This window comes from Panulirus ornatus, chromosome 1 (genome assembly GCF_036320965.1).
Source record: "Panulirus ornatus isolate Po-2019 chromosome 1, ASM3632096v1, whole genome shotgun sequence".
NCBI lineage: Eukaryota > Metazoa > Arthropoda > Malacostraca > Decapoda > Palinuridae > Panulirus > Panulirus ornatus.
In genome coordinates, this window is record NC_092224.1 from 15,176,849 (window position 1) to 16,029,348 (window position 852,500).

Below are 852,500 nucleotides of genomic sequence, written 5' to 3' on the forward strand. Positions count from 1 at the left end.
GAGGCGTGATCACGGTATAGTGTGTTCGTGTCCATTCCCCGTGTAATACCCGGGTATTACTCACAATACAACTTTCACTGCCTCCTGCACATTCCGCTGGTGAACTGCTCAGCTTAATTTACCCTCAAGGAACTGTGGAAGGAAGGAGAGAAGACTTTGAACAGAGAGAGTGAGGAAAGATGTTGATGTCGAGGAGGAGGTGGAGAAAGACGAGAAGCGAGGAAGTGACTGAGCACAACTCTGGCTTTCCGGTGGCACACGGAAGCATCGGGATGCTTTCTGCATTCCTGGCGCGCACAGTGGTGGGGTTCTGAACCACGTGTGGTAACTGTTCTGATCTTGATATTCTTCTTGACCTAAGTTACACGAGGTTGAGGAGCGTCCGGTGAGAGCGCGGGTAGCGCACAGTGACCAACATGAACAAAACTCGTCGCTCGTGAGGGACTGTAGTTGTGGGGAGTACTTGACGGTCCTCCTGGTGGGTGGGTAGGGAAGGTGGGTGCTGAAGACACCTCCTGCAGATACGTCAGGTGTTGGGGAGGGCGGACGCCCAGACCTGCCCAAAACGTTCCGCCGTTAACGATCGTTATCCTGCTGTAATGAACAAGAAAAATATTCAGTAGCAAAGAAACTACACGAGGAGCTTATGATCGTGTACAGTATAAACTTACTGAGCGCCAGAGCGTAACCCTTGGGTCAGGTTTAAGGTTACACTGTCATACCTAAGGGCAATATAGTCTTGCTCAAAGAGCTACTTTGGACACACACACACACACACACACACACACACACACACACGGGTAAAGTTTATTGCTCTTACCGCAGGAGGGAGCGAGCAAGTACCGCCTCATGAGCACCACGGTCAAGCTAGCGAGACGAGCACCCTTCAGACGGTTCCTCGACCTGGAGTGCTTTTTAAACTTGATGCTTTAGAAAAAGAATGTGGCATCCTCGAGAGGGAATGTAGAAGCCTGTATCCAGAAGGTGTATGACAGAAAATTTAATACCAAAGTAAGAAATTGCAGTTCAGTCCTACATGATCATATTTAATAGAAAAAGACCACAAGATAATTATTGAAATGATTGCGGAAGGCAGAAAGAAAAGATGACAGTTGAAAGAAGTTACTGAGATGCAGATAAAACGTAATTTGATAAAGATAATGACTCGGCGTGTGAAGGTCTACGACCAAGAGGTTTCGGTGGCTACCTGACCCAACGCTGGAGACTTGGGGTATGCGGAGATCGCTGTGATAAGACGAGCCCAGCTGCTCACTCCAGCCATCTCGAAACTCCACCGCTTGATACTGAGCCTTCATCCTGACGTGTGGCAGGCAGCCCCGCACGTGAGCGGGAACGATGAAGAACTTAACCAGTGGTAATTGGTGGTTATTTCTTAAGTTCATTACGAGAGTTTGACCTAAGGTGTTTTCCAGATGGCTTGAGGGAGGGTCTCTGGTGGCTGATTGGCCTAGGGGCTTGTCGACTACCGGATGGGGTCATTAAAGTCGTCAGGTTGCAAGTGATTAGCACCACATGAGTCAACCTGAACACGTGCATCTTCCTCACGTATACGAGGTGACTCACATGAATCTCCCTCGGATGTTGAAGGTGATTCACATGAATCTCTCAGGTGTACAGTGTGATTCTATTAATCTCCCTCGGGTGTTTAAAGTGACTCGCATGAATCTCCTTCAGGTGTATATAGTGATTCACATGGACCTCCCTCCGGTGTTCACGGTGATTCAGATGAATCTGTCTCATGTGTTCAAGGTGATTCACATGAGTCTGTCAGGTGTAGAAGGTGATTCACATAACCTCCCTCAGGTGTTTAAAGTGATTCCCTGGCCTCGTGCAGAATCAGTCTTGGCCCCGGTCCTTCCAGCCTCCTACCTTGGGTCTGGAATGTGGGATAGTAAAACGGCTGCACTGTTTGTGTGTGTGTGTGTGTGTGTGTGTGTGTGTGTGTGTGATATTTCCATATTTGTATGATATCTGAGCACTTAATGTTTACTGGCAGATGTATAATGATTACAGCTTCATGGTGTTTGTGTAGCTGCATGGTGTTCGTCCAGCTGTATGGTGTTCGTCCAGCTGCATGGTGGTTGTGTATGTGTGTGGTGGTGTGGATGATGCAAGCTGATGTGTCTGTGTGGTTTGCCATGTACATCCTGCCGATTAACGGCACATACGTCTTATTCAGGGAAGTCTATAGGTGCCAGATTATATAGCTGTTATTGGTAACTATTTTGTGGTGCATACAGGAGGTAAGGGTGCGGTGAAATGTTGTCGGTGCTGAGCAAACCCAAGAATCATCGAACAGCTTTCCACTCCAGCGCGAGATCCGAGAATCATAGGGGAGCTCTTCCGTCCAGCGCGAGACCCGAGAATCGTCGAGACGCCCTTCAGTAAAGCGCGAGGACTCTTTCATTGAACCCATGGACAAATGCCGTGCGAAAGCACCATCACCTCGTGTAATAATCACAGGTGACTCTAATGTATCCGCTGAAGAAGTGACGTAATTTTTTGACAAATATCTGTTCTCTGGATGGACGGTGGCCCTAATGTGGGAGAATACCAGCGTGATTCCACCCCTGTGAATGGTGGGAGATCCTGGTAATTCAGTGGGACGTGGGTGACTGTCTTATTTTGCATGCCTGAGGACCGTCCCGTGTGGTCTCAAGAATTCCTGTGGCATAAATTCGGTCCGACGCGGCCGTCGTGTTGGAATGACTCTTCTCACACTGTTTTTGTTTCAAGTCTCACTGAAGCACCGACACTGCCCGTAGGCCAGAGTGAAGGGATCTCTCTCGTAACGGAGGATAGGTCAAAGGTGACGGAAATGAAGGCTTTCTAGTGAGACATGATGAACATGAACCACTTGAACGAAACCCTGTGTCGATACCGTAGAATACAAGCTTATCACTGAACCGCTTCAGCAAACCTCTCCACCAAACCATTTCAGTGAACCACCGTTTGACAAAGCACAGTAGCAAACCGTCTCGGCAAACCTCTCCACCAAACCACTTCAGGGAACCACCGTTTAACAAACTAATGTAGCAAACAGCTTCAGCAAACAACTTCGCCGAGACACTTGAGTGAACAGTATCGGTGGATCACCCCAGGCAGCGGGCTCTGACCTCCTCCGGCAGAGCGACACGGTCTGGCACCGACGTAGCTCTTGCCGTCTGACTGGGACTCTAACGATGATGATAAAAGAACTGTTCCCTTGTCCGTGATAGCCCATGGTTCTTGGAGTCCGTGGGAACCCAGATGTCGCCTACCTTCGCCGCAGGCTCTAGACCCCTGAGTTGCATGTGAAGAGGGTGTACTGAAATGGTTTAGACATTTGGAGACGAAGTGAGGAGAAATTGACAAATAGGATTCGTATATACGTCAGAAGTGGAGGGGACAAGAAGGATGAGACCGAATTGTTAAGTACCTTCATTCTCCCTTTACTTAACAATTTAGTAACTTCCATCAGTTTCACTGTTGAAGTTGGAAATAATGGAATGTTACCATTTTTAGATTGCATGATCCACAGGGATGGAAGCATATTCAAGTTTAGCATATACAGAAAACCTACCAATGTTTCTTCATATATCCATTATTACTCTGCTCAACATGACAAAGTTCAATTGATATTATTCCTGTCTATTTTCCGTAGGGCAGTACGCATATGCAGTCCAGAAAATTTATTTATGATGAGTTTGAGAAGAATTGTTCTGTTGAATCCATGTTAAAGTATCCTAGATCTTTCAGTGATAAATCCCTTAAGTTTGGAAAGAAATCATTTTATAGAGTTAAACTCAAACCTCCCGTTGATATTTTACGTGATTTTACATTACTTCCAATGTAAATGTAGCCTTCAGCAAAACTCCTTTACTACGAGAAATATCATTGAATCTTCTCTTATTAAATAGCAAAGAATTGTAACATTAATATTAGTGAAGGTCGATACAAATTGGATAGCTTTATTGTAGACAAAATTTGTAAACAGTTCCCTTTCCTGTCCACATAGAGATTTTATGACACGCATGTTGCCAGACTCGAACACCCCAATCCGGACACTACCACCCGGTGGCGCTTGTTTACCAATGGCGTCCTAGCTACGTTTCTTCCTTTTATATCAGTTGACTCTTCTTTATCTCATTCTTGTATCTCCCCAGATGATGTGTTCATTACACGAATGTGCACTTGGAACCTTATCGTGCTTCGCGTGCGCTAAATCACATGCACATACGTAAACACATATACACATGCACATATTCATACTTGCTTGCCTTCATCCATTCCACTAGGGATGGAAGAGAAAGAATACTTTCCAAGTTTTCCTTGCGTGTCAGAAAAAGCGACTAAGGCCGTGAGTGGGGTAGGGTGGGGGCTGGAAACCTTCCCTTCTAAACGTATAACAGAAGAAAGAGTCGAGCAGGAAGTGCTCATCATCCTGCAAGGCTCAGGCTAGGGTGTCTGAATGTGTGTGGATGTAACCAAGGAGAAGAAGGTTGTGTTAGGTAACATGTTTGAGGAAAGGAACCTGGATGTTCTGGCTCTCGGTGAAACAAAGATCAAGGGTAAAGGGGAAGAATGGTTTCGAAACGTTTAAGGCGTAAATCCTGGGTTTAAGTGAGGGCTAGAGCTAAGGAAGGAATAGCACTCATACTGAAGCAGGAGCTGTGGAAATGTGTGAAAGAGTGTGAGGAAGTGAGCCCAAGATGGATGTGGATAAAAGTGAAAGTGGATTATGAGGGATAGGCGATTCTTAGTGTTTATGAACTTGGCCGCGAGAAGACAGATGAAGAAAGACAGGTGTTTTAAGAGCTGCTGAGTGGTGTCTGATCAGTTTTGATGCGAGAGAGTGGATTAAAGTTAATGATGGCTGATTTAAATGCGACAGCGGGTAATGTGGCATGGGGCGTTCAGTAAGGTGAATAGAAATGATGAACAGCTTGTGGATATATTTGCTGGACTGGTGAATGGGAATAGCGGGTAAAAAGAGGGATATACATAAGTAAACATGGAGTAAAAAAATTATTGCTGGGCATTATTGTATTACGTTCTTATCGACGGACGTGTAAAAAGAGACTTTTGGATATGAATGTGATGAGAGGGGTAGCTGGTGGGGTGTCTGATCATTACCTGATGGAGGCGAGGGTGAAGATTTGTAGAGGCATTCGGAAAAGAGGAAATGAGCTAAGTTAGAAAAGGGTGGTGAACGTAACTGAACTTGGAAAAGAGGCTTGTGTGAAGACATACCAGGAGAGATTTAGTTTTGAATGTCCAAAGGTGAGAGTTGATGAAGCGAGGGGGAGTGTTGAGGAATGGAAGGTATTTAGGGAAGCAGTGCTGACATGTGCAAGAGCAATGTGTTGCAAGCCCCATAGGTGGGAGTTTGGCATATGAGAAAGGTAGTAAGTGGTTGGATGATAAAGTTGAATTGCTAATGAAGAAAAAAAAAAAAGTATACGTTTGGACGTTACTTTCATGGAAGGATTGCGAATGATTGGGAGATGTACAAGGGAAAGCGGTAGGAGGTCAAGAGGAATGTGGAGGGGCTGAATAGAGAGCAAATGAGAGTTGGAATGAGCGATTATTAGCAAACTTCAGGGAGTATAAGAAAATATATTAGAAGGAGGTTAACAGTGTGATAGAAACAAGAGAATAAATGGAAATATCGATGGAGGAGGATGCAAGATGTGCATGGGATAGAATGAATCAGGGCTTTGTGGAATACAGAGGGCGACATGCTGTGATGGGCTGAACCAGGGCATATGAAGTGGCCAGGGGAAACTATGGAAAGATCTGTGGGGCCTGGAGGTGCATAGGGAGCTGTAGTTTCGATGCATTACACATGACAGCTAGAAAATAGATGGGAGCGAATGAAGCCATTTCTTCATCTGTCTCTGGAGCTACCTCGCTAACCCTGGAAGCAGCTTACAGATATGGGGAAAAAAAAGAAAGAAAACGAAATATATATATATATATATATATATATATATATATATATATATATATATATATATATATATATATATATATATACACACACACACAAAGGTATAGATTTCTTTTTGTATGTATGCATGCATGTGTGTGTGTGTGTGTGTGTGTGTGTGTGTGTGTGTACCAGGGAAGTTAGGAGGTGGAGATGGAGGAGAAACCATCCCCTCCCCCCTGCTGGTCACTGTCTGTACCAGGTTTCACTGGCATATATACTGGTGCCCCTTTCCCCCCCCCCCCCCCCCACACACACACACACACACACACTCTGCCCTCCCCCAACACACCTACGCATCTCTTCCCTGCCTCTCTTTTTTTCTCTATCTTTCTTTTCTCCTCTCTTCTCTTTTCTTGTCTTTTCGTACTTCACTCTTCTCTGTCTCGTCTTCCTTCTCCCTCCCTTCTCTCTCTTTCTCTCTGTCACAGATTTAGTGACTGACGGCAGAAGTCCATTGAGATTATGTATGAACACTTTCACGACAGAGTTTTGTCGATTGGTGGAAGCGATGGTGAGGTGCCGTAGGGCCACGAGAGAGAGAGAGAGAGAGAGAGAGAGAGAGAGAGAGAGAGAGAGAGAGAGAGAGAGAGAGAGAGAGAGAGGAGGAGGTAACGACATAGAAAAACGATGGATGAAGAGAAGAGGTTGGAAAACGAGTGAAAAAAGTACGTTAAGTAAGGCAAGGATGGAGGAACAGGAAGACGAAGATTACGAACGATCACAAAGAATTAACTGAAGCGCATGGAAGAGAAAGAAACAAATGAAGAGAAAGTAATGGAATGGCTTGCGAAGGAATCCAGAAGAATATGAATTCCTTATGGAACAGAAACAGATTGAGATTGGACCATTCTGAAGAACGCGAAGAGTATGGAAAAAGAGACAAAGAAAACGCGGAGGAGATTAAGAGATCAGTAACAGGTCTGTGGTTACCACAAGAGGCAGATATAGTGTCGAAGATGAGTCGGATAATCTAGGAAGAGGATGTCATCACAGGGTCTGATGTGGCTTTGAATGATGTAACGATAGCGATAGATAGAGTAAGAGAAACCTCAGCACCAGATGCAGTGTTAGCGATCATCCTCATCAGGACGGAAGAGCCGGCCGGGGAGGCATAACTCGGGAATCTCCAGATGGCGCAGATATATGGCGGGGTTTTCGCGAAATGGCGTGTCTGCCGCCAGGCTCCTGCTCTCCCGTAGAAACTGTATTGGCCTGCGTGGTTGACTTCGCAGTTGATAAACGTTTGAGAGACTGTTCGAGAAACATTGTGAGGACGATGAGAATAGCGGCATTAACGGAGGCCAAGATGTGTACGGATCTTGGTCACATTGTCGTTACTTCGTTATTGACACGTACGGTATACGAAACGCTACGGCAGGGAGAGAAAATGGACACTTGCTTTTCTCCACCAGGCTAAGGCGTTTGACGGGGTAAACCGCGGGATTCTGTTATGTGAAACGCATACGACCGGTCGTAAAATGTTAAGAGAGAGTGATCAAACGCGTTTCTTATATACAAGATATTCATAGTTGTATAAGACAGGAAACTACGAAAGACGAGGAAGGTGTTTAATTGTTAGGGATTTTGAAGGAAGCGTGTAAGGCCACTGTAACTAATGATGATACTTACATGTGGCATAAAGAGAGATAGATAGATAAATAGATAGATAGATAGATAGATAGAGATAGATAGATAGATAGATAGATGGAGAGAGAGAGAGAGAGAGAGAGAGAGAGAGAGAGAGAGAGAGAGAGAGAGAGAGAGGTAACTATGCTGCAGACGGTACTGCCAGAAGGAAAATGAGGAAGTGTAAAGCAAACATGAGACCACATGGGCCAGGGAGAACATGATGGAACTCGGTAACGTTCGAACAGTTATGGACACAGTCTGACATCCAGTAGTTACTACATACCACAGTGTTGGTCACCACAGAATGATCTGGGTGGTGGTAGAACGTGAGTGAGAGAGAGAGAGAGAGAGAGAGAGAGAGAGAGAGAGAGAGAGAGAGAGAGAGAGAGAGAGAGAGAGAGAGAGAGAGAGGTCCAACGTGGCGTATCGGTTAGCGTTCCTGGCCGTGGCGCAATCACGGTCCGAAAGGGTCGAGCTTCTAAGTTCGAATCTCGGTTTTGGCAGTTGGGCCACGGTCAATCCAGCTGTTCATCCACTCTTAGGGGCTGGACGATAAAGTGGGTACCTGGGTCAGGCTAGGATATATATATATATATATATATATATATATATATATATATATATATATATATATATATATATATATATATATATATGGGCGATCATAGCCTAACGGTAGACTACCGCCTGCCATACAGGGGTCCCGGGGTCGAACCTGCCTGTTGGAGGTTTGTATGATTATATATACATATATATATATATATATATATATATATATATATATATATATATATATATATATATGTATATATATATATATATATATATATATATATATATATATATATATATATATATATATATATATAAAGTGCTAATGAGACAGCCTTGATTAGGGCGTCAGTTTCTCGTGCCACTTGAGGTCACATAAAGAAATGTCTAGTGTGTCTAAAGAAAGCTCACCATTGTTCTGTTGTATACAAACTAAGATTATTGAACTGGAAATTTTTTCAGGAAACCTTATCAAGCAAAGTCGAGAAGTTAACACGAGAGGTTGACACGAGAGGTTGACACGAGAGGTCAACACGAGAGGTTAGAATTTTAGAAAGATCCAACCCAGAGAGAGAATAGAAAGATATATTCTGTGCCTGAGAGCAAATTGAAGGAATGACTAAAACGTGTAAACCACGAACGTGACAGCATCGAAGGAGCAATGTAAATACGTGTGCAAGAATCTTTTAGAATATGAGAGAGAGAGAGAGAGAGAGAGAGAGAGAGAGAGAGAGAGAGAGAGAGAGAGAGAGAGAGAGAGTTTCTTTGATGCTATAACCATTGTCGGTCATTCGAACCAGTTGTTGCCTGCGCTTCTTGATGTTCTTCTGTTGTTGGTCGCCATGTCTTGTACTGACCAACGTCGTATCTGGACTTCCTGAGGTCCCTTCCTGTTGTACTTACCATATCTTGAGAAACGAACACACACACACACACACACACACACACTGCAGAGTCAGCTGCTGAGCTGTACTGGTGGTGGTAGCGGGGCCTGGGGAGTGGAGCGCCTCTATCCACAAAAGGTAAATATTCCCTCAGCTGCCGGAGCAGCAGCAGCCATGTGTAGGTTGGTATGTCCAACGGTGGCTCTACCCCCCCCCCCCCACTCCCCCACCTCTCTCCCTTCCTCATCCTCTTTCTCCCACACATCCCCCATTCCCTCCTCCTCCCCACGCCCCCTCACCTCCTGGGGTCTCTAGATATCGCCAGTGAGTCTGCAGATTCCCTCCTCCGCGTCCTGAATTTGGAGCCCGATTCAGCTCTCCCGTCTACTGTCATCTGTTCGTCAGCTGTTCTTTGTAAACAAGCCGAGGGGGTCGTGTGACCCCTGGCCGTACCTACGCCATCTGTTGGTGGCTGAGGGAACTCCTATTGCCCGGGGCGCGTCATCCGCCGGGGAGCCAAATTCTTCATCCATCTTGATTGTATTGAGTAGATGGCGCGCGAAATTAAAGGAACCAGTTTTTATCCTGTAGACGTTTGATTGATGCGCATTCTGGCAAGATGAGCTTGTAGCTGTTGCAGATCATTACGTACCTCAGTGGATACATAGCGAAGACGAACAGTTGTACGTGCGGGGGAGGTGTACAGCGGTGGTGTTCACTGTGGCCAACGCTGAATATAACATAAGCCTTTTGTATGAGGTGGAGGTGTGGTGGAAGGTGTGGTGGTGTCAGAGGTCTACCCTGTGTTTACGCTGATCCTGGGGTTGTGGCAGGGGTTGGTTAGAAACCATTACGTACCGTGAGGAGGGGCTGCTATGGCTGGGCAGGTCATGAGATGGCAGGAACAGTGTTGCTTGGCCAAGTCTTACGGAGGATGTTTGCTCTTGGTGTACGCACGTCTTACTGACATAGGCTGGGCTCGGCTTCGGACGAGTCATAGGGTGTGAACACCCCAGGGAGGCAGGGAGAGAGTGGGTGGCATAAACGGTGAGGTCTTCTTATGGCATGTTTACTATAGACTAAAGAGAGGGTTTGTAGTGGGAGTAGAGGTGTGTGTGTGTGTGTGTGTGTGTGTGTGTGTGTGTGTGTGTGTCCTCCACTAGACATGCGTACAGTGGGGGGAGCGTGGGAACCTACCTCTTTAGACCGGCTAAAGAACACCTCAGGGAGGAATGGGACAGAGGAGGAAGGTGCGTGTAGCGTGACGCGTCACACACTGTGGGTGTTCGAGAGGTAGTGGGAAGGAGGCACCTGCTAGGGCACTCTCTTGGGGCACCTCCTGGGGTGACCTTCTTTTGGCATGTGCTGGGGCAGCCTTCGTAGGGCACCTGATGATGCTGTCCTTCATGTGGCACCACCTCCCACCTCACCCGTGGCACAGGCCCGCCCCATTTATTCATCTATCATCCACATGTGACTGACCCACAGCTCCACCGATTAGTAACTGGCAGACGGCTCGTGTTGCACAGCATATGATGTCTTGTGTGTCGGCAGTCCACCTTCCTGTGAAGACTCGCTTCATCTTTAACTGTCGCGCTTTGTTTTTTTACCGCCGTAAGCTGGCCTTCAGCTCTCATGCTGCCTCTGTACATACATGGCCATCCAAGACACGAATAACATCCCACTGTATCTGTCTGTCCAGCAGGCAGCAAGCGAGTCATTCAACTCTCCAGCCACACACACATCACCCATCCAGCCACCACCTACAGACCGGTGAGACACACCACTGTTTGACCTGTTGAGCACGACGGTACGATCCTTGAGCACGGTGGTACGATCACTGAGCACGATGGTATGTTCCTTGAGGATAACGGTGATCCTTGAGCACGATGGTACGATGGGTGAGCACGAAGGTACGTTCTTTGAGCATAACGGAACGATTCTTGAGCACGGTGGTAGGTACGATTCTTGAAGATGACGTTACGATCCATGGACACGATGATACGATCATTAAGCACGTTGGTACGGTCCTTGAGCACGATGGTACGGTCCTTGTGGACAATGACACGGTCCTTGAGCACGTTAGTACGGTCCTTTGCACAATGGTACGGTCCCTGAGCACGATGGAGCGATCTTTGGGCACGATGGTACGGTCCTTGAGCACAAGAGTACGGTCCTTAAGCACAGTGATGCGGTCCTTGAGCACGATGGAACAGTCCTTGAGCACGATGGTACGATCGTTGAGCCCGACGGTACGGTCGGGCATGGTGGCTTGACCTGAAAAGGCGGGGTCATGATACTCAGGGGTTCATGGGTCGTCTACCCATACGGGCCTCTGTGGTATCTTTCCTTGGGTCATGTAATGGGTTGGGTGTTACCTGTGTACCAGTGAGGGGCGACGTGTCTCCCGTAGTTCAAGTGGGAGGGGTCGTCCCCTGCGGCCACAGGATGAGGTTGTCACTCTGTGATCTACATCATGTCAGGAATGCGGACGATGGCGTATCACCACTGGAACTGGCCCAAGGGGAACCATGACTCTCCTCCTGGAATTAGATTTTCTGGTTTGTCCAGGCGAGGACCCCGACCTCTTTTCCCCCCTGGCTTGGTAGTGGTGGGGCAGGTGGTGGTGGTGGTGGGGCAGGTGGTAGTTGTGGTGGGGCAGAATGGTGGTTGTGGGAGGGCAAGTAGCCATGTTGGGGGGAGGGAGGGAGTGGTGGTGTTGGGGTGGCCAGGTAATGATGGTGGTAGGACAGGTGTTCATGTTAGGGCGGGGTGGGGAAGAGCAAATGGTGGTTGTGGTAGTGGTGGGGTAAGTGGTGGTGGTAATGGTAGGATGGTGGTGGTGGTGGTGGTAGTGGTGAAAGTCCAGTAGTAGGGCGGGCAGCGTATGGTGCTGTATCATGCCAGGCCCCGCGGACGTCAGTCCTCTGGCCGCTCACCACCGCCGCAACCCTGCTATGGAGAGGGCACGAGGCGAGGCAGGCAGCCTCTCACCCGGCCGGCGCGCTGGGCCACACCCTCCTTCCTCCCTCCCTGCCAGGGAAACGCTCCGCCCATATTTTTGGAAAGCGATCGTGTTATTGTGATCGGCAGGAGCTCTGAAGTATTCTTGGTTGAAGAGAGAGTTTAGTCGAGCGTTGCAAAAGATGGGAAATTGAGGAATATATATATTTTTTCCGTATAGAAGAATAGTTGTTACATCCCAAATATTGAAATACGTAAAAAAATTACATTGAAAGTAAAGTACCACATTAGCGAAATTCCCCAACTAGGAAATGATCATTTTTCACATGCAGTAGATTACAGTAGGTGGGTTAAGGGAAGTACTGGGGTAGATTAAGGCAAGTACCGTGGGTAGGTTAAGGCAAGTACCGTGGGTGAGTTAATGCAAGTACCGTGGGTGAGCTAAGGCAAGTACCGTGGGTGGGCTACGGCCAGTACCGTGGGTGAGCTAAGGCAAGTACCGTGGGTAGGTTAAGGCAAATACCGTGGATGGGCTAAGGCCAGTACCGTGGGTGAGCTAAGGCAAGTACCGTGGGTGGGCTAAGGCCAGTACCGTGGGTGGGGTAAGGCAAGTACCGTGGGTGGGCTGAGGCCAGTACCGTGGGTGGGTTAAGGCAAGTACCGTGGGGTGAGTTAAGGCCAGTACCGTGGATGAGTTAAGGCAAGTACCGTGGGGTGAGTTAAGGCCAGTACCGTGGATGAGTTAAGGCAAGTACCGTGGGGTGAGTTAAGGCCAGTACCGTGGATGAGTTAAGGCAAGTACCGTGGGGTGAGTTAAGGCCAGTACCGTGGCTCCCCGGGTACTTCATGATCACCAACTTGCTGGGCTGACCGGGCCTGGGGAGGTGGAGGGGAGGGAGGAAGCCTCTGGCCTCACCAGTTGTTCTGGGAAGTGTTGTGCCAGTAGGTTGGACGGGGTCTGGCTGGCAGGCAGGTGGGGGAAGGCTCTGCTCATAGCTGCTCCTATGCTCAGGGTGAGGGTAGTCCTGTAGTAGGATGGGAGAGGGTAATACTCTACTCCTGATGTTCTACAGCCAGTAACTAGTCTTTGTAGCAAACTACAGCTACATGAAGTACATAGAAGGGACATAGAGAACCCAATGGTATATGACGAAGTTATCTGATGGAGGACAGGTTTTAGCCTCCCTGTAATTAAAGAGTCGTGATTACTGGCAGGTGAGTGGTGGATGGGAGAAGGTAATGCTGTACAGGATGTACGCGCTACAGTAGATAACTCACTCGTAGCAGAATACGTGGTGGTGGTGAAGACTGGAATTATATAAGTAACCAAGCAGGTGGTGCGTACAAACGAAGAGCTCTGGTTAGCAGGTAGATAGGTAGGTAGGTAGGTAGATATGAAGGGTAGTTGTGCAAGTAGGAAGGTAGATAGGTTGGTGGAAAATCAGGTAGGTAAGCTGGTAGGGAAGCAGGTAGGAAGGTAGGTAGGTAGATAGGAAGGTAGGTAGGCAAGTAGGATATCAGGTAGGAATGTATGTAGGCAGGCAGGATCAGGTGGGAAGACAGGTAGGTGGTAGACAGGATGGCACAATCTTCCCGCTCAACTGTAGAACATTATGCCGAAAGTATTTCACCTCAGGAGCCAGGAAACTTCACTCCTGCCATGGAAATGAATGAATTATTGACATATTTAGGGACTGGTAGTCGTATGTCTGGCAACTTCTTCGCCATGTCTACAGAAGATGGACAGACGGACGGACAGACAGGGGCGCCTTTTTATGTAATAGATAAATTTCCCTTATTTATTTATTTTTTTGGTCATTACGTTAACCTACTCTTGACTCAAACTAGTTCCGTTAGTCTGCTCCCGTGTTTTCTGACATATTTATCTTGAGTCGTATACCCAGGCTGCTGCTGTGACATTTAGTAGAGCGGTTCCTCCCAGTTTCACAAACCTGCTCCGTATCATCCTCATCGAACCTGGTACTAAAAAGTTGTAATCAAGTCTTCCCTTAAGCTTTTGTCGTCTGTAGGTAACTCAGTCAAGGACTTTCATTTCCTTGTAGCCCAGATCCCACAGTCCCGGTACAAGTTGTGTCTCCCTCAGTTTGGATGCAGCCCTTACCAGGGGCAAGGGTGGCGCCCCTGGAGAGGGAGGTATCACTCATAACCTTTTCAGACTTCTAAGAGGTTGTAATTGTTAGACTAAGGGGAGGCTATAGGTACTATTGGTGTTTGGCCTATCTGGAGATGGTCATCATGTGAATTATAAAGATTGTAGCCAGAGATTTGGACACAAGCTAAAACTGTGTCTTAGATTGTAGAACATAGAGCCTTTTAGGGATAGGTCTAAACAAACCTTGCAAGAAATGTCACAACACGATACCTGAAATTCTGCGATCGTATCCACTTTTTGCATCCAGTCGGTAAACTTACAGTATGAATGACCGTTTCCTAATGTATGAACCAATATTGTAACAATTTATGTAATGATTCTCTACCCACTGGGGTCTGACAAAGACCCTTTGTGTCCTCTGTCATCCTTTTGCGCATCCGCTCACAGGATGAGTATGGGCGGTACAATAGAATAGCCGCTGATAACGTCACAAATCACATCTGTGTGCAGTCATGTATGTGGGGAAACCAGACTGGTGGTGATGCATAGTCCAACGTGGGTCTGTTATATGTGCTGGGTATTTGTGTTCTTGTTGACCATGCACCTAGAGGCGACTTGACGTTGGCTGTAATATATTTGCCTGCCTCACAATCCAGTATGATACTCTGGCATTTTTTGTACCCCTTAGTCCTTATTACCCACTCGAGGATTCCTCTAGTTTGTTTCATGCTGGGTGGTGGCCTTAATCTAGTTTGGATTCATTGTTCCCATTCCTATCGCCGTAACATTTATTTAGGTTGAATTTTAGTTCAGCACCAGACCAGCTTGGCCGGGTCATCTTTATGGGCTATCGCCATCTCAGAAACCCTTTACTTCCAAGTGTTGCATCTTCTTTACACATACAGGTATGATTCAACTCGCCTCGCTCTAACGATCATTTATATAGATTTGGAATAACAGTGATCCCAGTACTGAGCCCTGTGACACATCGCTGGTATAAGTGGTCCCAGAACCGAGTCCAGTGACATATTAGTAACAGTGGTCCCAGGACCGAGCCCTGAGACATCACTAGTTAATTTTTCCCAGCGGGAAGAGGCGCATATGACGAGTCGCGTCGTGTCCTCTGTTTCATGCCGTGGAAGAGGCTGTTCTTTTACGTGTGTTGCATTTTCCCCCATGGTCCTCTTTGAAGAACAGTGTACCTTTAGGCAGTCTATTAACGCAGTTTGCCCTGCATGATCCCTTTCTTTTTAGTTCAGTGTTTCCGGCTATAGTATTGACCTATGATTCAAGGCGGGATGGGTGGCAATAAGAGAAGGTGGCTGACGCAGAGGGTGGAGTAGTGGTCATATAAAGTGAAGTGGGTGCTAGTGCGGGTGGGATGGCTGGCAGTAGTAGGGCGGTGCCCCAGTAGCACGTAATTACCCTAGCCCACTTGTCACCACCACCACCACCGCTTCATCTCAGTTTGGCGTTAACCGCGCAGTTCCTGCTGTTCCACCGGTGACGGTACTGCTGTACTGATGCTGCAGAGTGCGTACAACGAGCGGGAGCGGGGGACACAGCTTTGTTAGGTCGCTTTTCGTGTTCACTCTCGTTTTGAATGGATGGCTTAGCGGTACTTATTCTGACAGCGTCCATGCAAGTAGGACCCTGGAGGCTCGCACACCACTCCTCGAGGCTCAGACAGAAGAGAGTATCTGCCCGGGGGTCAGGTCTGACCAAAGACTGATCGTCTCGTGATCCCGAGGTGGTTGGGAGGAGCCATCTGACGGAGGGAGTGCCATGCCTCTTCATTCTTCCATACCTTCGACTCGCTAACCTTGGCACTACCCATACCACACCCTGACCTCTCCCACCTCCTCCCTTGAGGATGAGACTCTTGCTTCCCTACCCGGCTTCTCCTTCAAAGGCCGGGTCCCAGCCTTATACAGACTGCCTCCTGCAGTCACCTCACGCCGCCTTCCACTGCAATCTCCAATTTCATAAGAGCGTAGCTTTGCATGAGGGCGCAGACTTTCCCTCGTTTTACTCCTGTCCCCATCTCTCCCTGTGTGTGTGTGTGTGTGTGTGTGTGTGTGTGTGTGTGTGTGTGTGTGTGTGTGTAATTATCTCGTGTGTACAGCATGGATGGAGATTTCGTGTCTCTTAAACTTTCCCCGTCACACAGCTTTTTAAACTTCTGTACACTGTTAAAACTCACAGTTTCATTCCTTTAACTCTCTCCATTCATCCAAGTACTCTACTATAAAAGTAAGTCTTAACATCGTTTCTCAAAAGTTTCATGCTTAGTTTCTTCTTATGATCTTTGGTTACTTTATTTTTCCTTTTTAGAAGCACTGTGCACCTTCCACAAAGTGTGTGTGTGTGTGTGTGTGTGTGTGTGTGTGTGTGTGTGTGTGTGTGTAGAGGTTGGCCAGGTACTGTAGGGCACAAAGACAGATTCTGGAGGACCACTGTACGGACCGACGAGGTGGTTGACGGCAGGGTCACGTCTTCACATGGGAAGGAAACCTCAAAAATAAAAGCAAGAAAGAAGCGAACAACTGACTGAGGTAGAGGAGAAGACGAGGTCAAGTGAAGAATGGTGATCAAGATCTCGAGAATATACGGGCCAGGTGGAGGGGAACATAGTCAACCATTCTCAAGGATCAGATAACACTGACTCGTGTCATCATGAAAGACTAGTGGAGTCATGGAACTGTGCATCTGAGTATGTTGATAGATAACTTGTGTTGTTTGAGTAACCTTCATGGGTCTATCATCCCACAGCTTTGCTGGTGAGTAATCATGGATTTTGATCCGGGAAGGACTTCTTTGGTTTCTAAGGTATGATGTGAATGGCAGGGGTAGTGAGTGAGTGGTGAGGCGTGCAAGGGTCGGCCTACCGGAGTGGGAACGACATGGTCGTATTTTTCAGTCGTCCTGGGGTCGTCTGGAAGTGGAAACCCTCTTCAAGCGAACTGGAAAAATTGTTCGTGGAGAATAAGATGGCTGCTTGTGGTGGTGATGTCTTATGTGGAATGTGGCAACTAGAGTGTGAGGGAAGGAGCTGGGTGCAGGGGTGTGGAGAGCCGAGCCAACCTCCAGGCTTAATCATGGGTGTTAATTTTTTTTTGTGTTACGTTGGCTGGCTGGAGCTGGTGTCACTTGGGTGTTATTGACCCGGGCTGAGTCACCCTCACCCCGACCCCCCACCTGGCCCACACTCACACTCCCCCCTCCACACACACACCACACCACACCACACCACACCACACGGGCCTCCGTGGTGTAGTGGTTGGCTTTATTGCTCGTGAGTCAAGATAGGCCAGCTCGGGGTCTGACCCGCATATATTCGATTCCTGGGCGTGGCGGTCGGCCCTCTCCCAACACAGGTGTTCATCTTCCCCTCGGGGCAGTCGAGAAGTGAGTACTCGGCAAAGGTTGGTGTGTGTGTGTGTGTGTGTGTATGTGTGTGTGTGTGTGTGTGTGTGTGTGTGTGTGTGTGTGTGTGTGTGTGTGTGTGTGTACGCAGGAGTAAATACATGGTTCATATACACAAGGGTAAGAGACGGGCAGCACGGAGTGTATAACTCTCCCCGTAACACACAAAAAGTAATCACTGGGAAATCCACGGAGGCGTTCACCGTACAGACACAGCCACACACTGATGCCGCTGCAGCTGCGCCCTGCCCCTCCTGCTGGGGCTTGTGATGCTGCAAATGCTTTTCGCTGTTCTGATGCCCTAGACACTGGTGCCCTCTCCCCTGTGTCATACCTTCTTATGCCACTCGAGTGTATCTTATCAGATTGCGATAGATACACTGTACTCTGCCATATTCCTGTGTATCTCGTTATGTTGGCGTAGAGCAGTGGTGTGTTGCACTGTGGCCGGCAGGGCTGTGTCCACCGTACCCAGACGCTGACGTAACGCGCGCCGCCTCCCGCCCACTTCCGACACCAGCAACCTTCGACAAGTACGTCCGACCCCCACCAACCAGAAAGTCCAGTTCTCGTTATCCGGGTTCGTTAAACGCATACATTCCTCGTTGGTTTTGGCCAGGTCTTCGTGTACCTCCCGTTGGTCGTGGCCAGGTCTCGTGTACCTCCCGTTGGTCGTGGCCAGGTCTCGTGTACCTCCCGTTGGTCGTGGCCAGGTCTCGTGTACCTCCCATTGTTGGCCTGCCAACACTGGCTGGCCCACCGCATCCTGGGCAGCTGTGTACCTAACACTAGGTATTGCCCTTTTGAGTGATTTTCCCCGTGTTGAGGATGATCTTCCTCATGTTGGAGGATGATCTTCCCCGTGTTGAGGGTGATCTTCCTCGTGTTGGAGGATGATCTTCCCGCGGTGGAGGATGATCTTCCTCGTGTTGGAGGATGATCTTCCTTGTGTTGGAGGATGATCTTCCCGTGTTGGAGGATGATCTTCCTCGCGTTAGAGGATGATCTTCCCGTGTTGGAGGATGATCTTCCTCATGTTGGAGGATGATCTTCCCCGTGTTGAGGGTGATCTTCCTCATGTTGGAGGATGATCTTCCCCGTGTTGAGGGTGATCTTCCTCGTGTTGGAGGATGATCTTCCTCGCGTTAGAGGATGATCTTCCCGTGTTGGAGGATGATCTTCCTCATGTTGGAGGATGATCTTCCCCGTGTTGAGGGTGATCTTCCTCGTGTTGGAGGATGATCTTCCCGCGTTGGAGGATGATCTTCCTCGTGTTGGAGGATGATCTTCCTTGTGTTGGAGGATGATCTTCCCGTGTTGGAGGATGATCTTCCTCGCGTTAGAGGATGATCTTCCCGTGTTGGAGGATGATCTTCCCCGTGTTGGAGGGTGCTCTTCCTCGTGTTGGAGGGTGATCTTCCTCGTGTTGGAGGATGATCTTCCCGTGTTGGAGGATGATCTTCCCCGTGTTGGAGGGTGCTCTTCCTCGTGTTGGAGGATGATCTTCCTCGTGTTGGAGGATGATCTTCCCCGTGTTGGAGGGTGCTCTTCCCCGTGTTGGAGGGTGCTCTTCCTCGTGTTGGAGGATGATCTTCCTCGTGTTGGAGGATGATCTTCCTCGTGTTGGAGGATGATCTTCCTCATGTTGAGCATGATCTTCCTCGTGTTGGAGGATGATCTTCCTCATGTTGAGCATGATCTTCCTCGTGTTGGAGGATGATCTTCCTCATGTTGAGCATGATCTTCCTCGTGTTGGAGGATGATCTTCCTCGTGTTGGAGGATGATCTTCCTCATGTTGGAGGATGATCTTCCTCATGTTGGAGGATGATCTTCCTCATGTTGGAGGGTGATCTTCCTCATGTTGAGCATGATCTTCCTCATGTTGGAGGGTGCTCTTCCTCGTGTTGGAGGATGATCTTCCTCGTGTTGGAGGGTGATCTTCCTCATGTTGAGCATGATCTTCCTCGTGTTGGAGGGTGATCTTCCTCGTGTTGGAGGATGACCTTCCTCGTGTTCGAGGGTGATCTTCCTCATGTTGAGGATGATCTTCCTCGTGTTGGAGGATGATCTTCCTCGTGTTGGAGGATGATCTTCCTCGTGTACATATTGATACTTGCTGACTTCATCCATTTCCGTCGCCACCCCGCCACACACGAAATAGCATCCCCCCGCCATCCTTTCAGCGAGGCAGCACCATGAACAGACAAAAAAGACCACATTCGTTCACACTCATTCTCTAGCTGTCATTTATAATGCACCAAAACCACAGCTTCTTTTCACATACAAGCCCCACAAAACTTTCCATGGTTTACCCCAGACGCTTCACATGCCCTGGTTCAATCCATCGACAGCACGTCGATCCCGGTATACCACATCGTTCCAATTCACTCTATTCCTTGCACGCCTTTCACCCTCCTGTATGTTTAGGCCCCGATCGCTCAAAATCTTTTTCACTTCTACCTCCAATTTGGTCGCCCGCTTCTTTTTCCCTCCACCTCTTTCACATATATATCCTCTTTGTCAATGTTTCTTCACTCATTCTCTCCAAGTGTCCAAACTATATCAACGCACCCTCTTCTGCTCTATCAACCACACTCTTTTTATTACCACACATCTCTCTTACCCTTACATTACTTCCTTGATCAAACTACCTCACACCACATATTGTTTTCAAACATTTCATTTCCAAGACATCCACCCTCCTCCGCACAACCCTATCAAAAGTCCATGCCTCGCAACCCTACAGCATTAATGGAACCACTAATCCTTCAAACTTACCCATTTTTGCTCTCCGAGATAACGTTCTCGCCTTGCACACATTCTACAACGCTCCCAGAACCTTCGCTCCTTACCCCACCCTGTGACTCACTTCCTCTTCCATGGGTCCATCGGCTGCTAAGTCCACTCCAAGATATCTAAAATACTTCACTTCCTCCATATTTTGTCCATTCAAACTTACCTCCCAATTAACTTGTCTCAACCGCACTTAACCTAATAACCTTGCTCTTATTCACATTTACTCACAGCTTTCTTCTTCCATACACTTTATCAAACTCAATCACCAACTTCTGCAGGTTCTCAATCGAATCAGCCACCAGCGCTGTATCATCAGCGAACAACAACTGACTCACTTCCCAAGCCCTCTCATATATATATACATACATACATATATATATATATATATATATATATATATATATATATATATATATATATTTTTTTTTTTTTTTTTTTGTCGCTGTCTCCCTCGTTTGCGAGGTAGCGCAAGGAAACAGACGAAAGAAATGGCCCAACCCACCCCCATACACATGTATATACATACGTCCACACACGCAAAATATACATACCTACACAGCTTTCCGTGGTTTACCCCAGACGCTTCACATGCCCCGAATCAATCCACTGACAGCACGTCAACCCCGGTATACCACATCGCTCCAATTCACTCTATTCCTTGCCCTCCTTTCACCCTCCTGCATGTTCAGGCCCCGATCACACAAAATCTTTTTCACTCCATCTTTCCACCTCCAATTTGGTCTCCCTCTTCTCCTCGTTCCCTCCACCTCCGACACATATATCCTCTTGGTCAATCTTTCTTCACTCATTCTCTCCATGTGCCCAAACCATTTCAAAACACCCTCTTCTGCTCTCTCAACCACGCTCTTCTCATTTCCACACATCTCTCTCACCCTTACGTTACTTACTCGATCAAACCACCTCACACCACACATTGTCCTCAAACATCTCATTTCCAGCACATCCATCCTCCTGCGCACAACTCCATCCATAGCCCACGCCTCGCAACCATACAACATTGTTGGAACCACCATTCCTTCAAACATACCCATTTTTGCTTTCCGAGATAATGTTCTCGACTTCCACACATTCTTCAAGGCTCCCAGAATTTTCGCCACCTCCCCCACCCTATGATCCACCTCCGCTTCCATGGTTCCATCGGCTGCCAGATCCACTCCCAGGTATCTAAAACACTTCACTTCCTCCAGTTTTTCTCCATTCAAACTCACCTCCCAATTGACCTGACCCTCAACCCTACTGTACCTAATAACCTTGCTCTTATTCACATTTACTCTTAACTTTCTTCTTTCACACACTTTACCAAACTCAGTCACCAGCTTCTGCAGTTTCTCACATGAATCAGCCACCAGCGCTGTATCATCAGCGAACAACAACTGACTCACTTCCCAAGCTCTCTCATCCCCAACAGACTTCATACTTGCCCCTCTTTCCAAAACTCTTGCATTCACCTCCCTAACAACCCCAGGGACAGGGGAGAAAGAATACTTCCCACGTATTCCCTGCGTGTCGTAGAAGGCGTCTAAAAGGGGAGGGAGCGGGGGGCTGGAAATCCTCCCCTCCTGTTCTTAATTTTCCAAAAGAAGGAGCAGAAAAGGGGGCCAAGTAAGATATTCCCTCTAAGGCTCAGTCCTCTGTTGTTAACGCTACCTCGCTAACGCAGGAAATGGCGAATATGTATGAAAGAAAGAATAATTTATATATATATATATATATATATATATATATATATATATATATATATATATATATATATTCCCTGGGGATAGGGGAGAAAGAATACTTCCCACGTATTCCCTGCGTATCGTAGAAGGCGACTAAAAGGGAAGGGAGCGGGGGGCTGGAAATCCTCCCCTCTCTTTTTTTTTTTTTTTTTTTTTTTTTTTTCCAAAGGAAGGAACAGAGAAGGGGGCTGGATGAGGATGTTTCCTCAGAGGCCCAGTCCTCTGTTCTTAACGCTACCTCGCTGACGCGGGAAATGGCGAATAGTATGAAAGAATATATATATATATATATATATATATATATATATATATATATATATATATATATATATATATATATATATATATACATATATATATATATATATATATATATATATATATATATATATATATATATATATATATATATAGCGTTAATGAGATGGCCTCGATTAGGGCATTCAGTTGCCCATGCCGTCTCAGCTAACATAGAGAGATATATTGCCTTGTGTTGTGTCACTGGGGTTGAGGAAACCACCTGGACAAAAACCTGTTCAGTGCACCACTGTGAAGACGATGCCTTGAAAATGTCATTCACGGCACTGAGGGTGACTCTGCTGCAGCTGCTCCCGTCTGACCGGTCGCCCGCTGCCTGCCTGCTGGAATCGTGCTTGATCTTGACCCATTATGGAACTCGTTGGTGGTCGCCCGATGATGTCAACTGTGCGCAGTAATCCTTGACAGCGAAGATATCTGATTTTTACAATCTTTATACACAACACCGAGGTGTTTCCACGGCTAGTTTATACCAGTGGGAGGTGGAATTAACGCTCTTTAATTCATTTAATCTCGCCTTGATGTATGAGATAAGACGCTAGTGTTTTCCTCAAGAACCTGGGAACAATGTCAGGGACAGCGAGTGTGAGGGAAAAGGTGTGGCGGAAGCCGCGCCAGGGAAGAGGTGTGGCGGAGGCCGCGTCAGGCGGCCGGTAGCTTTTTAAAAGGTGTTTGCTGACAAGTTTGGGCTTGAGGACGGCAGTACGACCTCTCACCACCATAAAAAGGGTCAGCTGATAGGCTGGGCCATCATACCCAGGGGTCGTTCTCATGTGGTGAAGGGTCGTAGGCTGGGCCATCATATCCAGGGGTCGTTCTCAAGTGGTTAAGGGTCGTACCGTCGTACTCATATGGTTAAGGGTCGTACCGTCGTTCTCAAGAGGTTAAGAGACTTGGAAAGGTTGGACACAGAGGTGAGGACTTTAGTAATACCTGTATGGCAGTTCCTTTGTCGTTGGGGCATCTCGATTGGGCCAGTTATTATCCTGAGTCGTCAGTTTTTATTTCCTTATTCCATCCTTGGAAGTTGGGGATGGAGGGTCGTGATCCATATGGGAAAAGGTGTCCATTTTACGTGCGTGGAGGACAGCAGTGCTGGCTGACACCACACTGAAAAGCATGAGGGCTACGGCTCTCCATGTCTTGTACCCTAGTGGCACAGCTGCTGCTGATGTGATCATGTTCTGACTGTCCTGAGGGGTAGCAGACCTACCATCACACCCTGGCTGACGTAATGGGTACCAGCCTTACCCTACCATCCTGGCTGACGTGAGGGGTAGCAAACCTACCATCACACCCTGGCTGACGTGAGGGGTAGCAGCCCTGCTGTACCACACAGGCTGCCGTGAGGGGTAGCATCCCTGCTGTACCACACAGGCTGACGTGAGGGGTAGCATCCCTGTTGTACCACACAGGCTGACGTTAAGGGTAGCATCCCTGCTGTACCACACAGGCTGACGTGAGGGGTAGCAAACCTACCATCACACCCTGGCTGACGTGAGGGGTAGCAGCCCTGCTGTACCACACAGGCTGCCGTGAGGGGTAGCATCCCTGCTGTACCACACAGGCTGACGTTAAGGGTAGCATCCCTGCTGTACCACACAGGCTGACGTTAGGGGTAGCAGCCCTGTTGTACCACACAGGCTGACGTTAGGGGTAGCAGCCCTGTTGTACCACACAGGCTGACGTGAGGGGTTGCATCCCTGCTGTACCACACAGGCTGACGTGAGGGGTAGCAGCCCTGCTGTACCACACAGGCTGACGTGAGGGGTAGCAGCCCTGTTGTACCACACAGGCTGACGTGAGGGGTAGCATCCCTGCTGTACCACACAGGCTGCCGTGAGGGGTAGCAGCCCTGTTGTACCACACAGGCTGACGTGAGGGGTAGCAGCCTTGCTGTACCACACAGGCTGACGTGAGGGGTAGCAGCCCTGCTGTACCACACAGGCTGACGTGAGGGGTAGTTGGCCCTACAGCGATATCCTTGGCTTCAGTGTAACGACGTCCACACATACATCTCCATATATCCTCCCTGAGGGTAGTGGAGAGAGAATATTGCTCACGTCCCTCTCGTGTGTCCTAGTGGCGGCAAAGTTGGCCAGGAGCGGAAGGCTGGAAAATCTTTCCTACTGTATTACCACTTTCTGAAATTAAGAACATGAGGAGGAGCCAAATGAGGGTTTATCCCCTATTGGTCAGTCGTCTGCTATTGACATCAGCTCGCTAAGGAGGGAGGAAAGAAATCAAGAGAATGAAATATATGCTTCATGCATATATATATATATATATATATATATATATATATATATATATATATATATATATATATATATATATATATATATATATTCCTATGAGTCCACGGGGAAAATGAAACACGAAAAGTTCCCAAGTGCACTTTCGTGTAATAATCACTTCATCAGGGGAGAGACAAGAGAGAAATATAAGTCAGTTGATATACATCGAAGAGACAAGGCTAGGACGCCATTTGGTAAACGTGTGATTGTTCGATCCTGGCTGATGGAGCTTTGTATGTTCTATGAAGGTGCGCGTTCATATACACTTTATTCGTATTCATATAACTCCGCGTTGTACAGTCAGGTTCGGTAAAACGCTTTCAGCTGGCTATGTGTTCTGTTCGGAAACAACCGATAGACCCCGTTGCTCACCATAGTGAGACGAAGGGTATTCGAGTACTTAGTATTTCGAATAGTTGTTTCCTATTATACAGTCCCTTAGCCTAGCGGTTAGCATGCCTGCCTCTTGCACAAGGGGTCCCAGGTTCGATCCTGGCTGATGGAGCTTTGTATGTAATATATATATATATATATATATATATATATATATATATATATATATATATATATTTGTGTACGAGAGGTACGTGTGGAGATGTGTTACATGGCGTGTGAGTGGAGTGCAGGGCTCCATTGTATTGACTCACTGGACTGTGGACTCCCAGTCGTTGAACCCTGACCTGCAGTCCGTAAACCCTGCCTGATGCTGATACCGGTGACCACTTTTTCCGTTATGGCCTACGACCTAGTGTCTTGTTATCATTATTAGAATAATTAGTAGTAGTAAGTAGTAGTGTTGGCAATAAAGTAGTAGTAGTAATAGTAGTAGTAGTAGTAGTAAGTAGTAATAGAAGTAGTAGCAGTGGTGGTGGTAGTAGACGTAGTATTAGTAGTAGTAGTAGTAGTAATAATAGTAGCAGTAGTAGTAGTAGTAATAGTAGTAGTAATTTTGTAGGAAATATCACCTTTCATGTAATATGAACAAGGACCAATCTTCGTGTCTTGTATTTGTTTTGACCAAGAAACTCCTCTCAGGGAGGTGAACCCTCTTCAGCACGACCACACGACTCCTGACCACGACACAACGACCCTTGAGCACGACAGTACGGCCCTTGGGTATGATGGCCTGGCCTTGGACCTAAACGTTAAGGCTCCGATGAAAGGCTATCGTACATAATACCCCAGGGTTGTAATGTAGTGTTCATAAGGGTAAGACTGGTACACAGTCCTTGTCATCGGGACCGATTTCTTGAGCGTGTGACTTGACTGACAACCAAATCTGTTCTCTCTCTCTCTCTCTCTCTCTCTCTCTCTCTCTCTCTCTCTCTCTCTCTCTCTCCCTTCCGCGCCCTGGATTACCGACAGTTACGGATCCTCGTGGGGTAGCAGTGGGCTCCCCCCCCCCCATCCTTCACCAGGAAGTGTTAGCGTGTGATGATGGACACGTGCAAGTGTGTGTGTGTGTGTGTGTGTGTGTGTGTGTGTGTGTGTAGACAGTTTGGCACAGAGGTTTCCACTCTTATCATTTTAGTCTGGACGATCGAACGGCTAATCGCACTGCACATTCAGTGTGCATTAGTGAGACTGAATCATTATCAGTTCAAAGAGCAGAATAAAGTCTCGTCAAGGACCGTCTAGTTTAACACGAGTCTTCCCTTTCTCTTTTACTGAGTGGAGCTCATCCTTGGAGCTATAGTTGCTGAGGTATATACATTCATTCATACTTGATTGCCGTTTCCCGCGTTTGCGAGGCAGCACCAAGCGGCCGCATTCGCTCACATCCATCCTCTAGCTGTCATGCGCAATGCACCGAAACCACAGACCCCTGTCCACAACAAGCAGAGCTTTACATGGTTTCCTCTGGACGCTTCACTTGCCCCGGTTCAGTCCATTGAGAGCACGTTGACCCCTGTAAGTCCACGCTGTTCCAATTTACTCATTCCCGTGCACGCCTTTTACCCTCCTGCATGATTAGGCCTCGACGACTCAGAATCTTTTTCACTCAATCCCTCGATGTCCAATTTGGTCTCCCCCTTCTCCTTGTCCCTTCCTCTTCAGACACATAAATCCTTTTTGTCAACCTCTGTTCATTCATTCCCTTCATACATCCGAACCATTTCAGGACACTCACTTCATCTCTCTCAGCCGCACTTTTTATGTTGCCACACATCTCTCTTATCCTTTCATTACTTTTTCGATCAAACATTTCATTCCCAACACATCCACCTTCCTCTGCATTTCCTCTTCTAGTATATGCCTTGCACCCATACAACGTTCCTGGAACTACTGTTCCTTCATACAAGCCCATTTTCGCCGTCCCAGATAACGACCTCTCATTTCAAATGTTCACAGAATTTCGCCTCTTCACCCACCATATGACTTACTTCCACTATTATGGTTTTATTTGCTGCCATGTCCACACCCAGGTATCTAAAACACTTCATTTCCTTCATATTTTCTCAATTCATACTCACACTTTAATTAGCTGTTCCTGCTAAACCTAATAGCATTGCTTTTACTCATGTTGACCCTCAACTTCTTCCTTTCACATACTTCCAGACTCCGTCACCAACTTCTGCAGTTCCACACTTGAATCAGCCACAAGTGCTGTATCATCGGCATACAACAACTGACTCACTTCCCAGGCCCTCTCATCCCCAACAGACGGCATACTCGCCCCTCTCTCTCCAAGACTTGCATTTACCTCCCTCACCACCCCATCCATAAGCAAATTAAACAACCATGATGACATCTCACACCCCTGCCGCAGACCTACTTTCACATGGAACCATTCACTCTACTCTCTTCCTACTCGTACACATGCCTTACACCCTTGATAAAAAAACTTTTCACTGCTTTTAGTAGCTTTCCTCCCACACCATATCTTTTTAAGTCCTTCCACAAGGCATGTGTAGCAACCCTACCATATGCTTCTCCGGATCCATAAATGCCACATACAAATCTTTCCGATTCTTTAAGTATTTATCGTACATATTTTTTTTTTAACCAAACACCTGATCCACACATCCTGTACCACTTCCGAAATCACATTGTTCCTCCTCACTTTGATGCTCTGCACATGCCTTCACCCTATCATCCACTTCTCAACCATACGACTTACCCGGTGCACTCAACAAACTTATACATCTGTAATTTATGCGCTCGCCCTTGTTGCCCTTGCCTTCATACAGTGGCATTTTATATATATATATATATATATATATATATATATATATATATATATATATATATATATATATATATATATTAGATGGATTCAGCCAACTTTAACACCCTTCCCATCCCGCACAATACTGAAAACAGTAGACATCAATAAAGCATTTGATACTGTCCCCCGACCATCCATCACCCTCCGCAACAGTAGTAAAAACTGGTAGGCCAATTTAGACAACCGGCGGCCAAGCCATAATCACTCACAATGGCTTCTCCTCTAACATACTTAAACTCTACAATGGAGTTCCCCAAGGAGCAGTTCTTTCTCCCGACCCTCTTTAATCTCTTCTTACACGACCCTATATTACATCTGGCAAAACCACAACAATAAAGTCCGGAAGTGTGCAGACGACCATACAATTACATCGGAACACCGTGACACCGCAGGAGCAGCAACGAACGTGCAGCATTGCGTTACACAGTTGGAACAACAGATCACCTAGCACAGAAAGTCGACGTATCCACGGAAGGCCTCAGCCACTCAACCCCAGACAGACTGAATTCAGCGCACGACATCCAGTCACCTTGAATGGACAGTCCCTCCCACTGAACAAAACACCAACCATTCCAGGCATCACACCCGACACACGCATGACATTCAATCCCCCACACCTGTATATCATCAACACAAAAGCAACACACACAAGTGAATGCCCTCAGATCACTAACTGGCGCGAGATTTCGACAAGAATAAGAATCCTTTAACATCCTCTACGAACAGTTCCTCCGCTCCCATATAAACTGAAGACTCGCATGCCTGGTCTTCCATCCATTTAAGAGACAAAAACTACAGATCACACAAAATACTGCACTTGGAACATACACTGGCCGCCAAATAGCCACAATCGCCGTACAATTTTTATTCTTGTGTTGCCCTTTCTCTTAACCTTGTAAATGTACCATGTCTTTGCATACATACACACCCCAGTCTGAGCCAGGTGTGTGTGTGTGTGTGTGTGTGTGTGTGTGTGTGTGTAATTACCATTTGTGATAACTCTTTGTGTGTTAGTGGGAAAATTTTTTACACATGATGCCGCATCTCTTCAACTTGTGTAAGTATGATGGACACACACACACACACACACACACACACACACACACACACACACACTCACACACACACACACAGCCTAAACGCCTAAACCAGGTACCCATTTATCGACCAGCCACGGAGGGGGAAGATAAACACCTGTGTGCGTGTGCGTGTGTGTGTGTGTGTGTGTGACCTCAACACTCGGCTGACTGCTCCCGAAATTGGATGTTGGTAATGATGGTCGATGGGCTTGTTAGATAGCAAGTATCACAGGTGTAGAAATAACCGTAATGACATTCATCATTCACTGATGATGATACTCTGTGCCTCCCACATCTGACTCAACCACTGGCACGGACCACTGACAAAAATATGGATATGTCTCCTCGTTAGAAACTTGTAGTAACTAAACCTTTTCACAGACACAGTTTACACAAAGTTAGTGACATCGCTGCTTTCACAGGGTCTGAGCACGGTGGGTCCCTGCTCCAACCTCCGTAAGGGGGCATTATGGGGCCCTGTGTAATTACGTATATGTAATAACTTTATTTTTCGCAGTACGGGTGAAACTGTTGCTACCCTCGTGGGGCCCCACCTCATGAACTTTCTCTACGAATCATATGACTTTTGAATTATCTGATGCTCTCTCTCTCTCTCTCTCTCTCTCTCTCTCTCTCTCTCTCTCTCTCTCTCTCTCTCTCTCTCTCTCTCTCTCTCTCTCTCTCTCTCTCTCTCTCTCTCTGCGCCGTAAGAGCGGCTAACATATTGTTGCACTGCTACCCCGTGCTGAGGGTGGCGGTTCGCTAGAGGATGCAGAGGGCATTCACGGTGCAGGTACTGGGCCTCGGTGACTGACGGTCGCTAGCAGTAACAGTGTGAGGAAAAAACGAAAGTGTTAAGAGGGATTAGATCCATCCGTTTACCTGTGAAATGTTTACAGATAGTAAACAATGCCTGGATTATGCATTATGAATGAACTGTTGACAATATGCCAGATTATGATTGTGTTCAAGTATCCGAGCCAGAACATTGTAATGGATGGCGTGTTTACGTATCTTGTGGTGTTGGGTAAGAGTCATCATTGGACTCGCTGACGTCATAACGGTCAAGTATGTAAGGTTATTGGAACAGCTTTGTTGACATAGTTTCCAATTGGTCTGTTCAGTACCAACAGGAGGGGCAAACTCCCATGAATATCTACAGCTCAGCCTGAGTCTGGTAACTGCAACATCAAGGTCTCTGCTGATCCTGTTGGTGTAATCATATATATATATATATATATATATATATATATATATATATAGGAGGGTGAAAGGAGGGCAAGGAATAGAGTGAATTGGAGCGATGTGGTATACCGGGGTTGACGTGCTGTCAGTGGATTGAATCAAGGCATGTGAAGCGTCTGGGGTAAACCATGGAAAGCTGTGTAGCTATGTATATTTGCGTGTGTGGACGTATGTATATACATGTGTATGGGGGGGGGGGGGTTGGGCCATTTCTTTCGTCTGTTTCCTTGCGCTACCTCGCAAACGCGGGAGACAGCGACAAAGTATAATAAAGAAATATAATAAATAATATATATATATATATATATATATATATATATATATATATATATATATATATATATATATATATATATATATATATGCTTGTTGTTGTATGATATTATGGTGGAATATGGATCTGTTTGTAATGATTTCTCTTCGTCAGTGTAAAAGATTTTGTTCATGTTCTCTCTGAATGATGGTTTTATGGTTTTTGCTCGTTCGTCATCCTTATAATGAATTCTGAGTCTAATACGTGAAGGAATCCAGAGAAGCTGGATCCTGGTTATACCTTTGTCACACTTGAACACAAGCACTTAGTGAGGAAAGAGAATCGCTCACAGTTCGATTACCCCTGGATGATGAACCAGTTTAAGTAAGGCTGTAAGTATGGCAGATACTTCACTATGACGTGGATGCCCAGTTGTCGTCTTTACGTTCCTATTTTATGTAGAAGCCAGACATGTCGCACATGTTACGACAGCTTCAGTATACGAGCGGCACTTATTGCTCTGTGTAGGGCCACCATCTTTATACATACTTTTTACCGTCCGCTCAGGTTGTGATCTGAGGAAGGACTGTAGGAGAAAGGTGGTGACGCTGATATCGTCTGAGTTGATTTCCCATGAGGGAGGACAGTGCGAGTGTTGTCTCGCATTATTAAGGCTCGTGAGTGCCATACACTCTGAGGTCAGTAGCTGTTGTACTGACCCTTCTGAATTGATGTCTCCCACCTAAGATGAAGATCTGGAAGACTTCTTGACTTGGATTACAATGTGATTACCATAGCGTCTTGTTCCCGGTGAGAAGGTTCATTTCAGGTATTCTATCTCTGGCACAAGGTAGACCGAGCTCTTTCCTCAAGCCTAATTAGAATCTTTGCTGCTTTAGAACAGCCAAGAATGGTACTAACAGCCTTAATCTTAAATATTCTCAAGTCATCCAAGCAGGAGTAATCATAGAACGTATGTAAGCGATGCACATCATTTTAACTGTTCTGATATTTGCCCCATGTTGTAGAGTTGGGCCAACTACAGCTCTTATGTAGTACACGCCAAGCCTTTCCCTACATTGCTGGTTAGTTCTAGTTACAACAGATCCAAATGTTGATACTTATGATTCAGGATACCAGTACTGTTACATGATCAGTGTGGGACCCATTATACAACGGAATCTTTCTGATAACATCCCCTCTTGAAGTGGAAAGTCTATGGAAGTTTTTGTTTTGTCAGCAGAGATGACAAGTCCTAACGGTGCACAGGTATTTTGTACATGGTTGAGGATAGTGAGTATGTAAGAGATGTATTCGTGATATCATCAACATAACGAAGTATATGGTGTTCGATGTTCATGAGCGTGGACTGGAGAAGGGCGTTAATTAAGTTCAAACTCTTTGATTTCACTTCTGTGTCCCTGAAACAGAATGGATGACTTTCCGTTGGACAGGTAGCTAGAGATCCAGCCTAGACACAAACTCGAGAGGATTACATGTCGATTGGCAATGTCAAAAGCAGCTTTAAGATCAAGATAGGTGGTTTAAATGTACTTTGAAGAGTTAAAAAAATGGTAATGCAGTAATGTACACAGTTTGTGCATGTAACCATATAGACTGGGTGACATACCCTCTGGGTCTCGGTATAAGACGACTGAAGGCCATCTTTTCAGAGTTGATACAGTAAACAGATCGTCAGAGAGACGAGTCTAAAGGCATCAGGTTGGTTGGGTTTGGGTATTGGAATGATGCGGCTATTCATCCAGGAGGCAGGTAGACCCCCTGCCACATAGCTCATGTTATACGGTGCGAGAAGGATTACGTTTACGTTGTGTAGGAGCTGTGTTGAGATTTTGTAGGTGATACTTTCCTTTCCTAAGCACGTCCTCGCCTTGGTTCCTTCCTCTCTTAGGACGTAGCTTTAAGCCTTTACTTAGTGCTAGGTCGAGTTGATTCCCCAATCATCATGCCCTCTGCTCATCATGAAGTAGGTTAGTCTATCTCTCTGTTCATGTTTTGAGAGTTAACAGTAGCCTTCATCTGAGACGATACATTTGCAAAACTAGACGTGGCTGCCCAGGTGTTAAGTAGGTCGTTGGCTCTTTGTATTGTGTTTGGTTGAGAGACTTGACTGGTTTTTCCTACCCTTGAGTTTGTTAATGTTCTTTCCACGCTCCACTGCCGTGAGTATGCGTTGTAAGCTCACTAGCAAGTCTCTCCCGGGGAGATTGCTAACTTAGCATGAAGTCAACTCAACCGGAAACGAAGTTAACTCTACCAAAATGAAGCTGATTAGATATACGACGAAGATAAGCCTAAAAGTAAGCTAGCTATAGCCTGAAACGAAATTAACTTGGCAAGAAAAAGCTAAAACAGCGTAAAACGAAGTGCTAAGCCTGAAACGAAGCTAAGCTTAATACTAAGCTAACTGAATCCGAAATTCAAGTTATCACGGCCTAGAATATAAAGACACGTCAGCACGGAATGATAATCATTTCGAATCTTAAAGCCTTTAAGTGTATTAATCAATTAGAAATATCAAGGTACAGTAATGTCACGTGAAGTAAGGTTCATCACTTTTTTTCCTCGACTTTACAGCCGGATGAGTGTGAACAGAAGAACTGTGCCACTGGTCAGGAACAATGGTAATTGTTCCAATTTAAAGTAGGTAACATGGTAAGTCCTGCCTGGTGGATGTAATGCCTGCATCCGAGACTGCACGGCTGGGTAATCCATGGTTGAGATGGTTGCGTCTTAGACTGGAGGGCTGCGTGGGTCAGCCAGTGATGTGACTAGGCTTCACCAGTTACCTGCATTATCACCGCCATACACGCTGTCATCACGCAGTATTGTCATCATGTTCACCACAACCATTAGTCATCACCACTGCCATTTACCATCATCGTCGTCATCATCAATGCCACCGTAGGCAAAATGATTGAATACATTTTCTCCTCATATACGTGTACTGATGTACTGGAGCGAGGCTGGAGTCGTGTGCTGGACGGCTCTGGAAACTCCCCACCGTCCCCCTGATCCAGGCGCGCCAGCGACACCTTTGGTGTGTGACCTCACCACAGGAAAACGGAAAAGATAAATTAGCAGTTTCTCTTTCGAGTCGAGAGCAACGATAATGATCTTAACGATCATTAATTTTAGTTTCGTGGTCAACGGACCATAGGGTGTCCGGTGGCAGGTGGGGCCTTGCACGGGTCAGGGAAGGTTCGAGTCATGTAGCCGGTGTCGACGAAGGAGCTGAGCTGGTTCGTTTACCGATGACGAACTGGAGGTCTCGACTTGGAATGGCAGGTTCGGGTACTTCAAGTGACGATTGGAAACCGTAAGCCGAGAGGATAAAGGGCTGAAGGCTAGAACAGAGGGGGTAGGTCGGGACTGACACCTCATATGCCTTATGAAGACCGAGCTTCACATGTAGAGTGACGATGGGATGTCTATATACGAGTACAACGCTGAAATTTAAAGGACGATTTTCGCCTTTGAACCAACCATGGATTCGCGTCCTCTGTAACGCGATGCAACCAGCAAAGGATTCTGTGTATTGCATCGCTTGCATTATGTCCTATTATCGTGCAGCTTTGGTAGTATGGCATTGTCTTACCCTCAGCACCCGGCCTCTATAGCTGCCCAACCTGTAGTTTTCTGCGGGCGTTGGCTTTGTGACGCGGAACTCTGTATTGGACCATATTGTTGACGCTGGAAATCGATCACGTCTCAGGTACACTGTGACGCCCGAGATGGCACCGAGCTGAGAGATGTTCATTATGTATTTGACGTATGTTGCAGTTCCTCTTGTGCACTTGTCCTTTTACCTACGTTTCCCTCACTCCTTCTTATGCGTAAAGCTCAAGCATTCCGGGACATGGGATAATTTTCCTCAACACCTCCTTTAAGTAAAATTGTCCGCCCTCTTTCCCATACGTAAAACTTAAGTGCCTCTTGCTTGATTAAAGCTGTGCACATCAGTCTTATGTATACGACTCGGTATCATTATAACATTTAGATTTCATATTTCAAAAGAGCATGCCCAAAAGACAAGGACCCCAGCCACAATAGGGTGAGCTTCCTGCATTACATAGCCACCAGTAACAACTGGCTTTGCAGGTATTTGTAGGCAGCTCATGATCAGGGAATAATATAAAAGAATACTGCGATGCCTTACGAAAGGTACTGGTTGACATACCCATGAAAATAGCTATGAGGGTTAACAACAGATCTAGAATATAGAAAGAAAATAATGCGAAAGGAAATGCTGAAATGATATGCTTAAATGAAAGACCAGAATTAAAAGGATCCATAAAAAAATCCGAAAGAGAAATATTCACCAAAGCCAATATCAGAGGTTCCTTGTTCATACCACTTCCCTGGCGAGAATGTTGATGATAGTCAACTCGAGGTTGCCATCCGGGCTTTCTGCCATCCGAGCATTGTGAGTCTCTCCACAGTTTAGACACCTGGAGGGGGATGCCTTCCCCTTGAAGTCTTCTGTTTGCATAAAGCCAATTCATGGCGTCCACTGCAGAAACCACACCTCTCGTTAGAGTCACACTGCCAGCTTATGTGGACCCAACTTTAAAGATTCCCACAGACAGCGTCTTGATGAAGCATTCCTCTTTACAGGGGAGAGAGCCAGGAATATATAGCCTCTTTAACTTTCCCTCCCAGAGAACGATGATACACGAACTGCTGATTATGATCTCATTCTCAACGTAGCAGGAATGGTCAGTATAGGCGGGCGCCAGCACTGGACTGGTGGGCGGAGCTTTGTCGAATGCGAGCAGGCAGGCGAGAGGAGCTGACCTGTTAGGGAGTGCTGCGCCTCAGCGATCAGGGGATTGATCCAGCATTGCATGTAGCCCCATGGGAGACGCTTCCGTCATATTGTGAAGACAACTGTGGAAACGTTGAGCGTAAAATCCTGTATAGCACCACGGATCCCATCGCTACCTCCCTCCCTACCTACCTACCTGTCTCTCGGAAAGAACATAAACAACTCTTCTTCATTCCTTGATTAAAAATGCCTTGTCCTGAATTAGTTATAATGGCCGATAATATGGAAAGTTTACGTTCACTGCTCTCGTCCACATCACATCCACAAGTAATTCGAATTTGACAAGCTCTCCTATGTGTAGGTGTCCTACCTTGGCGACCATTGATGCCGGGTTGGGGTCCTTCGTGCCCGCAATAATTGTCCTCCCAGCAAACACCTGGGTTGAAGCTCTGGATTCTTTTGTTTCTCAGAGAGCTTGGTAATCCAAGCATCTTCCCTCGCTGCATTTCTTTAAGGAGCTGTAGCCTCTGTTTCCCTCTCTTCATCTCCCGTGACATATGTAGCTTCTGTCCGGTTGCTGACTCTTCCAGTTCATCATCACCGTCGTCCATCTCAAGAACAGACCGTCTTCTTCAGAAAGGAGGGGACACGGAATGGCAGCCGGAGGCGTGTGTGTGTGTGTGTGTGTGTGTGTGTGTGTGTGTGTGTGTGTGTGCGTGGGAATTCCCAGTCACAACACACTGTGCAACAATGCAGCTTCTATAACAGCCTAGTACGGTAACACACAAATCTTTGGCAATTCATGATATACGTAGCAGCGTTATAACGTCACCTGCTGCCTGAGCACTGGAGAACATCGTACTGAAAGACAAGAGGCCGGGGCGGGAGGAGGTGGTTGCTGACACCTTCCCTGTGAGAAGTTTCCGCATCCCCTCCCTTGCGTATTATGATCTTCGTCTTACGTAAATCAGTTCACGGACTCCCATACCCATCTGTGACGTCACCTGCCCCTCCTCCTGCACCAACTTTTCGTATTCACACCTGACTTGTGAGAGGAAGATTGTTGACTTCCATGTTCACAAATACGTCTGTATTGGCTGTTTCAGTGGTCAATACAGATACGTCTGCATTAGCTGTTTCAGTGGTCAATACAGATACGTCTGCATTAGCTGTTTCAGTGGTCAATACATAAACGTCTGCATTGGCTGTTTCAGTGGTCAGTACAGATACGTCTGTATTGGCTGTTTCAGTGGTCAATACAGATACGTCTGTATTGGCTGTTTCAGTGGTCAATACAGATACGTCTGTATTGGCTGTTTCAGTGGTCAATACAGATACGTCTGCATTAGCTGTTTCAGTGGTCAATACATAAACGTCTGCATTGGCTGTTTCAGTGGTCAATACAGATACGTCTGTATTGGCTGTTTCAGTGGTCAATACAGATACGTCTGTATTGGCTGTTTCAGTGGTCAATACAGATACGTCTGTATTGGCTGTTTCAGTGGTCAATACATAAACGTCTGCATTGGCTGTTTCAGTGGTCAATACAGATACGTCTGTATTGGCTGTTTCAGTGGTCAATACAGATACGTCTGTATTGGCTGTTTCAGTGGTCAATACATAAACGTCTGTATTGGCTGTTTCAGTGGTCAAAACAGATACGTCTGTATTGGCTGTTTCAGTGGTCAATACAGATACGTCTGTATTGGCTGTTTCAGTGGTCAATACATAAACGTCTGTATTGGCTGTTTCAGTGGTCAATACAGATACGTCTGTATTGGCTGTTTCAGTGGTCAATACAGATACGTCTGTATTGGCTGTTTCAGTGGTCAATACGTAAACGTCTGTATTGGCTGTTTCAGTGGTCAATACAGATACGTGTGTATTGGCTGTTTCAGTGGTCAATACAGATACGTCTGTATTGGCTGTTTCAGTGGTCAATACATAAACGTCTGTATTGGCTGTTTCAGTGGTCAATACAGATACGTGTGTATTGGCTGTTTCAGTGGTCAATACAGATACGTCTGTATTGGCTGTTTCAGTGGTCAATACAGATACGCCTGTATTGGTTGTTTCAGTGGTCGGCCGTGACCAGTGGAACTGCTGGGAATGTTCCCATAGGTGTGTGTCGTATTGTCCAGCAACAACCTAGTTCTTTTTAAAAACACTGATGTTCACTACTGTCTCAAGTGTTCACTAGAGTGTCTGTGGCAAGTTACTCTCGTGTATGTATTGTGTATCACATGATTCCAATCTGACGTCAAAGAACACATGACAGAGAACCACATCCGAATCTTTTAAATCTTAACGAAGGCAATAGACATATATATATATATATATATATATATATATATATATATATATATATATATATATATATATATATGTAGACTTCTGTGTTGATATAATACTGACCACTATGTCAAGTCCTGATGATGATGATTCCCGAAGACACCACACCATCACTCACCATCCTGAGTTCCTCGTAGGCATGATTTTGTGTGCTACTCTTCTCTCTTCTTTATTTGCATCACCCCCGAGAGAAGTGTGGTATCTCTCAGTGGTCAGCGATGGTCTACTCTCCTCTCCAGTGGTATTTGTAGATTCTGCCTTATTTTTCTGCTGCTCCGTTCTTAGTGGATTTAACCCTTGCATCTGTTTGGTGGTGTTGCACCTCTTCTGCTTCGATCGTAAGTGATCTCACTTCTTCAGTGTCGATCATGGTGAATTTTACTCGACATGACTTGATAACACTGGGTTGCAGCCGTGTTCCCGTGACTTGATAACACTGGGTTGCAGCCGTGTTCACGTGGCTTGATAACACTGGGTTGCAGCCGTGTTCCCGTGACTTGATAACACTGGGTTGCAGCCGTGTTCACGTGACTTGATAACACTGGGTTGCAGCCGTGTTCACGTGGCTTGATAACACTGGGTTGCAGCCGTGTTCCCGTGGCTTGATAACACTGGGTTGCAGCCGTGTTCACGTGACTTGATAACACTGGGTTGCAGCCGTGTTCACGTGGCTTGATAACACTGGGTTGCAGCCGTGTTCACGTGGCTTGATAACACTGGGTTGCAGCCGTGTTCACGTGACTTGATAACACTGGGTTGCAGCCGTGTTCACGTGACTTGATAACACTGGGTTGCAGCCGTGTTCACGTGACTTGATAACACTGGGTTGCAGCCGTGTTCACGTGGCTTTCGGAAGCTTTCGCTCCTTGTTCTTCAGTTGACCGAATTGTGCTTTCTTCGACTGTACTGAGTTTTACTTCTTTCCCTTTGGTTTTACCGTGCTGTGGCTCCTTCCCTTTGGTTTTGCCATATTGTTCCTCCTTTAATTTGGTTTACCGTGTTGTGGCTCCTTCCCTTTGGTTTTGCTGTTTTGTGGCCCCTTTCCTTTGGTTTAACTGTGTTGTAGCAACTTTTCTTTGATTTTACCGTGCTTTGGGAATTTCTCCATTGCTTTTACCGTGTTATGGTTCTTTCCGTTGAGTTTTACCGTGTAGCGGCTCCTTTCCTTTGATTTTACCATGTTGTGGCTCATTCTTTTTTATTTTGCCGTGTTGCGACTCCTTTCTTATGATTTCACTGTGTTACGGCTCCTTTTCTTTTATTTTATTGTCTTGTGGTTCCTTTCATATGATTTCACCTTGTTGTCTCTCTTTTCCTTTGAATTCATCGTATTGTGGCTCCTTTCCTTTGATTTCACCTTGTTGTGACTCCATCCCTTTGATTTCATCGTATTGTGGCTCCTTTCCTTTAATTTCACCTTGTTGTGGCTCCTTTGATTTCACCTTGTTGTGGCTCTTTTCCTTTGATTTCACCGTGTTGTGGCTCCTTTCCTTTGATTTCACCGCGTTGTGGCTCCTTTCCTTTGATTTCATCGTGTTGTGGCTCCTTTCCTTTGATTTCATCGTGTTGTGGCTCCTTTCCTTTGATTTCATCGTGTTGTGGCTCCTTTCCTTTGATTTCATCGTGTTGTGGCTCCTTTCCTTTGATTTCACCGCGTTGTGGCTCCTTTCCTTTGATTTCACCGCGTTATGGTTCCTTTCCTTTGATTTCACCCTGTTGTGGCTCCTTTCCTTCGGTTTCACCCTGTTGTGGTTCCTTCCCTTTGATTTCAACGTGTTGTTGCTCCTATCCTTTGATTTCACCGCGTTGTAGCTCCTTTCCTTTGATTTCACCTCGTTGTTGCTCATTTCCTTTGATTTCACACTGTTGTGGCTCCTTCCCTTTTATTTTACCGTGTTTTCGTTCTTTTCCTTTGATTTCACAGAGATGTAGCTCCTTCCTTTGATTTTATCGTGTTCTGGTGCTTTTCCTTTGAACTAACTTGGGTTTGGCTCTTGACAGTGTAATTTGCACGGTTCTGGCTCTTTTCTCTTTGATGATTACTGTAGCATTTGGGCTCCTTTCTCTTCACTTTTAACCTCTAGGTTTGGATTCCATACCCTTCGGTTTTCATAGGGTCTTGATCTCTTCCCATTGACTTCATCTAGATCAACCGACCTGTGTCTGTGGATAGATGTATTCCGTGGTGGTGTTGGCAGAGAAAGTGAGAGCTCTCCACAGTGAAAGTTTTGTAATTGAGGCATGGGTATTACGGCGCCAGAGCTGTGGAATGATAATGGAGTGAGTTGATGATGGTGGTGGTGGCGTAAGTGCGAGTCCAGTGAACTTTGTGTGGTAGAGCGGTACCGTCGTCAGAGTAAAGCAGCGTGGTTGGTGGCGCAGGACGCGTGAGGTCGCCCGGGCCCGTAATACAGAGGTCGCCCGGTCTGTCATACAAAGGTCGCCCGGTCTGTCATACAAAGGTCGCCTGGGCTGTCATACAGAAGAGGTTACCCGGTCTGTAATACAGAGGTCGCCCGGTCTGTCATACAAAGGTCGCCTGCTCTGTCATACAAAGGTCGCCCGGGCCGTAATACAGAGGTCGCTCGGTCTGTAATACAGATGCCGCCCGGTCTGTCATACAAAGGTCGCCCGGTCTGTCATACAAAGGTCGCCCGGTCTGTCATACAAAGGTCGCCTGGTCTGTCATACAGAAGAGGTCGCCCGGGCCATAAATACAGAGGCCTGGATGGTTACCCATTAACGTGGATGGTTGCGCAATAAGGTCCGATGGTAGCTCGTCATGGGAGGGGAGCGTTATGTCACCTTACGGCGCTGAATTAGTTGCCTTTCCCGTGGAAATCGTGCTGTGCGAGAGCTGGACCTGCCATCGCTCTTACACAAGGTCTTCCTCTGGTTCCTCACCTGTTTTTCACCCCGACCCATTTGTAGATTATGTCTTTTCGACGGGAAAATGGATGCGTCATTATGACTACGGTTTTATGATGATTGTCTAATTGCGTACGTGACCGTCCTTGAGCCGGGGAGATTCGCATGGGAGGAGAGGCAGTGTTTTGGGGTGGAAACAGAAGGCAAGGCAGGCCTTCTTCCCTGGGTCGGTCAGCCGAGCGCAGAGAGGCGTCTGGTAATTGTCCATACTGGTGATGGTGTTTGTATATGTACAGGTAGACTTGCTGAGTTAAATCACTGGATCTTGTTTGCTTGAGCGAAAGAACACTGTAAAAGATTATGTAATGTGCTGGTGTATGTAAGTTTACCGTAAGATTTTGTTGCTGTTGTGTGTAATATTGTTAGTTGTGTAAACACTTGGAGAGGCAAATTTATATAATGGCGGGAATATACTCCGTGATGATTGGATGGACCTAAAAACTTGTCTTTTGTGTGGCATCACCGGATTGAAATCCAGTCGGTATTTCATCATGTTGACCTCCACAACCCCGCGATTAACGCTGGCGGACGTTTAAAGTAGGCGTGCGTTGTTGCTGTGATGATCAGAAGTTGACTAACAACCTCACCATCTCCTGTGAGGCAAGAACTGCGACTGTGTATATTGAGCGAACCAGAATAGTGGGATTCATTAAATGGCCGCTCGTTAGGAGTAGGCGGTACCTTCAGAGTGTTGTGTTGTTTACCAAGCCAGAGATATTATTGAACTCATGTCTTTTGTCTATGTAAATCCGTCGCTGTTTAACCCAGCAAGACCCTCATCTCTGGAATGAAGGTGAGGTAGTCGAGTGGTGCGCTACAGGCATGTCTGCTGCCTTCCGGTGGCAGGAGTGAGAGACCCTCCTAATCATCTTACCTCAGTGATAGGTATTGTCTGAAGCATTACTGTACCCGCTCCAGGTTGACCAGCCTCGTCTGAGTTCCATTCTCTCATGCCGTCTCCTTTTGTGAGCCTGGAACAATGGATGTCTTGACGGGGTCGGGTGAGGAGACGAAGTCGGTAAGTTACCCCTTGTGAGTGAAGCAAGACCTGATGGTGGAGACGTGGGATCTACACAGTGAATCTACGGATCCCGTGATGCTTCGGCCTGATAATAGTGAGGTTAATGTGCGCCGTGAGCAGTGACATCCTGGTGTTGTAACGTAAGAGTGTTGGCTGTCCATCCTGGGCTGTTGTGGTGCCGCGAACACTGGGCATCAGTTCATGCAAAGTTCGCTACCTTCTCTCCTCTGATTGGTTACTGGTTGTCGGCTCTTCGACCAATGAAATTACGGTAGATTCGCCCTCCCACTCTCTTACTCGCAAGTGATTTTAAGTGTTACGAAGTTGTTGAATTCTGGTACGTCCATTTCTGACTGAGAACTGTAAAACCCGGGGAGTATCGACACCTGTGGTACATATACATCAAACGTTTTCGAACTGATGACCTGAATCTGTTCTGTGTCATGCGTGTTTTTCCCAGTGTGTGTGTGTGTGTGTGTGTGTTGGGTAAACTTTCCACCCCAGACGCTAATACTGCTGTTGTTTCCTTGTAAACTTAATTGGGTAATGGCTCAAACACTCCCCGGTAATGACCTTAGACTGCAGGAACCGCCTGTTAAGGCATATCTGGTCCATTATCAGTATGATGTACCTGGCCAGCGCGGGCGGGAGCGCCGTTCATCATCAGAGTAACGCAAGGCGAGCACGGAAGTAAAAGGAGCCACATCGGATGTTATTACCGCTGCTGAGGGAGGTGTTTGTGGCGCGGGTGTACTCTGCTCCCTCCCCTGAACCAATCAGGCGGTCGATCCCCCTCAAGCCTAGGACAAATATTTGAACGCACTCGATGTGGCCGTCCCTGATAAGAGGGAGATTAGCAGCAGCAGCAGCAGCAGGACCAGTCATGGAAGGGGACATGTATATATTGCCCAACACCTTCCGCGGCGCCGGTACCTGCCTGGATTTAAAGCCCCCAATAGGGGATGTTGCTGGTCCTCCACCATGCTGATGCGCGACGCCACCACCACCACCAGGGGTGGAGATACAGGGACTTCCCACCAGTAACGGTAGAGAGAGAGAGAGAGAGAAGAGAGAGAGAGAGAGAGAGAGAGAGAGAGAGAGAGAGAGAGAGAGAGAGAGAGAGGCCACGCCCGTTGTGGGGAGGAGGGGAGATGAAAGCTGTCCAGCACCGCTGGTGAAGAGAGGCCACAACAGACCGGGGTGGGAGGGGCAGTCAGGACCCATGTGTCAACAGGTGAGTCAACAGAAACGCTGGGGATGGGGGCGGGAGGCGCCAGTAATGAGCCAAGATAAGGCTGGAGGTCACCTGCTGTACACACACACACCCACACACACACCCACACGCACACCCACACACACACCCACACACACACCCACACACACACCCACACACACACCCACACACACACCCACACACACACCCACACACACACCCACACACACACCCACACACACACCCACACACACACCCACACACACACCCACACACACACCCACACACACACCCACACACACACCCACACACACACCCACACACACACCCACACACACACCCACACACACACCCACACACACACCCACACACACACCCACACACACACCCACACACACACCCACACACACACCCACACACACACCCACACACACACCCACACACACACCCACACACACACCCACACACACACCCACACACACACCCACACACACACCCACACACACACCCACACACACACCCACACACACACCCACACACACACCCACACACACACCCACACACACACCCACACACACACCCACACACACACCCACACACACACCCACACACACACCCACACACACACCCACACACACACCCACACACACACCCACACACACACCCACACACACACCCACACACACACCCACACACACACCCACACACACACCCACACACACACCCACACACACACCCACACACACACCCACACACACACCCACACACACACCCACACACACACCCACACACACACCCACACACACACCCACACACACACCCACACACACACCCACACACACACCCACACACACACCCACACACACACCCACACACACACCCACACACACACCCACACACACACCCACACACACACCCACACACACACCCACACACACACCCACACACACACCCACACACACACCCACACACACACCCACACACACACCCACACACACACCCACACACACACCCACACACACACCCACACACACACCCACACACACACCCACACACACACCCACACACACACCCACACACACACCCACACACACACCCACACACACACCCACACACACACCCACACACACACCCACACACACACCCACACACACACCCACACACACACCCACACACACACCCACACACACACCCACACACACACCCACACACACACCCACACACACACCCACACACACACCCACACACACACCCACACACACACCCACACACACACCCACACACACACCCACACACACACCCACACACACACCCACACACACACCCACACACACACCCACACACACACCCACACACACACCCACACACACACCCACACACACACCCACACACACACCCACACACACACCCACACACACACCCACACACACACCCACACACACACCCACACACACACCCACACACACACCCACACACACACCCACACACACACCCACACACACACCCACACACACACCCACACACACACCCACACACACACCCACACACACACCCACACACACACCCACACACACACCCACACACACACCCACACACACACCCACACACACACCCACACACACACCCACACACACACCCACACACACACCCACACACACACCCACACACACACCCACACACACACCCACACACACACCCACACACACACCCACACACACACCCACACACACACCCACACACACACCCACACACACACCCACACACACACCCACACACACACCCACACACACACCCACACACACACCCACACACACACCCACACACACACCCACACACACACCCACACACACACCCACACACACACCCACACACACACCCACACACACACCCACACACACACCCACACACACACCCACACACACACCCACACACACACCCACACACACACCCACACACACACCCACACACACACCCACACACACACCCACACACACACCCACACACACACCCACACACACACCCACACACACACCCACACACACACCCACACACACACCCACACACACACCCACACACACACCCACACACACACCCACACACACACCCACACACACACCCACACACACACCCACACACACACCCACACACACACCCACACACACACCCACACACACACCCACACACACACCCACACACACACCCACACACACACCCACACACACACCCACACACACACCCACACACACACCCACACACACACCCACACACACACCCACACACACACCCACACACACACCCACACACACACCCACACACACACCCACACACACACCCACACACACACCCACACACACACCCACACACACACCCACACACACACCCACACACACACCCACACACACACCCACACACACACCCACACGCACACACACCCGGCCCCAGCACCCCTCACTGAGCACGTCCACCACCTCCCAAAGCATCCCCTCCTGTCCTCCTCCAAGCACTTCCCTTGCCATTTTAGGTCCGTTAAGGTCCCAGGACGTCAGGGTCATCACCCCATTTAGTTATTATGGACAGAATTAACTTCGATTTTTTTCTTTGAATTCGTTCTAGTGTTTCTTCGAGTTGCGTGAAGTTTAGTGACTTGAAGTGTGCCGCATATTCGCAAGTTTGGTGACTCAAAGTGAGGTGAGCAGCGTATTCTAAGAATGCTTTGACTAGTGCGTTGTAAACAGTATGTACTGTGTTGTCTCTCGTATTACAGAATATATTTCTAGTTATGGAAACTCGTATTCTGTTTGCTTTATTATATGCACCCAAGCATTGCTTTGCATACTATAAGGCTTGTTGATTTTCACTCCAAGGATATTTTTATCTACTAAATACCATAAAAATCCTGTTCTTTCTTCTGTATGTAAACGCGCCGAGGAAGTAGCCGGACGCATTATAGACACTGCTGGCTGCTGGGGAGATAGATTTTCGGAAGAATTCGTTGAGGATGAGCGGTAAGCTTGTTCCGGCACGAGGAGGGGAAAAGAGGCGGAGGAGTTCTACCACTAAGCAATGCCATTCTGCCGTTCTCCACTCTCCGTTGGATGAAGCAAGCAAGGACCTGGAGGCCAAGAATATACTAGTACTCCTTATTACGGCAGACTAAACATCTTGCGTTCATGTTAGATATTTTTATCCCTAAAACACATTCCTTCTCATTGGTCTACACGAAAGTCGATTTGACATGTACCTACATCACTGCATCAGTTTTGAATTCCTTACTTTGGACTTCTTTTTTATATTCTGATTTCATGCCGTCGGCGGATATTGGAATTTCACAAGCGGTGGCCTAGAACTGAACCACGTTTGTCACGCTCAGCCAGTCGGATGCATCTCGGTTTAGTACCGCTCGTTTACTTTCTGTAAACCAGACCTGGATCCAGGCACTTACTCGATTCCCAGTGACGTGTGATTTGATTGTACTTGTCGGTATTTTGTGGAGCATTTTTTCCCAAAGCTTTATATATATATATATATATATATATATATATATATATATATATATATATATATATATATATATATATATATATATATGAGAGAGAGAGAGAGAGAGAGAGAGAGAGAGAGAGAGAGAGAGAGAGAGAGAGAGCAGTTTCCCAGGTAAGCAAGGTAGTGCCAGGAAGAGACGAAGAGATGACCTCATTCGCCCAAATCCAGTCTGTAGCTATCATGTGTAATGCACCGAAACCACAGCTCCCATCCACATCCAGGCTTCACAGACCTTTCCGTGATTTTTCCCCGGCCGCTTCTCATGCATTGGCTCAGTCCATTAGCAGCACGTCATTCCATGTATACCACATTCATCCAGTTCACTATGTACCATGCACGCCTTCCACTCTCCTGCATGTTCAGACCTATCCACTCTTGACACATACATCCCCTTTGTCAATCTCTCCTCATTTATTCCCTCCTTCTCGCTCATTCTCTCTTTACGTCCAGATCATTTCAGTAGATCCTTCTCAGCTCTTTCAAACACACTCTTCTTATTGCCACACTTCTCTCTTCCTATTACCGCATTTCTCTCTTATCCTAGCATTTTTTACACGATCAGTCTTCCTCATACCAAATATTGTCCCCATACATTTCATTACCAACACATTCACCCTCCTTGCCTACATTCTCACGTAGAGCTCATGCTTCGCTTCCATATAGCTACGCCAGGACTACTATACCGTCAAACATGCCCATCTTTCCTGTTCCAGTAAGTGACCTCTCTTTCTACACATTCCTTAATACTCCCAGGACCTTCGCTCCCTCAACCCGCCCAGTGAGTCACTGCAGCTCCCATGGTTCCATCGTTGCCATATCCATTCCCAGGTATCTAAAACACTCCACTTCCTGCAAGTTCTCTTCATCATACTCACACTCCAAATAACCTATCTTCGTAGCTAAAACTACTAGCCTTGCTTTTATTCACTTTCATTCTCAACGTTCTCCTTTCACTCGTTATCCCAAACTCAGACACCAGCTTCTGCAGTTTCTCACTCGAATGTGCCACTAATGCTGTGTCATCAGCAAACAAGACTCACCTCCCAGGGCCCTTTTTACCCCGACAGACTGCATACCTACCCCTCTATCCAAGACTTTTGTATTTATCTCACTCGCCAACCTATCCATTACTTATTGAACAGCCATGGTGACGTCAGGCACCCCAGCCCTAGTCCTACCTTTAACTGCAACCACATACCCTCCTCTGTACCTTCTTGCACACACGTCTTACTTTCTTGATTGAAATTCCTTATTGATTGTAATAGCTTTCCACCCACCTTCCCCAAAGCATCTTTATCAACTGTATTATAAGCCCCCTCGAGATCCATTCAAGCTACATACGAATCCTTTTATTTCTGTAAGTGTTTTTCACACACATTCCTCAAAACAAACACCTGATCCACACATCCTCAACTACTTGTGAAACCACATTGTTCCTCTCCAGTCTGATGCTCCGTGTATGCCACTATCCCCTCAGTCACCGCTCTCCTAAACACTCACCAGGTACACTCAACAAACATATATTCCTGTAATTCGAACATTCGTCTTTATCACCTTTCCTTTATACAATGGTGCTGCACAGACATTTCGCCAGTCCTCAGGTATCTCACCATGATCCATACATTCACAGAAAATCCTAATAATTTAAACAGCAACTCAGTCACCCCCTTTCATAAGAAATTCAACTGCAGCACAATCCATTCAGCCGTCTTGCCACATGTCATCTTACGAAAGGCCTTCATCTCCTCTTTTCTTTTCACGAAGCCCTTTTCTATGACTCACTTCGCATTCCTTCCCGACCCCCACATCCTACACCTGCCACCATATCATCATACACATTCAACAGTCTTTCAGAGTAGCGCATTCACTTCTCTACACTTCATCTCTGCCTGCTACCACTTCTCCATTTACTATATATACTCGTGTGTGTAGTATATATGTATATATATATATATATATATATATATATATATATATATATATATATATATATATATATATATTACTGCACTGTTTACTGAGTTTCCTGAGGTACTAAAGTTCGGCACGGTCTTCGATCTTTTTCGATCCCGTATTAAGGGCCTGTAGTCCGATATGCATGACGTGGGGGACTGTATGTGTGTATGGTAGTGTGTGTATCGGTGGAGAAAACAGAAAACGGAGTACCCGGTACAAGTCACATGAGACAGTGTAAGCAGAAGTATCCACACTGCTTCCCATTCGTGTGGAGTCAGCGGTGACGTTGGTGGCGGGAGTCGACGTCCTGTGTCCCGGACCTTTGTACGTGCAACCACACCAGTCCCCGACCCCACCCCACACACACACCACCACCACCTTTACCCCTGGTACAGGACATCCGCTAACCCCCGCCCACCCACGCCTACACCCTTCCCCTCACACACACACACACACACACACACACACACACACACACACACACACACACACACACACAGCATTGTGGTGGATGGCACCACTTCCGGAGCTACACTGGTGTGGTTGGGGGGGCGGGTCGTGTGTAACAAACAATGTGTTATTGAGGTAACAGCATCACGCTGGTACTGCTGATGACAGTCATTACTGTGTGAACCAGCTGGCCTCCCTCCCACTCCCTCTGCCGACAGTCATCAAGAACACCATGGTCGCCTCAGACCTGTGTGTGTGTGTGTGTGTGTGTAAGGAGATGAAGGTGTATACTGGTGGCGTCCAGTGTTTCTGTTCCACCAAGTTTGACAATATTCAGTCACTTCGTGTGCCTCCTCTTCAGTCAACCGCTTCTTGTTCACTGCTGTCTTTTTCATGAATTCTTTTGATTTAGACTTTCAGCTTCTCTTTTGTGACCTTCACTTGAACGATTCCTCCCACCGTAAAGCATTACTCAATATCCCCATCATCGAACCCACTACGGGAAATGTGTGAGATATGATCATGGCGCACCTCCGTCAGCGGGCTGCCTCCTCCTGCTGGTGTCCTCTCAGTGTGACCCAGATCCCACGGTACATGTGCTGCCTCTGTGGCCGCCCGCGCTGGAACTGGCTGGCTGCACTGTCTGTCTCCTGGAGCTGGGAGACCAGACTGGTGATATAACTTGACTCACACACGTTGCTCCTGCATAGCTTCAGGTAGAATATTTTTATCTTCGTCTTTCAAGCTAGTTTGGAGGTTGGCCAGTTTACTACGGTTTGTCTCCCTCACAAACCTCCTAAACGTGGCATTCCAGCAGCCAGATGGGGATCATGTTCACCCTTAGGTACCTCTCACATGTGGAGTCCTTACGGCTTGCCTTCAGCGAAGTCTGGTTTGATGTGTCAGTTCTTAGCGTTACCACAGTCGCTTTGTTTTGGTTAGGTGTCAGCCGTGTGGTTGACCACTGCTGGAACCGAAGAGGTAGAAGTGTGGGGTTGGGGTCCAGCCAGGGACGTGGTCATATGGGGGTTAGGGTCCACTTGAGGACGTGGTCGTGTTGGGTTGGGGTCCAGCCAAGGAGGTGGAAATGTGGGGTTGGGGTCCACCTGAGGACGTGGTCGTATGGGGTTGGGGTCCACCTGAGGAATTGGTCGTGTGGGGTTAGGGTCCACCTGAGGACGTGGTCGTATGGGGTTAGGGTCCACCTGAGGAATTGGTCGTGTGGTGTTGGGGTCCACCTGGGGACGTGGTCGTGTGGGGTTGCCCATATACCTCGTGTGCCTGGGTACACCTAGGCCCACTCCGTCCTTGTATGACACGCCTGACGGGAGTCCCAGTTAGGCTTGAGGCTGGCGTTCTACCCAGCTGGTGGTGGTGGTGGCTGCTGCACCTGGAGTTGACGACACGTCATGATCATCATGTGGAGGAGCATCATCCAGCACACACCTACTGGAAGGTAGACTGGACGCTTACCCAGATGTGCATGGCCTCCACCGTGACTCTAGTTCTCGTGTGGTCATCTGGGTGCAGATGTGGCGCTACCTGCCATGAATTGTAACATCTTATGTAATATCAACCTACTGGGAGTCTGACTAAAACCTCTTTGTGACCCCTGTCATCCTCATGCGCTACCGCTCACAGGGTGAGCATGGGGCGGCACAGTAAACTTGGCGGGGTTACCGACACGAATCAAATGAATATCGGCGCTGAGGCCCCCTTTGGCAAGCTGTCTTGTTTCTTCCTTTGTGCGATACTCGAAGTTCGTTCACTGTTGCCATGTCACATTTTCTTCTACTTTACACTCGAAACTCTTCCATTTCATCATAAAGTGAGCCGCACTTACAAATAATTCTCACTTATGCCTTAAATGTTGCATCACTCGCAAATATATCTGGTGGGATTTTAAGATCCAGAAGTCTGTTCACTTAATTCTGAACAGACGTCGTCCCAGTACTGAACCTTGTGAGGTCATATTTTTCACTCCCTCCCGTATAAAATACGCTTTTCATGTGTGATTATTATTTTCACACACACACACACACACACACACACACACACACACACACACACACACACAGGAAGTAGTCACAGGTGCGGATGGTTAGAGCGACAGATGTGGTCAGCGGTGTTAGGCCTGTGGCTCGGGTCAGCAGAACTGATTACCTTAGTAGCCACCACTGCTGATGTGGACTTCAGAGGAGGTGGCAACTGATCTTCATACTACATGTATTGCCCATTATAATACAATACTAAATATATATATATATATATATATATATATATATATATATATATATATATATATATATATATATATATATATATATATATATATTCATTTATTTGTTTGTTATACGTAGTCGCTGTTTCCCGCGTTAGCGAGGTAGCGCAAGGAAACAGACGAAAGAATGGCCCAACCTACCCACATACACATGTATGTACATGAGCGCCCACACACGCACAAATACATACCTATAAATTTCAACGTATACATACATATACACAGACATATACATATATACACATGCACATATTCATACTTGGTACCTTCATCCATTCTCGTCACCACCCCGCCACACATGAAATAGCACCCCCCCCCCCCCCCCGCGCGAGGTAGCACTCGGAAAAGACAACAAAGGTCACATTCGTTCACACTTAAGTCTCTAGCTGTCATGTGTAATACACAAAACCACAGCTCCCTTTCCAAATTCAGGCCCCGCAAAACTTTCCATTGACATATATATATATATATATATATATATATATATATATAACTTCACGACTTTACTCACTAGCCCTGCGTTGTGTGTCGTTGTTTTCCCTTCCCTCTTCTATAGGTATTACTTATTTTCCGCTTCTGAGTGCTGGCTGCTTATGTTCCCCCCATCCCCTCATCAGCTAGGCTATGTAATACTGGCAAGCTACTCCGTCATTTATTATACAGAGTGGCCATTGGCAACTCAAACATGATCCGCTTTGGCATTTTTCTTTCCTACACCCTTTTTCGAAAGTAGTTTTTTTTTCCCATTTCCTGCGATATTTTTGTCATTATTAATGTGTACACACAGCCTGCGATAGCCTTGCTTTCATCATTTCTACAGAGAAAACCAAGGTGTTCAGTAAGTGAATTAGTAGTGGTAATTGTGGACCATCTAAACTGAAAAATGATGAAAAACCCTTTGACTGTGTCTCCTCCTTTAATTACCTTCGTATCTCAGTCCCATGTACTGCAGCTGGTGTGCAAAAACTAAGTCGAGTTAACCCAAAACCTCCCCTTGATACTAAGAATCTTTTACTTTTCCATTTAGTGATGATTTTATCTAAGTTCTCAACGTATTTAGAGCTTCTGATCTGAATGTAGCTTTCAGCAATACCAATACTATTAAGAATTTCTTAACAAAAAAACTCGCCAGCCAAGTCTGCGGTTGTGTTGACTGAATACCCTGTAAAAGTTGTAATATGTTTTATATTAGACAGACTGGTAAGGGTCCTCTTTGTTAAATTTAAGCAGCAAAATTACTGTATAAGAACTGGACAAGATTTAAATGCCCTGTTTACTCATGTTAGAAATGATGACCATTGTATCGACTGGAATAGTGTTATTTCAGTTATAACCTGTAATTCTTTGAACAAGAGACTTATTATTGAATCTTCTTTTATTAGCTACGCCAAGATATGTAAATTGAATATCAGTAAAGGTCTGTATAAACTGGATAACTTTGTCGTAGGCAAAATTTGTAAGCCGTTTCTGTCTTGGCACATAATAAAATTTTATGACAGGTATGATGCCAGACCCGAACACCACAAACCACAAACACTTGTGTACCAACAGCGTCGTAATTCCGCCTTTCTCATATATACATTGACTATTCCGAGTCTTTTATCTCATTTTTGTATCTCCCCGGGCGAGGTGATTACATGAAAGTGCTCTTGGAGCTTATCGTGCTCCATTTTTCCTCGTGGTTATCAGCATATGTATATATATATATATATATATATATATATATATATATATATATATATATATATATATATTGTCCGGAAAAAAAATCGTCCGCCTTCCCATACATTTTCAAAGATGACGTCACATTTACATCTTCGTACTTTGTCATCTCACCTCTGGTCTTGATTACCATCTACGGACGTCTGAGCATGGCACTGGCAAGGTAGCAGAATATTCCAGTTAGAACCATTGGATCTTGATCTCCTGAATGAGGCGAGGCATTGTTGAGGTTTTGTTAGCAGCCGCCTGATCGCGTGTTGTGAGCGCCCGGTGCGCCTAGAAATCTCACGTGTACCCACATTTCCTTGCTTCCAGGCGAGAATTCGAGCTTTCTTCTCTTTAGAAAAGTATAAGTCAACCATCTTGAAAAATCATGGTGCCCAGAAGGGAAATTCCCTGAATGAAGTGGCAACCATGAAGAGTAAAGGAAGAACATCCTTCCCTTAAGATAGCCTGAGGCTGACCGAGGCCGGTTTGTGGTGCTCATGCTGTTAGAAACACTTGTCTCGGTGACCAAATATTTGATGATTTCACCGTGAGAGCCTCACATGCTTGAAAAATACAGGGAACTATGTTTTTTTTTTTCCAAAAGAAGGAACAGAGAAGGGGGCCAGGTGAGGATATTCCCTCAAAGGCCCAGTCCTCTGTTCTTAACGCTACCTCGCTATCGCGGGAAATGGGGAATAGTATAAAAGAAGAAAATATATATATATATATATATATATATATATATATATATATATATATATATAGCATACATATTCGTCATTTCCAGCGTTAGCGAGGTAGCGTTAAGAACAGAGGACTGAGCCTTAGAGGGAATATCCTCATTTGGCGCCTTTCATGGGGTTCCTGGAGTTTGGACATGTATTTTATATTCTCTAGAGATCTCCATTGTTATTCTACGAACTTATATATCATAAGTGATTTCATCTGGTCAGTGGACGACGTCTTGGAAATCCTCTGATATAGGTTAGCACACCTGCCAGTGGAACGGTTGGTGGTTACGTCAACTGTGGGAAAGTGCGGTGAATGTCACTTGAGGCAAAAGTACTACTCTCATACAAGGAACGGTCATCAGGGAAAGTAAATATGTAAATTTATATGTGTGTGTTTAGATATTTATACGTCTGTGTGTGTGTGTGTGTGTGTGTGTGTGTGTGTGTGTGTGTGTATGTGTGTGTGTGTGTTACATGGAAGTGAGAGGGAAACTGTTACAGCGTCTTATCAGTGAAGAGTGAGGGAGTATGGCAAAGGACGAGTGTGGCGACATGACAGAGAGTGTATGCACAACACGTCACCAATGGTGAGAGAGTGAGGCTGTGTTTTACCCACGGCAGGGAGAGAGTCTTGTGTCAGATCGTCGTTATGGAGAAATTGAATTACGTCTTCACCTGGTTGCTTGCCTGCTTGCTTACATCAGTCGTGGGGAAATGCTGCAGCCTCTCTCCCATGTGGAAGATGGATGAGTGTCTTTCTACCGGAAACTCACGGTTATGTGGATCTGCTGGCGCAAGTGGCCCCTCCTGCTGGCCTAGACTCGGGGTAAACGAGGCTCACATCAATCTGGTTCCACGGTAATATTATACTGTGTGATTACCTACGGGTAGAGCTAAGGTGGAGAGAGGAGGTCTACACTCGTGGGTTCCCCTGCAGTTGGACTGTCCTAACTTACGGTGAGGTTTTGCCATTAGGCAAGGCTAGTGTGTTAAACTCAGTGCAGGAGAATTTTAGAGCTTCCTTACGAATAGAGTCGTGTTATATATTGTCCAGTGATACACAGAGAGCTTGTGTGTGGACTGAATGGCAGCGACCCACGAGTACTTAAGACAGAAGGATAAAACAACAGCCCGAACCAGGAAGGGGAACTTGACAGCCACTTTCTTACTGACTCTGTGCCACTAACCTAGGCAGAAGGACCACCCTGTTCATTGGCTGCCTCTCACCCACTACCTGTGTTATTCTCCGTCGTGTACTGTGTGGGGAGGGAGCTCCACTCTCATGGGGGCCCCCCATCTCTTGAACATTCCCGCGACCATAAATCCTTTTTGAATTTTTATAAGCTCTGCACGTTATTGATATCAATTTTCATTTTATTCCATTCATCCACCACTCTTATTATGTGACATTACTTCTCTACATCTCCTCTTACAAGTTCCTTACTTAATTTCATGTTATGTTCTTAGGTTGTTCAATTCTTGCATCTTTCGTGGAACTGTTGGCTCTTACCAGACGGGTTAAAAGCAAAGGTTGTAATCACCTCACCCTTTCCTCTTCTCTCCTCCAAGAAAGACATATTTAAAGCCTCTAACTTTCCTTGTAATTCACCTCTTTTAATTCTGTTAGCTACCATCATATCCCCACCCCATGGATGCTTTCAATAAGTTCTTTGTGCTTCAAGTATAGTGTATATGTACCACGTCTTTATATATATATATATATATATATATATATATATATATATATATATATATATATATATATATATATATATATATATATATCCCCCAATCTAAGCCAGGTACCCATTTACCGACCGACCAGTCCCGAGGGGAGGATAAACAAGTGCTTGGGGCGCACGCAAGCCTACTGCCGCACCCAGGATTCGGACCCATGCGGGTCCTACCCCGGGCGTACCCGTGCAGACTGATCATTGTGTGTGTGTGCGTGTGTGTGTGTGTGTGTGTGTGTGTTGATTCCTTAGTTATGGATGTTATCTTTCCTCGACCTGTTATTAGCTGTAATCTCTCGAGTGTTTGTAACCATCTCAGACTGTGTTTGTGTTGACGTTGGTCCCTGCGATCTAGTTTGAAATTCCCCGGTCTGATCTTCGGCCATGGACTTAACTGGGAATCCGTGTTCTAGTTTAGGCTGTGGGAGTCATCACTCTGGCCCTGGGAGTTGGTCACACGCGGCATGAGCAGACACCAGACTCCCCGTGCAAACTGAACTCTGTAAGTTAACTCGAGGCTCCAGGAACTGAATGTGTACCTCGACTAAACTATCGACTCCTCAAGGTTCTTAGTTTCTGTGATTTAATTCAGGCTCTGTGAAGTAGATGTCAGACACTGAATTCTAGGAATGATAACCCCGGGCTGTGGTCTCTTAGGTGTGATGGCTGTGTCTAGGAGTGTGGAGGACCAGGGCTGTGGGAAGGGAAAGAGAGGTAATTATGGGTCGAGCAGCCATACTGACCCAGGTGCACGGGGTTGGGCTACTGGTGACGACTGAAGGTGGTATTAGGGAACCATTGGTGGTGGTAGTGTTGCCTCACGTGACGCACTAGACCCCTAGCTCCCTCCCTGTCGCCTTGATCCAGAGATCCTTCCCCAGTGGTGATCATTCTCAATAACATGCCTTGGCAGTGGCACGCCAGGGGTTAAAGCGACCTCCACACTCAAACAACTGGTCTCATATGACAAGAGGCCTGTGTCAGGCTTGTGCCTGATGTACGAGTTTTTTCCTTCACTCTACATACACAAACCTGAACCCTTCCTCCTCATATATATATATATATATATATATATATATATATATATATATATATATATATATATATATATATATATATATATATATATATTCACCTTTTTTACCTGTTAACCGTTGCCCACATTAGCGAGGTTTAGCCAGGAACTAACGGGGAAATGGCTTCATTCGCTGACATCCACCGTCATCCGTGACACACCGACACCAGAGCCCCCTATTCATAACAAGGCCCTACTGTCCCTTGTAAGCCTCACCCACCTGCATTGTCAGACCCCCAGTCACTCGTAACGTTATCCACTCCAACTCCACCTCCTCTTTCTTGTCAACTTGTCTTTGTTCCCTCCACTTCCGACGTGTTTACCATCTTTGTCATCCTTTCCTCATTCATTTTCTCCGTATGTCCAGACTATATCAGATCTGTCATATACTCCATAGCGACATCACACCTCTCTCACCCTTTATTTTTTCCATTCGATCAAGCCTCCTCATAACACAACTTGTCCTCGTAATTTCATGTTCATCTCATCACGATTATCAGTTCTTTCTTCATCCAGAGGCCTTGGCTCACATCCGTACAACACCGTTGTAATGACTCGACATCAAACATTATTACCTATGCCTTCGCTGATACACTCCTCAATACACCCCGCTCAGAAGCTCTGTGCATTGCCACCATCCGCTTAACCATCACCCTTCCTCACAGTTACCAGGCACACTCAACACACTTATTCCTCTTTGATTTGAACGTCTCCCATGCCTTCATACAGTGACACAATACAAAAGAATTCCGCCAGACCTTGTGTGCCCCATTATGATCGTGAAAATCGTAACTAATCAACAACACAGCAACCTGGCTGCTTGGATGTAGGGAGTCGAAGTGACAGCAGACAGCGCCTATCACCTTCCCTTCTGTAGCCCAAGTTGCTGTCTTTCTTTTCTGCCCCATGTTCACTTGGCTGCAGCATCTCAATCCACAAACACAAACTTTCATTCCATCTCTCACAAAACAACTGACAACACGTAGTTCACACAATTCTAAATCTTGAATTACACACACACACACACACACACACACACACACACACACACACACACACACACACACACACACACAAACACAGACACACACACAGACACACACACGCCCGCGCGCTAGACCTAGTGTTTTCACGTGCGTCCCACACCTCATGGCGGTGGGGGTAACGTGGACTTTAGTCTTACGCGTCTCTGTGTGGCTGAGACAGCCAGGCGCCCTGCTCAGGGTTCGAATCCCTCTGTTGATATATATATATATATATATATATATATATATATATATATATATATATATATATATATATATATATGAGTTGGTCTTGATTAAAGCATTCAGTTTCCAGTGTCATCACAGCAAACAGATGTATATGTATACTTTTCTTCCCCTCTGCTGAAGACCCGCTCCTTCCTCAGTAATGCTATACCGCCCACCCTACCTCCCTGTAATTTGACTCCCCCCAACATTGATTCCCCCCGACGCTTTTGATGCAAGTCCACCACCTGGTTTCATGCCATTCGTTTAAAAGAACAAGTTCTGCCTCTGAATCAGCCGGCCTACCTCTCCCATTTGATGGGAAGACACTCTCCTGCCTTTCCATGTGGCATAATTCGTCCATAGTTCCTCCAACCATTTTCCCAACCATCACGTTTCCTCAGCTTTTGATATCGTTCGATTGATACTCTATCTCTCTCTTGAGGTTAACTCCTGTCCTCACCGGCAGTAGACAGTCTTGGGCAGACGTGTTGTCTGTTGACGCTACCCAGCAGGAGCAGTGTTGATGAGCCATGTGAACGCTGGCTGGCCTGGTCGGTCCCTCCCTAGGTGCTGCAGGCGAGGCTTTCACGTCACTCTCAGACGTTTCAACCATTTTTTTTCGGTATATATATATATATATATATATATATATATATATATATATATATATATATATATATATATATATAATATATCCCTCATGAGAGATAGGGCCCGGAACAGATAAGGATAAGAGAGCCTCATTTGGCTCTTTCCTCCGTACTTTCTTTGGGAAGGCAATACAGGAGGGGAAGGTTTCCAGCCCTCCCCGCTCCCTTCATTCATACTCGCCTTCTACGATTCACCCTTTTAAGGCTCCTGCACCACTCGGGAATCCGGCCATGTCTGCCGATCGGACCATAGCTCATAATGTGTAGTGTTGTGTGTTCGTCTGTGTGCAGATAGTGCAGGGCAAATAGAGTAATCATTTCTTGATGTCTTGTTTATGGTAGTTGCACTGTGGGCATGAAAGGTCATGGAATAAGTTGAAATGGTGTTTGTAGTGACGGGTGGTGGGTGATGCGAGGCGCGCTGACGGGAGAGTGTGACTCGTGCTTGTCTGGGGAGTGTGGTTTCTGATGGGTGTACGTCTGGTGGGCGGGAAATTGAGACTGAGTTGGGAGGTCGGTTGTTTAGTACTTGTAGGGTTAGACCGGTATTTCTGTCTTCAGTCAGTTGCCCATGATAAAACTGCCTTGAAAAAGACACCGAACACTTGCTATTCAACTGTCCTACACTCTCTGCACATAGACGCACACACAACATCACAACGCTTTATGACCTGAGGTACCCAACCGGTGGAAGTGGCCAGCTTCCTGGGTGCTGCAGGAGCTTCATAAAGATAGAAAGGACTCCTGGTGCAATAACGTCAGGTATTTAGAAAAAAAAAATCATGCAGCAGTGCATTTAAGATTATGGTGTCTTTTGATCTTGTTTCATGTTTTACCATACTCAGTTTGTGTAAGGTTAACTAGGTATGTCTTGCATATATATATATATATATATATATATATATATATATATATATATATATATATATATATATATATATATATATATATATATATATATAGTTAGATAGATAGATAGATAGATGTAGATTTGTTTGTCATTGTTCGTCCTGTTCTTAACATCTATTTATTTCTTTTCCAGACTGGCCACGACTGTGCCATCTTCTTAAGGTAAGAGGAGCAAGAATCACCCGTGATGGGAGATGCATTAGCTTATTACACTGAGAATCAGAGTTGCCGGGTGAAAATCACTGGAAATGATAATCATTCGTAACTGGAAATCTGTTGGAATCATTGGCGGGGTCATGAAAATAATTCTTAGTGAGAATTTTCTGTAATAGAAGTAGGAATCGCTCGTATTGAAGTAGGAATTGCTTGTTACTCAGTGAGAACCATGTGTAGTGTACTGTAGATCAGTCATTCGTAATGTCGTTAGAATCATTCGTAATCTTGTTTGATTTCATATTACGATGAGAATCTTTCGTCCTGCAGTGAGAATCATTATTAGTGTCGTGAGGATCATGGGTAATGGAGTGTGAATCATTGTTTATATAGGAAGAATCATTCGTGAGGCCGTGAGAATCATTCTTCATGTATTGAGGTTCACCCGTTGTGTAGTGAGAATCATTCTTCATGTATTGAGGTTAACACGTGGTGTAGTGAGAATCATTCTTCATGTATTGAGGTTCACTCGTCGTGTAGTGAGAATCATTCTTCATGTATTGAGGTTCACCCGTTGTGTAGTGAGAATCATTCTTCATGTATTGAGGTTAACACGTGGTGTAGTGAGAATCATTCTTCATGTATTGAGGTTCACCCGTTGTGTAGTGAGAATCATTCTTCATGTATTGAGGTTAACACGTGGTGTAGTGAGAATCATTCTTCATGTATTGAGGTTCACCCGTTGTGTAGTGAGAATCATTCTTCATGTATTGAGGTTAACACGTGGTGTAGTGAGAATCATTCTTCATGTATTGAGGCTCACTCGTCGTGTAGTGAGAATCATTCTTAATATTAGAATCAGTTTTACTGGAGGAAGGATCATGCGTGATGAAATTAGAATCGCTGGTAATGTTATAAGAAATAAGTGCTGTTATATTGTGAATTAGAGTCGCTGGTAATGTTATAAGAAATAAGTGCTGTTATGTTGTGAATTTTTTTTTCGTAATGATGATAATTAATCGTGTTCAGTATACAGAGCATCACTGGTAATGGAATGAGAATCTGTCGTCATAGAATGAGAATCGTGAACAAAGAATGGCCATTATATGACGAGGATGTGTGGTATAATAAAGTCAATATAGATTGTAATGTTGATCAGTTTGTAGGTAACAAGACTACATCTGTATCTCGTAAGGTCTTCGGATACTGTGAGAAGTCGGACAAGACAAAGTAAGTCTTGCAATCGTGAGAATCAGTCTTGATGTCGTGAGAATCAGTAGAGTCAGCCTGGGAATCATAAGAATCCTTCGTACCTACAAGCATTGTGATCAGGATCATCTGGGTTGAAACGACGAAGCTGTGTGAGCTTAAGATGATGCATGACACCAGCTGAGGCTTCGACCACCATCATATCATGCAAGAAGATCCCCCTAATATATGGCTTCACACACTGGATCGACAGGATCAGTAGACGACTCAGGCTAGGCTACAGATACTCATGGGAGTTCGTCCCTCCTGTTGATAATCAGAAGAAGAGGTTCACGTTTGTCATCAGCGTCACTACCACACCCTGCAGCATTATGGACTTGACTGTTGGAAAATTGTCGACTCCTTCAATATTTATAAGAGTATTTCATCCCTAACAATATTTTTGCCCCAGATACTTGAGATGTATCCCAACTTTGACTACAGTTCACTCATCATGTCACTCGTTCTGTGGTTCCATCATCGTGTCCCAGTTCCTGGGTCTTTGGTTCACTCGGCATTCTTTTTGCACCGTCGCCCAGGAGTAGACAGTAAACTCGCGGGTCTTGGCGTCAGTGTCTTTGGCGCAAGACACCGTCGTGGGAACAGGACTTGAACGCTGTGGTAGCCGGTGGCAAAGGTCATACGTCTTTATAGCTGCCTCTCCAACCCTCTCCTCTCCCTTCAAGTAATACGTCAGATTTGAAGGAAGATAAAAGCTTCCATTATCTCTGACGTATTACGGTAAGGTTTCTAACTTAATTTCCCGACAAGAGTTTGTAGTCAGTGTTCAGCTCACTGGTGGCGCTTACATTACAAAGCTTATTGATGAAATTTTTGGCACTGGTCTTCAGGCGTTCCCTGCTACTTACGCCAAAGATTATCTTTTTGTTCAGATTAGACTGAATGTTTTCATCCCCTCCCTCACTGAGTTGTTGAGGGCCGCCGAGAATGAAGATTACCGCGTGGGAGAGGATCATATTGATGCCCACCTGGACACAGACACACTCGCCAGACTTGCCTCAGGTCTCAGGGGATTTGATACTTGATATTTACGTTGATTTATCGTCCACGATTTAGCTGTCATACCTCTCACAGTTTGGGTGATTTAGAGGCTCAGGTGATTTAACTTTCCAGTTCAGGTGATTTAACATTCACAGTTGTGTCATTTAAGATCGGGAAGTTATGTGACTTTGCATGACTGATATAGGTGGTTCATCATGCACCAGTCATGTGAGATAGCCTTAACATGGCACCCGTCCAGGGCACAGGTACGCTCACCTCTGACCCAGGAGCCTTAGCATCCCTAAGGGCCATGTACCGTCAGACAGGTCCTCAGAGGTGCTCCTCTTCCTCACACCTGTCAGTCTCACCCTCTTCTCTCATCCGCTTCATTTTGCTCTCCTACGCCTGTAGTATCTCTCTCTCTCTCTCTCTCTCTCTCTCTCTCTCTCTCTCTCTCTCTCTCTCTCTCTCTCTCTCTCTCTCTCTCTCTCTCTATGACATTTTCCTCATAGGTACTCATAGGGAGGTAGATAGGTAGGATCTCTCTCGATCCTCTTACACTCAAGTCATCTCTCGGTTATCTTCTCTGTCCACTTTGTTCTTTTCCTCTGCATTCTATGTCTTTTGAGGGCATCTTTTCCCCAGGTTCCCCCACATCACCTGATCCTTTCCTTCTGTTCCGCATTCTTTTGTTAAACTTTGATTTCCCATTTTCATTCACCATGCCTTTAAACCTCACCCCTTCCATGTCATTTGCCTCTCCTCTCCTTGACCTGCCAGCGTGCCTGGCCCGCCCTACTTCACGGGCAGAGTGAGGTGGTAAGTAGACCAGGTGTGTGTGTGTGTGTGTGTGTGTGTGTCTGTGTGTGTGTGTGTGTGTGGGTGTGGTGGCCTGCGGGGTCTCGCTCCTCTGCCTCCCGCCCTTCGCCGCCTCCTCGCAGCTGCCCATGTCACGAAGACGTTGCTGTCGAAAGCCTGGGCAACAGCGTCTCGGCCTGGGTTACGCCGCTGGTGGTATAATGGCAGCGGCGCTTGTAGCGGGAGGAAGTAGAGCAACAGCAGGAGGAGGAGGAACAGTAGTGGTATACCTCAGCAACAGTAGCAGCAGTAACAGGAAAAGTAGTGGTATACCTCAGCAACAGTAGTAGCTGCAACAGGATCAGTAGTGGTATAACTCAGCAACAGTAGCAGCCGCAACAAGAACAGTAGCGGTATACCTCAGCAACAGCAACAGTGTCGGCAGTGTACTTCAGCCTCGCCTGCAAGATCGAAGGTCAGCAACGCCAAGAAGAAAACCGGAACAGCATGTCCTGCTCCAGCAGCAATGGGATGCCACAGCTACAGCGTTGGTGCCAGTCGACAGCAGTAACAGCATTATACTTCAGCTGCAACAGCGGTAGACAGCAGCACCTTACAGCAGCATCAACAACAAGAGCAGCTGCATTTTTAGAACGAGAGCAGCAATGAACAGCTGAAGGAGATGGACGGAAAACGCGAGATTTTTTCCTTTCAATTACTGTGTACTAATTTCCATTTTCTAATTCCGCATATATTTTGAGCGATCGGGGCCTGAACATAAAGGAGGGTGAAAGGCGTGCAAGGAATGGAGTGAATTGGAACTACATGGTGTACCGGGGTCGACGTGCTGTCAAGGATTGAACTAGGGCATATAAAGCGTCTGGGGTAAACCATAAAAAGTTTCGTGGGGCCTGGATGTGGAAAGGGAGCTGTGGTTTCGTTGCATTCGCGCGCACGGGGGTAGGGGGGTGCTGTGGCGGGGGTGGCGACGAGAAAGGATGAAGGTAGCAAGTATGAATATGTACATGTGTATATATGTATATGTCTGTGTATGTATATGTATGTATACGTTGAAATGTATAGGTATGTATATGTGCGTGTGTGGGTGGGTTGGGCCATTCTTTCGTCTGTTTCCTTGCGCTACCTTATTAACGCGGGAGGCAGCGACTAAGTATGATGAAATAGAATAATATATATATATATATATATATATATATATATATATATATATATATATATATATATATATATATATATATATATATGAGGGCTGGCCTCTCCGACGTCTGTAATACATGATACGTGACGCGTGTGTTACGGGGTACAACCATCATGAGTACTTGAGTACGCTATGACGCAGGGAAGGAGGGAGGGGGGGGGGGGAGAAACATGCGACTGACGTCGACGGTTAATGAAATGAACCTGAGGGTAGACTACTGTCGACAGAGGACGTAGCTAGTAACCCCTCGAGTACGACTATACATATGGGTTGGTTGGCCTGATCTTTGACCTGACCCCAAAGGGTTAAGTCGAAGACCAGGCCGTCATGCTCAGGGGGCTGGAGCCTGAGAGTGAGTGAACAGTATGGGCGCCTGTGGCTGTGGGCGTGGTGGTGACAGTTGTCAGTCTCGCAAAGCCTGGGGTGGGAGGCTGATGTGTGTAGGGAGACTTTGGCCTCCCTGAAGGAAAAGGACAATAAGGAGGCAGATTTGAAGTAGGGCTGACGAAGGCGGGTTGGAGAGAGGGAGGCTTGGTTTGAAGGCGAGGTGAAGAAAAGGTGGCATTACCAAGGGAAGGGAGATAAGGGGAGGTATGATTAGAGGATGGGTGGGGATGGAGAGGCATTATCGAAGGAGGGGTAGAGAGGGGGAGGTGGTATTACGGAGTGGCAGGAAAGGAGAGGAATGGTTGGAGGAGAGAGAAAGGAGGAAATGTCTTCTGGACTGTAAGAGGAGCAGGAACAGGAGTGCTGTCATAACGACCCAGAAGTATCGTCAGGTTGTGTGAGACGCCGATAATGATAGGTTACCCCAGGGCAGGAGCGCCCAAAGCCCTCCTGCTGGTGCTGACCGCGTCCGGCTTCACACCTGGTGATAGGGGCCCATGCCGAGCCGGTTGGCCTCCACCGCCCTCCTGCTGGTGCTGGCCGAGTCCGGCTCCCCACCTGGTGGTAGGGACCCGTGCCGAGCCGGGCGCCCGGGGGCTTGGCTACGGCTCTAGGTCACATACCAGTGGCTTGTGGGTTAGCATGGATAGCAACGTATCACGTGCCCCCGTCCTACCTGCCGTGTCACTTAAACATACCAAACCATAGCCAAGGAAGTGTAATTGATTGATAATTACATAAATTGATTAATTGATTGACGAGTGGGTAATGAAAGATATAGCAAAAACATCGCCAAGGAGGAGGTTAGTAGAATTGAGGCCCCCAGTATGACGTGGGTTCGACTATCCATATTTTTTCCACACTCCCGCAACAGAGTAACTTTAGATATGTCTGTTGTTGTTACCATAGCTGGAGTAGGGAATCGAACCGTTTATCCGAAACTGAGGAAGCGACGGGCGGCTTCCACACCCACTGCTTCCTTGGAGGGTTTTGCAACAACGGGAAGGGATGTTACGTGATAGAATTTAGATTATATTAGGAGGTTAAATGTAGGTTATACTGGGTTACCTTATCAGCGTATATCAGATAATATGAAGTTAGATAGTTTATTAAATTTCATTTTGTGGGGAGTTAGGCGAGGTGGAAGGATATAGAAATAAGGTTCTGATATTGTGACGCAAACCCGTCTTCCTCCACAACACTCTATACATATCACCCACCAGACCCCCTGTCATGGCGCGCCGGCGTGACTCTCCTTGGTTCACTGGAGGGCCTGTCAGACAACACCTGAACCTTGTCCTTGTCCTTAGCGACACCTTGGCTGGGTAGGTGCAACAGGCTAGGCTGTTGGCGGCTCTCTGTCGTAAGTTATGCAAGCACGTAGAACGTATTTTGGATTAATGGACTCTTGTCTATTTCTTTAAGGAAATTGAAGCTTCCCAGATAATATTGTTTTATTTCAGAAATGTAATCTATTTCGAGTGGGATTTTTATGGTCAAATGATCGTTGAAATGTACCCACGTTGTGGTTTGTCGATTGAGGACCAATGGATATGATGGATGAGCGATGTTTGACCTGACCCTGAAGGCTTCAGGTCTTCATAACTCAAGGGCCGCACCGCTGTGCTTCATGGTAGTATCTTGGTGCTCCAGCCGCAGCCGGCACGCCAGGCCTCACACCACAACACCCACACAACTCCCGCTAAAATACTGGGTCAGAGGCGAGCCGCGCTCCTCCTCCTACTGCTAGCAGAGCTTTCTAGACACCTCGCTTTCCCGTCTGCCACGTCATGAGCGGAAATACTGGACACGGCGTGGGTGCTGAGGGTCGTCGCCATCTTCAAGACACTCAAACGACTCTAGCTAGAATCACTTACACACGAACTATGTACTGTGTGTATGTGTGTGTAGTGTGTGTGTGTGTGTGTGTTCCCGCGGGGCCCCGGTGACCCACAACCCCTACTGCGTGTTGCCAACTACCACTTTTTACTCATTTATTTTTACTAAATATTCGCTTCGACTTGGAGAAAGCTTGGCGTTAGAAATTTGTACCCTGTGCAAGCCTCTGAGTGTCGTGTCAATAGAAAACTGTTGTGGTAGTGAAGGGAAGAGCGACAGTATGAGGCACAGATGATGATAATAATAATATAAACAGCACGGCGGCCTGACTTGTGCCGCGCCGACTTGCTGGGATGGCAACAGCTTGCGGTATGCGATTTTCAAACAAACCCGCTATTTTCTCAAAACAGAACCAAGAAAAAAGTATTCTTAGAGTAGAATTAAAGAAGCAGAAATGTGATCGATATACTACTTAAGTAGAATTTAGATGTGTTAACGAGAATAGTTTACTCAAAAGGATTGGCTCCCGCATTCCATCCAGGTGGCGAGGAGTCGTATGCTCGCGCCGGCCATGTCAACAACAGTGGCGTCGCGCTTGGGTTGGAACGGTCGACCACATGCAGCCATAGATACCGTTTCTCAGACGTGGGTTATGAGTCTCTCACATCTATATATCGTGATAGAATATATCCATATTTAGATTTAGGAGATTGGTTCCGTACATCTGCTGATGGATAAGTATTCCTTTTTTAACGATGCTCAGCATTTTTTGCACAGCATCCCAGCATTGACACCTTCAAGCAGTTTTCTTGCAGCATTTGTGAGATCTGCTGCACATAACCCTCTGTTAACAATATCTCGAAGAACATGGTCTCAAAGAAGCGCTGCTCCCTTGGAGCATCCGATACATGAATAATTTTTAAGGGCCTGCCACCCCACGTAGTGTATACGGGACTTCACGTCATCACCCCTGCGTCTTTCCACCTGTTTTTCGACATATTCCTGTGAGCTCTACCGCTCCAGAACTGCACAAGATAGAAACTTCATGCTGACTCTTCATAAGGTGATGCACCTATTAGATTTCGAGGTAAGCAGTTATTTTTTCATGTTAGCTAAGACGGCACGGGCAATTGAAGACGTAATCAAGGCCATCTTGTTAACATATTGCTACAAACAAGATTCAATCCCATGTGTTCGACCCAGGACGACCCATGAATGCGTCACGGTAGGAACTAGTTGCGATTTGTTTCTCAATAAGAAATGATTTAATTCTGCAAGTGGCATAACTCAGGAGGATTGAAGGACAGGAAGTTCACATTTATGTGTGTATGATGAACTTTTTTTTCTTTACTGTATATTTAACTGATGACGGGACATTGCGCATTTATCTCGTTTTCTAAGACGTAGAGTGTTGAATCCACTGTTTGTGCCGCTTTCTGGGTGCATTTGGTCCCCCTTGAGCACCACTTGTTGACGCCATATGACCCAGTGAGTACTGACTGTTTCTTGTGGCAGTTGACCTTTATTTGAGCAGTTTCCTGGATGATATCAGGTGGTCACCTTATTTCTAGATAGTACTAGACCAGTTTCGCGACACCATTAGACTCTTTTGCCGTCCTCACGCTAGAATTTGACTCGTTTGAATGTCTACTTTTATCGTATAATAACTCTTTAAGACCAGTGTTTTAGAAGGAATCCTGGTGTTACCCAGGATCACTTACTTTCCAGAGTCTCATGCAGCGTAAGGCTGCGCTACTATCAGTTGCAGGGATGTGTGAACTCGGTGAAGTGTCTCTCCAGAAAGTCATAAAACACCTGCACCACCAGACACCAGTGTTCTCGTTGTTGCTCTCTGGTTGCCACGTACTGTTAACTCCTCTCTGCCCGCCGTCGTCTCCCCCCTCCCCCACACCCTTCCTCTGACGTCACTAGCCACGAACGTGGAAGAAAATTCCAGGTCGGGTTTGTAATTATGCAAAACAAGTGCACGTCTGGTGGAGTGGTAAAGTGGGTAGGACAGCATGTGCTTACAGTGCTTGTTTCTCCGTTCAAGCTGCAGCACTGGGAGGTGGTGTTGCTGCTGCTGCTGCGGGTGTGTCAGGGGAGAGGGATGGTCGCTGTAGGGATAGCAGCTGCACCAACAGATTATACAGGTGTCTCCCAGGCGGCGACAGGTGTCTGTCTGTCAGGTTGCGACTTGTTTCTCTCCCAGGCAGTGGCATATGTCTTCCTTTGTTAAGACAGGTGTGTTTAGGCGGCGACCGGTGCCTCTCCTAGACTTTGACAGATGTGTCTCATAGGTGTCTCTCCTAGGCTGTGACAGATGTATCTCCCTGGTGTCTCTCCTAGACTGACAGGTGTGTCCTAGGTCGCGACAGGTGTGTCTCCCAGGCAGTGACAGGAGTCTGTCTCAGACTGCGACAGATAATCATCTGTATTCTGGAGGTCGACGGACGTGACAAGCGACTGAATCACAGGTGCGTCCTGGTTGATCACAGGTGGAGCCCGGCTGTCCCCAGGTGATCACAGGCTGATCACAGGTGGAGCCCTGACTGTCCCCAGGTATCATATTGACCACAGGTGGAGCCCGGCTGTCCCCAGATGATGACACAGGTGAAGCCCTGGTGAAAGTGCGGCACAACTCCCTTCTTCCCAAAGAGTAGTGACGGCGGAAGAACTCACTCCTTAGTAATGCCACATCCGACTCCACCACCACACACCCGGCCACCACTGCCCACCTCCCACCTCCTCACACCCCCGCCACTGCTGCCGACCTCCCACCTCCACACACCCCGCCACCACTGCCGACGGACCTCCCACCTCCACACACCCCTGCCACTACTGCCGACCTCCCACCTCCACACACCCCTGCCACTGCTGCCGACCTCCCACCTCCACACTCCCCGCCACTACTGCCATCCGACCTCCCCGCCATTACTGCTAACCGACCTCCCGATAGAAAGTGTACGCCCGAGACGCTTGAGGAAGGGATAGGCCAGGGTGAGGGAGGTGAGGAAGGAGACTGGTGAAGGATGAGGAATATTGAGGGTGGAGGACACAGTGTATGGGTCACACATCATATCAGGGGACACCACACCCTCCTTCCGTGGTCTGGCACCTGTCTAAGGTGGCCATGTCTGGGGAGGGTTCATGTGGCAGGGGTGGAGTGCACTGATCACGTCACACATATCCTGAGCTGCTCTGAACATCCTTACCCCCCCTCCCTCCCTCCGCACACACACACACACACACACACACACACACACACACACACACACACACTGACAAAAATTGATCTCGGGCGACGTGTATGAGAATTCGATTATATTAAGGCTGTTTTATTCTCTGTAAACCATCCAGCTGCAGTAAAGCAGCGGAGAATAACCTGGCTATCACCTGCGCCTCACCATCTAAAACATATATTTATGACTAAGGCAACACCCAAGATTTTTGCATATGGTAAACGATACAAACGTTATTGAATATATTTATTTTTTATTGTTATATTTACCTCGGGAAAAAATTTATGAAAGAGTCCTTTTCTAAAGGATCCTGCAGCCCAAGGTTACACTATCTCCAGTAGCAGGGAAATGGAAACTCTTTGAGACTGTACTTCCAGTGATACAGTCTCGCTAAAAGTAACTTTTGACTCGCGGTTTGAGTGACTAACTAATGTAATGGTAAAAGAGAGGTGTGGTAATATCACGAGTGTGGTTGAGAGAGCGGAGGAGAGTGTGCTGAAATGGTTTAGACGTGTAGAGAGAATGAGTAAGGAGAGGTTGACAAAGTAGATGTATGTGTTAGAGGTGGAGGGAACAAGGAGAACGAATAGAAGGATGGAGTGAAGAAATGAGTATTCGGGATCAGAACATGCAGGAGAGTGACAGGCATGGACATGATAGAGTGAATTGGACCGATGTGATATGCAGGGGTCGACGTGCTGTCAATGGGCTGAACCAGAGCATGTGAAACATCTGAGGTAAACCATGGAAAGGTGTGTGTGGCCATGTTGTGGATAGGGAGCTGTGGTTTCGGTGCATTGCACATGACAGCTAGAAAAAGGTGAATCCGGCCTTTGTTTATCTGTTCCTGGCAGTACCTTGCTAACGCGGGAAACTCTGATTATATATATATATATAATGGTGACTGAGTTTGGTAAAGTGTGTGAAAGAAGAAAGTTAAGAGTAAATGTGAATAAGAGCAAGGTTATTAGGTACAGTAGGGTTGAGGGTCAAGTCAATTGGGAGGTAAGTTTGAATGGAGAAAAACTGGAGGAAGTAAAGTGTTTTAGATATCTGGGAGTGGATCTGGCAGCGGATGGAACCATGGAAGCGGAAGTAGATCATAGGGTGGGGGAGGGGGCGAAAATCCTGGGAGCCTTGAAGAATGTGTGGAAGTCGAGAACATTATCTCGGAAAGCAAAAATGGGTATGTTTGAAGGAATAGTGGTTCCAACAATGTTGTATGGTTGCGAGGCGTGGGCTATGGATAGAGTTATGCGCAGGAGGGTGGATGTGCTGGAAATGAGATGTTTGAGGACAATGTGTGGTGTGAGGTGGTTTGATCGAGTAAGTAACGTAAGGGTAAGAGAGATATGTGGAAATAAAAAGAGCGTGGTTGAGAGAGCAGGAGAGGGTGTTTTGAAATGGTTTGGGCACATGGAGAGAATGAGTGAGGAAAGATTGACCAAGAGGATATATGTGTCGGAGGTGGAGGGAACGAGGAGAAGTGGGAGACCAGATTGGAGGTGGAAAGATGGAGTGAAAAAGATTTTGTGTGATCTGGGCCTGAACATGCAGGAGGGTGAAAGGAGGGCAAGGAATAGAGTGAATTGGATCGATGTGGTATACCGAGGTTGACGTGCTGTCAGTGGATTGAATCAGGGCATGTGAAGCGTCTGGGGTAAACCATGGAAAGCTGTGTAGGTATGTATATTTGCGTGTGTGGACGTGTATGTATATACATGTGTATGGGGATGGGTTGGGCCATTTCTTTCGTGTGTTTCCTTGCGCTACCTCGCAAACGCGGGCGACAGCAACAAAGAAAAAAAAAAAAAAATGTATATATATATATATATATATATATATATATATATATATATATATATATATATATATATATTGGAAAGGATCACAATTTTGCGCATGATCATGATATTCCTATGAGTCCACTGGGAAAATGAAACACAAAACAATGTTTTGGAGAATCACATGTTTACCAAATGGCGTCCTAGCTTCGTCTCTTCGATGTATATCAACTGACTTTTATTTCTCTCTTGTGTCTCCCCTGATGATGTGATTATTACACGAAAGTGCACTTGGGAACTTATCGTGTTTCATTTTCCCCGTGGACTCATAGGAATATATATATATATATATATATATATATATATATATATATATATATATATATATATATATATATATATATATATATATATATATATATATAATGATGATAGCACTTCGACCAGGGCGGTAGAGAGGGGCAGGTGCCGCCCACACTCGTCACTCCCCAACAGACTCCTGCCAACCTGTCTGGCCCCACCCCTTCACCCGACCACCTCCCACCTTCCTCGCCTCCGTCTTGGCGTCTTGGCTGGGGAGCTGTCCATGGGCATCCAGCTGAGTATTTACCCTTACCCTGAGGTCCCTTGGTTCTTTGTGCGATCTCTTGGACGTCCCCTTACTTCCGCAGGATCAAGGACTCGTGTTGTCCGGTCCTCCCCTCCGCCAGACGGCCTCCTGCTCCTCCCCGCACTGCTTGCTAGGAATTTTGCCGGAAGGTTCCTTGAGAAAGTCGTGGAGGTGGTTGTGAGGCCTCGCACGCCCGCCGCCCTACGTCTCAACAGCTTTCTGCCGGGCCAGCCGACCGACGTGGGTAGGTTGATCCCTCATTCTGGCCTCTTGCACCGGGCACCACTGCTCTCTCTCTCTCTCTCTCTCTCTCTCTCTCTCTCTCTCTCTCTCTCTCTCTCTCTCTCTCTCTCTCTCTCCATCTATCTATCTATCTATCTATCTATCTATCTATCTATCTGTCTATCTCGCTCTCTCAGCAGCGGTGGTGGTACATGGTGGCACAACTAACAGAAGACCCGCTGGTCTGTGACGGAGTCATTCACAGGAGGAGAGTAATTGTTATCCTACGTAGACATCCATGTGGACGGAGATAGGATGGTAATACAGGACGCGAGGAGGTGGCCCTCGCTCATCTACCTCCCCCTCTCGTCCACCCATCCTGTGAGCCGCAGTTCACCAGCTTAGAAAGAAACTGAAATTGAAAATAATTTGTTGAAAACCTCAAAATTACGTGTAAGAGAAACTAGTAATGACATCATTATTAGAAAGAGCCACTGGGCCATTGCTGTCAGCGTGGCACTTTCTAACAATTACGTCATCAGTGGTTTCTCTCCTACGTCATTCCGAGTTTGACAGAAGAGTATTTCTAATTTCTGTTGACCGTTTTGAAGAGGAAGATCACGGCTTGTGGGCGGGGTGCGTACCACGGCTGGGGAAGGGGAAGTTTCTGGATGTGGTTCCATCCTCCCTCCTCACGGTTCCTTCACACACACACACACACACACACACACACACACACACACAGCCACAACTTCCCTCCCAGCTCCACTTCCTTCCTGTACCTATCGAGCCCTCCTCTGGCAGCAGATCAGTTCAAGACGCCACCGCTCTCGTGATAACCCCAACTCATGATACACCAGACCAACGTATGAGGAGGAAAATGTTATTTGTAGGGTTCTAGAGCAGCGTTGCTTTTGACACAAATCAACATTTATGGACCACCAGCTACAGGTAACGGGGAGAATATTGTCAACAGAACCAAACCTAATGCGATGATTAGAGTGACATTTTTTTCATAGGTTCAGTATGGTCCGGAGAGAGAGATATACAGTGCGTACCTGAAGACACGGAAATGGACAGTATTCATGAGACCACAGAGTTAAGTGATTGTGTTGTCGTGTTGCCAGTGATGGTGTAGCCTTTCACCAGATCCTGAAGTACCCGAGGGTCGTACCGTCCAGTGTGACTTGGTGTCCCCAAGGGTCGTAAAGTCGTGCTCTGACAGGTGACCAGAAGTGAGTCAGTGTTCCACCATTGTGTGACATCTTCCGTACTTTTGAGTCTCAATGCTGTCCTCAGTATGTGTTGGTTGACATCATCATGTGGTCTGTCCTCAGTATGTGGTGGTTGACATCATCATGTGGTCTGTCCGCAGTATGTGGTTGTCGACATTGTCATGTGGTCTGTCCACAGTATGTGGTGGTTGACATCATCATGTGGTCTGTCCGCAGTATGTGGTTGTCGACATTGTCATGTGGTCTGTCCACAGTATGTGTTGGTTGACATCATCATGTGGTCTGTCCACATTATGTGGTGGTAGACATCATCATCATGTGGTCTGTTCACAGTATGTGGTGGTAGACATCATCATATGGTCTGTCCACAGTATGTGGTGGTAGACATCATCATGTGGTAGTCCTACGTAGTAAGGTCTGGAAAATTTCCTCACAAGAAATTTCTAAACCTTACGATGATGTTGCTATTTAGGTTAGAGTGGGAGAAAGTCTGGTGGATGCTGCCTGGCCACACGTCTGGCCCGCCCGCTGCCTGGCCACACGTCTGGCCCGCCCGCTGCCTGGCCACACGTCTGGCCCGCCCGCTGCCTGGCCACACGTCTGGCCCGCCCGCTGCCTGGCCACACGTCTGGCCCACCGGCTTACTGGCCTCGTGTCTGGCCCGCCCGCTGCCTGGCCACACGTCTGGCCCGCCCGCTGCCTGGCCACACGTTTGGCCCGCCCGCTGCCTGGCCACACGTCTGGCCCACCGGCTGCCTGGCCACACGTCTGGCCCGCCCGCTGACTGGCTCAGTACGGCCCGGCCACGTGATTGGCTTAATACAGTCTGGTCAGCACCCTCACTGGATCATCATTACCTTACCATACGTTGTGGCCCGTCCTGTGATAGGCTTAATGCAGCCTGGCCACATGTCTGACCCACCCACTGATTGGCCCAGTACAACCTAGGCCACCTCCTGCCTGGTTCAGTACAGCCTGGCCACACATCTGGCCTACCCAATGACCAGGTCATCACAGGTATAACTGAGAGCAGCAGGAGCGCGTGGGGGAAGGGCGTGGCTGCCGAGCCGACGCGACGTACAACTCCTGTAGGTGTGGAGGTCCCACTGAGACCTGGCGAAGGTGGACGTCGGGGATAAGGCACCACAGCTAGGAAGATGAAGACGTCAGTAGTCACGTCGAGTTATCTGCTGAGGGAGATGCCAAAGGGCGGTTTGAGTCTAGGCTCACATCGCCATGCCTTCAGGTACCGGAGGGGTACACTTGTTGTCTAGTGGTTAGTCGACTGCCTTGCTGCTTTCCTGTGGTGATACCCGGATGCTTTAAGAGGCGTTGAGGTCAGGTCCCTGAGGAGTAGCTATTCCCAAGGAGGATTAGAGACGTCGCAGCCGAATGTCGCAAACTTCTGACCTCCGTACTGGTGGACTTTAGGTTATGTCCATAAGAGAAGCGCTTCTTACTACGGCTACTCTTGACCTGCTACCGTCGAACATCGAGTGTGGGTGTAAGGGATTAATTTGCAGGTGCAGATTTGTAGGATGAGCCACCAAACACATTTTACCTCGGATTATTAGGTCATGTGAGGTCACAGGTTGTCCCCTGCCGCCCAGTCAAGCCTACGTCATTAGGGTGACACTTGTGGGGCGACAGTGGGGGCGCAACAACTCATTGTTTACTCTTGTCTTCCGTCTATCCACCCTTCGTTATGTCTCATTGTTGACTTTTGTCTCCCTTCTATACATCCTTCTCCATGTCTCATTGTTTACTCGTCTTCCGTCTATCCACCCTTAGTTATGTCTCTTTGTTGACTCTTGTCTTCTGGCTACCCATCCTTCTCCCTGTTTCAGTATCTCCCGAGGTTCCTTGTGTTTCTCCGTTATTTTCTTCACTGTATCCTTTTATTCATTCCTATTACGTCATTTGTGACTATCTTGGTGGATTTGCATACTCCAGTTGTTACAGACACACTGTCCGTCTACTGGAGGGTATGTTAGCTTGTCCCAACCCATGGCTCGGGACACTGTGGACTTATTAACCTTCAGGAACACAATGGTGTTATCTTTGGCCACGACGTCGTGATCCTCGGGTACGACGGTATGACCCTTGGGTAAGGACAAAGGCCATACCATCACATCGATGGGTTGCACCGTCGTACCCAAGGGTTGCACTGTCGTGTCTAAGGGTCGTACCGTCTTGCTCAGGGGTCGTGCCGCCGTGCTGAAAGAGGTACCCTCTGCCACTGTAGTTTAGTACCCACTGACTGGAGGGCAGAGTGAACATCATGGAAGCCGGTGTTGCGCGATCTGGTGTGGCCTGAGACTCGTATGGCATGAGACTCTTTGTGGCCTGAGATTCTGTGGCTTAAGACTCTTGTGGCCCAAGATCGTATGGCCTGAGACTTGTGCAGCCTGAGACTTGTATGTAAGGTCTGTACTGGTGTTTGTATCGTGTACGTTCGTTCAGTAAATATGCCAATATGAAGACCTTTAGTTGAAGGTCTGTTGGATGACTTTGCCGCCCCAGTTGACCACCTGCTTGATTGATTATATTGTTCTCTGTCACTTCTTGCTCTGTGTAAAGGCCAGTCTGACTGTTATGTTCTTAATGAGTTGTCTTGGCGGAGTGAATGCAGTTGGAGCAGTATGTAGATGTCATATACTTGCCCTGAAGATTACCCGCCCCCTTCAAGCAACTTTTTCCTCACGTGACGTCACCAGGGAAGACAAGCACTTCCCGTCCACGTTTCCCGTTCGTCCTGTTTCCCGGCTGTTGTCGTCCTAGCTTCCCGTCCCTCAACACACCTCTCTCGTACCAGGAGGATGGACCTTCAAAGCTGACCTTGTCTCGTGTCCAGGACTTTCCTCTTGCCCATGCGTTACCACCCTATCCTGCCTCCTCCCCACTCGTCCCCTCCCCAGTGCCTCATGCAAGCTCTCCTGTTCCTCCATATCCACAATCCGGCGGGCACTCACCTACCCGCCTCACCCACTACTCCGTCCTGCCCAGCCCAGCCCTCCCTCCCTGCCTGAAGTTCAGTGCCCTGCCACTATACCATTGCCTTTCCCTCCCCACTCTCCTCTCTTCTCCCATCCCTCCCCCACACCCTCCTGTGACCACAGTGCTCTTGCTAGTGTGCAGTATGACCCTTTCGTGCTGCCTTGTGCCACAACCCCAGCTCCTATCCTCCCCTGCAGATAGCACAGTCATTCCTCTCCCACGTTCTTTTATCGCCTCTTGCTCACCACACTACTCTAACACTGCCCCCCGCCCATCCACCTTGCCTCCTACTGACCCTTGTCCAGCGCCCCCACACCCCAGGAAGAACCCCCTTCCCCTGGAGACCTCTCCACACACTGGTCGGTGACTGGTGTAGTTTCCCCCGCGCCTGGGGTTGTGTCGTAGACCGTCTAGCCTCCTGCTGCCGCTCGTCTGGCGTCGTAACCCGAGTTTGCTTCTTCGATGTCTTCATCATGGAGCTCAACCAGCGGATCTTTCTCTTCTACCCACAGAACATCCAACCTGCTCCTCTTCCCGAGAGGCCTTCCTCCCTCCTTCAGGAGTTGTCTTCCTCCTCCTGGAGTTCCTGCTGCTCCTGAGAAGTTCCGTCCGTCCTAGTGTCGCGCATCCTGCTTCCTCCTGCTGCTCGTCCCGTACACCTGCTCCCGCTATCAGCAACGGCATGATGTCGGCCTGTCACGTATGGTTGTAATCATCCCTATGTAGCAGTAACTGAGGAGGAACCTGCGCCGCCATTATTACCATTATTAAGCCGGAGATCTGGAGGAAATTAATCTAATAACACAGGTCTCGTGGCGGCTGGCGGGGTCGCTCCTCGTGGAGATGGTGTGTATCGCGAGGCGCGTCGTCAGCGGCTCCACGAGATAAAACGGTGACAGGGGGTGTAATTAAGCGATGACATGGGGTGTAATTAAACTGTGACAGAAGGTGTAATTAAACTCCATATCTGATGGTAAGGGAAGGTCGAGTGAGCAATTACTACGTTGTTTTCATATACACACTCCCACGTGTGTGTGTGTGTGTCTACATCTGTAATCGCTTGTTCTCAATTACCTATCTGTACTGTATAGATAGGAGCGTTGCAACCTTGGGGCCCCATCTCTCGAACATTCTCTGTTATCATACAACGTCTTAATTCTATGTATGTTGTCTGCATTAACTCTTCCCTCAGTCATTTGTGTATGTGTGTGTGTGTGTGTGTGTGTGTGTGTGTGTGTGTGTGTGTGTGTGTGTGTGTGTGTGTGTGTGCGCGCGCGCGCAAGATGAGAGCATGGGCAAGTAAATGCCCTAATCAAGGCCATCCCATTACCCATTAACTCTCTCTCTCTCTCTCTCTCTCTCTCTCTCTCTCTCTCTCTCTCTCTCTCTCTCTCTCTCTCTCTCTCTCTCTGTGTGTGTGTGTGTGTGTGTGTGTGTGTGTGTGTTTCCCTCGTTAGCGAGATACTCCAGAACAGACGAAATAGATGCATCCAATCTCTAACTGTCGTATGTAATGCACACATATTGTACCGAAACCACAGCCCCACTATCCACAACCAGGCCCCATAGACGTTTGCATGTTTTTTTCCCGGGCCGTTTCACATGCCCTGGTTCAGTCTGTTGACAGCACGTTGCCCCCTATATATCACATTCTTCCAGCTCAGTCTGTCTCGTGCACGCCTTTCACCCTCTTGCATGTTCAGTCCCCAATCACTCAAAATCTTTTCCATTCCAACCTTCCATCTCCAATTTGATATTCCCCTTTTTTCCTTGTACCCTCCTCTTCTGACACACATCCTTTTTGTTAACCTTTCCATGAGGTCATCTGGAATCATATTCAGGTTGGAGTCAGTACCTTCTAGCAAGTCATTTACATAGATCAAGAGAATAATGGTCCCAGAATAAAACCCTTTGGCACTCCGCTGGTCATTTCGACCCATTTGGAGAAGGCTTCTCAGACATAAGCCCTTTGTTCCCTTCCAGTGAGATGATCTTTCCATTGCAGGAGTATCTCTCTCCCTCACCTCCTTCCTTCTCGTGGTGATCCAGATTCTTAGTGAACCTTCCATACGAGACAGTTTCAGTTGCTTTCTGGCCGTCCAAATGCAAACAACCTTCCCTTTTGCCTAAGCATGAGCTTCCTCTCGCGTAGAAATCGAGATGGTGTGTCACACTTGCCCTTCTGTCCCTAAAACCGTGCTGTTTCTCATTTAGGTAATATATCCCTTGAAAAATGTCATCCATTTGTTTTTTTCATTTTCTCGTCCAGAACCTTACAGACCACAGTCGTCAGTAAAAACCTGTATGTAGTCCAGTGCCTCCTCCCGGTCTCCTTACTTATAGATAGGTACGAAGTTCGCCCTCCTTCAGTCCCGAAGCGCTTTGCCTCTCCAGCGTCATCTTGAACGGTATTACAAGAGGTATGTCACATGAATCTGCACACATCTTCAGCACACATGATGAGATTGTCTCAGGACAATGAGCCTTTTGGTATTCTGTCAATGTCTTTTCTAGATATCTTAGGTATCAAAGTGGGGAGGAAGAATGTGGTTTCAGGAGTGGTAGAGAATGTGTGGATCAGGTCTTTGCGTTGAAGAATGTGTGTGAAAAATATTAGAGGAACAGGATTTAGTATGTGATATTTATGGAACTCGAGAAAACATATGACTGTGTTGATAGAGAAGCTTTGTTGAAGGTCTTTCGAATATATGGTGTGAGAGGAGAGCTATCAGAAGCGGAGGAGTTTTTATCAAGAAAGTAAGGCGTGTGTACGTGTAAGTAGAGGGCAGGGTGAGTGGCTTCAGGTGAAGGTGGGTCTCCGGCGGGGGTGTGTGATGTCGCCATGGCTGTTTATTTTGTACATGCATGGCTTGGTGAGAGAGATGAATACAAGGGTATTGGAGCAAGGCTATAGGGGATGAGAGGACTTGGGAAGTGAGTAACTTTTTTGCTGATGACACGGCAGTGATGGTAGATTCGGAGGAGGGTATTGTGGTCCCAGCAATGATGTACGGATGCGTGGCAAAGCGTATAGGTGGGGATGTGTGGAGGAGGTTGTGTTGGAAAAGAGATGTACGAGAACAATACGTGGTAGGAGGAGGATGGATCAGATAAGTAATAAGAGAATGAGAGAGAAGTGTGGTAATGGGAAGACTGTGGTTGAGAGAACTGAAGAGGGTGTATTGAAATGGATTAGACCTATAGAGAGAATGAGTGAGGAGAGGTTGATAAAGAGGATATATGTCACAAATGGAGAAAAGAAGGAGATGAATGGATGTGCGCATGAGATTTTGAGTAGTCTCACAAGAGCTGGAACCGAGGAATAAAAGATGGTTTTTCCATTCTATTTCTGAGGACACGTTCTCCAGAACAGAGCAACGTCGCTGTCCACGGCTACGTTCCTTACCTCCTGGGGACTTGCCGGCCCCCACCTGATCCATGAGGGAGGGAGGGAGGGAGGGTCATCTCGGCGGTCATCCTGCCCATAGACAAGGATGTTTTACATTACGTTACGTTTAGCATTACAAAGTATCGTGAACAACTTCTCTTTCACTCTTTTAAGTTAGCCAGGACTTCAGTGATTGTCAGCTTCTCCTCCCTAACCCAGGTTGCTATCATTTCTTTTAATGCCTCACATACAGATCAGGTAGGTGGCATTCAGTCCTCAAACGCACATGCTATGCTTCTGACACATAACACGGCGACTCTTATTCTGGACTGTGAATTTGCCTGCGATGAGCACTACGCGCTGACCCTACCTAGTGGGAAAGTCTCGTTTTAGGTACTCATAGACTGGTGTGTAATCTGCTGCACTTCTCCTCCTTCCTTTTACCCACTTTTTCTTTCCACACTAAACTGAAGGATTCTGTGACTCCTGCCGAAAGACACATGCTGTTTTTGTTTCTCTCTCTGAAGGTGTGAGGTAGGTGGTTGCCTTTACATAAGGCAGGGATAGAGCCGGGCAGTCGTAAGGCAGAGTGTGGTGTACGAGACGTGAACCAGGTGCCACATACAGTCATCAGAGGCATGTTGCATTCTTTGTGTTGGTGCCTCCCTCAGGTGTCCTCCAGACCCTCGCTGATATCGCCGGGGAATCTGCCACTCGTGTGGCTGTCGACACACGGCCATTCTTGTCGAGAGAGAGAGAGAGAGAGAGAGAGAGAGAGAGAGAGAGAGAGAGAGAGAGAGAGAGAGAGAGAGAGAGAGAGAGAGAGTTTTAAATTTCTGATGATTTGTTTTTAGTCTCTTCCTTCTCATGCAATGCCGTGCATGATGGCTGGTGCGGCAAGGGTCAGGACGGAAGATGCCGCCTGGCTGACCGGGTCGTTGGCACTCTCCAACTTTCTCTGGGGTCGGGCCAGTCGCGCCACTCTAGTGAAACTCATTCATTGCTGACCTGAATGTTTGGCCGCGCGAGGTGCTGGGTTGGTCTGGGTGGGGGAGGGGTTTTAGTTACCGGGGAGGTTGGTGGGGGAGTCCTGGGGTGATGGATGGTCATGGGGTGGAGGAAGAAATACGTCATACTCATAGAAAATATAATAGAATCTTTGGATATATATTCGATGGTACTGATTGACTGATTGGTAACTGATAGACTGATTGGTAAAGACGTATTGATTAGGAAATGCAGTAACTCTATTCTTGTGGACGGCTTGTGAGTAGGAGTACTTCTGTGGCTGGATGGGAGGTGGCTCCTCTTCAGGTGAAGATCCCCGGGGTGGGGACGGGGTTATTTCAAGGGGATTGGGTAGAACAAAGAGGGTTGGAATCAGAATGAGAGGCAAATGTAAGAGAAAGGCTCTCAGAGATGGTATGGTTGAGGGGGTGAGTTGTAACAGCGTGTGATCCCCAGTTTACATGAGAAATTAATTCTCTGTTACCACGACAGACTTGGAAGACTTGATGGAAATAAAATCAAAAGATGCTCCAAACACTGTAATGAGAAAATGGTGGAAATAGTCGACAGCCGAAACTATTTGACTTCCTGCCAACGAATATGGAATCATAATGGACCACACTGGAGGCACACAAGAATGTACTAAAAAGGTATCAACAGGTGCATCTGATCAGCCAAGTTAGGCTATAAGGTTTACGAAGGCTCGCGGTCTGTAGCCTCAAATAGCCTGACTGATTATAGGAGCAACAGTGTAACCTGGTCCTAGACCGAGCTGTGGGGGTAGAGACGAGTCTTGAAAATCAACTTAAGATATGGCAAGGGGATGGTTTGGAAGGAAGGAGGCTTGTTTCATGGTGCTAGAAAATGAGGGTGATGCAAAAGAGGGTCTGTAGTGGTTTTGATGAAGGGTCTTTGGACGGAGAGGAAGATACCTGAAAGAAAGAAGCAGACGGCTGGAGGAAGAGTTTTGGAAGAAATGAAAGAAAGTTGATAGAAGGAAAGAAATGATAGAGGAAAAAGCTTAGAATGAGGTGGCAGACGGCTTGGAGGAGAAGAGGCAAAAATGCAGGAAGGAGATGGAAGACGGGTAGGAGGAGAGGCCTGGATGGAGGAGGAGCCGGCTGGGAAAGGAGAAAAGACCTGGAAACAGGTGGGAGACGGTATGGGAAAAGAGGAAAAGGCCTTGAAGGACACGTAGGAGGGCCGGAAGAAGAGAGAGAGACCTTGAAGAAGGTTGGAGATAGCTGGAAGAAAGCGGGAGACGGCTGTGTGAAGATGGGAGGCGGACGGAAGAAGTAGAGGTCTGGAATGAGGTAAAGAATGGCTGGGAGATGAAGCACTGGTCTGGAGGGAGGTGGAGAACGGCTGGGAGATGAAGCAGTGGTCTGGAAGGAGGTGGAGAACGGCTGGGAGATGAAGCAGTGGTCTGGAAGGAGGTGGAGAACGGCTGGGAGATGAAGCAGTGGTCTGGAAGGAGGTGGAGAACGGCTGGGAGATGAAGCAGTGGTCTGGAAGGAGGTGGAGAACGGCTGGGAGATGAAGCAGTGGTCTGGAAGGAGGTGGAGAACGGCTGGGAGATGAAGCAGTGGTCTGGAAGGAGGTGGAGAACGGCTGGGAGATGAAGCAGTGGTCTGGAAGGAGGTGGAGAACGGCTGGGAGATGAAGCAGTGGTCTGGAAGGAGGTGGAGAACGGCTGGGAGATGAAGCAGTGGTCTGGAAGGAGGTGGAGAACGGCTGGGAGATGAAGCAGTGGTCTGGAAGGAGGTGGAGAACGGCTGGGAGATGAAGCAGTGGTCTGGAAGGAGGTGGAGAACGGCTGGGAGATGAAGCAGTGGTCTGGAAGGAGGTGGAGAACGGCTGGGAGATGAAGCAGTGGTCTGGAAGGAGGTGGAGAACGGCTGGGAGATGAAGCAGTGGTCTGGAAGGAGGTGGAGAACGGCTGGGAGATGAAGCAGTGGTCTGGAAGGAGGTGGAGAACGGCTGGGAGATGAAGCAGTGGTCTGGAAGGAGGTGGAGAACGGCTGGGAGATGAAGCAGTGGTCTGGAAGGAGGTGGAGAACGGCTGGGAGATGAAGCAGTGGTCTGGAAGGAGGTGGAGAACGGCTGGGAGATGAAGCAGTGGTCTGGAAGGAGGTGGAGAACGGCTGGGAGATGAAGCAGTGGTCTGGAAGGAGGTGGAGAACGGCTGGGAGATGAAGCAGTGGTCTGGAAGGAGGTGGAGAACGGCTGGGAGATGAAGCAGTGGTCTGGAAGGAGGTGGAGAACGGCTGGGAGATGAAGCAGTGGTCTGGAAGGAGGTGGAGAACGGCTGGGAGATGAAGCAGTGGTCTGGAAGGAGGTGGAGAACGGCTGGGAGATGAAGCAGTGGTCTGGAAGGAGGTGGAGAACGGCTGGGAGATGAAGCAGTGGTCTGGAAGGAGGTGGAGAACGGCTGGGAGATGAAGCAGTGGTCTGGAAGGAGGTGGAGAACGGCTGGGAGATGAAGCAGTGGTCTGGAAGGAGGTGGAGAACGGCTGGGAGATGAAGCAGTGGTCTGGAAGGAGGTGGAGAACGGCTGGGAGATGAAGCAGTGGTCTGGAAGGAGGTGGAGAACGGCTGGGAGATGAAGCAGTGGTCTGGAAGGAGGTGGAGAACGGCTGGGAGATGAAGCAGTGGTCTGGAAGGAGGTGGAGAACGGCTGGGAGATGAAGCAGTGGTCTGGAAGGAGGTGGAGAACGGCTGGGAGATGAAGCAGTGGTCTGGAAGGAGGTGGAGAACGGCTGGGAGATGAAGCAGTGGTCTGGAAGGAGGTGGAGAACGGCTGGGAGATGAAGCAGTGGTCTGGAAGGAGGTGGAGAACGGCTGGGAGATGAAGCAGTGGTCTGGAAGGAGGTGGAGAACGGCTGGGAGATGAAGCAGTGGTCTGGAAGGAGGTGGAGAACGGCTGGGAGATGAAGCAGTGGTCTGGAAGGAGGTGGAGAACGGCTGGGAGATGAAGCAGTGGTCTGGAAGGAGGTGGAGAACGGCTGGGAGATGAAGCAGTGGTCTGGAAGGAGGTGGAGAACGGCTGGGAGATGAAGCAGTGGTCTGGAAGGAGGTGGAGAACGGCTGGGAGATGAAGCAGTGGTCTGGAAGGAGGTGGAGAACGGCTGGGAGATGAAGCAGTGGTCTGGAAGGAGGTGGAGAACGGCTGGGAGATGAAGCAGTGGTCTGGAAGGAGGTGGAGAACGGCTGGGAGATGAAGCAGTGGTCTGGAAGGAGGTGGAGAACGGCTGGGAGATGAAGCAGTGGTCTGGAAGGAGGTGGAGAACGGCTGGGAGATGAAGCAGTGGTCTGGAAGGAGGTGGAGAACGGCTGGGAGATGAAGCAGTGGTCTGGAAGGAGGTGGAGAACGGCTGGGAGATGAAGCAGTGGTCTGGAAGGAGGTGGAGAACGGCTGGGAGATGAAGCAGTGGTCTGGAAGGAGGTGGAGAACGGCTGGGAGATGAAGCAGTGGTCTGGAAGGAGGTGGAGAACGGCTGGGAGATGAAGCAGTGGTCTGGAAGGAGGTGGAGAACGGCTGGGAGATGAAGCAGTGGTCTGGAAGGAGGTGGAGAACGGCTGGGAGATGAAGCAGTGGTCTGGAAGGAGGTGGAGAACGGCTGGGAGATGAAGCAGTGGTCTGGAAGGAGGTGGAGAACGGCTGGGAGATGAAGCAGTGGTCTGGAAGGAGGTGGAGAACGGCTGGGAGATGAAGCAGTGGTCTGGAAGGAGGTGGAGAACGGCTGGGAGATGAAGCAGTGGTCTGGAAGGAGGTGGAGAACGGCTGGGAGATGAAGCAGTGGTCTGGAAGGAGGTGGAGAACGGCTGGGAGATGAAGCAGTGGTCTGGAAGGAGGTGGAGAACGGCTGGGAGATGAAGCAGTGGTCTGGAAGGAGGTGGAGAACGGCTGGGAGATGAAGCAGTGGTCTGGAAGGAGGTGGAGAACGGCTGGGAGATGAAGCAGTGGTCTGGAAGGAGGTGGAGAACGGCTGGGAGATGAAGCAGTGGTCTGGAAGGAGGTGGAGAACGGCTGGGAGATGAAGCAGTGGTCTGGAAGGAGGTGGAGAACGGCTGGGAGATGAAGCAGTGGTCTGGAAGGAGGTGGAGAACGGCTGGGAGATGAAGCAGTGGTCTGGAAGGAGGTGGAGAACGGCTGGGAGATGAAGCAGTGGTCTGGAAGGAGGTGGAGAACGGCTGGGAGATGAAGCAGTGGTCTGGAAGGAGGTGGAGAACGGCTGGGAGATGAAGCAGTGGTCTGGAAGGAGGTGGAGAACGGCTGGGAGATGAAGCAGTGGTCTGGAAGGAGGTGGAGAACGGCTGGGAGATGAAGCAGTGGTCTGGAAGGAGGTGGAGAACGGCTGGGAGATGAAGCAGTGGTCTGGAAGGAGGTGGAGAACGGCTGGGAGATGAAGCAGTGGTCTGGAAGGAGGTGGAGAACGGCTGGGAGATGAAGCAGTGGTCTGGAAGGAGGTGGAGAACGGCTGGGAGATGAAGCAGTGGTCTGGAAGGAGGTGGAGAACGGCTGGGAGATGAAGCAGTGGTCTGGAAGGAGGTGGAGAACGGCTGGGAGATGAAGCAGTGGTCTGGAAGGAGGTGGAGAACGGCTGGGAGATGAAGCAGTGGTCTGGAAGGAGGTGGAGAACGGCTGGGAGATGAAGCAGTGGTCTGGAAGGAGGTGGAGAACGGCTGGGAGATGAAGCAGTGGTCTGGAAGGAGGTGGAGAACGGCTGGGAGATGAAGCAGTGGTCTGGAAGGAGGTGGAGAACGGCTGGGAGATGAAGCAGTGGTCTGGAAGGAGGTGGAGAACGGCTGGGAGATGAAGCAGTGGTCTGGAAGGAGGTGGAGAACGGCTGGGAGATGAAGCAGTGGTCTGGAAGGAGGTGGAGAACGGCTGGGAGATGAAGCAGTGGTCTGGAAGGAGGTGGAGAACGGCTGGGAGATGAAGCAGTGGTCTGGAAGGAGGTGGAGAACGGCTGGGAGATGAAGCAGTGGTCTGGAAGGAGGTGGAGAACGGCTGGGAGATGAAGCAGTGGTCTGGAAGGAGGTGGAGAACGGCTGGGAGATGAAGCAGTGGTCTGGAAGGAGGTGGAGAACGGCTGGGAGATGAAGCAGTGGTCTGGAAGGAGGTGGAGAACGGCTGGGAGATGAAGCAGTGGTCTGGAAGGAGGTGGAGAACGGCTGGGAGATGAAGCAGTGGTCTGGAAGGAGGTGGAGAACGGCTGGGAGATGAAGCAGTGGTCTGGAAGGAGGTGGAGAACGGCTGGGAGATGAAGCAGTGGTCTGGAAGGAGGTGGAGAACGGCTGGGAGATGAAGCAGTGGTCTGGAAGGAGGTGGAGAACGGCTGGGAGATGAAGCAGTGGTCTGGAAGGAGGTGGAGAACGGCTGGGAGATGAAGCAGTGGTCTGGAAGGTTCCTCCTGCACATTATTTCTTACTGGATGGTATTCATATTGATGTCACTTTTCGCTGAGACTTTACATTTACTCGAGATGAATTTCATAAACAATGTAGCAAACCAAGTTTGAAGTCTGTCTGGGTTTTCTTGCAGGTTGACACAGTCCCTCCCGCTTTTCGCCTCCTTCATGACTTTGGCATCATTCACAAGTATATCTGGGTAGGATTCCAATCCTTTTGATGAGTCGTTTACACAAATCAAGAAGAGCAGTGGTCCTAGTGTAGAACCTTTGCAGTACGAGCCTGACGACGTCAACCTATTTCGAGAAGGCATCCTTGGCATGGCATGCGTCCTCAGTTCCCTTCCACTAAGATAACTCTCCATCGAAGGAGTCTCCCTCATATTCCTGCTTGAAGATCCAGCATCTTTACCATCCTCCTATGTCGTAGAATGTCAAATGCTTTCCGGCATTCCCAACATTTTTGTTGCTGAAAACAGAGCTCACTCTCTCGTAGAAATCCAGCAGGTTCGTTATACATGACCTCCTTCCCCCTGAAACAGTGTTGTCTCTCGCTTGAGGTAGATATTTCTTTGTATGGAGTTGTCCGTTTACTCTCTGATTTGGTCAGGTACGCAATTTGCCTTCGAAAGGTCAACAAAGTCAAGGCCACACGATCCATATCAACAAGGGAGCCACACACTCTCTGATCATCCTTCCAGCAGCTTGATTCTACTCTGCTCGGAGTCATAGATAAGCTACCTGACTTATCTTCTGCAATACCTGACAGACAGAAATTGTCAGGGGAAACTGATCCGTAATCCAGCGCCTCCTCCCTCTCTTCTTTCTTTTAGATGGGAATGACTTTTGCCGTCTTATTTTCCCGTGACACTTTACCTTCGTCCAATGGCATGTTGAACAGCAGCATCTCAAGAGGTCCATCAAGTGTATCTGCGGACATCTTCAGCACGAAAGGAGAAACTTTATTTGGACCATGAGTTTCATATGGGTCAAGATCCTTAAGTATTCTGTGTATGGCTTTCTTAGAAATTTCATTACTTTCCAAAACCTCTTCCACTTTCCATCTCACTGGCGATAGGGTTGATATGTATGCAGTTACCTATACGTAGTGTACGGGAAGGGAATTTTACTCTCGTGTGGCTCCATCTTTTGAACATTCTCAGTCATACTCTTCTTAGATATCTGCGTGCTCTCTGCATTAACCATATCGTCAGTCATTCTATTCCATTCTTTCACTGTTCGTATACTGTAAAAGTACTTCTTAAATTTTTTTTCACACGTGTCTTGGTTGATGTCATGTTCTGTCCTCTGGTTGCTCGATCCCTTTATGTCCCAAAGAACTGTTCGCCATCTGCGTCATCGATCTTTTAGGAAATTCCAAGATTGTGATCGTGTCACCCCTCACTCTTCTCTCCTCCATGTTGGGTAAATCTCAAGTCTAGCTTTTCCTTTTAACTCAGCTCTTCCCTAAGTGCGATGACCAAACTTATTGAAGCTGTTCTACATTTGGCCTCACGTAGGATGTTAACAGATTAATGAATATTTTCTTATCTCTGAACTTGAATGAGATTCTGATATTTACCAGCAGACAGTTGGTCTCCTTATCTGATCTCCTGAGGTAGAGCTCTAGCGACACAGTAGGGACAGGTAGATTCCTTCAGACTGTTTCCCGCCAGATGATAGCCATGTTGAGGTCTTCTTCCGCTGTGGCTTCCTCATTCCTATACACATACCTGGGTTGATCTTTGTCACCCGTGTGTCCTCCACGCTTTCACCTCTCACGTGACCTTTGCATCATCTGCAACGACGCTGAGGCAGGAGTCTGGGCCTTTTGGCAAGTCATAAACACATGTCAAGAAGAGTGATGGTTCCAGAGCGGAGCCCTGTGGCACTCCGCTGGTCACCTCGACTCATTTTGAGAAGGCTCCTGTGACATTCGTCCTTTGGTCCGTTCCAGTTAGTTGATCTCTTCATCGAAGGCGTTTATAAACCTCTTATTCCAGGCTGGTGATCCAGCTTCTTTTGCCACCCATGCAGGATAGTGTCAAATCCTTTCTGGCGTTCCATATACAGGCAATCTTCCCAGCCTTCCGTTTTCTCTCACTCGCTCGTAGATATCGAACACTTTAGTTACACCTGACCTCCTCTTCCTTAAACCGTGATGACTCGCTTGGGTAATTTCTCCTCTGTAGAAAGTCACCTTCATGTTAGCAACAAGATACCTGGAATTCTATGGCTGTATCCACTTTAATTCCATTCTTTATGAAAGACTGTATTCGTATGTACTGTATGAAAGACTGTGATCCTATGTATTGGACTAACATTTAACCAAATTATGTAATGAGTATCTGGCCATTTGGGTCTGACTAAGACCCTTTGTGACCTCTGTAATCCTTTTGCTCTACCGCTCGCAGGATGAGCAATGGGGTGGCACAATAAACTGGCAGCTGATGACGACACAAATCATATCAAATGTAGAAAGTCATCCATTCAGAGAACCTCACAGACCACACTCGACAGTGAGACTGCTCTGTGGTCTGCAGGTCGACGCCTCTTCCCGTTCTCCTTTCTGTTATGTAGGTATGACGTTTGCCTTCTTCCCACTTCTTTAGAACCCTGTGTCCCTCCATCGACATCATGAACAGTGTTTCAGGAGGTGTGTCAACTGTACGTGCCCACATCTTCAGCACATAAGCCTTGTATGGGTCAAGACCTTTTGGCATTTTGTTCATGTCTCTTCTGGATATCTTAATGTTTCGAAAACTTCCTCCCTATCTCATTTCACTGGTGTTTGGGGAGGCTATAGTGCCTTCCACTGTGAAAACACTTTTGAGCTTGTTATTCAATTCCTCACGTATCCTTACATCATCCTCTACAGTTCTTTCCTGTGAATCCTTAAACCTGGTTGACTGTTCTTTAAGTAGCAATTTATGCGTGATTAGTACGTTGGAAAAGTCTTGGTATTTCTCCTGTGTTGGCCACAATGTTCTTTTCAAAGTGTCTGTGTTGTTCTTGTCGTATCCTGCAGTTCTTGCTCCATGCTCTCTGATGCCTAACGCATCCTGGATGGCCCCAGTGTCGTCTGTATCTTCACCAATGTTTGTCTCGACGCTCCTTTGTAGTTACCTATGTCTGCTGTACGGGGATGGGCGCCGTGTGTGTGTGTGTGTGTGTGTGTGTGTGTGTGTGTGTGTGAGAGAGAGAGTAGTTAGAGGCTGGGTGGTGGTGGTGGTAGAGCCGAAAGGGATTTCAACGCGACCATATAGAGGTATCCAGAGCCCAGGCCTCTGCTTACATTAATGTTATACATGAGACGTGGCAGGGGTGGGCCTGCCCGCAGTATAGAACATATAGTTTAAGAATGACTTCAGATATCCGACTTTTGCCTCGTAAGGCTTATTTCTGACCGACGGGATGAACTTTGATGCTCTTCTCTGAATTCATTCTAGTTTTTCTTCGTCCTTGACCAAGGTAGGAGGCGACCAGAAATGAACAGTATAGTGATTATTTGTATGTTCCAAAGTTAATGTTTCTCGTCAGGGAATCTAATTATGTCGTATGTAGTTAGGACGGGCGGTCATGACGGTGAAGGTAGGGGGCGGGGGGGGAGGAGGTAAGGGGGTGAGGGGTCATTATGGTGGGGGAGGGCTTAAGAGGGTCATGAGTGGGTGGGGAGGAAGTCGTGACCGTGGGGGCACGGGACGGGTTCTTTACGTCAGGGGTCGGGGGCTGGGCTGATTCTCATGACGACATGGTGATGGGAAGGAGGGAGGTTGAGGGGAGGTGTACTCATGGCGGTAGGAGGCAGTGAGGGTGTACCGGGCCGGCTGTCCTTGTGGGCGTCTGGCCGGGGATGGATGTATGAGCGGCCCGGGTGGCCACCAGCTCTTGCCTTGGTAATGACCTTACCCAGGCCGCCCACTTTCTACTGCTGGGGGAGGCAGGCAGGCGGCGGTGCTGTGGAGAGCGGGTGGTGGTGCTGGTGGAGAGCGGCTAGTTGGGGGGACAGTAGGCAGGGATGGTGGTGGTGATGGTATGTGTGTGTGTGTGTGTGTGTGTGTGTGTGTGTGTGTGTGTGTGGTGGGGTGGAGACTGGTGGTTGTCATGATGACTCCAGTTGGTATTATACAAATATTACGGTGGGTAGTACAGCCGGTGTTGCCATATCATTGCCTCACCTGCTGACACGCCCACACTCTCCTCATCCTCCTGACCCTCTTACACACGACGGCACCACCGCACCAGACCCCTGCGGCACGACCCTAGGGAAATCCCGCCGTGCACGTGGGTCGTACCACACATGGGTCGTACAGTCGTGCTCAGGATGGACCTTGTCCCCACCTGCGTTGATGAAAGATCCCGGAAGATATATATACTTAACGTACCTAGAGTGGGAAGAACAGAAAGTTCGAATATAAAGTTTTATTTGTTCTTCGAAAATGTTTATATTGATATTTGATTATATAAAGACTTAGATTAATGTGTATTGGATTAATGTGTATTTGAGTTAGGAAGAATGTTCTCGCTCCCCGGGATGGCGGGCCGGTCTATAGGGAAAAGTTCATTAAAACTTCTCCTTTGAAGGTTTTCTTAATAGGTACGGTGGTGTGTGTGTGTGTGTGTGTGTGTGTGTGTGTGTGTGTGTGTGTGTGTGTGTGTGTGTTTGTGTGTGTGCTCTCCAAAGACCTGCCGCCCCAGCAGGTATAACACGCGCCAGGCACCGCTGTCAAGTTCCGGCTCTCTTGCCCAGCTGCCTTACCCAGCAACAACACACACACACACACACACACACACACACACACATGCACGCGCGTTCGAGCCACTTACGGTGGGGTGAAGGACCATGTTGGCAGGTGTGTGGTCCGGTGGGGTGGATGCCGTCTGACCTCGCTGCCTCCCCTCACCCCAACGAACCCTGCCCTCCACACTTCCCCACCACACTCCCCAACCTAACCACACCTCCCCACCACACCCCACCACACCCCACCACACCCCACCACACTCCTCCACCACCTCTTGTTTTCCCCTCACAATAAAGTGGGTGAGGTGAGTGTGGTGAGGTTCGCGAGATGGCCAGTTGTTGCTGGGGTCAGCGGTGGCTCAGAGTGCGAGAGACGGCCACTGGTGACGTGGAGGGCGTAACACATTGTTCCGTGTGTCAGCCGTGAGGTCGTTGCTTAAGATCAATATCCAGATCCGGTGCCTTTTTCTTTCCACAGGCCAGTCAGAATACAACAAGACATTCACTTTTTCCTGTGTAATTAAGTTGAACCCGTCTGTTATAACCAGCCACTCGGAACAGAATGCGTCATCGTTGGACGAGTTTCGAACCGTGATGTGAATTAAGAAGGTATTGAGGTGTTTGTTTAGATTAAACAAAAATGGTGAATGTAAACCACTGCTCTGGAACTCGACCAGTAACGGCGTCCACTCCTCCTGATTCCAGCGATCCTGGTCACTTCTAGTGGGTCGCTTCGAGATCTGAATACGAAGTTTTAAATGTAGTTGAGTCCGTGTGATGGAGGACTCGGCCTCCTTGATATCTGATAAGGTTTACAAAGTGACTGGTCAAAACGACATGTTCAACATATGGAGGGAAATGTACCGTATAACTCCTAGAGATTTAAAGTTCAAAGCTTGATTGGTAATAATGTTTTAGATCTGCCACTTGGGAAGACTGTGGCTCAGTAATTGTTTCAGAGGTGAAGAGAATAAGAACGTTATAGTTCAGAAGACGAAGTTTGGGAACACTTGAGGTCGAGGTCTAGAATGTAGATAAAGAAAGGTAAAGATACGTAAATTTTATATTTAAGGTTCGACATGGAAACTGTGGAAATGAAAATGCACTGATTATTAGTTTTCAGAATATGATGACCTCAGAGTATGACACCTCAGAATATGACACCTCAGAGTATGACATCTCAGAGTATGACATTTCAGAGTATGACATCTCAGAGTAAGACACCTCAAAGTATGACACCTCGAGTATGACACCTCAGAGTATGACATCGCAGAGTATGACATCTCAGACCATGACGCCTCAGAGTAGAACAACTCAGAACATGACACGTCAGAGTGTGGCTAAGAATACGATTGTACAGGAAGGCTGAACATACCAGAAGGTCTTAAGTCGTGTTGCTGAAAGGACGAGGTTCCACAATGAGATTCGGTGGACGTGCTACCAGTCCAAAATATGAAAACTGAAAATAACGAAGAGATTCAGATCGTCTTTAACAGGTCCAGGTATGAAGAGGCGAACATGAAAATGAAGATACTGATCTCTGAATAAAGTTCCAGATCTGGATAATTTAGTATTAGAAAAGTTCCAGATTAAAATTCTGTGCCTTTTTTTATAATAATTTTTTTTTCATGAATTTCTCCTGAAATATGATACTGCCTGGAAGTGGCTGGCAAAACCACTTGGAAAACGGGTTAGCTCTTGAGCCATGGACGGTGGAGTGAGCTGAGCAGGTCAGCGTGTGGAGAGGAACACTGTCTTCCCTTGTGGCCACGCCTACACCCAAGTCTCAGATGTGAGGTTGTGGCTTCGCTGTGCTCAGGACGGCAAGTTCTCTGGTCAGCTGAAAACATGCCGGGCAAGTGGTCCTTGTACGAGAATGGAAAAGGCACTAGACATAGTGACATTCCTGGACGAATACCGTCTCTCTCTCTCTCTCTCTCTCTCTCTCTCTCTCTCTCTCTCTCTCTCTCTCTCTCTCTCTCTCTCTCTCTCTCTTAATTGTTGTATGTTTCATTGACCTTTGGTTAAGCCTCCCGGAAGTACAGCAAAACCAGTAATTGAGACGAGACGATTATGTTTGTGTAGGTGTACCGGACCAAGGTATACCTGCATGTCAGAGTTCACAGCCAGTGGCGGTTGGGGCCAGGTTGTGTACAGTCAGTGGCTCGAAATCCTCAACAGCGTGAGCTGGACCACCGGACCACTGTGGTCATTACGCTTGTGAATCAAGCAGTAAGCGTCATTTTTTTTTTTTTTTTCGCCTGGAGTAACTGTCTTCAGCTCATCATGGTGTATTATATATTAGAAAACGGCGTGTGGATAGAGATTATATCTCCTAAGAAAAATGGACAAGAGGTGTTATTTCAAGTGGTGTTTACTACCCCTCGAAAGAAAATGGGAATGTTATAACGTCGAGGCGAGAGCTGAGGACGACGGGAGATTTCGGAAACCCAGCTCTGCTACCATGAGTCAGTGACAGTTCTGTACACACCTGGTCATTCTGGGGAATAGTAATGTGTCAGGGGTTGCCCTACACACACGCACACACACCTGGTAATATTTGCGTCGAAGGTTTGACCGGATACACCTGTGTCAACGCCCGGCTCTCACGGTGAAGGGGTAACCAACACACACCTGGCAATATTTCGTATGGCTCGAATTTTCTTTCTTTTTTTTTTTCTCATTCTGGAACATGGTGTTTGTTCGAAATGCGTGTGTCTGGTCAGCCTCCGTCAGACTGTGGTACTGTGGGAACACAACCCCCCTACCCCTCCACCCCCCCCTCCATCTGTCTCTCTCTACCACCGCTGCCACCAACACTGCCATGGTGACTGTCCCTGCCACCGGTCCTAACACCACTATCACCATCATCACCATCACTATACCAGTCATCACTATATCTGCCAGGATCATCCATATCTCTGTCATCACTATATCTGCCAGGATCATCCATATCTCTGTCATCACTATATCTGCCAGGATCATCCATATCTCTGTCATCACTATATCTGCCAGGATCATCACTATCTCTGTCATCACTATATCTGCCAGGATCATCCATATCTCTGTCATCACTATATCTGCCAGGATCATCACTATCTCTGTCATCACTATATCTGCCAGGATCATCACTATCTCTGTCATCACTATATCTGCCAGGATCATCCATATCTCTGTCATCACTATATCTGCCAGGATCATCCATATCTCTGTCATCACTATATCTGCCAGGATCATCCATATCTCTGTCATCACTATATCTGCCAGGATCATCCATATCTCTGTCATCACTATATCTGCCAGGATCATCCATATCTCTGTCATCACTATATCTGCCAGGATCATCCATATCTCTGTCATCACTATATCTGCCAGGATCATCCATATCTCTGTCATCACTATATCTGTCAGGATCATCCATATCTCTGTCATCACTATATCTGCCAGGATCATCCATATCTCTGTCATCACTATATCTGCCAGGATCATCCATATCTCTGTCATCACTATATCTGCCAGGATCATCCATATCTCTGTCATCACTATATCTGCCAGGATCATCACTATCTCTGTCATCACTATATCTGCCAGGATCATCACTATCTCTGTCATCACTATATCTGCCAGGATCATCCATATCTCTGTCATCACTATATCTGCCAGGATCATCCATATCTCTGTCATCACTATATCTGCCAGGATCATCCATATCTCTGTCATCACTATATCTGCCAGGATCATCCATATCTCTGTCATCACTATATCTGCCAGGATAATCACTATCTCTGTCATCACTATATCTGCCAGGATCATCACTATCTCTGTCATCACTATATCTGCCAGGATCATCAATATCTCTGTCATCACTACTACCCTGGCCATCACCACCTCTTCACCTCTCTCTCTCTCTCTCTCTCTCTCTCTCTCTCTCTCTCTCTCTCTCTCTCTCTCTCTCTCTCTCTCTCTCTCCGTTATTCACATCTATTAGATATCTATATATGGACGTTATGGAAAGTAGCCACCATGCTCCTACCTACACGATTATCATTTTATATTCTTACTCTGCATTCCATGACAGTTGGCCGCTCCACTCACCTCCACCCCACGAGGAAAGCCCGATTCATGGCCACATATGACAGTCATTATGTTCTGAATGAAGTGCATGGCACTGTATATCTCCCGCCTGTTTGACCCCAGCCTTGACGAACACAAAAAAGGAAAGAAAAACCTTGATTTCTCCAATGCATGGCTTGTGTGTGGACCTGGGGCGCCTGTGTGTGTGTGTGTGTGTGTGTGTGTGTGTGTGTGTGTGTGTTTGTGTGGATTTCCAACCCCCCCGGCTCCCACCCAATTTTAGTGGCCTTCAGCGACACGCAGGGAATACGTGGGAAGTATTCTTTCACCCCTATCCATAGTGATATATATATATATTATATATATATATATATATATATATATATGATAAATTCAGAGATATTTACCTGGAAGCTGTGTGAGGTGGTTTGATCGAACAACTGGTGAGGGTGTGTGAAATAGCTGTGGGATGAGGTGGTTTGACTGCGACGGACATGATGGAAACCTATGCCGAGTCGACCCAAAGTTGTGTGACGCCTGACATGCGGTAAGAACGGTGAGGTCTCAGGGGAACGCTAATGACAGCCAGAAGGTCCTGTAAAATGAGAAAGGACATGTATATATTTTTAACAAGGTTAGAGGGGGGCATACATTGAGTGCAAAACTTATTTCATTCAAAAACATAATATAACATAAACATATTACAAACCCACAGCACCCAATCATCAACAACCTATGATCATAGCTGGCTATGTACTACGCCGCCCAGGCATTGGATCCTATCATCGACACAGCTGACCTGAAGACGGGAACCAGCTAAAGAGGTCCTTAAAAAGACGTAGAGTCATCTGGATCCATCTTGAACCAAATTACCAAGAGTGTCCTCCCATCCAGAACCCCACCCTCACCACACCACACCGCACTCAACACCCAGATGGCACATCACTACCTGCTCACACTACGCCTCCCGTCACGGTCCTCCTTCACACACGCCACGCGCCACGCGAAGATGCAAAGTGCACTAGAGTCCGACCTCTTGCACGAATACAGAGCCTCATCAGTGACCTTCACCCTCCGCCAAGGACGTCATAACAGTCCAGTTTGTGCAAACTATGCTGAACAGTCCAGTCTTCCTGGTACGGCTCATGTGGCCACAGTCAACCTCTGGATCAGCTGTCAGTCTAATGATTTATATAAACAGCTGAATTTGCCATACTATCAAAACATCTCTGTATATGTGCTCACTGTCCTCTTATGTTACCTCACCCAATGTTACCATGGGCCAAATCGGATATTCCCCTTTTACATGACTCCCATGCTTCTGAGCTATAAGCTGCTTGCTATTGATATTAGTTCACCAGTAACCATCATGACCTCCCTGCTCTGTAATACCTCGACTGTGTATTTTTCGCCGAACAGCTGCCGGATTCCAATGAACCGTTATTAACTTATTATTGTTAACTTGTTATATATATATATATATATATATATATATATATATATATATATATATATATATATATATATTATGTTCCTATAAGTCCACGGGGAAAATGAAACACATTTTCCCCATGGACTCATAGAAATATCTTGATCACGCGCAAAATTGTGTGTGTGTGTGTGTGTGTGCGTGTGTGTGTGTATGTGACATGGCACGGGCTAATACATCCCCAAGTCATGGCCGTTTCGTATGAAAGTTAAGAGTTGTGAGGAAAAAGACAGCACGAGGAATTAATGCGACCTCCTGAAGTGTTTTGAGACCCGACGCTTACAGGTGCAAAGGTGAGGGGAATCGGGAGAGACAAAAGGCGGAAGGAAACCTCACAGCCTTGCTGCACGAGGAGAGGAAGTGTTTAATGGTTGATTCTCGTATGGCTAGTCTCCTCCACACACAAGCTATGGGAAGCGGGGGCCAGACGCGTGCCGCGTGTCCAGGTCATAGGGTCTAGGGGCACGTGTAAACGGCTCATGAGAGCAGTGGCCGAAATAGAACCTATGGAACAGAGGACGTGGAAGCAGGATTACGGCAGATGGAAGAGGATGATGGTCCGAGATAGGTGATAACGGGAGAGTTGATGGGACGGAAGGCTTTTGATTCCACTCTGGGTGGGAGGTGGAAGAAGAGCCACATGTGCAACCGCCACTCCACTACTGAGAAGGAGGAAAATTCCGTAGGTATGGAATATTTGCACATAATAGCTGTGGCACTTGTGCAACATCCTCAGCTTTTACTCGGCGGGTTATGCAATGTTCAGTTTGCGAGGTTTTTAAGAATACTTGTTGAATCTGGTCATGCCCGTCGTGTTTATGTTGTTGCAGGATTCAGTCGTGTTGTCTTGAATTTAGATTTAAGAAAACGATTGAGGTGAAGTCGTAGTAGTTAGAAATCGCCTTTTAGTGCTGTTGAATTTGAACCGGCAGCTGCCTCTTCTTTCCTCGATGTTGCAGTTCTCGTCATTAAGAAAAGAAATATATATTCAGTACGAAAAGAACGAGTATCAGAGTAAAGGAGAGAGAGAGAGAGAGAGAGAGAGAGAGAGAGAGAGAGAGAGAGAGAGAGAGAGAGAGAGACGAAGTGTGTATCGTGAAATCATGAGCCGAAGAGTGTATAGGGGTTGAAGGCTTGAAGAAAGATCATTTGTTTAGAACAAAAGATGGGCGGCAGGACAGAACCCTGAGGGACGCCGCTGTTGGTAGGGTTGAGAGGGAGACATCGCTCCATTATCGACTAATATAATGGAACGACTGGAAATAAAACTGCCCTAAAGAAGTGAGGAAAGCAGATAAGCCAGCGGAAGAAAGTTCTGTCAGCAAAACCTTATATTGCAGTGTCAGATACTAAAGGAAGTCGTCTGTCACAATTAAAGATTCATCAGAATCATTATCGAGGTAGGTCACATGAGAGAGAGAGGATCACCATTTGGCCTTACGATGCGAGAGCCGTATTGGTGACCAGAACGAAGGCAATGGAATTCTAAGTATTTAGGAAAGTGTGGGTTTAGGAGAGTCGGGAAGACTTTGGAGACTGTGGAAGTGAGAGTACTGGGGAGATGGTTAGGGCTACAAGGCACGCTTCCAGGAGGGAAGGGCAAGTTTGGGTTCGTAAGACAAACGAACTGGGCGGACGAGACTAGGATCTACTTCGGAGACACACACGCCTTTATGAGGAGGAGGTATGTTGCCTGGTCTATGTGCCTCGTCCATCTGCAGCTGAGAGAGAACTCGGAAGAGCATCTGCGAGGAAATTCTAGGTACGGTAGGTGGAGAGGGAGGAGTCGAAGTGGAATCATTCGAAGTCGAGTAAGAGAAAGACAAAAATGCCGAAAAAAATCGTTTTTTATCAGATGGAGGATTAGCTGTAGATTGATCTGGTTAGAAAAGGGGGAAGAAAGGCTGAATTACAAAAATTGTTGTAGGTGCTTTTATTAAAGACCAGATGGATTTATAAGCAGAGGAGCAAATCAAATATCACACTTCTTTTTCGTGAGGACGTGCTTGAAACAACAAATAACATCTTACCAATGATGCTCAGGAGAAGTGAAAGCGAAATGAAATTCAGAGGGAGAGAGTTTAATGTGGTTGAAAGTGGGAGTGAGATGGTGGAAGGTTGATTAATCCACGACACCTTCCAGGCCTGATATGCTCAGTATCTGACGTGACTAGCATCAGAGCAAGAGTGATGAAGCCACGATTTAGAGATAAAGTTCTTATAGAAAAAAAGTGATAGAAAGACTCTATCCCAACTATGATAACAAATGCCATACGTTCAGCACATCTGGAGGCATCGCGGCCGGCAAACTAGTACTGATACCACGAAAGTTAGGATGAAAGCTGCGCAAGAAAGACAATTGACGGCTCCCAGAGTGGCACAGTTCGCGCTCTGAAGAGGGTAGTCGATGTGTCGTTGCGGAAATGATAGAACTCAGGTTGTGATGAGAGAAACCTATAAGTACGGTAACACAAACTGTATATCTATTGTGAAAGGGCCATGGAAAAAGTTAAGTGCGTTAAAGGTGTTTGTCGTGGCGATCTCGCATGATTGGTGGCTGATTAGTTCTTCCAGAACTACAAAAGAAAGGGCGGAAGACGTTGACTCCACGGGGATCGTCCCTGATAGAACCAGGCCAGTCTTCGTGGTGTACATAAGGACCTGCCTTGCGTAGAGGACGTCAAGGCATGGATGTGGAGAGAGCAGTGCGTGATGGCAGGAAGTTAGAGAGTTCATGGTTGGAAGATCTGCAAAATATAAGAGGAAAGTTTAGGATGATAAAGAGATAATAAGCCAAATTTTGGAAGACTCGAGATCCGTGAGGCGAGTAATAAGAGTTTTTTGTGCTACAGGAAACATACAAAAGTATGCTAATATATGCTAATGCAGGTCCATCATTAAGTCATCACCATTAGAGGCAGAAGGTAACGAATAGATGTGAATGTATGAAAGGAATTTGATCTTAACCTTTGCTGGATACCCGCGGGTGAGAGGTGGACGCTGAGGCTGGTCCAGTGGAAAGTCAGGCGCCATACCGGATATCCACTCTGGTGGACGCTCATTGGCTGCCTATCCGCACAAGCCCCGCACTGATTGTCTGCTTATCCGCACAAGGCCCTCACTAATTGCCTCCCTATTTGCATAAGCCCCGCACTGATTGTCTGCCTATCCGCACAAGCCCCGCACTGATTGCCTCCCCATCCGAACAAGCGCTGATCATACGAACCCCACACCGTCTGGCTGCATATCTGCACAAACCCCACACTGATCGGCTGCATATCTGCACAAGCACCGCTCTGACTGGCTACTATTATCATTTCAGAAATATTCTGCCCAAGTGTACCATGAGATGACACATGACCTCATTGTTACTAAGTACCTACCCATCTGGGGCAGTGATCAGCCAGGTGACCACCATCTGGGAGAGTGATCAGCCAGGTGACCACCATCTGGGAGAGTGATCAGCCAGGTGACCACCATCTGGGACAGTGATCAGCCAGGTGACCACCATCTGGGACAGTGATCAGCCAGGTGGTCTTCACCCTCAGTCAGTGGAATGAGACACTATACAGTTTCGGGTTTAATGTCTTAGTGCTCCTGTCCCAGATGGAGGTGACTATTGCTCCTGTACCGGACAGAGGGGACTACTGCTCCTGTCCCCCGGAGAGGACTAACGCCTTTTTGGTCCTGGCCTGACAAGCTAGGGTGAGGGGAGGAGCACCTTGTTGTTGTGTTGGAACTTGTTAGGTTAATAGAATTTTTTTTTCTCTGGATGTCAGAACAGGTATGTGGCGTCGTAACAAAGGGACAAGCTGAGTCCTTATTGGCGCTTGCTGTTTAGTACCAAATTGGTCGTTCTTGTTCCATGTACAGTTGTTTAGTTCTCAGGGGGCAAACTAGACGCCTGTAAGGGGTTGTTAGTGTGTAAGGGAGAACTGGCTAGTCCTTGTGGGGTTCGTGTGGTGTGTAGGGGAGGAATTGTTATTTCCCAGTGGGTCTGGCCAGTACCTGGGGAGGGATGTGGTATTTTTTTAAGATGCGGGAGTAGCGGCGTCACCCACTGCTGGGGTAGGAGGAAGGCCTTTCCCTGCTTATATCCTTAATGTAGATATATGTATTGTTTTATACATGTCCTTATATCTTCTGAACATTCTTCCTAACATTACCCTCTATTTACCCATCTACTGGGATACTTTTTCTTATCACAGTCTCCTTTACTCCCTCCCTCCTTCCCTTCCTTCCTCTCCTCTCCTCTCCTCTCCTTTCCAGTCCTCCTCCTTAACAATAATAACAACCAGGTCATGACTTCGTCTAACGACGATTTTTTTGTTCCCCTTCACAGGTGAGTCTGTGGTCCGCGACGACCACACGTGAGGCTGTGGTCCGAGACGACCACACGTGAGGTTGTGGCCCGTGACCGCCACATCTTGGGATGTGGCTCGTGACGACCACACCTGAGTTTGTGGTCCGTGAGGGCCTGACCTGCCATCCATGGTTCCCGGCTGTGGTTAGGTCCCTGGGCGGCGAGGTGAGTCTCGCCTTGTGGGGAGCAGGTGGTCCCTCCGCCTCTCCCCAGCACAAACGGGTCGTCCGCCTAATGCTACCATGGTTGACATTCCCTCCATGACGGTGCAGTAGCCGTCAGGACGACCCGGCCGACGTCTGCTGTGGCTGCTGACCAGAGCATGAGTGGCGGATTTGGTGGATGATCTGGCGTCATGTAGTGGTCCAGTGTAGACCTCAGTCAAACAGTTGACCAGTTAAGAAAGTGACCATGGTCACCGTACCACTATGGTTTTTCATATATATATATATATATATATATATATATATATATATATATATATATATATATATATATATATATATATATACTTTTCAGTGCCGTACATATTTGTTTACTCTGTGTCATCAGTCAACCAGATTCTTCTTCCCCCTCTTCATGTCGTCATGTAAACACTACAGCTGGGGAGATGAGGACTTCCCCCTCTACCCTCCCCAGAAATCCTCCCCCGTTTACTGTGGTTAATGAGGGCCTTCACCCTCCCCCTTCACACCTGTCCTGCCTTCCTGTAGGTGGTGAGGACTTTCACCCTCCCCTGCCACTCCTGCCCTGCCATCCTGCAGGTGCTGAGGACCTTCACCTGCCGGGCCACACCACCTACCAGGCCACACCACCTGCCTGGCCACACCACCTGCCTGGCCACACCACCTACCAGGCCACACCACTTGCCGGGCCACACTAGTATCATGAACAAAGGTTTTTGTTTTGTCTTTACATGTTATACCTGCGGAATGTCGGTCATCTCTTGTGTCTGATTTATGTAATACAGTGAAGTGTGAGGCAGGTGTGAGGAAATTTAAGGGTGAGGCAGGTGTGAGGAAAGTGAAGTGTGAGGCAGGTGTGAGGATAGTGAAGTGTGAGGCAGGTGTGAGGATAGTGAAGTGTGAGGCAGGTGTGAGGAAAGTAAAGTGTGAGGCAGGTGTGAGGAAAGTAAAGTGTGAGGCAGGTGTGAGGAAATAATGTCACTGTTATGGCGTGGTGTACTGTTTGTGTATCCCGAGGAGAGTGATAAACTTGTGTTGTCCCGTGTCTCAACCTTGTGTATATGTACCATGTATTTACTCTTACACACACACACACACACACACACACCGGCTGACCTAAGCCAGGTGTGTGTGTGTGTGTGTGTGTGTGTGTGTGTGTGTTTGTGTGAAATAAACAAAAATAGCTCTTAACTGTATATTTATATTCAGCATACCGTATAATTTGTGCCTGTCTGACGCACGGCACGGGCGTACGCTTAATTTCCCTCACCTGTTGGTAGCCAGTCAATCCCTCAACATGTGTGTGTCACAGTAGACGCGTCGAGCCAGTAACACAGCTCCTGCATGTGACCCATGGCGGGATGTGACACATGTGACCCATGCCGGCATGTGACACGTGTGACCCATGGCGGCATCATAACCCCACAGGTCCATGTCATGGCGTCATGTTCCTGGGACCCGACTTGCCTCACTCTCTCTCTCTCGGGGTAACTCGATCACGCTCACAACACAAGTGTGTGTGTGTGCACTGGTCTCCACGATGGGCCTCACCCGTGCTGGAGTGGGTTCATGCTTCCATGTGGCTGATTGACGCGCAGGTGGCTAATGGCTGGGGTGGTGGAAGGGTGCCTGGCGATCACGAGGTTTATGATGTGTTGTTAAGTCTGATGGCCTTATGGCTTTTTAGGGGAGCTACTGACTGAGGATGGTCATAGGCTTCTTAAGGGGGAGGTGAGGACAGCATGAGCCGCAGTAACAGTGGTAAGCAACAGTAACAGTAACATCAGTGCTGCCATGACCAGCCACAGTAACAGCAGCAGCAGCAGCAGTGGAAGCCATCACCCAACAGCTGGACAGCTGCGACAGCTGGAGGAAGCGTCGCGGGAGTAAGTAGTCACACACACACTTCCGTGTGGTTGTGGTGGTGGCGAGCGACGACGACCCTGGGGTGAGTGACGACCCTATGGGTGAGGTACGACCCCCACGACGTCCACCGGGGAGATAGGGATGAAAACCTCTCCCAGTGGACAACACTTTCCGATGGTAACCTTGACAGTACCACCCTGGGTGTGGTAGCCACCGTAGACGACTCTTAATGGGCAGGTGAGGGTGATGTAGGTGGTAGTGGTTCTCCAGGGGGTGTAGGTGGTGTTAATGGTTCTCTTGGTTATGTGTGGTAGAGGTGCTGGTGATGTAGATGGTAGTGGCGATGGTGTTCAGTGGGTGTAGGTGGTGATGAAGGTGGTGGGCGTGGTGTTGGTGGTGTAAGTGGTCGCACGTGGTCGGCGTGCATGTGTCAGTGGCTGTAGGCGTTTGGGGATGAAAGTCAGTACATGGAGGTAGGTAAATGGGCTTAATAGGCGTTGACAGTAGGTTTTGACAGTGGGTGTGGTCGGTGGGTGTAGGTGGAGGACGAGAGAGCTACCTCCTGGCTGCACCTGGTGGGTGTCCAGGCCAGCACCTCTCTCCACCAGAGCCTGGCTTCTCCACCTTACCCGGGAGGGGACGACCCAGCGTAGCCTGGCCACGTCTCACACATCACCCTTAGCTCCCCAGCCGGTCATCTACTGGACGTCTGGTTCACATACCCATCACGACCAGAACCATTTATCACATCAACTCGTCCCTCTGGCGTTACCGGACTCTGCCTGCATGCGGTTTCTTCGCAAGAGGGCTGATGAATGAGGAGAATTTTGTCTCACGAAAGGGAGTTGATATCCATTGGTTCTGCCAGTGAGTATTCTAAAAAAAACATTCAGAGAGAACACGAAGAAAATGGTTATGACGTCAAACGATATGAAGTTAACAGAAACTGATCCATCTACCTTCCTGATATCACGCTAGAAGAACTGTATATATATATATATATATATATATATATATATATATATATATATATATATATATATATATATATATATAATGCGGGAAATGGCGAATAGTATGAAAAAAAAAAAAAAAATATATATATTTTTTTTTTCTTTTTTTTTTTACTATTCGCCATTTCCCGCATTGGCGAGGTAGCGTTAAGAACAGAGTACTGGGCCTTTGAGGGAATATCCTCACCTGGCCCTCTTCTCTGTTCCTTCTTCTGGAAAATTAAAAAAAATGAGAGGGGAGGATTTCCAGCCCCCCGCTCCCTTCCCTTTTAGTCGCCTTCTACGACACGCAGGGAATACGTGGGAAGTATTCTTTCTCCCCTATCTCCAGGGATAATATATATATATATATATATATATATATATATATATATATATATATATATATATATATATATATATATACTACTCCGTGATATTCACTTTTTCCGCTAAGAATAATCGCACTTCAACAGCTCTCGTATTTTAATCGAAACTTTACAGAATGCCTCACGTTTCACGGAAAAAAATCCACCCCCTCAGGTGTATACATTTCACAATGTTTTAACACTCAGAATCAACGCACAGTACGTCACACGTCCGAGTCTGAGCGAAAACAAAAATATATATGACAGAATTGTTAAAGGGTAAGGGAAAGGGGGCAGAAGGAGGTCAGAAAACTGCAGTTCACTTTCTTATGCTCATCTGTCCTGATGGTTTATTCATAATGATTTACTTGATGATGAGAAGAGCTTTCCATTTACCTGGGGATAGGTTAACGTTATCTATATTACCAATTAGGCCAGTTGTCTGTATAAGTAATTAGGAAAGATTCAGGGACATAACGAGCAGCGTGATCCGACGAGCGGTACAATGTGACTGGGTTGTTAAGGTCGTCAGGAATATTTAGCAATAGCATTACTGTGGTCACCTCTGTCTGCCCACTGCCTGTGCTAATAACATCTTGCAGAGTCTGTTTATCTTATCTGGTCCATGTGAAGCACCATAAACGCTTCCAGTTTTCTCATAATTTGGCCTATTTCTTATTCAGGTCTTACTGATAGTGGTGTTATATTAGAAGGCAACATTAAAAACGATGTTTTTTCGGTAATTGTCCTGTGTTAGCTAGATTAGCTGATTAGGGAGACTTTGATCATTTGGATCTATCTAACTTCTTATTGTTCTTTCTAGACGTATTTTGTACAAATGCTTGGTGGCGCCGTGGGCGGGGATGACTTCAAGGACGTGTGTGTGTGTGTGTGTGTGTGTGTGTATGGGTTAGGTGGCGGGGTCTTGTGGCGAGGCTGTAACCATCGTGGCCGATGGCCGGGTTAGCGGAACGTGTTGACGTCGGGGAGAGGGAGGAGGGATCATGTGATGGTCAAGGAGGGTGGACTGTACACAGTGTTTGGGGGAGGAGGGGTTGGGAGCCGCCAGGACCTGAGGAGATAGGGGGGAGTGCTGCAGCCTACGGAGGAGGGAGGGAAGGTGGGGGGTTGGTTTTGGGTGGAGTCGTGATCGGGGGAGGAGGGTTGTGGTGGGGTTCCTGCACTTCAGGAAGTTCAGAACAGACAGGGTCATTCTCACTCCGGACGATCTGCGCTGTCGATGATCACAGCCGCTAATTCATGCATACCTCCACCCTCCAGCCTTGAGCATTGGCTGCTGTAGAGGGAGGAAGATTGGCTCCTCTTTGTGTGTGTGGAGGTCAGGAAGACCAGAGGCCACTGAGGCTAGAGGCCAGGCAGGGTGGAGGCCGGAGAGTGCCGCTGGGTGGGGAGAATTGTTTTCGTTCCCCCGCGCTACGTGGGAGCAGCCGTGCATGGTGGTTAGTAGCGTCTGCTGTGCCTGAGGCAGCGCGAGGCCGGGGTGTGTACAGCACCTCTCATGACCGTCACAAAGATCCGACTGACCAACATTTTGCCGTGCAGAAGGTACTGAGGTGGGGAGGGCTTGATGTACAGGCCGCTGAATGTACGCTACTCAGGTGAGAGGATCGTGTGTGTGTGTGTGTGTGTGTGTGTGTGTTTGTGTGTGTGAGAGAGAGAGAGAGAGAGAGAGAGAGAGAGAGAGAGAGAGAGAGAGAGAGAGAGAGAGAGAGTGTGTATGTTTGTGTGTCAGGGGTAACGCTGGAAACCAGCACACCTCAGGAAGATACTATTGCTTTTAGATGTCAAGGTTTATCCTCACTCTCAGAACCCGCTAATCACGACGGCACGACCCGTGGGTATGACGATATAGGCCTTAAAGGGTCAGGTCCAAAGTCGTGCCATCATACCGAGGTCGTACAGTCGTGGTGAAGACTGGCGTCGTTCTGATCAAAGGGTTAATCAGATATCTGGGTCCGCCGGACCTTCTAGTGTCTACACGTAAATAATCGGGAGAGTTGGCCTTTACGCCTTGTGACGCAGATGATGGAGGCTCTCTCCTCGGAGCGTCCATGTCATCCTTCACGTCCCAAGGCAGGGTTTCCATCAGTGTCTGCGCGGTAGCACATGTGGGGATGGGACGCCATTGCCAAATCCGCCCAGCTTGTGGCCTGAGAGCGTGGACGGCGTTACGTATGGTGCCTCCAGGAGGGGACTGGTCGAACGACCATATCATATATGGTTCCCAGGGTAGCCGGTCTGGGGCTGACATGGCTATATATTTACGGGAAGTTGATTCCCACCCTTCCTGTTAGTGCCGGTCACGAGAACCTGATGCCAGCGCGTCCATATCATCTTCCACGTCCCACACAGACTTGCACTCTTGATGATACGCCGTGGGGGCGGGGTGGCTCCCCAGGGCGTCGACGTCCTCCTCCAGTGAGCACATCCCTGGAGACTGCCTTTAGGAAACCTGTGTGTCAGCTTTCCTCACGCGTGCATTTCGCAGTTTGCTTCCCATCCTCTGTGGCCTTCCTTCTGCTGGTGCTGCCTCAGGTCTTCCTGTTGTTGTCCAGTTGATCTCAGCGGTGTCGCCACCTGCAGAGCCGTGCGTTACCGTCCCACTGGCCTACCTCGTCGCTCGTGGCTGGTGCGGTAAACCTCGTGTGGACGATCCTGCCATCCTCAGGGTCCTACACTACTTATCATGATCCGCCCTTGCCTTCCTTGACACTGTTCTTGCTCTCCCTCACAACATTCTTGTCTTCCCTCACACAGTCCTTATCCTCTCCTTCACAACCTTCACAGCACTCTCATCTTCCTTCACAACAGTATCATCCTTCATAACATCATCCTTCACAAAATTCTTATCTTCCTTCACATTATTTTTACCTTCTCTCACAACATTCTTATCTTACCTCACAACATTCCTATCTTCCTTCACAACATTCTTATCTTCCTTCACAACATTCCTATCTTCCCTCACAACATTCTTATCTTCCTTCACAACATTCCTATCTTCATTCACAACATTCCTATCTTCCCTCACAACATTCCTATCTTCCTTCACAACATTCCTATCTTCCTTCACAACATTCCTATCTTCCTTCACAACATTCCTATCTTCATTCACAACATTCCTATCTTCCCTCACAACATTCCTATCTTCATTCACAACATTCCTATCTTCCCTCACAACATTCTTATCTTCCTTCACAACATTCATATCTTCATTCACAACATTCCTATCTTCCTTCACAACATTCCTATCTTCATTCACAACATTCCTATCTTCCCTCACAACATTTATCTTCCTTCACAACATTCCTTATCTTCATTCACAACATTCCTATCTTCCCTCACAACATTCTATCTTCCTTCACAACATTCTATCTTCCATTCACAACATTCCTATCTTCCTTCACAACATTCCTATCTTCTTCACAACATTCCTATCTTCCCTCACAACATTCCTATCTTCCTTCACAACATTTCTATCTTCCTTCACAACATTTCTATCTTCCTCACAACATTCCTATCTTCCATTCACAACATTCTATCTTCCTCACAACATTCCTATCTTCCTCACAACATTCTTATCTTCCTTCACAACATTCCTATCTTCCCTCACAACATTCCTATTCTTCCTTCACAACATTTCCTATCTTCCTTCACAACATTCCTATCTTCCTTCACAACATTCTATCTTCCTTCACAACATTCCTATCTTCATTCACAACATTCCTATCTTCCCTCACAACATTCCTATCTTCCTTCACAACATTCCTATCTTCCTTCACAACATTCCTATCTTCCTTCACAACATTCCTATCTTCATTCACAACATTCCTATCTTCCCTCACAACATTCCTATCTTCCTTCACAACATTCCTATCTTCCTTCACAACATTCCTATCTTCCCTCACAACATTCCTATCTTCCTTCACAACATTCTTATCCTCCTTCACAACATTCCTATCTTCCCTCACAACATTCTTATGTTCCTTCACAACATTCTTATGTTCCTTCACAACATTCCTATCTTCCCTCACAACATTCCTATCTTCCCTCACAACATTCCTATCTTCCCTCACAACATTCTTATCTTCCTTCACAACATTCCTATCTTCATTCACAACATTCCTATCTTCCCTCACAACATTCCTATCTTCCTTCACAACATTCTTATCCTTCTTCACAACATTCCTATCTTCCCTCACAACATTCTTATCTTCCTTCACAACATTCTTATCTTCCTTCACAACATTCCTGTCTTCATTCACAACATTCCTATCTTCCCTCACAACATTCTTATCTTCCTTCACAACATTCCTATCTTCCTTCACAACATTCCTATCTTCATTCACAACATTCCTATCTTCCCTCACAACATTCTTATCTTCCTTCACAACATTCCTATCTTCATTCACAACATTCCTATCTTCCCTCACAACATTCCTATCTTCCTTCACAACATTCTTATCCTTCTTCACAACATTCCTATCTTCCCTCACAACATTCTTATGTTCCTTCACAACATTCTTATCTTCATTCACAACATTCCTATCTTCCCTCACAACATTCCTATCTTCACAACATTCTTATCTTCCTTCACAACATTCCTATCTTCATTCACAACATTCCTATCTTCCCTCACAACATTCTCATGTTCCTTCACAACATTCTTATCTTCCTTCACAACATTCCTATCTTCATTCACAACATTCCTATCTTCCCTCACAACATTCCCATCTTCACAACATTCTTATCTTCCTTCACAACATTCCTATCTTCATTCACAACATTCCTATCTTCCCTCACAACATTCTTATCTTCCTTCACAACATTCCTATCTTCCTTCACAACATTCCTATCTTCATTCACAACATTCCTATCTTCCCTCACAACATTCTTATCTTCCTTCACAACATTCCTATCTTCATTCACAACATTCTTATCTTCCCTCACAACATTCTTATGTTCCTTCACAACATTCTTATCTTCCTTCACAACATTCCTGTCTTCATTCACAACATTCCTATCTTCACAACATTCTTATCTTCCCTCACAACATTCCTATCTTCCTTCACAACATTCCTATCTTCCTTCACAACATTCCTATCTTCCTTCACAACATTCCTATCTTCCTTCACAACATTCCTATCTTCCTTCACAACATTCCTATCTTCATTCACAACATTCCTATCTTCCCTCACAACATTCCTATCTTCACAACATTCTTATCTTCCTTCACAACATTCCTGTCTTCATTCACAACATTCCTATCTTCACAACATTCTTATCTTCCCTCACAACATTCCTATCTTCCTTCACAACATTCCTATCTTCCTTCACAACATTCCTATCTTCCTTCACAACATTCTTATCTTCCTTCACAACATTCCTATCTTCCTTCACAACATTCCTATCTTCCTTCACAACATTCCTATCTTCATTCACAACATTCCTATCTTCCCTCACAACATTCTTATCTTCCTTCACAACATTCTTATCTTCCTTCACAACATTCCTGTCTTCATTCACAACATTCCTATCTTCACAACATTCTTATCTTCCTTCACAACATTCCTGTCTTCATTCACAACATTCCTATCTTCACAACATTCTTATCTTCCTTCACAACATTCCTATCTTCATTCACAACATTCCTATCTTCCCTCACAACATTCTTATCTTCCTTCACAACATTCCTATCTTCCTTCACAACATTCCTATCTTCATTCACAACATTCCTATCTTCCCTCACAACATTCCTATCTTCCTTCACAACATTCTTATGTTCCTTCACAACATTCCTATCTTCATTCACAACATTCCTATCTTCCTTCACAACATTCTTATCTTCCCTCACAACATTCTTATCTTCCTTCACAACATTCTTATCTTCCTTCACAACATTCTTATCTTCCTTCACAACATTCCTATCTTCATTCACAACATTCCTATCTTCCCTCACAACATTCTTATCTTCCTTCACAACATTCCTATCTTCCTTCACAACATTCCTATCTTCCCTCACAACATTCTTATGTTCCTTCACAACATTCTTATGTTCCCTCACAACATTCCTATCGTCCCTCACAACATTTCTATCTTCCTTCACAACATTTCTTCCTTCCTTCACAACATTCTTATCTTCCTTCACAACATTCTTATCTTCCTTCACAACATTCCTATCTTCCCTCACAACATTCCTATCGTCCCTCACAACATTCTTATGTTCCTTCACAACATTCTTATGTTCCTTCACAACATTCCTATCTTCCCTCACAACATTCTTATGTTCCTTCACAACATTCTTATCTTCCTTCACAACATTCCTATCTTCCCTCACAACATTCCTATCTTCACAACATTCCTATCTTCACAACATTTCTATCTTCCTTCACAACGTCCGTCTTGTTCTGAACATTCTCCAGTGTGTGCTGTGGTTGAGGCAGGTCAGTGTGGGTGGGGGCGGGCATGGTGGCCGAGGCTGCTTGGTGTACATATGCGGGGACTCGGAGTCACCTCCACCAGCCACGGACGTCACCTCCACCAGCCACGGACATCACCTCCACCATTCACGGACGTCACCTCCACCAGCCACGGACGTCTAATTCCACCAGTCACGGACATCACCTCCACCAGCCACGGACGTCTAATTCCACCAGTCACGGACATCACCTCCACCAGCCACAGACGTCACCTCCACCAGCCACGGACGTCTAACTCCACCAGCCACGGACGTCACCTCCACCAGCCACGGACATCACCTCCACCATTCACGGACGTCACCTCCACCAGCCACGGACGTCTAATTCCACCAGTCACGGACATCACCTCCACCAGCCACGGACGTCTAATTCCACCAGTCACGGACATCACCTCCACCAGCCACGGACGTCACCTCCACCAGCCACGGACGTCAACTCCACCAGCCACGGACGTCACCTCCACCAGCCACGGACATCACCTCCACCATTCACGGACGTCACCTCCACCAGCCACGGACGTCACCTCCACCAGCCACGGACGTCTAATTCCACCAGTCACGGACATCACCTCCACCAGCCACAGACGTCACCTCCACCAGCCACGGACGTCTAACTCCACCAGCCACGGACGTCACCTCCACCAGCCACGGACGTCACCTCCACCAGCCACGGACGTCTAACTCCACCAACCACGGACGTCACCTCCACCAGTCACGGACGTCTAACTCCACCAGCCACGGACGTTACCTCCAGCAGCTACTGACGTCACCTCCACCAGCCACGGACGTCTAACTCCACCAGCCACGGACGTCACCTCCATCCACGGACGTCAAGCTCCACCGGCCACGGACGTGAGCTAAACCCACTCAGAATTGATGAGAGTATTATCTCGCGGCCACAACAGCCGACGGAGAAGTCGAATGACTTCAAACTCTCTCTCTCTCTCTCTCTCTCTCTCTCTCTCTCTCAAAGATTTCGCCGGCCACATATAAATCACACGTCGAGCGAGAGAGAGAGAGAGAGAGAGAGAGAGAGAGAGAGAGAGAGAGAGAGAGAGAGAGAGAGGAGAACAACACACCCTGGCCCCTCTCTCTCCTCACAACGCTTGGCACTCGTCACTGACCCAGAGGTAAACAAGGCCCAGTGCGTCTGACCAGACTATCATGGGCGTCAGCCACCCACAAGCTTCTCCTCCCCGGACATGAGAAGAGAAAATGAGATACAGCGGAAGATGGCGTCAACGAAATATATAACCCAGAACTTCCAGTACGATAAGATGAACTGGAAAGCAATAATTGAAACAATATAACTTCCACTTGAATGTTGATTTTAAGGGGAAATGATGTAAACACGAACTCAACTGATTTTTATGGAATGCTAAAAGAATGAGCCAAAGATTCTAGGCCAAGTGAGAGGAATTTTTAAGGAAGGAAAAAGATATTAAGAGACGGGGAAACATGGATGACAAGAAGAAGAGAAAACAAAGACTTGTAGTTGTCAAACAGAGGAAAGAGAAGCAAGATATAAGTTCAAATAAGCTGAGAGAGAATTAATGAAGGAAGAAGAGAGCAATGAGGATGTGAGGAGCAATAACCACAGCGTGGAAAGAAATTCAAGAAGAGATTAGATTATTTAGAGTCTGAGAAGATTATGAAATCAATCCCAGAATTGATTTGATTTAGTGTTTACACGAAATGTGGACATTTACGATGCGATGTTTGATCTGTTGAACAAGATCATTATCAAAAGATGTCGATATAACAGGAAACGTGATCATGACAAGAGATGAACACCGGGAAAACCTCAGCGCCGGAACCACAATGAATCCCACTCACGTTTCTCCAAAAGACGAAGTGGACGATAGGAAGTCGGGGTGGTGGTGCTGTGAGACTGCCTGGATGACGAGGGTATGGCGGAAGACTATGAGACGGTATACAGAGGACCCGCACGTGTAGACGGTATACAGAGGACCCGCACGTGTAGACAGTATACAGAGGACCCGCACGTGTAGACGGTATACAGAGGACCCGCACGTGTAGACGGTATACAGAGGACCCGCACGTGTAGACGGTATACAGAGGACCCGCACGTGTGGACAGTATACAGAGGACGCCGCACTTGTAGACAGTATACAGAGGACCCGCACGTGTAGACAGCATACAGAGGACCCGCACGTGTAGACTGTATACAGAGGACCCGCACGTGTAGACGGTATACAGAGGACCCACACGTGTAGACGGTATACAGAGGACCCGCACGTGTAGACGTTATACAGAGGACCCGCACGTGTAGACGGTATACAGAGGACCCGCACGTGTGGACAGTATACAGAGGACCCGCACGTGTAGACGGTATACAGAGGACGCCGCACTTGTAGACAGTATACAGAGGACCCGCACGTGTAGACAGCATACAGAGGACCCGCACGTGTAGACGGTATACAGAGGACCCGCACGTGTAGACGGTATACAGAGGACCCGCACGTGTAGACGGTATACAGAGGACCCACATGTGTAGACAGTATACCAAACAGTATAAACGTGTAAGTTTTATAACATAAGTATCTGAAAAAGTGATTAAAAAGCATACATTGAGATACTAGAAAGAGCTATGTTGATGGAGACCAACATGGATTTGTACCAGGAAAAAGTACGCGAGTACAGCTGTTGGTACATTACAGGAGCATGTGTGTTACAGTAATGATAGAAAGTGGATAGTCTCCCTTGACGTTACAAAAACATTTCTGTTAAACTGCAGAAGTCTGTCTTCTCGGTGAGGTAAAACAGAAGATAAGTGGTAAACTGAGAAGAAAATTCATATCTGTATCAAATGAAAGTATGTAGAAGGAGTGGGATTTTCTGTGGTCAGTAACTCAGGGACCAGTAGCAGCCGCTGTAGTGATGATAGTAACCCCTGACGTAGACAAGGAGGTGTAGCATAGCACGATGCTCGGCTGATGATGCTGTAGTCAGGAGAGTGGTAAGAACAACGACACAGACCAATGCAAGAAGACGCATAGGATATATAGACGGGCGGAGGGGAAGTTTATATGAGTCAGCCGGGAAGAGTTCGAGCAAGAAGCGAAGCCGTGAGAGGAGACGGCCAGCACAGCGGGTACAATACAGTAAGGAATGACAGGAGTGACCACGAGCAGCGTCACACGAGCAGCAGGTGTATGTGTGCTAGGGGCCAGTATGACACTGGCCAGTGGACTCTTGGGCTTGACAGACTGCGTATACTATCACCTGAATCAGAGAGCCCATCCCTCCGGTACACCTAGAAGACATCCTCTCGCCTCACCCCGTCCGTCTGTGAGCCATGGCATCCGGCAGGCAAACCCCCTCCCCAAGCCTCCCCACCACCTCCCCAACCCTTAGCACCATAACCTGACACTCCCTAGTTCTTTAGAACGCAATGAATATATTCTTAAACCTTGTAGATGTTTTTTCTCAACACTGAACTCTCCTGTTATGCACTTTGAACACGTACTTTAACCCTTTCAACAAGGTCTTCAACCCTTTACTCGCTGTCTCTCATCCTTTAATAGCTCTCTCTATCCCTTTGATAACTCTCTATCCCTTTAAATATTGTCTTCCATCCTTTGATATCCAACTCCAACCTTTTAATCTCCGTCTTTTTTGCCTTTTAATCTTCGTCTTCGGTCCTTTAAACCCCATCTTCAACCACTTAATCCATCGTCAACCCTATGAGCTTCATCATCATCCCTTCCTACACTGTCTTCAGCCTTCCCCACCATCCTCACAGTCCTTTCGGCATCATCAACAACCCTTTACAGACAGCCTTGGGGTTCAACTTGTCAGCACGCGGGCCTTGCGCCACAGCTGGTCACAGACTTGTCAGCACACAGGCCTTGCGCCACAGCTGGTCACAGTTTTGTCAGCGTGCGGGCCTTGCGCTACAGCTGGTCACAGACTTGTCAGCACACAGGCCTTGCGCCACAGGTGGTCACAGACTCGTCAGCACACAGGCCTTGCTCCACAGCTGGTCACAGACTTGTCAGCACACGGGCCTTGCGCCACAGCCAGTCACAGTGCCTGGAGGAAGTCGAGGAAATCTTTTATTTCCATAGCTCGAGAAGAATGACGCGGCTTGCGTTTGTTCTCCGTCAGTTTTGTAGAGTCAGGTCATGAGTGGGAACCTGTCGTCACGCACTCACACATGACGCACTCTCGTCGGAGAGTTCGTCAGGTTTGTGGTATTTCATTGCTGCTTATTTTACTCCAATCGTTCGCTGTTTTGATTCTGTAAAAAAAAAAAAAAAAAAACTTCTTTACGACCTATTTACTTCGTTTCTTGCAAAGCTTTACGTTTCACCCTCATGTTACTGCGTCTTTGCGTCTGTTGACATCGTAAAGCTGATTAGAAACTTAAAAAAGGATGCGATTAAGCCACTCTTGACTCTTCTCTCTTCCGTGGTTGGCAGATTTCTGATAAACCAACTTACCTTTCTTCATTCAGGTACCATCTTTGTTGTCCTTCTCTGGACCTTCTCTCTAAGTTCATTGTCCATTTTTCTTTTTTTTTTTCTTTTTGGCGCTGTGACCAAACATGAAAAGCACGTTCTAAGTGTGATTTAGTGTCTGGTGTGAAAGATTTGACTATATCTTCCTCCTCGTATTCCCATGCTGTTCTTACATCTATCAGCAGCAATGTGTCTTCTTAACAATTCTCCTGAGGTGAAGCTTTAGCCACGGTCGCCCTCCCACACAGAGATTCCTGTAATTTATATCTTGCTTCATGATATTCGTATCGAACCCATCCCAAACAATGTCCCGTCCCTATTTTTCTTCGTGTGTTCTGCTTAAATTTCATCAATCTTGTATCAAAACAGCTTTGGAGTTTGTCCAGGTCCTCATGTAAGTCGGTGAATCCTCAATCATTCGTGCTTCTCTGATGACATTGGCATCATCAGCAAACACGTTCAGGTCCATTTGGCAGTTCGTTAACACACGTCACGAAGAGCAGTGGTTCCAGGACCGAGCCCTGGGGCACAACAGAGGTGACTCCTAACCCATATAGAGAAAACTCGTAAGACATGTGCCCTTGCTTCCTCCCACTACAATAACATTTCTCGCCATTGACAAGGTTTCCCCCTTATTCCTGCCTGATGATGCAGCGTCATGACTAGCCTCCTGTGTGATACAGAGCCAGAAGCCTTCCTGGCTATCCTGGAGGACACAGTCACAACCTCAGCTCACGCTGCTGTAGAAGACTGATTTGCTACGCACGATCTCTTTCCCCTCAATCCTTGGTGACTTTCAGTGAGGGAGTTTCCCTTCTGCTGGCATGCATTCATCTACTTTCTGATCGTCTTTTTCAGTGTTGTACAGAACGCACTTGTCAGAGAGACGGGTGTGTGGCGTAGCGCAATTATCTTATCCTTTTTTTATTTTTTTTAAGACAAACACCACATATGGCGTCCTCCCCTCCCTCGGCGCGACACTTTCATAGTGGACAGAATTTCGTGCGGCCAGCTCGTGTACACTCACACACCTTGAGCACACATGGAGTGATTTCATCAGGAACGTAAACATTATGTGAGTCAAGGCCTTTGATTGTCTGGCTATGCCTTCTCCAGCAGTTCCAATGCTTTCCAGGACCTCTTTCCCAGCCCATCTCGCCGGTGTCGGGGCTGAGGTGTCTTGTGCTGTGAGAAAATTTTTAAATTCAACATTCAACTCCTCTCGTGTCATTTTCTTGGTCCTCACCTGTTCGTCCCTCACAATCTCTTAGCGTGATTAGCTGCTCTTCAACCAGCAGTTCACTCCCGATGACTTTATAGAAAAGTTGTGGACAAGCTCCTGCCTTGATTACGATACATTCTTTTCAAAGTTCGTCAGTTCCTCCTCCTCCTCCTCCTCTATCATGTAGTACTCGGTTCTTGCTCTCTTCTGCTTCACAGATGCAGGTTGGTTGTTGAGCCGCCTGTATACACTCCTCCTCACGTCCATGAGCTCTTTCGCTTTTTTGACGTGTCTGGATGAAGCGTATATATCTCTCAGTCGATGTTCCTTCCCCGTCTGCAGCCTGTGTGGTTCCTGTGGCCTGAGTCATTCTCTGTGGACTGCAGGGGAGCCTTCCATAACAATGACTTATTCTTCTGATATGGAACACCATTTCTCAATGTATGTTCTGGTGGGAACCTTACAATTGTGTGTCGTTACCAGGATTATCTGTCACGTTTGAGTCTGGTTTCCTCTGGTCCACTGCTTATGCAATTTTCCACTGTATAATCAGACTCAAGCAGTGCACTTTTTTTTTTCCACTGAGTTTATGATATTCCATATTTTCAGTTTTCATATTAGTGTGTTTAAAGCCAAGTCTCCGTTGACCCAATTGTACTCAGGTTCATATTCGCGCACACTGTATAAACTTTATCCTCATGAGAATAAAAACTTTCCCGGCACGTTCCTTTGTAAATGAAGTTTCCCATTGTGAGACCCTCTATAATCTCTGAGGAGGGTGTGTGTGTGTGTGTGTGTGTGTGTGTGTGTGTGTGTGTGTGTGTGTGTGTGTGTGCGCGTGTGTTTGTGTGTGTATGTGTGTGTGTGTGTGTATGTGTGTGTGTGTGTGTGTGTGTGTGTGTATGTGTGTGTGTGTGTGTGTGTGTATGTGTGTGTGTGTGTGTGTGTGTGTGTGTGTGTGTGTGTGTGTGTGTGTGTGTGTGTGTGTGTGATTACTGTTTGTGTGTTACGGGGAGATAGTTTTACACTCGTGTTGCCCAGAAAAGGTGGCCAAGTGAGGACATTCCCTCTAAGGCTCGGTCCCTGTTCTGAACGCTACCTCGCTAACTCGGGAAATGGCGAATATATGTAACCGCGAGAAAAGTGAAACACAATAAGTTCTCAAGTGCACTTTCGTGTAATGATTACATTGTCAGGGGAGATACAAGAATGAGATAGAAGACGTAGAACAGTCAGTTGATATACAAGGAAGAGACGTAGCCAAGACGCCATTGGTAAACTCTGTGCTTATACACACACACACACACACACACACACACCCTAGCTTATGCCAGGTACCCATTAGTCGACCAGTCGCGAGGGAAGGATGATCACCTGGGTTGGATCTGCGCCGACTGCCACGACCAGGATTCGAACCCCGTGTGGGCCCGACCCCCAGTTGGGCTCGTGCTGACTCATGGTCATTAACGCTCACTAGTAGACCACAGAGGTCCGTGTGTGTGTGTGTGTGTGTGTGCTACTTCCGTCCTGAAGGAGGTTGCGAGACCAGAATGAATCAGAAATTCCTCAGTGGGAAGTGGAGGAGCTAGAGGAAGAGAAGGGAGGGGTGGGGATGAGGGCGAATGGGACGGAACGCGAGGGAGGGGTGTTAATAGCAGGGTGTGGGGGTACAACCTTGCTCCCCTCCCTCGACGTTGGTAACGGTGTAGATAAATGACAGTGGTGTGTGTGTGTGTGTGTGTGTGTGTGTGTGTGTGTGTGTGTGTGTGTAGCGGTCTGTGGACCACAGTCACCTGGGGGCCGGGCAGTCGTGCTGGCCTCGGGTTCCTCCTCCCGGCCTGGCCGTCTCCAGCACAGCCGGGGGTCGTTCCCTTCGGCTTGGTCCTTTCTCGATACGACCCGCCCACAGCAGGGGGAGGTACATGACTGGGGAGGAAGCATCAGGCGTTTGACCTGGGAGCAGCAGCCGCAACCATGACAAGACACACCTCAGGATGAAGACCTCAACACAAACCTGAAATTCACATGGTTCCCCGGCGGCATCACAACCCTGAGACAGCCACCAGTCATCCATATCACTAGCCACGGAGCCGACCTGACCCTGGCTTACCTACAGCCTTACGAAGCCAACACAAGGAACTGCTGTTCCCCTGCCTTGCCTACATCCTGATTGGACCAACCCAAGGAACTTGCACACTAGGATGAGAAGGACTGATACACACCATTGCTGGAATGGTATCATGACCCATTCTGATATGAATATTGAGAGTAGTATGTATGACAACAGTTGGAAGAAGTGATCATGTAATGCTCAAATTTGACTGTGTGGCAAACGGGGATGTTGAAGGAGCAGAGGTGAGACAAGATCTAAAGAAGAGAAACATATGATCGTGGAAATTGTACAAACCTCACCAGTGTTATGGTAACATAGTTAAGGAGAGGGAGTTCAGTAGCCAGGAGCCAGGGCTTTGTGAATTTTACGACGAAGGCGTAGTAACATGGGTGACCTTAGACACACAGGGAATGGTAAGGAAGAGGGAGTAATGGTTAGATTATAGATTTCAAAATGCAAAGGAGCTTCGAGATGTTCTGGTGAAGATATAGACGGCACTCCAGTCAGCCAGCATTTGCGAGCTATAAGAGAGGAAGGAACGAGGATCCCAGGAGAATGGAGGAGGAACAAAGAAACTTCGTAAAGAATATCATGGACAAGGCAGGAGAAAATTCGGAACTTTTCCCTAAGTTCACCAGGAGTCGGTTGTCTGTCGAAGAGCAGCTAGTCAGGGTGAGGGACTTAGAGGAAAGAGTTTTTGAGGGTGATGTGAGGACATGTGAGGAACTGAATAACAAGCTCAAAAGTATCTTCACAGTGGAAGGCACTATATCGCCAATATCAGTGAGGTGGAATAGGCAGGAGGTTTTGGAAAACATTAACAGGAGACTAAAAGATCTTAACCTATACAAGGCTCATGATCCTGACGAAATTTCACCACATGTGCTGAGGATGTGTGCTGATATGCTGGATGGAAGGCTTGCAGTGCTGTTCAAGATGTCGCTGGATGGAGGCAGGGTAACAAGGGAATGGAAAAATGGGACCGGAAAGAGGTACTGAATTACTGACCTGTCTCACTGACAGTTGTGCTCTATGCGGTTCTAGAAAAGATGATTAGAAAGCAGATAGATGACTTTCTACAAAGGAGAAATTACCTACATAAGGGAGAGAGAGAGGACGGTTTTAGGGAAAGGAGGTCGTGTGTTACAAACATCATAATTAAGTTTCTACAAGAAAATGAAGTCTGGAGGGATTGTTTTTATATGGACTGCCAGTTAGAATGTAACGCTGCATCTCAGGCGAGGCTGATTAAGAAGATTAGATCACCATATAGGAATACGGGGGAACTCCTTCAATGGGTAGAAGATATGTCTCACTGGAAGGTAATAAAGGATGCATGTCATAGGAGCCTTCTCCACATGGGTCAAAGAGACGGGCGGAGTGCCACAGGGTTCTGTTCTGGGACCGTTAGTCTTCTTGATGTATTTCAATAACTTGCCTGAAGGTATGAACTCCTAGCTGAATGTGTTTACAGTTCATGCAAAGATCATAAGGGGAGTGAAAAGCCAGGAGGATTGCATCTGCTTACAAGGGGACCTAAGCAGACCACAAAGTTGATCTGATATATGACTAATGAAATCTCACCTGAGCAAATGTGAGTTAGTGAGGTTGGGACTTTGTGAAAGAAGGCCTCATATGGTTATCATGTAGCAGAAAATAAGCTTCAGGATTCTGTGTGCCTGAGGGACTTGGTATTCGACATCGTCCCTAACCTGTCGCCATAGTCACTTGTTATGGAGAACGTTAAGGAGACAAACTATCTGCTGACGAGTACTTGAACAAGTTTCAAGGACATTGATAAGGAAATATTTAGCAAGTTGTTCATACCCTTTATAAGGTCAGATCTAGAATATGCTTCTCAGTTTTGGTCACCGCACCAGAAGAAGCCCAAAGAGCTAATAGAGAAGGTCCGGAAGAGGGCAACAAAGATGTTACCAGACTTAAGAGAGCCGAGTTACTGGGAGAAGCTTTAGATTTGCCCACCTTGGCAGAAAGGAGTGAGGGGTGACCTGATCACAACCTTTAAGTTTTTAAGGATGGTCGAAGACGTGGACAGTGAACACTTGTTCGAAAGATTTAAAGCTAGAGCCACCAGAGGACATAACATGAAATTAAGCCAGAAACACGTTAAGAAAGATGTGAGGAAGTATTTCCTTTGTTATACTAGTGGTGGATGAATGAAACATTAAATAAAGACGTGGATGATGTAGACAACAGACATAGATTTAGAGAAGTTGTATGATAGTCGAGAATGTTCGAGAGATGGAAACCTGCGAGTACGACCCCCCCCCCCCCTGTATGATACAAATAGACAGTCACAGATATGTGAACACACACACACACACACACACACACACACACACACACACACACACACACGCGTGCACACACACACACACACACACACACACACACACACACACACCCACACCCACACACACACGCGTGCACACACACACACACACACACACACACACACACACACACACACACACACCCACACCCACACACACACGCGTGCACACACACACACACACACACACACACACACACACACACACACACACACACACACACACACACACACACGCGTGCACACACACACACACACACACACACACACACACACACACACACACACACACACCCACACACACACACACACACACACACACACACACACACACACACACCTGCACATGGTTCCCAGGCCCACTTAGAACACCAGCGACGGATACAAGATTTATCACACAGCTGCGTCCTTCACTCCCTCTGGCAGGACGCTGGGGGTCGAGGAGGGTCAGGGGAGAGGGGAAGAACCTTCAGCCGGTAAAAATGTTCCTTGTACCTCTTCCCCAGAGAGTGTTCCTTGTACCTCTTCCCCAGAGAGTGTTCCTTGTACCTCTTCCCCAGAGAGTGTTCCTTGTACCTCTTCCCCAGAGAGTGTTCCTTGTACCTCTTCCCAGAGTGTTCCTTGTACCTCTTCCTCAGAGAGTGTTCCTTGTACCCCTTCCCCAGAGTGTTCCTTGTACCCCTTCCCCAGAGTGTTCCTTGTACCCCTTCCCCAGAGTGTTCCTTGTACTCTTTCCCTAGAGTGTTCCTTGTACCCCTTCCCCAGAGTGTTCCTTGTACCCCTTCCCCAGAGTGTTCCTTGTACCCCTTCCCCAGGGTGTTCCTTGTACCCCTTCCCCAGAGTGTTCCTTGTACCCCTTCCCCAGAGTGTTCCTTGTACCCCTTCCCCAGAGTGTTCCTTGTACTCTTTCCCTAGAGTGTTCCTTGTACCCCTTCCCCAGAGTGTTCCTTGTACCCCTTCCCCAGAGTGTTCCTTGTACCCCTTCCCCAGAGTGTTCCTTGTACCCCTCCCCCAGAGTGTTCCTTATACCCCTTCCCCAGAGAGTGTTCCTTGTACTCTTTCCCTAGAGTGTTCCTTGTACCCCTTCCCCAGAGTGTTCCTTGTACCCATTCCCCAGAGTGTTCCTTGTACCCCTTCCCCGAAGTTTTCCTTCTACCCCTTCCCCAGAGAGTGTCCCAGTGTTCCTTGTACCCCTTCCCCGGAGTGTTTCCTAGAGCCAACATGTTTTCTCACGCTGGTCTAAGTATTATGTTGGTAAGATGATGTGTGCATGATGGTTGCTGTGGTGGAAACATCTGTTGAACTAGTGATGATGAGCCATGTTCGACCAGTGTTGCCAAGAGGACCAGGATCACTACTGCTGTACTGTTGAAGGTTCCCTGCAGCTGCCTGGCACGGGGTCTTCTGCCAACATGGTCTGCCCTACCTGGCACGGGGTCTTCTGCCAGCATGGTCTGCCCTACCTAGCACGGAGTTTACTGCCAGCATGGTCTGCTGTGCCTGCGTAAACCCCGTGTCATTAGTTGTTAACTAGAATGAATTGATATAGCGTTTTAACTTACCAGAATAAATCACGCAGCGTTTCCATAACATATAGGGAGATAAACTGTAAGAAACCGTGCCTTTAACACACACACACACACACACACACACACACACACACACACACACACTCACACACACACACATATATATATATATATATATATATATATATATATATATATATATATATATATATATATATATATATATAAAACCTCTCCTCTTCTTCCACTAAAAGGTCTTTCGAGTCTTTAGCTGAGGGCATCGTTAACAACTCTGTCGCTATACCTTTCCCTCACTTCTCCGTTCTGACGGTACTATATCTGTTTCTCCCGTAGACAAAGCAACTCTCTTTGGTTCCCGTTTCTCCTCTAACTCCACCTTGGATGACTCTAACATTCCTTCAACCCCTGATGCTCCTCTGACTAATCATATACCTCTTCCCGTAATCTCATTTCTGACTGTCCGAAAAGCGCTCCTTTCTCTGGACAAGCGAGGCGTATGGAACTGAGTGTGCCTCTGAGCTTGCGCCTGTGCTTGCTCGTCTTCTCTGTTTGTGTTTAAAAACCAGATCTTTTCCGTCTTTTTTGAAGCAAGCGTTGATACATCCCATCCCTAAGAAGGGTGACCGTTCTGACCCCTCTAACTATCGTCCTATTGCCCTGATGTCTAATATTTCCAAAGCTTTTGAATTAGCCCTCAGCTCCCATATTCTCAAACATCTTGAATTTCATAGTCTTCCCTGATCACCAGTATGGCTTCCGTACTGATGATATCCTTTCCTATCTTACAAATGTCTGGTCATCACCCTTATAAGATACTCGGGAAGCTGCTACGTCACATGACTATTGTGTGGCCCTGGGAAATTCAAGGGTGGGCCGTTTTGATAACTGTTTCTTTCTGTACACTTCGAAGCTTTGGAACTCAGAACCCTCTCATGTCTTTCTTAATAGCTACGACCTGAGACGCTTTAAAAGACAGGATTTTGTACTTCCTCCAAAATTCAGAAATAGTTTGCCTTGTCTCTGCTTTTTTCCCTGTCATTAGCCTCTATATTTCAACTAAAGTCCGGCCTTGATGTTAACTTTCGTCGATGACTGGAGCCTCGAACATTGTGTGTATATAAATATATATATATATATATATATATATATATATATATATATATATATATATATATATATATATATTATATATATATTCCTATGAGTCCACGGGGACTCATAGGAATATCTTGATCACGCGCAAAATTGTGATCCTTTCCAATATATATATATATATATATATATATATATATATATATATATATATATATATATATAGATAGATAGATAGATAGATATATATGTAAGCCTTGGAACATTACACTTGTCGGTCGAGCGTCAGAACTATAATTATTGGTCACAGTGGGACTCGTGATGCGGTCAGTCAACATCCACTATGGGTGATGTTTTCAAGTGTTTACATCAGTTTAAAACCTGCTGACGTCACAGTGGTCTCGCGCCGGTGCAGAGTGAGACACGAACCACAGACGCTGCCTCCGTCATCTGAGGTGACTTGTCTGCTTGACCTTCAGAGCAAGACGGTGCGACCCTTGGCTACGATGACCTGGCCTTTGACCCTTACCCTGGAAGGTTAGGTTACAAGTCACGTCATCATGATGAAGGGTCGTGCTGGGGCACCCGTACTGTCATGATCAAGGGTCGTACTGCCGTCCTGCTCAAAGTGGTTAACAGGATTTTGCAGTTGCGAGTCCAGAGTGTTGGGCTGGGCGAAGACCTTGGGTGTCGAAGTCTGCCAAAAACCCCGAGACGAGTCTCTGGAGGTCCTGCCCCAACAACACACCTGGAGGCCCTGCCCCAACAACACACCTGGAGGCCCTGCCCCAACAACACACCTGGAGGTCCTGCCCCAACAACACACCTGGAGGCCCTGCCCCAACAACACACTGGGAGGCCCTGCCCCAACAACACACCTGGAGGCCCTGCCCCAACAAACACACCTGGAGGTCCTGCCCCAACAACACACTTGGAGGCCCTGCCCCAACAACACACCTTGAGGTCCTGCCCCAACAAACACACCTGGAGGTCCTGCCCCAACAACACACTAGGAGGCCCTACCCCAACAACACACCTGGAGGTCCTGCCCCAACAACACACCTGGAGGCCCTGCCCCAACAAACACACCTGGAGGTCCTGCCCCAACAACACACTTGGAGGCCCTGCCCCAACAACACACCTGGAGGCCCTGCCCCAACAACACACTTGGAGGCCCTGCCCCAACAACACACCTGGAGGCCCTGCCCCAACAAACACACCTGGAGGTCCTGCCCCAACAACACACTTGGAGGCCCTGCCCCAACAATACACCTGGAGGTCCTGCCCCAACAAACACACCTGGAGGTCCTGCCCCAATAACACACTTGGAGGCCCTGCCCCAACAACACACCTGGAGGCCCTGCCCCAACAACACACCTGGAGGCCCTGCCCCAACAACACACCTGGAGGTCCTGCCCCAACAACATACCTGGAGGCCCTGCCCCAACAACACACTTGGAGGCCCTGCCCCAACAACACACCTGGAGGCCCTGCCCCAACAACACACCTGGAGGTCCAGCCCCAACAACACACCTGGAGGTATTGATTTAACAGTTTTTATTTAGTTTTTTCTTTCGCTGTCAAGCTGATCCTATGTAAACGTGAGACGTGGCGTTGCCATTTTCTTGGACGGCGAAGGAGGGAGGAGTATGTCGAGGACGAGTTGTGTTGTAGAAGAAAAAGAAGAAGAGGAGGAGGAAGAAGAAGTAGGAGGAGTAGAGCGAGGGAGAGATTTACCAGTAACGTGTGGTGGGTCAGGGGGTGTGATGGTGTGATCTTTAAGACTGGAGCCACAGTGGAACGTGATGGCTGGTCCGGTGGTGCTCGGCCCCACCAAGGCCCCATCAACATTTCTTTTTGGAAACTGAAAATATAAATAAGTGGTAGACTGTCATAATGACTTGTTCGTGTTGCTAAACGTCGACTTTCTAGATACACAAGTGTGTATGACCTTGTGATCTATGTTTTGTAGAATATATGTCGTGTGCTGCTGTGAACAGCCGGAGAGTATATATATATATATATATATATATATATATATATATATATATATATATATATATATACATATATATATATATATATATATATATATATATATATATATATATATATATATATATATATATATCCATTTGCTTTTCTAAAAGGGGAGGGAGCGGGTGGCTGGAAATCCTCCCCTTTCTTGTTTTTTTTTAATTTTCCAAAAGAAGGAACAGAGGGAGCCAGGTGAGGATATTCCTAAAAAGGCCCAGTCCTCTGTTCTTAACGCTACCTCGCTAACGCGGGAAATGGCGAATAGTTTAAAAGAAAAAAGAAAGAAATATATATATATATATATATATATATATATATATATATATATATATATATATATTTTTTTTTTTTTTTTTTTTTTTCTTTCTTTTCATACTATTTGCCATTTCCCGCGTTAGCGAGGTAGCGTTAAGAACAGAGAACTGGGCCTTAGAGGCAATATCCTCACCTGACCCCCTTCTCTGCTCCTTCTTCTGGAAAATTAAAAAAACAAGAAAGGGGAGGATTTCCAGCCACCCGCTCCCTCCCCTTTTAGTCGCCTTCTACGACACGCAGGGAATACGTGGGAAGTATTCTTTCTCCCCTATCCCCAGGGATATATATATATATATATATATATATATATATATATATATATATATATATATATATATATATATATATACAAACGCCCACACACACACACACACACACACACACACACACACACACACACACATATATATATATATATATATATATATATATATATATATATATATATATATATATATATATATATATTTATATATATATATATATATATATATGTGTGTGTGTGTGTGTATGTGTGTGTGTTACTGGACTTCACCTGCTCGAGGTTACATCGCGAGTGAAAAGTCCCCTTTGGCGGGGCTGTATCATTAGGACTACAGTCTCATCAAAGAACGTTCACTTCAGAGGAGTCTTCACTTCTTTGCTACTGGAAGTAGCGCAGACTTGAGCTTCAGGAGCCTTTAGAAACGTCCTGGGTAACACCAGGACTCTCTCATAGAAATTGGTGCATGGGTTATTATAAACATAAAAAGAGAATATAACAAAGCTGCTGCAAACCACACAAGAGAGTGCACTCAGAGCAATCACTGGCTGCCTAGCAACGACACTCACTCATCACCTTCACAATGAAAGAAATATCTTGCCAGTACAGTCCCACCTTAACTTGCTTGGCACTTTGAACCCATCCACCCAAGCCGCTCCATGACTAACTACCAACCTCTGAAGTCGAAATAAAAAGCTTACACCTACCTCATGCTATGGTAACTTATACTTACTGATAACACTCCTCCTCCCCCAACAAATATCACAATGACAAAATACATACACACTGAAATCACCCAACACACATTAAACAGCTGACATTCCAACTCAGTTTTGAACTCCATTCCACCAGACATATACACCTATCAAAAACCACACTCCCCAGACAAACACGAGTCACACTCCCGTGTCTCCGCTCTGAACATCACGCACCACTACAACAATACAAACACCGTTTCAACACATTCCACGACCCTTCAAGCCCACGATGCAGCAACCATTACGAAAATATCGAACGCCTACCCCTCAGCTGCCATTCACTCCCTGCACATAAACGCGCGAGCGCGCGCGCACACACACACACACACACACACACACTATATATATATATATATATATATATATATATATATATATGCTTGTGGCATGAGAAGAGTGGGAGGTGGGCTGTTTAGAAAGGGTAGTGAGTGGTGGGATGAAGAAGTAAGAGTATTAGTGAAAGAGAAGAGGGAGGCATTTGGACGATTTTTGCAGGGAAAAAATGCAATTGAGTGGGAGAAGTATAAAAGAAAGAGACAAGAGGTCAAGAGAAAGGTGCAAGAGGTGAAAAAAAGGGCAAATGAGAGTTGGGGTGAGAGACTATCAGTAAATTTTAGGGAGAATAAAAAGATGTTCTGGAAGGAGGTAAATAGGGTGCGTAAGACAAGGGAGCAAATGGGAACTTCAGTGAAGGGCGTAAATGGGGAGGTGATAACAAGTAGTGGTGATGTGAGAAGGAGATGGAATGAGTATTTTGAAGGTTTGTTGAATGTGTCTGATGACAGAGTGGCAGATATAGGGTGTTTTGGTCGAGGTGGTGTGCAAAGTGAGAGGGTTAGGGAAAATGATTTGGTAAACAGAGAAGAGGTAGTAAAAGCTTTGCGGAAGATGAAAGCCGGCAAGGCAGCAGGTTTGGATGGTATTGCAGTGGAATTTATAAAAAAAAGGGGGTGACTGTATTGTTGACTGGTTGGTAAGGTTATTTAATGTATGTATGACTCATGGTGAGGTGCCTGAGGATTGGCGGAATGCGTGCATAGTGCCATTGTACAAAGGCAAAGGGGATAAGAGTGAGTGCTCAAATTACAGAGGTATAAGTTTGTTGAGTATTCCTGGTAAATTATATGGGAGGGTATTGATTGAGAGGGTGAAGGCATGTACAGAGCATCAGATTGGGGAAGAGCAGTGTGGTTTCAGAAGTGGTAGAGGATGTGTGGATCAGGTGTTTGCTTTGAAGAATGTATGTGAGAAATACTTAGAAAAGCAAATGGATTTGTATGTAGCATTTATGGATCTAGAGAAGGCATATGATAGAGTTGATAGAGATGCTCTGTGGAAGGTATTAAGAATATATGGTGTGGGAGGCAAGTTGTTAGAAGCAGTGAAAAGTTTTTATCGAGGATGTAAGGCATGTGTACGTGTAGGAAGAGAGGAAAGTGATTGGTTCTCAGTGAATGTAGGTTTGCGGCAGGGGTGTGTGATGTCTCCATGGTTGTTTAATTTGTTTATGGATGGGGTTGTTAGGGAGGTAAATGCAAGAGTCTTGGAAAGAGGGGCAAGTATGAACTGTCTACTGTCTACGCATTGCCTACGTGTCGTCGAAGGCAATTAAATTAAGAGGGGCGGGAGCGGGTGCCTGGAAATCATCCCTTACTATATTACTTTTCAAAAGAAGGAACAGAACAAGGAATTTTCCGTTGAAGGCTCAGTCGTCTGTTCTTGACGCTACCTCATTCACGCGGGAAATGGTAAGCATGTACAAAAGATTATTTATATATGCAGAGAGAGAGAGAGAGAGAGAGAGAGAGAGAGAGAGAGAGAGAGAGACTGACTTGTGCTTTGGTCCGTTGATCCTTCAGTCCGGTGTTGGCATCAGCTGGTAACCCAGTGCGTTATGTTATATTCCCTGATTTGCTACTGTTAAGAAGTTCAGGTGTGAGTAAGGTGTGTGTGTGTGTGTGTGTGTGTGTGTGTGTGTGTGTGTGTGTGTGTGTATTTACCTAATTTTACAACACGAGGAGAGAGCTGCACATGTGTGGGGCCCCGCCCATCAGGTAGCCTGTCAAACTTTTGTAGACTTTCAGCATTCACCTGCTCCTCCCGGCTCATTCCGACCATCCCCCGCCCTCACACTACACCAGTACTTCTTGACATCATTTCTAACCATTTGCTCGGCCAGCATCTTGTCATGGTTTGTGGTTATTGTGGTACTGTATCTCTTGATTTAGAAGCTTGAGGGCTGTTACCAGGTCGGCCTCTCGCTCTTTCCCTTCGCACGTGATGGACAGCGTTGCAGTCCGCAACCTTCCTTCGTAGTTCGGTCATCTTAAATCAGGCACCATACTGGTTGCTTACCGTTCGACCTTCTCCCTCAGATTTTTGTGCTTCTTTTGTTGCGATGGCCACACTTGTAAGGAATGATGTATGTTTGTTTGTGTATTTATGTTTGGCAGTGTTAATGCGTGCGTACGTGTTGTTTGTGTGTGTCCGCTTATATGTGCATGTGTTTGTATAATTGTTCATATGTCTGTACGTTTATGTGTGCGTATGATTTTGTCTTTGTGCTTATACGTTTGTGTGTATGTTCGTGTTGGGGCAGGTTGCCTGCACGTGTTTACTTGCACGTGTATGGCTTTGTGTGTATGTGTTGGAGCGCGTGCTCGCACACCGCTCCGAGACAAGGCTGAGCCCAGAGTGCAACCGTGGATGCTGGGGAAGGATTTAGAACTGTTCCTCCCGACTGTTTCTCTCCTCGGGTTCTTGACCCACGGTCACATCACCCGTGAAGACCACTCGATGGTCTGTTTTATTGTGAGGTGAAAGACGGTGTTGGATGAGGCGCAGCCGAGCAGGTAAATGCGGACAGAGAACAGGTGCCCAGGAGGGTCATGGAAGGTGTCACTCAAGCATTATATCAGTCACATGTCGGAGTTCAGAGGCAGGCGTGGCTCCTCCCTCTCCAACTCGCATCCTTGAGTACTACGATACGACTCATGAGCAAGACGATACGACCCTGGGGTCTGATGGCGTGATACCTGACCTCATCATTGAGGGTCATGGCAGAGGTCGCGCCCTCATTACGCAAGGGTCGCATCGCCGTGCACAAGGATCGTACCGACTTGCTCAAGGAATTACCGAGAATTGCCCGAGAGTAAGTTGTACTTCGTGGAGCGACGGTAAACCAGTCTGGTGCCGCAGCCCAAAGCAATTGTTTGAAAGTAGCCTCGTGTGGTAACCACATTCCAGCCCACGTCACACGGGAAACACGTAATCCTCGGGACCGACCGTATAACTCTCTTCGTGGAAGTACGAAATCGTGGACATAACTCCTGAATGAGGAAATAGAGTGTGATTGGTAAGTGAATCAGAGGAACCCTCTGGTGATGAGGGTGTCGACACCGCGCCGCCCCGGCACGTTACCCAAGCACCGTCAGGCGGTGGAACGTCGCGCGGTGTGAGGCGACTGTGACGGACCGCCCGCGAAAGCCGGCCGTCACAGGCGTCAGTGGCGAGCGAAGTGTTGAGGATGGGGTCAGGCGGGACGGGAACCAGGTCAGTGTGGAACTCTCGTCCTGCGGCAGCTTCAGGAGTTTCCCAACCCGGCAGCGCAGCGTGGGTCTCAAGCTATGCCGGGAGATATTTAGGATCTCTCTCTCTCTCTCTCTCTCTCTCTCTCTCTCTCTCTCTCTCTCTCTCTCTCTCTCTCTCTCTCTCTCTCTCTCTCTCTCTCTCTCTCTCTCTCACCCACAATCTCTTGACCATCACGTTACCATTCTTGGGAATGTTGACCTGACTGTTTCAAGTTGACCCATAAGGACATAGGCTACATAGGCCGGCCGCTAGTGCTGGCTCCTGACCTTAGGTTTCCCACCCTATAAGGGCCAGGCCGTCAAACCCAAGGATCCTACCGTCGTCCTCAAGAAGGGTAGACTGTACTGCCTTGCTCAGACGGGGTAACGAGAGGGGGTAAATGATACAAGAGTTGGTATTTAGAGGCGAGTTCGGTTCACATGATCAAGTGTCTTCGTGGTAAGGTTGATTGTAAGAACAGGTGAGGTCAGAGCTACCGCTCCGCCAGCTGGGGCTGGCTGGGTCCAGATTACCTCGAATCCCGACATCTTGTGACCATTACGAGCGGAGGACGTGTGAGGTAAGCGGGCTCGAGCGGCCGTCTGGCGTAGTCTTGAGGCCTGGGTGTGACGGCCCCGGGGCAAGTGCTCCCCCAGGTTGCCTCATGACACGGCTAGGGCCTCCCTCCCACGCGGTGACGGCCCCTCCCACGTCTCTCCACATTCCATAATTATATGAATAGGATGGTTAGAGGAGAGGAAAAGAAGTGCCCCACCTCCCACTCTCACTCTCAGGGGAGTTTCCCTCTCACATCACCTCCAGTTCACTCCCCAGGTGACGTTCCCTGTCACCATCCTCCATAGTGCCCCTCTCTCTCCCTCCCCAACCCTCATGGAAAGTCCCCTTACCCTCTTCCTACCCCAACCTCTCCCACCGAGGGAAGGGAGAGTCCCACCTCACCTTCCTTCCTAGTGCCACCCCTCCCCCCCCACCTGGGGACGTCCTCCACGCCTTCCCTCACCCAACCCCCATGGGACGACCCCCCCCTCACCAACTCTCCTCCCTCCCCCACCTCTCGGGGATGTTTCACTTGCCTCCCTCCCTATCCCAGCTCAGGGATGTTCCCTTCATCTCCTTCCCTACTGTCTCCCCCCCCCCCCCTTCCCCATGGGGTAAGCCCTCCCCTTGTGCCGGTCACAGGCGGGGCAGGAAGTGAACATGTGAAGGGGAATGGTCATTTGTGTTTATGTACAGGAAACAGCTGGGCACATGGTCTCTCTCGGTACATTGACGACAGCTGGCCACGTGGTCTCTCGGTACACGACCGACAGCTGGCCACTTGGTCTCTCTCGGTACATTGACGACATCTGGCCTCGTGGTGTCTCGGTACACGGACGACAGCTGGCCTCGTGGTCTCTCTCGGTACATTGACAACAGCTGGCCTCGTGGTCTCTCGGAACGCGGACGACAGGTGGCCACTTGGTCTCTCTTGGTACAGGAGGACAACTGGCCACGTGGTCTCTCTCGGTACAAGGACAGCTGGCCACGTGGTCTCGGTACAAGGAGGACAGCTGGCCACGTGGTCTCGGTACAAGGAGGACAGCTGGCCACGTGGTCTCTCTCGGTACACGGAGGACAGCTGGCGGAGTGTACCTGCCCCACACGATACCCAGAGACCAGTTGCAGACGTAAACTCGTGTACACTTCCATTATGATGTACCGTATGTGGGGACTGGGCCGGTGATGTACAGTATGTGGGGACTGGCCGGGTGATGTACAGTATGTGGGGACTGGCCGGGTGATGTGCAGTATGTGGGGACTGGCCGGGTGATGTACAGTATGTGGGGACTGGCCGGGTGATGTACAGTATGTGGGGACTGGCCGGGTGATGTACAGTATGTGGGGACTGGCCGGGTGATGTACAGTATGTGGGGACTGGCCCGGTGATGTACAGTATGTGGGGACTGGCCGGATGATGTACAGTATGTGGGGACTGGCCGGGTGATGCACAGTATGTGGATGGGACTGTCCCGGTGATGTACAGTATGTGGGGACTGTCCCGGTGATGTACAGTATGTGGGGACTGGCCTGGTGATGTACAGTATGTGGATGGGACTGGCCGGGTGATGTACAGTATGTGGGGACTGTCCCGGTGATGTACAGTATGTGGGGACTGGCCTGGTGATGTACAGTATGTGGATGGGACTGGCCGGGTGATGTACAGTATGTGGGGACTGTCCCGGTGATGTACAGTATGTGGGGACTGGCCCGGTGATGTACAGTATGTGGGGACTGGCCGGATGATGTACAGTATGTGGGGACTGGCCGGGTGATGCACAGTATGTGGATGGGACTGTCCCGGTGATGTACAGTATGTGGGGACTGTCCCGGTGATGTACAGTATGTGGGGACTGGCCTGGTGATGTACAGTATGTGGATGGGACTGGCCGGGTGATGTACAGTATGTGGGGACTGGCCCGGTGATGTACAGTATGTGGGGACTGGCCGGATGATGTACAATATGTGGGGACTGGCCGGGTGATGTACAGTATGTGGGGACTGGCCGGGTGATGTACAGTATGTGGATGGGACTGGCCGGGTGATGTACAGTATGTGGATGGGACTGGCCGGGTGATGTACAGTATGTGGGGACTGGCCCGGTGATGTACAGTATGTGGGGACTGGCCGGGTGATGTACAGTATGTGGGGACTGGCCCGGTGATGTACAGTATGTTGGGACTGTCCCGGTGATGTACAGTATGTGGGGACTGTCCCGGTGATGTACAGTATGTGGGGACTGGCCGGGTGATGTACAGTATGTGGATGGGACTGTCCCGGTAATGTACAGTATGTGGGGACTGGCCCGGTGATGTACAGTATGTGGGGACTGGCCGGATGATGTACAGTATGTGGGGACTGGCCCGGTGATGTACAGTATGTGGATGGGACTGTCCCGGTGATGTACAGTATGTGGGGACTGGCCGGGTGATGTACAGTATGTGGATGGGACTGGCCGGGTGATGTACAGTATGTGGATGGGACTGTCCCGGTGATGTACAGTATGTGGATGGGACTGGCCGGGTGATGTACAGTATGTGGGGACTGGCCGGATGATGTACAGTATGTGGGGACTGGCACGGTGATGTACAGTATGTGGATGGGACTGGCCCGGTGATAAGATGAGGGTTGCAGGAGGTGGGTGTGCCGGGTAGGGGTGAGGGCGGGGGAGTGCTGCATGACCCCACGTCCCGGGACAACACCAGCAACGGACTCGCGGTTACAGATCTGCCCTGAAGGTGTAGTAGCGACACGCGCGAACCTCCTCCTCCTCCCCACCATGACGTGTTACGAGACCAGATGTTTTTATGAGTTTAAAGTTCGTGTTGAGGGTGGACGCTGCTGCTGGTGACAGGTATATTATCTAGCCTGGGTAAGGCGCGGAAACCGTCCTCAGACGGAGTACGGCGCCCGGCTCCTCCTACCTCCCTCACCCTCCACTGTCACCCATCGTCTCTCTCGCCTCTGTAATCCTTTTGCGCTACCGCTCACACGATGGACGTGGGCGTGCACAATAAACGTTTGTGTGTGTGTGTGTGGGTTGGTGTGTGGGCGGGTGTCTGGGTGGGTGTGTGGGTAGGTGGGTGCGTACATACATAAATAGGAGTGAAGACATGGTATACATACACAAGGTTAAGAAGACGGGGCAACTTGAATGTAAAACTCTCTCCATGTAAACCACACATAGTGATCACACACACACACCTGGGTACCTGGCGTTGGCTGGGGTGTGGTTACGTGTGTATGCATACATACATATGATTATCACACACACACACACACACACACACACACACACACACACACACATACACACACACACAAGTATCTGTTCTGGGAACCATTAATTTTCTCAATCTATGCAGACGACTTGCCTCCAGTATAGACTTCTACCTGAGTATGTTTACATATTATACAAAGGTGGTGATGGATGTGAACAGTAAGCAGGATTGCATGTACTTAAAAAGAGGACCTAGACAGCCCTCTTAGTTGGTTCTGACCCATGGTTTATGAAATTCCACGTGAGGAAACGTAAGGTAATGAGGATGGGAGAAAGTGAAAGAAGACATTCATTATGCTTATCATCTGACAGGAGATAAGCTTGAGGATTCTGTGTGTGAGGGAGAAAGAAGGACTTGCGAGTCGACATCATCCCTAACCAGTCACCAGAGTCCCACATTGGGAGAACGGGGAGGGAGACCAGCTGTCTGCTGGCTAATATTAAGATAGCTCTTAAGGGAATATTCAGCAAGCTGCTCATATCCAACATAAGGCCAAAACTAGAATATGATTCTAAAGTTTGGTCAAAAATGTTTAAAGAAGCACAAAGGACTAATAGAGAAGGTTCTGAGGAGAGCAACAAAGACTATATCGAGATTAGGAGCTAAGTTAAATTTTCCCAGCTTGGATGAGAAGAAAGTGAAGGGTGACTTGATCATATCCTGTAAATTTTTGAAGTAGATCAATGATGTGGACAGTGAACAGTTTTTCGAGACTTTCAGGGATAGAGCAACCGTAGGACATAACAGGAAATAAAACAAGAAAATTTTTACAAGAAATGCCGAGTACTTTTATAGTACAATCGTGGTGGACGAATGGAGTAGACTGACTGAACAGGACATGGTTGAAGCAGACACCATACTTGACTTTAAGTTGTATGCGAGAGAATGTTCAAGAAATGTGTAACCTCCCCTCCCCCGTATAGTACAGACAGGGAATAATAGATAGGTAATTATATATATATATATATATATATATATATATATATATATATATATATATATATATACGCACGCACACAAACAGACATACATACATACACAAAAAAACTCACCGTAACACGCAAATTGTAATCTCTCTCTCTCTCTCTCTCTCTCTCTCTCTCTCTCTCTCTCTCTCTCTCTCTCTCTCTCTCTCTCTCTGCGGTGAACGCGACGCCCCTCGTTCTTCCTCAGCCAAACGTTCTTGTCCTGGGTGCTGACGGGTGGGTCGGGAGGCGGGCAGGTCTGCGGGTGTGGAGGTCGTCCTCCCACCATCACCAGGTGATCACCAGCCTGGCCTCTGAGGCTTGATGCTCATTCTGAATTCCGTAGCCAGGAGGGCGGTGCTTGTGTTGCTGGCCTCCATGTTGGGATGGTGAGTATACCGGTGGTGTGGTGAGTGTACCTGGCGAGTGTACCGGTGCTGTGGTGAGTGTACTGATGGTGTGGTGAGTGTACATGGCGAGTGCACTGGTGGTGTGGTGAGTGTGCATGGCGAGTGCACTGGTGCTGTGGTGAGTGTACCTGGTGAGTGTACCGGTGGTGTGGTGAGTGTACCTGGTGATGTACCGGTGGTGTGGTGAGTGTACCTGGCGAGTGTACCGGTTGTGTGGTGAGTGTACCTGGCGAGTGTACCGGTGGTGTGGTGAGTGTACCTGGCGAGTGTACCGGTGGTGTGGTGAGTGCACCAGGCAAGCGCACCGGTGGTGTGGTGGGTGTACCGGTTTGTAAGGCCCGGTTCTGGTCCCGGCCAGGGTCCAGGTGAGGCCGGGAGCGGGTGGGCGGGCGGTTCATGATGTGTCCTTGTCCAGGTTGCATAGTTTGGCCGGCCGGCCTCCCGGCTGGGGTGCGTCTTCATTCCTGCAAGAGCTGACTTGCCCCGTCTTGACCCCTGCAAGAACTGACCATCAGGCCTTCACCCCTGCAGGAGCTACCTGTCTCACCTTCACCCCTGCAGGAGCTACCTGTCTCACCTTCACCCCAGCAGGAGATAACCGTCTCACCTTCCTTCCTGCAGGAGATAACCGTCTCACCTTCCTCCCTGCAGGAGATAACCGTCTCACCTTCTCCCCAGCAGGAGATAACCGTCTCACCTTCTCCCCAGCAGGAGATAACTGTCTCACCTTCTCCCCAGCAGGAGATAACCGTCTCACCTTCTCCCCAGCAAGAGATAACCGTCTCACCTTTCATCTCACCCTCCCTTATACAAGAGCTAACCATACCACTCCTCACACACACACACACACACACACACACACACACACACACACACACAGCCTGACAGCTGGTATATGTAGTCAGTCTCGTGAGAGTGAAAGGCTTGAGTTTACTGAAGGTGGATGTAAGTGTTCCTGGGAAATGTGTATGTAAGCGAGAGGCACTGACTCGCACCTGTCGTGTGTGTGTGTGTGTGTGTGTGTGTGTCTGTGTGTCTGTGTGTGTGTGTGTGACTGCCTGTTTATTATTACTCATCTGTACAGTACGTTGGAGTTAGTCCTACACGCGTGGGGGGCCCCCACCTCTTGAACATTCTTTACTGTCACTCATCCTTTTGAATTCATGAATGTCGTCTGCACTTACCATGTCTTCGTTGTATATGATGTATTCGTTGATCATTCGTATGATATGAAATTATTTATTCAAAGTTTCCTAAAGTTTCTTAGTCTCATGTCCTCTGGTTGTCCTCTCCCTCTACGTCTTTCGACCAACTGTTCACTCTCTTGTGTCATCGAACTCGTCTCAAAGCTTGAAAGTTATGTTCAGGTCACTCCTCACTCTTCTCTTTTCCTCGGTGAGCAAAATCAAGGCCTTTTTAGCTTTTCCCAGTAGCTCATCTCTCTTAGTTTTGGTGTGTGTATATATATATATATATATATATATATATATATATATATATATATATATATATATATATATATATATATATATATATTACGCATGTAAATCGGTTGAAACAACTTTATCGTTGCGCGCCCAAAAAATCGAACCCGGATCACCGGGACCTGTATGTGGACAGTATACCACTGAACGAACTCTCTTAAGCTGCTACACTACAGTTCCAGGGCCCGCTCCCCACACCTGTGCACCAGCAGGGTGAGACAGGCCGCCCACACTCTAGTCCCGAGGACGGTGCAGATGATTCACACAGGCCGTCAGTAGTTGTAAGGTTCACGGTAGTGTAGCAGCTTCGGACAGACGGGTTCTATCTCATCGGCAGCCCAGTGGTAGATGCTCTCCGCTTGCCGTTTTCGGTGGCCGGGATTCGATTCTCGTACGCGCTTTGGTAAAATCGTTTATAGTTAATGATAGATAGACAGATAGATAGATAGATAGATATGTAGTAACATAAGTAGTGTTAGTAGTATGCAGCCCAATGACTCGTGTGGAGCGAGAAGGTCCTCGGGCGGATTGTACATCTTTTTATCCACGGACAATGATGTAGCCTCGCCGAAGGCGACATCTCGCTCGCGGTGTAACCCTCTGCATGCGGAGTCCGATGACTCTCTCTCTCTCTCTCTCTCTCTCTCTCTCTCTCTCTCTCTCTCTCTCTCTCTCTCTCTCTCTCTCTCTCTCTGCCGTGTATAATGTACTGGTGCCAGAAGCCACATTCCACAGCCAAGCCCCCACAGACTCCTCCATGATTTCCCCTGACTGCTTCATTTTATCTCCAGGGCGCCTCCCACCCTCCTAGATATTGTCATGATGCCTCAAAGCTTCCTTCGTTCCGTCCACTGACCTCCTTCACGATCTTCCCCCTCCCCGTGCATCCTCCTCCTCCGACAGGCAGGTCCCCTTTGAACTTCTTCCCTCGTTTCCCCCATGTTCAGGTCATTACAACACCTCGCCCGCATACTTGTGATTCCCACACGATCAGTCTCCCTCACACCACATATTGTCCTCAAGTGTTTCATTTCCATCACATCCACCCTCTTCCTTCGATTTGCATTCATGGCCCAAAACTTGTATCCATCCCACCCCGTCGGCACTACTGTACCCTCAAACACACCCATTTCTGTCCTAAGAGACACTGATACTGATCTCTTCTCCCACACAGACTCCAGTGCACCCATGATCTAAGCCTCCTCTTCCTTTTGTTTTACTTTAGCCCCACTTCCGCGTCCACTTCCAGGTATCTTAAGCACTCCACCTCCTCCAGGTTCATCCCGTTCAAACTTACACTCAAACCGACGTGTATTGCCCCCATGCTACACCTTGTTAACTTACTCTTATTCATATTACTTCTCAACTTCTCCCTTTCATGCCCTCTCCCAAACTCACCCTCCAGCTTCAGGAGTTTCTCTCAGGAGGCTGCCACTTAAACCTTGTCATCTGCAAACAGCAGCTGACTCATCTCCCAGGCTTCATCAACCCCCGCCATACTGTAAGGCCGCCCCTCGCTCCAAGACCCTCGCATTTACCTCCCTCAGGTGTGTGGCAGCACACAACCTTACAATAGACCAACCTTCACCTGGAACCATTCACCCTTCTCCCTTTACTCACACACACGCCCTGCTGTCCCGGTAAAAGCTTCTCACCGCATTTAATAACTCGGATCTTAGTAACCCCCCCCCCCCCCCCAAGGTCTCTCTGTCAACCCTCTGTTACGCTTTCTCCAGGTCCATAAATACCACACACATTTCTCTCTCTTTCTCTTTGTAATTCTTTCAGAGATTCCTCAAAGCAAACACCTGGTCCATACATCCTCTACTGTTGCTGAGGCAATCATATTTTCTTTGCTTGCAATCACTCTTTCAGTCCCACTTTCCCAAACTCCTCGCCGGTCATAATGAACACATTTATGCCTCAGTAATTCGAAGATTCACATTTATCTTCCTTACCATTTTATATATAAGGCCACTTTATGTGTGTTCTGCCAGTCCATAGATACTTCATCTTGGGCCATACATGCGTTGACAAGGTGAACCCACCGATAAAAAGACTGTCATCCCCTTTTCGAGAAACTTACATAATCCCATCCAGTCATGCCGTTCTGTCGCACTTCATCTTCCGCAAGGCTTTCAGTACCTCATATCTTTGCACCAGAGTCTACGCCATGACTCACTCCGCTTATCACCTCGTCCCAGAGACGCACCACCTCTACCACCCTCTCATCTAACAGTCCTTCAAATTACTCACTCTGTTTCTTTTCTTTTTTTTTTTTCGCTGTGTGTTACCGGACGCACCTTGCATGTGGTTACACCACGAATGAGAAGTCAGCTTCAGCGAGGCTGTATCGTCTCTTTACATTATGTGCTCAACATACACACATAGAGCGTTTCATTTATATACCGATATGCATATCCATATGCAAGCCTACCTCTTCCCATTCTCGAGAAATTATTAATCATTCGTACACAGGCAAGTGGACCACATAGCAGTCAGTGTAACACAGCATTGCTGGTGTATGGTGACGGGCTTCGGTAACCGAGCCAGTTTTGTTTGAAAGCGTGACTGACGGAGGTGAAAACCATTTGTTTAGCTGCGCGTGAACACTTCGTTACGTTACTTTGCTTTGTTGCGATATAGAATGATATTGCCAGATGTTAGGATGGAACGTGGACCTTAGCAGGATTACGGGGAAAGTAGTAAACAGGTAACTAGTAGGATGGTGATAGGGAAAAATGAACTAGTAGTTAGTTGTCCAGGTTACGTTACCATGGGTAGACACATGGCCGGTTGGTCGCCTGTGTTGTCCAGGTTACGTCACCATGGACAGACACATGGCCGGTTGGTCGACTGTGTTGTCCAGGTTACGTCACCATGGACAGACACATGGCTGGTTGGTCGAGTGTGGCACTGAATCGTATCTGTAACCAATGTGTGGGTTTTGTGCCACACGACTGGAACACAGGATGACTTCATCAGATGCTGTCGGCTCTGAGTTTGTGGTCGAACCATTTGAGCACGAAGACACGATCCTTGAACACGGTGTGACGACCCTCGGGTGTGTCGGGCAGTCCTCTGGTGTGATGGCACGGCCTGTGGTGTGGTGGCACTGCCTTTGGTGTGGTAGTATCCAAGGGCCTTACCGCCGCGCTTGAGGCTCCTCCTGTCGTACTTCAAGGTTTAAGAGGCGGAAGAAATATGAGGCTTTTTTGACTGAGGTTTTGAAGCTGTCGTTTGATCTGTATCGATTTCTTTTGTCTGTGTATCTCTATGTTTCATATCTGATCATCCATATGTTTCATTGTCTGCTTATCCATATGTTTCATTGTCTGCTCAGCCATATGTTTCCTTTTCCTGCTCAGCCGTATGTTTCACTTGTCTGCTCAGCCATATGTTTCCCTTATCTGCTCAGCCATATGTTTCCCTTATCTGCTCAGCCATATGTTTCACTGTCAGCTCATCCAGAAATTTCATTTGTTTGCTCATTCATATGTTTTATTGTTTCTCTGATCGTCTGAATCAGTTTGGATTAGTTGCGTATGTGTTCATTGCAGTGCTTGCCTCCCCCTGTGCTTGCCTCTCCCTGTGCTTGCCTCCCCCTGTGCCTGACTCTCCCTGTGCTTGCCTCCCCCTGTGCCTGACTCTCCCTGTGCTTGCCTCCCCCTGTGCTTGCCTCTCCCTGTGCTTGCCTCCCCCCGTGCTTGCCTCCCCCCGTGCTTGCCTCCCCTGTGCCTGCCTCTCCCTGTGCTTGCCTCCCCCTGTGCTTGCCTCACCCTGTGCTTGCCTCCCCCCGTGCTTGCCTCCCCCCGTGCTTGCCTCCCCTGTGCCTGCCTCTCCCTGTGCTTGCCTCCCCCTGTGCTGGCCTCACCCTGTGCTTGCCTCCCCCTGTGCTTGCCTCTCCCTCTGCTTGCCTCCCCCTGTGCTTGCCTCTCAGTGTGTGTTTTTACATTAGAGGCAGCAGGTGTGGAGTCAGGCGGCCGCGTGTGTCATGTGACAGTTATTATCTGTCATGACAGAGCTAAGGTTCGCTTGGCCTTGTGGCAGCCCGACGGGGGCCAGCGTTTAAAGCGTCAGTCAGGTGGTGAGGCATGTTTTCACCTACTCTCCCCGCGCTCACTCCCAGCTCTCCCAGCGCTCACTTACAGCTCTCCCAGCGCTCACTCCCAGCTCTCCCACCGCTCACTCCCAGCTCCCCCAGCGCTCACTCCCAGCTCTTACCTACAGAGCTGGGGTTTGTGAGTCATCCATGATGTGTTCACTCAAGGACTGTGATAGTTAGGAGGTGGGTAGTGCTCCTCTGTCGGAAATGAGAGTGTGTGGTCGCGTGTACAAGTGTATAAACGTACACATTCCAGCGAAATTAGACACACACACACACACCCACACACACACACACACACACACACACACACACACACACACACACACACACACACACAGGCAGAAACATATGCATAAGCTATCTCACTTTCTTACCTCACATACATAAGCTATCTCACTTTCTTACCTCACATACATAAGCTATCTCACTTTCTTACCTCACATACATAAGCTATCTCACTTTCTTACCTCACATACATAAGCTATCTCACTTTCTTACCTCACATACATAAGCTATCTCACTTTCTTACCTCACATACATAATCTCACTTTCTGAGGCTTTCAGTCATGAGGTTCCCAGTGTAGGTTATCATCACCCCACTCCCTTACCTCCTCCTCCTCCTCCTCCTCCGACCTGCCCTGATACACGAGCCTTAAGGAGTTCCCTGCGGTAGTTCATGCCACCAGTGGCAGGGCCCGGCCGGCAAGCCGTGCTCAGTGGTATTATATAGTCTGGTCGTAAGGTTCACCATAAGAGGATGTGGCTCGTACTATAAGAGGATGTGGCTCATACTGTAAGAGGATGTGGCTCGTACCGTAAGAGGATGTGGCTAGTACTGTGAGATGTGGCTCGTATCGTAAGAGGATGTGGCTCGTACCGTAAGAGGATGTGGCTCGTACCGTAAGAGGATGTAGTTCGTACCGTAAGAGGATGTGGCTCGTACCATAATAGGATGTGGCTTATACCATAAGAGGATGTGGCTCGTACCGTAAGAGGATGTGGTTCTTACCATAAGAGGATGTGGCTCATACCATAAGAGGATGTGGCTCGTACCGTAAGAGGATGTGGCTCTTACCGTAAGAGAATGAGGCTCGTACCATAAGAGGATGTGGCTCGTACCGTAAGAGGATGTGGCTCGTACCGTAAGAAGATGTGGCTCGTACCATAAGAGGATGTGGCTCGTACCATAAGAGGATGTGGTTCGTACCGTAAGAGGATGTGGCTCGTACCGTAAGTGGATGTGGCTCGTACCGTAAGAGGATGAGGCTCGTACCATGAGGGGATGTGGCTCGTACCATAAGGGGATGTGGCTCGAACCGTAAGAGGATGTGACTAATACCGTAAGAGGATGTGGCTCGTACCATAAGAGGATGTGGCTCGTACCTTAAGAGGATGTGGCTCGTGCCGTAAGTGGATGTGGCTTATATCATATGAGGATGTGGCTCGTGTGGATTATTTGGTCTCCACATGGGCAAAGTCACCCCTCTTCCCCCTCATCCCCTTCCCTTGCACCATCACTGCGTTTACGGTGCTCAAAATTCCTTCCTGGTATTGTGATACTCTACCTGCTGAGGGAGTGGATAGGGCTGACTGTGAGGAAGGCAGAGCGGGTGGGGAGGGCAGAGTGAGTGGGTAGGGGTTATATATATATATATATATATATATATATATATATATATATATATATATATATATATATATATATATATATATATTTCTTTCTTTCTTTCATACTATTCGCCATTTCCCGCGATAGCGAGGTAGCGTTAAGAACAGAGGACTGGGCCTTTGAGGGAATATCCTCACCTGGCCCCCTTCTCTATTCCTTCTTTTGGAAAATTAGAAAAAAAAAAAAGAGAGGGGAGGATTTCTAGCCCCCCGCTCCCTTCTCTTTTAGTCGCCTTCTACGACACGCAGGGAATACGTGGGAAGTATTCTTTTTCCCCTATCCCGAGGGATATATATATATATATATATATATATATATATATATATATATATATATATATATATATATATATATGGCTTCACCACAACAACACTGAAACTCTACAGTGGAGTTCCCAAGGAGCAGTTCTTTCTTCACCTCTCTCCAGTCTCTTCTTACACGACCTCACATTACGTCAAGCAAACCGCAACATGAAGGTCCTTCCATATGCAGACGAACACACACAGTCCCATAACAACACCACGACACCACTGTGTCAACAACAAACGTGCAACAATACATGCATGTGGAACAGTGATTCACCCAGAACAGAATGTCTGCATCTTTCATTCCCAGACAGACACGGATCCACTTCACACCCTCCAGTCACCTTGAAAGGACAGTCTCTCTCGCTGAGCAAAACATCGACCTTTCTAAGCGTCACGTACGACACACACACGACATTCACTTCCCACACCAATAACATCAACACAAAGCCACACACAAACTAAATGCCCTCAGAACAGTAACTGACACCATATTTGGCCAAGAAAAAGAATTGATGAACATGCATTTTACGCGTCACCTGCTTGGTCATTCGTCCTCTCAAAAGCTGCAAATCACACAACATAGTGCACCCACAACAATCACTGGCTGCCTGGCAACCACAAACACTCAACACCTTCACAGTGAAACAAAGATCCTCCCAGTACAGTCAGTCCCACCTCAACATGCTCGGCTCTTAATTCTGTTCAACAGCGCTAACCCCTCCCACCCAAACCACTCCGTAAATAACCACTAACCATTTCCCACAACTACCACCAACCTCAGCTTATATACCACTGACGCAACACATACATACCGAAATAACCCGACAAGCTTTAAACATCCGACATCCCATTCCAGTCTTAAACTCCAGCCCGCCAGACATATACACCCATCAGAAACTACACTCATTAGACAAACACGAGTCACACTCTCCCGTCCACGCTCCGGACATCGCCCATCACGACGACACTACCAACGTTGCATCATATCCCAAGACACTTCATGCCGTACAGAAGACCCCGAGCACTTACTACTCATTGGCCATGCACTCTGTGTCTAGACACACAAACAACATCACAACACTTTATGACCAATGTTCCAGACCGGTGGACGTGGCTAACTTCCCGACTGCTGCAGGAGCCTCTAAATGATGGAAGAGACTCCTGGGGGCTGGAGATTGAAAGAGTGTTCTTGCTTATTTACGAGTGCTTACGGCGAGATTTGCTAAAAGGTGGGGTTAACGCGTAGCGGTCACCGCGGTAGAATTAGTTACGAGGAACGAATCATGTGAGTAACGTGTTGTCAAGTTGTATGTGTGAGATGGAGTGACTGTATGTTTCTTGAATGAAAGCCTGCAACACCACGGCTAGATGAAGCGGAAGGACGAAACGGCAACCTGGGCAAAAGAGGTTAAACTTGACAGCCACTGAAGCGCTGGCTTACGGCACAGCCGTCACTAATCCTCCCTATACCCAGGCGGTTAATTCCTCCCTAGTGGGTGACGACGAGCTACCAAGCTCAACACACACACACACACACACATAGAGAGAGAGAGAGAGAGAGAGAGAGAGAGAGAGAGAGAGAGAGAGAGAGAGAGAGAGAGAGAGAGAGAGGTGCCTCCTCCTTTCCGTGGCGATGGCTCTCGTCTTGAGAAATCACTCGACCTTGTTGACGATGGTGTGTGGCAGTGTGGTGTATCTATATAGATCTCGCCAGGGTGTGTGGTCAGACCCGTGGGAAGTGTTGACAAACTGTGGGAGCAGCGATCCACTGCTGCTCGTCCACATTTGCAGTGTAGTGTAGTGGGTGCATGACGGGAGGCTGGGAATGTGAAGGGGATAGTACACGGGGCAGATGGTGGTCATAAGGATAGGAGGGGACAGTGGTGGTGATCTACATCCACTTGCAGTTGGTGGTAGAGAGAAGCCGTCAAGGGGGTCACTATCGTCCTGACTTAAGATTAAGAAAGCGATGCCCAGGAATAGGTTACATCCTCGTTGTCAGGATCGATGATCTTACTTTACGTCTCATCAGAGCTGAACGACTAGGCTAATCGTAATATCATATCCATACATGCACCAAACGACTGTCTTCCCCCTTTTTTTTTAATCGCTCTCATCATTGTCCCTCCCATTTTCATTGTAAGTCCTTAATACAGGCATAGAAAACTTCAACAGGGTTGTGGACTAACTTAGTTCTTGGTATCCTGGGGTGCGAAGAATCGTAGGGGTCTCGCCTGTCTCTTGTGCCAACGAGAAGGAGGGATCATGCAGTTGCATTACCAGCACGTCACATGACCCTTGCCTCTTTAGTAGACCTGACTTTCTTTTTGTTCCAGTCATTTCACCAACATCTGCGGCCTTTCTACTTCCTTTCGTCTTTCCACCTGAACCCTCGCCCACGATGCCGTTCCACAGGAGAACTCTGTGCTCATTTCAACACCATCATTCCTGTTGCGCCCTTCGTGACCCTGTTGCGCCATTCGTGGCCCTTTTGCGCTCTTCGTGGCCCTGTTGCGCCCTTCGTGGCCCGGTTGCGTCCTTCGTGGCCCTGTTGCGCCATTCGTGGCCCTTTTGCGCCCTTCGTGGCCCTGTTGCGCCATTCGTGGCCCTGTTGCGCCCTTCGTGGCCCTGTTGCGCCCCTCGCGGACCTTGAATCTGTGAGGTTTGACGTCGCTTGGCTTAATGTTTTGTCTCGCAACGGGCAGTAATTTCCTTTGTTGCACCTACATGCTCTGCTGACACTACACATGTTATAACATTCTCAGATTATCCGAATTCCTGCCTCGGGGCCGTGACGTCCTCTCTTCCCTCATGTTATTGTTAGTTGCTGATGTACCTTTGTGTCCTCCAACCGATGCGTATCAGGATGGGGACTTATATGCTGTTTTTGTACATGTCGAAAGGATGATTAACGTAGCTTCATTTGACAAAGTGTAGGTGATCTGGTGTCCCAGACTAAACGATTGATTTATGCAAGTGTCCCCGGCGACTTTATTGCACCGTCCACGCTCATCCTGTGAGCGGTAGCGCAAAAGGATTACAGGGGGTCACAAAGGGTCTTGGCCAGACCACCGTGGTTTGATATTACGTAAGATGTTACAATTCTTATTTCATTACATACATTACATAGTTTCATATGGTAAGTTTTACCGACTAGATGCAAAAAGTGGATACAGACTTAAAATGTCAGGTATCTTGTTATTAACTAATAAGGTGTTGCGACATTTCTTGCAGGGTTTGTTTAGATCTGTGTACACCACTTGACCTAAAAGCTGCATTTGACATTGCCAGTCGGCAAGTTATCTTATATGAGTTGGCAAAAATGGATATAGGTGGCCAACTCCTGAACTGGATACACGGCCATCTCTCTCATAGAAAGTCAGCTGTGTTGTTTCAAGGTTACAAAAGAGAAGTTAAAGACATGCTACTTGGCACACTTCAAGATGGACCATCAAAGATGACAACAGGTGGAAAGCCGATTGACTGTATGTCTCTCCTCTGAATTTCTCGTCGTCTCAGTCCCATGTGCTGCAGATAGTGTGCAAAAACTAAATCAACAATGTATAGATAGACTCGGAGCTCTTAGAGCAGACTAAATGAATGATAGTTCTTCCCGCACTTCCTCCTCCATCCACATCACCCCACCTCCCCCCAAAAAAAGGAAAGTTGAAGTCGCAGGTTATGGCAGGCAGTGGAGAGCCCTTGTGTCACTCGAGGTAGTAGACAACCTTTGCGTCACTCGAGAGTGATCTGTTATCTTTGCCTGACCAAAGGGCCGCCCCTCTGTATCCTCGGCGTGACGGTTGGGCCGCCGCTAGTGGTCATCCTGGTGCGGCAGGCGGCAGCATAATGAGTAGCAGCGGCACGCGACTGCCTGGAAGGTGACTCTACGGTCGGGCGACCCACCTGCCCTCAGACACACGCCACAGGACGACCTCCTCCGCATCAGGATGCTGCCTCATCACGTGTTCCTAGAGAGGGATCGGATTTTAAGACTATGGCTAGTACTCCTCAGAAGGGCTTTCCTCAGCACTTCTACTTCAGACGGAGATTCAAGAGGAGGCTGACCGCAGCTGTTCTTCAAGATGTTTTCCTCAGCAGGTCTTCAGGAGGAGGTTGGGTGCAGCAAACCCTCCTTTGAAGGGGCCCTATATCCTCGTGAGGGTACTTGTTGCAGGTCTTCACCATCAGCTCTACAGTGGTCATCCTCGGAAGGATACTCGCTGTCAGGTGCCTTCGTCAGTAGATGGCTCTTCTCAGCAAGGCTTATCCTTGAGAGGTTTTTTGTTGCAGGTCGTCATCAGCAGAAGGTTCTCAGCAGGTCATCCTCTGGAGGGTTTCTGTTGCCGGGCTTCAACAGCAGAAAGATTTTCTCGGTTAGTCATCCTCGAGAGATGTGAGGGTTCTTTGTCAGTAAATTGCTCTTCTCGGTAGGTCGTCCTCGGTTGGATACTGGCTGATAGAGGTTTTCGTCAGTAGATTGCTATACTCAACAGGTCTTCCTCGAGAGGATGCCTCCCGAACTTGTATTCCGCTGTAGGAAGCTAGCTTCAGCGTTCTTCAAGGGAATACTTTCTGAAGCAGATCACGACCAAGATTTCTTGTGAAAGATGTCCACAACTGATGTATCCCTGGCAGGTGTGTGGTGTGCGTCAGCCTGTCGTGGATGGACCAGTGAAACCAAGAGTAACCTAGAGTGCCTATCTTATTGAAACCATTTTCCTGAGAAACCACGAATCTGGCCCCAAGTTCGTGAGGTAAGATTACAGGTTCATGGCGTCTCGCGACGGCGAAGTTGGTGACGATGGTTGGTAGGGATGAGGGGCGGAGGACTGTGTGTGTCAGTCGGTGGAGGTCACATCATGGCCAGGGGAGGTCCCGGCCGGCCAGCCAGAGGAGGGAGGGAGGGAGGGAGCTGCTGCTGCCGCTGTACCCTCCCTCCTCACCGCCCGTGGTCAGTCGAGACGTGAGGGTTGCGCCAGCAGGTCACCCGCTCCTCCGCTCCGTCGTTGTGCTCTGCTCTGCCTCCGGTGCGCGGGCTGTGTACTGTGCTATTTCGTGGTGTCATTGCGGGGTTGTATGCTTTTCTGTGACGCCAGTGTAGGAGCTGTGTGCAGTGCTGTGGCGTTGACTTAGAGCATGAGTGCTGCCATGTGTTGTTTTGAGTGATGAGTTGAGGTGCTGTGTACCATGATGAGTGGAACGGTCCGAATTGGCGTCTGTTCTTTGCTTTGATAAAGACGAGTGCTGTTATTCTGTGTTATCACGTGCCAGCTGTGGTGTGTTGTAGGGAGGGTGTAACTGTGATGTGTGGTAGGGTTCCTCGTGGTGTGCTGTGTGATGGAATGAGAGAATGGTACGTGGGGCGCCACCTCAGGACTCGTGTCTCATTGTGGGGAATAAATGTCACGTTGAAACTTCATAGTTCCAGTGTTGACGGACCGTGAAATACACGAGAGACTGTCGTGCGAAACTCCGGCCGGACAGTGTGTTCGTCGCAGTTGACGATGAACAAACCTAACCTTAGAAGAAGAATGTTCTCAAACTAACCTGTGGGTCCCACCTTCCAGGCTGTGGCCGGCGGCTGAAAGGGAACCCTCGTTTCTCGTTCAGATCATGAATGCGGGAAAAATGGCTGCCTTTCATTTTCTGTATCAGTGAGAGTGACAGCGGGTCACTGCTGTTTATAACCGGATCATCGTATTAGGACTGAGTGACACATCCAGTGTGTGGGGGGGGAAAGAAATTTCAAACCCAACCCTCGTTCTGGACGTGAAGGATCATGGGTCTGGATTTTCCATTGATGGATTGTGCTTATCATACGGTATAAGAGTGGTCACTGTGTGCTGTAGTGGGAGCCGTAGCGACTGGCTGCTGCTGGTGGTGCTGTCAGAACAGTGCTGAGGAGGACATCACCGACCCCAAACCTGTCCACGCCAGCAGTATAGTAACTCTTGTGGTAAGTACCCGCGGACTGTGCTCCGTCCTGGACCTTTTGTGCACTCTTGTGTCCTCTCGAGCGCCGCCGCCCACAGGATGGGCAGGAGTGCATGATAGATTAGTCTTGCGACAGACATCAATATCATTCAGTCATTATTGTTACTTTTATACTGTTATTAATATCGTCTGTACTGTTACCTTGTTCTTCGGAGTTTCAATAGGAATTACCCAAGACTAACACACTAAGTCCCCTCAAAGTTTGTGATAGTTAGAGAGATCAAGAACATTGAGACTCGTATGGGAACTGTAGAAAAGCAAATAGGTGACCTAGACATAAATGACTGTCATATTATACGTGACGTTGGAGAAGCAGACAACTCTCAGTCATGGACTTGTGTTTATCAAGCCTGTTCTGAAAGGCAATAACACGGGTTCCTGATGTTAACAATCCTTTCGAAGAAAAAGTGCCTGACCTTATTAGAAGTATACCGCTTCCCTTCGATCACAAAGTGTAAACTAAGACAAAACTTACCTTAAGTAGCTGTTTAGATCGATATTTTCATAGCCTTTGATAACTTTGAATACCAGCAGCACACCAGTAGAGGACACCATGGGAATACACTTGTTCGTCTTTCCTTGTGAGTAATACTGTGACCTTCATCACAAGATGATCAAGTCTTGGAACCATTCCATCAGGAACTACTTACATCAGCTTCAGGGAGAAGGAAAACAATGTAACCCGAGGACGAATTCCGTAAAGTGTATCTGTGGTGATGATAAATCGAACGAGTTGCTTTTCACATGTTATCATCAACTGGGGAAAAAGAAGAAGATATGTATGAGAAATCTCTGAGGATTTGGTATATACGTACGTATGTCTTGGTTATCTGATATACTAGTGAAGATCCACTTTCTGATAGACAACTTCTTTATACGTTGAAGGCTCCAATCACAGACAAAGGGTACATTAAGGCCGGACCTTAACTGAAATACAAATAAGTTAATGAAAGGGGAAAAGAGGAGGCAAGGGAAAGTAATTACGAATTTTGGAGGAAGTGTAAAACCTGCCTTTTAAAATGTGGCAGGTCATAGTTATTGGGAAAGACATAAGAGGGTAGAGAGTTCCAAAGTCTCGAAGTGTAGGGAAAGAAGCAGCTATCAAAACGGCCCATCTTTGGGTTGCCAACGGCCACATGGTAATCATGTGACACAGCAGCTTGCCGAGTATTGCGTGGTCTAGCTAGTGGTGGGGGCACACAAGCAGCCAACTCTCGGGAGCAAAAGACTAAACCAGTACCTATAGAAGAGGGAAAGTGAACCAACATTGCGGCGTGGGGCAAGCGGCCGATACTCTTAATGTTGTCATGGTATAACGTCATCGTCCTTGTTCGTGGCCATAGCTTGATGCAGCAGGTTGGGATCATCATTTGTCCCCCGGGCATCTGTCACGTCTGGTCTTACTTACCAGCAACCTCTGGTGTGTAGGAATGAGGTACTAGGAGCTGTGAGGAGTGAGGTACTAGATGCTCACTCTGCCTCCAGTGTGACATAGAGCACTCCCTCCAAACACTCTGGAAAAACACCTTGAGATGTGTATTCTAAGCTTAACTTTGACAATAAACGTGGATGGGCTTGCTAAATTAGCAGCCCACGAGAGTAACCGGCCCAGACCAGGTACAGCCCCCTGACACTGACACTGTTATCCAGAGGACCTGACCATGCCAGTGACGTGCTCCCGACCCTTATTAAAGATCGCCACAACTCGACCTTCCCGCTCCAGAGTCTCTTGTGTCCTGGAAACCCCGACAAAAGACAGACGCATCCGGTCCCTCTGTTGGTACAGCTCTGTACTCGAATTACCGAACGCTGATTTGTGTCGTTACGAGTCGACTTGTGTCGTAATAGTTCGACTTGTGTCGCTACAAGTCGACCTGTATTGCGCTTACCAAGCATCGACGACACAGCTTGTAGTTGTAAGTCGAGTTGTGATTAACAATGTTTTGCATCGCCTTACTTTTGTTAGTTTGTTTGTGTTGATCTTGTTGACTAACTTTTGATAAGGATTCGACATGTATCATAACGTGCTATGTGATTCATGTTGTGTTAGCTTACCTGTAATATAATTTGTGTGAGCTCGTTCGTGATTATAATATAACTAGTGTTAACTTGCTTGTGATTATAATATAACTTGTGTGTTAGCTTGCCTGTAAGGCTTGTACTTCTTGTTTGAATCATATAAACTTTCCTTTGCTTATAGCTTGACGAGTTAGCTTGCCTGGAGTCATAGTTTGACTTGTGTTAGCTTACCTGTAACTATGATACGGCTTGTGGTTGATGATCTGTTCTTATGTCCAGACATGTTATTGTCTTGCTTGTAAAAATTCGACTTGTATTGTCTTGTTATGATACGCCAGCTTGTACGATTGTTTTCGTGAACTGTAGGTAGACTTGTATCACCTGTAGATAAACCTGTATTACCTGTCGGTAAACGTGTCACCAGTGGTCGATTTGTGTGTGTGTGTGTGTGTGTGTGTGTGTGTGTGTGTGTGTGTTTGTGTGTGTGTGTGTGTGTGTGTGATGGGGTGGAAGGACGGGTTGTACTGGACAAGGTCGTGTATCAGTGATAATACGGTGGGGGGACAGCCTTGCAATACCGGAAATGCAGTAGATTTGATACATCGCGAGTGCAGTAGACCCCACCCCCTTGTGTCGTAAATCATTGGGAGGTTGTTATTCCACCCCCTGGTCCACTCCCTGGTCCACCCTCTTGTCCACCCCCTGGTTCACTACCTAGTCCACTCTTTGGTCCACCCACTGGTCCACCCTCTGGTTCACTCACTGGTCCACCCTCTGGTCCACCAACTGGTCCACTCACTGGTCCACCCAATAGTCCACCCACTGGTCCACTTCCTAGTCCACTCACTGGTCCACCCCTGGTCCATCCACTAGTCCACCCACTGGTCCTCCCTCTAGTCCACCCGCTGGCCCACCCACTGTTCCACTCACTGGTTCACCTTCTGGGGAGGTTGACTACGATACTTGCCCCAAGACTACGATGGCTTCCTCCTGAAGTGCGATAATTGTTCTTTTAGTACAGTTACCCTCTAAGAACTGAGGCTGTGGTGCGACAGCTCTACCACTGATATAGTTACCCCCTGAGTACTGTGGCTGCAGTGTGACAGCTCTACCACTGATATAGTTACCCCCTGAGTACTGTGGCTGCAGTGTGACAGCTCTACCACTGATATAGTTACCCCCTGAGTACTGTGGCTGCAGTGTAACAGCTCTGCCACTGATATAGTTACGAATAAATATTTCTGCACATATTTATTTCTTAAGTACGATGACTTGGCCTTAGATAAATGAGACATTTAGATACAAAGTCCACCCCTTAGTTACTTAATTACTATAACGATACCTATTTGAATGCGATCACTTTCCATTTGTCTCCGGTTTCTTAGTAATATTATAGCTTGATCCCATTAACTCAAGTGCATCCCCTGTAGGTAAGTTAACATTGCCCCCTGCTGAGATAAGGTAGACCATTCACATGTTATCACGTGAAATAGAAGGTTCCCCGTCATCCACGGGATATGTAACCGTTACCCTGGTGACACTGTATGATATCTGCACTGTTTACACAACCAGTACATACGAATAGTTATGTTACCCTATAACATAATGACTACGTTAGTATACCACACACACACGCCATTTGGTAAACATGTTTACCAAATGGCGTCCTAGCTTCGTCTCTTCGATGTATATCAACAGACTTATATTTCTCTCTTGTGTCTCCCTTGATGATGTGATTATTACACGAAAGTGCACTTGGGAACTTACCGTGTTTCATTTTACCCCGTGGACTCATAGGAATATCTTGATCACGCGCCAATTTGTGATCCTTTCCAATATATATATATATATATATATATATATATATATATATATATATATATATATATATATATATATATATATATATATATGGTGGTAAGGAAAGTGGAAAGTCAGAACGAAGCGAAAGTTCTTTAATCTCTCACGTTTCATCCAGAGAGAGTGAAGGCCTCTGGTCGAGAGAGATTTACGAAGAGAGTGAAGTACCGTGTTACTTAGGTAGCGTCAGGAACACACGAAGGAAGGCCACGTCCGCTCACATCCATTCTCTAGCTGTCATGTGTAATGCACCGAAACCAGAGCTCCCTGTCCACAACCTTTCCATGGTTTCCCCCGGTTGCTTGACATTATATATATATATATATATATATATATATATATATATATATATATATATATATATATATATATATATATTCATTATACTTTGTCGCTTTCTCTCGCGTTAGCGAGGTAGCGCAAGAAAACAGACGAAAGAATGGCCCAACCTACCCATGTACACATGTATATACATATATGCCCACACATGCACATATGCATAAATATATATATTTCAACGTGCAGCACTTGGTGGAGGAGCCACTGCTGGAGTCCTGACCTCAAAGACTCCTCTCACTGATGCCTCAGTAAACACCCAGCCCGTCCTCAGTGCTGCTGGATCATCAGCCTCCGCCCTAACGTGTCTGGAAGGGCGTGGCGTGAAGACAACCTGCCCCTAATGAAGAGATAATTATTTGCCAAAAGTAATTAGCCATTAGCAGTGCTGGGGAGTGAATGAGGATGAGGTTGGCGTGATGTTCGGGTGACCTGCCGGCGGTGTAGTGTGGAGACCAAGGTCATGCCTGGAGACCGGCGGGTGTTTGGGGAGCCAACACGCCAGTCTCAGGACGGCAGAAGACACGCCTCGCCTCACGGGCTCTGCTCTGATCGCTGGTCGTGATGTGTTTTTACGTAGGACGGCTGACACCAGGGGCTTGCTTGCTCAGCACACGATTCTGTTGCGACCATCGCCAGTGCTTGCTGGTCCACGACCCAGGTTGCTGAGGCTATCACCACCCTTGACCTCTCTCACTTGATCACTGTACCTGCTGCTGCTGCTGCTACTTGATCACTGTTGCTGCTGCTACTACTTTATCACTGTTGCTGCTGCTGCTGCTGCTTGATCACTGTTGCTGCTGCTGCTACTTGATCACTGTACCTGCTGCTGCTACTTGATCACTGTACCTGCTGCTGCTACTTGATCACTGCTGCTGCTGCTGCTACTTGATCACTGCTGCTGCTGCTGCTACTTGATCACTGCTGCTGCTGCTGCCACTTGATCACTGCTGCTGCTGCTGCTACTTGATCACTGCTGCTGCTGCTGCCACTTGATCACTGCTGCTGCTGCTGCTACTTGATCACTGCTGCTGCTGCTTTCAGGTCGCACCGATCAGTGCTGGTGGCTGTTACTGCTGACTATGATGGTTATAGTGTTGGTCAAGTGGATGTTGCTGTCACTGTCATCCTGGTGACAAGTGACCCAGTCACTGTGGCTCACGGATCTGTCACTGTCATCCTCTTTTTTTTTTTCTTTTGTCCGTTGTCCTTTTATCTATTTGTCTTCACAAAGGCGTCAGTCGACCTAAGCTCAGATCGACTGGGTCATGTGTCGCAGTCACGTACATATGTCTGTATACACTGCGTACTTTCATAACGGCCGTGCTAGCGTCGCTTGTAGATGCAGTTACGTTCCTACGTTCCCTGCGGCGGCGTCTTCTTACGTTCTCACACCTCCCTACCAGATCCATCATTGTGGTGTGGATCACTCTTACTTTCATGTTGACACGCTTAGGCAACTCGTGCAGCCCGACCTGTGTACTGAGTACACGCTCTGCCACAGAGCTTTGTGTACACAGCCAGGGCCGTGTACACTCGTGAGGTCTGGGGCACCTACATCACCACCCACCACCACCACCACCAGAGACCATATTGGAGGTCTGTGTGACCTGTTTGGTGCAGCTTGTCTGTTGGTCTGATGTCTGTGTGACCCGTTTGCTGCAGCTGGTCTGTTGGTCTGTGTAACCCGTTTGCTGCAGCTGGTCTGTTGGTCTGTGTGACTCGTCTGGTGCAGCTGCTCTGTTGGTCTGATGTCTGTGTGACCCGTTTGCTGCAGCTGGTCTGTTGGTCTGTGTGACTCGTCTGGTGTAGCTGGTCTGTTGGTCTGTGTGACCCGTCTGGTGCACTTGGTCCGCTGGCCTGTGTGACCCTTCTGGTGGAGGTGGTCTATTGGTCTATGTGACCTGTCACATGAGAGGCGGAACACAACCTCAGCAGCGTGACTGTAACCCACAACACGGGCAGGAAGCGCCCCTGCTCGCCTAGTCCGCTGGTGACGTCAGCCGTGTTGTCATCCGGGACCTAAACCTCATGGGAGGTGGAGGAGGAGCCCCCCCTCCCCCACCTCCGGCTGATGGATGGGTGTCATTGTCGTTTACGTAACGACACTTGGCCTGTCACCCACCATCCGGGACGAGGACGACGAACGGTGGGTCCTGGAGCGGGAGCACGCCAGTAGGGTTAGCGTGCGTCCTCCCCTCACACTGACGAACGAGGAATAAGAATGATGACGGGGATAGTAATGATAATGATAATTATAATGATAATTATCGTAGAAATAGTAGTAGGAGTAGTAATAGTATATTAGTGATGATTATCATCTTAATGGATGATGCTAATGATACTACTCATGGTGATGATAGTAATGATATCATCATTCATAATGGTAGGAAGAATGATAATTATGATAATTATGAATTACTAGTGTGGTAAATTAGATGATGCCACAGACAGGAAATTATACACTGTAACGATAGTGGGCGCATTTAACCAGCCTGACGATCTGATTAGGAAGACTTGATGTTCACAATGGCTGTTCAGACAGACTTTAACAACCCCAGCAAGAAAACGCACAACACCTTTTTTTTTGTTGATGGCAAGATGCCTGAAATTCCAGGATCGTATCCACTTTTTTTGTATCTCGTCGGTAAAATTATTATATGAGAGACAACTTGCCGGCGTAATGAACTAATTTTTGTACCAGTTTATGTAATGAGTAGTTGTCCCATAGTGTCTGACGATTACGTGTTGTGACCTCTGTAATCCCTTTGCGCTACCGCCCACAGGTTAAGTATGGGCGGCACAATTAGATAGGCTCTGATAGCGGGAGAAATGTATTGTAACGGGCAGTAAAGAGCTCGGGTGGGCTCGATGCGGCTGTGCTGCCGAAACTGCAACTCGGGGTCGAGGGATCTCTGGTGGCGAGAGCTGACGGTGCCGGAAGTGGTGCAGCTGCTTCTCTCTCTCTCTCTCTCTCTCTCTCTCTCTCTCTCTCTCTCTCTCTCTCTCTCTCTCCCCCCGCACTCTGGTGAGTCTCAGGTGGTGGCCGGAGAGAGAGAGAGAGAGAGAGAGAGAGAGAGAGAGAGAGAGAGAGAGAGAGAGAGAGAGAGACTGGTGGACCGGTGTGCTTAGCGCCTTTTCGTTATGTGATGAACGAGGGATCCATGATGATCTTGCGTTGTGCACCTGTTCTAGTAGCGACTCTTGTGTGGTAGTGAGGAAGCAAGACCAGACGGGGGAGGCAAAAGTGAGTTTGGAAAGTATGAAAATCGTGTAGATGTTCTTCACTTCAAGTGTGGTGTATTTCCAACATGCGCATGAACACAACCTTTCGCGCGCGCGCGCGCGCACACACACACACACACACACACACACACACACACACACACACACACACCACACACACACCAGCAGTGGCCGGGAGTGGCTGTGAATAACAAGATAGATCACCCCACCACCAGTACAGTCTCCGTCCATGGGTCCTCTCTGGTGGGTGGGGCGTCGTGCTGCACTCCTCCTGTACACCACGGGTCGTCAGCTGAACACACACATCATCACGACTGTCGCTCCCGTGTAGTGGAAGACCCGTCGTGTCGTCGGACATGGCAGTCATTATCTCCAGTTGGCACGTACTGTCATAGAGGCTCCCACCCACTGCGGGTGTGGCAGTGATGCCTGGCGCATGGTCTGCCTCACGCCGTTGACAGGTCGTCGCTGGCGAAGGTTGGGCTATGTCCCCCAACTCTCTCTCTCTCTCTCTCTCTCTCTCTCTCTCTCTCTCTCTCTCTCTCTCTCTCTCTCTCTCTCTCTCTCTCTCACACACACACACACACACACACACACACACACACACACACACACACACACACACACACACACACAGGCGGTTCGGGTACGGTGAGGGGTCAGAGATAAACTCCTTTCGGTTATTTCTTCGTTGTTGAGGTTGTGAGGACAGATGAAAGAGGAGCAGGCGACCAGCGCCACAGTGAACACCACCCATGCCGCCATACCGTCACCGCCACGACCCACAGCTGCCGATAACCAACAACATTCATCACCATCATCACCCCTCACCACACCACCGCCATCACCATTACTGTCACAACCGCTCATCACCACGGCTACCGCTTGGTCAGCACGGGTGGGGTGTGCGGCGGGCTGGTGAGGGTGACGTAGGTAGGTCCTGCAGTACAGCACTACCACCTGTAACTAGCTGGAGGCTGCGCCGTAATGACTTACTTTGATGTCTCCCCCACACCGCCGCCTCCCCTGCCCCTCACACGCGTGGTAACTAACTGACACTAGTCAGGGTGTGAGGGTGAGCGTGAGGCCGGGTCTTGTCCACTCATTACAACAGTGGCTTACTGGACTCTCTTCCCTCTCCACCTCATCCCCCATACCCCACCTCCCTTTAGCATGATGGACGATGATGTCACTCCCTCCCTCACCTTCCCTCATCCATCCACCGTTCCCAACGTGATGGACGATGGTGTAACTCCCTCCCACACCTTCCTTCACCTCTCCAGTGTTCCTTAACATGATGGACGAAAGTGTACCTCCTTCCCTCACCTCCCGTCGTCCTTCTACTGTCTCCTTCTCCCCATCATCCCTCCTATTGTCCTCTTCTCGTCACAGCCTGTGGGGCTATTGCCAGACCCGTTAGTGCATGCTGACGTTGGAACACCCATCGCACCGCAGATTGGCTTTGGAACTTGCGCCGCACCGCAGGCTGTCTTTGAGACACCTGCTGTGCCGCAGGCTGACTATGGAACACCCGTGGTACCGCAGGCTGATTTGAGACCACGGGCCGTTACCACATCAACCCTTCATCTCCCGCCGGACGACACCTTCAACACTCGGAGGACCCTCCTGCTACTGCTACTGACGAGGCGTCATCTTCCCTGTGTAGACACTGTGCTTAGGGAAGCATAGCAGTCTTTCATTTTTAGTTTGAGCGTTTAGGGTGAGCAGTACCTTCATGAGAGAGAGAGAAGAGAGAGAGAGAGAGAGAGAGAGAGAGAGAGAGAGAGAGAGAGAGAGAGAGAGAGAGATCCGGTCACGTCGACATGTGTGGGGAAAGGTAAAGTACATGTTAGACGTGAGCACGGAGACTGCCGCTTCTTCCGTGATCGGCGAGCGATTTTACATTGTAGCCCAAGGCGAGGCTGACAGGCACGAGGCTGTAAGGTACCTCCGGTGTTCTTACCACAAGTCTGTAAGGCTGGGCACTGAGGTGTTAGTCCTTCATCCTGCCACTTCATCCTGCCACTTCACCATGATCGTTTTACATGTACACGTAGTCATATTCGTCATTACATACGATTCAGATCCCGTCATTTTATGGGTTTCTAAATTAGTCCTTGAATGGTCCTGGCTGGCCTAGCCTCCAGCGATGGGTGGCTCCTTTCACAGTCGTCAGGACCTGAATTCACAAGGTGGGGCATCAACGTCATTCACAACTTGAAGGCCTGGCCGGCCATCATGAGCTGATCTCCCCGCGTGTCCTTGCTGGAGTACGGCCGGAGAATAAACGACACACACAGTACAAGCAGTAGAGGCGGGAATGCCCTCCAGTAGCACTGGTCTTTCGGGCGTTTTGTGTGAAATTGATATTACTGTTGGTTATGGTGGTAAAGATCATGGAGACGCCGTGCCAAGCTTACCACATCCATTTTAATCATTAGATAGTTACGCAAGATATGGTGAAAACATTCCTCACTGGTCGTTGAGGAAATTGTTATAGATGGACCTACGAGCGGTTCGACACTACCCTGTCTAGGTTTTGGGCGTGAGGAGTTAGAGAAGCTGCATTGATAGTAGCGCCAGTCGAAGTGGAAGAGCCACAACGAAGGCGGTTGTAGCTATAACACTCCGGAGCAGCGGTGCCTTCAGCAGCAGGGGGGCCAACCCATGAGAACATGAGCGGTCTCCCTCCACTCCCAGCCTTCACCTGAGGACTCTCCTCCATACCGATGAGGCCTTGGACGTGTGACGACTTCGATAACTTGCTCCGATGAACGGGGTGTGACGGCCTCCCGCGACTACGTAACAGCCATCACCCCACCCACCACCACTACCAGACTTATCGTCACCAAACGTCACCACGACCAAACTTGCCGTGACGACCACGTACAGCCACCACCATCACCACCAGGTAACCATCGCCTCATGTGAGTGTCGCAATCTTAGGGTCCACATCGTGGCTAGCGACTCTTGCGTCCAAAGAATATAAATCTCTAGCCTCCCGTTAGTGGCCTGGTTGGCTGCAGGTACTGGGCGCATGTGGTATGAGTCACAGCACCTGCCACAACAGCAGCAGTTGCAGCAGGTAGCAAATGGCCTGAGAAGCACACGTACCAGGAACAATAGCATGATTGACCAGCCCCCTGTGGGGTAACGGTATCGAGAGAAAGACGCAGCACCATCAGCTCCTGACACAGTAACATAAACACCACTAGTCAGAGGAAACACCGCCAGCAGAAATTATAAAAGCAGGACCTTCAGGACAACATCACAGCCAACAACAGCTGGAGCCGCTGCATGCGTACCATCTTCACCAGGGGACAGGAACGAATAAAAAAAAAGGCATCAACAGAGACAGAGGCAGGATAAGCAACGTAAGAGGAAGAACAGTACAGGCAGGTGGGAAAAGCTGCAGCAGAGACAGCAGGAGGCTGTACAGCAGGATGACCAGCCTGGCTCTGTGACCTTATCAAGGGTGTTGTATATTCCGGGGTGTGTTCCACACCCCCTGGCCGGCAGGACGCGTCATGCACCTTCTCAGAACTGATGCCCTGACATGACCGCTCGCCCACACACGCCTCTGTTTTTCCCGCATCACTGTAAACAATTTTCTTCCACTCTTTTTTGTTTTCCTTTTTCATGCGATGTGTCGTAATTCTGTTTAAGGTATGTCGAGGAAGCAGGAGGAGGATGAGGGTGGAAGGGGCTCGCCCGAGCCATCATGGCTGGAGGAGTGAAGACGACCACCAGGTGGTTTAAACAGAGACTGAACCATAATACTCTTTCTGGTGTGTGTGTGTGTGTGGTTAAGCTGTGGGTGTTCCAAGTCTGGAGTTTAATCCTGTGGTCTCCAGGTTATGACGGAGTGTGGTCTGTGAGGCGAGATGGCGGTGGGTGGTGGTTGTGGTTCATAGTGGATAAGTCTGTTGTGACTCCCAACGACGATGATAACCAGGTACTGCAGACAGGGCTGTGCTGCTGGGCCCAGACACCCCCCAGCAGTAATGCTGTGCTGGTCCTACCCTGATGGGTCGCTTACCAATAATCCTGGCCGGTAGCCAAGTTTTTGGTGCTTCGTGGAGTCACCATCTCAAGAAATCTGGTGACGTGCGCTTCCAGTGAGTCAAATCTGTGTCGCAAGCATCTGTTTACAATGATAATCGTTTCGTAAGAGCATGCTTACCTCGCGGCGCTCATTTGTTTAAGGCCTGGCGGGGCAATTCCTTTCAGCAGGTTTCGAAAGGAACGTGATTTTCGGGAGTTTAAACTTGATCACTCCACCGTGTGGCCAGGCGCTGCCGACAGATGATTTTTTGTTTTTTTTTACCTCGCCTGGGTGAGGGTATGTGGGTATCACGATGTCTGTGCATGCGTATTTTCGTCCGCATTTCTCTGCTGACTGCCTGTCGTGCAGGTCTAATATTTTCCATGCGTGTCCCTCAACTTTAGTCAAATTGACTTTGATTATATGATGTATAGATTTTTTTTTTTTGTTTTGTTCCTAAAAGAACTTATCTCACTGTCTTCTTGGAATTCTTGTTTTTTTTTCTTTTCTCTTTCACGTCTGTGTAACTGGCTGTTGTAGGCGTCTGCTGTGTTGTAGCCGTGGGTGATGCTCAGGGAAGGAGGAGTTCGTGCGTCCCTCCCGGGCCTTGAAGTTTCCCATGACTTGCCCTTCTCAATCACCCTAGATGACTTGTCACACTTGGTGATATTTTTTTTTTTCTTCTTTACTTTCGTTCTATTCAGCCGTGTCTGGAACTTGAGTGTGCGATCGTCTGTTTGGTGAGGTCGGGCTGGACTACCTAGCGCTAGCGAGATCAGTTCATCGCTATTCAGCTGAGATCCAGAGATGGAGCGGGAACGTCACGACAACACGCCCACACGTCCGGCCGTCTCCGAACACGTCCTAAGGTCCCGGACGTTGAATCTCGACCACCAGTGTTGGGAAAGTTTGTTGGACGTGGTGGGGTTGTGTGTTTCGTCTGTCTTCAGCCCGTGTTTGATGACACAGCCGGAGTGCGTGTGTCCCTACCTGCATGAGTGCGTGTGTCCCTACCTGCATGAGTGCGTGTGTCCATACCTGCATGAGTGCGTGTGTCCCTACCTGCATTCGGTTCGGGCCACAGTGACTTCGGCTGAACTGTGATCAGACTCACTGAAGACGATGATTGATATTATACTTTGCCGTGACTTTTCAAGACTTGAAGCCCCAAGTTAACTCCTCATCCATATACATTCAACTTCTCCGCCCCAAATTGGGCAAGATTTTGATTTAGATGCGAATTTTCAGTTTGCCGATTTTCAGCCTACGTACGTAACCATCAGCAGTTGTGGTCGTATGTTTATTTACATTTTGTTGGGTTTCGACGAGAGAGAGAGAGAGAGAGAGAGAGAGAGAGAGAGAGAGAGAGAGAGAGAGAGAGAGAGAGAGATCTGGTGTTTGGTAGTATGGCATGGGCTACGTGGAGGGTCACCCGTCTCGCTCTAGGAGACAGAACAATGTTCCACCCTCCAACGATTCTCCTTTGGAATCGCGTTGTGATACTGATTGTGTGTATGGGCGGATATGAATGAACACTGACCCTTCAATATCCATCCTCTCTCTCTCTCTCTCTCTCTCTCTCTCTCTCTCTCTCTCTCTCTCTCTCTCTCTCTCTCTCTCTCTCTCAGCTAATGTACATGATTCAGCTCTTGCATCCCAGGAGTTCTTCGTAACTAATACCCGTGCTGGAGAACATCTGAGCACTTGTGGCCATAACATGGTCAGGCTCCCTTAAAACCAGTGTTACGACCCTAACTTTAAAATGGTGGATTTAATGGTTTGGGCGACGCATGGAAGGGTCTCACCCTTGTTGGCTGATGCCCAGAGGAATTGTGGGCCAGCTTTAAGCGCCTGTATATGCACCAAGAAGACGCATTTGATCCCATGCACGACAGAAGGAATAAAACCAACAACAGGCCTGAATGGTATTCCTCAGATATCGCAAGAGCTGTACGGCGCAGAAGTAAACTCTACAGGCTTATGACATCAAACAGTGACCCTAGTGTTGTAAGGCAATGAAACACTGTTAGGAGAAACGTGAAAAGACCTATCAAACAAGCCGAGAAAAGGGATGAGGTGAGGAAAGCAAGAGATAGTAATAGAGATAATGAATGAATATATGAAAAAAGTTTTATAGATATCTCAGAAATAAGAAACACATAAGGAATGGGATAGGACCCTTGGTAAACGAAGATGGGGAACCCATTGTGAATGATATAAGAATAGTGATTGTATGTGTGTGTGTGTGTGTGTGTGTGTGTGTGTGTGTGTGTGTGTGTGTGTGTGTGTGTTTCCACAGATTTAAGATAGTTATAATAGCACACACACGATGCCAGAATTTACCGTCACATTTAGAGAAGTAATAACACAGATAGTTTAGCTAAAGACTAATAAAAGTCCAGCTCATGATCGTTTCTATGGACGAGTAATTAAAGCCGTCAAACACGAAATTGTCAAACATGTAACCTGCAATTTCTATAAGTCTCTCCAGGATGGACTAGTGCCGCAGGACTGGAGACTGGCAGACGTCACTCTTATATATAATAAGGGAAGCCCTGGAATGCATGGCAGTTAACGTCCTATTAGCTTCACATCAACTACATGTAAACTTCTACGGTCAGTTATTAGAGATAAAATCGTAGCCTGCCTGGAACAACACAGCCTGATCAGTAATAAACTACATGGTTTTAGAAGGCACAGATCATGTCTTACAAACCCCTTGATTTTTTTTTTTTATAGATTATTCAATACCCTTGATAAGACAAGTCCAGTAGATATTATATTTCTGAACTTCCCAAAAGCATTCGACAAAGTCCACCACATTAGGTTGGTGCATAAAGTCCGGGCCTTGGGGATTACCGGTTGCACTAGGAACTGGAAAGAAGCCTGGTGACATGATAGGAGGCAGAGAGTCGTAATGCATGTGGAATCATCTCCGTGGTCACCCGTCACAAGTGGGGTCCACCAGGGATCATTTATATTAACGATATTGATGTAAAGCTTCATAACTTGGTGTTCGAATTTGCTTATGACACAAAGATCGACAATGCCATATTAACTGATAAAGATGGTCTTAGATTATAAGAGAATCTAGATGATATTGCTGAATGGTCTAGAAAATAGCTAATGCCATTTAACATCAATAGATATCAGCTGTTACAAGTAGGAAACGTGAATATGAAATTCTACTATGAACTGATGGGCCACAAGATAAAGGACACCCCATGTATGGGGGATCTAGGGGTCAGTCTACAACATCAAAATCTTCCAGTGTTGTGATGAAGCTGCTGAGAGAGCAAGTAGTGTGTTAGGATTTATTAACATAAACTTTTCATGCAGAAGCAAAGGATGTGATATTACCATTATACTTAAGCCTTGTTTGACCCCCAACTGGATAGTACAGTACTGTCATTCTCCGGTACTGGGCAATTCATTTAATCCGTCATCGTAACGTTGTGGTATATTGTGCTACCTTCTCAACCACTGATCTCTCCCTGGCCCTGTTGCGATAACATGCCCAGACTGATTAACCCGTGTCGCCTGCTTTAAGAGAGCAAGAAAGAATTACTGCATCTTGCTTCAGTATCAGGAATAATGTAAACATGGTAACTCGAGATGCTGGAGCTCAAGATTATCCTTACTAATGCCTTTATAACACGAAGTGGAGGGATGCATGTCGTGGGTGACGCGGTGCATGACATATTCATGTTCATTCTAAGAAAAAGTGAAGGGATGCATGTCGTGGGTGATGGGATGCACGACAGGTTCATGTTCATTCTACCTTGTGACTTCACTATGTCCGGCGTGTTGCCGGGGGGAGTGGAAGATTGGTGAGAGAGCCTTTACCTTGCTAGTCTTTACTTCCTCTGCATATTAGGGGATTGAATTTTTTTTTCTCTAAGTAGTGTTAAGGCCACACCACCTCTCTTGGACCTTGGGTATGTGTGGTCTGTGTATCTGTGTAACTCCCCCCCCTCTTTCTGTCTGTCTCCCCGACCTGGACCGTCCTGGTGTGAGCCTGGCAGATGGACGAGGGAAATCATCTTGGACGCCAGACGGGCATCAAGGACAGTCTGACCCCTTAGAGGTTACTCCGAGGTCATGCCGTGACCACCCATCAGACCGGAGAGAGAGAAGAGAGAGAGAGAGAGAGAGAGAGAGAGAGAGAGAGAGAGAGAGAGAGAGAGAGAGAGAGAGAGAGAGATGGGGGAGGAGCACACAGTACCTGTAAATCATTCTTTGAGCGTTATAAGCTGTGATCCTGGAGCTCAGCGCTACGGTTTGAGCTGGACGATGTGAGCAGAGACGGAAGGACCCTTGGATAGCTGCTGACCTGTCCAGATTTAAGGCCAGACCATCGTGCTCACGGACCGTATCCTACCGTCGAGCACGATGGATCTGTCGTATCAACATGCTCGACAGGATAAGAAGACAACCTCTCATCTGATGTTTTATTGATATGAAAAGTGCTTCTAGTCAGCCATGTTGGATCCGCCAGCAGACCAGTAGACAAAGTGACTGAGCCTATGACTTGTTTATACGTCTCAGTTTGAACGCGATCACTCCGTACGTGTCTGGGATATGGCTGCCAACACCCTGACCGGCACAAGCCATACGACCAAGCATCCCTCAGACAGCCATATTGAATCTGCCTGTGGCGGTGAGCAGGCGAGATCAGGCTTGCTAAAACGGCGAGTAGGATGCCCGCGACGCGACGTGGAAGGGTGGGTCTTGGGGAGTCCAGGAAATATCAGCAATGGAGGAATTCTAGGATGAGCACACGGGAGGGAGGAAGAGGCTGCACCAGGAGGAAGGTAGGCAAGACCTGACACTGACTCGCATCAAGAAGTTGTGAGTGGATCAGTCGGATTAGTGAGGGGGTAGAAGGTGAAGGATGAGGTAGGATAAACCGTAAGGTAAGGAAAGGAGTAATCTAGTGTTAAGAGAGTCAGGAAGAGAGAAGGGGAAAACGGAAAGAGAGGAAGAGGAAATGGTGAGTGGTAGGACTGGGTGAGGAGGAGAGGTGTTCATGCTGTAGGGATGACCTTGACTGTCTCCTCCACCCCCCAACCTTACCCCGCCCCCCCCAGACACCGTCTGGATCCTGCAGGGCATCAACGTTATCAGCGGCCGCCTCCACCCTGGCCTTATACTGCCTGCCTCATGACCAGCCTCTCTCTCTACCCATCCCTTCCTGCCCTCTCCTCCACCACTGAATTCTCCCTGCCCTCACTAGCCCCCCCCCCCCCCTCACTCCCCTCTCCACCACTGACCACTCCCTGCCCTCACCAGCCCTCCCTCACTGCCCTCTCCACCACTGACCACTCCTGTTTTGATTTGTGCCGGTTTCCTCTGCCCTCCCCAACACCCACCACTCCCTGTTCTCTCCCACTAGTGACCACTCACGACGCTTCCCTCCAGTACTCTCTACCACTCACCTACTGCGACAGTGTTCCACCTTCCCATCACATCATCACTGCTGTGCTCCACTTGCACCCCTGCACTGCACCACCACCACAGTAGAACTCCTCCCCCGCCTCAGGTCTTCCCTCCAGCACTGGCCCAGGCCTCTCGCGTGTGCCCACCTCCGGCACAGAGGGTCTCCAGGCAGCATGACACACATACACAAACATGTCACCTGAGGCAGAACCTGACAATCAGTAGTTCCTCCTGAAGGTTGCCAGCAGAGTTGCTTCACTTCTGGAAGTGGGTCGTCCTCTCCGTGGCAGCAGGAGCCCTTGAGCACGACGGCACGACCCTTCATTATGAAGACTTTGCCACTGAAGACTTTGCCACTGACCTGACCCGTCAGTGACCTGGTCGTCATATCCTAGGGTCGTCTTGTTGTATTTAAGGGTTTAGCTGGAAAATGACGTCCTTCAAGAGCAGCAGGGATAGGAGTGAGCGATCCAGCCTCACCCTCCAGGTGTGGACGTGGGTTTCACTTCATGACGTCCAACTTCCTGACCATAGAATCTTGACATATATATCACACACACACACACACACACACACACACACACACACACACACACACACACAAAGGCCCAGCTTTACATTACGAAATCATATCAGTCATCTGTGTGTGTGCTTGTGTGGGTGTGTGTGCTTTGTGTCACGCATGTTTTCTCTCCCAGACCTTCGAGGATGACTTCACTGCGTGGTGTCAAACCAACTTACTGGTGAAGGCTGCCTCAGTGATGGCTGCCACTGTTGAAGTCTGCCTCTGGTGGTGGCTGCCACGAGTGAAGGAAGCCTCTGGTGGTGGTTGCCACTGGTGAAGGCTGCCTCTGGTGGTGGCTGCCACTGGTGAAGGCTGCCTCTAGTGGTGGCTGCCACCGTTGAAGGCTGCCTTTAGTGGTGGCTGTCACTAGTGAAGGCTGCCTCTAGTGGTGGCTACCTGCCACTGGTGAGGACCACTGGAACACGTCTTTACCACCTCGCTTTTAGACGTTCCTACCGAGATTGGCTTACATTGCGTCCAAAGGTGTTGACCTGAACGCTGCACCAGACAGAATTTTCACATTTTTAAGGTAAATACGATTATGAGAACAGTTGGCTGAATCAGTTGTAGCCAAAGGCTGAAATGTGGATAGAAAATACGTGCAACTCAAACACTGGTGATGTAAAAGAGAATGGGGTGGTAAACAGTGTTTACATATACGAAGATGAGTTGAGGCTGTTCTTGTAGTGGTCCGTAGGAGCTTTGATGGGCTCGATGTGGCTGAGCTACATCTCGAGGACTAGGGACTGCAGGTGGCAGGAGATGACGGTGGTGAGACCAGCGTAGTAGCTTGCTCTCGAGCTGTTGGGTACGGTGAAGGTAATGGCTGAAGAGAGTTGCGAGGGTGAGAATGTCGAGCGCCTCTTGACATGTTGTAAGAGGGACCTTTCTTAGTGCCCCCTCTTGTATCTTGTAAGATACATAGAGCAGTAAGTGTTTACTTATGAATGACTCGTGTTAAACATCTAAAGTAAATAAACGTCTTTGCTGTCCTAATTTCGCTCTACCTGACAAGTGGAGTGTGGGCTTTGGTAGTTTTTAGAGCTCCTTAAACATTGGTGTAACACATGGTTTGATGGAAGCCTCATTGACCCATTGAATACGTCGTCTGTTCCATGGGATACAGGGTAAATTCCCCAGAGTCAGGTACCCATTTACCGACAATTCCCGGGGGGATGATAGACACCTGATACAATCTAAGCTTCGCCAAAATACTTCAGCAGTTTTTCTTTACATTTGATACAAAGAAAAGCGAAAGTATAAGGTTTTAATTAATCACCAGTACAAATTCAAATTGATTCGTATCTGAGGAAAGTTAATTTTATAAAGAAAATGTGTGCACGCTCTTGAGAGCCGTGCAAAGCAAGCTTGGAGGGCAGCCTTGATATGAATCCTGACCCGGACGTTGTTTATCCGCTGTGATGAGTCCTAATCCCGGCTTGTATCCTAATTTTCACCTGTCGTGAGTGTCAAACGTCGCTAGTCAAGGCCGTCGTTAAGTAGGGGTTTCACGGTGTATTGTATGGACGGAATGTTTCAAAAGTCATTCAGTTGACGGCTTGTAGGTGTAGTTACAAATTGTGGTACGAGTTATATAGTTGCAGCCTCAGCTGATTGTCTGGGATTTACGTAAGCGACGGTAAGAGTTTTACCATATTATGACAGCAATATTTCCCCTGTTATTACGGTAATAGACGTTATGTTGTGTATGAAGATGGACGTGTTGACTGGCTGTGTCTTACTGACTACCTTATTGTGTGTTAGCTCCTCCTCCTGGCATGAGGGGAGGCTCCCAAAAGGTGATCATCAGCGGACGCATAAGGAGCACAGGTTGGCGGGTGGCCAGCTCTCCCAGCAGGACTGTGTTTGGTGAGATGGTGGTGGTGGGAGCTGGTGGGGGTAGGTGCTGGTAGTGCTTAGTGGGGTGCTGGTGGTAGGTGTATTTTGTGTGGTGTTGGTCGATGCTCTTGTTGTTGTAGTTGTGGGATCTGGTGATGTTTGGTAGTGGTGGCTACTGATGATGGCGGAGTAACGCACGTCGTCGGGGAAACGGCTAACATGTGTAAGTGTTTTAGACATGACCTGCGGGCCAAGGCTGGTACTGGTAGCGGAGCAATGGTAGAGTCGGGACGAAGATGGTGTGAACCTTAGACGAGGTAGGGCGTCCGTATGTGAGGTGGGACGTCTCTGTGTGAGGTGGAACGTCCCTGTGTGAGGCGGTACGTCTCTGTGTGAGGTGGGGGCGTCCTAGCATGATGAGGGACGTCTCTGAATGAGGTGAGTCGTCCTATGAGGTGGGACGTCCTTGTGTGAAGTGGGGCGTTCTTGTGTGACGTCCCGATGTGAGGTGGGATGTCCCGACATGAGGTGGAGCGTCCCTGTTTGCCACACCTGAGTAGCAAAGGACCCCCAAACCCACCCTCCGTATCTCGCCACTGATCAACAACGTCGGGTTTTCGTGTCGTGTCTGTCCACGGTTCTTCCTCTTGTCAGAAGCAAAATGTTTAACCACCTGTTGCTCGTCACGAATGTTTTTTTATAGTAGCTGAGACTGCACGGGCACGTGTATGCCCCGGCCATGGCCACCTAGGATTTGTCATGCACGATTACCCCAGCCTAAGCCTGGTAATCATTTATCAACTGTGCCCTCTGGGAAGATGAATCGCTGGTTTGACCATGAACCTACTTTCCTACACACGACCGACTGACCGATACAGGATTTGAACCCTGGATGGAATTACTCGTGAGAAACATTTAACCATCATTTCCTTTATGCTGTTGTTGCACTTAGAAGCAAGAGATCTGCTCGACATTTGCTATACCTTCCTGTATGGTGTTGCAGCCATCACAGTGAGAGGTTCCCCTCATCGCCCTTCGTTGTCGCAAGAAGGTTGCACATAATGATGTTACCATACTTCCCTCAGCTTCTCAGGACGGTGTACGTACGCAGTGTGGACGCGTAGTTACGCCAGAGGTGGAGAAAAATGAAGAACCATTTCCCATGTTGCTCTTCCTTGATGCGTTTCCTTGGCACTTCCACCAATCATGGCCGAGATGCTTAGTCAGCCCCGCCCCCACGTGGTTCTGTGCACCAGTCACCAGCCCTCTCATGATTATACAACGGCTGGGCCTTGAACGGAAATTCTCGGGAGACACGTGTAGGCTCCCACGCACTACCATGATAATGTAAAGCTTGTGATTTTGCTGCGCAGATCCAAGTTGTGGTGGAGGAAGTGACGGGGTGGCCACTAAATGTTGCACTGTATGTTAACCTTTTGTGAACGACAGATATACAGAGCACGAAGGGTTATGTTCAAAGGCACTCCATCGCACAGTCATACGGTCGTGCCCCAGGGGCTGAGTTTTCAGCAGATGTTCACAAACCAGTTTCGAGGACACCACGTCAGAAAGTGACTGTACCCTGGATTGTAAGATACAGGAATCGTGTAGTCAGCTGTAACCTCTGGATGTTGTGGGTAATACTCTACAGTGGTGAATAACCTATGACCTTCATGCACAGTGGGGTGCTGGGAGGGGGGAGGCATATCCTCCCACTTTCCTTGCTCCAGGGGGAATTTTTTTCTGTGTTCGTGGTCAGGAGGGGAAAGGGACGGGGTCGGCCAGGGGTCATGTAAACTCGTGCCAATCTGCTGGTACTGCTGGGTTGTCGCTCACACTAATGCTGAGTGACTGGCATGATGGTATACCCTCACTCACACTGCTGTTGGGGTCCTAATGTCGTCTTCATACTGACTAGGGCTAGATTTGTACCCCCCTACACCCGCTGATTGGGGATTACACACACACACACACACACACACACACACACACACACACACACACACACACACACACACACACACATACAGGGCCTCCGTAGTGTCATGGTTAACTTATTGACCATCAGCCAGCAACAGGCCCATGGGGTCGGACCCGCTTGGGTTCGAATTCTCGGCGTGGCAGTCGACCCACTCTCAACCCAGGCGTTCATCATACCCTCGGTGTTGGTCGATATATGGTCCATGGCTTTGGCTGGTGTGTGTGTGGGCGCGCGCGCGCATACATACAAGGCGTTAAAGACATGGCACTTATGTACAAGGTTGAGAGACGAGGCAACACGAGTGTAATTCTTCCTCCCCGTAAGACACAGACAGTGATCAGTGTGTGGGAGTGTGGTACTCCGCCACACACACACACACACACACACACACACACACACACACACACACACACACACACACACACTGATAACGAGTTTCTGGGATCCTTCCAGACGAGCTCACTTGGGTGGTGATTCTCCTTCACACGGACCTCGTCCCCTGTCGTGTTGGCTCTCCCCTCACCAAGCCACGATGGTGTATCAGCCCCAGTCTAAACAGTTATTGTAGTTGTGATTTATCGCGTTTTGCCTTTTAGGAGCCTCACTGCTATGTTGTGCATGTGAGAATATGGTCATGGTTATAACATGTCCTTTTAACACGGGACTCACGATTGTGAGGCATGGCTGCCCCTCATGAAGTGTCCTCTAATATTTGTTTCATTCTTCCAGATGTTGTGAGGTCGCAGTATGCCAGCAGACATGCACAGCGGCGGCGGCTCGATGGGGCTGGAGGGGTCCCTGGCCTCCCACGCGTCCTATGGCTCCTCGGCGGCCTCCAGCCTAGGGGCAGGACGGGTGAAGGTGGTGAGGCTCGTCAGGAGGAACGGGGAGTCGTACGGCTTCAGCCTCCGCGGGGGGCGGGAGCACGGCACCGGCTTCTTCATCTCCCACGTCGAGCCCGGCTCGGAGGCCTTCCTGCAGGGACTCAGGGTGAGTAGTACCTGCTGTCCTTCTGCTGCAGGAGCTGAGGCTTCGCCCTCACCACTTCAGCTGGTCACTGCCTAGCCTGACCACCAGCATCTCACACTAGTTTTTTTGTGGTCGTCCGTGTTGTCATGATCATACCTTATCACCCTGAGTCACCCTTGTTGTTATCATCATAACCTTATCACCCAGAGTCACCATTTTTGTTATCATACCTTATCACCCTAAACCATACTTATCATCATACCAATTTCACCCAGAGTCATCCATGTTGCATTCATCATGCCTTATTGTTCTGAGTCATCCATGTTACCATCATCATCATATATCACCCTGAATCATCCTTATTGCCATCACCCTATTTTATCACCCTGAATCATCCTTGTGAGCATCATACCTAATCATTTGCCATCGTCATACCTTTTCACCCTGAGTGATCAATGTTGCCATTGTCATACATGATCACCCTGAGTGATCAATGTTGCCATCGTCATACATGATCACCCTGAGTGATCAATGTTGCCATCGTCATACATGATCACCCTGAGTGATCAATGTTGCCATCGTCATACATGATCACCCTGAGTGATCAATGTTGCCATCGTCATACATGATCACCCTGAGTGATCAATGTTGCCATCGTCATACATGGTCACCCTGAGTGATCAATGTTGCCATCGTCATACATTATCACCCTGAGTGATCAATGTTGCCATCGTCATACATGATCACCCTGAGTGATCAATGTTGCCATCGTCATACATGATCACCCTGAGTGATCAATGTTGCCATCGTCATACATGATCACCCTAAGTGATCAATGTTGCCATCGTCATACATTATCACCCTGAGTGATCAATGTTGCCATCGTCATACATGATCACCCTGAGTGATCAATGTTGCCATCGTCATACATGATCACCCTGAGTGATCAATGTTGCCATCGTCATACATGGTCACCCTGAGTGATCAATGTTGCCATCGTCATACATGATCACCCTGAGTGATCAATGTTGCCATCGTCATACATGATCACCCTGAGTGATCAATGTTGCCATCGTCATACATGATCACCCTGAGTGATCAATGTTGCCATCGTCATACCTTTTCAACCTGAGTGATCAATGTTGCCATCGTCATACATGATCACCCTGAGTGATCAATGTTGCCATCGTCATACATGATCACCCTGAGTGATCAATGTTGCCATCGTCATACATGATCACCCTGAGTGATCAATGTTGCCATCGTCATACCTTTTCAACCTGAGTGATCAATGTTGCCATCGTCATACATGATCACCCTGAGTGATCAATGTTGCCATCGTCATACATGATCACCCTGAGTGATCAATGTTGCCATCGTCATACATGATCACCCTGAGTAATCAATGTTGCCATCGTCATACATTATCACCCTGAGTGATCAATGTTGCCATCGTCATACCTTTTCAACCTGAGTGATCAATGTTGCCATCGTCATACATGATCACCCTGAGTGATCAATGTTGCCATCGTCATACATGATCACCCTGAGTGATCAATGTTGCAATCGTCATACATTATCACCCTGAGTGATCAATGTTGCCATCGTCATACATGATCACCCTGAGTGATCAATGTTGCCATCGTCATACATGGTCACCCTGAGTGATCAATGTTGCCATCGTCATACATTATCACCCTGAGTCGTACTTTTTTATCTATGTCTGTATTGTCACTTCGTTTTCTTTATCCTTTATTCACATTTTCTGAGAGACGAAGAGAAGACCGTGTGGGGTCCCTGATCTTGATTGCTTATGGTGTCCAGGTGTGTGGTGGTGTGAGCCCCTCCTCCTGCCTGCCTGCATGGTAGGGGTCACACATCTCCTGCACGTCACACTTGTCAGGGATGAACACACACTTTACACTTGAACTTCCTGAACACGGTAGTACGACCTCCGAGCACGACTCGGCGACCTATGGGTATGATGGCCCGGTTATCGCACCCATGGGTCGTACCGTCGTACTCAAGGGTCGTCCTACAGTGCTCAGGGCATTAGCATACACACACACACACACACACACACACACACACACACACACACACACACACATTGTTATTATTATTATTGTTATTGTTATTATTATTATTATTTATTATTATTATTATTATTATCATTATTATTATTATTATTGTTATTATTATTATTATTATTATTATTATACTTGATCGCCGTTTCCCGCGTTAGCGAAACATAATGCCCTCCAATAGCAAGGATTCGAACTAGGACTTTTTTTGTCACTGAAAATCGACTTGACTCTTTTTTTTCCCCCAAGACTGTGTGATTGTCTCAGACGATTGAGCAGCTGACGTCATGTGTTGGTTCTTTAACCAGCTATTGTTCTCAAGTGTCCCAGCGTATGCCTGTGTTCTACTATTTCAATACTAACAAATAAGCAATATAGGCCTTTATCTGAACCAATTAGGTCAAAGGTCAGGTCGTCAGTAAGGCACCCTAGCTTGTTTCTCCTGGTGTTAACTGACGCATCAAGATACGTCCAGGTCTGGAACAGCGTGAGGGGAGAGGCCTGGATGTTGATTGGTCAGTTTCGTCAGCTGTGTAGCGGCCCAGAATGATGTGATGAATATATGATGAGGTGGTGGGAAAAGATAACGCCGGGAGTGCGCCAAGGGAGTGTGTTACGGGTAGACAAGATTGTTTTAGGGGAGTGTAAGGGCGGGGACGGTGTTACGGGGAGGCTATAGTGTCGCTGGGGTGAAGGGGAGTGGAGGGTGTTGCTTTGAGAAGGTTGGGTGTATCTGGGGTGAGGGGAGGGGAGGGTGTTAGGTAGAGCAGTGTAGGGAAGGGCTTGGCGTAGAGGAGGAAGAATGTCTGGGACGTGATATGCCAGGGGCTGAGCCGAGGCAAGGCCGGGGTGACCTCCGGCGGGAGTCGGAATGGCGTGGGTGCCTGGCGCGAGGGGCCGGGTCCGCGTATATGGCAGCGTGTGGGCCGCGCCCCGCCACACCTGCTGCCTAGAATGCCCCACGTGCTGGCCTGGTGTTTCCCGGCCAGCGCATGTTGTGTACTCGCTCATGCACAGGTGTACGCTTCTATGTGCCGGATGTTTGCACATTCATAGGTCTCTACGTTTGGTTATTATCGTTAGGGTTGCGTGAGGCATTGTAGTCACTCTTTCGGAGCTCTAGTAAATGGGAGTAACTATTTTCGTTATGACTGTTGTTGTAGAGGTGTGAGGTAAGTCAGACAGTCTTGCGCTGGCGTATGAAGTACCGTGCACCGCTGGTAGTACGCCCCAGGGACCTGCTGCCCTTCCTAGCGCTACCCAGGTGATGTAAGGGTGTTCATATCCAGGTTTCGTCTCGCTTACTCGTCATATTCGAATCGAGCTAATCCGTAAGTGGTGCAAGGTTTCAACGGAAAGAATAAGAATGGTTGTCGAAACAGGAAACGTAAGTGTTTGCAGTCCTGACTCACTTAGGGTCTCTGCCGCCTGGTAGGTTTATCGTACCTGCTGTGCCATGGCAGCTGGTCCTGCTGTGTCATGATGCCTGTCGTCTGTGCGAGGGTTCGACAACAGAAGTTATCTACTCCACCACGACCGGTCCGGCAGGTGGCGCAGGGGAATTTGTTTCACGTCTCTGAAAGTTACCGGAACCTGTCGAGGGTTGTTTTGACCTTACGACCTGGAGTGGAGGCTGACACTGGCCGCCTTCCCACGAATGACAACGTGTTATCCCCAACATCCCCACCACCACTCATGAGTGAGCTGACGGAAAATCGGATTGTTGAAGAGTTAGACAAGTGGTCGCTGGAGATAGTTACCTTGTTGTAGTAGTCGGGGGTCCAAATTGTCGCTGGAGATGGTTACCTTGTAGTAGTGGCCGGGGCCTCTCACCCCCGCAGCCCTGGCTGGGCCCCAGGCTGCCATGGTGGGTCGCTGGTGTTCTTGAATTGTGGTTAGCGGGCGTGACCTGAGAGGCGCCCTCACTGGGGCCTTCTCACCCGCCACCCTTCAAGTTCTCGAGGCAACACGTGTGTCTTGCAAGGTTGAGGCTGTCTGTGGTACTTCTTAATGCCAGTGTCCTCATGTTCAGCACCACCGCCTTCCAGTGCCCTACTAAAAACTTCGTTTTTATGTAAATGTTATTTCATTATCTACGCTTTTTTCTTCATTATGTGATTACAAGAGAGGATATAACAGTGAGAGTGGTCGGCCAGCCGTCATTCTCCACATTCCCCTCTCTTTGCATCATACACACATGGCAAAAGAGACGGAAGATTTGCCCTCGATAGCCATAAGTTTCAAGAAACATTGGAAGATGGACCGTTCAGGTAATACATAATGGAGAGAGTCACTGTAGGGAAGAAGAACATAGTGGTGTTGATGATTTATAATCCTTGAAAGAATTACAGCGATCTAGAATGATGTAGATAGACATTGATAACAAAGGAATGATGAGGATGACACATGAAGTAGTGAAACACTCACCTCTCAGAGATGATGGGAGATTTCACTTATAAAAAGATAGACTAGAGAATGTATGATTGTAGTGTGTCCAAGAGATGTGGGGGCCCTCACGATCGTAAAACTCCCTCCCCGTACAGTACTAATATTTACACACACACACACACACACACACACACACACACAAACCTGATAAACAACAAACAGGACCTCCTCATCCTGCAGGCTTATTTTCAAAACTTTGTAGAGTCTACAGTTTCTCCTTCCTGGCCTAGTATGTACAAATAAGGTGGGTGGGAGGGGGAGTGGAGTGTGAAAGTGACCTTGAATGATAAATCTTTTGGATACAAAACTGTTTGTGCAAATTTTAAGTGATTTGACAACAGTTATCTGGTGTGAAAGGTCTTGGGTTTCAGAGCGAATGCTCAGAGGTGTTGCCAGTTTTAGTAATCCTATAATTTGAATTATTGTTCGTTTAAAGGACATCCAGGGAATAAGAAGAGTTAGTGGCTGGCGTGGGGAGAATGAGTAAGTGTATCAAAGAAATGATATAAAGAAGTGTATCTGGAATTGAAGTAAAGAAAAGTATCTGGAATTGATTTAAAGATAGTAAAGTATCTATGACCAAGAGGTATTATTACCAGCTGTTTCGATTTAATATCTTCTCAGGTTAAACGCTGTATTGTTGTTATTCTGAGTCACTAGGGGAACAAATTAAGATATATAACATTACCTGAAATAAGGAAATAGCCATCCTTAAGAGAAGGCAAGGAAAGTAGTCCAGACGACCAGACCAGGAGTGCTGCCAGGGTAAGCCTTATATAAACACACAACGCGCCAGTTTGGCTAAAGTTTTCAATTTGATTCGAATCAGAAATCGATTCACAAGACTATGACACGATCGTTGATAGGAAAATTAAGGAACAGATGATGAATTTCAAGAAAAAAAAATTTGGAGACGCTATTTGATATCATATTAAAAAAAGAATGAGAACTTAACACATTTAGATGGGGAGTCGAATGCAAAATCATAAAAGGTGTCATTGAGATACGAAAGGAACTTATGGATTGGAGTCATACAGTTACATAAATACACAGACCACACAGACCCAGGCTCCAAGCGAGATGGTCTGGCCTATAATGCTATAGTGGATGAGTATGAACATAGATCCAGGTTAGTAGAGGGGAATGGATAGGTATGTAGTCAAAGGATGGAAGGAGGATTCATTATGGGTCGTTTATAGAGGTTGTGGAGGCTGTTCAACTAGAGCAGCCAGGGGAAGTGATTATGACACACACACACACACACACACACACACACACACACACACACACACACACACACGAACGACTGGAAATAGTGGTGGAGCTGGAGCAGTTTCGAGGGCTGGTCGACAGTCTCAGAGCTCGGAGACTGATGTAGTGGGTCAGACAACCCCGTACAAACTTTTGCACGGAAAAATTAAGTAAATCGCTGCAGAAAAAAATAAATTGCATCGTTAGAGATGGAGCAATTAAGGAAGTTTTACAGCCTGGTTGATGAAAGGTTTAGAGAAGTGGCTAGCTATACAGGACCACAGCTGATTAGGTAAAGTGGAGATTTTACAGAAAGTCAGAAACGCGGAGGTTGGCAGCTGAACTCTGAAGGACGTAGCTGAGTGGTGGATGGCAACATGATCACAAAGACTTCTAAAGCTCGAGGATGCTATACAGACACCACTGGTTATTTTTTGGCTCGGTAGATCATGGCCCAGACAAAGATGAAAGGAGAAAGAAAGAAAAAGAAAGAATGCCTATCAAACGATTACTGAGGGATGTGATAAAAGACAGAAGTGGTGGCTCAATTCAGGACATAAGGGAATGGCTAGTTATGGTTAGGTTTTGTATGGAGTCGTCTAGCTAGGAGGTACGAAGGTCAACTGAGCAACTGAAGAACAAGGTGGGATTCAGTGGGGTATTCATCAGGCGCGATGAACCCAAGGGAGATCGAGTTATACATTCGTGGAGACAGACCGTTACTGACGGTCATGCTCGGGTCCATCTAGGGTCGGGCCCGCGTGGGTTCGAAACCTGGGCGCGGCAATGGACTTACACCGAACCCAGGTGTTTATTCTCCTCTCGAGGTTGGTCGATAAATGTGTACCTGGCTTAGGCTGGGGTGGGTGTGTGTGTGTGTGTGTGTGTGTGTGTGTGTGTGTGTACGTACAGACGGAAGAGTAAAGTTGTGATTCATCTTTACAAGGTTAAGAAACGAGGCAACACGAGGTTGAAAAACTGTACACGTTACACAGAAATAGTGATCACACACACACACACACACACACACACACACACACACACACACACACACACCAGCGTAAGCCAGGAACTCTGAAGGGGAGGATGACAAGCTAAGATTGTCTGTGGGCCGACTGTCCCGTGAACGAATCATGGTCAGAAATGCTAACCACTACACCGCAGAAACTTGTGTATGCGTGTGTGTCGGGGAGGGGGGGGGGGCGGGGTGAATAGGGGTAGTTGGCTTGTGGTGGAGAGGTCGGCCGCCATGATCAACGGATCATGGGTGATTGACGCCCTGGTGACGGAGGCTGACGTGTAACAAGGGAGGGTTGTGGCGTTGGCTAGAGAGAGAGAGAGAGAGAGAATGTGGGTGGGTCGGCCCGTGATTGCAGCGGGGGCTTTGTGCTGCAGGGATGAGGTGTGTGTGGGAGGGAGACGGGGTAGTGTTATGGGGTGGAGGTGAGGAGGGGGTTGGTGATACGGTCGGGGGGTAAAATATATATATGGAGGTCAGACCGTTGTCTGAGTTGGCAACATTTTCGCTCTGTTGTCACAGACTTCGACACAGACTGAACCAACTTCTTTATTTCTCCGTCATGTTTGATTTTAGGGGAAGTAAAAGAAGTGGTGTTTTACTAATTATGGGCGTTACTTTGACTTACCCCGCCAGAGTAACAAAGTGTTACTGTGGCTGTGGTCCAGGCGTGTGGCGTTACCGTTAGGCATAACCGCCAGATTCACTGGTTGTTGTCACAGTTCTTTGTCACAGGTCTTGTTGCCGCTCCTCCACCAGTGTGTTTGCGTTACAGGGATGCTGTGTGGTTTTGAATCTTTGTAATGTTAGTGTCTGTGTGTACAAATATGTGTGGACGTACATATGTCTGTTTCCACATGATGGTATTTTACCAGTTGTTTTCCCACCTGAATTTGTTTTTCCACGGTGGACAAACCATTATTGCACGTTTCTGAGCGCCAGCCTAGCTCTAACATATATTTGTATTTTTTTTTTTTTACATACGTCAGTGTTGCTCCAAGGATATATTTGCATTTACTTACATATGCATATATATTTTGCCTGTGTGTGTGTGTGTGTGTGTGTGTGTGTGTGTGTGTGTGTGTGTGTGGCAAGCAGCCGGGCACAGGGGGAGAGGTGGAGTGCCTAAGTGGTGTCCCGCCTCCCACCCGTTGCCTTCCATCACCCAGCCTCTTGAACTTCTCAGTGTTCTCTCTCAGCCCTCATCGTGGCCTCACGCAAGCCTCTCTACCGTGGGAGGAGGGCCTTCCTGCCTGCATCCCCTCCGACCTCCTCAGCCTTCCTTCACTGTTCTCCAGTTGACTGTACATAAGTAATTGAAGAAATCTTGCAGATCGACAGTGTCAAACCGATCTACGGCCCCGGATGTTGCAGTAATGGCCGCCCCTTACTGCTATCTCCCCACTTGGGTAAGTGTAGGGCTGCTCTCCTTACCCTGCAGCTTCCCCACCTCCTCCACCTCCACCCGGTACTTGAGACACAATTCCTGCCGTCCGCTGTCGCACCTCGGGTAGCACACCTGCAGGAGTTCCTTCCTAAAATGGATGATGACACTGGTGCCGACTTCCCTCACTTGTGCTGAAGTTCACCGGCCGTACATCTGATTGTGACTGAATCCCTTGAAAGTCCTTGGAATTGAAGCAAATTATTGTTGAAGGAGGATGAGAGTCAAGTGGTGCCACAGTGGCGAGGAAGTCCAGTGGTCGCACAACAGTGTCAGCAACGAGTAATGTTGTCACCCGTTGACCTAAGCAAGAGGCAGTACGGTAGTGTGGCTGTACTCTCTCTCTCTCTCTCTCTCTCTCTCTCTCTCTCTCTATATATATATATATATATATATATATATATATATATATATATATATATATATATATATATAGTACACAGTGGCCCCTGGATGAACTAGGATCACTCACGTAGTTAAGATATGCCACGGTCGACGTCCGCGGTACTGCTGTAGCTGGTCCAAGCTTGGTGACGAGGGCAGCGACTGGACTCCCATCAAACGTTAAGGATCCTTTCCCTCCCCTGAAAATGACGACGAGCCACAGGGTAAGGCAGACCCTTAGGACACGAGCCACTGGGTAAGGCAGACCCTTAGGACACGGAGCCACTGGGTAGGACAGGTCCATAGTACACGATCAATATAAGTCAAACAAGTAAGCAGAAAGAGGAGTAAGAGGTTTACAATACACGTGGCAGGGGCGTCCGTATTCCTCACATGGTGTTACGTGGAGGAAGGAGGGCGGGAGGAGGGGGTGTTCACACCTGCGGAAGCTGAAACATTTAAGCATCGTTTAGACACACTCAGGAGCCATGTCTTGCAATCTAGCGTCCCTGATCACATCAACAAACAAAAGTCTGCGAGAATATTGCGATGACAACCGTTATGATACCTCCATCCTGCCTGGAATAGTCAACCTCTGCAATTGTCTTCCATCGTCCTGTAACCTCCCAACCTTATATGAATCAGGTCCACATATACCAGAGCAACTCACGTAGATATCTGTATTATTTCCCGTATATCCTTTTTTTTTTCTCCTTGGGAGGCGGCTATGCCTGAGGCATATTGTTGCCCATGTCATGTCGGTATAAGGAAAAAATATATATATACTTTGTGGTTGGGCAAGACGAGGAAGGATATGGCGTAGCATTGCTGCCATATCCTCTGACGAAGATCCCATCATTTCGCTGGACAGTGTCGTGGGTCTATAATGGGTCGGTAATCGTGATGATGGTGTCAGACTTTGTATGGTAACAAGACAGTGTTATGATGGTATTGATTTTCCCGCCCGAAGACTTTAATTTTCCTTTCTATAAACGCTCGTGTGTGTGTGTGTGTGTGTGTGTGTGTGTGTGTGTGTGTGTGTGTGTGTGTGGCTCCATCTCTTGACCTTTTTCTAGTACAACACAACTTTTTTTTTCAACATGACTGTGTATTATCAAGACTCACAATGTCATCCACAAGTTGATTCCATTCATCCACCACTGTCATACCATGAGGTTGCCTCTTACCACCACTCACAACAACAATGTTCATGCTTAATTTCATGTTCTGACCTCAGGTGCCTCCGTGTTCACCATTATCTCTCAGAACTTTTCTCTTTCGACATCCCAGACTGGCTGAGAAAGTTGACGGTTGTGATCAGGTCTTGCCTCACTCTTCTCTCTTCCATAGTGGGCAACCCTTTTTTGATAGTTCACCTTTTTTTTTTTTTAAGCGCAACGACCAAACTTGAGAAGCTTATTCTACTTCTGTCCTGATGTGGAATGTGAATCGTTTGCCGAATATTTCCTCTTTGCTCCTGAATGCGATTCTGATATTCGCCTGTATAGACAGTTCCTCTCCTTTACACTTTCCCCAGGGAGGGACTTTCGCGACAGAGTAGGTGGTACAAAGCCATTTCCTAAGTCCTTCTCACACACAGATTCCTGCGGATTAATTCCTGCATGATGATATTTCTACTTGAGGATTGCTTTCACTGTCACCCATCCTCATTCCTCTCCACTTCCTCGGCCGACTTTCAGCAGCCAGGTATCAAATCAACTTTGGAGGCTGTGAGGTCCCGTAGAAAGTTGATGCAATCATCACCGCTCATGACCTTGGCATCATCTGCAAACATATTCAAGTGCGAGTCCAGTCGTTCTGGTAACTCATTCCCCAGTTTATGTTCGTATAGAGAGTCTTTAACTGTCCAGTTTCCATGATTGTATCACCTCCCTGAGTCAGGTTTCTTCCCTGATCATTGTGTATCCTCATATCATACTGTCAGACTGAAGCAGTACATGGTCAGTTTATTATTCATTTTCTAACTGATTTATCATGTTTGTTTATATCTCTGTGTGTGTGTGTGTGTGTGTGTGTGTGTATGTGTGTGTGTGTGTGTGTGTGTGTGTGTGTCCTTGCAACAGACCATCACACTCTGTATATATGGGGAGTTGCGATGATTTAGTCAACGCGGAATTTGTGTGTATTGCCAGTAGCCCCAAGAGGTCCTTGTGGCTTAAGAGCGTTCTTGTGACCTTACGAAGTTCTCCCTCGTGCTTTTGCGAAGTCCTTCCATCGTCCGAGAAGGTACTTGTGGCTTGACGAGGTACTTCTCATATGAGTAGGTCCTTGTGGTAAGAGGTGCTTGTGGTCGGAGGAGACCCGCGTGGTTTGAGAAGGTCCTTCCTGCTTCAGGAGGTCCTTGTAGCATGAAAAGGTCTTTGCTGCGTGACAAATTCTCGTTGCTTGACTTCCTGCTGCTTGAGAAGGTCCTTCTGGTATGGCTTGTTACTTCTGGAGAAGGTCAATGTGGCATGAAGAATTCCTACTACTTGAGAGGGTGCTTGTGGCATGAAGTGATCGTCTGAGAGTGAGGAGGTCCTTGTGGTGTGACAAGACCCTTGTGGCCCAAGCAGTTTCTTATTGCTTGAGGAGGTCCTTCATGGCTTCCAGAATGCCATCGGTTTATAGAGGTTGTCGTGGCCTGAAAAAAGGTTCCTGCGACATGGGGAGGCCATAGTTGGCTAGAGAGATCCTAGTCTCCTGTGGCTTGAAGATACACTGTTGGCTTGAGAAGAACTCCTAATATTGAGAAGAATCCTGGCTGATTTCGAGTCAAGGAGGTCAGATGGCGAGGATGCCTTACCACGGCGGGTAGTGTAGTTTGGTCCAGCTGGTCCGGAGCACACCAGCAGCCGACGGTCGTGAGCCATAAGTCTTCCTTGAGTAGGAGGACTTGGGTCTGCCTTGCTCCGATGCGCCGTGTTCACACAAGCTCTACTGATCCCCGTGTTCCGGAACACCAGCTCTGTAGCAAGTTGATGTATTGTTGTAGATGGAGGAAGTGATGTAAAACATGTGATTCTTACAATATTCTTCTGTTTCTCTCTTTGTTAATGAATTTGATAGGTACGTCAGCTGTCTCATGAATGCAATACAGATCATATCGTAAATGCAATATGTCTAAAGTTGGGATTGATTATATATGTCTCTAGACACAGCTGCATCTATCAACGAAGTTGATTTTCATGCATTGCGTTTGTAAAAAGAGAAAAAGTCATGATAATCGTCTGTGGTAACGGCCAGGTTGATTCATGATGGGTTGGGGTATTATTTTCTGGAGGATTACATCACAGTCTGTTTTGTCTGTGATTTTATATACAAGAGGGATGACATTTGAACCACCTCCGTGAGCAGCTGAGATAAACTTGATGGAGGAGTTGGAGGAAGGAAAGTCCAGCAGCTGTTCTTGAAGAGTAAATGTAGAAGGTCCGTGTGTGACTCTTCCTCCGTCACATGTCCCTCTCTTCCTCTGTGACGCTCCCATGACCGTGTAACTTACGTCACAAGTATCGCGATGGTGTTATGAAACGTGGCGAGACGCTCCACGCACCTATGTCCCATCCACGCTTCGGTCTGTCGCCCAACCACACACCCAGAGACGCTCCTCACCGCCCATATCTAGCGCAGCTTCGAGGTGAGGCAGGCGTGGACATGAGAGGTGGACAGGGGACAGACTTAAGCCTCGTGATGGGGCTGGACGGGGCGGCCTTTGACTTCAACACCTGTCCTGTTCGGGCTGTTGTCTCTGTACCATCACCCAGACCTGGACGCCAGTAGGTCCTGCCGTTCTGCTTGGTCGTGAGGATTGTACCGTAGACTCTCTCTCTCTCTCTCTCTCTCTCTCTCTCTCTCTCTCTCTCTCTCTCTCTATATATATATATATATATATATATATATATATATATATATATATATATATATATATATATATATATATATCCCTAAAGTTGCAAGGTGTTGTGGGCCATGAGTGTGTATTTGTGCTGAGAGATGGGGAGGTGAATCACCACTGTGTCGGTACTTTCAGCTGTGGGAGGAGGAGGAGGAGGTAGTTTAGGGGTAAGGACTGAGGTGTGCAAGGTGCCTCTCCCCTGTGAAGCAGGCGAGTCGGCACCTGCTTGGGTCTCCCATCCGTGAACCCTCTCCCGCCAACAGGACAGTACGACCCCTAGCTCACCCGTTCCTTAATCCCGTCCCGCCAACAGGGTAGTACGACCCCTGGACACGATGACCTGGTCATCTGCTTACTCCTCAGGCGTGCTCGAGGGTCGTTCCGTCGTGTTGTAAAGTCGTGCTCAAAGGTCGTGCAGCCGTGATCAAGGGTCGTGCCGTCGTGCTGAAGGGAGTAAGGGAAAAAGTTTGTGTTGCAGAGGTGTGGGAGCGGCGGTTCTGTCGCACATCTGGACCCGGCTGACGCAGTGGGGAACACCAGCGTGCAGGCACACTAAGGAATGCCCTCTCATACCACTCATAGAGCCTACCTCACTCTCCATAGAGCCTGCCTCACCCCTCACAGAGCCTGCTTCACCCCTCACAGAGCCTGCCCCACCCTTCACAAAGCCTGCTCCACCCCTCGCAGGGCCTGCCCCACCCCTCACAGAGCCTGCCCTACCCCTCACAGAGCCTGCCTCACCCCTCACAGAGCCTGCCCCACCCCTCACAGAGCCTGTCTCACCCCTCACAGAGCCTGTCTCACCCCTCACAGAGCCTGTCTCACCCCTCACAGAGCCTACCTCACTCCTCACAGAGCCTGCCTCACCCCTCACAGAGCCTGCCCCACCCCTCACAGAGCCTGCCTCACCCCTCACAGAGCCTGTCTCACCCCTCACAGAGCCTGTCTCACCCCTCACAGAGCCTACCTCACCCCTCACAGAGCCTGTCTCACCCCTCACAGAGCCTGCCCCACCCCTCACAGAGCCTGCCTCACCCCTCACAGAGCCTGCCTCACCCCTCACAGAGCCTGCCCCACCCCTCACAGAGCCTGTCTCACCCCTCACAGAGCCTGCCCCACCCCTCACAGAGCCTGCCCTACCCCTCACAGAGCCTGCCTCACCCCTCACAGAGCCTGTCTCACCCCTCACAGAGCCTGTCCCACTCCTCACAGAGCCTGTCTCACCCCTCACAGAGCCTGCCTCACCGCTTTTTGTCGACTTGCACTCATTTGTTCTCGGGTCATCATGCCTCACGTCGTCTCTCACAATCGTCCACATCAGCGGTTTATAATCACTTCCCTTCATTATTTTACTCTTCTTCAAACCAGTTTTTGTCTTGCTCGTTCCTCGCCACTTGTTGTCTTGAACATTCGTATCTCATCATCGGTTCACTTATTATCAAAGTTCTCTCTTCTCCTTCAATGATTTTCACTTATTTTTTTTTTTCACTTCCAAAGTCCCGCTCTGTGTTGTCCAGTTCATCCCTCTTCACCCATTGTTTTCTCTCATTTCTTTCACCTTTATGGTCTTAAATATTTTTTCACCCAAGTCCTTCAGAATTGATTTACCTTTATCTTCCTGGTCCCCTATCATTGTGCCTTCCAGTCTCTCTCTCTCTCTCTCTCTCTCTCTCTCTCTCTCTCTCTCTCTCTCTCTCTCTCTCTCTCTCTCTCTCTCTCTCTCTCTCTCTCTCTCTTCCATGCTTCCTATCTTTCCATGGGTCACTTTTCTTCAATTTGTCTTCCTCCTTTGTCCCTTCTCATTTTTTCCCTGTTTCTCTTTACTCCTCCATTTCCACTTCGCTTTATTCATACAGATTTTCGTGTTATGACTGATCACGTCGGTTACATAGCGTTGTGCACCGCTGACTGATGTTCCCATCATTATTGTTTAAAGTGATTTCGTAATGTGCCTTAGAACGACATGTAGCCCTGTTTTGGTCACGGTTGCTCTGCATAGTACATCTCTGTACCAAGTGCCAGACTCCGCTGAAGAATCTATATCAGGCGCCAGACACCGCTGAAGAATCTATATCAGGCGCCAGACACTGCTGAAGAATCTATATCAGATGTCAGAAGGTACTGAAGAATCATTATCAGAAAGTGGTCAATAGTTGTAAGACAGGACATCACACTCTGTCCCAGAAGTTCTCTTATCTCCGAGGTAATGCAAGGGTTATGTTTACCAGTCATTTCCCAGATCATGTATTGTGAGCTTCATTGAGTTACCTTCACTAACCCACCACCACATACTCGGCGCCAGGCCTGACCCTTTGAGGTCTGACATTGGAAAATAACTGTAGAGGAATGTAGTGCTTTCTTTCTAAGGTTGGCATAAATGCCATACATTGAAGTTCAGTTGGAGAGAGGTATCTTTTAAGTATAGGCCCTGATGTGCCACTGTGGCTACACCCTAACTGTAGGAGGAGGTGATCTTGCGATAGATAACGTTTCTAAAGTAGTTTCGTTTTTTTGTGGATCTGTGTTGCGACTTTTTTCTGGATCTGTGGTGCGACATTCCATTTGTACCGGGGGTCGATCTGGAAGGCTGGCTCACTGTTAGGGAGAACTAGAGAAGCCGCCAGCCACCGCTCTGGTAGCGCCCAGGCAGGTTGTAGCCCCTGGAATTTGGCAGATTGAAACTCAGATTTTTGTTTAGAATTACATTTCAAAGTTACATGGAGAGAAAAGCGGGAACATTCTGGCTACAGAGCAAGACAGATATCCAGTCAGGCAGAACCGATGAAAGACACGACGCATCGCTGGGCTTGTGGTCAGCTACCAGCCACTTCCAGACTGAGATATATTTCCAGAGGCACATCGTCTCACCAGTATCATTAGCACACCCAAAATGTTCTGTGCACACCAGCAGGTCTCACATACCAGACTGTCAGGTGACTGACTGTGGTGGGCCGGGCAAGGGCGTGACTAAGACCCCACCCATCAGCCTAACACACACAAGTCAACTGAAAATGTTTTTTGCAATCCTCTGAGCTGCAGTATGTCGTCAACACTAGACATAATGTTTAACCTGAGTGATGATACACTGTTCTCCATCGTGCCTCAGACAACAAACATGGCTCTTTTTTTTATATTGTTTTTAAAAGAAGTTGCCTGAATGAAGTATCACTGTGGTGGTTTGGATATATGAATGTCAGCATTCAAGTATTAACATGACGGGGGTCCACCTACATTCGGTACTCTCGTGGATCAGTTACTCCACTCTGTACTTTTTCAAAAGAAATTATTATTCACATGAGTACAGTCGTAACCACCTCACTGCTGTGAATGTTTTACAGGTACATCAGCCATCAGGTGTGAGTGAAATACTGATATTCAGCAACGCTGTTGTTATTGAGATGAGATGTGATAAAGCGGCAGGAGTGAAGGGTATATCGCTTGATAAAGCGGCAGGAGTAAAGGTTATATCGCTTGATAAAGCGGCAGGAGTGAAGGGTATATCGCTTGATAAAGCGGCAGGAGTAAAGGGTATATCGCTTGATAAAGCGGCAGGAGTAAAGGGTATATCGCTTGATAAAGCGGCAGGAGTAAAGGGTATATCGCTTGATAAAGCGGCAGGAGTGAAGAGTATATCGCTTGATAAAGCGGCAGGAGTGAAGGGTATATCGCTTGATAAAGCGGCAGGAGTGAAGGGTATATCGCTTGATAAAGCGGCAGGAGTGAAGGGTATACCACTTGAATTTCTTAAGGAAGCGGATGACAGCCTTGTTGATTGGGTAGTCAGGATTGTGAGTACAGGTACAGCCGTAGGAATGGTGCGCGAGGACAGGAGGATTGTGTGTATAGTGCCATTGTAAAAAAAAAAAAAAAGGCAGGGGGGACGAAACTGAATGCTCGAGAATGTTCAGAATATCTGGTCAGTTGTATGGGGGATTGATGATAGTGACACGCTTAGAGCATCAGATATGGAAGGTGTTTTGTGGTTTTTGGAGTGGTAGGGGATGTGTGGATCAGGTGTTTGCTCAAAAAACTTCTGTGTGAAATGTACTTAGAGAAGGATTTCCATATGCCTTATATAGGTCGGGAAAAAGAGTGTAATAGGATTGATAGAGACGCCTTGTAGAAAGCACTGTAGATAAAGGGCGTGGGAGGAAAGTTACTGGAAGCAGTGAAAAGATTTTAGCAAGATAATAAGGTGTGTGGAAGAAGAAAGTTAAGAGTAAATGTCAATAAGAGCAAGGTTATTAGGTACAGTAGGGTTGAGGGTCAAGTCAATTGGGAGGTGAGTTTGAATGGTGAGAGGCTGGAGGAAGTGAAGTGTTTTAGATATCTGGGAGTGGATCTGTCAGCGGATGGAACCATGGAAGCGGAAGTGGATCATAGGGTGGGGGAGGGGGCGAAAATTTTGGGAGCCTTGAAAAATGTGTGGAAGTCGAGAACATTATCCCGGAAAGCAAAAATGGGTATGTTTGAAGGAATAGTAGTTCCAACAATGTTGTATGGTTGCGAGGCGTGGGCTATGGATAGAGTTGTGCGCAGGAGGATGGATGTGCTGGAAATGAGATGTTTGAGGACAATGTGTGGTGTGAGGTGGTTTGATCGAGTAAGTAACGTAAGGGTAAGAGAGATGTGTGGAAATAAAAAGAGCGTGGTTGAGAGAGCAGAAGAGGGTGTTTTGAAATGGTTTGGGCACATGGAGAGAATGAGTGAGGAAAGATTGACCAAGAGGATATATGTGTCGGAGGTGGAGGGAACGAGGAGAAGAGGGAGACCAAATTGGAGGTGGAAAGATGGAGTGAAAAGGATTTTGTGTGATCGGGGCCTGAACATGCAGGAGGGTGAAAGGAGGGCAAGGAATAGAGTGAATTGGAGCGATGTGGTATACAGGGGTTGACGTGCTGTCAGTGGATTGAATCAAGGCATGTGAAGCGTCTGGGGTAAACCATGGAAGGCTGTGTAGGTATGTATATTTGCGTGTGTGGACGTGTGTATGTACATGTGTATGGGGGGGGTTGGGCCATTTCTTTCGTCTGTTTCCTTGCGCTACCTCGCAAACGCGGGAGACAGCGACAAAGTATAAAAAAAAAAAAAAAAAAAAAAAAAAAATAAGGTGTGTGTGCGAATAGAAAGGGAGGTCAAGGTGGGCATACATCAAAGGTGTATGATGTCACCATGGCTGTTTAATCTATCTGTGGATGGGATGGTGAGGTAGGTTAATGCGACGGTTTGGGAGAGATGGATAGTTCCGCATTATTATGGGGGGGGGGGGGAGGTGTTTGTGTGTCAGTTGCTGTTTGCAGATGACATGGTTGTGGTGGCAAATTCGAGTGAAAAACTGCAGAAGTTAGTGAAGTGCAAAATATCACAAGATGGTTGGTGTCCTGGAAATGAAATGGTTGAGGGCAATATGTGGGATGAGGAGGATTGATTGTGGAAGGAGTCATGGTATATGAGAGGTGTATAGTAGCAAGGCTAATATGGTTGAGGGAGTTGAAGAGTTTGTGCTGAACAGAGTGGACAGATGAAAAAAGACTGACCAAGAGGCCATGTATGTCAGAAGTGGAGGAAGCAAGGGAGGGGTGGGGGGGAGACCTAGAAGATGATGGATCGAAAGATGCTTTCACTTATTACAGCCTGAACATGCAGGAGGGTGAGAGGCGTGCATGGGATAGAACGAATTGGAGCAATGGCAAGTAAAATGCTTAGAGGAAACCACAGTAGGTCTATGGTGCTTGGCTGTGGATAGGGGGGTCTGGTTTCGGTGCATTATACATGATAGTTAGGGTATGGGTGTGAGCAACTGTTGCCATTCGTCGTCTGTATCTGACGCTATGCGGGTAACAGCAAATTAGTATGGAAAGGAGATACGGGTCCGAGGGCCTGTGTATAAGGACCGCGCCTGGTCATCAGGAAGGGCGTGTCTGACTGTGCCTCTCTGATGATGTACGAGACTCGTAAACATACAGTGCACAGTAATGATATGGTTTGTCTCACCGTCCAGTCAGTGTGTGTCCTTAGAGATATCCTGTTTTGTTTGATCTCTAGAAAGGCATGTCTTAGACTCGCTTTTTTATCGAAAAAAAAAAATGTTTTAAGACTCGATTGTTCTTTAAGGTTAGAAAATACGACAGAAGTGCTTGTTCGGTAGATGATTTTCATAACCCCGTGGGTACAACGCGACGACCCCAGGAGAAAGACGGTGTGGCCTTTCACTAGACCCACAGGGGGTCAGGTCAAAGGCCAAACCATCTTACCCAAGGGCCGTGTCGTCGTGTTCAAGGAGTCTTATGGTAGTGTTCAGTGGGTTGACTGTAGCCTATGCTGGTTCCACCTCTCGGTTATAAATTGGTATTCAGTGGCTGCGTTAAGTTGCTCTTCTCCTCCTCCTCCTCCTCCTCCTCCTCCTCCTCCTCCTCCTCTTTATGGCTGCCTGACTCTCCGCCTTGCCGCAACGGCTTTATTTGGCCAGCTCTGCCGTGGTTCCCTCGCCGTTATATACACCGGGGAAACACGAGTGTAAATAAGCACGTAACTGTACCGAACACAAGGAGACGTGACCAATAAGCTATGGAAAATGCATTAGGGAAAAAAATCGTGGATTTGTATTCAGAGTAAATATGAGAGAATGGCAAGAATCACGGGATTTAGTCCCTGCAATTGCCGAATCACATGAAGTTGATTCACCTTTCGATATTTCTTCTTTCGTACAATTTTGATTTTTTTCCATGTTTGAATTCACGCTTTTTTTTTTTTTTTTTTCAAGTGCCTTGGAAAAAAGATCATATTCGTGACTGAAAATCTTAATTCCTTGAACATGACAGTATGACACTCGGGTATGAGTATCTTGGCCAATACATCATCCCGCACCATCGCACGCTCGAGGATCGACCATACCGTCCTCCTCGACGAGTTAACACTTGCTCCGAGCAGCAGCTATGGCTCTGTTGGATGGTCGGCTGCCCTAAGCAGCAGCTTGCGGCTCTGTTCGACGGTCGGCTGCCCTGAGCAGCAGCTGTGGTTTCTGCTGAATGGTCGGTTACCACAATCAAGCTGGCGTAGCAATGTTTACATCCGTTTACACTCCGTCTTGCACCAGCAGCCGCGCCCTGGACGCCGCGTCAACAACCATTCTCTCATCGTATCCACACCGTTGTAGGGGGATCGTGACTATAGCACACACACACACACACACACACACACACACACACACTGGGATACGTCAACATCATTTCCACGGGCGTAGCCGTATCTCGCCATCGCCCATATATCTTGCCACATAGTTTTCACCCAAGTGGTCGGTGGGGTCCTTCGTTCGTGGGGTCGGGCGTCCTTCAGCGCAAATGACTTTGGTTGTGATTCGTCAGTATCTCCCCTCATCATCGGCAGTGGAAGGACAGACCCCCACCACCCAACACCGATCATTATCAGGAAAGTAGCGGCCACAGCTGGTCATTACCTCTAGATTACGTGGAAGTCATCCACGACCGGCCCACCGCTCGCTGACGCCACCATCAGTAGGAGCCACCGTGACCACAGGATGGCCCTCACAGTTCCTCCTCCGCCCAGCATTTATCTCACACCTGTAGGGTTGTACTCACGAGATGTGAAGTGATGCTGTAGAGTGAATGTTTGCATTGGTTTGTTCCTTTGTGGCTGGTGAAGACAAAGAAGCCATAACCCCTTGAGCACAAAATTACCATACTTGGGCACATAGGAAAGACAGATAACGAAGCATGAGCTCTATATGAGGATGTGCGGGGGAGGGTGGATGTGCGGGAAATTATCGAGCAAGTCATAAAAGAGTAAGAGAGAGGTGTGGCAATCAGAAGAGCACGGCTCGGGGAGATGAAGAGAGTGTGCTGAAATGATTTGGACGTTGAGAGAGAATGTGTTAGAGGCTGGAGACGAAGATATATATGTCAGAAGTAAAGGGGTCAAGGATAAAGGGGAATCCAAATCGAAGGTGGAAGGTTGGAATGAAAAAGGTTATAAGTGATCGGGGCCTGAACATGCAGGAGGGTGAAAGGCGTGCACGGGATAAAGTGAATTGGTGAGATGTTGGTATACAGGGGACGATGTGCTATCAATAGAACCCAGGAATATGAAACAGCCCGGGGGAAACCACGGAAAGGTCTGTGGGGCGTGGTTGTGTATAAGAGGCTGTATTTTCGGTACACTACACTTAACAGTTAGAAAATGGAATGTGAGCGAATGTAGCAATTTTTCCGCCTGTTACTGGCGCTACCTCGCTTACGCGGGAAACGGCGAACAAGTATGAAAAAAAAATCAAATGAGACTGAGTCTTGTTCCGAAAATTGATCAAGAAAGAGGTTGGGTTTATTCTACAGGGACTTTTTTTTTTTTTTTCCAAAACGTACGTGTAGACTCGCTAAGGAGCCAACCAAAACTCGCAGCTCCCACTTATTCAGGTGTTGTCCATCTCCCGTAGACACATCAGACTGTGTGTAGAAATGCTGCCACAAATCAAAGATATCAACTCCCTCCGGATGATGATACATTTGTTAAACACGATGACAACAAAATATTATAGCTCTGATATGCAGTAAAATTGGTTTTCCAAGTTGCAAAACGGTTTTATACCATAGGTATACAGAATCCAAGAATGACATCCTTTTTTCCTTATGACTTACTGTTTTCAAAGAAATACATATCCTCTATTTTGTACAGGTGGAGTACAACTGTTGACAGTCATGTAAAGCAGACAAGGTCCAGATCTTTTCATTTTCTTCCCTTTAATTCAAACAGATCAGCTCGTTTCCTGCACATTCAGTGTATCTGAAGGAGACTTACGAGAACCTACATGCTCTTTTAGAAATGGTTGGATACAGTAGACATCAATGTACTGTGTGTGGTCAGCAATCTGGGGTACAGGAAAATGCTATGATTTTTTATATGAGTGGCACAGCAGAACAAGCAATCAACACTGGGAAAAGAAGGAATGGCTGCTTAGAAACATATTCTCCAGGGTCAAAGAACATCAGTCACGAAAAGCTGATTAGTTCAGGAAAGTTTTGTTACCACCATTCCAGATAAAGGTAGGGTTGATGAAGCAGTTTGTCAAAGCACTAGATTAACCAAGAAACTGCTGCAGATACGTTTACAGTAAATTTCCAAAGTTTGCTCACGAAGAAATAAGATAAGGCGTCTTTGTTGGGCCGCAGATGCAAAATTTGACACAGGATGAGCAGGTTGAAGGAAGTACGAACACAGCAGAGAAAGAAACCTGGAATGCGTTCAAGAGTTTAATTCAAAACGTTCCGGGTAATCACACAGATCCCAGCTACAAGGACATGGGCCAGAATCTGAAAAACTTGCCCGCAACATGAGTGAAAATTCACTTCCTTCTCTCGCACTTGAAGTATTTTCCTGAACACCCGAGCATTGTGAGCGTGGAACGCGGGGGAAGGTGCCACCAAGACATCACACCTGTGGCAAAAAAGGTACTAAGGAAGGTGGAATGTTAGCATGATGGCTGACTACTGCTCGCCCTTGGCACGATGGAGCTCAGGAGAAGTGCGGGACACTAGGCTGGTGAGAACACGACGATTTCCTCCATATGATCAGTGAGGAGTGAACATACATCACTCCAGTTATGGACCTCTGGTGTACTGGTTACCGTTCCTGACCGTGACGCATTCACAGAGCCGAGCGCATCGGTTCGAATCTTAGTTGCTGTAGTCGGTTCACACTCAACCCAGCTGTTCATCCATCCTTAGGGGCTGGATGATAAACTGGGTACATCGCTAGCTATTATATATATATATATATATATATATATATATATATATATATATATATATATATATATATATATATATATATATATATATATCCTTACTGAAATAGTCTTGATTAGGGCCTCAGTTTTTCGTGCTATCTCGTATTACATAAAAAAAATTTCAAAGAAATTTCTTATGATTTGCAACGTCTGTTTCAAAAGAAAAGTTGAATGTGGCGAGAAGATAACAATAACATAATACTGTGTTCCCAGAAACTTCGTTGTTTAATACATACTATGCACACACCTAGTTTAATGTTTGTAAGAAAACCTGACGTAATACTTAAGGAAATAATTATATGTTTTAAATCAGCCCAGCCACAGTGTATAAGAACACGTAATAGAGAGTGAACACCTCGACATTTGTTTCAAAATACATACCAGCGTAATGATCACAGTAAGATTCAATGGTTTGTATTTGTACATTAAAATGGAGTTAGGAGATTTGAACATTATATAAAAAGTAATCCAGTATCTTGCGCCAGCCGTACAGAGGCAGGTTGGTTTTTAAAAGACTTCAGCATCACCACCTGTGTCCATTACTTCAGGACGGCCGAGTGGATCACGGCTGTGTTATTAGTAGTCCGAGCGCAGTAGGGGAGCGCAGGACACATGGATGTGGAAACAGGTAGAACTGATGCGCCCTGCGAGGCGGCGATGGAGGAACGATCCAGTCGCCGTGTGGGTAGCCACGCCCCGCAGTATGCAGATACCACCATGCTAGGTAACAGGGCTATACAGCAGTGGGCCAGGGGGCAGGGAGGTGACCTTGGGCAGGAGGAGCAGCTGTGGTGGTGTTAGGGTGTGGATGGTGCAGCGCCTTCCCCTCCTCCCAACACGCCAAAAGAGAACTCCGGGTCCGCTGCCCACGTCAGGAGCTCCTGATGGGGGGGACAGTATCGTATATGCAGTTGGAGTATAGCAGAGTGACCGAGAGAAATGGTCAGCTGATGGTTATGCAGCGGGTTGCAAATGGTCTTATGACAAACCTCGTTAGAATAACAAACACGACGCTCTCATGCCCTGGATGCCAGTGGTGTCCAAGTGGAACACAAGATGTGGATTGTCTCGTTGTGTTGTGCACGGTACCTGTGTCGTCTGATGCACACATTGGACAGGCATTATCAGCTGTTTTTTTATTTTGTTTTATGCCTATTAGCACGACGGAACGACTCATGAGCACGACGGTACGACTCATGAGCACGACGGTACGACTCATGAATATACCGATACGACTATTAAGTGTATCTACCTGGGCCGTCTTAACTATGGGTCGTATGGTCGTGATCAAGCATCTCATATCGTCATATCCAAGGGTCGTACCATCGCACTCAACGGGTTAACCCCATGAGTACGACAACTTATCCTCTTGAATACGCGCGAAGACTTGACCCCTAAACTAGTCATAGTCATCGTACTCAAGCATTATCTGTGCGCTCATCAAGGTGTTATGTCGTCATAGTCAAGGGTTTGAATCGTCGTGTTCAAGGGGTTAACATCTTCCACACCGTGTACATATCACGTCACGGGTCATGACCTCCCGCCAGGGGTGAGGATGTGTGGGCCGGGATTACCGCACTGTCAGCGTTGTCAGGATTCGCCACGACATGAGACACCAGACGGGTTAGCCAGTCATTTGTAATATCTTTTTCAATTCAGTCTTTGTGTCTTTCTTCGTACATGTTTGCTGTTTCCCGCGTTAGCGAGGTCGTGCCGGGAACAGACGAAAAAATGGCCTCATTCGCTCGCATTTACTCTCCATGTAACATGTAGTATTGCACCGAAACCAGAGCCCACTATCCCCAACCAGGCCTCACAGAGCTTTCCCTGAATATCCCTGACCGCTTCATACGCCTTGGTTCAGACCATTGACAGCACGTCGTCCTCTGTAAACCACAGCGCTCCAGTTCTTTCTATCCCTTGCACGCCTTGCACCCTCCTGCATGCTCAAGCCCGAGCACTCAAAATCTTAATAGCTCCATCCTTCCATCTTCAATTTGGTCTCCCTGTTCCCCTTGTTCCCTCCACTTCTGACGCATATACCATCCCTGACAACATCTCGTCACTCATTCTCTCCATATGTCCAAACCATTTCAGCACCCTTCTTCTGCTCTCAACCACACTCTTCCTGTTACCACACCTCTCTCTTACGTGACCATTACTTTCTTGATCAACCTTCCCCACACCACATATTCTCCTCGAGCATTTTATTTCCAACACATTCCCCCTCTTCCGTACATTCTCATGGATAGCCTACGCCTCGCATCTATGCAAATCGTCGTGGGTGCTATACTTTCAAGAGTACCCATTTTCGTCCTCCCTCCAAATAGTGACCTCTCTTTCCACACATTCCTCATTGCTCACAGAACCTTCGCTCCCCCCGCCTACCCCATGACTCACCTCCGTTTCTATGGTTCTTCCATTCGTTGCCATGTCCACGCCCAGGTATCTAAAACATCCCACTTCATTCATCTCCACTCAAACTCACACCTCAGCTTACCTCTCTCTTCACGCCAGCACCTCACCTCAAAACCCTATCACTTACCTCCCTCACCACCCCATCCACAAATATATTTAACAGCCATGGTGACATCACTCACCCTTACCGCAGACCAACCTTCACCTGTTTCTTATACTGTTATTCTAAAATATCAAGTCTTTAGATATTTGGTTTTAACATAGTTTTAAAACAGGGTCATACAGTGGTAACACCTGAGTAAGAGAGAATGGGAATGTTATATATACGAGGGTGGAGGTTTATATACGAGGATGGAGGTTGATGTATGAGGGTAGAGGTTGATGTACTAGGGTGGAGGTTGATATACGAAGGAAGAGGTTGATATATAGTCCAGTAATTGTTGGTGATGTTCACCCGGGCGTCAGTGTCAACATGTGGCGTGTATAATGACAGCAAGACAGTGTTGGTATTACTACAGTAAAGTCATCTTTTCTCTTGACTATCTCCATGGCAGTTGTTCCCACGATTGTGGCTTGACTGTGTGACTGGAAGGTTTTCCAGTGCACGGACCTTCCTAGGGGGGTTCAGTAACATTATGGTGCCTTCTGGGAGACCTGACTTCTTTACTTCTGCTGACTGCTGGGAGACCTGAGCTGGACCATAGGAAGATGACCCGAGCAATGATAGCTACTCTGGCTAATTAAAGTCGTGGTTACAATGATCTTTGTGTTCAGTGACAAAGACTGACCTGTGGGTGACCGTGTCCTCCAACACGTAGGGTATGGGTGACCTTTGACCCTGACTTGAAGTATCGAGGTAAGGTCAAACGCCATGCTATCGTACCGTCGTGTCCACGGCGTCTTTATCATCGTGTTCAAGAGAGTCGGTGAACGTCATGCCTCAGGAATCACCAGCTGGGAGGTGAACGCGAGTCAAAGAAGGTGGCTCAGGTGACGGTAATGGTGGTCGTGTGGTGGTGTGTCATATTACATAACACCAGCAGCAGCTGCTGTTGCTGCTGCTGCTTTTCTCATGGTTATGGACAAAGTAATAGCTGTCTGTGGTCCACGTTGCCTTCCTCACCGTAGGAGGGGTGCTTCTCTGGGCCGTCAAGTGGTGCCTCACCCGGGTGACAGGTGAGGCGCTGGTAGGGAGAAAGGAAGTCTACAGGATCCACGTATTTCCAGGTGAAAGTGATGTGAGGGGTATGTTAGTACGACGGTACGATCCTTGAGGACGACGGTACGATCCTTGAGTACGACGATACGGTGCTTGAGTACGACGTTGCGATCTTGGAAGACGACTGTACGATCGTTAAAGACGACGGTACGATCCTTAAGCACAAAGTTACGTCCCCTGGATGCGATGGCTTGGCCCTTGGCTTGAACCGTATGGTTCTGCTGAAAGGTCAAGCCATCATTGCGTCGTGCTCAAGGGTCGATGCGTCGTGCTTAGCGGTCGTACCGTCGTGGTCACTGGGGTAATATCTTGTGAGGAGCGAGTGTTCAAGTCAGCCTCAAAGTATTACTTGTAGCCAGCCACCAGACTGTCAGTGTGAGGATAGTACTACAAACCTGCATGACGCAGCCCCAGATGTTGATGTGGCCCTACCACCTCCCCAGTGGCTCTTACCTTGGAACCTGAGAGGTTGGTGTGGCCACACCACCTCTCCAGTGGCCCTTACTACGGAACCTGAGAGGTTGGTGTGGCCACACCACCTCTCCAATAGTCCTTACCACGGAACCTGAGAGGTTGGTGTGGCCACACCACCTCTCCAGTGGCCCTTACTACGGAACCTGAGAGGTTGGTGTGGCCACACCACCTCTCCAGTAGTCCTTACCACGGAACCTGAGAGGTTGGTGTGGCCACACCACCTCTCCAGTGGCCCTTACTACGGAACCTGAGAGGTTGGTGTGGCCACACCACCTCTCCAGTGGCCCTTACTACGGAACCTGAGAGGTTGGTGTGGCCACACCACCTCTCCAGTGGCCCTTACCACGGAACCTGAGAGGTTGGTTCCCCCCCCCCCCCCCCCCCCCCCCAGTGGCCCTTACCAGCCCGTCTCTCTCCTGGGGTGAGAGACGCAACTCATTTTCAAGTAGGTTGACACAGACTTGCGTCACTCGGTCCCGCTGAGGGATGAATGCCATTCTTTGACGGCCCTCACTGACGGTATGGACCTGCGGTGCATGTGGTCAGCTGGGAGGTCGGCCTTGTGAGCGTGGTACTTCCAGACGCCTTTAATCTTTACGTCACCACGTCAGTGCGACCCTTAAGTACGAAGGTACGATCATTGAGCCCAACGGCACGACCCTTAAGCACGACGGTGCAGTCTTTGGGTATGAAGGCCTGCCCTTTAAACTGACCCATAATGGGCAGGTCATAGTCTCAGGGAAACCATAGTCGAATAGACTTTTGCCCCGCATCTCCATGACGCCATCGCCAGAATGGCCGAAATTAAGGTGATTTCGGAAGACGATGACGTTTTGCCCGTAAGATATTCACTTTTGCCGAGTTTGGTTACGCTTGTGTATTGGGGAATCTATCGGAGTTGGTTACGGTTGTGTATTGGGGAAACTATCAGAGGTGACGCAAGTTCACTAAGACTTATATTGATGATAACGCAAGACGGAAGCGTCTCGCTTCATCACGGGTGAACGTCATGTCTTGGTGAACATTTGAGGATTGGGTGATGACTTTCAGTAGTTGTGGAGGTGTATAACGGATGATAAGACTGTTTGATATCGAGATTTACTTCAAAATAATAGGTTTGAGTTGACTGATTGAGTTTGTCAGAATACTCTATACATTTTAAATTCGAGGATTCCACATAAAGTATGAATTCATACTTATTTCCAGTGTTGCGGTTTGTTAAAAGTATTACTTTAGTAACGATATTGACTGTTGCTTAGAATATTAGAGCAGTATGAGTGAGATAATGATTATTAAAGTATGATGGTCGGGGGAGTTACCGCTGCCTGTGGACGTTGGTTAGTTATATCTGTAGGCCTATCGACAGCTGGAGTCATTAAGGCCCACATCGTCATCTATCAAACGATTAATCTTGAACACCTTCAAGTGTTCATGATATTTTTAAGACTATACACACTCCCACTATAAATCGGCCTCTGACGAGATACAATACACTACTAGTACCAATAATGAAATACCATTTTCTCTAAACGCATTTGTTTAAGGCGCGTCTGTGTAAAGAAAATGATATTTTAGGACGAACTACTGTAGAACTGACTCGGGTAATAACTAACGTTGGAGGGTGGTTGTGGGCCAAGTATTTGTTGGAATACTCGAATGTCAATTGTATTTTTGGGAATTACGTGGCATTCTTTTCAATCACGGACACTTCGCCGTTATATATATATTTTCACTTAACGAAGTAAGAACGGAATAATTTCTACACCGACTTCTCAACCGTTGGAAAATTCTGTGGTTTGGGAAATGTTCAGTTCTTGTAATAGTATTTGTGTTAATGTCGGTAACTATCGTTTTAGCCCCACATAATGAGAACATTGGAGGGCAGGGCAGGGGAAGCGAGAGAAAACGCAGAATGAAACCGAACAAATGACACGTAAAAGTCTCCCAAAATGTCAAAATATTTTATATAATTCTACATTCATGATGCGTCACAATACTACATACATCACACAGTGCTTTATACATAACGCGGTACTACATACATTACAGTGTAGTATTGTGTAATGATTACACAATACTACATGCATCACAGACGGCGAAGATTTTTTTTTATTTATTCATTTATTTTTTTTTGCAGCATAGAACATTACTGTATATTATGATATAACGACACATCTATCGTAAATTACACCATATTTTCCTGGTGAGGACTAGAATTAAGGAAAAAATCTCTCGGTTGTGATATTATGCGGTTGTGTGGGTATAGAAAAAAATTTAAGTAAAGGTTAACATTGATCAGATTTAGGGGAACCTAACCTATCCTTAGGTAGGTGATGCATTTGCTTTGGTCTTATGAATACGAAAAAAAAAAAAGAAAGAAATGCAGCGAATGCTGGCCCGGGAGCTTCTTATTTTCTTTTCTTTTTTTCTCTTTAACAGAGTTATGTTAGGCCACAACCCTTCGTATAACCCTAACTACTTCCCAAGTTAACTTGTTAAGGAAAATGGTACGATCCTTGATCACGACGGTACGACCCCTGGATATAATGATCTATCGGCTTTTGACCAGCGTCAAGTGGAAGGCCAGGCCATCAGAAGCATGTGTAGTAACAAGGTACTCGAGGATCATACTATTGTGCTCACTTTTGTACCGTTGTGCTCGAAGATCGTACCGTTGTGCTCGAAGATCGTACCGTTGTGCACGAAGATCGTACCGTTGTGCTTAAGGATCGTACCATTAAGCTCAGGGATCGCACCATTAAGCTCAAGGATCGCACCGTTGAGCTGGAGGAGTTAACGTAGATAACGTTTCTTTAGATTCGTTTCACTACGGTCATTTTGTGCTCCAGAATGATAATAACATGACCAGATGGTACAGCTGGAGAACTGAATTTCGGATACGGTCTTTTGAAAAGAAGAGTAGTTTGGTAGTTTAAGTGATGTATTATTCGTATTTTACCGTTATCTTACGCTTTAGCGCATTAACTTGTCAATAATGTTCTTGCTTTTGTCAGGCTTTAGCGAAAAGATGAGAGATGATTTGGTTTATGACTAGTATATTGCAGCTGCTGTAGCTTGTCTCGCTTTTCGTACAAGTATATATAATGGCGGCGCCAGAATTCTTGACCTTTACCTGTAATGTCGACGGTGAAAGTATCCGAGAATTACACAGGAAAACCTCAGATATGTCGCCCTCTTTATTATTTTTTTTTTTCCCTATCTTGGTAGAGTATGTTCATTGTTTATATGAGAGATTCATTGTACGGATGACGGGGGCTTGGCTGTTTAATGATGATAGATTCAGAAGAGCTGATGTTAAGCATTGTTCTTTTTTTTTTTAGTGAGAATACTGATGTATAGTGTATTTCTCAAGTTGTATGATGTATGATTTGAGTGACCAAAGAATGTCTACGAGTGGACCATTCGGTCAGGGCTATAACGTCTTACGTAAAAACGAAAATGTGTTGTTCAGTATATAAATAGCGTGCGAGGCTATGCTAGGCTCCAGGGGCCGCTCGGAATCATTAACATTTTTCCAAGCGCACAGAGCCATCTCTAGTGGCAAGGACTCGGCGGCTATCGTTGGCTTTTAAAAATGCGATTACGTTTTAGTTCATATCTTCCCGCCATATATATATATATCCCTGGGGATAGGGGAGAAAGAATACTTCCCACGTATTCCCGGTGTGTCGTAGAAGGCGACTAAAAGGGAAGGTAGCGGGGGGCTGGAAATCCTCCCCTCTCGTTTTTTTTTTTTTTTTTAATTTTCCAAAAGAGGGAACAGAGAAGGGGGCCAAGTGAGGATATTCCTTCAAAGGCCCAGTCCTCTGTTCTTAACGCTACCTCGCTATCGCGGGAAATGGCGAATAGTATGAAAAAAAAAAAAAAAAAAAAATATATATATATATATATATATATATATATATATATATATATATATATATATATATATATATATATTTTAAGTTCATCCTCCTACCACCAGACACCATCATTTCAATGGTCGTGAATGGTAGAGTAGTGATTGTTGAATATCAATGCGAATCTCTGCTTTAGTATTTTTTCTTTTTGTTTTTCCTGCACAATCATTGAACTCGGGAAAACGAATACTTTAAAACATTTTCTTTATCAATCGTCTTTGGAAGGAAAGATCACTGATGATATTACATCTCCGAACAATGATTTTTTTTAGGATATTACGTCTCCTAACTGATTTTTTTACGATCTTCGTAAAACCTGGGGTACGAATACTGTACAGTAATGTGACATTAAAGCGGTGAAGGCGAGGCTGAAGATTTGTGGAAGTTTTGGGAGAGGAGGAAATGATATGGGTAAAAACGGGGTGGAGGAAGTAAATGACGTTTGGAAAGAGGCTTGTGGGAAGAAATACGAAAAGAGAGAGTGTAAAATAGTAAAAGGAAGAGTAAACAAATCTAGGATAGTGGATGAGGAATGGTAAGTGGTTAAGGAAGCATTGCTGGTATGTACGAGATAAGTGGATGACATACGGAAGTTGGGCAGATGAGAATGGGTAGCGAGTGGTGTATGGGCGTTACCTGATGGGAAGGAGTGGGAATGATTAGAAGATATTCAAGAAAAAGCGGCAGGAGGTCGAGAGGAAGTGCAGGGGATGAAAAATAGAGCAAATGAGAGTTGAGATGGGCGAGTATCAGTAAATTTCAGAGAGAATAAAACGTTTTGGAAGGAGGCTAATAGCGTGAGGAAAACAAAAGAATACATGGGAACATCGATGAAGGGGGCAAAGGGGGAAGTAGTAAAATGCAGTGATGAGGCGAAGAGGAGGTTGGCAGTTGTAGGACCTCTGGGTTGGAGAGTAAGTCATATCAAGTAGTTTGGTGAAAAGAAAAGAGGTTGTAAAAGCCATATGTAAGATGAAACGAGGCAGGGCGGCTGGAGTGGTTGGTAGAGGAGGATGAGTGGAGGAGGATGAGTGGTTCTGGGTGAAGATGGGTCTTCGGCAGGGATGTGTGATGCCACTATAGCTGTTTAAAACGTTTATAGATGGGGTGATGAAGGAACTAAATGCAAGGGCCTTGTATAAATGAATAGATGTGCATCTGTTGGGGTTGGGGATCCCTAGGAGGTGAGTCAGTTGCTGTTTGCCGAAGACGCGGCAGATTCGAGTGAGAAACTACAAAAGCTGGCGTATGGGTTTGGGAGAGTGTGTGAAGGATGAGAGTTGAGAGTAAATGGGCCTCCGTGGTCTACGGTTAGCATTTCCTGACCTTGACGTATTCACTTGCCGCCCAAGGTCGAGCGCATAGATCCGAATCCTGGTTGCGGCACTCGGTCACAGTCAACCCAGCCATTCATTCACCTATAGGGGTTGAGAGGGCCTAGATTAGGGCCTCATCTGCCCATGCCGTCTTAGCTAATATAAGAAAAAACGTGAATACGCACTAGTTTACTAGGTAGAACAGTGTCAAGAGACCAGGTTAGTTGGGATGTGAGTTCGAGTGGAGACAAGCTAGAGGAAGAGAAGTATTTAAGATACCTTGTGATGGTTAGGGCGAAGAATAGAACCATAGAAGCGGAGGTGAGTCGAGGGTTGTTACTCGACGAAGTATGTGGGAGTATTGAGGAATATGTGGAGAGAGAGAGAGAGAGAGAGAGAGAGAGAGAGAGAGAGAGAGAGAGAGAGAGAGTGGGTGTTGCATGAAATGTTCGGGGACAGTGTGTGGCGTGAGGAAGGTTGACCGAGTAAGTAGTGAGGTAATAAGAGCAACATGATTAAGAGAGTTTAAGACAATGTCCTAAGATGCTTTGGAAATATGGGAAGAAAGAGGATACATATCATGTGTCAGAGGTGAAGGGGACAAAGAACAGGGGCGGACCGAATCGATGATAGATGGAGCGAAAATTATTTTGAGTGTTCAGGGCATGAATATGCAGGAGGGTGAAAGGCGTGCATGGGACAGAATAAAATGAAACGCTTTGGTATACAGGTGGCAACGTGCGGTCATTGTATTGAACCAGGGTATATGAAGCGGCCGGGGGAAACCATGGAAAGGTGCATTACACATGACAGCTAGAGAGTGGATGTGAGCGAATAAGTCCTATTTCTTTGTCCGTTCTTGGCGTTACCTAAGTCACGAGGGGAAACGGCGATCAAGGGTGGTTAACAACTGGGACCCTTTTACCACCTTTGCATTACCTCAATCGTCTTAAGAATCTGTCGCGAGGTAACGCTGAGTGAGCTTAATCAAACGTTGCTCTTAAGCATCAAACTTGTGTAAAATGCATGAGTGGCTGCTGTATTGGAAGTTTTGAAAGTCTGACGTGTGTCCACTGACACATTCCTGGCCCCCCGGTATTTCCTGAGGATGTGAAGAACATATGTGGGAGGTATAGTCTAGAAATACCAAGAGTAACGTATGAAATCCTAGAAAACCGAGCAGTGATAGAGGAGATACATGTAAGGATCGGCCGGGTTCACCCTAACATGTACACCAAAGTCGTAAGGCAGAATCATTTACTGTGTGGAATTTTTTTGATATAGAGCTTGGGACTAAGGGGGTGATGGAATTCAAGAACAAGGCATGGGGATGAATGAGGCAGTTGGTGAAAGAGTTTACGAAAATTAATCATCCAGAGGGATAGACAGAAGGGTCGAGTTAAAGGTGCAATATTGTGACCTGACGTCACTGTGTCGCCGGGAGTGTGACGGTAGAACCTCTGGGTATGATGACCTTGTCTTTGACCCGACATGTGAGGGTCAGATGAAATCCGTGCTCAGGGATAGCACAGGGATAGCACCTCCGTGCTCGAGGGGTCAAGACTGGAAGTGAAAATCACTCGAGATTAACTTAGTCGGGAGCCGTAGCTTCCTTCAGCACCCCCCCCCCCCCCACACACACACACACACACACAGCAGGAGGACCTACTAGTAAAGCTTTCCCCGCCACTACCTCTGCTGGGGTAGTGCCCACGCTTGGCTGACCAGCCAGGTCACGGAAAGTTAGGACCTGTCCACCAGTACTTCCTCTCACCTCGCAGTCTGGTAATGCTGAGGTGAACAGAATTTGTAGGTACATGGAGTCCAGGCTTAGGCGCCAGACTGTAAGAAGAAGATAATTGAATGTGAAGAGTACAGGGCATAGCAAGATAACTACAACCCAGTTCTGGCCGACGGTGAAAGGAGAGAGAGGCGACAGTTGAAGACAGAAGGAAAGAACACGGAGAGCAATTATCCGACGGGAGAATGTGCTAAATAGTTTTGTAAACGTAGGTGTGAGACAGTTCTATGTGCATGTGCTTAAGAAGAGACAGTGAAGCGCGTCTCAGTGTTAGAACTAGACATACTGAAGTTTAGAACCGTCAAAAGAAATGCAAGAGGAATCTTAGGTGGGAATAGTTTATATTGAAGTCAAGATGCAGCACGTAAGAATATTAATCTGATTAAGAATAAATGATTCTAGATTCTCATCAGAACTTACAGAGATCATGATCATGAGTTGTAGTGGCAGTTCTGACCCTGATTAGGTGCGGTAGGCGAATATCGAGTGTGTGAGGGAGGGTTTGGCGCGTCGTGAAGTGGGCTGGCTCTGGTCTCCATCCTTCAAGCACAGCAGGATGACACACCAGGCCAGGCTGGCCGCCCTTTCCACTACAGTACCCAGGACACTGCTGAATATGACTGCTGTACATACTGTACACCTTAACCTCGAGCTGGACGACACCACCCTTCAGCACGCCAGTACGACCCTTAAGCACGACGGTACGACCCTAAGACACAGTGGCCAGGCCATTAATAGCCAAGGGTCGTACGGTCGTGATCGAGACGTTAACATCACAAAAAAAAGGATGCTCCTGAGGGTAAAGATAAAATGAAAAAAGACTTGGAAGTTACATGAAGGTGGGAGTGTGGAATGCATATAATGGGAAGGTTTGGTCATGACGTGGCGCCGAAGGTCGAACCATGAACCAGCCTCATGCTGATGGAGACCTCCCACGGCCGTCTCGCGCCCAACCCTCTTTGTGTTTACTTAGCCACATCTCCGTCACAGGTAACTAAGCACCGTCTTCTTTAAGAAGCCAAGGTCATTCCTTCATGATGAAGTGGTTGTCGTCTCGGAGAGAGTATACAGACGTTGTTGATAATGGTGGCGTGCGTGCATTTCGCCCCAAGCTGCTCAGAGGATAGACAACAACTTGGCGTCGAACTTTACTCCTTATTTGTAGACCAGCCAGTTACTCAAGAACTTTTGCTTTTTGGTCAGTTGTCAGACTCTCTGACGAAGTCAGGGACGCTTTACCCATCTGCAGTTTCGAAAACACTTAACCAACATTTGTGCTTCAAAACTGACAAGGTTGTATCCTGAGGAACCACTTTAATTTCTGTTTGTCTCAGCGTCAACGACCGACGGGTGAGGGAGAAGCTGAATTTCCTGTTTTTAACGCGGATGCCCGTGTCATTTTATTATCACTGGTCAGTGATTATGGCCCTTTAATGCATAAACCCATAAGAATAGTAAGATTAATTTTTTTTTTTTTGTTAGATGACACTACACGAGCAACAGAGGCGTAGATCAAGATCATCCCATTAACACACACACACACACACACACACACACACACGCGCGCGCGCGCGCGCGGGAAATGGCGAATAATATGAAAGAAATATACATATATATATATATATATATATATATATATATATATATATTTTATCCCTGGGGATAGGGGAGAAAGAATACTTCCCACGTATTCCCTGCGTGTCGTAGAAGGCGACTAAAGGGGAGGGGGCTGGAAATCCTCCCCTCTCGTTTTTTACTTTTCCAAAAGAAGGAACAGAGAAGGGGGCGAAGTGAGAATATTTCCTCAAAGGCTCACTCCTCTGTTCTTAGCGCTACCTCGCTAACGCGGGAAATGGTGAATGGTATATATATATATAAATATATATATATATATATATATATATATATATATATATATATATATATATATATATAAGTAAAGTGTTTTAGATATCTGGGAGTGGATCTGGCAGCGGATGGAACCATGGAAGCGGAAGTGGATCATAGGGTGGGGGGAGGGGGCGAAAATCCTGGGAGCCTTGAAGAATGTGTGGAAGTCGAGAACATTATCTCGGAAAGCAAAAATGGGTATGTTTGAAGGAATAGTGGTTCCAACAATGTTGTATGGTTGCGAGACGTGGGCTATGATAGAGTTGTGCGCAGGAGGATGGATGTGCTGGAAATGAGATGTTTGAGGACAATATGTGGTGTGAGGTGGTTTGATCGAGTAAGTAACGTAAGGGTAAGAGAGATGTGTGGAAATAAAAAGAGCGTGGTTGAGAGAGCAGAAGAGGGTGTTTTGAAATGGTTCGGGCACATGGAGAGGATGAGTGAGGAAAGATTGACCAAGAGAATATATGTGTCGGAGGTGGAGGGAACGAGGAGAAGAGGGAGACCAAATTGGAGGTGGAAAGATGGAGTGAAAAAGATTTTGTGTGATCGGGGCCTGAACATGCAGGAGGGTGAAAGGAGGGCAAGGAATAGAGTGAATTGGAGCGATGTGGTATACCGGGGTTGACGTGCTGTCAGTGGATTGAATCAAGGCATGTGAAGCGTCTGGGGTAAACCATGGAAAGCTGTGTAGGTATGTATATTTGCGTGTGTGGACGTATGTATATACATGTGTATGGGGGTGGGTTGGGCCATTTCTTTCGTCTGTTTCCTTGCGCTTCCTCGCAAACGCGGGAGACAGCGACAAAGCAAAAAAAAAAAAAAAAAAATATATATATATATATATATATATATATATATATATATATATATATATATATATATATATATATATATATATGAGAGTAAGTGAGCTTGAGAAGGAGACCTGTGTGAGGAAGTACCAGGAGAGACTGAGTACAGAATAGAAAAAGGTGAGAACAATGGAAGTAAGGGGAGTGGGGGAGGAATGGAATGTATTTAGGGAATCGGTGATGGATTGCGCAAAAGATGCTTGTGGCATGAGAAGAGTGGGAGGTGGGTTGATTAGAAAGGGTAGTGAGTGGTGGGATGAAGAAGTAAGAGTATTAGTGAAAGAGAAGAGAGAGGCATTTGGACGATTTTTGCAGGGGAAAAATGCAATTGAGTGGGAGATGTATAAAAGAAAGAGACAGGAGGTCAAGAGAAAGGTGCAAGAGGTGAAAAAAAAAGGGCAAATGAGAGTTGGGGTGAGAGAGTATCATTAAATTTTAGGGAGAATAAAAAGATGTTCTGGAAGGAGGTAAATAAAGTGCGTAAGACAAGGGAGCAAATGGGAACTGCGGTGAAGGGCGCAAGTGGGGAGGTGATAACAAGTAGTGGTGATGTGAGAAGGAGATGGAGTGAGTATTTTGAAGGTTTGTTGAATGTGTTTGATGATAGAGTGGCAGATATAGGGTGTTTTGGTCGAGGTGGTGTGCAAAGTGAGAGGGTTAGGGAAAATGATTTGGTAAACAGAGAAGAGGTAGTGAAAGCTTTGCGGAAGATGAAAGCCGGCAAGGCAGCAGGTTTGGATGGTATTGCAGTGGAATTTATTAAAAAAGGGGGTGACTGTATTGTTGACTGGTTGGTAAGGTTATTTAATGTATGTATGACTCATGGTGAGGTGCCTGAGGATTGGCGGAATGCGTGCATAGTGCCATTGTACAAAGGCAAAGGGGATAAGATTGAGTGCTCAAATTACAGAGGTATAAGTTTGTTGAGTATTCCTGGTAAATTATATGGTAGGGTATTGATTGAGAGGGTGAAGGCATGTACAGAGCATCAGATTGGGGAAGAGCAGTGTGGTTTCAGAAGTGGTAGAGGATGTGTGGATCAGGTGTTTGCTTTGAAGAATGTATGTGAGAAATACTTAGAAAAGCAAATGGATTTGTATGTAGCATTTATGGATCTGGAGAAGGCATATGATAGAGTTGATAGAGATGCTCTGTGGAAGGTATTAAGAATATATGGTGTGGGAGGAAAGTTGTTAGAAGCAGTGAAAAGTTTTTATCGAGGATGTAAGGCATGTGTACGTGTAGGAAGAGAGGAAAGTGATTGGTTCTCAGTGAATGTAGGTTTGCGGCAGGGGTGTGTGATGTCTCCATGGTTGTTTAATTTGTTTATGGATGGGGTTGTTAGGGAGGTAAATGCAAGAGTTTTGGAAAGAGGGGCAAGTATGAAGTCTGTTGGGGATGAGAGAGCTTGGGAAGTGAGTCAGTTGTTGTTCGCTGATGATACAGCGCTGGTGGCTGATTCATGTGAGAAACTGCAGAAGCTGGTGACTGAGTTTGGAAAAGTGTGTGGAAGAAGAAAGTTAAGAGTAAATGTGAATAAGAGTAAGGTTATTAGGTACAGTAGGGTTGAGGGTCAAGTCAATTGGGAGGTGAGTTTGAATGGAGAAAAACTGGAGGAAGTGAAGTGTTTTAGATATCTGGGAGTGGATCTGGCAGCGGATGGAACCATGGAAGCGGAAGTGGATCATAGGGTGGGGGAGGGGGCGAAAATCCTGGGGGCCTTGAAGAATGTGTGGAAGTCGAGAACATTATCTCGGAAAGCAAAAATGGGTATGTTTGAAGGAATAGTGGTTCCAACAATGTTGTATGGTTGCGAGGCGTGGGCTATGGATAGAGTTGTGCGCAGGAGGATGGATGTGCTGGAAATGAGATGTTTGAGGACAATGTGTGGTGTGAGGTGGTTTGATCGAGTGAGTAACGTAAGGGTAAGAGAGATGTGTGGAAATAAAAAGAGCGTGGTTGAGAGAGCAGAAGAGGGTGTTTTGAAGTGGTTTGGGCACATGGAGAGGATGAGTGAGGAAAGATTGACCAAGAGGATATATGTGTCGGAGGTGGAGGGAACAAGGAGAAGAGGGAGACCAAATTGGAGGTGGAAAGATGGAGTGAAAAAGATTTTGTGTAATCGGGGCCTGAACATGCAGGAGGGTGAAAGGAGGGCAAGGAATAGAGTGAATTGGAGCGATGTGGTATACCGGGGTTGACGTGCTGTCAGTGGATTGAAGCAGGGCATGTGAAGCGTTTGGGGTAAACCATGGAAAGCTGTGTAGGTATGTATATTTGCGTGTGTGGACGTATGTATATACATGTGTATGGGGGGGGGGGTTGGGCCATTTCTTTCGTCTGTTTCCTTGCGCTACCTCGCAAACGCGGGAGACAGCGACAAAGTATAATAAAAAAAAATAAAATAATAATAATATATATATATATATATATATATATATATATATATATATATATATATATATATATATATATATATATATATATACCCTAGCCTGAGGTAGGTAGCAGGCAGGCTATATGATATAAATTTCATTACTGGTGAGTAGATATCTTTATCAAATATCATATTTGTCAAATCCCTTATCGTTGATTATATCAGCGTAAGCTGTCACACTGATATCTGTCGCGTAAAATCTATTAGATCTGGTAAACACTTATGAGGACCACAAATAAGATGGAGATATCCACCTGGGTAAAATCCCCGGATCCCAGGTCTCTGGGAGGCCCGGGAGAGAAGACACAAAGCATAAAGATCTTGACCAAATTGAACACAACAGAAAATGGAAGCCAAATGGGCCTCCAGCCTTTTTTGCTGTGAAGTTCTTATCCCAGCTCTTCCCCAAGACCCTCGTCGGCGATCGGCGGCCCAAAAATCAGATATAGACGGGTTTTTCTGCCGAGTAGGAAAGTCAAAGTGTACGTCTTCCTTGAAACTTGAAGTTGCTCGTCAGGATATATAGAATCCGGATATTACTTCAAGAAAAATACATTCGACTCCACTACCCTCTACCCGCTGACACCGGGAGGTCCAAGTCCGTTTTGCATTGGGAAGATACTAAGAAATTCTAAGTCCATGGAATTTAGCATGGCAATTGGCAATGTGGCAGTTAACGGGCTCATCTACTTGTGTCGCGGGTCGCTTGGGCATTACCATCAGTCACTGTGTCCTTTGCATTGTTTGAAGTTTTTGACTATTTATAGTCATGGCTCCAAGACAGAATCATGGGTGCGTGTTTGTTGCTGCATATTCATGCATGAGTGTGCCTTTACGTGTCTACGAGAGGTTTACGTCACACTGTAAGTTCTGTACCTGAAACTTTACACATCACTCGAAAAACTGGGTACGTTATATGTCAAATTTTTCGCATACTGTACCTAGAACTGTGTGATAATTACTCTCAGTATAATGATTTTTTTTTATTATTACATTAAATGTAATTGATTAATGAGTTTTTGGTTTAACTCACATTCGAGTGTACGAAGTTTGAACATAAAAGTGTAGAAGGAAAGAAACAAAGATAGTAGGAAATTCTGAGTTGATAGTATTAGATGATTACTCATTTGAAAATGATATATATATATATATATATATATATATATATATATATATATATATATATATATATATATATATATATATACTAACTGAAGTTACCTTGATAAATTATAAATATATATGTTGTGTAAGGAAATTGTAAGTAAATTTCCAACCTATATAAAAGTAAAAAGAAAAAAACAAATTACTCCCACAACGTTAATGTTTGTTACAGAAATAGTGAACCATAAACAAACGACTGTTTTATACAGTTACAGAGTCTGCTGTTTTTCTCGTTGTCATTTTTAGCCATTGTTCCCCTATGAGATAACGTTTCACACTTTGCCCTCGGTACCAAACGTGAAATAATGCAAATATGTCGAAGATGCACTTCCCTAGTGTGTCTTGGTCCATCTGGGTTGCTAGAGAGACAGGCTCTTTAGGCCCATCAGATGCTGAATTCATTATGAATAAGGCTCTCTAATTTCACGGTCGTTTAAGCTTAAAACCTGTCTCTCTGCAGTTCAACATAATTTTCAGATTATTATAGTGGTAAAACTTATTCTACCAGATTTCAGGAACCTCCCTTGAGTGCCTTTTCTTGGTGGAAGGTCTCTAGCCTAATGTAAATAGTGGTAAGCCCATACTGTAGAATGGTCTGTGACATTTAAGCCACAGTCAGTCAGAGGAAAATGTGTACACTGCGTATAAAAGTGTAGTTACACCTGGATAAACATTACACCACTCCAGTATATTTGAACACACTAATGGTCAAGAGGTAACACTTTCACTGGTGTGCCACAGTACGAAACAAGCATCGTCGTCTTTCATGGTGTTTCCCGTCACCCGACCATTGTCCATCACGCTTCATCGACTCTTGTCTGTTCATTTGTGAGAGGTGTTACGTGCCTGGCTTTTGACTAAAACCCTAAAGAACAGATTAAAAAAAAAGAAAAAGAATGTAAGGCACTAGCATGAATTATAAGATTTGCAAATAAGCCTGCGAATAAGCGCCAACAGTATTGGTAACGATAATGAAAAAAAAAATGCATTAGATGTATTACCTATGGTGATATTTGTGAAACTATAAACAAGAAATATATGATGGAACATAAAGCTGTATTTATCTTTCGTGCATGTGAGGTTAGCTCAGGACCTGTATGTTGCTTAGTCGAGCAGATGATAGTGAAGGTAACAACTGCTGGCGTGTAATCAGGATTTGGTCAAAGGAGGAAGGGGCGAATTATGAACTCGCTAAGACAATGATGGATATCTCAAAACGTAAATGTAATGTTGAAACACCTGGTGTCTTGCAGAACTTCATGAGTTCTGAATTTTTTGGATGGTAAATTCCGTTACTTATATAAGGCGAATTCTCTTGAATGCAGCTGTTTATTTGAGACCGACGACCATTTTTTAATGAGAATATGTATATGATATTTGATAACATAGTACAGATTATAGCAATAATAGAGGAAGGTTTGGTTTTTCAAGTATTATTTGGTTTTTCAGTATTATTTATCGGGTATAGAAATTTTCAGTATAAACTGACGTCATTTATCTGGGAAGGTGCTGCCAATGACAAGGTTGTTCCATTAACCAGGGAAATAAGTAAATATACATAGATAAACATTTATTTTTTCCCTCCGAGGTATGGAAAGGGTTAGAATGATTTTGAAAACGTTTATCATTATTATTAGTTATGTTTATTATTTGCTGTACAATTCAAGTGGAGGGGTGTGGGGCGATCGACCCCGTCTTCCAACATCGCCCCCCAACCCTCCACCCACCCACCTTGGATACGCCCCTGGGCACTAGGTATGATTCATGGAACAAAAAGCAATATTTATCCTTTGTGCGTGTGAGTTTAGCCTATGACCTGTAGATAGCATAGCTGAGTGTGCTTATGAGATTGTTTCGGGACTGGTGGGAAGCCTTGTTAAGTTATTTCAGGAATGGTGGGAATGCTAGTTGTGTGCGAGTTTATTCCAGGACTGGCAAGTATATAGCTTAGTCGAGTGTGCGTGTGAGATAAACCCAGGACCGGCAGGTAGTCTAGAACAGTGAGCATGTAGTTACCCAGGACAGGCACGTATGTACCTGAATCAGTTGTGCATGTGAGGTTAGCTCAGGACTGTCAGTTATCCCTTGAGAATGCGCATGTGAGGTTACCCAAGAACCGGCAGGTAGCCTAGGAGAGAGAGAGAGAGAGAGAGAGAGAGAGAGAGAGAGAGAGAGAGAGAGAGAGAGAGAGAGAGAGAATGTGTGTGTGTGTGTGTGTGTGTGTGTGTGTGTGTGTGTGTGTGTGTGTGAGGTTAACCCAGGACCGGTAGGAGCCTAGCCGAGTCCCCGTCAGAGGCCATCCACACCACGAACTTGGCGTGGGGGTCAGGCTGGGGGAGTTGAAATTCCAGTAAAGTTACCGTAATGTGAGGTCAGTGTCAAGACCAGTCCTTGGGGTGGTTGAACTGCTTTCCTGTACTTAGTTTTCGTAAGACCTGTAAACTGAAATAGATTTCCTGGCGTTCTCTCATAGACTGTTAGCTGCACTGGACACATCACGTTAGGGTCAGCCTATCAAGCGTTAATGTCACTGTATCAGACGTTAGGGTAGGGACATCACGCGTTAGGGTCAGCACATCAAGCATTATGATATGAACATCAAGCGTTGGGGTCAGCACTGTAAAGCGCTATAGTGGGGACATCAAGCATTAGGGTCAACACATCACGCATAAGAGTGAAGACATCAAGCGTTAGGGTCAACGTATCAGGCACTAGGGTGAGGACATCAAGCGTTAAGGTCAGGCACTAGGTTGAGGACATCAAGCGTTAAGGTCAGCACATCAGGCACTAGGGTGAGGACATCAAACGTTAAGGTCAACACATCAGGCACTAGGGTGAGGACATCAAGCGTTAAGGTCAGCACATCAGGCACAAGGGTGAGGACATCAAGCGTTAAGGTCAGCACATCAGGCACTAGGGTGAGGACATCAAGCGTTAAGGTCAGCACATCAGGCACTAGGGTGAGGACATCAAGCATTAAGGTCAACACATCAGGCACTAGGATGAGGACATCAAGCGTTAAGGTCAGCACATCAGGCACTAGGGTGAGGACATCAAACGTTAAGGTCAACACATCAGGCACTAGGGTGAGGACATCAAACGTTAAGGTCAGCACATCAGGCACTAGGGTGAGGACATCAAACGTTAAGGTCAACACATCAGGCACTAGGGTGAGGACATCAAGCGTTAAGGTCAGCACATCAGGCACTAGGGTGAGGACATCAAGCGTTAAGGTCAGCACATCAGGCACTAGGGTGAGGACATCAAGCGTTAAGGTCAACACATCAGGCACTAGGGTGAGGACATCAAGCGGTAAGGTCAGTAATCAGGCACTAGGGTGAGGACATCAAGCGTTAAGGTCAGCACATCAGGCACTTGGGTGAGGACATCAAGCGTTAAGGTCAACACATCAGGTATTAGAGACCACGACAAAAATTTCCACTTGAATCTATTTTGGACACGACAGTACGGTACTACCACTGAGTACAGCGGTACGTCTGTTGACCCCAGAGATATTGCGATTGAATACAACGGTACGACCGTTGACCTGACCCTTAATGAAGAAGTCAGAGGCCAGGCCATCACACCTAAAGGTTCTACTTCTTGAACATGAAATTGACATCAGTGACCTTGTGCCACTGGAGTTTTGAACGCCATGGCAGTATTTTGCAACATGATATCAGAAGGATGTGTAAGTCGAGTTTACAAAATAAAAGACTTCACATAATCGTACCTATTAAAGTTTTCAGGGTGGGGGTGGGATATGTTCTCGTGCTGACTCTTACTTAGCTTGGCAACACAGTAAGTTATAGAAGAAAAAAGTGTTCACTACTTCAAGACCAGGATGTTATACAAGACAGGACTTGGTAAAACTATAACAAATTTGTGAAAATTATGTAATTGTTTAGTGTTAGGTTGGTGGAGGGGCGATACCACTCGATGCTGAATAGGTATTTTGCAGTCTAGCACCATCAGATGTCTTGTGAGGGACGCAAACAAACTATATCAATAGATGCCACATAGACAGCGTAGCATAATGGAGACTGAAAACGGAGACTTTGTTTTTCTATGGTTACGTCCACAAAGAACTCCGGGGCAGCCCAGAACATGATATGATTGGTTCTTATAGAGAAGACGTACACTCGTAGAGGATGTGACGTCCACTTAGAAAATCTAGTGTTTCAGGGCAAGAGAAAATGATTTCTTGTGTATCAAGCAACATAGGTTCGTCAGCATCCAAAGCAAGCAACTACAGTTACAGTGATTTAATACCTGTCATGACAAGGTTGGTATTAACTTTGGATTATCCAAACAGCATTTACGTCTGGGAAAAACGTTCAGCGATTGGCTTCATGAAGCCGATGATAATGTGTCCATGTTCCGGAGCCACCGTGCAGGTGTCGCCATTCACGCATCCCTCACACCCGAGGTAACACAACTCCAAACGTTTAGAATATCAAAACGATGGAGGTAAAACTACGACAGAAAATGTACAAACATATTCTCTGCGTTGTTCTACTAGATAACGACACGACTGCGCTTGTATGTGGCGTTAGAAGTGGACTCACACAGCAGGTCTAGAGAAACTGAAATTCTTGTCAGGTGTGGAGCTGTTCAGTAAGAGGTCAGAGTAGAGGATGAAGGGAATGAATGAGCGAATGAGATACGCATGATTTTGTGGACTGTCTTAAAAATGGTGGTACACGCAGCGGACTAGGCCTTTCTATGAGACACAAGTAGGAAAAGTACAAATTACATTATGTTACATGATGCAAGTATAGGAATTACACCAAGCCAGTTGAAGGAGAACCGGTTGATGATGACTGATGGTACAGCCAGTTTTTCCTTTGAAATATATAAGGTTTTGTTTTGATTAATATGAAACCAATCAGTTCGGTAACAACCAACGTCTAGCCACATTTCTACCCCCTCGTCCTCCCGTTGTGTTGACTGACCATATTGTATTGAACCATTTCTTGCATATGGATTTTCCTGAGCACATGTCTTTTAACGCCTTGAGCAGAACGGTACACGTTTAGCTGTGATGGACGGGCCTTTGCCATGACAGTTAGGGTTTTCCCGTCATGCTCCAGAGGTTAACGACTTTACGGTGAAATAGCGCAATTACCTTTTTCCATGGCGTGACTCGCAACCTTCCTGGAAATTTGTTTCGATCATCATTTAGAAAGAATATGTGAGGATGAGATAGGACTGGTATATATATATATATATATATATATATATATATATATATATATATATATATATATATATATATATATATTATTTTTATTATTTTGCTTTGTCGCTGTCTCCCGCGCCTGCAAGGTAGCGCAAGGAAACAGACGAAAGAAATGGCCCAACCCACCCCCACACACATGCACACACACACACGTCCACACACGCAAACATACACACCCACACATCCCAACGTACACACATATATACACACACAGACACACACATATACACACATGCTCACAATTCACACTGTCTGCCCGTACTCACCCCCATCGCCACCCCGCCACACACGGAATAACATCCCCCTCCCCCCTCATGTGCGCGAGGCAGCGCCAGGAAAAGACAACAAAGGCCCTATATATATATATATATATATATATATATATATATATATATATATATATATATATATATATATATATGTTTGGAAGTCGAGGAACATTATCTCGGAAAGCAAAAATGGGTATGTTTGAAGGAATAGTGGTTCCAACAATGTTGTATGGTTGCGAGGCGTTGGCTATGGATAGAGTTGTGCGCAGGAGGGTGGATGTGCTGGAAATGAGATGTTTGAGGACAATATGTGGTGTGAGGTGGTTTGATCGAGTAAGTAATGTAAGGGTGAGAGAGATGTGTGGAAATAAAAAGAGTGTGGTTGAGAGAGCAGAAGAGGGTGTTTTGAAATGGTTTGGTCACATGGAGAGAATGAGTGGGGAAAGATTGACCAAGAGGATGTATGTGTCAGAGGTGGAGGGAACGAGGAGGAGTGGGAGACCAAATTGGAGGTGGAAAGATGGAGTGAAAAAGATTTTGAGTGATCGGGGCCTGAACATGCAGGAGGGTGAAAGGCGTGCAAGGAATAGAGTGAATTGGAACGATGTGGTATACCGGGGTGGACGTGCTGTCAATGGATTGAACCAGGGCATGTGAAGCGTCTAGGGTAAACCATGCAAAGTGTGTGGGGCCTGGATGTGGAAAGGGAGCTGTGGTTTCGGTGCATTATTACATGACAGCTAGAGACTGAGTGTGAACGAATGGGGCCTTTGGTGTTTTTCCTAACCGCTACCTCGCACACATGAGGGGGGAGGGGGTTGTTATTCCATGTGTGGCGAGGTGGCGATGGGAACAAATAAAGGCAGACAGTATGAATTATGTACATGTGTATATATGTATATGTCTGTGTGTGTAATATATATGTGTACATTGAGATGTATAGGTTTGTATATTGTGCGTGTGTGGACATGTATGTATATACATGTGTATGTGGGCGGGTTGGGCCATTCTTTCGTCTGTTTCCTTGCGCTACCTCGCTAACGCGGGAGACAGCGATAAAGCAAAAAAAATAAAATATATATATATATTCAAACTGGGGATAGGGGAGAAAGAATACTTCCCACGTGTTCCCTGCGTGTCGTAGAAGGCGACTAAAAGGGGAGGGAGCGGGTGGCTGGAAATCCTCCCCTCTCGTTTTTTTCAATTTTCCAAATGAAGGAACAGAGAAGGGGGCCAGGTGAGGATGTTCCCTCAAAGGCCCATTCCTCTGTTCTTAACGCTACCTCGCTGACGTGGGAAATGGCGAATAGTACGAAAGAAAAAAGATATATTCAAACTATTCGCCATTTCCCGCATCGGCAAGGTAGCGTTAAGAACAGAGGACTAGGCCTCTGAGGGAACATCCTCACCTGGCCCCCTTCTCTGTTCCTTCTTTTGGAAAATAGAAAAAAAAAAAAAAAACAAGAGGGGAGGATTTCCAGCCCCCCGCTCCCTCCCCTTTTAGTCGCCTTCTACGACACGCAGGGAATACGTGGGAAGTATTCTTTCTCCCCTATCCCCAGGGATATATATATATATATATATATATATATATATATATATATATATATATATATATATATATATATATATATATATATATTATCTACGTTGAATTTAGATATGTCGTTACCCATGGCTGCTCTTTTCCAGCCAGAAAAGGTTAGTTTGTGTCAGTGTTGTTGATGAGTCGCGGCAGCGGACAAGATCAAGAGACATATTTCTTCTTCCAGTTTCGTATCCTATTCTCAGAGAAAAAATCTAGAAAAGGCCTCTTTTCGCAGCAGTAACTGTTGCAGTAAACATTTTCGAAAAATATGTGACCTGAGTCGTGTTTGAGGAGGATGTTGCTTCTCTGTCAGAAAATTCATGATCAGGATAATGACCAGCTGTAGATGTAATGAAAAAGAAAATATTGACCAATATAGATTGTTTACCTTCACTCATGGCATAGTTTCGATGTAGACCGCATCTTACTCCTCAGTTGCTGAGATGTGGGACACTGGCTCATGATCTTCCTAGCAGAGTAGATTATCAGAAGTTTATTAGGCCTGCCAATAAGGGCTGTCCTCGGACGTGCCCCTCACTGGCCGAGCGTGATAAGTCTTGCGACACCCAGGCACCACATTACTTGACTCGTATCACACGATAAGCCATAGTTGACTGACGTTAAAAGCTGCTGCTCCTCTTGTTAAAAGCATTTATATAGCAAGGCTTCTAGTCAGTCGTGGAGAATTTACTTTGGAAAAATAACAGATTTTTCATTTGCCTGGGCCAACAGACTGTGGTATATAAATCGTAACAACATTGATCGTAAAGTACGGAAAGCAGTTAAATTATATTGTGGTAAGTCTATCAACAGGTAGGGAACTCTCGGCCTTGATAGGCAGGATATAAAGACTGAATATACATTAAGAAGTAGTCTGACTACATCATGGTACAAAGGATGCAAGATTACAGTTGATAGTCTGGCAGCGGTACCTTATCGACTAGGCTCAGGATCCTGTACTTTTTTCACTTTTAAGAAAAACCATGAGTAAATACTTTACCGTACTGATGAGAATAATTAAGATTTACTGGTTTCAGATACGATTATTAAGTATTTTATTGTAATTTGATTATTCAGAACGGGTCGTGTTGCTATTGACCAGTTTTGGTCGTGTTGCCACCTTCCATATTGACCTTGTGCGCTTGTTGCAAGAGTTGCCAGTGGGGGGTTACTCAGCGTTCAGCCCTCCACCAGACACTTCCCCAATGGAAAGTTACCCTGTGGTTAGCCCTCAACCAGACACTCCCGCTTGGCAGTTACCCAGTGGTCAGCCCTCCACATTGCAGAATGTTTATTCATTGTCGTTCATGTTGTGATGTTATTATAATAACATGTTTCGTTCTGAGATCGTGCGTTATTATAATAACATGATTCGTTCTGAGATCGTGCACATGGACGTAGATGTATTTTACAGTATACATTTGTATTTAAAGCTGTATGCTGCTGGGTTTGTAGTGTATGGTGGCACATCTCTGTGTAACTATCAAAGAAGCACAATGACCGCCAACATGGCAAATAATGCTTCGCGCCATACAACAAAGGGTACTGACGCTGTTCAGTGCTCTGGTTAGACGTCACTCACAGTACGCTGTACAGTTTTGGCCAACAAAGATGATAAAGAATAATAAGAAACGAGCGGAGGAACCGAAATAAGCCTCATGAGGAAATGCTCAGGACTAAAGACTAATTACTCTTCTAATAAAGCCCAGACTCCGAGATAACCTGATATAAGTGTTCAGAATACTAGATAATTTCGATAGCTTATCATACGAATATATTTTCACTCTAGACGGAGACTCGTCGACCAGGAATAATGGTATGAAGATGAAAGCAAGGAAATGCAATAACAATTTGGGCAGAATGTTTTTCACATAGAGCGGTGGAACATTAGAATGAAACGTGCCTCCCAAAGTATTGAATACAAAGACTGTAAATAACTTTAAATCGAGGCTAGACAAATACTTCGCCCTGACATCTCGTATCAGTTAGGGAACTATATTCCCGTCAATCTTTTTTATTTCATTAGAATCCAACTGCAGAGCAGATATCATCAAACTGTTAAGGAAACTTTTCCAGTCCACTTTTTCCTAGAAAATATGAATGGCAGTATCTTACGCCTTGTGCTGCATGGTATAGTTTCTTATTTTTTATCTGGGGGAAGTTGAGCCAGACGAAGAGATGAGTTGGGTAGTGCATTCTGATTTGCTATCGTGTTTCTACCACATATAGATTTTTCTTTCCTTTACAAATACAGGTCTCCTGTTATCTGTCCTTCCCATGTGTCATCATCATCATCATCATTACTACACAGTTTATACAGGATGTCTGTGTAACATCATTAAGTGCTACAGGTGTCGTGTGTTTTGTGTTGCAGGCTGGGGACCAGGTGCTGCGGGTGAACAACGTTGGCGTGGAGCAGCTCCTGCACCGGGAGGTCACCGCCATGGTCCAGAGCAAGACCTCAGTCCTCCTCAAGCTCAAGAGTGCCGGCATCATACCCCTTAAGGAGTGAGTATTACCCCCGTCACCCCCTTGCTTTACCCCCATACCACCTATTGTGGTTCGACCTTACTTTAGCCCATCCTTACTGTTGTGGTGATACCTTACCTTACCCCCTTCCTACTGTTGTGGTGGTACCTTACCTTACCGTACCCCCCTCCCTACTGTTGTGGTGGTACCTTATCTTACCCCCTCCCTACTGTTGTGGTGATACCTTATCTTACCCCTTCTTACTGTTGTTGTGATACCTTATCTTACCCCCTTCCTACTGTTGTTGTGATATCTTATCTTACCCCTTCTTACTGTTGTTGTGATACCTTATCTTACCTCTTCCTACTGTTGTGGTGAAACCTTATCTTACCCCCTCCCTAGTGTTGTGATAATACCTTATCTTACCCCCTTCCAACTGTTGTGTAGGTACCTTATCTTACCCCCTCCCTATTTTTGTGGTGGTACCTTACCTTAACCCCTTCTTTCTTTTGTGGGGGTACCTTACCTTCATCCCTTCCTACTGTTGTGGTGGTACCTTACCTTACCACTCCATTACGTTCTGGTGGTACCTCCCTTACCTTAACCCCTCCTTACTTTTGTGGTGGTACCTTACCTTAACCCCTTCTTACTGTTGTGGTGGTATCTTACCTTAACCCTTATTTACTGCTGTGGTGGAACCTTACCTTACCCCTTCCCTACTGTATTGGTGGTACCTTACCCCGTTCCTGCAGTTGACTTGACTGTGGTACCGTATCTTACCCCTATTGTATTAATGATACTCCTATTGTTGTGGTGGTACCTTACCCCTGTTGTGGTCCCACGTTACCATACCTAAATTTTGTGGTGTTGCCTCACGGTGATATGCATCCCTCATGTTGTGGTAGCTCGGTAGGGAGGTTATAGTGATGGGAGCTCAGTAGCATCAGTAGTAGTAGTAGTAGTGGTGGTACTTAGTTGATATTATTGCCGTAGTATAGTGGTGCTTATAGTAGTAGTAGTCATGGTAGTGTAACAGCAATAGTAGTAGTGGTGGTAGTAGTAGTAATAGTCGTGGTAGTATAACAGTAGTAGTGGTAGTAGTAGTATAGCAGCATCAATAGTGTTAGTTGTAGTAGTAGTAGTAGTAGTAGTGGTAGTAGTAGTAGTAGTAGTAGTAGTAATAGTAGTAGTAGTAGTAGTCGTGTTATATCAGGGGCACCAGTACGGTGCACCTGCTGCCCCCCATTTCTTTTTGTTTTTTCTTACGTTGAGATTTTCTGGTTGAGCAAGTGGCAGTGATAGATAGTGTCAGATAACGGCTGGTTTTCGTCTGGCTAGGTGATACATCAGGAAGATAAGGCTAGGGTGTTGCCTCACGCTAGCGGCAGACGTCTGTGGTGGGGCTGGACGCCGATTGGCAACTCGTCTATGCATTCCTAGAATACCTTCAGATGTGCTCATCTTGCAGGGTGTACGTCTCTTGCAAGATGTATGTCTATTGTAAGGTGCACTACTCTAGTAGGATGTACGTCTCGCTTCAAAAGCCTCTGTACATTCGTACTGGGGAAGATGGAACATGATTACGTGTAATGCCTCTGAAACTGTATCTTCCCTTTTCTGTATCTCCTTACGACCTTCCCATCTCATCAACTGGCACTGTAAATCCAGCACTCAGTACACTACACATGCACCGTATCACCGTAACTTCTAATAGCTATTGCAAACCCGACATTATACAAATAGCCAGGTCTCCCTTGAAGACTCGGGGATTCGTGTCCAGGTGGCGAAAATTCCTTTCATCTGAACATTGGCTCCAATTTCTGCAAAGGACTGGTCGGCCCTGGTGTGCAGTACTGCTCTTAAATCTGCGGAGATCCAAGTTCCGCAGATTTACCTGATAAAACGCGGTCCGACTTGTCTCTTCTCATCTGCGTGGAAAAAAAAAAAAAAAGATGGGGGAGGTCAGAATACAAGCGCCCTTTCTGGGCTAATGATAAGCGAATCTTGAACAACAAACACATCAGGTCTGACCTCAAAACATGACCTACTTGTCTGACATTGTACGTACTATTTATTCTCTTTCCCTTTTCTACAAGTATTTGGTCTCTGCTGCCGTAAGGTAACAGCACTTTGTACACCGCCGTCATTAGCTAACCACCTAACATACTTCTTGGCAAGCCACTCCGTCTCGTGATTACTGTTGGATCGTTGGCAATTTAAGGGGTGGGATGTTGCCTGGACTTTTATCCCCTACACCGTTAACCTTTGGAACTCAGTATAACTTCTCACGTCGACCCCACCACCCAACACTTGACTCTTTAAAAAAGGAACGTTTTTAGCTACCTCTAAAATTTCAGTCATCTTTCCTCTGCTCTTATCACTTTTTTTATCTTTTTATCTTTTGACATTTTAAAGCCTGGTCCAGAGTAGGACTTTTTTTTAAGCGGAGCCAACGTTATTTAGAAAAAAAAATCTCGATCTGTGTTTACATTTGCATCACAAGTGTTTTGTGGTAGCACAACGGTATGATAGCCTGGTGTTTGACCGAACCCTTCAAGATATTCACCCCCCAACAAGAGTTCCCAGTATGGTTCACCGCAGCAGTTCATTTCAGCCATCATCATTACCCATTCGATTCTTCAACCGTTTATGCTCCTATCAATCGAGCTTTATCATTCTGCATCATCCCCGCCACTCACCACTTGGTTATCACTCTCCAACCACTTGAACTTGACACACATACAACAAACACGCAAGCAAACACCTGTGGTCACCTGTGCTTTATGTCCCCGAGATCTTTTTTTCGTCAGCCCTGACGACATATTTCCTATTGCTTTTCTCCAGGTGTCGTCTTGAGAGCCATGTCTCTAGTTCTGACCTACGAGAAACTTAAGTGTCAATGTGTCTGTACAATCCACGAGCACGACTAACGGTCGGACCGTCATACTTTATAACAATACATCTTTTTTTGTACATAATAATTGGATATTTCTTTGACTGCAGGCATCGTGGCGATCCTCTCACTTGGCTGGTCGTGGACGATGACGAGGAGCTGTCAGATCAGGGCACAGACTCCTCGCTGCCCTCGTGTTCAGCACACGAGAGTGAGCTCGACTCCTTCCACCAACCACATCCCGCGGCGTCGCCCCCAGCGGCGGGAAATGAACACGCGCGGGTCTACCTCTCCTGTACGGGGAAGGTTGGTCTGGGCTGCAGGTGAGGGAGATTTCTATTTTACAGATAACTATAGTCGTCATTTCTTATCCATTCGCCATAGTAAATTCAAAAAGAGATAAGAAAGGCGTATAACCTAGCAAATGGATCATATACGTACGTGTCACAACACAATAAGCTATCCATGGTCGTAAACACACACTGGAGCAGCTTGTAGGAGGGAGGCAGTATACCATAACGCGCTACACTGCTAGAGCAAACCATAGATATGACCAGTGTCGCTGGGTTTCCTTCTTTATAACCTTAGAGTATTGACGAATTTAAGGTCTCATCAGTTCCAGAGCCAATGATAATGATGATAAACGATAATGATAATTATACTTGTAATAACAGAGACTTACAAAACGCATTAAGCATGCTCTTAGTATGTCCAAGATTGTACAAGGAAATGTAAAACGCGCTGAGTCTAAGGATTGGCAAAATACCTGTTAAGTGCTATGGTGTAAAGGCAAGAGGAACAAGTCAGTGTTCAGTTTACAGAGGTTTAAGTTTGTGGAGTGAGCCTGGTAAATTGTATGAATTGAGAATGGTGATTGCGAGGATGATGACATGCACAGAGCTTCAAATTGGAGAAGAACAAAGCCGGTTTCAGAAGCGATAGAGGATGTGTCAGTTCAGAGTGTGCTTTGAAGAACGTGGTTAAGAAATATATAGAATAACAAATATTTGTAGAAAAACATAAATATTTGTAAGTGGATTTACGTATCTGGAGAAAGCTTATGACAGGGTTGGTAAAAATTCTCTGTGGAAGGTGTTACGAATGTATGATGTGGAAGAAAAACTGCTGGAATTAAGAGTTTTTATCCAGAGTAAGCTGTGTGTGCGAGTAGGAAGAGAGAAGTGTGAGCCGTTCAAAGTAAAGGAGGTTCTGGAGCAGGGGTGTGTGATATCACTTTGGCTGTATGATTTGTTCATGGATGGGATGGTGAGGTTAGTGATGCAAGGGTATTGGAGTGTAGCAGGTCAGCAGTCTGTCGGTGGTTGGGTGGATGGGAGGCTTGGAGGTGAGTTATATAGTTGTTTACTGGGACACGTTGCTGGTAGCAGATTCAAGTAAGAAACTGGGTTCCAAGTTTGGGGGTGTGAGAAAATAGAAAGTTGAGAGTAAATGTGAAGAAAAGCAAGGCTGTTTGGTTCAGCAGTGCAGAGACAGTATAGTTGGGGTGTGAGTTTAACTGGAGAAAACCTGGAGGGGGTGGATTTGTTGGAAATGAGATGTTTGATGACAATATGTGATGTGAGGTGGTTTGATCGAGTAAGTAATGAGAGGGTAAGAGAGATGTGTGGTAATAAAAAGTATGGTTGAAAGAGCAGAAGAGGGTGTATTGAAATGGTTTGGTCACATGGAGAGAATGAGTGAGGAAAGATTGACAAAGAGGATATATGTGTCGGAGGTGGAGGGAAGAAGAAGTGGGAGACCAAACTTGAGGTGGAAGGATGGAGTGAAAATGATTTTGAGCGATCGGGGCCTGAACATAGAGGAGGGTGAAATGCGTGCAAGGAATTGAGTGAATTGGAACGATGTGGTATACCGGGGTCGACGTGCTGTCAGTGGATTGAACCAGGGCATAATGAAGCGTCTGGGGTAAACCATGGAAAGTGTGTGGGGCCTGGATGTGGAAAGGGAGCTGTGGTTTCGGTGCATTATTACATGACAGCTAGAGACTGAGTGTGAACGAATGGGGCCTTTGGTGTCTTTCCTAGCGCTACCTTGCACACATGAGGGGGGAGGGGGTTGTTATTCCATGTGTGGCGAGGTGGCGATGGCAACAAATAAAGGCAGACAGTATGAATTGTGTACATGTGTACATATATGTATATGTCTGAGTTTGTATATATATGTGTACATTGAGATGTATAGGTATGTATATTTGCGTGTGTGGACGTGTATGTATATACATGTGTATGTGGGCGGATTGGGCCATTCTTTCGTCTGTTTCCTTGCGCTACCTCGCTAACGCGGGAGACAGCGACAAAGCAAAAAGCAAAATAAATAAATAAATAAATAAATATATATATATATATATATATATATATATATATATATATATATATATATATATATATATGTGTGTGTGTGTGTGTGTGTGTGTGTGTGTGTGTGTGTGTGTGTGTGTGAGAAACTGCAGAAGCTGGTGACTGAGTTTGGTGAAGTGTGTGAAAGAAGAAAGTTAAGAGTGGGTGTGAATAAGAGCAGGGTTATTAGGTACAGTAGGGTTGAGGGTCAAGTCAATTGGGAGGTAAGTTTGAATGGAGAAAAACTGGAGGAAGTAAAGTGTTTTAGATATCTGGGAGTGGATCTGGCAGCGGATGGAACCATGGAAGCGGAAGTGGATCATAGGGTGGGGGAGGGGGCGAAAATCCTGGGAGCCTTGAAGAATGTGTGGAAGTCGAGAACATTATCTCGGAAAGCAAAAATGGGTATGTTTGAAGGAATAGTGGTTCCAACAATGTTGTATGGTTGCGAGGCGTGGGCTATGGATAGAGTTGTGCGCAGGAGGGTGGATGTGCTTGAAATGAGATGTTTGAGGACAATGTGTGTGTGAGGTGGTTTGATCGAGTAAGTAACGTAAGGGTAAGAGAGATGTGTGGAAATAAAAAGAGCGTGGTTGAGAGAGCAGAAGAGGGTGTTTTGAAATGGTTTGGGCACATGGAGAGAATGAGTGAGGAAAGATTGACCAAGAGTATATATGTGTCGGAGGTGGAGGGAACGAGAAGTGGGAGACCAAATTGGAGGTGGAAAGATGGAGTGAAAAAGATTTTGTGTGATCGGGGCCTGAACATGCAGGAGGGTGAAAGGAGGGCAAGGAATAGAGTGAATTGGATCGATGTGTTATACCGGGGTTGACGTGCTGTCAGTGGATTGAATCAGGGCATGTGAAGCGTCTGGGGTAAACCATGGAAAGCTGTGTAGGTATGTATATTTGCGTGTGTGGACGTGTATGTATATACATGTTTATGGGGGTGGGTTGGGCCATTTCTTTCGTCTGTTTCCTTGCGCTACCTCGCAAACGCGGGAGACAGCGACAAAGAAAAAAAAAAAAAAATATATATATATATATATATATATATATATATATATATATATGTGTGTGTGTGTGTGTGTGTGTGTGTGTGTGTGTGTGTGGATGAGAATATTTATCATATGTCTGTCGAGCTAACCTTACCATGTGCTCACTTACATGGCTTAATATTGTAAGTGGTTTTGTTATACCAGGAAGTACAACTAGGCATATGTTATACCCGGAGTTAACCCCGTGAACATGATACAGCTTTTGAGTCATAACCCCGTAATCATGGTGATACAACCTTTGAGTCATAACCCCGTAAACATGGTGATGCAACCTTTGAGTCTTTGTGAATCCTTAGTCTCTAGGGTCGAATGAATGGCCTGGCCAACATACGTTACTCACGAGTTGTTTCATTGAGTTCATGGGCTGGTTCAACATGCTCAGGGCGTTAACTTTGTGGACTCTACCGGGAGTGAGGGAGGGTCTTCCCTGGTATGGTTTAAGTATTCCGGGGGTTCAGAACATAAACTGATTGTGTTATTGTGCGGCAGCATCTGCAAGGGTCCGCCAGAGAAGCCCGGGATCTTTGTGCAGAGTGTTCGGCCCGGAGGTGTTGCTAGGAACGCTGGCCTCCGGCCGGGTGACCTGATACTCGCCTGCAACGACATTAGCTTCGCACACCTTGAGTTTGCCGAGGTAGGTAATCTTCTTGTAGGTCTTAAAAAGGAAAGTACTTTACTAACCTAACTGTTGTGACCCCATTACCGGTAACTTTGATGCTGGCATCACACTGTTGCTAACCGTTATTTTAACTCCATTACTGTTAACGTAGCTGCTATAACCTTATTACTGCTAACCTACCTGTCACAATCCCATTACTAACCTAGATGTCAAGACCCTTATTGCTGCTAAGTTAGATGTCATAACCCCATTGCTGCTAACCTAGCAGTTTTAACTACCGCAAATCTAGTTTCTATATCCACTGTTGCTAGTCCATTTGTCGTAACCCCATTAGTTAATGTTGTCAAAAATATGTTATTGCTAACCTTGTAGTTTCAACTCGTTACTTCAGATCTAGCTATCGTAACCTCATTAGTTAACATAGCTCTTGTAACGCAATTACTGCTAATTTAACTCGTAATTCCATTATTGCTGAGTTAGTTGTTCGTAAGTTTTTAGTTACTTTGTTAGTCAAATACCACAACTGCCCTTTGCTTTCACAAACTCCACTCATGCTAACTTAACTGTCATAACCCATTACTTCTAACTTAGTTACCGTACCCTATTACTGCTAGCTTAGCAGTCATAACCCCTCTTCTGCTAACTTAGCTGTAGTACACCATTACTGCTAACCTAGCAGTCTTGACCACACTTGTTTACCTAGCTGTCAAACCACACTCCCGCTAATCTAAACTCTACCCCTGTTAATTCAATTATTGCTATACTGCTGCTAGTCCATCAGTCTCAGCCCTCTCGTTTCTAAACCTAGTTGTGTCAGCGTTCACATAACGAACACAACTGTCACAGCCTACCGTCTAGTATGGTTACAACCTCAAAATTACCAACCTAGTAATGTGGGTGCCGCATATTACGGTAGTCAAGAGTCATCATTACTAATGATTACGGCATAGTGCATGGCAGTCACAATCGTAACTACTAATTATGAGAACAGCATAGTTCGTGGCAGTCACAACCTCATACAGCCACATCGTCATGGCAAGCAACCTTGTTGTCATAACTCCACAACAGCTACCATAGGAGTTACAGTTCTTTACTCCAGCCTCGCCATGACAGTTTCACAAGTAATATCTTGGTGGTGACAGCTCCAAGCTAAAATCACAACCCCATAACAACTAAAGCAGTGGTATGGTTAGGGCCCTTTGAGTGTAGTGATGGTTGCCACACTATGTGACTTAACTCTCTTGACACCTTTTCCCTTTGGGTTCCACCAGGCGGTCTACGTGCTCAAGTCTTCACCCCGCCTGGCTGTTGATGTGCTTCGCGGAGCTGGCCTCGACCTGGTGGCCGGGGAGTCCTCAGGCTACAACTCTTCAGCGTCGTCGGTGGCAGGAGACCAGACGCCCCCGTCTTCCTCATCCGACCCCAGGGACTCGGACTACAGCGTCACCAGCAGGTTCGGTGCTGTTCGTTAGCATTAGCTCACTAGCCCAATGATCAGCGAGTCTTACGTTTGATTATTTGATTTTGCACGATTAGATCTAAATTTTGGGAAAACCTTAATCAGTAGTAGATGGCACCTACTGCTGCTGCTGCTATTTTGTATAAGTAGGAGTGAGTAACAAGTAGCCCCTCCTCCCGATGATCCATACTGCACCAAGTATTCATTTTCTTAATAACTTGAAAAAAAAACGTGGACATTGGCAAGTCTTAAACATATCCAGGTTTTGGAGATTGTGGCATTATGAATGTCTGTGTTTGGGAGGGTAGAAATGTATAATCATAAGGGAGATTATTGAATTTCCTTTCAGCCAGTTTTCTGAGAGAATTTTAACCATATACTAATCTAGTATATGGTTAAACGTTGTTAAACATTGTATGTGAAAGCCTTCCTTTTTGGGAGGGATAGTGGCAGCAGTGTGGAATTTGATACATACCTCCTCAGCCACAGAGTGCTGTCTTTTTTCTCCACGATTCATTCACTTGTGGGTTGCTGGCATTCATTCCCAACCCAACACCCTTTTTTTTTCTCGTACACAGCACTTAACACACAACTCACACATATGTTTGCTTTTTCTTTCTTTTTCGTCATACTTGATCGTAGCTTCCCACGTTAGTGAGGTAGCTCCAGGAACTGATGAAGAATGGCCGCATCCATTCACATCCATCATCTATCTGTCGTGAGTAATGCACCGGAATCACAGCTCCGTATCCACAACGGGACCCCACACACCTTTCCAGGGTTCACATGCCCTGGTTTAGTCCATTGACTGCATGTCAACTCCTGTATACTACATCGTTCCAATTCTCTTTACCTTGTGCATGCCTTTAATCCACATGTAGTTCAGGCCCAGATCGCTTAAAATCATTTTCAGCCCATCCTTCTATCTCCAGTTATGTCTCCCCAATATCCTTGTTCCTTCCACATCTGATACATTTATCCGCTGTCACCCTTTCTTCACTCGTTCTCTCAATTTGTCCAAAGCATTTCAACACACCCTCTTCAGATCTCTCAACTACATTCCTTTTATTACCACACCTCTCTTACCCTTACATTACTTGCTTGATCAAACCACCTCAACCCCATATTGTCCTCTGACATTTCATTTCCAACACATTAACCTTTCTCCACACAGTCATATTTATAACCCATGCTTCACATTGATATACTATACCTTCAAACATCGCATTCAAACACCCTCCCCCCCGACAACGATTTCTCCAGACATTCTTCAGTGCCTCCAGAACCGTCACCCCCTTCACTCAGCTTATGACTCGCTTTCACTTCTGTGGTTCCATTTGATGTCATGTCCACTAGGTTATCTGAGACACTTAACTTCTTCCCACTTTTTTTCCATTCAAATACATCATAACTAACATGTCTGTCAGCTCTGCTAAACTAGATATCCTTACTTTCATTCACATTTACTCTCAATAGAAGTAAATGTAATTTTTTTTCCAACTTTTCAAGTTCAATCCCCATAATAACAGAAACATGTTAGGCATAACCAATCCTTCACTCTGTTTTGGAAACCCTCATAACCAGCAATACAAAGTCTTCCCAAAATCAAGGAGTGTTGTTTAGGTGCTGTAATTATTTTTCATGTGAATAGCTATTTCATAAAGACAGGGGTTATATTCTGCCAAGTATGGAATATTGCTCACACTTCTTTGGTGCTTCATCCTCCACTCCCTGTAAACTAGAGAAATGAAAAGCCTTCCACCTCATTAATTATCCTGGCATTACCTCTCCTCAACCTTCCCTCTCTTCAGGCTGCAGTGTTACTGCTTTCTCTCTATTCTATATCCTTGTTTGCTATTGTTCTTGTAAGTTGTCTGCATGTGACATGCACTTAATGCCACTTTCCACAGTTTCTGCGTGAAGTCCAGCCACTCATGGAGTGGCTGTTTTGTTACCTAATTCTTCCATTAAGCAACTCAGATGTGAAATTCTCTTCCTTCCTTCATCTTTCCCTCTTCATATGACATTTCTTCTTTTAAGAGTTAGGTCTACAAACACCTGCAGAACCCTGATGAATGTCTACTTTTTTCCTTTTACTTTTTTATATCACCTGAGGCAGCTTTGATTGGGACATTTTGCCTGTTCCATATCGGTCACTATTGAAAAAAAAACAAGCTTTGGGAAAAGTATTGTCAGACCAGTAATTGTAACATCTCATAAAAAATCTGTTTTTCTGGTTTATGGTTTTTGCTGTTTCTTCTTCCTATCAGTTAAGGTTTTGTGCCATTGCTTCATTTTGGGACCAATTGACTTGAAACTTGGTAGGCATATTCGTTGGCTCAGTATATTCATATCCCTTATTCGATTTACTCAACTATAGCTTTAAGGATCATATGGTGTCTAAAGTTAAACAGCCCAAAAACATATTTGGAGCTGCTCCTCCTTAGGATCTTGATCAATGAAGATGAAACATTGCATTGATACATTTCCACAATTCCTATTCATTGTACAGGATAGATTTGTAATTTGAGCTATTTGTACTATTCTGGGGGCCAAATGTCAGTGAAAAGACTTTTTTCATTGATTGGCCATATTTCAGCCAGTGCTCTTGAAATCTGGCACAAAGATTTCTCACCTCACACCTCACATAAAAGCAATGACATATTTGTGAACCAGTTTTAGCTTTCAGTGGTTGAAGGTTATGAAATTTTTTAAATTTTGCCACAGCCTTTGTATTCTAGCCATTGTTCATGAGACTTATTCAGTAACTGCTGCAATCTGTAACTAATCTTGATGGCCCTTACCATGAAAATGTTAAGGTATATATGAAATGAACATGCAGAATGGAAAAAGGTGAGAGCAAAGGACGTAAGAGGAGTGGGGGAGGAATGGGATGTATTTAGGGAAACAGTGATGGCTTGTGCAAAAGATGCTTGTAGCATGAGAAGCGTAGGAGGTGGGCAGATTAGAAAGGGCAGTGAGTGGTGGGATGAAGAAGTAAGATTATTAGTGAAAGGGAAGAGAGAGGCATTTGGATGAGTTTAGCAGGGAAATACTGCAAATGACTGGGAGATGTATAAAAGAAAGAGGCTGGGTATTGCAAGAGGTGAAAAAGGGCAAATGAGAGTTGGGGTTAGAGAGTATCATTAAATTTTAGGGAGAATAAGAAGATGTTTTGGAAGTGCGTAAGACAAGAGAACAAATGGGAACATCGGTAAGGGGGCTAATGGAAAGGTGATAACAAGTAGTGGTGATGTGAGAAGGAGATGAGTGAGTATTTTGAAGGTTTGTTGAATGTGTTAGATGATAGAGTGGCAGATATAGGGTGTTTTGGTCGAGGTGGTATATGAAGTGGGAGGGTTAGGGGGAATGATTTGGTAAACAGAGAAGAGGTAATAAAATCTTTTCATAAGATGAAACCTGGCAAGGCAGTGGGTTTGGATGGTATTGCGGTAGAATTTATTAAAAAAGGGGGTGACTGTTGCTGACGGGCTGGTAAGGATATTTAATGTATGTATGACTCATGGTGAGGTGCCTGAGGATTGGCAGAATGCATGCATAGTGCCATTGTACAAAGGCAAAGGGGTTAAAGGTGAGTGTTCAAATTACAGAGGTATAGGTTTGTTGAGTATTCCTGGTAAATTATATGGGAGGGTATTGATTGAGAGAGTGAAGGCATGTACAGAGCATCAGATTGGGGAAGAGCAATGTGTTTTCAGAAGTGGTAGAGGATGTGTGGATCAGGTGTTTGCTTTGAAGAATGTATGTGAGAAATACTTTGAAAAGCAAATGGATTTGTATGTAGCATTTATGGATCTGAAGAAGGCATATGATAGAGTTGATAGAGATGCTCTGTAGAAGGTATTAAGAATATATGGTGTGGGAGGCAAGTTGTTAAAAGCAGTGAAAAGTTTTTATCGAGGATGTTAGGCATGTGTACGAGTAGGAAGAGAGGAAAGTGACTGGTTCTCAGTGAATCTCGGTTTGCGGCAGGGGTACGTGATGTCTCTATAGTTGTTTAATTTGCTTATGGATGGGGCTGTTAGGGAGGTGAATGCAAGAGTTTTGGAGACAAGGGCAAGTATGCAGTCTGTTGTGGATGAGAGAGCTTGGGAAGTGAGTCAGTTCTTGTTCAGTGATGATACAGCGCAGGTGGCTGATTCGGGTGAGAAACTGCAGAAGCTGGTGACTGAGTTTGGAAAAGTGTGTGAAAGAAGAAAGCTGAGAGTAAATGTGAATAAGAGCAAGGTTATTAGGTACAGTAGGGTTGAGGGGCAAGTCAATTTGGAGGTAAGTTTGAATGGAGAAAAACTGGAGGAAGTGAAGTGTTTTAGATATCTGGGAGTGGATTTGGCAGCGGATGGAACCATGGAAGCGGAAGTGAGCCACAGGGTGGGGGAGGGGGCGAAAGTTCTGGGAGTGTTGAAAAATGTGTGGAAGTTGTGAACATTATCTCGGAAAGCATAAATGTTTGAAGGAATAGTGGTTCCAACAATGTTATATGGTTGCGAGGCATGGGCTGTAGATAGAGTTGTGCAGAGCAGGATGGATGTGTTGGAAATGTTTGAGGACATTATGTGGTGTGTGGTGGTTTGATCGAGTAAGTAATGAAAGGGTAAGAGAAATGTGTGGTAATAAAAAGAGTGTGGTTGAGAGAGCAGAAGAGGGTGTTTTGAAATGGTTTGGTTACATGGAGAGAATGAGTGAGGAAAGATTGACAAAGAGGATATATGTGTTAGAGGTGGAGGGAACGAGGAGAAGTGGGAGACCAAATTGGAGGTGGAAAGATGGAGTGAAAAAGATTTTGAGCGATTGGGGCCTGAACATGCAGGAGGGTGAAAGGCGTGCAAGGAATAGAGTGAATTGGAACGATGTGATATACTGGGGTCAACGTGCTGTCAGTGGATTGAACCAGGGCTTGTGAAGCGTCTGGGGTAAACCATGGAAAGTTGTGTGGGGCCTGGATGTGGAAAGGGAGCTGTGGTTTCGGTGTATTATACATAACAGCTAGAGACTGAGTGTGAACGAATGTGGCCTTTGTTGTCTTTTCCTAGCACTACCTCACATGCATGCGGGGGTAGGGGGTAGTCATTTCATGTGTAGCGGGGTGGCGATGGGAATGAATAAAGGCAGCAAGTATGAATCATGTACATGTGCATATATGTATATGTCTGTGTATGTATATATATGTATACGTTGAAACGTATAGGTATGTATATGTGCGTGTGTGGACGTGTATGTATATACATGTGTATGTGGGTGGGTTGGGTCATTCTTTCTTCTGTTTTCTTGCGCTACCTCACTAACGCAGGAGACAGCGACAAAGTATAATAAATAGATATAAATATATGAACATAGACATACTGCATTCACTTGGAAATATTTGCCATTTAGTTACCTAGTGATTTCACTTTCTCATTCTTTCTTGACCAAGATTTTTCACATTTTCACATACTCCATTTTTAGTCTCATCATGTTAACTTCTTGAGATTGAGGGTAAAGTTGTTGGCCATGACAGTGGGATCCTTGAGCACAATGATATAACTTAAGGGTATAATGACATGACATTTGTCCTGGCCTTTAAGGATCTGGTTAAAAGTCATGCCATCATATCCAATGGTTGTACCATCAAGTGCCAGGGGTTAACAGACTGCTCTTTGTAATAGATGTTCATACTAACCATGATGTGGTCCCCAGCAGACTGAGCGCTGTGAGCCGACACTTGACCCTGGATCGGACCCGTGGGTGGCGTGAGATTGAATCGGAATGGGCGGAAGCTGAGGCTGAAGAAAAGCGGAGACAGCTTTTGACTTCCCAGAAGACACTCAGGACTCGGGCACAGGTACACGATCCACCTTTCCATTCTTTTCCTTAGTGCTCTTATATCATTTTATAATAAAGTCTTTAGCAGGTTTAGTGTGTGAACTATTAATCCTCACAATGCCTTTCTACTCCAGGACAGTTCTGAGGGTAGGATGTCAATATGACAGTGGCCCATGCTGGGCAGAAACCTGGTAACTTTAACAACAATAAGTCTTACAAGTCATGATTGACACAATCAGATATACACACATCTACAAACTCATTACTTTATTTGGACACAGTGATGCTTACACATACAGTAATCCATAAGTGCACAGTGGTTTGAACACCATGAATCATAATTTGGTTATTTATACATCCTCAAGGGCCCCTTTATTAGGCTCATGCAACTTTGATGCAATGCTCCAACTAAGAGCACGGAAATTATGAAAATTTTTGGAGTGATTTTACCCCTTTCCGTCCATTGACAATAATACAGCCTCACTGAAGATGATTTGTCACACACAGTACCCACATCCATGTGAAGTCCAGTATTACCCTCATCCCACTCTAACCAAAACTATACTTTGACTTCACAGAACATATCTTGAATGGCCTCAACTGACCACAGCCTCTCTCCTGCAAAGCACTTTTTTACCCATCAGTAAAAAATTTGCCACTACCCCTAACACTTCCCAGCTCAAAAGATAATTGACACCACTCTCCATACCAGTTACAAAAGGTGGTTAGCCAGTTTCATAACTGGCTGCCATGGCAGATTTACTCACAATGGCTTCATCTATAAACACTTAAACTCGAGGAGCAATTCTTTCTCCAACTGTCTTCAGTCTCCTCCTATATAACCTCCCATTACCTCAAGTAAACAGCAACCTGAAGGTCCTTTCATATGTAGGCAGCATCATAGTCAAATCATAGCACCTTGACACTGCAAGGGCAACAACAAACATGCATCACCACATTACACAACTAGAACAGTATCTCACTCGGAGCAGAATGTTCCACAGAAGTTTTCGGCCATTCTGTTAACCCAAGACTGACATGAATCTAACTCACACCTTTCGTGAATGGACATTCACTCACCCTGAACAGAATGCCAACCATTCTGGGCTTCTCATATACACTTGACATTCACTCCCCAAACCAAAAACAACATAGCAATGCACAAAATGATTGCCCTCAGAACACTAATTGCCAAAAGATTTAGATAAGAAAAAGAATCATTTAGCATCCTCTATAAACAAATCATCCACTTCACCCTGAACTGCATTCAAATGTGTTTGGTCCTCTGATGTTTCAAAAGCAAATATAACAAAGTTGCAAACCACACAAAATAGAGCACTCAGAACAATTGCTGGCTGCCTAACAACCACAAACATTCAACAGGTACACAATGAAACAAAAATACTCACAGTATAATCCTACCTCAACATGCTCATCACTCATTTCTGTGTGCAACAACATTAGACCCCCACCCACTCAAACTACTCCATAACTCTGTCCACAGATCCTCCCACTCCAGCAAGCATAACACTGACAAAATATACACAAAATGACCCGAGAGGCCTGAAAAAGCCACCTGCTTAATTCAGTCTTAGATACCACCAGACAGAAAATAAACCTGTCCGAAACCACACTCCCCAGACAAACATGAGTCACACTTTCTCAGTTACGATCTGGACATCACCCATCCCTACATTACTGCAAAAACCAATTCAGTATGCTCCATTCAAGAAATGTCATGATCATAATGCAACTACCACTGTGTGACACCAAACACTTGCAGCTCAATTGCTCCACACTTTCTCCACATAGGTAAATAAGCAGTATCATAACCTTATAGAGATGTCTAAAAGCAAAGGAGCTTCAAGATGTACATTCTAGCCAGCCAGAATTTGCAAGGTATAGGAAAGCAGGAATGAGTATGCCAGGAGAAACAAAGGAACTGTAGAGAAGATTGGAGAAATGCAAATCTTTTTGTAAACTTAACTAGGATTCATTTGTCAGTTGAAAAGCAGCTAATCAAGGTTAGGGATTCAGAGGGAAGAATTTTTGAGGATGGTGTAAGAAAATGAATAACAAGTGCTGTAATACCTATTTTATTGTATTTAGCACCATAGCAGCATATTTTTTTCATTTTTTACCTGGATGTTTTATGAGCATTTTTCTGCAATGTTTACCTCTTTTGTTCTCAGGTATTTGATTTAATACAGAAATAAAGCCAAAAGAAGGACTTGATTTTGAATTTTTGTAAGTGATTGCACTTGCAAATTATGGCTTCTTGTAACAAGAGATCCATATGCAAGTGTCTTGTTGTTGAAAAACTAGGCAAAATTTCTGGAAATTAGTTGATAACTAAGCTTGATGTCTTTAAAAACTTGCTTTTTTCAAAGAGGATGACAAATTCAATAAAAGATTGTGCTGAAGAGTTGACAAAAGTGCTAACTGTCCTTTGGATTAACTAATCGATACCACTTCTTTCCAAATAGCAAATTAAGGCTTTTATTGTAAGCCAGCATGAAGGACAGAGAAATGTGATGTTTTAAAGGTGGGAACAGGATCGTATGACACCAAAATTGACTCTAATGAACAAAAGCTGGAAACTTTGAGTGACATCAGCACTTGTAAGTGTTAATCTGGGGCATTTGTAAGTGTGATGTGGCATTAAAGTCCAAAATGTTTAAAAGCCCTTCTAAAAGATCAAAGAACAACCGGAAAGATGTACATTGGAAAAGTTAACAAGGAAGTGAACAAGAAAATGATTGTCAGTGAAGAAAGAAAGCAAAAAAGATATGAGTTTTACAAAAAGAAAAAGTGAGAAAGCAGCAGAGAAGAATCTTAAGCAAACAGAAGAGAATCCAGCATTACATTTCAATGTATACCTACAGATACATACACAGACATACACATATATACATATATACACTGTTAGAAGCAGTGAAAAGTTTTTATCGAGGATGTAAGGCATGTGTACGTGTAGGAAGACAGGAAAGTGATTGGTTCTCAGTGAATGTAGGTTTGCGGCAGGGGTGTGTGATGTCTCCATGGTTGTTTAATTTGTTTATGGATGGGGTTGTTAGGGAGGTAAATGCAAGAGTCCTGGAAAGAGGGGCAAGTATGAAGTCTGTTGGGGATGAGAGAGCTTGGGAAGTGAGTCAGTTGTTGTTCGCTGATGATACAGCGCTGGTGGCTGATTCATGTGAGAAACTGCAGAAGCTGGTGACTGAGTTTGGTAAAGTGTGTGGAAGAAGGAAGTTAAGAGTAAATGTGAATAAGAGCAAGGTTATTAGGTACAGTAGGGTTGAGGGTCAAGTCAATTGGGAGGTGAGTTTGAATGGAGAAAAACTGGAGGAAGTGAAGTGTTTTAGATATCTGGGAGTGGATCTGTCAGCGGATGAAACCATGGAAGCGGAAGTGGATCATAGGGTGGGGGAGGGGGCGAAAATTTTGGGAGCCTTGAAAAATGTGTGGAAGTCGAGAACATTATCTCGGAAAGCAAAAATGGGTATGTTTGAAGGAATAGTGGTTCCAACAATGTTGTATGGTTGCGAGGCGTGGGCTATGGATAGAGTTGTGCGCAGGAGGATGGACGTGCTGGAAATGAGATGTTTGAGGAAAATGTGTGGTGTGAGGTGGTTTGATCGAGTAAGTAACGTAAGGGTAAGAGAGATGTGTGGAAATAAAAAGAGCATGGTTGAGAGAGCAGAAGAGGGTGTTTTGAAATGGTTTGGGCACATGGAGAGAATGAGTGAGGAAAGATTGACCAAGAGGATATATGTGTCGGAGGTGGATGGAACGAGGAGAAGAGGGAGACCAAATTGGAGGTGGAAAGATGGAGTGAAAAAGATTTTGTGTAATCGGGGCCTGAACATGCAGGAGGGTGAAAGGAGGGCAAGGAATAGAGTGAATTGGAGCGATGTGGTATACAGGGGTTGACGTGCTGTCAGTGGATTGAATCGAGGCATGTGAAGCGTCTGGGGTAAACCATGGAAAGCTGTGTAGGTATGTATATTTGCGTGTGTGGACGTGTGTATGTACATGTGTATGGGGGGGGGTTGGGCCATTTCTTTCGTCTGTGTCCTTGCGCTACCTCGCAAACGCGGGAGACAGCGACAAAGTATAAAAAAAAAAAAAAAAAACATATACATGCTGCCTTCATCCATACCCGCTGCCATCCCACCACACATGAAATGGCACCCCTTCCCCCGCGTGCGCGCAAGGTAGCGCTAGGAAAAGACAATAAAGGCCACATGTTCACACTCAGTCTCTAGCTGTCTTATGTAAGGCACAGAAAGCACAGCTCCCTTTCCACATCCAGGCCCCAGAAAACTTTTCATGTTTTACCGAGACGCTTCACATGCCCTGGTTCAATCCATTGGCAGCGCGTTGACCCCAGTATACCACATCGTTCCAATTCGCTCTATTCCTTGCACGCCTTTCACCCTCCTGTATGTTCATGCCCTGATCGCTCAAAATCTTTTTCACTCCATCCTTCCACCTTCAATTTGGTCTCCCATTTCTCCTCGTTCCCTCCACCTCTGACATATATATATATCCTCTTTGTCAATCTTTCCTCACTCATTCTCTCCATGTGACCAAACCACACTTTTTATTACCACACAGCTCTCTTACCCTTTCATTACTTACTCGATCAAACCATCTCACACCACATATTGTCCTCAAACATCTCATTTCCAACACATCCACCCTCCTTTGCACCACCCTATCTATAGCCCATGCCTCACAACCATATAACATTGTTGGAAACACTATTCCTTCAAACATACTCGTTTTTTCTCTCCACACATTCTTCAACACTCCCAGAACCTTCCCACCCCCCTCCCCCACCCTGTGACTCATTTCTGTTTCCATGGTTCCATCCGCTGCTAAGTCCACTCCCAGATATCTAAAACACTTCACTTCCTCCAATTTTCTTTGTTCATACTTACCTCCCAATCAACTTGTCTGTCAACCCTACTGAACCTAATAACCTTGCTCTTATTCACGTTTGCTTTCAACTTTCTTTTTTCTCACACTTTACCAAACTCAGTCACCAACTTCTGCGTTTTCTCACCTGAATCAGTGACCAGTGCCGTATCATCAGTGAACTACAGATTCATGTTGTATGAGAAGTGGGATTGGGGGGCTCCAAACCCCCCAACCCCACCCACCTTCTTGTATAAGGATAGAACTGAAGAAAGAACTTCAGAGAGAATGTGGAAATGTTTTGGAAGATAAATTTTGTGAGGAGAACACGAAAACAAGTGAGAGGAGTAGATGGGGAACTGATAACAAGTAAAGAATAGGTAAAGAGAGATTGAGTATGCATTTTCAGTGATCTTTGAATTTTGCTAAATGAAAGGATGGGGATGTTGTGTGTTTGGGACAAAGTAGCATGCGGAGTGAGAGCCTGGCAGTTGGTGTGGTGAAAAGTGTAAGATAAAGTTGGCAAAGCAGTATGAGTGAATGTGATTGCTGTTGTGCTACTCAAACAAGGATTTAATTGTGTTGTTGATTGATTAGTCATGCTGTTCAGTGTTTGTATGGCCCAAGGTTGAATGGAGCACAAAAGTTAATCTCAAAATAAAATACATAGGTTTAAATCAGTTGAGTATGAGGGGTGTCTTGTACCTGATAAGTTGGAGAGTGGTAATTTAGAGTGGTAGCTTTCATAGAACATCTAATCCAGGAGGAGTACTGTGGCTTTAGGTGAGGTAGAGGATGTATGTACCATGTGTTTACTTTGAGGAATTTGTTTGAGAAATTCTTAGAAGAAGGGATTTTTTTATGTGGCTTTTTTCTGCAAGAGTTAGAGCAATGGACTGGTCTGTGGTATGCCCAGTTGCTATTTGCAGATGTCTTGTCTCTGTAAGCAGACTCCAGAGAGGAACTCCATAAGCTTGTCACAGAATTTTGGGAGAGTGTGAGAAAAGACTAAATGTGAACAAATGTAAGCCAATAAGCTGCAGAAGGGGGTGAGACAGTATAGTTTGAATGTAAATTTGAATGGGGAATACTTGGAGGAAGTAGATTACTTTTGGTACATGGGAGTGAATGTGTTAGTGGATAGAACCATGATAGCTGAAATGAATCACAGAGTGTGGAAGAGAGCTTAGATCTTAGGTGCAATAAGGAGTGTGTGGAAGGAGAGATAATTTTCTATCGGGACAAAGATGGCAAAGGTGTGATAAGTGCAGCCTGATTGATAAAGCTGTAAAGCTGATCAGGATGTACAGAAATGGTTTGGACGTATGTAGAGGATGAGTGCTAAAAGTCCAAGTAAAAGGATCTACAATACAGAATATGAGAGAAGAAATGGGAAGGAGAGATCAAAAAGGAGATGAAAGGATGAAGAGGATTAAGTGAAGGAGGCTTTGGGGTACTAAGGCCTTAATATTTAGGAGGATGAACTACATTCATAGGATATGATTAATTTGATCTTTGTGGTATACAGGGTTAACTTACAGTCATTGGACTGAAACAGAGTGTAAAGATGCAAGCACAATAAACCATATATCTAAATCTATGGGGCACAACTGTGGATGGTAGACTCAAGTTTTAGTATATCATACATGACAGCTAGGGAGTGGTTGTATGCAAATGATGCTATTGCTCCTTTGTTCCTGATGCTGTCTCACTAAGATGGGAGGTGCAGATAGGTAAAGGAAAATCAAAAGTCTTTACTTTTTTATTCATTTATTGAGAATGTATTATCTATTTCTTTAATGTTATTTTCAGTTTTAATGCTTAAACTAATGTTTTGACTAACTCCATCTTTCAGCGTGATGCCAGCCACAGGCTCTGTTCTGTTGGTAGTCGGTCCCTCAGCAATCTGAGTGCTGCCCTCAGAGAAGAAGATGATGAACAGCGTACAGCTTTCCGGGATGCTGGGCCTGCTCATACCCACTATGTGACCCCCACCCATGCCCTTTTAACACCTACCCATGCTCACTACAAACCCACACTCAGAAGCACCAGGTCTACCAATGATGTCACAGAGGACACAAATCATAAAATTGCCTTGATGACTTCAGCAGACCCCCATGTCAACAACATTGTGGTGACTGGTGGCCCTAAGGATGAGAGGGATGCTTTGTTTCGTTTGGACCAATTGTCAAGCCCTTCTGCCAGCAGGGTAAGTACATTTGCGTAAACTGTAAAAGAGCAGGGAAGCTAGAATGAACATATAGAGCTTTTCAGAAGAGTGGTTGTGCATAGATATTATAAATGCTGCATAAAGAATATGTTTATATACTCCTCAGGTATTGAAGCATCCCAATTTAGTCAGATACAGTGATGGATAGGTGAATGGAATTATCATGATTATCATTATTATTATAATTTTTTTGGATATTTGCTATTTCCCGTGTGTGCAATTTAATGTCCACAGTAGATAAATGAACCTTAAAAGAAAATATTTTTTTTTCATATAAAAGGCTCCAGTCATGGACAAAAGTCCACATCAAGGCCAAGGCTTAAAGATAAGAGAGAATTATGAAACAGAAAAAGAAAAGACAAGGGAAAATATTTATAGATTTTAGAAGTGAAAAATCTGTCTTTTGAAATATGCCAGGTCTTAGTTATTGGTAAAGACATAAGAATGTAGAGAATCACAAAGCTTCAACCTGTAAGGAAAGAAGCAGTTGTCAAAACGGGCCACCCTTGAGTTGCTGATGGCCACACAGTAATCATGTGGTGCAGCAGCTTGCCAAGTATTGCATGGTCTAGCTATTTGTGTGGGCACACAAGCAGCCAGCTCTTTAGAGCAAAAATCGAAGCAATACCTTTAGAAGAGGGAAAGTGAACCAACATTGTGGCGTATGGCAAGAGGGTCAGGTTTGGAATTTTGCCTGGGACACTTTATAAATTGGATCGCTTTTGACTCTGTCAAGTAAAGATGCAGAGCAAGAACCGCCATAGATTTAAGGGCAGTACTCCATGCAAGGATGAATCAGTCCTTTGTATAAGCACAGCAACTGTTCAGAAGAAAAGAAGTTTTGACATCTAAACAGGACTCTAAGTTTCTTAGTGGCAGACTTAGCTATTCCTGTAATGTGGGGATTCCAAAAAAGAGTGGATGTTACAGTAATACCAAGTATGTTCATTGAGTTAAGAGGTGGAATTACAGAACCATATAAAGAGAGACAAGAATTTTGAGGAGTTTTCGATTGAGAGATGGGGAGAAACTGGGTCTTGGAGGCAGTAAACTTAAAAAGATTTTGTCCACTCCCCTGATATATCCTGTCCATGTCTGAGTTCATTGAGGAAGCTGTATCAAGATAAGATGCAAATTGAGTAAGAGAAGCGGGAGCAGAATTGAAGGATGTGGATGAATGCATTGTGGAGTCATCAGTGTATGAGTACATTGGATTATTTGTGGAGGAGAGGATATAGTTGAAAAAAAGGAGAAAAAGTGTATGGGACAGGACAGAACTTTGGCTCCTTCCTCTATCCCTTGTTTTGGAAAGTGATATAGGAGAAAAGGATTTCCAGCTCTACATTCCTGCCCCTGTTAGTCACCTTATTATTATTATTATTATTATTATTATCATTATTATTTGGGAGCAGATGGAACCATGGAAGCGGAAGTGAATCATAGGGTGGGGGAGGGGGCGAAAGTTCTGGGAGCGTTGAAGAAATATGTGGAAGTCGAGAACATTATCTCGGAAAGCAAAAATGGGTATGTTTGAAGGAATAGTGGTTCTAATAATGTTATATGGCTGCGAGGCATGGGCTATAGATAGAGTTGTGTGGAGGAGGGTGGATGTGCTGGAAATGAGATGTCTCGAGGACAGTATGTGGTGTGAGGTGGATTGATCAAGTAAGTAATAGTAGGGTAAGAGAGATGTGTGGTAATAAAAAGAGTGTGGTTGAGAGAGCAGAAGAGGGTGTATTGAAATGGTTTGGTCACATGAACAGAATGAGTGGGGAAAGATTGACCAAGAGGATATATGTATCAGAGGTGGAGGGAACAAGGAGAAGTGGGAGACCAAATTGGAGATGGAAAGATGGAGTGAAAAAGATTTAGAGTGATCGGGGCCTGAACATGCAGTAGGGTGAAAGGCGTGCAAGGAATAGAGTGAATTGGAACGATGTGGTATGCTGGGGCTGACGTGCTGTCAATAGATTGAACCAGGGCATGTGAAGTATCTGGGGTAAACCATGGAAAGTTCTGTGGGGCCTGGATGTGGAAAGGGAGGTGTGGTTTCAGTGCATTAGTACATGACAGCTAGAGTCTGAGTGTGAACGAAAGTGGCCTTTTTTGTCTTTTCCTAGCACTACCTCACGCACATGAAGGGGGAGGGGGTTGTTATTTCATGTGTGACGGGGTGGCGATGGGAATGAATAAAGGCAGACAGTATGAATTATGTACATGTGTATATATGTATATGTCTGTGTGTGTATATATATGTATACGTTGAGATGTATAGGTATGTATATTTGCGTGTGTGGACGTGTATGTATATACATGTGTATGTGGGTGGGTCGGGCCATTCTTTCGTCTGTTTTCTTGCGCTACCTCGCTAACGCAGGAGACAGCGACAAAGCAAAATATATAGAATATAGATAAATAAATATTATCTTTATTATTATTATAATTATTATTATCATTTTTATTATTTTGGAAAGAGGGGGCAAGTATGAAGTCTGTTGTGGATGAGAGAGCTTGGGAAGTGAGTCAGTTGTTGTTCGCTGATGATACAGCGCTGGTGGCTGATTCAAGTGAGAAACTGCAGAAGCTGGTGACTGAGTTTGGTAAAGTGTGTGAAAGAAGAAAGTTAAGAGTAAATGTGAATAAGAGCAAGGTTATTAGGTACAGTAGGGTTGAGGGTCAAGTCAATTGGGTGGTAAGTTTGAATGGAGAAAAACTGGAGGAAGTAAAGTGTTTTAGATATCTGGGAGTGGATCTGGCAGTGGATGGAACCATGGAAGTGGAAGTGAATCATAGGGTGGGGAAGGGGGCGAAAATCCTGGGAGCATTGAAGAATGTGTGGAAGTCGAGAACATTATCTCGGAAAGCAAAAATGGGTATGTTTGAAGGAATAGTGGTTCCAACAATGTTGTATGGTTGCGAGGTGTGAGCTATGGATAGAGTTGTGCGCAGGAGGGTGGATGTGCTTGAAATGAGATGTTTGAGGACAATGTGTGGTGTGAGGTGGTTTGATCGAGTAAGTAATGTAAGGGTAAGAGAGATGTGTGGAAATAAAAAGAGCGTGGTTGAGAGAGCAGAAGAGGGTGTTTTGAAATGGTTTGGGCTCATGGAGAGAATGAGTGAGGAAAGATTGACCAAGAGGATATATGTGTCGGAGGTGGAGGGAACGAGGAGAAGTGGGAGACCAAATTGGAGGTGGAAAGATGGAGTGAAAAAGATTTTGAGTGATCGGGGCCTGAACATGCAAGAGGGTGAAAGGCCGGCAAGGAATAGAGTGAATTGGATCAATGTGGTATACCGGGGTTGACGTGCTGTCAGTGGATTGAATCAGGGCATGTGAAGCGTCTGGAGTAAACCATGGAAAGTTCTGTGGGGCCTGGATGTGGAAAGGGAGCTGTGGTTCGGGCATTACTGCATGACAGCTGGAGACTGAGTGTGAACAAATGGGGCTTTTGTTATCTTTTCCTAGCGCTACCTCGCACACATGAGGGGGGAGGGGGATGGTATTCCATGTGTGGCGAGGTGGCGATGGGAATGAATAAAGGCAGACTGTGAATTGTGTGCATGGATATATATGTATGTGTCTGTGTGTGTATATATATGTGTACATTGAGGTGTATAGGTATGTATATTTGCGTGTTTGGACGTGAGTGTATATACATGTGTATAGGGGTGGGTTGGGCCATTTCTTTCTTCTGTTTCCTTGTGCTACCTCGCAAATGCGGGAGACAACGACAGAGCAAAAAAAGAAAAAAAAATTATTATTATTATTATTCATTGATTATACTTTGTTGCTGTCTCCCGCATTAGCGAGGTACCACAAGGAAACAGACGAAAGAATGGCCCAATCCACCCACATACACATGCATATACATAAACGCCCACACATGCACATATACATACCTATACATTTCAGTGTATACATACATGTACATACACAGACGTATACATATATATCTTTTTTTTTCTTTTAAACTATTCGCCATTTCCCGCGTTAGCGAGGTAGCGTTAAGAACAGAGGACTGGGCCTTTTTTGGAATATCCTCTCCTGGCCCCCTCTGTTCCTTCTTTTGGAAAATTAAAAAAAAAAAACGAGAGGGGAGGATTTCCAGCCCCCTGCTCCCTCCCCTTTTAGTCGCCTTCTACGACACGCAGGGAATACGTGGGAAGTATTCTTAATCCCCTATCCCCAGGGATAATACATATATATACATATACATATTTATACTTGCTGCCTTCATCCTTTCCCCTCACCACCCATGAAACAGCACCCCTCTCCCCCACACGCACATGAGGTAGCTTGAGGAGAAGACAACAAAGGCGACATTCGTTCAGACTCTCTCTAGCTGTCATGTGTAATGCACCGAACCCACAGCTCCCTTTCCACATCCAGACCCCCACAAAACTTTCCATGGTTTACCTCAGATGCTTCACATGCCCTGGTTCAATCCATTGACAGCACGTCGACCCCAGTATACCACATCATTCCAATTCACTCTATTCCTTAACCGCCTTTTGCCCTCCTGCATGTTCAGGCCCCGATCACTCAAAATTTTTTTCACTCCATCTTTCCACCTTGGTCTCCGGAGACCACTTCTCCTCGTTCCCTCCACTTCTGACACATATATCCTCTTGGTCAATCTTTCCTCACTCATTCTCTCCATGTGACCAAACCATTTCAAAACACCCTCTTCTGCTCTCTCAACCACACTTTTTTTATTACCACACATCTCTCTTACCTCTTCATTACCTACTCGAACAAACCACCTCACGCCACACATTGTCCTCAAACATCTCATTTCCAGCACACCCACCCTCCTCCGCACAACTCTATCTATAGGCCATGCCTCGCAACCATATAACATTGTTGGAACCACTATTCCTTCAACATACCCATTTTTGCTTTCCAAGATAACTTTCTCGACTTCCACACATTTTTCAATGCCCTCAGAACTTTCGCCCCCTCCCCCACCCTATGATTCACTTTCGCTTCCATGGTTCCATCCGCTGCCAAATCCACTCCCAGATATCTAAAACACTTCACTTCCTCCAGTTTTTCTCCATTCAAACTTACCTCCCAGTTGACTTGTCCCTCGACCCTACTGTACCTAATAACCTTGCTCTTATTCACATTTACTCTTAAATTTCTTCTTTCACACACTTTACCAAAGTCAGTCACCAGCTCCTGCAGTTTCTCACCCGAATCAGCCACCAGCACTGTATCATCAGCAAACAACAACTGACTCACTTCCCAAGCTCTCTCATCCCCAACAGACTGCATGCTTGCCCCTCTCTCCAAAACTCTTGCATTTACCTCCCTGACAACCCCATCCATAAACAAATTAAACAACCATGGACACATCACGCACCCCTGCCACAAACCAACATTCACTAAGAACCAATCACTTTCCTCTCTTCCTACACGTACACATGCCTTACATTCTCGATAAAGACTTTTCACTGCTTCCAGCAACTTACTTCCCACACCATATATTTTTAATACCTTCCACAGAGCATCTCTATCAACTCTATCATATGCCTTCTCCAGACCCATAAATGTTACATACAAATCCAATTGCTTTTCTGAGTATTTCTCACATACATTTTTCATATTAGTATCATATTATCATATTAGTAGTTGTATATTAGTAGCTGTGAAAGAGAAGAGAGAGAGGCATTTGGATGATTTTTGTGGGGAAAAAATGCAGTTAAGTGGGAGATGTATAAAAGAAAGAGGCAGGAGGTCAAGAGAAAGGTGCAAGAGGTGAAAAAGAGGGCAAATGAGAGTTGGGGTGAGAGAGTATCATTAAATTTTAGGGAGAATAAAAAGATGATCTGGAAGGAGGTAAATAAAGTGCGTAAGACAAGGGAGCAAATGGGAACTTCAGTGAAGGGCGCTAATGGGAAGGTGATAACAAGTAGTGGTGATGTGAGAAGGAGATGGAGTGAGTATTTTGAAGGTTTGTTGAATGTGTTTGATGATAGAGTGGCAGATATAGGGTGTTTTGGTCGAGGTGGTGTGCAAAGTGAGAGGGTTAGGGAAAATGATTTGGTAAACAGAGAAGAGGTAGTAAAAGCTTTGCGGAAGATGAAAGCCGGCAAGGCAGCAGGTTTGGATGGTATTGCAGTGGAATTTATTAAAAAAGGGGGTGACTGTATTGTTGACTGGTTGGTAAGGTTATTTAATGTATGTATGACTCATGGTGAGGTGCCTGAGGATTGGCGGAATGCTTGCATAGTGCCATTGTACAAAGGCAAAGGGGATAAGAGTGAGTGCTCAAATTACAGAGGTATAAGTTTGTTGAGTATTCCTGGTAAATTATATGGGAGGGTATTGATTGAGAGGGTGAAGGCATGTACAGAGCATCAGATTGGGGAAGAGCAGTGTGGTTTCAGAAGTGGTAGAGGAAGTGTGGATCAGGTGTTTGCTTTGAAGAATGTATGTGAGAAATACTTAGAAAAGCAAATGGATTTGTATGTAGCATTTATGGATCTGGAGAAGGCATATGATAGAGTTGATAGAGATGCTCTGTGGAAGGTATTAAGAATATATGGTGTGGATGGCAAGTTGTTAGAAGAAGTGAAAAGTTTTTATCAAGGATGTAAGGCATGTGTACGTGTAGGAAGACAGGAAAGTGATTGGTTCTCAGTGAATGTAGGTTTGTGGCAGGGGTGTGTGATGTCTCCATGGTTGTTTAATTTGTTTATGGATGGGGTTGTTAGGTAGGTGAATGCAAGAGTTTTGGAAAGAGGGGCAAGAATGAAGTCTGTTGTGAATGAGAGAGCTTAGGAAGTGAGTCAGTTGTTGTTCGCTGATGATACAGCGCTGGTGGCTGATTCATGTGAGAAACTGCAGAAGCTGGTGACTGAGTTTGGTAAAGTGTGTGAAAGAAGAAAGTTAAGAGTAAATGTGAATAAGAGCAAGGTTATTAGGTACAGTAGGGTTGAGGGTCAAGTCAATTGGGAGGTAAGTTTGAATGGAGAAAAACTGGAGGAAGTAAAGTGTTTTAGATATCTGGGAGTGGATCTGGCAGCGGATGGAACCATGGAAGCGGAAGTGAATCATAGGGTGGGGGAGGGGGCGAAAATCCTGGGAGCCTTGAAGAATGTGTGGAAGTCGAGAACATTATCTCGGAAAGCAAAAATGGGTATGTTTGAAGGAATAGTGGTTCCAACAATGCTGTATGGTTGCGAGGCGTGGGCTATGGATAGAGTTGTGCACAGGAGGGTGGATGTGCTTGAAATGAGATGTTTGAGGACAATGTGTGGTGTGAGGTGGTTTGATCGAGTAAGTAATGTAAGGGTAAGAGAGATGTGTGGAAATAAAAAGAGCGTGGTTGAGAGAGCAGAAGAGGGTGTTTTGAAATGGTTTGGGCACATGGAGAGAATGAGTGAGGAAAGATTGACCAAAAGGATATATGTGTTAGAGGTGGAGGGAACGAGGAGAAGTGGGAGACCAAATTGGAGGTGGAAAGATGGAGTGAAAAAGATTTTGAGTGATCGGGGCCTGAACATGCAAGAGGGTGAAAGGCGGGCAAGGAATAGAGTGAATTGGATCGATGTGGTATACCGGGGTTGACGTGCTGTCAGTGGATTGAATCAGGCATGTGAAGCGTCTGGGGTAAACCATGGAAAGCCGTGTGGGGCCTGGATGTGGAAGGGGAGCTGTGGTTTCGGGCATTATTGCATGACAGCTGGAGATTGAGTGTGAACGAATAAGGCCTTTGTTGTCTTTTCCTAGCTTTACCCCGCACACATGAGGGGGGAGGGGAATGAATAAAGGCAGACAGTGTGAATTGTGTGCATGGGTATATATGTATGTGTCTGTGTGTGTATATATGTGTACATTGAGATGTATAGGTATGTATATTTGCGTGTGTGGACGTGTGTGTATATACATGTGTATGGGTGTGTGTTGGGCCATTTCTTTCGTCTGTTTCCTTGCGCTACCTCGCAAACGCGGGAGACAGTGACAAAGCAAAATAGATATAAATAGATAAATATTATTATTATTATTATTATTATTATTATTATTATTATTATTATTATTATCTTTATTATTATTATTATTATTATTATTATTATTATTATTATTATTATTATTATTATTAGCTTCTTATCTCCTTTAGATGGATATTTACATGAACGGACATCTCCTGTAGATGTAAATTTACATGTTGTTTCAAGTTTCTATTTCAAGACCTTCTACCAGGGTTGCTGTGGTGGCAGTACCCAATAATTTCATCCCACCGTCATTCTTTTTCCAGCCATTCCAATGACAACACATTATCTTGAGTTTTTTCTAAAGGATATTGAGCAAATTTTAACTATATTTAAACGACCATTCAGAAAGTTATCCTGAATTGCTCGTTCATGATTTGTCTTCAGATCGTGTGGAGAGTGATTTTACGGACACTCACTCTTCCAGCACTAAACGCTTTATGCACTAACCTCCCAGGCCACCTCATCCCCTGTGGACGGCATACTCACCCATTTCTCCAAGACCCTTGCATTTGCCTCCCTTTCCATGCTATCCATAAGCAAATTAAATGGACATAGTGACATCACACATCCCTGTTGCAGACCAGCCTTCACTCTCTTCTCTCCCTACTTCTAGCAGCTTTTCTCCCATGTCATATATTTGTATGACCTTCCGCAGTGTATCCCTATCAACCCTATCTTATGCTTTCTCGAAATCAATAAATGCCACATACAAATCTTTCTATTTCTCTAAGTATTTCTCACACACATTTTTTAATGCAAACATCTCCACACATCTTGCTTTATTCCTGAAACCACAATGATCCTCCTCAGTCTGATGCTGAGGACATTCCTTCACCCTCTCAATCACTATTCTTCCTTACAACACTAACCTCTATCCCCCTTTCCTTCATACATTGGCACTATACATGCATTCCACCATTCTTCTGGCAGCTTACCAAGATCCATACTTACATACATATGAAAATCCTAACTACCCAGTCAACAATACAGCCACCCTCTTTCTTAAGAAATTCATCTGCAAAACCATCCACATTAGTTGCCTTGCATCATTTCATGGTACACAATTCTTTCCCCACCTCTTCTTCCTTCATGAAACTTCTTTCCATGACTCTGTCACTTCTCATACCTTCCTGAACTAAACACCCTACATCTGCCACCCTTTTAACACACACATTCAACATTCCTTTGGAGTACTCAATCTGTCTCCTCCTCACCTCATCAGTACCTGTTACCACTTCCCCATTTGCCCCTTCACCAATGTTCCCATTTGTATTCATGTTTTTTCACACTACCAACGTTTTGCCAAAAATCTTATTCTCTCTGAAATTTACCAATACTTGCTCATCCCAGTCTCATTCGCCCTCTTTTCAACCCATGCATCTTCCTCTTGACCTTCTGCCACTATATCTCGTACATCTCCCAATGATTTGCACTTCTTCCCTGTGAGTACTGCCCATATATCTTTCTTTTCTCTTGCAATAGCAATTATACTTCATCATCACACCGCGCACTACCCTTTCTCACCTGCCCATTTCCCACCTTCTGCATGCCACACATTTCTCTCTCACATGCCAGCACTGCTTCCCTAAATACCTCCCATTCCTCACTTATTCCTCTTGCTTTGTTTACTCACACCTTTGCCATTATGCACCCAATGTTTCATGGTATTTCATAACACAAATCCCTTTTCTAAGCTCACTTACGTTCAACAGTCTTTTCTCACTCATATTGTTTCTTCTTTTCTAAAAACCTCTACAAATCTTTACCCTCACTTCCTCCAGGTAATGATCAAACATTCCATCAGCTGTTCCTCATAACACATTCATATCCAAGAGTTTCTCTTTTGCATGCCTATCAATTATTGTGTGATTTAGTAATACCTGGTGACCCGCTTCCCCTCTTACATATGTGTACTTATGCATGTCCCTATTCTTTAGCTAGGTATTCCAATCACTAGCCCTTTTTCCAGTATGCAACCAAACAAACTATTTGCCATTTCCATTCACCTTACTTAATACCTCATACCCCCAGTATATCCTCAGCTGTCACTTTACTCATCCTTGCACTCACATTGCTCATGACTAATACCTTGTCTTTTACATCAAATCTGCTGACACACACTATCATCTCCCCTCCAAAAAGAATATTTCCTTTCATGATCTTTCTTCTTGTGGGCAGGTGCATACACACTAATCCATCTCTTATAATGAACTTTCACCCACATTAGTCTGGAGCCCACTTACGTATGCCTTTTTAAACGTTCCCATAACTCCTGCTTCATCATTATTGTCACCCCATCCTTAACTTTATTCCAAAGACATTCCCAAACTTTTCTTCCCCTTGACCCATGAGTTTTTTTTCACTCAGAACCAGAATATCCAGGTTCCTATCCTTAGTTGTGCCACTACCTGTTACTCCTTTCTTCTCTTCTTAGCTACATTCAGACACCCATGCCTAAGCATTCAAAGAGGATGAGCATTCCTTACTTGGCACCTTCTTCTGCTCCATCTTCTAAAATTTGAGGTATTATTATTATAATTATTTTATTTTATATTATTTTATTATACTTTGTCGCTGTCTCCCGCGTTTGCGAGGTAGCGCAAGGAAACAGACGAAAGAAATGGCCCAACCCCCCCCCATACACATGTATATACATACGTCCACACACGCAAATATGCATACCTACACAGCTTTCCATGGTTTACCCCAGACGCTTCACATGCCTTGATTCAATCCACTGACAGCACGTCAACCCCGGTATACCACTCCGCTCCAATTCACTCTATTCCTTGCCCTCCTTTCACCCTCCTGCATGTTCAGGCCCTGATCACACAAAATCTTTTTCACTCCATCTTTCCACCTCCAATTTGGTCTGCCTCTTCTCCTCGTTCCCTCCACCTCCGACACATATATCCTCTTGGTCAATCTTTCCTCACTCATTCTCTACATGTGCCCAAACCACTTCAAAACACCCTCTTCTGCTCTCTCAACCACGCTCTTTTTATTTCCACACATCTCTCTTACCCTTACGTTACTCACTCGATCAAACCACCTCACACCACACATTGTCCTCAAACATCTCATTTCCAGCACATCCATCCTCCTGCGCACAACTCTATCCATAGCCCACACCTCGCAACCATACAACATTGTTGGAACCACTATTCCTTCAAACATACCCATTTTTGCTTTCCGAGATAATGTTCTCGACTTCCACACATTCTTCAAGGCCCCCAGAATTTTCGCCCCCTCCCCCACCCTATGATCCACTTCCACTTCCATGGTTCCATCCGCTGCCAGATCCACTCCCAGATATCTAAAACACTTCACTTCCTCCAGTTTTTCTCCATTCAAACTCACCTCCCAATTGACTTGACCCTCAACCCTACTGTACCTAATAACCTTGCTCTTATTCACATTTACTCTTAACTTTCTTCTTTCACACACTTTACCAAACTCAGTCACCAGCTTCTGCAGTTTCTCACATGAATCAGCCACCAGCGCTGTATCATCAGCGAACAACAACTGACTCACTTCCCAAGCTCTCTCATCCCCAACAGACTTCATACTTGCCTCTCTTTCCAAAACTCTTGCATTCACCTCCCTTACAACCCCATCCATAAACAAATTAAACAACCATGGAGACATCACACATTATTATTGTTATTATTATTATTATTATTATTATTATTATTATTATTATTATTATTATTATTTCACAACCCCAGGACAACTTTTATGGGTTTCATGCATCTTTGAGACTGCAATTTGTGCAGGCAATTGTTTTGTAGAAACATGTATGTAACAATTCAGACATGAAAAAGGCAGTTGTAATGTTGATGTCAGTATTCGCTTATATGTCCCTTACCCTCAGAATAAATGCATTAAAGTGTATGGAAATTCAACATACCATGTTTCATTACAGGCTGTTGCCATTGATTGATGAAAATAAGCAAATATCAACATGGCAGATCTAATATTGGCATTACAACCAGTAAGAAAATGTATCACAGTTACAAAATTATACCTTAAGAATTGTCATACAAACACAGAAAGAATATTGGAATTTAAAGGAATAGTAAATCACCTCATTGAGAAGGCTTTGAGCAGATTGAAGCCAGTTCCCATCAATTTGATGAGAGTAAGAGATTAGTGATTTAGATGGCTGAGATGGGCAAACATAACCGAGTGTTGTCATAGATACAGCTTTAGCAGGTGATTACAGTTTTCTTGTTTGCATTAGGCATGTCTGTGACATTCTTTGTTGTTTATTTGCTTATCTCTTCAATATCAGCTTCATGGCTTCAGAAGATTTATCGGAGAACTGCTTGATTACAGGAAAAGTGAGGGATTTGCTCAAAAATGATGGCATTATGAAGAGGTGATGAGGATGGATCACCTTACTGTCATATGTGAAGCAAACATGGAGCGATTCAAATGGATATTTATAACTGTTAAAGTAGTTATTGATAAAGTTAGAATTGCTGTGGATGTGTAGAAATAATGGATTTGAAGCTGATTACCAAAAAATGTGTAGTTATGAGATGAAAGTATAGGTAGAGGAAGACTAAGATGAAAGGACTGAATAAGAGATAGGTACGTCACTTTGCTGATATACTGTATGCACTAAATGGTTTGCTAGTTTTTGCACAAAACCAATTTGTTTGTAGTAGGTAATGGCAGACTGAAAAGTTTTGAAGTGGTGAAGTAAATCAGATTCAAAGTTTTTTGGCTCCTAGCACTGTAGTCATAAAACAAAAAAGAACTCATGGAAAAGTTTCAAACATTTATTCAACAGATACATAAACTGTAACTAAGAGTAAGAAGGATATACATAACAAGCAGCTGATTTGTATTAAAAGTTAGGTAGAAGGAACATCATGTGTGGTCATTATCAGCTGAGATACCATGCTTCAGGCACTTATCATTTTCCAAGAGTTTTTTTTTTATTGCTGAAGTGTAGTTAAGAACAGTAAATGATTATTGGAAGAACAGGATTTTCAGACATTTATGTGGACTTAGTAGCTATCATAGCAACAGATCTGTCTGTCGTGATTTGTTATGTACATACATGATTAGTAATGAATATTACTGTATTGACATGACACTATATTAGTCATGTACAATGAATACTTTACTCATACGAAATAACAAATGGAAACACTTTAAACATTTATTCAACAGATACATAAAGCAGTAACTAAAAGTGAGAAGGATATACATAACAAGCAGCTGATTTGTATTATAAGGTAGTAACTAGAAACATAATGCGTGGTCATTATCAGCTTATATACCATACTTCTGGCACATATCATTTTCTAAAAGTTTTCTTTTTATTGCTGAGGTTTAGTTAAGAACAGTGAATAATTATTAGAAGAACAGGATTTTCAGACATTTACTTGAACTAAATAGCTATCAGTAGCTACAGATATGTCTGTCTTGTTTTGTTATCTACATATGTAATTGGTAGGGAATATCACTGTATTAACATGATACTATATTAGACGTCCACACTAAGTAGTGGGACATCACAGGTGACTGTGCAGTCATCATCAGACAGTGGAGATTCACCCTCCATAGGTAAGGCTACATCTTCAGAATTGAAAGAATCAGTAGTGGAACAGCAGCTGCAGCAGCTGCGAGAAGAGCAACGTCGCTTGCAAGAGGAGGCCAACAGACTGGCCCAGGAACGACAGAAATTTGAGGTGAGTTAGAAAATTACAGAAAAATAAGATATGAAATACGTATTCAAAACTACCATGTAATCTTGTCTTACATATTGGAAAGTGAATGTTTCCTTATAGTTTAATTTCATCCTTTATTGATACTGCATATTGTATTTGCCTTCAGACAAAATTTTATGGACTGGCTGATTCATTATCAGGCATTTTGATTGATAAAACATTCTGATACAGGGTAGACCTAATTTCTGTGACTACAGCCTTCTTGAACATATTTGTATATAGTAAGTGCACAAAGTTTGCAGGTTCAGTAGAATTTAGCAGTTTTTAGCACAATTTTTCCCCTAGGATTATCTTTATCTCATACTCATTCTTTTGTATCATTATAGCAGATATGAAGGTTATATCATTTGTTGAAGATTGTTTGGTAACATTAGAAATATTTGATGAATATGAGGTAATGATAACATTTTAGTTGCACTTCACAGTTGTAGTGCTGCAACTTTTGGGTTCCACCGTATATGGAAACTGTGATTAAGTGTATGAGTGTGAATACTGTTAGATTATCATTTGTGTTTTACAGGGTGAGAGTTTTACCTGTGTGTATATGTGTGTGTGAGTGTGTGCCTATGCGTGTGTTTGATAATTTGTTATTACCTATTTGTACAGTATGGGAAAAGAATTCTGTGCTAATAGTGCTTCATTCTTAAAGCACCTTTAAATTTCTACATGATTCTTTTAACATTTCAGCACTCAGTATTTATTCTCTCTTCACTTGTTCCATTCATTCACCACTCTGTTCACATAGAATTTCATAACATCTCTCTTTGTTTATTTCTTACTAAGTTTTTTGGTGTGTCTTATAGATGTTACACTTACTTTTACAATAAAAAGCTCAGTATCATTCTATCAAATCAGTGTTGAATCATGAAAGTTGTGATTAAGTTTCCTTTTCATGCTCAGTTCAGTGGCTCCTCTCCTATCCTTGAACATTTCTACTTTATTCAGTTACATTTCTTATTACACTTTACCTTCTCTAATAATTTTATATATTTAGAATGGAGTGCCCAGCTGGTGATGTGTACTCAAATTTAGTTGTAATATATGCTATGAATGTAATACTGAACATCTTGCTCACATACTTGAAGACTTTTAATGTACTCAGACTGACGTTTTAACCATATTGAAAAATTTTCAATTGTTGTGTTCTGGTAATAAGTTGGGTACTAAGTCAACCCCTAAGTCATTTTCACATGCACTCATGTAATTGCAAGATGATAGTCATAGAGGAACCTCCTTTTACCATGCCTCATCATCATTTCTTGGCATTTTTCTGTAGTTCCTATAAGCCCCAGATGCTCTTATCAAGGGCAAGAATATTGGGGGGAAGTGGGGGATTAGGGGGATGATATACCCCAATATCAAAAATAGGACTTTCATTGGGGAATTGTTTTTGAGTTGAATATGCTGTTGGGCAGCTTGTACAAGAATAGGCTGTTTTCTGGGTATTGAATTTTAATCATTGTCAATAATGTCTGACAAAGTGATACCTCTATAATTGTCAGGCAATAATGACAATGCCCTATCTGTTGGGCATTGGTACTTCATTCCCCCTGAAAGAGTCAAGTTTCATCCTTGCCTCTGATGACTTTATCATTATCTGTAAACACATATAGTTATCAAGCTGATATATACAGTCCTTACATTTATGAAGGGCATAAAGATGGTTTTCAATTAATATATCCTTATCAAGACATTGATGCATTATGTTTGAAATGAATATAAAGAAACTTTAAAATCAACAATAAGGGTTAGTTTTCTATGGTATATTTCATGTAAGATTTTTTAACCCTTAAGATAATTGTCAGTTAAAATGCAAATGCTCTGTGCTAATGGTTCCCACACTTATTTGAATTCCCAGCTTATTTTTAATTCCACCTCATATTCATACAGTATGCCATTAGCATTCTCCCACTTGAGCTGAAATAATTATCACATGACTCAGTCACCCATCTAAATCATGATAAAAGGTTTTTTTTTTTTTTATACCTCGTCGCTGTCTCCCGCGGTTGCGAGGTAGCGCAAGGAAACAGACGAAAGAAATGGCCCAACCCCCCCCATACACATGTACATACACACGTCCACACACGCAAATATACATACCTACACAGCTTTCCATGGTTTACCCCGGACGCTTCACATGCCTTGATTCAATCCACCGACAGCACGTCAACCCCTGTATACCACATCGCTCCAATTCACTCTATTCCTTGCCCTCCTTTCACCCTCCTGCATGTTCAGGCCCCGATCACACAAAATCCTTTTCACTCCATCTTTCCACCTCCAATTTGGTCTCCCTCTTCTCCTCGTTCCCTCCACCTCCGACACATATATCCTCTTGGTCAATCTTTCCTCACTCATTCTCTCCATGTGCCCAAACCATTTCAAAACACCCTCTTCTGCTCTCTCAACCACGCTCTTTTTATTTCCACACATCTCTCTTACCCTTACGTTACTTACTCGATCAAACCACCTCACACCACACATTGTCCTCAAACATCTCATTTCCAGCACATCCATCCTCCTGCGCACAACTCTATCCATAGCCCACGCCTCGCAACCATACAACATTGTTGGAACCACTATTCCTTCAAACATACCCATTTTTGCTTTCCGAGATAATGTTCTCGACTTCCACACATTTTTCAAGGCTCCCAAAATTTTCGCCCCCTCCCCCACCCTATGATCCACTTCCGCTTCCATGGTTCCATCCGCTGACAGATCCACTCCCAGATATCTAAAACACTTCACTTCCTCCAGTTTTTCTCCATTCAAACTCACCTCCCAATTGACTTGACCCTCAACCCTACTGTACCTAATAACCTTGCTCTTATTCACATTTACTCTTAACTTTCTTCTTCCACACACTTTACCAAACTCCGTCACCAGCTTCTGCAGTTTCTCACATGAATCCGCCACCAGCGCTGTATCATCAGCGAACAACAACTGACTCACTTCCCAAGCTCTCTCATCCCCAACAGACTTCATACTTGCCCCTCTTTCCAAGACTCTTGCATTTACCTCCCTAACAACCCCATCCATAAACAAATTAAACAACCATGGAGACATCACACACCCCTGCCGCAAACCTACATTCACTGAGAACCAATCACTTTCCTCTCTTCCTACACGTACACATGCCTTACATCCTCGATAAGAACTTTTCACTGCTTCTAACAACTTGCCTCCCACACCATATATTCTTAATACCTTCCACAGAGCATCTCTATCAACTCTATCATATGCCTTCTCCAGATCCATAAATGCTACATACAAATCCATTTGCTTTTCTAAGTATTTCTCACATACATTCTTCAAAGCAAACACCTGATCCACACATCCTCTACCACTTCTGAAACCACACTGCTCTTCCCCAATCTGATGCTCTGTACATGCCTTCACCCTCTCAATCAACACCCTCCCATATAATTTACCAGGAATACTCAACAAACTTATACCTCTGTAATTTGAGCACTCACTCTTATCCCCTTTGCCTTTGTACAATGGCACTATGCACGCATTCCGCCAATCCTCAGGCACCTCACCATGAGTCATACATACATTAAATAACCTTACCAACCAGTCAACAATACAGTCACCCCCTTTTTTAATAAATTCCACTGCAATACCATCCAAACCTGCTGCCTTGCCGGCTTTCATCTTCCGCAAAGCTTTTACTACCTCTTCTCTGTTTACCAAATCATTTTCCCTAACCCTCTCACTTTGCACACCACCTCGACCCAAACACCCTATATCTGCCACTCTGTCATCAGACACATTTAACAAATATTGAATGATAAAAGGTATATACTGTATTACACAAAAATTAACTGAGGAAATGAAGCTTGTGTAGCAGCTTCACCAGAGACTTAAGGGAAATTAAAAGAAAGAAATATATGATGTTTAAACAATGTTGCATCCTGAGGTAATGATATTGAAATAAACAAAAAACAATTATGGAATATTTTTAAGATAAGATTATTCTTTGACCAACCAGTTCAAAAGGTGTCTGAAAATTAAATGCTTGTAGAATAGAAATAAGCAAAGTAGCAGACAACAGTGTAAAAAGGAATTTTTGGTTGAAACTAAAATTGAGTGAAAAAGAAAGCAGATGGAAAGAGCTTCCGGAAAGTGAGCTTGTAAGTGGTAGTAATATGATTATTGATGCATTGATAAATTTTAGTAAAGTTAGAGAAGTAACAAAACTGATAAGATGTTGTGAATATGGAAGCAAATTGAAATTTGAAGGAATGATAAGCAAAATACTAATTCACAAATTCCCAAGAAAATGGTATGGCTCCAAAAGGCAGTTAGGCATATAAATCAGAAAATATATAATCCTGCAAAAATATCAAAAAACAAAGAGAGACTTTATGCATTACTTACACAGCAAAGTGAACAATGTCTTCCTTGCATATGTAGGAAATATTGAATATAGTATGAAGTACACAGGGAAATAGAGCCAGAAACAGGGACTATAGATAGTGAAATAGGAATATGGCTGTCAAACTGAGGAAATATATGACACGGACAGTGGATATCTGTGGCACTGTAATTCATGCATACAAAAAGTAAAGATGTGCATATAAATATTTTTTTTTTTTTTTTTTATACTTTGTCGCTGTCTCCCGCGTTTGCGAGGTAGCGCAAGGAAACAGACGAAAGAAATGGCCCAACCCTCCCCATACACATGTATATACACACGTCCACACACGCAAATATACATACCTACACAGCTTTCCATGGTTTACCCCGGACGCTTCACATGCCTTGATTCAATCCACTGACAGCACGTCAACCCCTGTATACCACATCGCTCCAATTCACTCTATTCCTTGCCCTCCTTTCACCCTCCTGCATGTTCAGGCCCCGATCACACAAAATCCTTTTCACTCCATCTTTCCACCTCCAATTTGGTCTCCCTCTTCTCCTCGTTCCCTCCACCTCCGACACATATATCCTCTTGGTCAATCTTTCCTCACTCATTCTCTCCATGTGCCCAAACCATTTCAAAACACCCTCTTCTGCTCTCTCAACCACGCTCTTTTTATTTCCGCACATCTCTCTTACCCTTACGTTACTTACTCGATCAAACCACCTCACACCACACATTGTCCTCAAACATCTCATTTCCAGCACATCCATCCATCTGCACACAACTCTATCCATAGCCCACGCCTCGCAACCATACAACATTGTTGGAACTACTATTCCTTCAAACATACCCATTTTTGCTTTCCGGGATAATGTTCTCGACTTCCACACATTTTTCAAGGCTCCCAAAATTTTCGCCCCCTCCCCCACCCTATGATCCACTTCCGCTTCCATGGTTCCATCCGCTGACAGATCCACTCCCAGATATCTAAAACACTTCACTTCCTCCAGTTTTTCTCCATTCAAACTCACCTCCCAATTGACTTGACCCTCAACCCTACTGTACCTAATAACCTTGCTCTTATTCACATTTACTCTTAACTTTCTTCTTCACACACTTTACCAAACTCAGTCACCAGCTTCTGCAGTTTCTCACATGAATCCGCCACCAGCGCTGTATCATCAGCGAACAACAACTGACTCACTTCCCAAGCTCTCTCATCCCCAACAGACTTCATACTTGCCCCTCTTTCCAAGACTCTTGCATTTACCTCCCTAACAACCCCATCCATAAACAAATTAAACAACCATGGAGACATCACACACCCCTGCCGCAAACCTACATTCACTGAGAACCAATCACTTTCCTCTCTTCCTACACGTACACATGCCTTACATCCTCGATAAAAACTTTTCACTGCTTCTAACAACTTGCCTCCCACACCATATATTCTTAATACCTTCCACAGAGCATCTCTATCAACTCTATCATATGCCTTCTCCAGATCCATAAATGCTACATACAAATCCATTTGCTTTTCTAAGTATTTCTCACATACATTCTTCAAAGCAAACACCTGATCCACACATCCTCTACCACTTCTGAAACCACACTGCTCTTCCCCAATCTGATGCTCTGTACATGCCTTCACCCTCTCAATCAATACCCTCCCATATAATTTACCAGGAATACTCAACAAACTTATACCTCTGTAATTTGAGCACTCACTCTTATCCCCTTTGCCTTTGTACAATGGCACTATGCACGCATTCCGCCAATCCTCAGGCACCTCACCATGAGTCATACATACATTAAATAACCTTACCAACCAGTCAACAATACAGTCACCCCCTTTTTTAATAAATTCCACTGCAATACCATCCAAACCTGCTGCCTTGCCGGCTTTCATCTTCCGCAAAGCTTTTACTACCTCTTCTCTGTTTACCAAATCATTTTCCCTAACCCTCTCACTTTGCACACCACCTCGACCCAAACACCCTATATCTGCCACTCTGTCATCAGACACATTCAACAAACCTTCAAAATACTCATTCCATCTCCTTCTCACATCACCACTACTTGTTATCACCTCCCCATTTACGCCCTTCACTGAAGTTCCCATTTGCTCCCTTGTCTTACGCACCCTATTTACCTCCTTCCAGAACATCTTTTTATTCTCCCTAAAATTTACTGATAGTCTCTCACCCCAACTCTCATTTGCCCTTTTTTTCACCTCTTGCACCTCTCTCTTGACCTCCTGTCTCTTTCTTTTATACTTTTCCCACTCAATTGCATTTTTTCCCTGCAAAAATCGTCCAAATGCCTCTCTCTTCTCTTTCACTAATACTCTTACTTCTTCATCCCACCACTCACTACCCTTTCTAAACAGCCCACCTCCCACTCTTCTCATGCCACAAGCATCTTTTGCGCAATCCATCACTGATTCCCTAAATACATCCCATTCCTCCCCCACTCCCCTTACTTCCATTGTTCTCACCTTTTTCCATTCTGTACTCAGTCTCTCCTGGTACTTCTTCACACAGGTCTCCTTCCCAAGCTCACTTACTCTCACCACCTTCACCCCAACATTCACTCTTCTTTTCTGAAAACCCATACTAATCTTCACCTTAGCCTCCACAAGATAATGATCAGACATCCCTCCAGTTGCACCTCTCAGCACATTGACATCCAAAAGTCTCTCTTTCGCACGCCTGTCAATTAACACGTAATCCAATAACGCTCTCTGGCCATCTCTCCTACTTACATAAGTATACTTATGTATATCTCGCTTTTTAAACCAGGTATTCCCAATCATCAGTCCTTTTTCAGCACATAAATCTACAAGCTCTTCACCATTTCCATTTACAACACTGAACACCCCATGCATACCAATTATTCCCTCAACTGCCACATTACTCACCTTTGCATTCAAATCACCCATCACTATAACCCGGTCTCGTGCATCAAAACCGCTAACACACTCATTTAGCTGCTCCCAAAACACTAGCCTCTCATGATCTTTCTTCTCATGCCCAGGTGCATATGCACCAATAATCACCCACCTCTCTCCATCAACTTTCAATTTTACCCATATTAATCGAGAATTTACTTTCTTACATTCTATCACATACTCCCACAACTCCTGTTTCAGGAGTATTGCTACTCCTTCCCTTGCTCTTGTCCTCTCACTAACCCCTGACTTCATATATATATATATTATTATATACCATGGGGGATATAAAATATATATATATATATATATTATTATATACCATGGAAAGCTGTGTAGGTATGTATATTTGCGTGTGTGGACGTATGTATATACATGTGTATGGGGGTGAGTTGGGCCATTTCTTTCGTCTGTTTCCTTGCGCTACCTCGCAAACGCGGGAGACAGCGACAAAGTATAAAAAAAAAAAAAAAAATATATATTATTATATTTATTTTATTTTGCTCTGTTGCTGTCTCCCGCGTTAGCGAGGTAGCGCAAGGAAACAGACGAAAGAATGGCCCAACCCACCCACATACACTTGTATATACATACATGTCCACACACGCAAATATATATACCTATACATCTCAACGTATACATATATATACACACACAGACATATACATATATACACATGTACATAATTCATACTGTTTGCCTTTATTCATTCCCATCGTCACCCTACCACACGTGAATTAACAACCCCCTCCCCCCTCATGTGCGCGAGGTAGGGCTAGGAAAAGACAGCAAATGCCACTTTCGTTCACACTCAGTCTCTAGCTGTCATGTAATGATGCACCGAAACCACACCTCCCTTTCCACATCCAGGCCCCACAGAACTTTCCATGGTTTACCCCAGATGCTTCCCATGCCCTGGTTCAATCTATTGACAGCACGTCGACCCCTGGTATACCACATCGTTTCAATTCACTCAATTTCTTGCACGCCTTTCACCCTCCTGCATGTTCAGGCCACGATCACTCAGAATCTTTTTCACTCCATCTTTCCACCTCCAATTTGGTCTCCCACTTCTCCTTGTTCCCTCCACCTCTGACACATATATCCTCTTGGTCAATCTTTCCTCACTCATTCTCTATATGTGACCAAACCATTTCAAAACACCCTCTTCTGCTCTCTCAACCACACTCTTTTTATTACCACACATCTCTCTTACCCTATTATTACTTACTCAATCAAACCACCTCACACCACATATTGTCCTCAAACATCTCATTTCCAGCACATCCACCCTCCTCCGCACACCCCTATATCCATAGCCCATGCCTCGCAACTATACAACACTGTTGGAACCACTGTTCCTTCAAACATACCCATTTTTGCTTTCCGAGGTAATGTTCTCGACTTCCATACATTCTTCAATGCTCCCAGAACTTTCGCCCCCTCCCCCACCGTATGATTCACTTCTGCTTCCATGGTTCCATCCACTGCCAAATCCACTCCTAGATATCTAAAACACTTCACTTCCTCCAGTTTTTCTCCATTCAAACTTACCTCCCAATTGACTTGTCCCTCAACCCTACTGTACCTAATAACCTTGCTCTTATTCACATTTACTTTCAGCTTTCTTCTTTCACACACTTTACCAAACTCAGTCACAAGCTTCTGCAGTCCCTCACACGAATCAGCCACCAGCGCTGTATCATCAGCGAACAACAACTGACTCACTTCCCAAGCTCTCTCATCCACAACAGACTGCATACTTGCCCCTCTTTCCAAAACTCTTGCATTCACCTCCCTAACAACCCCATCCATAAACAAATTAAACAACCATGGAGACATCACACACCCCTGCCGCAAACCTACATTCACTGAGAACCAATCACTTTCTTCCTACTGTCTGCCTTTATTCATTCCCATCGTTACCCCGCCACACATGAATTAACAACCCCCTCCCCCCTCATGTGCGCGAGGTAGCGCTAGGAAAAGCAGGTGACTGTGATGTTGACCGGTTGGTAAGGATATATAATGTATGTATGACTCATGATGAGGTACCTAAGGAGTGGCGGAATGCATGCATAGTGTCACTGTCCAAAGGCAAAGTGGATAAAGAAAGGTCAATGTACAAAGGCAAAGTGGATAAAGAGGTATAAGTTTGTTGAGTATTCCTGGTAAATTATATGGGAGGGTATTGATTGAGAAGGTGAAAGCATGTACAGAGCATTAGATTGGGAAAGAGCTGTGTGGTTTCAGAAGTGGTAGAGGATGTGTGATCAGGTGTTTGCATTGAAGAATATATGTGAGAAATACTTAGAAAAGCAAATGGATTTGTATGTAGCATTTATTGATCTGGAGAAAGCATATGATAGAGTTGATAGAGATGCTCTATTGAAGGTATTAAGAATATATGGTGTGGGAGGCAACTTGTTAAAAGCCGTGAAAATTTTTTTCGAGGATATAAGGAATGTTTACGAATAGGAAGAGAGGAAAGTGACTGGTTCTCGGTGAATATCGGTTTGCGGCAGGGGTTGTGATGTCTCCATGGTTGTTTAATTTGTTTATGGATGGGGTTGTTAGGGAGGTGAATGCCAGAGTTTTGGAAAGAGGGGCAAGTATGCAGTTTGCTGTGGATGAGAGAGCTTGGGAAGTGAATCATTTGTTTTTTGCTGATGATACAGCGCTGTTGGCTGATTCGGGTGAGAAACTGTAGAAGCTGGTGACTGAGTTTGGTAAAGTGTGTGAAAGAAGAAAGCTCAGAGTAAATGTGAATAAGAGCAATGTAGGGTTAAGGGACAAGTCAGTTTGGAGGTAAGTTTGAATGGAGAAAAACTGGAGGAAGTGAAGTTTTTTTTAGATATCTGGGAGTGGATTTGGCAGTGGATGGAACCATGGAAGCAGAAGTGAGTCATAGACTGGGGGAGGGGGCCAAAGTTCTGGGAGCTTTGAAAAATGTGTGGAAAGTGAGAACATTATCTCGAAAAGAAAAAATGGGTATGTTTGAAGGAATAGTGGTACCAACAATGTTATATGGTTGCGAGGATGGTGGATGTGCTGGAAATGAGAGGTTTGAGGACAATATGTGGTATGAGGTGGTTTGATTGAGTAAGTAATGAAAGGGCAAGAGAGATGTGTGGTGATGAATAGAGTGTGGTTGAGAGAACAGAAGAGGGTGTTTTGAAATGGTTTGGTCACATGGAGAGAATGAGTGAGGAAAGATTGACAAACAGGATATATGTGTCAGAGATGGAGGGAACAAGAAGTGGAAGAGGAGGTGGAAAGATGGAGTGAAAAAGATTTTGTGCGATCAGGGCCTGAACATGCATGAGGTTGAAAGGCGTGCAAGGTATACTGAGGCCGACGTGCTGTCAATGGATTAAACCAAGGCATGTGAAGCGTCTGGTGTAAACCATGGAAAGTTCTGTGGGGCCTGGATGTGGAAAGGGAGCTGTGGTTTAGGGCATTATTGCATGACAGCTAGAGACTGAGTGTGAACGAATGGGGCCTTTGTTGTCTTTTCCTAGCGCTACCTCGCACACATGAGGGGGAAGAGGATGTTATTCCATGTGTGGCGAGGTGGCAATGGGAATGAATAAAGGCAGACAGTGTGAATTGTGTGCATGTGTATATATGTATATGTCTGTGTGTGTATATATATGTGTACATTGAGATGTATGGGTATGTATATTTGCGTGTGGGGACGTGTATGTATATACATGTGTAAGTGGGTGGGTTGGGCCATTTCTTTCGTCTATTTCCTTGCGCTACCTTGCAAATGCGGGAGACAGCGACAAAGCAAAATATGTATAATAATAATAATAATAATATATATATATATATATATATATATATATATATATATATATATATTTTTCTTTCATACTATTCGCCATTTCCCGCATTAGCGAGGTAGCGTTAAGAACAGAGGACTGGGCCTTTGAGGGAATATCCTCACATGGCCCCCTTCTCTGTTCCTTCTTTTGGAAAATTTAAAAAAAAAATGAGAGGGGAGGATTTCCAGCCCCCCCGCTCCCTTCCCTTTTAGTCGCCTTCTACAACACGCAGGGAATACGTGGGAAGTATTCTTTCTCCCCTATCCCCAGGGATGATATATATATATATATATATATATATATATATATATATATATATATATATATTATATTATTAAGAGTAAATGTGAATATGAGCAAGGTTATTAGGTACAGTAGGGTTGAGGGTCAAGTCAATTGGGAGGTGAGTTTGAATGGAGAAAAACTGGAGGAAGTGAAGTGTTTTAGATATCTAATCTGGGAGTGGATCTGGCAGCGGATGGAACCATGGAAGCGGAAGTGGATCATAGGGTGGGGGAGGAGGGAAAATTCTGGGAGCCTTGAAGAATGTGTGGAAGTCGAGAACATTATCTCAGAAAGCAAAAATGGGTATGTTTGAAGGAATAGTGGCTCCAACAATGTTGTATGGTTGCGAGGCGTGGACTATGGATAGAGTTGTGCGCAGGAGGATGGATGTGCTGGAAATGAGATGTTTGAGGACAATGTGTGGTGTGAGGTGGTTTGATCGAGTAAGTAACGTAAGGGTAAGAGAGATGTGTGGAAATAAAAAGAGCGTGGTTGAGAGAGCAGAAGAGGGTGTTTTGAAATGGTTTGGTCACATGGAGAGAATGAGTGAGGAAAGATTGACCAAGAGTATATATGTGTCGGAGGTGGAGGGAACGAGGAGAAGAGGGAGACCAAATTGGAGGTGGAAAGATGGAGTGAAAAAGATTTTGTGTGATCGGGGCCTGAACATGCAGGAGGGTGAAAGGAGGGCAAGGAATAGAGTGAATTGGAGCGATGTGGTATACCGGGGTTGACGTGCTGTCAGTGGATTGAATCAAGGCATGTGAAGCGTCTGGGGTAAACCATGGAAAGCTGTGTAGGTATGTATATTTGCGTGTGTGTGGACGTATGTATATACATGTGTATGGGGTGGGTTGGGCCATTTCTTTCGTCTGTTTCCTTGCGCTACCTCGCAAACGCGGGAGACAGCTGGTGACTGAGTTTGGTAAAGTGTGTGAAAAAAGAAAGTTAAGAGTAAATGTGAATAAGAGCAAGGTTATTAGGTACAGTAGAGTTGAGGGTCTAGTCAATTGGGAGGTAAGTTGAATGGAGCAAAACTGGAGGAAGTAAAGTGTTTTAGATATCTGGGAGTGGATCTGGCAGCGGATGGAACCATGGAAGCGGAAGTGGATCATAGGGTGGGGGAGGGGGCGAAAATCCTGGGAGCCTCGAAGAATGTGTGGAAGTCGAGAACATTATCTCGGAAAGCAAAAATGGGTATGTTTGAAGGAATAGTGGTTCCAACAATGTTGTATGGTTGCGAGGCGTGGGCTATGGATAGAGTTGTGCGCAGGAGGATGGATGTGCTGGAAATGAGATGTTTGAGGACAATGTGTGGTGTGAGGTGGTTTGATCGAGTAAGTAACGTAAGGGTAAGAGAGATGTGTGGAAATAAAAAGAGCTTGGTTGAGAGAGCAGAAGAGGGTGTTTTGAAATGGTTTGGGCACATGGAGAGAATGAGTGAGGAAAGATTGACCAAGAGGATATATGTGTCGGAGGTGGAAGGAACGAGGAGAAGTGGGAGACCAAATTGGAGGTGGAAAGATGGAGTGAAAAAGATTTTGTGTGGTCGGGGCCTGAACATGCAGGAGGGTGAAAGGAGGGCAAGGAATAGAGTGAATTGGATCGATGTGGTATACTGGGGTTGACGTGCTATCAGTGGATTGAATCAGGGGCATGTGAAGCGTCTGGGGTAAACCATGGAAGGCTGTGTGGGTATGTATATTTGCGTATGTGGACGTATGTATATACATGTGTATGGGGGTGGGTTGGGCCATTTCTTTCGTCTGTTTCCTTGCGCTACCTCGCAAATGCGGGAAACAGCGACAAAGCAAAAAAAAAAATATATATATATATATATATCTTTTCTTCTTTCATACTATTCGCCATCTCCCGCATTAGCGAGGTAGCGTTAAGAACAGAGAACTGGGCCTTTGAGTGAATATCCTCACCTGGCTTCCTTCTCTGTTCCTTCTTTTGGAAAATTAAAAAAAATAGAGGGGAGGATTTCCAGCCCCCCGCTCCCATATATATATATATATATATATATATATATATATATGTATATAATCCCTGGGGATAGGGGAGAAAGAATACTTCCCACGTATTCCCTGAGTGTCGTAGAAGGCGACTAAAAGGGAAGGGAGCAGGGGGCTGGAAATCCTCCCCTCTCGTTTTTTTTTTTTTTTTTTCAAAAAGAAGGATCATAGAATGGGGCCATGTGAGGATATTCCCTCAAAGGCCCAGTCCTCTGTTCTTAACGCTGCCTCGCTAATGCGGGAAATGGTGAATAGTATGAAAAAAAAAAAAAAAATATATATATATATATATATATATATATATATATATATATATATATATATATATATATATATATATATATATATCCCTGGGGATAGGGGAGAAAGAATACTTCCCACGTATTCCCTGCGTGTCGTAGAAGGCGACTAAAAGGGGAGGGAGCGGGGGGCTGGAAATCCTCCCCTCTCAATTTTTTTTTAATTTTCCAAAAGAAGGAACAGAGAAGGGGGCCAGGTGAGGATATTCCCTCAGTGGCCCAGTTCTCTGTTCTTAACGCTACCTCGCTAACGCGGGAAATGGCGAATAGTTTGAAAAAAAAAAAAAAAAAAATATATATATATATATATATATATATATATATATATATATATATATATTTTGCTTTGTCGCTGTCTCCCGCTTTTGCGAGGTAGCGCAAGGAAACAGACGAAAGAAATGGCCCAACCCACCCCCATACACATGTATATACATACGTCCACACACGCAAATATACATACCTACACAGCTTTCCATGGTTTACCCCAGACGCTTCAAATGCCCTGATTCAATCCATTGACAGCACGTCAACCCCGGTATACCACATCGATCCAATTCACTCTATTCCTTGCCCTCCTTTCACCCTCCTGCATGTTCAGGCCCCGATCACACAAAATCTTTTTCACTCCATCTTTCCACCTCCAATTTGGTCTCCCACTTCTCCTCGTTCCCTCCACCTCCGACACATATATCCTCTTGGTCAATCTTTCCTCACTCATTCTCTCTATATGCCCAAACCATTTCAAAACACACTCTTCTGCTCTCTCAACCACGCTCTTTTTATTTCCACACATCTCTCTTACCCTTACGTTACTTACTCGATCAAACCACCTCACACCACACATTGTCCTCAAACATCTCATTTCCAGCACACCCATCCTCCTGCGCACAACTCTATCCATAGCCCACGCCTCGCAACCATACAACATTGTTGGAACCACTATTCCTTCAAACATACCCATTTTTGCTTTCCGAGATAATGTTCTCGACTTCCACACATTCTTCAAGGCTCCCAGGATTTTCGCCCCCTCCCCCACCCTATGATCCACTTCCGCTTCCATGGTTCCATCCGCTGCCAGATCCACTCCCAGATATCTAAAACACTTCACTTCCTCCAGTTTTTCTCCATTCAAACTTACCTCCCAATTGACTTGACCCTCAACCCTACTGTACCTAATAACCTTGCTTTTATTCACATTTACTCTTAACTTTCTTCTTTCACACACTTTACCAAACTCAGTCACCAGCTTCTGCAGTTTCTCACATGAATCAGCCACCAGCGCTGTATCATCAGCGAACAACAACTGACTCACTTCCCAAGCTCTCTCATCCCCAACAGACTTCATACTTGCCCCTCTTTCCAAAACTATTGCATTCACCTCCCTAACAACCCCATCCATAAACAAATTAAACAACCATGGAGACATTACACACCCCTGCCGCAAACCTACATTCACTGAGAACCAATCACTATATATAAACACCTATATATGTATATACACTTTACCAAACTCCGTCACCAGCTTCTGCAGTTTCTCACATGAATCCGCCACCAGCGCTGTATCATCAGCGAACAACAACTGACTCACTTCCCAAGCTCTCTCATCCCCAACAGACCTCATACTTGCCCCTCTTTCCAAGACTCTTGCATTTACCTCCCTAACAACCCCATCCATAAACAAATTAAACAACCATGGAGACATCACACACCCCTGCCGCAAACCTACATTCACTGAGAACCAATCACTTTCCTCTCTTCCTGCACGTACACATGCCTTACATCCTCGATAAAAACTTTTCACTGCTTCTAACAACTTTCCTCCCACACCATATATTCTTAATACCTTCCACAGAGCATCTCTATCAATCCTATCATATGCCTTCTCCAGATCCATAAATGCTACATACAAATCCATTTGCTTTTCTAAGTATTTCTCACATACATTCTTCAAAGCAAACACCTGATCCACACATCCTCTCCCACTTCTGAAACCACACTGCTCTTCCCCAATCTGATGCTCTGTACATGCCTTCACCCTCTCAATCAATACCCTCCCATATAATTTACCAGGAATACTCAACAAACTTATACCTCTGTAATTTGAGCACTCACTCTTATCCCCTTTGCCTTTGTACAATGGCACTATGCACGCATTCCGCCAATCCTCAGGCACCTCACCATGAGTCATGTGTGGAAGAAGAAAGTTAAGAGTAAATGTGAATAAGAGCAAGGTTATTAGGTACAGTAGGGTTGAGGGTCAAGTCAATTGGGAGGTGAGTTTGAATGGAGAGAAACTGGAGGAAGTGAAGTGTTTTAGATATCTGGGAGTGGATCTGTCAGCGGATGGAACCATGGGAGCGGAAGTGGATCATAGGGTGGGGGAGGGGGCGAAAATTTTGGGAGCCTTGAAGAATGTGTGGAAGTCGAGAACATTATCCTGGAAAGCAAAAATGGGTATGTTTGAAGGAATAGTAGTTCCAACAATGTTGTATGGTTGCGAGGCGTGGGCTATGGATAGAGTTGTGCGCAGGAGGATGGATGTGCTGGAAATGAGATGTTTGAGGACAATGTGTGGTGTGAGGTGGTTTGATCGAGTAAGTAACGTAAGGGTAAGAGAGATGTGTGGAAATAAAAAGAGCGTGGTTGAGAGAGCAGAAGAGGGTGTTTTGAAATGGTTTGGGCACATGGAGAGAATGAGTGAGGAAAGATTGACCAAGAGGATATATGTGTCGGAGGTGGAGGGAACGAGGAGAAGAGGGAGACCAAATTGGAGGTGGAGAGATGGAGTGAAAAGGATTTTGTGTGATCGGGGCCTGAACATGCAGGAGGGTGAAAGGAGGGCAAGGAATAGAGTGAATTGGAGCGATGTGGTATACAGGGGTTGACGTGCTGTCAGTGGATTGAATCAAGGCATGTGAAGCGTCCGGGGTAAACCATGGAAAGCTGTGTAGGTATGTATATTTGCGTGTGTGGACGTGTGTATGTACATGTGTATGGGGAGGGTTGGGCCATTTCTTTCGTCTGTTTCCTTGCGCTACCTCGCAGACGCGGGAGACAGCGACAAAGTATAAAAAAAAAAAAAAAAATATGTATATACACATACATATAAATATCAACATATGCACATATACATACACAGACACAGACATATACTTGTACACATTGATTCATGCTTTCCCTCATCCATTCCTGGCACCACCAGCAACAGAAACAGCCCTGCCACCCTCTGCATCAATGAGGTAACACCAGGAATATATATACATATTTTTTTTTTCATATATATATTCACCATTTCCCGCATTAGCTTGGTAGCGCTAAGAACAGAGGAGTGAGCCTTAGAGGGTATATCCTCACTTGGCCCACCTCTCCGTTTCTTCTTTTGGAAAATTGTAAATGGGAGGGGAGGATTTCCAGCCCCCCCCCCCCCCCCCCCCCACTCCCTCCCCTTTTAGTCACCTGCAACATACATATATATATATATATATATATATATATATATATATATATATATATATATATATATCACTATTCTTGCATTTCAGGTTTGAGAATAATGAAAAAATGAATTATACCTGCAGTAAACATGATTTTGCACATTTCACTATTTTCTTTTATAGATAGTTATTTCTTATTTAAAATTATTTTGATTCTATAATTTATGATTACAAACTTGTATGCAGACTTTTTGTAAGAGAAATTAGGTTACATTATCTTTCTATATGCTATATTCATAGTTAGAGAGCTCTGATTGTTGTAATTACAGTATGTTTTCTAAAATTTATGATTTGAGCTTATCTTCCTTGAAAAGTACATGATAAAATGTTTGATAAATATGTGAATAATGATGAACTATTTCCTTCTCTTTCCTTAAAAAGCAGCTTAGGATGTGTGGATGTCTAGAGCACTAACATCTTGCATAATACTGATTTTGTTTAATCCCATGGAATGAATTGAAGCTCAGTGGTTTACCTGGTAGTTATATCACAGAAATAGTTTTAGAATCGGTCATCCACTGAGAACCAGAAAACACATTACACATCAGATAAGATGTGATAAGATATGGTCGCATGACACCACAACTAGTTTCAAAACTGGTCAGCTCCCAGTAGGGTGCTACAAATCAGACCACATATGTATCCTGGATCTTATTTCTTTTGAGTGTTATTCTGAAAGCCACACACATATATATATATGTATATACATATATATATCTACGAGCCTAGATCTTTGGAAGTTTTATCACGTTGTGTACACATAGTTGCAAGCCAAGCAATAGACAGTGATAGTGAATAATGTTAATGAATCTTTTGTTCTTCACCAAAGAATATTGCTTTGTACAAACATGCTACTGAAATTCTTTTTCCACCACCAAAATTCCTTTGTAGTGGGTAATATACATACTTTCTCCTATAGATGACTGTGATTTGCAGAAATGAATGCTTGAGATTGTGAAGGTATGCTTATATGTGGAACCCTTGAAAAAAGTTGCTCTTATTTGTTGCTGTCTGCACCCTACTCACTTTAGTCCATTTGACCCTCCACCACCCCCCACCCCTACCAGGAGGAGAAGCGTCGTGGACTTGAGAGAACCCAGAGCGCCCCACTGGCCCCCCTGGTGATCACCTGTTCTGGGCAGTCTTTGTCCCCTCACCTTCAGCCGCCTCCCAGCCCTACCTCATCTATTTCTAGTGGTCGACACACGACCCGAGTTCTCATCAAGTCCCCACCACCACCACCACCACCTCGTAAAAATACCACCACCTTGTCTTCCCATAGCAACTTCCAGCCCCATCTGATATCCCCTCCAGCATCCCCAGCACACAGCAGCAGCAGCAGTAGTGGTGTAGGATCATCTTGTGGATCTGGTGTTCCACCACGTCGCTGCAAGAGTATTGGGTCATTGTCAGCCAGCAGTGGTGAAAGTACGGTGTGGGAAGACTCACCTCTTGCAAACCGTGTGCTACCAGTCAATACCCATCCTACATTTCGATCCACTATGCCTCCTCCCACTCCCCCAAAACCACCTGCACCTCCTGGCACACACTCAAGTAGCACCAGTGTCCCCCAAAATTTAGGGGGTGCCCCTCCTCCACCTCCACCGCCACCTCCACAGCCTACCTCCTCTTCTTCCCAGTCTAGCTTAGCTGCTGCCATTAACAAAGAACTGGAGCGTCGCTCAACACAGGTGAGTTACTATGACCTTCAGGTTCCACAACCAAGAGCAGTTTAGGACACCATGCTCAAAGATCCCTTTTCTTTTATCATTACTGGTTTATAGTTTAGGTAAACGTATAGGGCCAGTTTTGTTGCTTTGTTGCATACATTGCATGTAAATACTTGTAATAAAAACGTAACACTATATCCTATATCTTTATGCGTATCGTACATAGTATATGTGTATATATATATGGTGTGGGAGGTAAGTTGCTTGAAGCAGTGAAAAGTTTTTATTGAGGATGCAAGGCATGTGTACGAGTAGGAAGAGAGGAAAGTGATTGGTTCCCAGTGAATGTCGGTTTGCGGCAGGGGTCGTGATGTCTCCATGGTTGTTTAATTTGTTTATGGATGGGGTTGTTAGGGAGGTGAATGGAAGAGTTTTGGAGAGAGGGACAGGTATGGAGTCTGTTGTGGATGAGAGGGCTTGGGAAGTGAGTCAGTTGTTGTTCGCTGATGATACAGTGCTGGTGGCTGATTTGGGTGAGAAACTGCAGAAGCTGGTGACTGAGTTTGGTAAAGTGTGTGAAAGGAGAAAGCTGAGAGTAAATGCGAATAAGAGCAAGGTTATCAGGTACAGTAGGGTTGAGGGACAAATCAGTTGGGAGGTAAGCTTGAATGGAGAAAAACTGGAGGAAGTGAAGTGTTTTAGATATCTGGGAGTGGATTTGGCAGCGGATGGAACCATGGAAGCAGAAGTGAAGTAACAGGGTGGGGGAGGGGGTGAAGGTTGTGGGAGCGTTGAAGAATGTGTGGAAGGCAAGAACGTTATCGTGGAGAGCAAAAATGGGTATGTTTGAAGGAATAGTGGTTCCAACAATGTTATATGGTTGTGAGGCATGGGCTATAGATAGGGTTGTTCAGAGGAGGGTCGATGTGTTGGAAATGAGATGTTTGAGGACAATATGTGGTGTGAGGTGGTTTGATCGATTAAGTAATGAAAGGGTATGAGAGATGTGTGGTAATAAAAAGAGTGTGGTTGAGAGAGCAGAAGAGGGTTTATTGAAATGGTTTGGTCACATGGAGAGAATGAGTGAGGAAAGATTGACCAAGAGGATATATGTGTCGGAGGTGGAGGGAACGAGTAGAAGTGGGAGACCAAATTGGAGGTGGAAGGATAGAGTGAAAAAGATTTTGAGTGATCGGAGCCAAAACATGCAGGAGGGTGAAAGGCGTGCAAGGAATAGAGTGATTTGGAACGATGTGGTATACGGGGGTTGTCGTGCTGTCAATGGATTGAACCAGGGCATGTGAAGCGTCTTGGGTAAACCATGGAAAGTTCTGTGGGTCTTGGATGTGGAAAGGGAGCTGTGGTTTCTGTACATTACACATGACAGTGAGAGGCTGAGTGTGAACGAATGTGGCCTTTTTTGTCTTTCCTAGCACACAGGGGAAGGGGGGTGCCATTTCATGTGTAGCAGGATGGCCACAGGAATGGATGAAGGCAGCATGTATGAATATGTACATTTGTAAATATGTATATGTCTGTGTAAGTATATGTCTGTATACATTGAAATGTGTGTGTGTGTGGGCATTTATGTATATACATGTGTATGTGGGTGGTTTGGGCCATTCTTTCATGTTTCCTTGTGCTACCTCTCTAATGCGGGAGACAGCGACAAAGTATAATAAAGAATTATATATTTTTTATAATTACACCAGGACACTTTCTGAGAATGATTCCTTGTGTTACCTAGGACCTCTTTCTAAAGAGTCCTTCAGCCAAAGGCTGTGCTACTTAAACAGTAGCAGGGAAAATGTACACTCCTGTAAAGTAAATTCTTTGATGATACAGTACTCAAAGGGATACAGCCTCACCAAAGTGACTTGTTACTCATAGTGCAACATCATGCAGGCAAGAGTCTAATTGCAACTCTGTAGTATATATATTTTTTCATTATACGTATTCACCATATCCTTCATCTGGGAACAGCATCACTACCCCCTGCTGCAACGAGGTAGCACCAGGAAAAAAAGACAAAAAAGGCCACATTCATTCACACTCAGTCTCTAGCTGTCATGTATATATATATATATATATTTTGTTTTTATTTTATTTTGCTTTGTCGCTGTCTCCCGCGTTAGCGAGGTAGCGCAAGGAAACAGACGAAAGAATGGCCCAACCCGCCCACATACACATGTATATACATACATGTCCACACACGCACAATATACATACCTATACATCTCAATGTATACATATATATACACACAGACATATGCATATATACACATGTACATAATTCATACTGTCTGCCTTTATTTGTTCCCATCGCCACCTCGCCACACATGGAATAACAACCCCCTCCCCCCTCATGTGTGCGAGGTAGCGCTAGGAAAAACACCAAAGGCCCCATTCGTTCACACTCAGTCTCTAGCTGTCATGTAATAATGCACCGAAACCACAGCTCCCTTTCCACATCCAGGCCCCACACGCTTTGCATGGTTTACCCCAGACGCTTCACATGCCCTGGTTCAATCCATTCACGTCGACCCCGGTATACCACATCGTTCCAATTCACTCTATTCCTTGCACGCCTTTCACCCTCCTGCATGTTCAGGCCCCGATCACTCAAAATCTTTTTCACTCCATCCTTCCACCTCCAATTTGGTCTCCCACTTCTCGTTCCCTCCACCTCTGACACATATATCCTCTTGGTCAATCTTTCCCCACTCATTCTCTCCATGTGACCAAACCATTTCAAAACACCCTCTTCTGCTCTCTCAACCACACTCTTTTTATTTCCACACATCTCTCTCACCCATACATTACTTACTCGATCAAACCACCTCACACCACATAGTGTCCTCAAACATCTCATTTGCAGCACATCCACCCTCCTGCGCACAACTCTATCCATAACCCACGCCTCACAACCATACAACATTGTTGGAACCACTATTCCTTCAAACGTACCCATTTTTGCTTTCCGAGATAATGTTCTCGACTTCCAAACATTCTTCAAGGCTCCCAGAATTTTCGCCCCCACCCCCATCCTATGATTCACTTCCGCTTCCATGGTTCCAACCGCTGCCAGATCCACTCCCAGATATCTAAAACACTTCACTTCCTCCAGCTTTTCTCCATTCAAACTTATCTCCCAATTGACTTGACCCTCAACCCTACTGTACCTAATAACCTTGCTCTTATTCACATTTCCTCATAACTTTCTTCTTTCACACACTTTACCAAACTCAGTCACCAGCTTCTGCAGTTTCTTACATGAATCAGCCACCAGCGCTGTATCATCAGCGAACAACAACTGACTCACTTCCCAAGCTCTCTCATCCACAACAGACTGCATACTTGCCCCTCTTTCCAAAACTCTTGCATTCACCTCCCTAACAACCCCATCCATAAACAAATTAAACAACCATGGAGACATTGCACACCCCTGCCGCAAACCTACATTCACTGAGAACCAATCACTTTCCTCTCTTCCTACACATACACATGCCTTACATCCTTGATAAAAAGTTTTCACTGCTTCTAACAACTTGCCTCCCACATCATATATTCTTAATACCTTCCGCAGAGCATCTCTGTCAACTCTATCATTTATTAAAAAAGGGGGTGACTGTATTGTTGACTGGTTGGTAAGGTTATTTAACTTATGTATGATTCATGGTGAGGTGCCTGAGGATTGGCGGAATGCTTGCATAGTGCCATTGTACAAAGGCAAAGGGGATAAGAGTGAGTGCTCAAATTACAGAGGTATAAGTTTGTTGAGTATTCCTGGTAAATTATATGGGAGGGTATTGATTGAGAGGGTGAAGGCATGTACAGAGCATCAGATTGGGGAAGAGCAGTGTGGTTTCAGAAATGGTAGAGGATGCGTGGATCAGGTGTTTGCTTTGAAGAATGTATGCGAGAAATACTTAGAAAAACAAATGGATTTGTATGTAGCATTTATGGATCTGAAGAAGGCATATGATAGAGTTGATAGAGATATATATATATTTTTTTTTTTTTGCTTTGTCGCTGTCTCCCACGTTTGCGAGGTAGCGCAAGGAAACAGACGAAAGAAATGGCCCAACCCACTCCCATACACATGTATATACATACGTCCACATACGCAAATATACATACCTACACAGCTTTCCATGGTTTACCCCAGATGCTTCACATGCCCTGATTCAATCCACTGACAGCATGTCAACCCCAGTATACCACATCGATCCAATTCACTCTATTCCTTGCCCTCCTTTCACCCTCCTGCATGTTCAGGCCCCGATCACACAAAATCTTTTTCACTCCATCTTTCCACCTCCAATTTGGTCTCCCACTTCTCCTCGTTCCCTCCACCTCCGACACATATATCCTCTTGGTCAATCTTTCCTCACTCATTCTCTCCATGTGCCCAAACCATTTCAAAACGCCCTCTTCTGCTCTCTCAACCACGCTCTTTTTATTTCCACACATCTCTCTTACCCTTACGTTACTTACTCGATCAAACCACCTCACACCACACACTGTCCTCAAACATCTCATTTCCAGCACATCCATCCTTCTGCGCACAACTCTATCCATAGCCCATGCCTCGCAACCATACAACATTGTTGGAACCACTATTCCTTCAAACATACCCATTTTTGCTTTCCGAGATAATGTTCTTGACTTCCACACATTCATCAAGGCTCCCAGAATTTTCGCCCCCTTCCCCACCCTATGATCCACTTCCGCTTCCATGGTTCCATCCGCTGCCAGATCCACTCCCAGATATCTAAAACACTTTACTTCCTACAGTTTTGCTCCATTCAAACTTACCTCCCAATTGACTTGACCCTCAACCCTACTGTACCTAATAACCTTGCTCTTATTCACATTTACTCTTAACTTTCTTCTTTCACACACTTTACCAAACTCAGTCACCAGTTTCTGCAGTTTCTCACATGAATCAACCACCAGCGCTGTATCATCAGCGAACAACAACTGACTCACTTCCCAAGCTCTCTCATCCCAAACAGACTTCATACTTGCCCCTCTTTCCAAAACTCTTGCATTTACCTCCCTAACAACCCCATCCATAAACAAATTAAACAACCATGGAGACATCACACCCCCCTGCCGCAAACCTACATTCACTGAGAACCAATCACTTTCCTCTCTTCCTACACGTACACATGCCGTACATCCTCGATAAAAACTTTTCACTGCTTCTAACAACTTTCCTCCCACACCATATATTCTTAATACCTTCCACAGAGCATCTCTATCAACTCTATCATATGCCTTCTCCAGATCCATAAATGCTACATACAAATCCATTTGCTTTTCTAAGTATTTCTCACATACATTCTTCAAAGCAAACACCTGATCCACACATCCTCTACCACTTCTGAAACCACACTGCTCTTCCCCAATCTGATGCTCTGTACATGCCTTCACCCTCTCAATCAATACCCTCCCATATAATTTACCAGGAATACTCAACAAACTTATACCTCTGTAATTTGAGCACTCACTCTTATCCCCTTTGCCTTTGTACAATGGCACTATGCACGCATTCCGCCAATCCTCAGGCACCACACCATGAGTCATACATACATTAAATAACCTTACCAACCAGTCAACAATACAGTCACCCCCTTTTTTAATAAATTCCACTGCAATACCATCCAAACCTGCTGCCTTGCCGGCTTTCATCTTCCGCAAAGCTTTCACTACCTCTTCTCTGTTTACCAAATCATTTTCCCTAACCCTCTCACTTTGCACACGACCTCGACCAAAACACCCTATATCTGCCACTCTATCATCACACACATTCAACAAACCTTCAAAATACTCACTCCATCTCCTTCTCACATCACCACTACTTGTTATCACCTCCCCATTTGCGCCTTCACTGAAGTTCCCATTTGCTCCCATGTCTTACGCACTTTATTTACTTCCTTCCAGAACATCTTTTTATTCTCCATAAAATTTAATGATACTCTCTCACCCCAACTCTCATTTGCCCTTTTTTTCACCTCTTGCACCTTTCTCTTGACCTCCTGTCTCTTTCTTTTATACATCTCCCACTCAATTGCATTTTTTCCCTGCAAAAATCGTCCAAATGCCTCTCTCTTCTCTTTCACTAATACTCTTACTTCTTCATCCCACCACTCACTACCCTTTCTAATCAACCCACCTCCCACTCTTCTCATGCCACAAGCATCTTTTGCGCAATCCATCACTGATTCCCTAAATACATCCCATTCCTCCCCCACTCCCCTTACTTCCATTGTTCTCACCTTTTTCCATTCTGTACTCAGTCTCTCCTGGTACTTCCTCACACAGGTCTCCTTCTCAAGCTCACTTACTCTCACCACCCTCTTCACCCCAACATTCACTCTTCTTTTCTGAAAACCCATACAAATCTTCACCTTAGCCTCCACAAGATAATGATCAGACATCCCTCCAGTTGCACCTCTCAGCACATTAACATCCAAAAGTCTCTCTTTCGCACGCCTGTCAATTAACACGTAATCCAATAACGCTCTCTGGCCATCTCTCCTACTTACATAAGTATACTTATGTATATCTCGCTTTTTAAACCAGGTATTCCCAATCATCAGTCCTTTTTCAGCACATAAATCTACAAGCTCTTCACCATTTCCATTTACAACACTGAACACCCCATGTATACCAATTATTCCCTCAACTGCCACATTACTCACCTTTGCATTCAAATCACCCATCACTATAACCTGGTCTCGTGCATCAAAACCACTAACACACTCATTCAGCTGCTCCCAAAACACTTGCCTCTCTTGATCTTTCTTCTCATGCCCAGGTGCATATGCACTAATAATCACCCACCTCTCTCCATCAACTTTCAGTTTTACCCATATTAATCGAGAATTTACTTTCTTACACTCTATCACATACTCCCACAACTCCTGTTTCAGGAGTATTGCTACTCCTTCCCTTGCTCTTGTCCTCTCACTAACCCCTGACTTTACTCCCCAGACATTCCCAAACCACTCTTCCCCTTTACCCTTGAGCTTCGTTTCACTCAGAGCCAAAACATCCAGGTTCCTTTCCTCAAACATACTACCTATCTCTCCTTTTTTCACATCTTGGTTACATCCACACACATTTAGGCACCCCACTCTGAGCCTTCGAAGAGGATGAGCACTCCCCGCGTGACTCCTTCTTCTGTTTCCCATTTTAGAAAGTTAAATACAAGGAGGGGGGGATTTCTGGCCCCCCGCTCCCGTCCCCTCTAGTCGCTTTCTACAACACGCGAGGAATACGTGGGAAGTATTCTTTCACCCCTATCCCCAGGGATAATATACACATATATATATACATATACACATACACACACATACACATACATACGCACATATACACACACACACACATACATATATATACATATATATATATATATATATATATATATATATATATATATATATATATATATATATATATATATATATATATATTTTTTTTTATTTTTTTTTTGCTGTCTCCCGCGTTTACGAGGTAGCGCAAGGAAACAGACGAAAGAAATGGCCCAACCCACCCCCATACACATGTATATACATACGTCCACACACGCAAATATACATACCTACACAGCTTTCCATGGCTTACCCCAGACGCTTCACATGCCTTGATTCAATCCACTGACAGCACGTCAACCCCGGTATACCACATCGCTCCAATTCACTCTATTCCTTGCCCTCCTTTCACCCTCCTGCATGTTCAGGCCCCGATCACACAAAATCTTTTTCACTCCATCTTTCCACCTCCAATTTGGTCTCCCTCTTCTCCTTGTTCCCTCCACCTCCGACACATATATCCTCTTGGTCAATCTTTCCTCACTCATTCTCTCCATGTGCCCAAACCACTTGAAAACACCCTCTTCTGCTCTCTCAACCACGCTCTTTTTATTTCCACACATCTCTCTTACCCTTACGTTACTCACTCGATCAAACCACCTCACACCACACATTGTCCTCAAACATCTCATTTCCAGCACATCCATCCTCCTGCGCACAACTCTATCCATAGCCCACGCCTCGCAACCATACAACATTGTTGGAACCACTATTCCTTCAAACATACCCATTTTTGCTTTCCGAGATAATGTTCTCGACTTCCACACATTCTTCAAGGCCCCCAGAATTTTCGCCCCCTCCCCCACCCTATGATCCACTTCCGCTTCCATGGTTCCATCCGCTGCCAGATCCACTCCCAGATATCTAAAACACTTCACTTCCTCCAGTTTTTCTCCATTCAAACTCACCTCCCAATTGACTTGACCCTCAACCCTACTGTACCTAATAACCTTGCTCCTATCACACTTACTCTTAACTCTCTTCTTCCACACACTTTACCAAACTCAGTCACCAGCTTCTGCAGTTTCTCACATGAATCAGCCACCAGCGCTGTATCATCAGCGAACAACAACTGACTCACTTCCCAAGCTCTCTCATCCCCAACAGGCTTCATACTTGCCCCTCTTTCCAAAACTCTTGCATTTACCTCCCTAACAACCCCATCCATAAACAAATTAAACAACCATGGAGACATCACACCCCCCTGCCGCAAACCTACATTCACTGAGAACCAATCACTTTCCTCTCTTCCTACACGTACACATGCCGTACATCCTCGATAAAAACTTTTCACTGCTTCTAACAACTTTCCTCCCACACCATATATTCTTAATACCTTCCACAGAGCATCTCTATCAACTCTATCATATGCCTTCTCCAGATCCATAAATGCTACATACAAATCCATTTGCTTTTCTAAGTATTTCTCACATACATTCTTCAAAGCAAACACCTGATCCACACATCCTCTACCACTTCTGAAACCACACTGCTCTTCCCCAATCTGATGCTCTGTACATGCCTTCACCCTCTCAATCAATACCCTCCCATATAATTTACCAGGAATACTCAACAAACTTATACCTCTGTAATTTGAGCACTCACTCTTATCCCCTTTGCCTTTGTACAATGGCACTATGCACGCATTCCGCCAATCCTCAGGCACCACACCATGAGTCATACATACATTAAATAACCTTACCAACCAGTCAACAATACAGTCACCCCCTTTTTTAATAAATTCCACTGCAATACCATCCAAACCTGCTGCCTTGCCGGCTTTCATCTTCCGCAAAGCTTTCACTACCTCTTCTCTGTTTACCAAATCATTTTCCCTAACCCTCTCACTTTGCACACGACCTTGACCAAAACACCCTATATCTGCCACTCTATCATCACACACATTCAACAAACCTTCAAAATACTCACTCCATCTCCTTCTCACATCACCACTACTTGTTATCACCTCCCCATTTGCGCCTTCACTGAAGTTCCCATTTGCTCCCATGTCTTACGCACTTTATTTACTTCCTTCCTGAACATCTTTTTATTCTCCATAAAATTTAATGATACTCTCTCACCCCAACTCTCATTTGCCCTTTTTTTCACCTCTTGCACCTTTCTCTTGACCTCCTGTCTCTTTCTTTTATACATCTCCCACTCAATTGCATTTTTTCCCTGCAAAAATCGTCCAAATGCCTCTCTCTTCTCTTTCACTAATACTCTTACTTCTTCATCCCACCACTCACTACCCTTTCTAATCAACCCACCTCCCACTCTTCTCATGCCACAAGCATCTTTTGCGCAATCCATCACTGATTCCCTAAATACATCCCATTCCTCCCCCACTCCCCTTACTTCCATTGTTCTCACCTTTTTCCATTCTGTACTCAGTCTCTCCTGGTACTTCCTCACACAGGTCTCCTTCTCAAGCTCACTTACTCTCACCACCCTCTTCACCCCAACATTCACTCTTCTTTTCTGAAAACCCATACAAATCTTCACCTTAGCCTCCACAAGATAATGATCAGACATCCCTCCAGTTGCACCTCTCAGCACATTAACATCCAAAAGTCTCTCTTTCGCACGCCTGTCAATTAACACGTAATCCAATAACGCTCTCTGGCCATCTCTCCTACTTACATAAGTATACTTATGTATATCTCGCTTTTTAAACCAGGTATTCCCAATCATCAGTCCTTTTTCAGCACATAAATCTACAAGCTCTTCACCATTTCCATTTACAACACTGAACACCCCATGTATACCAATTATTCCCTCAACTGCCACATTACTCACCTTTGCATTCAAATCACCCATCACTATAACCTGGTCTCGTGCATCAAAACCACTAACACACTCATTCAGCTGCTCCCAAAACACTTGCCTCTCTTGATCTTTCTTCTCATGCCCAGGTGCATATGCACTAATAATCACCCACCTCTCTCCATCAACTTTCAGTTTTACCCATATTAATCGAGAATTTACTTTCTTACACTCTATCACATACTCCCACAACTCCTGTTTCAGGAGTATTGCTACTCCTTCCCTTGCTCTTGTCCTCTCACTAACCCCTGACTTTACTCCCCAGACATTCCCAAACCACTCTTCCCCTTTACCCTTGAGCTTCGTTTCACTCAGAGCCAAAACATCCAGGTTCCTTTCCTCAAACATACTACCTATCTCTCCTTTTTTCACATCTTGGTTACATCCACACACATTTAGGCACCCCACTCTGAGCCTTCGAAGAGGATGAGCACTCCCCGCGTGACTCCTTCTTCTGTTTCCCATTTTAGAAAGTTAAATACAAGGAGGGGGGGATTTCTGGCCCCCCGCTCCCGTCCCCTCTAGTCGCTTTCTACAACACGCGAGGAATACGTGGGAAGTATTCTTTCACCCCTATCCCCAGGGATAATATGCATATATATATATACATATACACATACACACACATACACATACATACGCACATATACACACACACACACATACATATATATACATATATATATCATAGGGTGGGGGAGGGGGCGAAAATTTTGGGAGCCTTGAAAAATGTGTGGAAGTCGAGAACATTATCTCGGAAAGCAAAAATGGGTATGTTTGAAGGAATAGTGGTTCCAACAATGTTGTATGGTTGCGAGGCGTGGGCTATGGATAGAGTTGTGCGCAGGAGGATGGATGTGCTGGAAATGAGATGTTTGAGGACAATGTGTGGTGTGAGGTGGTTTGATCGAGTAAGTAACGTAAGGGTAAGAGAGATGTGTGGAAATAAAAAGAGCGTGGTTGAGAGAGCAGAAGAGGGTGTTTTGAAATGGTTTGGGCACATGGAGAGAATGAGTGAGGAAAGATTGACCAAGAGGATATATGTGTCGGAGGTGGAGGGAACGAGGAGAAGAGGGAGACCAAATTGGAGGTGGAAAGATGGAGTGAAAAAGATTTTGTGTGATCGGGGCCTGAACATGCAGGAGGGTGAAAGGATGGCAAGGAATAGAGTGAATTGGAGCGATGTGGTATACAGGGTTTGACGTGCTGTCAGTGGATTGAATCAAGGCATGTGAAGCGTCTGGGGTAAACCATGGAAAGCTGTGTAGGTATTTTTGCTTTCCGAGATAATGTTCTCGACTTCCACACATTCTTCAAGGCTCCCAGGATTTTCGCCCCCTCCCCATCCTATGATTCACTTCCGCTTCCATGGTTCCATCCGCTGCCAGATCCACTCCCAGATATCTGAAACACTTTACTTCCTCCAGTTTTTCTCCATTCAAACTTACCTCCCAATTGACTTGACCCTCAACCCTACTGTACCTAATAACCTTGCTCTTATTCACATTTACTCTTAACTTTCTTCTTTCACACACTTTACCAAACTCAGTCACCAGCTTCTGCAGTTTCTCACACACACACACACACATATATATATATATATATATATATATATATATATATATATATATATAATAAATATTTTTTTTTTTTTTTTTGCTGTCTCCCGCGTTTGCGAGGTAGCGCAAGGAAACAGACGAAAGAAATGGCCCAACCCACCCCTATACACATGTATATACATACATGTCCACACACGCAAATATACATACCTACACAGCTTTCCATGGTTTACCCCAGACGCTTCACATGCCCTGATTCAATCCACTGACAGCACGTCAACCCCGGTATACCACATCGATCCAATATATATTTTTCTTTCTTTCTTTCATACTATTTGCCATTTCCCGCGATAGCGAGGTAGCGTTAAGAACAGAGGACTGGGTCTTTGAGGGAATATCCTCACCTGGCCCTCTCTATATATGAGTGAGGTAGCGCAAGGAAACAGACGAAAGAATGGCCCAACCCACCCACGTACACATGTATATACATACATGTTCACACATGCACATATACATACCCATACATCTCAGTGTATACATATATATACACACACAGACATATACATATATACACATGTACATAATTCATACCGTCTGCCTTTATTCATTCCCATCGCCACCCTGCCACACATGAAATAACAACCCCCTCCCCCCGCATGTGCACGAGGTAGTGCTAGGAAAAGACAACAAAGACCACATTCATTCACACTCAGTCTCTAGCTGTCATGTATAATGCACCAAAACCACAGCTCCCTTTCCACATCCAGCCCCACAGAACTTTCCATGGTTTACCCCAGACGCTTCACATGCCCTGGTTCAATCCATTGACAGCACGTCCACCCCGGTATACCACATCGTTCCAATTCACTCAATTCCTTGCACACCTTTCACCCCCCCTGCATGTTCAGGCCCCGATCACCCAAAATCTTTTTCACTCCATCTTTCCTCCTCCAATTTGGTCTCCCACTTCACCTCGATCACTTCACCTCTGACACATATATCCTCTTGGTCAATCTTTCCTCACTCATTCTCTCCATGTGACCAAACCATTTCAAAACACCCTCTTCTGCTCTCTCAACCACACTCTTTTTATTACCACATATCTCTCTTACCCTATTATTACTTACTCGATCAAACCACCTCACACCGCATATTGTCCTCAAACATCTCATTTCCAACACATCCACCCTCGTCCGCACAACTCTGTCTATAGCCCACGCCTCGCAACCATATAACATTGTTGGAACCACTATTCCTTCAAACATACCTATTTTTGCTTTCCAAGATAATGTTCTCGATTTCCACACATTTTTCAACACTCCCAGAACTTTTGCCCCCTCCCCCACCCTATGATTCACTTCCACTTCCATGATTCCATCCGCTACCAAATCCACTTCCAAATATCTGTAAGACTTCACTTCCTCCAGTTTCTCTCCTTTCAAACTTACCTCCCAATTGACTTGTTCCTCGACCCTACTGTACCTGATAACCTTGCTCTTATTCACATTTACTCTCAGCTTTCTTCTTTCACACACTTTACCAAACTCAGTCACCAGCTTCTGCAGTCCCTCACACGAATCAGCCACTAGCGCTGTATCATCAGCGAACAACAACTGACTCACTTCCCAAGCTCTCTCATCCACAACAGACTGCATACTTGCCCCTCTCTCTAAAACTCTTGCATTCATCTTCCTAACAACCCCATCCATAAACAAATTAAACAACCATGGAGACATCACACACCCCTGCCGCAAACCAACATTCACTGTGAACCAGTCACTTTCCTCTCTTCCTACACATACACATGCCTTACATCCTCGATAAAAACTTTTCACTGCTTCTAACAACTTGCCTCCCACACCATATACTCTTAATACCTTCCACAGAGCATCTCTATCAACTCTATCATATGCTTTCTCCAGATCCATAAATGCTACATACGAATCCATTTGCTTTTCTAAGTATTTCTCACATACATTCTTCAAAGCAAGCACGTGATCCACACATCCTCTACCACTTCTGAAACCTCACTGCTCTTCCCCAATCTGATGCTCTGCACATGCCTTCACCCTCTTAATCAATACCCTCCCATATAATTTCCCAGGAATACTCAACAAACTTATACCTCTGTAATTTGAGCACCCACTTTTATCCCCTTTGTCTTTGTACAATGGCACTATGCAAGCATGCCTCCAATCCTCAGGCACCTCACCGTGAGTCATACATGCATTAAATAACCTCACCAACCAGTCAAATACAATCACCCCCTTTTTTAATAAATTTCACTGCAATATCATCCAAACCTGCTGCCTCCCGCTTGCCGGCTTTCATCTTCCACAAAGCTTTTACTCCCTCTTCTTTCTTTACCAAATCATTTTCCCTAACCCTCTTACTTTGCATACCACCTCGACCAAAACACCCTTCAAAATACTCACTCCATCTCCTTCTCACATCACCACTACTTATTATCACCTCCCCATTAGCCCCCTTCAGTGAAGTTCCCATTTCTTCCCTTGTCTTACACACTTTATTTACCTCCTTCTAAAACATCTTTTTATTCTCCCTAAAATTTATTGATACTCTCTCACCCCAACTCTCATTTGCCCTCTTTTTCACCTCTTGCACCTTTCTCTTGACCTCCTGCCTCTTTCTTTTATACATTTCCCAGTCATTTGCATTATTTCCCTGCAAAAGATGTCCTAATGCCTCTCTTTTCTCTTTCACTAATAATCTTACTTCTTCATCCCACAACTCACTACCCTTTCTAATCTGCCCACCTCCCACGCTTCTCATGCCACAAGCATCCCTTGCGCAAGCCATCACTGCTTCCCTAAATACATCCCATTCCTCCCCCACTCCCTTTACGTCCTTTGTTCTCACCTTTTTCCATTCTGTACTCATTCTCTCCTGGTACTTCCTATCACAAGTCTCCTTCCCAAGCTCACTTACTCTCACCTCTCTCATCACCCCAACATTCTCTTCTTTTCTGAAAACCTCTACAAATCTTCACCTTCACCTCCACAAGATAATGATCAGGCATTCCTCCAGTTGCACCTCTCAGCATATCAACATCCAAAAGTCTCTTTCGCGCACCTGTCAATTAACATATAATCCAATAACACTCTCAGGCCATCTCTCCTACTTACATACGTATACTTATGTATATCTCTCTTTTTAAACCAGGTATTCCCAATCACCAGTCCTGTTTCAGCACATAAATCTACAAGCTCTTCACCATTTCCATTTACAACACTGAACACCCCATGTACACCAATTATTCCCTCAACTGCCACATTACTCACCTTTACATTGAAATCACCCATCATTATATCCCGGTCTCGTTCATCAAAACTACTAACACACTCACTCAGCTGCTCCCAAAACTCTTGCCTCCCATGATCTTTCTTCTCATGCCCAGGTGCATATGCACCAATAATCACCCATCTCTCTCCATCCACTTTCAGTTTTATCCATATCAATCTAGTGTTTACTTTCTTACACTCTATCACATACTCCCACCACTCCTGGTTCAGGAGTAGTGCTACTCCTTCCCTTGCTCTTGTCCTCTCACTAACCCCTGACTTTACTCCCAAGACATTCCCAAACCACTCTTCCCCTTTACCCTTGAGCTTCGTTTCACTCAAAGGCAAAACATCCAGGTTCCTTTCCCCATACATACTACCTATCTCTCCTTTCTTCTCATCTTGGTTACATCCACACACATTTAGACACCCCAATCTGAGCCTTCGAGGAGGATGAACACTCTCCGCATGACTCCTTCTGTTTCCCCTTTTAGAAGGTTAAAATACAAGGAGGGGAGGGTTTCCAGCCCCCTGCTCCCGTCCCCTTTAGTCACCTTCTACGACACGTGAGGAATGCGTGGGAAACAGACAAAAGAATGGCCCAACCCACCCACACACACACACACACAGACACCTGAGGTAGCGCTAGGAAAAGATAAAAATGTCCACATTCAATCACTCTCAGTCTCTAGCTGTCATGTTTAATACACCAAAACCACAGCTCCCTCTCCACATCCAGGCCCTACAAAACTTTCCATGGTTTACCCCAGACGCCTCCCATGCCTTAGTTCAATCCGTTGACAGCATGTCAACCCCAGTATACCACATCATTCTAATTCACTGTATTCCTTGCATGCCTTTCACCCTCCTGTATGTTAAGGCGGAAGATGAAAGCCTTCAAGGCAGCGGGTTTGGAGGGTATTGCAGTGGAATTTGTTGAAAAAGGGGGTGACTGTGTTGTTGACTGGTTGGTAAGGATATTTAATGTATGTATGACTCTTGGTGAAGTGCCTGAAGATTGGGAGAATGCATGCATAGTGCCATTGTACAAAGGCAAAGGGGATTAAGGTGAGTGCTCAAATTACAGAGGTATAAGTTTGTTGAGTATTCCTGGGAAATTATATGGGAGGGTATTGATTGAGAGGGTGAAGGCATGTGCAGAGCATCAGATTGGGGAAGAGCTGTGTGGTTTCAGAAGTGGTAGAGGATGTGTGGATCAAGTGTTTGCTTTGAGGAATGTATGTGAGAAATACTTAGAAAAGCAAATGGATTTGTATGTAGCATTTATGGATCTGGAGAAGGCATATGATAAGAGTTGATAGAGATGCTCTATGGAAGGTATTAAGAATATATGGTGTGGGAGGCAAGTAGTTAGAAGCAGTGAAAAGTTTTTATCGAGGATGTAAGGCATGTGTACAAGTAGGAAGAAAGGAAAGTGATTGGTTCTCAATGAATGTCAGTTTGTTGCAGGGGTGCGTGATGTCTCCATGGTTGTTTAATTTGTTTATGGATGGGGTTGTCAGGGAGGTAAATGCAAGAGTTTTGGAAAGAGGGGCAAGTATGCAATCTGTTGTGGATGAGAGGGCTTGGAAAGTGAGTCAGTTGTTGTTTGCTGATGATACAGCGCTGGTGGCTGATTTGTGTGAGAAACTGCCGAAGCTGATGACTGAGTTTGATAAAGTGTGTGAAAGAAGAAAGCTGAGAGTAAATATGAATAAGAGCAAGGTTATTAGGTACAGTAGGGTTGAGAGACAAGTCAATTGGGAGGTAAGTTTGAATGGAGAAAAACTGGAGGAAGTGAAGTGTTTTAGATTTCTGAGAGTGGATTTGGCAGCGGATGGAACAATGGAAGCGGAAGTGAGTCACAGGGTGGGGGAGGGGGCAAAAGTTCTGGGAGTATCGAGAAATGCATGGAAGGCGAGAACATTATCTCGGAAAGCAAAAATGGGTATGTTTGAAGGAATAGTGGTTCCAACAATGTTATATGGTTGCGAGGCATGGGCTATAGATAGAGTTGTGCAGAGGAGGGTGGATGTGCTGGAAATGAGATGTTTGAGGACAATGTGTGGTGTGAGGTGGTTTGATCGAGTAAGTAATGAAAGGGTAAGAGAGATGTGTGGTAATAAAAAGAGTGTGGTTGAGAGAGCTGAAGAGGATGTGCTGAAAAAGGACTGATGATTGGGAATACCTGGTTTAAAAAGCGAGATATACATAAGTATACTTATGTAAGTAGGAGAGATGGCCAGAGAGCGTTATTGGATTACGTGTTAATTGACAGGCGTGCGAAAGAGAGACTTTTGGATGTTAATGTGCTGAGAGGTGCAACTGGAGGGATGTCTGATCATTATCTTGTGGAGGCTAAGGTGAAGATTTGTATGGGTTTTCAGAAAAGAAGAGTGAATGTTGGGGTGAAGAGGGTGGTGAGAGTAAGTGAGCTTGAGAAGGAGACCTGTGTGAGGAAGATTATTATTATTATTATTATTATTATTATTATTATTATTATTATTATACTTAATTGCTGTTTCCTGCATCAGCAAGGTAGTGCTAGGAAACAGACGAAGACTGGCCCATCCAATCATGCTCAAGTACATATACATAAACACCCATATATGTACATATACATACATATACATAACATATACATATATATATGCATATACATACACTTTTGTGTGATCGGGGCCTGAACATGCAGGAGGGTGAAAGGAGGGCAAAGAATAGAGTGAATTGGAGCGATGTGGTATACCGGGGTTGACGTGCTGTCAGTGGATTGAATCAAGGCATGTGTATGGGGGTGGGTTGGGCCATTTCTTTCGTCTGTTTCCTTGCGCTACCTCGCAAACGCGGGAGACAGCGACAAAGCAAAAAAAAAAAAAAAAAAAATACACTTACACAGACATACACATATATACACATGTACATATTCATACTTGCCTTCATCCATTCCTGGTGCTACCCTGCCCCACAGGAAGCGGCATGGTTACCTCCCACTTCAGCGAGGTACCACCAGGAAAAACAGACAAAAAAGATCACATTCGTTCACACTCAGTCTCTAGCTGTCATGTGTAATGCACTGACACCACAGCTCCCTATCCACATCTAGGCCCTACAGACTTATCCATGGTTTACCCCAGATGTTTCACATGCCCTGGTTCAGTCCATTGACAGCATGTCAACCCTGGTGTACACATCCACTGTGGTACACACATCCACCCTCCTCCGTACAACCCTATCTATAGCCCATGCCTTGCAACCATATAACATTGTTGGAACTAATATTCCTTCAAACATACCCATTTTTGCTCTGAGATAATGCTCTCTCCTTCCACTCATTCTTCATTGCTCCCAGAACCTTCACCCCCTCCCCCACCCTTAACAGGCCATTGGCAGAGGACAAGTCTAGCGGAGTGTTTGTAGAAGCTCCTATCTAATGACTACTTCAATCTAATGCTCATACCTACAGCTCCTACCTATTTTATCTACCTAATAATCCAGCTTAAATGTTCCTTCCTACTACTAGAGTATCTATAACAGGAAAATGAAAATAATTTCCTTAACCTCTCCCATATCTGTGACTCTACAAATGATTAAAGTCATCCCCTTTGTTAGCTTCATGGGCAGTGTAGAGATGATGCTATTTCATTACTCAAATGCACTTTTAGCTTCTAAAATGTAAACACTTTTTAAGGCCTCAGATTATTTGATCTATGAGAATGCTCGAGTTTCATTGAACTTTCCCCACAGTCCTTGTATTACTGTTGCAGGAAACACAACTTGGATTAACTGGTGATGACAAATCAAAAGCACAAATGATTGAAGAAAAACTTGATGCTTTCAAGAAAAACAAGCAAAAGACAGGCCCACCTGATCCTAAACGTGCTCAACATGACAAGGTAAGATGGAGAAGGTTATTTCATGATAAGATTGGGCTGTCATTTGATAAGATGAGTAGAATTCAGTTTATCAGAAAGCATCTCTCAAATGGGTCATCTCTTATTCATATGTAAGTAGTTACATTACAGTGTCCATAAAAAGCCCCTCCCACATGGATTTTTGTAGATGATACATGCTTAAGGTTTATTGCGAGAACAAGCATATGATGCTCCTAGGGTGAAATCATCAAGCATCTGGTTGCTGAGACAAGTGTTTCTAATAGTCTTAGCACCAGCAACCCTCCTCAGTGTGCCTTGGGCTATCTTGAAGGATTTTGTTTTCTATGCTGCCACTTCTGGGCCCAGTATTTCTTCAACTTATGCATTAAGATGGTTAACTCTTACCTTCATAAAGAGAAGAAAGCCCGAATGTCACACTTAGGTTGTGAGCCATCTTTTGAAAATGTATGAGGAAGTGGACGAGGTTTTTTGCAGACACTGTATGATGAACTGATAGAAAATCATCTGTTACAGTATGATATAGAGAAATGTCATTTAGGAAAGAAGATGGCTTATCATCTGGTGAAGTGAATCTTTTTGCAGTGTACTGAAGAAAATGAGTTATTGATGATATCTGTCTGGTGGAGTAATTTCATGATGTCCTATATGGGAAATTGGGCATCTTAGTGAACTTTATGGGACATAAATTATTGTGTGGTGAATACTTTAAAGAAGATTGACCATTTAACATATTGTGGAAGGATGTTGAGACATCTTGATTCATTATGTGTGAGTCGGTATAGATGGAGAATCATTTAAAGTTCACAATTAGGAAAATAGTGTCATTTTGCACATTAGTATTAGGAAGATTGAGTCTCCAAACAGTAAAGTGTATAAAGAGGATAAGCCATAAAGTGCATGGGATGTGGGTCATCTCATGACACAGTATGAGGAATGTGCCATTTTGGGGAGCATGTGAGGAACTTGGGTTATTCCTGTTGGTGTAAGAGAATTATTTCATGCAGTGAGGGAGGTTGGTCACCTCATTACACATTGTAGTAATGGACCTCATTTCATGAAGTGATAATCATGAATTAAGAGCAGGATTGACACTGAGAGATATGGATCAGTTCATGGCAGTGTTCAGGGGTAGTGGATTGTCTCTCAACAAACTGTAAAAGAGGTAGATAAACTTGTGGGGGTTTGTAAAGATGATAGGCAAACTCACAACACAGTTTGACTATGGAAGGTTACCTTATGGCACTGTCCTAGGGTGATTAGTCACTTCTCCAGGTAATGTGGGAGAGGAGGTTTGTTTAATGGCACAGTGCATTGGTGGATTATATCAGGACACAGCAAGGGTGATGGTTAAATTCGTGGTGAAGTGAAAGAATCATTTCATGCTGAAGTATGAAAGATTTGAGTCATCATGTGGGACAGTTTGATGATGGAGGGTTATCTCATAGCATTGTGTTGGAGAGAGGTTACCTCAAGGTGTACTGTGAGGGAGATGGATTCAAGTTGTGAACGTGGGAAAGGTAGGTGTGCCATATCATGATATGTTGTGAGAGAAGTGGATCTTTCACTGTAGTGTGAAAGAGATAGGTCAGCTTATAGCACCAAGGGAAGGAAATAAGTTAGTTTGTGGTACAGCTTAACAGAGGTAGAAGGTAGACTTGTCAGGATATGGTACACTAGGAGGGAAGTGGTTCTCACAGTGGAGTTTAAGAGAGTTGAGTCATCTTATAACACGAAGTAAAGGAGGGAGGTTATCTTTCGTTAGACAGGTTATATCATAGCTTTGTGAAAGAACTAGTTCATTATAAGGCACCGTATGTGGAAAACAGTATATAGCACAGTGTTTAGTAGGTATATCATTCATGGGAGATTGAGGAAGGTGGATGATCATGTGCTGCAGTCTTAAAAAGATGGGACATCTCAAGGTACAGTTAGAGGGATATGGGATATTCCATGGAAAGTCTGAGAGAGGAGAATTATATTAAGGTGTAGTGTACAGGAAGTGAGTTATATATTAGTTTGCAGTGGAAGGGAAGTGGGTCATCTTATGCAGTTTAAAGAATGGTGATATTATCAGCATAAGGAAGATTGGTCACTGTATAGATTTTTGTAAAGGAGGGAGGTTGGCCCATAGGACAGTGCTAGGGAGCATCTTTATCTTAAAGTCCACTGTTTGGCATGTGGATTATCTTGTGGTGCAGTATAGGAGAGTTAGGTAATTTTACAGTTCAAAGTAAGGGATGTTGTTCATCCTTTTTGCACAGTCCGAACATGGTGGGCTTTCTTATGGTGATGTGGAGCATGCAAGTCATCCTATAGCATAGTGTGTGAGTGGCTCCTCTCATAGTGTTGTATAAAGGTAATTCTTTTTAAAGTTCATACAGTGAGATAAAGGAGTTGAGTCATCTCATGGTACAATATGAAGAAGACGGTTATTTCATAGTGCAGTGCACAGATGGTTCATCCTTTGATGTGTGGGAAAGTACCTCATGGCACTCTGTGGTTATTAGGATACCTTATGACCTTGAAGTAGGTAGTTTATATCATGGTGATGTGAACCATAAAATGGGTAGGTCACCCTTTGATAGTATGAGGATAGTGAATCATTTCAGGATGTAATGTACAAGAGATGGGTCATCCCAACACAGTGAGAGGACAGAACATCATCATCTCATAGCACGTTGAGAGGATAGTCAGTCATCTTACAGTGGTTGTAGGAAAGTCTTATGATGCAGTATGAAGGGGATGGATTATCATATTGTGCATTTTGAAACAAGTCGCCTATTCAGGGTACACCATGAAGAAATCGGATCACCTTAGCACAGCACTGAAGCATAGTGTAGGTCATATGATATAGTGTGAGAGACATCAGACATCATTTTACAGTCCCTGTGAAAAAACCTTGTTTGCTTCCCTAAATGTTTCCAAAGGCAATGTCACACTTACATGATATTACTGTATCATCACTCCTTTGGCCTTGATTACCATTTACAGACATCTGGGCATTGAATGGGCAAGGTCCCTGAAGTATTCTAGGTCCATGTTTATGTTCCATTGAGTCTTGATCTCTTTAATGAGTCAAGGTACTGATGAGGTGTTGCAGGAAGCATCTGCCTGTTGGTGCATTCTGAGTGCCCATTGCTCCTAGAAACCTCACATTCACCCACATTTATTGCTTCAAGACTAGAATTCAGGCTTTCTTCTCCTTAGAAAGGTAAGAGCCAATCACCTTAAAGTACAGGTGGAAGAAATACAGCACCCAAAAGGGAAGTTCCTAAAATGAAGTGGCAGCCTGAAGGAATAAGAAAAAGCATCAATCCTTCAAGATAGCATAAGGCATACTGAGGCAGGTTGATGGTGCTCACTGTGAGAAACGCTAATCTAAGTGACCAGATGTACGATGATTTCACGTGAGTGTCATATGCTTGTACCTAAAATAAACCTTAGCCATGCATCCCCTTTGAAAATACATATGGGCAGACAAGGTTTTTTGCAAACAGTGTATTATGTAAAATGTGGGCCATATTATGGCACAGTTTAGCAAGGTAGATCATATCATGGCAAGATGTAAAGGCTTTAGGTAGGGAAGTAGGTGGCTTTCTGCTCTGCAGATTACTTCCCACGTATTCCCTGCGTGTCATAGAAGGTGACTAAAAGGGGAGGGAGCGGGGGGCTGGAAATCCTCCCCTCTCATTTTTTTTTTTTTTTTTTTTTCCCAAAAGGAGGAACAGAGAAGGGGACCAGGTGAGGATATTCCCTCAAGGGCCCAGTCCTCTGTTCTTAACGCTACCTCACTAACGCGGGAAATGGCGAATAGTTTGAAAGAAAGTAGAATCAAAACATATACATTATGTGAAAAGTGAGTCATCTCATGGCTAAATGTAAGAGATCAGCCATTTCATGACAGTTTTAGAGAAGTTAGGAGTCTTCCAACAGTTCGAGGGTGGTGGGGATATTATAAGTCAGTATGAAGGAGTTGGCTTGTGATACATTGTGAGGATGATCAGTTTTCCCATAGTTTGGTTTGAAGAAGGTATGAGACATCTGGGTGAATCATGGTGCAGTATGAAAATGGTAGGTCATCTCACTTCCGCTGTTAGGCTGGATAGTCATCTTATTGTATAATGTGACAAGTGGGTTATTTTATGATACAGTGTGAGTTTATGGATCACCTAATGAAGTGTAAGGTAAGTTAGCCATTTTATGGCACAAGATAAAGGAGTTAGGTCCTTCTTTGGCATACTGCAGGTGGAGATGGTTCATTTTATGGCATTATATGTGATACATATATATATCAGTGGACTGAACCAGGGCATGTGAAGCATCTAGGGTAAAACATGGAAAGTTTTCTGGGGCCTGGATGTGGAAAGGGAGCTGTGGTTTCACTTCATTATGCATGACAGCTAGAGACTGAGTGTGAATGAATGTGGCCTTTGTTGTCTTTTCCTAGCCCTACCTCACGGGGGGGTGGAGGGAATGCTATTTCATGTGTGGCGGGGTGGTGACTGGAATGGATGAAGGCAGCAAGTATGAATATGTACATGTTTATATATGTATATGTCTGTGTACATATATGTATGTATACACTGAAATGTATAGGTATGTATATGTGCATGTGGAGGCGTTTATGTATATGCATGAGTATGTGGGTGGGTTGGGCCATTCTTTTGTCTGTTTCCTTGCGCTGCATCGATAACACAGTAGGGTTGAGGGACAAGTCAATTGGGAGGTACGTTTGAGTGGAAGTGAAGTGTTTTAGATATCTGGGAGTGGATTTGGCAGCGGATGGAACCATGAAAGCGGAAGTGAGTCATAGGGTGGGAGAGGGGGCGAAAGTTCTCGGAGCGTTGAAAAATGTGTGGAATGCTAGAATGTTATCTTGGAAAGCAAAAATAGGTATGTTTGAAGGAATAGTGGTTCCAACAATGTTTTTTTGGTTGCGAAGCATGGGCTATAGATAGAGTTGTGCGGAGGAGGATGGATGTGCTGGAAATAAGATGTTTGAGGACAATATGTAGTGTGAGGTGGTTTGATCTAGTAAGTAATGAAAGGGTAAGAGAGATGTGTGGTAATAAAAAGAGTGGGGTTGAGAGAGCAGAAAAGAGTGTTTTGAAATGGTTTGGTCACATGGAGAGAATGAGTGAGGAAAGATTGACAAAGAGGATATATGTGTCAGAGGTGGAGGGAACGAGGAGAAGTGGGAGACCAAATTGGAGATGGAAAGATGGTGTGAAAAAGATTTTGAGTGATCGGGGCAATTCCCAAGCTCTCTCATCCATAACAGACTGCATACTTGCCCCTCTCTCCAAAACTCTTGCATTCACCTCCCTAACAACCCCATCCATAAACAAATTAAACAACCATGGAGACATCACACACCCCTGCCACAAACCGACATTCAATGAGAACCAATCACTTTCCTCTCTTCTTACTCATACACATGCCTTACATCCTTGATAGAAACTTTTCACTGCTTCTAACAACTAGGCTCCCATACCATATATTCTTAATACCTTCTACAGAGCATCTCTATAAAATCTACCATATGCCTTCTCCAGATCTCAGGCATCTCACCATGAGTCATACATACATTAAATAACCTTACCAACCAGTCAACAACACAGTCACCCCCTTTTTTGATAAATTACACTGCAATACCATCCAAACCCGCTGCCTTGCCAGCTTTCATCTTCTGCAAAGCATTTATTACCTCCTCTCAGTTTACCAAATCATTCTCCCCAACCCTCTCACTTTGCACACCACCTTGACCAAAACACCCTATATCTGCCAATCTATCATCAAACACATTCGACAAACCTTCATAATACTCACTCCATCTTCTCACATCACCACTACTTGTTATCACCTCCCCATTAGCCCCCTTCACTGAAGTTCACATTTGTTCCCTTGTCTTATGCACTTTATTTACCTCCTTCCAAAACATCAATTTATTCTCCCTAAAATTTAATGATACTCTCTCACCCCAACTCTCAATTGCCCTCTTTTTTACCTCTTGCACCTTTCTCTTGACCTCCTGCCTCTTTCTTTTATACATCTCCCAGTCATTTGCATTATTTCCCTGCAAAAATCGTCCAAATGCCTCTCTCTTTTCTTTCTCTAATAATCTTACTTCTTCATCCCACCACTTACTACCCTTTCTAATCTCTCCGCCTCCCACGCTTCTCATGCCACAAGCATCTTTTGCACAAGCCATCACTGCTTCCCTAAATACATCCCATTCCTCCCCCACTCCCCTTACGTCCTTTGTTCTCACCTTTTTCCATTCTGTACTCAGTCTTTCCTGGTACTTTTTCACACAAGTCTCCTTCTCAAGCTCACGTACTCTCACCACTCTCTTCACCCCAACCTTCTCTCCTCTTTTCTGAAAACCTCTACAAATCTTCACCTTCGCCTCATCAAGATAATGATCAGACATCCCTCTAGTTGCACCTCTCAGCACATTAACATCCAAAAGTCTCTCTTTCGTGCGCCTATCAATTTACACATAAAACAATAACACTCTCTGGTCATCTCTCCTACTTACATACGTATACTTATGTATATCTCTCTTTTTAAACCATATTCCCAATCACCAGTCCTTTTTCAGCACATAAATCTACAAGCTCTTCACCATTTCCATTTACAACACTGAACACCCCATGTACACCAATTATTCCCTCAACTGCCACATAACTCACCTTTTCATTGAAATCACCCCGTCACTATAACCCAGTTTCGTGCATCAAAGCTTCTAACACACTCACTCAGCTGCTCCCAAAACACTTGCCTCTCATGACCTTTCTTCTCATGCCCAGGTGCATATGCACCGATAATCACCCATCTCTCTTTCTTACACTCTATCACATACTCCCACCACTCCTGTTTCAGGAGTAGTGCAACTCCTTCCCTTGCTCTTGTCCTCTCACTAACCCCTGACTTTACTCTCAAGACATTCCCAAACCACTCTTCCCCTTTACCCTTGAGCTTCGTTTCACTCAGAGCCAAAACATCCAGGTTCCTTTCCTCAAACATACTACCTTTCTCTCCTTTCTTCTGATATTGGTTACATCCACACACATTTAGACACCCCAATCTGAGCCTTCGAGGAGGATGAGCACTCCCCACGTGACTCCTGTTTCCCCTTTTAGAAAGTTAAAATACAAGGAGTGGAGGGTTTGCAGCTCCCCGCTTCCATCCCCTTTAGTCTCCTTTTACGACACGTGAGGAATGCGTGAGAAGTATTCTTTCTCCCCTATCCCCGAGGGATAATATATAGGGAAGTTTGAATGGAGAAAAACTGGAGGAAGTGAAGTGTTTTAGATATCTGGGAGTGGATTTGGCAGCAGATGGAACCATGGAAGCGGAAGTGGATCATAGGGTGCGGGAAGGGGCGAAAATTCTCGGAGCATTGAAGAATGTGTGGAAGTCGAGAACATTATCTCGGAAAGCAAAAATGGGTATGTTTGAAGGAATACTGGTTCCAACAATGTTGTATGGTTGCGAGGCGTGGGCTATGGATAGAGTTGTGCGCAGGAGAGTGGATGTGCTGGAAATGAGATGTTTGAGGACAATATGTGGTGTGAGGTTGTTTGATCGAGTAAGTAATAATAGGGTAAGAGAGATGTGTGGTAACAAAAAGAGTGTGGTTGAGAGAACAGAAGAGGGTGTTTTGAAATGGTTTGGTCACATGGAGAGAATGAGTGAGGAAAGATTGATCAAGAGAATATATGTGTCAGAGGTGGAGGGAACGAGGAGAATTGGGTGACCAAATTGGAGATGGAAAGATGGAATGAAAAAGATTTTGAGTGACTGGGGCCTGAACATGCAGGAGGGTGAAAGGCATGCAAGGAATAGAGTGAATTGGAACGATGTGGTATACCGGGGTGGACGTGCTGTCAATGGATTGAACCAGGGCATGTGAAGCGTCTAGGGTAAAGCATGGAAAGTTCTGTGGGGTCTGGATGTGGAAAGGGAGCTATGGTTTTGGTGCATTATTACATGACAGCTAGAGACTGAGTGTGAACGAATATGGCCTTTGTTGTCTTTCCTAGTGCTACCTCGCACACATGAGGGTGGAGGGGGTTGTTATGCCATGTGTAGCGAGGTGGCGATGGGAATGAATAAACGCAGACAGTATGAATTATGTACATGTGTATATATGTATATGTCTGTGTGTGTATATATATGTATACATTGAGATGTATAGGTATGTATATTTGCGTGTGTGGACGTGTATGTATATACATGTGTAAGTGGGTGGGTTAGGAAATTCTTTCGTCTGTTTCCTTGCGCTACCTCGCTAACGTGGGAGACAGAGACAAAGCACAATAAATACGATAAATGTGCCCAAACCACTTCAAAATACCCTCTTCTGCTCTCTCAACCACGCTCTTTTTATTTCCACACATCTCTCTTACCCTTACGTTACTCACTCGATCAAACCACCTCACACCACACATTGTCCTCAAACATCTCATTTCCAGCACATCCATCCTCCTGCGCACAACTCTATCCATAGCCCACGCCTCGCAATATATATATATATATATATATTTTTTTTTTTTTTTTGCTTTGTCGCTGTCTCCCGCGTTTGCGAGGTAGTGCAAGGAAACAGACGAAAGAAATGACCCAACCCACCCCCATACACATGTATATACATACGTCCACACATGCAAATATACATACCTACACAGGTTTCCATGGTTTACCCCAGACGCTTCACATGCCCTGATTCAATCCACTGACAGCACGTCAACCCCGGTATACCACATCGATCCAATTCACTCTATTCCTTGCCCTCCTTTCACCCTCCTGCATGTTCAGGCCCCAATCACACAAAATCTTTATCACTCCATCCTTCCACCTCCAATTTGGTCTCCCACTTCTCGTTCCCTCAACCTCCGACACATATATCCTCTTGGTCAATCTTTCCTCACTCATTCTCTCCATGTGCCCAAACCATTTCAAAACACCCTCTTCTGCTCTCTCAACCATGCTCTTTTTATTTCCATACATCTCTCTTACCCTTACGTTACTTACTCGATCAAACCACCTCACACCACACATTGTCCTCAAACATCTCATTTCCAGCACATCCATCCTCCTGCGCACAACTCTATCCATAGCCCACGCCTCGCAACCATACAACATTGTTGGAACCACTATTCCTTCAGACATACCCATTTTTGCTTTCCGAGATAATGTTCTTGACTTCCACACATTCTTCAAGGCTCCCAGAATTTTCGCCCCCTCCCCCACCCTATGATCCACTTCCGCTTCCATGGTTCCATCCGCTGCCAGATCCACTCCCAGATATCTAAAACACTTTACTTCCTCCAGTTTTTCTCCATTCAAACTTACCTCCCAATTGACTTGACCCTCAACCCTACTGTACCTAATAACCTTGCTCTTATTCACATTTACTCTTAACTTTCTTCTTTCACACACTTTACCAAACTCAGTCACCAGCTTCTGCAGTTTCTCATATGAATCAGCCACCAGCGCTGTATCATCAGCGAACAACAACTGACTCACTTCCCAAGCTCTCTCATCGCCAACAGACTTCATACTTGCCCCTCTTTCCAAAACTCTTGCATTCACCTCCCTAACAACCCCATCCATAAACAAATTAAACAGCCATGGAGACATCACACAACCCTTCCGCAAACCTACATTCACTGAGAACCAATCACTTATATATATATATATATATATATATATATATATATGTATATATTTTTTATTATACTTTGTCGCTGTCTCCCGCGTTTGCGAGGTAGCGCAAGGAAACAGACGAAAGAAATGGCCCAACCCCCCCCCATACACATGTATATACATACGTTCACACACGCAAATATATATACCTACACAGCTTTCCATGGTTTACCCCAGACGCTTCACATGCCTTGATTCAATCCACTGACAGCACGTCAACCCCGGTATACCACATCGCTCCAATTCACTCTATTCCTTGCCCTCCTTTCACCCTCCTGCATGTTCAGGCCCTGATCACACAAAATCTTTTTCACTCCATCTTTCCACCTCCAATTTGGTCTCCCTCTTCTCCTCGTTCCCTCCACCTCCGACACATATATCCTCTTGGTCAATCTTTCCTCACTCATTCTCTCCATGTGCCCAAACCACTTCAAAACACCCTCTTCTGCTCTCTCAACCACGCTCTTTTTATTTCCACACATCTCTCTTACCCTTACGTTACTCACTCGATCAAACCACCTCACACCACACATTGTCCTCAAACATCTCATTTCCAGCACATCCATCCTCCTGCGCACAACTCTATCCATAGCCCACGCCTTGCAACCATACAACATTGTTGGAACCACTATTCCTTCAAACATACCCATTAAAAAAGGGGGTGACTGTATTATTGACTGGTTGGTAAGGTTATTTAATGTATGTATGACTCATGGTGAGGTGCCTGAGGATTGGCGGAATGCGTGCATAGTGCCATTGTACAAAGGCAAAGGGGATAAGAGTGAGTGCTCAAATTACAGAGGTATAAGTTTATTGAGTATTCCTGGTAAATTATATGGGAGGGTATTGATTGAGAGGGTGAAGGCATGTACAGAGCATCAGATTGGGGAAGAGCAGTGTGGTTTCAGAAGTGGTAGAGGATGTGTGGATCAGGTGTTTGCTTTGAAGAATGTATGTGAGAAATACTTAGAAAAGCAAATGGATTTGTATGTAGCATTTATGGATCTGGAGAAGGCATATGATAGAGTTGATAGAGATGCTCTGTGGAAGGTATTAAGAATATATGGTGTGGGAGGCAAGTTGTTAGAAGCAGTGAAAAGTTTTTATCGAGGATGTAAGGCATGTGTACGTGTAGGAAGAGAGGAAAGTGATTGGTTCTCAGTGAATGTAGGTTTGCGGCAGGGGTGTGTGATGTCTCCATGGTTGTTTAATTTGTTTATGGATGGGGTTGTTAGGGAGGTAAATGCAAGAGTTTTGGAAAGAGGGGCAAGTATGAAGTCTGTTGGGGATGAGAGAGCTTGGGAAGTGAGTCAGTTGTTGTTCGCTGATGATACAGCGCTGGTGGCTGATTCATGTGAGAAACTGCAGAAGCTGGTGACTGAGTTTGGTAAAGTGTGTGGAAGAAGAAAGTTAAGAGTAAATGTGAATAAGAGCAAGGTTATTAGGTACAATAGGGTTGAGGGTCAAGTCAATTGGGAGGTGAGTTTGAATGGAGAAAAACTGGAGGAAGTGAAGTGTTTTAGATATCTGGGAGTGGATCTGTCAGCGGATGGAACCATGGAAGCGGAAGTGGATCATAGGGTGGGGGAGGGGGCGAAAATTCTGGGGGCCTTGAAGAATTTGTGGAAGTCGAGAACATTATCTCGGAAGGAATATATATATATATATATATATATATATATATATATATATATATATATATATATATATATATATATATATATTTTTTTTTTCGCTGTCTCCCGCGTTTGCGAGGTAGCGCAAGGAAACAGACGAAAGAAATGGCCCAACCCACCCCCATACACATGCCTTGATTCAACCCACTGACAGCACGTCAACCCCGGTATACCACATCGCTCCAATTCACTCTATTCTTTGCCCTCCTTTCACCCTCCTGCATGTTCAGGCCCCGATATATATATATATATATATATATATTCTTTCTTCTTTTCTTTCGTACTATTCGCCATTTCCCGCAATAGCGAGGTAGCGTTAAGAACAGAGGACTGGGCCTTTGAGAGAATATCCTCACCTGGCCCCCTTCTCTGTTCCTTCTTTTGGAAAATTGAAAAAAACGAGAGGGGAGGATTTCCAGCAACCCGCTCCCTCCCCTTTTAGTCGCCTTCTACGACACGCAGGGAATACGTGGGAAGCATTCTTTCTCCCCTAACCCCAGGGATAATATATATATATATATATATATATATATATAGTGATGGGTGATTTGAATGCAAAGGTGAGTAATGTGGCAGTTGAGGGAATAATTGGTATACATGGGGTGTTCAGTGTTGTAAATGGAAATGGTGAAGAGCTTGTAGATTTATGTGCTGAAAAAGGACTGATGATTGGGAATACCTGGTTTAAAAAGCGAGATATACATAAGTATACTTATGTAAGTAGGAGAGATGGCCAGAGAGCGTTATTGGATTACGTTCTAATTGACAGGCGCGCGAAAGAGAGACTTTTGGATGTTAATGTGCTGAGAGGTGCAACTGGAGGGATGTCTGATCATTATCTTGTGGAGGCTAAGGTGAAGATTTGTATGGGTTTTCAGAAAAGAAGAGTGAATGTTGGGGTGAAGAGGGTGGTGAGAGTAAGTGAGCTTGGGAAGGAGACTTGTGTGAGGAAGTACCAGGAGAGACTGAGTACAGAATGGAAAAAGGTGAGAACAATGGAAGTAAGGGGAGTGGGGGAGGAATGGGATGTATTTAGGGAATCAGTGATGGATTGCGCAAAAGATGCTTGTGGCATGAGAAGAGTGGGAGGTGGGTTGATTAGAAAGGGTAGTGAGTGGTGGGATGAAGAAGTAAGAGTATTAGTGAAAGAGAAGAGAGAGGCATTTGGACGATTTTTGCAGGGAAAAAATGCAATTGAGTGGGAGATGTATAAAAGAAAGAGACAGGAGGTCAAGATAAAGGTGCAAGAGGTGAAAAAAAGGGCAAATGAGAGTTGGGGTGAGAGAGTATCATTAAATTTTAGGGAGAATAAAATGATGTTCTGGAAGGAGGTAAATAAAGTGCGTAAGACAAGGGAGCAAATGGGAACTTCAGTGAAGGGCGCAAATGGGGAGGTGATAACAAGTAGTGGTGATGTTAGAAGGAGATGGAGTGAGTATTTTGAAGGTTTATTGAATGTGTTTGATGATAGAGTAGCAGATATGGGGTGTTTTGGTCGAGGTGGTGTGCAAAGTGAGATGGTTAGGGAAAATGATTTGGCAAATAGAGAAGAGGTAGTAAAAGCTTTGCGGGAGATGAAAGCCGGCAAGGCAGCAGGTTTGGATGGTATTGCAGTGGAATTTATTAAAAAAAGGGGGTGACTGTATTGTTGACCGGTTGGTAAGGTTATTTAATGTATGTATGACTCATGGTGAGGTGCCTGAGGATTGGTGGAATGTGTGCATAGTGCCATTGTACAAAGGCAAAGGGGATAAGAGTGAGTGCTCAAATTACAGAGGTATAAGTTTGTTGAGTATTCCTGGTAAATTATATTGGAGGATATTGATTGAGAGGGTGAAGGCATGTACAGAGCATCAGATTGGGGAAGAGCAGTGTGGTTTCAGAAGTGGTAGAGGATGTGTGGATCAGGTGTTTGCTTTGAAGAATGTATGTGAGAAATACTTAGAAAAGCAAATGGATTTGTATGTAACATTTATGGATCTGGAGAAGGCATATGATAGAGTTGATAGAGATGCTCTGTGGAAGGTATTAAGAATATATGGTGTGGGAGGCAAGTTGTTAGAAGCAGTGAAAAGTTTTTATCGAGGATGTAAGGCATGTGTACGTGTAGGAAGAGAGGAAAGTGATTGGTTCTCAGTGAATGTAGGTTTGCGGCAGGGGTGTGTGATGTCTCCATGGTTGTTTAATTTGTTTATGGATGGGGTTGTTAGGGAGGTGAATGCAAGAGTTTTGGAAAGAGGGGCAAGTATGAAGTCTGTTGGGGATGAGAGAGCTTGGGAAGTGAGTCAGTTGTTGTTCGCTGATGATACAGCGCCGGTGGCTGATTCATGTGAGAAACTGCAGAAGCTGGTGACTGAGTTTGGTAAAGTGTGTGAAAGAAGAAAGTTAAGAGTAAATGTGAATAAGAGCAAGGTTATTAGGTACAGCAGGGTTGAGGGTCAAGTCAATTGGGAGGTGAGTTTGAATGGAGAAAAACTGGAGGAAGTGAAGTGTTTTAGATATCTGGGAGTGGATCTGGCAGCAGATGGAACCATGGAAGCGGAAGTGGATCATAGGGTGGGGGAGGGGGCGAAAATTCTGGGAGCCTTGAAGAATGTGTGGAAGTCGAGAACATTATCTCGGAAAGCAAAAATGGGTATATTTGAAGGAATAGTGTTTCCAACAATGTTGTATGGTTGCGAGGCGTGGGCTATGTATAGAGTTGTGCGCAGGAGGATGGATGTGCTGGAAATGAGATGTTTGAGGACAATGTGTGGTGTGAGGTGGTTTGATCGAGTAAGTAACATAAGGGTAAGAGAGATGTGTGGAAATAAAAAGAGCGTTGTTGAGAGAGCAGAAGAGGGTGTTTTGAAATGGTTCGGGCACATGGAGAGAATGAATGAGGAAAGATTGACCAAGAGAATATACGTGTCGGAGGTGGAGGGAACGAGGAGAAGAGGGAGACCAAATTGGAGGTGGAAAGATGGAATGAAAAAGATTTTGTGTGATCGGGGCCTGAACATGCAGGAGGGTGAAAGGAGGGCAAGGAATAGAGTGAATTGGAGTGATGTGGTATACCGGGGTTGACGTGCTGTCAGTGGATTGAATCAAGGCATGTGAAGCGTCTGGGGTAAACCATGGAAAGCTGTGTAGGTATGTATATTTGCGTGTGTGAACTTATGTATATACATGTGTATGGGGGTGGGTTGGGCCATTTCTTTCGTCTGTTTCCTTGCGATACCTCGCAAACGTGGGAGACAGCGACAAAGCAAAGAAAAATATATATATATATATATATATATATATATATATATATATATATATATATATATATATATATATATATTTATATATTATTTTTTTATTTTTTATTTTTTTTTATTAGAAAAAAAATATATATATATATATATATATATATATATATATATATATATTATTTTTTTTATTTTTTTTTTTGCTTTGTCGCTGTCTCCCGCGTTTGCGAGGTAGCGCAAGGAAACAGATGAAAGAAATGGCCCAACCCACCCCCATACACATGTATATATATACGTCCACACAAGCAAATATACATACCTACACAGCTTTCCATGGTTTACCCAAAACGCTTCACATGCTCTGATTCAATCCACTGACAGCACGTCAACCCCGGTATACCACATCGATCCAATTCACTCTATTCCTTGCCCTCCTTTCACCCTCCTGCATGTTCAGGCCCCAATCACACAAAATCTTTTTCACTCCATCTTTCCACCTCCAATTTGGTCTCCCGCTTCTCGTTCCCTCCACCTCCGACACATATATCCTCTTGGTCAATCTTTCCTCACTCATTCTCTCCATGTGCCCAAACCATTTCAAAACACCCTCTTCTGCTCCCTCAACCACGCTCTTTTTATTTCCACACATCTCTCTTACCCTTACGTTACTTACTCGATCAAACCACCTCACACCACACATTGTCCTCAAACATCTCAGTTCCAGCACATCCATCCTCCTGCGCAGAACTCTATCCATAGCCCACGCCTCGCAACCATACAACATTGTTGGAACCACTATTCCTTCAAACATACCCATTTTTGCTTTCCGAGATAATGTTCTCGACTTCCACACATTCTTCAAGGCTCCCAGGATTTTCGCCCCCTCCCCCACCCTATGATCCACTTCCGCTTCCATGGTTCCATCCGCTGCCAGATCCACTCCCAGATATCTAAAACACTTTACTTCCTCCAGTTTTTCTCCATTCAAACTTACCTCAAAATTGACTTGACCCTCAACCCTACTGTACCTAATTACCTTGTTCTTATTCACATTTACTCTTAACTTTCTTCTTTCACACACTTTACCAAACTCAGTCACCAGCTTCTTCAGTTTCTCACATGAATCAGCCACCGGCGCTGTATCATCAGCGAACAACAACTGACTCACTTGCCAAGCTCTCTCATCCCCAACAGACTTCATACTTGCCCCTCTTTCCAAAACTCTTGCATTCACCTCCCTAACAACCCCATCCATAAACAAATTAAACAACCATGGAGACATCACACACCCCTGCCGCAAACCTACATTCACTGAGAACCAATCACTTTCCTCTCTTCCTACACGTACACATGCCTTACATCCTTGATAAAAACTTTTCACTGCTTCTAACAACTTGCCTCCCACACCATATATTCTTAATACCTTCCACAGAGCATCTCTATCAACTCTATCATATGCCTTCTTCAGATCCATAAATGCTACATACAAATGCATTTGCTTTTCTAAGTATTTCTCACATACTTTCTTCAAAGCAAACACCTGATCCACACATCCTCTACCACTTCTGAAACCACACTGCTCTTCCCCAATCTGATGCTCTGTACATGCCTTCACCCTCTCAATCAATACCCTCCCATATAATTTACCAGGAATACTCAACAAACTTATACCTCTGTAATTTGAGCACTCACTCTTATCCCCTTTGCCTTTGTACAATGGCACTATGCACGCATTCCACCAATTATCAGGCACCTCACCATGAGTCATACATACATTAAATAACCTTACCAACCAGTCAACAATACAGTCACCCCCTTTTTTAATAAATTCCACTGCAATACCATCCAAACCTGCTGCCTTGCCGGCTTTCATCTTCCGCAAAGCTTTTACTACCTCTTCTCTGTTTGCCAAATCATTTTTCCTAACCCTCTCACTTTGCACACCACCTCGACCAAGACACCCTATATCTGCCACTCTATCATCAAACACATTCAACAAACCTTCAAAATACTCACTCCATCTCCTTCTCACATCCCTACTACTTGTTATCACCTCCCCATTTGCGCCCTTCACTGAAGTTCCCATTTGCTCCCTTGTCTTACGCACTTTATTTACCTCCTTCCAGAACATCTTTTTATTCTCCATAAAATTTAATGATACTCTCTCACCCCAACTCTCATTTGCCCTCTTTTTCACCTCTTGCACCTTTCTCTTGACCTCCTGTCTCTTTCTTTTATACATCTCCCACTCAATTGCATTGTTTCCTGCAAAAATAATCCAAATGCCTCTCTCTTCTCTTTCACTAATAATCTTACTTCTTCATTCCACCACACACTACCCTTTCTAATCAGACCACCTCCCACTCTTCTCATGCCACAAGCATCTTTTGCACAATCCATCACTGATTTCCTAAATACATCCCATTCCTCCCCCACTCCCCTTACTTCCATTGTTCTCACCTTTTTCCATTCTGTACTCAGTCTCTCCTGGTACTTCCTCACACAAGTCTCCTTTCCAAGCTCACTTACTCTAACCACCCTCTTCACCCCAACATTCACTCTTTTTTTCTGAAAACCCATACAAATCTTCACCTTAGCCTCCACAAGATAATGATCAGACATCCATCTAGTTGCACCTCTCAGCACCTTTCTTTTATACGTCTCCCACTCAATTGCATTTTTTCCCTGCAAAAATCGTCCAAATGCCTCTCTCTTCTCTTTCACTACTACTCTTACTTCTTCATCCCACCACTCACTACCCTTTCTAATCAACCCACCTCCCACTCTTCTCGTGCCACAAGCATCTTTTGCGCAATCCATCACTGATTCCTTAAATACATCCCATTCCTCCCCCACTCCCCTTACTTCCATTGTTCTTACCTTTTTCCATTCTGTACTCAGTCTCTCCTGGTACTTCCTCACACAAGTCTCCTTCCCAAGCTCACTTACTCTCACCACCCTCTTCACCACAACATTCACTCTTCTTTTCTGAAAACCCATACAAATCTTCACCTTTGCCTCCACAAGATAATGATCAGACATCCCTCCAGTTGCACCTCTCAGCACATTAACATCCAAAAGTCTCTCTTTCGCGCGCCTGTCAATTAACACGTAATCCAATAACGCTCTCTGGCCATCTCTCCTACTTACATAAGTATACTTATGTATATCTCGCTTTTTAAACCAGGTATTCCCAATCATCAGTCCTTTTTCAGCACATAAATCTACAAGCTCTTCACCATTTCCATTTACAACACTGAACACCCCATGTATACCAATTATTCCCTCAACTGCCACATTACTCACCTTTGCATTCAAATCACCCAACACTATAACCCGGTCTCGTGGATCAAAACCACTAACACACTCATTCAGCTGCTCCCAAAACACTTGCTTCTCATGATCTTTCTTCTCATGCCCAGGTGCATATGCACCAATAATCGCCCATCTCTCTCCATCAACTTTCAGTTTTACCCATATTAATCGAGAATTTACTTTCTTACATTCTATCACATACTTCCACAACTCCTGTTTCAGGAGTACTGCTACTCCTTCCCTTGCTCTTGTCCTCTCACTAACCCCTGACTTTACTCCCAAGACATTCCCAAACCACTCTTCCCCTTTACCCTTGAGCTTCGGTTTTTTTCTTTTTTTTTTTTTCCTTTTTTGTCGCATATATATATATATATATATATATATATATATATATATATATATATATATATATATATATATATATACAGCCCGTCGGTTGGCCGCCGTTGGAGGATGTCACGGTAAGGGAAGGGAGCGGGAGGCTGGAAATCCTCCCCTCTCATTTTTTTTTGATTTTCCAAAAGAAGGAACAGAGAAGGGACCACGTGAGGATGTTCTCTCAGGGGCCCAGTCCTCTGTTCTTGGCGCTACCTCGCTAATGCGGGAAATGGCGAATAGTATAAAAGAAAAGAAAAAGATATATATATATATATATATATATAAATATATATATATATATATATATATATATATATATATATATATATATATATATATATATATTTTTATTATACTTTGTCGCTGTCTCCCGCGTTTGTGAGGTAGCGCAAGGAAACAGACGAAAGAAATGGCCCAACCCCCCCCCATACACATGTATATACATACGTCCACACACGCAAATATACATACCTACACAGCTTTCCATGGTTTACCCCAGACGCTTCACATGCCTTGATTCAATCCACTGACAGCACGTCAACCCCGGTATACCACATCGCTCCAATTCACTCTATTCCTTGCCCTCCTTTCACCCTCCTGCATGTTCAGGCCCCGATCACACAAAATCTTTTTCACTCCATCTTTCCACCTCCAATTTGGTCTCCCTCTTCTCCTCGTTCCCTCCACCACCGACACATATATCCTCTTGGTCAATGTTTCCTCACTCATTCTCTCCATGTGCCCAAACCATTTCAAAACACCCTTTTCTGCTCTCTCAACCACGTGCTTTTTATTTCCACACATCTCTCTTACCCTTACGTTACTCACTCGATCAAACCACCTCACACCACACATTGTCCTCAAACATCTCATTTCCAGCACATCCATCCTCCTGCGCACAACTCTATCCGTAGCCCACGCCTCGCAACCATACAACATTGTTGGAACCACTATTCCTTCAAACATACCCATTTTTGCTTTCCGAGATAATGTTCTCGACTTCCACACATTCTTCAAGGCTCCCAGAATTTTCGCCCCCTCCCCCACCCTATGATCCACTTCCGCTTCCATGGTTCCATCCGCTGCCAGATCCACTCCCAGATATCTAAAACACTTCACTTCCTCCAGTTTTTCTCCATTCAAACTCACCTCGCAATTGACTTGACCCTCAACCCTACTGTACCTAATAACCTTGCTCTTATTCACATTTACTCTTAACTTTCTTCTTTCACACACTTTACCAAACTCAGTCACCAGCTTCTGCAGTTTCTCACATGAATCAGCCACCAGCGCTGTATCATCAGCGAACAACAACTGACTCACTTCCCAAGCTCTCTCATCCCCAACAGACTTCATACTTGCCCCTCTTTCCAAAAGTCTTGCATTCACCTCCCTAACAACCCCATCCATAAGCAAATTAAACAACCATGGAGACATCACACACCCCTGCCGCAAACCTACATTCACTGAGAACCAATCACTTTCCTCTCTTCCTACACGTACACATGCCTTACATCCTCAATAAAAACTTTTCACTGCTTCTAACAACTTGCCTCCCACACCATATATTCTTAATACCTTCCACAGAGCATCCCTATCAACTCTATCATATTCCTTCTCCAGATCCATAAATGCTACATACAAATGCATTTGCTTTTCTAAGTATTTCTCACATACATTCTTCAAAGCAAACACCTGATCCACACATCCTCTACCACTTCTGAAACCACACTGCTCTTCCCCAATCTGATGCTCTGTACATGCCTTCACCCTCTCAGTCAATACCCTCCCATATAATTTACCAGGAATACTCAACAAACTTATACTTCTGTAATTTGAGCACTCACTCTTATCCCCTTTGCCTTTGTACAATGGCACTATGCACGCATTCCGCCAATCCTCAGGCACCTCACCATGAGTCATACATGCATTAAATAACCTTACCAACCAGTCAACAATACAGTCACCTCCTTTTTTAATAAATTCCACTGCAATACCATCCAAACCTGCTGCCTTGCCGGCTTTCATCTTCCGCAAAGCTTTTACTACCTCTTCTCTGTTTACCAAATCATTTTCCCTAGCCCTCTCACTTTGCACACCACCTCGACCAAAACACCCTATATTTGCCACTCTATCATCAAACACATTCAACAAACCTTCAAAATACTCACTCCATCTCCTTCTCACATCACCACTACTTGTTATCACCTCCCCATTTGCGCCCTTCACTGAAGTTCCCATTTGCTCCCTTGTCTTACGCACTTTATTTACCTCCTTCCAGAACATCTTTTTATTCTCCTAAAATTTAATGATACTCTCTCACCCCAACTCTCATTTGCCCTTTTTTTCACCTCTTGCACCTTTCTCTTGACCTCCTGTCTCTTTCTTTTATACATCTCCCACTCAATTGCATTTTTCCCTGCAAAAATCGTCCAAATGCCTCTCTCTTCTCTTTCACTAATACTCTTACTTCTTCATCCCACCACTCACTACCCTTTCTAATCAACCCACCTGAGCATGAGAAGAAAGATCATGAGAGGGAAGTGTTTTGGGAGCAGCTGAATGAGTGTGTTAGTGGTTTTGATGCACGAGACCAGGTTATAGTGATGGGTGATTTGAATGCAAGGTGAGTAATGTGGCAGTTGAGGGAATAATTGGTATACATGGGGTGTTCAGTGTTGTAAATGGAAATGGTGAAGAGCTTGTAGATTTATGTGCTGAAAAAGGACTGGTGATTGGGAATACCTGGTTTAAAAAGTGAGATGTACATAAGTATACTTATGTAAGTAGGAGAGATGGCCAGAGAGCGTTATTGGATTACGTGTTAATTGACAGGCGTGCGAAAGAGAGACTTTAGGGTGTTAATGTGCTGAGAAGTGCAACTGGAGGGATGTCTGATCATTATCTTGTGGAGGCAATGGTGAAGATTTGTAGGGGTTTTCAGAAAAGAAGAGAGAATATTGGGGTGAAGAGGGTGGTGAGAGTTAGTGAGCTTGGGAAGGAGACTTGTGTGAGGAAGTACCAGGAGAGACTGAGTTCACAATGGAAAAAGGTGAGAACAAAGGAGGTAAAGGGAGTGGGGGAGGAATGGGATGTATTTAGGGAATCAGTGATGGATTGCGCAAAAGATGCTTGTGGCATGAGAAACGTGTGAGGTGGGTTGATTAGAAAGGGTAGTGAGTGGTGGGATGAAGAAGTAAGATTATTAGTGAAAGAGAAGAGAGAGGCATTTGGATAATTTTTGCAGGGAAAAAATGCAAATGAGTGGGAGATGTATGAAAGAAGAGGCAGGAGGTCAAGAGAAAGGTGCAAGAGGTGAAAAAGAGGACAAATGAGAGTTGGGGTGAGAGAGTATCATTAAATTTTAGGGAGAATAAAAAGATATTTTGGAAGGAGGTAAATAAAGTGTGTAAGACAAGGGAGCAAATGGGAACTTCAGTGAAGGGGGCTAATGGGGAGGTGATAACAAGTAGTGGTGATGTGAGAAGGAGATGGAGTGAGTATTTTGAAGGTTTGTTGAATGTGTTTGATGATAGAGTGGCAGATGTAGGGTGTTTTGGTCGAGGTGGTGTGCAAAGTGAGAGGGTTAGGGAAAATGATTTGGTAAACAGAGAAGAGGTAGTAAAAGCTTTGCAGAAGATGAAAGCCGGCAAGGCAGCAGGTTTGGATGGTATTGCAGTGGAATTTATTAAAAAAGGGGGTGACTGTATTGTTTACTGGTTGGTAAGGTTATTTAATGTACGTATGACTCATGGTGAGGTGCCTGAGGATTGGTGGAATGCTTGCATAGTGCCATTGTACAAAGGCAAAGGGGATAAGAGTGAGTGCTCAAATTACAGAGATATAAGTTTGTTGAGTATTCCTGGTAAATTATATGGGAGGGTATTGATTGAGAGGGTGAAGGCATGTACAGAGCATCAGATTGGGGAAGAGCAGTGTGGTTTTAGAAGTGGTAGAGGATGTGTGGATCAGGTGTCTGCTTTGAAGAATGTATGTGAGAAATACTTAGAAAAGCAAATGGATTTGTATGTAGCATTTATGGATCTGGAGAAGGCATATGATAGAGTTGATAGAGATGCTCTGTGGAAGGTATTAAGAATAAATAGTGTGGGAGGCAAGTTGTTAGAAGCAGTGAAAAGTAAGGCATGTGTACTTGTAGGAAGAGAGGAAAGTGATTGGCTCTCAGTGAATGTAAGTTTGTGGCAGGGGTGTGTGATGTCTCCATGGTTGTTTAATTTGTTTATGGATGGGGTTGTTAGGGAGGTGAATGCAAGAGTTTTGGAAAGAGGGGCAAGTATGCAGTCTGTTGGGGATGAGAGAGCTTGGGAAGTGAGTCAGTTGTTGTTCGCTGATGATACAGCGCTGGTGGCTGATTCATGTGAGAAACTGCAGAAGCTGGTGACTGAGTTTAGTAAAGTGTGTGAATGAAGAAAGTTAAGAGTAAATGTGAATAAGAGCAAGGTTATTAGGTACAGTAGGGTTGAGGGTCAAGTCAGTTGGGAGGTAAGTTTGAATGAAGAAAAACTGGAGGAAGTAAAGTGTTTTAGATATCTGGGAGTGGATCTGGCAGCAGATGGAACCATGGAAGCGGAAGTGAATCATAGGGTGGGGGAGGGGGCGAAAATCCTGGGAGTCTTGAAGAATGTGTGGAAGTCGAGAACATCATCTCGGAAAGCAAAAATGGGTATGTTTGAAGGAATAGTGGTTCCAACAATGTTGTATGGTTGTGAGGCGTGGGCTGTGGATAGAGTTGTGTGCAGGAGGGTGGATGTGCTGGAAATGAGATGTTTGAGGACAATATGTGTTGTGAGGTGGTTTGATCGAGTAAGTAATGTAAGGGTAAGAGAGATGTGTGGAAATAAAAAGAGTATGGTTGAGAGAGCAGAAGAGGGTGTTTTGAAATGGTTTGGTCACATGTAGAGAATGAGTAAGGAAAGATTGACCAAGAGGATATATGTGTCAGAGGTGGAGGGAACGAGGAGAAGTGGGAGACCAAATTGGAGATGGAAAGATGCAGTGAAAAAGATTTTGAGTGACTGGGGCCTGAACATGCAGGAGGGTGAAAGGCGGGCAAGGAATAGAGTGAATTGGAACGATGTGGTATACCGGGGTGGACGTGCTGTCAATGGATTGAACCAGGGCATGTGAAGCGTCTGGGGTAAACCATGGAAAGTTCTGTGGGGCCTGGATGTGGAAAGGGAGCTATGGTTTCGGTGCATTATTACATGACAGCTAGAGACCGAGTGTGAACGAATAGGGCCTTTGGTGTCTTTTCCTTGCGCTACCTCGCACACATGAGGGGGGAGGGGGTTGTTATTCCATGTGTGGCGAGGTGGCAATGGGAATAAATAAAGGCAGACAGTAAGAATTATGTACATGTGTATATATGTATATGTCTGTGTGTGTATATATATGTGTACATTGAGATGCGTAGGTATGTATATTTGTGTGTGTGGACGTGTATGTATATACATGTGTATGTGGGTGGGTTGGGCCATTTCTTTCATCTGTTTCCTTGTGCTACCTCGCTAACGCGGGAGACAGCGACAAAGCAAAAAAATGATATATATATGTATATATATATATATATATATTATCATTCATTATACTTTGTTGCTGTCTCCTGCATTAGCAAGGTAGCGCAAGGAAACAGACGAAAGAATGGCCCAACCCACCCACAAACACATGTACATACATACTCGCCCACACACACACATATACATACCTATACAGTTCAATGTATACATACATATACATACACAGACATATACATATATACATATGTACATATTCATACATGCTGCCTTCATCCATTCTCGCAGTCACCCCGCCACACATGAAATGACACCCTCCTCCCCCCCAGCGAGCGCGCGAGGTAGCACTAGGAAAAGACAACAAAGGCCACATTCGTTCACACTTAGTCTGTTGCTGTTATGTATACTGCACCTAAACCACAGCTCCCTTTCCACATCCAGGCCCCACAAAACTTTCCATGGTTTACCCCAGACGCTTCACATGCCCTGGTTCAATCCACTGATAGCACGTCAACTTCCAGTCTCATGTCTATATCATTCCTGATGTTGAAGAATGATGCGATAGTTCTAAGTCTCTCAAAGCAGGAAACGCTGGTTAACCAATGTTGGCATGTTACCGCAGCCTGGCCAGGGAGAGATCAGTGGTTGGGTAGGTAACAACACATGCCACTACGTTATGATGGCATTAAATAAACCATTCACTACCGCAGAGAGTCAGGTGATGATCAAGCCTGATCTTGAGGACATGAAGAGTGTTGCTCTGATAAACATGTACTGGAAGCTAATTCCACGGCATCAGTAATGTCGTAGGTAAAGAAATATACCGTACAGTCCAGGTTAACCCGGTGACCCCCCCCCCTTCCAAGTCTTAGTCCATTTCCACTCGTTGGCAGTGCTGGCGCTACTGTAAAGAAACGTTCAATATTGATGTTGTTGAATCCTTTTAAGTACTTCATAACATTGTACCAATTTGCCCTGGAGACTCCTCTTGGTAAGTTTGATTCTCACAATCTGTCCTCAATATGGTATGTTACGCAAGGAAAGACTCAACCTAACTGCTCTTCGCTGCCCTGCTTCCAATTTAAGAATGTTCTTGCTCTAGTAGTGGGGGGGGGGGGGACATGCATGCATATGCAAGATGGGATCTGCAGGGAAAAAAGTTCCTGTTAAAATTATATCCTAACATCCAAGCACCTACGAGCAGGTGTTGCCATGAGAGGTAGCGCAAGGAAACAGACAAAAGAATGGCCCAACCCACCCACATACACATGTATATACATATGTACACGTCCACACAGGCACATATACATACCTATACATCTCAACTTATACATATGTATACACACATAGACATATACATATATACACATGTACATGATTCATACTGTCTGCCTTTATTTATTCCCATCGCCACCCCGCCACACATGAAATAACAACCCCCTCCCCCCGTATGTGTGCGAGGTAGCGCTAGGAAAAGACACAAAGGCCACATTCATTCACACTTAGTCTCTAGCTGTCATGTAATAATGCGCTGAAACCACAGCTACCTTTCCACATCCAGGCCCCACAGAACTTTCTATGGTTTACCCCAGACGCTTCGCATGCGGTGGTTCAATCCATTGACAGCACGTCAACCCCGGTATACCACAATGTTTCAATTCACTCTATTCCTTGCACGCCTTTCACCCTCCTGCATGTTCAGGCCCCAGTCACTCAAAATCTTTTTCATTCCATCTTTCCATCTCCGATTTGGTCTCCCACTTCTCCTCGTTCCCTCCACCTCTGACACATATATCCTCTTTGTCAATCTTTCCTCACTCATTCTCTCCATGCGACCAAACCATTTCAAAGCACCCTCTTCTGCTTTCTCAACCACACTCTTTTTATTACCACACATCTCTCTTACCTTATTATTACTTACTTGATCAAACCATCTCACACCACATATTGTCCTCAAACATCTCATTTCCAGCACATCCACCCTCCTCTGCACAACTCTATCTATAGCCCACGCCTCGCAACCTTATAACATTGTTGGAACCACTATTCCTTCAAACATACCCATTTTTGCTTCCCGAGATAATGCTCTTGACTTCCACACATTCTTCAATGCTCCCAGAACTTTCGCCCCCTCCCCCACCCGATGATTCACTTCTGCTTCCATGGTTCCATCCGCTGCGAAATCCACTCCCAGATATCTAAAACACTTCACTTCTTCAAGTTTTTCTCCACTGAAACTTACCTCCCAATTAACTTGTCCCTCAACCCTACTGTACCTAATAACCTTGCTCTTATTCACATTTACTCTCAGCTTTCTTCTTTCACACACTTTACCAAACTCAGTCACCAGCTTCTGCAGTTTACCTATTGATACTTGTAGTGGCATTCCACATATTGTTTTCCGACATTATAGCTTAAAGTATTCCATAAAGTAAACAGTATACATGGAGATATTAAGGAAACCTATACAAGATATGTGCCCTGTGTTGTGAAATGACTGAAGCTGTGTTACTCTTACAAGATATTAGATATTGATGATGAAAACCATTAGTAATCATATCTCTGTATAAGTGAGAAATGGATAGTGTGAATGAAGAGTCCTCTGTTGACACAATGCTAGGTAGTTACTTACCTCTTGGCCCTGTAAATGGGATGATGCAGTTGGAAGGTGGTGATACGTACCATGATAACTATTATGATTATTTTTTACCTGAATAAGACAAAATGGTAATGAATGTTCTTGGACTTTATTATATATTATGTGTTGCTTTTATGTAGGCATGTGTGAATCATCTCATGGATTAGAAACGGTTGCAGTTTGTATCGAGGTTACTGTGACTATTTATCTTATCTTTGTCAAAAGAAAAATCATGTATCTAGACGAAGTACAGTCTTTGATATAATATCCTTAGTTTGAGATCAGTGATATATTACATAATCATAGCTTTCATCTTTTTTATTTTCTATTAAAGTAGCAAATGTTTCCCATCTCAGATTTTTTCAGAATTTTAGATTTACAGTAGAAAATTTTATTTTTTTTGCAGTTAATGGAAGAATTCAAGCTTGCACACAAGAAAATGTTCCTTGCAAAAGACAGTGCGAGTGAAGATCCTAAAGAAAAAAATGAGACTAAGATACAGAATCACCCTAAACTCACAAGACTGCCTCCCTCTCAAGTAGAATTTAACTCCAAAATTATAAGCAACAGCAGCATTAGACAGAACCTTGATTCAGTCTCCAATAAAACTAAGGCTATATCCTCCAACTTGAGCAGTGGTCTAACCTCATCACCCAGCAACGACATCAAATCAAGAATTACCATAATAGAGGCAAGCAGAAGCAACAGTTGTAACAACAATCAAAAACTCAACATCATATCTTCTAGTAACAAAAATATTTGTTCATTACCATTACCAGTAGAGAGACATGTACCCATGCCTACTCTGTATCCCCCTCCACCTCCACCCCCACCACCTCCACCTCCACCCCCGCCTCCACCACCTCTCATAGGTTCTGTCTCACAAAAAATCCACACTTCATCCAACACATCACTACTTAGTCACAGCAAAACTGTATATATACCACATACTTTCGTTGGATCCTCTTTAAGCCCTGTCCACAATCTTTCTCGGCCACAGTCTGTGGCCAATACCAATTCCTGCCCTCTCAGCACTGTCTCTAGGTCCCATTCATCAGCATCAGGAGCCCTGCCCCTCCTGCCCCCCATGCCCAGGATGTTCACCTTGCTTCCTCCTGCTGTGAGTTATGATTTGTTTTTTATATTAAGAGTAAAAGAAGTTTATGAATATCATACTTTTCATGTACTGAACTTCTTAAGTGATATTTGATTTGAGTTTCAGATGTAATTTTTTCATTTATATACCTATTACAGTAATTCTAAGCAACTGTTTTCTATGTTTGCATATTTCTTTAATGCTGTAAAAGATGTTTTATGTACAAACATTATTTACAAGAGCATGACTGCCAATTTCTACACCAAGGATACTCTAAACTGATGGTCCTCTAAAGTAGAGACCTCCAGCCACAATGTGTGGACTTAGATGTCATTATCAATGAATCCTTGTCATTTCAGTTAACTTTATTATCTTTTACAGTCAGCTGTGATTCACTGATTTACTTATTTCTTTTTTATATACTGTTCTCTTCCTTGTCAGGGATAGCCTTGTGAGCATTAAGTATGAGTATCCAGTACTCACATAACAAGATTAGATGAGCCCATCTGGTTTTCTCAAAGAGCTGTGCCCTCCTTGTATTTAAGGAGAAGCATGTTTGCTGTGAATGCCTCACTAGTCCACAGCCTTATGATCGTATTCTGTCATTCTTAGTAACGGAAGTTATACATGCATTCACTAAGTGTTTTTCTTTGTTTTGTGACAACATATGGATTCCTTGAATCTGCATCCACTTTTCACCTTGCTGTGCTTTTATGATTATTATTAGTATTATTATTTTGCTTTTTCGCTGTCTCCCGCGTTAGCGAGGTAGCACAAGGAAACAGACAAAAGAATGGCCCAACCCACCCACTTACACATGTATATACATACACATCCACACACGCATATATACATACCTATACATCTCAATGTATACATATATATACACACACAGACATATACATATATACACATGTACATAATTCATACTGTCTGCCTTTATTCATTCCAATCGCCACCTCGCCACACATGGAATAACAACCCCCTTCCCCCTCATGTGTGCGAGGTAGCGCTAGGAAAAGTTAAGGCCCCATTCGTTCACACTCAGTCTCTAGCTGTCATGTAATAATGCACCGAAACCATAGCTCCCTTTCCACATCCAGGCCCCACAGAACTTCCCATGATTTACCCCAGATGCTTCACATGCCCTGGTTCAATCCATTGACAGCACGTTGACCCCGGTGTACCACATCGTTCCAATTCACTCTATTCCTTGCATGCCCTTCACCCTCCTGCATGTTCAGGGCCCGATCACTCAAAATCTTTTTCTTTCCATCTTTCCACCTCCAATTTGGTCTCCTACTTCTCCTTGTTCCCTCCACCTCTGACACATATATCCTCTTGGTCAATCTTTCCTTACTCATTCTCTCCATGTGACCAAACCATTTCAAAACACCCTCTTCTACTCTCTCAACCACACTCTTTTTATTACCACACATCTCTCTTACCCTATTATTACTTACTCGATCAAACCACCTCACACCACATATTGTCCTCAGACATCTCATTTCCAGCACGTCCACCCTCCTCCACACAACTCTATCCATAGCCCATGCCTCGCAACCATACAACATTGTTGGAACCACTTTTCCTTCAAACATACCCATTTTTGCTTTCCAAGATAATGTTCTCGACTTCCAAACATTCTTCAAGGCCCCCAGAATTTTCGCCCTCTCCCCCACCCTATGATTCACTTCTGCTTCCATGGTTCCATCTGCTGCCAAATCCACTCCCAGATATCTAAAACACCTCACTTCCTCCAGTTTTTCTCCATTCAAACTTACCTCCCAATTGACTTGACCCTCAACCCTACTGTACCTAATAACCTTGATCTTATTCACATTTACTCTCAACTTTCTTCTTTCACACACTTTACCAAACTCAATCACCAGCTTCTGCAGTTTCTCACATGAATCAGCCACCAGCGCTGTATCATCAGTGAACAACAACTGACTCACTTCCCAAGCTCTCTCATCCACAACAGAGTGCATACTTGCCCCTCTTTCCAAAACTCTTGCATTCACCTCCCTAACAACCCCATCCATAAACAAATTATACAACCATGGTGACATCACACACCCCGTGCCGCAAACCTACATTGACTGAGAACCACTCACTTTCCTCTCTTCCTACGCGTACACATGCCTTACATCCTCGATAAAAACTTTTCACTGCTTCTAACAACTTGCCTCCCATACCATATATTCTTAATACCTTCCGCAGAGCGCCTCTATCAACTCTATCATATGCCTTCTCCAGATCCATAAATGCTACATACAAATCCATTTGCTTTTCTAAGTATTTCTCACATACATTCTTCAAAGCAAACAACTGATCCACACATCCTCTACCACTTCTGAAACCACACTGCTCTTCCCTAATCTGATGCTCTGTACATGCCTTCACCCTGTCAATCAGTACCCTCCCATATAATTTCCCAGGAATACTCAACAAACTTATACCTCACCATGAATCATACATACAATGAATAACCTTACCAACCAGTCAACAAAACAATCACCCCCTTTTTTAATAAATTCCACTGCAATTCCATCCAAACCCGCTGCCTTGCCAGCTTTCATCTTCCGTAAAGCTTTTACTACCTCTTCTCTGTTTACCAAATCATTTTCCCTAACCCTTTCACTTTGCACACCACCTCGACCAAAACACCCTTTATCTGCCACTCTATCATCAAACACATTCAACAAACCTTCAAAATACTCACTCCATCTCCTCACATCACCACTACTTGTTATCACCTCCCAATTAGCCCCCTTCACTGAAGTTCCCATTTGTTCCCTTGTCTTATGCACTTAATTTACCTCCTTCCAAAACATCAATTTATTCTCCCTAAGATTTAATGATACTCTCTCACTTCAACTCTCATTTGCCCTCTTTTTCACCTCTTGCACCTTTCTCTTGACCTCCTGCCTCTTTCTTTTATACATCCCACTCATTTGCATTATTTCCCTGCAAAAATCGTCCAAATGCCTCTCTCTTCTCTTTCACTAATAATCTTACTTCTTCATCTCACTGCTCACTACCCTTTCTAATCTGCCCACCTCCCACACTTCTCATGCCACAAGCATCCCTTGCGCAAGCCATCACTGTTTCCCTAAATGCATCCCATTCCTCCCCCACTCTCCTTACTTCCTTTGTTCTCACCTTTTTCCATTCTGTATTCAGTTTCTCCTGGTACTTCCTCACACAAGTCTCCTTCCCAAGCTCACTTACTCTCACCACTCTCTTCACCCCAACATTCTCTCTTCTTTTCTGAAAACCTTTACAAATCTTCACCTTCGCCTCCACAAGATAATGATCAGACATCCCTCCAGTTGCACCTCTCAGCACATTAACATCCAAAAGTCTCTCTTCCGCACGCCTATCAATTAACACGTAATCCAATAATGCTCTCTGGCCATCTCTCCTACTTACATACATATACTTATGTATATCTCTCTTTTTAAACCAGGAATTCCCAATCACCAGTCCTTTTTGAGCACATAAATCTACAAGCTCTTCACCATTTCCATTTACAACACTGAACACCCCATGCATACCAATTATTCCCTCAACTGCCACATTACTCACCTTTGCATTCAAATCACCAATCACTATAACCTGGTCTCGTTCATCAAAACTGCAAACACACTCATTCAGCTGCTCCCAAAACACTTGCTTCTCATGATCTTTCTTCTCATGCCCAGGTGCATATGCACCAATAATCACCCATCTCTCTCCATTAACTTTCAGTTTTACCCATATCAATCTAAAGTTTACTTTCTTACACTCTGTCACATACTCCCACCACTCCTGGTTCAGGAGTAGTGCTACTCCTTCCCTTGCTCTTGCCCTCTCACTAACCCCTGACTTTACTCCCAAGACATTCCCAAACACTCTTCCCCTTTACCCTTGAGCTTCGTTTCACTCAGAGGCAAAACATCCAGGTTCCTTTCCTCAAACATACTACCTATCTCTCCTTTCTTCTCATCTTGGTTACATCCGCACACATTTAGACACCCCAATCTGAGCCTTCGAGGAGGATGAGCACTCCCCGCATGACTTCTTCTGTTTCCCCTTTTAGAAAGTTAAAATACAAGGAGGGGAGGGTTTCTAGTCCCCCACTCCCATCCCCTTTAGTCGCCTTCTACGACACGTGAGGAATGTGTGGGAAGTATTCTTTCTCCCCTATATTATTTTAGCAGTGATTTAATTATAAAAGTAAATATGTAAGTAAATAGTTACTGCGAGGCTCATACACCACCAGATACAAGTATGGCTTTTGTTTTGATGTTCTTTAATGTTCTTTCCTTTCATTTTCATTTTTATAATTGTTTTGTGGCACTTTTGCTGTGGTTTGAGTATACGTTTATTTACTCTAAGGCATTTACACCAACAGCAATAAATTCAGCTTTTTATTTGATGTTCATATGTTTTCTCCCAGTGATTATGTATTTGCATATGAAATTCTTTTTCTTGGATTCTAGTTTTAGCAAGGATGAGTAATAGACTCCAGCAGAGCTATGAAATTTATGCTAGGTTAGCATTTGTTTTATGGCCATGAAGATGATAGTGGTAGTCCTATTCCCTCCTGGAGCTCCCTCAAGGGGCTGGCCATGGCAATAGAATGTAAATAGCTAGTGAACACCAGTTCCGCTTCTTAGCCATAAGTGCCTCACCCTTTAGAGGCCACTAGCAGAGGGCAACTCTAGTGATGTGTTTGCAGAGGTTCCTATCCAATGTTCCCACTGACTATATCTACCCAATGCTCCAGCTCATTAGTGTTACCTACTACTACCTAATGTTTCTATTAATGCTCATGGCTAAATGTTCCTGCATACCACTTCTATCTATTGCTCATACCGTTTTGCCAAAGGCAGGGCTAGTGCATAGTGTTCACTGCAGGAAAATCTAGTTACAAAGAATGAGTTTAGTGTTGTCAAGTGTTATGTATGGCAAGGGAGATCGTGTGTTTGTGGACAGAATGCTAGTAGTCCACATATGGGTGGGGTAGAAAAAAAAGACAGCTACTTGGGTCAGAGGAATGCAACTTGACAACCACCAAAGTGTTGGCTTACTACATAACCATCACTTGCCCTCCTGGTACCCAGGCAGGTAGTAATGGTAATATACCATCCTGGTTGTTGGCTGCCTACCAACCTTTTGAAATTCATGCATACTCATGAGTCTTATGAATTGTTTTATAATTTTATTCCCATTGTCTAACATACTTTTTTAGGGTTTACCTTGAGAATGTCCTTTCTTGCCAAAATTCATGTCTCACCCTCCTTTACTCCTTAAGACTGACTCACTCCTATATGAGGTTAATGGGATTTTAACTGAGATCTGGTCCTCACCTGACCAGTTTTATGTGCGGAGATGAAGACACTGCTCTCTTCCCTAGAATTAGGCTTTGATATGATATTTCTAGGTTCTTTTTTTTTTTATTTTCTTGGTTATTTTTTCTTAACCTTCCTTAAAATCTCATGCTTTGTTGGTTTTCAGTGTTAAGACCATATTAGTATCATCATAGATTATGTGTAATTACATGGGTAATTACATGGGGGATGCTGACTACACCAGGGAGGACCTGCATCTTTGGCATGGAGTCTATGACCCTTACTTTAAATCTGAGCAAGATCACAAGCCATTACATGGTTAGGCTTCAATGATCAGATCTTTAACAAAAACAATGCCAGAATTTTCAGTATATCTGACTTAGAGTTTATTCCCTAGTTAAGCAAGTAAACAGTGTTTGACAAGCTCACTAACAGGTCAACAGGTAGAAGACCAAATGAATGAATGGATCACAGCTTAATGAATGAACTAGAGTTCAGAGGATCTAATACTCACTCCCCCATTCAGAGAAAAAGGGTATAAAAGACAGTGAGTGATGGAGCCCACAACCTTACACTTGCATTATCCTGCAACCTTCCACTAGTTTAGGGATTAATTGAACCACATTTCCCATTTAATTCTCAATCGAAAAACGTAGTTACCAGGTAGAGGTCTCATGAAGATGATGATTCTTCTTGAAGTCCTCAAAGTTGAGTCTAAACCATGTTCATACCCCACACCTCAGAATTTGCATTGAGATTTTGAGTTTCACCACTTCTCCTCTGATGTTTTTTGCCATCAAAAACTGAAATTGCTAATTTGGTCTTCTTTTGCATCATGAAATACCCATATAGTTTCTGCATGTAGCATTAAGATTTCTTGAAAATATGATTAAATTAACATCATGCCATTAATGAGAAAGTTGTAGAAAATGTGAATAGAAAAGGAAAGTTTCTGTAAATGTATCTTTATTTCTCTATGGCTGAAAAGGAAGAGGAAAATATAATGAAATGTTGTAATTTAAATGAGCAGGTTCTCTTGGTTATGAAAGTAGAGACAAGTTTTTCAAATGGCCTACAAAGACAGTCGAATCCAAGAAACCATGAACTTGTTGATAATTTCTTATTCATAAGGAGGAACTTAACCCCTTTACTGTGAAATTCTTAAGAAATTACCCTCACCCAGTGCACACACAAAGAAAGAAAAAAAAATTTCCACAGAGAATATGCCTGTATCACATATTATTGAGAAAATGCTCAGAAGGGCAGCTTATTTTCCTTTGTTTTGGTGTGGGAGATTGTTTAGTGGATGGGGAAGGCATGGGTTGGTGGCTTGAACATTCCTTGTCTATCTATGATAATCTTGTCTTTTCAGTGTGATTTCATTCTACATGCTCTTTTGATTTTGTCCAAGCATATTACACTATACTTACATGTCAGTTACATAGGTTTTTCATACTCGTTCACCATTTTTTCATTCATTCACATTCATTTTCTAGCTGTTACTTGTTGTGGACTGTTACCACAGCCCCCTGCCCACAACCAGGCCCCACAGAAACTTTTCGTGGTATCCCCTGGTTGCTTCATATGCTCTGGTTTAGTCCACTGACAGCTTGTCATTCCCTGTATACCACATCACTCCAATTCACTCTATCTTGTGCTCCCCTTTCACCCTCCTGCACGTTCAGGTCCCAAGTATCTAAAATCTTTTTCATTTCATCCTTCCATCTCCAATGGTGTCTTCCCCTTCTCATTCCTTTTACTTATTACATGTATCACTCATTCTCTGCATATGTCCAAACCAATTTAGCACACCCTACTCAGCTCTGTCTGCCATACTCTTCTTATAACCACACTTCTATCTTATCCTGTTATTCCTTACTCAGTCATCCCTCCTCACAGCACATATTTTTCTCAAACATTTAATTTCCAACACATCTACCCTCCTCCATACATTATCATCTATAGCCCATGCCTTGCATTCGAACAACATCGATGGGACTACTATGCCTTCAAATATACATATTTATATACAAGGACCTCAGGAATACTGTAACAAATATGCCAAAACCTAGTTTTGAGATGATTGCATGTACACTTTCCAGTTGTTGTAACTCCATAACCATCCATGCAATTTTAATGAACCAGGTCTCAAAAAATGCAGATTTTCTTTTGGTATATGTCCATAATGCAAACTGAAAAATATGCATTACACCAGTTTTTCTGTGGGGGCATTATACTCCACACCTCACAACTTGTAATATAGGAACATTTAGGATCAGAATAAGTGCAGAAATGGAGAGTATAACAGTCAGTAGCCCAGAACTATAATAATGCATATGTTGATGATGCTGGTGGGATGAGAGGGGTGTAGTAATAGTTCAGCAAGTCATTGTCAGAGTCCACCTCCTTGACAACTGCTGTTATGTCATCTTGCCCCAGAAGGATGACCTTGAAGTACTATCAGTATATTGCTGGACAACACTGCTCTATTTCCTTTGTGCAGAAATCTTCTCCAGTGCTAATATGATGGGCTTGTCATACTTGACAAGGAGGGGTTACTGTTGACAGGTTGAAGGTGGTGACATCTTAGTTGCATGATCATCCTTTCTGCTGTTTCACTTGGCTTAGGGAAGGTAACTCATAATGCCAACATCAAAAAAAATGGTCCCTTGTTAACTTCACAGTAGGGGCATGTCGTCCTGGAGTTCTGGATGTGGCTGGTGTACAGATCGTTAGTATAGACTTCCTGCAGATGGTATTTTTCAATGTGACAAAAGTTTCAGTCACAGGGGAGGTATGAGGGGCCTGGCATCATAAATGTACAGTTGCTGTTGATGAAGCACATGGCATGGATGTACCTAAGGAGGGTGAAGACCAAGTTTAGGTTCATATCCTGACTCACACTGTAGTTACTAAAGCTTGTCCACCTCTTAGGGCACCTTTACTCCAGTGTTGTTGACAATCCAGTGTCGTTGACAAGAAAGTTGGCTATCTTGTTGGGTCTCCTTTTGGCTATTGTCTCACCCCACAGATACATCAAGGCCCTCTGTCTTGCTGTTGTGGCAGCCCAAGTTGTGGCACCACAACTTCCTGTTTTAGTCCAGACACCAGAAAAGATCTTTTGGGAGTGAGCATTGCTTGCAGCAGGTCAATGGCAATGGCAGCTAGGGATTCATTGCCATTGCCCTTATTCTCCCTGATTGTTGACTTTACCACCTGGTATCGGTCTCATGCAGTGCTTTTGCCATCTTTAGTTGGCTGATATGTGTCCTGTCCTTCTCAGGATCCAGTGAGTATATTTTATACTTAGTCTTGACACAAAAGTTATGCATGCCAGCCACTAGTGGTGAAAATCTAAGGTTAATTAAATTCACTACTAAATACCTCACGATAGTAATTACTGGAAACTGGCTTGTAATCACTGTTATTATTCCTGATCTAATCACAATACAAAACATGAGGAACATTAAAGTTGAAGCTAGTCGCTACTTATTTTCTAATGGGACTTTTTGCCCAAGTATAGTGACTTGACACAGCTGAAATACTTTTAACATGCTCAACCAGACCCCACAGACCTTTCTGTGGTTTCCTCCAGTTGCTTCATGTTTTCAGTCCATTGACATCACATCAATCCTTGTATACCACATCACTCCAGATCTCCTACCTCATGCATACTTTTCACCCTTCTGCATGTTCAGTCCCCAAGCACTCAAAACCTTAATCACTCCAACTTTCTATCTCCAATTAAGTCTCTCTCTATTCCTTGTCCTCTCCATTTTTGACCCATATGACATATTTGTCAACTTCTCCCCACTCATCCTCTCCATATTTCCAAACCGTTTCAGCTTTTACTCTTCAGCTATGTCAACCATACTCTTATTTTGCCACACCTCTGTCTTATCCAATCATTTCTTATTCAGTCTACACTCCTCAAACCACATACTGTCCTTAGACATTTTATTTCCAACACATTCACCTTCTTCCCTACATACTTATGTATAGCCCATGCCTCACATCATACAACACCATCGGGACTACTATACCTTCAGACATAACATTTTCATCATCCCACATAGTGATGTCCCTTTCTACACAGTGCTCAGTGCTCCAGAGTTCTTCACCCCCTCGTGCACCCTTTAACTCCTCAGCTTTCTTAGTTTCCCTTACAGCCTTGTTTACTCCCAGGTATCTAAAACATTTCCCTTCCTGTACATTTTTCCATTCAAACACACATTGACTAACCTGTCTCTTTGCACATTTACTTTCAACTTTCTCCTTTTACATGCTTTCCCAAACTCAAAAATCAGTTTCTGCTGTTTTTACTTGAAATTGCCACCAGCACCTTTTCATCAGCAAGCAATAATGGACTCCCAGGCACCTCCACCACTAACAGACTGCATACCTGCTCCTTTCTCCAAGACCTTGTACTTACCTCCCTCACCACACCATCCATAAACAGGTTAAACAGCCCTACCACTGACTCTGCTTCACTAGGAACCACTTATGCTCCTCTTAACCTCTTAACTAATCTCGAAATAAGCACCTCACTGCTTCTAATAGTTTTCTTGCATACCACTTATTTGTAATACCTTCCACAAAGCATCTCTATCGACCCTATCATATGTGTTCCCCAGATCCATAGATGGAACACACAAATCCTTCTGTTTCTTTACTTATTTCTCACACATTTTTCAAAGTAAACACCTGATCCACATATCCTCTACCACTCTTGGAGCCACATTGTTCCTCGTTCCTCTCCAGTCAGTTACTCAATGCATGATATTCCTTTTCAATCTCTACTCTTCCATACAACTTAACCGGTACACTCAACAAACTTGTACCTCACTATTGTAGACACTCATCTTTGCTCCTCTTGCTTTTATGCAGTGGCACTATACATTCATTCTTCCAATCCTAAGGTATCTCTTCATGATCCATACATACACTGAAAATCCTAACTAACCACTCAACAACACAGTCATTCTCTTTCTTGGGAAATTTAATGATGGTACCATCAACTCCAGCCGCCTTTTCACATTTCATGTTACACAAGGATTTCACCATCTCTTTTCAGCAAATTTCTTGTTATGAATCGCTCATTTCACGTACCTCCCCAACCTAAACACCTTACATCTGCCACTCTGTTATCAAACACATTCAACAACCCTTAGAATTACCCAATCCATCTGCTTTTTATCTCATTTCTGCTTTTTACCTCTCACCCATTAGTCTCCTTTACTGATATTCCCATTTGATCTCACTTTTTTTTCACATTATTAACCCCTTTCTCAAACATTTTCTTACTCTTAGGTTTGCTGATATTTATCCACCTCATCTCTCATTTGCCCCCTCCCCCCCCTTTTTTTGGTCCTTGGAACTTCCTCTTGACCTCCTACTGCTTTCTTTAGTGCATCCCCCAATTATTCACACTCCTTCCCAATAAGTAATGTCTATACACCTCTCTTTTCTCTTTCATTAACAACTTCACTTTGCCTACCTTATGCATGCCACTTACTTCTCTTGCACATGCCATTATTGCTTCCCAAAATACCACCTATTTATCACTCCCCTTGTTTTGTGCACTCTCACCTTTTGCCATTCTACTCTCAGTTTCTCTTGGTATGTCTTCACACAAGCCTCTTTTTCAAGATCACTCACTTTCACCACCATCCTCTCGTCCATATTTCCTCTTTTCTGAAAACCTCCAAAAATCTTTACCTTTGCCTCGACCAGGTAATAACCACATCCCACCAGATGTCCCTCTCAACATATTCATGTCCAAGAGCCTCTCTTTTGCTTACCTATTAGTTTATAAGTTACCCAGTAATGCCCACATATCGTTCCTACTCCATGTTTGCTTATGTGTGTCTCTTTTTAAACCAGGCATTTTCCAATCACCTGCACTTTTCAGCACAGAAATACAGAAATACTCAAGCTGTTCATCATTTCCATTCACAACACTGAATATCTCATTCCCCTGAGTTATTCCATCAACTGCCACATTACCCACTTTTTCCTTCAAGTCACCCACTGCTATTACCTGATTTCTTGCATCAAAACTGCTGATTCTTACACTCAGCTGCTTCCACAACATTCACCTCTCTTAATCATTTTTACCCACATCAATCTGGAACTCATTTCATACATTCACGGATTCATATTCATGAGCTTTGTTTTACTCAAAGCTAGAACATCCAGATTCCTTTCCTCAAAAACACTGCTTATCTCTAATTTCCTCTCATTTTTATTACATCCAAACACATTTAGACCCACCAGCCTGAGCCTTCAAGGAAGATGAACTCTCCTTGGTTAACTCCTTCAGCTTCACCTTTTAGAAATTGATATCTAGAAGGGAAATGTTTCCAGCCCCCTGCTCCTACTCTCTTAGTCCCCTTCTATGACATACAGGGAATACATTGAAAATACTAATTCTTCCCTATCCCAAGGTTAAAGGGAAGGAATTAGCATATTTTCATTGATTTTCTCATTTACGAGTAAATTGAACAATACATTAAACCCATGATTAAAGGACTGATAGGAGGAAGGGGTGTCCATTAATGCCGAAAGTCTGTTGGATTGAATGTAACTTATTTCTGTGCCACATTTAAGTTCACATACTTTCTTTAATTCTTCTTTAGTATGATAGTTGGGTGGCAGGCACCCAGCAGTGTGGAAATTCTTGCCAGACAATTGGAGGCAGGAGTCAGACTGAGACAGAGGTGATGCCACCCCTCTTCTGTGAGTAGAGTCGGAACCTATGAGGGAAAATCCCAAGTTATCGCATGGCTGCTCACCTTCTTCAGTAGATGGATACACCCAAGGAAATTGCCTCAGGTGGGGAAACCTATCCAGGCAAGGGGGGAGATGGAAGCTTTATGCAAAAAATGGGGAAATCTTGGCCCGCATCTCCTGAGGCCACTTTCCCCAGTCCAGTGGATGTGCCAAAACAGCAGTAAAGGCAGCCAAATGGATGTTAAGGGACAGCACAGGTGTTGGAGGTAGCCTTCACAACAGCAAAGTGACTCAAGCTATGCTTCAGTATCTCAGCACCACCCAAAAAGAGGGGGGATAAGTCACCCGCACAGCTGTCAGCAGGAAGACAGTTGCGAGATGGTGTCCTTGCACCCAGGCAACATTATCCAATAAACCAGCTGTGGAAAACTGCTCTCTGAAACAGGGAGCAGGCCATAGCAGAGTGCCATGCTTATGTGCAGGGCAATCTGGCAGGTGACACCACAACACTGTCCCAGCTGTCCGTGGGCGTCCCTCTCTGTGTGCAGGACATCGCTTCAAAGGTGTGGGACAGGTCAGGCATGGTTGTGAAGGTGAAGCTGCATAGACAATAATCAGTAGAGTGGCCACCTGTCTTTGTGAAACCAATGTTACCGATGCCCCTGGGATTTGCTGATCCCCACAATGTCCATGGTCACTGGGAGTACCCACCAGCAGTGGCTTCATCCCAGTTGTGGCAACACCCAGCCTCAGTTGGTGGCACCCTCACCATGTGAGACACCGCCCCACACACTTGCAAGATTATGTTTGTTCTACTTGCATGTAAAGGAAGTGCATTGTTCCTGAGGAGTGATTTGTGTGTATATTTGCCTTATACCTTGTTGAATTTTGATTTCATTCTCTTTTTTTTTGTTATTATTTTTATTTATTTTATTTTCCTTTGTTGCTGTCTCCTGCATTAGCAAGGTAGCGCAAGGAAACAGACGAAAGAATGGCCCAACCCACCCACATCCACATGTATATACATACGTGTCCACACACGCACATGTACATACCTATACATCTTAATGTGTACATATATATACACACACAGATATATACATATATACACACATACATAATTCATACTGTCTGCCCTTATTCATTCCAATCGCCACCCCGCCTCGCATGAAATAACAACCCCCTCCCCCCTCATGTGCACGAGGTATCGCTAGGAAAAGACGACAAAGGCCACATTTGATCACACTCAGTCTCTAGCTGTCATGTAATAATGCACCGAAACCACAGCTCCCTTTCCACATCCAGGCCCACACAACTTTCCATGGTTTACCCCAAACGCTTCACATGCCCTGGTTCAATCCATTGACAGCACGTCCACCCCGGTATACCACATCATTCCAATTCACTCTATTCCTTGCACGCCTTTCACCCTCCTGCATGTTCAGGTCCCGATCACTCAAAATCTTTTTCACTCCATCTTTCCACCTCCAATTTAGTCTCCCACTTCTCCTCGTTCCCTCCACCTCTGACACATATATCCTCTTTGTCAATCTTTCCTCACTCATTCTCTTCATGTGACCAAACCATTTCAAAACACCCTCTTCTGCTCTCTCAACCACACTCTTTTTATTACCACAAATCTCTCTAACCCTATTATCACTTACTCGATCAAATCACCTCACACTACATATTGTCCTCAAACATCTCACTTCCAGCACATCCACCATCCTCCACACAACTCTATCCATAGCCCATGCCTCGCAACTATATAACATTGTTGGAATCACTATTCCTTCAAACATACCCATTTTTGCTTTCCGAGATAATTTTCACGACTTCCACACATTCTTCAAAGCTCCAAGAACTTTCACCCCCCTCCCCCACCCTATGATTCACTTTCACTTCCATGGTTCCATCCGCTGCCAAATCCACTCCCAGATATCTAAAACACTTTACTTCCTCCAGTTTTTCTCCATTCAAACTTACCTCCCAGTTCACTTGTCTCTCAACCCTACTGTACCTAATAACCTTGCTCTTATTCACATTTACTCTCAGCTTTCTTCTTTCACACACTTTACCAAACTCAGTCACCAGCTTCTGCAGTTTCTCACATGAATCAGCCACCAGCGCTGTTCCATCAGCAAACAACAACTGACTCACTTCCCATGCAACAGACTGCATACTTACCCCTCTTTGCAAAACTCTTGCATTCACCTCCCTAACAACCCCATCCATAAACAAATTAAACAGCCATGGAGACATCACACACCCCTGCCTCAAAGAAACATTCACTGAGAACCAATCACTTTCCTCTCTTCCTACACGTACATGTGCCTTACATCCTCGATAAAAACTTTTCACTGTTTCTAACAACTTGCCTGCCACACCATATATTCTTGATACCTTCCACAGAGCATCTCTATCAACTCTATCATATGCCTTCTCTAGATCCATAAATGCTACATACAAATCCATTTGCTTTTCTAAGTACTTCTCACATACATTCTTCAAAGCAAACACCTGATCCATACATCCTCTACCACTTCTGAAACCACACTTCTCTTCCCCAATCTGATGCTCTCTGTGCATGCCTTCACCCTCTCAATCAGTACCCTCCCATATAATTTCCCAGGAATACTCAACAAACTTATACCTCTGTAATTTGAGCACTCACTTTTATCCCCTTTGCCTTTGTACAATGGCACTATGCAAGCATTCCGCCAATCCTCAGGCACCTTACCATGAGACATACATTAAATAACCTTACCAACCAGTCAACAATACAATAATTCCACTGCAATACCATCCAAACCTGCTGCCTTGCCGGCTTTCATCTTCCGCAAAGCTTTTACTACCTCTTCTCTGTTTACCAAATCATTTTCCCTAACCCTCTCACTTTGCACACCACCTCAACCAAAACACCCTATATCTGCCAATCTATCATCAAACACATTCAACAAACCTTCAAAATACTCACTCCATCTCTTTCTCACATCACCACTACTTGTTATCACCTCCTCATTAGCCCCCTTCACTGAAGTTCCCATTTGTTCCCTTCTCTTACGCACTTTATTTACCTCCTTCCAAAACATCTTTTTATTCCCCCTAAAATTTAATGATACTCTCTCACCCCAACTCTCATTTGCCCTCTTTTTTACCTCTTGCACCTTTCTCTTGACCTCCTGCCTCTTTCTTTCATACATCTCCCAGTCATTTGCAGTATTTCCTTGCAAAAATCATCCAAATGCCTCTCTCTTCTCTTTCACTAATAATCTTACTTCTTCATCCCACCACTCACTACCCTTTCTAATCAACCCATCTCCCACACTTCTCATGCCACAAGCATCTTTTACGCAAGCCATCACTGCTTCCCTAAATACATCCCGTTCCTCTCCCACTCCCCTTATGTCCTTTGTTCTCACCTTTTTCCATTTTGTACTGTCTCTCCTGGTATTTCCTCACACAAGTCTCCTTCCCAAGCTCACTTACTCTCACCACTCTCTTCACTCCAACATTCTCTCTTCTTTTCTGAAAACCTCTACAAATCTTCACTTTCACCTCCACAAGATAATGATCAGACACCCCTCCAGTTGCACCTCTCAGCATATCAACATCCAACAATCTCTCTTTGGCACACCTATCATTTAACACGTAATCCAATAACACTCTCTGGCCATCTCTCCTACTTACATACGTATACTTATGTATATCTCTCTTTTTAAGCCAGGTATTCCCAATCACCAGTCCTTTTTCAGCACATAAATCTACAAGCTCTTCACCATTTCCATTTACAACACTGAACACCCCATGTACACCAATTATTCCCTCAACTGCCACATTACTCACCTTTGCATTCAAATCACCCATCACTATAACCCAGTCTCGTGCATCAAAACTACTAACACGCTCAGTCAGCTGCTCCCAAAACACTTGCCTCTCATGATCTTTCTTCTCATGCCCAGGTGCATATGCACCAATAATCACCCATCTCTCTCCATCCACTTTCAGTTTTACCCATATCAATCTAGAGTTAATTTCTTACACTCTATCATACTCCCACCACTCCTGTTTCAGGAGTAGTGCTACTCCTTCCCTTACTCTTGTCCTCTCACTAACCCCTGACTTTACTCCCAAGACATTCCCAAACCACTCTTCCCCTTTACCCTTTAGCTTCGTTTCACCCAGAGGCAAAACATCCAGGTTCCTTTCCTCAAACATACTACCTATCTCTCCTTTTTTCTCATCTTGGTTACATCCACACACATTCAGACACCCCAATCTGAGCCTTCAAGGAGGATGAGCACTCCCCGCATGACTCCTTCTTCTGTTTCCCCTTTTAGAAAGTTAAAATACAAGGAGGAGAGGGTTTCCAGCCCCCTGCTCCCATCCCGTTTAGTCACCTTCTACGATACGTGAGGAATGCGTAGGAAGTATTCTTTCTTTCTTTCATGCTTATAGTTTTGTTTTTGTTGTAATAAGATTATCACATTTAGTTAACAAAATCCCGTGAGAGGTGTAGGGTTTAGTGTGTAGTATGATGGTTAGGCAGTTGGAGGCAGGAATCAAACTGAGATAGAGGTAATGACAACCCTCTCCTTTGAAAGGATACTTCTTTATGATAAAGTGAGGATGGCCCACTTGTTATCATTGCACCTCTTACAATCACTTGATGCCACTTTGAATTGTAAGGATTGCAGAATTATTTGATGAGTAAAGTCACAATTATGAAATAACTGAAACACGATTCAACCTGACCACACAATAGATTTAGGCAGACTGAGGCCAAAACAAAGCAAGTCTTCACCATGCTACCAAAAACAAGTATGATCCGAAACGCACATGGTGTGACATTTGAGGTTTTTTCATTTTCTAAGTTATCATTTATTAATGTGCTGTATCATTATTTTAACATTAAATCTGAAATCTGTCATATCATGGCCATTAAATCAAGGGTTTATTGTATAAGATTTTTCCCTTTTAACAATAGCAATATAATAATTAAACTATAGGATATAGATAAGCAACACATTAATGGCATCAGTAGACAACACTTTGCATGATTCATTGTGATATTTATTTATTTATTATACTTTGTCGCTGTCTCCCGCGTTAGCGAGATAGCGCAAGGAAACAGACGGAAATATGGCTCAACCCACCCACATACACATTTATATACATACAAGTCCACACACAGCACATATATATACCTATACATCTCAACATATACATATGTATACACACACAGACATATACATATATACACATGTACATAATTCATACTGTCTTCCCTTATTCATTCCTGTCGCCACCCCACCACGCATGAAATGACAACCCCCTCCCCCCACATGTGCGTGAGGTAGCGCTAGGAAAAGACAACAAAGGCCACATTCGGTCACACACAGTCATGTATAATGCACTGAAACCACAGCTCCCTTTCCACATCCAGACCCCACAAAACTTTCCATGGTTTACCCCAGATGCTTCACATGCCCTGGTTCAACCCATTGACATCACGTCAACCCAAGTATACCACATTGTTCCAATTCACTCTATTCCTTGCATGCCTTTCACCCTCCTGCATGTTCAGACCCCGATCACTCAAAATCTTTTTCACTTCATCTTTCCACCTCCAATTTGGTCTCCCACCTCTCCTCGTTCAATCCACCCCTGACACATATATCCTCTTGGTCAAGCTTTCCTCACTCATTCTCTCCATGTGACCAAACCATTTCAAAACACCCTCCTCTGCTCTCTCAACCACACTCTTTTTATTTCCACACATCTCTCTTACCCTTTCATTACTTACTCGATCAAACCACCTCACACCACATATTGTCCTCAAACATCTCATTTCCAGCACATCCAAGTCCTCCACACAACTCTGTCTACAGCCCACACCTCGCAACCATATAACATTGTTGGAACCACTATTCCTTCAAACATACCCATTTTTGCTTTCCAAGATAACTCTCTCAACTTCCACACATTCTTCAAGGCTCCCAGAACTTGCGCCCCCTCCCCCACCCTATGATTCACTTACACTTCAATAGTTCCATTCACTGCCAAATCCACTCCCAAATATTTAAAACACTTCACTTCCTCCAGTTTTTCTCCATTCAAACTTACCTCCCTGTTGACTTGTCCCTCAACCCTACTGTACCTAATAACCTTGCTCTTATTCACATTTACTCTCAGCTTTCTTCTTTCACACACTTTACCAAACTCCGTCACCAGCTTCTGCAGTTTCTCACCCGAATCAGCCACCAGCGCTGTATCATCAGCAGACAACTGACTTGCTTCCCAAGCTCTCTCATCCACAGCAGACTGCATACTTGCCCCTCTCTCCAAAACTCGCATTCACCTCCCTAACAACCCCATCCATAAACAAGTTAAACAACCATGGAGACATCACGCACCCCTGCCGCAAACCAACATTCACTGAGAACCAATCACTTTCCTGTCTTCCTACACATACACATGCCTACGTGAAAAAAAATTTCTACTGCATATTAGCATCTCAATCTTGTCCATATTTCATTTATTACTTGCTTGTCTTTAGTACTGTAATAAGCTTTTGCTCATTATTATCACTTTCAGACAAGCATAAAACAAATTTGTACTTCTTTTGAAAAGTGTAATGCCATGTTGTTTATCAAATTTCATAATTTTAGTCTTGTGAGTAAGTAATGTGGCAGTTGAGGATAAAATTGGTGTACATGGGGTATTCAGTGTTGCGAATGGAAATGGTGAAGAGCTTGTGGATTTGTGTGCTGAAAAAAGACTGGTTGCTAGGAATACTTGGTTTAAAAAGAGAGATATACACAAGAATATTTATGTGAGTAGGAGAGATGGTCAAAGGGCATTATTAGATTATGTGTTGATTGAGAGACTTCTAGATGTTAATGTGCTGAGAGGGGCAGCTGGAGGGATGTCTGATCACTATCTTGTGGAGGCAAAGGTGAAAATTTGTAGAGGTTTTCAAATAAAAGAGAGAATGTTGGGGAGAAGAGAGTGGTGAGAGTAAGTGAGCTCGGAAAGGAGAAAGTACCAAGGGAGATTGAGTGAAGAATGGCAAAAGGTGAGAGCAAATGATGTGAAGGGAGTGGGTAATGAATGGGATGTATTTAGGGAAGCAGTGATGGCCTGTGCAAGAGATGCAATGTGGCATGAGAAAGGTGGGAGGTGGGTAGATTAGAAAGAGTAGTGAGTGGTGGGGTGAAGAAGTAAAGTTGTTGGTGAAAGAGAAGAGAGAGGCCTTTGGACAATACTTGCAAGGAAGGAGTGCAGATGACTGGTAGATGTATAAGAGAAAGCGGAACGAGGTTGAAAGGAAGGTGCAAGAGTTGAAAAAGGGGGCAAATGAGAGTTTGGGTGAGAGAGTATCATTACACTTTAGGGAGAATAAAAAATGTTTTGGAAGGAGGTAATTAATGTGCTAAGACAAGAGAATGGGAACATTGGTGAAAGGGTCAAGTGGGGAAGTGATAACAGGTAGTGATGAAGTGAGTAGGAGATGAAATGAGCATTTTGAAGGTTTATGAATGTGTTTGATGAGAGTGGCAGATGTAGGGTGCTTTGGTTAGGGTGGTGTGCGAAGTGAGAGAGTCTGGGAGAGTGGTTTGGTGAAGAGAGAAGAGATGATGAAAGTCTTGTGAAGGATGAAATGTGGCAAGGTGGCAGGTTTGTATGGTATTCCAGTTAAATTCATTTTGAAAGGGGGTGACTGTGGTGTTTATTGGTTGGTAAGATGCAGGGTGCTTTGGTCAGCATGGTGTGCGAAGTGAGAGAGTCAGGGAGAGTGGTTTGGTGAAGAGAGAAGAGGTGGTGAAAGCCTTGTGAAGGATGAAATCTGGCAAGGCAGCAGGTTTGGATGGTATTTCAGTTAGATTTGTTAAGAAAGGGGGTGACTGTGTTGTTGATTGGTTGGTAAGGATATTCAATGTACGTATGTATGGATCATAGTAAAGTGCCTGATTGGCAGAATGCATGTATAGTGCCATTGCACAAAGTCAAAGGGGATAAAGGTGAGTGTTCAAACTATGGAGGCATAATTTTGTTGAGTATTCCTGGAAAATTGTATGGAATGGTATTGATTGAGAGGATGAAGGCATGTACAGATCATCAGATTGTGGAACACCAGTGTGCTTTCAGAAGTGGTAGATGATGTGTGGGTCATATGTTTGCTTTGAAGAATGTTTGTGAGAAATACTTAGAGAAACACATGGATTTGTATGTGGCATTTATGGATCTGGAAAAGGCATATGACAGAGTGGATAGAGATGCTTTGTGGAAGGTCTTAAGAGTTCACAGTGTGAGAGGTAAGCTGCTAGAAGCAGCGAGAACTTTTTATCAAGGAAGCAAGGCGTGTGCACAAGTAGGAAGAGAGGAGAGTGATTGGTTCCCAGTGAAATTTAGTCTGCAGCAGGGGTGTTTGATGTCCTCATGGTTGTTTGATTTGTTTATGGATGGGATGGTTAGGGAGGTAAATGTATGAGTTTTGGAGAGAGGGGCAAGTATGCAGTCTGTTAGGGATGAGGGAGCATGGCAAGTGAGTCAGTTGTTTGGCATTGATACAGCAGTGGTAGCTGTTTCTAGTGTGAAACTGCAGAACTTGGTGACTGAGTTTGGAAAAGTATGTGAAAGGAGAAAGTTGAGAATAAATGTGAATAAGAGTAAGATTATTAGGTTCAGCAGAGTTGAGGGACAAGTTAATTGTGATGTGAGTTTGACTGGAGAAAAACTGGAGGAAGTGAAGTGCTTTAGATGTCTTGGAGTGGACTTAGCAGTGAATGGAACCATGGAAGTGGAAATGAGTCATAGGGTGGGGGAGGGGGCAAAGGTTCTTGGAGTGATGAAGAATGTGTGGAAAGAGAGAATGTTATCTCGGAGAGTGAAAATTGGTATGTTTGAGGGAATAGTAGTTCCAACAATATTATATGGTTGCAAGGCATGGGCTATAGACAGTGTTGTGTGGAGGGGGGTGGATGTGTTGGAAATGAAACGTTTAAGGACAGTATCTGGTGTGTGGTGGTTTGATCAAGTAAGCAATGAAAGGGTAAGAGAGATGCATGGAAATAAAAAGAGTGTGATTGAGGGAGCAGAAGGTGTGTTGAAATGGTTTAGAAATATGGAGAGAATGAACAAGGAAAGGTTGACAAAGAGGATATATGTGTCAGAGATAGAGAGAACAAGAAGTGGGAGACCAAATTGGAGGTGGAAGGATGGAGTGAATAAGGTTTTGAGTGATCAGGGCCTGAACATGCCAGAGGGTGAGATGGGTGCAAGAAGAGAATTAATTGGAATGATGTGGTATACTGAGGTCAATGTGCTGTCAGTGAACTGAACCAGATCATGTGAAATGTGTGGGGTGAACCATGGAAAGGTCTGTGGAGCCTGGATGTGGATGGCGAGTTGTCATTTCAGTGCATTACATATGGCAGCTAGAGACTGAATGTGAACGAATTTGGCCTTTTTTGTCTGTTTTCCTGGTGCTACCTTGCTGATGCGGGGGGTGGCAATGTTGTTTCCTGTGGGGTGAGATGGCGCCAGGAATAGATGAAGACATGCATGGGTATAGATGTATATGGCATTGTATAATATGTATATGTGTATATGTTGATATGAGTGGATGGGTCTGTTTCCTGGTACTGCCTCACTAACACGGGAAACGGCAACCAAGTATGATAATAAAAAATGGTAATAAGTAAAAACTAGAAATTTATTCTAATATTTCAAGCAATACTGATGTAGTAATCAAACAATATGAGTAATTAAACTTTGTAAATAAGCACATTATGTTAAAGGCATAGATAAAGTATGCCTCCCATGATTCACTAATACACACAGACAAATATATTTCTGACATTTGTAAGTGTGTACATGTTTTATTTATTTCTCCTTTATACTTACTTACTGGTTTAACAACCTTTCATTGAATTCTTTATGACTTTTAGGCAAGTGTAAAGTAAATGTCAACATTTATTGATATGTAAGTGTATCATTGTTCATCAGATTTTGAAAATGGATCATGATTTGCAAATTATTAAGGGTGTGAAAATGTTGGTCACAAAAAGTTTATTGTGAACCATCAAAACTACAAATAGTGAACATGTGAATAGCAAAAGGTACCTTTACTTTCATTTACTGTGCTCACAGGATGAATTTCATCAGAGAAATTAGATTTTGAAGAATGAAATGTATTTTCTCTCTGCAAGTGGGGAGCCTTAAAATGAATCTTCAGGTTTACACCCAGCTGACTTGCCCTTGTTCTTTCTTGTTTACTTTTCCTTCCTTTTTTTCATGGATAGGAGTTCAGAATTGCACTTTCCAGTGTTCAGAGTACCCAGGGACCCTTATTATGAAAATGAGACATATGCAGTTGGAGATGCTCACTGTACAATGACTCATCACAAATCTAAAGAAGGGCTGAAAGCCTTTAGTGTGTGGGGGCAATGAGGCATTTTTACCCCTAGTAAGGAAGTCAGGACCTTCATTTATTATGCTCACAGGTCTATCCCATACAGAAAATGTTTTTCATTCTTCATAACTCCGTTATGTATGAGTGAAAAAGAATTTCCCCAGAATTTTGATTTTAAGTACTTAAAACTGAAGCCACTGCTTCATCATAGGATTCTGACTAAAATTATATGGAAAGCATTTCATGGTAATGTTTAGATATAGTTGTTAGAAAGATCTAATACTAATGAATTCATCTCTAAAATCTTATGCATGTTCATTTGTGTCAAAAAGATCATCAAGTAATTAAGCTGTGTTTTGTAGCAGAGGAATGAGCAGTCAGGAGGCAACAACACCTCAAGTTCATCATCATCATCATCATCTGCACCTACAAAATCTCCAGTACGTCCCACTGTAGGAAAAGTGACAGTGATCGAGGAATTTAACCATGGAGAGAAGACATCACCTTCATTACGGTCATCTAATGCATATGTTGAACCAATGCGAACAACATCAGGGAAGCCTCTTGTTTCTATTAGTGCATACCCATCACCAAACCACAGACCAACACCTGTGAAAATGGACTTCCTTCCCACAAGTAGTAATAATAATGAAATGAATGGAAATAATGTAGTTGATGGTTCATCAAGGGCATGCCTACAAAAAGAACTTGTATCAACTCTATCCCGCTCAAATTTGCGTCAACGTTATGTACCTCAGCAGCTTCCTCCAGACCCTCCATCAGCTTCATCTAGTAGCAGCTCTCTCAGTTCCTCAAATGCTGAATTGTCTTCTAATGCCATCAAGCCAGCCACATTCAACACTACAACAGTTCAAAACAATGCGACCAGTCCTAAAGCATCATTATCCACCAAGTACCGTGGTATAGGTCAGGAAGCTCCTGTCACTATTATTATGAAAGGTAAGTAGTAAGTAATGAGTTGAGAAGGGTAAATGGGTCTTTGTGTAAAGTCAGTCATTAATGTCTCTAAAAAGATATACAGTATTGTCCTAGTTGATGAATTGCTGAGAAAATTTATCTGATCATGTCTTTGTGATTAAGTACTTAGCTCTGCTTTTTTTAATTCTATATATTTTCATAGTGCTAATGATATTTAGACTTTGTAAGGTCAATCTATTCTGCATTATTAGCATTCTACAATAATGGGTTTTAGTAAGGATTAGTAAAATTAATTAGAGATTAATATAATTTCTTTCCCCAAACATGGGAGAAATTTTTCTTCTTGTTGAGAAAGCCTGTCTAGAATACATAATACAACATTGCTCTCTCTAGTCTGCCACTTCTCCATCGAACTTTACTATACCCCATGTTCAAAGCAGGATGGCAGAAGCAGAATCTTATTTTGTCATTTTGGTTAATTACCATCTCCACCCTTTCATTTCTATAAAACCAACACTTACACTTGACACTTGCACAGAAAAATATTTCAAACTCATCTGGCTGTCATGTAAGTGATGTAATCAATGCTTCATTTTAATGATGGATGATAACATGCAAAGAGATCAAGGGTTTCCATCACCAGGTAATACACAAGGAGTAACAAAAGTAGGAAAATTGATTGCTGTAAGAAATGGTTGGCAATTTCAGATTATTAGATGGGGTATATTTCCTGCCTGGTAGGCTCCTCTATTTCAAATTTTGATTTCTTTTCAAAATATTTTACTGTATTAACTCACTTTACACTTTGAGATAACATTTTTTAAATATTTAGGGTAGTTTTCAGTAAATATTACTTATGAATTTCATGGGTATATAGAAATACAGAAAAATGAGAAAAAATAAGTTGCATAACTTAAAAAAGGAAATTGTTGCTGCTCATATAAGGAAACTGATAAGAAGAATGGATTACTTCATAGAAATCTCTTTTATGCAAGAACTAATGAGACCCCTCCCATGCACCTGGCACCTCCTCCTCTAGTCATCTTGACAATGTTTGATTTTGATGACTGTATCATGGCCACTTTCAAGATGGCATTCACTTTAAATTCCTGTCACAGAGGGCTTCAGCATAGTTTTGACATGATGTTCATCATTGAGAAGATATTTTCATACATGTTTACAAAAAAGATAACAATATCAGTGTAAAGGATTCTGTTGATATAATGTTTCTCCCAAGTGATAGTAAATTTCATAAATTTCAAGTGCAGAAAACAAATGCTTTTGCATAATGTGATGCTAAAGATCAGGAGATTCTATTTGTAGTTCCTGATGTTGCTCTAACAGTGGTACAGGGAAAAGAGTACCGTAAAGTCAGAACTCTGCTTCATAGATCTCGAAGTTGGAAGGTCTGTCCTGGAATTCATGCTTAAGATGAGCATCTTTTACCAGAGACTTTTACAAATTCTAGTCACTTTCCATTCCAGTGGTGATGAGAAGTGACCTCAAGTTGGGGGAATATACTGCATTGCAGTGAGACAGCTATTTCTTGCAAAAAGACAGCTTCCTTCGAAAAGCCCATAAAGTGTCATAGAATGTGGTCATGACTTGGTTTTTATTTTGCATACACATGTTCAGAGGATTTAGGTGCCCCAATGTGAATGTCAAAAAAGCAAGGATCTGCAATCCCTTCATTTTGCAATTAAGGGAGAGCTTGTCTTCCTCATTCAGAAATATTTGTTTCACATTGCAACTCAGATGATTAATTCAAGACAATCCCTTGGCATAGCAAGCATACATAAGCTTGACATTGTATAGTAATCCACTTAAATGGTACTATTCCTTATGAATTAACTGAACTGCCAGTGGTTGAGAACTCAGGCTTGGATGAAAATCACCACTTCTACCACAACATGCATCACATGGTCCATATCCTGAGTTTTGTTAAATAGAGCTTCTTGATACTAAATGTAATTAAGAACATTAAACTCAAACTCAAATACTGAATCTGTACTCTGCACTTAATTCTTGATTTTTACAGCTAATCCTGATTATCTTCTCACCATCAAACAGGCTCTATTTGCTTGACAATTATCACCCTTTGCCACTCAACACCTGATTTTTCAAAAGCAGCAGTCACACCGTTAAAAGTGCTCTCCCCTTTAGTTGTGCCTTGCAAAGATATTGGTACCAAGAATTTAGTTGTGCCTTGCAAAGATACTTGTTCCATGAATTCCTTTGTCACATTTATAGCTGCATTGATGCTATAAAAAAAATAATGTCAGACATTCAATGTCATTTTTACCAGTTTCTATCAGAAAAGCAGCAGCTTTATCTTGTTCTGGAGCTAACATTGCAGATTGTCAGGCAAGTCATTTTGCCAAAAGGCAGGGATAGCACATGGTGCTTACCTCAGGAAAATGTAGAAAGGAGAATGAGTTATGTGAGTTAAGTGTTGTCAAATATTATGTATGACAAAACGAGATTGTATCTTTGTGGACAGAATGCCAGTAGTCTACATATGGGTGAAGCTGAAAGAATAGACAAGTATCTGGGTAAGAGGAGTGCAACTTGACAACCAGTAAAGTGGTGGCTTACTACACAGCCATTGCTAACCCTCCCAATACTCAGGTGGCTAGTACTGGTAATATACCTCCTTGGTCATTGGCTGCCTACCAACTAGTACCTGCTCAGTTCCTCTCATCAAAATTGGTGACTCACTCCCCCAGCTCCTTTCAGAACATTTATGTTTCTGTCTCACTCCTCTTGCTACCAGGTGCATGAGCACTGTCAGTCACCCATCTCATGCAATCCACTTTCATTTTCACCTACATTGGTCTCAAGCTCACTTCTTTACACTTTCATACAATCCCACAACTTCTTTAGCAATAATGATGATAGGAATAATTGTAGTAATAGAAATGATTATTTATTGATGATATGGAGATTGTGGCAGATTGGAGTAAGAAAGTGCAGAAGCTGATGTGTGAATTTGGGTGAGTATGTGAAAGGAGGAAGTTGAAAACAAATTTGAATAGAAGCAAGGTTATTAGGTTTAGCACTGAAAAGCAAGGGGATATTTGGAGTGTATGTTTGAATAGAGAGAACATGGAGTAAGTGGAGTGTATCCAATACCTGGGAGTGGACATGGCAGTGAATGGAATCATGGGAATTGAAGTAAACATTAGGATGGGTGAAGGGGCAAAAGTGTTGGGTGCATTGAGGAATGTGTGTAGAAAGAGAAGTCACTGTCTTTAAGGCCTAAGAAGGGTTTTGATGGTGTATTTGTTCCATCAGTGCTATAAGGACAAAAACATAGAAAATAGGGTGAATGAGTTGGAAATGAAATGTTTGAGGACAGTTTGTGATGTAAAGGAGGTAGATTGAACAAGAAATGATGGGTAAGAGAAAGGCACAATATTATGAGATATATGTGTCAGAGCTGAAAAAGGTGTGCTGAAATGGTTTGGACATATGGTGAAGTTGAATAAAGAAAGGATGAGTAAAGGGGTATACGTCAGAAGTGAAGGATACAAGGAAAAGAGGGAAACTAAGAAGGAGGAGGAAGTGTAAGATGCTTTGAAGGCTCAGGGCCTGAACATGCAGGAGGGTGGGAGGCATGCTAGGGTTACAGCAAATTAGAACAGTGATTTACAACAGAGGACATGCTGTCAGTGGGTAGAACCAGGGTCTATAATGCGATTAGGGGAAGTAACAGAAGAAATTATGGGGCCTGGATATGGACAGGGGGCTTTGGATTTTGTGCATTATACTGACAGCTAGAGGATGGATGTGAGTGAATGAGTCAATTTCTTTGTCTTTCCCTAGTGTTGCTTGACTTTCATCGGAACTTGTGAACATATATAAAAAAATGATAGTGGCTGATTCGAGTGAGAAACTGCAGAGGTTGGTGACTGAGTTTGGAAAAGTGTGTGAAAGGAGAATGTTGAGAGTACATGTGAATAAGAGCAAGATTATTAAGTTCAGTAAGGTTGAGGGACAAGTAGATTGGGATGTAAGTTTGAATGGACAAAAATTGGAGGAAGTGAAATGTTTTAGGTATCTGGGAGTGGACTTAGCAACGAATGGAACCATGGAAGTGGAAGTAAGTCACAGGGTGGGGGAGGGGGCGAAGATTCTGGGAGCGATGGAGACTGTGTGGAGGGAGAGAACGTTATCTCAGAGAGCAAAAATGGGTATGTTTGAAGGAATAGTAGTTCCAACAGTGTTATATGGTTGAGAGGCATGGGCTATAGATAGGGTTGTGCGGACGAGGGTGGATGTGTTGGAAATGAAATGTATGAGGACAATGTGAGGTGGTTTGATCGAGTAAGTAATGAAAGGGTAAAAGAGATGTGTGGAAATAAAAAGAGTGTAGTTGAGAGAGCAGAAGAGGGTGTGCTGAAATGGTTAGGGCATTTGGAGAGAATGAGTGAGGAAATATTGACAAAGAGGATATATGTGTCAGAGGTGAAGGAAACAAGAAGTGGGAGACCAAATTGGTGGTGGAAGGATGGAGTGAAAAAGATTTTGAGCGATCGGGGCCTGAACATACAGGAGGATGAGAGGCATGCAAGGAACAGAGTGAATTGGAACAGTGTGTTATACCAGGGTTGATGTGCTGTCAGTGGACTGAACTAGGGCATATGACACATCTAGGGTAAACCATGGAAAGGTCTGTGGGGCCTGGATGTGGATAGGGATCTGTGGTTTCAGTGCATCACACATGACAGCTAGAGACTGAGTGTGAACAAATGTGGCTTTTTTTGTCCATTTTCCTGGCACTGCCTCGCTGAAGGAGGGGGTAATGATGCAGTTTCCTATGGGATGGGGTAGCACCAGGAATGGATGAAGGCAAGCAAGTATGTATATGTGAATGTGTACATATTTATATTTCTGTGTATGTATATGTATATATGGTGATATGTATATGTATGTATATGTGCGTGTATAGGCATTTATGTATATGTATATGTGTATTTGAGTGGATGGGCCATTCTTCGTCTGTTTCCTGGCACTCCCTCGCTGACGCAGGAAGCTGCAATGATAATAATAATAATAATATTGATAATGATAATAATAATAATATTAATGATATTGATAATGATAATATTTTGATTATGATAATATATATATCCCTGAGGTTAGGGAAAAAGAACTCTACCTCCATATTTCGTATGTGTCATAGGAGGTGACTAAGGGGCAGGATTAGAGAGCTGGAACTCTACCTGAACACCCTTCTTGTATTTCAGTTTTTCTAAAAGATGGAACAGAAGATGGAGCCAAGAGAGGAATGCTGCTCCTGTTCGAAGGTTCAGACTGGGATGTCTAAATGTGTGTGGTTGTAATTAAGATGAGAAGAAAGGAGAGTTAGGTAGTATGTTTGTGAAAGAAACTTAGATGTTGTATCTCTGAGTGAAATAAAGGTCATTTGTGAAGGGGAAATATGGTTTGGAAATGTTGTAGGAGTAAGGTTAGGGGTTGGTGAGCGGGCAAGAGACAAGGAAGGAGGAGTTGTGGAAATGTATGAAAGAATTTAAGGAAGTGAGACCTAGACTGATGTGGGTGAAAATTAAATTGGACTGTGAGAGATGGGTGATTATTAGTGCTTATGCACCAGGCCATGAGAAGAAAGACTGAGAATCAAGTGTTTTGGGAGTAGTTGCATCAGTGTGTCAACAGTTTGGTGCAAGAGCCTGGGTATTGGTATTAAGTAATTTAAATGCAAAGTTGAATAATGTGGCAGTTAAGGGTATTATTTAAGGGGGATGAGGTACTCAGTAAAGTGAATGGAAATTGTAAACAGCTTGTGAAGTTGTGTGCTGAAAAAGGGCTGATGATTGGGAATACTTAGTTTAAAAAAGGGGCATACACAAGTATACATATGTGTGTAGGAAAGATGCATTATTGGATTACATGCATTATTGGATTACATATAAATTGATAGGTGTGCAAAAGAGAGACTTTTGGATGGGAATGTGCTGAGAGGGGCAAATGATAGGATGTCTGGTCATTTCCTTGTGGAGGTGAGGGTAAGTTTTGTAAAGGTTTGCAGAAAAGAGAAGACATTATGGATTTGAAGAGAATGGTGAGAGTAAATGAACTTGGAAAAGAGACTTGTGCAAAGAAATATCAGGAGAGATAGAATGCAGAATGACAAAAGATGAGAGTAAACAAAGTTAGGGGAGTGGGTGAGGAATGGGAGGTATCTAGGAATGCAGTATTAGTACGTGCAAGAGATATGTATGACTTGCATAAGTTAGCAGGTGAGCAGCTTAGAAAAGTTATTGAGTAGTGGGATGATGAAAGAGAAAAGAGAAGCATTTACAAAGGTGGTGCTCACAGGGAAGGAATGCAAAGATTAGGGGTAGTATAACAGGAAGTGGCAGAAGGTCAAAAGGAAAGTGCTGTAGTTGAAAATGAGGGCAAATAAGAGTTGGAGTGAATATCAGTAAATTTTGCGGAGAATAAGATATTTTTGAAGGAAGTTAATAGTGTACGAAAAACAAGAGAACAAATATGAACATTAGTGAAGGGGGAAAATTGATAAGTGGTAACAGGCAGTAATGAAGTAAGGAGGGGGATGGAGTATGTATTGTGAGGGACTGTTGATGATGTAGCAGATGTAGGATGTTTGGGTCAGGTTGGTATGCAGAATGAGTCATGGAGAGTGGTTTGGTGAAGAGAGAAGAGGTGGTGAAAGCCTTACATAAGATGAAATGTAGCAAGGTGGCTGGAGTGGATGGTACTGCAGTTGAATTTCTTAAGAAGGGGGTGACTGTGTTGTTGATTGATTAGTTAGGATTTTCAGATGTATGTATGGATCATGGTCAGGTGCCGAGGGTTGCCAGAAAGCATGTCTGTATGGTGCCACTGTATAAAGGTAAAGGGGATAAAGATGGGTGGTTAAATTACAGAGGTATGACTGTGTTGAGTGTACCTGGGAGAGTGGTGATTGAGAGCGTGAAGGCATGTGCAGAGCATCAGACTGGGAGGAACAGTATGGTATCAGCAAGTGAGAAAGGATGTGTGGATTAGGCATTTATTGATCTGATGAAAGCATATGATAAGTTTTAAGAATATTTAGTGTGTGAGGAAAGCTGCTTACAGCAGTGAGAAGTTTTATCAAGGATGTAAGGTTTTTGTACAAGTAGCAAGAGTGGAGAATGAATAATTTTAAGTGAGGGTTGGTCTGTGGCAAGGGTGTGTGATGTCACCATGACTGTTTGATTAGTTTATGGTTGGGATAGTGAGAGAGGTAGATGCAAGAGTCTCTGAGAGAGAGGCGAGTATGCAGTTTGTAGGGGTTGAGGGGACCTGATAAGTGAGTCAGTTGTTGTTTGCTGATGATACAGCACTTATGGTAGATTTGAGTGAGAAATTGCAGTCAGTGACTGAGCTTGAGTTTGGAAGAGTATGTGAAAAGAGGAAGTTGAGAGTAAATGTGAATAAAAGCAAGGTTATTAGGTTTAGCAAGGTAGAGGGATGAATTAGTTGGGGTTTGAGTTTGAATGGAAAAAATTAGAGGTATTGAAATGTTCTAGATAGCTGGGAGTGGATATACAGATGTTCCCAACTTACGACCAGTGCGCCTTAGGACCATCTGCACATACAACCAGAAAAAAATTATAAGTGAAAAAATATACTTAAATATAGAAATTATTCTTGGTCTTACATCCATCAGTGTTAACAGTTGTGTGCATAAGATAGTGTATGTCAGACGTTCCCCGCATTGTGTACATCACAGCATCTCTCTCAGTTCTCGCTCTCAGTTACCATTCAGTAAGCGCACTTTATTCAAGTGAATCTAACGAATTTTTGTGCTGGACCAAATGATTTTTGTATTAAACCCCAAAGATGACAAGTAAGAGGGAAAACCCAACACATGTTGATAGATCTGGCAAGAAGCCAAGGACGATGCTTGACTTGGAATTGAAAATGAAGGTAATCACCCATTATGAAGGAGGAAAAAAGTTAATGTGATTGCACATGATCTACAGTTGTCCCATTTGAGAGTCTTCACAATTTTGAAGGACAAAGAAAAATACATGAAGCAGTTAAAGGTTAGGCAAGTATGAAGTCTATAGTTATAACAAAGCAACAACAAGGTCCCATCCACAAAATGGATAGGCTGTTGATGCTGTGGCTGGAAGATCAGATTCAAAAATGTATACCACTAAGCTTACCAACAATTCAGGCGAAGGCTAGAAATCTTTTTGAGACTTTGAAGGAGCAAGTGGGAGAGGATTACATCAAGAACTTCACAGCAAGTCATGGTTGGTTCAATAGATTTAAAAGAAGATATTTCTTACACAACGTTTGAGTCACAGGTGAAGCAGCAGGTGCTGAGGAGGGAGCTACCAAAAAGTTCATTGAAAGTTTGGATGAATCAATCTGTGAACTAAAGAATCTTAAAAGGTAAGAAGAAACTACAAAATGATATGTTAAAGCTGGGTAATGAAAAACAAGATAATCATGGCAGAAATTGAGTAGGACAAAAGAATGCTGTACAGGTATATGAATTCTGCATGCCATGCTGACACGTATCCAGCTTATGTCCATTTCGAGATATGACCGGTCGGTCAGAATGGAACTTAGATGTATGTCGGGGAGCATCTGTAGTGGCAAATTGAATCAAGAAACCAGAATGTTGGATGAGGGTTTAAAGGTTCTGGGAGCATTAAGGAATCTGGGGAAAGAGGGGTCATGTTCTGGGATGGCAAAAATGGGTATTTGTGAAGGTATGGTAGTATCTACAGTGTTGTTTGGATGTGAGGCTTGGGCTGTAGATGAGGGTGTGCATAGGAGAATGAAGGTGCTGGAAATGAAATGTTTAAGAACATTGTGGTTTAAGATGGTTTGATCACATTGTTAGTGAAAGGGGAAGAGAGAGGTGTCATGATAAGAAGAGTGCAGTTGAGACAATCACCTGAGACAATCACCCAATAAATATGAACCAAATAATCACACAGTCTTATAAAAGAGTGATTATTAATTATATATATGCAGGCTTTGATATCCCCCAAAGTATATTGCAATCCCAGATTCAAATCTAGCTTGAGCAATAGTCCTTTTACTGAGGTTTTCAATCAAATCTATTCCTTTCACAAAACTATAGTTTAGAGAATATTGCTAGTCCAAAATTCTTTTTGTTTTAAAGCTGAAATCTGATATAGTGAAACACTTCTGTACTTTAAATAACCAAGGAAATATAGTGCTTACTCAAGCCGATAGATGTCCAGTTATTATTATTTTTTTTTTTTTTTTTTTTTTTTTTTTTTTTTTCCCAAAAGAAGGAACAGAGAAGAGGGCCAGGTGAGGATATTCCCTCAAAGACCCAGTCCTCTGTTCTTAACGCTACCTCGCTATCGCGGGAAATGGCAAATAGTATGAAAGAAAGAAGAAAGTAAAAGAATGACATACATTGTGTATTTGCACAACTTGATATCGCCCAACATATATTTCAATCCAAGATTTGAGTTCAGCATGAAAAATAGTCCTTGTATTGAAGTTTCAAAAGCAAATATACTACCCTCACAAAGATACCTAAAATTGCAGGTAATAGTTCAGAGAATTTTTCAGCCCAAGAAAGGGCAAATGAGAGTTGGGGTGAGAGAGTATCATTAAATTTTAGGGAGAATAAAAAGATGTTCTGGAAGGAGGTAAATAAAGTGCGTAAGACAAGGGAGCAGATGGGAACTTCAGTGAAGGGCGCAAATGGGGAGGTGATAACAAGTAGTGGTGATGTGAGAAGGAGATGGAGTGAGTATTTTGAAGGTTTGTTGAATGTGTTTGATGATAGAGTGGCAGATATAAGGTGTTTTGGTCGAGGTGGTGTGCAAAGTGAGAGGGTTAGGGAAAATGATTTGCTAAACAGAGAAGAGGTAGTAAAAGCTTTGCGGAAGATGAAAGCCGGCAAGGCAGCAGGTTTGGATGGTATTGCAGTGGAATTTATTAAAAAAGGGGGTGACTGTATTGTTGACTGGTTGGTAAGGTTATTTAATGTATGTATGACTCATGGTGAGGTGCCGGAGGATTGGCGGAATGCGTGCATAGTGCCATTGTACAAAGGCAAAGGGGATAAGAGTGAGTGCTCAAATTACAGAGGTATAAGTTTGTTGAGTATTCCTGGTAAATTATATGGGAGGATATTGATTGAGAAGGTGAAGGCATGTACAGAGCATCAGATTGGGGAAGAGCAGTGTGGTTTCAGAAGTGGTAGAGGATGTGTGGATCAGGTGTTTGCTTTGAAGAATGTATGTGAGAAATACTTAGAAAAGCAAATGGATTTGTATGTAGCATTTATGGATCTGGAGAAGGCATATGATAGAGTTGATAGAGATGCTCTGTGGAAGGTATTAAGAATATATGGTGTGGGAGGCAAGTTGTTAGAAGCAGTGAAAAGTTTTTATCGAGGATGTAAGGCATGTGTACGTGTAGGAAGAGAGGAAAGTGATTGGTTCTCAGTGAATGTAGGTTTGTGGCAGGGGTGTGTGATGTCTCCATGGTTGTTTAATTTGTTTATGGATGGGGTTGTTAGGGAGGTGAATGCAAGAGTTTTGGAAAGAGGGGCAAGTATGAAGTCTGTTGGGGATGAGAGAGCTTGGGAAGTGAGTCAGTTGTTGTTCGCTGATGATACAGCGCTGGTGGCTGATTCATGTGAGAAACTGCAGAAGCTGGTGACTGAGTTTGGTAAAGTGTGTGAAAGAAGAAAGTTAAGAGTAAATGTGAATAAGAGCAAGGTTATTAGGTACAGTAGGGTTGAGGGTCAAGTCAATTGGGAGGTGAGTTTGAATGGAGAAAAACTGGAGGAAGTGAAGTGTTTTAGATATCTAGGAGTGGATCTGGCAGCGGATGGAACCATGGAAGCGGAAGTGGATCATAGGGTGGGGGAGGGGGCGAAAATTCTGGGAGCCTTGAAGAATGTGTGGAAGTCGAGAACATTATCTCGGAAAGCAAAAATGGGTATGTTTGAAGGAATAGTGGTTCCAACAATGTTGTATGGTTGCGAGGCGTGGGCTATGGATAGAGTTGTGCGCAGGAGGATGGATGTGCTGGAAATGAGATGTTTGAGGACAACGTGTGGTGTGAGGTGGTTTGATTGAGTAAGTAACGTAAGGGTAAGAGAGATGTGTGGAAATAAAAAGAGCGTGGTTGAGAGAGCAGAAGAGGGTGTTTTGAAATGGTTCGGGCACATGGAGAGAATGAGTGAGGAAAGATTGACCAAGAGAATATATGTGTCGGAGGTGGAGGGAACGAGGAGAAGAGGGAGACCAAATTGGCGGTGGAAAGATGGAGTGAAAAAGATTTTGTGTGATCGGGGCCTGAGCATGCAGGAGGGTGAAAGGAGGGCAAGGAATAGAGTGAATTGGAGCGATGTGGTATACCGGGGTTGACGTGCTGTCAGTGGATTGAATCAAGGCATGTGAAGCGTCTGGGGTAAACCATGGAAAGCTGTGTAGGTATGTATATTTGCGTGTGTGGACGCATGTATATACATGTGTATGGGGGTGGGTTGGGCCATTTCTTTCGTCTGTTTCCTTGCGCTAAGTCGCAAACGCGGGAGACCGATAAAGCAAAAAAAAAAAGAACCTTTTTGCTTTAGAATTGAAATATGACATAGTGAAATGCTTCTGTACTTGAAATAATCATGGAAAATATCTCACAATGCTTTTTCAAGTTAATATATACCCTGGAAATAAGGGAGAAAGAATACTTCCCACGCATTCCTCACGTGTCATAGAAGGCAACTAAAGGGGACGGGAGCGGGGGGCCAGAATCCCTCCCCTCCTTGTATTTTAACTTTCTAAAAGGGGAAACAGAAGGAGTCACGCGGGGAGTGCTCATCTTCCTCGAAGGCTCAGATTGGGGAGTCTAAATGTGTGTGGATGTAACCAAGATGAGAAAAAAGGAGAGATAGCTAGTATGTTTGAGGAAAGGAACCTGGATGTTTTGGCTCTGAGTGAAACGAAGCTCAAGGGTAAAGGGGAGGAGTAAAGGTTTGGGAATGTCTTGGGAGTAAAGTCAGGGATTAGTGAAAGGACAAGAGCAAGGAGTTGTGGGAGTATGTGATAGAATGTAAGAAAGTAAATTCTAGATTGATATGGGTAAAACTGAAAGTTGATAGAGAGAGATGGGTGATTATTGGTGCATATGCCCCTGGGCATGAGAAGAAAGATCATGAGAGGCAGGTGTTTTGGGAGCAGCTGAATGAGTGTGTTAGTGGTTTTGATGCACAAGACCGGGTTATAGAGATGGGTGATTTGAATGTAAAGTTGAGTAATGTGGGAGTTGAGGGAATAATTGGTGTACATGGGGTGTTCAGTGTTGTAAATGGAAATGGTGAAGAGCTTGTAGATTTATGTGCTGAAAAAGGACTGGTGATTGAGCATACCTGGTTTAAAAAGCGAGATATACATAAGTATACGTATGTAAGTAGGAGAGATGGCCAGAGATCATTATTGGATTACGTGTTAATTGATAGGCGCGTGAAAGAGAGACTTTTGGATGTTAATGTGATGAGAGGTGCAACTGGAGGGATGTCTGATCATTATCTTGTTGAGGCAAAGGTGAAGATTTGTAGGGGTTTTCAGAAAAGAAGAGAGAATATTGGGGTGAAGAGGGTGGTGAGAGTTAGTGAGCTTGGGAAGGAGACTTGTGTGAGGAAGTACCAGGAGAGACTGAGTTCAGAATGGAAAAAGGTGAGAACAAAGGAGGTAAGGGGAATGGGGGAGGAATGGGATGTATTTAGGGAAGCAGTGATGGCTTGCGCAAAAGATGCTTGTGGCATGAGAAGCGTGGGAGGTGGGTTGATTAGAAAGGGTAGTGAGTGGTGGGATGAAGAAGTAAGATTATTAGTGAAAGAGAAGAGAGAGGCATTTGGATAATTTTTGCAGGGAAAAAATGCAAATGACTGGGAGATGTATAAAAGAAAGAGGCAGGAGGTCAAGAGAAAGGTGCAAGAGGTGAAAAAGAAGGCAAATGAGAGTTGTGGGGAGAGAGTATCATTAAATTTTAGGGAGAATAAAAAGATGTTTTGGAAGGAGGTAAATAAAGTGCGTAAGACGAGGGAGCAAATGGGAACTTCGGTGAAGGGGGCTAATGGGGAGGTGATAACAAGTAGTGGTGATGTGAGAAGGAGATGGAGTGAGTATTTTGAAGGTTTGTTGAATGTGTTTGATGATAGAGTGGCAGATATAGGGAGTGTTGGTCGAGGTGGTGTGCAAAGTGAGAGGGTTAGGGAAAATGATTTGGTAAACAGAGAAGAGGTAGTAAAAGCTTTGCGGAAGATGAAAGCCGCCAAGGCAGCAGGTTTGGATGGTGTTGCAGTGGAATTTATTGAAAAAGGGGGTGACTGTATTGTTGACTGGTTGGTAAGGTTATTTAATGTATTTATGATTCATGGTGAGGTGCCGGAGGATTGGCGGAATGCTTGCATAGTGCCATTGTACAAAGGCAAAGAGGATAAGAGTGAGTGCTCAAATTACAGAGGTATAAGTTTGTTGAGTATACCTGGTAAATTATATGGGAGGGTATTGATTGAGAGGGTGAAGGCATGTACAGAGCATCAGATTGGGGAAGAGCAGTGTGGTTTCAGAAGTGGTAGAGGATGTGTGGATCAGGTGTTTGCTTTGAAGAATGTATGTGAGAAATACTTAGAAAAGCAAATGGATTTGTATGTAGCATTTATGGATCTGGAGAAGGCATATGATAGAGTTGATAGAGATGCTCTGTGGAAGGTATTAAGAATATATGGTGTGGGAGGCAAGTTGTTAGAAGCTGTGAAAAGTTTTTATCGAGGATGTAAGGCACATGTATGTGTAGGAAGAGAGGAAAGTGATTGGTTCTCAGTGAATGTAGGTTTGCGGCAGGGGTGTGTGATGTCTCCATGGTTGTTTAATTTGTTTATGGATGGGGTTGTTAGGGAGGTGAATGCAAGAGTTTTGGAAAGAGGGGCAAGTATGCAGTCTGTCGTGGATGAGAGAGCTTGGGAAGTGAGTCAGTTGTTGTTCGCTGATGATACAGCGCTGGTGGCTGATTCATGTGAGAAACTGCAGAAGCTGGTGACTGAGTTTGGTAAAGTGTGTGAAAGAAGAGAGTTAAGAGTAAATGTGAATAAGAGCAGGGTTATTAGGTACAGTAGGGTTGAGGGTCAAGTCAATTGGGAGGTAAGTTTGAATGGAGTAAAACTGGAGGAAGTGAAGTGTTTTAGATATCTGGGAGTGGATCTGGCAGCGGATGGAACCATGGAAGTGGAAGTGAATCATAGGGTGGGGGAGGGGGCGAAAATTCTGGGAGCCTTGAAGAATGTGTGGAAGTCGAGAACATTATCTCGGAAAGCAAAAATGGGAATGTATGAAGGAATAGTGGTTCCAACAATGTTGTATGGTTGCGAGGCATGGGCTATGGATAGAGTTGTGCGTAGGAGGGTGGATGTGCTGGAAATGAGATGTTTGAGGACAATATGTGGTGTGAGGTGGTTTGATCGAGTAAGTAATGTAAGGGTAAGAGTGATGTGTGGAAATAAAAAGAGTGTGGTTGAGAGAGCAGAAGAGGGTGTTTTGAAATGGTTTGGTCACATGGAGAGAATGAGTGAGGAACGATTGACAAAGAGGATATATGTGTCAGAGGTGGAGGGAACGAGGAGAAGTAGGAGACCAAATCGGAGGTGGAAAGATGGAGTGAAAAAAATTTTGAGTGATCGGGGCCTGAACATGCAGAAGGGTGAAAGGCGGGCAAGGAACAGAGTGAATTGGAACGATGTGGTATACCGGGGTTGACGTGCTGTCAATGGATTGGACCAGGGCATGTGAAGCGTCTGGGGTAAACCATGGAAAGTTCTGTGGGGCCTGGATGTGGAAAGGGAGCTGTGGTTTCGGTGCATTGTTACATGACAGCTAGAGACCGAGTGTGAACGAATGGGGCCTTTTTTGTCTTTTCCTAGCGCTACCTCGCACACATGAGGGGGTGAGGGGTTTGTTATTCCATGTGTGGTGGGGTGGCAATGGGAATAAATAAAGGCAGACAGTGTGAATTATGTACATGTGTATATATGTATATGTCTGTGTGTGTATATATATGTGTACATTGAGATGTATAGGTATGTATATTTGCGTGTGTGGACGTGTATGTATATACATGTGTATGTGGGTTGGTTGGGCCATTCTTTCATCTGTTTCCTTGCGCTACTTCACTAACGCGGGAGACAGCGACAAAGCAAAATAAATATAGATAAATAAATAAATATATTAGATACAAACCAAATAATCATAGAATCTTGTAAAAGAGTAGCAGTTAATTGCTCATTTACAGGACTTGATATTTCCCAACATGTATTTCAACTCCAGATTCGAGTTCATCTTGTCCACATACTGATGTTCTCAAACAAATGTATTATCCTTACAAAAATACCATAATAGTTTAGGGAATTTGTTAGCCCAAATTTCTTTTTATTTTAAAACTGAAATATGACATAAAAGGCTTCTATACTTGAGAGAATCAAGGAAAATATCTCATAATGCATCTTTAAATATGAACTGAATAATCACAGAATCTTCTAAAAGAGTAACAGTTAATTACTTCTTTACAGGTCTTAATGTCCCCTAACATGTATTTCAACTCCCAGATTAGAATTCAGCAGAAGAAATAGTCCCTGTATTGAGCTTTCAAATAAATTCATCACCTTCACAAAAATACCAAAAATTGAGGGAATTTTTGGCCCAAAACCTTTTGTTGTAAATTTGAAATAATACATGATATAATGCTTCTTGAAGTAATCACCAAAAATGTCTCGCTTTGCTTCTGCAAGCCAATAGATACCCACTAAATATGCACAGTATAATTACAGAATCTTCTAAAAGAGTAACCATTAATTACCTATTTACAGGATTTAGTGTCCCCAATATATATATCATCCCGAGATTTGAATCCACCGCGATAGTCCGTGTACTGAGGTTTTCATGCAAATCTGTTATCATCACAAAAATACCAAAATCATTTTAGCCCAAAAACCTTTTAGTTTTAAAATTGAATTATGACAGTGAAAAGCCTCAGTACTTGAAATGATTGAGGAAGATATCTCGTGATGCTTTGTCAGGCTGAGAGACGATCTGAATAATCAGGATCTTCTAAAAGAGTAACAGTTGATTATGTATTTACAGGTATTAATGTCCCAACTTATATATCAACTTCAGTTTTGAATTCATCATGAAAATTTGTCCTTATGCTGAGATTTTCAAGTGCCTCTGTACTTAATGCTTTTCTAAGCCATTAATTACTCAATAATTATGATCGAAATAATCTCAGAATATTGTAAAGGAGTAACTATTAAATACTTACTGACAGGACTTGATGTCCCCCAGCTTATATTTCAACCCTAGATTAGAATTCAACATGGAAGATCGTCCTTGTACTTAGGTTTTCAAACAAATCTATTACCCTCAAAAAATACCAACAATTGCAGAAAATTTTATAGCCACAAAGCTTTTTTGTATTAAAACTGAAGTAATGATGAAATGCTTTTATACATGAAATAATCTGGAAAACATCTCATCTTGCTTCCCCAGGTCAAAAGATTTTTTTTTTTTTTTTTTTTTTTTTTATACTTTGTCGCTGTCTCCCGCATTTGCGAGGTAGCGCAAGGAAACAGACGAAAGAAATGGCCCAACCCCCCCCATACACATGTACATACACACGTCCACACACGGAAATATACATACCTACACAGCTTTCCATGGTTTACCCCGGACGCTTCACATGCCTTGATTCAATCCACTGACAGCACGTCAACCCCTGTATACCACATCGCTCCAATTCACTCTATTCCTTGCCCTCCTTTCACCCTCCTGCATGTTCAGGCCCCGATCACACAAAATCCTTTTCACTCCATCTTTCCACCTCCAATTTGGTCTCCCTCTTCTCCTCGTTCCCTCCACCTCCGACACATATATCCTCTTGGTCAATCTTTCCTCACTCATTCTCTCCATGTGCCCAAACCATTTCAAAACACCCTCTTCTGCTCTCTCAACCACGCTCTTTTTATTTCCACACATCTCTCTTACCCTTATGTTACTTACTCGATCAAACCACCTCACACCACACATTGTCCTCAAACATCTCATTTCCAGCACATCCATCCTCCTGCGCACAACTCTATCCATAGCCCACGCCTCGCAACCATACAACATTGTTGGAACTACTATTCCTTCAAACATACCCATTTTTGCTTTCCGGGATAATGTTCTCGACTTCCACACATTTTTCAAGGCTCCCAAAATTTTCGCCCCCTCCCCCACCCTATGATCCACTTCCGCTTCCATGGTTCCATCCGCTGACAGATCCACTCCCAGATATCTAAAACACTTCACTTCCTCCAGTTTTTCACCATTCAAACTCACCTCCCAATTGACTTGACCCTCAACCCTACTGTACCTAATAACCTTGCTCTTATTCACATTTACTCTTAACTTTCTTCTTCCACACACTTTACCAAACTCCGTCACCAGCTTCTGCAGTTTCTCACATGATTCCGCCACCAGCGCTGTATCATCAGTGAACAACAACTGACTCACTTCCCAAGCTCTCTCATCCCCAACAGACTTCATACTTGCCCCTCTTTCCAAGACTCTTGCATTTACCTCCCTAACAACCCCATCCATAAACAAATTAAACAACCATGGAGACATCACACACCCCTGCCGCAAACCTACATTCACTGAGAACCAATCACTTTCCTCTCTTCCTACACGTACACATGCCTTACATCCTCGATAAAAACTTTTCACTGCTTGTAACAACTTGCCTCCCACACCATATATTCTTAATACCTTCCACAGAGCATCTCTATCAACTCTATCATATGCCTTCTCCAGATCCATAAATGCTACATACAAATCCATTTGCTTTTCTAAGTATTTCTCACATACATTCTTCAAAGCAAACACCTGATCCACACATCCTCTACCACTTCTGAAACCACACTGCTCTTCCCCAATCTGATGCTCTGTACATGCCTTCACCCTCTCAATCAATACCCTCCCATATAATTTACCAGGAATACTCAACCAACTTATACCTCTGTAATTTGAGCACTCACTCTTATCCCCTTTGCCTTTGTACAATGGCACTATGCACGCATTCCGCCAATCCTCAGGCACCTCACCATGAGTCATACATACATTAAATAACCTTACCAACCAGTCAACAATACAGTCACCCCCTTTTTTAATAAATTCCACTGATATATACCATCCAAACCTGCTGCCTTGCCGGCTTTCATCTTCCGCAAAGCTTTTACTACCTCTTCTCTGTTTACCAAATCATTTTCCCTAACCCTCTCACTTTGCACACCACCTCGACCCAAACACCCTATATCTGCCACTCTGTCATCAGACACATTCAACAAACCTTCAAAATACTCATTCCATCTCCTTCTCACATCACCACTACTTGTTATCACCTCCCCATTTACGCCCTTCACTGAAGTTCCCATTTGCTCCCTTGTCTTACGCACCCTATTTACCTCCTTCCAGAACATCATAAAAAGATGTCAAAAGATACCCACTAGATATGAACTGAATAATTGCAGAATCTTTTAAAAGAGAAACAATTAATTATTTGTTTACTAGCTTTCATGTCTCCCAACGTATATTTCATCCCAGATTCGAATTCAGCATGCAAAATATACCCTTAACTGAGGTTTCAACCAAATCTATTACCCTCATAAAAATTCTAACAGTTTTTATCCTTGAAACCTTTTTGTTTTAGAATTGAATTGTGACGTAATGAAACTCTTGTATACTTGAACTGATCAAGGAAAATATTTCGTTTTGCATCCCCAAGCCTGTAGATACCCAGTAAATATGAAGCGAATAATCACTGAATCTCCTAAAAGATTTTTTTCTTTATTATACTTAATTGCTGTTTCCAGCATCAGCAAGGTAGCGTCAAGAAGCAGACAAAGAATGGCCCATCCACTCATATACACATATATATACATAAATGCCCATACATGCACATATACATACATGTACATATCAACATATACATACATATACATACACACAAACACAGGCATCTACATATATACACATGTACATATTCATACTTGCTTGCCTTCACCCATTTCTGTTGCTTCCCCGCCCCAAAGGAAACAACAGCCACCCCCAGCTTCAGCGAGCTAGCACCAGGAAAACAGACAAAAAAGGCCACATTCGTTCACACTCAGTCTCTAGCTATCATGTGTGTGACCATTAACTGCTTATTTATCTCTGTTGCTGTAATCTAACTTCCCCTTAAGTATATATGCTGTGTCACATAAGATTTTTTTCTTATTCTTATTTCTTTATATGTGCAAGTGGAACAAGTCATTTTTTGAATGTTGGTTCTTCATTTTGTTGATGAGTAGAGGTGATTAGCATCTGAAATATTGTGGGATAATTCTGCTTACACCATCCTGCTTTGGTAATAGGTCAAAATTTACATGATATAGACACAACAAAACTTATTGTCCTGTCTGTTTATGTTTTCCATTAAAAATCCTATTACATTTGTTGTTACTTTTGTTTTTCAGTCCATATGCCTTATATACACCTCTTCATGATAATTAACATGGCAGATTATGATGTTACCTTAGTTTTGGCAGAAGTAACTCCAAGCATTCTTGCATTCTCACCATGAAATCAAGCAGTGCAACTCAAACAGAACTGAAATTAAAGATGGTATTGTTATCTTCAACTGTGCCTTCAAAACATTATGGTGAAAGCTTTTTTAATATTTCCCTGTTTTTGTCTCAAAGGGGACATTATTTTCATTCTGAAAGTTTGATATAATTCAAAATCTGCCATGGTTAGGTATCTATGATAAATACAGTACACAACTTTGGTGTAAACTGGAGCACCATACATAGACCTGACCCGACTAATGGCTCCCCTTAAGGTGATTGCGGCAAGGAGAACGAGGCTCCTGAGTCCCCTCCTACTGGCATCCTGAAGCCCTCAGGCCCAGCTTCCTCCATCAGGCCCCTGCAGAAGTCCATATCCTTTGGTGATGTGTGAGTGCTCACCTAGTTGAGGGAGTGGAGGAACCTTTGCTGCTATCCCTTTATGAGATGATAATTTCTTGATTTAGACTTCCTTACACTTAACTGGGAAAGGGCTTTCTAACATACATATTAACCACACTTACTGTTATATGGAAATGTTTAAAGAACAGCTAATGCAATACTTTATTGAATTACAAGATCACATGATAATGTCTAATATTGTCTTTTAGTTATACAGATGAAATACACAACCACCAAAATTTAACCTGTTTCACTTAGGTTAAGTTGATATTGCATTAGCTTCGACAGATAAAGTAAGGAGAATTTTTGCATTTCATAGTGTCTGTACAGCTTATGCATGCAAGCATAGAAATGCATTCAAAATTGAGATATGACTTCATGGGAAGCTTTGAGCAAGTATTCAGCTTTAAAGTAAAATTTATAAAGAATTCAGTAATGCCTCAAGATTTCAAATAAATTGCCATTACTACAAAGTACAGTTTACCTGATAAGTTTGCTCTTACTTCATAGTATTTAGAGAAATAACTATTTGGAACAACAGAATTTTGAGGTGTACGTTATCTTAACTTCCTGCCCTAGAATCCCTTTATAGGGCTCCTGCTGTGCAAAGTAAGCCAGTGATCTCACCTGGGTGGGACCACAAGTTGTGTGATATGATTTGTATTTCTTTGTGGAGTGAATGCAAGACATTTGAGGAGAGTGTTGATTGTCTTCAGTAAGGAAATAGCATCTTGGACATGATGGGTCTTGTTACATGTTTAGTCAGTTCTTATGATGCTGAAGGGAATGTAACTCTAATATGCCTAGGGAGTAGTGTTGCAGATGGGTGCATTTTTGGTAGAGTTGAGTTTAAGACTGGGTTAGAGAGTGCTTATTCATTGCTAGTTGAGTCATTATAACTTTCTTTGTTGTTTATTATGTTAACAACTTAGTGCCAAGAACAGACAAAGAAGTGTTTGGTCAGTGATGTGTATATTGGTGGTTGGTGTTGTAAATCAAGGTTGCTGAAGTAGGAAGTATGGATAAGCATTTATTTTCTGTTTGGGTGGATGGTTGGATATGAAGTTGTTTGGTTGAGATTTTACTGGAAGTATTTTTGATTTGTGCAAGTGTTTAATGTTTGTGGTTGTTAGACAGCCAATGATTGTTTGTAGTGCTCTGTCTTGTGTGATTTGCATGTTTATTGTATTTTCTTCTGAAAGGATGAATGACCAGGCGAATGAGGCATATTTTAAGTAGATGAACTATATATAGAGGATACTAAAGGAATCTTTAACTTCTCTTAAACTGGTGTCAGTAAGTGTTCTGAGGGCATTTAGTTTGTTAATGGCTTTTGTGTTGATGTCTGCGGGAAGTGAATGTCATTAAGTTTCAAATGGGTTACCAAGTATGTTTGGAGTTTTCTTGAGTGGGAGCAGTTGATCATTCAGGGTTATTTCATATTTGTCAGTGGTTAAGAGGGTGATGGTAGATTTCTATGGAGATACAGACTTTATTCCAGTAATTTGGTGTTCTGACTACATGATGCAGTGCTGCATTATTGTTGTTTTCTGAGTAATAACAAGGTGCTGGGATGTAGTTGTGAGGTCATATGCATATGAGAGGACTTTTATTCTTTGGTTTGTAGTAGGTGGTGTAAAGTCATATAGAAAGACACTGAATAAGCTTGGAGAAATGACTGCTCAGGACCCCTGTCTTGGAGGAGTTATCATGTTATAACTCCAGGACCCCTTATTCAGGGGTTCTTTTAACTTGAAGGCTGTGCTCCAATCAGTTGTGGGGAAAGGATGTACTCATTGGAGAAAGACGTTCATCGACAAGATTGTACTCTGATGTTACAACCTCACCACCAAATATAATTTATGTTAGTGGTGTAATCACTCGCAGGTGGGGTCTTAATGCTGCATCCTCTTAATGAGGAAGAACAGAAAGAGTTCCATAAGCAACAACCTCCAGCCTACATTCAAGAAGAAAAGACTGGGATGTTGCAGACTGGAACCATGCCCTTCACAAACTTTACTACAGTTAAATGGTGTTAAAGCCTTCAATTGAGGAACAAATGGGTGTGTAATAGTGGATGGAGAGCTGAGGGAAAGTTTTGGAATTCATATAGGTGTGAGGCAGGGCTGTGTGATGTCTCCACGTTTTAATGTATATATGGATGGAGTGATAAGGGAGATGAAAGCAAAACTAGGGAAAAGGGATGCAGAGATGGAGTTTGGCAGAGAGTATGGTGGCTAGTGATGAGCCTGACTGCTGATGATACAGTGTTTGTGGAGAGTGAAGAGGAGTTGCAGATGGTTGTAAGTGTGTTTTATTATGTGTGTAAGCTGAGAAGATTGAAGGTAAATGCAAGAGAAGTAAAGTAATGGTGTTTGAAAGGAAATGGAGTGAAAGTATAGATTTTTTAAAACCATATAGAATGAAAGAAGAAAGTGTACTAAATTGTGTTGTTGATATGGGGGGAAAAAGACTGGAAGAAGTGAGGGAATTTAAGTATCTGGGAGCTGTCTTAGGTAAGTGTGGTAATATGGAAGGAGAGATAAGGGAGAGAACAGTACAAGGTAGAAGAGTCATTGGGTCCCTTAATAGAATAATGAAGGGTAAAGGTGTAAGTATGGAAGTGAATAGAGGGTTAAGTGACAGCATAGTCCTCCCAACCCTAACCTATGCAGCCAAAACATGAATGTTGATTGAAGCATGGAGATCAAGAATCCAGGCTATGGAAATGAGCTATTTAGAATAGCCTGTGGTGTGACCAGAGGGATTGAAGAAAGAAATGAAAGGGTGTATGAGAGATGTGTTATGGAAGGGAATGCAAAGGGAGTGAATTGTGGAGTGAAATTTGATACTTTGAGGTGGTTTGGGCATGTGGAAAGAGTGCAAGACTGAGATTTTACAAGGAGGGTGTATGATAGTACAATTAAAGGGGTTTGTGTGAGAGGAAGACCACCTGTGACATGGGCAAATAGGGTAGAGGAATAGTGGAGGGAGAGAAACAGAGGAAGAATGCATGGATGGTGTATGCAAGGGAGCCATGTAAGGACAGGGATAAGTGGAGACTCTTTTGCTGTGGCTACCCCTTGATGGGAATTCCCGGAGGGAACAGGCATCAGAGATATAGAGAGATAGATAGAATGTATTATGGGCTAAAAGAATTTGCCATCCATTATCTATTTTGTAGTCAAGCAGCAATGGGTGTATGACAACTCCACTCCCTGTAGTACTGATTGCACAGGTGCACAACTTGCTTGTTACCCACCATATTAACACCACTGAAGCTACTCTGACCCAGATCAGATGAACTTCCTTGAGAACTATACAATCATTCAAAATTACTTTAACCCACAAATCTTTTCTTCATCCAACTTCTTTTGCCTGTCTTTATTTTATAGCCTTTTCAATTACTTTTCTGTTGTGGACTTGTTTGAAACTATAACATTACTAATCATTTGTTAATGTTTATATCTTTCAGTATGCTGTTATATATTGGATGAATTCTTAAATGAAAACAAAGTCTTATGAGAACAATTTATATATTGATTAGGGTTGTCAGTATCAACTGATGTTGGTAAAAGAGTAAGTTAAGACAGTTTTAATTAGTTATCATTGAGAAAATGAAGTGGAGATTAAATCAAGTTGAAAACACTCATAGTAAGCACTTGCAGAAACTTGTTTTGAGCCCTTAAAAAAAAGGGAGATGTATTCCCTGGGTCCCCCACCAGAAAGCTGAATTGCCTTGCAGATACTTGGATCTAATCTTTTCTATTCCTAACTTACCTTGACTGATGATAACTTCTTGTTCCTGAAGATGGGGCCACACCAAAAACAAACATTGTTTGTTACATGTGCTGATGACTGTGATCATTGGTTTTGAGTCGCATCCACACCAGGGGAAAGTGTTAGGAACATTCTTGTAAACATTCTGGACAAAAGCTACCAACAGTTTATGCAACAGTGCTGAATACAAACATATAACTGTCGGAAACATTGTTTTCAACAGCTTGGACCAAACTGGTAACCTTTGTGGTGTGGCATTTAGGGTTGCTATCCATGGTGCTTTCACAGGCTCTTTGAGTTGAGTTCATAGGTTCATATCCTGAATGCAGCAGTCAACCAGGCTTTTTACCCGTGCGTAGGGGTTGATCAATGAAATAGGTACCTGGCATAGGCAGGAAAGCAGCAGTCAAGTATGATAAAAACAGACAAAGAAAAAAACATCCACTCATATACACAAATATATACATATACATACATATACACAGACATATATACACATGTACATATTCATACTTGTTTGTCTTCATCCATTCCCGATGCCACCGTGCCCCACAGGAAACGGCATCACAACCTCCTGCGTCAGCGAGGAAGCACCAGAAAACAGACAAAAAAGGCCACATTCGTTCATACTCAGTCTCTAGCTGTCGTGTGTAATGCACCAAAACCACAGCTCCCCATCCGCATCCAGACTCCACTGGTTAACCCCAGATGTTTCACATGCCTTAGTTCAATTCAATGACAGCATGTTGACCCCGGTATACCACATCAGTCCAGTTCACTCTGTTCCTTGCACACCTCTCACCCTTCTGCATGTTCAGGCTCTGATCACTCAACATCTTTTTCACTCCATCCTTCCATCTCCATTTTGGTGTCATGCTCTCTCCTTGTTCCCTCCACCTGACATATATATCCTCTTTGTCAACTTTTCCTCACTCATTCTCTCTGTATGTCCAGACCATTTCAACACACCCTCTTCTACTCTCTCAGCCACATTTTTTTTTTATTACTACATATCTCTCGTACCCTTTCATTACTTACTTGATCAAACCACCTCACACCACATGTCCTCAAACATTTAATTTCTGACACATCCACCCTCCTCCGTACAACTCTATCTATACCCATGCCTCGCAGCTGTATAATATCATAGGAATTACTATTCCTTCAAACATACCCATTTTTCCTCTCTGAGATAATGTTCTCTCTTTCCGCACATTCTTCATCGCTTCCAGAGCCTTTGCCCTTCCTCCACCCCTATGACAAACTTCCACTTCCATGATTCCATTCACTGCTGTGTTCACTCCCAGATATGTAAAACACTCCATCTCCTCCTCGTTTCATCACTACCTATTAACACTTTTTCCCTTGCTCCCTTCACCGATGTTCCCATTTGTTCTTTTGTCTTATGCACATTATTTACCTCCTTCCATGACATCTTTTTATCCTCCCTAAAGTGTAATGATACTTTTTTCAACCCTTGTACCTTCCTCTTAACCTCCTGCTGCTTTCTCTTATACATCTCCCAGTCATTTGCACTCTTTTCTTGCAAGTATCATCCAAACGCCTCTCTTTTCTCTTTTGCTAACAACTTTACTTCTTCATCCCACTTCTCACAACCCTTTCTAATCTGCCCACCTCCCACCTTTCTCATGCCATAGGCAGCTGCTTCCCTAAATTCATCCCATTCCTTACCCACTCCCCTCATGTCACTTGCTCTCACCTCTAGCCAATCTTCACTCAATCTCTCCAGGTATTTCCTCATACAAGTCTCCTTTCCATGCTCACTTACTTTCACCACTATCTTCTCCCTGACATTCTCTGTTTTTTTTGAAGACTTCAAAACTTCACCCTTGCCTCCACAATATAGTGATCAGACATCCCCAGCTGCCCCTTTCAGCTCATTAGCAACCAAAAGTCTCTCTTTTACATGCCTATCAATCAACATGTAATCTAATAATTCCCTTTAACCATCTCTCCTATTGACATATGACTTTTTTATTTTCATACATATTCACTATTTCCCACATAAGCGAGGTAGCATTAAGAACAGAGTATTTAGCCTAAGGGGGAAAATCCTCACTTGGCCCCCTTCTCTGTTCCTCCTTTTGGAAAAGTAAAACTGGAGGGAAGGATTTCCAGCCCCCCACTCCCTCCCCTTTCAGTCGCCTTTTACGACACGCAGGGGTATGCATATGTATATGCAGGGAATACCTCCCTGCATATACATATGCAGGGAGGTATGCTTTCTCCCCTATCCTCAGGGATATATGTATATATATATATATATATTTTATTTTTTATTTATTATACTTTGCTGCTGTCTCCTGCATTAGTGAGGTAGTGCGAGGAAACAGGCAAGAGAATGGCCCAACCCACCCACATACACGTATATACATAAACGCCCACACATGCACATATACATATCTATACATTTCCATGTATACATACGTATACATACACAGACATATACATATATACACACGTACATATTCATACATGCTGCCTTCATCCATTCCTGCCGCCAACCCACCACACATGAAAATGGCACCCCCTCACCCAGTGTGCATGCAAGGTAGCGCTAGGAAAAGACAACAGAGGCTCTCTCTCTCTCTCTCTCTCTCTCTCTCTCTCTCTCTCTCTCTCTCTCTCTCTCTCTCTCTCTCTCTCTCTCTCTCTCTCTCTCTCATACTCTGTCGCTGTCTCCCACGTTAGCAAGGTAGCACAAGGAAACAGACAAAAAAATGGCCCAACCCACCCACATACATATGTATATACATAAACGCCCAAACACACACACATATAAATACCTATACATTTCAACGTATACATACACAGACATATACATATATACACATGTACATTATTGTACTTCCTGCCTTCATCCATTTCTGTCGCCATCCTGCCACACACACACATATAAATACCTATACATTTCAACGTATACATACACAGACATATACATATATACACATGTACATTATTGTACTTCCTGCCTTCATCCATTTCTGTCGCCATCCTGCCACACATGAAATGCCCCCCCCCCCCCCCCCACATGCAAGGTAGCACTACAAAAAAGACAACAAAGGCCACATTCGTTCACACTCCCTTTCCACATCCAGGCCCCTCTAAACTTTCCATGGTTTATCCCAGATGCTTCACATGCCCTGGTTCAATCCATTGACATCATGTCAACCCCAGTATACTACATCGTTCCAGTTCACTCTATTCCTTGCACGCCTTTCACCCTCCTGTATGTTCAGGCCCCGATTGTGCGTGTCGTATGTGATGCTCAGAAGAATTGATGGTTTATTCAGTGGGAGTGATTGTCCTTACAGTGTTATTGAAGGGCATAGGCTAGATTTATACATATTTGGAATTAGAAGAGTGAAGATTTTTTGGAAGTGCAGCAGACATTCAGCTCTGGTTGAGCTTTGTCCCAGTTGTGTAATGTAGTGCTGCATGTATGCTGTTGTTACTGTTTTGTCAGGGTATTATGAGATTGTGAGGTTGTCTGCTTTTGAGAGGATCTTCATGTTGTGGTTTGCTGGAGGTAATGAAATATCATGTAGGAGATTGAGAATGGTTGGAGAAAGAACTGCTCCTTGGGGAACTCAATTGCAGAGCATAATTGTCTTAGAAATGAAGCCAATGTGTAACTGGCTGGCTCTGAAGATGGCCAACTCCTTTTTGTCATTGTTATTGCAAGTCAAGTATCTTTTGTGAGAGGATATGTCAGGGACAAGTGTTGCATGAGATCTGTGTGTAATATGGTGGATGATTATATGGGTCTGAAGCCATGTTGTGCACTTAAGAGTGGGAAATGAGAAATATATATATATATATATATATATATATATATATATATATATATATATATATATATATATATATATATATATATATATATATATAAGAATTCCAGTTTGAATTGTATTGCAGTAGAATTTATTAAGAAAGGGGGTGACTGTGTTGTTGATTGGTTGGTAAGGATATTCAGTGTATTTATGCATCATGGTGAAGTGCCTGAGGATTGGTGGGATGCATGCATAGTGCCATTGTACAAAGGCAAAGGGGATAAAAGTAAGTGTGCAAACTACAGAGGCATATGTTTGTTGACTATCCCTGGGATATTATATGGGAGGGAATTGATTGAGAGGATGAAGGCATGTACAGAAAATCAGACTGGGAAAGAGCAATGTGGTTTTAGAAGTGGTAGAAGATGTGTGGATCAGGTGTTTGCTTTTGAAGAATGTGTGTAAGAAATACTTAGGAAAACAGATGGATTTGTATGTAGCATTTATGGATCTGGAGAAGGCATATGATAGGGTTTATAGAGTTGCTTTGTGGAATGTCTTACGAGTACATGGAGTCAGAGGTAAGTTGCTAGAAGCAGTGAAATGTTTTTACCAAGGATGTAATGCTTGTGCACGAGTAGGAAGAGAGGAGAGTGATTGGTTCCAAGTGAATGTCCGTCTGCGGCAGGGGTGCGTGATGTCCCCATGGTTGTTTAGTTTGTATATGGATGGGATGGTTAGGGAGGTAAATGCAAGAGTTTTTGAGAGGGGCATGTATGCAGTCTGTTGGAGATGAGAGGCCCTGGGAAGTGAATCAGTTGTTGTTCACCAATGATTCAGCTCTAGTGGCTGGTTCGAGTGAGAAACTGTAGAAGTTGGTGATTGAGTTTGGAAAAGTGGGTGAGAGGAGAAAGTTGAGAGTAAATGTGAATAAGAGCAAGGTTATTAGGTTCAGTACGGTTGAGGGACACGTAAATTAGGATGTACATTTGAATGGAGAAAAATTGGAGGAAGTGAAGTGTTTTAGATATCTTGGAGGGGTCTTTGCAGTGAATGGAACCATGGAAGTGAGTCACAGGGTGGGAGAGGGAGCGAAGGTTGTGGGAGCAATGAAGAATGTGTGGAAGGAGAGAGCATTATCCCAGAGAGTAAAAATGGGTATGTTTGAAGGAATAGTAGTTCCAACAATACTACATGGTTGCAAGGCATGGGCTATATATAGGGTTGTCTGGAGGAAGGATCAAGCAAGTAATAAAAGGGTAAGAGAGATGAATGGAAATAAAAAGAATGTGGTTGAGAGAGCAGAGGGTATGTTGAAATGGTTTGGACTTCTGGAGAGAATGAGTGGGGAAAGATTGACAAAGAAGATATATGTGTCAGAGGTGGGGGGAACAAGGAGAAGCAGGAGACCAAATTGGAGGTGGAAGGATTGGGTGAAAAAAATTTTGAGTGATTGGTGCCTGAAATGCAGGAGGGTGAGAGGCATGCAAGGAATAGAGTGAATTGGAACAATGTGGTACACCACTTACAACGTGCTGTCAGTGGACTAAACCAAGGCATGTGAAGCATCTGGGGTAAACCACGGGAAGGTCTGCGCGGCATGGATGTGGATAGGGAGCTGTGGTTTCGGTGCATTACACATGACAGCTAGAGACTGAGTGTGAATGAATGTGGCCTTTTTTGTCTGTTTTCCTGGCACTGCCTTGCTGAAGCAGGTGGTAGTGATGCTGTTTCCTGTGGAGTGGGGTAGTGCTGGAAATGGATGAAGACAAGCAAGGATGAATATGTACATGTGTATATATGTATATGTCCGTATATGTGTACGTATATGTATGTATGTTGATATGTAAATGTTAATGTATGGAAACAGACGAAAGAAATGGCCCAACCCACCCCCATACACATGTATATACATACACGTCCACACACGCAAATATACATACCCATACATCTCAACGTACACATATATGTACACACACAGACATATACATATATACACATGCATACAATTCACACTGTCTGCCTTTATTCATTCCCATCGGCACCTTGCCACACATGGAATAACATCCCCCTCCCCCTTCGTGTGTGAGGTAGCGCTAGGAAAAGACAACAAAGGCCCCACGCAAGGAAACAGACGAAAGAAATGGCCCAACCCACCCCCATACACATGTATATACATACACGTCCACACACGCAAATATACATACCCATACATCTCAATGTACACATATACATACACACACAGACATATACATATATACACATGCACACAATTCACACTGTCTGCCTTTATTCATTCCCATCGCCACCTCGCCACACATGGAATAACATCCCCTTCCCCCCTCATGTGTGCGAGGTAGCGCTAGGAAAAGACAACAAAGGCCCCACCCGTTCACACTCAGTCTCCAGCTGTCATGCAATAATGCCCCAAACCACAGCTCCCCCTCCACATCCAGGCCCCACACAACTTTCCATGGTTTACCCCAGACGCTTCACATGCCCTGATTCAATCCATTGACAGCACATCGACCCCGGTATACCACATCGATCCAATTCACTCTAGTCCTTGCACGCCTTTCACCCTCCTGCATGTTCAGGCCCCGATCACTCAAAATCTTTTTCACTCCATCTTTCCACCTCCAATTTGGTCTCCCACTTCTCCTCATTCCCTCCACCTTCGACACATATATTCTCTTGGTCAATCTTTCCTCACTCATTCTCTCCATGTGCCCAAACCATTTCAAAACACCCTCTTCTGCTTTCTCAGCCATGCTCTTCTTATTTCCACATATCTCTCTTACCCTTACATTACTTACTCGACCCAACCACCTCACACCACATATTGTCCTCACACTGTCTGCCTTTATTCATTCCCATCGCCACCTCGCCAAACATGGAATAACATCCCCCTCCCCCCTCATGTGTGCGAGGTAGCGCTAGGAAAAGACAACAAAGGCCACACCCGTTCACACTCAGTCTCCAGCTGTCATGCAATAATGCCCCAAACCACAGCTCCCCCTCCACATCCAGGCCCCACACAACTTTCCATGGTTTACCCCAGATGCTTCACATGCCCTGATTCAATCCATTGACAGCACATCGATCCAATTCACTCTAGTCCTTGCACGCCTTTCACCCTCCTGCATGTATATGTCTGTGTCCAAATATATATATATTTGGACGATTTTTGCAGGGAAAAAATGCAATTGAGTGGGAGATGTATAAAAGAAAGAGGCAGGAGGACAAGAGAAAGGTGCAAAAGGTGAAAAAGAGGGCAAATGAGATTGGGGTGAGAGAGTATCATTAAATTTTAGTGAGAATAAAAAGATGTTTTGGAAGGAGGTAAATAAAGTGCGTAAGACAAGGGAGCAAATGGGAACTTCAGTGAAGGGGGCTAATGGGGAGGTGATAACAAGTAGTGGTGATGTGAGGAGATGGAGTGAGTATTTTGAAGGCTTGTTGAATGTGTTTGATGATAGAGTGGCAGATATAGGGTGTTTTGGTCGAGGTGGTGTGCAAAGTGAGAGGGTTAGGGAAAATGATTTGGTAAACAGAGAAGAGGTAGTAAAAGCTTTGCGGAAGATGAAAGCCGGCAAGGCAGCAGGTTTGGATGGTATTGCAGTGGAATTTATTAAAAAAGGGGGTGACTGTATTGTTGACTGGTTGGTAAGGTTATTTGATGTATGCATGATTCATTGTGAGGTGCCTGAGAATTGTTGGAATGCTTGCATAGTGCTATTGTACAAAGGCAAAGGGGATAAGAGTGAGTGCTCAAATTACAGAGGTATAAGTTTGTTGAGTATTCCTGGGAAATTATATGGGAGAGTATTGATTGAGAGGATGAAGGCATGTACAGAGCATCAGATTGGGGAAGAGCAGTGTGGTTTCAGAAGTGGTAGAGGATGAGTGGATCAGGTGTTTGCTTTGAAGACTGTATGTGAGAAATACTTAGAAAAGCAAATGGATTTGAATGTAGCATTTATGGCTCTGGAGAAGGCATACGATAGAGTTTATAGAGATGCTCTGTGGAAGGTATTAAGAATATATGGTGTGGGAGGCAAGTTGTTAGAACCAGTAAAAAGTTTTTATCGAAGATGTAAGGCATGTGTACGTGTAGGAAGGGAGGAAAGTGATTGGTTCTCAATGAATGTAGGTTTGCAGCAGGGGTGTGTGATGTCTCCATGGTTGTTTAATTTGTTTATGGATGGGGTTGTTAGGGAAGTAAATGCAAGAGTTTTGGAAAGAGGAGCAAGTATGCAGTCTGTTGTGGATGAGTGAGCTTGGGAAGTGATTCAGTTGTTGTTCGCTGATGATACAGCGCTGGTGGCTGATTCATGTGAGAAACTGGAGAAGCTGGTGACTGAGTTTGGTAAAGGGTGTAAAAGAAGAAAGTTAAGAGTAAATGCAAATAAGAGCAAGGTTATTAGGTACAGTAGGGTTGAGGGTTAAGTCAGTTGGGAGGTAAGTTTGAATGGAGAAAAACTGCAGGAAGTAAAGTGTTTTAGATATCTGGGAGTGGGTCTGGCAGCGGATGGAACCATGGAAGCGGAAGTGAATCATAGGGTGGGGAGGGGGCGAAAATCCTGGGAGCATTGAAGAATGTGTGGAAGTCAAGAACATTATCTCGGAAAGCAAAAATGGGTATGTTTGAAGGAATAGTGGTTCCAACAATGTTGTATGGTTGCGAGGCGTGGGCTATGGATAGAGTTGTGCGCAGGAGGGTGGATGTGCTGGAAATGAGATGTTTGAGGACAGTGTGTGGTGTGAGGTGGTTTGATCGAGTAAGTAACGTAAGGGTAAGAGAGATGTGTGGAAATAAAAAGAGCGTGGTTGAGAGAGCAGAAGAGGGTGTTTTGAAATGGTTTGGGCACATGGAGAGAATGAGTAAGGAAAGATTGCCCAAGAGGATATATGTGTCGGAGGTGGAGGGAACGAGGAGAAGTGGGAGACCTAATTGGAGGTGGAAAGATGGAGTGAAAAAGATTTTGAGTGATCGGGGCCTGAACATGCAGGAGGGTGAAAGGCGGGCAAGGAATAGAGTGAATTGGATCGATGTGGTATACAGGGGTTGACGTGCTGTCAGTGGATTGAATCAGGGCATGTGAAGCGTCTGGGGTAAACCATGGAAAGTTGTGTGGGGCCTGGATGTGGAAAGGAAGCTGTGGTTTTGGGCATTATTGCATGACAGCTGGAGACTGAGTGTAAACGAATGGGGCCTTTGTTATCTTTTCTTAGCGCTACCTCGCACACATGAGGGGGGAGGGGGATGGTATTTCATGTGTGGCGAGGTGACGATGGGAATGAATAAGGGCAGGCAGTGTGAATTGTGTGCATGGGTATATATGTATGTATCTGTGTGTGTATATATATGTGTACATTGAGATGTATACCACATCGATCCAATTCACTCTATTCCTTGCCCTCCTTTCACCCTCCTGCATGTTCAGGCCCCGATCACACAAAATCTTTTTCACTCCATCTTTCCACCTCCAATTTGGTCTCCCACTTCTCCTCGTTCCCTCCACCTCCGACACATATATCCCCTTGGTCAATCTTTCCTCACTCATTCTCTCCATGTGCCCAAACCATTTCAAAACACCCTCTTCTGCTCTCTCAACCACACTCTTTTTATTTCCACACATCTCTCTTACCCTTACGTTACTTACTCGATCAAACCACCTCACACCACACATTGTCCTCAAACATCTCATTTCTAGCACATCCATCCTCCTGCGCACAACTCTATCCATAGCCCACACCTCGCAACCATACAACATTGTTGGAACCACTATTCCTTCAAACATACCCATTTTTGCTTTCCGAGATAATGTTCTCGACTTCCACACATTCTTCAAGGCTCCCAGGATTTTCGCCCCCTCCCCCACCCTATGATCCACTTCCGCTTCCATGGTTCCATCCGCTGCCAGATCAACTCCCAGCTATCTAAAACACTTTACTTCCTCCAGTTTTTCTCCATTCAAACTTACCTCCCAATTGACTTGACCCTCAACCCTACTGTACCTAATAACCTTGCTCTTATTCACATTTACTCTTAACTTTCTTCTTTCACACACTTTACCAAACTCAGTCACCAGCTTCTCCAGTTTCTCACATGAATCAGCCACCAGCGCTGTGTCATCAGCGAACAACAACTGACTCACTTCCCAAGCTCTCTCATCCCCAACAGACTTCATACTTGCCCCTCTTTCCAAAACTCTTGCATTTACCTCCCTAACAACCCCATCCATAAACAAATTAAACAACCATGGAGACATCACACACCCCTGCCGCAAACCTACATTCACTGAGAACCAATCACTTTCCTCTCTTCCTACACGTACACATGCCATACATCCTCGATAAAAACTTTTCACTGCTTCTAACAACTTGCCTCCCACACCATATATTCTTAATACCTTCCACAGAGCATCTCTATCAACTCTATCATATGCCTTCTCCAGATCCATAAATGCTACATACAAATCCATTTGCTTTTCTAAGTATTTCTCACATACATTCTTCAAAGCAAACACCTGATCCACACATCCTCTACCACTTCTGAAACCACACTGCTCTTCCCCAATCAGATGCTCTGTACATGCCTTCCCCCTCTCAATCAATACCCTCCCATATAATTTCCCAGGAATACTCAACAAACTTATACCTCTGTAATTTGAGCACTCACTCTTATCCCCTTTGCCTTTGTACAATGGCACTATGCACGCATTCTGCCAATCCTCAGGCACCTCACCACAAGTCATACATACATTAAATAACCTTACCAACCAGTCAATAATATAGTCACCCCCTTTTTTAATAAATTCCACTGCAATACCATCCAAACCTGCTGCCTTGCCAGCTTTCATCTTCCACAAAGCTTTTACTACCTCTTCTCTGTTTACCAAATCATTTTCCCTAACCCTCTCACTTTGCACACCACCTCGACCAAGACACCCTATATCTGCCACTCTGTCATCAAACACATTCAACAAACCTTCAAAATACTCACTCCATCTCCTTCTCACATCCCCACTAATTGGTATCACCTCCCCATTTGCGCCCTTCACTGAAGTTCCCATTTGCTCCCTTGTCTTATGCACTTTATTTACCTCCTTCCAGAACATCTTTTTATTCTCCCTAAAATTTAATGATACTCTCTCACCCCAACTCTCATTTGCCCTCTTTTTCACCTCTTGCACCTTTCTCTTGACCTCCTGTCTTTCTTTTATACATCTCTCAGGAAATATACCCAGGAAATGCATCTCATGCTTGTAAGACAGACTGAAGAGTAGTGAAAATGTATTTTCAGGAATTGTAAAACAAGAACCTTGTACTTTTTTTGATAAGTACAAAATGTGATAATAAAGTGTTTTATGTACAGTTTGGAGGTGTAGTTGGCTCTTTAATTGAAGGTTTGTTTAACATTGAGAAGGTAATGTCTCTCACAGTGGTCCAGATTTTTGAGATACATACAATTTAGAAAAAAGTCATTGAAATATGTAAATATGTATCTTTCACCTTAGCCAAACATGTAACTGTTATTGAGATAGCTATCTTTAGCGATTATCTCTCCTTAGGGCAGGATGGTCTGATTTTATTTTCATATTTACAGAACAACAGTAGGTGAAGATGATCCTCGGACGTAGTAGTAGTAGAGAAGTTTCCACACCTATCCCTCTCCCCAGGCTGGATTGTGGTTTGAATCCTATGCTGATGCCATACAAAAATTTTCTCTCTTGTGTAACAAGTATTTCACCAGAAGTATTCAGAAAAGAATGTTTTATTCTATGTGTGTATCTGTAAACCTGTAAGCTCTTTGAATTCTGGTCAGTTTTGTATTGTGAAATATTCATTGTAAATACTCTAGTGTGTGCAAGTATCTTGCACAAATGTACCAAAACTTTTTTTATCAGTTATTTATCACTGAATTCATTATTCATCTGAATTTATTCTTAGATTAAGTTTGAGTATATTATCCATTCAGGTAACTTTTTCTCAAAAGTTTAGTAAATATTTTGTATGTACACTTCCTCATCCTATCTAATGATCATGTATATACATTCATATTTTGTGGTTTGGATTGTAAGTATAGCATGGTTTAATGTACATATTACTGTTGTCATACATCAGTATTTGTTACTGAGTATTTAAAGTGTTCACAAATGTACACTATAAATATTAGAACCAGTACACTTTATGTACACACACACTAACACTTCAAATTCAGCTAATAAAAAATTATTAATACACATTAATTTTGTTTCAACTTGAGGATATTTCTCCTATTATAAAAATTTCTTAGTTGTATGGTAGCTCAGTATATGAGGAAAACAATGAATTGAGGAGTGAAACTTATGAAGTGAAGAATGAAAATTTCCTGTAACCATGAAGCTTCCTATAGGATGAACAATATACAGTCCCTGCAATACTTCCCACACAATATAAGACATTCCCTCACAATCTGTATATGGCAATCCAACAGTTGTACTTGACGCATTGTGATAAATAAGCATGCTATTTTTTTGAACTGATAAGAAAAAGCTGTCACCTCCCATTCAAAAGGTATCCCATAAATGGTTAAAATCTTAAAATGTTTGGGATATAGCTCAAAGTACTCCAGGGATGGTATGTGAGAAATGGAAAATTTCAGTTGTTATGCAAACAAAACTCTTAACATGAGGGTAGATCAAACTAAAACTACAAGCTTCTGGTTGATTAAGAAAGTGGACCTAGAACAATCATAACTATGCATCCATGATTGTACTTCAAGATCCAAAACATTCACTTGCACTTAATTCTCTACTTGCATGTTTCAGAAAAAGTCTTTCATATGCTGCAGACATGAATTTTTCACTAGTTTGTATAAAATATTCTTATTATTCTCACAACAAACTCAAACTGTCTTAAGCAAATTCATTACATGGCAGGTCCGTGAATGAATTGCTTTATGACAAATGTCATACTGACAGGTTAATTAAATTTTTAAAGGAAATTAATTTTTATCATAAATTAATTATCCCTGGGGATAGGGGAGAAAGAATACTTCCCACGTATTCCCTGCGTGTCATAGAAGGCGACTAAAAGGGAAGGGAGCGGGGGGGCTGGAAATCCTCCCCTCTTTTTTTTTTTTTTTTTTTTTTAATTTTCCAAAAGAAGGAACAGAGAAGGGGGCCAGGGGAGGATATTCCCTCAAAGGTACAGTCCTATGTTCTTGATGCTACCTCGCTAATGCGGGAAATGGTGAATAGTATGAAAAAAAAAAATTAATTTATATATCATACATGTAAGTATGTATATGTATGTATGTATATGTATGTGTGTATATGTATATATTTATATTTTTTATTTGTTTATGGATGGGGTTGTTAGGGAGGTGAGTGCAAGAGTTTTGGAAAGAGGGTCAAGTATGCAGTCTGTTGGGGATGAGAGAGCTTGGGAAGTGAGTCAGTTGTTCTTCGCTGATGATACAGTGCTGGTGGATGATTCATGTGAGAAACTACAGAAGCTGGTGACTGAGTTTGGTAAAGTGTGTTAAAGAAGAAAGTTAAGAGTAAATGTGAATAAGAGCAAGGTTATTAGGTACAGTAGGGTTGAGGGTCAAGTCAATTGGGAGGTAAGTTTGAATGGAGAAAAACTGGAGGAAGTAAAGTGTTTTAGATATCTGGGAGTGGATCTGGAAGTGGATGGAAGTGAATCACAGGGTGGGGAGGGGGCGAAAATCCTGGGAGCCTTGAAGAATGTGTGGAAGTCGAGAACATTATCTCGGAAAGCAAAAGTGGCTATGTTTGAAGGAATAGTGGTTCCAACAATGTTGTATGGTTGCGAGGCGTGGGCTATGGATAGAGTTGTGCGCAGGAGGGTGGATGTGCAGGAAATGAGATGTTTGAGGACAATATGTGGTGTGAGGTGGTTTGATCGAGTAAGTAATGTAAGGGTAAGAGAGATGTGTGGAAATAAGAAGAGCGTGGTTGAGAGAGCAGAAGAGGGTGGTTTGAAATGGTTTGGGCACATGGAGAGAATGAGTGAGGAAACATTGACCAAGAGGATATATGTGTTGGAGGTGGCAGAAACGAGGAGAAGTGGAAGACCAAATTGTAGGTGGAAAGATGGAGTGAAAAAGATTTTGAGTGATCGGGGCCTGAACATGCAGGAGGGTGAAAGGCGGGCAAGGAATAGAGTGAATTGGATCGATGTGGTATACCAGGTTGACGTGCTGTCAATGGATTGAATCAGGGCATGTGAAGCATCTGGGGTAAGCCATGGAAAGTTGTGTGGGGCCTGGATGTGGAAAGGGAGCTGTGGTTTCGGGCATTATTGCATGACAGCTAGAGACTGAGTGTAAACGAATGGGGCCTTTGTTGTCTTTTCCTAACGCTACCTCGCACACATGAGGGGAGAGGGGGATGTTATTCCATGTATGGTGAGGTGGCGATAGGAATGAATAAAGGCAGACAGTGTGAATTGTGTGCATGTGTATATATGTATATGTCTGTGTGTGTATATATATGTGTACATTGAGATACATGGGTATGTATATTTGCGTGTGTGGACGTGTATGTATATACATGTGTATGGGGGTGGGTTGGGCCATTCTTCCGTCTGTTTCCTTGCGCTACCTCGCTAATGAGGGAGACAGCAACAAAGCAAAATAAATTAATAAATATAAATTTTTTGTACTTTTTTAACTTTCTAAAATGGGAAACAGAAGGAGTCACGCGGGGAGTGCTCATCCTCCTTGAAGGCTCAGATTGGGGTGCCTAAATGTGTGTGGATGTAACCAAGATGTGAAAAAAGGAGAGATAGGTAGTATGTTTGAGGAAAGGAACCTGGATGTTTTGGCTCTGAGTGAAACGAAGCTCAAGGGTACAGGGGAAGAGTGGTTTGGGAAGGTCTTGGGAGTAAAGTCAGGGGTTAGTGAGAAGACAAGAGCAAGGGAAGGAGTAGCAATACTCCTGAAACAGGAGTTGTGGGAGTATGTGATAGAATGTAAGAAAGTAAATTCTCGATTAATATGGGTAAAACTGAAAGTTGATGGAGAGAGATGGGTGATTATTGGTGCATATGCACCTGGGCATGAGAAGAAAGATCATGAGAGGCAAGTGTTTTGGGAGCAGCTGAATGAGTGTGTTAGTGGTTTTGATGCATGAGACCGGGTTATAGTGATGGGTGATTTGAATGCAAAGGTGAGTAATGTGGCAGTTGAGGGAATAATTGGTACACATGGGGTGTTCAGTGTTGTAAATGGAAATGGTGAAGAGCTTGTAGATTTATGTGCTGAAAAAGGACTGATGATTGGGAATACCTGGTTTAAAAAGCGAGATATACATAAGTATACTTATGTAAGTAGGAGAGGTGGCCAGAGAGCGTTATTGGATTACGTGTTAATTGACAGGCGCGCGAAAGAGAGACTTTTGGATGTTAATGTGCTGAGAGGTGCAACTGGAGGGATGTCTGATCATTATCTTGTGGAGGCTAAGGTGAAGATTTGTATGGGTTTTCAGAAAAGAAGAGTGAATGTTGGGGTGAAGAGGGTGGTGAGAGTAAGTGAGCTTGGGAAGGAGACTTGTGTGAGGAAGTACCAGGAGAGACTGAGTACAGAATGGAAAAAGGTGAGAACAATGGAAGTAAGGGGAGTGGGGGAGGAATGGGATGTATTTAGGGAATCAGTGATGGATTGCGCAAAAGATGCTTGTGGCATGAGAAGAGTGGGAGATGGGTTGATTAGAAAGGGTAGTGAGCGGTGGGATGAAGAAGTAAGAGTATTAGTGAAAGAGAAGAGAGAGGCATTTGGACGATTTTTGCAGGGAAAAAATGCAATTGAGTGGGAGATGTATAAAAGAAAGAGACAGGAGGTCAAGAGAAAGGTGCAAGAGGTGAAAAAAAGGGCAAATGAGAGTTGGGGTGAGAGAGTATCATTAAATTTTAGGGAGAATAAAAAGATGTTCTGGAAGGAGGTAAATAAAGTGTGTAAGACAAGGGAGCAAATGGGAACTTCAGTGAAGGGCGCAAATGGGGAGGTGATAACAAGTAGTGGTGATGTGAGAAGGAGATGGAGTGAGTATTTTGAAGGTTTGTTGAATGTGTTTGATGATAGAGTGGCAGATACAGGGTGTTTTGGTCGAGGTGGTGTGCAAAGTGAGAGGGTTAGGGAAAATGATTTGGTAAACAGAGAAGAGGTAGTAAAAGCTTTGCGGAAGATGAAAGCCGGCAAGGTAGCAGGTTTGGATGGTAGTATGACTCATGGTGAGGTGCCTGAGGATTGGCGGAATGCGTGCATAGTGCTATTGTACAAAGGCAAAGGGGATAAGAGTGAGTGCTCAAATTACAGAGGTATAAGTTTGTTGAGTATTCCTGGTAAATTATATGGGAGGGTATTGATTGAGAGGGTGAAGGCATGTACAGAGCATCAGATTGGGGAAGAGCAGTGTGGTTTCAGAAGTGGTAGAGGATGTGTGGATCAGGTGTTTGCTTTGAAGAATGTATGTGAGAAATACTTAGAAAAGCAAATGGATTTGTATGTAGCATTTATGGATCTGGAGAAGGCATATGATAGAGTTGATAGAGATGCTCTGTGGAAGGTATTAAGAATATATGGTGTGGGAGGCATGTTGTTAGAAGCAGTGAAAAGTTTTTATCGAGGATGTAAGGCATGTGCACGTGTAGGAAGAGAGGAAAGTGATTGGTTCTCAGTGAATGTAGGTTTGCGGCAGGGGTGTGTGATGTCTCCATGGTTGTTTAATTTGTTTATGGATGGGGTTGTTAGGGAGGTAAATGCAAGAGTTTTGGAAAGAGGGGCAAGTATGAAGTCTGTTGGGGATGAGAGAGCTTGGGAAGTGAATCAGTTGTTGTTCGCTGATGATACAGCGCTGGTGGCTGATTCATGTGAGAAACTGCAGAAGCTGGTGACTGAGTTTGGTAAAGTGTGTGAAAGAAGAAAGTTAAGAGTAAATGTGAATAAGAGCAAGGTTATTAGGTACAGTAGGGTTCAGGGTCAAGTCAATTGGGAGGTGAGTTTGAATGGAGAAAAACTGGAGGAAGTAAAGTGTTTTAGATATCTGGGAGTGGATCTGGCAGCGGATGGAACCATGGAAGCGGAAGTGGATCATAGGATGGAGGAGGGGGCGAAAATTCTGGGAGCCTTGAAGAATGTGTGGAAGTCGAGAACATTATCTCAGAAAGCAATAATGGGTATGTTTGAAGGAATAGTGGTTCCAACAATGTTGTATGGTTGCGAGGCGTGGGCTATGGATAGAGTGGTGTGCAGGAGGATGGATGTGCTGGAAATGAGATGTTTGAGGACAATGTGTGGTGTGAGGTGGTTTGATCGAGTAAGTAACGTAAGGGTAAGAGAGATGTGTGGAAATAAAAAGAGCGTGGTTGAGAGAGCAGAAGAGGGTGTTTTGAAATGGTTTGGGCACATGGAGAGAATGAGTGAGGAAAGATTGCCCAAGAGGATATATGTGTCGGAGGTGGAGGGAACGAGGAGAAGTGGGAGACCTAATTGGAGGTGGAAAGATGGAGTGAAAAAGATTTTGTGTGATCGGGGCCTGAACATGCAGGAGGGTGAAAGGAGGGCAAGGAATAGAGTGAATTGGAGTGATGTGGTATACCGGGGTTGACGTGCTGTCAGTGGATTGAATCAAGGCATGTGAAGCGTCTGGGGTAAACCATGGAAAGCTGTGTAGGTATGTATATTTGCGTGTGTGGACGTATGTATATACATGTGTATGGGGGTGGGTTGGGCCATTTCTTTTCGTCTGTTTCCTTGCGCTACCTCGCAGACGCGGGAGACAGCGACAAAGCAAAAAAAAAAAAAAAAAAAAAAATTTTATTTATTTATTTTGCTTTGTTGCTGTCTCCCACGTTAGTGAGGTAGCGCATGGAAACAGACAAAAGAATGGCCCAGCCCACCCACATACACATGTATATACATACACGTCCACACACGCAAATATACACACCTATACATCTCAATGTACACATATAAATACACACACAGACATATACATATATACACATGTACATAATTCATACTGTCTGCCTTTATTCATTCCCATCGCCACCCCGCCACACATGGAATAACAACCCCCTCCCCCCTCATGTGTGTGAGGTAGCGCTAGGAAAAGACAACAAAGGCCCCATTCGTTCACACTCAGTCTTTAGCTGTCATGTAATAATGCACCGAAACCACAGCTCCCTTTCCACATCCAGGCTCCACACAACTTTCCATGGTTTACCCCAGACGCTTCACATGCCCCGGTTCAATCCATTGACAGCACGTCAACCCCGGTATACCACATCATTCCAATTCACTCTATTCCTTGCACGCCTTTCACCCTCCTGCATGTTCAGGCCCCGATCACTCAAAATCTTTTTCACTCCATCTTTCCACCTCCAATTTGGTCTCCCACTTCTCCTCGTTCCCTCCACCTCTGACACATATATCCTCTTGGTCAATCTTTCCTCACTCATTCTCTCCATGTGACCAAACCATTTCAAAACACCCTCTTCTGCTCTCTCAACCACACTTTTTATTTCCACACATCTCTCTTACCCTTACATTACTTACTCGATCAAACCACCTCATACCACATATTGTCCTCAAACATCTCATTTCCAGCACATCCACCCTCCTGCGCACAACTCTATCCACAGGCCAAGCCTCGCAACCATACAACATTGTTGGAACCACTATTCCTTTAAACATACCTATTTTTGCTTTCTAAGGTAATGTTCTTGACTTCCAAACATTCTTCAAGGCTCCCAGAATTTTCGCCCCCTACCCCACCCTATGATTCACTTCCTCTTCCATGGTTCTATCTGCTGTCAGATCCACTCTCAGATATCTAAAACACTTTACTTCCTCCAGTTTTTCTCCATTCAAACTTACCTCCCAATTGACTTGACCCTCAACCCTACTGTACCTAATAACCTTGCTCTTATTCACATTTACTCTTAACTTTCTTCTTTCACACACTTTACCAAACTCAATCACCAGCTTCTGCAGTTTCTCACATGAATCAGCCACCAGCGCTGTATCATCAGCGAACAACAACTGACTCACTTCCCAAGCTCTCTCATCCACAACAGACTGCATACTTGCCCCTCTTTCCGAAACTCTTGCATTCACTTCCCTAACAACCCCATCCATAAACAAATTAAACAATCATGGAGACATCACACACCCCTGCCGCAAACCTACATGCACTGAGAACCAATCACTTTCTTCTCTTCCTACACATACACATGCCTTACATCCTCCCTATATATTTATATATGTATATTTTAATTTTTTCTTTTATTGAAATGAATCTCTTAAATAGAATCTTTTTAATCTGTATTAAGAGCACTGAATCACCTTAGAAGCTCCAGTGCTTGGCTTATAAGTTTAAATTCTGTAATCCAACCAAACTGTCTTAAGCATTCAGTTTCTATGTAATTTTTTCTGTTCCATTCCTCCTTTTATCTGTCGAGTAAGAATCTTTTCGAAATTAATATCAATAATTCAAGAGGATATATCACCATATTGTATATCCCATCTGGACTAATATAACTTAAATGGAACACCAGCTATTAGTGCACCCGTAATGCATCTCAGTTGATGTACACTTGCATTCATTATTCCTGAACATGTATGAAGATATCCAGATGCTGCAATGTATTTCTTTACTACAGCAGTAAAATTTGGTATGAAGGATGGTTTGGTAATGTGACTGTTTTTAACTTTCAAAAATGGGAAACAGAAGGAGTCACGCGGGGAGTGCTCATCCTCCTTGAAGGCTCAGATTGGGGTGCCTAAATGTGTGTGGATGTAACCAAGATGTGAAAAAAGGAGAGATAGGTAGTATGTTTGAGGAAAGGAACCTGGATGTTTTGGCTCTGAGTGAAACGAAGCTCAAGGGTACAGGGAAGAGTGGTTTGGGAAGGTCTTGGGAGTAAAGTCAGGGGTTAGTGAGAAGACAAGAGCAAGGGAAGGAGTAGCAATACTCCTGAAACAGGAGTTGTGGGAGTATGTGATAGAATGTAAGAAAGTAAATTCTCGATTAATATGGGTAAAACTGAAAGTTGATGGAGAGAGATGGGTGATTATTGGTGCATATGCACCTGGGCATGAGAAGAAAGATCATGAGAGGCAAGTGTTTTGGGAGCAGCTGAATGAGTGTGTTAGTGGTTTTGATGCATGAGACCGGGTTATAGTGATGGGTGATTTGAATGCAAAGGTGAGTAATGTGGCAGTTGAGGGAATAATTGGTACACATGGGGTGTTCAGTGTTGTAAATGGAAATGGTGAAGAGCTTGTAGATTTATGTGCTGAAAAAGGACTGATGATTGGGAATACCTGGTTTAAAAAGCGAGATATACATAAGTATACTTATGTAAGTAGGAGAGGTGGCCAGAGAGCGTTATTGGATTACGTGTTAATTGACAGGCGCGCGAAAGAGAGACTTTTGGATGTTAATGTGCTGAGAGGTGCAACTGGAGGGATGTCTGATCATTATCTTGTGGAGGCTAAGGTGAAGATTTGTATGGGTTTTCAGAAAAGAAGAGTGAATGTTGGGGTGAAGAGGGTGGTGAGAGTAAGTGAGCTTGGGAAGGAGACTTGTGTGAGGAAGTACCAGGAGAGACTGAGTACAGAATGGAAAAAGGTGAGAACAATGGAAGTAAGGGGAGTGGGGGAGGAATGGGATGTATTTAGGGAATCAGTGATGGATTGCGCAAAAGATGCTTGTGGCATGAGAAGAGTGGGAGATGGGTTGATTAGAAAGGGTAGTGAGTGGTGGGATGAAGAAGTAAGAGTATTAGTGAAAGAGAAGAGAGAGGCATTTGGACGATTTTTGCAGGGAAAAAATGCAATTGAGTGGGAGATGTATAAAAGAAAGAGACAGGAGGTCAAGAGAAAGGTGCAAGAGGTGAAAAAAAGGGCAAATGAGAGTTGGGGTGAGAGAGTATCATTAAATTTTAGGGAGAATAAAAAGATGTTCTGGAAGGAGGTAAATAAAGTGTGTAAGACAAGGGAGCAAATGGGAACTTCAGTGAAGGGCGCAAATGGGGAGGTGATAACAAGTAGTGGTGATGTGAGAAGGAGATGGAGTGAGTATTTTGAAGGTTTGTTGAATGTGTTTGATGACAGAGTGGCAGATATAGGGTGTTTTGGTCGAGGTGGTGTGCAAAGTGAGAGGGTTAGGGAAAATGATTTGGTAAACAGAGAAGAGGTAGTAAAAGCTTTGCGGAAGATGAAAGCCGGCAAGGTAGCAGGTTTGGATGGTAGTATGACTCATGGTGAGGTGCCTGAGGATTGGCGGAATGCGTGCATAGTGCTATTGTACAAAGGCAAAGGGGATAAGAGTGAGTGCTCAAATTACAGAGGTATAAGTTTGTTGAGTATTCCTGGTAAATTATATGGGAGGGTATTGATTGAGAGGGTGAAGGCATGTACAGAGCATCAGATTGGGGAAGAGCAGTGTGGTTTCAGAAGTGGTAGAGGATGTGTGGATCAGGTGTTTGCTTTGAAGAATGTATGTGAGAAATACTTAGAAAAGCAAATGGATTTGTATGTAGCATTTATGGATCTGGAGAAGGCATATGATAGAGTTGATAGAGATGCTCTGTGGAAGGTATTAAGAATATATGGTGTGGGAGGCATGTTGTTAGAAGCAGTGAAAAGTTTTTATCGAGGATGTAAGGCATGTGCACGTGTAGGAAGAGAGGAAAGTGATTGGTTCTCAGTGAATGTAGGTTTGCGGCAGGGGTGTGTGATGTCTCCATGGTTGTTTAATTTGTTTATGGATGGGGTTGTTAGGGAGGTAAATGCAAGAGTTTTGGAAAGAGGGGCAAGTATGAAGTCTGTTGGGGATGAGAGAGCTTGGGAAGTGAATCAGTTGTTGTTCGCTGATGATACAGCGCTGGTGGCTGATTCATGTGAGAAACTGCAGAAGCTGGTGACTGAGTTTGGTAAAGTGTGTGAAAGAAGAAAGTTAAGAGTAAATGTGAATAAGAGCAAGGTTATTAGGTACAGTAGGGTTCAGGGTCAAGTCAATTGGGAGGTGAGTTTGAATGGAGAAAAACTGGAGGAAGTAAAGTGTTTTAGATATCTGGGAGTGGATCTGGCAGCGGATGGAACCATGGAAGCGGAAGTGGATCATAGGATGGAGGAGGGGGCGAAAATTCTGGGAGCCTTGAAGAATGTGTGGAAGTCGAGAACATTATCTCAGAAAGCAATAATGGGTATGTTTGAAGGAATAGTGGTTCCAACAATGTTGTATGGTTGCGAGGCGTGGGCTATGGATAGAGTGGTGTGCAGGAGGATGGATGTGCTGGAAATGAGATGTTTGAGGACAATGTGTGGTGTGAGGTGGTTTGATCGAGTAAGTAACGTAAGGGTAAGAGAGATGTGTGGAAATAAAAAGAGCGTGGTTGAGAGAGCAGAAGAGGGTGTTTTGAAATGGTTTGGGCACATGGAGAGAATGAGTGAGGAAAGATTGCCCAAGAGGATATATGTGTCGGAGGTGGAGGGAACGAGGAGAAGTGGGAGACCTAATTGGAGGTGGAAAGATGGAGTGAAAAAGATTTTGTGTGATCGGGGCCTGAACATGCAGGAGGGTGAAAGGAGGGCAAGGAATAGAGTGAATTGGAGCGATGTGGTATACCGGGGTTGACGTGCTGTCAGTGGATTGAATCAAGGCATGTGAAGCGTCTGGGGTAAACCATGGAAAGCTGTGTAGGTATGTATATTTGCATGTGTGGACGTATGTATATACATGTGTATGGGGGTGGGTTGGGCCATTTCTTTTGTCTGTTTCCTTGCGCTACCTCGCAGACGCGGGAGACAGCGACAAAGCAAAAAAAAAAAAAAAAAATTTTTTATTTATTTATTTTGCTTTGTTGCTGTCTCCCACGTTAGTGAGGTAGCGCATGGAAACAGACAAAAGAATGGCCCAGCCCACCCACATACACATGTATATACATACACGTCCACACACGCAAATATACACACCTATACATCTCAATGTACACATATAAATACACACACAGACATATACATATATACACATGTACATAATTCATACTGTCTGCCTTTATTCATTCCCATCGCCACCCCGCCACACATGGAATAACAACCCCCTCCCCCCTCATGTGTGTGAGGTAGCGCTAGGAAAAGACAACAAAGGCCCCATTCGTTCACACTCAGTCTCTAGCTGTCATGTAATAATGCACCGAAACCAAAGCTCCCTTTCCACATCCAGGCTCCACACAACTTTCCATGGTTTACCCCAGACGCTTCACATGCCCCGGTTCAATCCATTGACAGCACGTCAACCCCGGTATACCACATCATTCCAATTCACTCTATTCCTTGCACGCCTTTCACCCTCCTGCATGTTCAGGCCCCGATCACTCAAAATCTTTTTCACTCCATCTTTCCACCTCCAATTTGGTCTCCCACTTCTCCTCGTTCCCTCCACCTCTGACACATATATCCTCTTGGTCAATCTTTCCTCACTCATTCTCTCCATGTGACCAAACCATTTCAAAACACCCTCTTCTGCTCTCTCAACCACACTTTTTATTTCCACACATCTCTCTTACCCTTACATTACTTACTCGATCAAACCACCTCATACCACATATTGTCCTCAAACATCTCATTTCCAGCACATCCACCCTCCTGCGCACAACTCTATCCACAGGCCAAGCCACGAAACCATACAACATTGTTGGAACCACTATTCCTTTAAACATACCTATTTTTGCTTTCTAAGGTAATGTTCTTGACTTCCAAACATTCTTCAAGGCTCCCAGAATTTTCGCCCCCTACCCCACCCTATGATTCACTTCCTCTTCCATGGTTCTATCTGCTGTCAGATCCACTCTCAGATATCTAAAACACTTTACTTCCTCCAGTTTTTCTCCATTCAAACTTACCTCCCAGTTGACTTGACCCTCAACCCTACTGTACCTAATAACCTTGCTCTTATTCACATTTACTCTTAACTTTCTTCTTTCACACACTTTACCAAACTCAATCACCAGCTTCTGCAGTTTCTCACATGAATCAGCCACCAGCGCTGTATCATCAGCGAACAACAACTGACTCACTTCCCAAGCTCTCTCATCCACAACAGACTGCATACTTGCCCCTCTTTCCGAAACTCTTGCATTCACTTCCCTAACAACCCCATCCATAAACAAATTAAACAATCATGGAGACATCACACACCCCTGCCGCAAACCTACATTCACTGAGAACCAATCACTTTCTTCTCTTCCTACACATACACATGCCTTACATCCTCCCTATATATTTATATATGTATATTTTAATTTTTTCTTTTATTGAAATGAATTTCTTAAATAGAATCTTTTTAATCTGTATTAAGAGCACTGAATCACCTTAGAAGCTCCAGTGCTTGGCTTATAAGTTTAAATTCTGTAATCCAGCCAAACTGTCTTAAGCATTCAGTTTCTATGTAATTTTTTCTGTTCCATTCCTCCTTTTATCTGTCCGAGTAAGAATCTTTTCGAAATTAATATCAATAATTCAAAGAGGATATATCACCCATATTGTATATCCCATCTGGACTAATATAACTTAAATGGAACACCAGCTATTAGTGCACCTGTAATGCATCTCAGTTGATGTACACTTGCATTCATTATTCCCTGAACATGTATGAAGATATCCAGATGCTGCAATGTATTTCTTTACTACAGCAGTAAAATTTTGGTATGAAGGATGGTTTGGTAATGTGACTGTATACTGAAAAATTCAACGTCTTCATTAAATGCATTTAGTTACAAAAGAAGACATAATGTGTACACAAGAAATTGTCATCCCAAGTACTCCTGCTAAAAAGCAGCATAGGGGCTTTATAGCACCTATGGTAAGATTTTGAAGAAAAAAAGTGAGAAAATATAATGAAAGATTCCAACTATTTTGGTGAATTTTTCAAGTGTTCCAGATTTAAAGAAAATATCAAAGTAGATATTTTTTGTGCCATGTAAGTATTTGGGGTGAGAAAATTGTATTCCATAAAATTGAGTAAATTAATGTGTGAATTACCTTAATATTCATATGTTAATTACTTGACTAATTAGTAAGTTTATGACAGATTCTCATTCAGCATGTTTGATAGCACCTATGGTGAAATTTTAAACAAAATCCAAAGTTTCAAAAAAATCATGAAAAATTCCAGGTATTTTGGTCAAATTTTGTTGGCTGGTACAATTTGCAAGTTCTTCAGGTTTTAATAAGAATCCCAATATACATGTTATCCCTTATGCTGAATAAGGATTTCAAGTGAAAAAAAATGAATCCTGGGCATGTTATTTACATGGGTTAGTTATTGTGATATTCATTTGTAAATTACTTCCCTAATTAGCCAAGATATAAGTTTCCCACGCATTCCTCACGTGTTGTAGAAGGTGACTAAAGGGGACGGGAGCAGGGGGCCAGAAACCCTCCCCTCCTTGTATTTTAACTTTCTAAATGGGGAAACAGAAGAAGCAGTCATGCGGAGAGTGCTCATCCTCCTCGAAGGCTCAGATTGGGGTGTCTAAATGTGTGTGGATGTAACCAAGATGAGAAAAAAGGAGAGATAGGTAGTATGTTCGAGGAAAGGAACCTGGATGTTTTGGCTCTGAGTGAAACGAAGCTCAAGGGTAAAGGGGAAGAGTGGTTTGGGAATGTCGTGGGAGTAAAGTCAGGGGTTAGTGAGAGGACAAGAGCAAGGGAAGGAGTAGCGATACTCCTGAAACAGAAGTGGTGGGAGTATGTGATAGAGTGTAAGAAAGTAAACTCTAGATTGATATGGGTAAAACTGAAAGTGGATGGAGAGAGATGGGTGATTATTGGTGCATATGCACCTGGGCATGAGAAGAAAGATCATGAGAGGCAAGTGTTTTGGGAGCAGCTGAGTGAGTGTGTTAGTAGCTTTGATGCACGAGACCAGGATACAGTGATGGGTGATTTGAATGCAAAGGTGAGTAATGTGGCAGTTGAGGGAATAATTAGTGTACATGGGATGTTCAGAGTTGTAAATGGAAATGGTGAAGAGCTTGTAGATTATGTGCTGAAAAAGGACTGGTGATTGGGAATACCTGGTTTAAAAAGAGAGATATAAATAAGTATACATATGTAAGTAGGAGAGATGGCCAGAGAGCATTATTGGATTATGTGTTAATTGATAGGCGTGCGAAAGAGAGACTTTTGGATGTTAATGTGCTGAGAGGTGCAACTGGAGGGATGTCTAATCATTATCTTGTGGAGGCGAAGGTGAAGATTTGTAGAAGTTTCCAGAAAAGAAGAGAGAATGTTGGGGTGGTGAGAGTAAGTGAGCTTGGGAAGGAGACTTGTTTGAGGAAGTATCAGAAGAGACTGAGTACAGAATGGAAAAAGGTAAGAACAAAGGACGTAAGGGGAGTGGGGGAGGAATGAGATGTATTTAGGGAAGCAGTGATGGCTTGTGCAAAAGATGCTTGTGGCATGAGAAGTGTCGGAGGTGGGCAGATTAGAAAGGGTAGTGAGTGGTGGGATGAAGAAGTAAGATTATTAGTGAAAGAGAAGAGAGAGGCATTTGGACGATTTTTGCCGGGAAATAATGCAAATGAGTGGGAGATGTATAAAAGAAAGAGGCAGAAGGTCAAGAGAAAGGTGCAAGAGGCAAAAAAGAGGGCAAACAAGACTTGGGGTGAGAGAGTATCATTAAATTTTAGGGAGAATAAAAAGATGTTTTGGAAGGAGGTAAATAAAGTGCATAAGACAAGGGAACAAGTGAAGGGGGCTAATGGGAAGGTGATAACAAGTAGTGGTGATGTGAGAAGGAGATTGAGTGGCAAATATGGGATGCTTTGGTCGAGGTGGTGTGCAAAGTGAGAGGGTTAGGGAGAATGATTTGGTAAACAGAGAAGAGGTAGTAAAAGCTTTGCGGAAGATGAAGCCGGCAAGGCAGCGGGTTTGGATAGTATTGCAGTGGAATATATTAAGAAAGGAGGTGACTGTATTCTTGGCTTGTTGGTGAGGTTATTTATGTATGTATGACTCATGGTGAGGTGGCTGAGGATTGGCGAAATGCTTGCATAGTGCCATTGTACAAAGGCAAAGGGGATAAGAGTGAGTGCTCGAATTACAGAGGTATAAGTTTGTTGAGTATTCCTGGGAAATTATATGGGAGGGTATTGATTGAGAGGGTGAAGGCATGTACAGAGCATCAGATTGGGGAAGAGCAGTGTGGTTTTAGAAGTGGTAGAGGATGTGTGGATCAGGTGTTTGCTTTGAAGAAAGTATGTGAGAAATACTTAGAAAAGCAAATGCATTTGTATGTAGCATTTATGGATCTGGAGAAGGCATATGATAGAGTTGATAGAGATGCTCTGTGGAAGGTATTAAGAATATATGGTGTGGGAGGCAAGTTGTTAGAAGCAGTGAAAAGTTTTTATCAAGGATGTAAGGCATGTATACGAGTAGGAAGAGAGGAAAGTGATTGGTTCTCAGTGAATGTTGGTTTGCGGCAGGGGTGCGTGATGTCTCCATGGTTGTTTAATTTGTTTATGGATGGGGTTGTTAGGGAGGTGAATGCAAGAGTTTTGGAAAGAAAGGCAAGAATGCAGTCTGTTGTGGATGAGAGGGCTTGGGAAGTGAGTCAGTTGTTGTTCGCTGATGATACAGTGCTGGTGGCTGATTCGTGTGACAAACTGCAGAAGCTGGTGACTGACTTTGATAGTGTGTGAAAGAAGCTGAGAGTAAATGTGAATAAGAGCAAGGTTATTAGGTACAGTAGTGTTGAGGGACAAGTCAATTGGGAGGTAAGTTTGAATGGAGAAAAACTGGAGGAAGTGAAGTGATTTAGATATTTGGGAGTGGATTTGGCAGCGGATGGAACCATGGAAGCGGAAGTGACTCATACGGTGGGGGAGGGAGCGAAAGTTCTGGGAGCGTTGAAAAATGTATGGAAGTCGAGAACATATCTCGGAAAGCAAAAATGGGTATGTTTGAAGGAATAGTGCTTCCAACAATGTTATATGGATGCAAGGCGTGGGCTATAGATAGAGTTATGCAGAGGAGGGTGGATGTGCTGGAAATGAGATGTTTGAGGACAATATGTGGTGTGAGGTGGTTTGATCGAATAAGTAATGAAAGGGTAAGAGAGGTGTGTGGTAATAAAAAGAGTGTGGTTGAGAGAGCAGAAGAGGGTGTTTTGAAATGGTTTGGTCACATGGAGAGAACGAGTGAGGAAATGTTCTGTCTTGAAAGCAAGAAGTTGTGTATGTGAGTGAGATTTCAAGACAGACTGGCAAGGTTCAACTTAATGGAATTACTTCTGCACATATAACCTGACACACAAAGCCTTATTTTAAATGATAATTGTTGGATTTTTTCTTTTTTGAGCAAAGATTGTAGTTGTAACATCAATTGTACATTTCAGTTAACGCTTTGCCATAATGCCAAAAGTAGACAGAAGCTTCCAGTTCTGGACCTTGAATGGTTTTTGTCTAAATAATAGTTTGATTTTTTGACAAAAAAGATTGGAGAAAACTTACATATAACTGACCTTTATCATACACGAGAAACCATTGTCTCTTCTAAGAAAATGTAAATCACTGACTATGATTATGTCCTGTAGCCATTCCTCTGTAAAACAATATCATTAATGTCAGATGTTTCAAAGAAGATTAATGCAAAATTCTTTAGTATGCAGTCAACTGAAAAATTGATCCAATGACCAAATCAGTCCCTCTTTACTGGGTTTTGTTAAAATGAAAACATCCCTGTCAGTCTCAAAAGAGGGTCTCCAAATAACATCCAATAATCGTAATTTCCTGAGCTTCTCCAAAGCTGCTCCATAAGTACAGTAAAGTTGCTTGTAAGTGACTGCTATTAAAGAAGCAAGGAAAACATTGTAGAACTGACAGTAAAAGTATAGGTCTGTTAAAGGCCATAAGCTGTCTAAACAGTATCCATGTCATCTCATATTGACTCAAAAATGATTCCTTACTGTAATACTCTGACAAGTGGTAACCAAATTTTCATGATAAAGATTTCTTAGGAAATCCATATGTGAGATATCCAAGATTGCTGTGAATGACTGATACATACTATCCCCTAAACTACTTGGGATAACTTTGGAGAGGAATGTCACGATGGATTCTTGCATATTTGGAGTAACTGTAGAAACCATTAGAGAACTATCAACACCATTAGTCTCTAATAGTGTTTAGTTTGTTCCAAAGTACAACAGAAAGAGATAGGAGAAAGATGTAGGAAAAGATAGATATTTACCAATTCCAGTCATAACATGAGTGCACCCACCACACTAGAAATTGGATCTGGGTGGGGGCATAAGACGCACAAATTGCCTTGTCGTTACTATTTATGTGTTATGGGTTTACTTTTACACTTGGGTTGCCCTGCCTCTTGACCTTGTAGATTTTTTTTTTTTTTTTTTTTTTTATACTTTGTCGCTGTCTCCCGCGTTTGCGAGGTAGCGTAGATATACCACATTTTAACATTATTCACACACACACACACACACACACACACACACACACACAGAGGCTAAAGATGAAAGAAAAAAAACGCTGGAGATGAAAACACCAGAGAACAAATAATTAGGAATATCATGGGAACTTGTGAAGGAGAAAGATCAGAAAATAATACTACTGAGTGAAAATTTCGGGATACATGTAGGTGTGAGGCAGGGCTGTGTTATGCTTTTTAATGCATATTTGGATGGAGTGATAAGAGAGACAAAAGCAAAACTAGGGAAAAGGAGTGCAGGGGTGGAGTGTGGCGATGAGATATGGTGGCTAGTGGCAAGCCTGTTTGTAGACGATACTGTATTGTTTATGTAGAGTGAGGAGGAGCTGCAGAAGGTTGTAAGTGTCTTATATGATGTGTGTAAGCAGAGGAGATTGAAAGTAAATGCAAATAAAGGTAAAGTAATGGTGTTTGAAAGGAAATGGAGTGAAAGTATGAATTTTGTAAAACCAAGTAGAGTGAAAGAAGAAAGTGTCCTAAATTGTGCTGTGGATATGGGGGAAAAAATTGGAAGAAGTGAGGAAATTTAAGTGTCTGGGAGATGTCTTTGGTAAGTGTGGTGATATGGTAGAAAAGTAAGGGAAAGAGCAGTACAGGGTAGGAGAGTCACTGGGTCCCTTAATAGAATAATGAGGGGTAGAGGTGTAAGTATGGAAGTGAAGAGAGGATTAAGGGATAGCATGTTCCTTCCGACCCTGACCCATGCGGCCAACACATGGACTTGGAATGAGGCACAGAATCTAGGCTGCGAATAATGAGCTATTTGAGATCATGTAATGGTCCTAGATGAAATGAAGAAAGATATGAAAGGGTGTATGAGAGATGTGGTATGGCAAAGAATCCTAAAGGAATTAATTGTGGAGTAGTAGAAAGGGTGAAACATGATACTTTTGAGGTGGTTTGGGCATGTAGAAGGAATGCAAGACTGGGAGTTTACAAGGAGAATGATAGTAGTACAATTAGAGGGGTTGGTGTGAATGGAAGACCACCTGTGACATGGGTAAATAGGGTGGAGAAATTCTGGAGGGAGAGAAAGAGGGAGAAAGCATGGAATTGTGTATGTGAGGGAGGCATGTAAGGACAGGGATAAGTGTAAACATTTTTGCCATGGCCACCCCTTGATAGGAGTTCCTGGAGGGAACGGGCATCAGAGATATAGATAGATAGAAAGAACCAGAGTTAAGAAAACAAAGGAAACATTTCAAGGATCATGGAGGGAGTCATGAGACTAGAGAGAAACAGAAAAATAGTCCACTGGAGAAGGTTCAGGAAATACAAAATCACAGGAAATTATTTGAAGCTATAGAAAAAAAATAAAGTGGTGTATGAATTCTGGATGTACTAAAGGTTGTGCAGAGGAAAGAACTGAAACACATACAAAATCTGTTGAAAATATTGGTCAAGTATTACAGAAGAATTAATGGGAGCCTTTCAGATACAGGAAAGAACAAAAGCACATATTGAATCTATTGAAATATTAAAATCCGTTCAGGTATAGAAAAGGACTAACGCACACACACACACACACAGACTCATGAAAGTAAAGGGCAGAGAAGACTAGAAGAGGAAACTTAGAGGCAGATCAACAGAGCATCAATAGTTTGGGAGGGGAAGAGAGACTTGGGGTGGTATAGAGGTACACAGGAAATTGAGTGAAATGGTTGAAAAATAATATGCACCGTTTGAGATGAAGCAATGCAGGAAGTACATAGGCTGGTTGATGGAAGTTTTAGAAAATTATAGAAAGTACAGGAACAGTGCTTGCTTGCCAAGAGAGATTTAGAGAAAGTTAAACACAGAGGTTGACACTAGACCATGGAGGAATCAAGCTGAAAAGTGGGTGGCACCAAAATTACAAAGTTTAGTAAAGAAGGAGGTTGATACAAGTAAATAACATCATTTTTGGCTTAGAGGATTGTACACCAGATGAAGAAGAAAGAAAAAAAGGAAGTGCACATAAAAGATTTCCAGAGGCTGTAGGATTGCCAGAAGCAATTTTCATGACAAAGGAAAGGAAAAGAATGGGAGATTGTAAACATGATTTAAAGTGATGACAGAATTTAGTAGTACATTGATCAAGTTCGACAAATCTGAAAAAATATGAGAAAAGCAGAGTACAGTCAGAAGACAAAACTGGGGATACCACACATGGGAAGACAATGGAAGAGCCCTGCTAGAACTACAAAGAGGACAGATGTGTTAGGAAATGGTATGTGTGACTGAGAGCAATGTCTTCAAATGTTGATGGATTATTTAAGGGACAGTGCACATGATATTGCTTGAGTTATGGAAACTAGCTCTCCTTAGAGATAAGCTCTCACCTGTTCTGCCCAGAGGGGTACAGGTTGTACCCCTTTAATCCGGCAACCTTGGAACCTGGACATTGCTTGACCACAGAAAATGCTGGAAAACAGAAATTAACCCTCAAAGTAATTCACAATTGTCAATCTGATCTCATAGTACTCACACAAAGTCTCTATAAAAGTTCATTTATCTAATTTTTTCAGTAACTCCACCTTTTTGAGCATAGATATCGATTTATGCTTATGCCTCTTAACACCAGCACCATCTGCACCTCTCAGTCTCTTGGATGACAATCTGAAAGGTTAAAATACATCTGAATATAAGAAATTAACAGAACTATTAATTACCTTTGCTGCAGTGTAAATAGATTTTGGTGTCTTAGTGCTGCTAATGGTGGCACCCTGGTGGCAGATCCACAAGCTAATAACTAATGGTGGCAGATCCACAAGCTAATAACTAATGGTGGCAGATTCAAAACGCACTGGACCATGGAAGCTGTCGAACCAAAGACTGCCGGATTAGAGGGGTACAACCTGTATATGATAGCAAGAAAGGAAGAGAATTAGCCATTTTAAAAAATGAGCATGCAGTTTCAAGGAATAGTGGAAGGTGGCCCACTCAGACAATACATAATGGGAATAGTGACTATAGGGAAGAAGAGCATAGTGTTATTATTATATAATCCCAAAAGAATTTCAATGAACTGAAACACATATACGACAATAACAATGAGGGAAGCAACAGGATGGTACATGAAACAGTGAAACACTCACTTTTTGGAAAATGGTTGTGATAATGGGAATTCCAATTATAGACAGAGTGGGGTGTATGGATTCTCATGGGGTTATGGAAACAAGATTTTAGAGTATATATAGGAAAATTTCCTATACCAACATCTCATGGAGCAAACTAGGAAGAGAGGGACACTCATATTTGTGGATATTAAAAACTATATGTGACACACCATTCTGAAAGAGTGACCAGACAAGACATAAAGAGGAGATATAATCCTAGAAATTACACAAACATCAATGATTTCCATGGTAACATAGATTGGGAAATGGAATTCAGAAGCCAGGAACCAGGGCTTTGTATTGAGAGGTTCTGTGAAATTTAGAGTGAAGGAGTAGGGGTTTGGGTACCTTGTGCCTGTAACACATATGGAACAATAAAAAGATGAAGAAATGGTTATATAAAAGATGTCATGAAGGCAAGGAGCTCTGAGATGTGCAGTGGAAGAGATGGAGAAGGCACTCTAGCCAGCCAGCATTTCCAAGGTTTAAGAGAGCACAGAATGAGTACAGCAGGATGATGTAAGAATATGTGAGAAACTGAATGATAAGTACAAAACCCAACACCAGTGAGATGGAATGGGCTTATTTTTTGGAAACTGTAGAGATTTCTGGAAAAGATGTAAACACAATATTAAAAGGACCTGCCCTATACAAGGCTTATGCTCTGATAAAATTTCATTGTATGTGCAAAAGATAGGGCAATGTCTACTCCCAAATATTTATCACACAAAATCCTACAGCTTATTTCCAGAACATAAATAGTGAAATTGTCACCGTACACAAGGACATCGAGCTAAAGTTTAATCCCTTCACTTTCAGTGCCATGGAACTTGAAACAATCAATCATGTCATTTTTCTGAAACTACCGTTATGCCAGACATATCTCATCCATAAGCGAATGCTAGAATTTCTGTAAATAAAAACAAAGCATTCAGGTCTTATTTGAAATAGTAATTGTTGGACTTTTTTTTGTGGAGACTGTAAAAGTATTTTTTCCTTTTAAATACCAGGTCTCATGCTCCATATTCAAAGGTAAGAATTTTGCAGTCAGTTCAGGGAATTAAGGTCAGCCATCTAGAAATTTACTATATGATGTATCACTTGAGAAAGTAATCTTCAAATGAAGCTTTCTTTTTTAGATGTCTTTTACATCCATCAGAGTTCTAAGATTTTTGAAAGTAATGTATGACTTTTCCAAAGAAAAATTCACCTAGATGCAAACTCTAATCACAAATATATATGGCCATGGGAAGGCTGAGCCTTGTAAAGACCTTGAGAAGAGTCTTAAAGGTCATCATTGTCATTAAAAGACAAGTGCTTTGGAGTAATTTCTACTTAGTGCTGATAATTTCAAGTATTCTAAGTTACATAAATCCTCCTTCATCTACAGATATGTAAATCCTCTTCCCTCATCTAATAGTTACATAATTCATTCTCCCTCATCTATTCTTGTGGTAAAACTATAGGACGGCAGGTGATTATTTGGTTCAAAAAGACAGTTCTAAGCTTGTGAAAGGAAAGATTGTGAGTGAAAACCATCACTTGCCTTAATTTATGACCCAACCCACCATTTCCCCATAAGATTGGATTTCTTTTCAATGAGCATGGAGATAATGTCTCACAGCTGAATGACAGAACTAATGAGACAATATCGTAAGCAGGAAGGTATGGGTAACAACTTATCCAGTGATTGTTGCACTGATTTTGAATAGAAATGTTCATGCAACTCTTTAGGACATTTTTGTGTGAGTGTGTGCATTTAATATGATTGTAGCAATATATGGGTTCATTCACTTCCCAAGCACCCCCCTCACCCCATACAAACTGCATATCACCCATCTTTCCAAGACCATTGCATTTAATTCCCTCACCACACTATCCATAATCAAATGAAATGGCCATAGTGATGTCATACATCCTTGCAGCAGACCCACCTTCACCTGGAACCATTCACTCTCCTCTCTTTCTATTTACACACATACCTTACACTCTTGATAATATTTGCTTCAAGTAGTTTTCTTTCCACACCTGGTATAAGAACTTTCACAAGATATCTCTGTCAACTCTGTTATTTGCTTTCCAGATCCATAAAATGCTACATACATATCCTGTATTTTTCACACATTCTTCAGAGCAAACAACTGACCCACATATCCTTTACCACTCCTGAAACTATATTGTTCCTCTCAATCACCACTATCCCATACATTTTACCAGGTACACTCAACAGACTTATACCTCTGTAAACTGAACACCAAGCTTTGTACCCCTTGCCCTTATACAGTGGCACTATACATGTATTCCAATAATCCTCAGGCACCTCAACACAATCCGTACATACATTGAAAATCCTAACTAATCAACAGCACATTCACCACCTTTCTTAGGAAATTCAGCTGCAATACCATCAACAAGGTTTTCACCACCTCTTCCCTCATCACCAAATCACCTTCTGTAATTTTCACTTCGCATACCTCCCAACCCTAACACCCTAAATGCTCCTACCTGTCATCAAACACATTTAACAGCTCCTCAAAATACTCCCTCAATCTCCTACTCACCTCATCACACGTTACCCCTTCCCCATTTGCACCCTTCACCAATGTTCCCATTTGTTCTCTTGATTTTCTCATACTAGTAACCTTCCAAAACCTCATACTGTCCCTGAAGTTTACTAATACATGCTCACCTCAACTCTCATTTGCCCTCTTTCTCAACTCTTTTGACTTTCTCTTGCATATTTTCCAATCATTTGCAATCCTTTGTAAGTACTCCCCATATTCCAATCTTTTTTCTCTCACTATGAACTTTACTTCACCATCCAACAGCTCTTTACCCTTTCTCACCTGCCGTCTCCCATCTTTGGCATGCCCCCTACTTCTCTTGCACGTGTAAGCACTTCTTCCCTAAATACCTCTCAATTCTTTTCCATCCCCTAGCATTGTTTACTCTCACCTTTTGCCATTGTACACTTAAACTACTCTGGTATTTCTTCACACAAGTCTGTTTAACAAGCTCTTTATTTTCACCACCCTGTTCTCAACCATGTCATTTCCTCTTTTGTGAAAACCTCAACAAATCTTCACCCTTACTAACAACAGGTAATGATCAGGCATCCCACAAGCTGCCCCTCCCAGCACATTTACGCAGGAATTCTTTTGTTCGCGTATCAGTTTGTATGGAATCCAAGAATGCCCACATACCATCTTTCCTACTTTCATAGTTGTCAGTTAGTAATTTACTGACAAAAAGTACAAGCTTTAATACATAGATTTCATAGTAAAAACTATAGACTTTCTTTCCTCATTAAATAATGAATACATTAAAAAGAAGAAGGCTAACAATCATTTCCATACCCAGCGAGTCTTTCCATATGCAAGACCTTATAAACATATTTACACAACACATCACAGTGAGCCTCCTCACTTAACAAATTGTCCATTGATGAAAAATTCAATTATGCAAAATTTCTCAGACAATCATTAGATATGGGGCACTCCAACAGAATGTGAGTCTCATCCTGAACTTTAATCACAGACACAAAGTCTTAACTCCACTGGTGTTCAGCTCCATCTATCAGTTTCTATTTTCAGATTATAAGACATCAAAAGCAATCTCGTAAATGCTATACGGGCATGGTCTGGTGTATAATCATAATCTTTACTATAGTAAACATTATGTACTGAGAGTTTGGAGTTTAGTACTGACCTGTGTATAACATATTTTAGTGGCTGAAGAATGCTTTTTTTTATTTTTATTTATTTTATTTTATTATACTTTGTCGCTGTCTCCCGCGTTTGCGAGGTAGCGCAAGGAAACAGACGAAAGAAATGGCCCAACCCCCCCCATACACATGTATATACATACGTCCACACACGCAAATATACATACCTACACAGCTTTCCATGGTTTACCCCAGACGCTTCACATGCCTTGATTCAATCCACTGACAGCACGTCAACCCCGGTATACCACATCGCTCCAATTCACTCTATTCCTTGCCCTCCTTTCACCCTCCTGCATGTTCAGGCCCCGATCACACAAAATCTTTTTCACTCCATCTTTCCACCTCCTTTTTTTATTGAGTTCTTAATTAATTCTTGAGGGTCAGTAGCAATATTAAAATCCATTACCTTATGAATAAATTTATATCCTTACTTGTTATGCCTTCTACACAGGGTGTTTATTTATTTATTTATTTATTTATTTTGCTTTGTCGCTGTCTCCCGCGTTAGCGAGGTAGCGCAAGGAAACAGACGAAAGAATGGCCCAACCCGCCCACATACATACACATGTATATACATACATGTCCACACATGCAAATATACATACCTATACATCTCAATGTACACATATATATACACACACGGACATATATACACATGTACATAATTCATACTGTCTGCCTTTATTTGTTCCCATCGCCACCCCGCCACACATGGAATAACATCCCCCTCCCCCGTCATGTGTGCGAGGTAGCGCTAGGAAGACACCAAAGGCCCCATTCGTTCACACTCAGTCTCTAGCTGTCATGTAATAATGCACCAAAACCACAGCTCCCTTTCCACATCCAGGCCCCACACACGTTCCATGGTTTACCCCAGACGCTTCACATGCCCTGGTTCAATCCATTGACAGCACGTCGACCCCGGTATACCACATCGTTCCAATTCACTCTATTCCTTGCACGCCTTTCACCCTCCTGCATGTTAAGGCCCCGATCACTCAAAATCTTTTTCACTCCATCTTTCCACCTCCAATTTGGTCTCCCACTTCTCCTCGTTCCCTCCACCTCTGACACATATATCCTCTTGGTCAATCTTTCCCTACTCATTCTCTCCATGTGACCAAACCATTTCAAAACACCCTCTTCTGCTCTCTAAACCACACTCTTTTTATTTCCACACATCTCTCTCACCCTTACATCCACACATCTCTCTCACCCTTACATTATTTACTCGATCAAACCACCTCACACCACATATTGTCCTCAAACATTTCATTTCCAGCACATCCATCCTCCTGCGCACAACTCTATCCATAGCCCATGCCTCGCAACTATACAACATTGTTGGAACCACTATTCCTTCAAACATACCCATTTTTGCTTTCCGAGATAATGTTCTCGACTTCCAAACATTCTTCAAGGCTCCCAGAATTTTCACTCCCTCCCCCACCCTATGATTCACTTCCGCTTCCATGGTTCCATCCGCTGCCAGATCCACTCCCAGATATCTAAAACACTTTACCTCCTCCAGCCTTTCTCCATTCAAACTTACCTCCCAGTTGACTTGACCCTCAACCCTACTGTACCTAATAACCTTGCTCTTATTCACATTTACTCTTAACTTTCTTCTTTCACACACTTTACCAAACTCAGTCACCAGCTTCTGCACTTTCTTACATGAATCAGCCACCAGCGCTGTATCATCAGCGAACAATAACTGACTCACTTCCCAAGCTCTCTCATCCACAACAGACTGCATACTTGCCCCTCTTTCCAAAACTCTTGCATTCACCTCCCTAACAGCCCCATCCATAAACAAATTAAACAACCATGGAGACATCACACACCCCTGCCGCAAACCTACATTCACTGAGAACCAATCACTTTCCTCTCTTCCTACACGTACACATGACTTACATCCTCCATAAAAACTTTTCACTGCTTCTAACAACTTGCCTCCCACACCATATATTCTTAAAACCTTCCACAGAGCATCTCTATCAACTCTATCATATGCCTTCTCCAGATCCATAAATGCTACATACAAATCCATTTGTTTTTCTAAGTATTTCTCACATACATTCTTCAAAGCAAACACCTGATCCACACATCCTCTACCACTTCTGAAACCACACTGCTCTTCCCCAATCTGATGCTCTGTACACGCCTTCACCCTCTCAATCAATACCCTTCCATATAATTTACCAAGAATACTCAACAGACTTATACCTCTGTAATTTGAGCACTCACTCTTATCCCCTTTGCCTTTGTACAATGGCACTATGCAAGCATTCCGCCAATCCTCAGGCACCTCACCATGAATCATACATACATAAAATAACCTTACCAACCAGTCAACAATACAGTCACCCCTTTTTTTTTTTTTATCAAAAAACACAGGTTGTATACATAAATAAATGGTTCTTCCATATCGTATGACCATAACTTTTCTTCTAAGAATAAGGTTCTCTTTTTAAACATAAGGAATTGAACTGGTGGTATTCCAGACTCAATCAAACATAAATTAGTACAAGTGCTTTTCCTTACCCCTAGAAGGCATTTTACTTATTGGTTATAATGACTACTTACTTGCTAAGGATTCAAGGTAAACCAGGTCTCACACTATACAACAATGATAACAGTGCAGCATTAAACACTTTTAGTTTGTACACAAATGGCATGTCATTATTCACAGAACAAAAAATGGCAAATTTATTCACGAAGGCTGACATTTCCACATCATTTGCCTTCACACCATCCCCTGACTTGACCCTCAGGATATTCCCAAAACATTCTTCTCTTTTACCTTTGAGCTTTGTTTCACTCAGAGCCAGAGCATCTAAGATCCTTTCCTAATCTCTCCTTACTTCTCATCTTAGTTACATCCACATACATTCAAACACTGCAGCCTAAGCCTTCAAGGAGGATGAGCACTCCTTGCTTGGTCCTTTTATTCCAATCCAACTTTTAGAAATTGAAATAGTTTTTTTTTCTTTTTTGTCTGGCACCCTCCCACACACACACACACACACACACACCCACCAACCCATCCACCCATCCCTTTTAGTCACCTCTTTTGACACACAAAGAACTTGGACGTAAGGTAAAAGGGAGCTGCAGTAGCAAAACAAGTATATATGAGATAGCTGAGAAGGGCATGCTAAAATAGTTTGGACATATGTATAGGAAGAGGAAAGGATGACTAACATGTATATCACTAGTATGTATATCACAGATAAAGAGAGCTGGGTAAAACCAAGGAGGAAGTTGGAAGAATGGAGAGAAAGATGCTGGTGTACACTGAAGGTGATGACTTAGAGAGGGCATTTGAAGTGGTTGGGAAAACCACCGAAAGATATGTGGATCTTGATTGTGGATACAAGGCCCTAGTTTTGGTGGATTATATATGACAACCAGAGAGTAGATTTGAGTGAATGAGGCCATTTCTTTGTCTATTCCTAACTATAACTCCTTGACACAGGCAGCAGGTTTGGATGGTATTGCAGTGGAATTTATTAAAAAAGGGGGTGACTGTATTGTTGACTGGTTGGTAAGGTTATTTAATGTATGTATGACTCATGGTGAGGTGCCTGAGGATTGGCGGAATGCGTGCATAGTGCCATTGTACAAAGGCAAAGGGGATAAGAGTGAGTGCTCAAATTACAGAGGTATAAGTTTGTTGAGTATTCCTGGTAAATTATATGGGAGGGTATTGATTGAGAGGGTGAAGGCATGTACAGAGCATCAGATTGGGGAAGAGCAGTGTGGTTTCAGAAGTGGTAGAGGATGTGTAGATCAGGTGTTTGCTTTGAAGAATGTATGTGAGAAATACTTAGAAAAGCAAATGGATTTGTATGTAGCATTTATGGATCTGGAGAAGGCATATGATAGAGTTGATAGAGATGCTCTGTGGAAGGTATTAAGAATATATGGTGTGGGAGGAAAGTTGTTAGAAGCAGTGAAAAGTTTTTATCGAGGATGTAAGGCATGTGTACATGTAGGAAGAGAGGAAAGTGATTGGTTCTCAGTGAATGTAGGTTTGCGGCAGGGGTGTGTGATGTCTCCATGGTTGTTTAATTTGTTTATGGATGGGGTTGTTAGGGAGGTAAATGCAAGAGTTTTGGAAAGAGGGGCAAGTATGAAGTCTGTTGGGGATGAGAGAGCTTGGGAAGTGGGTCAGTTGTTGTTCGCTGATGATACAGCGCTGGTGGCTGATTCATGTGAGAAACTGCAGAAGCTGGTGACTGAGTTTGGTAGTGTGTGGAAGAAGAAAGTTGAGAGTGGGTGTGAATAAGAGCAAGGTTATTAGGTACAGTAGGGTTGAGGGTCAAGTCAATTGGGAGGTGAGTTTGAATGGAGAAAAACTGGAGGAAGTGAAGTGTTTTAGATGTCTGGGAGTGGATCTGGCAGCGGATGGAACCATGGAAGCGGAAGTGGATCATAGGGTGGGGGAGGGGGCGAAAATTTCTGGGGGCCTTGAAGAATGTGTGGAAGTCGAGAACATTATCTCGGAAAGCAAAAATGGGTATGTTTGAAGGAATAGTGGTTCCAACAATGTTGTATGGTTGCGAGGCGTGGGCTATGGATAGAGTTGTGCGCAGGAGGATGGATGTGCTGGAAATGAGATGTTTGAGGACAATGTGTGGTGTGAGGTGGTTTGATCGAGTGAGTAACGTAAGGGTAAGAGAGATGTGTGGAAATAAAAAGAGCGTGGTTGAGAGAGCAGAAGAGGGTGTTTTGAAGTGGTTTGGGCACATGGAGAGAATGAGTGAGGAAAGATTGACCAAGAGGATATATGTGTCGGAGGTGGAGGGAACGAGGAGAAGAGGGAGACCAAATTGGAGGTGGAAAGATGGAGTGAAAAAGATTTTGTGTGATCGGGGCCTGAACATGCAGGAGGGTGAAAGGAGGGTAAGGAATAGAGTGAATTGGAGCGATGTGGTATACCGGGGTTGACGTGCTGTCAGTGGATTGAATCAAGGCATGTGAAGCGTCTGGGGTAAACCATGGAAAGCTGTGGAGGTATGTATATTTGCGTGTGTGGACGTATGTATATACATGTGTATGGGGGGGGGGCCATTTCTTTCGTCTGTTTCCTTGCGCTACCTCGCAAACGCGGGAGACAGCGACAAAGTATAATAAATAAAATAAATAAATATATATTTTTTTTTTTTCATATATATATATATATATATGAAAGCCGGCAAGGCAGCAGGTTTGGATGGTATTGCAGTGGAATTTATCAAAAAAGGGGGTGACTGTATTGTTGACTGGTTGGTAAGGTTATTTAATGTATGTATGACTCATGGTGAGGTGCCTGAGGATTGGCGGAATGCGTGCATAGTGCCATTGTACAAAGGCAAAGGGGATAAGAGTGAGTGCTCAAATTACAGAGGTATAAGTCTGTTGAGTATTCCTGGTAAATTATATGGGAGGGTATTGATTGAGAGGGTGAAGGCATGTACAGAGCATCAGATTGGGGAAGAGCAGTGTGGTTTCAGAAGTGGTAGAGGATGTGTGGATCAGGTGTTTGCTTTGAAGAATGTATGTGAGAAATACTTAGAAAAGCGAATGGATTTGTATGTAGCATTTATGGATCTGGAGAAGGCATATGATAGAGTTGATAGAGATGCTCTGTGGAAGGTATTAAGAATATATGGTGTGGGAGGAAAGTTGTTGGAAGCAGTGAAAAGTGTTTATCGAGGATGTAAGGCATGTGTACGTGTAGGAAGAGAGGAAAGTGATTGGTTCTCAGTGAATGTAGGTTTGCGGCAGGGGTGTGTGATGTCTCCATGGTTGTTTAATTTGTTTATGGATGGGGTTGTTAGGGAGGTAAATGCAAGAGTTTTGGAAAGAGGGGCAAGTATGAAGTCTGTTGGGGATGAGAGAGCTTGGGAAGTGAGTCAGTTGTTGTTCGCTGATGATACAGCGCTGGTGGCTGATTCATGTGAGAAACTGCAGAAGCTGGTGACTGAGTTTGGTAAAGTGTGTGGAAGAAGAAAGTTAAGAGTAAATGTGAATAAGAGCAAGGTTATTAGGTACAGTAGGGTTGAGGGTCAAGTCAATTGGGAGGTGAGTTTGAATGGAGAAAAACTGGAGGAAGTGAAGTGTTTTAGATATCTGGGAGTGGATCTGGCAGCGGATGGAACCATGGAAGCGGAAGTGGATCATAGGGTGGGGGAGGGGGCGAAAATTCTGGGGGCCTTGAAGAATGTGTGGAAGTCGAGAACATTATCTCGGAAAGCAAAAATGGGTATGTTTGAAGGAATAGTGGTTCCAACAATGTTGTATGGTTGCGAGGCGTGGACTATGGATAGAGTTGTGCGCAGGAGGATGGATGTGCTGGAAATGAGATGTTTGAGGACAATGTGGTGTGAGGTGGTTTGATCGAGTAGGTAACGTAAGGGTAAGAGAGATGTGTGGAAATAAAAAGAGCGTGGTTGAGAGAGCAGAAGAGGGTGTTTTGAATTGGTTTGGTCACATGGAGAGAATGAGTGAGGAAAGATTGACCAAGAGGATATATGTGTCGGAGGTGGAGGGAACGAGGAGAAGAGGGAGACCAAATTGGAGGTGGAAAGATGGAGTGAAAAAGATTTTGTGTGATCGGGGCCTGAACATGCAGGAGGGTGAAAGGAGGGCAAAGAATAGAGTGAATTGGAGCGATGTGGTATACCAGGGTTGACGTGCTCTCAGTGGATTGAATCAAGGCATGTGTATGGGGGTGGGTTGGGCCATTTCTTTCGTCTGTTTCCTTGCGCTACCTCACAAACGCGGGAGACAGCGACAAAGCAAAAAAAAAAAAAAAAAAAAAAAAATATATATATATATATATATATATATATATACATTATATATGTATATATATATAATATATATATATATATATATATATATATATATATATATATATATATATATATATATATATATATATATATATATATATTGGGGAAGAGCAGTGTGGTTTCAGAAGTGGTAGAGGATGTGTGGATCAGGTGTTTGCTTTGAAGAATGTATGTGAGAAATACTTAGAAAAGCAAATGGATTTGTATGTAGCATTTATGGATCTGGAGAAGGCATATGATAGAGTTGATAGAGATGCTCTGTGGAAGGTATTAAGAATATATGGTGTGGGAGGCAAGTTGTTAGAAGCAGTGAAAAGTTTTTATCGAGGATGTAAGGCATGTGTACGTGTAGGAAGAGAGGAAAGTGATTCGTTCTCAGTGAATGTAGGTTTGCGGCAGGGGTGTGTGATGTCTCCATGGTTGTTTAATTTGTTTATGGATGGGGTTGTTAGGGAGGTGAATGCAAGAGTCTTGGAAAGAGGGGCAAGTATGAAGTCTGTTGGGGATGAGAGAGCTTGGGAAGTGAGTCAGTTGTTGTTCACTGATGATACAGCGCTGGTGGCTGATTCATGTGAGAAACTGCAGAAGCTGCTGACTGAGTTTGGTAAAGTGTGTGAAGAAGAAAGTTAAGAGTAAATGTGAATAAGAGCAAGGTTATTAGGTACAGTAGGGTTGAGGGTCAAGTCAATTGGGAGGTGAGTTTGAATGGAGAAAAACTGGAGAAAGTGAAAGTGTTTTAGATATCTGGGAGTGGATCTGTCAGCGGATGGAACCATGGAAGCGGAAGTGGATCATAGGGTGGGGGAGGGGGCGAAAATTCTGGGAGCCTTGAAAAATGTGTGGAAGTCGAGAACATTATCTCGGAAAGCAAAAATGGGTATGTTTGAAGGAATAGTGGTTCCAACAATGTTGTATGGTTGCGAGGCGTGGGCTATGGATAGAGTTGTGCGCAGGAGGATGGATGTGCTGGAAATGAGATGTTTGAGGACAATGTGTGGTGTGAGGTGGTTTGATCGAGTAAGTAACGTAAGGGTAAGAGAGATGTGTGGAAATAAAAAGAGCGTGGTTGAGAGAGCAGAAGAGGGTGTTTTGAAATGGTTTGGGCACATGGAGAGAATGAGTGAGGAAAGATTGACCAAGAGGATATATGTGTCGGAGGTGGAGGGAACGAGGAGAAGAGGGAGACCAAATTGGAGGTGGAAAGATGGAGTGAAAAGGATTTTGTGTGATCGGGGCCTGAACATGCAGGAGGGTGAAAGGAGGGCAAGGAATAGAGTGAATTGGATCGATGTGGTATACCGGGGTTGACGTGCTGTCAGTGGATTGAATCAGGGCATGTGAAGTGTCTGGGGTAAACCATGGAAAGCTGTGTAGGTATGTATATTTGCGTGTGTGGACGTATGTATATACATGTTTATGGGGGTGGGTTGGGCCATTTCTTTCGTCTGTTTCCTTGCACTACCTCGCAAACACGGGAGACAGCGACAAAGGAAAAAAAAAAAAAAAATATATATATATATATATATATATATATATATATATATATATATATATATATATATATATATATATATATATATCCCTGGGGATAGGGGATTAAGAATACTTCCCACGTATTCCCTGCGTGTCGTAGAAGGCGACTAAAAGGGGAGGGAGTGGGGGGCTGGAATTCCTCCCCTCTCGTTTTTTTTAATTTTCCAAAAGAAGGAACAGAGTGGGGCCAGGTGAGGATATTCCAAAAAAGGCCCAGTCCTCTGTTCTTAACGCTACCTTGCTAACGCGGGAAATGGCGAATAGTTTAAAAGAAAGAAAAAGATATATATATATATATATATATATATATATATATATATATATATATATATATATATATATATATATATATATATGTAATGAGGGCCTATTTGCAATCCAAGCACTTGCAGATGTATATATATATATATATATATATATATATATATATATATATATATATATATATATATATATATATATATATATAATGCAATGAGGGCCTACTTGCAATCCAAGCACTTGCAGATGTATCTTAAGCTTCTGGCTACACAACATAATCCCTAACATCTGGAGCATTGCCTACATAATACCAATACCCCCCAAACCACTGACTCCACCCTCTTTCTACTGCCCTATATTTCTTATATCCTCAGTATCCAAACTGTGTGTGAAACCCAAATGCTCTACCAACACTTCAAGCTCTGAGTTCACATACAACACATCCACATTCCTCCTCCACTGTACTAGTGGCTATAGACATCTGCAAACCATTTGATAGTCCCCTGATACATCCTCACACAAGAAATATGGGACACCACCCTCTCCAACAATAACAAAAAGTGGTTGGCCAGCTGCCATGCCAGTTACAAGGACGTTACTAAAGCACTGTGAAACTCTGCAGCAGAATAATCCCGAGAAGCAGTTCTTTCCTCAACTCTCTTCAATCTCCTACACAACCTCGCATTACCTGAGGCAAACCTCAACTTGGAGGTCTTTTCATATCCAGATCTGACAATCATCACAACCTGACATCACAGTAGCAACATCAGATATGCAGCTCTACATTTACACAATTGGAACAATGGCTCATCAAGAACAAAATATCTGCCTTCATGGAAGTCTTCAGTCACTATATTAACAAATCCAGCTCACACCCTCCAGTCTCCCTGAATGGACAGTCTCTCACTGAGCAAAATGCCAACCATTCTAGGTATCATATATGACATTCATTCCCCACCCCAAAATCATCATCCAAAGTAAATGCCTAAAGAATGCTAATACATTATATTTGGACAAAAAAAAAAAAAAAAATGCAGTATCCTATACAAACTGGTCATCTGCTCCACTTTAGACTGTGCCTCACCTACCTGGTGGTATTTCACCCTCTCAAAAACTAATGCACCTTCGAAACCACACAGCATGCAGAACAATCGCTAGCTGCCTAGCAACCAGAAGCACTCAACACTCAGAATGACACGAAAAGATCCTAATACAGTCCCTCCTCAACATGCTCAGCACTAAGTTCTATGCAACAGCACTAGACCCCTTCCTTAAATAGAAATAAATGCTTACTCCTGTCTCACTCTTCAGTAGCCTCTACTCACAGGTCCCCCAGCTCCCAACAAATATAACACTACAACATTTTTTCATATTTGATCATTTCATGTGTTAGCAAGGCAGTGCTAGGAACAGATGAAGAAAGGCCGCTTCTGCTCATGTCCATCATCTGTCACGTGAAATACTAGCACATGGGGTAGGGGGAGAAAGAACTCTACTTCTGTATTTACTGTGTGTAGTAGAAGGCAAGTAAAGTGGGTGGGAGCATGCAGGAGGGCTTGGAGTTTGCATGGGATAGAGCATACTGGAGCAATGTAGTGTCACTGGACTTAACCAAGCCATGTACAGCACTTAGGGAAACCACTGAAAGGTCTGTCAGGCTTGCCTTCTGCCCTAATAAGGTAACATCAGGAACAAATGAATAATGACTTCTTTTATTAATATCATCTACAGTTAAATCCCATAGCACTCCATAGTATATCTAACCACTTTACATGCCCCGTTCCAACCCCTATATAAGCCAAGTCAATCCAATGCATGCATCTTGCCCTCTTGAATGATCAGACTAAGATACCCCAAAGTCTCTGTCACACTATCTTTCCCTCCCTTAGGGTGGTCTAGTACTTCCCTTTGCTCCCTCAACTTCTTATAGATCCTCTCACCTTTTCTTTGCTCACTCTTCTTGAAATATCAGACCATGGACTACCACACATTTCCCTGCCAGTCATTCATTACACATCCCACATGATACCACAAATCATCCTCATCTTATTTCCACCTCATGCAACTGCTTCCTTTGTTTTGCATGTAAGCCAAAGATTTGTCCCTACAACACTGTGAGCACTACTATAACTTCACAAATAGTGATCTTTTTTTTAACAGATACTAACTTCTCCTTCAACATGCTTCATAATACATCCCTTCCACTAATATCTCATTTCACTACACACAGTTCCCTCCACTGTCACATCCCTTCTTAGGAACCTTAAAAAAAAGTCTAGGTCCTCCCCATCCAAGTTTGCATACAAATGAATCTGTCTCATACCATGTGTCTGCTGCACCTTTTCTATTTCTATTCACATTCTCCAAACCGAAAGTAGCTTCTCCAGGTTTGTTGTACATTATGCTCAGGGTATGGGAGGTGAATCATTTGCTGTTTGCAAGTGATATGGCTCTGTTGACAAACTCCAGAGACCCCCTCCCTCTCAAACAACTTCATAACCACCTACCAACCCCCAATTACAAATAAATAGCTTACCTATGCTTTGCTTTTCAGCAGCCTATACTTTATGGACCAACCCCCCTGCCAATAAACATGGCAGAGATAAAATCACTTCACTCTTTAAAGATTCATCAAGCACTAAAATAACCACCATCCCAACACAGACATACGGCTATCAAAAATTTCATTCCCATGCATTTGTTAGTTGTTTTATGCCTGTTTTGGGCATCAACCATCTCTTCAACATTACAAACACCAACTGAATATATTACAAGACCTTTGATATAAAAAAACACCTTCCATAGTGAAGATGTCAAACTTTATCCTTAGTCGCCTTGCATTCACCCAAGTAAGACACATTATTACACTGCTTAACCTGTGGTCCTACCCAGTGAATGTTACTGGCTTCTTGATTCCCTGTAGGAGCCCAATGGAAGAGGATCCTGGGCAGGATGGAGAAAAAGAGGCTTTGGATAATGGGCCTGAACACTCAGGAGGGTGATGTGTGCATGGAGTAGAATGAGTCTGATCGTTGTGTTATGTAGGGGGTTATGTACTGTTAATGAGCTAGACCTAGACACATAAAACAGTCAGGCTAAATCATGGAACAGTCTATAGGACTTGACTATGAATGCTGAGTTCAGGTTTAGGTGCACCATATGTGACAGCTAGAAAGTGGATTCTTCGTCTGTTTCTGAAGCAATTGTGTGTAAAGAGAGAGAGAGAGAGAGAGAGAGAGAGAGAGAGAGAGAGAGAGAGAGAGAGAGAGGGGGGGGGAGAGAGAGAGAGAGAGAGAGAGAGAAATATGACAACTCTGCTTTATTGTAAAAATGCCATAAGTGAAAAGTTACCATTGCAAAATATATCAGGAGTACAATCTTATCAAAGAACTTTTCTCTAAAGGAGCTAAAGGAGTCCATCATCCCTTTATTTAGAGGAGGTTCTGTGAGCGATGAATGTGTGTGGAAGGAGAGAACATTATCTTAGGGGGCAAAAATGGGTATGTTTGAAGGAATGGTAGTTACAACAATATTATATGGTTATGAGGCATGGGCTATAGATAGGGTTGTATGGAGGAGGGTGGATATGTTGGAAATGAAATGTTTGAGGACGATATGTGGTGTGAGTTGGTTTGATAGAGTAAGTAATGAAAGGGTAAGAGATGAGTGATAATAAAAAGAATGTAGTTGAGAGTAGAAGAGGGTGTGTTGAAATTGTTTGGATATATGAAGAGAATGAGTGAGGAAAGGTTGACAAAGAGGATATGTGTCAGTGATGGAGGGAACAAGAAGGAGACCAAATTGGTAGTGGAAGGATTGGGTGAAAAAGATTTTGAGCAATCAGGGCCTGAACATACAGGAGGGCGAGAGGCATGCAAGGAATAGAGTGAATTGGATCGATGTGGTATACTGGGGTCGATGTGCTGTCAATGGATTGAGGCAACGCTTGTGAAACATCTAGGGTAAACAAACCATAGAAAGGTCTGGGGGCGTGGATGTGGATAGAGAGCTGTGGTTTTGGTGCATTGCACATGATAGCTAGAGACAGTGTGAACAAATGTGGCCCTTTCTGTTTGTTTTTCTGGTGCCACCTTTCTGAAGCAGGAAGTAGAGATGCTATTTCCTGTGGGGTGGAGTGGTACTGGGAATGGATTGAAGGCAAGCAAGTATGAATATGAGTGTGTGTCTATATGTATATATCTGTGTATGCATATGTGTATACATCTGTATTTGTGTATATGTTGATATGTATGTATATGGGCATTTATGTATATATATGTGTACGAGTGGATGGATTGCTCTTCATCTGTTTCCTGGCACTACCTCGCTGCCTTCTCCAGATCCATAAATGCTACATACAAATCCATTTGCTTTTCTAAGTATTTCTCACATACATTATTCAAAGCAAACACCTGATCCACACATCCTCTACCACTTCTCAAACCACACTGCTCTTCCCCAATCTGATGCTCTGTACATGCCTTCACCCTCTCAATCAATACCCTCCCATATAATTTCCTAGGAATATTCAACGAACTTATACATCGGTAATCTGAGCACTCACTTTTATCCCCTTTGCCTTTGTACAATGGCACTATGCAAGCATTCTGCCAATCCTCAGGCACCTCACTATGAGTCAAACATACATTAAATAACCTTACCAACCAGTCAACAATACAGTTACTCCCTTTTTTTAATAAATTCCACTGCAATACCATCCAAACCTGCTGCCTTGGTTTGGTGGCTTTCATCTTCCGCAAAGCTTTTACTACCTCTTCTCTGTTTACCAAATCATTCTCCCTAACCCTTTCACTTTGCACACCACCTCAACCAAAACACCCTATATCTGCCACTCTATTATCAAACACATTCAACAAACCTTCAGAATACTCATTCCATCTCCTTCTCACATCACCACTACTTATCACCTCATCATTTGCCCCCTTCACTGATGTTCCCATTTGTTCCCTTGTCTTACGCACTTTATTTACCACCTTCCACAACATCTTTTTATCCTCCCCAAAATTTAATGATACTCTCTCACCCCAACTCTCATTTGCCCGCTTTTTCACCTCTTGCACCTTACTCTTGACCTCCTGCCTCTTTCTTTTATACATCTCTGTCATTTGCATTATTTCCCTGCAAAAATCATCCAAATGCCTCTCTCTTCTCTTTCACTGATAATCTTGCTTCATCCCACCACTCACTACCCTTGCTAATCTGCCTACTTCCCTCGCTTCTCATGCCACAAGCATCTTTTGCACAAGCCATCACTGCTTCCCTAAAACATCCCATTCCTCCCCCACTCCCGTTATGTCATTTGTTTTCATCTTTTTCCATTCTGTATTCAGTCTCTCCTTTTACTTCCTCACACGTCTGCTTCCCAAGCTCACTTACTCTCACAACTTTCTTCACCCCAACATTCTTTCTTCTTTTCAGAAAACCTCTACAAATCTTCACCTTCGCCTCCACAAGATAATGATCAGACATCCCTCCATTTGCACCTCTCAGCACATTAATGTGATTATTGGTGCACATGTACCTGGGCATGAGAAGAAAGATCATGAGAGGCAAGTGTTTTGGGAGAAGCTGAGTGAGTGTGTTAGTAGTTTTGATACACGAGACTGGGTTATAGTGATAGGGGATTTGAATGCAAAGGTGAGTAATGTGGCAGTTGAGGGAAAAATTGGTGTACATGGGGTGTTCAGTGTTATAAATGGAAATGGGGAAGAGCGTGTAGATTTATGTGCTGAAAAAGGACTGGTGATTGGGAATACCTGATTTAAAAAGAGATATATACATAAGTATATATATGTAAGTAGAAGAGATGACCAGAGAGCGTTATTGGATTATGTGTTAATTGATAGACGCGTGAGAGACTTTTGGATTTTAATGTGCTGAGAGGTGCAACTAGAGGAATGTCTGACCATTATCTTGTGGAGGCAGTGAAGATTTGTAGAGGTTTTCAGAAAAGAAGAGAGAATGTTGGGGTGAAAAGAGTGGTGAAAGTAAGTGAGCTTGGGAAGGAGACTTGTGTGAGGAAGTACCAGGAGAGACTAAGTACAGAATGGAAAAAGGTTGAGAACAAAGGACGTAAGGGGGTGGGGGTTGGAATGGGATGTATTTAGGGAAGCAGTGATGGCTTGCGCAAAAGATGCTTGTGGCATGAGAAGCATGGGAGGTGGGCAGATTAGAAAGGGTAGAGTGGTGGGATGAAGTAAGATTATCAGTGAAAGAGAAGAGGGAGGCATTTGGACGATTTTTGCAGGGAAATAATGCAAATGACTGGGAGACGTATAAAAGAAAGAGGCAGAGGGTCAAGAGAAAAGTGCAAGAGGTGAAAAAGAGGGCAAATGAGAATTGGGGTGAGAGAGTATCATTAAATTTTAGGGAGAATAAAAAGATGTTTTGGAAGGAGGTAAATAAAGTGCGTAAGACACAGGAACAAATGGGAACATCAGTGAAGGGGGCAAATGGAGAGGTGATAAAAAGTAGTGGTGATGTGAAAAGGAGATGCAGTGAGTATTTTGAAGGTTTGTTGAATGTGTTTGATGATAGAGTGGTAGATATAGGGTGTTTTGGTCGAGGTGGTGTGCAAAGTGAGAGGGTTAGGGAGAATGATTTGGTAAACAGAGAGGAGTTAGTAAAAGCTTGGTGGAAGATGAAAGCTGGCAAGGTTTGGATGGTATTGCAGTGGAATTTATTAAAAAAGGGGGTGACTGTATTGTTGACTGATTGGTAAGGTTATTTAATGTATGTATGACTCATGGTGAGGTTCCTGAGGATTGGCAGAATGCTTGCATAGTGCCACTGTACAAAGACAAAGGGGATAAAAGTGAGTGCTCAAATTACAGAGACAGAGGTATAAGTTTGTTGAGTATTCCTGGGAAATTATATGGGAGGGTATTGATTGAGAGGGTGAAGGCATGTACAGAGCATCAGATTGGGGAAGAGCAGTGTGGTTTCCAAAGTGGTTGAGGATGTGTGGATCAGGTGTTTGTTTTGAAGAATGTATATGAGAAATACTTAGAAAAGCAAATGGATTTGTATGTAGCATTTATGGATCTGGAGAAGGCATATGATAAGAGTTGATAGAGATGCTCTGTGGAAGGTATTAAGAATATATGGTGTGGGGGAAGGTTGTTAGAAGCAGTGAAAAGTTTTTATTGAGGATGTAAGGCATGTGTACGTGTAGGAAGAGAGGAAAGTGATTGGTTCTCAGTGAATGTTGGTTTGCGGCAGGGGTGTGTGATTTCTCCATGGTTGTTTAATTTGTTTATGGATGGGGTTGTTAGGGAAGTGAATGCAAGAGTTTTGGAAAGAGGGGGCAAGTATGCAGTCTGTTGTGGATGAGAGAGCTTGGAAAGTGAGTCAGTTGTTGTTTGCTGATGATTCAGCGCTGGTGGCTGATTCGTGTGAGAAACTGCAGAAGCTGGTGACTGAGAATGGTAAAGTGTGTGAAAGAAGATAGCTGAGAGTAAATGTGAATAAGAGCAAGGTTATTAAGTACAGTAGGGTTGAGGGTCAAGTCAATTGGGAGGTAAGTTTGAATGGAGAAAAACTGGAGGAAGTGAAGTGTTTTAGATATCTGGGAGTGGATTTGGCAGTGTATGGAACCACGGAAGCGGAAGTGAATCATAGGGTAGGGGAGGGGGTGAAAGTTCTGTGAGCGTTGAAGAATGTGCGGAAGTCAAGAACATTATCTCGGTAAGCAAAAATGGGTATGTTTGAAGGAATAGTGGTTCCAACAATGCTATATGGTTGTGAGGCATGGGCTATAGACAGAGTTGTGCGGAGGAGGGTGGATGTGCTGGAAATGAGATGTTTGAGGACAATATGTGGTGTGAGGTGGTTTGATCGAGTAAGTAATAATAGGGTAAGAGAGATGTGTAGTAATAAAAAGTGTGGTTGAGAGAGCAGAGGAGGGTGTTTTAAAATGGTTTGGTCACATGGAGAGAATGAGTGAGGAAAGATTGACCAAGAGGATATGTGTGTCAGAGGTGGAGGGAACAAGGAGAAGTGGGAGACCAAATTGGAGGTGGAAAGATAATGAAAAAGATTTTGAGTGATCGGGGCCTAAACATGCAGGAGGGTGAAAGGTGTGCAAGGAATACAGTGCACTGGAACGATGTGGTATACCGGGGTCGACGTGCTGTCAATGGATTGAACCAGGGCGTGTGAAGTGTCTGGGGTAAACCATGGAAAGTTCTGTGGGGCCTGGATGTGGAAAGGGAGCTGTGGTTTCAGTGCATTATACATGACAGCTAGAGACTGAATGTGGCCTTTGTTGTCTTTTCCTAGTGCTACTTGCACACATGCGGGGGAAGGGGGTTGTTATTTCATGTGTGGTGGGGTGGCAATGGTAATGAATAAAGGCAGACAGTATGAATTATGTACATGTGTATACATGTATATGTCTGTGTGCGTATATATATGTATACGTTGAGATGTATAGGTATGTATATTTGCGTGTGTGGACATGTATGTATATACATGTGTATGTTGGTGGGTTGGGCAATTCTTTCGTCTGTTTCCTTGCGCTACATCGCTAACGCGGGAGACAGCGACCCCCCCAAAAATAAGAAATATGTGTATGTCTGTGTGTGTATATATATGTACGCGTTGAGATGTATAGGTGCGGGTGTGGACATGTATATATATATACATGTGTATGTGGGTGTGTTGGGCCATTCTTTCATCTGTTTCCTTGCGCTACTTCGCTAATGCGGGAGACAGCGACAAAGTATCATCAAATAAATAAAATGTATAAAATTTTATCAGAAATTTTTTTCCAATATTATAGGAATATAATACACAGATATCTTGTAAAATATTTTCTTATTTTGCTACGTTTTGCACAAATAGCTGGATATCAAAATGTTCAGTCACACTACACTTTATATCTCTTAAAACAGAGATAGTGCGACTCACAGTTAATGCACTGAAAGATACACACAACAAACATACTAAGGGGTTTGAAGAACATTATAACCTGTGGGCGTTTGTTGGTCAAGTTTAGTAACATTCATTATCTCCACTTGAGTTTTATGCCCACAAAGGTTACCTTAATCCTCCAGCAGCCCACACATACTACACAGCTGTTGGTGTAATCACCAAGTCATCTCAACAGACAACTTTTGAGGGGTCATTACCTCTCCTCACGTGCCAAAGTCTACATCCACTACCACTAAGAGGCATTTCTGTGGGGGTGGTCAGACATGAGCAACCCACTGAATTACTTGCTCAAAATGATCATACAAACTTTTCTTTTCTTAAAGGGTGCTCTCAATTTGAGAGTAAAGCCTTTGGTTGCCTGTCTTGTACCAGTCCACAAAATTCTACAGCAAGTCGCATAGAGGGTTTTATGCACATCAGGTAATATTGAAAAACTGGGACAACTAATTGAAAACCCAAAATCTTCTAGTACAAGAAAGGCCTTATAATAAACTTACTTTGTTTCAAAGTGTAAGAATCCCCATTGAATTATCAAGGTAAATTAAGCTCTAAAAACACCTGAGATAAACTCAATTTACCTTAACGTCCATATTGGTTTCATTACACAACGAGCCAAGTCATAATATACCTGTTGCTTCAGAATCCTCTCCTACACCACTAAATATATAAGATATACACAGCACTATTTGATATAAAAAAAATTTTGAAATACACAAGGGAAAACATAAGCGTAATGCACAGATGGAAAATAACATTTCACTTACCAATAGTATGTGGGTCTGACTACAGCAAGATGACCCCTTTAAACAGACAGAAAACAAGAAAGTCAAGAATGATGATAGGTAGCATGAAAAATACAATGTTATCTTACATTCAGTACAAAGGGAAGTATTCAAAATAAATTACACACATACAACCTCACAGACGAGGACTTTTCAAGTAAGAATGTAATGAACAAAAAATATATATACCAAGTACCAACCAGAATGAAGAACAATGTGATAGTGTTATGTGATATATGCATATGTATAAAATGTAACTAAGCTCCAAAATGAAAGAGATCTCACTCCTTAATTTAACATTTGCTTGTTCCCAAACTGTACATCTGCATTAGGGTGTTACACATACATACTTCAAGAATCTGACATCCCCCTTAGATCTTTTTACAATTATCAACAATAAAGAGAAGCAACAATAAAGAAAAAAAATCCTCCCCAACTTTTAAAAAGCTAATGCCTCATAGAAAGAAAACTACATTTCTTTTACTTGCTACACAGAAGTAACTAGCCATCATCTTAACAAATGCTTAAAAAGCAGCAAGATCTATAAGTAAAGTATGGAAATCACCAAAAGCTGCATACCCTTTAAGACCCTGTTAATCAACTTTAAGGATATGTCAATTATGACATCAAGTAGTTGTATCTAAATTGACTCATATACCAAAACTTAATTTTTGATAGATACATAAACAAAACAAGAATTTTCTCTTGGCAGCAGCAATACTGGTAAACATAAAATAAAAATCTTCCTAATACTTAAAACTCAAAAAACAAACCACAACTTTTCTTCAACTTATGATTTTTTTTTTCCTTTAAATTTCTAAATACCTTTCAACATACAAGACAAACTGCCACAGTAGCTAGAATGAAGTCTGTTAGTACTGACTAGCTGGGTCACTTAGTCGTATATACCTCAAAACTCTTTCCTCACTACGACTAAAATCTCATCTCCTGCCTTATTTCATTAATGTAACTAAGGACTTCTTGTTAACAGGTAGGACAATACCAATCTTTTAGTTTACTGATCTTGAAGCTCTACAGCAACTTTAAATTACAAAATGAATAAGTTAACTCCCAACTGAGGCAATCTAACACATCTGATAGACAATACTTTCAAATTTGATAAAATTAAGACAATAAGGGACACCTACCCATATGCAAAGCAACTGCACGATATGATAACAAAATGTCACCACATATATCATGTACAATGGAATTATTATTACTTTATAACCCCAGGGCCCCTTTCATGTGGCTCCTGCAACTTTAGGGCTGCACTCCATAAAGAAGCAGGGCAATGGTGGACTACTTTGCAGCAAGAAGTTCCTAAACAAAACCATACTTCCTTCTGTCCACTGATGGTGATACAGCCTCATTGAAAGTGACTTCTTGCTCATAGTGTTACAACTTGCAGGTCAAGTCCAGTAACACTGACAAGTGACAATATTCACTTCAGGAACACAATATAATTAATGGTTTCAAAATAATGTTAAATAAAAAGGTACTACTTGCTCTTCCTATGCCTTTTACCTCCAACCTTAACTGTACCAGCTCATCCACATAACACTACCAGAAAAAGAAAACTTTCTTCCAAACTATAAGCATTCCACGCATTCAAGTAACATATACTTTGGTCAAAGAGGAGCTCCTACAGAAAACAGAGAATGGTGCTCCCTCATTCAAAACAGTGATTCATACACATATCAGAAACTTTTAACTGTAATGCAAAACCCTTCAGTTCCTACAAAAGCTATTTAGCTGTAGTAGGTATGGGTGGTTTTACATCTCTGGCACTTTGAAACATATTTATACATCTTTTGTTTCCTAATCAAGCACGCAATTTTCAACTATCAAAACATTTTGTAAAGAAATAGGTATTGGAAAATTAAGAAAATGACAAGCATTTCCTCAGCACTAGTTCATCCCCTACAAAAATGAGGATTTATCTTAAAACCTTTTGGGCCTTCCAGCTGTGAACTATTGCTCCTTTAACTAGTATAATACCAACTTAAGCTACCAAAGCTAAAGCAGCTATGCTAAATATCCCCATCTTACTAAACTTCCACTCAATTATATCAGGATGTCTTTTGATGTTACAATAAAATGACAACCAAACCACAACCCTAACAGCATAAGGGGACACTTTCATGATTTAGCAATCATCATCCACTGTAACCATATTGTAAATTATTCACTTCAAGTAAGTTTTCATATACCACAAGTTCACACTGCTTTTACAGTCTTACAAACATTTTCAAGGGCAGTCAGACGTAATTTTACTATGTTTAAAAGCCCAACACATTACACAATTTCTACTGCTTACAGTATTTCACATACAGATAAATGCATGTAAAACTGGTATGAACATACAACCAATGATATAAGCCTGAGTAACATACACTACTGGATTCGGATAATTGTAGACAACATATCGTGAATATAAATTACATTTATGAAACTAGTTTCATTATTTTGAAGCATTGTAAAATAACTAGTCATTGCTGATTTTGAGTCACAAGTTGTTCAAACTAAAGTACAAAATATTCAAAAAAATTCAAAATCATGGTGTGCACATGCATGCACAGACATACATGGGGAAAAACAACTGCTCTAGCTATGGTAGCAAGATGGTAAAGATAAAAAAAAAATCTCCATCCTAAGGTTGAACAGCCTAAGAACTTTCCATTTCTTAGACAGAATGATTAAGACTTAGTACACTATGACTTAAAGTTTGTGATCACACACTGTGCTTGGACAGTTTAAATTTTGGAAAAAAAAATGATAAAGCCAATGGTGTTATTACATGTTACTGCGAGTTACCAACCAACTTAATCATCATGAAGTAAAATACTTCCAAGAATGATAATAGTTATGGTTTCAAGATCTATTTGTCAGTTATCATGCATGTGGAACCTGCACCAACAAATTCCATCAGCTTCTCTAAATGGAATAACATGGATCATAACCACAGAGTAGTCCAAATTCAAAACTTACTACAGATACTATTATATTTTCTAAAATGAATTTCATTTAATTAATCACTGCAGCAATTCAGAATCTGGAATAATCATTTTGGAGTTTTCAGCTTCCCCAGACATTTTGTGAATGGCAGATTGATTCTGGACCATATATAAATGGTCAAACAAGTCCTTTCATGGAGTTGCTGTTGAACTGAGAATCACCAAAACAGGAATGGTTCTTCACTAGTCTTGCATCTCCTCTGGAATTTCATGAGGATTTAGGATACCAGGTACACTCATCTGGATGCGACGTTTCTCTTCCTGTGCAAGCCGGAGTGCTGCTTCTCTCTCCTCTAGATAAAGATCACTATCATCATCTCCTGTTACCTCCTGTAAATGTATTTCATCAAATTAGAAAAAGATAATGAACACAAGATTGTTTTCTTCACAACACAAGATCAGTGTCACTGGTGCCCATATCTGGACCAAGCCTGTTTTTCATAAAAAGTGTTTGTGTGTGTGTGTGTGTGTGTGTGTGTGTGTGTGTGTGTGTGTGTGTGTGTGTGTGTGTGTGTGTGTGTGTGTGTGTGTGTGTGTCATTAATTACTTATTCCATATATCATTACAGTATAGTTACAGTATAGGGCTAAGAAGTGGCAGAGATGCTCACCAGTTATGCAGACTTAGAACATAGCCAACCCCTTGAGGAGAGTTCTCAGAGGGGACATGTACCAGGGATATAGATAGACAAACATATATAGGAGGGACGGCTCTAAACTCATATGGCCTCATCTCTTGAACTTTCTCCTCTTTCATACAACTTTTTAAACCTCTGTACACTGCTAGTGTTCTCAATTTCATCACTTGGCTTATTCTGCTCATCCAGAACTGATGAGAGATGCAAACTATAATCACCTCACGTAAGTCTTTCTGTTTCACTGAATATTTCTTGCACACATTCCACATATGATCCATGAGTTAATTGTTGTCATGTGTTATGTGTGAGGAGACATTGTATGTTTCTGGAAAAAATGCTAGCAGTCCTCATGGGGTGATGCAGAGAAAAGACAGCTTCCTGGGTCAGAGGAGAGCAACTTGATAAAAACTGAAGTGCTGGATCATTACACAGTCATCACTAACCCTCCTGATAACCTCATTAACCCTCCTGATAAACAAGTGGATAGCACCAATAATATACCTACCAGGTCAGGTGCTGCCTACCAACTACTACCTACCTGATAAGTGAGATTAAAAAAAAAAAAGTGCTACACTAAGCAGCCTTGTAAGTGCAGAATCATCCTGAACCCTTATTAAACTAGCTAACAAGAGGCACTCATTTTGATGAACATGTCCACCCTCTCTGACCAATACCAGCAGCTCACACAGCAATTAGGTAATAAGATGCTAACACAACCCTGTCACTCCTCTGCCACAGACTACCATTCATCACTATAATCAATATATTCCAATAAGAGCTTGTACAGGCAGATATAAGAACAGTTGTATACCTATCAACGTGAGCATCTTTTCATGAACAGGTGCACAGCTATGCAAGTGAACAGTTTATTCAGGTGCACAGCTATGCAAGTGAACAGCTTATTATTTTTTGTTGGTTTGGCTATGTGGGATGTCAACTACTGTATTACTGGAACTATTCATCAGTTAACATTCAACCAAGTGCATAATGTACAAATCATGCTATCTACTTTGTAAACATCAGCCACCCTGTCTATCTAGATGTATATCACCAATGTGCTTTTCAAAACTGTGTAAATATTCCAGCCCACCTTGATCTTAAGCTCTTTCATTATTAGTCAACTATTAATTATCATGATCTCCCAGTTCTGTAATACCTGTAAAACCTCATGTGTATTTTCATCTAAAAGGCTGCCTAAATCTAATAAACCATTATCTATCAACTTACACTACAAACAAAATTGTTAATGGAAAAATGATACTTCTCCAAATAATGTGAGCTTGCACTGAACTTCAAATTCTAACAACCATACTAGAGGTGAGAGGAAAGAAACAAAAAATCCCAATTCTCCATTGATGTGTATATGGGTATTAACATAATAAGATATTATTATATTTTTCATTATACTTTGTCGCTGTCTCCCGCCTTTGCGAGGAAGCGCAAGGAAACAGACGAAAGAAATGGCCCAACCCCCCCCATACACATGTATATACACACGTCCACACACGCAAATATACATACCTACACAGCTTTCCATGGTTTACCCCAGACGCTTCACATGCCTTGATTCAATCCACTGACAGCACGTCAACCCCGGTATACCACATCGCTCCAATTCACTCTATTCCTTGCCCTCCTTTCACCCTCCTGTATGTTCAGGCCCCGATCACACAAAATCTTTTTCACTCCATCTTTCCACCTCCAATTTGGTCTCCCTCTTCTCCTCGTTCCCTCCACCTCTGACACATATATCCTCTTGGTCAATCTTTCCTCACTCATTCTCTCCATGTGCCCAAACCACTTCAAAACACCCTCTTCTGCTCTCTCAACCACGCTCTTTTTATTTCCACACATCTCTCTTACACTTACGTTACTCACTCGATCAAACCACCTCACACCACACATTGTCCTCAAACATCTCATTTCCAGCACATCCATCCTCCTGCGCACAACTCTATCCATAGCCCACGCCTCGCAACCATACAACATTGTTGGAACCACCATTCCTTCAAACATACCCATTTTTGCTTTCCGAGATAATGTTCTCGACTTCCACACATTCTTCAAGGCCCCCAGAATTTTCGCCCCCTCCCCCACCCTATGATCCACTTCCGCTTCCATGGTTCCATCCGCTGCCAGATCCACTCCCAGATATCTAAAACACTTCACTTCCTCCAGTTTTTCTCCATTCAAACTCACCTCCCAATTGACTTGACCCTCAACCCTACTGTACCTAATAACCTTGCTCTTATTCACATTTACTCTTAACTTTCTTCTTCCACACACTTTACCAAACTCAGTCACCAGCTTCTGCAGTTTCTCACATGAATCAGCCACCAGCGCTGTATCATCAGCGAACAACAACTGACTCACTTCCCAAGCTCTCTCATCCCCAACAGACTTCATACTTGCCCCTCTTTCCAAAACTCTTGCATTTACCTCCCTAACAACCCCATCCATAAACAAGTTAAACAACCATGGAGACATCACACACCCCTGCCGCAAACCTACATTCACTGAGAACCAATCACTTTCCTCTCTTCCTACACGTACACATGCCTTACATCCTCGATAAAAACTTTTCACTGCTTCTAACAACTTTCCTCCCACACCATATATTCTTAATACCTTCCACAGAGCATCTCTATCAATTCTATCATATGCCTTCTCCAGATCTATAAATGCTACATACAAATCCATTTGCTTTTCTAAGTATCTCTCACATACATTCTTCAAAGCAAACACCTGATCCACACATCCTCTACCACTTCTGAAACCACACTGCTCTTCCCCAATCTGATGCTCTGTACATGCCTTCACCCTCTCAATCAATACCCTCCCATATAATTTACCAGGAATACTCAACAAACTTATACCTCTGTAATTTGAGCACTCACTCTTATCCCCTTTGCCTTTGTACAATGGCACTATGCACGCATTCCGCCAATCCTCAGGCACCTCACCATGAGTCATACATACACTAAATAACCTTACCAACCAGTCAACAATACAGTCACCCCCTTTTTTAATAAATTCCACTGCAATACCATCCAAACCTGCTGCCTTGCCGGCTTTTATCTTCCGCAAAGCTTTCACTACCTCTTCTCTGTTTACCAAATCATTTTCCCTAACCCTCTCACTTTGCACACCACCTCGACCAAAACACCCTATATCTGCCACTCTATCATCAAACACATTCAACAAACCTTCAAAATACTCACTCCATCTCCTTCTCACATCACCACTACTTGTTATCACCTCCCCATTTGCGCCCTTCACTGAAGTTCCCATTTGCTCCCTTGTCTTACGCACTTTATTTACCTCCTTCCAGAACATCTTTTTATTCTCCCTAAAATTTAATGATACTCTCTCACCCCAACTCTCATTTGCCCTTTTTTTCACCTCTTGCACCTTTCTCTTGACCTCCTGTCTCTTTCTTTTATACATCTCCCACTCAATTGCATTTTTTCCCTTCAAAAATCGTCCAAATGCCTCTCTCTTCTCTTTCACTAATACTCTTACTTCTTCATCCCACCGCTCACTACCCTTTCTAATCAACCCACCTCCCACTCTTCTCATGCCACAAGCATCTTTTGCGCAATCCATCACTGACTCCCTAAATACATCCCATTCCTCCCCCACTCCCCTTACTTCCATTGTTCTCACCTTTTTCCATTCTGTACTCAGTCTCTCCTGGTACTTCCTCACACAGGTCTCCTTCCCAAGCTCACTTACTCTCACCACCCTCTTCACCCCAACATTCACTCTTCTTTTCTGAAAACCCATACAAATCTTCACCTTAGCCTCCACAAGATAATGATCAGACATCCCTCCAGTTGCACCTCTCAGCACATTAACATCCAAAAGTCTCTCTTTCGCACGCCTAATAAGATATCAATGAGAATTGATATCTTAAGATATCAATGCAACAAAACCACAGAACATAATAAGATATCAATGAGAATTACTTATAAAAACAAAAGAAAACACTTACTCTGATCTGTACAAGGAAGTCTCTGAGATGCTCCTTAAAGGCAGGAATATCTTGATTGAGGTCATTCATGCCTTGCACAGTAATCTTTATTTGATTTTCTGTTAAGTGAGGGAAGGCAGCTTTGAGGAGATTTGCTACAAAGCCTTGTACAAAAGTGACGTTGTTTGTGTTAGGTGCACTAGGGTTGGCAGAATCCAAGCTGACTGTAATACGATTCTGTTCCACCAAGGTGAACATGTAAGCTAATATCGATGCATGCATTGTTAGCCCTGAAACAAAAATAATTTTTAACATATTAAACTTATGTTTACTTAAAAAAAAAGGTGCAAACTTTAACATGTACATTTGAAGTAAAGCAAAGAGTGTATGTATGAATTCCCTTGCACTATTTCGAGTTTTAAAGAATGGCCCAACCCACCCATATACACATGCATACACATCCAGACACGCACATATACATAAATATACATAGACATATACATATCAACACATGTACATAATTCATAATTGCTGCCTTTATTCATTCCCGTCACCACCCCGCCACACATGAAATAACAACTCCCTCCCCCCGCATGCGTGCAAGGTAGTGCTAGGAAAAGACAACAAAGGCCACATTCGTTCACAGTCTCTAGCTGTCTTATATAATGCAACAAAACCACAGTTCCCTTTCTACATCTAGGCACCACAGAACCTTCCAAGGTTTACCCCAGACACTTCACAAGCCCTGGTCAATCCATTGACAGCACGTCGACCCCGGTACGCCACATTGTTCCAATTCACTCTATACCTTGCACACCTTTCACTCTCCTGCATGTTCAGGCCCCAATCGCTCAAAATCTTTTTCACTCCATCCTTCCACCACCAATTTGGTCTACCACTTTTCCTCGCTCCCTCCACCTCTGACACATACATCCTCTTTGTCAAGCTTTCCTTACATTCTCTCCATGTGACCAAACCATTTCAACACACCCTCTTCTGCTTTCTCAACCACACTCTTTTTATTACCACACATCTCTCTTACCCTTTCATTACTTACTCAATCAAACTACCTTACACCACATATTGTCCTCAAACATCTCATTTCCAACACATCCACCCTCCTTCACACAACCCGATCTATAGCCCAAGCCTCGCAACCATACAACATTCTTGAAATCACTATTCCTTCAAACATACCAATATGAGCTTTCCAAGATAATGTTCTCGCCTTCCACACATTTTTCAACGCTCCCAGAACTTTCGCCCCCTCCCCAACCCTTTGACTCACTTCCGCTTCCAAATCCACTCGCAGATATCTAAAGTACTTCACTTCCTGAAGTTTTTCTCCATTCAAACTTACCTCCCATATATACATATCATTAGTATTATCATTATTTTGTCTTGTCGCTGTCTCTTGCGTTAGCAAGGTAGCGCAAGGAAACAGACGAAAGAATGGTCCAACCCACCCACATACACATGTATATACATACACGTCCACACACGCAAATATACATACCTATATATCTCAACATATACATATATATACACACAAAGACATATACATATATACACATGTACATAATTCATACTGTCTGCCTTTATTCATTCCCATTGCCACCTCGCCACACGATATAACAACCTCCTCCCCCCGCATGTCTACGAGGAAGCGCTAGGAAAAGACAACAAAGGCCACATTCGTTCACACTCAGTCTCTAGCTGTCATGTAATAATGCACCGAAACAACAGCTCCCTCTCCACATCCAGGCCCCACAGAACTTTCCATGGTTTACCCCACACACTTCACATGCCCTAGTTCAATCAAGTGACAGCACGTCAACCCTGGTATACCACATCGTTCCAATTCACTCTATTCCTTGCACGCCTTTCACCCTCCTGCATGTTCAGGTCCCGATCACTCAAAATCTTTTTCACTCAATCTTTCCACCTCCAATTTGGTCTCCCACTTCTCCTCGCTCCCTCCACCTCTGACACATACATCCTTTTGGTCAATCTTTCCTCACTCATTCTCTCCATGTGACCAAACCATTTCAAAACACCCTCTTCTGCTCTCTCAACCACACTCTTTTTATTACCACACACCTACTTACCCTATTATTACTTACTCGATCAAACCACCTCACATCACATATTGTCCTCAAACATCTCATTTCCAGCACATCCACCTCCTGCGCACAACTCAATCCATAGCCCACGCCTCGTAATCATATAACATTTTTGGAACCACTATTCCTTCAAACATACCCATTTTTGCTTTCCGATATAATGTTCTCGACTTCCACACATTCTTCAACATTCCCAAAACTTTCGCCCCCTTCCCCACCCTATGATTCAATTCCACTTCCATGGTTCCATCCGCTGCCAAATCCACTCCCAGATATCTAAAACACTTTACTTCCTCCAGTTTTTCTCCATTCAAACTTACCTCCCAGTTGACTTGTCCCTCAACCCTAATGTACCTAATAAGCTTGCTCTTATTCACACTTACTCTGAGCTTTCTTCTTTTGCACACTTTACCAAACTCAGTCACCAGCTTCTGCACTTTCTCAAATGAATCAGCCACCAGCGCTGCATCATCAGCGAACAACAACTGACTCACTTCCCAAGCTCTCTCATCCACAACAGACTTCATACTTGCCCCTCTTTCCAAAACTCTTGCATTCACCTCCCTAACAACCCCATCCATAAACAAATTAAACAACCATGGAGACATCACACACCCCTGCCGCAAACAGACATTCACTGAGAACCAATCACTTTCCTCTCTTCCTACACGTACACATGCCTTACAACCTCGATAAAAACTTTTCACTGCTTCCAACAACTTGCCTCCCACACCATATATTCTTAATACCTTCCACAGAGCATCTCTATCAACTCTATCATATGCCTTCTCCAGATCCATAAATGCTACATACAAATCCATTTGCTTTTCTAAGTATTTCTCACATACATTCTTCAAAGCAAACACCTGATCCACACATCCTCTACCACTTCTGAAACCACACTGCTCTTCCCCAATCTGAGGCTCTGTACATGCCTTCACCCTCTCAATCAATACCCTCCCATATAATTTACCAGGAATACTCAACAAACTTATACCTCTGTAATTTGAGCACTCACTCTTATCCCCTTTGCCTTTGTACAATGGCACTATGCAAGCATTCCGCCAATCCTCAGGCACCTCACCATGAGTCATACATACATTAAATAACCTTACCAACCAGTCAACAATACAGTCACCCCCTTTTTTAATAAATTCCACTGCAATACCATCCAAACCTGCTGCCTTGCCGGCTTTCATCTTCCGCAAAGCTTTTACTACCTCTTCTCTGTTTACCAAATCATTTTCCCTAACCCTCTCACTTTGCACACCACCTCGACCAAAACACCCTATATCTGCCACTCTATCATCAAACACATTCAACAAACCTTCAAAATACTCACTCCATCTCCTTCTCACATCACCACTACTTGTTATCACCTCCCCATTTGCGCCCTTCACTGAAGTTCCCATTTGCTCCCTTGTCTTACGCAAGAGTTTTGGAAAGAGGGGCAAGTATGAAGTCTGTTGGGGATGAGAGAGCTTGGGAAGTGAGTCAGTTGTTGTTCGCTGATGATACAGCGCTGGTGGCTGATTCATGTGAGAAACTGCAGAAGCTGGTGACTGAGTTTGGTAAAGTGTGTGAAAGAAGAAAGTTAAGAGTAAATGTGAATAAGAGCAAGGTTATTAGGTACAGTAGGGTTGAGGGTCAAGTCAATTGGGAGGTGAGTTTGAATGGAGAAAAACTGGAGGAAGTGAAGTGTTTAAGATATCTGGGAGTGGATCTGGCAGCGGATGGAACCATGGAAGCGGAAGTGGATCATAGGGTGGGGGAGGGGGCGAAAATTCTGGGAGGCTTTAAGAATGTGTGGAAGTCAAGAACATTATCTCGGAAAGCAAAAATGGGTATGTTTGAAGGAATAGTGGTTCCAACAATGTTGTATGGTTGCGAACGTGGGCTATGGATAGAGTTGTGCGCAGGAGGATGGATGTGCTGGAAATGAGATGTTTGAGGACAATATGTGGTGTGAGGTGGTTTGATCGAGTAATTAACGTAAGGGTAAAAGAGATGTGTGGAAATAAAAAGAGCGTGGTTGAGAGAGCAGAAGAGGGTGTTTTGAAATGGTTCGGGCACATGGAGAGAATGAGTGAGGAAAGATTGACCAAGAGAATATATGTGTTGGAGGTGGAGGGAACGAGGAGAAGAGGGAGACCAAATTGGAGGTGGAAAGATGGAGTGAAAAAGATTTTGTGTGATCGGGGCCTGAACATGCAGGAGGGTGAAAGGAGGGCAAGGAATAGAGTGAATTGGAGCGATGTGGTATACCGCGGTTGACATGCTGTCAGTGGATTGAATCAAGGCATGTGAAGCGTCTGGGGTAAACCATGGAAAGCTGTGTAGGTATGTATATTTGCGTGTGTGGACGTATGTATATACATGTGTATGGGGGTGGGTTGGGCCATTTCTTTCGTCTGTTTCCTTGCGCTACCTCGCAAACGCGGGAGACAGCGACAAAAAAGAAAAAAAAAAAATATATATATATATATATATATATATATATATATATATATATATATATATATATATATATATATATATATATTTTTCATACTATTTGCCATTTCCCGCGTTAGCGAGGTAGCATTAAGAACAGAGAACTGGGCCTTAGAGAGAATATCCTCACCTGACCCCCTTCTCTGTTCCTTCTTTTGGAAAATTAAAAAAAAAACAAGAAAGGGGAGGATTTCCAGCCACCCGAGTCCTCTGTTCTTAGCGCTACCTCGCTAACGCGGGAAATGGCGAATAGTTTAAAAGAAAGAAAAGAATATATATATATATATATATATATGAGTGGGTGGGCTATTCTTTCTTAATCTGTTTCCTGTAGCTACCTTGCTGAGGCAGGAAACAGTAATCAAGTATAATAAATAATATCTATTATATTTATCTATTATACTTTGTCGCTGTCTCTCGCATTAGCAAGGCAGCACAAGGAAACAGACGAAAGAATGGCCCAACCCACCCACATACACATGTATATACATATACGCCCACACACGTACATATACATACCTATACATTTCAATGTATACATACATATACATACACAGAAAAATACATATATACACATGTACATATTCATACTTGCTGCCCTCAGCCATTCCTGTTGCCACCCTGCCACACAAGAAATGGCACCCCCCTCCCCCTGGATACGCGCGAGGTAGCGCTAGGAAAAGACAACAAAGGCCACATTTATTCACACTCAGCTGTAATGTTTAAAGCATAATAAATATATACTCTTTTATTACTTACTTGATTAACCTAATACGAGGAATCTATCCCTAAATATTTCGATTCCAACACATCCGCACTTCTCTGCACATACTCACCCATAGCTCGTAACTCGTATCCCTACAACATTACTGGGGCTACTGTACCTTCAAATACACCCATTTTTGCCCAACTAGATATCAACCTCTCTTTCTACACATTCTTCAAAGGTTCCAGAACCTTATCCCCTTCACCCACCCTATGACTCACTTCTGCTTCCATTTGTTTCCATGTCCACTCACAGGTATCTAGAACACTTCACTTTCTCCAGATTTTCTCCTTTCATACACATACCCCAACTAAAGTGTCCCTCCACCCTTTCCTTTATTTACATTTATTCTTAACTTTCCCTTTTCACACACACTTCCAAACTCAGTCATTAATTTCAACAGCTTCTCACTTGACTCAGCCACCTGAGCTATGTCATCAACAAACAACAACTGACTGAATTCCATGCCCCCTGTATACTTGCCCCTTTCTCCATGACTCATGCATTTAACTCCCTCATCACCCCATTATAAACAAATTAAACACCCCTACCTTGGACCAACCTTCACTTGGAACAACTCACTCTTCTCTCTTCCTAATCATACACACACATTATCTATCTGTCTATATCTCTGATGCCTGTTCCCTTTGGGAACTCCCTTAAGGGGGTGGCCACTGCAAAAGTCTCCATAACGGCTGAACTCAAGTACTGTTACTTAGCCTTTAGTGTCTCACCCTTTAGATTACTGCAAAAGGGCAACTCTTGCAGTGTTTTCAGAGGCTCCTATCTAATGTCCCTACCAATCACTTCTACTTAATGTGTCTATCTAATATTCTTCTACCTAATGCTCCCTTACACCCTTGATAAAAACTTCTCAATGCTTCTAGCTGTTCCTTTCCCACAACGTACATTCATAAAACCTTTCATCTGGCACTTTATCAATCCCTTTATATGCTTTCTCCAGATCCATAAGTGCTACACACATATCATTCTGTCTCTCTCTATGTATCGGTCTGAATCATTCTTTAAAGTAAACAACTGATCCCCACATCCTCTACCACCTCTGAAACAAAGCTGTCCCTCCTTAATCTGTTGTTCTATACATGTCTTCACCCTCACAATCACTGCTCTCCCATACTCAACGATCTTACACCTCTGTAATTCGATGCATATCTGCTTCCATAATTTTTCAGCTAATTTCTGCAAATGAAAATAATGGGAAGGAAGCTAAAGAATTCATTAAAAAATGAAAAACTCACCAGCAGTATGTGAAGAGTCTGTAACAACTGAAAAGATATGCTGCAGAATGTCGGTATAATATGTTTGGTAGAAGCTGCTTGCAGCACGCTCATGAGCTGAGATGTTCTGCAGTAACTGGTAAAGAATCTGAAGGCCAGTATCTGCCACATTACGCATGGTGTGTTTAAATGCCCATATGATGGAATCCAACACAAGTTTGAACTGGGCTGGAGGAATGCTGAGTAATGCCGAGAAGCAATGGGTATTCACAGCCTGCAAACAATGAAACAGTAATGAGGATTATAAAATAATGAAATTATTACAATCTATCTTACAATATACACATACATCTATCTATATCCATGATGCTCATTCCCTTTAGGAACTTGCTGAAAGAGGTGGTCACAGCAAAAGGTCTCCATAACAGCTGATCTCCAATGGTCCTTCTTATCCTTTAGTGCCTCACCCTTAACAGGCCATTGGCAGAGGGCAACTCTAGTGCAGTTTTTCTGAGGCTCCTACCTAATATTCCAACCTACCACTTCTACCTAATGTTCCTGTTTAATATTCGTACCTACTTATTCTATCTACTGCTCCTATCAGTTCCCCAGAAGGCAGGGCTAGCACATAGCAATCACCTTAAGAAAATCTAGAGTTGTGAAGAATGAGTTATGTGAGTTAAGTGTTATCAAGTGTTATGTGTGACAAGGATAGACTCTGTTTGTGAGAAGAATGCCAGGAGTCCCAGTGTGGATGAGGCGAACAGAAAAGACAGCAACCTGGGTCAGAGAAGTGCAACTTGACAACCACTGAAGTGCTGGTTCACTACGCAGCTATCACTAACCTTCCCAATAACCAGGCAGTAGTACTAGTAATATACCTCCATGGTCGGTGGCTGCCTATCAACTACTGTCCACTATATTACAAGTAATTCACATATTCAAAAAAACAAATAACAGAATTTGGGTTTTCTTTAAGACAAAGCACAGCTGGTGGTTCAATAGCAGTCTCTAATGGATGGATGCATGAGAGTTCATGGGCATGTGTGTAATTAATCACCTACCTGTATAGCACAGAGAGCTCAGTACTCATGGGGTTCCATCTCTTGAGGCTTCTTTGTCATACAACTTTCTAAACTTCTGCAAACTGCCTGCATTCAGTCATAATACATGATTTATTCCATCCATCCACACTTCCATTACAGTGCTGGTCCTTCTTTACATTTTTTTCTAAACAAATTTTGCTGTAACTTTTCTATGCTCAATTCTTGTATCTTTCAAAATACTGTTCAATATCAAAGTTGATTTAAGCTAATATAGATATCTGAAGGTTGTAACTATGTCTCCTCTTATTCTTTTCTTCCATACTGGGCAACTTTACAGCCAATTAGCCTCTTCCCATAACTTAGGTACAAATTTTGTTGCCCCTACACCACATCTTCTCATTCGTCTTTTTGTTTTATGAAAGTGGAGACCAAATGAACGATGCATATTCTAATGTGTGTCTAGGCTGAAATAACTTATTGAAAAAATTCCCTGTGCATGTACTGGGTGCATTCCTAAACCTATAATGACCACTAGACAGTCTGCCTCACTAATAAATATCTGGCAAGAGATTGGAAACTGCTGACTGCCATTCCCTCTTAAACACAAATTCACATAGCTTGTTTCCCACTAGAATAAAGTCAAATTGAAACCTTTGACAGCAAACCATATTCATTACTCTACTATTGCTCAAGCTAAAACTCATCAATAAGTATCTGATTAACTATGAAGCTTTTCTAGTTTCCTATCTACGTTTTTGTCATTTTTTATGTCATTCCTTACTTCTCTCTTGACTTAAGTATCATCTGAACTCACATTCTATATAAAATTTCAGTCCTCCTGGATCATGAATAATAATGGCTCTATGGTCAAATCTTGTGGCATGCCACTGGTTGGTTACCCTAACCCACTGAGATAAGGCTCCTCAGACATGTAATCTGTTCTCTTTCACTATCATTCCATTGAGAGAGGGAGTCTCCCCTTTTTGTCTAATGAATTTCCTGTTTCTTTATCAAAGTCTTATGTGGGAGTTCTAATGACTTCTAGCAGTCGGTCCAAGAACACACAAACCACCAACATAAATCATGTCAAAACAGGTCTCACTCTATGAAAGAGGTTCAGAAAAAAGAGAATATGTGTAACAGTTCTCTTAGGCCTATGTGCCTCTCAATTAGGTACTTCCATCTTTGCAAGTAATCATCCACTTGTTTTGTCATTATCTTTTCATGCATTTTACAAAACACACTTATCTGAGATACTAGTGTGATTTCCTTTGTTAAACAAAGGTAATCTGTTAAACAAAGGTAATCAATAAGACCACATCTAAAGCCTGAAGTGATTATCAGTTTCATTGTTACTCCACCCAGGGATCCCTCTCATTAGGTTCATCGAGTCCCAAGGCTGCTCTCTGCTCGGGGTAAATGAAATGATGAACTTTATTGGAGCAAGATGTTCCCTGACACAACTGCTTTCCCTTCCATTCACTGTACGATGATATAACCTTGCTGAAGGTGACTTCTCACTTGCAGTGTAACCTAACCATTAGCAGATGGAGTACAGTAAAACACTCATCAACTTGTATCAACATAAGAACCTAGTACTTCAAGCAAAAGCTGAGAACTGAATTGGGGTGGTAGCAGATGTGGTTCTAATGGTGGTGGCAGTTAAGCCGGCAGAGATGGCGCAGATGATTAGAGGGATGGTGGCAAAATTGTGGAACAGGTGGTAGTAAGAAAGTTGGTGATAAAGATGGTTGTAAGGGTAATGGCAGAGGTTGTTAAAAGGTGGTACTTACCAACCTATAAGTACCTACAACAAACATATGCCAGAATGGCAAGGCTTGTGTGTTGCGCTCACCAATGTTGTGCTTGACAAATAATACTATGTATCCCTACTATCACACACCTTACACAGCTGTCACTCAAGGATTCATCAGCATTTGACCTCATCCAAAGTACCTGCTAATGTTTTTTATCATTTCTCCAAGGAATGTACTGAATAATCTCACCTACATTTTAAATGGACTCTCATACTTTTATCTAATATCTTTTGAGTATATTTCCAGGTAATTCAATATCTTTCTTGCCAATATGCTTACATTTCTAAAATACTATTCTTGATGTCACCTTTTTGCTGCTAGGCATATTCATGACATTGCCTTCTATTTTCAAAGCTATAAAGTTTGAGTTCTTTCAGCCTCTCATGATAGTTATATTCTCCAGACCATCACTTCTGCTTGTGTAGTGTTTCTAAGTTCTTTCAAACTTGTATATTTCCAACTGTTTGAATGGTAACCATATGACAACAGTAATTTAATCTTGCTTCTTATGGCAGAGATGTCAGTAGGGGTGGCAGTAAAGAATGGCAAAAATACTAACATAAATGGTTCTTGAGGTGGTGGCAGAGAGGATGACAGTAGCAGTGGCAAAGATGGTTGTAAAGGTGATGGCAGGGTTGGCAGCAGTGGTGGCATAGGTGGGTGAGGTGGAAGTGATGGTGTCACATGTTTGTAGTGGTGATGGCATATCATGGATGAACAGATGGTGATAGTAAATGGGGTGGCAGAGATGGTGGAAAATGTGGCAGAAATGGTGTTAAGATGGGTGGAAGAGATTGATACAGGAGAAAAGTGACAGAGAAGGTGGAAAAGGTGGTGGCATGGGTGAGGGTAGTCATTGAGGTGCAAGTGGTTGTTTGTGCTGGTAGTGGATGATGTAAAGCTTTAATGAGGTAAGATAGGTGGTGGAAAGGAGATTTGGCAATATAAGTACCTGGAAGAGGAAATGGCAGCAACTGGAACCATGTGTGTCGAACTGAGTCAAAGGGTGTCCTGGGTGCACTGTGGAAGAAGTCATTGTCTGCTAAGGTATAACTGGGTAAGTTTGAAGGTAGAGAGGTCTTAAAAGTGTTATATGGATACAAGTCTTAAGCCACAAATGCAAAACAAATATAGAAGGTGGACATGTTCAAAATGATAGGCCTGAGCTGTCAATGGGCATAACCAGGGTGAAACCTGAGAAAGGTGTGTGGAGCTTGGCTGGTGAAAAGGGGCTCTGGTTTTGGTGCACTATAAATGACAGAGTGTATATCAACAAATTAGGCATTTTTTGTTTGTTCCTGTCACTACCTCTTTCCATATGAAAAGGTGAACAAGAAAAATTTGAAATGAGCAATTATATACTTATGTATGTAACCATTAACCATAACGATAAAAGTGTATTTGCTTCATGAAGCTCATCCTCCTAACCCTTCCCTTCCTCACCACCATCACCTCTGCCAGTTGATTTATATGTTAATTTCAGTACATTAGTTATGTCAGCCAACTTTTCAGTAACATCCTTTACCTTAACATACAGAGTGATGATTACATTACTGAATTTGCATCATCTCACAACTGTCTGATAAACACCAGGTGAAGTCTTTATGGGTCTTCTACTCCCAAAGCCCAGGCCAGACAAGGGTTGGGTTACTGGCATACCATATTGCTGGAAGCCACAGCCCTCGAACCCACCTACCCTCCACAGCCTGGTTGATCTGGTACACTGTAAATATTTGTCCAAGGCACTAATAACCTTCTCCATTGTGCATCCCATAATATTTCTAATGGTTGTTGACTCTTGGACCCAGATGTTTCAGACATACTCTCTTTTTGTGCACATTATACGTTTGGATTTTTGAGGTAAAGTCTTACAGTCTTCTAAATCTGTCATGCTAGCAGGAACTTTCTGAGCATAAGTTCGAGACCATGCCTTCTGGGATTTTCCAGGTATAGACGATGATGTGTGTGGTAATACAAAGAGTGTGGATGAGAGAGTAGAAGAGGGTGTTTTGAAATGGTTTGGTCACATGGAGAGAATGAGTGAGGAAAGATTGACAAAGAGGATATATGTGTCAGAGGTGGACAGAATGAGGAGAAGTGGGAGACCAAATTGAAGGTGGAAAGATGGAAAGAAAAAGATTTTGAGTGATCGGGGCCTGAACATGCAAAAGGATGAAAGGCGTGCAAGGAATAGAGTGAATTGGAACGATGTGGTATACCCGGGTCGATGTGCTGTCAATGGATTGAACCAGGGCACGTGAAGCATCTGGGGTAAACCATGGAAAGTTTTGTGGGGCCTGGATGTGGAAAGGGAGCTGTGGTTTTGCTGCATTACACATGACAGTTAGAGACTGAGTGTGAACGAATGTGGCCTTTGTTGTCTTTTCCTAGCGCTACCTCGCACACATGAGGGGGGAGGGGGTTTTCATTTCATGTGTGGTGGGGTGGCGATGGGAATGAATAAGGGCAGACAGTATGAATTGTGTACATGTATATATATATATGTATATGTCTGTGTGTATATATATATATATATGTATACACGAGATGTACAGGTATGTATATGTGCGTGTGTGAACATATTTATTCATCTATTTATTTTGCTTTGTCGCTGTCTCCCGCGTTTGCGAGGTAGCGCAAGGAAACAGACGAAAGAAATGGCCCAACCCACCCATACACATGTATATACATACACGTCCACACACGCAAATATACATACCTATACATCTCAATGTGCACATATATATACACACACAGACACATACATATATACCCATGCACACAATTCACACTGTCTGCCTTTATTCATTCCCATCGCCACCTCGCCACACATGGAATACCATCCCCCTCCCCCCTCATGTGTGTGAGGTAGCGCTAGGAAAAGACAACAAAGGCTCTCTACAGCATCAACAACCCACTGGACAAGAAACTGGGAAAACAACAAGTTCCCACCCAGAAACCAATTTGTCCTGGGTTTTGTAAGTTGTTCAGTTCCATAAATTCAATCATTTTGCTTCTTAGAACTCTCTCAAAGGTTTTAATACTGTGCAAATTTAATGCTATCAATCAAAATTTTTTTGGGACTGTTTTGCCTTTGTGGAGTGGGGAGATCTGAGTCAGCTTCAATCTCTTGGAGATGATGCCAGAATCTAGATCTTTCCTCCAAAGTATGTTCAATGCTCATGCAAGTAGTGTTTTGCATTTCCTCATGAGGATCAAGTCCCACGAGTCCAGTCATGGGGCAGAGAGTATGGGCATGCTTTTAATGATTCTTGAAATCCTGGGATGATATCCATTATATTACATACGGTGGATTACTGTTTTTGAGGGGACTGTTGTCTTGGAAGAAGTCTGTTAGGTTATCTATCTTTGAGGTGATTTTTGGATCAATGAACTCTGATAAACCTGCTTTTCCAGAATCTTACTCATCTCCTGGCAGTCATCCATAAAAGGATGTTGTGATCCTTAACTGCATTTTGCATAAAAACAAAAGCTCCCCCACCTTTTTCCTTTGTTTCATATAACATTTCAAGTTCAAGGTCTGTCCCATTTCTTCAATTGATTGGATTTCTTTCTTTGTTGGGAAAGTTGTGGCCTTTTCAGAAGGTCTGTAATTCTTTTTTTTTTCCCTTTCCATACAGTGCTCATCTTCCTTATTCTAACCCAAACATTTTGAGCTTTCTTTGGGTTATATTTTGTTGCATTATTGGAGTACCGCAGTGGTCATATCTAACATAATCCTCCTCCATGTTTGTACTCAGCTTGATTTCCACTATGTTAGAGACACACCACTGACACACCATGTGACTCACTTCTGCTTCCAGGGTCCCATCCACTGCCACACCCATTCCCAGGTATCTAAAACACTTCACTTTCTCCAGTTTTTCTCCATTCAAACTTACCTCCCATTTAACTTGTCCCTCAATCCTACCGAACCTAATAACCTTACTCTTATTCACATTTACTCTCAGCTTTCTTCTTTAACACACTTTACCAAACTCAGTCACCAGCTTCTACAGTTTCTCATCCAAATCAGCCACCAACACTGTTATCATCAGCGAACAACAACTGACTCACTTCCCAATACCTCTCATCCACAACAGACTGCATACTTGCCCCTCTCTCCAAAACTCTTGCACTCACCTCCCTAATAACCCCATCCATAAGCAAATTAAACAACCATGGAGACATCACGCACCCCTGCTGCAAACCGAGATTCACTAGGAACCAATCACTTTCCACTCTTCCTACTCGTACACATGCCTTACATCCTCAGTAAAAACTTTTCCCTGCTTCTAGCAACCTGCCTCCTACACCATATACTCTTAATACTTTCCACAGAGCATCTCTATCCACTCTATCATATGCCTTCTCCAGATCCATAAATGTTACATACAAAGCCATTCGTTTTTCTAAGTATTTCTCATATACATTCTTCAAAGCAAACACCTGATCCACACATCCTCTATCACTTCTGAAACTGTTAATGTTGCAATATTCAGTTATGTGGAATATCATTTCAAATGACATGCTGTTCAATGTTCTTTGGGTAAGGAAAGACCCTATCATATATCTGACTCACTTTGTCTAAATTCAGAAATAAGGTTCTAAGGAATCTTATGACATAACTTCTATATCTCCTATGGTTTTAGATATTAACATTATTCTGTTTATGCCTATTTGCTAATGTCCTATGGATAAACTAAATAATACACAAAATGATTTTTGTCCTCTACATGATAAGTAAGTTACACTGTAAATTAAGAAACTTACTTGTAAAAGAAGGAAGAAATTTGTTCTATGTTCCGGAAACTCTTCAAAGTCTTTATTGATCATTGACAAAGTACATTCAAAGACAGCATCAAATATTTTTGGGACTTGTTGAGTTATATGCGACTCTAGCTTATTAACAATTGTTGCCATCGTGGATAATACTTCTGGTTCACGTGCAGAATGAACACCAGTTCTCTGAAAGTCATTAACATTAAATACATCAGTTTACATCAATATACAACTAGGTGTGCCAACATGGATATAACAAAAATTACAAGACAAAAAGATTTTTTTTTATGTATGATTCAAGATTCAAGGTTTTAATGCATAAACAAGCATTACCTGTACAAGTGTCTCCTCATAATTTTTGCATTCTGTACACTGCTCATACATTATCAGACACATTTTACATGTAAAGAATTATTATGTGTTCTGACACTGCTCAGCAAACACATGCAAACTGTTTACTTTCAATCATTTCATGTTGGACTCTTGGCAGTTTCAATCAGGGATTCATGATATTTCTGCCTAAAACATGAGCAATGAGTGACAAGTTTTCTGAGGAACAGCGTAGCGAGCGTGTATGCTGATAGTGCTTTGAAGTTTACTCACACTTTACCAACAAATGAAGTCATTCTTTCACAATCTGCATTACAGTGAAAAATGATCAGTAATGACAACTTAACTCTGACCAAGTTAGCAAACAGGTACTGACTGCTAACATCCCTGAATTTAGCTGATGTCAACATCTTTTTCAAGAATTCTCCATCAAAATGTGTGGAACTAGTACCTGGAAATCTGCTTGATAAACACGTACAATGATCTCTTGACCTTCCACAGATGGAACTATGTTCATCTGATGGACCACACTCAAAACTGCTAATTTCTTTTCTTGGTCAAGTCAGCTACTTGAACATGCTACTGAAGCTTACAATAAAAATGCAACCTCAACAGCACATACAGCACAAGTAGAGGTCATCTATTCATTTACAATGAAATGAAAGCTTTAAGATCACGAACTTTATCATGAATAAAGAAAACACAGAACTTGATCATAATCATGAAATTTTCAAGAAATTGGATTAGTTGGTAACTCTCTATAACGCATCCCAGAGAAATGCAAATTTTTTTGACAATACTAACTTAGCACTCTATGAGAGGAAGACTGAAAGACAGACGCTTGTTTTCAGTCCAGTTTGGTAATCACACACTGACTTATGAATTTCAACTACCCTAATAAAGTACCAGCACTATCTAAAACCAATATTTGTGAACAGAGTCAGTAAGGTGTTTTTCCAAAATGAAGTTAACTCATGGCCTGAATGTTAAATAATCCCCATAAATGGGCTAATAAGGGAAGAACATGGGCCACCAGCCCCCTACTCTATGACAAGCAGCCACAAAGCTCAAGTTCTTCAAGCTTCCTTTATCAAAATGCAGGTGAGACTTTCCATGCACAAATTTATTTTTCATAAAACAAAAATAGCAGCAAGTATGGGGAGAAGAAAACAGTCCTCCTCTAACCTTATACATATCTTTTCCCACTTACATCATTTCAAACTAAATATTTCCAGTACCTTATACATATCTTTTCCCACTTACATCATTTCAAACTAAATATTTCCAGTATATCTTAAAACCCAATTTCAACGGTAAATCTTTTAGCACTTTTTAGTACATCTTACAACCCAATTTCAACTGTAAAACTTTTAGCACTTTCTATCTTAAAATTCAAAAAAAAAGTTCAAAGTTTCTCAATGTCAAATTTGATTCCTAAAATCAATAGGCATCTTCCAAACCATAAATGAACTTATTTTCCAATATTAGGCATCTTTCACACCATAAAAGAACTTATCTTCCACTTGGCGTTTTCAACACCATAAATGAACTTATTTTCTATTTTTTTTAATATTTCCAAATTTCTCTTGGTAACAGTAATGCAAATTTTCCAGGAGACTGCTTTGGTGCCATGAAAGACGCCAGTTCTTAAAAACTAACCATCAAGTTATTCAATCATATCTTAATCAGTACACTTAAGTCTGACATGCCAAACAAACAGCACAATGATAAGCTACTAACCAAAATTTGCTCAAGAAAAAAAATTTCTAAATGCAACAAGCAATCTATTTTGTACTGAAAACCCCCTTAAGTGAAAGTAAAAGGATCTAACATACCTGGTAGTCCATTAAAACTGCTTCCAGCAATGGTGGAATGAAGTTATCCAACACCAACGTATGGTCATCTGACCTTGACACCCAACCTGAGATAAGCTTCAGAGTTTCCTTCTTGACAACACGCATAGATTTGATGAGAGGTTGTTTGGTGACTCCTTCACCATTAAGGGCAATAGCTGCACTGATATTTTCACTCATAACCTTGTAAACATTCAACATATCAAGGTAGATGCGCCCAAGCTGAAAATTTATCATCGAGCTATAAAATCTTATTTTACATCAATTAACAGATTATCAACACCTTAAAACATTCTAAACCATAATGACAAAATTGTCCTAAAACATAGACAAAAATAATTCAGCAGTCAAGATAAAAAAGTTAGATTAAGTTCTATGACCCTTGGTCCACCGAATCTCAATCCCACATTGGTCTATATAATTGTTAACATTGGGTAATTGGTAATCGTGCTGGTTAAATAACTAGGCAATGGTGATAGCAATGACCTCGTGGCAATGGCAGTAGAAGGTTGGAGATTGTGGAGTGATCATGATGAAGGTGTAGCAAAAAAGGGGTGAAACTGAAGGTTGAAATAAAAGTGTTATCTACATCTAATTTTTAAATGCAATTATATCCATTCCTATTTACAATGAGTAGATAAAGTGCATAAATGCATGTACCTTTTGTGTAAATCAACTCTGCGGAGCTATTCCTCCCAACTTAGACACTAGTTATGTTATAATTTTCATCATGTGAGACTGTCTCTACTTCAGAAAATATATATTGTGCATTATGTGCATTAACATAGAACATTTTGATTTATGGCTGACACTTATTGCAAGAATTACTTATGGAACGGGGCAGTCCTGCTTCACATGAGCAATGGTATTATTTATTTATTTTGCTTTGTCGCTGTCTCCCGCGTTAGCGAGGTAGCGCAAGGAAACAGATGAAAGAAATGGCCCAACCCACCCACATACACATGTATGTACATACACGTCCACACACGCAAATATGCATACCTATACATCTCAACATATACATATATATACACATACAGACATATACATATATACACGTACATAATTCATACTGTCTGCCTTTATTCATTCCCATCGCCACCCCGCCACACATGAAATAACAACCCCCTCACCCATCATGTGCGCGAGGTAGTGCCAGGAAAAGACAACAAAGGCCACATTCGTTCACACTCAGTCTCTAGCTGTCATGAAATAATGCACCAAAACCACAGCTCCCTTTCTACATCCAGGCCCCACAGAACTTTCCATGGTTTACCCCAAATGCTTCACATGCCCAGGTTCAATCCATTGACAGCATGTCGACCCCGGCCTAACACATTGTTCCAATTCACTCTATTCCTTGCACTTCTTTCACCCTCCAACATGTTCAGGCACCGATCATTCAAAATCTTTTTCACTTCATCTTTCCACCTCCAGTTGGGTCTCCCACTTCTCCTCGTTCCCTCCACCTCTGACACATACATCTTCTTGGTCAGTCTCTCCTCACTCACTTACTAAAGCCTGCTCTGAGTTATCTGGGGTTAAACATGCTGGAAATGTGTCATATGGATGGGTACAATAAAATGATGTGGTGAAGTGCAGTGACTGGCCTAAAACAGGACATATGAAGTGGTCAGGGAAAACCAATCAAAAGGTCTGTGGGGCTAGGATGGGGATAGGGGGCACTGGTTTCAGTGCATTATACGCAGAGGCTACAGAATAGATGTCAGCAAATAAGTATTGTTACTTTATCTGTTCCTAGCATTACACTGGTAACACAAGAAATGGCTGCTAACAAGCTTGAAAAACAAAAATTTATATATAAAAAAAAATTCTTTTTGCTATTCAATGCAGAATATGCCCTTGAAAAATCAGGCCAAGAGCAATTCTACTTCCTGAAAATGCCGCATTGAAGATGAAGTAAGATGCTTCTCAACTTTTGAACTCCTAAGAATAAGAGCATCTACCAAATTTCCTAAATTCCTCTAATTTTCGTAAATCTCATACCACTTTCATTTTTCAGATATCAAAAAATGAAGGCAGCAGTTTCTCATATATGAGATATCTGCTGAGTCATAGCTAGTATGTATGATAAGCCAAATTTCTTTTTTAGTGTACTGATGGATCAAATATATCAAAAAGAGAGAAAAGAGAAATATGTAAAATAATGAAATTATTATCTTCTTAACATGCTACTTTCAATGTCAGTTAAAAGAATACAAAAGCTAGGGGGATACCCTTTCATCTATATGTAAATGTAAATATTTAGTATCTATAGGTAATCCATTCTCAAATAATATAGTTAATACACACCTGAGACACAAATGGGTGTCCTAATGCCTTGCATGCTCTAACATTAGTCTTCAGGATATTTGCTAGCTGCTTCACAACATCTGGGTCTTTCAATATGTCAACATTCTGAAAAGTAAAATCAAAATCAACCTTAACATATTACTACAAATGTAAAAGCTTAAATTCTACTGTAAAATAAGCCCCAGATCAACTAAACTGTTTCAGGCTCAACAATAACCATACCCAATACAACACTTTACAATAAAATAAGAGCCAAATATAGATCTCTCTTCGTCAGCTCAGGCTGGAGTTTCTGAATGCGCATGGATGTAACCAGGATGAGAGGAAGTGATAGAAGGATGCTATGTTTGATGAAAGGAATGTTGATATTTTGACTCCTGAGTATATTAAGTTAATGGGCAAGAGGCAGAATGGTCTGGAAATATTCAGGGGATAAATACTGGGGTTAGCTAGACGATAAGAATGAAGAAGGGTGTTGGTGGTACCTCTGACAAAAGAGTACCTTCGGGAATGCGTTAACTTTTAAACATATGAAAACAAGTAGGACCCTTCCAGAGACAAATGTATTACACAATTTTCAAAAATAATTCAGAAAAATATTGTCTTCTTATCAATAAATAAAAAAAAAAAAATGTAAAGAAAAAAGAAGTAGAACAGCCTTGGGGTGAAGCAGCCTTTTGAAAGAAATCCTGGTTTCTGGGATATTTTTTTTCTATACTAGTTTGCAGCTTCCTGCATTAGTGAGGTAGCGCTACATAAAGAACAGGCCTCGTTATCTCACATCTATTCTCTTGCATATGTATGTAATGCACTAAAACCAAGGACCATTATCCACAACCAAGCTGCTTCATATGCCTGGTTCAGTCCACTGAAAGCACACTTTCCCCTGCATACCACATCACTTTATCCTGTGCATGCCTTTCACCCTTCTGCATGTTCAAGCCCTGAGTACTCCCATCCTTCCAATTCCAATATGTTCTTCACCTTCTTGTCCCCTTCACTTATGAAATGTATCATCTGTCAACCTCTCTTCATTCAGTCAGTCCATATGTTCAGTCCACTACAGAACATATTCTTCAGTACTCTCAGCCATAGTCTTATGTTCAAACCACTACAGAACATATTCTTCAGTAGTCTCAGCCATACTCTTCTCATTATCACACATCCCTCTTACCTTCTTATCACTTATTCAATCAATCCTCCTCACAATAAACATTAGTTTCAAACATTTCATTTCCAACCTATACAGCCTCCTCCACACATGCTGATCTAAAGCCCATGTCTTACACCCATACAATATGGGAGTACTAGTATACCTTAAACATACCCATTTTTACCCTACCAGATTGCGACTGCTCTTTCCACATTCCTCAGAGCTCCCAGAACAATTGCCCCCTCACCCATCCTATAACTCAACTCCAATTTCATGGTTCCACTTACTGCTATATGCACTCCCTGGTATTCAAAACACCAGACTCCCACCAAGTTTCCTCCATTCAAACTCACACCCCAATTATCCTCTCTCTACATGCTAAAGCTAATACACTTGCTTTTATTCATATCTAATCTCAACTTCCTCCTTCCACATAATCTCCTAAGTCAGACATAAATTTCTACATTTTCTCTTTTGAACCTGCTCCCCAGTATTATGTTATCAGCAAACAACAACCGACTTACTTCCTAGGACCCCTCACCCTTTGCAGACTGCACACATTCCACTCACTCCAAGACCCTTGCATCTACCTTCCCCATCACCCAATCATAAAAAAAGTGGCATTATACAGGCATTCTGCCAATCCTTAGACATAATCCATACACACATTAAAAACTCTACCTAACAAGTCAAAAACACAGTTACCTACTTTCTTGAGAAACTAAACTGCAATACTATCCACTCCAGCTGCATTGCCACATTTCATTCAGGACTTTCACATCCTCTCTATTCACCACACCAGTTGCAATGAATCTCACACTTCACATAACTCCCAATTCAGTCATCCTTCATTTGCTGCACTATCACCAAATACATGAAACAATCCTTCCAAGTAACCACTCAATCTCCTCTTAACCTCATCTCTGCGTGTAACCACTTCCCCATTTGTTCCCATTGCTCATGTTCCCATTTGTTCTCTTGTTTCACTCACACGGTTAACCTCCTTTCAAAATACATTATTCTCCATGAAGTTTGATGATATTCACCCCAACTCTCACTTGCCCTCTTTTTTTCAGCTCCAGCCACTTCCCCTTGTACATAATCTGTTCATCTTCAAGCCTGTTCTGCAAGTAATGTAATGTCTACAACTCTCTTTCTCTTTCACTAGCAACCTAACTCTGTCATTCCATCACTCATGTCATTCCATCACTCATAAACCTTTCTCACCTACCCACTTCCCAAACATTTACATTTCTCTCGCACATGCCAGCACAACTTCCCTAGACACCTCCCATTCCTCAACCACTTCCCTAGTTTTGTTTACTCTCGTCTTTTGCCATTCTACTTCAATTTCTCCAGGCATATCTTCAGACAAGTCTCTTTTCTGAAAGCCTCAACAAATCTTCACCCTCTCCACAACCATGTAATGATCAGAAATGTCATCAGCTGTCCCTCTCAGCACATTCACTTCCAAGAGACTCTCTTTTGCATGCCTATCAATTAGTAAAAAATGAAATAAAGCCCTTTTAATATCTTTCCTATTCCATGTATACTTATGCCTGTCCCTCATTTTAAACCAGAAACTCCTATTCATTAATACTTTTTCAGTACATAAATTCACTTGACTCACTTGGGAAGTGAGTCAGTTGTTGTTCGCTCATGATACAGCGCTGGTGGCTGATTCATGTGAGAAACTGCAGAAGCTGGTGACCGAGTTTAGTAAAGTGTGTGAACGAAGAAAGTTATGAGTAAATGTGAATAAGAGCAAGGTTATTAGGTACAGTAGGGTTGAGGGTCAAGTCAATTGGGAGGTAAGTTTGAACGGAGAAAAACTGGAGGAAGTAAAGTGTTTTAGATATCTGGGAGTGGATCTGGCAGCGGATGGAACCATGGAAGCGGAAGTGAATCATAGGGTGGGGGAGGGGGCGAAAATTCTGGGAGCCTTGAAGAATGTGTGGAAGTCGAGAACATTATCTCGGAAAGCAAAAACGGGTATGTGTGAAGGAATAGTGGTTCCAACAATGTTGTATGGTTGCAAGGCGTGGGCTATGGATAGAGTTGTGCGCAGGAGGATGGATGTGCTGGAAATGAGATGTTTGAGGACAATGTGTGGTGTGAGGTGGTTTGATCGAGTAATTAACGTAAGGGTAAGAGAGATGTGTGGAAATAAAAAGAGCGTGGTTGAGAGAGCAGAAGAGGGTGTTTTGAAATGGTTTGGGCACATGGAGAGAATGAGTGAGGAAAGATTGACCAAGAGGATATATGTGTCGGAGGTGGAGGGAGCAAGGAGAAGAGGGAGACCAAATTGGAGGTGGAAAGATGGAGTGAAAAAGATTTTGTGTGATCGGGGCCTGAACATGCAGGAGGGTGAAAGGAGGGCAAGGAATAGAGTGAATTGGATTGATGTGGTATACCGGGGTTGACGTGCTGTCAGTGGATTGAATCAGGGCATGTGAAGCGTCTGGAGTAAACCATGGAAAGCTGTGTAGGTATGTATATTTGCGTGTGTTGACGTATGTATATACATGTGTATGGGGGTGGGTTGGGCCATTTCTTTCGTCTGTTTCCTTGCGCTACCTCGCAAACGCGGGAGACAGCGGCAAAAAAAAAAAAAAAAAAAAAAAAATCACTTGCTGCTCACTGTTTCTATTAACATGACTGAATCATACCAAAAACTGCCCAGTACTCTATTTCACATTCAAATTAATCATCAGTAATACTCGATCTCTTGCATCAAAACTGCTGACACTCATACAGCTGCTCTTAAGACTCTTGCCTCTCATCATCATCCTTCTCATAGGCAAGTGCATAAACACCAATCATCACCCACCTCTCCCAATCCACTATCATTTTTACACACATCAGTCTGATGCTCACTTTCTTACAATCTTTCACACATTACCATTGCAGAAGTGCTACCCCTTCCTTACCCTTATCCACTGAGACATAGATAAAGTAGTAAGAGACAGTGTATTCAGTTGTTTTGCAGACTGAGTAAAGCAAGAGAAAGGGTGGAAAATCATGAGAAACTTCAAAGTGATCTGGACAATATCTACAGTTGAGAAGATGAGTACATAATGGAATTCAGTGAAGAGAAATTTGAACATATTCATAGACAGATAACAGTTCTCCAAAGCCTACATACAGAGGTCTTTCAGGAAAAGAAATAGAGAGTCAAACAAATGTCAGAGATTTGGGAATAGTCATCAGTGAAATATATGAATTCAAGGAACATGTATAAAAGATAGTGCTTTCACACCAAATGAGTGATATGTTATTGAAAACATCTGCAACAAAATGACAAAAATTTCTGATGTTTAATGTATATACAAGAAGTAAGCCTGAATACTGTTGTGGTGTATGGCTACCATTAAAGCAAACTGAATCAAATAACATAGGGAGAATACAGAAATATTTCACAAATAAGATAAAATGGAACTGAGCATATGAATCACTATGGTAGATGAAAAGAACTAGAGCTTTACAGTCTTGAACACTGGAATGAGAGATGTAAGATAATATACACCTGGCAACAAATAAAGGAAATAAAGAAAGACTGAGAAAAGCTTTGCTGGGTGCTAGTCATGAGAGGATTCTTTGGAGACTCTGACCATTTTGCAGTTCTTGCTGGGATGAGGATCAGGGAGAAGTGGAGGTATGGTGTAAGGAACAATGGAGAGGTAAAAGTGTTCGCAAGCAAGAAGATGAATCAGGAAAAATACAGGGAGGAGTATGAAAGGAAGGTAACTGAAAGCTTAGATGGAAGTGCAGTAACAATGTAGGAATGCAGTCATGTGTGAATGAGGTGTTTAAAATGTTTAGAGAAATACTAGTAAAGGTTGTAGAACCAGTAGATGGATACAAGGTAGCAGGATACAGGAATAAAAAGGGCAATGCATGATGGACAGAAGAGATTATAGAAATGCTGTGAAAGAGAATAAAAAGGCATATGGCAGATTGCTTAATAAGAATGTACTAGTAGAGGTTCAGCAAAGGAGGAGGGAAGAATACAAAAAATGTAAGAAGAATGTTAAGAAGCTGATAGAGGAAACCAAAGAAAGAGTAGATGAAGATTTTGAAAGAAAGATAAGTGAAAAGTTTTGGGATAATAAGTTATACTGGAAGGAGGAGAAAGAGGTGGATGTAAGAGTGGAAAAGTTGATGTGAGAAGTAAGGAAAGGGAATTGCTGAATCAAAACAAGGAAGTGAAAGTAAGATGGAAAGAGCAATCTGAAGAACTGATGAATGTGGCAGAAGGGAGGAAGGAAGGAAGAGGATATAAGTGCAGGGGCCTATAGCAAAGAGGGAGGTAAGAAGGGCAATACTGAGGCTAAAGGTAAGAAAGGCACCTGGAGTGGATGAGATTACAGCTGAAATGCTGAAGTAAGGAGGAGACAGCGTGATGGAGTGGATGCATCTTATATGTAATTTAGCATGGAAACAGAAAGATGTGCCTCAGGATTGGGTGAAAGCTATCATTGTTCCTTTATTCAAAGGAAAAGGTGCTAAGGGTGTATGTAACAATTATAGGGGAATAAGTATGTTAAGTATAACAGGAAAAGTGTATGCAAGAATATCAATAGAGAAAGTGATGGAAGTGACTCATCGCAGAATAAGTGAAGAGCAAGGGGGTTTCAGGAAAGGTAGGGGATGTGTGGATCAGATTTTTATAGTAAAGATGCCTATGGAAATGTTTTTAGTGACTGGTAAGAAGTTGTATGCTGCTTTTATTGATCTGGAGAAAGCGTGTGACAGAGTCGAGTGGAATGTTTTGTGGGATGTGTTAAGGATATATGGTATAGGGGGAAAACTGTTATATGGTGTATGGTGTAAAAGCCTTCTATGAAGAGCAAATGCATGTGTAAGAGTGGATGGAGAGCTGAGAGAAAGTTTTGGGAAACATGTAAGTGCAAGGCAAGACTGTGTGATGTCATCATGGCTTTTCAATAAATATATAAGGATGGAGTGATAAGAGAGATGAAAGCAAACCTAGGGAAAAGGGGTGCAGAGATGGAGTGTGGTGGAGATATGGTGGCTAGTGGCAAAGATGTTTGCTGACGATACTGTGTTGTTTGTGGAGAGTGAAGAGGAGTTGCAAAACAATGTTTGTGTGTTTTATGATGTGTGTAAGCAGAAGAGATAGAAGGTAAAAGCAGGTAAAAGTAAAGTAATGGTGTTCCAAAGAAAACAGAGTGAAAGTATAGATTTTGTAAAACCAGAGTGAAAGTATAGATTTTGTAAAACCATATAGAGTGAGAGAAGAAAGTGTACTAAATTGTGCTGTGGATAAGGGGCAAAAAATACTGGTGGAGGGAATCTAAGTATCTGGGAGCTGTTTTGGATAAGTGCAGTGATATGGAGGGAGAGATAAGGGAGAGAGCAGGACAGGGTAGAAGTCATTGGGTCCCTTAATAGAATAATGAAGGGTAGAGGTGTAAGTATGGAAGCAAGGAGAGGATTAAGAGACAGCATAATCCTCCCAACCCTGACCTATGCAGTCGAAACATGGACATGGAATGAAGCACAGAGGTCAAAGAATCCAGGCTGTGTAAATGAGCTATTTGAGAAGAGCATGTGGTGAGACTAGATGGAATGAAGAAAGAAATGAAAGGGTGTATGAGAGATGTGGTATAGCAAGGAATGCAAAGGGAATGAACTGTGGAGTGGTAGAATGGGTGAAATGTAATACTCAGGTGGTTTAGGCATGTGGAAAGAACGCAAGACTAAGAGTTTACGAGGAGAATGTATGACAATACAACCAAAGGGGTTGGAGTGAGTGGAAGACTACCTGTGACATGGGTAAATAGGGTGGAGGAATAGTGGAGGGAGAGAAATCAAGGAAGAATGCACGGAATGGTGTACCTGATGAAGGCATGCAAGGACAGGGATAAGTGAAGACTCTTTCACCATGGCCAACCCTTGATGGGAGTTCCCAGAGGAAAAGGCATTAGAGAAATAGAAAGATAGATAAAGAAAAGAGGAGTTGAAAGTGGCAAGGCTGCTGGAGTGGATGGTACTGCAACTTAATTCTTTAAGAAAGGGGATGGCTGTGTTTTACGGTTTTTATGTATGTATGGATCATGGTGACGTGAATGAAGGTTGGCAGAACGCATGTATAGGGCAATTATATAAAGGTTAGTGTCTGACTTACAGAGTTATATGATTGTGGTGTGTACCTGGTAAACTGTATAAGGGAGTTGTGACTGAGAGGGTGGTGGCATGGACAGAGCATCAGACTGGGAAAGAACAATGTGGTTCCAGAAATGGTAGATGTATGGACCAGATCTTTGATTAACAGAATGTGAGAAATATTTAGAGGGTATTGACTAAGAGGGTAAAGGCATGTACAGGGCATCAGACTGGGGACGAACAATGTGGTTTCAGAAGTGGTAGAGGATGTAAGGATCAGGTGTTTGCTTTGAAGAATGTATGTGAGAAATACTTAGAAAAACAGATCGATTTGTACGAAGCATTTATGGATCTGGAGAGGCATATGATAGGGTTGATAGAGGTGCTTTGTGGAAGGTTTTAAGAGAATATGGGGTGGGAGGTAAGTTGCTAGAAGCAGTGAACAGTTATCAAGGATGTAAGGCATGTGTACGAGTAGGAAGAGAGGAAAGTGATTGGTTCCCAATGAGTGTTGGTCTGTGGCAGGGGTGCGTGATGTTTTCATGGCAGTTTAATTTGTTTATGGATGGAGTGGTTAGGGAAGTGAATGCAAGAGTTTTGGAGATAGGGGCAAGTATGCAATCTGTTGTGGATGAGAGGGCTTGGGAAGTGAGTCAGTTGTTGTTTGTTGATGATACAGTGCTGGTGGTTGATTCAGGTGAGAAACTGCAGAGGTTGGTGACTGAGTTTGGTAAAGTGTGTGAAAGAAGGAAGTTGAGAGTAAATATAAATAAGAGCAAGGTTATTAGGTTCAGTAAGGTTAAGGGAGAAGTTAATTGGGAGGTAAATTTGAAAGGAGAAAAACTGGATGAAGTGTTCTAGATATCTGGGAGTGGACTTAGCAGCAGATGGAACCATGGAAGCAGAAGTGAGTAACAGGAAGGGGGAAGGGGCGAAGGTTCTGGGAGCATTGAAGAATGTATGGAAAGAGAGAACATTATCTCGGAGAGTAAAAATGGGTATGTCTGAAGGAATAGTGGTTCCCACAATGTTATATGGTTGCAAGACATGGGCTATAGATAGGGTTGTACAGAGGGGGGTGGATGTGTTGGAAATGAAATGCTTGAGGACAATATTGGGTGTGAGGTGGTTCGATCAAGTAAGTAATGAAAGGGTAAGAGAGATGAGTGGTAGTAAAGAGTGTGGTTGAGAGAGCAGAAGAGGGTGTTGAAATGGTTTGGACACATGGAGAGAATGAGAGAGGAAAGACTGACCAAGAGGATATATGCATCAGGTGGAGGGAAGGAGAAGTGGAAGACCAAATTGGAGGTGGAAAGATGGAGTGAAAGAGATTTTGAGTGATCGGGGCCTGAACATGCAGGAGGGTGAAAGGTGGGCAAGGAATAGAGTGAATTGGATCGATGTGGTATAACGGGGTTGACGTGCTGTCAGTGGATTGAATCAGGGCATGTGAAGCGTCTGGGGTAAACCATGGAAAGTTGTGTGGGGCCTGGATGTGGAAAGGGAGCTGTGGTTTCGGGTATTATTGCATGACAGCTAGAGACTGAGTGTGAACGAATGGGGCCTTTGTTGTCTTTTCCTAGCACTACCTCGCACACATGAGGGGGGAGGGGGATGGTATTCCATGTGTGGCGAGGAGGCGATGGGAATGAATAAAGGCAGACAGTGTGAATTGTGTGCATGGGTATATATGTATGTATCTGTGTGTGTATATATATATGTACATTGAGATGTATAGGAATGTATATTTGCGTGTGTGGACGTGTATGTATATACATGTGTATGGGGGTGGGTTGGGCCATTTCTTTCGTCTGTTTCCTTGCGCTACCTCGCAAACGCAGGGAGACAGCGACAAAGCAAAATAAATAAATAAATATGTATATGTGCGTGTATGGGCATTTATGTATATATGCATGTTTGTGGGTGGTTGGGCCATTCTTTGTCTGTTTCCTTGCACTACCTCGGTGATGTGGGAAACTGCGATTAAGTAAAATAAATAAATAAAAAAAGGACTGGTGATTGGGAATACCTGGTTTAAAAAGTGAGATATACATAAGTATACGTATGTAAGTAGGAGAGATGGCCATAGAGCGTTATTGGATTACGTGTTAATTGACAGGCGCACGAAAGAGAGACTTTTGGATGTTAATGTGCTGAGAGGTGCAACTGGAGTGATGTCTGATCATTACCTTGTGGAGGCTAAGGTGAAGATTTGTATGGGTTTTCAGAAAAGAAGAGTGAATGTTGGGGTGAAGAGGGTGGTGAGAGTAAGTGAGCTTGGGAAGGAGACTTGTGTGAGGAAGTACCAGGAGAGACTGAGTACAGAATGGAGAAAGGTGAGAACAATGGAAGTAAGGGGAGTGGGGGAGGAATGGGATGTATTTAGGGAATCAGTGATGGATTACGCAAAAGATGCTTGTGGCATGAGAAGAGTGGGAGGTGGGTTGATTAGAAAGGGTAGTGAGTGGTGGGATGAAGAAGTAAGATTATTAGTGAAAGAGAAGAGAGAGGCATTTGGATGATTTTTGCAGGGAAAAAATGCAATTGAGTGGGAGATGTATAAAAGAAAGAGACAGGAGGTCAAGAGAAATGTGCAAGAGGTGAAAAAGAGGGCAAATGAGAGTTGGAGTGAGAGAGTATCATTAAATTTTAGGAAGAATAAAAAGATGTTCTGGAAGGAGGTAAATAAAGTGCGTAAGACAAGGGAGCAAATGGGAACTTCAGTGAAGGGTGCAAATGGGGAGGTGATAACAAGTAGTGGTGATGTGAGAAGGAGATGGAGTGAGTATTTTGAAGGTTTATTGAATGTGTTTGATGATAGAGTGGCAGATATAGGGTGTTTTGGTCTAGGTGGTGTGCTAAGTGAGAGGGTTAGGGAAAATGATTTGGTAAACAGAGAAGAGGTAGTAAAAGCTTTGCGGAAGATGAAAGCCAGCAAGGCAGCAGGTTTGGATGGTATTGCAGTGGAATTTATTAAAAAAGGGGGTAACTGTATTATTGACTGGTTGGTAAGGTTATTTAATGTATGTATGACTCATGGTGAGGTGCCTGAGGATTGGCGGAATGCGTGCATAGTGCCATCGTACAAAGGCAAAGGGGATAAGAGTGAGTGCTCAAATTACAGAGGTATAAGTTTGTTGAGTATCCCTGGTAAATTATATGGGAGGGTATTGATTGAGAGGGTGAAGGCATGTACAGAGCATTAGATTGAGGAAGAGCAGTGTGGTTTCAGAAGTGGTTGAGGATGTGTGGATCAGGTGTTTGCTTTGAAGAATGTATGTGAGAAATACTTAGAAAAGCAAATGGATTTGTATGTAGCATTTATGGATCTGGAGAAGGCATATGATAGAGTTGATAGAGATGCTCTGTGGAAGGTATTAAGAATATATGAAGCGGGAGGCAAGTTGTTAGAAGCAGTGAAAAGTTTTTATCGAGGATGTAAGGCATGTGTACATGTAGGAAGAGAGGAAAGTGATTGGTTCTCAGTGAATGTAGGTTTGCGGCAGGGGTGTGTGATGTCTCCATAGTTGTTTAATTTGTTTATGGATGGGGTTGTTAGGGAGGTGAATGCAAGAGTTTTGGAAAGAGGGGCAAGTATGAAGTCTGTTGTGGATGAGAGAGCTTGGGAAGTGAGTCAGTTGTTGTTCGCTGATGATACAGCGCTGGTGGCTGATTCATGTGAGATACTGCAGAAGCTGGTGACTGAGTTTGGTAAAGTGTGTGAAAGAAGAAAGTTAAGAGTAAATGTGAATAAGAGCAAGGTTATTAGGTACAGTAGGGTTGAGGGTCAAGTCAATTGGGAGGTAAGTTTGAATGGAGAAAAACTGGAGGAAGTAAAGTGTTTTAGATATCTGGGAGTGGATCTGGCAGCGGATGGAACCATGGAAGCGGAAGTGGATCATAGGGTGGGGGAGGGGGCGAAAATTCTGGGAGCCTTGAAGAATGTGTGGAAGTCGAGAACATTATCTCGGAAAGCAAAAATGGGTATGTTTGAAGGAATAGTGGTTCCAACAATGTTGTATAGTTGCGAGGCGTGGGCTATGGATAGAGCTGTGCGCAGGAGGATGGATGTGCTGGAAATGAGAAGTTTGAGGACAATGTGTGGTGTGAGGTGGTTTGATCGAGTAAGTAACGTAAGGGTAAGAGAGATGTGTGGAAATAAAAAGAGCGTGGTTGAGAGAGCAGAAGAGGGTGTTTTGAAAAAGGGGGGAAAAAGGGGGGAAAAAAAAGGGTTTTGGGGGGGTTTGGGGGGGGGGGGGAGGGAAAAAGGGGGGGAAAAAGGGGGGGAAAAAAATTTTTTTTTGGGGGGGGAAAAAGGGGGGGGAAAGGGGGCCCGGAAAAAGGGGGGGGGAAAAAAAGGGGGGGGGGGGGGGGAAAAAAAAAAAAAGGGGGGGGAAATTTTGGGGGGGTTTTGGGGGGGGGGGGTTTTTTAAAAGGGGGGTGTGGAAAAAAAATTTTTTTTTTTTTGGGGGGGCCCCCCCCCGGGGGGGGGTTTTTTTTGGGGGAAAAAAAAAAAAACCCGGGGGGGGGGAAAAAAAAATTAAAAAAAATTTTTTTTTTAAAAAAAGGGGAAAAAAGGGGGAAAAGGGGGAAAAAAAATTTTTAAAGGGGGGGGGGAAATTTTTTTTGGGGGGGGGGGCCCCCCGGGGGGGCCCAAAAAAAAAAATTTTATTTTGGGGAAAAAAAAAAAAGGGGGGGCCCCCCCCCCTTTTTTTTTTTTTGGGGGGGGGGGAAAAAAAAAAAAAAAAAAAAAATTTAAAAAAGGGGGGGGAAAAAAAAAAAAAAAAAAGCAGGTAAGAGCATTAGACAGAAGTAGTCATTAAGAGCATTTGAGTAGCTCTCTGCCAATGGCCTTTTAAGGGTGAGGCACTAAAGGCTAGGAAGCAGCCATTCTTTGTCTGTTTCCTTGCACTACCTCGGTGATGTGGGAAACTGCGATTAAGTAAAATAAATAAATAAATAAATAAATAAATAAATATATATTAGGAAGAAGTAGCAGGTAAGAGCATTAGACAGAAGTAGTCATTAAGAGCATTTGAGTAGCTCTCTGCCAATGGCCTTTTAAGGGTGAGGCACTAAAGGCTAGGAAGCAGCCATTCTTTGTCTGTTTCCTTGCACTACCTCGGTGATGTGGGAAACTGCGATTAAGTAAAATAAATAAATAAATATATATTAGGAAGAAGTAGCAGGTAAGAGCATTAGACAGAAGTAGTCATTAAGAGCATTTGAGTAGCTCTCTGCCAATGGCCTTTTAAGGGTGAGGCACTAAAGGCTAGGAAGCAGCCATTCTTTGTCTGTTTCCTTGCACTACCTCGGTGATGTGGGAAACTGCGATTAAGTAAAATAAATAAATAAATAAATAAATAAATAAATAAATAAATAAATAAATATATATTAGGAAGAAGTAGCAGGTAAGAGCATTAGACAGAAGTAGTCATTAAGAGCATTTGAGTAGCTCTCTGCCAATGGCCTTTTAAGGGTGAGGCACTAAAGGCTAGGAAGCAGCCATTCTTTGTCTGTTTCCTTGCGCTACCTCGCAAACGCGGGAGACAGCGACAAAGCAAAATAAATAAATAAATATATATTAGGAAGAAGTAGCAGGTAAGAGCATTAGACAGAAGTAGTCATTAAGAGCATTTGAGTAGCTCTCTGCCAATGGCCTTTTAAGGGTGAGGCACTAAAGGCTAAGAAGCAGCACTGAGTGAGGAAAGATTGACCAAGAGGATATATGTGTCGGAGGTGGAGGGAACGAGGAGAAGAGGGAGACCAAATTGGAGGTGGAAAGATGGAGTGAAAAAGATTTTGTGTGATCGGGGCCTGAACATGCAGGAGGGTGAAAGGAGGGCAAGGAATAGAGTGAATTGGATCAATGTGGTATAACGGGGTTGACGTGCTGTCAGTGGATTGAATCAGGGCATGTGAAGCGTCTGGGGTAAACCATGGAAAGCTGTGTAGGTATGTATATTTGCATGTGTGGACGTATGTATATACATGTGTGTGGGGGTGGTTGGGCCATTTCTTTCGTCTGTTTCCTTGCGCTACCTCGCAAACGTGGGAGACAGCGACAAAAAAAAAAAAATAAATAAATAAATAAATAAATAAATAAATAAATAAATATATATTAGGAAGAAGTAGCAGGTAAGAGCATTAGACAGAAGTAGTCATTAAGAGCATTTGAGTAGCTCTCTGCCAATGGCCTTTTAAGGGTGAGGCACTAAAGGCTAGGAAGCAGCCATTCTTTGTCTGTTTCCTTGCGCTACCTTGCTGACGCGGGAAACAGCAATTAAGTAAAACAAATAAATAAATATATATTAGGAAGAAGTAGCAGGTAAGAGCATTAGACAAAAATAGTCATTAGGAGCATTTGATTTGCTCTCTGCCAGTAGCCTGTTAAGGGCAAGGCATTAAAGGCTAAGAAGCAGCACTGGAGTTCTTTTAGTTATCGAGTTTCACTTGGAACAGGCATCAGAGATATAGATAGACACAGAGACTCTGTTGCCCTGGTCACCTCTTTGAGTGGGTTCCAATTAGAACAAGCATCAGAGATATATGTACAGAGAGAGACAGATAGATAGATAGATAAACATACAGAGAAAAAGGATTTGCATGTGGCATTTATGGATTTAAAGAAAGCATATTACTGGGTTGATAGAGAAACTCTGAGGAGGGGGCAATGAATAAATGATGTAGAATAAAAGCTACCAGAACCAATGAAAGAGTTTTTATTGAGAGAGTAAGGTGTGGAAGTGAAAAGGTAGGGAGGAGGGCGAGCAGTTCCAGGTGAAGATATGTCTGCAGCATGGAAGTGGGATATCAGCTTTTCTGTTAAATTTGCTAAAGGAAGGGGTGATGAGGAAGGTTAATGCACTAATGCCTATTAAAGTGTATGGGAATATATCATGAGAATGACATTTTAAATATACCTACCATTACCACATTACATCAAACTAATATAAAAAACTATACAACATCTTAAAACATAATAAAAATAATAACTAACCCGAGATGCCTGGTTAATGATCTCATCCCAAACTTGATTGGGAAGCATCATGTATTTTTCTATGAGGTGTTCTTGGACAACCTGGTCAGTCTGTGCACTAATCATGTAACCAACTGCTTCATAAAAGGTGTGAACCTGCAGGAAAATACACTTCATTACCAAGATGACAATAATTCAAAAACTGTACAGACAATGTAGTTACTATAAGTTTTTTTTTCACAATTGTTCACCATTTGCCACAAAGCAATGTTGCATCAGGTACATATAAAAAACAGCCTCATTTGCTCACAAATACACCCTAGCTGTAATGTATAATGCTCCAAAACCAGTGCCCCCTATCCACAGATAAGCCTTATATACCTTTCCATGATATACCACAACGCTTCACATGCCCCAGTTCAGCCTACAGACAGCAAGTCGCCCCTTACATACATCACTCCAATCTGCTCTATCCCATGCGCACCCACACAGAAGTGAAAAAGATAAATATCTGTGATCATCTGACATCTCAAAGATTGTTCTTTTCATACTTGTTCAATGTTTCCTGTAAAATGAAGTAACACCAGAAACAGACAAAAAACAGCCTCATTGGCTCAAATGCATTCTCTAGTTGTCATGCATTATGTAGTGAAAACAGAGCCCCCTCTAAGCTCAGCAGACCTTTCTGTGGTCACTCCTGACTACCACATATGACCTGGTTCAGCCCACTGACAGCACGTCAAACTCTGTATACCACATCACTTCAACTTGCTCTATCCCAAGCAGGCCTCACAACCTCCTGCATGTTCAGGCCCCATCACTCAGAGATCTTTCAATCTTTCACTCCATCATTCCATCTCCTCTTTAATTTCCCATTCTGCATATTCCCTCCACTTTTGACATGTATGCCATTAGTCATCGTCTCCTCACTCATACTCTATATTCATCCAAATCATTTCAGCACAACTGCTTCACTTCTATCATACAAACTCTTTTTACTGGCTCAACTTTCTTATCCTATCATTTATTTGATACATTATTCACACCACATACTCTCCTCAAACATTCAATATCCAATGCACCCACCCTATTCTATACTATCTTATCTACAGACTGTGTCTTGCATCCATTCAACACTGCTGGAACTATTACAACATCAAGCTTACCAATACTTTCCCTCACAGACAGTGACCTCTCTTTCTATACTCCTCAATGCACTCTGGACCTTAGCCCCTTCAACACCGTATGGATTCCTTCAGCTCCCATAATTTCATCTGCTATCATATCCATTCCCAGTAACTAAAACACACCACTTCTTCCAAGTCCTCTCCATCCAAACTCACACTCCAATCTCTCTCTCTTCTCTCTCTCTCTCTCTCTCTCTCTCTCTCTCTCTCTCTCTCTCTCTCTCTCTCTCTCTCTCCAAACTCAGAAACTAGCTTCTGCACTTTCTCATTTGAATCTTCCATCAGCACTGTGTCACTGTCAAACTACAACTGATTTACCTCCCATCCCCCAAACTCAACAGACTGCAGTCACCCCTTCCCAAAACCCTTTCATTCAAATCCTTCACCACCCCATCTATAAACAGGCTAAACAGCTATGGTGACATTGAACACTAATACCACAGACCAACTTTTACCAGGAAGTATTTACCCTCTTCTCTTCCCACTTGAACACTCCTCTTGGCTTCTAGTAGCTATTCTTCTATGCCATCTATTCACAACACCTTCAACAAAGCATTTCTATCAACCATTATTACACACTTTCTCCAGATTCATAAGTAACACATAAAAATTTTAGTTTCTCTTGATATTTCTTGCACAGTTTCTCCAAATATCTGGTCTATATATCCACAATGTTCCTCCCCAGTCTGATGCTCTATGAACGTTTCAACAAACTTATACTCTGTAATCTGAGCATTTAACATTCACCCTCATTATCTTGTACAATATCCCTATACAGGCATTCTGCCAATCCTGAGGCACCTCATCCTGAGCCATGCATATAAAGAAAATACTAACTAACCAATCAACTACCGTTACCTCCTTTCTTGAGAAAAATAAATGCAATCTCATCTACTAGACTCAATTAAAAAGACAAACTTCATTTTACATAAGCGATTCACCATCACTTCTGTTTTCACCAAAGCACATACTGCAATTCTCTTGCTTTGCATATCTCCACATCCCATACATGCCAGCCTACACTCTACCACACTGAACACATCTTTCAAAATACTCACCATCTCTTCACCATTTCTTTGCTTTTTACCACTTTCCCGTCCACTTCCTTAATTGATGCTCCCATTTACTCTCTTGTGCTCCACACACACTTCACTTCCTTCCAAAATATTTTCTTACTCTCCATAAAGTTTATTCTCTCTCCTAACTCTCCCATGTCCTCACCTTTTAGCCCCGGCTCCCTCCTCTTAACTTCATGCCACTTCATCCTGTAACATCTCCCAATCAATCGCACTCCTTCACTGCAGATCAGCCAAAACACCATTCTTTTTTCTTTCAATAACAACTTGAATGCAAAATAAACCAACTATTTTATGAACTTGCATTGTTTGCATCTTAATCACATTCATTACACATAGATAAGCAACTGTCTTTTCATGAGGTTTGAAAAGAAAATAGTATACTAAATGGTTTATCATGATCTTATAAACCCATTTCCACAATCAGCCTTTCTTCACCTACATTTTTCAAATTTGTTCACCTTTTCATGTGTTAGCAAGGTAATGCTAGGAACAGACAAAGAAAGGCTGCATTCGCTCTTACAAGGGTAATGTTTCTTTAGAATTTACCCTCATAATCCCTTACTTTACTTTAATTAACATTAACTTTACAATACCAAACCATCTCTAAATTCACTAAATTCCCTGTAAGTACCACCCATACACCTCTTTTTTCTCATTCACTAACAACTTTACATCGTCATCCCACCACACACTAATGTTTCTCATCTGTCCACCTACCACACACTAATGTTTCTCACCTGTCCACCTACCTCACACATGCCAGCATTGCTTCCCTAAACCTCCCACTCCTCACCCATTCCCCAAGCTTTGCTTGCTCTCACTTTTTAACATTCTACACTCAATGTCTCCTAATATATCTTCACATGTGTCTCTTTTCTGAGGTCGATTACTTTCACCACCCTCTTACCGTCATTATCATTTCCTGTTTTCCGAAAACCTCTACAATTCTTCACCCTTGCCTACACCTGGTAATCATAACACATGCCACCAGCTACCCTTCTTAGCACAATCACTTCCAATAGTTTCTTTTGAATGTCTAGCATATTCACATCCAAGTGTCTCTCTTTGTATGCCTATCAACTAGTATGTAATCAAATCAATCCTGCTAACCATCTTTCCTACACTTGCACATATGCTTATGTATGTTCCTCTTTTTAAAACGCATATTCCCAATCACCTCATCTTTTTCAGCACACAACTCTACAGCCTATTCACAATTTCTATTCACCTAATTGAATGTCAAATGCCTGCAAATTATACTCTACATTGCCACATTATTCATGTTCGCATTCAAATCACCCAATCACTAATATCCAATCTCTCATGCCAAAACTGCTAACCTACACTCTACTGCTCCCAAACCACTTGCCTCTCTTCATCATTCTACTCATAGCCTGGAGTATAATCCATAAAAATCAACCACTTCCCATAATCCACTTTCATTTTTACCCTCATCAGTCTGGAGCTTACTTCCTTACACTCTTTTGCACAATCCCACAACTCCTTCAGCAAAAGTGCTACCACTTCCTTTGCTCTCACCCACATAAAAAACCCCAAGACATTCCCAAACTATTATTACCACTTTCCCTTGAGCTTTCTTTCCTTCTGAGCTGGAACATCTAGGTTCCTTTCCTCAAACATACAACCTATCTCTCTCTTCTTATCTTGGTAATGTCCAAACACATTCAGACACCCCAGCTTGAGACTTCGTGAAGAATGAGCACCTTTTTGTTCCAACTTTTAAAAGCCTAAATACAAGAAGGGGAGGGTTTGCCTGTGAATGGTGGTCTCTAATTTCAGAAAATTATACATGACAGCTGGAGACGGGTAATGTAAGAATGAGGCTATTGTTCGTCTGTTCCTGCCACTGCATTGCTCACACATTAAAAACTTAACTGCCTTTACATTCACAACACAGAGTGTTAGGAATATCTGTTCTGGTAAATGTGCATGCACCTTTAACAAACAATATCATGACTTCATCCCCATTTACAGGAGGTGGATCAAGTGCACATAAAGTCTCCTAGATCATTCATCCATACCCTAATCTTAGTACTGTAGTGTAAAGAAAGGCCTCAACACTACAACAAGCAAGCACTTCTAAATTAATTTCACAAATTAAGTTGATTCATCAACAGCAATGTCCAAAGCCTTAACTAGAAATTTTTCAATACTTAGCATGGCTTTCAAGAAATTAATGCAGAATGTATCATACAGCTATCTTACCAAATAATCATGAAGGGTACAGAACAACAGTAAGATTATCAGATATATGAATGGTATGCAGCAAATCAAGAAATGTAATGAAAAGAATCACATTCTTAACGTGAGATTAAATTAGATTACCTGCAATACTAAATTTGGCAACGTCTTAAAAATTAACAGGATATGAACAAAGGTGTTGCTTACCTGCTGGGGTTGTAAATCACAGATTATAGAATTAATGGAAGAGAGTATTTCCTCGATGAAGGGCATGGCTTCTCCTACTTGCATCTGTACAAATTGACGACGGCATTTCTGAGCAATTTTGATGAAGGTGTCACAAGCCATGTCCTGAACACCATCGTGAGTTTCTAATTTTGAGAAAGAGTAGAGCAGTCATTAAAGAAACTACTTTTATAATTACCCAGCAGTTTGTTTCATTAAAAAGTATCAAGATCAAACTTTGAGATAAATAAGTATAACCCCTCTGTTCATTAACATTTCGTTTTTTTTCCAATTCGAGCCCCTATCTCAATAGCATCTAGCATCTTCTAAATGACTTTTTGCTGACATAAAAACAAAATATGAATTTGAGCTCTAAGGAAAACTATTCATAAATGACTACACAAACCTTAATCATATTCATATAAATATTAAAAAATTATAATGCTAACAGAACTAATAATCCTTTACCATATTTTCTGAGAAAAGCTGTGATCATCTCTGACACAATTTTCCTAGCCAAAGAATTAGTTCTATATACCGTGGCAACTCGCACTACAGACTGACCAGACCCACGACCATATCTAATCCATACAGACTGGGCACTTTAACTACTGCTAGACTGAATTATGCCTGTTCTTACCAAGCATAAACTAGTCTTCAATATACCTGTACTCACCATGCATAAATTCAAAAAGTTTGTTGATGACAGTCTTGAGGAAGCGCCAGTGTATACGAAGGAATCTGGGATACTGTCCAACAATGTACATGATATTTGAGGCAATAATTGCTTTGTTGTCCTTGCCTCTCTTCTGCTCACAGAGACCAAGCAAATCCTTGATAACGATGACTAAGAAGCGTTTTTCATCTTCTTCTGGCATAGCCCCACTAATGGACCCAACAGCCCAACAGAGGGTATTTAGATTACGCCAAGACCACTCAGTACCATTGACCTGTGAAATTAAAATTTTTCAAAAAGTGAATTCTAAGATATTCCATTTTTCAATGCTTCATTCCCCTCAGAGCAATACAAATACAAAATATTTTATCAGTTATTCAGCAACTAAGCAATTCTTGCATTCAATCAATCCTTTTTTTTAAATGCCTTCTTCTTCTTAAGCATAAAAAATATAAAATCTACCACCAATTATTTGGCAACCCTGTAATTCCCATCACTCAATCATCCACCCACTACCTCTCTCTGTATATACACAATATACACCCCCTTCCCAATATACGTCTGCGTTCCATTCTGACGAAAAGGTAGGATCTCAAAATGGATGCAAGTTGAACTCAATTTCTACCATGATTATCTTGCTATTTATCAGTCAGCTTAACTATATGGATCTGTAGTTTCTTTTTACCTTTTATTTGATTCTTTAGTTCATATTCAAAATTCTTATCTATGTGTATGCATGTATAAGTATGTATATATGCTGATATGTACATCCCTAGGGATAAGGGAGAAAGAATACTTCTCACGCATTCCCCGCATGTCGTAGAAGGCGATTAAAGGGGACGGGAGCAGGGGGCTAGAAACCTTCCCCTCCGTTTACCTTAACTTTCTAAAACGGGAAATAGAAGGAGTCATGCGGGGAGTGCTCATCTCCTCGAAGGCTCAGATTGGGGTGTCTAAATGTGTGTGGATGTAACCAAGATGAGAAAAAAAGAGACAGGTAGTATGTTTGAGGGAAGGAACCTGGATGTTTTGGCTCTGAGTGAAACGAAGCTCAAGGGTAAAGGGGAAGTGGTTTGGGAATGTTTTGGGAGTAAAGTCAAAGGTTGGTGAGAGGACAAAAGCAATGGAAGGAGTAGCACTACTCCTGAAACAGGAGTGGTGGGAGTATGTGATAGAGTGTAAGAAAGTACACTCTAGATTCATATGGGTAAAACTGAAAGTGGATGAAGAGAGATGGGTGATTATTGGGGCCTATGCACCTGGGCATGAGAAGAAAGGTCATGAGGCAAGTGATTTGTGAGCAGGTGAGTGAGAGGGTGAGCAGTTTTCATGCACGAGACCAGGTTATAGTGATGGGTGATTTGAATGCAAAGGTGAGTAATGTGGCAGTTGAGGGAATAATTGATGTACATGGGGTGTTCAGTGTTGTAAATGGAAATGGTAAAGAGCTTGTAGATTTGTGTGCTGAAAAAGAACTGGTGACTGGGAATACCTGGTTTAAAAGAGAGATATACATAAGTACACATATGTAAGTAGGAGAGATGGCCAGAGAGCATTATTGGATTACGTGTTAATTGATAGGCGTGTGAAGGAGAGACTTTTGGATGTTAATGTGCAGAGAGGTGCAACTGGAGGGATGTCTGATCATTATCTTGTGGAGGCGAAGGTGAAGATTTGCAGAGGTTTTCAGAAACGAAGAGAGAATGTTGGGGAGAAGAGAGTGGTGAGTAAGTGAGCTTGGGAAGAGACTTGTGTGAGGAAGTACCAGGAGAGACTAAGTACAGAATGGAAAAAGGTGAGAGTAAAGGACGTAAGGGGAGTGGGGAGGATGGGATGTATTGAGGGAAGCAGTGATGGCTTGTGCAAAAGATGCTTGTGGCATGAGAAGCTTGGGAGGTGGGCAGATTAAAAAGGGTAGTGAGTGGTGGGATGAAGAAGTAAGATCATTAGTGAAAGAGAAGAGAGAGACATTTGCACGGGTTTTGCAGAAAAATAGTGCAAATGATTGGGAGATGTATATAAGAAAGAGGCAGGAGGTCAAGAGAAAGGTGCAAGAGGTGAAAAGGAGGGCAAATAAAGAGTTGGGCTGAGAGAGTATCATTAAACTTTAGGGAGTATAAAAAATGTTTTGGAAGGAGGAAAATAAAGTGCGTAAGACAAGAGAACAAATGGGAGCATCAGTGAAGGGGGTTAATAGGGAGGTAATAACAAGTAGTGGTGATGTGAGAAGGATATGGAGTGTGTATTTTGAAGGTTTGTTGAATGTGTTAGATGATAGACTGGCAGATGTAGGGTGTTTTGGTTGAGGTGGTGTGCAAAAAGAGAGGGTCAAGGAGAATGATTTGGTATAAACAAAGAAGAGGTAGTAAAAGCTTTGTGGAAGATTGAAAGCCGGCAAGGTGGCAGGTTTGGATGGTACTGCAGTGGAATTTATCATAAAAGGGGGTGACTGTGTTGTTGACTGGTTGGTGTGGATATTCAATGTATGTATGGCTCATGGTGAAGTGCCTAAGGACTGGTGGAATGCATGCATAGTGCCATTGTACAAAGGCAAAGGGGATAAAGGTGAGTGCTCAATTTACAGAGTTATAAGTTTGCTGAGTATCCTGGGAAATTACATGGGAGAGTATTGATTGAGAGGGTGAAGGCATGTACAGAACATCAGATTGGGGAAGAGCAATGTGGTTACAGAAAAGGAAGAGGATGTTTGGATTAGGTCTTTGCTTTGAAGAATGTACGTGAGGAATACTTAGAAAAACAAAGGGATTTATAAGTAGCATTTATGGATCTGGAGAAGGAATATGATAGAGTTGATAGAGATGCTCTGTGGAAGGTATTAAGAGTAGATGGTGTGGGAGGCAAGTTGATAGAACCAGTGAAAAGTTTTTATCAAGGATGTAAGGCATGTGTACAAGCAGGAAGAGAGGAAAAAGATTGGTTCTCAGTGAATGTCGGTTTGCAGCAGGGGTGCATGATGTCTCCATGGTTGTTTGATTTGTTTATGGATGGGGTTGTTAAGGAGATGAATGCAAGAGTTTTGGAGAGAGGGGCAAGTATGCAGTCTGTTGTGGATGAGAGGGCTTGAGAAGTGAGTCAGTTGTTCGCTGATGATACAGTGCTGGTGGCTGATTCGGATGAGAAACTGTAGAAGCTGGCGACTGAGTTTGGTAAAGTGTGTGATAGAAGAAAGCTGAGAGTAAATGTGAATAAGAGCAAGGTTATTAGGTACAGTAGGGTTGAGGGACAAGTCAATTGGGAGGTAAGTTTAAATGGAGAAAAACTGGAGGAAGTGAAGGGAAGGGTGTATTGAAATGGTTTGGTCACATGGAGAGAATGAGTGAGGAAAGATTGACAAAGAGGATATATGTGTCAGAGGTGGAGGGAATGAGAAGTGGGAGACCAAATTGGAGGTGGAAAGATGGAGTGAAAAAGATTTTGAGCAATCGTGGCCTGAACATGCAGGGGGGTGAAAGGAGTGCAAGGAAATGAGTGAACTGGAATGATGTGGTATACTAGGGTCGATGTGCTATCAGTGGATTGTACCATGGCATTTGAAGCGTCTGGGGTAAACCATGGAAAGTTTAATGGGGCCTGGATGTGGAAAGGGAGCTGTGGTTTCGGTGCATTATACATGACAGACAGCTAGAGACTGAGTGTGAACAAATGTAGCGTGCGGGGGGAGGGGGGTTGTCATTTCACGTGTGGCATGGTGGCAATGGGAATGAATAAAGGCAGCAAGTATGAATTATGTACGTGTGTATATATGCATATGTCTGTGTACGTATATATATGTATACGATGAGATGTATAGGTATGCATATGTGCGTGTGCGGACATGTATGTATACACATGTGCATGTGGGTGGGTTGGGCCACACGTCTGTTTCCTTGAGCTGCCTCGCTAATGCGGGAGACAGCGACAAAGTGTATGAATGTGTATGTGCATGTATATATGTGTGCACATGAGAGAATGGGTCTTTCTTCGTCTGTTTCTTGGCATTACCTTACTGACGCGGGAAACGGCGATCAAGTACAATAATATTTTTTTCCAGTCCAATGTATGGATAGTAGTAAGTCTTATATATCGTAAGTAAGGGGTCAGGTATATATAGAACACACCCACACACACATTAAAAGAAAGGATATTGAGATGAGAGATGATAACCACCTTTATATTGCCCCAGGATTAAGAGTTACAGCTAAGTACCAAATAAAGCTGAAGTACAAAAGAAGGAAGAAGGAAGATACAATGAACAAGGCATATGAAGAACATAAATCTCACAGGTGTTAGTAAAGAAGTAGGATACAGAAGTAAACTAATCTAAGTGCCTGGGAGTGGATATTGCTGTGGATGAAACCATGAGGGATAAAGTGAGACTTAAATCTATTGACCCACTCGTGACTAGCAACAAATTACTGCAAATTCCTTTAACATCTTAAAAGAGGTTTCTAATCTTCACTTGTACCACCATGAGGTACAGCGGTATAGAACATAATATCTCCATCTTACAGAAAGCATCAGCTCACTTCTTGATTATGACAGTTGATCTTATAGGTGCTCAACATTTTATCTATCTATCTATATCTCTGGTGCCTGTTCCAACTGGAAATCCCTCAAGGGAGCAGCCACGGCAATAGAATCTCTATAACTTATGAACTCTAGTGCCACTTCTCATGTGCTCCTTAATGGATTCACTGTCCTTCAAAATTATGTTCACTGTCAAGGTAGCCAGGCTGAGCTAAGGCGACATGGGAAAAAAAGTTTGCCTGTCTCTGTGCTTCTTTATAATTTTGATTTTCATCTTTAAATCAATCACTTGCTTGTTTTCCAATCATTATGAATTAGAGAGAAGGGTGATATTCACACTGCAAGTTCCAAAACAGTGTAGCAATGATGTGAATGAAACCTATTTAACAATGTCACTCTACAAGTAAGACAAGTACCTTGGGGAAGAGGCTGCCCACCTAATGAATCCCTCCACCAGATTCCCTGTGTGCCTGTCTTTGTGCTTCTTTATAATTTTCATTTTCATCATTAAATCAATCACTTTGTGTTTGCGACAAGGTCCTTCACTGTTATGATCACTTCCTCGTTTTCCAATCATTACAAATTAGAAAAAAGGGCGATATTTACACTGAAAGTTCCAAAACAATGTGGTTGGAGATGAGAACAAAACCTATTTAACAATGTCACTATTTAAGTATGATGAGTGCCTTGGGGAAGAGGCTACCCACCCAACGAATCCCTCCACCATATTCCCTGTGTGCACTACTTAGCATTGCTATTAATAAAGCAAAATTGTCATGTATATAATATCTATTTTCCATAAAATACAATTTTCTAAAATATCCTCTACCACCTTACGGGTGTGTATGATACACTAGAGCTTCTTATGTGCCAGAAAGCATGCTAATCACAATCTAAATACACCATTACTCATAATTATACTGCTTTTGAAATTTGTATAACTCATGACCTTACCATCAATCATCTTTTTTAAGTATAATTATCCTGTGACAAATTTCTCTGAAAGAGTCTTGGTGTTATCCAGCACCTTTCTAAGCATTTCTGCAACCCCAGGCTGCGCTACTTCCAGCAGCATAGAAACACAGACTCTTTTGGAGTAAGAAACTCTTTGATGAGACTGTACTCTTAATGATACAGTCTCGCCAGAGGTGACTTTTCATTCATGGTGTAACCTCGCACAGGAGCAGTCCACTAACACCATCATCATCTACTTGCCAAAATATACAAAACTTTTTCTTATTTTACATTGATTTCTCTACAATTCACTTCAGAAATGTCTTAATTAACTCCTGAACTCAAAAGTGCAGTAAAAAAAAGAAAATGAAGCTATGTGGAAAGTGAGAAGACCTGATATCGGGCTGTGGCACCCATGCCAAAAGGCATCTTGATTAGGTCTCCCCCAACATGCCAAATATGTTAAAAGAGCATAAGAAAGGAAAAATCAGAATTTGTAAAGGCAAAGATGGGTATGTTTAAAGGGACAGTAGTCCTGAGAATGCTGGGCCTTGAATGTAAATGGAAGGAGTGTGGATATGAATGAAACAGTGACTGAGAATGATATGTGGAAAGAGAAGAGATTATCATTTCAGATGGCCAATCATGGTTTGCTAAAATAATTCTGACATATGAAATATAATGGGCAAAGAGGAACTCGTTCAAAGAAATTATGTGTCAAAAGTGGTAGAAAAATGAGTAAGGGAAGAGGAGGAAATGGAAGAATGGAATGAAGAAGCCTCTGGAATATCAAGATCTAAACATTTAGGAAAATGATAGGCATGCAATGGATAGGGCAAGCTGAAACTGTGTGGTATGTAGAGGCAGACATGCTGTAAGTGGGATGAACCAGGGAATGTGAAAAAATCACAGTAAACTGTGAAGTAGTCTGTGGTTTGGCTGTGAATGAACTCTCTAGTTTCCCCACTTTATACATAACAGCCAGATTTTTAAGGTGTGGAAATGATGCCATTGTTGTTCTTTAAGATCTTACCTAGCTTAAGTGGAAAAGGAGCTGAGGAATGTTATACAAAAAGTGAAAACTATTTCGTTCATGCTTTTTTGCTATTTCCCATGTAGCAATGTAGTACCAGGAACAAAAAACAGCCTGCCTTCCAACACATACACTTGACCACTTAATTTTGGAGCCTTATCACTCTTCATACACCCTTTCTGCTTCCTAAGTATCTTCAGACCATAGTCTTATTTCTGCGGCTTCTAATTGGACATGCTCACCTTCCATCCCCCTCCCCTGACCTTGAAACACCAACTTCAGCACTTTGGGTGAGCTCAATGATTATCCCTGTGAAGCTTCTTTGCTGACTTTCCCTAGGATGGGTTCAGCTTTTCTGGTTGGGATGTTTCATGTCACCACCTGTAAACCACACTGCCCCAGTTCATTCAATCCTGGGCACTGCCTTACACCTTCCTGCATGTTCAGGCCCTGAGCACTCAAAACTTACTCCCCTCCTGCTTTCTATCTCCCCTTCTCTTTCTCCCCTCCACTTCTGACACATATCCTATTTGTTAACATATTCTATATATATCCAAACAATTTAAGTACACCCTCTTCAGCATTTTATTACCACACCTCTCTCTCTTACCTTATCATTTCTTATTCAATCAACCCTCCTTTCACCACATAATGTCTTCAAAGAATTCATTTCCAACACCTCCAGCCTCTTATGTACCATCAATAGCCCATGTCTTGGAACAATACAACACTGTCTGAACTACTATACCTTTCCATGCCTATCTTTGCCCTCCCAGATACTGACCTCTCTACACACTCATCAATGCTCCCAGAACCTTTGCCTCCTTCCCCAACCTATGGTTCACTTCATCTCACATGGTTCCATTCACTGCTATGTTCACTCCTAAGTATCTTAAACAATTCACTTCTTCCAAGTTCTATCCATCTAAACTCACTTCCCATCCAACCTGTCTTTATCCATCACTAAACATAATAGACATTGATTTTATTCCCATTTACTCTAACCTTCTTTCCTTGACAAACTCTCCTAAATTCAGACACCAACTTCTACAGTTTTTCACTCAAATCTGCCAAAAGCAACATGTCATCAGCAAACAACTAACTCATCTCCCAGGACCTCGACCCCCAACAGAATGCACACCTGCCTTCTCTCCAAGACTCTAACACTCACCTCCCTCCCAACCCCATCCATAAACAAAATAAGTGACCATGGTGACATCACACAACCATGCCACAGATCCTCCTACCTACTTACTTGCACACACTTCAATTTCTTGAAAGCAGCTCCTCACTAGTTCTAACAGCTTTCTTCCCGCTCCATATATTTGTAACATCTGCAAGGAACATCTACCAACCCTTACTAACCTTATCATACACTTTTTTCAGATCCATAATTGCTACATATTCTTCTATTTCTTAAAGTATTTCTCACATCCTTCAATGCAAACACCTGATGAACTCATCCTCTATCAATTTTGAAACCACATTCTTCATTCCCTATCTGGTGGTCAGCTTATGTCACCACCACCTCAATTCCCACTCTCCCATACAACTTACCAGACACACTCAGTAAACTTATACCTCTGTAATTCAAGTGCCTATGTCCAACTTGCCTTTATACAGTGCCATTATACAGGCATTCCATCAATCATCAGATGCCTCACCATGATCCATACATAGTGAAAATCCTTACTAACAAATAAACAACACAGTTATCTCCCTTTCTTACAAAATAGAACTGCAATACCATCCACTCCAGCTGCTGTAAAATATTTCATTTTACCCAAGACTTTCACACCCTCTTGCCATGACTCTCACTTTGCATAGCTCCCTGACCCAAATATCCTACCATCAAAGACATTCAGCAATCCTTCATGTTTGCTAATTCCCACTTCATTAAGGTAGCGCCAAGAACAAAGAGATGGCTTCATATGCTCACATCTACGCTTTACCTAAAATGTATAACCAAAGCTCCCAATCCACAACAAAGCCCCACAGACCTTTCTGTGGTTTCCTCTAATTGCTTCATTTGCCCAGGTTCAGCCCACTGACAATAACTCATTTCCCACATACCACATCATTCCAATTCACTCGGTTCCTTGCATGACTCACAGCCTCCTTCGTGTGAAAATCCTGAAGCTATACAAAGTTTTTACTCCATCCATCCTTCCAGTTCCTCCTTGCCTTTCCACTTTTCCTTGTTCTCTCCACCTCTGACATATATACCCTCATAGCCATACTCTCCTTATGTCCAAACCATTTTTGCAAGCTCTCTTAAGCTCCCTCTTGCATACTTTTCTTACTACCACACCTCTCTCTTAGCCTAGTTCCTTATTTGACTGACTATCCTCATAATAAATGTGACTGACAGTCCTTATAACAAATACTGTCCTCAAACATTCAATTTCCAACACATCCATCCTCTTAAAATTTCTGCCTACCCATGCCTCACTTCCATATAGCATCATGGAGACTACCATATCATCAAAACATATGAACCTTTGCCCTTAAAGACAGTGATCTCTCTTTCTACACATTTTTCAATGTGCTAAGTCTATGCCCCTAAATAAACCCTATGGCTCACTTCAGCTCCTATGGTTCCAACAATGCAGTAACTTCTCCTGGGTATCTACAGCACTCAGCTTCCTCCAAGTTTTCTTCACTGAAACCCACACTCCAAATAACCTGCCTGTCTTCACTGCTAAACCTAATAATCTTGCTTGTATTCATAATTACTCTCTACTTTCTCCTTTCAGACACTCTCCCAAACTCAGATACCAGCTTCTGCACTTTTACACTCAAATTTAACACCAACATTGTGTCGTCAGCAAACAAATGATATGCCTTCCAGCCCCCAGCCCCAACAAATTGCATACCTGCTCCTCTCCCAAAGACCCTTGCATGCACCTTCTTAACTAACCCATCCAAACACAAATCATACAGCTATGGTATCACACACCTCTGATGCAGACCCACCCACACATGGAACTACTTACCCTCCTTTCTTCATACTTGCACACCTCTTACTCTCTTGATATATACTCTTTACTGCTTCTAACAACTTTCTCTCGATCCATAAAACCACATACAGGTCCTTCTGTTCCCCTAAGTATTTTTCACACACATTCTACAAAGAAATAACCTGATCCACACATCCTCAACCATTTAAGATGCCACACTGTTTCTTCTCCAATCTGATGCTCTGTGCATGCAAACACCTTCCCATACAACTCAGCTATACCCAATAAATTTATACCACTGTAATCTGAACATTCACTTTTGTCCCCCTCGCCTTTATACAAAGGCAATCCTCAGTCACTTCACCATGAGCCATACAAACACTGAAAACCCTAATTAATCAACACAATTACCCCTTTTCTTATGAAATTCAACTACAGTCCCATCTACTCCAGCCATTTTGCTACAATTCATCCTAAGTAAATCTTTCACCACCATTCTTTTCACCAAATCACTTTCCATGACTCTCTCACCTCGAGAACACACCTCCATGCCCAAAACATCCCATACTAGCCATGCTATTACTGAACACGTATAATAACCCTTCAAAATACTTACTTCATCTATTCCCCTCATTTGTGCTGTTACCACTTCCCCAATTGTCCTCCTTACCAATGTTACCATTTGTTCTCATTTTTCACAAGCTATGAGCATCCTTCCATCTTATTATCTCAGAAGTGTGCTAATCCTCATTCTCCTCTCTTCTTATTTGCCCCTTTTTTCTGCCCCTGCACCTTCCTCTCGACTTCCTGCCACTTACTCTCCCATACATCTCCCAGTCAATTGCATTCCTTCTCTACCAATAAAGCCAACATCCCGCTTTTTTCTTTCATTTGTACCTGAACTTTGTCATAACACTCCTCACTACCCTTTTTCATCTGTCCACCTTCCACCTTCTGGATGCCATGTACTTATCTCATACATGAAAACAGTTTTTCCATAAACACTTCCCACTTCTTGCCTACTCTCTAGCTCAATTTAATCACACCATTTGCCACTGTATACTTATTCTTTCCTGGTACCTCTTCTAACGAGCCCCTTTTCCAAGCCTACTCAATTTCACAATCCACATACCATCCATATACTCTTTTCCTATAGCCTCTACAAACCTTCACCCTCACTTGCCATGTAATGACTGTATAATCCACCACTGCTCCTCTCAACACATTCACATCCACGAGTCCCTCCTTTGCATACCTACATTTTAAGCAATCAACACAATCACCTCTTTTCTTAAGAAATTCAACTGCAATCCGAATCACTCCAGCCATTTTGCTGCACTTCACCCTAAGTAACACTTTCATGACCTTTCTTTTCACTAAATCACTTTACACAACTCTCTCCCCTCAAGGACATATCTCAATGCCCAAAACATCCCATACTAGTCATGCTATCACTGGACACACCTTAATGCCTAAAACATCCCATGCTGGCAACACTATCACTGAATACATTCAATAATCCTTCAAAATCCTTACTTCATCTAATTCACCTCATTTCTACCTGTTACCACTTCCCCATTTGTCCTCCTTACCAATGTTCCTATTTGTTCTTGTTTTTCACACTATGAACATCCTTCCAAAACATTTTCTTCTTATCCCAGAAGTAAGCTGATCCTCATTCTCCTCTCTTCTTATTTGCCCTCTTTTTCAGCCCCTGCCCCTTCCTCTTGACTTCCTGCCACATATTCTTTCACACATCTCCCAGTCACTTGTATTCCTTCTCTATCAATAAAGCCAACAGTTCTCTTTTTCCTTCATTAGTACCTTAACTTCATACCATCTACCCTTTCTCATCAGTCTACTTCCCACCTTCTGCATACCATGTACCTCTCCCATACATGAAAATAGTGTTTCCTTAAACACCTCCCAGTCCTCACCTACTCGCTAGCTTCATTTAATCACAACATTTGCCATTCTATGCTCATTCTCTCCTAGTATCTCTTCTCACACGCCTCTTTTCCAAGCTTGCTTACTTTCACAACTAATTTCCTATCCATACACTCTTCTCTTATTGCCTCTACAAACCTACATCCTCACTTCCATGTTATGACTGCACATCCCATAGCTGCCCCTCTAAACACATTCACATCCAAGAGTCCCTCCTTTGCACATCTACCTATTAGTAAACAGTCCAACTATGCCTGCTTTCCTTCCTTCCTTATCAACCATATATGTCCCTCTTTCTAAACCATGTATTCACAATACCTAGTTTAATATTTGGTTTTCAACACATAACTCCACAAGTCACTTGCACTCCTTCCCTACAAATAATGCCCATACACATCTCTTTTCTCTTTCCATGGCAACTTAACTCCTTCATCCAACCATTCACAGTGTACGAAAAGCCAAGCATGGAAAGCACATCCTCCTTGAAGGCTCAAGCCAGGGTCTCTAAATGTGTGTGGATGTAACCAAAATAAGAAAGAAGAGATAGGTGATATATTTGAGGAAAGAAACCTGGATGTCCTGGCTCTGACTGAAACAAAGCTCAAGTAAAGGGAAAGAATAATCTGGGAATGTCATATGGTAAAGTCAGGGCAAAAGCTAAGGAAGGAGTAGCACTGCTGCTGAAGCAAGAGTTGTGAGAATATAAGAAAGAGTGTAAGGAAGTGAGCTCCAGACTTATGTAGGTAAAAATAAAATTCATCTGCGAGAGATACGGGATTATTAATGCTTATACATTTGCCCACGAGAAGAAAGAAGAAAAAGATGCAGAAGGAAGTGTTCTGGGAGCAACTAAGCGAATGTATCAGCAGTTTTGAGGCAAGAGACTGGGTAATAGCGAAGGGTAATTTACATGCTAAAGTAATGTGACAGTTGAGGGTTTAATTAGGTGCATGGGGTATTTGGTAAGGTGAGTGGAAAATGAGAAAAGCTTATGGAGTTGTGTTCAAAAAGGGATGATGATTTGGAACACCTAGTTTAAAAATAAAGACATCCTGACAGCATGTTTGCTTTATGTCATGGAGGATAAATCAACTGATGTTTGTTGATGGCGCAGCTCTGGAGGCAGAACACATGAAAAAGCTCCAGTAGTGGTGGGCATCAGAGTTAGTGGAGAAGCTCCAGTAGTGGGCATCAGAGTTAGGAAGTGTTTGTCAAAGGAAAATCTGATAGCAAATGTAAATCAAAGTAAGGTAATGAGATGCAACAGGTGTATGAGAAAGAATTATTTGAGTTTGCAGCAGGTGTATGAGAAAGAATGGTTTCAGTTTAAGTGTTAATGGGGAAGACCTACAAAAAAGTGCAATGCCTTTACGGATGCCTGGAAATGGAAATGGCAGCAGATTGGACATGGGGTACAAAGGGGAGAAAAGGGGAATAAAGTCCCAGGCACATTAAGCCAATGTTTGAGCGGGCAAAGTTGTGCAAGTGGTAAGGTATAACAGTCCCAACAGTTTTGCATAAATGTTTGTCTTGGCCCTTGAACATAAAGAAAGTAGTAGGATGTGTTGGACATAAAATGTCTCAGAATGGGGTATCATTAGAGAAGGGTTGATCATGTACGGCATGAGAGTCAGAAAAGTGTGAAGTACCAGGCAGTAGGCACACTCTTAAGAAGGTCAACCAAGGTGTACTGATGTGGTTCAAGAAATGGACAGGATGAATGAATCACAACTTACAATGAGGATCTACCTGTCAGAAGCAGAGGGAGCAAAGGAAAGTACCTACCTATATACCTATGAGTAGCTAAATTGAGATTTAGTTAAAAGAAAGGATGAACATATAGCACTCACCACACTTTTTATTCATCAATTACCTATTTATATCTCTGACACCTGTTCCAACTGGAACTCCTCAAGGACGTGGTCATGGCAATATAGTCTCCATAACAAAAGAACTACAATGCCACTTCTTGGCCTTTAGTGCCTCATCATTTCTCTCTGCCACCAAACACATATTACATACAGTAATTGTCAAATCCAGGTTCATCTGGGACTGATTTCAATTAGAATATAGAAGGATAGAGAGGGAAGCTTTGAGGTAACAGGGCCTAAATATTCACGATGATGAGAAGCATGCTGTGGATAAAATAAACTAGATCAATTTGGCAAATGAACTAATTATGATACACAAAGGAGTAACCTATGAGGTTTAATTGTAGGCAGTACACTATAGTTTTCATATATTCATTATACATGACAACTACAGACTGGATGTGTGCAAGTGAATTCACTGTTCCTTTGTTCCGTGCATCATGTTACTCAGGTGTGAAAGGCAACTACGTATGAAAAAAATTAATAAACAGCAAACAAGAGCCAAAGAAGAGATAACATCATATTTCTAATACAAAACAAACAGCTTACTAAAACAACAGGAAATTATTGGTAACTGATTTTTTTTTTTTTTTTTTTTGTCGCTGTCTCCCGCGTTTGCGAGGTAGCGCAAGGAAACAGACGAAAGAAATGGCCCAACCCACCCCCATACACATGTATATACATACGTCCACACACGCAAATATACATACCTACACAGCTTTCCATGGTTTACCCCAGACGCTTCACATGCCCTGATTCAATCCACTGACAGCACGTCAACCCCGGTATACCACATTGATCCAATTCACTCTATTCCTTGCCCTCCTTTCACCCTCCTGCATGTTCAGGCCCCGATCACTCAAAATCTTTTTCACTCCATCTTTCCACCTCCAATTTGGTCTCCCACTTCTCCTCGTTCCCTCCACCTCCGACACATATATCCTCTTGGTCAATCTTTCCTCACTCAATCTCTCCACGTGCCCAAACCATTTCAAAACACCCTCTTCTGCTCTCTCAACCACGCTCTTTTTATTTCCACACATCTCTCTTACCCTTACGTTACTTACTCGATCAAACCACCTCACACCACACATTGTCCTCAAACATCTCATTTCCACCACATCCATCCTCCTGCGCACAACTCTATCCATAGCCCACGCCTCGCAACCATACAACATTGTTGGAACCACTGTTCCTTCAAACATACCCATTTTTGCTTTCCGAGATAATGTTCTCGACTTCCACACATTCTTCAAGGCTCCCAGGATTTTCGCCCCCTCCCCCACCCTATGATCCACTTCCGCTTCCATGGTCCCATCCGCTGCCAGATCCACTCCCAGATATCTAAAACACTTTACTTCCTCCAGTTTTTCTCCATTCAAACTTACCTCCCAATTGACTTGACCCTCAACCCTACTGTACCTAATAACTTTGCTCTTATTCACATTTACTCTTAACTTTCTTCTTTCACACACTTTACCAAACTCAGTCACCAGCTTCTGCAGTTTCTCACATGAATCAGCCACCAGCGCTGTATCATCAGCGAACAACAACTGACTCACTTCCCAAGGTCTCTCATCCCCAACAGACTTCATACTAGCCCCTCTTTCCAAAACTCTTGCATTCACCTCCCTCACAACCCCATCCATAAACAAATTAAACAACCATGGAGACATCACACACCCGTGCCGCAAACCGACATTCACTGAGAACCAATCACTTTCCTCTCTTCCTACACGTACACATGCCTTACATCCTCGATAAAAACTTTTCACTGCTTCTAACAACTTTCCTCCCACACCATATATTCTTAATACCTTCCACAGAGCATCTCTATCAACTCTATCATATGCCTTCTCCAGATCCATAAATGCTACATACAAATCCATTTGCTTTTCTAAGTATTTCTCACATACATTCGTCAAAGCAAACACCTGATCCACACATCCTCTACCACTTCTGAAACCACACTGCTCTTCCCCAATCTGATGCTCTGTACATGCCTTCACCCTCTCAATCAATACCCTCCCTTATAATTTACCAGGAATACTCTACAAACTTATACCTCTGTAATTTGAGCACTCACTCTTATCCCCTTTGCCTTTGTACAATGGCACTATGCACGCATTCCGCCAATCCTCAGGCACCTCACCATGAGTCATACATACATTAAATAACCTTACCAACCAGTCAACAATACAGTCACCCCCTTTTTTAATAAATTCCACTGCAATACCATCCAAACCTGCTGCCTTGCCGGCTTTCATCTTCTGCAAAGCTTTTACTACCTCTTCTCTGTTTACCAAATCATTTTCCCTAACCCTCTCACTTTGCACACCACCTCGACCAAAACACCCTATATCTGCCACTCTATCATCAAACACATTCAACAAACCTTCAAAATACTCACTCCATCTCCTTCTCACATCACCACTACTTGTTATCACCTCCCCATTTGTGCCCTTCACTGAAGTTCCCATTTGCTCCCTTGTCTTACGCACTTTATTTACCTCCTTCCAGAACATCTTTTTATTCTCCCTAAAATTTAATGATACTCTCTCACCCCAACTCTCATTTGCCCTCTTTTTCACCTCTTGCACCTTTCTCTTGACCTCCTGTCTCTTTCTTTTATACATCTCCCACTCAATTGCATTTTTTCCCTGCAAAAATCGTTCAAATGCCTCTCTCTTCTCCTTCACTAATAATCTTACTTCTTCATCCCACCACTCACTACCCTTTCTAATCAACCCACCTCCCACTCTTCTCATGCCACAAGCATCTTTTGCGCAATCTATCACTGCTTCCCTAAATACATCCCATTTATACATACTAAATATTTTCATGCTTTAAATCACATAAGTAAGTTCATACACATAAATCTAAAAAACACATGTCAAGAAACTGCAAAAATACCTAGTAAAAGATACACTTTAATAACTACTGGATATGAAAGGGAAATCACGTTATTAAAAAAAAAAGATGACTATGCACACCATTAGGTACTCGAGTCTAAACAATGTTTAATGGAGCAAGTTTGTCTAAAGTACACCATGTGTTGAGCAGCCTACTTTCATTAGCTAGAAATACTTGAAAAAAAAAGTCATACCTGATTTGCCAATTTCTCGGTCATAATACGTTCCGTGTCCGCGTAGTCTAAATGCGTGAGGTAGACGAGGGTTTCACGCATGTTCTTGTACATGTTTATTGAGTCTGTATCACGCATAAACTCTCTCACTACTTCACCCTGCTCATTTTCAACAACCAAAACCTCCTCAGGCTTGGCCATCCGACTGATCATCAACGCTCTCACCTGAAAAGCAACAGCAAACACTGTAATGTGTATGAGCATAAAGCACACTCACATAGTAATCAACTATAATACACAACCTAATTCTATTGTTTTGACTACATCATATACATTTTTAGTCATACTCATTAATTCACATCAGGGCTGCAACAGGGCTTGACTTTTCATATAATCTCCAAATTTTTGAATGCTTAGTTATTCTACATATAAGTGTATGTGCACTAAGCAAAAGTGACATAATCTTTAAAAGAAAGGAGCACAAGGTAGTCAGGTTTTGTTCCTTTTTTCCCTTTACATCTGACAGGCAGGTTTGGATGGTATTGCAGTGGAATTTAGTAAAAATGGGGTGACTGTTGCTGACTCGTTGGTAAAGATATTCAATGTATGTATGGTTCATGGTGAAGTGCCTGAGAACTGGCAAAATGCATGCATAATGTACATAATTGTACAAAGGCAAAGGGGATAAAGGGGAATGTTCAAATTGCCAAGGTATAATAAGTTTGTTGAGTATTCCTGGGAAATTATATGGGAGGGTATTGATTGAGAGGGTAAAGGCATGTACAGAGCATCAGACTGGGGAAGAGCTGTGTGGTTTCAGAAATGGTAAAGGGTGTGCAGATCAGGTGTTTGTTTTGAAGAATGTATGTGAGAAATACTTAGAAAAACAGATGGATTCATATGTAGCATTTATGGATCTGGAGAAGGCATATGAGAGAATTGATAGGGATGCCCTGTGGAAGGTATTAAGAGTACATGGTGTGGGAGGTAAGTTGCTAGAAGCAGTGAAAAGTTTTTGTCAAGGATGTGTAAAAATAGAGAGAGAGGAAGGTGATTGGTTCCGGAGAATGTCGGTTTGTGGCAGGGGTGTGTGATGTCTCCATGGTTGTTAATTTGTTTATGAATGGGGTTGTTAGGGAGGTGAATGCAAGAGTTTTGGAGGGAGAGAGAGGCAAGTATGCAGTCTGTTGTGGATGAGAGGTGGCTGATTCAGGTGAGCATTTGCAGAAGTTGGTGACTGAGTTTGGTTAAGTGTGTGAAAGAAGAAAGCCGAGAGTAAATGTCAATAAGAGCAGGGTTATTAGGTTCAGTAGGACTGAGGGACAAGTTAATTGGGAGGTAAGTTTGAATGGAGAAAAACTGGAGGAAGTGAAGTGTTTTAGATATCTGGGAGTGGATTTAGCAGCGGATGGAACTATACAAGCGGAAGTGAGCCACAGGATGGGGGAGGGGGTGAAGGTTCTGGAAGCATTGAATAATGTGTGGAGGGTGAGAACATTAACTCCGAGCAAAAATGGGTATGTTTGAAGGAATAGTGGTTCCAACAAAGCCATGTGGTTGTGAGGCATGGGCCATAGATAAGGTTGTGCAGAGGAGGATGGAGGTGTTGCAAATGAAATATTTGAGGACAATATGTGGTGTGAGGTGGTTTGATCGAGTAAGTTATGGAAGGATAAGAGAGATGTGCGGTAATAAAGAATGTGGTTAAGAGAGCAGAAGAGGGTGTATTGAAATGGTTTGGTCACATGGAGAGAATAAGTGAGGAAAGATTGACAAAGAGGATATATGTATCGGAGGTGGAGGGAACGAGAAGTAGGAGACCAAATTGGAGGTGGAAGGATGGAGTGAAAAAGATTTTGAGCGATCAGGGACTGAACGTACAGGAGGGTGAAAGGCATGCAAGGAATAGAGTGAATTGAACCAATGTGGTACACTGGGGTCGACGTGCTGTCAGTGGATTGAACCAGGGCATGTGAAGAGTCTGGGGTAAACCATGGAAAGTTTTGTGGGGCCTGGATGTCGAAAGGAGCTATGGTTTCGATGCATTACACATGACAGCTAGAGATTGAGTGTGAACGAATGTGGCCTTTGTTGTCTCTTCCTAGCACTTCCTTGCGCGTGCAGAGGGATGGGGGTGCCATCTCATGTGTGGCGGGGTGACAACGGGACTTAATAAAGGCAACAAGTATGAATATGTACATGTGTATATATGTATATGTCTGTGTATGTATCTGTATGTATATGTTGAAATGTATAGGTATGTATATGTGCGTGTGTGGGAGTTTATGTATAAACATTTGCATGTGGGTGGGTTAGGCCATTCTTTCATCTGTTTCCTTGCGCTACCTTGCTAATGTGGGAGACAGTGACTAAGTGTGATAAGCAAAAAAAAAAAATATTCATACATTCATTATACTTAAACGCTGTCTCCCATGTTAGCAAGGTAGCACAAGGAAACAGACAAAAGAGTGGCCCAACCCACCCACATACACATGTATTTACATAAACGCCCACACACGCACATATACATACCTTTACATTTCAATGAATATATACACATAAATACAAAGACATATACACATATAAACATGTGCATATTCATACTTGCTGCCTTCATCCATTCCCGTCACCACCCTGCCACACATGAAATGGCACCCCCCTACCCCCCACACGTGCAAGGAAGTGCTAGGAAGACAACAAAGGCCACAGTCGTTCACACTCAGTCTCTAGCTGTCATGTGTAATACACCGAAACCACAGCTCCCTCTCCACATCCAAGCCCCACAAAACTTTCCATGGTTTACCCAAGTCTCTTCACATGCCCTGGTTCAATCCATTGACAGCACGTCGACACCAGTGTACCACATCATTTCAATTCACTCTATTCTTGCACGCCTTTCACCCCCCTGTATGTTCATGCCCTGATCACTCAAATCTTTTTCACTCCATCCTTCCACCTCCAATTTGGTCTCCCACCTCTCATTCCCTCCATCTCTGACACATATATCCTCTTTGTCAATCTTTCCTCACTTATTCTCTCCATGTGACCAAACCATTTCAATATACCCTCCTCTGCCCTCTCAACCACACTCTTTTTATTACCACACATCTCTCTTACCCTTTCATTACTTACTTGATCAAACCACCTCACACCACATATTGTCCTCAAGCACTTCCTTTGCAACACATCCACCCTCCTCTGCACAAACCTATCTATAGCCCATGTCTCACAATCATATAACATTGTTGGAACCACTATTCCTTAAAACATACCCATTTTTGCTCTCCAAGATAACATTCTCGCCTTCCACACATTCTTCAATGCTCAAAGAACCTTCGCCCCCTCCCCCATCCTGTGACTCACTTCCGTTTCCATGGTTCCATCCACTGCTAAATCCACTCCCAGATATCTAAAACACTTCACTTCCTCCAGTTTTTCTCAATTCAAACTTACCTCCCAAATGACTTGTCCCTCAATCCTACTGAACCTAATAACCTTGCTCTTATTCACACTTACTCTCAGCTTTCTTCTTTCACACACTTTACCAAACTCAGTCACCAACTTCTGCAGTTTCTCACTTGAATCAGCCACCAGTGCTGTATCATCAGCAAACAACAACTGACTCACTTCCAAAGCCCTCTCATCCACAACAGACTGCATACTTGCCCCTCTCTCCAAAACTTGCATTCACCTCCCTAACAACCCCATCCATAAACAAATCAAACAACCATGGAGACATCACACACCCCTGCCGCAAACCAACATTCACTGGGAACCAATCACTTTCCTCTCTTCCTACTCGTACACATGCCTTACATCCTTGGTAAAACTTTTCACTGCTTCTGGCAACTTACCTCCCACACCATATACTCTTAATACCTTCTACAGAACATCTCTATCAACTCTATCATATGCCTTCTCCAAATCCATAAATGTTACATACAAATCCATTTGTTTTTTGAAGTATTTCTCACATACATTCTTCAAAGCAAACACCTGATCCACACATCCTCTACAACTTCTGAAACCACAATGCTCTTTCCCAATCTGGTGTTCTGTACATGCCTTTACCCTCTCAATCAATACCCTCCCTTATAATCTCCCAGTAATACTCAACAAACTTATACCTCTGTAATTTGAACACTCATCTTTATCCCCTCTGCCTTCGTTCAATGGTACTATGCATGCATTCCCCCAATCCTCAGGCACTTCACCATGAACCGTACATATATTTCAAATTTAAATGCCCTCTTCTGTTATTCAGCATAGTAGCTCATCCTGAACCTCTACAATCAACCCTATCTCAGCTCAAGGTTGAGGATTCCTTAAATATAAATTCTCATCACTCTGTGCTATCTTGCACTTAATCAAATGCACTTTCAGTAATCATCTCCCTTTCAAAATATATACTGATAGAGTATGCCTTCTGATAGAAAAAGAACAATCAATAGACACATACGATATACCTTAGTTAGAATGGGTTGGTAAAATTGCCGTCGTGAATTTGGTCTTGGGAGATAAATTGGAGATGCACCAGTTGGGGGAAGAAATGGGGATTCCCGGTATAAGTCTGAGGCAAGAGCATTCCAATACTCTAAACATATTTTGAATATTTCAGTATCGTCAACTTCAGATATCAGGATCAGGTACTGTAAAGCCTGAAAAAAAATGTATAAATATAATATCTAACAAACATAAATCTATGTAATCACACATATTGTTACATTTGAAAAATTAGTGCCATATCTGAGACTGATTAAGAATCTGGACTATCGAGGAGGAATGGTGGGGGTCCTCCTCTGATGGACAGTAAGACTGTCTCAGTGGAAAAGAACAATGGGCATCTGTCAGAAATGGAGTGCCCTAGGTTTCTGTCTTGGGAGTGTTATTCTTCTTGGTCTATGTCAATGACTTGCCTGAAAGTATGGGCTCCTACTAAAATAAGTTTACACATGATGTAAAATTCACGAGGGAAGTAAAAAGCAAGGAAGATTGGAACATCTTACCAGGGGACTAAACATAATGAAATTCAACCCAAGCAAATGCAATGTAATGAAGAGGGGTCATAGTAAATGAAGGCAACAATATGATGATCATCAGGGAAGAAATAAGCTTAAAGTTTCTGTGTATGAGAAAGACCTGGGAGTCAGCATTATCTATGACCTACAACCTGAGTGTGGGCCCACATTAGGAGAACAGCATAGGATACAAACTGTCTTCTGGCAAGTATCAGAATAGAAAGTTGTTCATAATACACATATGACTAAAACTAGAATACATTTTTGAAGAACAGATAGCTAATAGAGAAGATCCAGAAGAAGGCACCAAAGGTGGTAACAGAATTACGATACCATAGTTCCAAGGAAAGGCTAAAGGCTTTAAATTTGGCCATCTTAGAAGAGAGATGGGTGAAGGGTGACTTAAAAAGGGTAGCGAATGGTGGAATGAAGAAGTAAAGTTGTTAGTGAAAGAGAAAGAAAGGCCTTTGGAAGACACTTGCAAGGATAGAGTGCAAAAGACTGAGAGATAAATAAAAGAAAGTGGCAGGAGGTCAAGAGGAAGGTGCAAGGGATGAAAAAAGAGGACAAATGAGAGTTTGGGTGAAAGAGTACCATTAAACTTTAGGGAGAATCAAAAGGTGTTTTGGAAGAAAGTAAATAACATATGTAAGACAAGAGAACAAATGGGAACATCGGTGAAGGGAGTAAGCAGGGAAGTAATAACGGGTAGTGATGAAGTGAGGAGATGGATCAAGTATTTTGAAGATTTGTTGAATGTGTTGATGACAGAGTGGCAGATATAGGGTGCTTTGGTTGGGGTGGTGTGTGAAGTGAGAGGGTCAGGGAGAATGGTTTGGTTAAGAAAGAAGAGGTAGTGAAGCTTTGTTGAAGATGAAATCCGGCAAGGTGGTAGGTTGGAAAGGTATGTCAGTAGAATTTATTAAAAAAGGGGGTGACTGTGTTGTTAATTGGTTGATAAGGATACTCAATGTAAGCATAGATCATGGTAAGGTGCGAGGACTAGTGGAATGCATCCACAGTACCACTGTACAAAGGCAAAGGGGATAAAGGTGAATGTTTAAACTACAGAGGCATAGGTTTGTTGAGCATTTCTGGGAAACTGTATGGGAGGGTATTGGTTGAGAGAGTGAATGCATGTACAGAGCATCAGACTGCGGAATATATATTTTCTTAATATACTTAGTCGCCATCTCTCACGTTAGCGAGGTAGGGCATGGAAACAGACAAAAGAATGGCCCAACCCACCCACATACACAAATATATAAACATAAATGCCCACACACGCACATAAACATACCTAAACATTTCAATTGGTGCATATGCACCTGGGCATGAGAAGAAAGATCATGAGAGGCAAGTGTTTTGGGAGCAGCTGAATGAGTGTGTTAGTGGTTTTGATGCACAAGACCGGGTTATAGTGATGGGTGATTTGAATGCAAAGGTGAGTAATGTGGCAGTTGAGGGAATAATTGGTATACATGGAGTGTTCGGTGTTGTAAATGGAAATGGTGAAGAGCTTGTAGATTTATGTGCTGAAAAAGGACTGGTGATTGGGAATACCTGGTTTAAAAAGCGAGATATACATAAGTATACATATGTAAGTAGGAGAGATGGCCAGAGAGCGTTATTGGATTACGTGTTAATTGATAGACGCACAAAAGAGAGACTTTTGGATGTTAATGTGCTGAGAGGTGCAACTGGAGGGATGTCTGATCATTATCTTGTGGAAGCGAAGGTGAAGATTTGTGGGGGTTTTCAGAAAAGAAGAGAGAATGTTGGGGTGAAGAGAGTGGTGAGAGTAAGTGAGCTTAGGAAGGAGACTTGTGTGAGGAAGTACCAGGAGAGACTGAGTAACGAATGGAAAAAGGTGAGAACAAAAGGTAAGGGGAGTGGGGGAGGAATGGGATGTATTTAGGGAAGCAGTGATGGATTGCGCAAAAGATGCTTGTGGCATGAGAAGTGTGGGAGCTGGGTTGATTAGAAAAGGTAGTGAGTGGTGGGATGAAGAAGTAAGATTATTAGGGAAAAAGAGAGAGGCATTTGAACAATTTTCGCAGGGAAAAAATGCAAATGAGTGGGAGAGGTATAAAAGAAAGAGGCAGGAGGTCAAGAGAAAGGTGCAAGAGGTGAAAAAGAGGGCAAATAAGAGTTGGGGTGAGAGAGTATCATTAAATTTCAGGGAGAATAAAAAGATGTTTTGGAAGGAGGTAAATAAAGTGCGTAAGACAAGGGAGCAAATGGGAACTTCAGTGAAGGGGGCTAATGGGGAGGTGACAACAAGTAGTGGTGATGTGAGGAGATGGAGTGAGTATTTTGAAGATTTGTTGAATGTGTTTGATGATAGAGTGGCAGATATAGGGTGTTTTGGTCGAGGTGGTGTGCAAAGTGAGAGGGTTAGGGAAAATTATTTGGTAAATAGAGAAGAGGTAGTAAAAGCTTTACGGACGATGAAAGCCGGCAAAGCAGCAGGTTTGGATGGTATTGCAGTGGAATTTATTAAAAAAGGGGGTGGCTGTATTGTTGACTGGTTGGTAAGGTTATTTAATGTATGTATCATTCATGGTGAGGTGCCTGAGGATTGGCGGAATGCTTGCATAGTGCCATTGTACAAAGGCAAAGGGGATAAGAGTGAGTGCTCAAATTACAGAGGTATAAGTTTGTTGAGTATTCCTGGTAAATTATATGGGAGGGTATTGATTGAGAGGGTGAAGGCGTGTACAGAGCATCAGATTGGGGAAGAGCAGTGTGGTTTCAGAAGTGGTAGAGGATGTGTGGATCAGGTGCTTGCTTTGAAGAATGTATGTGAGAAATACTTAGAAAAACAAATGGATTTGTATGTAGCATTTATGGATCTGGAGAAGGCATATGATAGAGTTGATAGGGATGCTCTGTGGAAGGTTTTAAGAATATATGGTGTGGGAGGCAAGTTGTTAGAAGCAATGAAAAGTTTTTATCGAGGATGTAAGGCATGTGTACGTGTAGGAAGAGAGGAAAGTGATTGGTTCTCAGTGAATGTAGGTTTGCGACATGGGTGTGTGATGTCTCCACGGTTGTTTAATTTGTTTATGGATGGGGTTGTGAAGGAGGTGAGTGCAAGAGTTTTGGAAAGAGGGGCAAGTATGCAGTCTGTTGTGGATGAGAGAGCTTGGGAAGTGAGTCAGTTGTTGTTCGCTTATGATACAGCGCTGGTGGCTGATTCATGTAAGAAACTGCAGAAGCTGGTGACTGAGTTTGGTAAAGTGTGTGAAAGAAGAAAGTTAAGAGTAAATGTGAATAAGAGCAAGGTTATTAGGTACAGTAAGGTTGAGGGTCAAGTCAATTGGGAGGTAAGTTTGAATGGAGAAAAACTGGAGGAAGTAAAGTGTTTTAGATATCTGGGAGTGGATCTGGCAGCGGATGGAACCATGGAAGCGGAAGTGAATCATAGGGTGGGGGAGGGGGCGAAAATTCTGGTAGCCTTGAAGAATGTTTGGAAGTCGAGAACATTATCTCGGAAAGCAAAAATGGGTATGTTTGAAGGAATAGTGGTTCCAACAATGTTATATGGTTGCGAGGCATGGGCTATGGATAGAGTTGTGCGCAGGAGGGTGGATGTGCTGGAAATGAGATGTTTGAGGACAATATGTGGTGTGAGGTGGTTTGATCGAGTAAGTAATGTAAGGGTGAGAGAGACGTGTGGAAATAAAAAGATTGTGGTTGAGAGAGCAGAAGAGGGTGTTTTGAAATGGTTTGGTCACATGGAGAGAATGAGTGAGGAAAGATTGACAAAGAGGATATATGTGTCAGAGGTGGAGGGAACGAGGAGAAGTGGGAGACCAAATTGGAGGTGGAAAGATGGAGTGAAAAAGATTTTGAGTGATCGGGGCCTGAACATGCAGGAGGGTGAAAGGCGTGCAAGGAATAGAGTGAATTGGAATGATGTGGTGTACCGGGGTCAACGTGCTGTCAATGGATTGAACCAGGGCATGTGGAGCGTCTGGGGTAAACCATGGAAAGTGTGTGGGGCCTGGATGTGGAAAAGGAGCTGTGGCTTCGGCGCATTATTACATGACAGCTAGAGACTGGGTGTGAACGAATGGGGCCTTTGGTGTCTTTCCTAGCGCTACCTCGCACACATGAGGGGGGAATGGGTTGTTATTCCATGTGTGGCGAGGTGGCGATGGGAACAAATAAAGGCAGACAGTATGAATTATGTACATGTGTATATATGTATATGTCTGTGTGTGTATATATATGTGTACATTGAGATGTATAGGTATGTATATTGTGCGTGTGTGGACATGTATGTATATACATGTGTATGTGGGCGGGTTGGGCCATTCTTTCGTCTGTTTCCCTTGCGCTACCTCGCTAACGCGGGAGACAGCGACAAAGCAAAATAAATAAATAATAAAATAAATATTCATACTTGCTGCCTTTATCCATTCCCATCGCCACCCCACCACACATGTAACAGCACCCCCCTCCCCCACACGCATGAGGTATCGCTAAGAAAAGACAACAAAGGACACTTTTGTTCACACTCAGTCTCTAGCTGTCATGTGTAATGCACCAAAACCACAGCTCCCTTTCCACATCTAAGCCCTCAAAACTTTCCATATTTTATCCCAAATGCTTCATATGCTCTGGTTCAATCCATTGACAGCACATCAACCCCAGTATACCACATTGTTCTCATTCACTTTATTCCTTGCATGCCTTTCACCCTCCTGCATGTTCAGGCCCTGAACACTCAAAATCTTTTTCACTCCATCCTTCCACCTCCAATTTGGTCTCCTGCTTCTCCTCATTCCCTATACCTCTGACACATATAACCATTTTGTCAATCTTTCCTCACTCATTCTCTCCATGTGACCAAACCATTTCAATATACCCTCTTCTGCTCTCTCAACCACACTCTTTTTATTACCACACAACTCTCTTGCACTTTCATTACTTACTCGATCAAACCACCTCACATCGCATATTGTCCTTAAACATTTCATTTCCAACACATCCACCTTCCTCTGCACAACCCTATCTATAACCCATGCCTCAACCATATAACTTTGTTGGAACCACTATTCTTTCAAACATACCCATTTTTGCCCTCCGAGATAGAGTTCTTGCCTTCCACACATTCTTCAACACTCCCAGAACCTTTGCCCCCTCCCAACACTGTGACTCACTTTCACTTCCATGGTTCCAAGAGCTGCCAAATCCACTCCCAGATATCTAAAACACTTCACTTCCTCCAGTTTTTCTCCATACAGACTTACCCCCCAATTAACTTGTCCCTCAACCCTACTGAACCCAATAACCTTGCTCTTATTCACATTTACTCTCAGCTTTCTTCTTTCACACACTTTACCAAACTCAGTCACCAACTTCTGCAGTTTCTCACTTGAAACAGCCACCAGTGCTGTATTATCAGCGAACAACTGACTCACTTTCCAAGCCCTCTCATCCACAACAGATTGCATACTTGCCTCTCTCTCCAAAACTCTTGCATTCACCTCCCTACTACCCCATCCATAAACAAATTAAACAACCATGGAGCCATCACACACCCCTGCCGCAAACCGGCATTCACTGAGAACCAATCGCTTTCCTCTATTCCTACTCTTACACATGCATTACATCATTGATAAAAACTTTCACTGCTTCTAGCAACTTACCTCCCACACCATATACTCTTAAAACCTTCCACAGAACATCTCTATCAACTCTATCATATGCCTTCTCCAGATCCATAAATGCTACATACATCCATCTATTTTTCTAAGTATTTTTCATATACATTCTTCAAAGCAAACACCTGATCCAAACATCCTCTACCACTTCTGAAACCACACTGCTCTTCCCCAGTCTGATGCTCTGTACATGCCTTTACCCTCTCAATCAATGCCCTCCCATATAATTTCCCAGGAATACTCAACAAACTTATACCTCTGTAATCTGAACACACCTTTATCCCCTTTGCATTTGTATAATGGCAATATGCATGCATTCCACCAATCCTCAGGCACTTCACCATGAACCATACATACACATACACTGACTATCCTTACCAACCAGTCAACAACACAGTCATTCCCTCTTTTAATAAATTCCATTGCAATACCATCCAAAACCGCTGCCTTGCCGGCTTTCATCTTCCGCAAAGCTTTCCCTACCTCTTCTCTGTTTACTAAACCATTCTCCCTGACCTTCTCACTTCACACACCAGTTTGACCAAAACACTCTAGATCTGCCACTCTATCATCAAACACATTAAAGAAAAATTAATAAAAATGTGTATATGAGTGGATGGGCCATTATTCTGTTTCCTGGAGCTACCTTGCTGATGCACAAAACAGCAATTATCAATAAAATAGGATTTTCATCCCCCAGCTCCCTCCCCTTTTAGTCGCCTTCTACGACACGCAGGGAATACGTGGGAAGTATTCTTTCTCCCCTATCCCTCATTAATCTTATCAAATATACTTGATTGCTGATTCCCACATCAAAGAGGTAGGGCTGTGAAAACGGATGAATAAAGACCCATCTACTCATAAATCTATTTATATTTTACTTTGTTCTTGTCTCCCACGTTAGCGAGGAAGCGCAAGGAAACAGACGAAAGAATGGCCCAACCCACCCACATACACATGTATATACATACACGTCCACACACGCACATATACATACCTATACATTTCAACGTATACATATATATACACACAGAGACATATCTATTTTCATTTATTTATTTTGCTTTGTCGCTGTCTCCCACGTTAGCGAGGTAGCGCAAGGAAACAAACGAAAGAATGGCTCAACCCACCAACATACACATGTATATACATACACGTCCACACACGCAAATATACATACCTATACATCTCAATGCATACATATATATATATATACACACAGACATATACATACATACACATGTACATAATTCATAGACTGCCTATATTCACTCCCATCGCCACCTCGCCACACATGGAATAACAACCCCTCCCCCTCGTGTGCGAGGTAGCGCATGGAAAAGACAACAAAGGCCCCATTCATTCACAATCAGTCTCTAGCTGTCATGTAATAATGCACTGAAACCACAGCTCCCTTTCCACATCCAGGCCCCACACACTTTCCATGGTTTACCCCACACGCTTCACATGCCTTGGTTCAATCCACTGACAGCATGTCGACCCCCGGTATACATATCGTTCCAATTCACTCTATTCCTTGCACGCCTTTCACCCTCCAGCATGTTTAGGCCCCGATCACTCAAAATCTTTTTCACTCCATCTTTCCACCTCCAATTTGGTCTCCCACTTCTCCTCGTTCCCTCCACCTCTGACACATTATCCTCTTGGTCAATCTTTCCTCACTCATTCTCTCCATGTGACCAAACCATTTCAAAACACCCTCTTCTGCTCTCTCAACCACACTCTTTTTATCACCACACAACTCTCTTACCCTATTATTACTTACTCGATCAAACCACCTCCCACCACATATTGTCCTCAAACATCTCATTTCCAGCACATCCACCCTCCTGTGCACAACTTTATCCATAGCCCATGCCTCGCTACCATACAACATTGTTGGAACCACTATTCCTTCAAACATACCCATTTTTGCTTTCCGAGATAATGTTCTCAACTTTCACACATTCTTCAAGGCTCCCAGAATTTTCAACCCCTCCCCCACCCGATAATTCACTTCCACTTCCATGGTTCCATCCGCTGCCAAATCCACTCCCAAATATCTAAAACACCTCACTTCCTCCAGTTTTTCTCCATTCAAACTCACCTCCCAATTGACTTGACCCTCAACCCTACTGTACCTAATAACCTTGCTCTTATTCACATTTACTCTCAGCTTTCTTCTTTCACTCACTTTACCAAACTCATTCACCAGCTTTTGCAGTTTCTCACATGAATCAGCCACCAGCACTGTATCATCAGCAAACAACTGACTCACTTCCCAAGCTCACTCATCCACAACAGACTGCATACTTGCCCCTCTTTCCAAAACTCTTGCATTCACCTCCCTCACAACCCCATCCATAAACAAATTAAACAACCATGGAGACATCACACACCCCTGTCACAAACCTACATTCACTGAGAACCAATCACTATCCTCTCTTCCTACACATACACATGCCTTACATCCTCGATAAGAACTTTTCACTGCTTCTAACGACTTGCCTCCCACACCATATTTTCTTAATACTTTCCACAGAGCATCTCTATCAAATGCCTTCTCCAGATCCATAAATGCTACATACAAATCCATTTGCTTTTCTAAGTATTTCTCATATACATTCTTCAAAACAAGCACCTGATCCACACATCCTCTACCACTTCTGAAACCACACTGCTCTTCCCCAATCTGATACTCTGTACATGCCTTCACCCTCTCAATCAATACCCTCCTATATAATTTACCAGGAATACTCAACAAACTTATACCTCTGTAATTTGAGCACTCACTCTTATCCCCTTTGCCTTTGTACAATGGCACTATGCAAGCATTCCGCCAATCCTCAGGGCACCTCACCATGAATCATACATACATTAAATAACCTTACCAACCAGTCAACAATACAGTCATCCCCTTTTTTACTAAATTCCACTGCAATACCATCCAAACCCGCTGCCTTGCTGGCTTTCATCTTCCAAAGCTTTTATTACCTCTTCTCTGTTTACCAAATCATTTTCCCTAACCCTCTCACTTTGCACACCACCTCGACCAAAACACCCTATATCTGCCACTCTATCATCAAACACATTCAACAAACCTACAAAATACTCACTCCATCTCCTTCTCACATCACCACTACTTGTTATCACCTCCCCATTTGCCCCCTTCACTGAAGTTCCCATTTGTTCCCTTGTCTTACGCACTTTATTTACCTCCTTCCAAAACATCTTTTTATTCTCCCTGAAATTTAATGATACTCTCTCACCCCAACTCTCATTTGCCCTCTTTTTCACCTCTTGCACCTTTCTCTTGACCTCCTGCCTCTTTCTTTTATACCTCTCCCACTCATTTGCATTATTTCCCTGCAAAAATCGTCCAAATGCCTCTCTCTTCTCTTTCACTAATAATCTTACTTCTTCATCCCACCACTCACTACCCTTTCTAATCTGCCCACCTCCCACGCTTCTCATGCCACAAGCATCTTTTGCGCAAGCCATCACTGCTTCCCTAAATACATCCCATTCCTCCCCCATTCCCCTTACCTCCTTTGTTCCCACCTTTTTCCATTTGTACTCAATCTCTCCTGGTACTTCCTCACACAAGTCTCCTTCCCAAGCTCACTTACTCTCACCACTCTCTTCACCCCAACATTCTCTCTTCTTTCCTGAAAACTTCTACAAATCTTCACCTTCGCCTCCACAAGATAATGATCAGACATCCCTCCAGTTGCACCTCTCAGTACATTAACATCCAAAAGTCTCTCTTTCGCGCGCCTATCAATTAACACATAATCCAATAACGCTCTCTGGCCATCTCTCCTACTTACATACGTATACTAATGTGTATCTCTCTTTTTAAACCAGGTACTCCCAATCACCAGTCCTTTTTCAGCACATAAATCTACAAGCTCTTCACCATTTCCATTTACAACACTGAACACCCCATGTATACCAATTATTCCCTCAATTATATACATGTACACAATTAATACTGTCTGCCTTTATTCATTCCCATCGCCACCCCGCCACACACGAAATAACAACCCCCTTCCCCCTCATGTGCACGAAGTAGCGCTAGGAAAAGACAACAAAGGCCACATTCATTCACACTCAGTCTCTAGCTGTCATGTATAATGCACCGAAACCACAGCTCCCTTTCCACATCCAGGGCCCACAGAACTTTCCATGGTTTACCCCTGACGCTTCACATGCCCTGGTTCAATCCATTGACAACACGTCGACTCCGGTACACAACATCATTCCAATTCACTCTATTCCTTACATGCCTTTCACCCTCATGCATGTTCAGGCCCTGATCACTCAGAATCTTTTTCACTCCATCTTTCCACCTCCAATTTGGTCTCCCACTTCTCGTTCCCTCCACCTCTGACACATATATCCTCTTCGTCAATCTTTCCTCACTCATTCTCTCCATGTGACCATCCCATTTCAAAACACCCTCTTCTGCTCTCTCAACCACACTCTTTTTATTACCACACATCTCTCTTACCCTATTATTACTTACTCAATCAAACCACCTCACACCACATATTGTCCTCACACATCTCATTTCCAGCACATCCACCCTCCTCCACACAACTCTATCTATAGCCCACACCTTGCAACCATATAGCATTGTTGGAACCACTATTCCTTCAAACATACCCATTTTTGCTTTCCGAGATAATGTTCTCGACTTCCACATATTCTTCAACGCTCCATCTACTCGTATACACATATACATACACACAGGCTCATTTTTTTTTTTTTGCTTTATCGCTGTCTCCCGCATTTGCGAGGTAACGCAAAGAAACAGACGAAAGAAATGGCCCAACCCACCCCCATACACATGTATATACATACACGTCCACACACGCATATATACATACCTATACATCTCAATGTACACATATATATACATACACAGACACATACATATATACCCATGCACACAATTCACACTGTCTGCCTTTATTCATTCCCATCTCCACCTCGCCACACATGGAATACCATCCCCCTCCCCCCTCATGTGTGCGAGGTAGCACTAGGAAAAGACAACAAAGGCCCCAATCGTTCACACTCAGTCTCTAGCTGTCATACAATAATGCCCAAAACCACAGCTCCCTTTCCACATCCAGGCCCCACACAACTTTCCATGGTTTACCCAGAAGCTTCACATGCCCTGATTCAATCCACTGACAGCACGTCAACCCCGGTATACCACATCGATCCAATTCACTCTATTCCTTGCCCCCTTTCACCCTCCTGCATGTTCAGGCCCCGATCACACAAAATCTTTTTCACTCCATCTTTCCACCTCCAATTTGGTCTCCCACTTCTCCTCGTTCCCTCCACCTCCGACACATATATCCTCTTGGTCAATCTTTCCTCACTCATTCTCTCCATGTGCCCAAACCATTTCAAAACACCCTCTTCTGCTCTCTCAACCACGCTCTTTTTATTGCCACACATCTCTCTTACCCTTACATTACTTACTCGATCAAACCACCTCACACCACACATTGTCCTCAACCTTCATTTCCGCAATCCACCCTCCCCCAACTCTATCCATACCAGCCTGCCCCATAAAACATTTTGGGAACCCACTTTTCCCTTAAAACAAACCCTTTTTCTTTCCGGTTAATGTTCTGACTTCCCAATTTTTAAAAGCCCCCAGATTTTCCCCCCTCCCCCCATATATATTCCCCCTTCCTGGTTCCTCCCTCCAAATCCACCCCCAAAATTCTAAAACCCCTTTACTTCCTCCGTTTTTCTCCTTCAAATTCCTCCCCAATTGATTACCCTCAACCCTCTGTCCCTAATAACCTTGTTTATTCACATTTCTTTCCTTTCTTTTTTAAACCCTTTACAAACTTCGTCCCGCTTTGCGTTTCCATGATCAGCCCCCAGTGTTCATCAGCAAACAACTGACTCACTTCCCCCTTTCTCATCCACAACAATCATACTTGCCCCTTTTTCCCCAAAACTCTTGCTTCACCTCCCTAAAAACCCCACCCATAAAAAATTAAAAACCATGGAGCATCACACACCCCTTCCCCAAACCTACATTCACGGGAAAACCCAAACCCTTTTCCCTCTTTCCCACTAACACCCCTTACATCTTAAAAAACTTTACGTTTCTAAAAACTTCCTCCCACACCATATATCAAAAAACCCTTTCCCACGGGCATCTCTATAACTCTATCTACCCTTCTCCAGATCCTAAATGCAATACAAACCATTTGTTTTTTAAGTATTTCCACATACATTTTAAAAGCAAACACGATCCACCATCTCTCCCACTTTGAAACCACACTGCTTTTCCCCCAATCTGATCTCTGTACATCCCTTCCCCCTCTCAATCAATACCCCCCCATATAATTTACCAGGAATCCCAAACAAATTTTAACCTTGAAATTTTGAGCACTCACTTTACCCCTTTGCCTTTGTAAAATTTGGCACATCAAGCATTCCCCAACCTCGGCACTCACCATTTTATACTACAAAAAATAACCTTACCAACCATAACAATAAGTCACCCCTTTTTTAAAAAATTCCATGCAATACCATCCAAACCGCTGCCTTGCCGGTTTTTCATCTTTCCGAAAGCTTTCACCTCTTTTTTTTACCAAATCATTTTCCCTAACCCTCTACTTTGCACCCACCTCGCCCAAAAACCCTTATCTGCCCTCTATCATCAAAAAACATTCAAAAACCTTCAAAAAACTCCTCCACTCCCTCACATACCACTACTTTTTATTACCTCCCATTGCCCCCCCCACTGAAGTTCCATTTTTTTCCCGGGGTTTTGCACTTTATTTACTCCTTCCAAAACACTTTTTTTTCTCCCTAAAAAATTTTAAAGATATCTTCACCCCAATCTCATTTGCCTTTTTTTTTCCCTCTTCACCCTTTTTCTTGACCCCCTGCCCCTTTTCTTTATACCCTCTCCCATCTTTCATTTTTTTTCCTGCAAAAAAAAAAAATTTTTTAAAATTTTTCCCCCTTTTTTCCCTTTTTTAAAATTTTTTTTAAAATTTTTAAAAAAAAAAAAAATTCTTTTTTTTTTTAAAAAAAATTTTTTTTTCCCCCCCCCCCCTTTTTAAAAAAAAATTTCCCCAAAAAAAACCCCCCCCCATTAAACCCTTTTTTTTAAAAAAAAAATTTTTTTTCCCAAACCCCCAAAAAAAAAAACTTTTTTTTAAACCCCCCTTTTTTTTTTTTTTTAACCTTTTTTTTTAAATTTTTCCCCCCCAAAAAACCCTTTGTCCTCAAACATCTCATTTCCAGCACATCCACCCTCCTGTGCACAACTTTATCCATAGCCCATGCCTCGCTACCATACAACATTGTTGGAACCACTATTCCTTCAAACATACCCATTTTTGCTTTCCGAGATAATGTTCTCACTTTCACACATTCTTCAAGGCTCCCAGAATTTTCAACCCCTCCCCCACCCGATAATTCACTTCCACTTCCATGGTTCCATCCGCTGCCAAATCCACTCCCAAATATCTAAAACACCTCACTTCCTCCAGTTTTTCTCCATTCAAACTCACCTCCCAATTGACTTGACCCTCAACCCTACTGTACCTAATAACCTTGCTCTTATTCACATTTACTCTCAGCTTTCTTCTTTCACTCACTTTACCAAACTCATTCACCAGCTTTTGCAGTTTCTCACATGAATCAGCCACCAGCACTGTATCATCAGCAAACAACTGACTCACTTCCCAAGCTCACTCATCCACAACAGACTGCATACTTGCCCCTCTTTCCAAAACTCTTGCATTCACCTCCCTCACAACCCCATCCATAAACAAATTAAACAACCATGGAGACATCACACACCCCTGTCACAAACCTACATTCACTGAGAACCAATCACTATCCTCTCTTCCTACACATACACATGCCTTACATCCTTGATAAAAACTTTTCACTGCTTCTAACAACTTGCCTCCCACACCATATTTTCTTAATACTTTCCACAGAGCATCTCTATCAAATGCCTTCTCCAGATCCATAAATGCTACATACAAATCCATTTGCTTTTCTAAGTATTTCTCATATACATTCTTCAAAACAAACACCTGATCCACACATCCTCTACCACTTCTGAAACCACACTGCTCTTCCCCAATCTGATACTCTGTACATGCCTTCACCCCTCTCAATCAATACCCTCCTATATAATTTACCAGGAATACTCAACAAACTTATACCTCTGTAATTTGAGCACTCACTCTTATCCCCTTTGCCTTTGTACAATGGCACTATGCAAGCATTCCGCCAATCCTCAGGGCACCTCACCATGAATCATACATACATTAAATAACCTTACCAACCAGTCAACAATACAGTCATCCCCTTTTTTACTAAATTCCACTGCAATACCATCCAAACCCGCTGCCTTGCTGGCTTTCATCTTCCAAAGCTTTTATTACCTCTTCTCTGTTTACCAAATCATTTTCCCTAACCCTCTCACTTTGCACACCACCTCGACCAAAACACCCTATATCTGCCACTCTATCATCAAACACATTCAACAAACCTACAAAATACTCACTCCATCTCCTTCTCACATCACCACTACTTGTTATCACCTCCCCATTTGCCCCCTTCACTGAAGTTCCCATTTGTTCCCTTGTCTTACGCACTTTATTTACCTCCTTCCAAAACATCTTTTTATTCTCCCTGAAATTTAATGATACTCTCTCACCCCAACTCTCATTTGCCCTCTTTTTCACCTCTTGCACCTTTCTCTTGACCTCCTGCCTCTTTCTTTTATACCTCTCCCACTCATTTGCATTATTTCCCTGCAAAAATCGTCCAAATGCCTCTCTCTTCTCTTTCACTAATAATCTTACTTCTTCATCCCACCACTCACTACCCTTTCTAATCTGCCCACCTCCCACGCTTCTCATGCCACAAGCATCTTTTGCGCAAGCCATCACTGCTTCCCTAAATACATCCCATTCCTCCCCCATTCCCCTTACCTCCTTTGTTCCCACCTTTTTCCATTTGTACTCAATCTCTCCTGGTACTTCCTCACACAAGTCTCCTTCCCAAGCTCACTTACTCTCACCACTCTCTTCACCCCAACATTCTCTCTTCTTTCCTGAAAACTTCTACAAATCTTCACCTTCGCCTCCACAAGATAATGATCAGACATCCCTCCAGTTGCACCTCTCAGTACATTAACATCCAAAAGTCTCTCTTTTGCGTGCCTATCAATTAACACATAATCCAATAACGCTCTCTGGCCATCTCTCCTACTTACATACGTATACTAATGTGTATCTCTCTTTTTAAACCAGGTACTCCCAATCACCAGTCCTTTTTCAGCACATAAATCTACAAGCTCTTCACCATTTCCATTTACAACACTGAACACCCCATGTATACCAATTATTCCCTCAATTATATACATGTACACAATTAATACTGTCTGCCTTTATTCATTCCCATCGCCACCCCGCCACACACGAAATAACAACCCCCTTCCCCCTAATGTGCACGAAGTAGCGCTAGGAAAAGACAACAAAGGCCACATTCATTCACACTCAGTCTCTAGCTGTCATGTATAATGCACCGAAACCACAGCTCCCTTTCCACATCCAGGGCCCACAGAACTTTCCATGGTTTACCCCTGACGCTTCACATGCCCTGGTTCAATCCATTGACAGCATGTCGACTCCGGTACACAACATCATTCCAATTCACTCTATTCCTTACATGCCTTTCACCCTCATGCATGTTCAGGCCCTGATCACTCAGAATGTTTTTCACTCCATCTTTCCACCTCCAATTTGGTCTCCCACTTCTCGTTCCCTCCACCTCTGACACATATATCCTCTTCGTCAATCTTTCCTCACTCATTCTCTCCATGTGACCATCCCATTTCAAAACACCCTCTTCTGCTCTCTCAACCACACTCTTTTTATTACCACACATCTCTCTTACCCTATTATTACTTACTCAATCAAACCACCTCACACCACATATTGTCCTCACACATCTCATTTCCAGCACATCCACCCTCCTCCACACAACTCTATCTATAGCCCACACCTTGCAACCATATAGCATTGTTGGAACCACTATTCCTTCAAACATACCCATTTTTGCTTTCCGAGATAATGTTCTCGACTTCCACATATTCTTCAACGCTCCATCTACTCGTATACACATATACATACACACAGGCTCATTTTTTTTTTTTTGCTTTATCGCTGTCTCCCGCATTTGCGAGGTAACGCAAAGAAACAGACGAAAGAAATGGCCCAACCCACCCCCATACACATGTATATACATACACGTCCACACACGCATATATACATACCTATACATCTCAATGTACACATATATATACATACACAGACACATACATATATACCCATGTACACAATTCACACTGTCTGCCTTTATTCATTCCCATCTCCACCTCGCCACACATGGAATACCATCCCCCTCCCCCCTCATGTGTGCGAGGTAGCACTAGGAAAAGACAACAAAGGCCCCAATCGTTCACACTCAGTCTCTAGCTGTCATACAATAATGCCCAAAACCACAGCTCCCTTTCCACATCCAGGCCCCACACAACTTTCCATGGTTTACCCCAGAAGCTTCACATGCCCTGATTCAATCCACTGACAGCACGTCAACCCCGGTATACCACATCGATCCAATTCACTCTATTCCTTGCCCTCCTTTCACCCTCCTGCATGTTCAGGCCCCGATCACACAAAATCTTTTTCACTCCATCTTTCCACCTCCAATTTGGTCTCCCACTTCTCCTCGTTCCCTCCACCTCCGACACATATATCCTCTTGGTCAATCTTTCCTCACTCATTCTCTCCATGTGCCCAAACCATTTCAAAACACCCTCTTCTGCTCTCTCAACCACACTCTTTTTATTGCCACACATCTCTCTTACCCTTACATTACTTACTCGATCAAACCACCTCACACCACACATTGTCCTCAACCATCTCATTTCCAGCACTATCCACCCTCCTGCTCACAACTCTATCCATAGTCCATGCCTCGCAACCATACAACATTGTTGGAACTACTATTCCTTCAAACATATCCATTTTTGCTTTCCGAGATAATGTTCTCGACTTCCACACATTCTTCAAGGCTCCCAGGATTTTCGCCCCCTCCCCCACCCTATGATTCACTTCCGCTTCCATGGTTCCATCCGCTGCCAGATCCACTCCCAGATATCTAAAACACTTTACTTCCTCCAGTTTTTCTCCATTCAAACTTACCTCCCAATTGACTTGACCCTCAACCCTACTGTACCTAATAACCTTGCTCTTATTCACATTTACTCTTAACTTTCTTCTTTCACACACTTTACCAAACTCAGTCACCAGCTTCTGCAGTTTCTCACATGAATCAGCCACCAGCGCTGTATCATCAGCGAACAACACGCTCATATACATACAAATAAACATAAACACATATACATGCACAGCCATATACAGGTAAACACATGTACTTATTCACACTTGCTTACCTTCATCCATTTCCGGTGCCACCACAACCCACATGAAACAGCATTGCCGCCCTCTGCGTAAGCGAGGAACCGCCATGAAAACAGACAAAAAAGGCCACATTCGTTCACAATCAGTCTCTAGCTGTCATGTGTAATGCACCAAAACCAAAACTCCCTATCCACATCCAGGCCCCAAACACCTTTCCATGGTTTACCCAAGACACTTCAAATGCCCTGGTTCAGTCCACTGACAGCACATCAACCCCAGTATACCACACTGTTCCAATCACTCTATTCCTTGCACGCCTCTCACCTTCCTGTATGTTCAAGCCCCAATCACTCAAAATCTTTTTCATTCCAACCTTCCACCTCCAATTTGGTCTCCCACTTCTTGTTCCCTCCACCTCTGACACATACATCCTCTTTGTCAACCCTTCCTCACTCCTTCTCTCCATATGTCCAAACCATTTCAACACACCCTCTTCTGCTCTCTCAACCACACTCATTCTATTGCCACACCTCTCTCTTATCCTTTCATTACTTACTCGATCAAACCTCTTATCCTTTCATTACTTACTCGATCAAACCACCTCATCACATATTATCCTCAAACATTTCAGTTCTAACACATCCACCCTCTTCCGTACAACCCGATCAATAGCCCATGCCTCGCAATCATACTGTTGGAACTATTATTCCTTCAAACATACCCATTTTCACTCTCCAAGATAACATTCTCTCTTACCAAATGTTCTTCACTGCTCCCAGAACCTTTACCCCCTCCCCCACCATACGACTCACTTCCAATTCCATGGTTCCATTTGCTGCTAAGTCCACTCCCAGATATCTAAAACATTTCACTTCCTCTAATTTTTCTCCATTCAAACTCACATCCCAACTTACTTGTCCCTCAACCCTACTGAACCTAATAACCTTGCTGTTATTCACATTTACTCTAAACTTTCTCCTTTCACACACTTTTCCAAACTGTCACCAACTCCTGCAGTTTCTCACTCGAATCAGCTACCAGTGTTGTATCATCAGTAAACAACTAACTCACTTCCCAGGCCCTTTCATCCCCAGCAGACTGCATACTCACGCCTCTCTCCAAAACTCTTACATTTACCTCCCTAACCACCCCATCCATAAACAAATTAAACAACCATATGGATATCACACACCCCTGCTACAAATCAACCTCCACCGGGAACTAATCACTCTCCTCTCTTCATATTTGTATACAAGTCTTACACCCTTGGCTAAAATTTCTCTGCTTCTAGCAGCTTATATCCCACACCATATACTCTTAAGACCTTCCACAAAACATCTCTATCCACCTTATCATATGCCTTCTCCAGATCTATAAATGCCACATACAAATCCATCTTTTTCTCTAAATATATCTCACATGCATTCTTCAAAGCAACCACCTGAAAAAGTTTCACATTTATCAATTATCTCTTCAGATAATCCCTGAAGCACTTAATTTGTTCCAGCTTGGATAATGACCATTTTGTCCTCACCTGTGTCCCTAACTATGTCCTGAACCTTGAGAGATTTCTATTCAGGCTTATCCCCATAGATCCACAGAATCTTTCAACTATTCCTACCATAAAACTCTAAATCTATTGCCTTACTAAAGAGTCCCAAACAAGGGTGATATGAGGTTCCTTCTACATTTCATCATCTAACCCAATAAGCCTCTTTTTAGTTTGTTTCCATAAGCTTACTTCCTGACTTCGCCTTTGCATCATTTCTAACCACACAAAATTATCACTTATATCCAATGACATTTTAAGCACAACCAATCTAGAGCTTCAGCTAAATTTCAGTGCCCTCACACACACTATTTACCATTAGTTCACTTTTTTTTTATCTTGTCTGTTGATGGTCTCTACTAATGAGCCTCACTCCTTCAGGAAGGTGCACACGAACAAGGTTCAATTTTGTCAATGTTGATGAGCAGTGCTTACATAAAGTTAATTTCTAGGTGAAAGAAGTCAATCTAAAGAGTTCCTTTAGCCTCAGCTTAAGTATGCACTGATTACTCCACGCTTGTATCTTTCGGGACACTCACTTCTTGCACCGAGACATCTTCCTAAGTTTGCTTTTTCCTGTACACACTTATGATGTATTTGTCTGTCTGTCTACAAGTACATTTTGGAAGGGTAGTCTGTTATTAATGAATATCATCCCCATCTGTCCTCTTATTCTCATCATTCTATTCAACAGACTTGTATCTCTATCGATCGAAAATTCATTTTTGTTTGAACCAACTTTATGGAATGTAAAAAGATCAATACAACTAATAAAGTGTATGTAGAAAATTCTTATACGTACCTTGAGAAGAGCATCGCTCAGCTGTTTCCTCTCTACTAATGAGCCTCGCTCTTTGAGGAAGGTACACAAGAACAACGCCAAATTTTGGATGAACTGCTGCTCTGCATCTTGACCATTAGCATATGCTTCTCTTATATTTGTTTCTAATGGCAGCATCTGAATTAATAAATATGGGTTTGAACATTATGATACATTAGACAAAAATTTAACTTTGTGCTTAAACATTATGTAACATTAAAAAAAACAACTGAGTTGTTTATTGGCTAGTTATGATTTTACATATGTAAAGCTCAAGGTGAGATGCTTGAAATAGGTGAAGTGTTCTAGATAACTGGGATTGCCCTTGGCAGGAAATGGAATTATTGGAGCTGAAGCAAACCATGGGGTAGGTAAGGGACTAATGTCCTGGGAACATTGAAAAGTGTGAGGAAAGAGTTCACAGTCTGTGAGGGAAAAAAGGGGGGATGCCTGATGATACAGCTGCCCTGATGGCTGTTGCATGGAAGGTAAGAAAAAAAAAAGGATGGAGCAGGATGGAAATGAGATGCTTGATAATATTATGGTGTGGGGAGTTTGAATCAATTAAAAATGATAGGGCAGGAGAGAGGTAAAGGGAGTAATAGGATATGTATGAGAGAGCAAAAGAGGGTGTGCTAAAATGGGTAGGACAAATGGAGAGGATGAGTGAGAAGATAACTAAGAGGGTATACATGTCAGAAGTAGAAGGGACAAGGAAAACAAAATATCAAAGAGGAGGTGGAAGGATGGAGTAAAAGATACTTTGAATGAAAGGGGCCTGAGCATGCAGGAGGGTGTGACACATGCATGGGATAGAGAGAACTGGAGCAATGTGATATACAGGGGGTGACATGGTGTCAAAGGGCAGTACCACAGAATATGAATCAGCCAGCGGAAACTCTGGTTTCAATGGATGTGAACAAATGAGGCCATTCTTAATCAGTTCCCAGTGCTACCTTGTTAATGTGGGATTCAATGGAAAAAAATGAATGTTACAAATATGACCATTTCAGACAACAAATTCCAAACAAAATCTTCCCACCAAAAAATTAAATCATAATTTCAGCATTTTCTACCTCCACTTTCCTTACGTATTTGTTCATATAATTTATAATAAGTTTCATCCTACATTAAATTTCTTTATACATGTTCACAAAAGTCCACTTTAGTGAGTGTTGTAGCACCAGGAGCAAACTAACAATGGACCCATTTGCTCACATCCACTGACTAGCTGTTACGTATAATGCATCGAAACCAATGCCCCTATCCACAGTTATGCCCCACAGACTGATATGCCCAAATCAACCCATTCACAGCAGAGTGCTTCCTGTAGACCACACTCTAAACCTATCTATCTCATGCTTGCCTCTTATCTTCCCTAATGTATGGGCAACATTAACTTTAAGCCTCTTTTACTTTATCCTTCCATCTTGTAAGTCTCCCCCAGTGCCTTGCTACCACCAATTCTGAAATCTTTATCCTCTTAAAATATCTTCCCTCGTCTTCTCACTTGGTCTTGCACTTTGGTCTGCTGAACGTCCCCAAATTACAAATGTGCAACCTAAGAACTCTCATACTTAAAAACAAGCCCCAACCCCAGAAAAAAAAATTGAATTCTTAATCTGACTTGAAATCATTCATTCAATATACTTACAATCCGTGGAACTATTCACTACATATTTTACTTAAATGGCAGGAATGGATGAAGGCAGCAAGTTGGATATGTACATATGTGTATATATGTATATGTCTGTGTATGTATATGTATGTAAATGGATTTGTATGAGGCATTTATGGATCTGGAGAAGGCATATGATAGAGTTGATAGAGATGCTCTGTGGAGGGTATGAAGAGTATATGGTGTGGGAAGCAAGTTGCTAGAACCAGTGAAAAGTTTTTATCGAGGATGTATAGCATGTGTACGAGTAGGAAGAGAGGAAAGTGATTGGTTCTCAGTAAGTGTAGGTTTGCGACAGGGGTGTGTGATGTCTCCATGGTTGTTTAATTTGTTTATGGATGGGTTTGTTAGGGAGGTGAATGCAAGAGTTTTGGAAAGAGGGGCAAGTATGCAGTCTGTTGTGGATGAGAGAGCTTGGGAAGTGAGTCAGTTGTTGTTCGCTGATGATACAGCGCTGGTGGCTGATTCATGTAAGAAACTGCAGAAGCTGGTGACTGAGTTTGGTAAAGTGTGTGAAAGAAGAGAGTTAAGAGTAAACGTAAACAAGAGCAAGGTTATTAGGTACAGTAGGGTTGAGGGTCAAGTCAATTGGGAGGTAAGTTTGAATGGAGAAAAACTGGAGGAAGTAAAGTGTTTTAGATATCTGGGAGTGGATCTGGCAGTGGAGGGAACCATGGAAGCGGAAGTGAATCATAGGGTGGGGGAGGGGGCAAAAATTCTGGGAGCCTTGAAGAATGTGTGGAAGTCGAGAACATTATCTCGGAAAGCAAAAATGGGTATGTTTGAAGGAATAGGGGTTCCAACAATGTTGTATGGTTGCGAGGCGTGGGCTATGGATAGAGTTGTGCGCAGGAGGGTGGATGTGCTGGAAATGAGATGTTTGAGGACATTATGTGGTGTGAGGTGGTTTGATCTAGTAATAATAGGGTAAGAGAGATGTGTGGTAATAAAAAGAGTGTGGTTGAGAGAGCAGAAGAGGGTGTTTTGAAATGGTTTGGTCACATGGAGAGAATGAGTGAGGAAAGATTGACAAAGAGGATATACGTGTCAGAGGTGGAGGGAACGAGGAGAAGTGGGAGACCAAATTGGAGGTGGAAAGATGGAGTGAAAAAGATTTTGAGAGATCGGGGCCTAAACATGCAGGAGGGTGAAAGGCATGCAAGGAATAGAGTGAACTGGAACGATGTGGTATATCGGGATCAATGTGCTGTCAATGGATTGAACCAGGGCATGTGAAGCCTCTGGGGTAAACCATGGAAAGTTCTGTGGGGTCTGGATATGGAAAGGGAGCTGTGGTTTCGGTGCATTATTACATGACAGCTAGAGACTGAGTGTGAACGAATGGGGCCTTTGTTGTCTTTTCCATGCGCTACCTCGCACATGAGGGGGAGGGGGTTGTTATTCCATGTGTGGCGGGGTGGCAATGGGAATAAATAAAGGCAGACAGTATGAATTACGTACATAGGTATATATGTATATGTCTGTGTATGTATATATATGTGTACATTGAGATGTATAGGTATGTATATTTGCGTATGTGGACGTGTATGTATATAAATGTGCATGTGGGTGGGTTGGGCCATTCTTTCGTCTGTTTCCTTGCACTACCTCGCTAACGCGGGAGACAGTGACAGAGCAAAATAATAATAATAATATATATATATATATATATATATTTCTTTCTTTCTTTCAAACTATTCGCCATTTCCTGCATTAGCGAGGTAGCGTTAAGAACAGAGGACAGCGAGGTAGCGTTAAGAACAGAGGACTGGGCCTTTGAGGGAATACCCTCACCTGGCCCAATTCTCTGTTCCTTCTTTTGGAAAATTAAAAAAAAACCGAGAGGGGAGGATTTCCAGCCCCCCGCTCCCTCCCCTTTTAGTCGCCTTCTCAGTGAATGTAGGTTTGCGGCAGGGGTGTGTGATGTCTCCATGGTTGTTTAATTTGTTTATGGATGGGGTTGTTAGGGAGGTGAATGCAAGAGTTTTGGAAAGAGGGGCAAGGATGAAGTCTGTTGGGGATGAGAGAGCTTGGGAAGTGAGTCAGTTGTTTGCTGATGATACAGCGCTGGTGGCTGATTCATGTGAGAAACTGCAGAAGCTGGTGCCTGAGTTTAGTAAAGTGTGTGAAAGAAGAAAGTTAAGAGTAAATGTGAATAAGAGCAAGGTTATTAGGTACAGTAGGGTTGAGGGTCAAGTCAATTGGGAGGTGAGTTTGAATGGAGAAAAACTGGAGAAAGTGAAGCGTTTTAGATATCTGGGAGTGGATCTGGCAGCGGATGGAAACATGGAAGCGGAAGTGGATCATAGGGTGGGGGAGGGGGCAAAAATTCTGGGAGCCTTGAAGAATGTGTGGAAGTCGAGAACATTATCTCGGAAAGCAAAAATGGGCATGTTTGAAGGAATAGTGGTTCCAACAATGTTGTATGGTTGCGAGGCGTGGACTATGGATAGAGTTGTGTGCAGGAGGATGGATGTGCTGGAAATGAGATGTTTGAGGACAATGTGTGGTGTGAGGTGGTTTGATCGAGTAAGTGACGTAAGGGTAAGAGAGATGTGTGGAAATAAAAAGAGCGTGGTTGAGAGAGCAGAAGAGGGTGTTTTGAAATGGTTTGGTCACATGGAGAGAATGAGTGAGGAAAGATTGACCAAGAGGATATATGTGTCGGAGGTGGAAGGAACGAGGAGAAAAGGGAGACCAAATTGGAGGTGGAAAGATGGAGTGAAAAAGATTTTGTGTGATCGGGGCCTGAACATGCAGGAGGGTGAAAGGAGGGCAAGGAATAGAGTGAATTGGAGCGATGTGGTATACCGAGGTTGACGTGCTGTCAGTGGATTGAATCAAGGCATGTGAAGCGTCTGGGGTAAACCATGGAAAGCTGTGTAGGTATGTATATTTGCGTGTGTGGACATATGTATATACATGTGTATGGGGGTGGGTTGGATCATTTCTTTCGTCTGTTTCCTTGCGCTACCTCGCAAACGCGGGAGACAGCGACAAAGCAAAAAAAAAAAAAAAAAAAAAAATATATATATATATATATATATATATATATGTGTGTGTGTGTGGGCATTTATACATGTGTATGTGGGTGGGTTGGGCCATTCCTTGTCTGTTTCCTTGCACTACCTCGCTAACGCAGAAGGTGGTTAAGTATAATAGATAATAAACAAATGATTTATCATTTATGTCAGAATAAATTTTGTAATACATTATTAAAGTCAGGTATAGGTATTTACATCTAATTTTCTGAGAATTATTATTTACTTAAATTTTCCAACCAGAACAAGTCAACACATGAACAGAGTCCAGGAATGTAACTTGTTCGAAAGTTGGGGAATTCCAGTATTTGTGACTTTCATTAATATTTTGTACTGATTTGTATAATTTTAGTATCTAATGTATAATCAAATGATATTTAATTAAGTTACAGTTACCATAATCTGTACTGGAAACGAACACTATAACCTGAGAAAATCAAGCCTAATTAACATTGGTTCAAACAATGTTGCAATTCCTAGGAACACATCCACTATGTAAATCAACATCTTGAGGTAATATACACACATATAAACACATATAATTAAATACAGAAGCCTGAAGATAAGACAGAAAGATAATGACCAAAAAAGACATGGAATGATTCATTTACTGAATTACTAAAACCTAAGTGTAATTCAGTTTACAGTGCCTGATTAGTCTATGTCAACCAAATGCAATTGGGGCATGTGTGTGAGGATGTAAATATGAATGAAAAAGTGTTTCATGCATGTACAATGAAAAATTATATAGGACTGCAATGATATGGAAGATTTCACTCCATTCAACACAATGCACATAGGATGTGGATAAACTGAAATTAACTGTCAAAATAAGTTCACTTTTCTAAACCATGAAAATGTGAGTAAAGTCTGAAATATAAGATGCTTAGGCAATCATTAATACACTATTGCCAATTTCTTTTCTATGAGTATACCTACAATCAGCATATCAAACAAAAACCTCTGCCCTTAATAGATATTATGAATGTTAATTGGAAACTGTTCTATTATGACAGTGCTGTGCAAGATAAACTATAGTTCTTTTATCATACAGCCTAAGTACACCTTTTACAGGACTAAAACAGCTTCAAGACTATCCTGCAATGACAAACTCCTTTAAAGTAAGAGGTTCTACAACAAGAATGAATGCCTTTTCATCCACTGATCATAATACAGCTTCCCCAAAGATGACTTTTCCTTGCTGTGTAACCCCACGCGGGTATAGTTCAGTAACACCAAATAATATGAAATACTATACACATTTACTATGATCAATCAAAACTTATGTACTATTCTCTTACCTCTTGCAACTGTGAGATAGTCTGGGAGAACATCATGATGTAGGACTCATCATAAGAGGGAACAGCAACACCGGCTATCTCCGTTAGACATTTCAGTGTCACATTACGAAACAGTGGAAGGCCTAAAAACTGCAAGAAAAGTGTTCATTTAAAAAATATCAATACCCAAATACAAGTTTCTTAGTCATCTAAAAATTGGGGGCAAAAGAGAATTATATACTAAAAATTTACAAGATAACAATAAAAGGATTGCGTAAAGATAAAACTATGCTTCATTATTTCTAATTCTTTTATAAGCCTGTCTTTCTGCCTTAGAAAACCATAAAAGGACTGGGTACAGCTAAAACTATGCCCCATCATTTGCTAATTCTATTCTACACGCCTGCCTTTCATGCTTTAGCAAGGCAGCAAAAGTAACAGATCCTTTGAGAAAAATCCTAACTTTCCTTCTCTTGTTCCTACTTTTAGAAGGAATCAGCACAGAAGAGAATTTCCACTCCAATGCCTCTTTAATGCCATCTACAACACACAGGAGACATATGGATAAAATTCTTTCTTCCCTATCCACAGGGTATGATCCAACACTGTAAATAAAATGTGATATACAGTATTTCCTTTTTTTTCATGCTAGTTCATGTTTCCTACATTACTGAGATAATACCAAGAACACACACACAAATGACCTCATTTGCTTACATCCACTCTCTAGCTGTTATGTGCAATGCATTAAAACCACAGCCTACTATACAAAACCAGGTCCCAAGACCTTTTTGTCATTTCCTTTGATCCATTCACATGTCCTGGTTCAATCCAGTGAAAGCATGCTGTAATCAAAATGCTCCTATTCCCTTAACACCTCCATCATGTTTATGCCCTGTGTATTCAAAACTTTTTCCACTCCAACCTTCCACCTCGAACTGGGTCTCTCCCTTCTCCTTGTATCCTCCATTCCTGAAATATATATCCTCTTTGTCAACCTCTCCTCACTCTCTCTCCACCCACCCAATTTCCTTCAGCTCCCCCTTAACCATACTCTTCTGATTGCCACACTTCTCTCTTATGTTATCATTTCTTACCTGATCAAACCTCATAACAACATATAATGTCCTAAAACATTTCATTACCAACATATTAACCCTCTTCCAAAAATTCTTACCTACAGTCCATAACTTGCATCTGTACAACCCATTCAAGTAAGACTCATTTATACTCCCATGTTACCATTTGCTACCATATCCACTTCTGCATATCAAAAACACTTCACTCTTTAAGTTTTCCCCTAACAATATCACATCCCAACTAACCTCTCTCTCTCCAATGCTAAACCTAATAATCTTGTCTATATTTGCATTTACTCTCACATTTCTTCTGTTACACAATTTCCCAAACTGAAACCAAGTTCTGCCAATTCTCACTAAAATCTACCACCAGGTTGCGTCATAAGCAAACAGTAACCAACTCACTCCAAAGAATTCACTAATAACTAAAACTGAAAAACACATACCTTATATATCAAGGTACTGATGAGCTTGGTTTCAAAAATATATCCTAAAGGAATCCAGTTAAGAAATCTGAGGAGAGTTTCTAATGTGGCACTAACAAGTGTAGGGTTCTGGGAGTTCTCCTGTAAGCAAAAATACAGCATTATAGAAAAGGATAACCCAAGATGTACATTTCATATACAACTAGTAATGACACAAACCCCAAACAATATATTTTGTATTTCATCATTTCCATATCCTCAAGGGCCTCCCTGACACTGATTTCCCTACTCAATATAATCTTGCTGATGCAACTCTTGCTCTACACCCATATTCTTCTTCGATATCATACATGAAAAAGACTGCTACTGAGATAACCCTCCTAAAAATAGCCACTCTGACTGCAAGTCTCCATATCCCTAAAGGCTTTAAAGACCTGCCAGTGTCCTGGTTATGTGGGGAAAAAAAAGCCATTTTTTGGAAACACTATCCAAGTAGGTGCAATGCTACTGTGCATTGTGTCTATCAGAAACTGAGTTTTAATTGGCTAATACTCTTATGTGGGCATCTGACTAGCCAGTAGCAATGTTATCAGCCCTACCAATCTGTAAGTCCCAGTCGTGCTAGATGACACTTGTATTTTAATGGGCATATATCTCAAGACTTTTCCATGAAATTATTCATTAGATCTTTATGTAATTTACGATATCAGGTATTCACATCAATACAACTCAGCAATGCAGTATGACAACACAAAATATTGTTTGATAGAGTTGAACCCTGCAAAAAATTAAAATGTAAGAAATCCTGTGTTCAAAGCAACCTGGGTGGACATGGTGTATGACTCAGCTGATATACCTATTTGGGTTCTAAAAGAGTGAGCCTCTAAGCTAGCAACAATCCTTCATCTCTGTCTAAAAACCTACACCCTTACTTCAACTTGGAAGCACACCTTGGTGCAGCCCATCCCCAAGAAAGGAGACTGCTCTAACCCCTCAAACTATAACTACATCCCTCTCAGTTCTACTATCTCCAAAGTCAGAGAAACACTCTTAAATTCTCACTTTCTCAAATGGTTAGAATCCCATTCCTTTCTTTAACATCACCAGTATGGATTATGTGGTATTGGGTCAAATGGTGATCTCTGCTATAAGAATCACCTCAGAGCCTTCTCTCTTAGGGATTTTGGTGAAACATTTGTTGTAGCCTTCAACACCTCCAAGGCATTTAACTGGGTGTGTGATAAGTGAAGGGGAAAAAAGGGGAAGTGATAACAGGTACTGGTGAAGTGAGGAGATGGAGTGAGCATTTTGAAGGATTGTTAAATGTGTTTCGTGATAGACTGGCAGATGTAGGGTATTCTGGTCGGGGTAGTATGCAAAGTGAGAGTCATGGATAGTGGTTTGATGGAGAGAGAAGAGGTGGTGAAAGCCTTGCCGAAGATGAAATGCAGCAAGGCAGTGGGAGTTAAAGGTACTGCAACTGAATTAACTGAATTGTGTTAATTGGTTGGTAAGGATATTCAATGTATGTATGGATCATGGCGAGGTACCTGAGGATTGGTGAAATGCATTTATAGTGCCACTGTATAAAGGCAAAGGGAATAAATGTGAGTGTTCAAACTACAGAGGCATAAGTTTGTTAAGTATACCCATTAAGTTGTGTAGGAGGGCACTGACTGAGAGGGCAAAGGCATGTACAGGGCATCAAATTAGGGAAGAGCAGTGAGGTTTCAGAAATGGTAGATGTGTGCATGATCAGGTGTTTGCTCAGAAGAATGTGTGACAAACAGTTGAAAAACTAATGGATTTGTATTTGGTATCTATGGATCTCGACAAAGCATATGATAGGTTGACAGAGATGCTTTGTGGAAAGTTTTAAGGATATATGGTATGGGAGGAAAGCTGCTAGAAGCAGAGAGGTTTTTATGAAGAGTGCAATGCATGTGTGAGTAGTAAGAGAGGAGAGTGAATGGTTCCCAGAGAAGGTCAGTCTGTTGTAAGGGTAAGTGGTGTCACCATGAGTGTTCAATTTGTTTATGGATGGAGTGGTGCAGGAGGTAAATGCAAGTCTTGGAGAGCAAGGTAAGTATGCAGTCTGTTAGGGATGTGTGGGCCTGGGAAGCTAGTCAGTTGTTGTTCGACAATGATACAGCAATGGTGGCTGATTTGAGTGAGAAACTGCAGATGTTAGTGACTGAGCTTAGAAGAGTGAGTGAGAGGAGAAAGTTAAGAGTAAATGTGAAGAAAAGCAAGGTTATTAGTTTCAGCAAGTTGAGGGACAAGTTAGTGGGGATGTAGGTTTGAATGGAGAAAGACTGGAAGTGAATTGTTTTAGATATCTGGGAGGGGACTTGGCAGTGAATGGAGCCATGAAAGCTTAATTGAATCACAGGGTGGGGGAGGGGGCAAACATTGTAAGAGCGAGGAAGAATGTGTGGAAAGAGATAACGTTATCTTGGAGGTCAAAAATGGGTATGTTTGAAGGTATAGTAATTCCAACATTATTATATGGTTGCAAGGCATGTACTGGAGAAAGGATTGTGCAGAGGAGGGTGGATGTGTTGGAAATGTCTGAAGACAATATAGGGTGTGAGGTGGTTTGATAAAGTAAATAATGAATGGGTAAGAGAGATGTGTGGAAATAAAAAGACTGTGGTTGAGAGAGCAGAAGAGGGTGTGTTGAAATAGTTTGGACATGTGGAGAGAATGAGTGAGGAAAGGCTAAAAAAGAGTATACACGTGTCAGCAGTGGAAGGAAGAAGAAGAACCAGGAGACCAAATTGGAGATGGAAGGATGGAGTGAAAAAGATTTAAGAGCGAATGGGGCATGAACATGCAGGAGGTTGCAAGGCATGCATGGAATAGAGTGAACTGGAACGATGTGGTAAACTGGGGTCAACATGCCATTACTGGAATAAACCAGGCCATGTGAAATGTCTGTGGGGCCTGAATGTGGATAGGGAGCTGTGGTTTTCAGTATATTACACATGATGGCTAAAAATGAGCGTAAGCATGTGACCTTACTTTGTCTGTTTCCTGTCGCTAACTCTCTGATGCAGGAGGCAGCGATTGGGCGTCAAGGAGGAGGAGAGGCTGTGCATATTATTTCTTTTTTTTTTTTAGTCTCATGCATTTGTGCTGTTTCTTGTGGGATGGAGTGATGTTGGGAATGGATGAAGGAGAGTAAATATGAATATGTGCATGTGCTGGTGACTGAGTTTGGTAAAGTGTGTGAAAGAAGAAATTTCAGAGTAAATGTGAATAAGAGCAAGGTTATTAGGTACAGTAGGGTTGAGGGTCAAAGCAATTGGGAGGTAAGTTTGAAGGGAGAAAAACTGGAGGAAGTGAGGTGTTTTAGATATAGAAATATATAGAAATATTTGGGAGTGGATTTGGCAGCGGATGGAACCATGGAAGCGGAAGTGAATCATGCGGTGGGGGAGGGGGCGAAAATTCTGGGAGCGTTGAAGAATGTGTGGAAGTTGAGAACATTATCTCGGAAAGCAAAAATGGGTATGTTTGAAGGAATAGTGGTTCCAACAATGTTGTATGGTTGCGAGGCGTGGGCTATGGATAGAGTTGTGCGCAGGAGGGTGGATGTGCTGGAAATGAGATGTTTGAGGACAATATGTGGTGTGAGGTGGTTTGATCTAGTAAGTAATAATAGGGTAAGAGAGATGTGTGGTAATAAAAAGAGTGTGGTTGAGAGAGCAGAAGAGGGTGTTTTGAAAAGGTTTGGTCACATGGAGAGAATGAGTGAGGAAAGATTGACAAAGAGGATATATGTGTCAGAGGTGGAGGGAATGAGGAGAAGTGGGAGACCAAATTGGAGGTGGAAAGATGGAGTGAAAAAGATTTTGAGTGATCAGGGCCTGAACATGCAGGAGGGTGAAAGGCGTGCAAGGAATAGAATGAAGTGGAACGATGTGGTATATCGGGGTCGACGTGCTGTCAATGGATTGAACCAAGGCACGTGAAGCGTCTGGGGTAAACCATGGAAAGTTCTGTGGGGCCTGGATGTGGAAAGGGAGCTGTGGTTTCAGTGCATTATCACATGACAGCTAGAGACTGAGTGTGAACAAATGGGGCCTTTGTTGTCTTTTCCTAGCGCTACCTCGCACACATGAGGGGGGAGGGGGTTGCTATTCCATGTGTGGCGGGGTGGAGATGGGAATGAATAAAGGCAGACAGTATGCATTATGTACATGTGTATATATGTATATGTCTGTGTGTGTATATATATATGCATAAATTGAGATGTATAGGTATATATTTTTGCGTGTGTGGATGTGTATGTATATACATGTGTATGTGGGTGGGTTGGGCCATTCTTTCGTCTGTTTCCTTGCGCTACCTCGCTAACGCGGGAGACAGTGACAAAGCAAAATAAATAAATAAATATATTTCCCTGGGGATAGGGGAGAAAGAATACTTCCCACGTATTCCCTGCGTGTTGTAGAAGGCGACTAAAAGGGAAGGGAGCGTGTGGCTACAAATCCTCCCCTCTCGTTTTCTTTTTAATTTTCCAAAAGAAGGAACATATTCCCTCGAAGGTCCAGTCCTCTGTTCTTAACGCTACCTTGCTAACACAGGAAATGGCGAATAGTATGAAAGAAAGATATCTTATTATTATTATTATTATCATTTTGCTTTGTCGCTGTCTCCCGCGTTTGCGAGGTAGCGCAAGGAAACAGATGAAAGAAATGGCCCAACCCACCCCCATACACAATGTATATACATACACGTCCACACACGCAAATATACATACCTATATATCTCAATGTACACATATATATACACACACAGACACATACATATATACCCATACACACAATTCACACTGTCTGCCTTTATTCATTCCCACTGCTACCTCGCCACACATGGAATACCATCCCCCTCCCCCCTCATGTGTGCGAGGTAGCACTAGGAAAAGACAACAAAAGGCCCCATTTGTTCACACTCAGTCTCTAGCTGTCATGTAATAATGCCCGAAACCACAGCCCCCTTTCCACATCTAGGCCCCACACAACTTTCCATGGTTTACCCCAGACGCTTCACATGCCCTGATTCAATCCACTGACAGCACGTCAACCCTGGTATACCACATCGATCCAATTCACTCTATTCCTTGCCCTCCTTTCACCCTCCTGCATGTTCAGGCCCCGATCACACAAAATCTTTTTCACTCCATCTTTCCACCTCCAATTTGGTCTCCCACTTCTCCTCGTTCCCTCCACCTCCGACACATATATCCTCTTGGTCAATCTTTCCTCACTCATTCTCTCCATGTGCCCAAACCATTTCAAAACACCCTATTCTGCTCTCTCAACCACGCTCTTTTTATTTCCATACATCTCTCTTACCCTTACATTACTTACTCGATAAAACCACCTCACACCACACATTGTCCTCAAACATCTCATTTCCAGCACATCCACCCTCCTGCGCACAACTCTATCCATAGCCCACACCTCGCAACCATACAACATTGTTGGAACCACTATTCCTTCAAACATACCCATTTTTGCTTTCCGAGATAATGTTCTCGATATATATATATATATATATATATATATATATATATATATATATATATATATATATATATATATATATGTTGCACCTCTCAGCACATTAACATCCAAAAGTCTCTCTTTCGCACGCCTGTCAATTAACACGTAATCCAATAACGCTCTCTGGCCATCTCTCCTACTTACATAAGCATACTTATGTATATCTCGCTTTTTAAACCAGGTATTCCCAATCATCAGTCCTTTTTCAGCACATAAATCTACAAGCTCTTCACCATTTCCATTTACAACACTGAACACCCCATGTATACCAATTATTCCCTCAACTGCCACATTACTCACCTTTGCATTCAAATCACCCATCACTATAACCCGGTCTCGTGCATCAAAACCACTAACACACTCATTCAGCTGCTCCCAAAACACTTGCCTCTCATGATCTTTCTTCTCATGCCCAGGTGCATATGCACCAATAATCACCCATCTCTCTCCATCAACTTTCAGTTTTACCATATTAATCGAGAATTTACTTTCTTACATTCTATCACATACTCCCACAACTCCTGTTTCAGGAGTACTGCTACTCCCTCCCTTGCTCTTGTCTTCTCACTAACCCCTGACTTTACTCCCCAGACATTCCCAAACCACTCTTCCCCTTTACCCTTGAGCTTCGTTTCACTCAGAGCCAAAACATCCAGGTTCCTTTCCTCAAACATACTACCTATCTCTCCTTTTTTCACATCTTGGTTACATCCACACACATTTAGGCACCCCAATCTGAGCCTTCGAGGAGGATGAGCACTCCCCGCGTGACTCTTTCTTCTGTTTCCCATTTTAGAAAGTTAAAAAAATACAAGGAGGGGAGGATTTCTGGCCCCCCACTCCCGTCCCCTCTAGTCGCTTTCTACGACACGCGAGGAATACGTGGGAAGTATTCTTTCACCCCTATCCCCAGGGATAATATACAACTGGAGGGATGTCTGATCATTATCTTGTGGAGGCTAAGGTGAAGATTTGTATGGGTTTTCAGAAAAGAAGAGTGAATGTTGGGGTGAAGAGGGTGGTGAGAGTAAGTGAGCTTGGGAAGGAGACTTGTGTGAGGAAGTACCAGGAGAGACTGAGTACAGAATGGAGAAAGGTGAGAACAATGGAAGTAAGGGGAGTGGGGGAGGAATGGGATGTATTTAGGGAGTCAGTGATGGATTGCGCAAAAGATGCTTGTGGCATGAGAAGAGTGGGAGGTGGGTTGATTAGAAAGGGTAGTGAGTGGTGGGATGAAGAAGTAAGAGTATTAGTGAAAGAGAAGAGAGAGGCATTTGGACGATTTTTGCAGGGAAAAATGCAATTGAGTGGGAGATGTATAAAAGAAAGAGACAGGAGGTCAAGAGAAAGGTGCAAGAGGTGAAAAAAAGGGCAAATGAGAATTGGGGTGAGAGAGTATCATTAAATTTTAGGGAGAATAAAAAGATGTTCTGGAAGGAGGTAAATAAAGTGCGTAAGACAAGGGAGCAAATGGGAACTGCAGTGAAGGGCGCAAAAGGGGAGGTGATAACAAGTAGAGGTGATGTGAGAAGGAGATGGAGTGAGTATTTTGAAGGTTTGTTGAATGTGTTTGATGATAGAGTGGCAGATATAGGGTGTTTTGGTCGAGGTGGTGTGCAAAGTGAGAGGGTTAGGGAAAATGATTTGGTAAACAGAGAAGAGGTAGTAAAGCTTTGCGGAAGATGAAAGCCGGCAAGGCAGCAGGTTTGGATGGTATTGCAGTGGAATTTATTAAAAAAGGGGGTGACTGTATTGTTGACTGGTTGGTAAGGTTATTTAATGTATGTATGACTCATGGTGAGGTGCCTGAGGATTGGCGGAATGTGTGCATAGTGCCATTGTACAAAGGCAAAGGGGATAAGAGTGAGTGCTCAAATTACAGAGGTATAAGTTTGTTGAGTATTCCTGGTAAATTATATGGGAGGGTATTGATTGAGAGGTGAAGGCATGTACAGAGCATCAGATTGGGGAAGAGCAGTGTGGTTTCAGAAGTGGTAGAGGATGTGTGGATCAGGTGTTTGCTTTGAAGAATGTATGTGAGAAATACTTAGAAAAGCAAATGGATTTGTATGTAGCATTTATGGATCTGGAGAAGGCATATGATAGAGTTGATAGAGATGCTCTGTGGAAGGTATTAAGAATATATGGTGTGGGAGGTAAGTTGTTAGAAGCAGTGAAAAGTTTTTATCGAGGATGTAAGGCATGTGTACGTGTAGGAAGAGAGGAAAGTGATTCGTTCTCAGTGAATGTAGGTTTGTGGCAGGGGTGTGTGATGTCTCCATGGTTGTTTAATTTGTTTATGGATGGGGTTGTTAGGGAGGTGAATGCAAGAGTTTTGGAAAGAGGGGCAAGTATGAAGTCTGTTGGAGATGAGAGAGCTTGGGAAGTGAGTCAGTTGTTGTTCGCTGATGATACAGCGCTGGTGGCTGATTCATGTGAGAAACTGCAGAAGCTGGTGACTGAGTTTGGTAAAGTGTGTGGAAGAAGAAAGTTAAGAGTAAATGTGAATAAGAGCAAGGTTATTAGGTACAGTAGGGTTGAGGGTCAAGTCAATTGGGAGGTGAGTTTGAATGGAGAAAAACTGGAGGAAGTGAAGTGTTTTAGATATCTGGGAGTGGATCTGGCAGCGGATGGAACCATGGAAGCGGAAGTGGATCATAGGGTGGGGGAGGGGGCGAAAATTCTGGGAGCCTTGAAGAATGTGTGGAAGTCGAGAACATTATCTCGGAAAGCAAAAATGGGTATGTTTGAAGGAATAGTGGTTCCAACAATGTTGTATGGTTGCGAGGCGTGGGCTATGGATAGAGTTGTGCGCAGGAGGATGGATGTGCTGGAAATGAGATGTTTGAGGACAATGTGTGGTGTGAGGTGGTTTGATCGAGTAAGTAACGTAAGGGTAAGAGAGATGTGTGGAAATAAAAAGAGCGTGGTTGAGAGAGCAGAAGAGGGTGTTTTGAAATGGTTTGGGCACATGGAGAGAATAAGTGAGGAAAGATTGACCAAGAGGATATATGTGTCGGAGGTGGATGGAGCAAGAAGAGGGAGACCAAATTGGAGGTGGAAAGATGGAGTGAAAAAGATTTTGTGTGATCGGGGCCTGAACATGCAGGAGGGTGAGAGGAGGGCAATGAATAGGGTGAATTGGAGCGATGTGGTATACCGGGGTTGACGTGCTGTCAGTGGATTGAATCAGGGCATGTGAGGCGTCTGGGGTAAACCATGGAAAGCTGTGTAGGTATGTATATTTGCGTGTGTGGACGTATGTATATACATGTGTATGGGGGGGGTTGGGCCATTTCTCTCGTCTGTTTCCTTGCGCTACCTCGCAAACGCGGGAGACAGCGACAAAGAATAAAAAAAAAAAAAAAAAAAAAATATATATATATATATATATATATATATATACATACATGCATATATTTATATATATATATATATTTATTTATTTTTTTATTATACTTTGTCGCTGTCTCCCGCGTTTGCAAGGTAGCGCAAGGAAACAGACGAAAGAAATGGCCCAACCCCCCCCCATACACATGTATATACATACGTCCACACATGCAAATATACATACCTACACAGCTTTCCATGGTTTACCCCAGACGCTTCACATGCCTTGATTCAATCCACTGACAGCACGTCAACCCCGGTATACCACATCGCTCCAATTCACTCTATTCCTTGCCCTCCTTTCACCCTCCTGCATGTTCAGGCCCCGATCACACAAAATCTTTTTCACTCCATCTTTCCACCTCCAATTTGGTCTCCCTCTTCTCCTCGTTCCCTCCGCCTCCGACACATATATCCTCTTGGTCAATCTTTCCTCACTCATTCTCTCCATGTGCCCAAACCACTTCAAAACACCCTCTTCTGCTCTCTTAATCACGCTCTTTTTATTTCCACACATCTCTCTTACCCTTAAGTTACTCACTCGATCAAACCACCTCACACCACACATTGTCCTCAAACATCTCATTTCCAGCACATCCATCCTCCTGCGCACAACTCTATCCATAGCCCACGCCTCGCAACCATACAACATTGTTGGAACCACTATTCCTTCAAACATACCCATTTTTGCTTTCCGAGATAATGTTCTCGACTTCCACACATTCTTCAAGGCCCCCAGAATTTTCGTCCCCTCCCCCACCCTATGATCCACTTCCGCTTCCATGTTTCCATCCGCTGCCAGATCCACTCCCAGATATCTAAAACACTTCACTTCCTCCAGTTTTTCTCCATTCAAACTCACCTCCCAATTGACTTGACCCTCAACCCTACTGTACCTAATAACCTTGCTCTTATTCACATTTACTCTTAACTTTCTTCTTCCACACACTTTACCAAACTCAGTCACCAGCTTCTGCAGTTTCTCACATGAATCAGCCACCAGCGCTGTATCATCAGCGAACAACAACTGACTCACTTCCCAAGCTCTCTCATCCCCAACAGACTTCATACTTGCCCCTCTTTCCAAAACTCTTGCATTTACCTCCCTAACAACCCCATCCATAAACAAATTAAACAACCATGGAGACATCACACACCCCTGCCGCAAACCTACATTCACTGAGAACCAATCACTTTCCTCTCTTCCTACACGTACACATGCCTTACATCCTCGATATAAACTTTTCACTGCTTCTAACAACTTTCCTCCTACACCATATATTCTTAATACCTTCCACAGAGCATCTCTATCAACTCTATCATATGCCTTCTCCAGATCCATAAATGCTACATACAAATCCATTTGCTTTTCTAAGTATTTCTCACATATATTCTTCAAAGCAAACACCTGATCCACACATCCTCTACCACTTCTGAAACCACACTGCTCTTCCCCAATCTGATGCTCTGTACATGCCTTCACCCTCTCAATCAATACCCTCCCATATAATTTACCAGGAATACTCAACAAACTTATACCTCTGTAATTTGAGCACTCACTCTTATCCCCTTTGCCTTTGTACAATGGCACTATGCACGTATTCCGCCAATCCTCAGGCACCTCACCATGAGTCATACATACATTAAATAACCTTACCAACCAGTCAACAATACAGTCACCCCCTTTTTTACTAAATTCCACTGCAATACCATCCAAACCTGCTGCCTTGCCGGCTTTCATCTTCCGCAAAGCTTTCACTACCTCTTCTCTGTTTAACAAATCATTTTCCCTAACCCTCTCACTTTGCACACCACCTCGACCAAAACACCCTATATCTGCCACTCTATCATCAAACACATTCAACAAACCTTCAAAATACTCACTCCATCTCCTTCTCACATCACCACTACTTGTTATCACCTCCCCATTTGCGCCCTTCACTGAAGTTCCAATTTGCTCCCTTGTCTTACGCACTTTATTTACTTCCTTCCAGAACATCTTTTTATTCTCCCTGAAATTTAATGATACTCTCTCACCCCCAACTCTCATTTGCCCTCTTTTTCACCTCTTGCACCTTTCTCTTGACCTCCTGTCTCTTTCTTTTATACATCTCCCACTCAATTGCATTTTTTCCCTGCAAAAATTGTCCAAATGCCTCTCTCTTCTCTTTCACTAATACTCTTACTTCTTCATCCCACCACTCACTACCCTTTCTAATCAACCCACCTCCCACTCTTCTCATGCCACAAGCATCTTCTGCGCAATCCATCACTGATTCCCTAAATACATCCCATTCCTCCCCCACTCCCCTTACTTCCATTGTTCTCACCTTTTTCCATTCTGTACTCAGTCTCTCCTGGTACTTCCTCACACAAGTCTCCTTCCCAAGCTCACTTACTCTCACCACCCTCTTCACCCCAACATTCACTCTTCTTTTCTGAAAACCCATACAAATCTTCACCTTAGCCTCCACAAGATAATGATCAGACATCCCTCCAGTTGCACCTCTCAGCACATTAACATCCAAAAGTCTCTCTTTCGCACGCCTGTCAATTAACACGTAATCCAATAACGCTCTCTGGCCATCTCTCCTACTTACATAAGTATACTTATGTATATCTCGCTTTTTAAACCAGGTATTCCCAATCATCAGTCCTTTTTCAGCACATAAATCTACAAGCTCTTCACCATTTCCATTTACAACACTGAACACCCCATGTATACCAATTATTCCCTCAACTGCCACATTACTCACCTTTGCATTCAAATCACCCATCACTATAACCCGGTCTCGTGCATCAAAACCACTAACACACTCATTCAGCTTCTCCCAAAACACTTGCCTCTCATGATCTTTCTTCTCATGCCCAGGTGCATATGCACCAATAATCACCCACCTCTCTCCATCAACTTTCAGTTTTACCCATATTAATCGAGAATTTACTTTCTTATATTCTATCACATACTCCCACAACTCCTGTTTCAGGAGTATTGCTACTCCTTCCCTTGCTCTTGTCCTCTCACTAACCCCCGACTTTACTCCCCAGACATTCCCAAACCACTCTTCCCCTTTACCCTTGAGCTTCGTTTCACTCAGAGCCAAAACATCCAGGTTCCTTTCCTCAAACATACTACCTATCTCTCCTTTTTTCACATCTTGGTTACATCCACACACATTTAGGCACCCCACTCTGAGCCTTCGAGGAGGATGAGCACTCCCCGCGTGACTCCTTCTTCTGTTTCCCATTTTAGAAAGTTAATACAAGGAGGGGAGGATTTCTGGCCCCCCGCTCCCGTCCCCTCTAGTCGCTTTCTACGACACGCGAGGAATACGTGGGAAGTATTCTTTCACCCCTATCCCCAGGGATAATATACATATGTATATACATATACACATACACACACATACACATACATACGCACATATACACACACACACACATACATATATATACATATGAAAAATGTAAGAAACAATTTAGAAAACTGAAACTTCATATATATATATATATATATATATATATATATATATATATATATATATATATATATATATTATTTTTTTTATATTTTGCTTTGTCGCTGTCTCATGCGCCTGCGAGGTAGCGCAAGGAAACAGACGAAAGAAATGGCCCAACCCACCCCCATACACATGCACACACACACACTTCCACACACGCAAACATACACACCCACACATCCCAACGTACACACATATATACACACACAGACACACAAATATACACACATGCACACAATTCACACTGTCTGCCCCTACTCACCCCCATCGCCACCCCACCACACACAGAATAACATCCCCCTCCCCCCTCATGTGCACGAGGCAGCGCCAGGAAAAGACAACAAAGGCTCCCTTCACTCACACTCAGTCTCCAGCTGTCATGTAATAATGCCCGAAACAACAGCTCCCTTTCCACATCCAGGCCCCACACAACTTTCCATGGTTTACCCCAGACGCTTCACATGCCCTGATTCAATCCATTGACAGCACGTCGACCCCGGTATACCACATCGATCCAATTCACTCTATTCCTTGCCCGCCTTTCACCCTCCTGCATGTTCAGGCCCCGATCACTCAAAATCTTTTTCACTCCATCTTTCCACCTCCAATTTGGTCTCCCACTTCTCCTCGTTCCCTCCACCTCCGACACACACACACATATATATTTATTTATTTATTTATTTTGCTTTGTCGCTGTCTCCCGCATTTGCGAGGTAGCGCAAGGAAACAGAAGAAAGAAATGGCCCAACCCACCCCCATACACATGTATATACACACACGTCCACACACGCAAACATACACACCCATACATCTCAATGTACACATATATATACACACACAGACACATACATATATACCCATGCACACAATTCACACTGCCTGCCTTTATTCATTCCCATCGCCACCTCGCCACACATGGAATACCATCCCCCTCCTCCCTCATGTGTGCGAGGTAGTGCTAGGAAAAGATAACAAAGGCCCCATTCATTCACACTCAGTCTCTAGCTGTCATGCAATAATGCCCAAAACCACAGCTACCTTTCCACATCCAGGCCCCACACATCTTTCCATGGTTTACCCCAGACGCTTCACATGCCCTGATTCAATCCACTGACAGCACGTCAACCCCAGTATACCACATCGATCCAATTCACTCTATTCCTTGCCTACCTTTCACCCTCCTGCATGTTCAGGCCCCGATCACACAAAATCTTTTTCACTCCATCTTTCCACCTCCAATTTGGTCTCCCACTTCTCCTCGTTCCCGCCACCACCGATACATATATCCTCTTGGTCAATCTTTCCTCACTCATTCTCTCCATGTGCCCAAACCATTTCAAAACACCCTCTTCTGCTCTCTCAACCACGCTCTTTTTATTTCAACACATCTCTCTTACCCTTACATTATTTACTCGATCAAACCACCTCACACCACACATTGTAATCAAACATCTCATTTCCAGCACATCCACCCTCCTGCGCACAACTCTATCCATAGCCCACGCCTAGCAACCATACAACATTGTTGGAACCACTATTCCTTCTAACATATCCATTTTTGCTTTCCGAGATAATGTTCTCGACTTCCACACATTCTTCAAGGCTCCCAGGATTTTCGCCCCCTCCCCCACCCTATGATTCACTTCCGCTTCCATGGTTCCATCCACTGCCAGATCCACTCCCAGATATCTAAAACACTTCACTTCCTCCAGTTTTTCTATATTCAAACTTACCTCCCAATTGACTTGACCCTCAACCCTACTGTACCTAATAACCTTGCTCTTATTCACATTTACTCTTAACTTTCTTCTTTCACACACTTTACCAAACTCAGTCACCAGCTTCTGCAGTTTCTCACATGAATCAGCCACCAGCGCTGTATCATCAGCGAACAACAACTGACTCACTTCCCAAGCTCTCTCATCCACAACAGACTTCATACTTGCCCCTCTTTCCAAAACTCTTACATTCACCTCCCTAACAACCCCATCCATAAACAAATTAAACAACCATGGAGACATCACACACCCCTGTGACAAACCTACATTCACTGAGAACCAATCACTTTCCTCTCTCCCTACACGTACACATGCCTTACATCCTCGATAAAAACTTTTCACTGCTTCTAACAACTTGCCTCCCACACCATATATTCTTAATACCTTCCACAGAGTATCTCTATCAACTCTATCATATGCCTTCTCCAGATCCATAAATGCTACATACAAATCCATTTGCTTTTCTAAATATTTCTCACATACATTCTTCAAAGCAAACACCTGATCTAAACATCCTCTACCACTTCTGAAACCACACTGCTCTTCCCCAATCTGATGCTCTGTACATGCCTTCACCCTCTCAATCAATACCCTCCCATATAATTTACCGGGAATACTCAACAAACTTATACCTCTGTTTATATATATATATATATATATATATATATATATGTGTGTGGGGCCTGGATGTGGAAAGGGAGCTGTGGTTTCGGGCATTATTGCATGACAGCTAGAGACTGAGTGTGAACGAATGGGGCCTTTGTTGTCTTTTCCTAGCGCTACCTCGCACACATGAGGGGGGAGGGGGATGGTATTCCATGTGTGGCGAGGAGGCGATGGGAAGGAATAAAGGCAGACAGTGTGAACTGTGTGCATGGGTATATATGTATGTGTCTGTGTGAGTATATACATGTATACATTGAGATGTATAGGTATGTATATTTGCGTGTGTGGACGTGTATGTATATACATGTGTATGGGGGTGGGTTGGGCCATTTCTTTCGTGTTCCCTTGCGCTACCTTGCAAATGTGGGAGACAGCGACAAAGCAAAATAAATAAATAAATATATATATATATATATATATATATATATATATATGAAATACTTAGAAAAGCAAATGGATTTGTATGTAGCATTTATGGATCTGGAGAAGGCATATGATAGAGTTGATAGAGATACTCTGTGGAAGGTATTAAGAATATATGGTGTGGGAGGCAAGTTGTTAGAAGCAGTGAAAAGTTTTTATCGAGGATGTAAGGCATGTGTACGTGTAGGAAGAGAGGAAAGTGATTGGTTCTCAGTGAATGTAGGTTTGCGGCAGGGGTGTGTGATGTCTCCATGGTTGTTTAATTTGTTTATGGATGGGGTTGTTAGGGAGGTGAATGCAAGAGTTTTGGAAAGAGGGGCAAGTATGAAGTCTGTTGGGGATGAGAGAGCTTGGGAAGTGAGTCAGGTGTTGTTCGCTGATGATACAGCACTGGTGGCTGATTCATGTGAGAAACTGCAGAAGCTGGTGACTGAGTTTGGTAAAGTGTGTGAAAGACGAAAGTTAAGACTAAATGTGAATAAGAGCAAGGTTATTAGGTACAGTAGGGTTGAGGGTCAAGTCAATTGGGAGGTAAGTTTGAATGGAGAAAAACTGGAGGAAGTAAAGTGTTTTAGATATCTGGGAGTGGATCTGGCAGCGGATGGAACCATGGAAAGGGGAGTGGATCATAGGGTGGGGGAGGGGGCGAAAATCCTCGGAGCCTTGAAGAATGTGTGGAAGTCGAGAACATTATCTCGGAAAGCAAAAATGGGTATGTTTGAAGGAATAGTGGTTCCAACAATGTTGTATGGTTGCGAGGCGTGGGCTATGGATAGAGTTGTGCGCAGGAGGATGGACGTGCTGGAAATGAGATGTTTGAGGACAATGTGTGGTGTGAGGTGGTTTGATCGAGTAAGTAACATAAGGGTAAGAGAGATGTGTGGAAATAAAAAGAGCGTGGTTGAGAGAGCAGAAGAGGGCGTTTTGAAATGGTTTGGGCACATGGAGAGAATGAGTGAGGAAAGATTGATCAAGAGGATATATGTGTCGGAGGTGGAGGGAACAAGGAGAAGTGGGAGACCAAATTGGAGGTGGAAAGATGGAGTGAAAAAGATTTTGTATGATCGGGGCCTGAACATGCAGGAGGGTGAAAGGAGGGCAAGGAATAGAGTGAATTGGATCGATGTGGTATACCAGGGTTGACGTGCTGTCAGTGGATTGAATCAGGGCATGTGAAGCGTCTGGGGTAAACCATGGAAAGCTGTGTAGGTATGTATATTTGCGTGTGTGGACATATGTATATACATGTGTATGGGGGTGGGTTGGGCCATTTCTTTCGTCTGTTTCCTTGCGCTACCTCGCAAACGCGGGAGACAGTGGCAAAAAAAAAAAAAAATATGTATGTATGTATGTAAATATATGTATATGCAAGTGTATGTGCGCATATGTGTATACATGTGTATGTGTCTTTCTTCGGTTTCCTGGCACTACCCTGATAAGGTGGGAAACAGCAATCAAGTATGAAAAAAAAATGCACTTCATCCCAATATCTCTCTATCTAATAATCATTTGTTCCTCTGTTCAATTTCAAAGCACCACAATTCAACCATGTAAAAGCATAAAAAAGCATAACCTTGCTGGGTATAACTATATTTTCCACTCTCTCTCTTGGGAACCCCAAGAGCTGGGAATGTTCTGGTTTATATTTTTTATACTTGAAGCTGGGAATGTTCTAGTTTATATTTTTCATACTTGCTCATCATTTCCTGTGTCAGTGAGGAAGCACAAGAACAGACAAACATGAAGCATCACTCACTCACATCCATTCTCTAAATGTCATGCATGTGTAATGCACCAAAACAGTTCATCATACAGCAACATACAGAAAAAAAATGTTTATCTAAAACCATGTGAAACATCCAACATAACTGATTTCAAACTCTTACCCCTAAAATTCTCTAAAGAAAGGGGGGGGGGGGGGGGTTAAAACTCACCATGACATAAAGACACAGAAGGAAAACTTGCTGAAACTCAGAGCACATGGTATCCTTGAGGTGCTTTGCCTTGGTCTGAGTCATCTGTCCTGTGGAGAAGTCAAATACTTCCTCGGACAGCAACTTCAAAATGACCATATTATTTTGACACATAGATTCATTCGTTTTACTTGCTCCTACAATATCAGGGATGAATGACTGCCAGTTTTTTGGCCATTCACGCTTGAGGATCTGTTTAAATTTGCAGATACTTAGTAACATGAAAATTATACCAAATATATATACATTATTTATATATATATATATATATATATATGCATATATCAGTAATCATCCAAAACACAATTCAAGAACATAATTGACACTTAAAATGCAAGACAATATTTTGCACAAAAAATAAATATCACATCACTTACCTGTACAAGAATCATGTTTAGTTTATTCAAATAAACTTTCTCTCTGTCAAGAGATTCTGGTGTACTGGACAATTTGATGATAACATTGACTATGTACTTCTTAATACCTGTAAAAGTTAATATACATCTCATTTCTATGTCCTTGTCTTTAATAATACTGAATAAGACATCCAAATTTTGGTAAATTTATTTACCTGAAACACAAACATAAAAAAAGAATATAACTTGTCTATCTAGGTGCTTGAAAATGGACTAAAATTAGTTTGTATACGAGAGATTTGTAATTTTACAGTTTCTGCCCCACAGAGATCATCTAGTAAGTAACATGATTTTCCAATTCTATTTGTTTCTTAGATATCCCCCCCCTTCCTCCATAACAATCTTATCTTTATGGATTACACCCACAGAACTTACAAAATTGCTGTTATAGGCAACTGAGAGACCTGCTTTTTCAAAGCACTCTTGTCATTCACCATGCAAATATATGGTATACATAATGCTAACTAAAAATTCTTAGGATAAACCATAAAATTGCCAAATGATTAATCCTTCAGTCCAACTTACATGATAATGTACATAAAAGTTTTCAAACTTCATCAAAAGCAACAAATAAACAAGTAATGATGACAACCAAACTTAAAATCACTAACACACTTTAGTTCATCAAAAATGTTCACCTACCAAGCCACAATTACTCAATTTTGCATAATGCCACAATTAATAAATTAGCAAATTATTGAACCAGAAACTGATAACCTAACTATATAATCATAAAAAATATATAAATTCTTCATTTAGTCCTTCCACTGTTTAATGTCTAACTGATAAAGTTTAAACACAAAGTTTTGAATAAAAAAATGTTTCTGTATTCAAACAATAACATCCCAAAGTTGAGTGCTACAATCAATGTGGTGACCAAGGTATGGAAAAACAGCATATAGTAAGATGAAGTCATAACAAGTAACTCATCATACCATCCCCAGCAGCATATCTGAGGTCTGCTAACAAACTTTTGGCTATGCAGAGTTCTGCCAATAAGTTTCCACAGCCAGTCAGGGTTTTTGAGTTATAACGCTAACTAACAGTTACTCATATTCCCATAACAAGATTCTAGAACATGGGTTCTGTCAAGGTTAACATTCAATATTGAAAAGTCCTAGAGACCAAAACATGCTGAAGGGCATGTGCAATGGCAATTGATCAGGAAAACTGTGTCTACACTTTATGCATTAACAGTGTAAGGGCAACTGATCAGGGCAACTGTAAGTCTTTACACTTTATATGTGTAATTTGCAAATTTTGCATAAAGAAAACTCACCTTTCTCGATCTGTCACACAGCTTTTTTTTTTTTTTTTTTGTTACCCAAGATGGCACTAGCAGTTGAGGCCCTACTCAAGGCCATTCATCTCATTTATCACAACCCCAAAACCTCTTTCTAAAGAAGAGTCCTGGCGTTACCCAGGATCATTTCCACGGGTCTCCTGAAGCCCAAGGCTGTGATACTTCCAGCAGCAAGGAAATGTGAACTCCTTTGGAGTGGGAAGTTCTTTGAAGAGAATGTACTCACCATGATACCACCTAACCAAGGGTGAATTTTCACTTGTACATCAAATTTGAGCAGGCAGAGTCCAGTAGTACCTAACATCAGATATGACATGTCCTACTCTCTCCCCATGCTGTACAAATCATGTAATTACAGACCAAAACAGAGTGCCATATCACAAGACAACAAACACATACTACAGCCGAGACTCATAGTACAGGTAACCAAGTCCATACACCTCAACTACTGCTATAACACAGGACAAAGCATCTGCACACCACAGCTTAGTGCCATAAAACAGGACATCACATCCAAGCACCACAGCTGAGACTTTGTATCCACATATACAATACTGCTGATTGTGATGTGTTCTTGGGCTGCCCAGGGTTGAGACCGCATTAATTCGAATCATGGCCATAACACTCAGTCCGCATTAAAACCTAGCTGTTCATCCTCCCCTTGAGGTAGGTCAATAACTTGGATATCTGCCAGGAAACAGACAAAGAAAGACCCATCCATGAACATACACACATATACATACAAGTACATTTATATTCAATTATCTATTATACTTGATCGCCGTTTCCTGCATCAGCGAGGCAGCAACAGGAAACATACAAAAAAAGGCCTCATTCAGTCTCTAGCTATCATGTGTAATGCACCGAAACCACAGTTCCCTTTCCACATCCAGGCCCCACACACCTTTCCATGATTTACCCTAGACATTTCATATGCCCTGGTTCAGTCCACTGACAGCACGTCAATCCCAGTATACCACATCATTCCAATATACTCTATTCCGTCTAAGCCTATTAACCTCTTGCATGTTCAGGCCCCAACAGCTCAAAACCTTTTTCACTCTAACTTTCCACCTCCAACTTGGTCTCCCACTTCTTGTTACCTCCACCTCTGACACATATCTCCTCTTTGTCAACCTTTCCTCACTCATTCTCTCCATATGTTCACACCATTTCAACACACCATCTTCTGCTCTCTCAACCACAGTTCTTTTATTACCACACATTTCTGTTACCATTTCATTACTTACCTGATCAAACCACCTCACCCCAAATATTGTCATGTACATGTATATATACATATAAGAATATATACATAAATACATACACATACATAAATATACATGTGCTTGCCTTCAACCATTCCCAGCACCACTCTGCCCCACCGGAAACAGCAGTGCCACCCCTAGCGTCAGAGGTAGCGCCAGGAAACAGACGAAAAATGCTCACATCCACTCACATTTATTCTCTAACTGTAGTAAGTAATGCACCGAAACCACAGCTCCCATGTTCAGGCCCCACAAACCTTTCCATGGTTTACCCATATACACAGAAGCTGGTGACTGAGTTTGGTAAAGTGTGCGAAAGAAAGTTGAGAGTAAATGTGAATAAGAGCAAGGTTATTAGGTACAGTAGGGTTGAGGGTCAAGTCAATTGGGAGGTAAGTTTGAATGGAGAAAAACTGGAGGAAGTGAAGTGTTTTAGATATCTGGGAGTGGATTTGGCAGCGGATGGAACCATGGAAGCCAAAGTGAATCATAAGGGGGGGATTCTGGGAGTGTTGAAGAATGTGTGGAAGTCGAGAACATTATCTCGGAAAGCAAAAATGGGTATGTTTGAAGGAATAGTGGTTCCAACAATTTTGTATGGATGCGAGGCCTGGGCTATGGATAGAGTTGTGCGGAGGAGGGGGGATGAACTGGAAATGAGATGTTTGAGGACAATATGTGGTGTGAGGTGGTTTGATCTAGTAAGTAATAATAGGGTAAGAGAGATGTGTGGTAATAAAAAGAGTGTGGTTGAGAGAGCACAAGAGGGTGTTTTGAAATGGTTTGGTCACATGGAGAGAATGAGTGAGGAGAGATTGACAAAGAGGATATATGTATCAGAGGTGGAGGGAACGAGGAGAAGTGGGAGGCCAAATTGGAGGTGGAAAGATGGAGTGAAAAAGATTTTGAGTGATCGGGGCCTGAACATGCAGGAGGGTGAAAGGCGAGCAAGGAATAGAGTGAATTGGAACAATGTGGTATACCGGGGTCGACGTGCTGTCAATGGATTGAACCAGGGCATGTGAAGCATCTGGGGTAAACCATGGAAAGTTCTGTGGGGCCTGGATGTGGAAAGGGAGCTGTGGTTTTGGTGCATTATTACATGACAGCTAGAGACTGAGTGTGAACGAATGTGGCCTTTATTGTCTTTTCCTAGCGCTACCTCGCACACATGATGGGGGAGGGGGTTGTTATTTCCGGTGTCGTGGGGTGGCAATGGGAATTAATAAGGGCAGACAGTATGAATTTTTTTTTTTTTTTTTTTTTTTTTTATACTTTGTCGCTGTCTCCCGCGTTTGCGAGGTAGCGCAAGGAAACAGACGAAAGAAATGGCCCAACCCCCCCATACACATGTATATACATACGTCCACACACGCAAATATACATACCTACACAGCTTTCCATGGTTTACCCCAGACGCTTCACATGCCTTGATTCAATCCACTGACAGCACGTCAACCCCGGTATACCACATCGCTCCAATTCACTCTATTCCTTGCCCTCCTTTCACCCTCCTGCATGTTCAGGCCCCGATCACACAAAATCTTTTTCACTCCATCTTTCCACCTCCAATTTGGTCTCCCTCTTCTCCTCGTTCCCTCCACCTCCGACACATATATCCTCTTGGTCAATCTTTCCTCACTCATTCTCTCCATGTGCCCAAACCACTTCAAAACACCCTCTTCTGCTCTCTCAACCACACTCTTTTTATTTCCACACATCTCTCTTACCCTTACGTTACTCACTCGATCAAACCACCTCACACCACACATTGTCCTCAAACATCTCATTTCCAGCACATCCATCCTCCTGCGCACAACTCTATCCATAGCCCACGCCTCGCAACCATACAACATTGTTGGAACCACTATTCCTTCAAACATACCCATTTTTGCTTTCCGAGATAATGTTCTCGACTTCCACACATTCTTCAAGGCCCCAAAATTTTCGCCCCCTCCCCCACCCTATGATCCACTTCCGCTTCCATGGTTCCATCCGCTGCCAGATCCACTCCCAGATATCTAAAACACTTTACTTCCTCCAGTTTTTCTCCATTCAAACTCACCTCCCAATTGACTTGACCCTCAACCCTACTGTACCTAATAACCTTGCTCTTATTCACATTTACTCTTAACTTTCTTCTTCCACACACTTTACCAAACTCAGTCACCAGCTTCTGCAGTTTCTCACATGAATCAGCCACCAGCGCTGTATCATCAGCGAACAACAACTGACTCACTTCCCAAGCTCTCTCATCCCCAACAGACTTCATACTTGCCCCTCTTTCCAAAACTCTTGCATTCACCTCCCTAACAACCCCATCCATAAACAAATTAAACAACCATGGAGACATCACACACCCCTGTCGCAAACCTACATTCACTGAGAACCAATCACTTTCCTCTCTTCCTACACGTACACATGCCTTACATCCTCGATAAAAACTTTTCACTGCTTCTAACAACTTTCCTCCCACACCATATATTCTTAATACCTTCCACAGAGCATCTCTATCAACTGTATTGTTGACTGGTTGGTAAGGTTATTTAATGTAAGTATGACGCATGGTGAGGTGCCTGAGGATTGGCGGAATGCGTGCATAGTGCCATTGTACAAAGGCAAAGGGGATAAGAGTGAGTGCTCAAATTACAGAGGTATAAGTTTGTTGAGTATTCCTGGTAAATTATATGGGAGGGTATTGATTGAGAGGGTGAAGGCATGTACAGAGCATCAGATTGGGGAAGAGCAGTGTGGTTTCAGAAGTGGTAGAGGATGTGTGGATCAGGTGTTTGCTTTGAAGAATGTATGTGAGAAATACTTAGAAAAGCAAATGGATTTGTATGTAGCATTTATGGATCTGGAGTATGAATTATGTACATGTATATATATGTATATGTCTGTGTGTGTATACATATGTATATGTTGAGATGTATAGGTATGTATATTTGCGTGTGTGGACATGTTGGGCCATTCTTTCATCTGTTTCCTTGCTCTACCTCGCTAACACGGGAGACAGCGACAAAGCAAAATATAATAATAAAATATAAGTATACATGTAAGTAAAACTTGCATACTTTTGTTTATCTACTATCATTTGTGGTGATTAAAATTATAAAAGTATTGAAAGCATATATAACATTTGTCTCTAAATGTATATCTCAATGCATGAATGTCTTCATTGCTTTTGATGACTACAAAATTTTTTTGAATGCATCTTCACTAATAACATGGGTCTATATGGGGAAAAAAAGGTTTCCATTATGGAATTTTGTATTATGGATATATTTTCAAGAACACATCTCTTTTGTAACATGGGAGACCTACATATCAAAATTTCTTACATCTAGCAAAATTCTATCCTTTCTTAACAATATAGGCTGTACCTCATGCATTCCTCGCGTGTCGTAGAAAGCGACTAGAGGGGACGGGAGCGGGGGGCCGGAAATCCTCCCCCCCTTTGTATTAACTTTCTAAAATGGGAAACAGAAGAAGGAGTCACGCGGGGAGTGCTCATCCTCCTCGAAGGCTCAGAGTGGGGTGCCTAAATGTGTGTGGATGTAACCAAGATGTGAAAAAAGGAGAGATAGGTAGTATGTTTGAGGAAAGGAACCTGGATGTTTTGGCTCTGAGTGAAACGAAGCTCAAGGGTAAAGGGGAAGAGTGGTTTGGAAATGTCTGGGGAGTGAAGTCAGGGGTTAGTGAGAGGACAAGAGCAAGGGAAGGAGTAGCAATACTCCTGAAACAGGAGTTGTGGGAGTATGTCATAGAATGTAAGAAAGTAAATTCTCGATTAATATGGGTAAAATTGAAAGTTGATGGAGAGAGGTGGGTGATTATTGGTGCATATGCACCTGGGCATGAGAAGAAAGATCATGAGAGGCAAGTGTTTTGGGAGCAGCTAAATGAGTGTGTTAGCGGTTTTGATGCACGAGACCGGGTTATAGTGATGGGTGATTTGAATGCAAAGGTGAGTAATGTGGCAGTTGAGGGAATAATTGGTATGCATGGGGTGTTCAGTGTTGTAAATGGAAATGGTGAAGAGCTTGTAGATTTATGTGCTGAAAAAGGACTGATGATTGGGAATACCTGGTTTAAAAAGCGAGATATACATAAGTATACTTATGTAAGTAGGAGAGATGGCCAGAGAGCGTTATTGGATTACGTGTTAATGGACAGGCGCGCGAAAGAGAGACTTTTGGATGTCAATGTGCTGAGAGGTGCAACTGGAGGGATGTCTGATCATTATCTTGTGGAGGCTAAGGTGAAGATTAGTATGGGTTTTCAGAAAAGAAGAGTGAATGTTGGGGTGAAGAAGGTGGTGAGAGTAAGTGAGCTTGGGAAGGAGACCTGTGTGAAGAAGTATCAGGAGAGACTGTGTACAGAATGGAAAAAGGTGAGAACAATGGAAGTAAGGGGAGTGGGGGAGGAATGGGATGTATTTAGGGAAGCAGTGATGGATTGCGCAAAAGATGCTTGTGGCATGAGAAGAGTGGGAGGTGGGCTGTTTAGAAAGGGTAGTGAGTGGTGGGATGAAGAAGTAAGAGTATTAGTGAAAGAGAAGAGAGAGGCATTTGGACGATTTTTGCAGGGAAAAAATGCAATTGAGTGGGAGAAGTATAAAAGAAAGAGACAGGAGGTCAAGAGAAAGGTGCAAGAGGTGAAAAAAAGGGCAAATGAGAGTTGGGGTGAGAGACTATCAGTAAATTTTAGGGAGAATAAAAAGATGTTCTGGAAGGAGGTAAATAGGGTGCGTAAGACAAGGGAGCAAATGGGAACCTCAGTAAAGGGCGTAAATGGGGAGGTGATAACAAGTAGTGGTGATGTGAGAAGGAGATGGAATGAGTATTTTGAAGGTTTGTTGAATGTGTCTGATGACAGAGTGGCAGATATAGGGTGTTTTGGTCGAGGTGGTGTGCAAAGTGAGAGGGTTAGGGAAAATGATTTGGTAAACAGAGAAGAGGTAGTAAAAGCTTTGCGGAAGATGAAAGCCGGCAAGGCAGCAGGTTTGGATGGTATTGCAGTGGAATTTATTAAAAAAGGGGGTGACTGTATTGTTGACTGGTTGGTAAGGTTATTTAATGTATGTATGACTCATGGTGAGGTGCCTGAGGATTGGCGGAATGCTTGCATAGTGCCGTTGTACAAAGGCAAAGGGGATAAGAGTGAGTGCTCAAATTACAGAGGTATAAGTTTGTTGAGTATTCCTGGTAAATTATATGGGAGGGTATTGATTGAGAGGGTGAAGGCATGTACAGAGCATCAGATTGGGGAAGAGCAGTGTGGTTTCAGAAGTGGTAGAGGATGTGTGGATCAGGTGTTTGCTTTGAAGAATGTATGTGAGAAATACTTAGAAAAGCAAATGGATTTGTATGTAGCATTTATGGATCTGGAGAAGGCATATGATAGAGTTGATAGAGATGCTCTGTGGAAGGTATTAAGAATATATGGTGTGGGAGGCAAGTTGTTAGAAGCAGTGAAAAGTTTTTATCGAGGATGTAAGGCATGTGTACGTGTAGGAAGAGAGGAAAGTGATTGGTTCTCAGTGAATGTAGGTTTGCGGCAGGGGTGTGTGATGTCTCCATGGTTGTTTAATTTGTTTATGGATGGGGTTGTTAGGGAGGTAAATGCAAGAGTTTTGGAAAGAGGGGCAAGTATGAAGTCTGTTGGGGATGAGAGAGCTTGGGAAGTGAGTCAGTTGTTGTTCGCTGATGATACAGCGCTGGTGGCGGATTCATGTGAGAAACTGCAGAAGCTGGTGACGGAGTTTGGTAAAGTGTGTGGAAGAAGAAAGTTAAGAGTAAATGTCAATAAGAGCAAGGTTATTAGGTACAGTAGGGTTGAGGGTCAAGTCATTTGGGAGGTGAGTTTGAATGGTGAGAGGCTGGAGGAAGTGAAGTGTTTTAGATATCTGGGAGTGGATCTGTCAGCGGATGGAACCATGGAAGCGGAAGTGGATCATAGGGTGGGGGAGGGGGCGAAAATTTTGGGAGCCTTGAAAAATGTGTGGAAGTCGAGAACATTATCCCGGAAAGCAAAAATGGGTATGTTTGAAGGAATAGTAGTTCCAACAATGTTGTATGGTTGCGAGGCGTGGGCTATGGATAGAGTTGTGCGCAGGAGGATGGATGTGCTGGAAATGAGATGTTTGAGGACAATGTGTGGTGTGAGGTGGTTTGATCGAGTAAGTAACGTAAGGGTAAGAGAGATGTGTGGAAATAAAAAGAGCGTGGTTGAGAGAGCAGAAGAGGGTGTTTTGAAATGGTTTGGGCACATGGAGAGAATGAGTGAGGAAAGATTGACCAAGAGGATATATGTGTCGGAGGTGGAGGGAACGAGGAGAAGAGGGAGACCAAATTGGAGGTGGAAAGATGGAGTGAAAAGGATTTTGTGTGATCGGGGCCTGAACATGCAGGAGGGTGAAAGGAGGGCAAGGAATAGAGTGAATTGGAGCGATGTGGTGTACAGGGGTTGACGTGATGTCAGTGGATTGAATCAAGGCATGTGAAGCGTCTGGGGTAAACCATGGAAGGCTGTGTAGGTATGTATATTTGCGTGTGTGGACGTGTGTATGTACATGTGTATGGGGGGGGTTGGGCCATTTCTTTCGTCTGTTTCCTTGCGCTACCTCGCAAACGCGGGAGACAGCGACAAAGTATAAAAAAAAAAAAAAAAAAAAAAAAAACCTCATGCATCTGTCATCATTGGGACCTGGCCACTGCCAGACCACAGAAATGTTGGAAAATAGAAACTGATCCCTAAGTCATACACAGTTGATGATCTTATCTCAGAACTCACACAAAGTCTTTATCAACTTTTTTCAGTACCTCCATCTTTTCAAGCATGGATAATGATTTATGCTTACAGTTATTAGTACTAGCACCATCTGCAACTCTTGGTCTCTTGGATGACATCCTGAAGGGCTAAAATACAGCTGAATATAAGAAAGTAACAGGACTGTTAACTAGCTTGGCTACAGCGTAAACAGATTTGGCACCTTAGCGCGGCTAACATCACCACTCTGGTGGCAGATCCACAAACTTATAACTAATGGCGGCAGATTTAAAACATGCCGGACCACACAGCATTGGATTAGAGAGGTACAACCTGTGCTAAGTCATCCTTGGAATCCTAAACATTCAAACCAACATAACACCATATTTTCAAAGCATCATCAGTATATACTACTCCTTGTGGTCATGTCATTACAAGAAAACTAAAACTATCTATCTATCTATCTACATCTCTGAAGCCCATTCCCTTCAGAAACTCCCTCAAGGGGATAGGCATAGCAAAAGTCTCCATAACTGGTGAACTCCAGTTTCGCTTCTTGGCCCTTAGTGTTTCACCCTTAACAGGCCACTGGCAGAAGGCAACTCTAGCTCAAAGTGTTCAGAGGCTCCTATTTACTGTTCCTACGGACCACTTCCACCTGATGTTCCTGCCTAATGTTCCAATCTACCACTTCTATTCAATGTACCTATCTACCACTTCTATCCACTGCTCCTAAAAGAGAGGGCTTGCACAAAAGCGCTAACCCCAAGAAAATCTAGTTATGAACAATGAGCTGTGTGAGATAAGTTTTGCCAAGTGTTATTTATGTTCAACAAGGAGAGCTTATATGTTTGTGGACTAAATGCCAGCAGTCCATGGGTGCGTGAGGCAAAAGGAAAAGACAGCTACCTGGGTCAGAGGAGTGCAACTTGACAACCAGAAAACAATTTTGTCAGAGGATTTCTCACTCCAAAGGAGTCCATCCCTTCCCTGCAACTGTTTAGTGCAGCCATGAAGCTGCACAAAGAGGCACTAAGTTATATAATAATAATCAAATAAAATTCTTCCATATTTGTTTGCTGTTTCTGTGTTAGCAAGACAGCACCTAGGGCAGATGAAGATAAGGCCCCATTTACTCAAATCCATTCTCTACCTGCCATTGTAATGCACCAAAGCCAAAGCCCTCTATCCACAACCAGGCCCCCAAAGACCTTTCCATGGATTCCTTTGGCTGCTTTGTAAGAAATGGTTCAGTCCACAGTAAAAATCACTTCAATTCACTCTAACCCTTGCATCCCTTTCACCCAAATGCATGTTCATGCCCGAACCAATCAAAACATTTTTATCTCCATCAGTCCATCTCCTTTTAGTCTACCTCTCATATTTGTCCGATCCACTTCCAACATCCGTCAAGCTCTCCTTACTCATTTTCTCCATATGTCCAATCCACTTCAGTACATCCTCCTCAGCTCAATCAACCATACTCTTCTTATTACCACACCTCTCTCTTAACTTATCATTTCTTAATCAACTCTCCTCACACCACACACTGTCCTCACACATTCCAACACAGTCACCTTCTGTGCATTCTCATATACAACCCATGCCTAGCATCCACACAACACCGTCAGAACTATCATACCTTCAAGCATATGTACCTATCTTTGACCTTCCACACATTCCTCATACCTTCACCTATTTCACAACTCACTTCTGCTTCCATAGTTCCATTCGCTGCCAAATTAACTCCTAGGTATCTGAAACACTTCAATTCCTCCAAGTTTCCTCCATTCAAACTCAAATCACAACTAACCTGCCTATTGCACTGCTAAGCCTAATAATCTTACTTCTATTGGCATTTACTTTCAACTTTCTCCACACACAAACTCCCAAACTCTGACATCAGCTTCTGCAATTTCTCACTTAAATATGCCACCAGCATTGTGTCGTAAGCAAACAAAAACTGGTTCGACTTCCATGCCCCCACACCCTACAAACTGATGACCTGCAACTCTCTCCAAGACCTTTGCATTTACCTCCCATATCACTCCATCCATAAACAAATTAAACAGCCATGATGACATCATAAACAACTCCACAGATTCAAATTCACCTCAAACCACTCAATCTCTTCTCAACCTACATACACACATACTTTACTCCATGATAAAAACTACTTACTACTTCCAACACCTTTCCTCCAACATCATACATTTGTAACATGCTGTACAAAGCATCTCTATCAATCATACAATATACTTCTTCTAAATCCAAAAATGCCACAAGTAATTCTCTAATTATTTCTCACACAGATTCTTCAAGTAAATACCTGATTACCACTCCTAAAACCACATTGTTCTTCCCTAGTCTGATCTGTGCTAGCAACCACCCTCTCCATCACAATTCTTCCAAACAACTTACCAGACAGTCAGCAAATTTATACCTATGTAATTTGAACACTCACCTTTGTCCCGTTTGCCTATATACAAAGGCACTGTATATATAATTTCTTTAAATCCAAAAATGCAACAAGTAATTACTTCTCTAATTATTTCTCACAAGGATTCTTCAAGTAAATACCAGATTACCACTCCTAAAACCACATTGTTCTTCCCTAATCTGATCTGTGCTTGCCACCACCCTTTCCATCACAATTCTTCCAAACAACTTACCAGAGACAGTCAGCATATTTATACCTATGCAATTTGAGTACTCAGCTTTGTCCTGTTTGCCTATATGTAATGGCACTGTATGTGTATTCTACCCAAAAACAAAAATAGAAACAATATTACTAGATGGTCTTTCACACTCCATGTGTCCAGTTAAAAAAAGACACCTTACCTTCACATTGATCTCGAGGTAGTACCTTCCATCTTGTATTAATAACCTGTTCAAGGATCTGGAGTGCATAATACTTTGTCTGTTGGTTTTGTGAATATTCAAGAATGGCATCTACACGTGTCCAAGCATCAGGGTGCTCTTTTAATGTTGTTAGTACCTCTTGTGCTATCCGTTGCTATCAAGGAAGAGAAAAGACATGATTAGACTCTTCAACTTCAAAATTCACAAGGTAACATCTACAACATTCCCATACTAAACCTATCTTCCTAAATATTCAATGTATTCAACCAAAAATTCCAACTCTGTACATTCAAGTTCTGCAGCTCTTAATTCTGCATAATGACTTGTTAGGTAATATGGGTCTGAAAACAGTAAAATAATAATAAAAAAAAAAGATTATGTCTGAGTACCACTATGACAGACAACAGGTCATACCTACATATAATAAAAAAAAAAAAAATTATGTCTGAGTACCACTATGACAGACAACAGGTCATACCTAAATATTCTCCACATCCGTACACATTTTCTCACAACCAGGAGAAAGTGGTTTCGTCATCATATCCCAACTACTAATCTAAGCTGGTGACATCAGTCCTGACCCTTGATCACTAATGTACCTCTGCTCACGCTGCCAAAGCTCATTAGTGAAAGACACCACTCTATCACTAGACAAGCAGCAAACACTAATACAGAATATTCCAAAACCTCCTTACCCAAGCAAAAGCATCTGACAAACAGAATGAAATGCTGTCTCTCTTCATAAACAAACTCTACTACTCCACAGAATCCTACCCACAAACTGAATATACTGCAACTCAAAAAGTATGCTATTAGTAACAAATACCCACAAATACTCAACCAATTTCGAGAACACACCATCCACAAAGATCTCACCCAAGAAGTCAGATTCACATCCATATCCTCCCACCCTTCTACATCTACACAACCACAGGAAAAGATAGACAGCTAGGACAAACCATGTCTTTCTCCAACACCAGTCACACTTCAAAGGAGATCAAAATGACACCCTAATAATACAATCCATAATATAAAACTTTACAAAGGTAACAACATTCACCAGTCCTACACATACAGACCACCTGGAGCAAGCTACAAAAGCTGTTCTCTGACCACCTGTGCATTCTGATAACACTCCACCTGGTCTATCAAAGTATCACAACCATTAAGAAGACTTAAACAAACAAGACGAAAGCAGACTAAAGAGCTTTCACACTGTACATGGAAACAAAGCTCCAAAATTTCAGCAAAGATAACTTCCCATCCCTAAACCATGCAAACTCACACTTCATCAACATCAACAAAGCCTACAAAAATTACATACCACAAGGTATAGCTCTAAGTATAGCCCCCTACAATTTACACACCTCATAAAACAAAGAAATCAGCCTTAACAAAACCTCTCACCATTAGCAGAAATCACAGAACATATCCAGACTCCAAGTAACAGAACAGACACTCAGGAATTAGTCAGAGCTCCAAAAGAATTCTAAATCATGGTTTACACATGATCACAAGAATATCTACATAGGAGTTCATCAATGAATGTGTGCTAAAAATCAACCAATTAAGTACTCTAACCAAGTCATGTTTAAGTCCAACATAATTAAGCAATGTCTAAAGAGAAGTGAAGTCATATTCATGTCATAAATGTGAAGTCAAATGCTGGATGTAAGAGACAAGATCCTGGATGCATTAATCTCTAAAGGGCCTTATATGTACTTGAACAGGTTACAGTAAGGAAAATCTACTGGCATCAGTAAAGGTTGCCTCTTCCTGCACTTGCCTGTGTTCAAGGGTGTTTTTTTTCAGTATGCGGAGATACCTTACATTGCAACACTGTAATTAGCATCACGGAAAAAATGCTTATGTGCCAGTTACCTAGATAAGGTACACTTCTCAGAGAAAGCACTGGATACTTTCTGCAACAAGCATGTACATTTGGTATGGCCTTGCAAACTATTGATAGTCCCTAATCCATGAATGATGGTGATACTGATTCACAAGATGCAGAGCAATTACGAATATATAAAAATGTGATTTTGATAACATAAAAGTTATCTTGATAATCATAATGAGGAAATAAACATCCCTTAAACACTATCAGAGATTATTATATTAAAAAATTTCGGAAACAGCGTGCAGTTAATAACAAATAGTATATAAAGCGGAAAATGTCAAATATGTATGAAAAAAATTATTTTATCTATTTATTATACTTTGTAAAATAACTAAATAAATAACTTTGTCGCTGTCTCCTGCAATAGCGAGGTAGCACAAGGAAACAGACGAAAGAATGGCCCAACCCACCCACATAGACAGGTACATACATACACGTCCACACACGCACATATACATACCTATACATCTCAACGTATACATATATATACACACACAGACATATACATATGTCACTCAAAATCTTTTCCACTCCACCTTTCCACCTCCAATTAGGTCTCCCAATTTTTCCTCGTTTCCTCCATCTCTGACACATATATCCAATATCCTCTTGGTCAATCTTTCCTCACTCATTCTCTCCATGTGACCTAACCATTTCAAACCATCCTCTTCTGCCCTCTCAACCACACTCTTTTTATTACCACACATCTCTCTTACCATTTAATTACTTACTCGATCAAACAACCTCACACCACATATTGTCCTCAAACATCTCATCTCCAGCATATCCACCCTCCTCCACACAACTCTATCTATAGCCCATGCCTCACAACCAACATTGCTGGAACCACTATTCCTTCAAACATACCCATTTTGGCTTTCCAAGATAATGTTCTTGATTTACACACATTTTTCAAAGCTCTCAGAACTTTCAACCTCTCCCCCACCCTATGATTCACTTCCCCTCCCATGGTTCCATCCGCTGCCAAATCCACTCCCAGATATCTAAAACACTTCACTTCCTCCAGTTTTTCTCCATTCAAACTTACTCGATCAAACCACCTCACAACACATATTGTCCTCAAAAATCTCATTTTCCAGAGGTAAAAGTGTTGGCAAGAAAGATAATGAATCAAAAAGGGTGCAAGGAGGAGTGTGAAAGAAAAGTGACAGAAAGTTTACATGTAAGTGTAGTAAATGCAGGAATGCTGTCATGTGTGAATGAGGTAATTTGAATGTTTAGAGAAAAACTGTTAAAGGTTGGAGACTTTGTAGCTGGATACAAGGTTCTGAGATATAAGAATACAAGTTGGATGTTGGATGGATTAGATTAGAAATACTGTGGAATAGAAGAAATATGACTTTGCTAGACTGCTCAAAAGGTGGGAAGAATGTTGGATGTATAAGCAAAATGTTAAAAGCCTGGTGGAGGAGAGCAAAGAAAAAGAAAATGAAGACTTTGGGAGAAAACTGAGGAAAATGTTTAAGGAAAATAAAAAATAGTACTGGTAGGAGGTGAATAAGGAAAAGTGGTGGATGTAAGAGTGAAGAAGTGTACATGTGAAGTAAGAAGGGAAGTTTCTGAATCATAAGGTTAATGCAGAAGGTGAAGCAGCAGTCATTACAAGCATGGGTATGTGGGATGGAAAGAAAAGGATAAAAGTTCAAGGGCCTAAAGCAAGAAGGGAGGTGAAAAGGGCATTAAAATGGATGAAGGTAGGAAAGGCTCTGGAGTGCATGGTATTAAAGCTGAAATACTGAAGTATGAAGGACAAAGTGAGGAAGACTGGATGCATATCATCTGTAAATTAGCATGGAAACACCTGGCGGTGCCAGAGGATTGGGTGAACACTACTATTTTTCCTTTAATCAAGGAAAGGGTGCCAAGGATGTATGTAGCAATTATAGGAGAATAAGTATGTTAAGTATACCAAGAAAAGTGTATGCAAGAGTGTTGGCTGACAGTGTGATAGAAGTGAGTGAATGGAGAATGAGGAGCTAAGGTAGGAAATTTGTGAATCAAATTTTTGCAAGGAGAAAGGCTGTGGAAAGTATCAATTGAAAGATAAGCACTGAATTCATCTTTCATAGAGCTTGAGTTGGCTTATGAGGGAGTAGAGCAGAATGCTTCATGGAATGTATTAAGGAAATAGGAAGTTGGGAGAACAAACCTAAATAATACCTATAGAACAGGGAAAGTGAACCAACACTGCAGCATAAGGCAAGGAGGTCAAGCTTGGAAGTTACCCAGGGACAGTTTATCAGGCAGATTGCTTTTGACTCAACTCTGTCAAGTAAGGATGCAGACCTAGAACCTTCCTTAAATGTGAGAGCAGTAGTCCATACAAGGACGAATCAATCCCTTGTATAAACAGAGTAACTGATCAGAAGAAAAGTTTCAACATCTTAATAGGACAACCAGTTTCTTTGAGGCAGACTTAGCTATTTCTGTAATGTGGGGTTTCCAAGAAAGACTAGCTGTTACAGTAATACTAAGTGCATTCTCTGAGTCAAGATGCAGAATCACAGAACCATCAAAGGGGAGACAAGTGTTGTGAGGAATTTTTGATAGAGAGATGGGTTGAAACTGTGCCTTGGCAGCATTAAACTTAAAAAAATTTTGTCTACCCTACTGAGATATCCTGTCCAAGTCTGAGTTTACTGAGGAAGCTGTGTTGAGAGAAGATGCAGATCGAGTAAGAGAAGAGGGAGGAGAAACGAAGGATGCGGATGAATGCAGTATTGAGTCGTCAGTGTAAGAGTGCATTAGATTGGGTGGCAGGAAATTCTTAATAGCAGAAATTTCCATACTGCACAAGCAGCACAGATCCAAACACAATGGTGGTGTATCAATGACCTGCAAGTTGGAACATGGAACATGTCACCCTACGACCTGCACTTATTCCACCTGCCAACCCTCACTGAAGTTTTGTCACACTTTCTACTGCACACATCTGTATAGTAGCAAATTTTGATGGAACTGAAAGAGATAATGGATGAAGTAGGATCCTCACAAAACAGTGAAGCTAGTGGTCCTGCATAAAGCGAAGGATGAGTGTATTCTGATTTTAAGAACATAGCTACTTCAGTTATAGCAGGAAAAGCATTTTTACACAAAGAATCATTGTGACCCTGACCTTAGATCTTTTCATCCTAATTTCAATTAGGATCTTCTTTCCCTAGGGTAGTTCACCTATGAAGTTTCCCATCTCTAGGTAAAAAACTATTCATTTACAGAATGCAATTCTTTTAAGTGGAAGATATTACCATGAAATTGACCTTCTGACCCAATAATCAATATAAGTCTTCCCCTCCCCATGGGTAATCCACATTTGAAATTTTCTGATTCTGCATCCAAGGCTAGTTCAGTTGCAAGAGGTAATGCATTTTCTTACATGAATGTACTTTGTGGCCTTGATTTTGGACTGTTGGTCAAATGATGGTTTTTCCTCATGGGTAGTTTACCTACAAAGTTTCCTGCTTTTACATATGAAGTTATTTATGAAGTTTCCTATCTCTGGGTCCAAAACTATTCATCTACAGTAAGGAATACAGTTTCTTTTAAAGATGGTGTCACCTTGACCTTGCATAATTCACCATGGACAAAGGTACTATTGTCACGAGTCCAACTTTTTTCTTTTGCCTTAATAATTATGTTCCTCCCAGGCCACTCCACTTTCATTATTCACTTCCATATCATGATGTTCCTTTCAACCATCTTCAACCCATACATTATTGTTTTCTTGACAACTACATGTACAGAGAGAGAGAGAGAGAGAGAGAGAGAGAGAGAAGAGAGAGAGAGAGAGAGAGAGAGAGAGAGAGAGAGAGAGAGAGAGAGAGAGAGAGAGGGATGTACAAACAAATTATTCTTCTAAATCACTGCATGAGATAAGAACCAATAAATTGTTTATCTTCATCTAATCAAAATTCAACATGAATGCATAAAGCTGAAATCAAAAGATAAGTCCAAGTTATACACATGGGTATAGATACAAATGCAGGATCCTTATCTATATTCAAATTCTTGCTTCATATCAGTCAGTAAATCAAAGTTCAACTAAAACCTCATTCAAAACTAATGACTCAAGGATGGAAATCAAGTACACATTTACAGAAGACACCATCTGTAAACATTATCTTTGGACTTTACTCCCCAGCGAGTGATGGTCACTCAGTCAACCACCTTGGTTGCTCTCTGATTGGATCGGTTGTCCTGCTGCCTCCACCCATTCACAGCGATCTCCACTTCCTGATGTGACCAGATGAAACCAGATCTTGTGTTAATGTAGTTCTCAATCCCTTCCTCTAGGTAAGTTCTCACACTATCACTAAATGAATTGTCACTTGCTTTGGCATCAACTGTTTAGTGAGTGCAAGAGCTTACCAAGAGGATGGGATTAAGAACAATGATAACACAAGGTCTGGGTTCATCTGCTGGTCATGTAAGGAAACGGAGATCACTATGAATGGATGGAGGCAGCAGGGAAAGTGACCGAATCAAAGAACAACACGCCAAGGCGTCTGACCAGGTGACCATCACATGCTGGGGAATATGGTCCTGCTGAATGTTGGAATCAGTATCTCCTGAGAAAGACCGTTGAACGGTCAAAACGTTGAGGTATGTCCCAGCTCCAACCCATTTGTTTCCGTACCATCCTGTTTTCCACATATCTCATTATGTATATGCAAATATTCCAAAATCCAAAAAAATCCAAAAATCTGAAACACTTCTGGTCACAGGCATTTCAGATATGGGATACTCAACCTGTACTTTTATATCTCATTTTGTATTGGCCTTAGTAACTTTAATATTCTTTGTAAACATATGAAATGGCCATATTTACTTTGGAGGCAGTAACTATTGGTTAAATGCACAGAAAAACCATAGCAATGATAAGCACTGGATTTGTTTAAAAGCTGACCATCTGTGAGTGGGACACAAACTGCACTCTTTATTACCATGAAGTCACCACAATATGCATAATGAGACATCATATACCTTAATCATCTTGAAATATCTTTTTTATGGGAAAATACTTGAACATTAAAAATATAAACATTAAAATTATAGTTATTTTTCTAATGTCGTAAATGCATGGGGTCAAGGGAAAGCATACAAATTTGTACAATTCTCGTCATAAATGTGAAATTAACACTGAGTTGTTATTAAACAGAACGTAGCTGTAGGAAACAAACTTTTGCCCCTATTCTAATTTTGTTTTGCTTCATTTCACCTACATTTGTATATTCTGTGATTAGTGTACTTTAAATGATACATCTAAATCAATATCAACCTTAACATTACAATAAGAACATGCATTTTAGTCTTTTCAACCTTCAAGCTTCATCCAAATTGGGACAGTACAGGAAAAAAACATTCAGAATACGAGAAAAGAGGGAAAAACTGTAGTCAGCATACATGTAAAAGTCAATAAATCAAATCATACCTGTTCACCAATGCCATTGTACATGAAACCAATGACATTATCCAGGAGAGGTATATCAAGCTTCTGGTTGAAATCAAGAAGCTTAGATGCTTCAACTGTCAAACTCATCTTCTCAATCTGTAAGAGAAAGGCAAAATTATAACTTCTGGAATAACAGCAAAAAGGATCAAGATTCTTTAGTGGTTACTCTTGAGATAATCACTGTCCATAATTTACACCAGTAAAAGCTTCAAAACAATACATGTCCTACTCTAGATTATTTCCAATATAAACATTTGTATAATTACTTATTTGTAAAGGGAGGAACTTTTTCACTCATTAGGTCCCATCACTTGAATTCTATCATACAACTCTTTAATCTAGCATATTGCTTGCAATCACAATTTCATCACCAAATTTATTGCATTTCCTTACAACTCTGATACTGCAATTACCTATTTATATACTACAGTACAAGGAGGGAGTTCTATATTCATGAAGCCCAATCTCTTGAATGTTCTCTAACAATGTAATTCTTAAACTTCTATATAGAAAACTGTTAAAAAATATTGAGTAACATCTTTTTTAACAACTCTCCTGCTTATTTTCTTTTGAGGACCTTTAGATGTTCTATCTCTGTAACTTATGAAGAACTGTTCACAATCAACATCACTGCTGCCTTGTTAACACTCCTACTACAATGTCTCTTCAACTAATCCTTTCCATCTGCTATAGTGTTGCTTCCCTATCTGTTCTGCAGGTACTGGTACTATTTCTGCCACTGTTCTTGAGAACTATGTGTGTGTGTTCCAGACCTGGTGAACTAGACCCATAGCACACATCTGACTGCTGCTTCCCATTGTTAATGTGGAAAACGGCAACACAAGGATATACCAATACCCTAAACAGGGGAGAAATTACAAAAGAGACAGCCAGCACAAGTACAAAAACCACCTGGGTCAGGGCATGGTATAATTTTACTATTACCCTAATAGGGAAGAAATTACAAGAGACAGCCAGCACAAGTACAAGAAAACAATTAGGCCAGAGCTTGGTGCAATTTTCTGACATGGAAAAGATAAACCTCACACAAATGACTGGAACTGGGGAATCCTATTCGATAAAAATGGGGATAGAGGTGAAAGAATACTTCCCAAACATTCCTCACGTGTCGTACAAGGCGACTAAAGGGGACGGGAGCAGGGGGGCCAGAAACGCTCCCTTCCTTGTATTTTAACTTTCTAAAAGGGGAAACAGAAGAAGGAGTCACGTGGGGAGTGCTCATCCTCCTCGAAGGCTCAGATTGGGGGGTCTAAATGTGTGTGGATGTAACTAAGATGACAAAAAAGGAGAGATAGGTAGCATGTTTGAGGAAGGAACCCGGATGTTTTGGCTCTGAGTGAAACAAAGCTCAAGGGTAAAGGGGAAGAGTGGTTTGGGAATGTCTAGGAAGTAAAGTCAGGGGTTAGTGAGAGGACAAGAGTAAGGGGGGGAGTAGCACTACTCCAGAAACAGGAGTGGTGGGAGTATGTGATAGAGCATAATAAAGTAAACTCTAGATTGATATGGGTAAAACTGAAAGTGGATGGAGAGAGATGGGTGATTATTGGTGCATATGCACCTGGGCATGAGAAGAAAGATCATGAGAGGCAAGTGTTTTGGGAGCAGCTGAGTGAGTGTGTTAGTAGTTTTGATGCATGAGACCGGGTTATAGTGATGGGTGATTTCAATGCAAAGGTGAGTAATGTGGCAGTTGAGGGAATTATTGGTGTACATGGGGTGTTCAGTATTGTAAATGGAAATGGTGAAGAGCTTGTAGATTTATGTGCTGAAAAAGGACTGGTGATTGGGAATACCTGGTTTAAAAAGAGAGATATTCATAAGTATACATATGTAAGTAAGAGAGATGGCCAGAGAGCATTATTGGATTACGTGTTAACTGACAGGCACGAGAAAGAGAGACTTTTGGATGTTAATGTGCTGAGAGGTGAAACTGGAGGGATGTCTGATCATTATCCTGTGGAGGCGAAGGTGAAGATTTGTAGAGGTTTTCAATAAAGGAGAGAATGTTGGGGTGAAAAGAGTGGTAAGAGTAAGTGAGCTTAGAAAGAAGTTTTGTGTGAGGAAGTACCAGGAGAGACTGAGTGCAGAATGGAAAAAGGTGAGAACAAAGGACGTAAGGGGAGTGGGGAGGAATGGGATGTATTTAGGGAAGCAGTGATGGCTTGCACAAAAGATGCTTGTGGCATGAGAAGCGTGGAAGGTGGGCAGATTAGAAAGGGTAGTGAGCGGTGGGATGAAGAAGTAAGATTATTAGTGAAAGAGAAGAGAGAGGCATTTGGAGGATTTTTGCAGGGAAATAATGCAAATGAGTGGGAGACGTATAAAAGAAATAGGCAGGAGGTCAAGAGAAAGGTGCAAGAGGTGAAAAAAAGGGCAAGTGAGAGTTGGGGTGAGAGATATCATTAAATTTTAGGGAGAATAAAAAGATGTTCTCGAAGGAGGTAAATAAAGTGCGTAAGACAAGGGAACAAATGGGAAATTCAGTGAAGGGGGCTAATGGGGAGGTGATAACAAGTAGTGGTGATGTGAGAGAGAGATGGAGTGAGCATCTTGAAGGTTTGTTGAATGTGTTTGATGATAAGAGTGGCAGATATAGGGTGTTTTGGTAGAGGCAGTGTGCAAAAAGAGAGGGTTGGGAAAATGATTTGGTAAACAGAGAAGAGGTACTAAAAGCTCAATGGAAGATGAAAGCAGGGAAGGCAGCGGGTTTGGATGGTATTGCAGTGGAATTCATTAAAAAAGGGGGTGACTGTATTGTTGACAGGTTGGTAAGGTTATTCAATGTATGTATGACTCATGGTGAGGTGGCTGAGGATTGGCAGAATGCTTGCATAGTGCCATTGTACAAAGGCGAAGGGGATAAAAGTGAGTGCTCAAATTACAGAGGTATAAGTTTGTTGAGTATTCCTTGGAAATTATATGGGAGGGTATTGATTGAGAGGGTGAAGGCATGTAAAGAGCATCAGATAGGGGAAGAGCAGTGTGGTTTCAGAAGTGGTAGAGGATGTGTGGATCAGGTGTTTGCTTTGAAGAATGTATGTGAGAAATACTTAGAAAAGCAAATGGATTTGTATGTAGCATTTATGGATCTGGAGAAGGCATATGATAAGAGTTGATAGAAATGCTTTGTGGAAGGTATTAAGAATATATAGTGTGGGAGGCAAGTTGTTAGAAGCGGTGAAAAGTTTTTATCGAGGATGTAAGGCATGTGTACGTGTAGGAAAAGAGGAAAGTGATTGGTTCTCAGTGAATGTGGGTTTGCGGCAGGGGCGTGTGATGTCTCCATGGTTGTTTAATTTGTTTATGGATGGGGTTGTTAGGGAGGTGAATGCAAGAGTTTTGGAAAGAGAGGCAAGTATGCAGTCTGTTGCGGATGAGAGAGCTTGGGAAGTGAGTCAGTTGTTTGCTGATGATACAGCGCTGGTGGCTGATTCATGTGAGACACTGCAGAAGCTGGTGACAGAGTTTGGTAAAGTGAGTGAAAGAAGAAAGCTGAGAGTAAATGTGAATAAGAGAAAGGTTATTAGGTACAGTAGGGTTGAGGGACAAGTCAACTGGGAGGTGAGTTTGAATGGAGAGAGACTGGAGGAAGTGAAGTGTTTTAGATATCTGGGAGTGGATCTGGCAGCGGATGGAACCATGGAAGCGGAAGTGAATCATACGGTGGGGGAGGGGGTGAAAGTTCTGGGAGCGTTGAAGAATGTGTGGAAGTCGAGGACATTATCTTGGAAAGCAAAATTGGGTATGTTTGAAGGAATAGTGGTTCCAACAATGTTATATGGTTGCGAGGCGTGGGCTATAGATAGAGTTGTGCGCAGGAGGATGGATGTGCTGGAAATGAGATGTTTGAGGACAATATGTGGTATGAGGTGGTATGATCGACTAAGTAATAATAGGGTAAGAGAGATGTGTGGTAATATAAAGAGTGTGGTTGAGAGAGCAGAAGAGGGTGTTTTGAAATGATTTGGTCACATGGAAAGAATGAGTGAGGAAAGATTGACAAAGAGGGTATATGTGTCAGAGGTGGAGGGAATGAGGAGAAGTGGGAGACCAAATTAGAGGTGAAAAGATAGAGTGAAAAAGATTTTGAGTGATCAGGGCCTGAACATGCAGGAGGGTGAAAGGTGTGCAAGGAATAGAGTGAATTGGAACGATGTGGTACACCGGGGTCGACATGCTGTCAATGGATTGAACCAGGGCATGTGAAGCGTCTGGGGTAAACCATGGAAAGTTCTGTGGAGCCTGGATGTGGAAAGGGAGCTGTGGTTTCGGTGCATTATTACATGACAGCTAGAGACTGAATGTGAACGAATGTGGCCTTTGTTGTCTTTTTCTAGTGCTACCTCGTACACATGAGGGGGGGAAGGGGTTTTTATTTCACGTGTGGCGGGGTGGTGATGGGAATGAATAAAGGCAGCCAGCATGAATTATGTAAATGTGTATATATGTATATGTCTGTATATATATGTATACGCTGAGATGTATAGGTATGTATATTTGCGTGTGTGGATGTGTATGTGGGTGGGTTGGGCCATTCTTTCATCTGTTTCCTTGCGCTACCTCGCTAACGCGGGAGACAGCGACAAAGCAAAATGAATAAATTAATAAAATGAAATTACAAGTGGAATGTTCCACACTTGACCTCATTTGCTCATACTGGGCTCTGAATCTCTGTTGGTGCCAGTTTGTTACAAGCCATCATCACTGCCAGACCCACATGCATTACTCACTGTGTTTTTTGCTTATTCTATGGTCTGTGGTACAAAAATATTGTTGAAAATGTCAAAAAGGCCTGCAGATAACGAGACTCCAGTTGTTCATTTACTGACCAACAGTGAAATACCTGAAATGATTCTGAATCGAGGTGATTGTTATAATACAGACGATGAAGATGACTGCTAACTGCAGAAAAAGAGCTAGACGAAAAGATGAAAATAAATTATGGACTTAATGAAGGACCAGAGCAGCATGCATTCATAACAGAACAAGAAATCATGTCAGTTCATATAATTAAATCAGCATGCATTCATAACAGAACAAGAAATCATGTCAGTTCATATAATTAAACAGACTTCTTCCCTCCAAGTTTCTCAGGCCATATGTGGTTCTAGTAACTGTCTCTGCATTCATCTTCTTTTGTAAGCAGAGATCGCCTTTTTTTTTTGTAAGTATAAAACATTATTTTCATGTGAAATCTGAATTTCACATCCACCTAAAATGCCATGTTCGAGCATAGCATGACCAGCAACATCATTGCACTGAAATTTTTCTGTTAGTTTTCATTACATTTACAGCTACCCATTATTATTGTAAATTAAATGCTAATTTGTTTTCATATCTCGTATAAAACCTAAAAAATAAAATGCAGTGTACTGTAACCTTTTAATCAAAACACAGCATCGTAGATGGATAGTGAAAAAAGCAGTTGTTTGTAGCTGTTACTGTTTAACAGCTGATAAAGGTATTCTGCTGATGCTACTGTGCTGCTTAGTTACCTTAAACATATTTTTTTTACTGTAAAGTACTCTTGTGTGAATAAACCTACGAAAATCACTGCTTATCAGTAGCATATAAATTCAGAGTCAGGATGAAGGTTATGCCAAACAGCCACAGATTGTTTACATGGGCAACTGAGGTTGTGACACCTAAGCTTTCTAATGGTTCAATGCTACACAAACTTTGTTTTATGTGCAAAATTGTTAAAAATATTGCATAAATTACCTTTAGGCTAAATGTATAAGGTGTATATGAAATAGATTTTTAGACTTGGGTCCTATCCCCAAAATATCTCATTATGTATATGCAAATACTGCAAAATCTAAAATACAAAACACTTCTAGTCCCAGGTATGCACGTGCACAAGGTAGCACTAGGAAAAGACAAAAAAAAGGCCACATTTGTTCACACTCAGTCTCTAGCTGTCATGTGTAATGCACCGAAACCACAGTTCCCTTTCCACATCCAAGCCACACAAAACTTTCCATGGTTTACCCCAGTCGCTTCAAATGCCCTGATTCAATCCACTGGCAGCACATCGACCCCAGTATACCACATCGTTCCAATTCACTCTATTCCTTGCACGCCTTTCACCCTCCTGTATGTTCAGGCCTTTTCACTTCATCCTTCCACCTTCAATTTGGTCTCCCGCTTCTCCTCATTCCTTCTACCTCTGACACATACATCCCCTTTGTCAATCTTTCCTCACTCATTCTCTCCATGTGACCAAAACATTTCAACATACCCTCGTCTGCTCTCTCAACCACACTCTTTTTATTACTACACATCTCTTTTACCCTTTCATTACTTACTCGATCAAACCACCTCACACCACATATTATCCTCAAACATTTCATTTCCAAAACATCCACCCTCCTCCGCACAACCCTATCTATAGCCCATGCCTTGCAACCATATAACATTGTTGGAACCACTATTCATTCAAACATACCCTTTTTACTTTCCAAGATAACGTTCTCGCCTTCCAAACATTCTTCAACACTCCCAGAACTTTCACCCCCTCACCCACCCTGTGACTCACTTCTGCTTCCATGGTTCCATCCGCTGTTAATCCACTCCAATATCTGAAACACTTCACTTCCTCCCAATATTTCCCCATGAATTAGAAGTAATTTGTAAAAAAAAAAATATATATATACATATACTTAATCAGTTTCCCGCGTCAGCAAGGTAGCGCCAGGAAACAGACGAGGAATGGCCCACCCACTCATAGACACATATACACACACAGACATGTATATTCTATTCATTTTGCTTTGTTACTGTCTCCCGCGTTTGCGAGGCAGCACAAGGAAACAGATGAAAGAAATGGCCCAACCCATCCCCATACACATGTATATACATACACGTCCACACACGCAAATATACATACCTATACATCTCAATGTACACATATATATACACACACAGACACATATATATACCCATGCACACAATTCACAGTCTGCCTTTATTCATCCCCATCGCCACCTCGCCACACATGGAATACCATCCCCCTCCCCCCTCATGTGTGCGAGGTAGCGCTAGGAAAAGACAACAAAAGCCCCATTCGTTCACACTCAGTCTCTAGCTGTCATGCAATAATGCCCGAAACCACAGCTCCCTTTCCACATCCAGGCCCCACACAACTTTCCATGGTTTACCCCAGACGCTTCACATCCCCTGATTCAATCCACTGACAGCACGTCAACCCCAGTATACCACATCGATCCAATTCACTCTATTCCTTGCATGCCTTTCACCCTCCAGTGTGTCCAAGCCCCGATGACTCAAAATCTTTTTCGCTCCATTCTTCCACCTCCAATTTGGTCTCCCGCTTGTTCTCCACCTCTCACACATATATCCTCTTTGTCAATCTTTCCTCACTCATTCCCTCTGTATGTCCAAACCATTTCAACTCATCCTCTTCAGCTCTCTCAACCACAATCTTTTTATTACCACATATCTCTCTTACCCTTTCATTACTTAATTAAACCACCTCACACCACATATTCCTCAAACATTTCATTTCCAACACATCCACCCTCCTCTGTACAACCCTATGTACAGCCCAAGCCTCACAACCATATAACATTGTTGGAACCACTATTCCTTCAAACATACACATTTTTGCTCTCCAAGATAACGTTTTCTCCTTCCACACATTCTTCATCGCTCCCAGAACCTTCGCCCCCTCCCCCACCCTGACTCATTTCAGCTTCCATGGTTCCATCCACTGCCAAGTCCACTCCCAGATATACAAATCACTTCACTTCCTCCAGTCTTTCTCCATTCAAACTTACATCTCAATTAACTTGTCCTTCAAGCCTACTGAACCTAATAACCTTGCTCTGATTCACATTCACTCTCAACTTTCTTCTTTCACACAACTTTCCAAACTCAGTCGCCAAACTCTGCAGTTTCACACTCATTCAGCCACCACACACACACACATATTATTTTATTATATTACTATACTTAATCACTGTTTCCCACATCAGCAAGGTAGTGGCAGGAAACAGATGAAGAATGGCCCAACCACTCATATACACATATATGTGCATAAATGCCCATATACGTACATGTACATACATATACATATCAACATATACATACACATATATGCACATGCAAATATTCATGCTTGCCTTCATCCATTCCTGTCGCTACCCCACCCCACAGGAAACAACGTCACTACCCCTGCTTTAGCGAGGCAGCACCAGGAAAACAGACAAAAAGACCACATTCATTCACTCTCTCTCTCTCTCTCACAAATGAATGTGTAATCAAGTAAATTCCTTCTAATCCATGGGAAAATGAAACACAAAAAGTTCCCAAGTGCACTTTTGTGTAATAATCACATCATCAGGGGAGATACAAGAAAGAAATTTAACAGTTAGTTGATACAGAAGGAAGAGATGTAGCTACGACTCTATTTGCTAATCAAGTGAAAAATCTGCTCTCACTCATGCCTTGGCTCAGTCCATTTAATTACCAAAAGACTATTTTCTATGAATGAGTCCCAGTGATATTCAGGACCTTCCTAAATGCTTACAGCACAAGGCTACACTACTTACAGTATGTAGATAACCTCTCAACCACATCACTACTCCCTGAAACCACAGGAACAACAACAAACATGCACCATTACATTACACAACTGAAACAATGGCTTACCCAAAAGAGAATGCCACCATCTTCACAGAAATCTTCAGTCACTCTTTTAACCCTTGACAGACATGATTCAAATTCACATCCTCCAGTCCACTTCAATGGATGTCACTCCCTATGAATGAAACACCAACCATTCTAGGCGTCACGATAGAAAAGTTTCGAGAACAGAATAAGACTTGCAGCACAGGAGCTGAAGCATGACATATTCTGCAATACTATGTTACCTGATACAGGTTATCATTAGTCTTCAGGAAAATACCTGGTTGAACAAAAAGAGCCAATGAAAACCTTACATAACCTCCCTAGCACTCAAGACATATCTCAATTTTCATTATTTTACACAAAACATCAGGAAAACCGATGAGTGAACACTACATAAATGGATGCTAGACACTGATGCCTCTACCACCAGTTCATTCCTATATATCTATTACCATTGGCCCATACCAGAATTTACCAACACTAGCATACCTAACCAAATCAAACATAATCCAACTTAATGAAACTAAATCAAACCAAAAATAATGTAACCTAACTGTACTAAATCTAACCTAAGGTAGGAGACATACTATCAGCAGGGACTGAAGTTTCAGCAAGGGATGGAATGTTGGCCAATCATTTGTAATGAATTCAAATCTGACTTGTTTTCTCCTGAAACTGTAACCACCAGTTTCTCACATTATTTGAGTAAGTAGATTTTTATACATGTACTTATCATCATATCCAGACACCAAATGAAAGGTCATATAAGTTACTGTTTGTGATTCAATGATTCTGTTAACCGTTTTATTAATTAGCAGTGATGGGAAAGCAAATCAGACCACTAAGAAAGTCAACTGCAGGCCACTAAACACCACAAAGTCCATAGGTTATTTTTGCTTGTCTTAAACATGACTTTTCACCCTCAATGACCATCTCAACAGGAAAATAACTTCACTAAAACAATAGATTTGATTCCAAAATGGAAAACAAGCCATGTCAAAGTAATAGACTAAATTAGCTCTTAGTCCAGTGAGATGCACATACCACAAGTGGGCTATGCACCTTAGCTGACCATAGGTGCAAATAACATGCTCATTTTGCTCTCTCTGATTGGTCTGGCATTCTAATGTCACTCAAGACCTAGAGGCAACAAAAATCCTGAGAAAGCAGGGTTGGCACAGGTACTAGAGATACTTCAACGAACAGCATAACATTTATACATATATGAATATGAGTGTAAGCTAAAAATCACTGGGTCACACCAGTTTATCAACAGTATATGACAGAAGCACTCATATTTCAAAAACATACTGTAATTACAGTAATCAATGTTACCTGACAACAATTTGAATTTGAAACAGTCCTGACGTGCTCTTTACAAAGTAGTCCATGGTATATCTAGGTTGCCGGAGACATTCACAGCAGAAAATTTGCAGCTGCATAGTAAAAAAAACATTACTCCAAATCCTGTCCCTTGGTCAAAATCACTTCAATTAAACATCAAGTCCTTTGCCATGTGTAACTTCCAAGCTCTCAAACTATTATAATCTAAAGTGTCCCGAAACTGGAACTTCACCTAATAACCTACCCAAAAAGTTTTCTAAATACAACAGCAATGCTCTACTTCACTTCTGCTTGGAGTTTCTTGAACAACAAATACCATAACTGTGAAAATAAGACTAAACAACTTCAGAAGCATTGGAGACTTACAGCAAGGACATTCTACTGATATAGGTGAAATCAGTAGCAAATGGTGTGTGCTAACATAAAAAGAACTAAGTGCTACCAATATAGAAAAATGATTGCAAGAGGTCAGTTGGCAGTGGCTGTCGACACAATACTGAAAAATATAATACATAAACATGTATGGGATGAAAATAAGTGTAGAACTCAAACTAAGAATTTGAAGAATGTAAATAAACAAATAAAAAGCTTATAATCACAGATTCTCTTCTTGAGTTGTTAGTTGGAAAAAGTGCACAGTAATAACAAAAAATCATACCTTTTGCTTTATTTTTGGCAAGCAAACTTTAACTTTACAGAGTTACTTATTCAAGATAAAACAAAAATAAGTTTGAAAACCAGATCTACATAAGAAAAATATAGCCTTTTATGTTGCCTGAAATACCTTTTCAAAAAAGATCTGCATTACAAACCATTTAGAGGACCACCAATTAATAAACAACTTTCAGCATGGTTTCTGAAAAAACTATTCATGTCTAACAAATCAACTTGATTTATTAAATATGAAAATGTATGAGTAATGCAAAGTAGTTGATGTCACCTATCTAGATTTTCAATGTGCATTAAACAAAGTTCACATCAAGGTTACTAACTAAAATGAAGCAACATGGCATAGATGGAGTTGGAGCAGTACTTACGCATTTAGGAAATTGGTTCAATGGCCACAAACAGATTTGATTAACAGACAAATCTCACAAAGGTTAAACATAAAAAGTGGTGTACTGCATGGATAAGTCTTAGAACCAGTTCTCTTTCTCACTTATATTCATAAGTACATAGACATGCTAACAAGATGATTCAGACTGATAAACAAATCCTATAAGAGCCAACAAAGTGACTTATATCTATTCAATTCAGAACTGAGAGGTTTAATGGGAGATCTGACAAGAGCTTTGATAATCTCAATCTCACGACTTACACAGGGATAGATTCATCCGATTTCACTCACACTAATGGTTACAAACTCATAGGCAAATGTTTTACCTTGAATGAGGCCATTCTTTTTCTTCAAAAGGATTGTTATCGAAAGGAATTACTAACAAGAGTGGTTGAAAATAGTACCATAGATATATTCAAGAACAGACTTGACAAATATATTTTTTCAAATCCATGAGTGACATCATTTGTGCCTCCATAGGTACATGAAAAGTTCATATTTACCTATTCTAAATATCTGTATGTCTTTCTACTCTTACCACACTGATCTGAGTTTTATATCTCTTCCACAATCAAAAACAGCCTCAAAAGGGACCTAGTGGTTTGTTGCTGAATTCATCAGTATTTCTGTTTGAACACCTATCATCAGTAATATGAATTAATGTATAACATCTCCACACAAACTAATTTGTACCAATTCAAACACCAAGAACTCAAATGTATTAGTGTAATGAAAGTAAGAAAAAAAAAAGAAGGAAATATCTAAATACTCCTGCACTGTACCAGGCAGTGCTAATGGCAATTTGCCCTCATTCACAAGAAAATGTTGACCCTCCTACAGGATTGGGGAGGTACAATTCTTTCTTCTCCAGAATAAGTGCTCTACCAACTTCTACAGGCAGTATATGAATTAATGAGCATTATGATATATATATATATATATATATATATATATATTATACATTTCTTTTTTTTTGTCGGTCTCCCGCGTTTGCAAGGTAGCGCGAGGAAACAGACGAAAGAAATGGCCCAACCCACCCCCATATACATGTATATACATACGTCCACACACGCAAATATACATACCTACACAGCTTTCCATGGTTTACCCCAGGCGCTTCACATGCCCTGATTCAATCCACTGACAGCACGTCAACCCCGGTATACCACATCGCTCCGATTCACTCTATTCCTTGCCCTCCTTTCACCCTCCTGCATGTTCAGGCCCCGATCACACAAAACCCTTTTCACTCCATCTTTCCACCTCCAATTTGGTCTCCCTCTTCTCCTCGTTCCCTCCACCTCCGACACATATATCCTCTTGGTTAATCCTTCCTCACTCATTCTCTCCATGTGCCCAAACCATTTCAAAACACCCTCTTCTGCTCTCTCAACCACGCTCTTTTTATTTCCACACATCTCTCTTACCCTTACGTTACTTACTCGATCACACCACCTCACACCACACATTGTCCTCAAACATCTCATTTCCAGCACATCCATCCTCCTGCGCACAACTCTATCCATAGCCCACGCCTCGCAACCATACAACATTGTTGGAACCACTATTCCTTCAAACATACCCATTTTTGCTTTCCGAGATAATGTTCTCGACTTCCACACATTCTTCAAGGCTCCCAGAATTTTCGCCCCCTCCCCCACCCTATGATCCACTTCCGCTTCCATGGTTCCATCCGCTGCCAGATCCACTCCCAGATATCTAAAACACTTCACTTCCTCCAGTTTTTCTCCATTCAAACTCACCTCCCAATTGACTTGACCCTCAACCCTACTGTACCTAATAACCTTGCTCTTATTCACATTTACTCTTAACTTTCTTCTTTCACACACTTTACCAAACTCAGTCACCAGCTTCTGCAGTTTCTCACATGAATCGGCCACCAGCGCTGTATCATCAACGAACAACAACTGACTCACTTCCCAAGCTCTCTCATCCCCAACAGACTTCATATATATATATATATATATATATATATATATATATATATATATTTTTTTTTTATACCTCGTCACTGTCTCCCGCGGTTGCGAGGTAGCGCAAGGAAACAGACGAAAGAAATGGCCCAAACCCCCCCCATACACATGTACATACACACGTCCACACACGCAAAATACATACCTACACAGCTTTCCATGGTTTACCCCGGACGCTTCACATGCCTTGATTCAATCCACTGACAGCACGTCAACCCCTGTATACCACATCGCTCCAATTCACTCTATTCCTTGCCCTCCTTTCACCCTCCTGCATGTTCAGGCCCCGATCACACAAAATCCTTTTCACTCCATCTTTCCACCTCCAATTTGGTCTCCCTCTTCTCCTCGTTCCCTCCACCTCCGACACATATATCCTCTTGGTCAATCTTTCCTCACTCATTCTCTCCATGTGCCCAAACCATTTCAAAACACCCTCTTCTGCTCTCTCAACCACGCTCTTTTTATTTCCACACATCTCTCTTACCCTTACGTTACTTACTCGATCAAACCACCTCACACCACACATTGTCCTCAAACATCTCATTTCCAGCACATCCATCCTCCTGCGCACAACTCTATCCATAGCCCACGCCTCGCAACCATACAACATTGTTGGAACCACTATTCCTTCAAACATACCCATTTTTGCTTTCCGAGATAATGTTCTCGACTTCCACACATTTTTCAAGGCTCCCAAAATTTTCGCCCCCTCCCCCACCCTATGATCCACTTCCGCTTCCATGGTTCCATCCGCTGACAGATCCACTCCCAGATATCTAAAACACTTCACTTCCTCCAGTTTTTCTCCATTCAAACTCACCTCCCAATTGACTTGACCCTCAACCCTACTGTACCTAATAACCTTGCTCTTATTCACATTTATATATATATATATATATATATATATATATATATATATATATATATATATATATATATATATATATATTATCCCTGGGGAGAGGGGAGAAAGAATACTTCCCACGTATTCCCTGCGTGTCATAGAAGGCGACTAAAAGGGAAGGGAGCGTGGGGCTGGAAATCCTCCCCCTCTCGTTTTTTTTTTAATTTTCCAAAAGAAGGAACAGAGAAGGGGGCCAGGTGAGGATATTCCCTCAAAGGCCCAGTCCTCTGCTCTTAACGCTACCTCGCTAACGCAGGAAATGGCGAATAGTTTGAAAGAAAAGAAAGATATATATATCATAGCGCTCATTAATTCATATACTGTGAACATATTCTAAATTATGCTCTGCAGCATATATTCTGTTCTCTATGCATTGCATTACCAATGCAGAACAAAATTAGTATCAAAATTATTAGGCAGAGCTGTGCTGTTATTTACTTTTCAATGGTATACTTGACATACTCATGATTTCAGCATAATATTATACACCAAAAATAATAAAGATGATATTCCCATTCCATAAGTGATCCATACAAAGATGATTCGTGGTCGTTGGTACCATCGTTGCCCAACCACCCATACAATCAGTCATACAAAGTGGTCTTCAGCAGCAACTGAGATTTTGAGTAAACATTTATGTGGTGAACTGCTATGGGTGTATAAAAGAAGGTTGGATGATGCATTGAATAACCACTCATAGCATGATTACTATTCGTGTGGTATGGAGAGAGTTTTACATTTGCATTGCCCCGTCTCTCAACCCTGTATATGTCTTTACTCCCGTTTCTATGCACACCATAACCTAGCACAATGTTCAGTCATGTCTAGTATATTTTCAATAGAAAATTAAATTGCAAGGTAAATATTGGCTACAGGACGCTTAGGTAAGCTTTCATAGGTCATGGTTATTACTTATAAGTCTGTTGATTACTAAATTTCACCTTCCTTTACGTAAAATAACCCATTTTGCCCCAGATATCAATTTCTATTAATGCTAGTGCCTTATCTAATACTGGGGATCATAATGCAACTAGTCACGAGCTACAGCCTTTGACTTAATTCTCTAATCACTGTACTAAGATTCAAATAAATTCAAAACCCTACGCCAGTTTAAATGAGTAGCTCAACACATCATTTACAGTCCTAATATTTGCCATATACTAAAGAACAGAAAAACTACAATATTCCATACATTACAAATGTCTTCAATCCAAATTCATATAATATTCATATATAAACAAGTGTATGTAAATCACCCTTAGTTAACTAGGATATATATATATATATATATATATATATATATATATATATATATATATATATATATATATATATATATATTACTGATCTAATGCTTGATTACAGGTTAATTACAGTGGATAATACTTCTGATCCTATTTCAAATCCAATGCAACCCCAACCATGATAAGACTTTCATCAGACGCTGAACAAAATACAGCAAAATGTAGAATAATGAAAGCATTTCAGTTCTGGACACAGTTAACCGTATTGCAGCGGGAGCCTTGCCTGTCCGGGCCTATGGCCCCACATGCCATCACCAGGAAGCAAATCTTCACACACCCAAATCTTGCATCACACTCCCCAACATGGAAGGCATTCCACGCCCTACACACGCCACCTTTTTCAGCATAATTCATATTTCAATGCTTAATTGGTGCAGGAGTAACACAGGAACATGAGGAGAGCTGTTATTTTACCATCTCGTGGGGAGGCTGGCGGGGCCGGGACTGGAGGCAGGAGCGGTCAAAATCCTTTTCGCCTCACGTGCGAACTATTTCCTGAGAGGGAAAAACACCTTTTGCCTTTCCTCCACACTGTCAATTTCCATCCACTGCACAATCCTTTCGAACCTCACATACACAGCGACTGAATGGCTGGACTATTCAGCACAGAGTAGCGGTGGCCCTGGCTGCACCCAGTATCCGGAACATACTGGAATCGAGTGAAGTTCATTTCAAAACACCAGAGCTGCAACTCGTGCTGGCCCCATCGTCACCTTACCTTCTGCTTTTCTCCCAGCTATAGCGGCAGATCTCCTTCTTCGGGACATGCACAGTGGAGTAGGTGGCCCTTGACAACTAAGTACACAGCCTAATGCCGTTTCAAGTCCCTGAAAATAGGGATAAATAGGGTTTCGTGTCCCGAGAAGTAAGACGTTCAATCCATACGCCATGAAAATTTCGGTTTGAAACTGGTACAAACCGGATCGCAGGGACAAGGTCTTCAGTATTTGCCATCAATTGTTTCCTAACTCACTCTACTTCCACTCTCTATCGAAACTGGGACATATAGCTTTTTTATTTAAAAGCTCTACTGGCTTCATCATGAGTTAAAATTCAAGGTTTTTTCAATGTAATATGTGCTTTCTTTGTACCACGGTCGACATCATAAGCATGTATCGTCTTCCCGCGTTAAATCAAGGGCTGGGATTGGCCATCAGCAGAACCTCTAAGCCAATCAGGGACAAGTTTATAAACCACTACGTTTTCTTCACCATCTGCTTTGTGGCGCCAGTTTTCAAACTAGCAGTGTGACTCATTCATATATATATATATATATATATATATATATATATATATATATATATATATATATATATATATATATATATGTGTGTGTGTGTGTGTGTGTGTGTGTATTATATATTGCGTAAAAGGTACGCACCATAATTAAACCATAATACGATACACGTCTGACGCTTATAGATAACTAGATATTAGTATATACCACTGTTCATAGTAAAACACATGTATATGACATTATGTGAATTCTTGAATGAATTATAGTAATAAGAATACGAAACATAGTCTTCCGAAATTACAACAAAAGTTAGGTGCCATTAGGTTTTCCACAAGTACTAGAAACCTTCTGTGAAACAAAATGGATACATCATAATCATGGGCGTATTTTCATACAATCTCTCTCTCTCTCTCTCTCTCTCTCTCTCTCTCTCTCTCTCTCTCTCTCTCTCTCTCTCTCTCTCTCTCTCTCTCTCAGTACCTGTACTTCTATTGGTATTGTTTATAAAATCTGAGTGCCTGTATAAAAATGATTGGTTCATTTGAATGTTTATTATGTACAGTTTCTAGAAGGTAAATCCGAATCTATAATTGAACTAAAATCAGTGAATTGCACAATCCATTCCATTCTTTTACAAAGTTTATACACAATCCAGTTTCCGATTTTGCCTCTCTGGTTCAGTGCTTAAGATCTTATATATAAATTCAATTAGTATACTTAAGAAAGTCAGCTAAGTAATGAAGCACACAAACTTTGATAATTTACGTGTGAAGTAAATTTCAAACCGAAAGGTTTAATGCATTACAGATTGCTATATATCACTTTAGGCAGTGTTATGAAAATTATCCTTACTTGACTCGTACTAACTGACCATTCAGAGTGGAAGTCCGGATGTCCACTTATGATAAGCTGACATATCAGAACATTATGTGAAGACTTATGGTAAAGATATTCACCTCAATTTTCAAATAGTATATGTCCAGTAGCCTCATGGAAGCATGTGTGTCCACAGTGGGGGAGAAAGGGAGTGAATGCCTACCAGAAAAATGAGAAAATAGTATATGTATATCTCTAAGCACTCAGTAAATCAAGTAAGTCCATCTTATCCTGCTTTGGGGAGTTTCCCACATCTTATTACCCTTTCCTCGACAGGCTTCCCTTTGGGGGGTTTGTCCCAGTGATTAAAGTTTTCCCATTTCCCCTGGAAAACGTCCTATGGACGCCCATGGATGAAAATGTTGTTAATATAGTGGAGAAAGATTCTATGGAAATAACGCAGTCCGCATTTTGAGTAAGGTCCCCCGTAAATTTATCATAGAAAACAGGAAGATTATTGATGACGTCATTCTTCAGTGACGTAAGCGGGTGGAAGCAACACTCGAGAAGCTTGGAATAAATGTTGGTATAGTTCAGAAATTTATTTAAATAGATTGATTTTTGTCACATTTTGAATGTTAAATATGTAGTTCGTATGTAATCAAGTCAGGTTTAATTCATGTATTCCACAAAGGCTCACAAAGTTTTCCGATTTTTCTCTATAAAATCAGGTACTGTTAGGAGTACTTGGCAACTCTTAGAACAAGTGACATAAGGAAAATGTTGCAACATTCACAAGAAAATGACTCTCCATCCGGCGAATGCCTCACATGCGATTTTGTAAGGTGGGTCCCTAATAAAATAATAATAGGTGCGATGACCATATCTAAAATATTTGTTTAAAAGCGACAGCTATCCCTTCTGAATTATCAGTCGGCGTTTAAACAGAATACGGAGATATAATCCATGCCTACTGCGCATCTACCCATGGAGCTCTCCAATGGCCTCCCAGCACTCGGGCGCTTCCCATCTGGACCCCCGCACAAGCAGACCGAACCCTGTCACCTTTCCTTGTTCCTGGCTGGCCTTACCAAACATGCCTCTACCCCAGGAAAAACGGACGTTGTTATTTCTCAATTCAGAGTAGATGATCTGCTAATATATTATTAAAAGAAAAATAGATAAACAAATATATATATATATATATATATATATATATATATATATATATATATATATATATATATATATATATATATATATATATATATTGATTAAAAAAAAAACTAGCTAAGGTAAAAGTAGCCATCTTATAAGACTTTTGAGGCTGAGGCAAATCAATTCACAAATCGTAAGCAAAAATCATGTCAGGATAGTGATCCCAGATGCCATACATTATAAACGAGAGTAGGCTAAATATTGTCAGTTTGTAAGTGATTTCTTCACAGATAATCGGTGAATAAGTGTTGATTCTCGAGACAGACGCGCACGAGTTTGAAGTGTTAAGAAGAAAGCGAGAAAGTGAGAACCCCAAAGCAGACATGATAGGATATGAAGACCACCATTTATGGTCACAACTTCCTGAGCTGTGTGGGCGCGGCTGACTGGTACATATGCCTCTGTGGCTTGAGATGTGCTGGCCGACGCTCTTGCACAAGGCCCGGGAGGTGATACTCGGCTGCCATAGCGCTTACGTGCCATAACACATGATTGCACGGGAATATGAGAACAACAGACCATCATTACATAAGACCAGTCATATACGCTGAATTGATAACACGCTCACAGACCAGATTACTACATACCACAAATATCTGCACACCAGAGCAATGTCCCACACCATACCAGCAGATAGGCCTCTCTGACTCATGCTGGGACGCCCACATGACACAACATGCCATAAAACAACATACCATGCGCAAACACCACAGCCTCAATGCATTCTACGTGCATGCACACGCCATGCATTGTGTAGTTAAATATCACAATCACACACATCACAAATACGGGTTAGCAGGTAACAAGCCACATACTCACACACCACACTATATGTCAACACACAGCATACCGTGCCCACACACCACAACTACGTGTCAACATACAACATACCACGCCCACACACCACACTATGCGTTAATATACAAGATACCACACCCACATACCACATTTACACCACAGCTACATGTCAACATACAGCATACCAAACCTTCGCACCACGGCTACACATCAGTATAGAACATACCACACCTAAAAACCACATTTACGTGTCAACATACAACATATTACACCCACTCACCACTCACCATAGTTACGTATCAACATGCAACATACCCTACCCACACACCAGGGTTACAACATACCTAACCCACACACCAGAGTTACAACATACTACACCCGTATAGCACAACTATGTGTCACCATGCAACTACTACATCCACACACCACATACAACATGCTATACCATGCATGTACACCACAACAACGTGTCACCGAACTACATGCTACACCCATCACCATGGCTGTGTCAACATACAACATACCGCTCCCAAAGACCACAGCTAGTTGTCAGCATATAAAATACCACATCCACACACCACAACTACGTGTCAACCTACAACATACTGCACCCGCATACCACAGTTACGTTTCACCATACAGTATACCGCACCCACACATCACAGCTACTTGTCCACATACAACATACTACACCCACACACCACAGCTAAGTGTCACTATTCAGCATACTAAACCCACTCACCACAGTTACGTGTCAACATACAACATACCACACCCAAACACCACGGCTACGCTTCACCATACGACAAAATAAACCACGCATCACAGCTACATGTCGCCTTACAACATTCTTCACCTGCACACCACAGCTATGTGTCAAAAGACAACATATCACACACACACACATACACACCACAGCTACATGTCGAGACATAACATACTGCAGCCATACACCTCAGCAACGTGTCACCATACAACATACTACACCCACAGAGCAAAACAACATATCTCAAGAGATCAAGAGATCAGTCCCACATACTGTTAGTATGTGCCATAGAACAGAACAGCACATACACGGAGTGACGGTGGCGCAGTGATCTAATGCTGCAGTGCCTTTCAAGTCCCTCTCCCTGGCCCCGGTTGATATCGTTTCTCTGCCTGACGCGCACGTGGGTTGCTGGTGTATATGTATATATATATATATATATATATATATATATATATATATATATATATATATATATATATACATATATATATTATCCCTGGGGATAGGGGAGAAAGAATACTTCCCACGTATTCCCTGCGTGTCGTAGAAGGCGACTAAAAGGGGAGGGAGCGGGGGGCTGGAAATCCTCCCCTCTCGTTTTTTTTTTTTTTTAATTTTCCAAAAGAAGGAACAGAGAATTGGGCCAGGTGAGGGTATTCCCTCAAGGCCCAGTCCTCTGTTCTTAACGCTACCTCGCTAATGCGGGAAATGGCGAATAGTTTGAAAGAAAAAGAAAAAGAATATATATATATATATATATATATATATATATATATATATATATATATATATATATATATATATATATATATATATGAAAGGATCACAATTTTGCTTACCAAATGACGTCCTAGCTACGTCTCTTCGGTGTATATCAGCTGACTTGTATCTCCTATGATGATGTTATTATTATACGAAAGTGCACTTGGGAACTTATCGTGTTTCATTTTCCCCGTGGATATATATGAATATGAATATATATATATATATATATATATATATATATATATATATATATATATATATATATATATATATATATATATATATATTAAGATGTTTTGGAAGGAGGTAAATAAAGTGCGTAAGACAAGAGAACAAATGGGAACATAAGTGAAGGGGGCAAATGGGGGAGGTAATAAGTAGTGGTGAGGTGAGAGGGAGGTGGAGTGAGTATTTTGAAGGATTGTTGAATGTGTTGATGATAAAGTGGCAGATATAGGGTGTTCTGGTCGAGGTGGTGTGCGAAGTGAGAGGGTCAGGGAGAATGATTTGGTAAACAGAGAAGAGGTAGTGAAAGCTTTGCGGAAGATGAAAGCCGGCAAGGCGGCGGGTTTGGGTGGTATTGCTGTGGAACCTATTAAAAAAGAGGGTGACTGTGTTGTTGACTGGTTGGTGAGGATAATCAATATATTTATGGATCATGGTGAAGTGCCTGGCGATTGGTGGAATGCATGTATAGTGCCATTGTACAGAGGTATAAGTTTGTTGAGTATTCCTGGGAAATCATTTGGGAGTTTATTGATTGAGATAGTCAAGGTATGTACAAAGCATCAGATTGGGGAGGAGCAGTGTGGTTTCAGAAGTGGCAGAGGATGTGTGGATCAGGTGTTTGCTTTGAAGAATGTGTATGCGGATGGATTTGTAAATGGCATTTATGGATCTGGATAAGGCATATGATAGAGTTGGTTGAGATGCTCTGTGGAAGGTATTAAGAGTGTATGGTGTGGGAGGTATGTTGCTAGAAGCAGTGAAAAGCTTTTATCGAGGATGTAAGGCATGCGTACGAGTAGGAGAAGAGGAAAGTGATTGGTTCTCAGTGAATGTAGGTTTGCGGCAGGGGTGTGTGATGTCTCCATGGTTGTTTGGTTTGTTTGTGGATGGGGTTGTTAGGGAGGTGAGTGCGAGAGTTTTGGAGAGAGGGACAAGTATGCAGTCTGTTGGGGATGAGAGGGCTTGGGAAGTGAGTCAGTTGTTGTTCGCTAATGATACAGCGCTGGTGGCTGATTCGGGTGAGAAACTGCAGAAGTTGGTGACTGAGTTTGGTAGAGTGTGTGGGGAAGAAAGCTGAGAGTGATTGTGAATGAAAGCAAGGTTATTGGGTTCAGTAGGGTTGAGGGACAAGTATATTGGGAAGTAAGTTTGAATGGAGAGGAACTGGAGGAGGTGGGGTGTTTTAGATGTCTGGGAGTGGATATGGCGGCGGATGGAAACATGGATGCGGAAGTGGGTCACAGGGTGGGGGAGGGAGCTATGTTTCTGGAAGCGTTGAATAACGTGTGGAAGGCGAGAACGTTATCTCGAAAAGCAAAAATGGGCATGTTTGAAGGAATAGTGGTTCCAGCAATGTTATGTAGTTGTGAGGCATGGGCGATAGATAGGGTTGTGCGGAGGAGGGTGGATGTGCTGGGAATGAGATGTTTGAGGACAGTGTGTGGTAAGAGATGTGTGGTAATAACTCAGAGAGCAGAAGAGGGTGTATTGAAATGGTTTGGTCACATGGAGAGAATGAGTGAGGAAAGATTGACAAAGAGGATATATGTGTCAGAGGTGGAGGGAAGAAGGAAAAGCGGTAGACCAAATTGAAGGTGGAAGAATGGAGTGAAAAAGATTGTGAGATCGGGGCCTGAACATACAGGAGGTCGAACGGCGTGCAAGGAATAGAGTGAATTGGAATGATGTGGTATACCGGGGTCGACGTGTTGTCAATGGATTGAACCAGGGCATGTGAAGCGTCTGGTGTAAACCATGGAAAGTTTTGTGGGGCCTGGAAGTGGAAAGGAAGCCATGGTTTCAGTGCATTATACATGACAGCTAGAGACTGGGTGTGAACGAATGTGGCCTTTGTGTCTTTTCCTAGCGCTACCTCGCGCACATGCGGGGGGAGGGGGTTGTTATTTCATGTGTGGCGGGGTGGCGATGGGAATGAATAAAGGCAGACTATGAATTATGTACATGTGTATATATGTATATATCTGTGTGTGCATATATATGTATACGTTGAGATGTATAGGTATGTACATATGCGTGTGTGGACATATATATATATATATATATATATATATATATATATATATATATATATATATATATATATATATATATATATATATATATATATATATATATATACATATATATATATGTGTGTGTGTGATGTCTCCATGGTTGTTTAATTTGTTTATGGATGGGGTTGTTAGGGAGGTGAATGCAAGAGTTTTGGAAAGAGGGGCAAGTATGAAGTCTGTTGGGGATGAGAGAGCTTGGGAAGTGAGTCAGTTGTTGTTCGCTGATGATACAGCGCTGGTGGCTGATTCATGTGAGAAACTGCAGAAGCTGGTGACTGAGTTTGGTAAAGTGTGTGAAAGAAGAAAGTTAAGAGTAAATGCGAATAAGAGCAAGGTTATTAGGTACAGTAGGGTTGAGGGTCAAGTCATTGGGAGGTAAGTTTGAATGGAGAAAAACTGGAGGAAGTAAAGTGTTTTAGATATTTGGGAGTGGATCTGGCAGCGGATGGAACCATGGAAGCGGAAGTGGATCATAGGGTGGGGGAGGGGGCGAAAATTCTGGGGGCCTTGAAGAATGTGTGGAAGTCGAGAACATTATCTCGGAAAGCAAAAATGGGTATGTTTGAAGGAATAGTGGTTCCAACAATGTTGTATGGTTGCGAGGCGTGGGCTATGGATAGAGTTGTGCGCAGGAGGATGGATGTGCTGGAAATGAGATGTTTGAGGACAATGTGTGGTGTGAGGTGGTTTGATCGAGTAAGTAACGTAAGGGTAAGAGAGATGTGTGGAAATAAAAAGAGCGTGGTTGAGAGAGCAGAAGAGGGTGTTTTGAAATGGTTTGGGCACATGGAGGGAATGAGTGAGGAAAGATTGACCAAGAGGATATATGTGTCGGAGGTGGAGGGAACGAGGAGAAGTGGGAGACCAAATTGGAGGTGGAAAGATGGAGTGAAAAAGATTTTGTGTGATCGGGGCCTGAACATGCAGGAGGGTGAAAGGAGGGCAAGGAATAGAGTGAATTGGATCGATGTGGTATACCGGGGTTGACGTGCTGTCAGTGGATTGAATCAGGGCATGTGAAGCGTCTGGGGTAAACCATGGAAAGCTGTGTAGGTATGTATATTTGCGTGTGTGGACGTATGTATATACATGTGTATGGGGGTGGGTTGGGCCATTTCTTTCGTCTGTTTCCTTGCGCTACCTCGCAAACGCGGGAGACAGCGGCAAAAAAAAAAAAAAAAAAAAAAAAAAAATATATATATATATATATATATATATATATATATATATATATATATATATATATATATATATATATATATATATATACTTTGTCGCTGTCTCCCGCGTTAGCGAGATAGCGCAAGGAAACAGACGAAAGAATGGCCCAACCCACCAACATACACATGTGTATACTTAAACGCCCACATCTGCACATATACATACCTGTACATTTCAACATATACATACATATACATACACAGACATATACATATATTCACATGTTCATATTCAAACTTGCTGCCCTCATTCATTCTCCTCGCCACTCCGCCACACATGAAATGGCAACCCCCCACCCTCCCATGTGCCAAATAGTGCTATGAAAAGGCAACAAAGACCACATTCGTTCACACTCAGTCTCTAGCTGTCATGTGTAATGCATCGAAACCACAGCTCCCTTTCCACATCAAGGCCCCACAAAACTTTCCATGCTTTACCCCTCACGCTTCACATGCCCTAGTTCAATCCACTGACAGCACGTCGACCCCGATATACCACTCTATTTCTTGCATAAATATGCACAACCTTCACTTCACACTGAAAAGGTATATGAACAATCACCAGTGGAAAGAGAAAATAAGTACAGTATGTATTTTCGTTTATTACATCCTCAAGCGGAGTGGGGGAGATACAAGTGTTGAAATTAAACTACAAATGTTGAAGTTAAACTACAAGTGTTGAAGTTAAACTACAATTGTTGAAGTTAAACTACAAGTGTTGAAGTTAAACTACAAGTGTTGAAGTTAAACTACAATTGCTGAAGTTAAACTACATTTGTTGAAGTTAAACTACAAGTGTTGAAGTTAAACTACAAGTGTTGAAGTTAAACGCACACAGACAACAGTGAGGCCGCGCTTCACTCATCCCCGTAGGAAGCAGGTGGACGGTGGGGGTCTACTGATGTGACCTGACGCGTCTGACCTTCCTCCCCCTTACATGGTGTGTGGACAGGGTTATTCTGGGGGAATTATTAAGAAGTATCCTCCAGAATAACTCCCTCCAGAATATCTCCCCCTCTCTGTCTGAAGATGTAATAAATGAAAGTACTTATTGTTCTTATTTTCTCTTTCCAGTGCTGACGTGCTGTCAATGGATTGAACTAGGGCTCGTGAAGCGTCTGGGGTGAGCCATGGAAGATTTTGTGGGGCCTGGATGTGGAAAAGGAGCTGTGGTTTCGGTGCATTATACATGCCAGCTAGAGACTGAGTGTGAACGAATGTGGCCTTTGTTGTCTTTTCCTAGCGCTACCTCGCGCGCCGGGGCGGGGGTAGGGGGAATTCATGCGTTGCGGGGTGGCGACAGGAATCGATGAAGGCAGTATGTATGAATATGTACATGTGCATATGTGTATATGTCTGTGTATGTATATGTATGTATACGTTGAAATGTATAGGTATGTATATGTGCGTGTGTGGGCGTTTATGTATATGCATGTGCATGTGGGTGGGTTAGGCCATTTTTTCGTCTGCTTGCTTGCGTTACTTCGCTAACGCGGGAGACAGCGACTAAATGTAAATATAAGATATATATATATATATATATATATATATATATATATATATATATATATATATATATATATATATATATATATACATATATATATATATATATATATATATATATATATATATATATATATATATATATATATATATACATATATATATATATATATATATATATATATATATATATATATATATATATATATATATATATATATATATATATATACATATATATATCATACTGGAAAGGATCACAATTTTGTGCATGATCAAGTATATTCCTAAGAATCCACGGGGAAAATGAAACACGATAAGTTTCCAAGTGCACTTTCGTGTAATAATCACATCATCAGGAGAGACACTTGTCCATGATGATAGTATAAAAGTGAAATCGCACTTCAGTAGGAGTTCATACGATTTTATTTAGCAAGTAATTTTTCTATATATGTGGCACATTGTTGCCCTATTCTCCCAACTTACCTAATCTAAGACATGTTCTAAAAAAAAAAACTGCTTATAATGTTGCTTTCCAGTACAATAACACAATCAACAAGACCTTAATAAATAGTAGGCCAATTCATGCAACAATTGGGAGTGTTTACGCCGTCAATTGCAAGGCATGTAAATATATTCATGTAGGTCAGACTGGTAAAACTGCAACGGAGAAGTGTTATTAGCGCCGACATTCAGTACGCAGGGATGACCACAGAAATGCGATCGTTAAACATTGTCATGAAAATGATCACCACAATAGATCTTGAAAATCCCGGTATTTTATACCCCTCTGCTGATTATGCAACACGCAACGTCACTGAATCTGTCTTAATTGCTAATATTAAGAACTTTAATTTGTTCCCAGGCAATTCTAAAGCCCATCCTAGCATAAACTAAATCATTATGAGAGAATTGACAAAACACGAAAACAATAGTTCAAGACACACACAGCTACCTAGGTCAACCCCCGCCACGTGACCCCCCCCCCCCCTTAATCACTCTCCCTTACAACGGTTACGATCAGACAAACTAGAACAGTGTTTGGTCTATAGAGATTGGTGTTAGATAGCGGGAATCTAGTGTGATGTTGGGATTTAAATAACTTAGTTAAGTAATGGCACCTGATGAGATGGATTGCCTCCACGAAACATGTCGTGCCTGTACAGAAAATTTACATGCCAAGCAAAATTTCATGAACCACTGAAGCGCGATTTCATATATATATATATATATATATATATATATATATATATATATATATATATATATATATATATATATATATATATAGTATGAATATTAATTCTCATTTTGTACTATGGGTACATGCATCTTTTAATTCAATAGTATTCAGTATGTAAAATTTTTGAACAGACTCCAAAATATTAGTTAACAACACCGGAGCCCCACAGGCGTGTGTCCTACCACCGATTTTGTTTACATGATACAGCAGTGACTCTGAGGCAAGGGATGTAAACAACATCTTTAAATAAGCAGGTGACACAGCTCTTGTACGGCTTTGTCTTAACAATGATTAGAGGTATAAAGAGAAAGTTGAATATCTTAATTAATGCATGGTACAAGAACGACTATTTAGAGTTCATGTGAGAACAAAAGAAATAGTTATAGATTTTAGTTGACCCTCATGAGAACACATGCCTCTGTAGATTAATAATGATATGGTTGAAAAAGTTAACGATTATATGTATCTTGGAACAATCATAGATGATACAGATTTAGTTTTGTCAGCAACGTTAACGCAATTTACAAAAGAGTCAATACTAGATTATACTTTTTTCAGAAAACTGTAAATTAAAAACTGATTGTAAAATATTGGATCTATTTTCCACATCACTTGTACAATCAATTATGTCTTTTGCAATAACTTATTGGTTTGGGAATGTTTCAAGGAGTTTAAAAGGAAATTTATTAAGATAACTAACCAATGTAAGAAAATGAGAGTAAGTAATATGAGATCTCTGTTGGAGTCATATGAACGGACCGCTAGTCAAAGATGTAATGCAATTACGAAAGACAAAACATTCCTTGTACCCTAAACATCAGATGTTGCCGTAGGGTAAAAGAGTAAGATATATAAGTGTCGTACTGCTTGATATAATAGGTCTCCAATACCTTCAAGTGTGAAATTGTTACATGAATTAAAAGTACAAAGCAGACATCAAATTTAGGTAACAAATATGGACATGATGGCCGTTAGTTAAGTGAGGCTTCAAGTGTTTTTAATATCTTTTTGGTTCTATGTTTGTATTGTGCCATGAAAAATGTACAAGTTTCATTTTATATGAATAATAGAATATTTATTATTACCATTACCATCATATTTCCTACGTAGAGAAGCAGTGTCAGGAATAGACGAAGAAAGGGCCTGTCGCTCACGTCCATTCCCTAGCTGTCACATGTAATGGACCAAGACCACACCTCCCTATCCACAACTGGGCCCCACAAACCTTTCCATGTTATCTGGGATTTGGGCGGATCCCAGATCCCACTTGACCGCCATCGTACGACTGGGGTCCACCCCACTTCCATAGCTGAGGCTCCTAGACCTGACGCTAATTTTTTTTCTAACATTTTTGTGAAAACTGCCGTTTTAATTCAAAGCTTCCATCTGTTTAACATCGTCTGTTTACACCCTTCCTTCTTTTCTATGAAATCCATCAGTCCACGGTTGCTTCGCCTTTGCACTGTCAGTTGAATGCCTGTCATGGTTCCCGCTCCAAGGGTGGGGTTTACGCCTAGTATAGCACAAAAACAACACTTATTGCTCGCCTCGTGGATGTTGAAGCTCCTACGCTTGATGTGGCACAAGATGTCTCTGCCTTCTACTGCCCTTGCTTTTGTGCTTTGTTTATTCCCCACCCCTCCCCTCCACCCGCAATGACCCCAACTATGTATGTACACCTCTTCGACTATCTGACGTCTCGCCACAAATCTCTGCCCTCCTCACTCACATCCACGTGCTGTGGTCGCTTAGACACGGGCTTCCAAATACACACCACAAGGATTGATTAGGTTTTAACCGAGTGCGATTCTCGTGGAACCCAGAGCTTCTCTTTTTCTCTCCTTAACGATCTGGAACAATCAATTAAACCCCTACATGAGTTCACGACCCTAACAAACATTCATCTAACAAACACTCTTCTTTCCTCTGAACCTCCCACTATACATACACTATTTCTGCCCCTTTAGAATCCTGTGACTACATTCTTATTTCTCTTCACTCTAATTGTGCACACCTGTACTCTGTCCTCCCCCTAAACGCTAACTTTGGCACTATGGGAGCGCCAAGCTTCTTTACTAACTTTCCCTGGCATAGGTACTACTTCTCTGGTCGGGATGACTCATGCTGTTCAGAACGCATAGCAGAAGTTATCGTGGCCGGGGCGGAGGTCTACATCCCATCTCCTACGTCTTTTTCTCTTCCGTCGTGGTTTGATCGCTCCTGCTCTGACGCCTGTCGCACAGGGACGGTGTCTACCGAACCATGAAAATCTTTCCTTCCTCTGAAACTCACTCCGTTTTCATCTCTTCTCGGAATCATTTGGTTCTTCGGAGAACCAAGCACACTTTCATAACAAGAAACTGTGTTGACTTGACTTCTACTGACAAATCCTTTTTGGTCCTGAACCAAAATCATCAACAACGTGTCTAACTCAGCCTTTCCTCTTCTTCTCTGACTTGGCCAATCTACACTGTTAACTCTCCAACTGAAAATTTCAGCCGCTTTATGTACCTGGTTTCCTCAAACTCAACATTAGATTATTCAGCGTTTAACCTTCCGCCGCCATCCCTTATTGCTGAACCTATGTCATCTATGTTCTCGTCGCGCAGAGTCTTCCAGATACTCTCCCAGACTCAGGTGGACTAGGCGTATGGCTCATATGGCATACGTTCTCGAGATCAGAGAGAGTGTGCCTCTGAGCTAGCACCAAACCTTGCGGTAGTGTTTCGGCTGTCTAAGAACCCAGACTTTCCCTCCCGCTTGGAAGCACGCCTTGGTGCAGGCCATCCCTAAGAAAGGAGGCCGCTCTAACCCCTCCAATTATTACCCCATTGCCCTCACTTCTGCTGTCTCTAAAGTCTTTGAGACTATCCTAAATTTTCACTTACTCAAACACACCGTTCCATTCCCTTCTTTCAAATCACCAGTATAGATTTCGCAGTGCTAGGCCTCTGTGACTCACCTCTGATCTCCCTCTCTCAGGGATTTTGGTGAAACGTTTGCAGTAGCCCTCGACAGCTCCAAAACATCTGACAGGGTGTGGCATAAGTCTTTGCTTTATAAACTCTTTTCCTCTCGGTTCTATGCTCGTCTGTTTTCTTTGACGCATAGTTGATGGAGCAACCTCGCCTTCCTATCCTCAAAATAGTGGCGTTCGTCAAGGTTCTGTCCTCTCATCTATTCTCTTCTCTCTATAAATGATCTTTTCTCTTTTACTTCTAACCGTTTCACCCTTGTGCTGATGAAACCACTTTACGTACTTCAAATCACTTTCCTCCCCTCTTCCCTTACATACTAGTAATGATCAAATTTCCTCTCAGTTCGGATCTGAACATCATTTCGGAGTAGGGCAGCAATAACCCTGTGAAATTTAACATTGGTAAAATGCAATTCCCCCTCCCCCATATCTCTTTCTAAGAATCTTTTGTTTCCCTCTATTCAGTTTCATAACACCACGATTCAACTCTGCAATAACATAAACCTGTTGGACATAACCACATCCTGCACTCTCCTCTGGAAATCCCACAAAATCAACGTCACAAAAAAGCTTCCCAGAATCTGGGAGTTTTGTACAGGTGTAGCAGTAACTTTTCTTGTGAGCAGCTGTTTCACATCAACGGGGGTTTTACTCGCCTAAGTATGGAATACTGCTCACACATCCGTGGTGGTTCACCCCTACTTCTCTCTTATCTACAGTGGATTCAAAAACTTTCCATCCCATACATTCCTCTGGCACCACCTCTCTTCAACCTTCCCTTTTTGGACGGTGCAATTTTTTTTTCCTTTCTATGATGGAGGCTCCAGTCATGGACAAAAGTCCACATCAAGGCCGAGAATTAATTGAAATATAGAGAGGTTAATGAAGGGGAAATGAAGAAACAAGGAAAAGTATTTACGAATTTTGGAGGAAGTGAAAAACTCTGTCTTTTAAGATATGCCAGGTCATAGTTAGTGGAAAGACATGAAAGGTTAAAGAGTTCCAAAGCATCGAGGTGTAGGGAAAGAAGCAGGTGTCAAAACGGCCCACCCTTGAGTTGCCAACAGCCACACAATAATCATGTGGCGCAGCAGCTTGCCAAGTATTGCATGGTCCAGCTAGTGGTGGGGGCACACGAGCAGCTAGCTCTAGAGAACAAAAACCAAAGTAATACCTATAGAAGAGGGAAAGTGACCCAACATTGCGGCGTAGGGCATGGGGGGTCAAGTTTGGAAGTTAGCCTGGGACAGTTTATAAGTCGGACAGCTTTCGACTCAACTCTGTCAAGTAAGTATACAGAGCTAGAACCACCCCAGATGCGAGAGTAATACTCCATACAAGGACGGATGAATTCTTTACATAAACGGAGCAACTGTTTGGAAAAAGAAAAGAAATTTCGACATCTAAACAGGGTTCCCGGCTTCATTGAGGTAGACTTAGCTACTTCCGTAATGTGGTGTTTCCAAGATAGGGTTGATGGTACAGTAATACTAAGCACTTCACCGAGTTAAGATATGAATTTACAGAACCATCGAAGGAAAATGGAAAGTTGTGAAGAATTTTCGATAGAGATGGGCAGAAACTGAGTCTCAGAGGCATCACACAAACAGATTTCGTCTACCCCACTGAGATATCGTTTACAAGTTTAAGTTAATTTAGGAAGTTGTGACGAGACGAGATGCAGACCGAGTGAAAGAAGGAGCAGAATTGAAGTACGTTGAGTCATCAGCGTATGAATGCATTTGATTATTTGTAGAAAATCATTGATAAAAAGAAGAAAAACTGTAGGAGACAGGACAGAACCATGGAGGACACCGCTGTTGATGGAGAAAGGAGAGGCTGATCCATCAACGACCACATAGATACATCGGCCAGAGAGGAAGCTAGATAAGAGGGAGCAAAGTGAGGTTTACCCTAGACGCTTCATATGCCATGGTTCAATCCATTGAGAGCACGTCGACCCCGGTATACCACATCGTTCCAATTCCCTTTATTCCTTGCACGCCTTTCACCCTCCTATATGTTCGGGCCCCGATCACTCAAAATCTTTTTCTCTCCATCTTTTCACCCCCAATTTGGTCTCCCGCTTCTCCTTCTTCCCTCCACTTCTGACACATATATATCCTCTTTGTCAATCTTTCCTCACTCATTCTCTCCATGTGGCCAAATCATTTCAACACACCACAGTTACATCCTGCAGGACTCTCTACCACGTCAAGGTGAACACCACACCGACACATGCCACAGCTATGTACCAAAATATAGAATACCAAGCTAAATTACAACAACCACTTTCAGTGACACAACGCCATAACCACAGCTACGTGTCATGATACATTACACCACACCCTTCCCCTAGAACGACGTCCTGTTATCAAGGATACCACTCCTTTGCACCACTGCTAAAAGCCATATCGAACCTCAATACCACAGCTGTGATAGACGATACCTTGACCACAAACCACAGCTAAGCGCTATAAACAGATGCTATGAGATGTTAGCACCTCGACACACCACAACTGACAGCTATTATAAATAACACCAAGACCACCACACCCCGAAGCTGTTAGAGATGATTGATATCAGCGCTGCTCAACACACCACGGCTGAGTGATAAAATCCTTTATACCACATCCACCTACCATAACAATGCGTTATAATGGGTGACAACACAGCCACAGACCACAGCTACGTTCTGCTGTGATAGATAGATGATAAACGTTTGCTGTATGAGAGAGAGCAAGATAATTTTGTTATGCTAACGTATGTCACTCATTATGCCAGTGACGTCTTACACACCATATATTTCAAATGTAAATGTAGTAACGAATGTTTTCCGTATGTCGCGGTCAGGTCGAGCTGTCTGGCCGATTCTTTCGTTTTGTAATGGGCTGAATGATGAAAAACGTTGTGTGTTTTACGTATGGAATGAATGACATACGTGAAAACCTTACGTGGGATGTGAGTGTCGAGCCAAACACAAGCAAATGGGATTACATAAGGCGGGAGAACACGGCTGCTGACGAGGCCCGGATCTGGCGGGAAGAGACGGTAGGGTGGGTGTGGCGCGCCGCACCTGGGGCCCCATCCCCAGCCTGGGGGGTTACCCGTTCCCCAGCACCACCAGCATGGCACGACCCCTAAGCCCCAACCTCTAGCCTCCCTGCTTGTTGCTATACCCAGCTTCCCTGCTTATTGCTTTACCCCAGCTTCCCTGCTTGTAAAGCCATACCCCAGCCCTCCTGCTTGTGTTGCTGTATTCCAATCTTCCGGAACGCTTGCGTTACTATACCCAGCCTCCCTGCTTGAATAGACATATCCCAGGCTTCAACCTTGTGTTGCCATGCCCTATCCTCTCTGCTTGCGTTGCTATACCCAGCCTTCCTGCTTGAGTTGTTATACCTAGCTTAGCCTGCCTGCTTGTGTTGCTCTACCCGTCTCCCTATTTCTGTTGCTATACCTCAGTCTTCCTGCTTGTGTAACTAGAGCCCAACGACTCTGCTTGTGTTGCTATACCCTAATCTCCCTACTTTTGTTGTTATGGCCAGCCTTCCATCTTGTGATACTACACATCTCAGTCTATATGCTTGTGTTGCCTTTCCCCAGCCTCCTTGCTTGAATTGCTATACCCGCCCCCCTACTTGTGTTGCTATATCCCAATCTACCTGCTTTTATTACCATACCCCAGACTCACTGCTTGCTTTGCTATACCAAAGTCTCCCTGCCTCACTGCTGTATCTTAGCCTCCCCGCTTGCTATGCTGTATCCCAGTCTCCCTGCTTATTTCCTTATACTTCAACCTCCCCGCTTGTGTTACTATACCCCAGCCTATCTGCTTATGTTGCTATACCCCAGCCTCCCTACTTGTGTTGCTATACCCCAACCTCCCTACTTGATTTGCTATATCCCAGCCTCCTAACTTGTGTTGCTATACCCTAGCTTCCCTACTCGTGTTGCTATGCCCCATCCTCCCTACTTGATTTGCTATACCCTAACTTCCCTACCTGAGTTGCTATACCCCAGCCTCCTTACCTAGGTTGCTATATCCCAGCCTGATTACCGCGGTATCGTCGGAGGCGAGCTACCACACTGGCCACATGGAAGGCGGTATGTACAGGTTCCCTGCCAGCCATATCCTATTAACTCTATGGTCGTGTTATCCTCCGCTTCTCATCAGGCGCTCATCGGTCATCTTCCTCTCATACGAGGTTTGGTATGGCTACCAAGCTTACAGTCGCCATCATCACATTATATACAGTATAATGTGAAGCGTCAACGTACAAAGTCGAACTAGGCTAAAAAGCTCTCAGATCTAAAGTTATAACCATTTTTTCCCTAACGATGCCACTAGTTATTTATATTTCAGTTGATTGGACATAACCAACAGTTTACGGCGACGATTTACCAGTGTAGACGTGAGTGGTGGAGAGCTACACTCCCCACCACAGACACAGGTGATCTACCATATCAGCTTCCCGTCCGGCAGCCCGTAGCCCCGCCGGGCGGGATGGAGTCCGGCAGCTCAAATGTGGTAATTTCTTCTCTTCAGTATTGTGAAATAAGGTTACCAATTTTTAAATGACTTTTGAACATCGTCTTATAACATTACACTTAACCTAACCTAACCCAGCAATTTAAGTAACGTTAACTTAAAATCATCCATTTTGCAAAATTCAAGTACTGCATCTCAACCTTCGACTTTAACGTTTATTATAAACCAGCTTGTAAAAATCTAAAGTCATTTAAAAGAACTGGAATGAGTAAATTTCATTCTATGCTGAACGGGATACTGTGGATGATCACATCTGGAGCTGAGAAGTGTTATCCCCCAGTGGACGGGGCGTCAGGCCCGCCACAGGATGCGAGTATCTTCGGTAAACCTCAGACATGTGATACGCGCCTGAACGGAGACGGTTCACCCTTTATCACGGGCTCCCTCCCGCTAACCCATTTAATTATATCACAGTAACAATAACCTTATCTATTTCTATGTAAAAGAAACCATAACGTTAAGGAATGGGTCAGGTCTGTGGAACGATAAAATATAGAATATTTTTTTCTTTGCCGAAGGTCTCGTTCGTTAAGAAGTTTCTATCAAGAGAATAGGCCGTTTGTATGGTAGTTAGAAAGGAGGGTGAATGGTTCCAAGTTGCCAATCTCGGACACCAGCTTCGACAGTTTCTCACTCGAGTCTGCCACCAGAGCTGCGTCATGAGAATTCGTTTAGCCAATGGGACCTAGTAACTAGGGCAAGCAGGTGGGTCGCGGTGTAAACAAGGCAGGTGGATCCTGGTGCAACCACAGCAGCTGGGTCCTGGTGCAGTCAATGCAAGTTGATCCGGTTGTAACCAAAGCAGGTGGGTCCTGGGGTAACCAAGGCAGATGGGTCTTGGTTTTTCCTGGTAAGTGTTTCCTGGTGTAATCAAGGCAGGTGGGTGGTAGTATATACAGAAAGTAGGTGGTTCTGGTGTAACCAATGGAAGTGGATCCTGGCGCAGCGAAAGCAGGTGGATGGTGGTGTAGCCACGGCAGTTTTGTCCTGGAGTATCCTAGGCAGGTGTATTCTGGTGCAGCCCAGGTAGGCAAATGGTGGTGTAGGCAAGGCAGATGTTACGTGGTGCAGGCAAGGCAGGTGGGCGGCGGCTGGTGTGTCCTGATGTAGGTAACGAAGGTGGTGTAACCAAGGCACGTGTCCACAGCTGCGGGTGAAGGTCATCATATGTCCACAGGTGTGGGTGAAGGTCATCGTATGTCCGCAGATGTGAGTGAAGGTCATCATATGTCCACAGATGTGGGTGAAGGTCATCATCTAAGTCAGTATCATACTGCAGACTCATCAAACATCCATCCTGCTGTGGTAATGATGACTTGCAATACGAGTTTCTCGAAAGCATGTTTTATATGAATGGTCCACTGAGCGTATCTCTGATAATCTCTTTATACGTAACTTGACAGATATTAGTCTACATTCCTCGGTTATCTACATCTAATATGTGGGTCGCTTCCCCCTCCCCTAACCATCGTCAACCTCCAGTATGATGCAGGCTGCAGCTGGGTAAAAGTGTGCAGGTGGTGTGTCTTGCGTTGACCCATGACAGGGGGCGGGGGCAGGTAGTGTTGATGCCCGCAGCAGATATCCTGGGAGCAAGTATTCCTGCCCCGACGTTGGGTCATCACAAGAGACAACATAAGCATGTCTAACTCGCTCATGACCGAAGTGGCCACTGACTCGGGTCATGCTGCTACAGGTGTTTATATAGGCCACTAGGTGGTCAGGGGAGGTCACGACTCGCCAAGAGCCAGCATCGCGTCCACACAACCTGCCTCTCATCCAGTACACTGGGCCCGGCCTCACCGGCCCTCATGGAGAGCTCTCTACCTCTCGACTGTCGTAACCAGACATCTGAGTCCACTACTCGTCTCACAGGGACCTTACCCATCCCCTGGACACGACGGTATGACCCTTGAGCAGAACGACTCGTGAGTAGAATGAACTACCCTCTCTCCTGGACCTTCTTCTGAAGGAGGTCGTTGTGACTGCTCACAGACCTTACTAGAAGGTCTGAGAGACCTGGGGTCTCCTTCCTCCGCCAAAGGACGGACCCACAGAGATCCTCAGTGCGGTACTAAAGTCATGTCCAGTATATCCTCATACTGAAGACTCACGCCCTCTGAGGCTTGTCACACTTCCCGTATGCTCATCTCCCTTCGTATTTGCTTGTCTCCCTGCCTCTATATTCGTCACCCTGCCTCTATATTCACCATCCTGCCTCTATATTTATTACCCTGCCTCTGCATTCATCACCCTGCCTCTATATTCGTCTCCCTGCCTCTGTATTCGTTTCCCTACCTCTATATTCATCACCCTGCCTCTATATTCGTCACCCTCCTCTATATTCGTCACCCTGCCTCTATATTCGTCACCCTGCCTCTATATTCGTCACCCTGCCTCTATATTCGTCACCCTGCCTCTATATTCGTCACCCTGCCTCTATATTCGTCACCCTGCCTCTATATTCGTCACCCTGCCTCTATATTCGTCACCCTGCCTCTATATTTATTACCCTGCCTCTGCATTCATCACCCTGCCTCTATATTCGTCACCCTGCCTCTATATTCGTCACCCTGCCTCTATATTCGTCACCCTGCCTCTATATTCGTCACCCTGCCTCTATATTCGTCACCCTGCCTCTATATTCGTCACCCTGCCTCTATATTCGTCTCCCTGCCTCTGTATTCGTTTCCCTACCTCTATATTCATCACCCTGCCTCTATATTCGTCACCCTCCTCTATATTCGTCACCCTGCCTCTATATTCACCATCCTGCCTCTATATTCGTCACCCTGCCTCTATATTCACCATCCTGCCTCTATATTCGTCACCCTGCCTCTATATTCACCATCCTGCCTCTATATTCGTCACCCTGCCTCTATATTCACCATCCTGCCTCTATATTCGTCACCCTGCCTCTATATTCGTCACCCTGCCTCTATATTCGTCACCCTGCCTCTATATTCGTCACCCTGCCTCTATATTCGTCACCCTGCCTCTATATTCGTCACCCTGCCTCTATATTCGTCACCCTGCCTCTATATTCGTCACCCTGCCTCTATATTCACCATCCTGCCTCTATATTCACCATCCTGCCTCTATATTTATTACCCTGCCTCTGCATTCATCACCCTGCCTCTATATTCGTCACCCTGCCTCTATATTCGTCACCCTGCCTCTATATTCGTCACCCTGCCTCTATATTTATTACCCTGCCTCTGCATTCATCACCCTGCCTCTATATTCGTCACCCTGCCTCTATATTCGTCACCCTGCCTCTATATTCGTCACCCTGCCTCTATATTCGTCACCCTGCCTCTATATTCGTCACCCTGCCTCTATATTCGTCACCCTGCCTCTATATTCGTCACCCTGCCTCTATATTCGTCACCCTGCCTCTATATTCGTCACCCTGCCTCTATATTCGTCACCCTGCCTCTATATTCGTCACCCTGCCTCTATATTCGTCACCCTGCCTCTATATTCGTCACCCTGCCTCTATATTCGTCACCCTGCCTCTATATTCACCATCCTGCCTCTATATTCGTCACCCTGCCTCTATATTCGTCACCCTGCCTCTATATTCGTCACCCTGCCTCTATATTCGTCACCCTGCCTCTATATTCGTCACCCTGCCTCTATATTCGTCACCCTGCCTCTATATTCGTCACCCTGCCTCTATATTCGTCACCCTGCCTCTATATTCGTCACCCTGCCTCTATATTCGTCACCCTGCCTCTATATTCGTCACCCTGCCTCTATATTCGTCACCCTGCCTCTATATTCGTCTCCCTGCCTCTGTATTCGTTTCCCTACCTCTATATTCATCACCCTGCCTCTATATTCGTCACCCTGCCTCTATATTCGTCACCCTGCCTCTATATTCGTCACCCTGCCTCTATATTCACCATCCTGCCTCTATATTCACCATCCTGCCTCTATATTCGTCACCCTGCCTCTATATTCGTCACCCTGCCTCTATATTCACCATCCTGCCTCTATATTCGTCTCCCTGCCTCTGTATTCGTTTCCCTACCTCTATATTCATCACCCTGCCTCTATATTCACCATCCTGCCTCTATATTCGTCACCCTGCCTCTATATTCGTCTCCCTGCCTCTGTATTCGTTTCCCTACCTCTATATTCATCACCCTGCCTCTATATTCGTCACCCTGCCTCTATATTCGTCACCCTGCCTCTATATTCACCATCCTGCCTCTATATTCGTCACCCTGCCTCTATATTCGTCACCCTGCCTCTATATTCGTCACCCTGCCTCTATATTCGTCACCCTGCCTCTATATTCGTCACCCTGCCTCTATATTCGTCACCCTGCCTCTATATTCGTCACCCTGCCTCTATATTCGTCACCCTGCCTCTATATTCACCATCCTGCCTCTATATTCGTCACCCTGCCTCTATATTCGTCACCCTGCCTCTATATTCACCATCCTGCCTCTATATTCGTCACCCTGCCTCTATATTCGTCACCCTGCCTCTATATTCGTCACCCTGCCTCTATATTCACCATCCTGCCTCTATATTCGTCACCCTGCCTCTATATTTATTACCCTGCCTCTGCATTCATCACCCTGCCTCTATATTCGTCACCCTGCCTCTATATTCGTCACCCTGCCTCTATATTCGTCACCCTGCCTCTATATTCGTCACCCTGCCTCTATATTCGTCTCCCTGCCTCTGTATTCGTTTCCCTACCTCTATATTCATCACCCTGCCTCTATATTCGTCACCCTGCCTCTATATTCGTCACCCTGCCTCTATATTCGTCACCCTGCCTCTATATTCACCATCCTGCCTCTATATTTATTACCCTGCCTCTGCATTCATCACCCTGCCTCTATATTCGTCACCCTGCCTCTATACCTGGACGGAGGGACTGGCGAAAAATAACGGGTGAAGTCACGGAGAAGTTTGCCGAACACGACACGATTATCAAGACTATAGAGTTGACTGAAGAATATTCAACAGTCCTTAAGGCTGAGGAAGGAGCTGGTCTATGTGTGAGGGAAACTAACGCGCATGATGAGATACTGAAGGAGATGCTGCATGACTCGGAAACAAAGATGGTCAGAAGACGATGACAATAGATGAGAAACTGATCGGTCGTGTTATGTGCTCCAGAAGATGGACAACACGACTCTATGAAGAATTGGTCTCCACGACCAGCGGACGCTCTGGGTAAGTGGTCGACTGGTAGACTGTGTAGGGGAGAGGGAAAACAACATATGAAAGGTGGAAAAAATGGAAAAATGCAGGAAAACAACTCCAGGAAGATGGAGGAAGAAGGAACCAGAGACAACACGAGTTTGGTATTAAATGTCACGTATATATGTAAGTGCTGATGGTACGGTGGGGAAAGGTGAAGCTCCTGAATTTCATGATGTGTGTGTGGGTGCGTCAAACATGGTAGGCACAGCTGAGACTGCACTCAGGAGGGACACTGAGACCGAGGCGGTTCTCGTGGAATATACACCACCGAGGGGAGGGAAAGAGAGAGAGAGAGGGTGGTCATGAGGGAGGCGGACCAGCCTTTCTGGTGGGAGAGACTGTCGTGTTGCAGAAGGTACTGCTATACGATAAGGCTCACAGACAATACGTTTGGGGAACTCATGACTGACTGTTTTGCTCAAGGTGTCACGTGATCCACTAAGATCAGATGAGATGGAAAAAAAATTATTGAAGAAAATACTGAAGAAATATTCCTTACTCGAGGACATCGTCGAGAAGGAAGTACACTTGATATTTTCCCATCAAAATATTAAGATTTCATTTGATTCATACACGGGCAGGACATCAAGGCGCCACATACTCGAAATGGACTGCGTAACTAAAAGCAGAATCGCCTCACGATGTGACGCCGCAAACGAAGAAAAAGTGAAGAACTTAGACCTACTTCCTCGACAGACACTGACGGAGTGAGCTGCACGTTATGAGAACAACTGACCAGTGACAACGATTTGCAGTGGGTTAGGAAAGTGGGGAGGAAGAGAAGGGAACGAAGGGAAGGGAACAGTGAAGAAAGTTAAGTTAGAGGAACAGCGTGGAAGAGACGCAGTAGCCTCTGTGAAGATAGCCATCAAAATGGACCTGAGAACCAGATGTCATCACATCAAAACAAGAAGTGAAGGACCATAGGAGTATGTAAGAAATATGATACGTAAATCATCGAATCACACGAAACATTCCAGAAATTCATGAGGCGAATTACCGGTAACGAAGCAAATATTGATCGAGATTTCAGAAGGGAAACTTTATGGCCACAGACGACGACATATATGGCCAGGGGAACATATTTCCACAGTGCGTCTACCTTACATGACTCGGGGACTCCATCATCATCAGACTGGGGGGGAAGCAGACGACCCTGGAAAGAACTGCGTAGCGGCTTTACCTGCGTCGCTCCAAACCCCTTCTTGTCCATTAGTCATATCTCATGTTGGGCTTCCTCCATAACAGCAGTACTAGTGACTGTTACCAATAATTCACTTACCCACGACCAGATGGTGTAAGGAGCCCGTCGTGTGCCAGCCTGGTGGAATCATGCGATGCACGACGAATGAACTAAACTTTTCACGAGAGAATAAAGTACATCTTGAATAAGAGAGACGAGTTGATGGACTATGTCCTCTTTCTCTGCCGGAGGGCCTCTGATGCAGCCTCCACAGATGACCAGTCGTGAAGCAAAGCTCCCTAGATGCTGGAGGAGGAAGGTTCCACAGAGAGACTGATAGCTTTCCTAGTGGGAGAGAGCGTGCGGAGGACACACATAATGGGTAGGGCTCCAAGCTGGCTGGGAAGAAAAAGAGTGTGGAGCGATAGATAGCGTAGCTGGATTGACGAACAAAGTACGACAGTGGTCATACAAATGACTCATGAACTTTCACCTAAGCAGTTGTAACACAGGGAGGATGCGTGAGGCAGCGAACATGTTACACTGTAGATGTCACACACAATGGAACTGAAATCCAGCCGTGAAATTAACCTCTAGAGTTGACAACACACCAAACTTGTCAATGGAAAAATATATACGAGGAAGATGATGAGAGAAGCTAACCATATTTTGTGTAAATACAGAGACGTAGAATGATTAAGGCTGATCAGTACGACGTAGATGTAACGCAAGCTGGAATATACTGCCACGTCTGGTCTCACATGACGAAACAGAGCTGATAGAGAATGTCCAGCCAACGCAACGAGGAGGGCACCAGGACTGAATGGATTAAGTTTCAAAGGATGGAGGGAAGCCCTCGATCTGTTCACATACTTCATTTCCATTCATTTCAAAAGACAATGGTTTTTCTACGAGGATACACACACACACACACACACACACACACACACACACACACACACACCAAGTAGAACAACGCCCTAGGTAGAACGAACACCAGCAGGTTGGTTCAGACGTGTGTGTGTGTGTGTGTGTGTGTGTGCAGGAAAGGCAGCAACGAGACATAAAAACAGGGGATCAATATGACATTGCGAGAGATCAGGTCTGGGAAATGAGGAGTCACAGTGGACCATGGCGACACAATAGGATTCTAGGTTAACAAAGTGCGAGACAGAACGTAACAGATCGCGGAATATAATGAGGAGATATGAGGAAAATATTGAGAACGTGGAGACACGCTCGCGTTTACGGTATAAATTCAGAGGTTCTCCCCATGAGAACAACGGTGTGGGTCTCGAGGGTCATGACTTGACCTATGACCAGGTCCAGGGTCAAGCTATCACATCTATAGGCACAGCAGTATTGACGTGCTCAAGATGTGAAGCGAGACGTGAATGTGTGTAACTATCTACACGTAGGAAGGCTATGTGTACACACACACACACACACACACACACACACACACACACACACACACACACACACACACACACATTCATGAGCTTTCGTGGTGTAATGGTGAGCGTCGCTGACCATGATACACGCACAGGTCCACCTGGGTTTGTATCCTGGGTACGGCAGTACGCCCAAAGCAAATCCCAGCTGTTCGGCCTCCCCTCGGGACTGTGTGTGTGTGTGTGTGTGTGTGTGTGTGTGTGTGTGTGTGTGTGTGTGTGTACACAAGATTAACGACATAATTAACAGATGGGGCAACACAAGTTTATAAAATTCGTAACACAAATAGTAATCACTCTGAAGGGACGGCACCACACAAGGGTTAAACTCCCTCCCCGTATTGCACAAGTGAGAAAACACACACACACACACACACACACACACACCAAAGCTTGCATCATCACTGCGCACAAGAGGCTGGGCCTTGTGGGTGTCCCAACCAGCGCCCCTTGACGGGGTTGCGTCACAGACAGACAGCAGGAGCAGCTTCCTGTGGTGGCTGGTGACCGCCATAACACAGTGCGCCAACAGGTTTATGTCGCCAACAGAATGTTCCCAGTGTAACCCAAAGTGAAGTTAGAGTTTGAACGATCGAGGTGTGCCTCACCTCAAAGACGCTTCATTCACCTTTCCTTTACCCGATTCTAGAGACTGTTGATTGACTTTACCAAACCTAAATAACTGTAGACTAACCAGAGCTGCGGTAAGGCCGCTCAAATCAGGTTTGTAAGCAATCGCCATGTTTTGTCTCCCAAGGTCACGGTGTGAAAAGGCAAACCAGAATGATGTAATCGACCAGAGAGAGAGAGAGAGAGAGAGAGAGAGAGAGAGAGAGAGAGAGAGAGAGAGAGAGAGAGGATTGCAGACAAAGAATGAAATGTATTTATACAAAAAGACATAAGCAAAGCCTTTGACAAAGTATAAACCAATACCCTTGGCATACCAGACGTCACAGACAGACGACTGCGTAACTTTCTACGCCAACGCACCGCAGAAATCATCAACACGACGTCAACCCAAGTTCATCTGCAAGGCGAGGTCTCGCAGGGCGGCGTCCTATCACCAACACTATTTATAACTTACACAGGTGACATTCCTCCATCAGTTCGTGCCCTGAGCATGGAGAGAATTTATGCCGATGACGCTACTCAAATATCAGTCTCGAGCAACTCACTCCCACAGTATACCTGTTAAGCACAATACAACCCTACAAAAGAAATCGGAAAAGGACTGGAAGATACAGACGATCATAGACAAAATTTACAATATTGGGCGCTCGGAAGCACAGAAGCCAAGGATATAATCATAAAATGGACCAAAGTATCGCACAAGAGCTGCAGAATCCTGGATCAGACATTAACATCAAGGGGTTTGATGATATTCGGTCATACATGCACAAGGAGAGGAGGAGGAGGAGGCCCTGGCCAGTCTATACTGATTCTGGCACCTTCCAGACGACCAATGATCACACCTGGTCAAGGCTGTGATAATACCTGTCCTAACCTACTCACTTATCTATCATTACTCGCCTTCTTATAACGCGTGATGAAGAGACAACGAAGTATACAACACAAGGTTCTACGATTCGTCACAAATGAAAAGACATCTACTGAAAGCACCGCACAACAACACGAGAGATTAAACTAGTCGGTTCCAAACACAGGAGAAGCAGCCTAAAAAGTATAGCAGAGATTTGATGACGACGATGATACGACAGACCAAGCCGAGATCACGTCATCAGTACACACATGGAACACCTTTGGTTCCCTCGAAGCCTCAGTGAACAATGTTCAGCTTAAAAAAAAATTTAGAAAACCAAAAGATACAACATACATACACACACCATAAACACGCATCCGGGAAATTACCTACACTCATAAAAAAATCTTGACACCGTACACCTGTACAGAACACAATCTCTCGTTTCACACTATCACTTCCCTTCTCCCAACACTTTCTCCCTTACGACTACCGCTGAAAAAAAAAAAAAGTATAGGAATATCGTCATACACAGGGGACCTGCTTCAGTACATTTTACATCTGCCTCAAACACCTACAGCCACCATCTCCCTCCTGTATCACCCAGATGTCAGCCTCACTAAATCTTGTCCTGTAAATAATGATGATCAGTCGTGGTCAACACTGGGAGCTGCTGGTAAGTATCGTACACCCGGCAGGACGGTCTGACAGGCACATGGCGTTTACAATGTGACTCTATTTATAAATATGATAATATAGCACAAAAGTCTGCTTTCAACGTTCTTTATTGTACATTAGTGTAATTATGGATGTATAGTTTTAACAATGCGATATTGTTACTAAACAAATACGGCCATAGGAAAAGATGATTCTAGAATAATATCAGTAAAACTGGAAATTCTTGGTCACACTTCCACTGAACTTCTGTGGGAACTGAACTCCGTCATCAGTTCAGCTGCCATTAGCCAGATGTCTCGAGCCTTAAGCTTTGTTCTGTGTTTATCCGCCCAGCGTAAACCTGATCTCTATGGATCCCTTCACTGCGGACGCGCTCAGTGGGCTGGGTTCCCGCTCTCTGCTGATCTCATGAAAACTTATCTGGTCAGCGTTTTCATGCGCAGTGGATACCCGCTGCAGTAAGTACCAGGGTAGTGGGTACCCGCTGCAGTAGGTATCTGAGCAATGGGTACCCACTGCAGTAGGTACCTGGGAAGTACATGTCCTGACTGTGTGTGTGTGTGTGTGTGTGTGTGTGTGTGTGTGTGTGTGAGGGAGGGAGGGGTGGGTGTCTAGGGTAGGGAGGAGGGGAATGACCAGACTTTCCCCATCCCTCCGTCCATATCACAATATTTTCCTGGGGGAGGTGTCATAGGGCGAGGGACGGGGTGGGGGGAGGGGGAGGCTAACCCTTGACATCGTCCTAAATCTTCAAGTAAAGTAGCCTGGCGGATGATGGAGTAAGCGAGGGAAGTGTTTCGCAAGAGCGGGTCACGTTACGAATGACGACTACCTGGCGCGGTGCACGTCAAGCGCGGGCTGGACTACTTGGCTTTGTTCTGCTGAGGTTGGTCGTCAGGTGGTGGTGGAGGCGGCGGCCAACACCCACTGCTGACCACACCAAGTTGAGGGTCTTCCCTACCTCACATTGATGTCACTGTCTGCTACACACTGACGTCATTGTCTTCCATTCACTGATGTCACGGTCTGCTACACGCGACGTCATTGTCTTCCACACAGTGACGTCATGTCCTTGCACATACTGACTCACACAAGATGTAAACAAACTTGTCTGCCTGGGTCCCCCTGCGCAGTTTCTCTCTCTTTTTCTCTGCCCAGGACGTACAAAAACAAGCTCATCAGGCTGATGATGGAGCCAATGGTGATATTACGAATCATAATGATACTGAGTTCAGTTCATAATCTGTTACGGGTCATCAAGTGTATACATGCAATTAATGAATATTATATAGAGGTACACCCAACTATAACAATGGAAAGTCAATCAAATAATACAATAATTCGACATTAAATTTAACCTTCACTGAACTAAGCTCAATAGGATTTGACATGTTCGTACGAGTCATTTTTCTGTCCTTTGAAAAGCATAACACCTGCAGGAGTCACTCCACTCGTGGCGCCATTACCCTTGTGCTGGGAGATGGGCCACACCCCACACTCACGGCCGGACACACACACTCTGGTCTGGCGGGTCACGTACATTCCCTTGGTCAACCTACCTCAACCTTACAGCCCCACCCGACCCTCGTGGTCACTCGGAAGACTTTGAGAAACTGAGATTATATCATCGCTGTACTTTCAAGATGATCTGCGATCATCAGAACTCTGAATTCGTTTCATAATCGAATCTTTCAACACAGAAAAGAAAAATGGGGTGAACACAGCGTCTTTCTAGAGAGGAAAAATGAGTTGAACCTTTAAGTCACCGATGGATAGCGTCTTTCTATTTCCGAGTCAAACATGAAAAAGTTATGAGAAGTTTGTTGAATAAAGGTTCCGCTACAACTGGTTGGGTCGGGTAAAGGTTAGGTGGTGGGCGGAACGCACCCCTTCCCCCATCAGCTTTCAACCTGGCTGTAGCAATATTGACCTACGAAGCCACCTTAATCAGGATCGTCGTTTAAATATGGTGTTTCAAAATCAATTCTATTTCCGTACCATCAGACTCCCCTCATGACATCAACATGTCAGTTAACAACACACACACACACACACACACACACACACACACACACACACACACACATTATTTGTGATATAATTGGTCATCCTCTGCAGTGTTGTGCAGACGCAGTCTCATGACCTTCAGGTCATCCAACTCATTTTCCCTTTCTCTGTTGTGCTCTTTGTCTCGCCTTCATCACATCTTTCAGCGGCCATCTTCCTCACAGTGTATATCAGTCACATCCAGTTCTTCCTGACATTTCTCCGAGTAAAATGTTTTCATCTTTCATAAAACTCCTCCGTTGCCAGGCTTTTCATTCGTCTTCTCCAGCTCCACATTTAAGAGCTTTCTCTGACAGTTTATTGTGTCTCTATCTCTTCCAACGTCCATGCTTCTTCTCCACACATGACAACGCTTCATATTAAGCTCTTAATTATTCGTTTCCTCAGCATGATGTCAAGCTTGCCTGAGAGAGAGCAGCCTTCTGTTCTGTTGAGAGCTTCTGTGCTCAGAGCAGCTTTAGTCCTAATTCTCTTGTTACACTCTGCAGTTCATCATATGAAACCTGACACCTGTCTTATTTGCTTCACGAGTTTCATCTGCACTGTGTATCGTTACGGCTCCTTCTGGTCACACTGTCGTTTTGGAACGTTCATACTTTCATTCTTTCGTAGGAGGACTGACATTATTGCTCGCACCATCGCCTTGGTATAAATCTTGAGCAATACTGGGGAGAGGCAGGAGGCTCCACTGACTCTCCCTACCCACCTCACTAGTGTGGACTATACCAGTCTGACTCAGACATAACGGCTGTATCAATCACCGTTTATGTTTCCTGATAATCCTGTCAGTTTATCCCACCTAATTCTACCGAAAGCTTTCTCAAAATTGACAAATGATACACATATTTCTAGGTCATGAAACTATTACTTTCCTCCAAGTGTTCTCACGTTACCGACGGCTTCTCTTGCTTCATCTCCTGATCATTATAAAGGTATACTGATTTAGATTTTCAGGAACTGTGTAGGTGCATCATTAAGTCGAAATCCCTTCCTATTCTTTGGGTAAGTTCGGCTTCTCTCCCCAGTCTGTGTGGTCCTGAGTGATCATCCCTCACTTCAGGAAATCAGTTCGTTTATTGACTGCCATAATACTCTTCACTATTCTTTATCCTTCTTCTTTACTTTATATCTCAAGTTTATCCTTTTTCCTCCACTTTTATTTCAGGTCTCTTCAAATCTGTCATTAAAACCTTCAGGTTGACCATCTTTTACTTTGCTGTTTCCGTCCGACCGATCTTCTTCTTTCGTCAATTTCCTTGATTTCTTGATCTTGATCTTGTAGCGTTAGTTTTCCGCTTCAGTTCATTATTTCATCGCCTGTACTGTTGCTGCCTCTCTTCTCTCTTTACATTCTTCCACTTTCGCCCTCTCATTCTATCTGTATTTGTATGGTAATCCACGGCCTCTTGATTTCTTCCCAACATATCCCATGTTTTTAAGTCTCCGTTATCGCGCCTTTGACTCGGCACCACTTTTTGTAAGCAAGAATATCTGTGGATGAATTATTACTGATTTTTCTCATTAATTTGTTTGTCTCTGTGGTAAGAATCGTCTTTCGGTCCTTTCAATATTTCAGTGTTGGTGGTGACCGATGCTTCGAAAAGTTTCACAACAATCGATCTTGGATGAAAACAAATGCAATCTAGGAGTTGCAGGCTGGTGATGCAGGAGGCTTCCGGGGCACATCTTGCGACAGATTCAGATTCTAAAAGTTTAATCATAAGAGAAAAGGACCCAATCCATAATACGACCATGAGCTGCATTACAGTTACGCCAGTTACAACTGGCTGTTCTGGTATAGTAAGAAAGCCTCTTGAGAGTTATATTGATGCAAACGATAATGTATAAAGGAACTGACAGACGTGTCCATGAAGAGAGCTCCCTCATCTGGAGACACTGACCATATCAATAACATGTTTGATAGGAATAACTTAATGGAACAATACTGTCTCAGATGATAATGGAAACCTACTGACGAGTGAATTGTTCACTACAAGTTTCACCAAAGGTTTGACACTTGATCCGAGACGATGATCGGAACTTCAAGATAAACTGTAAGGGAGAGGCGCCCATCTCTCGAACGTACGTACTCTCGCATCATACCGTCGCGCTCAAGGCTCAAGCAATATTCACTTCCATCCGTCGTGGTTTGTCTTCCATACAAGTTTGCAGCTGTCATGATCATCTCGTGCCAGTAAACCTGATCTGAACTGTTAAAAATGTTGCTATGATTTACTATGTCTTAGAGTCAGTACAATATAACTGAGAAATACATTACATGATTCACTGAATATAAATATAAGATGCTGAGAATCGTAGATCCAGGAGGTCGTTCTGTCATACGGTTGCATCACATATTTTTCGTGTGTGTAAATCGTGTTCACAAGATACTACTGTTACTGAGGCATTATGTATCTATCGCCGTCCACCGTTACTGTAAGTAGCGTACCTTCTCCATATATTCTGTGAACCAACACATTATTTATGAATTTGTTTCGGCCAGGTGATGGATGTGGGAAGACGCGTTACCTATTCCAAGTTGAGAACAAAGGAATATCACTGTTTCTATGCGCCCCAGACATCTGTTCTCTTACAGTGTTCCCGGATGAAGCTTTTCCTGAGGTACGGTCGCTTACCAGTAACGCTTGCGAAGGTCACACCAGGTCAAATGTCGGATGTGTGAGCTAGCGCTCGGGTCATGGAGCGGGCTAGACCCCAGCTCATCTCCTGACCCGCTGCCCATGGGCGGGGTCCCTCTGAGGCCTGTGGACGACATTTAAAGGTCATACGGACACGGGCGTTACTCTCCGACGGCATGATGGTCCAGGCTGTGTGCATGGTGTACGGCCACAGTCATCAATGAGCGGCGGAATACGAGATCTGTCCCGTCATCAGCACAGTGTTGACGTCACTGCCAGCAGCAGGACGGGACAACAACCGCTGAGCCACCAGCATGACTCCCCCGGCTGGCTTTCCTTTCTCTTGTTTTATTTCCAGGAATCAGGGCGACGTACCACCAAAGGACAGCTGGCCGACACCTTAAAAATGTACTCTCAAATCTAAACAACCTAGGTCATTCACTGTTGTTTCCCCTCTATATAAAAACACATTTGTCCCTCACTAAAGCCAGACACCAACTCAACTTACACTAACTTCGCCTGGGAGGGTACCATGTTTTCCTTATTCATCAAGCGTGCGGCATTGTCCTCTTCCATCCTGGGGAAAACATGACACTTCCTGCTCGCCGCGTGCATTGTTCCGAAAGTTATTTTCAGAGAAATTAAACTAGTTTTAACTAGATGGCTGGCTCGTGGGCGGCCGCGCCTTGCCTTGTGTAAGCATGACGTGTGTCTGGGCGGTTGGCTCGTCTAATAACATAGTCTATGGACGGTTGTCATCAACAACTTTCGTAGTTCTGTCACTTAAATGTTCATGAAAAGATTACTTACCTACTGGAGCGCCGTGTTGGGGGAGTCCATTATCCGTCAGGGGTGATGGAGGTAAAGTGAAACACAGATTTTCAATCTGCTGCCACAAACAGCCCAGTTATGCACTTAACGTCTCGCTGCCACTAACAGCCTAATATATGCACTTGCCTTCCGGCCACTTATCTTTATTTTCTTTTTATTTCATCCGTTTATTTAGAATCTGTTGTAGTGTTAAGACTTATCAAGATCTCATCAGACACTCACAGAGGGGCGTATTTACATGTATTACCCCAGACATTTCCTGTTTTGGTGCAATGGTTGTGTTCTGATGATGAAGTAACCATCGGAAGGGAAACGCCTCCGTGGTGCACCGGTTTGCGCTCCTGACCGTGACCGATTTACGGGCCGGCCAGAGTCGAGCGCTTTGGTTCGATTCCTGGTTGCGGCAGTCGGTTCACAGTTAAGCCAGCTGTTCATCAACCCCTAAGGGTTGGTTGACAGAATGGATACCACGTATTCCCTGTGTGTCGTAGAAGGCGACTGAAACGGAAGGGAGCGGGGGGCTGGAAATATTCCACTCTCGTTTTTTTTTTTTTTTTTTTTTTTTTCAAAAGAAGGAACAGAGAAGGGGGGCAGGTGAGGGTATTCCCTCAAAGGCCCAGTCCTCTGTTCTTAACTCGACCTCGCTAACGCCGAAAAGGCGAATAGTATGAAAGAAAGATATATATATTATATATATTTTGCTTTACCGCTGTCTCCCGCGTTTGCGAGGTAACGCAAGGAAACAGACGAAAGAAAATGGCCCAACCCACCCCCATACCCATGTACATACACACACGTCCACCCACGCAAATATACATACCTTTACATCTCAATGTACACATATATATACACACACAGACATATACATACATACACATGTACATAATTCATACTGTCTGCCTTTATTTATTCCCATCGCCACTCCGCCACACATGGAACAACATCCCCCTCCCCCCTCATGTGTGCGAGGTAGCGCTAGGAAAAGACAACAAAGGCCCCATTCGTTCACACTCAGTCTCTAGCTGTCATGTAATAATGCCCGAAACCACAGCTCCCTTTCCACATCCAGGCCCCACAGAACTTTCCATGATTTACCCTAGACGCTTCACATGCCCTGATTCAATCCATTGACAGTACTTCGACCCCGGTATACCACATCGATCCAATTCACTCTATTCCTTGCCCGCCTTTCACCCTCCTGCATGTTCAGGCCCCGATCATTCAAAATTTTTTTCACTCCATCTTCCCACCTCCAATTTGGTCTCCAACTTCTCCTCGTACTCTCCACCTCCGACACATATATCTTCTTGGTCAATCTTTCCTCACTCATTCTCTCCATGTGCCCAAACCATTCCAAAACACCCTCTTCTGCTCTCTCTACCACGCTCTTTTTATTTCCACACATCTCTCTTTACCCTTACATATATATATATATATATATATATATATATATATATATATATATATATATATATATCACACAACCCTGCCGCAAACCTACATTCACTGAGAACCAATCACTTTCCTCTCTTCCTACACGTACACATGCCTTACATCCTCGATAAAAACTTTTCACTGCTTCTAACAACTTGCCTCCCACACCATATATTCTTAATACCTTCCACAGAGCATCTCTATCAACTCTATCATATGCCTTCTCCAGATCCATAAATGCTACATACAAATCCATTTGCTTTTCTAAGTATTTCTCACATACATTCTTCAAAGCAAACACCTGATCCACACATCCTCTACCACTTCTGAAACCGCACTGCTCTTCCCCAATCTGATGCTCTGTACATGCCTTCACCCTCTCAATCAATACCCTCCCATATAATTTACCAGGAATACTCAACAAACTTATACCTGGTTGTTTAATTTGTTTATGGATGGGGTTGTTAGGGAGGTAAATGCAAGAGTCCTGGAAAGAGGGGCAAGTATGAAGTCTGTTGGGGATGAGAGAGCTTGGGAAGTGAGTCAGTTGTTGTTCGCTGATGATACAGCGCTGGTGGCTGATTCATGTGAGAAACTGCAGAAGCTGGTGACTGAGTTTGGTAAAGTGTGTGGAAGAAGAAAGTTAAGAGTAAATGTGAATAAGAGCAAGGTTATTAGGTACAGTAGGGTTGAGGGTCAAGTCAATTGGGAGGTGAGTTTGAATGGAGAAAAACTGGAGGAAGTGAAGTGTTTTAGATATCTGGGAGTGGATCTGTCAGCGGATGGAACCATGGAAGCGGAAGTGGATCATAGGGTGGGGGAGGGGGCGAAAATTTTGGGAGCCTTGAAAAATGTGTGGAAGTCGAGAACATTATCTCGGAAAGCAAAAATGGGTATGTTTGAAGGAATAGTGGTTCCAACAATGTTGTATGGTTGCGAGGCGTGGGCTATGGATACAGTTGTGCGCAGGAGGATGGATGTGCTGGAAATGAGATGTTTGAGGACAATGTGTGGTGTGAGGTGGTTTGATCGAGTAAGTAACGTAAGGGTAAGAGAGATGTGTGGAAATAAAAAGAGCGTGGTTGAGAGAGCAGAAGAGGGTGTTTTGAAATGGTTTGGGCACATGGAGAGAATGAGTGAGGAAAGATTGACCAAGAGGATATATGTGTCGGAGGTGGAGGGAACGAGGACAAGAGGGAGGCCAAATTGGAGGTGGAAAGATGGAGTGAAAAAGATTTTGTGTGATCGGGGCCTGAACATGCAGGAGGGTGAAAGGAGGGCAAGAAATAGAGTGAATTGGAGCGATGTGGTATACAGGGGTTGACGTGCTGTCAGTGGATTGAATCAAGGCATGTGAAGCGTCTGGGGTAAACCATGGAAAGCTGTGTAGGTATGTATATTTGCGTGTGTGGACGTGTGTATGTACGTGTGTATGGGGGTTGGGCCATTTCTTTCGTCTGTTTCCTTGCGCTACCTCGCAAACGCGGGAGACAGCGACAAAGTATAAAAAAAAAAAAAAAAAAAAATATATATATATATATATATATATATATATATATATATATATATATATATATATATATATATATATATATATATATATTTTTAAACTATTCGCCATTTCCCGCGTTAACGAGGTAGCGTTAAGAACAGAGGACTGGGCCTTTTTTGGAATATCCTCACCTGGCCCCCTCTGTTCCTTCTTTTGGAAAATTAAAAAAAAAAAAAAAAAAAACACGAGAGGGGAGGATTTCCAGCCCCCCGCTCCCTCCCCTTTTAGTCGCCTTCTACGACACGCAGGGAATACGTGGGAAGTATTCTTAATCCCCTATCCCCAGGGATAATATATATATATATATATATATATATATATATATATATATATATATATATATATATATATATATATATATATATACCTTCCCATGTATTCCCTGCGTGTCGTAGAAGGCGACTAAAAGGGGAGGTAGCGGGGGGCTGGAAATCCTCCCCTCTCGTTTTTCATTTTCCAAAAGAAGGAACAGAGAAGGGGGCCAAGTGAGGATGTTCCCTGAACAGGGCTCAGTCCTCTGTTCTTAACGCTACCTCGCTAACGCGAGAAATAGCGAATAGTAGAAATATATATATATATATATATATATATATATATATATATATATATATATATATATATATATATATATAATTTTTTTTCGTAGTTGATGACTGTTTCCCCGCATTAGCGAGGTAGCGCCAGGAACAGACGAAGAAAGGCCGCATCCGTTCGCATCCATTCTCAGCCTGTCATGTGTAAAGGACCGAGACCACAGCTCTATATATACAACGTTAATGAGATGGCCTCTACCAAGGCTTCAGTTGCCCATACCGTGTCAGCTAAAATGGAAACTCTCTCTCTCTCTCTCTCCCTCTCTCTCCCTCTCTCTCTCTCTCTCTCTCTCTCTCTCTCTCTCTCTCTCTCTCTCTCTCTCTTTCACACACACACACACACACACACACACACACACATCTGGGGATGCGCCGCTTAACAGTAAGCAGGGGAAAATAATTTCTGGTAAACATCCTGACTCTTTCTCTCGGGACTGGGGACAAGTCGGCCATTTGGAATTTGAGGTGACTCGGGTGGGGAGGACGTGGGCCACCTGACTCGCCAGCAGGATCTTGAGTCGTCAGTGGCTGAGGCAGGGCTGGACTTGACTCTAGACACAACAGAGCAAACGATGGTTTCACTCGGGATTGTGAAGCGAGGTGAGCGAGTGAAGACGATGTGATTTGAGGTTTTACATAAGCAAAGCGATATTTTGACCGCCAGTCACGATCTGAGGCGAATCTACGGGCAAGGCTTTGAGAGGGAGGAGCAGACGATTATGCAGTCTCTCACCCATAGTAATCTGGACAGGGAGTGATTGGGATTAGATATGGCATATCATGAAGATTGCACCGGATGCGTAAGATCATATAAACGCGATCATGCAAGAGGGTGTGAGCCGCGCACTGGAGAGTGCGAACTGGAAGAGATATGAAGCTATCAATGTATACCATGGAAGGTTTCCGGGGCTTGGCTGTGGATATGGGGTTCTGGTTTAGCTATGCCCATTCTTCGTCTATTCCTGGCGATTACGCTAAGCGCGAAACGGCAAAAAAGTATATATATATATATATATATATATATATATATATATATATATATATATATATATATATAAACAAAAGATAGTGTTAATGATACAATTGAGATGGAGCCAAGTGAGGGCTTTTCTTGCAGGCTCAGCCAACTGTTCCTGGATCTACCTTATTTTGACAGAGAGAGACATGCAGGTACAAAATATCCCCTAACCTTTACCATCCTGCATCAGTATCCTTCTCTATGGGGCACCTTTGTCGTCATGAATCTGCCACTTCCATTGGGCAGGACCACAAGGTGATAAAATGTGATGATGTGTATGAGGACAGTTGAAGTGGCTCTGTTTAATGTCATCAGTTTGGAAGGTACATTTTGAGCTTGAAGAGTCTTTTGATATGTTGAATTAGTGTTTGTATTGCTGGAATACTATGTTAGAAAATTATGTAGAAGTAGTCAGTAAGAGCCTCCGAAAACACTACCATATAGTTTTATCTATCTATCTCTGACATCTGTTGCAGTTGGAATTCCCTCAAGGGGGTGGCCACGGCAACAGTCTCCAAAACTAAAGAACTCCAGTGCCACTTCTTAGCCTTTAGTACCTCACACCTTAACGGGCCACTGGCAGAGGGCGAGTCTAGTGCAGTATTTGCAGGGGCTCCTACCTAATCTACCTAATGTCCTAATGGCCACTTTTATCTAGTGCTCCTACCTACAAATACTACCTAATGCTCGTGCCTAAATATTCCAAGAGTTGCCTTTCACCAATGGCCTGTTAAAGGTAGGAAGCAGCCCTGGAGTTCACCATTTATGGAGACTCTTTTGCTGGGGCCATTCCCTTTGGATGTTTCTGAAGGGAACGGGTGCAAGAGATATATATAGGTCCATAGATAGATAGATTATCCCTGGGGATGGGGAGAAAGAATGCTTCCCACGTATTCCCTGCGTGTCGTAGAAGGCGACTAAAAGGGGAGGGGGCGGGTGGCTGGAAATCCTCCCCTCTCATTTTTTTCAATTTTCCAAAAGAAGGAACAGAGAAGGGGGCCAGGTGAGGATATTCCCTCAAAGGCTCAGTCCTCTGTTCTTAATGCTACCTAGCTATCGCGGGAAATGGCGAATAGTACGAAAAAGATATATATATCTATATGTATATATATATATATATATATATATATATATATATATATATATATATATATATATATATATATATATATATATATATATATATATCATATGGGAGGGTATTGATTGAGAGGGTGAAGGCATGTACAGAGCATCAGATTGGGGAAGAGCAGTGTGGTTTCAGAAGTGGTAGAGGATGTGTGGATCAGGTGTTTGCTTTGAAGAATGTATGTGAGAAATACTTAGAAAAGCAAATGGATTTGTATGTAGCATTTATGGATCTGGAGAAGGCATATGATAGAGTTGATAGAGATGCTCTGTGGAAGGTATTAAGAATATATGGTGTGGGAGGAAAGTTGTTAGAAGCAGTGAAAAGTTTTTATCGAGGATGTAAGGCATGTGTACGTGTAGGAAGAGAGGAAAGTGATTGGTTCTCAGTGAATGTAGGTTTGCGGCAGGGGTGTGTGATGTCTCCATGGTTGTTTAATTTGTTTATGGATGGGGTTGTTAGGGAGGTAAATGCAAGAGTTTTGGAAAGAGGGGCAAGTATGAAGTCTGTTGGGGATGAGAGAGCTTGGGAAGTGAGTCAGTTGTTGTTCGCTGATGATACAGCGCTAGTGGCTGATTCATGTGAGAAACTGCAGAAGCTGGTGACTGAGTTTGGTAAAGTGTGTGGAAGAAGAAAGTTAAGAGTAAATGTGAATAAGAGCAAGGTTATTAGGTACAGTAGGGTTGAGGGTCAGGTCAATTGGGAGGTGAGTTTGAATGGAGAAAAACTGGAGGAAGTGAAGTGTTTTAGATATCTGGGAGTGGATCTGGCAGCGGATGGAACCATGGAAGCGGAAGTGGATCATAGGGTGGGGGAGGGGGCGAAAATTCTGGGGGCCTTGAAGAATGTGTGGAAGTCGAGAACATTATCTCGGAAAGCAAAAATGGGTATGTTTGAAGGAATAGTGGTTCCAACAATGTTGTATGGTTGCGAGGCGTGGGCTATGGATACAGTTGTGCGCAGGAGGATGGATGTGCTGGAAATGAGATGTTTGAGGACAAGGTGTGGTGTGAGGTGGTTTGATCGAGTGAGTAACGTAAGGGTAAGAGAGATGTGTGGAAATAAAAAGAGCGTGGTTGAGAGAGCAGAAGAGGGTGTTTTGAAGTGGTTTGGGCACATGGAGAGGATGAGTGAGGAAAGATTGACCAAGAGGATATATGTGTCGGAGGTGGAGGGAGCAAGGAGAAGAGGGAGACCAAATTGGAGGTGGAAAGATGGAGTGAAAAAGATTTTGTGTGATCGGGGCCTGAACATGCAGGAGGGTGAAAGGAGGGCAAGGAATAGAGTGAATTGGAGCGATGTGGTATACCGGGGTTGACGTGCTGTCAGTGGATTGCATCAAGGCATGTGAAGCGTCTGGGGTAAACCATGGAAAGCTGTGTAGGTATGTGTATTTGCGTGTGTGGACGTGTGTATATGCATGTGTATGGGGGGGGGGGGGTTGGGCCATTTCTTTCGTCTATTTCCTTGCGCTACCTCGCAAACGCGGGAGACAGCGACAAAGTAAAAAAAAAAAAAAAAAAAAAATATATATGGGATTGGCAGTTTGTTATAGAGGGGTTTAGAAGGTAGGGGTCCAGTGCTGTTGATGATTCAATCCACGAGATAGGATCAGATTCACTGCCTTAACAACAATGTCCATAACACCCTTTAATTTCAAACACTTGGCACATAATGCCTCTTGATGGAGAACGCACCACCATTGCTGGTGCCCCATCAGTTGTGATGCCAGTTAAATATGACGCATCAAGTTTCATTTCTGACATCATTTTCAACAAATCATCAACAATAGCTACTGCAGTAACCGTGTCCTCCATAGGAATTGATTGAATAAACTCTTCAAAAATGTGACAAGTTGCTGGTGCCTCATCAGTTGTGATGCCAGTTAACTTCGACGCATCAAGTTTCATTTCTGACATCATTTTCAACAAATCATCAACAATAGCTACTCCAGTAACCGTGTCCTTCATAGGAAATAATTGAATAAACTCTTCAAAAATGTGACAAGTTAAGGTCACTTATCGGCAAAACACTGCAAGTTTAGCAGTGTCCCTCAAGTCTGTGTTCTCATCAAGCGCAATTGAAAGGGCTGCAATTCGTTGCAGACATCCCTTAAACAACTTTACACATCTGCTAACATTTCTTCAATTCGCCGTGTGATCGTTCTACCAGACAGGCTGATAGATGCGTATGAAATTTCTTTTCAGGACGAACAACATCCACCACTGCCAGTAAACATACTTTGACAAACTCTCCTTATGTAAAAGACTTCACCTTTTCTGCAATACGTTTTGCGACTTCGTAGCTGGCACGAGTATTTCCTTCATTTTCAAAGCTTTTCTTGAAAAAAGAAAAGACGTTTTCCACAACTCGCCTTCAGTCGCTCTTTGTCCAGTAAACTTATTACAATTTCCACTATGGCGGGTCTCATAATGGCGCCTGATATTTGCCACATTCTTCCCTGCAACATTTTTTAGGCAAATGAGACAAACTGGTTTCCCACCTTGCTCGATGAAGAAGTAATCTAGTGTGCAAGTGTCTTGGAAATTTCGGGACTCAACGTCTGCCTTCCTGAGTTTGAATTGCATTCATTGCTATTGGATTTTTTTCTTGAATTGCATTCATTGCTATTGGATTTTTTTTCTTTAATTTTATTTCTAGACGCGAGTTATTTGACAAGTATGGTAGCACATGTAATATGTTTAACGCCAAGGATCCTATCCCAAAGTAACTCCGTTCGGGCGTTGTTCACAAGTTTTCCTACGAAGCTGTAGTGCCTGTTATAACCTGCCACCCACATTCCAATACATGTTCTAGAACATTTGTTGACGGATGATAGCAGCTCTCACAAACACCTTCAGAGTTCAGAGTTGTGTAAGAATGTTTGGTCGGAGGATTGGTTCACAATGATGGACTCATCTTTATATCAACTTAAGATTAAAGAAGCTATTCTTATCGATCAAAAACATCGTCTTTTTACAAACAACTTTTTCATGTTAATTTAACCCTTTCGTTTTGATGTGTCACGCTGTTTTTGTTATTTGTCCTTTTTATTTGCCACCATTGTTTTCACCGTTTGAAACACGTTTATATTTTAACACATCTTTTGTTTTGAACTGTTTTTCACCGCCATGTGATGCTTGAAATTCAGTTTATCTTCCGAGTAATTCATACTGAGGATGATTGTTGTACAATCGAAACCGGTACCGGTGCAACAGACACTTCGTAATATTAAAATGTTATTTTTGTCAAATTTGTAACATGTAGATACATATGTGGTTCACGTGATATCTTGTTCTAGCAAGAGATAAGAAGTTGTGTGACATAAGTGAAGTGACCCTAGTATGCCTCTAAACCACCAAATCTGAGGGAGCATCACTCCCCTGCGGAAGTAGAAAATGGATGATTAGTCCGAGATCTTCCTTTCCAATCACTTGCCTATCTATCCACTGTATTAAACCATAAAAGTGGTGACAAAATACATACCTTACTACAATGAATTATACTTTCTTCTTCGAGCAGATATTTAGTGTGGCTTTCTGGTTAAAACACTGTGACGCTATTTCTGTTTACAAACTTGAACGATCCCACCTGAAAACCTGCGTGCGCAAGGAGAGTATCCAATTTCTAATACATATTGATAAGGTCGTCCGCCTTCTTGTCATTCGTATATACAACAGTGTTTCCGTCGCTTCTGATGCTTGGTTTAGAACACTGGAGCCAGTGTAACAAAACGCCATGCACGATCCATCAGTGTGGTCGGTCGCGTGAAACAGAATAAGGAGAAATCGTTCGCGGGCCGGATAAGCACAGTATTCCAATATTTGCTCACGGGCCGGTTAAAATCCCTTTGCGGGCCGTTGGTTCCCTACCCTTGGGCTAGGGTATGTGTATGTGTGTGTATGTGTGTGCATACGTAGGAATAAAAAACTTGATACATATATATATATATATATATATTTTTTTTTTTTTTTTTTTTTATACTTTGTCGCTGTCTCCCGCGTTTGCGAGGTAGCGCAAGGAAACAGACGAAAGAAATGGCCCAACCCCCCCCATACACATGTATATACATACGTCCACACACGCAAATATACATACCTACACAGCTTTCCATGGTTTACCCCAGACGCTTCACATGCCTTGATTCAATCCACTGACAGCACGTCAACCCCGGTATACCACATCGCTCCAATTCACTCTATTCCTTGCCCTCCTTTCACCCTCCTGCATGTTCAGGCCCCGATCACACAAAATCTTTTTCACTCCATCTTTCCACCTCCAATTTGGTCTCCCTCTTCTCCTCGTTCCCTCCACCTCCGACACATATATCCTCTTGGTCAATCTTTCCTCACTCATTCTCTCCATGTGCCCAAACCACTTCAAAACACCCTCTTCTGCTCTCTCAACCACGCTCTTTTTATTTCCACACATCTCTCTTACCCTTACGTTACTCACTCGATCAAACCACCTCACACCACACATTGTCCTCAAACATCTCATTTCCAGCACATCCATCCTCCTGCGCACAACTCTATCCATAGCCCACGCCTCGCAACCATACAACATTGTTGGAACCACTATTCCTTCAAACATACCCATTTTTGCTTTCCGAGATAATGTTCTCGACTTCCACACATTCTTCAAGGCCCCCAGAATTTTCGCCCCCTCCCCCACCCTATGATCCACTTCCGCTTCCATGGTTCCATCCGCTGCCAGATCCACTCCCAGATATCTAAAACACTTCACTTCACTTCATATATATATATATATATATATATATATATATATATATATATATATATATATATATATATATATATATTTCTTTTTTTTTTTTGCTTTGTCGCTGTCTCCCGCGTTTGCGAGGTAGCGCAAAGAAACAGACGAAAGAAATGGCCCAACCCACCCCCATACACATGTATATACATACGTCCACACACGCAAATATACATACCTACACGGCTTTCCATGGTTTCCATGCCCTGATTCAATCCACTGACAGCACGTCAACCCCCGGTATACCACATCGATCCAATTCACTCTATTCCTTGCCCTCCTTTCACCCTCCTGCATGTTCAGGCCCCGATCACACAAAAGCTTTTTCACTCCATCTTTCCACCTCCAATTTGGTCTCCCACTTCTCCTCGTTCCCTCCACCTCCAACACATATATCCTCTTGGTCAATCTTTCCTCACTCATTCTCTCCATGTGCCCAAACCATTTCAAAACACCCTCTTCTGCTCTCTCAACCACGCTCTTTTTATTTCCACACATCTCTCTTACCCTTACATTACTTACTCGATCAAACCACCTCACACCACACATTGTCCTCAAACATCTCATTTCCAGCACATCCATCCTCCTGCGCACAGCTCTATCCATAGCCCACGCCTCGCAACCATACAACATTGTTGGAACCACTATTCCTTTAAACATACCCATTTTTGCTTTCCGAGATAATGTTCTCGACTTCCACACATTCTTCAAGGCTCCCAGGATTTTCGCCCCTTCCCCCACCCTATGATCCACTTCCGCTTCCATGGTTCCATCCGCTGCCAGATCCACTCCCAGATATCTAAAACACTTTACTTCCTCCAGTTTTGCTCCATTCAAACTTACCTCCCAATTGACTTGACCCTCAACCCTACTGTACCTAATAACCTTGCTCTTATTCACATTTACTCTTAACTTTCTTCTTTCACACACTTTACTAAACTCAGTCACCAGCTTCTGCAGTTTCTCACATGAATCAGCCACCAGCGCTGTATCATCAGCGAACAACAACTGACTCACTTCCCAAGCTCTCTCATCCCCAACAGACTTCATACTTGCCCCTCTTTCCAAAACTCTTGCATTTACCTCCCTAACAAACCCATCCATAAACAAATTAAACAACCATGGAGACATCACACACCCCTGCCGCAAACCTACATTCACTGAGAACCAATCACTTTCCGCTCTTCCTACACGTACACATGCCTTACATCCTAGATAAAAACTTTTCACTGCTTCTAACAACTTGCCTCCCACACCATATATTCTTAATACCTTCCACAGAGCATCTCTATCAACTCTATCATATGCCTGGATGTTTTGGCTCTGAGTGAAACGAAGCTCAAGGGTAAAGGGGAAGAGTGGTTTGGGAATGTCTTGGGAGTAAAGTCAAGGGTTAGTGAGAGGACAAGAGCAAGGGAAGGAGTAGCAGTACTCCTGAAACAGGAGTTATGGGAGTATGTGATAGAATGTAAGAAAGTAAATTCTAGATTAATATCGGTAAAACTGAAAGTTGATGGAGAGAGATGGGTGATTATTGGTGCATATACACCTGGGCATGAGAAGAAAGATCATGAGAGGCAAGTGTTTTGGGAGCAGCTGAATGAGTGTGTTAGTGGTTTTGATGCACGAGACCGGGTTATAGTGATAGGTGATTTGAATGCAAAGGTGAGTAATGTGGCAGTTGAGGGAATAATTGGTATGCATAGGGTGTTCAGTGTTGTAAATGGAAATGATGAAGAGCTTGTAGATTTACGTGCTGAAAAAGGACTGATGATTGGGAATACCTGGTTTAGAAAGCGAGATATACATAAGTATACGTATGTAAGTAGGAGAGATGGCCAGAGAGCGTTATTGGATTACGTGTTAATTGACAGGCGCGCGAAAGAGAGGCTTTTGGATGTTAATGTGCTGAGAGGTGCAACTGGAGGGATGACTGATCATTATCTTGTGGAGGCTAAGGTTTTCAGAAAAGAAGAGTGAATGTTGGGGTGAAGAGGGTGGTGAGAGTAAGTGAGCTTGGGAAGGAGACTTGTGTGAGGAAGTACCAGGAGAGACTGAGTACAGAATGGAAAAAGGTGAGAACAATGGAAGTAAGGGGAGTAGGGGAGGAGTGGGATGTATTTAGGGAATCAGTGATGGATTGCGCAAAAGATGCTTGTGGCATGAGAAGAGTGGGAGGTGGGTTGATTAGAAAGGGTAGTGGGTGGTGGGATGAAGAAGTAAGATTATTAGTGAAAGAGAAGAGAGAGGCATTTGGACGATTTTTGCAGGGAAAAAATGCAATTGAGTGGGAGATGTATAAAAGAAAGAGACAGGAGGTCAAGAGAAAGGTGCAAGAGGTGAAAAAGAGGGCAAATGAGAGTTGGGGTGAGAGAGTATCATTAAATTTTAGGGAGAATAAAAAGATGTTCTGGAAGGAGGTAAATAAAGTGCGTAAGACAAGGGAGCAAATGGGAACTTCAGTGAAGGGCGCAAATGGGGAGGTGATAACAAGTAGTGGTGATGTGAGAAGGAGATGGAGTGAGTATTTTGAAGGTTTGTTGAATGTGTTTGATGACAGAGTGGCAGATATAGGGTGTTTGGTCGAGGTGGTGTGCAAAGTGAGAGGGTTAGGGAAAATGATTTGGTAAACAGAGAAGAGGTAGTAAAAGCTTTGCGGAAGATGAAAGCCGGCAAGGCAGCAGGTTTGGATGGTATTGCAGTAGAATTTATTAAAAAAGGGGGTGACTGTATTATTGACTGGTTGGTAAGGTTATTTAATGTATGTATGACTCATGGTGAGGTGCCTGAGGATTGGCGGAATGCGTGCATTGTACAAAGGCAAAGGGGATAAGAGTGAGTGCTCAAATTACAGAGGTATAAGTTTGTTGAGTATTCCTGGTAAATTATATGGGAGGGTATTGATTGAGAGGGTGAAGGCATGTACAGAACATCAGATTGGGGAAGAGCAGTGTGGTTTCAGAAGTGGTAGAGGATGTGTGGATCAGGTGTTTGCTTTGAAGAATGTATGTGAGAAATACTTAGAAAAGCAAATGGATTTGTATGTAGCATTTATGGATCTGGAGAAGGCATATGATATATACAAATATATATATATATATATATATATATATATATATACAGTGTCCGCGTAAAACCTAGTCCGCTTCATTTTCAAAGGGGATGGTATACTTGGTATAACTTTATCATCCCTTTGGCCTTGTTTACCATCTGCAGACGTTAATGGCCTTTGGCGCCGCCGAAGGGGCTTTAGATTAATCCTTCAAATTTCCTCTATTTCTGAACACCACCACGCCACACTATAATGGTCTTTTATGCCGCCAAAGTGGCTTTAATGTAAACCTTTATTTCCTGAATGAAGCGAGGCACTGATGAGGTGTTGCATGAAAGCAGCCGCCTGATCGCGCATTCTAGGCACCCAGTGCGCCTAGAAATCTCTTCTGTACCCAGGTCATTTTCTTCCTTTCAGGTGAGAATCTGGGCTTTCTCCTGCTTAGAAAGGTAAGAGCCAACCATCTTGAAGAAAGAAATATATCGTTCAGAAGTGAGATTCCCTCAATGAAGTGGCAAACACGAAGAGTAAAGAAAGAACATCGTTCCCACAAGATAGCCTGAGGCACACTGAGGCGTGTTCCTGGTGTTAACACTGTTAGAGACACGTCTCAGCGACTACACGTTCTATGATTTCAACCTGAGAGCGTCATATGCTTGTACCCACAATAAGCCTTAGTCGCATATCGCTTTTAAAAGAATACGTTGGTTGGCGAACAAGGCTTTTTGCGGACACTACTACAATGTTAAGAGCGCAGGTAACACGAGAACTCACGCCGCAACATACACATCGTACTTACGACATGATGTAAATAAAAACGTACACATGCTCACAAAAACGTGTAAACATAGAGATACACATAAGCAAACACACACTATTTTGACTAGCGAGTGACTGTCACACTAATCTGTGTCATCTTTGGTGTGTGTTCTGAATGAGATGTACTGCAAGTATAAAGCTAGATGTAAATTGCTGCTACTGATGTCTTATTCATGAAGCCAACAAAAAGTACAGAAGTAGCAAGTGTACATAAAGATGCAGGTCAGACCACAGGGGCACAGAGAATGCAAAGTGTCAAGTGCTTTCGAATTCGTCATATGATTAGAAAACGTGTAATAGTGTTTCGATAAAAGATATGGGGGAAACAACAAAGATCAGCATGTGGCTTTCTTGAGCAGGTCGAAGACCTGCTGTAGGGCAAGAGTATTAAGTATCATCCTGAGCATAGACTAATCTAGCTCTGGAAACGGAGGAATATCAAAAAAGTAGCCATCACTCCTCAATATCTCATTCTTCCCTTTTCGGATAAAGCATTTCCTTCTGGCGAAGCTCTTCCCTAAGCTTCTCCCGATGGCGCTCTTGCTTGAGCACTTCAATCTCCAGTTGGAGCATTTCCCTCTGACGAAGTTCTTCCCTGAGCTTCTCCCATCTCCAATTGGAGCATTTCCCTCTGACGAAGCTTTTCTCTCAGCTTCTCCCGAAGGCGCTCTTGCTTGAGCACTTCCTTCTCCAGCTTAAGCATTTCCCTCTGACGAAGCTCTTCCCTCAGCTTTTCCCGAAGGTGCTTTTGCCTGAGCACTTCCATCTTCACTTTAAGTTTTTCTTTCTGACGAAGCTTTTCCCGAAGGTGCTCTTGCTTGAGCACTTCCATCTCCTGTTTAAGTTTTTCTTTCTGACGAAGCTTTTCCCGAAGGTGCTCTTGCCTAGCCACTTCCATCTCCTGTTTAGGCATTTTCCTCTGACGAAGCTTTTCCCTCAGCTTTTCCTGAAGGTGCTCTTGCCTGAGCACTTCCATCTCCAGTTTAAGTTTTGCTTTCTGACGAAGCTTTTCCCGAAGGTGCTCTTGCTTGAGCACTTCCATCTCCTGTTTAAGTTTTTCTTTCTGACAAAGCTTTTCCCGAAGGTGCTCTTGCCTGACCACTTCCATCTCCTGTTTAAGCATTTCCCTCTGACGAAGCTCTTCCCTCAGCTTTTCCCGAAGGTGCTCTTGCCTGAGCACTTCCATCTCCAGTTTAAGTTTTTCTTTCTGACGAAGCTTTTCCCGAAGGTGCTCTTGCTTGAGCACTTCCATCTCCTGTTTAAGTTTTTCTTTCTGAAGAAGCTTTTCCCGAAGGTGCTCTTGCCTGAGCACTTCCATCTCCAGTTTAAGTGTTTCTTTCTGACGAAGCTTTTCCCGAAGGTGCTCTTGCTTGACCACTTCCATCTCCTGTTTAAGTTTTTCTTTCTGACGAAGCTTTTCCCGAAGGTGCTCTTGCCTGACCACTTCCATCTCCTGTTTAAGTTTTTCTGTCTGACTAACCTTTTCCCGAAGGTGCTCTTGCCTGAGCACTTCCATCTCCTGTTTAAGTTTTTCTATCTGACTAACCTTTTCCCGAAGGTGTTCTTGCCTGAGCATTTCCATCTCCTGTTTAAGCATTTCCCTTTGCCGACGCTCTTCCCTCAGCTTTTCCCGCTTGAGCACTTCCATCTCCAGTTTATGCATTTCCTTCTGACGAAGCTCTTCCCGAAGGCGCTTTTGCCTGAGCACTTCCATCTCCTGTTTAAGCGTTTCCTGCTGACGAAGCTCTTCCCTCAGCACTTCCAACTCCAGATTAAGCCTATCCTTCTCCTGAAGGTGCACTTGATAGAGCCTTTGCATCTCCATAACACGCACACACACATACGCACACACACACAAGAGGAAGGCAATGAAATATCTAGAAAAGTCCACCTCAGGATAAAGCCCGTCCTTCTGACAAAGCTCTTTCTTCTGCCTTTCATACATCGCCAGATTACCGAAATCACTGTCCATACGATGCTTATGCTCGAGCTCTTCCGTCTCCAGGTTCAGCCTATCCTTTTCTAAGCGGTGTTTTTCCTTGAGTTCTTCTATCTGCAATTTAAGCATTTCGTTCTCACGACGGAGTTCATCGTTGTTAAGAACGAGCTCCTTAGCAATCTGATCAGCCTCTTCCAGTTGTAACTGGTGCTGCTTCTCATTATAGATAACCCTGTTCTTAACCAAGTCCAGCATCTAACGAAGCTCATGGATTTTGACATTTGTGATGCAAGTCTCATAGGTTAACGTCTCTTTCTGGAGGTTGTCGCCCGGCTCCGGCACGGTACTCAGGCCTTGGTCGCGACTGGGGTAACTCTCCAAGCAGTCCACACCCGTGAGCTCGCAGAGCAAGAATCTCTCTATGTCCTCCGGGTCGTTCGCTGAAGTCTCCCTCTGAAGGTTGTCGCCCGGCTCCAGCACTGTACTCAGGCCTTGGTCGCGACTGGGGTAACTCTTCAAGCAGTCCACACCCGTGAGCTCGCAGAGCAAGAATCTCTCTATGTCCTCCGGGTCGTTCGCTGAAGGGTCCCTCTGGAGGTTGTCGCCCGGCTCCGTCACGGTACTCAGGCCTTGGTCGCGACTGGGGTAACTCTTCAAGCACTCGGCACCTGCGAGCTCGCAGAGCAAGAATCTGTCTATGTCCTCAGGGTCGTTCACCTCTGCTCCCAAGCTTGAGCAGCGCAGGAAGATTAGAGCAATGTAGATAAGGCTTAAAATCTTCATTTTCAATTATTATTTATAAGGTGCTAAGTATGTTTTCATCTAATAACGACAAACCAAGATGCTAAAAGAGAGTAAGATTGAATAAGAGGAACAGAAAATTTATACAGAGCCAATGGGGAAGGTAACTAGGGTAGCTGTAGGGTAATGGGAGATAGGGAGGGATGGGGGGTGTTTGTGATAGTAGTTAGGATGTAGGGTAATGGGAGATAGGGAGGGATGGAGGGTGTTTGTGATAGTAGTTAGGATGTAGGGTAATGGGAGATAGGGAGGGATGGGGGTGTGTTTGTGATACTAGTTAGGATGCAGGGTAATGGGAGATAGGGAGGGATGGGAGTGTGTTTGTGATAGTAGTTGGGATGTAGGGTAATGGGAGATAGGGAGGGATGGGGGTGTGTTTGTGATAGTAGTTAGGATGTAGGGTAATGGGAGATAGGGAGGGATGGGGGTGTGTTTGTGATAGTAGTTAGGATGTAGGGTAATGGGAGATAGGGAGGGATGGGGGGGTGTTTGTGATAGTAGTTAGGATGTAGGGTAATGGGAGATAGGGAGGGATGGGGGGTGTTTGTGATAGTAGTTAGGATGTAGGGTAATGGGAGATAGGGAGGGATGGGGGTGTGTTTGTGATAGTAGTTAGGATGTAGGGTAATGGGAGATAGGGAGGGATGGGGGTGTGTTTGTGATAGTAGTTAGGATGTAGGGTAATGGGAGATAGGGAGGGATGGGGGTGTGTTTGTGATAGTAGTTAGGATGGTGTCGGGCAGTACTTCGGAGTGGGGTGGGGGGGGGGGGGTCTGACACTAACTTGGAGGAGGGGATATCTGGCGGTGGTAGGAGTGATGTCTACCATCTACTACTGTCATTTTCATTACAATCTTACGGGGTCTGGTCAAACATATCTTCTCTACAGCCGGGTTAGGGTACTGACCCTCTCAGCATCAGGCTTGTTATTGAGATAGACAATGTTGCTTGCATCCTCACTACACTCTCAACTGATTTAAATCCTCTTCAGCCCCGTCAAATGCATCATTACTATATCACTCTCGACACTTGCATAAGTACTCATTAAGCACAGTCTTTGTGATGTGATATTCTCGTCTTTAGTTTAACTGTTCTTTCTAACTTCTCGGTTATACGTTGCTGCCTGAGTAGTACGATGGTTCTAGTGGCAACTTTTGAAAACTGTTCACAAATCTAGCATAGTTATTCTTCTTAAGTACATCCTATTTTTTTTTCCTTTTTTTTATCCTTATCTTTATCAGTTCATCCCAAAGAAGTCCATGCTTTCTGTTTAAACTAACATTTCGTATAACACAAAGACTTTGTCCCCATCAAAGGTATTGAATAGTTTGCCTTCAGTATTCTTGTCATCATAATAAGTCACAAATCGACTACATACATGATATAGAAATGTAGATTTTATGCAATTTTTGCTTTTGTGTAGCGATACATAACTTTACTCAAATGTACATGAGATACTGATCGTGAAATGTATAAGATTTATCTCTTCCTTGCACATGTTGTATACAAAAATATACACATCAACCATTGTATACTGAAGGGTTCCATCCAGTTTCCTTTACAACGTCTTCAACGTTACTTTCGTCTAAGATGTGTCTTCAGGAAATTTCCTTGAGTTTCGGGACTGTCACAAGACATACCTTGACCTTTCCTGTCCCTGAAAGTCCTTCATATAAGCGCCATTTGACAAGCATGTCTCATCTTTGGGATGATATCAGTTTCCCGTAAGCCTTTACATGTCGCACTTACCAAGGGACTTCTTCCGCAGATCTTGGGATAGAGGCGAAAAGCCCTGGGCAAGGAAGGTCACGTGAATCGTGTGGTCAGTTTACCACTTTCTGTTTTCATGTGTCATCTTGCGTGTTATCATTCACGCTGTGAGGGTACTTTGACCAACACCTGTTCAGTCTCCACACCTGATGGTCAGGTGTCCATACACTGATTACTCTGACCCCATGTGAAAATTGTTAATCACACACATCTACCATCTTAATCTAACACATGAATGGTATAGGTCTCTCTCTCTCTCTCTCTCTCTCTCTCTCTCTCTCTCTCTCTCTCTCTCTCTCCCCTCGGCCATATGTCCATCGACATATTTGACACACTATCGGAGTTACGTGAGATTAACGTCCATGCTACCCCAACTGAGATGAGGTTGTGACATGCGTAAAAACGTTAGAAGTCGAGAGTGTGAGTCTTTCAGCCTCCGCGTGGCCGAGGTAGCCAGACGCCCTACCTGGGGTTCGAGGCCGACCCATTTTGTATATACATTTGTCTGTCCAAGAGAACAAATGGGAACATCAGTGAAGGGGGCTAATGGGGAGGTAATAAGTAGTGGTGATATGAGAAGGAGATGGCGCGAGTATTTTGAACGTCTGATGAATATGTTAGATGATAGAGTGGCAGATATAGGGTGTTTTGGTCGAGGTGGTGTGCGAGGCGAGAGGGTCGGGGAGAATGGTTTGGTAAACAGAGAAGAGACAGTGAAAGCTTTGCGGAATATGATAGTCGGAAAGACGGCGGGTTTGGATAGTATTGAAGTGGAATTTATTTAAAAAGGGGGTGACTGTGTTGTTGACTGGTTGGTAACTATATTCATTGTATGTATGGCTCATGGTGAAGTGCCTGAGGATTGGCGGAATGCGTGCATAGTGCCATTGTACAAAGGCAAAGGGGATAAAGGTGAGTATCTAAATTACAGAGGTATAAGTTTGTTGAGTATTCCTGGGAAATTATATGGGAGGGTATTGATTAAGAGGGTGAAGGCATGTACTGAGCATCAGACTGGAGAAGAGCAGTGTGGTTTCAGAAGTGGTAGAGGATGTGTGGATCAGGTATTTGCTTTGAAGAATGTATGTGAGAAGTACTTAGAAAAAAAAATGGATTTGTAAGTAGCATTTATAGATCTGGAGAAGGCATATGATAGAGTAGATAGAGATTCTCTGTGGAAGGTATTAAGAATATATGGTGTGGGAGGCAAGTTGCTAGAAGCAGTGAAAAGTTTTTATCGAAGATGTAAGGCATGTGTACGAGTAAGAAGAGAGGAAAGTGATTGGTTCCCAGTGAATGTGGGTTTGTGGCAGGGGTGCGCGATGTCTCCATGGTTGTTTGATTTCTTTATGGATGGGGTTGCTAGGGAGGTGAATGCAAGAGCTTTGGAGAGAGGGGCAAGTATGCAGCCTGTTGCCAATGAGAGGGCTTGGGAAGTGAGTCAGTTACAGATGAAAGGGCTTGGGAAGTGAGTCAGTTGTTGTTCGCTGATGATACAGCGCTGGTGGCTGATTCGGGTGAGGAGCTGCAGAAGCTGGTGACTGAATTTGGTAAAGCGTGTGAAAGAAGAAAGGTGAGAGTAAATGTGAATAAGAGCAAGTTACAGTATGATTGAGGGACAAGTCAATTGGGAGATAAGTTTGAATGGAGAAAAACTGAAGGATGTGAAGTGTTTTAGATATCTGGTAGTGGATTTGGCAGCAGATGGAACCATGGAAGCGAAAGTGAGTCACAGCTGGGGGAGGGGGGCGAAAGTTCTGGGAGCGCTGAAAAATGTGTGGAAGGCGAGAACATTATCTCGGAAAGCAAAATTGGGTATGTTTGAAGGAATAGTGATTCCAACAATGTTATATAGTTGCGAGGCGTGGGCTATAGATAGGGTTGTGCGGAGGAGGGTGGTTGTGTTGGAAATTAGATGTTCGAGGACAATACGTGGTGTGAGGTGGTTTGATCGAGTTAGTAATAAAAAGGTATGAGAGATGTGTGGTAATAAAAAAGAGTGTGGTTGAGAGAACAGAAGAGGGTGTATTGAAATGGTTTGATCACATGGAGAGAATAAGTGAGGAAAGATTGAGAATGAGGATATATGTGTCAGAGGTGGAGGGAACGAGGAGAAGTGGGAAACCAAATTGGAGATGGAAGGATGGAGTGAAAAAGATTTTGAGCGATCGGGGACTGAACATGCAGGAGGGTGAAAGGCGTGCAAGGAATAGAGTGAATTGGAACGATGTGATATACCGGGGTCGACGTGCTGTCAATGGATTGAACCAGGGCATGTGAAGAGTCTGGGGTAAACCATGGAAAGTTTTGTAAGGTCTGGATGTGGAAAGGGAGCTGTGGTTTCGGTGCATTATACATGACAGCTAGAGCTTGAGTGTGAACGAATGTGGCCTTTGTTGTCTTTTCCTAGCGCTACCTCGCGCACATGCGTGGGGAGGGGTTGTCATTTCATGTGTGGCGGGGTGGCGACGGAAGTGAATAAAGGCAAGTATGAATTATGTACTTGTGTATATATGCATATGTCTGTGTATGTATATATATGCATATGTTGAAATGTATAGGTATGTTTATGTGCGTGTGTGGACGTGTATGTATATACATGTGTATGTGGGTGACTTGGGCCATTCTTTCGTCTGTTTCCTTGCGCTACCTCGCTGACGCGGGAGACAGCGACAAAGTATGATAAACAAAAGAAAAAAAAGAAAGAAATTGTGTGTGCATATATATATATATATATATATATATATATATATATATATATATATATATATATATATATATCGTGTGTGTGTGTGTGTGTGTCAGATCCTTTCTGAATTTTGTAAGTTGTTTAACATGTCTTTTTACATGGGTGGGGAGGATACCTACCTCCTAGGGTTATCTTAACGTTTGGTTATGTATTCATCAAATCATCTTCAGGAGCGTGTGGAGAGATCAGTAGAGTAGCTGGGAATGACTGTGAGCAGCTGGGTGAACCTGGGTAATATCAGTATGCGGACGTGCATTTAGTGTTCTGCTCATATGGGTTGTATTCATTTTCTCCCAATGTGCAAACCGCACATCCTCCTCTGCTCTCTCTGCCACACCTTTTATATCTCCACACATCTCTCCAACCCTTTCATTACTTATTATGTATATACATACTCTATATAATACGGGTCAGAATATCCATTAAAGCAATATTGCTTTAAGTCATGACCAACGATATGCATGGACATATTCGTTGATAATCAATCTGCCTCCCTTGAGTGAGAGAGATTGTATTCCATGTGCTATTTCGCAGACTGAGGATGAAGAGCTTCGGAAAGTTTAAACCTATAGTGTTAATGTAAAGGAACGACAAGAAACGACCATATTTACTTGGGAAGGAACATCTAAATCTTGAAGGGAAGGAAACCGAGAGTAACAGGGACAAGTATTTTCAGTTAGCAAGGTAATCCCAGGACTATTGTAGGGAAATATATACGTTTTGTATAGATCAAAATCATGTCGAAAGTCCTGGGCTGTTGTTATGAGCGGGAACCGACCAACGGAGAGCCTGCGTGTGGCGCGAGGAATGCACCCATGGCGTCAGTCGTCTGACTCAACAATATTTCAGACTTTCTTTGTTGTGCATCTCCTCCCGGTTCCTTCAATGCTCATCTGTATAAAAATATGCTAAATGATGAATCTTATTTACAAGAATGCTCTATGTATGTGCATATAGGCTTATTCATTTAAAGAGTATAAACATTTAAATGTCATTAACATACAATCACAGCTGCAGAAATACGTTAACCAACGCAGCATCAAGAGCGAATAACTGGCACATAAGTCACCCGTGAATCTCTATATACTATGTTCAGAATATATGTATCTGTTCTTAACGCTACCTCGCTAACGCGGGAAATGGCGAATAGTATGAAAGAATATAATATATATATATATATATATATATATATATATATATATATATATATATATATATATATATATATATATATATACATATATATATATATATATATATATATATATATATATATATATATATATATATATATATATATCATCCCTGGGGATAGGGGAGTAAGAATACTTCCCACGTATTACCTGCGTGTCGTAGAAGGCGACTAAAAGGGAAGGGAGCGGGTGGCTGGAAATCCTCCCCTCTCGTTTTTTTTTTTTTTAATTTTCCAAAAGAAGGAACAGAGAAGGGGGCCAGGTGAGGATATTCCCTCTAAGGCCCAGTCCTCTGTTGATAACGCTACCTCGCTGATGCGGGAAATGGCGAATGGTACGAAAGAAAAAGAAAAAGAATATATATATATATATATATATATATATATACTGGGGATGGGGGAGAAAGAACACTTCCCACGTATTCCCTGCGTGTCGTAGAAGGCGACTAAAAGGGAAGGGAGTGGGGGGGGGGGGGTGCTGGAAATCCTCCCCTCTTATTTTTTTTTTAATTTTCCAAAAAAAGAAGGAACAGAAAAGGGGGCCAGGTGAGGATATTCCCTGAAAGGCCCAGTCCTCTGTTCTCAACGCTACCTCGTTGATGCGGGAAATGGCGAATAGTATGAAATAAAGAAGAAATATATATATATATATATATATATATATATATATATATATATATATATATATATATTGACAGCACGTCGACCCCGGTATACCACATCGTTCCAATTCACTCAATTTCTTGCACGCCTTTCACCCTCCTGCATGTTCAGGCCTCGATCACTCAAATTCTTTTTCATTCCATCTTTCCACCTCCAGTTTGGTCTCCCACTTCTCCTCGTTCCCTCCACCTCTGACACATGTATCCTCTTGGTCAGTCTTTCCTCTCTCATTCTCTCCGTGTGACCAAACCATTTCAAAACACCCTCTTCTGCTCTCTCAACCACACTCTTTTTATTACCACACATGTCTCTTACCCTATTATTACTCACTCGATCAAACCACCTCACACCACATATTGTCCTCAAACATCTCATTTCCAGCACATCCACCCTCCTCCGCACAACTCTATCCATAGCCCACGCCTCGCAACCATATAACATTGTTGGAACCACTATTCCTTCAAACATACCCATTTTCGCTTTCCAAGATAATGTTCTCGACTTCCACACACTCTTCAACGCTCCCAGAACTTTCGCCCCCTCCCCCACCCTATGATTCACTTCGGCTTACATGGTTCCATCCGCTTGCAAATCCACTCCCAGATATCTAAAACACTTCACTTCCTGGTGAGGTGCCTGAGGATTGGCGGAATGCGTGCATAGTGCCATTGTACAAAGGCAAAGGGGATAAGAGTGAGTGCTCAAATTACAGAGGTATAAGTTTGTTGAGTATTCCTGGTAAATTATATGGGAGGGTATTGATTGAGAGGGTGAAGGCATGTACAGAACATCAGATTGGGGAAGAGCAGTGTGGTTTCAGAAGTGGTAGAGGATGTGTGGATCAGGTGTTTGCTTTGAAGAAAGTATGTGAGAAATACTTAGAAAAGCAAATGGATTTGTATGTAGCATTTATGGATCTGGAGAAGGCATATGATATATATATATACATATATATATATACAGTGTCCGCGTAAAACCTAGTCCGCTTCATTTTCAAAGGGGATGGTATACTTGGTATACCTTTATCATCCCTTTGGCCTTGTTTACCATCTGCAGACGTTAATGGCCTTTGGCGCCGCCGAAGGGGCTTTAGATTAATCCTTCAAATTTCCTCTATTTCTGAACACCACCACGCCACACTATAATGGTCTTTTATGCCGTCAAAGTGGCTTTAATGTAAACCTTTATTTCCTGAATGAAGCGAGGCACTGATGAGGTGTTGCATGAAAGCAGCCGCCTGACCGCGCATTCTAACCACCCAGTGCGCCTAGAAATCTCTTCTGTACCCAGGTCATTTTCTTCCTTTCAGGTGAGAATCTGGGCTTTCTCCTGCTTAGAAAGGTAAGAGCCAACCATCTTGAAGAAAGAAATATATCGTTCAGAAGTGAGATTCCCTCAATGAAGTGGCAAACACGAAGAGTAAAGAAAGAACATCGTTCCCACAAGATAGCCTGAGGCACACTGAGGCGTGTTCCTGGTGTTAACACTGTTAGAGACACGTCTCAGCGACTACACGTTCTATGATTTCAACCTGAGAGCGTCATATGCTTGTACCCACAATAAGCCTTAGTCGCATATCGCTTTTAAAAGAATACGTTGGTTGGCGGACAAGGCTTTTTGCGGACACTACTACAATGTTAAGAGCCCAGGTAACACGAGAACTCATGCCGCAACATACACATCGTACTTACGACATGATGTAAATAAAAACGTACACATGCTCACAAAAACGTGTAAACATAGAGATACACATAAGCAAACACACACTATTTTGACTAGCGAGTGACTGTCACACTAATCTGTGTCATCTTTGGTGTGTGTTCTGAATGAGATGTACTGCAAGTATAAAGCTAGATGTAAATTGCTGCTACTGATGTCTTATTCATGAAGCCAACAAAAAGTACAGAAGTAGCAAGTGTACATAAAGATGCAGGTCAGACCACAGGGGCACAGAGAATGCAAAGTGTCAAGTGCTTTCGAATTCGTCATATGATTAGAAAACGTGTAATAGTTACTTTCGATAAAAGATATGGGGGGAACAACAAAGATCAGCATGTGGCTTTCTTGAGCAGGTCGAAGACCTGCTGTAGGGCAAGAGTATTAAGTATCATCCTGAGCATAGACTAATCTAGCTCTGGAAACGGAGGAATATCAAAAAAGTAGCCATCACTCCTCAATATCTCATTCTTCCCTTTTCGGATAAAGCATTTCCTTCTGGCGAAGCTCTTCCCTAAGCTTCTCCCGATGGCGCTCTTGCTTGAGCACTTCAATCTCCAGTTTGAGCATTTCCCTCTGACGAAGTTCTTCCCTGAGCTTCTCCCATCTCCAATTGGAGCATTTCCCTCTGACGAAGCTTTTCTCTCAGCTTCTCCTGAAGGCGCTTTTGCCTGAGCACTTCCTTCTCCAGCTTAAGCATTTCCCTCTGACGAAGCTTTTCCCTCAGCTTTTCCCGAAGGTGCTTTTGCCTGAGCACTTCCATCTTCACTTTAAGTTTTTCTTTCTGACGAAGCTTTTCCCGAAGGTGCTCTTGCTTGAGCACTTCCATCTCCTGTTTAAGTTTTTCTTTCTGACGAAGCTTTTCCCGAAGGTGCTCTTGCCTAGCCACTTTCATCTCCTGTTTAGGCATTTTCCTCTGACGAAGCTTTTCCCTCAGCTTTTCCTGAAGGTGCTCTTGCCTGAGCACTTCCATCTCCAGTTTAAGTTTTTCTTTCTGACGAAGCTTTTCCCGAAGGTGCTTTTGCTTGAGCACTTCCATCTCCTGTTTAAGTTTTTCTTTCTGACAAAGCTTTTCCCGAAGGTGCTCTTGCCTGACCACTTCCATCTCCTGTTTAGGCATTTTCCTCTGACGAAGCGCTTCCCTCAGCTTTTGCCGAAGGTGCTCTTGCCTGAGCACTTCCATCTCCAGTTTAAGTTTTTCTTTCTGACGAAGCTTTTCCCGAAGGTGCTCTTGCTTGAGCACTTCCATCTCCTGTTTAAGTTTTACTTTCTGAAGAAGCTTTTCCCGAAGGTGCTCTTGCCTGAGCACTTCCATCTCCAGTTTAAGTGTTTCTTTCTGACGAAGCTTTTCCCGAAGGTGCTCTTGCTTGACCACTTCCATCTCCTGTTTAAGTTTTTCTTTCTGACGAAGCTTTTCCCGAAGGTGCTCTTGCCTGACCACTTCCATCTCCTGTTTAAGTTTTTCTGTCTGACTAACCTTTTCCCGAAGGTGCTCTTGCCTGAGCACTTCCATCTCCTGTTTAAGTTTTTCTATCTGACTAACCTTTTCCCGAAGGTGTTCTTGCCTGAGCACTTCCATCTCCTGTTTAAGCATTTCCCTCTGCCGACGCTCTTCCCTCAGCTTTTCCCGCTTGAGCACTTCCATCTCCAGTTTATGCATTTCCTTCTGACGAAGCTCTTCCCGAAGGCGCTTTTGCCTGAGCACTTCCATCTCCTGTTTAAGCGTTTCCTGCTCATGAAGCTCATCCCTCAGCACTTTCAACTCCAGATTAAGCCTATCCTTCTCCTGACGGTGCACTTCATAGTGCCTTTGCATCTCCATAACACGCACACACACATACGCACACACACACAAGAGGAAGGCAATGAAATATCTAGAAAAGTCCACCTCAGGATAAAGCCCGTCCTTCTGACAAAGCTCTTTCTTCTGCCTTTCATATATCGCCAGATAAACGAAATCACTGTCCATACGATGCTTATGCTCGAGCTCTTCCGTCTCCAGGTTCAGCCTATCCTTTTCTAAGCGGTGTTTTTCCTTGAGTTCTTCTATCTGCAATTTAAGCATTTCGTTCTCACGACGGAGTTCATCGTTGTTAAGAACGAGCTCCTTAGCAATCTGATCAGCCTCTTCCAGTTGTAACTGGTGCTGCTTCTCATTATAGATAACCCTGTTCTTAACCAAGTCCAGCATCTAACGAAGCTCATGGATTTCGTCATCTGTGATGCAAGTCTCATAGGTTAACGTCTCTTGCTGGAGGTTGTCGCCCGGCTCCGGCACGGTACTCAGGCCTTGGTCGCGACTGGGGTAACTCTCCAAGCAGTCCACACCCGTGAGCTCGCAGAGCAAGAATCTCTCTATGTCCTCCGGGTCGTTCGCTGAAGTCTCCCTCTGAAGGTTGTCGCCCGGCTCCAGCACTGTACTCAGGCCTTGGTCGCGACTGGGGTAACTCTTCAAGCAGTCCACACCCGTGAGCTCGCAGAGCAAGAATCTCTCTATGTCCTCCGGGTCGTTCGCTGAAGGGTCCCTCTGGAGGTTGTCGCCCGGCTCCGTCACGGTACTCAGGCCTTGGTCGCGACTGGGGTAACTCTTCAAGCACTCGGCACCTGCGAGCTCGCAGAGCAAGAATCTGTCTATGTCCTCAGGGTCGTTCACCTCTGCTCCCAAGCTTGAGCAGCGCAGGAAGATTAGAGCAATGTAGATAAGGCTTAAAATCTTCATTTTCAATTATTATTTATAAGGTGCTAAGTATGTTTTCATCTAATAACGACAAACCAAGATGCTAAAAGAGAGTAAGATTGAATAAGAGGAACAGAAAATTTATACAGAACCAATGGGGAAGGTAACTAGGGTAGCTGTAGGGTAATGGGAGATAGGGAGGGATGGGGGGTGTTTGTGATAGTAGTTAGGATGTAGGGTAATGGGAGATAGGGAGGGATGGAGGGTGTTTGTGATAGTAGTTAGGATGTAGGGTAATGGGAGATAGGGAGGGATGGGGGTGTGTTTGTGATAGTAGTTAGGATGCAGGGTAATGGGAGATAGGGAGGGATGGGAGTGTGTTTGTGATAGTAGTTGGGATGTAGGGTAATGGGAGATAGGGAGGGATGGGGGTGTGTTTGTGATAGTAGTTAGGATGTAGGGTAATGGGAGATAGGGAGGGATGGGGGTGTGTTTGTGATAGTAGTTAGGATGTAGGGTAATGGGAGATAGGGAGGGATGGGGGGGTGTTTGTGATAGTAGTTAGGATGTAGGGTAATGGGAGATAGGGAGGGATGGGGGTGTGTTTGTGATAGGAGTTAGGATGTAGGGTAATGGGAGATAGGGAGGGATGGGGGTGTGTTTGTGATAGTAGTTAGGATGGTGTCGGGCAGTACTTCGGAGTGGGGGGGGGGGGTCTGACACTAACTTGGAGGAGGGGATATCTGGCGGTGGTAGGAGTGATGTCTACCATCTACTACTGTCATTTTCATTACAATCTTACGGGGTCTGGTCAAACATATCTTCTCTACAGCCGGGTTAGGGTACTGACCCTCTCAGCATCAGGCTTGTTATTGAGATAGACAATGTTGCTTGCATCCTCACTACACTCTCAACTGATTTAAATCCTCTTCAGCCCCGTCAAATGCATCATTACTATATCACTCTCGACACTTGCATAAGTACTCATTAAGCACAGTCTTTGTGATGTGATATTCTCGTCTTTAGTTTAACTGTTCTTTCTAACTTCTCGGTTATACGTTGCTGCCTGAGTAGTACGATGGTTCTAGTGGCAACTTTTGAAAACTGTTCACAAATCTAGCATAGTTATTCTTCTTAAGTACATCCTATTTTTTTTTCCTTTTTTTTATCCTTATCTTTATCAGTTCATCCCAAAGAAGTCCATGCTTTCTGTTTAAACTAACATTTCGTATAACACAAAGACTTTGTCCCCATCAAAGGTATTGAATAGTTTGCCTTCAGTATTCTTGTCATCATAATAAGTCACAAATCGACTACATACATGATATAGAAATGTAGATTTTATGCAATTTTTGCTTTTGTGTAGCGATACATAACTTTACTCAAATGTACATGAGATACTGATCGTGAAATGTATAAGATTTATCTCTTCCTTGCACATGTTGTATACAAAAATATACACATCAACCATTGTATACTGAAGGGTTCCATCCAGTTTCCTTTACAACGTCTTCAACGTTACTTTCGTCTAAGATGTGTCTTCAGGAAATTTCCTTGAGTTTCGGGACTGTCACAAGACATACCTTGACCTTTCCTGTCTCTGAAAGTCCTTCATATAAGCGCCATTTGACAGGCATGTCTCATCTTTGGGATGATATCAGTTTCCCGTAAGCCTTTACATGTCGCACTTACCAAGGGACTTCTTCCGCAGATCTTGGGATAGAGGCGAAAAGCCCTGGGCAAGGAAGGTCACGTGAATCGTGTGGTCAGTTTACCACTTTCTGTTTTCATGTGTCATCTTGCGTGTTATCATTCACGCTGTGAGGGTACTTTGACCAACACCTGTTCAGTCTCCACACCTGATGGTCAGGTGTCCATACACTGATTACTCTGACCCCATGTGAAAATTGTTAATCACACACATCTACTATCTTAATCTAACACATGAATGGTATAGGTCTCTCTCTCTCTCTCTCTCTCTCTCTCTCTCTCTCTCTCTCTCTCTCTCTCTCTCTCTCTCCCCTCGGCCATATGTCCATCGACATATTTGACACACTATCGGAGTTACGTGAGATTAACGTCCATGCTACCCCAACTGAGATGAGGTTGTGACATGCGTAAAAACGTTAGAAGTCGAGAGTGTGAGTCTTTCAGCCTCCGCGTGGCCGAGGTAGCCAGACGCCCTACCTGGGGTTCGAGGCCGACCCATTTTGTATATACATTTGTCTGTCCAAGAGAACAAATGGGAACATCAGTGAAGGGGGCTAATGGGGAGGTAATAAGTAGTGGTGATATGAGAAGGAGATGGCGCGAGTATTTTGAACGTCTGATGAATATGTTAGATGATAGAGTGGCAGATATAGGGTGTTTTGGTCGAGGTGGTGTGCGAGGCGAGAGGGTCGGGGAGAAAGGTTTGGTAAACAGAGAAGAGACAGTGAAAGCTTTGCGGAATATGATAGTCGGAAAGACGGCGGGTTTGGATAGTATTGAAGTGGAATTTATTTAAAAAGGGGGTGACTGTGTTGTTGACTGGTTGGTAAGGATATTCATTGTATGTATGGCTCATGGTGAAGTGCCTGAGGATTGGCGGAATGCGTGCATAGTGCCATTGTACAAAGGCAAAGGGGATAAAGGTGAGTATCTAAATTACAGAGGTATAAGTTTGTTGAGTATTCCTGGGAAATTATATGGGAGGGTATTGATTAAGAGGGTGAAGGCATGTACTGAGCATCAGACTGGAGAAGAGCAGTGTGGTTTCAGAAGTGGTAGAGGATGTGTGGATCAGGTATTTGCTTTGAAGAATGTATGTGAGAAGTACTTAGAAAAAAAAATGGATTTGTAAGTAGCATTTATAGATCTGGAGAAGGCATATGATAGAGTTGATAGAGATGCTCTGTGGAAGGTATTAAGAATATATGGTGTGGGAGGCAAGTTGCTAGAAGCAGTGAAAAGTTTTTATCGAAGATGTAAGGCATGTGTACGAGTACGAAGAGAGGAAAGTGATTGGTTCCCAGTGAATGTGGGTTTGTGGCAGGGGTAAGCGATGTCTCCATGGTTGTTTGATTTCTTTATGGATGGGGTTGCTAGGGAGGTGAATGCAAGAGCTTTGGAGAGAGGGGCAAGTATGCAGCCTGTTGCCAATGAGAGGGCTTGGGAAGTGAGTCAGTTACAGATGAAAGGGCTTGGGAAGTGAGTCAGTTGTTGTTCGCTGATGATACAGCGCTGGTGGCTGATTCGGGTGAGGAGCTGCAGAAGCTGGTGACTGAATTTGGTAAAGCGTGTGAAAGAAGAAAGGTGAGAGTAAATGTGAATAAGAGCAAGTTACAGTATGATTGAGGGACAAGTCAATTGGGAGATAAGTTTGAATGGAGAAAAACTGAAGGATGTGAAGTGTTTTAGATATCTGGTAGTGGATTTGGCAGCAGATGGAACCATGGAAGCGAAAGTGAGTCACAGGCTGGGGGAGGGGGGCGAAAGTTCTGGGAGCGCTGAAAAATGTGTGGAAGGCGAGAACATTATCTCGGAAAGCAAAATTGGGTATGTTTGAAGGAATAGTGGTTCCAACAATGTTATATAGTTGCGAGGCGTGGGCTATAGATAGGGTTGTGCGGAGGAGGGTGGATGTGTTGGAAATTAGATGTTCGAGGACAATACGTGGTGTGAGGTGGTTTGATCGAGTTAGTAATAAAAGGGTATGAGAGATGTGTGGTAATAAAAAAGAGTGTGGTTGAGAGAACAGAAGAGGGTGTATTGAAATGGTTTGATCACATGGAGAGAATAAGTGAGGAAAGATTGAGAAAGAGGATATATGTGTCAGAGGTGGAGGGAACGAGGAGAAGTGGGAGACCAAATTGGAGATGGAAGGATGGAGTGAAAAAGATTTTGAGCGATCGGGGACTGAACATGTAGGAGGGTGAAAGGCGTGCAAGGAATAGAGTGAATTGGAACGATGTGATATACCGGGGTCGACGTGCTGTCAATGGATTGAACCAGGGCATGTGAAGAGTCTGGGGTAAACCATGGAAAGTTTTGTAAGGTCTGGATGTGGAAAGGGAGCTGTGGTTTCGGTGCATTATACATGACAGCTAGAGCTTGAGTGTGAACGAATGTGGCCTTTGTTGTCTTTTCCTAGCGCTACCTCGCGCACATGCGTGGGGAGGGGTTGTCATTTCATGTGTGGCGGGGTGGCGACGGAAATGAATAAAGGCAAGTATGAATTATGTACTTGTGTATATATGCATATGTCTGTGTATGTATATATATGCATATGTTGAAATGTATAGGTATGTTTATGTGCGTGTGTGGACGTGTATGTATATACATGTGTATGTGGGTGACTTGGGCCATTCTTTCGTCTGTTTCCTTGCGCTACCTCGCTGACGCGGGAGACAGCGACAAAGTATGATAAACAAAAGAAAAAAAGAAAGAAATTGTGTGTGCATATATATATATATATATATATATATATATATATATATATATATATATATATATATATATATATATATATATATATATATTTATATATATCGTGTGTGTGTGTGTGTGTGTCAGATCCTTTCTGAATTTTGTAAGTTGTTTAACATGTCTTTTTACATGGGTGGGGAGGATACCTACCTCCTAGGGTTATCTTAACGTTTGGTTATGTATTCATCAAATCATCTTCAGGAGCGTGTGGAGAGATCAGTAGAGTAGCTGGGAATGACTGTGAGCAGCTGGGTGAACCTGGGTAATACCAGTATGCGGACGTGCATTTAGTGTTCTGCTCATATGGGTTGTATTCATTTTCTCCCAATGTGCAAACCGCACATCCTCCTCTGCTCTCTCTGCCACACCTTTTATATCTCCACACATCTCTCCAACCCTTTCATTACTTATTATGTATATACATACTCTATATAATACGGGTCAGAATATCCATTAAAGCAATATTGCTTTAAGTCATGACCAACGATATGCATGGACATATTCGTTGATAATCAATCTGCCTCCCTTGAGTGAGAGAGATTGTATTCCATGTGCTATTTCGCAGACTGAGGATGAAGAGCTTCGGAAAGTTTAAACCTATAGTGTTAATGTAAAGGAACGACAAGAAACGACCATATTTACTTGGGAAGGAACATCTAAATCTTGAAGGGAAGGAAACCGAGAGTAACAGGGACAAGTATTTTCAGTTAGCAAGGTAATCCCAGGACTATTGTAGGGAAATATATACGTTTTGTATAGATCAAAATCATGTCGAAAGTCCTGGGCTGTTGTTATGAGCGGGAACCGACCAACGGAGAGCCTGCGTGTGGCGCGAGGAATGCACCCATGGCGTCAGTCGTCTGACTCAACAATATTTCAGACTTTCTTTGTTGTGCATCTCCTCCCGGTTCCTTCAATGCTCATCTGTATAAAAATATGCTAAATGATGAATCTTATTTACAAGAATGCTCTATGTATGTGCATATAGGCTTATTCATTTATAGAGTATAAACATTTAAATGTCATTAACATACAATCACAGCTGCAGAAATACGTTAACCAACGCAGCATCAAGAGCGAATAACTGGCACATAAGTCACCCGTAAATCTCTATATACTATGTTCAGAATATATGTATCTGTTCTTAACGCTACCTCGCTAACGCGGGAAATGGCGAATAGTATGAAAGAATATAATATATATATATATATATATATATATATATATATATATATATATATATATATATATATATATATATATATATATATACTGGGGATGGGGGAGAAAGAACACTTCCCACGTATTCCCTGCGTGACGTAGAAGGCGACTAAAAGGGAAGGGAGTGGGGGGGGGGGGGGGTTGCTGGAAATCCTCCCCTCTTATTTTTTTTTTAATTTTCCAAAAAAAGAAGGAACAGAAAAGGGGGCCAGGTGAGGATATTCCCTGAAAGGCCCAGTCCTCTGTTCTCAACGCTACCTCGTTGATGCGGGAAATGGCGAATAGTATGAAATAAAGAAGAAATATATATATATATATATATATATATATATATATATATATATATATATATATATATATATATATATATATATATTGACAGCACGTCGACCCCGGTATACCACATCGTTCCAATTCACTCAATTTCTTGCACGCCTTTCACCCTCCTGCATGTTCAGGCCTCGATCACTCAAATTCTTTTTCATTTCATCTTTCCACCTCCAGTTTGGTCTCCCACTTCTCCTCGTTCCCTCCACCTCTGACACATGTATCCTCTTGGTCAGTCTTTCCTCTCTCATTCTCTCCGTGTGACCAAACCATTTCAAAACACCCTCTTCTGCTCTCTCAACCACACTCTTTTTATTACCACACATGTCACTTACCCTATTATTACTCACTCGATCAAACCACCTCACACCACATATTGTCCTCAAACATCTCATTTCCAGCACATCCACCCTCCTCCGCACAACTCTATCCATAGCCCACGCCTCGCAACCATATAACATTGTTGGAACCACTATTCCTTCAAACATACACATTTTCGCTTTCCAAGATAATGTTCTCGACTTCCACACACTCTTCAACGCTCCCAAAACTTTCGCCCCCACCCCCACCCTATGATTCACTTCGGCTTACATGGTTCCATCCGCTGGCAAATCCACTCCCAGATATCTAAAACACTTCACTTCCTCCAGTTTTTCTCCATTCAAACTTACCTCCCAGCTGACTTGTCCCTCAACCCTACTGTACCTAATAACCTTGCTCTTATTCACATTTACTCTTAGCTTTCTTCTATCACACACTTTACCAAACTCAGTCACCAGCTTCTGCAGTTTCTCACCCGAATCAGCCACCAGCGCTGTATCATCAGCGAACAACAACTGACTCACTTCCCAAGCTCTCTCATCCAGAACAGACTGCATACTTGCCCCCCTTTTCCCAACCTCTTGCATTCACCTCCCTAACAACCCCATCCATAAACAAATTAAACAACCATGGAGACATCATATATATATATATATATATATATATATATATATATATATATATATATATACGAATAAAGTGTATATGAACGCGCACCTTCATAGAACATACAAAGCTCCAACAGCCAGGATCGAACCTGGGACCCCTTGTGCAAGAGGCAGGCATGCTAACCGCTAGGCTAAGGGACTGTATAATAGGAAACAACTATTCGAAATACTAAGTACTCGAATACCCTTCGTCTCACAATGGTGAGCAACGGGGTCCATCGGTTGTTTCCGAACAGAACACATATATTATATATTATACAGTCCCTTAGCCTAGCGGTTAGCATGCCTGCCTCTTGCACAAGGGGTCCCAGGTTCGATCCTGGCTGTTGGAGCATTGTATGTTCTATGAAGGTGCTCGTTCATATACATTTTATTCGTATTCATATAACTCCGCGTTGTACAGTCAGGTTCGGTAAAACGCTATCAGCTGGCTATGTGTTCTGTTCGGAAACAACCGATAGACCCCGTTGCTCACCATTGTGAGACGAAGGGTATTCGAGTACTTAGTATTTCGAATAGTTGTTTCCTATTATACAGTCCCTTAGCCTAGCGGTTAGCATGCCTGCCTCTTGCACAAGGGATCCCAGGTTCGATCCTGGCTGTTGGAGCTTTGTATGATATATATATATATATATATATATATTTTTCAATTATACTATTCGCCATTTCCCGCATTAGCGAGGTAGCGTTAAGAACAGAGGACTGGGCCTTTGAGGGAATATCCTCACCTAGCCCCCTTCTCTGTTCCTTCTTTTAGAAAAAAAAAAATGAGAGGGGAGGATTTCCAGCCCCCCGCTCCCTTCCCTTTTAGTCGCCTTCTACGACACGCAGGGAATACGTGGGAAGTATTCTTTCTCCCCTATTCCCAGGGATAATATATATATATATATATATATATATATATATATATATATATATATATATATATATATATATATATATATATATATATATATCCTAGCCTGAGCCAGGTATCCAGTTTATTGACCAGCCCCTTGGGATGGATGAACAGCTGGGCTGGCTGTGGATCGACTGCCGCGACCAGGATTCGAACATGTTCGCTTGATCCTGGGCGGTCCGTGAATGTGTCAGTCAGTAACGCCATAGTTAAAGTATATTGATAGCACAAGACGATATGATAAACAATTACATGTTAAACAAATGATTGTCTTCGCCGTCTTATTGATTTCTAAGGTGCCACTGCGAAAGTCAAAAGGAGGACCATGTTTGCCCGCACTGGCAAGGCCACACGGGCAGCGCACTCACGGGCGCGATCCCACCGCTGCTCAACGCAGGCGCGATTCCGGCCCGACTCACACCTCCTCCAGGAAACATGGACACCCCCAGCTCCCCAGGGACGGCCACACCGATGCTGAGCTCAGTACGGACGACCACTCAACATAAGGAATCCCGCAGCAGCGCCCTCCAACCCAAGCCGTCCACACTGTTTGGCCCACAGACAGAAATTTTGACAAATTCTTCTCAAAGCTTAACGACTTGTATCACTTTATCAAATTCAATTTTCAATGCGAAAATAATCATCAGGTTATCTTATTAGATGTCATGGTTGACAAGGTTAGGACATCAAGCTAGGAAACTGTAAGTATATAATGGTAGGAAACATATTCCATCTTGTACAGTCATTATTTATCATAATGTTCAAGTTAAGAGATCATCTACGTCTGCAGTGTTTTTACGGTTACACCGGATCTGTCACCCTTCATTTATTGATGAAGAAATGAACGGAATAAGTGAAATTTTCTAAAATTCCATTTTGTATCGTGAGGGCTAATTTTCGATGTCCGTTAGGCAGCGAGAAAAAAATTCTAATCAGGCAGATCAACTATCACCATCGGAAAAATAAAAACACGTAATGGTGTTCCATAGACACGCATTGTTGTTCCATATATCCCAAAAATAATTAGAGTTCTAGGAAATATATTGAGTAAAAGTTGTATTCAAATATACTAATTTCAGAGCTAACATGTTGATAGTGACAGCCTACAAACACAAAAGACACACGGGTAAATACATTACCATGCAACGAATTTTCTGATGTAGATAATGGCGAGACGTGAAGCGATCTAAACAAAGGGTCTGTGAATAAAGATGAGATGGCAGAGCTGGCAACGATAAGACTGTGCTTTGTTTTTTGTCACGTTCGATATTTCAGACGTAGGATTAATTGACGAGAGCAACTGTCGCCTTGTCTTCAAAGTTGTTGATTATGACGAGAGCAATTGTTGAGTCTGGTCTAATAAGCTCCATACAGAATCCCAACTAACCCGTTTTCTTTCAGCAAAACTATTTGTGAAAAGGCTTAGAATATGGGGAGTTGATCCAGAGAAACAAGAGAGGAACACAGCGTCGCTCTGGTCAGGGATTAACCCTTTTAAGGTCAGGTCACAGCAGCTGGTGTGACCTGACAGTTGAAGGTCACACGTAGTCAGTTCCAGTTACCTGGACTTGTATGTGTATTCTTGCCCTGTCCTTCTCGGTTAGCAGTTGACAAGATCTCTGAGAAAAATTTCGAGTGCTCGATATCTGAACATGCAGATATTTTACGCGTAAGGCGTGCACAGGATAGAGTGAATTCGAGCAAAATGGTATACAGGGGGCGACCTGCTGCTAATGGACTGACAAGATATATGAAGCAGCATCAGGAAACCATGGAAAGGTCTGTGAGGCCTAGATGTGGACGGGGAGCTGTGGTTTCGGGGCGTAACACAGCTAGATACTGGATGTGAACGAGTGTATAAAATATTCACCAGAAACCACAGGAACATAGAAAGTGTTTGTTACATCCTCCGTATTTCACATTATCAGCAAATGACAATATAGTTACACATACACAAAAGGCGGTAGCGAAAGGTCATGGTGAGGTTATATCAGGTCACAGATAAGACCCGTCATTAAGGTGTCACACCGAAAGTGCAGTTTTTTTTTTTCTACCAAAGGAAACTGCGGTTAAACAGCTTTCCAAGTTTCTTTCCAGGACACAATTTCAATTAATGTCAGTGGACGTGTGTTCCCAATCTCTGTTAGTCACGTGCGGCTTTATGTAGGAAGAAGGCACTGTTATTTTGACAGTTCCAAATAGTATGTTTATATTGAGTGATGCGTGTTGGTAATTCCTTGTCTAGCCAAGATAAAACATGGTACAACCATCATATGACACTGGACATCATGCACCTCACACGACTCTGTTCTTAACTCCCAATTATACCTGGGGTGAGCGGTGAGCGGTACGCGTTTGCCCCGCTAGATGGCAGAATCTCGTAATTGGTAAAGTTCGCATTATGGGGCTCCACGAGTGTTACTCTTCTCCCCTCGCTAGACAAACAGATAATTACACAATACAGATACACGTGGGGGTAACGAAACGTCAGATTTCCAAAAAGGGAAGGGTTGGGGATGTGACCAGCTGATGCCGCCACAGCCCTGATGGCGCCCAGCTGAAGTAGCCATGTCCGCGAGGTTGACTGCAGTCTGCTTTGTTTGAATAAAGCCAGAATCACTTAATCAATTTGAATTGCCTGCCACGTCACCAATAGCAATGCCATGACAAGCCATTATGAATAATGCAAATCCTAACCCTACCGCTTGATTCTTATATATATGATTAATGTTCAAATTTATCTCTTACCCGTATGATCCCTTGGGCAACGATGGTGCGATAATGGTCAGGCCAAAGGTGACGCCATCACACCCGAAAGTCTTACTGTGAGGGATGGATCGTCCCTCGAGGTCAAATGTATTAATAGTAACTACAAGTGGAAATAATTTCTTACAGCTCTAATAACTCGTCATCTGTCCGAGATGAAATTTAACTGATAACTTTTAGCAGTAATTGGAACCGGGCCTTGGCCTTTATTTAACTGTCTCGTCTAGAGATATCGTCTCAATGGGGTATTGTAACTATGAATATACATGAAGCCATTCCTTGGCTCCTTACACCTTCCTGAAGACTTGATCCATTATATTCCTCCTGAACTTAAGTACTTTCATTAAATGCATCGGTGAATCTAGTCATGTTCTACGGTGTCTATCAATACTGTTAATTTTTTGAAGGCTGTCAATATATAGGTTACAATGAATTTTGAAAATGTTGAATTCAACGACAACTAACCCCATTACGGCCATTAAGACAAAATTTCTACCGTGTGTATGAACTCTGTAATTTCATGTGTAACTTCACAAAACCACTTCGATGTGGCACGTGTTGCGTTGTTCCTCCTTTAACAATGCTTTGATAAACAGTGAAAAGGCGAGTGCAGTAAAACCTTTCAGGTGTAACAAGTTCCGTGTCTGTCCACACGTCCCTGTAAGTTGGAATGTGACATGAATGCAATCACTCCGGGGCGTCAGGATGATAGGCTGCCCGAGTGAGTCATGGTCGACACCGCTTGCTAGAGGCGTGGCCAGGCTGCCCTCCTATGTTTACCTTCCATCCAATTTTTCAGCTGAACCTCTTCGAACGATTATCATGTCTGAGGCACTCAGTGTTGGTGGTGATAACACTAATAAAATTTAAGATAATAAGTTTATACACAGTAGTGAGGCGGCTGCTGATAACGACTGAAAAATTATGATACTGGTACTTAGGTGGATCTGATAACATCAGTGTGATTAGCATACTGTGTCAGTGATCGGTTTATAAAGCACGATACACAGTTGTGGAAGACAACCTCGGTTGGTCATAAACAATATTTCGGGTGACTTGGTATGTATAAAAATAACTTGTGACGAGCGCTGAGGAAAACAGCGAAACAGCGAACAGCCTAGTATTCACGCTGCCTGACGCATCACACGGCCATCATTCACCGACTTGCGTCACGGTTGGGTCAACCATCACACACTTCTCCACGTGGTAAAGGAAATGCATTCAAGGACTAGTCTTAGTGTTCTCTGTTCCCTGCAAAGATCACTTGCCACCCATGCCTGCCCAGTGCACGGAATGTCAGCGGCCATTCTTGGTTCCCGTGTCTCAGTTCGCATACCTCAGCCAGGTTCAGTTTTTCCAGGGAATCCTGTCAACGGGATCCTTCCCACACGACACTTCTACAAAAACGCATCTCATTTGGTGTAAATAAAGCAAAATCTTGTTACGACACCTTCAGTTTCTTGAGAGCGGAATCGAATGTGTAATCAGTACGTATTTAAGTTGACTTGGGAGAGTGGTTAGTAATTTAAATTCAATATTGAGAAATAAAGGAAAGTTCTCGATCATAACGCTACGGAGGCACTGCCTTGCACAACAACTGCACTATGCATATTCACAGTTCACTGGCGGTCTGACAAACGGTATGTTAAGGTGAAACTCATAATGAAGACCGCAAGGGAGGTCTCCTCCACCTGCTTACCGGAAACCTCAGATGAGGTAGGTGGATTGATGACCTATGAAACTGGGAGTTCCGGAACACAGACTAGGAATTTAGGGTATTGCAATAGAACACTACAGTCTACAGTACTGGGTTGAGGTATGTAGCTGTTCATGGCTGCATTTGAAATGCTCGCTCAAAAAAACGCTACGCCTTACCGCTGTAACCGCTATTTGTTTACTATCTTATTCAGTTCACTAGCATACACCTACATTCTGCTCACTCATGGTTTCGTAATGGTGCTGGTAGTAACACCATTCTAACGATCATGCTGAGGGGTCATGTCTACCTTAAAAGGATCTACTTAACATGTGATCTAACAAACCAAAGTGATCATCATATGCTCTCATTCAGTGGTTTGCGTGTTAAGATAGCAGTGAGAATCTTATAAGAGATTTAACCAGACGAAATTACCAATAATAGATACTAGTTTGGGAACGAAAGTATAAGTAATTACAGACTGACTCGGACAGGATCCTGATAATGAAAGATCTTATAGTATTTCCTGTTACTACAAAAACACAACAGAAAAACAAGACTTACAGTTCACATGGAATGTAAAATTCTAGTTAGGAATGAAATAGAAACTGATAACTGATATTGCTATAGCTACCATAGTGATGGCGTGGTATGCTTCCGTAATTGGTTTCTAGTACATCCAACCACTAAAGTCTTCCAACCAACATTCACAAGACGCAATGAATCCAGTTGAAACTGGCTGCCTGCTGTGTTGGCGGCTTCCCCGCCTTACCTTGCAAAACATAACGGGCTCTACGATGACGTTCAGTTAGGACTTTCTCATCACCATCATCTCCTACATTTGCCTTTCACACCTTAAAACAACCAATTGAAATTCAATCGTAATAGGCTATTGCGTCATAAAACTGAGGCTGGGTGACGTGCGTTACTCTCTGGTCAAGCCTGAACACCTGTTGAGTGTTTCATTACTCGACCACACGCCTGACTCACGGCCGTCCAGAGCCAACACGATCCCCGGGGCAAATAACCTCGACCCCCTCCCACCTTCGAGAGGCGGGGAAGCCGACAATGTTCTTATGGCTTCTTTCTGTCTCAATTTTAACTGCTTCAAAAATTCATATGAAACAAAGCAATCCTAATCTAGACAAGACCGAATTCATAAACAAAGGAAAATGCATGTAGTGTTTTGCGTAAAGATACCGAAGACGAAAGTTTTTGTCTTACATTCACAAAAGGATTCAGTGGTATTTGAAAAAAAAAAAAAGAGGACCTCTGCCCCGGGCCCCGGACAGCAACCCCTCCCCCCTCTATCCTCTCTCTCTCTCTCTCTCTCTCTCTCTCTCTCTCTCTCTCTCTCTCTCTCTCTCTCTCTCTCTCTCTCTCTCTGTTTTCCGGCCCTTGCCTGGCAGGAGTGTTCTCAGCGTTCCCTAGAGGTTTGCTACCCCTGTATTATGTCTCCAGTGCAGCTAGCCATCACTGGTACGAGTACATCCCGGGGTTTTGAAAACAATCTCAACTCGTGTTTTGCAACGAGAAATATCTTTAAGATAACAACTCGAGCAAAATGGTACAACCATTGAGCACCACGGTACAGTCTTTAAACAGAACGGTACGGCCAGCGAACACGGCGTTACGACCCTTGAGCAAGACGGTACGACCAATGAGCACTGTGGAACAATCCTTGAACACGACGGTATGGCCATTGAACACGACGGGACGACCACTGGGTATCATGGCCTGACCCTGACCTTTAAGGAACAGCATCTCTAGGGTCGTACAGTCATGCACAAGGGTCGTACAGTTGTGATTAAAGGTCTCACATCATGCTTTAGGGTCGTACCGTCATGCTCAGGGATCGTACCGTCATGCTCAAGGATCGTACCGTCATGCTCAAGGGTCTTACGGTCATGCTCTAGGGCTGTTCATCATGCTCAAGGTTCGCACCGTCATGCTCAAGGGTCTTACAGTCATGCTCAAGGTTCGTACCGTTATGCTCATGGGGTTATGTAAGCGACTGCTGGATATGCAGGATCATTAATCCTCTTCGTGTAAGCTTAACGTCACCGTAAACAGGTATGGTTTTTCTTCCAGTCATTCCTTCAGACGAGTCTTGTTAGATGACAGTGTTGAAAATAATATACCCGTATTGCCATACACTTATTACCATACTCTTAGTATTATGCTCATACTACCGTACACTTATTACCATACTCTTATTACTGTGCTTTTACTACTGTACTCTTATCACTATGCTCTTATTACCATGTTCTTACTGCCTTACTCTTATTTCCATACTCTTATCACTATGCTCTTACTACCGTATTCTTAATACCATGCTCTTATTACTATGCCTTTACTACCGTACTTTCAATCCTATACTCTTTGTATTATGCTCTTACTGCCGTGCACTTATTATCATACTCTTATTACTATACTTATTACCATATTACCATATTACCATACCATACTCTTACCACTATGCTCTTACTGTCGTACTCGTATTATCATATTACCATACAGTTGTTACAATGCCCTTACTACCGTACTCTCATTCCCATACTCATTATCATACTCTTTTTCCCATACCCTTATCACAATACTAGTAATACCATACTCTTATTAACAGACTATAATTACAGACGACTGATTTCGATTCTTGGCGCAAGAGCGGCTAATTTATCTTGCACTCCTACCCATCCTGTGGGTGTTGACGCAGAAGAGGTCACAGAGAGCAGAGTGACTGAGCTTTGGTGATTTGAAGTAATACAAGTTACTTAAGTGAAACTACTTACAACTACTGGGCAACAGTGAATGAATTATATGACGTCATCAAGTATTGAGCTATTCATACGTTGAGCAACGTGAACAATCACAACAGTGAACAATTACAAAAAGCTAGGATACGTTTGAAGTATCTGAGAACAACATTGTTGTGCATGAAGTTTAATGTTTGATACGAATCATCTCTGAACTCTATTTTCAAAACAATGAAGTATATAATGTTGGAGGGTTAGGGAGCCGCTTTGTTGACAAAATTTATGACTGATTTGTTTATTGGCAACAGGCGGGGTCAACTCTGTGAGGATCTATAGCCTAGCCAGAGTCGGGTAAGAACAATATCAAAGGATCTATTGATCCCGTCAGAGGAACCATGTATGTAGGTAGGGTTCTTCTGCTATGGTATGTGTGCGCGCATCGACAAATTAAGTCATAGAAAACGAGTGCTGCTATCCTATGTCCCCTGTTGGGTATTACTGGTTGATGGTTGGCAGTGATTTATCTACAAGTCCCTCTCGTTTGTTGACATTAAGTGACCTTAAAAAAAAGAGAGAGAAAAAAAAGAGCATCTCATCGGAAATTCCTACCAGTCTGCTGATAATCAAGGGTAAAGAGTGCTATTTCCTCCTGGCGGCCAGACCGGAGGGAGTCAGGACTTTGGTCCCACCAGGCCCACACCCCACCACTGTCAACAACACTTGGCGGTCAACGGGAAGGACACTTCCAGCCTGAGTCCACTCTTGAATGTGAGAACGGACTGTCAGACCTGATCTCTTATAAAAGCATATATATATATATATATATATATAGAGAGAGAGAGAGAGAGAGAGAGAGAGAGAGAGGCCTCACTTGGCTCCCTTCTCTGTTCCTTCTTTTGGAATAGTAAAAACTAGAGAGGAGGATTTCCAGCCCCCCGCCCCCTCCCCTTTTAGTTGCCTTTTACGACACGCAGGGAATACGTGGGAAGTATTCTCTCTCCCCTGACCCCCAATCTGTTCTCAACGCTACCTCGGTAGCGCGGGAAATGGCAAATATGTATATATATATATATATATATATATATATATATATATATATATATATATATATATATATATATAACCCAGGACCTTTCTAAAGGCTCCTTCAGCCCAAGGCTGCACTACTTCCAGTAGCAGGGATTCCTATATGCCACGATTACGGGTCTTCGTGTTACTCTTGATCGAATACTATAGCTGTTAAAACCCCGAAGTATTTTTAGGGACCCCACTGTCGCCCCACAAGAGTCTCCTTAATAACGACAGCTTGACTGGGTGGCAGGTGACAGCGCGTGACCTCACCTGACCTAATAATTCCTGGAGAAATGCGTTTGGTGGCCCAGCCCATGGCTGCACTTATAAATCCCTGACACCCTTACTTGGTGTCCGAGGGTAGCAGATCAAAAGGTGCCGCTGTAATTATAGAAGACCTGACTATTTCCACGAGAGGCGCTGTTCTTACGGACTTAACGTCAAGTCCAACAGCTTAGAGAGCGATCAGAAGTATTTGTATTCAGCTTCGACGTTTCTAGTTTCCTTTGAGCATATAGACCCCTCCCAGACCTGACCTCCCCGCCTCTCAAATACCCGAGTATCACTGCAAGCTGCCCTTAAAGCGCTCCCTCCGTCAGTAGACATCCCAACGCGACTCTTGACGGTTCAAACTTCGTGGCAGGTTTTATTGTGGCGCCTCATCTCCGACGTCCACCTTCGGCAGGACTTGCGTGGAATTATCACCTCCGCCCGTCACGAGCAGCAGCTGTAAAAACATTGGGCCTACAGCCACGCCCGCGGCACTCCTGCATCCCTAGCATAACTCCAGGAGCCTCCTGCAACCCAAGCACAGACTGGCACTCGCCGCACCCTCCAGGAGCGAGGATACGAGCCACACCCACCTCCTCCTACAGGCGCTCCACGTCGGTTCGGCAGCCTCGCACTTCTCCCACGTGCTCCTGCTTCATCTGACGCGTCTTACCATCACCAGCATCACCCCTGCGAGGTCTATCTCATACTACTCGACTTGCCTTACACGCCCTCTTCTTCACCATAATCCTGCACCTACAGTAGCCCATTGTCTCTGATCATTCTCACTTTATGGACCTTAACCATTACAGCATTGTTTAAGATATCTCCGTCTCCCTCTCTTGGTTACGATACTCTAAATATCCACAAATATCCGCTATATATATATATATATATATATATATATATATATATATATATATATATATATATATATATATATATAATTTATATGAACAACGTTTATTACAATAGTATCGACATAAACTATTTCACTATATGTGCTTGGGATCGAACCTGGAATCACCTGAATGGGAACCAGCAGGTGAACACTGTTCCAACATCATGACTGGACAAAAACTAATCATCTGCGACCACGTTTTCTGTGATGGAGGCGATGTGTGCTAAGCTGTACGTTAACCCACCAGCACCCGCCGCTGACAACTGATTCAATCTACAACACATACTATGGCAGAACGGTCCTTCCTTACTGGTTCCCATCCAAATGAACCCGAGGAGGTTTGGGTGAAATAGTTCATATCGATTTCACGCGTCACTACACGTTGTATATTTATACAGATGGCACAGGAGTGCCGAAATCATGACCTGAGCACTGCATTCATCCACATCCTTCAATTCTGCTCCTTCTCTCACTCGATCTGCATCTCGTCATGACACAACTTCCTCAGTAAGCTCAGACTTGGTCAGGACATCACAGTAGGGTAGACGAAATCTAGTTTAATGCCTCCAAGACCCAGTTTCTTCTACTTATCACTTTATCGAAAGCTCGTCAGAACTTTCCTCTCTCTTTGATATTACTGTAATACTGCTTGAAAAAACTACTGAGTGGAATTACATTTTCTCATGTTCATTTTTTTAGACAACCCAGTCGTGGACCAATCAGACCTCCTGTTGTCTGTCTTTCTCAAGTAAAGTCTTGTAAACATCCGCTCCTTCTTGGAAACCCACATGACTGGAATTGCTAAAGTCTGCCCCTAAGACTAGGATTGCTATTTAGATGTCAAAATTTCTTTTCTTTTGAACAGTTGCTCTGTTTATCCAAGGGACTGATCCGTCCTTCTGTGGAGTACTGTTCTCACATCTGGGGTGGTTCTAGCTTTGCATCCTTACTTGAGAGTCGAGTCACAGCGGTCTGACTTATACACTGTCCCAGACTTACTTCCAGACTTGACCCTTATGCCTTACGACACAATGTTGCTTCACTTTCCCTCTTCTAAAGATATTACTCTGGTTTTGGCTCCCGGGAGCTGCCTGCTTGTGTATACCCACTACTAAGAGATATCACGCAATACTCTGCAAGCTCCTGCGTCACATGATTACCGTGTGGCATTTGGCAACTCAAGGGTGGGCGGTTTTGCTAACTGTCTCTTTCCCTACATCTCGATGCTTTGGAACTTGCTACCTTCTCATGTCTTTCCGAGTAACTATGGCCTGGCACACTTCAAAAGGAAGGTTTTTCACGTCCTTCAAAATTCGTAAATACTCTCCCGTCTCTTTTTTTTTTCATTAACCTCTCCACATATATCAATTAAGGCCCAGCCGCGACGTGGACTTTTGTCCGTGACTGGAGCCTGTAAATCCTCCCCTCCAGATTTTACTTTTCCAAAACAAGGAACAGAAAAGGGGGCCAAGTGAGGACTTTCCATCTTAGGCTCACTCCTCTCTTCTTAACGCTACCTCGCTAACGCGGGAAATGGCGAATATGTAATATATATATATATATATATATATATATATATATATATATATATATATATATATATATATATATATATATATAAGGCAACTGTTATAACCTTCAGCAGCCGAGTCTTAACTTTATGGGTGACTAGCAGAAAATGTCGATCCTTCAACTATTGTGTCGCCTCCTTCAGCATTATTATGTTAGATACTTAAGGATCATTTCGTCCGTCATCGAGTCATACTTTAACCTGTAACATAACTTTGGTCATAACTTGAAAAAAAAAATTAACTCAGATGCTCATAAACCTATACAGTTGTTTCACTGTATATAATGGCCTATGACCTATAACTCTAATTTGCATTTTGCATGAGTTACGCCACTTATAGGCAAATTAACCTATAACTTAACCTGACACGTAATCAGAAAAAAATATATCCGATATTTCTCATGGGAATTGATAGCGACATTTGTATATTTTCCAAGTGAAATATTCTCCCTTTCATATTTCACTGTTAATTACTGCAACACAGTAATTGTATCTACTAAACAATAACCTCTCACATTAAATAAAGACGTTTCAGACATAAACTTGGTTGAGACATTATCTGAACGAAATTCCTGGGAAAGATAAAAAAAAAAAAAAATGGGAAAAACGTATAAAAATGAATAAAACATTCATGATACATTTGAAATCTGACCGATAATCTTAGGAACGACAACAATGGGGAATATTAATCACCAAGATAACGTTATTGTCAGGGTGGGTGAGGCCCCTCACCCTGACACCTTGTACACACTGCCTGGGTGGGTGAAGCCCCTCACCCTGACACCCTCGACACACTGCCTGGGTTGGGTGAAGCCCCTCACCCTGACACCTTGTACACACTGCCTGGGTGGGTGAGGCCCCTCACCCTGACACCTTGTACACACTGCCTGGGTTGGGTGAAGCCCCTCACCCTGACACCTTGTACACACTGCCTGGGTTGGGTGAAGCCCCTCACCCTGACACCTTGTACACACTGCCTGGGTTGGGTGAAGCCCCTCACCCTGACACCTTGTACACACTGCCTGGGTGGGTGAAGCCCCTCACCCTGACACCTTGTACACACTGCCTGGGTTGGGTGAAGCCCCTCACCCTGACACCTTGTACACACTGCCTGGGTTGGGTGAAGGCCCCTCACCCTGACACCTTGTACACACTGCCTGGGTTGGGTGAAGCCCCTCACCCTGACACCTTGTACACACTGCCTGGGTTGGGTGAAGCCCCTCACCCTGACACCTTGTACACACTGCCTGGGTTGGGTGAGGCCCCTCACCCTGACACCTTGTACACACTGCCTGGGTTGGGTGAAGGCCCCTCACCCTGACACCTTGTACACACTGCCTGGGTTGGGTGAAGCCCCTCACCCTGACACCTTGTACACACTGCCTGGGTGGGTGAAGCCCCTCACCCTGACACCTTGTACACACTGCCTGGGTTGGGTGAAGCCCCTCACCCTGACACCTTGTACACACTGCCTGGATTGGGTGAAGCCCCTCACCCTGACACCTTGTACACACTGCCTGGGTGGGTGAAGCCCCTCACCCTGACACCTTGTACACACTGCCTGGGTTGGGTGAAGCCCCTCACCCTGACACCTTGTACACACTGCCTGGGTTGGGTGAAGCCCCTCACCCTGACACCTTGTACACACTGCCTGGGTGGGTGAAGCCCCTCACCCTGACACCTTGTACACACTGCCTGGGTTGGGTGAAGCCCCTCACCCTGACACCTTGTACACACTGCCTGGGTTGGGTGAAGCCCCTCACCCTGACACCTTGTACACACTGCCTGGGTTGGGTGAAGCCCCTCACCCTGACACCTTGTACACACTGCCTGGGTTGGGTGAGGCCCCTCACCCTGACACCTTGTACACACTGCCTGGGTGGGTGAAGCCCCTCACCCTGACACCTTGTACACACTGCCTGGGTTGGGTGAAGCCCCTCACCCTGACACCTTGTACACACTGCCTGGGTTGGGTGAAGCCCCTCACCCTGACACCTTGTACACACTGCCTGGGTTGGGTGAAGCCCCTCACCCTGACACCTTGTACACACTGCCTGGGTTGGGTGAAGCCCCTCACCCTGACACCTTGTACACACTGCCTGGGTTGGGTGAAGCCCCTCACCCTGACACCTTGTACACACTGCCTGGGTTGGGTGAAGCCCCTCACCCTGACACCTTGTACACACTGCCTGGGTTGGGTGAAGCCCCTCACCCTGACACCTTGTACACACTGCCTGGGTTGGGTGAAGCCCCTCACCCTGACACCTTGTACACACTGCCTGGGTTGGGTGAAGCCCCTCACCCTGACACCTTGTACACACTGCCTGGGTTGGGTGAAGCCCCTCACCCTGACACCTTGTACACACTGCCTGGGTTGGGTGAAGCCCCTCACCCTGACACCTTGTACACACTGCCTGGGTTGGGTGAAGCCCCTCACCCTGACACCTTGTACACACTGCCTGGGTTGGGTGAAGCCCCTCACCCTGACACCTTGTACACACTGCCTGGGTTGGGTGAAGCCCCTCACCCTGACACCTTGTACACACTGCCTGGGTTGGGTGAAGCCCCTCACCCTGACACCTTGTACACACTGCCTGGGTGGGTGAAGCCCCTCACCCTGACACCTTGTACACACTGCCTGGGTTGGGTGAAGCCCCTCACCCTGACACCTCGACACACTGCCTGGGTTGGGTGAAGCCCCTCACCCTGACACCTTGTACACACTGCCTGGGTTGGGTGAAGCCCCTCACCCTGACACCTTGTACACACTGCCTGGGTTGGGTGAAGCCCCTCACCCTGACACCTTGTACACACTGCCTGGGTTGGGTGAAGCCCCTCACCCTGACACCTTGTACACACTGCCTGGGTTGGGTGAAGCCCCTCACCCTGACACCTTGTACACACTGCCTGGGTTGGGTGAAGCCCCTCACCCTGACACCTTGTACACACTGCCTGGGTTGGGTGAAGCCCCTCACCCTGACACCTTGTACACACTGCCTGGGTTGGGTGAAGCCCCTCACCCTGACACCTTGTACACACTGCCTGGGTTGGGTGAAGCCCCTCACCCTGACACCTTGTACACACTGCCTGGGTTGGGTGAAGCCCCTCACCCTGACACCTTGTACACACTGCCTGGGTTGGGTGAAGCCCCTCACCCTGACACCTTGTACACACTGCCTGGGTTGGGTGAAGCCCCTCACCCTGACACCTTGTACACACTGCCTGGGTTGGGTGAAGCCCCTCACCCTGACACCTTGTACACACTGCCTGGGTTGGGTGAAGCCCCTCACCCTGACACCTTGTACACACTGCCTGGGTTGGGTGAAGCCCCTCACCCTGACACCTTGTACACACTGCCTGGGTTGGGTGAAGCCCCTCACCCTGACACCTTGTACACACTGCCTGGGTTGGGTGAAGCCCCTCACCCTGACACCTTGTACACACTGCCTGGGTTGGGTGAAGCCCCTCACCCTGACACCCTCGCACACTGCCTGGGTGGGTGAAGCCCCTCACCCTGACACCTTGTACACACTGCCTGGGTTGGGTGAAGCCCCTCACCCTGACACCTTGTACACACTGCCTGGGTTGGGTGAAGCCCCTCACCCTGACACCTTGTACACACTGCCTGGGTTGGGTGAAGCCCCTCACCCTGACACCTTGTACACACTGCCTGGGTTGGGTGAAGCCCCTCACCCTGACACCTTGTACACACTGCCTGGGTTGGGTGAAGCCCCTCACCCTGACACCTTGTACACACTGCCTGGGTTGGGTGAAGCCCCTCACCCTGACACCCTCGCACACTGCCTGGGTGGGTGAAGCCCCTCACCCTGACACCCTTGTACACACTGCCTGGGTTGGGTGAAGCCCCTCACCCTGACACCTTGTACACACTGCCTGGGTTGGGTGAAGCCCCTCACCCTGACACCCTCGCACACTGCCTGGGTGGGTGAAGCCCCTCACCCTGACACCCTCGCACACTGCCTGGGTGGGTGAAGCCCCTCACCCTGACACCCTCGCACACTGCCTGGGTGGGTGAAGCCCCTCACTCTGACACCCTCGTACACTGCCTGGGTGGGTGAAGCCCCTCACCCTGACACCCTCGTACACTGCCTGGGTGGGTGAAGCCCCTCACCCTGACACCCTCGTACACTGCCTGGGTGGGTGAAGCCCCTCACCCTGACACCTTGTACACTGCCTGGGTGGGTGAAGCCCCTCACCCTGACACCCTCGTACACTGCCTGGGTGGGTGAAGCCCCTCACCCTGACACCCTCGTACACTGCCTGGGTGGGTGAAGCCCCTCACCCTGACACCCTCGTACACTGCCTGGGTGGGTGAAGCCCCTCACCCTGACACCTTGTACGCATTGACTGAGTAGGGTGAAGCCAGGTTTGGCAACCTACATGGACGTACTGGCCAGGTTGTCGATCCATTTCCGAGTGATGTTAGTCAGTCGTCGACATCACTGATCAACTGGTCATATCTTGGGACGATGATATGATCCGGAGATGATAGGATTCGACCCGCGCTTTCCAAGATGATGATATCCTTTGCATCAGTTCTATCATTATACTTCAAATGCCAGGAACATTCACCCCGTGAACAATAATGAAACCATTACTAGATGATAAATGAGATTCTAATTTCCTCAGTGCATGATAACTGAGAAGAAATAAGGGAACAAGTAAAGATATTCTAACCAATAATTGGTTCGCGTTTGAACTTTGACCTTAGCTGACCTCAACTTGATAGCTTCTCACCTGCTTGACATAACATGCCTGAAACTTTGTATTCTCTCTCAGATACATGATTAACAGAGCGAATACACATGCATATGAATACACACATATATAGATTTACACAGAAGTACATATGCACACAAATATAGAGATGCACTCACATATACGTAGTGCACATATACGCATACATGTGCATAGACACATGTATACATACACTCAGTTTCATTCTCGCACGCATATTCGTACACATGCACACATACATTCATACACAGTCAGCCGAGTAAATTTACAATGACCCAACAAGCACTTGGCAGAGCAAAAGATCTGGTAACGGTGTAAAAATCTCGCTTCCAGATGTACGATAAGGAGCATCTGTCACCTACACCACACCTGCCCTTCACCCACCCTACCATTCCACCCTTCCTTCCCTCCTCCACTCCTGTCTCAGCCCGAAGGTAAAGCAATTTTTATGTTGGTGTACTGATTATATGAGACAAAGGAATATTGCATGAAAAACAGGAACGGAAAGTTTTGCGCTAGCGTCACCTCAGCAACAGACCACACCTGTTCCACGACCACCTGGCCAGCCTCGATCAGCCCGCCAAGTTATATAATCGCGATAAAAACAATTTCCCTGAACCCAACGATGAATTTGTGCAGCCAGCAAACCCACCATGTACCACCACGTCATCAAAACTGTGAATAAACAATAAATATTTTTAACTCGCCACCAATTGGCCCGGAATCCTCGGCCAAATTTTCCACCATTACGTAAGTGTTAGTTAGCAGCTGGTTAACAAGGTTGGAAATATCAGCATTGAATCAGTCAGCATCACAGCATCCTCTCATCTTATTTCATCCACCAGAACAACAGATGTAGACGATGGCCACGGCAATATACGTACACCAGCCCAGTACACCGCCCTGGTGGAAATGTTGTCGCCCCTCCAACCCTCCCAACCCCGCATCATGGCCCTGTCAGCCAGCCAGGTCTTACATAAGAAGCAATCTTCATATTATGTCTGTATCACACAGGAAAAAAAATCTTTCGTAACCACTAGAATTGTAGCTAGGGGGAAGACATTATAAATATGATGAAGGTAAAGTAAAAGCCTTTGATGGCCAGTAACGTGGAGATCCGGATACAGTCACCGAGCTGTCAATTTCAAGACTTACTCTCCATATTCTCGATGAAGAATACAAACGTGTAGTCAGGGAGGACAAAGATCTTGAAAACTATGCGTAACAGTCGTCAGAGTTAGACATAAAACGAATTTGTACCCACGAACAGGGGTTACTAGGAAGAGCAAACAAATGTTTTGATGACACATTGCAAAGCAATGGGACAAGAAACAGACATGGGTGGGTTACATTAACCGTGGGGATGATGCAAGATGAACACTATAGTGTCAGACTGACAGCCTATTAGCTCTCTTATAAAATCAAGTAGATATTAAGTGATTTGTAGATATATATATAGATTTACATAATGTTATCGGTAGACTTATCAGCTAGAGTGATATGGAAAACTTCCATAGATGGTAACGTTTATCTAATAGAGATTACACTGATGGAATGATGAATAGATATAGCAAGTGTGGTGGCGAAAGAGAGGGGGGGTTTAGCCAGGGATTCTAAAGCAGGAGAGGAAGAGATGAATAGAGACGTGGTGCACACTGCATGTGACGTGTGACTTTGTTGGGCAAGGTGAGCACGGGAGAGGTAAAGGAAGGCAGGCTGTCGACATACCATGGCCCTCGAGGAAAAGATGGAGCGAGCAAGTGGAAGGCCGTGTTGGTGCTTGTACACTGGGTAAATAGGACACTCGGACCTTAAATGGACCACAGGAACGATGGACAGCCGTTTTTAACTACCGTAGTAATTCGAGGCGGGGGTGGAGGGTGGGAAGGGAGGAAATAGGGTTGAGATTGGTGGTTACAGGTTGGTACGGGCAGATGTGTGTGGCGGGGCAGAGACATGATATGTCAGGGGAGGATGAAGGAGGGAGTACTGCGAGGAAGCAGGAACGGCGGAGGAAGAGGAATAATCAAATTTGAAATTGTCATCATTGCCAACAAAAACTGCCTTACCTGCTAATTCATGTATAGTATCCCCTTCTGGGTAGGGTTGAGCCGAGGCACCAAGCTGTGGAACCATCGCCTTCTTAAGTATTTCCTTATACCTCTCGGTGGTGAATCTTCCCCCTTGTAAGGCCAGCTCTCCGAATGCGTAAAAATGGATCCGCCCCCACAGGCTGCAGGTGAAGTGGCCGCTCCTGGCGACTTCGTCAATGTTCTGCCGGGAGTGTCTTGTCTTATTTAGTGGTCAGCAGTGGAGTTGCCCATGAGCGGTGAAGGTTTTCTCATCATAGACAACAACCCTGTGCAAACCTGATCATGTTCATACGCTGTCTCTTGTCGGTCTTCTTTTTTATGGCAGGTGTTGTATGGTGCCCGCCAGCTATATGAAAACAGTTCCGTAACGTAAGACACTGGAAGTTGTAGGTGGTACCGAACAGCGACAGTGTTAGAGAAGGGATCCGCTATCAACTCCAGAAGGATTTGTTAGTCTTCTTTGATGCACCTGACCTCGGATGATTGATTCCCCTCCTCGTCTCACTATCTACACTGCAACACACCAAGTTCCTTTGCGATGGCAGCAACAGAGAGCCCGCCTTACTTCAGGCCTTTTAAGTCTTGCAGTCAAGTATAATTTCTCATTTAGTTGGTCCTTTGGGCTGATGGTCTAAACCTGGCTCTACTCTGTTATGTTCTGATACAAGAGCGTGGCAGTAGTCCGTGTCAGTACCTCGTTATGGATTACCAGTGAAAATTGAAACAACGCTGTTTCGAACACTTTCGAACGACAGGTTAAACCAATCGTGCTAGGTGAGGCATGGAGCGAAGAAGGTATGCAGATGGTAAGGCCAGCGGTGGATGGAGATAATGATTATTACATTTTAGAGATGTTAAATATTCAATTTTCCAAAATGCACTCATAAGTGTAAAACGGACGCCAATATTGTATCTTCAAGAACAAAAAGGCTTCTCGGCAGCTACCGTACGACAACTGCTGTGGAATACTAGCTTTTAGATTCTCTACGCTCAGTAAATCATAACACAGCACACTTATAAATAACTTAATCAACAACGTTTTCCCATTTTTTAAAGTCTAATGTTGCTCAATTTTACGCAAACTGTGTATTTTCATCACAGTTTTAAGACTTGAGAGTAAATTACAAGTAGCTTAACATAAATAGTATACCTTGCCTTAACAGTATTACCAGATCTGCATCTGTTACCCTACCCTATGCTTGTCAGGTCCCCGTAAACTTGTTCGACCGACCGTATAATCAAGACTAAATTGGGGCACATACCCTCCCAATCCCTTTGGCGAGGATTGTGGATGCACTTATCGGTAAGAAGCCAAACCAATGTTCACCATAACCAGAGTCTCTTATCACCGTTATCAGTGATGACGTTAGTAACCTAAGAATTATAAACGATTGGAACAAGTTATCACAGAACCTAACAAACCTTTTTATCTTTACTTGATGGTTATTAAGTGTAATGCTTTAATGAGCCTTATGAAACACACAAAGAATGATTTGTGATAATTAGTTCATAGATATTTGATAAGGAAAAGGAGTGGGTGAGTATACAAGTATGCATAACGTTAGATAGTATTGCCATAAATAATAATGGTGTAGAGCTATGGCAACTGAATGTACTTCCGATGAAAATACATTTGATAGTCATTTGCTGAACGAACACATTTCATATTAGTAAAACTTTAACCAAAATGGCAAAACCTAAGGTTTCAATTTCCAATATCAGTTGACTGTGGAGGAAAAAGGATATAAATGTACAAGAGCAAGACTGGGAAATGGTTGGCCGGTCGTCACGGAGGGTGTGTGGAACGAGGAGTGGCGGGGTGGGAAAAGCAGGAGGAGAATGAGGGAGCCGACTTCCGACTGGTACAACTTCAGAGTAATTAATGATTAGTTACATTTGTTGAATACAACTTCTCGTATATCATAGATAATGTTCATAAGTAACACATAAAAGTAAGTCACTCTCCCGTCTTTAAAACCCTCCAGTACTGTAACAATTCAGCTCCACAATCACAATTCACGCAACTGTAAGATGTGTATTCTCATTTTCTACATCGCGAAGAGACGTCCGTGTATCTGTATGTGCAATATGTCAAGGTAACGTGAACCATACTCGATCACATTTGTATCATTACAATCGTTAACGTATGACTTATTTTATCAGGAAAACTAAGTTATACTTAGAAATCGTGTTCATAATTTATTGAAAAGAGAACAGATCACTAGAGGAAATTATATACAGGAAAGTATTTGTCTAGCTGGATGCTGTTGGGTCTGAGGGGTGTGGGATGTGTGTTGTGGGAGCTGCACCACACACCCATCACCACCTCCCTCGCTCGCCATGGGTAAGGCGGGGAAGAGTGACGGAGCATTAGGTTTTTTTTTTTTTTTGTCACAATCTGATTAGAAGTAATAATTTGCCAGGATTTACCAAACTGCAAGAAACAGTGGCAAAAGCGGGCTAGAGTACCACATCAACATTAAAAGGATAACAACCGGGTAATGATCATCGGACGGTCGTTATATGAGCAGTTTCTTCGTTTGCCACTTTAATTCATAATAAACATATTATCAGCATCGATGTGAGTCACGGAAATAAGCGTAAGAATAGCAGTAGTTATTATCAATCTCATTTTTACAAAACAATGTTACATTTGTTAACCGAATCCTGTTGCTTGTCGAATACGACTAAAATAATTCTTATTTCTCCGTAAGTTTTATCCTACTTTCAAGATCACAAACAATTTTGAGCAATGTTATACGTCTTACAACATGTGTTGCTATATCTTATAAACAGATCTTATTTCAAACGGTAATTCCTTGATTGTGATGAAACACTGCTTCCTTGCCTCACCGATAGAGGGAAGCACAATGACTAGTGGGGAGACGGTGGGGGGTTCAGCCTCACTTAGAACGTGACTGCGACTGTACGTGTACACTTGTGCACACAGATCTACACACAATGTATGCAATCATGTATACATACACGTAATCGTATAGTCACATGTATGCAAAATCCACACATACACCTGTATAGAACTCTCCCCGTAATGTGCAAATAGGTAAACACACACACACACACACACACACACACACACACACACACACAAAACACGGGGAGGAAAGCTGGAGACCCGCAGGACGCAAGGACTAGTTGAGGAAGGACACATAACGGAAGACCTGATGTTGGTCCATGAAGCTATCTGCTGGAGGACGGTAACAGAATCCCGCATTTCTAATCTTTACAGATGGAGGCAGGAAATGCTCCTCTCCACCCACCACCAGAGATGGAAGCAGAATAGTAGAGCAAAAGGATTCTCTGCATCCACCACTATAGATGGAGGCAGAATGATAGAGCAAAAAAAAAAAAGGCTTCTCTCCAACCACCACTATAGATGGAGGCAGGATAGTAGGGCAAAAGGCTCCTCTCCACCCACCACTATAGATGGAGGCAGGATAGTAAAGTGATAGATTGCAGACCGTGCATGAGGAAGATCCACAAGACACGCAGCGAAGAGGAAAGGCACACTCTGCTACAGGAGCTACAGTGGAGTCGCTTAAGGCATGCAGTGAGGAGGTGAGGATATCCCGTGAATGAGAGAGAGAGAGAGAGAGAGAGAGAGAGAGAGAGAGAGAGAGAGAGAGAGAGAGAGAGAGAGAGAGAGAGAGAGAGAGAGAGAGAGAGTGTACGTACGTACGACCAGATTTCACCATGGTGGCAGGGCCAGCGTGTTGTGTTCACCACCTGATTCGTATGGTGACGAACAACTTTTCTCTCGACCGCCTTGCCTCGTCCCTTCACTTGTGCTGCTCGATGTGTGACGTGATTCTCCTCAGCAGTTACCTTACTCCTCTGGCAGAGTTATCTGTTCGTGGTTCATCTGGTATTGTCTTTAACCACGAGTCTAATCTTCTTTGGAAAGTTTCTGTCGCCACTCCACTTAAATGTCTCAGATCACCAAGTCTTAGATCACTAAGTCTCAGATCAGTGGATCTTAGATCACCAAGCCTTAGATCAATACGCTTTAGATCATCAGGTCTTAGATCACCAAGTTTTAGATCACTGGGTCTTAGATCACCAAGTATTAGATCACCAAGTCTTAGATCATCAGGTTTTAGATCACCAAGTCTTAGATCATCAGGTCTTAGATCACCAAGTCTTAGATCGTCAGGTCTTCGATCACCAAGTCTAAGATCATCAGGTCTTAGGTCACTAGGTCTTAGATCATCAGGTCTTAGATCACCAAGTCTACGATCATCAGGTCTTAGATCACCAAGTCTACGATCATCAGGTCTTAGATCACCAAGTCTACGATCATCAGGTCTTAGATCACCAAGTCTAAGATCATCAGGTCTTAGATCACCAAGTCTACGATCATCAGGTCTTAGATCACCAAGTCTAAGATCATCAGGTCTTAGATCACCAAGTCTAAGATCACCAGGTCTTAGATCGCCAAGTCTTAAATCACCAGGTTAAGCTTAGATCACGAGGTATCACAGTCATTAATCGTTCCAATGTCCGTGCTGGCCATTCATGTACCTTTGTCTTAATGTTTCCAGGAATCATTCTTGACTTAATGGCTCTGTAACGTCCTTGTCTGGTTGCTCTCAGGTCCAGAACATTGTTCTTTACTCCGTGTCGTATGTCATCATATATCTCTCCCGCCGGAGGCCGAGACTGGAGAGCTTCTGTTTCTTAGATCGTCCACGATAACCCATTTGTTGCATTCCATTAATCTTATTTGTAAAATATCTATGTTTTCTTCATCTTGTTTAAATCAACCTGCGTTACAGGTGAACATAGAACACAGCGGTATTCAAGTTTATGATATATATATATATATATATATATATATATATATATATATATATATATATATATATATATATATATATATATATATATATATATATAAAGTGTCTGTCCTTGTTGCAAATGTTCTCAATATCATTTCATTCATTATGTGGCATGAAGTCACTACGGTATCTTGTCATTATGTTCCTTGAAGTCAAGTTTTTCATTGACAACTACTCCCAGGTCCCTGATGTTTGCTTTACTGTTTCTTTTTCCTGTAGGGCCTCTGTAAGCAGGGCACTGCAGTAGTGCAAGTTGTCCCATGATTAATGTGATCACATTTTTCTCCATCAAATTCCACTGGGTTCTCCTCTACTCATCTGTAGATATTACATAGACATCTCTAAAGTCTTTCTTGATTTCCCACACACTCTGTTCCTATACTTATTGGTGTGTCGTCTCTCAATCATCTGACTGCATTCTCTCTTACTTCCTTGTCTATGTGTGAAAGCAATATTACATTAGAGCCCTGCGCCCAGAACTGTGCCTTGCGGAACCCGACAGTACATCTTCCCCATATATTCATGTGCAGATACTTTGAATATTCTGTTGGTCAAATATTCTTTGATCCATTTTCCTACTTTACATTCTGATATTCAGACTTGCCACTTCCATTAGTCACGCTTCACAGTTTATCAAATGCTTTTGCAAAATCAGGAAAAATGTCTACCCCCCCCCACCCTTCATCAAACTTTCGTGTATGTCATTATAATGAGCCAGGACAGTAGCTGTGTTTGTGTACTTTACTAGGGACAAAAACACACTGTTCTTCATTAAAAAATCTGTATGGAAATAAGATGTTCCATTGCATGTTTTATGATGACTCAAATACTTTGATAATGTAGCAAGTTCAGCTGACTCGTGTGTATTGTTTCGGCAGCAACTTGCATTCTCCTTGGTGTTACGTAAGCCTGTAATTTTACACTTTCCTCCCCAGAGATTTTTTTTTTTTGCCGGGGAGCGATATGCTTTTCCGATGGTTTTTTATGTGAATCGAACGCTTTTGACCTACACTTCTCTTGCAAATCACTCGTTTCTATGATCTCGTCACCTTTTCCATGTAACTTTCTTACCTTTTTTTTTTTTTTTAACAGTTTACGCAGACAGAAGTTACCCAATTTGTTATATGCAGTCGACAGATCTGTTTCTTAGGTGCACTCTGATATATATCACTTACCTCGTAAACACTATCGGAAAAAAACATATCGCCCACCAAATATTCTCTGTGGGCGTCAACTACAAATACCCGAAGGCCAGCTTGTGTATTTCTGCTATGCTTGTTTGGTCTGTGGTTTGTCTCAGCTGCACTGCGAGACGTGTGGCCGTTGTTTACTTTCTCCTCTTTAGAAAGGTTGCTGGAGTCCTGTCTGCCGATGGAGATGAGTTTTCAAGTTGATTACTTGTTTCGATCATATTACTTTCTGATAAGTTTATATCTATCAATCCATCCTCACTGTAATAATCAAACATTTCATCGGCTATTCAGTTATTGCTTCGTGCTCTTGCGTGCAAAACACTGACTTCTACAAGCTCATTAATGTTTGAAATGTTCTTTTGGGGTCATTCACTTAACTTCTTTGAATTGCCCAATTATTGAATTTTTGTTCTTTTCTCTGTTCATGTAAGCAAACAGGACTTTAGGTTTGGTCTATACACTGCATCAGTTTTTTCTTTAGTGTCTCTTCCCTTCTGAGTCATTCCATCATTTCTTTGTTTATTTTTCCCATTTTCTGCTAATTTTGCTACTTCTACTTTCTTCGTCTATTCATCCATTGTTTTTCTCTCCAATGGAATCTTTCTTTCCTCGTCAGACTATCTTACACTGATCACTGGTTCTATAACCATGTCATCCATGTGCTGGTAGATGAGTGTCCTAGTTGCTGTCACATTATCCAGTAGATATTTTTCAGAGTAGAAGTTCAAGTTCCCTGACATATGTACATCTTTTATTTCATCCAGTCTGCCCGTATCCATTTCAGCGTTTTAATTAACACAAGCTTCAATCATGTCATTGGAAGAGATACTCGTTTTTGTGACCTCAATGTCCTAATTAAAACTGTATCATTTGTAAATGTCAAATCAATTGTGTTATTATCTCTTGCTGGTTTCCTTATGATTTGTGTTAGGTTGTGGTCTTTGTATAAGCTAATTACCATATCAAAATGTTCTCTTTCATCAGCCAATGAACTGTTCTCTTTTCAACTTTACAATTAGATCCATATTCAAATTCATACATTTCTTATTATACAAATGCAAAATTGCAATCTCGCGACCAAATTATTGTCGTTTCCGACTTGTCTGTCTCGTAATATTCCTTCATTCTTTTTTTAGTGTCGCTGAACTTCTCCATTTTTGTTCTGGGTAGTCTGCCTGTTGCTATATCAACTACTGAGAAGAGGAATGAGGATAATGCAGGAGAAAATTATCCAAATTAGACCAGCAATCATAGGTAAGCGTAAAGACTGATAAAACTATGAAGGGAATTGGAAGAATAAGTTTCTGGTATGTGTCTTTTAACATATATGAGATGGCCTTGATTAGAAAATTCAGTTGCCAGAGCCGTCTCATCAGACAAACAAAATAGACACAAAATACAGACATATACAAAACGAATATGAAACACACATGGTTCTTACAGAACACTGAAAGAGGAGGCTACAGTTATCTATCGGTAGACACAGTGAACAGTGATCGTCTTAGGTAAGCCATGATCTTTTTTAAACCAACACCAAACCACTACACACCAAATTCGCCGAGAATATATAATAAATAAAGCAACAACCATACGTCTCCAGCAAGCCTGTGTGACCCACTTCAGGAAAGGCTGCACCATACGTACATCTGATCACTTGTGACTCTTATTTCTCGACTGTACCCACCCAGCGTCTGACCCTCTATTTCCTCCCGTCGTATCCAACCAGAGACAACACAACAGCTGGCCACAAGTGATGGAAATGCAAGTGGTAAGATCCATGGTGGTAATGGGGAAGATGGAGGTGTCATGTCACATCCTCACTGGTACAGGACACAGTTCCCAAAAACCATAAATTCAAGCGAGAGGAAAGCTGGGATAGTTCGCATCTCTAGGACACACGTGAACCTTAATGTCTCGACCTAGGTTCATTGGGCAATTATCGTGGTCACGAAGGAACCAGACACGGTGTCAAAGGTCGCGAGGAAGGGACACCCACAGAAGGAGTTGTTGAAATTCTTGTTACCTGAAGATGTGGACAAATGTGATTACTGAATAAGAAAATTTACCACTGACCTCCCGATTGCCCTTACAGAGAAGATTGCTCCTGTCACCCGGGCCAGAAGAAATGCATCTGGTGGGACAGAGGACAATGAAGTCACTGTTCTCCGGGAGGAACACTTTCTGGATAAGTTCAGGAAGCCAACTTTCTGTGGGGTATGTGATGAACATACGGGCCACAAAGCTTGGCAGTGTGACTCCTCCGCCAAGTGTCGCTTCAGCAGTAGAAGCCACGGCTCGGCCTTTGGTAAACAGAGGATAGATAAGGTCGACATGATCCCTTACAAGCGTGTCAGTTGTGGAGGGCCTCACAACTTGGTCACTGGCCTGCACCAGAACCACGAGGGAAACTTTGGCACTACTACCAACAGCCGAAGTGGCAGCCAGAGAACGAGGATGAGTAGTTTGGAAAGAATACTAGAGCTTCTTATCCAAACACTTTGCACACAATTAAGTATAACAGTTTCAAGAGAGACCGGACACTTGTAACTTTACAAAACCTAGGAAAAGATATGGTCCAAAGCAGACAAGGGACTTGGAGAATATATGAGTCAAGTTGAAAATTGTAGACTTTTCATGATTTTGTGGGAATATTGGGATTACGGACATTTAGGTGTCAGTGGGAACCATGGATACCCATGGTACACATAATGAACTACTTCCACAGTTCTCTAATGTTACAGAATGACTGTAATAACAGTGTCACACGAGGAGTAACCAAAAGTGGACCAGGCTAATGTTTCAGATGATACATGTAACGGCTTTTAAAGGTGGTTACATATGGTAATATGAAGATGCCTTGAGTTATGTGCTAAATGGGGCAATATATATGTAATAATCCTGCAGCATACTGTACGTGATGACTGTAATTTCAAGATTAAGGGACAGAACACAATTAGTGTATAGAGTGAACCACTGCAGGGTGACAGACTTCATCAAGCATAACGCTAAACATAACACAGTGTATTTGGGAAAAGAGTTTGAGTGTTCGTACACCCATACTCTGTTTTTGAACTTCATGAGTTCAGCTGGAGTTACTGTCAGGTGATCCCAGGAATCTCACATATACCCACATTTTCTTGCTTCCAGGCGGGAATTCAGCTTTCTCTTCCTTTGATACGTCGGAGCCAACCGTCATTAAGCTCAGGTGGAAGAAATTCAGCATCCAGGAGCGAAATTTCCAAAATGAAGTGGCAGCCACGAAGATCAAAGAAAAATCATCATTCTCTCAAGATAGCCTGAGGCACACTGAGGCGGGTTTGCTGGTGCTCACTTTGTTAGAAACATTACTAGTGTCTCAGCGACCAGACGTATGAAGATTTCACCCTGAGAGCGTCATATGCTTATACCCACAATAAGCCTTAGGTGTGTATCGTCTTTGAAAACAAATGGGGGACTGACAACGTTTTTTGCAGACACTGTATATATGGATAGGAAAGGCGTAAGGAAATCACTGAGACTAGACTGTATTTGGACACATAAGTATTTGGGACATACAATAAGTTGTGAAGACGATTATGAAAGATATATGACGTGGTTTACGGAAGAAAAGGTACAATTGAATATTATATTCAAGAGTGTAGCATCCTGTCTAGATTTCGAGTAAGTGGGGTTCATATTATGAACAATGCACTGGAATAAGAAGAACGGATTGAAGAATTTGCTAAACTTTGGAAATAATCTGAACATCCAATTGTTATATGATATTTAAATGTCTGGGGTCAGTTGGTAATGCAAAGGGGGCGGGGAGGGGGTCCCTTTCTCTTGATGAAATTTCTTGAAATTAGGCCACCCACAGGGAGTATATCATACGGCCGGCAGCAGTGTCATGGCAGCATGGTCATCACGTACTCTGAATTTCTGTGGACTTGATCATCACGATATATAAACCTCATAGACGGTGCTTACACCTATGTTGGTCATGAAATGAATGATCGTATCTCCGGTATGGGAGGTGGGACGGACGCAAGTGTTCACACCCTTACGCTCACAATGAACATCACCACAGCTTTATCCATTCCTGGGACTTAGGTAAAGCGCTCGCAAAACTGTAGTCATAAGTCCCGGGGGAAAAAAAGAAGGCTTGTGAGTGTATTGATCTAGGGTCTACAGCCGTCCTGGGGACGATGATGTGTTCTCAAGGAGATAAGGTACAGAAGGGAGGACTGGCCAGGCCAGGAGGAGGAACAGTGAGTGTGTGTGTGAGGCAGGAGGGAGGCGAGTGACTAACAAGAATGTGAATATGTCAGTAAAGGCAAGGACTGTTCGTCTGAGAGAGAGAGAGAGAGAGAGAGAGAGAGAGAGAGAGAGAGAGAGAGAGAGAGAGAGAGAGAGAGAGAGAGAGAATCTAGATGAATGGACTAATGGAAAGACTTCATGATGGCTGAAACCTTACATGGCACACAGAATAGTAGTAGTAGTAGTAGTAGTAGTAGTAGTAGTAGTAGTAGTAGTAGTAATAGTAGTAGTAGTAGTAGTAGTAGTAGTAGTAGTAGTAGTAGTAGAGAGAGAGAGAGAGAGAGAGAGAGAGAGAGAGAGAGAGAGAGAGAGAGAGAGAGAGAGAGAGAGAGAGAGAGAGAATCTAGATGAATGGACTGATGGAAAGACTTCATGATGGCTGAAACCTTACATGGCACACAGAGTAGTAGTAGTAGTAGTGGTAGTAGTAGTAGTAGTAGTAGTAGTAGTAGTAGTAGAAGTAGAGAGAGAGAGAGAGAGAGAGAGAGAGAGAGAGAGAGAGAGAGAGAGAGAGAGAGAGAGATAACTGCTTGATTGGACTCCTGGCCTATCAACTGGCAGAGTCATAATGGCCATCAACGTCAGGCAACATCCGCCACCCGAAGACTCTCTGAACACCCCCAGGCATTGAGGATAGCCCGAGGACCACATACTGTACAGTGTGACCACGTGTGTGGGTCACGCGAGCCACATAGAGTGAGAACAGTACTGGTGGGGCGCTGCTCCACTGACCATGGTGGTGACGAGCAACATGATGAAATCTGATAATGTGGTGGGCGGCGCTCTTTCTGGTCTCCTGCCGGATATCGCACATTATCTGAGTACTGAACTGACCATGTGATGGAGGGAGCACTGGACTGATCATGTGATGGAGGGAGCACTGGACTGATCATGTGATGGAGGGAGTACTGGACTGATCATGTGATGGAGGGAGTACTGGACTGATCAAGTGATGGAGGGAGCACTGGACTGATCATGTGATGGATGGAGCACTGGACCGATCATGTGATGGAGGGAGTACTGGACTGATCAAGTGATGGAGGAAGTACTGGACTGATCATGTGATGGAGGGAGTACTGGACTGATCAAGTGATGGAGGGAACACTGGACTGATCATGTGATGGAGGAAGTACTGAACTGACCATGTAATGGAGGGAGCACTGGACTGATCATGTGATGGAGGGAGCACTGGACTGATCATGTGATGGATGGAGCACTGGACCGATCATGTGATGGAGGAAGCACTGAACTGATCATGTGATGGAGGGAGTACTGGACTGATCATGTGATGGAGTAATGGACTGATCATGTGATAGAGGGAGTAGTGGACTGATCACGAGATGGAGGGAGTTACATAGTTACATAAATACACTGACGACACAGACGCAAGTCCAGGCGAGGTAGTCTGGCCTTTACACCATCGGAAAAAATGCAGCAATCCCCCTTCAAAGAAGTAGAAGAAAAGGATAACAAAGTAAATGCTCTCTCCCTACCCTCCGTCAACACTCCAGCGGAAAACAGGAAGCAGAAAATAACTTGCGGGACTAATATGCCTAAAGCAAATACTTAGAGGAAAGTCAGACGGTAAAATGAACGAGAATATGTCATGCATCACATCACCAAAGACTTGCATCCTTTCACTTTTTGTTATAATGACAATAATGAAAATAAACTTAGAGCTCCAGCCTCGCAAATTACCATGTATATATATATATATATATATATATATATATATATATATATATATATATATATATATATATATATATTATTCCTGATGTGGAGAGATGTTACCGTAATTCTTTCTTGTTCCAATGAAGTAGGCGACACGGGTTAATCAATGTTGGTAAGTTACTACAGCATGACCTGGACGAGATCAGTGGTTGATACGTAGGTGGCATAATATACCATTACGTTTGATGATTGATTGTAAGAATTAATTAATACCAGAGAGTGACAGGTGATGTCCAAGCTTAATTTTGAAGATATCATCAGTATTGCTCTGAACAACTTGTTCTGGGAGCTCATTCCAGGCGACTGTAATGTCGTTAAAGAAATAATTCGTCCAATCAAGATTAACTCGGTGACCCCTAAGCTTTAGTCCATTTTCTCTCGTTGGTAGAACTGTCATGACCGTAAAGAAATTTTCACTATGGACGTTGTTGAATCCTTTAAGCATTTTAAAACATTCTTATAACTTGCTTCGGAGCCGCATTCTTCTTAGAGAGAACAAATTCAGTGCTCGGTCTGTCCTGGTATGGTTTGTTATGTAAAGAAGGAATCAGCGTAGATGATCTTCGATGCACTAATTCCAATTCAAGAATACCCTTGCTTAAGTAGGGGGCCCAGAACTGCACTGCACATTCGAGGTGGGGTCTGACTAGACTTAGGTATAATGACAATATCCCATCCTTGCTTTAATATCTAAAGTTTCTGTTAATAAAGACTAACATCCTGTTTGATTTATTGGCAGCTTGGTTACATTGCTGGGAAGATTATGAAGATGGAGACAGTGACCCCCTAGATCCTTCACACAAGGGGCGTCCGTTATCTTGTGGCCCATCTCTTCATAATCCAATTTCTTGTTGAGGTTTCCTACTTGCAACTGCTGATATCTATTGGCGTTAGATGGCATTTCCCATTTTCTAGACCATTCAGCTATTGTCTAAATCATTCTGTAATCTGACCATGTGATGGAGGGAGTACAAGACTGATCATGTGATGGAGAGAACACGATTAATCATGTGACGGAGGGAGTCTGGACTGACCATGTGATGGAGAGAGCACTAAATTGATCATGTCACGGACAGAGTACGGGGCTGGTCATGTGATGGAGAAAGGTCACATAAATCTGGAAAACATCCACTAATAGGTTAATAGACACATGCTTGTGATACTGGAGAGAGAGAGAGAGAGAGAGAGAGAGAGAGAGAGAGAGAGAGAGAGAGAGAGAGAGAGAGAGAGAGAGAGAGAGAGAGACGGTAACGGGGACGAGAAAGTTTGAGTGAGAGAGTCAGGGCTGGCTCGGAGGACAGGCAGGTTATGTTAGGAGGAGAGGGAGGGGTCAGTAGCCGGCTGGCAGGTTGGGTTGGGCTGGACGCCTCACACTCCCGCGGGGGAGGATGTAGCATGTTGTACACTGGTCTAAGTGACTAAAATCTACCCAAGATGAAGGACTGGTGCCTGAAATACCTTACAGTCGAGCGTAACGGTATGACCCCAGGCTGTGATGACGTGGCTTTTGACCTCGCACCTAATAGTCAAGTCAAAGGCCAGGCTGTCGTAGCCGAGGGTCGTACTACCACCTTGAAGGGGTTAACAGTACAAAGTGAGAGACGAGTGTATTCAGGTCATGTGATACATGGCCAAGTACTGCCTTTACTTCCCATTTCAGGAAAGAAAACCTGCAAGTAGGCTCATGTGTTCGCCGGTGCCTGTTTCCTCCACAAAGACTAAGGGAACAATAAGAACACTAGCACTGAAAACCTGTTGTACATTACCTCCATAGTTGTCAGACACTGAACCCAGAACTATCGTTTGGGCTGAACCATAACGTGTTTAGATGGTGACGAGGGAAAGAGTCTAAGACAACTTCCTTTGGGCTAAATCTTACTTACGAGAATATAATGAAGGACTTACTCCACCCAAGAACAACAAGCCTCATACACACAGAGACAAAGGTTTCTAATTCCTTTATTTATGCAGTGATGAAGTCTGTTGTCTTCACTAGGAACTCTGTACCAAAGTGTTACAAGGTCAATGGACAGGTGCAACAATCCTTGATAAAGAAAAAAAAACATTACGTGCCGCCCACACCGGTGAAGCACAAGACATCAGTGTGGGAAACATTAACCTCTTGAACACGATGGTCGACCCACTGAACACGGCGGTACGAATGTCGTGCTCAGGGAGTTCATCAATTCTGACGTATCATTTCTGGTGTGCGCCATTCCCCACTGTCTCACCTCAATTGCACACAAACCTGTTGTGACAGTCTACGTGGCTTTCCGGTACACAGCTGTAAAACCTCTAGACGCCATTCTTTACACTACGAAGACCATCCCTCAACCTAAGCCATGGTTACATCCACAGCTGGAGCTGTGATGAGCCTTGCACGGACCGTTATATTTCTAATTTCATCCCAGTGTGTCATCCCTCTCACCTAATGGTGCAAGTTTTTTCCCTTCTCTTCCCAATCCTCGTCATCCTTCAGGACTGGAATCTTACCTTACAACATTCTCAACTCTAGACCTATCATATTTGTATTTCCTCTCGATGTACCACTGACCACGGTATAACTTCTTTCATGCAACTCAGCTTCAACATATTTCCTCAGTTATCATCTTTTTAATATACAATCTTCTCTATCACCGCCACGTGTCATCTTTACTCACCACACTGACATTTGGGATGTGGCTGAAAAATTCAGAATAAAAGTAACTGAAAGTGCTAATATTTCCGGGCTACCCGAATCCGAGTTACTCATTTCCCCTTCCATTTTGCTGGTATAATGTGGTGCATACTGACGCTGTTGGACCTCTTCCCCCTTACTTTACCTCCAGGACGTACACTCACTCAGCCCAAGGTGTGGCCTGAAGTTCATCCACAGCCAGATAAATCTGGGGAATCCCTCACAAATGCCTTCCTTCATGGTTGTGTCTCTGGGTCTCTCAGTCTGGTTTACCTTCCACTGGCATGATCAAGGTCAGCCTTAGCAACTACTCGTCAGTGCACCAGAGCCACCCACCCGCCATCTAACGACACGTATGGATGAGAGGCTTCATCATTTGACGACTGCAACCACAACTCACCTTCATCCTGAAGCTCAGGTTGACAGCCTCCCTCTGGTCCTCTTCGTCATCCCCTCGGCGAACAAGATTCTAAGATGACCTACCACTCCACTTTCCAGCTCCTCGGTGAATTCTAGTTTCCTGGATGCGAGTCTTTCTGCAAAAAAGTGAAGCATATAAGCATATTTGAAGAGAACAATAAAGTCAAGGGAATATTTAGAAGTAGATGAGGGATTAGGAAAGAGCTATTTGATGTCTTCTTGGCTTTTCAGTATGTGGAATTTCCTATCTGTACAATGCAGAGAGGTTTTACACTGGTGTGGCCCCATCTCTTGAACATTCTCTAATGTATTTCCTAGATATTTCACTGTTAAAACCTCCTCCCCATCCTGTCTCACTGGTGTTGAGACTATAGCGTTTTTGACAATGGAAATGCTTTCGAAATTGTTATCCAGTTCCTCACATATCCTTACATTATCCTTTTTATCTTCGCCACTGCACATTTCGAAGCTCCTTGCTTTTTGACATCTTTGATTAACGATTCTTCACTCTGAACCCTTCCTCTGTATGTGATGCTAGAGGTACTCGTGTTCTTTATGTTTCACTGTAATTCTTGCAGAACCTTTCACCACAATACCTTGGCTCCTGAAATCCATTTCCCAGTCTATGCTTCAGTAGAAACTGTTGAGGTTTGCGTAGTTTCCATGATTATATATTTTCATGTCCTGTCTCATTAGCTTCCTCCTATACCACATAAACTTGAGTACTATGTGAACACTTTTCGGATTGGTGTATCATATTATTCCAATATTCATTTCAGTATGTGTGAAGATAAGGTCTAGTAATAATACATGGTATATCAGTTCCTCTCATCCTAATAAGCTGGTACAGGAAATTTTCCTAAACACTCAAAGAACTCGTGTCTCCATGATTCCCTATCGTCGTATTTCAAATTCTCATAGGCTATGTTTTAACAATCGAAATCTCTCTTTATTAGTGCTCTAACTACTCTGAGAAATGCAAATGCATATGCCATCCTGATTGTTCCTTCGTTATTAACCAATTATTTGGTGGTTTATATAACATCACTACCACTATGTACTTCTTTTCCACTGTTACCCATCTCATCATGTTGCCTGAATGTGTCATGTGCCACTGTTTCCTGAAACTTAAAGCTACCTTTTATCAAGAAAGTCAGTCTTTTCCCTTCATTGTCTTCTCTTTCCCTTTTTAATATATTCATCCCTCTGGCCAGATCAGGTGAGACCTTATACCTCTTATAAGCTTTATTTCCACGACACCAACAATATTAGGGGCGTTTCCCCTTATACGACCCTTAAATTCCAGCTCTTCATCATTTACCAATCAGCAATGAACTACATTACTATGTGATATAATTACCACCTAACATAATTCTATCGGCGGTGCTGGTGGGGGGTGGTCCATCCTCTTGCTTTATTTGGTGTCTCCCGCTCTTTGCCACATGACTGCATTATTTGTTGTTGTTCTTTCCCTCTTCCCCTAGTCTGTCACGTTTGATGAATACCCCACTGAATTCCTCTGTCTTCTAAAGTTTCTTTGCTTGCCTCATTGCCCAATCATCAGACGACCCCATAGCATTAGTACCCGTAACAGGACGTCCTCTTATGTCTGGATTATAACCACTTATTCCTTTTTCCCTTTATTTCTGAAATTCCATCTGGCAATTCCATTTCCTCTAGTAATATTCCAACGATCATTTCTTCCTTATCTCTTCTTTCATCCTATCTGGTGTCTGGTCTTCATAATCAGGTTTTACATCTACTAACATCCTGGTTGATCAGAGAGTCTGGATTTGGCAATACACATTTAATGGATGATTTTCCTAGACAGTGCCCCCGTTCGTTGCCTTGCCGAGGAAGAATGGGGTTGGCAATTGAGGGAAGCGAGCTGTCGCATTATGGGAGAAGCTCTACATTCCTAGTGAGAATTAATGACGTCCTTTTTGTGGGTAGCGTGGTAATTTGCCTCTTATTTAATTTGCTTTTCCTGGGGCTAAGTTCTTGGTTTTCTGAATGGCTGTAAGAAGTTCAGGCAAGTCAATTGCCATTGAGAGGCAGTAGTTAGGGGACAGTCGGGCTGAGTCTATGTTTGGTGTGGGATGGTTCTTTCTGTTTCGAGTCATCCAGTCAGTTATCTTTTTCATTATCTTGGTTATAGTTTATATTTTCTTCAGGCGTAACTTACAACTCTATTTCCCATGTGTTCACGAAATCTGTTGCCATACCTTCATCATCGTCAACAACAATTTCATTATTGATAACTTTTAGATATTTGTACTTACCTCTGGGATTTTCTTGTAAGCGTCTGATTCCTTGCTACAATGTTTTTGTGTCACTATATTTCTAGAGCGCTAAGGAGTTGATCGTGTTTTCTCAGTGCAGGTTATGTCGCTCTCTTGCTTTTTCTATCAAGGTCTGCTGGAGGTATTTACATCGTTGTTACAGATCGCATGTCCAGCAGTAGATAGCGTTGGCTAGGATATTGGTGAAACGATGTTTAGTTTCTAGTATTTCTAGAGTGGGCAGCGGGTATGATGACTTCTTGTCTCTTGATGGGGATTGCAGCTGATTGCACTCTTTCTATGGTTTCATACCGCCTATCTAAAGCCTTGTTTATTTCACCAGTCTACTTCCCTTCAAGGTCGGTCCTGGCGAGATTTTTGTTGATGGTTTCATCATTAAGTTCCACTTGGCTTTCTGGGTCGTCGTGTATCAGGAATGAGGATTGGAGCTGTTGATATAGTGCGTATCAGGATGATTTTGCCATTTCCAAGTGTTATATCTGATGTGGTCAAGGCTGAGTGACCTATTAAGGTTGGGAAGTTTGGCCCCAGGTGTTGAGTGTCGAAATATTCTACTAGTTTTACAATATTTCTACCTGTGGTATTTATGGATGATTACACAAGGCTTCTCTGGCTAGCGTTAAAATCAACGATGAATCTAGGCTTCTAGATAACCATAAACATACATCAAAAAAACTTACACCATACACCTGTATACACTTCAATCGGTTCTTCCATTTCAAAGTATCCCTTACCCTGTCTCACCTCATCTTCCTCTCCTCTGACCACCATATGAAAAATATGCATTCCTGGATGCTTCCCGTGCGAGGTGGAATGTCTCATCAGTGGGTCAACTCTGTGGGTCTGGTCATTGTTTGAGGGGGTCACAAAGTTTGGTAATGCGACTCTAACGCCAGGTGTGCCTCTTGCAGCGGAAGCCATGACTCATCTCTGTAGACAGAGCACTGACGGAAGGGAAGGGTTCCTCCTGGGTGTGTCAACTGTTGAGGAAATCACAGTGTTTGGTGGCTTGGCTACTCAAGCGATCCGGTTGGGTACCTCATCTCGACCACGTTAAAACAATCTGGCCCACGAAAAGACGAATGAGAGCCAGCGTGGTGTAATAACTAATGAAGGAGAATATGAAACGATTGGGTCGTAAGACAATGTATCTGGGGGAATATATCAAATACTTTATAGGTTGTCATTTGGATATACAATATTGAAACAGGTATATAATATATATATACTTACCTACTTTCTGTTGTTGAGCCGATGAGTTTACGAATTATGAGGATGACAGGGTTAACCTTATTACAATTGATTTAGCATACATCACCCTGAGTTACTCCCATGTGATTCCTGTAATGTTAGAGCCAGAAATCTGATATGAGCGATAATATCTGATAATAACATGATGAAATTAGTAGAGGATAAACTGACAAGTCATGACAGGGGAGGAAGACTTGATCTTATGTTTTTGGGAAATGGTGAGGAAGCTGACAGCCATTGTATTATTGGATTAGGGACCACAATATCTCTTAAATTTGTCTGAAATACTTAGTGGATTGTATTCTAAGGATGCAAGGAGAAAGGAGAGTTCTCGAGTTGGAAAACAGGCCCGGATCCAATGGATATATGAGCATCTGGTTTAGGGATTATATCGTTATTGGGTGTGAATCTTTACACAATGTTTTTGTCGAAATGATCCGCAACGTCGAGACGATCTGCAACTTTTTCACATGATCTGTTTTGTTCAAGACGCAGAAGTATCTTGTACTGTGATTCACGTATTAAACAGGCCAGCATCATTCTTCGGCAATCAGTTAAAGATATCTGAACCAGTAAGGATCCCTGGGATTTACATCGTCTTAATAGATATAGTTGGAAAGAGTTTCGCGATGCCCTGATTCGGTAGGTGAGAGATGACTCATGACAAAAGAGTCTACTGAGTGTATAAATCATCAGACGTCAAAATGTCATGTACACAAAAATATAACAAGTTAGAGGAACGAAAAATGACGTCCGTTTACATGATAATCCCAGACCTGCTGGTGGTCAGCTGGCTGACAAATGGCAACATGACAGTGGTATTGATTCCTAACCACAAGACATTAAGCCGGGAGAAACTTAATGAGAATCAACTAAGAGGAGCAAATTGATCGACTCTGAATTGCTCACTAGTTCGATGAACCGTCTGAGTTCAGCAAGAGAGACTTGAAAAAGGGCCATTGAAAACCCAAGAATACGGCCCCAGGAGAGAATGGTGCACCTTACTGTTTATTTCATGTCCTGACTGACATGTAAAGTATTGCATATGTCACCAAAGGTAGGACAACTGACTGTGTCCTGGAAGACAGCAGAGGTAATGCCAATAACAAATAGAACGGAAGGGAGAGATCTTAGGTCAATGAATCTTACTTTCTATACTGTAAATTACTGAAGATTTGTGTAAGCAAAGAGGTGTGTGTAAGCAGCTAGAGATTGGACGTCTTAAAAATCTACTGGATAAGTTGGGTAGTTTATATGATCATCCATCATCCTCAACCTTAAGGGAGCATTCAGTGAAGCTAATATTCTGACGTTTTTAGAAGCGAGTAGGAGAATGTTTTCTGAAATGGATGGAGAGCTATCTGATTGGGGGGACTGCAAGGGCACATCATCAGGAAGTCTACTCGAGAGTATATGATATAAAATCATGAACTCCACGGGGAAGATTCCCTAGTCCTATCCATTTTAATGTACACGAGAAACAGGATATACTGATGATAATGTTATTAAAGTGGGCTTAGTGACATCCAGTGAGAGAACTAAAGCCTTATTTAGCGGGAGGATGTACCTGAGGTGATGCTGAAGAGTCAGTGGGAAAGTTAAGGCATTTAGGTAACATATTAGATTATGGATGGACAAGGTATTACGAGGTAAAGTACCTCAAGGAGTCAGAGAAAGTGCAGTGTTTTAAAGTGCCTCCACTAGGAGTTATAAGAATCTACATGATATGTGGAATTAGTCATTAGCTAGTTTTGCTTTGGTTATGAAATCCAAAGAAAACGCCACAGAATTAATTGAGAATGATGCCCTCAGGATAATTCTTAATGTGCTCAGCTGGGCTGATTGTGAAAAATTAAGGAAAGAAGCTAGAGATGCCATGCAATATGAACAAAGACATGTAATACTATGACGGAAAATACTTAGAAGAGGTTTGATGGGCATTCTCATGAAGGTTTGAATTGTGAGCTGGGAACAGGCATGTCAAAGGCTTAATGGACCAAGAGTGTTGTATCATAAGGCCTTATAAGACTGCGGCACTGAGGAAAATCTTACTAGGTACACCGACTGTCATGAAGACAATATTATCATTGACCTGAAAATATTCGGAGAAAAAGAGTGAAGAAAGGTTGACAGAGGATACATACAGAGGGATTTAAACAGCAAGAGACCACTGGGTCCTTTCAAGGCCATTTGTAATATTGGAAGGTATCAGAAATTCCCCGATTAGTATAGTAAAAGTTACGTATACACAAAAAAAAAAAAAAATGCAAATTGTCAATGGACTAAGGAAGCGCAGATGATATAAGTGATGGACTTAAAGCGAAATACTTATAGTTTATTCTTATGTATAGTTCTGGTTTCAACCACTTTAATCATTCTGTAAGTTAAAAATCATGATAAAGAAAAATTACTTAGCCTCAATTAAGGGAAAACGTTTGCTCACGAACTTGTATCCATTACTACGAGTGAAATATCAAAGCCGTTGATTATTTTGAAGTCTTGTGTTGGATCACCCCTAGCCTTTTCTTTTCCAAGATAATAGACCAAAAGTTATTTTATCTGCTCTCGTTGGATTTGTTGCTCAGCCCGGGAACCATCCTGAACACATTATTAAAGATGGTGTCAAACCAATGCGCTGGAGAGTAAGGATAACTTCCCTAGAGTCAAATTCGAGGGCCCTACCTATGATTCCAAGAATTTTGCAGGTTTCACAATGCTCCCTTGGTTTTCGGTCATATTGAGACGCCCAAGTCTCTTTCCTTATTTATCTTTTTCCGTTCTGCAGAATTCATACTGTTGCTCGCCTTTTCGATTTTGCTACCGATATATGACTTTGCACTTAAACATTTCCCCACCTTTGGGCCTAGTCCATCATTTTGTCAAAATTTGAAACTAGACGTTCATTTGCAGATTTGTCCTAGCTAAGTACCATTGTATATTTTGGTATCTTTCAGTGCAGCCCACTATCAACATAGCAAATATCCATTTGAAAGCGAACCAGTCCTACTTATTACATCTAACCACGTTATATAAGGCGTGACATGTAAAGATTCATGGAAATATGCTGAAAGGGTCAGTTGATGGGATGTCTAATCACTTATCAGAGGATAGTGCGAAAATTTATTTGCTTTAGAAGGAAGAAATAACTTGGGAGAATAGGGTGGTGAAAGCGTGACCTTGGAAAAGAAGTTCGTCTAAACATACCAGGGAAGATTGGGTGAACACAGAAAGGTGCAAGAAAACGTAACTATAGGAGTGGGCGAGGAATAAGTTATTAAGGGAAGCACTGCTAACATGTTCAAGTGAAGTGAGCACCATGTGCAAATTTGGTTGTGGATGTAGGTCCAGTCAACACAGCTGTTCATCCACCCCTAGGGGTTGGTCGATAGAATAGGTAACTGGCTTACACTAAAGTGTGCGCGCGCGCGTGTATATATATATATATATATATATATATATATATATATATATATATATATATAAAAACCATTCGCCATTTCCCGCGTTAGCAAGGTAGCGCTAAGAACACAGGACTGGGCCGCTGAGGGAATATCCTCACCTAGCCCCCTTCTCTGTTCCTTCTTTTGGAAAATTAAAAAAAAAAAAAAAAAAGCGGGGAGGATTTCCAGCCCCCCGCTCCCTCCACTTTCAGTTGCCTTCTACGACACGCAGGGAATATGTGGGAAGTATTCTTTCTCCCCTATCCCCAGGGATAGTATATATATATATATATATATATATATATATATATATATATATATATATATATATATAGCGTTAAGATGGCCTAGATTGGGGTCTCAAATCACTATAGGTAGTAGTGTTTCGGTGCATTACACATGACAGCTAGAGAACGAGTGTGAACGAACATGACATTTTTTTGTCTTTTCCTGGCGCTACCTTGGTGACGCAGGTGGTGGCGATGCTATATCCTGTGGGGAGGGGAGGCGCCGGGAGTGAATGAAGGCAAGCGAGTATGAATATGTACGAGTGTATATTGCTGTGCATGTTTATGCACATATATTCATTTGTATATGAGTGGATGGGTCTTTCTTCGTGTTTTCTGGCGCTACCTTACAGACGCTGGAAACGGCAATCATGTATATTAATATATATATATATATATATATATATATATATATATATATATATATATAATATAGGGGTCGACGTGCTGTCAGTGGATTGAACCATGGCATGTGAAGCGTCTGGGGTATACCACGGAACGTTTTGTCGGGCCTACATGTGGAAAGGGAGCTGTGGTTTCGGTGGATTACATATGACAGATAAGAGACTGGGTGTGAACGAATGTGGCCTTTGTTGTCTTTTCCTAGCGATATTTCGCGCGGGGGGCGGGGGGGTGCCATTTCAATGTGTGGCAGATGGTGATGAGAATGGATGAAGGCAGCAAGTATAAATGTGTACATGTACGTATACGTTGAAATGTATAGGTATGTATATGCGCGTGTGTGGCCAAGCATGTATATACATGTGTATGTGGATGAGCTGGGCCATTCTTTCGTCTGTGTCCTTGCGCTTCCTCGCTAACGCGGGAGACAGCGACAAAGTATTATATATATATATATATATATATATATATATATATATATATATATATATATATATATATATATATGTTTGAAGGAATAGTGGTTCCAACAATGTTGTATGGTTGCGAGGCGTGGGCTATGGATAGAGTTGTGCGCAGGAGGATGGATGTGCTGGAAATGAGATGTTTGAGGACAATGTGTGGTGTGAGGTGGTTTGATCAAGTAACGTAAGGGTAAGAGAGATGTGTGGAAATAAAAAGAGCGTGGTTGAGAGAGCAGAAGAGGGTGTTTTGAAATGGTTTGGGCACATGGAGAGAATGAGTGAGGAAAGATTGACCAAGAGGATATATGTGTCGGAGGTGGAGGGAACGAGGAGAAGTGGGAGACCAAATTGGAGGTGGAAAGATGGAGTGAAAAAGATTTTGTGTGATCGGGGCCTGAACATGCAGGAGGGTGAAAGGAGGGCAAGGAATAGAGTGAATTGGATCGATGTGGTATACCGGGGTTGACGTGCTGTCAGTGGATTGAATCAGGGCATGTGAAGCGTCTGGGGTAAACCATGGAAAGTTGTGTGGGGCCTGGATGTGGAAAGGGAGCTGTGGTTTCGGGCATTATTGTATGACAGCTAGAGACTGAGTGTGAACGAATGGGGCCTTTGTTGTCTTTTCCTAGGCACTACCTCGCACACATGAGGGGGGAGGGGGATGGTATTCCATGTGTGGCGAGGTGGCGATGGGAATGAATAAAGGCGGACAGTGTGAATTGTGTGCATGGGTGTATATGTATGTGTCTGTGAGTGTGTATATATATGTGTACATTGAGATGTATAGGTATGTATATTTGCGTGTGTGGACGTGTATGTATATACATGTGTATGGGGGTGGGTTGGGCCATTTCTTTCGTCTGTTTCCTTGCGCTACCTCGCAAACGCGGGAGAGAGCGACAAAGCAAAAAATAAAAATAAATAAAAAAAATATATATATATAGATAGATAGATAGATAGACAGATTTAGATAGACAGATGGATACATAGAGATAGATAGATAGACTGATAAACACGAAGAAAAAATTGCAAGTTAAAGGGAAAGGGGCTGGGTGGGAATAAAAGAGGGTAAACGAGAAATGAGGTGAGAGTATCAGTAAACTTTAAGAAGAAAATCATTTGGAAGTCGCATACGGAGAGCACGAGAACAAATTGGACTATCTAAGAGTGTATGGGAGATGGGAAGTCATAGGGCAATTTACTGAAGTGGTTGGTATTGGGCTTTGGGATGTGGAAATAAGTGGATTATGGGTCATGAATGTTTGAAGTAAATTGATATAAGGTTTATGTACAATGCAGTGTGGCAAAACAGCTGGAATTAATGGAATTGCAGTCGAATTTCACAGAAAAGGGGAGTGGGGGAGGGGGAATGTTGTCGATTAGGATTATCTATGCATGTGCGACTAGAGGATTAGTAGAATATCAACTGTATTGTGCAATTAGAAAAAACGCATAAGGGACTAAAGTGAATGTTTGAATTAAAGAATAATGTTTTGTCAGTTAAAAAAAGAAAAAAAAGAGTGCTATAGGAGGGAGACTGCATACACAGAGCATCAGACTGAGCAAGAACTTCAGTGATAGCAGAGGATGTGTGGACCAAGTGTTTGCTTTGAAGCAATTTTTTTTTTTTGTGTATATAAAGCAGACAGATAAGTTTTATGAAAATGCTACATGCATGTAGTGTGGGAGGAGAACTAACACAAGTATTGAAGTTTTCATTAAGAAAGTAAGGCGAATAGAAAGGAAAGAGGTCGAGTTCTTCTAGGTGAAGGTGGGACTTTATCAAGCCTGATATATCACCATGGCTGTTTAATGTTTATGGATAGATTTGAGAGGAAGGTAAAGGAGAGGGTCTTTGAGGGTATGGGGGGTACTTGAAGGTTAGTCAGGTGCTGTTAGCAGATAAGAAAGCCTTGGTGGCAGACTTGAGTAAGAAATTGCAGATGCTCCAGTTTGAGTATGGGAAAATGAATTATAGAAATAATTTCAAATTGAATGAGAATGAAAGTAAGTTTGTGAGGTTTCATTGGGGGGGGAAAAGATTGGAAATTTCTAACATATTTGAATGGAGAACCTAGAGGTGGAATGTCTCACATACCTGGCAGTGGACGTGGCAGCAAATGGAACTATGGGAGTGAAGTTGGTAAGAGGGTAAAGGTCCTGGGTGCACTGAGGAGAAAGCAAAAAATTATCACTATGTAGGTGAATCATGGGCACTAAGTGCAAAACTGCAGAAAAAAGCAGTATGTATCAAACTAAACGTATTTCAGTTTATAAAGCCGTGTAGTGCCATCCATTCTACATGTGTCTTGTACATCTTAAGTACAATGAACTTATGTAATAGTTTTCCACAAACCATCTTTATGTACTACGACTTCTTAGTTGTGGATTTCAATGTTTTTGTGTTTATTAACAAATGCAGAGCCTTTATGGATCATTTGTGTTATTTGTAAATATTTAATTCACTGTATTTTAATGTAGTGTTATTGTTTAAGACTAATCGTAGACCATAATGTATATTGTTTATAGTCTTAAAGATTTATTTTTGAGCTCAATATGGTTATCTATCTATCTATAGGAAATAAAATAATTGGACAAAATGTGATATGAGGTATGGTACTATGCAGTCCTGAAATGGCTTGGACATAGCGATAGGGTGACTGAGGAGACAGGTGGGAGGAGAGGGGGACCAAGGATGAGACTGAAAGACAGAGAGAAAGATGCTTGAATTAACAGGTTCTGAACATGCAGGAACATGCTCTCCCAAACTCGGACACCAGCTACAGCCAATAACTGATTCATCTCCGAGGCCTCTCCACCTCTAACAGACCACAGAACTGCCACTCTCACCTCAACCTCACTTACAACTCCATCCTGAAACAAAATTAAACAGCCACAGTGACATCACACATCCCTGCCAGATCTACCTTCACCTAGGATCACTCATTTTTCCTTCTTCCTACTTGCTCCAATGCTTTACTTTCCTAATAATCACTCTTCATTGTTTCTTGCAGCTTTCTTCCAACACCATTTATTTATAACATCTTCCACAAAGCATCTCTTGTCAACACTATCATACACTTGCTGAATATGAATCCTTGTTTCTAAGTATTTCTCACACAGATTCTTCACCTCAAACACCTGATCCACACATCCTCTTAACATTCCTGAAGACATACTGTTCCTCCAAAATCTGATGATCCGTGCATGCCACAACTCTCTCAATCACCATTCTCATACAACTTACCATTTGAAAATTCACTTATCCCCCTCGCCTTTACACAATGGCACTACAAAAGCATTTTGCTAATCCCCTCATTTTACCATGAGTCATACATAATTTAAAATTCTTAATTAACCAGTCAACAACACAATCACCCATAACCAACTTTTTTGAGAAGTACAATTGAAATCCCATCCACTACAGGCTTTCACCTCTTCTCTCTTCACTAATCCAAGTGCTATGACTCTCTTACTTTGCATACATCATGACCTGAACAACCCTAATCTGATATTCTATCATCTAACACGTTCAACAGTCCCTCATAACACTTGCTCCATCTCTGCTTCACCTAATCTCTACCTAATATCACTTCCCCATGTGTCCCCTTCACTTATTCCCATTTGTTCTCTTGTTTTTCTCACACTATTCTAATTTTCCAAAATATCATTTTTTCTGAAGCCTGCTGATTATCGCTAGTCACTAACCCTAGCTCTCATTTGCCCTCTTTTTCAGCCCTTGCACCTTCCTCCTGACCTCCTGCTGCCTTCTACTTGTCCATTTCCTAATCACTTACATTACTTCCCTGCAAGTAATGCCAAATCACCTCTTTTCTTTTTCACTAACAGTCTAACTACATCATCCCACCACTCACTCCCCTTTCTCACATGCCCATCTCCCACCTTCAGCATGCCACACATATCTCCCACTCATGTATGCACTTTCCTAATTACCTCCCATTCCTCACACACTACCCTGGCTTCATTTGCTGTCACCTTTTGTCATTACGCTCAGTCTCTGCATGTATCTTTTCATGCAAGACTTTTTTCCAAGCTCACTCTTAACTTTCACAACCTTCTTCTCACTCATGTATAATTTCCTCATTTCCTAAATCCTCTACAAACTTGCACCCTTACCTTCATCAAGCAGTGATCAAACATCCCACTAACTGCCCTTCACAAGACACACAAGTCCAATATGTTCTCTTTTTCTATATGCTATCAATCAGTACATAATCCAATTATGATCCATTACTGTCTTTCCCACACATCCATGCATACGGCTGTATTCCCAATCTACAGGCACAAATTCCATAAGTCATGCACTATTTTCATTCACAACACTGGGTACCCCATGCCCTGGTTATACCATCAATTATCCAATTTCGCATTTAAAACAACCCTCACTACTATGTATTTGATGCCTCACATAAAAACTGCTAATGCACTAAAGTCTTCCCAAAACACTTGCCCTTTTCCCTTATACCACTCATTTCTGTGTGTGCAAAAGCACTCATAATCATTCACTTAGGAAAACAGTCTAGGAAAACAGAAAAATCACATCCCAGATCAATAATGTAAATGACAAACTGCTAAGGTGAATATGAGCTTGTGAATATATGTCCAAAGACAGAATAGCAAGGGAAAACAGAGCTGAAAATTTGGGGTTCACATGAGAGAATTGGAAAAAACAGCAGCAAGTGTGGAGGTGTGTCTGGAGATAAGTAAGATTTATGCAGAGAAAAGTCTGGCATGATTTACATTACTCTAAATGAAAAAAGTCAGCAAGCTAGTTATGACAGACAATACAATCCTTATCAAAATAATCTTTTAATTTACTATAAAATTTCTAGGAATGATTAAAGGAAGTACAAAATGATGTTACACTTCTACAACTTTATTAACACCACTGTTAAAGAGCTACCAGTGACATGGTACTCAAACATCAATACACAGTATTGACAGTCATCTTCCAAAATTCATGACAAGATAGACAAGAGTGGAATGGTGCCGATGAAGAGTGTAATTAAACGAGGCTTGTCAGGTTTGGCCAACAACAGTGCAGCCTTGTTGATCCAGCCCTGTTTGGTACCTTCACACTTGAATGGATTCTCAATGTTGGAATTATGGGCATTTTCATACTCAACAAGCACAGAGCTTTTCCATGATCTTAACCCCTTCTGAACTCATAAATATTGGCCAGGGCTGCAAGAACAAAGCGTACAGTACCACTCAGCTTTTTTAATTTGCAGCATAGCTCTTACTACACCCTACTACATCATCAATAATAATAAATCCATCCATCCAATTAACAAATTCTTCTAGGAAATAATAAAAGTATTTGGACAAAGCATGCTATTCCAGAGCTAGATGACTGGCTTTAAGAAATTATTGTGCGATGATCCTTGAAAGTGATTTGATGACTTGGTCAAACCTTATGAGCCCGTGACATTGCTCCCAGAGGTGCTGTTCAGTTACTGCAAACACTGATGGTTCTGCCTAGGTCATTATTCACATTCTCATACTAGTTCTCCTAACGCTGAAAAATAAACACAATCACAGAATTTTTGAGAAATACGAATAAGGTTTGGATAAATATTAATAATCACATGAATCTTACTTGTAAATTTTTCTCAATCTACATAAAAAAATAGTTCTTAAAGGTTTTACTTAAAAGTCTACACCCGCGACCCGTGCAGAAACAAGTATAACGTACTTTACAGAACAACATACAAATAACTTACAGAAACTTGGTAAATCAAACGTCCCAATTTTTCCAGTCACACACAGTGTCAATCAATACACTATGCAACAGCTTGACCACTCATAGACCGAAGACTGTCCACCACGTTGTAAAATGTATAAGTAAAGAAACTGAGTCTACAGATGGACGAAGTTTGTGGAGAAGGATTGAATTTGGTGGGGTTTAGCTGGTGCATGTTTAAGGGAATGGTAGTATCACATATGTGGTATTTTGGTTGATGGGTATAGGCTGACCTACATTAGTAAGATGAGCTGACTGAAGGATTATAGGCTGATTACAGATTGGAGTTCAGAAAGAAGATTTCTAGGATGTATGAGTTTGGCAGGTCGAGGGACTATGGATCGCGGGTGGTCTACATGCTACTTGTGGTCAAGGTGAGTGTCTGGGATAGTGATTGTGTGTGTCTCATTACCCAATATTAGGCGTAATCGCTTCATTGTGGGTCGAGGGGAAGCTGTGCTGTCTCCATCAGTACTATCTCCTTCTGATGAATCAGATCTACGGCGTTCACGATGATGCTTTTTACGGTGTCGCCGGTGATGATGATGGTGATGGTGATGATCAGTCTGGTAGTCTTGGTTCGTGATGCCCTCTACAGTTAACACTTCATACTCAGGCTCATAAGTAACTCCTGAATCTGAAAGGTGAGACCCAACCTCTATAACCTCATCTAAGACTGGAGACCGTTTCATCCGCAGCCTTAACTTTACCCCACATCTAACACTTTTCTCTGGGGTGACCATAGCTGCTGGTGGAGAAGACGGAGTATAACCAATCAGTGGATGAGGGGGGGATTCACACTGTGGAGATGTCCTACACTCACTGGTTATACTTCTTCCCCAGCGACCACACCCACTAGCCAGTTTACCCACTCTTAATGATCCTGGTGATGCTGAATCATCCTCCTCTTCAAATTCATAAACATCTTTTTCTGGTGACAGATTGGGTGCAACCAATTCTGTTCCACTAGAACTAGACTGACTGACTGTTGTACTGCCTATTTCTTTTAAAGCTGTCAGTTTGCACTTTGAATGCCTGTTCTTTTTGCAATGTGGCTCCAAGCTATCTATTTCTTCGGTAACACTACTAGACTGCTGAGGTAACTGAGAGGTTGGCAGTGATTGTTCTGACACTTTGTCAGTATTATTGTTAATAATATTACTAGAACAATTATTTCCTACACTAATGTAACCTAAACTAGAATTATCACATTTTTCACCAGGAGGTCTGCGTAGCCTGCGGAGAGGTGGTCTCCCACTCACAGGCATACACTGTGAGTTCGCATTAGTCACACTATGGTTCTGCTGAGAGGCCTCACTCATCATCTCAGCTTGCATGTGATCTGGTAATTTGACCCGGCTGAGATCTACAAAGCAGTTTGAGCTGGGTGCTGCTTCTCTAATATTTGCTTCTCTTTGAACAAGTTCCCTAGGAACTCTTTCTCTAGTTGTTTCCTCTGACAATGTACCAACTGGAGTGTCATTCCCTGAGACGCTTGCTGACTCATCCTCTATAGGCAGAAGCACATTACTACCTGCTGTTGATTCCGGCTCACTTTCTTCTCTTTCTACCACATCCTCAAAAAAGGTTGTGGAAGCCTTAATGTCATGACTGCTAGAGCGGTTGTGATGCCGTCTTAAAATGCGGGTATTTCCTACCTCCTTCATGGCAGTGGTCAACTGACGTCGGCTACGTAACTTGATTCCCTTTGAGTCATGGTGGCTCCCTTTCTGAGAAGTTTCATTAGCAGTCACATCCCCAGGAACCTTCACTTCTTTCAGAGTACTCTCAATAGCAACTACACAACTTCGAGTCTGTGGACGCCCTTTATTCATATCATGCTTAAGAAATTTATCTGTATCAAGTGTTTTCACTGGGTCAATACAATGTTCACTAGTAATATCAATGTTTTCCTGAGCACTATCAGAACTTGTTCTCCTGTTTTTCGCTTTAGGATACAAACCATTTAAATGAGGATGTGACTGAGAGCCTGAACGCTTAACATGTGCTTGGGCAGAGCCACTATCAGTACTGGTATCAGATTTGTCAGAGTCTCTAGATCCTCCTCTAGTCCTTAATTCTCGTCTAACATCACCATTTACCTTAGATGATAAACTGTTCATTTTTAGTTTGTGATCACCAGCATCTACTTTTAAACTAATTGTAACCTCACTCTTGCCTTTACTTAGCACTTCCTCTCCATTCTTTTGCTGGTTACGTAGTCTTTGACGACTTATCCGAAGCCTTAAATCAGTTTCTCTAAGTCGGTAACCTTTCTCCACATCATCTTCATTCTTTTTGTTTGCAAATGCTCCTGTGCCTCGTCTGCAAAGGAAAGAATAAGATTAAACAAGTTTCAAGGCAAAACTAATTTCTGCAGTTATAAAGTGTAAGACTGGATGTTTCTGCTACACTTAAGAATATATCTATCATATACCATAAACATTATTCATGTCAAGTGAAATAAAAGATGCAAATATAAATGCAAAAACCTAACAAATACCCAAGTTTTAGTTAAACTTGCTAATTTCTGTTAAAGACAGCAATAAAATTCCCTTTTCAAATGTATGCTTATAATCTAAAAAGAAAAAAAAAGCTGTGGATATGTAACTAGAGTCAGCTACTTCCCACTTCTGAGTTTTATTTCTGTGCTTAAGTATATTCCTAACTTAAAACTTTTTCCATGTATCTATAATGTAAATATTCCAACAAGTGGTTACAAGGCAAGCACAACTTAATCACCTACAGCAATAGTGTACCAATGTCATCATCATGCCCAATATATCTGACAAAGTCTGGTATATAAGTCTCTTTCTCCTGCTTTGATTTATAGTATCCTTACATAGTGCAGGTTGAGCTAACAGCCTTTCTCAAAAGCCTTTCTCATGCTCACAAATGACTAAGGAGAATTGTTAAAATGCCTTGTGGCTTAAAATTTGAAAAAAAAAAACCTCCCCTTACCTTGAAATGAAAGCCAATGGTCAATAAAATAAGTTGCATGTTTGGGATAAACTTTTAACGTCAGTCTTCATAATGCTGCTCTCCTTCCCTTTTTCCAATAAGCACTGAAATTATCACCTTGCATTCCAATTCAACACCCTGCTTCTGTAAGCATATGCTTCAATAATCGAAATAACCATTGTGGCGGCTGTTCTATCTGGCAAGTGGCATCAGTAACAGCATCTCCCATCAGACAGTCTTACTCAGCAACTTAACTACCAGTGCTCCCGTGAGTATTTACAGTTAAAAGACTGATTAGCTATTTATACACACACGGAGGGAGGTTATCAGTTATGGTGTCCTATCCCTCTTCTTTTTTTTTTTTTTTTTTTTCATACTTTGTCGCTGTCTCCCGCGTTTGCGAGGTAGCGCAAGGAAACAGACGAAAGAAATGGCCCCCCCCCCCATACACATGCACATACGTCCACACACGCAAATATACATACCTACACAGCCTTCCATGGTTTACCCCAGACGCTTCACATGCCTTGATTCAATCCACTGACAGCACGTCAACCCCTGTATACCACATCGCTCCAATTCACTCTATTCCTTGCCCTCCTTTCACCCTCCTGCATGTTCAGGCCCCGATCACACAAAATCTTTTTCACTCCATCTTTCCACCTCCAATTTGGTCTTCCTCTTCTCCTCGTTCCCTCCACCTCCGACACATATATCCTCTTGGTCAATCTTTCCTCACTCATTCTCTCCATGTGCCCAAACCATTTCAAAACACCTTCTTCTGCTCTCTCAACCACGCTCTTTTTATTTCCACACATCTCTCTTACCCTTACGTTACTTACTCGATCAAACCACCTCACACCACACATTGTCCTCAAACATCTCATTTCCAGGACATCCATCCTCCTGCGCACATCTCTATCCATAGCCCACGCCTCGCAACCATACAACATTGTTGGAACCACTATTCCTTCAAACATACCCATTTTTGCTTTCCGAGATAATGTTCTCGACTTCCACACATTTTTCAAGGCTCCCAAAATTTTCGCCCCCTCCCCCACCCTATGATCCACTTCCGCTTCCATGGTTCCATCCGCTGACAGATCCACTCCCAGATATCTAAAACACTTCACTTCCTCCAGTTTTTCTCCATTCAAACTCACCTCCCAATTGACTTGACCCTCACCCCTACTGTACCTAATAACCTTGCTCTTATTCACATTTACTCTTAACTTTCTTCTTCCACACACTTTACCAAACTCAGTCACCAGCTTCTGCAGTTTCTCACATGAATCAGCCACCAGCGCTGTATCATCAGCGAACAACAACTGACTCACTTCCCAAGCTCTCTCATCCCCAACAGACTTCATACTTGCCCCTCTTTCCAGGACTCTTGCATTTACCTCCCTAACAACCCCATCCATAAACAAATTAAACAACCATGGAGACATCACACACCCCTGCCGCAAACCTACATTCACTGAGAACCAATCACTTTCCTCTCTTCCTACACGTACACGTACACAATGTCCATATTAATTGCTGATGATACAGCAGTTTCTGATTCAAGTGAGAAACTGTAGAAGTTTGTGACATTTCGGAAATGTGTGTGAAAGGAGAAAGTTGAGAGAAAATGTGAATAAGAGCAAGGTTATAAGATTCAGTAGGGTTGAAGGACAAGTTAATTGGGATGTAAGATTGAGTGGAGAAAAATTGGAGAAAGTGAAGTGATTTATATATCTAGAAGTGGACTTAGCAGCAAATGGAACCATGGAAGTGGAAGTGAGTCACAGGGAGGAGGAGGGGGTGAAGGTTCTAGAAGCAAAGAAAAATGTGTGGAGGGAGAGAACATTATCTCGGAGAACAAAAATGGGTATGCTTGAAGGGATAGTAGTTCCAACAATATCATATGGTTGCAAGCTATGGGATATAGATAGAGTTGTATGAAAGAGGGAGGATGTATTGTAAATGAAATGTTTGAGGACAATATGTGGTGTGTGGTGGTTTGATGAAGTTAATAATGAAAGGGTAAGAGAGATGTGTGGAAATACAAAAGAGTGTGGTTGAGAGAGCACAAAAGTGTGTGTTGAAATGGTTTGGACATATGGAGAGAATGAGAGAGGAAAGGTTGACTGAGGAGATACGTGTCAGAGGTAGAGGGAACAAGAAGCGGGAGATCAAACTGGAGGTGGAAGGATGGAGTGAAAAAGATCCTGAGTGATCGTGGCCTGAACATACCTGAGGGTGAGAGGTGTGCAAAGAATAGTGAATTGGAACAATGAGGTACACCGGGGTCAACATGCTGTCAATGGACTGAACCAGGGCATGAGAAACATCTGGAGTAAACCAGGGAAAGGTCTACTGGGCCTAGATGGGGATAGGGGGCTGTGGTTTCGGTGCATTACACACAATAACTAGAAACTAAGTGTGAACGAATGTGGCCTTTTTTGTCTACTTTCCTGGTGCTGCCTCGGTGAAGCAGGGTGTTTCCTATGGGGCACTGTTGCACCGGGAATAGATGAAGGCAAGCAAGTATGAATATGTACATATGTATATGTCTGTTTATGTGTATATGTACATTTATGTGTATATGATATCCCTGGGGATAGGGGAGAAAGACTACTTCCCACATATTCCCTGTGTGTTGTAAAAGGCAACTTAATGGGGAGGGAACAAGGGTCTGGAAATCTTCCCATTCAGTTTTTACTTTTCCAAGAGAAGGAACAAAGAGGGGGCCAAGTGAGGGTTTTCCCTCTTAGGCTCAGTCCTCTGTTCTTAAAGCTACCTTGCTAATGTGGGAAATGGTGAATATGTAAGAAGAAAAAAAAAAAAAAAAAAAAGGTACATAAGTGGATGGGCCATTCTTCGTCTGTTTCCTGGAGGTAACTCACTGATGCAGGAAACAGCCATTAAGTATAATAAATAAATAAATAAATAAATATAATTTTTCTATATTATCGTAATATGTTGCTGTCTCCTGTGTAAGCAGGGTAGCACAAGGATACAGACGAAAGATTGGCCAAACCCACCCATATGCACATGTATATACATACACACCCACACACGCACATATACATACCTATACATTTCAATGTATACATACATATAAATACACAGACATATCTACATATGTACATATTCATACATGCTGCCTTCATCCATTCCAGTCAACAAAAGCCACGTTTGTTCACACTCACGTCTCTAGCTGTCATGTGCAATGCACCAAAAACACAGCTCCCTTTCCACATCTAAGCCCCACAAAACTTTCCATGGTTTACCCCAGACGCTTCACAAGTCCTGGTTCAATCCACTGACAGCATGTCGACCCCGGTATACCACATCGTTCCAATTCACTCTATTCCTTGCATGCCTTTCAGCCTCCTGTATATATTCAGGCCCCTATCGCTCAAAATCGGCTTCACTCCATTCTTCCACCTCCAATTTCATATATTCAGGCCCCTATTGCTCAAAATCTGTTTCACTCCATTCTTCCACCTCCCCCTTCTCCTTGTTCCCTCCACCTATGACACATATATCCTCTTTGTCAATCTTTCCTCACTCATTCTCTCCATGTGACCAAACCATTTCAATACACCCTCTTCTGCTCTCTTAACCACACTCTTTCCATTACCACACATCACTCTTACCCTTTAATTACTTATCCAATCAAACCACCTCACACCACATACTGTCCTCAAACATCTCTTTTCCAACACATTCAACCTCCTCCACACAACCTATCTACATCCCATGCCTCATAACCATATAACATTGTTGGAACCACTATTCCTTCAAACATACCCATTTTTGCTCTCTGAGATCACATTCTTGCTTTCCACATATTCTTCAATGCTCCCAGAACCTTCGCCCCCTCCCCCACCCTGTGACTCACTTCTGCTTCCATGGTTCCATCTGCTGTTAAATCCACTCCAATACCTAAAACACTTCACTTCCTCCAGTTTTTCTCCATTCAAATTTACCTCCCAATTGACTTGTCCCTCAGCGTAGCCTACTGAACCTAATAACCTTGCTCTTATTCACATTTACTCTCAGCTTTCTTCTTTCACACACTTTACCAAAGTCAGTCACCAGCTTCTACAGTTTCTCACTCGAATCAGCCATCAGCACTGTATCATCAGCGAACAACAACTGACTCACTTCCCAAGCCCTCTCATCCACAACAGACTGCATACTTGCCCCTCTCTCCAAAAATCTTGCATTCACCTCCCTAAAAACCCCATCCATAAACAAATTATTATTATCATTATTATTATTATTATTATCATTATTATATCATTATCATCATCATTATTAGTGTTATCATTATCATTATTATACCTAATTGCTGTTTCCCGCACTAATGAGGTAGTGCCAGGAAACAGACAAAGACCCATCCACTTATACACACAGAAACACAAATGCATATATAAATACACATACATATCAACAAATCCACAAAATACATACACATACCTCACTACCTTGCTAACACGGGAGACAGCGACAAAGCAAAATAAATAAATAAATATATAACATATACATATACACACATGTACATATTCATACTTGCTTGCCTTCATCCATTCCCAGAACCTCCCCACCCTAACACCCCACCTTATCAGAAAGCAGCATTGCCACCTCCTACATCAGCATAGTAGTACCAGGAAACAAACAAAAAAGGAAACATCCACTCACACTCATTCTAAAGCTGTAAATTGTAATGCACCAAAATCAAAGCTCCCTATCCACATCCAAGTCCTACAGACCTTTCCACGCTTTACCTCAGACGTTTCACATGCTCTGGTTCAGTAAAACACAATGTTCCAATTCACTCTATTCCGTGCACATCTCTCACCCTCCTGCATGTTCAGGCCCTGATCGCTCGAAATCCTGTTCACTCCATCCTTCCACCTCCAATTTGGTCTCCTGCTTCTCCTTGTTCCCTCCACTTCTGATGCATATATCCTCTTTGTCAGCCTTTCCTCACTCATTCTCTCCACCTGTCCAAACCATTTCAACACACCCTCTTCTGCTCCCTCAACCATGCTTCTTACTACCACACATCTCTTTTACCCTTTCACTTCTTACTCAATCAAACCACCTCACACCACATATTGTCCTCACATTTAATTTCCAAAACAACTACCCTCCTCTGCACAACCCTATCTATAGCCAATAGCATGCAACCATACAATATTATTGGAACTACTATCCCTTCAAACATACCCATTTTTGCTCTCCGAGATAACGTTCTCTCCTTCTACACATTCTTCATTGCTCCTAGAATCTTCGCCCCCTCACCAACCCTATGAATCACTTCCACTTCCATGGTTCCATTCGCTGCTTAGTCCACTCCCAGATATCTAAAACACTTAACTTCCTACAATTTTTCTCCATTCAAACTTACCTCCGAACTAACTTGTCCCTCAACCCTGCTGAATCTAATACCTTGCTTTTATTCACATTTACACATGACATTCTCCTTTCACACACTTTTCCAATATTTACTCTCAACTTTCTCCTTTCACACATTTTTCCAAACTGGGGACAAGTAACAAAGTATACTGCCCACGTATTCCCTGCGTATAAATATTGCTTAGGCAGTCAATTTCACTAATCTCAAAGATTAATCAACTTATCTCCTGAGTTTTTACCTTTCGCATGTGATACATTCACAATAGGAATTGTTGTCCCCAAAGAAATCTTCCCCATAGAAGCAGGTGATCTCTTCCCCTTCCTCAATATCTCTGAGGACTTTCACACATGCTGTTCCACGACCAGTTGCAGTAAACTGAGGATTAAAGAATACAATAATGAGTAGCATATTTAACAGTTTGTGTATTTTCAATAAACAGTGACTGATTTGAAAATAATCAAAAAAAGTATGTACTGACAAGTCCTGTCTGTATATCACTAGGTAGTAAATCAGTATACTGTAAACTCTATATATCAGAGTGCTACACATGTGTAACTGGAAATTCTGCTGCAAGAGAGGACATATCAAGAGAGCTTCCAACAATGAAGGTGAAGCTGAAATACATATTCTAAGAAAATCAGGTTGAGAAAATTTTTCTGCATGAATACATGTGAACTATAGGACCACAAGCCTACAGCCTATCTAAATATCAAGCAACATGGCCCCATAAAAGGAAAGTCAAGTAATCTGATACCATAATCATTCCCTTCTCAACAAAGATCAGAAATATCATTCCATCAGGACCTGGAAGGGCAAACTGCAAAACCTATTCCCCCAGCAGCAGTCTACCTGTGTATCATCAGTTACCGTTCAAATAGAGTGGATCAGGTGAAAATTCTCTCATTTCACTACATTTATGTTAACTGTGTTTATATAAACTAAAAGAGGCAGTTCTAAGATATCAGTCTGAACATTCTGAGGATTTAAGTAAAACTAATATCCTCAGACAGACTTTCAACCCAACACACACATAAATATTTCTTTCAGCAATCTCTTCAAAACATTTATCTTATTTGTTATACTATGTTGCTGTCTCCCGTGTTAGCGAGGGAGTGCAAGGAAACAGATGAAAGAATGGCCTAACCCACCCACATACACATGTATATACATACATGTCCACACACGCACATATACACACCTATACATATCAATTATCTATATTAATTATACTTTGTCGCTGTCTCCCACGTTAGCGAGGTAGTGCAAGAAAACAGACGAAAGAATGGCCCAACCCACCCACATACACATCCACACACACACATATACATACCTATACATCTCAACGTATACACACTCAGACATATACACATATACACATGTACATAATTCATACTATCTGCCATTATTCATTCCCATCGCCACCCTGCCACACGAAATGACAGCCCCCTACCCTCACATGTGCGTGATGTAGCGCTAGGAGAAGACAACAAAGGCCACATTCGTTCACACTCAGTCTCTAGCTGTCATGTATAATGCACCAAAACCACAGCTCCCTTTCCACATCCAGTCCCCACAGAACTTTCCATAGTTTACCCCAGACGCTTCACATGCCCTGGTTCAATCCATTGACAGCACGTTGACCCTGGTATACCAGATCATTCCAATTCACTTTATTCCTTGCACACCTTTCACCCTCTTGCATGTTCAGGCCCCGATCACTCAAAATCTTTTTCACTCTATCTTCCCATCTCCAATTTGGTCTCCCACTTCTCCTTGTTCCCTCCACCTTTGACATATATATCCTCTTTGTCAATCTTTCCTCACTCATTCTCTTCATGTGACCAAACCATTTCAAAACACCCTCTTCTGCTCTCTCAACCACGATCTTTTTATTACCACACATCTCTCTTACCATTTCATTACTTACTCGATCAAACCACCTTACACCACATATTGTCCTCAAACATCTCATTTCCAGCACATCCACCCTCCTCTGCACAACTCTATCTATAGCCCACGCCTAGCAACCATATAACATTGTTGGAACCACTATCCTTCAAACATATCCATTTTTGCTTTCCAAGATAATGTTCTCGACTTCCACACATTTTTCAATGCTCCCAGAAATTTCGCCCCCTCCCCCACCCTACGATTCACTTCTGCTTCCATGGTTCCATCCGCAGCTAAATCCACTCCCAGATATCTAAAACACTTCACTTCCTCCAGTTTTTCTTCACTCAAACTCACCTCCCAATTGACTTGTCCCTCAACCCTACTGTACCTAATAACCTTGCTCTTATTCACATTTTCTCTCAGCTTTCCTCTTTCACACACTTTACCAAACTCAGTCACCAGCTTCTGCAGTTTCTCACCCAAATCAACCATCAGCGCTGTATCATCAGCAAACAATAACTGACTCACTTCCCAAGCTCTCTCATCCACAACAGACTACATACTTGCCCCTCTTTCCGAAACTCTTGCATTCACCTCCCTAACCACCCCATCCATTATTATCATTATCATTTTGCTTTGTCACTGTCTCCCGCGTTTGCGAGGTAGCGCAATGAAACAGACGAAAGAAATGGCCCAACCCACCCCCATACACATGTATACACATACACGTCCACACACGCAAAAATACATACCTATACATCTCAATGTACACATATATATACACACAGAGACACATACATATATACCCATGCACACAATTCACACTGTCTGCCTTTATTCATTTCCATCGCCACCTCGCCACACATGGAATACCATCCCCCTCCCCCCTCATGTGTGCGAGGTAGCGCTAGGAAAAGACAACAAAGGACACATTCGTTCACACTCAGTCTCTAGCTGTCATGCAATAATGCCCGAAACCACAGCTCCCTTTCCACATCCAGGCCCCACACTACTTTCCATGGTTTACCCCAGACGCTTCACATGCCCTGATTCAATCCACTGACAGCATGTCAACCCCAGTATACCGCATCGATCCAATTCACTCTATTCCTTGCCCTCCTTTCACCCTCCTGCATGTTCAGGCCCCGATCACTCAAAATCTTTTTCACTCCATCTTTCCACCTCCAATTTGGTCTCCCACTTCTCCTCGTTCCCTCCACCTCTGACACATATATCCTCTTGGTCAATCTTTCCTCACTCATTCTCTCCATGTGCCCAAACCATTTCAAAACACCCTCTTCTGCTCTCTCAACCACGCTCTTTTTATTTCTACACATCTCTCTTACCCTTACATTACTTACTCGATCAAACCACCTCACACCACACATTGTCCTCAAACATCTCATTTCCAGCACATCCACCCTACTGTGCACAACTCTATCAATAGCCCACGCCTCGCAACCATACAACATTGTTGGAACCACTATTCCTTCAAACATACCCATTTTTGCTTTCATAGATAATGTTCTCGACTTCCACACATTCTTCAAGGCTCCCAGGATTTTCACCCCCTCCCCCACCCTATGATCCACTTCCGCTTCCATGGTACCATCCGCTGCCAGATCCACTCCCAGATATCTAAAACACTTTACTTCCTCCAGTTTTTCTCCATTCAAACTTAACTCCCAATTGACTTGACCCTCAACCCTACTGTACCTAATAACCTTGCTCTTATTCACATTTACTCTTAACTTTCTTCTTTCACACACTTTACCAAACTCTGTCACCAGCTTCTGCAGTTTCTCACATGAATCAGCCACCAGCACTGTATCATCAGCAAACAACAACTGACTCACTTCCCAAGCTCTCTCTCTTTCACAACAGACTTCATACTTGCCCCTCTTTCCAAAACTCTTGCTTTCACCTCCCTAACAACCCCATCCATAAACAAATTAAACAACTATGGAGACATCACGCACCCCTGCCGCAAACCAACATTCACTGAGAACCAATCACTTTCCTCTCTTCCTACACGTACACATGCCTTACATCCTCAATAAAAGCTTTTCACTGCTTCAAACAACTTGCCTCCCACACCATATATTCTTAATACCTTCCACAAAGCATCTCTATCAACTCTATCATATGCCTTCTCCAGATACATAAATGCTATATACAAATCCATTTGCTTTTTGAAGAATTTCTCATACATTCTTCAAAGCAAACACCTGATCCACACATCCTCTACCACTTCTGAAACCACACTACTCTTCCCCAATCTGATGCTCTGTACATGCCTTTATCCTCTCAATCACTACCCTCCCATATAATTTCCCAGGAACACTAAACAAACTTATACCTCTGTAATTTGAGCACTCACTTTTATCCCCTTTGCCTTTGTACAATGGCACTTGCAAGCATTCTGCCAGTCCTCAGGCACCTCACCATGAATCATACATACATTAAATAACCTTAACAACCAGTCAACAATACAGTCACCCCCTTTTTAAATAAATTCCACTGCAATACCATCCAAACCTGCTGCCTTGCTGGCTTTCATCTTCCGCAAAGCTTTTACTACCTCTTCTCTGTTTACCAGATCATTCTCCCTAACCCTCTCACTTTGCACACCACCTCGACCAAAATGCCCTATATCTGCCACTCTATCATCAAACACATTCAACAAACCTTCAAAATACTCACTCCATCTTCTCACATCACCACCACTTGTTATCACCTCCCCATTAGCCCCCTTCACTGATGTTCCCATTTGTTCCCTTGTCTTATGCACTTTATTTACCTCCTTCCAAAACATCCTTTAATTTTCCCTAAAATCTAATGATACTCACTCATCCCTACTCTCATTTGCCCTCTTTTTCACCTCTTGCACCTTTCTCTTGACCTCCTGCCTCTTTCTTTTGTACAACTCCCAGTTATTTGCATTATTTCCCTGCAAAAACCATCCAACTGTCTCTCTCTTCTCTTTCACTAATAATCTTACTTCTTCATCCCACCACTAACCTTAAATATTTCATTGACTATCTCTGTCCATCTCTTCCATGAGTCAACTTCTTTCCTCTTGTATCTTTAACCTAATCTACTTTCTCAGTCTCTTAAATGATGCCAATATAGATGCATCTGCTTAATGAAGTACAAAGACTATGAAACATACAATTGCAATAGAAAAATCATCAAGTATATAATGATCTCCAGCAACCAAGATTTACAATGGAATACTCTGTAAAGAGCACATCAGGGTTGTTACTAATTTGAATCACTATCAAGAAATGCTGATTATTGTAATTACTGTATGTGTGTGAAGTATCTAATAAGTGTGAAGTGCTACTACCGTATTCCATTGATAAATCAGTTATCCGGTGATTTTTAGCTTAGACCTATATCTACATACATATAATGATGTTTACTGAGGAGTTTTTGGTACCTCTAAGGACAAAAGCCAGTAGTGACAACCATGTGCCTGGAATAATCAGAAAGAACACATCAATGACCATGAATCTGAAGAGCCACTATGAGGCTTAGGACAGGTGATTTTAACTGAACTCGATCCAACAGACGCATGCCTCTCAACCCCCCTAAACAAGGAAGCCATCTATCTCCCTGACCATACAAGGGAATAAAGGGCACACAGAGATGAACGCCGACCTCAGCCAAGATTAGATGTGGGTCACACATGACAGCACCTCATTGAAGAGACAATATGGTACTGCCACTTCTCATCTTCAGAATCGCTGAATCAAGGATTTTATAATATGAGGCATAAGTCGGAAGTGGCATTTGTACTAATATAAAATAAACTAAGAGCCACCAAGCAAGACATGCCAACACCAGTGTAGAGCTTACCACAATCTAAGTAATGTGTTCCCGACAATGAAGCATTTTAGGACCGCCTAGGGACAAGTGCAAAGGTTCGAATCCTGATTGCAGAAGTCAGTCCACAGCCAACCCAGCTGTTCATCCACCCCAAGGGGTTGGTTGGAAAAATGGGTACCTGGCTCAGGCTGTTTTCCTGGTGCTACCTTGCTGAAGTGGGAGGAGAACAATGCTGTTTCCTGTGGGGTAGGGCGGCGCCAGGAATGGATGAGGGCAGGCAAGTATGAATATGTACATGTGTATATATGTATATGTCAGTATATGTGCAATGCATATGTATGCATACGTGTATATGTTTATATGTATACGTGCATGTATGGGCATTTATGTATATATATGTGTATACGAGTAGATGGGACGTTCTTCATCTGTACCCTGGTGCTACCTCGCTGATGCAGGAAATGGCGATCAAGTATGGTAATTACAATGATAATTAAAGGGGAGGGAGCAGGGGCTGGAAATCCTCCCCTCTAGTTTGTAATTTTCCAAAAGAAGGAACAGAGAAGGTGCCTAAGTGGGGCCTTTCCCTCTTAGGCTTAGTCCTCTGTTCTAAAGGCTACCTCGCTATTGCGGGAGATGGTGAATATATATGAAAAAAAATAATATTCATATTCATTTCTTATACATGGACGCCATTTCCCACATCAGCGAGGTGGTGCCAGGAAACAGATGAAGAATGGCCCATCAACTCATTATTATTTATTTACTTATTTTGCTTTGTCGCTGTCTCCCCTGTTAGCGAGGTAGCACAGGGAAACAGACGAAAGAATGGCCCAACCCACCCACATACGCATGTATATAAATACATGTCCACACCCGCAAATATACATACCTATACATCTCAATGTATACATATATATATACCCACACAGACATATACATATATAACCATGTACATAATTCATACTGTCTGCCTTTATTCATTCCCATCACCACCCTGCCACACATGGAATAACAACACCCTCCCCCCTTATGTGTGCAAGGTAGCGCTAGGAAAAGACAACAAAGGCCCGATTTGTTCACACTCAGTCTCTAGCTGTCATGTAATAATGCACTGAAAACACAGCTCCCTTTCCACATCCAGGCCCCACACAACTTTCCATGGTTTACCTCAGACACTTCACATGCCCTGGTTCAATCCATTGACAGCATGTCGACCCCAGTATACCACATCGTTCCAATTCACTCTATTCCTTGCACGCCTTTCACCCTCCTGCATGTTCAGGCCCCAATCACCCAAAATCATTTTCACTCCATCTTTCCACCTACAATTTGGTCTCCCACTTCTCCTCGTTCCCTCCACCTCCGACACATATATCCTCTTGGTCAATCTTTCCTCACTCATTCTCTCCATGTGACCAAACCATTTCAAAACACACTCTTCTGCTCTCTCATCCACACTCTTTTTATTACCACACATCCCTCTTACCCTATTATTACTTACTCGATCAAACCACCTCACACCACATATTGTCCTCAAACATCTCATTTCCAGCACATCCACCCTCCTGTGCACAACTCTATCCATAGCCCACGCCTCGCAAACACACAACATTGTTGGAACCACTATTCCTTCAAACATACCCATTTTTGCTTTCCGAGATAATGTTTTCGACTTCCACACATTCTTCAAGGCTCCCAGAACTTTTGCCCCCTCCCCCGCCCTATGATTCACTTCTGCTTCCATGGTTCCATCCACTGCCAAATCCACTCCCAGATATCTAAAACACTTCACTTCCTCCAGTTTTTCTCCATTCAAACTTACCTCCCAACTGACTTGACCCTCAAACCCTACTGTACCTAATAACCTTACTCTTATTCACATTTACTCTCAACTTTCTTCTTTCACACACTTTACCAAACTCAGTCACCAGCTTCTGCACTTTCCCACATGAATCAGCCACCAGCGCTGTATCATCAGCGAACAACTACTGACTCACTTCCCAAGCTCTCTCATCCACAACAGACTGCATACTTGCCCCTCTTTCCAAAACTCTTGCATTCACCTCCCTAACCCCATCCATAAACAAATCAAACAACCATGGAGACATCACACACACCTGCCGCAAACCTACATTCACTGAGAACCAATCACTTTCCTCTCTTCCTACACGTACACATGCCTTACATCCTCGATAAAAACTTTTCACTGCTTCTAACAACTTGCCTCCCAATCCGTATATCCTTAATAACTTCCACAGAGCATCTCTATCAACTCTATCATAAGCCTTCTTCAAATCCATAAATGCTACATACAAATCCATTTGCTTTTCTAAGTATTTCTCACATACATTTTTCAAAGCAAACACCTGATCCACACATCCTCTACCACTTCTGAAACCACACTGCTCTTCCCCAATCTGATGCTCTGTACATGCCTTCACCCTCTCAATCAATACCCACCCATATAATTCACCAGGAATACTAAACAACTTATACCTCTGTAATTTGAGCACTCACTCTTATCCCCTTTGCCTTTGTACAATGGCACTATGCAAGCATTCCGCCAATCCTCAGGCACCTCACCATGAATCATACATACATTAAATATCCTTACCAACCAGTCAACAATACAGTCACCCCCTTTTTTAATAAATTCCACTGCAATATCATCCAAACCCGCTGCCTTGCTGGCTTTCATCTTCCACAAAGCTTTTACTAACTCTTCTCTGTTTACCAAATCATTTTCCCTAACTCTCTCACTTTGCACACCACCTCGACCAAAACATCCTATATCTCCCACTCTATCATCAAACACATTCAACAAAACCTTCAAAATACTCACTCCATCTCCTTCTCACATCACCACTACTTGTTATCACCTCCCCATTAGCCCCCTTCACTGAAGTTCCCATTTGTTCCCTTGTCTTACGCACTTTATTTACCTCCTTCCAAAACATCTTTTTATCTCCCCAAAATTTAATGATACTCTCTCACCCCAACTCTCATTTGCCCTCTTTTTCACTTCTTGCACCTTTCTCTTGACCTCCTACCTCTTTCTTTTATACCTCTCCCACTAATTTGCATTATTTCCCAGCAAAAATCGTCCAAATGCCTCTCTCTTCTCTTTCACTAACAATCTTACCTCTTCATCCCACCACTCACTACCCTTTCTAATCTGCCTATCTCCCACGCTTCTCATGCCACAAGCATCTTTTGTGCAAGCCATCACTGCTTCCCTAAATACATCCCATTCCGCCCCCACTCCACTTACCTCCTTTGTTCTCACCTTTTTCCATTCTGTACTCAGTCTCTCCTGGTACTTCCTCACACAAGTCTCCTTCCCAAGCTCACTTACTCTCACCACTCTCTTCACCCCAACATTCTCTCTTCTTTTCTGAAAACCTCTACAAATCTTCACCTTCGCCTCCACAAGATAATGATCAGATATCCCTCCAGTTGCACCTCTCAGCACATTAACATCCAAAAGTCTCTCTCGCGCCCCTATCAATCAATACATAATCCAATAACGTTCTCTGGCCATCTCTTCTACTTACATATGTATACTTATGTATATCTCTCTTTTTAAAAAAGGTATTCCCAATCACCAGTCATTTATGCATTATATATTCTATACTTAATTGCCATCTCCCACATCAGAGAGGAAGCCCAAGGAAACAGACGAGGAATGGCCCAACCCACCCACATACACACGTATATACATAAACACCCATACATGCACATATACATACACATACATTTCAACATATACATACATATACATACACTGACATTATATCTTATTTATTTTATTTATTTTGCTTTGTCGCTGTCTCCCACGTTTGCGAGGTAGCGCAAGGAAACAGACGAAAGAAATGGCCCATCCCACCCCCATACACAATGTACATACATACACGTCCACACACGCAAATATACATACCTATACATCTCAATGTACACATATATATACACACACAGACACATACATATATACCCATCCACACAATTCACACTGTCTGCCTTTATTCATTCCCATCGCCACCTCGCCACACTTGGAATACCATCCCCCTCCCCCCTCATGTGTGCGAAAGAGAGACTTTTGGATGTTAATGTGCTGAGAGGTGCAACTGGAGGGATGTCTGATCATTATCTTGTGGAGGCAAAGGTGAAGATCTGTATGGGTTTTCAGAAAAGAAGAGTGAATGTTGGGGTGAAGAGGGTGGTGAGAGTAAGTGAGCTTGAGAAGGAGACCTGTGTGAGGAAGTACCAGGAGAGACTGAGTACAGAATGGAAAAAGGTGAGAACAATGGAAGCAAGGGGAGTGGGGGAGGAATGGGATGTATTTAGGGAATCAGTGATGGATTGTGCAAAAGATGCTTGTGGCATGAGAAGAGTGGGAGGTGGGTTGATTAGAAAGGGTAGTGAGTGGTGGGATGAAGAAGTAAGAGTATTAGTGAAAGAGAAGAGAGAGGCATTTGGACGATTTTTGCAGGGAAAAAATGCAATTGAGTGGGAGATGTATAAAAGAAAGAGACAGGAGGTCAAGAGAAAGGTGCAAGGGGTGAAAAAAAGGGCAAATGAGAGTTGGGGTGAGAGTGTATCATTAAATTTTAGGGAGAATAAAAAGATGTTCTGGAAGGAGGTAAATAAAGTGCGTAAGACAAGGGAGCAAATGGGAACTTCAGTGAAGGGCGCAAATGGGGAGGTGATAACAAGTAGTGGTGATGTGAGAAGGAGATGGAGTGAGTATTTTGAAGGTTTGTTGAATGTGTTTGATGATAGAGTGGCAGATATAGGGTGTTTTGGTCGAGGTGGTGTGCAAAGTGAGAGGGTTAGGGAAAATGATTTGGTAAACAGAGAAGAGGTAGTGAAAGCTTTGCGGAAGATGAAAGCCAGCAAGGCAGCAGGTTTGGATGGTATTGCAGTGGAATTTATTAAAAAAGGGGGTGACTGTATTGTTGACTGGTTGGTAAGGTTACTTAATGTCTGTATGACTCATGGTGAGGTGCCTGAGGATTGGCGGAATGCGTGCATAGTGCCATTGTACAAAGGCAAAGGGGATAAGAGTGAGTGCTCAAATTACAGAGGTATAAGTTTGTTGAGTATTCCTGGTAAATTATATGGGAGGGTATTGATTGAGAGGGTGAAGGCATGTACAGAGCATCAGATTGGGGAAGAGCAGTGTGGTTTCAGAAGTGGTAGAGGATGTGTGGATCAGGTGTTTGCTTTGAAGAATGTATGTGAGAAATACTTAGAAAAGCAAATGGATTTGTATGTAGCATTTATGGATCTGGAGAAGGCATATGATAAGAGTTGATAGAGATGCTCTGTGGAAGGTATTAAGAATATATGGTGTGGGAGGAAAGTTGTTAGAAGCAGTGAAAAGTTTTTATCGAGGATGTAAGGCATGTGTACGTGTAGGAAGAGAGGAAAGTGATTGGTTCTCAGTGAATGTAGGTTTGCGGCAGGGGTGTGTGATGTCTCCATGGTTGTTTAATTTGTTTATGGATGGGGTTGTTAGGGAGGTGAATGCAAGAGTTGTGGAAAGAGGGGCAAGTATGAAGTCTGTTGTGAATGAGAGAGCTTGGGAAGTGAGTCAGTTGTTGTTCGCTGATGATACAGTGCTGGTGGCTGATTCATGTGAGAAACTGCAGAAGCTGGTGACTGAGTTTGGTAAAGTGTGTGAAAGAAGAAAGTTAAGAGTAAATGTGAATAAGAGCAAGGTTATTAGGTACAGTAGGGTTGAGGGTCAAGTCAATTGGGAGGTAAGTTTGAATGGAGAAAAACTGGAGGAAGTAAAGTGTTTTAGATATCTGGGAGTGGATCTGGCAGCGGCTGGAACCATGGAAGTGGAAGTGAATCATAGGGTGGGGGAGGGGGCGAAAATCTTGGGAGCCTTGAAGAATGTGTGGAAGTCGAGAACATTATCTCGGAAAGCAAAAATGAGTATGTCTGAAGGAACAGTGGTTCCAACAATGTTGTATGGTTGCGAGGTGTGGGGTATGGATAGAGTTGTGCGCAGGAGGATGGATGTGCTGGAAATGAGATGTCTGAGGACAATGTGTGGTGTGAGGTGGTTTGATCGAGTAAGTAACGTAGGGGTAAGAGAGATGTGTGGAAATAAAAAGAGCGTGGTTGAGAGAGCAGGAGGGTGTTTTGAAATGGTTTGGTCACAAGGAGAGAATGAGTGAGGAAAGATTGACCAAGAGGATATATGTGTCGGAGGTGGAGGGAACGAGGAGAAGAGGGAGACCAAATTGGAGGTGGAAAGATGGAGTGAAAAAGATTTTGTGTGATCGGGGCCTGAACATGCAGGAGGGTGAAAGGAGGGCAAAGAATAGAGTGAATTGGAGCGATGTGGTATACCGGGGTTGACGTGCTGTCAGTGGATTGAATCAAGGCATGTGTATGGGGGTGGGTTGGGCCATTTCTTTCGTCTGTTTCCTTGCGCTACCTCGCAAACGCGGGAGACAGCGACAAAAAAAAAATATATATATATATATATATATATATATATATATATATATATATATATATCTTCTTTTCTTTCTTTTAAACTATTCGCCATTTCCCGCGTTAGCAAGGTAGCATTAGGAACAGAGGACTGGGCCTTTTTTGGAATATCCTCACCTGGCCCCCTCTGTTCCTTCTTTTGGAAAATTAAAAAAAAAACGAGAGGGGAGGATTTCCAGCCCCCCGCTCCCTCCCCTTTTAGTCGCCTTCTACGACACGCAGGGAATACGTGGGAAGTATTCTTAATCCCCTATCCCAGGGATAATATATATATATATATATATATATATATATATATATATATATATACACACACACACACACATGTACATTATTCATACTTGCTGCCTTCATCCATTACCGTCGCCATCCCACAACACATGAAATAGTATCCCACCCCTCCATTGAGGTAGTGCCAGGAAAGGACAAAAAAGGCCACGTTCATTCACAGTCTCTACCTGTCATGTGTAATGCACCGAAACCACAGCTCTCTTTTCATAGACCTTTCCATGGTTTACCCCAGCTTCTTCACAAGCCCTGGTTCAATCTATTGACAGCACGTTGTCACCCTGGTATACCACATCGTTCCAATTCACTCTATCCCTTGCATGCCTTTCACCCTCCTGTATGTTCAAGCCCCTATTGCTCAAAATCTTTTTCATTCAATCCTTCCACCTCCAATTTGGTCTCCCCCTTCTCCTTCCCTACAATTCTGAAACATGTATCCTCTTTGTCAATCTTTCCTCACTCATTCTCTCCGTGTCCAAAACCATTTCAACACACCCTCTTCTGCTCTCACGACCACACTCTTTTTATTACCACACATCTCTCTTACCCTTTCATTACTTACTCGATCAGACCAACTCACACCACAAATTGTCCTCAAACATTTCATTTCCAACACATCCACCCTTCTCTACAAAACCCTATCTATAGCCCATGCCTCACAACCATATAACATTGCTGGAACCAATATTCCTTCAAACATACCCATTTTTGCTCTTTGAGATAACGTTCTCGCCTTCCAAACATTCTTCAACGCTCCTAGAACTTATGCCCCCTTCTCCACCCTGTGAATCACTTCTGCTTCCATCTGCTGCTAAGTCCACTTCCAGATATCTAAAACACTTCACTTCCTCACAGTTTTTCTCCATTCAAACTTACCTCCCAATCAACTTGTCCTTGTCCCTCAACCCTACTGTACCTAATAACCTTGCTCTTATTCACATTTGCTCTCAACTTTCTTCTTTCACACACTTTACCAAACTCAGTCGCCAACTTCTGCAGTTTCTCACCCGATTCTGCCACCAGCACTTTATCATCAGCAAATAACAACTGACTCACTTCCCATGCCCTCTCATCCACAACAGCCTGCATATTTGCCCCTCTCTTCAAAACTCTTGCATTCACCTCCCTAACCATCCTGTCCATACACAAATCAAACAACCATGGAGACATCATGCACCCATGCCACAAACTGACATTCACAAGAAACCAATCACTTTTCTCTCTTCCTACTCGTACACATATCTTATTTTTATTATACTCTGTCGCTGTCTCCCCCGTTTGCGAGGTAGTGCAAGGAAACAGACAAAAGAATGGCCCAACCCACCCACATACACATGTATATACATACACGTCTACACGCACATATACATACCTATACATTTCAACATATACATATATATACACTCACAGACATAAACATATATACACATGTACATAATTCATACTGTCTACCATTACTCATTCCCATCGCCAGCCCGCCACACATGAAATAACAACAACCTCCCACGCATGTGTGTGAGGAAGCGCTAGGAGAAGACAACAAAGGCCACATTTGTTCACACTCAGTCTCTAGCTGTCGTGTATAATGCACTGAAACCACAGCTCCCTTTCCACAACCAGGCCCCACAGAACTTTCCATAGTTTACCCCAGACGCTTCACATGCCCTGGTTCAATCCATTGACAGCACATCGACCCCGGTATACCACATCGTTCCAATTCACTCTATTCCTTGCACGCCTTTCACCCTCCTGCATGTTCAGGCCCTAATCACTCAGTCTTTTTCACTCCATCTTTCCACCTCCAGTTTGGTCTCCCACTTCTCGTTCCCTCCACCTTTGACACATATATCCTCTTTGTCAATCTTTCCTCACTCATTCTCTTCATGTGACCAAACCATTTCAAAACACCCTCTTCTGCTCTCTCAACCACACTTTTTATTACAACACATCTCCCTTACCCTTTCATTACTTACTCGATCAAACCACCTCACACCACATATTCTCCTTAAACATCTCATTTCCAGCACATCCACCCTCCTCCGCACAACTCTATCTATAGCCCACGCCTTGCAACCATATAACATTGTTGGAACCACTATTCCTTCAAACATATCCATTTTTGCTTTCCGAGATAATGTTCTTGACTTCCACACATTCTTCAACGCTCCCAGAACTTTCGCCCCCTCCCTCACCCTATGATTCACTTACGCTTCCATGGTTCCATCCGCTGCCAAATCCACTCCCAGATATCTAAAACACTTCACTTCCACCAGTTTTTCTACACTCAAACTCACCTCCCAATTGACTTGTCCCTTAACCCTACTGTACCTAATAACCTTACTCTTATTCACACTTACTCCCAGCTTTCTTCTTTCACACACTTTACCAAACTCAGTCACCATGAATTATATCCTTGATACAAACTTTTCACTGCTTCTAGCAACTTACCTCCAACACCATATATACTTAATACCTTCCACAAAGCATCTCTATCAACCCTATCATATGCCTTCTCTAGATCCATAAATGCTACATACAAATCCATTTGTTTTTCTAAGTATTTCTCAAGTACATTCTTCAAAGCAAACACCTGATCCACACATCCTCTACCACTTCTGAAACCACACTGCTCTTCCCCAATCTGATGCTCTGTACATGCCTTTAACCTCTCAATCAATACCGTCATATGTAATTTCCCGAGAGTATTGAACAAACTTATACCTCTGTAATTTGAACAATCACCTTTATCCCCTTTGCCTTTATACAATGGCATTATGCATGCATTCTGCTAATCCTCAAGCACTTCACCATGAACCATACATACAATGAATATCCTTACTAACCAATCAACAACACACTCACCCCCTTTTTCAATAAATTCCATAGCAATAACATCCAAACCTGCCGCCTTGCTGGCTTTCATCTTCCGAAAAGCTTTCATTACCTCTTCTCTGTTTACCAAACCATTCTCCCTGACCCTCACTTCGCACACCACCTCGACCAAAACACCCTATATCTGCCACTCTATCATCAAACACATTCAACAAACCTTTAAAATACTCACTCCACCTCCTTCTCACTTCACCACTACTTGTTATTACCTCCACATTAGCCCACAGACATATACATATATACACATGTACACATTCATACTTCCTTCCTTCATCCATTTCCGTCACCACCACGCCACACATGAAATAACATCCACCCCTCCCCCACCAGTGAGGTAGCGCCAGGAACAGACAAAAAAGGCCACATTTGTTCACAGCTCCCTTTCCACATCCAGGCCCCCACAGACCCTTCCATGGTTTACCCCAGACATTTCACATGCCCTGGTTCAATCCACTGACATCACATCGACACCAGTATACAACATCGTTCCAATTCACTCTATTCCTTGCAAGCCTTTCACCCTCCTGTATGTTCACGCCCCAATCGCTCAAAATCTTTTTCACTCCATCCTTCCACCTCTAATTTCGTCTCTCGCTTCTCCTTGTTCCCTCCACCTCTGACACATATATCCTCTTTGCCAATCTTTCCTCACTCATTATCACCATGTGTCCAAACCATTTCAACACACCCTCTTCTGCTCTCATCCACACTTTTTATTAGCACACCTCTCTCTTACCCTTTCATTACTTACTCACACCACATATTGTCCTCAAACATTTCCTTTCCAACATATCCACCCTCCTCCACACAACCCTATCTATAGCCCACGCCTAACAACCATATAACATTGTTGGACACTATTCCTTCAAACATACCCATTTTTGCTTTCCAAGACAATGCTCTCACCTTCCACACATTTTTCAATGCTCCCAGAACGTTTGCCCCCTCCCCCACCCTGTGATTCACTTCTGCTTCCATGGTTCCATCTGCTCATAAGTCCACTCCCACAAATCTAAAACACTTCACTTCCTCCAGTTTTTCTCCTTTCAAAATTACCTCCCAATTAACTTGTCCCTTACCCCTACTGAACCTAATAACCTTCCTCTTATTCACATTTACTCTCAACTTTCTTCTTCCACACACTGTATCAAAATCAGTCACCAAAGTCTGCAGTTTCTCACCCGAATCAGCCACCAGCACTGTATCATAAGCGAACACCAATTGACTCACTTCCCAAGCCCTCTCAGCCTAAACAGACTTCATACTTGTTCCTCTCTCCAATACTCTTGCATTCACCTCCCTAAGCAACAAAACCACTGCTCCCTATCCACATCCAGGCCTGACAGACCTTTCTATGGTTTACCAGAGATGTTTCACATGCCCTGGTTCAGTCCAATGACAGAACTTTGACCCTGGCAAACCACATTACTTTGTTCCAATTCACTCCATTCCTTGCGTGACTCTCACCCTCCTGTATGTTCAGGCCCCGATCGTTCAAAATATTTTTCACTCCACCCTTTCACCTCCAGTTTAGTCTCTTGCTTCTCCTTGTTCACCTCCAACTCTGACACATATATCCTCTTTGTCAATCTTTCCTCACTCATTCTCTCCACATGTGCAAACCATTTCAACACACCCTCTTCTGCTCTCTCAACCACACACTTTTCATTTCCATACATCTCTCTAACACTTTTATTACTTACTAGATCAAAGCACCTCACACCATATAATACCATCATCATACATTTCACTTCCAACAAATCTACCTTCGTCCATACAACCCTATCTATAGCCCCTGTCTTGCAACCATATAGTATTGTTGGAACCACTATTCCTTCAAACATACCCATTTCTTCTCTCCAAGATAATGTTCTATCCTTCCACACATTCTTCAATGCTCCCAGAAACTTTGCCCCCTCTCCCACCCTGCAACTCACTTCCGCTTCCATTGTTCCACAAGATGAAGAAGCAAAATTGTTTGTGAGAGAGAAAAGAAAGGTGTTTGGATGATACTTACAAGGAAAGAGTGCAAATGATTGGGAGATGTATAAAAGAAAGTGGCAGGAGGTTAAGAGGAAGGGGTAAGGGTTGAAAAAGAGGGTAATGAGAGTTGGGGTGAGAGAGTATCATTAAACTTTAGGGAGAATAAAAACATGTTTTGAAAGGAGGTATATAATGTGTGTAAGACAAGAGAACAAATGGAAACATTGGTGAAGGGAGCAAGTATTAACAGGTATTGATGAAGTGAGAATAAGGAGTGAGTATTTTGAAGGTTTGTTGAATGCATTTAATCACAAAGTGGCAGATGTAGGATGTTTAGGCCGGGGTGGTGTGCAAAGTGAGAGGGCCAAGGAGAATGGTTTGGTAAGAGAGAAGAGGTAGTGAAAGCTTTGTGGAAGACGAAATCCATCAAGGTGGCAGGTATTGTAGCTGAATTTATTAAAAAAGGAGGTGACTGTGTCATTGATTGGTTGGTAGGGATATTCAATGTATGTATGAATCATGGTGAAGTGCCTGAGAATTGGCAGAACGCATGCATAGTGCCACTGTTCAAAGGCAATTACAGAGGAAAAAGTTTGTTGAGTTTTCCTGGGATACTGTACAAGAGGGTATTGATTGATACAGCGAAGGCATTTACAGAGCATCAGATTGGAGAAGAGCACTGTGGTTTAAGAAGGGGTAGAGGATGTGTGGATAAGGTGTTTGCATTGAAGAATATGAGAAATATGAAAAACTGGGAGCAGCTGAATGAGTGTGTTAGTGGTTTTGATGCACGAGACCGGGTTATAGTGGTGGGTGATTTGAATGCAAAGGTGAGTAATGTGACAGTTGAGGGAATAATTGGTGTACATGGGGTGTTCAGTGTTGTAAATGGAAATGGTGAAGAGCTTGTAGATTTATGTGCTGAAAAAGGACTGATGATTGGGAATACCTGGTTTAAAAAGTGAGATATACATAAGTATACTTATGTAAGTAGGAGAGATGGCCAGAGAGCGTTATTGGATTACGTGTTAATTGACAGGCGCGCGAAAGAGACTTTTGGATGTTAATGTGCTGAGAGGTGCAACTGGAGGGATGTCTGATCATTATCTTGTGGAGGCTAAGGTGAAGATTTATATGGGTTTTCAGAAAAGAAGAGTGAATGTTGGGGTGAAGAGGGTGGTGAGAGTAAGTGAGCTTGGGAAGGAGACTTGTGTGAGGAAGTACCAGGAGAGACTGAGTACAGAATGGAAAAAGGTGAGATCAATGGAAGTAAGGGGAGTGGGGGAGGAATGGGATGTATTTAGGGAATCAGAGATGGATTGCGCAAAAGATGCTTGTGGCATGAGAAGAGTGGGAGGTGGGTTGATTAGAAAGGGTAGTGAGTGGTGGGATGAAGAAGTAAGAGTATTAGTGAAAGAGAAGAGAGAGGCATTTGGACGATTTTTGCAGGGAAATGATGCAGTTGAGTGGGAGACGTATAAAAGAAAGAGACAGGAGGTCAAGAGAAAGGTGCAAGAGGTGAAAAAAAGGGCAAATGAGAGTTGGGGTGAGAGAGTATCATTAAATTTTAGGGAGAATAAAAAGATGTTCTGGAAGGAGGTAAATAAAGTGCGTAAGACAAGGGAGCAAATGGGAACTTCAGTGAAGGGCGCAAATGGGGAGGTGATAACAAGTAGTGGTGATGTGAGAAGGAGATGGAGTGAGTATTTTGAAGGTTTGTTGAATGTGTTTGATGATAGAGTGGCAGATATAGGGTGTTTTGGTCGAGGTGGTGTGCAAAGTGAGAGGGTTAGGGAAAATGATTTGGTAAACAGAGAAGAGGTAGTGAAAGCTTTGCGGAAGATGAAAGCCAGCAAGGCAGCAGGTTTGGATGATATTGCAGTGGAATTTATTAAAAAAGGGGGTGACTGTATTGTTGACTGGTTGGTAAGGTTACTTAATGTATGTATGACTCACGGTGAGGTGCCTGAGGATTGGCGGAATGCGTGCATAGTGCCATTGTACAAAGGCAAAGGGGATAAGAGTGAGTGCTCAAATTACAGAGGTATAAGTTTGTTGAGTATTCCTGGTAAATTATATGGGAGGGTATTGATTGAGAGGGTGAAGGCATGTACAGAGCATCAGATTGGGGAAGAGCAGTGTGGTTTCAGAAGTGGTAGAGGATGTGTGGATCAGGTGTTTGCTTTGAAGAATGTATGTGAGAAATACTTAGAAAAGCAAATGGATTTGTATGTAGCATTTATGGATCTGGAGAAGGCATATGATAGAGTTGATAGAGATGCTCTGTGGAAGGTATTAAGAATATATGGTGTGGGAGGCAAGTTGTTAGAAGCAGTGAAAAGTTTTTATCGAGGATGTAAGGCATGTGTACGTGTAGGAAGAGAGGAAAGTGATTGGTTCTCAGTGAATGTAGGTTTGCGGCAGGGATGTGTGATGTCTCCATGGTTGTTTAATTTGTTTATGGATGGGGTTGTTAGGGAGGTGAATGCAAGAGTTTTGGAAAGAGGGGCAAGTATGAAGTCTGTTGGGGATGAGAGAGCTTGGGAAGCGAGTCAGTTGTTGTTTGCTGATGATACAGCGCTGGTGGCTGATTCATGTGAGAAACTGCAGAAGCTGGTGACTGAGTTTGGTAAAGTGTGTGAAAGAAGAAAGTTAAGAGTAAATGTGAATAAGAGCAAAGTTATTAGGTACAGTAGGGTTGAGGGTCAAGTCAATTGGGAGGTGAGTTTGAATGGAGAAAAACTGGAGGAAGTGAAGTGTTTTAGATATCTGGGAGTGGATCTGGCAGCGGATGGAACCATGGAAGCGGAAGTGCATCATAGGGTGGGGGAGGGGGCGAAAATTCTGGTAGCCTTGAAGAATGTGTGGAAGTCGAGAACATTATCTCGGAAAGCAAAAATGGGTATGTTTGAAGGAATAGTGGTTCCAACAATGTTGTATGGTTACGAGGTGTGGGCTATGGATAGAGTTGTGCGCAGGAGGATGGATGTGCTGGAAATGAGATGTTTGAGGACAATGTGTGGTGTGAGGTGGTTTGATCGAGTAAGTAACGTAAGGGTAAGAGAGACGTGTGGAAATAAAAAGAGCGTGGTTGAGAGAGCAGAAGAGGGTGTTTTGAAATGGTTTGGGCACATGGAGAGAATGAGTGAGGAAAGATTGACCAAGAGGATATATATGTCGGAGGTGGAGGGAACGAGGAGAAGAGGGAGACCAAATTGGAGGTGGAAAGATGGAGTGAAAAAGATTTTGTGTGCTCAGGGCCTGAACATGCAGGAGGGTGAAAGGAGGGCAAGGAATAGAGTGAATTGGAGCGATGTGGTATACCGGGGTTGACGTGCTGTCAGTGGATTGAATCGGGGCATGTGAAGCGTCTGGGGTAAACCATGGAAAGCTGTGTAGGTATGTATATTTGCGTGTGTGGACGTATGTATATACATGTGTATGGGGGTGGGTTGGGCCATTTCTTTCGTCTGTTTCCTTGCGCTACCTCGCAAACGCGGGAGACAGCGGGGAAAAAAAAAAAAAAAAAAAAAAAATGAAAAACTGATGGATTTGTATGTAGCATTTACGGATCTAGGGAAAGCACAAAATAAGGTTGATAAAGATGCTTTGTGAAAGGTTTTAAGAGTATATGGAGTGAGAGGTAAGTTGCTCAAAGCAGTGAAACGTTTTTACCAAGTATGTAAGGCATAAGTATGAGTAGGAAGAGAAGAGAGTAATTGGCTCTCAGTGAAAGTCAGTCTGTGGCAGGGGTGTGTGATGTCCCCCTGGTTGTTTAATTTGTTTATGAATAGGGTGGTCAGGCAGGTAAATGCAAGAGTTTTGGAGAGGGGGGCAAGTATGCAGTCAGTTGATGTTCGTCGATGATAAAGCTCTGGTGGCTGATTCAAGTGAGAAACTGCATAGGTTGGTCACTTAGTTTGGAAAAGTGTGTGAAAGGAGAAAGTTTGGAGTAAATGTGAATAGGAGCAAGGTTATTAGGTTCAGTAGGGTAGAGGGCCAAATCAATTGGGATGTAAATTTGAATGGAGAAAAATTGGAGAAAGTGAAGTGATTTATATATCTAGAAGTGGACTTAGCAGCAAATGGAACCATGGGAGCGAAGTGAGTCACAGGGTAGGGGAGGGGATAAAGATTCTGGGAGCAATGAAGAATGGGTGGAAGGAGAGAACCGTATCTCAGAGAGCAAAAATGGGTATGTTTGATGAAATGGTAGTTCTAACAATATCATATGGTTGTGAGGCATGGGCTACAGATATGGCTGTACAGAGGAGGGTGGGATGTGCTGGAAAGGAAATGTTTGAGGACAATATGTGGTGTGAGGTGATTTGATTGAGTAAGTAATGTAAGGGTAAGAGAGATGTGTGGAAATAAAAACTGTGTGGCTGAGAGAGCAGAGGAGAGTGTGTTGAAATGGTTTGGACATATGGAGAGAATGAGTGAGGAAAGATTGACAAGAGGATATATGTGTCAGAGGAGGAGGGAAAAAGAAGCAGGAGACCAAACTGGAAGTGGAAAGATGGAGTGAAAAAGATTTTGAGTGATCAGGGCCCGAACATACAGGAGGGTGAGAGGCATTTAAGGAATAGAGTGAATGATGTGGTATACCAGGGTCAATGTGACTGCTGTTAATGGACTGAAACAGGGCATGTTAGACATCTGGAGTAAACCATGGAAAGGTCTGTGGGGACTGGATATGGAAAAGGAGCTGTGGTTTCGGTGCATTACACACAACAGCTAGAGACTGAGTCTGAGTCAATGTGGCATTTTTTGTCTGTTTTCCTGGCACTGCCTCGATGAAGTATGGGGCAGTGATGCTTTTTCCTATGGAACGGGGTAGCGACAGAAATGGGTGAAGCAAGCAAGTATTAATATGTTCATGTGTACATATGTCTGTGTATGTACATGTGGATGATTTTTGCAAAGAAGTAGTAAAAATGACCAGATGTAAACAAGAAAGCAGTAGGAGGATGAGAGAAAGGTGCAAGAGGTGAAAAAGAGGGTAAATGAGAGTTGGGGTGAGAAAGTATCATTTTTTTTTTTCCTTCCAAAAGAAGGAACAGAGAAGAGGGCCAGGTGAGGATATTCCCTCAAAGACCCAGTCCTCTGTTCTTAACGCTACCTCGCTATCGCGGGAAATGGCGAATAGTATGAAAGAAAGAAAAAAAAAGATGTTTTGGAAGGAGGTAAATAGAGTGCGTAAGATAAGGACAAATGGGAACATCGGTGAAGGGGGTAACTGGGGAGGTAATAACAAGTAGTGATTACGTGAGGAGATGGAGTGAGTATTTTGAAGATTTGTTAAATGTGTTTGATGATAGAGTGGCAGATATAAGGTGTTTTGGTCGTGATGGTGTGTGAAGTGAGAGGGTCAGGGTGAATGGTTTGGTAAAGCTCTGGTAAATGCAGTCTGTTATGGATGAGAGGGCTTGGGAAGTGAGTCAGTTGTTGTTCCCTGATGATACAGCACTGGTGGCTGATTCGGGTGAGAAACTGCAGAAGTTGGTGACTGAGTTTGGTAAAGTGTGTGAAAGAAGAAAGTTGAGAGTATATGTGAATAGGAGTAAGGTTATTAGGTTCAGTAGGGTTGAGGAAAAAGTTAGTAGGGAGGTAAGTTTGAATGGAGAAAAACTGGAGGATGTGAAGTGTTTTAGATATCTTGGAGTGGACCTAGCAGCAGATGGAACCATGGAAGCGAAGGTGGGGAGGGGGCAAAAGTTCTGGGAGCATTGAAGAATGTGTGGAAGGGAAGAGCAAAAATGGGCATGTATGAAGGAATAGTGGTTCCAACAATGTTAAATGGTTGCGAAGGATCGGCTATAGATAGGGTTGTGCAGAGGAGAGTGGATGTGTTGGAAAGGAGATGTTTGAGGACAATATGTGGTGTGAGGTGGTTTAATCGAGTAGGTAATGAAAGGGTAAGAGATGAGTGGTAATAAAAAGAGTGTGGTTGAGAACAGAAGAGGGTGTGTTGAAAAGGTTTGGACACAAAGAAAAAAATGACAGTGAGGATATATGTGTCAGATGTGGAGGGAACAATGAGAAGTGAGAGACCAAATTGGAGGTGAAAGGATGGAGTGAAAAAGACTAAGTGAAAGACTAAGTGATCGGGGCCTGAACATACAGGAGGGTGAAAGGTGTGCAAGGATTAGAGTGAATTGGAACGATATGGTATACTGGGGTCGACGTGGTGTCAATGGATTGAACCAGGGCGTGTGAAGCATCTGGGTTAAACAATGGAAAGGTCTGTGGAGCCTGGATGTGGAAAGGGAGCTGTGGTTTCCGGGCATTATACATGACAGCTAGAGACTGAGTGTGTAAGAATGTGGTCTTTTTGGTCTTTTCCTGGTGCTACCTCGCTGGAGGGGGATGCTATTTCATGTGTGAAGGGGTGGCGACGGAAATGGATGAAGGCAGCAAGTATGAATATGTACATGTTTATATATGTTTGCATATGCATATGCATGTATACAGTGAAATGTATATGTATGTAGGTATACGTGTGTGTATGGTCGTTTATGTATATACACATACGTGTATATACATAAACGGTTGGGCCATTCCTCGTCTGTTTCCCTGCGTGCTGCCTTGCTGACGCGGGAGACAGAGATTAAGTATAATATAAGAAGGGCAAGTATGCACTCTGTTGAGGATGATAGAGCTTGGGAAGTGAGTCAGTTGTTGTTCACTGATGATACAGCGCTGGTGGCTAATTCGTGTGAGAAACTGCAGGAGCTGGTGACTGACTTTGGTAAAGTGTGTGAAAGAAGAAAGCTGAGAGTAAATGTGAATAAGAGCAAGGTTATTAGGTACAGTAGGGGTGAGGGACAAGTCAATTGGGAGGTAAGTTTGAATGGAGAAAAACTGGAGGAAGTGAAGTGTTTTAGATATCTGGGAGTGGATTTGGCAGCGGATGGAACCATGGAAGCCGAAGTGAATCATAGGGTGGGGGAGGGGGCGAAAGTTCTGGGAGCGTTGAAGAATGCTTGGAAGTCGAGAACATTATCTCAGAAAGCAAAAATGGATATGTTTGAAGGAATAGTGGTTCCAACAATGTTATATGGTTGCGAGGCATGGGCTATAGATAGAGTTGTGTGGAGGAGGGTGGATGTGCTGGAAATGAGATGTCTGAGGACAATATGTGGTGTGAGGTGGTTTGATCGAGTAAGTAATGAAAGGGTAGAGAGATATGTGGTAATAAAAAGAGTGTGGTTGTGAGAGCAGAAGAGGGTGTTTTGAAATGGTGTGTTCACATGGAGAGAATGAGTGAGGAAAGATTGTGCAAGAGGATATATGTGTCAGAGGTGGAGGGAACGAGAAGTGGGAGACCAAACTGGAGGTGGAAAGATGGAGTGAAAATGATTTTGAGTGATCGGAGTCTGAACATGCAGGAGGGCGAAAGGCGTGCAAGGAATAAAGTGAATTGGAACGATGTGGTATATCGGGGTTGACGTGCTGTCAATGGATTGAACCAGGGCATGTGAAGCGTCTGGGGTAAACCATGGAAAGTTGTGTGGGGCCTGGATGTGGAAAGGGAGCTTTTCCTAGCACTACCTCGTGCACATGCAGGGGGAGGGGGTTGTTATTTCATGTGTGGCGGGGTGGCAATGGGAATGAATAAAGGCAGACAGCATGAATTATGTACATCTCAGCTTAAAAAAAGAAAGAAAAAAAAAAAAACTTGCTGGAAACTTTTCATTTCTCTATACAGGAAGGATAGGCCAGCATGACTTGTTTCTTGGTCATATAATTTATTCTTATTCAATGTTCTTTCATTTCAGAAGAAATTGTTTTTCACTTAAAAAGCATATATTTGCAATGCAAACTAATAAAAAATATACAGAAGAGCAATGCTGATACAATGGAGTAGCCATAATTTGCTGGCTAACTACCAGAAGCCTCCATGAATTATCAAATAACACATTCAAGTTTACCTGACTTAAATGAAAGTAATTAGTTAATTCTATAGGCTAAAATAACACTCACAAACTTTCAAAATTCCAGAACTGCTTTATCATAAAATAACATATTTTATGCACTCAAGTAACCATAGACCCAAAATTTTTAGTCAAGACATTTTTTCAAACTCGATCGCCACTTCTCGCATTAGCAAGGTAGTGCCAGGAACAGATGAAGAAAGGTTGCATAACTCACATCCATTCTATAGCTGTCACTTGTAATGCACCAAAACACAGCTCCCTATCCACAACCAGGCCCTACAGACCTTTCCATGGTTTACAGTGGATGCTTCGTATGCCCTGGTTCAGTCTGCTGACAGTATGTCCACCCCTGAACACCAAACTGTTCCAATTCACTCTGTCTCAAGCACACCATCCTTTGTTTATCGAAGACCTCAAGTAATAGTTGACCTCACTTTTTCAGAGACCTAAGAACAATGAAGGGATTGAGAAATAGATGCTTACTAATCAAATGGTATAATGTAGAGGAAATTAAAATAACTGAAACATTTATGTACAGTACTAGAAAATATCGTTGTGGGTGTGTTTGTAAGTGTGTGTGTGAGTGTGTGTTTGTGAGTGTGTGTTGTGTTGTGTTGTGTTGTGTTGTGTTGTATGGTGTGGTGTGGTGCGGCACGATGTGACATTCAGCAGAACTCACTCATTACACCTACAGATGATATACACATCACTATTGCCATATGAATGAAGCAGTAACCATTTACCTGTATTACTGTGAAAAATGTGACAATATCCTCAACAACCAAATGGGTGAGCATGATTGGTTAGTAAAATGTTACTAGTGCCAGGTTTTCAACCAAACTCTGGCACTAGGTTATCAACCAAAACTCGATATTCTATTATGGACACTTTTGGGCTGTTAATTCCATCAAAACATAACATGCAAGAACAAAGATAATGCACATTTAGAAATGTCATTGCAAAAGAAAATTTCTCTGGGACCCTTAAAACCACTACCACTGTTGAGGAAGGCAGTTATTTTCCTAAACAGATTTTCAAAGTGGATGAGACTGAACTATTTTGTTATAGAATGCTTTCGAGAAAATATATTTCCCATGAAGAAAAGCTTGTACCAAAATTCAAAGTTTGTTATTTTGTGTATTCTATCCATTTAACTTCATCTCTGACACTTGTTCCCCACTGAAACTCCCTCAAGGGGGTGGCCATGGCAACAGTCTCCATGACAAGTGAATTCCAAGTGCAACTTCCTAGCCTTTAGGAAATTTTAGAGGCCACTGGTAGAGGGCAACTACACCACCATGTTTGCAGAGCTCCTACCCTGATGTTCCTACCAACTAGTACATCTATCTATCTATATCTCTGATGCCTGTTCCCTTCAGAAACTCCCTAAGGGGGTGGCCATGGCAATAGTCTCTCCATAACTAGTGAACTCTAGTGCCACGAGGCAGTGCCAGGAAGACAGACAAAAGAGCCACATTCATTCACACTCAGTCTCTAGCTGTCATGTGTAATGCACAAAACCATAGCTCCCTATTCACATCCAGGCCCCCCAGACCTTTCCATGGTTTGCCCCAGACGCTTCACATGCCCTGGTTCAGTCCACTGACGGCCGGTAAACCCCAGTATACCACATCGTTTCAATTCACTCTATTCCTTGTACGCCTTTCACCTTCCTGTGTGTCCAGGCCCTAATCGCTCAGAATCTTTTTCACTCCATCCTTTCACCTCCAATTTGGTCTCCTGCTTCTCCTTGTTCCCACCACCTCTGACACATATCCTCTTTGTCAATCTTTCCTCACTCATTCTCTCCCATGTCCAAACCATTTCAACATACCCTTGTCTGCTCTCTCAACCACTCTTTTTATAATCCCACACATCTCTCTTACCCTTACATTACTTACTCGATCAAACCACCTCACACCACATACTGTCCTCAAACATTTCATTTCCAATGCATCCACCCTTCTCCGTACAACCCTACCTATGGCCCATGCCTCACAACCACATAACATTGCTGGAAACACTATTCCCTCAAACGTACCCATTTTTGCTCTCCGAGATAACATTCTCTCCTTCCACATATTCTTCATTGCTCCCAGAACCTTCGGCCCCTCCCCCACTCTGTGACTCACTTCTGCTTCCATGGTTCCATTCACTGCTAGGTCCAATCCCAGATTTTTTTTTTTTTTTTTTATACTTTGTCGCTGTCTCCCGCGTTTGCGAGGTAGCGCAAGGAAACAGACGAAAGAAATGGCCCAACCCCCCCCCCCATACACATGTACATACACACGTCCAGACACGCAAATATACATACCTACACAGCTTTCCATGGTTTACCCCAGACGCTTCACATGCCTTGCTTCAATCCACTGACAGCACGTCAACCCCTGTATACCACATGACTCCAATTCACTCTATTTCTTGCCCTCCGTTCACCCTCCTGCATGTTCAGGCCCCGATCACACAAAATCTTTTTCACTCCATCTTTCCACCTCCAATTTGGTCTCCCTCTTCTCCTCGTTCCCTCCACCTCCGACACATATATCCTCTTGGTCAATCTCTCCTCACTCATTCTCTCCATGTGCCCAAACCATTTCAAAACACCCTCTTCTGCTCTCTCGACCACGCTCTTTTTATTTCCACACATCTCTCTTACCCTTACGTTACTTACTCGATCAAACCACCTCACACCACACATTGTCCTCAAACATCTCATTTCCAGCACATCCATCCTCCTGCGCACATCTCTATCCATAGCCCACGCCTCGCAACCATACAGCATTGTTGGAACCACTATTCCCTCAAACATACCCATTTTTGCTTTCCGAGATAATGTTCTCGACTTCCACACATTTTTCAAGGCTCCCAAAATTTTCGCCCCCTCCCCCACCCTATGATCCACTTCCGCTTCCATGGTTCCATCCGCTGACAGATCCACTCCCAGATATCTAAAACACTTCACTTCCTCCAGTTTTTCTCCATTCAAACTCACCTCCCAATTGACTTGACCCTCACCCCTACTGTACCTAATAACCTTGCTCTTATTCACATTTACTCTCAACTTTCTTCTTCCACACACTTTACCAAACTCAGTCACCAGCTTCTGCAGTTTCTCACATGAATCAGCCACCAGCGCTGTATCATCAGCGAACAACAATTGACTCACTTCCCAAGCTCTCTCATCCCCAACAGACTTCATACTTGCCCCTCTTTCCAGGACTCTTGCATTTACCTCCTTTACAACCCCATCCATAAACAAATTAAACAACCATGGAGACATCACACACCCCTGCCGCAAACCTACATTCACTGAGAACCAATCACTTTCCTCTCTTCCTACACGTACACATGCCTTACATCCTCGATAAAAACTTTTCACTGCTTCTAACAACTTGCCTCCCACACCATATATTCTTAATACCTTCCACAGAGCATCTCTATCAACTCTATCATATGCCTTCTCCAGATCCATAAATGCTACATACAAATCCATTTGCTTTTCTAAGTATTTCTCACATACATTCTTCAAAGCAAACACCTGATCCACACATCCTCTACCACTTCTGAAACCGCACTGCTCTTCCCCAATCTGATGCTCTGTACATGCCTTCACCCTCTCAATCAATACCCTCCCATATAATTTACCAGGAATACTCAACAAACTTATACCTCTGTAATTTGAGCACTCACTCTTATCCCCTTTGCCTTTGTACAATGGCACTATGCACGCATTCCGCCAATCCTCAGGCACCTCACCATGAGTCATACATACACTTCCTCCAATTTTTCTCCATTCAAACTTACATCCCAATTAACTTGTTCCTCAACCCTACTGAACCTAATGACCTTGCTCTTATTCACATTCACTCTAATTTTCTTTCACACACTTTTCCAAACTCAGTGACCAACCTCTCACATGAATCCGCCACCAGACCTGTATCATTGGCGAACGACAACTGACTCACTTCCCAGGCCGTTTCATCCACATCAGATTGCACACTTGCCCCTTTCTCCAAAACTCCTCCATTTACCCCTCTAACCACCCCAACCATAAACAAATTAAACAACCATGGAGACATCACACATCCAGCCACAGACCAACATTCACTGGGAACCAATCACTTTCCTCTCTTCCTACTCGTACACATGCCTTACATCCTTGGTAAAAACTTCTCACCGCTTCTAGCAACTTACCTCCCACAACATATACTCTTTAAACCTTTCACAAAGCATCTCTTATCAAACCCTATCATATGCCTTCTCCAGATCCATAAATGCTACATACAAATCCACTTGTTTTTCGAAGTATTTCTCACATACATTCTTCAGAGCAAACGCCTGATCCACACATCCTCTACCACTTCTAAAACCACACTGCTCTTCCCCAATCCAATGCTCTGTACATTTTACATGACATAATGATCTAGGATGTTTTGGTCGAGGTGGTGTGCAAAGTGAGAGGGTTAGGGAAAATGATTTGGTAAACGGAGAAGAGGTAGTAAAAGCTTTGCGGAAGATGAAAGCCGGCAAGGCAGCAGGTTTGGATGGTATGGCAGTGGAATTTATTAAAAAAGGGGGTGACTGTATTGTTGACTGGATGATAAGGTTATTCAATGTATGTATGATTCATGGTGAGGTGCCTGAGGATTGGCGGAATGCGTGCATAGTGCCATTGTACAAAGGCAAAGGGGATAAGAGTGAGTGCTCAAATTACAGGGGTATAAGTTTGTTGAGTATTCCTGGTAAATTATATGGGAGGGTATTGATTGAGAGGGTGAAGGCATGTACAGAGCATCAGATTGGGGAAGAGCAGTGTGGTTTCAGAAGTGGTAGAAGATGTGTGGATCAGGTGTTTGCTTTGAAGAATGTATGTGAGAAATACTTAAAAAAGCAAATGGATTTGTATATAGCATTTACGGATCTGGAGAAGGCATATGATAGAGTTGATAGAGACACTCTGTGGAAGGTATTAAGAATATATGGTGTGGGAGGCTAGTTGTTAGGAGCAGTGAAAAGTTTTTATCGAGGATGTAAGGCATGTGTACGTGTAGGAAGAGAGGAATGTGATTGGTTCTCAGTGAATGTAGGTTTGCAGCAGGGGTGTGTGATGTCTCCATGGTTGTTTAATTTGTTAATGGATGGGGTTGTTAGGGAGGTGAATGCAAGAGTTTTGGAAAGAGGGGCAAGTATGCAGTCTGTTGAGGATGAGAGAGCTTGGGAAGTGAGTCAGTTGTTGTTCGCTGATGATACAGCGCTGGTGGCTGATTCATGCGAGAAACTGCAGAAGCTTGTGACTGAGTTTGGTAAAGTGTGTGAAAGAAGAAAGTTAAGAGTAAATGTGAATAAGAGAAAGGTTATTAGGTACAGTAGGGTTGAGGGTCAAGTCAATTGGGAGGTAAGTTTGAATGGAGAAAAACTGGAGGAAGTAAAGTGTTTTACATATCTGAGGGTGGATCTGGCAGCGGATGGAACCATGGAAGTGGAAGTGAATCATAGGGTAGGGGAGGGGGCGAAAATCCTGGGAGCCTTGAAGAATGTGTGGAAGTCGAGAACATTATCTCGGAAAGCAAAAATGGGTATGTTTGAAGGAATAGGGGTTCCAACAATTTTGTATGGTTGCGAGGCGTGGGCTATGGATAGAGTTGTGCGCAGGAGGGTGGATGTGCTGGAAATGAGATGTTTGAGGACAATATGTGGTGTGAGGTGGTTTGATCGAGTAAGTAATGTAAGGGTAAGAGAGATGAGTGGAAATAAGAAGAGTGTGGTTGAGAGAGCAGAGGAGGGTGTTTTGAAATGGTTTGGGCACATGGAGAGAATGAGTGAGGAAAGATTGACCAAGTGGATATATGTGTCGGAGGTGGAGGGAATGAGAAGTGGGAGACCAAATTGGAGGTGGAAAGATGGAGTGAAAAACATTTTGAGTGATCGGGGCTTGAACATGCAGGAGGGTGAAAGGCGAGCAAGGAATAGAGTGAATTGGATCGATGTGGTATACCAGGGTTGACATGCTGTCAATGGATTGGATCAGGGCATGTGAAGCATCTGGGGTAAACCATGGAAAGTTGTGTGGGGCCTGGATGTGGAAAGGGAGCTGTGGTTTCGGGCATTATTGCATGACAGCTAGAGACTGAGTGTGAACGAATGGGGCTTTTGTCGTCTTTTCCTAGTGCTACCTCGCACACGAGGGGGGAGGGGGATGTTATTCCATGTGTGGTGAGGTGGCGATGGGAATGAATAAAGGCAGACAGTGTGAATTGTGTGCATGTGTATATATGTATATGTCTGTGTGTGTATATATATGTGTACATTGAGATGTATGGGTATGTATATTTGCGTGTGGGGAAGTGTATGTATATACATGTGTATGGGGGTGGGTTGGGCCATTTCTTCGTCTGTTTCCTTGCGCTATCTCACAAACGTGGGAGACAGCGACAAAGCAAAATAAATAAATAAATAAATATAACATATGTGATGAATGTAAAGAAATAACTCTTATGTGAAACTTCTTAACCTGTATGAAAAATGCACATGACTAATTTCATATAATTACAAGACCAATAACATATTATGATTGAGTTTTTGATCAATTCAACTTACAAAGAACCTCTTATTTGGGTGTGAAATGTCACACTGCACTTTAACAATTAGAAGGTGGGTGACCTCATGTGAAGTTCTCTTAAACCAGAAGTAAGTGACTTCACATACAGAGCAATTTTTGAAATGTCACCTCTACTCTAGCAGTAGCATCCCAAGCATTGTTTCCAGGCATTACAACCAAAGCTTTTCCATGCATTGGGAAGTATAGGGAAAATTCCATAAAACTCAGCTGATATGCCTGAATATACTCATGGAGTACCTATAGGCCTGGTAGTGGTGCAACAAAATGAAAAGTGCACACAACTCATAAACAATGACTCCCTAGGTTGATCTGTTTATTATTTCACACTAGCGAACCATAAAAACAGACAACTTTCTTTTTTTCAGCATTATAGAACTCTGCCTCATATGCTTAAAAAATCAAAACATGATATGGGTTGCAAATATGCATGTGAGAACTGAAAGAGGCTATATGTATCTCATTCAAACAATATAACTGGAAAGAGTTACAGATAAAAATATAGAAGCTATTATTACCTTGCAATTGGCACGACAGTCATGATTGATGAAAGCTGCAGGTCCAAGCCATAGCTGAGCACAATTTTTTCTACAAGAGTACATGACAGAAAAATCATTCTTGCCAGGATGCAATAACTGGGTCTCCTCATCTTCACTCAATTCAGCTATACATCCAACCAAAAATCCAATCTGCTCATTCTTGTACCTGCAAGATTCAATACAATATGCATAAGTCCAAATGCTGAGAAACTGTATGATTTATGCTAATATCATATGGGAAAATGATTCATTATCATTTAAGATTTTTCCATAGTGCCTCAATCTGAACAGGAAAAGCATGCTAAAAGTGGCCATCTTGGATTAAAGGTAAGCAAATGAGTACTAAATAAGAAAATGAATACACGAGACATTAATTACAGCTCCTCAGATGTTTGTAGACTTGAGACCTACCTCTGAAAGGTGCAGGAAAAATTAAAAGACAAAAGGAGGAGGATTTGCTGTTAAAGAGAAGATAATATAATCGCTGTCAATCACTGTTCAGTTAGTCTCCATAAAGAAGCTATGGGATACAGCAGCCAGTTGTGTACCATGGGTTGAAATCTAAGGAGTTGGGGCAAACAAAGACATCTCACGAGAGCAGTGGCTGTAGTAATATTTACAAGAGAGAGAGTGGAGAGCGACATCACATCAGACAGAAAGGGATAGTTTAAGTGACTGGTAACAGGAGAGTAAACCCTAACCAGTGAATGATAATGATTGATGTGCTCTTTGAGAATGCCAACCAGATGTGCTCTTTGAGAATGCCAACCAGAAACAACTGATGGCTTAACTTTTCCCATGTTTAAATATTCGGCTAAGTAAATGAAGCACTCGCAGCTTGTTGAGGTCTCCTGTATCATTAAGAAGGACAGGAATTTTCTCTCTCTCTTCAGTACTGCTTTAACAACCATCATAAGTTCACAACTATCCTCCTTTTGGTCGTAAGAACTCTGTGATTTAGTAAAAAATATGCAGATTGTGTGGAAGGCAAGCTACCAGGAGCAGAGAAGTTTTTATCATGAGTGTAAGGCATGTGTATGAGTGATTTCAGGTGAAGATGGATCTGCAGCAGGTGTGTGTGATGTCATCAACAATAGTGAAGGGGTATGGGGAAGTAAATGCATGAATCTTGGAGACGGGTAAGTTCACAGTCTGGTTAGGATAAGGGTACCTGAGAAGTGAGTCATTTGTTGTTTGTTAACATGGCACTGGTGGCCAATATGACAACGACACTACAGAAGTTGGTGAATGAGTTTTGGGCAGTGTGGGATAGGGGAAAGTTGATGAATGGATGCAAGACAAGGGATATGGATGAGGATGTGCAGAAAACAGTAAATGTGTTGGAAACAAAATGTCTGTCGACAATATGCGGGGTGAGGTGGTTTGATCAAGTAAAAATTATAATAAAAGGGTTAGAGAGAGAGGTGCATTAATAAAAAGATGTTTAAGAATGTTTAAGATAGCTGAAGAGGATGTGCCGAAATGGGTTGGGCACATGGAAAGAATGATTGAGGAGACACTGAAAAGAGAATATAAGTGTCTGAAGTGGTGGGGTTGTGACAAGAATAAGGGGAAAAACAAACTGGAGAGGGAGGGATGGAGTGAAAAAGATTTTGAGTGACTGAGGCCTACACATGAAAAAGGGTCAAAGGTGTGCATGGGAAACAGCAAATTAACCAATGTGGTATACAGGGGCAAACTTCCTGTCAATGAGCTGAATTGGGGCATGTGACACGGCTGGGGGAAACCACAGAAAGGTCTGGAGAGAAGATTGTGGTTTTGGTGCACTGCACATGACAGCAAGAGAATGGATGCAGGCAAACATGGCCTTTGTCTGTTCCTGATGCAACCAAACTAACATGGCAAACAAGTATGAACAAAAGTACATATATTGTTAGATGACTTACAATATCAAGAAGAACCCTCATGATAAGTATAAGGTGGTGAGTATAATAAAGAATGAAATAAGAAATGTGAATAAGAGATATCATTCTAACAGGAAATACATAAAAAGACGGGAGGCCTGCAAGGAGGCATCCTTGACAAATTCATGCTTGTAATGGAAATTATGTAATGAATGTGCCACATCATCTTTTTTTGTGCATACCTGGGTTAATGGACAATGTTGGTAACAGTCAATACAAAATAAGCTAAAACAATTCCTACAAAATGAGCTAAAACATTTCCAAAGGAAAAAACAAACAATATGCTCCCCAACATGTGCCAGCCACTCAATGTACTCACACTTACTTGTAATGTGAAGGTTGTAGTATTTATACTCATATTCATGTCATTCACTACAGTGCTAATCCTATGTAGCAGAATAATGGCCCCTACCAAAAACTTTACAAATTTACAGCATACTCCTATGATACACTTTCTTATGTGACTGCTTCCAGCAAGAGGGAAGGTTCAGGTGGTAATGTCCTGGCTCTTTCCAATGATACCCCAGCTAATGCAAGGAATATCCTATCCCTACCCTTAAAGGAATGCATTAGGTAGCAGGATGATGAAAGCAGCTGCTGAGGGTGGTACAACCATCTTGACTGTGGTGCATTCAAGTGGTGCCCAGAAACATCTTACAAACTCCATGTCAGGACTGCTGGTCATACTTTCTTACACACTAAAATAAAGCTTCTGGGCTACTCCTGCCATCTTACAAGCATCATACACTTCCTAACACCTCACTTATTATCTTCAAGTTAGTTCTCTTGTCACCTCCTGTCTGTGCATTTGTTTTTAAATACAATCATGGTTGATTCCAACAAATCTATGGCCCCTAGTCCCCTGAAAATGTGGTGCTAAGAATCTCCAGGCCTCTACATGACTCTACTGCCAATGAAAGGGAGGGCTCAGATAGTAGTAGTACTGGCCCCTCTCATGAACTTTTCCTCTCAGACAAACCTTCCTTTTCTATTCACTATACCAACATTCATGGTCTCTTCTGTTGACCACCATATGTCTAGTACCTTTCATAATATCTTACTTCTGTTTGAGACCCAGCTGTCTCATGATGTTCTCACTCACTTACTTTTCTTTTCCAACTACAACCTCCACTTATGATTTCGGTCCAAAAGATGGTGTTTGTGCACATTCCAACATCAACACCCCTGTTGCACGCCTCAAGGACCCCAAGTCCATACTTTTCCTCTGTTGAGCCTGTTGCATTCCTAATTCTACAAATGCTATATCTTTCTTTGACCATCTAAACTCCTGCCATGAGACTATGGCATCCTTACATCCACAAGCCAAGATCCTCTACTTAAGGGATTTTAATGTTCACCATAGGGGAAGGTTGAATTCCTCCCATATGGATGTATTTTCTTTTTTAAGCCCTCATGTTCTCCATTCCTAAAGATCTTGAGAAAACTATCTACCACCTAACTCATATTCCTGAACAATGCCACCACTCTCCTAATATCATGGATATGTTTTTCACCTCTAATCCATCCTGCTGTAACTACACAATCTCATCTGAAACTGGTTCATCTGATCACACTATCACAAATGTACCTATCTTTAAGGCACCTCCCCCTCCAGCAGCCCCTTCCAAGCATAAATATAGGTATCTCAACAAATCTGATGTAAATAACTTAAAAAACCTCTTTTCTGACTTTCCTTGACAAAGTTACTGTCTCTTATGTGGTGATATTTCTGTCTTAACTAAATCCACAGCAGATGTTATTGTTGTGGGAATGGAAGCATTCATTCCCCTCTTCCTCCAAGATGACCTCTTCTTCCAATGCATTGTTCAACTGTTCCTGTTCTCTAGCCATGCAGGCTAGGGATCTGGCAAATCGGGCTTGGAAAAAACTCTCCTTCCTCCAACTTCCATTCAGCATTAATCAATGAACACAATCACTGCAAATACATTATCTGTGAGGCAGTGCTCTTTCATTCAAAGGAAGAATGATCCTCCTCCAACTCATCCATTTACAGGTCTTTCTGGTCTTTACCTGTCACTCTTACCTTTCCTTCACTCCTCCATTCTGAAGGTACTGTAGGTGTCTCTCCTGGTCCTTTTTCTCACCAACAAATCCATCTTGGATGACTCTAACATTTCTTGACCCCCTGATACTTCTCGTGCTAATCCTATGCATCTCCCTTAATGTCTTTTCGGACTGTTAGAAAAGTGCTTCTTTCTCTGGACACAAGCAAGGCTTATGGTCCTGATGGCATCCATCCCCATTTACTGGATGAGTGTGTCACTGAACTTGCACCTCTGCTTGCTCATCTGCTCCATTTCTATTTAAAAACCAGAACTTTTCCTCCTCCTTAGAAGAATGCATAAGTGCATCCCATCCCTAAGAAGAATAACCATTCTAAACCTTCAAACTATCGTTCTGTTGCTTAAGTGACATCTACCATTTCCAAAGTCTTTGAATCCCATATCCTTAGACATCTTGAATCTCACAGTCTTCTTTCTGATCACCAGTATGGCATACATAAGGCAAGATCCATTGGTGATATTCTTTCCTCTTACTAATGTCTGGTCATCATCCCTGAAAGAATCTGGGGAATCCTATGTGGTTGCTCTTGACCTATCCTAAGCTTTTGAAAAAGTGTGGCACTGGGGTCTCATCTCAAAGGATCCTCTTTTGGCTTCCTTCCCTCTCCCTCACTTTGTTCCTTCATATCTAGCTTCCTCTCTCGCCAATCTATCTCAGTGGTTATTGACAGATCAGCCTCCCCCTTTCTGCATCAACAGTTGTGTCCTTCAAGGTTCTGTCCTGTCCCCTACATTTTTTCTCCTTTTTACCAACAATTTCCTCTCTTCCACAAATAACCAAATACACTCATATGCTGACAATTAAACAATGCACTCTTCTAGATCCTTCAATTCTTCTTCTCACACTCAATCTGCAACCCGTCTCGACACAACTAACTTCCTCAATAAACTCACACTTGGACAGAACAGTGGGTGCGACAATATCTGGTTAAGTTTAATGTATCCACCTCTCTATTAAAAACTACCCACAACTTTCCACTCTCCTTTGATGGTTCTGTAATTCTACCATCTGACTCAAAGAGCATGCCTGGTATCACTGTAACATCCACTCTTTATTGGACTCCTCACATAAAAGAAATAGCTAAGTCTACCTTTAAGAAACTGGGGGTCCTGTGTAGATGTTAAAATTTCTTCTCCTCTAAACGTTTCCTACATTTATACAAAGGATTGATCTTTCCTTGTATGGAGTACTGCTCTCACATCTGGGACATTATGTGGCATCCTTACTTGACAGTGTCAAAAGCCATCCAACTTATAAACTGTTCCACTTGACCTGCTTGCCCTGCACCATAATTATTGGTTCACTTTCCATCCCTGTAAGTATTACTTTGGTTTTTGCTCCTGAGAGCTTGCTGCAAGTGTGCCCCCATCACTAGCTAGACCATGGAGTAGTCAATAAATGATTACTGTGCGACCCTTGGCAACTCATGCTGGGTTATTCAGATACTGTATTCTTACCTGTATCTTGATGCTTTAGAACTCTCTACCCTCTCATGTCTTTCCCAATGACTAACACATAATACATTATAAAAGGCAGGTTTTTCACTTCCCCCAAGATTCACAAATGTTATCCCTTGTCTTTCCTTTTTCCTTTCATATTCTCTCTATATTTCAACTATGGCCCAGCCTTGATGAGGACATTTGTCCATAACTGGAGCTAAGAAAAAAAAAAAAGCACTTTTTCTGAACAAATATCTTCATGGTGTCATGAACAAACAACATGTAATGCTGTTTCCTCATAAATGTGGAATCCATCACATTTGTAATTAACGAGAAAATTTTTAATGCTCAAAAGTAAACAAAATAATCTTACAAATCTCTTTTACGTGACTATATAAACTGGAAAAGTATGTAAGAAGTCTTTATATTAGAGTAAATACATACCAGAACCTGCCCTCTGGGAGAGAGGTTATGGTCTGTGTTGTATGTGCTCCTAAACAGACTACTACTGTACTATTCTATATCTTTCACACCCGTTTCCTCCATGAACTCCCATCAAGGGGTGGCTACAGCAAAACTCTCCACTTATCCTTGTCCTTACATGCCTCCCATGCATTCTTCCACCCTTTCTCTCCCTCCAGTATTCTTTCACCCAATTTACCCATATAAACTCTGTCTTGCATTCTCTTCACAGGACTAAACCACTTCAACGTATTACCTTGCACCCACTCTATGACTACACACTTCATTCCTTTTGCACTCCCTGCTATACCACATCTCTTGTACATCCCTCCAGTTCCTTCTTCATTCCATCCAGTCACACCACATGCTCTTTTTATATAGCTCATCTCCACAGCCCGGATTCTTGACCTTTGTGACTCATTCCACGTCCATGTTTTGTCTGCAAAGGTCAGGGTTGGGAGAACTATGCTGTCCCTTAATCCTCCCTTCACTTACATACTTACACCTTTACCCTTTATCATTCTATTAAGGGGCCAAATGACTCTTCTACCTTGTACTTCTCTCTCCCTTCTTTCTCCTTCCATATCACTAAACATACCCAAGAAAGCTCCTTAATACTTAAAAGTCTCTCACCTCTTCCAGTCTTTCTCCCCCAATGTCCAAAGCACAATCTAGCACACTTTCTTCTTTCACTACTTCCATTTACCTTCAATCACCTACACTAACACACATCATGAAACACACTTACAACCTTCTGCAACTCCTCTTCACTCTAAGCAAACAACACAGTATCATCTGTTAACAGACTTGCCACTAGCCACCATATCTCACCACCAGAATCCATCTCTGCACCCCTTTTTCCTAGTTCTGCTTCCATCTCTTATCACTCCACCCATTCATATAATAAAAAGCCACAGTGACATCACACAGCCCTCCCTCTCACCAGCATGTTTACCGAAACTTTTGCTCAACTCTCCATCCATTCTTACATATGCATTTGCTCCTCTACAGAAGGCTTTCACACCATCCAACAGTTGTCCCCTACCCCATATCTCATTAACACATCCCTTAAAGCATTCCACTCAATTCTGTCATCATTTCTGAACCACTGTCATCATTTTCTTTTTCTTTTTTTTTTCATACTATTCGCCATTTCCCGCGTTAGCGAGGTAGCGTTAAGAACAGAGAACTGGGCCTTTTTTGGAATATCCTCACCTGGCCCCCTCTGTTCCTTCTTTTGGAAAATTAAGAAAAAAAAAAAAACGAGAGGGGAGGATTTCCAGCCCCCCGCTCCCTCCCCTTTTAGTCGCCTTCTACGACACGCAGGGAATACGTGGGAAGTATTCTTAATCCCCTATCCCCAGGGGGGATCATTAATTCCTGATCAAGAAAGCATGTCCCCTAAAGCCCTAAAACCCATCTCAGTGAAATTATCTCGGAATGGATCAAGAAACTCATTAGATCAACTTATGCTTTATGCTAGAACACACGATGTGAGGCTGGGGGCCTCTACCTTGAGCTTCCTCAGACACATTTTACTAAAAGAAATCACGAAAGGATTTTGGCACTCTTCTACATTCATCAGATGATACCTCAGTTCAAATAATAAAGATCTATTCACTATGGCTCTAGGGATTCTTTTTCAAAAAGAGGCAAATTCTGATATGCCTATCATTAACCACAAAAGTTATATATTCTTAATCACTGGTTTAGTCTTACTTGAACTTTTTCTCTAAACCCTCACAGCAGAGGAAATGTAAGTTTAAAAGCTACTTACTTATATTTATTATACTTTCTCGCTGTCTCCTACGTTAGCAAGGTAGAGCAAGGAAACAGACGAAAGAATAGCCCAACCCACCAATATACACACTACATCTTTTCACCTCCAATTTGGTCTCCCACTTCTCGTTCCCTCCACCTCCGAAATATATATCCTTTTGGTCAATCTTTCCTCACTCATTCTCTCCATGTGACCAAACCATTTCAAAGCACCCTCTTCTGCTCTCTCAACCATGCTCTTTTTATTACAACATATCTCTCTTACCCTTTCATTACTTACTCGATCAAACCACCTCACACCACATAATGTCCTCAAACATCTCATTTCCAGTACATCCACCCTCCTGCGCACAACTCTATCTAAAGCCCACGCCTCGCAACCATATGACATTATTGGAAACACTATTCCTTCAAACATACCCATTTTTGCTTTCCAAGATAACGTTCTCAACTTCCACACATTCTTCAACGCTCCCAGAACTTTCACCCCCTCCCTCACCCTATGATTCACTTACGCTTCCATGGTTCCATCTGCTGCCAAATCCACTCCCACATATCTAAAACACTTCACTTCCTCCAGTTTTTCTCCATTCAAACTTACCTCTCAACTGACTTGTCCCTCAACCCTACTGTACCTAATAACCTTGCTCTTACTCATATTTACCCTCAACTTTCTTCTTTCACACACTTTACCAAACTCAGTCACAAGCTTCTGCACTTTCTCACACGAGTCAGCCACCAGCGCTGTATCATCAGCGAACAACAAATGACTCACTTCCCAAGCTCTCTCATCCTTAACAGACTGCATACTTGCCCCTCTTTCCAAAACTCTTGCATTCACCTCCCTAACAACCCCATCCATAAACAAATTAAACAACCATGGAGACATCACGCACCCCTGTTGCAAACCTACATTCACTGAGAACCAATCACTTTCCTCTCTTCCTAAATGTATACATGCCTTACATCCTCGATAAAAACTTTTCACTGCTTCTAACAACTTGCCTCCTACACCATATATTCTTAATACCTTCCACAGAGCATTTCTATCAACTCTATCATATGCCTTCTCCAGATCCATAAATGCTACATACAAATCCATTTGCTTTTCTAAATATTTCTCACACACATTTTTCAAAGCTCTGATCATTATCTTGTGGAGGCTAAGGTGAAGATTTGTATGGGTTTCCAGAAAAGAAGAGTGAATGTTGGGGTGAAGAGGGTGGTGAGAGTAAGTGAGCTTGGGAAGGAGACTTGTGTGAGGAAGTACCAGGAGAGACTGAGTACAGAATGGAAAAAGGTGAGAACAATGGAAGTAAGGGGAGTGGGGGAGGAATGGGATGTATTTAGGGAATCAGTGATGGATTGCGCAAAAGATGCTTGTGGCATGAGAAGAGTGGGAGGTGGGTTGATTAGAAAGGGTAGTGAGTGGTGGGATGAAAAAGTAAGAGTATTAGTGAAAGAGAAGAGAGAGGCATTTGGACGATTTTTGCAGGGAAATGATGCAGTTGAGTGGGAGACGTATAAAAGAAAGAGACAGGAGGTCAAGAGAAAGGTGCAAGAGGTGAAAAAAAGGGCAAATGAGAGTTGGGGTGAGAGAGTATCATTAAATTTTAGGGAGAATAAAAAGATGTTCTGGAAGGAAGTAAATAAAGTGCGTAAGACAAGGGAGCAAATGGGAACTTCAGTGAAGGGCGCAAATGGGGAGGTGATAACAAGTAGTGGTGATGTGAGAAGGAGATGGAGTGAGTATTTTGAAGGTTTGTTGAATGTGTTTGATGATAGAGTGGCAGATATAGGGTGTTTTGGTCGAGGTGGTGTGCAAAGTGAGAGGGTTAGGGAAAATGATTTGGTAAACAGAGAAGAGGTAGTAAAAGCTTTGCCGAAGATGAAAGCCGGCAAGGCAGCAGGTTTGGATGGTATTGCAGTGGAATTTATTAAAAAAGGGGGGTGACTGTATTGTTGACTGGTTGGTAAGGTTATTTAATGTATGTATGACTCATGGTGAGGTGCCTGAGGATTGGCGGAATGCGTGCATAGTGCCATTGTACAGAGGCAAAGGGGATAACAGTGAGTGCTCAAATTACAGAGGTATAAGTTTGTTGAGTATTCCTGGCAAATTGTATGGGAGGGTATTGATTGAGAGGGTGAAGGCATGTACAGAGCATCAGATTGGGGAAGAGCAGTGTGGTTTCAGAAGTGGTAGAGGATGTGTGGATCAGGTGTTTGCTTTGAAGAATGTATGTGAGAAATACTTAGAAAAGCAAATGGATTTGTATGTAGCTTTTATGGATCTGGAGAAGGCATATGATAGAGTTGATAGAGATGCTCTGTGGAAGGTATTAAGAATATATGGTGTGGGAGGTGGGTTGTTAGAAGCAGTGAAAAGTTTTTATCGAGGATGTAAGGCATGTGTACGTGTAGGAAGAGAGGAAAGTGATTGGTTCTCAGTGAATGTAGGTTTGCGGCAGGGGTGTGTGATGTCTCCATGGTTGTTTAATTTGTTTATGGATGGGGTTGTTAGGGAGGTGAATGCAAGAGTTTTGGAAAGAGGGGCAAGGATGAAGTCTGTTGGGGATGAGAGAGCTTGGGAAGTGAGTCAGTTGTTGTTCGCTGATGATACAGCGCTGGTGGCTGATTCATGCGAGAAACTGCAGAAGCTGGTGACTGAGTTTGGTAAAATGTGTGAAAGAAGAAAGTTAAGAGTAAATGTGAATAAGAGCAAGGTTATTAGGTACAGTAGGGTTGAGGGTCAAGTCAATTGGGAGGTGAGTTTGAATGGAGAAAAACTGGAGGAAGTAAAGTGTTGTAGATATCTGGGAGTGGATCTGGCAGCGGATGGAACCATGGAAGCGGAAGTGGATCATAGGATGGGGGAGGGGGCGAAAATTCCGGGAGCCTTGAAGAATGTGTGGAAGTCGAGAACATTATCTCGGAGAGCAAAGGTGGGTATGTTTGAAGGAATAGTGGTTCCAACAATGTTGTATGGTTGCGAGGCGTGGGCTATGGATAGAGTGGTGCGCAGGAGGATGGATGTGCTGGAAATGAGATGTTTGAGGACAATGTGTGGTGTGAGGTGGTTTGATCGAGTAAGTAACGTAAGGGTAAGAGAGATGTGTGGAAATAGAAAGAGCGTGGTTGAGAGAGCAGAAGAGGGTGTTTTGAAATGGTTTGGGCACATGGAGAGAATGAGTGAGGAAAGATTGACCAAGAGGATATATGTGTCGGAGGTGGAGGGAACGAGGAGAAGAGGGAGACCAAATTGGAGGTGGAAAGATGGAGTGAAAAAGATTTTGTGTGATCGGGGCCTGAACATGCAGGAGGGTGAAAGGAGGGCAAGGAATAGAGTGAATTGGAGCGATGTGGTATACCGGGATTGACGTGCTGTCAGTGGATTGAATCAGGGCATGTGAAGCGTCTGGGGTAAACCATGGAAAGCTGTGTAGGTATGTATATTTGTGTGTGTGGACGTATGTATATACATGTGTATGGGGGTGGGTTGGGCCATTTCTTTTGTCTGTTTCCTTGCGCTACCTCGCAAACGCGGGAGACAGCGACAAAGAAAAAAAAAAAAAAAAATTTCAAAGCAAACACCTGATCCACACATCCTCTACCACTTCTGAAACCACACTGCTCTTCCCCAATCTGATGCTCTGTACATGCCTTCACCCTCTCGATCAATACCCTCCCATATAATTTACCACGAATACTCAACAAACTTAAACCTCTGTAATTTGAGCACTCACTCTTATCCCCTTTGCCTTTGTACAATGGCACTATGCAAGCATTCCACCAGTCCTCAGGCATCTCACCATGAGTCATACATACATTAAATAACCTTACCAACCAGTCAACAATACAGTCACCCCCTTTTTTAATAAATTCCACTGTAATACCATCCAAACCCTCTGCCTTGCTGGCTTTCATCTTCCGCAAAGCTTTTACTACCTCTTCTCTGTTTACCAAATCATTCTCCCTAACCCTCTCACTTTGCACACCACCTCGACCAAAACACCCTATATCTGCCACTCTATCATCAAACACATTCAAAAAACCTTCAAAATACTCACTTCTTCTCCTTCTCACATCACCACTACTTGTTATCATCTCCCCATTAGCCCCCTTCACTGATGTTCCCATTTGTTTCCTTATCTTACACACTTTATTTACCTCCTTCCAAAACATCTTTTTATTCTCCCTAAAATTCAATGATAATCTCTCACTCTCATTTGCCCTCTTTTTCGCCACTTGCATCTTTCTCTTGACCTCCTGCCTCTTTCTTATATACATCTCCCACTCATTTGCATCATTTCCCTGCAAAAATTGTCCAAATGCCTCTCTCTTCTCTTTCACTAATAATCTTACTTCTTCATCCCACCACTCACTACCCTTTTTAGTCTGCCCACCTCCCACACTTCTCATGCCACAAGCATCTTTTGCATAAGCCATCATTGCTTCCCTAAATACATCCCATTCCTCCCCCACTCCCCTTTACATCCTTTGTTCTCATCTTTTTCCATTCTGTACTCAGTCTCTCCTGGTACTTCCTCACACAAGTCTCCTTCCCAAGCTAATTCATACTTGCTGCCTTTATTCATTCCCATTGCCACCCCGCCACACATGAAATGACAACCCCCCCCCTGCACGCGCACAAGGTAGCGCTAGGAAAAGACAACAAAGGCCACATTTGTTCACACTCAGTCTCTAGTTGTCATGTATAATGCATCGAAACCACAGCTCCCTTTCCACATCCAGGCCCCACAAAGCTTTCCATGGTTTACCCCAGACGCTTCACATGCCCTGGTTCAATCCACAAACAGTATGTCAACCCCGGTATACTACATCGTTCCAATTCACTCTTATTCCTTGCACGCCTTTCACCCTCCTGCATGTTTAGGCCTCAATTAATAAAAATCTTTTTCACTCCATCTTTCCACCTTTAATTTGGTCTCCTACTTCTCCTCATTCCCTCCACCCCTGACACATATAACCTCTCTGTCAATCTTTCCTCACTCATTCTCTCCATGTGACCAAACCATTTCAAAACACCCTCCTCTGCTCTCTCAACTACACTCTTTTTATTACCACACATCTCTCGTAACCTTTCATTACTTACTCGATCAAACCACCTTACACCACATATTGTCCTCAAACATCTCATTTCCAACACATCCACCCTTCTCCGCACAACTCTATCTATAGCCCACGCCTCGAAACCATATAACATTGTTGGAGCCACTATTCCTTCAAACATACCCATTTTTGCTTTCCGAGATAATGTTTTCACCTTCCCCACATTTTTCAATGCCACCAGAACTTTCACCCCCTCCCCCACCCTGTGACTCAATTCTGCTTCCATGGTTCCATCCACTGCCAAATCCACTCATAGATATCTAAATCATTTCACTTCCTCCAGTTTTCTCCATTGAAACTTACAGTTTAAAAACTGTAAAATATATTTTCTCAGAGAAAAGGACTTACAAGCAATTTTTCTTGGTTTTCTTAACCTGCCCAGCCTTCCCTTCCTTTTTTTTGAAAAACCTTTTCTTTATACTTTCTATGACCATCTTAGGCTGTCACTGCGATCTGCAAATCCGGACCTAATAGTGGTTGGTACGATGTAGGTCAATGACATCAGCTCAGTGACAGTTGCTGATTAGGCAAATATGGTACTGAATAAAAAGGTTACCTATAAAAGGTAAGCAAAGGCTGATGCTTACTTGCCGGAACTATGAGGGTCAGAAGAGACCTGACCCAAATATTCTCAAGGAGTAAGTTTCATGCTTGAAGGTTAATATTTCAAGAGTGAAAAGGTTTTTCAATTTTCAAAACTTACAATTTTCAACATTTGTCCTTCCATTCACCTATGGTCTACAACATTACATCATCAATCACTACCTGAATACACTAAAAGTGTACAGTGGGAATAACAAGAGATATTCAGGTGGTAGACATGTTTATTACTTGAGCATCCTTTAAAGAATGTTACATAATGTTTCCCAGCATATCATCTCTGATACACAAACACTTCAACCACTCACTCCAAAATACTATATAAAGAAACAAAAACCATGACTTTATGAACATCTTGAAGTTCATCACTTTTTATCCATCAGAGAAGAATCCACATTCCCAATTATTGTTAAAATATAAAAATTTCCAGGAAAAATAAACATCCCAGTAATAGAAATATCTCAACTACAGTGAGAAAAATAATAGCTATGATAGGAAAAAACTATAATAAGTTATTCTGGTTTAATGAGTGTTCTGTTTTATGTGGAAGTACATTATAATTTTGAAAAATGACTAAGCTCACACTAAACCATTATCCAAGAGGTAAATAAAATATTCAAAATACTGATAGGTGAAAACAAGTTTTGATCAAATCAACAATGAGACTTGGTAACTTTTAGAGCACAGTAACCTAAACAAAATAATAACATACCATTTTTTAGTTGCACATATCTTGGCCCCAACGCAACCTTCCATTGAATACCGATAGCAAGCCTTAACCACAAATCCACTGTCCTTGTCAAATACTCGCAGGTATCGAAGTACATGTTCCTAAGGTACAGAAATCTGTTAATATGAATAATGGTTCTAAAAAAAGAAAATCAAACTGCTACACCAGACACAGTAAATCTGAAGTTCAAATAGTACACTTTAATATTTGTGTGCTGGGATTTGTGAGAAGTTGCAGAAGGTTGTATGATGTGTGACCATAGGCAATTGAAGATAAATGCAAGTACAAGTAATGGTGTTTGAAAGGAAACAGAGTGAAAGTATAGATTCTGCAAACCCCTATTAAGTGAGAGAAGAAAGTGTACTAAACTACTTAATAAATATGGGAAGAGAGACTAGAAGTGATAGAATTCAAGTATTTGGGAGTTATCTTGGGTAAATTTGGTGATATGGGAGGAAAAATAAGGGAGAGAGCAGTACATGGTAGATGAGTCATTGGGTCCCTTTAATCAAATAATGAAGAACAGAGGTGTACATATGGAAGTGAAGAAAGCATTAAGGGACAGCGCAGTCCTCCTGAACTTTGCACCTGAAATAAGGAAAAGGGATGAATCATAGGATGAATCACACAGGTCAAAAGTCCAGGCTACAGAAATGAGTTATTTGAGGGGAGCATGTGGTATAACAAGGTGGATGAAGAAAGTAATGAGTGGGTGTACATGTTTTGGTATGGAGGGGAATGCAAAGGGAACAAACTGTGGAGTAATAAGAGTAGGTGAAACAAATATTTTCATGAGGTCTGGGAAGTTTACAAGGTCAGTGTATAAGTGTACAATTAAAGGGGATGGGGTGAAAGGAAGAACACCTGTGGCATGGAGAAACATAGTGGAAGAGTTCTGAAAAGAGGGGAAGGGAGTTAGATAACACAAGGAATGGCATATGCAAGGGAGACATGTAACTAATGTTAATACAAGGATAAGTGGAGAGACTTTTGCCATGGCCACCTCTTTGATGGGAGTTTCCAGAGGGAATGGACATCTGAGACACTGATACTTGGGCTTCCTTTCTAAGCCAGTGAATTTACCATTCTCTAGCTGTATAATAGTTTTTTTTAACTTAAAATTTTAAAGATTCTTTACAAAAAAACACACAAAAAAATTGCTTCCAAAGTGCACTTTACCCACTGCTATAAATCTAATTATGTTTAAAAATTCAACATTTGTGTTAGCACAATCCACTACAAAAATGCGGCAGTAAGGCCAGAGTGACAAGTGTGTTTAATTTAGATATGTCAAAAAAATCTATATCTGATTATTAGAGATCTATCCTCTACCTGTAAATCCAACATGATAAATCTTTTGTTAAAATGAACATGAATCACTGATAAACATTTTCACAACAGAAACACTGTCTACAATATTACTGCAGCACCAGTCAGACGCCAGGCAGGTGCTAGCAACAAAGACTAAAGTTATGTTAGAACATCTGCTTCATCTGGGGCAACTTTATGGGCTATTATTAAACTCAGTGTTTATAAAATAACTCTCTAGATAATCCAATGACAGATGATCATTGTCAAGTAATTCAGGACTGTCATCTGCCTGGCCCCCTAAATCTAGTTAAAATCAGGTTTATTTCCTTCAGAGAAAACCCACATAAAAGTGCTATCATTAGCATGGATAGAGGCTAAATGACAGTATGAAGACATAATAGCACAGTGACAGCTACCTAGACCAAGTGGACAGCCTTGAAATAGAGGCACAAAAGTTGATGCACATATTTATGTTTACAAGTGTCACTTGCCTAGTGTAAATTCACACCTAGAGTTGAGGGGTTAAGTTTAAGTTATCTATCAATGACACACAATAACATCTCAAACTGGAACTCCACAGACAAGAAAGAAAAGGAAAACTTCAAGAAAAATTTTCAGTTTATGTAAATATGCATAGAGTGATGCAAAGAGAATAAAATTTGTCAATGTCAGGTAGATCTGAGTGAATGCTACAAAATAACCTTCATTATCCAGCGCTTAACTCTCACTGTGGCAATCCTTCTATCCAAGGGACACTCTGAGTTTGGGATATTCTCAGACAACACAGAAATGGAAAACCAAGAAAAATTTTCAGTTCAGGTAAATATGCATAGAGTGATGCAAAGAGAATAAAATTTGTCAGTGCCAGGTAGATCTAAGTGAATGCTACAAAAGAATAACCTTCACTATCCAGCACTTAACTCTTACTGTGGCAGTCCTTCTATCCAAGGGACACTCTGAGTTTGGGATATTTTCAAACATTCTAGAAAAATATTGCCTTAAGCTCATCATAATTTTCTCACGAAAATGATATACAACTTAACCTGGTATGACACTTTTATGTGTACCCAGCAACCCTAAACTTATGCTACTTCATTGCCAGGCTCTTAAGGTACTTTTTATTATTGTATTTTCATCTTTTTTATTATACTTAGTTGCTGTCTCCCACATTAGCAAGGTAGCACAAGGAAACAGACAAAAGAATGGCCCAACTCACCCACATACACATGTATATACATAAATGCAGGTGAGAAAAGGTAATGAGTGGTGGGATGACATGGTTAAGTTGAGAGAGAGAGAGAGAGAGAGAGAGATATTAAGTGTTACAGGGAAGATGTGCAAATGAGTATATATGCAAGAAAAAAAAAAAAAAGCAGTAGGAGGTCAAGAAAAAGATACAGGAACTGAAAAAGAATGCAAATGAGAGACTGGGTGAGTGCATATCAACAAACTTACGGGAGAATATGAAAATGTTTTGGAAGGTGGTTAATAATGTGATAAAAACAAGAAAACAAATGGAAACATTGGAGAAGGGGGCAAACGGGAAAATCATAACAGGCAGTAATCAGATGAGGAGATAAAGTGAGTACTTTGAAGGATTATTGAATGTGTTTAATGACATGGCAGCAAATGTAGGTCTGGGAAGTATGCAAAGTGAGTTATAGAAATGGTTTGGTGAAAAGAGAGCAGTTGGTGAAAGCCTCACATAAGATGAAATGTGGCAAGGCAGCTGGAGTGGATGGTATTGCAATTGAATTTGTCAAAAAAGGGGGTGACTTCATTGTTGCCAAAAGACTGGTAGAATGCATGTATATTGCCACTGTATAAAAGCTAGGGGGATAAAGGTGAGTGTTTGAATTAGACGTATTAGTCTGTTGAGTGTACCTGATAAGCTGTATGAGAAAAGTGGAGACTGCAAGGGTGGTGGCATGCACAGAGCATCAAACTGGAGAGGAACAATGTGCTTCCAGAAGTGGTAAAGGATGTGTGGATTAGGTGCTTGCTTTGAAAAATTTGTATGATAAATGCTTGGAGAAAAAGAAACAGAGATTTGTATGGGACACATATTGATCTGGCTAATGCATTTGATGGGGTTGATTAAAAAAAAAAAAAAAAAGCTTTATGGACAGTGTCATGAACATACTGTGTGGAAGGAAATCTATTACAAACAGAGGAGATTTTATCGAGAGAGTATGGCGTGTGTACAATTGGGTAGAGAGGAGGGTGAATGTTACCAAGTGAAGGTGGGTCAGCAGCAGGTAAGTGTGATGTCACTAAGGGGAGGCAAAGATGATGAATGTAAGGGTCTTGGGGAGTGCAGCAAGTATGAAAGCTGCTGGGTACAGGGTGGGAGGGATTGAGGGTGATTAATTTGTTGTTTATTGATGATACAGAATTGGTGGCAGATTCATGTGAGAAACTGCAGAAGGGGTCTGAGTTTAGGAGTGTGTGTGTGAAAGGAGAAAGTTATGAGTCAGTGTGAATAAAAGCAAAGTTACACTAAAACCATGGTCAGAGATATCCCTAAGAGTGCTGTTTCATTATAGTGCTCTTGCTTGCAACTTGTAGCTCTAGTTTTATAGTGAAGAAATTATGAAAATCCACATAAGAAGGCAAAAGTCATGAGTCCAAGCACTCACAACATGCTATGAGCAGCTGTCTCTGTTTCAACTTACTTGGCCAGAGTACCATACACCTATATGCAAACATCCAATCAGTGTCTAGTGCTATCCTCTTATTACAGAACAAATTTTGCCATGCTTACATTGTGCACGCATCCTTGGTGACTCACAAATATTTTGGTATTACTGCAACTAGTTTCTATCTTTCATGTCTGGAAGACTTCCACCAAGATCTTGTGTATCTAAAGTGCTTAAGAAAAGGCTCTCTTAGGATGTAAAATTACAAGTGTTGAGACAGTTGGAAGCTGATGAGCATAAGATTGATGTTGGAGATGCTTTCACATTGCTCACTGATGATAATTAAAAATGTTGAAGAGACTTGGTCCACATAATTTGAAAAGATCAAGTCAGGGGTTATTTCTTCTGGGTGGCTCTGTTATTTTTTGGCTGAGGGAGTACTTTTCACATGGTCTGAAGAACACTCTTTTTTGCAGATGTTCTAATGAGCTTCTTTCTGGTGTCAGCATTTTCAGAGCACTGTTATTTCCTACCTGTCTCCACTTAGTATGTGGTAGGTTGAAGACTCCTAAGACAAGTATATAACTGGGACTGGGTTTTCAAGGTCAAAACATGATTCTGTTTCTTAGTTGTTCTATAAATTCTTTATTATACTTATTTATTTTGCTTTGTCGCTGTCTCCCGCGTTTGCGAGGTAGCGCAAGGAAACAGACGAAAGAAATGGCCCAACCCACCCCCATACACATGTTTATACATACACTTCCCCACACGCAAATATACATACCTATACATCTCAATGTACACATATATATATATATATATATACACACACATATACATACATACACATGCACACAATTCACACTGTCTGCCTTTATTCATTCCCATCGCCACCTCGCCACACATGGAATAACATCCCCCTCCCCCTTCATGTGTGCGAGGTAGCGCTAGGAAAAGACAACAAAGGCCCCATTCGTTCACACTCAGTCTCTAGCTGTCATGTAATAATGCCCAAAACCACAGCTCCCTTTCCACATCCAGGCCCCACACAACTTTCCATGGTTTACCCCAGATGCTTAACATGCCCTGATTCAATCCACTGACAGCACGTCGACCTCGGTATACCACATCGATCCAATTCACTCTATTCCTTGCCAGCCTTTCACCCTCCTGCATGTTCAGGCCCTGATCACTCAAAATCTTTTTCACTCCATCTTTCCACCTCCAATTTGGTCTCCCACTTCTTCTCGTTCCCTCCACCTCCGACACATATATCCTCTTGGTCAATCTTTCCTCACTCATTCTCTCCATGTGCCCAAACCATTTCAAAACACCCTCTTCTGCTCTCTCAACCACGCTCTTCTTATTTCCACACATCTCTCTTACCCTTACATTACTTACTCGATCAAACCACCTCACACCACATATTGTCCTCAAACATCTCATTTCCAGCACATCCACCCTCCTGCGCACAACTCTATCCATAGCCCACGCCTCGCAACCATACAACATTGTTGGAACTACTATTCCTTCAAACATACCCATTTTTGCTTTCCGAGATAATGTTCTCAACTTCCACACATTCTTCTAGGCTCCCAGGATTTTCGCCCCCTCCCCCACCCTATGATTCACTTCCGCTTCCATGGTTCTATCCACTGCCAGATCCACTCCCAGATATCTAAAACACTTTACTTCCTCCAGTAAATAAATTCTTGAGGTGCATAAATTCTTGTGGTGCAGCATCTGGTGGTCTAGAAATTAATGCAGTGACCAGATATGGGTTTCCAATCCTGACCACAAGTGCTTCTACTATATCATTTCAGGAGTTCAGTTCAGTTGTTATAAGAGTATTCACAATTTACAATTCAAGCTAGCTAATGTGTGCAATTTTGTGGTTGGGGGAAGGCTGGCAAACTACATGAGACCTTTAAACTGTTTTTTGAAAACTATTGGGAAAGGCGTGTGAAAATAGTAATGAAAAAAGTTTGCAACAATGAATTCAAAGTGGAGGTGGCTTCTTTTATCTATCCAGATACAGAGTAAAGTCAGATATAAGGATACAAATAGGATAAACAAAAACAAGGAAGTTGGCAATGACTGTAAAATAGGTTACAAAAGTGAGGAATCGAGTTATACCAGTTCCTTACCTTAAAACATGCTTGAAGTGCCTTATTTTTCGTGATAAAAAAGGTCCAGGGCATCCAGTCTCCTGAAACTAGCTGCTTGAAGGCTTTTTCATAGTCTTGATGTTCTATAAAGTCTTCAATAATGGTTCGAAGTTCATCCTTGTTGCCACGCAATGGTCTGTACCTGAATTGCAAAGTTTTAAATGACATAATTGCCTTAATGGCTAAGGTTGATGTCAATTTCCATTATTGTGAATCAGGAGGAATAAGAACCCTGCACAATAAAGGAATGACATCCTTATTCATACATACTTTGATTATCCAAGTTCACATTAATCCTTAAGGTATACTATAAAAACAGTGAGTTTCAACATATTCAAGTTTTATATACCAGGTAACCATATTCCATTTTCATCAATTTCATATTCATTCTAAAAGTGAATCATAAATACACTTTTCACTAAAGCATAGAAGCATTTCTATGGTTTGGTGAAATGGAAATGTTGATACATTCCAGGTGCCATCACTTTTTTTCTGGTTAAAATGCTACAAATAATGGTGTAAAACTCCTTTTTTCTTAAAATCTAACACTCCATTCTTCAATATATACAAATTTTACTTTCCTTGATAAAATGAAATTACTTGTTCTGTGATCCACTTAAAACAAAAGAACAGATAAGTACAAAAAATATCACATAAAAATTATCACTTGGTAAAATGACTGGAATGGATGGGATTGCAGTTGAATTTCTTAAGAAAAGGGGATGATTGTGTTGTTGATCGGCTGATTAGGATCTATGAATATATGGATAATGGTGAGATGCTTGAGGATTGGCAGAATGCATGTACAGTACCACAGTATAAAGGCAAGGGGGACAAAAGAGTAAATTCAAAGTGCAGTGGTATAAGTTTGTGAAGTGTACCCAATAAGCTGCATGAAAGTGTGCGACTTAGAGGGTGAAGGCATGTACAGAGCATCATATTGTGGACAAACAACGTGGCTTCTGGAGTGGTAGAGGATGTGTGGATCAAGGTGTTTGCTTTAAAGAATATGTGTGAGAAATAGAGAACCAGAAGGATCTGTATGGGGTCTTTAGGGATCTGAAGAAAGCATATGCCAGGGCTGGTAGAGATGCCTTGTAGAAAGTCTTACCATCCATCAACACTCTTGCTTTTATGATATTTCTCTTAGAAGCATGTCTCTCTTCATTTTCTGATGCCTTCAATGAAGTTTTCACAGCATCATCTGTAGCAATGATCCACTCTTCTTCTCTCAATCAATACTCTCAAAGAATTTTAATAACTTCTAAGCAGCCCCTGTGACTGTACTTCCACTTTGGCTCCTGAGCCCACTCTGATCCCCCCCTCTTGCATCTTCCACCACATATTCAAAAACAAGCACAACATGATCATTCTTTCCTATGGGAGCATCATGTTTCACATGCTCTAGTCCCACGCTGCAATGCATAAAGAAAAAGTCAAAGCAATGATAGTCTCTCATCTACCCTGGTTTCTGCATGCTCTGTTACATGATAATATAGGGAGTTCCCCAGTATACTTTCAAGGAATTTGTTTCCCCATGATACAGCACCTCCATGGAAATCTAAGTTCTACCAATCTATTTCTTTGTATTTGAAATACCCCATTATGAGTACTTTACTAACTCCTATGAAGTGATGCCTTAATGTTTTATTCATCAACCTTATTATTCCTTCATTATTCTCTCTTTACACCTGCTCTGCATCACAGTAGTTCTTTAGAGGATTGTGAACTAAAAGTATTATAATAAATTTCCTAACTACAGTAATCTTCCACACTATGCATTGTCTAAAGACACCATCTATTGATATTTCCTGTAATTCAATGGCGTCCCTCAACAATAAGATTAATCTCCCCTTTTCCTCCTTTATATTCTCAATCCCTTCTTGCTATTGTGTACCCCTCGGGACAAAGTAAGCTGGAGTCAAGTTTGTTTGTGAGTTTGGTCTCCATCACTCCCAAAATGTCTGGGTTGCAATCTTCTAGAGAGTCCCTAACCTTATCTCCTCTACCAGGCCATCTGCAACTGTAAATAGAACCTTCTGAATACAGCAGTTGCTAAAAGCTAACTCTGGCCTCCGTGGACTTCAGGTGTTGTTCCTCTCAGGCCTGATTTGACCCCTCTAATCTTTGCCTTTTGCCATGTTCTTCTTGGCTATCTCTCTTAAATCCTTCAGTCTGTCCCTCCTGAGAAACTCTTTTCAGCTCTTCCTTTCTGACAAGTTTATATGAAGTACCTTGTGGATACATGTTTCCATATGAAATGCTACCCTAAATAGTCATGCCCTGTTCTGTATTTCCTTTTCTCATAACTTCTTAAATTTCTCCACATGTGTCTATCAAATCCAACATCAAAAGTACTTCTTGAACCTCATGCCCTTCTCATGCTTATTTTTCCTCTTGGGCAGGTGATCTTCCTCCAGCCCAAAGACCATTACTGACTTAGGCCTGCTTACCTTCCTCAGCATGGCTTCAATCATCTGTCCTACCTTTCTGCTATTTCCTGCAGTCTCACAATGTTCCCTTTATCTCTTACCTTGTCTAAAAATTGCATTTCACTGCAGCACCACTGTCCTGGACAACAATTGCCCTTTAAACTCTTTCATCTAATCTACCTATTTCTGACTATATCTAATACCTCCTCAATGGTCCTACACAATATTCCATTTTGCTTAACCATTTCAAGGTTTTCTACGCTTGTGTACTTCGACTTTTTCACCTTCTGCTAAGCAAATTATCTCTATCCTAAAATCTTATCTTGGTCTTTCTCTACCATTTTCTATTTGTGTACCAATGCTGAGTACATCCTCTAGGTTTTAAGTTCCACTGTCATACTCAACAACAGCTCTGCTCAACTTGCCAACCTATATTTCTCAAGCATTTCTTTATGTCCTTTGCACAGCACTCTACCTCTTTCAACTTGTCATCTAAATCTTCCTCTAGTACCTTTGTGCAGTTTTCACTGTCCACTGCAATGTCCTCTAGCTTCTTTTCCTGTTCTCCAAGTGGTGTACTTATAAAAGCTTGTTCACTCCCACATTATCCATAAGGTGCAAGTTATCAACTCTCTGGTACCCCATGGTACCCTTGGTAATGATCGATCTCACTTGGGATTCCCTAAAAATAAAAAATCACAATCTTCCTTTACAGATGCATTTACCTTTTAAATCCTCCTTTCTCCTCCACGGTTTAAATTTCCCTTAAATGTTGAAAAACACACTGCCCTCAGGCTTATCCTGGTCAAGTCTATCTTATCTATTCTGGCTTCAAGAACCTTATTCATCTGATTCACACAGCATTGCTATCCTTACCCCATATTGTCTGGAGTGGTGGTTTAAAAGTCTAATGCTTCATGTTATTCAATACTTAAAAGTAGCAAAATGTTGCCAACTGGTGTTATTCTGGTCTATTTCCCTTCCTTTCTATTCATTTTTTCAGTATGTTTCACTAAACCACAAAATAGTACCTTATCTCCAATTATTTTGATCTACTTAAATTCATGTCTTCCTTAAGGTTGTTGCATCATGGACACGAAGGGTCTTGAGGTGTGATGAAAGTGTGTTTATAGTGTTGTTGAACTCATGTTTGCAGTGTTGTTTGGAGTTTAAACAATGTTTGTGGTATTGTAGTGATGGGTGATGCCCGGAAAATAAGCAGGAAAGTGTGACTCGTGTTCATCTAGAGAGTGTGATTTCTGATGAATGTATCTGGTGAGCTGAAGTCTTAATTAAGACTGAGTTGGGAGGTTAGTTGTTCAGTGCTAGTCAGGTTAGTTCAGTGTGCATGTGATTTGACAGTGTTATAATTGATGGGGTGGGGGGAACAGTGATTAAAGGCCATTGAAATGTGAGGCTGGGGTAAGCTTTACATTTCTACTTGGGGTATGGTACTTAGTTATGGAGTAGTCAGGGTGAGATGGGGGGGTCTAGTGCTGTTGCACAGAACTGAGTGCTGAGCATGATGAGATAGGATGGTGTTAAGATCTTTGTTTCACAGTGAAGTTGTATGATTGTGGTTCCTAAGCAACTGAAATTTGCTCCAAGTGCATTATTTTGTGTAGCTTCAAGCCCTGGTATATTTGCTTTTAATATGGTGCAAGACCAATCAAGTTAGAAATAGTTTTCACTCAAGTGGATATATTGTTGGTAGAGGACAATAAGGGATTCTTTTTCTTGTCTAAATTTGCTGTCTGTTAGTGTTCTGATGGTATCTAATTTGTAAGTTGCTTTTGTCTTGATGTTTTTGTTGTGGGGAGTGAATGTCACATGTGTCGTATGTAACGGCTAGAGTGGCTGTTGTTTTGTTCAGAGGGAGAACCATCCATTGAAAGTGATTGGAAGGTGTAAGTTAGACTCGTGTCTTTCTGGGATTAAAAGAGTGACTGACATCTTATGAGGAGATGCAGACAATCCGTTTAGAGTGAGCATTATTCATAAATATGAACACACACTCACACATACGGATATATAAATATTGTAAGAGGTCACAGTGGTGAGCGTGATCTAGTACAGTGTACATGCATAAAACCAAGAGGAAAATGAAACACGATAAGTTCCTAAGTGCACTTTTGTGTAATGATCACATCATCAGGGAAGATACAAGAATGAGGTAGAAGACATAAAACAATCAGTTGATATACAAGGAAGCAACGTAGCTAAGAGACCATTGGTAAACCAACATTACTGGATGGTGGTGTTCAGGTCCATCATCATGCTTGTCATAAAATCTTATTATGTGGACACATTTGTTCAAGGCAAAGTCTGTGTAAGCGAAGTAGCACCAGGAACAGATGAAGAAAGGACACATTCGCTTAAGTATATTCTCTGGCTATCATATATAAAGCAATGAAACCACAGCTCCCTATCCATATCCTGGTCCTACAGACCTTTCCATTGTTTATTCCAGATGCTTCACATGCCCTGGTTCAGCCAAATGACAGCATACCCCAGTATACCATATAGTTCAATTTCACTCTATCCTTTGCACGCCTTTCATCCTCCTACATGTTAAGTCCACAATTGCTGAAAATCAGTTTTCACTCTGTCCTTCCAACTCCAATTAGGTCTCCCTGTTTGTCTTGCTCTCTCCACTTCCGACATATATATCCTCTTTGTAAACCTTTCCTCACTCATTCTCTTCATACATTCAAACCATTTCAGCACACCCTCTTCTGCTCTCTCAACCAAATATTTTCATTACATTTCTTTTACCTTTTGATTACTTGCTCAATCAAACCACCTCACACCACATATTGCCCTCAAACATTTCATTATCCATTACCAACACATCACCCTTCTCAGCACATCTTTATCAATAGCCCATGCCTTGCATCCATATAATACTGTTGATACTACTATTCCTTTACAAATACCAATTTCTGCCCTTTCAAATAAAATTCTCTCTTTCCACACATTCTTCAGCACTCCCACATCTTTAATCCCTCCCCTATTCTATGATTCACTTCCATGGTTCCATTCACTCTCATGTCCATTCCCAAGTATCAAAAGCATTTCAATTCCTCCAATTTTCTCTATTCAAACTCACACCCCAACTAACCTGTCCCTCAACCCTGCTGAACCTAATAATTTTGCTCTTATTTACATTCATTCTCAACTTTCACCATTCATACATTCTTCTAAACTTCATCACCAATATCTGCAGTTTCTCACTCAAACCTGCCACCAGTGCTGTATCATCAGCAAACAACTGACTCAATTCCCAGGCCCTGTCATCTCCCATAGGTTGCATACCTGCTCCTCAACTAAACTCTTACATTTACCTCCCTTACCACCATATCCATATACAAATTGAAAAACCATGGTAACATCACACACCCCTGCTGCAGATCAACCTTCATTTGGAACTATTCACTCTCCAATCTTCCTACTCGTAACATGCCTTACACCCTTGATAAAAACTTCTCATTGCTTCCAGCAGCTTTCCTACCATGCCATATGTTCTAGAGACCTTCCACAAAGCATCTTTATCAACCCTATCATATGTCTTGTTCAGTGTTCAACTTCCTTTACAGCAAACACCTGTTACAAATATCCTCTAACACTTTTAAAACCACACTACTCCTAAATCTGATACTCCGTACATGGCTTCATCCTCTCAATCAATACCCTCCCATACAATTCACCAGGTACACTCAACAAACTTATGCCTCTGAAGTTTCAACACACCTTTAACCCCTTTGCCTTTATGCAATAGCACTATATTTGCATTCTACCAATTCTCAGAGATCTCATCATGATCCATATATACCTTGAAAATCCTTACCATTCAATCAGCAAGTCACCTCCTTTCTTTAAAAATCTAGCAACAATACCATCCACTCCAGCCACCTTGCTGCTTTTCATCTTATGCAAGGCTTTCATCATCACCTCTTCTCTCTTCACCAAACCACTCTCCATGGCTCTCTCACTTCACATACCACCCCGACAAAACACCCTACATCTGCCACTCTATCATCGAACACATTAACCAATCCTTCAAAACAATCACTCCATCTCCTTCTCACTTCATCACTAACTCTTATTACTTTCCCTCTTGCCCCCTTCACTAATGTTCCCATTTGTTCTCTTGTCTTCCAAACATTATTTACTTTCTTCCAAAACATCATCGTATTCTCCCTAAAGTTTACTGATACTCGCTCACCTCAACCCTCATTTGCCCTCTCTTTCAACCCCTGCACCTCCCTCTTGATCTCCTGCCACTTTCTCATATATTTCCAAATCATCTGCACTCCTTTCCAGTAAGTACAACTCAAATGCCTCTCTTTTCTCTTTCACTAGCAACTTTACTTCATCCCACCACTCACTACTCTTAAAATCTGCCCACCTCCCAACTTTTGCATGCCATATGCATCTCTTGCTCATAAAATCACTGCTTCCCTAAATAACTCCCAGTCCTCACACACTCCTCTCACTTCATTTTGCCATTCAACACTCAACCTCTCCTTGTATTTCTTCACAAAAGCCTCTTTTCCAAGCTCACTTACCCTCACCACTCACTATACCAAAACTCTGTTTCCTTTTTCCTCACCTCCATAAGATAGTAATCTGCTATCCTATCAGCTGCTTCTCTCAAAGCCTTCACATCTAAAAGTCTCTCTTTTACTAGCCTATCAATCAATATGTAATCCAATAATGACCAATGACCATCTATCCTACTCCTGTACATTTACTTGGGTATATCCCTCTTTCTAAACCAGGTTTTACCAATCTCCAGTCCTTTTTCAGCACATACCTCCACAAGGTGATCACCATTTCCATTCATAACACTGAATACCCCATGCATCTCAATTATAACCAACTGCCACATCAATTACCTTTGCACTTAAATCTTTCACTACTAAAACCCATAAACTATGACACATTCACTCAGATGCTCCTATAATGTTTGCCTCTCTTGATCTTTCTTCTCATGGCTAGGTGCATAAGCACTAATAATCACCCATCTCTCACCATCCACTTTTAATTTTACCCACATTCACCTACAATCTACTTCTTTACATGACCAAACTCCCACAACTCAAGCTTCAATAGCAGTGCTACTCTTTCCTTGGCTCTTGTTCTCACCAAACCCTGACTTTACTTCAACCTTGTAACACCTGTAAGGTAACTTACATTCTCATTTACTTCAGGCACTCCTTATTTACCAACTATCTTGCCAATTTCAATACAATCCACCTTCATATTCATATGAGCAATTGCAACTGCATTCCTCTCCTTCTCAAACCCATTTATACAGTCATTCAAATTTCTTGAGAAATGCTTCATCCTTACCTTAATAGTTATAAAAAACAAAACAATACCCACAGAGCCATTAATGTTACCGAAAGAAGTCATCCTATAGTGCTTACTAAGGTAAGAACTGACAGTCAGGAATGCATGTCATCATTTTCATACTCATAGTTTGATTTAGACTGTGTTCAAGTATCATCAAGTTCAGCATCATTTAGAAAAATGACAAGATACCAGCGATATGCAAGCATGTAGCAGGGCACTATAACAGTTGAACAAACATGGTGTGTTATCTTACAAGAGTTTGAATGTTCTGAAATATAATAACATAAACTTTTATAGCAACAACATATCACTTTTACTAAGACTTGACATACATACACAGAGGGGCAATTCTTTTGACACACAACAGCAGTTCACAGGCACGCTAGGGAGGATCGTTAATAAAACTTTGGGGGTATTCATATGGGGGTTATGCCAAAAGTTGTGGATCCATGATAAAATATTCTGAAAAAAAAAAAAAGGGTTCTTTGTGCCATATTTTACTGAGATCTAACACACATACACAGAGGGGCAATTCTTGTTAGACACAACAGTTCACAAGTATACTAGGGAGGATCGTTTATAAATTTTTTTGGTATTCATATGGGGGTAGTGCCAAAACGTTGTGGATCCACCATAAAATATTCTACAAAAAAAGAAAAGTTTTGTGCCAAGATTTTTAGCAGCAGCACCCCCATCCCCTGCTTAAAATCTGAAAAACAAAGCTTATAAAAAAAATCTAAGGCTGAAACTGTTTATTTCTAAATGGGGTGGGGGTTACTTTTATAGAAATATGCTTAAATAAAGTTACTTTTACAGAAATATGCTTAAATAAAGTATTTCTGAAATCTGGAAGCAACTGAACAACTCCTTTAGTCACCTCATTATTACTAAAAATACCACCTATTTTAAAAAACTGCCAAAAATCTAACTGAAGTATATGAATAGCATTAGGTAAAAATGACAACTCATTCTTCATTACAGAAATATTAGATTCATAAATAAATGCCATCTATGTGTCATTTCCAAATCAATATAAAATGAAATTCTATAATCACTGAGATTAAAGTCTTAGGAATGCAAACAAAAGAGGTGCATTATCATCTAAACCTAGAAAATCCTATAGGGCACAGTCCCAACTTACACTTGTAAAACCCTTCAACTGACATAACAGCATGGAATACTCTGTGAAATACTACCTCTGAAATACAAAGGTGTAACATGCACAAAAATGAGAGTACATTAAATATCCAGGGTTTGAGACTCTTCAGCACCTTACCTGCGATCTTCATATACACAATGGAATGCAAAATGGTGAAGTTTAAGAGTGTCCTAGGCAAATATTTACAAAGTATACCAAACCACCAAGGCTGCAGAGGCTATATGGGTCTGCAGGCCACAGCTTTCAACAGCCTGGATGATCAATGACCCAACACATCAGCAAAGGATTATCCCAGGTTATGGGGGTAGAAAACCCCCTATAAGACTTCACCAGGCATCACCACCAGCTATTCAACATAACCTTTCATGGTGGAGAAAACTGCAAAGATAGCACACAAATATCGATCATGGCCCCTCTTGATGAGAACAACTGAAATTTCTGAGGTTGTACTGGAGAACTACTTTATATACTCCAGAAACCAACTAAATCACCAACCCCTCCATGATTTTTAGCCAAAATATTCTTATAATATCAATACAATATCCAACCTGGAGATGGAAGGATGGAGTGAAAATATCTTGAATAGTTGGGGCACAAACAGGCAGGAAGGTGAAAGGCATGCAAGGGACAGAGTGAATTAGAACAATGAGGTATAGAGGGGGAGTAACATGCAGTCAATCGACTGAACCAGGGCATGTGAAGCAGCTGGGGAAAGCCATGGAGAGGGTTTGTGAGGCCTTGTTGTGGAAAATGAGCCATGGTTTTGAGGCATCTCACATGACAGATAGAGAATGGATATGAGCAATGCAACCTTTCTTCGCCTGTTCTTGGCAATACATCACTAACACAGGAAGTGTTGAATAAGTAGAAAACAAAAATTAACATCAGTCTTTCAGGGTCCAAGAATGCTGCAATGACTGAGAAAGACATAGTTACTAATCAAATAATAAAACTCAGACACAAGAACAAAGCATTCACAACTGTAAGAAATTACAAAATTTGAACTACGTTATGGGCCCATAATTATGATTTTTCATTCGGGTGGTACGTGTCTTACAGCAGAACTCGCTGCTTCATTAATAATGAATATACATATGCATTACTGATATGAATGAAATATGCACCGTATCATACATGCATTAAGGTGAGAATGCAACAATATCCTCAACCATATGGGAAAGCATGGTTGGTGAACAAATCATTACATTGTCTGCTGTTGGTCCTACTGGTGCCAGGTCATCAGCTAAAACCTCAGGTCATCATCCAAAACCTAAACTTTTCATTACAAACACTTTTGGAATGCCAAAGTTCATCACAATGAGATTAATTCAAGAACAAAAAGATAATACATGTATCGCATCAAAGCTAAAAATTCAGTTTCATTTTGGCAGAGTTGCATGCACCTTCGCGTCTTGCCAAGGAACACTGCTTTCTTCACGGCTACAGGCCTGTTGTCTTCTTAAAGTACAGTCCTCCATTAATAACTCAAATGCATAATGTTTCAATAATATTACAGTAATTTCATCAATAAGCTTTTGAAGATAAACAAAGGCATATTTTGGCAAAATTACCCATAACCACTTCACTCACCATATTACTCAAACATTACAGTACATGTTAACTCAAGCATCAGTCATCACATACACCCACTGTCTACAGAGCAGTGACCATCACCTTCGCTACAGCCAAGGAACAATGCTAACCCACAAAGAAATACACTGCTTCCTCCCTGAAGTACAATTCTCCATTAATAACTCAATCAAACAATGTTTGAATGACATTCAGGTAAAATCATTGGTAAGCTTTCGAAGGTAAACAAAGACTATGATATCAACACTACCATACCCACTTAACTCATCACATTACTCACACATTACAGTACATGTTAACTAATGCATCAATCACACACACTTGCCATCTACAGAGCAGCTTGTGCATAAACTACGCTACCTGCCAAGGAACACTGCTTCTGCTAAAAAAAACATTGTCCATAATTTATCAAACACACTTGAAAAGGTCAGTGAATTACAGGAAATCATATATTGTGTATACAAATTTCTAAATACTATTCATATCATATATTTGCGATGCTCCACCTCACAACATAAGCCATCTGATAAACACACCCCTCATCTAAGATAATCCACACTGGTGTCAACACCACTTACTGGCAGAATACCTCTCTACTAGTCCTCCATGAAACACAAGACAAAATTGTGACATTTTATGAAAGACTATGTAAATTTCCATGTTTACGTTTATGAACCGATAAAATAAATTACTAAATATATATCTTATTGAATTTGATATTAATTGTGGTTTTGTCTTGTTCTGCGAAGGGACAACAGTGAGGCCTTTGTAAGACAGCTTAGACTTTGGGCATTGTAAGGAAAGGACCTCGAATGGTTGTGGTTGTTTCGTGAATAAAGTTTGATAATGATTAACATTCTTTGTTGTTCTGTTCTTTAATACTTTACATAGTTTAATCTTTTTGCGTGTTTTCTTACTGGTCATGTATTTCCAGTTCAACCTTTTAAAAATGTCATTTGTGAAACAGTCAATTATTTGAAATTTATACGAAAATGTTTGTCTCCAAAATTCACAGGTTACATGTGTATATTAAGTATATTATTGCTTACACTTGGAATATCTTAGAGGGCAAGGTCATCCAAACTACACTCAAAAATAATTCCAGACTGGCACAAAAACATGGAAGACTTGAAAACATTAACGCTAAAACTGAAAGGTTCACACCTTTCAATTTTCAAAAGAAAATAGTTTGAACATCCAGAACTTTATTACTATTCAACACACTGCCTACATCCATTAGAGTCACTATGGGTTGCACAGTGGAGAAATTTACAAAGTCTCTACATAAATATTTATAGAACATACAAGATCGGCCAGGCTATAAAAGGTTATGTGGGCCTATGGCTTCCACCTACCTGGTCAACCAAAATAAAACTCAGCAGCTCAGATCCACCCCTGTGGGGGGTAAAAGACCTCTAAAGAGGGCAACAGGCATATTAAGCAAATTTAGGAAGTGTTGAAGTACAAAGACAGTATCTTAACCATATCACAATTTAGGAAGTGTTGCAGAACAAAGACAATATCTTAAGCATATCACCTACATCTGTATTCTTAAAAGTGCCTACTTTTCCCTAAACAATCCATGTTTCCTATGTCCTATTTGCTGATGATGAGTACTCAAGGGTGAATTTGAACTCACAACAGCTGAGCAATGTCAGTTGGCTCAGCCAGGAAATGACGTAAACTCTTAATGTATGAGTGAATTAACATCTATTATCTTCTGGGACCTTCTACTACATTTGACTCAAAAATCCTACAAAACTGCCTGCAGCCCACCAAAAGTGTGTACAACAAATATATCCAGTGCAAAAAAGCGTTACTAATGTCAATCTGTGTTATTTGAGAAGTACCAGAGTGAAGTAACAGAGAGGTGGAATCAGGATAAAAAATACTCATGTAAAATAATCCTTTGATTCAAAACAAATCTTTAATACAGTAACCTTACTGTTACGGGCCACAAGATTTCCCTCAAACTTTTGTTCACTCTGATTTCAAGATTAACATTTGTACAGTAATACCCTTATTCAAACATAATAATGCCCTTTGAAACATAATAATGCCTTACCTTATATTCATTTTGTGTGTTATGAAGCCTAAATACTGATCAAGAACTAGAGCAGTCGCCAGGTCATCATAATCAGAAAGTTCCTTGGGGGTCATGCCGCAGCCTGTGGTTGCCATACCCCCACCACGCATCAACCGACCCCCCTGAGCCACCACCATCTTGATCACCCCAACCACTAGAAAAGAAAAGAAATATATTTAAAAACAGGATTCACCAATTACAGAAAAAGGCATCTCAATTCAGTCACATTCTCATTGTATGTTCAAGTGCTAAAAAAACTCAAGTTTCCTTACAAAAGTAAGCAATCCTCAATTCATCACTCTGTACACTTCTAATAAAAAGTCACACCAATAAGTTTATTTAAATCTCTGCCTTTATATAACATGACACCATTTAAAATCATTCTACAGATATCTCCATCTGAAATACCACCAGCCTTAAGAACAGCAATTCACTTATTGCACCAGTGCATCTCTCTCAGTATAACACTTCACCTTTTCATACTGTGCAATGCCAATATAAATCCTTTTCAAAGATCTATCACTTGCAGTAAATCCAACATGGCCATACCACTTTCAGGGGTCTCTCTAAAGAATGAAATGAATGTGCTCTAAGCCAAGTTAACTTTCAGGTCTACAGTTTTCCAACTGAAAATTCCCAACTTGTTTAAACATTCATTTTCACTTCATCAATTTTTGTGCGCTACAAGTTGCACTTGGGTTTCATATGACATCTTTGTCAATGCTATCTTGGAGTCAGATGTGACTGTTCCTGTAATAATACATATTAAAAGCATCTGGTTTATGATCTTTTTAATGATTTATTCACAATACATCTCTCACATTATTGTTTATCTATTTCTGAAATGTAGAACTACACACAACAAGACACAGGTTGAGTGGGAGAGGGTGTGAGCAAATGTGAAAGAAGTAAACAGATCACTGATAAACAGGAAGAAGCTTGTTTATGTGCAACAAGCACAGCTGATAGCTCAAAGAAAAGATAAGAGATTGCTCTAATACCAAAACTGGAAAAGTTAAAGACCACAAGGAAAATGAAACACAATAAGTTGCCAAGTGCACTTTCGTGTAAGGACATCATTAGGGGAGTTACAAGAATGAGATACAAGACTTAAAACACTCAATTTATATACTAAGAAGAGGCAGACCTAAAACACCGTTGGTAAACAGGTGTTTCTGGTTGGTGGTATTTGGGTCTGGCAACATGCTGGACATAAAATTTTATTATGTGGACAGGACAAGGAATCATTTACAAATTTTGCTTATGACAAAATCATCCAGTTCGTATCAACCTTCACCAATATTCACGTTAAAATTTTTTGTGTATCTAAATAAGATGAAATGATATTTCTCTTGGTCAAGGGGTTACAGTTAATAACTGAATTAGTGTTACTCCAATCAATTCAAGTCATAAATTCTGCGGAGGAAACTGAATGTTCTCTCCCGAATTCAAACTACTACACATTAAATGGAGACATGCATGAAACAACATTATTGCAGAAAATACCGGCACTAGAAGCAGCTTGAAAGAACAGTACAAAAAGGACACATTATTCAGACTGAAAAGTTTTCCCTCACAAACAATAACAAAACTATCAGAAGAAATACTATTCTTGATTTAATCTATACAAATAACATGAACCTATTGTGTGGTATTACCAACTCCAACACCCTGTACTCTGATTTTGGGGGACTGCTCTTTAAGAAGAAGTCTATTGGGTTCATTATTTCAAATGTCTTTTGCTCAGCGAACACTAATTCACATTGCCTTTTCAGAACCTCACTCGTCTGTGCATGGGGATATTCTTAATGACCCTCTCATAATCTTGTGTGGAGGAGGTGATATCTGCTATGTGTACACTTGAGGAATTACTGTTTAAGAACAGGTATGTTGCTATGTAAATAATACTGTTGTTCTGTTGCTTTGACAGCTACCATTTTCAGAGTTTTTGAATACCTCCTCAACCATCATATCTTCAGACATCTTGAATCTCAGTCTCCTCACTGATCACCAGTCTGGGTTTCATACAGTGAGATCTTTCCTATCTTACTAATGTCTGACAGTCATCCCAGGAAGATTTTAAGGAACCCTAAGAAGCTGCCTTGCATTTATCCAAAGCTTTTAACAGTGTGGCACTGGGATCTCACCTCTGAGCTCCCCTCTTTTGGCTTCCCTTCCTCACTTTGCTCCCTCATATCTAGCTTCCTCTCTGGCCAATCTATCTCTGTGGTTGTTGATGAATCTGCCTATATCACTTTCTCTATCTACAGTGGTGTTCCTCAACTTTCTGTCCTGACTCCTACATTTTTCTCCCTTTTATCAATGATTTCCTTTATTCCACAAACAACCAAATGCACTCATATGCTGATGAATCAACACTGCATTCCTTTGTATCCTTCAACTCTCCTACTTCTCTCACTCAACCTGCATCCAATCTTGACCAAACCTCCTTTATAAACTCACGAGTTGGGTAGGGTATTTCAATGAAGTAAACAAAATCTAGTTAAATCTAATGCTACCAAGACCCAGTTTCTACCCATCATGCCATCAAAAACTCCTCACAACTTTCCTCTATCCTGTAATGGTTCTGTAATTCCTCCTCTTGACTCAATAAACATACTTGGTTTTAAAGTAACATCCACTCTTTCTTGGAAACTGCCACAGCATGGGAACAGCTATGTCTGCCTCCAAGAAACTGGGAGTCCTGTTCAGTTGCCAAAATTTCTTTTCTTCTAAACAGTTGCTCCCATTTACACAAATGATTAATCCATCCTTATGTGGAGTATTACTTGTAAATCTGGGGTAGTGCTAGCTCTAGACTCTTACTTGACAGAGTCAATAATGGTCTGACTACTAAACTATCCCAGTCAAACTTCAAAACTTGACCCATTTGCCCTATGCTACAATATTGATTCACTTTCCCCTCTTCTATAGGTATTACTTTGGTTTTGGCTCCCAAGAGCAGGCTGCTTGTGTCCCCTCACCAATAACCACACCATGCATAACTCACCAACCTGCTGCATCTCATGATTACTCTGTGACTGCTAGCAACTCAAGGATGGGCCATTTTGATAACTTTCTCTACACACTAAGGCTTGGGAACTCTACCATTTCAAGTATTTCGCAATAACAGACCTGGCACATTTCATAAGATTTTCAATTCCTCCACAATTCATAAATATTTTTTCATGCCTCTTTTTTTCCCTTTTTCACTTCTTTTCACTTACTTCCCTATATTTCAATTAAGGCCGGGCCTTTGTGCAGACTTCTGTCCATGACTGGAGCCTCCAATGTAAAAATATATAGAGAGAATTGATGTGAGCAGATGTGGCTTTTCTTCTTCTGTTCTTAGCACTGCCTCACTAATGCAGGAAACAAAGATCGCAAAACATATAAAGACATAGATATAAATATATATATATATATATACATATTATATTTATTTTTTTTATTATACTTTGTCGCTGTCTCCCGCGTTTGCGAGGTAGCGCAAGGAAACAGACGAAAGAAATGGCCCAACCCCCCCCCCCCCCATACACATGTATATACATACGTCCACACACGCAAATATACATACCTACACAGCTTTCCATGGTTTACCCCAGACGCTTCACATGCCCTGATTCAATCCACTGACAGCACGTCAACCCCGGTATACCACATCGATCCAATTCACTCTATTCCTTGCCCTCCTTTCACCCTCCTGCATGTTCAGGCCCCGATCACACAAAATCTTTTTCACTCCATCTTTCCACCTCCAATTTGGTCTCCCTCTTCTCCTCGTTCCCTCCACCTCCGACACATATACCCTCTTGGTCAATCTTTCCTCACTCATTCTCTCCATGTGCCCAAACCACTTCAAAACACCCTCTTCTGCTCTCTCAACCACGCTCTTTTTATTTCCACACATCTCTCTTACCCTTACGTTACTCGATCAAACCACCTCACACCACACATTGTCCTCAAACATCTCATTTCCAGCACATCCATCCTCCTGCGCACAACTCTATCCATAGCCCACGCCTCGCAACCATACAACATTGTTGGAACCACTATTCCTTCAAACATACCCATTTTTGCTTTCCGAGATAATGTTCTCGACTTCTACACATTCTTCAAGGCCCCCAGAATTTTCGCCCCCTCCCCTACCCTATGATCCACTTCCGCTTCCATGGTTCCATCCGCTGCCAGATCCACTCCCAGATATCTAAAACACTTTACTTCCTCCAGTTTTTCTCCATTCAAACTCACCTCCCAATTGACTTGACCCTCAACCCTACTGTACCTAATAACCTTGCTCTTATTCACATTTACTCTTAACTTTCTTCTTCCACACACTTTACCAAACTCAGTCACCAGCTTCTGCAGTTTCTCACATGAATCAGCCACCAGCGCTGTATCATCAGCGAACAACAACTGACTCACTTCCCAAGCTCTCTCATCCCCAACAGACTTCATACTTACCCCTCTTTCCAAAACTCTTGCATTTACCTCCCTAACAACCCCATCCATAAACAAATTAAACAACCATGGAGACATCACACACCCCTGCCGCAAACCTACATTCACTGAGAACCAATCACTTTCCTCTCTTACTACACGTACACATGCCTTACATACTCGATAAAAACTTTTCACTGCTTCTAACAACTTTCCTCCCACACCATATATTCTTAATACCTTCCACAGAGCATCTCTATCAACTCTATCATATGCCTTCTCCAGATCCATAAATGTTACATACAAATCAATTTGCTTTTCTAAGTATTTCTCACATACATTCTTCAAAGCAAACACCTGATCCACACATCCTCTACCACTTCTGAAACCACACTGCTCTTCCCCAATCTGATGCTCTGTACATGCCTTCACCCTCTCAATCAATACCCTCCCATATAATTTACCAGGAATACTCAACAAACTTATACCTCTGTAATTTGAGCACTCACTCTTAACCCCTTTGCCTTTGTACAATGGCACTATGCACGCATTCCGCCAATCCTCAGGCACCTCACCATGAGTCATACATACATTAAATAACCTTACCAACCAGTCAACAATACAGTCACCCCCTTTTTTAATAAATTCCACTGCAATACCATCTCTAGAGATAGAGATGCTCTGTGGAAGGTATTAAGAATATATGGTGTGGGAGGAAAGTTGTTAGAAGCAGTGAAAAGTTTTTATCGAGGATGTAAGGCATGTGTACATGTAGGAAGAGAGGAAAGTGATTGGTTCTCAGTGAATGTAGGTTTGCGGCAGGGGTGTGTGATGTCTCCATGGTTGTTTATTTTGTTTATGGATGGGGTTGTTAGGGAGGTAAATGCAAGAGTTTTGGAAAGAGGGGCAAGTATGAAGTCTGTTGGGGATGAGAGAGCTTGGGAAGTGAGTCAGTTGCTGTTCGCTGATGATACAGCGCTGGTGGCTGATTCATGTGAGAAACTGCAGAAGCTGGTGACTGAGTTCGGTAAAGTGTGTGGAAGAAGAAAGTTAAGAGTAAATGTGAATAAGAGCAAGGTTATTAGGTACAGTAGGGTTGAGGGTCAAGTCAATTGGGAGGTGAGTTTGAATGGAGAAAAACTGGAGGAAGTGAAGTGTTTTAGATATCTGGGAGTGGATCTGGCAGCGGATGGAACCATGGAAGCGGAAGTGGATCATAGGGTGGGGGAGGGGGCAAAAATTCTGGGGGCCTTGAAGAATGTGTGGAAGTCGAGAACATTATCTCGGAAAGCAAAAATGGGTATGTTTGAAGGAATAGTGGTTCCAACAATGTTGTATGGTTGCGAGGCGTGGGCTATGGATAGAGTTGTGCGCAGGAGGATGGATGTGCTGGAAATGAGATGTTTGAGGACAATGTGTGGTGTGAGGTGGTTTGATCGAGTGAGTAACGTAAGGGTAAGAGAGATGTGTGGAAATAAATAGAGCGTGGTTGAGAGAGCAGAAGAGGGTGTTTTGAAGTGGTTTGGGCACATGGAGAGAATGAGTGAGGAAAGATTGACCAAGAGATATATATGTCGGAGGTGGAGGGAACGAGGAGAAGAGGGAGACCAAATTGGAGGTGGAAAGATGGAGTGAAAAAGATTTTGTGTGATCGGGGCCTGAACATGCAGGAGGGTGAAAGGAGGGCAAGGAATAGAGTGATTTGGAGCGATGTGGTATACCGGGGTTGACGTGCTGTCAGTGGATTGAATCAAGGCATGTGAAGCGTCTGGGGTAAACCATGGAAAGCTGTGTAGGTATGTATATTTGCGTGTGTGGACGTATGTATATACATGTGTATGGGGGGGGGTTGGGCCATTTCTTTCGTCTGTTTCCTTGCGCTACCTCGCAAACGCGGGAGACAGCGACAAAGTATAATAAAAAAAATATATATATATATATATATATATATATATATATATATATATATATATATATATATATCCCTGGGGATAGGGGAGAAAGAATACTTCCCACGTATTCCCTGCGTGTCGCAGAAGGCGACTAAAAGGGGAGGGAGCGGGTGGCTGGAAATCCTCCCCTCTCGTTTTTTTTTTTTTTAATTTCCCAAAAGAAGGAACAGAGAAGGGGGCCAGGTGAGGATTTTCCCTCTAAGGCCCAGTCCTCTGTTCTTAACGCTACCTCGCAAATGCGGGAAATGGCGAATCGTATGAAAAATATATATATATATATATATATATATATATATATATATATATATATATATATATATATATATTATCATACTTTGTCGCTGTCTCCTGCGTTAGTGAGGTAGTGTAAGGAAACAGACGAAAGAATGGCCCAACCCACCTACATACACATGTATAAACATAAACGCCCACACACGCACATATATATATAACTATACATTTCAACGTATATATACATATACATAAACAGACATATACATATATACACGTACATACTCACACTTACTACCTTCATCCATTCCCATCGCCACCCCATCACACATGAAATACCACCCTTCTCCCCCCGTGTGCGCACAGAGTAGCACTGGGAAAAGACAACAAAGGCCACATTTGTTCACACAGTCTCTAGCTGTCATGTGTAATGCACTGAAACCACAACTAACTTTCCACATCCAGACCCCACAAAACTTTCCATGGTTTACCCCAGATGCTTCACATGCCCTGGTTCAATCCATTGACAGCACATAGACCCCGGTATACCACATCATTCCAATTCACTCCATTCCTTGCATGCCTTTCACCATCCTGAATGTTCAGGTACCGATCGCTCAAAATATTTTTCACTCCATCCTTCCACCTCCATTTTGGTCTCCCTCTTTTCATCGTTCCCTCCACCTCTGACACATATATCCTCTTTGTCGATCTTTCCTCACTCATTCTTTTTTTGATCTCTTACGCCTTTCTCTTGACCTCCTGCCTCTTTCTATTAAATATCTCCCAGTCATTTGCACTACTTCCCTGCAAAAATCGTCCAAACACCTCTCTCTTCTCTTTCACTAACAATCTTACTTCTTCATCCCTACACTCACTACCCTTTCTAATCTGCCTACTTCGCACCTTTCTCATGCCACAAGCATCTTTTTCACAAGCCATCACTGCTTCCCTAAATACATCCCATTCCTCCCCCACTCCCCTTGCATCAACTGCTCTCACCTTTTTCCATTCTGCACTCAATCTCTCCTGGTACTTCCTCACACGTCACCTTTCCAAGCTCACTTACTCTCATAACCCTTCACCCCAACTTTCTCTCATTAAATTTTGGGGAGAATAAAAAGATTTTTTAAGGAGGTAAATAAAGTGCGTAAGACAAAAGAACAAATGGGAACATCAGTGAAGGAGGCTAATGGGGAGGTAATAACAAGAAGTGATGAAGTGAGGAGATGGAGTGAGTATTTTGAAGGTTTGTTGAATGTGTTTGATGACAGTGGCAAATATAGAGTGTTTTGGTCAAGGTGGTGTGCAAAATGAGAGGGTCAGGGAGATTGGTTTGGTAAACAGAGAAGTAGTGAAAGCTTTGCGGAAGATGAAAGCCAGCAAGGCAGCAGGTTTGGATAGTGCTGCAGTTAAATCTATTAAAAAAGAGGTGACTGTCTTGTTAACTGGTTGGTAAGATGCCTGAGGATTGGCAGAATGCATGCATAGTCCCATTGTATAAAGGCAAAGGGGATAAGGGTGTGTTCAAATTACAGAGGTATAAGTTTGTTGAGTATTCCTGGGAAATTATATGGGAGGGTATTGACTGAGAGGGTAAAGGCATGTACAGAGCATCAGACTGGGGAAGAGCAGTGTAGTTTCAGAAGTGGTAGAGGATGTGTGGATCAGGTGTTTGCTTTGAAGAATGTATGAGAGAAATACTTAGAAAAGCAGATGGATTTGTATGTAGCATTTATGGATATGGAGAAAGCATACGATACAGCGGATAGAGATGCTTTGTGGAAGGTATCAAGAGTATATGGTGTGGGAGGTAAGTTGCTAGAAGCAGTGAAAAGTTTTTGTCGAGGATGTAAGGCATGTGTACGAGTAGGAAGACAGGAAAGTGATTGGTTCTCAGTGAATGTCAGTTTGCAGCAGGGGTGTGTGATGTGTCCATGGTTGTTTAATTTGTTTATGGATGGGGTTGTTAGGGAGGTGAATGCAAGAGTTTTGGAGAGGGGCAAGTATGCAGTCTGTTGTCAATGAGAAGGCTTGGAAAGTGTCAGTTGTTGTTCACTGATGATACAGCACTGGTGGTTGATTCCGGTGACAAACTGCAGAAATAGGTGACTGAGTTTGGCAGTGTGTGAAAGAAAGTTGAGAGCAAATGTAAATAAGAGCAAGGTTGTTTGGTTCAGGAGAGTTGAGGGACAAGTTAATTGGGAGGTAAGTTTGAATGGAGAAAATTTGGTGGAAGTAAAGTGTTTTAGATATCTGGGAGTGGATTTGGCAGAGGATGGAACCATGGAAGCGGAAGTGGGTCACAGGGTGGGGGAGGGGGGCGAAGGTTCTCGGAGCGTTGAAGAATGTGTGGAAGGCGAGAACATTATCTCGGAAAGCAAAAATGGATATGTTTAAAGGAATAGTGGTTCCAACAATGTTATATGGTTGCGAAGCATGGGCTATAGATTGGTTTGTGTGGAGGAGGGTGGATGTGTTAGAAATGAAATGTTTGAGGACAACATGTGGCGTGAGGTGGTTTGATCGAGTAAGTAATGAAAGGGTAAGAGAGATGTGTGGTAATAAAAAGAGTGTGCTTGAGAGAGCAGAAGAGGGTGCATTGAAATGGTTTGGTCACATGGAGAAAATGAGTGAGGAAAGATTGACAAAGAGGATATATGTGTCATAGGTGAAGGGAATGAGGAGAAGTGGGAGACAAAATTGGAGGTGGAAGGATAGAGTGAAAAAAGATTTTGAGTGATTGGGGCCTGAATATACAGGAGGGTGAAAGGCGTGCAAGGAATAGAGTGAACTGAAATGATGTGGTATACCAGGGTCGACGTGCTGTCAATGGATTGAACTAGGGCATGTGAAGCATCTGGGGTAAACCATGGAAAGTTTTGTGGGGCCTGGATGTGGAAAGGGCGCTATTGTTTTGGTGCATAACACGACAGCTAGAGACTGAGTGTGAACGAATGTGGCCTTTGTTGACTTCTCCTAGCGCTATCTTGCATGTGCGCAGGGGGAGGGGGTGCCATTTTCATGTGTGGCACGGTGGCAATAGAAATGGATGGATGCAGCAAGTATGGATATGTACATGTGTATATATGTCTGTGTTTGTATATGTATAAATACAATGAAATGCAGAGGCATGTTATGTGCGTGTGTGGGCGTTTATGTACATGCATGTGTCTGTGGGTGGGTAGGGCCATTTTTCGTCTTTCCTGGCGCTACCTCACTAACGTGAGAAACAGCAACTAAGTATGATAAATGAATAAAATATATTATAAAATATATTATATGTTATACTTTGTCGCTGTCTCCCGCGTTACTGAGGTGGCGCAAGGAGACAGACGAAAGAATGGCCCAACCCACCCACGTACACATGTATTTACATACACATCCACACACGCACATATACATACCTATACATCTCAACATATACATATATATACATACACAGACATTTACATATGTACACACATACATAATTCATACTTGCTGCCGTTATTTATTCCTGTTGCCACCCCGCCACACATGAAATGACAACCCCCTCCCCCGCATGCATGCAAGGTAGTGCTAAGAAAAGACAACAAAGGCCACATTTGTTCACACTCAGTCTCTAGCTGTCATGTATAATGCACCGAGACCAAAGCTCAATTTCCACACCCAGGCCCCACAAAACTTTCCTTGGTTTATCCCAGACGCTTCACATGCCCTGGTTCAATCCACTGACAGCACATAGATCCCGGTATACCACATCATTCCAATTCACTCTATTCCTTGCATGCCTTTCACCCTCCTGCATGTTCAGGCCCCGATCACTCAAAACCTTTTTCACTCCATCTTTTCACCTCCAATTTGGTCTCCCACTTCTCCTCGTTCCCTCCACCTCTGACACATATATCCTCTTGGTCAATCTTTCCTCAATCATTCTCTCCATGTGACAAAACCATTTCAATACACCCTCTTCTGCTCTCTCAACCACTCTCTTTTTATTACCACACATCTCTCTTACACTTACATTACTTACTCGATCAAACCACCTCACACCACATACTATCCTCAAACATCTTATTTTCAATGCATCCACCCTCCTCACAACCATATAACATTGTTGAAACCACTATTCCTTCAAACATACCCATTTTTGCTTTCCGAGATAATGTTCTCGCCTTCCACATATTCTCCAACGCTCCCAGAAACTTCCCCCCACCATGACTCACTTCCACTTCCATGATTCCATCTGCTGCCAAATCCACTCCCAGGTATCTAAAACACTTCACTTCCTCCAGTTTTTCTCCATTCAAACTTACCTCCCAATTGACTTGTCCCTCAACCCTACTGTACCTAATAACCTTGCTCTAATTCACATTTACTCTCAACTTTCTTCTTTCACACACTTACCAAACTCAGTCACCAGCTTCTGCACTTTCTCACCCGAATCAGCCATCAGCACTGTATAATCAGTGAACAACAACTGATTCACTTCCTAAGCCCTCTTATCCACAACAGACTGCATACTTGCACCTTGGTCCAAAACTCTTGCATTCACCTCCCTAACAACCACATCCATAAACAAATTAAACAACCATGGACACATCACACACCCCTGCCGCAAACAGACATTCAATGAGAACCAATCACTTTCCTCTCTTCCTACTCGTACACATGCCTTACATCCTCAATAAAAACTTTTCACTGCTTCTAGCAACTTGCCTCCCACACCATATATTCTTAATACCTTCCACACAGAATCTCTGTCAACTCTATCATATGCCTTCTCCATATCCATTAATGCTACATACAAATCCACTTGCTTTTCTAAGTATTTCTTACATGCATTCTTCAAAGCAAACATCTGATCCACACATCCTCTACCACTTCTGAAACCACACTGATCTTACCCAATCTGATGCTCTGTACATGCTTTCACCCTCTGAATCAATACCCTCCCATATAATTTCCCAGGAATACTCAACAAACTTATACCTCTATAATTTGAGCCCTCACCTTTATCCCCTTTGCCTTTGTACAATGGCACTATGCATGCATTCCGCCAATCCTCAGGCACCTTACCATGAATAATACATACATTGAATATCCTTACCAACCAGACAACATGGTCACCTCCTTTTTTAATAAATTCCAATGCAATACCATCCAAACCCACTGCCTTGCCAGCTTTCATCTTCCGCAAAGCTTTTACGACCTCTGCTTACCAATCCATTCCAACTTTGCACACCACCTCGACCAAAACACCCTATATCTCCCACTCTATCATCTAACACATTCAACAAACCTTCAAAATACTCACTCCATCACCTTCTCACATCACCACTACTTGTTATCACCTCCCCATAAGCCCCCTTCAACAATGTTCCCATTTGTTCTTTTGTCTTACGCACTTTATTTACCTCCTTCCAAAACATCTTTTCATTCTCCCTAAAATCTAATGATACTCTCTCCCCCCAACTCTCATTTGCCCTCTTTTTCACCTCTTGCACCTTTCTCTTGACCTCCTGCCTATAGCTTTTATATATCTCCCAGTTATTTGCACTATTTCCCAGCAAAACTCATCCAAATGCCTCTCTCTTTTCTTTCACTAACAATCTTACTTCTTCATCCCACCAGTCACTACCCTTTCTAATCTGCCCACCTCCCACCTTTCTCATGCCACAGGCATCTTTTGCGCAAGCCATCACTGTTTCCCTAAATACATCCCATTCCTCCCCCCTCCCCTTACGTCATTTGCTCTCACCTTTTTCCATTCTGTACTCTATCTCTCTAAGTACTTCCTGACACAAGTCTCCTTTCCAAGCTCACTTACTCTCTTCACCCCAACATTCTCTCTTATTTCCTGAAAACCTCTACATATCTTCACCGTCACCTCCACAAGAAGTGCCCCTCTCAGCACATTAACATCCAAAAGTCTCTCTTTCACGCACCTATCAATTAACACAATCCAATAACGCTCCCTGGCCATCTCTCCTACTTACATACATGTACCCCATGTACACCAATTATACCCTCAACTGCCACATTAGTCACCTTTGCATTCAAATCACCCATCCCTGTTACCTGGTCTCATGCATCAAAGCTGCTAACACACTCACTCAGCTGCTCCCAAAACACTTGCCTCTCATGATCTTTCTTCTCATGACCAGGTGCATAGAATTTACTTTCTTACACTCTATCACATACTCCCACAACTTCTTCCTTTGATCTTGTCCTCTCACCAACCCTTGACTTTACTCCCAAGACACTTCTGTTCCCCTTTTAGAAATTCAAATACGGGGGGGGGGTTACAGGATCCACTCCCACCCCTTTCAGTCGCCTTCTACGACATGGGGGGAATATGGGGGAAGTATTCTTTCTCCCCTGTGCCCTATGTATATAAGCGTATGTAGGCATTTACGTACATATATATGTATGGGAAGGATCACAATTCTACGCTTAATCAAGACATTCCTATGAGTCCACGGGGAAAATGAAACTCGATAAGTTCCCAAGTGCACTTTTGTGTAATAATCACATCATCAGGGGAAACACAAGAGAGAAATAAAAGTCAGTTGATATACATCAATAGCTTCGTCTCTTTATTTATTTATTTTGCTTTGTCGCTGTCTCCCACGTTAGCGAGGTAGCGCAAGGAAACAGACAAAAGAATGGTCCAATTCACCCACATACACATGTATATACATACACATCCACACACGCAAATATACATACCTATACATCTCAACATATACATATATATACACACACAGACATATATATATATATATATACACATGTACATTCATAGTCTGCCTTTATTCATTCCCATCTCCAAACTGCCACACATGGAAATAACAACCCCCTCCCCACTCATGTGCACGAGGTACTGCTAGGAAAAGAAAACAAAGGCCACATTTGTTCACACTCACAATAATGCACCGAAACCACAGCTCCCTTTCTATATCCAGGCCCCACACAACTTTCCATGGTTTACCCTACATACTTCACATACCCTGGTTCAATCCATTGACAGCATGTCGACCCCGGTATAACACATCGCTCCAATTCACTCTATTTCTTGCACGCCTTTCACCCTCCTGCATGTTCAGGCCCCGATCACTCAAAATCTTCTTCACTCCATCTTTCCACCTCCAATTTGGTCTCCCATTTCTCCTCATTCCCTCCACCTTTGACACATATATCCTCTTGGTAAATCTTTCCTCACTCATTCTCTCCATGTGACCAAACCATTTCAAAACACACTCTTATGCTCTCTCAACCACACTCTTTTTATTTCCACACATCTCTCTTACCCTTACATTACTTACTCGATCAAACCACCTCACACCACATACTGTCCTCAAACATCTCATTTCCAGCACATCCACCCTCCTGCGCACAACTCTATCCATAGCCCACACCTCGCAACCATACAACATGGTTGGAACCACTATTCCTTCAAACATACCCATTTTTGCTTTCCGAGATTATGTTCTCGACTTCCAAACATTCTTCAAGGCTCCCAGAATTTTCACCCCCTCCCCCACCCTATGATTCACTTCCGCTTTCATGGTTCCATCCGCTGCCAGATCCACTCCCAGATGTCTAAAACACTTTACTTCCTCCAGTTTTTCTCCATTCAAACTTACCTCCCAATTGACTTGACCCTCAACCCTACTGTACCTAATAACCTTGCTCTTATTCACATTTACTCTTAACTTTCTTCTTTCACACACTTTACCAAACTCAGTCACCAGCTTCTGCAGTTTCTCACATGAATCAGCCACCAGCGCTGTATCATCAGCAAACAACAACTGATTCACTTCCCAAGCTCTCTCATCCACAATAGACTGCATACTTGCCCCTCTTTCCAAAACTCTTGCATTCACCTCCCTAACAACCCCAACCGTAAACAAATTAAACAACCATGGAGACATCACACACCCCTGCCGCAAACCTACATTCAATGAGAACCAATCATTTTCCTCTCTTCCTACACGTACACATGCCTTACATCCTCGATAAAAACTTTTCACTGCTTCTAACAACTTGCCTCCCACACCATATATTCTTAATACCTTCCACAGAGTATCTCTATCAACTCTATCATATGACTTCTCCAGATCCATAAATGCTACATACAAATCCATTTGCTTTTCTAAGTATTTCTCACATACATTCTTCAAAGCAAACACCTGATCCACACATCCTCTACCACTTCTGAAACCACACTGCTCTTCCCCAATCTGATGCTATGTACATGCCTTCACCCTCTCAATCAATACCCTCCCATTTAATTTACCAGGAATACTCAACAAACTTATACCTCTGAAATTTGAGCACTCACTCTTATCCCCTTTGCCTTTGTACAATGGCACTATGCACGCATTCTGCCAATCCTCAGGCACCTCACCATGAGTCATACATACATTAAATAACCTTACCAACCAGTCCTGTCTCTTTCTTTTATACATCTCCCACTCAATTGCATTTTTTCCCTGCAAAAATCGTCCAAATGCCTCTCTCTTCTCTTTCACTAATAATCTCACTTCTTCATCCCACCACTCACTACCCTTTCTAATCAACCCACCTCCCACTCTTCTCATGCCACAAGCATCTTTTGCGCAATCCATCACTGATTCCCTAAATACATCCCATTCCTCCCCCACTCCCCTTACTTCCATTGTTCTCACCTTTTTCCATTCTGTATTCAGTCTCTCCTGGTACTTCCTCACACAAGTCTCCTTCCCAAGCTCACTTACTCTCACCACCCTCTTCACCCCAACATTCACTCTTCTTTTCTGAAAACCCATACAAATCTTCACCTTAGCCTCCACAAGATAATGATCAGACATCCCTCCAGTTGCACCTCTCAGTACATTAACATCCAAAAGTCTCTCTTTCGCGCCCCTGTCAATTAACATGTAATCCAATAACGCTCTCTGGCCATCTCTCCTACTTACATAAGTATACTTATGTATATCTCGCTTTTTAAACCGGGTATTCCCAATCACCAGTCCTTTTTCAGCACATAAATCTACAAGCTCTTCATTTCCATTTACAACACTGACCACCCAATGTATACCAATTATTCCCTCAACTGCCACATTACTCACCTTTGCATTCAAATCACCCACCACTATAACCCGGTCTCGTGCATCAAAACCACTAACACACTCATTCAGCTGCTCCCAAAACACTTGCTTCTCTCTCTCTCTCTCTCTCTCTCTCTCTCTCTCTCTCTATATATATATATATATATATTGGAAAATATATATATATATATATATATATATATATATATATATATATATATATATATATATATATATATTTTTGCTTTGTCGCTGTCTCCCGCGTTTGCGAGGTAGCGCAAGGAAACAGACGAAAGAAATGGCCCAACCCCCCCCATACACATGTATATACATACGTCCACACACACAAATATACATACCTACACAGATTTCCATGGTTTACCCCAGACGCTTCACATGCCCTGATTCAATCCACTGACAGCACGTCAACCCCGGTTTACCACATCGATGCAATTCACTCTATTCCTTGCCCTCCTTTCACCCTCCTGCATGTTCAGGCCCCGATCACACAAAATCCTTTTCACTCCATCTTTCCACCTCCAATTTGGTCTCCCACTTCTCCTCTTTCCCTCCACCTCCGACACATATATCCTCTTGGTCAATCTTTCCTCGCTCATTCTCTCCATGTGCCCAAACCATTTCAAAACACCCTCTTCTGCTCTCTCAACCACGCTCTTTTTATTTCCACACCTCTCTCTTACCCTTACGTTACTTACTCGATCAAACCACCTCACACCACACATTGTCCTCAAACATCTCATTTCCAGCACATCCATCCTCCTGAAGAGAGGAAAGTGATTGGTTCTCAGTGAATGTAGGTTTGCGGCAGGGGTGTGTGATGTCTCCATGGTTGTTTAATTTGTTTATGGATGGGGTTGTTAGGGAGGTAAATGCAAGAGTCTTGGAAAGAGGGGCAAGTATGAAGTCTGTTGGGGATGAGAGAGCTTGGGAAGCGAGTCAGTTGTTGTTCGCTGATGATACAGCGCTGGTGGCGGATTCATGTGAGAAACTGCAGAAGCTGGTGACGGAGTTTGGTAAAGTGTGTGGAAGAAGAAAGTTAAGAGTAAATGTGAATAAGAGCAAGGTTATTAGGTACAGTAGGGTTGAGGGTCAAGTCAATTGGGAGGTGAGTTTGAATGGTGAAAAACTGGAGGAAGTGAAGTGTTTTAGATATCTGGGAGTGGATCTGTCAGCGGATGGAACCATGGAAGCGGAAGTGGATCATAGGGTGGGGGAGGGGGCGAAAATTTTGGGAGCCTTGAAAAATGTGTGGAATTCGAGAACATTATCCCGGAAAGCAAAAATGGGTATGTTTGAAGGAATAGTAGTTCCAACAATGTTGTATGGTTGCGAGGCGTGGGCTATGGATAGAGTTGTGCGCAGGAGGATGGATGTGCTGGAAATGAGATGTTTGAGGACAATGTGTGGTGTGAGGTGGTTTGATCGAGTAAGTAACGTAAGGGTAAGAGAGATGTGTGGAAATAAAAAGAGCGTGGTTGAGAGAGCAGAAGAGGGTGTTTTGAAATGGTTTGGGCACATGGAGAGAATGAGCGAGGAAAGATTGACCAAGAGGATATATGTGTCGGAGGTGGAGGGAACGAGGAGAAGTGGGAGACCAAATTGGAGGTGGAAAGATGGAGTGAAAAAGATTTTGTGTGATCGGGGCCTGAACATGCAGGAGGGTGAAAGGAGGGCAAGGAATAGAGTGAATTGGAGCGATGTGGTATACCGGGGTTGACGTGCTGTCAGTGGATTGAATCAAGGCATGTGAAGCATCTGGGGTAAACCATGGAAAGCTGTGTAGGTATGTATATTTGCGTGTGTGGACGTATGTATATACATGTGTATGGGGGTGGGTTGGGCCATTTCTTTCGTCTGTTTCCTTGCGCTACCTCGCAAACGCGGGAGACAGCGACAAAGCAAAATATATATATATATATATATATATATATATATATATATATATATATATATATATATATATATATATAAAATACATATTTGACAGTAGATGAAGAGGACATATGAAGTGATATAATGCAATTAAAAATTCCTCTAAATCTTCAGGAAATACATAACGAGTCTAATGACTGTAGCATGGTAGAGGAGATAGCTCCTTTCCTTGTGCATATGGGTGAATAAAAAGATATGCATTGGAATTAGGTTCACAATGTAAATTTTGCTCCAAATACATTTTACTGCCATGAAAAGAACCAGAGCTGCATGCTGAACTGTGGAGAACTGTAGTGCCAATGACTTCTTTTATCCTTTTTTATCCAAAAACTTCTGGATATCCTACTGACAGAAAATAAGCATCATATGTGAATATTCTGCCTTTCAATTTTTTTTCTGAAAATAAGTATAATTCCCTTATGGAAGAACTTACTTGGCAACTGTTTGGTGCTATCCAGCATCAGTTCACCTCCCTTTACCATCTAATGTGGCCAATGTTGGTGAGATTACAGTGTGAAACATTTACTTGTTTTTCTTACGTACTAACTTATTCCCTGTAATTCTACAAGAAAAATTTTTTTCTGCTTTCTTAAGATTCCCAAGTTTCAGTCTAATATGAGCAACCAAATCAATGAAACAGTCTACGAGGGGTTAATTAACTTAAAACCTAGTCTATTGATAAATAAATTCCCACAATTTTGAAATGTCAGTATTTTCGGTTTTAGTGGCAGATGGCATCTCTTTCAAGTTTTGAAGAATACAAGTACAGATATGATAACATTTTTCAAAGTATGTGGCATCTAAATGAATGGAATTCAATTTCTTATCAGTCAGTTTTGAAACCTTTAATTACCATGATTTTGATCATATGAACATATTGATAAAACAAAAATAAACTGTTTTCAAAGAAATGGCTACTATACTAGCACTGGGAACCTATTTCATAGAAGAACAATGGAAACAACTTACAATCTAAGAAATTTGATTTTTGGCCAAATGTCTTTTGTAACAAAAGTTTAGGAAAGATGAAATGAGCATCTGCATATTTTCCAGCATTTAATTGTAGGTGTAGTGTATCAGAGCAGACTATACAAGTTACAAACTTTGGTGACTCAAGACCACAAGAAGTCTTTCCTTTCTTTTGGCCATAACTATCTAACTTAGCTAAAACATGTTCACAGTGTAGTGATGAGATCCATTTAAATAAAAAGCCCATTCTATTTCACTAAATTACGATATACAGGGGGAATCACATGACTGACAATAATGCAAGTTTCTCAGTTTAAGCCATTTCTTATAACAAACAAATAATCTTAACATGCTCCATATAAATGTTTTGGGTCGGCTGACTGCAGTGCTCTTGGGCTCTGTACGAATACTATTTGTGACTATTTGTGTATTACATATAGAGGGAGATTTTGCAATGACAGTCCTATCTCAACCTTACATATAAGTATCATGTCTTTACTCCTATGTATGCATGAATGTATATGTGCACGCACAAACACACACACACTAGCCTAAAAAATTACTTCAGAAAGCTTTAAGTATTCCTTCTACTGTCACTTAAAAGCTTTGAAAAACGTGGTTCTAAAACTGATACGCATTTTTTTAACCAACTTCCAATTCACAGTCCTGCCCTTTGAGGACTGAAATTCATTGCAGGAAAAGGTACTACATCTCAGACCTCACACTCCATGATTCCACAGTGTGCAAAATCCAATATATCACTTTCATTAAAATGCGTCTACTAGAACATGCTTATCCTCTTTCTGATACATTAGCCTTTGTTCCACCAGCTCATTTAAACATAGCTTATAAATTCTGGATGGCAAATACTGTTTAGTTCCAATACCTCTCCATACATTTCAGCAACAGGAGTTAGCTAATAGCTAGACACTATGGTTGTTTTATAGTGATCCACAGCACTGCAGTGATTTTCATCTCATAACTCCACACTTGATGCCTTTTAATCAGCCTTCCAAGTTAACCTCAACATACACCATATTCCCAGTCAACAAGCAGTTGCTGGTATGTACCTGACTAAAACTGAGTGTTTCAACAAACAAATGGACATTTGATTTACTTCTCCTATAGCAGGCTTTTACTGCTGAAACTGAATAATATTTCACAAAATAAACCTGTTTCCTAAGATTATGATTAGAGGTCTACTTAAAAAATTTTGTTGGCACTGTAAATATTGAATTATGAGTGAAATTTAATTCTTTCATTCTTAATATCAATCTTTCAATGATGCATAAACCATTAGAGATTGGGTTAAGAGGGAGAGGGAAAATGTGGGTGTAATTATTATAAAATATAGGAAAACGTATAAAAATAAAAAGATAACTTGCATAGCTTATTCATTAAACTGTCCTTTAGGTTGTTACCACAGAAACTGCAATATGAAAATGTGAATTGCACTTAAAAGTGCCATGATTCGTTTGGTGTGGAAAGTAAACAGTGATTCCTGATGTCTCGATATAGAAATCTGACCTAGAAAATCTGACCATGTGTAATACGGACCTTATAAGCATGAGCCTTACACCTAAAGATATCTGAACCTCTTCCAGCAAATATGCAACACTATGATTCAGTCAAGTTCAAAACTTTGACACTGCAGCATTCAATGCAATACATTAACAACATGTGAAAACATACATTTCTGGACTTTTCAAACAAGTTCACTTGCTGTATTACACATTCATATGGTTTGAGTATCAATAACTGAAACAAAATTCTACAGAATCCATGACAGCACCATGTGAATATTGTGTAAACCGTCTGCCTGTTATCGACTTTTCTAATTAACTCCGGATGCACCTCCAGTTCAAATCCTATTTTCTGGGTTTGAACGAGTTACATATGCATTATACACACTCTCTACTCTAATTAAATGCCCTGCCCACTTCACTCAAACTTAATACTGAAGAAGTTGTAGGTGCTACACATAATCTCACACCCCTAAATACAAGGCTTCCATCGTTGTTTTCCATCATTATCATTTTACTACACATCCACTGTCAAACATTTTTCCCCCAAACTGATGGCCATATCTTTTTTTCCGGTGAAGTGTCAAGTTAGTGACGCGATTAGTCCGCCGGCACTTAATGTTTACGGCACATTTTGATCATAAGTTTCAGTAATTTTAACCGTTTAAACCCTACAGAAGTTACGAAATATTTTAATAAATTAAATATCACCCTTAATATTCATACGCGAGCAAAGCGATAAACATTAAATGCTGAAAAAAATCATCTATTGATGGCTTATAACTTATATTTCATACTTCTGTGGGGTGTAAACAGTTAAATTAGTAAAGTGTTTGATAATAACATATACACTTACCGAACTATGCAACTCAGGGGGAACTTAGTGCACACGTCACAGTTCTCCGGTGACCAGTCACCAGCTCTCGGGCCCCACTCCACATTACCCGAGCCGGAGCAACAGTAAGAATTCCATCTTGAGTAATCCCCCTACATGTCTGGCAGTGTCCGAGGGTGGCCTGGGGTTGGGGTTGTCACACGAGATGGTCCTCCTCACGGGTAACTTCCGATGCCGTTTTCTACCATCAGCTGATCCTCCCACGACTATAATTACGCACACCACCCTTGTCCCCTCCACCACACTGATCAATACAACACTATCAAGACGTTTGGTGGGCGTGTTCCTGGGGCTCCATACGATGATTAACTAGGCAAAGGACTTGCCTAAAACAATTAAAGGCCAAGGCCGTTCCAGGGTGCAACAAACTTTAGGACTTCCATTGCCAATTTAGTTTCATCAAAAACTTTCCCAATACAAATGGTAAGTTTTCATCGCTTTACCATTCCTCCTGGTGTCTCTTCATATGAATATGACTTTGCACTTAACTTAAAATCCCTTTCACGCACTGCATCACTTCCATATTGGTCATATATTCGAGAATTTTCACAAATTTACGTTTCATTCACCCAGGAAAGTGATTCTGCTGGAGCATCATGGCTGACTACAGGGTGTATCAAGGCTGCCAACTACAGATAGATATTAAGGGATGCAGTTGAGAGAAGTTATTGTTGTGATACAGATCGATACCAAAATGTCATTCATATACAAACTCTTCTGATTTAAATTCTCGATCTTAAAGGCTGGCTGACATTACCTAATCATAGTATAAACTGTTTTTCCGGCATTCACCTGTTTACATAGTGTCACCTGTCTGCAGGTGCACTTAAAAAAGAAACTGATAAAGTCAAAATTACCGAACTCATTTACAGAACTATTGTACTATTAACTAGCGTTTTCATAAGACTTTCATTTTACATTTTGGTCATATGGTAGTGTTGATATAAGATTCCTAGATCTACAGTACGTTGGTACCCCTGGGTAGGAGTGAGCCGCAGTACGCTGTATTCCTTCGCCATCACTCCCAGGTTTAAAACCCTGTTTCATCTGTGTTTTGATTACTTCTCGTCATCAGATAGTTAAGCAGAAAGTTAATATACAACTGTATTTAAGCAAACAGTTCGTAGTAAAACAATGAACAGGAAATCAAACATTGCTTCATCTTGAACAATGACATAAGGCAGATGACCGCACTACTTGCTTAGGCGGAAAAATATTGGATCCTTCACAATATGCAGGCCAGGAAACAATGAAGTAGGTGTAATTTGTATTAAGAAAGTACAAATAAAAATTTAGATTATGTTGATGTTATAGAAACCAATTACACAAATGAGTATGTTACCGAGACGGGTGTACAACTTCAACAATTCCGTTTGAAGGTGGACGGAAAGACTTCAAAACATCACTTGATACAAGAATGACATTATTTGAGAGTGTTTTTAAATCAAGACAAAATGTATAATTCAAAGACCATATTATATTAAAGTTCTTTTATCTAGAGAGTCTATAAAATCTTCCCCAATCCGAAAACTTTTGGTTGACCGGTCTTATTGGAAATAAGGTTCACATATTCCTTCAAGTAATAAGGTAACTCTGAAACTTGTGTATCTCATAAAGAGCCACGGTAGAACAGTAGTTTTTTATTTAGTACATCAATAATAAAGTAGTACAGATAATGAAGAATCCTTATGTCATCCTTTGTTTGACATGTTAAACACAACTTCTCAGCCATATCTACGCGGCATCTGTTGTCTTCAACTGTGGCCCACATCGGTGCTTATATATTTCGAGAATGAGTTTATGGTCAAGAAAAACTAGAGTCTTGTGAGGTTTCTCCGCTAACATGAGTGATAGACAGACCTGCATATAAACTAACAGTTAAAGATAATTCAGGTAAGTATTATATATGTACAAAACCCAGAGGGATTCCTACTGCATGCATGATCAACAGAGCAAAAGGCAGACTTCCTTGTCTCCTTTTGTGTCTTTTTGAGTTCATCTAAGGTGGCACAGAGTCGGGGTCCTTTGTCTAACGCATCTGTTTCGCTCTTACTGACCCAGGAGTCTTCCGGGTAAACTATTCTCTGAGTAAACTCATGTTATCTAGTAGATCTCCATCTTTGCTCCCAGGATAATTTTAAGTTGATTATGAAGTAGCCATAAAAAGAACGACTATAGCTGTAAGTCCTTAACACTTTTAATAAATCATCTTTCATTCTCATGCCTGTGGTATCTGCCTGGCGGTGTTTTGTTGACGAGGGAAAGTTATACTGGAGCCTACCTACCTAGACCCGCTACCAGTCACTGCTCCATTGTCTGAGAAGGAACACTTGGTGACTTTGAATAAGATGAATTGAAATTCAATGCACGAATAACTTGTTTTATGCTCTGTTTAAAGGGAATAATGGTGAAGAAAAACTATGATATAAATTTGATAAAACCATAGTATTTAGGTATTTTTTTTTTTAGTCTAGATGGAACATAAGAATTAACTTAGCTTGTGTTCTTGTCCACCTTGGAAGATTATTAAGCTGACATGGCTTCCTGATTATTAATTATATAAGCATGTTGGACATAGTGGCTATCGCCTGTTAAGATATGGGCTAGTAGGATTCCGTAATGCTTTACTACCACATCTGAAAAAATATATATATGAAGTGCCTTACATTCATAAGGGGGTAGATGTTTCTTTTACGTAGAGGTGGATATTACACGCTGAACTTGCACTGAGTCTCATAACGAGAGATAATAGAAATATATATGAAATGGTGTTTACATATATATGAACTGATTAGTCTGTTGCAAAAATATAGTGTTACAATTATGATGGCTGGGTTCAGCCTAGTTCGTCGATATGAAGTGAATTTCAGTAGATCACAGACTGTGAAAGTAGCAGCAAAATTAGTAGATAGGATGTCATGAGAAAGCCAATATTTCCTCCTGCCGAAGAAGCTTACAAATCTGTGTAACAGTAATTCGATTTGAGCAATGCTTATTGGATGGTGCACATCATACCGTAACTGTAATCTAAAAGTTGGTATGTCACGAGAATATCGTGCCTTCAGAATTTGTTCATTTCTTGACGATGGTGTCCGCTTCGCCGCAAAAAGTATATGGATATCTTAACCCCTAGTGGAAAAAGCAAGTGTGTGATGGATAGTTTGAATACTCGGGTCGGTAACAAGGCAGTGGTAGTTTGATAAACTCTAAGCGGTAAAATGAGCTACGTCACTGCATAGCTGAATTCATATTGGCTAATGTCCTCCTCCTAAGGATTTTCCAACCATAGTTGACATACGAGATGGAAGGAGAGGAGAAGCGTAGAGTCCTTGAAAAACGCCTCTGGCTTTAGCTGTATAGTGTTCCATGTTAGGATGCCGCTCTCATGTGGAGGGAGTACTCGGTTGAAATATGGTACCTGTTATCCGGGAGTTGGCTTTTCATCTAGTATTGAAACGAACTGAGCCTAACGATTCCTTTTCACTCTCTATGAGGTCAGTTATGGGACGAAATACCGTGTATAGACTTACCCTGAGGTTCAGCTTCGGGATTTTGCAGAGAGCCGACTTCACTTTCTGTTTTCGTGGAGCTTGGGGCACTAACGGGCGCCGTTGTCTCTGCATGGACTGCCTTATTCTTTACCCAGTATTTAATGTTCCGTAAATCGTGATCATGATTTTCTTCCTAAATGTTTATGTTCAGGCAAAATTAGGTTTTCTTAAGTTTTAAATATCGTGATCGTTCTATAAGTCTTTTTTATCGACTGGTGCTGTGAAAAACGTATGTAACAATTACCTCGTTCTATCCTGCATTGTTGACATTTTCGTCAGTGTGTAAAGTTTTGAGTATGGTCCTTGATAATTGTAATTTGTTTTAAATGTTCAACTAGTGTATCAAGTAAGCCAAGAGTTTAATCATATTGTTTAACTGGGGTAATTTTTTTGTAAAGGTCAACACACTGCACTATATTTTACTTGACTAAATTCAGAGAAGGAAAGTATAGTGTGAATATTAAGAAAAAATTTTTGTCCAAAACTGTCCGGAATACTTTATTATCACTTGATATATTGTTGGTATTTGGTTTCCCTTTTTCTGTATATATCTTACCTTTCATATTTGGAGGTTTTACACAAATTAAAGAACTTGATCTGTCTGAGCGGTAGAGATCATGAGTGGGTAGTGATATCAGGTGACAGGAAAAGAAAAATGGAGAAATAGATAAGGCATTAGATTTATGTTATGAAACCGATGAAGGATCTCGTTCGGTTGCATTTCCTGTCAAAAGATGCAACACATCATGATACCAACCACCCTCTCAAGAAACCAAACTTCATAAGCTTATACCTATTTTCACGAATGGACTTATGCTGTGTGCCACAGCCTAAAGACCCCGCCAAACTTGCTTGGAAAAGGCAGAACAACAAAAAAGCGTTGGAAAACACGTTTAACACCCTGTTACAGAAATATAACGATCTTAAATTTAGCATTCTGGTAGGGAGTTAGATGATTACAGAGGAACTCCCAAGGCAATATCAAATATATGAAAGTCAACAATAACAACATTGGTATGACAACCGAATTCATAAACACAGAAATGCAAATTTAAAATCATTCCTGAAGAAAACAGAGATTATAACAAAGATCATGAAAAAGTAATTACCGAGTGGTTGACTCAGAACTGGAAAAGAGCCCTCCCACATCGGACCATAAATTTAGAATGACTGTCCTTTTGTAACTCACAGAATTAACGAGCCAGAGCTAAGAATAGCAATGAATTACTAAAAAGAAAATAAAAAACTCAGGAATAAGCAAATTTGAGAAAAAAGCCAACAAGCTGCTTGCTTCTTATGAAAGACCAATTCGCTCTCAGCGACTTCTGTGCTATGTGTAACACAGGATTACTTACCTGAGTAAAAAAAAAAATTAAAAGGACCGGAGTAATTACAGTACCAAAATCAGAAGTCCTAGTCATAGACCCGAAGAATTACCAACCCATTTTCTTCTCATAAATTCCAGGGTTAGTCTTTGAGAGAATAAGTAACTTCATGTTAAGAGGGTGCCTAGAAAACATCCTCTGTAATCAAAATCAATAAGGTTTCCGGAAAGGAGAAAGCACCATTTCTGCTGTTGCCATCAAAGCAAAAAAAAAAAAAAAAAAAAGAAAAAAATCCAGAAGACATAGGCGATCCTGCTAACGAACCTAATGGCTATAACGAATGGGTGATGTATATGTATGTGTCATGGAAGATGAAGGTCCAGCTTAGTTTAGTAATACTGCTGCTGGCAACCATATGGGTCAGGCGTAGGCGGGAGACCCAACCTCTCAGTTGTGATTGGTACAAATCACAGTCCCCCAAACACATGCAGCTAGGTGAATAGGGTAGAAAATGGGTGGGGAAAGCTTACTTAGCCTACTTCTCAAAGTGATACAAGAATCTTAAGTTTCGACCCAGGTTTGCTGGGAAGACAGTTATTGCAGTCACGAATGACCTGGACACGGTATCATCGGTCGCCCAGGTTGGACACCTGCACATAGGAAAGCTTTTTAAATTCTAGTTACATGTGGATGTGACGGAGACGAAGGTCGTTATTAAAAACTTTCCAATCTTTCTGCCATCACAAGTAATTCAGGACAAAGCGTCTCTAACCTGGGCGAGGAGAAACATGCTTGGTGGAAGGGAGAATAATCAAAGTATAGCTCTTTGTAAGGGATAGTTGCAGAAACTTTACGTTCCTGGCTGTTTCCCCTGTAGTGTAGGATACTTCCTCTGGGGGCCAACTCTCTGTGGGATTCGTCAACGTTGGGGGCCACAGAGATTAGAAGTGTGACTTTAACGCCAGGTGTGGCTTCTGTAGTGGACGCCATGACAAGTTTGCGGTGACACTTATCTTTAATGACTCAGACTTTCCTTTTCTATGGAGTAATATCTGTGGCAGGACACAGCAGAGGCACAGTGGTGTAGCGAGCCCCAGATCTAAGACACAACAGTATAGTGGTGTGGTGAGCTGCTGTCTCAAGGAAACTGTGGTTACCGATCACTCGAGTGACTTGGTTCTGCCGCTGCACTCAGACACAGACAGACGTGCCCCTTGACAACCAGGTGACCTGACTGGTGACACTGGAAACTTGCATCGAGGCGCGAGTTTTACCCTTGGAGCCCCAAGATGGCTCACTATCACGTTAAATGCACGAGGAATTTCGATATATGGGGAGGTTTTTCGGTAACCTAATGAGTTAACTGAACGATTCCCAGGTAATGATATTGATGTGATGCCACAATACTTTACTAGACTTGACTCTATTATTGGTGTAATACGAGTACGCTCTCGCATTGGCTCTGGCTAATGTTTTTCTAATGGACTTTTAAGAAGGTCCCTTTTTATTCTGATCTTTCATATACATGTATTCTTCTAGCATCGTATTTTATTTTCTTTGTTCTGGATCTCTTATTAACACTTATGGGGAAACTAAATTCATGTATATTTCAACTAGTTCCTTTAGGCATTTAGCTTTATATATATATATATATATATATATATATATATATATATATATATATATATATATATATATATATATATATATATATATATTCTTTTCTTTCAAACTATTCGCCATTTCCCGCATTAGCGAGGTAGCGTTAAGAACAGAGGACTGGGCCTTTGAGGGAATACCCTCACCTGGCCCAATTCTCTGTTCCTTCTTTTGGAAAATTAAAAAAAAAAAAAAAACCGAGAGGGGAGGATTTCCAGCCCCCCCCCCCCCCCCCCCTCCCTTCCCTTTTAGTCGCCTTCTACGACACGCAGGGAATACGTGGGAAGTATTCTTAATCCCCTGTCCCCAGGGATATATATATATATATATATATATATATATATATATATATATATATATATATATATATATATATATATATATATATATTATGTATTAAACTTGTAAAGCTCATATGAGGCATTCTACACATAGCTGCACAGCCAGTTGCAACTGGTATTACCGTGATGCAGGAACCTCACCGTGTTATTGATGGGGTCTCTTTTCTATCATGAACAAACTATTGAAATCTGAATTGTCTCACTAGTCGGGAACACGAATGTGGCTGTCTACACATATGACGCCACTCAGTTTTAAGCAACTTCCTCCCACAACGCTCTCATCTTGTACAGGCAGAGGCATCCACACGAAAGAAATTTATAATAGATAAGAAAAATAAACAATTTCGCCATAGTGGTACTGGAAAAATAACACCGAGCGATATGGCTACCAAAAGAAGCTGCAGACAAAGCCTGGCCGACTCTAAACAAAAGACATATCCTCGACCCGGGCACAGTAGAAACACGAAACACTCTTGGTTCCCCCGGAACCTCAGTGCGCGGATAGAAGCTCCATCCATTCATAGATATACATTGTGAAGAATGCCTAGCTTTACTTAGGTTATTATCTTCCATGGCCCAACAAATAACAGTATTACCACGTACGCATCCCGAAGGTGTGTGTATACATAAGGCACCGATAAACACATCCAGCAAGCCACACATCTTACTGGGAGCTACGCCACACATCTGTAAACCCCAGAACTGATTTTCCATCAGTAAACCGTATCTTCTGTCCAACCACTTCTTTATTCTCCCCTCACCCTTCCTAGCGCTTCCAAAGGGTTAAAGAAGAGGTAGAGGTCAGGCCATCATATTCTAGGGTCGTACCGTTATATTCAAAGGGTTAATTAAGGATCAAGCCCTAGAATGGTTAGACGTAACGAGTGGTGTACGACAGAGGTCAATTTGAGATTTTTTTTTTTTTTTACATATACTGATGATTTTGATAATGTACTACACTGAAAGATATCATAATTCGCAGATGATACTAAGATCGGAAATGAATCTACAAACGGACTTGAATGTTTGCAGCTTCAAATGGACATAGACAAAATGATAGACTGGGCTCATAGGTGGCAAATTAATTACTATATTCATAAGTGCAAAGTTTTACATGTCGGTAGTAGAAATGATAAGTTAAGCTGTAGTATGAATTTTGATGAACTACAAAAGGTGAATGGGGGAAAAGAGTCGGGCGCATTTATATATGGTGACCTAAAGCCAAGTAAGCAGTGCATAGAAGCAGTAAAAACAGCCAACAGATGCTCTCGTATTTAAATCGTTCTTGCTCTTTGCAGTTTACTGGTGCGACCCCATATTGAATACTGTGTTCAGTTTTGTTTTGGTCACCTTATCTGAAAGAAGAAAGACAGAATGAAGAGAATACACCGTCGAGCTATCAAGATGATTCCCAGACTTAAAGACAAATCCTATGAGATCCAACTAAACGACTCCAATCAATTTAGCTTAGAAAAGAGAGGGTTAAGAGGTGATCTTATACAGGTATTCAGAAATATCAAAAAGGCTTTGTTAATCTTCATCTAACAAGGTATTTAAGACCTGATTCATAGTAATTGATAAATAAAGCCTCGTGGGCAGACGTTTTGTCTCGAATGGAGGCGAAGATTTAGCAATTAGAGTGGTTGAAAGCAGCTCTCTAGTTCCGGTTAAGAGTAGACTTTAAAGATATTTCGCTTCAAGTCCACGACTAACATTATTTGTGCCTCCTTGGTCACTTTGACATTTGTATCCCAGTGTAATTTTGACCACATTAATTTGTGCGTTTCTAGTGTCTTCCACTATCATCAACAGCCTCGAAGATACTCAATGGTCTGCTACTGTTTCATTTCCTTTGTATTCCTTTGTAAACCTCCTTACACCACATATTGTACACTTCATTTCCAAAACATGCACACTCTTCCTTACACCGATGGGACTACTTGGCCACTAGAACACCATACAGATCCATATTTGCTTTCACAGAGAGAGAGAGCTTTCTTTTCAAACTTTCCTTGATGAGCCCAGGATCTTTACCCCCTCACTCGCCTTATGGTTCACTTTTCAGTCCCCGCGATTCCATTCGTTGCCATATCCCTTGCCAGGTATCTAATAACCAACCTTCCTTCTAGTTCTCTCCATTCAAACTCACTCTCTAAATAATCGGTTTCTCTTCATTACTAAGCCTAATAACTTTGCTTTTATCCACATTTGTTCTCAGCTCTCTTCTTTCACACTCTCTCGGACTCAAATACCAGGTTCTGCAGTTTCTGGATCGATTATGCCACCAGCACCGCGTCATCAGCAAACGAACAATCAATAACTGACTCACCATCCAAAGCCCCCTCCAGCCAACAACAGACTGTTCCTCTCTCTAAAACTCAGGTGAAGGTGACTGCGGCAGGGGTGTGTTATGTGACCATGGCTGTTTGATTTGTTTTTAGATGGGGTGGTGAGGGAGGTAAATGTGAGAGTCTTGGAGAGGGGATTCGATATGTATGTCGTTTGCTGATGACAGGGCGCTGGTGGAAATTTCGAGTGAGAACTGCTGTTGGTATTTGAGCATGGAAGTGTTTGAAAAGAAAAACGATAAAGTAATGTGATTACACGCAAGATTATTAGGTTTAACAGTGCATAGAGACAGGTTAGTTGGGTCTTGAGTCTGAAGAGAGAAAACGTGGAGGGAGTGAAGTGTCTTAGATACCTGCAGGTGGACTTGGCAGCGAATGGAGCCATGGAAGCGGAGATGAGTGAGGGGACAAAGGTTCTTGTAACATTAAGGAAAATGTGGAAGGGGAGGGAGAAGCTATTCTTTTTAAGGTATAGTAGTCCCAATTAATGTTGTATAAATGCGAGATATAGGCCGTAGATGAGATTATAGGGAAGAGGATGAATGTGTTAGAACTGAAAAGTTTAAGGACAGTTTGTAGTGTGAGGAGGTTGATCGAGTAAGTAGGGTTGGGGTAAGACAGAGGGGCAGTAATAAGAAGAGCATGGATCAGAGAGCTGGAGCAGGCGTGCTGTTATGGTCTGACTATATGGAGAATATGAAGAGAGGCTGATCAAGGGGATTTATATGTCAGAAGTGGAATGTAAAAGAAGCAGACGAAGACCAAATTGGAGATGGGAGGAAGGAGCGAGTAATATTCGAGCGCTCGGTGCTCTGACATGCTGGAGGGTGAAGGGCGTGCCCGGGATAGAATGCACTGGAGTGATGTACTGTAGTATACAGGTGGCGACGTGCTGTCGGTGGACTAACAGGAGCATACGAATCAGCTGGGGAAAGCCACGGTAAAGTCTGCAGATAGTGGTCTGTGGGTTCGTTGTATTGCGTGTAATAGCTAGAGGATGGATGTGAAAGAATGAGGCTTGTTCGTTGTCTCTTCTCGGCTCTTCCTCCTTAACGCAGGAAATGGGCGAACAAAAATAAATCAAGACCAAAGTGCGGGTAGCGGAAAGGCAGGACCTTCATGGTTCCGGCGAACCGACGACATCCTTACTATAAGTTTAGAAGTACGTCCCACACCAGATAATGCATGTCACATTAACACGACTTTCAGCCACGTAATACTTTCTTTAACGTCACCGTGCGCATAGTTGGTGCATTGTTGTTGTGCAAGTCCCTGGAGAACGTCCAGCTCGTGCGGTGACCAGGCTGCATGAGGCGTCGAGCATGGACTCGAGATCCGAGAAGATGATGTAGGAAGTGTTGGGTGAGTGACAGCCAGTCATTGGCCTGGGATCTGCTCGCACAAGGTTGACACAGATTGGAATCTTTATTTATACTCCTGGTCTTGGCTGTCTCTCATGATGTCCCTTTATTTCATCATCAAGACAAGAGTAACTCCTGACAACGACCATGTTCCGCTGCAGCGTCAGGGGCGACAGCAGCAAGGCCAGTTTCCAGGACAGAAATATATCCTGCAGACGTTCACGTGTGGACGACGATACGAGTCGAAGTCTATATGATGTACAATTACCCACATTTCCACCTGATATGAAGTTTGGCGTATTTTGTGACAGACGGGGGAAACGTATTTGTGTACATCGTAGTATATGGAACTGAATGGCTGGACAACATCTTAATAGTATTCAGATTGTGTTAAGGAAGCAGCCCTTCTCTGTGAATGATAATGTTTCCTGTGCTGTTACAGTTTTCATTACATTACTGTCTCATACGTACTATATGTTGGGCTGTGTCTATCAGGTGGTGTGACATATGAAGATCTCGGGGGAGTGAGGGATGGGGGAGGGAGGAGGTCCCGCCCGGTGCCGGGAGTGAGGGGAAGGCAAGATGGTTCACCACCAGGTAATGAAGGTTATCCCATCATCAGAATGTCGTATTAGTAAGGAAATTTTCATGCTCTTATGAACGATGATATTACGTGTTTGCTTAAAGTTTATATTAGGATTATAATACATAAGGTTATGGTTCTAATGTGCCGTCTGCTGGACGGTGGTGGTGGTGAGGTGGTGTGACGTGAGGAGACCGGGGGGTTGTGGTGATGGTGGGGAGGTAATACCCTACGCCGGGGTGAGGGGCGGGGGAGTGTGCTCCTGGGGCCAACGTTATCATGTTAAGTAAGCAATGATCCATTATCTGTGTACGCTGATATTTCCTATTTGCTGCAATTAACAGTCAGATTAGCTGAGATAACGGGTAATGTCTCTTATCTGCTGTTATGTAACCAAAATTCATACCCTTGATGTCAGCCTCGGCCCCAACCTGTTTCATGGACTTTATTCAGATTATAACGTGTTGTGGTCAACGTTCATATAACTCTGCTAGAGTAGTCCATATTTATATGGGCATGGTATATATTTGCTTCACATACAGAGGTAACTATTAAGTATACAGCACCGACAGGCTACCCTCCTCCTCAATAACTGTGTGTAGCTGCGGCTTAACACGGAGCAGTTCCCACTAAACCTTATTGTGGGCAGGCAACTGCTACGGTTTTGTTTGGCTGTCTCTAAAACCTTATGTTACTTGTGATTGGTTGTCATTTTGCTCACGGCAAAAACTACCAATCAACCCTTATCGTTACACCTGTAATGTTTGGCTTATTCATTACCTTTGCTGGATAAGACAGTTGAGACTTTATATTAACATTCATTAATGTTATGGTTAAGAAGGTTATTGGTTAACAAGAGCTGATTGACAGAGTGGGATCTACCGTGTGCGGCAACACTGGGCAGTGGTGGTGGTGGTGGTAGGGTGAGGCAGGGGTAACATTGGGCAGTGGTGGTGTGAGGTAGGGAGGTAGGGTTAGGGTTAGGGAGACATGTCCTCAGTTGTGAGGGCCGCCCCCAGCAACTACTAGCAATTCTTAGCATAACGCAGAAGCATACACATTAGGTTACACTGACAGTGATGTTTTATATACGAATACATGGTAAACATCATGGTTATGGTGTTTAGTAATGAGATATTGAATTACAATGGCAGCTTGTTATTGCGCTAGCTGGTAGACCGCAGCAATACAACGTAATGCCAGGTCTGACTGACACTAACATGACACACAAAGTGATATCAAATTCATCCTTCATGACATGGCCCGCTCTAGATAAGTTTACGCTTCCTGTTCGTGACTGTACTCCTACCTTAGCTAGCCTAGATCTGGCGCCCATGCTATCGTTGTCAAGGCTTCGTCAGAGGTCGTTCTCAAGACTTCGTCAAGAGATGTTCAAAATTTCAGGGGTCGTTGTCAAGAGTATGGGGATCATTGTCAAGATTTCGTCTGGGGTCGTTGTCAAGACTTTCCCAGGTGTCGCTGTCGAGACTTCGTCAGATGCTGTTGTCAAGACTTCGTCAAGGGCTGCCGTCAAGACTTCTTCAAGGGTTGCCGTCAAGACTTCGTTAAGGGTTACGGTCAAGACTTCGTCAGGGGTCGTCCAGTATTCAGAGTCGTTGTCAAGACCTTTGTCAGGGGTCGTTGTCAAGACTTCGTCAGGGGTCTTTCATTTATTCTGGGGTTGTCGTCAACACTTCACCTGGGATCATTGTCTAGACTTCGTCAGGGGGTTGTTGTCAAGACTTCATTGGGGATCGTTGTCAAGACTTCGTTAGGGGTCGTTGCCAAGACTTTGTCAGTGGTCATTCAGTTCCCCAGGAGCCGTTGTCAAGACCTCGTCAGGGGTTGTTGTCAAGTTTTCGTCAAGGGTGATTGTTGTCACGAGTCGTTGTTAAGACTTAGTCAATGGTAGTCGTCAAGAATTCATCAGGGGTCGTTGTTGTCAAGACTCACCAAAGATCATTTTAGTCTTCAGAGGCCGTGGTCAATACCTCGTATCAAGATATCGCCATAGGTCTTTATCAAGGGTCGTCGAGACTTCGTCGGGGTCGTTGTCATGTTTTCTTCACGGGTCGATGTCAGGACTTCGTCAGGGGTTGTTGTCAAGACGTCATCAGGGATTCTTGTGAAGAATTCGTCAGGGGTTGTCATAAAGACTTCGTCAGGAGTCGTTCAGTTCTTAACAACGACCCCTGACGAAGTCTTGATAACAGTTCATGAAGTTTTTGACAACGACCCCTGACGAAGTGTTGATAAGGACCAATGACGAAGACTTGACAACGACCCCTGACGAAGTCTTGACAATGATCCCTGACTATGTCTTTCCACTACCGCTGACAAATTCAAGATTTCATCACGGGTTATCGTCAAGATTTCGTCAGGGGTCGTTGTCAAGACTTCGTCAGGGGTAATTGTCAGTACTTCGTCAGGAGTCGTTTTCAAGACTTCATCTGGGATGGTTGGCAAGACGTCCTCAGGGGTCGTTATCAACACTTCAAGAGTAATTGTAAAGACTTCGTCAGGGACATTGTCACGACTTCTTTTGGGGTCGCTGTCAAGATTTCGTCACTGGTGAGTGTCGAGACCTCTTCAGAGATGGTTATCAAGGCTTTGTCTGGAATCGCTGTGCTTTGTCAGGGGCCTTTGTCAAGACTTGGTAAGGGGTCTTTATAAAGACTTCCTCAGGGATCGTTCAATTCTTCAAAGATCGTTGTCAAGATTTCGTCCGGGGTCGTTGTCGAAACGACAGCCCCTGACGGCAGCCCCTGACGAAGTCTCGACAAGGAAACCTGACCAAGTCTGACAGCGACCTCTGATAAGGTCTTGACAACGATCCCTGACGAAGGGTTAACAACGACCCCTGAAATATTGAACAATTCCTGACGAATGTCTTTCTGACGATCCCTGACGAAGTCTTGACGATGACCCCTGATGATGTCTTGACAACAGCCACCACGAAGTCTTAACAACTTCCCCTGACGAAGACGTGACGATGACCTCTGACGCAGTCTTGACAACGACCCTTGACGAAGCGTTGACATAGACCCCTGACGAAGTCTTGACAACGGGCCCTGGGGAATAGAAACGACCACTGATGAATTCTTGATAACGACCTCTGAGAAAGTCATGACAACGACTCCTGACGAAGTCTTAAAACTACTGCTGACGAAGACTTGGCAACAACGCCTGACGAAGTTTCGACAACGCCTCCTGACGATGTCTTGATAACGATAGCATGGGCGCCTGATCTAGGCTAGCTAGGGTAGAGGTGCAGTCACAAACAGGAGACTTAAACTTAATCCAGAGGTAGTGGGCCAAGTTATGAAGGTTGGTTTTGATATCACTTTCTGTGTCATGTTACTGTGTCATTCAGACCTCATTACACGCTCACTAAGTAGTAGTTCCCTGCCTATAGGCTCCAGGTGAATCCCCAACATGACATCACAATGTCTGTTTCTCGGGGTTTTCTGGGCAAGATCGTTTACATATCAATATAGTAGGCTGCAGTAGACCAAATGATAGGCTTCTCCCGGTTCCTTCCCGCATTGCTGATTCCCTTGGCGTGATGTTGTCACTTACAATGTATATCAAAGGAATGTCTCTATCATGTCGGTATATGATAATGCTTAGCTGTAGAAAGGTTTAGCACGTATGAGGACGTTGTATTGCTGCGGTCTACCAGCTATCTCATTACTAAACACCATATCCATTATGTTTACCATGTATTCGTATATAGAACATTAGTCAGAGTGACCTCATGTGGATACCTCTGCGTCATGATAAGAATTGCGAGTAGTTGCTGGGGGCAGCCCTCACAACTGAGGACATGTCTCCCTAACCCTACCTCCGTACCTCACACCACCACAGCCCAGTCTTGCCGCACACGGTAGATCAGACTCTGTCAATCAGTTCTTGTTAACTGATTGCCTTCCTAATTATGACATTAATGAATGTTAATATAAAGTCTCAACAGTCTTATCTAGCAAAGGTAATGAACAAGCCAAACATTACAGGTGTAACGATAAAGGTTGATTGGTAGTTTTGCCGTGAGCAAAATGACAACCAATCACAGGTAACATAAGGTTTTAGAGACAGCCAGTCAACATCGTTAACAACTTCTGTCGCTTCATCTTTACTTCACTTTTCCGTTTTGACGGTACTATAACTGTCTCCCGTAGACAAAGCAACTTGCTTTGGTTCTCGTTTGTCTTCTACCCTGGATGACTCTAACATTCCTTCATCCCCTGATGCTCCTCTTATAAATCCTATACCTCTTCCCGTAATCTCCTTTCGGGCTGTCCGAACTATCTCCTGTCCTTGCTCGTCTGTTCCACTTAAAAAACAAAATTTTTCCTTCTTTTTGGAGGTAAGCATTGCTACATCTCATCCTTAAGAAGATGACCATTCTAATCCCTCTAACTATAGTCCTGTTGCCTTGACGTCTACCATTTTCAAAGTCCTTGACCTTAATAAACTTCCGTATCCTCACATTTTGAATCTCACAGTTTTCATTCTCTAATCACCAGTATGGGTTCCATAGGGCGGGGTCTACTGGTGATAATCTTTCCTAACTCGCTAATGTCTGGTCATCATCCCCGAAAGATTTTTGGGAGTCATGTGTAGTTGGCAATAGGGTAAAGTTTGTCAGTTCCACTTTTTTTTTTTTCTTTTTTTGGCTTCCCTTCCTCACTTTGCTCTCAGATACCTAGCTTTCTCTGTGGCCGATCTGTCTCTTTGGTTGTTCATGGATCAGCCTATCCCCCGATCCCCATCAACAGTGGTGTCCCTCAAGGTTCTTTTTAGTATCCTACACTTCTTTTTATCGATTTCCATTCTTCTACAAGTAACCAAAGGCACTCATACACGGGCGACTCCACGTCCTTCAATTCTGCTCCTTCTCTCATTCAGTCTGCATCTTGTCTCGCACAACTCCTTCAATAAACTCAGACTTGGACAGGATATCACAGTGGGGTAAACGAAATCTGGTTAAGTTTAATGCCTCCAAGATCCATTTTCTGCCAATCTCTACCGAAATTTCCTCATAGCTTTCCTTTCTCCTTCGATCGTACTGTAATTCCACCTATTGACTCAATGAACGCACTTGGTATTACAGTAGCATCCACTCTTTCTTGGAAACCCCGCATTACGGAAATAGCTAAGTGTGCCCCTAAGAAACTGTGAGTCCTGGCTGAATGTCGAAATTTCTTTTCTCCCGAACAGTTGCCCCTTTATACAAAGGATTCATCCTTCCTTGTATGGAGTATTGTCCTCACATCTGGAGTAGTACTATATCTGCAGCGTTACTTCACAGAGTTGTAAGCGGTCCCACTTATCAACTCTCCCAGGCTAACTTCAAAACTTGACCCACTTGCCCTGCTCCGCAATTTTGGCTCATTTTCCCTCTTCTATAGGTATTACTTTGGTTTTTGCTCCCGAGAGCTGACTGCCTGTGTACCCTCACCACTAGCTAAACCGCGCAATCCTCGGCAAGTTGCTCTGTCACATGATTACTGTGTGGCCGTTGGCAATTCAAGGATGGGCTGTTTTGAAAACTGTTTTTTTTCCTACATCTCGAAGCTTTAGAGCTCTTTACGCTGTGGTGTCTTTCCCAGCAACTATGACCTGGCAAATTTTAAAAGACAAGTTTTTGACTCCCAAAATTTCTTAAATAATTTCCCGTCTCATCTTTTTCCTTTCTTATCAATCTCTCTGTATTAGAATCAAGGCCTGAACTTGATGTAGACTTTTGCCCGTAACTGGAACCCCCAGGTGGAAAAGAAAAATGATGGCTCGCACTAAGGTGCAGTGGGAACTGCTCCTTGTCAAGCCGCACTACACACAGTTATTGAGGAGGAGGGTAGCCTATCGGTGCTGTATACTTAATAGTTACCTCTATATGTGAAGCAAATATATACCATGGCCATATAACTATGGACTGCCCTAGCAGAGGTATATGAACGTTGACCACAACACGTTATAATCTGAATAAAGTCCATGAAACAGGTTGGGGCCGAGGCTGACATCAAGGGTATGAATTTTGGTTACATAACAGCAGATAAGAGACATTACCCGTTATCTCAGCTAATCTGACTGTTAATTGCAGCAAATAGGAAATATCAGCGTACACAGATAATGGATCATTGCTTACTTAACATGATAACGTTGGCCCCAGGAGCACACTCCCCCACCCCTCACCCCGGCGTAGGGTATTACCTCCCCACCATCACCACCACCACCCACGGTCTCCTCACGTCACACCACCTCACCACCACCACCGTCCAGCAGACGGCACATTAGAACCATAACCTTATGTATTATAATCCTAATATAAACTTTAAGCAAACAGGTAATATCATCATTCATAAGAGCATGAAGATTTCCTTACTAACACGACATTCTGATGATGGGATAACCTTCATTACCTGGTGGTGAACCATCTTGCCTTCCCCTCACTCCCGGCACCGGGCGGGACCTCCTCCCTCCCCCATCCCGGCACCGGGCGGGACCTCCTCCCTCTCCCATCCCTCACTCCCGGCACCGGGACCTCCTCCCTCCCCCATCCCTCCACCCCCGAGATCTTCATATGTCACACCATCTGACAGACACAGTCCAGTATATAGTATATTGGATGATCTTGATAAAAACTGTAACCACACTGCAAATATCTGTATTCATAGCGGAGGGCTGCTTCCCCAACACAGTCTGGCCATTGTTAAGAGGCCATTCAGTTCCATGTACTACAAAGTATACAAACACATTTCTGCCGCATCTCATAGAACACGCCAATGATCGTATCATGTGGAAATGTGGGTATATGTACATGTTCTTGCCTCATGGACAGGAGGACAGTTCCTCCACGGAGCCAAGGTTATAGCCAGAGGTTGTAGCGACCATAGTCTGTCGTAGGCATGACGGACACAGTTGTTGCGTGGTCTGCCTTGCATGGAGGCCATGTGTGAATCGTTTCATCCGTCGTCGTCCATCGTTCGTCGTCTGGAGTTACTCTTTAACATGCAACATAACTTCTGGTCATAAATTGAAAACGACAAATCAGATACGCATGAAAGTTATTCCATTTGTTTCCCAGCACGTAAAAGAACTGAATTTCATGACTCATTACTTTATATTTTACTTGAGTTATGCCACATTAAAAGAAACTCTACCCTAAAACTTCACCTTGCTCAAAACTTGAAAAGTCTACCTTTGGCCATTGGTCTTAATACAGGCATTGGATATTTTCCCAGCAATATCTTTCCCCAGTGTTATTTCACCGTTAGTAACAGTGTCTATGGTGCAGAGCAAGCTACGCAAGTATTCCATGCAAAACCTTTCTGTTTCATGTTTAGCAATATTGAGGCAACGCCAGGCTCGGTATAATGAGGAGGCTGGCCAGCCGGTGCAGGTCTTCCCTCAAAGTTTCATTTGATACAAATGGAGCTGCCGTCGGTGGGGCTATCCACCAGGACGTTCCACATGGTATCTCCATCACTAGCATCCACCAGGACGTTCCACATGGTATCTCCATCACTAGCATCCAACAGGACTTTCCACATGGTATCTCCATCACTAGCATCCACCAGGACGTTCCACACGGTATCTCCATCACTAGCATTCACCAGGACGTTCCACATGGTATCTCCATCACTAGCATCCAACAGGACGTTCCACATGGTATCTCCATCACTAGCATCCACCAGGACGTTCCACACGGTATCTCCATCACTAGCATCCACCAGGACGTTCCACATGGTATCTCCATCACTAGCATCCACGAAGACGTTCCACATGGTATCTCCATCACTAGCATTCACCAGGACGTTCCACATGGTATCTCCATCACTAGCATTCACCAGGACGTTCCACATGGTATCTCCATCACTAGCATCAGTAATACGGGACGTTTGATACACGGATCATGTCGAACACCACAGACCTCATAGGAAAGAGAAGTCCTGCTGGGCGGCCACCATTGTCACACTCATTGTGACCTTCAGCTTGACCCCTGGCCCAACCCTAACGGCCGCTGGCATGGCCAAGTGATACTGAATCTCCACTCACTGTGAGGCCGAGTTGCGACACAAGGCAGGGGGGACGAGCAGCACTGCGTGACAAAGAGGAATGAAGCGGATAGACCAGGAATACTGGGGGAACTAACTCGAAATGGAGGATGCACTCTGTCGGGGGAAGTTGGGGCTTAATTCAGCTTGAAGTCTCGATGCAGGCAGACAGTGAGGGGCGAAGTGGAGGCAAGTGTTGGGTGCATGACTCACCCCAGATGAAGGGACACGCACACCACCGGGTCTATCGAGAAAAAGCCCAAGACTTCAACAACCAGTGACGTGTGTCGCTACACGATGAGGGAAGAGTGAAATAACAGATTAGTATAGTGTGTTGACGGAAAGCATTGTGATGTGGCCTCCCTCCTGAAGCAGAAGGGAGGTAATGAGATCACAAGGACCCTGTGAGGCGCCACTACCGGGGCGGGAGCCCTGCTTGCTGCTGCACCTGTGCACCTCGCCAGACCACCACTGTATGTCTGCTCCCTTCATCTTGGTAATTGCTAACTATGACGGCAAAAGAAGCTTGCTACTGTTGCTCTCTGATAACCCCTTACCCCTTGGGAGCGACGTTACGACCACTGAGCACGGAGGTACAACCTCTGACCACGACTGTAGGACCTTGTAGTGTGATGGCGTGACCTTTGACCTGACCTTTGTAGTGATTCGTACATGTGAATTACCAAAATATATTGATACAGGTCTTCCATGTAAACCTCCGGGGTTTCCCTAGTATACGCTGGACGTGGTCAGTGGCCGTGGCAGTGATGGTAACGGGTCAAAAAACTTGTCCGGGTGTCTTGTTAACCTCGTCTTTCATAGAATATGAGATGACACGCGTGGCCAAATGTATGCTCCACTCATGGCCATCTCGGATGCGCTATACATTCTGGATATATAAGTGCGAATATGTGTGTGTGTGTGTGTGTGTGTGTGTGTGTGTGTGTGTGTGTGTGTGTGTGTGTGTGTGTGTGTGTGTGTGTGTGTGTGTGTGTGTGTGTGTGTGTATGTGTGTGTGTGTGTGTGTGTGTGTGTGTGTGTGTGTGTGTGTGTGTTTTCCTTACACGTTTCTTGGTCATTCGCCACCAACCTTAACACAGTGACGCAGGAGGACATGAGGAACCTCAATGGGGTTTGGGGACTTTTGATTCATCCGTCCATCGGACGAGTACTTCAGTTGGTATATACTGCACACACACACACACACACACACACACACACACACACACACACACACCTACACACACACACACCTACACACACACACACACACACACACACACCTACACACACACACACACACACACACACCTACACACACACACACCTACACACACACACATATATATATATATATATATATATATATATATATATATATATCTTTTTCTTTCAAACTATTCGCCATTTCCCGCGTTAGCGAGGTAGCGTTAAGAACAGAGGACTGGGCCTTTGAGGGAATATCCTCACCTGGCCCCTTCTTTGTTCCTTCTTTTGGAAGATTAAAAAAAACGAGAGGGGAGGATTTTCAGCCCCCCGCTCCCTCCCCTTTTCGTCGCCTTCTAAGACACGCAGGGAATACGTGGGAAGTATTCTTTCTCCCCTATTCCCAGGAATAATATATATATATATATATATATATATATATATATATATATATATATATATATATATATATATATTTCTTTTTTTTATCATATTCATTATACTTTGTAGTTGTCTCCCGCGTTAGCGAGGTAGCGCAAGGAAACAGACGAAAGATTGGCCCAACCCACCCATATACACGTGTATATACATAAACGTCCACACACGCACTCATAGGAATATATATATATGTATATATATATATATATATATATATATATATATATATATATATATATATATATATATATATATATATGTGTGTGTGTGTGTGTGTGTGTGTGTGTGTGTGAATAAGAGCAACGTTATTAGGTACAGTAGGGTTGAGGGACGAGTCAACTGGGAGGTAAGTTTGAATGGAGAAAAACTGGAGGAAGTGAAGTGTTTTAGCTATTTGGGAGTGGATTTGGCATCGGATGGAACCATGGAAGCGGAAGTGAGTCACAGGGTGGGGGAGGGGGCGAGAGTTCTGGGAGCGTTGAAAAATGTGTGGAAGGCGAGAACATTATCTCGGAAAGCAAAAATGGGTATGTTAGAAGAAATAGTGGTTCCAACAATGTTATATGGTTGCGAGACGTGGGCTATAGATGGGGTTGTGCGGAGGAGGGTGGATGTGATGGAAATGAGATGTTTGAGAACGGTATGTGGTGTGAGGTGGTTTGATCGAGTAAGTAATGAAAGGGTAAGAGAGATGTGTGGTAATAAAAAGAGTGTAGTTGAGAGAGCAGAGGAGGGTGTATTGAAATGGTTTGGTCACATGGAGAGAATGAGTGAGGAAAGATTGACCAAGAGGATATATATGTGTCAGAGGTGGAGGGAACGAGAGAAGTGGGAGACCAAATTGGAAGTGGAAGGATGGAGTGAAAAGATTTTGAGCGATCTGGGCCAGACCATGCAGGTGGGTGAAAAGCGTGCAAGGAGTAGAGAAAATTGGAACGATGTGGTATACCGGGGTCGACGTGCTGTCAGTGGATTGAACCAGGGCATGTGAAGCGTTTGGGGTAAACCATGGAAGGTTTTGTGGGGCCTGGATGTGGAAAGGGAGCTGTGGTTTCGATGCATTATACATGACAGCTAGAGACTGAGTGTGAACGAATGTGGCCTTTGTCGTCTTTTCCTGACGCTACCTCGCGCGCGTGCAGGGGGAGGGGGTTGTCATATCATGTGTAGCGGGGTGGTGACGGGAATGAATAAAGGCAGCAAATATGAATTATGTATATGTGTATATATGTATATGTCTGTGTATGTATATGTATGTATACGTTGAAATGTATAGATATGTATATGTGCGTGTGGGGACGTGTGTATATGGGCGAGTTAGGCCATTCTTTCGTCTGTTTCCACGCGCTACCTCGGTAACGCGGGAGACAGCGACAAAGTATAATAACGATAATAATAATTATAATATATATATATATATATATATATATATATATATATATATATATATATATATATATATATATATATATATATATATATATATATATATATATATATATATATATATATCGCCACCCGTTTAACTTCGTTAGATAAAGTGTGAATCAAATTTCTGTATCAATTTTCACTTTATTCTTGAAGTACATGAAACGTTTCGAGCACACAAGCACTGCCCATCCTCGGTCAAACTGCTTAATGACTATACAAAGATTAAATGGAAAGAACAAAAACAGGAATGGTTAACGTGTTATAATGTTATAGATGAAACCGGTAACGAAGGTAGTGTCTTGATCTGGGGTTCATGTTCCCCTGAAAGTCGTGCGCGGTTGTGTGGTCGGTAGGGGTCTAACTCGGTGGGTCAACTGGTGGGGAGATTGCTTCAGATCTCGACACCTGGGGAAGTCGTGTGGAGGTAAAGAGTGCTGTCAACTGGGGTGTAGTTGAGGAGAGAAAAGTGACTCGAAGTATGTAAAGTGGAATGATCCACATTAGAGTTAATAGGGTTAGAAGTGAAGATTATTTATTGAGAGAAAAGAGAGAGTAGTCGATGAGGAACACCTTTACTGATGGTATAGAAAGAGGCAGTCTTTCCATCGACGACTACTGCAGCAGAACGGTCAGTGAGAAAAATATGCTCCAGAGAACAAAAATAGAGAAACCAAAGAAATGAACCTTCGAAAGCAAAGACTTATGCCAAACCCTGTCAAATGCTTTTGGGATGTCGAGGGTCACGACAAAAGTTTCACCAAAATCCCTGAAGGAGGGAGAGGGACTAGTCACATAGAAGAGGAGATAACCAGTGGTTCTTGCGCTGAGAAATACAAACTGGTGATCTGAGAGAAGGGGATTGCATTCTAATTGTTTAAGAAAGTGGGAGTTTAGGAAAGTTTCATAGACTTTCGAGACAGCAAAAGCAAGAGCAGTGGTATGATAGGTGGAGAGGTTCGAGAGGTCTTCTTTATCAGAGATGAGCTGCACCAAAGCGTGATTTAAACAGGTGGGAAAATAGGCAAGCAAGATTTGGTGTTAGTTTGTAGGCACAAACCCGTAGAACACGAGGAGGTATGCCATCTAAGATATACGCCTTGTCCACCTGGTCTGGGAGACTACCTGGAAGACCCTGCACGAGGAGAATATAGATGACATCGGTTCAGTGGGAGGAGATGAGAAGCTAAATCATCCAAAGTTGAGTTAAAGGAAGACGAGTTACCTAAAAGAGCGATTTTATTATTTGGAGAGTTCATCATATAGACTGATCAGATTGAATTACTGAAAATGTTGGAGATGTCCTTGGTTAAGGACCAAAAAGATTTGTCAGTAGAGGAAGTCAAGTCAGCACACTTTCTTTTTATGAAGTTGTCATTGACTTTGCGAAGATCAGCTTTGCAATGATTCCGAGCAGAAATGGGTTTCAGGGGAATAAAAGGCTTTAATAGTCTGGTACACACCTTACCCGAGGCTATAATCATCAACAGGAGCGATCAAACCACAATTAGGGGGACAGTTGGCATTTTGAGGAGGTTAGGGGATGGATATGTCCAATCAGAATTAACAGAAATAACATTGTGGTCAGAAGATGCTAAGGAGGCAGAAATGGTGTTTGAATAGTGGGAGGCTTCATAGGTATAAAGATGGTCAAGTGTGTTAGCGAGGTATTGCCAGGGACAGACAAAGAAAGGCCACATTTGATCACATCCATTCTCTGTCATGTGAAATGCACCGAAACCCCTGTTCGCTATCCACGACCAGGCCCCACACACCTTTCCGTGGTCTCCCCCAGGCTGCTCCAATGCCATGGTTCACTCCACCGACAGCATGTCGGCCTCTTCAAGCCATATCGTTCCAATTTGCTCTATCCCGTGCACGTCTTTCACCCTCCTACATGTTTTGACCTTCATCACTCCAAGCCTTTTTCACTCCATCCTTCCATTTCCAATTTGGTCTTCCCGTTCTCCTTGTCCTCTCCACTTCCGACACATATGTCCCCTTTGTTATATACATCCGATATCAGTTTGTTGCGTGGAAAGCGCAGTTGTACAGTGAAGGTAAACACCAGTATGGTTAGGAACATCTTGTTTAATTGATTTACTTTCTGCAATGTACTCGTTTCATCATCAGAACCAAGTATGGCCAGAATCTCGAATAGTACTAGTACAAGAAAGTTGACGGCGGAAAATTAACTAAAATCATTAAAATAATGATAACTATAAGTATAAATCCTTTATAAGGCTATATACAAATCCTTAATGAATTTAAACAAAAGAGATCTAAAAAGTTGAAAACTACGTATAATACTAAACACAGTCTGCTAACTATATATTTAAAGTTTACAACAAGATTCTACTGTCTAAAAACATTCAATTACAAAAAAACTAACTAAACGATATCCCAGCGTCCTACGCTTGAAATTAAGACATTTTTTGCCGAACCTAAAATTGGAAGCATAAAAGCTTGATACCAATGGAAGGCTTATCTCTAGAAGCATACAATGCTTCCAAGGTCAGGAGGTTTAACTGCCACGCACTCTTGCTCTGTACTGAAAACATGGACGCTGACATAGGCTGGTAGCTTTTCTGCTAGTAGTTACTAAAAGCCAAAAAGATAGTGTAGTGAGTAGAGCACCGGTTGGCGCCCAGCAAACGACCGATGTATTCAGATATCTGAGATCTCGCAAGTCCCTTAGTTTTACCAACATGCGATGCCTGGCAGCTATCACTCGTATGGCAATACATAAGAAACGCCTGTAATTTTTTTAAGAACATCTATAGATCTGGATTAACTTTTGATACTCTTTCTGGCCTTAAATACTTACTCACAACTCTCTTAAGGGTTCTTAACCGGGCATAATGTATGGACTTCCTGCTAACAACATAGATAACTGACTATTACGACCGGTTGTTTTAGCGAAAGGTTCATTCATTTATAAGTTGCCTAAATTTCTGGTCCCAATTATTTCTTCCATAACTAGTGATCAGTTTAAAGATTACTTCTCATTTGTTAATGAGATCACAAGTTTGAGTCTTGGAAAACGCGTAATGGTCAAATTGATACTTCGTCCCTGCTCAATAATATTCCGTTAAAGAAAACTACTAAGGCTATCTTCATTGACAGCTCTTTTCATGATCTAGAGTTAAATGAAGGCCTTGACCATAAGTAGATGATGGATCTATTTAGATTATCAGTGCACGACAGCGTAATCTTATGTAATTACGAAATGTTTCAGCAAATCAACGAAATGGCAGTGAGATCTCTACCTGGACTGACCCTAGCGAATGCTTTTCTCTGTCAGCACGAAAGCTTTATGATTTCCCTCAGAATTTCAAGCCTTTAATTTTTAAGGGTGTGTTGAGGATGCGTTTCTTAGGTTTAAGTCTAGAGACCAAATCCGACTGTTTCTAAATTATTTGGATGCTAAACATCAGAATATGAAATTCACGTCTGACGTAGGTCTCGATCAACTTCTTCCATCTTTAGACAAACCAGTCAAGCTTATGTACAAAGATCACTTTGTTTATTGCTACTAGATTTAAACGACTTATTCGTACTTTGATTATTAGGGATTTAACATTTGTTCGAATTACTTTAGACTGAATGACGTACTATAGTTTTCAAGAAATATATGGTAACGGGTTCCCTCGGAAATTTACAGACGCGTAAATAGGAAAGATCATTACTGAATCATTAGCCCAAACAAAACATGAAGCTGCAAACGTTCCAAAAGCAGTGGTTCACTTGCCAAAACAGCTTTAATTTGCGAAATAAACTTAAAGAATTAATCAGTAATATCATCCACAATTTTCAGTCAGATCGGTATCTTAGGCCAAAGATATCATTAACAGTTTAGATTTAAACGTTGTTCCGAAAGATTTGCAGGCTTTATTGTATATACATATACGAGCTGTGGCGGCTAGGCCATCGTAAGAAACATCTGAGATTTTAAGACATCTGAATATTTCGGTCGCTAGGCGCGAACGGGTGCTTTAATCACTAAACCACATTATTCGCTTATTAGTAACCGTCTTGGCGGAAGCCAGCCAGGCCTATGTCACGGTCCATGTTTCCAGTACTGAGTAGGAGTGAATGGGAGTTGGACTTCCTGATCATGAAGGCATTATATACTTGGTACACTTTAAGTCTCTACCAAGCTTTTATGCTTCCAGTTTTAGCTTCGTTATAAAATATTTGCCTTGGTAATTGTTGGTTTCACAAGACAGACGTTGGAATATCTTTTAGTCAGCTTTCTTTCTATTGTTTTTAGATAGTAGAATTTTATTCTATACCTTATATTCATTAGACTATTTTTAGGTTTCTACTTCCCTTGCCTTTGATAGAATTCATAAGATTTGTGTGTAGCCTTATTAGATTTATACATTTGATAAGTAATGATTAAAAGGGTGAGGACATGTACAGAACATCAGACTAAGGCGGAACAATGTGGTTTAAGAGTAGTATAGGATGTGTGGATCAGGTGTTTGCTTTAGAGAATGTGAGAAATACCTAGAGAAACAAGCGTATGAGGCATTTATGGATTTGGAGAAAATACATGATAGTGTTAATAGAGATACCATATGGAAGGTCTTATAGAATCATGGTGCGGTGAGTGAAGATTGCTGCTAGAAGTGGTGAAATTTTTATCAAGTGTGCAAGGCGTGTGTGCGAATAGGTAGAGAGGAAGAAGTGGTTCCAGGTGAAGGTTGACCCGCGGCAGGGGTGTGTAGTGTCATCATGGCTGTTTCATTTGTTTATGAATGGGGTGGTGAGGGAGGTATATGAAAGGGTCTTGGAAAGAGGAGTGAGTATACAGTCTATGGGTGATTGGGGGGACCTGGGAAGTGAGTCAGCTGTTGTTTGCTCATGTCACAGCACTCGTGGCAGAATCGAGTGAGAAACTACGAAAGTGGGAGTGTGTGTGGAAGGAGGAAGTTTAGTGAACGTAAATAAATAGGTTTAGCAGCCCGATAAAGGTGTTTAATTGACTGAGCCCATAGAATTCATTATGGTTTTTACTGGATAGTTTGACTCATGTGTTTTGACAAGTCCGTACATATATGGCAATGAAGGAGAACTATGATGAAAATCAACACCTCAGTTATTTGCTTACTTGGCCAAGAAATCATTTTAGAGTTAACCCTAAGCCTCCTCATCATGCTAAGAATCTTTTAGGTCTGTACTTTAGTAATGATTATACACTCATTCACCACATAATGCCTTCATTTTTTTCACCATGTAATAACGAAATATTTTGACAGGCGCGATGCCAGGCCCGAGTGCCGGAAGCTGCACGCATGTCACGGTATGTAGCATATTCCATTTTTTTTTATACATATATTGACTGTACAATGAATTTATGCCTCATTCTTGTGCTCTACCCTTTAGATGTGATACATCTGATGTACGAAAGTACTAGGAACTTCTCGTATTTCATTTTCTTTTGTGGTCATCAACATATATATATATATATATATATATATATATATATATATATATATATATATATATATATATATATATATATATATATATGTTGGAGCGGGGAGCGGGGGGCTGGAAATCCTCCCCTCTGTTTTTTTTTAATTTTCCAAAAGAAGGAACAGAGAAGGGGGCCAGGTGAGGATGTTCCCTCAAAGGTTCAGTCCTCTGTTCTTAACGCTACCTTGCTAACGCGGGAAATGGCGAATAGTATAAAATATATATATATATATATATATATATATATATATATATATATATATATATATATATATATATATATAAATTAAAGTACCCGGCTTCTCTCATGTTATGAGGATGTTGTATTCAAGATGAGTATGCCAGTGCGTCATTTTGAACCTGTTGTAGCACAGAATAAAAGTAAAAAAGATATTTCACATTTTTCTCACCAGAAACGTAAAGAAAGTTGTAAAATTTTGCAGATTAATATGTACTCATGATCAAAGAACTGTATTGTTGCGTTAAACGTTTCACATTTATTTGAAGTTACAAATTTCTATCACATTGTATCAGAATTTATTACATATCTTTATTATTGCAATGCTTCAGGTTGGACATTGCTAGTTGTTTTCACATCTCGTGTCAAGATGAAAAGTTAAATTCTGATAATGAGGTCAGTGGTCCCATTTTATCTACCAGCTCCCAGGGGAGGCTGAACAAAGCTGGCCAGGAGATAATCATTTGTAGGTTGACACCAACAACCATAAGTGACGTACCCCTAACCCTTGTTGACGTTCATGGTAAAGCTGAGTCGAACTGGGAACTGGAGGTGAGATGGGATGATTGTAATGTGTGGAGTGAAGACATCCTGTCCTGTAGTATGACAGGTCTTGTAGCTTCTGTACTATGTGTCAACAGCGTCTTGAGGAGCCAACTGCAGGGTGTTGGTGGGTCCAGATTCCTGTGAGTTGTAGACTGTGTGGTGCTACACCTGGTGGGCACCAGAGCATTGAGGAAACCTATTGAGTACATAAGAGCCTCACTGGTGTCGGTAATAGTCACTTGATTTGTATAGTAGCATTCTGAGCTCCGTATCAGAATTTACTTCCTTACATTTATTCTTGACCAGCTCCCATATCTTTGTACTAGACGTCCTTGCTATCCTCATTCCCTGCTTTCATGAGGAATTTATTCATACCTTGGGGAAACCGTGACGTCATCATCTTTATTGAAGTCATTACTGTCCTAACCTGATCGTCTGTATATTTCCTTCGCTATACTTTTTAATGTACGTATCACTCCTCCTGGAAACTTAAGTTTCTTAAAAGAGTCACTTATGTAATTCATGTCATCATCCACCAACATTGAGCTTCAGTGACCATTTCTCTGATCACCCGGCCGTCACTGAACTCCACTGGCCATGTCTCTGACCACTCTACCAACAGTGACCTTCACTGAACATATCTCTGGCACCTGAACCAACAGTGACCTCCAGTTTATTTATCTCTGACCATACCGCCAACAGTGACCTACGGTGACCACACCGTCAATAGAACCACCAGTCCATTTTCCTCCAGACCACTATCCACCAGTCCACCATCCACAAGTCTATCGTCCACCAGTTCACTATCCATCAGTCCACCATCCAACAGTCCACCTTCTACCAGTTCACTATTCACCAGTCACTTTCCTCCTGTTCACTATCCACCAGTCCACTATCCAGCAGTCCACCATCCACCAGTTCACTATCCAGCAGCCCACTATCCACCAGTCCAACATCCACCAGTTCACTATCCATCAGTCCACCATTCATCAGTCTACGATCCACCAGTCCACTGTTCACCAGTCCACTATCCAGCAATCCTGCATCCACCAGTCCACTATCCACCATTTCATCTTCCACCAGTCCATTATCCACTAGTTCACTATCGACCAGTCCACCTTCCACCAGTCCACTATCTACCAGGTCATCTTTCACCAGTCCATTATCCACCAGTTTACTATCCACCAGTCCACCTTCCACCAATCCACTATCCACCAGTTCACTATCCACCAGTTCACTATCCGCCAGTCCACCATCCATCATTCCACTATCCAGCAATCCACTATCCACCAGGTCGCTATCCACCAGTCCACCATCCTTCTGTTCACTATCCAGTAGTCCACCATCCACCAGTCCACTATCCAGCAGTCCACCATCCACCAGTCCACTATCCACCAGTCCACCATTCACCAGTTCAATATCCACCAGTCCACTATCCACTAGTCCACTATTCACCAGTCCACTATCCAGCAATCCTGCATCCACCAGTCCACTATCCACCAGTTCATCTTCCACCAGTCCATTATCCATCAGTTCACTATCCAGCAGTTCACTATCCACCAATCCACAGTTCGTCATTCCACTATCCACCGGTCCACTATCCAGCAATCCACTATCCACCAGGTCGTTATCCACAAGTCCACCATGTACCAGTCCACCATCCACCAGTACACCAGTCCACTATCCACCAGTCCACCATCCACCAGTACACCACTCCACTATCCACCATCCACCAGTACACCACTCCACTATCCACCAGTCCACCATCCACTAGTCCATTATCCACCGGTCCACCTTCCAACAGTCCACTGTCCACCAGTCCATTATCCAACAGTCCACCATCCACCAGTCCACCTTCTACTAGTACACCAGGATACCAGTCCACTATCCACCAGTCCACCTTCCACCAGTTCATTATCTACCAGTCCACTATCCACCAGTCCACCTTCCACCAGTCCACCATCTACCAGTCCACTATCCACCAGTCCACCATCCACCAGTTCATTATCTACCAGTCCACTATGCACCAGTCCACCTTCCACCAGTCCACCATCTACCAGTCCACTATCCAGCAGTTCACTAACCACTAGTCCATCATCCACCAGTTCACTATTCACCAGTCCACCTTCCACTAGTCCATCTGTGACCAGTCCACCTTCCATCAGTCCACTGTCCACCAGTCCCCCTTCCACCAGTCCACTATCCACCCGTCCACTATCCACCCGTCCACTATCCACCAGTCCACTGTCCACAAGGTGATTCCACTCCCTATGTTGTAGACCTTATTCTAATGTAACAGTCTTTTATGTGGGTGATAGTGGAAAGCCTTTTACATATCTTGATATATAGCACAATAGGAGGGGGAGTCTTAAGCACCCTGTATATGAATGAAGAATTTCGCTAGATTCATTATGGATCAGTTATTGCCAGACCCTTGTTGATAGATGGTTATTACTTTATCATCACCTACACATTTAGCAATCATAGTTCCTCTTATTGTTTCTTGCATTCGACCTAATAGGACGATAGCTTAAAGGGCAATTTTCTATCCCCAGTCTTTGTAAAGTGGTGTTATACCCGCAGGCTTCCAGTCCTTTGTCACTTTCCCTTTTTGTAGCGATTTGTTGAATATTTGTGTGAGCGGAAATAGTGTTCGTCAGCTTACGTCCTTCAGTATGGTGGGAGAGCTGTTGTCTGGACCAGTCCACTAATCTGAGGGTGTAGTGAGGGCGAGTGTCGTGGTGTCTGCCTGCCACTGCCGTCCACACACGGTGTACAGGGAAAAATAATGCTTTCGCTTGCCAATGATCGTGTTTCTCTTCCTTGGTACATTCCTTCCTCCTGTTGCCCATCTGGTCGGGTAACACCTTTTACCAGCCTGAGGACCTTTATCTCAGCTGCTTGAAGGTGACCTTTTAGCTTGGAATCTAGGGCCAATGAATCATATATCAATATGCCAAGGATGAATGTAGTATTAAGGTACTGTATATATCATTGCTTTAACTTTTTTGTGTGTGGAGGGATGTGTCTGTTAGTCATTAGTGAGCACACAAGTACGATATCCTTCCTGAAGCCATTGATTCTACCTCTCAGTCCAAAATGTGTTGTCGTTCTGGTCAGTAGGCTTGAGTCTCAGGGATTTAAGACCTCTGGACAGCTTCCTCTAGTGACGAGAAACAACTGGGTTATACAGAGCACAGCACGGCTCCTCGGTCGTTCCTTCCATTTAAACATTTCATTCCATCTCTGTGGAGATCTTCCATTGAGCCAGTGACACCAGCTGTGTCATCTGCCGAAGTAAGTGTTGTCTCTTTATCATCATGTTCACAAACTTCTTTCACATACCTACGGGACATGCTATTGACGGCAGACATCCTTGTCTGACTCCCGTCTGAACAGTAAAGTAAGCCCTGACTCTCACCTTGTACTTTCACCAGCAGAACTATTGATGTGGGTCGCATGTATACCACTGTAAATTCTTGTTTTGGCTCTGGTATGTAAACTACATGAACTCTACGTAGATTTTTCGTCTCAGTCATCGTTTATATGAAAGTTAGTTTACCTCACACGAAATGGAAAAAGAAAAGGTTTTCATAATTTTTCCGACTGCACACGGTAGACTATATCTTTGATATTAACACTAAATTATACAAGAAAAAAGATCTTTTGATTTATTTAATTCCAGAGCTTACGCCTACTGCTTTCTAGATGACACAGTCAGCATCCACTGAGGATTCATTGGTGTATTTATGTCGGATTATTCTTTTTTTTTTGACTTTCAAGGTCACATGATAGAATTTAGAAGTGACCGATGGTATCTTCTGTTCCTCATGAGTTTGAACAATCATACTACTAACGAACGTACATTTTGCATTCAGATCAATCAAGGATGTTCACCTACAACCATAACATCAGAAGATTAAGATTTTGGTATACTTAAAAATGATTCATATTTCATTAGAGTTAGGTCTTGTTGATGTGCAGCTTATCCATAATTTGCGTCCTGGTGATGTGCAGCTTATCTGTGATTTGCGTCCTGGTGAGTAATATGATGACTGGCGTGTGACTGTGGTAACACACTACACTGTCTCCAGTCCCAGGTCGCAACCACGACATTCTATGTAAAAACGCATAGGGTCTTTAGCCCTTTAAACTGGACGGTACGACATTTGAGCACGACGGTACGACCCTTGAGCAGAACGGTACGATTCTTGAGCATGACGGTATGGCCTGGCCTTTTGACCTGATCCCTGAGAGTTAGGTCAAAGATCAGGCCACCATACCTAAGGGTTGTACCGTCGTGCTCAGCTGGTTACTCTTGGGATCACGAGAATATTTGTGTTGTAAAGTAAGGAGTGTGGCAGGAGCAGCACTGGCTCCCCTCTGTGGTCTGGGGCTGCTGCTGCTGGGGCTGCTGCTGCTGGGTCGTGCCACACACAGGCTCCGGAACCCCAGTAATGTAACTGCTTCATAAAACTTCAGAACTCCAGTAATGTGCTTTCAGGAACCCAGTAATCTAACTTTTGTGTGAGGCTCCGGAACCCTAGTGATATGGCTGCTTCATGAGGCTCCGGAACCCCAATGACGAGGCTGCTGTGTGAGACTGCGGAGCCCCAGTAATGTAGCCGCTGTGTGAGCCTCCTGCCGCAGGGCTCAGCATGCACTGCAGTACATGAGGCGAGACAACAGCAGGAGTGAGGTGCCTCCCACCCTCCCCAGTGGTGAGCCGGACGTTGCTCCAGCCCCCGCGCCCGTCCTGCCGGCTCCTTCTGCCTCTTGCGACACACACACACACACACACACACACACACACACACACACCTCACGCTGACCTACCCATTGTCACACCTCACTGTCTCTCTTCAGCTGTCTGGCTTGCAACCTGGGCTGATGACAAGGGCAAGCGTCGGCACAATGTGGTAGCAGCAGCAGCAACCTCTGCCGCTGTGTCCTCCGACCCCCAAGATGTCAGGAAGTGAACGGCTCTCGTCAGGAGACGCATGCTGGAGTCAGGAAGATCCAGGAAATTTTGCTCATACATCCTTCGCCGTTCGTCCACTGCAATGATCAATACCGGTGTCCACGCGACACATATACATCTTGTAGATATAAGACTAGCCTCATATGATCGTATAATCATCGGGGTTTGATGGGAATGAGCTAGAGACAGACAAAGAAGAGAGACTCTCTGTGCCAGGGAGGCCCAGGATATGCTGTGCTGGGTGCACGAGGCCGGCCCGCCCGCCCGCTCCCTGATCAATACAGGTGTGTCCCCGGGCGCCGCACGCGCGCACCCCAGCACGCATCACTTCCCCACCGCCATGAGAAGTAGATTTTTCCCTCCCCCCCCCCCCCCCCCACCACGTTCATGGCTTTTACTGACACGTTACCATGTGAGAGGCACGTTGTTCTCTGATTCCATTTTAGTACGGTCTACTTCCCTTCAGCACGATGACATATTTCTTGGAATACGATGTTTCATCTCGCTGAAATACGGCATATCACGTACTTGGGTATGAAAATCTAACCACTTGAATACGAATGTAATTCCAGGTTTATGATCAATTAACTTATTTACCACCATAACTTTGTGAACGATAATTAATTCCTTTGAATAAGAAGGCTTGTGGAATACGATAACAACCATTTGCATACGATATCAAATTCCCCCCCCCCCTCCTCCGTGAGCACTGTGTTTCGTCCCTAAATTATGCAATCTAATTCCCTTTGGAAAAATAAAGCGGCTTATCTCTAGAAAGACGGCTATCTTAACCCGCTAAATACGATAACTTATAACCTCTTGGGTAGGATCATGTGATTCTCTGAGTACGATACCTAAACTCCTTCAGCACAAATAAACTCCTCATGTACGATAATTCAAGCTCTTGACAATGAATCAAACATTTCAATGGAGCCACTTCAACAGTGAATAATATAAAGCCTCAAGAAGCATAATTTGGTCGTCCTGGCTGCAGTGAATTCTTGAGAATCATAACAGCTTGATGGTTATGGTTGGAGTTTTCGAATGTTGGAATTTTTTCGCCTTTTAGCGAGGGACCTCAGACGTCACAACAACGATATCGTCTAAAAATTATGACTTAACCCATATAACCCATAGGACGGGATGGTTAACAAGTTTCTATTGTCTACATGTTTAAGTACGTTAACTCTGCTTTTCTGTACGATAACCTCCAATGAAAAAAAAGATAGACGTAAGTATGTCATTGTACTCTAGTTATCAACCTGACATATTACCTAACTGAATCTTAACCCCTTGAGCGGGAAAGTACGACTGCTGAACATGATGGTACGACCCATGGGTGAGGACCGTACAAAAGCATGACGTTACGACCCACGAGTAGGACGGCACGACGACCCTTGAGCACGACACCTGCATCCCTTGGTTAAAATTGCCTGGCCCCGTTCGAGTCACGGTATCATTAGCAAAGGTCGTACCGTCGTGCTCACAGACCTTAAGCAACTTTCACTCCCGTCCCTGTGATGCATAGTTGCGCACACGTGCTTCCGCGTGTGTGATTACGCCCTCATTACAACCAGACTTTGACAGTCCTGGAGGCATGGTCCTTTCACCCATATATATATATATATATATATATATATATATATATATATATATATATATATATATGTGTGTGTGTGTGTGTGTGTGTGTGTGTGTGTGTGTGTGTATAAATTGCACTTTTATGCATCTTTGACGGAATATGACAGTTTGCTCACAGATAATTATCTTGTGTCTGCTTTCTATTCTCCCGATTATCTTTCTGTGTTGTACCGGCTACTGGAAGACAACTTCTCTATAACTTTCCGTGTTATTTGTTAGACACAAATCTCTACGCATGATTACATTACACACACTGCATCCCGGCTTCCTTCAACCGTTATCGAGTAACGAGGAATTCAAGTGGTGAGAGAAAGGATCCACAAAGTGGTTGCCATAAGATGTTGTGTGTGAGTATATGGGAAACACTGGTTGCCATCACGTTTTTCCTGGGTTCATATCCCCGGTGCCCAATTGTAAATCGTTTCCATGTATTTCAGTACTTGTTAATATGAATATAGTTGCTGATGGTGCCTTAGCCTTCGCCTTTTTTTTTTTTTTTTATATATATCAACTGACTGTTGTTTGTTGTCTATCTCATTCTTGTATCTCTCCTGACGATGTGATAATTACGCTCACATCCATTCTGTTGCTATCATGTTATGTAATGCACCGAAACCACAACTACCTATCTACAACCAGGCCCCACAAACCTTTCCATGGTTTACCCCTGGACGCTTCCCATCCCCTGGTTCAGTCCATTGACAGTACGTCGAACCCGGTATACTACATCGTTCCAATTCACTCTGTCCCGTGCACGTCTTCTACCTTTCTTCGTATTCAGGCCCCGAAGGAATACTTTCCATATATTCCCTCCGTGTCGTAAATGGCGTCTACGAGGAGCGAGTGTGGGGAGCTGGAAAGCTTCCCCTTCTTGTATTTCAATTTTCAAAAGTTGGAGTGTAGTAGGACCCAGGCGAGGAAAGCTCATTCTCCCCGAAGGATCAGACTGGGGTGTGCTGATGTGACGAAGGTAAGAAGAAAGACGACATAGGTAGTGTGGAGAGAATGAGTAAAGGAGTTAACAAATAGGGCTATGCAAGTCAGAATTAGAAGGGACAAGGAGAAGGAAGAGACGAAACTAGAGATGGATTATGGAGTGAAACATATTTCGAGTGTTTGGGACCTAAACACGGGATATAGTGAACTGAAACGATATGGTAGGATGGGAGCGTGTGCTGTCAAGGGACTGAACCTGTGCACATGAAGCAACGGGAGGTAACCACATAACGGTCTGAGCCTGGTTGTGGAAAGGGAGCTGAGGATTCAGTGCAGTACACATGACAGCTAGAGAATGGATGTGAGCGGATGAGGCCCATTATTCTTCCATTCCTAGCACTAACTCACTAATGCGGGAAACAGCAAATAAACACACACACACACACGCACACACACACACACACACACACACACACACACACACACACACACACATATATATATATATATATATATATATATATATATATATATATATATATATATATATATATATATATATATATATATATGCTTGTGGCATGAGAAGAGTGGGAGGTGGGCTGTTTAGAAAGGGTAGTGAGTGGTGGGATGAAGAAGTAAGAGTATTAGTGAAAGAGAAGAGAGAGGCATTTGGACGATTTTTGCAGGGAAAAAATGCAATTGAGTGGGAGAAGTATAAAAGAAAGAGACAGGAGGTCAAGAGAAAGGTGCAAGAGGTGAAAAAAAAGGGCAAATGAGAGTTGGGGTGAGAGACTATCAGTAAATTTTAGGGAGAATAAAAAGATGTTCTGGAAGGAGGTAAATAGGGTGCGTAAGACAAGGGAGCAAATGGGAACTTCAGTGAAGGGCGTAAATGGGGAGGTGATAACAAGTAGTGGTGATGTGAGAAGGAGATGGAATGAGTATTTTGAAGGTTTGTTGAATGTGTCTGATGACAGAGTGGCAGATATAGGGTGTTTGGGTCGAGGTGGTGTGCAAAGTGAGAGGGTTAGGGAAAATGATTTGGTAAACAGAGAAGAGGTAGTAAAAGCTTTGCGGAAGATGAAAGCCGGCAAGGCAGCAGGTTTGGATGGTATTGCAGTGGAATTTATTAAAAAAGGGGGTGACTGTATTGTTGACTGGTTGGTAAGGTTATTTAATGTATGTATGACTCATGGTGAAGTGCCTGAGGATTGGCGGAATGCGTGCATAGTGCCATTGTACAAAGGCAAAGGGGATAAGAGTGAGTGCTCAAATTACAGAGGTATAAGTTTGTTGAGTATTCCTGGTAAATTATATGGGAGGGTATTGATTGAGAGGGTGAAGGCATGTACAGAGCATCAGATTGGGGAAGAGCAGTGTGGTTTCAGAAGTGGTAGAGGATGTGTGGATCAGGTGTTTGCTTTGAAGAATGTATGTGAGAAATACTTAGAAAAGCAAATGGATTTGTATGTAGCATTTATGGATCTGGAGAAGGCATAAGATAGAGTTGATAGAGATGCTCTGTGGAAGGTATTAAGAATATATGGTGTGGGAGGCAAGTTGTTAGAAGCAGTGAAAAGTTTTTATCGAGGATGTAAGGCATGTGTACGTGTAGGAAGAGAGGAAAGTGATTGGTTCTCAGTGAATGTAGGTTTGCGGCAGGGGTGTGTGATGTCTCCATGGTTGTTTAATTTGTTTATGGATGGGGTTGTTAGGGAGGTAAATGCAAGAGTCTTGGAAAGAGGGGCAAGTATGAAGTCTGTTGGGGATGAGAGAGCTTGGGAAGTGAGTCAGTTGTTGTTCGCTGATGATACAGCGCTGGTGGCGGATTCATGTGAGAAACTGCAGAAGCTGGTGACGGAGTTTGGTAAAGTGTGTGGAAGAAGAAAGTTAAGAGTAAATGTGAATAAGAGCAAGGTTATTAGGTACAGTAGGGTTGAGGGTCAAGTCAATTGGGAGGTGAGTTTGAATGGAGAAAAACTGGAGGAAGTGAAGTGTTTTAGATATCTGGGAGTGGATCTGTCAGCGGATGGAACCATGGAAGCGGAAGTGGATCATAGGGTGGGGGAGGGGGCGAAAATTTTGGGAGCCTTGAAAAATGTGTGGAAGTCGAGAACATTATCCCGGAAAGCAAAAATGGGTATGTTTGAAGGAATAGTAGTTCCAACAATGTTGTATGGTTGCGAGGCGTGGGCTATGGATAGAGTTGTGCGCAGGAGGATGGATGTGCTGGAAATGAGATGTTTGAGGACAATGTGTGGTGTGAGGTGGTTTGATCGAGTAAGTAACGTAAGGGTAAGAGAGATGTGTGGAAATAAAAAGAGCGTGGTTGAGAGAGCAGAAGAGGGTGTTTTGAAATGGTTTGGGCACATGGAGAGAATGAGTGAGGAAAGATTGACCAAGAGGATATATGTGTCGGAGGTGGAGGGAACGAGGAGAAGAGGGAGACCAAATTGGAGGTGGAAAGATGGAGTGAAAAGGATTTTGTGTGATCGGGGCCTGAACATGCAGGAGGGTGAAAGGAGGGCAAGGAATAGAGTGAATTGGAGCGATGTGGTATACAGGGGTTGACGTGCTGTCAGTGGATTGAATCAAGGCATGTGAAGCGTCCGGGGTAAACCAAGGAAAGCTGTGTAGGTATGTATATTTGCGTGTGTGGACGTGTGTATGTACATGTGTATGGGGGGGTTGGGCCATTTCTTCCGTCTGTTTCCTTGCGCTACCTCGCAAACGCGGGAGACAGCGACAAAGTATAAAAAAAAAAAAAAATATATATATATATATATATATATATATATATATATATATATATATATATATATATATATATATATATATATTATCCCTGGGGATAGGGGATTAAGAATACTTCCCCCATATTCCCTGCGTGTCGTAGAAGGCGACTAAAAGGGGAGGGAGCGGGAGGCTGGAAATCCTCCCCTCTCGGTTTTTTTTTTTTTTTTTCCAAAAGAATGAAAAGAGGGGGGCCGGGTGAGGATGTTCCACAAAGGCCCAGTCCTCTGTTCTTAAACGCTACCTCGCTAACGCGGGAAATGGCGAATAGTTTAAAAGAAGAAAGAAAAAAAAAAAAAAAAAAAAATATATATATATATATATATATATATATATATATATATATATATATATATATATATATATACATATATATATATATATATATATATATATATATATATATATATATATATATATATATATATATATGCAGACGAATATGTTTCGGCGTTGTCACTCTACACTAATGTTTCCGTGGATGACTTGCTGGTGTTTTTGTTTGAATAGCCTGGTACTCACACTCTTCTGTTGCCTCTATCAGTACAGCTCTGCATCATGGACTACAAGTTTGTTTCAGCGATAAGCACTATCTACAGAGATTCGGCATGACGATGGGAAATCCCCTTCCTGCTTTGCGAAGTACTCTTCACATGGAGTTCTTCGAAGTTAAATTTCGACCGCCATACCCACAGGCGCCAAATGGTTTGGTTATGTAGATGTAATTTGCATATGGCCTAAAGATCAAGAAATCAGTGACTACTTCCCTATACTTATCAAATACCTTCAGTTATGTTCACCTGTCACGAAGAAAATGAGGGAACCCTGTCATTCGTGCTTGTCACGGCGCACAGACATGAACCACTTCAAGTTCAACATTTTTAGAAAACCTACAAATGTCAGCTCATGTATACACTTCTACTCAGCTGACTACGATAAACTAAAACAATCCGTGTTCACTTCGTTGTTACTTCCCGTGTAGCGTATTCGCAGTCAATAATTTCTTGTTGGTGAACTCAGCAAAATCTGTGAAATTGCATCGTCCTTAATCCGCCCCAAGACCTTTATTGACAGCTCTTTGCATAGTGCCGGAGATATTTTGGAAACTTATAGCACTATAATGCCTCTATTACTACCGTATCACATCATCTTCTGAGGACTACCCCCAACTACTTAAAGAATTTGAAATCAACATTGTATTTAAGAACAGCAATACAGTGAGAAATTTGCTTATCAAAGACTCGCCTCTGAAAATTCAAGTGGTTGTGTTTATGGGATACCATAGAAGGGTTGCAATGAAGTACCCTGTCGGCAGAGTGGAAAATAACTGAATTTAAGAATCAAGCAGCTCCAGTATTGTGTTCGTGTTGGGTAAGAACCCAGTGCTCTATTCCTGCACATTGCGAGACTTCGGCCACCCTACTGACTAGAACAAAGCTCTTAAAATTGTATCTCGTCTTTCAATTATGGACAGAGATATCATAGAATCTAGCATTATCATACACAGCTTCACCAGTAATCTCAACATCGGTCTATACACATATAAATTACGTCTAAGTTCGTGAGCTTATCTTTGACCTGACACTTGTATTTGATCACCAGACCCCTGCCTGTGGTCACCTGACACATGCCTTCGGTGACCCGACCCTTTCCTTTCGTGATTCGACCCTTGTCTTTTGTGATCACATTTCTTACCTGACCTTCCCGTCTGACCCTCACCTGACGAGGTCATGCGCCTTACATGTCACACATATGTATGTTTGTATAGCCTACATTTGTTCATTATATCCGTATTTTTGAAAAAGTGAATTATCACGAAAGCGTTCGAATCTGTTTCATTTTCTTGTGGCTACTAGTATATATATATATATATATATATATATATATATATATATATATATATATATATATATATATATATATATATATATATATATTTATTTATTTATTCATTTATTATACTTTGTCGCTGTCTCCCGCTTTAGCGAGGTAGCGCAAGGAAACAGACGAAAGAATGGCCCAACCCACCCACATACACATGTATATACATACACGTCCACACATGCACATACACATATCTATACATCTCAACGTATATATACATATTTTTTTTTTTTTTTTTTTTGCTTTGTCGCTGTCTCCCGCGTTTGCGAGGTAGCGCAAGGAAACAGACGAAAGAAATGGCCCAACCCACCCCCATACACATGTATATACATACGTCCACACACACAAATATACATACCTACACAGCTTTCCATGGTTTACCCCAGACGCTTCACATGCCCTGATTCAGTCCACTGACAGCACGTCAACCCCGGTATACCACATCGATCCAATTCACTCTATTCCTTGCCCTCCTTTCACCCTCCTGCATGTTCAGGCCCCGATCACACAAAATCCTTTTCACTCCATCTTTCCACCTCCAATTTGGTCTCCCACTTCTCCTCGTTCCCTCCACCTCCAACACATATATCCTCTTGGTCAATCTTTCCTCACTCATTCTCTCCGTGTGCCCAAACCATTTCAAAACACCCTCTTCTGCTCTCTCAACCACACTCTTTTTATTTCCACACATCTCTCTTACCCTTACGATATGTATATATATATATATATATATATATATATATATATATATATATATATATATATATATATGTGTGTGTGTGTGTGTGTGTGTGCGCGCCTTAGTACAGTTACATATGTTTAAGAGCTGTACTTATATACATTCAAGTAAAGAATACACCCTACTTACACATGTTCTGAGCATTGGTATTGTTATACATATTCGAAGCACATCAACACATATATTCATTTACTAATACTCACACACACATAAAGAAAAGATGAGGTGAGAGATGGAAGAGTGAATGCTAACAGTATAGGGAAGTTTAAGAAGACATATTATTGTAGAGAATGTTTAAGAGATGGTGACCTCGATGTAAACCCCCCCCCCCCCCCCGTCCCATACATTATACGTAGGCAATTACACACACACACACACACACACACACACACAAACACACACACACAGTCCGTTTTCTCTCAGGCCCCACGGTTCCTCCGCTGGCATGGCCCTTCTATACCCTCGACCCCTGGTGATTCTTGCAAAATCTGCAGCGGCTGACCCCTGGCTTGCCCTGATAACCTCGTCTGGCCTCCCTCTCTGGTTATGTTCAGTAGAACGTTCATGCTCTCTCCTCACTTCTCGTTCATCTGTGCTCAGAGGTGAGTATTGTCAGTGTACTTGTGTTTTGTGTTCTGTTCACTGTCCATATTAGTCTCATATGTTCTGAACTGTACTGTCAGTGTACACTGTTCATCTGAGCCACCTTAGTTTACTGTTCATATGTTCTCGTCATCTGATGGTCTCGTGGTCTCGTGTGTCCGCTTGTTTTCAGCTCTACTTAAACCCTCGTGTTTTATTATCTTGTTCAGTGGTCATCTTTGCGTTCCTTCCGTTTGTTCAGTGTTCATCTCAACCCTCAAAGTTTTCCCTCGCTTGTTCACTGTTCATCTCAGCCTCGAGAGTTCGGTATTCACAAGTTCATTATGTATCTCAGCCTCCAGACCTTTCAATAGATTTTTCCTACCCATCCTTTCTTCTATTTCTGTACCTTTGTTTTCTGTTTTCTTTGTTTTCTTTGTTCCCTGTGTTGTTCGTTGTCTGTTGTCGACTTTTCTATTCTTTCTGTGTTTTTTTGTTGCTGTTCATTGTTTTTCGATGGTTTGTATTTAGTGGCGTGTTTTCTATGTCTTATTTTCCTTTAGCTTTCTTATGGTGTCTGTGTTTTCCGTTTTTTTTTTTTTTTTTCTGTTTGGTTCTTGCTTCTTGTCTCATATATTCTGTGTTCTTCTGTTTTCTTTATTCTAGTTATACCTTATGTGGGTTGACGTGTCCATTGCTTTCTGTTTTCTTCCTGTTCTGCTTTGTGTTTTCTGTGTTCCGGTTCTTGGATGCTTGTTGTTCATGTGTCCTGTGTCTCCGGTCTTTTTTATAATTGTCTCTAGTCCTTTTGTCTATGTTCTTGATTTGTTTTATGTGTTATATATCTTGTTCTTCATAAACTGTGATGCTGGTGTCTTCGTTTTCTATATTTCAAATGTTTTGTCTAATGTTTTTGCTTCTTCTTTTTAATGTTTTGAGTTTTGTAAGTTTTGTGTTTTCTAGTTTCATCGTCTTCCATGTTTTGCGTTTTCTGTGTCTTGAACTTTCTGTGTCTGGCGTTGCTCGTTTCTGTAACCTGTTGTTTTTCTGCTATTTCATGTTTTGTGTTACGTGTTATTATGCTTTCTGTGTTTCGTGTTTTTCTGGTTTTTCTAACTTCTGTTTCGTTTTTCTGCCGTGTGTGTTGTTTTGTTTTTTGTTTTTCTTCTTTCTCCAGTGGTCTGCGTTTCGTATTTTGTATGTTCTGTTTTGTGTTTCATATGTTTGCCAGGTCTCGTCCTTTCTGCCTATTCCTTTTCTTCTGTTTTCTCTTGTCTCCTGTTCCGCTTTCCCTGTGTTTCTTTTTTGTTTTCTGTGACTATCTTAAATTCTATTTGTAATTTTGATTGTTGTATCTGTGTTCTATGTTCACTCTGCCTTTTGTTTACTGTTTTCTTTGTCTTTTGTTCTGTCTTGTTCTGTCTTTTTTGTTTTGTTTTATGTTTACTACTTCTTATTTACATTGTATTTTGTCTTCATTGCTTTGTTTCCTCCTGAGTCTTTTGTCTGCCATGTCTTATGTTTACCATGATATGTTATTAACCCTTTTTTTGTCTGTTTGACTTGAGTTGTAGGTTGTCCTTTTTACTTTATATTTCAGGTAGTCTGTGACTTATTTGGAGGTTCACTGTACCTAATGTTCTAGATTGTCTGTGACTTGTGTTGTAAGTTGCCTGTGACTGACTTGTGTTGTAGGTTGTCTATGACTTGTGTTGAAAGTTGTCTGTGACTTGTATTGTAAGTTGCCTGTGACTTTTGTTGTAGGGTAGCCTGTGACTTGTGTTCTTGGAAATCTGTGACTTGTGTTGTAGGTTGTCTGTGACTTTTGTTTCATGTTGTCCTAGGAAGTGTGTTGTAAGTTGTCTGTGACAAGTGTTGTAGGTTATGTGACTTGTATTGTAGATTGTCTTTGACGTGTAGTAAGTTGTCTGTGACTTGTGTTGTACGTTGTCTGTGACTCTTGTAGGTTGCTTGTGATTTGTGATGTAGGTTGTCCCTGACTTGAGTTGTAGGTTGTGTATGACTTGTGTTGAAGGTTCCCTGTGACTTGTGTCGTAGGTTGTTTGTGACGTGGTGTAGGTTGCCTGTGACATGCGTTATAGGTTATCTGTGACTTGTGTTGGAGGTTACCTGTGACTTGTGTTGGAGGTTACCTGTGACTTGTGTTGGAGGTTACCTGTGACTTGTGTTGGAGGTTACCTGTGACTTGTGTTGGAGGTTACCTGTGACTTGTGTTGGAGGTTACCTGTGACTTATGTTGGAGGTTACCTGTGACTTGTGTTGGAGGTTGCCTGTGACATGCGTTGCAGGTTGCTTGTGATTTGTGTTGGAGGTTATCTGTGTCTTGTGTCGCAGGTTATATGTGACTTGTGTTGGAGGTTGTCTGTGACTTATGTTGTACGTTTTCTGTAACTTGAGTTACAAGTTATCTGTGACTTGTGTTGGAGGTTGTCTCTGACTTGTGTTGGAGGTTATCTATTTTCTCTGTTTATAGTTTTTTCTCTCCAGTTTTTTCTATTCTTTTACGTGTATTTCCATGTTTCTGTATAATTTCTTTTTTCGGTTATCGTTTTCTGTGTTTCGTGTCTTGAGTTCTGTGCCTTATTTTTTGCAGCGTTTTATCTCTGTACTGTGTTACGCTTTGTGTGTTCGTTGGGCGTCTCAAGCCATTAAGCTTGGGTTCTTATCCGATTTGAAAAGTAATTAAAGCTGGTGAACCTAAGTTCCTGTGCTGCCTGGAACATGGCTAAAGCTCGTAAGCTTGTGCTCCTGTGCTGACTGGAACATTGCTAAAGGTTTAAGTTCTTGTGTTGGTTTGAACATTGCTAAAATTGATAATTTCAAGTACTTGTGCTGGCTGATAAATAGCTAAAGCTTGTAAGCTTTAAGTTCCTATGCTGACTGGAACATGGTTACGGCTGGTAAGCTTCGGTATCTGTGCAGGCAGCGACATGAGTAACGCTGGTAAGCTTGAGCTTGTCAGCTTGAGTTCAATCATTCGGTCCTGGTATTGATCCCTCTGTCGCTCAGCGACCTGTGACCTGCGCGCGTCATGACCTGGTATAAGCTGACGATGATCTGTAGTGCCTCAGTGTCCACAGTGGTTTGCAGTGACCCCTTGGCTGACCTACTGTGACAAGGAGTGACCTGTGCAGTGACCCCAAATACCTGTATGGCGTCCTAGAATGACACATAGTGACCTGGAAGGACCTATGTAGTGACCCAATGTGACCTCTATGGTAACCCAGCATGACCTACATAGTGACCCAGGATGACCTACACAGTGACCCAGGATGACCTACATAGTGACCCAGGATGACCTACACAGTGACCAAGGATGACCTGCATAGTGACCCAGGATGGCCTATACAGTGACCCAGGATGACTTACATAGTGACCCAGGATGACTTACATAGTAACACAGGATGACCTACATAGTGACCCAGGATGACCTACATAGTGACACAGCATGACCTACATAGTAACCCAGGGAGACCTACATAGTAACCCAGGAAGACCTACATAGTGACCCAGAATGACCTCCACAGTCACCGAAGATGACCTATATAATGACCCAGGATGACCTACATAGTGACCTAGCATAAGAGGAATGACAGAACTGTACAAGGTGATAATGTTCAGTTTTATACAGATGTGTTGATGTGAGTTTGAGAACCAGGATGCATGCAAGTCTACACTGTGTGTGTGTGTGTGTGTGTGTGTGTGTGTGTTATTTCTTATCATCACTGTATAGAGGTGTACAGTCGTGTGGCCTCGTCTTAATCTACATATTCTCACCATAAATGATTTTGTGTTTTATATCTCTAGCAGTGTTAACCTCCTCTTGGCCTGCTACATTCCACGCGTCCACAAGCCTGCTGCTAACGTGATGGTTCCTCACGTTCCTCCGTACATCTCCCTCATGGTTCCTCACGTTCCACCGTACATCTCCCTCATGGTTCCTCACGTTCCTCCGTACATCTCCCTCATAGTTCCTCACGTTCCTCCGTACATCTCCCTCATGGTTCCTCACGTTCCTCCGTACATCTCCCTCATGGTTCCTCACGTTCCTCCGTACATCTCCCTCATGGTTCCTCACGTTCCACCGTACATCTCCCTCATGGTTCCTCACGTTCCACCGTACATCTCCCTCATGGTTCCTCACGTTCCACCGTACATCTCCCTCATGGTTCCTCACGTTCCACCGTACATCTCCCTCATAGTTCCTCACGTTCCTCCGTACATCTCCCTCATGGTTCCTCACGTTCCTCCGTACATCTCCCTCATGGTTCCTCACGTTCCTCCGTACATCTCCCTCATGGTTCCTCACGTTCCTCCGTACATCTCCCTCATAGTTCCTCACGTTCCTCCGTACATCTCCCTCATGGTTCCTCACGTTCCTCCGTACATCTCCCTCATAGTTCCTCACGTTCCTCCGTACATCTCCCTCATGGTTCCTCACGTTCCACCGTACATCTCCCTCATGGTTCCTCACGTTCCTCCGTACATCTCCCTCATGGTTCCTCACGTTCCTCCGTACATCTCCCTCATAGTTCCTCACGTTCCTCCGTACATCTCCCTCATGGTTCCTCACGTTCCACCGTACATCTCCCTCATGGTTCCTCACGTTCCACCGTACATCTCCCTCATGGTTCCTCACGTTCCACCGTACATCTCCCTCATAGTTCCTCACGTTCCTCCGTACATCTCCCTCATGGTTCCTCACGTTCCACCGTACATCTCCCTCATGGTTCCTCACGTTCCACCGTACATCTCCCTCATGGTTCCTCACGTTCCACCGTACATCTCCCTCATAGTTCCTCACGTTCCTTCGTACATCTCCCTCACAGTTACGTCCTCTTGTACAGGATTCTCTCCTGATCTCCAACAACTTATCTGTGTTCCCGTCGTCCTGGCCGCCTAGGAATTTACCAAGGAGCATCATGGCCGCATGTGCCCCCCTTTTTTTTCTTTTTTTGCTTTGAAAGTGAGCAGATGCAGGGCTGGCCACCACCTGTCGTCCACCCAGGTCAGGGAACATACTTGTTGCATTCTTTTAATCCCTGCGCCTCCCCGCAAGGTCTGTGTGACGCCTCAGGTGAGGTCACATTCTTCCGACGTGTTCCACTGTGGCTCAATGTATTTGAAAGCAATTTTGAACTTACGTCTCTCTCTCTCTCTCTCTCTCTCTCTCTCTCTCTCTCTCTCTCTCTCTCTCTCTCTCTCTCTCTCTCTCTCTCTCTCATTATATCCTGGGGACAAGTTCGTGATAATGTCGACTCTGAGGTCCTTTTCACAGTGTGATTCTATTTTCTATACACCACGCACTTTGCTTATTGCTTTTCCTGTCTTAGTGTCTTTGTATTTTCTTGCATTACTTTTCACTAGCCACTCGTCAGACCGCTGCTACACCTGGTGTCTGCCTAATTTTGCAATATTTCGCAATTTCTGTTACCTAATATTGATTTCATGGTATGGAATCGTCCAAAAACATGTACGGTTATGAACCTCTCTCCTCTAACAAATGATTTGCTCACTTGAGATATGGTAGCGGTGCCAGCAGTGAGCCCTGAGGGGCCCCCACCCTCCACACTCGCCCCCCTCGACGTATACCATCTGTTTCCTCCCAGTCAGGTAGCAGTTTACATTGGTCTCCTCTGACGCCCTCTTGAAAGTCTCACTTCATTTGCTTGTGTTAGTCCAGAATTCCTTGTCGTTATGCAGGTGATGCTTGCTTGTGATACTTGTGTGTAGTCCAGAGTTCCTCCTCCGTCGCCTTACTTATATAGATAACTGACAGTCCATTGGTTGTCTCCCACTGTACTGGGATAGTGTTATGATGAAGGAAGCTCCTAAAGAACATCATGGGCCTCACTATGTTCTCTGTACACACGCTAACTACACCAGCTCCCATCTCCCCCTTGAGCCCTCTCACTTCCAGCGGAGTCATTGCAATAATTCCCTATGGTATCTCTCTCCCCAACCACCCTCCTCCTGACAACGGCAGTGTGTGTGTCTCCCTACGTCAGCCCGGGGTGTGTGGATAAATGCCTGCCTGTGTCATGTCATGTGGACCTGGATATAATCTGCCGCGTCCCATGTTTTATTACCTATTTGTGCCGCATGTGGAGGGAATTTTACACTCGTGTGTATCTGTGTGTGTGTGTGTGTGTGTGTGTGTGTGTGTGTTTGATTATTATTTGTGTCACGAGGAAAGAGTTTTACGCTCGCGTTACCCCGCCTCTTAACTTTGTTTATGTGTACCATGTCTTTACTCCCATGTATGGCTGTCCATACTCATACCCCAGCCTAAGCCTGGTGTATGTGTGTGTGCGTGTATGTGGCTACAGAGCCCCGGGTCAGGACACAGCACTTGTCCCCTCCCTCGTTATAGTATGCGTTTCCTCCCCCCATACACAGGATGTCCCCTCCCAGGAGGGAAGACCTAATGTTACTGTGGGTCCAGGTGGCCGGTCCCTCCCTCACACTGTGGGTCCAGGTGGCCGTCCCTCCCTCACACTGTGGGTCCAGGTGGCCGTCCCTCCCTCACACTGTGGGTCCAGGTGGCCGGTCCCTCCCTCACGCTGTGGGTCCAGGTGGCCAGTCCCTCCCTCACACTGTGGGTCCAGGTGGCCGGTCCCTCCCTCACACTGTGGGTCCAGGTGGCCAGTCCCTCCCTCACGCTGTGGGTCCAGGTGGCCGGTCCCTCCCTCACACTGTGGGTCCAGGTGGCCGTCCCTCCCTCACACTGTGGGTCCAGGTGGCCAGTCCCTCCCTCACACTGTGGGTCCAGGTGGCCGTCCCTCCCTCACACTGTGGGTCCTGGTGGCGAGTCCCTCCCTCACACTGTGGGTCCAGGTGGCCGGTCCCTCCCTCACGCTGTGGGTCCAGGTGGCCGTCCCTCCCTCACACTGTGGGTCCAGGTGGCCGTTCCTCCCTCACACTGTGGGTCCTGGTGGCGAATCCCTCCCTCATACTGTGGGTCCAGGTGGCCGGTCCCTCCCTCACACTGTAGGTCCTGGTGGCGAGTCCCTCCCTCATATTGTGGGTCCAGGTGGCCGGTCCCTCCCTCACACTGTGGGTCCTGGTGGCGAGTCCCTCCCTCACACTGTGGGTCCTGGTGGCGAGTCCTTCCCTCACACTGTGGGTCCAGGTGGCCGTCCCTCCCTCACACTGTGGGTCCAGGTGGCCGTCCCTCCCTCATACTGTGGGTCCAGGTGGCCGGTCCCTCCCTCACACTGTGGGTCCAGGTGGCCGGTCCCTCCCCCAGATACGTACCCCCTACTGTGGCAGTGGACGCTGTACCTCAAGGTCTCCAAACCAATGATGTAACGAAGGTAAGCTTTCACACCTCTGCGGAAGTGTGTGCGGAAGCGGATGTGCACCATTAACAGTATCTTACCGCTCGATCATTCTACTTAATTCCGATTAATCACCACACATTACGGGGAAAGTCAGTCAATGAAACGGTGAAGAAATGATTTATAATATCAACCAGTTTTAGCCATAATTTTAGTGCTGGATATGAGTGACAAATGTGTTACCAGGATGTAACACAACGACCTGCCTTGTTATACACCAACCTTCGTCCACCTGCCAGTGGTCTCGTGTCCTACTTACCCGACTAACACTCTTATTTTCGTTCATATTTTATTCCTCATATTTCAGGTCTTGGATTGGAAGGTTCTGCGTCCAAAAATCGTAGTTTTTCAGCTTTGTCTCCCGTCAACCTATTGCTCTGCTCCTCGTAAATTGTCGCAGCACCGCTGACTAACTGTTCACTGGGAACACTAGCGGCAGGACGTCCCAGACAAGTTTGAGCTGATTTGCTCAAACTTGGATACGCATTTGGCTTCGACTTCCATCAAGCCAAGGAATCATCATCATCATCATCATCATGTTGCCCAATCCTTGTCTCTTTGAGATGTCCTTCAATCAGTTCTAAACATTTCTTGCCCAAGTCAATACCTGTCTCATCACCACTACTGAAAGCCAGTGGGCCAGTCACTGAGTCCAGGATTGAGACGGATTTGCTTTTTGAAGCTGTTGCCTCAGCTGGTTCATTCCCTGCTTTGTTTACCGCTGGTGCACGGGAAGTTTCCAATAATTTGCGCGTCTCATCCAGTCCATGAGAGAGGCGCTGCAGTCTTCCCTGAGCACAATTCGTAACATATAAAGAAGAAAAGAATTCTGCCTTCTATTTCGGATTAAGGTATGTTGCTAAGGATTATTTGCTGTTGGTTAACAGACCATCGAATCTCTTGAAGAAATGTGATCGCATTTTCTCTATCATTGTTTTCAGTACACGATCCCATACATCATATACATCTGATATTCACGTGACTAACATGCAGATGTTGGAAGCGGGTTAGGAAGAGAAAATGTGCGATAGTTACGCGGAAGTGTAAGTGCAGTGGATGTCACACACATCACTAGTCTCCACATACCATAAGGATCATACTTATTTTCTTAATCTTTTCTTTTCTTTCTTTCATACTATTCGCCATGTCCCGCGATAGCGAGGTAGCGTTAAGAACAGAGGACTGGGTCTTTGAGGGAATATCCTCACCTGGCCCTCTTCTCTGTTCCTTCTTTTGGAAGAAAAAAAAAAAGAAACGAGAGGGGAGGATTTCCAGCCTCCCGCTCCCTTCCCTTTTAGTCGCCTTCTACGACACGCAGGGAATACGTGGGAAGTATTCTTTCTCCCCTATCCCCAGGGAATTTTGAATATATCAATGCTTTACCATGCTTCGAGAAAGATGACTTACAGTCGTAAATGAATCCTTCCAGATGGGGAGAGGGCGGTGTAAGGGGTGGGTGGGAGGACTGGATTTAATCTCGCCCCTTTCCCTCCTCCGTCAGGACCTTACCTACTGAGATCACGTTTTCCCCGCTCACATCAGTGTAGCAAATCTTGTGAACTTTCCCGTGGCCGGCTGTGCTGGGAGCCTGTGTAGCCCATCGCGTGAGCACAACACAGGAGTTCAGCTTACCCGGGGGAACAGTCGGCTGTTGCTGGCCAGGTTAGGTTCTGAGATTTTGTCTCGAAATTATTTCCCTATTCCTACAGAGTCCTTCTGTGTACCGGGATAATTCCCCCAAGATCATGATGGGATAATCAGTGAGTGAAAGTTGTGTAATATATTCACATTTCCTTTTTTTCATATTTTTTCTTTAAAACGTTTTATTTTTTCTCACCTTCCTCAAAATATGAATAATCACTCCCTCCAAAACCTTGAAGATAACATGTCTGGTACTCATCTTACTCAATTGATTCGTTACTCATGCCATCGACTGACTCATCCTCATCGTAAACATAGAATGAGGCTCAAACGATACCACAATGTTGAGGTAGGTTGGTGTCAAGTGTCATTGTTAGGAGGGTTTGTGTCGTGCCATGGTTAGGAGGGTTTGTGTCATGTGTTATGGTCAGGAGGGTTTGTGTCATGTGTCATGGACAGGAGGGTTTGTGTCGTGCCATGGTTAGGAGGGTTTGTGTCATGTGTCATCGTGAGGAAAGTTGGTGTCATATGAAACAGTGAGGCTGATTTGTGTTGTGTCGTGATGAAGCAAGTTTGAGTCGTGTGTCATTGTTTACAAAGTTTGTGTCATGGTGAATAAAGTTTGTATCAGATGTTATGGTCATGAAGGATTTTGTCATTTGTAATGGTGATTAATGGACAGGCCAGGTCAGCTGCCACAACTTGTATGGCCCAGGTCAGTTGACGCACTGCCTCAGTGTGGTACATCCAGGATATTGTTGTCTGTATATATTTGGGCAGACGTCATCGTCCCACCTCACGCACCTTTATAAGGATAAATCTTGGCTTCAGCCATCTCAGTGCAGACCTTTCAGTCTAGTGCTGAAGTTTTCTCATCATGACTCATTCTCTCTTCACCATGACGTGACATAAACCTACCCCACTATGACACATGACACAAACCTACCCCACTCTGACACATGACACAAACCTACCCCACCCTGACACATGACACAAACCTACCCCACTCTGACACATGACGCAAACCTACCCCACCCTGACGCATGACACAAACCTACCCCACCTATGACACATGACACAAACCTACCCCACTATGACACATGACACAAACCTACCCCACTCTGACACATGACACAAACCTACCCCACCCTGACACATGACACAAACCTACCCCACTATGACACATGACACAAACCTACCCCACCCTGACACATGACTCAAACTTCTCCAAGATCTTTGCGAAAATGTTTCCCTACGCCACCCCCACAACCTCTCCCAGAGCCACCCTCGCAACCTCTTCCAATGCCAGACCGGAGCCCTACCCAGAGCTACCATGGGAACCTTCCCCCAGAGCCACTCGCAAGGCTCCCCATGTATTCTCTTTCCTAACCTCTCCCAGAATCACCCTTCAAGCCTCTCCAGATCCACCCCCAGCACCTCCCCCAGATCCACCCCAGAGCCTCTCCTAGATCACCCCCAAATCTCCCCCAGATCCACCTCCAGAGCCTTTCCCGGATCCACCCCCAGAGTGTTCCCCAGATCACTGCCAGAGCCTCTCCCCAGAGCCACTGTAGCAGCCTCTGCCACAGCCACACAAGCCTGTCCACTGCACTACATACTTTCCCCAGGTGAGGCCTGCACCTGCACCTGCAGGTCACCGCCTCCCCCTCCGGCCGGCGAGTGACGCACTTAGAGAAAGTCCCTCCCACACACACACACACACACACACACACACACACACACACACACACACTGGGGGTACAGGTACCTGTGTGATACGATGTAGAAATTTTCCCTTTGATATTTCAATCCTTTGAGCACAACTGCGCGACCCTAAAGCTCGACGGTATGACGACCTGGCTTTTGACCTGACCACAAGAGTCAGGTTAGAGGTCAGGCCATCACAACCAAAGCGTTATACTCTCGTCCTTAAGGGTGGAGAGGTCGTTCTCGAGGGGGTTATGTCCGTGCTGGCGTCAGGACAACGGGTTCCCCTCCTTCCCTCACACTACACATTTCCTGAACCTTCAGCTCAGCCAGGAACACCAGACCCGCTCCTCTCGTCTGGTAACGGTGAACACAACTACTTACTTGGTAGGCACAAGGCCTCCCGGCCAGGCCGCCAGCTACCTGCCCGCACCTGAGTGAAGGCCAGGCAGGGGTGGGCGGAGGCACGAAGGGAAGGGGGAACATGGCACCAGTAACAACCTTAGTGAGCCGTACCACAAGCTATGACGACAGCAACTTGATATCACCAGCCTCGAAAAATGTTTAAGCCTATATTTGAGGCCCCACGAGTGTGAGCCTTCCTTCCCGAGTAGGCAGTCACACACACACACACACACACACACACACACACACACACCTCCGTGATGTAGTGATTAGCGGTACTGACCATGAGTCAACACGGGCCAGCCTGGGGTCGGACCCGCATTGGGTTCAAATACTGGGTAGGGCAGTCAGCATAGATCTAACGCAGGTGTTCATCTTCCCATCGGGACTCGTCGATAAATTAGCACCTGGCTTAGGCTAGGGTCTGTTGTGTGTGCGTACATACGTATACATACGTGGGAGTTAAGACGCTATACAGGTATACAAGGTTAAGAGACGGGACAACACGAGTGCAAAAGTCCTTCCCTGTAACACACGGAGTAATCACACACACACACACACACACACACACACACACACACACACACCTACAGTCTCGGGTCTGTCGGTAGACTAAAATCATCATGTTTCAAGCCGCTGTCACCAATATTTATACTTTTCGCCTTTTCTTTAAGCATTGATTGATTCATTGTTGACATTACAGCCATTGTTACCGTGGGCCGCGTCCACCATACACCTGCCTGTGTACTGCTGGGCAATGTTCCCTCCCACACCAACCCTCGTCTGGCTCTCTTAGTAGAGCACCTCTCATGCAGGAGCTTGGTCACGCCCCATCTCTTGCACAAGCATGTTCCACACTCCACGTCCTGCAGGAGGCTGGCCACACCCTACCTCCTACAGGAACCTGTCCACATCCCACATCCTGCCGCAGTCTGGCCAAACCCCGTGTTACACAATGGTTCAGCCACATCCCAGCTTCTGCAGTGGTTTAACCACACTGCACATCATAGAGGAGTCTGGCCACATCCCACCTCCTGCAGGAGACTGACCACACCCCACCTTCTGCAGTGGTCTGACCACACTTCATTCATGCAGGAGTCTGACTGCATCTCACCTCCTGCAGGAGTCTGACCATATCCAACCTCCTGCTGGAGTCTGACCACATCCCACCTCCTGCAGGGGTCTAGCCATACACCACCTCCTGCGGGCGTCTGGCCATACCCTACCTTCTCCAGTGGTCTGATCACACCCCACCTCTTGCAGGAGTCTGACCAAACCTCACCTACAGGAATCTGACCACACCTTACCTCCTGCAGGAGTCTGACCAAACCTCACTTCCTGCAGGAGTCTGGCCACGCCTTACCTCCCGCAGGAGTCTGACCACACCTCACCTCCTGCAGGAGTCTGGCCACGCCTTACCTCCTGCAGGAATCTGATCACACCTCACCTCCTGCAGGAGTCTAACCACACCTTACCTCCTGCAGGAGTCTGACCACACCTCACCTCCTACAGGAGTCGGTCCACACCTCACCTCCTGCAGGAGTCTGGCCACACCTCACCTCCTACAGGAGTCGGACCACACCTCACCTCCTCTGGGAGTCTGGCCTCGCCTCACCTCCTACAGGAGTCTGACCACACCTCACCTTCTGCAGGAGTCTGACCACACCTAACCTCCTGCAGAAGTCTGACCACAACTCACTTCAAGCAGGAATCTGGTAACAACACTTCACCCTCTGCAGGGGTCTGGCCACACCCCACCTTCTGCAGGGCTCTGACCACACCCCACCTCCTGCAGGGGTTTGGCCACATCCCACCTTGTGTAGGAGTCATATCACACCCCACCTTCTGCAGGGGTCTCTCCACATCCAACCTTCTGCAGGGGTCTGGCCATACCCCTCCTTCTGCAGGGGTCTGGTCATACCCCACCTTCTGCAGGGGTCTGGCCATACCCCACCTTTTGCAGGGGTCTGGCCATACCCCACCTTCTGCAGGGGTCTGGCCATACCCCACCTTCTGCAGGAGTCTGGCCATACCCCACCTTCTGCAGAGGTCTGGCCACAATTGACGTAGTTTACAGAAGTAATGTCAGAGTTTTCTTAGTTGTTACGAAACTTTACACTCTTCAGTTTCTAAATTGTTCTCTCTCTCTCTCTCTCTCTCTCTCTCTCTCTCTCTCTCTCTCTCTCTCTCTCTCTCTCTCTCTCTCTCTCTCTCTCTCTCATCTGTCTATCTATCTATCTATCTATCTATCTATCTATCTATCTGTCTATTTCCCCTTACATTTTCCTGTACATTCTTAAAACTTTCTCCAAGAGTCACTGACCCAAGAAATCACTTCCTCGTTTTCTCTCTTGCCTTTTCCTCTCTCTCCTTTTCTCTCTTTTTTATATTGAGGTGCCGTTTTCTATTTCTTCTCCGGATCTTGCATTATGTACATGACTGTTTTCAGTTGCACGCTTGCATTCTTTTTATTATATGTTTGCTACAATGGAAGCGGCGAAGCCTATATGATCATTTTGATGGTATTAGTAATGATAATAGATGATAGTGGTGACATCATTCAAGACAAACTGATATAAATACTTATTGATGCGAGTAATTATATAACAAATATTTTCTCCACGAGTGAAAAGGATAAGTAACAACTTTCCGAGGAAGTGGAAATCCTCTTCATTGAATGAAAGCCAACCTGTCGTCTCTCTCATAGCCAGTAAACAATAGGTTCGAAACATGATATGGTAGGCAGTAGATAGCAGGCACCAGGACGGAGGTTCTACCTGCCTGGATGGCGAGCGTTTCTGTGAGCCACTCCTCCGGTGGCTGTCACGTTCCCCCACTTCTCCGCATCCCAGGCACCTGGTTGTTGCTTTTTATTGTTCCACCTTGCCTCATCTACACGTGGACTGCTGGCATTTAGTCCACAGACTCACACTCTCCATCTCCGGCATAACATCTGGCAACACACGACTCGCAATACTTACCATCTGTTCTTGATTCTCATGACTTTCTACCGTGAAGACTTTTTGCGCATGAATTCTACGACGCCGAATCGCACAGGCACTAGGGGTCGAGGAGGGCTGGACAGTTCTCTAGTGTTCCCTCGACTGTCATCAAGCGATTGTGAACCGTCTTGTCTCCTCACACACTGCCTCCAGGACCTGGCTCTTTCTCTGTTCATTCCTACAACGTTCGCGGTTCCATATCCAACCTCCCACCTGTAGAGCGTCATCTGTCCACTGCTTTCTCTGATCTCCCAGAAACCAGACTGTCCCTCAAGTGTTTCTCCTGTACGTTATCAGACCCCCGTCCTTTCTCGTCTAGTGCCGTCCAGTATCGTCAGATCCCATCCCGTCCCGTCTCTTACCGTCCCGTCTTATCTCGCCTCGTCCCGTCCCGTCTCGTCTCGTCTCATTTCGTCCTGTCGTGTCTCGTATAATCTCGACTCTTGTCGTCCCACTTTGTCTCGTCCCGTCCCGTCTGATTCCATCGCTTTACTTCTCTTCCGTCTCAATTCGTCTCGTTCCGTCCCGTCTCGTCTCGTCTCATTTCGTCCTGTCGTGTCTCGCATAATCTCGACTCTTGTCGTCCCACTTTGTCTCGTCCCGTCCCGTTTCGTCTCGTCTCGTCTCGTCTCGTCTCGTCTCGTCTCGTCTCGTCTCGTCTCGTCTCGTCTCGTCTCGTCTCGTCTCGTCTCGTCTCGTCTCGTCTCGTCTCATTTCGTCCTGTCGTGTCTCGCATAATCTCGACTCTTGTCGTCCCACTTTGTCTCGTCCCGTCCCGTCTCGTCTCGTCTCGTCTCGTCTCGTCTCGTCTCGTCTCGTCTCGTCTCGTCTCGTCTCGTCTCGTCTCGTCTCGTCTCGTCTCGTCTCGTCTCGTCTCGTCTCGTCTCGTCTCGTCTCGTCTCGTCTCGTCTCGTCTCGTCTCGTCTCGTCTCGTCTCGTCTCGTCTCGTCTCGTCTCGTCTCGTCTCGTCTCGTCTCGTCTCGTCTCGTCTCGTCTCGTCTCGTCTCGTCTCGTCTCGTCTCGTCTCGTCTCGTCTCGTCTCGTCTCGTCTCGTCTCGTCTCGTCTCGTCTCGTCTCGTCTCGTCTCGTCTCGTCTCGTCTCGTCTCGTCTCGTCTCGTCTCGTCTCGTCTCGTCTCGTCTCGTCTCGTCTCGTCTCGTCTCGTCTCGTCTCGTCTCGTCTCGTCTCGTCTCGTCTCGTCTCGTCTCGTCTCGTCTCGTCTCGTCTCGTCTCGTCTCGTCTCGTCTCGTCTCGTCTCGTCTCGTCTCGTCTCGTCTCGTCTCGTCTCGTCTCGTCTCGTCTCGTCTCGTCTCGTCTCGTCTCGTCTCGTCTCGTCTCGTCTCGTCTCGTCTCGTCTCGTCTCGTCTCGTCTCGTCTCGTCTCGTCTCGTCTCGTCTCGTCTCGTCTCGTCTCGTCTCGTCTCGTCTCGTCTCGTCTCGTCTCGTCTCGTCTCGTCTCGTCTCGTCTCGTCTCGTCTCGTCTCGTCTCGTCTCGTCTCGTCTCGTCTCGTCTCGTCTCGTCTCGTCTCGTCTCGTCTCGTCTCGTCTCGTCTCGTCTCGTCTCGTCTCGTCTCGTCTCGTCTCGTCTCGTCTCGTCTCGTCTCGTCTCGTCTCGTCTCGTCTCGTCTCGTCTCGTCTCGTCTCGTCTCGTCTCGTCTCGTCTCGTCTCGTCTCGTCTCGTCTCATTTCGTCCTGTCGTGTCTCGTATAATCTCGACTCTTGTCGTCCCACTTTGTCTCGTCCCGTCCCGTTTCGTCTCGTCTCGTCTCGTCTCGTCTCGTCTCGTCTCGTCTCGTCTCGTCTCATTTCGTCCTGTCGTGTCTCGTATAATCTCGACTCTTGTCGTCCCACTTTGTCTCGTCCCGTCCCGTCTGATTCCATCGCTTTACTTCTCTTCCCGTCTCAATTCGTCTCGTCCCGTCTCGTACAATCTCGTCGCGTCTAATCCTATCTTGTCCTGTCCCGTCTCATCTCGTCTAGTCCCGTCTCGTCTCGTCTCGTCTCGTCTCGTCTCGTCTCGTCTCGTCTCGTCTCGTCTCGTCTCGTCTCGTCTCGTCTCGTCTCGTCTCGTCTCGTCTCGTCTCGTCTCGTCTCGTCTCGTCTCGTCTCGTCTCGTCTCGTCTCGTCTCGTCTCGTCTCGTCTCGTCTCGTCTCGTCTCGTCTCGTCTCGTCTCGTCTCGTCTCGTCTCGTCTCGTCTCGTCTCGTCTCGTCTCGTCTCGTCTCGTCTCGTCTCGTCTCGTCTCGTCTCGTCTCGTCTCGTCTCGTCTCGTCTCGTCTCGTCTCGTCTCGTCTCGTCTCGTCTCGTCTCGTCTCGTCTCGTCTCGTCTCGTCTCGTCTCGTCTCGTCTCGTCTCGTCTCGTCTCGTCTCGTCTCGTCTCGTCTCGTCTCGTCTCGTCTCGTCTCGTCTCGTCTCGTCTCGTCTCGTCTCGTCTCGTCTCGTCTCGTCTCGTCTCGTCTCGTCTCGTCTCGTCTCGTCTCGTCTCGTCTCGTCTCGTCTCGTCTCGTCTCGTCTCGTCTCGTCTCGTCTCGTCTCGTCTCGTCTCGTCTCGTCTCATTTCGTCCTGTCGTGTCTCGCATAATCTCGACTCTTGTCGTCCCACTTTGTCTCGTCCCGTCCCGTCTCGTCTCGTCTCGTCTCGTCTCGTCTCGTCTCGTCTCGTCTCGTCTCGTCTCGTCTCGTCTCGTCTCGTCTCGTCTCGTCTCGTCTCGTCTCGTCTCGTCTCGTCTCGTCTCGTCTCGTCTCGTCTCGTCTCGTCTCGTCTCGTCTCGTCTCGTCTCGTCTCGTCTCGTCTCGTCTCGTCTCGTCTCGTCTCGTCTCGTCTCGTCTCGTCTCGTCTCGTCTCGTCTCGTCTCGTCTCGTCTCGTCTCGTCTCGTCTCGTCTCGTCTCGTCTCGTCTCGTCTCGTCTCGTCTCGTCTCGTCTCGTCTCGTCTCGTCTCGTCTCGTCTCGTCTCGTCTCGTCTCGTCTCGTCTCGTCTCGTCTCGTCTCGTCTCGTCTCGTCTCGTCTCGTCTCGTCTCGTCTCGTCTCGTCTCGTCTCGTCTCGTCTCGTCTCGTCTCGTCTCGTCTCGTCTCGTCTCGTCTCGTCTCGTCTCGTCTCGTCTCGTCTCGTCTCGTCTCGTCTCGTCTCGTCTCGTCTCGTCTCGTCTCGTCTCGTCTCGTCTCGTCTCGTCTCGTCTCGTCTCGTCTCGTCTCGTCTCGTCTCGTCTCGTCTCGTCTCGTCTCGTCTCGTCTCGTCTCATTTCGTCCTGTCGTGTCTCGTATAATCTCGACTCTTGTCGTCCCACTTTGTCTCGTCCCGTCCCGTCTCGTCTCGTCTCGTCTCGTCTCGTCTCGTCTCGTCTCGTCTCGTCTCGTCTCGTCTCGTCTCGTCTCGTCTCGTCTCGTCTCGTCTCGTCTCGTCTCGTCTCGTCTCGTCTCGTCTCGTCTCGTCTCGTCTCGTCTCGTCTCGTCTCATTTCGTCCTGTCGTGTCTCGTATAATCTCGACTCTTGTCGTCCCACTTTGTCTCGTCCCGTCCCGTCTCGTCTCGTCTCATTTCGTCCTGTCGTGTCTCGCATAATCTCGACTCTTGTCGTCCCACTTTGTCTCGTCCCGTCCCGTCTCGTCTCGTCTCGTCTCGTCTCGTCTCGTCTCGTCTCGTCTCGTCTCGTCTCGTCTCGTCTCGTCTCGTCTCGTCTCGTCTCGTCTCGTCTCGTCTCGTCTCGTCTCGTCTCGTCTCGTCTCGTCTCGTCTCGTCTCGTCTCGTCTCGTCTCGTCTCGTCTCGTCTCGTCTCGTCTCGTCTCGTCTCGTCTCGTCTCGTCTCGTCTCGTCTCGTCTCGTCTCGTCTCGTCTCGTCTCGTCTCGTCTCGTCTCGTCTCGTCTCGTCTCGTCTCATTTCGTCCTGTCGTGTCTCGTATGATAGTGTGAGCGGTCTTAGAATTATCTTCAACACCTGAAGAAGTGTGTTAAATATTTTTCGGTTGATGGATGTTACGTTGACGGCCTTAATGACCCCGGCAGTTGATAGGCCTAAAGCCCAAACAACCAACCAACCCTCTCCACTTCCATACCTTTTCATGCAAGTATTGTTCCTAAAATATGAAGTTATTTTGGGAATATATATATATATATATATATATATATATATATATATATTGGAAAGGATCACAATTTTGCGCGTGATCAAGATATTCCTATGAGTCCACGGGGAAAATGAAACACGAAAAGTTCCCAAGTGCACTTTCGTGTAATAATCACATTATCAGGGGAGACACAAGAGAGAAATATAACAGTCAGTTGATATACATCGATGAGACGAAGCTAGGACGCCATTTGGTAAACATGTGTTTCATTTTCCCCGTGGACTCATAGGAATATATATATATATATATATATATATATATATATATATATATATATATATATATATATATATATATATATATATATATATATATATATATATATATATATATATATATATATATATATATATATATATATATATATATATATGTATATATATATATATATATATATATATATATATATATATATATATATATATATATATATATATATATATATATCCCACGAAGGCCCAGTCCTCTGTTCTTAACGCTACCTCGCTAACGCGGGAAATGGCGAATAGTTTATAAGAAAAAAGAAATATATATATGTATATATATATATATATATATATATATATATATATATATATATATATATATATATATATATTCAGAGAGCATGTTACAATACTTCTATCTGTCCTACCAGGGTTCAGCTAGACTGGCATTCTCTTCCTTTCGTCCTTTGATAAACATTTTCAGTCATGTCTGCAGGTACCTGTGGAGCTCAGATTACTTTCTACATTTTTCCTTTACATTTTAACTTTCATTCATGATGGCCTTTGATTGGAGCATGTTTTATCCGTGCCATATCGCTCACTATATATATAAAGGAATGCAGTTGATTCCATAAGCCTAAACCAGCATGCCGTAAAAAAAAAGATAGAGCTGCATCTAATGAGTTTACTTAAGTTACCATTCTAATCACAAGTTATCGAAATTACTAACGTCAAGTATATAACGACAATGACGAGTAGGAAGTGATTGGATGGTCCAACTGCTGGTCAGGGCTTATGGTTACCTAGCCTCGCCAACCTGGAGGACAAAGCCACTCTCATCAGTTTAACCTAGGCCTCGCAGGAGGCAGGTTATGTTCAGCTGGTGTGTGATGAATTATACCAAATGTCAGACTCCGGCACTGGTGCATGAGAAAACTTTAGTAATTCGGATTTACGTAAAGTGTAAAGCTAAATTATCGACGGAATGTTACACAAGATGAGCAAGTTTCATTGTGTTTTTTCATCAAGGGAGAGTCATTGTGGAAATGATAAATCTATATAAAGACATTGAATGAGCAATAATTCAGAGAACGTTTTGTTTGTACACTCATGGCTGGCTTCGTGAAAGGTAAACACTGACTTTAACCTTAATTTTTACATTTTTACTTTGACTTTTTCATAAATATTGAGCAATATCTTGAAACAACACTTCAGAGAGTACAATATGAACAAAGCTTTTGAAAGAGTGTTAGATAACAGGTAACCATGTACTGCGAGTGGTTTAAGGGCTTAACGATGCTTCGCTGTGATTGGCTTGAGGGTCTTACTTTACCGCGCAGTGATTGGCCTATGCGCCTTCATACGCTCATGGCTACACTAAGTTCTCTGGGAGCCTCAAATTTACTCTTAAAATCAGAGGTTGGTAGAAATATATGAGGATAGATAAGAAGGTATCGTGGCAGGTGGGAATAACATTGAAAGAATGGCAGAAATGGGTGGAAAATTCAGAAGCTTGGCACAATGGATGGAAGCTTCGGAATGATTGACACTAGTGGATGGAAGCTTCGGAATGGTTGCCAACAATGGATGGAAGCTTTGGAGTGGTTGACAGCAGTGAATGGAAACTTCGGAATGGTTGGCAGAATGGATGGAAGCTTCGGAGTGATTAACGCAGTCGATGCAAGCTTCGCAATGGTTGGCAACAATGAATGGAAGCTTCGGAATGGTTGGCACAGTGGATGCATGCTTCGGAATGGTTGGCAGCAGTGGATGCATGCTTCGGAATGGTTGGCAGCAGTCAAAGTACATCAGCAATAATTTGCCACTTGGTTAATTGTTTTTTCTTCAGCATAATTTGTCCTACGTTCTATGTCAGTTTTGTTTCCTGCATTTTACAGTTTTAGATGATGCACATCTGCAGCCGTCCCACAGGATAGTCAGGATGGTTTCGTTCAGCATATGTAAGGCCAACTTGGAAGTTAGGTTCTAGCACTCGGATAAATTTTACGGGTATTGTCGTTTCATACTGTGCATATTCTGTGGTTTTAATGAATAGTAAGAAAATACTGGAAAGGCAAAGTGCAAACGCAGCAGTGGGTAAAAGACTGGTTAAATGACAGTAGAACAGAAGAAATAATGGTATATTGTATGTTTGAGTGTGAGGTAATTGTTTCATTTTTGATATCGCTAAGATTTCTTTTTTGAGAAATTTGCTGAAGTACTGGAAATTTGTTGTTGATACACAAGAGGATGATGACAGACTTTGAGTGATGTGAAAAGTATATGATGATATATTGTTAGAATTTTATTTGTAGGCGACAAGGTATACTTTATATAGGATGGAAGGATGGTGGTGAAGACCAACTGCAGAAGAGGAGCAAATGAAGTGTACGCGGTCAGGTCTGGCAGCCCTGCTCGTATCCAGACTCATGTGCTTTACACTATCTTTTATATCAAAGTGAATGATATTATATGTGGTTACATTCTATAAGTGCAAAGATGAATGCCTAGTACCATTAGTTTGTGATTATAGAATAGATGTTATGTCAGACAGGGATTCTAACCCTACACTGCCGGTTAAAACTTTATATATATATATATATATATATATATATATATATATATATATATATATATATATATATATATATATATATATATATTGTGTTGGTAATGTTGATTTTGAGAAACAATTTGTGATTAAGAGTAAACTTGGGACAGCACTTTGGTTGAAGGAAGTTATAACGCATCGTTGTGATTAGTTGTTGGCCTTAACCTATTTTCTCTAACTCTCAGTTACCTGAAGACAGACAATGTAATTATGAGAAAGAGTAGAAAACAATGCTTGTCACTGCAGTTTAGACCGTTTGCCTTGTGGTAGGATAATAAATGTATGAAGAGACAATCTAAAGTTTGGAAGTATTAGACGTTCGCAAGGATTGGTAGCACTAGATGGACAACTCCAAGTAGTTGGCAGTAGTGTGCTGATTATTACGGAAGGGTTGGCAGCAATGGGCATGAAAGTATGGAAGGGTTGGCAGCAATGGTCTAAAAAGTACATAAAGTTGGCTGCAATGGGCTGAAAAGTACGGAAGAGTTGGCAGCGATGGACTAAATAGTGCGGAAAGGTTGGTAGCATTGGGCTGAACAGTGCGGAAGGTTTGGCATATGGACTAAAAACACTACTTTTTTCTATGTTGGAGGCTCCAGTCACGGACAAAAGTCCACATCAAGGCCGAGCCTTAACTGAAATATAGACAGGATTATGCAAGGGAAAAAGAGGAGACAAGGGAAAGTATTTACGAAGTTTGGAGCAGTGGCAACAATTGGCTCAATAGTGTGTAAGGTTGCCATCAGTGGCCGGACATCTCGGTAGTAGTAGCAGGAGTGAGTATAACAATGGTTCCCAGTCTGTGGTCCAGGGGGAATTTCTTGGGTGGGTCATAGGGTCTGTGATATGTTCGGTATATGATCACGTCTGTATGGTGATAATTCTGCATATGAGTATATTAACCCGGTTGTTTTAGTGTTTATATTATTTCAATGGTTTGTTTAATTGTTTTCAAGGACATGAGTATATTCCTAAATGTACGCATTTTGCTGGTTGTCAAAATAAGATTTGTCACAAGTTCCTAAGAGACACTACAGTGCCAGTAAGGCTTTACACATTTTTTTCATCGCCATTAAGCCTGTTATATTTTACTCATCATTATATATATATATATATATATATATATATATATATATATATATATATATATATATATATATGTATATATATATATATATATGTATATATATATGTATATATATATATATATATATATATATATATATATATATATATATATATATATATACACACACACGCTAAGCCATATCATTCTCAATGACATCATCACCACCTTAGATACTTGTCAGTCACCACATCTACTTCCATACGTTGACTCCCCCTAAAAATGTCCCAGCGACCCTACTTTCTACTGCTACATCTCCATCATTCTCTGCCTGAGGAACGCACCACACTCGCTGCTGCGTATGATTCACAATCCTCACGCTGCCTTTGACTTCAGATGAAGAAATCAAAGATGACCTGAGGTATTGACTATGGACGTGTCTCGTTATGTTAATGTAAGTCAGAAAATCTCTTAGACAGATGCCGCACTCCCAATTGAACTGTCATATGCTAGCGTTACATGTCCCTCTGTACATAAGCCGTCTCCACAGCTGTGTTGACCTTTGATGTAGCATCATGAGTGCTTGAAGTGAACAGCCACTGAAGGTGTATTTTCTTCAGAAACGCTGACACTCAAAGGAAAGGTCAGGTTAGGGGTCATATTATATACAAACCCTTTTTTCCCCCAGTTTCTACAGTTTTGTGAACGTAACTATACTGATTAAAATGAATTATTGGAAAATAATGTTTGGTACCACAGTTCTAAACTACTTTCCGTTTTCTCTTTTAATCAGATATTAATGAAAATTAATTAATTTTCATTTTCTTCGGATTTGCGTTTCTTTTATTCCGCTAAGACAATACTAAATCATAGTTCATGGAATAATTTTTTTCCTCTTTGCAAACTTCCTTTTTAAGATAACCTCATTACAACAAAAAATAATCTATTCATATGAAAATATATAAAAATAAACCTATTAATGCTTATGTTCATGTTTCATAATTTTACAGATGAAGGAAACGACAACAGCTTACATAAAGCTGAAGGACGAAACGTATCAGTTGTCCAGCCACGGTGTAACCTGGCAGTAGGATGGCAGGGAAAGAGGGATGCACACACCGGTGATGTCATGGATCAGGTAGAGAGGGAAGCACAGATGGAATGTGGCGCCCACTGCCCCATTTGAGCACGACAAACGTAACCTGTCAATCGCTTCCTGAACCACATTATCAATGACTTGGAAGAAGGGTTTTCTGGTATGAGCAACATAGGATACTTCTGGAAATTATATTTTTCATTAACATTGTCGAAAAAAAATCATATGTTGAGAATTGTTGTACGTTATCATATTCACATTGAAAATTAGTGGACTGTAGATGTAAACTTCAGGATCTTTCAAAGGACAGTGAAACATATGAGATTAACTTCCAATTCCCCTTATCATAAAGTAGGTACTTTCAATTCTAGGCTCAATCAGTATCTAAAGAAGCACTAGGACATTCTAAAGTCAGTAAGAATGGTAACTCTCTCTCTCTCTCTCTCTCTCTCTCTCTCTCTCTCTCTCTCTCTCTCTCTCTCTCTCTCTCTCTCTCTCTCTCTCTCTCTCATATATATATATATATATATATATATATATATATATATATATATATATCCCTGGGGATAGGAGAGAAAGATTACCTCCCACGTATTCCCTGCGTGTCGTAGGCGACTAAAAGGGAAGGGAGCGGGAGGCTCCCCTCCCGTTTTTTATTTTGCCCAAAAAAGAAACAGAGAAGGGGGCCAAGTGAGGATATTCCCTCTAAGGCTCCGTCCTCTGTTCTTAACGCTACATCGCTGATGCGGGAAATGGCGAATATGTATGAAAAAAAAATATATATATATTTTTTTTTTTTTTTTTTTTGCTTTGTCGCTGTCTCCCGCGTTTGCGAGGTAGCGCAAGGAAACAGACAAAAGAAATGGCCCAACCCACCCCCATACACATACGTCCACACACGCAAATATACATACCTACACAGCTTTCCATGGTTTACCCCAGACGCTTCACATGCCCTGATTCAATCCACTGACAGCACGTCAACCCCGGTATACCACATCGATCCAATTCACTCTATTCCTTGCCCTCCTTTCACCCTCCTGCATGTTCAGGCCCCGATCACACAAAATCTTTTTCACTCCATCTTTCCACCTCCAATTTGGTCTCCCACTTCTCCTCGTTCCCTCCACCTCCGACACATATATCCTCTTGGTCAATCTTTCCTCACTCATTCTCTCCATGTGCCCAAACCATTTCAAAACACCCTCTTCTGCTCTCTCAACCACGCTCTTTTTATTTCCACACATCTCTCTTACCCTTACGTTACTTACTCGATCAAACCACCTCACACCACACATTGTCCTCAAACATCTAATTTCCAGCACATCCATCCTCCTGCGCACAACTCTATCGATAGCCCACGCCTCGCAACCATACAACATTGTTGGAACCACTATTCCTTCAAACATACCCATTTTTGCTTTCCGAGATAATGTTCTCGACTTCCAAACATTCTTCAAGGCTCCCAGGATTTTCGCCCCCTCCCCCACCCTATGATCCACTTCCGCTTCCATGGTTCCATCCGCTGCCAGATCCACTCCCAGATATCTAAAACACTTTACTTCCTTCAGTTTTTCTCCATTCAAACTTACCTCCCAGTTGACTTGACCCTCAACCCTACTGTACCTAATTACCTTGCTCTTATTCACATTTACTCTTAACTTTCTTCTTTCACACACTTTACCAAACTCAGTCACCAGCTTCTGCAGTTTCTCACATGAATCAGCCACCAGTGCTGTATCATCAGCAAACAACAGCTGACTCACCTCCCAAGCTCTCTCAACCACAACAGACTGTACACTTGCCCCTCTTTCCAAGACTCTTGCTTTCACCTTCCTAACAACCCCATCCATAAACAAATTAAACAACCATGGAGACATCACACACCCCTGCCGCAAACCTACATTCACTGAGAACCAATCACTTTCCTCTCTTCCTACACGTACACATGCCTTACATCCTCGATAAAAACTTTTCACTGCTTCTAACAACTTGCCTCCCACGCCATATATTCTTAATACCTTCCACAGAGCATCTCTATCAACTCTATCATATGCCTTCTCCAGATCCATAAATGCTACATACAAATCCATTTGCTTTTCTAAGTATTTCTCACATACATTCTTCAAAGCAAACACCTGATCCACACATCCTCTACCACTTCTGAAACCACACTGCTCTTCCCCAATCTGATGCTCTGTACATGCCTTCACCCTCTCAATCAATACCCTCCCATATGATTTACCAGGAATACTCAACAAACTTATACCTCTGTAATTTGAGCACTCACTCTTATCCCCTTTGCCTTTGTACAATGGCACTATGCACGCATTCCGCCAATCCTCAGGCCCCTCACCATGAGTCATACATACATTAAATAACCTTACCAACCAGTCAATAATACAGTCACCCCCTTTTTTAATAAATTCCACTGCAATACCATCCAAACCTGCTGCCTTGCCGGCTTTCATCTTCCGCAAAGCTTTTACTACCTCTTCTCTGTTTACCAAATCATTTTCCCTAACCCTCTCACTTTGCACACCACCTCGACCAAAACACCCTATATCTGCCACTCTATCATCAAACACATTCAACAAACCTTCAAAATACTCACTCCATCTCCTTCTCACATCACCACTACTTGTTATCACCTCCCCATTTGCGCCCTTCACTGAAGTTCCCATTTGCTCCCTTGTCTTACGCACTTTATTTACCTCCTTCCAGAACATCTTTTTATTCTCCCTAAAATTTAATGATACTCTCTCACCCCAACTCTCATTTGCCCTCTTTTTCACCTCTTGCACCTTTCTCTTGACCTCCTGTCTCTTTCTTTTATACATCTCCCACTCACTGCATTTTTTCCCTGCAAAAATCGTCCAAATGCCTCTCTCTTCTCTTTCACTAATAATCTTACTTCTTCATCCCACCACTCACTACCCTTTCTAATCAACCCACCTCCCACTCTTCTCATGCCACAAGCATCTTTTGCGCAATCCATCACTGATTCCCTAAATACATCCCATTCCTCCCCGACTCCCCTTACTTCCATTGTTCTCACCTTTTTCCATTCTGTACGCAGTCTCTCCTGGTACTTCCTCACACAAGTCTCTTTCCCAAGCTCACTTACTCTCACCACCCTCTTCACCCCAACATTCACTCTTCTTTTCTGAAAACCCATACAAATCTTCACCTTAGCCTCCACAAGATAATGATCAGACATCCCTCCAGTTGCACCTCTCAGCACATTAACATCCAAAAGTCTCTCTTTCGCGCGCCTGTCAATTAACACGTAATCCAATAACGCTCTCTGGCCATCTCTCCTTCTTACATGCGTATACTTATGTATATCTCGCTTTTTAAACCAGGTATTCCCAATCACCAGTCCTTTTTCAGCACATAAATCTACAAGCTCTTAACCATTTCCATTTACAACACTGAACACCCCATGTATACCAATTATTCCCTCAACTGCCACATTACTCACCTTTGCATTCAAATCACCCATCACTATAACCCGGTCTCGTGCATCAAAACCACTAACACACTCATTCAGCTGCTCCCAAAACACTTGCCTCTCATGATCTTTCTTCTCATGCCCAGGTGCATATGCACCAATAATCACCCATCTCTCTCCATCAACTTTCAGTTTTACCCATATTAATTGAGAATTTACTTTCTTACATTCTATCACATACTCCCACAACTCCTGTTTCAGGAGTACTGCTACTCCTTCCCTTGCTCTTGTCCTCTCACTAACCCCTGACTTTACTCCCAAGACATTCCCAAACCACTCTTCCCCTTTACCTTGAGCTTCGTTTCACTCAGAGCCAAAACATCCAGGTTCCTTTCCTCAAACATACTACCTATATCTCCTTTTTTCACTTCTTGGTTACATCCACACACATTTAGACACCCCAGTCTGAGTCTTCGAGGAGGATGAGCACTCCCCGCCGTGACTCCTTCTTCTGTTTCCCATTTTAGAAAGTTAGAAAAATACAATATATATATATATATATATATATATATATATATATATATATATATATATATATATATATATATGTATGTATATATATATTTTAAACTATTCGCCATTTCCCGCGTTAGCGAGGTAGCGTTAAGAACAGAGGACTGGGCCTTTTTTGGAATATCCTCACCTGGCCCCCTCTGTTCCTTCTTTTGGAAAATCAAAAAAAAAAAAAAAAAACGAGAGGGGAGGATTCCCCCGCTCCCTCCCCTTTTAGTCGCCTTCTACGACACTCAGGGAATACGTGGGAAGTATTCTTAATCCCCTATCCCCAGGGATATATATATATATATATATATATATATATATATATATATATATATATATATATATATATATATTGGAAAGGATCGCAATTTTGCGCGTGATCAAGATACTCCTATGAGTCCACGGGGAAAATGAAACACGAAAAGTTCCCAAGTGCACTTTCGTGTAATAATCACATCATCAGATGTGATTATTACACGAAAGTGCACTTGGGAACTTTTCGTGTTTCATTTTCCCCGTGGACTCATAGAAAATATATATATATATATATATATATATATATATATATATATATATATATATATATATATATATATATATATATATATATATATATATGGTCCCAAAGATAAAAACTCGCAAAGATGTATGTCTCAGACCAATCATATCTGTCAATTCTGGTTATAAATCATCCAAATGCTTAGCTAGACACCTGAGCCATGTTCAGGAAAAAATCTCTGTCGCATGCGA

The 852,500-nt window shown here is 43.2% G+C and overlaps 4 protein-coding genes and 2 long non-coding RNA genes across 23 annotated transcripts in view; 2 read left to right on the forward strand and 4 right to left on the reverse strand.

Annotated features, from left to right (window-relative positions):
• The first annotated feature begins 59,258 nt into the window (after positions 1 to 59,258).
• On the forward strand, positions 59,259 to 380,341 carry LOC139757224 (uncharacterized). Of its 13 annotated transcripts, none has more exons than XM_071678035.1 (16): positions 147,687 to 147,806; positions 148,347 to 148,735; positions 170,833 to 171,093; positions 220,362 to 220,495; positions 223,460 to 223,672; positions 227,253 to 227,397; positions 228,654 to 228,835; positions 234,539 to 234,683; positions 241,443 to 241,796; positions 255,323 to 255,523; positions 273,878 to 274,501; positions 293,317 to 293,445; positions 320,337 to 320,621; positions 343,877 to 344,474; positions 364,386 to 364,500; positions 379,699 to 380,341. In XM_071678035.1, exons 3-16 carry the CDS (start codon positions 170,851 to 170,853, stop codon positions 379,730 to 379,732), a joined length of 3,402 nt encoding a protein of 1,133 aa, XP_071534136.1. In that variant the 5' UTR covers positions 147,687 to 147,806; positions 148,347 to 148,735; positions 170,833 to 170,850; the 3' UTR covers positions 379,733 to 380,341. The 13 variants fall into 13 exon arrangements, with proteins under 13 accessions (XP_071533756.1, XP_071534136.1, XP_071534307.1 ...); XM_071678206.1 differs by having other exon boundaries at positions 343,880 to 344,474; XM_071677467.1 differs by having other exon boundaries at positions 234,542 to 234,683; positions 320,337 to 321,050.
• Positions 241,690 to 417,630, reverse strand: LOC139757896 (uncharacterized). Of its 2 annotated transcripts, none has more exons than XR_011714746.1 (5): positions 415,025 to 417,630; positions 400,272 to 400,457; positions 399,942 to 400,023; positions 396,635 to 396,714; positions 241,690 to 241,815 (listed from the first exon to the last, which is right to left on the reverse strand). It is a non-coding gene; the product is annotated as an uncharacterized lncRNA (long non-coding RNA). The 2 variants fall into 2 exon arrangements; XR_011714740.1 differs by lacking the exon at positions 241,690 to 241,815 and adding an exon at positions 364,417 to 364,548 and having other exon boundaries at positions 415,025 to 417,629.
• Positions 417,631 to 421,905: 4,275 nt separating this feature from the next.
• Positions 421,906 to 570,990, reverse strand: emb (exportin-1 emb). Of its 3 annotated transcripts, none has more exons than XM_071678569.1 (19): positions 570,964 to 570,990; positions 554,573 to 554,689; positions 547,203 to 547,377; positions 534,981 to 535,087; positions 534,565 to 534,795; positions 517,301 to 517,420; positions 515,797 to 515,925; positions 509,759 to 509,914; positions 489,683 to 489,874; positions 485,238 to 485,441; positions 468,840 to 469,113; positions 468,146 to 468,309; positions 463,492 to 463,626; positions 449,210 to 449,314; positions 446,879 to 447,118; positions 444,705 to 444,899; positions 437,090 to 437,342; positions 430,470 to 430,738; positions 421,906 to 426,168 (listed from the first exon to the last, which is right to left on the reverse strand). In XM_071678569.1, exons 1-19 carry the CDS (start codon positions 570,982 to 570,984, stop codon positions 426,022 to 426,024), a joined length of 3,234 nt encoding a protein of 1,077 aa, XP_071534670.1. In that variant the 5' UTR covers positions 570,985 to 570,990; the 3' UTR covers positions 421,906 to 426,021. The 3 variants fall into 3 exon arrangements, with proteins under 3 accessions (XP_071534670.1, XP_071534852.1, XP_071534764.1); XM_071678751.1 differs by lacking the exon at positions 570,964 to 570,990 and adding an exon at positions 570,591 to 570,957; XM_071678663.1 differs by lacking the exon at positions 570,964 to 570,990 and adding an exon at positions 570,287 to 570,595.
• A 48,522-nt stretch (positions 570,991 to 619,512) lies between these two features.
• Positions 619,513 to 632,243, reverse strand: LOC139755386 (uncharacterized). The gene is made up of 3 exons (XM_071674067.1): positions 630,592 to 632,243; positions 621,492 to 621,879; positions 619,513 to 621,404 (listed from the first exon to the last, which is right to left on the reverse strand). Exons 1-3 carry the CDS (start codon positions 632,229 to 632,231, stop codon positions 619,764 to 619,766), a joined length of 3,669 nt encoding a protein of 1,222 aa, XP_071530168.1. The 5' UTR covers positions 632,232 to 632,243; the 3' UTR covers positions 619,513 to 619,763.
• A 54,461-nt stretch (positions 632,244 to 686,704) lies between these two features.
• Positions 686,705 to 783,013, reverse strand: Hmt4-20 (Histone methyltransferase 4-20). Of its 2 annotated transcripts, XM_071679071.1 has the most exons (8): positions 782,357 to 783,013; positions 761,335 to 761,509; positions 748,710 to 748,872; positions 742,595 to 742,713; positions 728,439 to 728,625; positions 696,203 to 696,339; positions 688,000 to 689,912; positions 686,705 to 687,362 (listed from the first exon to the last, which is right to left on the reverse strand). In XM_071679071.1, exons 2-8 carry the CDS (start codon positions 761,490 to 761,492, stop codon positions 687,343 to 687,345), a joined length of 2,697 nt encoding a protein of 898 aa, XP_071535172.1. In that variant the 5' UTR covers positions 761,493 to 761,509; positions 782,357 to 783,013; the 3' UTR covers positions 686,705 to 687,342. The 2 variants fall into 2 exon arrangements, with proteins under 2 accessions (XP_071535172.1, XP_071535083.1); XM_071678982.1 differs by having other exon boundaries at positions 686,705 to 689,912.
• A 1,115-nt stretch (positions 783,014 to 784,128) lies between these two features.
• The window catches only part of LOC139758079 (uncharacterized), a 70,460-nt gene continuing 2,088 nt past the window's right edge, over positions 784,129 to 852,500 (forward strand). The window contains exons 1-3 of one of the 2 annotated variants that reach the window (XR_011714764.1): positions 784,129 to 784,288; positions 809,957 to 810,000; positions 847,650 to 847,895. This is a non-coding gene — a long non-coding RNA (uncharacterized lncRNA). Of the gene's footprint in view, positions 784,289 to 809,956; positions 810,001 to 843,825; positions 844,092 to 847,649; positions 847,896 to 852,500 lie in introns of those variants that run through there. The other variant, XR_011714761.1, reaches the window with a different exon arrangement.

What these genes read in the sequence shown, in the direction of transcription:
- Hmt4-20 (XM_071678982.1), bottom strand. Translation starts at nt 761,492, where the DNA reads ATGGTGGTGGCTCAGGGGGGTCGGTTGATGCGTGGTGGGGGTATGGCA. An exon ending in CACTTCAAGCATGTTTTAAG is followed by an intron (nt 742,714 to 748,709) that starts GTAAGGAACTGG and finishes TCTGTACCTTAG; the next exon opens with GAACATGTACTTCGATACCT. An exon ending in ACTGTCGTGCCAATTGCAAG is followed by an intron (nt 696,340 to 728,438) that starts GTAATAATAGCT and finishes TTTAATCCTCAG; the next exon opens with TTTACTGCAACTGGTCGTGG.
- LOC139757224 (XM_071677655.1), top strand. Translation starts at nt 170,851, where the DNA reads ATGCCAGCAGACATGCACAGCGGCGGCGGCTCGATGGGGCTGGAGGGG. An exon ending in GGCATCATACCCCTTAAGGA is followed by an intron (nt 220,496 to 223,459) that starts GTGAGTATTACC and finishes CTTTGACTGCAG; the next exon opens with GCATCGTGGCGATCCTCTCA. An exon ending in TCCATATCCTTTGGTGATGT is followed by an intron (nt 364,501 to 379,698) that starts GTGAGTGCTCAC and finishes TCATATTTACAG; the next exon opens with AACAACAGTAGGTGAAGATG.
- emb (XM_071678569.1), bottom strand. Translation starts at nt 570,984, where the DNA reads ATGCTTATGATGTCGACCGTG. An exon ending in CTATCTCACAGTTGCAAGAG is followed by an intron (nt 509,915 to 515,796) that starts GTAAGAGAATAG and finishes TTATTAATTCAG; the next exon opens with ATGCTGCCATTAGAAACAAA. An exon ending in ACTTCCTTGTACAGATCAGA is followed by an intron (nt 426,169 to 430,469) that starts GTAAGTGTTTTC and finishes ATACATTTACAG; the next exon opens with GAGGTAACAGGAGATGATGA.
- LOC139755386 (XM_071674067.1), bottom strand. Translation starts at nt 632,231, where the DNA reads ATGCTGGACTTGGTTAAGAACAGGGTTATCTATAATGAGAAGCAGCAC. An exon ending in AATGCTCAAACTGGAGATTG is followed by an intron (nt 621,880 to 630,591) that starts AAGTGCTCAAGC and finishes GCGCTGCTCAAG; the next exon opens with CTTGGGAGCAGAGGTGAACG. An exon ending in GCGACCAAGGCCTGAGTACC is followed by an intron (nt 621,405 to 621,491) that starts GTGCCGGAGCCG and finishes GAGCTTCGTTAG; the next exon opens with ATGCTGGACTTGGTTAAGAA.